The sequence below is a fragment of the Anabrus simplex genome, chromosome 3 (assembly GCF_040414725.1).
Source record: "Anabrus simplex isolate iqAnaSimp1 chromosome 3, ASM4041472v1, whole genome shotgun sequence".
Lineage (NCBI taxonomy): Eukaryota > Metazoa > Arthropoda > Insecta > Orthoptera > Tettigoniidae > Anabrus > Anabrus simplex.
Window position 1 is genome coordinate 526,049,794 of NC_090267.1, and position 945,764 is coordinate 526,995,557.

Here is a 945,764-nt window from a genome sequence, read left to right on the forward strand (position 1 = left end):
CAAAGTCACTCATGAGATAATAAAGTTGTGTTGTCATTAATGCTTTCACGGCCCGTACTTGAAGACATGATACTGTATAGGCTTTTGGGCTTATGTCAAGAAAATAAGGTGAAAGTCTTAACGTTTCGCGGAGAACTGTGCTCTGCATCTTCAGAAAAATCCCGACTGTCTACGAGAAAGGCTTCCTCAACAATGAGACTTTTAAATTTGGAAGTTGTTATAGAAGTAGAAATGGTACGTTCATTCGCCACCAGATGGCCCCAGGACATAGCACAATGCTAGCGTTCGAAGCGGAAGCTGACCGAACCATCACAATCAGTCTAAGCGGTTCACATAACGTGTTTGCGTAACATATGACATTGACAGGTGTATGGCATAGACACAAGCCTGGAATGAAACATCTAGAGACGAGGAACGTATGAATTTGGAAAACACCGAGACGAAATAACAATAGTGAAGGGACAGGGAAGGGAACTACCAACGTAAATTCTTAATGGCTGGCAACCAGGTATTACTTAATTGATAGCCAGTGTCCCTGTTGAAATTGTTAGGATTTCTACGTATTTCCACAGCTTCCCGTATAATCCTGGACCTGTAGTGTCTAGTGTGGGTAAGAGCTCGACCATCTTGGAACATGGCATCATGATCCGACGATAGAGCGTGCTCAGCTATTGCCGATTTGTCTGGATGGTTGAGACGAATATTACCTTCATGTTCTTTCATACGGGTACCAACGGAACGGCATGTTTGGCTGATGTATACCTTACCGCAAGAACAGGGAATTTCGTATACCCCAGGATGTAAAAGTAGGGACAATTTGTCCTTGGTTTTACTCAGACTGTGAGCAGTTTTAGTGGTGGTGCCAGACACGGTTTTTATATTGTAGTACCCGTGCTTCGCTATGGAGTTCTACATTGTATACAGAATTCTAGGTTAGGTAGTGTACACCTTGTGAGCAAGACTGTATTAAATTGCAAAGCTCTTAACGTTACCCTAGAAACGTGACGGCGATGTCACCAAACATCTTTTCTCATCTGAAGACCGAGTTAGGGAATTTTCACTGTAATGGTAGACCCGCTTGCATACCATCAGTCACAATAAGGTTGGGAGACTTTCATTTTAATGGTAGACACATACTCTCCACCTGCCTTTCTACATCATCAGAAAGACTGTCTTACTGGTTTTCCCAACTGAAATGAACAAACATTACAGTGACGTCAGTAGGAATGGCGCAATTAAAGGCAATGCTTTCATATGAAATACTCGATCAAATCACAAACCACACATTTTTTTCACTTTTAACGAACAGGTCTAAGCTCCCGATATTACAGTCCAAAGTTTCAGAGCTGGGATGACCAAGCCACAGACAGCCGTGATCCGTGAACACTCTTCGTCTTTTTTCGGCGGGGAGGAGGTCAAATAGTGGAGACTCCTAGGAGTACACGATGAGTCGGTAAATATCAATTCAGTACACTGGCGGCGGAAAAATTTGTCTGACTTGGAGGTAAATTTATCCTCCAAACCAGAGGAGAAACCCCCTCTTCACTGCTAATATGGAATAAAATGAATGTAGAATTTAATAAAAGTGAGGAGGAAGAAGCTTAGGAAACGGCTCTTTTCAGGGTTGAATTTGGAGTCATTTAGTGAATGGTGAATTCTGGTGCTATAATTTGGAATAGGCCTGAATTGTTATTCTAAACCATACTACTACTACTACTACTACTACTGCTGCTGCTGCTGCTGCTGCTAAGTGAGCCTCTGCCTTAAGTATGCACACTGCCAAGGGCGCCCATACGCAGGGGCAAGGTGGGGCCGCGGCCCCTCTCTAGCTCTCAGGGAAAGGCAATAATCTAGTGTAGTCACGTGTTTTCCTTTCAAGAAAGTGATTTAAAAGCCAGTATTACGTAAAATCGTTAGTACCATCCACCACCAACAGGCAGGGGATACCGTGGGTTATTCTACCCCAGAATACAAATCGCCATTTATCTTCCAAAATATAAAAAATTACTAAGTACCCTCAGGTCTGGGCCCCCCTCTAGAAACTGTTTGTATCCAGTAATCGGGAGATAGTGGGTTCGAGCCCCACTATCGGCAGCCCTGAAAATGGTTTTCCGTGGTTTCCCAATTTACACCAGGCAAATGCCGGGGCTGTACCTTAATTAAGGCCACGGCTGCTTCCTTCCACTTCCTAGACCTTTCCTATCCCATCGTCGCCATAAGACATATCTGTGTCGGTGCGACGTAAAACAAATAGCAAAAAAAGAAAGAAACTGTCATATGAGCGCCCATGCACACTGCTCATTCAAAACAGCGCGTCAACGTGGGGATCGAACAGCTGGAATACTGTGATGAACCGGTGTGTTACGTACCAGCTGTATCAGAAAATGTATGAACCAGAGCAATGGCATGCTAAAGAAGAAAGTTTTCTAACTCCCCGGCTATTTTCCGCCAGTAATGTCAGGCTGTTATACTCGGTACGCAGCAGTAATCCCATCTATCGGAGTTGAGAGGCAGCATAAGAGGTAAAGAACACCGCCACTAACAATGGTCAACGTAATGTTATTGTTCATGCGCATTCGATATTGCAGGCCTTCACATTTAGTTTTCTTCAAACTCTGAAATACCACTCCTATCTTAGTCGGTACGGTAAAACTGAATAAAATATACATGGTCGGAAATTGTATTATCTGTAACATTTGTTACGTAGTACTTTTTGATAGGACCAATAACGTAGGTACCGGTATTTAAAAATTAAATTTTAGGCGCCCTCCCCTAAACTACAATTTCCAGTTTGATAAAAATTGTTTATAGCTTAGACTGTAGTTTCTTAGTCGCCGTCTCTATATACCGATTTTCATTAAATTCTGTTAACCCATTTTCTCGTGGCTCGGCGTTGATATGGACTTAGCAACAAAAATACAAATTCATGAATATCTGTTATCATAGCCGGTACGGTGAAAATGTATAAGACATAAATGGTCGGAAATTTAATTCTATATGACTTTTGTTATGCAGTATTTATCGATACAACCACTAATAATATAAATATTTAAGAATTAAATTTTAGGCCTTCCCCAAAGTACCATTTCACTCAGCGTGAATAAAACGATGTATAGCCTAGATTTTAGTGGCTCGTTCTCCGACTTTGCATACAAATTTTCAATGAGATAGGGCCAATAATAACGTGAATATTTAAGAATAAATTTTTGGTCTTCCCCTAAACTACCATTTCACTCAGTGTGAATAAAATTATTTACAGCCTAGATTGTAGCGACTTATTCCTCGACTTTGCATACCAATTTTCATTAAGATATCGCCACTAATAACATAAACATTTGAGAATTAAATTTTAGGCCTTCCCCTCCCTAAATTACCATTTGAATCAGCGTGAATAATATTTATAGCCTAGATTATAGCGACTTATTCCCGACTTTCCATACCGATTTTCATTAAATTCTCTTCAGCCGCTTTCTCGTGATGCGTGTACAGACAGACAGACAGACAGACAGACAGACAGACAGACAGACAGACAGACAGACAGACAGACAGACAGACAGACAGACAGACAGACAGACAGACAGACAGACAGACAGACAGACAGACAGACAGACAGACAGACAGACAGACAGACAGACAGACAGAATTGGTCGTTTCTCTGGGATGCAGGACTATATGAATCTGCAAATCGCTGTAACCATTACCCTTGAACGTGACTTTGAGCTTGTCCATCTGCATCTGGATTTGATGGCTCACAAATTCGTCTCGTCCTCTTTGCGAGTGTCGTGAGAATGCCTTGTTTTTGTGCTGGATGGTGGTGCTAATCTGCATGAAGATAGCGATTTGTGTGGGTAGGCTTACGATAGACTGTATGTTCTAAGGAGCCGTCCGGTTTCTTTTTTACTAGAACATCCAAGAAAGGAAGGCATCCGTCCGACTTCATTTCCCTAGTGAATTTAATTGAAGGATGTTGCTGATTTAGGTGGCTTAGAAATAGATTAAGTTTCGCAGGACCTTCTGTCCAGAACACAATGGCATCATCAACATACCTCCACCATATCATACGTTTGACGGGCGCCGAAGCAATAGCCTCCTTCTCCTCAAAATGCTCCATAAAGAAATTAGCCTCTATGGGCGAAAGTGGACTTCCCATAGCCACTCCGTCCGTCTGTTCGTAAAAATTCCCACCTTACAATAAATAGCTGGAAGTCATGCAATGGTAAAATAACTTAGTGATGACCTCAGGGAACATGTGTTCAATGAGAGATATGACCGAGTCATTCGGCACTTTAATGAACTAGGACTCCCCATCGAAACTCACCAAAAGTGCATTAGGTTGAAGGGCTATGGTTGACAGCTTGTTGACGAAATACCGAGAGTCCCTGACGTATAATTCAGTACGTCCTATGTGTGGCTGAAGCTATTTGCTTAGGTGTTTAGCCAGAGCATACGTAGGAGAACCTATCGCACTAACAATAGGTCTGAGGGCAACATATTTTTTATGGATCTTAGGCAGTCCATATAATGTAGGTGACACTGCATACCCCGGGGACAGATGTTTAGCCTCCTCTTTTGGAACTGAAGATTGCCTTAAGAGCTTCACTGTGGCGTTGGACACATGTGTGGTGGGGTCACGTGAGCTCAAACTATAAACAGGCTCTGACATTATAGCCCAGATCTTATTCTCAAACACGTCAGTGTACGGTCTAGGCGTCGAAGATAGGGATGAAAGCACCCATATCGAGTAGCTTATCACCCACATGACTCTTCAACCTTTTCACGTCGGTTACACCCCGACGTGCTAGGTACCGGATCATCGTATCATCGGAAGACTTAACCAAATCCCTGTGGAGTATAACTCCCTTGTAGGAGTTAAGGGTTTGGTGCTTCTCGATTTTTACCTCTACCTTTCCGAATAACTTGGCTTTAAGTAGCCGTTTGGACTGTTCAGCCGTAAATGTCTTGATAAGTACGGATCCATCTCGGAGCTTGCGCATCTCGTCGACTTCAAGAGCAACAATTTCTTCAATTGAATTTCTTATCATAAAAGGACATTCGTCAAGGAAACTTTTACCATCGACTCTGGAAGCAACCACGAATCGAGGAAGACCTTCGTCACTTATATAGTCTACAGGAACTGGAGTATACCGCTTACTGTTTTTTACCATTTTTGGCGCTGTTTCTTGAAGGGTGCCACTCTTTGTAAAAGAAGGAAGAGAAAGAGGTTCCGTCTTTGGTCCCACAAGTACTCCGGAAATGTGAAGTCGACCTTCGGCAGAGCCAAGGAGATGTACCGAAGGTAAGGCTATGTACTCCAGAGGGCGCCCGGTATCTGGAGGGGGTCGCTAGGAACTACTCGCCCAGTAGCCATGCATCACCTCGCCACGACCAGAAACTTGTGATTGGGGAGGATAAAACCTCCGTACTAACCTAATCTACCCGAGGCAGAGAGGTTGGCCAGACAGGTAGAGGAATGAAATTTAAGAAGGTGAGAATAGAAGGGTAGAAATAGTGATGAAGAAAAAAGAGCACAGACACCTCTCAAGCAACTCGGGGGACACCTTGTTAGTCTAGCCCTACACCGAGGTCAATCCAGCATGGCTAACCCTAAGCTGGCACAGCCCTCGGGATCAACAAGCACACAAGCCCGCACACCGACCTCAAGGTCATGGTGTCCCTACAGGGGGGGGGGGGGCGGAGAAGATGCAATTAAATTTCGCGACTTAAGTCGCACAGGAAATAAAATTAATACAGAGTTGGGATAAAATTCCAAGGTGATACAAATTTCAAAGGTGAGTCACCTAGGCCTAAAATGTTTGGAGAGAAAGGTTAAAGACGTATCCCCTCTGGGACAGCCTCCCTCCGGTATTCTCCTTCACCGTACAGTGATCCAGAAACAAACTCATACTAGGTCCATAAGGGATAATGATCACTGCACCTAAAACCATCATGATATACCAGTAGAACACCCAGCTTCAATTCATATTCAATCCCTTTTATCAATCACAACTCTCAAGAGCTGTTCAATGTTCAGTAAGCACCAAGATCATGACATAAACGAATGTAATTGTTACACGCTGAACCTCCTTTGCATTCATTGAGGTTAATTCCTTTTCACTTCCTCACTTATTTTCCACAAGATGTTACTAATTTCAATATAATTCGAACCAAATGAGTGTTTATAAGGGATTTTTCACCTTTCATTAAATACTCAAAGCACATATACAACCAGAAACACACTTTTCCACTTAACCACTAGCAGTCTTTGGTACCTCAATTTTTAGTAACTATGCACAATCGTCAGATTCTTCATCAAATGTGAATGCTTAAATTAGTTTTTACAATTTCGAATCTTCTTTGAACGCTAAAGTAGCGCAAGTTCGTGCTTCATATTAAACCTCGAGTTAGGCAAAACACAAAATAACCCAAGGGAAAAGGGAAAATGAACGCAGGGCAGAAAATAGGTAAATGAGTCACCGCATGACGTCCATTACCATAAATTAGCTTAAACATACCTCCACGTACAAATCAATCGACTCATCCACAGAGCGAACCAACACATAAGGAAATAGGTGAAATGCACAAGGAACATAAGGGAAACCATAAAATAAAATGGATTAAACACTACAAGGCAATTAAATAATGTAGAATAAAATACACCAAAACACCCTTTAGTTCACACTTACCATAAAAATGTATACTGCATAAGGTTCAATGAAATAGTTCATTTACACCCATCTACAGGTAATGCACAGATACTTCATCATCGAAAGTCCCAGATACATTAGTTTAAAGGAGAAGAAGAAGTATCTCAACCAAGAGTACACTAATAACCATTACATGATTACCAAACGTAAACCCAATAACCATCGAAATAGGTTTCCAGAAATTATCTGACGGAATCAAGAAATTATAATTGCAGAATAAAGAAAAGTTTTAGCTGTGCAGAACTACAAATCAGTTATCCCAATCTTTTCCAAAACCTCAACATTAACCACAATGATCATTTAACAGTTTTGCAGCATAACTAAATTCGATCATCTCACATGCACCGTAATCTACCTGCTTACGAAAAGAGTAGAACTAGAAAACAGTAATGTTGAATAATTAATAACACACAGAATTATAAGGTTGAAAAATAATCAAAATCATGGTTAAGGTAATATATATACATATATATTAGGCTAGGACGACCATGAAGAAACACTGTCGGAGACCTCTACGTATTACAAGATGGTGGGGTCCGGATAGGTTTGTCGTCAACAACAGGTATATCCACCAGAATCAACCCAAAAATAGATCACAGTTTCAGTTTAACATAATTATCCAATCACCTTAGGCTCTACGCAAAACGGGACAGAATAATGATAAGAAGAAGAACCTCAGTAGAACAGAAAACTTAGAAGTTACAAAACCTCCCAGCTTCACATAATTACAACAATTACTCTCCGCCGAGAATATCTACCGATTTTAAAAAGAAGTATTAACATACCTTCAAACGAGATAACCAAAAGAGTTACGATTAATGTCACACGAAGCATAATCTACCTGTTACCCATAGGACCTCGGTAGTTAACCGGTCTAAAGATAAATGATATCAACCACTCTGTCGCTTCACATCGAAGAGGTACCTTCCTCCATTTACACAGGAGGCCAGGCAAATAAAAAATAGAGGTAGATAATGATGCAGCATGCTAGAAAGCACAGAAGATAGTGAAGAGGAAAGGACACCAGTCCGCCAGCAGGGCGACTTCCGTACTGCCACGTAAACACAAGTTAATCCCATACTTAACTAGTGGTCCACCGAACGGCAAGATGACTAGACTGCTGTGTCAAGAGACACAAAATCCACTGAGAAGTAGAACACCATAGAGTGGTAAGTTAAAATTAAATGAACTTTATAAGGTTTTAAATGAATTTCCTAGAAGACATCAGCTTAGCAGGATATTTAAGGCATAAAATATGAAGAAATTAAGAAAACAGCCACGCAAAACCAATAAGTTGCACCAAGCTAGCGTCGTTCCAAATGAGTAGCAGAAAGATACAAGAGTTTGCTCTCCAAAGTTACAGGGAAAATTAGTAAATTAAATACAACACCGCCATACACCAAAATACCCCCAATACCTTATTATCACAATCTACAACACTATGAACACCCATAGAGACATGTGTCAGGCAGAGGAATAAAGGTATGACGACCTCGACAGCAGGCTCCAAAGTCAAAATGTAATTCCCAATTATCTCACAATACCATAACACATTCTCCTAACTACAGGACCAGAACCATCCATCTAATTTTTAAAAGAGAACTCAGCTCCTCAGGATTAAGGTCCTTTTTGCATCACACACCAAAACAAGACTGAAGGGAAAGCATAGCACACAGCTCACAGTAAAGACAACTGCAGCTCAAATGGATCAACATGCTTGAATAATTGTTAGACTCAGGAATAATTAACCAGGCAAATGAATATTTCAGTAAAGCACAGAACTACTTCAGCACAGAGTCATTAGCCACAATAGAGCATTACTTTAACTACAACCACGTTAGGACTGTAACAAGCGTTTACTGATGAATAGATAAAAATTTCAACCTTGGCAAATTTCAGATGTGGTAACGGGCATAATAAGGGTCTAAAGAGGTTGCAGAAGGTATGATCGGTGAATACTAGATAATAGCGAGAGGCTACAAATAAGGTCCACCACTGCGAAGCACACACAACAGGGAACCAGAAATGGAAACACAGTAAATGATTTAAAAAATCCATGCACAAGGCGAACAGCTTACCCTTCCACATTTCCGATCGATAGTACCGCACAATAATGACCTTTTCCCTTAACGAAGATGACACAGGACTAGGTATGTAAGTAAGTAGAAATTCTACAACCTTTCACCAAAAACAGTTAATGGGCATATACTTAGAAATTATCAAACAATTTCACATCAACCGACATACTAAAAACAGATGAATTTACGATATTTTACTGTACGTTGACCTTACACACATTACCACGAATAAGCACGATAGTTATCACAAATAAAAATATGAAAATGTTACTCCGTGGCAAAGATAATGCAGGATATTTCAGATCTAGTTTCAACAGTAGTTCAATTATTATCAAAATAGTAATAGTAATCCAAGACACTTTACCAAACAGATACTAATTATTCGGACACTGAAATGTAGTCTGCACACACAGTTCTCAAGTAGAACCAGAAAACTGTATCTGGGTATATTTACCTAATATCAGCAACGGCACACTGGACATTAACCCGGCTTCAGCTGAGAGAGGTGAATCCGTCGGATTCGCTCGGCAGCGGGGTCACTCACCAACATAAATACTGATGACAGGAACTGTAAGTATTACAAGGACCTTGATACCTGGGTGCAAGTTTAGCCGAAAACTTGTTAACAGCCTTACTAATGGAGTAACATTTGATGAAAACTTGATCACCAACCATTAACTTAGTAGGTTTCCTACCCTTGTTGTATCTTTTCTCTGTCTTCTTATATGACACAAACAAGTTCTTTCTGGCTTCCTTCCATATCCTCTGGACATCATTAGGACTTGACCGGTCAGGCAGAAGATCTTCAACCCGAAGAAGGTTGCAAATAGGAGAATTTGGTGTGTAGCAAAACACAAAGGACATGGGGGTTTTGCCATGTGATTCGTGACAGGCTGAATTAAAAGCATAAGCCAACCAGTGTAAACAGGTATCCCACCTGGTCTGATTATCATGATGGTAGGCGATCAAGGCAGATTTCAGTTTCCTATTTATTCTCTCAGCATAAGATGGATTGGGGTAGTACGGCGTAGTAGTGACATGGGAAATGCACAACTCAAACAAGCACCTTTTAACGAGTGACTGGTGAAAGCACTGGCATTGTCCGAAACCAAGAACTTGGGGGGACCAAAGGAAGCAAAAATAGCATTTAAGCAATTAATAGATGTCCGTGAATTAGTTGATCTAGTTATCATAATCCAAGAAAATCGAGAGACAGCATCAACACACACACACACACACACACACACACACACACACACACAAATGTGAGTTCCCCAAGGCGGATCGAGGAAACGGACCCACGAAATCTATAAATAGTCTCTCTAGTGGCCGGGTCGCTTCAGAGGAAGATAATAAACCAAGCTTCGAGTTCATGCAAGGTTTGCTAATCGCACAAGAAGTACAAGCCTTAATCATGTTTCTAATATCCTGATCCATTCTTTTCCAAATGAAGAATTCCCTAATTCTTTGTCTGATTTTAAAGTTGCCTAAATGACCAGACAGATGAGAAAAATGATAATATCTAAAAGTCAATAGTACCAAAACTTTAGGAACAACAATTTTGAGGTTGCGGTCATCACGACCTTTACAACAAAAGGCCCCTTTAGACATTGAATAAGGTTATACCGAATTTCCAGCTGCAATCTTATCAATGATTTCTTTCAATTCAGGATCAGCTTTTTAATGATCGGCAATTTATTGAAATAGCAAAGGTAGATCAGAAAGAATAGCGTTAACTCTAAACATGTTAATTACTTCAGGATCATTTGAATCAGATTTTTCCTCCACTGCCTCATGACCATCAAACATTCGACTTAGGCTGTCGGCGATGACATTCTCAGCTCCCCTAATGCGTTTAACATTGAAAGTGAAAGCAGAGATTCGAAGAGCCCATCTGGTAATTTTCAGGTTCTTTTTGGGTGGATTCAATACCCATGACAAAGCTTGATTATCTCTCTCAAGATCAAAGTTAACATGCTCAATGAACGACGTAAGCTTTTCAAGGGCAAACAGCACGGCGAGGCATTCCAACTCATAAATAGAGTACTTGCTCTCTAGATCAGTGAGGATCCTAGATACATATGCTACGGGTCTTCGTCCATCCTCATACTCTTGAAGCAGCACGCCGGCTATAGCCTTTCCAGAAGCATCTGTCTGAACTATGAAGCGGCGATTAAAATCCGGAATAGCCAAAACAGGAGCGTTCGAAAGGGTTAGTTTCAATTTCTCAAAATCTTCTTGTTGGGAAGGTCCCCAGAAGAACTTCACATCCTTCCGCCTCAAATAATTGAGAGGAGCAGCTACCTCAGCGAAATTTGGAATAAAGTTAAGGAAAAATTGACCATTCCAACAAAACGGTCAATGCCTTGACATCTTTATGGGGCTGAAATTCTCGAATAGCCTGGGTCCTAGACTGATCAATAGAAACTCCATTTGACGACACAACATGCACAAGAAAGGACATACTGGGCTGAGCGAAGGCTACCTTAGATAGCTTAACAGTAAGACCAGCTTTTCTCAGGCGTTCAAGAACTTGCCGGCCATGGTTTACATGTTCCTCAAAGGTTTTCGATAAAATTCACCAGGTCATCGAGATAGTTAAAACAAATTTAAATTTAACATCCGAGAGGATAGAATCTAGTAAACGAGTCAGAACGGCTGCGCCACAGCTCAATCCAAATGGCAAACGGACGAATTCGTACAGATTCCAATCAGTAATGAAAGCTGTAAGCGGTATGGACCACTTAGATAGATGGATTTGGTAATAAGCCTGATTAAGGTCCAGTACCGTAAAAAATTAGCTCCGGAAAACCACCCAAAACAAGTATGCAAATCAGGCAATGGTATAGACTCGAGAACCACCTTACGGTTGACCAAACGGTAGTCTACAACAGCTCTGAAGCCACCAGAGGGCATAGGCACTAAGAACACCGAAGAAACATAAGGCGAGGTGGAAGGCCGAATGACACCCTCTTTGAGCATTAGGTCTATTTTAGTTCCAGCATACGCGGAGGTGAGAGTCGATAAGGAGGTGATCTAACAGGCTGGTTATCAGGCAACCCTATGTCGTACTCTAGGACATCAGTTAGACCAAGTTTGCTGGTGAACACCTCGGGAAATTGTTGACAAAGATTACGAATTTACTCGGTCGTTTTGTCACTCAAATGATTAATTTCTAGCTGATTGATATCATTACTCTCCTTTGGGGTAGGATTATTAACACCAGAAACACTAACAGTCTTAAAAGGGGCATCAATTAAATCAAAATTAATAGTTGGGGGCAAATTTGAAAAAATAATTCCTGTCTTGAAGATCTAACACTAGCCCCACACTAGAAAGAAACTTACTGCCAAGAATCATGCTACATAAAAGATTAGGAGTGACTAGACACATGGTTTTCCAAGTAAATTTTCCAATTCTAAGTTTAACCTTAACAGATCTTAAAATTTTCATTTTCTTACCATCAGCCGTGACACATTCAAGATTAACACTGCAGATCAGGCAGATTACAGGGTGACTTCTTTTGGCAAAACCAACCAAAATCGAAAACGTTAACAACGCTACCCGAATCAATTAATGCAACTAGGGGTGTAGTATTAACCTCTGCGGGAACAAATGTTCCATAGACCAAATATTACCTGAGATCCTGTTACATCCTTGAGGATATACAATTGTGTCACAATTACTAAAAGGTTTAACCTTTTTAACTTTATTATTGTTAAGATCTTTCATTAGTCATTGACACTGATTCCGAGAAGATGAAGGGCAGTTATTTTTGGAGTGTTCTCTAGAACCACAGATATAACAGCAAAGTCCAGAACTTCGCTTCACCGAAGGAGAAGTAGTTCTTAGGTGATCCCTACTACCACAATTAATGCTTTTTTGACATTCGGGTGGTTTTTAGCAAGTGGATGTGGAACAGGGTTTTCTATATTAGTAGTTGGAGGATGTTGAATTTGTCGTGATGCATCCCCATGCTTGACATCTTCCGCAAACGAACAAGAAACTTCAAAATCCGAAAAGGGAGTTGGGCATTTTGTCAACGATAAATAAGATCGGTATGTAGGTGATATACATTTAATAATCCTAGTCACCTTCTCTTCTTCAGGTACGGCTATTCTAAAAACTTTACAATAAAATTTTAAGTCAAGAATATATCTCAGCAAGTTTTCACGCAGAAGCTGTACCCAGAAACAATGTTGAGAGATCAAACTCTGGAGGGCCAACGAGGGGATGCATTTTGACAGGACTAAGTCATGAAATTCATTTATTTTTAAATTCTTAGAAATAGCTTCAGTAATTTCTCGTTTTCGAATTCCCTCACAATGGGGAAATAATACCGTAAACATACCCAGATCATCCACAGAATGTACGCTCCCTGATTCCGTCATTTCAACAAGAAACCGCAAAAAGCGAATACACTCATCAATTGAATGAACTGTGAAATACTTAACTCCATGAGATAACTCCTTCACCGGGTTATGCGGAGGGGTGACATTTACGCGTGACAATACAGGTGTAGATACACAACATGCATTATGGTGACAACAATTAGAGGCAACTTGGCTGAGTCATTCTCAGGATTAGGCCGAACAGCTTTGATTGCTTGTAATGGACAAATTCTCCATTTCCCTACTGGCAAGTAAAATTTCTAGGTCGGTGGATATACTCGTGGACAAAGATAAAAGTCTAACACATTCAGACACATATTCAGCATTAGGTTTGATACTTAACAAATCCTGTATTCTGTTAATGAAGTGGCATGTCCTAGCACTGAGCCGATTAATTTGACCCTTAGTAGGGGGCCTGTTAGGCAAACTCCCTTTTGAAAAGACAAATTTCATGCAACGAAGTTTCAATATCATGCAAAGACTCACTTATCTTCTCAGGAGTAAGAGGGGATAAATTGATGGATACCTGCATACAGTCTGATAACAAGGAGATGCACTCAGCATGTGTATGCCCAGGTTCCTGTCCTCTGATTAATAACTCGTAAATCAAATCCCCTTTCCGGAATTGATGGTGCATTAATACTTAACGAGCCATAGATGAAACGGATATGCAAGAGAAAAAACAAGAAGATATTAGGACAAGAAATTGCACTTCTTTTCACAAAATATTTCCCTTAATCTACCCTTTTATGCTTCTCTCAAAACTCCCCTCATTCGATACCGTGCCAGTGAAAGAGTATAAATGCACTACCGGTATTTAAATTGCATGAAACCAAAGGTGTGCTACCAATTACTATACCAGCCGTACCGGCGATTACTGGTACAAGCAAACAAAGAACAATGATGACCAGAAAGCCTAAAAAATCCATCAAAATTGTCATTAAATATTCACCAACTAGTTAGCCGACGGCCCATAACACAGAGGATAGTTGGATCTAAAGTTAAGAATTGGCACGGTATTGAATGAATAAAGTTTTGAAAGAAAAACACCAAAATTTATTTTTCTAAACAATTAAAATTTAATTAATAATTTATTTGTAAGAACTTGATTGATTGAAATAAAACCATTTTCCCCCTTTAGAACCTACGGTGCACCGTTTTAGGCAAATTAATTTTTAAAGATAGAAAACAATTAAAGAAATTAAGACTGGATAAAGTCAAAACACTTTCCACTGAGATGAGGGACGCCCTCTAAATTAAAAACTAAAATTAACATTAAAGAATAAAAGAAATAAGGAGAAAGATTATCCCCTGGCAGAAGCCCCTAAAATAAACAGATTTTCCAGCACATTAATTTCAAAATTTTACAGGATTTCTTGCCCTTTAATTTACCATCGGACTTAATAATGAGAGACCTCGAGTTTCTCTCGAAGAAACCAGAACTCAAGTGGACTCCAGGAAGAGTGAAAGAAAGTAGACCGAGTACTGGTTCAAGACGAAAAGAAACACCAAGGTTAACTTTAAACAGGTCACCAACACGACGCAGAATTCACCACGCTATACTAAAGGTACGAGGTACCTCAAAAGAAGGGGGGCAGCCCATGAAAATAAATCATCAAACGCAAAGATTTAAGCGTTAAAACACATCAACACAAGAACTGCGCCCGAATCAACACAATTACATATATTATAAATACAGAGCGAATGCACTAAAATTAAATAACAAACGAAAGGGAAAGAGCAACCGCTCAAACTTCAGGCCACTGCCAAATTATCACATCAATCCCCCTTTTTTAAATCATTATTATGCCAACAACTCATCTCCATGGGCAACGGTTGCCATACAACAAACAAGAGCAAGAACCATAAAAAAATTACACAACGAAAAAAAACTAGAGAATGAAAATTAAAAGAATAAGAATATCCAGGTTTCGTGAGAAAATCGCGTGCTCTCAATTTTTACAGCGGACGACTACGCATTAGTTAAAATTGTGTCGTTTCTTATTAACAACATATCTTTTTCATGATACGAAATATAGTTAAGATTTACAATGAAGTCATTTCTCGCAGAAAAATGCAGAGACATAAACATGTTTTGATAGAGTTCTTCCTGCGGTACGGAGTTTGAAAAGTGCAGTCAGTAGGCAGAGTACTTTTCACTTTATAAAATTTCCAAGTTCATTTGGAATGAAGATCTATCAGAATTGTTATTCGTAGGACGGAATAATATCCACAAATTTAATTAAGTTTAGAGGCGAGGCAGTCCAGCACCAGGAGAAAAGAACATAAAAATATCTTGAGAAACAGAACTTACATTTGGTCCTTGAACGTAAGCTAACGCACGGCGTCAGCCGGGATCTTATACTCACAACTTTCCAAATGGATAAAATTAGTAAGTAGTTTGCGGACGTCCACTCCCAGAGGAAACATAAACAACTTTTGAGGGCATTAGCCCCCATACTTTATAAATTACTCAGGCATGCTGTGGTATTTTGATGCTCTAGCAATGAGCCAACGCAAGACACATCCAACATCCATGATGGACGACAATGAACTGGCTTCACGCCAACAAGCTACGGGAAGTGAAACTTAGCTGGATAGTGAACGAACTACGGGACATAGACTCTTTCTAGAGTTGGTCCAACACTGGACCAGAAAATAACAAGTATAGGAGCAGAATACACCGTATATGGACGATGGAGATAACCCCGCGGGCGGAGAAGATGCAATTAAATTTAGCGACATAAGTTGCACAGGAAATAAGATTAAAAAAGAGTTGGGATAAAATTCCAAGTTGATACAAATTTCAAAGGTGAGTCACATAGGCCTAAAATGTTCGGGGAGAAAGGCTAAAGATGTGTCCCCACTGGGACACATATTATTTCAATCTATTGGCGTAGGTTACAACCATGGAGCTCATGCCGAAAGTGAAATTAAACAGAACGCCTACTGCTACAAGAAATACACTGCTAACATTTAAGTCCCTAGCAGTCGAACAAATTATCGGATAAACATGTAGTAGTATAATAGGCGGGTTCTGCGGCCACCACCTGCTCCGGCTCCTAGAGGCCTCCTCCACCACCACCACAGCCAGAGGCCTCCCAGAGGCCTCCTCCACCACCACCACCACCACAGCCAGAGGCCTCCCAGAGGTCTCCTCCACCACCCACGGGAAATTTGAATTTGTAAACAAAGCCACGTGCATTTTGACAGCTATCATCGACAACAACGCATCGCTAACCTCACTGCTGCCATCTTGACGGGCCTAAACCTCAGTAGTACCAACTTAACCTAACTAGCGCAAGGTAAACAAATCCACGTGTTTTCTGACAGCCACGTGCTTTTTGACAGACAACAACGCATCGCTAACCTCAGTACTGCCATCTTGACAGGCCTAAACCTCAGTAGTACCAACTTAACCTAACTAGCGTGAGATAAACAAATCCACGTGCTTTTTGACAGCTGTCATCCGCCATCTTTAAACTACAGAGCACCGTGCTGCCCTCTTTATCGCAGTAGCCGAAAATTCGTCACCTGTCATCGGCAGTGCTGCCATCTTGGCGGATCTAAACCTTAGTGGTACCAACTTAACCTAACTAGCGCGAGATAAACAAATCCACGTGCTTTTTGACAGCTGTCATCCGCCATCTTTAACCTATAGAGCACAGTGCTGCCCTCTTTAGCTACTTACCTTTGAAATTTGGTGGTGGATAATTTGAAGAATGCTTTTTGATAGCAGCCATCTTTAATCGACAGAGCACCGTGTTGCACTCTGGTGACAGACAATTCTACGTGACAACAGCCATCTTTAATCAAGAGAGCACAGGGCTGCAATCTATGTGGTGGCGGCAAATTTCACATGCTCTTGTTTGGAAAAAAGCCACATGCTTTTTTGACAGCTACCATCCGCCATCTTTAATCAAGAGAGCATCGTGCTGCACTCTCTAGTTAAAATTTGGTGGCGGCAAATTCTACATTCTCTTGTTTGGAAACAAACCTATGCGCTTTTTTTGACAGCTATCATCCGCCATCTTTAATCCAGAGAGCACCGTGCTGCACTCTCTAGTTGAAATGTGGTGGCGGCAAATTCTACATTCTCTTGTTTGGAAACAAACCTATGCGCTTTTTGACAGCTATCATCCGCCATCTTTAATCCAGAGAGAACAGTGCTGCACTCTTTAGTTGAAATGTGGTGGTGGCAAATTCTACGCGCTCTACAAACTCATGTGCTTTTCTGACAGCTGTCATCCGCCATCTTTAATCCAGAGAGAACAGTGCTGCACTCTATGTGGTGGCGGCAAATTCCACGTGCTCTTGTTTGAAAACAAATTCTACGTGCTCTTCAGCTGTCATTCACCATCTTTAATCAAGAGAGCACCGTGCTGCCCTCTTTGTGGTGGCGGATACTTTGAAAAATTCTTTTTTTGACAAGCAGCCATCTTTAATCCAGAGAGAACAGTGCTGCCCTCTTTAGCTACTTACCTTTGAGGCGGTTAATTTGAAAAATTCTATTTGACAAGCTGCCATCTTTAATGAAAAGAGCATCGTGCTGCTATCTTGCGGGTAATTTTTACGTCACAGCTCTCATCCACCATCTTGCATTGCTAACCTTAGTGCTGCCCTCTTTAGCTACTTACCTTTGAAAAAATCTATTTGACAAGCTGTCATCCGCCATCTTGCATCGCAAACCTCAGTGCTGCACTTTTTAGTTGAAATGTGGTGGCGGATAATTTGAAAAAATCTTTTCGACAAGCAGCCATCTTTGAGCACCGTGCTGCTATCTTTATCGTAGTAGCGAGCAATTTAATATCTAGATGCTTTTTTCTAACAGCTGTCATCCGCCATCTTGCATCGCAAACCTCAGTGCTGCACTCTTTAGTTGAAATGTGGTGGCGGATAATTTGAAAAAATCTTTTTGACAAGCAGCCATCTTTAATCCAGAGAGAACAGTGCTGCCATCTTTAGCTACTGCCATCTTACATCGCTTACCTCGGTGCTGCACTCTTTAGTTGAAATGTGGTGGCGGTAAATTCGAACAAGTTTAATCATGCATCGGGAAAGCTAGAGTAAGCACGTGCTGCAGTGATGACGTTATTGTGCATGTTTAAACCCGTTCGTTGACTAAAAGCTTTAGTTTTCGAGAAACAGTGATAGAGTGTAAAGTGCAAACATGACGAAAACATTAATAGTTGATGTGCAAGGCTTTAAAGTAAACGGAAACAAATTTGTGTTTAAAGAGGTGGCTGTGTTAGATTGCAGTGTGTTGTGGGCACCAAAACTTGTTAGTTTAGTATTTAGTCCACCGTTCCCTTACTGTTTGCAAACAGATGAATATAAAAAGCAGACTCAGTGGATTGAAAACAATTTAGGTTTGAAGTGGGAAGAAAAAGGAATACCTTATCGTTTTCTACCTTTAATGATGAATGCACATTTGTCAAGAGCAGATCTTGTTCTTTTAAAGGGTTGTGAAAAGAAAGAATGGTTGCGTGATTTTCTACCATCATCGTGTGAAATTATCGACATGCATGAATTAGGGTGCCCATCATTTAAAACTCTCCCGAAAGAGCATAGTAGAGGAACAAGTAAACAGTCTTTACAACATGTATGCATGCCCTTTGATTGGTTGTGTCGCAGTGCATGCCGGGAAGTGAACAACATATGTAAACTGCAGTGTCGAAATAACCTTAGTGTAAAAGAAACATTTGAAGAGTAAAGACATCATGTCATTTCTAACAGATACTAAGTGTAACGCAGTTGAAAAGGCGATCGTAAAGTTTTATGCATGCAAAAAGAAACTAAACACTTTTACTGAAGAAGAGTTAAATGCATTACCAAAGGCATTTTTGGTTAATGTAGCTGCGAATGCTGTAAAGAAGATTTGGATAAGGTGCCTCGTGAGTGGACTCAAGATCCTGTTTTGTCAGAGCTTCAAACGTGTAGTTTACATCATGAACACGTGCGTTTAGGTAGAAGACCTTCTGTGAGACAGTGCCGTACATGTCAACTAATTAAACTGTATCACGGACCTAAAACTAACGAGTTGTCTTCGCTTATAAACACTTATCATGACTGTGGAGAGAGTAAACAAGGAAAAGGTGAAGAAACGTGCTGGGAGAAAGATGACGAAGCATGTTGGGCGTGGACTCATCAATAGAGTGATTGATCTTCTTTTCTTCGTGCTTCATCTCCCCTGCGGTCCTAGAACACGTTCGCCTGACACGTAGTTACATGCTGCCTGCATAGAGTATGTCGTGTAGCTGTTAAAATCTGCTTCGTACAGTTATGCTGTGTGTGTGTGTGTGCTATTACCTAGTGCTTTAGCTGCTCAGAAGAATATAGCAGCACTTGTCGTTGTTGGTGTAATAAAACGAAAACTGAGTGACAAAGACCGTAAAATAAACAAAGGATAAAAATGTATATATATATTCTAAAATAAATATGAATTGTCAAAACATATTACAGGTGTTGTTTAATCATACAGCATGTCCTAGTGAGTTAGAAGAAAGGAAACGTAGAGGATTAAAAGAAGATACACATAAGATTTAAAGTACATCTTCTTTATTAATCCATGAATTAAAGCTGTTATGAAAACCAAGCCATTTAACATACAGTTTATTGCCACGACGTCGAATAACACGTTCAACTAAATAGTGATCAGGATATTTTGTTTTCTGCAGTTCTTCGATGTAGAATCCTCCTTCAATAGGCTGTCCTCTGAGATCGCGAAGTAAATACGTAACTGGATTAGTAAGCTTAACACTTCTGATTTGAAAAATTTCAGTGCTCCAGTTAGGTGTGTATCCTTTTGCAAAGATAGACTTGTGTTTGCTGATGCGGAAAAATCACCTTCTTTAAAGCGATGACGACGTGGATCTGCTGTTTTAATTACAAGATGAATAGCATTTATACGAGGTGTATTATTTGTAACAAGACGTGGCTTTGTTCCGATAGTGCGATGAGGTGTATAGTTGTAGGTAAATAAAAGTCTAGGTAGCAGATCAATCCAACGATATGAACCTTGCGCTGTAAATTCTCGCCATATCATTGTTTCGAGTGTATGATTAAAGCGTTCTACAACACTTGCCTTGAGATTGCTGAACGTAGAGTAGTGTTGAATGTCAAGTAACTTTAGGTAAGAAGAAAAATCCTTGTTGTAAAACTCTTTACCTTGATCGGTTTGAAGAATCCTTGGGCAGCGTTTCGATTCTTCAACAATATGTTTAAATGCTTCTTTAACTTGAGCTGCTGTTTTAGAACGCACGGGTTGTGCAAAAGCAAACTTCGAGTACACATCGATAACAGTAAGCAGATACTTATACCCCTTATTTCTAGAGGCGTATGGAATCATTTCTACTAAGTCTGCTTGCCAGAGATCATCTTTTCCGCGTGTAATAACGCGTCTGCGACAGTAGCTGCGACGTGCTGGTTTATGTAACTCATGTGAGATGTTTATCTTTACAGGTGAGATCTTCTCTTGACGAGCCATTACAAAATAATACCGGCATAACGTAGTTCTCTTTCTATTTCTAGAATTTCTGATCCGTGACCAGTGTGACCAGCCTCTTGCGATGCTCTTAAAAGTTGTAATCGTTCAACGAGTAAGTTTGGGTCATTCCAGTATCTTACATCCACATACGGCAACAAAGGCTTGTAGATAACATCTAGACTACGTGCAGTCGGAAACAGCTTAGAAATAAACTCACGATACTTGTAACTCTTATTCGCATTTACAGCTTCTGTTCTCTTGTAATTACGTCGTGTTGCATCAGTAGCAAAAGTTATTGCTATATATTTTTTAAGATCATCTTGTAAAATTATATCCTTGTCAGGTATTCGTGAGAAAAGAAGTTCTAAGAGTCCTTTCGTAGGTTTATAGGTAACACCTTTTACAATGAGTTGGTTGTTATTAATCTTAACATTTGAATTTCCTATCCGGAAACAGTCATCTTCGTAGCGAATACCGTAGGTAGTGTCAGTTTGTCCTGTAAAAAGTTTTTCTATATAAGGTGCAAAGAGAGATCCATAGGTATCTTGAATAAAAGTTCTAAACTGATTGCGATACTCTGGTGTAATCATAATCTCAGACAAAGATGGTAGATTTTGCGTCGATGTAGTAGGTGTTTCAGCAATAACATCTGTAGTTAAAAACTCAACACGCTTAGATGGTGATGTATCATTAAGTTTTTCTTCTTATTCTTCCTTATCTTCCTCTTCCTCTTCTTGATCTACATCCTGCTTCTTCTCTTCCTTATCTTGTTCGTGCTTTTCTTCTTCATGCTTCTCTTTATGATATGATGTTTGCATAGAAGCAAAACTTGAAGTAGACTGCGGTAATGAAGTAGAATTAAAAATTCCTTTGAGTGGTGTACTTAGTTGTGTTTTAAAAATAAATCCGTGTCTGCTTGAATACGTTTAAGCTCTTTAAATTTCCGTCGAATATTGTTTCGAGCTTGGATGATATGTTTTGTGATCTCCTTGATAGATGTTAACATGATGATGGTTTTTAATCAAGTAGTTACTGTAATTCTGTGTTAATGCATATAAAATGATCGAAACCCATGCGATATCGTCCATGCTGTACATCACTTTCTTTAACAATAACTAAAAAACTGTAACGGTGTAATGACCAACATTTAGCACGGTACGTTTAAAGTCATCGAATATCATATCAGTGTTAACATGATCGTTATACACATGTCGCATGTTGCGCTCATCTTGCCGAAAAAGCACAATAACATTTGCGTTGTCGCGTATCAACTGCTTAGGCACACGAGAATAGGTTTGGCACAAATAGATGCAATCAACATATTTATGCCGGCCCATACTAAAGAATGCACGAATAACGTTTTGCTGTTCTGTTGCGACATCATCAAAGATCATAAGAGAATTAGGAAGCACATTGTCTGGTGATGGTACTTGCTCATGCGAATTAAATTTAAAATATCTTATTCCATCTTTAACTAGATCGTGCATTACAGTTTGTAGAATAGTATATAGCGGCTGATAGAGTGACTTTGCGAAAACGTAAATATTCTCGAAGCGTACACCATTCACAGAAGTAATAAGTGTGAGTAAAAGATTTGTTTTCCCGCATCCCGACGGGCCTGATATAATACATCGAACAGTAAAAGGAAACAACGTTCGATGACGTTTTCTTGTAGTTGTACTAGAACTAGGTAAGAGATATGGTACAATGTCGGTAACAGGTAGCGTGTCTTGCTGCTTTATAATCTTCACGATAACTGAATCATAAAGTACGTAATAGTAATATATATATATATTAAACGAAACAAGAGTTAACGGTTAGTTTATGATTTGCTCTTGACTAGTAAAGTAGTGTCCAGCATGGTGAAACAACGATATCCAAACGACATGAAGAAGAAGAAAGTAAAAACTGTTAGATGGAAAGATGTTATAGAGGCTGCGCAAAAAGCTATTCGAGGGGAATACAATCCTCGTGTAGCTATTACTAAGGCGTTACGCGCAGGAAGAGCGAGAATTTCTTCAAAGTGCAGAGCAATATTTAGTAAACGTGCACGTATTATTCCTGTACCAAAACGAGAAGGATTTCTTCCTGGCTTAGCAGCTTTAGGGTCATTGCTAGGTGGTGCTAGTGCTGTAGCGAGAACTGTCAAAGCTGTAGAAGAAGCGAAACAACAGTTGAAAGAGAGTGAACGTCATAACAAGACGATGGAGGCAATTGCGTTACGAGGCAAAGGTATGAACATGAAGCTAGCGCCATACAAGAAAGGGCTTGGTATCTACATTTCTCCAAAAAACGTCCACTGAATGCACTGCCATATCGAGCTCAAACGCATGATGACGTTTTTACGCTTGCTAAACAACTAGGAATTCATTATTTTCGAGGAGTTTATATGCGCGATCAACTACCAGCGCGCCCACGTGAACGTGAAAGTGCCGTAATTAACTTGGACGACAGTCGTGGACCTGGAACTCATTACGTTGCTTATGTAAAGCGTAAATCTAAAGTATGGTATTTTGATAGCTATGGAGACTTACCTCCTCCTTTTGAGCTCATACGTTATTTCGGAAGCAGTGCAGACATTGTTTACAATAAAAACCGTGTGCAAAACTTTAATACACGCATGTGCGGACGATTATATCTTATGTTCTTATATCAAACCCAGACAGTAGAGAAAGTGCATTAGTGTCTACGTGATGACGAACAGTGAAAGAACGTTTGCTGTACGTGGAGAAGGACCTGAAACAACCGTCTATTTTAATCCACGAATCGAACTTAGCTATCAGCCGCATAGTCTTGGACTAGTGTCGTTTGAAAGCTACAATAAAAACTATAATGTGCGTGATGGTTTAAACAAGTTCTATTACGATGAGTATGTGCTAACACTACCCTCAGGTAGTTATACAGTAGACGATATTCACGACTATATTGAAAGTACGTTAATTGATCAGTTTGGGGAAGATAGTTTTAGTAATCATAATTACAAGTTCTCAATCACTATAAGCAACATTACACATAAATGTGTTATTGAATCACCATTTAAGATTGACTTCAAATCACAACCTGATTCGATTGGACCACTGCTTAGATTTTCATCGAGGGAGCTCCTACCGAACGTACGTTACGAGTCTGATCAACCTATAAAACTCTTCGGTGATTATAATGTGAACATTACTTGTAATATTATTACAGACTTGAATAGTAATCTACAACCTTCGCACGTCCTACACGACTTTATTGTTACAGAGGAACGTGGATATACTATTTGTGAGAAACAAGCAGTAGTTCTTTATCATCCTGTGTCTGTAAAACACATTAGCAACATTACTATTAGACTTGTAAATAAACATAATCAGCTTATTCATTTAGATCAGCACGCGTACGTAGCTTACAAACTACATCTTAAACCAGTATGAAAACCATCTATAAAACACGGTGTACATTCCGAATACATACTACATGTGTGCAGAGACTCATCGAGTTAACAGATGCCCATAAGCAGATACTCCAAGATCTAGGATATACATTACTACAACAGAATGGAAGAAATGCTAAGCATTACGAATACAGTAGAAAGTCGTGAAGGTGTAGTACGAAGTGAGCTTCATTCCTATCAACCTTTTACGTTTGGATTAAATAACAATGATGAAATTCATTTTATTATTAATCAGCGAGATGTATACACCTTACCACACGAAAGCTACCTCTATATTGAAGGACGACTAGAAAAGTCTGATGGAAGTGGACCAAGCACTTCACAACTAAGCAACCATGCTCTAGCTTTTCTCTTTTCTGAAGCGCGATATGAAGTAAATAATGTTGAAATAGATCGAACGAAGAATGTTGGTATTACAAGTGCAATGAAACTCTACCCTTCTTTCTGTGATGAAGAAAGTAATCTTTTGCGGATGGCTGGATGGTGTCCAAAAGCTACTAACAACTGGATGATTAATGAGGATGGAACTTTTACGGGTATGTTATCACTGAAACATATTTTTGGATTCGCAGAAGACTTTACACGTATTATAATCAACGCAAAACAAGAGCTTATTCTAATCCGTGAGTAGTATAATACATGGATTCTGCGGCCTCCACCCGCGGGAAATTTGAATTTTGGCGGGAAATTTGAATTTTGGCGGGAAATTTGAATTCTGGCGGGAGATTTGAATTTTGGCGGGAGATTTGAATTTGTAAACAAAGCCGCGTGCTTTTTGACAGCTGTCATCGACAACAACGCATCGCTAACCTCACTGCTGCCATCTTGACGGGCCTAAACCTCAGTAGTGCCAACTTAACCTAACTAGCGTGAGCTAAACAAAGCCACGTGCTTTTTGACAGACAACAACGCATCACTAACCTCAGTACTGCCATCTTGACGGGCCTAAACCTTAGTGGTACCAACTTAACCTAACTAGCGTGTGGTAAACAAAGCCACGTGCTTTTTGAGAGCCACGTGCTTTTTTGATAGCTGTCATCCGCCATCTTTAATCACCGTGCTGCCCTCTTTAGCTACTTACCTTTGAAATGTGGTGGCGGTAAATTCCACGTGCTTTACAAACCCATGTGATTTTCTGACAGCTGTCATCCGCCATCTTTAATCCAGAGAGAACAGTGCTGCCCTCTATGTGGTGGCGGCAAATTCCACGTGCTCTTGTTTGGAAACAAATCAACATGCTTTTTGACAGCTGTCATCCGCCATCTTTAATCACCGTGCTGCCCTCTTTAGCTACATACCTTTGAAATGTGGTGGTGGTAAATTGTACGCGCTCTTGTTTGGAAACAAACCAGCAATTTCGTTAGCTGTCATCCGCCATCTTTAATGAACAGAGCACCGTGCTGCTCTCATGTGGGGCAATTTCGTCATCCGCTCGCATACCCGCAGTGACGCATGTTTAGACTTGAACACACACATACTACTGCTCAAAACTTATTACAACTTGAACTGCATACTAGTGTTCGATGTTGTTGAACACTGCATTGTATAACTAGAATCGAGCACTGTTTAGAAAGAAAAACAAAATATCTTCTCAACATACTTACTAACTGCTCTTCTTCCTCTATCAAGCTACATCTCTATCGAACGTGCATTGCAAAAGCAAGAGTATTGCAAGTCTAGACTTGAAAACATACTACCGTTTATAGTTCGATGTTGTTGAACACTGCATTGCAATCAAACACTGTTTAAAAAAAAGAAAAAAATTCTCTTCTCAACATGAGCTAGACAATAACATACTTACGAATCTGCTCAACACCTTCTTTCTTGCTTTTCTTCTTTGAGTAATAAACAAAAACTCTACCTTGCGAATAAGGAGCGGGAGGAAGGTAATACCTAACCTAAAATAAAAGAATATGCCAATTCTACATTATTTATTTACATCTTGTATGTACAAGTTTTATCTCGAATCGTTTCACCCTAGTGATGTTTGCGTACTTCTCGATGCAATTCTTGTATGTACAAGTTTAAACTTGCCGTACTACGCTCTCAGCGTACCTCTCCCTACAATATGTACAGTGAATTGTGATGTAAGACAGCGTAACGTAAGTACACACCTCTAGCATAATGTTTACACACACATCTGCTTTATGTAAAGTAGTACCGATCAATACTACTATGCCCCCAGGCTAGAGTGTTGGTAGAATTTGGAATGACAAACCGTTTGCAATCATCGCTATTAAGGGCTACCTTACTAATTAAATGAGTGTACAACTGGTGCTTTTTGCTTCTAATGACAGACATTTGCTTATGCAAAACAGGTGGATTACATTTAATGCAATTGTTATAGTTTTCAAAACTTAGCTGATTCTGAACGACATTCTTTTTAACCCCTTCAATCTCTTTATTTGTAATTCATTTAAGAGTTTTATGCAATATGACTTGGATTTAGTACCTACAAATGAATCGATAATATTCCCAGCACATTCATCTTTCATTTTACCTAGAACCTTTTTGTTCACTAGCGGTAGATGATATTGATTATTTGCAGAATAGTTACTTGTATCAAACCTACCCATGTCTGGCTTCATATCATTGTAATAGTCATCAGTTTTGATTTGATAAATAAACGAATCGGTATCTGTGTAGAGCAATTGCGCATTATGCGCGTACTTCTTCATCATATAATCGTAATGGAATTCATACATGAGTGTTTTAGCCAATTCAAGTACTGCAAAGCCGACGTAGGTAGGTTTGTCATCCATAACCTTAACACGATTCATCTGCATAATAACTAAATTCTCATGTATGATGGTGCAGCTGTGGAAATTTGGTTTACTTGTTAAATAGTTAGCACCATACCTTTTCTTAATATTTTCCCAGTTTGTAATCAATTTTACATCAACGCGTTTGTCAACATTTTCCATAGTCTTACCAAACACACTGTTATTCATGAGCTTGTAGAAATCTTTTTCAAACTCGTTAACCGCATTCGTTCTTAAATTATTGTTCAGATCGATATACGGCTTTAGCCACGGTGACTGATTAAATTATAGTACGCGATGAATTTTGGATAACTTCAAACCATGCTGCAAACACTGTTTTAAATTTCGGTAATGAATGATATACTTAGATTTATCGCACAAATTAGCAATTAGCATTTTCGTCGTTGATGCGATGTACGGGGGCTTCATATTTTCAGGGCAGAACGGTAGGTCATTATGAGAAGTGTGTAACTCTTTAGGATACTGTATGTCAACTTCGAGGAAATAGCACTGCGTTAGCCAGCGGAAACCACTCACCGGTAGATGCTGACTCATCGCCCACCCATACTGATTATTAGCATCGAGGTAAACGATATACTGAGATTCCTGACTAGAATCGAAACTCGGCATGTACTTATTATTTGCCTTGGAATACCGCCCGCTGCACTGACTTAGACCGCCTCGAATAGATGATTTTATAAAGTGCACCATACCAATATCAGTTTGCAGTTCCAAATTCACCTGCGTGTGTTTTAACATCGCGACCCAACTTAACCCAGGCGCAGTAAAATACTGACATGGGTCAAGGCTGAAGGTTTTCTTGCAAACACAGCGAAAATTTTCAAAAACATCAGCTAATAAAAGTACATCCGTCTTTAAATATAAATCGGAGTATTCACCCAGCGTTTGAATGTGGAACTGCTCCCAGATATGTTGTGCATGTAAATAGTCATCATCACTAATATCTGCTGAATTCAGCGTGCTGTAAAAGGATTGTTTCGATGGTAAGGCACGTTCTTCGAGGCGTTCTAAGCAGTCAAGATATTCATAACAAAAACACCCTTACGCCGAAGTAAATTAAACTGCGCTTCTTCGGGAAAAACGCGTCGAATTTCCGTAAATTGTTCAGGTTGTAAATGACTAGAAAATTTATCGAGGCTACTCGCCATAAAGCGAAACGAGTCAAGGAATCTCAGTTTTATAGAATGCTCTGCATCTACTTTTACAGACTTTGCAAACGCAATGTACCGCTCTTTATTCTGAGGGATTATATCTACTTTTTCATCTGAAGCTCCAAATTGTGAAATGATGAAATGAGAGTCGTAACCAGATAAGTTATGAAAAATTACAGGGATAAATTTAGGAACTCTATACTTAAGATTACAGCTATAATGAGCGGCACATCTGTAGGAACCAGTTAAATGATCATGATCAAAAACTTTAGGGTCATTTTCTGAAAATTCCCCATCACAAATGCTACATTTTGTAGCACGTTCATGATCATTTAACTGAATTTCGGTGAGTGGCTTCATAGGAATATTACTATTTAGAATACGACCAAGACGAACTGCATCACTTTCAAGTCTTTCGAAAAATACTTTAGCAGCATCATGTCCTCGATACAGCTCTAACTTGTTAAGCGTACTATCGTAACTACACTTGATGTAATACGCGAAGCTATACGGGACATGCATGTGCGTAGTATTAGTGAAAGAGTTGTCAGGATTAGGTAAGCATGTGTTGCATGGCGTGAGGATAGCTTCAAAGTCTGCATAAATCACGAACGATACCCACATCTGCTTGTGAATATTTGTAAATTTTAAAACATTATTGCCTGTAGTAGGTATCTCTGTACGTACATGATTGCAGTCATTCTTGGAATGCTTCGTTAACTGATCTTCAGTTCTAAAATACTGCAAGCATCCATCACATAGCCACTTTTTACACCTTTCTTTGGACAACTGACTACCAACAAGTCTACTCAGATTTTTAATCCAGCAAAAGTGGCTAGTCTCACTGTTTTCAATATAGAGTAAGTTAACATGAGTACTCTTCTTATGACATGTATAATACAGAGGGCCTACTACAGACTTTTTCTCTACACCATACACATTAATGCTAATGTTATTTAGTTCCTCAAAGCGCTTAATATCCTTTATCTGCACAGGAAATTCTATACTATCGAAATTTAGTTGCGTTGAATAGTGTGGATACGATGATGTTCCCTTAGCTACGTCTGATTTCGCAGGATTTAAAGCCGACATCACCGCCCATGCAAAACATGCATCATTGTTTTAGATGTTTACAACAGCTTTTCTTTGCTGAATCCATGTCGGCAGCTCGATGTACGATGAACCTCGCATGGGATTGTACTTATTGATGTTAACTTCTAGATACATTATTTCAACTAAAGCCCACCCTCATTCCTTTTCCTGAAATTCCTCGCTCTTAGTTGAAATAATGTTACAGACATCCCTAAGTACATCACCAAAATTAGTCGACTCACTTTTGACAAAATTTTTCGTATTAAATGATTTAATGTCCGTTATTTCAGATTCATCCGTGCTTTTAATGTACAAGGCGAAAAGTTCAAAATTAACTTTAAATAAATTATGATTGGACAAAGATTTAGCAAGAAGCTGTTGTACATCCGGTTGAACGCAATTTAAAATGTTTGAAGTGCTCTGAAACTTTTGACTGGTGCGAATTCTGTAACTAGCAATCCTACTTTTAAATGCTGTATTAATTCCCTCGATGTTTGCGTTACTACCACTTCCACACGCATTATTTTTATGTGCATTACTCCGTAAGTGTCCCTGAAAATGCGAAGATGGTACATCAGTGTTACAGTGCTCGCAGTGAATAGTTTGAAGTTCATGATTTTTTCTAGGTTTTTTACTACTAGTACTTTCTACAGCTACATCAGTAGCTGCACGCTTTTTCCCTACTACTACCTGAGGGCAAGTAGATATTTGATGAACCTCTACTAAGTGAGCCTCGTATCGCTCTACGTTAGCGAAATACACACTACAAACTTTACATAAAGCAGATGTAATGCTAGGGTGTTTTGATTTCATATGGCGCATGAAGTTATCTCGCCTTGTAAACGTTACATTACATTCCTCACAGCAGGGGGAACATCTGAAAAGAGAACGACCAATAGAGATTAGGCGGAAGTTACGATGTTCGGAAGAAACCAAGTTTCAACGTATAGAGGTCGGACATGGCTGTGAGTTTGAAATTATAAGAGTAACCTCTTCTATAGCATGAGGATTGAAGAGAACGACTATTTATGAATAGACTAAAGTTACGATGTTTTAGAAGAAACCAAGTTTCAGCCTGTTGAAGTCAGACATAGCTATGTGTGTGTTTGAAATTATAAAATTAACCTCGTCTATAGCATGAGGATTGAAGAGATCAACTATTTATGATTAGCTTAAAGTTAAGATGTTCGGAAGAAACCAAGTTTCAACGTATAGAGGTCGGACATTGCTGTGAGTTTGAAATTATAAGATTAACCTCTTCTATGACATGCAGATTAAAGAAAATATCTATTTATCAATAAACTAAAGTTACGATGTTTTAGAAGAAACCAAGTTTCAGCCTGTTGAGGTCGGACATAGCTATGTGTGTGTTTGAAATTATAAAACTAACCTCGTCTATAGCATGAGGATTGAAGAGAACAACTATTTATGATTAGCTTAAAGTTACGATGTTTTAGAAGAAACCAAGTTTCGGCCTGTTGAGAACAGACATAGCTATGTATGTGTTTGAAATTATAAAATTAACCTCGTCTATAGTATGCGGATTGAAGAGAACGGCTATTTATCAATAGACTAAAGTTACGATGTTTTAGAAGAAACCAAATTTCAGCCTGTTGAGGGCAGACATAGCCATGTGTGCGTGTTTGAAATTATAAGATTAACCTCGTCTATAGCATGAGGATTGAAGAGAACGACTATTTATCAATAGACTAAAGTTACGATGTTTTAGAAGAAACCAAGTTTCAGCCTGTTGAGGACAGATATAGCTATGTGTGCGTGTTTGAAATTATAAGATTAACCTCGTCTATAGCATGAGGATTGAAGAGAACAACTATTTATGATTAGCTTAAAGTTACGATGTTTTAGAAGAAACCAAGTTTCGGCCTGTTGAGGACAGACATAGCTATGTGTGTGTTTGAAATTATAAAATTAACCTCGTCTATAGTATGAGGATTGAAGAGAACGACTATTTATCAATAGTCTAAAGTTACGATGTTTTAGAAGAAACCAAGTTTCAGCCTGTTGAGGACAGACATAGCTATGTGTGCGTGTTTGAAATTATAAGATTAACCTCGTCTATAGCATGAGGATTGAAGAGAACAACTATTTATGATTAGCTTAAAGTTACGATGTTTTAGAAGAAACCAAGTTTCGGCCTGTTGAGAACAGACATAGCTATGTATGTGTTTGAAATTATAAAATTAACCTCGTCCATAGTATGCGGATTGAAGAGAACGACTATTTATCAATAGACTAAAGTTACGATGTTTTAGAAGAAACCAAGTTTCAGCCTGTTGAGGGCAGACATAGCCATGTGTGCGTGTTTGAAATTTTAAGATTAACCTCGTCTATAGCATGAGGATTGAAGAGAACGACTATTTATCAATAGACTAAAGTTACGATGTTTTAGAAGAAACCAAGTTTCAGCCTGTTGAGGACAGACATAGCTATGTGTGCGTGTTTGAAATTATAAGATTAACCTCGTCTATAGCATGAGGATTGAAGAGAACAACTATTTATGATTAGCTTAAAGTTACGATGTTTTAGAAGAAACCAAGTTTCGGCCTGTTGAGGACAGACATAGCTATGTGTGCGTGTTTGAAATTATAAGATTAACCTCGTCTATAGCATGAGGATTGAAGAGAACGAATATTTATCAATAGACTAAAGTTACGATGTTTTAGAAGAAACCAAGTTTCAGCCTGTTGAGGACAGATATAGCTATGTGTGCGTGTTTGAAATTATAAGATTAACCTCGTCTATAGCATGAGGATTGAAGAGAACGAATATTTATCAATAGACTAATGTTACGATGTTTTAGAAGAAACCAAGTTTCAGCCTGTTGAGGACAGACATAGCTATGTGTGCGTGTTTGAAATTATAAAATTAACCTCGTCTATAGCATGAGGATTGAAGAGAACGAATATTTATCAATAGACTAAAGTTACGATGTTTTAGAAGAAACCAAGTTTCAGCCTGTTGAGGACAGACATAGCTATGTGTGCGTGTTTGAAATTATAAGATTAACCTCGTCTATAGCATGAGGATTGAAGAGAACGAATATTTATCAATAGATTAAGTTACGATGTTTTAGAAGAAACCAAGTGTCAGCCTGTTGAGGACAGACATAGCTATGTGTGCGTGTTTGAAATTATAAGATTAACCTCGTCTATAGCATGAGGATTGAAGAGAACGAATATTTATCAATAGACTAAAGTTACGATGTTTTAGAAGAAACCAAGTTTCAGCCTGTTGAGGACAGACATAGCTATGTGTGCGTGTTTGAAATTATAAGATTAACCTCGTCTATAGCATGAGGATTGAAGAGAACGACTATTTATCAATAGACTAAAGTTACGATGTTTTAGAAGAAACCAAGTTTCAGCCTGTTGAGGACAGACATAGCTATGTGTGCGTGTTTGAAATTATAAAATTAACCTCGTCTATAGCATGAGGATTGAAGAGAACGAATATTTATCAATAGACTAAAGTTACGATGTTTTAGAAGAAACCAAGTTTCAGCCTGTTGAGGACAGACATAGCTATGTGTGCGTGTTTGAAATTATAAGATTAACCTCGTCTATAGCATGAGGATTGAAGAGAACAACTATTTATGATTAGCTTAAAGTTATGATGTTTTTGAAGAAACCAAGTTTCAGCCTGTTGAGGACAGACATAGCTATGTGTGCGTGTTTGAAATTATAAAATTAACCTCGTCTATAGCATGAGGATTGAAGAGAACGACTATTTATCAATAGACTAAAGTTACGATGTTTTAGAAGAAACCAAGTTTCAGCCTGTTGAGGACAGACATAGCTATGTGTGCGTGTTTGAAATTATAAGATTAACCTCGTCTATAGCATGAGGATTGAAGAGAACGACTATTTATCAATAGACTAAAGTTACGATGTTTTAGAAGAAACCAAGTTTCAGCCTGTTGAGGACAGACATAGCTATGTGTGCGTGTTTGAAATTATAAAATTAACCTCGTCTATAGCATGAGGATTGAAGAGAACGAATATTTATCAATAGACTAAAGTTACGATGTTTTAGAAGAAACCAAGTTTCAGCCTGTTGAGGACAGACATAGCTATGTGTGCGTGTTTGAAATTATAAGATTAACCTCGTCTATAGCATGAGGATTGAAGAGAACAACTATTTATGATTAGCTTAAAGTTATGATGTTTTTGAAGAAACCAAGTTTCAGCCTGTTGAGGACAGACATAGCTATGTGTGCGTGTTTGAAATTATAAAATTAACCTCGTCTATAGCATGAGGATTGAAGAGAACGACTATTTATCAATAGACTAAAGTTACGATGTTTTAGAAGAAACCAAGTTTCAGCCTGTTGAGGACAGACATAGCTATGTGTGCGTGTTTGAAATTATAAGATTAACCTCGTCTATAGCATGAGGATTGAAGAGAACGACTATTTATCAATAGACTAAAGTTACGATGTTTTAGAAGAAACCAAGTTTCAGCCTGTTGAGGACAGACATAGCTATGTGTGCGTGTTTGAAATTATAAGATTAACCTCGTCTATAGCATGAGGATTGAAGAGAACAACTATTTATGATTAGCTTAAAGTTACGATGATCCGAAGAAACCAAGTTTCAACGAATAGAGGTCAGACATACCTTAAAATCTTCGCACTGCAGACTGTTACTCGGATTAAAAAATGCGTACTTTCAAGCCTGTAACTCGAATGATAATATTCTGGTCGTGCCTAAAAGAAAAGAACAAACATATATGAATGTTGTGTAGGGTACATCAGTTAGCCTAGCTATCTTTACAACTCAAAGTTCGAAAACATACCTTAAAAATGCACGTGCTGCAGACTGTTACTCGGATAAATAAAATGCGTACGTTCAAGCCTGAAACTCTAATCATAATATTCCGGTCGTACCTAAAAAGAACAAACATATATGAATGTAGTGTAGGGTACATCAGTTAACCTAGCTATCTTTACAACTCAAAGTTCGAAAACATACCTTAAAAATGCACGTGCTGCAGACTGTTACTCGGATGAATAAAATGCGTACGTTCATGCCTGTAACTTGAATAGTACCTAAAAAAAGTAAAGAACAAACATATATGAATGTAGATGTCTATTACCTAGCGTAGAAGTTGCTTTGCAAACAGTGACTAACAGTTCTAGCTTACCTTAAGATAAAGGCTGAAGGATAATATTCACAGCAGACAGTACTTAGACGGGGGATGCGTACGTAATAAACGCATACAGAGAACTGTGAGCGCTTCACGCAGACTGCAGCGAGTAAATATGCTACTTGTTACCAAGCGGATGTGAAAATCGCTGACAACTGCAGTACAGTCGGAACGAAGTGTTTATGCAACAAGAGCTCTCCTGAGGGTGTTTCACTGAGTCCCGCAGGCTGACGTATTTAAGCCGGAATCGAACCTCCTGTTGATGCCGAGGTGTCAGAATTTAAGAGTTCTGCAGCGGATCGAGCCTTGGAAAGTTAGCGCGCGATCCTCGACTTCTAGACTTAAACGGGAGGGTACTAAGCTACATCCGCGGTATTCCTTACCCGTAGGCACTTAAAGGTATTGAGCTAAAACTACATTTAGCTAGATCATGTAATTACACGTTATGACGATCGCGCAGGCCCCTCGCCTAGCATTTGCTATTTCTACGGCTTTCAACAGTAGTAGTTCGAACCCGCTATCTTCCGAAGTAACGAGAATGATTGAAGAGTGTTGAGGGTGATTCATTTGTCGGATGGAGGCGTTAAGCTGTGTGCAGGCTTCTTCGGTAGGAGTAGGCTATGTACCGGTACCGGGACATCTAGTTAGAAAACCCGCTACAACAAATTTATCGCGTATACTGCGATTTAAAATCCTAGTCAGGAAGGGTAACCGGTCGTAAAACTATGGTGTATGATCTAAGAGGCGGGGTGTGCAAAAAAGCCAGCATTAAGTAAGGGCTGTTGATGGGGACGTTAAACCTTGTGCAGACTCCTTCGAAAATGATTGTGAGTACAAGACGTTGATCTTGATTCATCTGTCGGATGGAGGCAATAAGCCTTGTGCAGGCTTCTTCGGTAGGAGTAGGCTATGTGCCGGTACCGGCACATCTAGTTATAAAACCCACTACAACAAATTTATCGCGTATACTGTGATTTAAAATCCTAGTCAGGAAGGGTAACCGGTCGTAAAACTATGGTGTATGATCTAAGAGGCGGGGTGTACAAAAAAGCTAGCATTAAGTAAGGGCTGTTGATAGGGGGCGTTAAACCTTGTGCAGACTCCTTCGAAAATAATTTTGAGTACAAGACGTTGATGGTGATTCATCTGTCGGATGGAGACAATAAGCCTTGTGCAGGCTTCTTCGGTAGGAGTAGGCTATGTGTCGGTACCAGGATATCTAGTTATAAAACCCGCTATAACAAATTTATCGCGTATACTGCGATTTAAAATCCTAGTCAGGAAGGGTAACCGGTCGTAAAACTATGGTGTATGATCTAAGAGGCGGGGTGTGCAAAAAACCGGCATTAAGTAAGGGCTGTTGATAGGGGGCGTTAAACCTTGTGCAGACTCCTTCGAAAATGATTTTGAGTACAAGACGTTGATGGTGATTCATCTGTGGGATGGAGGCAATAAGCCTTGTGCAGGCTTCTTCGGTAGGAGTAGGCTATGTGCCGGTACCGGGACATCTAGTTATAAAACCCGCTACAACAAATTTATCGCGCATACTGCGATTTAAAATCCTAGTCAGGAAGGGTATGTGCAAAAAAAAGCTAGCGTTAAGTAAGGGCTGTTGATAGAGGGGTTTTAAACCTTGTACAGGCTCCTTCAACAGGAGTAGCCTACATGCCGGCGCCGTGCAGGCTCTTTCGATAGGAGGGGGGCTATATGCTAGCACTGTGTGTCTTAACCTCTCCGTACAATCATGATAATTTATGTTAGGAGCTTACACGGGCTATGTGAGTTACAAGTCGCTCATCAGCACACCGTGTCTTCGTTCAAGGTTAGTGCAGCCGGAAGCCGAGTGTACAATTTCAGCTAACACATGCATTCCATACCTCGCTCTGAATGACTGCGCCGATACAACTTCAAAGATAGTGTTCTATGTAGTAGAACAGAAAATGTAACCCATAACCCGTTCCTAAAGCTTAAAACTGTAAATGTTTGAAGCTCCTGTTTTTACAGCTAGATGTGGTTAATAACGTAGCAGGACCGGGATTAAAAATATTTTTTAAAGCCGTGTGCCTCCTCCTGACGCAAGAATTTAAATAGCAAGAATTCGTTTTACGACCGGTTGCCCTTCCTGACGCGAGATTTTAAATCACAAGAATACGTTTTACAACAGGATGCCCTTCTAGGATTTTAAGAAGCAGTATCTAGCCTCTTACATCATACACTGTTGTTTTCGACCGGTTGCCCTTCCTGACGCGAGATTTTAAATCACAAGAATCTGTCTTACAACTGGATACCCTCCTAGGATTTTAAATAGCAGTATCTAACCTCTTATATCATACAGTATTGTTTTCCACCGGTTGCCCTTCCTGACGTCAAAGAACTGGGATTAAGAATCTGTTTTACAACTAGATGCTCTTTTAAACAAGAGAATCGGGGTTTTACAGCTAGATGCTCAAAGCAGTATCTAGCCTCTTACATCATACACTATTGTTTCACGGTATGGCTGGTTGCCCTTCCTGACGCTGAAAGACCGGGATTTAGCCAGTTACCCTTCCTGATACAACAAGACTAGGATTTATTTTTTTAGACTGCACTTGGCTAGAAATAGCTACACGGAATGATTATATAGAAATAGAATTGCTGGGCGGACGACAGCTGTCAGAAAAGCATATAGGTTTGTAAAGCACGTGGAATTTACCACCACCACATTTCAAACGTAAGTAGCTAAAGAGGGCAGCACGGTGATTAAAGATGGCGGATGACAGCTGTCAAAAAGCATGTTGATTTGTTTCCAACAAGAGCACGTGGAATTTGCCGCCACCACATAGAGGGCAGCACTGTTCTCTCTGGATTAAAGATGGCGGATGACAGCTGTCAGAAAATCACATGGGTTTGTAAAGCACGTGGAATTTACCGCCACCACATTCCAAAGGTAAGTAGCTAAGGAGGGCAGCACGGTGATTAAAGATGGCGGATGACAGCTGTCAAAAATGCATGTTGATTTGTTTCCAAACAAGAGCACGTGGAATTTGCCGCCACCACATAGAGGGCAGCACTGTTCTCTCTGGATTAAAGATGGCGGATGACAGCTGTCAGAAAATCATATGGGTTTGTAAAGCACGTGGAATTTACCGCCACCACATTTCAAAGGTAAGTAGCTAAAGAGGGCAGCACGGTGATTAAAGATGGCGGATGTCAGCTGTCAAAAAAGCACGTGGCTGTCAAAAAGCACGTGGCTTTGTGTACCACACGGTAGTTAGGTTAAGTTGGTACCACTAAGGTTTAGGCCCGTCATGATGGCAGTACTGAGGTTAGCGATGCGTTGTTGTCTGTCAAAAAGCACGTGGCTGTCAAAAAAACACGTGGCTTTGTTTAGCTCACGCTAGTTAGGTTAAGTTGGCACTACTGAGGTTTAGGCCCGTCAAGATATCAGCAGTGAGGTTAGCGATGCGTTGTTGTCGATGACAGCTGTCAAAAAGCACGTGGCTTTGTTTACAAATTCAAATCTCCCGCCAAAATTCAATTCTCCCGCCAAAATTAAAATATCCCGCCAGAATTCGAATTTCCCGCCAAAATTCAAATTTCCCGCGGGGGGGCCGCAGAATCCCTCTATTATACTACTTCCGTGATCGAAGTGATTACAATTATCTTAAAGCAGTAGAAACACCAGTAGAATCGAAAATAACACTGCATCGTACACTGTGGTGGATTCCACATGTAACCTTATCTGATCGTGAAAAACTTCGATTGCTCAAGATTGTAGAAAATGATACAGCATTACCTATACGTTTTAGAAGTTGGGAGCTGCATGAATATCCTGTGTTACCACCTACAAACAAGCATAGCTGGGCTGTTTAAACATCACGTTTTACTAAGAAACCCTTGTACATTATTTTTGGATTTCAAACTAATCGTAAATTCAATCACGAAAAAGATAGCTCACTGTTTGATCACTGTAAATTAAGACACGTTAGACTATATCTCAACGGAATTACGTATCCCTACGAAAACATAGACATTAACTTTGAGAAAAATAAGTTTGGGATGCTCTGTGACATGTTTTGTAAATTTCAATCATCGTATTATCAGAAAGAAGATCGTCCGCTATTCACACCTCAAGAATTTAAAAATAAAGCACCGATTGTAGTTATAGACTGCTCTTATCATGAAGAATCTATAAAAGAATCTCCAGTTGATATTCGTTTAGAATTTGAAACATCTGAAAACATTTCTGCTGACACAGAAGCCTATTGTCTTATTATTCATATGAGTGATGTTACTTACCACCTGCTAACGAATATTGTTACGAGACTATAAATAAGAACAGATCTTTATCATTTTCATTAGTGTGTGCTTCGATATCGTACGCTATGGAACAAAACTGTAAATGTGCATGCAGTTTGCATGCTCATACGCAACATCTTATTTGTCTTACAAGAGTGAGTGAGGCTATTAAGATGTTCTATAAACATAGATCGTCGATGTCGAAACATCTTATTCAATACTTACCACCAGGATTTTTATATTCGTACGCTGCCTCTTACGTACATCATTTTTGGGACATCCTTCCTCTACACAGTAAGATGTCGATCGAAGTAGCTTTATGCAGAACTTGTGAACGACATTACAAGCATCGAGGAGAAAATGGTGATGATGATTGGGATGGACCAAATCCGAGGATTGAACACTGTACACAGTGTATGAATGAACTTTCTCTAGTACCTCATGATGATGATATGATGATGATTCCGAAAAGGAATAACAACAAGGTAAGAAGTATATGATCTTCTCTGTAAAGCATAACATACTTAGTATAATATATTTCTAAATGTTTTGTTTAATTTGAATGTTGCAGGAGGCATTTCAGATGCATACGTTGTTAAGAAGCACACCAACCTTGTCAGCAGCAAAAACGAACACTGTTGTAGTACATTTGTAAATAAATATTTGATCGCATTCAAAAATGTTGTACTTATTACATTGCTTTACACCTATTTACTCTTAAGAAAAACGATCAGGTCTAAACATGCACAATGACGTCATCACTGCAGCGCGTGCTTACTCTAGCTTTCCCGATGCATGTTTAACCTTGTTCGAATTTACCGCCACTACATTCCTTTACACCGACTTACTCTTAAAAAAACGGACAAGACTAAACATGCATGATGACGTCCTCACTGCAGCACGTGCTTACTCTAGTTTTCCCGATGCATGATTAAACTTGTTCGAATTTACCGCCACCACATTTCAACTAAAGAGTGCAGCACCGAGGCAAGCGATGTAAGATGGCGGTAGGTAAAGATGGCAGCACTGTTCTCTCTGGATTAAAGATGGCTGCTTGTCAAAAAGATTTTTTCAAATTATCCGCCACCACATTTCAACTACAGAGTGCAGCACTGAGGTTTGCGATGCACGATGGCGGATGACAGCTTGTCAAATAGATTTTTTCAAAAGTAAGTAGCTAAAGAGGGCAGCACTAAGTTTAGCAATGCAAGATGGTGGCTGACAGCTGTGACGTAAAAATTACCCGCAGGATAGCAGCACGATGCACTTTTCATTAAAGATGGCAGCTTGTCAAATAGAATTTTTCAAATTAACCGCCTCAAAGGTGAGTAGCTAAAGAGGGCAGCACTGTTCTCTCTGGATTAAAGATGGCTGCTTGTGGCTTCCCGATGCATGATTAAACTTGTTCGAATTTACCGCCACCACATTTCAACTAAAGAGTGCAGCACCGAGGTAAGCGATGTAAGATGGCAGTAGCTAAAGATGGCAGCACTGTTCTCTCTGGATTAAAGATGGTTGCTTGTCAAAAAGATTTTTTCAAATTATTCGCCACCACATTTCAACTAAAGAGTGCAGCACTGAGGTTTGCGGTGGAAGATGGCGGATGACAGCTTGTCAAATAGATTTTTTTCAAAGGTAAGAAGCTAAAGAGGGCAGCACTAAGGTTAGCAATGCAAGATGGTGGATGACAGCTGTGACGTAAATATTACCCGCAAGATAGCAGCACGATGCTCTTTTCATTAAAGATGGCAGCTTGTCAAATAGAATTTTCAAATTAACCGCCTCAAAGGTAACTAGCTAAAGAGGGCAGCACTGTTCTCTCTGGATTAAAGATGACTGCTTGTCAAAAAAGAATTTTTCAAATTATCCGCCACCACAAAGAGGGCAGCACAGTGCTCTCTTGATTAAAGATGGTGGATGACAGCTGAAGAGCACGTAGAATTTGTTTCCAAACAAGAGCACGTGGAATTTGCCGCCACCACATAGAGTGCAGCACTGTTCTCTCTGGATTAAAGATGGCGGATGACAGCTGTCAGAAAAGCACATGAGTTTGTAGAGCGCGTAGAATTTGCCACCACCACATTTCAACTAAAGAATGCAGCACTGTTCTCTCTGGATTAAAGATGGTGGATGGTAGCTGTCTAAAAAAGCGCATAGGTTTGTTTCCAAACAAGAGAATGTAGAATTTGCCGCCACCACATTTCAACTAGAAAGTGCAGCACGGTGCTCTCTGGATTAAAGATGGCGGATGATAGCTGTCAAAAAATCGCATAGGTTTGTTTAAGAACAAGAGAATGTAGAATTTGCCGCCACCACATTTCAACTAGAGTGTGCAGCACGATGCCCTCTTGATTAAAGATGGCGGATGGTAGCTGTCAAAAAAGCACGTGGCTTTTTTTCCAAACAAGAGCATGTGAAGTTTGCCGCCACCACATAGAGTGCAGCCCTGTGCTCTCTTGATTAAAGATGGCTGCTGTCACGTGGAATTGTCTGTGACCAGAGTGCAGCACGGTGCTCTGTCGATTAAAGATGGCTGCTATCAAAAAAGCATTTTTCAAATTATCCACCACCACATTTCAAAGGTAAGTAGCTAAAGAGGGCAGCACTGTGCTCCATAGATTAAAGATGGCGGATGACAGCTGTCAAAAAGCACGTGGATTTGTTTATCTCGCGCTAGTTAGGTTAAGTTGGTACCACTAAGGTTTAGATCCACCAAGATGGCAGCACTGCCGATGATAGGTGACGAATTTGCAGCTACTGCGATAAAGAGGGCAGCACGGTGCTCTTTAGTTTAAAGATGGCGGATGACAGCTGTCAAAAAAGCACGTGGATTTGTTTATCTCACGCTAGTTAGGTTAAGTTGGTACTACTGAGGTTTAGGCCTGTCAAGATGGCAGTACTGAGGTTAGCGATGCGTTGTTGTCTGTCAAAAAGCACGTGGCTGTCAGAAAACACGTGGATTTGTTTACCTCGCGCTAGTTAGGTTAAGTTGGTACTACTGAGGTTTAGGCCCGTCAAGATGGCAGCAGTGAGTTTAGCGATGCGTTGTTATCGATGATAGCTGTCAAAAAGCACGTGGCTTCGTTTACAAATTCAAATTTCCCGCGGGTTGTGGAGGAGACCTCTGGGGGGCCTCTGGCTGTGGTGGTGGTGGAGGAGGCCTCTGGGAGGCCTCTGGCTGTGGTGGTGGTGGAGGAGGCCTCTGGGAGGCGTCTGGCTGTGGTGGTGGTGGAGGAGGCCTCTGGGAGCCGGAGGGGGTGGTGGCCGCAGAACCCGCCTATTATACTACTACATGTAAGTTGAAATTTCAGTTCGGAAACATATTTCAATCTGTTGGTATGGGTTACAAGCATGTAGGTTGCGCAGGAGAGGGCTACTATTCCAGATGATTGTATATTTCTGAACAGAAAAATGAATCGTGCTACACACATGATAGGGAATGGAACCCGGGGCTCATGTCTTATCAGAAGGGTAAAAGGATGAAACGACTCTTCCTCCTAGGAATAAAGGGCTAATGGGGTAAGGGGCTCCTTCTGCTCTACGTTACCGCGACCTCCTCCTCCCAGAAGGACATAGCCGATGTTTGTACATTTTTGACAGCAGCAACACCCTCATCGATTGTTATCAGCAAGAACGCTTCTACTTTGTTAGATGTAGCAAATTAATCTCTATTGGTAAATGGTTTATCTCTTCTAACTTTATTCTAGCGACGATGATCAATGACTGTTTACAATGTATCTTACAGTAATGTAATGTCCGTCTTCGTAGCGTAACGGTTGGTGTTATCAGCTGCCGTCCTCGGTGGCCCGGGTTCGATTTCCGGTACTGCCAGGAATTTAAAACTGGCAGGAGGGCTGGTATGTGGTTGAAATGGTACATGCAGCTCACTTCCAATGGGGGTGTGCCTGAAAAAGAGCTGCACCACCTCAGGATGAGGACACGAGTTTACTTTGTCCGACTAGTTGGCTGAATGGTCAGCGTACTGGCCTTCGGTTCAGAGGGTCCCGGGTTCGACACCCGTTCGGGTCGGAGATTTTAACCTTCATTGGTTAATTCCAATGGCCCGGGGGCTGGGTGTTTGTGCTGTCCCCAACATCCCTGCAACTCACACACCACACATAACACTATCCTCCACCACAATAACACGCAGTTACCTACACATGGCAGATGCCGCCCACGCTCATCGGAGGGTCTGCCTTACAAGGGCTGCACTCGGCTAGATATAGCCACACGAAATTAAAAAAATAATGTAATCTATTCGTGTTGTGTATATCTGCGGTTATTCTTCAACAAACAACTGCATTGAATGATCTACCAGAATTATGGTTTTGTTATGGTCTTTCTACTATGAGAAGTTACAACCAAAACTGCTTAACATTTGTATTATTCCTACTACAAGTACGCGGAAAACTGATAACAGTCTTGTCCTAGAAACGAAAAGGTTACCGTGCTAATGATCATGAGTTAAAACTTTGTGTTCAGAAGCGAAGAAGTTCATGTTACACACAACAGGGAATGGAACCTACGGGTTACGTCTTATTAGAATCACCTAATAAATAATAACATCGCCCGACCTATTAGTAGTGAGTAGTATAATTGTACAGTTCTGCGGCCGCCTCCGCCTCAGGGCTCCCAGAGGCCCCCTCCGCCTCCGCCTCACGGGGGGCCCTCCCAGAGGCCTCCTCCGCCTCCGCCTCCTGAGGGGCCTTCCCAGAGGCCTTCTCCGCCTCCCGCGGGAAATTTGAATTGGTAAACAGAGCCACGTGCATTTTGACAGCTGTCATCGACAACAACGCATCGCTAACCTCACTGGTGCCGTCTTGACGGGCCTAAACCTCAGTGGTACCAACTTAACCTAACTAGCGCGAGGTAAACTAAGCCACGTGCTTTTTGACAGACACGTGCTTTTTGACAGACAACAACGCATCGCTAACCTCAGTACTGCCATCTTGACGGGCCTAAACCTCAGTAGTACCAACTTAACCTAACTAGCGCGTGGTAAACAAATCCACGTGCTTTTTTGACAGCTGTCATCCGCCATCTTTAAACCACAGAGCACTGTGCTGCCCTCTTTATCGCAGTAGCTGCAAATTCGTCACGTGTCATCCGCATTGCAGCCATCTTGACAGGCCTACACCTTAGTGCTACCAACTTAACCTCACTAGCGCGAGATAAACAAATCTACGTGCTTTTTTGACAGCTGTCATCCGCCATCTTTAATCTATAGAGCACAGTGCTGCCCTCTTTAGCTACTTACCTTTGAAATGTGGTGGCGGATAATTTGAAAAATGCGTTTTGACAGCAGCCATCTTTAATCTAGAGAGCACCGTGCTGCCCTCTTTAGCAAGATACCTTTGAAATGTGGTGGCATGCAATTCCACATGACAGCAGCCATCATTGATCAAGAGAGCACCGTGCTGCCCTCTATGTGGTGGCGGCAAATTCTACATGCTCTTGTTTGGAAACAAAGCCATGTGCTTTTTTGACAGCTGTCATCCGCCATCTTTAATCCACAGAACACCGTGCTGCCCTCTTTATGGCTACTACCTTAAGCATGTAGTAGCGGGCAATTTGAAAAGTTCTGTTAGCTATCATCCGCCATCTTTAATCAAGAGAGTACAGTGCTGCCATCTTTAGCTAGATACCTTTGAAATGTGGTTGCGGATAATTTGAAAAATGCTTTTTGACAGCAACCATCTTTGAGCACCGCGCTACCCTCTATGTGGTGGCGGCAAATTCTACATGCTCTTGTTTGGAAACAAACCCACGCGCTTTTTTTGACAGCCATCATTCGCCATCTTTAAGCAACAGAGTACAGTGCTGCCCTCTTTGTTGTTGCGGCAAATTCCGCGTGCTCTTGTTTGGAAACAAAGCCACATGCTCTTTTGACAGCTGTCACCCGCCATCTTTAATCAACGGAGCACTATGCTGTTATCATGCGGGAATTTCGATAGCTGTCATCCGCCATCTTTAATGAACAGAGCACCGTGCTGCCCTCATGCGGGGCAGTTACGTTAGCTGTCATCCGCCATCTTTAATGAAAAGAGCACCGTGCTGCCCTCATGCAGGGCAATTTCGTTAGCTGTCATCCGCCATCTTTAATCTACAGAGCACGGTGCTGCCCTCTTACGAGCGCCATCTTTAATCTACAGAGCATCGTGCTGCCATCATGCGGACAATTTGAAAAGCTGCCAAGAGAGCATCGTGTTATCATCTTTATTCTTCGACATGTGGTGGCGTTAAATTCCACATCCGCCATCTGAGAGCACCGTGCAGCGCTCTTGATCGTAGTAACGGATAATTTAAAAAGAAGCGATTAAGAATATAATCGAACACTGTACTCGATACAACATATGATCAGAACATCGATTTTTCTAAGAGAAAACAAGACTAAAGTTTTGAATAGCTTGCGTAAGATAGCTATTGTTTGCTTAGCTTCAACATGTGATTAGAACATTAAAACATAGCAATACTAGAATCGAACACTGCACTCGATATTGTTAACCTTTAGATGTGATCAGAACATTAATTGATGTGTTCAAAACACTAGATAAGTGATCAAGACTAGAATAGAACACGGTACGACATGTTTGAGAATACCTTTATACATATCGCGTAACTGGAGTGATGCATTTTTAGACTTGAACACATACTGCTGTTTAAAACCTATTACAACTAGAATCGCGTACTATAGTTCGATGTTGCAGAACACAGCATTGCGAGGCTAGAATCAAGCACTGTTTAGAAAAACAAAAAATTCTCTTCTCAACATACTTACTGAGCTGCTCTTCCTGCGCAGTGAAGGTACATCTCTATCGAACGTGCATTGCAAAGGCAAGATTGTAAAACATAGCAAGACTAGAATCGAACACTGCACTTGATGTTAACTTCAACATGTGATTAGAACATTAAATCAGGTTCAAACATAGCAAGACTAGAATCGAACTCTTCCTACTCTTTCAAGGTACACCTCTATCGAACATGCATTGCAGAAAACAAGATTGTAAAACATAACAAGACTAGAATCAAACACTGCACTCGATGTTTTTAACTTCAACATGTGATTAGAACATGAAATGTGATTAAAACATAGCAAGACTAGAATCGAACACTGCACTCGATGTTGTTAACCTTAACATGTAATCAGAACATTAATTGAAGTGCTCAAAACACTAGATAAGTGATCAAGACTAGAATCGAACACTGTACTCGATGTCGTTAACCTTAACATGTGATCAGAACATTAATTGATGTGTTCAAAACACTAGATAAGTGATCAAGACTAGATTCGAACACTGTACTCGATACAACATGTATTTAGAACATGTTAGGGGATACCTTTGTTCTAAGAAAGTCAGATTGAGACATAACAAGACTAGAATCGAACACTGCACTCGATGTTGTTAATTTTAACAAGTGATCAGAACATTAATTGATGTGTATAACTTCCTTTACCTTTACTTACTCTGCGAAGGTACATCTTTATCGAACATGCATTGCAAAGCGAGAGTGTGCAAGTTCAGACTTGAATACATACTACCGTTCAAAAAAACATATATACACATACTATAGTGCGATGTTGTAGTACACTACATTGCAAGACTAGAATCAAGCACTGTTTAGGAAAAAATCTCTTCTGAACATATTTACTGTGCTAGACGATAACATACTTACGAATTTAATCAACATCCTCTTTCCTGCTCTTATTCTTCTTCGAGAGGAAGGAGTAGGAGGAGAAGGTAATACTTAATCTAAAATAAAAGAATATGCCAATTCTACAGTATGTATTTACATCTTGTATGTACTAGTTTTATCATGAATGATTTTACTTGTAGTGATGTTTGCGTACTTTTGCTTTCTCGATGTAATTCTTGTATGTACATGCTTTTACGCGTCAGCAAAACTAATAACACAAGATTTGTTTTCTATGCCGCGATATATAATGAAAATAGAACGTTGATTTAGTTCTTCTATTTCTAAATCAGTTATCACGCTAAATCTATTAGGTAAGAAAACTTGAAAGTCTTTGCAGACACATAAAATCCTTTCTCCAAATTTCGTTTTTAATCTTCGTAGTGAAATTACTTTAAATTGCTCATTTAGCGGTAGACTTGTTAGCGGCTTAGTAGTTGGAGTTGAAATATGACCTAGCTGGTTAATCTTCTCCATGGTTTTTCTAAAAAGAACAAATATATATATATGTAGCGTTAGCACTTGCATCACACATAGTAATAATAGGATATAAAAGGGTAAGTGTGCTAGCCTAGAGTTACGATGTTCGGAAGAAACCAAATTTCAACCTATAGAGGTCAGACATTGCTGAAAGATTGAAATTATAAGATTAACCTCTTCTACAGCATGAAAGATTGAAGAGAGCAACTATTTATCAATAGACTAAAGTTGCTAAGTTCGGAAGAAACCAAGTTTGAACCTGTACATGTCAGATATTGCCGTGAGTTTGAAATTATAAGATTAACCTCTTCTACAGCATGAAAGATTGAAGAGAACAACTATTTATCATTAGACTAATGTTACGACGTTCGGAAGAAACCAAGTTTCAACCTATAGAGATTAGACATTGCTGTAAATTTGAAATTATAAGATTAACCTCCTCTATGGCATGCAGATTAAAGAAAATAACCATTTATCAATAGTCTAATGTTACGATGTTCGGAAGAAACCAAGTTTGAACCTGTACAGGTCAGACATTGCTGTGAGTTTGAAATTATAAGATTAACCTCTTCTACAGCATGAAAGATTGAAGAGAACAACTATTTGTCATTAGACTAATGTTACGACGTTCGGAAGAAACCAAGTTTCAACCTATACAGATTAGACATTGCTGTAAGTTTGAAATTATAAGATTAACCTCCTCTAGGGCATGCAGATTAAAGAAAATAACTATTTATCAATAGATTAAAGTTACGATGTTCGGAAGAAACCAAGTTTCAACCTATAGAGGTTAGACATTGCTGTGAGTTTGAAATTATAAGATTAACCTCGTCTATAGCATGAGGATTGAAGAGAACAACTATTTATGATTAGCTTAAAGTTACGATGTCCGGAAGAAACCAAGTTTCAACGTATAGAGGTCGGACATTGCTGTGAGTGTGAAATTATAAGATTAACCTCTTCTATGACATGCAGATTAAAGAAAATAACTATTTATCAATAGTCTAAAGTTACGATGTTTTAGAAGAAACCAAGTTTCAGCCTGTTGAGGTCAGACATAGCTATGTGCGTTTGAAATTATAAAATTAACCTCGTCTATAGCATGGGGATTGAAAAGAATAACTATTTATCATTAGACTAAAGTGACGATGTTCGGAAGGAACAAAGTTTCAACCTATTGAGGACAGACATGGCTGAAAGTTTGAAATTATAAGATTAACCTCTTCTATAGCATGTCGATTAAAGAGAACAAATATTTATCAATAGACTAAAGTTACGATGTTCGGAAGAAACCAAGTTTCAACCTATAGAGGTCGGACATAGCTGTGAGTTTGAAATTATAAGATTAACCTCTTCTATAGCATGAAAGATTGAAGAGAACAACTATTTATCATTAGACTAATGTTACGACGTTCGGAAGAAACCAAGTTTCAACGTATAGAGGTTAGACATTGGTGTAAGTTTGAAATTATAAGATTAACCTCTTCTATGGCATGAGGATTGAAGAGAATAACTATTAACCAATAGACTAAAGTTACGATGTTCAGAAGAAACCAAGTTTGAGCCTGTACAGGTCAGACATTGCTGTGAGTTTTAAATTATAAGATTATCCTCTTCTTTAGCATGCAGATTAAAGAAAATAACTATTTATCAATAGACTAAAGTTACGATGTTCGGAAGAAACCAAGTTTGAACCCGTACAGGTCAGACATTGCTGTAAGTTTGAAATTATAAGGTTAACATCTTCTATAGCATGAGGATTGAAGAGAACAACTATTTATCATTAGACTAATGTTATGACGTTCGGAAGAAACTAAGTTTCAACCTATAGAGGTTAGACATTGCTGTAAGTTTGATATTATAAGATTAACCTCTTCTATGGCATGCAGATTAAAGAAAACAACTATTCATCAATAGTCTAAAGTTGCTATGTTCGGAAGAAACCAAGTTTCAACGTATAGAAGTTGCTGAAAGTTTGAAATTATAAGATTAACCTCTTCTACAGCATGCAAGATTGAAGAGAAAAACTATTTATCAATAGAGCAAAGTAGCTATGTTCGGAAGAAACCAAGTTTGAACCTGTACAGGTCAGACATTGCTGTGAGTTTGAAATTATAAGATTAACCTCTTCTACAGCATAAAACATTGAAGAGAACAACTATTTATCAATAGACTAAAGTTGCTATGTTCGAAAGAAACCAAGTTTGAACCTGTACAGGTCAGACATTACTGTGAGTTTGAAATTATAAGATTAACCTCTTCTATGACATGCAGATTAAAGAAAATAACTATTTATCAATAGACTAAAGCTACGATGTTCGGAAGAAACCACGTTTCAACGTATAGAGGTCGGACATTGCTGTGAGTTTGAAATTATAAGATTAACCTCGTCTATAGCATGAGGATTGAAGAGAACAGCTATTTATGATTAGCTTAAAATTACGATGTTCGGAAGAAACCAAGTTTCAACGTATAGAGATCGGACATTGCTGTGAGTTTGAAATTATAAGATTAGCCTCGTCTATAGCATGAGGATTGAAGAGAACAACTATTTATGATTAGCTTAAAGTTACGATGTTCGGAAGAAACCAAGTTTCAACGTATAGAGGTCGGACATTGCTGTGAGTTTGAAATTATAAGATTAACCTCTTCTATGACATGCAGATTAAAGAAAATAACTATTTATCAATAGACTAAAGTTTTGATGTTTTACAAGAAACCATGTTTCAGCCTGTTGAGGTCAGACATAGCTATGTGTGTTTGAAATTATAAAATTAACCTCGTCTACAACATGAGGATTGAAGAGAACGACTATTTATCAATAGACAAAAGTTACGATGTTCGGAAGAAACCCAGTTTCAACGTATAGAGGTCGGACATTGCTGTGAGTTTGAAATTATAAGATTAACCTCGTTTATAGCATGAGGATTGAAGAGAAGAACTATTTATGATTAGCTTAAAGTTACGATGTTCGGAAGAAACCAAGTTTCAACGTATAGAGGTCAGACATACCTTAAAATCTTCGCGCTGCAGACTGTTACTCGGATGAATAAAATGCGTACCTTCAAGCCTGAAACTCGAATGATAATATTCTAGTTGTACCTAAAAAGAAAAGAACAAACATATATGAATGTAGTGTAGGGTACATCAGCTAGCCTAGCTATCTTTACAACTCAAAGTTCGAAAACATACCTTAAAATGCACGTGTTGCAGACTGTTACTACTCGGATGAATAAAATGCGTACTTTCAAGCCTGTCACTCGAACGGTACCTAAAAAAGAAAAGAACAAACATATATGAATGTAGATGTTTATTACCTAGCGTAGAAGTTGCTAACAGTAACTAACAGTTCAGGCTTACCTTAAGCTAAAGGCTGAAGAATAATATTCACAGCGGACAGTACTTAGACGGGAGATGTGCACGTAATAAACACACACAAAGAACTGTGAGCGCTTCACGCAGACTGCAGCGAGTAAATATGCTCCTTGTTACCAAGCGGATATCAAGAATTGCATACGTTTCTAGTACAGTCGGAACGAAATGTTTATGCAACAAGAGGTCTCCAGAGTGCCATACGCTGAGTTCTGCAGGCTGACGTATTTAAGCCGGGATCGAACCTGCTGTTGATGTCGAGGTGTCAGAATTTAAGAGTTCTGCAGCGGATCGAGCCATGGAAAGTTAGCGCGCGATCCTCGACCGCTGGACTTAAACGGGAGGGTACTAAGCTACATCCGCGGTATTCCTTACCTGTAGGCACTTAAAGGTATTGAGCTAAAACTACATTTAGCAAGATCATGTAATTACACGTTATGACGATCGCGCAGGTCCCTCGCCTAGCATCCTTATTTTTTACGGCTTCCGACAGTAGGGGTTCGAACCCGCTATCTCACGAAGTAGCGAGAATGATTGCGGGTACAAGAGTGTTGAGGGTGATTCATTTGTCGGATGGAGGCGATAAGCCTTGTGCAGGCTTCTTCGGTTGGAGTAGGCTATGTGCCGGTACCGGGATATCTAGTTATAAAACCCGCTACAACAAATTTATCGCGTATACTGCGATTTAAAATCCTAGTCCTTTAACGTCAGGAAGGTAACCGGTCGTAAAATTATGGTGTATGATCTAAGAGGCGGGGTGTGCAAAAAGCCAGCATTAAGTAAATGCTGTTGATGGGGGGGCGTTAAACCTTGTGCAGACTCCTTCGAAAATGATTGTGAGTACAAGACGGTGATGGCGATTCATCTGTCGGATGGAGGCGATAAGCTGTGTGCAGGCTTCTTCGGCAGGTGTAGGCTATGTGCCGGCACCGAGGTTTACCCTCTCCCTACTGTAGTATATTACATTCTTAGGTAGTTTCGAGGGCGTGCAATAAAAGCCAGCATTAAGTGAGGGCTGTTGATGGGGACGTTAAACCTTGGGCAGACTCCTTCGGAAATGATTGTGAGTATAAGGTATTGATGGTGATTCATCTGTCGGATGGAGGCGTTAAGCCTTGTGCAGGCTTCTTCGGTAGGAGTAGGCTATGTGCCGGCACCGGGTTTTACCCTCTCCCTACGGTACTATATCACATTCTTAGGCAGTTTCGAGGGCGTGCAAAAAGCCAGCATTAAGTAAGGGCTGTTGATGGGGGGTGTTAAACCTTGTACAGGCTCCTACAACAGGAGTAGCCTATATGTCGGCGCCGTGCAGGCTCATTCGATAGGGGTAGGCTATGTGCTAGTACTGGGTTTTAACCTCCCCCCTTACAATCATAATATTTTATGTTAGGAACTTACACAAGCTAAATGCTACACGGCTAAGAAAACGTCCCGTGAGTTACAAGTGGCTTATCAGCACGCAGTGTCCTCGTTCAAGGTTAGTACAGCCGGAAGCCGAGTGTGCAATTTCAGCCAACGCATGCATTCCGCACTTCGCTCTAACTGACTGCGCCGATACAACTTCAAAGATAGTGTTCTATGCGGTAGAAGAAAAAAATGTAACCCATAACCCGTTCCTAAAGCTTAACATTGTAAATGTTTGGAGCTCCTGTTTTTACAGCTAGATGTGGTTCCTAATGTAGCAGGACCGGGATTAAAAATATGTTTTACAGCCGAGTGCCTCCTCCTGACGCAAGAGTTTAAATCGCAATTATCTGTTTTACGACCGGTTGCCCTTCCTGACGCGAGATTTTAAATCACAAGAATCCTTTTTACAACAGAATGCCCTTCTGGGATTTTAAAAAGCAGTATCTAGCCTCTTACATCATACACTACTGTTTAACGGTACGACCGGTTGCCCTTCCTGACGCGAGATTTTAAATCACAAGAATCTGTTTTACAACTGGATACCTTCCTAGGATTTGAAATAGCAGTATCTAGCCTCTTACATCATACACTATTGTTTTCGACCGGTTGCCCTTCCTGACGTCAAAGAACTGGGATTAAGAATCTGTTTTACAACTAGTTGCCCTTTCTAACACGACAATCGGGGTTTTACAGCTAGATGCTCTTCTTAGATTTTAAAAAGCTGTATCTAGCCTCTTACATCATACACTATTGTTTCACGGTACGGCCGGTTGCCCTTCCTGACGCTGAAAGACCTGGATTTAGCCAGTTACCCTTCCTGATGTAACAATATAGAATTTATTTTTAGACTGCACTTGGCTAGAAATAGCTACACGAAATTATTATATAGAAAGAGAATTGCCAGCTCCTACGGTTTGGTTTAGTGTGCTTGCCCCTCACCCGGCAGTCTGGGGTTCGATTCTCTTAGGATTAAAAGTATGTTTTACAGCCGAGTGCCCCTCCTGACGCAAGAGTTTAAATCACAAGAATCTGCTTTACAGCCGATTGCCCTTCCTGACGCTGAAAGACCAGGATTTAGCCAGTTACCCTTCCTGATGTAACAAGACTAGGATTTATTTTTAGACTGCACTTGGCTAGAAATAGCCACACGAAATTATTATATAGAAAGAGAATTGCCGGCTCCTACGGTTTGGTTTAGTGTGCCTGCCTCTCACCCGGCAGTCTCGGGTTCGATTCTCTTAGAACGAAGGTGCACTCTAAACATATTATTTAATGTTCTGATCATATGTTGTATCGATTATATTCTTAATCACTTCTTTTGTAATATAATCTTCAAGTATTCGATAAAGCTATGCCTTAACAGAGCAGGGAAAAGTAGGTTAACACAATCGCTATCTTACGCAAGCCGTTCAGAACCGTAGTCTTGTTTTCTTTTAGAACAAGGGTATTCCTTGGCATGTTCTTTTTTAAATTGTCCGCCACTACGATCAAGAGCGCAGCACGGTGCTCTCAGATGGCGGATGTGGAATTTGCCACCACCACATGTCGAAGAATAAAGATGCTAACACGATGCTCTCTGGGCAGCTTTTCAAATTGTCTGACACCACATTTCAACTAAAGAGTGCGGCACTGCGCTCTCTTGATTAAAGATGGCAGATGACAGCTGACGAAATTACCCCGCATGAGGGCAGCACGGTGCTCTGTTCATTAAAAGATGGCGGATGACAGCTAACGAAATTGCCCCGCATGAGGGCAGCACGGTGCTCTGTTCATCAAAGATGGCTGATGACAGCTAACGAAATTGCCCCGCATGAGGGCAGCACGGTGCTCTGTTCATTAAAGATGGCGGATGACAGCTAACGAAATTGCCCCGCATGAGGGCAGCACGGTGCTCTGTTCATCAAAGATGGCGGATGACAGCTAACGAAATTGCCCCGCATGAGGGCAGCACGGTGCTCTGTTCATTAAAGATGGCGGATGACAGCTAACGAAATTGCCCGCATGATAGCAGCATAGTGCTCTGTTGGTTAAAGGTGGCGGGTGAGAGCTGTCAAAAGAGCAGGTGGAATTTGCCACCACAACAAAGAGGGCAGCACTGTACTCTGTTGCTTAAAGATGGCGGATGGTGGCTGTCAAAAAAAGCGCGTGAGTTTGTTTCCAAACAAAAGCATGTAGAATTTGCCGCCACCACATAGAGGGCAGCACGTGCTCTCTTGATTAAAGATGGTTGCTGTCATGTGGAATTGCATGCCACCACATTTCAAAGGTATCTTGCTAAAGAGGGCAGCACGGTGCTCTCTAGATTAAAGATGGCTGCTGTCAAAAAGCATTTTTCAAATTATCCGCCACCACATTTCCAAGGTAAGTAGCTAAAGAGGGCAGCACTGGGCTCTATAGATTAAAGATGGCGGATGACAGCTGTCAAAAAAGCACGTGGATTTGATTATCTCGCGCTAGTGAGGTTAAGTTGGTAGCACTAAGGTTTAGGCCCGTCAAGATGGCTGCAATGCGGATGACATGTGACGAATTTGCAGCTACTGCGATAAAGAGGGCAGCACAGTGCTCTGTGGTTTAAAGATGGCGGATGACAGCTGTCAAAAAAGCACGTGGATTTGTTTACCACGCGCTAGTTAGGTTGAGTTGGTACTACTGAGGTTTAGGCCCGTCAAGATGGCAGTACTGAGGTTAGCGATACGTTGTTGTCTGTCAAAAAGCACGTGTCTGTCAAAAAGCACGTGGCTTTGTTTACCTCGCGCTAGTTAGGTTAAGTTGGTACCACTGAGGTTTAGGCCCGTCAAGATGGCAGCAGTGAGGTTAGCGATGCGTTGTTGTCGATGACAGCTGTCAAAAAGCACGTGGCTTTGTTTACCAATTCAAATTTCCCGCGGGAGGCGGAAGAGGCCTCTGGGAAAGCCCCTCGGGAGGCGGAGGCGGAGGAGGCCTCTGGGATGGCCCCCGTGAGGCAGAGGCGGAGGGGGCCTCTGGGAGCCCTGAGGCGGAGGCGGCCGTAGAACTGTCCAATTATACTACTGTAGTGCTCTGAATTGCGTTTTTTCTACAGAAATCAGTATCTGCTTGATAGTTGTTGAGTGTTTCGAATACTAAACTTTTCAAGATGACAGCAGTGAGGTTAGCGATGTCCTGTTGTTGTTGGATTTTAAATTCCGCGCTACGACGTGCGTATGACGTTTAGTGCCGTGAAGATGACAGCAGAGAGGTTAGCGATGCTCTATTGTACTTAAAAGTGAGGTTAGAGTTCATCAAGCTGACAGCTGTTAAAAAAGCACGTGGCCTTGTTTACAAACAAGAGCACGTGGTCGTGACGTCGCGGTCACGTGCTATGCTACTTCAGCACGCGAAGTTCAAAATCCACGCCTACGTGGTTAGAACTCTTCAAAAAGCACGTCGATTTTAAATTCCGTGTTCTATGTCGTTAAGTTAGTACCCATAGGCTATGCTAAGATAGCAATACACACATGTGACTGTCGCACGCTCTTGCGGAATAAATTTAGTAGATAGTCGATGCATTGTCGATAGGTGATGTGTACACGCTTTTAAACATCGCTATTCTTACTGCAGCTACGTTCACAAGTTTTTAAAACATTGCTATTCTCTGTGCTTTAAGTTCGTGCACATAGGTCATGTTAAGATAACGGTACACACATGTGATTCTCGCACGCTCTAGCGGTAGAAGTTTAGTACGATAGTTGATAGAGGCATTATCGATAGGTGTTGCGTACACCAAGACCGACTTCAATCCTCAGACCTTAATGCTACTCTCGATCCTTCAAAGATGGCGAATCGAGTAGCCGAAATTGTTGGAAACGTGGGTTTGTTTTGGTTTGTTGTTATCGTATGTAGTCAGTGTAATTTTATTAAATTTGACGATAAATGTTGGTTTCTTTGTAGAATATAAGTGTGCGAGTGTATTTATATGAGTCGGTAGGTACATAGTATCTGTAATTATACGCAGTAATGTGAGAATGTGCTTGTTTTGATCGTATTTTTACTCATTAAAAAACATGAGTGCACTAGGTGGACCAGTTTTTAGTCTAACTATGGCAATGCCTCTCATACAACTATTCTTACGTTTCCTACGAAATAGAACATTAGAAGAGAAATCGATTAGGAACATACATCGTGATTATTTTGAAATCCATGGCAAAACTGTAGCGTGCATACATCATTTTGAGAATAAGTATGAGGTTAGGAAATCTAGTTCTCTACTTTCAAACTATTCGTGTTCCTTGAAAAATATTAACTTAGATAGAATATAATTGATATTGTGTTATTCCGTCAGTGTCTCTGTGCTTCAAAGTGTCGAGTGATTTAGATGCAAGTTTATTTTACAATAATCTGTGCTTTGCCTGCAGAAATGTTTGGCTGGACCTTGGAGTATAACAGAACTTATAAGTGTGACGGGTGGAGCAATCTGTATACTGTTACACAAAAGAAATAGTGACTTAGAGGGATTAGCTGGGTTTGTAACGTAGGGTTTTACACTACCAACACCTTCCGATTCATGTTGTGGTTATCTGTTATCAAGCAGACTGTGCCAAACTGAAGCTCGTGCATGTGGATAAATATCAATGTTTAGTCAATAGAGTTTTTCCACTTATGTTATTTAATGGGTAAAAACCAATTAGGCTATATCTTTAGTGTCTGAAAGTTTCATTACTAAGGTTACTATCATTGCGTGAAGTGCTGTTATGCCTTATGTCAACATTATATTAACATCATGTTAACATAATCATTTCGGGTGTACTTGATCTGAGTGACACCGAGCTCGAAAGCTGCAGTCGCTTAAGTGCGGCCAGTGTCCAGTATTCGGGAGATAGTAGGTTCGAACCCCACTGTCGGCAGCCCTGAACATGGCTTTCCGTGGTTTTCCATTTTCACACCAGGCAAATGCTGGAGCTGTACCTTAATTAAGGCCACGGCCGCTTCCTTCCCACTCCTAGACCTTTCCTGCCCCATCGTCGCCATAAGACCTATCTGTGTCGGTGCGACGTAAAGCAATTAGCAAAAAACTAGCAATAATCTGAGTGACTCAGGCGGTTAAGGCGCTGGCCTTCTGATCCCAAGTTGATGGATTCGATCCTGACTCAGTCCGGCGGTATTTGATGGTGCTCAAATACGTCAGCCTCGTGTCGGTAGATTTACTGGCACGTAAAGAAACTATTGCAGGACTAAATTTCGGCATTTCGACGTTTCCGAAACCCATAAAAAATGTTGTTAGTAGGACGTAAAACGAATAACATTATGATTTCGGGTGTACTTCCCATTCATTGGGTGGTGAATTTAAGAAATTATCTACCATTTCAAAACTAAGACAAGTTATGTTTGTGTTTCATAGTTCTCATGAGAGCGAATAAATCGAGGAATTTTGCACCTTAATTTATTTTGAAATATTCAAAAAGTTGCTAGAAATATCATTTTAACAGTTTTATCATGTATTTTCATCTATCCAGCGAAGTGAAATCTAAGAGAAAACGTTATTTGACGAATTGAAATGTCTAAATAATCAGCTTGTTGGTCTCTTTTCTAGTAGAATATATGTGATTCTAGTTGATTATACGTGGTGCGTACTTGTTGGCGAAGCGTTTTCATAGTGTAAAAGTGATTTTCCTTACGCTGTTACATTTATCATATTAAATTACCGCCGTTTATATGAAATGCACGTGATATTTTCGTGTTAGCCAATACCAGTAATTCGGCTACTTCGGCCGCCATGTTTTTCTTATATTACGGTCTGAGGATTGGAGTCGGTCTTGCGTACACGCTTTTAAATATCGCTATTCTTACTGCTGCTATGTTCGTAAGATTTAAAAATTCTTACTGCTGCTATGCTCACAAGATTTTTAAACATGGCTATTCTTAATGCACTCTTAACGACGTAGGGAACGGAATTTAAAATCTTCGTGCTGTTGACGAGTTCTAACCACGTAGGCGTGGATTCTGAACATCGCGTGCTGACGTAGCATACCACGTGCTTGTGACGTCACGACCACGTGCTCTTGTTTGTAAACAAAGCCACGTGCTCTTTAACAGCTGTCAATTTGACGAACCCGAACCTCACTTTTAAGGACAATAGAGCATTGCTAACCTCACTGCTGTCATCTTCACGGCACTAAACCTCATATACACGTCGTAGCGCGGAATTTAAAATCCAACAACAGAACATCGCTGACCTCACTGCTGCCATCTTGAAAAGTTTAGTATTCCAAACACTCAAAAACTATCAAGCAGATACTGATTTCTGTTAGAAAAACGCAACTCAGAGCACTAATAATAGGTCGGGTATTTTATTCTTTATTAGGTGATTCTAATAAGACGTAACCCGTGGGTTCCATTCCCTGTTATGTGTAGCATGAACTCCTTCGCTTCTGAACGCACGGTAAACGTTTTGTTTTTAGGACGAGACAGTTATCAGTTTTCAGCGCACTTTTAGTAAGAATAATACAAATTTTAAGCAGTTTTGGTTGTAACTTCTCATAGTAGAAAGACCATAACAAAATCATAATTCTGGTAGATCATTCAATGCAGTTGTTTGTTGAAAAATAAACACAGACTTAAACAACACAAATAGATTACATTACTGTAAGATACTTTGTAAACAGTCATTGATCATGAACAATAGAAGTTACACATCGTCGCGAGCATAATGTTAGAAGAGATAAACCATTTACCAATAGAGATTAATTTGCTACATCTAACAAAGTAGAAGCGTTCTTGCAGATAACAATCGATGAGGGTGTTGGTGCTGCCAAAAAATTACCAACTTCAGCTAACTCCTTCTGGGAGGTGGAGGTCGCGGTAACTTAAAGGAGAAGGAGCCCTTTAGCCCTTTAACCCATTAGCCCTTTATCCCTAGGAGGAAGAGTCGTTTCATCCTCTTACCATTTTGATAAGACATGGTCCCTTGGTTCCATTCCCTATCATGTGTGTAGCACGATTCATTTTTCTGTTCAGCATTTTACAATCACCTTGCATAGTAGCCCTCTCCTGAGCAAACTACATTGCTCTGACCCATGTTCTAGGAGTTAGCCTCATAAGAGCCTGTGTATAGCAGGCATCTTGTGCAGTAGCCTCTAAGCTAGCTTCGTTCATAAGAGCCTGTGTATAGCCGCCATTTTACACAAGCATCCATAGCCATAATATTTCTCCATAAGAGCCATGTATAGCGGCCATCTTGCGCAAGCGTCCCAAGGACGTCTCATATGAGCCTATGTATAGCAGCCATCTTCCGCAAGCACCCCTAGGCCGTCTCATAAGGAGCTATGTATATTCGCCGTCTTGTAGAATTTGATAGCCGCCATCCTGTGCTAGTGTCCCTAGGGAGACTCACAACAGCCAATGTATAGCCGCCGTCTTGCGCAAGCATACCTAGGGAGTCTCATAAGAGCATATGTATAGCAGCCATCATTCGGCCACCATCTTGCGCAAGCGCCCTTAAGCCGTCACATAAGGAGCTGTGTATAGCCACCATCTTGTAAAATTAGATAGCCGCCATCTTACGCAAGCGTCCCTAGGGTGTTTCATAAGAGTCTATGTATAGCAGCCATCTTGCGGCCACCATCCTGCGCAAGCGCCCTTAAGCCGTCCCATAAGGAGCTGTGTATAGCCACCATCTTTGCAATTGGCGTCAGTAAGAGCATCCGGTCGTAAAACTGAGGTTTGGCTTCTCCATGAGGTTAGGTGTGCTCTCTTATGCTAATCTCCATTGCGCTACTACTCAAAATAACGTATCGAGAATACCCATTGCCCTACAACTCAAGATAGCGTCGGGAAGTGCATTCGGCTGTACAACTGAGGTTAAACCCTGCCAAGATAGCGGTTCTGCGGTTACACTTGCTGTTTTGCGCGTAAAAAGTAAGGTTAAGTCCCTCCAAGATAGCGGATGTTAGGTTAAGGTCGCTCTCCTAGGCGTCAAGAAGGGCATCCGGCCGTAAAACTGAGGTTAGTCTCTTCCATGAGGTTAGGCTGGCTTTCTTAGACGTCAAAAGTTAGGTTAAGCCCCTCCAAGATGGCGGATGTGAGGTTAGGCATCCAGTCTTAGCCAGCGCAATCAATAACCTTGCCAGAGGTCAATGCAGAGGAGGCCTCTGCCGAGGGCCGGAGGCGGAGGCAGCTGCCGAACCCCTGACTTATACTACTTGAACCTAAACACGATAGTGTGAATGAACGGGACTAAAATGGCACTCGTGTCTTACCAATAATAATATTGGTGCTTGAACCCAAACATGATAGTGTGAGTTAAAGTGACTAAGTTCACAACCATGTCTTACCAACATTAATATTGGTGATTGAAGGTAAACAGGATAGTGCGAGTGAACGGGACTAAGTTCACAATCAGGTTTTACTAATACCTTTGTTGGTGCTTGAACGTAATCAGGACAGTGTGAATGAACAAGACTAAGTTAACCATCAGGTCTTACCCATATTATTATTGGTGCTTGAACGTAAACAGGATAGCGAGAGTGAACGGGACTAAGTTCACAATCAGCGAGAATCAAGGATATACAAAAGCAAAAATGGCTAAACGAATGTAGGTATAGACCTTCGCTCAGTCTATTCTATAAGGTATTCAGTGTATCTAAGTTAAACATAGGATTTGGGGATAGAAGGTGGAAAGGCGGTTTATTTAGGTGGCTTATGGGTATGTACATAAACAAAGGATGGAATAGGAGCAAAGAGAGTTCATAGTGTATCCTACGTGGGGAAAAGACTGATGATATGCATTTATTAGGCTTCTGTAAAGAAACAGAGAAGTTGAGGGCATTGTTTCTAAGCTCGAAACAACAGGAAATGTACAAGCAAAATGATGAACAAAAAATTTAATGCAGGTAGTGTATCAATAGTTAAAACCTATTGAAATTGTTTAAATTTTATGTGTGTGTGTTCCATTTAGTGCTATTTACATATTAGTGTTTAGTGATTGTTGGTAGAAATTGGGAGTAGTGATATTTATTTGAATTTTATAACAAGTAATTCATTTGGTGTTCAGTAGTTTACGTTTTCTAGGTTAAGTTAGGTGTACCTTGTTCGAATTTTAGTTTAGGAAATACTTTAGATAATATTAACTTTTAAAACAATATTTTAAATATCTGTAGGGTCGTTGGTATAATACATACAAAGGCAGATTATCATAAGGAGTTAGCTTTCTTCATAATCTTTGAGTACAGTAGTTCTTGCAAATTTCAAACTTGCAATTTTCATTTCTGTTTGTGCTTAGTAGTGATATACGGTACCGGTATTGTAATTAGGATACGTCTGAACGTAGTTTAAACTTATTGTAGTGTACTGTACAGTAGTATACGAGTAATATCTTATTAGAATTTAAAGAAGTTAAATAGAATACACGGTAATTTCACTGAATAATTACGGTACTTAAGAGTTTTTTGATTGTTGAAGATTCTATTAGAATTGTTGACGATTGTTGCTACATGAACATGGTAGTTGTGTAAATACAAAATCAGCTGATTACTATATTCCGATAATTTGTAGTTTTAGTTCCCTGCATACTTTGCACTTTCCACCTTCGTTTATTAATCGAGTAAAAGTTAATAATCAAAATCCTATATCCCAATAATATTGCAGTTGAACCCCCAGCGTAGTTTTGACGGAAATTATTGTAGAAAACCTCTTATTTTTCAGCATCTAAGGACACTTTTATTCTCTGTCCCACGTAGTAGGGAAAATAACAGTAATCCACCAGCGGTAAAAATTCATCTAACCACATTTCAGCTGAGAATTGTAGTGTAGATACAGTATAATTAGAGAGTACCATATCTTGCCTACTATATTCGTGTGTATCTTTCGTGTGCATCTGTTAGAGCATAGTACTAATAATAACCTGTCTAAGCATTTAGCTTTGCTCATAATCTTTGAGTACAGTAGTTCTTGCAAATTTCAAACTTGCAATTTTCATTTATGTTTGTGCTTAGTAGTGACATACGGTACCCGTATTGTAATTAGGATACGTCTGAACGTAGTTTAAACTTATTGTAGTGTACTGTACAGTAATATACGAGTAATATCTTATTAGAATTTAGCGTGCTTACTTTATAATATAAAATATTTGTGTAGTACCGGTATAGTAGAGGTATCTGTAGAAACACTTTTACTAAAACTCTGTTGTTGTAATTAGGACAGGCGTAATTGCAGTTTAGATTTGTGTAACTCTTCTGTATTCCTTTCGGTATCAGTAATTAACTGGTGTGGTAGGATAACAATAGAGTTCGACTAAGTAGTATTGTAGTGTAGTCGTATATTAATAACCTTATTGTCGTGTGAACTTTGAGTACTATCTCAGATAATATATCCCTCCGTTCATTTTTTCCTCCACATAGGTTATTTTATTTTTCCTTTTATTTTGATTTTTTCCGTAAAGAATGGATAAGGAGTGCAAGTGTATTGACTGTGGGTGTGGCGAGGCATCGAGGGGTATGGCGGAGGAGATGGAGAGCTTGAGGGAGAAAATTAGAATCTCACGGAAGACAGGAAGGAAGATAAGCCTCCCTCAAACAATGTACAGGTTACAGTAGGTGTACAAGAGGGAGAGGAAGGACAGCGAGGAGTTGTAGAAGACAGGTGGTCTAACGTTTTAAGAGGAAGGAGATTGCAGGCTAAGGGCTCTATTCAGGATCAGAATTCAGGATAGGTGTCTGTGCGAAATCGGTACGAGTCACTCCAGGTAGAAAAACAGAGGGAAGATGAGGGACAGGGAAATGTTGCTGAGATGTGTGGAAGTAGGAGGAAGGGAAAAGGTAGAAAAGGGAAATGTAGAGTAGAAGATAGGAAAAGACTGGTGGAACAGGGTCATAGGAAGGAGAAAGTGGAGTAGAAAATAGCTTCTGCAGCTACCAGGAAAGATAGAGCTGACCAGGAGGGGAGGGGATCCAATGAGGTGGGTAGGGTTGAGGCACTGGTCATGGGGGATTCCATCGTTAGACATGTGGGGAAACTGTGCGGAGGAAAGGGAACTAGGGTAGAGTGTTATCCAGGAATTAGGTTGAGGCAGATATTGAGGAAAGTAGAAGAGAGGGAGGAGGGGAAGGAGAAGGTGGTAGTGTTTTACGTTGGTACCAACAACGTAAGGCAAGCTGATATTAGTACCAACATAGTTGGGTATGTGTGGGATCTGGTAAATGCAGCACGGATGAAATTTAAGAAAGCGGAGATTGTTATCAGTGGAATTCTGTGTAGGAGGGATACTGACTGGAGGGTGATCGGGGATTTAAATGAGACTATGAAGTGGGTATGTGGGAAACTGGGAGTGAAATTTCTAGATCCTAATGGGTGGGTAGGAGATAGGGATCTGCGCTCAGATGGCCTTCACTTAAACCGCAGTGGTTCGTATAAGTTAGGAGATTTGTTTGGAAGGGACATAGGGAGGTATATTCAGGGAAAAGCGGTTGTCTAGGGAGCGGTGATAAGGGTACAGAGATCTGGAAGTCAATTAGGGATGACGTAAAAATGTTAGTGTTGAACTGTAGAACCATTGTAGAGAAGGAAATAGAATTAAGTAATTAAATAGATATATATTTACCAGATATTGTAATAGAAGTTGAATCATGGCTGAGAAATGATATAATGGACGCAGAACGTTTCTCACGGAACTGTGAAGTGTATCGTAGAGATAGGATAGGAATGGTTGGAGGGGGAGTATTCATCCTGGTGAAAGACGAATTTCTAAGCTACGAAAAAATTAAAGATGAAAAACATGAAATTCTCTAGGTATTGGGCTCATTTCTAAAGATAATAGGCAACTTGATGTCTTTGGAGTGTACAGATCGGGAAAGGGTAGCGCTGAAACGGATTCAGAATTATTTGATAAGATAATCAGCTGTGTGGGGATCTGAATTTACCAAATGTCAGTTGGGAAGGAAATGCGAACGACAGGAAGCATGACCAACAAATGACAAATAAGCTAATATGGTAAGGACAACTGATTCAGAAAGTGATGGAACCAACTGGAGAGAAAGATATCCTAGACGTGGTGCTGGTAAAACAAGATTTATATTTATATCGTGTCAGAAGCATACATAAGTTAAAAAATAAAGATAAGGAAAAACATAAAACATAATATAAATACTCCAATGGCGAAGAGCCACATAAAACTATGTGAGCCCAAAACCTTGCAACATCAAGTGCATTTGGCTTCGCTTTAACCAGGTCTTCTGTTGTGCAGCTGAATGGGCATGAACTGCATTGCAGCAAATGGGCTGTGGTCTGCTCTTCTCCACATACACACAAGGCACTGTCCACTTCGAAACCCCATTTCTTCTGGTTTACCCTGCACCGCGTAACACCAGAGCGCAGTCTGTTCAGTGCTCTCCAATTCACCCAATCTGTGACATGGCCAGGAGGGAGTTCCTCTTTTGGGGTCATCCATTGACTGATCCTCGTATGTTGACTCCTGACGCGCCATTCTTGAATTATTGCTTGCTGCGCTGTTCCTGCAAGTGTTTCGATTACTCTCAAGAAGCTTTTCCTAGACTTAAGCTGCTGGCGTGGTGGCTCATATCCAAACAAAGGGTGGGCTTCCGATGTCAACACCTTTCTCTTTTCGGTAAAACAAGATGAGCTCTATAGAGAAACCGAAGTAATAGATGGCATTAGTGATCATGAAGCTGTTTTGGTCGAAGTTAAAAATAAATGTGTTAGAAAGGAAGGTCTTAAAAGTAGGACTATTAGGCAGTACCATATGGCTGATAAAGCAGGCATGAGGCAGTTTTTAAAAAGTAACTATGATCGGTGGCAAACGGTAAATAAAAATGTAAACAGACTCTGAGATGGGTTTAAAGCAATTGTTGAGGAATGTGAAAACAGGTTTGTACCTTTAAAGGTGCTAAGAAATTGTAAAGACCCACCTTATTATAATGGAGAAACAAAGAGACTAAGAAGAAGGAGGTGCAGATTGGCAAGAAATAGAGTAAGAAATGGTTGTGGAAGTAAGCAGAAATTGAAGGTACTTACAAGGAAATTGAATCTAGCCAAGAAGGCAACTAAGAATAACATGATGGCAAGCATAATTGATAGTCATACAAATTTTAGTGATAAATGGAAGGGAATGCATAGGTATTTTAAGGCAGAAAGAGGTTCTAAGAAGGACATACAGGAATAATTAATGAACAAGAAAAGTGTGTATGTGAGGATCTTGAAACGGCAGAAGTATTCAGTCAGCAGTATGCAAATATTGTTGGTTACAAGGATAATGTCCAGATAGAGGAGGAGACTAATGCTAAACAAGTATTAAAATATACATATGATAACAATGACATTTACAATAAGATTCGAAATTTGAAAACTAGAAAAGCGGTTGGAATTGATAAGATTTCTGGGTATATACTAAAGACAGTGGGTTGGGATATAGTACCATATGTGAAGTACTTATTTGATTATTGTTTGCTTGAAGGAGATATATCAAATGAATGGCGAGTTGCTATAGTAGCCTCTGTGTATAATGGAAAGGATGATAGACATAAAGCTGAAAATTACAGGCCAGAAAGTTTGACATGCGTTGGATGTAAGCTTTGGGAAGGCATTCTTTCTGATTATATTAGACATGTTTGCGAAATTAATTACTGGTTGGATAGAAGGCATTTCGGTTTTAGGAAATGTTATTCCATTGAAGCGCAATTTGTAGGATTCCAGCAAGATATAGCAGATGGCTTGGATTCAGGAGGGCCACGTAAATTCTCTTTTCTGTAGCTACCTCCGCAGACTTATCCGAGGGGAAGTTCCGAATTTTTAACTATGGAACAAAACTTTTCTAAAATGTAAATTTTTTCGGCTAATGTAAAACTTTAACTTTAAAGTCGTTAACTGTAAATCTGGGATAGAGAGTGAGTTACCCTCTCGAGCTCCCCTTCATCTTGGACTGAGGTGACTATGATTTCGAAACTGTTTTCTTACTGTAATGTATTAAATTTATTTCCATGCGAGTCACCTCAGTAGGTTGGGACTAGCTCCTGTTTAGTTGGGCTCAAAGCCTTTTTAAGGTTGTAATATTTCATTATCTAGGAGCGCAAGTGCACGCCTCCATTCGGTATTTGTTTCGGGTCTCATTTAACCTGTTCTTTTTCCGCAAAGGCCCAGTAGGTTGTGTACTAAATATCCCTGTGTGAAACTGTTTCCATTTGTAAATCGTGCCTTGTGAGGCCAGAGTGTGTAAGATTTTGATGTAATGTTGCCTTGAGTGGGCTGTAAGAAATCGAGAGTATGTAAGCTCTTTTCGAAGTTTTGCAATAGTGAGGGGTGCCTCTGGAAGACTAAATATTGTAACTTCTGGAGCAAGTACTCTTAAATCAGGATATTTCCCTCCCTGTCTAACCATTGATATTTCGTGAATTTTGTAAACAGGGTCCGGTATCTTAGAATTTTTAAACTATAGGCTTGAAGCCCTAAAGCTGTAAAATTCACTAAGATTGGACTTTTCCGAGTCTTGTTTCAAGATTGCTAATTGTACCTGTCATGTCGCGATGTTCACTCAGTGAAAAATATGTTAAGTTTGATATTCTAAAAGAAATATAACCTTTTAAAGTTTTAATTTAATTTTTTATACTGTAGTTAGACCCATTCAAGCCCACACCTTCTTTCACCTCTCTGAGTTCCACAGATACCCCGGGACAAGTGGAAGCAGAGCGTGGTTGAATTGATCTAAATTAAGCCCACTTTGACGCGCCGAACTCTAAGAATTTTCTCGGTTGCTGGGAAACTTTCCAAATTATTAACTTTCTGTCAATATGTCTGGCCCTCCCGGGTACTAACGCAAGGAGGAATTTTTTTACGAGTTACTCATCAGAAAGCTCCAATCTGGAGGCACAGTTGTGGCAGATACTGCCAAAGTTAGAGTCATTAAAATTACCAATTTGTATCCCAATGTTGGGGGAAAGGGAAATTGATTAGAGTAGTATAATGGGAGAGTTCGGGGACCACCTCCACCTCCGGCTCCCAGGGGCCCCCTCCACCTCCACCTCCCGAGGGGCCTTCCCAGGGGCCCGCTCCACCTCCTTTTCCCGGGAGGCCTTCCCAGGGGACTGCTCCACCTCCCGCCGGAAATTTGAATTTGTAAACAAAGCCACGTGCTTTTTGACAGCTGTCATCGCCAACAACGCATCGCTAACTTCACTGCTGCCATCTTGACGGGCCTAAACCTCAGTGGTACCAACTTAACCTAACTAGTGCGAGATTTGAATTTGTAAACAAAGCCACGTGCTTTTTGACAGACAACAACTCATCGCTAACCTCACTACTGCCATCTTGATGGGCCTAAACCTTAGTGGTACCAACTTAACCTAACTAGCGCGAGATTTGAATCGGTAAACAAATCCACGTGCTTTTTGACAGACAACAACGTACCTCAAACCTCAGTGCTGCCATCTTGACGGACCTAAACCTTAGTGCTGCCAACCTAACCTTACTAGCGCGAGATTTGAATCGGTAAACAAAGCCACGTGCTCTTTTGACAGCTGCAAGTTCCGTTAGCTGTCACCAACCATCTTGAATCAAGAGAGCACAGTGCTGCACTCTTCAGCTACTTACCTTTGAAATGTGGGGGTGGCAAATTCTAAGTGTTCTTGTTTGGAAACAAATCCACGTGCTTTTTTGACAGCTGTCTTCCGCCATCTTTAATCAACAGAGCACCGTGCTGCTATCATGCGGGCAATTTCGTCAGCTCTCATCCGCCATCTTAAAACTGCAGAACAGCGTGCTGCTCTCATGCGGGAAATTTCGTTAGCTGTCATCCGCCATCTTTAATCTACAGAGCACTGTGCTGCCCTCTTGCGGGTAATTTCGTTAGCTGTCACTCGCCATATTTAATCCACAGAGCACCGTGCTACACACTTGCGAGCAATTTCGTCAGCTGTCATCCCCCACCTTTAATCAAGAGAGCGCAGTGCCGCACTCTTTAGTTGAAATGTGGTGGTGGCAAATTCCACATCCGCCATGTTTAATCTACAGAGCACCGTGCCGCACTCTTTAGTTGAAATGTGGTGGCGGACAATTTAAAAGAACATGTCAAGGCATACCTTTGTTCTAAGAGATAAGACTACAGTTCTGAACAGCTTGCGTAAGATAGCGATTGTTATAACCTCCTTTTTTCCCCTGCTCTGTTAAGTCATAGCTTTATCGAATACTTGAAGATTATATTACAAAGGAAGTGATTAAGAATATAATCGAACACTGTATTCGATACAACATATGATGAGAACATTGATTGATGTGTTTGGGGTGCACCTTCGTTCTAAGGAAAAAACAACAAGATGGCGATTGTTTTCTTAGCATAACTTGCACCTAACATGCTTTTGTAACTTAGTGAAAAAATAAATTCTAGTCTTGTTACATCAGGAAGGGTAACTGGCTAAATACTGGTCTTTCAGCGTCAGGAAGGGCATCTAGCCGTAAAACAATAGTTCATGATGTAAAACATTATATACTGTGATTTAAAATCCTAAAAGAGCATCCGGCTGTAAAACAGGTTCTTACGACTTAAAATCTCGTGTCAGGAAGGGCATCCGGCCGTAAAACAGGACTAGGAGTAGGAGAGCAGCAGCTAGCTGCTTCCTAGTGTAGTTCAAGCGTTATACCTTGCGAGTAGGTATGTACTAGCACCGGGTTTCGAATAAGCAGACTCTAGAGTACTTGAACAGGAAAAAATATCTTGGATGTGTGTTTTTAGATTAGTTTGAAGCAAGCCTACACACAGACAAGCTACATCCGGCTGGCGAGCTGCCGTTGGAATGTGATACATCAGCAGAGTACGTAGTTCACCGCACACGTCTGCAAGTCCTATATCCGTTTAGTAACAAGCTGCATATTTACTCGGTGCAGCCTGTGTCAAGCGCTCACAGTTCTCTGTGTGCGTTTATTGTGTGCATATCCTCTACGTTCTTACTTACCGTCTAATTACTGCCTGCTGTGAATATTATTCTTCAGTTTGCAGCCTTCAACTTAAGGTAAGCCTAAACTGTTGGTTAGTGTTTGCAAAGCAACTACTACGCTAGGTAATAAACATCTTTGAGTTAAAGATAGCTAGGCTAGCTGACTTACCCCTTTCATATCCCTACACTACATTAATATATTTTTGTTCTTTTTAGGTACAACAAGAATATTATCGTTCGAGTTACAGGCTTGAAGTGCACATTTTATTCATCCGAGTAAGAGTTTGCAGTCTGCAGCGTGTACATTTTAAGGTATGTTTCGAAATTTTTTATCAATCTTATATGTTTACATTGTTTTAGTATTTAGGGTAGGAGAATTAGAAGGCATAGACATAGAAGAGGTTAATCATCTAATTTCAAACTCACGACAATGTCTGACCTCTAGAGGTTGAAACTTTGTTTCTTCCGAACATCACAACTCTAGGCTAGCTGACTTACCCTTTTATATCCTATCATCACAAGTGCTTAAAGAAGGCTAGGCAAGCTGACTTACCCTTTTATATCTAATTATTACAAGTGCTTCTGCACTACATTCATATAGTTTTGTTCTTTTTAGGTACAAGAAGAATATTATCATTCCAGTTACAGGCTTGAACGTGAACATTTTATTCATCTGAGTAACAGCTTGTAGCGTGTACATTTTAAGGTATGTTTCGAACTTTGAGTTGTATGTTTGTAAAGATAGCTAGGCTAGCTGACTTACCCTTTCATATCCTATCATCACAAGTGCTTCATCACTACGTTCATATATTTTTGTTTTTTTAGGTATAAGAAGAATATTATCGTTCGAGTTACAGGCTTGAACGTGCACATTTTATTCATTCGAGTAACAGTTTCCAGCGCGAACATTTTAAGGTATGTTTCGTACTTTTTCTATCGATCTTATATGTTTACATTGTTTTAGCATTATAAGATAGGGGAATTAGAAGGCATAGACATAGAAGAGGTTAATTTTGTAATTCTAAACTCACAACAATGTCCGACCTCTATAGGTTAAAACTTGGTTTCTTCCGAACATTTTTACAACAAGAGTGCTTCTACTTTGTTAGTTATAGAACATTCATCTCTCTGTCTGCTTTTCAGAACTCACGACAATGTCTGACCTCTATAGGTTGAAACTCGGTTTCTTCAGAACATTTTTAACAACAAGAGTGCTTCTACTTTGTTAGGTATAGAACATTCATCTCTCTCTGTCTGCTTTTCAGAACTCACGACAATGTCTGTCCTCTATAGTTTGAAACTTGGTTTCTTCCGAACATTTTTACAACAAGAGTGCTTCTACTTTGTTAGGTATAGAACATTCATCTCTCTCTGTCTGCTTTTCAAAACTCACGACAATGTCTGACCTCTATATGTTGAAACTTGGTTTCTTCCGAACATTACAACTTTAGGCTAATCTCTATTGATAAATAGTTGTTCTCTTCAATCCTTCATGCTGGTTGATCGTTATTAATTGAATTTTCCGTTTTTCCTTTGCGACTCGAGGGAAGGATATTGAGTTACTATAGTTTTAACAACAAGGGTGCTTCTACTTTGTTATGTATAGAACATTCATCTCTCTCTGTCTGCTTTTCAAAACTCACGACAATGTCTGACCTCTATAGGTTGAAACTTGGTTTCTTCCAAACATTGCAACTTTAGGCTAATCTCCATTGATAAATAGTTGTTCTCTTCAATCCTTCATGCTGGTTGATCGTTATTAATTGAATTTTCGTTTTTTTTCTTTGCAACTCGAGGGAAGGACATTGAGTTACTATAGTTTTAACAACAAGAGTGCTTCTACTTTGTTAGGTATAGAACATTCATCTCTCTCTGTCTGCTTTTCATAACTCACAACAATGTCTGACCTCTATAGGTTGAAACTTGGTTTCTTCCGAAAATTGCAACTTTCGTCTAATCTCTACTGATAAAAATGATTGTTCTCTTTTCAGAACTTGAAGATACGATGTTCCCCTGCTCGCAGTGTAACGAAACGTTTGCAAGACGGGATAGCCTTGCACGCCATCTAAAATCAAAACATCAGGCATCTACTCTGTTACAATGCGAGCAGTGTAAGGCGACGTTCAGTCGACAAGATAACCTCAAACGACATTTAAAAACAAAACACGCTAGCATAACATCTGCTTTATGTGAAGTTTGTGGGGTGTATTTCGCTAATGCAGAGCAATACCAGGCTCACTTAGTAGAGGTTCATCAGGTACCTACTTACAACTATAACCCTCAGGTAGTAGGAAAAAAGCGTGTAAATACAGATTTAGCTGTAGAAAGTAGTAGTAGTAAAAAACCAAGGAAAAATCAAGAACTTCAAACTATTCACTGGGAGCACTGTAACACTGATGTATCATCTTCACATTTTCAGGGACACTTATGGAGTAATGCGCATAAAAATAATGCCTGTAGAAGTGGTAGTAATACAAACATCGAGGAAATTAATACTGCATTTAAAAGTAGGATTTCTAGTTGCAGAATTCGTGCTAGTCAGAAGTTTCAAAGTACTGAAAACTTTTTAAATTGTGTTCAACCGGTTGTACAACAGCTTCTTGACAAAACTTGCTGTACATCGAGAAGTTTGGACGTTTTTCGACGGATGTCACTAAGAAAAAACTATAGTAATGCACTGTGGTGCAAAGTAAAGGAAGTTGTTATTGAAAGAAATTTTGTGTTTATGGGTTTTCTCAACTGTCTCAACTTTCAACTTTCACTTGTTTTCTTTATGTAACTCTAGGTTTGAAACACTTCTGTCTCATTCCGCCAGTTTTGAATCTGGCGAAGGAAAATTTTCTGTAATCAAATTTCAGCCTATCACAGGCTTCTTGCTCGGTTTTGAGTGTAACTTTTGGGTTCAGCCAATAAAAATTAGAGGGTGCGTCCGGATTAGCCCAGAATCCCCTCGATCCTTCCCTGAGGGTATATAAGTTGCGGATTTTCAAGTTTACTTGTCTCTTGAACGTCGTCTTTCTGAGTGTGTGTGTGTTAAGGCAGGAGGCGGGACGCCTCCTTCTTCGGCAGGCAGAACATCAGCCAGGTAATGGCCACCTAAATTCTCTTTCCTGTAGCTACCTCCGAAGACTTATCCGAGGGGAAGGTCCGAATTTTTAACTATGGAACAAAATTTTCCAAAATATAAATTTTCTTTCGGCTAATGTAAAACTTTATAAAGTCTTTAACTGTAAATCGGAGATAGAGAGTGAGTAACCCTCTCGACCTCCCCTTCATCTTGGTTTTAGGTGACTACGATTTTGTAACAGTTTTCTTCCTGTAATGTATTAAACTATTTCCATGCGAGGCACCTCAGTAGCTTGGGTCTAGCCCTTGTTTCATCGGGCACAGAGCCCTGTTAGGTTTTTAATACTTCATTATCTAGGAGCGCAAGTGTACGCCTCCATTCAGTTTTTGTTTCGGGCCAATCAGTTAACCTCTTCTTTTTCCGCAAAGGCCCCGTTGGTTGGGTACTCGATGCCCCTGTGTAAAACTATTTCCATTTGTAAATCGTGCCTTGTGAGGCCAGGGAGTGTAAGATTTTGATGTAATGTTGCCTTGAGTGGGCTGTAAGAAATCGAGAGCATGTAAGCTCTTTTCAAAGTTTTGTCTTAGTGAATGGTGCCTCTGGAAAGCTAAATATTGTAACTTCTGGAGAAGGCGCTCTTAAATCAGGATATTTCCATCCCTGTCTAACCATTGAGATTTCGTGAATTTTGTAAACTGGATCCGGTATCTAAGAATGTGTAAACTAATGGCTTGAAGCCCTAAAGCTGTAAAATTCAGAGTTTGGATTTTTCCAAGTCTTGTTTCAAGATTGCTAATTGTACCTGTCATGTTGTTATGTTCACTCAGTGAAAAAATTGTTAAGTATGATATTAAAAAATAAATATAACCTTTTACAGTTTTAATTCTATTTTTAATATTGTAGTTAGGCCCATTCAAGCCCACACCTTCATTCACCTCTCTGCGTTCCACAGATACCCTGGTACAGTTAATATTATTCTAATCTCTTATTCTTATCGTGGGTATCCTCGCGATTCCCTGGCAATCACCAGGTTTCACAGCGCAGTTATCAGTGCGTGGAGGGCCCACTATCCATATTACAGTGTGTTTCGTACTTATAACTTTATATTAGATACTATTTGTTATATTCCCAATATCACAGGGACTAAATTGGAGAACACTGTATAGAAAGTTTGTAAATAAATACTATAAGAAATATTATTATCGGTGCTTGAACGTTAACAGAATAGAGAGAGTGAACGGGACTAAGTTAACCATCCATTATTATTATTATTATTATTATTATTATTATTATTATTATTATTATTATTATTATTATTATTATTATTATTATTATTATTATTATTATTATTATTATTATTATCAGGCGTCTGTTCCACGAACGAACTTTGCAACTTTTCAACTTTGCACTTTTCACTTTTCAATTCTTGCAAAGTGAAAAGTCTCTCTGTTCCACCATGATCTTGGTTGTACTTTTCAATTTCTTCGCAAAGTGAAAAGTCTTTGCGAATGCGTGATCCGATCGAGTTTATTCCATGAGCAAACTGTATAGGCTTAATACTCTATGATTTTAATGCTTAACTTTTCGCTAGGGATGGGCTGCGAACGGAGTCGCGAAGAGTCGAGACTGCTACCTCTGGAACCGACATCCTCGACTCCAGTGTCGACTCCACTGATGCAGTAACGCCATCTATCAACTATTGTCGGAACTGCGTGGAATTATAGTTCCACGTTCCTCCCTTGGTAACTCGTGATACGATGAATACAAGATGATTATTAGCCAGCAAACATTAAATATTGTTTCGGGATTTTATCATCGTTAGTGTTAATGTTGTAGGTCTATTTTGGCGATGATGGTGGTAATGACGACTATAATCGTAGTGGTAATAATAATCTGACAGTATACTTTTACTTAATCGCCAATATTGACGTCAATGAGTTCCGCTCCGCGGTGCAGGGGACAGGACAAACAGACCTGCGCAACTCTCAAAACCTCGCTGTACGTGGACGTATCTCCAGTATCTTTTGATCGACCGGGTGGCTTCTTCACATCTATAATAACAGCTCCCGCCGCCCTGAATCAGCATAACGGCCGACTCCTAGTTGGATGTCAGCCTCCCTATGACGACCACCAATCACCTTTTTCTCCCTCCCTCTGACGACTATCACGTTTTCCCATCCTACACCACTTATGTCCTCATCTTTCTCCGTGCCATAAACTTTTCTTCAGATCAGTGTACTACCTTCTCGCAGTTCACCACCTGTCTACGACACCGTCAACTCCAGCCGCCCGTCAACCAGCATCACCGCCATCAACATCAGATACCAACACAGTCGTTCGCGGCGTCGACCCACTCATCTCCGTAACAGAAGTCCAACGCCTTCACGCCATACCAGTCCGCAGGGCGTTCCGGATCTTCAACTCCACGGGCCCAACATACATAGTGCACCTACAGCTACCCACCGCAACAGCCGTCGACCATCTCATCGCCACCGGTGCCCCCATCTACGGTCGTCTCCATAACGTCGAACCCTCTCATTCCCCTTTACAATCAAGACATCCCCGCACCACACCACGTCGCCGCACCCGGCCTGACCATCCTCCTTTTCAACCACCCCACAACGTCCGACCACCATCTCCCCCATTTAATATTTCCTTTCCACCGCCGCCAACCCTCGAATATCTCCGACAACTCACAACTATACTGTATCAAATCGCCTCCACACTTTACCACCTCACCCTTCTCCGCAACTTCCCTTTAAGCACTCCCGTATAAACGTCCATTTCTTCCCATCTTCATAACCAAGAGAACCCATCTTCTCTTTCTAATAAATATTCACATCGCTTTACCCACCCTCTTCATTCAGCCACTTCGCACTGCTCTCTTCGCATCTCCCGGCCCGAGCGAGAGCGTCACTCTCTAAGGGGCCCGCCCCACCCCTTTCAGGGTGGTAATGAAAACGTGATAACGTAACGTAACGTGTAGGGGGCACATCGCCTCTCCAAACTCAGAAAACGATCCACGCCTATTTTTATTACGGCAGGGAACATCTCATCTTTAACTTCGTACCCTGCCGTGCTAACCAGCATAATTAGGCCAGACACCAAAAAGGAAGTCGGCCTCCCCAAAAATGCCTAACTGCATCCTCAAAGGCGTAGATCTCACCCTCACGGACGAATCACTCCTCCGTTCGCTCCGAAACAGCGGCGTTCCAGCTACTAACACCTCCAGGATACTAGAGAACTTCATACCAACAGACAAATTTCTGGTACAACTGGCCACGCCACACGACGTTCAGCAGGCGCTGATATACGGAATCTACATCCATGGAAGGCAGTTCATCGTGGATCCATGCCCAAAACACCTGGATAAGGAACTCGAACCGAAACCGGGAACACTCCTCCACAATCACCGAAACCTTGCACCCAGCCACCTCCCTACATCCCGCCACAACAGTTCCCGTCCTATACGTACACGACTCCAACTACTACAATTACCGCCAGTACCGACACCTACCTTACCCCCACCTCACCCAAGACCCCTATAACTACCACAGTCCCGACCCACACCCCGCCTATTATGATGTCTCTCATCTCCACCTCAAACCCAACAGCCCAGCTACCCACTAAGGAAGCATCTACAACTGAAACAGCCAGACCAGCAACGCCACCACCGGCGCCCGAATCCAATAGAACATCACCACCACCGGAATGCAACCCCAGCTGCGTCGTGAGGGGCGTAAATCCAGGAATCCCCATCAACATCATCAGCCAGGAACTGCGCCTCGCCGGACTCCACATAAAACGAGCTTCAAGGATCCACAACGAAGCCGGGCCCACCTTCATTCTGCGACTCCAGCTCCAAACAACCGAGGAAGTCCAGCGAATAATCCAGCAGGGGGTTAAACTCTTCGGCCGCCACCACCGAGTGGAGTCATCCCGATCTCCCCCCCAACTCTCATCCCGCCCCTCAACCTCGCGAAACCGCGCCCGGCTTCCCAACCCCCAATCCCACCCACCTAACCTACACAACCGTTCCTACCTTCTCCAGGTACTTCTCATCTCCCTACTAAACTTCTCTTCCCTCTACCAACAAATTTTCAACCTCCTCTTCCCAAACTCCCAACAGTAACTATCTACAACTGTAATGTTTTGTCCAAATGTAACTCATTGTAACCAAGTGTAAATTTGAATTGTAAACCAATGTAATACAAGCTAAATAAAAAGCAGAAGAACAGAGCTACACCCCTTAGCCAAGAGGCCCCATCTGCACATCACAAAATTAACCCCCCCCCTTTTTTTCCCTCCCAACTCCAGCAAATCCCTAAACCCCACCAAATCTCCTGGCTAGAGAGAAGGCGTAACCTTCCCCTTCGGGAAGGGAATGAAAACATTCCCCTTGGTCCTTATAGGGGGCAACGCGTGCGCCTGTCACCCGACGGTCCCGGGTTCGATTTTCAATCGGGTTAGTTTTTTAAATTGTAAATGAGTAATGCCCCTGGCCTGGGGCATAAAAAATAAAAAGAAGAAGCGAGTGCTTAGAGTATGATTTTACAACAAATATTTTACCAAACATTGTGCGTCATAATAGCCGCCTCTGCAGTCTAGGGAGGCTTCCGGGATCGATTCCGGCCAGGTCAGGGATTTTTACTCGTACCTCAGGTTTCGTGATCACGGTGAGGTAGAGACCGGGTCTAGAAAGCCAAGAATAACGGTCGAGAGGATTCGTCGTGCTGAATACACGTCACCTCGTAATCTACTGGCCTTCGAGCTGGGCAGAGGTCACTTGGTAGGCCATGGCCTACTAGGGCTGTCGCGAAAATGGGCTTTTGTGTATACTACAACAACAACAACAACAACTACTACTACTACTACTACTACTACTAATAATAATAATGCAACAAGACCTAACGTGGTCCTTGAATTATGATAACCTACAATCTGTTCTCCAGTCAGTGATCGGGTCAGGAATAGAATGAATGAAGCCCCCATCCTGCGGCGAGGATAGGAATTGTACCGGTTGCCGAGGCCTGTCGCACTCCTCTGGGGCAATGATGAATGACGGACAGATAAAATGAAACGATGTTGGAGAGTGTTGCTAGAGTGGAAGATGACAGGGAAAACCGGACTATCCGGAGAAAAACAAATCTGACGTGGAGTGACAGGGATTTGAACCACGTAATCCAGCAGTGAGAGGCCAACGCGTTGCCGGCTGAGCCACGGAGGCTTTTAATGGTGTAATCTATGTTAGACGATTTACCCATATTAGATTTGTTTTAATCGTTCACGTGCAATTCATAATGATTTACCATCGATTTCTGTTTATCAATTTCCTGATCACGACAAAAAAAGACGTGAAAGTAAATGTCCGTGGTCTGCTATGACGATACGTTCTGACATGCCACGTTTAATTTTATTTCAACTACACCATTACGCTCGTCGTCTTCGTTAACGATATCGTACTTCACTCTACAACACTCTTAAAAAACCCAATGGGCAAATAAGCAGCAACATGTATGATATTTCATGCTATTTTCCGCACCTCGACACGCAATGAGAGTCAAGTTCGCTTGGAGTCGCGAGGCTTCATGCGAATCGACCATGCGGCCCTGCAATGCGCATCAAGTTAACTTGGAGGCTTGGAGTCGAGAGGCTTCATGCGAACCGAGACCGGTGTTCGGAGTCGATGGAGTCGACGCTCTCGATTCCAGGCTTCAGTCGCGCCCATCCCTACTTTCGCGGCGAACTTGACGGTATAATTGTCGTACCGTTTTAAGTTTTTATCATGGGAAATAAAGGTTAGTATTACAAGAAGCTGGCGATGTGCTGGAAGTTGTCAAGGAGAAATGTGACATCCTTTTTGACAACTTGAAAGATAACCTCTCAAATGATGACACACATCAATGTTAACGAGAGTACCGTCAACACATCCACACTCAGAAGGAAATTCGCCCTTCATTAGAAATCCCGTCGCTATATTATGTGTATCCTATCAGGCCAACGTACTGGTAAAATATTAGTTCTACGTTTACTATAACATCAACGACTTTGGTAACAGTTCTGCACGTAATTGATTTTGATGCCCCATGCATTGGTGCTACACCGTGCAGCTGGCCACCATTTACTAACCAATGTAAGCATACAAGAATATGTTCTTTTTTCGGAAAGGAATTGACTTCTTTTTGTTACATGTTTCAATAAATGACCGATCATTCCAAGAATATAGTCGGCGTGTGTTGGGGTAATACGAAATCACTCGCGAAAGCCCGTCGAAGTGAGGTTATGAAAATTAATCTCGTCTTTGTACGTTCTCTTATTGGATTCTTATGCCAATAAAAGTTCACGTCGTTACGTGTTTATATCACTAAACCAAATTCTACGCAGAGAAACTAGTGTCTTTGCTGCGCTTTGCTGTGATCTCCAATCACGAAAGTATCGTCCCTTAGTAGATAGGTCTATGGTTAGAATATCCTCGGTAACTTCGAAGTCTATGTGGCTACCAGCAAGGGCCCAGTCATCTGCGTACCCAAACTTTCTAGATCTAGTTTCTGGCATATCTGCTATATATAAACAGAACAAAAGGGGAGCCAGCACTGAACCTTGTGGGAGACCATTATTAAGATTCCTCAGTGAGCTCATACTATTGCCAATTTGAACCCGGAAGATTCTGTTACTGAGCATGTTGTTAATAAGATTTCCAATGTGCAGGCATGGAATGATTCATAGTTTGAGAATCAATCCTTGTCTCCACACAGTATCATACGCTGCTGTTAGATCAACGAAGGCAATTGAAGTTTTCTGGTGTTTCTGAAAATTAGCCTCCATGAATGTTCTCATAGAAATGTATGTACAGAGAGCGATGTAGCACCACAAGTGGAACAGGCAGACTAATGAACAGCACCAGTCAGAGGATGTGCAAGAGGTATGAACAGGCAGCGATGTAGTACCAGAAGTGAAGCAGGCAGACTGCTGAACAGCACCAGGCAGAGGATGTGCAAGAGGTATGAACAGACAGCGGTGTAGTACCAGAAGTGGAGTAGGCAGACTAATGAACAGCACCAGTCAGATGTTGTGCAAGAGGTATGAACAGACAGCGGTGTAGTACCAGAAGTGGAGCAGGCAGACTAATGAACAGCACCAGTCATAGGATGTGTAAGAGGTATGAACAGACAGCTATGTATCACCACAAGTTGAGCAGGCAGACTGCTGAACAACACCAGTCATAGGATGTGCAAGAGGTATGTGCAGGCAGCGACGTAGTACCACAAGTGGAGCAGGCAGACTAATGAACAGCACCAGTCAGATGTTGTGCAAGAGGTATGTACAGAGAGCGAAGTAGTACCACATGTGGTGTTGGCAGACTATTATTCTTCCTTTTTTGTGCTTTCTATTGCGATACAGAGACCGTAACATCATTCCCAACTGTGTGTGGAGCACACGTTAAATACACCGAAAGCCAGGATAATATATCAACGCGCTAGAAAGGCTCTTGTGATCGAGAGAGTGCATAACACTCGTAGGGAACTGGATTCAGTCTCCCGAGAGTTGTTTAGTTTACACCTGCTGTTAAGCTACACTCTCTCGCGGGAAACGTGGGTGACTTTCGATCTCATTACTGCTATACAGACTGAACATAAACTCAACCAGGTGTCGTTCGGACAGAAATCAAAGTTCCTCCGTCTAGCTCAGAAACAGGCGGTCTCTCGCACGAACCCCGATGCTAGTATAACTGTCCTCAATCCTTCCAAGAAATTCTTGGACGAGAACCAAACGGCAGTTCTAGCTAGGGGTCTTCATTTCGCTGTCACTCCCTCTAAAATTCCCACTGAAGAGTTAATTACTTTCGTTGAGGCAGCCATCCACAAACTACCTACGGATGAGACTGAGGAGTTAAGACAGAAATGTGTGAGAATCATAAGGTCCGCTGTTTTACCCGCGCCCAATTTAACAACAGGCGAAAGTAAAGCCCCGAAGGAACTTAGAGATGATTCTGAACTGACCATTCTCTCAGCTGATAAGGGTAATGCGACAGTGGTTATGGACACCGACAAGTATAAGAATAAGATCTCAGTTATATTGTCAGAGTATGTTTACAGAGTGAGCTCACGTGACCCCACTACTTTTTTTTGCTATGGGCTTAACGTCGCACCGACACAGATAGGTCTTATGGCGACGATGGGATAGGAAAGGCCCAGGAGTTGGAAGGAAGCGGCCGTGGCCTTAATTAAGGCACAGCCCCAGCATTTGCCTGGTGTGAAAATGGGAAACCACGGAAAACCTTTTTCAGGGCTGCCGATAGTGGGATTCGAACCTACTATCTCCCGGATGCAAGCTCACAGCCGCGCGCCTCTACGCGCACGGCCAACTCGCCCGGTACCCCACTACTCGTGTGTCCAACACCACCGTGAAGCTCTTAAGGCAACCTTCAGTTCCAAAAGAGGAGGCTAAACATCTGTCCCCGGGGTATGCAGTGCCACCTACATTATATGCACTGCCTAAGATCCATAAAAAATATGTTGCCCTCAGACCTATTGTTAGTGCGATATGTTCTCCTACGTATGCTCTGGCTAAATACCTAAGCAAATAGCTTCAGCCACACATAGGACGTACTGAATCATACGCCAGGGACCCTCGGTATTTCGTCAACAAGCTGTCAACCATAACCCTTCAACCTAATGCACTTTTGGTAAGTTTTGATGTGGGTTCCTAGTTCACTAAAGTGCCGAATGACTCGGTCATATCTCTCATTGAACACATGTTCCCTGAGGTCATCACTAAGTTATTTTACCATTGCATGACTTCCAGTTATTTATTGTGGGGTGGGAATTTTTACGAACAGACGGACGGAGTGGCTATGGGAAGTCCACTTTCGCCCATAGAGACTAATTTCTTTATGGAGCATTTTGAGGAGGAGTCTATTGCTTCGGCGCCCGTCAAACCAATGATATGGTGGAGGTATGGTGATGATGCATTTGTGGTCTGGACAGAAGGTCCTGCGAAACTTCATCTATTTCCAAACCACCTAAATCAGCAACATCCTTCAATTAAATTCACTAGGGAAATGAATTCGAACGGATGCCTTCCTTTCTTGGATGTTCTAGTAAGAAAGAAACCGGACGGCTGCTTAGGTCATACAGTCTATCGTAAGCCTAACCACATAATCGCTACCTTCCTGCGGATTAGCACCACCATCCAGCACAAAAACAAGGCATTCTCACGACACTCGCAAAGAGGACGAGACGAATTTGTGAGCCATCAAATATCCAGGTGCAGGTGGACACGCTCACAAAGTCACGTTCAAGAGTAATGGTTACAGCGATTTGCAGATTCATATAGCCCTGCATCCCAGAGAAACGACCACGCAAAGCTCACAGAAGGAAGTGGTGAAGGGAACTGCCTACTTGCCTTACATTCACAACACCATTGCCAAGGTCCTCCGCAAACACAATATAAAAACCGTGTCTGGCGCCGCCACTAAAATTGCTCACAGTCTGAGTAAAACCAAGGACAAATTGTCCCCACTTTTACATCCTGGGGTATACGAAATTCCCTGTTCTTGCGGTAAGGTATACATCAGCCAAACATGCCGTTCCATTGGTACCCGTATCAAAGAACATGAAGGTAATATTCGTCTCAAGCAACCAGACAAATCGGCAATAGCTGAGCACGCGCTATCGTCGGGTCATGATGCCATGTTCCAAGATGGTCGAGCTCTTACCCACACTAGACACTACAGGTCCAGGATTATACGCGAAGCTGTGTAAATACGTAGAAATCCTAACAATTTCAACAGGGACACCGGCTAACAATTAGGTAATACCTGGTTGACAGCCCTTCCCTGTCACTTCACTATTGTTATTTCGTCTCAGTGTTTTCCAAAATTCGTACGTTCCTCATCGCCAGATGTTTCATTCCAGGCTTGAGTCAATGTCATGCACCTGTCAATGTCACACACTTGCCAATACCATATGTTACCCACACATGTTATGTGACTCTCTTAGACTGATTCTATGGTTCGGTCAGCTTCCGCTTGGAACGCTAGCGCTGTACCACGTCCGGGGAGCCATCTGGTGATGAATGAACGTACCATTTCTACTTCTATTACAACGTCTAAATTTCAGGAAGTCATTGTTTAAGAAGCCTTTCTCGTGGACAGTCGAGATTTCCTTCTGATGACGCAGAGCACAGTTCTCTGCGAAACGTAAAGAATTTCAACCTTATTTTCTTGACACAGCATCAGCCCAAAAGCCTATACAGTATCATGTCCATTCCTAAATATCTTACAAAATATCCATGGGAAGTTTAATTTTAATGTCATGAACATTCCCACAAAGTTTCACTACTCTAACTCTTACGATCACCTGCTTTTCGCAGTCAGTCACATTTGATTCGTTAATGAGAAATAGTAATAGTAGTATAATTGGATGGTTCTGCCGCCACCGCCGCCGCAGTGCTCCCAGGCGCCTCCTCCACCGCAGCCAGGGGCCTCTTCCAGTGCTGCCAACTTAACCTTACTAGCGCGAAATTTGAATTGGTAAACAAAGCCACGTGCTTTTTTGACAGCCACGTGCTTCTTGTCAGACAACAACGCATCGCTAATCTCACTGCTGCCATGTTGACGGGCCTAAACCTCAGTGCTACTAACTTAACCTCACTAGCGCGAGATTTGAATCGGTAAACAAATCCACGTGCTTTCTTGACAACCACGTGCTTTTTGACAGCTATCATCGACAACAACGCATCGCTAACTTCAGCGCTACCATCTTGAGGGGCCTAAACCTTAGTGGTGCCAACTTAACCTCACTAGCGCGAGATTTGAATCGGTAAGCAAATCCACATGCTTTTTTGACAGCTGTCATCCGCCATCTTTAATCGACAGAGCACCGTGCTGCACTCTTTAGTTGAAATGTGGTGGCAGGCAATTCCACGTGTCAGCAGCCATCTTTAATCAAGAGAGCACAGTGCTGCACTCTTTAGTTGAAACGTGGTGGCGGCAATTTGAAAAATTCCACGTGCTCTTGTTTGGAAACAATGCCATATGCTTTTTTGGCAGCTACCATCCGCCATCTTTAATCAAGAGAGCACCGTGCTGCACTCTCTAGTTGAAATGTGGTGGCGGCAAATTCGAAGTGCTTTACAAACTCACGTGCTTTTTTGACAGCTGTCATCCACCATCTTAAATCAAGAGAGCATAGTGCTGCACTGTTTAGCTATATACCTTTGAAATGTGGTGGCGGCAATTTGAAAAATTCTACTCGCTCTTGTTTGGAAACAAACACACGTGCTATTTGGACAGCTGTCATCCGGCATCTTTAATCAACAGAGCACCTTGCTGCCTTCTTTAGCTACAAACCTTTAACATGTGGTGGCGGACAATTTGAAAAATTCTTTTTGACAGCAGCCATCTTTAATCAACAGAGCACCGTGCTGCTATCTTTACCGTAGTAGTAGACAATTTCTACGTCTCAGCTGTCATCCGCCATCTTGCATCGCAAACTTCAGTGCCGCACTCTTTAGCTACTACCTTTGAAATATGGTGGTGGATAATTATTTTAAAAAATTCTACAGCAACCATCTCTCGACGCTAATTGCACAAGATGGTTTCTATACATGACTCCTTAAGGGTGCTTACGCAAGATGGCTGCGATACAGAGGTTCTTATGAGACTCCCTTGGGATGCTTGCGCAAGATGGCGGCTATACATGGCTCCTTATGAGACGCCTTAAGGGTGCTTGCGCAAGATGGCGGTTGCTCTTATAAGACGGCTTAAGGGTGCTTCCACAAGATGGCTTGAGACACCCTAAGGACGCTTGCGCAAGATGGTGGACACAAGATGGCGGCTATACACGGCTCCTTATGGAACGCCATAAGGGCGCTTGTACAAGATGACCGCTGCTCTTATGAAGAAAGCTAGCTTAGAGGCTAACGTCCCGTGCTAGTTCGATTCATTAAATTTGGGGCTTAAACCCAAAATGTTAAATATCTCGAAAACGCTGCATCGTAGAGCAAACCGGACAAAATTTTTCTGCCAAACACATTGGCTCGCAGTATCAGGAACATGATAGCATAACAAAAAACATAGTCTAATGATGAGATCAACGGTTCGGTTCCTACTTAGGCCATTTGGCATTTGCTCTGTTTTAGCTTGTATTGAAGCAAGTTTTTGTCACATGATCAGGTCTAGCTATGGTAGAGAGTATAACGTACAATGCTGGTTCGATTCATTAACTTTGGGGCTTAAATGCAAAATGTTAAGTATCTCGAAAACGGTGCATCGTAGAGCAAAACGGACAAATTTTTTCTGCCTAATACGTGGGTTCGCAGTATTAGAAACATGATAGTATAAGAAAAAGTAGTTTAATGATGAGATCAACGGTTCGGTTCCTACTTAGACCCTTTGTCATTGACGGCTATCTAACTCTACATATTGGTGGCTATACATAGCTTCTTATGAGACAGCTTAAGGGTGCTTGCACAAGATGGCTTGAGACGCCCTAGGGATGCTTGCGCAAGATGACGGACACAAAATGGCGGTTATACACAGCTCCTTATGAGACAGCCTAGGGTTGCTCGCACAAGATAGCGGCTACTCTTATGAAGAAAGCTAGCTTAGAGGCTACTGCGCAAGATGGCGTCTGCTGTTATGCATACGGTTGAGAGCAATTTGAAGTTCCACGTGCTCTTGTTTGTAAATTTCCACGTGCTATTTTTTACAGCCCCCATCTTTAATCAACAGAGCATCGTACAGGTATCTTTACAGCACTAAACCTCATACCTTTGAAATGTGGTGGTGGGTAATTTGAAAAATTCTACGTGCCTTTTCTTGATAGCAGCTATCTTTAAACAATAGCGGCTATACATAAGCTGTTAGGACCTCCTCTTATGTCAAAGCATAGCTCTATCGAACAAGTTTAAACCTGCATCACGAAGGCAAGAGTGTGCGACGATAACATTATTATGCATGTTTAGACTTGCAAATCACGAAAGAAGTGATTGAAACATAACAAGACAGGAATCGAACACTGCACTCGATGTCGTTAACTTCATCATGTGGTCGGAACATTGACTGAAGTGTTCAGAACACTAAATAAGTGATCAAGACTAAAATAGAACACTGTACTCGATACAACATGTGTTTAGAACATGTCAGGGGACACCTTTGTTCTAAGAAGAATAGATTACCGCACATTCCTTGTAGGGCTAAAGGGCTAATGGGCAAAAGGGCTAAAGGGCTAATGGGCTAGGGTGCCTCTCCTCTCTTTATCCGGGCTTGAGACCGGCTCTACAACTAGAGGCGGAGTTAACACCCTAAGGAAGGGAGAATGTTGGAAAATAATCTATACGAATATAGCTACTCGATCGACTATATACTACAGAAGGATGACTTAGGTGAGGGTAAGCGCTGGGATTGTAGGAAGGCGTTTAAGCTATTGTACTGTCGAGAGAGAGCTATTACTTAATAATTCCTACACGACGTAATTCACGCTCTATTTCAAAAATATCTGCTTTGTACTGTATATAACCAGCATCGTGATAGGCTCTTAGCAGTTGTAAACGTTTTACGAGTATGTTGGGGTCTTCACTGTATCTTATATCTACATAGGGTAACAGAGGCTTGTTGTGAACTTTGAGTCTATATGCAGATAGTTGATGTGTAGGGACTTGTTTTGATGTAATACGTGCTTCAGCAGTAGCGTTTCTAGGTACAAACTTAACTTGTTTCGATAGCAATGAAGCGTTGAAATTTTCTTCTTCTTTATCTTGCATCTCTTCTTGAGATGTTTTCACTGCGACAGAACATGTAGTAGGCTTAGGAAATGAAGTAAAATCATCAAGCTGTAATGCCAATGAAACGTTAAGATTTCCTTCTTCTTCTACTTTCCCTTTACAACTGTTTTGATCAACATCATTATCCTTATTATCATAATCATGATCTTGCCTCTCTTTATCTTGAAGTTTGTGCTTAGTAACAGAACTTGTAGCAGACCTAGACAACAAGGGAGAATTAAAAATCTCTCGCAGAGGAGTACTTTTTGAAAATAAATCAGTGTTTGCTTGAATACGGTTGAGCTCTTTGTATTTTGTTCTCGATGAAGCTACATTACACGCGGCTTCATGTCGTTGAGCGTTGTATGCGTTCTTGAACTCTCTTCCACAATGTTTGCATTGAAAAATTGTCCTACATGATATCTCATGACGTCTCTTGTGACAGCTTCGGGAAAATGCTTTTCCACACTCTTCGAAAATATACCTAGAAATAGGTTTTTCCATGACGGACTTATATCTCCTGCTAACAGATTCTTCTTTAAATCTACTTGATACTTGTTACTCTCTAGTTCGATGATGCGAACAGCTTAGCGATTAACAGTAAACTAACACAAAAGCGTATAACCAAGGTAGCAACAGTAAGGTTTAAGCCCGTCAAGATAGCAGCAGTGAGGTTAGCGATGTTCTGTTGTTGGATTTTAAATTCCGCGCTACGACATCCATAAGGTGGCAGCCTTGAGGTTTAGCGCCGTAAAAATGGCAACAGTGAGGTTAGCGACGCTCTATTGTCCTTCAAAGTGAGGTTAGGGTCCGTCAAGATGACAGCTGTCAAAAAGCACGTGGCTTTCTTTACCAACAAGTGCACGTGGTCGTGACGTCACGGTCACGTGATCAATTTTAAGCTTTACGTCATTAAGAGCAGCATTAGGATTAGCTACGCTTAAAAATCTTGGGAACAGAGCAGCACTAAGAATAGCTGTGTTTAAAAGCGTGTACGCATTGCTTATTGATTTTGCATGCATCGACTCTCGTACTAAACTTCTCCCGCTAGATTGTGCTGCTATCCTAACATAACATATACGCATAAATTTATAGCATAAAGCGTAGCCATATTTAAAAGCGTGTACGCATCACCTATTGAATTTTTCAAATTGTCCGCCACCACATGTTAAAGTTTTGTAGCTAAAGAGGGCAACACGGTGCTCTGTTGATTAAAGATGCCGGATGACAGCTGTCATAAAAGCACGTGAGTTTGTAAAGCGCTTCGAATTTGCCACCACCACATTTCAACTAGAGAGTGCAGCACGGTGCTCTCTTGATTAAGGATGGCGGATGGTAGCTGTCAAAAAAGCATGTGGCATTGTTTCCAAACAAGAGCACGTGGAATTTTTCAAATTGCCGCCACCACATTTCAACTAAAAGTGTGCAGCACGGTGCTCCCTTAATTAAAGAATGCGGATGGTAGCTGTCAAAAAAGCACGTGGCTTTGTTTCCAAACAAGAGTACGTAGAAGTTTTCAAATTGCCGCCACCACATTTCAAATAAAGAGTGCAGCAATGTGCTCTCTTGATTAAAGATGGCTGCTGTCATGTGGAATTGCCTGCCACCACATTTCAACTAAAGAGTGCAGCACTGTGCTCTGTCGATTAAAGATGGCTGCTATCAAAAAGCATTTTTCAAATTATCCGCCACCACATTTCAACTAAAGAGGGCAGCACGGTGCTCTGTTGATTAAAGATGGCGAATGACAGCTGTCAAAAAAGCATGTGGATTCGTTTACCGATTCAAATCTCGCGCTAGTGAAGTTAAGTTGGCACCACTAAGGTTTAGGCCCGTCAAGATGGTAGCGCTAAAGTTAGCGATGCGTTGTTGTCGATAAAAAAATAATAATCGTATGACCTCAACTACCGTGTGCAGACATTTCGATTTGACGCCATCCGGCTGTCTGCTCATCAATTTCGACGTTCCGTTTTACTCTAGGTCCTCTAGATGGCAGACCGAGTAAACCGGATATCTCTTGGGCGTCTATGGCTGATATTTAATTAATTTTGTCGGGTAAATACCAAATGTATCACCAGAGACCATTTACATGCCGTCATCGTACGACATGGAGTGTCGAATGGACTTTTTTCCGCCCTTCAAAAATCCGACTACCTCTGGGATTCGGAGGCCGACACTCTACCACGGATCCACAGAGGCAGCTATTGTTGTCGATGATAGCTGTCAAAAAGCACGTGGTTGTCAAAAAGCACCTGGGTTTGTTTACCGATTCAAATCTCGCGCTAGTGAGGTTAAGTTGGTAGCACTGAGGTTTAGCCCCGTCAACATGGCAGCAGTGAGGTTAGCGATGCGTTGTTTTCTGTCAAGAAGCACTTGGCTTTGTTTACCAATTCAAATTTCGCGAACACATCCAAAGTTTTGGACAACGGAAGGATGGGAATGTAGCGGCGGTGGCCTTCCCATTTTTCTGGTGTGAAGATGGGAAACCACGGAAAATAATGTTCATGGCTGCCGACGATGGGATTCGAACCCACTATCACACACCTGCACGACCCTAAGCTCACGGCTGACTCGCTCGCCATCTAGGAGAGTAAGATGCTTTGAGGGGATTTTAAAAGCATTCCACCGAGTGAGTTGGCCCCGCGGTCAGGGTTAAGTACCTGTGAGCTTGCCTTCGGAAGATGTGGAACTGAAGGTGGTTTCCCATTTTCGCACAAGCCTGTACGTTCCTTCCATTGCCGGAAACCTTTCATGTGTTAATCTGATGTTAATTGACTGGTAAAAGAAAAACACAGCATTCACCAGAATATTGAAGATGACTAGAACACACATCCAACAAACAATTCCTCTCGGTTCCCTGCTTTTGAAGATTGTTGGCAATTTATTTTCATTTGAGATCTTCGTGTACTTGTTGATAAAACATTTGCCAGAATGATTACGCACTCCTTTATAATTTTTGTCGAATGAACACCACACCCTTCCACACATCAGTGTTACTTTCAAAGCATGCCTTTGTTGGCGAGGTTTAGTTTTAGTGTCTTATGCTATGGGCTAAAATACTTTTTTTTTTTTTACTTTCATTGATCTGTCTCAGCCTCATTCTTTGCTTTGACAATATGAAAGTGACCGAGGTATGAGCGATGCTGGCAATACCATTCCGTATGCAGCCAGTCGCTGCTGTGAATGGTGTGAAAATATCGCTCATAGTGTCGGTCGATGCATGCATTTCAGTGGACTTGCCATACTGATATGCAATAGCAACTTCTGGCTCAGTGAGGAAAGCAACGGGAAACTACCTCACTCCTCATTTCCCTAGTATGCCTCTTCAGTGACACCTAGGCTCTCTATGACAGCTGTTGGTGGTCTTGTGGAGGATCGAACAAGCCTTCGGGCTGAATACCCAACATACTTTCAAAGGCTAACAGAAGACTAAATCAAGATCTTAATTTTTCAGGACGTTCCCCAAAATATATACTCTATCACTCAATTTAATACTACTGTCTTCACAACTACCAAGATGACTTACCTGAGTTTCACATTTTCTCTATCTGTCACACTTAAAGTCGTCTTATCCTTAACATCCTGACATTAACCTCTATTTTTCTGCTAGTAAAGCATAATTTTAAAATAGGTAAAACTTACAGAACCCTCTCCAGTATAAATAACATAATAATCATGGCTGGCGGTGGCGCGAATGGCCTCTACCATTGGTTGAAGATTAGCCCATAATTCAAGACAAGCAGATATTATGACCAACTTAGGCGGTATAAAAAGACCCAAAACGATGAGGCAATGTTACCGTAGTCGGGAGGAAGAATCTCGCTGTCTTGAATTGTGGGAGTGACGTTTCATTGGACACATCTTCAGCCAATGGCAGAGGCCATTCGTGCCACCGCCAGCCATGATTTATAATATGAATAACAAGGAGGAAAGAAAACATTTTTGACTGTTGCAGGGCTGGCCATACAGTAATTTCGAATGTCGTCACTGTAAAAAACAGATCTCGCTGATGTCACTCCTCTATTTCATTGAACAAAAATTGTAGAAATAGAATTTTTATACAGGAGGAGTAATAACGTTTGTAATTGCTATAGGCGAACGATTACGTCTAATCCGGAGAAAAGAAGCGTGTTAATTCTAAAACTTGACGCGGTGACGTGTAGATTGCGGTGATGTCAAGAGGCCTTGGGGGCTTATGCCCCCAGACCTCCTTTGCTCGACCACAACCCAATGGGTTTGCCACTAACCGGACCTAACGAATCGAGACCAATGGTTTTGTCACTAGCTGGGTGAACTGCTGCCGGATAAATTATATAACATTTTGAAATGTCCAGGGATTGCCATAATGCTAGTACTGTGAAGGGAAATTGAAAAAAGTTGAAAATTAATTTTTAGAAAAGTAAATGAATATTGTACCTTGGAAAAGGGGGCGTGATGATTGTCAAATTTGACTCCTATAAAGCATAGATTGCGCTGATGTCAGTCTTATAATTGATACGAGCAAAATTAAGGATATAATATTAACAAATTTTTACAGGAGGAATGAAAACATACATAGGAAGAGCAGCTTGTTCCCTGCACATTTCTCACAATTGCTTTCCGTAGTTATCAGGTCGTGGCTAACGTAAAACGACAACAAATCTTCAAACTTAATCTTGAAATAATTAAAATCAGTAAAATAATAATAATAATAATAATAATAATAATAATAATAATAATAATAATAATAATAATAATGATAATCGTATGGCCTCAGCTACCGTCTTCAGACATTTCAATTTGACGCCATCTGATTGTCTGCTCGTCAATTTCGACGTTTCGCCTTACTCTAGGCCCACTAGATGACGGAGCAGACCATCTATGGCTGAGACTGAATTAATTTTGTCGGGTAAACACCAAATGTGTCTCCTGAGATTTTTTACGTGCCGACATCTTACGACATGTGGTGTCGAATGGACTTTATTCCGGCCTTCAAAAATCCGACTACCTCTGCCGGCTTTGAACGTGCTATCTTGGGATCCGGATGCCGGAACTCTACCACTGATCCACAGAGGAAGTTTTGACATAGCAACCTCCGCACCGAACAGTACCCATGTGTAGCAATAGCTTGTCTATTACCATACGTTTTTATAAACTAATAATTTGTAAACTATGAGGTCCACAACCTCACCATGTGCTACTATTATTCATTTCCATCTGCATCATTTGTTTTCTCATTCCCTTGTTTCTTAGGTTAACGCAGTTTTTAGTATCAATTATTATTTCAAATTAACACCTGTTTCACTGAATTTTGTCGCAATAAGTTGTTTTTTGCTCTGCATATTGTTGTAAATATTGTATATTTGTGCTATTTTGTTTCCGTCTAGGCTCTCTTTTGTTTGTTTTTTCATTTGCGCTTTCATTATGTTTTTTAGCATTTTTCAACTCATATTATGTAAATTATTCCAACCCCCCTAATTTTTTCACTGAAGATGGCTCAAACGAGCCGAAACATGTCTGAACTTGTTTACTCCGTCTAATGACGGAATATATGATGTATTGAATAGGATACTTTCATTTTTCGCCATTGTAAAGTGAAAACCGTCAATACGGAATGATTCTAATATCTTGTAATATTACCATACCAATGAAGTATTTATTTATTACCGTAGCAACTAACCAGGAGTAAATTAAACAGCGCGACCAAAGTAAGCTAAGTTGAGTTGGTACCAGAAACTAATTACGTCACATCAGTTGGTACTTATGTCCCCAGTGACAAATGAACATTAAACAGCGGTTCGTGCGCTGGTGAGGGTTATGTTAAGTAAGTCTTGAGAACACCATCACGTTAAACGGCCTCACATTTTGTCGTAAAAGACTGAAAATCATCTTCTTCACAACAACTTTTAAACGCTTCCTCAATGGCAGTTGCTGTTCACTTTCTTTCTCGAGGTAAAGCTGATTGTAGGTGTCAGATGACAGTTTAAATAAGGATGCGAATAGGATCACTATTCTCAACGGGAAATATACCTTTGTGGACTGTACTGGAGGTATGCCTTCTCCGTGGATTTGATCTGTGCGCCATCTGTGATGTAAACCCTGAACTGTGGATCTGAAGAAGTTTGGACCTTTAATCTTCAGATGTCTCTACTATCGACTTATGGGCCCCCTCTGGCGGGAGGACGGACAATTCATACTTTAAGGGAATTTAATAGCGCCTACTTTGGTAAACCTTATGCGTTTGCAAATTGTTCTTTTGTGTGCTGAAGGTGTCAGCAGTAGGCTACATGGCTTCCTTCTTCCTGAAGTTGTCAACCAATCAGAAATGTTTGTAAATATGTTTGTAGGCAATTGAATTTGGGGGTGTATACAGGTATTCTGTCCTAGAGAGTTCTGGAACTTTCCCTTCTACTGTATAAGCTTTGTCTTCTTCATCGTTCGAGTTTAGAGTGCATACGGTGTAAGTGGAGTCGTAAGGCCCACCAACTCAAAGTAATGCTAGACATTGCTCCAGAAAGCTAACTTTCAAAATTCATCACCTTTTAAACGTGCATTCTCAGGAAAATCTAAGGACTCTATTCAAATCCTGGCTGGGAAATATGTAAACAGTGTTCACCCTCTCAACTTGCTATGGCTGTGATTATGATTTTCTAAAACTCTAAACCATGTTTTGGAACTTACTATTTTCGCCCTCTGTAACCTCGGGCCATGTAGTGCAAGTGTTTCACCTCCTCTTTGTTTTGTACACTAGGGCACTTCAAGACTGTCGTCCAGTAAACACTGTTCTCTAAGCTGAGCAATCGTAGTCCACTACACTCTCTAAAGTCAACATTACCATTTTATGAACTCACTTGATAACAAGCAAACAGACCAAACAATAAATAAATAAATAAATAAATAAATAAATAAATAAATAAATAAATAAATAAATAAATAAATAAATAAATAAATAAATAAATAAATTTTAGGTATTAAAGAACTTTCGAAATTATAACTCTCATGAATCATTTCAGGAGGTGAACGCAGCTGTATTCTGTAAGAAGGAAGTCAGCTCCCAGACGAAACTATATTTTTCATACCAACTTCACTTTACGGGAGCGAAAGCTGGGTGGACTCAGGATATCTTATTCATAACGTAGAAGTAACAGACATGAAAGTAGCAACAATGATTGCTTGTACAAACAGGTGGGAACAATGGCAGGAGGGTATTCGGAATGAGGAGATAGAGGCTAATTTAGGAATGAACTCGACAGATGAAGCTGTACGCATAAACCGGCTTCGGTGGTGGGGACGTGTGAGACGAATGGAGGAGGATAGGTTACCTCGGAGAATACGGACTCTGTTATGGAGGGAAGAGAAGTAGAGGGAGACCAAGACGACGATGGTTAGACTCAGTTTCTAACGATTTAAATATAAGAGGTATAGAATTAAATGATGCCACAACACTAGTTGCATATAGAGGATTGTGGCGACGTTTAGTAAATTCACAGAGGCTTGCAGACTGAACGCCGAAAGGCATAACAGTCTATAATGATAATGCACGTATGGATGTTTGCTTTACGTCGCACAGATACAGATAGGTCTTCTGGGAAGTGCTTGGAGTGGGAAGGAAGCGGCCTTGGCCTTAATTAAGGTATAGCCCCAGCACTTGCCTGGTGTAAAATGGGAAACCGCGAAAAACCAGGGCTGCCGACAGTGGGGTTCGAAGCCACTGTCACTGCTGCACGCCCCTGACGGCAGAACTGAACAATTATTTCCATTTTGCATAGACCCGCCGGCTACGCAACAGCCGCGGCACAAGCTCGCAGCTCGCTGCTCAGCTGTTCGTAGAGAGCGAGCCAGTCGGAGTGCAGCCTGCGTGCTGGACGGTTCACTTGTGTAGCGTTATGAGAACGTGTTGACGTATGCGTGTGGTAATGGGCAGTCGCTCCTCTCCCCCGACGGTGGCAGCGTCCTCGGCAGAAGCCCCCCGCCTGCTGAGCACTATCAAGAAAGAATCTCCTGACGACGAGATTAAGGTAAGTGTTACACCAGAATTGAATTGTCAATAAGTTCTGTTATTGCCATTTCACGAACATCTCCCTCGACATATTAAAAATACTCTTGCCAAACATTCCAATCTGTTGACGACCGTGATTCCTCCGCATGGATTCACTCTAATGCCAGTTGTGTGGACCTCGTGGAAATGATCAATTTCTTTCATGACACATTAAATCGTAAACTTGCTCGATGTGATAATGTCCACTGTTAAGTTTTATATCTGTTATTGTACTGCTCACCACGCTGTACCTTCTCCTGTTTGTGGGACGTTAAACAGTTCTGAGACTTAACGTCCCCATGCGACGGGCGAAACGTATGGAGGCTGCTGGTGTCAGTGACTTAGCTTTACGGGAGTGAAAGCTGCGTCGAGTCATGAAGGTAGCAAGAACAATGTGAGGCGAATGGAGGAGGTGCGGAACTCACCAACTAACGCACGTGTTACTGTTGTGGCTCACACGGTTGACCCCAGCTTGCCAGGTCCGGTCGTATTTAAAGATGTTCAAATACGCCAGCCTCGAGTTGTTAGATTTACTGATACTGCTGGACTAAATTCCGGCACCTTGGCGTTTCAGAAAACCGTTAAAAGTAGTTAGTAGGAAGTAATAATAATTTCGTGTGGCTATTTCTAGCCGGGTGCAGCCCTTGTAAGGCAGACCCTCCGATGAGGGTGAGCGGCATGTTATTGTGGTGGAGGGTAGTGTTATGTGTGGTCTGTGGGTTGCAGCACAAACACCCAACCCCCGAGGCCCGAGCTCGATAGCTTAAGTGCGGCCAGTATCCAGTATTCGGGAGATAGTGGCTTCGAACCTCACTGTCGGCAGCCCTGAAGATGGTTTTCCGTGATTTCCCATTTTCACACCAGGCAAATGCTGGGGCTGTACCTTAATTAAAGCCACGGCCGCTTCCTTCTCAGTTCTAACGTCGCCATAAGACCTATCTGTGTCGGTGCGACGTAAAGACGAGGCCATTGGCATAAACCAATGAAGATTAAAATCCCCCACCCGGCCGGGAATGGAACCCGGGACCCTCTGAACCGAAGGCCAGTACGCTGACCATTCAGCCAACGAGTCGGACAGTGGGACGTAGAAACAATGACATAATTATTTTAAAAGTCTATGTTCTCTTGTGACGTCACAAACAGAGTAAGAAATGGAAGAAAGCAATAAAGTGTTGTGACCTAGAAACCTGGCTACTCCGTAGTGTCTCAGAATAGCTGCACCCTTCTCTACAGCGCCTCATGTCGGAACAAGAAACTTGCCTTTGTTTACAAACACAAGAAACATCTCACGTACGACGACGATTATGATGTTATTTGAAGGGGCCAAACATCTGGGTATTCGACCCCGATCTGTTATTAATTGGTTATTTTTTCACAATTGGCGTTGTAATCTTCTTCTTCTTAATCTGATTAACCTCCAGGGTTGGTTTTTCCCTCTGATTCCGCGAAGAATCCCACCTCTACCGTCTTAAGGGTAGTGTCCTCGAGCGTGCGATTTTTCTTCGGGGATACAGCTGGGGAGCAGGACCAATACCTTGCCCAGGGTGCCTCACCTGCTTTCCTGATCAGGCAGGGGCCTTGTGAGGGAATGGGAAGACTGGAAGAGATAGGAGAAGGAAGAGGGAAGGGAGCGCCCGTGGCCTTAAGCATTTGCCTGGAGGAGAAGTGAGGAAATCCACTTCGAGGATGACTGACGAGAGAATTGAACACCCTCTACTCAGTTGACCTCCCGAGGTTGAGTGGACCCCGTTCCAGCTCTCGTACCACTTTTCAAATTTCGTGGCAGAGCCGGGAATCGAACCTGGGCCTCCGAGGTTGGCAAGCTAATCACACCACAGAGGCGGACTTGGCGTTGTAATACTATTTATAAAGCATCAACTACTTGAGGTTTGCATTGTAGTTTGGTAATTTTATTTCATACGTGTTTTCAACAAATGTCAGCTAATGGCAGAAATTTCACTTACCGTACGTAAATTTCAACTTACGCCAAGAGCCGTGGGAAAATCTACTCACATAATTTGAGGAGTGTCAGTACTTAGTAGGCCTACCTACTAGCGGGAGTATCACGTTCATCGTCCGGAACCATAGCTGCGTGCTCGCTATTGGTCTCTGGGGTCCCGGCACGGTGGGGAATTTTAACCATCGCTGGCACGGAGGCTGGGTGTATTTGTCGTCTTCATCACCATTCCACCTCATTATGACGCGCAGGTTGCCTACGGGAGTCAAATCAAAAGACCTGCACCTGGCGAGCCGAACATGTATTCGGGCACTCCCAGCACTAAAAGCCATACGCCATTTCATTTCATTTCATCACGTTCGCCCTCTGAACAGTTTGTACTATGTACTGAGACGTCGAGAACTTGACAAAGACTACTCGCAAACACCAACACTGCATGTCCACCACAACATACAGTGTGTCTTATGGTTGGCGCTCATCTGGAATAACCGGTAAAAGATGTTTCCTAACAACCCTGCAGACTATGTCTTAGGTACCAGATCTGTCGCCCGAAGTTACTTACCAACCGTGCAGACTATGTCTTAGGTACCAGATGAGTCACGCAAAGTTACTTAACAACCGTGCAGACTACGTCTTAGGTACGAGATGTGTCCCGCGAAGTTACCTAACATCCGTGCAGGCTATGTGTCATGCGATGTTACGTAACACCCGTGTAGGCTATGTCTTACGTACGAGATGTATCATGCGATGTTACGTAACAAACGTGCAGGCTACATCTTAGGCACGAGATGTGTCACGCGATGTTACCTAACATCCGTGCAGGCTATATCTTACGTACGAGATGTGTCACGCGATGTTACCTAACATCCGTGCAGGCTATGTCTTACGTACGAGATGTGTCACGCGATGTTACCTAACATCCGTGCAGGCTATGTCTTACGTACGAGATGTGTCACGCGATGTTACCTAACATCCGTGCAGGCTATATCTTAGGCACGAGATGTGTCATGCGATGTTACGTAACAAACGTGCAGGCTATATCTTAGGCACGAGATGTGTCATGCGATGTTACCTAACATCCGTGCAGGCTATATCTTAGGCACGAGATGTGTCACGCGATGTTACCTAACATCCGTGCAGGCTATATCTTAGGCACGAGATGTGTCACGCGATGTTACCTAACATCCGTGCAGGCTATATCTTAGGCACGAGATGTGTTACGCGATGTTGCCTAACATCCGTGCAGGCTATATCTTAGGCACGAGATGTGTCACGCGATGTTACCTAACATCCGTGCAGGCTATATCTTAGGCACGAGATGTGTCACGCGATGTTACCTAACATCCGTGCAGGCTATATCTTAGGCACGAGATGTGTCACGCGATGTTACCTAGTAACCGTGCAGGCTATGTCTTAGGTACCAGATGAGTCACGCCAAGTTACTTAACAACCGTGCAGGCTATATCTTGCGTACGAAATGTATCACGCGATGTTACCTAACATCCGTGCAGGCTATGTCTTAGGCACGAGATGTGTCATGCGATGTTACCTAACATCCGTGCAGGCTATATCTTAGGCACGAGATGTGTCACGCGATGTTACCTAACATCCGTGCAGGCTATATCTTAGGCACGAGATGTGTCACGCGATGTTACGTAGTAACCGTGCAGGCTATGTCTTAGGTACCAGATGAGTCACGCCAAGTTACTTAACAACCGTGCAGGCTATATCTTGCGTACGAGATGTGTCACGCGATGTTACCTAACATCTGTGCAGGCTATGTCTTACGTACGAGATATGTCATGCGATGTTACCTAACATCCGTGCAGGCTATATCTTAGGCACGAGATGTGTCACGCGATGTTACCTAACATCCGTGCAGGCTATATCTTAGGCACGAGATGTGTCACGCGATGTTACCTAGTAACCGTGCAGGCTATGTCTTAGGTACCAGATGAGTCACGCCAAGTTACTTAACAACCGTGCAGGCTATATCTTGCGTACGAAATGTATCACGCGATGTTACCTAACATCCGTGCAGGCTATGTCTTACGTACGAGATGTGTCATGCGATGTTACCTAACATCCGTGCAGGCTATATCTTAGGCACGAGATGTGTCACGCGATGTTACCTAACATCCGTGCAGGCTATGTCTTACGTACGAGATGTGTCACGCGATGTTACCTAACATCCGTGCAGGCTATGTCTTACGTACGAGATGTGTCATGCGATGTTACCTAACATCCGTGCAGGCTATATCTTGCGTACGAGATGTGTCACGCGATGTTACCTAACATCCGTGCAGGCTATGTCTTACGTACGAGATGTGTCACGCGATGTTACCTAACATCCGTGCAGGCTATGTCTTACGTACGAGATGTGTCACGCGATGTTACTTAGTAACCGTGCAGGCTATGTCTTAGGTACGAGATGTGTCACGCGATGTTACCTAGTAACCGTGCAGGCTATGTCTTAGGTACGAGATGTGTCACGCGATGTTACCTAACATCCGTGCAGGCTATGTCTTAGGTACGAGATGTGTCACGCGATGTTACCTAGTAACCGTGCAGGCTATGTCTTAGGCACGAGATGTGTCACGCGATGTTACCTAGTAACCGTGCAGGCTATGTCTTAGGTACGAGATGTGTCACGCGATGTTACCTAGTAACCGTGCAGGCTATGTCTTAGGTACGAGATGTGTCACGCGATGTTACCTAGTAACCGTGCAGGCTATGTCTTAGGTACGAGATGTGTCACGCGATGTTACCTAACATCCGTGCAGGCTATGTCTTAGGTACGAGATGTGTCACGCGATGTTACCTAGTAACCGTGCAGGCTATGTCTTAGGTACGAGATGTGTCACGCGATGTTACCTAACATCCGTGCAGGCTATGTCTTACGTACGAGATGTGTCACGCGATGTTACCTAACATCCGTGCAGGCTATGTCTTACGTACGAGATGTGTCATGCGATGTTACCTAACATCCGTGCAGGCTATATCTTAGGCACGAGATGTGTCACGCGATGTTACCTAGTAACCGTGCAGGCTATGTCTTAGGTACGAGATGTGTCACGCGATGTTACCTAGTAACCGTGCAGGCTATGTCTTAGGCACGAGATGTGTCACGCGATGTTACCTAACATCCGTGCAGGCTATGTCTTAGGTACGAGATGTGTCACGCGATGTTACCTAACATCCGTGCAGGCTATGTCTTACGTACGGGATGTGTCACGCGATGTTACTTAGTAACCGTGCAGGCTATGTCTTAGGTACGAGATGTGTCACGCGATGTTACCTAGTAACCGTGCAGGCTATGTCTTAGGCACGAGATGTGTCACGCGATGTTACCTAACATCCGTGCAGGCTATGTCTTAGGTACGAGATGTGTCACGCGATGTTACCTAGTAACCGTGCAGGCAATGTCTTAGGCACGAGATGTGTCACGCGATGTTACCTAACATCCGTGCAGGCTATGTCTTAGGTACGAGATGTGTCACGCGATGTTACCTAGTAACCGTGCAGGCTATGTCTTAGGTACGAGATGTGTCACGCGATGTTACCTAGTAACCGTGCAGGCTATGTCTTACGTACGAGATGTGTCACGCGATGTTACCTAGTAACCGTGCAGGCTATGTCTTACGTACGAGATGTGTCATGCGATGTTACCTAACATCCGTGCAGGCTATATCTTAGGCACGAGATGTGTCACGCGATGTTACCTAGTAACCGTGCAGGCTATGTCTTAGGTACGAGATGTGTCACGCGATGTTACCTAGTAACCGTGCAGGCTATGTCTTAGGCACGAGATGTGTCACGCGATGTTACCTAACATCCGTGCAGGCTATGTCTTAGGTACGAGATGTGTCACGCGATGTTACCTAGTAACCGTGCAGGCAATGTCTTAGGCACGAGATGTGTCACGCGATGTTACCTAACATCCGTGCAGGCTATGTCTTAGGTACGAGATGTGTCATGCGATGTTACCTAACATCCGTGCAGGCTATGTCTTAGGTACGAGATGTGTCACGCGATGTTACCTAGTAACCGTGCAGGCTATGTCATAGGTACGAGATGTGTCACGCGATGTTACTTAGTAACCGTGCAGGCTATGTCTTAGGTACGAGATGTGTCACGCGATGTTACCTAGTAACCGTGCAGGCTATGTTATAGGTACGAGATGTGTCACGCGATGTTACCTAGTAACCGTGCAGGCTATGTCTTACGTACGAGATGTGTCACGCGATGTTACCTAGTAACCGTGCAGGCTATATCTTACGTACGAGATGTGTCACGCGATGTTACCTAGTAACCGTGCAGGCTATGTCTTACGTACGAGATGTGTCACGCGATGTTACTTAGTAAACGTGCAGGTTATGTCATAGGTACGAGATGTGTCACGCGATGTTACTTAGTAACCGTGCAGGCTATGTCTTACGTACGAGATGTGTCACGCGATGTTACCTAGTAACCGTGCAGGCTATGTCTTACGTACGAGATGTGTCACGCGATGTTACTTAGTAAACGTGCAGGCTATGTCATAGGTACGAGATGTGTCACGCGATGTTACTTAGTAACCGTGCAGGCTATGTCTTACGTACGACATGTGTCACGCGATGTTACCTAGTAACCGTGCAGGCTATGTCATAGGTACGAGATGTGTCACGCGATGTTACTGAGTAAACGTGCAGGCTATGTCTTATGACAAGCGCTCGTCTGAAAAACCGGTACGAGATGCCACGCGATGTAACCGGTGATGGATGGCCATGGCCGGGAGACAAGACACGAATGTTAACCGTGCGTTCCATAAGAGCACAAGTCCATCTGAATATATTTTGAGAAAATCAATAAAATCATAATAAGTCTTACAAAATTCAAATTAGAATTAATAGTTTTTTGCATAGTTATACTTTGTGTAAGTGTGAATTTTATCAAGTATTTAAGTACTAACTATTAAATATACGTTTTTGTAAGAAATTAATGAGAATGCTGGGGTTGTTTTGCTATGGAACTCGTTGGAGATTGGAGATAGTATAATTGCAATTTGAGAGAGTTCTATACACTCATTAAAACCAGAAAGAACACTGCAAGAATTTAGCATAAATACAGTATTCTAAAGCTAGAGTTGCCCGCCACAATAGTTACGGGAATGTGACGTGCTGAAATGCCATGTTCATTCCTTTACCACTTTTCTTCAACAAGTCATAGAATTTCTGAGGTATCTTTTACTGGAATGTTAATTCAGTTTTTAACTTTTCTCGTACTGTTGCTACATTCTCACACTGAATATGTACTTTAACTTTTTCACATGTATCACAAATATTCGCTCGAGGTCGTCCGAAAGGGTAATGGAAATATTCCTTGTAATATCGTAAAAACACTCATATTTAACTTCTGGTTTCACAACAATGTTTTGTTTTAGAGCTAAATAGGAGTCTGGTTCATGACGTTCTAACAATGTGCAATGGAAAATGCATGTGCACTTTTAGCTCATCTCTTCACGGCGACCTCCTAGTCTACAATGTCGCACCCTTGTTTTAATAATACCATGCAGCGTCAAGAAAACTTCTTGTTAATGAGTACCATATTTAATCTGAGATAACACACAAAATATATATTAAGCGAAATTAATGTTTAAAAAGCTGTAGACTAGAATGTATAAATAATAAATCAATACTTAACTCGGTAAAAAGTACAGCGGAATGTGGCTTTGATGCAGTTTCCAATCTTTTCCTGCACCCTTGAAGAAGGGCTACAGATATCAGTCCAGCTAGATAAGGACTCCTCTACGCTTTTGTGGATATCTCATTGAAATTCTTCAGGATTTCGCTTTTGAATGAATCCGAAAACTAAGCCATACATATCCTTCTGCATCTGAAATGTAGTCAATTCAATTTATTTTCATAAATGTTAGGATAACTCCTTCCCAACGGTATTCAATGTAGGTTCTCGACACGTAAGCTTTCGTTTCCGTGCATTATTCGTCCATTCGTCTGGTTTAAATTACTTTCTTTTTTTTTTTTTGCTACGGGCTTTACGTCGCACCGACACAGATAGGTCTTACAGCGACGATGGGATAGGAAAGGCCTAGGAGTTGGAAGGAAGCGGCCGTGGCCTTAATTAAGCTACATCCCCAGCATTTGCCTGGTGTGAAAATGGGGAAACCACGGAAAAAATTACTTTCTAGGCATAGGCCTGTCATCACCCATATCTCAGATATTCATAACAGACTGGGAACTATCAAACTCCGATAATATATCACCAGTATCAAGCGCGCCAAAATTACAGAAGTGTGTGCGCGCTCGCTGGAACTTTTGAACGTCAGACGGTAGAGCTCCGTTAGACGATACATATAGAATTGGACCTGTGCTCTTATGGAACGCACGGCTCCATGGCGTGCAGATCCACGGATCCCAGGTTCGATTTCCGGCCGGATAGGGGATTTTAAAACTCCACGCGTATAAGTACATTGACTCGGGAGCCGGGTTTGTTTGCCGTTTTTCTCATTAGAATTCTTCATAGGCACGTACGTGGCCTATACGGCTTCAGCTGCCAAATGCATGATATGAACATCTCGCTCCGAGCCGTGACCCGACCGAGAATCTCCCTGGATCAAACTAACCAGTTAGCCTCGGACTGAACAGACTCAAGAAGGACGTCAGAGGTGGTAGTGATTATTGTATTAAGGGGAAGTACAACTGGATAACCATTCTCTATTAATATTAATGGTGGTGGTGATTCTTGTTTTAAGAGGCAGTACAACTGGATAACCATCCTTTATTAACAATAATGGTGGTAATGATTGTTGTTTTAAGAGGCAGTACAACTGGACAACCATCCTCAATTAACAATAATGGTGGTAGTGATTGTTGTTTTAAGAGGCAGTACAACTGGACAACCATCCTCAATTAACAATAATGGTGGTAGTGATTGTTGTTTTAAGAGGCAGTACAACTGGACAACCATCCTCTATTAATACTAATGGTGCTAGTGATTGTTGTTTTAAGAGGCAGTACAACTGGACAACCATCCTCAATTAACAATAATGGTGGTAGTGATTGTTGTTTTAAGAGGCAGTACAACTGGACGACCATCCTCTATTAACAATAATGGTGGTAGTGATTGTTGTTTTACGAGGCAGTACAACTGGACGACCATCCTCTATTAACAATAATGGTGGTAGTGATTGTTGTTCTAAGAGGCAGTACAACTGGACGACCATCCTCTGTTACCCCCTGCGGGTGGGGGACGCACATGTAGAATACACCCACGGTATTCCCTGCCTGTCGCAAGAGGCGACTAAAAGGGGCGACCTTGGCGTGGACACGGATTGCGGTTTGGTACAATGTGTTGGACCTCCTGTGGATGGGAGGGGTTGAACACATTCACAGGTAATCACTGCCTGTCGTAGAAGGCGACAAAAGGGTCATGTGGCTATGTATTTTTATTGTTTTTTGAGGGTTACTTGTAGACCGATTCCAAATTTTTGATGTGCGTGCTGCTCGGAAATGGGCCTCTTACGTGTGCGGTTACGTCCGAAAGTCCGCATTTGTGACCACCCAGGGATCTTGCCGGTGGGAACGTCATGTACCCTTGCAGTAGTATCCGCCTGACAACGCAGGTCCCCGCACAGCCGAATGCCAGAAGGACCTATTATTAATAATTGTTTTTACGCTGTGGGGTACATGCTATATGACTGGAGGAAGGGAGTCTTACTGCTCATTGCCTCAGACATCCAGTATTAGGCATCATCCAACATCGGACCCCGGGCAGTACCGGCTATGACGAACTGGGTAATGCGTCAGCTCATTAGTGAGTACGCGGCGAGTATAGTCTGTATTCAGGAGACAAACTTCAGGCCAGGTCATCATACGGTATTGAGAAATTTCAGACTATACTCGACAGAACGATATTAAGCTCACCGGGCGTCCGGTGGCGTGGGTATTTTTGTTCGTTCTGATACTTTTAGCGATGAGTTTCCTCTAAGAACCCCACTGGAAGCGGTTGCGGTGCGGATACCGCTGCCTGTCATAGTAGCAACAGTGTGTACCGTGTATTTTCCACCAGGCCAGCCTCTTAACATAAATGATGGCACTGGCCTTATAGATCAGCTTCCACCGCCCTTCCTCTTATTGGATGATTTTAACGCCCATCACCACATATGTGGTTCTAATACGCCTTGCCTTAGGAAAGGGAGTTGGAAACATTAGTAACAGAGCTGGATGTATGTATTTTGAACACAGGTGAACCAAATCATAGACTTAAGTCTATGCAGCCGAACGTTGGTTCCGCTGTTTCGGTGGAATACAAACGATGATCTCTGTGACAGTGACCATTTTCCCATTAATCTTACTTTGTTGGAACAAAATTTCGTCGAGGCTCCTCATCGATGGATTTTTAAACATGCTGATTAGCCAAAATTCACACCACTCGCTGTCTATAACGACGAGACCCTGCGGACTGTAGACGGCGATATAACTTACATAACACAAGTTATCCTTGCTGCTGCTGCTGAGGTGTCCATTCCTTCCTCCTCAGGGACTCCTCGCTGGAAACTCGTTCCTTGGTGGAGTTCTTATTCGCCAAAGTAAGAAAGCTTCGTGGGACGTCTATGACGTCACATACTCCATCGTCTTAAGCGTGGACTAAACTTCGACGTATTTCGGGTATCCAAGGATCGTTATCTGTATCGGGAATTTCCATTGCAGGCAGCATCGTCACTGAACCACTCTCGATTGCTAACCATCTAGCTAGCTATTTCGCGGATGTGTCTGGCTCCGGGAATTACCATCGTCACACCCTCGCTCTGAAGGCAGAACGTCGTCTCCATAATATTGCCACTCAAGCTTCACAGGACTATAATGTGCCCTTTACGGAGTGGGAACTCCGCAGCGCCTTGGCGCTTTGCAAGGACACGTCTCCTGGGCCAGACAACGTCGTTAAACAGATGTTAACACCTTAGTTTGGATAGTCTATTATATCACCTTCGAGTGTTCAACCGAATATGGATAGAGGGTAATTTTCCGTCTCTGTGGCGAGAGGGCATAGTCATTCCCGTCCTCAAGCCTGACCGAAATCCTAAGTATGCAGGAAGCTACAGACCTACTTGTCTTACTAACTGTTTATGTAAGCTATTTGAAAGGGTGGTAAATCGCCGACTGGTGTGGTGTCTGGAGAAATGAGTTTTGTCCGACTAACAATGTGGTTTTCGAGCAGCTCGCTCGACTACTGACCACTTGGTACGCCTGGAGATTTCTATCCAGGAAGCGTTTCTCCGCAAACAGCATTTGGTGGCTGTTTTCTTCGACTTAGAAAAGGCCAATGACACCACATGGCGATATGGTAGTCTTTCAGTCCTGCACCAATTGAGATTCCGAGGTAACTTGCCGGTATTTATTGCGAACTTTTTGTCCCTCCGTCTATACCGTGTCCGAGTTGAGAGGGCATATTCGCAATACCACGGTCAAGAAAATGGAGTCCCACGGGGATCGGTTCTAAGTGTCACTCTGTTTGCGATTGCCATAAACGGTATTGTCGCTGCTGCTGGTTCTGCAGTAATACCGTCGCTATATGTGGACGATTTTGCTCTGCACTATAGCTCGCGTAACATTGCAATTACAGCAAGCCTAGAACAAGTCTTTCCGTTTTCCACCGCAAAGACCTCTGTTGTCCACTTTCGTCGACACCGCAGTCTTCACCCGCATCCTGAGCTTAATTTAGGAAATGTTGCTCTTCCTGCAGTTGACACTTACTGATTCCTTGGGCTCCTTTTCGATAGCAAATTATCATGGAAGTCACACGTGCGGCAGTGAAAAGTGCAATGCACCAGGAAACTAAATATCTTGAAGTACCTTAGCAGCACTAATTGGGGATCTGACCGCATGATGCTCCTAAGATTCTATAGGGCACATATTTTATCCATGTTAGACTACGGTAGTGCAGCATATGGCTCAACAAAACCAAGCGTCCTTGCTAAACAGTTGGCATCCACCACAGCGGTGTTAGTTTGGCGACCGGTGGTTTTCGAACCAGCCCCACTACTAGCCTGCTCGCTGAGTCTGGTGTGCCGCCTTTACACCTGAGGCGCCAGCAAATGCTTCTATCGTATGCTGCAAATTTGCGACAGATGCCACTTCACCCAAGCTATCCTTGCGTATTCAACAATGGATGCCGTCGGCTGTACGCTGCTTGTCCTCGAGCAACGCGGCCGGTTGGAATACGCTTCGATAGCAGTCACAAATTGCTTCACGTACCTTCGGTTCCTTGCCTTGTCAGACATCCAAGTGGGGTACATCCGTGGGTAGTAGGACAACCTCAAATAATCCTGGATCTGCACACTGGCCCGAAGAAAAACACGGCCTCTTCGATTTATCGGAAGCTCTTCCTGTCCGTTGTTGGCCGGTATCCAGGTTCAGTCGTTATTTACACGGATGGCTGGAGAACAGACACGAAAGTGGGCTGTGCGTTCGTTGTCGGCATTGATGGGTTTTTTCTGCTCTCCCTGAAACCTGTAATGTGTACACAGCAGAGCTCTATGCTATCTGTGAACCTCTGCGGTACGCATTGTCCGATTAGCGCCGACACTTTCTTCTGTCTACTGACTCCTTGAGCTCCCTACAGTCTATTGATACCTGTTTCCCTCGGCACCCTCTGGTGCAGCGGATCCAGGACCTGCTGGCCCGGTGTTCGGATGCCGGCACCAGAATCACGTTCATGTGGTTCCCAAGCCACATGGGTGTAGAGGGAAACGAGTTAGCAGATAAGGCTGCCAGGGAGGCAGTAACACTGGCCCCGTTGCCTTTTATGGTTCCAGCAAGTGATATTCGCTCTCAGCTGAAACATCTGGTTACGTCCCATTGGGAGATGGAGTGGAAGGCCACTCCACTTCCAAATAAGCTGAGAGCGATCAAAGGTACAACGAAGGTATGGCGGACTTCTCTTCGGGCTTATCGGAGGGAAGCAGTGGTATTATGTTGTCTTCGGATCGGCCACGGTGTCCCAACAGACTCCCATCCATTGAAAGGAGAACCCCCTCCGGTGTGTGCTTGCGGCGACCATCTTACCGTGGCACACATCCTTACGGAGTGTGTGTACCTGGTCGATCTCCCTCATCCTGAGAGATGACGAGCAGTCAGCAGACCTCGTCATCCGTTATATGAGGGATAGTGGCCTTTTATTATTGGGTGTAAAACTGTCCTTTGTCTTAATGTATTTGTGTTCACTGCGCCTTTATCCCTTTTACTCTATTTTAGCTCATGTTTGCGTATTTTAATATGTTATTTTAACTTCCATTATGAATTATATATGTGGGTGTACTTCCAGGTAATGCCTTATTCCATTATCACCCCTATTTTCTCTACCTTTACTAGGAAATAAGGCATTGTGAATTAGATCCAGTAATTGTTTTAACCTCATAATCATTTTTCATCATTTATTTTTAACTCTAGTCAGTGGATACATTTTAACGTTTTAATTGTCATCTCATGTCGTACCATTAGATGTTAGGCCTCTTTAAACAACAAGCATCATCAACCATTCTCTATTAATACTCATGGTGGTGGAGCAGTGATGGTTCTAAAACACTGGTGTCAGCATTATTTTGCTGAGTCAGTACCCGAGGTCATTGACCTCTAGTAGTATACCTAGGCGGTTTATGACCCCCAGTTCATTGACCCGTAGTATAGTAGAAGGGCTAGACCTATTTGTGGATTTTCCATAAGAGAGCGAGCCTAATCTCACAGTCGCCATCTTGAGGGGCGTAATCTCACTTTAACGGTTAGTTGTCCTTCCCGACGCCTAAGAGAGCAAGCCTAACCTCACATCCGACATCCTGAAGGAGGCTATCTTTAGTTTTACGGCAAGATGCCCTTCTCTTATGAGGCGGCCTAGGGACGTTTCCCAAGACGGCGGCTATCTAATTGCACAAGATGGCTGCTATACATGGGCTGTTATGAGACGGCCTGGGGGCGACTGCGCAAGATGGCTGTTATACATAGGCTCTTATGAGACGGCCTAGGAACGCTTGCGCAATATGGTGGCTATCTAATTGCACAAGATGGCGACTATACACAGCTTCTTGTGAGAAAGTTTAAGGGCACTTGCGCAGGATGCCGGCTATACGCAGCTCCTTATGAGACGGCTTAGAGGCACTTGCGGAATATGGTGGCTATACACGGCTTCTTATAGAAAATGATGACGGCTAGGGGCGTTTGCGCAAGATGGCGGCTGTACATAGGCTCTTATGGAGAGAGATGCCGGCCATGGCGATTGCACAGGATGGCGGCTATACATAGGCTCTTATGGAGAGAGATGCCGGCCATGGGCGATTGCACAAAATGGCGGCTATACATGGGCTCTTACAAGACGGCTATGGACGATTGCACAAGATGACTGCTGTACATAGGCTCTTATGAGACGGCCATGGGCGATTGCGCAAGATGGCGGCTATACATAGGCTCTTATAGAAAGAGATGCCGACCATGGGCGATTGCACAAGAAGGCAGCTATACGTGGGCTGTTATATGTGACGGCAATGGGCGATTGCACGAGATGGCGGCTATACACAGGTTTTTATGGAGAAAGCTAGTTTAGAGGCTACTGCGCGAGATGGCGACTGCTCTTATAGAGAAAGCTGGCTGAAGGGGCCTACTCTACAAGAAGGTGGCTATACACTGGCGCTTATGAAGAAAGCTAGCTTAGAGGCTACTGCACAATATGCTGGTTATACAATTGGCTGTTATGAAGAAAGCTAGCTTTGAGGCTACTGCACAAGATGCCGGCTATACATAGGATGTTATGACCTCCTCCTGCCCTTCTTCCTCTGTCAAGGCATAGCTTTATGTCTCTATGTCTCTATGGAACAAATTTAAACATGCATTACTATAACGACGCAATCTCATGCTTAAGGTTAGAGTGAGCACGTCTATTATTCTGTTTTTAACCTGCAGCGAAGTTGTCATCATAGTTATACATGTGTAGACTTGTTCGTTTTCTCAAGCCTTTATGGATAGAATGAGTAGGTGTAAGGAGGTAAAGGAATGCAATAAGTACAACATTTTGAATGGAATGAAATATTTATTTACAATGTACTACAACAGTTTTCGTTTTGCTGCTGACAAGGTTGGTATGCTTCTTAACAGTTTTCTGCGAAGAGCTAGCATGCTTCCAAAATTTTAATGCCTTCTGCAACATTAAAATTAAACAAAATATTTAGAAATGTATTGTACTAAGTATGTTATATTTTACAATGAATATAATGCAGTTCTTACCTTGTTGTTATTTATGTGGTTTGTTCCATTTCTGTATCATCGTCATCATGTACTGGAAAGAGTTCATTCATACACTGTGTACAGTGTTCAATCCTCGGATTTGGTCCAACCCAATAATAATCATCATCATCATCATCATCATCATCGTCATCATTATTTTCCCCTCGATGCTTGTAATGACGTTGACAGGTTCTGAATAATGCTTCATTGATTGACATCTCTCTGTGTAGAGGAAGGATGTCCCAAAACTCATGTACGCTGCGTACGTAGATAAAAATCCTGGCGGTAAATATTGAATGAGATGTTTTGGCATCTTATATAAGGTTCGATGTTTATAGAACATCTTAATAGCCTCACTTACTCGTGTGAGATAAATAAGATGTTGCGTATGATCATGCACATAGCGTACGATGTTGAAGCACACACTAATGTTGATGATAAAGGGCTATCCTTGTTTACAGCCTTGTAACAATATTCGTTAGCGGATGGTAAGTAACATCACTCATATGAACAGGCTGTTGTGTTAGCAGGAATGTTTTCAGATGTTTCAAATTCTAAAGGAATATCAACAGGAAATTCTTTTATAGATTTTCCATGATAAGAGCAGTCTATAACTACAATCGGTGCTTTATTTTTAAATTCTAGAGGCGAAAATAGCGGACGATCTTCTTTCTGATAATACGATGATTGAAATTTACAAAACATGTCATAGAGCATCCCAAAATTATTTTTCTCAAAGTTAATGTCTATGTTTTCGTAGGGATACGTAATTCCGTTGAGATATAGTCTAACATGTCTTAATTTACAGTGATCAAACAGTGTGCTATATTTTTCGTGATTGAATTTACGATTGGTTTGAAATCCAAAAATAATATACAATGGCTTTTCAGTAAAACCTGACGTTTTAACAGCCCAGCTATGCTTGTTTGTAGGAGGCAACACAGGATATTCATGCAGTTCCCAACTTCAAAAACGTATAGGTAATGGTGTATCATTTTTTGCAATCTTAAGCCAAGGAAGTTTTTCACGATCAGATAAGGTTACATGTGGAATCCTCCACAATATACGATGACGTGTAATTTTCGAGTCTACTGGTGTTTCTGCTGCTTTAAGAGAATTATAATCACTTCGATCACGGATCAGAATAAGCTCTTGCTTTGAGTTGATTATAATACGTGTAAAGTCTTCTGCGAAGCCAAAAATATGTTTCAATGATAACATACCTGTAAAAGTTCCATCCTCATTAATGACCCAGTTGTTAGTAGCTTTTGGACACCATCCTGCTATCCACAAAAGATTACTTTTCTTCACAAAAAGAAGGGTGGAGTTTCATTGCACTTGTAATACCAATGTTCTTCGCTCTATCTATTTCGACATTATTTACTCCATATCGCGCTTCAGAAAAGAGAAAAGCTAAGAGCATGGTTGTTTAGTTGTGATGTGCTTGGTCCACTTCCACCTGACTTACTTAATCATCCTTCAATTTATAGGTAGCTTTCGTGCGGTAAGGGGTATACATCTTGCTGATTAAAAATATAGTGAATTTCATCATTGTTATTTAATCCAAACGTAAAAGGTTGATAAGAATGAAGCTCACTTCGTACTACACCTTCACGAGTTTCTACTGTATTCATAATGTCTAGTGAGCAGTGGGTACGGGCGGGAAAAGCGGCGGCCCAAAGGGGGCTGGATAAAAAGTCGTATTAAGTGAAAATACCAAACTTTAATTAACAATGACAACTCGCCAAGCTTCTTTAAATACAATGCTGAAAGCTTCAACTCCTTGAAATATATCAAATTGCAACAACTCACAATTAAGGAAAATTATACCCGTATGCACTTTCAGAATTACAACAGAATAAGAGTGAGGGAACCAGCCCTCACTATCAGGTACATGTTCAGACACCTTTCGTGCTAACTTCCCAAACATAAGCCGGGCATCGAACAGGAACAAAGTATAATAGAGACTTTCTGAATATGAGAAAACACCATTAAAAATTCATAAACTTAGCAGTAATATTGAGAGTAAGTAAAACATGGCCTTTCGGTACCTTAACAAGAAACAACGCCTTAAGGCGTATAGAAAATGCGTAGCAAATTACAATGCCCTAGAAAAAGAACACTAAACTAATCCCACTATCGAATATCTGGGGACAAGTGAGGTACATAATTAGTTACCAAGAGTTTCCCAGATGGGGAAAACATTTCAGACATGAAAACACTTTCTTTTAACAGAATCGAACACGTCAACTTGAAACCTTAAGTAAGAAAAAGATCGAAAGCATAAGGCTCCTACCATTACACATTCATAATCTTCATAGTTACCTCAGGCATCGTTCGAAGTTACAACATTTTAAGGGTGCTGTACTGCATCAAGGTCCCTCTTTGTCTTACCTCCGCGCGAGCGTGCCGGGTTCGACGGGCCACAAGGCGAGCCCATAGAGTAACGCACTGCACCAGTGCCAACAGGAGAATGACCCCACGGCCAGGCAAGGCGACCGCAAGCAGCGCACCGGTCATGTGGACAGGCACACCCCTCTGGAGGAGAGGGGAGGAGCAGAGGGGCGCGAAACGAGAGAGAGAGAGAGAGACCTCGCAAAGCAGGGGGGGGACACTTCAGAGCGAGATAAAATCTGCATTTCTCTGAAGACATGCGGGACGGGAAACAACAAATTTATTCTTTAAGAGGGGCAAAGGATAGCAAGGCAAAATACATACAAATACACCAAAATACACAATTCATAACACAGCTTGCAAGCACATACAATAGGACGGGGAGAATAACAGTTTTTACATGGCACATCTAGCATTTCCTCCATTTTGTTGTTGTAGCGTATAACTTAAATCAAATACAGTAGAGACAATACGCGACACTTACGGATTTCGCCTTGCTAAAATGGGAGACAATTCGACGGTGGCGCTCCTAGTGACTTGACCTAAACAAATCGCGCTAAATTCAAATATCAATGGAAATGTATATACGGAAATGGATAAATAAATTACGTCTAGAAAGAAAGTGGTATTGAGATATTAACTTCGAAGTAGCTAAAGCAATTCTGGATAAATAAATGAAAAATTACTTAAAAGGTTATTATTCAAAGACTGAAATTAGACACATAAACAAGATATGAAACGGGCTGCTGTGAAATGGCTTGATCTTTCATTTATGCGTTACTTTTTTAGCTTTAGCACTCCTGCCTGAACTTTTACGGTTGGATTTGTCTTTTTTCTCATTTAAAAACATTGTATGATCACATTAAGACACTTGTCAATAAAAATATAGGCACATTCCTTACACACATGATGCAATGAATTAACATTTAAAACTGGACAATTTTCCTCTTAACATGAAGCCTAATAAGAGAAAGAAAATCTATATATTTCCGGCTTTAATCTGAGAAAGGGATTAAAGAAAGAAAAGTATGAAAATGTTGTCGATATTGATGCTTTGAGGAATATTTACGTACAATTAGAGTATGTATGTATTTATTCATGAACATAACAGGCGTTCAGCCCCAAATACATGTTCACAATAAAACAATCCAATCTAAGCCACCACGTTCACAACAATAAATAAAATAATCATAACACAGAAGAAAATAATAATAACTTCAACAATTAACTAATAAAAATAATAAAGCCCTACAAACAAACTGGCCTTCGGTTGATTCCCTGGAGGAACCGTTAGCCTTATCCCATAATTTAATATAAAAATATATAATACCACTTTTCTTGACCCAATTCCTCATTGCTGGTCCCATACTACCCTACACAGAAAGGGAAAAGAAAAATCATACAATCAAATCTCAACACTGGTCTCCCTCGACACTTACCTTAAATACCACTTTTCTTTCAACACATTAATACCACTCATGTTGCAACTTATCCTTATTTACTCATGCTTGATCTCATTTAACACCCAAGCCATGCTCAGCATTACATTTGCTATCGCAACCATCACTCATTACATGTCATTGTGCATTCAGCACATACGTCATCTTCATTGTTCTCTAGCTTACTCTCTGTCCAAACCATAACAACCAACATTCCGCAATTGCATTCCAATCCACCATACTCTACATTTACCAACCCGCATTTACTCTTACAAACTCCACCTACTGTACCGAAAAGGTATAGAAAAATAATACAACACACGCCACCAAACCAAAATTTACAAAATGACACCACTTAGTACAATCACCTCTCCAACTCCAAAAATTTCAGCAATAAATAAAACCATCTCAATACCAAACCATCTTCGCCTACAAAAACCAAACACTCATATACCAACACTGCTCCCACACCACATTTCGTTTCAATAGGTAATAAAATCACTTCTACGACTCCAAACATTCATCAATTCACTGACATTTAATACCAACACATTACCTCATATACCACCTCTCAATTTCCCAAATTCAGTAATCAATGATCCGATTACATCAACTTACTAATACCAAACACAAATACAATATTACCACTTCCCAAATCTAAAATAATTCAGCAATAAATAAACCATCTACATACAAACTCCCGGATTCAGATACCACCTCTTACCCACAATTTCCATTTCAGATCCACCTCATATACCTTCCACAATACACCACCAAATCAAAATTTACAAAATCTAAGATTTAAAAAATAACACCACTTCTCACCACATTTCAACCATAGTCCTCAATAACTGCGACCATTTTATACCACCACTTCTCCAACACCTCATTTCAGCAATATGACACATCATAACTTAATCATAACACATAATCATATCTAGATACCAAGCCATCTTCACCTTAAAATACCAAACACTCATATGCCATCTCTTCACCAACACCACATTTCAACCTCCACCATCCAAAACTCTGCTCCCTCTCAACACTCACTTAGTTAGCATTAAATAAACATCATACCAAACACAAAAGCTATTACAACTACCATTCAATACCAACACATCGCTTCATATACCACCTCTCAATCTCATACCACACTATCATGCTATCCCCTTCCCTTATATACATAACTATTCCACCCCCCTACCCCCTTGTCCACCCTCTAACTCACCCTCCTTCATTTTACTCTCGCAGGCCTTTTTTGCCGCACATAAATATCTGTTCAATTCACCCCCTTTTTCCCACTGTTTAATAATCCATCTCAAGATTGCTTTCTCATCTCCTCTCCCCAAAATTTTCCGATGCTCGGCACTCAATAATCCATGTCTTATCTCCCTCGTTTCCTCAGTCTCTTAGAGAATGAAATTCATCATTCACAGCTCCACAAAGTATACACCTTGTCTTATCCCTCCCCTTCAGCCACCCTGTATTCCTTTGCAATCCTAACAGCCACCACATCATCCCATACCGTTTTGACCTATCAACGTATCTAATATTCAACCCTGCTATCTCCTCTATTTTCGTCAAAACATTAAGCGAGTTTCTCAGTCTGCTTTCCCCAATAATTTCTGCCTATGGATATCTTTAATTCTCCTTTCAAGTATCTTCATCCCTCTCACTTCTGTCTTCGACCAAACCTCCCCCAACAGGTGTCCTAATCCTATCCTCTCCAAATATCCCTTTATTTTTTCTAGCCATTCACCCCTACACATGCTCCTACATTGCCGTTCATACGCTGCCTGTAATACCCTACCACCTTCCTGTCTTTTTAAATTCATCCACTATCTAACTATTCTCTTCACACCCTCTGATTCCAAATCCTCCCCACACATTAATTCCACCCCTGCATTTGCTGTGCACCTCGGTAAGCCCATTACTAAAATAGCAAAACTACTAACAATCCTTCTTAGTTCTTCTCTTTTCTCATCCAGCCCCCAAACTTCTGCGCCGTACAATACCCTCCCAAAAATTGCCGACCTTAACACTAGCCTCGATGTTTTATAACTGATACCCGGGTATTTGGCTAGCAGATTTCTGACTGAGGCTAGGGCTGCCAATCCACTGATTTTCACACTTTTGATCTGGTCATTCCACGTTCCTTTATCATTAAAAATAACTCCTAGGTATTCCAACTTCCTTACCTGTTCCAATCTTTCTCCCTGAATTACCCATTTACCTTCTATCTTTCTTCTTTTGTCTACCTGGACTACTAATATTTCAGACTTATTTCCATTAATTCTCAATCCCCATTTCCTCGCAAATAGCGTCACTGAATTTAACGCCCTATTCATCCCCCCTGAAGTTAGCGTCATCAATAACACATCATCCGCAAATATCAGTCCTGGTATCTCTAAACCATTAATTACCGGCACAGCCCAATTTTCTGCCCCAAACCCCTCTAAAATATCGTTGATAAATAAAATAAACAGTATTGGCGATAACTTGCACCCTTGTTTTAAACCCACCTTGGACTCTAAGGGTCCACTCAGTCTCTCTTCTCCCAATTTTACACAGAACCTGACAACCCTATATATTCCTTCCACTGCCCTCAACATCTTTTCCGAAATCCCTAGCCTGCCTAATTTCTCTAATAGGGCCTCTCTATTCACCTAGTCAAAAGCTTTCTCAAAATCTATTGCTGCTACATAAACCGTACTTCTAGCCATATTCTTATACTTTTCTAGAATAGTCTTTACTATCATTATATTTTCCACTGTTCTTTTCTTTTTCCTAAATCCCCCTTGGTAATCTGACAAAATTTCATTTTCTTCCAGCCACCCGCTTATTCTGTTCGCTAACACTCCAATGTATATTTTACTCAAGGAATCCAACAGAGATATGCCTCTATAACTGTTCACACTGTTCCTACTACCCTTCCCCTTGTATATAGGGCATATAATTCCTGTTTCCCATTCCTTCGGGTACTTACCTCCCTCAAATATCTTATTGAATAGTTTAACTATCCCCCCTATCATTATCTCATTTTTGCTAATTTCCTTCCAAAACTTGTTATTTATACCATTACATCCCCCGGCCGACTTCGCTCTGACTCTGCTTGTCACTCTCAGGATTTCCTCCCTTGTGATTTCTTTATCCAGATCATAAATTGCCACTCTCCTATTCCTCCAAATTACCTCTTTCCCCATCCTTCTCCGTCCTTCTTCCCCCTTTTCCCCTAGTAATTCATCAAAGTGTCTGACCCATTGCACTTCCTCAATACTCGTTTTCTATATATTCCTCCCACCCTTAATAATTTTATTCATCTTGTCCCAAACTCTCTCAAAATTATTTGTCTTGCAATCATTATTTATGGCTTCAATTTGTTCCACTAGCCACGCCTTTTTTGCCTCACAAATTTTCTTTTTATACTCCTTCCTCAATTCACAGAAAATCTCCCTTTCTTGGCCCCCACATTTCCTTCCATATTCTCCTAACGCGTCCATCACCTTCCTCCGCATTCTTTCACACTCCCTATTAAACCATTCTTCTCCCTCTTTCTTATTTCTCTTTCTAGCTTTCGCCTTCTGCGCTATTATCTTTATTGGATGTAGCAGCAATTCCAAGGCTTTATCAGTATTATTCTCTTCTAACGCCCCTTCCCACCCGTATTTCAAAAGTGTACAATTAGAGTAAAAATGTAACATACCCTTGGCTGTATAGTCGAGAATTTTTAAAGTCGCTGGCCTGGAAATGATCTGAGCAGATCTTATAATTCTTATATAAGCGTAACGTCCCTTCTTTCTTGTACACCTTATCCAAATCACTTCTGTGACATTTCAAAACCCACAGATCACACCTACAACAACACATCGGTATTGAAGGTTAACTGCTGCACTATACAATAAAATATGCGTATTACATTTTATGCCAGTTAAAATATGGGTCGAGCAGGTCAGGAGATTATGAAGTACTATAAAAATCTCTGTCACTGGAAGATTATATATGCAAACACAATATTACTTACATGTTCTTGTCACGAGGGAACCTGAAGAACGACCGCGCATTTTTCTTTACTTCGTAATTACTGCAGCCAAACACAGCACATACCTTTCCCGTCATGTTGAGAGAAGATATCAAGGAATGACACACGCTACTATTTAATTATGTCAACTCACTGAAAACGCATAAATAACACCAAAAAATTCACACAAAAATACACGTGCTCTTATGAGAGAATCAGTACTGTTCAGGTCTATCCGATAGAGTGAGCTCCAATAGCTGTCCCTCGATATCTCGCTCAGTGTCACGTATTGTCTCTACTGTATTTGCTTAAATCTTGGAGTATCTGCTTATGGTTACCTGTTAACTCGATGAGTCCTCACAAACATGTAGTATGTTACCGGAATGTACACCGTGTTTTATAGATGTTTTTCATACTGGTTTAAGGTGGAGTTTGTAAGCTACGTACGTGTGCCGATCTAAATGAATAAGCTGATTATGTTTATTTACAAGCCTAAGAGTGATGTTACTAATGTGTTTTATAGACACACGATGATAAAGAACTACTGCCGGTTTCTCACGAATAGTATATCCACGTTCCTCTGTAATAATTAAGTCGTGCAGGACGTGCGAATATTGTAGATTACTATTCAAGTCTGTAATAACATTACAAGTAATGTTGACATTATAATCATCGAAGAGTGTTATAGGTTGATCAGACTTGTAACGTACGTTCGGTAGGAGCTCCCTTGATGAAAATACAAGCAATGGTCCAATCGAATCAGGTTGTGATTTGAAGTCAATCTTAAATGATGTTGCAATAACACGTTTATGTGTAATGTTGCTAACAGTGATTGAGAACTTGTAATTATGTTTACTAAAACTATCTTCTCCAAACAGATCAATTAACGTACTTTCAATATAGTCATGAATATCGTCTACTTAGTAACTGCCTGTGGGTAGCGTTAGGACATACTCATCGTAATAGAACTTGTTTACACCATCACGCACATTATAGATTTTATTGTAGCTTTCAAACGATACTAATCCAAGGCTATGTAGCTGATATCCAAATTCGATCGGTGGATTAAAATAGACAGTTATTTCAGGTCCTTCTCCACGTACAGCAAACGTTCTTTCACTGTTAGTTATTACGTGCACACCAATGCTCTTTCTCGACTGTCTGGGTTTGATATAAGAACATAAGACATAATCGTCCGCTCATGCGTGTATTGAATTTTTGAAATTGTAAACAATGTCTGCACTGCTACCGAAATAACGTATGAGCTCAAAGGGGGAGGTAAGTCTCCATAGCTATCAAAATACTATACTTTAGATTTACGTTCTACATAAGCAACGTAATGACTTCGAGGTCCGCGACTGTTGCCTAAGTTAATTACGGCACTTTCACATTCACGGGGGCAGGCTGGTAGTTGATCGCGCATATACACACACCTCAAAAATAACGAATTCCTAGTTGTTTAGCAACCTTAAAACTTCTTCATGCGTCAGAGCTCGATGTAGCAGTGCATTCAGTAGACGTTCTTTGGAGAAATGAAGATACCAAGACCATCTTTTGTATGGTGCTAGCTTTATGTTCACACTTTTGCCTCGTAATGCAATTGCCTCCATCGTCTTGTTATGACGTTCACTCTCTTTCGACTGTTGTTTCGCTTCCTCTACAGCCTTAACAGTCCTTGCTAAAGCACTAGCACCACCTAGCAATGACCCCAAAGCTGCTAGTCCAGCAAACAGCGCAGGAAGAAATCCTCCTCGTTTTGGTACAGGAATAATTCGTGCACGTTTACTAAACATTGCTTTGCACTTTGGAGAAATTCTCGCTCTTGCTGCGCGTAATGCCTTAGTAATAGCTACACGAGGATTGTATTCCCCTCGAATAGCTTTTTGCGCAGCCATTATAACATCTTTCCATCCAACAGTTTTTGCTTTCTTCTTCTTCTTCTTCATGTCATTTGGATATCGTTGATTCACCGTGCTGTACACGACTTTACTTGTGAAGAGCAAATCATAAACTAACCGTTACCTCTTGTTTCGTTTAATATATATATATTACTATTGCCTACTTTATTATTCAGTTATCATGAAGATTATAAAGCAGCAAGACACACTACCTGTTAGTGACATTGTGCCACATCTCTTACCTAGTTCTAGTACAACTACAAAAAATCCGTTATGGAACGTTGTTTCCTTTTACTGTTCGATGTATTGTATCAGGCCCATCGGGATGTGGGAAAACAAATCTTTTACTTACACTAATTACTTCTTCAAAAGGAATACGCTTCCAGAATATTTACGTTTTCGCAAAGGCACTCTATCAATCGCTATATCATATTATACAAACTGTTATGCATAATCTGGTTAAAGATGGAATAAAATAATTTGAATTTAATTCACACGAGCAAGTACCATGACCGGACGATGTGCTTCCTAATTCTGTTATGATCTTTGACGATGTCGCAACAGAACAGTAAAACGTTATTCGTGCATTCTTTAGTATGGGACGACATAAATATGTTGATTGCATCTATTTATGCCAAACCTATTCTCGTGTGCGTAAGCAGTTGATACGCGACAACGCAAATGTTATTGTACTTTTTAGGCAAGATGAGCGCAGCATGTGTGTGACGATCATGATAATACTGATATGACATTCAATGTCTTTAAACGTATATGTGCTAAATGTTGGTCAGCACATCGTTACAGCCTTTTAGTTATTGATAAAGAGTGATGTTCACCATGGACGATATCGCATGGGTTTCGATCATTTTACATGCATTAACACAGAATTACAGTGACTGCTTGATTTAAAACCATCATCATGTTAACATGTAACAAGGAGACTGCAAAACATATAATCCATGCTCGAAACAATATTCGACGGAAATTTAAAGAGCTTAAACGCATTCAAGCAGACACGGATTTATTTTTTTAAACGCAACTAGGTAAACCACTTAAAGAAATTTTTAATTCTACTTCATTACCGCAGTCTACTTTAAGTTTTGTTTCTATGCAAACATCATATGATAAAGAGAAGCATGAAGAAGAAGAGAAGCATGAAGAAGAAGAGAAGCATAAAGAAGAAGAGAAGCAGGATGAGGAAGGGAAGCAAGATATAGATCAAGAAGAGGAGGATAAGGAAGAAGATCTTAACGATACTTCACCATCTAAGCGTGTTGAGTTTTTAACTACAGATGTTCTTGCTGAAACACCTACTACATCATCACAATATCTACCATCTTTGTCTGAGGTTATGATCACGCCAGAGTATCGTAATCAGTTTAGAACTTTTACTCAAGATACCTATGGATCTCTCTTTGCACCTCATATAGAAAAACTCTTTACAGGACAAACTGACACTGCGTACGGTATTCGCTACGAAGACGACTGTTTCTGGATAGGAAATTCAAATGTTAAGATGAATAGCAACACACGTATTGTAAAAGGTGTTATTTATAAACCTACGAAAGGACTCTTAGAACTTACTTTCTCACGAATACCTGACAAGGATATAATTTTACAAGATGATCTTAAAAATATAAAGCAATAACTTTTGCTACTGACGCAACACGACGTAATTACAAGAGAACAGAAGCTGTAAATGCGAATAAGAGTTACAAGTATCGTGAGTTTATTTCTAAGCTGTTTCTGACTGCACATGGCCTTAATGTTATATACAAGCCTTTGTTGCCGTATGTAGACGTAAGATACTGGAATGACCCAAACTTACTCGTTGAACGATTACAACTTTTAAGAGCATCTCAAGATGCTGGGCACACAGGTCACGAATCAGAAATTCTAGAAATAGGGAGAGAATTACAACATGCCGGTATTATTCTGTAATGGCTCATCAAGAGACGATCTCACCTGTAAAAGTAAACATCGCACATGAGTTACATAAAACAGTACGTCCCACCTACTGTCGCAGCCGCGTTATAACACGAGGAAAAGATGATCTCTGGCAAGCAGAATTAGTAGAAATGATTCCATATGCCTCTAGCAATAGGGGGTATAAGTATCTCCTTACTGTTATCGATGTGTACTCGAAGTTTGCTTTTGCATTACCTGTGTGTTCTAAGACAGCAGCTCAAGTCAAAGACGCATTTAAACATATTGTTGAAGAATCGAAACGCTGACCAAGGCTTCTTCAAACCGATCATGTAAAGAGTTTTACAAGGATTTTTCTTCTTACCTCAAGTTACTTGGCATTCAACACTACTCACGTTCGGCAATCTCGTGTTGTAGAACGCTTTAATCGTACAATGATGTTGCGAGATTGTACAGCACAAGGTTCATATCGTTGGATTGTTGTGCTACCTAGAGTTGTATCTACCTACAACGATACACCACATCTCACTATCGGAACAAAGCTACGTCTTGTTACAAGGATTACACCTCGCCAAGATGGCATTCATCTTGTAATTAAAACAGCTGATTCGCGCCGCTATCGCTTCAAAGAAGGTGATTTTGTTCGCATCAGAAAACACAAGTCTATCTTTGCAAAAGGATACACTCCCAACTGGAGCACATTTTTCATATCAGGAGTGTTAAGCTTACTAATCCAGTTACGTATTTACTTCGCGATCTCAAAGGACGGCCCATTGAAAGAGGATTCTACATCGAAGAACTGCAGAAAACAAAATATCCTGGTCACTATTTAATTGAACGTGTTATTTGACGTCGTGGAAATGAACTGTACGTTAAATGACTTAGTTTTAATAACAGCTTTAATTCATGGATTAATAAATCTTGTGTGTTTTATTCTAAGTTATTACACAACAACATTATTATTGGGACATGCTGTAGGATTAATATTAATATTAATATGTTTTAACAATTCATATTTATTTCAGAATATATACATTTCTTCTTCAAGTAAATCTGTTTTATCCTTTTTTATTTTACTGTCTTTGCCACTACCTAGTAACAGTTTTCCTTTTATTGTACCGGTAACAACAATTGCTGCTATGTTCTCAGGAACAGAAGCACTAGGTGACACTTTGTTCTAGCGCCTGACACTCAGGAGCAATCATCGGCTAAGTTCGTGCATGGTCGTCGTCGCCCGATGTTTAGCCACATCCTCCCTCTGCTTGAGCGTTTCAAAACTAAGGATTAACACTTCCCTCGAGTTGAGTGTATTGTGAACAGAATTACGAGCGCAGTGATATAATTGAACGCTCACAATGCTATTGCGTGCCCAGTTTCTAACGGGTTCTAATGCTACTTGTTATTTCTAACATATTAAGAGAATATTAGTGGCTAATATTATTATGAAAGGCATACCTATTTACAAATATTCATATCATATCTTTATGATGGAGGCCCATATAATATTGTAAGGGGAGCAAACTGATAAAACTTTTCTTTGCTAGGATGAGACGTCTCCCTCTTACAACTGTATATGGACTGTATATATACTGGAAAATTATTTATCATGAAAGTAGGCTTACCAAATTCGTTCTACATCTCCAGAAGCGCCGGGAATAGGATTGTTGAAACTCATGTTATAGTTCCTGTCGAACGATCTTTACCACAGTTTCAGCACTTATAGTTTAGTTCCTAATATCACTTGACATATTTTGCACAGATTCTGTAAATAACTTGTTGTTCACACTCAAAATGTTAACTAATAAAATAAACAAAGAAATTTCAATTTATATTATCTGAAAGATGAGAAACTATCACTGTGGAACAAACTAGGGAAGATACAACTACATATATTTCTTTACATGGCTGTGGTGTGTAGTTTAACGGAGTAATAAATTTGCACAGATTACTTCTTGCTCGTCTACAGTAGGTCTTGACAATGATGAGGCTGTTCTTTGATAAGGTCTTTTTTTAGTGGAGAATAGTCTTCTTTGCGGTTCGAAATTTATTCTTTTAGAAGAAGATGTGTGTAGACGATGTTTTGTGTGTTGTCATTGACTTCCGGGCCCGTATTGTAGGTATTATAGGTTGAAGGTGTTTCTCAGCAATTTCAGAATCTTCAATATCCTCAACTTCTGCAAGAATTTGTTCGAACATTTCTCTAAGTTTTCTTTTTCTTTGTTGTACATCGTTATCCGAATTTTTCTTCAGGGGATTGCGAATCTCATTTATGAGTCTTTCTTCTTCCTCTTTAGATGGGCGTTCCTGAATAACAAGGTCATTTTCTGTGCTGGAATTGTCTGTATTTTTTTCTTCAGCAGACTGCATTGCTATCAGATGGATATGCTTACACATATTGAATTTGATGGCTGACTCGTGATAGCTACACATATAGGCATGAATGCAGACTTTACATTCACTGCATGTTAAATTACACTTGCAGTCTCTTTCATCTATTTTCCTAATTTCGTATATTCCATGTCTATTGGCAGATGGTACTCTCCACAAGTCACCATCGTAGATAACATTTTCTGATGAAAGAGACAGTGCTTTAGTATGTCCGCGTCTTATCTCAGACAGTTTACTTGTTACTTTACCTCTGTGTAAGTAAATGAGACGCTCAAAAAGTTTATCTCTTATGAACCGCATCAGGATATCGATGGTTATGTCCAACCTTTTCGGGTTCTTCCCGCCCATATAAATGTGCTTGATAATTCCATGCATTCGCTCCAAATGCATGTTGGTATTGAGACCTGCATGGAGGCGATGGCAATACGCCCAACTAGAAGCACAGTGTTTATAATGCTGCTCGAAATACAGGGCAAATTCCAGAGTGTCCGGGTCACTTTTTAAATCAGTTAATGCCTGATTTAACATCCTCGAAAATGCATCCGAATCTTTCTCTTCTAGTAGAATCCTTAATATCTTGTAAGTTTCAGCCTGCTTTTCCCTTCCTTTAATTTTACTAAGATTTTTTCTCCACGCGCGGTCAACATGCCAGGAACAGAAAAGTCGAAACTTGGGAGGAAGCATTACATTCATCCAGGCATTGTAGAACGATTCCGCCATGTCCGACATGAAAACTTTAGGCTCCAGTTTTTGAAACATAGCCTCTCTCAAAACCGACATGAATATTTCCATGACTGTCGTGTCAGACCTGTTACTCAGCATGAAAGCACACGGGAAACCTTGGCATTTTTCGTCGATAACTAGCAGTGTAGTCAGTTCAAATCCATATGAATTCATCCCGTGTGTGCTATCAAGGCAAATGCAGTTAGAACCATATTTTTCAAGCATTTCCCTTTGTGATTCGTTCATAAGAATCAACACGAAGTCCTCTATGTTTAAATGAGGATTCGAGGAAGGAATGCTTTGTGCCTTGTAGAAACGCACTACATCTCCTAGTGTATCCACTTCACGGATCCAAGCTTCGACACTCGTGCAATCATTTCGATGCCGTACTGCCTCAGATTTTAAATTATACTGTTGTTCGATGTTAAACAGATCTTTCCTGGTGAGAAGATGTATGCGATCTATATCTGAACAGCCCATAGAAAATCGAACATCATCAAGAATTTTATCAAAGGGAATTTTCATGGCTATTTTACTTGCTATATCTTCCCTCTCTAATTTTGTCAGCCTCAGACGACCCAGTTCTGGTTGGTGACCGACATGGGTTTTGCAGAAATTAGCAACTGTTTTTCCTGATGAGCTGAATGTAACATCTATTTTCGATGGACAATGGCCGTTTATTTTATTTGTTCCCAAAATTTTATCATGCCGTATGTTCTGCCCCTTAGTCTTAAAATAACCATCGTGATGACAAACAAAATACATTTTTGTAGAACCATCAATTTTACTTACATATTTAGAGTGCCATGTGACGTACTCACAGACATGGTCTTTCTCAGTGTTCGCCTTCCAGCTGTAAAACTCCTCACTACTGGAGAATTCCAGAGTCTCGTGTGAAATAGAAATGTCATGATTGTTCGTATAATGTTGCACCGCATCCGTTCTTGAGTCCAGTAACTCTGAACAAATTGTACATCTTACTTTCACTAATACACTGTCTGTGCGTGGATTTACGTGCTTCGCACTTAGATGACACTTTAAATTGTACTTATTATGAGTGCTGAAACTGCAGAAGTCACATGTAAATTTCACTGCATCACCTGAATGTTTCGTCTGAAAATGACGATTCAAGTTTTTTCTATAATTAAAAGATGTAGAACATACTGTGCACACAAAGTCATTCATGACTACTTTATAATTAAATAATACACTAGATGAATGATTTAACTCCAAAATTCTCAAAGAAAAAACTTCAATCCACGTTTTTACAAACTTCATCTGACTACCGTACGCTACATATTGGGAGCAAGCATCTTTCCGCGCGGGGCCTTCGGGAATGCATACACTGCAAGAAAAGAAAGAAAGGCTTGTGTATAATTATAGGATGTACCGGTAGAAGATACTGCACACACGATGTTATTCATCACTATTTTAGAATTAAATTTCATACACTACCTTAATTAATTACTTGTGACGACACGATAGAATTAAATAATACACTAGCTAAATTATTCACTCAAAGATTCTCAAAGAATGAAAGATGAGCGGGACTTGTGACGACACGATGCGTTCGGCACTACGAGCCGAGTGACACCGAATATAACCGATGACGGCTCTTGAGTGTCAGGCGCTAGACAAAAGTCTAGGTGACGACACACGCAGCAGAGCTTTACGAAGCAGATTTTCTTCAGCTACAGGTCTTAGTTCAGGATTGTTTTGTCGATAAGCAAGGAAGATAAAGCTCGAACGGAAGAAGATCAGTCACTTTATAGATAAGCCCATGCCCAGCATAATTTCTCACGTTTCTTCACTTTTTTCTTGTTTACTCTTTTCGCAGTCATGATAAGTGTTTATAAACGAAGACAACTCGTTAGTTTTAGGTCCGTGATACAGTTTAATCGGTGTCCGGACATTTCGTACCACTTGATTTTTGAGGACATTTCGTTCCACCTAGGTCGTTATCTACTTGCGAACGGTTTTCCCGTAATCTCCAAATACTTACGCCAGGACAATCCGTACCACTTGATGTCCAAGCCGACGGGCGTAATGAGCCTGACATAAACACTTTATAAATCAGAATAAAAATTATTTACATTTGCTGAAGAAAACTTCTATACAATTTTAATAATAGTCCTTTAAACTATACTTATAACTTATTCTTCTTTTCCTGCCGCTTTTTCCCACGTACTGCGTCTCACATATGTGGATTTGGCCCTGTTTTACGGCCGGATGCCCTTCCTGACGCCAACCCTATATGGAGGGATGTAATCACTATTGCGTGTTTCTGTGGTGGTTGGTAGTGTGGTATGTTGCCTGAATGTGAGGAGGATAGTGTTGGGACGGACATATACACCCAGTCCCCGAGTCAGAAGACTTAATCAGAAGCGATTAAAATCCCCAACCCGGCCGGGCATCGAACCCGGGACCCTCTGAACCGAAGGCCAGTACGCTGACCATTCAGCCAACGAGTCGGACTATACTTATCACTTATGTTAACGTAAATAGGCCCTATTATCACAAGAAAGTCGACTTTTTGAAGTATAAATCCTGAAACAAAACAATGCAATAGAAATACACATCGTGTTCGGGCACAATGAGCCTGACGAGCATCATATTACCATTATTGTGAATATTTATAAACTCTTGGATTATTTCATTATCAAGTAAGTAAAATAAAAGATTCTGATGAACTGGCCGATATGGGCTTGAAGGTCACGAGGAAATAGGATACTACTGAAAGGTGGAAGCCCCCCCCCCCAATGACGAATACGAGATGAGAATTAACCCGTGTGCCAGTCAGATCAGTTGTACTCGACGGAAGGTTAACATCAGTAGTGGACAATGAATATACATATAAATTACATTCTTTAGGATATTGTTTTTACTTCGCAATATTTCCCACTCTTTCAAGTGGTACGGAATGTCCTCTCCCAATATTTTAAAGTCGTCGGCTGATACTTCAGACGGTCAAGTGGTACGAAATGTCCTAGAACCAGTTTAATCAGTTGACATGTACGATACTGTCTCCTACCTAAAGTAACTTGTTCAAGATGTAAACTACACGTTAGAAGCTCTGACAAAACAGGATCTTGAGTCCACTCACGAGGCACCTTATCCCAGATCTTCTTTACAGCATTCGCAGTTACATTAACTAAAAATGCCTTAGGTAATGCATTTAACTCTTCTTTAGTAAAGGTGTTGTTTCTTTTTGCATGCATAAAACTTTACTATTGCCTTTTCAAATTGGTATCATTTAGAAATGACACGATGTGTTTACTCTTCTGCCTGCTGTCATTTCTTGATGGATGCAGTACTTTTGCATCCATCTCTTGGCACAGGCCAGAGTAAAGTGTAGCTTCCACCGAAGTCCCAGTCAACATCCATGGCTGTGACAATATGGAAGTTGCTGGGGTAAGGGTACTGCTGAGTAATGACATTCGGAGCATCTGAGTGTTATGAAAGGTGCTGCCCATAGGGTCAGTCGTGCTCCAATAGTACTTTCTGACCCAGTGAGGAAAGCAATGGCAAACTACCTCACTCCTCATCTTGCCTAGTACGCCTCATTTTGGTGCTGCCATTGGTTTTTGGGGTTTCCTTATAACCGCATAACCTTTGGTGGTGCTATTTTAGGATCCAACCAGCCACTGGGCTGATGACCTAACAGACAGACAGTCTTTACTCTGCAAATGTTTCTTTCACACAAACGTTATTTCGACACTGCAGTTTACCTCCTTGCATGCACCGCAACACAACCAATCAAAGAGCATGCACATATGTTGTAGAGACTGTTTACTTATTTCTCTACTATGCTCTTTCGGAAGAGTTTTAAAAGATGGACACCCTAATTCATGCATGTCGATAATTTCACACGATGATGGTAGATACTCACGCAATCATTCTTTCTTTTCACAGCCCTTTAAAAAACAAGATCTATGTGCGTTCATCATTAAAGATAGAAAACGATAAGGTATTCCTTTTTCTTCCCACTGCAAACCTAAATATTTTCGATCCATTGAGTCTGTTTATTATCTTCATCTGTTTGCAAACAGTAAGGAAAACTACCCAGTTTTGGTGCCCACAGCACACAGCCACCTTTTTAAACACACATTTGTTGCCGTTTACTTCGAAACCTATTAATGTTTTCGTCATGTTTGCGCTCCACTCTCTAACAATGTATCTCGAAGACTAAAGACTAAAGAAAAATTCTTACCCATATTATCTATAAAGCCTTCAGTCAGTAAGTAACCTTCATAACGACCAAGTATGATGACGTCATCGCTGCAGGTTAAAAACAGAATAATAGCCGTGCTCACTCTAGCCTTAAACATAAGATCGCGTCGTTATAGTAAGGCATGTTTAAACTTGTTCGATAGAGATATAAAGCTATGCCTAGACAGAGGAGGAGGGGGTCATAACAGCCTATGTATAGCCGCCATCTTGTGCAGTAGCCTCTAAGTTAGCTTTCTTCATAACAGCCTATTGTATAGCCACCATCTTGTGCAGTAGCCTCTAAGCTAGCTTTCTTCATAAGAGCCAGTGTATAGCCGCTATCTTGCGCAGTAGGCCCCCTCAGCCAGCTTTCTCCATAAGAGCAGTCACCATCTCGCGCAGTAGCCTCAAAGCCCATGGCCATAGCCAGCATCTCTCTCCATTAGAGCCTATGTATAGCCACCATCGTGCGCAATCGCCCATAGCCGTCTCATAAGAGCCCATGTATAGCCGCCATCTTGTGCAATCGCCCATGGCCGGCATCTCTCTCTCCATAAGAGCCTATGTATAGCCAACATCTTGCGCTAACTCCCATGGCCGTCTCATAATAGCTTATGTATAGCAGCCATCTTGCCCAATCGCCCCTAGGCGGTCTCATAAGAACCCATGTATAGCCGGAATACCTAATTTCTTTTAAAAAAAAAACCAGTTCCTTCACTTCGCACTAGGGTGCACAATTATAGTTCTTAAGTAGTGCCATCTAGAAGAGAATGTCCACACTTCTTGCTACAGAGCAAACAAATACAAATCGAAATAGACATAGTTCAGAACACTTCAAAATTTACAGTAGAGACATCTTCCGAGAAACCTTTGATTTAATACAGATTTTAAAGTTCAGAGTTTCTCCAGTAGAGAGGTTTCAACTGGCGCAATATTTGAATTCGCGGCGTGGAGGTGTACCGCCCGGTACAGACCTCCCTCCCAAAAAAAATCCTTCCAAGGGGTGACACAGGAGAAAACAATAAATTTGTTTAAAAAGAAGTATAAGTTTTTTGCAGATTGGATGAAGAAAAATTTAGCAGAGAAAATACCAATTTTTCAGTAGTCAGGGATCTCTTAATAGGTTTGATATTGGTGAGTGCGACTATATTAAGTCCAGTTTTTAAACTTTTGTAGTAGATTTTAATGAAAAGGTCTCTATGGTTGTAGTAATTGAATTCCAAAGGAAAACTTTAATTCTTGGAAGAAGAAAAAGAGATTTTTTTTTCTAAGTCCACCTAATGTTGATGTTGAATCAAAAAACGCCATAATTGTGGATATGGACTGTCCATGTAGCTGAATAAGTGCACTAGTTGTTGATTAAGTTTGACGGCCAAACCAGTCGCCGCTGCTTGTGTTCAGAGGAGGCCGCTCGGACCCCTCAAGTACTCTGAGATACACCTCTCCTGCTACTATGAGAGGGGTAGTGGTGGTGAAGCACGCCGCACATGCGACGATTGTTTACTGTCCGCAGGCAGTTAGCAGGTGGTGCGCCGCACATCAGCCTTGGTCGGAAGGAGGGCTCCGACTCGCCGTACACTGGTTGACCTCACTGGAGTAGAGCGGGCCCGTACTCCACCACAGTGGCGGTACGGCGCCGCACGGCTGCGGGGGCACTGAAACATTAAGATCTCGGCGGCAGAATTTTGTTGGACCATGATGATTTTAGGGTACAGTCTTTGTGGTGAGGCCGAGGGGCCAGCGGCGTGGAAGTTTTTATTTCATTTTAATTAGCCACTGGTGTGTTTGAGCAGGAGACGGGAGCTTGGTAATGGCCTAGGTGAACAGGACAGCAGTTTAACTGACGGGAGAGGTTGCACAATGAATATTTAAATACAAAGAACGTGATTCAAAGGGCGGAAGGCCTCAACATGAAACCCAAAATATAACCTTCAGATTTCTTTCAAAAGGTAAAGAAATAGAAACCAGCTAAGTTAGCGCGGAAATTACACAGGTTTCACCTGCGACAAGTGAACCCTAAAGATCCTCTCGGTTGCTGGATTGCTTAATAATAAAGTAACGGGTGTGAGGAAATCGAGAATTATACACGGCCCATGAAATCTGGGGGCAAGCTTGCCCGCGGGAACAAAATTCTTGACCATTACTTGGTCGCCTACCTTCAAATTGGTGGGTCTCCGTCCACGATCATATCTTTCCCTAACCTTTTCACGAGACACTTTAAGATTGGCCTTAGCCTTCTTCCAAAGATCTTTAATGTTCTCCGGATCTATTGTCTCAGGTAGAATATCACTAAGAGACCAAAGGTTAGAGTGCGGGCGTGTTGGGAACAAACTTGAACATCAAGGAAGCTGGAGTGAACTTATGAGATTCATGAACCGCCGAATTCAAAGCAAAAGCTAACCAATGCAGGGACGTGTCCCACCTAGAATGATCTTCATGATGATATGCAATCAGCGCCGACCTCAGATTACGATTGACCCGTTCAGCCAGAGATGGTTGAGGATAGTAAGCAGAAGTTGTTACATGAGAGGTAGATAGATCGAAACAAAATTTACGAAAGAGATAGGATGTGAAAGCTTTCGCATTATCGGACACAATATATTGACACGGACCAAAAGAAGCAAAGATAGAATTTAAACAGGAAATGATGGACTGAGCGGTAGCCAGCTTAGTCGGAAACAACCATGAGAATCTAGTGAAGCTATCTACACACACAAGGATGAACTTGTTGGCATTCCCCTTTGACTGGGGGAAGGGTCCGACGTAGTCGATATAGAGACGTTCCATTGGGCGCGATGCTTGATGAGAAGACAAAAGCCCTTGCTTTGTGGACATGGTGGGTTTACTAAGCAAGCAGGATTTACAAGCTTTAACTAGTTCACGAATTTCACCGTCCATACCTTTCCAAATAAACAACTCCCGGATCTTTTCACGGGTTTTGAAGATACCTAAATGCCCCCCTAATGGGGTCTCATGATAGTACTTGAAGATCATGGGCACAAGAACGGCTGGGACCACCACCTTCATCTTCTTATCATGCCTCGACGGGAAACATAAAACACCATTCCTCAGCACATAAGGGACAACATGTTCCCCAGAAGAAAGGGTTTCCATGAGAGGGGCCAGCGTCGGATCTTCACGTTGATATTTCTCAAGATCCCTAAACAACATGGGAGCATCAGTTAAAATGGCATTCACCTCAGATCGTATGGACTCGGGAGGAGAAGAACTATCAACCAGTTCATGGGTCTCTACATCATTGGAAAACATACGGCTGAGTCCGTCTGCCACAACATTTTCAGTACCTCTGATATGCCTAACGTCAAATTGGAAGGCAGAAATTCGGATGGCCCACCGGGCTATACGACCAGTACGACGCGGCCTACCTAAGACCCAGCTTAAGGCTTGGTTATCAGTCTCCAAGTCGAACTTGACATGTTCCAGATAAAGGCGGAACTTTTCTAGCGCAAACAAGACAGCCAAACCCTCAAGTTCATAGATGGAATACTTGGCTTCTTGAGCCGAAAGTGTCCTAAATGCGTAGGCGATAGGTCGCCTCCCTAGTTCAGTCTCTTGAAGAAGGACTGCTGCCACCGCCGACGACGACGCGTCGGTTTGGACGATGAATTTCTTGGAAAAATCGGTTATAGCGAGGACAGGGGCATTACAGAGAGCTAATTTGAGGTCTTCGAAAGCGGCTTGTTGAGAAGGTCCCCACTCAAATTTGACGCCTTTCCTACGTAATAAGTTCAAGGGCGCCGCTCTAGTGGCGAAATTTGGAATAAATTTCCTGAAGAAATTCACCATACCAATGAACCTAGCAATACCCTTGATATCCTTGGGAGGCTTGAAATCACGGATGGCCTGTGTTCTAGAGTGATCGACTGCAACACCATCGGGCGACACAATTTGCTCTAGGAATGACATGGAAGGCTTAGCGAAGGCGACCTTGGACAACTTCACAGTTAACCCAGCCTTACGAAGGCGATTGCGAACTTCTCTCAGATGATCTAGGTGTTCTTCGAAGGTCTCCGAAAATACGACGACATCATCAAGATAGTGGTACAAGTACTCAAACTTGATGTAGGAGAAGACCCTGTCTAGCAGTCTAGTGAGTACAGCTGCTCCTGTGGTGAGCCCAAAAGGCACGCGGTTGTATTCGTACAAGTTCCAATCCGTGGCAAAAGCAGTCAGATGTTTAGATTCTTCAGCTAGAGGGATCTGATTATACGCTTGATTGAGGTCCAAGATTGTGAAGAACTTCGCTTTACGAAACCATGAAAAACAAGAATGAAGGTCTGGAAGGGGCACGGATTGTAACACCACCTTCCGATTGAGAGCCCTATAATCAATCACAGGCCTGAAGCCACCTTGGGGTTTCGGGACAAGGAAAACAGGCGATGAATACGCCGACTTAGAGGGCCGAATAATACCATATTTTAACATTTGATCGATGATCTCTTTCAGAGCCTTCATTTTAGGCGGAGATAGTCTATAAGGTGGAAATCTGACGGGGATGGAATCTGTAACCTCAATCTTGTATTCAATAAGGTCAGTAACACCAAGAGTATCAGAGAAAACCTCTGGAAACGACTGACACAGCTTACGAATACTTTCAGCCTGTTCCTCAGGTAGATGTCTAAGATCTAACATCTCATCCTGGGTAGGCGAAATAGATGCACTTGACACAGAACTACATTTCAATAAGGGAATTTTACAATTCGAAGCAAATTTGAACGTGCACGACTTGCTCTGAATATCGAGCACTAGACCAGTATAGGACATGAAGTCTGCTCCCAATATAATGGGGCAAGACAAGTGCTTTGCCACCAATAGTTTAACCTTCCAAGTAAATTTAGAAATACGAATTTTGGCCTTTAAGGAACCTAAAATTTCTAATGGAGAAGAATTAGCCGAAACATATTGAACCGAAGACGAGCAAAGATCAGGAAGTTTACAAATAGATTTTAATTTGGAATACCACTCAGCCGAAATAATTGAACAAACACTGCCTGAATCTAAAAGAGCAGTTACGGGCTCATTATTCAATTCAGTTTTGAGAAATGGAACAGGTGCGGGGGTATCCGCCGCAATCCTAAGACATTCTTTAGGACCTGCAAAAGATACATTTGAAGACAGAGTTTCCCCTGAAATTTCGACATGATTACTTGGGGCTGAGTCTCGAGAAGAAGGGTTCGCCGACTCAGCCGAAGCCACTAGTCACTTATTATTATTGGCCTTGGTGGAAGTTGCACCAGAAGTTGAGCAGGAGTGGGTTCTACTAGTATTAGAGCAGTTCTTGGTAATATGTGAAAACGCGCCGCATTTAAAGCAGTCTTGGGATGTACCTGCTCCATTATTTGTCCTACTAGATTTGATCAATGGACATTTATTGCGAAGATGGTCAGGCGACCGGCAAGCGTAATATTTACGGGGTGTGATGGGTCGGCGAGGTGGAGGCCGAAAACTACTAGAGGATGGAGGGGGTTCTTTCGCAACAGGCAAGGTATCGGCGTATCTAACTCCTTCGGCGGAGACAGCCATAGCCTCTAACTCAGCGAAAGTTTGCGGACGCGACGCAAAACACAAGTATGATCTGTAAGGTGGTGAAATTCCTTCCACAATAGCCTGTACAATTTGATCTTCAGGGAAATGTAGAGCAAATACCCTAGTGTAAAACTGAATGTCTTGGATGAAGTTTTCATCCAACCGTTGTACTCGGTAGTAGTACTTTTGAATGAGCGATGACCTAGCTCGAGCGGGGATAAAATTTGCCAACAGATGGGCATGGAAGTCTTCTATGGATGATTGTTCAGCAATTGTCCTAACTATCTTGTCGGAGAGAACACCAATTGCATAGGGATAAATGATCTGCAAAATTTGACACGGAGAAAGAGAAAAAACAAGGGCATGATCCTGAAACTCAACTAAAAACCTTAAGAATGAAATTACATCACTGGTAGAGTTAACAGGAAACTTAGAAATACCTCTGAGCAACATTGCTAAAGGATGGGGGCAAACTGCTGAAACCCGGGGACGTAGAAGGAAGGGGCCTAAGTGGCGGAGACGCAGATTCAGAAGGAGCATTATTTAACACGAAGGGTGGAATGGACGTGCGACGATCGGACACAGTTTCTAATGGGGCAGATGTTCGTTGGGTAGCCTCCGCAGTACTACCTCCTTCCTCCTTAGAGGGATCCTCCCCACTTACGATATTTACTACCATAGGCTGGTCGGTTTTTGGAATAGCAGATCCAGATAACATGTGGCTAACTTTACTAGACATTTTAGACAGGTTTTCAGCAACAGCACTAGCTTCCTTACCCTGAAGGTCATTTAACTTCAAGGGCAATAGATCACATACCCTATTATAAAAGTGGTACAATCTGGCCTGTACTCTTTTCAGTTGATTAGGAGATGGATCACTTACTTCAAAAAAACTAACTACAGATGTAGCTCAGTAGCATTATCAGTGATCGTGGAGAGAGCGTCATCGATCTCTTTTTCTCCCAAAGTCGGGATGGTAATAGGCAAATCAAGGGAATCTTTTAACTTATTGGTGTCTATCGCAACCGTGCCTCCAGATTGAACATTCCTGATCGTTAATTCATAGATCAATTCCTCCTTGCGCAAATAGCCGGGATGGAGGACGTCGCGAGAGCCAGACATGATGACAGAACATTTTTAGAAGAAAAAAAATTCTAGCAACTAAGAAAATTGTTAGAGTTCGAAACGAAAACGATGTTTAGCCATCAAAAGGGGCTAAATTGAGACCCATTCAACCACGCTCTGCTAACACTTGTTACGGAGTTATCCGTGGTAGTTAGAGGTGAAAGAAGGTGCGGGCGGGAATAGGTCTCAACTTACGAAATTAAAGTTAATTTAAAACTTTAACAAAGGTTATATTTTCTTTTCAAAATCAACAGATAACAACAACAGAGTAACAAGTACCAAGTAGCAGGAAAACAATTTAAGAAATTACAATTGTTACAAGATTTGGGCTTCGAGCCCCAAGATTAATTTCTGAGCTCTCAGCTCACCACCACAATAGCTAAAGGGCAGAAAGCCCCTAAGTACGAGGAACACTTGCTCCTAATTACAATGTTAAGATGAAAAGAGCAGACCCGCTCTCAATTTTGCAAGCCTATCAGAGGCTACAACAACCTTCATTCCTAACTGCCCTTAAGGCACACATACCGTGAAACAGGGATATCTTATACCCAACCTACAGGGCCTTCACATAAAGAAAACAAATTCTGGGTTAATTAAAAGGCCCAAAAAACCAAATTGACTGGAGGCGTAGCTTGCACTTCTACATGAAACTTCTTAAAACCTAGGTGGCACTCGGCCAGTTATACAGGGGCTAATCCCATACTAGGGAGGTGACTAGTTGGCAAAAATGTTTAAGACTTTAAGAAGGAAGAGAAAAACGGTTACGAAAACATAGTCACCTCAAATTCAAAATGAAGGGGAGTTCGAGAGGGAGAAGCACTCTCTATCCCCGCTTTACAGATTTATAATTTATAGATAGACAGAAAAGAATTTACATTTTAAAAGGGTAGTTTACATACTAAAGGTTTCGAACCCTCCCCGAGAATTAAACTGCTGAGCTAGCAAGAAATGAAGATGTTAACAGGCCATTACCTTGTAGATGAACTGCTGCTTGGAGAAAGAGGCGCTTCCCGCCCCCTGCTATATATGTTCACACACTGCGAAAAATGTTACTGAAGTGGCCCCGAGACCAGAAAATCAGCAGTTTTTATACCCTCGTGGAAAATTCGAGACCTTTCAAGAATGAAAAAGACACACCCCTTCAACTTTATTGGTAGACTAGGAATTACACATGGAAACCTGAGGAAGAAAGCTATGATTGGAGGAAAATTAATTACAGAAATTACTGATTAGTTAAATTCAAAACTGGCGGAAAGAGAATGGTTATACTGCCAACCCAAAAAATGACCAAAAGAAATTTAACAAAGAACAAACTTATGAATACCTAATTTCTTCAAAAAACAGTTCCTTCACTTCGCACTAGGGTGCACAATTATAGTTCTTAAGTAGTGCCATCTAGAAGAGAATGTCCACACTTCTTGCTACAGAGCAAACAAATACAAATCGAAATAGACATAGTTCAGAACACTTCAAAATTTACAGTAGAGACATCTTCCGAGAAACCTTTGATTTAATACAGATTTTAAAGTTCAGAGTTTCTCCAGTAGAGAGGTTTCAACTGGCGCAATATTTGAATTCGCGGCGTGGAGGTGTACCGCCCGGTACAAACACTAATGGTGGTGGTGATTCTTGTTTTAAGATGATGAACAACTGGACAACCTTTCTCTATTAACACTAATGGTGGTGGTGATTATTGTTTTAAGATGATGTACAACTGGGCAACCTTTCTCTATTAACACTAATGGTGGTGGTGTTTCTTGTTTTAAGATGAACAACTGAGCAGCCATACTCTGTTGACACTAATGGAGGTGGTGATTATTACTTTATAAGGAAATACAACCGAGCAACCATACTGCTTGTATGTCATGAAACAACAGTTTATTTCTGTACATTTCTCAGAATTAAAAAGATCGGTATTCATGTATTGGCGGTCGTATCCATAGTAAGGACAAGGTGCAATTTTTAATTGTCCGTATATCTGTCTGTATGCATATTTGTATGTAGGAGGGTTGGAACTTAAATAGTGGCAACACTGCTGTGGAGACGCTATGCAACGGAATCTAATATTGTCGCTGATAACACACGTCAAATGGACTCGCCGTTCCCACATCACCTGCGTGCGCACAAGCGAGAGAAACAGACACGTATGAGCTAGCGGTCTAACGTAACGTTGTCACTATGTTTTCCAAACAGGAACAACGGAGTTGGATCAAGATTGAATGCCAGAGGTCTTACAGCACGACAGTGTCATCAAGGTCTTCAAGAGGCTTGCGGTGAATATGCATTGCCTTACAGAACAGTGGCACGTTGGGTAAAAGCCTTCAAGGATGGTCGGCCAACTGTGGCGGACATTCATCGGGCAGGTCGTCCTACTAGCGTCAGTGAAGAAGTGCCGCGTTACTGGACACTGATCGAAACCAGACGATTCGTGAGCTCGCGCAAGAAACCGGATTACCACATACGATTGTGCTTCGCGTCTTGAAGGAACGCCTGGGCATGCGAAAAATTGCATCAAGATGGGTTCCGCATGATTTGACGGAAATGCATAAATGGTTGCATTACGACCCTGCTAAGACGCACTTGGAGCGCTATGTGCGCGAAGGAGAGACTTTCTTACGCCGTATCATAACCCTGAATGACACATGGGCCAAATCGTACGAGCCAAAACTGAAACGCCAATCGAACGAATGGCGTCATTATGGGTCACCACGAGAGTCGGAAGTTCGTCAGAGCCCCAGTACGGTGAAAGTTATGGTGATCCTCGTGTACGACTGTGATGGTGTTATCCTAACGCATTACATTCCTCCACGGCAGACGGTCAATGCACAGTATTACTGTTCGTTGCTGAGCACCACCTGCGACCAGGTTTGAAAAAGAAGCGGCCACACTTTCTGCAGAATCCACCCATCATTTTGCACGAGAATGCTCGGGTGCATACAGCGCAAGCTGCGGCTGATTTGTTCGGTCGATGGGACTGGGAAGTATTGTACCGTCAACCATACTCCCCGGACTTAAGTCGTTGTGACTTCGACTTGATTCCGAAGATGAAGGAACCACTTCGTGGCATTCGCTTCAGAACTGTTGCAGAGATTCGACAGGCTCCATTCGCACCATCAACAGAACAGGCTCTGCTAAAGGTATACTACGACTTTCACATCGCTGGCAACGGTTATACACAACGCTGATGACTATATTGAAGGACAGTAAAGGTTGCTAACATGTAACCCTTTTGTATCTGTTGTAAATAAATAGTTGCCACTATTTAAGTTCCAACCTTCGTATGTATGTATGTATGTATGTATGTATGTATGTATGTATGTATGTATGTATGTATGTATGTATGTATGTATGTATGTATGTATGTATGTATGTATGTATGTATGTATGTATGTATGTATGTATGTATGTATGTATGTATGTATGTATGTATGTATGTATGTATGTATGTATGTATGTATGTATGTATGTATGTATGTATGTCTGTATGTATGTATGTATGTATGTATGTATGTATGTATGTATGTATGTATGTATGTATGTATGTATGTATGTATGTATGTATGTATGTATGTATGTATGTATGTATGTATGTATGTATGTATGTATGTATGTATGTATGTATGTATGTATGTATGTATGTATGTATGTATGTATGTATGTATGTATGTATGTATGTATGTATGTATGTATGTATGTATGTATGTATGTATGTATGTATGTATGTATGTATGTATGTATGTATGTATGTATGTATGTATGTATGTATGTATGTATGTATGTATGTATGTATGTATGTATGTATGTATGTATGTATGTATGTATGTATGTATGTATGTATGTATGTATGTATGTATGTATGTATGTATGTATGTATGTATGTATGTATGTATGTATGTATGTATGTATGTATGTATGTATGTATGTATGTATGTATGTATGTATGTATGTATGTATGTATGTATGTATGTATGTATGTATGTATGTATGTATGTATGTATGTATGTATGTATGTATGTATGTATGTATGTATGTATGTATGTATGTATGTATGTATGTATGTATGTATGTATGTATGTATGTATGTATGTATGTATGTATGTATGTATGTATGTATGTATGTATGTATGTATGTATGTATGTATGTATGAACGCTCATCACGAGGAAATGGCTGAACAGAATTAGGTACTGTAATCTAGGATATAAATAATTATATTCATGCTGGTCGAAATCGTAGCTTAGCGGAAGGCCTAAAATTGGTTCTTAAATGTATCTTGTACCCGTCTCAGTGCTAATGAAAGTACCTGGTATTAAAAGTGAAATTTCCTCGGCTGCTACATTGAAAGGCATATGCCTGTACTCTATTCCGGGCGTGAATGCAATAGGCACTTCAGATATTTTCGTGACAGGTAATCATTAAATCTCAAAACAATGTCGTCATTACAGAGTTTCGTTATCTAGGTTATAAGATAAAATTGCATAACCCCAAGTAAGTAAATAAAAATAATATCTGAATTTATTCAAATAGATCCTGATATTCTTTCTTTCTGTTTACCCGCCAGGGTAGGTTTTTCCCTCGGACTCGCGAGAGATCCCACCTCTACCGCCTCAAGGGCAGTGTCCTTCAGCGGGGATACAACTGGGGAAGGGGACCAGAACCTCACTCAGGATGAGAAGATTGAGGTAGACAAGGAGGTGGCCGTGGTCTTCCAGGATGGCTGAGGTGGAAATGGAAACCCCTCTACTCAGCTGAGTGGACCCCGATCCAGCACTGTAGAATGTTAACGATACCAGGAGCGTGCGTGTTGAGAGTTACTTCAAGTTTTGTTTTGTTTCTCATTCTCAATGAACTAATCCCGGTCCTTTAAACGACATGAGCGACCGCGGAAACTTCGTCGTTTTCGATTATTCTTATACTTTCTTAGGATTGCAAGGGGTGTCTTATCCCTCCACGAGACAGTACTGTAACTCGTGTTTCGTTGACTGGACGATACTGTACTAATACAAACTCCGTCATTTCCTCTTCCAAACCTTTTAGTTTAGGATTCGTGTTACCTGTTTGAAGGGATTTTTAAAGTTTTTTTAATTATGACGTTGATGGCTAGTGTAGACTTGTTATGTCTATAATTTAACTTTTTACTGTGAGATTATTTCATTTTGTACTAAACTATTTCCTTGTGGCAGCCCAGAGTGTCTGGGAAGTAGCAATTCTCTCAAACAAACAATAAAAATAGGTAATGTATTTTCGCGTCGCATTATAGATTTCAACTGTCACCAATCAGCCATGGGACCTCTAAAACTGTCTAATCAACACTAATTCCCTTCAGTTTGCATATTTTCTTTTTCACACCTTCTGAATCACCATGCCAATGGGTGCTGAACTTGGACTTAAACGACATCTAGAGTCTCAACAACCCCGAAACGTATGGACTCGACACTATTTTTACACGCCACCTCCACGCCCACAGTCATATGAGTAGCAGAATCTCCCCTTGGCCTAGTCTACACCAGGCCTGTATTCTACTGTAGAATCCTTGAGCTGACGTTGCCATGATTACGATTGGTGATTTCTCCATCCGATTCCCAGAGCAGGGTATACCTACACAACGGTCAGTGTTAGTTCCGTAAACCATGGTTTTCGGATTCGAACCGAGTATTTCTCTTCACGCCGCGAGGCTTAAAATGAGCTTTGTCTCGTCCTTGTATGACACATTTGATGTATCGCCCATATTAACTTATGTCAACGACCCAAAGGGACTAAATCTAGGGTTTGGAGAGGACTGTTCTTTTTTGTGGATGGATCTTAAAATATGGTGTACAAAATTTGGTTCAGATTGGTGGGACAGTATGTATTTATATAAGGAACGGACAGAAAGACATTCCGCCTTAGATTCCTTCAAAAGCACTCCTTAGAAGAATCGAAATTGATCTTGATAAACCGATTGTCGCCTCCTGCGGATGGGGACGCACATGTAGAATAGATAGATAGATAGATAGACATGATTTATTTTAACTGGCAAAGTTAGGGACACGTGTCCCTGTCTTACACTTAGCCAGTGAAATACACAATTAACACAAAAATATATAACATACTGAATAAATGAAAAAAGAGACTGAAACAGATTACTACGGTACTATGCTATCCTGCTGTACATAAAAATAACTATTACAATACACAATATAAATTAACATTTTGCTTCCTACGAAGAAATTAATATACAACAAAGAACGAATTACAATTTCAATAATAATAATAATAATAATAATAATAATAATAATAATAATAATAATAATAATAATAATAATAATAATAATAATAATAATAATAATAATAATAATATAGATAAACCTACTAATATTTACAATTAATTTGTCCAATTCCAGAAGTATATCACATTGACGAAATGTTCAGTTTTCATGTGTTTACTGTGGGTGAAAAACATTGCAAAATGGGGATAGGGATAAGGATAACTATGCAGGAAAACCACAGCTGAGTACTTTCTAACACTACTGAAGAATAATACTAATAATAATAATAATAATAATAATAATAATAATAATAATAATAATAATAATAATAATAATAATAATAATAATAATAATAATAAATAATGATAATAATAAGAAGAGGAAGAAGGACCATGGGGAGAAGAAGAAGAATGACCATTAGAAGAAGAAGAAGAAGAAGAAGAAGAAGAAGAAGAAGAAGAAGAAGAAGAAGAAGAAGAAGAAGACTGTCGCACTACGAGCTCGTTTCATAGAGGTATTTTGAACACATACTTTTAAATCTTCCGTGGTTTGATTTCCCTCTGACCTCCTGCGGAAGGAAGTTCCATTCACGGCTGGCCACAACAGTGAAGGAATTGTTGTAGGTTGAGGATTTATGCATAGGAATAGCGAGCAATGTCGAGCTCAGCGCTCTGGTGTTTTTATCATGGTGTTCAGAAAGGCTATGAAATCGTTCATACAGGTAAGATGGGGATTGTAAGGTAAGGATTCGGTTCAATGAAGTCAGGGTATGCAGCTTGCGTCTGTCTTCAAGGCGTAGCCATCCGAGGTCGACGTAAGACTGGGTAACATGATCTGAAAATTTCAGATTACATATAAATCTTACACAGGCATTCTGTGCACGTTGTAGTTTATCTCGAAGCTCGGTTTTCACTTCTTTGTAAACTACGTCACAATAATCGAATATTGGAAGAACGAGGGTTTCAACTAGTTTCTTCTTTAAACTGAACGGAAAAGTAAATTTGAAATTGTTTAATGTGTGCAACGTAGCAAAAACTCGTCTACTCACAGATATTATCTGATACGTCCACGAGAGGTGCTGGTCAGTGGTTACTCCGAGATTGTTTACACTCTTGCAAAAGGGCAAAACTTGATTTTGAAGTTGTACGTCGGGGATGGACATGCGGAAATTGTCGGAAATAAGTCTTGGGTGGGCAATTACTATAGTTTGCGACTTTTTTGGGTTCAAAATAAGTCCATGCTGGTAAGACCATTTACTTATGGCCTCTAGATCCATGTTAATTTTCTCGATTGCTGTCAAAACGTCTGTTGGTTTTGCATGGATGTACAATTGTACGTCGTCAGCATAGATGTGACGTTTACAATGTGTCAGCTGTTTAGCTAGGTCGTTGATATAGGCAGAAAATAGCAAAGGAGCAAGGGTTGACCCTTGTGGGACGCCTCTTTTTACATATTGCCACGAAGAAAATGCACCTTGATTGGTGACACGTTGTTGACGTTCGTGTAAATAAGCTCCCAACCATCTCAGAGTACTGTAGGAGAAACCTAGGTGATAAAGTTTGGATAGGAGCAACTCATCGTCTACAGAGTCAAATGCTTTGCTGAAGTCCAATAATACTAGGATAGTCAGTTTTTGCTCGTCAATAGCCTGTCTTATATTGTCAGTCACGCTTAGTAAGGCAGTACATGTACTGTGGTTGCGTCGGAAACCTGACTGGTGTGGGTCTAATATGTCGTGGTCGTTCAGATAGTTGGTGATTTGATTATGCACTAAGTGTTCGAGTCCCTTGGCTACTATTGACAGTATATTTATAGGTCTGTAGTCACTGTTTAGTCTAGGAGATTTTATATTTGGTAAAGGATGCACCAGGGCCATTTTCCAGACAGTTGGAAATACACTATTTTGAAGGGAGAAATTGTATATGAATGTCAATACTGGAATAATAGCGTCGATAATTTTCTTTAGCATTATGATACATATATTGTCCACCCCTGGGGATTTAGTTTTAATTCGCATGATAGCCGCTTTCACTTGAAGGGGTGAGACATAACTAAAATAAAATTTGTCTCTGCCTACGGGTAGTATGTTGTAATTTGCACACAAAATATTCAAGTCATCAAGAGAAACTTCCAAATCGTCTACCTTGTCCGGTTTATTTAGTGCAAAATGGCGGATTGACTTCCATAAAGTAGCGGGTCTTACGTCAGGTTTTATAAGGTCATGGGCGTACCGTAGTCGAGCTTTTCTTACTGTCTGAGTCGTTTTATTACGTAGTCGTTTGTAATAGATAAAGTTTTCCTCTGTCGGGTAATGTTTATATTTCCTATGAGCTGCATCCCGCTTAGCCATCATTGCTCTAATATCATCGCAATTAAACAACCCGCGGTATCCAATGCCTGCCGTAAGAGGCGACTAAAAGGGCCACTAGGCGCGGATATGGATTGCGGTTTGGTACAATGTGTTGGATCTCCTGTGGATGGGAGGAGCTGAATACATTCACAGGTAATCCCTGCTTGTTGTAGAAGGCAACTGAAAGGGTCATGTGGCCATGTATTTTTATTGTTTTTTTGAGGGTTACTTGTAGACCTATTCAAAATTTTGAAGTGCGTGTTGCTCGGAGATGGGCTTCCTACATGAGCGACTACGCTCGAAAGCCCGCGTCAGTAACCATCCAGGAAGCGGCTGGTGGGAGTGTCATGTATTCTTGCAGTAGTATCCGCCTGACAACGCAGGTCCCCGCACAGCCGAATCCCAGAAAGACATATTATTATTGTTTTTTTATTTTTCTCTATATTTAGTGCTTTGTACACGCTATGGGGTACATGCTATTGCGGGTGACTGGAGAAAGGGAGTCCTAGTGCTCATTGCCTCAGACATCCCGTATTAGGTATCGTCCAACATCGGACCCCGAGCAGTACGGGCTATGACGAGGTGGGTATTGCCTTGGCAGGTTAGTTCGGCTACAGAGACCCCTGGTCGGAGTGGGTAGCATTCGGGGAGGATGAGTTCGGGCATGGCGTCGAAACCATTTCCGCCTGCCTCCTCGGGTAGTTCGCTACCCGAGTTTTTGACTTTTGATTCCCTAAGGGGGGGGGGCTACCCATTGGGAACAAGCACAGCGTATTAGTCTGGGTTCCAGCTTCCCTAGGTTCCTGGTTGCTACCAGAACTGATGGGCACGATTTCAAGCTGGTTAAATCGATTCTTTTCAGTTGACACATCGAAAGTGTTTATACGGTGAACTTGATGATCTAAAATAAATGCGCAATGGTGGTTTGCTTTTGAAGACGGGCAGTGCGCTCCAAGCAGATCGGTTGTTTAATTACGACCACTTTGGCGACATCCCCGTCGAAGTGGAAGAGCACAAAACCTTGAATCTGGTTCGTGGAGTTATTTTCCACCGTCATCTCGTTCTGAACACTGACGATGAATTGATGGAAGATATGAAGCACCGTGGCGTGACACACGTCTGGCGCTTTACGCACAAAGTCAACGGTGAAGACGGTGCCACGGGTGTGTTCATATTCTCCTTCAAATTGTCAGTGTTATCAGAGAAAGTCAAGGTAAGAACTTATCTTTGCGATGTGAGGCCGTACATCCCGCCTCCTATGCGATGCTATCAATGCCAGACATTCGGACACATGGCATCTCCTTGTTCGAATCAGTCTGTGTGTGGTACATGTGGAAGAGTAGGTCACGGAGCGGAGGAGTACACAACGCACAACTCCGTACAAGTGCACTAACTGCTACGGTCTTCATTCTCCTCAAGATCGGAATTGTCCGACCTATCTGAGTGAGAAGAAGATCCAGGAGATCAAGACCCTACATGGTCTTTCCTACCAGGAAGCGCGCCGTAAGTTTAATTCTCTGAATGCACCGGCCAAGACACTAGACTTCAGCATGATAGCACGATCTCTCCTAGATTCGTCATTTTAATTGAAAAACCTTCCCAGAAGGTCGTTGCGTCCAAGGCGGCAGTTGCTCCTGTGAGCAACGCCGCAAAGAGAAAAAGCTCGAAGGCGGGTCCGTCCCGGCCTTCGACCACCAATAAGCCTGTGCCGGCTAAGAAACCTACGCCGGCACAACAGGGGAAGAAGACAACGTCTCCTTCCCTCACGAGGTCGGCGAAAGCCGAGCCTAAGCCGGCGGAGACGGCATCGTCGACCAGGGCTGGGAAATCACCTCCCAGCCCGTCTAAACAAGAATCGATGGCGGTGAACAAGAGCGCCTTTACGAGGCGTTCTTCCACTTCTCCTTTAAATGGGGTCTCACGCCTTCCACCCGGAGAGTCCGAGTCTCCACCAGCGTGTTTTACTCCTAGAAAACCTGCGCTCTCTCCTCGTAGGAAGAAACCCCTCCCCCGGACTACGTTGAAGAAATACAAGGCATGCGTAACCTCGTCTGTTAACGAGGTGATGCACATGGAGCATTTATCTCCATCTTAGGATGAGGATGAGAGTGTACGTTAGGTAGCATTACGCTGCTTCTAGCCTAACCCCCTGATGTCCGCACCCACACTATGGCACTATTATAATGGAACTGTGACGTTTATGATAGGCATCTTGCTGAGTTGCGCTAGCTCATTAGCGAGTATTCGGCGAGTATAGTCTATATTCAGGAAACCAATTTCAGACCAGGTCATCATACGGTCCAGAGAAATTTTCGACTATACTCGACAGAACGACATTATGCTCACCGGGCTTCTGGTGGCGTTGGCATTTTTGTCCGTTCTGATACATACAGCGAAGAGGTTCTATAAAGAACTCCGCTGGAGGCTGTAGCAGTTCGCGTTCCGCTGTCTGTCATAGCAACAGTGTGTAATGTTTATTTTCCACCAGGCCAGCCTTCTAGCATAAATGATGTCACTGATCTTATAGGTCAGCTTCCCCCTCCCTTCCTCTTATTGGGAGATTTTAACGCCCATCACCCCATATGGGGCTCTGAAGCGCCTTGCCCCAGGGGAAGGGAGTTGGAAACCTTAGTAACAGAGCTGGATTTATGTATTTTGAACAGAGGGGAACCAACTCACTTTAGTGTACGTTACGGCACATACTCTCGCATAGACTTAAGTTCCTCTGCTTTGGTGGAATACACACGACGATCTCTGTGACTGACCATTTTCCCATTACTCTTACTTTGTTGAAACAAATATCTTAAACAAATTCTTAAACATGCTGATTGGCCAAAATTCACATCCCTAGTTGTCTTTAACGACGATACCAAGCGGACCGTAGACGGCGAAATAACTTACATAACACAAGTTATCCTTGCTGCTGCTGAGGAGTCCATTCCCTCCATCTCGGGGACTCCTCGCCGAAAACTCGTTCCTTGGTGGAACAAATAAATTGCATTAGCTATCAAAAAATGCCGTCGCACCCATAAACGTTATCGTAGGCAGCCTACTGTGGTCAATTTGGTAACATTTAGAAACTCTGCGCTCAGGCGCGAGTTCTTATTCGCCAAAGAAAGCAAGCTTCGTGGGAGAGATATGTGTCGTCTATGACGTCACATAATCATCTCAAGTGTGGACTAAACTTCGACGTATTTCGAGTATCCAAGGATCATCTTCTGTACCTGGAGTTTCCATTGCAGGCAGTATCGTCACTGAATCACTCTCGATTACTAACCATCTTGCAAGTGATGTGTCTGGCTCCGGGAATTACCATCGCGATTTCCTCACTCTGAAGCGGGAGGCAGAACGTCATCACCTTAGTTTTGCCACTCAAGCTTCGGAGGGCTATAACGTGCCCTGTACGGAGTGGGAACTCCGCAGCGCCTTAAGGCTTTGGAAGGACACGTCTCGTGGGCCAGTCAGTGTCCATAACCAGATGTTGAAACACCTTAGTGAGGATAGACTATTCTATCTCCTTCGAGTGTTTGACCGAATCTGGATAGAGGGTTATTTTCTGTCTCAGTGGCTAGAGGGCATACTTAATCCTGTCCTCAAACCTGACAAAAATCCTAAGTATGCAGGAATCTATAGACCTATTTGTCTCACTGCTTGTGTAAGCAATTTGAGAGGATGGTAAGTCGTCGACTTTTGTGGTGTCTGGAGAAACAAGGACTTTTTTCCGAGTACCAATGTGGTTTTCGAGCCGCTCGCTTGACCACTGATCACCTGGTACGCCTGGAGAGTTCTATCCAGGATGCATTTCTCCGCAAACAGCATTTGGTGGCTGTTTTCTTCGACTTAGAAAAGGCCTATGACACCACATGGTGATATGGTAGCCTTTCAGTCCTGGACGAATTGAGATTCCGAGGTAACTTGCCGGTATTTATTGCGAACTTTTTGTTCCTCCGTCTATACTGTGTCCGAGTTGAGAGGGCATATTCGCAATACCACGGTCAAGAAAATGGAGTCCCACAGGGATCGGTTCTAAGTGTCACTCTGTTTGCGATTGCCATAAACGGTATTGTTGCTGCTGCTGGTTCTGCAGTAATACCGTCGCTATATGTGGACGATTTTGCTCTGCACTATAGCTCGCGTAACATTGCAATTACAGCAAGCCTAGAACAAGTCTTTCCGTTTTCCACCGCAAAGACCTCTGTTGTCCACTTTCGTCGACACCGCAGTCTTCACCCGCATCCTGAGCTTAATTTAGGAAATGTTGCTCTTCCTGCAGTTGACACTTACTGATTCCTTGGGCTCCTTTTCGATAGCAAATTATCATGGAAGTCACACGTGCGGCAGTGAAAAGTGCAATGCACCAGGAAATTAAATATCTTGAAGTACCTTAGCAGCACTAATTGGGGAGCTGACCGCATGGTGCTCCTACGATTCTATAGGGCACATAATTTACTGAAAGAAGGAATAGAAGGAATGGTGAAATGCAAACGATGAAGAGGAAGGAAGAAATATCATATGTTGGACAATATCCAAGGAAATGCATATTCGGACATGAAAAACTTGGCGCAGGACAGGCAACAGTTGAAGAGGTTCATCCCATGACAAGACCTGCCATAAGGCAGAACACCTAGATAGATAGAATACAGTAGTGTAGCATATGGCTCAGCAAGACCAAGCGTCCTTGCTAAACTGTTGGCATCCACCACAGCGGGGTTAGTTTGGCGACCGGTGGTTTTCGAACCAGCCCCATTACTAGCCTGCTCACTGAGTCTGGTGTGCCGCCTTTACACCTGAGGCGCCAGCAAATGATTCTATCGTATGCTGCAAATTTGCGACAGATGCCACTTCACCCAAGCTATCCTTGCGTATTCAACAATGGATGCCGTCGGCTGTACGCTGCTTGTCCTCGAGCAACGCGACCGGTTGGAATACGCTTGAATAGCAGTTACAGATTGTTTCACGTACCTTCGGTTCCTTGCCTTGTCAGACAACCATGTGGGGTACCTCCATGGATAATACGACGACCTGAAATAATCCTGTACCTGAACACTGGCCCGAAGGAGAAGACGGACCCTTCGATTTATCGGAGGTTCTTTCTGTCCGTTGTTGGTCGGTTTCCAGGTTCAGTCGTCGTTTACACGTATGGTTCAAGGACAGAAACGAAGGTGGGCTGTGCGTTCGTTTTCGACAATGATAGGTTTCTTTTTGCTCTCCCGGAAACCTGTAGTGTGTACACAGCAGAGCTCTATGCTATCTGTGAAGCTGTGTTTATCCGATTAGCGCCAACACTTTCTCCTGTGTACTGACTCCTTGAACTCGCTACAGTCTATTGATACCTGTTTCCCTCGGCACCCTCTGGTGCAGTGGATCCAGGACCTGCTGGCCTGTGTTCGGATGCCGGCACCAGAATCGCGTTCGTCTGCCTTCCAGGCCACATGTGTGTAGAGTGAAATGAGTAAGCAGATAAGGCTGCCAAGGAGGCAGGTACACTTCCCCCGTTACCTTACAAGGTTCCAGCAAGTGATTTTCGCTCTCAGCTGAGACATCTGGTTATGTCCCATTGGGAGATGGAATGGCAGGCCATTCCACTTCCAAATAAGCTTAGAGCGATAAAAGGAACATCGAAGGTATGGCGGACTTCCCTTCGGGCTTCTCGGAGGGAAGCAGTGGTATTATGTCGTCTTCGGATCGGCTCGGCCACGGTATACTAACGCACTCCTATTTACTGAAGGGAGAACCCCCTCCGGTGTGTACTTGCGGCGATCATCTTACCGTGGTACATATCCTTACGGAGTGTTTGGACCTGGTAGATCTGCGCCGTGGGCTTAACCTCCCGAGTACAATCTCCCTCATCCCGCGAGATGACGTGCAGTCAGCAGACCTAGTCTCTCGTTTTTTGGGGATAGTGATCTTTTTATCGTGTGTAATGATGTCCTTTGCCTTAGTGTATTTGTGTTAACTGCGCTTTTATCCAATTGACTTTATTTTAGTTCGTGTTTGCGCATTTTAATGTGTTATTTTAACTTGTAACTTGAATATTATAATATATACTTCCAGGCAATGCCTTATTCCTTTGTCACCTGTATTTTCTATACTTTTATTAGAAAATAAGGCATTGCGAATTAGATCCACTGATTGTTTTAATCTAATTTTAATCACATAATCATTTTTCATTTTTCATCACCTTTTTTTAAAACTCCAGTCAATGGATATATTTTAAAATTTTAATTATCATATCATATCATGTCGTCCATGTCGTTCCATTAGGGGCAAATGACTTTAGATGTTAGGCCCCCTTAAACAACAAGCACCATCAAACAGATTGTCGAATATCAGACTGGTTTCCTGTCCGCAACAAATTCTCAATCTGAGGAACATCATCGGATACATGATAACTGGGAGATTTGTGGTCGTATTTGTGGACTTGAGAAAAGCATACGACTCGATTGACCGACAGTGGTTATTGAATGTTCTGGAAGAATTTGGCTTGGATGCTACAGCCAGAAACTTGATTAAGCAGACTGTCACCAACACATATCAAAGGTAAAATAAAAAAAATTGTTATCTCATAGTCCTTCGAAATAAAGACTGCGTTCAGGGAAGGACATTCTCCACATTTTTCAATAGTATCTTGGAAAAGGAAATTTGGAAATGAAGAAAATCGCTGAACAAAGAAGAAGGAAATGAAAATCGGATTCGATTAGGCTCCAAACATAAAGGAGTGTATGTTGATTGTTCACCAAGAATAGCAGTTTAGCAATCAGGAAGATGAATCTCCTTGAAGCAGAGAAAGTAGGACTACAAATCTCCTTTGAGGAGACGAAATATATGACGAACATCAGTGATGATCCAGAATGGATGTTAACAGAGCTTGGGAAGATTGGAAGAGACAAGAAGTTTAAGTACTTTGGTGAAGTTATCCAAGAGAATGGGCTAGAACAAGAAGCGACCAATATCCGCATACGGGAATTAGAGCGAGCATAAACATCTATATTGCTGAGTTTCGGAGCCTACATCACTGTTATTAGACCAGAAGGCTCTATCGGAGACCCTGTGCGAGGACAAGTCAAACAGGGCAGATTCCACTCAAGTCCAATAAAGAGGTATATACAGCATGAAACAACAACAACAATTGCTCTTTTATGGTCACAAGAATGATCTATACATATAAAATAAGAGTTTTGTCTGTACATTGATCAGAATTTGAAAAGAATGGTATTTCTGTATCGATCATGTCCACAGTAACAAGGACATGTACTTTTTACTTTTCCGTAATTTCTGTCTGTCTGTATATATGTATGTATGTATGTATGTACACGCATCACGAGAAAACGGTTGAAGAAAACTGAGTGAAAATCGGTAGGCCTATGTAAAGTCGTGGGATGAGCCACGACAATCTACGCCATAATGTTATTCACGCGAGTAAATGGTAGTGTAGGGGAAGGCCTAAAATTCAGTTCCCAAATATTTATATTATTAATTGTCCTATCGATAAATACTGCATAACTAAAGTTGTATAGAATTAAATTTCCGATCATTTATGTCTTATACATTTTTGTCGTACCGGCTATGATAACACAGATATTCATGAATTGGTATTTTTGGTGCTAAGTCCATATCATCACCGAGCCACGAGAAAATGGGTTAACAGAATTTAATGGAAATCGATATATACAGTGGAGTCGGAGAATAAAAAACTACAGTCTAAGCTATAAACAATTTTATTCACCCTGGATGAAACTGTTGTTTAGAGGAAGGCGCCTAAAATTTAATTTTTAAATACGTATGTTATTGGTCCAATCGAAAACTAGTACATAACAGAATTGATAGAAAATACAATTTCCGATCATTTATGTTTTATTCACTTTTACCGTACCGACTATGATAAGAGTGGTATTTCAGAGTCGGAAGAAAACTAAATGTGAAAGTCTACAATATCGAAATCGCATAACAATGATCAACAATAACATTACATTGACCATTGTTTGTTGTGATAATCTTTGTCTCTTATGCTGCCACTCAACTCCGATAGATGGGATTACTGCTGCGTACCGAGTGTAATAGCCTGACTGAATATTGGCGGGAAATAGCTGGAGAGTTAGAAAACTTTCTTCTTTAGCATGTCATTCCTCTGCTTCATACATTTTCTGATACTGCCGGTACGTAACAGACGGGTTCATCATAGTATTCCAGCTATTCGATCCCTACTCTGACGCGCTGTTTTGAATGAGCAGTGTGCACAATTAAGGCAGAGTCTCAGTAGCAGTACAGTACTATGACCTGGTCTAGAATTACAATGTAGGCCTATTCCAAGTTATAGCACAACAGTTCACTGAATAAATCAACACTGAAAAGAGCCGTTTCTTAAGAAAAGCTTCTTCATCTTCACTTTTATTAAATTCTACATTTATTTTATTCCAAATTAGCAGTGAAGAGGGGTTTCTCCTCTGGCTTCGACGAAAATTTTACCTCCAAGTCTGATAGATTTTTCCGCCGCCATTGTAGTGAATTGAGATTTTTCAACTCATCGGATATTCCTATGAAACAGATTAGTAAAAGGGCATAGTTTTTGTCCTGGGACTCTCCACTAATCGACACCCCACCCCGTCGAAAAAGACGAAGAGTGTTCACAGATCATGGCTGTGTACGGCTTCCCCATTCCAGGTGTGGAACTTTTGACTGTTAGATCGCCAGTGTAGTACTGTTCGTTAAAAGTGTGTAAATGTGTGGTTTTTCATTTGATCGAGTATTTCATATGAAAGCAATGCTACTGATGTCATTGTCATGACCAATGTAAAGAGGCGGGTGGAGAGGGAGTGTCTGCCATTATAATGAAAACTTCCCAACCTGATTGTGACTGAGGGTAGGCAAGCGGGCCTACCATTACAATGAAAATTCCCTAACCCAGTCTTAATATCAGAAAAGACGCTTGGTGACTTCGCTGTTGCATTTGTAGGGTAACGTTAAGAGCTATGCAATTTAATACACTGTTGATCACAACGTGTACACTACCTAACCTAGAATTTTGTATACAATGTAGAATTCCGGATCGAAGCGCGGCTAATAATAATAATAATAATAATAATAATAATAATAATAATAATAATAATAATAATAATAATAATAATAATAATCGTATGGCCTCAGCTACCGTGTGCAGACATTTCAATTTGACGCCATCTGGTTGTCTGCTCGTCAATTTCGACGTCCTGTTCTACTCTAGGCCCACTAGATGGCAGACCGAGTAAACCGAAACTCTCACGGGCGTCTGTGGCTGGGATTTAATGAATTTTGTCGGGTAAACACCAGATGTGTCACCAGAGATCTTTCACATGTCGACATTGTACGACATGCAATATCGAATGAACTTTTCTCCGCCTTTCAAAAATCCGACTACCTCTGCCGGGTTTGAACCCGCTATCTTGTGATCCGGCGGCCGACACTCTACCACTGATCCACAGAATACTGGCCGGCTCACAAAGAATATCTGTAATTTTCTAAAGTCAAAAGCGTCTGAGTTGAGAGATGTGAGAGATGTGGGCGTTAATTAATGTCAGGCTTAGTTTCAGTGAAAAGCTATGTGGGTTTTATGGTGGAGCCAGAACCAGCCCCTTTACCAGAGGAGCTCAAGATACTGGCAGGATGTCAAAGCCGGCAGACAAACAAGACACAAGACACTGAAAATGAGATTGGTTGTTAGCATAGAAAAACAACAGCACAGACAGGTTCAGCCAACACACACATCCTCAATGTTACTCATAATTTACGATTCACGTAGACATAACCTGAGTAGTATGTCGGCGGAAAGTAAAAAATACCCACTCAAGTATGTAAATCACTTTCGATGAGACGTAACACTCATACAAATGTGCTGAAATACTGATCTAGTCTACGTAGAAGCATATAATTGGGAATATTGCATCTGTACAAGCAGTTGATTCAGCCCGCATTGCCCAAGTTTTGTAACATTATAAGGAAGTAGAATTAGTGTGTTCATTGTTATGTACCGCCCCTCCCTCAGAAGTATACGCCATTTTCGTTGCGCATTCCTATTGGCCAACGTAAGTGGTACGTGACGTCATCCAGACAATCATGTTTCCGTTACCAACCCCGGAAGAATAAGTGATTAAACGACAGCCATTCCACGCGTATGTATTGAAAGTTTGGTAAAGAGGGAGATAGTGTAGAAACTTCAAACACCGTCATCAGCTGCTTGTATGGGTATACGATGTGCTTTATCACCTGCTGAAGGCCACAAGGGACACAGTATTGATAAAACGAAACTTCAAACACTATCGCCTCCAGTCCGGTCTTGTCCAGACCCTACCCTAACATAACTAGTAGAGTCCAGTGGACTTGTCCACACCCTACCCCAGGCTATCCAGACCAGTGGTCTTGTCCAGACCCTGTCCTAACCTATCGAGACAAATGGTGTTGTCCAGGCCCTATCTTAACCAGGCTACCCTAACTAGATCAGACCAGTGGTCTTGTCCAGGCCCTACCCTAACTAGATCAGACCAATGGTCTTGTCCAGACCCTACCCTAACTAGTCCAGACCAGTGGTCTTGTCCAGACCCTACCCAAACTAATCAGACCATAGGTCTTGTCCAGGCCCTACCCTGACTAGTCCAGACCAGTGGTCGTATCCAGACCAGTCGTCTTGTCCAGGCCCTACCCTAACGCATCCAGACCAGAGGTCTTGTCCAGACCCTAACCTAACGTATCCAGACCAGTGGTGTTGTCCAGACCCTACCCTAACCTATCCAGACCAGTGGTCTTGTCCAGACCCTACCTTAACCTATTCAGACCAGTAGTCTTGTCCAGACCCTACCCTAACCTATCCAGACCAATGGTGTTGTCCAGACCCTACCCTAGTCTATTCAGCCCAGTTGTGTTGTCCAGGCCCTACCCCAACTAGCTCAGACCAGTGGTCTTGTCCAGACCCTACCCTAACATAACTAGTAGAGTCCAGTGGACTTGTCCACACCCTACCCCAGGCTATCCAGACCAGTGGTCTTGTCCAGACCCTGTCCTAACCTATCGAGACAAATTGTGTTGTCCAGGCCCTATCTTTACCAGGCCACCCTAACTAGATCAGACCAGTGGTCTTGTCCAGGCCCTACCCTAACCTATCCAGACCAGTGGTCTTGTCCAGACCCTACCCTAACCTATCCAGACCAGTGGTCTTGTCCAGACCCTACCTTAACCTATTCAGACCAGTAGTCTTGTCCAGACCCTACCCTAACCTATCCAGACCAGTGGTCTTGTCCAGACCCTACCCTAACCTATCAGACCAGTGGTCTTGTCCAGACCCTACCCTAGTCTATTCAGACCAGTTGTGTTGTCCAGGCCCTACCCCAACTAGATCAGACCAGTGGTCTTGTCCAGACCCTAACCTGACGTATCCAGACCAGTGGTGTTGTCCAAGCCCTACCCTAACTAGTCCAGACCAGTGGTCTTGTCCAGACCCTACCCTAACCTATCAGACCAGTGGTCTTGTCCAGACCCTACCCTAGTCTATTCAGACCAGTTGTGTTGTCCAGGCCCTACCCCAACTAGATCAGACCAGTGGTCTTGTCCAGACCCTAACCTAACGTATCCAGACCAGTTGTGTTGTCCAGGCCCTACCCTAACTAGTCCATACCAGTGGTCTTGTCCAGACCCTACCCTAACCTATCAGACCAGTGGTGTTGTCCAAGCCCTACCCTAACTAGTCCAGTCCAGTGGTCTTGTCCAGACCCTACCCTAACCTATCAGACCAGTGGTCTTGTCCAGACCCTACCCTAGTTGTGTTGTACAGGCCCTACCCCAACTAGACCAGACCAATGGTGTTGTCCAACCTGTGGGTTAAGTCGGTTGGCATCCTCGTGCACCGCCGCGAGAAGTGAACAAACAACAGTCGCGTACGTGTATATGTTGAAAGTAATTCAAATATATTCGACGATAATGCTAATCTTGTAATCTCAAATAGGTTTGTACCGGGACGTACACCTCAATTCCCATCATTCAAAATAAGCGCCTTAATGAACTCCTCAATTGACCAAAAGGTGAACTGATACTATATGAACTTGGAACTTTAATCAGAAGATGTCACTATTGAAATATTAAATAATTGTGTTATTGTGAAATTTCCGAAACTAATTGAATTTCTCCTTGTTTTGCTTTGCTATACATCAAGAAGTTTGGACATTTTTCCACAGATGTCACTACTAAAAACTATGATCATGCACTCTGGTGCAAGGTAAAGGAAGTTGTTATTGAAAGAAATTTTGTGTCTATAGGTTTTCCCAACTTTCATTTGTTTTATATGTAATTCTAGGTTTGCAACACCTTTGTCTCATTCCGCCAATTTTGAATCTGGCCAATGAAAAATTTCTGTAATTAATTTTCAGCCTATCACAGGCTTCTTGTTCGATTTTGAGTGTAACTTTTGAGTTCAACCAACAAAATTGAGAGTGTGTATCCAGATTAGTCCAGAATCCTCTCGAACCTTCCCTGAGGGTATATAAAGTGCGGCTTTCTGGCTACCTTGTCAATTGATTGCCGTCTTTCTAAGTGCGTGTGTTAAGGCAGGAGGCGAGGCGTGGGGCACCTCTTTCTACGACCGGCAGAACATTTACAAGGTAATGGCCACGTAAATTCTATCTTTCTTGCTGTCTCCGCAAATTATCCGAGAGAAGGTCCGAATATTTAACTGCTGTATGTAACAAAATTTTCTAAAATGTAAATCTTCTTTCGGCTAATGTAAAGATTTCATAAAGTTTTAGCTGTAAATCGTGGATAGAGAGTGAGTTACCCTCTAGAGCTACCCTTCATATTGGTTTGAGGTGACTACGATTTAGTAACTGCTTTTTCTGTAATGTATTAAAGTGATTTCCATGCGAGCCACCTCACTAGTTTGAGACTAGTCCCTGTTTCACCGGCCGATAGCCCTGCAGGTTTTAATTTTTCATTATCTGGGAGCGCAGTGTACGCCTCCATTCAGTTTGTGTTCGGGCCCTTTATTTTACCTGTTCTTTTTCGCAAAGGCCCAGTAGGTTGGGTACTAGATACCCCTGTGTAAAACTATTTAAATTTGTAAATTGTGCCTTGAGAGGCCAGAGATTGTAAGATTTTGATGTAATGTTGCCTTGAGTAGGCTGTAAGAAACTGAGAGCGTGTTAGCTCTTTTCAAAGTTTTGTAATAGTGAAGAATGCCTCTGGAAGGCTAGATATTGGAATTTAGGGAGCAAGTGCTCTTGAATTGTTGGATTTCTGCCCTTGACTAAATTGTTCCTCATTTTGAATTGAAATTTTGTAAAACTGATCTCGTAGCTCAGAAACTGTAAATTGAGGGCTTGAAGCCCAAACTTGTTAAATTACATATTCTTGGGGTGTTCCAACCTTATTTGCTTTTGTCTCGACATATGTTATGTTCGCTAAGTAAAAATTTGCTAAGTTGTTGTTTTTGAAGAGATACAACCTTCGGTTCAAGTTTTAAATTAATTTTGATATTGTTCATGGTTCATGTTGTGGGTTACTGTAGTCACGTCCTAGTTCGTGAACCATGGACAACGGCTGAGTGGCCCAGTAAGTGGTCCTGAGAGTCGGGATACCAGTTGCTATGGAATGGGAGTGGGCATCTCGGACATGTTCTGAGTCATGGACCTCCTTGTGCTCAAGCGGCTAGGACTATACAATTCACCAGTGGTCCATAACCCGTTAGAGGAGAGATCCTCGCTTGGACTATGTGCAAGTAGGGTAGCATCCTGCTTCATGAATTTACCGAGCTCAGAACATTTTAAGCAAGCCTCGGACCTATGGGAGTAACGGAGTCCCACTCCCATTTGACAGGCTGGAAAAACTTGGCGAACGAAATGGAATTCGATGGGGAGCTATCAATGTTAATGGGGCTTATGGAAGAAATAAAGTAAAACTGGCTGAGTCAACAAAGAGGATGCATCTGGATGTGCTAGGAGTAAGTGATATTTGGGTAAGGGGAGATAACGAGGAAGGGATAGGAGATTATAAATTGTACATGACAGGTCTGGGGTAGGGCTCTTTATCAGGAATACCATTGAACGCAACATAGTTTCTGTTAGGCACGTAAATGAGCGAATGATGTGGGTAGATTTGTCATTTGGATGAATTAGGACTAGAATTGTCAGCGTGTATTCACCATGTGAGGGTGCAGATGAGGATGAAATTGACAGGTTTTATGAAGCATTGAGTGACATCGTGGTGAGGGTCAACAGCAAGGATAGAATAGTGCTAATGGGCGATTTCAATGCGAGAGTTGGGAATAGAACTGAAGGATACGAAAGGGTGATTGGTAAATGTGGGGGAGATATGGAACCTAATAGGAATGGGAAGCGTTTGCTGGAGTTCTGTGCTAGTATGGGTTTAGCAGTTACGAATACATTCTTCAAGCATAAGGCTATTTACCGCTACACATGGAAGGCTAGGGGTACCAGATTCATAATATACTATATCTTAGCTGACTTCGAATTCAGGAAATCTGTTAGGAATGTACGAGTTTTCCGGGGATTTTTCGATGATACAGACCACTATCTAATCTGTAGTGAACTAAGTATCTCTAGGCCTAGGGTAGAGAAAGTGACATCTGTCTGCTAACGAACAAGGGTAGAACATCTTCAAGACGAGGAAATTAGACAGAAGTACATGGATATGATTAGTGAGAAGTTTCGAACAGTGGATAGTAAGCAGGCTCAGGATATAGAAAGAGAATGGGTGGCATACAGGAATGCTGTAGTAGAAACAGCAAGGGAATGCCTAGGAACGACTGTGTGTAAAGATGGGAAAAGGCGAACATCTTGGTGGAATGATGAAGTGAGAGCAGCTTACTTCTAAACGTAAAAAGAAGGCTTATCAGAAATGGCTCCAAACAACGGCCGAGGCAGACAGAGATTTGTATGTAGATGAAAGAAACAGAGCGAAACAAATAGTTTTTGAATCCAAAAATAAGTCATGGGAAGATTTTGGTAACAACTTGGAAAGGCTAGGTCAAGCAGCAGGGAAACCTTTCTGGACAGTAATAAAGAATCTTAGGAAGGGAGGGAAAAAGGAAATGAACAGTGTTTTGAGTAATTCAGGTGAACTCATAATAGATCCCAGGGAATCACTGGAGAGGTGGAGGGAATATTTTGAACATCTTCTCAATGTAAAAGGAAACCATTCTGGTGGTGTTGCGAACAGCCAAGCTCATGAGGAGGAGGAAAATGATGTTGGTGAAATTACGCTTGAGGAAGTGGAAAGGATGGTAAATAAACTCCATTCTCATAAAGCAGCAGGAATAGATGGAATTAGACCTGATATGGTGAAGTATAGTGAGAACGCAGGGATGAAATGTCTTCATAGAGTAGTAAGATTAGCATGGAGTGTTGGTAAGGTACCTTCAGATTGGACAAAAGCAGTAATTGCACCTATCTATAAGCAAGGGAACATGAAGGATTGCAACAACTGTCGAGGTATCTCATTGATCGGTATATCAGGCAAAGTATTCATTGGCATCTTGGAAGGGAGGGTGCGATCAGTCGTTGAGAGGAAGTTGGATGAAAATCAGTGTGGTTGCAGACCACAGAGAGGCTGTCTACCAAATGGCTACCAAATGTTACCTCGGACTACAGAGGTAACACCAAACAAGGTACAAGCACAGTTAAAAGGGGAAGGTAAGAGTACAATACACAATATAAGAAAACACTACACACTTGGAAAAACAGTAACTAGCCTTTACGCGGATCTGCAACAAAACAAGTAGGTAACTATCAGTAGGGCCAACTAGTGAACGACAAAACGGGAAGATGGAAGGGCTGGGAACGTACCAAAGGCATGGACATGGCTTAGATAGCGGATTCCGAAATGAATCACCGTGATCCTTAGTTTTTAAAATATTACTTACAAGATAATTCTACATAGACATTCCAAGTTATGAGCTATAAGTTCAGTGGCATACATAGGTTATTCGTAGCAGTGTAAATTCAAATTACAAATCAACCGTACGTCTAGTTACCAATGCAGTAGTACAATGCAATTTACAGGTTATCCAAAATCTAGCGTACCGTACCTAAAGTGATACAAAACTATCAGAGGCAAACCCCAAGGGAAATATTATTAAACTACAATATACATATTCTAGTGAAACAAGAAATGGGAATGCCTCGGAAACGAACAGGTAAGTCTAGCTGAAAAACTAAGGCGTCATAAGTAGCTAATTTGGTGAATCTAGGCGAGGTTAGGGCAGACTCCTGTATGAAAACCAAATCGGAACATTACGGAATTTTTAGCAGGAACAGAATTCAAGAGTGCTTACCCGAGGAGTGTGCCATCCCGAAAACCGGAGGGACGTCATCCAGATAGGCTGCTCGCAGACAGATAAACCGAGACCGACAGAATTCAGGGTGCAGAATTTTTTCGAACACTACCTCGCTCACTATATATAGGAATTACTGGCCTTGGAGGCAACCAATCAGCGTGCACGTGTTCCCTATCGCCACCTAGACTCACCAATCACAACCTTACTTTCGATCGAGAACTTAGACTAACATTCTAGAATACGCATGATCGCGAAAGTCGTATTTTTCCAGAATAAACAGAACACACTTTCTAGAACACATACCAACAAAGTAATACACCCAGTACAAAAGTTATGTAACTTTCTAGATCTTTCCAGGAACTATAGACAGAATTCTACTATTTACAAATGCCTATGTTACAACATTATACAGTACAGGTTAGGTCATTAAATTATCTTATGCTCTACAAATAACAGTACAGGTTAGGTCATGATAAATAAAACATTATATGGTACTTCGCCAATAAAGTCTCAAAAAATTTACATTCCACTCATGCTACATAGTTCACTTGTAACAAAAGGCATTTATGTTGACAATCGCGCTTCAGTGAGAATTGGTGGTAGAATGAGTTCTTGTTCAGAGTACTTACAGGGGTTAGACAAGGCTAATATCTTTCGCCTTTGCTGTTCGTAGTTTACATGGATCATCTGCTGAAAGGTATAAAATGGCAGGGAGGGATTCAGTTAGGTGGAAATGTAGTAAGCAGTCTGGCCAATGCTGACGACTTGGTCTTAATGGCAGATTGTACTGTAAGCCTGCAGTCTAATATCTTGGAACTTGAAAATAGGTGCAAGGAGTATGATATGAAAATTAGCCTCCCGAAGACTAAATTGATGTCAGTAGGTAAGAAATTCAACAGAAGTGAATGTCAGATTTGTGATACAAAGCTAGAACAAGTCGATAATTTCAAGTATTTAGGTTGTGTGTTCTCCCAGGATGGTAATATTGTAAGTGAGATTGAATCAAGGTGTCGTAAAGCTAATGCAATGAGCTCGCAGTTGCGATCAACAGTATTCTGTAAGAATGAAGTCAGCTTCCGGACGAAACTATCTTTACATCGGTCTGTTTTAAGACCAACTTTGCTTTACGGGAGCAAAAGCTGGGTGGACTCAGGATATCTTATTCATAAGTTAGAAGTAACAGACATGAAAGTAGCAAGAACGATTGCTGGTACAACCAGGTGGGAACAATGGCAGGAGGGTACTGGGAATGAGAAGATAAAGACTAATTTAGGAATGAACTGGATGGATGAAGCTGTACGCATAAAGCGGCTTCGGCGGTGGGGTCATGTGAGGCGAATGGAGGAGGATAGGTTACCTAGGAGAATAATGGACTCTGTTATGGAGGGTAAGAGAAGTAGAGGTAGACCAAGACGACGATGGTTAGAGTCAGTTTCTAACGTTTTAAATATGAGGTGTAGAACTAAATGAGGCCACAACACTAGTTGCAAATCGAGGATTGTGGCGACGTTTAGTAAATTCACAGAGGCTTGCAGACTGAACGCTGAAAGGCATAACAGTCCATAATGATGTTTGTCTGTATGTATTATGTATGTATGTTGATATAGTAGATAGACCCATTCACCCTGGTATCCCCGTAACAAGGTTCGTTAATGAAGTGAATAATTCTATGTAGCATGTACATTTCAACTCGTTAACACTCTTTGAAGACCCCAGTGTTTTTACAGCTGACTGTCTGTCAAAATAATATCAAAACAGATTTAATTTGACTAGATACGTCGCTTTTGTCCACGCTAGGATTTATTTTCCGGTCCAAAATTCCTTTGTCAAACACAGAAATTAATCTACCAATTACAAATGGTAATTGACATAAAATAAGAAAATTTGACTCTACAACCTCGGGAACTATCGTACTAGACATAAAAATACAGCGAATATCGTACGAATTAAGAATTTTGCAATAGCAAAGAACTAACAAGAGTGCGAAAAACGTTTGGTTTGTCACACCATCTCCTCCAGCTTGGGTGACCTAAGTATAATGCACCCCTACCCACTTCAAATATTATTTCCTTGTTCACAATCCATAATTTCGCTACGTTTTAAACTAAAAGTTATTATTCGAAGTTTTACATTGTACAGAGGGCCTGTAAAATACACCCTCAGTTCGTACGTCAAACGGTTTAGGGGGAACGATCTGATCTAACACTCACTCGAACCCCTCTAGGACGTGAAAGCGACCATGCTGTGAATGTTAATTTTGTACGTCAAAGAGTACTGGAGGAATGAGTGCTTTGTTTTAGGGGGTGAATAGTTTAAAATATTTATTAACATCTAAGATATAGAAGACCACCCTTCATGTAAAATTCGTGCCTGAAACGGTTTGGGAAGAATGGATGTTGTGTTTTTGAGAGTCAACCACCATCTAAACTCCTTACGGAAGAAATATTTTGAAGTATACGATATTTTACACTGTGATGTAAGCGAAGTCGGGGAGTAAGTCGCTACAATCTAGGCTATAAATAATTGTATTCACGCTGAGAAAAACGACAGTTTAGGGAAGGCCTAAAATAGAATTCTCAAATATTTATGTTATTAGTGCTCCTATCTTAATGAAAATCGGTATGCAAAGTCGGGGAATAATTCGCTATAATCTAGGCCATAAATAATTTTTTTTCACGCTGAGTGAAATGGTAGTTTAGGGGAAGACCTAAAATTTAATTCCCAAATAATTATGTTATTAGTGGTCGCATTGATAAATACTACATAACTAAAGTTATACAGTATTAAATTTCCGATCATTTATGTTTTATACATTGTTACCATACCGGCTATGATCATAGAGATATTCATGAATTTGGATTTTTGTTACTAAGTCCATATCTGCGCCGAGTCACGAGAAGATCGGTAAACAGGATTTAATGAAAATCGGTAAGTAAAGTCGGAGCATAAGGAACTGTATTCTACGCTATAAATAATTTTATAATGCGCCCTAATATCACAGACTCGAAAGAAAACTAAATGTGAAGGCCTAGAATATAGAAAGCTCATAAGATGTATCAACAATAACATTACATTGACCATTGTTGTGTCTTCTGTTGCCACTCATCTCCGAGATATAGGATTATTGCTGCGTACCGAGTACTTTTTTAATTTGCCTTACGTCGCACCGACACAGTTAGGTCTTATGGTGACGATGGGATATGAAGCGGCTTTGGACTAATTAAAGGTACAGCCCCAGCGGTTGCCTGGTGTGAAAATGGGGAAACCACGGAATAACATCTTCAGGGCCGCCGATAGTGGGGTTCGAATCCACTATCTCCCGGATGCAAGCTTACAGCTGCGTGACCCTAACCATACTGCCAACTCGCCCGATCGTACCGAGTGTAACAATCTGCCTGAATATTGGCGGGAAGTAGCTGCGGAGTTAGATAACTTTCTTCTTTAGCATGCCATTCCTGTGGTTCGTAAATTTTCTGATACTACTGGTACCGGTACGTAACACACTGATTCATCGTAGCATTCGAGCTATTCAATGCATACACTGAGGCACTGATTGTCATGGGCAGTGTGAATATTTAACGGAATAATGGCAGAGTAGTGGTCACGGCTGTCTGCGGCCTGGTCATTCCAATCTGGAACTTTGGACTGTCGGATCGTTATCGTAGTAGGCCTACTATTTGTTAAAAGTGAGAAAATGTGCGGTTTTATATGATAACATTGCGTTTTATCGCTACTTTCCTACTGGCGTTTTTGTAATGACCTATGATGAATTCTGTTAGAAAAGCCACAAAGTCAGTCTTTTTGAAAATCCCTTAGCGAAGCACGGCACATCAGCTAGTAACTTACCTCAAACAAGACGGAATTATAAGAGGGATGCATTTATCACGCCCGTAATTTTGTACCGTGCCCACATTGTAATTCCCGCCCCCAGGTGACTTATTCTGACAGTTTGGTATAGCGCAGTGTCCCATTATCACGTCGGGCTCGCCCACATCACAAGACTCAATATGGCCGTGTCCAGACCTTCCTTGGAAATAATCGGGATGAAACCTGCATTATTATTTAGGGTAGTATATGTTAAGCTTGTGGAATTTGATTAGAAATTTCAGAGGTTTAAATATTTAATGTGCGCAAGAAAACATAGGTAAGTCTCAAAATGTTTCCCCAACTTCAATTAAACCCCCGTGTTTTACAAATACATGTTTTGCAATAAAGAAGAGGAATCGTAAATTCGGTCGTCTTCCTTGACTGTTGTGTAGACTTAGTTTTAGAACTTCAACAACTTCTACAGGGTCCCAATCCTTATATTTAAGGGTGTGTTAGTTAAAATATAAGGTATGAACATGTGAAGTTTCAACTTCGTAAATCAAACGCTTTCAGAGAAATTAATTTTTTTTTCATCAGGCCCCAAACCCCGGTCGAAATACCTTAGGAATGTATTGTTTCATGACAACTTCTTGTATAGACGCAACAATCATGTGAGATTTCAACATATGTCAAGCGACAGAGAAATGGATATTTTTGTTATCGGGCCTCAAATCCTCTTGGGGGTGTATTGTTTTAAGGCCACTTTTTATTTAATATCTGTTACATACAGGGGCAGACATCATGTCGCCTTTCAACCTCGTAAGTCAAATAGTTTCAGAGATATGAATATTTATGTTTTCAGGCCTTACCCTTACATTAGGGGTGTATTATTTTAAGACCACTTGTTCTTTAAAACTAAGATGTACCCGTGCTTTCACCCGCGTTTATTACTTCAACCGTTATCTTACAACACTATTTGTTTAAAGCAAACTGAACACATTTTCATCTCGGTATTATTGAATTCTACATCAGTTTTTATTATTATTATTATTATTATCATTGTTGTTGTTACAGAGATATCCGTGGTGCAGAAAGGGGTGAAAGAAGGTGCTGGGGTGAATGGGTCTATCTACAATACCAAAATCAATTTAAAATTTGAACTGAAGGTTGTATTTCTTCAAAAACAACAAACTTAACAATTTTTCACTTAGTGAAAAATTACGACGATATCTCAGGCACAACGCCAAACAACGGTGGAACACCCTAGAATAGGGAATTTAACAATTTTGGGCTTCAAGCCCTCGATTTACAAGTTCTGAGCTACAAGCTCAAGTTTACAAAATTTACAATTCAAAATGAGGAATAATTTAGACAATACTCCAATTCAAGAGCACTTCCTCCAAAATTTACAATTTTCTGATTCCACCGTACATACCTTTCCAAATGAACAATTCTCGGATCTTTTCCCGAGTTTTGAAAATGCTTAAATGCCCCCCCCCCCTTCCTAATCGGGTCTCATGATAGTACTTGAAGTACAAGCACAGTTGGAACCACTACTTTCATCTTTTGATCATGCCTCGACGGGCAACACAAAAGCCCGTTTCTCAACACATAAGGGATGACATGTTCCCCAGAAGAAAGTGTTTCCATAATAGGAGCCAGCACTGGATCTTCACGTTGATATTTTTCAATATCCGGAAGTCCGACTCGTTGGCTGAATGGTCAGCGTACTAGCCTTCGGTTCATAGGGTCCCCGGTTCGATTTCCGGCCGGGTCGGGGATTTTAACCTTCATTGGTTACTTCCAAAGGCCCGGGGGCTGGGTGTTTGTGCTGTCCCCAGCATCCCTGCAACTCACACACCACACATAACACTATCCTCCACCACAATAACACTCAGTAACCTACACATGGCAGATGCCGCCCACCCTCATCGGAGGGTCTGCCTTACAAGGGCTGCACTCGGCTAGAAATTATTAATATCCGGAAACAACATGGGGGCATTCGTTAGGATGGCATTAATGTCCGAAGGTATGGTCGTGGGAAGAGAAGAACTCTCTTCATGGTCGGTGGTCTCCACTTCGTGAGAAAACATGCGGCTTTGTCCATCCGCAACAACATTTTCAGATCATATCAAATTGGAAGGCGGAAATCCTAATGGCCCAGCGGGCTATACGACCAGTACGACGAGGCCTAGCTATTACCCAACTTAAGGCTTGGTTATCTATTTGATATGTTCCAGATAGAGTTGGAAGTTCTCTAGTGCAAACAAAACAGCCAAACCATAAGTTCACAGATGGAATATTTGGCCTCTTGAGCCGATAATGTCCTAGAAGCATAGGCGATGGGTCGCCTTCCGAGTTCCGTTTCCTGAAGAAGGACGGCAGCCACCGCCGATGATGAGGCGTCGGTTTGGACAATGAATTTCTCGGAGAAATCAGGCATAGCTAAGACAGGGGCGTTACAGAGAGAAAATTTCAGATCTTCAAAATCGGCTTGTTGAGACGGCCCCCATTCGAATTTGACACTTTCCTACGCAGTAAGTTCAAGGCCGTCGCTCTGTTAGCGAAGTTAGGAATAAATTTCCTGAAGAAATTCACCATGCCTATAAACCTGGCAGTACCTTTGATGTCCTTAGGCGGTTTGAAATCACGGATGGCCTGTGTTCTAGAATGATCAATGGAAACACCATCGGACTCCAAGGGTATCAGAAAATATATCAGGAAACGACTGACACAATTTACGAATACTTTCAGCCTGCTCCTCAGGCAGATGTCTAAGGTCTAACAATATCTCATCCTGGGTAGGGGAAATAGATGAACATTTCACCGAGTTACATTTTAGCAAAGGAATTTTACAATTATTAACAAATTTGAAGGTGTACGACCTGCTCTGAATGTCGAGCACGAGACCAGTAGAAGAAATGAAATCCGCGCCCAAAATTACAGGGCAAGAAAGGTGTTTATCCACAAACAATTTTATTTTCCAGGTGAAATTAGAAATACGAATTTTAGCACAGATGAAACCCAAAATTTCTAATGGAGAAGAGTTAGCCGAAACGCATTGGACTGAAGACGAACAACAGTCAGAAAACTTATAAACAGTCTTTAATTTAGAATACCATTCAGCCGAAATTATAGAACACACGCTCCCTGAGTCTAATAGGGCAGTGAAACGTTCACTATTCACTTCAATTTTGAGAAATGGTACAAGTGTGGGGGTCTCCGCCGCAATTCTGAGGCATTCTTTAGGGCCTTCAAACGATAGACTACAAGAACCTTTACCCTTACCAGAGCTTTCGCTGGGTTTAACAGGGGCTGAGCCTTGGGAAGATGAACATGCCGACTCAGTCGATGACACTAGTCACTTTCTATTATTGGAATTCGCGGGGGTTGCACCAGAAGTTGAGCAGGAGGGGGTGACATTAGGGCAATTCAAACGAGCCTCATTTGAAACAACCTGCTCCATCCTTTGTCCCACTCGATTTTATCAATGCGCACTTGTTGCGCTGACCCACAGCACATTTCAGCTGAGAATTGTAGTGTAGATACAGTATGTTTAGACATCTTGCCTGCTATATTCGTGTGTGTTATCTTTCGTGTGTATCTATTAGAGCATATCGTAGTACAAATAATAATCTGTCTAAGTATTTAGGTTTGTTCGTAATCCTTGAGTACAGTAGTTCTTGCAAATTTCATACCTGTTTGTGCTTAGTAGTAAAATACGGTACCGGAATTGTTATTAGAATATGCCTGAACGTAGTTTAAAAATTATTGTAGTGTACTGTACAGTAGTATACGAGTAATATTTGATTATAATTTAGTGTCCTTATTTTATTATTGCAAAATACTTGTGTAGTACTAGTGTAGTAGAGGTATCCGTAGAAACTCTTACTAAAATTCTGTTGTTGTAATTAGGATAGGCTTAATTGCAGTTTGGAATTGTGTAGTTCTTGTGTATTCCTTTCGATATTCAGTAATTAACAGCATTTTTATATCCTGGTAGGGGTTGTAGGATAAAAATAGAGTTCGATTGAGTAGTATTGTAGTGTAGTCGTATATTAATTACCTTATTGTCGTGCGATTTTTGAGTACTATCCCAGACAATATATCCCTCCGTTCATTTATTTTTGAAAATAAGTTATTTTATTTTTCCTTTTCTTTTCATTCTTTCTGTAAAGAATGGCTAAGGAGTGCAAGTGTGCGAACTGTGGGTGTGGCGATGCATTGAGGGGTATGAGGGAAGGAGTTGGAGAGTTTGAGGGAGATAATTAGGAAGATAGGACTCCCTCAAACAATGTACAGGTTACAGTGGGTGTACAAGAAGGAGGGGAGGGAAAGGGGGGAGTCGTAGAAGATAGGTGGTCTAATGTTCTAAGGGGAAGGAGACTGCAGGCTAAGGGCTCTATTCAAGATCAGAATTCAGGACAGGTGTCTGTGCGAAATCGGTACGAGTCACTCCAGGTAGAACAACAGAGGGAAGATGAGGGACAGGGAACTGTTGCTGAGATATGTGGAAGTAGGAGGAAGGGAAAAGGTAGGAAAAGGAAATGTAGAATAGAGGATATGAAAAGACAGGTTGAACAGGGTCATGGGAAGGAGAAAAGGGGTGGGGGGTTGGAGTGGTAGCTTCTGCAGCTATCAGGAATGATAGGGCTGACCAGGAGTGGAGGGGATCAAATGAGGTGGGTAGGGTTGAGGCTCTGGTCATGGGGGATTCCATCGTTAGACATGTGGGGAAAGTATGTGGAGGAAAGGGAACCAGGGTAGAGTGTTATCCAGGAATTAGGTTGAGGCAGATGTTGAGGAAAGTAGAAGAGAGGGAGGAGGGGAAGGAGAAAGTGGTAGTGTTTTACGTTGGTACCAACAACGTAAGGCAAGCTGATATAAGTACCAACATAATTGAGGATATGTGGGATCTGGTAAATACAGCAAGGATGAAGTTTAAGGAATACTGTGTACGAGGGATACTGACTGGAGGGTGATTGGGGATTTAAATGAGGCTATGGAGTGGGTGTGTGGGAAACTGGGAGTGAAATTTCTAGATCCTAATGGGTGGGTAGGAGATAGGGATCTGCGCTCAGATGGCCGCAGTGGTACGTATAAGTTAGGAAATTTGTTTCGAAGGGTAATAGGGAGCTGAATTCAGGGGAACGGGGTGGCCTAGGGAGCGGTGATAAGGGAACAGGGAACTGGAAATCAAGTAGGGATGACATAAATATGTTAGTAAACTGTAGAAGTATTGTAAAGAAAGGAGTATAATTAATTTAATAGATATATATTTACCAGATATTGTAATAGGAGTCGAATCATGGCTGAGAAATGATATAATGGATGCAGAAATTTTCTCACGGAACTGGAGTGTGTATCGTAGAGATAGGATAGGAATGGTGGGAGGGGGAGTATTAATTCTGGTGAAAGACGAATTTGTAAGCTACGAAAAAGTTAAAGACGAGAAACATGAAATTCTAGGTGTAAGGCTCATTTCTAAAGATAACAGGCAACTTGATGTCTTTGGAGTGTACAGACCGGGAAAGGGTAGCGCTGACATGGATTCAGAATTATTTGATAAGATAATCAGCTATGTGGGAAACGACATGGAAAGGAATGTGACTATAGCGGGTGATCTCAATTTACCAAATGTCAATTGGGAAGGAAATGCGAACGACAGGAATAAATAAATGGCAAATAAGTTAATATGGGAAGGATAACTGATTCAGAAAGTGACGGAACCAACTAGAGGGAAAAATATCCTGGATGTGGTGCTGATAAAACCAGATGAGCTCTATAGAGAAACCGAAGTAATAGATGGCATTATTGATCATGAAGCTGTTTTTGTCGTAGTTAAAAATAAATGTGATGGAAAGGAAGGTCTTAAAAGTAGGACTATTAGGCAGTACCATATTGCTGATAAAGCAGGCATGAGGCAGTTTCTAAAAAGTAACTATGATAGGTGGAAAACGGTAAATAAAACTGTAAACATGCTCTGGGATGGCTTTAAAGCAGTTGTTGAGGAATGTGAAAACAGGTTTGTACCTTTAAAGGTGGTAAGGAATGGTAAAGACCCACCTTATTATAATAGAGAAATAAAGAGACTAAGAAGGAGGTGCAGACTGGAAATAAATAGAGTTAGAAATGGCTGTGGAAGTAAGGAGAAATTGAAGGAACTTGCTAAAAAATTCAATCTAGCAAAGAAGGCAGCTAAGGATAACATGATGGCAAGCATAATTGACAGTCATACAAATTTTAGTGAAAAATGGAAGGGTAAGTATAGGTATTTTAAGGCAGAAACAGGTTCCAAGAAGGACATTCCAGGAATAACTAATGAACAAGGGGAGTGTGTATGTGAGGATCTTCAAAAGGCAGAAGTATTCAGTCAGCAGTATGTAAAGATTGTTGGTTACAAGGATAATGTCCAGATAGAGGAGGAGACTGATGCTAAAGAAGTTTTAAAATTTACGCCGGCCTCTCACCGCTGGATACCGTGGTTCAAATCCCGGTCACTCTATGTGAGATTTGTGCTGGACAAAGCGGAGGCGGGAGGAGGTTTTTCTCCCGGCACTCCGCTTTTCCCTGTCATCTTTCATTCCAGCAACACCCTCCATTCTCATTCCGTAGCATATATCATTCATTAATACAAATCACTTTGGGAGTGGCGACCCCATCGTATTAACAGCGTGTATCTGATTCATTCATTACATCCCTGACCCGTCAATGACTGGAAGACAGGTTTTTATTTTCAATCTAGGCCATAAATAATTTTGTTCAAGCTGAATGAAATGGTAGTTTCGGGGTAAGCCTGAAATTTAATTCCCAAATAATTGTTATTAGTGGTCGCATCGATAAGGTTACCGTATGTAGATTATATTTGCGATTATTTTTGTCTTATACATTGATCAGCTTTGATCAGAGATATTAATGAATTTGGATTTTTGTTACTAAGTCCTTATAAGCGCCGAGCCACGATAAGATGGGTAAACAGGTAAACGGTATGTAAAGTAAGGAACTATGTAAGGAACTATAGTCTACGCTATAAGCAATTTTATAATACGCCCTAATAACACAGACTCGAAATAAAACTAGATGTGAAGGCCTAGAATATAGAAAGCTCATAAGATGTATCAACAATAACATTACATTGACCATTGTTTGTTGTGATGTGTTTTGTGTCTTCTGTTGCCACTCATCTCCGAGATATAGGATTACTGCTGCGTACCGAGTATTTTTTTAAAATTTGCCTTACGTCACACCGACACAGTTAGGCCTTATGGCGACGATGGGATACGAAGCGGCCTTGGCCTTACTTAAGGTACAGCCACAGTGTTTGTCTGATGTGAAAATGGGAAACCACGGAATAACATATTCTGGGCTGCCGATAGTGGGGTTCGAATCCACTATCTCCCGGATGCAAGCTCATAGCTGCGCGATCCTAACCATACTGCCAACTCACCCGATCGTACCGAGTGTATCAGCCTGCCTGAATATTGGCGGTAAGTAGCTGGGGAGTTGGATAACTTTCTTCTTTAGCATGCCATTCCTGTGGTTCATAAATTTTGCGATACTACTGGTACGTAACACGCTGGTTCGTCATAGCATTCCAGCTATTCACTCCCTACTCTGAGGCACTGATTGGAATAAGTAGTGTGCATATTTAACGGAATAATGGCAGATAAGTGTTCACGGCTGTCTGCGGCCTGGTCATTCCAGCTTGTAACTTTGGACTGTTTGATCGGCACCGTAGTACTGTTTGTTAAAAGTGAGAAAATGTGCAGTTTTTCATTTGATGGATTATTTTATGTGATAACATGGCTTTTAATCGCTGCATTCCTGCTGACGTTTTTTTAATGACTGATGTTGACTTCAGTTAGGAAAACCACAAAGTCAACCTTTCTGAGAATCCCGTAGCGAAGCACGGGTAAACCAGCTAGTCTATCTACACAAATAAAATCGTAATGACTGTGTGTGCTTGTACATTGACTATTTTGGTGACATTTTCGTACAGCTACCCGTCTGAGGGGTAATAATGACCATCTGCATATTTTTGGTGTAGTTTCCTGAAAGTCCTAATTTTTATCCCCCTCGCCCAAAATCCGGATTGCGGCATAAGCTGCCGGACGAGCAAGAAAATTGAAATTTGGCAAAATTATACTTTTTAGCCTGTAACAGACGGAAAACTTCCAAGATCCTTAAATTTTTCACTTCTTATCCCCGAAGAATATCGAAACAATGGAGGCAATTTTAGTGATTGTGCAGACCTTCGTTTCAAGGTATTTCGTGGGATAATCGCTAAGTCCTATCACATAACGGATGGCACAATCTCCGTTCAATTTGGGTTGATCTTCAACCTTGGTCTTATGACTTTTTGTCGTATCTGTATCCCTTATACGTTAGATTGGTTTCTTTTTCTCGATTTTAAGTAAATTTGGAATTTTACTTGCATAATTCATAGTTTCAATCACTTACGGGAAAGATAGAATTATCAAACTCTACACGAACATTAGCCCACCCAGTACCCATATGTGAGCCAAATGCTATGTAACATAATTATCCGAAAAGTAATGAAATGTAAAATAATCTTACACAAATTTCAGCCTATTCAACGTTTCTAACTCAATCTGACGCATGAATAGATGAGATGCGAGAAAATATCATAGCACCAGCCATTTAGGCCGCTAATACTTCTTCTTATGGTACCATCCTTTGTCGATATGATCTACCGTTTAGCGGAAGTTAATCTGTAAATGAAAGTGTGCAATATTGTAAACATGCATATATTTTCTGTTACGAAGTTATCCGTGGAACAGAGATAGGTGAAAGAAGGTGTGGGCTTGAATGGGTCTATATACAATATCAGAGATTCTTTTAAAACTTTGAAATAAAGGTTATATTTCTTTTCAGAATCTCAAACTTAACAAAAACTTTTCACTTAGTGAAATAACAAAGTTGCATGTACAATTATAATTTTGATTACAGGACTAGAAAACCCACAGATCGGTACTTTACAAGGTTCGAGCTTCGTGCTCTAAAATTACAAGTTTTCAACGTCTCTAATATGGTATTTAGATAGAAAAGGAGAGAAATCTCCCAAGACACAAATCATTCAGAGCACATTGCTCCAACCGTTATAATTTAAGGCCTTCCAAAGGCACCACTCACAAATATCTGAAAATACCTTACATGCTCTCCAAGTTTAATAAAGGAGACTGGTTCCCATTTCCTTACAGCCTACTCAAGGCAACTTTACATAAAACTTTACAATCTCTGTCCTCTCTGGGCACCACCTACAATTAACACTAACATGTAGTTTACACAGGGGTATCTAGTACCCATACTACCGCGCCTACATGAAAAGAACAACAGGATAATATTACTGGCACAAACTCAAAATGTATGGAGGCGTACACATGCGCTCCTTGAAAACCAAGTATAAAACCCTACTTGGGCTCGTGGCCCGATGATGCAGAGGCTAATCCCAAGCTACTGAGGTGACTAGAAAGAAAGATTAATTATGGCTTTACAGGAAGAGAAACATCTAAAAATTTGTAGTCACCTCAAAATAAATTGAAGGGGACTCGAGAGGGTAACGCACTCTCTATCGCCGATTTACAGTTTAAGAGTTTATAAAATTTTACATTAGCCCAAATAAAGTTTACATTTTAGAAAACCAGTGGTTACATAGCTAAAGATTAGTACCTTCCCCTCGAATAAGTTTGCGGAGATAGCTACAGAGATAGAAATCTGGTGGCCATTACCTGGGCTGATGTTCTGCCTGCCTGTCTTAACACACACACTCAGTAATTCGACGATCAGTAAGATAAAGTAGCTTGAAAAGTCCGAAGCTTATATATCCGAGGGGAGTTTTCGATGAGGTTCTGGACTAAATCCATGCACACCCTCTCATTTAGAAAAGGGTACTTAAATGTATTATAAAACTTGATCACTGTCGATGATCTGGAATTACTGGATCACATGTTGTTGGTTATCTGCTTCCGTCGTTATCTCTCCAATTTAGATGTCGCTTATATTTTAGTGCACCACCGCAGCAGCGCAGTCCAATGCAGAAATACTCTAGGTTTCCTCTTCAGATCGTTGAAACATCTTGACGAACTCCAGTAACCACGTGGCGATCCTCTTCTTTCTTCTAGTACGGTGAAGGCTGAAACTTGTGCCAAACCCCTCCCTTACGGATAGCATATGACGAAAATGAAACACACGTAACGGGAGAATGAGGTGCGGACCGCGATTAGGGAAGGCAGAAAACGGCCCTGAGCTCAAGATGGGCCTCGTTATTAACCAACGAGGACGATTATAGAACACTACTATAAATGAAACGTAGAATAAACATAAGGACAAGGTTTATTAGTAAATTAATAATAGAATCCAAACATGGAAAAAAGAAGCCAATCGCATAACAGAGAAAAGAAAAAACAAGACATAAACATACCTTCACAAGCGTTTCTGCCGAGGTCGTGGGGTGAGCTCAACATAAATAATTATAACACACACCAAATATTTCGTTATCAGCTCACTGATACAGCAATGACCTCATTACCATTAATATTTCAATTAAATTTGCCGTGCGCACGGTAGTACAGCCAAAATATATTTTTTTATTTTTTTAAACTTCAGATTAAATTATTCACAGCGCATATCTTTCCATTCTCCATTCGCACGACAATAATAGAAGCCTCCTACTACAAAAACATTTTAACCCATGTCACCACAGAGATCAACATAAGACGCAAGGAGTAAAGGAATGAACCAGCCAAAGGCGCTGAGTACAGCATCTTTGGTCCAGCAAAATAAAACAGGCATGCGCAGAGATACGAAAAATAAGAATACAAACATTGCCGACCGGCGGTTAGGCCGAGCCCCAACCAACACATGGCCAAGTAAATGACAAATCTGTACCAAGATAAGGAAATGAGGTACCCAAACAAAATCGAAATGAAACCGAAATAAAACATGAATAAACCAATCGATAGCCCATCTTTTACTTGCTCCAGACACCAGCATTCACTCATAACATTCACATGAGGTACAAATACACGCCACATGACTCACCTTAACACAATTCCAGATCTCGCATATTGAACTAATAACGTGCACTATGGGAGCACAATATAAGATTATACGTATTTTGTATAATCGGGCAAAACAGGCAGGATCGTGCACCAAATCGCATTAAGCTTGAGTTTCGTACGACTTCAAATAAAACTTTGTCGACACGAAAGTCGTTGCTTCGAAGGCGGCCAGGTACAAACAAAACAAATGCACCCGAACAAGTGCACCAAAAACGTGATGGATTCGAGACCAAATTCCCAAATTACCAGTAATCATAATATTAACCTCTCACAGTCACACACACCATTTACACGAACCGAAATAGAAGATGCACATCGACCGGCCCATCAGGGATCGTAAAAAGGTAATGCAAACGTAGTAATAATAAAGAGACAACAGAAAGCACATACCTGTTAAATCAAGACATTAATTATGGCATGAATGGTGGTAAACCCACGTTTAAATAAGGTAAAAATCCACCTAAAGCAAAGGAAGGCGATTTCACATCGTCTAGCCTCCATTGTAAAAAAAAAATCACGAGTGAGGAAGGCAAAGATATGCGTCAAAAGATGAAAACAGTAGTCTAGTACGGCAAAAGATCGACAATACACACCACGCAGAGTGCTGCGCTCTGTGGCCTATCAAGGGATATACTCAGGTTTTTCCTCGAACTGAGGTCAACAAAACTTGTATGAGTAGTAAACATAACATATGAGAAACATGCAAAAGGAGCATGGTTCACCATCCAGCAGCCCCACGTTTAAAATGTGTCTTATCTTGGTGATCAAGCAAGTAGACACGTTTTAAACGAGATTTCCCTTAAAATAAATGCGCGCATTTATTAAACTAAGACCTTAAAATTAAATTATGCCTATATACAAGCACAACATAAATGATTTTAACCATATGTTTCAACAACATTCAAATAAGTCAGTTCGTTACATATTGACGTGTGTATTTTCTCACAAAGGGTTACGCTGAATCAATCAGTCTATGCCTTATTGCATTAAACGATCCACTTCATTCATAAATTCGAGACCGGGCTTGAAAGAGGAATGGTACAAACAGGTGAACCTCTCCCGTTATGCCAAGGTTTTGAAATTCATTCGGTTCATTTTCATCGAAAAATACCAGCATCCATTCTAACCATTTCATTTTGCGTCGTTATCCCTGAAACAGGAAGGACTTTAGAATGCAAATAATGGTATGACAGTTCACTCAAGTATACGATGCTACCAAACTACAAGGCAAAAAATCAAACATTACTGGCCCGTTGACGATAGGGCTTCAACAAACTCACGTGAGCTTTTGATACCCTCTTATCGGCTAAATCCATTAACTCCACTGTAACTGGTCCCAGGAAGCTTACGATTTTTTTCGGGCTAGACCATTTCAGACACAATTTACCAGTAATTTGGTCAGCAGCAGAGCTTATTGGAAACATCTTCACCACGACCAAGTCTCCAATTTCAAGAGTGACTCTTTTTCTCCCTTGGTCGAATCTTTTAGCCACTCGGTTCCGGGCTCTGACTAACTGGTCCAAAGCTTCTTTCCATTTCTCCTCCACGCTCCTGTTTCTGGATGCCTCCGACAGATAGTTTATGTCCCATTTCAATTGGAGCGGGTCAGTAAGATTTCTCCCTAGAAACAGAACAGCTGGGGAATTGCGATGAGACTCATGAAGTGCATTATTAAAAGCTAAAACAAAGAAAGACAGGTCATTGTCCCAGCTACGCTGGTCCGCGCTGTGGAAGGCTGACAGACAGGCTTTCAAATTTCTATGGAAACGTTCGACATGGGAAGGCTTGGGGTAGTGGGGACTCAGAAAAACGTGTTTAACACCCCATCCGAAACACAAATGCCGAAATTGGCGACATCTGAAAGTAGAAGCATTGTCAGACACTAGGACTTTCGGGGGACCATGAACACCAAATACATGTCGGGTTAAAAGCTGAACAGCGTTGCTCGAATTCATTTTACGCACGGGGAACAACCATACGAACTTGGAAAAGGCGTCGACGACGGACAGAATTCCGACGTTGCCATTCTTAGATTTCGTGAGAGGACCAAAATAATCGATAAACAGTTTTTCCCCCGGATATGTCGCAACATCGGCAGAGTGGAAACCGGTTAGGGATGATTGAGCAGGTTTAGACCGCTGACACACATCGCAGCTCCTTACATACTCAAGTACGTCCTTTTTGAGGTTGGGCCAAAAGAAATCACGAGAAACGCGGTGCAAGGTTTTGTACTGGCCAAGGTGAGCGCCTAGGTAGGAATCGTGGTAATAATGCAACATCATGGACCTTAATTTAACCGGGACATAAACCTTGTCCTTTCCTTTTTTGCAATTACGATGAACCAACAAACCCCTTTTGACACAGAACGACTTGTCTCGGACAGACCCATCAGCGACTCCTTTTAACAATTCCTGACACTCATAATCATCCTTCTGATGCTCGGAGATGTCCGTGAAGGACCAGGGATAATTCTGCAAGATATTGATACTCTCAATACTATCAGTTTGACAATGGTCTTCCTCCAGTTCGGCTTCACTCTCCATTTCCCCGTCAAACATTCGCGTCAGACAATCGGCCACGACATTTTCCTTACCACGTACATGCACAATTGTAAATTTATAGGCCGACAGCCGGAGAATCCATCTAGCCGTGCGACCGAGCCGCTTGACATTCGCGCTCATCCACGACAGGGCTTGGTTGTCCGTATGGAGGAAGAAATGACGGTGTTCCAAGTATGAGCGGAATTTTTCAACACCTAATACAACAGCCAGGCATTCCTTCTCGTAAATCGAGTACTTCAATTCAGCTCCACGTAACAGTTTGCTAAAGTAAGCAATGGGGACTAGCTTCCCATCCTCATCAGACTGATTAAGCACGGCAGAAATGGCGATTTCACTAGAGTCGCACTGCAGAACAAAGTCTCGTGAAAAGTCGGGACTGTGGAGGACCGGGGCTTCACAAAGAGCTTTCTTCAGTAGCTCAAAGGCACGGGTTTGATCTTGCTCCCATACGAAACGACAATTTTTCCTTTTCAAAAAATTAAGGGGGGCCGAAATGTGAGAAAAATCCTTGATGAAACGGCTGTAGAAACCGACCATACCGAGAAATCTCCTGACGCCACGGACATTTTTGGGCTGAGGAAACTCCCTAATACATTTAACTCTGTCAGGGTTAACAGCGATTCCAGAATCGGAGATGATATGACCCAGAAAGTTCAAACGTTTGGAGCAAAGGGACACCTTTTTGGGGTTGATTGTAAATCCGTGCTTTCGCAAGCGAGTCAGAACTTCACGCAGATGAGCCAGGTGCTCGTCGAAAGTGGCAGAGTAAATGAGAAGATCGTCCAGAAAATTAAACACGTAGGAAAATTTTAAATCGCCGAACATCGTATCCATCACCCGGCTGAGCGCTTGGCCACCAATAGAGATGCCCATCGGGACTTTATTGAACTCAAATAAGCCAAAAGGAGTGGCAAAGGCAGTGCAGGGGCGGCTTTTGGGGTCCAAGGGGATTTGGAAGTAAGCAGAATTGAAGTCGAAAACAGTGAAATATTTGGCCCCATGGAAATGTTGAAACGCACTCTCGATAGTGGGCAACGGGAAGCTGTCGAAGACGACGTTCTTATTTATTTTTCGATAGTCGATCACCAATCTAGATTTACCGTCCTTTTTGGGGACTAGGAAGGCGGGGCTACTATAGGGCGACTTGGAGGGGGAGATGACCTTCTTCTCCAACAGGTCGTTCACACATTCACGCATGGCGCGTAACTTAGGGGGCGAGCAACTGAACGGAGGAGATCTTACAGGGGTATTTTCTTTCAGTTCAATGGTGTAGGAGAAATCTTTAGCACACCCTAGCTCGACACTTAGAACATCACAAAACTCTTCCAACAGCCCATTTAACATAAGATTTTGATTGTCAGAAAGGTCACATGAGGCATTGGGAAGTTGGCATTGAGTTAGGGTACACACAGAGGCACGTTGGAATGGGGCTTCAAAGGGGTAGCTAACGCCCGATTTAAAACGGAAGGCAAAGGTTCGAGTGATAAAGTCAAGAGACAGGCCAGTAGCTAGCATGAAATCAGTTCCAAGAATCATCGGTACCGACAGGTCGGGAACGACATTGAAAGTCCAATCCCAGGACAAACCATGAATTTTAATGTGACATATGACTCGACCCACCGGACATACCTCACGACCGTCAGCAGACATGAACTTTCCTAAGCTTTCACAACCTTGCAGATACGCTAAATTGACAGAAGACACCAAGGATTGATTGACAAACGAAACACACGAACCGGTGTCCAACAGAGCATAAAATATGCGCGATCCTATAAGAATTTTGGCCCAGGGTGTAGACGAAGGAAGGCCCCAGATCCTCTTATTCACACCATCATCAGGCGCCAACGACGGGCCACCACGCCGGCGCGCCTCTAGTTTCCCTGCTGAGAGTTGCACCGAGGGCATACGCGCAGTGTAACACCAGCAAGACCACACTTAGAGCATTTAGCGGGACACCTTGACCAACAATTTTTAGAAACGTGCCCCATTTTCCCACAATTCCAACAATTTCTCACTGTGGGCACACTTGCACTGGGTGGGTTGGAAGGTTGGATAAAATTTACACAACGCTGAGGGGCAGATGCAAAGTCGGGTCTACGATTTGGGGTACTAAAAGGGGGGGATGCAGAAGGTGCAGTAGCGAAGGAGACGGATTTGGCGGGCGCACGGCAAGCAACATCGGGGAAAGAACAATCAGATGGGGTAGGAGGTGGGCGATACAGTTTATTTTGATTTACGGCAGACTCAAACTCGCGACCAAAGTTTATGATGTCCTCTACACACTCGACCTCAGACCGCTTGATATGCAATTTATAATCAGGGGCTAAATTCCGGTAAAACTGATCGAAAACCTCGGACTCAGGTACCTTCACGCACATCCGATTAAACAAGGTGAGAATTCCGGTAGCATAATCATCAATGCTTTCCCCTATCCCTTGCGTTCTTCTAAAAGTTTCCTGCCTCAAACAATAGTCCATGTCGGACAATCCAAAGCGCTGTTTTATTCGAGCAGCAAACTCCTCCCACGACTGGATGTTACTTTTAATTAATCGGAACCATCGCAACGCCGGACCTTCCAGCATTCCAGGAATAACAGGGATAAACAAGTCAAGGGGTATTGAGCTACACTGAGCGATATCTTCCACCCGTTCCAAAAACTCGACTACACTGAAGCCGTTCCCTTCCCCCGAGAAGTTTAATTTCCACTTACGTACAACCTCGAACACAGGGTTAACATTAACCTTATAATCGCTAGTGAATCTGGAATTTGGAGAAAAAGGGTCAACACGATTTTCGCCGAGGGCGCGATTACCATATGCAATGGGATGCCTATCATCAGTACATCTATCACTGTTACTACCAGAAGCAGGCATTTCATTAATTCTACCACTACGATCTCTCTTATCATTCTCAAGATTAGACATATCTGCCGCGAATACCTCGCTATCTTTACTCAACTCTAAATCTTTGGGGTTTTCCATGATGCAGATAATTTCTCAGAGATATTAAACAACACACACATATAATGACAAACAAACACAGAAGGTTAGAATTAAATTATATATATATATATATATTGGCTTCATGAACTTAAGGCATGGGAATTTGCACTAGACTAATATGTACATAATCTCCATCTCCAGCTCTATCTCGTCTGAATTTCCTTCTTTTCAGAAGAGATACCCTAATCGAGTACGCCTCTGCTACCATTTGTGCCAAACCCCTCCCTTACGGATAGCATATGACGAAAATGAAACACACGTAACGGGAGAATGAGGTGCGGACCGCGATTAGGGAAGGCAGAAAACGGCCCTGAGCTCAAGATGGGCCTCGTTATTAACCAACGAGGACGATTATAGAACACTACTATAAATGAAACGTAGAATAAACATAAGGACAAGGTTTATTAGTAAATTAATAATAGAATCCAAACATGGAAAAAAGAAGCCAATCGCATAACAGAGAAAAGAAAAAACAAGACATAAACATACCTTCACAAGCGTTTCTGCCGAGGTCGTGGGGTGAGCTCAACATAAATAATTATAACACACACCAAATATTTCGTTATCAGCTCACTGATACAGCAATGACCTCATTACCATTAATATTTCAATTAAATTTGCCGTGCGCACGGTAGTACAGCCAAAATATATTTTTTTATTTTTTTAAACTTCAGATTAAATTATTCACAGCGCATATCTTTCCATTCTCCATTCGCACGACAATAATAGAAGCCTCCTACTACAAAAACATTTTAACCCACGTCACCACAGAGATCAACATAAGACGCAAGGAGTAAAGGAATGAACCAGCCAAAGGCGCTGAGTACAGCATCTTTGGTCCAGCAAAATAAAACAGGCATGCGCAGAGATACGAAAAATAAGAATACAAACATGGCCGACCGGCGGTTAGGCCGAGCCCCAACCAACACATGGCCAAGTAAATGACAAATCTGTACCAAGATAAGGAAATGAGGTACCCAAACAAAATCGAAATGAAACCGAAATAAAACATGAATAAACCAATCGATAGCCCATCTTTTACTTGCTCCAGACACCAGCATTCACTCATAACATTCACATGAGGTACAAATACACGCCACATGACTCACCTTAACACAATTCCAGATCTCGCATATTGAACTAATAACGTGCACTATGGGAGCACAATATAAGATTATACGTATTTTGTATAATCGGGCAAAACAGGCAGGATCGTGCACCAAATCGCATTAAGCTTGAGTTTCGTACGACTTCAAATAAAACTTTGTCGACACGAAAGTCGTTGCTTCGAAGGCGGCCAGGTACAAACAAAACAAATGCACCCGAACAAGTGCACCAAAAACGTGATGGATTCGAGACCAAATTCCCAAATTACCAGTAATCATAATATTAACCTCTCACAGTCACACACACCATTTACACGAACCGAAATAGAAGATGCACATCGACCGGCCCATCAGGGATCGTAAAAAGGTAATGCAAACGTAGTAATAATAAAGAGACAACAGAAAGCACATACCTGTTAAATCAAGACATTAATTATGGCATGAATGGTGGTAAACCCACGTTTAAATAAGGTAAAAATCCACCTAAAGCAAAGGAAGGCGATTTCACATCGTCTAGCCTCCATTGAAAAAAAAATCACGAGTGAGGAAGGCAAAGATATGCGTCAAAAGATGAAAACAGTAGTCTAGTACGGCAAAAGATCGACAATACACACCACGCAGAGTGCTGCGCTCTGTGGCCTATCAAGGGATATACTCAGGTTTTTCCTCGAACTGAGGTCAACAAAACTTGTATGAGTAGTAAACATAACATATGAGAAACATGCAAAAGGAGCATGGTTCAAACTGACAACAATTTTTAGGAGATATTCTACACAAAAGTACGTCGAGTTTTAGAGATGAACAAAACGAAACTTAGGCTGCAAAACTCTGCCAGACTCGTTGACTATTGTACTATAAGAGGGTAGTTGATTTGTAATGCCGTCGAGTAGAAATATTGCAGAGTCCAGTGACAGAGTGCTTGCGTCGTAAAATCCCAGAAGAATGCAAGTAAGAGCCAGTAGAACAAATAAGTAAGTAAGAGAGCTTTTCTTCTGAAAACTTGAGTATTTAAGTAAGCATTTCTCAAGGTGGGTTTGTCTCCATATCGACTCGTAATTGGCCATTTTCTTACACCTGATAGGTCATCGCAATTATCGAAAGTACTCTCACTCGAAGATTCTGGCACGCGTAATTCACCTTGCGGGGGCATTGAAAGTTTCCACTGGGTCATGTGACACAGCTGACTGGTCGATCAGAAAATCTATATTTCGCTCTCGGCTGGTGAAAACCGGTTCCGTGCATGAAAACCTGTCTCTGTAACCCAGAGCTGGAAATATATCACCCGTGCTAATGAAATACCCTCTTACTTGAATACACAATAAAATGTTTATTGTAGGCCAAATTTGAAGGGGACAATATATATACCAGCTGTGTGCAGGTGCTTCGCTACGGGATTCTCAGAAAGACTGTCTTTGTGGTTTTTCTAACTACAGTGAACTTAGGCCATTACAAAAACTTCAGCAGGAATGAAAATCCACAGCCTGTTTCCAGTCAGTTGTCCGGTTCAGGAATGGAATGAATGAAGCGTCAATTTAGCGACGAGGATAGGAGTTGTGCCGGCTGCCGAAGCCTGTCGCACTCCTCTGGGGCAATGGTTAATGAATGACAGATGAAATGAAATGATATTGGAGAATGTTGCTAGAATGAAATATGAAAGGGAAAACCGGAGTACCCGGAGAAAAACCTGTCCTGCCTCCTCTTTGTTCAGCACAAATCTCACATGGAGTGACCGAGATTTGAACCACGGAACCCAGTGGTGAAAGGCCGACGGGATGCCGCCTGAGCCTCTGAGGCTCTTGCCAGTAGGAATGTAGGGATTAAAAGCAATTTTATCATATAAAATACTCGCTCAAACGAAAACATGCACATTTTCTCACTTTTAACGAAGAGTACTATGATGCCGATCTAACAGTCCGAACTTCCAGTGCTGGAATGACCAGAACGCAGACATCCGTGAACACTCCTCTGGCATTATTCCGTTAAATACACACACTGCTCTTTCCAATCAGTGCCTCAGGGTATGGATTGAATAGCTCGAATGCTATGATGAACCAGTGTGTTACGTACCAGTAGTATCAGAAAATTTATGAACCAGAGGAATAGGAATATTCAGGCAGGCTGTTATACTCGGCATGATCGGGCGGGTTGGCCGTATGGGTAGGGGCGCGCAGTTGTGAGCTTGCATTCGGGAGATAGTGGGTTAAAAAACCAGTGTCGACATCCCTGAAGATGGTTTTCCGTGATCTCCCATTTTCACGCCAGGCAAATGCTGGGTCTGTACCGTAATTAACGCCAGGGCAGCTTCCTTTCCACTCCTAGCCCTTTCCTGTCCCATCGTCGCTATAATACCTATCTGTGACGGTGCGACGTATAGCAAAATGTTGAAAACCTCGGTATACAGCAGTAATCGCATCCATCGGACATGACTGGCAACAGAAGACACAAAGCACATCACAACAAACAATGGTCAGTGTAATGTTATTGTAGTTCAATGTTATAAGCTTTCCGTATTGTAGGCCTTCAAATTTAGTTTTCTTTAGACTCTGCGATATTAGGGCGTCTTACGAAATTCTTTATAGCGTAGACTGTAGTTCCTTATTCCCTGACTTTTCATAACGATATTCATTAAATTCTGTTTACCCATTTTCTCGTGTCTTGGCGCTGATATGGACTTAGCAACAAAAATCCAAATTCATAAATATATCTGTTATCATAGCCGGTACGGTAAAGATGGTCGGAAATTTAATACTATATAACTTCAGTAATGTAGTATTTGTCGACAGGACCACTAATAACACAAATATTTGAGAATTAAATTTTAGGCCTTCCCCTAAACTACCATTCCACTCAGCGCGAATAAGATTGTTTATAGCCTAGATTGAAGCGTTTCATTTTCTGACTTCGCATACCGATTTTCATTAAGATAGGACCACTAGTAACATAAATATTTGAGAATTAAATTTTAGGCCTTCCCCTAAACTACAATTTCTCTCAGCGTGAAAAAAAATATTTATGACCTAGATTGTAGCGACTTATTTCGTCACCTTCGATTTTCATTAAGATAAATAACATAAATATTTGAGAATTAAATGTCAGGCCTTCCCCTGAACTACCATTTCTCTGAGCGTGAATAAAGTGGTTTCCCACTTCTCCTCCAGGCAAATGCCGGAATCTTACCGAACTTACGGCCAAGGCCGCTTCTTTCCCTCTTACTTGTTTATCCCTTCCAATCTTCCCATTCCCCGTGTTCAGCATAGTCTGGGTGAAGTTCTTGTCCTCCTCCCCAGTTTTATCCCCGAACCAATGCCTCACGCTCCACTGTGGTAGAGGTGGGATCCCTCGCTAAGTCAGAAGGAAAAGCCAGCCCTGGAGGGTAAACAGATTAAGAAAGAGAGAAAGGCATAATGTTACTCTAACATCGAAAGCACATCCGTGGAGCTGCTGGTGTAACTGCAGGTGGTATGAATGAAATATATTGTTATGCAGTATACGCATGACTGGCTGATGTTAGTCTGTTGTGCAAGTGTCCGTGTACAGTGTCCAAAACAGCCTCTTCGTTTGGACAAGACGTGATACGCTTCCAAGCGTCCCAGTTGACCGCAATCATCGTTCAAAGTTTCAGAACGTATTGGTAGTCGGTAGTCTTCTGTCAGAAAAGCTGTCGGGATAGAGACGCTGCGAATGGACTGCGTTCTGCCTTGTTTCCCCATAAATGTCCGACTCGTTGGCTGAATGGTCAGGGTACTGGCCTTCGGTTCAGAGGGTCACGGGTTCGATTCCCGGCCGGGTCGGGGATTTTAACCTCAATTGGTTAATTCCAATGACACGGGGGCTGGGTGTATGTGTTGTTTTCATCATCATTTCATCCTCATCACGACGCACAGGTCGCCTACGGGAATCAAATAGAAAGACCTGCACCTGGCGAGCCGAACCCGTCCTGGGATATCCCGACACTAAAAGCCATACGACATTTCATTTCATTTCCCCACAAATGGGCAACATACCAACGTCATTCTCGCTTCGTCAGTCACAGCGTACGGACGTGCTTGGACAGCTCTTCCGTGTGAGTCGTGTCAACAAGTGAGGCGCTTCATAGCAGTGTATTCGTGTAATCGGACCATTATTTAATAGTGAACTGAGTGTATAATTTTCATTTGTGGTATTTATTTGGACTACTATCTATTTAATATAAAAGTGCTACGGTGATGGCTGACCCAACTTATCAACATCGCATTACAAACATGCTATCAACTTCCGCAACATTCTACTCCGCCGGGACTGAGCACCGACCCACTAATGGAACTCCAGCAACATTCAGTCACACCTCAACACCATCAACAAGGTAATATTCAATCTCAATTATGTGACTCGTCTTCAGACATAGAACTTGGTGAAAGGAGTACTAAACGTTTAGGTAGCATAACCCATATCATGGACGTAGAACAGGAGCCTAAGGAAACCGATACACCTGTCCTTTTAAACATCATGAGCAATAGTAACGATGCCGCACATCAAAGTCAGTTACCTACCGCGTTGCAAAATCCAGTGAATCAACCGTATGCTACTACCAACCGTTTACCAGTACAGGATCGTAGTAAAAATAACAGATATAGTCGCACGGATCAAGGACCATTTTACGTATTTGTCGAAAGCCTCAACAAGAACATAGGCAGACTCCACCCTATCGCGATAGGTAAATTGTTATATTCCACTAATCAGGCCTACAAACATGATATAGTTGACATAGTAATAGGATAAAAGTAGAAACCAAGACAGGTGGAGCAGCTAACAGTCTAGTTACATCTCCAGTGTTTAAAACCAATAACTTTGAGGCGTATATACCCAATTTTCTGATACATAAGCAAGGGATAATAAGAGATGTCGACACAACATTAACCGAGGGGGAAATTTAAAGATACATGCAGTGTGACGTTCCGATTGTCACTGTGAAACGCTTCACGCTGCCCAATACCGAACATCCTAATGAACGCACACCAATACCAGTATGTTCAATAACATTTCGATCTCAGTGGCTTCCATCTCATGTGGCACTGTTCGGAACACGATGCCCTGTAGAACCATTCATTCCACGAGTTCTAGTGTGTGGAAATTGTTTACGATTCGGACATCGTCACTTACAATGCCGTAGTGCTACGCGCTGCAGCAAGTGCGGAGGTCCTTACTCCATGATGTCATGCCCGAATACAACTGAGCCACAATGTACACTGCATGGGCTCGCATCTCACCACGGACCGGACCTGCCCTGTTTACAAACAGCAACTGGAAGCCAAACAAACACTCGCCAAGCACAACATGCGATACATGACTCAAACATATTCCCAAGTTGCTAGTACAGTACCTAACTACCAAAATCCAATATCGTTCCCTCCCTTACCGACAGTTCTTTACAACCAGTTGCACAGAATCCTACACCGACTAACAGTTATACCATGCCACCTGGTTATCAGCAACAGTCAATCGAAGTAGAAACAAGTACTCGAAATACCTCTCAGCGAGGGTCAATATTTACTTCAAGACCAAGACTACCAAAAAGGAACCCAATAATACAAACCCCTAATTACCCACCTATTCAACAGAGAATGTATGTTCCTCGTTATCTCCCTATTACACCCATTATTCATAACCCATATCCCCTCAGCCGCACAACGTCCAGCCTCCCCCTCAAATCGTCTTCTTCTCTAGTAGTTGAACAAATACTGCAGCTTATAGTGCGTATGATCTCCGAAGTCCGAACATCCCCTTCTGGTAACATTCAACTAGATCATCTTCCTCACTTGTTATTTACTTTGACAGAAACAAAATAATCGTTAAACAATCAACTTATTAAAATTAGGGAAGTGGAAAAAATTCTTCAATCGATTATACGCTCTCTGAATGCCTCACTTCTACATGAAATCGCTCAACGAAACATCTCTATTGCTGTACTTTTTGAAACATGGTTGAGAAAATAGTGAAAAATGGATTTCCGGCCTTTTAATATACCGTGATGACCGAGAAGATGGTTGGGGTGGAGTAGCCATTATAACTGACGACAAATTACCCCATTCTCTAATCTATATCGATCACAGTGACATAGAATGTTTTCAAGCCATAGCACTCAGAGTCGCCTTATGCCGCCAAGAAATTACCATAGTATCAATGTATTGTCCAGCTAGGAACATCATTACTTCACGAGAATGGCATGCGCTCATGACACAGCTCAGTGTGCGACACTTAAACACTCACAATACCGCCTGGGCATGTTAATATACGGACGCAAGCGGTAGAAGATTCGGAACTGTTCATATTAAATTACGGCTACCAACTTTCAATCCCGTTCCCGCACAACGTAAATCAGCTGTTGATCTCACGCTGTGCTCTTCATCAATTTCAGCAGAATTGATCTGGACAGTTCGTCCATACCCCATGGGGTCCAATCTTTTTCACATCGAAATAAATCCCACTAGCACAGTCACTCCTGTCACTTATTATCCTACAACAAAATGGAACGTGAAGAAAGCGGACTAGGTAACTTATAGCCGCACAGTAGAAAATCTGTTAGATACTATTCCACTCACTCTTCCTGTCTTGGACAAATACAATCATTTCACTGAACGCATGAATGTAGCCACTTCGATACCAATCCTGAAGAGAAGAAATATCTACAAACTCGGGGGTATTCGGTACCTCGGTGGAATCCTGAATGTTAAAAAATGATAGCTAAGTGAAAATTTTGCTTTAGTACTTACGGGAGATCTCCTACGTGGGACAATTTCATAGCCTTCAAGAAACAAGATGCTGAAACAAAACGGTTTCTGAAAAAACGGAGGAGGAATAGCTGGAAAGAATTTTGTGAAACTCTCTCCAAGGAGACTCCCCGCTCGAAAGTTTGGACGATGATAACAATACTCAAAAAAGAAGCTCCCACTACCTTGAACAGCCCACTCGTGCACGGAGGGATTTGCGAACATCATTGCTCCTCCTACTGCTGCCCCGCTATATCATATAACACCATCGGCTTGCACTGGCAACACACCAGATATTCTGATGGCGCCATTCATACTGCATGAACTCGAGACTGTTTTCTCTAAGTCTTGAAATATAGCTCTGGGCTATGACTGCATACGCTACAGCATGATCTCATATCTCCCAATGAACGCAAACAAGTTGCTTCTGAACCTCTTCAATGAAATTTGGGTTAATGGAACTTTTCCAGAAGGTAGGATCACACAAATTGTCGTTCCCATTTTGAAGCCAGGAAAGGACCCTAGCGATCCATCGTCTTATCGGGCCATAGCCCTGTCATCGTGCGTCGCTAAAACTTTGGAGCGTCTCGTAAAACTACGACTAGAATGGTGGTTAGAGCATAATAAACTGATGCCAAAATCCCAATTCAGATTTAGAAAGTCCCGTAGCACACTCGATCATCTAAGCGTCATAACTACATCGAGAGAACATTTTTGGAGAAAGGATACCTTACAGCAGTTTTTCTTGACATTTCTGGAGCCTATGACAGCGTTCTTATCGAGGTCCTCATTGACAAACTTCAGAACATAGGGGTTCTTGCTCAATACTACCTTGGCATTTATAATCTACTCCGCCATCGAATCATTTATGTTCGAGAGCAAGACAATACTCTGTTTGGACCACGCTATGTAATAAGAGGCCTCCCTCAAGGGGCCATTTTGAGTCCGTTATTGTATACTTTGTACACTTCAGATTTTGAAAATATTTTCCAACCAAATATTAAAGTACTCCAATACGCCGATGATATTTGCATCTTCGCTATATCTTCCTGCTTCTGGGTGACAAGACTTTGGCTAAATGATGCTGCGATAGCCCTTTCTTCATTTTCCTCAGACCGTGGCCTGACGCTTTCCCCATCAAAGTCCTCGGTCATTGTTTTCACTAGGAAATCGCGTACATATGAGGCAACAAATATTCGATTGGGTCGATATATCTTTCCTCTTGTCTCTTCAGCAAAACTGCTTGGATCATATTTCGATAGTCGACTGACATGGAGACGACATATCGAACATATACTAACGAAGATTAGCAAAACATTAAATGTGTTACGCGCTGTAACACGTACGTGGTGGGGAGCCCATCCCGCGATATTATTAATTCATTACAGCAATCTGATTCACCCAATATTTGATTATGGTTTTTCTTTCTTCGCAAATACATCAAAGCACCCTTTGTAGAAATTGGACGTATCCCATCCCCGATCCATCAGGCTATGTGTAGGTGCAATGATGTCAACTCCTACAAACGCTTTGCTGATTGAGGCCACAGAAATGCCTCTAGCTCTACGTCGTCAGGTTCTGCTTCCATGTCAGAACACCCATTACACAACAAATTGGAGAGCCTGACACAGGCCATCGCTGACGGACGATTGTCCCAACCACGCCGGCTTTCATTGCTCCTCATCAGCTACAGTGAAAACCAACTGAGGATACCTTTGATTTATGAAAGTTCAATCAATCTTACCTTCCAATATGACTATAACCTTACCCTTCTGAAGCCTTCGGTTTATCACCTTCCACAATATATGCAGGGGTTTAAAAGTCTCAACAATGCAGTTTCACATTTTGTCAACAATACCTGGTCTAACTTTGTCCAGATCTACACCGACGGCTCAAAAACCTCTGAAGGAACAGGGTGTGCGTTTTATTGCTCACTCATGGAAGAATGTGGTTAACTCAAACTTCCTACAGAAACATCTATTTATACCGCCGAAATTCTAGCCATCCTTGCAGCCGTCAAATATGGTCTCTCTTACCATTTTCAGAACATACTCATCCTCACCGACGCGACAAGCGTCTTAGAAAAACTGCAACATCCAACTCAAAACAGTACTGACCTACTTCAACAGATTCAAGAAGCTAAAACATCCGGTAGTCAAATCCAGTTTCTGTCGATAAAAGGACACAGTGGAATAAGATACAATGAAGTTGTCTATAATCTCACAAAAGGAAGTATACTCAGTGGTATGTTTCAAGGAGTACAGTTTCCATATACTGATTTTTTTTCCGCTAGTCAAAACAAGAGCCTATACCCAGTGGAAAGATGAATGGGCAAGAACTAGCTACCACCGAGGAACACATTACGCAACACTGCAAACAACAATACCGCAAAAACTCTGGTTCTGGAGATGCAATATTGCAAGTAGACATCATCCGGATGAGGCTTGGACACGGATGCTACCCTCATCACCTCCACCGCATCGGAGTGACTACCACATGACGATTACGATGATGCGCATCTTGTTCCAGGTATGAGCAACAACGCACAGCTTCCGCCATTCCCCACAAATGTTAACATTCTTCTTCAAGACCACGATAGCAAAATATACAGAGCACTGATCCAGTTTCTACAAGACACCAATCTAACTCTATAAACCCTGATGCAGAAGCCACCAACTGACCTAACTGTTACACCCCATTAACTATCACCTTTCTACCCTGGCCTTCCCACCCTGCAGTAATGCCATGACCGGCCTCATGGTGAGAAGATATAGCATCATCCTTATCACTACCAACTGGCCAAATGGTGTCTAACCAAAGACCATTCTTGTAAAAAATCATACAAACGTACTCGTCACTGGAATACATGGTGAGTGAATGAATATGTGCTGTGATGTGACCTGGTAAGTGTGCATAAACATTGTGTGCCCGTTAAAATGGGACAGGACCCGTTGGTTAAAGAAAGCGTTCATAAGGTTGGAATCGAACCACTGCATTACCGATATTCATACACCTCGTCTCACCAGCGCTTAACCGACTCAGCCACAAATACAACATACAAGACGCTCACTAAAGGATTGTTACTTACGTATGGCCGTTCGACATCTAAAGTTAATATCCGTGTCAAAATCTTCAATAATACTCTGCAGTGACCATACTGAGCACGTGACATACATATTACATACTTTCTCCATAAATTAGCAACAACTCAACGTACTCTTCATTGGAATATATCGCGAGGAAATAAATAAAGATGTAGATTATTCTTTGTGTGCGTTGGACTCGGGAGGTTGTGGATTCGAATCCCATGCTGGCCGTCCTGAAAATGGTTTTATTCGGTTTCCCATTTTCGCCACCAGGCAAATGCCGGGACGGTACCTTAGTAAAAGACCACGGTCGATTTCCTTCCCAATCCTTCCCCAACCCATCCTTAAGGGACAGACTCCAAATCAGAGCACATCCCTAAAAACCAACAGGAAAAAATATTGATCATTATTGTATCCCCGCTAAAATGGGGCACCTCTGTCGTTCAAAATGTTTGCGTTATGCCGGACTCGAACCACTCCGCTGCCGTGCTCCAGCCCTTAACCGATTCGGCCACGAAGTCAACATGCATGACACTGGCTAGAGGCCACCTCGAAACTTAATATCTGTGTCAAAGTCTTCAATGATGTTTTACAGTGTGGCATAACCTATTAATTGGATTATATTACGCGTAGCTGTTTTAGTTCATATGTTTGCAGAATGCTCGTTAGTGTTTGGCGCGGAACTATGCTTTGCTAGGTCCATGTGGTGACACGCTGGTAGCGGAGAGTCTTATCGACCATACGGAGAAATTTCAAGTTATTTTCATAAAACCAAATTATAAGGATCTTTAGCTTATACGTGTTATTTGAGTTATCTAACCAAATTATAAGGATCTTTAGCTTATACGTGTTATTTGAGTTATCTATCACCGACAAAATAAGGGGCTGGCGAACCACCCGTTATATATAAAAATTCAAACATTGTATAAAGAATGCCAGGAAAGTTTTCCAAGAGATTTCATGATCATCGCTGGATACTGCTACAATGGCAAGTGTCGCCAATAATGTGAGGGTGAACTCTACATAGTATCAGCAACACTTACAACACAGCTCTGTATGGGAGGGCGAAAAATAAGATATGGGTGCATCAGCCACACCACTTGTTCAAGTCGTGTGTTCTTAGAGAGAATGGAGATGGAATCTTTTGCTGACGTTCCGGTGAAGGCACCCGATGGTGCACGCACCTGTCAGGAGGAGTATCAGCCACACCACTCGTTCAAGTCGTGTGTTCTTAGAGAGAATGGAGATGGAATCTTTTGCTGACGTTCCGGTGAAGGCACCTGTCAGGAGGAGTATCAGCCACACCACTCGTTCAAGTCGTGTGTTCTTAGAGAGAATGGAGATGGAATCTTTTGCTGACGTTCCGGTGAAGGCACCTGTCAGGAGGAGTATCAGCCACACCACTCGTTCAAGTCGTGTGTTCTTAGAGAGAATGGAGATGGAATCTTTTGCTGACGTTCCGGTGAAGGCACCTGTCAGGAGGAGCATAATCGTTGGCATAAGCTTCAAACGTCGCCTTCTGTAGCAGCAAACGTCATGTAAAATTTCAAACTCGTATGCCAAACGGTTTGGGGGATATCAAACTCCCCTCTAACCTAATGGGCGGAATTTTGTTCTTAAACTTGTTTTATTTAACACCTAGTTCAGAAAGGAGCAATCATTGAGTGATATTTCAATTTTATTCGGTAATCGCTTTCAGAGTAATGAATATTTTGGTTTTTAGGGTTTTACCCCCGTTTCATCCCCTTAGGGATGGAATTTTTTTTTAAATCCTTCCTTAGTGGGTGCAACGTATCTCCAAAATTCACAGTAGTTTTGCCTGGGCGTTGATATACACTCAGTAAGGACATTGCATTTCACATATAGACTAGCAAATGTACCCGTGCTTCGCTACTGAGTTCTACCTAAGTTACTGCACACGACGTGAGTAAGATTATATTAAATTGCACGCTCCATAGCGCTATCCGAGAAACAAAACGGCGAAGACCTCATACGTTGTTTCCGATGTAAGGTGCACGTTGGGAAAATTTAGATGATAATGGGAGGCCACATTTTCTACTGCCATTTACAATCGAGTTCGGAAGTTTCTGCAATAACGGCAGGCTCACTTGGCAGCTGCCATTCGCAATAGAGATGGATATCTTCCAATATGATGACAGGCCTCCTTTCCTAAAGCCAGTCGCAATCGAGTTGGAGATTTGATTGTAACCGAGAAATGCTGCACTGTCTAAAGTACAAAGAGTCGAGAAACGACAATACGGCATAGGACCAAAGTTGAAAATCTCTCCTAATTGAGTAGCGATTGTGTAATCTGCTTTGTGAAATGACTCACCATTTAGGAAAGCAGTTACCACGAAACAAAGGTCTAAACCGTTATTGAAATTACCTGCATATTTCGATATTTTCCGGAGCCTAAAAGTAATATATTTGGAAAGCCTGGAATATTCCCTCAAAGGAAAGAGTGTTCAGTCACCAAGTGAAATTATGTACATAACAAAGGGACGTAACGTATAAGTTACGTTTCGCATTTAGTCCACGGATTTTACAGAAAATCAATAATATAAGAGAAAATGCAAGAAAACTGTTGTGGTTTCCGTGTGAACTCTCATTCTATTCAGTGATTTTTAAATCATATGCATATCTAAACCTTTCCCTGAATGAGTATACTCTATACATACAGTTTGTTCGAGATCTATCCAACCGTTTCGCCGTGATGGTGGAACAGACGGACAAACAGACACGAAAGCTAAAAACTACTGATACGGTCTTGAATTAACCTAAGTGGGATGCATATTTAAACATTGACACAACAAACGAAATCACAGACAGCGGACACCCTAGAATACATAATCATGGGCACGTTTTTAAGTGCAGACCTTCATTTCGAGATTTAATGCTTTTAAACGTTAGGTCATATCAGCAGACAGATTCCACCATAAGACGCCCCTTTTAGTGTTCTACATGGTTGGTCCTATGACATTTTCTCGTATCTCCTATTTTTATGAGTTAAATTGAGTTATAAACATTAAATAGGGTGAAATTTGGGTACAGTTTTCACACAACTTTATTTTTCGGCTATTTATGTAGCAGGTGGAATCATAACATTTGGTTAACATATGACCACTAGCCGTGTCAATGTGCGTACCGCATTTGATGAAACTATATTTCCTAGAAGTGTGCCAAACGATAAGATATACGTATAAAAAGTACAAAATTAACTTGAAATTGAGAAATGCAGCTCCACCTAACGTATAAGGGATAGAGATAAGACAATATGTCATAGGAATAAGTTGTAGATCTCTCGAAATTGAAACGCGATTGTGCTCTCTATTTTTTTTATACGACTTACCGTTTAGCCATCAATTATCCCGAAACGAAGGCCTGCATCGTCATTGAAATTGCCTCCATATTTCGATGTGTTCCGGGGCCCAAAAGTTATATATTTGAACAGCTTGGAATTTTTCCTCAAAGGAAAGTGTCCAGGTTTCTGGATTAATACTCGCAAACATACGGAGTAATTAAGGAAGAAAGTTGAAATTCATAGAAAATAGGTTTATAACTGAGGACAGCCGGATGGGACAAATATGTAAATACGAAGTGGATGGATCAAAAAATGTTGGTCATATGACGGCAGTAACAGACGAGAAATTAAGGCGCAGGGATTCTTAGGTAAACGGATAAGAAGGTGACATATGGTGTTATTTCTTAAGCCTAAAGAGGCAATACATAGGCAATAAATTAAAGCTGAAAACAGAAGTAGAAGAGAAATGCAGTAAAATTTGTAGCAAATGCCAGAAAACACCTTACGGTGAGAACTCTTAGACTTTTCAAATGTTAACAGCCCCTTTAAAGCTATTTGACAAGCGGGATTCCGCAAATATCTCGCAGAATGGCAGCATGGCGTCTCTCTCGCTTTCTACGCAAGGAATAACCACGATTTTACAGGAATTTTGTAGAAAATGATATTAGCCTATGTTACTTCTCCGGTGGCAAACAGCCAAGGGTTCGTTGTCGGCCACTCAATGCAGAGCATGAAACCCGCAGAAAGCAGTCATTTTCTCCGTCATTTGAAGAGTAAGCACATAACATAAGTTATTTAAAATGAAGACCCATATAGTCCACGGATTGTATAAGAGAAAGTGGAAGAAAACTATTGTGGTTTCCCTATAAATCCCCATCATATGCATATCTACACCTTTCCCTGAATGAGTATACACTATATATGAAGTTTGATCGAGATCTATCCAGTCGTTTGGGCGTGATGGTGGAACAGACGGACAAACAGACATGAAAACTAAAAATTACTGATACGGTCTTGAGTTGACCTAAATGGGATAAATATATGAAAAACTGACAAAAAAACGAAATTACAGACAGCGGACCCCCTAGAACTGTATATTTATAGATAAGTATCCTCATAAAAATACTTCAACCCTTGTTTCACTTCTTTGCACCCCCACCCGAAGTAGATTTTCCGAAAACAAAATAATAGGTGTTTCTTTATTTTTAAAGAAGATTCCATATACTAACTTTCACGTCTGTAAATCGATAAGTGTTTGAGATACAGATGTACTCATTTAAACAAATCACCTCCTCTCCCACTTAGCGAAAAAAATACTCCCCTTAGTGAGCCCCTACACTGTAATATAAACATATCCCTTTCTTTATATCGAGTAGTTTTTTTGCCTATCAGTCAGCCCTGTAGAGATAATTTGTAGAATGATCTTCGCTCATGCACTTCCTTCGGTGAGTTTCATTGTTACGTTCTTCTAAACTGAAAATGCACGTCCTCTATTCTTGATATCAATAAAGATCTAAGCCTACTAGCTCGTCATGTGACTTTGAGCCTCCATCAGCCATATCAGTTCCGGTGTGGTGCTGGTGGTGATTATTGTTTTAAGAGGAAGTACAACTAGGCAACTCTAATCAGAGAGAAAGATTGGAAGGGATCGGGCACTTATCGCCCAGATGAAGACAAGGGATATGAAGAGTGTTAAAATGACTAGGCCTCGCTACCTAATACCGTCGTTAAAGTTGACCAAGAGAGGTCGGATAGGATAGATGAAATTGACGAGCCTGGCACAAGTACGTAGAAGCAGTGCCATAACTCAGCTAAGGGCTCCGTGATCGCCGACCCACGTTCACAAGTTGAGAGCCCCTGGGGCCCCTTTTAGTCGCCTCTTACGACAGGCAGGAGAGCAGGGCCTACAATGTTGATAGATGGCCGGAAGTAGCTGTGCGCTGTCTGCGGCACGTTTGTTTCTCGAGCCATGCAATGACAAGGTGCTACCTACCAGGAGCCCGGCTGGTTATATCATGGCGGATCACTTTCGGGGTGTAATTCCCCGTCAAACCACAGCGAGCCCTTGTGTCTCGCTCGCCACGTATCGAGTTGCCGGGCCTGCGGTGGTCCACGATCATGGAAACAAAGCTAGTTTGACTGCCCTGCTGTGAGGTGGACGCCGGTTCAGTACAGCCTGCTTCACGTCACAGGTAAGCCTTAGCTCCAGCATTTTCCTGGTGTGGAAATGTGAAACCAGAAAACCATCTTCAGGACCGCCGGCAGCGGGGCTCGAAACCACTAACTCCTATAAGCTGTGTGACCCAAACTACGCAGCAGTGATCGATGTATTATTATTGTCACGGTGGAGACGAACGACGGGTAAGCATGAAGCCCAGGGAGCGGGAGTCAGCCATAGCCACACAGATAATAGAATCGAAACTTTTAGCTGCAAATAACACTAGCCAACATGATTTTGCGGTAAAAATATGTAAAATATGTAATTCTTCTGGAAATCGCTGCACTGATTCCGAAAATGATGCTATTTTTTCCTATCACGTCTAGTTTGGACGCAATTCGGTGTTTTAGTGTCTGCATGAATTCGTAAGATGTAATGTTACCGCGCAACTTTCTTTTAGAATACAATTATGTGATTTGATTTGTTATTGTTTGCATTTTATTATAGGTTTATTGCTGTCTAAATTTTCATTTTGTAGTTGGGGATTTCCTGGTAAATTCATAACAAACTCCCCCAGATACCCAATAGACCGCGAGGTATGTAGGATTGAAGGTAAGACAGTTGAGCGTTTGTCTTTCATCTTAGACCACTTGAATAATCAGACGTGTTAAAAGCCCCAGCCCTTATGCAATGTTTATGATGGACTGATAAAGCAGTTTCCTTTCAAAGATAACAGTCCGAAAGTATTATACTCAAGAAGATGAACTTGTATATTTTATGGATGTTTCAAATCTTCTACGTCGCTTGAGAGAGAAAGAGTATGATTCTAGTAAGTGACGTGTTTTTATTGACTCTTCCAAAATAAGTTTAAAGGCTGTTTTGCTTCATAATACAAATGTTCTGGCATCCGTCTACTTGCAAACTCCACAAAAATGTCTGGAACATACGAGACCTTAAAGTTGGTGCTTGAAAAATTAAATATAACGAGCATGGGTGGCAAATTTGCGGTGATTTGAAGATCAGTGGATTGTTGCCGGGACAAAAAAAAAAGGCTATACAAAATTTTCCTGTTTCCTATGCGAATGGGATAGCAGGGCATGGGATAAATATTGGGATACAGTGAATTGGCCAGAAAGGAAACAACTACAACAAGAATCCAAAAATGTTTTGAATGTAAGTCTTATTGACCGTGAAAAAAGTTTACTTCCACCCTTGCACATCAAATTTGGATTGATGAAACTGTATGTCGAGGCATTAGATAAAAGTAGCCTATGCTTCCAATATTTATCCACTAAATTTCCCTCATTATCAGATGCAAAAATCAAAGAAGGCGTATTTGATTGACCACAGATTCGTAAACTGATGAAGGAAAAAAATTTCACGGACACGATGATCAAAATTAAGAAAGAGGCATGAAACGCATTCAAAGACTAAATTCCTTGGCAACATTAAGGACCCTCAGTACAAAGAAATTGTACGGAAAATGTTGGTAAAGTTTAAGGAACTCGGTTGTAATATGAACCTTAAGCTTCATTTCTTAGCTTCGCATCTGGATTATTTCCCTCCAAATTTAGGAGCTGTCAGTGAAGAACAAGATAAAAAGTTTCACCAGGATCTCAAAGATGCAGAACGACGCTATCAGGGCCGTTGGGATGTGAATATGATGGCCGATTACTGTTGGTCGATTGCACGGGACGACCCTTCCAGAGATCATTCGGGAACTTCAAAAACCAGGAAATTCCACGGAAAACGGGAAAAGACGGAGGTGTGAATCTAATCTGCACATAATGTAAGTAAAAAACTATGTGTGTTTAACCATGTAATTTTTATTCAAGGTACGGTTATATTAATTTAAAAGCAACTGTACAGCTGAAACTAAATAGGCGCTTTATGCTTCAGTTTCACGAATTTCAATATACATTAAAAGTATAATAAATCCACCTACTTGCTTACAAAGCAGCATTTATGTGTATTTAATGCATGCAAAATATGATTACGTTTTGCAAGCTGAAATGTACATTAATACATCAAATTTAATCAATACTAAGTATCAACAATTTTACGTAAGAACAAAATAACATTTTGTAAAATTGCCACTAAACCAGACGTGATACGCCAAAACTAATTTTTTTTCGAATTCTGCTTTAAGAAATTGATAAAACTCACCTATTTTCGTTTTTACCGCACTTTTTTTAATGCAGGCTAGTGTAATCTGAAATGCGCGAGATTGCAGCTACTTCTTGGGGCACTTTAGATAATCTTAATATATTGAACAATATTTCTGGAGCTGCCGTGTCATATGCCAGTGTCAAGGTGCCGTACTCTATAGCATTTACATAATGACGATGTCGGTATATATAACCCGACTACGAAAGCACACTGGCAACTTGCACTATAGGAACAGGACTCACACTAAGTCATCAGTAGTAATTTTCACACGGAAACTATACTCCTCGGTCCCTATTCATTCCCGTTACAGTCGCAAGCTAAATATCTGTGCCTATTTTTGGACGGCAAGTTTAGATGGAATAAACACATTAAGCATGTCGTAAAGAAGACGAGTCGCGTATTGAATGTTTTTCGTGCTATCACATGTGGTGGTCGGGCAGGAGATCCATAATGTATAAACCTCTAATACGACTATTTTAGACTACTTCTTCGCAAATGTATCACAATCAACCCTTCTTAAGGTAGACGTAATACAGTACCGAACGATTACATAACGCATCAATAGGCGAAGAAAATGAAATGCCTTTATCTCTCACATGACATTTACTATCAGATATATTTCTACTTCGACGAGCTACATTCAAGAGTCTTTGTCTCTTTCTGAACAGCGGACACTTTGGATTTAAGACCAACAAAACGTATTCAGCCCTTGTCAAAAGCTACAAGGTAAGCGACACCTTCCGTTATCCATATTCGCCACTCGAGCTGGATCAAAACCTGTCGACGGTGTTGGGCATGGAATACCCCAGGAGACGTCCATACTTGCTGTTCGTGCTGCAGAAATCTTTGGACTTTCAAAGCATACACAAGGAATATTAATTATTACAGATGGTAAGCGACCACAACACCCTCAACGGATCGTGAAATGTAATCATTAGAGGATTGGCTGAAAGGACACGAAATAGCAGAGCATATGGTCGTTCAAACATCAGAATAACTGGAACATAACGCTTCTCATCAGCCTCACATTCCATCATCAAGTACCAAGGGGAAACCACACCACTATCGGTAAATATATGAAAAACTGTCTCATACCCATTTCACTACCAGTATATATCTGACCGGGCGAGTTGGCCATGCGCGTAGAAGCGTGCGGCTGTGAGCTTGCATCCGAGAGATAGTGGGTTCGAATCCCACTATCGGCAGCCCTGAAAATGGTTTACCGTGGTTTCCCATTTTCACACCAGGCAAATGCTGGGGCTGTACCTTAATTAAGGCCACGGTCGCTTCCTTCCGTCTCCTAGGCCTTTCCTATCCCATCGTTGCCATAAGACCTATCTGTGTCGGTGCGACGTAAAGCCCCTAGCAAAAAAAGTATGTATCTGAATGAGACAGTTATCGCCGAAGGTTCGCACTGTGAAATGAACAAAACGAGTTGAATTTCCTTGGTATTGAGAGATTTCATCTGTTGCATGTGGTGTAGGGGTTCGATTCCCGGCCAGGTGACGGACTTTTCGTTCGACCTGAGGGCTGGTTCGAGGTCCGCTCAGCCTACGTGATTAGAATTGAGGAGCTATCTGACAGTGAGATGGCGGCCCCAGAATAACAGCCGAGAGGATGCGTCGTGCTGACCACACGGCCCCTCGTAATCTGCAGGCCTTCGGGCTGAGCAGCGGTGGCTGGGCAGGCCAAGGCCCTATCAAGGGCGTTATGTGCCGTGGGGTTTGGTTTTCTGGTTCTTATTTTATATACTTTATGTATTTATACATGATGTCTTGCTGGCTCCTTGCCGAATGCTAAATAATTCTTTTTAGTATAGTCTTGGACGTGCGTAGCCAGTTATTTGAACGGAATATGCTAATTGTTGTTGAAATTTCCCAAACAAGAGAGTGACGGACGTTTGGGTTTTTCGTCCCGCATAGTGACATCGAAGTGTCGAAATGGAGGCAGAAACGACGGCATTATCGAATCTGACTGCACATGTGAGACTTTGGAACACCACTACAAATCGAAACATGCTCATTCAGATGCGACTCTTGTAGGGGATGATGGAATTAAAATGGTTTTGAATGCTACTCTCAGAAACTCAATGAACAACACCGTGCAAAACAAGCGTAAATTTTGCTAAATTATGTTTTATTACTGTTACGGGAATATCGTGGAACGCAGAGGGGTGAATGGCCGGACCAGAGCATAAGATAAATGTTATTTCTTTCCTCCTCTTTTTCATGAGTTTAAAATTTGATAGATAGAAAATCTGAATAAACGACGACAAATGAGCTCGTGAGCTCGTCAGAGAGAATGAGCATTGTAGCCCGCCAGGTCCAGCCTAGGGCTCTGAGCTCTGTCACTTCTGCTCAACACACTGGCCTACAAACAATTAAGAGGGGCAGTGATTGCCCATTTTAAATGGTCATAATGAAAGACAGAAAGGTTTTAACACTTGCACTCCTAAGTGGGCTTATGGCGCGAAGTTGCAGAGGCTAGGGGTGACTAAACGAGAAATATTAAATGCCAAAAATGTGTTAAGAATTGAGAGGTTTATAAGATACCAAGTTGGATGGGAATCAACAAAGGGTAATCACATGCATCCCAGCCGGGATTTGAGCAGTGACTTGCCGAAAATCTACAATTAAACTATTGACAGAACTTTCACGTAAATGAAAGATATTTGAAACCTTCCCCTCAAGCTATCACATATTAAGGAAATTCTGCCATTACCTTGCTTGCTGGCCGAACTATGACCTCTGCTTTCTCTTTACGCCGCACGCGATCAACTGGAGCGATGAAGATGACAAGCGCCCAGCTTTTATAGCATCTTCGAGGGGAAGATTCCAGAACTCTTTACAGATAGGCTCGGTGCCCGTACACACCCCCAATTTTAATTGGCTAGAGACAAATTCCAAAAATTCCTGATTAGTTAATAACTAAGGAAGAAGGAAGCAGTAGGAGTGTCGACAACTTTGATACATGAAAGAAACAACGTACAAACACTTAAGGTTTGTCACCTGCCGCAATGAAAATTTCTTAATAAATTACTTAGAGTTCCACCAGCTAGGGGGATAGTAGAAAATCAAAATACCTTGTTTAGCAGTAGTTCAAGGTCCATAACACAGATGACCTTATAGAAGGCACGCAGTTTAACAGGACGGAGTTGCAGTGAGAATGTTCCGCCTCCAGTCACATCGCGAATACCGGTACTCATCAGTGCTAGAGTCGGAGGTGCAGAGAGAATGTTTCGTCTCGAGCCACACCGCGAATGTTCCGGTATTCATCACTGCTAGAGTCGGAGCTGCAGAGAGAATATTTCGCTTCCAATCACATCGCGAAAGTTCCGGTACTCATCATTGATAGAATCGGAGGTGCAGCGAGAATGTTCCGTTTCGATCCACATCGCGAATATTCCGGTATTCATCACTGCTAGAGTCGGAGCTGCAGAGAGAATATTTCGCTTCCAATCACATCGCGAAAGTTCCGGTACTCATCAGTGCTAGAGTCGGAGGTGCAGCGAGAATGTTCCGCCTCCAGCCACATCGCGAATGTTCAGGTACTCACCACTGCTAGAGTCGGAGGTATAGCGAGAGTGTTCCGTCTCCAGGCACATCGCGAATATTCCGGTACTCATAACGCTAGAGTCGGAGGGGCAGCGAGAATATTCCGGCTCCAGTCACATCGCGAATATTCCGTTATTCATCACTGCAAGAGTTGGAGAGGCAGCGGGAATGTTCCGGCTCCAGTCACATCGCGAATATTCCAGTACTCATCACTGCTAGAGTCGGAGCTGGACTCGCTGAGCTGGGGTTCGGGGCCTTGGCTGAGGGATCTTGTTGTGTCAAGTGCGTAGCTGAACTGGGGACAACTTTTGTCCCACCAGAGTCTGAACGAGGAATTGTTGTTGTTGTTGTGTCGAGTGAGTAGCCGAACTGCGGACGACTGTTGTCCCACCAGAGTCTGAACGAGGAATTGTTGTTGTTGTTGTTGTTGTGTCGAGTGAGTAGCCGAACAGCGGACGACTGTTGTCCCACCAGAGTCTGAACGAGTTGTTGTTGTTGTTGTTGTTGTTGTGTCGAGTGAGTAGCCGAACTGCGGACGACTGTTGTCCCACCAGAGTCTGAACGAGGAGTTGTTGTTGTTGTGTCGAGTGAGTAGCCGAACTGCGGACGACTGTTGTCCCACCAGAGTCTGAACGAGGAGTTGTTGTTGTTGTGTCGAGTGAGTAGCCGAACTGCGGACGACTGTTGTCCCACCAGAGTCTGAACGAGGAATTGTTGTTGTTGTTGTTGTGTCGAGTGAGTAGCCGAACAGCGGACGACTGTTGTCCCACCAGAGTCTGAACGAGGAATTGTTGTTGTTGTGTCGAGTGAGTAGCCGAACAGCGGATGACTGTTGTCCCACCAGAGTCTGAACGAGGAGTTGTTGTTGTTGTGTCGAGTGAGTAGCCGAACAGCGGACGGCTGTTGTCCCACCAGAGTCTGAACGGTGAATTGTTGTTGTTGTTGTTGTGTCGAGTGAGTAGCCGAACAGCGGACGACTGTTGTCCCACCAGAGTCTGAACGGTGAATTGTTGTTGTTGTTGTGTCGAGTGAGTAGCCGAACTGCGGACGACTGTTGTCCCACCAGAGTCTGAACGAGGAGTTGTTGTTGTTGTGTCGAGTGAGTAGCCGAACTGCGGACGACTGTTGTCCCACCAGAGTCTGAACGAGTTGTTGTTGTTGTTGTTGTTGTTGTGTCGAGTGAGTAGCCGAACTGCGGACGACTGTTGTCCCACCAGAGTCTGAACGAGGAGTTGTTGTTGTTGTGTCGAGTGAGTAGCCGAACAGCGGATGACTGTTGTCCCACCAGAGTCTGAACGAGGAGTTGTTGTTGTTGTTGTTGTTGTGTCGAGTGAGTAGCCGAACTGCGGACGACTGTTGTCCCACCAGAGTCTGAACGAGGAGTTGTTGTTGTTGTGTCGAGTGAGTAGCCGAACAGCGGATGACTGTTGTCCCACCAGAGTCTGAACGAGGAGTTGTTGGTGTTGTTGTTGTTGTGTTGAGTGAGTAGCCGAACGGTGGACGGCTGTTGTCCCACCAGAGTCTGAACGAGTTGTTGTTGTTGTTGTTGTTGTTGTGTCGAGTGAGTAGCCGAACAGCGGATGACTGTTGTCCCACCAGAGTCTGAACGAGGAGTTGTTGTTGTTGTGTCGAGTGAGTAGCCGAACAGCGGATGACTGTTGTCCCACCAGAGTCTGAACGAGGAGTTGTTGGTGTTGTTGTTGTTGTGTTGAGTGAGTAGCCGAACGGTGGACGGCTGTTGTCCCACCAGAGTCTGAACGAGTTGTTGTTGTTGTTGTTGTTGTTGTGTCGAGTGAGTAGCCGAACAGCGGATGACTGTTGTCCCACCAGAGTCTGAACGGTGAATTGTTGTTGTTGTTGTGTCGAGTGAGTAGCCGAACTGCGGACGACTGTTGTCCCACCAGAGTCTGAACGAGGAGTTGTTGTTGTTGTGTCGAGTGAGTAGCCGAACTGCGGACGGCTGTTGTCCCACCAGAGTCTGAACGAGGAGTTGTTGTTGTTGTTGTGTCGAGTGAGTAGCCGAACTGCGGACGGCTGTTGTCCCACCAGAGTCTGAACGAGTTGTTGTTGTTGTGCCGACTGAGTAGCCGAACAGCGGACGACTGTTGTCCCACCAGAGTCTGAACGAGGAGTTGTTGTTGTTGTTGTGTCGAGTGAGTAGCCGAACAGCGGACGACTGTTGTCCCACCAGAGTCTGAACGGTGAATTGTTGTAGTTGTTGTGTCGAGTGAGTAGCCGAACAGCGGACGGCTGTTGTCCCACCAGAGTCTGAACGAGTTGTTGTTGTTGTGTCGAGTGAGTAGCCGAACAGCGGACGGCTGTTGTCCCACCAGAGTCTGAACGAGTTGTTGTTGTTGTGTCGAGTGAGTAGCCGAACAGCGGACGGCTGTTGTCCCACCAGAGTCTGAACGAGTTGTTGTTGTTGTTGTTGTTGTGTCGAGTGAGTAGCCGAACAGCGGACGACTGTTGTCCCACCAGAGTCTGAACGGTGAATTGTTGTAGTTGTTGTGTCGAGTGAGTAGCCGAACAGCGGACGGCTGTTGTCCCACCAGAGTCTGAACGTGGAGTTGTTGTTGTTGTTTTGTTGTTGTGCCGACTGAGTAGCCGAACAGCGGACGACTGTTGTCCCACCAGAGTCTGAACGTGGAGTTGTTGTTGTTGTTTTGTTGTTGTGCCGACTGAGTAGCCGAACAGCGGACGACTGTTGTCCCACCAGAGTCTGAACGTGGAGTTGTTGTTGTTGTTTTGTTGTTGTGCCGACTGAGTAGCCGAACAGCGGACGACTGTTGTCCCACCAGAGTCTGAACGTGGAGTTGTTGTTGTTGTTTTGTTGTTGTTGTGCCGACTGAGTAGCCGAACAGCGGACGGCTGTTGTCCCACCAGAGATTGAACGAGTTGTTGTTGTGTCCAGTGAGTAGCTAAACAGCGGACGGCTGTTGTCCCACCGGGGTCTGAACTACAGTTAGTGGCAATTAATCTACATTTGACCCTACTGTAATTGTAATTTTTTCCGACATATAAGTGACAGTTTCTTTTCACCTGTTATCTTTTGCCCTTGAGAGTTAATTTTTGTTGCAATCTGTTGGTGATGTATGTGTGTATGTTGGGTATTGAGCCCGAAGGCTGGTTTGATCCTCTGTAGCTCCGCCAACAGCTGTCATAAATAGCCTAGGCGTCACTGAAGAGGCGGACTAGGGAACTGAGGAGTGAGGTAGTTTCCCGTTGCTTTCCTCACCGAGCCAGCCGCTGCTATTACATATCAGTCTGCCAAGCCCACTGAAATGCATGCACCAACCGACCCTATGAGCGATATATTCACACCATTCATAACAGGGACTGGCTGCATAAGCAATGGTATTACAAGCATTACTCATACCTCAATCACTTTCAAATTGTCAAAGCCAAGGATGAGACTGAGAAAGGTCAATGAAAGTAACAAATTTGATATAGCCCATACCAAAGACATAGTGCACTGTAAACACTACATCTCGCCAGCAAAGGCATGTATGGTTCACTAAAGTATGATATTCGTGTTCTTTTCTTATTATCCTGTAGGGAATGTGCCACTCTTTGGGCATTGCATTGATATAGGCCTATTTCACTCAAAGGTACACCGAGCACGGTAAATCCAGTATGAAGTGTTTATTCCAGATGTCAGTCGCATTAATATTTACAAGTGGGCTACACTTCCTTATGGACAATTTTCAAACTTGAGCTATTAATCGCAATATGGTGCAGATGCGGTTATCGGAGAAGATGATATGTTCCATACTTTGTATGAAATAATTAACATTAAACAATATACACTAAGTAAATGTCATGGGATAGCGGAGCACTGATGCGCAGGTGTGTTGTCTGCGCACCACACGCCCCCTGTGCCAGCGGCAGTTGTATAGGAGACCTTGTGAGCAGTGGCTGTGCATGTGACAGGTGTAACATGGAACGTCGTCGTGAGCTGATACCGTTCGAACGGGTTATGGTGGTCGGTGACCGACGGATGGGAAGTGCGATTTCGGGAGTGCTGCGGGAATTCGGCTTCACACGATCAACCGTGTCCTAGGTGTATCGAGAATGGCTGAATGCGGGTGTCACCGTCCACAACACACGAACGACCGGCCGTCCAGCCACCCTCGATGACCGCGACCGGCGATATCTGAGACGGATTGTCATTAGTGACAGACGGGCAACCGTGCAACAAATCACGGCTCAGTTCAACATAGGCCATGTCTCCCAGTGGAGAATCCGTAGGAACATGGGTTCTATGGGGTATGGGAGCCGGCGCCGCACACGGGTGCCACTGTTAACTCAACGTTATCGGGCACAACGACCCGCGTTTGTCGCCAGTCACCAAGGATGGACACTGGAACAATGGCGTAACGTGATATGGTCGGAAGAATCACGATTTCAACTGCATCGTGCCGATGGGAGGCACCGTGTATGGCGCAGACCACATGAGGCGATGGATCCCGCCTGCCTGGAAGGTGTGGTCCAGGGCGCTGGTGTCTCTGTAATGGTCTGGGGTGCATTTTTCTGGTATGGAATGGGCCCCCTAGTTGTTCTGGAAGAGACTTTGAATGGTACGCGGTATGTTGAGCTGCTCCGAGACCATCTCCACCTATTTTTGGCCTTCCAGCGCCGAGACGGTTCTGCGGTGTTTCAAGATGATAACGCGCCGCCACATCGCTCCCACGTCGCCCGGGAATTGTTCCAGGAACATGCAGCTGAGGTCCAACGACTGCCATGGCCACCCAGGAGCCCCGATATGAACCCTTTCGAGCATATCTGGGATGTCCTGGAACGCAGACTCCTTGCCATGGATCCTGCACGCACGAACAGACCAGCATTGGTGGCCGCTCTGCAAACGATTTCGTGTGAGCTGCGTTCAGAGGACTACCAGGGACTTGTCCACTCACTGCAGAGGAGGCCCCACACGCTGTTAGGTGACATTTGCTAAGTCAGTGTAGTGTTACGTGATGTAATACAAAAATACGATTCTAATGTGGTTGTAGCCCATCGTACGCCCCTTTTCGGTTTTAATGATTTCCGTAATAAATACCTATATATGTCCACGGCTTTCATTATAACATACGCTTAACCACAACAGCCAAACAGGGTACCTCTCATGTTCCGATTCGTGGCCTTTTCGAATGTCACTGTTTGAGAATTCTCCTTAAATCCTCTCAGAATCTACTTCCAATTATCCCCTGATCGGCTGATCGTGATATTGGCTTCACGCTGCAACATGGATGAGGTGCGCACTCTATACTCTAAGGCCGTGTTCCATTGTTCCGTATGGTGATAAACAGATGATTTCCGTGTTTTATTTTCAATTCCTTGTCTTGTTCATTACGATTTTATAAGCATGGAATGTCGACGGAAACAGTTCGTACAATACTCAGGAACGTACTGTTGAAGGTGGGGTGATCCATCCTATCGGCTGTCCGTTAGTAAGTCTCTGGACGGTGAATATGCCGGCCAGTTATTTAGGGGTTTCCAACGTACGTAGTCCTTGATGCTGGTCATTACACTGTTTTGAACTTTCATTCGAATGTTTTACAAAGTGCCTAATATTCAAAAGGCGACAGAATTCTCCCCTTTCACAGAATTGTTGAGTGTACTGTGATATTACACAATACTGTGTGCGATTTAGAAGGTTTAAATGAAGGTATTTTGATTAATGCAGAACATAGCTTTAACATGAGGGTGAGCAATGCTGTAAGGGTTCACTTCTTTGTTTACTTCAACAGTCCCTCCGGATACACGACGTCATGAAAGGTACTTTTCATCTATAATAATTGTACCGTAGGTACACCCGCTCCGTGCATTTAAATCAAGCGCCTTTTAGAAGTCTATCTATAACATAAACTCTGGAACTGCTACTGGAAGAAGTTTGGACGTTTATCGTCAGATATCTATACTGTTGACTTATGTGCGCCCTCTGGAGCGAGGATGAACAATCAATTTTCAAAATAATTTTGTGTGTCAAGGTTTCCTAAACTGAATTGCTTGTAGATTGTTTTTGGTATTCTAAAGTTTCTAGCTCTTCTATTTCTTCACGCCGACTTTAAAAATTAACCAATAAGAAATTTTTGAAATTTATTTAATTTACCAGTAAGAATTATGGGTGTGTCCAGGGCTTCGGCCCAGAGATTTCTGGAGCCTTTCTCTCCGCTGTAAAAGCTAGGACTTTTCGGGTCATATTGTCTTTTCAATCGCTCCAGTCCAGCAGTAGAGTGTGTTCATAAAGGAGGCAGGGGACGCACCTCACCCATCTCCGGAAGGCCCTCCAGCTCAAGGTAATGGCAGACAGTAATCGCCTCAGAGAGCTAGTCCGAGGGGAATGTTTCAACTTCCATTTCTGGATGAAAATGTTTAAACCAGTCTCAAGAACTTAATCTAACTTAGGGAGTAAGGAGTGTATTCCCCTTCAACTTGGTATTGAGGTGACTATGATTTCGTAATCTTTAAAATCTATCTCAACTTTAATACCACTCACCATCTAGTGGCCCCTGCACCTTCGGACCATAGTGGCGCAAGTGATCGCCTTGTAGTACTTATTACCTCTGCTAAAGTTAACTTCCTTTCTAAATTTCGACCAGATAAGACAGTGAATACTGTTTGGTTTGTGCCTGGATCTTGTAAAGTCTCCTAGAGAGTAATTGTATGGAGCAAAACGCTCCTTGTAAACGTAGTAAATGTTGGAGCTCAGATTCCTTGTTGACTTGTTAAATTTGTAACTGGGGAGCTTCAAGCTCATGTTGTCCGATTGTTCTTGTTTCCCGAGCTCACGAGCTCATACCTGATTAGTCTAGCAAAGTTTGAAATCTGAAAGGAAAAAACTAGGTAAGAAATAAAATTGCAAGTTTTGTTTTAAATTTAAGTTTGATCTTTTCTCTATCCACCCATTGATACCCGCACCTTCTTACGCCTGTGTCCACCACGTTAGCCTCGTAACAAGAACAAAAGGAAGTATTTGTCTGTGTGTGTTTTGTGCGTGAAGCCCAGCCAAATCTGCAACACGCAGAGATTTGAAATTTTGAACATAGGTAGGTGAAAGGGTGTCCGAATGCACCTCGAAGCTGGATTTTTCATTTTCGGTTTCGTAGGTGAGTTATAAACGAAAAACGTTCAGAAAAAAATGTGTTTGGATATGGCAATCCAATGTGCTGGCACCAAGATTAAACGCATGGATTCACTATCGCTAGGCAGTATACTAGTCAAGGAGACATTGCGTAGGAAGTCATTTTCGGTCCGCGACAGAAGTTACTCTGTACTGGAACAAGAACGCGTACAAGGTGAAAAAGATGCGTAAATAAATAAGGTGATTCGTAACGTATCACATTAAAAGGACGTGTTAAGACGAGAGAGACCAAGACAAGAGACCATGTGCAACAGATGAAATAACAATAATAATAAAAATAGATATAGAATTCAATAATACTGTAGAGATTGGCAGCTTAAAGGCTGTGTCGAGCTGATTATCTCAGACGGTAGAAGCGGTATTTCAATGTGCTCAAGAAGGAAGCCTCAAGGTGGTTGATTTACTGGCGAGAGAAGAAAACTGCTGCGAGACAAAATTACGCCACCTCGGCGTCTCCGAAAACTTTAAAAGAAGTTATTCGGACAAAATTAATAGTAGTATCATTTGGTTAGGGTTCACTTTCAGATCTTCGAATTACACAGAGCACAGCACACTGTCAACCACCGCGGAAACACGCAATGCTTCTACACATGGTTGGTGTCATGAAGGACTCCCAAGGTCTCACAAACCTAACAACGTTGGGGTCGGACAGAATCTATATCTTGTGTTTAGGTCTCGCAAGGGTTCACTAAATGAGGTCCGATATAAAGATGAATGTGGTGAAGCAATGTCAGGCATGGTTATAGGTCCCGCGATCTCAAGTTTACAATCTAGGGTTACCCCTTTTAGTGGCCTGTTACGACAGGCAGGGGATACCGTAAACTTACCCTACGCCCCAACCAACGGGTGTATCTTCTTTTTGTAGCACAGGTACTCTCAGAAGGTAACAAAAATTACAGCCGTAAGAAACGAAAAAGAAATCACCTAAGAAACTACAGGAAAGAGACAATTTACAAATTATAACACAATTTCAAAGGCAGTGGTATCTTTCTCTACACTGAACTGCTCTACAGCCACTTAGAGACAGACGCGTTCATTCCATTGTAGCATTCCTAACGCATTGTACAGCTACATACGAAGTGGCAGCCACCAACAGCTTCAATCAGGGCGCTGTAACGAGTACTTTAGTTTTCATCACAATCCAACGCGTCGTGACGGAGAGAAAGAAACTCTTGGAATTGTGCACACGCGGCGCCATTGCCAAAGAACTGAGAAAGAAAGGATTCAATGTAGATGAGGCCGTAAACGGTAGTTGGCATAGCGAACCTCAGTCAGATCGCCGGAGACAGCGGTTGTGCTCAGACACATTGCACTTATACTAAACAGGATGGACTGGAAAATGTAGATTTCGACAGTATGCATTTGACATTTGGCCATGCGGAGGGAAAGTATGGCATATTCCAATGCCAGCTGGAGGGGTCATTCAACAACACGAGACTTTAACCTATTGATTGTTAATTACTATTGTCGCATCGAAGGTGACAGGCTGAAATTTGTCCATGAGGACTGCGAGTAGACACACACGCAAGTTTAGTGATGCACTGCACGTAAACGAGAATTTAAGTGTCGAATATATGGTTATATTACCTTCTTCTACTATGGGAAACCCTCGAAATTTGATGTAAAATTACCAGGATGCAATGGCAATTGGGAACCGCGATATCTGCAATCCATTATGGCTTCCAATATAAACTCAGATCAAACTCCCGACAATAGGCAAAGCTGAAGAAACTGTTGCGTTTAAGATCACACATATTTGGGGAAGTACAAACTTTTATGTATACCGTTCAATTTCAAAGAGAGGTTTGCTCCATGCCCATTCTGTTGCTCATCTCAGATACTGACAAACTCATTTCTGTGGAAATACCCGATACCAGTAATCTCAATCCCAATTCTACGGAAAGTGTAGAAAGGAATTCCCAAAGGATTTCATGGCCGAAACAAAAGAAAATGCCCTTTCTGAAGGTGGGACAATAGCAAGAATAGCAGCTTTAGTCGGGTGTAAACCCTTCTTGGCGTGGTCATGTCCTCTGTAAACATATTTGTTACTCTTATCACTTGCACAAATATCTGTCCGATTCGTTGGCTGAATGGTCACCGTACTGGCCTTCGTTTCAAAGGGTCCCGGGCTCGGTTCCCGGCCGGGTCGGGGATTTTAATCGCTTCTCATTAATTCTTCTGCCTCGGAGACTGGGTGTTTATGTCAGTCCCAACACTCTCCTCATCATATTCAGACAACATACCACACTACCAACCACCACAGGAACACGCAATAGTGATTACATCCCTCCATATAGGGTTGGCGTCAGAAAGGGCAACCGGCCGTAAAACAGGGTCAAATCCACATGTGCGACGCAGTTCGCACCCGCGACCCACAGGTGTGGGAAAAGCGGTAGAAAAAGAAGATCACTTGCACAAATCTCTACATTAATATGAGCTTGAAAGTGCAAGAAAAGGATTATAAGGCACTATAAAACGCTTGTCAACTATCACTTACAAGATGAACACCAGGTGTATTTTTTTAATGACAATGCCGCTGAATGTACAGAACTGATTGCATGGTTTAATTTAAATAAGAATTCGGCGGCACGAAGTCATTACATATAACCAGAAATGCCAGTTCATTATGTTTGGGGAAGTAATGAACGCATCTGGGAAAATAAGAGGTAGAATGTTTATCTTCGCTTGCCGTTACTCCACCAAGTTTTGAAGGTATAAAGACGGTAAGAAATGTGTGCTATTCTACATTCAAAGAAGCAGCAATGAAGCGTCAGTTTTTGAATGGAGGCAATTGTTTCCTTTCATTTGTTTATTCGACTTCAGATGAATTACGAGATACTTCTAAAGATCTAGCACACAGCTTATCAACTGACTCTCCACGACATCAGTAAGATGTGGTTTTCTCCTTCAACAGTTGAGCTTCTCTTACCACGTACTCAATTATTCAGAAATCGAATAAAGAACAAATATTCATTATTAATGAAATTATTCATAGTAGGCAACAGAGCAATGCGAATCTCATAGATGGTCATAGCGGTTCTGACAAGACATTCGTGTACCAATGTCTCATAAAAATTGCACTGACTTGGGTTTAGAAGTGATACCAGTGGCATGGACCGAAATTGTTGCCATGCTTTTACCCAGCAGTAGATTTATGTTACACGAAGCTTCTCTCTCATCTTTAAAATTGAAAAGTAAAGCGGCAGATAATAATGCTAATGGTGTGGGCGACTTGCGCGTGTATAACTCTAATGCTGAAAACGTCACAAACACGCAGCCCTCGAGCCGTAACCGTTATGCTGAACAGCTAATCAGACCAAGAACGTGCGACATCATGTGCAGTTCAATCTCTCTTTGAGGGAAAGTTATTGTCCGTTGTTCCGCATGATTCCAAACAAACTGTTATTCAGAACTGTATTACATTTTACCATCTTTGGTCAGAATTTAAAAATATGCAGAAAGACCAGAACTATTAGTCACTGCTGATTGGTGGTAATGACGGTGAATCATCAGTAGCCAGAGCAAAGCACGATATCGTCTCTGAAATTTACAGGAATAAATTTGAGTCACCAGAAGATGCTGTAAGTTCCTCCAAAATTGCCATTCTTGACTCTAAATATGAACACTCTGATGAAATCAATTTTGTGTAAATAACTTAATTACTGAAGATGAAAATGAAACTCTGCAATTTTCCAGAGTGTTTCTGAGCAGCTTAGAATTACGGTCTCCTCATGTCCTTGCATTAAAACTTGGACCTATTGTAATGTTATTAATAAATTTAAATGCTTCGCAAAGGCTTCTAAACGGAACAAGACTAATTGAACGAAAAATGCACGACAGTAGTAGTATAATGCAGGGATTCGGCGGCCTCCGCCTCCTCCTCCTCCTCCCGCGGGAAATTTGAATTTTGGCGGGAGATTTGAATTTGTAAACAAAGCTACGTGCTTTTTGACAGCTGTCATCGACAACAACGCATCGCTAACCTCACTGCTGCCATCTTGACGGGCCTAAACCTCACTAGTGCCAACTTAACCCAACTAGCATGAGGTAAACAAAGCCACGTGTTTTTTGACAGCCACGTGCTTTTTGACAGACAACAACGCATCGCTAACCTCAGTGCTGCCATCTTGACGGGTCTAAAACTCAGTAGTACCAACTTAACCTAACTAGCGCGTGGTAAACAAAGCCACGTGCTTTTTGACAGCCACGTGCTTTTTTGACAGCTGTCATCCGCCATCTTTAAACCACAGAGCACTGTGCTGCCCTCTTTATCGTAGTAGATGTAAAATTCGTCACCTGTCATCGGCAGTGCTGCCATCTTGACGGGCCTAAACCTTAGTGCTACCAACTTAACCTCACTAGAGTGAGATAAACAAAGCCACGTGCTTTTTTGACAGCTGTCATCCGCCATCTTTGAGCACCGTGCTGCCCTCTTGCGTCACCTGTCATCGGCAGTGCTGCCATCTTGGCGGGCTTAAAACTTAGTGCTACCAACTTAATCTCACTAGCGCGAGATTTGAATCGGAAAACAAACCCATGTGCTTTTCTGACAGCTGTCATCCGCCATCTTTAATCAACAGAACACCATGCTGCCCTCTATATCTTTGAAATGTGGTGGCGGATAATTTGAAAAATGCTTTTTGATAGCAGCCATCTTTAATCAAGAGAGCACCGTGCTGCACTCTATGTGGTAGCGGCAATTTGAAAACTTCTAAGTGCCCCTGTTTGGAAACAAACCACGTGCTTTTTTGACAGCTACATCCGCCATCTTTAATCAAGGGAGCACCGTGCCGCACTCTTTAGTTGAAATGTGGTGGCAGCAATTTGAAAAATTCCACGTGCTCTTGTTTGGAAACAATGCTACATGCTTATTTGAGAGCTACCGTCCGCCATCTTTAATCTATAGAGCACAGCGCTGTCCTCTTTAGCTACTTACCTTTGAAATGTGGTGGCGGATAATTTGAAAAATGCTTTTTGACAGCAGCCATCCTTGAGCACCGTGCTGCCCTCTTTAGCTACATACCTGTGGCGGCAGGCAATTCCACATGACAGCAGCCATCTTTAATCAAGAGAGCACCGTGCTGCCCTCTATATGGTGGCGGCAATTTGAAAAATTCTACATGCTCTTGTTTGGAAACAAACCCACGCGCTTTTTTGACAGCCGTTATCCGCCATCTTTAATCAACAGAGCACAGTGCTGCCCTCTTTAGCTAGATACCTTTGAAATGTGGTGGCGGCAAATTCCACGTGCTCTTGTTTGGAAACAAAGCCACGTGCTTTTTGACAGCTGTCATCCACCATTTTTAATCAATAGAGCACTGTGCTGCCCTCTTTAGCTAGATACCTTTGAAATGTGGTGGCGGCAAATTCCACGTGCTCTTGTTTGGAAACAAAGCCACGTGCTTTTTGACAGCTGTCATCCACCATCTTTAATCAATAGAGCACTGTGCTGCTATCATGCGGGCAATTTCGTCAGCTGTCATCCGCCATCTTTAATCTACAGAGCACAGTGCTGCTCTCTGTAGTAGCGGGTAATTTGAAAAGTTCTGTTAGCTGTCATCCGCCATCTTTAATCAAGAGAGCACCGTGCTGCCATCTTTAGCTAGATACCTTTGAAATGTGGTGGCGGAAAATTCCCACGTGCTCTTGTTTGGAAACAAACTCGCGTCCTTTTTGACAGCTGTCACCCGCCATCTTACATCGCAAACCTCAGTGCTACACTCTTTAGTTGAAATATGGTGGCGGATAATTTAAAAAGAAAAATTCTACAGCAGCCATCTCTCGACGCTAATTGCACAAGATGGTGGCTATACATGACTCCTTAAAGGTGCTTATGCAAGATGGCCGCTATACATAGGTTCTTATGAGACGCCCTTGGGATGCTTGCGTAAGATGGCGGTTATACAAGGCTCCTTATGAGACACCCTAGGGATGCTTGTGCAAGATGGCGGTTGCTCTTATGAGGTGGCTTAAGGGTCCTTGCACAAGATGACTAGAGACGCCCTAAGGATGCTTGCGCAAGATGGCGGACGCAAGATGGCGGCTATACACGACTCCTTATGAGACGCCTTAAGGGTGCTTGCGCAAGATGGCTGCTGCTCTTAGCTTAGAAGCTAACGTGTCATGCTAGTTCGATTCATTAAATTTGGGGCTTAAATGCAAAATGTTAAATATCTCGAAAACGGTACATCGTAGAGCAAAGCGGACAAAATTTTTCTGCCCAATACCTCGGTTCGCAGTACGAGGAACATGATAGCATAAGTCTAATGATGAGATCGACGGTTCGGTTCCTACTTAGGCCCTTTGGCATTCACTCTGATTTAGCTTGTATTGAAGCAAGTCTTCGTAACATGATCAGGTCTAGCTATGGTAGAGAGTATAACGTGCCGTGCAGTTTCGATTCATTAAATTTAGGGCTTAAATGCAAAATGTTAAATATCTCGAAAACGGTGCATCGTGGAGCAAAACGGATAAAATGTTTCTACCTGATACCTAGGTTTTCAGTATCAGGAACATGATAGCATAAGAAAAACATAGTCTAATGATGAGATCGACGGTTCGATCCCTACTTAGGCCCTTTGGCATTGGCAGCTATCTAATTCTACAAGATGGCGGCTATACATAGCTTCTTATGAGACAGCTTAAGAGCGCTTGCACAAGATGGCTGCTGCTCTTATGAGACGCCCTAGGGGTGCTTGCGCAAGGTAGCAGCGACAAGACGGTGACTATACACAGCTGCTTATGATACGGCCTAGAGGTGCTCACACAAGATGGTGGCTGCTGTGATGAAGAAAGCTAGCTTTGCATCGTGCAGGTATCTTTACAGCACTAAACCTCATACCTTTGAAATGTGGTGGCGGGTAATTTGAAAAATTCGACGTGCTTTTTCATAAGCTGTTAAGGTCTCCTCTTATGTCAAGGCATAGCTCTATCGAACAAGTTTAAACCTGCATCGGGATAGCTAGAGTAAGCGCGTGCTGCAGTGATGACGTCATTATGCATGTTTAGACTTGCAAATCACAGAAGAAACGTAACAAGGCTGGAATCGAAAACTGCACTCTATGCTGTTAACTTTATCATGTGATCGAAACATTGATTGAAGTATTTAGAACACGCAATAAGTAGAACCAAACACTGTACTCGATACAACATGTCAGGGGATATCTTTGTTCTAAGAAGATTAGTTTACCGCACATTCCTTGGCTAAAGGGCTAATGGGCTAAAGGGCTAATGGGCTAAAGGGCTAATGGGCTAAAGGGCTAAAGGGCTAAAGGGCTAAAGGGCTAAAGGGCTAAAGGTGCAACAACCTCATCGATCGCTATCAGCAAAAACGCTTGTACTTTGTTAAGTGTAGAAAATTAATCTTTATTTGTAAATGGTTTCATGTTCAGAACAAGGAATGGAAAATCCCCGAGGTGCGATGAGTTACGTTTTTCGAACTAGTGTTTGGAACACTGAACTTTTCAAGATGATAGCAGAGAGTTTAGCAATGTTCTGCTGTTGGATTATAAATTCCGCGCTACAACATGCATAAGGTGGCAGCCTTGAGGTTTACCGCCGTAAAGATGGCAAGAATGAGGTTAGCAATGTTCCGTTGTTGGATTTTAAATTCCGCGCTATAACATGCATAAGGTGGCAGCCTTGAGGTTTACCGCCGTAAAGATGGCAGCAGTGAGGTTAGCGACGCTCTATTGTCCTTCAAAGTGAGGTTAGGGTTCGTCAAGAAGACAGCCGTCAAAAACGCACGTTGCTATGTTTACCAAACAAGAGCACATGGCTGTGACGTCACGGTCACGTGGTATGCTGCGTCAGCATGAAACGATCAATGTCTACACCTACGTAGTTAACACTCTGCTATGTTCACAAGATTTTTACACATAAGTATTCTTCATGCTTTACGTTCGTGTACATAGGTTATGTTAAGATAGCACCAGATACAAGCGATGGTCACACGCTCTAGTAGAAGATGCATGCATTATCAAAACGCTTTTAAACATTGCTATTCTTACCGCTGCCATGTTCATAAGATTTTTAAACATCGCTATTCTTTGTACTTTAAGTTCATGCACATAGGCTATGCTAAGATAGCAGCACAAACACATGCGAACTTTGTACATTCTTGTGGAATAATTTTAGTACTGCGTGCATCATGGATACATGATGTGTAAACGCATTTAAACATGGCTATACTTAATGCTGCTGCTTTGTTTACAAGATTTTTATACATTGCTATTCTTTATGCTTTAAGTTCGTGAACACACAAGCGATAGTCTTACGCTCTAGCAGAACAAGTTTAGTACGATAGTCGATACATACATTATCGATAGGTGATGTGTACACGCTTTAGAACATAGCTCTTCTTTGTGCTTTAAGTTCATGCACATAGGTTAGGGATACACAAAAGCGATTGCTACATGCTCTAGCGGAAGAAGCCTAGTACGATACTCGATGCATGTAAAATCGATAGGTTATGCTAAGATAACAGCACACGTACACGATTTTAGCACAATCTAATAGGAAAAGTTTAGTATGATAGTCGTTTCATGCAAAATCATTAGGTAATGAGTACGCGCTTTGAAACAAGGCTATTCTTTGTACTTTAAGTTCATGCGTACAGGTTATGCTAAGATAGCAGCACAATCTAGCGCAAGAAGTTTAGTACGATATTTGTTGCTTGCAAAATCGATAGGTAATGTGTACACGCCTTGAAACATGGCTATTCTTTGTACTTTAAGTTTATGGGTATAGGTTATGCTAAGATAGCAGCACAATCTAGCGGGAGAAGTTTAGTAAGAGATTCGATGCATGCAAAATCAATAAGGAATATGCACACGCTTTGAAACATGGCTATTCTTTGTACTTTAAGGTCATGCGTATAGGTTATGCTAAGGTAGCAGCACAATCTAGAGGAAGAAATTAAGTACGAGAGTCGATGCTTGCAAAATCGATAAGTAATATGTACACGCTTTGAAACATGGCTATTCTTTGTACTTTAAGTTCATGTGTATAAGTTATGCTAAGATAGCAGCATAATCTAGCGGAAGAAGTTTAGTACGGGAGTCGATGCATGTAATATCAATAAGTAATATGCACACGCTTTGAAACATGGCTGTTCTTTGTACTTTAAGATTATGCGTATAGGTTATGCTAAGGTAGCAGCACAATCTAGAGGAGGAAGTTTAGTACGAGAGTCGATGCTTGCAAAATCGATAAGTAATATGTGCACGCTTTGAAACATACCTATTCTTTATACTTTAAGTTCATGTGTATAAGTTATGCTAAGATAGCAGCACAATCTAGTGGAAGAAGTTTAGTACGGGGGTCGATGCATGTCATATCAATAAGTAATATGCACACGCTTTAAAACATGGCTATTCTTTGTACTTTAAGGTCATGCGTATAGGTTATGCTAAGGTAGTAGCACAATCTAGAGGAAGAAGTTTAGTACGAGAGTCGATGCTTGCAAAATCGATAGGTAATGTGTACACGCTTTGAAACATGTCTATTCCTTGTACTGTAAGTTAATACGTATAGCTTATGCTAAGATAGTAGCACGATCTAGTGGAAGAAATTTAGTGCGATATTTGATGCATGCAAAATCAATAAGTAATGTGTACACGCTTTGAAACACGGCTATTCTTCGTACTTTAAGTTCATGTGTATAAGTTATGCTAAGAGAGCAGCACAAACTAGCGGAAGAAGTTTAGTACGATATTTGTTGCATGCAAAGTCGATAGGTAATGTGTACACGCTTTGAAACATGGCTATTCTTTGTACTGTAAGTTAATACGTATAGCTTATGCTAAGATAGTAGCACGATCTAGCGGAAGAAGTTTAGTACGAGAGTCGATGCATGCAAAATCGATAGTTGATGTGTACACGCTTTGAAACATGACTATTCATTGTACTTTAAGTTCATGGGTATAGGTTATGCTAAGATAGCAGCACAATCTAGCGGAAGAAGTTTAGTACGATATTTGTTGCACGCAAAATCGATAGGTGATGATGTACAGGCTTTGAAACATGGCTATTCTTTGCACTGTAAGTTCATGTGTATAAAATTATGCTAAGAGAGCAGCACAATCTAGCGGGAGAAGTTTAGTAAGAGATTCGATGCATGCAAAATCAATAAGTAATGTGTACACGCTTTGAAACATGGCTATTCTTTGTACTTTAAGTTCATGGGTATAGGTTATGCTAAGATAGCAGCACAATCTACCGGAAGAAGTTTAGTACGATATTTGTTGCATGCAAAGTCGATAGGTAATGTGTACACGCTTTGAAACATGGCTATTCTATGTACTTTAAGGTCATGCTAAGATAGCAGCACAATCTAGCGGAAGAAGTTAAGTACGAGAGTCGATGCATGCAAAATCGATAGGTGATGTATACACGCTTTGAAACATGGCTATTCATTGTACTTTAATTTTATGTGTATAGGTTATGCTAAGATAGCAGCACGATCTAGCGGAAGAAGTTTAGTACGATGGTCGATGCATGTAAAATCGATAGGTGATGTGTACACGCTTTGACACATGGCAATTCATACTGCTGCTCTGTTCCCAAGACTTTTAAGCATAGCTAATCCTAATGCTGCTCTTAACGACGTCGAGCTAAGGATTGTTTACATGACCGTGACGTCACAGCCATGTGCTCTTGTTTGGTAAACATAGCCACGTGCGTTTTTGACAGCTGTCTTCTTGACGAACCCTAACCTTACTTTGGACAATAGAGCGTCGCTAACCTCACTGCTGCCATCTTTACGGCGGTAAACCTCAAGGCTGCCACCTTATGCATGTTATAGCGCGGAATTTAAAATCCAACAACGGAACATTGCTAACCTCACTCTTGCCATCTTTACGGCGGTAAACCTCAAGGCTGCCACCTTATGCATGTTGTAGCGCGGAATTTATAATCCAACAACAGAACATTGCTAAACTCTCTGCTATCATCTTGAAAAGTTCAGTGTTCCAAACACTAGTTCGAAAAACGTAACTCATCGCACCTCGGGGATTTTCCATTCCTTGTTCTGAACATGAAACCATTTACAAATAAAGATTAATTTTCTACACTTAACAAAGTACAAGCGTTTTGCTGATAGCGATCGATGAGGTTGTTACACCTTTAGCCCTTTAGCCCTTTAGCCCTTTAGCCCTTTAGCCCATTAGCCCTTTACCCCATTAGCCCTTTAGCCAAGGAATGTGCGGTAAACTAATCTTCTTAGAACAAAGATATCCCCTGACATGTTGTATCGAGTACAGTGTTTGGTTCTACTTATTACGTGTTCTAAATACTTCAATCAATGTTTCGATCACATGATAAAGTTAACAGCATAGAGTGCAGTTTTCGATTCCAGCCTTGTTACGTTTCTTCTGTGATTTGCAAGTCTAAACATGCATAATGACGTCATCACTGCATCACGCGCTTATTCTAGCTATCCCGATGCAGGTTTAAACTTGTTCGATAGAGCTATGCCTTGACATAAGAGGAGACCTTAACAGCTTATGAAAAAGCACGTCGAATTTTTCAAATTACCCGCCACCACATTTCAAAGGTATGAGGTTTAGTGCTGTAAAGATACCTGCACGATGCAAAGCTAGCTTTCTTCATCAGAGCAGCCACCATCTTGTGTGAGCACCTCTAGGCCGTATCATAAGCAGCTGTGTATAGTCACCGTCTTGTCGCTGCTACCTTGCGCAAGCACCCCTAGGGCGTCTCATAAGAGCAGCAGCCATCTTGTGCAAGCGCTCTTAAGCTGTCTCATAAGAAGCTATGTATAGCCGCCATCTTGTAGAATTAGATAGCTGCCAATGCCAAAGGGCCTAAGTAGGGATCGAACCGTTGATCTCATCAATAGACTACTTTTTCTTATGCTATCACGTTCCTGATACTGCGAACCTAGGTATCAGGTGGAAACATTTTATCCGTTTTGCTCCACGATGCACCGTTTTCTAGATATTTAACATTTTGCATTTAAGCCCTAAATTTAATGAATCGAAACTGCACGGCACGTTATACTCTCTACCATAGCTAGACCTGATCATGTTACGAAGACTTGCTTCAATACAAGCTAAAACAGAGTGAATGCCAAAGGGCCTAAGTAGGAACCGAACCGTCGATCTCATCATTAGACTTATGCTATCATGTTCCTCGTACTGCGAACCGAGGTATTGGGCAGAAAAATTTTGTCCGTTTTGCTCTACGATGTACCGTTTTCGAGATATTTAACATTTTGCATTTAAGCCCCAAATTTAATGAATCGAACTAGCATGACACGTTAGCCTCTAAGCTAAGAGCAGCAGCCATCTTGCGCAAGCACCCTTAAGGCGTCTCATAAGGAGTCGTGTATAGCCGCCATCTTGCGTCCGCCATCTTGCGCAAGCATCCTTAGGGCGTCTCTAGTCATCTTGTGCAAGGACCCTTAAGCCACCTCATAAGAGCAACCGCCATCTTGCTCAAGCATCTCTAGGGTGTCTCATAAGGAGCCTTGTATAACCGCCATCTTATGCAAGCATCACAAGGGCGTCTCATAAGAACCTATGTATAGCGGCCATCTTGCATAAGCACCTTTAAGGAGTCATGTATAGCCACCATCTTGTGCAATTAGCGTCGAGAGATGGCTGCTGTAGAATTTTTCTTTTTAAATTATCCGCCACCATATTTCAACTAAAGAGTGTAGCACTGAGGTTTGCGATGTAAGATGGCGGCTGACAGCTGTAAAAAAGCACGCGAGTTTGTTTCCAAACAAGAGCACGTGGGAATTATCCGCCACCACATTTCAAAGGTATCTAGCTAAAGATGGCTGCACGGTGCTCTCTTGATTAAAGATGGCGGATGACAGCTAACAGAACTTTTCAAATTACCCGCTACTACAGAGAGCAGCACTGTGCTCTGTAGATTAAAGATGGCGTATGACAGCTGACGAAATTGCCCGCATGATAGCAGCACAGTGCTCTATTGATTAAAGATGGTGGATGACAGCTGTCAAAAAGCACGTGGCTTTGTTTCCAAACAAGAGCACGTGGAATTTGCCGCCACCATATTTCAAAGGTATCTAGCTAAAGAGGGCAGCACTGTGCTCTGTTGATTAAAGATGGCGGATAACGGCTGTCAAGAAAGCGCGTGGGTTTGTTTCCAAACAAGAGCATGTAGAATTTTTCAAATTGCCGCCACCATATAGAGGGCAGCACGGTGCTCTCTTGATTAAAGATGGCTGCTGTCATGTGGAATTGCCTGCCGCCACAGGTATGTAGCTAAAGAGGGCAGCACGGTGCTCAAAGATGGCTGCTGTCAAAAAGCATTTTTCAAATTATCCGCCACCACATTTCAAAGGTAAGTAGCTAAAGAGGACAGCGCTGTGTTCTATAGATTAAAGATGGCGGACGGTAGCTGTCAAATAAGCATGTAGCATTGTTTCCAAACAAGAGCACGTGGAATTTTTCAAATTGCTGCCACCACATTTCAACTAAAGAGTGCGGCACGGTGCTCCCTTGATTAAAGATGGCGGATGTAGCTGTCAAAAAAGCACGTGGTTTGTTTCCAAACAGGGGCACTTAGAATTTTTCAAATTGCCGCTACCACATAGAGTGCAGCACGGTGCTCTCTTGATTAAAGATGGCTGCTATCAAAAAGCATTTTTCAAATTATCCGTCACCACATTTCAAAGATATAGAGGGCAGCATGGTGTTCTGTTGATTAAAGATGGCGGATGACAGCTGTCAGAAAAGCACATGGGTTTGTTTTCCGATTCAAATCTCGCGCTAGTGAGATTAAGTTGGTAGCACTAAGGTTTAGGCCCGCCAAGATGGCAGCACTGCCGATGACAGGTGACGCAAGAGGGCAGCACGGTGCTCAAAGATGGCGGATGACAGCTGTCAAAAAGCACGTGGCTTTGTTTATCTCACGCTAGTGAGGTTAAGTTGGTAGCACTAAGGTTTAGGCCCGTCAAGATGGCAGCACTGCCGATGACAGGTGACGAATTTTACATCTACTACGATAAAGAGGGCAGCACAGTGCTCTGTGGTTTAAAGATGGCGGATGACAGCTGTCAAAAAAGCACGTGGCTGTCAAAAAGCACGTGGCTTTTTTTACCACGCGCTAGTTAGGTTAAGTTGGTACTACTGAGTTTTAGACCCGTCAAGATGGCAGCACTGAGGTTAGCGATGCGTTGTTGTCTGTCAAAAAGCACGTGGCTGTCAAGAAACACGTGGCTTTGTTTACCTCATGCTAGTTAGGTTAAGTTGGCACTAGTGAGGTTTAGGCCCGTCAAGATGGCAGCAGTGAGGTTAGCGATGCGTTGTTGTCGATGACAGCTGTCAAAAAGCACGTAGCTTTGTTTACAAATTCAAATCTCCCGCCAAAATTCAAATTTCCCGCGGGAGGAAGAGGAGGAGGAGGCGGAGGAGGAGGAGGAGGAGGCGGGCGGAGGCTGAGGCCGCCGAATCCCTGCATTATACTACTGACAGTAGTTTGGTTCTGGAAATCGTTACGGGGTTAAGTGTTGGTCCTAGAATATTGATTTAACACAATCCGGCACTACTCTCCCATTTAATTTTAAAAGGCGCCAGCTTCCTATTCAGTATGACGGTTAAAAAGGCTCAAGGACGGGCTTCAGACCGTGTTGGTGTATATTTAGCCATGGCCAGCTGTATGTACTAATTCTTTCAGTTCACAGCCAACGGGCCATAGGGATAACAACAGCGACGAAACTCAAATTTACCAGTTCTGAAAAAATTGCCTTCGAAGTTTTGGCGCAACTTCAATCTTTCATCCCGCTGTCACCGTTCAATGTTTTTTAGAACATTATTGATTTACATTTGATCTCGTTGACGTAAAGAAAATTACATCTGAAGTCATCAAGGATCATTTGGAGCGCTACTTCTACAAAGCCTCTTACACTGAAAATGAATTTAAGTCGGAAATAATCCGCCGAAAGAAAAGGAACGATGCGGATCTTATTGAAAGTTATAGATTATTCACAAATTTTATGGGACCTTTGCCAATCGCGAAGAAGCACCACAAATATTGGCAGGATTATAAAAAACAATGAATGAGAAACTAGAACAAATATTAGTTGAATCAGGGAAAGACAACATTTTTGATCATGGTTTAGCTTCCTCATTGAATGAAATCAGAAAGTAAAAATACTGGAAGTGATATCAAACCAAACGAAAAATGCAATTAGAATTGTAATGATGTGATGTCAGTCCACATTGATGAATGAGATGTTTGTATCCTAAGAAGGAAGCATGGAGAGACGGTATACATCTGTTGTGAATGATGCTCTATAATTCGTCCAATGACTTCTTCGAGATTGGCAAAGGTCCCATAAAATGTGTGATTAATCTATAACTTTCAATAAGATCCGCATCGTTCCTTTTCTTTCGGCGGATTATTTCCGACTTAAATTCATCTTCAATGTAAGAGCCTTTGTAGAAGTAGCGGCCCAAATGATCCTTGGTGACTTCAGATGTAATTTTCTTTACGTCAACGAAATTGTTGTGAGACACTTCAACTTTCTTTGCATATAGATGAATTTCTTCCTATAACGGAATGGCAGGAGCCACCTTCGTTTTGACTGTGTCCAATTTCAAAGAACGTCAAAATAATACTTTTGATTTTGTAATAGGCTACCACGAGCTACCCACCACAGCTGTCTGGATCCAGAGTGAACTCGGCGTCTCTCATGCACGAAGAAGACTTAACTCACAATCGGCAACTTTTAGTTACATGCAGTGTGGCTCATACTGAGACTCCGATGTCCTTTCCTCCAGTCAAGGAAAGAAAGAGGAGTTTGTTTATCAGGAAAGTGGAGGGAAGGCCACCGCACGAGGAGTTCCATGTTGCACTGAATTACCTTTATTGGTGCCAACTATTCAATTTGTTCCGTGGCCTCCATAAATCTTAAAAACAATCTTTCAACTGCTCATAAAATAGATATTATGAAAAATACATTATCTATTTTTTTCAGGCGTGCTTTCCAAGCTACGAATCCCTGACTTAGCAGTTCTGGCAATTGTTGCAACTTAAAAGTAATTTCCTGGATGAAGTTGATCAATTGAGACAGAGATGCCCAGTAGCAGGCAGCTCGTGGATCGCGTTACGCTCATAAAATAGATATTATGAAAAATACATTTTCTATTTTTTTTCAGGCGTGCTTTCCAAGCTACGAATCCCTGACTTAGCAGTTCTGGCAATTGTTGCAACTTAAACATAATTTCCTGGATGAAGTTGATCAATTGAGACAGAGATGCCCAGCAGCAGGCAGCTCGTGGATCGCGTTACCTTCTCTTTCCCTGTGCTGCAACACGAGCCGACTCCCACGGCGCCACACGAGGACGACGCTTCCCGGCGTCGAAATACAATAGCTTATCAAAAGAGCGAACTGGCTGCAAAGTAACCCGATCTTGTGGCGGTGGCAGCTCCCATGTCTCATTAGACTGGACGGTCGCGTCGGGACGTCATGTGACCCCTCGTACTGCTGTACCTTCTTCTTCCCGGGCTCGGCTAACTTTCACGTGCGGGTGCCCTTCCGGACGTAACTTCCAAGTACATGAATGTATTTATTTATTTATTTATTTATTTATTTATTTATTTATTTATTTATTTATTTATTTATTTATTTATTTATTTATTTATTTATTTATTTATTTATTTATTTATTTATTTATTTATTTATTTATTTATTTATTTATTTATTTATTTATTTATTTATTTATTTATTTATTTATTTATTTCACACCAGAGTATGCGTAGCTCTTAGTGTATATCATACTGTAACTAATAATTCCGGCGGTTCAAGTGCTCATGACAATCAAAGTTAAAATCGCACTTAATGGTTGTTGAATAAGGGATGCGTATGACGCACACTTTGGCTCTCCTCAGATGTTAGTTTTGAAGCATACATTTGTTCTAAGAGGAGGAGGAAACTCTCCTGCCCAGAAGGCGAACGAGAGGAAAGCACAAAGACCCTGAAAAGTTAGTCATGAAAAAGAATGGGAAATCATGTCTGTAAAGAGGACAGATGAAACATGGAAGGAGATGAGCGACGCCTGTTAGACAGAAGTATAAGACAACACGACTCAAGAAACATTGAACATACTATCAGAGAAAATAAAAAACCCAGAGAAGTGGGAAGAATCGTCATTAAAATGGAAGTAGCAACAGAGAATGACAACAAAAGAGAATTAGAAAAAAAGGCTGAGAAGATCACGGGTATGACAGATGCAGAAGTTGAAGTAAACGGTAAAAACAAGAAAGGAATCGTGAAAACTTCGCAGGCAAGATAAGATAAACGGAGCAAGAGGACGATCTTACTGAGACATCAGTTTCAGTTTCCCGGGTACTGTTGGCGAGCCTCTGTTGTTAGTGACTGACGTCCTCCAGTGTCCTGTCTCTCCAAGTCCTTGTGGACTCCATCCTCATTACAAGCCCATACCACCTCAATCTGGACACGCTGACCCGATCTAACAATTCCAGGTTCCTTCCTAACCACATCATTCTCCAGTTTGACTTTTTGAATTGTGGAGCTAAGGAACTTCATCTCGGATGCTTAGTGAGGGTGTGTAGTATGAAGTAGGAGTGTTCGCACTTGCCACTGTACTACATGTTCATAGTCTTCGCCACAGTACCAGAGAGAAGTTCAGCACGTTTTGTCGTTCCTTACCAGTTCCTAGCAAATGTTGTTCGGTTATCTTTTTTCTGGTGTTGTAATAAGTCTACAAAGATGTCTTTTGTAACAGTTTCTCCAGTTGCGAGCGTATATCCTTGGTCTAGTAAATGGTAATTTATGGATGTGAGGAACGTCACAAAACGCCCATATAACGCGATTATTAGTACATTGATTTTTTGGTCTTATTCCCAGGTTGATGCTTAACTTTCGGTTGGAGCCACCCATATCATTCACAAAAGCCTTTAGGCGAAATCCCGTTTCCTCAACAAGTTTTACCGTTTCATAAAACAAATTAGTAGTGACGGCCTGGTCGAAAGTAAACGGGTTGTTTCCAGTTGCCAGTTAGATATCTTATTATTATAACCTGCACATTTACATGGGGCCCTCTAAATAAATCTTCGACACTATCGTAGCATATATCAGATTTAACTTTCATATCGTCAAAGCTCATCACTACATCTTTTAAAATTATCATTCATAATATTTGTTTGATACGTTAGTAGGTTAAAACTGATATCCAAAAACCCGGGTGGAGTTGAAAATCGTGACAACCGACGTGTTATTATCATTTCACTAGGAAGGGGATATTTTAAAGATGCCCTAACACATGACAAAGCTATTTTGGAGATACATCGAATTGTAACTGAGTTGGCTACCTCTTCAGTTGACCAGTTTGTACACTTTCCCTTCAGTAAACATTGTTTTTGACATTTAGAAAAAATCCTCATAATTTTTAAAAATTTCCTCCAATGTCGTAATTTTGGTTTGGGCTCTTTTTAGATCTTCAGTAAGTAATTTGATTCTTTCTTTTAATTCTTCATTTTTGACCATCACATCAGCTAGTTAACACTTCAAGGGCAAGTTGTCTTTATTTCGCGTAACTGTTCGTTAATTTGTCCTTTTTGAGAAAAGTCATGAAGCTCTCTTAACTTCTCTGCAGATTTGCTTATTAGCGATTCTCGAACTTTTTTATAATCCCGCCTTTCGGCGCGTGTATTTCTTTCTGAATTGTCTATTGATGTCGAAAAATGAGAATGTTTTGTGAAGGAACTGTTCCTTTTTTCAACAAGCGCGTAGAAGGAAGGCCTGACAGTTAAGATTGTAAATCTCTTCCATAATCACAGGACATAACATTTTCGGAGCATATACGTGCGATTTTAGAGTTAAAAGCATATTTTCTTTTACAAAAATGTGTTTGTACAGAATTGGGTCTTTCGGGAATCTATAAAAGGACAACTTAGGATTCTTTGCGTTGTTGGGATGGTTTGTACAGCACGGCATTTTAACAGCGCAGTGGAATTCACTACACTCACAAACGATTCGCACAAGTTCACGACTTTTAAAATATTCGCAAGCCTCGAAAGTAATTAAATAATTAAAGAAACAATGTGCAGAGCTCAGACGAACAGCAATGCACCGGATTTCACTGCTTAGAATGATTGCGCTCGAAGTGTAATGGGAGTGACATCACGACCACGGCAGCCTACTGCGCATCCGTCTCCTGACATCTAGCTACCGTAGCTGGTACAACATCTGAACTTTCCTCACCAGTCCCTCTGGTACATTTCTTTTTCTCAGGCATTCCTATATCTTCTCCCTTGCAATGCTGGCATATGCCTTCTCAATGTCAAGGAAAACCATAAAAAGATCTTTGCCTTTTCCCCAATATTTTTCCATTAACATATGGGCACCAAAGATTAGGTCTGTTGTGGACCTGTTAGGCCTGAAGCTACACTGTTCCTCTTCTAACTGTGGCTCTAAGATGATTCGCAATCTGCTCCTTAAGATTTTCTCACGAATCATAAGCCAATGAGAAAGGAGTGTTATTCCCCGGTAGTTAGAGCATTTTAGGCCATTTCCTTTCTTAAACAGGGGGATGATGACACCCTTGCTCCAATCAGCAGGTATCTTGCCATCTTTCCAAACTGCATTGAGCACTCTGTGTAGCCACTGTAAACCCTGGACTCCTGCTGCTTTAATCTTTTTATTCTTTATTCTTTATCATTATTTTTCTCCAGATCACAGTAACCAAATACCCATTCGATCCATTGAATGAGAAAAATAACAATGTTCAACCTAAGCCACGAACTCCACAAACAGAAATTAACAAAACACATTACTAATAAAATAATAATACCATGAATAAATAATAATAAACAGAGATAGACAAAACAAACTACCAATAAAAATAATACTACCCGCAATAAATGATAATAGTAGTGATCATCCCAAATGTACTCCTTAGACATGCCATGAAGCCCGTCGGATACCCCGGAAACGCGACCACTAAAGATAAGGTCACCACAGTAGTCATCCTCGCTACCTTCATGCCACGTCCATCGTCTCCCCTAAATACTCCTACTACTGTCCGGCCGCGTCATCACCCCTGGTGAGAAGAAGGCCGCCCTCCGGATGATGACACGACCGGCCCTATCCGTGAGGTCCTAATGAAGGCCTCACCAACCCTACCAGATGACAATCCTTTTTTTCTCACCATTCCGTTGCGGCCATCCCCGTGAAACTGGAGCCGCTCTCCTCCCGTCTATCTCATATCTCCCTTCTTTGACTTATTTGGAGTGGGCCCGTCCCACCCCGTCTTTTTACGGATATGTCCTGCCCTCCCTTACCCATCCTTCCTTACCAGCTCCCACTATGCTTGAATAGTGAGACAAAAGCACCTGCTCTACTGTATACAACCCACTATCCATAATATTAATTCTAGTAATAATAATAATAATATTAATAACAATTTATGTAATAATAATAATACCAATATATTCATAGTATTAATAATAACACAAAAAATAATCATCATAATATCAATACTAATAATAATACTAATGACAATAATAATAATACTATAATAATAATAGGAGTAAAACTGTTAGCTGTATCAGTCACTGTCTCAAGGTTCTTAGCATACTCTTCACGTGTCCTTATGTACTCAGCACTTTCGTCACAATCATTGTTCCCTGACCTACTCCCGATCGATACCAAAACAGCAACATTCAGCATTTCCATTCCAACCCGCCATAACATAAACAAGGAGACCCTGCCTTTATGAAATCACATATCAATTACCCAACTCCTCATGCTTAACAATGTACTCCACACCTATACTCTCCTTCCCATTCAATTTTATCATACTCTCTCCTTCCATTGCCTAAGCACTGCTTATTACTCACTCTTCCCCTCAACCTACATGCCTATTCCAATCACCTACCCTCTTGTCCACCCTCTAACTCACCCTCTTTCATTCTGCTCTCACAAGACTTTTTTTACCGCACAGAAATACCTGTTCAACTCACCCCCGCTTTCCCACTGCTTAATAATCCATCTCAGAATTGATTGCTCGTCCCCTCTTCCCAATAGTTTCTTATGCTCGGCACTCAATAATCTTTGCCTTATCTTACTCATTTCTTCACTGTCACTTAATAAGTGAAAATCATCATTTACTGCCCCGCAAAGTATACACACAGTCTTGTCCCTCCCTTGCAGCCACCCCTTATTCCTATGCAATCCTAAGAGCCACCACATCATCCCATACCTTTTAGATCTGTCAATAAATCTAATATTCATCCCTGCCATCTCCTCTATTTTCGTCAAAACATTCAGCGAATTTCTCAGTCTACTTTCCCCCAATAATTTCTACCTATTAATATCTCTAATCCTCCTCTCAGGGATCTTCATCCCACTAACTTCTGTCTTCGTCCATACCTCCCCCCATAGGTGTCCTAATCCTATCATCTCCAAATATCCCTTAATTTTTTTCTATCCATCCGCCCTTATACATGCTCTTACTTTGCTGTTCATACACTGCCTGTAAAACCCTCCCATCTTCCTGTCTTTTTAAATTCATCCAGTATCTAACTATTCTTTTCACACCCTCGGATTCTAAATCCTCCCCACACATTAATTCCGCCCCTGCATTTGCTGTCCACCTCGGCAAACCCATTACTATTTTACCAAAACTACTAATAATACTTCTTAATTCCCCGCCGTACAATACCTTCCCAAAAATAACCGATCTTAACACTAGCTTCAAGGTGTTATAACTAATACCCGGGTATTTGGCTATCAGGTTTCTGACTGAGGCTAGGGCTGCCAATCCTCTGTTTTTCATCCTTCTAATCTGATCTTATCACGTTCCTTTACTGTTAAAAATAACTCCTAAATATTCCAACTTCCTTACTTGTTCCAATCTTTCTCCCTGGAGTATCCATTTCCCTTCCATCTGTCTTCCTTTGTTTCCCTGAACTACTAATATTTTAGATTTATTACCATTAATTTTCAAGCCCCATTTCTTCGCAAACAGCGACACTGCATTTAAAGCTTTATACATCCCCCCTGAAGTTAGAGTCATCAATATCACGTCATCAGCAAATATCAGTCCCGGTACCTCCAGGCCATTAATTACCGGCACAGCCCAGTTGTTTGCCCCATGCCCCTCCAGAATATCGTTAATAAATAAAATAAACAATATTGGCGATAACTTGCACCCTTGTTTTAAACCCATCCTGGACTCTAAGGGTCTACTCTGTCTCCCATCTCCCAATTTTACACAAAACCTGACAACCCTATATATTCCCTCTACATCTTGTCTGAAATCCCCAGCCTACCTAATTTCTCTAATAGGGCCTCTCTATTCACCTTATCAAACGCTTTCTCAAAATCTATTGCTGCCACGTAAACCGTACCTCTAGCCATACTCTTGTACTTTTCTAAAACAGTCTTCACTATCATTATATTATCCACTGTTCTCTTCTTTTTCCTAAATCCCCCTTGAAAATCTGTCAATATTTCATTTTCTTCCGCCCACCCGCTTAATCTGTTCGCTAACGCCCCACTGTATATTTTATTTAAGGAGTCTAACAGAGATATTCCTCTATAATTGTTGCTGCTGCTTTAATCATGTCCGTGCTGACTTAATTGATTCCTGGCGATTTCTCTTGCGGCATCTTCTTAAGGGCTGCTTCTGTTTCTGCCCATGTAATGGGAGGTACCTCTGTGCAGGTTTCAACAGCTGGTTTTTTTGTTCTCTGATCTGTTTCTGTCCTGTTCAATAAGTGATCAAAATGATTCCTCAGAACCTCTCCGATGTCGTCTTCTTTCCTGGCCAGGTTTCTATTAGGATCCTCAATTGCTTTGATGGTTTCAATTGAATTCTTCTTTTCGATCATTATGAGCAATAGTTTCATATTGCCTCTGCTGTCTTTCTTCAGTTTTTGATTGAATTTCTCCCAGCACTTTATCTTCTCCTCTTCTACTAATCTTTTAACTCAAGTTTCTTGTCCCAGTTAAGTGGCTCGAGGTCTCTGATCTTCCACTCGTCCCTTACCTGTTCTGGCTCGGATTTCTCTCTATCTAGTTCTTTTTGTGCCATTTTCTTCTCCTTTATTGAGGATCTTACTCTCTCATTCCACCAGGGCGTCTCTTTTCCCTTACTCTCGCACTTGTCTTCCCGCAAACCTCTATTGCTTCTTTTCTCAAGGTGTTTTTAAATCTTGCCCACTCTACCTCATCACTCTCCACTTCTTCCGTAGGCAGTTGTCTTCTTACATGGTCCTGATAGTTGGTCCTTTTTCCAAACTGTTGTAGTTCCCACACCTTAATCTTAGGCAATTTCCTGGTTGTTATTTTTGTTATTTTTTCAGATCTGCAACTAATAACCTGTGGTCGCTATTGAGGTTCTCACTTGGAATCACCTTGACATCAGTCACAAGTCTATTTCTTATTTCATCTATAATGACATAGTCAATGACCGTCTTGTTCTTTCCATCCCAGCCGTAACGGGTAATCTTGACTCTGACTCTTTTGTTGAACCAACTGTTTTTTACTACCAAACAGTTTCTTATGCAGAAGTCTAGGATATGTTCCCCTAATGAATTCCTTCTCCCATAGCCATATGGTCCCATCACCTTCTCATAGCCATTCCTGTCTGTCCCGAGCTGTGCGTTGAGGTACCCGATGATGAATGCCCTCTCTTCACTGATGGTCTCTTCTAGGTCTTCGAGAAACTTGTTATTTTAATCTTGACTGCAATCCGTCTGAAGGGCATACACTTGCACCTGTGTCAGCTTCTCTTATAATCCTCTCATTGATGTACTGGATCTCTGTAATACCATCTAACTCTTTAGACAATATCAGTCCTACTCCATTTCGCATCTCTCTGTTGTTACCATTCCAGTAGAGGGTATAGTATTTTTCCTCAACTCTTTCTTCCCTTTACCTTTCCATTTAGTTTCACTCGGTCCTAGGATTGATATTTTCCTTCTCTCCATGATATCCACTAACTCTTCACATTTCCCAGTCAAACTCAGTACATTGATTGTTCCTATTCGAGTGTGTTGTCTTCTCCGGGTTTGTTGCACAATCGCAAGGTTTGGCCTATCATCGGACTGTAAGCCATCATACCTGGCGTGGGTCTGTGGGTGCTGTTTTCTACTCCGATTTCTTTGTTTGCATCCGAGGCTTGTATAAGTGTTGAAAGCGATTGCAGTTACTCTCCAACAGACTTGCTAGGCCTAACGTAACAGAAGATTTTCTGTCAGGGTTATCTCCCTTAGCCTTTAGCGTTCCCCTGCAACATCTGCAAGGCAGTAGCTTCCAGTTGAGTTTGTGTCATTTCCTACACAATGGCTTCAGCAAGCCTCCATTGGTTCTCTCTCAGCTTTGGCCAGACAGTCGCAGGTCGCATGCGGTAGTAGCATGTACCTGAAGACCCGGAGGGAAATCCAAGGAGTACTAAGGAGAAGAAAAGGCAACGATGACATCCTTATCGTTGGATAAACTGTAAAGATTTAAATACAAACTGAATGCCAACAACCAGGAGGTGAATTGTACTAAACAAACGCCATGCAATTGAACTGATACTCGGAACTCCAGAATGCATGAGCCCTTAACTGACCTAAAATTCGATGCACTGGGTCTCAGTAAGGTCATAAAACACGGAGAAGAAATACGAGAAACGTCGAATAGGGATATATTAACGACAGAAAGGGATGGGGTTCGTAATGTAGACGCAATTAAAACACTGAATACAAGAAGTATAAGGGATTTTTGAAAGAAGAATTGTATTATGACTGAAATTAAATAGGAATACATTCTTTATAATCGAAGCTAGCACAGAGGAAGGAATATAAAATTGCTACGACCTTCTATATGACACACTAAGCCATTACAATCCGGATAAAACCGTTGTAATGGGGATTTTCACAGTAAAATGGGCAACAAAGAAGTAGATGAGGAGGAGCCGATACGATCTTATGGTTACGTAGTTTGCGCAGGGACAATGCAAGTAGTACCTCCAAACGGGAACACACTGACAGACAAGCTAGATCATCGCCTCAAAGAGTCAACACCGAAAGGATCAACTAAAGCCTGCAAAGAGGAGTTGAGCCCACGCTGCAATGGGTAGGGGGAGGAGGCTACAGAGTTGAACAGACGTCCAAAAAAGAGAAATTCGGAAGAATATCGGGGAGCTCAACACAGACGTTGTCAAGAAAGTTATGGAAAGATAGACTTCGATAAGATGGATTAGGGAAGAGATGGCAAGCAGAGGTAGTGGTGCTCGCCTCCAGCAGCCTCGACAAGGAAAATTTGATCCGAAAGTAGGAAACCCGTGAGGGCCGGCGGGGTGAGACAGTTCGCTGCCAGGTCTATATAAACTGTTCACGAGGTGAACCAACCTATGGAACAAGCAGTAAATCTGCTCATTAAAGAACTGCAAGGCGTATATAGCGGGGATGTTTGGCTCCATTCAACAACGGCATGTCCCACAAGCTCTAGAGAACCAAAACATTCATGCTTCTAGTAAAAACCTGTGAAGGCAGCCGCAGAGAGCTTCGAGCTAAGGAGAGAAGTGAAGCAGGAGACCCCTTATCACCTGGCAAATGCACGTACCTGGGCCACAGCAACATGGACAAGCATGGAAACATCTACACATCCCTAAATCTGTGTGGAAGCAGAGAACGCTGAAAGTCGGGAAGATACGCAGCGGAGAAACAAAAGTAGACACATAGCAAGGACGGAGCACAAGATGTGGACGTTGTGGGACCCCAGAATCGGCAGGAGAAAAGTGGGAAGGCAAAGTACCCCGTTCAAGAAAACCACAGTGGACAAGAAGATCAAGAGACAGAGAAGAATGGAAGAAGAGTGAAGCATGTAGTAAATAGCTGGCGAGCAATTCAGTATAATACACAGGATAGGAGATCAAATACAGACAGAAAAGGAAGATTTTACAAAAATAAAGTGCGGGTGTGCTATGTCCTGAACGATTTCGTAAGAAGAATACATAACAGATAGGATCGACGAGCATAACAGAGCAATAATATTTGTTCTGTGGAACGCAGATCCACGACAGTCAAGATTAATTTAAAAATTTAAAATAAAGATTATATTTCTTTTCAGATATTCAATTTTAACAAAACTCTTCACTTGGTGAAAGAACAAAATTTCAGGTACAGAGCTAGTTTGGTACAAAACCGACAAACAGAAAAACCAAGAATTGGTAAGTTACAAATTGAGCTTCAAGCTCATAATTTACAAAGGTCCCAACATCGCTAATATTGCGTTCAGTAGAGTTCAATTTGTTTCACGGGAAATTTCTAAATCACAATTTTGAAGAGCACTTTGCTCCAGCGGTTACAATTTACGGCCTTCCAAAGCCACCACTCAGTATTACACAAATATATTAGACATTAGAAGAAAAGAGCCTCAATGCTCTACAATTCTACCCAAGAGACTATGCTCCCAAACACACAGGGGTATCTAGTACCCATGCTACCGGGCCTTCGGGAAAAACAACAGGTTAAATTACTGGCCCAAACTCAAAACTTTATGGAGGCGTATACTTGCGCTCCTTGAAATTAAAGGTTAAAACCCTACTTGGGCTTGCGGCCCGATGATCCAGAGGTTAATCCCAAACTACTGAGGTGACTAAATGGACAAGTTAATTTACAATTTACAAGTGAAAAAAGTTACAAAATCGTAGTCACCTCAAGATTAATTGAAGGGGAATTCGAGTGGGTAAAGCACTCTCTATCCCCGGTTTTCAGTTAAGTATTTTGTCTTACTTGAACTTCTACATGAAAAGGAAGGAAGTTTACATTTTAGGAAATTGACAGTTACACATTTAAAGCTAGGAACCTTCCCCTCGAATCAGCTTGCGGAGATGATTACTGAGATAGAAGTATGGTGGCCATTACCTGGGCTGGTATTCTGCCTGCCGAAGAATGAGGTCCCTCGCCTCCTCTCTTAAAACACACACTCGGTAATACGACGATCAATAAGACAAGTTAGCTCGAAAAGGCTCGGAACTAAAACCAGACACATCCCCTCATTTTCATTGGCCAGTCGAAAAGTTACAAGAAGCCTACTATTGGCAGAAAAATAAATACACCAAATTTTTTATTGGTTGTGATCCGAACTTGGCGGCATAAGCAAGAAGTGTTACAAACCTTGAAGTATCAAAAACATGGAAAGTCAATTCAGTTCAGAAAACCTATGAACACAAAATTTCTTTAAATTTCTAGTTATTCTACTTTGCACCAGAGTGCATGACATCAGTTCTTTAATAGAGGCATCTGTGAAGAAAAGTCCAAATATCACAAGTTGCAAATAAGAGATTATTCCACCACTACCACGTCTGTTGATAAACGCTCCAACTTCTTGCACTAGGTGTTTCAAGTATTGTATGTTAGACGCTTCCTTTCAATGCACGGGATTGAGGTGTACCTCCCGGTACAATATTAATTCCTTTGAAACTGTTGTGAGTTCCTAAGGAGATTGCAGCCTGAAAATGTAGCGGGTCTCCTCACATTTCAGGCCATAAGGGGATGGGAGAATCACGGTGTGTTCGCCCAGCTCACGGTTTTGACGGAAGCGATCGGTTACCACACACGCCAGAACACGAATGTTACTTATGTTGGGCGTTCCATGTTGCATATGGGCGAAATTCGGATTTTTAAAATGGATTTAAGAGCACAAAAGCTGTTAAAATTAGTTTTATTTGTCTTGGATTACGTCTAATTAATAGTTTTCCTATAACCTGCGGATCGTATAAAAACTCGGGTTTCATATATTGTGAACAGTTGCAGTGGGTTTAAAAATGACAGCGTGGACAGTTAAAATTAAATAACTACATATTGGTTAAGGCCTAAAACAACATTATTCGAATAAATATTTACAGCCAGCAATTTAGGCTACATTCCTAGTAATAGGAAGTACAAAGTTCAAAAAAATTAGGGGAACATGTTTTTGAACGTATGCCATGCTCCACAAAACAGTACCTCACACCAACTAGACCTTTATTCTTTACCATACAAAAGAACATCGATGGATTCGCGTTCATTTTCAGAACACAAACGGAAATGTCCAAATAGGGGCGAAAACAAAGTGATACGAGTCTTCCAGGGTGGATTTTTATCACAGTTGGAGATTTTCAGTATGGTGTATGTCCTCCACGAACATTCATCACATCTTGGCACGTACGTGGCATGCTCCTTATAAGTCGACGGAGGTCACGTTGCGGTATCAGGCCCCGTTCTTCAATGAAGGCATGTTCGAGGTCTTCGAGAATCTGTGGTGGAACAGGACGCACATGGACACTTCTATCAAGCCTATCCCACACATGCTCGATGGGATTAAGGTCGGGAGTTACTGCTGGCCTTTCCATCTCTTGAATGTGCATTTCTCGCAAGACAGCTCTGGTGATGCGCGCTACATGAGCCCTGGCATTGTCGTGCATGAGTACGAATTCAGGGCCAACACCGTATGCAGCAGTACCTGCTCGATGTACCCCGCAGCGGTAAGATTACCACGGACGACAAGATTCGTACGGCCATCAGTACTGATGCTACCCCACACCATCACAGAACCTTGTCCGAATCGGTCGCCTTCCTGGAGAATATTTGGTATGTACTGCTCATCACGGCGTCTCCATATACGTTGACGTCCATCATGCTGTGTCAGGGGAAATCTGGACTCGTCTGTGAACAACACAGGTCTCCATTGGCGAAGTTGCCATTTGACGTGGGTACGGGCAAACAGAAGGCGAGATGCGCGTTGTTGCTGCGTTAAAGGGGCACTCGAACAGGACGTCTGGGTCGTAAGGGCACTTCTCTTAACCTGTTCCTTACTGTGCGGTCAGACACCGTGACTCCAGTTGCCCTCCTGAGCTCTTGTTGCAGTTCTCTGGCAGTTGCTGAACGACGCCGCAATGCACGGATGGTCAGATATCGGTCATCCTGTGGGGTTGTCATGCGTCCACGACCTCGTCCAACCCTGCTTGTGAACAGGCCTGTCTCATTGTAGCGATTCCACAAGCGGTGAATAACTGACGAAGAGACATTGAGATCCACAGCAACAGGACGAAAATTCCATCCTTCCTGGATGAAAGTGATGGCCGTTACGACTTGAACTTCGTTAATATGTCTCATGGGATGTGCTGGTTGACGTACAACGTGCTCAGATGACGCACAACGACACCGCTATTCACTTTGTTTTGAGGGCTCATCTGACAGTTTAATGCCTACAGATGGAGTATAACATATCCTGAATATGCTGTTCGACCATTAATGTTTCACATACAAAACATGTTACCCTGAACTGTGTATTAGTGTCCGTCTCCATAGCGTAACGGTCCGAGTTCGACTCCCCTAAGTGGCAGAGGTTCAAGTACGGTAAAGTGACACACCGTAATAGAAGTCTACAACACTCAGTACCACCCTGTTGAAGACAGCCCTCTTACCTCCGGGGTTTGCCTGACACACGAGAAAGTTTTAATACTAAATTAATAATACTACTTGCTTTACGTCCCACTAACTACTTTTACGGTTTCCGGAGACGCCGAGGTGCCGAAATTTAGTCCCGCAGGAGTTCTTTTACGTACCAGTAAATCTACCGACACGAGGCTGTCGTATGTGAGCACCTTCAAATACCACCGGACTGAGCCAGGATCGAACCTGCCAAGTTGGGGCCAGAAGGCCAGCGCCTTTTCGAGGATTAAGAACGTCGAAGAGTGTGGCGATGACATTCCATTTGGCAGCTTTCTTCCATTAGCTCTCTCTATTTCGAATTGACATGAAAAGATTATAATCAAGATGTGGCATGTAATAGTAGTTTGATAGGCAAGCTAATACAATGAAGTTGGTGATTATGATTTCATTTTTTTGGCAAACGTTATGTTAGCTCACACAGCTGTGAATATTCTGTTGGCACGTTAACAATATCTCTCCATCTAGTCCATTTAGATGAGTGACTTTTACGGTTTCGAGGGACACAATAACCCATTATAACTCGAATCTCATTACATTGGATAATATCGTGTTGGGCCCTCGGGAGGATTACTGGGTGCTTTCCGACAAACGGAACTAAGGAGACGAGCTGCTTGACTAAGCGGTATGTTCCGAGCTGCCGTCAAATGACATTACTGGAATGGAGTACTTTTAAAAGTATTTTTGATATGAAGGTAAGTTGGAATTCAAGAGACAAAGAGGAATCAGGAATATTTCGGACATGATAGGCCGTGTCACTATAATTATACGGCCAGGCTGGTATCATGTGCTAGCTGGTGTAAGTTGCATGCTGCAGGAATCGGATTTCAAATTAAGTTGAGATGCTGCCGCGCTAGGGGGGCAGGGAGGGCTGAATAAACAGAGGGAGTGATGCTGGGCGGGCAAGGATCTTGTTACCACGACCAAAAACTGGTCGAGTCAACTCGCGACTGTCTTCGTCACGATACATTACATCCCAGACAAGACGACAAATTCTACGATTACCGTATCTTTCCTTCTGCTAACACTTGTTATGCCTCTGAGCGTTCAGTCTGCAAGCCTCTTTCTCGATTCAGCCGCACCTGCAGAGCAATGCAGCTGAAGGGCCGTCTCTCAGAACACGATGTAGAACCTCCTCCGATAAATCGTCTGTACCTTTGAGAGAGAAGATTGGTAAGGAATGAGACGGCAGTAGACTGGGAAGGAAGTGAAAATGGGAAACCACGGAAAATGACGTGACGCAAAGCGCGTAGCCTGCCCCGAGTACACTCTTCACGTTAATTCTGTCAGTGCTTGCCGGTCGGCATATAACGTACGTTATCGGAAAATGCAATTCACGTGACAGGCCACTGAGCTTAGTTGATGTGTTTTTGTATATCAATTCTTCCTAAAATATGTCTTAATTTACTGAAATATATCTCTACAAAATTTCAATGAAGCAACGGTTGCACCGTAATTCAGGAAAGCACTAGAGCACTTATGACCTCGTCTTCGTAGGTACAAGATGTTTCCTTACTAGGAAATACACAGGCTTTTTATTACAAATTATACGAGTTTTCTGGAAGCCAAGTTCGTCAGCCACTGTGTTTTCTAGAGAGAAGAGTTTCTGACATTCTTTGCAAGAAAGATAGAAATAAAAGCGTGCTTTCGCCTTTATTGCTTGTCCTTCCGACAATCGCCTCATCATGTTTTGCGATCAATCCTTGTTTAATTACCGACAGTAACATTCTTTTAGAAGAAATAGGCAGCACAAGTCCTCTCCTATTTTCTCTTGCATCGTATCTATTTCCACATCATGGCCCGCTAGTAAATGAAGGTTCACGTCCTGACAAGCCAAACGGATCAGGGTCCGAAAACCTCCCCTCCATCGTTCAAACAAAGTGATGGAAAAAGAACTTCACTTACGTCGAATTTCAAAATATTATTATTTAAAGAGAAAACAGAGAACGGAATGTACGAAGACAGTAGAACGAAGAACTTACCCACCCCAAAATTTCATATTGTGTTTTACATGTGGCAGAAGGGCTCGGCGACTGTGTCAATGCGCAATAGCCTACTCACCTAACAGCCAATCAGCTGTAAGAACATTAGTGCATAAGCATAGCACTGCAATATCTAGAGCCACGTTCTTCAGGCTGGGACTTCATTGTGCGACGTTGCCAAAGCTCACGAACAAACGGCACTTGTACGTGGTAGTATAGGAGTACGGAGTGAACAGGCAGCTCTCTTCCTATGCAGACAACGTTAAAACATGCAGCATTCAGGTAATGATAGGACGAAAATTGTACAGTGTTCAGGGCAAGAGTTCCAACTACCACACTGGAACAAGCAAGTATTCTTTACACAATCGCACCGACACAGAGAGTGGGAGGAAAGCGGTCGTGGTACTTAGGGCTACCGAAAATTCGAACCCATTAGCTCCTAACCGCACGACCAACTCTCTCGGTGGGAACAGTCCGCTGTAGTGAACAACTGCGTCGTGCTGGGCAACATGCCGGAACACGGCACAGCTCATTAAGTTGTTCACTTTCTATGCCTAATGGAGCAGAAAAAATGAGGAGGTCTAATCGTTTGAAATGCGCACACTTGAAAAGCGAAATCTCCTGACATGAATAACGGATTTTCGTTCCTCTTGTGTGCAGACTATCGGTATATAAATACCATAGCCCCCTCGGTTCGTCAATCAACTCCACGTAGACCAAGACCTCCGGAGAAGTCTGTGAAATACATTTTTATTCATTTTTGAGGGTTTTATTGAGGGCTTTTCGTGTTACGAAGACGATTACGGTAAGTGGCGCAATTGTATCAGATTAGCAGAATGGAAGAAGGGTGTTACCGCTACTACAGTGGTTACACAAAACAAAACACTACACACAATAAAGGAAGGGATGAAGTAAGAGCACCTACACAATATCAGAAAACACTACACACTCAGCGAAACATCAGCTGGACTACGCGGATCTCCGCCAACAACAACATAATACGTAAATATCAGTAGGGCCAACTAGTGGACAATAAACCAGGAAAGTGGAAGGAGCTAGGACTTTACCGAGGGCATGGACATGGCTTAGATTGCGGTTTCCGAAATGATTCTCCGTGATCCATAAATTTGAAAAATATTATTTACAAGTGAAATTTTACAAATACATTCCGAACCAAATCCACCAACTTGCAACTTACGAACTATATTCTCCATGGTACAAGGTTCTTTGATAATATCTTCGTACAAGTTGAAAATTTCAAACCAACTATACATCTAGTTACAAAACCAGTTGTACAATGCAATTTACAGTGAAGTAAACATACTCTCCAAAACTCTGGCATACATCAAGTGACATTGAACTACCAGAGGCAAACCGCAAGGTAAATATATTAAACTACAATCTACCTATTTAGTGAAACAAGAAATGGGAATGCCTCAAAAACAAACAGGCAAGCCCAGCTGAAAAGCTAGGGCGTCATAAATAATTCATTTGGCGAATCTAGGTTAGGCTAGGGCAGACTCCTATACGAAATAGCAACCGAACATTACGGACATTTTAGCCGGAACGGAATTCAAGAGTGCTTACCCGAAGGTGGACCATCCCGGAAGCGAGGCGTCGCACACGACGTAAAACTTCAGGCAGACCAAGACAGACTAAGGCTGGCCGGGCCAAGAAAAGACAGACCGAATTATCACGACGCTGCCTCGCTCTCTCTATATAGGTAAACCCTGGCCTTGGAGTAACCAATCAGAATGCACGAGTCCGCCTATGCACACCTGGGTTCACCAATCACAATTCCTACTACAGTCGCGAACTTTAAATAACATTCTCGAATACACACGCTCGCGAACCTTCCATTTCCAGAACAGTCAGAAAATATGTTCTAGAAGACATAACCAACAAAATGCAACATACCCTGCTCAAAAATTAATGTAACATTTCTGGATACTTCCAGTAAGTACAGAACTGCAATCTACTATTTACAAATACCATGTTACAAATATTACACAGTACAGGTTAGGTCATTACAAATAAAACATACTACCACACTTTACAAATAAAGTCTTCAATAAACATTTTCCACTTCCACTACATTGTTCACCTGTGATATCTTCCTCCCCCCGAAAGTCGAGCCACGCTCGACTATTTACATAGTTTCACTGGGGAGAAAGCGATGAAACGATCTCACACTGTACAGATAGTAAAGATACATTACTCTAACACACACGATTTCTTGAAGTTGATTTTCTAAGCAATCAAACAAACTGTCGTTACATCAAGGTCCTTTTAGTAGCCAAGATTTTACGATTCACCAATAATTTTCAAAAATAATAAAGGTGTTCATAGATCCACCTATTCAATAAATATCACAAAATCTACATGGATAGTCACATTACACTTCAAAACGCCTTCTGACCCTTTCACAGTTGTTTAGACAATTTGTACTCTGTCCATCAAAGTATGTACACACTTTCTTTCTGCCAAATGTTAGTCATCCAGGAACTTCTCACTTTGTTGCTAAACAGCGTTCAAAACCTCCTTATAGGCGAGATTACGGACTAAGTATTTTGCACCACTTTTCCACACCAGTCACAGCACAGCTAGGCCACAGGTTCTCGCTGATGATGTAGCTGCCGCAACGGTCGTTTGCCGCCAGCCTCCATTCAACTACAGTCCGACTCAAGTAGCTATGTAAATTGCAGTCGATTGGTATCTTGCACCAGATAAGCAGATGGGTGAGACACCGTCCAGTCAGACTGCCACCATTAGGATGTTTGCCACAGGATTGTGGTGCCGGATGGAAACGCCCAAGGCACAGAGTGCGCCTCCCAACTTGGCACTTCAAGTTGCCGTCAGAAAAAGCTGGTCACTGCAGGCACTGTAACATACACAAACCGCAGCTGACAGGGGAATACTTAAGGAAAATATGCTGCTGGGCTAAAAGATCTTGCGCAGTCACCCAAGGGATGGCTTAATGTGTATGCAGTAGGGAGTCTCCCTCGCACATCAGGGATATTAGGGCACTAGCCCCGGGGTAAGCACTGCCATCTATAATTCATTTGGCAGATTATGGTGGGGGAGAAAGGAACCTATAGGAGTTTACCCTAAACCTGAAAGTAAGGGGAATAAATTCCAAGGAGTGACCCCAAACTAAAACCTACGTAACTTATAACATTAAATCTATTACACTAGAGGATACCTAAGTATTCACCTACACAGTTACTTACAACTAACTTACAACAAAACTTATTATTACCTTATAATTAAAACCTCATAGTATTCGGGAGATCATGGGTTCGAACCCCACTGTCGGCAGCCCTGAAGATGGTTTTCCGTGGTTTTCCATTTTCACACCAGGCAAATACTGGGGCTGTACCTTAATTAAGGCCACTGCCGCTTCCTTCCCACTCCTAGCCCCTTCCTGCCCCATCGTCGCTATAAGACCTATCTGTGTCGGTGCGACGTAAAGCAAATAATAACAAACCCTTATAAACACCTTACAATAAACTTATCATTATCTTATAATTAAACTTTTACATATAGCTCACAACTAAATCTACATGGTCACCAACAATGGTATTTACCCTTCCCTACCAGACGTAAGGTACCTTGACCTGGGAGAGATGGACTATGCTGATCCTTTTCCTTTCGGGACCGCTCACCAATAATGTCACCGGGTTAAGGAACTTTAATATGGTGCAGGGATCTCGAAATCTGGGAGCCAACTTACAGATAACATGGTCCGCAGCAATACTGACGGGGTGTGTTTTAATAAACACCTGATCACCCACAGAGAGCTCGTGCAGTCTTCGCCCGTGGTTGTAATTACGCTGGATTTTAGCATAATAAACCTTCGAGTTCTTTCGTGCTCGGTGCCAATTAGCTCGGATCTTTTCTGGGCTGGCATCGTCGGGCAGAAAATCATTAATTGATCATAGGTTAGATAGAGGAGAATTTGGGGTAAAAGCCAACGTTAACGAAGCAGGGGTTTGCTTGTGGCTTTCATGGACAGCAGTGTTAAATGCAAATGACAACCAATTTAATGAGGAATCCCACTTGGAGTGGTCTGAGGTGTGATAAGCGATGAGGGCAGGTCGCAGGTTACGATTCACTCTCTCAGCATAATTTGGCTTCGGGTAATACGGGGTAGTGGTTACATGAGAAATGGATAGATCAAAACCGAAATTCCGGAACTGGGCAGAAGTAAAGGCTCTTGCGTTATCACTTACCAAAAATTGAGAGTGTCCAAACGAGGCGAATATCTGTTTCAAGCACGAGATGGTGGTGTTGGCGTTAGCCATACGAGTGGGGAACAGCCACGTAAAACGCGAAAATTAGTCAACACACACAAGTATGAAACGATGACCATTCCGAAATCTCGGAAAGGGCCCGATATAGTCCATGAACAGTCTTTCCATGGGGCGAGAAGCTTGCTCAGAGGACAAAAGACCTAGACGAGTATTCGGAGCGGGTTTTCTAATGTTACAAATCTTACAGGACTTGACAAGGGTACGGATCTCACTATCCATGGATTTCCAAATGAAGTGGTTACGAATCTTCTCTCTTGTTTTGAAAACGCCCAGACGATCGCCCACTGGGGTGTCATGAAAATATTAGAAGAGAGCCGGGACCAGGTTAGTCGGGACTACAATTTTGGGGTCTCTGCGACCGCGAGCAGGACAACACAGGACACCATTCTTAAGAATGTAGGGCTTAACATGCACACCGGATTTAATCCTGTCGATAATCCCTTTTAACTCAGCATCGTCCTCTTGATGTTTGGATATATCCTTGAAAAGGAAGGGAGAGTCGGTGAGAACTACAGTGACAAAAGCTGATACTTGTTCGGGAGATGGGTCTGCTGGCTCTGATTGAGGGTCAGAGCTGCCTGGATAGAACATCCTGCTTAGACCATCAGCCACAACGTTTTAGATGCCACGAATGTGGCGGGCTTCAAATTGGAAGGCTGAGATGCGCACTGCCCAACGTGCTAGACGACCGGTCTTTCGCGGCTTGGCCAGTACCTAACTTAATGCCTGATTATCAGTTTCCAGATCGAAAGGAAGATGTTCCAGGTACATTCTGAAGCGTTCTAACAAGAAGACAACAGCCAAGGCTTCCAACTCATAAATGGAATAATTTCGCTAAGCAGGATTCAGGGCACGTGAAGCATAAGAAATAGGATGACGCCCTTCTTGAAATTCCTGAAGAAGAACACCAGATATGCCTGAGGAAGAGGCGTCCGTCTGAAGGATGAAGCGTTTAGAAAAGTCTGGCATAGCCAGTACAGGAGCGTTACATAAGGCAGATTTCAAGTCCAAGAAGGCTTCGCGTTGGACATCACCCCACACAAATTTGGCATCCTTTCTTCTCAAAGCATTTAATGGGGCTGCACGTTCAGCAAAATTGGGAATGAATTTGCGAAAAAATTAACCATGCCAATGAATCTGGCTACAACCTTGACGTCTATTGGAGGGGGAAAATTCTGGATGGCGGCAGTACGAGACTGATCGATTGAGACACCCCTCCCCGACACAATATGTCCTAAGAAGGACATCTGGGGTTGTGCGAAGGAAACCTTGGATGCCCTGAGGGTTAGACCTGCTTTACGCAGTCTTTCAAGCACTTCGTTGAGATGGAGTAGGTGTTCCTCGAAGGTTTCACTAAAAATGACGAGATCATCAAGGTAATTATAAAAGAACTTGAACTTAACACAATGCTGTCCGCTCACGTATCAATACGTGTTTCCAAGCACGGTGCTCTGCAGCCGATCACGTATAAATACGTGTTTGTGCAAGTCTGTCTTCTGATGCCATCTAACGGTTATTGAGGAACTATTTGGAGATTATCGTTGATGTGCCTAAATCGTAGAAAAACTACGCTTCTTTTAGTACTGGTTTTGCCCGTTTTAGTGCGTCAGTTGCATTTGTTTTTGCCTTCGAATATCTTCCGTGTATCCATCAATGCTAGTAAACAAAAATGGCAGCCCCGGTAAACAAAAACAGTGGACTGACTCCTGGTGATATTATACATGAATTATACGCTGATAGTTTGTCATATGTTTCCCGTGATTGTGAGGAGAGTGAAGATGAATTGTCTAATGATAATTCTGGTGCTAGTGTCATGCATTTATGTGGAAGTGATGCGTTGAATGACACGTTTATTGCACCATGTGAGCAATGACCTGATGCTTCAGATAGCAAAGATGGTCTAGATGTAAGTGCTGTTGGTAATATTCTCCCTATTTCTGGCAGTGAGTGGCCTAACAGGATATTATACTGTTTCTGGAGTCTTTCTCGTGGACGCCTGGCGTTAAAATTTCGCCGAGTGAACCTGACAATATAGGTTGTGATGTCAAGTTGTTCATTTGTAATGATTTGTAGGCGTGTATGGTGGAGGAATCAAACAGATATCAATACCAGAATGAACCGAAATATAAAATCTCACCAAAACCTTTAAAGTGGACAGGTATAACTGTGAATGAACCTAAAATTATTAAATGATAACTCCATATCTCTGCCAAAACCTTCCGGCCACAGGGGCCAGTTATACGTCAGATGGGACGGACAGCAATGTGTTAATGTCCGATAAGACATAATCTAGTAACCGTGTAATGACAGCCGCTCCAGTCACCAAACCAAAAGGGACGCGATCAAATTCATATAAGTTCCAATCCGTCGCATATGCTGTGAGATGCTTGGATTCTTCGGCAAGAAGTATCTGGTAATAGGCCTGATATAAATCAAAGGTGGTGAAAATTTTTGCATTAGCGAACCAAGGAAAACAAGAATGCAAATCAGGAAGGGGGACTACCTTAGGGTTCAACATCCGATAGTCAACTACATGCCGATGACCACCTTGCGGTTTAGGGACCAGTAACATGGCAGAAGAATAGGCTGTCTTGGACGGCCGTATCACTCCGTGAGCGAGCATTTGGCAATGATAGCCTTCAGTGCTTTCATTTTGGGAGGTGACAATCTATAGGGAGGAGAGCGATCAGGTATGTTATCCGTAACCTCAATTTTGTATTGTAAGACATTGGTGACACATAACCTGTCGGTGAAGACATCAGGGAATTTATCGCAGAGTTTCCTAAGTTGATTGGCCTGCTCTTCGGGTAAGTGGTTAAAATCAAAAGCCTTGGGTTCATCAGAATCTTCAGGAACAGCGTTAACGTGACAAGGCATAATAGGGGAGCGATCACACTGCTCAAAGTTTCTTGCACAAAATTTAAAATGGAATCTGTTGAACTGGAGGTCCAAAATCAGGCCTGTTTTAACAATAAAATTTGCACCCAATATGAATTGGCAGGATAAATCCTTTGCCACTAGTACTGTCATTTTCCAGGTGAAATCACTGACTAATCTTGACCTCTAGTGATCCTACAATCTTCAGCAAATTAGAATTAGCAGTATGGCAGGTTAAGGACACGGGTTGTAATGTAGGTAACTTCCAAACAGTTCTCATAGAATTGTACCAGGTCTCACTCATCAAGCTGACACCACTCCCAGAGTCTAGAAACAAACAGACAGGTTCATTGTTTACCTCTATGCATAAATATGGTAGTTTGCAAGAAGGTATGACAGAAATCCTACGAGAGGGCAAGAAATGAACACCAGAGTCAGACTGGGAGCAATCATTAGCCTCAGAAGTAAGTAATTCATCCAAGGTTCAGTCATGATCGACAAGACAAGAAGCCATGCTTTGGGGTTCAACATCAGAACTGGTGGCTAGTCATCTAGCACTACTATGACCTGCGGGTCCAGAGCCTGAAGTGTTACGTGGGTACTGCCTAGAGAAATGCCAATTTGGTCCACAGTTACGGCAAGAAGTATTGGCGGAAGAGACTCTACCAATCGCAGGTTTCGCATTGCCTAATGCCCCAGCCTTGGAACAATCCCGCTTGAGATGAACCGAGGAGCCACAACAGAAGCACGAACGTGGATTACGCGAGTTGGAAGCAGGTGACGGGGTGGTTTTAGAATCCTGAGGAGAGGGCATGCTTATAGGAGGTGGGGCTAATGCAAGGCGTAACTGGTCAGCATATCGAATGCCTTCTGCAGACACTGTAATTGCATCCAACTGGGCGAACGTTACTTGTCGGGGTGAAAGAGCCAGATATGATCTATAGTTCTGGGCGAGACCTTCAATTATGTTGGCAACCATCTGGGCCTCTGAATAGTGGAGCCGGAAAATCTTAGCTTGGAGCTTGATGTCTTGAACTTATTCAGATAATGATTCGTTGAGATGTTGTACTCTGAAATAGTGCTTATGCATTAATGCAGACAAGGCGCGAGCAGGAATGAAATATTCAAGCACATGGGCATGAAATTGATCTACTGACCATCTTTCGGAAATGGCCCTGACAATATGCTCAGAATGAGGCCCCAGAGACATGCGGGTATAGAATTTGAAATACGTTGTCGTTACTGAGATTATACACTGTTGCCTGATCCTTGAACTCAGTTAGGAAGCGAAGGAAGGAAATAACTTCATCAACGGAATTAGCTGAAAATTTAGAGACTCCCTTAAACACAGTGGTCAACGGGTGAGGCAGATTGGAGAAAATCTGGGGAAAAGCAGGCGTAGGGGGCGCTTGGGAAGGCTTAGAATAGTCCATAGGGTTTACTGAGGCCTCGTACCTTTGATTCGGGTGCCCTTGTGAAAAGGATGGAGTACAGGTTAGGTTAGGACCAACGTTAGCCTGCAAAGTTACGGGCGGAGACAACCTCATTTGGGAAAGGTTCTCACTAATATGAGGGACCATTTGGGCATTTACCGGTTGTGTAGACGTTATGCAACTTGATGCCGGTGGCGCTAAGACGGGGGTGGTTTTGCACCCTTGCATCAGAAACGGGCTGATTAACAATAGAGGGCAAACACTGAGCCACAACTGAATTAGCAGGTAGCACAGGAAATCGTGTACGCGTACTAACATGCAAAAGAGATATATCTTTAGAATGACTTCCAGGTGTTCTAGTTCCAGACAATGAAACAGAAGATCCCAGGGCATCATTATTCTCCTCTGACTCTCGAATAGGCCTAACACCAGCTCAAGATGTCAGATTGCACACTTGTGCATCAACAGATGCATCACCAGAATTAACACTTTCACTTATTTCAGATGGGATAGACACTTGAATTTCAGAAACGGAGTTATTTAACTTATTGCCTTCTAGCAAACCACAGATTCCTATACGAAATACCAACCGAACATTACGGACATTTTAGCCGGAACGGAATTCAAGAGTGCTTACCCGAAGGTGGCCCATCCCGGAAGTGAGGCGTTGCACACGACGTAAAACTTCAGACAGACCAAGACAGACTAAGGCTGGCCGGGCCAAGAAAAGACAAGACAGACCGAATTATCACGAACGCTGCCTCTCTCTCTATATATAGGTAAACCCTGGCCTTGGAATAACCAATCAGAATGCACGAGTCCGCCTATGCCCACCTGGGTTCACCAATCACAATTCCTACTACAGTCGCGAACTTTAAATAACATTCTCGAATACACACGCTCGCGAACCTTCCATTTCCAGAACAGTCAGAAAATATATTCTAGAAGTTATAACCAAGAAAATACAACACACCCTGCTCAAAAATTCATGTAACATTTCTGGATACTTCCAGTAAGTACAGAACTGCAATCTGCTATTTACAAATACCATATGTTACAAATATTACACAGTACAGGTTAGGTCATTACAAATAAAACATACTACCACACTTTTACACATTTTCCACTTCCACTACATTGTTCACCTGTGACAAAGGGGAGGGAAAGTGAATTGTTTTCTCAAACACCAAAATTAGACTTGTTTTCTACAGGATCCAAAACAACTTTCCATGAAATGACGTAGACAAAAATGATGGTAACGGCACGGAAAACTTTGAGTGTACGCCCATTTTTAGTTGCGTTTCCATGGGTCTGAAGACGATCTAGCAGCAAGAGAAGGTATTTTTTAACTAAATGGTTACCCTTATTTTTGGGTTTTGAATAATGTTACTAGACGATACCAAGCTGAAAATGGAGTGAAGCAGAATGAGGAGATTTACTGTAATTCTATGCGGATGTGTCCAGATAATTAGAACTGTTTGAAAGGAAGCTTTGAAATGAAGACATTCTGCTTTATTCCTACAACCAACGATCTGTGCAAGAGGGACATTCCAAATTGCAACAACTGGATGGAACCACGGAAATCAGATCATGATTGCGTGGTAATGTTTAAATGATGGGTTAGTAAATTGCGTAGAATTCACAGCCGCCTACTTTTCCAGTTGGAATTATTTTTTTCTTTTTACAGGAGATTTAGTGGACCAGAGAGGTGTAAGTAGGTGCTGGTGTGAATTGGTGCACATCAGGGCTAAAATTAAAGCACTACATTTTGAAATTTGATTTCTCTTCTTTTTCTCTCAGTTTAAAATTTGATAGATCTGAATAAGCAACAACAATACAACAATCGAAAAGCTTTTCAGCTCGGATAAGGAGGGTGGTCTTTACGTCCTTAAGTCAGGTACAATAGAGAAGATTTTCGACTCAACAGGAATGAGCATTGTAGCACTAAAGGTACGCTCACGTACATCATATAGTAGTTTTAGCTTCAAACGTTGATACAATCCAGCCTCTTAGTTTGTAACACAAATTTACAATAGATAAATTTCAAGAACTGTGTTTACTGTCAATTGTACACGACACTAAATTTTGAAATTTTATTTCTTTCCTTCATTTTCTGAGTTTAAAATTTGATAGATCATTTGAATAAGCAACAACAATATAACTGTTAAAGGGCTTCTCAGCTCGGTTAACAAGGTTGGAAAATCTCTCATAACTTAACGGCATAAAGGGTAGAAGAATGCGGACGTCATATAACTACACACTTGACAATTTAACAGGGGCAATGGGTCCCATTCTAAATGGCCTAGAAGTGCAAGAGAAAAGGACCATAGTCACACCATACCAAGGTGAATAGAGGGTGAACACTCTTTATTCCCTAAGTTACATATTTCCCAACAGGAGTCATCAGACTTGCCAGATAATTTACATTTAAAAGGTGATATTAACTTTAGAATTTTACATAAGGAAGCAGTTTGAAACCATGCTTCTCGGAGTTATCACATATTAAGAGACCTCCGATGAAGGCAAGGCTGCCCCTGCCTCCTATTACACCGTACACGCTCTTAGACCGGGGCGAAGAAGACGACAATACGGCCCTAAAGTGTCCAGCTTTTAAAGCAACTCAGAGGGGAAAGTTCCAGAACCCTCTTGACCTTGGCGGAAGGGCTGTACACACCCCAATTTTAATGGGCTAGAGAAGTATACGAAAAATTTCTGACTGGTTAATGACTTAAGGAAGAAGGAAGCTGTAGTGATTCTGACAACCTCAGCACATTAAAAGAATCAATCTACTGCACCCGCCCCTACCCATAGAGTTTCTGGCGATAAATGTACATGGTCGTCAACTGGGTTAAAATATCAAGCGGGCATAATAAATATAAAAGAGTAACTTGGAGGCATAAAGGGTAGGAAAATGCGGACGTCACATCACTACAAACGAATTAGAACATTATTTTAATATATTAAAATCAAAATATTTATTATATTCCTGATGATTGTGGAACTGATGTAAAATAATCATATTTAATATACATGAATAACTACTAATTTCACAGCTAACATGTTGAAGATTGTTTGTTTGTTTTGAGGACGATACTAAGTACAATAAAGATGAGATTTGATCATGACCTCCCATGTTGTTGTTTGAGTCATCAGTCCATAGACTGGTTTGATGAAGCACTCCATGCCACCCTCTCCTGTGCTAATCTTTTCATTTCTAGGTAACTATTGCATCCAACATATGCTCTAATCTGCTTGTCATATTCACACCTTGGTCTACCCCTACCGTTCTTACCATCTACACTTCCTTCCAGAACCAACTGAACAATTCCTGGGTGTCTTAAGATGAGTCCTATCATTCTATCTCTTCTTCTAGTCAAATTTAGCCAAATCGATCTCCCGTCACCAATTCGATTCAGTATCTCTTCATTTGTGATTCGATCTATCCATCTCACCTTCAGCATCCTTCTGTAACACCACATTTCAAAAGCTTCTATTCTCTTTCTTTCTGAGCTAGTTATCGTCCATGTTTCACTTCCATACAATGCCACGCTCCACACGAAAGTCTTCAAAAACATCTTTCAAATTCCTTTATCAATGTTCTCCTGTCTCACACATCTTACACATTAAATGGAATAACCTTGCCATTCTGGTTTAGTAATTTAGAGGGAATGTCATCAATTCCAGGTGCCTTGTTCCTATTTGGGTTGCTCACAGCTCTGTCAAACTCTGACCTCAAAATTGGGTCTCCCATTTCATCAGCATCAACAGCCTCTTCTTGTTCCAGAACCAAATTATCTACATCTTTACCTTGATACAACTGTTGGATATGTTCCTGCCATTTTTCTGCTTTGTCTTCTTTCCATAGAAGTGACTTCCCGTCAGAGCTCTTGATATTCATACACTTAGATTTCCTTTCTCCAAAGGTTTCCTTGATTTTCCTGTATGCAGCATCTACCTTTCCCAGGACCATACAACCTTCGACATCCTTGCACTTCTCCTTCAGCCATTCTTCCTTAGCTACCTTGCACTTTCTATCCACTATCTTTAATCGCCTGTATTCTCTTCTTCCCTCTTCATTTCTAGCATTCTTGTATTTTCGTCGTTCATCAATCAGGTCTAGTATCTCCTGAGTTATCCACTGATTCTTCGTTGATCTTTTCTTCCTTCCTAACGTTTCTTCAGCAGCCCTACTGACTTCATTTTTCATGACTATCCACTCTTCCTCTATTGTGTTCCCTTCCACCTTTTCATTTAGTCCTTGTGCAACTTGTTCCTTGAAAGAATCCCTCACACTCTTTTCTTTCAACTTGTCTAGATCCCATCTTTTTGCATTCTTTCCTTTCTTCAATTTCTTCAACTTCAGATGGCATTTCATTACCAACAAGTTATGGTCAGAGTCCACGTCTGCTCCTGGGCAAGGTTTGCAACCCAACACCTGGTTTCTGAACCTCTGCCTAATCATAATGAAGTCTATTTGATACCTTCCAGTGTCTCCAGGTCTCGTCCACGTATACAGCCGTCGTTTATGGTGTTTGAACCAAGTATTGGGAAGGACTAAATAATGATCAGTGCAGAATTCAACCGGCCGACTTCCTCGTTCGTTCCTATGTCCCAATCTGAATTCTCCTACTGTATTGCCTTCTCTTCCTTGGCCAACCACTGCATTCCAGTCTCCCATATACGTAATATTAAACAAATAAATCACTCAAAAATCCCCATTAACACTGGGGTATATTTACATAACTTACACACGAGTCTGAGTGAAGATTAACCTAGATCTAACTTGATAAACAAAGTAATAGAGCGTTATAAAATACCACGTACTAAACACACAGGATTATTTCAACACGAAATGCTGTGGTTCGGAATCGAACCCAGCATACACACACTCAACCCCAGGATTGGAACCTGTGTTGACAAATCGAAATAAAATGCACTCTACACAATGAAGATGCAACTGAACACGGATCTCCACAGTGTGAGACCGGACTCCATAGCAGGGCACTGAAAACCATAACTATCATATTCATAAAAAATGGCTGCATTACACTATATAATTGATCAAAGCCCTTTAAAGGAAAGGTAACCTCCTCAATGAGTCACATAACACATAAATCACATGTCTTGGCCAAATGTCTACAACCCTGGCTATGTTTCATCTCACTCTTTCTTCTGCAGGGGTCCCCTTGTGGGTGGGTCCCTGTCACACACATATATGGCTGTTCAAGTCGGTCAGCCGATACTCGGGCGCCTATCTTCACTCTCAACTATACCTTCACGGCTTTTATGTACTTAACCCATTAATAGGTATACTAGTCCACGGAGGCATTTCATTTCGTATCCCATTTCATAGTGGGTGTTCAATTTTTCCAACTCAGAGTCCCGACTTCCAATCACTACCAAATAATTGGCAATTAAAAATAGTTCCATCAAATACTTCTTAGGATGACATTACTACCTTCTCAACTGACACCCATTTATTTAATTTATGAACGAATGTAAAACCTCCGTCTCACGCCTAGCTACATGGGAGGACATGGTTCGAACCTCACTCCTTCCACCCGACGACTAAACTACATCAAAATACGTACTACTCGCATGCATGATGATACAACTGCTTGAGAACCAATCAACATCAGAAAAACATTCCAGTGGACACCACTGGCACTAACCATTCTACTCAAAGTCAAACTATGTAATAAAACGAGAAAATTTGCAATTGAAAAATGAAGAATAAATAAAGTAAAAATCAAATCTACCGTATTTACAAAATCTAATTCATCCAGGCTTGTTATTAATTGAACACTGTGCCCTCAATTAGCACATTTACTTATTAAAGGAAAGAAGACCTATCAAATTTACAAATTAATGAACTTTAAATGAATATTCCGTTGTAATACGAGTCATGCTAGTAAAATAAAGGTACTCATCCTCTCCTTAGGACACCTCGTGAAGCTACGGGGCGCCTATTGGTCGATTTACTGCCTCATAGCTTCCATGTCGACTGCGTTGATGACCAAGTCCGAACTGGAACTCTTAGGATAAAACTCCATAGTCCCTAGCAGTGAAATCTCCTTGGTCTACAGCACGGAACACACACAGTCAGGCCCGTTACGTACGTTTGCTTCAAACGCGCACATTACGGCCCGATTTTCGATCCAAGGTCCCGGGATCATATTACAAATACAAGGTTATTAATTACACGCCCACATTTATTTTAGTAGTGACGCCTTAGTGTCAAGCGCTGTGTCCCTGCTCACAATAACTGTTATTATAAAGGTTCCAATAGTCCCTTCTTTGTTTCGAGCGATGACGGTAATGATAATAATAATAACAAAAATAATAGTTCGAATTCGTACTCTAATTATAACCAAATAACTAGAACGTGCACTCTCATATATCGCTTCTTGTCATACGCCAATTGTTTATCACAGTACTACTATTCTTTAAAATAAAAGTTCACATTCAAAATAAACTGTTACAGTCACACCTCGGTTTCTCACAAGACAGAAACACAGACTGCCTAAGGATGACGCTTCCCAAACCTTATATTAGCTGAGAAGTTTCCCATGCACCATATTCTCGGTGTATTAGAGGCGCAATAGTGCGATAATCAGGTAACCAGTGGTCTTACAGTATGCTTAACCCGGGAGAGGGCTCGCCGCGGAGAAAACCTCCGCACTTTTCTTATTTTGTTTGTACGAGAATGTGACTTTGACCAAGTAGCATGTGCGCTTGTCTTATTGTTTTCGGGGATTTTGGAAACCAATTGTCAAGGTTAGTTTATTTCTATCTCTAACTCTGTTGCTGTAGCGATTGTTACTGTCACGTATTGTCATCGTTGCGGAAGTATTCTCCGCGAGCGACTCTTGCTGACACGTACATTGTTGTGTTTCCGTCTGAGTGTGACTGTGTTTGATTCAGTGTATGGTTTGATTTACTCGTTAAGCTTTATCTTTCACTATCATGATGTATATCAACGAGGCGGAAAGAATTAATAAACTACTTATGAGTGTGGAAAAAGAATTCGATCGGAATGACTCACTTTTACGGGCGCAGATTTCCGCTCGACGGCTTCATTTTGATGGAAGTGAAAATAAACCTGATGAAGATACTGAACTGACTAGATTCAGAAGAATAATGCGTAGCAGAAGGAGATAAAGTTGAAGAAAGTGCTCATGAGACGGATAGTGAAGTGTCAATAGACTAGGAATGTGGAGAGAACAGTCCACCGCATACCCACAATACACTGGCAAAGACGGCGAAACTGTTTGGAATATTCATTGTGCTAAGAAACGTGGTCGTACTAGGAAACGAAATATTGTAATTCATTTACCGGGCCCTAAAGGGGAGGCTAGGAATATTCAAACCCCTTTACAAGCGTGGGAGTTAGTTTTTTCCGAAAAACGTATTGGACGACATAGTAACTTACACCAATATATGGCTTGAGAAGAAACGTCATAAGTTTCAAAGGCACCGTGATGCTAGAGAGACTAATCTTGCAGAAATTAAAGCCATGATTGGACTTCTGTATCTGGCTGGAGTACATAAGGCAAAGCACCTCAACCTTTCTGATTTATGGAGCACAGATGGAACTGGAATCGAGCTGTTTCGAACTACAATGTCCATGAAGATTTAAGATGAACTACAATGTCCATGAAGATTTAAGTTGTTGTTACGAGCTCTAAGGTTCGATGATATAAATACGAGGACTGAAAGAATCATGATCGACACGCTCACTTATATCAGGGAATTATTTAAAGGCTTTGTCACTCGATGTAAAATGAACTACAGTCCAAGTGAATATACAACCATTGATGAGATGCTCGAAGCATTCAGAGGAAGATGCAGTTTCAGGCAGTTCATTCCTAACAAACCGTCCAGATACGGAATTAAAGTGTTCTCTTTAGCGGATGCAAGAACATATTATACAGTAAATATGGAGGTATATGCTGGAAAGCAACACGAAGGACCATATAAGGTGGACAATAGCCCTGCAAGTGTTGTTCAGAGGCTTATTCCCCCGATATCTCAAACTGGACGAAATGTCACCATGGACAATTGGTACACATCGATACCACTTGTTTCTAAACTTCTCAATGAACACAAACTCACAGTGGTTGGAACGCTAAAGAAGAATAAAAGAGAAATCCCACCGCTATTTCTACAGGCTTCCTCAAGACCAACAAATTCCAGCATATTCGGTTACGGCAAGGACTGCACCCTACTATCGTACCAGCCAAAAAATAAATAAAGTCGTCTCGTTGGTATCGTCTATGCATGACGACGATTCAATTGACGAGAGCTCTGGTGATGCAAATAAAGCGGAAATGCTGACTTTCTATAACCTAACAAAAGGTGGGGTTGATGTGGTAGATCGTATGAAAAATGAGTATTCAGTGTCAAGAATCACTAACCGCTGGCCAATGACCCTATTCTACATGCTCCTGAATATTGCAGGAATAAACAGTTTTGTGATATATCAAGCTAACCACAGTACTTTCAGCCACCGTGCGTTCTTGAAGACTATATCAATACATTTGTGCAGGGAATACATGGTTCAGCGTTCTACGTTGCAGTGCATTCTCAGGGACATAAAGATGCGCCTGAGAAGTATTCTTGGTTTGGAGCCCGAGGTACCAACAGAACAACACCAGGAAATAGAAGAATCAGGTCGGTGTGCTTTTTGCGACCGCAAAAAGAACCGCAAGTCTAAGAAGAAATGCATTCAGTGCTCACGGTTTGTATGCCCGGAACATTCAACACAGTCGTGTATAGAATGCACCGCATGTGACAACAATGATGAAATGTACTTAGAAGAAGACTACTAAACCACGCGGTAAGCGGATCACCTTTTATTGATTTTATATCGAATTGCAATAGGCCTATATTATACTTTTATATACTGCATGATTTTCAGATTTACGGAATGCTGAGGAACTGGAATGAAGCTGTTTCAAAATACGGTTCCCGGAAAGGTAGAAAATGTTATTACAAGCAATAAATTTTGAAAAAGACTGACAGAACTAGGGTCGAAAAGTTGTCTGATTTAAGAAACTGACTTGGTATATTCTAATAACGACCCAGTTTATGTAGTGCAGTATATAGTGATAAAATATGAGATTTTATACAAATATGGTGAAATTTTCTTTGTCTAAATCAGGCACAAACAATCAGCATACTGTACTCTAATGTATGCGCAGATGTAGCTAAATATTACAGCTATTGTACAAAAAGGTGTTATTTTACTTATAGCCGAATAAATAAGGCATAGCTCAAATGCAACTTTGTTTATTGCGAGCCCATACCGATGCGGAGAAAAGTTCCGCGCGCGCCCTTTCCTGTAATCAAACATCGCGCGGCCTCTCCCGGGTTAAGACTCGCCCGGACGAAATCTGATCGCAGAATCCCCAGTAATGAAGAAATGTTTTCAATTTTCAGCTATCTCATGGGATTCCCCCTGTCAAGTGGGTGTGAGGACATTTAAACACATGGCCTCTGTAACTTTCCGCTGTTATGTAATCATATATTCCTTATTTTAACAAAAGATTATCACCATAACGGACGTTACACACTTCAAGTAAATTCACAAATCACGGACAGCGCTTTGAATTGTTGCACAGTGCAGTATTAATAACATTTCTGTAATATAAAAAACGAAGTTGGTCAAGCTGTTTTAAGGATGGTTCCAAGATCATTATGCTAAAACGTTTACCTCTCCCACTCACCAACAACTTGTGGTGGGGATATCTTCTCCTTTATTTTAATCCAGGGATTCCGTAGCGATGCTTGGGGGAAATACATTCTAGCCTCCAAGATTCGAGTTCCCGCGAACTCGCTCCCAGTCAAAGAAATGCTCGTTCACATGATTACTAGTCCTTGGTTCATGTCCCTGTCGGGTACACCACAAACACTTAATGTTTACCAAATTTGAAATTCCTTTAAAAGTTAATTGTCCGTCCTCCCGCCAGAGTAAAGACATCTAACGATTACAGTTCCAAGTATCTTCAGATACATAGTTTATGATTCACAGTTCAGTTGGCCTTCTAGGAGGGGCGCAGTTCAATCGGACGGAGGGGGTGTACCTCCGGTACATTTATTATTATTATTATTATTATTATTATTATTATTATTATTATTACTGTTCCGGGGTTTCCGTGGAACGAAGAGGGGAAAGAAGGTGCGGGCTTGAATGGGTCTAACTACAATGTCAAGAAGTGAATTAAAACTTTAACAATGGTTATATTTCTTTCATTATAAAAAACAAACTTAACAAATTTCCGCAAGGGAAAATAACAATCAGGTACAATGCAAATCTTGGAACCAGATTAGGAAAAATCCAAGATTCAGAACCTTAACACTTTGGGCTTTAAGCCCCTAGTTTTACAATTTTACAAATGGAAGAAGAATTGTAGCAGTTGAGGCTTTCACAGCCGGCGTTACAAATCATGTTAGCGTTTTCCGGGCTTGCAGGCCGTGGTCCAGGAGCGAGTGAATGTCCCGACGTTTCACCGAAGACTGCGTTCGGCATTGTCAAGGGTTCCGACTGACTTCGATAGCAGCGAAGCTCTCAGTGGAATGAAGTAGTAGACCACGCATCTCGTGGGATAAGAGGGTCGAGACCCAATCCCGTGAGCAATTGGGTCTCGATCCTCTTATCCTTGTAATTCCACCTGTTGGTGTGCTTTAGGCTTTCAATGGCTTCCCTCTGTAGCCGGGCGTGATAAGACACAGTAGTTGACAGTACTTCGGTGTTGCTGTACTGTATGTACAGCATGTACAGTATGACAGATAGATCATCAGTCGCTGAACACTCGCTGCTAGCAGACTGTACATACTGTACATGCTGTACATACAGTACAGCAACACCGAAGTACTGTCAACTACTGTGTCTTATCACGCCCGGCCACAGAAGGAAGCCATTGAAATCCTAAAGCACACCAACAGCTTCAACCGTAAGGAGGAATCTGAACGGGTAAACAAAGCCTGGTTTCCAGTCTTGAAAGCTCTAACCCTGAAGGACACAATAGCCGCGGCAGACCAGAAGAAAGCCACGGGTGATCAGCTGCCTGTCTCCGCCAAGGCAGGTCAGTGTACATCGGGATCCCTAACGCTTCAACCATTGGCCGAAGAACAGCCAATCAGCGACCGCCCCCCCCCCCATAGCGGCCAATTGGCGAGCAGCGTACCGTATCCTGCACTATATAAGTAGGTGGAATTACAACATCACTTCATTCATTCATTCATTCATTCATTCATTCGACGCCTATGCTCCGAGCTGTCAAGACCTCGAGAGAACCCTGTTACCGAGCTTGCCCCCTGATAGCCACCAGCTCTCCGGTGTCTCCCGTCATCTGCTCTCGCCTGTGGTACTTCACAGTACCGCATCCTGCCTGCGCGAGCCCCGGCTCGCCCCCAGCCTTCAACCGCCAGCCGTACCAAGAGTCAACTGGCAACGGCCGCCATCTTGCCGTTCTCAGCGCGGTCCGATCTTCTGGATACTGTCGTGGACCCACCTTTCTGCGTTCTCGCATATTCGCTCCCGCTGCTCGACAGTCCACAAGTCCACAGCCCAGCCCAGCCGACCCAATGCTAGCCCGTAGGGCTGTGTACTACGAAAGAGCAAATTGTCTACAAGGAAAGAGCTATTTGTCTTGCACTTGGTGTGTGCCTGTTCGCGACTTGTCGCGGCGCGACCCGGTTAACAACTACACCTGGCGCGACTGGTACCCCCTGAGTGCACCCAGCCCTGGTCCTCTTCGGAGTTTGACCGCTAGTGCTAGCTCCTGCCCCCCCCCCCTCCGCCCTTTCAGCTTAATCTTTTCTCTTCATATTTTCTTCCTGCTTTCCTCTCTTCTTCTTAAATATGGACACCCCCGGTGGACCGAGCAGCTGGGGCCATATTCAAATTTCAACCTTCCGATGAAAATCCAATTTCTTGCTTCTGACCCCTGTCCCTCTGATAACTATCTGGTCATCCCCCCCCCCCCCCTTCAGAACCCACCCCAACGAGCATGAAAATGCTCAGGCAGCGCATAGCCGCCACTCTCCGTCCCTCCACCAAACTAATCCATAGAATAGATGAAAGTGACGACGCCCATGTAATCTTCATCCTCCCCAGAGTCCAGGACTCCCTACCTGTCCTTTCCAGCCGTCTCGCTGGTAAAGGTATTCCCTTCTCCCCCGCCGATAAACTTCCTGGATGGCAAGAACTGATGGAAGCAGTCCTCGATTCAGAAGACGACGATGATGATGATGAAGGAGAAGACATCGTATTTGACGACCCCCCCCCCCTACGAGCAACCCTTCCACTACACCAGGAAGAACACTTCATCCCCGCTAAATCCTAAAAACAGCTTCCTCATCATTCCCCTAACAAATCCGGGACCGATTCCTGCCACCAGGAAAGCCGTCATCGAAGCAATAGAGCCGATCCTGAGCAGCCACATTGCCGTCATTGAGGAGACGCACAATAATCACCTCCTCATCATCCCACTCAGCAATAAATTTATTCCTACGATTCTCAAGAGACTCAAAATTGCCGACATCCCCTCTCCGATCCTAATAAATCCGGTCATCATGTCATCTCAACCAACCCCCCCCCCCCCCACCCAATAACAGCCTTCAGACGCCAACTACCCATGACATAGAAATTCAAACCGACTCCATCTCTCTCAGCCAACAGCATAGCACCCAAGCTCAAGAAATCCAAACCGACCCCATCACACCCTCCACCCCTGAAATCCACACCCTCCCCACCCCTCCCCCCTCACCAAGGTCCGACTCCAGCCCTGAATCTGAGCAAACCTCACCCAACTTCACCAGCAGTGCCACTCAGACACGCCGAAGAAGAAGAAGAAGACGACGGACGCCTGCTTCGAAGACTACTTCGAACCCCAAACCAGCCACACCTCCCTCAATCCCCCGCCCCTACGTCGTTGTCCAGTGTTTCAACTGTCTTCAGCTGCACCACACAGTTGTGGCCTGCACCAATCCAACCAGGTGCAACCGGTGCGGAGGCCCCCACCGCCACACCGACTGTAAGGAACCTCGCGACCAGGCAAGGTGTGCAAATTGTGATGGAAAGCATGCGGCGTCGTTCCCCGGGTGCCCGTACATCAAGAGAGCCATCAAGTCGCACTACAAGCACTCCAGGCACCTGCACCAACCAAGATCTCCACCACCACATCTCAACTACTCCACCCCACCGCCGCTCAGCACACCAGCCAACCAAATCAACCAGGACACCTCCCCACTTATTCATCTACTTTTCAGTCTTCTTTTCTCTCATCTGACACCTCATCTTACCCCCCAAAGTTCCCCTCATGCCCTCCCGGCAACTATTATTCCCCTAACCAACTCACCAAGTACTGTCGCCTTGCCAACATTGCCTCCTTCAAAAACTGCCTTCGGCTCCGTAAATCACATTATATAACACCTCCCACTGGCCTTGCCCACTAGCACTAGCTATTAGATTACTAGCAGTAAAGCGAAGAGGGGGTTTTCACTTCTGACATGGTGGACTTGTTCCGTCATAGACAGATCGATTTTTCCCCCGCTAGTGTACGTGCTGGTGCTGATGCGTGCAAATGCAAATCGCTGATACAGAAGAGTAGAGTGGCCTTGTGTCGCCACGGGACTCGCATCTACGTGAACTCAAAAAAAAGCACTTCATTCCACTGAGAGTTTCGCTGCTATCGAAGTCAGTCGGAACCCTTGACAATGCCGAACGCAGTCTTCGGTGAAACGTCGGGACATTCACTCGCTCCTGGACCACGGCCTACAAGCCCGGAAAACGCTGACATGATTTGGAAGAAGAATTATTTACTTAAGGACAGAAATCCCCTAATTCAAAGTGCACTAGCTCCTAAAATCAAATATCTAGCCTTTCAGAGGCACACTTTACAATTACAAAACTTGAAGAAGAGCTAACAGGCTCTCAATTTCCAAGCCTACTCAAGGCAACATGCAATTACTGGCCTCTCAAGGCACAATTCACAATTTGAAAATGATTTATACAGGGGTATTTAATACCCGATCTACGGGGCCTTCATGAAAAAGAACAGGTTAAATAACTGGACCAAACACAAAGTGAATGGAGGCGAACTGCGCTCCAAGACAATGAAAACCTAAAAACCTTAAGGGCTCTAAGCCGATGAAACAATGGCTATTCCCAAACTACTGAGGTGACTCGTATAGAGATTACTTTCCCACATAACAGAATGAAAAAGAGTTATAACACGTAGTCGCCTCAAACCAAGATGAAGGGGAGCTCGAGAGGGTAATTCACTCTTTATCCTCGATTTGCAATTAAAGGGTTTACAAAGTTTTTACATTAGCCTAAAGAAGATTTACATTTTAGAAAAGTTTGTTACATAACTAAAACGTCGGACCTTTCCCTCTGATTAAACTGCGGAGCTAGCAAGAAATAATAAAGTTATGTGGTCATTACCTTATAGATGTTATGGTTGCCGACTAAAGAGGACGCCCGCCTCCTGCTTAACACACGCACTCAGAAAGATGACGATCAATTGGCCACGAAACGTGAAAAGCCGCAGTTTATAAACCCACAGGGAAGGTTCGAGATCATTCAAGACTAAACCAGCCACACCCTCTCAATTTAATTGGTCAATTTCAAAGTTACACTCAGAATCGAACAAGAAGTCTGTGATAGGTAGAAAATTAATTACAGAAAATTTTCGTTGGCCAGATTCAAACCTGGCGGAGAGGAAAAGGATATATCGCCAACCCAAAAATAAATGAACATCAATTAGTTACCAAAACCTAGAAATACAAAACTTCTTTAAATTATAAGTTCTTTCACTTTGCACCAGGGTGCATGATTATAGCTTTTTGGTAGTGTCATCTGTGGAGAAATGTCAAAACTTCTTGATATGTAGCAAACAAAAATAGGAGAAATTCAGTCAGTTTAGGAAACTTCACAGTAACAAAATTACTCAATATTTTAGTAATTGATTAAGCGAGTCATTCCGAGAAGGCTCCAAGGCACCGGACTCCCCCCAATATTTTAGTAGTGACATCTTCTGATTAAAGTTCCAAGTTGGTGTAGTTTCAGTTTCACTGTTTTACCAATAGGGGAGTTCACTTAGTCGCTAATTTTGAATGTGCGTCGTTGAGGTGTACCTCCCGGTACAATTACTATTATTATTTTATTAATACTATTTTATTATTTTATTGTATCTGTTTACCCACCAGGGTTGGTTTTCCATCGGACTCAGCAAGGGATCCGTCCTCTGCCGCCTCAACGGCAGTGTTCTGGAATGTCAGACTTTGGATATGGGATACAACTGGGCAGTAGGAACAGTACCTCGCTCAGGTGGCCTCACCTGCAATGCTAAACAGGGGCCTTGTGGGGGGATAGGAAGATTGGAAGGAAGAGGGAAGGAAGCGGCCGTGGCCCTTAAGTTATGTACCTGGAGGAGAAGTGGGAAACTACGGAAAACCACTTTGATGAAGGCTGTAAAGGAAATGGAAACCCCCTCTACTCAGTTGACCTCCCGGGGCTGAGTGGACCCGTTCCAGCCCTCGTACTGCTTCTCAAATTTCGTGGCAGAGCCGTGAATCGAACTCGATCCTCCGAGGATGGCAGCTAATCAGGCTAACCACTTCACCACATTGTTATTTAACATTATTCATGTTCTTATATTTTACCATGCAGACATTCATATATAAAAATAATAGTAATTGCAATTTAAGGGGGCGCAAAGTGACTTGGGCGCAGGGGTGTCAAATAGTGTTGATGTTTTATTCGTTATTGTGTGAGTGGGGCAGCTCCACGTAAAACTGGACGTCCCACGAAGTTCACTATCTTCCATCTCCGCAACGTCAAGACTACTTGTGTGAGTTTTGTTTCTATATATTAAAATGAAGTTCGCTTTCATCCTACCGATATGGGGCCGTACGGTGTGAGCTTGCATCCGGGAGATAGTGGGTTCGAATCCCACTGTCGGTAGCCCTGAAGATGGTTTTACGTAGTTTCACATTTACACACCAGGCCAATGCTCGAGCTGTACTAGGCCTCGGCCGCTTCCTTCCCATTCCTAGCCCTTTCCTATCGCATCGTCGCCATAAGACTTATCTGTGTCGGTTTGACCTAAAGAATAAGAACTATCCATATGGAGAGTAACTAGTCCGAGAGGACGTGATATTTCGTGTTGGGTGTTACAAGTGGCGAAATGACTGGTCGTATGCGCTCTCTCTGTAGGTGGCTGTCGCGGACCAGTCAGGGTCTCGGGTTCGACTCCCAACGGGTCTGCTTGTGTTCGTAACAGTGTTGACCCCAGGCAACTTTCATGTTACAGTATTTGCCGGCACTTAAAGAACGGATGTAGCCGTGACTGGAGCAGGTGCTGCGGCTCCAGTTTCGCCTGCTGCAGCATCCTGGCCTGAGGTGTCCGATGCCTTGTGGGAACACAGTATGTGGCAGCGTGCCTCTTGATATCTCCATCGGGAGCAAGGCTACCAGCGGGACTCGAAGTGTTGTCCTATGGCACTCGGGACAGTGCTGGCTAGGAAGCAAACATCTCTGTCCAACATTTTACACCGCAATGATTTCGAGATCCAAACAACTGTTAGGCATTAACCTTGTTCCGTTTAGAAGCACACAATGGCTCCAAAGGACATGAGGAGGCAAGCTTGCTCAGAAACTCTATCGAACATTGGAGAGTATGTTCCGGGTTGCAGTGATTTAATCACACTGTTTAGACAAAATTATAGCACCTTCTGGTGTGCCAGATGCGACCCGTGACGTGCCGGTTACGTGAATGGTGTTGATCCAGAAATATCACTGTAATATTTGTCACAAATCGTTGATTTAGTCAAATAGTCTCAGATCGCAGGTTGGTAAAGAAATAATAGTTTTTTTTATATTTTAGAGAATACATACCTTACTGCCTTAAAACTACAATATCTTCTACGTCGCAGCGCTTCCGGGTTTGTATCTGTGTGATGTCTTTGCTCACTGAAGTTCTTTGGTGTCGTGTCACGTACTGCTGCAAAGGAAGAAAGAAAATATGCCGTCATTTCCTGAATTAATTGGCGATAAAAACCTATGGCCTATGTGGACTAGCGAACTGAAGTACCTCTTACAGTGGTTTGTTTGGAAATGGTTGTTCCATGGACATTTTCTTAGAATTTTTGAAAGGTTGTAGACGAAAATCTAACGTTCTAACTCCAAAGAAAATAGCAAAATTCATAGGAATCTGGAAATGGTTGGAGAAGTGATAAAAGGATGGATATTATGAGGAAACGAAGATGATATGACATCTCGTTAACTGATTCATTGGTCCAGGGATCATGCTATTTTTCTTTCAACAAAAATCTTACGATATGTCTCTGTAATGTGCAGCAACAAGTTGTTGAATGCGTCCTTAGTTGATTTTCCATACAGTTCCGTCCACATAAACTGGTCAATATGCTCTGGGAGCAGTTTGGAGTCTAGCATACCGTTTCAGTCGCCTTCAACTTGGTTGGTGCAGGCACCAGTGATGGGATCAACGAAATCTCTGCTATGGTTAACTGTTTTATATATGAATGGTGAAACACCCCCCCTCCCTCCTCCAAAGTAGATAATTTAGAATAACCCCGCCAACAGTCAATCCATAATTCCGTTCCACGTAGAACATGTTCTAAAATAATGTTAGTTAATGTTTTTGATTTTCTATCGTCCACATAAATAACCATTCCCCTTTCTTTTCAGTGTCATAAAGGCCGAAAATCCATTTCTGTTTAACTATTTTTCCAACAGTGTTTCCTTTTTGTAATAACACTTTCGTCCAACTGAACAATAGTACAAACTGAAATTTGTCTTTATCATTACTCAATTTCTAGGAGCACATGTCACGGAATTGCTGCTCTTCAGAATGCTTCGTCATATTCATAATATTAGCACTCGCTAAGACGCGACATTTAGATGCCCACAACTACTTCAATATAAATATTGTTCTGATTTCAAATTTTGAGTCGCTAAAAAATGTCGCTCTCCTCAGGCTTCTGAAACTTCAGCAGTTTTTGCACCTAAAACTGTACCCTAGAAATCCACCTCTCTCTTTACCAAAATGCAATTGCCTCTACAGTTCGTGCTGACACATCTGGCTTGCTTCGGTACGAGGTGTAGCTTCCTTATGACAGCTCAAGAACGCGATAACATCCTGAATGTTGGTGACCTTCATTTTACTGTTTGAACTGCCCGCGCTAGACATATGGACAAAGATAATGAGAATTCACAGACATAGCACTCCCAATCACCGGTGCCAGCCCTGGACCTCAACAAAGAAACAAAAGACTGTGCGAGCTGCGGAATGCAACATAATGGAGTTCTGTTTACAGCTCGTTAAGTGCGTATTCGTATTTCTTGCTAGTAACGACAGTATTTCTTAATCAACCTCCGATTTGAGACTTTGTTTGAGTAAATCAGTGATTACCTTCCATTGGTGACTAATATTAGGTACAATGATATTTCGTGGATCAACATCATTCACGTAAACTGGCGTGCCACTAGCGACCGCATAATCTGTAACCGTGCCGGATGCGACTGGCATGGACAAGCAAATTGTCGTCTGATAACCTGTGTCATCATCCAAGATAATGTAAGCTAAATCAGAACCAGAAAAAGTTAGGAAAATGGCCAAACATTGCGAACACTGCTTACGGGGTAGGGAAATGATATTGTCTTTGTTCTGTTCAACTACTAAACCGCAAACTGTGCACAACGTTCATGTACACTGACTTAGTCATCGGGAAATACAACCTATACAGCTCTTTACGGAGAACAATCCCTACTCTGAGGCGCTGATTGGAATGAGCAGTGTGTTAAAGGAATAATGGCACAAGAGTGTTCACGGCGGTCTGTGGCCTGGTCATTCCAGTTCGGGAACCTTGTGTTGTTAGATCGGCAGCATAGCACTGTTCGTTAAAGATGAGAAAATGTGCGGTTTTCTATTTGATTGAGTATTTCACATGATAATATTGCTTTAATCGCGACATTCCTACTGACTTCGTTGTAATGACCTATGATGATTTCAGTTGGATAAGCAACAAAGACAGCCTTTCTGAGAATGTAAAAAGGCAGGTGGAGAGTGACTGCCATTATGTCCAACTCAACTGACTGGCAGTTGGAAGTGGGCCTGCCATCATAATGAAAACTCCTCAAGTTCATTGTGACTGATAGTAGGCAAGAGGACCTGCCATTATAATTCCCTAGCCCAGTCTCCACATGAGAAAAGACGTATGGTGACTTTCCCGTCGCTTTTCTGGGTAACATTAAGAACTATGCAATTTAATATAATCTTACTCACAGCATATAGAGGACTTAATCTACAATTCTGAATACAATGACGAGCACATCAGCCAGTCATATCTAAATTTGTTTCAGAATCTAATTACGCTGCACCGGGGACTCAAGCTTGAAACCGTTTCAGAAAACAATTGATAATGTTTGGTAACAAAACTCTTGGCTGGGTAGACTTGGAAGTAAGAAGATGAGGATGTTCCGAGCTGTCAGTGGAGTGGCATTAGTAGACGAATAAATATGAGTGGTGTTTTTAAAAGTAGGAAAGATTACAATATGAAAATAAAATTAGATTTCAAGACAAATTGGGGCAAACGTTCGTTTATAGGACGATGAGTTAGGGATTGGAATAATTTACAATGGGAGATGTTCAATAAATTTCCTAATTGTCTGAAATTATTTGACTTAGGCCTACTTATCGTGCCGGGAGTGGCCGAGGACGTGTAGAGGTAGGGAGCGGTCGGCACGTAGCCTACTCCTCTCGAATAACACCAAGGGGTCTGTTCACCCGACGGACGAATCACCATAAACAGCATCATACTCCGTTTGAACAATGCAAGTGATTAGAAATTGTATACCACGAACTTTCCTAGCCTGCCAGCCTACATACTGATGGTATTTTGTTTCACATCCAAGCAAGTGGTTCAGACGGTTGAGGTGCTGGTCCTCCGACTGCAACTTGATCCTGGCTCAGTCCGATTGAAAATACGTCAGCTTCGTGTCGGTGGATTCAATGGCTCGTAAAATAATTCCTGCGGGACTAAATTCCGGCACCTCTGCGTCTCTTTAAAACAGAAACATAGTTACTGGGACGTAAAGCTAGCAACATAATCATAATTATTTTTTCGTCCAACGACACTCGAACCGACTAACCACGGCGTCAGAACTTTATTTTACAAAAGAGTAAGTTAGTGACTGATAAGCAATCTGCCACTTGGTGACAGCCGGTCGCTAGTGGCACGATAATGGCCGGGTCGCTTCTGGCACGTAACCTCCGAATAGAGTCATCTAAGGCGAGTAAGTTGTCCAAAGCTTCGCGTAGGCGTTCACTGAAATGCTTTACTTCGTCAACAGGTGTGGAATGATTGAACGTATTTATTTGATTTATGAAGCGTGTGGCATTTTACGTTTTAATTTTGAAAGATGCCCTGCAATTCAGTCATGTTGATGCTGAATTCTCGGTAGTTCGTATTTTGGAGTAGGAATGAAGAATCTTCCCTTAGTCGTATTACGATTAGTTCCTAGAGAAGTGATAGATGGCAGTACTAGTCAAGATGACTAGCGTGGATTTGTGGTATCAAGTCTTCTCTGTACAAAATGGCGTCTTGGAAATTAAATGATGCGTTCAGGCATTTATACAACTAAACGCATAGAGTTACCAGTCATTACTGAAAGAAAAAAATGGAGCCAAGCCCTACTTGACTGCCAGTAAGTATTATATTTCATTAAGAAAGAAGGTGAAGCTTGTATTATCCGTCGTGTTGAGGGTAAACATGATGACGTGAGGCTAGTGATATACCTTTACCGTTCTACGTTGCAATTTTATTTGACGTAAATAAATATCACACGAGAACACGTTCACTTCCGTATACAAATTACTTTCTTTACACTGTACGTCACAGCACACAATTTTACACAGCAGCAAATGACGCTATATACAACATCCAATAGAGGAGTACCCTGAAGTCGATTCTGGCAAGTACAGATATCAGAAACACTGACGGGCGCACTATAACATACTCTCTCTTGAATTCCCCGCCTCACTCACTCGAGTCCAATGATCTGACTCCACCTCGGAGCCCAACAGTCACTCCCAGTCCATCACTTGCCTGAGTCCCAAGAACCAAGATCTGCGAACTTAGAACTGAGAACTGCCTTCACTGACTGACAGCTCGATATTTATACTACTCGACCAACCATCTAGAATGATCGACTTCTGGAAGAGTTCTTACAACACTCTACTGAAACACACTCGAAACATCGATCGACCAGCTAGTCGAATGGGTACTCGAATGTTCTTTCGATATTTAAAAATGTACATGAAATATCTACAACATTCGTAATGTCTCTACATGTATCCGGACAATAAAACCTTACGGTAAGTTTTCAGAACCCTTCAAATATACCAAATATAGCACAGTAAGTCTAATATACGAACATTATGGAATTTTCTACCTCTTTCGACTCTATAGATTTATAGGTTATACAATACGTATTTGAGGTTATACAATTTTATACTACATATTTACAGAGAAACCATATACTACTCATGTTTAACACTTAATAAAAGATAATTTAGCCTTAAATAAACTCTAATTAAAATATATTAAACACAATAATTGAAGGTTTTACGTCAGTTACGGTGTCGTACCTACGACACCTTTTCAATAATCCTTCACAAGTGAACATCATATCATTGTTTTGTCCTCACAGAAACGACCAGTTACGTTTCGGAAGCCGTGTTCGTGTAAACTCACAAAATTCTCCCGGATTTTGGAGATAAAATTGTGGAGTAACAACCCGTGTTTATTACAAGGTAATCCGTTTATTAACAATCCCCGGAGTGGACATAAACCAAAGCCTACTTACAGCGTAGGCAACGCATAAACGTTACAACAACCGCTAGATAGCGTGCGGTATCGCCTTGTGTCAGTCACAGAGCCTGTCTGAATATCTTACACTCTAAAATGAACAACGTAATAACAGAGGAAATTCTACACATGCCTTCTGATCACATGATACCAAAGTACAACTTTGAAAAACCATTTGCGACCCAGATAATAAAAAAAGAAGACTGGGATATCAACAAATGGAATACTGAAAAATACTGCAAGCCAGTGGATTGGGGTGACGAAGCTTGCTCTGTTCAGAACAGCTATGAACTAACAACAGATGGTGCTACTGATCACCGACGTTCTGCGAGGACATGGCACATGAAGAAGAAGATCGATGGCTCAAAGACTGGGGATGGCACAGGAGGAGGGATTAACGGGGAAACAGCTGAGATGAGCGTGGGCAAACACACTACAGTCTTTCGAGCGGAAGTGATAGCTATCACAACATGTCTTGAAGAAAATATGAAAATGAAGTATAGGAATGAGAACATTTTCATTTTTACGGACAGCCAAGCGGCCATTAAGGCACTAGAGACAGTCCGGATAATATCCAGAATTGTCTGGTGTTGCTACTCACTTCTCCTGAAGCTCTCAAAGTACAACATTGTCAAAATAATATGGGTACAAAAGCATGCAGGTATAGAAGGAAATGAAAAGGCAGATAAACTGGCAAGGAAAGGGGCGGAAACACATTTTGTAGGCCCAGAACCTGTACGCGGGATTTCCTATGGACAAGCCCGACACTACATAGGAAAATGGGTACAAAAGAAACAAATGGAGAACTAGAAAAATACTCCAGGATGCAGGCTTGCAAAGGAACTGATAAAAGGACCAAACAAGAAACATACTAAAGAACTGTTGAAACTCAGCAGAGAAAATATAAGATGGGTAGTAGGACTGTTGACAGGACACTGCATCTGAAGAAACGCCTGCATAGAATTGGAGTAATAAGACAATATATGTAGGAAATGCAATGGGCGTCGTGCCGCATGCGACCAGCGTTGACAACAAGCAATGTCATCATCCAAGATAAGGTAAGCTAAATCAGAACAAGAAAAGGTTACAAATTAGGCCAAACATTTATAGCACTGTTTCCCAGGTTGGGAGTTACATTTTTCTTTGTTCTGTTCAAATAGCGAAGTACTATAAGCGCAAACCGTGCACAACATTTAATTATGTACACTGAATTAGTGCCGGGAGTGTTTGAGGACATGTTCGGCTCTGATTTGACTCCTGTAGGCGACCTGCGCGTCGTGATGAGGATAAGATGATGGAGACGACACATAATACCACCCCCTGTGCCAGCGAACCTGCCGGGAATCGATCCCCAGTGACTAAATGCCAGCACGTTAATCATTTAACCATGGAACTGGAGTCGTCGGTAAATACAGCCGATATAAATCCCGACAACTGCGTGAAAGGTTTATAAACAATAGTTAAGGAGTACATTTCTGTGATGAAAGTTCAAATAAAAGATGCATATCACACACAAAGGTATTACAGTATCTATAACAAACTCAAGAACTCGTCGTTGAAAACTAAACCACTGTAATGTATAGTTTGGAATGCCTCCCCAAGATAAAACACAGATAAATAATGCAAGATATATTTAAGACCAAAACCCTAAGAATGCAGGCAGGGCCGGATTAGGGGGGGGGGGTGCTAAAGGGGTTGCAGCCCCGGGCCCCGCGTGCCCTTGGCCGAACCTACAGTAAAATTGTATAAAAAGGCCTGCTGCTCCACCTCCGTGCATGTATATGAATATTTACGCTCGCAAAATATTGAGCACGCACTCTTCTTTCCTTCTTATTAGCTGTCCGCGATTGTATTTCATCACTGCTAGAATCAATTACCGTCCGGAGACACGATTCCTCGCTACTTACGCACTGTAATTATTGTAAAGGTTGACGAAAATTTAAATCTGGCAGCTTGCGAGTGCGGCAGAGGGGAAAGGGGGAAGAGGTCTAGGAAGTGAGCGGGAGGCGACAGGGGAAGCACGGTGGAATGTGCATGCTATACTATATCTTTGCATCAGGAAGAGAACTTCCACTTCACCTCTGATTATTGAACCATTCGTAAGTTACAACTGTAATGTTCTTATAAAATGGATAGAAGATATCCTAGTAGTGCCAAGAACGTAAATTAAAAGAACAACATTTGAAAAATGTTGAAAAGTTGCCGAAAATATCAACATTTTTTGACAGGAAGTCTACAAGTGCATCGACGACTGAAGAGACTGTTACTGGTAAATTGGAATCTTCTACATGTAAGCGAATAGTGTAATATCTAAGTCTGCTGTTTTAAGAGAGATTAGGTCTTCACAGAATCGGAAAGCATGATCATTAGGAAGATGGTTTGAGGAACAATGAAAAGGAATCCTAATGTGTATTTTAAACTTCAGTCACATTGTATGGAATACTCGGAGTCTTAAATAATAAATTGCCGATCTCGTTGGTGTAGTGGTAGCAATAATGACTGGCACACCCGAAGACCCAGGTACCTTCCCCTGCGCTGCCTGGAGGTGGGGGCTTGGTTACGAAGAAGGGGCCCCACATTTTTAAATAGCCCAGGGCCCCCAAACACCTTAATCCGGCCCTGAATATAGGGGAAAATGTACAATCAGGTAATTCTATTCTGAATACTACTATAACACAAGTTCTGTTTGGGATCTCGCCTAACATCTCTTATTTTGCTCCGTGAACGAAGCATCTTTATTGTTTGTGTTCATTTGTTTATACAGGGTTATTCACCTAACATGTTACACGCAAATAACTTCTAAACCATTAAAGATATCAGCATTCTGTTTTCATATTCGTAAATGGTACGCAGGGTCTTGGAAAAAACGTGCTACTGAGTCTCATGGGGTGATTAACAGCCGAGATATTTATACTAACTCCATATTTTTAAATGGAACGGCACAAATTTATTCAGCTGATTTAAAAGTACTGTAAACATAATGTGATGTACCGTAACATACCCTAGGTGTGCAACGTTATTGTATGACTGGCGAACACATAACGGGGAAGGGAGATTAAAGTTGTATTGTTTTGTTTTTACATGTAATACGCTGCGCTTAGTTTAGCACTTTATCTGACGGATGGGAATGGGAAGGATTTGGCAAGAATGTCGGCCGTGGCCTATGACAAAGGTACCTATCCGGTATTTGCCTGGTGTTGAACATGGGACACCATGAAAATCAATGTCAGGTTGGGGGAGGCAGGACTCGAACCTACGCTCTCCCGAATGCACGCTACTACAGTCGCGCTGCAGCTCTGCGGAGATTAATGCGTGTAAAATAAAACATAAATAACAGTGTTGCTGCCATCTCACTACGATCAGCTCTGATCATTTGATTTTTTAGAAGGAGTTCTTCCGGTGTTTTGTGTTATGTTTATTTCTTAACTCATAGAATAGTATGAACTGTACACTAAAACAAGTGACAATTATAGCTTTCGTTATGTTCCTTTCAAGGCAAAGTACTTATTTTATTCATTTTAAACACATCAACCCCTTCTGTCCTGTCATGTGTTCGCCTGTCATACACACTTTGCAAACCCATCACATGTGTACGAGGTGCTTATATGCCTGGTATCCATTCTGTGGCTGAACTCGCTCCCAAGAAACTGCTTGCCCCTCAATATGTCCTTGCCCGACTTCACGCCGTCTGATGCGGCATGCAAAACAGCGCATGCTGTTCTTACTTATATCTCAAAAAGTAATTATTCGATTTTAAAAATACTTGCATATTTGAACTTGTACGCAGATGAACTTTTAAATCAGCTGTATAAATTTGTGCCATTCTATTTAAAAATATGGAGTTAGTATCAATATCTCGGTTGTTAATCACCCCATGAGACTATGTAGCACGTTATTTTACACGACCCTGCGTACCATTTACGAATATGGAAACAGAATGCTGATATTTTTAATGATTTACATGTTATTTGCGTGTAACATGTTAGGTGAATAACCCTGTATATATTGTCTCCGTTAGTAAAAGAGAGGTATTGCTACATAAAGGTGTTTTCCTTAACCTCGTTCTCCCATCACAGTCACGATTCACGACATTTTTGGTGCCGAAAACGCGGGAAGTCAGGATATTCACGTCACGAAACACGTAAGTTTTGCGTTGTGTTTAAAACATTTAAACTTCGAGGAGCTAATAAGTTTGTAAAAGTATAGTGGCTCAGCAACTCGTCACGAACAAGAAACGAGAGATAAATTCCCAGCTAACATTAAATTTTATTTTGAACCATTTGTAGGTGAATTTGCGCTATATCTTGAATGTCTGGAGTAGCTGTAGAATTAGAAGACAATTACGTATATGGTTAGATTACAGCGGACCTGCATGCAGCCATCTTGTTAACGCATCTCCAAAGAGGTCATCTGGTAGAAACTCGATGCACTAAGAGGATTCTAACACGGTTGAATTGACACGTGGCGCTATCTAGCGGACAACCGAGGGACTATTGTACATCGGTCATCTTGTCAGATATCAATCAGCTGTTAACTTCGAATCTAATTTCCAAACATATTCTATCTATCTATCTATCTATCTATCACACATAATTACAGCTTATCCTACGCAGCTGGACCAACTGAAACGAAAGCGCTCTACTCAACGTTCAAACGTCTCTCGCTTTTCTAGGGAGACAAGTGAATTTAACGATTCCTCACCAGTTGACGAAGTAGAACACAACTTGGATAGACTGCAGGAAAATTTTAGGAATTTAACGCTTCTGGACTATGCTATAGCCGACGACGAGTACGAAAACGACGTTCAGATATGCGAAGAGTCCAAGCGTGCAATCCGCAAGGCTAATACACTCTTAGCAGCAAATAACTCCACTGATACACGGGATTTAGGTCCACCGTCAGCTTCATTCACAGCCACGCCTGAAGTTAAATTGCCGACTATCAGGTTAGAACAGTTTACGGGGGACATCGAAGCATGGCCACGTTTCTGGGAACAATTCCACTCTTCCGTGGACACAAACCCGACAGTATCTATTATCAGTAAACACCTCTTTCTACAGGGATACTTGGACGGCGAACCGAAACGTTTGGTTGTTGGAATATCCGTCACAGCGGAAACATATGAACAAACTAAAGGACTTCTTCAATCACGTTACGGAGACAAATACAGAATAATTCAGTCTCACTTAGGTTATCTCGAACACCTCCAGCCCGCAATTTCAGACAACCCTTATGTTCTCAATCCCACATTTATAGAATGTCACAGAAGAGTTCAAGCCCTCGCCTCGCTAGGAGAAAACGTGGACGCGTATGGAAGAATGTTAGCTCCGAAAATCCTCCGTGCCTTCCCCGACGATCTTTGCCGACGTTCGCTTCTTCACGCCAAAAGATCAGAATTCGAGGAGAGCAACATTTCACGACTAATGGAATTTCTTAATGACGAGGTTCAGAGTGCCTTGACCACTCAAAAGATACGAGGGAATGTTTCTGTAACTACTGTTAGCGTACCGACAGCAGCCAATTTCCATGTTAACGCCAGAGCAAGTAAGTCCAAATCTAACAACAAACGACCACCAAATTCATACTGCGTGTTCTGTGAGAATAGCGGCCACTGGGGACAAGACTGTAAGAGAATGACAAACTTAAAGGAGAGAACTGAGAAACTGAAGGCTACGAACAGATGTTTTCTATGCCTAAATCGAGGACATAATGCACGACAGTGTGTTAAACGAGACAAGGCAAAGTGCACCAAATGTAAGAAACAACACCATGTTTCCGTCCGTGACGACGGAGAAACTCTGCCTGCTTCCGTGGGTAAAATTGACGTCTACACTACAAACTTCACATTTCTTCAGACTGCGCGAGTATGGATAACAGGACCAACTCGGAAAAGTAAACTTACTCGATGCATTCTAGACACCGGAAGCCAGTCGAGTTTCATCGACACATCCTTGGTTGATTTACTCCAGCTTGGGTTACTGACAAAAGACATTTTATAGTAGCTTCATTCGAGACATCATCTTGCATCACAAGTTCCAGACGACAGATAAAATATGATGTTACGGGGTTTTCTACTAACACCAGCCTCAAACTCTCGCCCTTTGAGAGCAATAATACGTATTCACGTCATCGAACAGTACCACACGACATGAATGGACTGGCATCGGTAGGTAAATTGAGACTAGCCGACCCGAAGGATGATTAATGTGAGCTTCCCTTCGAAATTCTCATCGGCGCAGACCATTATTGGAAGGTTGTAAAGATAGACCAACCAATTCGAGTAACGTCATCTTTAGTCCTCCTCCCAACGATATTTGGATGGGTCCCTCAGTGGGAATAGATCAGACACTACAGTCAATCAAATTACAGTCCAGCACATCTCTCTCTCCAAAGAAATAACAATCAATAAGATTTCTCATGTAGCAGATTATACCCTACGAACATTCTGCGAACTGGAAGCCATTGGTATCACAGAAAATCAAGAACGTGTATTGACAACTAAAGACAATACCATTCTTCAAGAATTTCATGAATCTTATAGGATTGAAGATGGCAGAGGAGTTGCAAAACTTCCCAGAAAGAAAGACGTCCTACTCTCTAACAATCTATCCATCGCAGAGAGACGCTTCTATAGCCTGGATAATACGACGCAGACAAATGAAGAATTTAAGATTATTTATCACCAATTGATGCTTAATTACATTTCGAAAGCACAAGTAGAAATTGTTCCTGCTGACGACACAAGCAAAGAGATGTTTTAATTACCCCATCACGCAGTTAAGAAGGATAAGAAAGGTAGCACTAAATTTAGAATCGTTTTTGACGCTTCCTCACATGAAAAGGGTTATCCTTCCATCAATGATGCTTTGGAAATGGGACCAAACCTGTAACCTGAGATATTTGCCACTCTGCTGCGTTTTCGTTCGCATGCTAAAGCAATCGTTTGCGACGGATGCCAGGCATTCCTACAATTGAGTCTTCACGACGATGACAGAAATTTGACTAGATTTCTTTGGTACCGGGTGGAGCTGAATAACGAAGGGGACTATGCCACGAAGGACATCATTACATATTGGTTTGCACGCCTTCCCTTTGGACTAACTAGTGGCCCGTTCTTATTATCAGCCACTCTACGAGAGGTAGCAGCACTGGAATCAGACAGATATCCGAAGGCATCCGCCGTAATAGAGAAGTCTACCTTTATGGATGACTTTACAGCTGGTGAAGAAGACGTAACGAGGTCATTTTGCTTTACTACGAACTCACTGCTTTACTGAAGCACATCAAGCTTCCTCTCTCAAAATGGGCCACAAGTTCTGTAGCTCTTCGAGATATATGGAAAGGGGAAGACCAGGATTATAAGTCAGAGACGAGTGTTTTAGGAGTGGCCTGGAATTCCATGGACGACTACATCTTTACTGATCCGTGTGATATAACAGAAATCCTATTTAAAAAACCTGGAACTAAGCGAAACGTTCTCCGTGCAACATCCAAATTTTACGATCCTCTTGGTTTGTTTACTCCAGTCTCAATCATCGCTAAAATTCTCTTTCAAGACATTTGGCTCAGAGGAATCGACGGGGAAGAAAATAATATGTATATATTTTTTTGCTACTTGCTTTTACGTCGCACCGACACAGATAGGTCTTATGGCGACGATGGGACAGGGAAGGGTTAGGAGTGGGAAGGAAGCGGCCGTGGCCTTAATTAAGGTACAGTCCCAGCATTTGCCTGGTGTGAAAATGGGAAACCACGGAAAACCATGGAAGAAATATTACCATCAGATCTCGCGCAACGATGGCAGTCCTGGACGGCAAAACTGCCCGTTTTATCAGCGTTGCATGTACCGAGGTGGATTGGCATATCCAAAAGACCAAAACACTCCGAAATTCACGTGTTTTGCGACGCGTCCGAAAGGGCCTACGGAGCTGTACTCTACGACTGAGAATTCATGCCTGATACGATTAGCCTGCAGCAAGACTAGGGTTGCTCCTGTGAAGAAAACCACACTTCCTAGATTGGAACTACTCGTCGCATTAATTGGTTCACGCCTTCTGAACTATTTCTGTAAGGCGACTGAATTCGACGTCACCAAAGCTGTCTTATGGAGTGACTCAACAGTGACACTTGGTTGGACCCAACAAATGGAAGACGTTTGTGTGTAATAGGGTGACTGAAATATTACGCTACACTACGCCGAGTCAATGGAGACACTGTCCGGGAACCCTGTACCCAGCGGATCATCTCACCCGAGGAGGTCAAGCCGATGATTTTCTCTCACTTGATAGCTGGTGGAATGAACCAGGTTGGCTGATTCAAGAACGTTCTTGGCTTCATGGCATCAGTGACTCCGACATGACACCACCAGAAGAAAAGATATCACCCCCACAAGTTCTAGCGTTGACAATGAGAGAACCACTCGTGAACGTTGAACGGTTCAGTTCCTACTGGAAAGTACTTCACGTCATGGCTTGGGTCTTTCGCTTTATAGATGCAGCGAAGGAGAAGAAGAAGAAAAGAAAATCCCACGCTTTGACAGCTGCGGAACTGGAAGTTGCTCGAAACTACTGGATTCGAAAGGTCCAAGAAGAATGCTTCACCAGCGAATTGGCAGCGCTTCGGAAAAATGTTCCCCTTCTCTCATCATCTCCGATAGCACACTACCATCCCTTTTTAAAGAATGATCTTATTCGACTTGGAGGAAGACTGCAATTCGCCGACTTGACTATGACAGAAAAACATCCATTACTCCTAGACGAACGTCATCGTTTCACACAACTCATGATTATACAGACGCACGTAAGACTTCACCATCTAGGAGTTCGGATCATTCTAGCAGAACTTCGCAGTGAATTATGGGTTCTGCGAGCTCGGCAGACAATCAAAAGGTCATTCACACATGTCTTCCGTGCAAAATAGCTCACAACGTTTCACTTCAGGAAGTAGAAGCTCTCTTACCTCTGGATCGCGTCCGACCTGTACGACCTTTCTCAGTTGGCCGGCCCACTCTACATCAGTGTCTGCCACCAGGTCAAGAAATCACTTGCGCTACTACGCGCGCTGTACATCTGGAACTAGCAACAGATATGTCGACTGATGGCTCTTCAACGGTTTGTGGCTCGCTGTGGGTTACCACACACCGTGTTCTCAGATAACGCACAAACGTTCCACGCGGCTAACGGAAAACTGATGGAGCTCCTCACTACAATTGAAGATCCCAAGATACATCATTACTTTGCCCATCACACCGTCCTCTGGAAATTGATACCACCACGGACGGCTTGGTGGGGAGGATGGTGGGAACGGATGATAGGTTCCACCAAACGTTGCCTCAGAAAAGTGCTAGGCCGCGCACGAGTAGACAAAGAGGGTTTAAATACAGTCATACTGAACAGCGAATCCTCCCTAAACTCACGCCCCATCGTGCGTGATGGAGGCGACTGCGGAGCCTTGACACCATCCCATTTCCTCAATGGAGAAAAGACTACGACTCTTCCGACAGGTCTGTAGCCAGAAACAAAGAGAGATCTAAATAAGGAGTTCCGTATGATGTTGAAATTCACGGATGATTTCTGGCGGCGGAAGAAGAAGGAGTACCTCCTCCAACTGCGAAACTACCACGAGGTTAAGTGGACATTCGAAACTACGACGACGTGCTGCCCAGTTTGATGTGGAAAAGAGCTCGCATCGAGGAACTTCTCTGAGGAAGAGACGGACGACTAAGAACAGTCATCCTGCGTCAGCCAGGTGGATCCAGATTAGCCGACCGATTCAACTGGTCATCCCTCTGGAGATCGACCAGGGTGGAGAAGATGTTGGGGATCTTGCCTAACATCTCTTCTTTTACTCCGTGAACGAAGCATCTTTATTGATTGTGTTCATTTGTTTATATATATTGTTTCCGTTAGTAAAGAGAGGTGTTGTTACATAAAGGTGTTTTTAATTAACCTCGCTCTCCCATCATGATCACGAATCACGACAAGTTCAGTTATATTTTAACGAAGATTATGTTTGTAAATAATAATAATAATTTGGCTTTAGGTCCCCTTAGTAGTATAATTGGATGGTTCGGCCGCCGCCTCCTCCTCCGGGCTCCCAGGGGCCCCTCCGCCTCCCGCGGGAAATTTGAATTTTGGCGCGAGATTTGAATTTGTAAACAAAGCCACGTGCTTTTTGACAGCTGTCATCGACAACAACGCATCGCTAACCTCACTGCTGCCATCTTGACGGGCCTAAACCTCAGTGGTACCAACTTAACCTAACTAGCGCGAGGTAAACAAAGCCACGTGTTTTTGACAGCCACGTGCTTTTTGACAGACAACAACGCATCGCTAACCTCACTGCTGCCATCTTGACGGGCCTAAACCTCAGTAGTGCCAACTTAACCTAACTAGCGCGAGGTAAACAAAGCCACGTGTTTTTTTGACAGCCACGTGCTTTTTGACAGACAACAACGCATCGCTAACCTCAGTACTGCCATCTTGACGGGCCTAAACCTCAGTAGTACCAACTTAACCCCACAAGCGCGAGATAAACAAAGCCACGTGCTTTTTTGACAGCTGTCATCCGCCATCTTTAAACTACAGAGCACCGTGCTGCCCTCTTTATCGCAGTAGCTGTAAATTCTTCACCTGTGATCCGCAGCGCTGCCATCTTGGCGGGCCTAAACCTTAGTGCTACCAACTTAACCTCACTAGCGTGAGATAAACAAATCCATGTGCAGCTGCCATCCCCCATCTTTAATCCAGAGAGCACCGTGCTGCCCTCTTTAGCTACTTACCTTTGAAATGTGGTACGTCACAGCTGTCATCCACCATCTTGTATCGCAAACCTCAGTGGTGCACTCTTTAGCTAGATACCTTTGAAATGTAGTGGCGGCAATTTGAGAAATTCTTTATGCTCTTGTTTGGAAACAAAGCCACGTGCTTTTTTGACAGCTGTCATCCGCCATCTTTAATCCAGTGAGCACCGTGCTGCCCTCTTTAGCTACTTACCTTTGAAATGTGGTACGCCACAGTTGCCATCCGCCATCTTGCATCGCAAACCTCAGTGCTGCACTCTTTAGCTAGATACCTTTGAAATGTGGTGGCGGCAATTTGAAAAATTCTTTATGCTCTTGTTTGGAAACAAACCTATGCGCTTTTTTGACAGCTATCATCCACCATCTTTAATCCAGAGAGCACCGTGCTGCCCTCTTTAGCTACTTACCTTTGAAATGTGGTGGTGGTAAATTCTACACGCTCTTGTTTGGAAACAAACCCATGTACTTTTCTGACAGCTGTCAACCGCCATCTTTAATCCAGAGAGCAACGTGCTGCCCTCTTTGTGCCGGTGGCAAATTCCACGTGCCTTACAAACTCACGTGCTTTTTGACAGCTGTCATCCGCCATCTTGCATCACAAACCTCAGTGCTGCACTCTTTAGCTAGATACCTTTGAAATGTGGTGGCGGCAAATTCCACGTGCTCTTGTTTGGAAACAAAGCCACGTGCTTTTTTGACAGCTGTCATCCGCCATCTTTAATCAATAGAGCACTGTGCTGCTATCATGCGGGTAATTTCGTCAGCTGTCATCCGCCATCTTTAATCCACAGAGCGCCGTGCTGCTCTCTGTAGTAGCGGGCAATTTGAAAAGTTCTGTTACCTGTCATCCGTCATCTTTAATCTACAAAGCACCGTGCTGCCATCTTTTGCTAGATAACTTTGAAATGTGGTGGCGGCGAATTGAAAAATTCCACGTGCTCTTGTTTAGTAAACAAACTCACGCGCTTTTTGTCAGCTGTCATCCGCCATCTTACATCGCAAACCTCAGTGCTACACTCTTTAGTTGAAAAATGGTGGCGGATAATTTAAAAAAAAATCTACAGCAGCCATCTCTCGACGCTAATTGCACAACATGGTGGCTATACATGACTCCTTAAAGGTGCTTATGCGAGATGATCGCTATACATAGGTTCTTATGAGACGCCCTTGGGATGCTTGCGCAAGATAACAGTTATACAAGGCTCCTTATGTGACTCCCTAGAGATGCTTGCGCAAGATGGCGGTTGCCCTTATGAGGCGGCTTAAGGGTCCTTGCACAAGATGGCTAGAGACGCCCCTAAGGATGCTTGCGCAAGATGGCTCACGCAAGATGGCGGCTATACATAGCTCCTTATGAGACAGCCTATGCGGGGTGCTCGCACAAGATGGCGGCTACTCTTATGAAGAAAGCTAGCTTAGAGGCTACTGCGCAAGATAACGGTTGCTGTTATGCATGCGGTGGAGAGCAAATTGAAATTCTATGTGCTTTATCAACAGAGCACCCTGCTGCCCTCTTTAGCTGAAATGTGGTGGTGGATAATTTGAAAAATTCTTTTGGCAGGTGTCATCTTTAAACAATGACGACTATACATAGGCTGTTAAGACCTTATCATTCCCCTCCTCCTCCTTCTCTACCTCCTCCTCCTCCTCCGCCTCTTATGTCAAGGCATAGCTTTATATCGAACAAGTTTAAACCTGCATCGCGAAGGCAAGCGTGTGCAGCGATAACATTATTGTACATGTTTAGACTTGCGAAACGTAAGAAGAGTAGAATCAAACGCTGTACTCGATATAACATGTGATCAGAACATTGATTGATGTGTTCAGAACACAAAATAAGTGATCAAGACTAGAATCGAACACTGTACTCGATGTCGTTAACTTCAACATGTGATTAAAACATTGTTTGGTGTGTTCAGAACACTACATAAGTAGAATCGAACGCTGTACTTAATACAACATGTTAGGGGATACCTTTGTTCTAAGAAAATCAGATTGAAACATAACAAAACTAGAATCGAACACTGCACTCGATGTCGTTAACCTTAACATGTGATCAGAACATTGATTGATGTGTTCAGATCACTAAACAAGTAGAACCGAACACTGTACAACATGTCAGGTGATACCTTTGTTCTAAGAAAATTAGATTGAAACATAACAAGACTAGAACCGAACACTGTACTCGATGCAACATGTTAGGGGATACTTTGTTCTAAGAAAATTAGATTGAAACATAACAAGACTAGAATCGAACACTGCACTCGATGTCGTTAACCTTAACATGTGATCAGAACATTGATTGATGTGTTCAGATCACTAAACAAGTAGAACCGAACACTGTACAACATGTCAGGGGATACCTTTGTTCTAAGAAAATTTGATTGAAACCTAGCAAGACTAGAATCGAACACTACACTCGATGTCGTTAACCTTAACATGTGATCCGATACAACATGTTAGGGGATACATTTGTTCTGAGAATATTAGATTGAAACATAGCAAAACTAGAATCGAACACTGTAAGAACATTGTTTGATGTGTTCAGAGCAAAAGTACAACTTCAATGATTTACTTAGTTTAAAATCAAAAACACACACTGTGCACATATCGCATAGCTATCTCGCCTATAACTTGCTCATTACGAAAATCAAAAACACACTGTGCACATATCGCATAGCTAACTCGGCAACACTTCAAATGATTTGCTTAGTGCGAAAATTAAAAAATCTATACCGCGTAGCTAACTCGTTCACCGCACTGCTAAGACGCTTAGTAATTGCAAATACACTGATATATGTCATGCGAAAATCAAGAAAGCACACTGCGTAGCCAACTCGCTCGGTCACTCGCTTAGTAATTGCAACACGACTAGAACACTGATACACGTTACTCTTTTTTTCTTGAAACACACACACACACACACACACACACACACGCGGATAAGAATGTTGTGAGATACTACATACTTACATGTTTTTTAAAAAAAAATAGGGGGATGAAAGATCATAAATTATATGTACACATGTTGTCTCCTCCAAGTTGTAAGACGAAATAGACGCAGTACTGCGAGTCTCCGCTATAGCTGGCGAACGGAACTAGCATGATATCTCAGCAAAAAAATACGCGTGAGCTTGCATACACGCAAGTCAGACACAATGATGGATACCGCGATTCAAATCCTGGCAAATTATGCCGTCAGGAAGGGCATCCGGCTAGATCATGTAATTACACGTTATGACAATCGCGCAGGTCCCTCGCCTAGCATTTGCTATTTTTTACGGCTTCCATCAAACAATGTTCTTACAGTGTTCGATTCTAGTCTTGCTATGTTTCAATCTAATGTTCTCAGAACAAAGGTATCCCCTAACATGTTGTATCGGATCACATGTTAAGGTTAACGACATCGAGTGTAGTGTTCGATTCTAGTCTTGTTATGTTTCAATCTAATTTTCATGGAACAAAGGTATCCCCTGACATGTTGTACAGTGTTCGGTTCTACTTGTTTATTGATCTGAACACATCAATCAATGTTCTGATCACATGTTAAGGTTAACGACATCGAGTGCAGTGTTCGATTCTAGTCTTGTTATGTTTCAATCTGATTTTCTTAGAACAAAGGTATCCCCTAAAATGTTGCATCGAGTACAGTGTTCGATTCTAGTCTTGTTATGTTTCAATCTAATTTTCTTAGAACAAAGGTATCCCTCAACATGTTGCATCGAGTACAGTGTTCGGTTCTAGACTTGTTATGTTTCAATCTAATTTTCTTAGAACAAAGGTATCCCCTGACATGTTGTACAGTGTTCGGTTCTACTTGTTTAGTGATCTGAACATATCAATTAATGTTCTGATCACATGTTAAGGTTAACGACATCGAGTGCAGTGTTCGATTCTAGTCTTGTTATGTTTCAATCTGATCTTCTTAGAACAAAGGTATCCCCTAACATGTTGTATTAAGTACAGCGTTCGATTCTACTTATGTAGTGTTCTGAACACACCAAACAATGTTTTAATCACATGTTGAAGTTAACGACATCGAGTACAGTGTTCGATTCTAGTCTTGATCACTTATTTTGTGTTCTGAACACATCAATCAATGTTCTGATCACATGTTGTATCGAGTACAGCGTTTGATTCTACTCTTCTTATGTTTCGCAAATCTAAACATGTACAATAATGTTATCGCTGCACACGCTTGCCTTCGCGATGCAGGTTTAAACTTGTTCGATATAAAGCTATGCCTTGACATAAGAGGCGGAGGAGGAGGAGGAGATAGAGAAGGAGGAGGAGGGGAATGATAAGGTCTTAACAGCCTATGTATAGTCGTCATTGTTTAAAGATGACACCTGCCAAAAGAATTTTTCAAATTATCCACCACCACATTTCAGCTAAAGAGGGCAGCAGGGTGCTCTGTTGATTAAGCACATAGAATTTCAATTTGCTCTCCACCGCATGCATAACAGCAACCGTTATCTTGCGCAGTAGCCTCTAAGCTAGCTTTATTCATAAGAGTAGCCGCCATCTTGTGCGAGCACCTCCGCCCCCTAGGCTGTCTCATAAGAACCTATCTATAGCGATCATCTCGCATAAGCACCTTTAAGGAGTCAAGTATAGCCACCATCTTGTGCAATTAGCGTCGAGAGATGGCTGCTGTAGATTTTTCTTTTTAAATTATCCGCCACCATTTTTCAACTAAAGAGTGTAGCACTGAGGTTTGCGATGTAAGATGGCGGATGACAGCTGACAAAAAGCGCGTGAGTTTGTTTACTAAACAAGAGCACGTGGAATCTTTCAATTTGCCGCCACCACATTTCAAAGTTATCTAGCTAAAGATGGCAGCAAGGTGCTTTGTTGATTAAAGATGACGGATGACAGATAACAGAACTTTTCAAATTGCCCGCTACTACAGAGAGCAGCACGGCGCTCTGTGGATTAAAGATGGCGGATGACAGCTGACGAAATTACCCGCATGATAGCAGCACAGTGCTCTATTAATTAAAGATGGCGGATGACAGCTGTCAAAAAAGCACGTGGCTTTGTTTCCAAACAAGAGCATGTGGAATTTGCCGCCACCACATTTCAAAGGTATCTAGCTAAAGAGTGCAGCACTGAGGTTTGTGATGCAAGATGGCGGATGACAGCTGTCAAAAAGCACGTGAGTTTGTAAGGCACGTGGAATTTGCTACCGGCACAAAGAGGGCAGCACTGTTCTCTCTGGATTAAAGATGGCGGTTGACAGCTGTCAGAAAAGCACATGGGTTTGTTTCCAAACAAGAGCGTGTAGAATTTACCACCACCACATTTCAAAGGTAAGTAGCTAAAGAGGGCAGCACGGTGCTCTCTGGATTAAAGATGGCGGATGACAGCTGTCAAAAAAGCACGTGGCTTTGTTTCCAAACAAGAGCATAAAGAATTTCTCAAATTGCCGCCACTACATTTCAAAGGTATCTAGCTAAAGAGTGCAGCACTGAGGTTTGCGATGCAATATGGCGGATGACAGCTGTGACGTACCACATTTAAAAGGTAAGTAGCTAAAGAGGGCAGCACGGTGCTCACTGGATTAAAGATGGCGGATGACAGCTGTCAAAAAAGCACGTGGCTTTGTTTCCAAACAAGAGCATAAAGAATTTCTCAAATTGCCGCCACTACATTTCAAAGGTATCTAGCTAAAGAGTGCAGCACTGAGGTTTGCGATACAAGATGGTGGATGACAGCTGTGACGTACCACATTTCAAATGTAAGTAGCTAAAGAGGGCAGCACGGTGCTCTCTGGATTAAAGATGGGGGATGGCAGCTGCACATGGATTTGTTTATCTCACGCTAGTGAGGTTAAGTTGCTAGCACTAAGGTTTAGGCCCGCCAAGATGGCAGCGCTGCGGATCACAGGTGAAGAATTTACAGCTACTGCGATAAAGAGGGCAGCACGGTGCTCTGTAGTTTAAAGATGGCGGATGACAGCTGTCAAAAAAGCACGTGGCTTGGTTTATCTCGCGCTTGTGGGGTTAAGTTGGTACTACTGAGGTTTAGGCCCGTCAAGATGGCAGTACTGAGGTTAGCGATGCGTTGTTGTCTGTCAAAAAGCACGTGGCTGTCAAAAAAACACGTGGCTTTGTTTACCTCGCGCTAGTTAGGTTAAGTTGGCACTACTGAGGTTTAGGCCCGTCAAGATGGCAGCAGTGAGGTTAGCGATGCGTTGTTGTCTGTCAAAAAGCACGTGGCTGTCAAAAACACGTGGCTTTGTTTACCTCGCGCTAGTTAGGTTAAGTTGGTACCACTGAGGTTTAGGCCCGTCAAGATGGCAGCAGTGAGGTTAGCGATGCGTTGTTGTCGATGACAGCTGTCAAAAAGCACGTAGCTTTGTTTACAAATTCAAATCTCGCGCCAAAATTCAAATTTCCCGCGGGAGGCGGAGGGGCCCCTGGGAGCCCGGAGGAGGAGGCGGCGGCCGAACCATCCAATTATACTACTCCCCTTAACTAATTTTACGGTTTTTGGAGACGCTGAGATGCTGGAATTTCCCGCATGAGTTATTTTAACATGTCAGTAAATCTACCGACACGAGGCTGACGTATTTGAGCACCTTCAAATACCACCGGACTGAGCCAGAATCGAACCTGCCAAGTTGGGGTCAGAAGGCCAGTGCTTCAACCTCCTGAGCCACTCAGGCCGGTAAGTTATTTGTTTTACAGTTACCTTATCTACAAACACAGTTCTTGGGGATCATGAAGTTCAGTCCCTTCATTTTCTAGAAACAGAAATGACAGAGCAGCATCTTCCTAAGTTGCTTTTGAAAAATTTACTGTGGGAAACTGGTACTATTTTAGAACAGGATATATGGTGTTTATGTTTTATCCTACAGCATGCCCATAGATAGAGATGCGTTTCCAAGTTTGGGAGAAGTTGCCGAACAAGTTATCTCATTGCGCTACGGCACACCTTGTTACGGCTATTTCGGGAGACGGCTGCGTTTGAATCCCCCGTCGGCCATCCTCGAAAAATTTCATTTCCAGCCAAACGCCGGGATGGTACCTTTCGTATGGCCACGACCACTTCCTTTCCATTCCTAGCCCGTACAATTACACAGTAGCTCACTCCCGTGGGGTGTACCGGGTAAAGGAGCGAGCCGGACCTCCCGGCACTCAGATATACAATTTGGAAACGTTCAAGAAGTAGTAGCTTTTATTCAGATACTTTGAAGTTTCGTGAGATCGTGTTACAAAATCAAACCACATTCCAATATATAGAGCATGGAAGGTAACTGATGCACAAAATTAACAGAGTAATTTTCAGGTCTCATGCTTGCACCGTTACGCTAAGGCTTGGGAGAAAGGAGACGAGTTGCTCGAATAAACGGTATGTTCCGAGCTGTCGGTGGAGAGATGGCGTGGAATGACATTGGTAGACGAATACGTTTGAGCGGTGCTTTTAAAAGTAGGAAAGATCACAATATGAATATGAAGTTGAATTCAAGAGGACAAATTGAGGCAAATATTCGTTTACAAGAAACTGGGTATGCCTTTGCTGGCGAGATGTAGTGTTTACAGTGCACTATATCTTCTAGAATTAATTTGTTACCTTCATTGACCTCAGTCAGTCTCATTATTGGTCTCGACAATATGCACGTGACCGAGGTATGAGCGGTGGTAGTAATGCAATTCCTTATGCAGCCAGTCCCTGTAATGAATGATGTGAAAATATCGCTCGTAGGATCGGTTGATCCATGCTTGCAGACTGCTATGTAATAGCAACATCTGGCTCGGCGAGGAAAGCAACGAGAAACGACCTCACTCCTCATTTCCTAGTATGCCTCTTCAGTGACGCCTAGGATATCTATGACGGCTGTTGGCAAAGCTGTGGAGGATCAAACCAGTCTTCGGGCTGAATACCCAACTGAGTTAGGGATTGGAATAGTTTACCAAGGGAAATGTTCGATTAATTTCCAAATTCCCTGAAATAATTTAAGAACAGACTAGGTAAACAACCGATAGGCAATCTGTCAATTCGGCGATTTCCTAAATACAGATCAGTGGTGACTGACTGATTGACAGATTGGTCGCATGCGGCACGATATCAGCGTGGTCGCATCCGGCACGGTCGCTTCTGGCACGTACCATGCAATGAAGCAGAGGAATCAACTGAACACATTCTTTTTTTTTCGAATGTGAGGCGCTGGGTGGAATCAGTCTCTCCACTGTAGGACTACCGGGTAAATATAGCAAAAATCCAAGAAAACCCAATAAGAACAACCTGCAGCTTTGTGAAGGGAGCAGGTATATCTAGGTGGAAATGAAGGAAAAACATGGTAGCAAAAGATCTTAGAGGTCGACGCTAATTAGCAACTAATATTTAGAGGCCCCATGCAGAAAAGAGGCAGAAGAAGAAGAAGCATGCCAAAACTGATGAGCCTGCCTTGACTCAGCAGCCTGTCTTGTCTAATGACCCCATCTCGTCTGATGAGCCTGCCTTGACTCAGCAGCGTGTCTTGTCTGATGAGCCGGTCTTGTCTAATGAGCATGTCTTAACTGATGAGCTTGCCTTGATCCATTCTAGTGCTGTTACAAGGAATGTAACCTAAATTGCTGGCTGCAATATTTATTGTAATAATGTTGTTTTAGGCCTTGACCGATAGGTAATTATTTAATTTTAACTGTCAATACTTCTTTGATCGCTACAGTTATTTGTCAATGCTTAGTTAGCCTAGCACTAGTGTGGCGGTGATTGTTGTTCTGGGAGGAAGTACAACAATACTCTGTTAACACTAATGTGGCGGTGATTGTTGTTCTGAGAGGAAGTACAACAATACTCTCGTAACACTAATGTGGCGGTGATTGTTGTTCTGGGAGGAAGTACAACAATACTCTCGTAACACTAATGTGGCGGTGATTGTTGTTCTGGGAGGAAGTACAACAATACTCTCGTAACACTAATGTGGCGGTGATTGTTGTTCTGGGAGGAAGTACAACAATACTCTGTTAACACTAATGTGGCGGAGATTGTTGTTCTGGGAGGAAGTACAACAATACTCTCGTAACACTAATGTGGCGGTGATTGTTGTGCTGGGAGGAAGTACAACAATACTCTCGTAACACTAATGTGGCGGTGATTGTTGTTCTGGGAGGAAGTACAACAATACTCTGTTAACACTAATGTGGCGGTGATTGTTGTTCTGGGAGGAAGTACAACAATACTCTCGTAACACTAATGTGGCGGTGATTGTTGTGCTGGGAGGAAGTACAACAATACTCTCGTAACACTAATGTGCCGGTGATTGTTGTGCTGGGAGGAAGTACAACAATACTCTCTTAACACTAATGTGGCGGTGATTGTTGTGCTGGGAGGAAGTACAACAATACTCTCGTAACACTAATGTGGCGGTGATTGTTGTGCTGGGAGGAAGTACAACAATACTCTCGTAACACTAATGTGGCGGAGATTGTTGTTCTGAGAGGAAGTACAACAATACTCTCGTAACACTAATGTGGCGGTGATTGTCGTTCTGGGAGGAAGTACAACAATACTCTCGTAACACTAATGTGGCGGTGATTGTCGTTCTGGGAGGTAGTACAACAATACTCTCTTAACACTAATGTGGCGGTGATTGTTGTGCTGGGAGGAAGTACAACAATACTCTCGTAACACTAATGTGGCGGTGATTGTTGTTCTGGGAGGAAGTACAACAATACTCTCGTAACACTAATGTGGCGGTGATTGTTGTTCTGGGAAAGAGTACAACAATACTCTCTTAACACTAATGTGGCGGTGATTGTTGTTCTGAGAGGAAGTACAACAATACTCTCGTAACACTAATGTGGCGGTGATTGTTGTTCTGGGAAAGAGTACAACAATACTCTCTTAACACTAATGTGGCGGTGATTGTTGTGCTGGGAGGAAGTACAACAATACTCTCGTAACACTAATGTGGCGGTGATTGTCGTTCTGGGAGGTAGTACAACAATACTCTCGTAACACTAATGTGGCGGTGATTGTTGTGCTGGGAGGAAGTACAACAATACTCTCGTAACACTAATGTGGCGGTGATTGTTGTTCTGGGAGGAAGTACAACAATACTCTCTTAACACTAATGTGGCGGTGATTGTTGTGCAGGGAGGAAGTACAACAATACTCTCGTAACACTAATGTGGCGGTGATTGTTGTTCTGGGAGGAAGTACAACAATACTCTCTTAACACTAATGTGGCGGTGATTGTTGTGCAGGGAGGAAGTACAACAATACTCTCGTAACACTAATGTGGCGGTGATTGTTGTGCAGGGAGGAAGTACAACAATACTCTCGTAACACTAATGTGGCGGTGATTGTTGTTCTGGGAGGAAGTACAACAATACTCTCGTAACACTAATGTGGCGGTGATTGTCGTTCTGGGAGGAAGTACAACAATACTCTGTTAACACTAATGTGGCGGAGATTGTTGTTCTGGGAGGAAGTACAACAATACTCTGTTAACACTAATGTGGCGGAGATTGTTGTTCTGAGAGGAAGTACAACAATACTCTCGTAACACTAATGTGGCGGTGATTGTTGTTCTGGGAGGAAGTACAACAATACTCTGTTAACACTAATGTGGCGGAGATTGTTGTTCTGAGAGGAAGTACAACAATACTCTCGTAACACTAATGTGGCGGTGATTGTTGTTCTGGGAGGAAGTACAACAATACTCTCTTAACACTAATGTGGCGGTGATTGTTGTGCTGGGAGGAAGTACAACAATACTCTCGTAACACTAATGTGGCGGTGATTGTTGTTCTGGGAAAGAGTACAACAATACTCTCTTAACACTAATGTGGCGGTGATTGTTGTTCTGGGAGGAAGTACAACAATACTCTCGTAACACTAATGTGCCGGTGATTGTCGTTCTGGGAGGAAGTACAACAATACTCTCGTAACACTAATGTGGCGGTGATTGTTGTTCTGGGAGGAAGTACAACAATACTCTCGTAACACTAATGTGCCGGTGATTGTCGTTCTGGGAGGTAGTACAACAATACTCTGTTATAATGTGGTCGTAATTTTTTTGGAGGAAGTACAACAATACTCTTTTAACACTAATGTCACGGTGATTGTTGTTCTGGGAGGAAGTACAACAATACTCTGTTAACACTAATGTCGCGGTGATTGTTGTTCTGGGAGGAAGTACAACAATACTCTCTTAACACTAATGTGCCGGTGATTGTCGTTCTGGGAGGTAGTACAACAATACTCTGTTATAATGTGGTCGTAATTTTTTTGGAGGAAGTACAACAATACTCTGTTAACACTAATGTCGCGGTGATTGTCGTTCTGGGAGGTAGTACAACAATACTCTGTTAAAACTAATGTGGTGATAATTGTTGTTTTGAGACGAAATACAACCGCCCTCTGTTAACGTAACTCAGAGGAGAAGGAATGAAAGAGTAGCGAATGTATCACTGAAGGGAGCTGACCTCTTACGACAGGCCAGAGAGTGAAGTTGGAAGCTCGCTGCAGAGAGCACTAATGGATTGATCCGTGGTAACACGAGACAAGGTGATGCAGTGCCATTCGATCCCTACCAGCCTAATGGACACCGCCTCCTTCCTTCCTTCCTCACATCAGGGGGAACTCTTGATTACTCTCATACACGGAATGTAGAATTAGAATGCACCTTCTGATTTCGGTGTTCGGTGGTCCTCATAGCGACTCGGGCCGAGTCTGCTTCGCGTTGAGACAACAGAAGGAGGAGGTCATTGAAAAGTACACAAGCCATTTTCTCTCCCTTAATTCATATTTCCAGAGCCTGTTCAGAGCTTGATCGGAATAGAAAGGCAATTGGTCAGGATGGAGAGTGTACTAGCCGGATAGGATACAAATACACCTAACAGTTCAGCGGCTGCTAGCAAATGCTCAGATTGATCCTCGTGTGCCAGGTCTCGCGAAATTTCACATCTGCTGATCTTTTGCAGCACACCAGAAAACCCGAAATTTCTTCTAATCTACATTTAAGGAAAAAGAATAATAATGATTAATATATTTGTGCGGAAAATCTCTCTCCTTGTCTTACCACGTCACGTTTTATCGAGAACATCACTCGTCAAGTCCGTCCCCGCATTAATATATTTGTGCGGAAAACCTCCTTCTTCGTCTTACCACGTCACGTTTTATCGAGAACATCACTCGTCAAGTCCGTCCCCGCATTAATACATTTGTGCGTAAAATCTCTTTCTTATCTTACTACGTGACGTTTTAGCGGGAACATCCCTCGTCAGGTACGTCCACGCATCAATATATTTGTGCGTAAAATCTCTGTCTTCGTCTGACCACGTCACGTTTTATCGAGAATATCACTCGTCAAGTCCGTCCCCGCATAAATATATTTGTGCGGAAAATCTCTTTCTTCGTCTTACCACGTCACGTTTTATCGAGAACATCACTCGTCAAGTGCATCCCCGCATTAATATATTTGTCCAGAAAATGTCTTTCTTCGTCTTACTACGTGACGTTTTATCGAGAACATCACTCGTCAGGTGCGTTCTCACATTAATACATTTGTGCGTAAAACCTCTTTCTTCGTCTAACTACGTGACGTTTTATCGAGAACATCACTCGTCAAGTGCGTCCCCACATTAATACATTTGTGCGGAAAATCTCTTTCTTATCTCACTACGTGACGTTTTATCGGGAACATCCCTCGTCAGGTACGTCCACCCATCAATACATTTGTGCGTAATATCTCTTTCTTCGTCTTACCACGTCACGTTTTATCGAGAACATAACTCGTCAATTGCGTCCCGCATTAATATATTTGTGCGGAAAATCTCCTTCGTCTTACCAGGTCACGTTTTATCGAGAACATCACTCGTCAAGTCCGTCCCCACATTAATATAATTGTGCGTAAAATCTCTTTCTTATCTTACTACGTGACGTTTTATCGGGAACATCCCTCGTCAGTTACGTCCACGCATCAATATATTTGTGCGTAAAATCTCTTTCTTCGTCTTACCACGTCACGTTTTATCGAGAACATCCCTCGTCAGGTGCGTCCACGCATCAATATATTTGTGCGGAAAATCACATTCTTCGTCTTACCACGTCACGTTTTATCGGGATCATCACTCGTCAAGTCCGTCCCCGCATCAATATATTTGTGCGTAAAATCTCTTTCTGCGTCTTACCACGTCACGTTTTATCGAGAACAAAACTCGTCAGTTCCGTTCCCGCATTAATATATTTGTGCGTAAAATCTCTTTCTTATCTTACTACGTGACGTTTTACCGGGAACATCACTCGTCAGGTACGTCCACGCATTAATATACTTGTGCGGAAAATCTTTTTCTTCGTCTAACTACGTGACGTTTTATCGAGAACATCACTCGTCAGGTGCGTCCCCGCATTAATACATTTGTGCGTAAAAACTCTTTCTTATCTTACTACGTGACGTTATATCGGGAAAATCCCTCGTCAGGTACGTCCACGCATCAATATATTTGTGCGTAAAATCTCTTTCTTCGTCTTACCACGTCACGTTTAATCGGGAACATCACTCGTCAGTTCCGTCCCCGCATGAATAAATATATGTGCGGAAAATCTCTTTCTTCGTCTTAACTACGTGACGTTTTATCGAGAACATCACTCGTCAAGTCCGTCCCCGCATTAATATAATTGTGCGTAAAATCTCTTTCTTATCCTAATACGTGTCGTTTTATCGAGAACATCACTCGTCAGGTGCGTCCCCGTATTAATATATTTGTGCGGACAATGTCTTTCTTCGTCTAACTACGTGACGTTTTATCGAGATCATCACTCGTCAGGTGCGTCCCCATATTAATATATTTGTGCGGAAAATCTCTTTCTTCGTCTTACTACGTCACGTTTTATCGAGATCATCACTCGTCAGGTGCGTCCCCATATTAATATATTTGTGCGGAAAATCTCTTTCTTCGTCTTACTACGTCACGTTTTATCGAGATCATCACTCTTCAAGTCCGTCCCCGCATTAATATATTTGTGCGGAAAATTTCTTTCTTCGCCTACCTACGTGACTTTCTATCGAGAACGTCACTCGTCAGGTGCGTCCCCGCATTAATATACTTGTGCGGAAAACCTCTTTCTTCGTCTAACTACGTGACGTTTTATCGAGAACGTCACTCGTCAGGTACGTCCCCGCGTTAATATATTTGTGCTGAAAATCTCTTTCTTCGTCTAACTACGTTACGTTTTACCGAGGACATCACTTGTCAGGTACGTCCCCGCATTAATTTTAGGCTCGATGTACGTAAGGTCTCCCCTCTTATTGAGTTACGCATTATTCGAACGGATATCGCCGACTCATGTATAGAATACGAAATCTACATGGCACACAATTTCCACGCCTGATGAATGTACAGGAAAATGATGAAAGTGTCCAGAGGGTACTCGTGAGTGAAACTGTATATTTTCTTCATAATAACTTCAAATACTTATTGCATTCTTTAATTTAGTTGAGGCGGAATTCCACTGAGGCAACATTTGGGCTACAGTGAAGCATGCTGCAGTCGACACGGCACAAGTAGCGTGAGGCTGTGTGGCATGAGACATGTTGCCATCGGCCTCAAATATAAGTGTGCCGAATAGTGTCGCCCGCGATCCGTGCGACAAGACGAAGTGGGCTATTGAGAACACTGCGAATTTAATTGGGGATTATCACAATGCTCCGGAATTGCGGAATGTAACATTGAGTGACTATAAAAACAGAAACAAAGAAAGCATACGTTAAAACGGCTCCCAGTAAAATACGATTGCAGTGCTCACGAATTGAAGAAAATTTAGAAAATGCGTTCAGCTTTCCACCGAGAACATAAAAGAATCTAGAAAATGAAAACTGGTGGTGCTTCTCCATTGAGAGGAAACCTGTGGTTCGTGCTTACCTTTCTTCTTGACATTGATGCTCCAAACGTCGGGCGACAATCAGGAACGTGAGGTGAATTGATTTAAGCCCCTGTTTTCCTCTAATAAATGAAATAAGTTAACTGCATATGAAGTTTTGTAAATACGTTCGTGATTTATTCAATGCCTGCCGGCCTGAGTGGCTCAGAGGGTTTAGGCACAGGTTCGATCCTGTCTCAGTCCGGTGGTATTTGAAGGTGCTTAAATACGTCAGCCTCGTGTCGGTGGCACGTACAAGGATTCCTGTGGGCCTAAATTCCGGCTCCTCGGCAGCTCAGAAAATCGTAAAAGTAGTAATGGGACGTAAAGCCAATATGATTATTGTACAATAATAATAATAATAATAATAATAATAATAATAATAATAATAATAATAATAATAATAATAATAATAACAATAATAATAATAATGCCATTTGGAATATATTATCTTATTTATTTCTCGTAAATACGTCGTTCAATAGCGTAACAACCAATGGTTCTCTTTTCTACACTGTTAACACAGAACAATTAGTCTACTTTTTATTTGGATATCCTTCGCCACTACTCTAATTACGCAAAGTCTTCCAACACGGTTTCATTAATCTTTCTCGCCCTCACGATGTCTACTTATTGCCGGCCCCAAGTTGTAGGGGTAGCGTGCCTGCAACCTACCCGGAGGCCCCGGGATCGATTCCCATCTAGGTACCTGAGGGCTGGTTCAGCCTACGTGATTGGAATTGAGGAGCTATCTAATGGTGAGATGGCGGCCAAGAACAACGACCGAGAGGATTGGTCGTGTTGACCACACGACACCTCGTAAACTGCAGGCCTTCGGGCTGAGCAGCGGTCGTTTGGTAGGCCAAGGCCCTCAAGGGCTGTAGTGCCATGGTTTTTTGTCTATTATTGTCATAGTTGCCAAGAGATACCTCTGAATCTCCTAGTATAAATGTATTAGAAATGTGAACTATAAGGAAGTAATCAGAATAGGGTTAGGATATTCTGCTTAAAGCCAATACATTTTAATTTCTTTAAATATCATTAAATTCCATTGAACAAGCAGATGCTAAATCTTCCAGTACGTCTAGGCATACCGATTCTAGCATGACAGACGACCTTCATCTGACAAAGTATTCCAAAAACTCATCACTAATGACTTTCTCCTCTTGAAAACTCCGACGTGGTTTGCTTGCCAAGGGCTCCAGCGATCACTCAGTGCCATGCACATTTCCGGGATGATTCGTGAGATGATAGGTACCGGTATATCAAGGAAGTATAGCTGTCACCAGCCGAAAACCTCGAGTGAAAAACAGCTGTCCGGTTACCTTGATGGAAGAACGTTTGCAGTTGGCGACAAGTCAAAACAAGTGACGCATGATTGACCCGGCAACACATGTAGCAAACTACATGCTTCGTGCTCGACTGACAACAAGCCGCATGCTACAAAGGGCAACTTTCTTGCCAGCCGCATGCTCCATGTTGCCTGAATAATGCCTCGGTGGAATCCCGCATTGTGATATTGTAACATATCGTACAGTGTACGAGGTACAGTACATATAGTGTGCGACGTGCAGTACATACAGCGTACGGTCCACAGTACGTACGGTCTGCGAGGTACAGTACATAAAGTGTACGACGTGCAGTACATACAGCGTACGAGCTACAGTACGTACAGGGTACGAGGTACAGTACATACAGTGTGCGAAGTGCAGTACATACAGCGTACGAGCTACAGTACATACAGTGTACGACGTGCAGTACATACAGCGTACGGTCCACAGTACGTACGGTGTACGAGGTACAGTACATACAGTGTACGAGCTACAGTACGTACAGTGTACGAGGTACAGTACTTATAGTGTGCGACATGCAGTACATACAGCGTACGGTCCACAGTACGTACGGCGTGCGAGGTACAGTACATACAGTCTTACGACGTGCAGTACATACATCGTACGGTCCACAGTACGTACGGTGTACGAGGTAGAGCACATAGAGTGTGCGACGTGCAGTACATACAGCGTACGAGCTACAGTACGTACAGTGTACGAGCTACAGTACATACAGCGTACGAGGTACAGTACATACAGTGTACGACGTGCAGTACATACAGCCTACGAGCTACAGTACGTAAAGTGTACGACGTACAGTACATACAGTGTGCGACGTGCAGTACATAAAGCGTACGAGCTACAGTACATACAGTGTACGAGGTACACTACATACAGTCTACGACGTGCAGTAGATACAGCGTACGAGCTACAGTACGTACAGTGTACGAGGTACAGTACGTACAGTCTACGACATGCAGTACATACAGCGTACGAGGTACAGTACATACAGAGTACGAGCTACAGTACGTACAGTGTACGAGGTACAGTACATACAGTCTACGACATGCAGTACATACAGCGTACGAGCTACAGTACGTACGGTGTGCGATGTACAGTACATACAGTGTGCGACGTGAAGTACATACAGCGTGCGAGCTACAGTTAGTACAGTGTACGAGGTACAGTACATATAGTGTGCGACGTGCAGTACATAAAGCGTACGAGCTACAGTACATACAGTGTACGAGCTACAGTACGTACAGTATACGAGGTAAAGTACGTATAATGTAGGAGGTACAGTACGTATAATGTAGGAGGTACAGTACATACAGCGTACGAGCTAGAGTACGTATAATGTAGGAGGTACAGTTCATACAGTGTACGAGCTACAGTACGTACAGTATACGAGGTAAAGTACGTATAATGTAGGAGGTACAGTACGTATAATGTAGGAGGTACAGTACATACAGCGTACGAGATACAGTACGTATAATATAGGAGGTACAGTACATACAGTGAACGAGCTACGGTACGTACAGTGTACGAGGTACAGTACACAAAGTCTATGACGTGCAGTACATACAGCGTACGAGCTACAGTACGTACAGTGTACGAGGTACAGTACATACAGAGTGCAACGTGCAGTACATACAGCGTACGGGCTACAGTACGTACAGTGTACGAGGTACAGTACATACACCGTACGACGTGCAGTACATACAGCGTACGAGCTAGAGTACATAAATGTACGAGGTACAGTACATAAAGTCTACGACGTGCAGTACATTCAGCGTACGAGCTACAGTACGTATAATGTATGAGGAACAGTATATACAGCGTACGACCTACAGTACGTACAGTGTACGAGGTACAGTACATACAGTCTACGACGTGCAGTACATAGAGCGTACGAGCTACAGTACGTATAATGTAGGAGGTACAGTACATACAGCGTACGAGACACAGTACGTATAATGTAGGAGGTACAGTACATACAGTGAACGAGCTACAGTACGTACAGTGTACGAGGTACAGTACATACAGTCTACGACGTGCAGTACATACAGCGTACGAGCTACAGTACGTACAGTGTACGAGGTACAGTACATACAGCGTACGAGCTACAGTACGTACTGTCTACGAAGTGCAGTACATACAGCGTACGACTACAGTACGTGCAGTGTACGAGGTACAGTACATACAGCGTACGACGTGCAGTACATAAAGCGTACGAGCTACAGTACGTACAGTGTACGGGCTACAGTACGTATAATGTAGGAGGTACAGTACGTATCATGTACGAGGTACAGTACATACAGCGTACGAGATACAGTACGTACAGTGTACGGGCTACAGTACGTATAATGTAGGAGGTACAGTACGTATCATGTACGAGGTACAGTACATAAAGCGTACGAGGTACAGTACGTACAGTGTTCGAGCTACAGTACGTACTGTCTACGAAGTGCAGTACATACAGCGTACGACTACAGTACGTGCAGTGTACGAGGTACAGTACATACAGCGTACGACGTGCAGTACATAGAGCGTACGAGCTACAGTACGTACAGTGTACGGGCTACAGTACGTATAATGTAGGAGGTACAGTACGTATCATGTACGAGGTACAGTACATACAGCGTACGAGATACAGTACGTACAGTGTACGGGCTACAGTACGTATAATGTAGGAGGTACAGTACGTATCATGTACGAGGTACAGTACATACAGCGTACGAGATACAGTACGTACAGTGTTCGAGCTACAGTACGTACTGTCTACGAAGTGCAGTACATACAGCGTACGACTACAGTACGTGCAGTGTACGAGGTACAGTACATACAGCGTACGACGTGCAGTACATAAAGCGTACGAGCTACAGTACGTACAGTGTACGGGCTACAGTACGTATAATGTAGGAGGTACAGTACGTATCATGTACGAGGTACAGTACATACAGCGTACGAGATACAGTACGTAAAGTGTACGACGTGCAGTACATACGGTCTACGACGTGCAGTATATACAGCGTACGAGCTACAATACGTACAGTGTACGAGCTACAGTACATACAGTGTATGAAGTACAGTACGTATAACGTGCGTGGCACAGTACATACAGCGTACGAGATACAGTACGTATAATGTACGTGGTGCAGTACATACAGCGTACGAGATACAGTAAGTATAATGTACGTGGCACAGTACATACAGTGTATGAAGTGCAGTACGTATAATGTACGTGGCACAGTACATTCACGGTATGATGTACAGTATGTATAATGTACGAGATAGAGTATGTATAATGTACGAGGTACAGTACATACAGCGTACGACGTGCAGTACATACGGCGTACGAGCTACAGTACGTACAGTGTACGAGCTACAGTACATACAGTCTACGACGTGCAGTACATGCAGCGTACGAGCTACAGTACGTATAATGTAGGAGGTACAGTACGTATAATGTAGGAGGTACAGTACAAACAGCGTACGAGATACAGTATATATAATGTAGGACGTACAGTACGTATACCTAGGAGGTACAGTACATACAGCGTACGAGCTACAGTACGTACAGTGTACGAGGTACAGTACATACAGTCTACGACGTGCAGTACATACAGCGTACGAGCTACGGTACGTACAAGGTAGGAGGTACAGCACATACAGTGTGCCACGTGCAGTACATACAGCGTACGAGCTACATTTCGTACAGTGTACGTGGACCAGTACATGCAGTGTGCGACGTGCAGTACATACAGCGCACGAGCTACAGTACGTACAGTGTACGAGGTACAGTACATAGAGCGTACGACGTGCAGTACATACGGCGTACGAGGTACAGTACGTACAGTGTACGAGGTACAGTACATACAGTCTACGACGTGCAGTACATACAGCGTGCGAGTTACAGCACGTACAGTGTACGAGGTTCAGTTCATACAGTGTGCTACGTGCAGTACATACAGCGTACGAGCTACAGTACGTACAGTGTACGAGGTACAGCACACACAGTCTACGACGTGCAGTACATAGAGCGTACGAGCTACAGTACGTATAATGTAGGAGGTACAGTACATACAGTGTACGAGCTACAGTACGTACACTGTACGACGTGGAGTACATACAGCATACGAGCTACAGAACGTATATCGTAGGGGGTACAGTACATATCATGTAGGAGGTACAGTACATACAGCGTAAGAGCTACAGTACGTATATTGTAGTAGGTACAGTACATACAGTCTGCGACTTGCAGTACATACAGTGTACGAGCTACAGTACGTATAATGTAGGAGGTACAGTACATACAGTGAACGAGCTACAGTACATACAATCTACGACGTGCAGTACATACAGCGTACGAGCTACAGTACGTACAATGTAGGTGGTACAGTACGTATAATGTAGGAGGTACAGTACATACAGCGTACGACATACAGTACGTATAACGTAGGAGGTACAGTACGTATAATGTAGGAGGTACAGTACTTACAGTGTACGAGCTACAGTACGTACAGTGTACGAGCTACAGTACGTACAGTGTACGACGTGCAGTTCATACAGTCTACGACGTGCAGTGCATACAGCGTACGAGCTACAGTACATACAGTGTGCCAGGTACAGTACATACAGTCTACGACGTGGAGTACATACAGCGTACGAGCTACAGTACGTACAGTGTACGAGGTACAGTACATGCAGTGCGTGACGTGCAGTACATACAGCGTACGAGCTACAGTATGCACAGTGTACGAGCTACAGTACGTACAGTGTACGAGGTACAGTACGTACAGCGTACGACGTGCAGTACATACAGCGTACGGACTACAGTACGTACAATGTACGAGGCACAGTACATACAGTCTACGACGTGCAGTACTTACAACGTACGATCTACAGTACGTACAGTGTACGAGGTACAGTACACACAGTCTACGAGGTGCAGTACATACAGCGTACGAGCTACGGTACGTATAATGTAGGAGGTACAGTACATACAGTGTGCGACGTGCAGTACATACAGCGTACGAGCTACAGTACGTACAGTGAACGAGGTACAGTACATATAGTGTACGACGTGCAGTACATACAGCGTACGAGCTACAGTACGTACAGTGTACGAAGTGCAGTACATAGAGTCTACGACGTGCAGTACATACAGCGTACGAGCTACAGTACATACAGTGTGCCAGGTACAGTACATACCGTCTACGACGTGCAGTACATACAGCGTACGAGTTACAGTACGTACAGTGTACGAGGACCAGTACATACAGTGTGCGACGTGCAGTACATACAACATGCGAGCTACAGTACGTACAGCGCACGAGCTAGAGTACGTACAGTGTACGAGGTACAGTAGATACAGCGTACGACGTGCAGTACATACAGCGTACGAGCTACAGTACGTACGGTGTACGAGGTACGGTACATACAGTCTACGACGTGCAGTACATACAGCGTACGAGCTAGAGTACGTACAGTGTACGAGGTTCAGTACATACAGTTTGCGACGAACAGTACATACAGCGTACGAGCTACAGTACGTACAGTGTACGAGGTACAGTACGTATAATATAGGACGTACAGTACGGATAATGTAGGAGGTACAGTACGTATAATGTAGGAGGTAGAGTACTCACAGTGTACGACGTGCAGTGCATACAGTGTGCGAGCTACAGTACGTATAATGTAGGAGGTAGAGTACATACAGTGTACTGGGTACAGTACGTATAATATACGAGGTACAATACTTATAATGTAGCAGGTACAGTGCATATAATGTAGGAGGTACAGTACATGCAGTGTACGACGTGCAGTACATACAGTTTACGAGCTACAGTACGTATAATGTAGGAGGTACAGTACGTACAGTGTGCGAGCTACAGTACACACAGTGTACGACGTGCAGTACATACAGTCTACGACGTGCAGTACATACAGCGTACGAGCTACAGAACGTACAGTTTACGACGTGCAGTACATACAGTATACGACGTGCAGTACCTACAGCGTACGAGCTACAGTACGTACAGTGTACGAGGTACAGTACATACAGTGTACGAGGTACAGTACATGCAGTCTACGAGGTGAAGTACATACAGCGTACGAGCTACAGTACGTACAGTGTACGAGATACAGTACATACAGCGTACAAGCTACAGTACGTACAGTGTACGACGTGCAGTACATACAGTGTGCGACGTGCAGTACATACAGCGTACGAGCTACAGTACGTACAGTGTACGAACTACAGTACGTACAGTGTGCGAGCTACAGTACGTACAATGTACGACGTGCAGTACATACAGTCTACGACGTGCAGTACATACAGCGTACGAGCTACAGTACGTATAATGTAGGAGGTACAGTACATACAGCGTACGAGCTCCAGTACGTACAGTGTACGAGGTACAGTACATACAGTGTGCGACGTGCAGTACATACAGCGTACGAGCTACAGTACGTGCAGTGTACGAACTACAGTACGTACAGTGTGCGAGCTACAGTACGTACAGTGTACGACGTGCAGTACATACAGTCTACGACGTGCAGTACATACAGAGTACCAGCTACAGAACGTACAGTTTACGACGTGCAGTACATACAGTATACGACGTGCAGTACATACAGCGTACGACCTACAGTACGTACAGTGTACGAGGTACAGTACATACAGTGTACGAGGTACAGTACATGCAGTCTACGAGGTGAAGTACATACAGCGTACGAGCTACAGTACGTACAGTGTACGAGATACAGTACATACAGCGTACGAGCTACAGTACGTACAGTGTACGAGCTACAGTACGTACAGTGTACGAGGTACAGTACATACAGTGTACGAGCTATACTAGGTACAGTGTACGAGGTACAGTACATACAGTCTGCGACGTGCAGTACATACAGCGTACGAGCTACAGTACGTACAGTGTACGAGGTACAGTACATACAGTGTGCGAGCTACAGTACGTACAGTGTTCGAGGTACAGTACGTACAGTGTACGAGATACAGTACGTACAGTGTACGAGGTACAGTACTTACAGTGTGCGACGAGCAGTACATACAGCGTACGAGGTAGAGTACGTATAATGTAGGAGGTACGGTACATACATACAGTGTACGACGTGCAGTACATACAGCGTACGAGCTACAGTACGTACAGTGTACGAGGTACAGTACGTACAATGTGCGACGTGCAGTACATACAGCGTACGAGCTACAGTACGTACAGTGTACGACGTACAGTACATAGAGCGTACGAGGTATAGTACGTACAGTGTACGAGGTACATTACATACAGTGTGCGACGTGCAGTACATACAGCGTACGAGCTACAGTACGTACATTGTACGAGGTACAGTACGTACAGTGTGCGAGCTACAGGACGTACAGTGTACGAGGTACAGTACGTACAGTGTACGAGATACAGTACGTACAGTGTACGAGGTACAGTACATACAGTGTGCGACGTGCAGTACATACAGCGTACGAGGTACAGTACGTATAATGTAGGAGGTACGGTACATACAAAGAGTGTTCGACGTGCAGTACATACAGCGTACGAGCTACAGTACGTACAGTGTACGAGGTACAGTACATACAGTGTGCGACGTGCAGTACATACAGCGTACGAGCTACAGTACGTACATTGTACGAGGTACAGTACTTACTGTGTACGACGTGCACTACATACAGCGTACGAGCTACAGTACGTATAATGTAGGAGGTACGGTACATACAGTGTACGACGTGCAGTACATACAGCGTACGAGCTACAGTATGTACAGTGTACGAGGTACAGTATATACAGTGTGCGACGTGCAGAACGTACAATGTACGTGGCACAGTACCTACAGTGTACGACATACAGTACGTATAATATACGTGGTACAGTACATACAGCGTACGAGCTACAGTACGTACATTGTACGAGGTACAGTACATACAGTGTACGAGGTGCAGAACGTATAATGTTCGAGGTACAGTACATACAGTGTACGAGGTGCAGAACGTATAATGTACGTGGCACAGTACATACAGTGTATTAAGTGCAGTACGTATAATATACGTGGCACAGTACATACAGTGTACGAGATTTAGTATGTATAAATTACGTGGTACAGGACATACAGCGTACGAGGTACAGTAAGTACAGTGTACGAGCTACAGTGTATACAGTGTATGAAGTACAGTACGTATAATGTGCGTGGCACAGTACATACAGCGTACGAGATACAGTACGTATAATGTACGTGGTGCAGTACATACGGCGTACGAGATGCAGTACGTATAATGTACGTGGCACAGTACATACAGTGTATGAAGTACAGTACGTATAATGTACGTGGCACAGTACATTCAGTGTACGAGGGACAGTATGTATAATGCACGTGGCACAGTACAAACAGTGTATGAAGTACAGTACGTATAATGTACGTGGCACAGTACATACACTGTACGATGTACAGTATGTATAATGTACGAGATACAGTATGTATAATGTACGAGGTACAGTTTATACAGCGTACGAGATACAGTACGTATAATGTACGTGGTACAGTACATACAGCGTACGAGATACAGTACGTATATTGTACGAGGTACAGTACGTACAGTGTACGAGGTGGAGTATGCATAATGTACGTGGTACAGTACATACACTGTACGAGGTACTGTATTTATAATGTACGAGATACAGTACATACAGTGTTCGAGCTACAGTACGTACATTGTACGACGTGCAGTTCATACAGTCTACGACGTGCAGTAAATACAGCGTACGAGCTACAGTACATACAGTGTGCGAGGTACAGTACATAGAGTCTACGACGTGCAGTACATACAGCGTACGAGCTACAGTACGTACAGTGTACGAGCTACAGTACATACAGCGTACGACGTTCAGTACATACATCGTACGAGCTATAGTACGTACAGTGTACGAGGTACAGTACATACAGTCTACGACGTGCAGTACATACAGCGTACGAGCTACAGTAGGTACAGTGTACGCGGTACAGTACATACAGTCTACGATGTGCAGTACATACAGCGTACGGGCTACAGTACGTATAATGTAGGAGGTACAGTACATACAGTGTACGACGTGCAGTACATACAGCGTACGAGCTACAGTACGTACAGTGTAGGAGGTACAGTACATACAGTGTACGACGTGCAGTACATACAGCGTACGGGCTACAGTACGTACAGTTTATGAGGTATAGTACGTACAGTGTGCGAGCTACAACACGTACAGTGTACGAGGTACAGTACATACAGTCTACGACGTGCAGTACATACAGCGTACGAGGTACAGTACATACAGTGTGCGAGGTACAGTACATACAGTCTACGACGTGAAGTACGATACAGCGTACGAGCTACGGTACGTACAGTGTACGAGGTACAGTACATACAGCTTGCGACGTGCAGTACATACAGCGTACGAGCTACAGTACGTACAGTGTACGAGTTACAGTACGTACAGTGTACGAGGTACTGTCCATACAGCGTACTACGTGCCGTACATACAGCGTACGATCTACAGTACGTACAGTGTACGAGGTACAGTACATAGAGTCTACGACGTGCAGTACATACAGTGTGCGACGTGCAGTACATACAGCGTACGAGCTACAGTACGTACAGTGTACGAACTACAGTACGTACAGTGTGCGAGCTACAGTACGTACAATGTACGACGTGCAGTACATACAGTCTACGACGTGCAGTACATACAGCGTACGAGCTACAGTACGTATAATGTAGGAGGTACAGTACATACAGCGTACGAGCTCCAGTACGTACAGTGTACGAGGTACAGTACATACAGTGTGCGACGTGCAGTACATACAGCGTACGAGCTACAGTACGTGCAGTGTACGAACTACAGTACGTACAGTGTGCGAGCTACAGTACGTACAGTGTACGACGTGCAGTACATACAGTCTACGACGTGCAGTACATACAGAGTACCAGCTACAGAACGTACAGTTTACGACGTGCAGTACATACAGTATACGACGTGCAGTACATACAGCGTACGACCTACAGTACGTACAGTGTACGAGGTACAGTACATACAGTGTACGAGGTACAGTACATGCAGTCTACGAGGTGAAGTACATACAGCGTACGAGCTACAGTACGTACAGTGTACGAGATACAGTACATACAGCGTACGAGCTACAGTACGTACAGTGTACGAGCTACAGTACGTACAGTGTACGAGGTACAGTACATACAGTGTACGAGCTATACTAGGTACAGTGTACGAGGTACAGTACATACAGTCTGCGACGTGCAGTACATACAGCGTACGAGCTACAGTACGTACAGTGTACGAGGTACAGTACATACAGTGTGCGAGCTACAGTACGTACAGTGTTCGAGGTACAGTACGTACAGTGTACGAGATACAGTACGTACAGTGTACGAGGTACAGTACTTACAGTGTGCGACGAGCAGTACATACAGCGTACGAGGTAGAGTACGTATAATGTAGGAGGTACGGTACATACATACAGTGTACGACGTGCAGTACATACAGCGTACGAGCTACAGTACGTACAGTGTACGAGGTACAGTACGTACAATGTGCGACGTGCAGTACATACAGCGTACGAGCTACAGTACGTACAGTGTACGACGTACAGTACATAGAGCGTACGAGGTATAGTACGTACAGTGTACGAGGTACATTACATACAGTGTGCGACGTGCAGTACATACAGCGTACGAGCTACAGTACGTACATTGTACGAGGTACAGTACGTACAGTGTGCGAGCTACAGGACGTACAGTGTACGAGGTACAGTACGTACAGTGTACGAGATACAGTACGTACAGTGTACGAGGTACAGTACATACAGTGTGCGACGTGCAGTACATACAGCGTACGAGGTACAGTACGTATAATGTAGGAGGTACGGTACATACAAAGAGTGTTCGACGTGCAGTACATACAGCGTACGAGCTACAGTACGTACAGTGTACGAGGTACAGTACATACAGTGTGCGACGTGCAGTACATACAGCGTACGAGCTACAGTACGTACATTGTACGAGGTACAGTACTTACTGTGTACGACGTGCACTACATACAGCGTACGAGCTACAGTACGTATAATGTAGGAGGTACGGTACATACAGTGTACGACGTGCAGTACATACAGCGTACGAGCTACAGTATGTACAGTGTACGAGGTACAGTATATACAGTGTGCGACGTGCAGAACGTACAATGTACGTGGCACAGTACCTACAGTGTACGACATACAGTACGTATAATATACGTGGTACAGTACATACAGCGTACGAGCTACAGTACGTACATTGTACGAGGTACAGTACATACAGTGTACGAGGTGCAGAACGTATAATGTTCGAGGTACAGTACATACAGTGTACGAGGTGCAGAACGTATAATGTACGTGGCACAGTACATACAGTGTATTAAGTGCAGTACGTATAATATACGTGGCACAGTACATACAGTGTACGAGATTTAGTATGTATAAATTACGTGGTACAGGACATACAGCGTACGAGGTACAGTAAGTACAGTGTACGAGCTACAGTGTATACAGTGTATGAAGTACAGTACGTATAATGTGCGTGGCACAGTACATACAGCGTACGAGATACAGTACGTATAATGTACGTGGTGCAGTACATACGGCGTACGAGATGCAGTACGTATAATGTACGTGGCACAGTACATACAGTGTATGAAGTACAGTACGTATAATGTACGTGGCACAGTACATTCAGTGTACGAGGGACAGTATGTATAATGCACGTGGCACAGTACAAACAGTGTATGAAGTACAGTACGTATAATGTACGTGGCACAGTACATACACTGTACGATGTACAGTATGTATAATGTACGAGATACAGTATGTATAATGTACGAGGTACAGTTTATACAGCGTACGAGATACAGTACGTATAATGTACGTGGTACAGTACATACAGCGTACGAGATACAGTACGTATATTGTACGAGGTACAGTACGTACAGTGTACGAGGTGGAGTATGCATAATGTACGTGGTACAGTACATACACTGTACGAGGTACTGTATTTATAATGTACGAGATACAGTACATACAGTGTTCGAGCTACAGTACGTACATTGTACGACGTGCAGTTCATACAGTCTACGACGTGCAGTAAATACAGCGTACGAGCTACAGTACATACAGTGTGCGAGGTACAGTACATAGAGTCTACGACGTGCAGTACATACAGCGTACGAGCTACAGTACGTACAGTGTACGAGCTACAGTACATACAGCGTACGACGTTCAGTACATACATCGTACGAGCTATAGTACGTACAGTGTACGAGGTACAGTACATACAGTCTACGACGTGCAGTACATACAGCGTACGAGCTACAGTAGGTACAGTGTACGCGGTACAGTACATACAGTCTACGATGTGCAGTACATACAGCGTACGGGCTACAGTACGTATAATGTAGGAGGTACAGTACATACAGTGTACGACGTGCAGTACATACAGCGTACGAGCTACAGTACGTACAGTGTAGGAGGTACAGTACATACAGTGTACGACGTGCAGTACATACAGCGTACGGGCTACAGTACGTACAGTTTATGAGGTATAGTACGTACAGTGTGCGAGCTACAACACGTACAGTGTACGAGGTACAGTACATACAGTCTACGACGTGCAGTACATACAGCGTACGAGGTACAGTACATACAGTGTGCGAGGTACAGTACATACAGTCTACGACGTGAAGTACGATACAGCGTACGAGCTACGGTACGTACAGTGTACGAGGTACAGTACATACAGCTTGCGACGTGCAGTACATACAGCGTACGAGCTACAGTACGTACAGTGTACGAGTTACAGTACGTACAGTGTACGAGGTACTGTCCATACAGCGTACTACGTGCCGTACATACAGCGTACGATCTACAGTACGTACAGTGTACGAGGTACAGTACATAGAGTCTACGACGTGCAGTACATACAGCGTGCGAGCTACAGTACGTACAGTGTACGGTGTACAGTACATACAGTCTACGACGTGCAGTACATACAGCGTACGAGCTACAGTACGTAAGTAGTATAATACAGGGATTCTGGCGCCACCACCCCCACCGGCTCCCAGAGGCCACCTCCACCACCACCACAGCCAGAGGCCTCCCAGATGCCTCCTCCACCACCACCACAGCCAGAAGCCTCCCAGAGGCCTGCTCCACCACCCGCGGGAAATTTGAATTTGTAAACAAAGCCACGTGCTTTCTGACAGCTGTCATCGACAACAACGCATCGCTAACCTCAGTACTGCCATCTTGACGGGCCTAAATTTCAGTAGTGCCAACTTAACCTTACTAGTGCGAGGTAAACAAAGCCACGTGTTTTTTGACAGCCACGTGCTTTTTGACAGACAACAACGCATCGCTAACGTCAGTACTGCCATCTTGACGGGCCTAAACCTCAGTAGTACCAACTTAACCTAACTAGCGCGTGGTAAACAAAGCCACGTGCTTTTTTGACAGCTGTCATCCGCCATCTTTAAACTATATAGCACCGTGCCGCACTCTCGCGTCAGCTGTCATTCAAGGAATACCTTTGTTCTAAGAAGATATTACAAGGGAAGTGGTTAAGAATATAATCGAACACGGTACTGGATACAACATATGATTAGAACATCGGTTGATGTGTTTACAACACATCTAGCGTATACCTTTGTTCTAAGAGAAAAAGTAAGACAAAAATTTGAACAGCTTACGTAAGATAGCAACTCTTATAACTTCCTTTACTTTGCTAAGGCATAGCTTTATCGAACGCAATCTTGCACATATCGCGTACCTACATGTTTATACTTGAACACATACTGCTGTTCATAGTTCGATATTGTAGAACACTGCATTGCAAGACTAGAATCAAACACTTTTGAGGAAAAAAAAATTCTGTTCTCGACATACTTACCGAACTAGGCGATAACATACTTACGAATTTAATCAACATCTTCTTTCTTGCTCTTATTCTTCTTCGAGAGGAAGGAGTAGGAGGAGAAGGTAATACCTAATATAAAATAAAAGAATATGCCAATTCTACATTATTTATTTACATCTTGTATGTACAAGTTTCATCTCGAATTGTTTTACCGTAGTGATGTTTGCGTACTTCTCGATGCAATTCGTGAATGTACAAGTTTAAACTTGACGTACTACGCTCTCAGCGTACCTCTCCCTACAATATGTACAGTGAATTGTGATGTAAGACAGCGTAACGTAAGTACACACCTCTAACATAATGTTTACACACACATTTGCTTTATGTAAAGTAGTACCGATCAATACTACTATGCCCCGCAGGCTAGAGTGTTGGTAGAATTTGGAATGACAAACCGTTTGCAATCAACATTATTAAGGGCTACCTTACTAATTAAATGAGTGTACAACTGGTGCTTCTTGCTTCTAATGAGAGACATTTGCTTATGCAAAACAGGTGGATTACTTTTAATGCAATTGTTATAGTTTTCAAAACTTAGCTGATTCTGAACGACATTCTTTTTAATCCCCTTTAATCTCTTTATTTGTAATTCATTTAAGAGTTTTATGCAATATGACTTGGATTTAGTACCTACAAATGAATCGATAATATTCCCAGCACATTCATCTTTCATTTTACCTAGAACCTTTTTGTTCACTAGCGGTAGATGATATTGATTATTTACAGGATAGTTACTTGTATCAAACCTACCCAAGTCTGGCTTTATATCATTGTAATAGTCATCAGTTTTGATTTGATAAGTAAACGAATCGGTATCTGTGTAGAGCAATTGTGCATTATGCGCGTACTTCTTCATCATATAATCGTAATGGAATTCATACATGAGTGTTTTAGCTAATCCAAGTACTGCGAAGTCGACGTAGGTAGGTTTGTCATACTTAACCTTAACACGATTCATCTGTATAATAACTAAATTCTCATGTATGATGGTGCAGCTGTGGAAATTTGGTTTACTTATTAAATAGTTAGCACCATACCTTTTCTGAATATTCTCCCAGTTTGTAATCAATTTTACATCAACGCGTTTGTCAACATTTTCCATAGTCTTACCAAACACACTGTTATTCATGAGCTTGTAGAAATCTTTTTCAAACTCGTTAACCGCATTCGTTCTTAAATTATTGTTCAGATCGATATATGGCTTTAGCCACGGTGACTGATTAAATTCTAGTACGCGATGAATTTTGGATAACTTCAAACCATGCTGCAAACACTGTTTTAAATTTCGGTAATGGATGATATACTTAGATTTATCGCACAAATTAGCAATTAGCATTTTCGTCGTTGATGCGATGTACGGGGGCTTCATATTTTCAGGGCAGAATGATAGGTCATTATGAGAAGTGTGTAACTCTTTAGGATACTGTAAGTCAACTTCGAGGAAATAGCCTTCATCAGCTTCATCGCCTAGGGCGTGCAGCTGTAAAGCATCAATTTCGCACTGCGTTAGCCAGCGGAAACCACTCACCGGTAGATGCTGACTCATCGCCCACCCATACTGATTATTAGCATCGAGATAAACGATATACTGAGATTCCTGACTAGAATCGAAACTCGGCATGTACTTATTATTTGCTTTGGAATACCGCCCTCTGCACTGACTTAGACCGCCTCGAATAGATGATTTTATAAAGTGCACCATATCAATATCAGTTAGCAGTTCCAAATTCACCTGCGTGTATTTTAACATCGCGTCCCAACTTAACCCAGGCGCAGTAAAATACTGACATGGGTCAAGGCTGTATGGTTTCTTGCAAACACAGCGAAAATTTTCAAAAAGATCAGCTAACAAAAGTACATCCGTCTTTAAATATAAATCGGAGTATTCACCCAGCGTTTGAATGTGGAACTGCTCCCAGATATGTTGTGCATGTAAATAGACATCATCACTAATATCTGCTGAATTCAGCGAGCTGTAAAAGGATTGTTTCGATGGTAAGGCACGTTCTTCGAGGCGTTCTAAGCAGTCAAGATATTCATAACAAAAAACACCCTTACGCCGAAGTAAATTAAACTGCGCTTCTTCGGGAAAACGCGTCGAATTTCCGTAAAGTGTTCAGGCTGTAAATGACTAGAAAGTTTATCGAGGCTACTCGCCATAAAGCGAAACGAGTCAAGGAATCTCAGTTTTATAGAATGCTCAGCATCTACTTTTACAGACTTTGCAAACGCAATGTACCGCTCTTTATTCTGAGGGATTGTATCTACTTTTTCATCTGAAGCTCCAAATTGTGAAATGATGAAATGAGAGTCGTAACCAGATAAGTTATGAAAAATTACAGGGATAAATTTAGGAACTCTATACTTAAGATTACAGCTATAATGAGAGGCACATCTGTAGAAACCAGTTAAATGATCATGATCAAAAACTTTAGGGTCATTTTCGGAAAATTCCCCATCACAAATGCTACACTTTGTAGCACGTTCACGATCATTTAACTGAATTTCGGTGAGTGGCTTCATAGGAATATTACTATTTAGAATACGACCAAGACGAACTGCATCACTTTCAAGTCTTTCTAAAAATACTTTAGCTGCATCATGACCTCGATACAGCTCTAACTTGTTAAGCGTACTATCATAACTACACTTGATGTAATACGCGAAGCTATACGGGGCATGCATGTGCTTAGTATTAGTGAAAGAGTTGTCAGGATTAGGTAAGCATGTGTTGCATGGCGTGAGGATGGCTTCAAAGTCTGCATAAATCACGAACGGTACCCACATCTGCTTGTTAAAATTTGTAAATTTTTAAACATTATTGCCTGTAGTAGGTATCTCTGTACGTACATGATTGCAGTCATTCTTGGAATGCTTCGTTAACTGATCTTCAGTTCTAAAATACTGCAAGCTTCCATCACATAGCCACTTTTTACCATTACGTTTTGACAACTGACTACCAACAAGTCTACTCAGATTTTTAATCCAGCAAAAAGTGGCTATTTTTACTGTTTTCAATATAGAGTAAGTTAACATGAGTACTCTTCTTATGACATGTATAATACAGAGGACCTACTACAGACTTTTTCTCTACACCATACACATTAATACTAATGCTATTTAGTTCCTCAAAGCGCTTAATATCCTTTATCTGCACAGGAAATTCTATACTATCAAAATTTAGCTGCGTTGAATAGTGTGGATACGATGATGTTCTCTTAGCTACGTCTGATTTAGCAGGATTTAAAGCCGACATCACCGCCCATGGATGTTTACAACAGCTTTTCTTTGCTGAATCCATGTCGGCAGCTCGATGTGCGAAGATCCACGCATAGGATTGTACTTATTGATGTTAACTTCTAGATACATTATTTCAACTAAAGCCCACCCTGATTCCTTTTCCTGAAATTCCTCGCTCTTAGTTGAAACAATGTTAGAGACATCCCTAAGTACATCACCGAAATTAGTCGACTCACTTATGACAAAATTCTTCGTATTAAATGATTTAATGTCCGTTATTTCGGATTCATCCGTGCTTTTAATGTACAAGACGAAAAGTTCAAAATTAACTTTAAATAAACTATGATTGGACAATGATTTAGCAAGAAGCTGTTGTACATCCGGTTGAACACAATTTAAAAAGTTTGAAGTGCTCTGAAACTTTTGACTGGTGCGAATTCGGTAACTAGCAATCCTACTTTTAAATGCTGTATTAATTTCCTCGATGTTTGCGTTACTACCACTTCTACATGCATTATTTTTATGCACATTACTCCGTAAGTGCCCCTGAAAATGCGAAGATGGTACATCGGTGTTACAGTGAATAGTTTGAAGTTCATTTTTCCTAGGTTTTTTACTACTAGTACTTTCTACAGCTACATCAGTAGCTGCACGCTTTTTCCCTACTACTACCTGAGGGCAAGTAGATATTTGATGTACCTCTACTAAGTGAGCCTGGTATTGCTCTACATTAGCGAAATACACCCCACACACTTCACATAAAGCGGATGTTATGCTAGGGTGTTTTACTTTTTTATGCCGCGTAAGGGCATCTACCCTCGTAAACGTCGTCTCACACTGCTCACAGGTGAACGTAGTAGACGCTTCTCCATGTTTCATTTTTAAATGTCGTGTAAGAGCATCTCGTCTTGTAAACGTTACATTGCATTGCTCACAGCAGGGGAACATCTAAAAAGAGAACAACCAATAGAGATTAGGTGAAAGTTACGATGTTCGGAAGAAACCATGTTTCAACGTATAGAGGACAGACATGGCTGTGAGTTTCAAATTATAAGATTAACCTCGTCTATAGCATGAGGATTGAAGAGAGCAACTATTTATCAATAGACTAAACTTACGATGTTCGAAGAAACCAAGTTTCAACGTATAGAAGTCGGACATGGCTGTGAGTTTGAAATTATAATATTATCCTCTTCTATGACATGCAGATTAAAGAAAATAACTATTTATAGGCTAAAGTTACGATGTTTTAGAAGAAACCAAGTTTCAGCCTGTTGAGGTCAGACATAGCTATGTGTGTGTTTGAAATTATAAAATTAAGCTCGTCTATAGCATGAGGATTGAAGAGAACGACTATTTATCAATAGACTCAAGTTACGATGTTTTAGAAGAAACCAAGTTTCAGCCTGTTGACGACAGACATAGCTATGTGTGTGTTTGTAATTATAAGATTAACCTCTTCTATGACATGCAGATTAAAGAAAATAACTATTTATCAATAGACTAAAGTTACGATGTTTTAGAAGAAACCAAGTTTCAGCCTGTTTGGGGTCAGACATAGCTATGTGTGTGTTTGAAATTATAAAATTAACCTCGTCTATAGCATGAGGATTGAAGAGAACGACTATTTATCAATAGACTAAAGTTACGATGTTTGGAAGAAACCAAGTTTCAACGTATAGAGGTCGGACATTGCTGTGAGTTTGAAATTATAAGATTAACCTCGTCTATAGCATGAGGATTGAAGAGAACAACTATTTATGATTAGCTTAAAGTTAAGATGTTCGGAAGAAACCAAGTTTCAACGTATAGAGGTCGGACATTGCTATGAGTTTGAAATTATAAGATTATCCTCTTCTATGACATGCAGATTAAAGAAAATAACTATTTATCAATAGACTAAAGTTACGATGTTTTAGAAGAAACCAAGTTTTAGCCTGTTGAGGACAGACATAGCTATGTGTGTGTTTGAAATTATAAATTTAACCTCGTCTATAGCATGAGGATTGAAGAGAACAACTATTTATGATTAGCTTAAAGTTACGATGTTCGGAAGAAACCAAGTTTCAACGAATAGAGGTCAGACATACTTTAAAATCTTCGCGCTGCAAACTGTTACTCGGATGAATAAAATGCGTGCGTTCAAGCCTGAAACTCGAATGATAATATTCTGGTCGTACCTAAAAGAAAAGAGCAAACATATATGAATGTAGTGTATGGTACATCAGTTAGCCTAGCTATCTTTACAACTCAAAGTTCGAAAACATACCTTAAAAATACATGTGCTGCAGACTGTTACTCGGATTAAATAAAATGCGTACATTCAAGCCTGAAACTCGAATGATAATATTCTGGTCGAATCTAAAGAGAAAAGAACAAACATATATGAATGTAGTGTAGGGTGTATCAGCTAGCCTAGCTATCTTTACAACTCAAAGTTCGAAAACATACCTTAAAAATGCACGTGCTGCAGACTGTTACTCGGATGAATAAAATGTGTACTTTCAAGCCTGTAACTCGAACGGTACCTAAAAAAAAAGAAAAGAACAAACATATATGAATGTAGATGTCTATTACCTAGCGTAGAAGTTGCTTTGTAAACAGTAACTAACAGTTCTAGCTTACCTTAAGGTAAAGGCTGAAGAATAATATTCACAGCAGACAGTACTTAGACGGGAGATGTGTACGTAATAAACGCATACAGAGAACTGTGAGCGCTTCACGCAGACTGCAGCGAGTCAATATGCTGCTTGTTACCAAGCGGATGTGAAAATCGCTGACAACTGCAGTACAGTCGGAACTAAATGTTTATGCACCAAGAGCTCTCCTGAAGGTCTTACACTGAGTCTCGCAGGCTGACGTATTTAAGCCGGGATCGAACCTGCTGTTGATGCGGAGGTGTCAGAATTTAAGAGTTCTGCCGCGGATCGAGCCTTGGAAAGTTAGCACGCGATCCTCGACTTTTGGACTTAAACGGGAGGGTACTAAGCTACATCCGCGGCGTTCCTTACCTGTAGGCACTTAAAGGTATTGAGCTAAAACTACATTTAGCTAGATCACGTTATGACGATCGCGCAGGCCCCTCGCCTAGCATTTGTTTTTTTTACGGCTTCCAACAGTAGGAGTTCGAGCCCGCTATCTTCCGAAGTAGCGAGAATGATTGCGAGTACTGGAGTGTTTGAGGGTGATTCATTTGTCGGATGGAGGCGTTAAGCTGTGTGCAGGCTTCTTCGGTAGGAGTAGGCTATGTGCCGGTGCCGGGATATCTAGTTATAAAACCCGCTATAACAAATTTATCGCGTATACTGCGATTTAAAATCCTAGTCAGGAAGGGTAACCGGTCGTAAAACTATGGTGTATGATCTAAGAGGCGGGGTGTGCAAAAAAGCCAGCATTAAGTAAGGGCTGTTGATGGAGACGTTAAACCTTATGCGGACTCCTTCGAAAATGATTGTGAGTACAAGAGTGTTGAGGGTGATTCACCTGTCGGATGGAGGCAATAAACCTTGTGCAGGCTTCTTCGGTAGGAGTAGGCTATGTGCCGGTACCAGGATATCTAGTTATAAAACCCGTATAACAAATTTATCGCGTATACTGCGATTTAAAATCCTAGTCAGGAAGGGTAACCGGTCGTAAAACTATGGTGTATGATCTAAGAGGCGGGGTATGCGAAAAAAAAGCTAGCATTAAGTAAGGGCTGTTGATGGGGACGTTAAACCTTATGCAGACTCCTTCGAAAATGATTGTGAGTACAAGAGGGTTGAGGGTGATTTATCTGTCGGATGGAGGCGTTAAGCCTTGTGCAGGCTTCTTAGGTAGGAGTAGGCTATGTGCAGGCACCGGGTTTTACCCTCTCCCTACTATTGTATATTACATTCTTAGGTAGTTTCGAGGGCGTGCAAAAAGCCAGCGTTAAGTAAGGGCTGTTTATAGAGGGGTGTTAAACTTTGTACAGGTTCCTTCAACAGGAGTAGCCTACATGCCGGCGCCGTGCAGGCTCTTTCGATAGGAGTGGGCTATATGCTGGCACTGTGTTTTAACCTCTCCGTACAATCATGATATTTTATGTTAGGAGCTTACACGAGGTACGTGAGTTACAAGTAGCTTATCACCACGCAGTGTCTTCGTTCAAGGTTACTACAGCCGGAAGATGTGTGTACAATTTCAGCCAACACATGCATTCCGCACCTCGCTCTGAATGACTGCGCCATAACAACTTCAAATACTGTGGAACAAAAAATGTAACCTATAGCCTACAGTTTGGTTTAGTGTGCTTGCCTCTCACCCGGTAGTCTCGGGTTCGATTCTCTTGGGATTAAAAATATGTTTAAATCGCAAGAATTTGTTTTAAGACTAGTTGCCCTTCTTGATGCAAAACTGGCAGTATCTGGCCTCTTACATCATACACTATTGTTTTCGACCGGTTGCCCTTCCTGTCGTCAAAGAACTCGGATTAAGAATCTGTTTTACAACTAGATGCTCTTTTTAACACGAGAATCGGGATTTTACAGCTAGATGCTCTTCTTAGATTTTAAATCGCTGTATCACGAACTATTGTTTTACAGCCGGATGCCCTTCCTGACGCAAAACTAAGATTTTAAATCAGAAGAATTTGTTTTAAGACTAGTAGCCCTTCCTGACGCAAAACTGGCAGTATCTAGCCTCTTACATCATACACTATTGTTTTCGACCGGTTGCCCTTCCTGACGTCAAAGAACTGGGATTAAGAATCTGTTTTACAACTAGATGCTCTTTTTAACACGAGAATCGGGGATTTACAGCTAGATGCTCTTTTTAGATTTTAAATCGCTGTATCACGAACTATTGTTTTACAGCCGGATGCCCTTCCTGACGCAGAACTAAGATTTTAAATCGCAAGAATTTGTTTTAAGACTAGTTGTCCTTCCTGACGCAAAACTAGCAGTATCTAGCCTCTTACATCATACACTATTGTTTTCGACCGGTTGCCCTTCCTGACGTCAAAGAACTAGGATTAAGAATCTGTTTTGTTTTAAGACTAGCTGCCCTTCCTGACGCAAAACTAGCAGTATCTAGCCTCTTACATCATATACTATTGTTTTCGAACGGTTGCTCTTCCTGACGTCAAAGAACTGGGATTAAGAATCTGTTTTACAACTACTTGCACTTTCTAACACGAGAATCGGGGATTTACAGCTAGATGCACTTCTTAGATTTTAAAAAGCAGTATCTAGCCTCTTACATCATACACTATTGTTTCACGGTATGGCCGGTTGCCCTTCCTGACGCTGAAAGACCAGGATTTAGCCAGTTACCCTTCCTGATGTAACAAGACTAGGATTTTTTTTAGACTGCACTTAGCTAGAAATAGCCACACGAAATTATTATATAGAAAGAGAATTGCTGGGCGGATGACAGCTGACGCGAGAGTGCGGCACGGTGCTCTATAGCTTAAAGATGGCGGATGATAGCTGACGCAAGAGGGCAGCACGGTGTTCTGTGGTTTAAAGATGGCGGATGACAGCGCATAGGTTTGTTTCCAAACAAGAGAATGTAGAATTTGCCGCCGCCACATTTCAAAGGTATCTAGCTAAAGAGGGAAGCACTGTGCTCTCTTGATTAAAGATGGCGGATATTAGCTAACAGAACTTTTCAAATTGCCCGCTACTACGTGCTTAAGGTAGTAGCTATAAAGAGGGCAGCACGGTGTTCTGTGGATTAAAGATGGCGGATGACAGCTGACGAAATTACCCGCATGATAGCAGCACGGTGCTCTGTTGATTAAAGATGGCGGATGACAGCTGTCAAAAAAGCACATGGCTTTCTTTCCAAACAAGAGCACGTGGAATTTACCGCCACCACATTTCAAAGGTATCTAGCTAAAGATGGCAGCACTGTACTCTGTTGATTAAAGATGGAGGATGACGGCTGTCAAAAAAGCGCGTGAGTTTGTTTCCAAACAAGAGCATGTAGAATTTGCCGCCACCACATAGAGGGCAGCACGGTGCTCAAGGATGGTTGTTGTCACATGTAATTGCCTGCCACCACAGGTATCTAGCTAAAGATGGCGGATGACAGCTGCACGTGGAAGGTAAGTACCTAAAGAGGGCAGCACTGTGCTCTATAGATTAAAGATGGCGGATGTCAGCTGCACGTGGCTTTGTTTATCTCACGCTAGTGAGGTTAAGTTGGTAGCACTAAGGTTTAGGCCCGCCAAGATGGCAGCACTGCCGATGACAGGTGACGAATTTGCAGCTACTGCGATAAAGAGGGCAGCACAGTGCTCTGTGGTTTAAAGATGGCGGATGACAGCTGTCAAAAAAGCACGTGGCCTTGTTTACCATGCGCTAGTTAGGTTAAGTTGGTACTACTGAGGTTTAGGCCCGTCAAGATGGCAGTACTGAGGTTAGCGATGCGTTGTTGTCTGTCAAAAAGCACGTGGCTGTCAAAAAACACGTAGCTGTCAAAAAACACGTGGCTTGTTTACCTCGCGCTAGTTAGGTTAAGTTGGTATCACTGAGGTTTAGGCCCGTCAAGATGGCAGTACTGAGGTTAGCGATGCGTTGTTGTCGATGACAGCCGTCAAAAAGCACGTGGCTTTGTTTACAAATTCAAATTTCCCGCGGGTGGTGGAGGAGGCCTCTGGCTGTGGTGGTGGTGTAGGTGGCCTCTGGGAGCCGGTGGGGTGGTGGCGCCAGAATCCCTGTATTATACTACTTACGCATAATGTAGGAGGTACAGTACATACAGTGTGCGACGTGCAGTACATGCAGCGTACGAGCTACAGTACGTACAGTGTACGAGGTACAGTACATACAGTGTACGACGTGCAGTACATACAGCGTACGAGCTACAGTACGTACAGTGTACGACGTGCAGTACATACAGTCTACGACGTGCAGTACATACAGCATACGAGCTACAGTACGCATAATGTAGGAGGTACAGTACATATAGTGTACGAGCTACAGTACGTACAGTGTACGATGTACAGTACGTATAATGTAGGAGGTACAGTACGTATAATGTAGGAGGTACAGTACATACAGTGTACGACGTGCAGTGCATACAGTGTGCGAGCTACAGTACGTATAATGTAGGAGGTAGAGTACATACAGTGTACGAGGTACAGTACGTGTTATGTAGGAGGTACAGTACGTATAATATAGGACGTACAGTACATACAGTGTACGACGTGCAGTACATACAGTTTACGAGCTACAGTACGTATATGGTAGGAGGTACAGTACATAGAGTGTGCGAGCTACAGTACGTACAGTGTACGACGTGCAGTACATACAGTCTACGACGTGCAGTACATACAGCGTACGAGCTACAGTACGTACAGTGTACGACGTGCAGTACATACAGTCTACGACGTGCAGTACATACATCGTACGAGCTATAGTACGTACAGTGTACGAGGTACAGTACATACAGTGTGCGACGTGCAGTACATACAGCGTACGAGCTACAGTACGTTCAGTGTACGAGGTACAGTACATACAGCGTACGAGCTATAGTACGTACAGTGTACGAGGTACAGTACATACAGTGTGCGACGTGCAGTACATACAGCGTACGAGCTACAGTACGTACAGTGTACGAGGTACAGTACATACAGCGTACGAGATATAGTACGTACAGTGTACGAGGTACAGTACATACAGTTTGCGACGTGCAGGGCATACAGTGTGCGAGCTACAGTACGTATAATGTAGGAGGTAGAGTACATACAGTGTGCGAGGTACAGTACGTAAAATGTAGGAGGTACAGTACGTATAATATAGGAGGTACAGTACGTATAATGTAGGAGGTACAGTACATACAGTGTACGACGTGCAGTGCATACAGTGTGCGAACTACAGTACGTATAATGTAGGAGGTAGAGTACATACAGTTTACGAGGTACAGAACGTATAATGTAGGACTTACAGTACGTATAATATAGGAGGTACAGTACATATAGTGTACGACGTGCAGTACATACAGTCTACGACGTGCAGTACATACAGCGTACGAGCTACAGTACGTAGAGTGTACGACGTGCAGTGCATACAGCGTACGAGCTATAGTACGTACAGTGTACGAGGTACAACACATACAGTGTGCGACGTGCAGTACATACAGCGTACGAGCTACAGTACATTCAGTGTACGAGGTACAGTACATACAGCGTACGAGCTACAGTACGTTCAGTGTACGACGTGCAGTACATACAGCGTACGAGCTACAGTACGTACAGGGTACGAGGTACAGTACACACAGCGTACGAGCTATAGTACGTACAGTGTACGAGGTACAGTACATACAGTGTGCGACGTGCAGTACATACAGCGTACGAGCTACAGTACGTACAGTGTACGAGGTACAGTACGTACAGTGTGCGAGCTACAGTACGTACAGTGTACGAGGTACAGTACATACAGCGTACGAGCTACAGTACGTACAGGGTACGAGGTACAGTACACACAGCGTACGAGCTATAGTACGTACAGTGTACGAGGTACAGTACATTCATTGTGCGACGTGCAGTACATACAGCGTACGAGCTACAGTACGTACAGTGTACGAGGTACAGTACGTACAGTGTGCGAGCTACAGTACGTACAGTTTACGAGGTACAGTACGTACAGTATACGAGGTACAGTACATACAGCGTACGAGGTACAGTACATACAGCGTACGAGGTACAGTACATACAGCGTACGAGCTACAGTACGTACAATGTACGAGGTACAGTACATAATGTGTGCGACGTGCAGTACATATAGCGTACGAGGTACAGTACGTATAACGTAGGAGGTACGCTTCATACAGTGTACGACGTACAGTACATACAGCGTACGAGCTACAGTAAGTACAGTGTACGAGGTACAGTGCATACAGCGTACGAGCTACAGTACGTACAGTGTACGAGGTACAGTACATACAGTGTGCTACGTGCAGTACAAACAGCGTACGAGGTACAGTACGTACAGTGTACGAGGTACGGTACGTACAGTCTACGACGTGCAGTACATACAGCGTACGATCTACAGTACGTACAATGTACGAGGTACAGTACATAATGTGTGCGACGTGCAGTACATACAGCGTACGAGCTACAGTACGTACAGTGTACGAGGTACAGTACATACAGTGTACGACGTGCAGTACATACTGCGTACGAGCTACAGTACGTATAATGTAGGAGGTACGGTACATACAGTGTACGACGTACAGTACATACAGCGTACGAGCTACAGTACGTACAGTACATAGAGTGTGCGACGTGCAGAACGTATAATGTACGTGGCACAGTACATACAGTACGAGATACGGTACGTATAATGTAGGAGGTACGGTACATACAGTGTACGACGTGCAGTACATACAGCGTACGAGCTACAGTACGTACAGGGTACGAGGTACAGTACACACAGCGTACGAGCTATAGTACGTACAGTGTACGAGGTACAGTACATACAGTGTGCGACGTGCAGTACATACAGCGTACGAGCTACAGTACGTACAGTGTACGAGGTACAGTACGTACAGTGTGCGAGCTACAGTACGTACAGTGTACGAGGTACAGTACATACAGTGTACGAGGTGCAGAACGTATAATGTACGAGGTACAGTACATACAGTGTACGAGGTGCAGAACGTATAATGTACGTGGGACAGTACATGCAGTATATTAAGTACAGTACGTATAATGTACGTGGCACAGTACATACAGTGTACGAGATACAGTACGTATAATATACGTGGTACAGTACATACAGCGTACGAGATACAGTACGTATAATGTACGTGGCACAGTACATACAGTGTATGAAGTACAGTACGTATAATGTACGTGGCACAGTACATACAGTGTACGAGGGGCAGTATGTATAATGTACGTGGCACAGTACAAACAGTGTATGAAGTACAGTACGTATAATGTACGTGGCACAGAACATACACTGTACGATGTACAGTATGTATAATGTACGAGATACAGTATGTATAAGGTACGAGGTACAGTACATACAGCGTACGAGATACAGTACGTATAATGTACGTGGTACATTACATACAGCGTACGAGATTCAGTACGTATATTGTACGAGGTACAGTACGTACAGTGTACGAGATGGAGTACGCATAATGTACAAGGTACAGTATGTATAATGTACGTGATACAGTACAAAGAGCGTATGAGGTACAGTATTTATAATGTACGAGGTACAGTACATACAGTGTACGAGGGACAGTATGTATAATGTACGAGGTACAGAACATACACTGTACGAGGTACAGTATTTATAATGTACGAGGTACAGTACATACAGTGTACGAGGGACAGTATGTATAATGTACGTGGCACAGTACATACAGTGTACGAGGGACAGTACGTATAACGTGCGTGTTAAGGTACATACAGTGTAAAGTGCAGTATGTATAATGTACGTGGTACAGGCCATACAGTGTAAAGTGCTGTATGTATAATGTACCAGGTACAGTACATACAGTGTACAAGGTTACAGTATGTATAATTTACGTGGCACAGTACATACAGTGTACGAGGGACAGTATGTAAAATGTACGTGGTACAGTCCGTACAGTGTACGAGGTACAGTATGTATAATGTACGAGGTACAGTGTGTATAATGTACGCGGTTCAGGACATACACTGTACGAGGTACAGTATGTATAATGTACGAGGTACAGTACATTCAGTGTAAAGTGCAGTATGTATAATGTTACAGTCCATACAGTGTAAACTGCAGTATGTATAATGTACGAGGTGCAGTACACACAGTTTACGAAGTGCAGTATTTATAATTTACGTGGTACTGTCCATACAGTGTAAAGTGCAGTATGTATAATGTATGTGGTACATTCCATACAGTGTAAAGTGCAGTATGTATAATATACGTGGCACAGTACATACAGTGTACGATGTACATTATGTATAATGTTCGAGGTACAGTATGTATAATGTACGCGTTTCAGAACATACACTGTACGAGGTACAGTGTGAATAATGTACTAGGTACAGTATGTATAATGTACGAGGTACAGTACATGCAGTGTAATGTGCAGTATGTATAATGTACGTGTTACAGTCCATACAGTGTAAATTGCAGTATGTATAATGTACGAGGTGCAGTACATACAGTGTACGAGGTGCAGTATTTATAATATACGTGGTAGTGTCCATACAGTGTAAAGTGCAGTATATATAATGTACGTGGTACAGTCCATACAGTGTAAAGTGCAGTATGTATAATGTACGAAGTACAGTACATACAGTGTACAAGGTACAGTATGTATAATTTACGTGGCACAGTACATGGAGTGTACGATGTACAGTATGTATAATGTACGAGGTACAGTATGTATAATGTACGAGGTTCAGAACATACAGTGTACGAGGTACAGTATGTATAATGTACGAGGTTCAGAACATACAGTGTACGAGGTACAGTATGTATAATGTACGAGGTACAGTATGTATAATTTACGAGGTACAGTATGCACAATGTACGAGGTACAGGACATACACTGTACGAGGTACAGTATGTATAATGTACGAGGTTCAGAACATACATTGTACGAGGTACAGTATGTATAATGTACGAGGTACAGAACTTACACTGTCCGTGGTACAGTATGTATAATGTACGAGGTTCTGAACATACAGTGTACGAGGTAAAGTTGTATAATGTACGAGGTACAGATCATACACTGTACGAGGTACAGTATGTATAATGTACGAGGTACAGTATGAATAATGTACGAGGTACAGAACATACACTGTACGAGGTACAGTATGTATAATGTACGAGGTGTCAGTATGTATAATATACGAGGTACAGTATGTATAATGTACGAGGTACAGTATGTATAATGCACGATGTAGAGTATGTATAATGCACGAGGTACAGTATGTATAATGTACGGGGTACAGGATGTATAATTTACGAGGTACAGTATGTATAATGTACGAGGTTCAGATCATACACTGTACGAGGTACAGTATGTATAATGTACGAGGTACAGTATGTATAATGTACGAGGTACAGAACATACACTGTACGAGGTACAGTATGTATAATGTACGAGGTTCAGAACATACATTGTACGAGGTACAGTATGTATAATGTACGAGGTACAGAACTTACACTGCCCGTGGTACAGTATGTATAATGTACGAGGTTCTGAACATACAGTGTACGAGGTACAGTTGTATAATGTACGAGGTACAGATCATACACTGTACGAGGTACAGTATGTATAATGTACGAGGTACAGTATGTATAATGTACGAGGTACAGAACATACACTGTACGAGGTACAGTATGTATAATGTACGAGGTACAGTATGTATAATATACGAGGTACAGTATGTATAATGTACGAGGTACAGAACTTACACTGTCCGTGGTACAGTATGTATAATGTACGAGGTTCTGAACATACAGTGTACGAGGTAAAGTTGTATAATGTACGAGGTACAGATCATACACTGTACGAGGTACAGTATGTATAATGTACGAGGTACAGTATGAATAATGTACGAGGTACAGAACATACACTGTACGAGGTACAGTATGTATAATGTACGAGGTACAGTATGTATAATATACGAGGTACAGTATGTATAATGTACGAGGTACAGTATGTATAATGCACGATGTAGAGTATGTATAATGCACGAGGTACAGTATGTATAATGTACGGGGTACAGGATGTATAATTTACGAGGTACAGTATGTATAATGTACGAGGTTCAGATCATACACTGTACGAGGTACAGTATGTATAATGTACGAGGTACAGTATGTATAATGTACGAGGTACAGAACATACACTGTACGAGGTACAGTATGTATAATGTACGAGGTTCAGAACATACATTGTACGAGGTACAGTATGTATAATGTACGAGGTACAGAACTTACACTGCCCGTGGTACAGTATGTATAATGTACGAGGTTCTGAACATACAGTGTACGAGGTACAGTTGTATAATGTACGAGGTACAGATCATACACTGTACGAGGTACAGTATGTATAATGTACGAGGTACAGTATGTATAATGTACGAGGTACAGAACATACACTGTACGAGGTACAGTATGTATAATGTACGAGGTACAGTATGTATAATATACGAGGTACAGTATGTATAATGTACGAGGTACAGTATGTATAATGCACGATGTAGAGTATGTATAATGCACGAGGTACAGTATGTATAATGTACGGGGTACAGGATGTATAATTTACGAGGTACAGTATGTATAATGTACGAGGTTCAGATCATACACTGTACGAGGTACAGTATGTATAATGTACGAGGTACAGTATGTATAATGTACGAGGTACAGAACATACACTGTACGAGGTATAGTATATATAATGTACGAGGTACAGTATGTATAATGTACGAGGTTCAGAACATACACTCTACGAGGTACAGTATGTATAAGATACGATGTACAGTATGTATAATGTACGAGGTACAGAACATACACTGTACGAGGTACAGTATGTATAATATACGAGGTACAGTATGTATAATGTACGAGGTACAGAACATACACTGTACGAGGTACAGTATGTATAATGTACGAGGTACAGAACATACACTGTACGAGGTACAGTATGTATAATATACGAGGTACAGAACATACACTGTACGTGGTACAGTATGTATAATGTACGAGGTACACTATGTAAAATGTACGTGGTACAGTACATACTGTGGACCAAGTAAGTAGGAATGGGGTTTTATGTTGCCCGTCGAGGCATGATCAAAAGATGAAAGTTGTGGTTCCAGCTTTCTTTGTACCTATGATCTTCAGTACCACCATGAGACCCCTTTAGGGGGGCATTTAGGCATCTTCAAAACTCGAGAAAAGGTCCGATTGATGTTTATCTAGAAAGGTATGGACGATAAAATTCGAGAATTGGTGAAAGCTCGTAAATCTTGTTGGCTTAGTAAGCCCACCTTTCCACAAAGCTAGATCTGCTATCTTCTCATCAAGCGTCGCGCCCCATGGAACGCCTCTATATCGACTACGTTTGGCCCTTCTCCCAATCAAAGGGGAATGCCAACAAATTCATTCTAGTGTGTGTAGATGGTTTCACTAGGTTTTCCTGTTTATTTCCGACTAAGCTGGCTACCGCTCAGTCCACCATTTCTGTTTAAATACCAAATTTGCTTCCTTTTGTCTGTGTTAATATTTAGTTTCTGATAATGCTAAGGAATTTACCTCCAATCTCTTCCGTAAATTCTGTTTTGACCTGTCTATATCACATGAAACTACATCGGCGTATTATCCTCAACCATCTCTGGCTGAGCGGGTCAATCGTAATCTGAGATCGGCGCTTATTGCATTTCATCATGATGATCATTCCAGGTGGGATACGTCCCTGCATTGGCTGGCCTTCGCTTTGTATTCGGCAGTTCATGAGTCCCATAAGTTAGCTCCTGCTTCTCTGATGTTTAAATTGGTGCCTAACACACCGCTCTCTAACATTTGGTCACTTAATGATATTCTACCAGAGACAATAGATTCCGCTAATATTAGAGATCTATGGAAGAGGGCTAAGGCCAATCTTAAAGCTTCTCATGAAAAGGTTAGAGAAAGGTATGATGGTGGACGGAGGCCCACCAATTTAAAAGTAGGCGATCAAGTCACGTTTGATAATTTTATTCCCGCGGGCATGCTTGCCCCCAGATTTCAAGGGCCGTGCTTCATATTGGATTTTCTTACTCTCGTTACATTATTAGTGTGCAATCCAGCCATGGCGAGGATCTTTGGCCTTCACTTATCTCAGGTGAAACCTGTGTAATGTCATTGTTAACATAGCCATCAACGTTTGGCATCAGTTTGAAGGTTATATTTTTGGGAGGCCTTCTGCCCCAAATTATATTACTTAGTTATATATATATACCAGGTGGCTCACGGCGCCATACTTTCTACTTATAAATGTCCCGCATGCATAAGTGATGTGTGAGGTGTCTACCAACTGATTTCAACAGGGTAACTACTGCCAGCGGGCAGGTTACGTCAGAATATGAAGAGATAAGAAACAGAGTCACACTCGCAGCATGTTACTCAGCGCTGGCGGTCGAATGCACCCCTTGCATTAGTAAACATCGTTTTCGACCGCATAGTTCTAGGCTGGTGTATGGTACAGCCGCACTATATTTACTGTCTGCTTATCGCCAATGGCTAGTTTGTTCAGCAGCGACGAATACATAGACATTATTTTAATCTGCACAACCCGGTCGGAATGCAACCGAAGCTCCAAACAGACGTATGCCTTCTACACAAGTATTTCACCGAACAGTATCGTTTTTGTTTCATACAAGCAACTCTTTTATCGAGTGGAATGTCTACACGTGTATAAATTAACAAGTGATTAAATTTCCTTTTCTGCATATTTAGCGTGTTAACAAACAGTAGCGGCGATTAGGGGGTGGGGCGTGAAGGGAAAGTCGCCCCCGCCCCTCGCTACTTTGTGGAGTAAACATTACATAGGCCTATTCACTTTAGCCACCTGGAACTAGGAATTATTGTTATTTGTTTTGCTAATTGCTTTACGTCGCACCGACACAGATAGGTCTTATGGCGACGATGGGATAGGAAAGGCCTAGGAGGTGGAAGGAAGCGGCCGTGGCCTTAATTAAGGTACAGCAACAGCATTTGCGTGGTGTGAAAATGGGAAACCACGGAAAACCATCTTCAGGGCTGCCCACAGTGGGATTCGAACCCACGATCTCCCGGATGCAAGCTCACACCGAATTATTTTTAAAAGAAACGTTATCTGTACAAGCCTTTGTGCCTTATCTGCTAATTCCTTCCTTTGTTTTCCTTAATTATAAACATAATTTTTGGCGGAAATAAGCACCAAATGCCGTTCGTCGCGGCTAACCGATTTGTATAGCGCTACGGCAAGTAGTGGAGACTTTGCATGTGCTGTGGGGAAGGGTAGTAGGGGTATAATGTTTTTGCCAAGGTCGTGGACAGTGAGTTATAATTAACCGGTATGCCGCACGCATTCGTCAGTCTGGCAGCCTCTTCAGTGTCTGTTAGTTCCTTAGTGTGTATTAAAATACTAAATAACTTTTAATTGCATGATCATGCCGTACTTCTATTTAATTGTACCGGCTGAGTTAGCCGTGGAGTTAGGGCCGCGCAGCTGCGAGCTCGCACCCGGGAGATAGTGGTTTCAAATCCCACTGTCGGCAGCCCTGAAGACGGTTTTCCGTAGTTCCCCATTTTCACACCAGGCAAATGCTGGGGCTGTACCTTAATTAAGGCCAGGGCCGCTTCCTTTCCACGCGTAGCCCTTTCCTGTCTCGTCGTAGCCATAATTCCTATCTGTGTCGGTGCGACGTAAAACCAATTGTAAAAAAAATTCTACTATTTTGCTTTACGTCGCACCGACACAGATAGGTCTTATGGCTACAATGGGATAGGAAAGGCCTAGGATGTGGAAGGAAGCGGCCGTAGCCTTAAATACGGTACAGCCCCAGCACTTGCCTGGTGTGAAAATGGGGAACTACGGAAAACCATCTTCAGGGCTGCCGACAGTGGGATTTGAAACCACTATCTCCCGGGTGCGAGCTCGCAGCTGCGCGGCCCTAACTCCACGGCTAACTCAGCCGGTACAATTAAATAGAAGTACGGCATGATCATGCAATTAAAAGTTATTTAGTATTTTAATACACACTAAGGAACTAACAGACACTGAAGAGGCTGCCAGACTGACGAATGCGTGCGGCATACCGGTTAATTATAACTCACTGTCCACGACCTTGGCAAAAACATTATACCCCTACTACCCTTCCCCACAGCACATGCAAAGTCTCCACTACTTGCCGTAGCGCTATACAAATCGGTTAGCCGCGACGAACGGCATTTGGTGCTTATTTCCGCCAAAAATTATGTTTATAATTAAGGAAAACAAAGGAAGGAATTAGCAGATAAGGCACAAAGGCTTGTACAGATAACGTTTCTTTTAAAAATAATTCGCTGTGAGCTTGCATCCGGGAGATCGTGGGTTCGAATCCCACTGTGGGCAGCCCTGAAGATGGTTTTCCGTGGTTTCCCGTGGTTTCCCATTTTCACACCACGTAAATGCTGTTGCTGTACCTTAATTAAGGCCACGGCCGCTTTCTCCCACCTCCTAGGCCTTTCCTATCCCATCGTCGCCATAAGACCTATCTGTGTCGGTGCGACGTAAAGCAATTAGCAAAACAAATAACAATAATTCCTAGTTCCAGGTGGCTAAAGTGAATATGTAATGTTTACTCCACAAAGTGGCGAGGGGTGGGGGCGACTTTCCCTTCACGCCCCACCCCTTAATCGCCGTTACTGTTTGTTAACACGCTAAAAATGCAGAAAAGGAAATTTAATCACTTGTTAATTTATACACGTGTAGACATTCCACTCGATAAAAGAGTTGCTTGTATGAAACAAAAACGATACTGTTCGGTGAAATACTTGTGTAGACGGTATACGTCTGTTTGGAGCTTCGGTTGCATTCCGACCGGGTTGTGCAGATTAAAATAATGTCTATGTATTCGTCGCTCCTGAACACACTAGCCATTGGCAATAAGCAGACAGTAAATATAGTGCGGCTGTACCATACACCAGCCTAGAACTATGCGGTCGAAAACGATGTTTACTAATGCAAGGTGTGCATTCGACCGCCAGCGCTGAGTAACATGCTACGAGTGTGACTCTGTTTCTTATCTCTTCATATTCTGACGTAACCTGCCCGCTGGCAGTAGTTCCCCTGTTAAAATAAGTTGGTAGACACCCCACACATCACTTATGCATGCGGGACATTTATAAGTAGAAAGTACGGCGTCCGTGAGCCACTTGGTATGTATACAAACTCTAAGTACGATCTTACTCTCTGATTTTCCTGCTGTCCATTCCTGAGTGGCCATTACCAAGCCCCCGTCTCCTGCTTATCCAGGCCATTGGCATAAAAAGCATACCACGCCGCCCGCCCCTCAGCATCGCCAGTAAGGATCGTACTCTCAAGTCTGCAACAACACTTTTCTGTCGCCGAGATCTTACTGTTGCAGTGCCCCCTCAGCCATCAGCCGTCGTGTAGCAACATCCGGCGAGATAATCTAGAACGAGGTACGGGCCCACTTCGCCCCAGTGAAGGCTCCATTGTGAACGGCGCGCCGGGGTCCATCTTCCTGGCAAAGTCTGAAGTGCGGTGCAACTACCGCCAACTCATCTGGGGACTGTAGATATACTTCTAATCTCGGCGTCCTTCACCACGACTACCCCTCTCATAGTAGCGGGAGAGGTGTATCTGAGGGTAGTTGAGGGGTCCGTGCGACCTCGACTGGATACCGGCAGCGGCGGCAGGACTTGCCGTCAAAAATATTAACTAGTATTTAATCTTCTATGTCTACCAGGACACTCTAAAGCTGGAGTTAAACTACCTTCTACCTATCTACTTCAAAAAACCTAGAAAACTTTCTTCAACTGGAAATAATTTTTTTCAAAATTCTTCTGTCACCCCTAAGAAGAACATTTTTTGGGGGGGGGCAGAGGTGTGCACCGGGAGTTACACCGCACCGCCACGCATTTAAATCTTGCGCCTAAAAGAACTCCTCTACTGGAGAAACCGTGAACTTGAAACTAGACCTACTTAAAACTTTACTTACTAGATGTCTCCACTAATATCTGATGGAATTTTGTTATTTTGAAGTTTCCTGATCTGTGTGAATTTCTACTTGTTTTGTTAACCATTCATCAAGAAGTTTGGACATTCTTCCATAGATCTTGCACTCTGGTGCGAAGTTAAAGAACTATTGATTTAAAGAAATTTTGTATTCATAATTTTTTTTTACTAATTGATGTTCATTTATTTTTGGGTTGGCAAAATTGATGTTTTCTTTCCGCCAGTTTTGAATCCAACCAATCAAGAGTTTCTGTAATTTTCTACCAATCCCTGTCTTCTTCTTCTTCTTCTTCTTCTGCTTCTCCTTCGATTTTGAGTGTAACTTTTCAATTAACCAATAAAATTGAGAGGGTGTGGCTAGTTTAATCTGGAATGGTCTCGAACTTTCCCCGAGGGTTTATAAACTGAGGATTTTCCCGTCTCTTTGCCATTTGATAACCATCTAAGTAAGTTTGTGTGTCAAAGCAGAGGCGGGTGGCGACTCTTTCATCATGCAGCAGTACACCGACAAGGTAATGGTCACATAGCATATTTATTTCTTGCTAGCTCCGCAGTTTAACCCAAGGGAAAGGTCCGGAACTTTAGTTATGTAACCTTCTTTTCTAAAAATGTAACTTTCTCCCGGCTTATGTAATAACTTCATAAAATCTTTTTCTGTAAATCGGGGATAGAGAGTGATGTACCCTCTCGAGCTACCCTTCATTTTGCTCTGAGGTGACTACGTTTTGTAACTGGTTTTCTTCCCTTTGTTCTAATTTATTCTTATACGAATCATCTCCATAGTTTGGGAATAGCCCCTGTTTCATCGGCCTAGTGCCCTTTAGGTTTTAAGTGTTCATATCTAAGAGTGCAAGAATCCGCCTCCTTTCATTTTGCGTTCGGGCCATTTCTTTAACCGTTTTACCTTTTACATGAAGGCTCAGTAGGTTGGGTATTAAATACCCCTGTATAATCAGTTTCCAATCGTTTTCCAAGCTTTGAAAACTGAGAGCCTGTTAGCTCTTTTTCAAAGTAAGATTACTGTATGCCTCTTGGAGGCTAGATGTTGAATTTTGGGAGCAAGTACTCCATGAATTCAGGTATTTCTGCCCTTTGAACAAATTTGTGGTCGTTTGTAAATTTGAGCTGGGAGCTCAAAAATTGTAAAACTAGGGGTTTGAAGCCCAAGAGTGTTAAAGTTCTGAAATCTTGGAATTTTTTCTATGTTGTACCTGAAACGGCATTTAAGTGAAAAGTTGTTAAGTTTTTTAAATATAACCTTCAGTTTAAGTTTTAAATTCTTTTCTTGACATTGTAGTTAGACCCATTCATCCCGGCACCTTCTTTCACCTCTGTTGGTCCACGAATACCCCAGATCAATTATTATTATCTGCCGCTTTACTTTTCAATTTTAAAGATGAGAGAGAAGCTTCGTGTAACATTAATCTACTGCTGGGTAAAAGCATGGCAACAATTTCGGTCCATGCCACTGGTATCAGCCAAATTAGTGCATTTCTTATGAGACATTGATACACGAATGTCTTGTCAGAACCGCTATGACCATCTATGAGATTCGCATTGCTCTGTTGCCTACTATGAATAATTTCATTAATAATGAATATTTGTTCTTTATTCGATTTCTGAATAATTGAGTACGTGGTAAGAGAAGCTCGACTGTTGAAGGAGAAAACCACATCTTACTGATGTCGTGGAGAGTCAGTTGATAAGCTGTGTGCTAGATCTTTAGAAGTATCTCGTAATTCATCTGAAGTCGAATAAACAAATGAAAGGAAACAATTGCCTCCATTCTAAAACTGACGCTTCATTGCTGCTTCTTTGAATGTAGAATAGCACACATTTCTTACCGTCTTTATACCTTCAAAACTTGGTGGAGTAACGGCAAGCGAAGATAAACATTCTACCTCTTATTTTCCCAGATGCGTTCATTACTTCCTCAAACATAATGAACTGGCATTTCTGGTTATATGTAATGACTCCGTGTCGCCGAATTCTTATTTAAATTAAACCATGCAATCAGTTCTGTGCTTTTGAACTCCACCTTCAGCGGCATTGTCATTAGAAAAATACACTTGGTGTTCATCTCGTAAGCTAACTATAGCAGCTTTAGTCGGGTGTTCAGAAAGCCAGTAAACCCTTCTTGGTTGTTATTTGTATATTGGCGAGGTCATGTGCTCTGTAAATATATTTGTTACTCTTATCACTTGCATAAATCTCTACATTAATATGAGCTTGAAAGTGCAAGAAATGGAAGGCATTATAAGGCACTATAAAACGCTTGTCAACTTTCACGTCATTACCCTGAACGCCGTTGATAACACTTCTGCCATTTTCCCTATTCTACTTGATGGGTGTACTTCCTATTAAAACAATAATCACCACCACCACCACCACCACCACCACCACCACCACCACCACCACCACTCTACAGTATGTAAAGAATGTACACATTGCTCATTCCCCTCAAGCATTCAGACTGCGGTGTGATGTTATTAATAGCCTACTCCTTGTTATCTGATGAAGATTCACATTCCTATTATCAATATACTCAATTTATAGTACCAATAATCAACTAGCGACGGAGTGTCGTGAGAATCTCTTCTGTAGACCTTATTAATACATCAGTAGCAGGTTTCTTGGCCAGAGAATTTTATTACAGTTAATCGTCGCGTTATTGTGATACTTGATAATTGTGCACTAGAAAGTTTCCCTACTCTCGACAAAGTGTCTGAGTTTGTAAATATCCATAAAGCCGGTGGCTTCAAGCGATAGCCACAGAGAGTAGGGTAGCGGACAGCTCCCTGGCTGTTGTCCGTAACAGAATGAACTACGATATTGCCATCTCCTGTTAGTTATTGGGACTGAAGCCGAGTAATGCATATTAAACTGATAACTGGAGCCCGGATGTTAATGCAGTAATAGGTTAGAATGAAGCGAGTAATAAGTAAAGTCCACCCGCACGACGGTAATGCTATGAGGTTTGCGTAATCGTTAGGGGTACGACCCATTAGAACCCCTAGAATGTATGTTACTCCCACTACATTACGTTAGAGCGGGCTAGTCGACATTTCCTACTAAGTAATTTTGTTACTTAATAATTTTGTTAGGCTAAGTTTGGGTTTGTATAACATAAAACGGTGCTACATCTTACTGCGTGTTGAATATTCATGTTTAATATTCTCAATTATATTTTTGTTTTTGTTAATATATTTGTATATTTCAAGGGCATAGAGCTGTTTTACATTAAATATATTTGCTTCAGCATGTAATTGACTACTTGGGTATAATCTTCCTTTCCGGTACATTATTCGTAATGTAAGGTTTTGAACAACCTGTATTTTATTGATTAGATTTTTGTAGGCTCCTCCCCATGCCAATATTCCGTAGCTAAGAATAGACTGAACTAAAGCGTAACAAACCTCTCTTAACAATTTCATACTGGATATGTATTTTAAATTATGAAATATGTAAACAGTTATTCTGATTTTTTTTCTTAAATCGGTAATGTGACTTTTCCATTTCATGTTCGAATCAATTAATAATCCCAAATACTTAACATTTCTTACTTTATAAATTTTGTAGCAGTTACAATTAAATTTACAGTTTATGTTGTGATACTTGATAATTGTGCACTAGAAAGTTTCCCTACTCTCGACAAAGTGTCTGAGTTTGTAAATATCCATAAAGCCGGTGGCTTCAAGCGATAGCCACAGAGAGTAGAGTAGCGGACAGCTCCCTGGCTGTTGTCCGTAACAGAATGAACTACGTTATTGCCATCTCCTGTTAGTTATTGGGACTGAAGCCGAGTAATGCATATTAAACTGATAACTGGGGCCCGGATGTTAATGCAGTAATAGGTTAGAATGAAGCGAGTAATAAGTAAAGTCCACCCGCACGACGGTAATGCTATGAGGTTTGCATAATCGTTAGGGGTACGACCCATTAGAACCCCTAGAATGTATGTTACTCCCACTACATTACGTTAGAGCGGGCTAGTCGACATTTCCTACTAAGTAATTTTGTTACTTAATAATTTTGTTAGGCTAAGTTTGGGTTTGTATAACATAAAACGGTGCTACATCTTACTGCGTGTTGAATATTCATGTTTAATGTTCTCAATTATATTTTTGTTTTTGTTAATATATTTGTATATTTCAAGGGCATAGAGCTGTTTTACATTAAATATATTTGCTTCAGCATGTCATTGACTACTTGGGTATAATCTTCCTTTCCGGTACATTATTCGTAATGTAAGGTTTTGAACTACCTGTATTTTATTGATTAGATTTTTGTAGGCTCCTCCCCATGCCAATATTCCGTAGCTAAGAATAGACTGAACTAAAGCGTAATAAACCTCTCTTAACAATTTCATACTGGATATGTATTTTAAATTATGAAATATGTAAACAGTTATTCTGATTTTATTTCTTAAATCGGTAATGTGACTTTTCCATTTCATGTTCGAATCAATTTATAATCCCAAATACTTAACATTTCTTACTTTATAAATTTTGTAGCAGTTACAATTAAATTTACAGTTTATGTTGTGTACAATTAATTCATTAAAATCGTTTCGTGTATCTGTTACAGAAAAATTCATAAATTTTGTCTTTTTAATATTTGGAAATAATTCATTCTTATCTAACCAAGCTTTAATTTTAAGCAGTGCTCGAGTTGCTCTCTGTCTGACGAGGTTCCAGCTATCACCCTCAACATAAATGACTGTATCATCTGCATATGTTACGATGTGCGTATGTTCGGCATTTGCTATTGTTTTCTCTAAATCATTAATAAATAGAATAAACAATAAAGGACCTAATACTGCGCCTTGTGGGACACCCTTTATTATCCTCATCGGTGTGCTTAGATGTTGATTAATTTTGACATACTGTACTCGGTCTGCTAAGTAACCTTCAAGCAAATTATCCCTAAAGCCGTATTTTTCCAATTTCTGGAGGAGCAAGCGGTGTGACACACTATCGAATGCCTTTTCAAGGTCGAGAAATATCCCTGTAGAGAGCAGAGAACAATTAAAATTTTCATATATTCTCTTTTTAAGGTGGATATAGCATCAGTCGTTCCGTGATTTTTAATGAATCCAAACTGTCTGGGCGAAAGTATTTGGTGTTTTTCTAAAAATAGGTAAATATTGTTCTTTGAGCATTTCTCGAATATTTTTGATATTGTTGTAGTTATCGAAATGGGTCTCTAATTTCTAATGTCATAAATATTCCCAGACTTCTGAAGAGGTTTTACTATTGTTGTTTTAAGGTGTTTTGGAAAGTAACCTAAGGTGAAGGAATCATTGATAATATTCAGCAACGGCTCCTTTAATGACTCTATATTTTCTTTAATAATTCGAGCCGAAATATTGTCTATTCCTACAGATTTGTTTTTATGTACTTCACTCAAACATCTCTTCAGATCGTATTCTGTTACCGGTGCAAGGAAGCAAGTATGAGGGTTTCGAGCGATATTTAATGTGGAGTCGGAAATCTGTCTGTGATGTTTTGCTTTCTTAGTGCTTTCGTTAATGAAATAATTGTTAAATTTATTAGAAATATTTATGCCATCTTTCTAGATTTCACTTTTATATCTGATTTTCTTGATCTCTTCTTTTCTAACTGATCTTTGTGTTATTTCATTGACTATGCCCCAGACCTTACCCCGGTTATTTGAATTGCAATTGATCAGATTCCTATAGTACTCAGTTTTCGTTTTCATTATTAGATCATTTAGTTTGTTCCTATATTTCCTGTACTGTTCTTTAATTTCCAAGTTATCTTTATTTTTTAAATATTGTTGATAAAGTCGGTCTCTTGTGTGAATAGATTTTACCAAACCGTAAGAAATCCATTCTGTTCTTTTGACTTCCTTTGATTTCAATTTAACAGTGGACAGGCTCATGCAGCTCTTAATTGTATTCACGAATTTATCAAGTTTAAGATCTAAATCACTGCTGTTTAAGATGTCTCCCCAATTTATTTTACTTAAATGATTTTTAATCTCAAAATGATCTATTTTAAAACAGTTACGTCGAAAATTTGGTATATTATTAGGGACAGAGGCATTTTGAATGTTGAGATTTACTATCATAGGATAATGATCTGAAATTTTACTTTAAGAGATGATAGACAGAATGTCGTCATTTCTCAACCTACTTTTAATCAAAGCATGATCAATACAGGATTTACTTGTACCAGATACTCTAGTAGGATTGTTTATTAAGGACTGAAAATTACTTTCTTGTACCATGTTGAGATATTCGTCACAGTCGTGTTCATTTAAAAGGTCTATATTTGTGTCCCCTATTATCAGTTCGGTTTCAACATGGCATCTATCTTGGATATAATGATGTAACGCACTGAGAAACCGCTGTTTGTGATATTCATGTGACCGATATACTCCTGTAATAGCTACCTTTTTGTTGTCATAGTTAATTACTACTCTGAGAAATTTAAAGTCATCATACTCAATAATTTCCATTTCGTGCTCCAAACCAATTTTTACCAATAATACAACACCATCACATTTGTTAACTGAACCCTCATTGTAATAAGATTTATACAAGGCATGGTTACTTTTATTTACATTACTCAGTGACCAACTTTCTGTTAAAATTAAGACATCAAACCTATGATCATATGCTTTCAAAACGACATCTAAAATGTTCTTATTTTTCCTCATGCTTCTAATATTAGAATGAAAAATTTCTAATATATTTTTCCCTTCTGCATGCTTCTGCAATTTACTCGTGCAATTATTGATGCCCCTTATCGTCTCTGAAAGAGGTTGGTATGTTACATAATCATCTTCTAGACCTATTCTGAAAATGGTTTTCTGTGGTTTCCCATTTTCACACCAGGCAAATGCTGGGGCTGTACCTTAATTAAGGCCACAGCCGCTTCCTTCCCACTCCTAGCCCTTCCTGTCCCATCGTCGCCATAAGACCTATCTGTGTCGGTGCGACGTAAATCAAGTAGTAGACCTATTCTGACAATTTACAGGAAAAGTTATAGTCAGCTGTTAGTTATTACTAAGAAGGAAGTTACTGTAAGTACGGAGTTTGGGGACAAGGTCAGTGTCCAGTAGGGTACCGTAATTAAGGAGCTAGTGAAGGTCAAGCAGGTAGACTACAGCCGTTCAGCCTAGCAGGGTGGAATGCAATAGCAGTGAAGGGAAGAGTGAGAGAGAGAAAGAGAGAGAGAGAGATAGCGAGAGAGAGAGAGAGAGAGAGAGATAGCGAGAGGGAGATGTGTCCTAGAAGAGGAAACAAAACTTAATACAAAGGGGTACCAACTTATAGGTTAGTAAACTAAACACAGGTTAGATATGAGTAAGCTCATGGAATGTCACTCATCTGCGTAGCGCGGTGCATGCTGCCGTCAGCGGTCTTAAACAGGATAACTCCATCACTGGTCCAGACATTTCTGACGCCAAACTTGGAGATAGCCGCCTTCAGAACCGTCAGTCTGGCAGACGTAAGGTCCTCCAGGATCGTGACACGAGATCCTTTCAAATGCCTTTTCTTTGCGAATATCTCCTTCCTGATGCGATAACTTGTCATCTTCACGATAATAGGCCGGGGTTTATTACCAATTTTAGGCCCGACTCTGTGGCTCCTGTCAATATCAGTCAATTTTATGTCGGCTCCAATGTCACGTGCAACATTTAATACTAAATTGTCCGTGTCCTCATTCGACTCTTCGGGAATGCCAAATATGCGGAGGTTATTTCTACGCTGATATTGTTCCAAATTATAATAATTTGACTTCACTTCCGCTTTCAGTTCTGCGAGTTCTTTGTCTCTCTTGGCAGTCTGATTCTTTAGGTCCTCACATGCATTTATATTGAACTGCACAGATTCCTGTAGTCTCTTTAACACACACTCCGCAATTTTGTCCACTATGGTACTCACAATTAATTCCACGAATAACTTAGACTGAAGTGTCTCTTCTGTTATTTTCCTCACGGTGTCTTCTGTTGGGTTGGCACTCCTGCACTCGGCCTGCTGTTGATTCTTCTTCGTTCCTGGCGCCATTTCACTATTACACTAATTGCACGGCACTCGAACAAAGAACGAAATAATTGTTTATAGTACTTGATTCCACGATACAAATAGATGCACTGTGGCGAATTATAGCACTGTCGCGATTGTTTACACCTGCCAAAACACTTAAATTCCACGAGCTTAGACTCACGCGTGTTACTCGTTTGGCGTCCCTGTGCCAGCCTCCCAATAATAATAATAATAATAATAATAATAATAATAATAATAATAATAATAATAATAATAATAATAATAATAATAATAATAATAATAATAATAATAATAATAATAATAATAACAATAATAATAATAATAATAATAATAATAATAATAATAATAATAATAATAATAATAATAATAATTGTACCAGGAGGTACACCTCTACGCAGCACATTTAAAACTTGCGCCTTAAAGAACTCCTCTACAGGAGAAACACTGAACTTGAAACTGGACCAACTTATAAATTATCTCTGAAGATGGCTCCACTAAAATTTTGTTATTGTGAAGTTTCCAGTACTGTGTGATTTCAACTTGTTTTGTTTACCATGTATCAAGAAGTTTGGACATTCTCTCATAGAGGTCACCGCTAGAAAAAACTATGGTCATGCACCCTGGTGCGAATGAAAGAACTTTTTTGAAGAAATTTTGTGTTCATAAGTTTTTCCTTACTAAATTTTGTTCATTCATCTTTAGGTTGGCAATATTTATCTTTTCTTTCCGCCAGTTTTGAATTTAGCCAATCAAGAATTTCTGGAATTAATTTTCAACCAATCCCGTATTTCTTCTCCGATTTTGAGTGTAACCTTTCATTCACAAATAAAATTGTGAGGATGTGGCTGTTTTATTCGTGAAAGGTCTCGAACTTTCCCCGAGGGTTTATAAACTGCAGATTTTCTCGTCTCTTGGCCATTTGATCGTCGTCTAACTTAGCGTGTGTGTCAAGCAGGGGGCGGGAGGTGTCTCTTTCATCAGGCAGGAGTTCTTCAGTAAGGTAATGGCCAGTTAACATCTTTATTTCTCTGCCCCGCAGTTTAACCTGAGGGAAAGATCCGAAACCTTAAATATGTAACTAACTTCCCTAAAGTGTAAATCACCTGTCAGCTCATGTAAAATTTCATAAATCTTTAACTGTAATCCGGGGATAGAGAGTGATATACCCTCTCTAGCCCCCCTTCATCTTGGTTTGAGGTACCGCTTTTTTTTCTGCAATGTATTAAAGTGATTTCCATCCGCGCTACCTCAGTAGATTGGGATTAGCCCCTGTTTCGTTGGCCAAGTGCCCTATAGGTCTGTAAATGTTTTGTGGAGCTCAATCTCCGACTCCATTCCTGTTGTACTCGGGCCGTTTATTGAACCTGTTATTTTACTTCGGCCCCGTAGGTTGGGTACTAGATACCCCTGTGTAATAAGATGGCTATTTGTAAATAGTGCCTTGTAAGGCCAGTGATTATTAAATTCTCATATTGTGTTGCCTGGAATAGGCTTAAGAACTGAGAGCGTGTGAGCTCTTTTTCAAGTGTTGTAAAATTGCCTCTGGGAGGCCTGATATTGCAATTTTGAGAGCAAGTGCTCCAGGTATTCGGGGATTCTGCCCTTTGGGTAAATGTATATTCCTTGTCAAATCGAGCTGGGTACCCAAAATTTTTAAAACTAGGGGCTTGTAGCCCAAGAATATTCAAATTCGCAAATCTTGGATATTTATAAATCTTGTTTCTAATTTGCTATGTCATTGTTATTTCACGAAGTGAAATGTTGTTAAGGTTTTGTTATTTTTCGAAAAATATAACCTTTGTTAAAATTTTAAATTAACTTTGGCTTTGTATTTAGACCCATTCACCCTGGCACTTTCTTTCACCTCTGCTGATCCACGGGTAACCCCGAAACAAGTGGTAGCAGAGCGTGGTTGAATGGGTCTCAATTAAGCTCCTTTTGACGGCTGAACATTAGATTCGATTTGTGCTCTAACAATTTTCTCAGTCGCTGGAATTTTCTTTTCCTATTTTCTAAATTTGTAAATTTTGCGTCATCATGTCCGGCCCTGGCGAAGTCCTCCATCCCGGGTACTTGCGCAAAGGGGAATTGATTTATGAATTAGCTATTAGAAATGTTCAATCTGGAGGCATGGTTTCGGCAGATACCACCAAGCTCAAATAGTCATTAGAATTACCTTTTAGTCTCCCAACCTTGGGAGAGAAGGACATTGATGAGGCTCTCTCCACTATCACTGACAACACTACTGAGTTAGCATCTGTAGTTAGCTTTTTTGAAGTAAGTGATCCATATCCAAATCAACTTAAGAGTGCAGGCTAGATTGTTCCATTTTTACAATAGAGTAAGCGATCTATTGTCTCTTAAATGAAAGGAAGGGCATGCTAAGGAGGCGAGTAATTTAGTCGATCATCTATCAAAAAGGTCCAGTGAAGTTAGTCAAAACCGATCAAGCCAAATATAGCTAATGAGGAAGATACTTCCAATGGTGAGGAAGGTAGAAAATCGGTGGTAACTCAACAAACTTCTGCCCCATTAGGAAAGGTACCTGAGCGTCGTACATCCATTCCGCCCTTATTTTTAAATAATGCTATGTCTGAGGCTTCTTCACCCCCTAGGCCGTTACCTGTCATGTCACCTGACTTTAGAGTTTGCCTCATCCTTTGGCTATGTTACTAAGGGGAAATTCTAAATTTTCGATCATTTGTACTAGTGATGTCATTCCATTTTAAAGATTTTTAGTTGAGTTTCAGGATCACGCTCTTGTGTTTTCTCTTCCCCTTCTCAAATTCTTCAGATTATTTATCCCTACTTCATTGGTGTCCTCTCGGACAAGATAGTCAGAGCAATAGCTGAACAATCATCTATAGAAAACTTCCACGCCCATCTGCTAGCTAATTTCATTCTGGCTCGGGCTATGTCATCTCTAATTCAAAGGTACTACTATAGAGTACAGCGACTGGATGAAAATCTTGCCGACTTCATCCAGGACATGAAGTTCTACACTAGGGTATTTGCTCTTCATTTCCCAGAAGATCAAATTGTGCAGGCAATTGTGGAAGGCATTTCCGCTCCCTACAGGTCATATCTGTGTTTTGCGTCGCGTCCTCAAACCTTTTCTGAATTGGAAGCTATGGCTGTCTCAGCCGAAGTTGTTAGGTATGCCGACACCTTAATAGTCGCTAAGGAACCCCTCCATCTTCCAGTAGTTTTCGGCCTTCACCTCGCCGAACTTCCACTACCCGCAAATGTTAGGCTTGTGGATCGGCAGATTATCTGCGTAATAAGTGTCCTTTGATTAAATCCAGTGGCACAAAGAACGGAGCAGGGTCATCCCAAGGCTGTTTTAAATGTGGTTCGATTTCTCATATCGCCAAGAATTGCCCTTATGCTAACAGCACCCCGTCCTCTTCAACTTCTGGTGCAACCTCCGTAAACTCGAATAATAAAAAATGACTAGTGGCATCGGCTGAGTCGGCAAATTCATCTTCGCAAGGCTCAGCCCCGGGTAAAACCACTGAAAGCTCGGAACAGGGTAGCAGTTCTTCAAACCCAGCATTTGAATGCCCCAAAGAATGTCTTAGGAATGCGGCGGAGACCCCCGCACCTGTACCTTTTCTCAAAATTGAGTTAAATAATGAACCGATTACCGCTCGATTAGACTCGGCGAGTGTTTGTTCCTTCGTCTGAATGGTACTCAAAATTAAAGTCTGTCTGTAAATTTACAGATTATTGTTCGTCTTTGGTTCAATGTGTTTCGGCCAATTCCTCGCCTTTAGAAATTTCAGGTTTCATCTTTGCCAAAATACGGATTTTTAAATTTACATGGAAAGTTAAGCTGTTTGAGGCTAAGTACTTGTCTTGCCCCATTATATTAGGAGCGGATTTTATGTCCCACACCGTTCTACTGCTCGACATCCAGAGCAAGTCGTGCACCTTCAGATTTGCTAATAATTGTAATATTCCCTTGCTAAAATGTAATTCTGTGTCATGTTCACCTGTTTCGCCTAGCCAGGATGAGATGATGTTAGACCTTAGACATCTACCTGAGGAGCAGGTTGAGGGTATTCGTAAGTTGTGTCAGCCGTTTCCAGATGTTTTCTCCGATACTCATGGTGTTACTAACCTTATTGAATACAAGATTGAGGTTACTGATTCTATCCCAATTAGCTTTCCACTTTATAGGCTATCTCCTCCTAAAATGAGCGCTCTCAAAGAGATCATCGATCAAATGCTAAAGGATGGTATTATTCGACCCTCTAAGTCGGTGTATTCATCGCCCATTTTTCTGGTTCCGAAACCCCAAGGTGGATTCAGACCTGTGATTGGCTATATGGATTTAAATCGGAAGGTGATGTTACAGTCTGTGCCTCTTCCCGACCTTCACTCTTGTTTTTCATGGTTTCGGAAAGCGAAGTTCTTCACCATCTTAGACCTCAATCAGGCGTATAATCAGATCCCTCTAGCCGAGGAATCAAAACATCTAACAGCGTTTGCCACGGATTGGAACTTGTATGAGTACAACCGCGTGCCTTTCGGGCTCCCCACGGGAGCAGCTGTGCTAACGAGACTGCTACACAGGGTCTTCTCTGACATCAAGTTTGAATACTTGTACCATTATCTTGATGCTGTTGTCGTATTTTCTGAGACCTTTGAAGAACACCTTGATCTTCTGAAAGAGGTCCTTAATCGCCTTCGTAAGGCAGGGTTAACAGTTATCTAAGATAGCCTTTGCTAAGCCTTCCATGTCATTTCTAGGGCATATAGGGTCGCCCGATGTTGTTTCCATAACCATTCCAGAACACAGGCCATCCGTGATTTCAAACCTCCTAAGGACATTAAAGGTATTGCCTGATTCATAGGCATGGTGAATTTCTTCAGGAAATTTATTCCTAACTTCGCTAACCAAGCGGTGCCCTTGAACTTACTTCGTAGGAAAGGCGTCACATTTGAGTGGGGGCCTTCTCAACAAGCCGCTTTCGAAGACCAGAAATTAGCTCTTTGTAATGCCCCTGTCCTTGCTATGCATGATTTCTCGAAGAAATTCATCGTTCAAACCGACGCCTCGTCGTCGGCGGTGGCTGCTGTGTTTTTTCAAGAAACTGAACTCGAAAGGCGAACCATCGCCTATGCTTCTAGGACACTATCGGCTCAGGAAGTCAAGTGTTCCATCTATGAACTTGAGGGTTTGGCAGTCTTATTTGCACTAGAGAAGTTCCGCCTCTATCTGGAATACGTCAAGTTCGACTTGGAAACGGATAACCAAGCCTTAAGCTGGGTCTTAGCTAGGCCGCGTCGTACTGGTCGTATAGCCTGATGGGCCATCAGGATTTCGGCTTTCCAGTTTGATGTTAGGCATATAAGAGGATCTGAAAATGTTGTGGCGGACGGATTAAGCCGCTTGTTTGCTAATGATGTGGAGGCCTCTGAATTGGAAGATAGTCCTTCTCCTCCCGAGACCATACCTCCTGGTGTAAATGCCATTCTACCTGATGCCCCCATGTTGTATAGAGATATTGAAAAATATCAACGTGAAGATCCAGTGCTGGCTCCTGTATGGAAACCCTTTCTTTTGGGGAACATGTGGTCCCTTATGTGTTGAGGAATGGGGTTTTATGTTGCCCTTCGGGGCATGATCAGAAGATGAAAGTTGTGGTTCCAGCTGTTCTTGTACCTATGATCTTCAAGTACTACTGGCTACCGCTCAGTCCACAATTGCTTGTTTAAATATCATCTTTATTTCTTTTGGTCCGTGTCAATATTTAGTTTCTGATATCGCTAAGGCATTTACCTCAAATTTCTTCCGTAAATTCTGTTTTGATCTGTCCATCTCTCATGTAACTACTTCGGCGTATTATCCTCACCCATTTCTGGCTGAGCGGGTTAATTGTAATCTGAGATTGGCGATCATTGCATATCATCATGATGATCATTCCAGGTGGGATACGTCCCTGCATTGGTTGGCATTCGCTTTGAATTCGGCGGTTCATGCATCTCATAAGTTCACTCCAACTTTCTTGATGTTTAAATTTGTGCCTAACACGCCGTTCTCTAACCTTTGATCACTCAATGATATTCTACCAGAGACAATAGATCCCGATAATATTAGAAATCTATGGAAGAAAGCTAAGGCCAATCCTAAAGATTCTCATGAAAAGGTTAGGGAAAGATATGATCGTGGACGGAGGCCCACCAATTTAAAAGTAGAAGATCAAGTCATGGTTAAAATCTTTGTTCCCGCGGGCAAGCTTGCCCCCAGATTTCATGGGCCCGTGCATCATTTTAGATTTCCTGGCTCCTGTTATATTATTGGTGAGCAATCCAGCCACAGAGAGGATATTTAGAGTCCACATCTCGCAAATAAAACCTGTGTAACGTCATTGTTAACTTAGCTATCAACATTTTAGCAGGAGCTTGAAGGTTATATTTTTCTTTACAGCTAAGGCCTTCGCCCTTTGGTTGTATTGTGTTATCTATATGTATACGGATGTACGATGTTCCCCTGTGGTTTTTCTGCTATCAAGTCCTTACTGGCCATTACCAAGCCCCCGCCTCCTGCACATCAACACCTATGGCATGAAAAGCCTTCCGGGCCGCCCGGTCCTCTACATCACCAATTACATCTCAAGTCACCAACAACACTTTTCTGTAGCCGAGATCTTACTGCTTCAGTGTCCCCGCAGCCGTTCGCCGCCGTAACACCACTGAGGTGGCGTACGGGCCCACTCCCCTCCCGTGATGTCTACCTGTGTACGGCACGCCGGAGTCCATCTCCCGGCAAAGGCAGAAATGTGGCGCCCCTACCGCCAACTCATTTGGGGACTTTACCTACACTCCTGATCTGCGGCGTCCTTCACCACGACTACACCTCTCATAGTAGCGGGAGAGGTGTATCTGAGGGTACTTGAGGGGTCCAGGCGACCTCAACTGGATATCGGCAGCGGCGGCAGTACTTGCCGTCAAAAATTATCAACAAGTATTTCAAAGTATACTGCAACAAAGACACTCTACAGCTGAAGTTTAACTCGTTGCCACTTGACAACTTCAAAAAACTTACAAAATTTTTCTTTCCTTCAATGTTAAATAATATTTTCAAAATTCTTCGGTGTCACCCCTTGGAAGGTCATTTGGGGGGAGAGATCTGTACCGGGAGGTACAACTCTCTGCTGCACATTTAAAACTTGCGCCTGAAGGAACTCCTCTACAGGAGAAACACTGAACTTGAAACTGGACCAACTTATAAATTTTCTCTGAAGATGGCACCAGTAAAATTTTGTTATTGTGAAGTTTCCAGTACTGTTTGAATTTCAAATTTTTTTTCGTGGACCAAGAAATTTGGACATTCGCTCATAGATGTCACCGCTAGAAAAAAACTGATCATGCACCCTGGTGTGAGGTGAAAGAACTTTTATGAAGAAATTTTGTATTCATAAGTTTTTCCTAACTAAATTTTGTTCATTCATCTTTAGGTTGGCAATATTTATCTTTTCTTTCCGCCAGTTTTGAATTTAGCCAATCAAGAATTTCTGGAATTAATTTTCAACCAATCCCGTATTTCTTCTTCGATTTTGAGTGTAACTTTTTATTCACAAATAAAATTGTGAGGGTGTGGCTGTTTTATTCGTGAAAGGTCTCGAACTTTCTCCGAGGGTTTATAAACTGCAGATTTTCCCGTCTCTTGGCCATTTGATCGTCGTCTAACTTAGTGTGTCTGTCAAGCAGGGGGCAGGAGGCGCCTCTTTCATCAGGCAGGAGTTCTTCAGTAAGGTAATGGCCAGTTAACATCTTTATTTCTCTGTCACGCAGTTTAACCTGACGGAAAGATCCGAAACCTTAAATATGTAACTAACTTCCTTAAAGTGTAAGTCTCCTGTCGGCTCATGTAAAATTTCATAAATCTTTAACTGTAATCCGGGGATAGAGAGTGATATACCCTCTCTAGCCCCCCTTCTTCTTGGTTTGAGGTACCGCTTTTGTTTCTGCAATGTATTAAAGTGATTTCCATCCGCGCTACCTCAGTAGATTGGGATTAGCCCCTGTTTCGTTGGCCAAGTGCCCTATAGGTCTGTAAATGTTTTGTGGAGCTCAATCTCCGACTCCATTCCTGTTGTACTCGGGCCGTTTATTGAACCTGTTATTTTACTACGGCCCCGTAGGTTGGGTACTAGATACCCCTGTGTAATAAGATGGCTATTTGTAAATAGTGCCTTGTAAGGCCAGTGATTATTAAATTCTCATATTGTGTTGCCTGGAATAGGCTTAAGAACTGAGAGCGTGTAAGCTCTTTTTCATGTGTTGTAAAATTACCTCAGGGAGGCCTGATATTGCAATTTTGAGAGCAAGTGCTCCAGGTATTCGGGGATTCTGCCCTTTGGGTAAATGTATATTCCTTGTCAAATCGAGCTGGGTACCCAAAATTTTTAAAACTAGGGGCTTGTAGCCCAGGAATATTCAAGTTTGGAAATCTTGGATCTTTCTAAATCTTGTTTCTAATTTGCTATGTCATTGTTATTTCACGAAGTGAAACGTTGTTAAAGTTTTGTTATTTTTAGAAAAATATAACCTTTGCTTTGACTTTGTAGTTAGACACATTCACCCCGGCAACTTCTTTCACCTCTGCTGATCCACGGGTAATCCCGTAACAATAATAATAATAATAATAATAATAATAATAATAATAATAATAATAATAATAATAATAAATAACTTCATGAGCTCATTCGCGACATTGTAAGCCTATCCACGGAGGGAATGAGGAATGCTGCCTAGCAATACTGATACAGATAACAATTTATCTTAAATCAAAATATTATGTGAATATGTAAAGTTATTAATTTATTAAACAAATCAAGGAAAGGAGAGACAGCCTCCTAACTCGATCCTATGGTATTTATACCGGGTGTTACACCTCCACGCCGCTAATTCAAATATTGCGCCAGTGGAAACTCCTCTACAGGAGAAAGCCCGAACTTTAACAAACTGAATTAACTCAACGGTTTTTCGGAAGATGTCACTACTGTAAATTTGGTAATTTTGAAGTGTTCTGAACTGTGTATATTTTGATTTGTGTTTGTTTGCTCAGTATCAAGAAGTTTGGACATTCTCTAACAGATGTCTCTACCAAAACTTTGATAACGCACTCTGGTGTAAAGGAATGAACTTTCTTGAAGAAATTTACCATTCATAAGTTTTGTTTTTACTAAATTTTGTTCTGTGGTTTGGGGGTTGGCAACAGTTATCCTTCTTTCCGCCTGTTTTGAATTTAACCAATAACTAATTTTTGTAATTAATTTCTGACCAATAGTGTCTTTCCTTCTCGATGTTGATGTGTAACTTTTAGCGACCCAATAAAATTGAGGGGGTGTGTCTACTCATTCTTGAAAGGTCTTGAATTCTCCACGAGGGTATAAAAACTGCTGATTTTCTTGTCTCGGTGCCACTTCTGTAACATCTTTCTTAGTGTGTGGATATGTAGCAGGGGGCGGGAAGCGCCTCTTTCTCCAAGCAGCAGTTCATACAAGGTAATGGCCTGTTAACATCTTCATTTCTTGCTAGCTCAGCAGTTTAACTCGCGGGGAGGGTTCGAAACCTTTAGTATGTAACCTTTCCTTTTAAAATGTAAATTCTTTTCTGTCTATCTACAAATTACAAATCTGTAAAGCGGGCATAGAGAGTGCTTCACCCTCTCGAACTCCCCTTCATTTTGAATTTGAGGTGACTATGTTTTCGTAACCGTTTTTCTCTTCCTTCGTAAAGTATTAAACTTATTTGCCGACTAGTCACCTCCATAGATTGGGATTAGCCCCTGTATCATCGGCCTAGCGCGACATAGGTTTTTCGACAAAAACTTGGTGTAGGAGTGCAAGTTATCGCCTCCATTCATTTTGTATATTTTGGGCCATTTTTCTTCACCTGTTTGTTTTCTTCATGCGAAGGCCCCGTAGGTTGGGTATTAATTACCCCTGTTTCCTTGTGTGCCTTAAGGGCAGATAGAAATGAAGTTTGTTGTAGCCTTTGATAGGCTTGTAAAATCGAGAGCGGGACAGCTCTTTATAGTGTTGTGGTAAAAGTGCCTTAGAGAGGCTTGAGATGTAAAATTGGGAGCTAATGCTCCATGTAATTAAGGGTGTTCTGCCCTTTGGTATCTTGTTATTGTGAGCTGAGAGCTCAGAAATTATTTTTGGGTATCGAAGCCCGGATCTTGTAATAACCCCCTAAATCTTGTGATTTCCTTGTATCTAATTTTGGCTTGTTGTTGACTTGTTAAGTTTACAAATTCTACCTCATCATTGTTAAGTTTTGAAAATATAACCTTTGTTAAAGTTTTTAATTAACTTTAATTTTGTAGTTGAGACCTATTCCCGCCCGCACCTTATTTCACCTCTAACTACCACGGATAACTCAGTAACAGTATTTAAGGAACTTATCGTGGACAATACTAGCGTTAGTTTGTCCTTCTATCATTGCACAGTTGAAACAGTTCCTGAACCATGGTGTTCTCGCGCATCAGCGCCTTGTGCTCTTCATATCAGGAGACGTTGCCATCTAAGTTCCGACTGAGCTATACGGAATTTACGGCATACTGATGCAATTCAGCTCAACATTAATCGAGATTATATTCTTGTTATATGATAATGCTGTTGTAGTAATATTTCTCCTTTAGAAAACACAGAACAATCATGCCTGCCTCGTGCGAGTCGCGTTCACCATCACAGTGTTGGCCGGTAGGTTAAGGGAGCTCCCTAGTGCTAATATGGAGCATATTGAGCAGGAGTAGGCTATGTGCCAGCACTCTTCCTTCCTACTATCTTAAGTCATGTGATGCACCCACCCACACTCACCACAGTGTACTTCCTGCTACCAAGTTTATATCAACATCCACACGTCGATCGTGGACTGGTCAGAACAGTCTGGAGTTGGACTCGTACATACGCAAATAATGACACGAAGCAGGGAAAACGTAAAACCCGTACCCCCTCCCCAAATGAAAGAATGGGTACAAAACATGAATAAACTGATGTACAACAATAGGATAGTTACATGCAAGGATGTGACACGTAGACAGCAACACCAAGTTTCGACGAGAGTAGCCAGAATCGTCTCTTCCAAAATAATAACCACACCTCAGAATATCAACTCGCCTCGAAAATACGTGACGTGACATACTTCTAACACGAAATTAAGAAGCTGCATAGGTCCGGGACAAAATCAAAATATCCCGATCGATAAATCATCACCCGAGCTCCAAGCAAGCATCAGCAACAACAATCACCATCTATTCCAAAAGCAGTATCTCAAGGAGCAAAGGAAGACGTTAGATAAAGGAATGGTTGCCATAGTTACGAGACGGGTAAACAATACCAACATTCAAACAGGAAAATCACAAATAGACAGGCCCAAAATACCCGAAAGCAAAAATAAAAGAGAAATAAAAGTGAAATGAAAATCACACCCAGTGAGATGCGGAGAATACCATGAATCACACAAGCGGACAGCACAAACACACACACAGGATAGTGACCCAAAATGATAAGGATGCGTCAAGGCACGCATAGCATGACGTAAATTCGAGGACTCACGAGCTTGATTCAGACAATACTGGGTCGCCGCAAAGAGATGCAAGACAATTGTAAGAGTCACCATCGCCTCGTATGGACGAACATGAATATCAAATCATAGCGTAATATAATACCATATTTCAAAAAGCTGAAATGAACAGAGACGACGAACAACAACACAAGCAAGCACATCAACTAGGCAAATGTTCTCACGCGTATGTAAAGTACGAAGGAAACAAAATACACAAAGCAAAAGACAAACATCTGCAGCAAACAAAAGTAAAAGGTCCGCAGAACGAAAATCTCATAATGTACCGTCTACCTGCATTATGCTCATCGACTCTGGAATGAGAGTCGGGTACAGGAGAAGATAAATCCAAGTTAGGGACCACTTATAATTCGATACAATAATTTCAAACCCCTTTCTGTCCGAAGCCGTCCATTATTGGCCTCCTCGCAAGGAAGTGACCTAGAGACAAAGAATCTGAAAAACAGATAGCCATCTGTTACACGTGACGTTCGGGAACATACCAACAATGACGTCGATGGCTTAGCTACCTGTGAAAGTTTTAAGCCAGGACATTCCGTACCACTTGATGTCAGATGAGAACTCCATTTCCACGGCCATAATGAGCCTGACAGGCGCAATTTAGAATAATTTAGAACAGTTGCTGAAGAAAACTTCTATATTATTTTAATAAGTGCCCTTTAAACCTTACGTTTATTATCATAAGAAAATATATTTTTTGAAGTGTAAATCCTGAAACAAAACAATATACTGGGCGCAATGTTCCTGACGAGCACTATTATTCTGAATATTCATTAACTAATGAATTATCAAGTAAGTAAAATAAATGGCGATATGGACTTGGGAAACAGAAAGGTAGAAGTAGCTAGGTCCCCCCGAATGACGAATTAACACGTGTGCCAGTCAGGTCACACCATTGAATTGTAACATGGTGTTGTGTACTACTAAGGGCGGTTTGTGTGCGCACTTCGAGGGATGTGGATATAGGAAGAAGGACGATACCCTTACTTGGATTTCTTTAAAGCAACAATCGGACAAGTGTTGTGTAATTATAAAATCAAGAGGAAATAAAGTTATACTGGCCTTTCAAGCAGTCACGAACGATGCGCTGCTAGAAGTAAACAAACGGATGCAATTGGCGAAGAAAAGGGTGTGGGTAGCGTTTCATTCTGGAGCTTCTTACAGAAATGGTCACGAAAATTTTCTATTTCACTTTATTTTAAAACACAATACGCACTTCCGAGTAGGTATCTTTCTACTGCAAAATTAGATCCGAGATTTGAAATTTGTTATAGCGAAAAATTATATAAAAAATAATAAGTATAAAATGAAGAATTAGATAGACTATTATATAACCTTATGCAAGAGTCATTCAACAATAGCAACTGCTAAAGTTAAATTATATCAGATATATATGCAGGTATTGCACTTACATTACACTAGATTAAGCCCAGAAACTTAAACTGCACTAGTAAAGCACCCAGAACCCGATATAATCTGGATTACTGAAAATTTTATAGCGGGGTTATGATTCGTTGTAAGGCGTGATGCGAGTATAATGCGCAAGGGGACACGAGAGAGTCGAACAACCGCTTTCGATTATGAAACCCTGAAGATGGCTGATGGAACTGCTTTTCTGCTGGCCGACGATAGAGAGGAGGTGGTGACAAGGGCAAAGAGGGTTTGAAATGTTTCAAAATATTTTTCATGGACGGAACCTTGAAGTGCTCTAGTATACAGTAACTTACAGTATTCATGCGGATTTCGGGAGTACGGATGACGTCAGCCCCGTTGTTTCTGCCCAACAAGAAGAAAGAAATCTTCATTCGATTGTTTCTATTAATCCGTCATACTGTTCTAGAATGGACTCCAGAAACGGTTGAGCGTGGATTATGAAATGCGATTCATTTGAGATAAATGAAGATCCTGCTTTAGAGCTCTCTCATATTCGCACAGCTTGGAAAGAAAGACGAGCTCGTTATTCGCTTGGATAAAAAACACCAAAAATTATAAAACATTGGTAGTGGACACTATGGAAATTTGTTTGAGTAATTTTTACTACGCTTTTATTGGTGAGTTACATAACTTCAAAAAATAATTATTCTTATAGACAGAACCATCCTTTATTCATTTCTTGCTTTGGAATCACAACTGCACAATAGAATATATATACACTCAAAATTTATTCTTGAGGCTGAAAATGTATCAGCAGTGGACACCGAAAAAAATTAGAGATTTAGTAATGGACCGGCTTTGCACATTCATTAAGAAACTTTCCACTCTTTCAAGTGGTACGGAATATCCTTTCCTAAATATTTTAGGCATTAGCTCACACTTCGCGGGTAATCAGCCGATCAAGTGGTACGAAATGTCCGTAGTAAGAAATATCCTAGAACCGTGGCACACGTCTCATTCATTCCTCTGATGTGTTTGACGTCAGAAAGGGCATCCGGTCGTAAAAACCTCTCTCACTTCATATAGAGACGCGACAAGGGTAGGACATACATTACGACTAACGATGGCGAGTTGGTCATGTGGTTCGGGGCACGCAGCTGTGAGCTTATATCCAGGAGATAGTGGGTTCGAACCCCACTCCTAGGCCCTTCCTCTTCCATCGTCGCCATAAGACCTGTCTGTGTCGGTGCGACGTAAAGCAAGATATTTACGTTATTCATTTATAATTCTAACATGTATATTTATGCCATTGTGAATACTTTCCCGTCATTTTAACGAGACTTTGTATTTAACGGTTTAGTGGTTTACACGTTTCAGAAAGGACAGTTTGGACGTTGGTGTATTTCCTCCCGTAAAGCTGGGAGGGCTAGAACACAACAAGAATACGTCAGACGAGCATTTGTATTCCGCTCCCTGCCTCCATCTTAAGGACCACCACATTCACGAGCAGAGGGAAATTGTGATCAGGACGACAAAAGGGCAATCTTTCCGGATGAGCACACTATTAAGGTGTAACTTTGGTGTATCTCCCAATTCGACCACAAATACGCCGCCATTCGTGCCCACAGTGTCCTATTAGGGGTAGATTTCTCGTTGTCCAGTTGGCATTCGCGGAAAATTGAAACAAAATAAATATAAACGATTGCTAATGCTTTGCCACCTCGCTCTCCACACGCGGAAGAAGGGCGTCCTCATGATTTATGCAAGCTCGTCTACGATGCTTCAACATGTCGGAGCAAGACTGACTAAATGTTCAATATTGGCTTTGTTTTCTGTTGTTTTTCCTTACTTTTAACGAAGACGCCACTAAGATATTATTTGTCACAAAATATATCATTTTTGAGAATAAAATCATTCATTCTAACTGAAGAAAAATGCCATAAAAAAATGAAAAGTCATACTTCATTTATGTATCTGGTTAAACCAGTCATAAAAAACGAGCATTTGTATTCCTCTCTCTTAAAAAATAACAAGCAACAGATTGAGTTCGAAGGCACGACCTCATTAATACCTGACAATATTGCCATAGAGATTTGCCGGATTATAGCTGTAGATATTAGACAGTGGCCCAGCCTGCCTAATAATAGTGGCGAAGGGGAAGTCCTTTCAATAGATGGACCATATTTTGACAGTTGCACACTATATGCCCATCTTCATTGATAAAAAAGGCACTGATTGAGGGCCTGAACGCATTATACAAACCTTGACAGGCAGGTTGGAGATTTGAGCCCAATACCCCTATCGTGCGTCGAGAAGGCTCGGATAGACAGCGACGGAGCACTGGAAGGCGCAGGCCGTAATCACTCCAGAAATTTGCCGCCGTGCGGCACCGTACAGAAACAATTGTATTTTCAACGGGCTAGGAGAGCAGGATATGTCCTCGTGGTGCACCATACGAAACAACTGTATTTACCAGAATCTAGGAGAGCAGCATCTATCGTCAGGGTGCACCATCAGAAACAACTGTATTTACCAGAGACTAGGAGAGCAGCATCTATCGTCAGGGTGCACCATCAGAAACAACTGCATTTACCAGAGTCTAGGAGAGCAGGATATGTCGTCATAGTACACAATCAGAAACAACTGTGTTCACGAGAATCTAGGAGAACAGGATCAGCCGTCGTGGAGCACGATCAGAAACAACTGTATCTACCAGAGGATAGAACTGGAGAAAACAGTGGAAAGCCGGAGGGGTGTTCCAGGGTTTCTCGGGAAATAAGAAAGGAAATCAGCAGTTACAATATTTATTAAATAAATAATGTCGAAATAACAAGAAAATTTAGGAAAATTCTAACAATGATTAATATATTATATTTCAGCACTTGTTCTTGAGCTAAAAGTTGCCACAGGCTGTGCGAACAAGAACAAATAGGTAAGACTGTACCTTACGATAGCTGTGAAATGAGATTACAATCTCCAAATAATTAATTTACGTTGAAGGCTGGTTAAAAAACCAGACCGAATAAGTGGAATAATTACAAAATACTTGAAAAGTAAAGCTATCAAAACAACAAGATAGGAATTTTGAAAAATTTACAGTGTAACACAACAGTACTGAAATTGAGTCTTAACACACAAGTCTCCACCGGGGAGTAATAAGTTCAAGAAAAGGGGGCATTTGTCCAGTATTTTCATTATTCGTTTATGAGCTGTAGTAAATGAGTTTGCGGGCGAACCAGCCGACATGTCCATAGACACAAATTAGCTAAACCCAGTCATTAAGAAAATAATTCAATAGATACTGGTGCGAAGACCAAGCCTAAGCTGGTGTTGTTATCATGTTCAAATGTAAAGTGCGAGGCCGGCAAGGCCACGTCGGTGAAGCTGGCTAGCTAACATGCTTAGCGCAAACCAGACCTGAGCGATGAAGGCGAGGTAAACAACCTCGAGTTGACTGTAGCAAAGATGCACGCTGAAGAGAAGTTGCTATTACATATGCGTGCAGCGAATATGTTTCTCAAGAAGGTACAGCATAGTAACTGCTGCGGAACTCCAGGCGGCGATTCCGGCCAAATCCGGAATGATAAGGCGAAGCATACAGGCAGGCATGTCGCTTAAATAGCACAATGGAAGATTCCAGATGCGACGCAACATAGTACTGGAAAACTAACAAAAGTAATTTACAAACTGTGCACGGAAATCTTAACAAAAGATAACCAAACAATAAGAAAACGGGAACCCAGAAAGAATATCCTTAAATATTTACAATTAATAAATATAATAAATACTAAATGCAAATAACGAAAAGAACCAATAAAAGAACGAGAAAGCGCGGAAGGATACACTTTCGGTACCAATCAAGAGAAACGTTGCCAGTGACGTAAGCAGTCATGTTAAGGTGCTGCAACCAATCAGAAACCAAGAAGGAATGACGTAGGGCAGCGCCAAGTGAAGGAAAATATGTGCACAGAGTTCGTTTAACCGGTAACATGAGTGCACGTCGAAGGAAACTTGTAAGCAATCAACGAAAAGTAGCCAGATCGAAAAAAGTAATTAAGGTAAGAACAGCGTGTAACTTAAATTTAGAGAAATATGAAAGGTACCGAAAACAGCGAAAATTATCAAACGGTACGTTCATGAACGCATGAACCAGGACAGCAGGATATGTCGTCAAAGTGCACCAACAGAAATAACTGTATTCACCAGAGGCTAGGAGAGCAGGATCTGTCGCCTTAGTGCACCAACAGCAATAACTGTATTCACCAGAGGCTAGGAGAGCAGAATCTGTCGCCTTAGTGCACCAACAGCAATAACTGCATTTACCAGAGGCTAGGAGAGCAGGATCTGTCGCCTTAGTGCACCAACAGCAATAACTGTATTCACCAGAGGCTAGGAGAGCAGAATCTGTCGCCTTAGTGCACCAACAGCAATAACTGCATTTACCAGAGGCTAGGAGAGCAGGATCCGTTGTTGTGGAGCACAATAAGAAACAACTGTATCTACCAGAGGATAGGAGAGTAGAATCTGTCGTCGTGAAGCACCATCAGAAACAACTGTATTCAGGAGAATCTAGGAGAGCAGGTTCTGTCGTCGTAGTGCACCATCAGAAACAACTGTATTTACCAGAGGCTAGGAGAGCAGGATCTGTCGTCGTGGTGCACCGTGAGAAACAACTGTATTTACCAGAAGCTACGAGAGCAGCATCTATCGTCAGAAACAACTGTATTCACGAGAATCTAGGAGAGCAGGATCTGTCGCCTTAATGCACCATCAGAAACAACTGTATCTACCAGAAGCTTGTAGAGCAGTATATGTCGTTATAGTGCACCATCAGAAATAACTGTATCTAACAGAGTCTAGGAGAGTAGGACCTGTCGTCGTGGTGCACCATCAGAAACAACTGTATTTACCAGAACCTAGGAGAGGAGGATCTGACGTCATAGTGCACCATTAGAGACAACTGTATTTACCAGAGCCTAGGAGAGCAGGATCTGTCGTCATAGTACACAGAAACAACAGTATTTTACCAGAAATTAGGAGAGCAGGATCTGACGTCATAGTGCACCATTAGAAACAACTGTATTTACCAAAGGCTAAGAGAGCAGGATCTGTCGTCAGAGTGCACCATCAGAAAACTGTATCTACCAGAGGCTTGGAGAGCAGGGTCTGTCGTCATAGTGCACCATCACAAACAACTATATCTACCAGAATCCAGGAGAGCGGGATCTGTCGTCATAGTGCACCATCAGAAAAAGCTGTATCTACCACAGACTAGGAGAATAGGATCTGTCGTCATAGTGCACCATCAGAAACAACTGTATTTACCAGATGCTTGGAGCGCATGATCTCTCATCAGAGTGCACACATTCCAGTGTCACAGCAAACCAAATAGCACATCAACTTCTACGAAATGGACAACCTTCAAATCCATGTCGGCTTCAGAATAAAGGAATTGAGAGGGATTATGAGCAGGAGACAGATACACTCACTAAACCTTTTACTTTATCTGAGCTGAACAGAGCAATAAATCAGTGTAAGAATGGTACGGCTGCCGGCCTAGATGAAATATGTGTTGAGCAAATTAAGCAATTTGGACCTGTTGCTAAACAATGGTTACTGGAACTGTACAACAATTGTATAAACACCTGCAAATTACCACGTGTGTGGAGGAAATCCAGAGTAATCGCAATTCTCAAACCAGGAAAAGACCCAAATGATCCAAAAAATTACAGACCTATCTCACTGTTGTGTCATCTGTACAAGATCTTAGAACGGATGATCCTGGAAAGACTTACTGTAATCATTGAACCACTTCTTATTCCAGAGCAAGCAGGATTCCGTAAAGGAAAATGTTGTACTTCACAGGTCCTCCATCTGACACAGTATATCGAAGATGGATATGAAAATCATAAAATCACAGGGGTGGCTTTTATCGACTTATCTGTTGCATATGATACAGTTAATCATCGTATACTGTTGCGCAAATTATACAACATGACAAAAGATTACAAGATGACTCAAGTAATTTGCAATCTTCTCCAAAATCGTAGGTTCTTCGTTGAATTTCAGGATCAGAAAAGTCGATGGAGGAAACAAAAGAATGGTCTGCCACAAGGCAGTGTTCTCGCCCCTATGCTCTTTAATATCTATACGAATGACCAACCTCTTCCAGTTGGCACCAGAAGTTTCATATATGCGGATGATCGAGCTATTGCTACTCAAGCAAACTGCTTTGAGGTTGTAGAAGAAAAGTTATCAGAGGCTCTTTCTGAACTATCCTACTACTACAGAGGAAATCAATTGAAGCCTAACCCATCTAAAACTCAGGTATGTGCCTTCCATTTAAAGAACAGACAGGCGTCAAGGAAATTGCAGGTAGTATGGGAAGATACTCAACTAGATCACTGCCCAACACCTAAATATCTAGGTGTAACATTGGATCGTGCTCTCACCTACAAACAACACTGCATGAACATCAAGCAGAAAGTGTCGGCTAGAAACAACATCCTTCGCAAGTTGTCTGGAACCAATTGGGGTACACATCCAAAGACGTTGAGAACTACAGCCCTGGCTCTGTGTTACTCCGCTGCAGAGTACGCTTGCCCTGTTTGGTACAGATCAAGTCATGCTAAACAAGTTGACATTTCTCTAAATGAAACATGTCGACTCATTACTGGCTGCTTGAGACCAACTCCACGAGATAGAATCTACTGTTTGGCTGGAATCGCCCCACCAGATATAAGAAGAGAAGTTGCATCCATGAATGAGAGAACTAAAGCACTTGCCTCATGTGCACACCCATTAAATGGATATGAACCTGCCCACCGAAGATTGAGGTCTAGGAGGAGTTTCCTGAATACAACCGAAGATTTAAACGAATCTGCCCAATCCACACGGTTGAGATTATGGAGAACTAGAAATCCTCAACTTGCTGATTGGATGCTACCAATTGAACATCTCCCCCCAGGACACGAGGAACATTGGTCTACGTGGAAATCGCTGAACAGGCTTCGCACTGGGGTTGGTAGATCAAGAACCAATATGGTAAAGTGGGGCTTTCCTGGCACATCCAGGCAATGCGAATGTGGTGAAGACCAAACCACAGCCCATTTCATGAACTGTAGTAAGTGTCCTTTAAGTTGCACAATAGAGGACTTGATGGCTGCAACACCTAATGCCCGTGATTTGGTAAAATTTTGGGCAGACACTATTTGATATGTATGTCATTAAGTACCATTATGCAATGTAAAATGCATGCTTCTGATACGAATAAATAAAGAGTGCACTGTAACCGGAGCTTCAGCTGCTACACCAAACACAGTAAAGGGAGGAAGATGAGTGCCATTACACGGTACCTAAGGCACTACACACACAATAAAACAACTGATGAACTATGCGGAACTCCGCCGATAACAACACTGGTAAATATCAGAAGGGGCAACGAGATGTAAATAAGTAAACTCGGAACGTGAAAAGGAGACTGGGAAATCTTACCAAGGGCCATGCAGGTGTGAAGGTTGCGGTTTTCCTAAAAGCCAACAGTGTTCTGTTGCTTTCAAAATATCGGCAATAGAAGTTAACTTTGGAAACAAATTCAGCTGCACACCAATTCTAGATACAAACTACACACGATATACATGTTCTTTGACAAAAGATGTTCCTAGACGAGAGCTTTGCCTTAGAGTTAAGCAAGTCATCTCAGTAAAAATCAAATTCCACAAATACAAAATTGAAGGTAAGAGGTACCACAAAGTACTATTACAATTTAGATGAAATCGAAACTTACGTTTCACATGTGCTGAAAAGAGTGGCGATTAGGGAGAACTCCCGTTATACACCAAAGAAAACTAAATGGAACTTAAAACCGGACAGAAAGCAACAGCGCTTACCCCTGGTACCTGCTGGTACCGAGGAGACGTTCACGACGTCAAAAACTTTGGCAGGCTTAGCAGGCCAAGACCAAGACGGCTCAGAGACTTAAGACCTCTCACGAAATGCTGCCTAGCCCCTTTTAAAGGGAACTGTGGCCTTGGAGTAGCCAATCAGAACACATGAGCTTGTCCGGATTGAGCAATCACAACATTTTCAGCGGTTGCGATCTTCGAACCATTTTCTCGAACACAAACGATCGCGATCCTTACATTTCTAGAGTATTAAGAACATATTTCTGGAATGCATAACTAACAAGGGCCAACACACAATGTTCAAAAATTCGCGTCAAACTTTCTGGACAGTTCCAATGAATATAGAAATGTAATCTACTAGTTACGAATACAATATGTTACCAAAATATATACACTGTACAGGTTAGGTAGTTACATGGAATACATGGAATATCACACAGATAGTACTACTTAAAATATTTACAAATAAAATCCTCTACAAACACTTTCAACATCCAATACATTCTACACTTGCGTCATCTTCCTCCCCCCGAGAGTCGAGCCATGCTCGACCATTAACATAATCTTACTGGGGAGGAGGGCGGTCACTTCTGGCAACGTTCTCACTATAGTATAGATTAGTAAAGATACATGACAGTCACTTCACTAACAACCAAGATTTCTTCAAATTGACTTACAACAATAAACAAAAACAAACTGTCACTACACCAGAGTTCCTTTCAGTAGCGTGGAGTTTACATTTGCCAATAAATACCACATAAATGCCTACGTGGATACACACTAAAATGCGTTGTAAAATTGCTTCGACAATTTCAACTCTGTCCACAGAAAGGACGTACACTCATTCCTTCTACCCAAAAGTCAGTAATCCAGAACCTTTTCGCTTTCTTGTAAGACAGCGTTTAAAGCCTCCTTCGTAGGCAGGTTATAGACTAAATATCTTGCACACACTTTTCACACCAGTCACAGGATTGAGTTTGCACCGCTAAGCCACAGGTTCTTTCGGATGATGTGGCTGCCGACACGGTCGTTTGCCGCCAGCCTCCATTCAATTAGAGTCCAAACCAGGTAGCTAGGTAAGTTGCAGTCGAGTGGTATCTTGCACCAAATAAGCAAATGGATGAGACTCCGTCCAGTCAAACTGCCTCCGTTAGGACATTCGTTACAGGATTGTGGTGCCGGATGATAGCGCCCAAGGCACACAGAGTGCCTCCCAACTTGGCACTTAAGTTTGCCGTCAGAAGAAGCTGGTTACTGCAGCCAATGTAACATAAATAAACCGCAGCAGACAGGGGAATACTTGAGGCAAAACTAAGCTGCTGGGCTCTAAGATCTTCTATAGAGTCACCCAATGGGTGGCTCAGTGAGCAGGCTATGCAGTAGCGGCCCCCATCGCACACCAGGGATATTAGGGCACCTAGCTCCGGGGTAAGCACTATCTATAATCCATTCATTTGACAAGTTTACGGTAGGGGTGAAAGGAAACTAGAGAAGTTTACCCTAAGCCTGAAAGTTAGGGGGGAATAAATTCCAAGCAGTGACCATAAACTAAAACCTACCTAACTTATTATACTAAATCCATTACACTAAGGGAGATAAGTGCTAGAGGATACCTAAATTCTTTGCATACACAATACTTATAACTTCCTTACACACAAACTTATTACCTTACAAATAAAATCTTAAAAATACCTTACAAGAAACTTATTACCTTACAACTGAAATTTTACAAATGGCTTACAACTACTCTACATGGTCACCAACAGTGGTATTTACGCCTCCCTACATGACTTAAGGCACCTTCACCTGGGAAACGTGGACCCTGGTGATCCTTTTCCTTTCGGAATCGCTCACCAATAATGTAATCGGGGTAAGGAACTTTAAGATGGTGCAGGGACCTCGAAATCTGGGGTCCAACTTGCTGATAACATGGTCCGCAGCACTACTGACGGGGTGCGTTTTAATAAACACCTGGTCACCAACAGACAGATTGTGCGGCCTTCGCCCGTCGTTGTAATTACGCTGAATCTTAGCGTAATAAACCTTTAAGTTCTTTCGGGCATGATGCCAATTATCTCGGATCTTTTCTGGGCTGGCATCGTCGGGCAGAAGGCCATTAATAGACCACAGGTTAGATAGTGGAGAATTTGGAGTAAAAGCCAACATTAACGAAGGAGGTTTTTGCTTGTGGCTTTCATGGACGGCAGTGTTAAATGCAAACGACAACCAATTCAGTGATGAATCCCACTTGGAGTGGTCAGTGCAGTGATAAGCGATGAGGGCAGATCGCAGGTTACGATTCACTCTCTCAGCATAATTTGGCTACGGGTAATACGGGCTAGTGGTTACATTAGCAATGGATATATCGAAACAGAAATTCCGGAACTGGACAGAAGTAAAGGCTCTTGCGTTATCACTTACCAAAAATTGACAGGGTCCAAATGAAGCAAATATTTGTTTCAAGCACGAGATGGTGGTGTTGGCGTTAGCCATACGAGTGGGGAACAACCAAGTAAAACGCACAAAGGTGTCAACACACAGAAGTGTGAAACGATGACCATTCCGAGATCTCGGGAAGGGATACATGTAGTCTATGAACAATTTCTCCATTGGACGAGAAGCTCCCTCGGAAGACAATAGACCTAGACGGGTGTTCGGGGCAGATTTACTGATGTTACAAGTCTTACAGGATTTGAAAAGGGTACGGATCTCACTATTCATTGATTTCCAAATTAAGTGCTTACGAATTTTCTCTCTCTTTTTGTAAACGCCCAGATGACCGCCCACTGGGGATTCATGAAAATATTTGAAGTGAGCCGGGACCAGGTTAGTTGGGACTACAATTTTGGGGTCTCTGTGACCGCGAGCCGGACAACGCAAGACACCATTTAAGTATGTAAGGCTTAACATGTTCACCAGATTTCATCCTGTCGATAATAGCTTTTAACTTAGCATCGTCCTCCTGATATTTGGTTATATCCTTGAAAAGGATGGGAGAGTCAGTAAGAACTACATTCACGAAGGCTGATAGTTGTTCAGGGGAGGGGTCTGCAGATTCTGATTGGGGGTCATAGCTGTCTGGATAGAACATCCTACTGAGGCAATCAGTCATTGCGTTTCCCGTGCCGTGAATGTGGTGGGCTTTAAATTGGAAGGCTGAGATGTGTACTGCCCAACGGGCTAGACGAACGGTCCTTCGCGGCTTGGCCAGAACCCAACTCAACGCCTGGTTATAAGTTTCCAGATCGAAAGGAAGATGTTCCAGGTACATTCTGAAGCGTTCTAAAGAGAAGACAACAGGTAAGGCTTCCAAATCATAAATGGAATAATTTCGTTCAGCAAGATTCAGGGCACGAGAAGCATAAGAAGTAGGACGACACCCTTCTTGAAATTCCTGCAGAAGAACACCGGATATGCCTGCGGAAGAGGCGTCAGTCTGAAGGATGAAGCGCTTAGAAAAGTCTGGCATAGCCAGTACATGAGCGTTATGTAAGGCGGATTTCAGGTCAATGAATGCTTCACGTTGGGCATCGCCCCACACAAATTTGGCATCCTTTCTTCTCAAGGCATTTGATGGGACAGCCCGTTCAGCGAAATTGGGAATGAATTTACGAAAGAAATTAACCATGCCAATGAATATGGCTACAGCGTTGACGCCCTTTGGCGTGGGAAAATTCTGGATGGTGGCAGTACGAGACTGATAGATTGAGACACCCCTCCTCGACACAACGTGGCCTGAGAAGGATATCTTGTATTGTGCGAAAGAAACCTTGGTGGCCTTGAGGGTTTGTCCTGCTTTACGCAGTATTTCAAGCACTTCGTTGAGATGGACAAGGTGTACCTCGAAGGTCTCACTAAAAATTACCAAATCGTCAAGGTAATTATATACGAACTTGAAATTAAGGTCAGGTAAAACATAATCCATTAACCGAGTAAGGACAGCAGCAATAGTCGCGAGCCCAAATGGGACACGCTCAAATTCATATAGGTCCCAATCGGTCGCAAAGGCTGTGAGATGCTTGCATTCTTCGGCAGGAGGTATCTGGTAATAGGCCTGATTTAAAAGGTGGTGGAAAATATTTTTGCATTAGCAAACCAAGAGAAACAAGAATGCAAATCAGGAATGGGAACAGACTGTAGGACCACCTTACGGTTCAGCATCCTTTAGTCAACTACTGGACGATAACCACTTCTCTTTGTAGAGACCTGAAACATGGAGAAGAATAGGTTGACTTAGACGGGCGTATCAGTCCGTCAGCGAGCATTTGATCGATAATAGCGTTAAGGGCTTTCATTTAGGGTGGTGACGGCCGATACGGGAGAGAACAGACAGGTGCCCCTGGTAAATACAGTTAGTTTCGATGGTGCTCCTAAACGACAGATCCTGCTCTCCTATCCTCTGGTAAATTCTAATGGTGCACGCTGATGAGAGATCCTGCTCTCCTAGCCTCTTGTAAATACAGTTGTTTCTGATGGTGCGCTATGACGACAGATCCTGACAACTGTATCTGGCAGAATCTAGGAGTGCAGGATCTTTCCTCATAGTACACCAACAGAAACAACTGTATTCACGAGAATCCAGGAGAGCAGGATCTGTCCTCTCCGTGCACCAGCAGAAACAACTGTATCTACCAGAAGCAAGGAGAGCAGGATATGCCATCATAGTACACCATCATCTGTTGAATACAGTTGTTTCTGATGGTGTACTATGACGACAGATCCTGCTCTCCTATACTCTGGAAAATACAGTTGCTTCTGATGGTGCACTAAGACGACAGATCCTTCTCTCCTAGCCTCTGGTGAATACAGTTCTTTTTGATGATGTACTATAACGGCAGATACTGTTCTCCTTGACTCTTGCAGATACAGTTGTTTCTGATGCTGCACTAAGACGACAGACCCTGCTCTCCTAGATTCTCGTGAAGACAGTTGTTTCTGATGGTGCACTACGGCGACAGATCCTGCTCTCCAATTATCTTGTGAATATAATTCTTTCTGAAGGTAAACTCTGCCGACAGATCCTCCTCTCCTAGACTCTGGTTAATACAGCTGTTTCTGATGGAACGCTAGGACGACAGATCCTGCTCTCCTAGCCTCTGGTGGATACGGTTGTGTCTGGTGGTGCTCCACGACGAGAACCCGCTCTCCTAGTCTCTGGTAAATGCAGATGATGTACTATAACGGCAGATCCTGCTCTCCTAGACTCTGGTAGATACAGTTGTTTCTGATGGAACATTATGAAGACAGATCCTGCGCTCCTAGCCTCTGGTGGATACAATTTTTTCTGGTGGTGTTCCACGACGACAGATCCTGCTCTCCTAGCCTCTGGTCAATACAGCGGATTCTGACGGTAAACTATCACGACACATCCTGCTCTCCTGGCCTCTGGTAAATACGGTTGTTTCTGATGGCGCACTATCACGACAGATCCTACTCTCCTAGATTCTCGTTTATACGGTTGGTTCTGATGGAGGACTACGAAGACAGATCCTGTTCTCCTAGACTCTGGTGGCTACTGTTTTTTCTGGTAGTGCTCCAGGACGGCAGATCCTTCTCTACTGGCCCCTGGTAAATTCAGTTTTTTCTGATGGTCTACTATGACGACAGATCCTGCTTTCCTAGCCTTTGGTAGATACAGTTGTTGCTGCGGGTGCACTAAGAAGACAGATCCCGCTCTCCTAGATTCTCGTGAATACAGTTGTTTCTGTTGGGCGCTATGACGGCAGATCCTGATCTCCTAGATTCTGGTAGATACAGTTGTTTGTGGTGGTGCAATATGACGACAGATCCTGCTCTCCTAGCCTCTGGTGAATACAGTTGTTTCTGATGGTGCACCAGACGACAGATCCTGCTCTCCTATCCTCTGGTACATACAGTTGTTTCTGGTGGTGCAATATGGCGACAGTTCCTGCTCTCCGAGCATCTGGTAAATCCAGTTTTTCTGATGGTGCACTCTGACGACAGGTCCTACTGTCCTAGACTCTGCTATACGTAGTAGTTTCTGATGGTGCACTATGACGACAGTTCACGCTCTCCTAGTCTCTGGTATATACAGTCATTTCTGACGGCGTACTATGACGACTGATCCTGCTCTCCTAGCCTCTAGTATATACACTAGTTTCGTATGTTGCACTATGACGACACATTTTGCTCTCCTGGACTCTGGCATATATACAGTCCTTTCTGATGGCCTACTGTGACGATAGATCCTGCTCACCTAGGTTCTGTATCTGCAGAATCTAGGACAGCAGGATATGTCGTCATAGTGCACCATCAGAAACAACGGTATTCGCGTGAATCTAGGAGAGCACGATCTGTCGTCTTAAAGCACCGTCAGACACAACTGTATCTACCAGAGGCTAGGAGAGCAGGATATATCGTCATAGCGCACCATGAGAAACAACTGTATTTGCACTCTGATGGCAGATCTTGCTCTCTTAGCCTCTGGTAAATACAGTTGTTTCTGATGGTGTACTATGTCGACAGATCCTGCCCTCCTACATTCTGCAGATACAGTTGTTAATGATGGTGAACTATGACGACAGATGCTGTTCCGCTATACTCTGGTAGATACAGTTGTTTCTGATGGTGCTCTAAGACGACAGATCGTGCTCTCCTAGATTCTAGAGAATACGGTTTTTTCTGATGGTGCACTATGACTACAGATCCTGCTCTCTTACTCTCTGGTAAATAAAGTTGTTTCTAATGGTGCACTATGACGTCAGATCGTGCTCTCCCAGATTCTGGTAAATACATAGTGCACCACTAGAAAGAACTGTATCTACCAGAGGCTAGGAGAGCAGGATCTGTCGTCAATGTGCACCACCAAAAACAACTGTATCCACCAGAGCCTAGGAGAGCAGGATCTGTCGTCATAGTGTTCCATCAGAAACAACTGATATATCCAGAATCTAGGAGAGCAGGATGTGTCATCATAGTGCACCATCTGAATCAACTGTATATACCAGAGTCTGGGAGAGCATGATCTGTCGTCCGAGTGTACCCTCAGAATAACTGTACTGAGCAGAGTGTAGGAGAGCAGGATCTGTCGTCATAGTGTACCTTCAGAAACAATTGTATTCACCAGAATCTAGGTGAGCAGGATCTGTCGTCATAGTGCACCATCAGAAGCAACTGTATTTTCCAGAGTATAGGAGAGCAGGATCTGTCGTCATTGTACACCATCAGAAAGAACTGTATTCAACAGAGGCTAGGAGAGCAGGATCTAACGTCATAGTGTACCTTCAGAAACAACTGCATTCACCAGAATCTAGGTGAGCAGGATCTGTCGTCGTAGTGCACAATCAGACAGAACTGTACTCACGAGAATCTAGGAGAGCACGATCTGTCATTATAGTGCACAATCAGAAACGACTGTTTATACCAGAGGCTAGGAGAGTAGGCTCTGCCATCATAGTGTACCACCAGAAACAACTGTATTTACCAGAGGATAGGAGAGCATGATCTGACGTCATAGTTCACCATCATAAACAACTGTATCTACCAGAGAATACGAGAGCAGGATCTGTCGTCATAGTGAAACATCAGAAACAACTGTATCTAACAGAGGCTAGGAGAGCAGGATATGTCGTCATAGTGCACAATCAGAAAAAACTGTATTTCTGAGAATCTAGGAGAGCAGGATCTGTCGTCTTAGTGCCCCATCAGAAACAACTGTATTCACGAGAATCTAGGAGAGCAGGATCTGTCATCATAGTGCACAATCAGAAACAACTGTTTTTACCAGAATCTAGGAGAGCAGGATATGTCGTCGTGGAGCACCACCGGAAAGGACTGTATTTCCCAGAGGCAAGGAGAACAGGATCTGACGTCGTAGTGCACCATCAGAAGCTACTGTATCTACCAGAGTAGAGGAGAGCAGGATCTGACGTCAGAGTAGACCATGAGAAACAACTGTATCTACCAGAGGATTGGAGAACAGGATCTGTCGTCTTAGTGCCCCATCAGCAACAACTGTATTCACGAGAATCTAGGAGAGGAGGATCTGTCATCATAGTGTACAATCAGAAACAACGGTTTTTACCAGACTCTAGGAGAGCATTATATGTCGTCGTGGGGTACCACCGGAAACGACTGTATTTCCCAGAGGCAAGGAGAGCAGGATCTGACGTCGTAGTGCACCATCAGAAACCAATGTATCTAGCAGAGTAGAGGAGAGCAGGATCTGTCGTCAGAGTGCACCATGGGAAACAACTGTACCTACCAGAGGATTGGACGGTAGGATCTGTCGTCGTGGCGCACCGGGCAGAAATAACTGTATTTACCATCATCTAGGAGAACAGGGTCTGTCGTCGTGGTGCACCATCAGAAGCAATTGTTTTCACCAGAATCTAGGAGAGGAGGATCTGGCATCATAGTGAACCTTCAGAAAAAACTGTATCCACCAGCGGTTGTGAGAGATGGGTCTGTCGTCGTGGTGCACCGTGCAGAAATAACTGTATTTACCATCATCTAGGAGAGCAGGATTTGTCATCGTGGTGCACCATCCAGAAGCATACGAGTCTACAAGGGCGTTGGAACGTACGGTGGGATCATCATTGAGCACGTTTGATCTGAGTGCCAGGCAGCTTGCAGATTCCCGATTCAGTTTGCATACAGACATCCGCCAATTTCACATCTGAATTGGCCTTGATGATCTCAGAGGTTCAGCAGCACACCTCCCCTGACATGGTGACTGTGTGGTGACTTACTTTGTCAGGATGCTAATATCCGGCCTTGCACAGCGCTCAAAGTCTCCCGATCTCTCGCAATCAAGCACGGTTGGGAGCAGATTGGACAGCAACCTTTGGTGGGTCAGTTACGCCTTCTGTGTTAGAATCCTTCTGAGGAAATCACCCCACCGTCTCCGTGGAGTGTCGCCAACACCGAGAAATTACTTAGGGATGGCAGAATGACGCTGTGGTCAGCCGGGAGAATGTAAGTACAAGGACATTGTCAACCACGAGTGGAACAACCACAGTAAACAACCATCGGCTAACTCAATTGGTAACAGCGGGCATCTCTCGCGTATTGAATCACCAACCATTGAAGTACAATCCAGGGCACGCGTCGCCATTGGACACTGGAGACGGGGTAAAAAGTCACTTGTATAGGCGGTCGCGACGGGCCTGTACCCCATGCTCCTGTCACTCCAGTTCGTTCGACCAATACTCGAAGACACTTGCCTAGTTCCCTGGGCTGTCGAGAGCTGTGCAGTTGTTGGGTGCTGCACACGTATCTACAACTACTTGTTACCATGTGATCCAGAATACTATAGAACACTTGCCTAGCGTCCAGAGCAACTGGGAGGCTGTGCAGTGTGTGCCGCACACGTATCTACAATTACTTGTTACCATGTGCTCCAGAATATTCGAGGACACTCCCCTAGTTCCCAGGGCAACTGGGAGGCAGGGCAGTTGATGGGTGCTGCACATCTATCTCCTAGTACTTCTTACCATGTGCTCCAGAACACTCAAGGACACTCGACTAGTTCCCAGGGCAACTGGGAGTCTTTGCAGTTGTTGGGTGCTGCACATGTATCCCCAAGCACTTGTTACCATGTGCTCCAGAATATTCGAGGTCAATTGCCTATTTTCCACGGCAATTGGGATTCTGTGCAGTTGTCCTGTGCTGCACACGTATCCCCAAGTACATGTTACCGTGTGCTCCATAATACTCGAGGACAAATGCCTATTTTCCAGCGCAATTTGGAGGCTGTGCAGTTGTTTTGTGCTGCACACGTATCCCCAAGTACATGTTACCGTGTGCTCCATAATACTCGAGGACACATGCCTATTTTCCAGGGCAATATGGAGGCTATGCAGTTGTGAGGTGCTCACGTATCTCCAAGTACTTGTTACCATGGGCTACAGAATACTCGTGGACACATGCCTAATTTCCAGGGCAATATGGAGGCTATGCAGTTGTGATGTGCTCACGTATCTCCAAGTACTTGTTACCATGGGCTCCAGAATACTCATGGACACATGCCTATTTTCAAGGGCAGTTAGGTGGCTGTGCAGTTGTTGTGTGCTGCACACGTATCTCCATGTACTTGTTACCATATGCTCCAGAATATTCGGGGACACTCGCCTAGTTCCCAGTTCAACTGGGAGGCTGTGCAGTTGTTGGGTGCTGCACACATATCCCCCAGTACTTGTTACCATGTGCTCCAAAATACTCGAGGACACATACCTATTTTCCAGGGCAATTTGGAGGCTGTGCACTTGATGGGTGCTGCACACCTATTTCTTAGTACTTGTTACCATGTGCTCCAGTACACTCTTCGACATTCGCCAAGTTCCCAGGCCAACTGGAAGGTTGTGCAGTTGTTGTGTGCTGCACACGTATCCCTCAAGTACTTGTTACCATGTGCTACATAATACTCGAGGACACATGCCTATTTTCCAGGGCAATTTGGAGGCTATGCAGTTGTGGTGTGGTGCTCACGTTTCTCCAAGTACTTGTTACCATGTGCTCCATAATACTCGAGGACACATATCTATTTTCCAGGGCAATTTGGATGCTAGGCAGTTTTTTTGTGGTGCTCACGTATTTCCAAGTAGTTGTTACCATAGGCTCCAGAATACTCGTGGATACTTGCCTAGTTCCCAGGGCAAATGGGAGGCTGTGCAGTTGTTGGGTGCTGCACACGTATCCCCAAGCACTTGTTACCATGTGCTCCATAACACTCGAGGACACGTGCCTATTTTCCAGGGCAATATGGAGGCTATACAGTTGTTGTGTGGTGCTCACGTATCCCCAAGTACTTGTTACCACGTGCTCCATAATACTCCAGGACGCATACCTATTTTCCAGGGCAATTTGGAGGCTATGCAGTTGTTGTGTGGTGCTCACGTATCTCCAAGTACTTGTTACCATGTGCTCTAGAATACTCGTGTACACTTGCATAGTTTCCAGGGCAACTGGGTGGCTGTGCAGTGTGTGCCGCACACGTATACCCTATTACTTGTTACTATGTGTCCAGAACATTCGAGGACACTCGCCTAGTTCTCAGGGCAACTGGTAGGCTGTGCAGTTGATGAGTGCTGCACACCTATCTCCTATAGTATTTTTCTACTCTGATGGCGGGAGGCCTACATGCTGTCAGGGGAAGCGGGGAGCATGGGGCCGACCAATCCAGCACGACGTGAGAGGCCGTTATGGGAGAGAGACAGAGGCCACTACTACAACGTTGCCAGGAGCGCCCGCACGCTTTAAAGTTGTGTTGAAATCCACATAACAATAAAATACAGAGCTTCGTATGTTACAGTTCTGTTATGGCCGGTGGATGAGTTTTATTATTTTTATTTATTTATGTATTTATTTTTATTGTTTTCTTATGTCTTCGATGTAGTATGATACGAGTTAGTAATGCATATAACAAGTGCATTGACAACAGACCGAAAAACAATTCGTTCAAAAGTACAGAGTTACACAACACATTTTCTTACTTTATCTTACCTTATTCCAGCTGAAGGATCCGTGTTACAGCACCCCGACACTCGCCATCGTCACCAGAGCTGTCACCGGAAATATCCTCGTCACTCGACTCCTCACTGTGGCTGTCGTCTCGCAGATTTATGATGATATCATCCATGACTGTGTCCAATACCACGTCCCTTTTGTAATCGTCCTCTTGAAATTTTTCAGCATGTGACACACAAGCCTTCCACTCCTGTTCGGTTACTTTATCCAGCTCCTCTTCCATTAAAGATTGGACGTCAGTTAGTTTGAAAGTTTTGTTCATTTTCCCTACAGCAGTTTTAACGTTTTCCCAAACCAGCTCTATGGGGTTATATTGACAGTGATAGTGTGGCAGGCGAACAACGGTATGACCCTTTCTGTCAGCAATTGCATCAATTTCGTACATTTTTGCCTTTGGCTTGAATTGTTTCACAAGAGACAACAGTTCGAGTTTGGTGTGATTGCTGTCATGAGGAATATTCCTAGCAGATAACCACGATATAATATCAGCTTTTCCTGTGTTCGTTGTAGGAATTCGTTCTAGCTGTACTGAATGGTAGCTGGCATTGTCCATTACAATCACTGCATCTTTGATGTTCCTTTCGTCAAGAGCGTCTGAAAACTTCAAAAACCACTCTTTAAAAACCATAGCGTTCATATCAGTGTGGTAGTCATCACTGGTCGATTTCACCTTTGGCCTGAAAACCAATTTACATTCATGTAGAAAACCAGTGCGACTGGAACCTACGTGACAAACTATAATTCGTCCAACTTTCCCTACAGGAACCTTTAAACCTCCTGTACCCTCTTTATCTTGCCAGATTTTCGTTGGAGCGTAATTCTGATGAATGTAAGTCTCATCTAAATAAAATATATGGGGTGATGGGTCCTTATTCCTCAGGAGATGCATTTTTCTCAAAAACGTTACTCTGGCTGTTACTATATCAGCTCTCTCCATTAAAAGTCTTCTCCCGTCGTTGCTTTTTTTATACTTGAACCCCATAGACTTAAGTATCCTCCACAATGAAGTAACTCCCCATTTAAATTTTATATCTCTTTCTAAATCATCACGTAATGTGTTCAGTGTCGCGTATTCACCCTCTACGTAATAACTGAGGAGAATTCTTCTAATTACATCTTTATGGAATCCGTCGATTGCCTTTGTTATACAGTTCCTTTTGATTCGTTTGCGCGGTGATTGAAATGAGATGGAACAAGATGACTGGGTACTGTCTTTACCTTCCGTTACTATACGCTGAACGGTTCGCGTACTAACTTGACAAGCTTCCGACACTCTCTGCTGCACTTTATACACACTCACTAAAGGGCCATTATTTTCTGCTTCCTTTTGAAAATATTCATGAACATTGCTGATCAGTTTTCTACCCTGGCTCCTTATCTCCTTCCTCTTCGCCATTGTACGATATATGTATAGTGCAATTATTACATAAAAAACAACACAGAGCAACACAAATAGAAACCATAGAAAAAACTAACGTCACATCACATGCCACGAAAACGTTAATCGAAGAATGCAGTAAAGGACGCGGCAAGAATTACTCATAAAACAAACTCGTCAAACAAGCTCTTTGTAATACCCAACGCACACTGTAAGACTACTCGGCAACACAGCAGTTCGTGGAGCGAAGAGAGCGCGGCAAAGTCTCCGGGCGACTGAATAGTTCTCAGCGCCACCGCTAGGCGATCTTTTGTCTGATTGGGCAGTGACGTACTGCACGCACCCCACTTCCCCTGACAGTATGAGGCCGCCCGCCATCAGAGTAGAAAAATACTATTGTACTTGTTATCATGTGCTCCAGAACACTCGAGGACACATGAATAGTTCCCAGGGCAACTGCGAGGGTGTGCAGTTGTTGGGTGCTGCACACGTATCCCCAAGTACTTGTTAACATGTGCCCCAGAATACTCGAGGTCACTCGCCTACTTTCAAGGGCAATTGGGATTCTGTGCAGTTGTTGCGTGCTGCACACGTATCCACAAGTCCTTGTTACCATGTGCTAAATAATACTTGAGGACACATGCCTATTTTCCAGCGCAATTAGGAGGCTGTGCAGTTGTTGTGTGCTGTACACGTATCCCCAAGTACTTGTTACCACGTGCTCCATAATACTCGAAGTCACTTGCCTACTTTCCTGAGCAATTGGGATTCTGTGCAGTTGATGTGTGCTGCACACGTATCCCCAAGTACTTTTTACCACGTGCTCCATAGTACTCGAGGACACATGCCTATTTTCCAGGGCAATTTGGAGGCTGTGCAGTTGTTGTGTGGTGTTCACGTATCCCCAAGTACTTGTTACCATGTGCTCCAGAATACTCGAAGTCACTTGCCTACTTTCCTGAGCAATTGGGATTCTGTGCAGTTGATGTGTGCTGCACACGTATCCCCAAGTACTTTTTAGCACGTGCTTCATAATACTCGAGGACACATGCCTATTTTGCAGGGCAATTGGGATTCTGTGCAGTTGTTGTGTGCTGCACACGTATCCCCAAGTACTTTTTACCACGTGCTCCATAATACTCGAGGACACATGCCTATTTTCCAGGGCAATTTGGAGTCCATGCATTTGTTGTGTGGTGCTCACGTATCACCAAGTACTTGTTACGATGGGCTCCAGAATACTCATGGACACATGCCTATTTTCAAGGGCAATTAGGAGGCTGTGCAGTTGTTGTGTGCTGCACACGTATCTCAAAATACTTGTTACATATGCTCCAGAACATTCGAGGACACTCCCCTAGTTCCCAGGGCAACTGGGTGGTTGTGCAGTTGATGGGTGCTGCACACCTATCTCCTAGTACGTTTTACCATGTGCTCCAGTACACTCGTGGACATTCGCCTAGTTCCCAGGGCAGCTGGGAGGCTGTGCAGTTGTTGTGAGCTGCACACGTATCCCCAAGTACTTGTTACCATGTGCTCCAGAATACTCGAGGTCACTTGCCTACTGTCCAGGGCAATTGGGATTCTGTGCAGTTGTTGAGTGCTGCACAGGTATACCCAAGTACTTGTTACCATGTGCTCCATAATACTCGGGGACACATGCCTATTTTCCAGGTTAATTTGGAGGCTATGAAGTTGTTGTGTGGTGCTCACATATCTCCAAGTACTTGTTACCATGTGCTCCAGAATACTCGTGGACAATTGCCTAGTTTCCGGGAGAACTGGGAGGCTGTGCAGTGTGTGCCGCACACGCATACCCTATTACTTGTTACTATGTGTCCAGAACATTCGAGGACACTCGCCTAATTCTCCGGGCAACTGGGAGGCTGTGCAGTTGATGGGTGCTGCACACCTATCTCCTAGTACTTTTTACCATGTGCTCCAGAACACTGGTGGACATTCGCCTAGTTCCCAGGATAGCTGGGAGGCTGTGCAGTTGTTGTGTGCTGCGCACGTATCCCCAAGTACTAGTTACCATGTGCTCCATAATACTCGAGGACACATGCCTATTTTCCAGCAAAATTTCGAGGCTATGCAGTTGTTTTGTGGTGCTCACATATCTCCAAGTACTTGGTACCATTTGCTCCAGAATACTCGTGGACACCTGCCTAGTTTCCAGGGCAACTGGGAGGCTGTGCAGTGTGTGCCGCACACGTATCTCCAATTACTTGTTACCATGTGCTCCAGAACATTCGAGGACACTCGCCTAGTTCCCAGGGCAATTGAGAGGCTGTGCAGGTGATGGGTGCTGCACACCTATCTCCTAGTACTTGTTGCCATGTGCTCCAGAACACACGAGAACACTCGAGTAATTCCCAGGGCAATTGAGAGGCTGTGCAGTTGATGGGTGCAGCACACCTATCTCCTAGTACTTGTTACCATATGCTCCAGAACATTCGGGGACACTAGCCTAGTTCCAAGTTCAACTGGAAGGCTGTGCAGTTGATGTGTGCTGCACACATATCCCCTGGTACTTGTTACCATGTGCTCCAAAATACTCGATGTCACTTGCCTACTTTCCATGGCAATTGGTGTTCAGTGCGTTTGTTGTGTGCTGCACACGTATGCCCAAGTACTTGTTACCGCGTACTCCATAATACTCGAGGACACATGCCTATTTTCCATGGCAATATGGAGGCTATGCAGTTGTTGTGTGCTGCACTCGTATCACCAAGTACTTGTTACCATGTGCTCCAGAATCCTCGAGGTCATTTGCCTACTTTTCAGTGCAATTTGGAGGCTATGCAGTTGTTGTGTGGTGCTCACGTATCTACAAGTACTTGTTACCATGTGCTCCAGAATACTCGGGGACACATGCCTATTTACCAGGGCAATTTGGAGGCTGTGCACTTGATGGGTGCCGCACACCTATTTCTTAGTACTTGTTACCATGTGCTCCAGTACACTCTTCGACATTCGCCTAGCTACCAGGCCAACTGGGAGGCTGTGCAGTTGTTGTGTGCTGCACACGTATCCCCAAGTACTTGTTACCATGTGCTACATAATACTCGGGGACACATGCCTATTTACCAGGGCAATTTGGAGGCTGTGCACTTGATGGGTGCTGCACACCTATTTCTTAGTACTTGTTACCATGTGCTCCAGTACACTCTTCGACATTCGCCTAGCTACCAGGCCAACTGGGAGGCTGTGCAGTTGTTGTGTGGTGCTCACGTATCTACAAGTACTTGTTACCATGTGCTCCAGAATACTCGGGGACACATGCCTATTTACCAGGGCAATTTGGAGGCTGTGCACTTGATGGGTGCTGCACACCTATTTCTTAGTACTTGTTACCATGTGCTCCAGTACACTCTTCGACATTCGCCTAGCTACCAGGCCAACTGGGAGGCTGTGCAGTTGTTGTGTGCTGCACACGTATCCCCAAGTACTTGTTACCATGTGCTACATAATACTCGAGGACACATGCCTATTTTCCAGGGCAATTTGGAGGCTATGCAGTTGTTGTGTGGTGCTCACGTTTCTCCAAGTACTTGTTACCATGTGCTCCATAATACTCGTGGACACATATCTATTTTCCAGGGCAATTTGGATGCTAGGCATTTTTGTGTTTTGCTCACGTATTTCCAAGTAGTTGTTACCATAGGCTCCAGAATACTCGTGGATACTTGGCTAGTTCCCAGGGCAACTGGTAGGCTGTGCAGTTGTCGTGTGGCGCTGACGTATCTCCCAGTACTTGTGACCATGTGCTCCAGATAAACGAGGAAGACACTTGCCTAGTTTCCAGGGCAGCTGGGAGGCTCTGCAGTTGTCGGATGCTGCATACCCATCTCCTATCACCTGTTACCATGTGCTCCAGAACACTCGACGACATTCGCCTAGTTCCCAGGGCAACTGGGAGGCTGTGCAGTTGTTGGGTGCTGCACACGTATCCGCAAGTACTTGTTACCATGTGCTCCATAACACTGGAGGACACTTGCCTATTTTTCAGTGTAACTGGGAGTCATTGGAGTGTGTACTGCAAACGTATCCTCTAATACTTGTTACCATGTGCTCCAGAACACTCGAGGACACTTGCCTTGTTTCCAGGGCAACAGGGAGGCTGTGCAGTGTGTGCTGCACACGTATCTCCAACTACTTGTTACCATGTGCTCCAGAACATTCGAGGACACTCGCCTAGTTCCCAGGGCAACTGGGAGGCTATGCAGTTGTTGTGTGCTGCACACGTATCACCAGGTACTTCTTATAATGTGCTCCAGAGTACTCTGGGACACTTGCCTTTTTCCCAGGGCAACTGGGAGTCTCTGCTGTTGTTGTGTACTGCACATGTATCCCCAAGTAGGCCTACTTGTTACCATGTGCTCCAGTGTACTCGAGGACACTTGCCTAGTCCCAGAGCAACTGGAAGGCTGTGCAGTTGTTGGTTTCTGCACACGTATCCGCAAGTACTTGTTATCATGTGCTCCAGAACACTCGAGGACACTTGCCTATTTTTCAGTGTAACTGGGAGTCATTGGAGTGTGTACTGCAAACGTATCCTCTAATACTTGTTACCATGTGCTCCAGAACACTCGAGGACACTTGCCTTGTTTCCAGGGCAACAGGGAGGCTGTGCAGTGTGTGCTGCACACGTATCTCCAACTACTTGTTATCATGTGCTCCAGAACACTCGAGGACACACGAATAGTTCCCAGGGCAACTGCGAGGGTGTGCAGTTGTTGGGTGCTGCACACGTATCCCCAAGTACTTGTTAACATGTGCCCCAGAATACTCGAGGTCACTCGCCTACTTTCAAGGGCAATTGGGATTCTGTGCAGTTGTTGCGTGCTGCACACGTATCCACAAGTCCTTGTTACCATGTGCTAAATAATACTTGAGGACACATGCCTATTTTCCAGCGCAATTAGGAGGCTGTGCAGTTGTTGTGTGCTGTACACGTATCCCCAAGTACTTGTTACCACGTGCTCCATAATACTCGAAGTCACTTGCCTACTTTCCTGAGCAATTGGGATTCTGTGCAGTTGATGTGTGCTGCACACGTATCCCCAAGTACTTTTTACCACGTGCTCCATAGTACTCGAGGACACATGCCTATTTTCCAGGGCAATTTGGACGGTGTGCAGTTGTTGTGTGGTGTTCACGTATCCCCAAGTACTTGTTACCATGTGCTCCAGAATACTCGAAGTCACTTGCCTACTTTCCTGAGCAATTGGGATTCTGTGCAGTTGATGTGTGCTGCACACGTATCCCCAAGTACTTTTTAGCACGTGCTTCATAATACTCGAGGACACATGCCTATTTTGCAGGGCAATTGGGATTCTGTGCAGTTGTTGTGTGCTGCACACGTATCCCCAAGTACTTTTTACCACGTGCTCCATAATACTCGAGGACACATGCCTATTTTCCAGGGCAATTTGGAGTCCATGCATTTGTTGTGTGGTGCTCACGTATCACCAAGTACTTGTTACGATGGGCTCCAGAATACTCATGGACACATGCCTATTTTCAAGGGCAATTAGGAGGCTGTGCAGTTGTTGTGTGCTGCACACGTATCTCAAAATACTTGTTACATATGCTCCAGAACATTCGAGGACACTCCCCTAGTTCCCAGGGCAACTGGGTGGTTGTGCAGTTTGATGGGTGCTGCACACCTATCTCCTAGTACGTTTTACCATGTGCTCCAGTACACTCGTGGACATTCGCCTAGTTCCCAGGGCAGCTGGGAGGCTGTGCAGTTGTTGTGAGCTGCACACGTATCCCCAAGTACTTGTTACCATGTGCTCCAGAATACTCGAGGTCACTTGCCTACTGTCCAGGGCAATTGGGATTCTGTGCAGTTGTTGAGTGCTGCACAGGTATACCCAAGTACTTGTTACCATGTGCTCCATAATACTCGGGGACACATGCCTATTTTCCAGGTTAATTTGGAGGCTATGAAGTTGTTGTGTGGTGCTCACATATCTCCAAGTACTTGTTACCATGTGCTCCAGAATACTCGTGGACAATTGCCTAGTTTCCGGGAGAACTGGGAGGCTGTGCAGTGTGTGCCGCACACGCATACCCTATTACTTGTTACTATGTGTCCAGAACATTCGAGGACACTCGCCTAATTCTCCGGGCAACTGGGAGGCTGTGCAGTTGATGGGTGCTGCACACCTATCTCCTAGTACTTTTTACCATGTGCTCCAGAACACTGGTGGACATTCGCCTAGTTCCCAGGATAGCTGGGAGGCTGTGCAGTTGTTGTGTGCTGCGCACGTATCCCCAAGTACTAGTTACCATGTGCTCCATAATACTCGAGGACACATGCCTATTTTCCAGCAAAATTTCGAGGCTATGCAGTTGTTTTGTGGTGCTCACATATCTCCAAGTACTTGGTACCATTTGCTCCAGAATACTCGTGGACACCTGCCTAGTTTCCAGGGCAACTGGGAGGCTGTGCAGTGTGTGCCGCACACGTATCTCCAATTACTTGTTACCATGTGCTCCAGAACATTCGAGGACACTCGCCTAGTTCCCAGGGCAATTGAGAGGCTGTGCAGGTGATGGGTGCTGCACACCTATCTCCTAGTACTTGTTGCCATGTGCTCCAGAACACACGAGAACACTCGAGTAATTCCCAGGGCAATTGAGAGGCTGTGCAGTTGATGGGTGCAGCACACCTATCTCCTAGTACTTGTTACCATATGCTCCAGAACATTCGGGGACACTAGCCTAGTTCCAAGTTCAACTGGAAGGCTGTGCAGTTGATGTGTGCTGCACACATATCCCCTGGTACTTGTTACCATGTGCTCCAAAATACTCGATGTCACTTGCCTACTTTCCATGGCAATTGGTGTTCAGTGCGTTTGTTGTGTGCTGCACACGTATGCCCAAGTACTTGTTACCGCGTACTCCATAATACTCGAGGACACATGCCTATTTTCCATGGCAATATGGAGGCTATGCAGTTGTTGTGTGCTGCACTCGTATCACCAAGTACTTGTTACCATGTGCTCCAGAATCCTCGAGGTCATTTGCCTACTTTTCAGGGCAATTTGGAGGCTATGCAGTTGTTGTGTGGTGCTCACGTATCTACAAGTACTTGTTACCATGTGCTCCAGAATACTCGGGGACACATGCCTATTTACCAGGGCAATTTGGAGGCTGTGCACTTGATGGGTGCTGCACACCTATTTCTTAGTACTTGTTACCATGTGCTCCAGTACACTCTTCGACATTCGCCTAGCTACCAGGCCAACTGGGAGGCTGTGCAGTTGTTGTGTGCTGCACACGTATCCCCAAGTACTTGTTACCATGTGCTACATAATACTCGAGGACACATGCCTATTTTCCAGGGCAATTTGGAGGCTATGCAGTTGTTGTGTGGTGCTCACGTTTCTCCAAGTACTTGTTACCATGTGCTCCATAATACTCGTGGACACATATCTATTTTCCAGGGCAATTTGGATGCTAGGCATTTTTGTGTTTTGCTCACGTATTTCCAAGTAGTTGTTACCATAGGCTCCAGAATACTCGTGGATACTTGGCTAGTTCCCAGGGCAACTGGTAGGCTGTGCAGTTGTCGTGTGGCGCTGACGTATCTCCCAGTACTTGTGACCATGTGCTCCAGATAAACGAGGAAGACACTTGCCTAGTTTCCAGGGCAGCTGGGAGGCTCTGCAGTTGTCGGATGCTGCATACCCATCTCCTATCACCTGTTACCATGTGCTCCAGAACACTCGACGACATTCGCCTAGTTCCCAGGGCAACTGGGAGGCTGTGCAGTTGTTGGGTGCTGCACACGTATCCGCAAGTACTTGTTACCATGTGCTCCATAACACTGGAGGACACTTGCCTATTTTTCAGTGTAACTGGGAGTCATTGGAGTGTGTACTGCAAACGTATCCTCTAATACTTGTTACCATGTGCTCCAGAACACTCGAGGACACTTGCCTTGTTTCCAGGGCAACAGGGAGGCTGTGCAGTGTGTGCTGCACACGTATCTCCAACTACTTGTTACCATGTGCTCCAGAACATTCGAGGACACTCGCCTAGTTCCCAGGGCAACTGGGAGGCTATGCAGTTGTTGTGTGCTGCACACGTATCACCAGGTACTTCTTATAATGTGCTCCAGAGTACTCTGGGACACTTGCCTTTTTCCCAGGGCAACTGGGAGTCTCTGCTGTTGTTGTGTACTGCACATGTATCCCCAAGTAGGCCTACTTGTTACCATGTGCTCCAGTCTACTCAAGGACACTTGCCTAGTCCCAGAGCAACTGGAAGGCTGTGCAGTTGTTGGTTTCTGCACACGTATCCGCAAGTACTTGTTATCATGTGCTCCAGAACACTCGAGGACACTTGCCTATTTTTCAGTGTAACTGGGAGTCATTGGAGTGTGTACTGCAAACGTATCCTCTTATACTTGTTACCATGTGCTCCAGAACACTCGAGGACACTTGCCTTGTTTCCAGGGCAACAGGGAGGCTGTGCAGTGTGTGCTGCACACGTATCTCCAACTACTTGTTATCATGTGCTCCAGAACACTCGAGGACACACGAATAGTTCCCAGGGCAACTGCGAGGGTGTGCAGTTGTTGGGTGCTGCACACGTATCCCCAAGTACTTGTTAACATGTGCCCCAGAATACTCGAGGTCACTCGCCTACTTTCAAGGGCAATTGGGATTCTGTGCAGTTGTTGCGTGCTGCACACGTATCCACAAGTCCTTGTTACCATGTGCTAAATAATACTTGAGGACACATGCCTATTTTCCAGCGCAATTAGGGGGCTGTGCAGTTGTTGTGTGCTGTACACGTATCCCCAAGTACTTGTTACCACGTGCTCCATAATACTCGAAGTCACTTGCCTACTTTCCTGAGCAATTGGGATTCTGTGCAGTTGATGTGTGCTGCACACGTATCCCCAAGTACTTTTTACCACGTGCTCCATAGTACTCGAGGACACATGCCTATTTTCCAGGGCAATTTGGACGCTGTGCAGTTGTTGTGTGGTGTTCACGTATCCCCAAGTACTTGTTACCATGTGCTCCAGAATACTCGAAGTCACTTGCCTACTTTCCTGAGCAATTGGGATTCTGTGCAGTTGATGTGTGCTGCACACGTATCCCCAAGTACTTTTTAGCACGTGCTTCATAATACTCGAGGACACATGCCTATTTTGCAGGGCAATTGGGTTTCTGTGCAGTTGTTGTGTGCTGCACACGTATCCCCAAGTACTTTTTACCACGTGCTCCATAATACTCGAGGACACATGCCTATTTTCCAGGGCAATTTGGAGTCCATGCATTTGTTGTGTGGTGCTCACGTATCACCAAGTACTTGTTACGATGGGCTCCAGAATACTCATGGACACATGCCTATTTTCAAGGGCAATTAGGAGGCTGTGCAGTTGTTGTGTGCTGCACACGTATCTCAAAATACTTGTTACATATGCTCCAGAACATTCGAGGACACTTCCCTAGTTCCCAGGGCAACTGGGTGGTTGTGCAGTTGATGGGTGCTGCACACCTATCTCCTAGTACGTTTTACCATGTGCTCCAGTACACTCGTGGACATTCGCCTAGTTCCCAGGGCAGCTGGGAGGCTGTGCAGTTGTTGTGAGCTGCACACGTATCCCCAAGTACTTGTTACCATGTGCTCCAGAATACTCGAGGTCACTTGCCTACTGTCCAGGGCAATTGGGATTCTGTGCAGTTGTTGAGTGCTGCACAGGTATACCCAAGTACTTGTTACCATGTGCTCCATAATACTCGGGGACACATGCCTATTTTCCAGGTTAATTTGGAGGCTATGAAGTTGTTGTGTGGTGCTCACATATCTCCAAGTACTTGTTACCATGTGCTCCAGAATACTCGTGGACAATTGCCTAGTTTCCGGGAGAACTGGGAGGCTGTGCAGTGTGTGCCGCACACGCATACCCTATTACTTGTTACTATGTGTCCAGAACATTCGAGGACACTCGCCTAATTCTCCGGGCAACTGGGAGGCTGTGCAGTTGATGGGTGCTGCACACCTATCTCCTAGTACTTTTTACCATGTGCTCCAGAACACTGGTGGACATTCGCCTAGTTCCCAGGATAGCTGGGAGGCTGTGCAGTTGTTGTGTGCTGCGCACGTATCCCCAAGTACTAGTTACCATGTGCTCCATAATACTCGAGGACACATGCCTATTTTCCAGCAAAATTTCGAGGCTATGCAGTTGTTTTGTGGTGCTCACATATCTCCAAGTACTTGGTACCATTTGCTCCAGAATACTCGTGGACACCTGCCTAGTTTCCAGGGCAACTGGGAGGCTGTGCAGTGTGTGCCGCACACGTATCTCCAATTACTTGTTACCATGTGCTCCAGAACATTCGAGGACACTCGCCTAGTTCCCAGGGCAATTGAGAGGCTGTGAAGGTGATGGGTGCTGCACACCTATCTCCTAGTACTTGTTGCCATGTGCTCCAGAACACACGAGAACACTCGAGTAATTCCCAGGGCAATTGAGAGGCTGTGCAGTTGATGGGTGCAGCACACCTATCTCCTAGTACTTGTTACCATATGCTCCAGAACATTCGGGGACACTAGCCTAGTTCCAAGTTCAACTGGAAGGCTGTGCAGTTGATGTGTGCTGCACACATATCCCCTGGTACTTGTTACCATGTGCTCCAAAATACTCGATGTCACTTGCCTACTTTCCATGGCAATTGGTGTTCAGTGCGTTTGTTGTGTGCTGCACACGTATGCCCAAGTACTTGTTACCGCGTACTCCATAATACTCGAGGACACATGCCTATTTTCCATGGCAATATGGAGGCTATGCAGTTGTTGTGTGCTGCACTCGTATCACCAAGTACTTGTTACCATGTGCTCCAGAATCCTCGAGGTCATTTGCCTACTTTTCAGGGCAATTTGGAGGCTATGCAGTTGTTGTGTGGTGCTCACGTATCTACAAGTACTTGTTACCATGTGCTCCAGAATACTCGGGGACACATGCCTATTTACCAGGGCAATTTGGAGGCTGTGCACTTGATGGGTGCTGCACACCTATTTCTTAGTACGTGTTACCATGTGCTCCAGTACACTCTTCGACATTCGCCTAGCTACCAGGCCAACTGGGAGGCTGTGCAGTTGTTGTGTGCTGCACACGTATCCCCAAGTACTTGTTACCATGTGCTACATAATACTCGAGGACACATGCCTATTTTCCAGGGCAATTTGGAGGCTATGCAGTTGTTGTGTGGTGCTCACGTTTCTCCAAGTACTTGTTACCATGTGCTCCATAATACTCGTGGACACATATCTATTTTCCAGGGCAATTTGGATGCTAGGCATTTTTGTGTTTTGCTCACGTATTTCCAAGTAGTTGTTACCATAGGCTCCAGAATACTCGTGGATACTTGGCTAGTTCCCAGGGCAACTGGTAGGCTGTGCAGTTGTCGTGTGGCGCTGACGTATCTCCCAGTACTTGTGACCATGTGCTCCAGATAAACGAGGAAGACACTTGCCTAGTTTCCAGGGCAACTGGGAGGCTCTGCAGTTGTCGGATGCTGCATACCCATCTCCTATCACCTGTTACCATGTGCTCCAGAACACTCGACGACATTCGCCTAGTTCCCAGGGCAACTGGGAGGCTGTGCAGTTGTTGGGTGCTGCACACGTATCCGCAAGTACTTGTTACCATGTGCTCCATAACACTGGAGGACACTTGCCTATTTTTCAGTGTAACTGGGAGTCATTGGAGTGTGTACTGCAAACGTATCCTCTAATACTTGTTACCATGTGCTCCAGAACACTCGAGGACACTTGCCTTGTTTCCAGGGCAACAGGGAGGCTGTGCAGTGTGTGCTGCACACGTATCTCCAACTACTTGTTACCATGTGCTCCAGAACATTCGAGGACACTCGCCTAGTTCCCAGGGCAACTGGGAGGCTATGCAGTTGTTGTGTGCTGCACACGTATCACCAGGTACTTCTTATAATGTGCTCCAGAGTACTCTGGGACACTTGCCTTTTTCCCATGGCAACTGGGAGTCTCTGCTGTTGTTGTGTACTGCACATGTATCCCCAAGTAGGCCTACTTGTTACCATGTGCTCCAGTCTACTCGAGGACACTTGCCTAGTCCCAGAGCAACTGGAAGGCTGTGCAGTTGTTGGTTTCTGCACACGTATCCGCAAGTACTTGTTATCATGTGCTCCAGAACACTCGAGGACACTTGCCTATTTTTCAGTGTAACTGGGAGTCATTGGAGTGTGTACTGCAAACGTATCCTCTTATACTTGTTACCATGTGCTCCAGAACACTCGAGGACACTTGCCTTGTTTCCAGGGCAACAGGGAGGCTGTGCAGTGTGTGCTGCACACGTATCTCCAACTACTTGTTATCATGTGCTCCAGAACACTCGAGGACACACGAATAGTTCCCAGGGCAACTGCGAGGGTGTGCAGTTGTTGGGTGCTGCACACGTATCCCCAAGTACTTGTTAACATGTGCCCCAGAATACTCGAGGTCACTCGCCTACTTTCAAGGGCAATTGGGATTCTGTGCAGTTGTTGCGTGCTGCACACGTATCCACAAGTCCTTGTTACCATGTGCTAAATAATACTTGAGGACACATGCCTATTTTCCAGCGCAATTAGGAGGCTGTGCAGTTGTTGTGTGCTGTACACGTATCCCCAAGTACTTGTTACCACGTGCTCCATAATACTCGAAGTCACTTGCCTACTTTCCTGAGCAATTGGGATTCTGTGCAGTTGATGTGTGCTGCACACGTATCCCCAAGTACTTTTTACCACGTGCTCCATAGTACTCGAGGACACATGCCTATTTTCCAGGGCAATTTGGACGCTGTGCAGTTGTTGTGTGGTGTTCACGTATCCCCAAGTACTTGTTACCATGTGCTCCAGAATACTCGAAGTCACTTGCCTACTTTCCTGAGCAATTGGGATTCTGTGCAGTTGATGTGTGCTGCACACGTATCCCCAAGTACTTTTTAGCACGTGCTTCATAATACTCGAGGACACATGCCTATTTTGCAGGGCAATTGGGATTCTGTGCAGTTGTTGTGTGCTGCACACGTATCCCCAAGTACTTTTTACCACGTGCTCCATAATACTCGAGGACACATGCCTATTTTCCAGGGCAATTTGGAGTCCATGCATTTGTTGTGTGGTGCTCACGTATCACCAAGTACTTGTTACGATGGGCTCCAGAATACTCATGGACACATGCCTATTTTCAAGGGCAATTAGGAGGCTGTGCAGTTGTTGTGTGCTGCACACGTATCTCAAAATACTTGTTACATATGCTCCAGAACATTCGAGGACACTCCCCTAGTTCCCAGGGCAACTGGGTGGTTGTGCAGTTTGATGGGTGCTGCACACCTATCTCCTAGTACGTTTTACCATGTGCTCCAGTACACTCGTGGACATTCGCCTAGTTCCCAGGGCAGCTGGGAGGCTGTGCAGTTGTTGTGAGCTGCACACGTATCCCCAAGTACTTGTTACCATGTGCTCCAGAATACTCGAGGTCACTTGCCTACTGTCCAGGGCAATTGGGATTCTGTGCAGTTGTTGAGTGCTGCACAGGTATACCCAAGTACTTGTTACCATGTGCTCCATAATACTCGGGGACACATGCCTATTTTCCAGGTTAATTTGGAGGCTATGAAGTTGTTGTGTGGTGCTCACATATCTCCAAGTACTTGTTACCATGTGCTCCAGAATACTCGTGGACAATTGCCTAGTTTCCGGGAGAACTGGGAGGCTGTGCAGTGTGTGCCGCACACGCATACCCTATTACTTGTTACTATGTGTCCAGAACATTCGAGGACACTCGCCTAATTCTCCGGGCAACTGGGAGGCTGTGCAGTTGATGGGTGCTGCACACCTATCTCCTAGTACTTTTTACCATGTGCTCCAGAACACTGGTGGACATTCGCCTAGTTCCCAGGATAGCTGGGAGGCTGTGCAGTTGTTGTGTGCTGCGCACGTATCCCCAAGTACTAGTTACCATGTGCTCCATAATACTCGAGGACACATGCCTATTTTCCAGCAAAATTTCGAGGCTATGCAGTTGTTTTGTGGTGCTCACATATCTCCAAGTACTTGGTACCATTTGCTCCAGAATACTCGTGGACACCTGCCTAGTTTCCAGGGCAACTGGGAGGCTGTGCAGTGTGTGCCGCACACGTATCTCCAATTACTTGTTACCATGTGCTCCAGAACATTCGAGGACACTCGCCTAGTTCCCAGGGCAATTGAGAGGCTGTGCAGGTGATGGGTGCTGCACACCTATCTCCTAGTACTTGTTGCCATGTGCTCCAGAACACACGAGAACACTCGAGTAATTCCCAGGGCAATTGAGAGGCTGTGCAGTTGATGGGTGCAGCACACCTATCTCCTAGTACTTGTTACCATATGCTCCAGAACATTCGGGGACACTAGCCTAGTTCCAAGTTCAACTGGAAGGCTGTGCAGTTGATGTGTGCTGCACACATATCCCCTGGTACTTGTTACCATGTGCTCCAAAATACTCGATGTCACTTGCCTACTTTCCATGGCAATTGGTGTTCAGTGCGTTTGTTGTGTGCTGCACACGTATGCCCAAGTACTTGTTACCGCGTACTCCATAATACTCGAGGACACATGCCTATTTTCCATGGCAATATGGAGGCTATGCAGTTGTTGTGTGCTGCACTCGTATCACCAAGTACTTGTTACCATGTGCTCCAGAATCCTCGAGGTCATTTGCCTACTTTTCAGGGCAATTTGGAGGCTATGCAGTTGTTGTGTGGTGCTCACGTATCTACAAGTACTTGTTACCATGTGCTCCAGAATACTCGGGGACACATGCCTATTTACCAGGGCAATTTGGAGGCTGTGCACTTGATGGGTGCTGCACACCTATTTCTTAGTACTTGTTACCATGTGCTCCAGTACACTCTTCGACATTCGCCTAGCTACCAGGCCAACTGGGAGGCTGTGCAGTTGTTGTGTGCTGCACACGTATCCCCAAGTACTTGTTACCATGTGCTACATAATACTCGAGGACACATGCCTATTTTCCAGGGCAATTTGGAGGCTATGCAGTTGTTGTGTGGTGCTCACGTTTCTCCAAGTACTTGTTACCATGTGCTCCATAATACTCGTGGACACATATCTATTTTCCAGGGCAATTTGGATGCTAGGCATTTTTGTGTTTTGCTCACGTATTTCCAAGTAGTTGTTACCATAGGCTCCAGAATACTCGTGGATACTTGGCTAGTTCCCAGGGCAACTGGTAGGCTGTGCAGTTGTCGTGTGGCGCTGACGTATCTCCCAGTACTTGTGACCATGGGCTCCAGATAAACGAGGAAGACACTTGCCTAGTTTCCAGGGCAGCTGGGAGGCTCTGCAGTTGTCGGATGCTGCATACCCATCTCCTATCACCTGTTACCATGTGCTCCAGAACACTCGACGACATTCGCCTAGTTCCCAGGGCAACTGGGAGGCTGTGCAGTTGTTGGGTGCTGCACACGTATCCGCAAGTACTTGTTACCATGTGCTCCATAACACTGGAGGACACTTGCCTATTTTTCAGTGTAACTGGGAGTCATTGGAGTGTGTACTGCAAACGTATCCTCTAATACTTGTTACCATGTGCTCCAGAACACTCGAGGACACTTGCCTTGTTTCCAGGGCAACAGGGAGGCTGTGCAGTGTGTGCTGCACACGTATCTCCAACTACTTGTTACCATGTGCTCCAGAACATTCGAGGACACTCGCCTAGTTCCCAGGGCAACTGGGAGGCTATGCAGTTGTTGTGTGCTGCACACGTATCACCAGGTACTTCTTATAATGTGCTCCAGAGTACTCTGGGACACTTGCCTTTTTCCCAGGGCAACTGGGAGTCTCTGCTGTTGTTGTGTACTGCACATGTATCCCCAAGTAGGCCTACTTGTTACCATGTGCTCCAGTCTACTCAAGGACACTTGCCTAGTCCCAGAGCAACTGGAAGGCTGTGCAGTTGTTGGTTTCTGCACACGTATCCGCAAGTACTTGTTATCATGTGCTCCAGAACACTCGAGGACACTTGCCTATTTTTCAGTGTAACTGGGAGTCATTGGAGTGTGTACTGCAAACGTATCCTCTTATACTTGTTACCATGTGCTCCAGAACACTCGAGGACACTTGCCTTGTTTCCAGGGCAACAGGGAGGCTGTGCAGTGTGTGCTGCACACGTATCTCCAACTACTTGTTATCATGTGCTCCAGAACACTCGAGGACACACGAATAGTTCCCAGGGCAACTGCGAGGGTGTGCAGTTGTTGGGTGCTGCACACGTATCCCCAAGTACTTGTTAACATGTGCCCCAGAATACTCGAGGTCACTCGCCTACTTTCAAGGGCAATTGGGATTCTGTGCAGTTGTTGCGTGCTGCACACGTATCCACAAGTCCTTGTTACCATGTGCTAAATAATACTTGAGGACACATGCCTATTTTCCAGCGCAATTAGGGGGCTGTGCAGTTGTTGTGTGCTGTACACGTATCCCCAAGTACTTGTTACCACGTGCTCCATAATACTCGAAGTCACTTGCCTACTTTCCTGAGCAATTGGGATTCTGTGCAGTTGATGTGTGCTGCACACGTATCCCCAAGTACTTTTTACCACGTGCTCCATAGTACTCGAGGACACATGCCTATTTTCCAGGGCAATTTGGACGCTGTGCAGTTGTTGTGTGGTGTTCACGTATCCCCAAGTACTTGTTACCATGTGCTCCAGAATACTCGAAGTCACTTGCCTACTTTCCTGAGCAATTGGGATTCTGTGCAGTTGATGTGTGCTGCACACGTATCCCCAAGTACTTTTTAGCACGTGCTTCATAATACTCGAGGACACATGCCTATTTTGCAGGGCAATTGGGTTTCTGTGCAGTTGTTGTGTGCTGCACACGTATCCCCAAGTACTTTTTACCACGTGCTCCATAATACTCGAGGACACATGCCTATTTTCCAGGGCAATTTGGAGTCCATGCATTTGTTGTGTGGTGCTCACGTATCACCAAGTACTTGTTACGATGGGCTCCAGAATACTCATGGACACATGCCTATTTTCAAGGGCAATTAGGAGGCTGTGCAGTTGTTGTGTGCTGCACACGTATCTCAAAATACTTGTTACATATGCTCCAGAACATTCGAGGACACTTCCCTAGTTCCCAGGGCAACTGGGTGGTTGTGCAGTTGATGGGTGCTGCACACCTATCTCCTAGTACGTTTTACCATGTGCTCCAGTACACTCGTGGACATTCGCCTAGTTCCCAGGGCAGCTGGGAGGCTGTGCAGTTGTTGTGAGCTGCACACGTATCCCCAAGTACTTGTTACCATGTGCTCCAGAATACTCGAGGTCACTTGCCTACTGTCCAGGGCAATTGGGATTCTGTGCAGTTGTTGAGTGCTGCACAGGTATACCCAAGTACTTGTTACCATGTGCTCCATAATACTCGGGGACACATGCCTATTTTCCAGGTTAATTTGGAGGCTATGAAGTTGTTGTGTGGTGCTCACATATCTCCAAGTACTTGTTACCATGTGCTCCAGAATACTCGTGGACAATTGCCTAGTTTCCGGGAGAACTGGGAGGCTGTGCAGTGTGTGCCGCACACGCATACCCTATTACTTGTTACTATGTGTCCAGAACATTCGAGGACACTCGCCTAATTCTCCGGGCAACTGGGAGGCTGTGCAGTTGATGGGTGCTGCACACCTATCTCCTAGTACTTTTTACCATGTGCTCCAGAACACTGGTGGACATTCGCCTAGTTCCCAGGATAGCTGGGAGGCTGTGCAGTTGTTGTGTGCTGCGCACGTATCCCCAAGTACTAGTTACCATGTGCTCCATAATACTCGAGGACACATGCCTATTTTCCAGCAAAATTTCGAGGCTATGCAGTTGTTTTGTGGTGCTCACATATCTCCAAGTACTTGGTACCATTTGCTCCAGAATACTCGTGGACACCTGCCTAGTTTCCAGGGCAACTGGGAGGCTGTGCAGTGTGTGCCGCACACGTATCTCCAATTACTTGTTACCATGTGCTCCAGAACATTCGAGGACACTCGCCTAGTTCCCAGGGCAATTGAGAGGCTGTGCAGGTGATGGGTGCTGCACACCTATCTCCTAGTACTTGTTGCCATGTGCTCCAGAACACACGAGAACACTCGAGTAATTCCCAGGGCAATTGAGAGGCTGTGCAGTTGATGGGTGCAGCACACCTATCTCCTAGTACTTGTTACCATATGCTCCAGAACATTCGGGGACACTAGCCTAGTTCCAAGTTCAACTGGAAGGCTGTGCAGTTGATGTGTGCTGCACACATATCCCCTGGTACTTGTTACCATGTGCTCCAAAATACTCGATGTCACTTGCCTACTTTCCATGGCAATTGGTGTTCAGTGCGTTTGTTGTGTGCTGCACACGTATGCCCAAGTACTTGTTACCGCGTACTCCATAATACTCGAGGACACATGCCTATTTTCCATGGCAATATGGAGGCTATGCAGTTGTTGTGTGCTGCACTCGTATCACCAAGTACTTGTTACCATGTGCTCCAGAATCCTCGAGGTCATTTGCCTACTTTTCAGGGCAATTTGGAGGCTATGCAGTTGTTGTGTGGTGCTCACGTATCTACAAGTACTTGTTACCATGTGCTCCAGAATACTCGGGGACACATGCCTATTTACCAGGGCAATTTGGAGGCTGTGCACTTGATGGGTGCTGCACACCTATTTCTTAGTACGTGTTACCATGTGCTCCAGTACACTCTTCGACATTCGCCTAGCTACCAGGCCAACTGGGAGGCTGTGCAGTTGTTGTGTGCTGCACACGTATCCCCAAGTACTTGTTACCATGTGCTACATAATACTCGAGGACACATGCCTATTTTCCAGGGCAATTTGGAGGCTATGCAGTTGTTGTGTGGTGCTCACGTTTCTCCAAGTACTTGTTACCATGTGCTCCATAATACTCGTGGACACATATCTATTTTCCAGGGCAATTTGGATGCTAGGCATTTTTGTGTTTTGCTCACGTATTTCCAAGTAGTTGTTACCATAGGCTCCAGAATACTCGTGGATACTTGGCTAGTTCCCAGGGCAACTGGTAGGCTGTGCAGTTGTCGTGTGGCGCTGACGTATCTCCCAGTACTTGTGACCATGTGCTCCAGATAAACGAGGAAGACACTTGCCTAGTTTCCAGGGCAACTGGGAGGCTCTGCAGTTGTCGGATGCTGCATACCCATCTCCTATCACCTGTTACCATGTGCTCCAGAACACTCGACGACATTCGCCTAGTTCCCAGGGCAACTGGGAGGCTGTGCAGTTGTTGGGTGCTGCACACGTATCCGCAAGTACTTGTTACCATGTGCTCCATAACACTGGAGGACACTTGCCTATTTTTCAGTGTAACTGGGAGTCATTGGAGTGTGTACTGCAAACGTATCCTCTAATACTTGTTACCATGTGCTCCAGAACACTCGAGGACACTTGCCTTGTTTCCAGGGCAACAGGGAGGCTGTGCAGTGTGTGCTGCACACGTATCTCCAACTACTTGTTACCATGTGCTCCAGAACATTCGAGGACACTCGCCTAGTTCCCAGGGCAACTGGGAGGCTATGCAGTTGTTGTGTGCTGCACACGTATCACCAGGTACTTCTTATAATGTGCTCCAGAGTACTCTGGGACACTTGCCTTTTTCCCATGGCAACTGGGAGTCTCTGCTGTTGTTGTGTACTGCACATGTATCCCCAAGTAGGCCTACTTGTTACCATGTGCTCCAGTCTACTCGAGGACACTTGCCTAGTCCCAGAGCAACTGGAAGGCTGTGCAGTTGTTGGTTTCTGCACACGTATCCGCAAGTACTTGTTATCATGTGCTCCAGAACACTCGAGGACACTTGCCTATTTTTCAGTGTAACTGGGAGTCATTGGAGTGTGTACTGCAAACGTATCCTCTAATACTTGTTACCATGTGCTCCAGAACACTCGAGGACACTTGCCTTGTTTCCAGGGCAACAGGGAGGCTGTGCAGTGTGTGCTGCACACGTATCTCCAACTACTTGTTACCATGTGCTCCAGAACATTCGAGGACACTCGCCTAGTTCCCAGGGCAACTGGGAGGCTATGCAGTTGTTGTGTGCTGCACACGTATCACCAGGTACTTCTTATAATATGCTCCAGAGTACTCTGGGACACTTGCCTTTTTCCCAGGGCAACTGGGAGTCTCTGCTGTTGTTGTGTACTGCACATGTATCCCCAAGTAGGCCTACTTGTTACCATGTGCTCCAGTGTACTCGAGGACACTTGCCTAGTCCCAGAGCAACTGGAAGGCTGTGCAGTTGTTGGTTTCTGCACACGTATCCCCAAGTACTTGTTATCATGTGCTCCATAATACTCGAGGACACTTGCCTAGTTCCCAGGGCAACTGGGAGGCTGTGCAGTTGTTGGGTGCTGTACACGTATCTCCAAGTACTGGTTATCCTGTGCTCCACAATACTCGAGGACTCTTGCCAGTTCTCCTGGCAAGTAAGGGATTTGCGGTTGTTGTGTGCTCCACACATATCTTCAAGTACTTGTTACCACTTGCTCCAGTACACTCTAGGACACTTGCCTAGCTCCTAGGGAACTAGGTGGGGGGTGCAGTTGTTGTGTGCTCCACACAAATCTTCAAGTACTGGTTACCCTGTGCTCCACAATACTTGAGGACTCTTGCCCAGTTCTCATGGCAACTGGGGAGGGGGTGCAGTTATTGTGTGCTGCACACGTATCTCCAAGTACTGGTTACCCTGTGCTCCAGTACACTCTAGGACACTTGCCTAGTTCCTAGGGTAAATGAGAAGCTGTGCAGTTGTTGTGTGCTGCACACGTATCTCCAAGTACTGGTTACCCTGTGCTCCACAATACTCGAGGACACTTGCCCATTTCTCATGGCAACTGGGGGCGGGGTACAGTTGTTGTGTGCTTCACACGTATCTTCAAGTACTTGTTACCACGTGCTCCCGTACAGTCTAGGACACTTGCCTGGTTCCTAGGGTAACTGGGAGGCTGTGCAGTTTTGTGGTCCACACACCTATCTCCATGTAATTGCTCCTGCTGTGGATCCTTCAGTTTGTCACATTTATAACCAGTTCTTGGACACATTTTAAACGACTTTATCAAGCTGAATGTGGGGTGCTTCATCATCAGGAAAAATATATTTTTGTGGTCAGTTTCTTGCACACAAGTCATTTTTGCACGTTGAATTAGGAACTCGGACGCAGCCTGCGGGAGAACATTCATTCGGACTTATCTAAGATAAGATTGACTGAAGTAGCTGCCTCTGTGGATCAGCGGTAGAGTGTCGGCCTCCGGATCCCAAGATTGCGGGTTCATACCCGGCAGAGGTAGTCGGATTTTGGAAGGGCGGAAAAAATTCCATTCGACACTCCACGTCGTACGATGTCGGCATGTAAAAGATCTCTGGTGACAGATTTGGTGTTTACCCGACAAAATTCATTAAATCTCAGCCATAGACGGCCAAGAGAGTTTCGGAGTACTCGGTCTGCCATCTAGTGGGGGCCTAGAGTAAAACGGAACGTCGCAATTGACGAGCAGGCAGTCAGATGGCGTCAAATTGAAATCTCTGCACACTTTAGCTGAGGCTATACGATTAAAAAAAGCAAAAAACTGAAGTATGACTATGTAGTCGCCAGTCTGGACACTGTGGCCAGCCGGTTCGAATCTAGATGGTGAAAATAACCCTATCGTTATGGGTAGGAGAGTTGGTGGTATTCAATTTCTACTCACTAGATTGCGTGCTTTAGACTACAAATATACAGCTGAGATGCTTTTGCCATTGCTCGAAGACATATGGAAGACGGCGACACTCCCGGAGGGTTGGAAGAAGGGAATTTTGATAAAACTACCAACGAAAGGGGATCTGACTTGTCGCACAGACTGGCGATTAATTACACTCTTATCTATACCAAGTAAAGTTTTTGAGAATCATACGGAGCCGATTGAGAGAACCATTGGAGGCTAAGATCCGGAAAGGGCAGGCAGGATTTAGAGAACACCGATCCTGTATAGACCAAATAAATAGCTTACGGATGACAGCAGAACAGTCCATGGAATATCAGTTTTCATTATACTTGGCATTCTTTGACTTAGAAAGAGCTTTTGAAAGTATACAGCGACGAGCAATCTGCAGAGCGATGAAGGGGTATGGGGTTCCAACGAAAATCATCAACATGTTGAAAATGTCATACAGTCGAACATGATGGAGACCTTTCAGAGCCCTTTCAGATAGAATCGGGAATGAGACACGGGTGCCTGCTCTTACCTCAGGTCATGAGAAAAGTGGTTGAAGGGAATCAGTGGGGAATGCAATGGGGGATGACGGATCGTCTGGTAGATTTGGAATTCACCGGGCGAGTTGGCCGTGCGCGTAGAGGCGCGCGGCTGTGAGCTTGCATCCGGGAGATAGTAGGTTCGAATCCCACTATCGGCAGCCCTGAAGATGGTTTTCCGTGGTTTCCCATTTTCACACAGGCAAATGCTGGGGCTGTACCTTAATTAAGGCCACGACCGCTTCCTTCCAACTCCTAGGCCTTTCCTATCCCATAGTCGCCATAAGACCTATCTGTGTCGGTGCGACGTAAAGCCCCTAGCAAAAAAAAAAAAAAAAAGATTTGGAATTTGCGGATGATATATGTCTATTATCTCACTCATTTAGACATATGACTGAGAAAATGAATGACCTCGAAACGGAAACACAAAAGGTGGGACTCAAAATAAACATTGCTAAGATAAAGGAGCTAAGGATCAATGCCATAAAAACGAATCCACTGGTATTAGAGAAGGAGATAGAGCCAGTTGACAGCTTCTGTTACCTAGGAAGTATTATTTCTAGAAGTGGAGGGGCAAATGAAGATGCCCGAAATAGGGTAAACAAGGCCCAGGTCTGGTCGGTCGGTCTGGAAGTCGAGAGAATTGAGAACAAAGACTAAATTGAGGATCTTTGAGACAAATGTGAAATCAGTGCTCTTCTACGCGTGCGAGACCTGGAAGATGACTGGAGAGATAACACACAAGGTCCCGACTTTCATGAACAGATGTTTAAGGACCATCCTAGGAGTGTGATGTTCAGATATTATATCAAATCGGGATTGTGGGAACGTACCTAACAACGAAAGACTGAAATCCAGATAAAAGAATGGAAATGGAAATGGATAGGTCACACACTGTTTAAAGGTCCCAACAGCATCCCAAAACAGGCTCCTGAATGGAATCCACAAGGAGCTAGAAGAAGAGGGAGACCAAGGATAACATGGCGTCGAACAGCGGTGTGAGTTGGGAAGTTCTGGAAGAATCTGTGGCAGCAAATCGAGTGTATGTGCCGTATGCTCCCACCAGGTTGCGTGCTTCTCTCCGCAGTGTTCATCTGTCGGATGGAGACGTTAAGCCTTGAGCAGATCCGATGGTGTTATTCGGCAGGAGCAGGCTCCTAGTTTCACTTCTGCGTACCTAATGTTCATCCGCGTTCTTCAGCCATAATTGTCACTTGGTCAGCCGACAAACGCAGCACCACAAGCCCTTCGGTAAATAAATAAATAAATACATCTGTAACTTGTTCAGTGTGTCAGATGTCCTAACTTTGTTGTTTGCTCGCTCCGCCCTTATCGTGTGGCTGTTCCAAGAAGGAGCGTTGCTGATAAGACACGTTCCGTACATACCAGCTCATATCCTCACTCCGTACAGTTTTCTTTTCTTATGGCAAATATTGTTTCATTTAATAGGAAAAGCAATGGCTTAAGTTACTTAGTGAAGGTTTTTGTCACATAAGAAGCAGACAGAGTTTCGTGCAGCACTTAACGTACGAGAAATATCTGTGGCACAAAACTGAAATGACGCATGGCTTTTAGTGCCGGGAGTGTACGAGGACATGTTCGGCTCGCCAGATGCAGGTCTTTTGATTTGATTCCCGTAACCGACCTGCGGGTCGTGATGAGAAAGAAATGATGATGAAGACGACACATACACAGCCCCGTGCCAGCGAAATTAACCAATTATGGTAAAAATTCTCGACCCTGCCGGAAAACGAACCCGGGACCCCTGTGGCCAAAGGCCAGCACGCTAACCATTTAGCCATGGAGTCGGACTCTGTGGCACAAACTTGTCGGTACGAGCTAGCCGCGTGCTGCTCTTCTGTACCAGGTGCACATTCCTACAACCCATTAAGAAAATAAGGGTGAAACTTGTTTGATACCTCTGGTCAAAACCGTAAGGCAGAGATGCTCAAAATGAATTGATTGTTGAAACAAAAGTCTAATGAGAAAGAGTTATCATTCCTACTCCAATAGAGCTTTTGCTCTCGCCGGCTCCAAGTTTATAGCACCATCACTATTTCCCATAACATTTTAGCGTTATCATTCTTACTCCAATAGAGCTTTTGCTCTCGCCGGCTCCACGTCTATAGCACCACCACTATTACCCATAACATTTTAGTGTTATCATTCTTACTCCAATAGAGCTTTTGCTCTGGTGCAGTGCTCCACGTCTAAAGCACCATCACTATTTCCCATAACATTTTAGTGTTATCATTCTTACTCCAATAGAGCTTTTGCTCTGGTGCAGTGCTCCACGTCTATAGCACCATCACTATTTCCCATAACATTTTAGTGTTATCATTCTTACTCCAATAGAGCTTTTGCTCTCGTTTAGTGCTCCACGTCTATAGCACCATCACTATTTCCCATAACATTTTAGCGTTATCATTCTTACTCCAATAGAGCTTTTGCTCTCGTTTAGTGCTCCACGTCTGTAGCACCATCACTATTTCCCATAATATTTTAGTGTTATCATTCTTACTCCAATAGAGCTTTTGCTCTCGTTTAGTGCTCCACGTCTATAGCACCACCACTATTTCCCATAATATTTTAGTGTTATCATTCTTACTCCAATAGAGCTTTTGCCCTCGTCCAGTGCTCCACGTCTATAGCACCATCACTATTTCCCATAACATTTTTTCGCAAAGATCCAAGATAATTCACTACACGCCGTCACTTTATGAAACATGGTTGATCACTTTTATCATCTGGAAACAATATTCACTGAAGCAAGATTGTCCAAGCATGCGCTCTTCTGTTAGCCAGTCCTCGGTTCGATTGCCGACATATGGGACATATGGGAGGAGCTCTACATTGGCAGATTCAGATAAAACCGGAATACACCGAGCTCGATAGCTGCAGTCGCTTAAGTGCGGTCAGTATCCAGTATTCGGGAGATAATGGGTTTGGACCCCACTGTCGGCAGCCCTGAAGATGGGGTTCCGTGGTTTCCCATTTTCACACCAGGAACTGTACGCTGGAGTGGTCGCGACCCGGCGGACATACTTATTGGTCTTCCTGTTGTTGGAATGCACCGAGCGCTTCCGCCTCCCTGGTAGCTTCTTGGCTCTCGACTTCAACCGAGCACAGTAGCCCGCTCTCAGTTGTACAGGCTGTTCAGGGTTCGCAGACCCGGTGCGACTTTGTTAGTTTAGTGCACTGTAACAATGGATGAAGCTAATTCTGCCTGGATTCGTACCATATTGGAGGAATCTGCAGACGAAAGTGATGTGACTGATGACGGTGAGGACTGTGTTACCGAACAAAGTGATATTTCTGAAAATAGTGGCTCTAGTGAGTACACAACATCAGATGATTAAATTCCTTTGGCTTATCGTTGATTTTACAAAGGAAAGGACGGAGAGACCAAGTGCAAAGTAGCCGAGCTCACTAAATCTGTGAGGACTCGCCAACATAACATTCTAAGCCGTTTGCCAGGTGATGCCAAAACTGCTGATGACCCAGTCAAAGCTTTCATTACTGATGAAATGATTGGTGAGACTGTTTTTTACACAAATATTTACATTGGTTAATTAAAAGAGAACTATGCACGCGAAAGAAACAGACAATAATGAAATTAAAGCACTTATTGGATTGTTGTATGCTGGGGTGCTAAAATCATCACACGTGACCTCTGGAGTCCTGATGGAACAGGAGTACAGATCTTCTGCGCAGTCATATCACAGCAACGCTTCAAGCAGTGGCGTATCCTGGAATCTCCACTGAGGCATGCAACTAGTAACCATGCAGTTAACACAATGTATTAAGTAAATTTCAATTCTACTCACCCTAATTACATGTAGGTGAACTCGAGCCAAACAGTTTTACTGTAAGTTTCTGGATTGAACGTGCGTACACAATTCTTGTTTTCTGTTTTTAAATTTACGAGGGTCCGCCTCTGTGGTGTAGTAGTTAGTGTAATTAGCTGCCACCCCCGGAGGCCCGGGTTCGCTTCCCGGCTCTGCCACGAAATTTGAAAAGTGGTACGAGGGCTGGAACGGGGTCCACTCAGCCTCGGGAGGTCAACTGAGTAGAGGTGGGTTCGATTCCAACCTCAGCAAAACACACATTGAATTAACTCACTAGTTAGCCACAACTCAAGCATTGGAGGTAAGTCACCCCAGTGGCATTGGTCAGTTTCGTCACGTTGGGTTCTCGCTGGGGGGTAATCTGTGTGTCCCGTTCGCTGTAAACATGTCGACTTCTCCAAGTTGCTAACAGATGGCAGAGGGTAGCACGGGTATGGGGTGAAAAATTCTGACCAAGTTTCAATTGCAGCGAAATCGTTCGGAGGGTTTCAGAACTACGTCTGCCACTGAATGCAATTTTAAGATTGAATGCCTTACGTCCGTAACTCCTACATTTGCTGTCTCTTTCTTCTGAGAGTGGAGTAGACGGCGAGACTACACCAGCACCACACGTAATCAAGCAGCGGAACTAGTACAGTTGCGCGGACCTTTTGAACTTCTGAGAGATGAAATCGTTAATATTTGACCTGAAACAACCTAAAATCGTAAATCAGACAGTTCTTTGTGTTATCATAACGCATGCAATGAATGCCTTGCATTCAAGGAGAATACGCCCCTGGCTTCAAGTTCCTACTTCGAGTGATTCGTTTCGATGACAAAAGAGATAGGGAACAAAGAATTGCTGAGGATAGACTGGAACCGGTGAGAGAAATTTTTGAAGAGTTCGTGTAATGCTGGGGAAAACGTAACGATTGATGAGCAGCTTAGGGCGTTTAGGAGTCATTGCAAGTTTCATCAGTACATGAGAAGCAAGTCAGCAAAATATGGCATTAAAGATTTCAGTGTTGTGAATGCTCGAACTTTCTACGTAACCAAAATGGAGGTATATCTGGGAAAACAGCGTTCAGGATCCTTCGGAATAGATCAGACCCCAACAATGGTTGTAACTCGTCTTGTTCAACTCCTCTCAGGTACAGGCCGCAATGCGACATTTGGCAATTGGTTTATATGTATCCCTCTTCCCGAAGATTTGATGAACAATCACAACCTGACAATGGTGGGTACAGTGCGCAAAAATTAGAAAGAGCTACCACTTCAGTTCGTAACGTGCAAAGGACGTGCTGAGAAATCATCCCTGTTTGGGTTCGACAAAAAGAAGACACTTGTGTCGCATGTGCCACAGGAAGGTAAGATCGTAGTGCTGATGAGTACAATGCACCATGCAAAATCGATTGATCGTGATACTGGAGATGAAGAGCTAACATTTTATAAAGTTACAAAAGGTGGAGTCGATACAGTCGATCAAATGGAGTCAACTTACACCACTGCGAGAAAAACCACCAGATGGCATCTGTGTTTTTCCATCTCCTGGAGTTGGTTGCACTGGTTGTGTAAAACTTCATCTCAAGAAGCTATGAGAATATTGTTCCTGAAATGTCTCGCGCAGGGACATGAAGTCAAAACAAATCCACATTTTTGTACCAGTGTGAAATTCTATGTTTTATTAAGACTGCGTAGAAAATAGATGAAAGTGTTGCTTCGTGCATGTTGATGCAGGAAAAAGTGAAGAAATGATGTAAAATACATTTTACTGTTACCTTTCAAAAGTTAAAAGAAAACAATTCGTTTTTCAGTCTAATTATAAAAATATACTTCTTACTTAAGAAACGGGATAGTTAAATATTGTAGTCATGTAAACTGCATTAAAATATACGAAATGATGCCCTATAATACTGTAATCTATATATATATAAAATAAGAATTTTGTCTGTACATTGCTCAGAATTTAAACAGGATGGTATCGGTCGTGTCCATGGTAACAAGGACAAGGACTTATAAAATTTCCGTAATTTCTGTCTCTCTGTCTGTCTGTCTGTCTGTCTGTATGTATGTATGTATATATGTATGTATGTATGTATGTATGATGTATGTATGTACACGCATCACGAGAAAACGGCTGAAGAGAATTTAATGAAAATGGGTATGTAGAGCCCAGAAATAAGTCGCTACAATATAGGCCATAAATAATCTTATTCGCGCTGAGAGGAATGGTAGTTTAGGGGAAGGCCAGCAATTTAATTATCAGATATTTATGCTATTAGTGGTCCTATCTTAATAAAAATTGCTATGAAAAGTTGAGGAATAAGTCGATACAATCCAGGCTAAAAATCATTTTATTAACGCTGAGTGAAATGGTAGTTTAGGGAAAGGCCTACAATTTTATTCTCAAATATTTATTAGTGGTCCTATCGTATAATACTGCATAACAAAAGTTATATAGTAATAAATTTCCGATCATTTATGTCTTATAGATTTGTACCATACCGGTTATGATAACTTAGATATTCATGAATTTTGATTTTTTGTTGCTAAGTCCATATTAGTGCCGAGTCACGAGGAAATGGATAAACAGAATTTAATGAAAATCGGTATGTAAATTCGGCGAATAAGAACTATAGTCTACGCTATAAATCGTTTTGTAAGACGCCCTAATATCACAGAGTCGAAAGGAAACTAAATGTGAAGGCCTACAATATAGAAAGCTCAAAACGTAGATCAACAATAACATTACATTAACCATTGTTTGTTGTGATGTGCTTTGTGTCTTCTGCTGCCACTCATCTCCGATAAATGGGATTACTGTTGTATACCGAGTTTGTTTTTGTATTTGCTTTACGTCACACCGACACGACGATGGGATAGGAAAGGGCTAGGAGTGTGAAGGAAGTGCCCTGGCCTTAATTAAGGTACAGTCCCAGCATTTGCCTGGTGTGAAAATGGGAGACTACGGAGAGTCATCTTCATGGCTGTCGACAGTGGGGTCGAACCCACTACCTCCCGGATGCAAGCTTACAGCTGTGCGCCCCCTAACCGCATGGCCAACTCGCCCGGTCGTACTGAGTATAACAGTCTGCCTGAGTATTGGCGGGAAGTAACTGGGGAGTTAGACAACTTTCTTCTTTAGCATGCCATTAGCCTATTCCTCTGGTTCATAAATTTTCTGATACTACTGGAACGGAACACACTGGTTCATCATAGCATTCGAGCTATTGAATCCCCTACTCTGAGGCACTGATTGGAATGAGCAGTGTGCATATTTAACGGAACAACGACTGTCATTCCAGCTTGTAACTTTGGACTATTACATCGGCATCGTAGTACTGTTTGTTAAAAGTGAGAAAATGTACAGTTTTTTATTTGATCGAGTATTTTGTATGATAACATCGCTACTTGCCTACGGACGTTTTTGTAATGGCCTTACTTGACTTCAGTTAGGAAAACCACAAAGACAGTCTTTCTGAGAATCCCGTAACGAAGTACGGGTACATGAGCTAGTTGGAAATAAAGTATAAAAATCTAATAGTTAAACACTGAGAAAAAGTGGGTCTGGGAGACCCGGTGCGACCACTCCAGGCCACGGCCACTCCGTTCCTATTCCTACCCCATCGTCGCCATGAGTCAGTACGACGTTAAGCAAATAGCAAAGAAACAAGTAAATAATTCTCTGAATTTACACAGCGTCTTCACCAATCCAAATGTTTTGGTACGTTATTACTTTTCTCTAAAAATAATATCTGCCAAGATACTCTTTAACAGAGTTCCTTAGGTTTATTTCATCAAAATCATGAACTCTCTAATGCACAAAAAATACATTATAAGATGAAGAAGAATCAGCCCCCCTCCCCGCCAGGGTAAATGCGCACAACATTCGTCTTACCCTCCTGCTTCCCCTTCACACCCCATGAAATATTTTACGTTGCACTCCACGAAACAGACTACCAGGGCGTCAGTCCAAGCACAGGTGCTATCAATGTCTTTACGCTAATGCGCAAGAGGATATTCTTCTTTAACAGTCCTCATACCGAGGTAGTCCACATCTCTACAGGCAGGTGAGCTGCATTCCATACTGCCAGTACCTGGAATCGCAGCGGTTAGGGTCGCGCAGCTGTGATCTTCCATTCGAACCCCATTGTCGGCTGCCCTGAAGGTGGTTTTCCGTGGTTCACCACTTTCACGCCAGGCAAATGTTGGGACTACACCGTAATTAGGGCCACGGCTGTTACCGTCCCATTGCTAGTTCTTTCCCATCCCATCGTCACCATGAAACCTATGTCTGTCGATGCGACGTAGAAAAAATTGTGAAAAAGTATATCCTGGGAATCAAACCCGGCTGCCGAAGACGGAGGCAGACTACAGGTGTGTTAATAGTGCTAGTGTTTGTAAGTTGCAAGTGTCCACACGAGCACGTGTTCATGAGCATTATTGGCAAGTCTATCAACGGAGATGTCATCACTGTAAAGAAGGTGGAAACATATCCATCGAAATGACGACCTCCTACAATGAGGACTTGCCAGGTGCCACCCGTGCTGCTTCAGCTCAGTTAAACTAAATGCAGGCACTTCCCATAACCCTCATAATCAATGACGTCACAGTCCTGTGTCCTGAGAAGAAAGCTTTCCTCACTCTGTGCTCATTTTATTTATTTGTCATAAGTCTGTACAGAGTTCTCCTCCACATTGAACAAGCACTCTGGATACATTGAATGCACTACGAAGAGACCATCGCATTCAGAGTGAATGAATGATGAATGTATGGATGAATGAACGAATGAATGACTCCAGCAGGTAACTGCGAACACAGCCCCGATTACTCAATGACTGTCCTCATACTACAGCTGTGGGACACCAGCAGCTGAACGAGAAACATTCCGTGCATTGCAATTGAACAGTTATTACGTTATGGACAATACAATGATAATGGTACCCACAGATTCACAGCCCCAACAGCTATCCATCTACCCGCATAACATGATCCTGCAACTTAATTCTATTTAAATTTCTAATTACAATTAATAACTTACTCCGATTACTCGGCTTAACATATCTCACCCTCACTGCTCAGAAATTTCCTTCTAACCGCTAGGGTTTAAGCATGTTTACTACAGACAAGGCACTTTACTGTATCCTTCTCACTAATCTAATCCCATCATCCATCAGATCTTCTATTTACATTCAAAATATTTATGCTCATACACTGACTTATCCTAGAGACGCCATGCTCCTACATTGACACACCAATACCTCTAATTCGTTTACTCGTCGATAGCTCCAACCTCTTTCAATGATTTCCGATTCCCCAACCTGTCTAGTAGACAATATTTCAAAATTCTCCTAAGAACATCAACTTGACTCCACCGTTTGCTGTACAACAAAACTTGTATCTTTCTCCATAGGTCAGCGACGTTTCGCTACAGCTTTCCGGGGTATCTGCGGAACGCAGACAGGTGAAAGAAGGTGTGGGCTTGAATGGGTCTAACTACGATATCGAAAATTGAATTAAAACCGTAAAAGTTTATATTTCTTTTTGAATATCAAACTTAACAATGTTTTCACTGAGTGAACATAACAACATGACAAGTACAATTAGCAATCTTGAAACAAGACTTGGAAAAATCCGAACTTAGTGAATTTTACAGCTTTAGGGCTTCAAGCCCTTAGTTTACACATTCTTAGATACCGGATCCAGTTTACAAAATTCACGAAATCTCAATGGTTAGACAGGGACGGAAATATCCTGATTTAAGAACACTTGATCTAGAAGTTACAATATTTAGCCTTTAGTGAGGCACCCCTCACTATTACAAAATTTCTTACAGCCCACTCAAGGCAACATTACATCAAAATCTTACACTCACAGGCCTCACAAGGCACAATTTACAAATGGATATAGTTTCACACAGGGGTATCTAGTATCCAACCTACTGGGCTTTTGCGGAAAAAGAACAGGTTAAATGACTGGCCCGAACACAAACCGAATGGAGGCGTACACTTGTGCTCCAAGATAATGCAACATTAAAACCCTAACAGGGCGCTGGGCCCGATGAAACAGGGGATAGTCCCAAGCTACTGAGGTGACTCTCATGGAAATAAATTAAAAGAAAACAGTTACGAAATCGTAGACACCTCAAACCAAGATAAAGGGGAGCTCGAGAGGGTAACTCACTCTCTACCCCCGATTTACAGTTAAAAGACTTTAGAAAGTTTTACATTAGCCGAAAGAAAATTTTCATATTAGAAAATTTTGTTACATAGTTAAAAATTCGGACCTTCGAGGAAAGTTGAAAAGCCGCAACTTATATACCCTCAGGGAAGGTTCGAGAGGATTCTGTGCTAATCCGGACACACCCTGTCATTTTTATTGACTGAACCCAAAAGTTACACTTAAAACCAAACAAGAAGCCTGTGTTAGGCTGAAAATTAATTACAGAAAATTTTCATTGGCCAGATTCAAAACTGGTGGAATGAGACGGGAGTGTTGAAAACCTAGAATTACATAAGGAAAACAAAAGAAAGTTGAGAAAACCTATAAACACAAAATTTCTTTTAATAACAACTTACTTTACCTTGCACCAGAGTGCATTACTATAGTTTTTTGGTAGTGACGTCTGTGGAAAAACTTCCAAACAAACAAAAAATCCAAACTTCCTGATGTACAGCAAAAACAAAACCAATAGAAATCCAATCAATTTAGGAAACTTCACGATAACACAATTACTTAATGCTTCAGTAGTGACATCTTCTGATTAAAGTCTCAACTTTATGTAGTAACAATTTCACATTTTAGGCCATGGAGGAGTTCATTAAGGCGCTTATTTTGAAAATGCGGAGTTGTGGTGTACCTCCCGGTACAATTATTATTATTATTATTATTATTATTATTATTATTATTATTATTATTATTATTATTATTTAAGCCCACTAAGGAGCGCTGATGACTAGTTCTTCCTCGATGCTCTTCTTCGTTCCCAATATCTCTTGAGCCCGGCTGATAATTTCTCCTTTCTCTCCTGTGAAATGGGCTTCCGACTGCTAGGGACTCTAGGTGGTGGGGTCCAAGACTGTACCATAGCACGAAACTTGGAACGATCTTCTATATCAATGTCTGAAATCCCAGCCGAATCCAAGTCCTTCTGTACTTCATTCAGTCACAAGCTCCCTGTCTTGTAGCTTTTAACCAAAGAAAGGATCTTCTGGGCAAACCTGCTGCTGTCCATTCGTTGTAGGTGTCCGTAGAACTTAAGTCTCCTACGTCGCATGCTGGTATTGGCAGATTCTAACTGTCGATACAGCTCAGAGTTCGATTTAAGTCTGTAGGTTCCATCTGGGAGCAATCTCGGTCCATGAATTTTCCTGAGGATACGTCTTTCGGCTTTCTCTAGATCATCCGTGGTGCCCTTTTTTTTTCATCAGGAGGGTCTCTGAGGCGTACAAAAACTGTGGCCTGACAACCGTTTTATAATGATAGATATTAGCATTTTTCGAAATGCACCTCTTATTATAATGGTTGGTACCCTGCATTGAGTTTATTACATCTTTCTAAGATGGATGTACCGTCCCTACCATTGGGGTGGACCCATTCACCAAGATAGCGAAAGCGATTGGAGTAGAATAAATGGAGAGTTCGGGAGCCTCCACCTCCTCAGGCCCTCCGCAGAGGCCTCCTCCCCCTCCTCCTCCTCCTCCTCCACATGCTCTCGGAAGAGCCATCCTCCACCACCTCCTCCACAGGCACTCGTGAGAGGTCTCCTCCTCACGCTAGCTAAGAGCGCGAAGGTAACCACATATCCGCTATCTTGGAGGGGCTTAACCTAACTTTTTATGCGTAAGAGAGCTAGCCTAACCTCATGGAAGGGCCTAACCTTAGTTTTACGGCCGGATGCCCTTCCCGACGTCAATTGCACAAGATGGCGGCTATACATGACTCCTTATGAGACGCATTCAGGGTGCTTGCGCAAGAAGTTTTGACACGCAAGACAGCAAGCCTAACCTCATAAAGGACCTAAACTCAGTTTTACGACCGATGCCCTTCTCGACGCCAATTGCACAAGATGGCGGCTATAAATGACTCCTTATGAGACGCCTTAAGGGCGCTTACGCAAGATGGTGGCTGTAAGATGGCTGCTATACATAGGCTCTTATGAGACGCTCTTGGGATGCTTGCGCAAGATGGCGGCTACAAGATGGAGGCTATACATGGCTCCTTATGAGACGGCTTAAGGCTGCTTGCGCAAGTTGGCGGCTGGTCTTATGAGACGGCTTAAGGGTGCTTGCACAAGATGGCTGCTGCTCTTATGAGACGCTCAGGATGCTTGCACAAGATGGCGGACACAAGATGGTGGCTATACACGGCTCCTTACGAGACACCTTAAGGGAGCTTGCGCAAGATAGCTGCTGCTCTTATCAAGACAGCTAGCTTAGAGGCTAACGTGCTATGCTGGTTAGATTCATTAAATTTGGGGCTTAAATGCAAAATGTTAAATATCTCGAAAACGGTGCGTCGTTGTGCAAAACGGACAAAATGTTTCTGCCCAATACCCAGATTCGCAGTATAAGGAACATGATAGCATAAGAAAAAAGTAGTCTAATGATAAGATCAACGGTTCGATTCCTACCTAGGCACTTTGGCATTGACAGCTATCTAATTCTACAAGATGGCGGCTATACATAGCTTCTTATGAGACTGCTTAAGGGTGCTTGCACAAGATGACTGCTGCTTTTATGAGACGCCCTAGGGATGCTTCCACAAGATGGCGGTCACAAAATGGCGGCTATACATAGCTTCTTATGAGACTGCTTAAGGGTGCTCGCACAGGATGACTACTGCTCTTATGAGACTCCCTAGGAATGCTTGCGCAACATGGCAGCGACAAGATGGCGGCTATACACAGCTCCTTATGAGGTTGGCCTAGGGGAGCTCGCACAACATGGCTGTTATATACAGGCTCTTATGAGACGTCGTAGGGATGCTTGCGCAAGTTGGTGGCTATACACAGGCTCTTATGAAGAAAGCTAGCTTAGAGTCTACTGCGCAAGATGGCAGCTGCTCTTATGCATGCGGTGGAGGGGCAATTTGAAATTCTATGTGCTTGCGGCCATCTTTAATGAACACAGCACCGTGCTGCCATCTTTAGCTACTACATTTGAAATGTGCTGGCGGCAATGTCGACGTGACAGCTGTCATCTGCCATCTTTAATCAACGGAGTACCGTGCTGCCATCTTTAGCTACCACCTTTGAAATGTGGTGCGGTAATTTGAAAAAATATACGTGGTTTTGATACCTGTCAGCCGCCATCTTTCAAAAACAACGCATCGTGCTGCTATCTTTACTGCACTAAACCTCATCCTTATACATGTGGTAGTGAGTAATTTACATTCCATGCGTTTTTTTGACAGCTGTTATCTGCCATCTTTAATCAACAGAGTATAGTGCTGCTATCTTTACAGCACTAAACATCATACCTTTGAAATGTGGTGGCGGGTAATTCAAAAATATCTACGTGCTTTTTTGACAGCTGTCATCTTTAAACAATGGCTGCTATATATAGGCTGTTAAGGACTCATCCTTCTCCTCCTCATCCTCCGCCTCCTATGTCAAGGCATAGCTTTATATCTCTATCTAACAAGTTTAAACCTGCATCGCGAAGGCAAGAGTGTGCAGCGATAACATCATTGTGCATGTTTAGACTTGCAGATCACAAAAGAAATATAACAAGACTAGAATTAAACACTATACTCGATACAATATGTGTTCAGAATATGTCAGGGGATACCTTTGTTCTAAGAAGATCAGATCACAAAGAAGTGATTAAGACTGAAATCGAACACTGCACTCGATGTTGTTAACTTCAACATGTGATCAGAACATTGATTGATGAGTTCGCAACCCTACATAAGTGATTAAATCATAACGAGACTAGAATAGAACACTGTACTCGATACAACATGTGCTCATAACATGTCAGGGGATACCTCTGTTCTAAGAAGATGCATTCGAGCAGAGAAAAAATGAAATTCTGTACTGCTTATGCAAGATAGTGGCTGGTATAACATCCTCCTCCTTTTTCCCCTCGGTTAAGACATAGCTTTATCGAAGAAACAACGCGATCTTATGCATAAGACAGTGCACATACTGCGTAGCCAACTCGCTCAGTAAGCGATAATATGAATACAACAAAAGTACACCTTCACATGATTTACCTTCCACCATTTGTCTTGTGCGAAAATCAAAAACTACAGAAAAAACTATACTGCGTAGCCAACTTGCTGGGTAAACGATAATGTGATTTAGTTACAATAGAGAAAAAGCATAGATACAAACCCTGTTCTATTATCGCAAACACTGAAAGTGAAATTAAACAGAACGATTGGTGCTATAAGAAATACATCGGCTACATTTAAGCCCCTAGCAGTCGAACAAGTTTTCGCATAAACATGTAACATGAAATATCAGTCAATCTGTTGGCGTGGGTTACAATCATGTAGCTCATGTGGAAAGTAAAAAATAAACAGAACGCCTAGTGCTATAAGAAATACACTGCTTACATTTAAGTCCCTAGCTGTTGAACAAGTTATCACATAAACATGTAACATGAAATATCGGTTCGGAAGCATATTATTACAATCTGTTGGCATGGGTTGCAAACATGTAGCCTGTGCAGGAGAGGAATACTATGCAAGATGATTGCAAAATGCTGAACCGAAAAGTAATCGTGCTACACACATGATAGGGAATGGAACCCGGTGGTTACGTCTCATCATAAGGGCAAAAGGATGAAAGGACTCTTCCAACACCTCCTCCTTCTGACTGCGTACTCCTCCTCCTAGGGCTAATGGGTCAAAAGGCTAATGAGCTAAAGGGCTAGAGGGTAAAAGGGCTCATCCACTACCTCACCACGCCCTCCTCCTCCCGGAACGAGTTAGCTGAAGTGGGTACATTTTTAACAGCAGCAACACCCTCATCGATTGTTATCAGAAAGAACGCTTCTACTTTAAGTGTAGCAGAATTACCTAATAAAATAAGTTACATGCTTGTAACCCATGCCAGTAGATTGAAACAATTTGTTTCCGAACCGATATTTCATGTTACAAGTTTATGTGATAACTGGTACAACAGCTAGGGACTTAAATGTAAGCAGTGTATTTCTTATAGCACTAGCGTTCTGTTTAATTTTACTTTCCTCATGAGCTACATGCTTGTACCCCCATGCCAACAGATTGACTGATATTTCATCTTACATGTTTATGCGATAACTTGTTCGACTGCTAGGGGCTTATATTAAACAATGTATTTCTTATAGCACCAATCGTTCTGTTTAATTTCACTTTCCGTGTTTGCAATAATATAACAGGGTTTGAATCTATGTTTTTCTCTATTGTAACTAAATGAGATTATCGTTTACCCAGCGAGTTGGCTACGCACTCTAGTTTTTTCTGTAGTTTTTGATTTTCGCACAAGACAAATGATAGAAGGTAAATCAATTGAAGTTGTACTTTTGTTGTATTCATATTATCGTTTACAGAGCGAGTTGGCTACGCAGTATGTGCACTTCCTTATGCATAAGATCGCGTTGTACGTTCGATAAAGCTATGTCTTAACCGAGCGGGAAGACGAGGAGGACGTTACAACAGCCGCTATCTTACATAAGCTGTACAGAATTTAATTATTTTCTTCTCTGTTCGAATGCACCTTCTTAGAACAAAGGTATCTCCTGACATGTTATGAACACATGTTGTATCGATTACAGTGTTCTATTCTAGTCTTGTTATGTTTTAATCATTTATTTAGTGTTGTGAACTCATCAATCAATGTTCTGATCACATGTTGAAGTTAACGACATCGAATACAGTGTTCGATTCTAGTCTTAATCACTTCTTTTGTGATCTTATCTTCTTAGAACAAAAGTATCTCCTGACATGCTCTGAACACATATTGTATCGAGTACAGTGTTCGATTCTAGTCTTGATGACTTATGTAGAGATCAGAACACATCAAACAATGTTCTGAACGCATGTTGTATCGAGTACAGTGTTTAATTCTAGTCTTGTTATTTTTCTTTTGTGATCTGCAAGTCTGAACATGCACAATGATGTTAACGCGCATATTCTTGCCTTCGCTATGCAGGGGTAAACTTGTTAGATAGAGATATAAATCTATGCCTTGACATAGGCGTCGGAGGTGGAGGAGGAGGAGGAGAAGAAGAATGAGGCCTTATCAGCCTATGTATAGACGCCATAGTTTAAAGATGACAGCTGTCAAAAAAGTACGTAGAACTTTTTAATTACCCGCCACCACATATCAAAGGTATGAAGTTTAGTGCTGTAAAGATTGCAGCACTATGCTCTGTTGATTAAATATGGCGGATGACAGCTGTCAAAAAAGCACATGGAATTTAAATTAACCACTACCACATGTATAAGGATGAGGTTTAGTGTCGTAGAGATAGCAGCACGATGCGTTGTTGTTCAAAGATGGCGGCTGGCAGCTATTAAATTACCGCCACCACATTTCAAAGGTAGTAGCTAAAGATGGCAGCACGGTACTCTCTTGATTAAAGATGGCGGATGACAGCTGTCACCTAGACATTGCCGCCAGCACATTTCAAATGTACTAGCTAAAGATGGTAGCATGGTGCTCTGTTGAATAAAGATGGCCGCAAGCACGTAGAATTTCAAATTGCCCCTCCACCGCATGCATAACAGCAGCTGCCATCATGCGCAGTAGCCTCTAAGCTATCTTTCTTCATAAGAGCCTATGTATAGCCACCAACTTGCACAAGCATCCCTAGGACGTCTCATATGGAGCTGCGTATAGCCGCCATCTTGTCGCTGCCATGTTTCGCAAGCATCCCTAGGGCGTCTCATAAGAGCAGCAGTCATCTTGTGCAAGCACCCTTAAGCAGTCTCATAAGAAGCTGTGTATAGCCGCCATTTTTGTGTCCGCCATCTTGCGCAAGCATTCGTGGGGAGTCTCATAAAAGCAGCAGCCATCCTATGCAAGCAACCTTAAATAGTCTCATAAGAAGCTATGTATAGCCGCCATCTTGTAGAATTAGATAGCTGTCAATGCCAAAGGGCCTAGGTAGGAACCGAACCGTTGATCTCTTCATTAGACTACTTGTTTTCTTACGCTATCATGTTCCTGATACTGCGAACCCAAGTATTAGGCAGAAAATTTTTGTCCGTTTTGCTCTACGACGTACTGTTTTCGAAATATTTAACATTTTGCAGTTAAGCCCCGAATTTAATGAATCGAACCAGCACAGCATGTTACAATCTCTACCATAGCATAACCTAATCAAGTTACCAAAACTTGCTTCAATACAAGGTAAGACTGACTAAATGCCAAGGAACCGAACCGTTGATCTCATCATTAGACTACTTTTTTCTTATGCTATCATGTTTCTTACACTGTGAACCCTGGTCTCAAGCAGAAAAAAATTTGTCCGTTTTGGTCTACGACGCACCGTTTTCGAGATATTTAACGTTTTTAATTTAAGCCCCAAATTTAATGAATCGAACCAGAACGGCACGTTAGCCTCTAAGCTAGCTTTCTTGATAAGAGCAGCAGCCATCTTGCGCAAGCACCCTTAAGGTGTATCATAAGGAGCCGTGTATAGCCACCATCTTGTGTCCGCCATCTTGCGCAAGCATCCCAAGGGCGTTTCATAAGAGGCTATGTATAGCAGCCATCTTGCAGCACCATCTTGCAGCCACCATCTTGCGCAAGCACCCTTACGGCGTCTCGTAAGGAGTCATGTATAGCCGCCATCATGTGCAGTTGACGTTGGGAAGGGCATCTGGTTGTAAAACTGAGGTTAGGCTTGCTGTCTTGTGCGTTAAAAGTTAGGTTAAGCCCCTCCAAGATAGCAGATGGAAGGTTAAGCTCACTCTCTTAGGCGTCAGGAAGGGCATCCGGCCATAAAACTGAGATTAGGCCCTCCGATGAGGTTAAGCTATCTCTCTAACGCATATCAAGTTAGGTTAAGCCCCTCCAAGATAGCGCACGTGAGGTTAGGGTCGCGCTTTTAGGTGTTAGGAAGGACATCCGGCTGTAAATTTTGGTTAGGCCCTGCCATGAGGTTAGGCTAGCTCTCTTACGCATGAAAAGTTTGGTTAAGCCCCTCCAAGATAGTGGATTTGAGGTTAGGGTCGCGCTCTTAGCTAGCGTGAGGAGCAGGCGCCTCCCGAGGGCCTGTGAGGAGGTGGTGGAGGAAGGCTCTCCCGAGAGCGTCTGGAGGAGGAGGAGGAGGCCTCTGCGGAGGGCCTGAGGAGCAGGTGGCCGCCGAACTCTCCATATAGACTACTGAATGACTCTCCCAATCGTTCCATGTATTGTCGTCAAAGGGGGGTTTCCGGGATGCTGAGTCTCAAAGTGCTTAGTTTTGTCGTACGATATGTGTAATTCTGCCTTCACCGCTATCTGGTGCAGGGCTTCGATAGCAATGACAGCATCCTTATAGTTGTTGGTTAGGATTGCATTGCCATCTGCGAATGCTAGGCACTTGATCTCAATCTTTCGGGTCCCGGCTCCAATGGCAACTGGTTGGATTTCTAGATTCCTCAGTGTACATTCCCAGTTGCTGATGACTTTATCAAACACTAGATTAAACAGAATGGGTGAGAGGCCATCGCCCTGTCGCACTGCAGTTTTTATCTTGAAACTCCCCTGAACTTCATCTTACTGTATCCGTAAGAGTCTGATGGATGAGGGTGCGTGTGTTGTAATCGACACCTCGTTCTTGCAGTACGGAGAAGAGTGTCTGGCGGTCGATGGAATCATAAGCTTATTTAAAGTCGACGAAAACCACAGCGATGTTCATACTCCTTACTTGTTTTAGTTGGAGAGTGGTTTCTAGGTTGAAGATCTGCTCGGTACAGGGCCGTCTACGCCGAAATCCTCCTTGATATTCACAAATCGTTCGAACACATTGGCTTTCCATATTGTCCAGTAAAATCCTTGACAGCACTTTGTATGCTACCGACAGCAGAGATATCCCTGGGTAGTTGTTGACATCACTACAGTCACGTTTCTTATGTAAATGGTGTAAGATAGCGGATTTCTGGTCATCAGGGATCCTGCCAGTCTCCCAGCAGTCGACCAAGATCTGGTGTATGGACTCTGTGATCTTATTTCCACCTGCTTTTAAAGCTTCTGCAATGATGCCATCCTCCTCGGGTGCCTTGCAGTTCTTAAGATGTCCGATGGCTGTTACCGCACATATCGCATTCACAATTATATTTAAGTAATTATATCATTTATTTGTGTGTTAACTTAACAATATTGTAGTATTTCATTTATATAATGTATTTGTTGATTAAGTTATGTATAGAGGGCAGCACCTCGCTTCCGCGACTGTTTTCTGGCGCGAGTGACTGGCGAGGATAAGGGAGAAGCGCGACAGACACGCCGCGAGTAACATGTGGAGTCGACAGTCTAATAAAATTACGTAATTGCACAACAGTGCTAACATTTTTAAGTTCAGCCAAACCATTGGCACAATTTTAGTTACGTCTTTTCAAGTGTAAATAATATTTCTAGTGTTTTTAGTGTCAGTGCTTACCTCATATGTGTGAATGTATAATTATATATGTACAGGCAGTACATGCAGTAATGGTGTGTTATAGTTCACGTATAACTGAATAAATCAGTGACTTGTGTGCTCTTTATTTGTTATAAACGGTATTTTCTTAATAACATTTAAGTGGTCCTCCGAAAGTGTACTTTATTATGTGGTTATTATACGCGACCACCAGAGGCAAGGTTAGATCGTGAACATACAGTAATTTCATCTCGGTCAATCAATGGCATTAGCTACTGCATTGTTGGTGGGTTAGATGGGAGGTGTATCTCTGGAGGATCTTCAACAGGTAATCTTTCCGCCGTCTCTTCGCAGTTGAGCAACTGCTCAAAATAATTTGCCAAAAGTTCCACGCCCCGGCGGTTACAGGTGACCAACTCCCCGTCTGTATTCTTAAAGTGAAGGCATTGTGGTTTATACCCCGAGAGTTCTTCTTTGAAGGCCCGATAAAAGTTTATGGTGTTGTACATTTTAAATTATTCATCTAACTTCTCTAGTCTTGACCGATCGTAAAATCTTTTCACACGTCTCTTATCTATATGGGAGACTGCAAGCTCTTAATTAATTAATTGACTGATTGTGTTTTATTAATTCTAGCATACACAAACAGAACGATACCAAATTAAGAAATGACTAAAGGACTCGTGCTGGTCCTCAGTAGGTGGTGTGTTGCGTTGTGGTACGCCATCATGCCGTCTGTTTGGTGAGCATGTATCCCGCAGTTCTTCTGTATGGAACGGTTGTTTTTGAACTCATGGGTTAGGCTCAAAGAAGCCTTCCTTTTGCTAATAAGAAAATGTTTTAAGATACATCGCCCTCATTCCTTCTAATGCAGCTAGGTGTTCCCACATGTCTGATGTGCATGTCATGATGGGGTATGTCTATAAGTAGACTGTTTTCTGTTAACAATATTAGGAACGCTTTGCCATCTGTTGAATATATTTGGAAGATGGGAAAGGTTAGAGAATCAAAGAGTGTCTAGCAGAAAGCAGTATTCTTCCATGATCAGAGGAAGTGTGTACTCTCTGGATTGACAGGTAGTAATCAAACATGGTTGCATGCAATGAACATCACATATATGTTAGTCGCTTAGCAACCCGCTAAGAACAGAATATATTGCGGGTTAGGGTTAGCCTTCCTGTGCAATTATTCGAGTGATTTTTAATGATTTGATTTTATGATTACTCAAAGTTAGCTGAACATAAATACGCATCAATGTCTCATGATTCACCGGCAGACAATTCCAGAGTCAAAATGAAGCAAATCGGTCCGGTAGAACGGACGGACGGATTTACTAAACCCCTTTTATTTGGCAGGTTGTACAACTAATTTTCACACACCAACAGATATTATAAATCAGAGTAGTCAAACTATGAACCTAATAATTACCATATTACATTCATAAAATAACTAATAAATATAAATAATGAAATAAGAGTGAAATAATATATATCCATAACATATGCATGCATGTGCAATATGAGATCGACTGGTTAAAACGTGTACAAAGAAACTGTTAAGTTGAAAATTTGAGGTTGAACCCTTCCAAGAATGAATAAGGTAACCTCGGAAGAGCTGAAAGTGAGGAAGCTGGAAGTCCTGTGGTGGGCCTCTCTTTCACTTCGTGATTGTTCTGTGGCACAAAGATCGAGTCCGCGAGCCACTAACCATCTGAAGGGTCAACCGCACCATATCATTTTATGGTACGTTTGCCTTTTTTGAAGTCTTCACTTTCCTAGCGAACTCTTGTATCTATGAACTGTTACTCTTTCCCATGATGTGTTGTTACCACTATGTAATCTTTCCTTATTCCGGTAGATGGCATCTCATACGTTAGCATAGGTCAAAGCATTTCTTTTCTGCCCCGTCTTGTTGGGTTATCTTTCTGGTTGGTGGTGTGGGGAGTTTTGACTTGAGAAGATGGAGGGATGGGATTTCCAAGTCGCCTCTGTGGCATATAAAAGATATTTTAACCGATTCAAGATGTCTTTGTACACATCTCGGCCTTTCGAGAATGGTAATTGCTTATGTAATCGAGGTATTTATTTTTCTTTAATTTTCTCTTGGTTTTATTCTTGATTCGTTCTGTGCTCACCATGGTTGGGTTAGAAAGGCTTCCCTCATTACGTATGTTTCTAATTTATGTGTGTGTTAACTTTACTTTTACAGGCTTTTTCGGTATTTTTATTTACCTACCCTCTATGTTTGTTTTGAGAACAGAAGGTGACACGGATTCATGTGTGTGTGTGTGTATGAGATCCTTTGCTGTGTGCCGGCCGAGACCTTTCACTCATGTCGCTTCATTAACATACCGCTTGAGCTCATGTTGTATTATTTTATCGCGTGTTCTATATATTTCATGTCCACCAAAATAGGTGTTGTATGAATACAAACTAACAACGCGACTGGCCTGTTTCTGTGTGTTTTGGTGTTGGAGACACTCCGCCTCTTTAAGACGAACCACTTTCTGGTTCATGCTGTCTGAGTTCGAGAGCGATTGTTTATTTGTTATGTGCTGTGCATTGATGTTCTTATACGTCCCTCTATACGGCGACCTAACCCCTTGGTCTCTGTGTAAGCGCGGGTGGTTCTGACGCTTGGGTCCGTGATACCTTTTGTGTCTAATTTACTTATTTACTGCTCGTTTCACATCGCCGTCATTGGCTTTATTTGCCTATTTTCTAGTTTAATATGTTTTATTCTTTGCGGGATAACTTTCCATATTTTTTTGTTGTTTGGCGTGAAACCATGGTAACTTCCCCTTTTCTCTTTGCTTTCATTTTATGAGCTCGGTGCACCCTTCCCTCTTCTCCCGTTTTAAGCTCTTTTACTTAAAGATCTCGTATTCTCGGGGACGTGATTTTTATTGTTGAGAGTTTTATGTCTTACCTTATGAATTGAAAGGGAGAACTTTATGATAAGGCGCTGTTACTCCCTAAACTTATGGTTGTTTAGACCTGATGTGCATTAAAGAAATACTTTGTACCCACCTGAATTCATATTCTTCAATTAATTATGATAGATGCCAAGTCCTTGTACCTAAATTTTCATCACATCTTTTATGAAGGAAAGCGTGTGTGAAGGTGCTATAATCGATGAATCTTGTGTATTTTGAGTATGGGCCACATATGATTAATATTATCTATTTGATTTTTGGTCCCCTTGTTTTGCCTATGCAATCTTTTCTTGATTTTCTCTCCGTAATAAATTTAAGTTCTTGCCCTTTTTACTGTTATATTTTTATTTCTTTGCGTCTCTGATATGTTTGTTATCTGTAAGAGGCCTGGGTCCAGTTCCTGACAGTTTTTGCTACTTTTGACCAAATCCACCGCACTGGGTCTCCGTCGTGTTCTTAGTGTCAGTTCAAGGGCACAGCAGTACTCACATAAATGCTCTCCTGAAAACACATTTTGATACAAAAGAAATGCCTACACTCCTCACCGTGAAGTGTTATTGTAACTATGGCAGCCTTCTCCATATCAATAATATACCTTTACTATTATTTTCCTGTTACTTCTGCGGTCGTTGGACCCACCAATCTTCCTTCCTGCACAACCTGATTTTTAAGGTGAAATTTGAACCCAGGTTCGAGCAGAAGATAAACTACGCACATAATTACGCCCCAGTATTATGATTAATATATAAAACACTAAGCTAAATTTTGTTACAACGTGTTCGAGAGCGTCGTTCAACCGACTGAGATCGTAAAGCTCTTGGCCTGTAGATTTCAAAAGTGTCTTTAACACCACGAATATTTCTTGCCGCATCTTTTGAAATTATTTAAGAAAAATCTAGCATTATGATTGGCCAAAGCGCTCGCCAATACTTCAAGGCCAATTGATGGTCCACTGCCGGCCGTGTGGTGTAAGACGTGTCGTCATCGTGGTTTGTCGTGAGTATTTCACCTGGGTGTGGTGGTGTTCCGATTTGACACTACGTCCCTCCGCATGGGGTTAGAAAGTATGTCAAAATATTTGCTAGTACATTATCTTCGTATTATACATCCGGTCGGCGGTTGAATCCCCTCCGAAATTTCTTGCCGGGATATCATATCAACTTTGAGTAATTAAATCGCTAAATGACCTCTCGAAAGGATTGTCCTAGCCTTCAGCACAGGCGTCGACAGGAATTTGGTACACGTACCTGCAGGAAGGAGTGACAAATCATCTCGTACTTTCCGGCAAAGCTGACATACACAGTGACACTCCGTCTCAATGGGTATTGCGGGTAAAGAAGAAAATGTGATCGAGATCAGTGTTGAATCCACAGGCTAATTAGCGACAGTCCCAATGACAGAACAACATATCTACAGCGCGACGCGAAATTATCAATTATTTTTATTAACTGTTTCAAAACAGCGGCTACTTCGCAGACAATATAGACTTCAACAAGGACAAAGTTCCAGGCTAAATAAATTAATCTAAAACTTTTAATTAAACTCATAACAATAACCAGAAGGAAAAAATAGACGGAACTAGCGCAGGGGCTAATGCGCAAGATGGCCGCCGCGCGCAATCTACCTCTGGGGCTACTGCGCAAGATGGCCGCCATACGCAATCTACCTCTAGCTACGCGCTACGTCCTCAGACACCTCCAGGCGTAGGATGTCGTTGTCTTATGGAATACTGTTGTAAGAGGCTGCTAAAAGCGGTACCTGACTTGAGAGAGCATGGGTTAGTGAACTCGGGGTCTTCGGCTGAGTCTAGGCATAATGTATGCTAAGCTGTTGTCTATTTAACTTTCCTTGGCCAACTCTTGTAGAACACTTTATTCCGAGGTGGTGGGGGTCGATCAGAGTAAAGCTCCTCCAGTGGCACCCTTGTCTTAGGTAGTAGTCGAGCAACCTGTGCTGTTATTGTGACTGTATTGGTGAACTCGATGAGTCTTTAGCTGAGTCTAGACATGTTGTGCGTTAAACTGTGTCTTGGATAACTCTTGTAGGAGGACCCTTCAGCCCTGGGGGAGCTGAGGAAATGTCACTTCTAAGGATTTGAATGTGGAGTTGAAATAAACTAAAAAAAGAGCTTATGTGTAATTCAAACATCTTTACTTTGATTGAAACGTGCGCACGATGAAGGTATACTTACTGCAGTAAATGTGGAGACATGCACATCTCAGCTGAAAAAAAAAAAAAAAAAAAAAAAAGACTTTGCGAGCTAAGCTGTATTTTCTCCTTCTGGTGTAGTAAAGGAATGCTGGCAAAGTGTTATGATACAAGACACCTAACTTGAGAGAACTGGGAGTCCTCAGCTACAGGTCAAAGCTTGTTAGTGCTGACGTCACTACAGCTCTCGCTACTATCTTGATGTTACTCTACTTAGATCTGAATTCTTTTATGAGGTAGGGTGGAGGGGTAGAATTTTATTAATGGTATACTGCTAGTCATAAGGGTGACTAAAAGGGAGGGCTAACTCAGGGGAGAGCTGTGCTAGGACTCTCGAGGAAGGATAGTCTCTCAAAGCTAAAAGCACATTCAGAATGATGAGATGAACGGTAGCGCAATGGAGATTAGCATAAGAGAGCACACCTAACCGCATTGAGGAGCCTAACCTCAGTTTTACGACAGGATGCCCTTCCCGACGCCAATCGCACAAGATGGCGGCTATAGACAGCTCCTTGTGAGATGGCTTCAGGGCGCTTGCGCAAGGTGGCGTTTATATACAGCTCCTTATGAGACGGCTTCAGGGCGCTTGAGCAAGATGGCGGCTATCTAATTGCACAAGATGGCTGCTATACATAGGGTCTTATGAGACTCCCTAGGGACGCTTGCGCAAGATGGCTGCTATACAAAGGCTCTTATGAGACGGCCATGGGCGATTGCACAAGATAGTTACTGTACACGGGCTCTTATGAGACGCTCTAGGGACGCTTGCCCTAGATGGCGGCTATCTAATTGCACAAGATGGCTGCTATACATAGGTTCTTATGAGACGGCTATGGGTGATTGCACGAGATGGCGGCTATCTAACTGCACAAGGTGGCGGCTATACACAAGCTTATATGGAGAAAGCTAGCTTAGAGCCTACTGCACAAGATAGCGGCCGCTCTTATGAGACGGCTTAAGGGTGCTTGTGCAAGATGGCGGCTATACATAGGCTCTTATGAGACGCCATAGGTGATTGCACAAGATGGCGACTATACATAAGCTCTTATGGAGAAAGATGATGGGCATGGACGATTGCGCAAGATGGTGGCTATACAACAGGCTTATATGGAGAAAGCTAGCTTAGAGGCTACTGTGCAAGATGGCGGCTATACACAGGCTCTTATGAGGCTAACTTCTAGTCAGATGTTACTGTGCATGATGGCGGGTGCTCTTAGGAGACGGCTTAAAGACGCTTGCGTAAGATGGCGGCTGCTCTTATGGCGAAAGCTAGCTCAGGGGGGCTACTGCACAAGATGGCAGCTATACATAGGCTCTTATGGCCTCTTCCTCCTCCGAAGGGACACAGCCGCCCTCCTCCTCCTCATCCGTATAGCAAAAGGGCACCTTTTCCTAGCAAAACGGCAAATGTGGAAAAAGAACACCTCCTTCTCATCTGTAGGGCAAAAGGGCACCTCCTCCTAGCAAAAGGGCAACTTATTATAGGAAAAGGACAAAAGGGCAACTCTTCCTGGCAAAAGGCTCCTCCTTCTAGCAAAAGGGCATAAAGGCTCTTCCTTATCTGTATTGCAAAAGGTCAAAAGGGCTCACGGGCTCCTCTTCCTCGCAAAAGGACTGCTCCTCCTGGAAAAAGGGCAAAAGGATACCTCCTCTTACAGATAGATGCTTTCTTGAACTGAACGTTACATTACAAACAATTATACTTACGTTGTGTAGCGTTATCCTCGTCGCATAAGTTTTTCGATTGAGGAGGAAGCGGAAGGAAGAGGAGGCGGTAAGGAGAAGGTAATACTTTTTTCAGCATGCAAAAATAAGCAAATGCTGTATCCGACAAGACAAAACAGGTTCAATCTAGTTACAGAATGCAATTGTAAAAATATACAATTGACGTGCTGTATGTCTTTATCCAACAAGACAAAACATGTGGACTATTAAGCATAAAATTTTTATCGCTGCTGTGCTGTGTGTTTCTATTCGTCAAGACAAGTTACAATTGGAACATACACTAGAATTGATTGTAGAACAAGACGAAACATGTTGGCTATCAGTGTTCAGAACAGAAAAACTTATAACGCAAAACATTATACGATTAATCTCTCTGTTGACACAATCACACTCTTACGCAATCAGCGCGCACACATAGAATTGCAAATGTTGTATATCTCAGTAGTATAATTGGGTGGTTCGGCGGCCTCCTCCTCCTCCCGCGGCGCGGGAAATTTGAATTCTGGCTGGTGCTTTTTTGACAGCTGTCTTCTTGACGGACCCTAACCTCACTTTGAAGGACAATAGAGCGTCGCTAACCTCACTGCTGCCATCTTTACGGCAGTAAACCTCAAGGCTGCCACCTTATGCATGTTATAGCGCGGAATTTAAAATCCAACAGCAGAACGTCGCTAACCTCACTCTTGCCATCTTGATGGGCTTAAACCTTACTGTTGCTACCTTGGTTATACGCTTTTGTGTTAGTTTACTGTTAATCGCTAAGCTGTTCGCATCATCGAAGTTGAGAGTAACAAATGTCGAGTAGATTTAAAGAAGAATCTGTTAGCAGAAGATAAAAGTCCGTCATGGAAAAACCTATTTCTAGGTATATTTGCGAAGAGTGTGGAAAAGCAATTTCCCGAAGCTATCACAGGAGACGTCATGAGATATCATGTAGGACGATTTTTCAATGCAAACATTGTAGAAGAGAGTTCAAGAACGCATACAACGCTCAACGTCATGAAGCCGCGTGTAATGTAGCTTCATCGGGAACAAAATACAAAGAGCTCGACCATATTCCAGCGAACACTGATTTATGTTTAAAAAGTACACCTCTGCGAGAGATTTTTAATTCTCCCTTGTTGTCTAGGCCTGCTGTAAGTTCTGTTACTGAGCACAAACTTCAAGATAAAGAGAGGCAAGATAATGATTATGATAATAAGGATAATGATGTTGATCAAAACAGTAGTAAAGGGAAAGTAGAAGAAGAAGAAAATTCATTGCTATTACAGCTTGATGATTTTACTTCATTTCCTAAGCCTACTACACGTTCTGTCGAAGTGCAAACATCTCAAGAAGAGATGCAAGGTAAAGAAGAAGGAAATTTCAACGCTTCATCGCTATCGAAACAAGTTATGTTTGTACCTAGAAACGCTACTGCTGAAGCACGTATTATATCAAAACAAGTCCCTGCACATCAACTGTCTGCATATAGACTCAAAGTTCACAACAAGCCTCTGTTACCCTATGTAGATATAAGCTACTGTAAAGACCCCAACGTACTGGTAAAACGTTTACAACTGCTAAGAGCCTATCATGATGCTGGTTACACACAGTACAAAGAAGATATTTTTGAAATAGAGCATGAATTACGTCGTGTTGGTATTATTAAGTAAGCGCTTACCCTCACCTAAGTAATCCATCTGTAGTATATAGTCGATCGAGTAGCTATATTCGTATAGATTATTTCCCAACATCCTCCCTTCCTTAGGGTGTTAACTCCGCCTCTAGTTGTAGAGCCGGTCTCAAGCCCGGATAAAGAGAAGTGAAGCACCCTAGCCCTTTAGCCCTTTAGCCCATTAGCCCTTTAGCCCTTTAGCACATTAGCCCTTTTGCCCTTTTGCCCATGAGCCCTTTAGCCTATTAGCCCTACAAGGAATGTGCGGTAATTTAATCTTCTTAGAACAAAGGTATCCCCTGACATGTTGTATCGAGTACAGTGTTCTGTTCTACTTATTTAGTGTTCTAAACACTTCAATCAATGTTCCGATCACATGATAAAGTTAACAGCATAGAGTGCAGTGTTCGATTCTAGCCTTGTTATGTTTCTTTAGTGATTTGCAAGTCTAAACATGCATAATGACGTCATCACTGCAGCACGTGCTTACTCTAGCTATCCCGATGCAGGTTTATGCCTTGACATAAGAGGAGGCCTTAACAGCTTATGTATAGCCGCTATTGTTTAAAGATAGCTGCTGTTAAGAAAAAGCGTAGAATTTTTCAAATTACATTTCAAAGGTATGAAGTTTAGTGCTGTAAAGATACCTGCACGATGCAAAGCTAGCTTTCTTCATCAGAGCAGCCACCATCTTGTGTGAGCACCTCTAGACCGTATCATAAGGAGCTGTGTATAGTCACCGTCTTGTCGCTGCTACCTTGCGCAAGCACCCCTAGGGCGTCTCATAAGAGCAGCAGCCATATTGTGCAAGCGCTCTTAAGCTGCCTCATAAGAAGCTATGTATAGACCCCATCTTGTAGAATTAGATAGCTGCCAATGCCAAAGGGCCTAAGTAGGGATTGAACCGTCGATCTCATCATTAGACTATGTTTTTTCTTGTTCCTGATACTGCAAACCTAGGTATCAGGTTTTGCTCTACGATGCACCGTTTTCGAGATATTTAACATTTTGCATTTAAGCCCCAAATTTAATGAATCGAACCTGCACAGCACGTTATACTCTCTACCATAGCTAAACCTGATCATGTTACGAATACTTGCTTCAATACAAGCTAAAGCAGAGCGAATGCCAAAGGGCCTAAGTAGGAACCGAGCCGTTGATCTCATCATTAGACTATGTTTTACTTGTTCCCCATAATGCGAACCGAGGTATTGGGTAGAAAAATTTTGTCCGTTTTGCTCTACGATGCACCGTTTTCGAGATATTTAACATTTTGCATTTAAGCCCCAAATTTAATGAATCGAACTAGCACAACACGTTAGCCTCTAAGCTAAGAGCAGCAGCCATCTTGCGCAAGCACCCTTAAGGCGTCTCATAAGGAGACGTGTATAGCCGCCATCTTGTGTCCGCCATCTTGCGCAAGCATCCTTAGGGCATCTCAAGCCATCTTGTGCAAGGACACTTAAGCCGTCCTATAAGAGCAGTCGCTATCTTGAGCAAGCATCCCTAGGGCATCTCATAAGGAGCCATGTATAACTACCATCTTGAGCAAGCATCCCAAGGGCGTCTCATAAGAACCTGTGTATAGCAGCCATCTTGCGTAAGCACCCTTAAGGAGTCATGTATAGCCGCCATCTTATGCAATTAGCGTCGAGAGAGGGCCGCTGTAGAATTTCTCTTTTTAAATTATCCACCACCACATTTCAAAGGTATCTAGCTAAAGATGGCAGCACTGCGGATGACAGGTGATGAATTTACATCTACTACGATAAAGAGGGCAGCACGGTGCTCTCTGGATTAAAGATGGCGGATGAAGCTGCACGTGGCTATGTTTACCAAACAAGAGCACGTAGAATTTGCCACCACCACATGGAGGGCAGCACTATGCTCTGTTGATTAAAGATGGCGGATGGTAGCTGTCAAAAAAGCACGTGAGTTTGTTTCCAAACAAGAGCACGTGGAATTTGCCGCCACCACATTTCAAAGGTATCTAGCTAAAGATGGCAGCACGGTGCTCTCTTGATTAAAGATGGTGGATGATAACTAGCAGAACTTTTCAAATTGCCCGCTACTACGTGCTTAAGGTAGTAGCCATAAAGAGGGCAGCACGGTGTTCTGTGGATTAAAGATGGCGGATGACAGGTGATGAAATTGCCCGCATGATAGCAGCACGGCGCTCTGTTGATTAAAGATGGCGGATGACAGCTGCACGTGGCTTTGTTTCCAAACAAGAGCACGTGGAATTTGCCGCCACCACATTTCAAACTAAAGAGGGCAGCACTGTGCCCTATAGATTAAAGATGGCGGATGGTAGCTGTCAGAAAAAAAGCATGTGAGTTTGTTTCCAAACAAGAGCACGTGGAATTTTTCAATTTGCCGCCACCACATAGAGGGCAGCACGGTGCTCTCTTGATTAAAGATGGCTGCTGTCACGTGGAATTGTCTGCCACCACAGGTATCTAGCTAAAGAGGGCAGCACTGAGGTTTACGATGCAAGATGGCTGCTGTCAAAAAGCATTTTTCAAATTATCCGCCACCACATTTCAAAGGTAAGTAGCTAAAGAGGGCAGCACTGTGATTAAAGATGGCGGATGACAGCTGCAACTAGCTTTGTTTACCTCACGCTAGTTAGGTTAAGTTGGTAGCACTAAGGTTTAGGCCCGCCAAGATGGCAGCACTGCCGATGACAGGTGACGAATTTTGCAGCTACTGCGATATAAAGGGCAGCACGGTGCTCTCTGGATTAAAGATGGCGGATGACAGCTGTCAAAAAAGCACGTGGCTGTCAAAAAACACGTGGATTTGTTTATCTCGCGCTAGTTAGGTTAAGTTGGTACTACTGAGGTTTAGGCCCGTCAAGATGGCAGTACTGTGGTTAGCGATGCGTTGTTGCCTGTCAAAAAGCACGTGGCTGTCAAAAAAACACGTGGCTTTGTTTACCTCACGCTAGTTAGGTTAAGTTGGTACCACTGAGGTTTAGGCCCGTTAAGATGGCAGTACTGTGGTTAGCGATGCGTTGTTGTCGATGACAGCTGTCAAAAAGCACGTGGCTTTGTTTACAAATCTGTCAAAAGCACGTGGCTGTCAAAATGCACGTGGATTTGTTTATCTCGCGCTAGTTAGGTTAAGTTGTCACTAGTGAGATTTAGGTCCGTCAAGATGGCAGTACTGAGGTTAGCGATGCGTTGTTGTCTGTTAAAAGCACGTGGCTGTCAAAAAACACGTGGCTTTGTTTACCTCATGCTAGTTAGGTTAAGTTGGCACTAGTGATGTTTAGGCCCGTCAAGATGGCAGCAGTGAGGTTAGCGATGCGTTGTTGTCGATGACAGCTGTCAAAAAGCACGTGGCTTTGTTTACAAATTCAAATCTCCCTCCAAAATTCAAATTTCCCGCCAAAATTCAAATTTTTCGCCAAAATTCAAATTTCCCGCCAGAATTCAAATTTCCCGCGCCGCGGGAGGAGGAGGAGGCCGCCGAACCACCCAATTATACTACTTATCTCCATCCGATATACTTCTTCTTAATCACTGTAGATAAAATTATTTTTCTACTTTGCAGGGGATACCTTGTTCTAACGAGTTACATTTTGCAGGAATCGAACACATGCAACAGATAAAAACCTGTATAGATTTCGAAATCTGATTTAGTTACAATAAAAACATCGATTCAAGCCCTGTTCTCTTATCACAAACACGGAAAGTGAAATTAAACAGAACGCTAGTGCTATAAGAAATACGTTGGTTACATTTAAGTCCCTAGCAGTCGAACCAGTTATCGCATAAATATGTAACATGGAATATCGGTTCGGAAACATATTGTTTCAATCTGTTCGCATGGGTTAGAAGCATGTAGCTCATGCGGAAAGTGAAATTAAACAGAACGCCTAGTGCATTAAGAAATACATTGGTTACATTTAAGCCCCTAGCAGTCGAATAAATTAGCGGATAAATATACATCTTTAAATTTCGTTTCGGAAACATTTTATCTCAGTCTGTTGGCATAGGTTACAATCATATAGCTTGTGCAGGACAGGGCCACTATGCAAGATGATTGCATAATGCTGAGGCGAAAAAAGTTTGTGCTATACATATGATAGGGTTGGTACATTATTAACAGCAGCAACACCCTCATCGATTGTTATCTGCAAGAATGCTTCTACTTTGTTAGGTGTAGCAAATTATTCTCTATTGTTAAGTGGTTTTGTGTTCAGAACCGAAGAAATTCATGCCACACATAACAGGGAATGGAACCCAGGGGTCACGGTTTATCAGAATAACCTAATAAAGAATAAAATCCCCGACATATTAGTTTTGCAATGAGTTGCGTTTTTCTAACAGAAATCCGTATCTGCTTGATAGATTTGTTAGTGTTTTGGAACACTGAACTTTTCGAGATGGCAGCAGTGAGGTTAGCGATGATCTGTTGTTGGATTTTAAAATGCGCGCCACAACAAGGTGACAGCCTTGAGGTTTAGCGCCGTGAAGATGGCAGCAGTGAGGTTAGCGATGCTCTATTTTCCTTAAAAGTGAGGTTACGGTCCGTCGAGATGGCAGCTGTCAAAAGAGCACGTGGCTTTGTTTACAAACAAGAGCACGTGGTCGTGATATGCTGCGTCAGCACACGAAGATCAAAATCCGCGCCTACGTGGTTAGAAATCGTCAAAAAGCATGAAGATTTTAAATTACGTCGTTAAGAGCAGCACTAAGAATAGTCATGTTTAAAAATCTTGCGAGCATAGCAGCACTAAGAATAGCGATGTTTAAAAGCATCGTACTAAAATTCTTCCGCTAGTGTATACAACGATCGCATGTTTGTGTGTTGCTATGTCCCAATTTCATGCCGTAGGTTTTTCACGTTTTGTTTGCTAGATAGAGTTCTTTAAGGTGCTTCTTTTGAATGACCGGAGTTGAGGCGTACTTCCCGGTACAGAACCCCACCCCAAAAAATCATTCCGAGGGGTGAACAGAAGAAATTTGACAGAAGAAAATTTGCACATGGAAATTATTGTAGGTGAGAAAAATTGTTGGAAAGTCTATCTTCATCAAATTCATTGGAAAAACCAGATTTTAAGTCTTTTGCCCACCGTAGAATGCCGACTGTGTTTGACGGCAAGACCTGCCTCCTCTGCCGGTACCCAAGTGAGGTCGCCCGGACCCCCAAAACTACCCTCAGATACACCTCTCCCGCTACTATGAGAGGGGTAGTCGTGGTGATGGTCGCCACAGATTAGATGTACATGTTCAGGCCCCAGATGGGTTGGCGATACGTTCATCGCACCTTAGCCCTTGCCGGAAAGATGGAGCTCCGGCGCGCCGTCCAGACGGAGACTTCACTAGAGTGGAGTGGGCTCATTCCCCACACTGGTATCGCTCACTATGTTGAGTCTGGCCGACTACGGCTGAGGGGGTACTGAAACAATAATATCTGGGCGACAGAGATGCTTTGCTGGAGCATGTGAGTACAATTTTGTTTGTTGGAGGCAGAGGGGCGGGCGGCGTGATGGATAGTGTGCGTTAGCAATGCGAAGATTGAGGAGGCGGGGCTTGGTAATGTCCACCAGGTACTGGCTAACAGGAAATTTCTCGCAGGGGAAGGTTTTACAACAATAAAGATGATACCTACTGATAATAATAGGGGCAGAAGGCCACACCATTAACATTACCTGATTTTAAGTGGTACTCTGCTTCTTCAAAAGAAAGATAATCTTCGACGCCTGTCCAAGTTTAGATGCGAATATAAAACAACCTTGAATTTACACCAGTTTCTCCTGAGATAGGTGAACTCGAAATATCCTCTCCGTGGCTAGTTTACTGACCAATAATATAACCGGTGTTATAAAATCTAAAATAAAGCACGGCCCATGAAATCTGGGGATAAGCTTGCCCGAAGGAACAATTTTTTTTACCATGACCTGATCTCCGACTTTTAAATTGGTGGGCATCCGTCCACGATCATATCTTTTCCTAACTTTTTCATTGGGAAGCCTTTAGGTTGCTTTTAGCCTTCTTCCATAGATCTCTAATATTATCAGGATCTATTGTCTCTGGTAATATATCGTTAAGTGAGCAACGATTAGAGAGCGGCGTATTAGGCACAAATGTAAACATGATAGAAGGTGGAGTGAACTTATGGGACTCATGAACCGCCGAATTTAAAGCAAAACCAACCAATGGGGACGTATCCCACCTGGAATGATCTTCATGACGAAATGCAATTAAAGCAGATCGGACATTACGATTGACCTGCTCAGCCAAAGATGGTTGAGGGTAATAAGCTGAAGTTGGTACGTGTGAGATAGACAGGTCAAAAACAGAATTTACGTAAATGCCTTAGCATTATCAGAAACTATATGTGAACAGGGACCAAAATAATTAAATATGTTATTCAAATAAGGAATAGCAGACTGAACGGTTGCCAGCTTAGTCGGAAATAACCAGGAAAATCTAGTGAAACAATCTACACACACCAGAATAAATTTATTTGCGTTCCCCTTTGTGGGAAGGGTCCGACGTAGTCTATATAGAGACGTTCCATGGGGCGAGACGCTTGATGCGATGACAATAGACCTGGCTTAATGGACAAGGTGGGCTTACTAAGCAAGCAAGATTTACAAGCCTTTAGCATTTCTCTGATTTCAATTTCCATACCTTTCCGAATTAACGATTCTCGGATCTTTTCCCGAGTTTTGAAGTTGCCTAAATGCCGCCCTAATGGGGTCTCATGATAGTACTTTAATATCATAGGCACAAGCACAGCTGATTCTACTACTTTCATCTTTCGATCATACCTCGACGGGCAACACAAAACCCCATTTCTCAGCACATAAGGGACTACATGTTCCCCAGAAGAAAGGGTTTCCATTATAGGAGCCAGCACAGGATCTACACGTTGGTATTTTTTCAATATCCCGAAATAACATAGGGGCATCAGTTAGAATGGCATTAATGTCCGAAGGTATCCGTGTGGGAAGAGAGGAACTATTTTCCAGTTCCGTGGTCTCCACTTCATGAGAAAACATGCGGCTTAGTCCATCCGCAACAATATTTTCAGATCCTCTGATATGCCTCACATCAAATTGGAAGGCAGAAATCCTGATGGCCCAGCGAGCCATACGACCAGTACGACGAGGCCTAGCTAATATCCAACTTAAGGCTTGGTTATCAGTTTCTAATTCAAATTTGTCACGTTCCATATACAGGTGGAACTTCTCTACCGCAAACAAAACTGTCAAACCCCCAAGTTCATAGATGGAATATTTGGCCTCTTGAGCCGATAAGGTCCTAGAAGCATAGGCGATTGGTCGCCGTCCGAGTTCCGTTTCCTGCAGAATGACAGCAGCAACCGCCGATGACGAGGCATCAGTTTGGACAATGAATTTCCTCGAAAAATCTGGCATTGCTAATACAGGGGCGTTAAGAAGAGCTAATTTCAGATCTTCAAAAGCGCCTTGTTGAGACGGCCCCCATAAAAATTTGACACCTTTCCTACGCAGTAAGTTTAAGGGCGCCGTTCTGTTAGCGAAGTTAGGAATACATTTCCTGAAGAAATTCACCATGCCTACAAACCTGACAATATCTATATGTCTTTTGGAGGTTTAAATCACGGATGGCCTGTGTTCTAGAATGATCAATGGAAACACCATCGGGCGACACAATATGCCCTAAAACGGCATGGACGTCTTAGCAAAAGCTACCTAGGATAACTTCACAGTCAACCCAGCATTAGGAAGGCTGTTGAGTACTTCCTTTAGATTATCTCGGTGTTCTTCAAATGCCTCAGAAAATGCATCGATATAGTGGTACAGGTATTCAAATTTGATGTCCGAGAAGACCTTATCTAGCAATCTAGTAAGTACAGCTGCACACGTGGGGAGCCCGAAAGGCATGTGCTTGTACTCATACAAGTTCCAGTCCGTGGCAAAAGCTGTTATATGTTTCGATTCTTCAGCTAGAGTGATCTGGTTGTACGCCTGATTACCGTCAAGAGTGATAAAGAACTTGGCATTCCGAAACCACGAAAAACAAGGATGTAGATCAGGAAGGGGCACAGATTGTAACACCACCTTACAGTTCAAGACCATGTAGTCAATCACAGGCCGGAAGCCACCTTGGGGTTTCGGCACAAGAAAAATGGGCGATGAATACGCCGACTTCGAAGGTCGAATTATATCATCCTTCAACATTTGATCGATGATTTCCTTAAGAGCCTTCATTTTAGGTGCGGATAGCCTATAAGGCGGAAACCTAACTGGAATCGAGCCTTGTATTCGATAAGGTCAGTAACACTAAGGGTATCAGAAAATACGTCAGGGAAGGATTGACACAATTTACGAATACATTCAGCCTGCTCCTCAGGTAGATGTCTGAGATCTAATAACATCTCATCCTGGGTAGGAGAAACAGATGAACATGACATAGAATTACACTTTAAAAGTGGAATCTTACAATTATTAATAAATTTGAATGTGCACGACTTGCTCTGAATGTCGAGCACCAGACCAGTATAGGACATGAAATCAGCCGCCAGTATTACAGGCCAAGACATGTGTTTAGCCACAAACAATTTTATTCTCCAGGTGAATTTAGAAATACGAATTTTAGCAAAGAGGTCACCTAAAATTCCTAATGGAGAAGAGTTAGCCGAAACGCATTTGACAGACGACGAACAATAGTCAGGAAACTTACAAACAGTTTTTAATTTAGAATATCATTCAGCCGAAATAATGGAAATCCCACGCCCTTAGTCTAATAGAGCAGTGACAGGTTTACAGTTCACTTCAATTTTAAGGAATGGTAGAAATGCGGGGGAAATGCCGCAATTCTGAGGCATTGTTTGGGACTCGAACGAGAAATTAGAAGAATCTTTACTCTTACCAGAGCTCTTACCAGGGTTCAACAGGGGGTGAGCCTAGGGAAGTTGAACACTCCGACCCAGCCGATGACACTAGTCACTTTCTATTTATCAGAGTTCGCGGAGGTTGCACCAGAAGTTGGGCAGGAGGGGATGCTATTGACATTGGTGCAATTCTTGGCAAGGTGAGTAAACGAGCCACATTTGAAACAACCCTGAGATGACCCTGCTCCATTCTTTGTCCCACTCGATTTTACCAATGGGCATTTATTGCGCAGATGTTCCGTCGAACCACAAGCATAGCATTTGCGGGTGGTGGAAGTTCGGCGAGGTGGAGGCCGAAAACTATTCGAAGATGGAGGGGATTCCTTAGCGACTCGTAAGGTGTCGTATACCTTACTCCCTCGGCTGAAACAGCCATAGCCTATAACTGTGAAAACGTTTGAGCACGAGATGAAAAACGTAGGTAAGACCTGTAATGCGGAGAGATACCTTCAACAATAGTTTGCACTATTTGGTCTTCGGAAATATGCAGAGCGAACACCCGGGTATAACACTTGACATCTTGGATGAAGTCCGCAAGATTTTCATCCAAACGCTGTACCCTAAAATAGAACTTTTGGTTAAATGATGACATCGCTCTAGCCGGAATGAAATTTTCCAGGAGGTGGGCATGGAAGCCTTCTATGGATGATCGATCAGCTATGCCCTTAACTATTTTGTTCGATAGGACGCCTACGGAATATGGGTACATGATTTGTAGTATCTGAGAATGCGATAGGAAGAACACTAACGCATGGTCTTGAAATTCTACCAAAACCTTAGAAAGGAGATATCGTCATTAGTGGAGTTTACGGAAATTTAGAAATTCCCCTAAGCAACATAGCCATTGCATGTAGCAAACTACTGAAACCGGGTGACATATTCGGTGACTGCATAGAAGGCTGAGAGGTCTCTAACACAGCATTATTCAAAAAGAAAGGTGGAATTTGTCTAGGATGATCAGACTCACTTTCCAACGGGACCGAATTTTGTTGAGTGCCCAGAGATTTCCTACTTGCTACAGCTTTACAAGAATCCTTCTCGGTAAGCAAGTTTACTAAAGGGACTTGGTTCGTTTTTGGAGCACCTGTCCCAGTCAACAATTTACTAACTATATGTGACATATCTGATAGATGTTCAACCAAATTACTAGCCTCCTTAGCAGGTGCTCTTTCGACTTGAGACAATAGGTTCCTAGCCCTATTGAAAAAAATGGAACAGTCTAGCCTGTACTCTCTTAAGTTGCTTAGCAGACGGATCGCTTAATCCAAAAAAAATCTCACTACAGATGCTAGATCGGTGGTATTGCCAGTTATGGTGGATAGAGCCTCATCGATTTATTTTCCTAAAAAATTGGGATACAAATAGGCATTTCTAATGACTCTTAAAATTTGGCGATATCCGCCAAAACCGTGCCTCCAGATTGGACCTTTCTGATGAGTAACTCATGAATCAATTCCTCCTTGGGCAAGTACCCGGGAGCGAGGACTTCGCGAGGACCACACATGTTGACAGAAAGTTAATAATTTGGAAAAATTTCAAGCAACCGAGAAAATTCTTAGAATTCAAAACAGATCCTACTTTTAGCCGTAAAAGTTGCTTAATCTAGACCCATTCAACCACGCTTTCCTACCACTTGTCACCGTGTATTTCAATTAAAACTTTAAATAAAAAGGTTATATTTATTGCAAACAAAAACAAACTTAACAAATTTTCACTAGGTGAAATAACAATGAAAACTCAGGTACAAAATAGCAATCTTGAAACAAAACTTGGACAATACAAGATTAGTGAATATTTACAGATTTGGGGTTCCTTAGTTTACAAATTCTGAGATACCGGATCCAGTTTACAATGACACGAAATCCCAATGTTCAGACAAGGACGGAAATATCCCAATTTAAGAGCACTTGCTCCAAAAATTTACAATATGTAGCCTTCCAGAGGCACCCCTCAACTATAACAAAAACTTAGAAAAGAGCTTACATGCTCTCAATTTCTTACAGCCTACTCAAGGCAACATTGCATCAATATTTTACAATCTCTGGCCTCTCAAGGCACGATTTACAATGGAATAGTTTTACACAGGGGCATCTAGTACAAAATCTACTGGCCTTCGTGGGAAAAGGATAACAGATTGAATTAATGGCTCAAACACAAAATGGATGGAGGCGTATCCTTGCACTCCTCAATGAAAAATAAAATCGTAACAGGGCTCTCGACCCAGTGATACAGGGGCTAATCCCAAGCTACTGAGGTGACTCGAATGAAAGTTACTTTAAGGCATTACAGAGAAGAAGAAAAACGGTTTTCATAGTCGGAAATTTGGACCTTCCCCTCAGATACGTTTGCGGAGACAGCTAGAAGGATATAATTTATGCGGCCATTACCTGGATGATGTTCTGCTCTCCGAAGAATGAGGCGTCCCGCCTCCTTCCTTAACACACACACTCAGAAAGACGACGATCAGTGAGACAAGGTAGCCAGAGTAGCCGCAGTATATATACCCTCAGGGAAGTTTCGAGAGGATTCTGGACTGGTCTGGACACACCCTCTCAATTTTATTGGCAGACACAAAACTTTCACCAAAAGAACCAAAGAGAAGCCTGTGAAGGCTGAAAAATAATTACAGAAAATTCCAAATGGATAACTTCAAAACTGGCGGACCGAGAAATAAGTGTTACAAACCTTGAAATATATCAGAAAAACAATTGAAAGTTAATTTACTAAAGAAAACCCATGAACACCAAATTTCTTTCAATAACAACTTCCTTTACCTTGCATCAGAGTGCATGACCATAGTTGTTTTGGTAGTGACATCTTCTGATTAAAGTTCCAACTTCCTGTAGTAGCAATTTCACATTTTGGTCGCTAGAGGAGTTCATAAGGCGTTTCTTTCGAGTGTACGGAGTTAGGTGTTCCTCCCGGTGCAATAATAATAATTGTTACCGTGTTTGCGTGGAACAGAGATGCGAAAGAAGGTGCTGGCTTGAATGGGTCTATCAACGATAGTCAAAGATTAATTTAAAACTTTAAAAATAAAAGTTATATTTATTTTTAGGTACGAAATTTAAACAAAACTATTCACTTGGTGAAAGAACAAGATTTCAGGTACAGAGCTGGTTCGGTGTAAAGTAGGAAAAACAGAAAAGCCCAGTAAAGTCAGTTACAAAATTCGAGCTTCCAGTTCCCAATTTACAAAAGTCTCTATATCACTGGCCCATGGCCCGAAGTTACAGGGGCTAATCCCATTCTTCTGACAAGTTAGGTTACAATTTACAATAGTGAAAACAGTAACAAAATCGCAGTGACCTCAAGATTAAATTGAAGGGAATTCGAGAGGGTAACGCACTCTCTATCCCCGGTTTTAGTTAAGTGTTACAGACTAGTTGAACTTTTACATGAGAAGAAAGAACATTTACATTTTCGGAATGTTACAGTTACATTAGTAAATATTGGAAACCTTCCCCTAGAATTAGCTGGCGGAGATACCTGCAGAAATAGAAATATGGTGGCCATTACCTTAGCTGATTTTCTGCTCGCCGACGGATAAGGCCCCGCCTCCTCTCTTAACACACATACACACGCTCTCTCAGGTTGGAGAGGGTTCTGTGCTAAAACCAGACACACCCCCAGTTTTTATTGGCTAATAAAATATGTATAAGAAAACCCTGATTGGTTGAAAAATAAGTACCCATAATTTCTAATTGGTTACTTTTAAAGTTGGCGGAAGGTTATCGAAGTGTTGACAACTGTGACACACTAAAAAACAAAAGAAGTCGTCAGTTTAGAAAACCTTAAAATAACACATTACTTTATCCGATTAGTAGTGACATATGATGACCAACGTACCAACGTCTTGCACTAGTTGTTTCAAGTTTTAATGTATTAGATAGCTTTCTTCAAGGCGCTTCATTAAAATGCACGAGGTTGAGGTGTACCTACCGGTACAGTCCACCCCCCTCCCCTAATGCCATTCCTCACAGTTAAAGTTGAAATTTACTTGTTAGAGAAGATAGCTAAGTTGTGACAGACATTTTCTTGAAAAAGTTCATTGTTGAGAAAAAACGTTGCAAACAAGTCTTGAAGTATTCTTGTAGTCGTAAGAATCTGGGATATACAGATCAAGTTTGACGGCAAGATCGTCCGTCGCCGCCGATACCAGGGTGGCGTCCTTCAGACCCCCAAGTACCCTCAGATACACCTCTCCCGCTACCATGAGAGAGGTAGCTATGGTGATGGTCTCCGCAGACCAGATGTAGAGGCACTGTTCCAAGATGGGTTGGCGGTTTGGTTTACCGCACCTCAGCCCTCGCCGGCAAAGATGGTGTTCCAGCACGCCGTTATGAAGGAGACTGGGCCAGAGCGGAGTGGGCCCTTACCCCACGCCGGCAGCTCTCGCCTGATGTTACAACTCGGCTGCCGATGTCGGAGAGGGCACTGAAACAGTTATTTATTCGGCGACAGAGATTGTTTGACGGAGATCCCGAGTTTTTTGCAGGTGGAGCTGCGACAGGTGGCATCGAGGAGGAGTGTGTGTGTTTAATTGTCATGGTGTCCGACTCGTTGGCTGAACGGTCAGCGTATTGGCCTTCGGTTCAGAGGGTCCCGGGTTCGATTCCCGGTCGGGTCAGGGATTTTAACCTTAATTGGTTAATTCCAATGGCACGGGGGCTGGGTGTATGTGTTGTCTTCATCATCATTTCATCCTCATCACGACGCGCAGGTCACCTACGGGTGTCAAATAGAAAGACCTGCACCTGGCGAGCCGAACCCGTCCTGGGATATCCCGGCACTAAAAGCCATACGACATTTCATTGTCATGGTTATGGAGAGGGGCTAGGTAATGGCTACCAGGGACCATGGGCGAAAGGAAAACCTTATTAGAGAGGAAGGTTGTACAAATTTAAATAAATATACAGTATTATTCTCTTATGGTGGGAGCAGAAGGCCTCAATATTTCCACCCCCTCCCCTAATTAATTTTAAGGTTACTGTAAGGAATATAACGTTTGCTTACTGCCAAGATTTAGTGGCCTATGCTAAGAAACAAGGAATTTATACTGGTTTCGCCTGAGAGAGGTGAACTCAAAATATCCTCTCCGTGGCAAGGTTGCTGACCAATAGAGTGACAGGGGTTAAGGAATCCAAAATAATAAATGGTCCATGAAATCTGGGGGCAAACTTGCCCGCAGGCACGAATTTTTTAACTATAACCTATCTCCGACTTTTAAATTGGTGGGCCAATCCACGATCATATCTCTCTCTAACCTTTTCATGAGAAGCTTTCAGGTTACTTTTAGCATTCTTCCAAAGGTCGCTAATATTATCGGGATCTATTGTCTCTGGAAATATGTCATTAAGTGACCGAAGATTAGAGAGCGGCATGTTGGGAACAAACCTGAACATGAGAGATGTCGGTGTGAACTTGTGGGACTCATGAACAGCCGAATTTAGGGTAAACGATAACCAATGCAAGGACGTATCCCACCTGGAATGATCTTCATGGTGAAAGGCAATCGAAGCAGATCGAAGATTACGATTGACCTGCTCAGCCAGAGGTGGTTGAGTGTAATAAGCAGAAGTTGTTTCATGTGAAATGGACAGGTCGAAACAGAATTATCAGAAACAATATATTGATCGGGACCAAAAGTAGCAAATTTAGTATTCAGACAAGAAATAGTAGACTGAGCGGTGGCCAGGTTAGTCGGAAACAACCATGAAAATTTAGTGAATCCGTCTACGCATACAAGAATGAATTTATTTTGTTCCCCTTTGATTGGGGAAAGGGTCCGACGTAGTTTATGTATAAATGATCCATGGGGCGAGATGCCTGCTGCGATGACAATAGTCCTAGCTTAGTAGACCAGGTGGGCTTACAAAGCAAGCAAGATTTAAAAGCTTTTACCATTTCTCGGATTTCACCGAACATACTCTTCCAAATACACATTTCCCTGATCTTTTCCCGAGTTTTGAATATGCCTAAATGCCCCCTAATGGGGTCTCATGGTAGTATCTGAAGATCATTGGCACAAGCACAGCTGGAATCACTACTTTAATCTTCTGATCGTGCCCCGAAGGGCAACACAAAATCCCGTTCCGCAATACATATGGGAGCACATGTTCCTAGGAAAGAAATGTTTTCCATTATAGGAGCCAGCACTGGATCTTCACGTTGATATATCTCAATATCCGGAAATAACATAGGGGCATCAGTCAGAATGGCATTAATACTCGAAGGTATGGGCGTGGGAAAAAATAACTATCTTCCTGTACACTGGTCTCAACCTCATTGGAAAACATGCGGCTTACTCCATCAGTAATTACATTTTCTGATCCTCTAATAAGCCGCACATCAAAGTGGAATGCTGAGATCCTGATAGCCCAACGGTTGATACGTCCATTGCGACGAGGATTAGCTAATACCCTACTTAAGGCTTGGTTGTCAGTCTCTAATTCGAATCGGATATGTTCCACATAAAAGCGGAAAATCTCCAGGGCAAACAATACTGCCAAACCCTCTGATTCATAGATAGAATATTTGGATTCTTGAGCCGATAATGTCCTAGACGCATAGGCAATGGGCCGCCTTCCGTGTTCCGTTTCCTGAAGAAGGACAGCAGCAACAGCAGGTGAAGAGGAGTGAGTTTGGACAATGAGTTTCTTAGAGAAATCGGGCATAGCCAATACAGGGGCGTTACAAAGAGCTGATTTCAGGTTTTCAAAAGCGGCTTGCTGCGATGGCACTCATTCAAATTTGACACCTTTCCTACGAAGTAGTTTCAGGGGCGCCGCCATGTTAGCGAAGTTTGGAATACATTTTCTGAAGAAATTCACCATGCCATTGAATCTAGCGATTCCTTTGATGTCCTTAGGAGGCTTGAAGTCATGGATAGCCTGTGTTCTGGAATGATCTATGGAAAACACCATCGGGCGACACAATATGCCTTAAGAACCACATAGAATCCCCATGGCACTACAGCCCTTGAAGGGCCTTGGCTTACCAAGTGATCGCTGCTCATCCCGAAGGTCTGAGGAATACGAGGTGTCGTGTGGTCAGCAAGACGAATCCTCTCGGCCGTTATTCTTGAATTTTTAGACCAGGGCAACCATCTCACCGTCAGATAGCTCCACAATTCTAATCACTTAGGCTGAGTGGACGCCGTACCAGCCCCGACCTTGCCGGGAATCGTACCCATGGCCTCCGGGTAAGAGGCAGGCACGCTACCCCTACACCACGGGGCCGGCTGAACGACATAGAAGGCTTAGCAAAAGCTACCTTAGATAATTTACCAGTCAACCCAGCCTTCCGAAGGCGATTGAGAACTTCCTTCGCATGATCTTAGTGTTCTTCGAAGGTCTCTAAAAACACGATGTCATCACCGAGATACTCGAATTCAATGTCTATCTAGCAGTCTAGTAAGAACAGCTGCACCCGTTGGGAGCACGAAAGGCACGCGGTTATATTCATACAGAGTCCAATCCGTGGCGAAAGCCGTTTGATGTTTCTATTCTTCTGCTAGAGGTATCTGGTTATATGCCTGATTAAGGTCAAGGATGGTAAATAATTTGGCCTCTCGAAATCATGAAAAACAAGAGAGAAAATCAGGAAGGGGCACAGATTTTAACACCACCTTACGGTTGAAGGTCCTGTAATCAATGACAGGCCTGAAGCCACCTTGAGGTTGCCATACCAGAAAAATGGGCGATGAATATGCCAACTTGGAGGGTCGAATGATACCATCCTTTAACAACTGATAGATGATTTCCTTAAGGGCCTTCATTTTAGGTGGGGACAGCGTATAAAGCGGAAACCTAACTGGAATAGAATCTGTTAGCTCAATCTTACATTCAGTAAGGTCCGTGACGCCAATTGTGTCTGAACATACGTGAGGAAAAGACTGCCACCACATCCTAATACTTTCAGCCTGATCCGCAGGTATATGCATAAGATCTAACAACATCTCACTCTGGGTAGGCGAAATAGATGAACATGATACATAATTACATTTCAAAAGGGGAATATTACAGTTACTAGCAAACTTGAAGGTACACGCCTAGCTCTGAATGTCGAGCACAAGACCAGTATTAGACATGAATCGGTCCCCAATAGTATAGCTGCAAACAACTTAACCTTCCAGGTAAACTTTGAATAGCGAACATTAGCTAAAATGAAACCTAAAATTTCTGATGGTGATGAGTTAGCCGAAACACATTTGACAGAAGAGGAACAATAGTCTGGAAATTCACAACAGGTTTTTAATTTAGAATACCACTCTTCAGAAATAATGAAACTCATACTTCCTGAGTCGAATAGAGCCGTGAGAGTCTAATAGAGCCGTGACTGGATCGTTGTTTACTTCAAGTTTCAGAAATGGCACGAATCCTCGCGCCTCTGCCGCAATTATGAGGCACTTCCTAGAGCTTTCAAATAATAAATTAGAAGAATGTTCACGCTTAACTGAGTTGGTTACTTGATTTAACGGGAGCTGAGTCTCAGGAAGGTGAACATAGTGACTCAGCCGATTTCACTAGTCAGTTCCTATCACTTGGAATCGTGGAGATAGCACCAGAAGATGAGCAAGATTTTGCGCTGTTGATTAGTGCAATTCTGGCAAGATAGGCAAATGGGCCGCATTGGCAAGCTTGAGATAGACCTGCTCCGCTCCTAGTCCCACTAGATTTGATCAACGGGCATTTGTTTCGAATATGTTCAGTTGATCCACATGCATAACACTTGCGAGTGGGAAAGGTTCGGCGGGGTGGTGGCCGATAACTGTTGATGACGGAGGGGGCTCCTTGGCGACTCGTAACGTATCGGCGTACCTTACTCCTTCCGATGACAGAGCCATTGGATCCAATTCTGAGAAGGTTTGAGGTAGAGATGCAAAGCATAGATACGACTTATAGGGCGGAGAGATACCTTCAGCAATCGTCTGCACAATTTGGTCTTCAGGGATATGAAAAGCGAATACCCTGGTGTAAAACTTAATATCCGCAATAAAGTCGGCAATGTTTTCGTCCAACCGCTGTACTCTAAAGTAGTACTTTTGGATTAAGGATGACATTGCTCTATCTGGGATAAATTTATCCAGAAGATGGACATGGAAATCTTCTATTGAAGATCTGTCAGCTATATCTTTTACAGCCTTGTCCGATAGGACACCTGCTGAATGGTGGTAACTTATTTGAAGGATTTGAGAATGAGACAGAGCAAAAACTTGCGCATGGTCTTGAAATTCTACTAAGAACCTTAGGAAAAAAATGACTTCATTAGTTGAATTAACCGAAAAATTGGAAATGCCTTTAAGCAACATAATCAATGGGTGAGGCGCTAATCCCATTTTTCTGAGGTGACTAGATGGACAAGGTAGGTTACAATTTACAATAGTGAAAACAGTAACAAAATCGTAGTCACCTCAACATTAAATTGAAGGGGAATTCGAGAGGGTAACGCACTCTGTATCCCCGGTTTTAGTTAAGTGCTATAGACTAGTTGAACTTTAACACGAGAAGAAAGAAAAATTACATTTTCGGTATTTTACAGTTACACTAGTAAAGATTGTAAACGTTCCCCTCGAAATAGCTAGCGGAGATACCTACAGAGTCAGAAATATGGTGACCATTACCTTAAATGATGTTCTGCTCGCCGACGGATGATACCCCGCTTCCTCTCTTAGCAGACACACACTCAGTAACACGGCGATCAATTAAGACAAGTTAGATCGAAAAAGCGTACCTTCTTTTACCCGAGAGGAAGGTTCGAGGGAGTTCTGGGCTAAAGCCAGACACACCCCCAGTTTTTAATTTGCTAATTAAATATGTACAAGGAAACACTGATTGGTTGAAAACTAAAGATCCAAAATTTTAAATTGGTTACTTTTAAAGTTCGCGGAACAAGCAAAGAGTGTTGCCTATAACTAGATGCTATGACTGTCTGTCGAGGTAGTCATCCATAAAAGCAACCTTGGTGAATGCGGGAATCTAGAGGAAACTCCGACACGCAAAATAAAATCTTACATTACAACGAAAATTATACATTACATGAGAAAAGGCCGAAACACAAGAATAAATAAAATAAAATCAAACTCAATAGAAATAGTGAAATAGCGCTTACTTTAGGAGCTGGAGTCCCAAGGCGGGACGGACGCAGAGGTCATCCGCCAGCTAAGGTGATCAGAATTAACAGAGGCGGACAAATTGCCTCGCACACACGAGGAGCGCGAAACCAATGAAAAAACGGAATTTCCCCAGACCCCGTAGTCAAAAATGAAAAAGGCCGTTTTTCCGACCAATAAAAATACATTTCCTTAGATGGGCAAGTTCTAGAGGGTTCGATTCCGAAACATAGCAATTTCTTTATCGAAACCTCCACGTTTCAGTACAAGCTGACACAAAAGTTGGTTATCAATTTTAAATACAATTTACAACAGACCAATGACACAACCACAACTACAGGAAATTTTAAGTACCCATCAGTTGCAATAATTTAAAACAAATATATCTTTCAGCATGTTTTTCAGTAATGTCTTTGTCGAGAGTCCTAAAACCTTATTCTAATTAACATTTCCTCATTCACTTAAATTCTAAAAACACAATTTTTGCATAAGCTCTCAAATCTTTTAATGTTCCCTTTTGTTTTCGCAAATATCAGTTTTACATAAATTAAAAAAATTATTACAAGAGCAAAATTAAATAACTTCGCATGGCAAGGATTTCTATGGCTTCGCTGATTTCTGCACACGGCTGTCCAACGTTGGTTACATCTTCATAGATTGAAACTTGTTAATTATTAACGTCCCACCACAGGCGACAAATATAAAGGAGTGTGTAACAATTCTGGCCGTTCTTGGACGAAGATCTCAAATCAAAATGACCAAAGAAATTCTTAAGAAACTGGTAAAGGAAGAGCAGTGGATGTGTCCAGTCCAGTTTAGATCAACAGTGATGGGCTAACGGGAATGCTGTCAATCAATCAATCAATCAATCAATCAATCAATCAATCAATCAATCAATCAATCAATCAATCAATCAATCAATCAATCAATCAATCAATCAATCAATCAATCAATCAATCAATCAATCAATCAATCAATCAATCAATCAATCAATCAATCAATCAATCAATCAATCAATCAATCAATCAATCAATCAATCAATCAATCAATCAATCAATCAATTAATCAATCAATCAATCAATCCTGATCTGCATTTAGGGCAGTCGCCCGGGTGGCAGATTCCCTATCTGTTGTTTTCCTAGCCTTTTCTTTAATGATTGCAAACAGTTGGAAATTAATTGAACATCTCCGTTGGTAAGTTATTCCAATCCCTAACTCCCCTTCCTATAAACGAATATTTGCCCCAATTTGTCCTCTTGAATTCCAACTTTATCTTCATATTGTGATCTTTCCTACTTTTGAAGACGCCACTCAAACTTATTCGTATACTGATGTCCTCCCACGCCATCTCTCCACTTACAGCTCGGAACATACCACTTAGTCGAGCAGCTCGTCTCCTTTCTCCCAAGTCTTCCCAACAACATTTACAACATTTTTGTAACTCTACTCTTTTGTCGGAAATCGCCCAAAACAAATCGAGCTGCTTTTCTTTGGATTTTTTGCAGTTGCTGAATCAAGTAATCCTGATGAGGGTCCCATACACTGGAACCATACTGTAGTTGGGGTCTCACCAGAGACAAATATGCTCTCTCCTTGACATCCTTACTGAAACCCCTAAATACCCTCATAACCATGTGCAGAGGTCTGTACCCTTTATTTATTTATTTATTTATTTATTTATTTATTTATTTATTTATTTATTTATTTACTGATTGATTGATTGATTGATTGATTGATTGATTGATTGATTGATTGATTGATTGATTGATTGATTGATTGATTGATTGATTGATTGATTGATTGATTGATTGATTGATTGATTGATTGATTGATTGATTGATTGATTGATTGATTACGTGGCGATATTAGGGCTTTTGGCCCTCTCTTACACTTAACCACATACATTTTTTTATTTTTACAGTATTAATCTAAAATATCATTGTAATGAATTACTGTTATTGAGATATGTAGGTCAGATAAGGAATTACAATAACACAATTAATTTAGGTTTCTACTGATGAAAATTTATAGGATAAATAGAGAGTGGATAATAACAAAAAAATTATATCGACTTATAACCTAAAGAATATATCTACAACTAGCTTAAAGGAAAACTTATTCAAATATAAGGCTAAAATAAATTAACCGAATATTAGTATGTTACAATCTGAGTATACTAAAATCGAGGTTACTATGTAGTCTGTTTCTACGAACATTCTGTAGCCTTAAATAAGAGTAGTAGGAACGTAAATGGGATAGCCTAAGAATTTAAATCTAGTACGTAATTTTTGGTTTCATTCACACGTCATTTATTCTTACATTCATTCGAGTCAACTGTATGTACTCTGGTGGAATTTACGGTAGGCTGTTTTAAATGTCCTAGGCGAGCAAGACTTTTTAATATCTTCCGGGATCGTATTTTATAACCTCGAAGCAGAGATCAGGAATGAATGGCTGCAGGTATTTGTACGATGCTGTGCTATCTCAAGTAGTGAACCGGAACGAGTGTTAATTTCGTAGAACGAAGAAAGAAGCCTAAAATTGGACGATAGATAGGTGGGGCTGAGACGAGGCTCATTTGGCGCGCTTTCCTACAGTCCTTTAAACGTAGCCATCCTAACTACTTGTAGTATGGTGTTATATGAACATCATGTCGGAGCTTGAAGGCATATCGAATGCAAGAGTTCTGTACACGTTATAGCTTTGTTGCTTGTTCACAGGTTAGGTCAGTCAATAAACTGTCACAGTAGTCAAATATGGGAAATTGAAGTGCTTGTATGAGTTTAAATTTAAGGTCCAGTGGGAGAACATTTTTATGACGTTTCAAAGGATAAATGGATGCATGTACTTTACAGCACACATTAGCTATATGCTCATTCCAGGTCAGTATCATTTAAAATGACCCCAAGGTTTGTAACAATCTTGGAGTATGGCACTTCGGTATCATCAATGGTATTTGGAGGAGGATTGTGATTACTATTTAGAGCACATAGTAATTTTTGTGTCCAATTATTATGCTTTGGGTCTTTCGTGGTTGATGAGTAGGGCATTGTTTCTGGAATACGTTGTGAGTCGTGAGTCGTTGTAATTCTGTATTCATATGCTGGATTGCTTCGCATATACTACCTACACTGGTATGGTAATATACCTGAAGATCATCAGCATACAGATGGTATTTACAGTGGACAAGTGGGGATGAAATATCATTGATATACAGACTGAATAATAAAGGTCCCAGCACAGATCCTTGAGGCACACCAGATAATCTGATAGCCCATTTGGACGTAACATCGTTTACTGAGACACACTGACGACGATTTGTGAGGTAGGATATAATGAAATTGAGCGCATTCTGGTCGACGCCAAGGGAACGCTATGTTCAAAGGAGTAGTTGTATGTTGACTGTATCGAATGCACTTCTAAAATCAAGGAGCGTGAGTACCGTCACCTGTCGTTTATTCATAGCAAGCCAGATATCATCTGTTACCTGAAGGAGTGCTGCCGTCGTACTGCGGCCCTTCCTGAAGCCAGATTGCAACGGTCTAGTAGTGAATAATTTGTGAGGTATTCAGTTAGTTGCTCGTGAATTAGTCGTTCAAGGGCTTTCGCAAGCGGAGGAAGTATTGATATAGGGCGGTAGTTTGATGGATAATTTGATGTGGTGTTCTTTAATATTGGAATCCTAGAGCATCCTTCCAAATGTCTGGAAACTTTCCTGAATTTATACAGTAATTGAAGATATGAGTAATGATCGGTAATACTGCGCCGATGACATTTTTTATGAAGCCTATTGGAATATGATCTGCTCCTTACGCTTGTGATTTAATGGAACTTAAGGCTCGTTTTACTTCGTTTATATTGACAGTTCGCAATGAGAATGTTGGTTCAATATTCAAGTAATTGACATCTCCGTGTAACGGGATTCCGGATTGGGGTCGAGTTTCTTTTATTTGTTTACCAGTGAAATGAGAGTTAAGTGTGTCCAGTGATATTGTTGGAGTATGAGGTTCTTTAATTTTTCCTAATCCTATTGAACGTAACTCATTCCTCGCATTAACTGTATTGAGATTATTGGTTGGATTTCTGATTTATTTACATTTAGTATTTCTAATGAATTGTTTAGTTTTGTTCCGTAGACGATAGTATTGTTTGAAATCCGTTTGGTCCTTTGTTGCTCTGTACTGGCGAATCAATGCATCACGGCGGGCTATTGTTGCTTTTATCTCAGTGTTTAACCACGGAGCAGGAGAGCGAGGAACCCTTGCCTGAAGAACGGGAGCATGCTTGTCATAGAGTCCTAACAATAAGGAGTTAAATCGATGTACTTTCAAGTTCACGTCGTGCAAGGCAAATTATATGCGTCATATAGTAGTAGAGTTAAATCTATGTGTTGCATGTCTCTGTAGTTTATACACTTAGCTTTACACTTCGGCACCCGCAGTGAGTAGCACAGATAGATAAGATCGTGTGTAGAGATACCGTCCGTGCTTTATAGCCTTATGGGGATCATTTGTCACTAAGTAGTCAATTAGAGTGTGGGTTGAGCCGTTACGTGCGTGTACGTGATTAGTTGCGTCTAATGGTAAGATGGTCATGTCCATTGAAATAAACAGTCTGCGAATTCGGTCCGAGTCACTAGTCTGAGTCAGGAGATTTATGTTAAAATCACCGAGGATTATGATGTGTTCGTAACCTGGTATTAGTTTCGGCAGATCCGCTTCAAGTGCGTCTATATTACTTACGTTGGGTGGCTTATATACTACTACTATTAACACTTTCTGGTGGTTGACAATCGCCTCAAGGAACATATATTCAGTATGCGGGGTATCATTAGGGGAAGATTTACACATTATTTTGCTCTTAATGTCGTCTCTACAGTACACTGAAACACCGCCGCCTCGGTCATTCCTGTATAAAGTATACCCATCAATTGTTACAAGCGCGTAACTGATACCGTTAGTCAACCAACTTTCACTCAGACCGATGAAATGGATATTTGTATCAGTAATTATAGAATGGACTTCGTCAAAGTGACTTAAAAGTGATAAACAGTTAATGTGGCAACATTGCAGGGTTCTAGGAAACTGCGACAAGGCACGTTTCAATAGGATTCCTGTGGACTCAGGTTGGGGTAGGGGAGCTACTGGTAATTGTGAAAGAGAGTTGTCATTGTCTTGGAATACGTCCGGGTCAATGGCATGCATCCGCTACAAGCACGGGCCCATTAGTCTTAGCCGTTATCATGCATAACTAAAGAAACACTTACCTAGAATTTCCTAGGTACATTCGCTGACTCAATTCGCATACACTCAGACACACACACAAATATATACACATGAAAACTACTGAACATTTTAAGACTTAAACCTTAATTCACTGTTACAGCTGCTGAGTTTAGTGTTCTACAGTGTTCACCTACAGTACTAATATATTATTTCCTTCCATTATTTAGTAGCACCACTATGCGTCCTTCAACTGTCAATACCCACTTATGCCCTAGGATATACCTAGCTTTGTTTGGAATCTGTTTCCGGATACTCGTAAGCGATTCAGTTAATATAAATTTAGATCCTTTGAGAAGTTTTTTAACTCTCCAAACCCGGTTACGATCTTGAAACCTAAGGTATTTCACAATTATCGTTCGTTTTCCCGTCACTACGGCTTCAGCTGTTGTACGTTTCCGCTCACCAAGCCTGGGGCAGTGGTCAATGTCTACTAGTGAGATGTCCAGTTGTAGCTTATCCCTGATGAAGCCCGTAACTTTCTTATACACGACATCAGGTACCGTGCAGTAGGAGGCAGTTACAACGGCTATACTGAGCCAAATCGTCAATGATTTCTTAATGACGGATTAGAGTCTCGTCCATCGTCGATATCTTAGTCCTTAGTTCGGCAATTTGAGTGGTCACTTGGTCCTTGAAGATTTCAAAGTCGGCAGCCAGGCTCTGTATTTCTTGTCGTGGGTTGGTAGTAGTGTCGCCAGCACCCGTGGTCGCTGCTGCTAGTCGAGCTTGGAAGTCACTCAGTTGACTTTCAAAGACAGTGATTCTTTGATTAACTTCTTTAAGTGTCATGTTTTAGTAATATATTTGAACTAGAACACTGTACAAATGTTTTCCGTGACAGAGTTCGTACCTAGATGCGGTTGTTCTTGCTGTTTTTGCAGGATATAACAGAGAGCGCTTGACACTCACACTGCACCGGCCGCCATTTTAACTGTGATTTCCTCAATGAAGATCTTTCCTTATATTAATACCTAGGTATTTACAATGATCCTCACAGGGAACTTTCTCACCATCAACGCAGTAATTAAAACTGAGAGGACTTTTCCTATTTGTGAAACTCACAACCTGACTTTTATCCCCGTTTATCATCATACCATTGCCTACTGTCCATCTCACAACATTATCGAGGTCATTTTGCAGTTACTTACAATATTGCAACTTATTTATTACTCTGTACAGAATAACATCATCTGAAAAATGCGTTATCTCTGATTACACTTCTTTACACATATCATTGATATATAATAAAACATAGAGGTCCGATAACACTGCCTTGAGGAATTCCCCTCTCAGTTATTACAGGGACAGATAAAGCTTCACCTACTATAATTCTTTGAGTTCTAGTCATCCTTAGCCCGTATTCGTGGTTTAAATGCAGTGAAATTTGCTACGTCATAGTAACATTCTATTGCTAGTCACTTAATGTCCCAATAAATAACTCTCCTGCTCTTTCGCGCATGAAATATTAAGCTTTCTGGAAATCTTCGAACTACGAAGTTCTCTTGACTCTCCATCATGGCTGTGCAATACAGAAGAGTAGAGCGAAGAACTTCAGTGATCTCCACCGGTCGTTATGACTAAGCCCGTGCACTCACACGGTACACTGAAATATAACAAAAAAGTGTGCCATGTTAACCGGAACCTGTCTTGCATTGTAAGCTGGCACACCGGCAGCAGGCCGTTTAATAATGGAGAAAGTTGTGAGGTTTGAGTATAGCACCGCCTTCATGTTCGACGGACTTGTCGTTCTCTACTGTTCGATCCTGGGTTCAAGTGTGAGGAGGATACAGATACCGCCGCAGATGATAGCGACTTTTTGACCGAAATTTGGAATTTCGTCTCGTGATGAGGACGATCAAGTGACGTAGAAATTTATAAGTGGATCAGCCGTGCCCAACTGCTGTGTACCTGTTTTTATTGGCCACACCTAGTAGCTGATGAGAGCTCCTGTAAACGGAATAGGAGTAACATTTAAAACAGCTTTGGGGCTGATGGTCAGCTTTCTTCCAGAAGGAATAAAATGTGGCAAGCGAAGTAAGTTGTAAGTTTTTATCGAGGCCAGTTGAGGGTCGCCTGTCCTGCACTTTGCAGGATCTGTAACGGGTACTTCAACGGTTACACAAACACAGTTAACGGGAGGAAAGTAAATCAAATTACAAGGTACCAAAACACTATACACACCATAATTCTGTAAAGGACTGTGGCGAAAACAGAAGAAGTAAATATCAGTGAGGGTAACTTGACGATAACAAACTAGGAATGCGTGACGGTACTGGGAACCTACCACGAGCATAGAGATGTCTAGGTTGCTGTTTTTGGAAAAATCAAACAGTGATCTTGGATTTTCAAAAACATTATTTACCAAACGTACCTTACAAAATAATTTACGAACAGTTTCAACAATGCGAAAAATACCGATACCACTTTGTAAAATACAAATTACCGTGCATGTTCCTAGAGACACACTAGTTAGATATTCCTTCCTGTATGTTCATAGAGTCAAGCAAATACGATACATCTCATTACAAACCAAGTTGGCAACACAATATTGAAGGTAAGAGGAACACAAAGCGGTATTACAATTTAGAGTGAAGTTAAACTAACCTCTCACAACATCTGAGCAGCATAATAGTGGCGATTAGGGGAAAATTCTGTGACACATCAACGAAAACTAAATGGAACTTAAAACCGGACAGAAAACAACAGCGCTTATCTTAAGGCAGCCCATTCCGGTAGCGAAGAGACGCTGACGACGTCAAAACTACGGCAGACCAACACCAAGACGACTCAAAGACTTAATACCGACACAAAAAGCTGCCTATCCCTTTTTAAAGGGAAATCTGGCCTTGGAGTAGCCAATCAGAACACAGGAACTTGCCCGGATTGACCAATCACAACTCTTTCTGCGGTCGCGATCTGTAAATCACTTTCTCGAATACATACGATCGCCAATCTTCCATTTCCAGAATAGTAAGAACATATTTCAGAATGCATAACTAACAAAGGCCAACACACCCTGTTCAAAAAATTCGCGTCACAAACTTTCTGGACTGTTACAGTTAATATAGAAATGTAATCTAATAGTTACAACGAACATATTTAGAAATATTTTTTACACTGTACAGGTTAGGTAGCTGAATGGAATACGAATAAAATATTCTAGCACAACACTCCAGATCATACAGTAAGTACTACTTAAAAGGATTTATAAATAAAATCTTCTACAAACACTTTACACCTACAAGAGGTTCTATACCTGTCTCATCTTCTTCGTCCCGAAAGTCGAGCCAGGCTCGACCATTAACGTAATATTACTCGGGGGGGGGGAGGGCGGGGGGTAAGGCGATCACTTCTGGAAACTTTCTTACTAGTACAGATTAGTAAAGATACATGAATTTCACCTCACTAACAACCATGCTTTTCTCTAAGTCGAACTTCCAACAATAAAAACAAACAGTCACTACACCAAAGATCCTTTCAGTAGCCTGGAGTTTACGGTTCACCAATAAGTACCACATAAATGTCCACATGGGTAATCACAACATACATCAACATGCCATGTAGCATTGCTTCGGCTATTTCAACTCTGTCCACAGAGAGGATGTACACTCTTTCCTCCTACCCAAATGTCAGTAATACAGAAGCTTTTTGCTTTCTTGTAAGACAGGGTTCAAGGCCTCCTTCTTAGCCAGGTTATGGACTAAGTATCTTGCACCACTTTTCACACCAGTCATAGGATTGAAGTTGTACAGCTAGGCCACAGGTTCTTGCTGATTGTGTGGCTGCCGACACGGCCGTTTGCCGCCATCCTCCATTCAATTTCAGTCCAAACCAGGTAGCTAGGTAAGTTGCAGTCCAGTGGTATCTTGCACCAAATAAGCGGATGCGTCCAGTCAGACTGCCTCCACCAGGACATTCGTCACAGGATTGTGGTGCCGGATAGTAGCGCCCAAAGCATACAGTGTGCCTCCCATCTTTGCACTTTAGGTTGCCGTCAGAAGAAGTTGGTCACTACAGGCACTCTAACATAAACCAAACCGCAGCAGACAGGGGAATACTTGAGGCAAAACTAAGCTGCTGGGCTCTAAGATCTTGGAGAAAAACAGCTTTCGAGGAGGTTTAGAGGTTGTTCTTTTGATTCACTGAGATTAATGGAGTCACCCAATGGGTGGCTCAATGAGTATGTAGTAGGGGCCCCCCTCGCCACCAGGGATATTAGGGCACCTAGCTCCGGGGTGAGCACTATCTACATTTGACAAGTTTACGGTGGGGGTGAAAGAAAACTACAGGAGTTTACCCTAAGCCTGAAAAGTTAGGGGAATAAATTCCAATCAGTGACCCTAAACTAAAACCTACCTAACTTATTATACTAAATCCATTACACTAAGGGAGATACCTGCTAGAAGATACCTAAAGTATTTACCTACTTATTTACTTACAACAAAACTTATTACCTTACAACTAAAATCTTACAAATATCTTACAAGAAAATTATCATTACCTTCCAACTAAAATCTTACAAATAGCTCACAACTAAATCTACATGGTCACCAACATTGGTATTTACCCCTCCGTACACGACTTAAGGTACCTTTACCTGGGAGAGATGGACTCTGCTGATCCTTTTCCTTTCCGGTTCGCTCAGCAATAGTGACACCGGTGTAAGGAACTTTATGATGGTTCAGGGACCTCGAAATCTGGGGGCCAACTTGCTGATAACATGATCCGCAGCACTACTGACGGGGTGCGTTTTAAAAAACACCTGGTCACCCACATACAGATCGTGAGGCCTTCGCCCGTGGTTGTAATTACGCTGGACCTTAGCATAATAAACCTTTAAGTTCTTTCGTGCACGGTGCCAATAAGCTCGGATCTTTTCTGGGCTGGCATCGTCGGGCAAAAGATCATTAATTGACCACAGATTAGATAGTGGAGAATTTGGAGTAAAAGCCAACATTAACGGAGCAGGGGTTTGCTTGTGGCTTTCATGGACGGCAGTGTTAAATACAAACGACTACAATTTTAGTGATGAATCCCACTCAGAGTGGTCAGCGGAGTGATAAGCGATGAGGGCAGATCGCAGGTTACGATTCACACTCCCAGCATAATTTGGCCTCGGGTAATACGGGGTAGTGGTTATATGAGCAATGGATAGATCAAAACAGGAATTCCGGAACTGGACAGAAGTAAAGGCTCTTGCATTATCACTTACCAAAAATTGACAGGGTCCAAATGAAGCAAATATTTGTTTCAAACAGGAGATGGTGTTGGCGTTAGCCAAACGGGTGGGGAATAGCAACGTAAAACGTGAAAAGGTGTCAACACACACAAGTATGAAACGATGGCAGTTCCGTGATCTCGGCAAAAGGATCAATGTAGTCAATGAACAATCTCTCTATTGGACGAGAAGCTTGCTCGTAAGACAAGAGACCTAGACAAGTAATCGTGGCAGGTTTGCTGATGTTACAAGTCTTGCAGGATTTGACAAGGGTACGGATCTCACTATCCATGGATTTGCAAATGAAATGCTTACGAATTTTCTCCCTCGTTTAGAAAACGCCCAGATGACCGCATACTAGGGATTCATGTACATATCTGGAGAGAGCCGGGACCAGGTTAGTTGGGACAACAATTTTGGGGTCTCTGTGACCGCGAGCAGGACAACACAAGAATCCATTGTTAATGATATGAGTCTTAATATGCTCACCGGATTTAATCCTGTCGATAATAGCTTTTAACTCAGCGTCTTCCTCCTCATATTTGGTGGTTATATCCTTAAAAAGGGAGGGAGAGTCAGGGAGAACTACATTCACAAAGGCTGATACGTGTTCAGGAGAGGGGTCTGCAGGCTCTGATTGAGGGTCAGAGCTGCCTGGATAGAACATCCTACTGAGGCCATCAGTTACAACGATTTCCGTGCCATGAATGTGGTGGGCTTCAAACTGGAAGGTTGAGATGCGCACTGCCCAACGCGCTAGACGACCGTTCATTCGCGGCTTGGCCAGTACCCAACTCAAAGCCTGATTATCAGTTTCCAGATCGAAAGGAAGATGTTCCAGGTATATTCTGAAGTGTTCCAGAGAGAAGACAACAGCTAAGGCTTCCAACTCATATTGGAATAATTTCGTTCAGCAGGATTAAGGGCACGAGAAGCATAGGAAATGGGACGACGCCCCTCTTGGAATTCCTTAAGGAGAACACCGGATATGCCTGAGGAAGAGGCGACAGTCTGAAGGATGAAGCGTTTAGAAAAGTCTGGCATAGCCAGTACGGGAGCGTTACATAAGGCGTATTTCAAGTCGCTGAAGGCTTCGCGTTGGGCTTCACCCCATACAAATTCGGTATCCTTTCTTCTCAAGGCATTTAATGGGGCTGCCCGTTCAGCAAAATTGGGAATAAATTTACGAAAAAAATTAACCATGCCAATGAATGTGGCTACAGCCTTGACGTCCTTTGGCGTGGGAAAATTCTGGATGGCGGCAGTACGAGACTGATCGATTGAGACACACAACATGGCCTAAGAAGGACATCTGGGGTTGTGCGAAAGAAACCTTGGTGGCCTTGAGGGTTAGGCCTGCTTTACGCAGTCTTTCAAGCACTTCGTTGAGATGGACTAGGTGTTCCTCGAAGGTTTCACTAAAAATTAGCAAATCGTCAAGGTAATAATAGACGAACTTGAACTTAATGTCAGTTAAAACATAATCCAGTAACCGAGTGTGGACAGCAGCTCCAGTTGATAGCACGAATTGGACGCGCTCAAATTCATATAGGTTCCAATCGGTTGCAAAAGCGTGAGGTGCTTGTATTCTTCGGCAGGAGGTATCTGGTAGTATGCCTGATTTAAATCGAAGGTGGTAAATTTTTTTGCATTAGCATACCAAGAAATACAAGAGTGCAAATCAGAAAGGCGAACAGATTGGAGGACCACCTTACGGTTCAACTTCCGACAGTCAACTACAGGACGATAACCACCTTGCGGTTTAGGGTCCAGAAACATGGGAGAAGAATAGACTGACTTACAAGGGCGTATCACTTCGTCAGCTAGCATTTGATCAATAACAGCCTTAAGGGCTTTCATTTTGGGAGGTGACAACCGATATGGATAAGAGCTAACAGGTATGTTATCCGTAACTTCAATTTTGTACTCTAAGACATTGGTGACACCTAACTTGTCGGTGAAATGAAATGTCGTATGGCATTTAGTGCCAGGATAATCCAGAACGGTTTCGGCTCACCAAGGTGCAGGTCTTTCTATTTGACTCCCGTAGGCGACCTTCGCGTCGTAATGAGGTTGAAATGATGATGAAGACAACACATACACCCAGTCCCCATGCCGTAGGAATTAACCAATTAAGGTTAAAATCTCCGATCAGGCCCGGAATCTAACCCGGGACCCTCTGAACCGAAGGCCAGTACGCTGACCGTTCAGCCAACGAGGCAGACCAATTGTCGGTGAAGACACCAGGGAACTTATCGCAGAGTTTCCAAAGTTGATTGGCCTGCTCTCCGGGTAAATTATTAAAATCAAACGCTTTGTGTTCGTCAGAATCTTCAGGAACAGCGTTAACGTGAAAGGCTGAATAGGGGAGCTACCAGACAGCTCAAAGTTTATCGCACAATTTTTTTAAAATCTGTTGAACTGCAGGCCCAATAATCATGTCTGTTTTAACAATAAAATTGGCACCCAATATGAACTGACAGGATAAATCTTTTGCCACTAGTACTGGCATTTTCCATGTGAAATTACGGACTCTAATATTGACCTCTAGTGATCCTACAATGTTCAATGAGTTGGAATTAGCAGTATGGCAGGTTAAGGACACGGGTTCTAATGTAGGTAACATGCAAACAGTTTTCATAGAATCGTACCAGGTCTCACTCATCAAGCTGACACTACTCCCAGAGTGTAGTAACGCACAGGCAGGTTCGTTATTTACCTCTGTGCATAAGTACGGTAATTTACGAGAAGTTATGGTAGAAATCTTACCAGATTGCAAGAAATGTTCACCAGAGTGAGACTGGGAGCAATCATTAGCCTCAGAATTAAGTAAATCGTCCTCGAAGTTGTAGTCATGATTGCCAAAACAAGAAGCCATGCTTTGGGGTTTAGAATGAGAACGGGTGGTTAGTCATCTAGAACTACTATTGCCTGGGGGTCCAGAGCTTGAAGTGTTACGTGGGCACTGCCTAGAGAAGTGCCTAGTTGTCCCTCAGTTACGGCAAGAAGTATTGGTGGAGGAGCCTCTACCCATCGCAGGTTTTGCATTACCCAAGGCCCCAACCTTAGGGCAGTCCCGCTTAAGATGAGCCGAGGACCCACACTCGAAGCATGAACGAGAATTAGCCGAGATGGAAGCAGGAGAAGGGACGATTTTAGAATCCTGAGAAGAGGGCATGCTCATAGAGGTGGGGCTAATGCAAGGCGTAACTGGTTGGCGTATCGAATGCCTTCTGCAGAAAATGAAACGGCTTCCAACTGGGCGAACGTTGCTGGTCGCGGTGAAGGAGCCAGCTCTGCTACCAGTTTGTAACCGGTACTTCAACGGTTACACAAACACAGTTAAAGGGAGGAAAGTAAATCAAATTACAAGGTACCTAAACACTATACACACCATAATCATGTAAATAAATGTGGCGAAAACAGAAGAAGTAAATACCAGTGAGGGCGACTTGACGATAACAAACAACGAACGTGGGACGGTACTGGGAACCTACCAGGGGCATGGAGATGTCTAGGTTGCGGTTTTCGGAAAAATCAAACGGTGATCTTGGATTTTCAAAAATATTATTTACCAAACATACTTTATAAAATAATTTACGAACAATTTCAGCAATGCGAAAAATACCGATACCACTTTGTAAAATACAAATTACCGTGCATGTTCTTAGAGACACACTAGTTAGATATTCTTTCCTCTAAGTTCAAAGAGTCAAGCAAAAACGATACATCTAATTACAAAGCAAGTTGGTAATACAATCTTGAAGCCAAGTGGAACACAAAGTGGTATTACAATTTAGAGTGAAGTTAAACTAACCTCTCACAACATCTGAGCAACATAATAGTGGCGATTAGGGGAAAATTCTGTGACACACCAACGAAAACTAAATGGAACTTATTACCGGACAGAAAACAATAGCGCTTACCATAAGACAGCCCATACCGGTAGCGAAGAGACGCTGACCACGTCAAAATTACGACAGGCTAACACCAAGACGACTCAAAGACTTAATACTGACACGGAAAGCTGCCTAGCCCCTTTTAAAAGGAAATCTGGCCTTGGAGTGGCCAATCAGAACACAGGAGTTTGCCGGGATTGAACAATCACAATAATTTCTGCAGTCGCGGTCTTTAAACCACTTTCTCGAATACATACGATCGCCAATCATCCATTTCCAGAATGGTAAGAACATATTTCTAGAATGCATAACTTAAAAAGTTGAACATACCCAGTTCAAAATAATTCGCGTCACAAACGTTCTGGACTGTTGCAGTTAATAGAGAAATGTAATCTAGTTACAACCAACCTATGTAGAACAATACTTCTTACACTGTACAGGTTAGGTACCTGAATGGAATACGAATAAAATATTCTAACACTACACTCCAGATCAAACAGTAAGTACTACTTAAAATGATTTAAAATAAAATCTTCTACAAACACTTTACACCTACGAGAGGTTCTATACCTGTTTCAAGATCACTGGGTCAGATATCGCAAGACATTTCACTGACGTTGACAGAAGTGAACAGTTGAACAATGCTTATGTGATTCAGTAAAAGTTTCGCAGGTTTTTCACAGGAAAGAAGAGAAATGCAGTATAGACGAATTTGCAGTAACGTTTTGTCACTACGCGAAAATATTTATTACACGGGAACAAGGCCTCAGTGAGCTCACAACAAAACGCTGTGTGCTTTTCTTGTCCAAAGAGACCTAACTTACAAGTGGTGGAGTGTATTCAATAAACGATAAGTATAGTTCACTGTAACTAGTGAATATAATGACATATTGGTAGTCTGATAAGTGTAGTATATTGTGAGTAGCGAACGCAACAACATATTGGTAGTCTGACATGTGTAGTGCAGTGTGAGCAGTGAACACATCGACATATTTGTAATCGGACATGTGTAGTACAGTGTGAGTAGCGAACATAACGGCATATTAGTAGTCTGACATATGTAGTACAGTGTGAACAGTGAACACATCGACATATTGGTAGTCCGACATTTGTAGTACACAGTAAATAGTGAACATAATGACATATCGGTAGTCTGACATGTGTAGTACACAGCAAATAGTGAACACAACGACATATTGGTAGTCTGACATGTGTAGTACTGTGCGTGTATTGAACACAACTTCATATCGGTAGCCTTCTATGTGTAGTACAGTGTGAGCACTGAACAAAACTTCATATCTCTCACGACATTAAAAAAAAACTAAGGTAGAGCGTATAGCACTACCAGGGATTGTACCAAGAAAACAAGAATAATAGGTACCAGATAACTTACCGTGCAATCCCAATAGAAAGGTCGTCGCAATGTGTAGAAGCAACAGGGCCAAGAGGCCAGGCGAATCAATTAAACAAATAAAATTAGCTAAAGGCTGGAATAATAACTACTGAATAAATTTGAAGAAAAGAAAACTTTAATTAACAAAATCTTCTAAAGAAAAATAACCGACCTCTCAAACTACAATTGTTTTAAAATTTAAAGTTGCAACTGGATCAATTAAAAGGGAAAATTAACTGAAAATTAAACCATCAAGGTCGATGCATTAATCAAAGAGAATCAAATAACAATTAAAATCTATAAATTCACAGTTACAGTCTTGAAGGTGAAAACTTCTCCAATGACAATCTCGGTCATACTCTACCAACCCATATTACTTCAGTAATCTTCAAGAAATAACCCAAATGAAGGTACATGATCCACAAGAAGGATAACTAAGAGAACATTACATCAGAGACCGAAACTTAAATCACTTGAATATCACCAAACAGCAACCGGTCCACCACAAGGCGACCAAATCAAGACCATTACATCACACGGTTCTAGCCGTCAATAATCAACACAGATCCTCGCCTGTCACAGGCAACAGGACAACGCCCACTCACGTGTGCATTCTATTACATCGTACAGAAACAAAACAGAGTCACCGTAATTCAAAATGGCTACGCCAGTACCGAGTAGCTCAAAAGAAAAGTTTTCATCTTAACAATATTCCAATATTACCTAACACCCTCGAATAGGTTTGAAAAATTTAGTAATCAAATAATTATTATTATTATTAAAAGGGAAATAAGAAAAATGAATTAGGTTACACCGATACTACATACATATTTACCAGTGAGGAGCTCCCCAAATATAAAATCTAGCTTCATGCGCATGAAACCTTAAGTAACAGAACTAAAAGTTAAAATTAATATCATAGTTACCATTGAACCTTGAAACCCCAAACTTAGATTGAATTTTACAAGCTCATAACAAGACCAGTAGGAAAAGTCCTTCACTTTAAATACTCAAAACAAATGTCCGAAACATCAAATATTCCATTTCTCAGATATCATAGCCATAAATTTTCTCCATGTCTCCAAACGTCATTATTAGTAGTTTCTTCGGCGATATCAACCCAGTTTCAGAAGTACATATGAATCTACTTACGAGGTCGGCTAGTTAGAAGTGAATAATCTTTTCAAATGACAAACCAAACTACGAGCCTAAGGCTCAGGTGGAAATCCTTTAACCCGGATCGAAATTCACCCACATCTTCTTTTCTTGAATAATTAACTTGTCGTTAAACCACAACCAAGAGCTTAGCTTCAGAGCGTCTCTTCAATTCAATCCCAAGAATTAAAAAAACAAAAACGCTCAGACATCATTGTCGAGCACGGTGCCTCGCCAGGTAAACTTCACGTTTCGCAGACAGATCGCAGCACACACTAGCCACCTCGTGTTTCTATAACCAAGTCCACCGCAAGATGGCTCCCCATGCGCAAATCCGAGAAGGGACCATGGTATCTCGAACACTTAATTCGTGGACACGCACACCATAATATTAAACAATATAAATGGAATCCAATATATGTAGTTCTAAGGTAATGGAGTAATACAACTCCATTACAGCCTCCCCCTCGAAAAGATCTACAAGGGGTGGGGCATGACGAGCAGGCCCGATGAAAATTACAATTATATATAAGAAATTTGATTTCCTCCAACAACCAACACTGACATGTCACGAAGCGAGTAGAGGCACATGAACACACATGCCAAACCAAGTGCTACAGCTCGCCCACAGTTCGTTAAGATTTCTTTAAGTTCTTTTTTTTTCACATTACAATCTTCCTTGAAATGTTCACTTAATTCCGAAGCGATTGACCTAATACGAGTAGTACATGAGTGCTCAAGTTCGTTGTAACACAATTAAACCTCAGGAACACACTACGCTGAGAAGACTGGTCTTACAATAATTTTAAGAGTAGCATAAAAAATTCTCTGGAACTTGTTTTGGGGTTTTCTCTTACGTAGGAAAAAGGCATGACTTTCTGAATGGTAAGGTATTACCACATTAAGTAATAAGATTAAATACAAGGAGAAGAAAAGAAAAGATAAAATAAGATAACTAGGAAACACAAACATCTTCAAGACATAAGTCAGTGCACCGAATTCTACATAATCCTTAAGTGACGTTTCCACACTAATCTCCTTATCATCAGTTTCCTTTACCATAGAGGCACGTACTCCAGATCAAGGAATATTACATAAATAACTAGACAACACACAATCAATAATCATGCCAACCGCAAGAATAAGGAGGAAATAACATTACAATACAGTTAAATTTAACACACATATACATCTCCGTGAAATCAAGGGCCAGCAAACAAGTAGAATTACATAGTCCCCCACCAAAATTTCTTTTAAAATCATTTCTAGTTCAGAAATCAACAATTACTCAACACTTACTCAGGATCAACTTCCATACCCCAGTACACATAATCTCATTCCAAAGGGAAGCTGAAAGACTAGAACAAGAATAAATAGGACACGGAACAAACATGCTTAGTATAGAGAAATAAAGTAGAGTAGAAGATATCAATGTTCAGAGCCATGGTAAAAGGTTAATTACAGTTGGAGACATATGCACAATTCAGATGTAGGGTAAGCGTAAGGTGGGTCATCAACAACCGAACTAGCAGCGATTACCAGACAATTAACATACAATATGAACACCTACACCGGGACAGAAAATGACCAGGAGAAAGACGGGAGACAACACTATTCTGAAATCACATACTCCTTCTACAAGCCCCCATATGCAGGTAGAGGATCGATGACTGCAGTACCGACTGCACGAACCGAATGATCCCATACTCATTCTTCTTCATGACAGAACGATAATTTACTATACCAACGACATCATTCAGATGTAACTCCCATTATAAAAGGCCTTAGATAGGCAGGTTACTTAAAATGAACGTTTAAATCCACAGGCATAAGTAAGATGACCACAGGTGAACAAGACATGGCAGAGAATATAAGAAGTTGAAACACAAGTCAGGTGACAGACCCGAAATAAACACATAGTTAAGAATTTTTCCCAAAATGAGTTGTAGATACATAAAATGAGTTTTCACCAAATCCACCTTTGACACCAAGAGAAAAATAAAAAGGCAATGTACAACCTCCTCAAGGTGTCCATACTACAACAACCCACATAATAAGTAACTCAAATAACAACAATACATCACCACTCAAATGACCACCAGTGCCGATGTGTCAGCCACGAAGGTAAAGGACATACGAATCCTCGACAGCATCTCACAAATCACAGAGTGCCCACCCAATATCATCACAACAACCGCAATAACCATCATGACTTCAGAGGAACACAGTCACCTCTTAACGAAACCATAATGCCACCCAAATATAATTCCCAAAATCAAACCCATAATACCAAAACTCACATCCATAATAAGGATCAGAAACCGTACCCTACAGGTCAAAAGGAGGTACACTCCTTAGGTCATGAATCCTTTAACTATCTCCACATCACTTCACTATAACGGATGGAAGAAGTAAAACTCTAAATATATTACATGAATCTACAACTCTCACCAACAATATACTGGAAAATAAGTAGTAATTTCCCTCCAGACACCTTAGAAAATGATGATAACAGCAATGAATAAACAGGGTACCAGAGCATCTTACAACGTGAAGTCCACACGAATATTCAATACTTCCACAGGATGAAATCACTTAACACAACTTCCCTTACACTTCCCCTTTTCAATAAGATTCGAACTCCACCAGATATGCAAGGCATCAAGATATAGTTACACCAATACTTAACTTTTCCAATATTGATACGGACCGGACAAGTCCTACGCTTATATCACAGTTTTAACTAAAACAATTACCTGATTAAATACCATCGACTTCCCACAAGATTTTGAACTCAACCCAAAACACACAATATATCAAGTCGCTTTCACTTGGGATAAATGAACTCTCCGAATCCTTTTCGCCACAGGATCACTGACAAGCATAGATACAGGGCTCAAAAACTGCAATATCGTACAAGGTCCCTGAAATCTAGGAGCTAATTTTGAAGTAAATTTATTTATAGCCTTGCTGACAGGATAACATTTTACGAAGACTTGGTCTCCAACACTTAGCTTGGTGGGCTTTCGGCCTTTGTCATAGTTCTTTCGTACCTTTTCATACGACACAGCCAACCTCGTTTTGGCCTCATCCCACACCTTTCGCACATCACGAGGAGTAGAGACTTCAGGAAGCAGTTCCTCAATTCGAAGGAGATTTGATAGCGGAGAAAATGGAACAAAACTAAACATTAACTCCATAGGAGTTTTGCCATGAGACTCATGGGTTGCAGTATTAAATGCATACGACAACCAATGAAGACAGGTGTCCCACTTGGTATGATTCGAGTGGTGGTAAGCTATGAGAGCAGACTTCAAATTTCTATTCATCCTCTCGGAATATGAGGGATTGGGATAATATGGAGTAGTGGTCACATGGGAGATGCACAAATCAAACAAGTACTTCCTGAATAAATGGCTAGTAAACCCAGCAGCATTGTCAGATACAAGAAACTTAGGAGTTCCAAAGGAGGCAAAAATAGAATTTAAACAGGAAATAGTGGTCTGCGAATTGGTCGATCTAGTCGGGAAGATCCAGCAAAATCTGGTAAAACCATCAATGCACACCAATGCATGAGTATTTCCTCGACTGGAACGTGGAAAGGGTCCAACATGATCGATAAACAATCGCTCCATAGCTCTGGAAGCTTGAGTCGATGACAACAACCCCACACGTTTGTTTAGGTTAGGTTTACTAATGGCGCAACTTTTACAAGACTTAACCATGGATGTGATATCCTGATCCATGTTTTTCCAAATAAAAAACTCCCTTATTTTTGACCTAGTTTTGAAGTTTCCCAAATGTCCACCAACCGGACTATCATGGTAATACTGAAATATTACAGGAATTAAAATCTTGGGGACAACAATCTTTATCTTCTTATCATAACGGGATTGACAACAGAGTACCCCTTTTGCCAAGGAATAGGGTTTGATAATTTTACCAGAATTAATCTTTTCCAGAATTTCCTTTAACTGAGGATCATCGTTTTGATACAGAGCAATATCTTGATACAACATTGGAAGATTAGTCAAGATAGAATTCACATTTACCGAAACAACTTGAGATACACTCTTCGCTTCCAAGTTTTCAAAACCATCCTCCTCATCAAACATGCGACTAAGCCCATCAGCGATTACATTTTCCGTTCCACGAATGTGCCGAACATTAAATTTAAAAGCAGAAATTCTCAGCGCCCACCTAGTTAGCCTTCCAGTTCTTTTGGGTCTTTTCAGAACCCAGGAAAGAGCTTCATTATCTGTCTCTAAATCAAAATTAACGTGCTCCACATAAACACGGAATTTCTCCAACGAAAATAGTACCGCTAAACACTCTAATTCATAGACAGAATATTTCCTTTCCAGAGGGGAGAGAGCTCTAGATGCGTAAGCGATAGGACGTCTACCCATTTCCGACTCTTGCAATAAGACTCCTGCAATAGCCTTGCCTGAGGCATCAGTCTGGATGATGAACCTTTTATTAAAATCGGGAATAGCAAGTATAGGAGCATTACTGAGCGCTCTCTTCAAGGTTTCAAAGGCTCTTTGTTGAGGGTCTTCCCACACAAATTTGACATTCTTTCTACGTAAGGAATTCAAAGGTGCAGCAATTTCAGCATAATTCGGAACGAATTTTCTAAAGAAATTAGTCATACCAATGAATCTGGCAATCCCTTTCACATCTTTAGGTGGTTTAAAATCGTGAATAGCTTGAGTACGGGCATGATCAATTGAAATTCCCTGTGACGATACTACATGTCCCAAGAAGGAGATCTGAGATTTGGCAAAATTGGTCTTCGAAAGCTTGACAGTTAAACCTGCTTTCTTCAATCTTTCAACTACCTCCTGTACATTCTTGAGATGATCTTCAAAATTTGCAGAATATACAACAAGATCATCAAGATAATGAATAACGTACTTAAATTTCACATCCCCAAACACAGAATCCAGTAATCGAGTTAACACAGCCGCTCCCGTCGATAGCCCAAAAGGTATAACCGTGTATTCATACAGATTCCAGTCAGTGGCAAAAGCAGTGAGAGGAATAGATTCCTCATCAAGAGGTATTTGGTTGTATGCCTGATTTAAATCAAAGGTCGAAAAATAATTAGCACCATGGAACCAAGAGAAGCAAGTATGCAAATCCGGTAGGGGCACAGACTGCATTACGATCTTACGGTTTAACTCTCTATAATCCGTCACTGGCCTGAAACCTCCAGATGACTTGGGCACCAGAAACATCGGAGACGAGTATGGAGAGATAGAAGGTCGAATAACACCATCCTGAAGCATCTTATCGATGATTTTCTTTAACTCAACCATCTTAGGTGGTGATAACCTATAGGGCGGAGATCTAACAGGAATCTTGTCCGTAATATCAATGTGGTATTTAAGCACATTAGTTAATCCTAATTTATCAGTGAAAACTTCAGGATACATAGCACAAAGATCACGAATTTTACTAGCTTGGTCGGGAGGCAGATGATCAAGATCTAATTTATTACCACTGCTGTCCTCAATATCCTCATCAAGAGCACAAGCAGGATACCTTTGAAATACTATATCCTCATAAAAATTGAAAATTCTACCGGGACAAAACTTGAAACTAAAATTTCTATCTTGAAGGTTCAAAATCATTCCAACCTTGCCCATAAAATCAGCACCTAAAATTATTTGGTGAGATAAATCAGAGGCAACCAAACAATCAGCTTTCCAAGTGAAATCACCAATTCGGATCTTAACCGAAACCGAACCCAGAATCCTTAATCCGCCTCCATTAGCAGCCACACATTGAAGTTTAGAAGCCTTAATAGTGGGTAATTTACAACAATTCTTCATCTTCAAATACCAAGCTTCACTGATAAGTGACACCACACTACCCGAATCAATCAACCCCAATGCAGGTTCATTATTAACTTCAAGACAAATGGTAGAAGATTTCGGAACAATATCACTAGAGATACCTAAGATTTGAGGAAAGGGAATCCTATTCTTTCCATGATCTTCAACCAATAAGTTCTTATTCACTGCACTGGGTACACTAGTAGGTCATTGTGAATTACCGTTCCTCATTTTAGGGCACTGTCTTTTCATATGAGACTTAGATCCGCAAACATAACAACTAGCGTTTTGATTTGAACTCACGTTACCACTTTTCCTCACTGAAGGACAATTATTTCTTAGATGATCTCTGGATCCACAAGCGTAACATTTTTTTGATGATAAGGGAGTGGCATGATGGTTAGAAATATCATTAGGTCTATAAGAAACACAGGGAGGAGGATACCTAGTGTGCCGAGACTCATCTCCATGTTTTACGTCTTCAGCAAAGGTACATGCTTCCTCAAGTTCTGCAAAATTACTCGGGAACTTAGTCAAAGATAAAAAGGACCGATATTGAGGAGTAATGCCTTTGATTATACGAGCTACCATCTCTTCTTCCTGTACCATGATTTTAAAAACCTCGCAATAAAATTTCAAATCCAAGACATAGGCCAATAGATTTTCATGCAAGTACTGCGTCCTATAACAATGTTTTGGAACTAGACTTTGTAACGCAAGGGACGGAATAAACTTTGCCAAGATTAACTCGTGAAATTCATTTACACTTAAATTGCTGCTAATAGCCTTAGAAATTTCTTTTTTAAGGACACCTTGACAGTTAGGAAATAACACTCTAAAAATCCCCAGAGCATCCATGCTATACACATTAGCCGACTCAGATAATTCTACCAGAAACCGCAGGAATCTGATGGTTTCGTCAATGGAATCTACAGAAAAGACCTTTACATCCTTAAAGAGATCTTTAATAGAGTTTGGGGCCGAACATGACCTAACCAACAAATTCTCTAGCACAGGACTTAGCCCACAGCAATGAGATGAGCACGGATTAGTTACGTTTTGGGGAGAAATATTCTCATTAGCTTGACCAAAGCAATTACTTTCATTATTCTCAATTTCATCATTCAACGACAATTGACCAACCTTTTTGGTACTAATCATTAAATCAAGTTCCACAGCAATGTTGATGACAGAAGTCAACAAGGAAGTACACTGGGAAATCAACTCTCCTTCAGGCCCAAGGGAAATTAAATCCTGAACCCTGTTGATAAGGTGATTAGTTCGAGCCTTTAGCCTTCTCAACTGATAGTCAGATGGATTGCATTCTTTAAGCTGATTTAAAAAGACTAACAATTCACTAACTGAAACTGAAAGGTAATTCACTGACTCACCCACTTGGATGTTCATGTCACCTGGTTTTACAGCAGAATCCAGGGAAGCCTGAAGCAAGGCAACGTCACCCTCCATGGAACCGGTTGATACCAAGCCGCGGACTTGCAGTTCGTACTGCAGCTCCCCTTTTCGTAACATTCGCGGCAACAACACAGCACGTGCAGGCATAATGATATGAAACAGAAAACACAGAAGTTACCACCCAACGTAAGTCTGCCTTTCCCTTCACAACCTTGAATTTTTGTCTCAATCTCCTTATTATTCCAGCCAATAGACCATTGTGACTTGGCTAAATTAGCCAATAATTCACAAGAAATATGAAAAGAAAAGGTGATACACCAGGTATCAATTAGTAGTTCAATAAATTACACGTGCTCAGATACTAAGCACAAATAACGAAAATAACAGAACGTAGTTGCTATGGCAACCACGCAATCTGCTACCAAATACACTCTCACGACATTATAAAAAACTAAGGTAGAGCGTATAGCACTACCAGGGATTGTACCAAGAAAACAAGAATAATAGGTACCAGATAACTTACCGTGCAATCCCAATAGAAAGGTCGTCGCAATGTGTAGAAGCAACAGGGCCAAGAGGCCAGGCGAATCAATTAAACAAATAAAATTAGCTAAAGGCTGGAATAATAACTACTGAATAAATTTGAAGAAAAGAAAACTTTAATTAACAAAATCTTCTAAAGAAAAATAACCGACCTCTCAAACTACAATTGTTTTAAAATTTAAAGTTGCAACTGGATCAATTAAAAGGGAAAATTAACTGAAAATTAAACCATCAAGGTCGATGCATTAATCAAAGAGAATCAAATAACAATTAAAATCTATAAATTCACAGTTACAGTCTTGAAGGTGAAAACTTCTCCAATGACAATCTCGGTCATACTCTACCAACCCATATTACTTCAGTAATCTTCAAGAAATAACCCAAATGAAGGTACATGATCCACAAGAAGGATAACTAAGAGAACATTACATCAGAGACCGAAACTTAAATCACTTGAATATCACCAAACAGCAACCGGTCCACCACAAGGCGACCAAATCAAGACCATTACATCACACGGTTCTAGCCGTCAATAATCAACACAGATCCTCGCCTGTCACAGGCAACAGGACAACGCCCACCCACGTGTGCATTCTATTACATCGTACAGAAACAAAACAGAGTCACCGTAATTCAAAATGGCTACGCCAGTACCGAGTAGCTCAAAAGAAAAGTTTTCATCTTAACAATATTCCAATATTACCTAACACCCTCGAATAGGTTTGAAAAATTTAGTAATCAAATAATTATTATTATTATTAAAAGGGAAATAAGAAAAATGAATTAGGTTACACCGATACTACATACATATTTACCAGTGAGGAGCTCCCCAAATATAAAATCTTGCTTCATGCGCATGAAACCTTAAGTAACATAACTAAAAGTTAAAATTAATATCATAGTTACCATTGAACCTTGAAACCCCAAACCTAGATTGAATTTTAAAGCTCATAACAAGACCAGTAGGAAAAGTCCTTCACTTTAAATACTCAAAACAAATGTCCGAAACATCAAATATTCCATTTCTCAGATATCATAGCCATAAATTTTCTCCATGTCTCCAAACGTCATTATTAGTAGTTTCTTCGGCGATATCAACCCAGTTTCAGAAGTACATATGAATCTACTTACGAGGTCGTCTAGTTAGAAGTGAATAATCTTTTCAAATGACAAACCAAACTACGAGCCTAAGGCTCAGGTGGAAATCCTTTAACCCGGATCGAAATTCACCCACATCTTCTTTTCTTGAATAATTAACTTGTCGTTAAACCACAACCAAGAGCTTAGCTTCAGAGCGTCTCTTCAATTCAATCCCAAGAATTAAAAAAACAAAAACGCTCAGACATCATTGTCGAGCACGGTGCCTCGCCAGGTAAACTTCACGTTTCGCAGACAGATCGCAGCACACATTAGCCACCTCGTGTTTCTATAACCAAGTCCACCGCAAGATGGCTCCCCATGCGCAAATCCGAGAAGGGACCATGGTATCTCGAACACTTAATTCGTGGACACGCACACCATAATATTAAACAATATAAATGGAATCCAATATATGTAGTTCTAAGGTAATGGAGTAATACAACTCCATTACAATATCGGTAGCCTTCCATGTGTAGTACAGTGTGAGCAGTGAGCACAACTTCATATCGGTAGCCTTCTATGTGTAGTACAGTGTGAGCAGTGAGCACAACTTCATATCGGTAGCCTTCTATGTGTAGTACAGTGTGAGCAGTGAGCACAACTTCATATCGGTAGCCTTCTATGTGTAGTACAGTGTGAGCAGGAGCACAACTTCGTATCGGTAGCCTTCTATGTGTAGTACAGTGTGAGCACTGAACAAAACTTCATATCGGTAGCCTTCTATGTGTAGTACAGTGTGAGCAGTGAGCACAACTTCATATTGGTAGCCTTCTATGTGTAGTACAGTGTGAGCAGTGAGCACAACTTCATATCGGTAGCCTTCTATGTGTAGTACAGTGTGAGCAGTGAGCACAACTTCATATCGGTAGCCTTCTATGTGTAGTGCAGTGTGAGCAGTGAGCACAACTTCATATCGGTAGCTTCTATGTGTAGTACAGTGTGAGCAGTGAACACAACTTCATATCGGTAGTCTGACATGTGTAGTACAGTGTGAGCAGTGAGCACAACTTCATATCGGTAGCCTTCTATGTGTAGTACAGTGTGAGCAGTGAGCACAACTTCATATCGGTAGCCTTCTGTGTGTAGTACAGTGTGAGCAGTGAGCACAACTTCATATCGGTAGCCTTCTGTGTGTAGTACAGTGTGAGCAGTGAGCACAACTTCATATCGGTAGCCTTCTATGTGAAGTACAGTGTGAGCAGTGAGCACAACTTCATATCGGTAGCCATCTATGTGTAGTACAGTGTGAGCAGTGAGCACAACTTCATATCGGTAGTCTGACATGTGTAGTACAGTGTGAGCAGTGAGCACAACTTCATATCGGTAGCCTTCTATGTGTAGTACAGTGTGAGCAGTGAGCACAACTTCATATCGGTAGCCATCTATGTGTAGTGCAGTGTGAGCAGTGAGCACAACTTCATATCGGTAGCCTTCTATGTGTAGTACAGTGTGAGCAGTGAGCACAACTTCATATCGGTAGTGTGTCATGTGTAGTAGAGTGTGAGCACTGAACACAACGACATATCGGTAGTCTGACATGTGTAGTGCAGTGTGAACAGTGAACACAACGACATATCGGTAGTCTGACATGTGTAGTGGAGTGTGAGCAGTGAACACAACGACATATTTGTAATCTGACATGTGTAGTGCAGTGTGAACAGTGAACACAACGACATATCGGTAGTCTGACATGTGTAGTGGAGTGTGAGCAGTGAACACAACGACATATTTGTAGTCTGACATGTGTAGTGCAGTGTGAACAGTGAACACAACGACATATCGGTAGTCTGACATGTGTAGTAGAGTGTGAGCAGTGAACACAACGACATATCGGTAGTGTGTCATGTGTAGTGGAGTGTGAGCAGTGAACACAACGACATATCGGTAGTCTGACATGTGTAGTAGAGTGTGAGCAGTGAACACAACGACATATTTGTAATCTGACATGTGTAGTGCAGTGTGAACAGTGAACACAACGACATATCGGTAGTCTGACATGTGTAGTAGAGTGTGAGCAGTGAACACAACGACATATTTGTAATCTGACATGTGTAGTGCAGTGTGAGCAGTGAGCACAACGACATATTGGTAGTCTGACATGTGTAGTAGAGTGTGAGCAGTGAACACAACGACATATTTGTAATCTGACATGTGTGGTACAGTGTGAATACTGAACACTACGACATATTGGTAGTCTGACATGTGTAGTGCAGTGTTAGCACTGAACACAACGACAGATCGGTAGTCTGACATGTGTAGTGCAGTGTAAATAGTGAACACAACGACATATCGGTAGTCTGATGTCGACGTTCAGAACAGGCACGCTGAGTGTCACAGCCGCTAAATGGCATTGGTGCTGCAATTACAAATTTTAACTCGTTATCGGCGTGTTCACAACAGTGTGTTTAAATGCTTTTACTGTGAATTCCTCTAAAATATTTTCCTTTAATAATAATAATAATAATAATAATAATAATAATAATAATAATAATAATAATAATAATAATAATAATAATAATAATAATAATAATTGTACCGTGAGGTACACCCGACCCGTTCATTCAAATGAAGCACCTTGAAGAACGCCATCTTCAATATAAAACTTGTAACAACTGGCACTAGGAATTTGAACTTTTGTCAACAGATATCTCTACTACAAATTATGTTATGCTCTCTAATGCGAAGACGAACTTTTAAAATTGTAAAGTAATTGTTTTTATTTTAAGGTTTACTGCACTGAGTTGATAATTCTTTATTTTTGATATGTTAAAGATGTCGATATTTCGATCTCTTCCTGCCAACTTTGGAGGCTGGCCAATAAAAATTTTTGGTATGTTTTTATTATTTGACCAATAAGATCCGTCTTGTAGTTACGCAGTGAAAATTGCGGGGTGTCGGGCCTTAGACCGAAGCTCTCTAGAGCCTTCCTCTCGGGTATAAAAGCTGGCACATTTTTCGACCCGGTTGTCATATTGATCATCCAGTCTACTGAGTGTGTGTGAATCCGGGGGCAGCGTAGGGTAATGACAGCCATTATCGTCTGAAAACTTGCTCGGGGGGAAGATTCCCTATCTTTAAAACTGTAACCTTAAATTTCCAAAAATGTAGATTTGTACTTCTAATGTAAATTTCAAACAAGCCGAAAATTTACTTAGCTTAAATCTGGGAATAGAGAGTGCGATACCCTCTCGTATTCCCTCTCAACTTGATTTTGAGGTGATTATGACTTCGTAATCGTGTCATATTTGTAACTTAACTTCCCTCCATCTAGTCATCTCAGTAGCATTGTAACTTCGGACCAATGGCCCGGATAGGGTTTTAAAAGGAGTGCAAGTGTCCGCCTCCATATCATTTTGATTTCGGGCCAGTAACTTTAAGCTGTTGTTTTCCACGAAGACCCGGTAGAATGGGTATCCCATACCCCTGTAAAATTTAATTTCATTCTTTTATGTTGAGAGGTTAGAACGTTGAGTGTCTAAGACAGTGAATACTGTTTGAATTGTAAAGTGTAAAAGACGCTCCTTCTATTGTAATGGTTAAAGGCCGGTGTGGAGAGTAGTCTCCTATATATTTTTGTGGAGAAAAAGCTGCTCTTGAAATATTTTGAATACTCTGTAGAAGAAATCGGGAGGTTCGTCTCCTTGATTGCTTTTTTAAAGAAGCCGCAGCTCTCATGGAAACTGTGTAAGTAGGGAAATTCTAAAATATCTAATGATCTTTTGTACTTGAATTATAAAGTTTGTCTTTGAAAAATACCAATAGATAACCTAGAAAAGAAATATAACACTAATTTAAAATTTTTTATTAATCTTTTGACTGTCTTAGACCCATTGATCCCACACCTTCTTTCGCCTCTGCCCACCAAGGTATTCCCGTAATAATAATAATAATAATAATAATAATAATAATAATAATAATAATAATAATAATAATAATAATAATAGCAATAATAATTGTTCCGGGATTTTCGTAGCGTACAGAGGAGTAAGTAGGTGCTGGGGTAAATGGGTGGACAGAAAAGGGACCAGGGCGTAAGTTAAAGCACTAAATTTTAAAATGTTTTTTCTGTCCTTTTTTAGTTTAAAATTTGATAGATACTCTGAATAAGCAACAACAAACAATAGTTAAGAAGGAGCTCGTTAGCTCCCACACTAACAATGACTTAAAGTCAAAAATAATGTATAGTAGAGAAAATTATTGACACTATAACTTGGAAGGGTTGAGCAATCTAGCTCAAAACATGTACACTTTTACAACAGCATGTTTGCTCGACTCTATTTCATTCTAGCAGACTGCGCTTCTACAGTCCAGCCTCTGAGGCACGACAGTCTGTTACACAGAGGGGCAATATGACCTTTATGTACAAAATAAAAGGCTTCAGGCTATCGGCACTCCTTTTGAAAAATACTTAAAATCCTAACCTGCCCGAAGTCGCAGAGGCTAAGCCTGTACTACAGAGGGCTGATATTCACTACCAAGAATTTAGAGGTTTAGAAAATCTTAGTCACGCCGATGGTAATTAACAGAGGGAAAGCAATCTTTGTTCCCTTAAATTACATGTTTCGCCAAATATATATATTTAAATATACATTAGAATTTTACATTAATAAAGGAATTTTGAAACCTTCCACTCAAGTTATCTGCCGGGAGCTATCACATGTTAAGGGATGTCTGCCATTACCTTCAGTTGTTGGGCTCCCGTGCCTTACGCCGTACACAAAGTAGACCGGAGCGGTGAAGATGAAGCGCCCGGCTTTTATAGCAACTCAGAGGGGAAAGTTCCAGAACTCTCTTGAGCTAGGCAGAATGCCTGTACAGAGACGAATTTTAATTGGTTAGAGAAATATACACACAAATTCCTGATTCGTTAATAACTTAAGGAAGGCGGAATCCGTAGAAGTGCTGATAAGCTTAGCACATTAAAAGACAATCTACAAACACTTAAGGTTCCCAAACGTTGAAAATTGAAAATGACCTTAAAGGCTAATTGTCCGTAATCCCGCCAGAGGGCGCACTTAGGCGTTAGTAGAGAGATCTGAAGGTTAAAGATCCACGTAACTTGTGATACATAGTTTAATTCACAGCACAAATGGCGCAGTTCAACGGGACGGAGAAGGTGTAATAATAATAATAATAATAATAATAATAATAATAATAATAATAATAATAATAATAATAATAATAATAATAATAATAATAATATTTCGAGAAGTGAGGTTCAACTTGATAAAGACGGGGTTACGGAAAAATATATAATGGACAGAAATGGATTTAGACAACGTATTAAAAATTCTGTGGTTTTCACTAGTCTGGAGGGGCACACTGTGAGACGAGGGAAATCTTACCCAAAAGAAGTAGGAGAGCGAATGAAAATGAAGGCAGGAAAGGCTAAGATTGTCAAAGGTACTTCAAAGATGGTCGAAATATCGTATAGCCTTAGCAACCATGTGTGGACATCTTGGTATGCCACTAGAAATTGAGAACTTCAAAGCGCGTAGCTCATTAGCGGCCTGGCCGCAGTGTGAGGTTCACAGCAGGCTTTGCTTTGTCAGTTTCATTTGTTTGTGTTTGTTATGGTTAATTTTATTCGTCGTTACGGTATAATCAAAGCGCTAATAATATCATAGCTCATTTTCAGCAGCGTGTAATCTGCACTCGTGTGGAAAGCATTCATATGACGTATCAAATGTACCACATCGATCATATATCCTGTTTTAATTGCAACATGATACCTGAGCTGGACTAGCTCTCCGCTAACTGTAGCTGTTCGCCTCTTTCTGCTCAATAACAGGATGTTCCCTCATTCCTTATACCGGTATGTTGTTCACAATTCCCGTCGCGTCACTATTCTTCAAATGCCACCAGCCAGCGTATTCGTGATGTCCTCTCTCCCGTCCGTCACGCGGGTTCTGTTCGCGCGACTGGGAGGTTGAGTTTTCAGGACGAAACCAAGCTTCCCCTTGTTACTTCGGCTGCGTGATCTTTCTTCTCAATCTCGATTAATCACCTGCCTCACTGATGGCGAGGATTCATCATCTTCGATCACTGAGCTCGTTGTGGTTAACGTCCACAATCACATTTCCTCCCCACGGAAGCTGCTTAGACAGTATCACCCTGGTGGTCATCCCAACTCCACTGGCGTTCTCATAAATGTTTCTTGTGATGTTTAAGTGCAGGGAGATGCAAGTCGAGGTCAGCCACTGATTCGCAATCTTGATCAGCACAGGGAGTGGTACGTACTCGTCTGAAGGGTCAAGTCACTAGTCAGATGGAACGACTTATTAAGAACTCTGTTCTGAATACTCAACATTAAGCGATATTGGTGTGTTATCAGACGCAGAGTGGATTTCGGCCTATAAGTAGCAACGGCTGGTCCGTGGTCCGACAGCTCTGCACTCCGACCGTAACACCGAGCAAAGGAGTGGTGACCACTAGCTCTGCGCCTCTGTAGTCTGGAGGCAGAGAGAGGAATGTTTTTCCGTTGTCTTCCATTCTCCTGCACTAAGGCGAATGCCGGGACAGTTCCTAGTATAGGCTACGGCCGCCAACTCTCTCCCCTCCGCCTGCAGGGGAGGAATGAAAACATTTAGCAGCAGTAGAAGTGTTAATGTGAGCGAGGATACAGAGAATGTTTCGAAAGCCCGCAGTGTTCTCTGATGATGCAGCAGTTGTTGTCACCGCGGACACCACTGCTGATAGCCACCCAATACAGACACTCTGCCATCCTACGCAGCGGACACCGCGGACACCGCTGCTGATAGCCACCCAATACAGACACACTGCTACCCTAAGCAGCGGACACCGCGGACACCGCTGCTGATAGCCACCCAATTCAGACACACTGCCACCCTAGGCAGCGGACACCGCGGACACCGCTGCTGATAGCCACCCAATACAGACACACTGCCACCCTAGGCAGGGGTCACCGCGGACACCGCTGCTGATAGCCACCGAATACAGACACACTGCCACCCTAGGCAGCGGACACCGCGGACACCGCAGCTGATAGCCACCCAATACAGACACACTGCCTCCCTACGCAGCGGTCACCGCGGACACCGCTGCTGATAGCCACCCAATACAGACACACTGCCACCCTAGGCAGCGGACACCGCGGACACCGCAGCTGAGAGCCACCCAATACAGACACATTGCCACCCTAGGCGGGGGTCACCGCGGACACCGCTGCTGATAGCCACCCAATACAGACACACTGCCACCCTAGGCAGCGGTCACCGCGGGCACCGCTGCTGATAGCCACCCAATACAGACACACTACCATCCTAGGCAGCGGACACCGCGGAAACCGCAGCTGAGAGCCACCCAATACAGACACACTGCCACCCTAGGCAGCGGTCACCGCGGACACCGCAGCTGAGAGCCACCCAATACAGACACACTGCCTCCCTAGGCAGCGGGCAGCACGGACACCGCAGCTGAGAGCCACCCAATACAGACACACTGCCACCCTAGGCAGCGGTCACCGCGGACACCGCAGCTGAGAGCCACCAAATACAGACACACTGCCACCCTAGGCAGCGGGCAGCACGGACACCGCAGCTGAGAGCCACCCAATACAGACACATTGCCACCCTAGGCAGCGGACACCGCGGACACCGCAGCTGAGAGCCACCAAATACAGACACACTGCCACCCTAGGCAGCGGGCAGCACGGACACCGCAGCTGAGAGCCACCCAATACAGACACACTGCCACCCTAGGCAGCGGTCACCGCGGACACCGCAGCTGAGAGCCACCAAATACAGACACACTGCCACCCTAGGCAGCGGGCAGCACGGACACCGCAGCTGAGAGCCACCCAATACAGACACACTGCCACCCTAGGCAGCGGGCAGCACGGATGTAGAGACAACGGAAACCTTAGCTGACTCCTGCCATTGCTTCCACTTACTTGTGCCAGGCTGCTCACTTTCATCTACCCTATCCGACCTCCTTTGTTGTTTTCCGATCCTGACGGTATTAGAGCATCCGAGGCCTAGCGAGTCTCACGCCCTTCATGGCCCTTGTCTTACTTTGGCTGATACCTTCAAGTATCGGACTACTTCCATTTTCTCTCTCTGCTTAGCGTTAATAGAGGATGGTTGCCCAGTTGTACTTCACGACCAGCACCTTAGACTTGGTGTGACATGGCGGGAGAGTTAGATTGCATCGTGGTCAAACATTTTTGGAAAGGCTTTAAAGAAGGAAGAACGTAACTACGTACCACGACATTAACATGACATAGTAATGCTATACATTTTACGCTTTTTGAAGTCGCCGAGGTGCTGGATGTTTGCCCCGTAGGAGTTCCTATACGTGCCAGCATTAAGACAGATGGAACCTGCAAAGTTGAGCTCTACCCAGCTCTTCTGCTCATGTGAGGAACAACAATCCGAAAGTCACGACCACCGCAAACACTACAAGCCCTTGAAGACAATAGCAACGTTCTGGAAACATAAAAAAATGTGACAAAATTAGTTTACGAATGTGAAATAAAACACATTACTCACTGAAAGGTACCTGGCTGACTTAGGAAAGAAGACACTGCCTGCCAGTTGGGAACTGGAATCCAACACTGTTGTTCTCCATGCAGGAGTATGCCGAGACTGCGATGAACGAGTTACTAGGTTGGTACGGCTACAAGCTGTTTCTTTATAGCACGCTGTTTCGTGTTGCAGGAGTACGCCGAGACTGCGATGAACGAGTTACTGGGTTGGTATGGGTACGACAAGCTGGACAGCAGGGACACTCAGGGACTTAATCTGCATCACTTCGCTCAGCGTTCGCCGTCCGACGGTGAGTCGTCAGACGCTGGCGGCAGCAGCCCTGGGCGTCACGACGGTGGAACTGGCACCGGGTCTTCGCAAGGCAGCCCACCCCTCAGTGGTAAGTAGTTTGAACATGGATCTGTATAGACAAGGTTGCTACTGTCCTCGGAGGTACTACCAGATGTTTAAGAATGGCAGGAGGACTGGTATCCACCTCCATAGCTAAAGGGGTAGCGTGCCTCAGAAAGTCCCGGGTTCGATTGCCAGCCAGGAGGGGCTCGGGGCTGGGTGTGTGTGTTGTTTTTACCATCTTCATACATAGGCACTGCAACCGGCCACGCGGCATGTGAACAAACACATCAATTGCAAGTTCTGCGCACTCCATCAGCGGCACAATAAGTTACATCAGTGAATTCCTTCCTGTTCAACTATTTCTAGTACCGGCTAATAGCTGATTATTTTTTGAAGAACGGTTGTAGGTGTTATTAAAAATTGAATAGCATATCCCAGTGAGAGCGCAAGTGGTGCGGCGGGAAGCCATTAATGCGCCCCATGCGGACAGTATGGACGCGAGCGGCACTACTGTACCATATTGCGCGTGTGGTGGTGTTATTTTAACACTGATCACAGGAAAAAATGGAATGGGTGCGACACTTTGAAGGTACCGGCTAAACCAAGACAAAGGCCACAAAGGGCATTATAACGAAAGACTCCCTAGGCCCCGTCGGAGTCGACCAAGGCTCATCGGATAGAATAGATGAAAATGAGGAGCCTGCAACGAGTAAATGGAAGCAATGCCAGGATTTAGCTAAAGGCCCTGTGGTCGCCAACCGACGCTCCCTGGGGTCCGCTTTTACTCGCGATAGGGGAAGTAGGCTCCATGCTGGACGTGAGTCCGTGTGCAAGGTGCTTTTGTTTTGGTTTCCATGGGATGAAGTTAGGGAGAAAATGCCTGGTGACAGCGAGTGTAGGCAGATTCAGACGCCGTGTAGTGTTACCTCGCACAGGAAGACGAGCTATATATACCCGCAGGCTGCTTGCAGTGTTTTATGTGCCTGCACACGGTAGCAGAGGCCATCAATCCCTTGTCCTTTTCGATGTCCCCCTTTCACTTCCGTCTCTTACTGTGACCTCCTCATGAGACAGTTGGGGCCCGATGTTCTTTTCCGACCCCGATGGGGCCTAAGGAGTCTTTGTCTTTCATTTTTCCAAGTATCGGATCCCTAGAAGACAGTTCCAACTGTTTGAAGTGAAGATTGAGACACAGTTCTATTTCCATGTTAGAACTCATGGAACTCTTTGTTTCGCTAAGGAATGAGCAGGCCGCACTCCTGTGTGTTACGTACGAATAGTTATCAGAAAATTGTTGAACCAGAGGAATAGAATGCTAAAGTTATCTAACTCCTCTGCTACTTCCCGCCAATATTCACATAGGTTCTTTTACTCGGGTTGGAGCAGTAATCCCAATTATCGGACAGGAGTGGCAGCAGAAGAGGCAAAGCATACCACAACAAACAATGGTCAATGTAATGTTATTGTTGATCAGTTTTATGAGCTTTTTAGGCATTCCTATACCGACTCTGTCATATTAGAACTCTAATGTTCTTCCTTCTTTCACGACCCCTTTGACCTTCCTTAGCATGACTGTCCAGTAGGTGCTCTTCATTAAACGTATGTCTCACTCGTTGGCTGAACGCTCAGCGTACTGGCCTGCGGTTCAGAGGGTCCTGGGTTCGATTCCCGACCGGGTCGTGGATTTTAACCTAAATTGGTTTACTCGAATGGCTGGGGGCTAGGTGTATGTGTTGTCTTCATCGTTATTTCATCCTCATAACGACGCGCAGGTCGCCTACGGAGGTCAAATAGAAAGACCTGCAACCTGGCGAGCCGAACCCGTCCTGGGATATCCCGGCACTAAAAACCATACGATATTTCATTTCATTGAACCCATCTCGAACAGACTTTGTGAATGGAAGTTCACCAGAACCATGTGCGTCACTCGTCTGTTATTGACATCAGTCAGGCCTGCGGATCTTTGCTCATCCTTCACGCTCGTGCAAACAGAGAGTCCTGATCTACGTAGTCAACGTTATTGACTTTAAATAGGTCAGATGAAGTGAAATTGCCCGGGTACTTTTCTGAGTATTTGCTTTTAGGATTTATATTACCTGTTAATACTATATGGCGAGTGATTTATTTATTGTGACGTTGATCGAACTGTTTTGTAGTTTTGGTGTTTAATTTTATATGATTTAGTTTCGCGGCAATTGTTGTCCTTGTTTCAGCAAGTATTGTATTGTTTAGGAAGCAATGTGTGACTTCAACACTAATCTCGGTCATTTTGTACTTTTTCGATCCCTGTGACGCCCATGCCGATCGAGGCTGAACTTTGAGTGTGTCACATATCATCTTAGCGACCCCGAAAAGTATGGATTCCACGCGAATATCGATCGTTTTCGATTATTTGTTGATGCCACACCCTCCGGATAGTATTAACAGGTTTGTAGCTTTACTGCTCCTTAACTGTGCGCAGTCACTGACACCTATCAGCTGCAAATGAAGCAAACCGGTCCGACAATAACTTTTCTTATGTACTAGTTTTCGATATGGTCAATAACAAAGGTATTTAAAGTGGAATTTCAGGCCTCTTCCCTAAACTACCATTTCCTACATCTTATTTATAGCCTAGACTATAGCGCATCATTCCCCGATTTAACATATTGATTTTAGCCATTTCCTGTGATGCCCGTGCAGAGAGACAGAAGACAGAAACGACGGAAAATTCAAAATTGTTAGTGTCGACACGAACGATACAAAAACACGATATATAGCATTCGCAGTACTCCAGCGCATTCGGGACTCGTTCTAACGTGTGAAAAATGTGTTGTACTTGAGCGAAGAATTACAAATCCTAGGGACTGTTATTACCAGGCTCTGTGTTCGAGACAACACAAACACCTCTGAACACCGGTCAAGGGACCATTAACACTATGAAGAATATTTTATTGTAATAAAATGTGAATACACAATGTATTTTAGTAAAGATTATCCCCATAATATGATTTTTAATTTTAAGGTTGATTTTTTAGTGCGAAGTCATGGACAGTCGTGAGATAGTAGAATGGAGCACGTGTCGGCACCTTTTCTAAAACCAGTCCTAGAGAGAAATGTAAAGAATCAGGCTGATACCCCGCGTGAGATGTGCCGAGGAAATTGGCTACACGGATCCGACCCTCCGTAACAGCAGGAACTTGCTTCTTAACCTTATGTCTTCATTCCTTCACAGGGCTTTTTGTGAATTTCCAACACTCTTCGTGAAAACTGTTGGCTGGAGAGTCAACTCTGGGTTTTTTTCTCTGTGTACACCAAACCAAACCAAACCCCATGGCAGTACAGCCCTTGAAGGGCCTTGGCCTACCAAGCGACCGCTGCTCAGCCCGAAGGCGTGCAGATTACGAGGTGTCGTGTGGTCAGCACGACGATTCCTCTCGGCCGTTATTCTTGACTTTCTAGACCGGTCTCTGTGTACACTCAACCACAAAAAAGAAAAGGAAAAGAAATGGACGACTAAGAAATATATAATTATATAAATTCTCTAGATGCGAGCGATGCTGCACAATATATTCGTACTGTTTCAAAGAAGGGCATCTTCTGCAATGGCTGACAGGAAGGAGTAGCCGGGTGAAGGAATAGGATAAAATTTCAATTGACTCCCCTCAGGGCATTAACAATAATATGATAGAGGTAAAGGCTTGTAGTGTTCAGAATCAGGTAATACTCGGTTGCTGTGGAGTGCGCAATCCAAACACCGCTCCCACATAAAACTCTGGTGTAATTGATGCTGACAATGATCAACAGTTTTACAGTATTTGCATGACTCAAATATGTGTTAATATTACGTAACCAGCACATCACTGTCTACTATGTGCGAGTTGCCGATTAACAACCGTTCGTGTCTGCCTGACTGTAGCATGTTGTTGGTGGGTCATCTGTCCATAGACTGGTTTAAAGCAGCTCTCTATGCCACCCTACACTGTGCTTATTCTACATCTGCTCTAATCCGCTTGGTCTACCCCCTACCGTTTTTACCATCTACACTTACCTCAGAAAGTAACTCTTCTCCTCTGACCCGTGGCTCTCGACTCTGGGGGTTCAATATTGGAAATCAAAACACTGCTTGAGAAAGCTACAAAATTACATTATAAATATTGCAACAATAACTTCAATAAATTATACACTCACCTATGCAGACTGCTTGTACATGAAGTCCATTCCTCTCTCTTTCATTGCAGCAAATTTGTCTATGACAGATTATTTAAAACCCTCCATATTCCTCACTAATTCCTTTTTAGTCGAGAGCGGGTATTTCGTCACTCATTGAACTCCTCCTCAACGTTGTCATCGGCACTGTTATGATGATTTTGTCATTTTATTATTTCACTAAGTTATTTTGGAGCGAAAATTGAAGATGTACAGCACCGTACACAGATCGAAAATCTACGCTCATATATAGAATTTAAGTTTATTTTGCTCAATAAAATGATAAACTTCACACACTTTCTTCAAGGTAACAAATGGGAACTGTCAGCATGAAACAAGTTCGGACGTTCCGTGGTCGAGAGAATAATTGTATTGCAAATTTCCTTGGCTGTCACATTCTTGGAGATGCATGTATCTGTTCGTGTTTTTTTACTGGCTGGATCATTGTATCATTCGCATTTGAAAGTGACACATTCAAAATTCAAAATGATAAATTTTATTTTCAATTTCGACTGGGTCTGCAACTGGCTGTATAAAATATCAATATGTGTCATTATTAACCACTCAACGTGGAGTGCCGTACACTGCACTGCACGCGCGTAGCAGCTTCTCATTTGTGCTTCCATCTAGCGAGTGAGATATCTGCATACCGCCACCGTCTCGATTTTCCTATCACAGTGTCGAGACGGCAGTGCGGCAGACGAAACATCGATCTTTCATTTGATACGTATATCTATCGAGTTTGTATCGATTACATATGATGTATCAAGACCGACTCCAATCCTCAGACCTTAATGCAACTCTCGATCGTTCAAAGATGGAGATTCGAGTAGCCGGAATTGTTGGAAATGTGGGTTTGTTGTTATCGTATGTAGTCGTTGTAATTTGACGACAAATGTTAGTTTCTAAGTAGAATATAAGTGTGCGAGTGTATTTATATGAGTCAGTGGACACACAGGATCTGTAATTATACACAGTAATGTGAGAAATGCTTGTTTTGAGCGTGTTTTTACCCATTAAAGAATGAGTGCACTAGGTGGACCAAGTTTTAGTCTAACTACAGCAATGCCTCTCATACAACGATTCTTAAGTTTCCTACGGAATAGAACATTGAGGGAGAAATGGATTAGGAATATACATCGTGATTATTTTGAAGTCCATGAGAAAACTGTAGCCTGCATACATCATGTTGAGAATAAGTCTGAGGTTAGGGAAACCATTTCTTTATTTCCAAACTATTCGTGTTCCTCGAAAAATATTAATTTAGATAGAATATAACTGATATTGTGTTATTCCGCCAGTGTCTATGTGCTTAAAAATGTCGAGTTATTTAGATGCAAGTGTATTTTACAGTAATCTGTGCTTTTCCTGCGGAAATATTTGGCTGGATCTTGGAGTATAACAAAACTTATATGTGTGACAGATGCAGCAATCTGTATACTGTTACACAGAAGAAATAGTGACTTGAGGGATTAGCTGGTTCGTAACCTAGGGTTTTACACTAACGACACCTTATGATCCATGCTCTGGTTATGTGTTATCAAGCAGACAGTGCCGAACTGAAGTTCGTCCATGTGGTTAAATATCAATGTTTAGTCAATAGAGTTTTTGCACTTAATATTCCTTAATGGGTTAATTAATTTCGTGTGGCTATTTCTAGCCGAGTGCAGCCCTTGTAAGGCAGACCCTCCGATGAGGGTGGGCGGCATCTACCATGTGTAGGTAACTGCGTGTTACTGTGGTGGAGGATAGTGTTATGTGTGGTGTGTGAGTTGCAGGGATGTTGGGGACAGCACAAACACCCAGCCCCCGGGCCATTGGAATTAACCAATGAAAGTTAAAATCCCCGACCCGGCCGGGAATCGAACGCGGGACCTTCTGAACCAAAGGCCAGTACGCTGACCATTCAGCCAACGAGTCAGACTCTTTAATGGGTAAAAACCTATTATATCTGTAGTGTCTGAACGTTTCATTACTAAGGTTATTATCGTTATGTGAAGTGCTGTTATGCCATACGCCAACATTATGTTAACATTACCAGGGCCGTTCACTGGGTTAACATAATCACTTCGGGTGTACTTGGGCTGAGTGCTTAAGGCGCTGGCCTTCTGACCCGAAGTTGGCAGATTCGATCTTGGCTCAGTCCGGTGGTATTTGAAGGTACTCAAGTACGTCAGCCTTGTGTCGGTACATTTACTGGCACGTAAAAGAACTACTGCAGGACTAAACATCGGCACTTCGACGTCTCCAAAAACCGTAAAAACTGTAGTTAGTGGGACGGGTGTAGGCCTACTTCCCCTTCATTGGGTGCTGAATTTAAGAAATTGTCCACCATTTCAAAACTAAGGTAACAAATTTCGTTTCACAGTTCTCATGAGAGCGAATAAATCGAGGAATATCGCACCTTAATTTATTTTTAAACATTCAAAATGATGTTAGAAATATCATTTAACAGTTTTATCATATATTTTCATGTATCCAGCGAAGTGAAATCTAAGAGAAAACGTTATTTGACGAATTGAAATTTCTAAATAATCAGCTTGTTGGTCTCTTTTCTTGTAAAACATATGTGATTCTAGTTGATTATATATGGTGCGTACTTGTTGGCGAAGCGTTTTCATACGTGTAAAAGTGATTTTCCCTATGATGTTACATTTATCATGTTGAATTACCGCTGTTTATATAATATGTACGCGATATTTTCGTGTTAGCCAATACCAGCAATCCGGCTACTTCGGCCGCCATGTTTTTTTTATATACGGTCTGAGGATTGGAGTCGGTCCTGGATGTATCGCGTCTGAAACACCAACAAGTCTGTTGTTGATATCATGGCAGCTAAACGTTTTCTTGTGATGGCGAGGAAAATTAACGATGTTTTACCGAATGATGATACGGAAAGTTTACTTTCGTTAAGCAAAGGCTAGGATATAGAATTTCAGAGTGAAAGTAGTGATCGTGACATTGATGTTGCTTTTGATACACGGGAAAATATCGGCCGTAATGCTATTGATGGTGGGTTTGTGTGGAAAGACATCCCCTTGCCTACCGTTCACCACATCCTCTTCTCCCCGCTCATCCCCCAAGCCACAAAATGACGCACATCTCTGGGAGTGCAGCCCCGGATATGCTCCAGTGTATTTACTACTGTGTGTTGGGAACAGTGCCACATCACAAGTTGCTTGGGCGCGTATTTTAAATGTGTTCCTGGCCAGGGGAATCAATAACTAGAACAATGTATAAGCACAGAGAATGGAGGTTCATTGCTCCAATGCTCTATGGGAGAAACCGCCACTGCCTCTCACCAATTCGATTCACTGTCTCTTCATTCGTGATTCGATCTATCCAACTCACCGTCATCATTCTGTAACACCACATTTCAAAAGTTTTTATTATCTTTATTTTTGAGCTAGTTATCGTCCATGTTTCACTTCCATACAGTGCCACGCTCCAGACGAAAGTCTTCAAAACACCTTTCCAATTCCTATATATATCAAATATCGAAGTGAGCAAATTTATTTTCTTAAGGAAGGGCTTCCTTACTTGTGTTAGTCTTCATTTTATCTCCTCCTTACTTCTGCCATCGTTAGTTATTTTACTACCCAAACAACAATGTTCATCTACTTCAATTTCCTAATCTGATCACCTGATTTCGTTCGACTTATTATTATTTTCATCTTGTATTTCTTACCCAAGACTCCGTCGATACCATTCAGCAATTTCTCTACACCTTCTGCGGTATCAGATAAAATAGAAATATCATCGGAAATCTCAGGGTTTTGATTTCCACTCCTTGGATTGTGATTCCCTTTCAAAACCCCTGTTTGATTTATTTTACGTTCTGAACATTGATCATGACGGGGGACAAATTCCAGCCTTGCCTCATTCCTTTCTGGATTGATGCTTCTTTTTTCAAAGCCCTGTATTCTTATCGCTGCAGATCGACTTTTATACAGATTGTAGATAATTCTTCATTCTCTGTATCTGATCTCGATCACCTCAAAGAGCTTGGTCCAATCGGCATTATCGAACGCCACGTACGTGTGCTTGTCCTCTAAGTCGGGATTGCTTTACGTGTTCTTTCATCTGGAGCCAAACTGACCTTCAACTATTCTTCTGTAAATAATACGTGATAAAATTCTGCAGGCGTGAGATACTAAACTAAATGTGTGGTAGTTTTCACACTGTCAGCACCGGCTTTCTTGGGAATAGCTATTACAACATTCTGCCGATAATCGGATGGCACTCTCCTGCCTCATAAATCTTGCACACTAAATTCAATTCTAGCTATCTTGTTCCTACTTAGATCTCTCAATGTTTCGTCAAATTCTGACCTCAAAATTGGGTCTCCATTTCATCAGCTGAAACAGCCCCTTCTTGTTCCAGAACCATATAATCAACGTTTTTACCTTGATACAACTGTTTGACATGTTGCTGTCATCTTTCTGCTTTGTCTTATTTCCCTAGAAGTGATTTTCCATCTGAGATCTTAATATTCATGCACCTAGTTTTGCTTTTTCCAAAGGTTTCCTTGATTTTCCTGTATACAAAATCTACCTTCCTTAGGACCATAGAACCTTCCACGTCCTTGCACTTCTCCTTCAGCCATTCTTCCTTAGCTGTCCTGAACTTTCTATCCACTTCATTCTTTAATTGCCTGTATTCATTTCTGTCCTCTTCTTCTTTTGCATACTTGTATTTTCGTCGTACATCAATCAGGTCGAGTATCTGCTGAGTTATCCATTCATTCTTAGTTGACCTTTCCTTTCATCCTAACATTTCTTCAGCAGCCCTAGATACCTCATTCTTCACAACTGTCCATTCTTTATCTATTTTGTTTCCTTCAGCATTTTTCATTTAGTTTTCGTGCAACATGTTCCTTGAAACAATCCCTCACACTCTTTTCTTTCAACTTGTCTAGATCTCATCTTCTTGTATTCCTTTCTTCGATTTCTTCAACTTCAGATGTAATTCATTGACAAGAATTTGTTGTCAGAGTCCACGTCTGCTCCTGGGAAAGTTTTTCAATCCAACACCTGGTTTCTGAAGCTCTGCCTAACCATAGAGAAGTCTATTTTATACCTTTCACTGTCTTCACGTCTCGTCCACGTATACAGCAATCGTTTCTGGTGTTTGAACCAAGTATTAGCAAGTACTATATTATTATCGGTGCAGAATCCTACCAGCCGACTTCCTCTTTCAAGCCTTTGCCCCAATCCATATTCTCCTACTGTATTACCTTCTCTTCCTTGGCCTACCACTACATTCCAGTCTCCCATCACAATTACATTCTCGTCACCTTTTATATATTGTGTTACATCTTCTATCTGCTGAACTAGTAGGCATATAGACCTGCACTATTGTGGTGGCAATTAGCTTGGTGTCCTTCTTGACAACAATAATCCTTTTACTATGCTGGTCTTAGTAGCTTACTCGCAGTCCTATTTTCTTTTTTATTATTAAGCCAAATCCTGCATTTGCCCTGTTTGATTTTGTGCTAATAATTCTGTAGTCGCTCTTCCTGCCTACGTACTTCACTTATACCAGTTATATATACCTTTTCGGATTTTCTAACCTACCACAACGATTCAGCATTCTGACATTCCACGCCCCGACTCACAGAATGTCAGTATCCATCTTCCAGATGATTGCCCCCTCTTGTGTAGTCCCCGCCCGGAGATCCGAATGGGGGACTATTTTACCTCCGGAATATTTTACCCTGGAGGAAGCCATCACGAATATATCATTCGTACAGAGAGAGTTGCGTGTCCTACCCTCCCGTTCGATGAACCATTCGTTAGCCTGGTCTCTCGGCAGATATCCTGTGGCGGTATAATTTAAAGGGGTTTAGTATAATAACTGCCAACTATGACATTTATTGCGCGTAGAATATAAAATATATCATTTAACAATGCGCCATAAACTGCCAGACAGCTTTTGTCTGTATTTTGTTTTTTGATGTATATTTACAATCTTGATTGGGCGACGAAGGGTAGGCTAATTTCTACGGCCTTTATTCCCTGACTCCGCCGTGCGATCGTCAACTGTCGATGTGCGTTGACTTGTGGACCCACTCTGTGAAGTGTGAGTTGGGAGCTGGTCATCTCCAAGATGGCTGTGTTTGGAGCGACGCTCTGTCTAGCCATTATGGCTAAACGAAATGATTACTTACCGCCCTAGTTAAGGGACTGAAGTGGCTGTGAAGCCTCTTACTTGGATTGTCTCTACTGTATGATAACGATACCTTATATTTACTCTTCAAGTAGGTAATTAGTACAGTGTAATTTAATTTTTTTAAACTAACAGTGTGTTGTCCTACTATTTAATAAAAGATTGGCTACAAGGATTATTAATAGACCTCTTCGTCTGTAAGTGTTGAAAACTTCATATTTTAAATATGCAAGAAACAATAATAAAGTAAATATTAAATATAGATCACCGGATCGCTTATTAAATCAGCTGTACCAATAAATCAATCAACACGCTACCATGACCGTATTGACACTAGACGTTTCCACACATTCAAATATGTCCGACTGCATTTTTGGTTACTGTATGCAACGCAAAGGTGATGCGTTATTAGTTCCTGTGGTATTGAGTGAAAATGTATCAAATTTTGAGTTCATCGGTTGAAATAATAAGTTACCTGAAGCAGTTTAAAAGTGTTCCCCTTCAAATTCCTGGGTGATATTCAGTACGTACTGCACCTGCCCCCTACGCTATGGGCTCTGGCGGTGTCGCTAACGGGTGTGGGCATCACACATAAAAATAACATTGCGCCTTAAAGGTAAGAAGAGGTGATTGTGGGGAATGAAACATATATACATGTGATAAACATGAATTGATTCTACATCGTTGTGGATTATTTTAAAATCTGATATTGAGGGATAAGACCGAGCACTCAATGCAAGCAAGTCTGAGTGACCCATATTCTCCTACAAATTATTTTCCCAATGGAATAACTGAACATGATATCATACAATCTGTACAAGGATCAAAGTTTGGTTCGGATCGAACCTTCACCTAAATACACGATTTCGGCTCACCAATGGGTAAGAACCATTGTCGACGCTGAACACAAATACAATCAAAATATGGAACACAAAAATAACACGTGAAATATAGGCTACGCATTTTATATACACAGAGCATGTGAAATGCACACTCTTTATCCCAATACAGTGAGATGGCTGTACACATGCCCAGGACCGAACTTGAGTCCACAATGTCTCTAGGGATACTGAAACCCTACTAGACATTTAAATATGCAAGATAAAATAATATTTACCGGGTCACTTATTAAATCAGCTGTACCAATAAATCAATCAACACGCTCGCACGAACAAAAACTCCAGTCAGACAAGATTCTCGTTACGGTCGAACCTCAAACAAAAAATACCGCACACGAGTCTTGCACAAAAAATACGGTTCTCCGCCAGCCACCCCTCGCACCGAGCGGGGCTTGGGACACCAAGCCGCTCGTTAAAAGAACCAAAAAATCGTCCTTTTAAAATACACATCACATTATCGCAACATATCGCTATTATCATGAGGTCATTTCTCATTCATCTCTCAAATTTAAACCTCTACATGTGCAAGTACAATCTGACAACAATATCTCACATCGTGAGTCCTTACTTCGAATCATCCTAACTTCGTAAACCACAAATCCGCACATGATTTCAAACACAGCTGGTCCGATGGTAATCAATTAAACACGTAAATCTGAGCATCAAGACACCAGATTGTATTATTATTATTATTATTATTATTATTTTTATTATTATTATTATTATTATTATTATTATTATTATTATTATTATTATTGTACCGGGAGGTACACCCAAATGCCGCGCATTTAAATTCAGCGCCTAAATGAACTCCTCTATTGGTAACACTGTGAAACTGAAATGATACCAACTTAGAACTTTACTCAGAAGATGTCACCACAAAAATATGATGTAATTATTTTATTGTGCAGTTTCCTAACCTGTGTGAATTTCTACTTGTTTTGTTTACCATTCATCAAGAAGTTTGGACATTCTCACATAGATGACACTACCGAAAGACTATGATCACGTACCCTGGTGCAAAGTGTAAGAAGTTTTAATTTAAAGAAGTTTTGTATTTCTAGGTTTTTGTAACGGAATGATGTTCATTTATTTTTTGGTTGGCAATATTTCCTTCTTATTTCCGCCAGTTTTGAATCCAGCCAATCCCTAATTTCTTTAATTCATTTTCAATCTATCACAGGCCTCTTCTTCGATTTTAAGTGTAACTTTGTAATTGTCCAATAAAATTGAGAGGGTGTGCCTGGTTTATTCGTGAAAGATCTCGAACCTTCCCTGAGGGTTTGTAAACTGCGGCTTTTCACGTCCCTTGGTCAATTGATCGTCATCTTATTGAGTGTGCGTGTGGCAAAGCAGGAGGCTGGCGGCCTCTTTCATCGGTCAGCAGTACATCTACAAGGTAATGGCCACATAACATCTTTCTTTCTTGCTAGCACCGCAGTTTAACCCGAGGGAAAGGTCCGAATCATTAACTATGTAACCTACTTTCGAAAAAATGTAACTTTCTGCGGCTTGTATAAAAATTTCATAAAATCTTCAACTGTAAATCGGGGATAAAGAGTGATGTACCCTCTCGAGCTTCCCTTCATCTTGGTTTGAGGTGACTACGTTTCATAACGTTTTTCATTCTGTAATGTGGTAAAGTAATTTCTATACGAGTCACCTCAGTAGTTTGGGAATAGCCCCTGTTTCATCGGCCTAGTGCCCTTTAGGTTTTAAGTGCTCATATCTAGGAGTGCAAGTAGACGCCTCCATTCATTTTTCTGTTCGGGCCACAAATTTAACCTGTTATTCTAATTCCACGAAGGTCCAGTAGGTTGGGTATTTAATACCCCTGTAAAAGTAAGTTCAATTTTGTAACTGGTGAGTTGAGAGGCCAGAGAGTGATGTATGTTGCCTTTGAGTAGGCAGTAAGAAACTGAGAGCGTGTTAGCTCTTTTGAAAATTTGGTTATTGTAACGAGCGCCTCCGTAAGGCTAGTTATTGTATTTTGGGAGCAAGTGCTCCATGAATTTGGGGGATTTCTGCCCTTGAGTAAATTTGTGCTCTTGGTAAATTTGAGCTGAGAGCTCAAGAATTGTAAAGCGCGAAATATAATCTTTATTAAAGTTTTAAATTAACTTTACTATTGTTGTTAGACCCATTCACCCCAGCACCTTTTTTCACATTTTTCTGCTCCACGGGTATCCCCGTAACAATTATTATTATTATTATTATTATTATTATTATTATTATTATTATTATTATTATTATTATTATTATTATTATTATTATTATTATTATTATTATTATTATTATTATTATTGTCCGTTTCATCCTCTTTGGGATACGATATATCTATCAATGGTTAGTGAGTCGTGTTTTCCTGTCCTCCCAGTACTTTTTCATTCTTTCAGACCTTGCCTTCCTCTCTTCTTCAGAAATCCTGTGTAGTCGTTTGGGCTTCACCATGTCCTGAATCCTCTTTATTTTATCTTTGGTTATTTTCTTTGCAGATTCATTTCCAAGGATCTCTTCTGTAATTTGGAATTCTGGTAGGTCCTTCTCAGTTTCCTTAAACCATTTCGGCTTGGTTTCCTTATTACGGAAATAGTCGAGGATTCTTTTAGTTGTCCTTTTCGGATCCATTCTTGGGATGTGGCCATATAACTCAATTTTCCTTTTCCTTATTGTGTCGGAAATCCTTTCTGATTTCATATACTGGGTTTCATTGCTGACGTGTGAAAGTTCATTATTATGGAATTTGGAGCCTAGACTTTTTCGTAATATTTTCCTTTCCTTTATCTCTAACTTTTCCATTGCACCATGTGTAGTTTCTGCAGCATAAAGTGCTTCAGACTTGACAGCTGTAATATAATGTCTGATCTTGGAATTCCACGAGAGGGATTTTTTGTTATAGGTGTCTTTCGTAAGCTGGAAGGCTGTTTCTATTTTGGTTCGTCGAGATTCCATTGCTTTCTTCACAAGACCATTCCACCTGATCCATTCATCTGTGAAAATCTCTATTTTTTGATCCCCTACTTTGATATATTTGGAGGATTCTTTATGTTGGTTATTATTTTGGTCTTTCCACAGGTGATTTTTAGACCTATCTTCTCTGCTTGCTTCAGCAGTTCGAAAGACTGCTCCTTGGCTTCCTCCCACATCTCAGTTAGTAAGGCCATGTCGTCTGCGAAAGCTAAACTTTTGATCTTGATACCCTTGTTTACCGATCCCAATCGAATTCCACCACTAGTTGTGTTATCCCATTCTGTGACTACCTTCTCCAAGGCACAGTTAAACAGTATGGGGGACAGTCCGTTACCCTGCCGGACACCAGTTTTGATCTCAAAAGGAGCCGACAATTCTCCCATGAATTTGGCTTTGGAAAATGTATTAGTGAGCGTTTCACTGATGAGATTTGTTGTTTTGTTGTCTAGACCGAATTCTTTGAGTACAGAAATGAGACTTTCCCGGTCTAGCGAGTCATACGCCTTTTGGAAGTCAATAAAGGTGATGACGTACGTTTTTTCCCCAGATTTCTGGTATGCTATGAGATTTTCAAGGTTCAGAATTTGTTCCGGACAGGATCTCCCCATTCTGAATCCCGCTTGATATTCACCTAATTGATGATCTAACTGTAGTTCTGTCTTATTAAGTAAGGCCTTTGAGAATATCTTACATGTAATATCCAAAAGTAATATGCCTCTATAGTTGTTGGAGTTCATTTTATCCCCCTTCTTGTGGATTGGGTGGAGGAGGGCCATATTCCATTCTTCTGGAATTCTTTCTTTGACCCAGATTTCTTCAAAAAGTTTTGGTAGGGATTCTATTGCTTCCTTGTTGGCATTCTTCCAAAGTTCGGCTGTGATCTGGTTTTCTCCCGATGATTTGTTGTTTTTAAGGCTCGAAATGATCTTTTCTAGCTCCTCGAAGGTTGGCGACTGTGAGTCAAGTTTGGTATTTGTTGGGACATTAAATGTCAATTTTTCTACTGGTGTTTCACAGTTGAGATTTTCAAAGTAGTCGGTTAGTATCCTGCAGTTATCAGTGTTGTTATGTGCTATATTTCCATTCTTGTCTCGGAACTGTAGAGTCGGTGGCTTGTACTACGTTGTTCTCTGTTTAAAGATTTTGTATAAACTTATTGTCTTGTTTTTGGTAAAGTCGTCATCTATTTGAATAAGCATCTGGTTTTCGTAAACCTTTTTATTGTTTTGAATTTTTTAATGGCCATCTTTCTGATATTCAAGAAATTTTATCTATTGCTTTCCGTTCGTACAGAAAGGAGACTTTCCCGGTCTAGCGAGTCATACGCCTTTTGGAAGTCAATAAAGGTGATGACGTACGTTTTTTCCCTAGATTTCTGGTATGCTATGAGATTTTTGAGGTTCAGGATTTGTTCCGGACAGGAACATAACGGCACTTCAGAATACCAGATATATAGATGAAAACAACTTCGACTCTGAAGGTTCAGGATATACAAGGGGAAAGTTGGTCCAAGAGTCATGAAAAACATGCCACACCTAGGAACTGGCTTCATAATAAACAAGAATGTCCTGGATCCCATAGTCCAGTTTGAGTCCCAATCTGAAAGACTATTAATTTTGGTTTTCAAATCTACCAATAGAATATACACTATTGTGAATGTCCATGCCCTCATAAATGAGGACAACAGAAAGAACAAGGAGAAAGTGGAACTCTTTTGGGATCATTTGGACGATGTCATCCAAAGGGTACCTGAAAAACACATCATCATTTGTGCCATCCTTCCTTCTTTTGTTTCAATACATCGTCAACTTTTGTGGGTGAGGTTAACTTCCGAAAGTAACCAAGGGAACCCGACCCCTACAGAGCGCATTCCCAGGTGGCGGATAGGGGGCCCCTACAGTTTGTAAGGTTGCTTGAAATATCCAATATCCCAATTCCTGGGGGCTTTAAAATACTGGGACACCCTCTCTCCAGGGGTCATAAATATGGAGGGCCCTTAGCCTGGGTTATAGGTGAAGTACTCAACGGCGTCTACGGCAGAGAAGGTGACCTTCGGTACGGTGGAGGTGGCGGAAGGGGCAAACCTTGCCTAGGGTTACTAGGTGAAAACTGGTCAACGGTCTCAATGGCGGATGAAGAGAAGAATTTCCCAACGGCAGAGAGGGCGGTTGAGCTACCTCCAAGAATTGAATCTTGGTTGAAGAACATAAAATTCTCCAGGCGTCTGTTCCCAGATTGGGCGGCCTTAGGTCAGCGTCTGTACCCCAGGTTAGGGGCGGCTGGAATAAACCTCCAGGGCTCACAACCTTGGTTGTAAACTGGTGGCTCAAGTAGTTACCCCAAACACATGTTTATCGTTCATAGGAAAATGTAATGTGAAACAAATTACCTCAGGTGCACCGTTGTGCACAAGCAGACATTCGGATTCTGGGGAGTCTGCAGCGTTACACAGAGACGAGTCGGAGCGTCTTGGAACCTCAAACAAAATCAAATGCAAATACCCTAAAACTGGAAAGTTAAAACACCTTACAGACACTCTCAGAAATCATCGAATTATCATAACGGCACTTCAGAATACCAGATATATAGATGAAAACAACTTCGACTCTGAAGGGTTCAGGATATACAAGGGGAAAGTTGGTCCAAGAGTCATGAAAAACATGCCTCTTCATAATAAACAAGAATGTCCTGGATCCCATAGTCCAGTTTGAGTCCCAATCAACTTTGGTTTTGAAATCTACCAATAGAATATACACTATTGTGAATGTCCATGCCCTCATAAATGAGGACAACAGAAAGAACAAGGAGAAAGTGGAACTCTTTTGGGATCATTTGGACGATGTCATCCAAAGGGTACCTGAAAACACATCATCATACTAATGAGAGACTTCAACGCCCAGATAGGGAAGGAGAGAAAGTATCGACATATAGTCAGAAAATACCCAGCGCATAACAGGACCAATCAAAATGGTGTCAGAGTTGTGCCAAGCCCACGGTATGATACTGAAATCCACAACTTTTAAAAAGCTTCCTAGAAAACAAAAAACATGGATCTCACCAAATCCGAGTGAATTTCAACTGGACCATGTGGCTATTAGACGGAATTTCAATAGGGAGATACAAAATGTCAAAGTCCTCGGGGGAGCTAATTTAGACTCGGACCATTACATGTCGAAGATAAAAATCAAAATCATCCCCAGAAGGAGAGACAAGGTCCTTAAACTCACAAGCAAACGATATGACCCGGAGAAAATTTTAAACTGAAAAGAGTGCCATCTTGCGACAAAGGATATACACAACCAAAATTGGGATCAAATAAAACATAACGTATTATCAAAAGCCGAAAAATTTGCCCCTATAACAAAAGTTAATAAACATGCTTGGTGGTCGGAAGAATGTGACGATTATTATTATTATTATCATTATTATTATTATTATTATTATTATTATTATTATTATTATTATTATTATTATTATTTCATGTTTCGTTTCGGCCAACTAAGGACCACGTCATTTCAACTGTTTCCCTTGAGCTTTAATGTTGGTCCAGTATTCCTTCATTCGTATACGGTGTTGCTCCTTTCGCTCTTCCGTCCATGCCTTTCCAGTTTTCATCTTCGGCTTTGCTAGGAAACTCTGATGTTCTTGGAGTTTTTCTTAAGTGGGACACCCTCCTGGATATCTTCAAATGAGATCCCAATCTCCTGCAGATCTTTCTGTACCTCACTGAACCATACCCCCTTTGCCTTTTTCTCTTGGAGGAAAGTGAAATTGCGATTGGTTAACCGTGTTGAATTAATTCGGGCCATGTGTCCATAAAAAGTAATCCTCCTTTCTCGCATCACATCAGTTATTTTCTCCACATGCGAATACAACTCCTGGTTGTGCCGTCTCCTAAACTCGCCGTTGTCTTTGACTGAACCTAAGATTTTTCTCAAAATCTTTCTTTCCTTGGCCTCCAGTTTCTCCATCATGCCCTTTTTGTTCATGGCGAGACATTCCGCTGCATATAGAGCCTCTGGCCGGATAACAGTGCAATTGTGTTTGATTTTTGCATTCAGAGATATAGATCTTTTGTTATAGACGTTTTTAGTCACATGGTAAGCCATTTCCATTTTATTCATGCGTGAAGAAAAGGCTTCTTTTTCGGACAAGTTAGGTTATATCCATTCATCAAGATACTCAAATTTTTCAACTCGCTTGACTTTTCCGTGAGTCCCTTCTAGCTCACTTGGCGCCAGTTTGATGTTTGTAATGAATTTCGTTTCCTCAAAAGAGATTTAGAGGCCCGCCTTTGCAGCTTGTGTTTGAAGCTGGTTGATCTGCTTTGTGGCCACATCCAAGGAATCAGCGAAAACCGCGAGATCGTCTGCAAATGGTAGACAGTCAGTTGAAAGGTTCTTGTTCTTATGACCTAGTCTGACTCCGCTTTCGACTCCTTCATAACTCACTTCTCTGCGCCATTCATGGATCACTTTATCAAGAGCGCAGTAAACAACAGAGGTGAGAGACCATCTCCTTGCCTAACTCCTGTCCGTATTTCAAAGGCCTCTGAAATCTCTCCTCTAAACTTCACTTTTGAGATGGTGTTGGTGAGAGTCTGTTGGATGATCACTCTTGTTTGACCGTCCAAGCCCAATTCCTTTAAGATCTGAAGTAGGGTAGTTCTATCAATTGAATCACAGGCCTTCTTAAAGTCGATGAAGGTTACTACAAAAGGCTTGCTCCTTACTTTAAGGTATGAAAGGACAGATTTCAGATTCATAATCTGCTCCACACATGACCGTCCTTTCCTGAAACCACCTTGGTAATCACCCAGCTCTGTATATAGCTGATCTTCTGCCCTGGTTTGAAGAGCTTTCGAGAGAATTTTGTAGGTTATAAGTAGGAGGGAGATGCCGCGATAGTTGTTGACATCCGACTTGTCGCCTTTCTTATGAAGTGGGTGGATTAGGGCAGATATCCAGTCACTTGGAAGTCTTTCAGTATTCCAGATTTCATGTATGATGTCCGTTAATTTTTCCATTGCATTGTCACTAGCAAACTTCCACAATTCAGCTTGTTATTATTATTATTATTATTATTATTATTATTATTATTATTATTATTATTATTATTATTATTATTATTATTATTTATCCTTTCAAATGACTCTACTCTCTATCTGACCTGCCTACGCGATTCACATATCGCACACGCATTAAGCAAACAACACACACGCTAATTGAAACAACCCAATAAAATGAAATAATTCCTAGCTAGGAATATCATTGGAGGGTTTTGACTTGGTCCTCCGGGTGACTCTTATAGCCCCGTCTCTTCTCACACAGCATATTCTACCATAATACCACGAAGTATGCATACTAACTACGCCGGCTAGATACCAGCTCCTCGTACATTATCAAACCTAGAATCTATCAAACTACTCATCTTATAGAACGGTTAATGAAACGTAAAAGTCTCCAAATAAAATGGAAAATCGAACTTCTTTCCCCACAAATAAATTTTCTCATATTTACAATTGAAGCCACTCAGATTTGTTACAAAAGAATTCGGCACATTTACGTTTAAATAAAATTGAATAGCTATAGTATTACAAAAAATATAATTCTTGTGTCCCAAAGTCATGCATAAAAGAATGGGTTACTCAGCCTTATATCCCTTGATAACATAATATCACTAAGCATGCATACTAACTACGCCAGCTAGATACCAGCTTCTCCTACATTATCAAACCTAGAGTCTATCAAACTACTCATCTTATAGAACGATTAATGAACCGTAAAAAATCCCCAAATATAATGGAAAATAAAACTCCATTCCCCACAAATAAATTTTCCCATGTTTACAACTAAAGCCACTCAGACACCGGCTTCTAATATTAATATTAATATTATTGTCATTATTATTAAAAGCCTCCGTGGTTCAGGTGGGAGCGTGCCGCCCCCCCCCCCCCCCCACCGTTGGGTTCCGTGGTTCAAATCCCGGTCACTCCATGTGAGATTTGTGCTGGACAAAGCGGAGGCGTGATGGGTTTTTCTCCAGGTACTCCGGTTTTCCCTGTCATGGATGGATTAGGGCAGATATCCAGTCACTTGGAAGTCTTTCAGTATTCCAGATTTCATGTAAGATGTCCGTTAATTTTTCCATTGCATTGTCACTAGCAAACTTCCACAATTCAGCTTATTATTATTATTATTATTATTATTATTATTATTATTATTATTATTATTTATCCTTTCAAATGACTCTACTCTCTATCTGACCTGCCTACGCGATTCACATATCGCACACGCATTAAGCAAACAACACACACGCTAATTGAAACAACCCAATAAAATGAAATAATTCCTAGCTAGGAATATCATTGGAGGGTTTTGACTTGGTCCTCCGGGTGACTCTTATAGCCCCGTCTCTTCTCACACAGCATATTCTACCATAATACCACGAAGTATGCATACTAACTACGCCGGCTAGATACCAGCTCCTCGTACATTATCAAACCTAGAATCTATCAAACTACTCATCTTATAGAACGGTTAATGAAACGTAAAAGTCTCCAAATAAAATGGAAAATCGAACTTCTTTCCCCACAAATAAATTTTCTCATATTTACAATTGAAGCCACTCAGACTTGTTACAAAAGAATTCGGCACATTTACGTTTAAATAAAATTGAATGGCTATAGTATTACAAAAAATATAATTCTTGTGTCCCAAAGTCATGCATAAAAGAATGGGTTACTCAGCCTTATATCCCTTGATAACATAATATCACTAAGCATGCATACTAACTACGCCAGCTAGATACCAGCTTCTCCTACATTATCAAACCTAGAGTCTATCAAACTACTCATCTTATAGAACGATTAATGAAACGTAAAAAATCCCCAAATATAATGGAAAATAAAACTCCATTCCCCACAAATAAATTTTCCCATGTTTACAACTAAAGCCACTCAGACACCGGCTTCTAATATTAATATTAATATTATTGTCATTATTATTAAAAGCCTCCGTGGTTCAGGCGGGAGCGTGCCGCCCCCCCACCACCGTTGGGTTCCGTGGTTCAAATCCCGGTCACTCCATGTGAGATTTGTGCTGGACAAAGCGGAGGCGTGATGGGTTTTTCTCCAGGTACTCCGGTTTTCCCTGTCATATTTCATTCCAGCAACACTCTCCAATATCATTTCATTTCATCTGCCATTCATTAATCATTGCCCCAGAGGAGTGTGACAGGCTTCAGCAGCCGGCACAATTCTTATCCTCGCCACTGGATGGGGGCTTCATTCATTCCACTGCTGATCCGGTCGAATGACTGAAAATAGGCTGTGGATTTTCAGTATTATTATCATTATTATTATTATCATTATTATTATTATTATTATTATTATTATGATTATTATTATTATTATTATTTCGAGTATAGTGCCGGCTCATCTCCACAGGGACGGTTGTTGGTTTCAAACTTAAACGACCCATAAAACTGGACTAGCTCAGTGATAGTCCGACGGGCTACTAACCCGAAGTCGGGAGGTGCCGTGGGTTCAAATCCCACAGGCCGTTCTTGAAATGATTTCTGTAGTTTCACATTTCACGTAAATGCTGGAACATTATAAGGCTGAAATATCCACATGAATAATAATAATAATAATAATAATAATAATAATAATAATAATAATAATAATAATAATAATAATAATAATAATAATAATAATAATAATAATAATAATAATAAAAATAAAATTTCCTGCTGTTGTTGTTGTTGCTATTATCATACAATTGTTAAGAGAATGATGGTCAAATTACCCAATTGTATCCCACCAATAGGAGGCTGCACAGTTTTTAATGTAAACCATTTTGAAAAGTGAAAATAATAATGTATTCATACTGAATGAAGAGACAACTGAATTATTATCAACTATTCATAATTAGTATAATTATTTGCTCCTCCGTGGCCCAGACGGTAGCCTCTGACAGTTAAAGAAAATCAACACTTTAAGGCGTTAACTCCCACTTTAGGATGTTTTACAAACTATAAAACGTTTCAAATAGGTTGGATTATTGTTATTTATTTACTCTATTCTACTTTATTTTCCATAGATATTTGTAAAAGGGAAAAAATACATTTACTTCGACGTGTAAGTCCCCAGAATAGCATTATTATTATTATTATTATTATTATTATTATTATTATTATTATTATTATTATTATTATTATTATTATTATCAAATACATCGCAATTGGTAACAGGTGGCAATGGTCACATTAGTGTGATAAGAAATTAATATTCAAAAATACTCACAAACTGTTCGACGAAGCAGGTCCCGAGTGAAATCGTCTATTTTATCAAATTTAAATGTCTGCTTTCGAACTTTCCTTTTAGTGGGGGAGACATAGGTATTGACATTAATGATTTTAACTAGTTTTTTCACCATAGTAACACAGATTCCTGTCACTTCCGATGCTGAATTATTTAAATTTTTTCCAGTTATCACATCACCGTTTCCTAAAACACCTCGTAAGAAATCAAATCAGGGTTTGTTTCCATAATTTAACACTTCTGCCAATCACATTTTGTCACTTTTAGTTGGAGTTCTTGGTGAGGAAGAAGAAGAAGAAGAAGATGAAGAAGGTCCAGGCCGCTGATTTAATTCCGCTTCGTTACACTGTGATTCTTGATTTACCCACGGCGGGAAGGATACCGACATATTACTGCTCTTGCCCTAAACTGATAAGTTATAAATATCACAAATATCAGTTATTTCATATCTTACTATTAGGAATGCTCACTAGGTCACTGCACTGCACTCGCCATGAAGAAAGAGTCAAGACTGAAGAGAGTGATTTGGCAACTTCTCCATACCAAGGAAGGATCACATGGAGCTCATTAACTCAGCAGGGTACAGGGTGGGATTTAAAGCTGGTTTCTACCTCGCTTCCAAGAACTGAGGTCGTCATGTTTTGTCCCCAACTATAACTTGTGTTATTGATCGTCGTGTTACTGAGTGTGTGTGTGTTAAGAGGAGGCGAGGGCCTCATCCGTCGTCAAGCAGAACATCAGGTAAGGTAATGACCACAATCTTACTAACTCTGTAGGAACCTCTGCCAGCTAAATCGAGGGCAAGGTTTCCGATCTTTAATAATGTAACTGCAAAATTCCGAAAATATCAATATTTTTTCTTCTCATGTAAAAGTTCATCTAGTCTAGAGCACATAACTAAAAACCGGGGATAGAGAGTGTGTTATCCTCTCGAACTCCTCTTCAATTTAATTTGGAGTTGACTACGAGATTGTAACTGTTTTCACTATTGTAAATTGTAACTTATCTGTCCATCTAGTCACTTCAGTAATTTAGAATTAGCCTCCGTATTGAGGGGACACCAGCCCAAGTAGGGTTTTAATCTGTAATTTCAAATCTTAAGGAGCGCAAGTATCCGCCTCTATAGCATTTTTGAGTTTTGGGCCAGTAACTTTAACCGGTAGCTTTTGACGAAGGCCCGGTAGAATGGGTACTCGATACTCCTGTATTATTTCTTCAATGTAAACTTAAAAGACAACTGATACGATCTTGTTAAATGTAGGTTGTGTCTAGAGAGGCCAGAAAGTGTAAATTTTACTGAGCAAAGACGCTCTAATCACAAATGTAAAAGTTACGGTTTGGGAGCGCAGCCTCCTTGGTAGAATTACAGAGCATAGAGCCTCTTTCTTGTAATGTAAAATATATTTGTGTAAATATTGAATGGTGCCATTGGAACGCCGTAATTTGTAACCTTTGGAGAAAAAGGCGCTCGTGAAAATTGTGTGATTTAAATTGGGAGATTCGTCTCCTTGAGTATCAAACTAAGCGCAAATGTATGGCGTAGGCACTTCGTAAATTGGGAGCTTGAAGCTCAAATTTTGTAATTAACCTCACTGGGTTTCCTGTTTTTCCTACCTTGTACCAAACTAGCTCTGTAGCTGAAATCTTGTTCCTTCGCCAAGCGAATAGTTTTGTTAAAATTTAATATCTGAAAAAAATATAACCTTTAAAGTTTTAAATTAATAAATATTGAATTTTCATGACCGCATTGTAATCGAAACCGACTTTCAACATATTAGGTCGTGTTACGTACATTTAGTACTGTTGAAGAGATGATAAGCACAGAACAAAAATGGCCAACCGGACACCAGTGGGATCCGAACCCACAACCTCCCGATTTCGCGTCGGCTGCTCTACCACTTGAGCTATGGTGGCCTAGGCTATTTTTGTTCCGTTGGAAAGGATCTAAGCTACAGCTCTGGCAATACTGCCATCACACTGTAGACTGCGTTTAAGTCGCCCGTTGAGGGCCAAGTCAGTGAATATTGAATTTTCACGACCGCATTGTAATCGAAACCGACTTTCAACATATTAGGTCGTGTTACGTACATTTAGTACGTGTTGAAGAGATGATAAGTACAGAACAAAAAAGCCAATCGGATCACACTGGTGTCTCTTCAACACGTACTAAATATACGTAACACGACCTAATATGTTGAAAGTCGGTTTCGATTTTAAATTAATCTTTGTCTGTCGTAGATAGACCCCTTTCAAGCCAGCACCTTTTACACCTCTCTGTTCCACGCAAACACGGTAACAAGTGGTAGCAGAGCGTGGTTGAATGGGTCTGAATAAATCCCCCTTTTGACGGGCAAACGTAGAATTCATTCCGAACTCTAAACATTTTCTTAGTAGGAAACTTCCAAAATGTTTAAATTTTCTACCAACACGTCGAGTTCTCGCGGAGTCCTCGCTCCTGGGTACTGGCGCAAGGAGGAGTTGATTTACGAGCTTCTAATTAGGAAGGTCCAATCTGTAGCCATGGTTGTGGCAGATATCGCTAAACTTAAAGAGTCGTTAGAACTTTCTATTTGTATCCCGGTATTTAAGGAAAAGTCATTGATGAGGCTCGATCCACTACCACTGATAATACCACCGAGGTAGCGTCTGTAGTTAGTTTTTTGAAGTGATTGTCCCTTCTGCCAACCAACTTAAGAAAGTTCAAGCTAGACTGTTTCATTTTTATAATTGAGCTAGGAATCTATTGTCTCATAAACTAAAGGATGATATTGCTTAGGAGGCTAGTAACTTGGTTGAACATGTGTCGGATATGTCTAATAGGGTTAGTCAACTCTTGTCGGGGGCCGCTAGTGCTAAAAACGACCATGTTCCTGAGGTGAATTCATCCACGGAAGAGGATTCTAGTAAATCAATTGGAAGTAAGAAATCTGTGGCAACTCAACAAATATCTGCCACATCGGAAAAATTGTCTGACCATCTGAGACAACTTCCACCCTTCCTTTTGAGTAATCCAGTGTTTGAATATCCTCAACCTCAAATGCCGTCCGCTATTATGTCGCCAGGATTCGGCAGCTTGCCAGCAAATTAGCTATGTTGCTTAAAGGCATATCCAAGTTTTCCATTAACTCCACTAATGAAGTTATATCTTTCCTAAGGTTCTTGGTAGAATTTCAAGACTGTGCTTTAGTTTTTGCTCTGACTTATTCTCAAATCCTTCAAATAATTTAACCCTATTCAGGAGGTGTCCTATCGGACAAGATTGTTAAAGCAATAGCTGATCGATCATCGATAGAAGACTTCCACGCCCACCTCCTGGAAAACTTTATCCCGGCTAGAGCTATGTCATCGTTAATTCAGAAGTACTCTTTAGAGTATAGCGGTCGGAAGAAAACCTCGCCGACTTTATTCAAGATATAAAGTTTTACACCATGGTTTTCGCTATTCATTTTCCAGAAGTTCAGATTGTCCAAAGGATTGTTGAATGTATCTCTCTGCCCTATAGGTCATACCTATGTTTTTCATCTCGGCCTCAAACTTTCTCGGAACTCGTGGCAATGGCAGCGTCAGCAGAAGGTGTAAGATACGCCGATACCTTAATAGTCGCCAAGGAGCCCCCTCCGTTATCTAACAGTTCTCGTCCACCACCTCGCCGAACCTTCCACACACATAACACTTGCGTGTTGGGATCTACGGTACATCTTCGAAACAAATGCCCCTTGATAAAATCTAGTTGAACTAGGAACGGAGCAGGTCCATCTCAAGGTTGCTTTGCTCATTTGCTCATCTTGACAAGAATTGCAAATCTTAGCAGCACACCATCTTGTTCATATTCTGGTGCTACCGTCACTAACCCCGATAATTGGAAATGACTGGGGTCATCGGCTGAGTCACCATGTTCGCCTTCCCGAGGCTCAGCCCCCATTAAACAAAGTAACAAGTCAGTAAAGGGTGAAAATCTTCTAATTTATCATATGAAGGCCCTAGAAATTGACTCAGAATTGCGGCAAACCCCCCAGGATTTGTGCCATTTCTGAAAATTGAAGTATATAACGACCCGGTCACGGCTCTGTTGGACTCAGGGAGTGTGAATTCCATTATTTCTGAAGAGTGGTATTCTAAATTAAAATTCTGTTGTAAATTTCCAGACTATCGTTCCTCTTCTGTTAAATGTGCTTCGGCTAACTCATCTCCATTAGAACTTTTAGGTTTCATTTTTGCTAAAGTTCGCATTTCAATGTTTACCTGTAAAGTTAAGTTGTTTGTAGCTAAACGGTTGTCTTGGCCTTTAATATGGGGCCGATTTCATATCTCATTCCGGTCTGGTGCTCGATCTTCAGATCAAGTCGTGCACGTTCATGTTTGCTAATAAGTTTAATATCCCCCTTTTGAAATCCAATTTTGCGTCATCTTCATCTATCTCTCCCACCCAGAGTGAGACGACGTTAGATCTTAGGCATCTACCTGAGGATCATGCTGAAAGTATTAGAAAGTTGTGTCAGTCTTTCCATGACGTATTTTCGGATACCCTTGGTGTCACGGACCTTATTGAATATAAGACAAAGTTAACTGATTCTATTCCAGTTACGTTTCCTCCGTATAGATTATCCCCACCTAAAATGAAGGCTATGAAGGGAATCATCGATCAGATGTTAAGGGATGGTATTATTCGACCTTCTAAGTCGGCGTATTCATCCCCCATTTTTCTAGTACCGAAACCCCGAGGTGGCTTCAGGCCTGTGATTAATTACAGAGCTTTAAACCGTAAGGTAGTATTTCAATCTGTGCCCCTTCTGGATCTTCATTCTTGCTTTTCATGGTTTCGTAAAGCGAAGTTCTTTACCATCTTAGACCTTAACCAAGCCTGTAATCAAATTCCTCTAGCGGAAGAATCGAAACATCTAACGGCTTTTGCCACGGATTGGAACCTGTATGAATACAACCACGTGCCTTTCGTGCTCCCTATGGGAGCAGCTGTCCTTACTAGGCTGTTCGATTGAGTCTTCTCTGATATCAAATTTGAATACATATACCATTACCTCGATGATGTGGTCGTGCTTTGGCGACCTTCGAAGAGCACCTACATCATCAAAAGGAAGGACTCAATCGCCTTAGCAAGGCCAGGTTTACGGTTAAAATTGTCTAAGGTAGCTTCCGCTAAGCCTTCTATGTCGTTCTTAGGGCATGTTGTGTCGCCCGATGGTGTTTCCATAGATCATTCCAGAAAACAGGCTATCCGTGACTTCAAGCCAGCACCTTATTTCACGTCTCTGTTCCACGCAAATAGGGTAACAATTACTATTATTGTTACTATTATTGTTACTATTATTATTATTATTATTATTATTATTATTATTATTATTATTATTATTATTATTATTATTATTATTATTATTATTATTATTATTATTGGGGGTATAGTGCCGGCTCATCTCCACAGGGACGGTCGTTGGTTCCACCTGTTGACCGCTGGATTTAATCTCCATCGTCCTGGAGGAATGATGACTCGCCAGTTATCTAGGCACAGAATATGCACAAGTTCAATCCACATCAGCTTCACCCCGCACAACCCGACGCGATCGTCGATTAGCAAGTCCCGAATCAAAGAATATTGATACAAGGTATTACGATACCAACCGCACAAGAGAATCCACGACTCATCACTGAGTTATCCCGTATCATTTTTTAAAATATTTGTTCGTGGCGTCGGCCTCCATAAATCTTTTGCCACTACTTTCACCATATGATAACAACCTGCGTGTAAGTTGAATTGCGGAAGTGTAGAGTGTTGCATTTGAGGAAAGGAACGTTAAGGACAACACAAACATCCAATCCCCAGGCCAGGGATATTAATCATTTACAATTAAAAACCCCTGACTCGGCCGGGAATCGAACCCGGAGCCACCGGGTGACAGGAGGAAGCGTTGCCCCCTACACCGCGGGGCCGGACTATCTTGTATCTTACCAGAGCAGTTCATTTATTACTACGCGTCCCCGCAGTTACCTCGGATAAACGTTGAGTAATAATAATAATAATAAAACGTTTCAAAACGCGACACGGTTTCATCACTCACTTATTAAGGCCCGAGTGTTAACAAAATTCACAATTCACTTGAATTTATCAGTTTTTAGCGATTCTCAAACAACAGTTCAGTGAACAAACGGAAACTGGAAGCTCGCCTAGCATAGGTCTGCCCCTTGTGAGAAGAAAGATCCAAGTGTCTGGGGTGACGCTTCTACAGCCTTTTTAACAACTAAGAGACTAACCCCTTTAAAAACAGCCTGTTCACGGCCTGACAGAGGCAAAATAGTGCGGTAATTAGGTGACCAGTATCCACCTAATGTAAATGAGATATATTCGTACGAAATCCGATCGTGGGATCTCTCATGCTTAATGGATATCTTTTCTCGATTTCTCCCCTCCTCGGGTGAATCCCCTTGTCGATGAGGTGTGAAGAGATAAGCCAGATGGCCTGAAGTACTTTTCCACGGTTATGTAACAAACTATTCCTTCTTTCGCAGTAGATTACTAATAGAAAGGACACCACGCACTCAATAAATTCTTCAATTACAACCAAATCTTCTATATCAAAAGGCAATGCTGGAATATGAACTCCATTAATTCCTCAGCGTATATAATCAGGTTGGTTATGCTGAATAAAGATGGCTCCCATATTTCGATTCTAAAATGTTTACCTCTCCCACTTGGCTACAGCATTAGGTGGGGATGACTTCTCCTAACATCAATCCTGGTGGTCCCCTGACTTGGCCCCACCCGTAGCGTCACAAGCTTCAATCTCCCGTGAGCTTGCCGCTAGACAAAGATGAGTTTGCCAAGTAGATCGTAAATAAAGAAAGATTTTGGAATACATTTTTAGGGTTGTTCTATCTCTTGCCAGGATGTTGATAGTTATTTATTTTAAGTTCCTTTTCTCAAAATAGCAATACGTCTGTAACATCGATGACTAATCTTGACCGTAGATCCTCGGTTCATATTCCCCTCTCTCCGAGTATAAATATGTTCACGCACTGGACACATTTTGTCATCAAACACTCAGCTTATAATAACTTCCTATGACTCGTTCAAACTTCTGGCTCTCAGGCGTAATTCCTGGTTTTCCCTTTCCAAATAATATGACATCCGTTGCAGCGCATCTCTCCAATTCTCCAGGTAATGGCACTCTGGTCGTCCTTCATCCTCCGTATCCTCTGGTGAAAACAGCTGGCGCAAATAGTTTACTTCTTCTTCTTCTTCCTCATTCCGTTCTGGTTTCTCGTCCGGCACGTCGTGACGTACTCGTCGTGACGATCTTATTCTCCGTCATCTTCTGCCTCCTCTTCATCCGTTGACCCTAGTCCATCTGGAGCATCCTTCTTCTGCGACGTACAATCAAACTGCATCTTCTCTCGGGATATGTGGTCACGTTTGGGTAAATGTGTGATTCATGGTCTTCGTCTGGGTGATACTATTTGCGAATATTTACATTTATGGTCTGACCGTAGCTAGGTTACATCTGTTGTTCGTCGTCACTATCTCCTCTTGGATCATATATCGTCTTGTCGGAATTCCTTTCGTTCTTCTTGCTCGCGACCCCTTGAGTTCTTCCTGTTATCTGCAACGTGGCCATGTGCCACTTCTTCTGGCTTCCTCGTTTAGTTTAAATTGCACCACGTAGTGTCTAAGTTTCAAGACTCGCCCATCTCTCAAGTCCTCTCTCCGGTTCACAGGTTGTGACTTCGAACCTCCGGTATTTCGATTTCTCCACCTTAAATATGTTCTTCTCTGACTTGTAAACCATCCGTACTTAGATCGGTATTGTTTATTGCGTTCTCGTCCTTTGTAACGACTTGATAATCTCTCCCTCTTCTCGTTCCGTTGCTCACCAACTCTTTTGCGACCCGTAAATTTCCAATTCGATTCTCCGTGGAATTCATTCCAGTCTTCATCCAATACTTTGCTTCCATTTACGCATAAAGTAATGTCTGAGTCTTTATCTCCATGTTGTTACCAGCGTAATATTTTTTCCTTCTCCGTAAATATTTTTGGACTAGCCGCATGGGCTATTGAAATCTGTGTTCCTAAAAGTGGTCCGCCGCTTCGTTATTCATTAAGTAATTAAAGGGCAAGTATACCCTTGTTTTCAAATCTTATAAACTGGAAACTTCTCCGCTGGAAAGCTTATTACGAGGCCCTTCTGTTGAGTAAGTCCAGTCAGTGCCTTACTGTATTCTCCTGCATTCTAGTGGAGTATGTATGAACTACCTCACCACTCGGTTGTTCTCTAACTGGGAATGAGTGCGCATGTTATCGTTGTGGCCGTGGAGTGATGAATCTTGGGAAGAATCGCCATTACTGTTCTGTAAGGTAAACGACATGGGTGTGTGGCGTGCTTCTCTTCCTAGCGAGATGAATTGTGAAATTATCATGGACCCAGGGTGAAGTTACTTGGACTGGGCTTAAGGCCTAGTGAACGTGCAAGGTTTTCGTTTAATTTAAATTACCTCGCCTGGAATTTGTAGTGTTTAATAAGCTTTTCTTCTACTATAAGTAAGTATGGTCTACACGCTGGAGCGACCTCTCAACTACTGCAGCATGAACTGTAAGTGTTTTTTTTTTCCTACTCATCTTTTACCGTTTTGGTATGCCGAACTGAAAATTCCAAGAAGTGAAGTGTGTACTGGGACACAATGTAGTTTCGCGACATCTAAAATTACTTTTTCACCTTGTGGTATTTGAACCTTTTTGGGGGTTATTTAAAAGAAACTACTGTATATGTAAATAATTTTGTTAAGTAGGAACTTGCGTGTGCTGTAAAGAACTTTTGTTTAAATTCTTTGTAATGGTAAAAATAAATCCTAATGTTTGATTATGGCTTCTAGGCCTAAAATTTAGGTAGTAAACGCCGTGTTTTCCTTGGTTACCTACCAAGCGAGTTACTGCAAGGGTGTGGGATTTACGCGTGTTTTCTGTTTCCGTACTAACTTCATGTCGGTCTTACTTATTGAATTTTATTTCCTATTTCCTTGGTATTTGGGTGGTTTTTTCCTGCGTCCCGTTTTCTCGTGTTTTTTAACCATGTATTTCGCCTATTGTTGATTGTCGGCCCGTGATTGGCCCTTTCATTTGACTGACATATCGCGTGTTGTTGCTATGGAAATAAATGGTGGTTGACATTGTTGAGGAATGTTAATGGATATGATTTGGTGCCCTGTTACGAATTTCGCTTTGTGGCTGGTTTAACGTGTTTCCTTTTAGTTTATTTTGCCATTTTTCTCTCCCTACTGGCATATTCTTTACCCGGTGTCCCGGACCTTATTATTTTCTTTTCTTTCTTTGGATTACTCTCTTGGAAACTTGGTCGTAATTCCCTCATCCTTGTAGCAGCTCCTTTTAAAAAGAAAAACCTAAAGAAAGTTTCAGCATCAACAAAATACTGTTTAAGTGAAATTGATTTCCTGGTTGAAAAGAGATGTGTGATAAAACTAACTACTTGTCAAGCTAATTTTTGGGTATTTAAAGATACCTTCGAGTTGAAGAGGCGTTTCACTTTTGTATGTAGTCTGATTAATTTTCTTATTCCTTAAAAATTAATTAAGCGGTTGACCGTACGGTTTCGTGATCTTTGAGTAGTAAGTTTAAATTTAATTTTCCAGGCAGGATATACATTTTTAATTTGTAAGTTAATTGATGTTGGTCATTAAATCTCTCTTTGTTTCCAAGTAAGTGGTGGTGTTTTTTTTTTAAAGGGGTAATTTTGAAATGACCAGGTCTACTTTTAATCCACCCCTCTGGTGTCACCGGTTAAACATATGGTGAGTTTCTGTTCTATTTTTCTTTCTTATGTGTTGGTCTTGCACGTTTCCATTATTCTGATCTGTGCCTTGGACGCATGGTCAGAGCTTTGGTGCTGTCACTTGGGGTGTTTGTGGCTTTAATTGCTCTAAGTGCGACAATGTATAAATTGTCTTTGATCTTAGCTTGGGACCCGTGTTCTATTCAAACATGCCCATCACTCGTCCTTTCCGAACCGTCTGAAGATTTATGGGTTCTATATCTTCTGTTGCCGCAGCTCTCAATTTCGCTCCGCCCTCAGCTGTCATCTCGTCTTCTGCATTCTCTTCTAAGTTTCTTCCTAAATGCTTCGCTGGCTCATATTCTCTCTTCCTGCTCGTCCTTATTCACCTCTCTGCTTTCAGTAGCTTCTAAGATTTACGCCTGAGGCTTAGTTCTAGTACTCTCTCATTCTACATCCTGCCTCTCTAATATTCGTTCTACTTCTAATGTTGTAACCTCTTACGCTAATATGTTCACTGTGGGTTTGGTTTCTACCAGGTGCACGGGAGACTCTGTTTCTTCTGCCTTTGATTCCACATCCTTCGTCCGTTCTTTAACCTCTTCATTTGTCTCCTTAATTTGTTCCTTGATATCCTCAGTCTCAGCCACGTAATCATCTGCTTGGATCTTGACCTGCTCCATATCCTCTTTAACCTTATCGATTTCGCGTTTGACACTCTCAATTTTACCATTAACGTGAGTAATGTCTCGTTCAATACTCGTCTCTACCTGATTAACTCACTCAGCTATTCCCTCGACTTCCCTTGACTTATGGGATTTATCTCCGTTCGGTTTCCTTCTGCCTTATCCTCAAGATTTGTTAGTTTGTCTACAAGCGTCTTTGTACTATCCCTCACTTCACTAGTCTGTGGACTACTCTGCTCCATCTTCTCTTCCGGTTGATCTTCACGGCCTTTTATCCTGTTCTGTATCCTTTCCTTCGTCTGCGCATCTGTCCGGTCTAACACCTCCCTAAGTCTTTTAAAACCGTCCTCCATCCGCGCATTCTGTTGGTCTATCACATTCACGAGCATTTTAAAACTGTCCTTCGTCTCCCTCATCGCAGGCCTTATGACTTCACCCACCATGTCGAAATTCACTGAGGTAAACTGGACCCCCTCGCTAACTTCGGCGCCAACAATCCACAACATTACCTTCAAAAATGGTTTCTTTGTTCTAACTTTATTTTCTTTCAGCTTCATACAATTTTATTTTAACTCAAATTGCAAATTAAGCCTCGAAACGGCTGTATTTGAAGCCACTAGTAGGGCTTGGTGGGTTTTAATACAACTTGTCAGCATTTCTTGTGCTGAATCAGCACCCCAAGTTATTGAACCCGCCCTAGGTCATTGACCCGATGCCATCATGGCCACGTGACCGTGACGTCACGGCCGTAAACATACCCTAACCTCACTTTTTGAGCACGTGGGCGCGGATAACCTGACTGTTGCCATCTTGACGGGTCCTGACTGCTGCCATCTTGACGGGTCCTAACCTTACTTTTTGGCCACGTGTGCGCGAATTTGAACAAATGAACGTGGCTAACCTAACAGCCATCATCTTGACAGGTCCCAACCACGTGCACTTGTTTGGCGCGGAATTTGAATAAGTGCGCATGGCTAACCTCACTGCTGTCATCTTGACAGGTCCTAACCATGTGCACTTACTTGGCGCTTAATTTTAATAAGTGTGCATGGCTAACCTCACAGCCGTCATCTTGACAGGTCTTAACTTGACATTTTTGGCTACGTGGGCGCGGAAATTTTTAACGATCCTATCCTCAGTGCTGTCGTCTTGGTGGGACTTAGCCACGTGCTTTTAACAGTGGAATTTGGAAAAGTGAACGACTCTAACCTCACAAATGTTATCTTGACAGGGTCTAACCTAGTTTTACGGGTAGATGCCCTTCCCAGTGCCATCTTGCAGGATCCCCTTCTCGACACCATCTTGGCGGGGCATAACCTCACAGGCTAGATCCCCTTTCCGACACCATCTTAGAGGGGCCTAACTTCAGAGTACTCTAGTTTTATGGCTAGCTACCCTTCTCTTTATGCCCCTTCCCAACCCATCTTAGAGGGGCCTAAGGACCCTAATTTTAAGGCTAGCTGCCCTTCTTGACATGCCCTTTCCCGACACCATCTTAGAATGGCCTAACCTAAGAAGACCCTAGTTTTAAGGCTAGTTGCCCTTCTCTACATGCCCCAAAGAATCACTAACCTCACTGCTGTTATCTTGACAGGACTTAGCCACGTGCATGGAATTTATAAAAAGAGAGTGCACCCTAACCTCACTGCTATCATCTTGACGGGACATGCCCACGGACTTTGTAAGGCGCGGAATTTTGAATAAGTTCCCGACGTCATTTTTGGAGAGACGTATCCTCACTCCGCATAGTGTTACAGCCAGATGACCTTCGTGACAAACGAAATCATAATTTTGTTATTAATACAAATGAAGAGCTATCTAATAACGAACCCCGGTCTGGTTTGCAATGAATAACGGATGAAAGGATTAGACTAAATAATTTAATACATTATCATTTCATGATAACAATAACACCTGTCACCCCGTTTACTTACGTTATTGTTATATTACCAGTCTGGTGTAGAGTAGTCCTCTTCACTTCCTGATAACATGTGGAGCATACTCACCTTTTGCACCTTTTTGCGTCAGATAAAAAAGAGGAAGAAAGGTAGATGAATAAGGAGAGGTCCGGTAAGGAGAAAGGTGATAGGTATTTTACTCATTTATAACAGGTTTTATCATATAAGAACAAAATCATAATTGGATGGAGGAAGGAAGAGGAATAAATGTGCGATGTTGATCTATTATTGTAAATATAAAACAATTTAGCATTTTTATTTTTTATTTTTGTATTCATCATAATCATCACCATTATTTGTGATTATTAAATATTGCAAACAAATATTATTATTATTATTATTATTATTATTATTATTATTATTATTATTATTATTATTATTATTATTATTATTATTATTATTATTATTATTATTATTATTATTTGTGATTTTATATAAATATATAAATGTTATCAAAACATAATGTTACATATCGTCGTTGTAGGGACAAAATCTCCTAAGTGATATACTGACCCGCAGCACATTCATCATGAAGAGCGAGCATGCCTTGACAATATGCACACGATATTGCACCCTGTATGACAGAACTTTCCCGGCCAAAGTTCTAAGCCAAAATATTTCACATATGTGTTTTTGTCCGGGCAGCGACGATATTCAGTATTCAATGTGTGAATAAAATTAGAAATTAAGAAATATTTAGGAAACACTCGTACAAGTTTGGCATTCTTCTATGTTTCGCATTGCACTTCGGCTGGAAACAAAAAAAATCAGCATTAGCCTACTTTTAGCTGTGCATCTTAGAAAAAAGTTAATAGTTTAACGTAAAACTAAAACTATTGGATTACTACTGCACAAGAATAGTATGTATAACACAAGGCTACAAATTGTTGTTCTAGAGGTTAGATTAAGTTACAATAGATTAGACTACGTTTGATTAGGTTCACAATATACTTATCAAAAACCTTCATCACTTTCGTCATCATTGTCAACAGGATCATTGGTACCGGTTGTTATAATGCTGTCATAGAAGTATTGCGCTTCTGTAGAAATAAACTCCTTAAGCTGCTGCAAATCCTCGAACTTGGCATTGGATACAGGTAAGCGGCTTCTATACATATCTTCAGGTCTAATATAGAGGGTTGGTGTCATTTCAATGGGTTTGCGGAGAGGTTTGGATGGTTTCCTTCCTTTAGGTTTTTTGTTTGGATCATGCTTTGCTTCAATGAAGTTAATTTTTGAAAATGCCCCGATGTACGACTCCCTAACTGAGATTAATTGAGGCCCACCCTTGTTTACACGCATTTCCCTAACAGGTTTGGATTTGAAAGGGCACTTATTTTCAAATTAAGCTTTCTAAAAATATTGTAAACACTTTAAAAATGTTTTAATTGCATTTTACAATATCAAAAGCGCTTGGCTTTGCTCTAGCACTCGCAGTAACACAATCCCAATCATCAGCCACTTCAACATCTTTTGATTTATTAATCCCATATTACGGTCACACTCCATGTAGGAGTGTCCACGGATAGGAAAAATCATTCTTATTGAATCTAATCGTTTCAAACGTGCACTGCATAGTAGGCATACCTAAACACAATCAAGTTATCATTTTGGCCTGCACAGGAGTCACAGAAAATTGCCAAATCCCCCTCTTCAGGTTTCAAAATATTCTTAATAAAGTGGTTGAGCATGGATGTTACTTCATCTGCTCCTATTTTCCTTTAGTTCTCATCATTAATGTAAAAAACCCTTTGCTGAGTACTCAGAACATGAATGTTTAAAATATAGTAAGACAGTTGCCTTCTATAGTAAACATCATTCGTTGATATGTTAGGGGCATGTAAGTTTTTTTGGAAATCCATATATATTGCCTCTGCACCTTCAGATTTTTGGGAAGCCTTTCTTGCTGACCTTTTACATTCATAAAAAGCTTCAATGAATCCTGACTTAGCGAATGCCGTAAAACAAACTATTTTTTCTGAAATGCTTCCGAAAAACTTCGGATATTATTTTGTAAGACCACAGGTCCACCTGTGTTCCAGCTGTGAAAGTTTTAAAATGAAGATCAAAGGTACAGAACTAAGTGAAAACGCTAAAAGAAGTATAGCTGGAAAGCAAATGGTTCATCTAAGGCGAGCTAAAATTTTTAATTCTAAGATGAAAGAGATGACAGAAAATAAAGATGATGATACGGTTGTAGTCGCATTTGACTTTATGCAATATCAGCCACTTCCACTGATTCCAGTCCCAGAGGTATTTTATTCGCGGCAGTTGTGGTTGAATGGTTATTTTTTTGTATTCACAATCTAAAATCTAGTAAGGCTGAACTGTATATGTACCAAGAGGGTCAAGCCCATAAGAAACCTGATGAGATTTGCCTCCTTCAGTCAAAAAGGTAATATTGTGCAGTGATGCACAGAACTAAAATCACACAGTTGTAAAGTTTTTAATGGGCTTTTATGATAGTGGAGAATTTAAGAGCGTAGTTGACTATTTTTCAGTATGAGACCATTCTTTTATGGCCTATGATAGGGATTTTGGATCTATAAAAAACTATGCAGACCTTTTTCCGAAAGCTACTAGAAGTATTACCATTCATCATGTCAAAACTAATAACATTCTGAGTTTGAAGTTATGGTGGCTCAAACACTACAAAAGAAATATAATTTCTGTTGAAACTTCTGGCGGCCTTGTACCAAAATAAAATAAGATAGCTTTCAAAGTGTCAATATACAAAGAGTTCATGTTCTCTAAACTATAGTGCTAGTTTATCCTTTCATTGACACTATCGTGTTGAACATATTTTCCTTCTCAAAAACAAATGACATTGGATTTCCTCCTACTGAAAAGGCTTACCCCACTGTCGGCAGCCCTGAAGATGGTTTTCCGTGGTTTCCCATTTTCACACCAGGCAAATGCTGGGGCTGTACCTTAATTAAGGCCACGGCCGCTTCCTTCCCATTCCTAGCCTTTTCCTCTCCCATGGTCGCCATAAGACCTATTCGTGTCGGTGCGACGTAAAGCAACTTGAAAATATAAATATTAGTAGGCCTAAATATGAACTGTCAAAATGTATGTGAATCGCCATATTACTGCACAAACACCACACATGTGCACTTCTTTAAATGTTTACTTGAGGGCGTTCGAATTGACTTGGAAATGATTTTTTTCTCAGATAGATCTAAAACACACCTGTTTGTCATATATAATTTGATGGTGTCAGTATTTTAAGTTTCACTCAAAAGGGAAAGTTTTTCTTGCTATTCCCAAAACTAAGAGAATGTAACATGTGTTGTTTCTGAAATAACTAATCCAATTGTATTAAATACTCTCCTCTCTGACCCTTTCTCCAAGTACACTGTTGGCACGAAACCACGCGGGCAAAACCAGAAGAAATAGAACTTTCTTCTGCTTGCTAGAAATTGGTAACGGCAATTAACCTTCTTTAGATGATGAGGAATCAAATGTTATTTAATTACCAGCCAGAATGATACCATGAACTAAATGTACGGCAAAACATACACTTCTGCGAACGATGTCTTCAATTTCTGGAAAGTTCTTTTATTCTTATACTAAAAAATGAACACTGTAATGAAATTAATTTGAAAGTCATTCAACTCATAAGCGGTACTTCAAAATCATACACTAGCGTTAACAGATTAATTACTGGAGATGAAAGCCACCTTCTTTAATTTCCTGTAGCACTTTTTAATTCCTTTGAATTAAGACGTTCCTACTCTAAAATTTGGAACCATATTTATGCTCCTTAGACATCTGAAGGTTTTCCAGTCTCTTAAACAAAACCGGATTAATTGTAAGGAATACCTATGAAAATTGCTTGGATGTGGAAATAATAAGTGGAGATAAATGTGAGCAGAGCGCTCTAATCCCTCGAGTTGATCCGATAAAACACTTCCATTTTCTATTAGGAGGCGCCGATTTCCAATTCGCTTGGCATCAATCACTGAAGCTCAAGGAGCATGTAGTTCTCTATTTACCTCGGCAAGTTTTCAGCCATGTTGTCATGTCGAGAGTGCGATTATTTGACGCTCGTCAAGTTGCAGTTGTGCCAAAAAGTAATCGGTCAAAGAATGTCGTACGTAGGGGAAATCCTTCAGGAAATATTTCCCCATTGGCGGGTGTCTACTAGTATTTTATTTCTTTCCTTTCCTGTGTAGTTCTCTCATCACGCTGTCTCATAGGTTAGAGACTAATTCTACGTAAAGCACAGCCAGAAACAAGCGTACGACGGTGACCTAACCCTGAATTGTCTTCCTAAGAGAATTAATACCTCCCCGGTGCGCAACATGAAGTGTGGCAAATTCGGAAGAAAACCATAAGAAATCGACGAATCCTAGGACGTCTTCACTCACTACCACTACCGAAAGTTGTTAGGCTCTAATTAGAATAGTGTCAAGTTGAAGGAGGGATGCCATTTAGGTGATTATGGCACCGTAGTGGTCATATCGAACGAGCACCACCATCATAGGGTACTGCACGACTTGTCATGTGGCCAGGTCAATTTAGCGAAAGAATTGCATCTAAATGCACGGCTTAATACCTAATGCTCTGAGAGAAGGGAACGTGAGAGTTGTGTGCTCAGACCGTGTAAAAAACAGATGTTAGAGTGAGCCGGTGTGTGAATAACAGATGTTGGAGTGAGACTACTTGTGAATGACAGATGTTAGTGCAAGACTGTGTGTGAATCACAGATGTTACAGAGAGGCTGTGTGAGATTAACAGATGTTGGAATGAGACTAGTTGTGAATGACAGATGTTACAATGATACTACTTGTGAATGACAGATGTTAGAGTGAGCCGGTGTGTGAATAACAGATGTTGGAGTGAGACCACTTGTGAACGACAGATGTTAGTGCAAGACTGTGTGTGAATCACAGATGTTACAGTGAGGCTGTGTGTGATTAACAGATGTTGGAATGAGACCACTTGTGAACGACTGATGTTAGTGTCAGACTGTGTGTGAATGACCGATGTTACAGTGAGACTTTGTGTGATTAACAGATGTTAGAGTGAGACTATTTGTGAATGACAGATGTTGCTGTGAGACTGTGTGTGATTAACAGATGTTAGAGTGAGAATATTTGTGAATGACAGATGTTGCTGTGAGACTACTTTTGAATGACAGATGTTAGAGTGAGACTACTTGTAAATAACAGATGTTAGTGTGAGACTTTGTGTGATTAACAGATGATAGAGTGAGCCTAATTGTGAATGACAGATGTTAGATTGAGACTACTTGTGAATGACAGATGTTAAGATTGAGACTGTGTGTGAATATCAGATATTAGTGTGAGGCTGTGTGTAAGTGACAGATGTTACAGTGAGACATTGTGTTATTAACAGATGTTAGAGTGAGACTACTTGTGAATAACGGATGTTAATGTGAGACTGTGTGTGAATGACAGATGTTACAATAAGACTGTATGCGATTAACAGACGTTGGAGTGAGACTACTTGTGAATGATAGATGTTAGAGTGAGACTACCTGTGAATGACAGATATTAGTATGAGACTGTGTGTGAATGACAGACGATAGAGTTAAACTATTTCTGAAGGACAGATGTTAGAGTGAGACTTCTTGTGAGTGACAGACGTCAGTTTGAGATTTTGTGTGATTAACAGATGTTAGTGTGAGACTACTTGTGAATGGCAGATGTCAGTGTGAGACTTTGTGTGACTAACATATGTTAGAGTGAGACTACTTGTGTATGACAGGTGTCAGTGTGATACTTCGTGTGATTAACCGATGTTAGCGTGAGACTACTTGTGAATGACAGATGTCAGTGGAGACTTTGTGTGAATAACTGATGTTAGAGTGAGACTACTTGTGAATGCCAGATGTTAGTGTGAGATATTGTATGATTAACAGATGGTAGAGTGAGACTTCTTGTGAATGATAGACGTCAGTGTGAGACTTTGTGTGATTAACGGATGTTAAGAGTGAGACTACTTGTGAATGACATGTGTCAGTTTGAGACTTTGTGTGACTAACAGATGTTAGGGTGAGACTGCTTGTGTATGACAGGTGTCAGTGTGAGACTTTGTGTGACTAACAGATGTTAGTGTGAGACTACTTGTGAATGACAGATGTCAGTGTGAGACTTTGTGTGACTAACAGATGTTAGAGTGAGACTACTTGCAAATGACAGTTGTCAGTGTGAGACTTTGTGTGACTAACAGCTGTTAGAGTGAGACTACTTGTGTATGACAGGTGGCAGTGTGAGACTTTGTGTGACTAACAAATGTTGGAGTGAGACCACTTGTGAACGACAGATATTAGTGCAAGACTGTGTGTGAATCACAGATGTTACAGTGAGGCTGTGTGTGATTAACAGATGTTGGAATGAGACCAATTGTGAACGACAGATGTTAGTGTTAGACTGTGTGTGTATGACCGATGTTACAGTGAGATTTTGTGTGATTAACAGATGTTAGAGTGAGACTATTTGTGAACGACAGATGTTGCTGTGAGACTGTGTGTGATTAACAGATGTTAGAGTGAGAATATTTGTGAATGACAGATGTTGCTGTGAGACTGTGTGTGATTAACAGATGTTAGAGTGAGACTATTTGTAAATGACAGATGTTGCTGTGAGACTTTGTGTGATTAACAGATGTTAGAGTGAGACTATTTGTGAATGACAGATGTTGCTGTGAGACTGTGTGTGATTAACAGATGTTAGAGTGAGATTACTTGTAAATGACAGATGTTGCTGTGAGACTGTGTGTGATTAACGTTTGTTGGAATGAGACCACTTGTGAATGACAGATGTTACAGTGAGACTCTATGTGATTAACATATGTCGGAATGAGACTACTTGTGAATGAAAGATGTTGGATTGAGTCTATTTGTGAATGACAGCTGTTAGTTGAGACTTTGTGTGATTAACAGATGTTAGAGTGAGACTACTTGTGAATGACAGATTTTAGTGTAAGGCTGTGTGTGAATGACAGATGTTACAGTCAGACTGTGAGTGATTAACAAATGCTGGAATGAGACTACTAGTGAATGACAGATGTTGGAGTGATACTACTTCTGAATGACAGATGTTGCAGTTATAGTGTGTGATTAACAGAAGTTGGAATAGGACTACTTGTGAATGAAAGATGTTACAATGAGACTGTGTGTGATTTACAGATGTTGGAATGAGACTACTTTTGAATGACAGATGTTAGAGTGAGACTACTTGTAAATAACAGATGTTAGTGTGAGACTTTGTGTGATTAACAATGATAGAGTGAGCCTAATTGTGAATGACAAATGTTAGATTGAGACTACTTGTGAATGACAGATGTTAAGATTGAGACTGTGTGTGAATGTCAGATATTAGTGTGAGGCTGTGTGTAAGTGACAGATGTTACAGTGAGACATTGTGTTATTAACAGATGTTAGAGTGAGACTACTTGTGAATAACGGATGTTAATGTGAGACTGTGTGTGAATGACAGATGTTACTATAAGACTGTATGCGATTAACAGACGTTGGAGTGAGACTACTTGTGAATGACAGATGTTAGAGTGAGACTACCTTGCATGACAGATGTTAGTGTGAGACTGTGTGTGAATGACAGACGATAGAGTTAAACTACTTCTGAAGGACAGATGTTAGAGGGAGACTTCTTGTGAATGACAGACGTCAGTTTGAGACTTTGTGTGATTAACAGATGTTAGTGTGAGACTACTTGTGAATGACAGATGTCAGTGTGAGACTTTGTGTGACTAACATATGTTAGAGTGAGACTACTTGTGTATGACAGGTGCCAGTGTGATACTTTGTGTGATTAACCGATGTTAGCGTGAGACTACTTGTGAATGACAGATGTCAGTGGAGACTTTGTGTGAATAACTGATGTTCGAGTGAGACTACCTGTGAATGCCAGATGTTAGTGTGAGATATTGTATGATTAACAGATGGTAGAGTGAGATTTCTTGTGAATGACAGACGTCAGTGTGAGACTTTGTGCGATTAACATATGTTAGAGTGAGACTACTTGTGTATGACAGGTGTCAGGGTGAGACTTTGTGTGACTAACAGATGTTAGTGTGAGACTAATTGTGAATGACAGATGTCAGTGTGAGACTTTGTGTGACTAACAGATGTTAGAGTGAGACTACTTGCGAATGACAGTTGTCAGTGTGAGACTTTGTGTGACTAACAGATGTTAGAGTGAGACTACTTGTGAATTACCGACGTTAGTGTGAGACTGTGTATGAAAGACAGATCTTAGTGTGATACCTTGTGTGATTAACATATGTTGGAGTGAGACTACTTGTGAATGACTGATGTTGGAGTGAGACTACTTGTGAATATCAAATATTAGAGTGAGACTACCTGTGAAAGAAAGATGTCAGTGTGAGACTGTGTGAGAATGATATATTTGTTAAGAGTGAGACTGTGTGTAAATGAGCCGGGCTGAGTGGCTCAGACGGTTGATGCGCTCGCCTTCTGACCCCAACTTGGCAATTTCGATCCTGGCTCAGTCCGGTGGTATTTGAAGGTGCTCAAATACGTCAGCCTCGTGTCGATAGATTTACTGGCACGTAGAGGAACTCCTGCGGGACAAAATTCCAGCACCTCGGCGTCTCCGAAAACCGTGAAAGTGTAGTTAGTGGGAGGTAAAACAAATAACATTATTATTATTATTGTGTGTGAATGACATTTATTAGTGTGAGGCTGTGTGTAAGTGACAGATGTTAGAATGAGACTATGTGTGAATGACATATGTTATTGTGGGACTATGTGTGAATGAAATATATTAAAAGTGAGTTTGTGCGTGAATGTCATATATTACTGTGAGGCTGTGTGTAAGTGACAGATGTTACTTGGAGACTGGAAGTGAATGACAGATGTCAGTGTGAGACTGCGTGTGAATGACAGATGTAACAGTAAGACTTTGTGTGATTAATAGATGTTATAATGTGACCACTTCTGAATGACAGATGTTAGTGTGAGACTGTGTGTGAATGAAATATGTTACAGTGAGACTTTGTGTGATTAACAGATGTTGGGGTGAGACTACTTGTGAATGACAGATGTTATCGTGAGACCGTGTGTGAATAACAGGTGTTGCAGTGAGACTGTGTGTAATTAACAGATGTTAGAGTGAGACTACTTGTGAATGACAGATGTTAGTGTGAGACTGAGTGTGAATGACAGTTGTAACTTTGAGACTGTGGGTGATTAACAGATGTTGGAATGAGACTACTTTTGAATGACACATGTTAGAGTGAGGCTACTTGTGAATGACAGATGTTAGAGTGAGCCGGTGTGTGAATAACAGATGTTGGAGTGAGACTACTTGTGAATGACAGATGTTACTGTAAGACTGTGTGTGAATGACAGATGTTACGGTGAGGCTGTGTGTGATTAAAATATGTTGGAATGAGAATAGTTGTGAATGACATGTTACAGTGATACTACTTGTGAATGACATATGTTGGAGTGTGACGGTGTGAGAATAATGGATATTGTTGTGACTGTGTGTGATTAACAGATGTTAGGTGAGACTACTTGTGAATGACAGACGTTAGTGTGAGACTGAGTGTGAATGACAGTTGTAACTTTGAGACTGTGGGTGATTAACAGATGTTGGAATGAGACTACAATGAATGACACATGTTAGAGTGAGGCTACTTGTGAATGACAGATGTTAGAGTGAGCCGGTGTGTGAGTAACAGATATTGGAGTGAGACTACTTGTGAATGACAGATGTTACTGTAAGACTGTGTGTGAATGACAGATGTTACGGTGAGGCTGTGTGTGATTAAAATATGTTGGAATGAGAATAGTTGTGAATGACATGTTACAGTGATACTACTTGTGAATGACATATGTTGGAGTGTGACGGTGTGTGAATAATGGATATTGTTGTGACTGTGTGTGATTAACAGATGTTAGGTGAGACTACTTGTGAATGACAGATGTTAGTGTGAGACTGAGTGTGAATGACAGTTGTAACTTTGAGACTGTGGGTGATTAACAGATGTTGGAATGAGACTACTTTTGAATGACATATGTTAGAGTGAGACTACTTGTGAATGACAGATGTTAGAGTGAGCCGGTGTGTGAATAACAGATGTTGGAGTGAGACTACTTGTGAATGACAGATGTTACTGTAAGACTGTGTGTGAATGACAGATGTTACGGTGAGGCTGTGTGTGATTAAAATATGTTGGAATGAGAATAGTTGTGAATGACATGTTACAGTGATACTACTTGTGAATGACATATTTTGGAGTGTGACGGTGTGTGAATAACGGATATTGTTGTGACTGTGTGTGATTAACAGATGTTAGGTGAGACTACTTTTGAATGACGAATGTTAGAATGAGACTACTTGTGAATGACAGATGTTACAGTGAGACTGTTTGATATTAACACATGTTGAATTGAGACTGTGTGTGAATCAGAGATGTTAGTGGGAGACTACTTGTGAATGACTGATGTTAGTGTGAGACTGTGCGTGGATGACATGTGTTAGTGTGAGACTTTGTTTGACTAACATTTGTTGGATTGAGACTACTTGTGAATGACAGTTGATGGAGTGAGACTACTTGTGAATGACAAATATTGGATTGAGACTACTTGTGAATGACAAATATTGGATTGAGACTACTTGTGAAGGACAGATGTTAGAGTGAGACCGTGTGCGAATAACATATGTTGGAGTGAGACTACTTGTGAATGACAGATGTTAGAGTGAGACTACTTGTGAATGACAGATGTTAAGATTGAGACTGTTAGTGAATGTCAGATAGTAGTGTGAGGCTGTGCGTAAGTGACATATGTTGCAGTGAGACATTGTGTTATTAACAGATGTTAGAGTGTGACTACTTGTGACTGACAGATGTTGGAGTGAGACTACTTTGGAATGACAGATGTTAGTGTGAGACTACTTTGGAATGACGGATGTTAGTGTGAGACTACTTGTGAATGCCAGATGTTGGAGTGAGACTTTGTGTGAATAACATATGTTAGTTTGAGACTACTTGTGAATGACAGATATTAGTGTGATACTGTTTGTGAATGACAGGTGTTAGAGTGAGACTACTTGTGAATGACAGATGTTAGAGTGAGACTACTTTGCGAATGACCGATGTTAGAGTGAGACGGTGTGTGAATGACAGATATTAGAGTGAGACTACTTGTAAATGGCAGGTTTTAATGAGAGACTGTGTGTGAATGACAGTTGTAACTCTGAGACTGTGTGTGATTAACAGATGTTGGAATGAGACTACCTGTGAATGACAGATATCAGTGTGTGGCTATTTGTGAATGACATATATTAGAGTGAGGCCGTGTGTGATTAACATGTTTTGGAGTGAGACTACTTTGAATGACACATGTTGGAGTGAGTCTGCTTGTGAATGACAGATGTTAGAGTGGGACTACTTGTGAATGACGGATGTTAGGGTGAGACTACGTGTGAATGACGGATGTTAGAGTGAGACTACTTGTGAATGACAGATGTCAATGTGAGACTGTGTTTGAATGACATATGTTAGAGTGAGACTGTGTGTGTATGAAATATGTTAAACGTGAGACTGTGTGTGAATGTCAGATATTAGTCTGAGGCTGTGTGTAAGTGACAGTTATTAGTGAGGAACTGTATGTAAATGACAGATGTCAGTGTGAGACTGTGTGTGGATGACATGCGTTAGAGTGACACTTCGTGTGAATGACTGATGTTAGACTCAGATCACTTTTAAAGACATATGTTAGAGTGAGATTGCGAGAGAATAACACATGTTAGAGTGGGACTGTGTGTGAATGAAATTTATTAAAAGTGAGACTGCGTGTGAATGAGATATATTAAAATTGAGACTGCGTGTGAATGAAATACATAAATTGTGAGACTGTGTGTGAATGAAATATATTAAAGGTGAGACTGTGTATGAATGAAATATATTAATACTTAGACTGTGTGTGAATGAAATATATTAAAGGTGAGACTGTGTGTGAATGTCAGGTATTAGTGTGAGGCTGTGTGTAAGTGACAGATGTTAGTGTGAGACTGTAAATGAATGACATATGTTAAGAGTGAGACTGTGTGTGAATGTGAATGTCATATGTTAACATTGCGGCTGTGTGTGAATGTCAGATATTAGTGTGAGGCTGTGTGTAAGTGACAGATGTTAGCGTGAAACTGTACGTGAATTACAGATGTTAAGAGTGAGACTGTTTGTGAATGAGATATATTAATACTGAGACTGTATGTGAATTAAATGTATTAAAAGTGAGACTGTGTGTGAATGTCAGATATTAGTTTGAGGCTGTGTGTAAGTGACAGATGTTAGTGTGAGACTCTATGTGACTGACATATGTTAATAGAGAGACTGTGTGTGAATGTTAGGTATTAGTATGAGGCTGTGTGTAATTAACAGATGTTAGTGTGAGACTCTATATGAATGACAGATGTCAGTGTGAGACTGTATGTGAATGACATGTTAAGAGTGAGACTGTGTGTGAATGTCAGATATTATTTGGAGGCTGTGTTTAAGTGACAGATGTTAGTGTGTGACTGTATGTGAATGAAATATGTTAGGAGTGAGACTGTGTGTGAATGACAGATATTAATGTGAAGGTGTGTGTAAGTGACAGATGTTAGTGTGAGACTGTATGCGAATGACATATGTTAAGATTGAGGCTGTGTGTGAATGAAATGTATTAAAAGTGAGAGTGTGCGTGAATGTCAGATATTAATGTGTGCCTGTGTGCAAGTGGCAGATGTTAGCGTGAGACTGTATGTGAATGATAGATGTCAGTGTGAGGCTGTATGTGAATGAAATATATTAAAAGTGAGACTGTGTGTGAATGTCAGATATTAGTGCGAGGCTGTGTGTAAGTGACAGATGTTAGTGTGAGACTGTATTGAATGACATATGCCAGTGTGAGACTGTGTGTGAATGAAATACGTTAAAAGTGAGACTGTGTGTATGACATTTTATGTGTGAATCTGTGTGTAGATATCAGATATTATTTTGAGGCTGTGTGTAAGTGACAGATGTTAGTGTGAGACTGTGTGTGATGACTGATGTCTGTGTGAGACTGTGTGTGAATGGCAGATGTCAGTGGGAGACTGTGTGTGAATGACGTATTTTATGAGTGAGTCTGTGTGTAAATATCAGATATTATTTTGAGGCTGTGTGTGAGTGACATGTGTTAGTGTGAGACTGTGTGTGATGACTGATATTTGTGTGAGACTGTGTGTGAATGGAAGATGTCAGTGGGAGACTGTGTGTGAATGACATGTGTTAGAGTGAGGCTGTGTGTGGACAGATGTTTAGGATGAGAATGTGTGTGAATAAGAGACTGTGTATGAATGACAGATGTCTGTGTGAGATTGTGTGTGAATGACAGATGTTAGTGTGAGACTGTGTGTGAATGAGCGATGGTACTGTGAGACTGTGCGTTTATGAGGGACTGTTAATGTGAGACTGTGTGTGAGTGACAGATGTTAGTGTGAGTCTGTGTGAGAATGAGATATATTAGTGTGATACTGTGTGTGATTGACAGATGTTAAGAGTGATACTCTGTGTGTATCAGAGACTGCTTGTGTGAGACTCTGTGTGAATGACGGATGTCAGTGTCAGTGTGTGTGTGAATGGCATATGTTAAAACTGAGACTGTGAGTGAATCATAGATGCTAATGCGAGTTTGTATGTGAATGATATATGTCAGTTTGAAACTCTGTGTGAATGATATGTTAAGATTGTGAGTATGTGTGAATGACAGATATTAGTATGATGGTGTGTTTGAATAACATATGTTGGTGTGAGACTGTGTGTGAATGACAGATGTTAGTTTGAGACTGTGTGTGAATGATAGATGTTACTGTGAGACTGTGTTTGAATTACACATGTTAAGAGTGAGATTGTGTGAGAATGAGGGCTGTTACCAGCAGCCGCTTTGTAAGTGCGTCAAGTACACCCCGGCTGCACGAACGTTTCACATCCTGCATCCTTGTATTTCCTCTCTAAAATAAGAAGAGTGCTCACTTGCGACGTTTAACGCCTTCGGCTCGGTGCAGCCCATCGATACACTTGTACGCTATTATCCAAACATATTATTCCAATGTTAAATCTCGTTAAAATACGATGTACTCATACATTTGTGGGGCTAACTTTCAGAACTTAATAATTTCCATGTTTATATTTTTTACAACAGAAGAAAAAGCATTTGACCTTCTACCTTGATAACTTTGATCAAAAAACCCAAATTATTTTATCTGATCCTTTATTCATATATGTAAATACCAGGAAATCGTTAGCTTTTATTCTAATGGTATTTACAGAAATCATCTGGATTTATTAACTTTTGAAATTAAATGTTGATATATATTAAGTTTTGAAATAAAAGGGTAGGGAGATGTGCAGTTTTGTCACGAATTACTATGTACTCAAGGAGAAAACAATATTCTTTCTTAAAAAATAATACATCCTATAAAAACAAATTATTGTTTCTCAAAAACCACTCTCACAATTTATAAAAAAACTGTTTTGGATTTTTGACTTTATTTTACATTCGTTGTGTTTTGCTGAATTTCCATTACCTGATTTGGTAGCAAAACACAAAGCACAAGGGAACACGCTGGTACATGTTCAAGGCAACTGCAAAGTTCTGATCGTTCTTTCTCAACATTAAGGGCCTCTCCCCCAACAGAAACCTCGATTAGCTGGCGGTACCAAAACCAATTGGATTCTTTTCTCCAGTCATTCCCATAATGTTCCTGAAGCAGGTTTTTGTAACAATATCTTGGTAGGGATTGTAACAGTAAACTCCAAACAATGTTGGGGAAGCCTTGCAGGACTGGTAAAAATGTTTCGAGCCATCTCAAAAATAACGCATTTATTAAGTTTTGATCGCAACAAACATGCACAAGGAGATATAAAATTTTGATTAAAAACATCATATTCCACATCCTTCCAACTCCTAGGTCTTTCCTATCCCATCGTCGCCATAAGACCTATCTGTGTCGGCGCGACGTAAAACCACTAGAAAGATAAAATATATTAAGGAGGAAATGCGTTCAACAAATGCATTTGGCCCAGGAACACTCAATACAAAAGACACAAGCGTTTCTAATTCGATTAGTTTCTGTTGTCCTTTATGAATAGTAAACAAAATCTGATGTCTTCACTGAGCATTAGCAGCATGAACAACCGCGTTAGAAATTGAAATAGAAGACGAGATAAATAACCAAGCATGCTCAGCAAATGACGAGCTTTCATTCTGAGGTTCCAAACAGAGCTACTCTGAACATGAAAAAAGAAAAACTCTCCTTTTTACGGGACAACACTTCGGGACGCAAAATGTCAGTGGGATTTGAACCCACTATCTCCCGGATGCAAGCTCACACCAGCGCGCCTCTGACCGCACGGCCAACTCGCCCGGTCCTTAATATCTAACAAGTGGTCAGACAGTAGAAACAGGTGTTCAGTAGATCAGATTAATTACTGTAAACATTAACATGTCTTGTAAAGAGTTCTATGACATGATGCAGTTGGATAATAATGTTCTTCCGCATGTTTTGTCACCCATAATGCATTGTACTGTAAAGAGGGTGTAAGTTGGTTTCTTTTATGAATTTCAATTATCTTATTCTGTTAATGAAACTAATTATAATATAATAGAAATATGTATCTAACTTGTGATTTTCAAGTATTAAAAACTGTCCCATATTTTTATGAAAATCCCGTATTTTTAGCTAAATGTTCCTTAAATGTTATATCAAAATGTGGTAACCCTAAGTCAGTTTTGCCTTATCATGAAATAACTGGTTCTGCCTGGCACGAGTCTTGGTATGCGGCAGAAACTCTGTCGTATTGTTGGAGCACACCTAGGACTCTCCGATCGCAAGAAAAATGCCATGGGATTTAAAGAACTTGAAAGAATCAGAAGTGAATTGCTTTAAGAGAAAATGCTCGTCTTTACATCACATGGCGATTGATTACCAATCGATGCAGCTTTATTCCTTTCTAAGCAGTAAATGATGAGAGCGATGGAGGGAATTTCAAACTTACTTCAGTAAGATGATGATCAATTGGCCAAGAGAGGCGAAAATCCTCAGTTTATAAACCCTTGGGGAAAGTTCGAGGCCATTCCAGATTAAACTAGCCACACCCTCTCACGTTTACTGAGTACTTTAAAAGTTACACTCAAAATCTAAGAAGAAGAAAAAGAAGAAGAAGGCAGTGATTGGTAGAAAATTAATTACAGAAATTAGGAACTGGCTAGATTCAAAACTGGCTGAAAGAAAAGATAAATATTTCCAACCCGAAATAAAATTGAATACAAAATGTCGTTAAATCAAAAGTTCTTCCACTTGGCACCAGGGTGCATGATCATAGTTTTTAGCAGTGCCTTCTATGGAAGAATGTCCAAATTTCTTGATGAAGGGCGAAGAAAACAAGTAGATATCCACACAATCCAGGAAATTTCATAATAACAGAATTATATCAGATTTCTGTGGTGACATCTTCTGAGTAAACTTATAAGTTAGTCTAGTGTCAATTTCACGGTTTCTCCACTAGAGGAGTTCTTTTAGGCGCCAGATTTAAATGCGTGGTGTTGGGGTGTATCTCCCGGTACAGACCTCCCCCCAAAAAGTCCTTCCTTGGAGCGAACACAGAAGAATTTTGAAAAAGTTATTTCCAGTTGAAGAAAATTTCTAAGTTTTGTTTTGTTGATAGATAGAAAACTGTTAAACTCCAGCTTTAGAGTGTCCTTGTAGCCATAGAATGTGAAATACATGTTAATAATTTTGACAGCAAGACCTGCCGCCGCTGCCGATATCCAGTTGCGATCGCCCGCACCCCTCAAGTACCCTCAGATACACCTCTCCCGCTACTATGAGAGGGGTAGTCGTGATGATAAGACGCCGCAGATTAGAAGTATATATCCAGTCCGCAGATAAGTTGGCGGTAGGGGCGCCGCACTTCAGCCTTTGCCGGGAGATGGACTCCGGCGCGCCGTGCACAAGGATTCTTCACGGGAGAGGAGTAGCCCGTACCCCACTTCTGTGGTAGTACGGCGGCGAACGGCTGCGGGGGCACTGAAAGAGTAAGATCTCGGCGACAGAAAGATGTTGTTGCAGATTTGAGAGTACGATCTGTATTGGTTGTGCTGAGGGGCGGGCAGCGTGGAAAGTACTTTACAGCCAATAGTGTGGATATGCAGCAAACGGGGGCTTTGTAATGGCCACAAGGGAATTGACATCAGGAAAACCTGAGGGGAAGATCCTGCATACAGTTTATATATATAAAACAAAGAAAAAATAACTTGGGGCAGAAGGTCTCCAATATATATATATATATAACCTTCAAACTGCTGCTAAACGTTGATGGCTAAGTTAACAATGGCATTACACAGGTTTCACCTGAAATAGGTGAACCCTAAAGATCCTTTCCGTAGCTGGATTGCTGAATAATAATGTAACAGGAGTCAGGAAATCCAATATGATGCACGGCCCATGAAATCTGGGGGAAAGCTTGCTTGCGGGAATAAAATTCCTAACCATGACTTGGTCACCGACTTTTAAATTGGTGGGCCTCAGTCCACGATCATATCCTTCTCTAACCTCTTCATAAGAAACTTTCAGGTTGTGCTTAGCTTTCTTCCATAGATCTCTAATATTATCAGGATCTATTGTCTCTATTAGAATATCATTAAGGGACCAAAGGTTAGAGAGCGGCGTGTTAGGCACAAATTTTAACATCAAAGAAGCTGGAGTGAACTTACGAGATTCATGAACTTTCGAATTCAAAGCAAAGGCCAACCAATGCAGGGACGTATCCCACCTGGAATGATCATCATGATGATAGGCAATGAGAGCCGATTGACCCGTTCAGCCAGAGATGGCTGAGGATAATACGCCGATGTAGTTACATGTTATGTAGACAGATCAAAACAGAATTTGCGGAAGAGGTTAGATTTAAATGCCTTAGCATTATCAGAAACTATATATTGACACGGACCAAAAGAAGCAAAGATGGTATTCACACATGAAATGGTGGAGCTTAGTCGGAAGCAACCAGAAAACCTATTGAAACCATCTACACACACTAGAATAAATTTGTTGGCATTCCCCCTTCATTGGGGGAAGAGTCCGTCGTTGTCGATATAGAGGCGTTCCATGGGGCGAGACGCTTGATGAGAATATAATAGACCTAGCTTAGTGGGCAAGGTGGGTTTACTAAGCAAAGTAGATTTACAAGCTTTTAACAAATAAACATCTCTCGGATACTTTTTCTCCAGTTTTTAAGATGCCTAAATGGTCCCTCATGGGGTCTCATGGTAGTACTTGAAGATCATAGGTACAAGCACGGCTGGAACCACTACTTTCATCTTTTGATCGTGCCTCGACGGGCAACATAAAACCCAATTCCTCAACACATAAGGGACCACATGTTCCCCAGAAGAGAGAGTTTCCATAATAGGGGCCAGCACAGGATCTTCACGTTGATATTTTTCAATATCCCTAAACAACATGGGGGCATTAATTAGAATGGCATTCACACCCGAATGTATGGGCGTGGGAAGAGAAGAACTATCTTCCTGTTCCGAGGTCTCCACCTCCTGAGCAAACATGCGGCTTAGTCCATCCGCCACAACATTTTCAGATCCTCTGATATGCCCAGCATCAAACTGGAAGGCCGAAATCCTAATGGCCCAACGGGCTATACGACCAGTACGACGCGGCCTAGCTAAGACCCAACTTAAGGCTTGGTTATCTGTTTCCAGGTCGAACTTAACTTGTTCCAGATAGATTCGGAACTTCTCTAGTGCAAATAAGACTGCCAAACCCTCAAGTTCATAGATGGAATACTTGGCTTCTTGAGCCGATGGTTTCCTAGATGCGTAGGCTGTGGGGCGCCTTCCGAATTCAGTTTCTTTAAGAAGCACAGCAGCCACCGCCGACGAGGAGGCGTCAGTTTCAACGATGAATTTCTTCGAGAAACCAGACATGGCAAGGACAGGGGCGTCGCAAAAAGCTAATTTTAGATTTCGAAAGCGGCTCGCTGAGACGGCCCCACTCATTTCTTAAAGCCTTTCCTACGAAGTAAGTTCAAGGGCGCCGCTCTGTTAGCGAAGTTAGGAATAAATTTCTTGAAGAAATTCACCATGCCGATGAACCTGGCAATACCTTTGATGTCCTTAGGAGGTTTGAAATCACGGATGGCCTGTGTTCTAGAATGATCGATCGAAACACCATCGGGCGACACAATATGTCCTAGGGACGACATGGAAGGTGTAGAAAAAGTTACCTTAGATAACTTCACTGTCAACCCTGCCTACGAAGGTGATTAAGGACCTCTTTTTGATGATCAAGGTGTTCTTCAAATGTCTCAGAAAATACGACATCATCAAGTTGATGGTACAAGTATTCGTATTTGATGTCGGAAAACACCCTATATAGCAGTGTAGTGGGCACGGCTGTCCCCGTGGGGAGCCCGTAAGGCACGTAGTTGTACTCATACAAGTTCCAATCCGTGGCAAAGGCTGTTAGATGTTTTGATTCTTCGGCTAGAGGGGTCTGATTGTACGCCTGATTAAGGTCTAAGATGGTGAAGAACTTAGCTTTCAGAAACCATGGAAAACAAGACTGGAGGTCGGGAAGAGGCATAGATTGTAACACCACCTTCCGATTTAAAGCCCTATAGTCAATGACAGGCCTGAAGCCACCTTGGGATTTCGGAACCAGGAAAATAGGCGATGAATACGCCGACTTGGAGGGTCGAATAATACCATCCTTTAACATCTAATCGATGACCTCCTTGAGGGCGTTCATTTTAGGAGGAGGTAGCCTATAAGGTATAAAGCTAACGGGGATCGAATCCGTAACCTCAATCTTGTTTTCAATAAGGTCAGTAACACCAAGAGTATCAGAAAGGACATCAGGAAACGACTGACACAACTTACGAATACTATCAGCCTGTTCCTCAGGTAGATGTCTAAGGTCTAACAACATCTCATCCTGGGTAGGCGAAACCGATGAACATGATGCAGAATTACACTTAAGCAAAGAATTTTACAATATTTGGCAAATTTGAAAGTGCACGACTTACTCTGAATGTCGAGAACTAGACCAGTAGAAGACATGAAGTCTGCTCCCAATATTATGGGGCAAGACAAGTGCTTAGCCAAAAACAGTTTTACTTTCCAGGTGAATTTAGAAATACGAATGTTGGCAAATAGGAAACCTAGAATTTCTAATGGAGAAGAATTAGCCGAAGCACATTGAACAGAAGTCGAACAATAATCAGAAAGTGTACAGACAGACTTTTATTTTAGTACCATTCCACCGAAGTAATAGAACAAACGCTCCCAGAATCTAATAGAGCCGTGACCGGTTCATTGTTTAACTCAATTTTGAGAAAAGGTACAAGCGCGGGAGTCTCCGCCGCAATCCTCAGGCATCCTTTAGGGTATTCAAATGCGGGGTTAGAAGAACTTCTTATCTCTTCCGAGCTTTCGGTGGTTTTAACCGGGGCTGAGCATTGGGAAGATGAATTTGCCGACTCAGCCGATGCCCCTGGTCACTTGCGAGTATTCGAGTTGGTGGAGGTTGCACCAGAAGTTGATCTGCCGACCCACAAGCATAACATTTGCGGGTGGTGAAAGTTCGGCGAGGTTGAGGCCGAAAGTTACTCGATGACGGAGGGGGTTCATTAGCGACACTTAAGGTGTCGGCATACCTAACTCCTTCGGCTGAGACCGCCATAGGCTGTAATTCAGCAAAGGTTTGAGGACGCGACGCGAAACTCAGATATGACCTACAGGGTGGGAAAATTCCTTCCACAATGGTCTGAACAGTTTGATCTTCTGGGAAATGAAGAGCAAATACCCTTGTATAAAACTTAATGTCCTGGATGAAGTCGGCGAGATTTCCATCCAGTCGCTGTACTCTGTAATAGTACTTCTGTATTAGAGAGGACATTGCCCTACCCGGAATGAAATTCGTCAGAAGGTGTGCGTTGAAGTCTTCTATAGAAGATTGTTCAGCTATGGCTCGGACTATTTTGTCCGAGAGGACACCTAGAAAGAATTTGAGGGGAAGAAAGAGAAAACACTAGAGCCTGATCTTGAAATCCAACTAAGAATCTTAAAAATGAAATGACATCATTAGTAGAATTAATGGAAAACTTAGAAATTCCCCTAAGCAACATAGCCAAAGGGTGAGTCAAACTACAGAACCCGGGTGACACAGTAGGGAGTGGCCTAGACGGTTGAGAAGTCTCACACCCAGCATTATTTAAAAAGAAGGGTGGTATTGATGGACGACGGTCAGGCTCATTTCCTAGTGGGGCAGAAGTTCGTTGAGTTGCCACAGATTTTCTGCTTTCTTCGCCTTTGGAAGTATCCTCCGCACTTGCGATGTTTACAACAGTGGCCTGGTCGGTTTTGGGGTAGATGCCCCATCAACAATTGAAGAACTTTATTGGACATTTCAAAAAAGGTGTTCAACCAGGTTACTAGCTTCCTTAGCATGGTCTTCTTTTAGTTTAAGAGGCAATAGGTCCCTAACTCTATTGTAAAAGTGAAACAATCTAAGTTGGTTAGCAGCAGGATCACTTACTTCAACAAAAATTACTAGAGAAGCTAGTTCGGTGGTGTTGTCCGTGATAGTGGACAGAGCCTCATCAATATCCTTCTCTCTCAAAGTTGGAATACAGATTGGTAATTCAAGGGGTTCCTTAAGCTTGGTGCTATCTGCCGCAACCGTGCATTCAGATTGCACGTTTCTAATAAGTAATTCATAAATTAATTCCTCCTTGCGCAAGTAGCCGGGATGGAGGACTTCGCGAGGGCCGGGCATGACGACGGAAATTTACAAATTTAGAAAATAGGAAAAGAAAATTCCAGCGACTGAGAAAATTATTAGAGTAAAAGTCGAATCGTATGTTTAGCCGTCAAAAGGGGCTTATTTGAGATCCATTCAACCACGCTCTGCTACCACTTGTTACAGGGTTACCCGTGGAGCAGAAAGAGGTGAAAGGTGGTGCCGGGAATAATGGGTCTAGCTACAATGTCAAGAAAAGAATTTAAAACTTAAACTGAAGGTTATATTTTCGAAAAACAACAAATTTGACAACGTTTCACGTAGTGAGATAACAATGACCTTTAAGGTCCAAAATGGCAATTAGAAACAAGACTTAGAACAATCCAAGATATCAGAACCTTAACACTCTTGGGCTACAAGCCCCTAGTTTTACAATTTTTGAGCGCCCAGCTCAAATTTACAAAAAAGCACAAATTTATACAAGGACAGAAATCCCCTAATTCTTGGAGCACTGGCTCCCAATATACAATATCCAGCCTTCAGGAGGCATTCAGTAATCTTACTTTGAAAAAGAGCTAATAGGCTCTCAGTTTTCAAGCCTACTCAAGGCAACACCAAAAATATCTTACACATTTTGGCCTTCCCTGGCCCAACTTACAAATTGAAACAGGGGTATCTCGTACCCAACCTATAGGGCCTTCGAGTAAAAGGAATAACAGTTAAATAAATGGCCCGAACACAAAATGAAAGGAGGCGAGTGCTAGTACTCCTGGATATGAACACTTAAAACCTAAGGGGCACTAGGCCGATGAAACAGGGGCTATTCCAGAACTATGGAGGTGACTCGTATAAGAATAAATTAAGACATTACGGAAAGGAAGAAAACCAGTTACAATACGTAGTCACCTCAAACCAATATGACGGGGTGCTCGAGAGGGTACATCACTCTCTATCCCCGATTTACAGTTAAAGATTTTGTTATTCCATAAGCCGGCAGAAAGTTACATTTTTAGAAAAGAAGGTTACATGGTTAACGATTTTGGACCTTTCCCTCGGGTTAAACCGCGGAGCTAGCAAGAAAGAAAAATGTTATGTGGCCATTACCTTATAGAAGCTCTAGCAGCTGACGGAGAGGCTTCCCGCCTGCTGCTTGACACACACACTCAGTAAGATGATGATCAATTGGCCAAGAGAAGTGAAAATCCGCAGTTTGTAAACCCTCGCGGAAAGTTCGGGACGGTTCCAGATTAAACTAGCCACATGCTTATTGGGTACTTTAAAAGTTATACTCAAAATCGAAGAAGAAGAAGAAGGAAAAGAAGAAGAAGACAGTGATTGGTAGAAAATCAATTACAGAAATTAGGGATTGGCTGGATTCAAAACTGGCGGAAATAAGAAGGAAATATTGCCAACCCAAAAATAAATGAACATCATTCCGTTACAAAAACTTAGAAATACAAAACTTCTTTAAATTATAACTTCTTACACTTTGCACCAGGGTGCGTGATCATAATCTTTTGGTAGTGTCATGTCTGGAAGAATGTCCATATTTCAAGATGAAGGGCAAACAAAACAAGTAGAAATCTACACAGTACAGGAAAATTCACAATAACAAAATTATATCAGATTTCTGTGGTGACATCTTCTGAGTAAACTTATAAGTTGGTCTAGTTTCAATTTCACGGTTTCTCCACTAGAGGAGTTCTTTTAGGCGCTAGATTTAAATGCGTGGCGTTGGGGTGTACCTCCCGGTATACTAGAAATGAAGAGGGCAGAAAAGAATACAGGCGATTGAAGAATGAAGTTGATAGGAAGTGCAAGGTAGCTAAGGAAGAATGGATTAAGGAGAAGTGCAAGGATGTCGAAGGTTGTATGGTCCTAGGAAAGGTAGATGCTGCTTACAGGAAAATCAAGGAAACATTTGGAGAAAGGAAATCTAGGTGTATGAATATTAAGAGCTCAGATGGAAATCCACTTATAGGGAAAGAAGACAAAGCAGAAAGATGGCAGGAACATATCCAGCAGCTGTATCAAGGTGAAGATGTAGATAATTTGGTTTTGGAATAAGAAGAGGCTGTTGATGCTGATGAAATGGGAGACCCAATTTTGAGGTCGGGGTTTGACAGAGCTGTGAGCGATCTAAACAGGAACAAGACACCTGGAATTGTGACATTCCCTCTGAATTACTGACCGCCTTAGGAGAAACCAGCATGGAAAGGTTATTCCATTTAGTGTGTAAGATGTATGAGACAGGAGAAGTCCCATCCGATTTTCGGCATAATGTTGTTATACCTATTCCCAAGAAAGCCGGTGCTGATAGGTGTGAAAAATATCGCACCATTAGTTTAGTATCTCATGCCTGCAAAATTTTAACACGTATTGTTTACAGAAGAATGGAAAAACAAGTTGAATCTGAGTTGGGAGAAGATAAATTTGGCTTCAGAAGAAATGTAGGAACACATGAAGCAATCCTGACCTCGTCTGATCTTAGAGGATCGAATCAAGAAGGACAAGCCCACGTACATGGCATTCGTAGATCTAGAAAAGGCATTCGATAATGTTGATTGGACCAAGCTATTTAAGAATCTGAAGACGATAGGGATCAGATACTGACAACGAAGAATTATCTACAATCTGTATAAAAATCAGTCTGCAGTGATAAGAATCGAGGGCTTTGAGAAAGAAGCAGCAGTCCAGAAAGGAGTGAGGCAAGGCTGCAGTTTGTCCCACCTCGTTTTCAATGTTTACATAGAACAGGCAGTAAAGGAAATCAAAGAGGAATTTGGAAAGGGAATCACAATCCAAGGAGAGGAAATCAAAACCTTGAGATTTACCGATGATATTGTTATTTTATCTGAGACTGCAGAAGATCTCGAGAAGCTGCTGAATGGTATGGACGAAGTCTTGGGTAAGGAGTACAAGATGAAAATAAATAAGTCCTAAACAAAAGAAAGGGAGTGCAATCGAACGAAGGCAGGTGATGCAGGAAATATTAAATTAGGAAATGAAGTCTTAAGGGAAGTAGATGAATATTGTTACTTGGGTAATAAAATAACTAACGATGGCAGAAGTAAGGAGGACATAAAATGCAGGTTAGCACAAGCAAGGAAGAGCTTTCTTAAGAAAAGAAATTTGCTCACTTCAAACATTGATATAGGAATTGGAACGATGTTTTTGAAGACATTCGTGTGGAGCGTGGCATTATATGGAAGTGAAACATGGACGATAACTAGCTCCGAAAGAAAGAGAATAGAAGCTTTTGAAATCTGGTGTTACAGAAGAATGCTGAAGTTGAGATGGATAGATCGAATCACAAATGAAGAGATACTGAATCAAATTGTCGAGAGGAGATCGATTTGGCTAAATTTGACGAGAAGAAGAGATAGAATGATAGGACACATCTTAAGACACCCAGGACTTATTCAGTTGGTCTTTGGAGGAAGTGTAGGTGGTAAGAACGGTAGGGGTAGACCAAGGTATGAATATGACAAGCAGATTAGAGCAGATATAGGATGCGGTAGTTATGTAGGAATGAAAAGTTTAGCACAGGATAGGGTGGCGTGAAGAGCTTCATCAAACCAGTCTATGGACTGATGACTCAAACAACAACAACAACAACAACAACAACAACAACGTTATCTATCCGTTGTCCATTGTGGCAACCCGTAATTGCGGAATTCGTTGATTCGTTCAATAAATATATATATTCTATTTAATACCGTCTACTAGCTCTTTAAAAGCAAGAAGCTGCGCTGGAGAACTAGCTGCATACCGAATATTCGCGTGCTAAGTGCATGAAACTGATACCATATTTCCTCCCAGCTCCTGAGCCGTCTATCGGATAGCCAGAAGAATCGAACCTGCAGCCCCAAGAACAATGAGAAGTGTGAGGCGATGGTTCAGAGAAGCTGCGAGATAGAGAAGTAGAAGCCTCATCACGAGCTGAACCACTGCCGACTTCTCGGGTGTCTGTCTCGCCGCTATTTCGGGCGCAGTCCGCCCGCTATGTGACCGGGAAAAGTGGGCTTGCGGCCACATGATACATGTATTATAAATAAAGGCTTCACTCCCCTGGACGGCTCTCGCACTGCACTTCGAACTCCTGACCCAACACTGCCTTAAAATGATATAAGGCACGCTACTGGCACACTGCACTTCGAACTCTTGACCCAACAGTGTATTGAAACGGTGAATCGCGCGCTATTGTCACACTACACTTCGATCTCCTGACTCTAGTGTCTTTACAAATGATCACAGAGGGACTGTTCTCCTTCTTCGAACTCCTGACTCTAGTGTCATTACAAATGATGACAGCGGACTGTTCTCACACTTCGAACTCCCGACCTAAATGTCTTTACAAATAATGACAGGCGGACTGTTCTCACACTTCGAACTCCTGACCTACAGGGGTAAATGTCTTTACAAATGATGACAGGCGGACTGTTCTCATTCTTCGAACTCCTGACCAAAATGTCTTTACAAATGTTCACAGAGGGACTGTTCTCACACTTCGAACTCCTGACTTCAGTACCTTTACAAATGATGACAGGGGGACTGTTATCTCACTTCGAACTCCTGACCTAAATATCTTTACAAATGATGACGGGCGGACTGTTCTCACACTACGAACTCCTGACCTAAATGTCCTTACAAATGATGACGGGCGGACTGCTGTCACACTTCGAACTCTTGACCCAACAGTGTATTGAAACGGTGAATCGCGCGCTATTGTCACACTACACTTCGATCTCCTGACTCTAGTGTCTTTACAAATGATGACAGGCGGACTGTTCTCACACTTCAAACTCCTGACGTAAATGTCCTTATAAATGATAATGGGCGGACTGTTCTCCCACTTCGAACTCCTGACTCTTCTGTCAGAGCCTGTACCAAGTGTCAGTATCCCGACAGAGTCTGTACCACATGTCAGTACCCGACAGAGTTTGTAACACATGTTAGTGACGTTACCCCGACAGAACCTGTACCATATGTTATTACCCCGACAGAACCTGTACCATATGTTATTACCCCGACAGAACCTGTACCATATGTTATTACCCCGACAGAACCTGTACCATATGTTATTACCCCGACAGGGCCCGTACCACATGTTATTACCCCGACAGGGCCCGTACCACATGTTATTACCCCGACAGGGCCTGTAACACACGTTAGTGACGGTACCCGACAGAGCCTGTAAAACATGTTAGTGACGGTGGTGGCGGTGGAAATTATTGTTTTGAGAGGAAGTACAAATGTTCAACCATCCTCTATATACTGGGTAACACTAATCAGAGAGGAAAAATGGAAGGGGTCCGACACTTCGAATATGAAGGTATCGCCAGAGGAAGACAAGGGCCACGAAGGGTGTGAAAATGAAAGACTCCCTAAGGCTCCATACGTAATACCGTGCGGGTCGGAAACGAAAAGGAGTTGACCAAAGAAGGTCAGATAGGATAGATGAAAGTGAAGAGCCAGGTACAAGTAAGTGGAGGCTATGCCAGGGCTCAGCTAAGGGCCCCGTGGTCGCCAACCCACGGTACAAAGTTCAGAGCCACGGGGCCCCTTTTAGTCGCCTCTTACGACAGGCAGGGGATACCGTGGATCTTGTACTACCGCTCCCACCCACCCGGGGATGTTAGTGACGGTACCCAACATTAGATGTAAGTGGACAGTTCGGCCGCCACCTCCACCTCCGGCTCTCAACAGAGGCCTCCTCCTCCTCCTCCTCCTCCTCCTCCTCATGCTCTCGGGAGAGGCCTCCACCGCCACCGCAAGCTCTCGGGAGAGGGCTTCTCCTCACGCTGGCTAAGAGCGTGACCCTAACCTCACATCTGCAATCTTGGAGGGGCTTAACGTGCCTTTCATGCGTAAGAGAGCTAGCCTAACCTAATGGAGGGGCTTACCCTCAGTTATACAGCTGGATGCCTTCATGACGCCAAAGAGCGCTACCCTAACCTTACATTCGCCCGCTTGGAGGGGGTTAACCTAACTTTTTATGCGTAAGAGGGCTAGCCTAACGTAACGGAAGGGCCCAACATCAGTTTTACGGCCGGATGCCCTTCCCGACGTCAATTGCACAAGATGGCGGCTATACATGACTCCTTATGAGACGCCTTAAGGGTGCTTGCGCAAGAACTCCTGACACGCAAGACAGCAAGCCTAGCCTCATAGAAGGACCTAACCTCAGGTTTAAGGCCGGATGCCCTTCTCGACGCCAATTGCACAAGATGGCGGCTAAACATGACTCCTTATGAGATGCCTTAAGTGTGCTTGCGCCAGATAGTGGCTGCAAGATGGTTGCTATACATAGACTCTTATGGGACACCCTTGGGATGCTTGCGCAGGATGGCGGCTACAAGATGGCGGCTATACATGGCTCCTTATGAGACTACTTAAGGGTGCTTGCACAAGATGGCGGCTATTCTTATGAGACAGCTTAATAGTGCTTGCACAAGATGGCTGCTGCTCTTATGAGACGTCCTAAGGATGCTTGCTCAAGATGGTGGACACAAGATTGCGGCTATAGACAGCTCCTTATGAGAAGCCTTAAGGGTGCTTGAGCAAGGTGGAGGCTGCTGTTATTAAGAAAGCTATCCTAGAGGCTAACGTGGTGTGCTGGTTCGATTCATTAAATTTGGGGCTTAAATGCAAAATGTTAAATATCTCGAAAACGGTACATCGTAGAGCAAAACGGACAAAGTTTTTCCGTCTACTACGCAGGTTCGCAGTATCAGGAACATGATAGCATAAGAAAAAAATAGTCTAATGATGAGATAAACGGTTCGGTTCATACTTAGGCCCTCTGGCATTTGGTATGTTTTAGCTTGTATTGAAGCAAGTTTTCATAACTTGATCAGGTCTTGCTATGGTAGAGAGTATAACGTATCGTGCTGGTTCGATTGATAAAATTTTGGACTTAAATGCAAAGTGTTAAATATCAAGAAAACGGTGCGTCGTAGAGAAAAACGGACAAACACTTTTTTTGTGCCTAATACCTAGGTTCGCAGTATAAGGAACATGATAGCGTAAGAAAAAGTAGTCTAACGATGAGATCAACGGTTCTGTTCCTACTTGGGCCCTTTGGCATTGGCAGCTAACTAATTCTACACGATGGCGGCTATGCATAGCTTCTTATGACACGGCTTGAGGGTGCTTGCACAAGATGGCGGCTGCTTTTATGAGACCCCCAGGGATGCTTGCGCAAGATAGCAGCGACAAGATGGCGGCTATACACAGCTCCTTATGAGACGACCTAGGGATGATCGCACAAAATGGCGGTTATACACAGGCTCTTATGAAGAAAGCTAGCTTAGAGGCTACTGCGCAAGATTGCGGCTACTGTTCTGCATACGGTAGAGGGCAATTTGAAATTCTACGTGCTCTTGTTTGTAAACGAAGCTACGCTCATTTTGACAGCGGCAATCTTTAATCATCAGAGCACCGTGCTTCCATCTTTAGCTACTACCTTTGAAAAGTGGTGGCGGTAATGTCCACGTGACAGCTGTCATCCGCCATCTTTAATCAACAGAGCACCGTGCTGTCATCTTTATCGTAGTAGCGGGCAATTTGAAAAATTTTGTCAGCTGTCGACCACCATCTTTAAACAACAACGCATCGCACTGCTATCTTTAAGGCACTAAACCTCATCCTTATACATGTAGTAGAGGGCAATTTGAAATTCCACGTGCTCTTGTTTGTAAACAAAGCTACTTTCTTTTTGACAGCTCCTATCTTTAATCAACAGATCATAGTGCTGCTATCTTTACAGCACTAAACCTCAAACCTTTGAAATGTGGTGGCGGGTAATTTAAAAAAGGTATGCATGCTTTTTTGACAGCTGTCATCTTTAAACAATGGTGGCTATACATAGGGTGTTAAGTCCTTATCCTTCTCCTGCTCCTCTACCTCCTCCTCCTCCTCCGCCTCCTCCTCTGTCAAGGCATAGCTTTATCGAACACGTTTAAACCTGCGTCGCGAAGGCAAGAGTGGGCAGCGATAACATCATTGTGCATGTATAGACTTGCAGATCATAAAAGAAGTGATTGAAACATAACAAGACTAGAATCAAACGCTGTACTCGATACAACATACGTTCAGAACATTGTTTGATGTGTTCAGAACACTAAATAAGTGACCAAAACTAGAATCGAACACTGTACTCAATACAACATGTATTCAGAACATGTCAGGGGATACCTTTGTTCTAAGAAGATCAGATCACAAAAGAAGTGATTGAAACATAACGAGACTAGAATCGAACACTGTACTCGATGTCGTTAACTTTAACATGTGATCAGAACATTGATTGATGTGTTCAGAACACTAAATAAGTGATCAAGACTAAAATCGAATACTGTACTCGATACAACTTGTGTCCACAACATGTCAGGGGATACCTTTGTTCTAAGAAGATGAATTCAAACAGAGAAAAAATAATAAGACTAGAATTCTGAACAGCTTGTGCAAGATAGCTGCTGTTATAACGTCCTCCTCCTCTTCCCGCTCAGTTAAGGCATAGCTTTATCGAACATCCAACTGAGAAGGTGCTAGCATTAGGGTCTAGGAAAATAGGAACATGCCCAGAAAGGAAGCTAGATGGACCGAGGTTAAGGAGCTTTCCAACTGTAAGTTCATCCGTCCTTTATTCAATGGTAACAACATATTTACAGTACCATAACTGAAGAACCTATTCAAAGTAATCCAATAAGCTCTCTTTCGCGACGGCAAGGAAACCGGAGAAGTTGAACTGCGGTAGTGCGAGAGGATTGCCAAGGGTCAAAGTACAAGATGGCGTCACCGAAGAATGTAAGTGAAGATAGCTCCCGGTTCTCTTGCGAAATAATCGGAATAAATGTGGTGTAAACAAGAAGCAGTGAAGAATGGTATCGAGTGTGAAACGTCAATAGAACCAGCTTTTGGGTGGTTAGGCCGTGGGGCATAATGCAGAGTTTCGTCCAGACGTGCCATTTGGACTCATCAGCTGGAATGGCACACAGTTTGGTCTGCCACTGCTATGCAGAGTCCTGGAGGGGCGTGCCATTCCAGCTGATGAGTCCAAATGGCACGTCTGGACGAAACTCTGCATTATGCCCCACGGCCTAACCACCCAAAAGCTGGTTCTATTGCTGTGATTATAAGATCTGCGGCCGTGAAAGCCTTTTTTGATGAGTGTGAAACGTGTTTCATTTGGTACCATTTTGAGTGTATATGTAGTGCTGGTTTTACTAAAAATGAAGATATTTGGACTTGTGTTAGCTGTGGCGAGAGCAATTTGAATAGCGGTAACAAACCTAGGCCTACAACGGTCAACGAATCGCTGGCGTCTCATTACTTGGAGGATGGAGGTAATGATAATGTACTTGTAATTCTCTCTTTATTGCAACAGGATTTACAAGCATTAAAAGCGGAGAATGAGATTTTAAAGGAAAAGGTACGTTTACTGGAATCGAAAGTACCGGTACCAGTAAACACTCAGAACACAGGTGCTCCGAGAATTCTAGCGCGTGGTGTCAAGATGCTTCAGATTCTAGGAAGAAAAGTGTACAGTTTAATAAGGACAACTTTGTAATTGACACCAAAAATAGATTTTCATCCGTGAGGGAAGTAAGCGATACGCAAGGTATCCGTATAGGAAGCAGTCAAACGTATAGCGCAAAATCCGTTACGAGAAGCGGCAAAATTAGGCCTAAAATCTCACACAGTGCACCGGCGAAAGTATCGAACGTTCTTATATTTGGTGATAGCCAGGCGAGGGGAATTGCGGAGAAAATGGTCAATGAAGATATTGCAGCATCGGCAGTCATCTATCCTGGGGCCCCAATGAAGAAGGTATTGGAAAACACGGAGCAGACGGCAAGAAATCTCGGAAGTCGTGATGCAGTAGTGATCATCGGCGGGACGAACGACGTAGCTCACAACGACGCTAAGAATGTTATTTCTGAACTTAAATGTACACTAGGTAAGCTGACTCAAACTAACATCTTTGTAGTGAACGTGCCCCACAGGCGTGATTTGATTAGAGACTCGTGTGTGAACGCTGAAGTGGAAAAAGTTAATACAGATATGGTTAAAATTTGTAAACATTTTCGTAATACACAGGTAATTGATAGCAGCAGTTTCGAGAGACACTGTTACACAAAGCATGGCCTTCATCTAAACAATTCAGGTAAACGAAAGATAGCAAATATTGTTCTAGATTTTATTAATCATAAGATATGTACTGTAAAAAAGGCAACTCCCTTGAGTTATAATACTGACCAGGAAAAATAGTAGAAAGAGCCAGCTGTACTTCAAGCTGGCTCAGCCAACTAGTAAATCAAACTCAGGAAAATAAGGAATTTCAAGTTACCCAATTGCAACAGTCAATTTTTAGGGAGGAAGGGGGCCTGAGATTGCTCTTGGTAAACTGTCAGAGTGTAGTAAATAAACAATTAAAATTCAGTTCATTGATGGAATCTTATGAGACTGATGTGGTGACAGGAGTGGAATCGTGGTTGAGAGAAGGGGTGGGTAATCGAGAAGTATTCCCAGAAGGGTACACAGTCTATCGCAGAGACCGAGGAGATAAAAAGGGAAGGGGGGTGTTTATTCTGGTGAAGAAAACATATTGTTCACATGAATGGTTTACCGATGAAGGGGATGAAATATTAGGAATAAAATTAATTTGTGATAATATGAAGGAGGTGGGAATTATAGGAACATACAGGCCAGGAAGAGAGGAAAGGGACATGGAAATATTTGAGAAAATAATAGATTATACTCATAAAAGCAATAATAATGATGTGGTATTAATTGGGGGAGATCTAAACTTGCCTGAGGTTGAATGGAATGGAGCTGCAAGTGAAGCCCATGAACAGAAACTGGCAAATAAATTAATTTGGGAGGGAGGATTTACACAAGTAGTACAAGAACCGACTCGTCTTAATAACTTACTAGATGTATTCTTGGTTAAACCATGGGAAATTGTTGATAAAACTGAGGTAATTGAAGGAATAGGTGACCGTAAGGCTGTAAAAATGGATGTAGGACTGGTACCAAAAAGGCTTAATAAGAGGGTCACACAAGACAAGAAATTGTACAGAAAATCTAAAGTTGATGAATTTGGGACTTACCTTAAATCACAGTTCAGTTGTTGGATAAGTGAAGGGAGTAATGTGGATACACTTTAGGCTAAATTCAAAGGAATCGTTTGGGAAGGAGAGAAGAGATTTGTACCTGTTAAAAAGGGTAAAATGACCTCAGACCTGTTTTATTATACAAGGGAAATAAGAAAATTAAAAAGAAAATGTAGAATAGTAAACAGGAAAATCAAAGAAGGTAGGGAGAGTAGAGAAAGTAGAAAACAGCTAATGAGGGAACTGAATAGAGTTAAAAAAGGAAGCAAAAGAGAATTATATGAATGGCATTCTTCAAGAGCGTAATGACCACAAAGGGAAATGGACAAAGCTGTATTCATACATCAGGAATCAAAAAGGAAAAGGAATCCAAATTCCTACAATGGTGGGAGAAGGGGGTGAACACTATTTAACAGATACTGAGAAAGCAAACCTCTTTAGTAGGGAATTTAGAGATTCAGTAGATGATTGTCAGGAGTTGGACACCGAAACAGAAGTTACAGAGGGACAGACACAGAGGGAAACAAGAAGCTTCTCGTTAACAAATGAAGATATTTTCAGAGAAATCCAACTGCTTCAGCTAGGAAAAGCAGCAGGAAGTTATCAAATTACTGGGGAGGTGATAAAGACAATGGGATGGTACATAGTGCCTTATTTAAGATTTCTCTTTGACTATGTCATAAATAATAGTGTAATACCAAAGGAATGGAAGGAATCTATAATAATACCAATTTATAAAGGAATGGGTGATAAAAGGAAACTAGAGAACTACAGACCAATCAGCCTGACCAGTATAGTTTGTAAAATACTGGAGAGTTTAATATCAAAGTACATCAGAGGGATATGTGATGATAAAAATTGAGGAGCCAGTATGGATTTAGAAAGAAATTTTCTTGTGAGGCACAACTGGTGGGATTTGAGCAGGACATATCAGATCAATTGGATTCAGGAGGCCAGTTAGATTGCATAGCCATAGATCTTTCCAAAGCCTTTGATAGAGTGGAACGTGGAATATTATTAAAGAAATTGGAGGGAATAGGATTGGACGTAAGGGTTACACGTTGGGTAAAAACATTTCTAAATTCAAGCGTTCAGAAAGTCAAAGTAGGAATTAACGTATCGCAGGAAGAGAAAGTTTGGAAGGGAATTGCACAGGGTAGTATAATCGGTCCGTTACTTTTCTTAATATACGTAAATGATTTAGGGAACAATATAACATAAAAAATAATATTGTATGCAGATGACATAATTGTTTACAGGGAAATAAATACCATTGAGGATTGTTCAGAATTACGAAGGGACCTTGAGAGTATCCAACAATGGGTTGAAGAGAATAACATGAAGGTTAATGGAGGCAAATTAACTGTTACAACATTTACAAACAGGAGTTTTAAAACTGAATTTGAATATACTTTTGATGGGGTAGTTATCCCAAAAGATGGCAAGTGCAAATACTTAGGTGTAAGATTTGAAAGTAATTTGCATTGGAAGGGTCATGTGGATGACATTGTTGGGAAAGCATACAGATCGTTACATGTCATAATGAGGCTACTTAAAGGATGCAACGAAGAATTAAAAGAGAAAAGTTACTTAGGTATGGTTCGTCCATTATTGGAATATGCAAACAGTGTTTGAGATCCTCACCAAGAATACCTAATAAAAGAAATAGATAGTGTGCATAGGAAAGCAGCAAGATTTGTAACAGGGGATTTCAGGAGAAAGAGTAGTGTATCAGAAATGTTAAAGAAACTAGGGTGGGAAACTTTAAGTAAGAGAAGGCAGAAAACTAGACGTGTAGGTTTATATAGAGCCTCTACAGGAGAAGCAGCATGGGGAGATATCCGTGAGAGGCTTCAGTTGGAAAATAATTATATCGGCAGGACTGACCACAAATATTAAATTAGAAGGAATTTTAGCAGAAGCGATTGGTGTAAATTTTCATTCATTGGGAAGGGTGTGAAGGAGTGGAACAGTTTACCAGGGGTAGTGTTTGATCCTTTTCAAAAATCTGTACAGATATTCAAAAAGAGAATAAACAGCAACAGAGAAAATAAATGAAATGTTAGAGGGCATTCGACCAGTGCAGGTTAATGTAAATAAAGAATGTGTGTGAATAAATTAATTCCATCCCCTGGTCTAAGGAGTTTGGAAGCCAAAGTAGGGGACTGCCTGTAGGGGTGAAGTACAGTGGGGACTTCGAGGGCCCTGGGACCGCTACGGTTGCTGTGAAGGCCCTTCAGGAACTCTGAAAAGTGGTGGTAAAAGGGACTCTGGTTAAGACGCAGCAGGTCGTTATGCTACTTAGGTTCCAGAATGGGTAAAGAAAAGAAAAAGTAAATAAATGCAATGTAAATTTCAATCTTATACCAGTTGTACAGTATCATTTGAAGTAATTCCACATACTGTATATCAGATGACTATATTTGTAAGTAGTACAGGAGATATTATAAGTAGAATTTTGTAAACAATGTAAATTTATTAAGGATGAGTTGTGTGTTTAATAGAAAAAATTGTTAGCGTAAATTATATAATATTGTATTATAGGAAAATTTTATTTTCTTGTTAATTTAATATTTAGTGCTTGACAATAATGTATTTTAGTGTACCATTTGCCACCGAGGTAAACACCTCATTTGCAAATAAAGAGATTTTGATTTGATTTGATTTGATTTGATTTGGTATTGGCTTCTTATATACAACCCACTGGTAATATAACAGGAACACAAGTAGTAGTAGTAGTAGTAGTAGTAGTAGTAGTAGTAGTAGTAGTTGTAGTAGTAGTAGTAGAATATAACATTTGAAAAATACATACTACAAAAAGAAACGGCCTTCAACTGGCCATAGGCCCCTGGACTACGAACCCGGCATATCCACACAGCACACACAGAAGCAAACCTCTAATCCAATTACACACCCATTCGCGGCCACAAGCATTGACCTCTCACTCAATATACACATGCAACATTCACTCACGACTTACGCTCCGATGTTCGCAGCCCAGAAGGCTTGGGTTCGAAAGGAACCTCCAAGTAGGTGCTCTAGAGAGCGACAAATAAATAGTGAGGATCAAATGCTGGCTACAACCAGCCACCAATACTACGTTTGAGAAGGGAAGGGGAAGGGACAGGAGGGGGAACAACCAATGTAGAAACCGAATACACACAACTCTTAGCGCAGGCGCGCTTAAAATGTCAGTAAGAGTCTTTTCAGTCTAAGAGCGCAATTACAAGTATCTCGTTGTACATTTTTTTAAATACATGAAAACATCTGTGATCTCCTCCCCGTCTGCAACCGGGCCTAGCCCATACAACACACTTCACATAGTTTTATTAGTACATTGGGGATGCAATATACACCTAGGCATGGCAGTGAATATTACAGAAAACCCTTCACACAGTAGCTGTCGATATACACGTAGCGAGGCTTCTGGGAGGGAGCTGACGATGTCAGTTAACCAAACGTTTTTTCCAGCACGCGACACACACTACCCTCGGTGTGCCGACTGTCGATACGAGTTCATAGAAGGTAAACAGAGCGGGCAGCACACACTGCACAGAGGAGACTAAATTTTCCAACAGCTGGACAGCTGGCTAGGTCGCAGTGGTGACAGTCAGGGTCTCAGGACACCACACGGCATATCCGCGAAGAGACAGTGGGTTACGGGAATAGAATAATGATGTCCCAACATCACTTAGTACGGCATCAAGCACCAAAGAAGGAGACAGCAAACTTCTCCTAGTGGATCGACTGGCCATCTCGAACCATTAGGATCGAATTTCAGGATTCTCCAAAGTCTTGTTAACACCACACTTGCTCTCGGAGGAATTCCTGCGACATAAACCAAACACAGCTGAAATGCGGAACCAAAATGGGGAAAAGGATTGGGGAACAAGGAATACTTCTCAAACGTTGTAAACTAGTGAACAACAGGACATTACACACATAGACATACTTAATCTTATATGAGGCCTCGAAACAAAGAATTGACATGTCAAACTGAGAAGAAAGATATATACAGAACTTACAATAGTAAGTAACCTGGAAATAACATTACGATATCCAAAATTGGACCTGACAAATCATAGCTCCAGGTATAAATTTATGGAAATAGAATAATATATATCCCAATATTGACCCGTATGTCAGCAGTCCAAACATTTACTATCTCAGTAATCAGCTTCTGAAAAACAATATTTATTATTTACATTTACTATCTCGGTCATCAGCTTCTGAAAAAGTTACAATATTAAAAGGCAAAACATCTCATAACTTTAGACATTACCAAGAGACCAATAGTATATTACCGAAACTTGGCGAAAACAGCAGCATTCTCTTATTAAAGCATTAAGTTGTCTTTACCTGAGAAAGATGTATACGGGTCAATTTCCCGTTTGAATTATTCCGAACTAAAAGGGTGACAGGCGTCAAATACTTCACAATTTCCCATGGACCTCGATATCGGGGAGCTAGCTTAGCAGCCTGACGATTGGCCTTAGAACTCACAGGATAATTCCTAATGAAGACAGAATCTCCAACCCTGAAATTACCAGCTTTGCGATTCTTATTATAATAACGCTCCACAAGAGCGTGAGAAGAAAGGAGGTTACGACGGGCTCTAGTCCAAGTCTCACGGATGGAGGAGGGTTCAATAACCTCCGGCAAAAGGTCAATAATCAACTAGAGATTGGCTAATGGAGAATTAGGAGAGAACGCAAACATGAGTTTGATAGGAGTTTGCCCATGCCATTCATGCTTAGCTGAGTTGAAAGCCAAGGACAACCATTCCAAATTAGAGTCCCAACGTGAGTGATCATTTGAGTGATAGGCAATCAAGGCTGATATCAAGTTGCGGTTAAAACGTTCCGCATATGAAGGATTTGGGTAGTGTGGAGAAGTAGTAACACATTCACTCCCGTAGACGCCTTAAGGCGTTTAAAAGCTGCCTATGTGCGGGACCGTATCCAAGTTAAGGCGTTTAAGGCCGCGCGATGTAAACGTCATTTGAATTCAGCGCAAAATTCGTACGAAGTCGTAGTTCGTGGTGAAAACCATAGATGGCATAAAAATAACCAGTCCCTCGCCCTGACTACCTGGCCACAAGGTGCATTCCGATGCTTTCTTTCCTTTTTTCTTTGAGTAAACACAGACCCAAGCCAGGCGTGATATTCTTGTGAGGGTTTGTAGTGAAGTGAGTTTTTGTGTCGCGACAAGATGACGAGTTACAAAGACAGTATTCGAAGTGAGGAAATTGAAGACATACTTCTGAACGATGATTCCGGTGATGAACTCATCCCTGATTTCAGTGATAGCGATAGCAATTCTGATGATGACATACAAGACTATGGGGAAAGTGAAATTCAGCACATTCAAATAACCGATACCCACCCGTCTTATCGCGATACCAGGTGGTTCTGTGGAAAATGTGGTGTGCCGCACCATACAGAAAAATGTCCAACCCAGTACCACAGCCTCAAGCACTACTAGTTATCATCCTAAAGGTATGTTGAAAATTTCAATATTGTACTTACGATAGTTTTCTTACAGTAATATTTAATGTAACAGTGCGCTATACAGCTAAGGGTATTTAAAAATGTTGGGCTGGAGGTTTAAAGCACCCGCTGAGGAGCCGGTAGTGAACGTGTTAATATGGGCTATCCCTAACCCAAAAGAGAACTTCTTAAATGCATGAGAAGTGAACACAGAAGCATTGTCCGACACCAGATACTGGCAAGGACCAAACGTTCCAAAAATCCGTTTCAAACATAAGACAATACTTTTGGTTGTGGCATCACGCGTGGGATATAACCAAACGAAACGGGAAAATGCATCAACACAAACTAGCACATATCTCAGCCAGACGGGAACGCGGGAAAGGTCCTAAATTGTCTACAAACAGCTTCTCCATAGGGCGATTAGCTTGTTCAGAGGTAAGGAAACCTAATCGGGTATTCTGAGCTGGCTTACTTAACGAACAGACAGTACAAGATCGAATGTACTTACGAATATCTGCATTCATACCCTTCCATATAAAATTATTTCTAATCTTTGCTCGAATTTTGAAGATCCCAAGATGACCACCTAAAGGGGAAACGTGGAAATATTTGAAAATCATAAGGACCATGGCAGATGGAAGAACGACTTTCAACTTACGATCATAACGAGAAACACAAAGAAGCACACCATCCATGATGACGTATGGCTTGACTACTTCTCCCTCAGAAATTCTCCGGATAATGCCAAGGAGAGTTTCATCTTTTCCTTGATGCTCACGCCATCCCTGAAACAATTCGGGAATTTCTAGAAGAACAGAATTAGCTATCCCAAACTTTTCTTCTTCTACCAGATCATCAGTACCAGAGTAAAACATACGCCTCAACGCGTCAGCAACAACATTCTCGGAGCCCTTAATATGCTTCACAGAGAACTTGAAAGCGGAAATACGAACGGCCCAGTGAGCGAGGTCAAACTCAGAGTGCTCAATGTAAAAACGGAATTTTTCCAAAGCGAACAAGACAGTGAACGCTTCGAGCTCATACACAGAAAATTTTACTTCCGCAGAGGTTAACGTCTGGACGCATAAGCAACCGGTCGGCGCCCTAGCTCAGTGTCTTGGAGAAGAACCCTAGCAATGGCGCTCCCAGAAGCATCCGTCTGAACAATGAATCGCTTGAAGAAATCCGGGATAGTTAAGAAAGGAGGGTTAGCAACGGCAGATTTTAAACCCTCAAAAGCAACTGGCTGTTCCGATCCCCAAACAAACTTGACTCCTTTCTTTCGAAAATAGTACAATGAAATAGCCGTCTGAGCAAAATTGGGCACGAACTTCCTAAAGAAATTACACACGCGAATGTCACGGGCAACAGCTTTGTCGTTTCGAGGCGGAGGGAACTCGCTTATAGATTTGGTACGATCAGGATCAATAATTACCCCACTAAATGACACAATATGTCCCAAGAACGAAATCTGTGGTCTGGCGAACGAGACCTTGGTAGGTTGACAGTTAAACTTGCCTTCTGAAGACGGCTATACACTTCCCGAAGGTGATGGACATGTTGCTCAGAATCCTCACTGAATATTAACAGATCATCTAAATAATTGATGACGAACTTGAATTTGATGTCAGAAAGAACTGTGTCCAACAAACGGGTCAAAACAGAAGCACCCGTGGCCAATACGAACGGGATTCTCTCGAATTCGAAAAGGTTCCTGTTTGTAGAAAAAGCTGTTAAATGCTTAGGTTCCTCAGCCAGGGGAATTTGAAAATATGCCTGATTCAGATCTAAGGAAATGAAGACTGTAGCCTTACTGAACCAAGCAAAACACGATTGTAAATCAGGCAATGGGACAGATTCAATAGCAATATTCCTGTTCAGTACCCTATAGTCAATAACAGGGCGAAATCCACCTTGTGGCTTAGGAACCAGAAATACCGGTGACGAGTAGGCAGATGTAGACCTCTGAATGGTACCTTAATCTAACATAACTCGGATTTGCTCCTTGGGGACTTTCATTTTGGGCGGTGCTAAACGATACGGTGGTGATTTAACAGGGGTGTAATTGGTAAGTTCGATCTTGTACTCGAGGACGATTGTTAGCTCAAGTTTATCCGTAACGACATTAGAAAATTCCTTACACAAACTCTGAATACACTCCGCTTGCTCAGACGTCGGAGGAGACACATCAGGTAGGGCAACATCAACAGACGACAACATAGTCTCATTCGACTTGACCTTGTTACTTGATATTGATATTGATGAAACACAGAGATCAATATCTTGGACTGAAACTGAAAATGAATAGATCCTGCAGACAAATTAAAAATGAGCCCAGAATGTACAATGAAATCGGCTCCCAGTATGACTGCACAGGATAACTCGTTGACAACCACGAAGCTGAAGTTCCAAGAAAAGGAAGAACACCTAGTTTACTGCCATTTGCCGTCACATACGTAAAAGACACAGGTTCTAGTCTATTAAACTTATTGGAGCTCTTTAACAGATCATAAAGTTCCTTATCAATTAAGGACACTACGCTCTCCGAATCAACTAGGGCAGACATGGGTACCTTCTTTAGTTTAACATTCAAATATGGCAGTTGAGGTCGATGAATGGCCTTTACTCGACTCCAATCTCGCAAATTACTAGGAGACCCATACAAACGGCTTTCAAACAAACTTGAAAGATCAGAACAACCTTCAGTTTCAGGAATGAACATCGGCGAATGACCGTTGAGTGCGTCCGGCACTCCTTCCGCCACTCTGTTACATGATAGCTTTCCTAGTCAACTCCTGTTGCTGCGATCACCTCGAGATGATTGGGTACGATTTCTTTGAAGTACAGGACAATTAGGACGTACATGTGTGTTAGACCCACACTCGTAACACTTACGTCTACGGGCTGAGAACCGGAGACTCTACTGCTAGCTTTACAAAACTGCTGTCGAGGACAAGCATTTCGTAGATGATCAGCCGATTTACACAGAAAACAACGTCGTATTTTTTCTACAGAAGACGAAACAGGGACAGAAGCGCTACTAGATGACGGTCTATCGATATTACGGTGTGAGTCCGTATATTTCACTCCTTCTGCTGCAACACAAGCGTTTTCTATCCCAAGGAAAAGATTATACTTTGATGACAGTGACAAGTAAGACCTATACTCGGGCGTCAGACCTTCAACAATAGAACTCACAATCTCACATTCCGAATATTTCAGGCGGAAAACTCGAAAACATTTTAATGTCCCTAAAATACTCTACGAGTGATTCATTACTTCGTTGTACTCGAAAGAAATGTCGCTGCACTAGACATGACAGTGCTCTGGTACGAATACATTCACGTAATAGTTTCGCATGGAAATCCCCAAGAGAATCACGTTCAGACATAGCCACAGCTATGCGACTGACTAAGTTTCCAGAAGCATGCGGATAAATGATTTGAAAAATCATATCATCTTTGAAATCATATACAGCACTGTGCATGAGAAATTCAATTAGAGTGCGCAGGAACTCAATAACTTGTTCGATAGAGTCAATAGAATAAGACTTCAGCCCTTTAATAAGTAATTGCAGCGGATGGGGTAGCTTTGTGAAATTAACGACTGAAGAGATATTCTCTGTCGCATATGAATCATCGCCGGATGAAATGGGGCGACCAGGAGGTAGGAAATTTGTTTGGAAGGGTAATAGGGAGGTACATTCAGAGAAACGGGATGGCCTAGGGAGCGGTGATAAGGGAACAGGGAACAGGAAATCAAGTAGGGATGACAAAAATTTGGTAATGTTGAACTTTAGAAGTATTGTAAAGAAAGGAATAGAATTAAGTAATTTAATATATATATATATTTACCAGATATTGTAATAGGAGTTGAATCATGGCTGAGAAATGATATAATGGATGCAGAAATTTTCTCACGGCACTGGAGTGTGTATCGTAGAGATAGGATAGGAATGGTGGGACGGGCAGTGTTCTTTCTGGTGAAAGAAGAATTTGTAAGCTACGAAAAAAGTTAAAGATGAGACACATGAAATTCTAGGTGTAAGGCTCATTTCTAAAGATAATAGGCAACTTTATATATTTGGAGTGTACAGATCGGGAAAGGGTAGCACTGACGTGGATTCGGAATTATTTGATAGGATAGTCAGCTATGTGGGAAACGACATGGAAAGAAATGTGATTGTTGTGGGGGATCTGAATTTGCCAGATGTCAATTGGGAAGGAAATGCGAACGACAGGAAGCATGACCAACAAATGGCAAGTAAGTTAATATGGGAAGGACAGCTGATTCAGAAAGTGATGGAACCAACCAGAGGGAAAAATATCCTGGATGTGGTGCTGATAAAACCAGGTGAGCTCTATAGGGAAACTGAAGTAATAGATGCTATTAGTGATCATGAAGCTGTTTTTGTGGTAGTTAAAAATAAATGTGATAGAAAGGAAGGTCTTTAAATTAGGACTGTTAGGCAGTACCATATGGCTGATAAAGCAGGCATGAGGCAGTTTCTAAAAAGTAACTATGATCGGTGGAAAACGGTAAATAAAAATATAAACAGACTCTGGGATGGGTTTAAAGAAATTGTTGAGGAATGCGAAAACAGGTTTGTACCTTTAAGGGTGGTAAGGAATGGTAAAGGCCCACCTTATTATAATAGAGAAATAAAGAGACTAAGAAGGAGGTGCAGACTGGAAAGAAATAGAGTTAGAAATGGCTGTGGAAGTAAGGAGAAATGAAGGAACTTAGTAGAGAATTGAATCTATCAAAGAAGGCAGCTAAGGATAACATGATGGCAAGCATAATTGGCAGTCATACAAATTTTAGTGAAAAATGGAAGGGTATGTATAGGTATTTTAAGGCAGAAACAGGTTCCAAGAAGGACATTCCAGGAATAATTAATGAACAAGGGGAGTGTGTATGTGAAGATCTTCAAAAGGCAGAAGTATTCAGTCAGCATTATGTAAAGATTGTTGGTTTCAAGGATAATGTCGAGATAGAGGAGGAGACTAAGGCCAAAGAAGTAATAACATTTACATATGATAACAATGACATTTACAATAAGATACAAAAGTTGAAAACTAGAAAAGCGGCTGGAATTGATCAGATTTCTGGGGATATACTAAAGACAGTGGGTTGGGATATAGTACCATATCTGAAGTACTTATTTGATTATTGTTTGGTCGGAGGAGCTATACCAGATGAATGGAGAGTTGCTATAGTAGCCCCTGTGTATAAAGGAAAGGGTGATAGTCATAAAGCTGAAAATTACAGGCCAGTAAGTTTGACATCCATTGTATGTAAACTTTGGGAAGGCATTCTTTCGGATTGTATTAGACATGTTTGTGAAATTAATAACTGGTTCGATAGAAGGCAGTTTGGTATTAGGAAAGGTTATTCCACTGAAGCTCAACTTGTAGGATTCCAGCAAGATATAGCAGATATCTTGGATTCTGGAGGTCAAATGGACTGTATCGCGATTGACCTGTCTAAAGCATTTGATAGGGTGGATCATGGGAGACTACTGGCAAAAATGAGTGCAAGTGGACTAGACAAAAGAGTGACTGAATGGGTTGCTATATTTCTAGAAAATAGATCTCAGAGAGTTAGAGTAGGTGAAGTTTTGTCTGACCCTGTAATAGTTGAGAGGGGAGTTCCTCAGGGCAGTGTTATCGGACCTTTATGTTTTCTTATATATATAAATGATATGAGTAAAGGAGTGGAATCGGAGGTAAGGATTTTTGCGGATGATGTTATTCTCTATAGAGTGATAAATAAGTTACAAGATTGTGAGCAACTGCAACGTGATCTCGAAAATGTTGTGAGATGGACAGCAGGCAATGGTATGTTGATAAACGGGGTTAAAAGTCAGGTTGTGAGTTTCACAAATAGGAAAAGTCCTCTCAGTTTTAATTACTGCGTTGATGGGGTGAAAGTTCCTTTTGGGGTTCATTGTAAGTATCTAGGTGTTAATATAAGGAAAGATCTTCATTGGGGTATTCACATAAATGGGATTGTAAATAAAGGGTACCGATCTCTGCACATGGTTAAGAGGGTGTTTAGGGGTTGTAGTAAGGATGTAAAGGAGAGGGCATATAAGTCTCTGGTAAGACCCCAACTAGAGTATGGTTCCAGTGTATGGGACCCTCACCAGGATTACCTGATTCAATAACTGGAAAAAATCCAAAGAAAAGCAGCTCGAATTGTTCTGAGTGATTTCCGACAAAAGAGTAGCGTTACAAAAATGTTGCAATGTTTGGGTTGGGAAGAATTGAGAGAAAGAAGAAGAGCTGCTCGACTAAGTGGTATGTTCCGAGCTGTCAGTGGAGAGATGGCGTGGAATGACATTAGTAGACGAATAAGTTTGAGTGGCGTTTATAAAAGTAGGAAAGATCACAATATGAAGATAAAGTTGGAATTCAAGAGGACAAACTGGGGCAAATATTCATTTATATGAAGGGGAGTTAGGGATTTGAATAACTTACCAAGGGAGATGTTCAATAAATTTCCAATTTCTTTGAATGATTTCGGAAAAGGCTAGGAAAGCAACAGATAGGGAATCTGCCACCTGGGCGACTGCCCTAAATGCAGATCAGTATTGATTGATTGATTGATTGATTGATTGATTGATTGTTGCGAAATTCCATGTTCAGTAAGTTCAGCAACATCAGCAGGCTTATTTTCAACGGAGATAGGAAACAAGCTATCTCCTATCCTCAAACGAGACTCAATTTTATTCGACCACAAAACGAGTAAGGTTTTCACATCATCGCTCATACTATCACCAAATAATACCTGGAGATCGGACACACGGTTCCTGTAATGAAGCAGGCGAGCTTTAATACGACGAATCTGCTTTCATGTGACATCACTTTGACCTTGACTAAACTCGTCCAACGTGGACTCTATTCCAGACAGTGAAACCCCGATACGACCTAACGCACTCTCAAGAACAATGGAAGGTTGACAGCTCGAAAAACTAACAGGGTTACGTAACGAGAAACGAAGTAATCTAATATTATCGTTTAATGTGCTGGCAGGAGAAACCCCCCTAATGCTCAGTTCATATCTCAGCTCCTCGGTTCGTAGCAACTCGAGACCGAAACATTCGCGTATCCTATCTTCATTAACGGGTCCCATTGACCCTTGTGCATCTTTACTAGTATCAGTCATATTTGCTCCTCTAGATACGAAAGAATAATACACAAGATTGAATTTACTGGTGGAAACCACGCAATCACGCTACCACCTGAGAAGGTGCTAGCATTAGGGCCTAGGAAAATAGAAACATACCCAGAGAGGAAGCTAGACGGACCGAAGTTAGGGAGCTTTCCATCTGTAAATTCATCCGTCTTTTATTCAATGGTAACATATTTACAGTACCATAACCGAAGAACCTATTCAAAGTAATCCAATAAACTCCTATTGGCCTCGTATATACAACCCACTGGTAATATAACAGGAACACAAGTAGTAGTAGTAGTAGTAGTAGTAGTAGTAGTAGTATATAACATTTGAAAAATACATACTACAAAAAGAAACGGCCTTCAACTGGCCATAGGACCCTGGACTACGAACCCGACAAAACCACACAGCACAGCACACACACAAGCACAACTCTAATCCAATTACACACCCATTCGCGGCCACAAGCATTAACCTCTCACTCAATATACACATGCAACATTCACTCACGACTTACGCTCCGATGTGCGCAGCCCAGAAGCCTTGGGTTCGAAAGGAACCTCCAAGTAGATGCTCTAGAGAGTGACAAATAAATAGTGAGGATCAAACGCTGGCTGCAACAAGCCACCAACACTACGTTTGGGAAGGGAAGGGGAAGGGACAGGAGGGGGAACAACCAATTTAGAAAAAGAGTACACTCAACTCTTAGCGCAGGCGCACTTCAAGTGTCAGTAAGAGTCTTTTCAGTCTAAGAGCGCAATTACAAGTATCTCGTTGTACACTTTTTAAATACAAGAAAACATCTGTGATACAACGCGATCTTATGCATAAGGTAGTGCACACATACTGCGTAGCCAACTGGCTCGGTAAACGATAATATGAATACAACAAAGGTACAACTTCAAATGATTTGCCTTCTATCATTTGTCTTGTGCGAAAATCAAAAACTACAGAAAAAGCATTTAACATGAAGTATCGGTTCGGAAACATGTTATTTCAATCTGTCGGCATGGGTTACAAGCATGTAGCTTGTGCAGGCGATGGCTACTATGCAAAACGCTCCGTAAACGATAATCTGATTTAGTTACAATAGAAAAAACATAGATTCAAACTCTGTTCTATTATCGCAAACACGGAAAGTGAAATTAAACAGAACGATTGGTGCTATAAGAAATACATTGGTTACGTTTAAGCCCCTAGCAGTCGAACATGTTATCGCATAAATATGTAACATGAAATATCAGTCAATCTGTTGGCATGAGTTACAAGCATGTAGCTCATGCGAAAAGTAAAATTAAACAGAACGCTAGTGCTATAAGAAATACGCTGCTTACATTTAAGTCCCTAGCTGTTGAACAAGTTATCACATAAACATTTAACATGAAGTATCGGTTCGGAAACATGTTATTTCAATCTGTCGGCATGGGTTACAAGCATGTAGCTTGTGCAGGCGATGGCTACTATGCAAAATGCTGAACCGAAAAAGAATCGTGCTACACACATCATAGGGAATGGAACCCAGGGGTCACGTCTTATCATAAGGGCAAAAGGATGAAAGGACTCTTCCTCCAACTCCTCCTCCTGAGTGCGTCCTTCTCCTCCTAGGGCTAAAGGGCTAAAGGGCAAAAGGGCTCCTCCACCGCCTCACCACGCCCTCCTCGTTCTAGAAGGAGTTAGCTGAAGTGATACATTTTTAACAGCGGCAACACCCTCATCGATTGTTAATAGCAAGAACGCACCTACTTTGTTAAGTGTAGCAAATTAATCTCTATTGGTGAAAGGTTTTGTGTTCAGAAACGAAGAAATTTATACCACACATAACAAGGAATGGAACCCAGAGGTCACGTCTTATCAGAATTACCTAATAAAGAACACAATCTCCGTCCTCTTAGTAGTGCGATGAGTTGCGTTTTCCTAACAGAAATCAGTATCTGCTTGATAGATTTTAGTGTTTGGAACACTGAACTTTTGAAGAAGGCAGCAGTGAGGTCAGCGATGTTCTGTTGTTGCATTTTAAATTCCGCGCTGCGACATGCATCAGGTGGCAGCCTTGAGGTTTAGCGCCGTAAAGATGGTAACAGTGAGGTTAGCGATGCTCTATTGTCCTCAAAATTGAGGTTAGAGTCCGTCAAGATGACTGCTGTCAAAAACGCACGTGGCTTTGTTTACCAACAAGAGCACGTGGTCGTGACGTCACGGTCACGTGATATGCTACGTCAGCATGCGAAGTTCAAAGTCCTCACCTACGTAGTTAATACTCTGCTATATTCACTAGATTGTTACACATAGCTATTTTTATGTTTTAAGTTCGTGCACATAGGTTATGTTAAGATAGCAGCACACACACAAGAGAATGTCGCACGCTCTAGTGGAAGTTGCTTAGTACGATAGTTGATGTATGCATTATCGATAGGTGATGTGTGCACGTTTTTAATCCTTGCTATTCTTAGTGGTACTATGTTCGCAAGATTTTTAAACATCGCTATTCTTACTGGTGCTATGTTCACAAGGTTTTCAAACATAGCTATTCTTTGCGCTTTAAGCTCGTGCACGTAAGTCATGCTAATATAGCAGCACAGACACATGTGAACGTTGTACATTCTAGCGGATTTAGTATCATAGTCGGTACATGCATAATCGCTAGGTGATAAGTACACGCTTTTTAACATAGCTATTCTTTGTGCTTTAAGTTTGAGCGTATAGGTTATGCTAAAATAACAACACACTTATACGATTTTAGAACAATCTAGCGGGAGTAGTTTAGTACGATAGTCGATGTGTGCAAAATTGATAGGTGATGTGCACACGCTTTGAAAAATGGCTATTCTTTGTGCTTTAAGTTCATGCACATAGGTTATGCTAAAATAGCAGCACACTTATACGATTTCTGCACAATCTAGCAGGAGAATTTTAGTATGATAATCGATGCATGCAAAATCGATCGGTGATGTGTACACGCTTTTAAACATGGATATTCTTTGTGCTTTAAGTTCGTGCACATAAGTTAGCAATGCATACATGCGATTCCCGCATGCTCTAGCGGAAGAAGTTTAGTACGATAGTCGATGCATGCATCGTCAACTGGTGATTAGTTCACGCTTTTACACACAGCTATTTTTCGTGCTTTCAGTTCATGGACATTGGTTATGTTAAGGTAGCAGCACACAATTGCGATCGTTGTACACTTTAGCGGAAGAAGTTTAATATGATAGTCGATGCATGCAAAATCGGTAGGTGATGGGTACACGCTTTTAAACATCGCTGTTCTTACTGCTCCTATATTCACAAGATTTTTAAACATAGCTAATCTTAATGCTGTTCTTAATTCTGCTCTTAACAATGTAGAGCACAGAATTGATAATCTTTATGCTTTTAACGAGTTCTAACCACGGGGGCGTGGATGTCAAACTTCGGGTGCTGACGTTGCATACCACGTGACCGTAACGTCACGACCACGTGCTCTTATTTGTAAACAAAGCCACGTGCGTTTATGACAGCTCTCATCTTGACGGACCCTAACCTCACTTTTGAGGACAATAGAGCATCGCTACCCTCACTGTTACCATCTTTTTGGCGCTAAACCTCAAGGCTGCCACCTTATGCATATCGTAGCGCGGAATTTAAAATCCAACAACAGAACATCGCTAACCTCACTGCTGCCTTCTTCAAAAGTTCAGTGTTTCAAACACTAAAATCTATCAAGCAGATACTGATTTCTGTTAGGAAAAGGCAACTCATCGCACTACTAAGAGGTCGGAAATTTTATTCTTTATTAGGTAATTCTGATAAGACGTGACCTCTGGGTTCCATTCCTTGTTATGTGTGGTATAAATGTTTTCGTTTCTGAACACAAAACCTTTCATCAATAGAGATTAATTTGCTACACTTAACAAAGTAGGTGCGTTCTTGCTAATAACAATCGATGTGGGTGTTGCTGCTGTTAAAAAAGTATCTACTTCAGCTAACTCCTTCTCGGAGGATTAGGGCGTGGGGAGGCAGTGGAGGAACCCTTTTGCCCTTTAGCCCCTTAGCCTATTAACCTTTAAGCCAATTAGCCCTAGGAGGAGGAGGAGGAGGACAAACTCAGGAGGAGGAGGAGGAGGAGGTGGAGGAAAAGTCCTTTCATCCTTTTGCCCTTACGATAAGACGTAACCCCTGGGTTCCATTCCCTATGATGTATGTAGCAAGATTATTTTTTCGGTTCAGCATTTTGCATAGTAGGCGTCGCCTGCACAAGCTACATGCTTGTAACCCATGCCGACAGATTGAAATAATATGTTTCCGAATCGATATTTCATGTTACATGTTTATGCGATAACTTGTTAGATGTAAGCAGCGTATTTCTTATAGCACTAGGCGTTCTGTTTAATTTTTACTTTTTGCATAAGTTACATGCTTGTAACCCATGCCAACAGATTGAAACAGTATGTTTCCGAACCGATATTTCACGTTACATGTTTATGTGACAACTTGTTCAACAGCTAGGGACATAAATGTAAGCAGTGTACTTCTTATTGCACCAGCGTTATGTATAATTTTGCTTTTCGCGTGAGCTACCTGCTTGTAACCCATGCCAACAGATTGACTGTTATTTCATGTTACATGTTTATGCGATAACTTGTTCGACTGCTAGGGGTTAATATGTAACCAATGTATTCCTTATAGCACCAATCGTTCTGTTTAATTTCACTTTCCGTGTCTGCGATAATAGAACAGGGTTCGAATCTATGCTTTTTTCTATTTTAAGAAATCAGATTATCGTTTACCGAGCGAGATGGCTACGCACTATAGTTTTTCTGTAGTTTTTGATTTTCAAACAAGACAAATGATAGAAGGCAAATCATTTTAAGTTGTACTTTTGTTGTATTCATATTATCGTTTATCGAGCGAGTTGGCTATGCAGTATGTGCACTGCCATATGTACAAGATCGCGTTGTAGGTTCGATAAAGCTATGCCTTAACCGAGGGGGAAGAGTACGAGGACGTTATAACAGCTATCTTGCACAAGCTGTTCAGAATTCTAGTCTTATGATTTTTTCTCTGTTTGAATCCATCTTCTTAGAATAAAGGTATCCCCTGACATGTTCTGGACACATGTTGTTTCGAGTACAGTGTTCGATTTTAGTCTTGATCACTTATTTAGTGTTCTGAACACATCATTCAATTTCCTGATCACATGTTAAAGTTAACGACAACGTGTATACTGTGCGATTCTTGTCTCGTTATGTTTCAATCACTTCTTTTGTGATCTGATCTTCTTAGAACAAAGGTATCCTCTTACATGTTCTGAATACATGTTGTATTGAGTACAGTGTTCGATTCTAGTTTTTATGACTTATTTAGTGTTCTGAACACATCGAACAATGTTCTGAACGCATGTTGTATCGAGTACAGCGTTTGATTCTAGTCTTATTATGTTTCAATCACTTCTTTTTTTGAACTGCAAGTCTATACATGCACAATGATGTTATCGCTGCCCACTCTTGCTTTCGCGACGCAGGTTTACACTTGTTCGATAAATTTATGCCTTGACAGAGGAGGCGGAGGTGGAGGAGGAGGTAGAGGAGGAGGAGAAGGATAAGGCCTTAACAGCCTATGTATAGCCACCATTGTTTAAAGATGACAGCTGTCAAAAAAACGTAGACTTTTTAGATTACCCGCCACCACATTTCAAAGGTTTGAGGTTTAGTGCTGTAAGGACAGCAGCACTATGATCTGTTGATGAAATATGGGAGCCGTCAAATAAAGTAGCTTTGTTAACAAATAAGAGCACGTGGAATTTCAAATTGCCCTCTACCACATGTATAAGGATGAGGTTTAGTGCCGTAAAGATAGCAGTGCGATGCGTTGTTGTATAAAGATGGTGGTCGGCAGCTGACGGAATTTTTCAAATTGCCCGCTACTACGATAAAAATGGCAGCTCGGTGCTCAGTTGATTAAAGACGGCGGATGACAGCTGTCACGTGGGCATTACCGCCATCACATTTCAAAGGTAGTAGCTAAAGATGGAAGCACGTTGCTCTGTTGATTAAAGATAGCCGCTGTCAAAAAGAACATAGCTTTGTTTACAAACAAGAGCACGTAGAATTTCAAATTGCCCTCTACCGCATGCAGAACAGCAGCCGCATTCTTGCGCTGTGGCTTCTAAGCTAGCTTTCTTCATATGAGCCTGTGTATAACCGCCATCTTGTGCGAGCACCGATAGGCCGTCTCATAAGGAGCTGTGTATAGCCGCCGTCTTGTCGCTGCTATCTTGCGCAAGCACCCCTAGGGAGTCTCGTAGGAGCCTATGTATAGCAGCCATCTTCTACAAGCGCTCTTAAGCCGTCTCATAAGGAGCTATATATAGCCGCCATTTTGTGTCCGCCATCTTGCGCAAGCATCCCTAGGGTGTCTCATGAGTGCAGCAGCCATCTTGTGCAAGCACCCTCAAACCGTGTAATAAGAAGCTATGTATAGCCACCATCTTGTAGAATTAGGTAGCTACCAATGCCAAAGGACCTAAGTAGGAACCGAACCGTTGATCTCATCATTAGACTGTTTTTCTTATGCTATCATGTTCCTGATAATGCGAACCTCGGTATTAGGTGAGAAAAATTTGTCCGTTTTGCTTTACGACGCAACGTTTTCGAGATTTTTAAAATTTTGCATTTAAGCCCCAGATTTAATGAATCGAACTAGCACGGCACGTTAGCCTCTAAGCTAGCTTTCTTAATAAGAGCAGCCTCCATCTTGCGCAAGCAACCTTAAGGATTCTCATAAGGAGCCGTGTATAGCCGCCATCTTTTTCCGCCATCTTGCGCAAGTATACTTAGGGCGTCTCATAAGAGCAGCAGCCATATTGTGCAAGCACCCTTAAGCCGTCTCATAAGAGCAGCCGCCGTCCTGCGCAAGCACCCTTAAGTAGTCTCATAAGGAGCCATCTTGTAGCCGCCATCTTGTAGCTGCCATCTTGCGCAAGCATTCCAAGCGGTTCTCATAAGGAGTCATGTTTAGCCGCCATCTTGTGCAATGGGCGTCAAGAAGGGCATCCGGTCGTAAAACTGTTTTAAGTCCTTCTATGAGGTTAGGCTTGCTGTCTTGCGTGTCAAAAGTTCTTGCGCAAGTACCCTTAAGGCGTCTCATAAGGAGTCATGTATAGTCGCCATCTTGTGCAATTGACGTTGGGAATGGCATCCGGCTGTAAAACTGAGGTTAGGCCCTTATGTGAGGTTAGGCTATCTTTCGTAGCATAAAAAAGTTAGGTTAAGCCCCTCCAAGATAGCGAATGTAAGGTTAGGGTTGCGCTCTTAGGCGTCAGGAAGGGCATCCGGCTGTATAACTGAGGTTAAGCCCCTCCATGAGGTTAGGCTAGCTCTCTTACGCATAAAAAGTTAGGTTAAGCCCCTCCAAGATGGCGGATGTGAGGTTTGGGTCGCGCTCTTAGCCAGCGTGAGGAGAAGCCCTCTCCCGAGAGCCTGCGGTGGTGGTGGCGGTGGAGGCCTCTATCGAGAGCATGAGGAGAAGGAGGAGGCCTCTGCCGAGAGCCGGAGGTGTAGGTGGCGGCCGAACTGTCCGTTTACATCTCCCAACAACGTCTGTTCCACATGTTAATGCCGGTACCCAACACAGTCTGTATCACATGTTTGTGACGGTACTCCGGGAGTGACTCTACCATATGTTTGTGACGTTACCCAACACAGTCTGTACCACATATTAGTACACCGAGAGAGTCTGTACCATATGAGGAGCATCGTTTCAAAACGTATTAAATGCAGTCGAGGTCAGAATATGTTTTGATGCGGTTTCCCGCCAGTTAGGATATGCTCTTTAACGCTGTTGAGTTAGATCGGGTATTCTTTCCCATAAGAATTCAGTGCTGGAAAGTATGATTCAGAACAAATCGGATTATGTAGACCACGGCGAACGGTTCAAAACGTATTATGTTCACGATAATGTTTCCCAGCCTGCATTTATCCCGCTCTTTTGTTTCCTTGTTCCCGCTATTTTTATATCGTACTTGACAGTGTGGTATTGCTTGCATACCCGTTCACTTTCGACCACCATGGAGGGCTACTTACTCGTAGGAGAGTGTTTCCGCGGACCTGAAAGTGAAAAAGTTATTCTTCCAGAATATTTTCCGTACACAGGTCAACATTGGTTTTGGGACACCATCCACGGATGTTTGTAGTTACTGCGCTCGAACGCTAAATGTAGTGCTAAAAAGAACCGTTTACTGGCTGATTTTTGAGCAGATAAAATTCGCTCACAGGCTTTTCACAAACTTATGAGGGAACGACCTGCTGACACAATGTCCTTCTGCTTTGATTTGCAACAGGCACATCCACTTCCTAAATTATGAATTGGCGAAGCGTTCTATTCGCGATAAATATCATTTTACTCGTTGTGTGTTAGCGATGTCAGTATTCAGAATCCAAACGTTTATGTATAGAATGAGACTGAGGCCGGAAGGGGGCCAAATGAGGTTTCATCAGATGTTACTTCGTTTCTAGATGAGGTACGTTTCGATAAATCGATCACCTGTATCAGGCTATTCGCAGACGGATGTGGAGGCCAGAAAAAGAACATGCATATTATCCATGCTCTACTGTAGTTTACTGGCTACAAACCAAAGCACCTGCTAACATTTCCATGACTGTTATCATCTTTCCTGTCGGAGGACATTCCTTTTAACACGCAGACAAGGTTTTTGGTGTTGTAGAAAAGTTTCTTCGTAAGTCTGTGGGGACTGTAAAACATCTAGGAAAAGAATGGGTTATAAGGGACTACGAAATCCTCGCCAAGCATTTTAAGAAATTGGACGGGATTGAAGAAATGAAGACGGGGCTGAAAAAAACCAGGAAAAGTGGTCAGTACCAAGTTACAGTAAAGATGGAACCGATGTAAAGGTTTGATAACCCCTCAAAGCGATTCGTAATGCATCTGAAACGGGGCATAAGGCAGGGCCAGGTACATGAACCTCCCTTAATCGATAAACCGAGAGCATTACCTGACGCTAAAAAACTGGATGTTGAGAACCTGCTGAAAGCCAGAATTGGAGACAACTGGAAGGAGTTCGACAGTTTACAATTTTATGTTTCAGCACTAAACATTGGTTCAGCGTCAAATACTGGTAGGCTGAATCATGATGAAGACTGTGACTGTTTGCATGATGAAGAAGGGTAACTTGCGTGCCTGTAAACATCCATATAGTATTAACGTGTTAATAACAACTTAATTTACTGTACATGATGCGCTGTAGCTAACAAAAAAGTCAATAAAAACCTTTTGAATCAAATGAACTTTTCAAATGGTATTATGTGAATAAAAGGTTGAATCAAAACGTATTTTGTTCAGTGAATTTGTTCAAAATGTATTAAGTAAAAGTTTATAATTAGAATGATGGCTTCATGTATTGGAAAATGATTTGAATCGTGACTGATTCGGGAACATAACCTCAATACCTAGATTTTGCCGTTTAGAATTTTGACATGTCTACGTGGTTAGGAAGTAAAACCTTTCTTTAACTTGCTGTACAAATACAATATGTGCACTTATGCTCCTCCTATGTTGGTGACGGTACCCAAGACAGTTTGTACCACATGTTAGTGACGGCACCCCAACATAGTCTGTAACACATGTTAGTGACGGTACCCAAGATCTGTACCACATGTTCATGACGGTACCCAACAGTCTGTTCCACATGTTAGTGACGGTACCCAACAGAGTCTGTTCCACATGTTAGTGATGGTACCCAACAGAGTCTGTACCATACATAAGTGACTGTACACAGAGAGATCCGTACCATATGTTAGTGACTGCAAACGACACAGTCTGTACCACATGTTAGTGATGGTACCCTACAGAGTCTGTTTCGCATATTACTGACGGTACCCAACAGAGTCTGTACCACATGTTACTGACGGTACCCAACAGAGCCTGTTCCACATGTTACTGACGGTACCCAACAGAGAATGTTCCACATGTTACTGACGGTACCCACCACAGTCTGTTCCACATGTTACTGACGGTACCCAACAGAGCCTGTTCCACATGTTACTGACGGTACCCAACAGAGAATGTTCCACATGTTACTGACGGTACCCAACAGAGAATGTTCCACATGTTAGTGATGGTACCCAACAGAGCCTGTTCCACATGTTAGTGATGGTACCCAACAGATCCTGTTCCACATGTTACTGACGGTACCCAACAGAGTCTGTACCACATGTTACTGGCGGTACCCAACAGAGCCTGTTCCACATGTTACTGACGGTACCCAACAGAGTCTGTACCACATGTTACTGACGGTACCCAACAGAGCCTGTTCCACATGTTACTGACGGTACCCAACAGAGAATGTTCCACATGTTAGTAATGGTACCCAACAGAGCCTGTTCCACATGTTACTGACGGTGCCCAACAGAGTCTGTACCACATGTTACTGACGGTACCCAACAGAGAATGTTCCACATGCTAGTGATGGTACCCTACAGAGTCTGTTTCGCATATTACTGACGGTACCCAACAGAGCCTGTTCCACATGTTACTGACGGTACCCAACAGAGAATGTTCCACATGTTACTGACGGTACCCAACAGAGCCTGTTCCACATGTTACTGACGGTACCCAACAGAGAATGTTCCACATGTTACTGACGGTACCAAACAGAGAATGTTCCACATGTTACTGACGGTACCCAACAGAGCCTGTTCCACATGTTACTGACGGTACCCAACAGAGAATGTTCCACATGTTACTGACGGTACCCAACAGAGCCTGTTCCACATGTTACTGACGGTACCCAACAGAGAATGTTCCACATGTTACTGACGGTACCCAACAGAGCCTGTTCCACATGTTAGTGATGGTACCCTACAGAGTCTGTTTCGCATATTACTGACGGTACCCAACAGAGCCTGTTCCACATGTTACTGACGGTACCCAACAGAGTCTGTACCACATGTTACTGACGGTACCAACAGAGCCTGTTCCACATGTTACTGGCGGTACCCAACAGAGAATGTTCCACATGTTACTGACGGTACCCAACAGAGAATGTTCCACATGTTACTGACGGTACCCAACAGAGAATGTTCCACATGTTAGTGATGGTACCCTACAGAGAATATTCCACATGTTAGTGATGGTACCCTACAGAGTCTGTTTCGCATATTACTGACGGTACCCAACAGAGCCTGTTCCACATGTTACTGACGGTACCCAACAGAGTCTGTACCACATGTTACTGACAGTACCCAACAGAGCCTGTTCTACATGTTACTGACGGTACCCAACAGAGAATGTTCCACATGTTAGTGATGATACCCAACAGAGACTGTTCCACACATTATTGACTGTACACCGAGAGAGCCTGTACCATATGTTAGTGACAGTACACTAACTCAGTCTGTAACACGTGTTAATGATGGTACCCAACATCTGTACCACTTGTCAGTGACGTTACCCAACAGTCTGTACCATATGTTAGTGATGGTACAACGCGAGAGTCTGTACAATATGTTTGTGACGGTACCCAACACAGTCTGTACCACATGTTCGGACACCGAGAGAGTCTGTACCATATGCTAGTGACTGTACACTGACAGAACTGTACCATATGTTAGTGACGGTACCCAACACAGGGTGTACCACATGCTAGTGACGTTGCCCCAGCACAGTCGTTACCACAACACAGTCTGTAACACACGTTAGTGACGGTACCCAACAGAGTCTGTACCACATGTTAGTGACGATAACCAACAGAGTCTGTTCCAAATGTTAGTGACGATACCCAACAGAGTCTTTGCCAAATATTATTGACGGTAACCAACAGATTCTGCACCATACGTTTGTTGCGAGCTGTTTGTGCTTACCTTACGTAAAAAAAAATTCTCCCCTTCGAGTTGGTGCTCTTTTCTCCGTCTGCTGTTACGAACTGTCGGCTTCCCGGCTGCTTGTACTACTGCTGTCACTGCTCGCCTGCATGGCGCATCCTCTCTGACGTCACGCCTATAGTATGTTCTCGATCTACCCCGCTGGCATATATATATATATGGCCTTGTGTCGTTCATTCGGCAGGTCAGTTGTGGTATAACCTTGTTAAAGACAGTGGGAGCTAGAACTCTGTACACGGCTGGACCGTGTCCATTTTACTTGTAAACTTCGTGCTGGACTTCTGTCAAGGGTGAGCAGACACTGTTTCTTTCTATCATTTAACGTGCCCTACCTTGCTGTACTTGGGCTTCGCCGTAGTAACGAAAGTTGAACTTTGGTCCCTTCAGGACACATCTGAGTATTCGTGCAGCGCAAATGTTCTGCCTTTTGGACATTTATATTCCTAAAATGTGGTGTAAATGGTGTACTGGACAGCTGATCTAAAATTCTAGCCCATACACATTCCTACCTTCTGAGATGAACTTTTGCATCGCGTCTGTTAGTGCTGGGGACTTGGCGGCTTGATCCTTATCCTATCCCCTTCCTCCGTTTCTTATTTCCTTGTTTTCTTTTCTTATCCCATCTATCTGTTAACTTTGCGTAAAAATGATGCTTGCTCAAAAGATGTGGTCTGCTAATTTAATTTGTATGTTCATCGGTTAGCTTCAATTTTATTATCGCCTCTGCGCATGCATGTGTGTTTTAATCCCTTCTGGGATCACTTGTTAGAATTCCTATTTTTTTTCTCTAATCTACCAAAAGGACCACTCCCTGGATTGGAGATTGGTTTATTTCTATTCTGAATCTCTAGAATTGTTTGGCATGAGGTTACATTTTTTGATGTCCTATTGTAAACATTGTATCAATTTGTGAGGTTATCTAGCAAGTGTATGACACTACCAACTTTGTATTCTACTGGCACGAGCCTGAAACTTTATTTGATGTACCTCCCTTCTAGCGTATTGTGTAATATAATGCAAAGAAACTGATTTCAGAATCTATGGGTTCCCTCCCCCTTTTTCTCTTTCCCCTAATTGAAGTGTCGGAACATATGTCCAGAGGTTGTAGTGATTGGTGCTTAGGAATTCGATTATGACGATGTAATCAAATCTTGTATCACCTACTTGTTTTTAAAATCAAACTTAATGCTTTTATTACGCCATATGCTGGTTCATACTATTTGTTCTGATGTAAAGATAATTTGTTACCCCTTTGAGATTGGTAACTTATATTTGTTATGTTCAAACTTGTTTTCCAAAATTCTCTTCCACGAGTTCCTTTCCCCTATTACTTCTGTTTTCACGTGTACCTACCACGGCAATTCTCTTGGGTAGCGGCCCTTTAACTTCTTTATGCACATGTATGGAGCTCTGAATTGCACTGTTTACGGTAATGTTGACACGATGTATTGAACTGTTATATTCTCTTGTTGCACGCTTATCGGCACTCTGCGCGCTTGTGTACTGTCAGTTCTGAGTACTTTGATATCTTGTTGTCTAGTATCCCGATCAAGGGCACTCTCCTAAAAACAAATCTCAATTACAACGCTATTTCTAGCAAGTTGATAGTAAGCAAAGATACTATCAAGTACAAAGAGCGTTACATGTTAGTGACCATACCCAACAGAGTCTGTACCACATGTTAGTGACAATACCCAAGAGTGTCTGTACCACATGTTAGTGACGATACCCAAGGAGTCTGTACTACATGTTATTGACGATACCCAACAGAGTCTGTACCACATGTTATTGACGATACCCAACAGAGTCTGTACCACATGTTAGTGACAGTACCCGAAAGAGTCTGTTCCACATGTTAGTGATGATACCCAACAGAGTCTGTACCACCTGTTAGTGACGATACCCAAGAGAGTCTGTACCACATGTTATTGACGATACCCAACAGAGTCTGTACCACATGTTATTGACGATACCCAACAGAGTCTGTACCACATGTTAGTGACAGTACCCGAAAGAGTCTGTTCCACATATTGGTTACTGTATTCAACCGAGTCTGTACCGCATGTTAATGACGTAACCAACAGAACTATCCCACATGCTGGTGACAGTAATCGACAGAGTCTGTACCACTTGTTAGTGACGATACACAAGAGAGTCTGTTCCACATGTTAGTGACGATACCAAGGAGGGTCTGTTCCACATGTTAGTGACGATACCCAACAGAGTATGTACCACATGTTAGTGACGATATCCAACAGACTTTGTACCACATATTAGTGACGGTAACCAACAGAACTTCACCACATGTTAGTGACGGTACCCACCATAGTCTGTACCACATGTTAGTGACGATACCTAAGAGAGTCTCTACCACATGTTAGTGACGGAACCCAACAGCGTCTGTACCACATGTTAGTGACGATACCCAACAGAGACTGTACCACATGTTAGTGATGATACCAACAGAGTCTGTACTACATGTTAGTGACGGAAAACAACAAAGTCTGTACCACTTATTAGTGACGATACATAAGAGAGGCTGTACCACATGTTAGTGACGATACACAAGAAAGTCTGTACAACATATTAGTGACGATACACAGGGTCTGTACCACATATTAGTGACGGTACCCAACAGAGTCTGTACCACATATTAGTGACGGTACCCAACAGAGTCTGTACCACATATTAGTGACGGTAACCAACAGACCTGTACCACATGTTAGTGACAGTACCCGACAGATCCTGTACCACATGTTTGTGACGACACCGAAGAGTGTCTGTACCACATGTTAGTGACGACACCGAAGAGTGTCTGTACCACAAGTTAGTGACGACACCGAGAAGTGTCTGTACCACATGTTAGTGACAGTAACCAACAGACCTGTACCACATGTTAGTGACAGTATCCGACAGATCCTGTACCACATGTTAGTGACGACACCGAAGAGTGTCTGTACCACATGTTAGTGACGACACCGAAGAGTGTCTGTACCACATGTTAGTGACGACACCGAAGAGTGTCTGTACCACATGTTAGTGACGGTACCCAACAGACCTGTACCATATGTTAGTGACAGTACCCGAAATAGTCTGTACCACATGCTAGTGGCAGTATCCGACAATGTCTGTACCACATGCTAGTGACAGTACCCGACAGAGTCTGTACCACATGTTAGTGACAGTATCCGACAGATCCTGTACCACATGTTAGTGACGACACCGAAGAGTGTCTGTACCACAAGTTAGTGACGACACCGAGGAGTGTCTGTACCACATGTTAGTGACAGTAACCAACAGACCTGTACCACATGTTAGTGACAGTATCCGACAGATCCTGTACCACATGTTAGTGACGACACCGAAGAGTGTCTGTACCACAAGTTAGTGACGACACCGAAGAGTGTCTGTACCACATGTTAGTGACGGTACCCAACAGACCTGTACCATATGTTAGTGACAGTACCCGACATAGTCTGTACCACATGCTAGTGGCAGTATCCGACAATGTCTGTACCACATGCTAGTGACAGTACCCGACATAGTCTGTACCACATGTTAGTGACGGTACCCAACAGACCTGTACCATATGTTAGTGACAGTACCCGACAGAGTCTGTACCACATGTTAGTGACAGTACCCGACAGAGTCTGTGCCACATGCTATTGGCAGTACACGACAGGGTGTCTGCCACGTGTTAGTGACGGTACCCGACAGAGTCTGTGCCACAAGGTAGTGACAGTACCCGACAGAGTCTGTACCACAAGCTAGTGACAGTACCCGACAGAGTCTGTACCACATGGTAGTGACAGTACCCGACAGAGTCTGTACCACATGCTAGTGACAGTACCCGACAGAGTCTGTACCACATGGTAGTGACAGTACCCGATAGAGTCTGTACCACATGTTAGTGACAGTACCCGACAGAGTCTGTGCCACATGCTGTTGGCAGTACACGACATGGTGTCTGCCACGTGTTAGTGACGGTACCCGACAGAGTCTGTGCCACATGCTAGTGGCAGTACCCAACAGAGTCTGTACCACATGTTAGTGACAGTACCCGACAGGCTCTGTACCACATGGTAGTGACAGTACCCGATAGAGTCTGTACCACATGTTAGTGACAGTACCGGACAGAGTCTGTGCTCATGCTATTGGCAGTACACGACAGGGTGTCTGCCACGTGTTAGTGACGGTACCCGACAGAGTCTTTACCACATGTTAGTGACAGTACCCGACAGGCTCTGTACCACATGTTTGTGACGATACCCAAGAGATTCTGTTCCACATGTTAGTACTGCGCGTGTGGCGGCTCGACAGAGTGCATAATATACAATTTAACCTTACAAATAAATATTTGGATGGAAATCTTGTGAATGAGGCACTTTGGAAGTGAATTGCGGGCATGTTTCAACTGGCATAACGGCTACAGGTCAATGGTTCTGTTCGTTACTTTAGGTGGGCACTGAAGTAAATAGATTGAAAACAGGATGCTATAGTATATGGAATACATATTTATTTTAATAAACATACATACATACATACATACATACATACATACATACATACATACATATCTTTATTGCCCACCCTAGTGTACACCATCGGCTTACAGGCAATAAAGACAGACAGAGCGAAACAAAGGAAAACAAGCAATAATAACAACTACATCTCTCTTAAAACTACTTAACTACATTTACTACCTCTACATCTACTCAGTATCATCCCACACGTACGCGGATAGCCAGCACACATGCAGGACGATACCGCACTACTAACTACCCAAAGCCCAACCCCTGACTACCACCTAAAAAAAATAAAAAAAATAATTAGACTGATCGCTGCAACAGCCCTGGCATGGAACACACGCCCACCAACCCGTCTACAGCAGCCACCAGCCTTGCCACGTGAGAACTGGTATCGTATCTCACCGACCCTCGCTGACAAACACTGTGTTCCTTTCCTTATCATGTGTTACAAGCCACCCTGGCTGAAACCAGACCCAAAAGGTGGCCTGCAACACACTTCCGCTATGTACGTCACACATACTCTTGTCCATTGTCAGCACACTACCTTCCCTATCCTTTTCATTACCGTGCGGACATGCTCAAATCTAACTTCTTTGGAGTAGGGTCAAGTCCCCCACCCCTCCCTCTTCCCTTGATACGTCACCCTCACCTCTCACGCACTACTCCCGCTATCTACATCTCACCTTATAAAACTTAAGACTTAAACATCAGCTAACAACCATTTAACATCCCTCATCAACGCACCTAAAACAATTAACACTTTTTTTTACACAGACAAACTTTCTTCATTCGAAGCCATTAGTTCACTCAGTCTTCTCCACCTACCGCACCACACTTCATATACCAAACCGACTCACCTTATTAAGCTTCAGACTTAAACATCAACTAACAATCATTTTATATCGTACTTAAAACAATTTGACTTTTTCTAACATTTCACTTACACACAAACAGACAGTTTCCATTCCAAATCCATTAGTTCACTCCGTCTTCTCAGTCTACAACACCTCAATTACATCAAACTGTTAGATCCCATTTCTTCCATCCTATTAAACTTAATACATGAACATCAAGAATCCCTCAATTTTACACCCCTCATCAAGGCATCTACACTATTTAAAAAATTTTTAAATTTTTTTATGACCTACTTTCATAATTTCCATACTGCCAACATTTTCTCCTTAACTACATTCCCACTTAATCTATCACAATTCTATCACATATACCTTCTTTATACTCCCTCCTCACACAAATACACTTAAACAATCCATTTTTTTTCACTCCTCATTTACACACCAACAGACAGTACTCCATTCCAAGTCCATTAGTTTACTCAGTCAACTCGCTTTTCTTGTTTTATTTATTATTTTTTTAATTTGTTTTTACTTCCACCTAAGCTTTACACTACCCTCAAACCTACTCAACCTCCCCTTTTCTCAACGCTTACCTAATTTTCTCAGGCTTTCCCTTTGCCCCAGGCGGATCACCTTTCCACAGGGCAAGGTGTTCTCCCCCTTTCCCCATACACTACAGCTGTAGTGTATATGGAATACGCTAATCTACTATATGATAAGAATGGATAGTTCCTAATTTAAAAACACAATTTTATTTACTGAGAGTGCCACATGAAAATGTTTACATACACGAGAAGTGACATATTTTTGTCTGCGACAATTCCACTGTTGTAAGTCTAGCGCAGAGCTATAAGGAGACGAGAAATATCTCTGTACAGTTAGTCCGTATTTGCTTGGAAGTAAAAGTAGGACAACGTTTATTGTTTCTTTCCGCCGAACCATCATCGGTAGTCACTGCTACAGAGATCGTAGCAGTCATCAATGACTCCCTATAATTTGTTTACCTCATATTACATTTATTTATAATTCTTTCCCGAGCTTTTCTTAAATATTTTCAATGAACTTGTAAATTCATCAAACATTTCCTTTATAATTTATTCCAGTCCCCTGCTCCTCATCCTATAAACGAACTCTTCTCTTGAACTTCATCTTCATCTTATGATCTTTCCTACTTTTAAAATCTGCACTCAAGCTTACTTATGTTGACAGCTCGAAACACTCGAGCATCTCGTCTTCCTACTCCCATGTCTTCCCAGCGCATAGTTTGCAAAAGTTAGTAACACTACTCCTTTGTCGGAAATCACCCCAAAAAATCGTGCTTTTCCACAGTTCTCATATCAAGTAGTCCTGGCATGTGTCCCGTACACCGGGGCCATACTCTAACTGCGGTCTTACCAGAGACTTATTCGCCCTCTCCTTTACATCCTTACTACAACCTCTAAATACAATGTGAAGAGTTCTGAAACCTTTCTTAACTACCCCGTTAATCTGATTACCTCAAGGAAGATCATTCCTTGTATTATCACGTAGGTACATACAGTGAGGTACCATCACCCCTACAACTTGTTGTCAGCTCTACATCTCACTACATTGTTTACTACTCTATACAGTATAACATCATTATCTGTGATTCCACATCTTTACTCACGTCACATATTATAAAGGTGCAATAATACTGCCCTGACAGAACCCCCTCCCTCTTAATATCTACAGGATCAGACAACTCTTCACCTACTCTAATTCTATTTCCTAGAAATATAACCACCCATTCACCCACTCTCTTTTCTAGACCAGTTGTCCTCATTTTCGTCAGTAATCTCCCATGATCTACCCTATCAAAAGCCTTGGATAGCGCAATAGCGATACAGTCCCTTTGACCCTGAATCTAATATATCTTGCTGGAATCCATTAAGTTGAGTTCAGTGGAATTACATTTCCTTAACCCTAACTGCCTTCTATCAAACCAGTTAGTAATTTCGCAAACGTGTCTAATATAATCAGTTAGAATGCTTTCCCAGAGCTTACAAACTAGACATTTTAAGCTGACTGGCGGCATCTAATTTTCCCTTTATGTTTGTCACACTTTCCTTTCTACACTGCGGTTACTATTGTAACTTTCTATTCATTTGGTATAACTACTTCGTGCAAACAGTACTCAAATAAGTCTTTCAGATATGGCACTATATCTCAACCCATAGGCTGTAATATATTCCCAGAAATCTTGTAAACCCCAGCGGCCTTTCTAGCTTTCATCATTTGTACCTTTTTACATATCTTTATTATCATAGATAAATTTCAATACTTGTTTAGTATTAGTTGCCTCCTGTATCAGGACATTATCTTTATATCCAACTAACTGACTGAATAGTTCTGCCTTCTGTAGGTCCTCGAAAATACACTTCCCTTGTTCATTAATGTTCGCAGGAATGTCCTTCCGGTAACCTGTTTCTGCCTTATTGCATCTATACATATCCTCCATGCTCCCTAAAATTCATGTGGCTCCCAATTATGTTATCCTTAGATGATTTTTTGCTGAATTCAATTTCCTAGCGAGTTCCTTCAATCCAGTCTTACGCCCGCATCCATTCCTACCTCTATTTCTTTCTAATCTGCACTTGCTTCTTAAGAGAGGCGGCCAGTGGACAGCTAGGTTGGGGGGCGGCCACCACACACCTCTTTCTTGACAACTTTGACAGAAAAGAGAGAAGAAGACTGCTCTTATCAGCTGTTTATGCCATTTGGATATACAGTGTTGATTACATTTAAATGATACCATCACTGAGGATCTGATGTGAAAATTATGTATATAACGAAATTAGTCAAGCTTTATTTGCCGAACTAGATTATCATTATCGTATTGCATTTACAAGCAGGTGATAGCAGGTATTATGAGGTAAACAAGTCCCCTGGAAAAGTAATAGCTCAGTGTTCGAATGTGATAAGAGGGCAACACACAGGCCGTGTACAGAAATGAACACTTAGTTAATTGTTACGCCCATCAATTGAACTGTGCTGTACAGTCCAAAACAAGCAAGTGAAGGGTTTTTCAAAATAGTAATTTAGAAGGATTTTCCACGTTTTCATCCAAATCTTCCAAACGGACAGCCGTACTAGATGTGATTGTTTAGAAATGTGCCCCGAAAAATTCCGCCACTAGATGGAATTTTAGGGCAGGATTCGTCTATAAAAATGAACTGAGTAAAGATTTCGGACGACTGTCTCAAAGAAATCTCCTCACATCTATGAGTTTTGTCTGTACATTGTTCAGAATTTCAAAAGGATGGTATTTCTGTATCAACCATGTCCACAGTAACAAGGAAATGCACTTTTTACTTTTCCTAATTTCCGTCTGTCTGTCTATCTGTCTATGTGTATGTATGCATGTCCACGCATCACGTGAAAACGGCTATAGATATTTTAATGAAAATCGGTGTGCAAAGTCGGGGAATAAGTCGCTACAATCTAGGGCATATATAATTTTATTCACGCTGAGCCGAACCCCCACCCCAAACACACGTGAAAGTCCCACGTATACAATCTATAGAGGCACAATAAACAAAATCAATTCAAGTCCGAGGACCGCGATTGAGAAAGGCTGCAAGAAACAGGCCTTGAACAGGAGACCAGTCCCTTAAATTACATTTTCAAAGGACTGATGCTACTTGTGAATGAAAGCTGAGAAATACTCGAATTCATAATTTATTCAAACAAAACATCAAGAGAAGGAAAAAGGAAGGAAAAATATTTAACTTGAAATTAACCAGGTCAAGGAGGACTAATAAAGGTTTTATACATACATGCAAATTCAGATGGGCACAACTGCCGCCGACAATAAAGGGAAATGGGCGACTACATTCCGTAACTGATTATGCCAGGAGGTCCACACAGGTCACGCTTCCCACCAGGCTTTTATTCAAATTCATAGCATTTTCACGGAGCTAAATTTTTCACTATGTTTGATTTTAATTCGGCTTACCATCAAATCCCGTTGCACCCCAGGAGTCGTCCTTACACCGCCTTCGCCACCCCATTCGGGCTTTTCGAATTCAATAAAGTGCCTATGGGCATATCGATTGGTGGTCAAGCGCTCGGCCGTGTCTTAAATTCGATCCTCGGCGATCTAAAATTCTTCTACGTTTTCAATTCCTTAACGATCTCCTCATTTTTTCTGCAACCTTTGACGAACATGTTGCCCATCTTCGACAGATTCTCGGTCGTCTGCGGAAGCATGGATTTACAATTAACTCCAATAAAGTATCTCTTTGCTCCAAAAGATTGAATTTCCTGGAACACATTATATCCGACTCCGGTATCGCCGTTAATCCAGACAGAGTCAAATGCATTCAGGATTTCCCACAACCTAAAAATGTCCGCGGGGTGATAAGATTCCTAGGCATGGTTAGTTTCTACAGCCGTTTCATCCAAGACTTTTCCCGCATTCCGGCCCCCTTAAATCTCCTAAAAAGTAAAAACTGTCGCTTCGTCTGGGGAGAGGACCAGAGTCGTGCCTTCCATCTTAAAAAAAAAAAAAAAAAAAAAGCTCTTTGTACTCCACAGTCCCGATTTCTCAAAAGAATTTGTTTTAAAATGTGACTCTTGCGAAATCGCTGTTTCGGCAGTACTCAATAAATGTGATGGCGACGGGAAACTGGCCCCAATTGCTTACTTCAGCAAACTACTACACGGAGCTGAATTGCGGTATTCCGTATATGAAAAAGAAAAAAAGAAAACAATCGGTTAGAAATATCAATGGGTCATTTGCATTCATTTGAACCTTTTAAAAACATTCTGATACGCCAGAAAGGCTGATTCATTCCGCATGGGATCCATGTTGATATTACTCGTCGTAGAAACAAAAACTCAGGCAGAGAATAGCAAAATGCTCTTCTCCCGGTAGGAAGCTTGACCTTCACTGACTAAGGGCAGAAAGCTGCCACCTGACGAGTACATCGGGAAACACTTAATCACGTAGTGCGTGCTGGTTAAAAACGTCCCAGGTTCGGAAACGAACCAGACCGACACCCTACCGGTACAGGGCCATCACCAAGTGGCACAACGGTGACTGAAATGGTAGTTTAGGGAAAGGCCTAAAACTTAATTCTGAAATATGTATGTTATTAGTGGTTGCATCTTAATGAAAAATCAGTATGCAAAGTCGGGGAATAAGTCGCTATAGTATAGGCTATAAATTATTTTATTCACGTTGAGTGAAATAGTACTTTAGGGGAAGGCCTACATTTTAATTCTCAAGTATTTATGTTATTATTGGTCTTATCTTAACAAAATTCAGTAGGCGAAATCGGGGAGTAAGTCACTACAATCTAGGCTATAAATAATTGTATTCACGTTGATAGTTTAGGGGAAGGCCTAAAATTTCATTCCCAAATAATTATCTTATTAGTGGTCATATCGATAAATACTTCATAACTAAAGTCGTATAGTATTAAATTTCCGATCATGTATGTCTTATAAATTGTTACCATACGGACTATGATGATAGAGATATTCATGGATTTGGATTTTTGTCACTAAGTCCATGTCAGCGCCGAGTCACGAGAAGATAGGTAAACAGGTAAACGGTGTGTAAAGTCGGAGCATAAGAAACTATAGGCTACGCCCTAATATCACAGAGTCGAAAGAAAACTAAATGTGAAGGCCTAAAATATAGAAAGCACATAAAATGTATCAACAATAATATTACATTGACCATTGTTGTGTCTTCTGTTGCCACTCATCTCCGAGAGATAGGATTGCTGCTGCGTACCGAGTATTTTTTAATTTGCCTTACGTCGCACCGACACAGTTAGGTCTTATGGCGACGATGGGATAGGAAGCGGCCTTGGCCTAATTTAAGGTACAGCTCCAGCATTTGCCTGGTGTGAAAATGGGAAGCCACGGAATAACATCTTCAGATCTGCCGACAGTGGGGTTCGAATCCACTATCTCCCGGATGCAAACTCACAGCTGCGCGACCCTAGCCACATGGCCAACTCGCCCGGTCTTACCGAGTGTAACAGTCTGCCTGAATATTGGCGGGAACTAGTTGGGGATTTAGATAACTTTCTTCTTTAGCATGCCATTCCTCTGGTTCATAAATTTTCTGATACTACTGGTACGTAACACGCTGGTTCGTCATAGCATTCGAGCTATTCAATCCATACACTGAGACACTGATTAGAATAAGCAGTGTGCATATTTACCGGAATAATGGTAGAGGAGTGTTCGCGGCTGTCTGCGGCCTGGTCATTCAAACTCTGAAACTTTGGACTTTCAGATCGGCACCGTAGTACTATTTGTTTAAAGTGAGAAAATGTGCGGTTTTTTCATTTGATCGAGTATTTTATATGATAACATTGCTTTTAATCGCTACTTTTCTACTCATATTTTTGTAATGACCCATGTTGACTTTTGTTAGGAAAGCCATAAAGTCAGTCTTTCTGAGAATCCCGTAGCGAAGCACGGGCACATCAGCTACTATCATCTAAAGGCGTGCGGAACAGTTTGAGTCTGAAAGCTCGTTCGGTATAGTTTTAAATAGTCCCCGGAAAAACACGACTGTAATTTTCTTCAGCGTCTCCCTTTATGTCTGATCATTAAACTACCACCCCACAAAAAATTCCGGGATTATCGCATGAAATGATTTCATTGTGTCCCCGCAGTGTGAATTCAGATTTTTCACAAAACTTAATGCAGTTTATTGAGTACGTAACGGTTTTTCGATACGTCCCCATTGAACTGTTTAATTTTCAACCTTTACGCACTATCTATCTGGCACCTGATGTCTACCTTACCAAGCATCGCGAACTGAGTACAATTGTTATTATGATTTTCACCAGATTTATTTTATTTTATTTTTTTTCAGTCATTCAATTGTTTTACTGTAGGTCCGTAAAACCAGTCAATGTCCACCGAGGTCACGAGAATTCATAGCCAAACCCGTGCAAACAAACAGCATTTCTTATCTCACATCCAAACAACCAGTTTGCATGCTTGCACAATGTGCGACTGAATTTTCTGGTATAGCCAGCATTCGTTTTGCAATTTATAATATGTCAGTAGATTAGGACCGAAAAGGCTAGGACCTCCGAAACCTGATTTAAATTGAGACCGTCTCAACGTGTCCCATTAAGTAAGAATCCAGCTTGATCATTAAATTACCCAACCCACGAAAAATTACGGGATTACCGCATGAATTGGTTTGATTGTGTCCTCGCAGTGTGAATTCAGATTTTCCACAAAACATAAAGCAGTCAATCAGTTTACTGAGTACGCAACAGTTTTTCGATACGTCCTCATTGAGGTGTCCCATTTTAAATCGGGTTTCGGAGGTCCTAGCCCTTTGGGTTCTAATCTACTGTCAAAAGAAAGACGTCCGTTCCTGAAAATAGCGTCCTCAGAATTCATTTTCAAAAGCAGTATTAATTAACCTCCCTAAGATGTAAGCATGCTTAAAATAAGTATGATCATTTTAAAAAGGAAGGACAATTAAGATTTAAGGACTGTGAGCACAACTCACCACTTTCAACTCTAGAGCACAGCATTATTATTATTATTATTATTATTATTATTATTATTATTATTATTATTATTATTGTTGTTGTTGTTGTTACGGAGTTACCCGTGGAGCAGAAAGAGGTGAAGGAAGGTGCCGGGGTGAATGGGTCTAACTACAATGTCAAGAATTGAATTTAAAACGTAAACTAAAGGTTATATTTTTGAAATACAACAAACTTAACAACTTTTCACTTAGTGAGATAAGAATGACATTTCAGGTACAAAATAACAATTTAGAAACAAGACTTAGAAAAATCCAAGATTTCAGAAATTTAATACCCTTGGGCTACAAGCCCCTAGTTTACAATTTTTGAGCTCCCAGCTCAAATTTTACAGATGAGCATAAATTTGTTCAAAGGGCAGAAATCCCCTAAATCATCGGAGCACTTGCTCCCAAAATACAACATCTAGCCTTCAAGAGGCATACAGAAATCATCCTTTGAAAAAGAGCTCACAGGCTCTCAGTTTTCCAAGCCTATTCAAGGCAACAACAACTTACAAATTCTGGCCTCTGAAAGCACAACTTACAATAGGAAAATGATTATACAGGGGTATTTAATACCCAACCTACTGGGCCTTCATGTAAAAGGAACAACGCTTAAATAAATGGCCCGAACACAAAATGAATGGAGGAGAATGCTTGCACTCCTAGATATGAGCACTTAAAACCTCAAGGGCACTCGGCCGAAGAAACAGGGGCTATTCCCAAACTACTGAGGTGACTCGTATAAAGATAAATAAATGCATTACGGAGAGGAAGAAAACCAGTTTAAAAAGTAGTCACCTCAAACCAAGATGAAGGGGAGCTAGAGAGGGTACATCACTCTCTATCCCCGATTTACAGTTAAAGATTTAATGAAGTTTTTACATAAGCCGGCTGAAAATTACATTTTTAGGAAAACTAGGTTACACAGTTAATGATTCGGACCTTTCCCTCAGATTAAACTGTGGACCAAGCAAGAAATAAAGATGTTGTCGGAGTACTGCTGCCTGAGGAAAGAGGCGCCGCCCGCCTCCTGCTTGACACACACTAGGTCAGATGACGATCAATTGGCCAAGGGAGGTAAAAATCCGCCATTTATAAACCCTCGAGGAAAGTTTGAGACCTTTCTCGAATAAACCACCCACACCCTCTCAATTTATTGATCAATTTAAAAGTTACACTCAAAATCGAAGAAGAAGAAGAAGACTGTGATTGATAGAAAATTAATTACAGAAATTAGGAATTGGCTGGATTCAGAACTGGCGGAAAGAAAAGATAAATATTGCCAACCCAAAAATAAATGAACATCAATTAGTAAAAAACTTACGAATGCAAAACTTCTTTAAATCAGAAGTTTTTTCACTTCGCACCAGGGTGCATGATCTTAGATTTTAGCAGTGACATCTATGGAAGAATGTCCAAACTTCTTGATGAAGGGCAAACAAAACACGTAGAAATTCACATAGTACAGGAAACTTCACAATAACAAAATTATATCTGATTTTAGTGGTGACATTTTCAGAGTAAAGTTCTAACTTATTGTATTATTGGTTTCACTTTTGATAGATAGAGGAATTCTTTTAGGCGATCATTATGAACGCGCGGCGTTGAGGTGTACCTCCCGGTACAGACCTCCCCCCAGATGTCCTTCCTAGGGATGACACAGAAGAATAATGAAAAATGTATTTCCCGTGGAAGAAAATTTTGTAAGTTTTCTTTTTTAAAGTTGATACGTAGAAACTAGTTTAACTTCAGCTTTTGAGTGTCCTTGTAGACCTAGAAGGTTAAATACATGTGAATATTTTTGACGGCAAGTCCTGCAGCCGCTGCTGATATCCAGTCGAGGTCGCCCGGACCCCTCATTACCCTCACATACACCTCTCCCCCTACTTTGAGAGGGGAAGTCATGTTGATGGACGCTGCAGGTTAGAAGTATATATATACAGTCCCCCGATGAGTTGGCGGTAGGGGAACCGCACTTTTAGCCTTTGCCGGTAAGATGCACTCCGGCGCGCCGTTCAGAAGGAGGGCTTACTAGAGCGAAGAGGGCCCATTCTTCTCCCTGGTTTCTCTCACAAGATGTTAAAATACGGCGGCGGCCAGCTGAGGGGGCACGGAAACGGTAAGATCTCGGCGATAGAAAGGTGTTGTTGTAGACTTGAGATTAGAGGGTATGATCTTTATTGGTGATGCGGAGGTGCGGGCGGCGAGGAACGTTGTTTCTTTTTCCAATGGTGTGGATATGCAGGACACGGGGGCTTGGTAATGGCCACTCAGGAATGGACAACAGGAAAACCGGAGGGGAAGATCGCACATACAGTTTATATATAGTGTATATAACAAAATAAAATAATTTGGGGCAGAAGGCCTCCCAAAAACTATAACCTTCAAACTGCTGCTAAACGTTGATGGTTAAGTTAACAATGACGTCACACAGGTTTCACCTGAGATAGGTGAATTCTAAAGATCCTATCTGTGGCTGGATTGCTTAATAATGAAGTAACCGGTGTCAAAAATCCAATATGATGCACGGCCCATGAAATCTGGGGGCAAGTTTGACCGCGGGAACAAAGTTTCTAAACATGACTTGATCTCCTACATTTAAATTGGTGGGCCTTCGTCCACGATCATATCTTCCCCTAACCTTTTCATGTGACACGTTAAGATTGGCCTTAGCCTTCTTCCATAGAACTCCAATATTATCGGGATCTATTGTCCCGGGTAGAAAATCATTAAGTGACCAAAGGTTAGAGAGCGGTGTGTTAGGCACCAATTTAAACATCAGAGAAGCAGGAGCTAACTTATGGGACTCATGAACTGCCGAATATAAAGCAAAGGCCAACCAATGCAGGGACGTATCCCAGCTGGAATGATCATCATAATGAAATGCGATGAGCGCCGATCTCAGATTACGATTGACCCGCTCAGCCAGAGATGGTTGAGGATAATACGCCGAAGTAGTTACATGTAAAATGGACAGATCGAAACGGAGTTTACGGAAGAGGTTGGATGTAAAGGCTTTAGCATGATTGGAAACCATATATAGACACGGACCAAAGGAAGCAAATGTGCTATTTAAACAAGAAATGGTGGACTGAGCGGTGGCCAGCTTAGACGGAAATAACCAAGAAAATCTTGTGAAACCATTTACACACACGAGAATGAATTTGTTGGCATACACCTTTGATTGGGGGAAGGGTCCGACGTAGTCGATATAGAGGCGTTCCATGGGGCGCGACGCTTGATGAGAACATAATAGACCTAGCTTAGTGGACAAGGTGGGTTTACTAAGCAAAGAAGATTTACAAGCTTTTACCAATTCACGAATTTCACCGTCCATACCAATCCAAATAAACATCTCTGGGATCTTTTCTCGAGTTTTGAAGATGCCTAAATGCCCCCTAATGGGGTCTCATGGTAGTAATTGAAGATCATAGGTACAAGAACAGCTGGAACCACAATTCTCATCTTTTGATCATGCCTCAACGGGCAACACAAAACCCCGTTCCTCAACACATAAGGGACCACATGTTCCCCAGAAGAAAAGGTTTCCTTAATAGGGGCCAGCACAGGATCTTCACGTTGATATTTTTCAATGTCCATAAACAACATGGGGGCATCAGTTAGAATGGCATTTACACTCGAAGGTATGGGCCTGGGAAGAGAAGAACCATCTTCCTGTTCAGAGGTCTCCACATCATGAGCAAACATGCGGCTTAGTCCATCCGAAACAACATTTTCGGATCCTCTGATATGCCTAACATCAAACTGGAAGGCTGAAATCCTGATGGCCCAACGGGCTATACTACCAGGACGACGCGGCCTAGCTAAGACCCAACTTAGGGCTTGGTTATCTGTTTTGAGGTCGAACTTGAGGTGTTCCAGATAGAGGCAGACCTCTCTAATGCAAACAAGACTGCCAAACCCTCAAGTTCATAGATGGAATACTTGGCTTCTTGAGCCGGTAGTGTCCTAGATGCATAGGCGGTGGGTCGCCTTCCGAGTTCAATTTTTTGAATAGGCACATCAGCCACCGCCGATGATGAGGCGTCGGTTTGGACAATGGATTTCTAGAAAAAATCAGGCATAGCAAGGACAGGGCGTTGCAAAGAGCTAATTTCAGATCTTCGAAAGCGGCTTGTAATATGGTCCCCACTCAAATTTGATGCGTTTCCTACGAAGTAACTTCAAGGGCGCCGCTCTTTTGGCGAAGTTAGGAATAAATTTCCTAAAGAAATTCACCATGCCGCTGAACCTGGCAATACCTTTGATGTCCGTGGGAGGTTTGAAATCACGGATGGCCTGTGTTCTAGAATGATCAATGGACACACCATCGGGCGACGCAATATGGCCTAGTAATGACATGGAAGGCTTAGCGAAAGCTACTTTAGATAACTTCACAGTTAACCCTTCCTTACGAAGAAGATTAAGGACCTCTTTTAGATGATCAAGGTGTTCTTCAAAGGTCTCAGAAAATACGACGACATCATCAAGAAAATGGTACAAGTATTCAAATTTGATGTCGGAGAAGACCCTATCTAGCAGTCTGGTTAGTACAGCTGCCCCTGTGGGGAGCACGAAAGGCACGTGGTTGTACTTATAGAAGTTCCAATCCGTGGTAAAAGCTGTTAGATGTTTTGATTCTTCGGCTAGAGGGATCTGATTGTACGCCTGATTAAGGTCTAAGATGGTGAAGAAATTAGCTTTCCGAAACCATGAAAAACAAGAGTGAAGGTCGGGAAGAGGCACAGATTGTAACAACACCTTCCGATTTAAAGCTCTATAGTCAATCACAGGCCTGAAGCCACCTTGGGATTTCGGAACCGGAAGAATACGCGAGGAATACGCCGACTTAGAGGGTCGAATAATACCATTCTTTAACATCTGATCGATGATCTCCTTGAGGGCCTTTATTTTAGGAGGATATAGCCTATAAGGTGGAAATCTGACCGGGATCGAATCAGTAACATCAATCTTGTATTCAATAAGGTCAGTAACACCACGAGTATCGGAAAATACATCCGGAAACGACTGACGCAATTGACGAATCCTATTAGCCTGCTCCTCAGGTAGATGTCTAAGGTCTAACAACATCTCATCCTGGGTAGGCGAAACAGATGAACACGATGCAGAACTACACTTAAGCAAAGAATTTTACAATATTTGGCAAATATGAAAGTGCACGACTTACTCTGAATGTCGAGAACTAGACCAGTAGAAGACATGGAGTCTGCTCCTAATATTATGGGGCAAGAGAAGTGCTTAGCCATAAAGAGTTTAATTTTCCAGGTGAGTTTAGAAATACGAATTTTGGCAAAGGTGAAACCTATAATTTCTAATGGAAAATAATTAGCCGAAACGCATTGAACAGAAGAAGAAAAATAGTCAGGAAACTTACAAATGTTCTGTAATTTAGAATACCATTCAGCTGAAATAATGGGACATACACTCCCTGAGTCTAATAGAGCCGTGACCGGTTCATTGTTAAAATCAATTTTGAGAAAAGTACAAGTGCGGGGTTCTCCGCCGCAATCCAGAGGCATTCTATAGGACCATCAAATGATATATTTGAAGAACTCTTATCTTATCCGAACTTTCGTTGCGCTTAACGGGAGCTGAGTCTTAGAAAAATGACTCTGCTGACGCAGCCGATGACACTAGTCACTTTTGATTATTGGAGTTCGTGGGGGTTGCACCAGAAGTTGAGCAGGAGGGGGTGCTATTGGCATTAGGGCAATTCTTGACGAGGTGATTGAAGGAGCCACACTTGAAACATCCTTGTGATGACCCCGCCCCATTCTTTATCCCACTGGATTTTATTACTGGGCACTTATTACGCATATGGTCCGTAGACCCACAAGCATAGCATTTGCGGGTGGTTAAAGTTCGGCGAGGAGAGGGCCTAAAACTATTAGAAGATGGAGGGGGCTCCTTACCGACTCTTAAGGTGTCGGCATACCTAACTCCTTCGGCTGAGATCGCTATAGGCTGTAATTCAGCAAAGGTTTGAGGACGCGACGCGAAACACGAATATGACCTATAGGGTGGGAAAATGCTTTCAACAATGGTCTGCACGATTTGATGTTCGGGGAAATGAAGAGCGAATACCCTGGTGTAGAACTCAAGTCCTGAATGAAGTCTGTCATCCAATCGCTGTACTCCGTAATAGTACTTTTGGATTAAAGACGACATGGCTCGAGCCGGAATGAAATTAGCTAACAGATGTGCGTGGAAGTCTTTTATAGAATATTGTTCAGCTATTGCCATGAATATTTTGTCCGAGAGGACACCTATGGACTAAGGGTAAATAATTTGAAGAATTTGAGGAGAGAGAGAAAACAATAGAGCGTGGTCTTGAAATTCAGCTAAGAATCTTTAAAATGAAATGACATAATTAGTAGAATTAATAGAGAATTTAGAAGTGCCCCTAAGCAACATAGCCGAAGGATGAGGAAAACTACTGAACCCAGGTGACATAATAGGTAACGGCCTAGGGGGTGAAGAAGCTTCAGACACGGCATTATTTAAAAAGAATGGTGGAATGGAGGTACGACGATCTGGCTCATTTCCTAATGGGGCAGATGTTTGGTGCGTTAATACAGATTTTCTGCTTTCTACACCCTTGGAAGGATCCTCCTTACTCACTAAGTATATCGTAGGGGCTTGGTCGGTTTTGGGAGTAGCTGCCCCAGTCAACAATTGAAGAACTTTATATGACATTTCAGACAGGTGTTCAACAAGTTTACTAGCCTCCTTGACAGGGTCTTCTTTTAACTTGTGTGACAATAGGTCCCTAACCCCATTGTAAAAGTGAAACAGTCTTGCCTGCACTCTCTTAAGTTGATTGGGAGATGGGTCACTTACTTCAAAAAAAAACTAACCACGGATGCTAACTCAGTGGTGTTGTCCGTGATAGTGGATAGAACCTCATCAATTTATTTTTCCCCAAAATTTGGGATACTAATAAGCAACTGTTATGACTCTACAAGCTTGGTGGTATCTGCCACAACTGTGCCTCCAGATTGAACATTCCTAATAAGCAATTCGTAAATCAATTCCTCCTTGCGAAAGTAGCCGGGATGGAGGACTTCGCGAGAGCCGGACATGATGAAAGAAAATTTACAACATAAAATTTCCAGCAACAGAGAAAATTCTTAGAGGTCGAAACGAATTCGGTGTTTAGCCGTCAAAGGGGCTTAATTGAGTCCCATTCAACCACGCTATGCTACCACTTGTTCCGGGTTTTTTTGTGGACGCAGAGGTGAAAGAAAGTCCCGGGATGAATGAGTCTACCTACAATGTTAAGAGTTGAATTTAAAACTTAAACTGAAGGTTATAATTTCCGAACTCAATATTTAACTATTTTTACAGGTACAAGTCGCAAACATTAAACAAGTGACATCTGTGGAAGAGTGTCCAAACTTCTTGATGGATAGCAAACAAAACTAATAGAAATACAGTCAGTTCAGGAAACTTCACAAAAACAAAATTACATCATATTTTAGTGGAGACATCTTCTGAGTAAATTTCTAAGTTTGTTTAGTTTCAGTTTCACTGTTTCACCAATAGAGGAGTTCATTTAGGCGCTAGATTTAAATGCGCGGCGTAGGGATGTGCCTCCCGGTACTATTATTATTATTATTATTATTATTATTATTATTATTATTATTATTATTATTCCGGGTTATTTTTTGTGGACCGCAGAGGTGAAAGAAGGAGCCGGGATGAATGGGTCTAACTACGATGTCAGGACTAGAATTTCAAACTTTAACATAGGTTATATTTTTTTAGAATTTCAAAAAACAATAAATAACAACGTAACAGGTATAATAGGCAAGTTAGAAATAGGTCAGGGAAAATACAATAGAGTGAATTCTACAAGTCCTGGGCTTCAATTCCCTCGTTTTACAATTCTTGAGCTCTCAGCTCAAATTTACAAAAGAGCAAACATTTACTCAAGGGCAGAAATCCCCTAATAAACGGAGCACCTGCTCCCAAAATTGCAATATCAGGCCTCCCAGAGGCACTTTTACAACACTTGAAAGAGAGCTAACGTGCTCGCAGTTCTCAAGCCTGTTCAAGGCAACACCAACAATATCTTACACCCTTTGGCCTTCCATGGCCCATCTTACAAAATGAAACAGGGGTATCTCGTATCCAACCTATAGGGCCTTCGTGTAAAATGAACAACAGTTAAATAAATGGCCCGAACACAAAATGAATGGAGGCGAATACTTGCACTCCTAGATATGGACACTAAAAACCTAAAGGGCACTAGGCCGATGAAACAGGGGCTATTCCCAAACCATGGAGGTGACTCCTATAAGGATAAATTAATGCATTACGGAAAGGAAGAATGCCAGTTACAAAACGTAGTCACCTCAGACCAATATGAAGGGAAGCTCGAGAGGGAACATCACTCTCTATCCCCGATTTACAGTTTAAGATTTTATGTTTTACATTAGCCGGCAGAAAGTTACATTTTTAGGAAAACTAGGTTACATAGTTAATGTTTCGGAACTTTCCCTCAGGTTAAACTGCGGAGCTAGCAAGAAAGTAAGATGTTATGTGGCCATTACCTTGATGAAGAACTGCTGCCTGATGAAAGAGGTTTCCCGCCTCCTGCTTTGACACACACACTTAGTAAGATGACGATCACTTGGCCAAGAAACGTGAAAAACTGCAGTTTATAAACCCTCAGGGAAAGTTCGAGACCATTCAAGATAAAACTAGCCACACCCTCTCATGTTTATTGGACAGTTTAAAAGTTACACCCAAAATCGAAGAATAAGACTGTGATTGGTAGAAAATTAATTACAGAAATTAGGGATTGGCTAGATTCAAAACTGGCGGAAAGAAAAGATAAATATTGCCAACCCAAAAATAAATGAACATCAATCAGAAAAAAGACTTATGAATACTGAACCCTTTAGGTCCATATCGGAGGATACCTACCTTTCTTACCTATCAGCAAAGGTCATGAGATCTGTCTCTTGGGTCGTATCGGGTTCTTCGTCACTTGCTGAGGTAAAGGTAGGGTTCAGTAATTCTAATCTATCTACTCAAATGAAAGGTTTGTTTAAAAAATGTTCCTATTTATTCAGTAATATCGTGTAGCATTTCTGCTATATCCACGGTATCATTTAACTCAATTGTGTCCACTGGACACCACAATTATTTTACATAGAGGGTCAGAACACTGGTGTGAGCCTGTGACGTAACTGTCTGATGGGCATTCTTACTAGAAACCATTGTCTCAATTATTAATTAAAGAAAGGAAAGTCTGGAAATCCTTAAATTCGGCTTCCATGTGAGACTACATATAGCATCATATTGATTCTTTATGGTCCAGCCCTCGTAACACGAACTCTGGACTCTGGGTATAATTAAGGCAGTCCAATCGGTGTGTGCCACACAGTGGTTATACGGCATGGACCCTTCATTGAATCGATGTGACCTGCGACTATGTCATGCACCGACATCTAAACTTCTAAGTTTCTTTAAAGTCATTGTGGATGATGACCGCAAGGAAAATGATGCTACAGTGGCATAAGGCCCTCATCTAAGTCACTGAGGTTGATGACCCCCTGACCATCCAAGTTTCTAAGCTGAAGGCTAAACACAATTAAGTTAAATCGGTTGATGACCAAAGTTTCCACTTTATTATCCCCAGCACATTCACTGCTCAATCAATCAAAGTTAAATAATACAACAATAGCAATGCTCACAATAGTTTGTGGCAGTAAAATCCATTACCTTCGGATATGTCCCCTTAATCGTTACGTTAACATTTACACATTCCCCAGAAAACAAACTAAGATTTCCAGAATGCATCTCCAAGTTATTCACTTGATTTAAAGTTATTTCAAAATGCGGTTTCACGGAATTTAATAATTAAATAAATTTAAATGATTTAATGAAATCTTAAAGAACAACAAATTCTATCTCCGCGGACTAATGGTTTCTTTACAAATTCCTACGCAGTTGTGACGTAAACATTTTCATCCTGTGATGTTTATCTGTTGATTCCGATAGCTGGAAAAGAACTATTACATCATTCATGTCCAGTTTATATCTTGTTTCATGATCTAACCCTAGCGATTATTAACACTTGGATAACCCTAATAATTTACGTACAAACCAAAAGCAACTCGGCATATAATTAGGTTATCATATCTCGTCATAACATTTTGTACAGTTTGCGCACCCCTCACAGACAAACAATCATCACTACCATCGCTCTATATTTTGGACAACCCTGAATTTGGCTCATCTTTTTCATTATATTTTAAGTCCGTGATATCAAATGCACATTACATTCCCAATTAAACAAATTTACAGTGTCTAATAACACACACGTTATTACCGGATGAAAATTTCAACTAAATCCAACACATAACGTTATCCCCTGCCGAGAAAAGCAATCTCAATTCAATGCGTAACACACTCGGCCTGTCCCGTTATCCAAGCGGTGAACCCCTATCAGCTGACGGCATTTCGCCCCAAGCCTGCTTAGCAGTGATATGAGATATCTGTCGTTCTATCTAATTGGCCTCGCAGCATGCAACCTTTAATCTCTGCCGACATAATTAAACAAATACGATATTTCTAACCAACAAAATGCACATAGATTATACTTCAAAATGCCCACACTAATTATACACGTCGCAAATTAATACCGCCATGGATTCCCTACGTCTACTTTCCATCCCCAAACATTATACAAAACCTTCCTCGGGTTTCCACCAGTCTCGGCTTCATTGACAGATCTTCAACCTGATTCACAAATCTCATCTCGACTCGCACGACAAAACTAACCTCTGTTTTCCAAACTCACGACTATCACTGACAAAAGAACTGGAATAAAATCCTTACTAGAATCCACGACGTCTAATATCGCACAGTGCTTTAATAATGAATAACTTCGCATAAAATGATATCGTATTTAATAACTGGATTTTCACGAAAATGACTGAAAAATTCTACTAAATCTTTTTATATTGTCAGTCAGACACAGTTTAAATGGGCATAGAAAAACGTTACACTCTGTGACCAAATTCATCACTCTATACTCTCACCCGACAGCGGGCTTCCATTCTATTTAAAATGAGTAATCATGGATTTCTTATATTCTTTACATCAAAATTTCAGACAGAAAAATTTTACGTCGAATGAACATCTTAATTTGACATCACAAAATATAGGCAATAAACACACGGAAATGACGATCTACATTGGACGTGATATCACTTCGAAACCCTATTTAATAACTTTTTACAACGGACACGGCACTCGCAAGACTTCAGAATTTTATCCAAGTGGAAAATAAAACAAATGACTTTTTTCGTCGTGTTCTGACATTTACAAAAACCACATAGGGGCGTATATACCCCTTTCAAATAAACATATTATAGACATCATGAAACAAGATATAATAGGTGGTAGGATGGTAAGTCACATACCTTACGTTACGCCATTGGTCATCACTGGGCTCACCAGCGACCCTGGCATTTTTATTTAGCCATTTTTACATTTTTGGCTGTACAGATCATTTTTAATTCTTCCGGTTTCCTGGAAATAAAGCATAAAAAAAGAAAATACCCTTCACTTGTTTTTGTTGAGCGCACACGGTAGACTGTAATTATTTCCGCACACGAATTACTTTCTTCATCCACTCCAAATTTATTCGGTACCTTGACCGTCCTATTTGGTACAATTATTTCCACTCAAGAAACTATCTCCACATGGAGTCAAGACCCCAGCCACATCGGCTGAAATATTTTGGTTGGACTTAGTCTACTTTTGTCGTTCGATTTTACAGAGCAGCTCAACCCTCTGTCTTCCGCCTCGTGATATAAAATTCAGGGGGTTTCGTCATAGCGTCAATTCTTATTTATAGCAGCTACCCCCTCTCTCCGGGCATCTCCCCTTGCCGCCAAAAAAAAATTCTGTAACTTTTCTGACTTAACTAAACTGTACTTACAAGAGTTTTGAAGGTGACTAAACACTTGCTACATTTCCGGCGGGGACCGATGACCTTCGATGTTAGGCCCCTTTAAACAACAAGCATCATCATCATCATTTCCGGCGGTAGTGTTTATGGACATTTAAAATTTATACATGTTCAATTTGTGGGATAAATAACCTCATTTGATAGGCACTATATTTTCGACTTGGCTTGGGCACGCCATATACACGTGCTCTTCTTGAATAGTTCACAAAAATGACTTAAGATTCTTCCGCCGTTGACACGTGCGACTGACGTCACGTATCCCAGAGCGTGGGTCAGAAGGCAGCCACCCGCTCGCCACTTGTCAATTCCGTGCTATCAAGAATCGAACTTCTTATACAATTGACAATTTAATATATAGTGTTCTTAGGGCACAAAGGTCATGGGTTCAATACAAAACTTCTTTAAATCAAAGTTCATTCACTTCGCACCGGAGTGCATGATCATAGTTTTTAGTGGTGACATCTGTGGAAGAATGTCCAAACTTCTTGATGAATGGTGAACAAACGAAGTAGAAATACCGCCAGTTCAGAAAACTTCACAATAACAAAATTACATCATATTTTATTTTAGTGGTGAGATCTTCTGAGTAAAATTCGAAGTAGGTATAGTTTCAGTTTCACTGTTTCATCAATAGAGGAGTTAATTTAGGAGCTAGATTTAAATGCGCGGCGTTGGGACGTACCTCCCGGTATGATAATAATAATAATAATAATAATAATAATAATATATATTAATATCAATTATATTATATTATTATTATTATTAATATTAAACACAGATAAGGAAATCACAAGGATATCACTATCACCACAAGCGGTTCCAAATCACAATCGCACCGGTAAATTAACATACACTATTTTGAAAGCTTAATAGGGTACAGAAAAATCACCACGAAGGACGACTACAACTACGGACCTGTATCACCGCACTCGCTCACTACTTCACGAGAAGCTGATTGCAAGCCAGAGGCCAGTGTTACTTCATCTTTGCAATTTGAATCAACATTCCTGGTCTCAAATGTTACATTTCATTATAATTCAATTTTTGTCTTCAAGTATAATTAAAAATAGGACAAAAAGTTCATGGCTGTGTGAAGATGCCTTTACTCCTACGGACTCTGCCGAGCTTAAAGCCTCTTCCCGCACCCTTCGTCCTTCCGAAATCCTCCACCCTTCCAACTCTCTCCCCTCACCATGCTTTATCCTGGGACGGAAGCTCGAGAGTCCGTGCCTAATCTTCAACCTGAAACATTTACCAGCGAACTGCGCTCTAAAGTCACTGATACTGTCTAACAGTCTTCTTACTGATGAGAATTTACATTTTTATGATGAAATGTAATTTTCTTAGCGTTATTCGAGTCTGGGTTTCGACTTCAAATATCGAGAGAAAATAAAATAATCCTTTTCCTTGTCTAGAGAGGACACCTGATTGTTGTTTAAGGGGGCCTAACTTCTAAGGTCATCGGCCCGGGAGTCGGCCGCTACTGATTGTTAACCTCTTTATTTCCCTGTTACACTATAATGGGTCTTACTATTTCTTACCACTTTGAAATGTACATATCAGTTTTTAAACTCCTCAACAATTGTTTTAAACCCATCCCACAGGCTGTTTACATTTTAATTCACCACTCCCCATTGCTCACAAATGCCTTTTTTTTAAAAATATCTCCATTTCACTCTTAACAGCCATATGGTATTGCCTAATAGTCCTACTTTTACAACATTCCGTTCTACATATTTATTTTGAACTCATCATCACTTAAACAATCTATAACTTCAGTGCCCCTGGTTTTATCAGCACCATGTATAGTTCGTTCCATCACTTTGTCATTAGCCTGTCCTTCCCATAGTAACTTATTCACCATTTGTTGGTCAGGCGCTCTGTCATTTGCATTCCCTTCCCAATTAACATTTGGCAAGTTAAGATCACCCGCTACAATAACGTTCCTCTCTGTATCGTTCCCCACATAGCCGATTACCTCATCAAATAATACTGCATCAGCGTCAGTGCCAGCCTTGCCACGTCTGTTTCATTGTTACAGGTTACTTCATTCAGAACAATTCTCCAGCCTGATTAACCGACTTGGCGACATTTATCTATTTAATTTGAGTATATTAGAATGGGGTTTAGTTCGAAATGTCTACTGTTGATTGGAGAATATCGCTGTTGTAGTGGAATTTCAAAAGTGTCTTCACTGAAGTGAAGATAGCATACACGAGCTGAAAATAATAATAATAATAATAATAATAATAATAATAATAATAATAATAATAATAATAATAATAAAAAACAATCTCCACCCGTAAATGTTATCTGGTTTGTCAGGTCATGTCGATAATTATATAATATTTTATAGCCTGGAAAAGGGTGTAGGCCTATTCGAATGTTTCAACTTACGCAGCTTGTTACAAGAACCGTGCTAGTTTTAGAAATCACAACTTTCCGTGATTTAAATTAAACTTGTCGTCTTTTCGACAAGCACTCATCCACGAGCTCGCTATATGAAATCCAAAGTACCTTATACTCGATATTTTTATTTCCTTGGAGTTGCTTGTTCTCCTATAGCGATTAAGAAACACCTCCTCTAGCAAGGCACACATGCGATATTCGACTGCGAACTAGACATTGCTCACGCCTCGTCAGAACTGCTAGCAGCTAACAGCAATCCATAAAACAATGTACATGTTCTTGAGAGTAATGTCACATACATTCCTCCCGCCTCGCTAGAACTGATAGCAGCTCCCAGCGAACCGCCTAACCATATACAAGTTCTTGACAGTAATCTCACCTCTTTTTCTCCCGCCTCGGCAGAACTGCTAGCAGCTCCCAGCGATCCGAGTCACCATGTACACGCCCTTGACAGTAATGTCACCTAAATTTCTCCCGCCTCGCCAGAATTGCTAGCAGCTACCAGCGATCCGCAAAACCGTGCACATGTTCTTGACAGTAATGTCACCTACATTTCTGCCGCCTCGCAAGAATTGCTCGCAGCTACCAGCGATCCTCTTCACGATGTACACGTTCATGACGGTAATGTCACCTACATTTCCCCCGCACCGCCAGAATTGCTAACTGCTCCCAGCAGAACTCCTCGTCACGAACACGTTCTTGACAGTAATCTCACCTACATTTTTCCCGCCTCGCCAGAACTGCTAGCAGCTCCCAGCGATCCTCATCACCATGTACATGTTCCTGACAGTAACCTCACCTACATTTATCCTGCCTCGCCAGAACTGCTAGCAGCTCTCAGCGATCTGAGTCACCATGTACGTGTTTTTGACAGTAATGTCACCTACATTTCTTCCGCCTTGCCAGAACTGCTAGCAGCTCCCAGCGATCCTCCTTACGATATACACTTTCTTGACAGTAATGTCACCTACATTTCCCCTGCTTCACCAGAACTGCTAGCAGCTCAAAACGCTCCTCCTCACGATGTACATATTCTTGACAGTAATGTCACCTAAATTTCCCGTGCCTCACCAGAATTGATGTCCGACTCGTTGGCTGAATGGTCAGCGTACTGGCCTTCGGTTCAGAGGGTCCCGGGTTCAATTCCCGGCCGGTTCGGGGATTTTAACCTTAATTGGTTAATTCCAGTGGCCCGGGGGCTGGGTGTTTGTGCTGTCCCCAACATCCCTGCAACTCACACACCACACATAACACTATCCTCCACCACAATAACACGCAGTTACCTACAAATGGCAGATGCCGCCCACCCTCATCGGAGGGTCTGCCTTACAAGGGCTGCACCCGGCTATAAATAGCCACACGAAATTATTATACCAGAATTGATAGCAGCTCCCAGCGATCTTCTTCAGCATGTATACGTTCTTGACAGTAATGTCACCTACGTTTCACCCGCCTGGCCACAACGCTCCCAGCGATCCGCTTACCATGTAGACGCTCTTGACAGTAATGTCACCTACATTTCGCCCACCTCGCCAGAACTGCTAGCAGCTCCCAGCGATTCTCCTCAAAATGTACACGTTGTTGACATTAATGTCAACTACATTTCTCCCGCCTCGCCAGAACTGCTAGCTGTTCACTGCGATCCGCCTTACCGTGTACATGTTTTTGACAGTAATCTCACCTAAATTTCTCCCGCCTCGCCAGAACTGCTAGCAGCTCCAAGTGATCCTCCTCACCATGTACATGTTCTTGACAGTAATGTCACCTACATTTCTGCCGCCTCGCCAGAACTGCTAGCTGCTCCAAGCGATCCTCCTCACGATGTACTCGTTCTTGACAGTAATGTCACCTTCATTTCGCCCGCCTCGCCAGAACTGCTAGCAGCTCCCAGCGATCCTCCTCACGATGTACATGTTCTTGACTGTAATCTCACTTACATTTCTCCTGTTTCACCTGAAATGCTAGCAGCTCCCAGCGGACCTCCTCACGATGTACACGTTTTTGACAGTAATGTCACCTACATTTCTCCTAGCTCGCCCGAACTGCTAGCAGCTCCCAGCGATCCGCCTTACCATGTACACATTCTTAACAGTAATGTCACCTACACTTCTCCCGGCTCGCCGGAATTGCTAGCAGCTCCAAGCGCTCCTCCTCACGATGTAGCGTTCCTGAGAGTAATGTAACCTACATTTCTCACGCCTCGCCAGAACAGCTAGCAGTTCCCAGCGGTCCGCCTCACCATGTACATGTTCTTGTCAGTAATCTCAACTAATTTATACTGCCTCGCCAGAACAGCTAGCAGCTCCCAGCGATCCTCCTCACCATGTACATATTCTCGACAGTAATGTCACCTACATTTCTGCTGCCTCGCCAGAACTGCTAGCTGCTCCCTGCGATCCGCCTTACCGTGTACATGTTTTCGACCGTAATTTCACCTACATTTCTCCCGCCTCGCCAGAACTGCTTGCAGTTCCAAGCGATCCTCCTCACCATGTACGTGTTCTTGACAGTAATGTCACCTACATTTCGCCCACCTCGTCAGAACTGCTAGCAGCTACCTGATATCCTCCTCACAATGTATACGTTCTTTATAGTAATGTCACCTACATTTCTCCCGCCTCGCCAGAACTGCTAGCAGCTCCCAGCGATCCGCCTTACCGTGTACATGATTTTGACAGTAATCTCACCTACATTTCTCCCGCCTCGCCAGAACTGCTAGCAGTTCCAAGCGATCCTCCTCACCGTGTACGTGTTCTTGACAGTAATGTCACCTACATTTCGCCCACCTCGTCAGAACTGCTAGCAGCTACCTGATATCCTCCTCACAATGTATACGTTCTTTACAGTAATGTCACCTGCATTTCTCCCGCCTCGCCAGAAATGCTAGTAGCACCCAGCGATCCGAGTCACTATGTACACGTTTTTGACACTAATGTCACGTACATTTCTTCCGCCTGGCCAGAACTACTAACAGCTCCTGGCGCTCCTCCTCACAATGTACACGTTCTTTACAGTAATGTCACCTGCATTTCTCCCGCCTGGCCAGAATTGTTAGCAGCTCCTAGCAATCCTCCCCACCATGTACACGTTTTTGACACTAATATCACGTACATTTCTTCCGCCTGGCCAGAACTACTAACAGCTCCCGGCGATCCTCCTCACCATGTACACGTTCTTGACAGTAATGTCACCTACATTTCTTCCGCCTCGCAAGAACTGCTAGCAGTTGCCAGCGATCCGAGTTACCATGTACATGTTCTTGGCACTAATGTCACCTACATTTCTTCCGCCTGGCCAGAACTGATAGCAGCTCCTGGCGCTCCTCCTCACTATGTACACGTTCTTTACAGTAATGTCACCTGCATTTCTCCCGCCTCGCCAGAATTGTTAGCAGCTCCTAGCAATCCTCCCCACCATGTACACGTTCTTGACAGTAATGTCACCTACATTTCTTCCACCTGGCCAGAACTGCTAGCAGCTCCCAGCGATCCGCCTTACCGTGGATTAGAGATGGGCACTATCGACTGATAACTATCGAACTAGTCGATAGTTTAAACTATCGTAACAGTCGACTACTTTAAAAAACAAGTCGACTGAATTCAGTCGCAGTCCGCGTCACGGATCTCTCCACTCTTTGCTCTCCAGTCAGCACAAAATAAGTCGACTGAATTCAGTCGTACTCCCGTCACAGCGACGCGGAATCGAATGGAACTATCGGTTTATGGTCATTTCGGATATGTAATATATAATATGTTAATTTTATACGTACATACTTAATGTGGCGATTTTCTCTTGTCGTTTATGTGCTCTTTATTTCGTTCCATATTCGTTTATATTAATTACGTTATGCATAAATAAGGCATAACTATAAAATAATCTGCATAAGTATAATAATAATCTAGAAAATACAGTACTAGTGTGTTTGGCTATTCTCTTATATATTTGATTGTGTACTACAGCAACAAATTTTACATATTATTATTGCTAGCATTGTTCGGGAATAGAGCCTCATTGTCGTCTTTCTATGTTTAACTGTCCATTTAGCACCAAGAAAGGACATTCCTATGATGCTGATTCGTATTAAGGGCATCTCCCTATTTATTTTATTAGGCCCGTGTACGGACGAGTACGTAAATCGGATTTTAACCTGCGCAACTGTGAATTCCTCGATAGTGTGATTATATAAGTCTGGGATTTGGGTATGCGCCCAAGGTACAGTAATGTTGTGGCAATTGCCAGGAATGAATGTAGAAAACCCCATGGAAAACTGCATTAAGGATATGGTATCCGCTGTCAGTGAATGAAATACGGAACTGGGAAATCCAGCTGGTGCAGCTCGTTATTCCTAATGTGGAGTGATGCAATTTGTAAGTCACTCAATATAACATTAATTTTCTTCTAATGGGTGTCTATACAAGTGATTTCTAATTATTGGTAAATTGCATTAAAATCAGTCGAATTCGTAAAAGTACGACTCTTCACTTTTGATTTCGACAGGAAACATTCGAATGTTTTTCATGGACTGACTGCTTGCGTTATATGAATATTTTCTTTCGACTGAAATCATTCGACTGTTCAGTCTTCTCAACAGGAAGTAATGAATACTTTTGTTCGACTGAAAACATTCGACTATTCAGTCGATAGTTTGAAGGGCCTATCGCCCGACTAGTCGATAGTGGTTTTCAGTCGATAGTGCCCATCTCTACCGTGGATACTTTCTTTACAGCAATGTCACCTACATTTCTTCCGCCTGGCCAGAACTGCTAGCAGCTCCCTATGATCCGCCTCACGATATACACGTTCTTGACAGTAATGTCAGTAGTATAATTGGATGGTTCGGGCGCCGCATCCGCCTCAGGGCTCCCAGGGGCCCCTCCGCCTCCGCCTCACGGGGGGCCACCCAGAGGCCTCCTCCGCCTCCGCCTCCGCCTCCCGAGGGGCCTTCCCAGAGGCCTCCTCCGCCTCCCGCGGGAAATTTGAATTTGTAAACAAAGCCCCGTGCTTTTTGACAGCTGTCATCGACAACAACGCATCGCTAACCTCACTGCTGCCATCTTGACGGGCCTAAACCTCAGTGGTACCAACTTAACCTCACAAGCGCGAGGTAAACAAAGCCACGTGTTTTTTTGACAGCCACGTGCTTTTTGACAGACAACAACACATCGCTAACCTCAGTACTGCCATCTTGACGGGCCTAAACCTCAGTAGTACCAACTTCACCTAACTAGCGCGAGATTAAAAATCCACGTGTTTTTTGACTGCCACGTGCTTTTTTTGACAGCTGTCATCCGCCATCTTTAAACTACAGAGCACCGTGCTGCCCTCTTTATCGCAGTAGCTGCAAATTCGTCACCTGTCATCGGCAATGCTGCCATCATGGCGGGCCTAAACCTTAGTGCTACCAACTTAACCTCACTAGCGCGAGGTTTGAATAGGTAAACAAATCCACGTGCTTTTTTGAAAACTGCCATCAGCCATCTTTAATCCATAGAGCACAGTGCTGCCCTCTTTAGCTACTTACCTTTGAAATGTGGTGGCGGATAATTTGAAAAATACTTTTTTTTGACAGCAGCCATCTTTAATCCAGAGAGCACCGTGCTGCCCTCTTCAGCTAGATACCTTTGAATTCCACGTGACAGCAGCCATCTTTATACAAGAGACCACCGTGCTGCCCTCTTTGTGGTGGTGGCAAATTCCACGTGCTCTTGTTTGGAAACATACTCACGTGCTTTTTTTCTGACAGCTGTCATCCGCCATCTTGCATCACAAACCTCAGTGCTGTACTCTTTAGTTGAAATGTAGTGGCGGCAATTTGAAAAATTCTATGTGCTCTTGTTTGGACACAACGCCACGTGCTTTTTGACAGCTATCTTCCACCATCTTTAATCAATAGAGCACTGTGCTGCTATCATGCGGGCAATTTCGTCAGCTGTCATCCGCTATCTTTAATCTACAGAGCACCGTGCTGCCCTCTTTACGACATGTAGTAGCGGGCAATTTGAAAAGTTCTGTTAGCTGTCATCCGCCATCTTTAATCAAGAGAGCACCGTGCTGCCATCTTTAGCTAGATACCTTTGAAATGTGTTGGCGGCAATTTGAAAAATTCTATGTGCTCTTGTTTAGTAAACAAAGCCACGTGCTTTTTTGACAGCTGTCATCCACCATCTTTAATCAATAGAGCACTGTGCTGCTATCATGCGGGCAATTTCGTCAGCTGTCACCAGCCATATTTAATCCACAGAGCACCGTGCTGCCCTCTTTATGACATGTAGTAGCGGGCAATTTGAAAAGTTCTGTTAGCTGTCATCCGCCATCTTTAATCAAGAGAGCACCATGCTGCCATCTTTAGCTAGATACCTTTGAAATGTGGTGGCGGCAAATTAAAAAATTCCACGTGCTCTTGTTTAGTAAACAAACTCACGCGCTTTTTTGTCACCTATCATCCGCCATCTTACATCGCAAACCTCAGTGCTACACTCTTTAGTTGAAATATGGTGGCGGATAATTTAAAAAGAAAAATTCTACAGCAGCCATCTCTCGACGCTAAATGCACAAGATGGTGGCTATACATGACTCCATAAAGGTGCTTATACAAGATGGCCGCTATACATAGGTTCTTATGAGACTCCCTTGGGATGCTTGCGCAAGATGGCGGTTATACACGGCTCCTTATGAGACTCCCTAGGGATGCTTGCGCAAGATGGCGGTTGCTCTTATGAGGCGGCTTAAGGGTCCTTGCACAAGATGGCTAGAGACGCCCTAAGGGTGCTTGCGCAAGATGGCGGCTATAAACGACTCCTTATGAGGCACCTTAAGGGTGCTTGCGCAAGGTGGCTGCTGGTCTTATGAAGAAAGCTAGCTTAGAGGCTAACAGGTCGTGCTAGTTCGATTCATTAAATTTGGGGCTTAAATGCAAAATGTTAAATATCTCGAAAACGGTGCATCGTAGAGCAAAACGGGTAAAACTTTTCTGCCCAATACCTCGGTTCGCAGTATGAGGAACAAGAAAAACATAGTCTAATGATGAGATCAACGGTTCGGTTCCTACTTAGGCCCTTTGGCATTCGCTGTGTTTTAGCTTGTATTGAAGCAAGTCTTCGTAACATGATCAGGTCTAGGTATGGTAGAGAGTATAACGTGCCGTGCAGGTTCGATTCATTAAATTTGGGGCTTAAATGCAAAATGTTAAATATCTCGAAAACGGTGCACCGTAGAGAAAAACGGATAAAATTTTCCCACCTGATACCTAGGTTTGCAGTATCAGGAACAAGAAAAACATAGTCTAATGATGAGATCGACGGTTCGATCCCTACTTAGACCCTTTGGCATTGGCAGCTATCTAATTCTACAAGATGACGGCTATAAATAGCTTCTTATGAGACAGCTTAAGAGCGTTTGCACAAGAAGGCTGGTGCTCTTATGAGACGCCCTAGGGGTGCTTGCGCAAGGTAGCAGCGACAAGACGGTGACTATACACAGCTCCTTATGATACGGCCTAGAGGTGCTCACACAAGATGGTGGCTGCTCTGATGAAGAAAGCTAGCTTTGCATCGTGCAGGTATCTTTACAGCACTAAACCTCATACCTTGGAAATGTGGTGGCGGGTAATTTGAAAAATTCTACGTGCTTTTCTCTTAGCAGCAGCTATCTTTAAACAATAGCGGCTATACATTAGCAGTTAAGGCCTCCTCTTATGTCAAGGCATAGCTCTATCGAACAAGTTTAAACCTGCATCGGGATAGCTAGGATAAGCACGTGCTGCAGTGATGACGTCATTATGCATGTTTAGACTTGCAAATCACTAAAGAACCATAACAAGACTAGAATCGAACACTGCACTCTATGCCGTTAACTTTATCATGTGATCGGAACATTGATTGAGGTGTTTAGAACACTAAATAAGTGATCAAGACTAAAATAGAACACTGTACACGATACAACATGTGTTTAGAACATGTCAGGGGATACCTTTGTTCTAAGAAGATTAGTTTACCGCACATTCCTTGTAGGGCTAATAGGCTAAAGGGCTAATGGGCAAAAGGGCTAATGGGCTAAAGGGCTAAAGGGCTAGGGTGCCTCTCCTCTCTTTATCCGGGCTTGAGACCGGCTCTACAACTAGAGGCGGAGTTAACACCCTAAGGAATGAAGAATGTTGGGAAATAATCTATACGAATATAGCTACTCGATCGACTATATACTACAGACGGATGACTTAGGTGAGGGTAAGCGCTCACTTAATAATACCTATACGACGTAATTAATGCTCTATTTCAAAAATATCTTCTTTGTACTGTGTGTAACCAGCATCATGATAGGCTCTTAGCAGTTGTAAACGTTTTACGCGTACGTTGGGGTCTTTACAGTATCTTATATCTACATAGGGTAACAGAGGCTTGTTGTGAACTTTGAGTCTATATGCAGACAGTTGATGTGTAGGGACTTGTTTTGATGTAATACGTGCTTCAGCAGTAGCGTTTCTAGGTAAAAAACTTAACTTGCTTCGATAGCGATGAAGCGTTGAAATTTCCTTTCTCTTTACCTTGCATCTCTTCTTGAGATGTTTGCACTGCGACAGAACGTGTAGTAGGCTTAGGAAATGAAGTAAAATCATCAAGCTGTAATGGCAATGAAACATTAAGATTTTCTTCTTCTTCTACTTTCCCTTTGCTACTGTTTCGATCAACATCATTATCCTTATTATGATAATCATGATCTTGCCTCTCTTTATCTTGAAGTTTGTGCTTAGTAACAGAACTTGCAGCAGGTCTAGACAACAAGGGAGAATTAAAAATCTCTCGCAGAGGTGTGCTTTTTAAACATAAATCAGTGTTCGCTGGAATATGGTTGTGCTCTTTGTATTTTGTTCCCGATGAAGCTACATTACACGAGGCTTCATGACGTTGAGCGTTGTATGCGTTCTTGACCTCTCTTCTACAATGTTTGCATTGAAAAAATGTCCTACATGATATCTCATGACGTCTCCTGTGATAGCTTCGGGAAAATGCTTTTCCACACTCTTCGCAAATATACCTAAAAATAGGTTTTTCCATGACGGACTTTTATCTTCTGCTACCAGATTCTTCTTTAAATCTACTTGACATTTGTTACTCTCTACTTCGATGATACGAACAGCTTAGCGATTAAGAGTAAACTAACACAAAAGCGTATAACCAAGGTAGCAACAGTAAGGTTTAAGCCCATCAAGATGGCAAGAGTGAGGTTAACGACGTTCTGTTGTTGGATTTTAAATTCCGCGCTATAACATGCATAAGGTGGCAGCCTTGAGGTTTACCGCCGTAAAGATGCCAGCAGTGAGGTTAGCGACGCTCTATTGTCCTTCAATCTGAGGTTAGGGTCCGCCAAGAAGACAGCTGTAAAAAAAGCACGTGGCTTGGTTTACTAAACAAGAGCACGTGGCTGTGACGTCACGGTCACGTTGTATGCTGCTTCAGCATACAAAGTTCAATGTCTACACCTACGTAGTTAACACTCTGCTATGTTCACGAGATTTTTACACATAACTATTCTTTATGCTTTAAGTTCCTGCACATAGGTTATGTTAAGATAGCAGCACAAGTACAAGCGATGGTCGCACGATCGCGTAGAGCTTGTTTAGTACGATATAGCTGCCAATGCCAAAGGGTCTAAGTAGGGATCGAACCGTCGATCTCATCATTAGACTATGTTTTTCTTGTTCCTGATGCTGCAAACCTAGGTATCAGGTGAAAAGTTTTGATCCGTTTTGCTCTACGATGCACCGTTTTCGAGATATTTAACATTTTGCATTTAAGCCCCAAATTTAATGAATCGAACCTGCACGGCACGTTATACTCTCTACCATAGCTAGACCTGATCATGTTACGAAGACTTGCTTCAATACAAGCTAAAACACAGCGAATGCCAAAGGGCCTAAGTAGGAACCGAACCGTTGATCTCATCATTAGACTATGTTTTTCTTGTTCCTCATACTGCGAACCGAGGTATTGGGCAGAAAAATTTCACCCGTTTTGCTCTACGATGCACCGTTTTCGAGATATTTAACATTTTGCATTTAGCCCCAAATTTAATGAATCGAACTAGCACGACCTGTTAGCCTCTAAGCTAGCTTTCTTCATAAGACCAGCAGCCATCTTGCGCAAGCACCCTTAAGGTGTCTCATAAGGAGTCGTGTATAGCCGCCATCTTGCATCCGCTATCTTGCGCAAGCACCCTTGGGGCGTCTCTAGCCATCTTGTGCAAGGACCCTTAAGCCGCCTCATAAGAGCAACCGCCATCTTGCGCAAGCATCCCTAGGGAGTCTCATAAGGAGCCTTGTATAACCGCCATTTTGCGCAAGCATCCCAATGGCGTCTCATAAGAACCTATGTATAGCGGCCATCTTGCATAAGCACCTTTATGGAGTCATGTATAGCCACCATCTTGTGCAATTAGCGTCGAGAGATGGCTGCTGTAGAATTTTTCTTTTTAAATTATCCGCCACCATATTTCAACTAAAGAGTGTAGCACTGAGGTTTGCGATGTAAGATGGCGGATGATAGGTGACAAAAAAGCGCGTGAGTTTGTTTACTAAACAAGAGCACGTGGAATTTTTCAATTTGCCGCCACCACATTTCAAAGGTATCTGGCTAAAGATGGCAGCACGGTGCTCTCTTGATTAAAGATGGCGGATGACAGCTAACAGAACTTTTCAAATTGCCCACTACTACATGTCATAAAGAGGGCAGCACGGTGCTCTGTGGATTAAAGATGGCGGATGACAGCTGACGAAATTGCCCGCATGATAGCAGCACAGTGCTCTATTGATTAAAGATGGTGGATGACAGCTGTCAAAAAAGCACGTGGCTTTGTTTACTAAACAAGAGCACATAGAATTTTTCAAATTGCCGCCAACACATTTCAAAGGTATCTAGCTAAAGATGGCAGCACGGTGCTCTCTTGATTAAAGATGGCGGATGACAGCTAACAGAACTTTTCAAATTGCCCGCTACTACATGTCATAAAGAGGGCAGCACGGTGCTCTGTGGATTAATGATGGCGGATGACAGCTGACGAAATTGCCCGCATGATAGCAGCACAGTGCTCTATTGATTAAAGATGGCGGATGACAGCTGTCAAAAAAGCACGTGGCTGTCAAAAAACACGTGGATTTGTTTATCTCGCGCTAGTTAGGTTAAGTTGGTACTACTGAGGGTTAGGCCCGTCAAGATGGCTGTACTGAGGTTAGCGATGCGTTGTTGTCTATCAAAAAGCACGTGGCTGTCAAAAAACACGTGGCTTTGTTTACCTCGAGCTTGTGAGGTTAAGTTGGTACCACTGAGGTTTAGGCCCGTCAAGATGGCAGCAGTGAGGTTAGCGATGCGTTGTTGTCGATGACAGCTGTCAAAAAGCACGTGGCTTTGTTTACAAATTCAAATTTCCCGCGGGAGGCGGAGGAGGCCTCTGGGAAGGCCCCTCGGGAGGCGGAGGTGGAGGAGACCTCTGGGAGGGCCCTCCGTGAGGCGGGTGCGGAGGGGGCCTCTGGTAGGGCCTCCCGTGAGGCGGAGGCGGAGGGGCCCCTGGGAGCCCTGAGGCGGAGGCGGTGCCCGAACCATCCAAATATACTACTAATGTCACCTGTATTCTCACTTTGTTCTCCTGCCTGACATTCAGGAGCCGTCAACAGCTAAGTTCGTACACGATCGTCGTTGCAGGATATTGCCCGAGCTTTTCAAAACTAAGGATTTTCACTTCCCTCGAGCTCAGTGCATTGTGAAGAGAATTACAGGCTCAGGAAATATGAACTTGCGTAAGTCTTTTATTGCTGGGACTGTCCTAGGACAAGTTCCGACTCATTGGTTGAATCGCCAGCGTTGAGGCCTTCCGTTCAGAGGGTCGCGGGTTCGATTCCCGTCTGGATCAGTTATTTGAATCGCCTGTGATTAATTCTTCTGGTTCGGGGACTCGGTGTTCGTGTTTATCCCAACACTTTCCTCTTCATATTCACACAACACACAACCACAGAAACACGCAATCGTGATTACATCCCTCATGTAGTGTTGGCGTCAGGAAGGTCATCTGGCTGTAAAGCAAGGCCAAATCCACATGCGCGACACAGTTCGCACCCGTGGCTTATCAGGTGTTGGAAAAGCGGTAGAAAAAGAAGAAGAAGCGTGTCCGAGGACAAGTTCGGCTCGCCAGATGCAAATATTTTGATTTGACGTCCGTAGGCGACCTGCGCGTCATGATGAGAATGAAATGGTGATAAAGACCACAGATACACCCAGTCCCCGTGCCTGAAAAATTAACCAATTATGGTTAAAATTCCCGATCCTGCCGGGAATCGAACCCGGACCCTTGTGAACAAAGGCCATCACGATAACCATTTAACCACGGATCCGGCCGCATACAGGCTCATGATATAATTGAACGCTCATAATATGCGTGCCCACTGTATAATCCGTTCTATAATGCTACTTCGTACACATGCATAACATCCTAAAGAGAAAAGAAGTGGCTAATATTATTATAAAAGATGCATCTACTTACAAATATCGTTATGATGGAAGCCATAAACTATTGTAGATGCACAAGCCACATGCATATATCACTGCTATACTTCAATGTTTCGTCTTAAAATGACGATTCAATTTTCTAGAATTAAAACATGTACAACATATTGAGTACACCAAGTTATTCATCACTACTTTAGAATTAAATGATACGAAAAATGAATTCACTCCAAAATTCTCTAAGAAAAAACCTCAAGTCCTAGTTTTAACAAACTCCATCTGACTATCGCAAGCTACAGATAGAGAGAAAGCATGTTTTTGCGCGGGATCTTCGGAAAAGCATACACTACAAGAAAGGAAAGAATGTCTTGTCTATAATTAAAGGATGTACCGATAGAAAACACTGAACCCACGAAGTTAATCATGACTCTTTTAGAATTCACTAATACACTAGCTTAATATTAATAATTTCGTTCCACGATTCTCAAAGAATCAAAGGATGAGCCTGAGTGTCAGTCGCTAGACGGAAGTATATTTCTCCCGCTGCCAATGTGCACGTTCTTATCACCTAACGGCTTACTAATGAGTGTCGCTGTTCCTCTCGTGCTATTGTATTAGTAAAGTCCAATTTCTTTTTTTCTAGGATTGAAAATCTATTTGATAAGTAGAATTGTGGCATGCATTTAATAAAGTACAGTAGTCCGTGTGAAATCACGAAAGCAGCATTTTATTAATACGGTCTTATTTCGTCCAATTCTTATGTCTTATCTCTCTCCTTTACTCTTATTTGAAGAGAGAAGAGGACAAACACGCAAAAGAAAGGAAATGCATTAAGTAAGTTCTGCAACTTTTGAAAATCGCACTAAAAGGATTTATACGCGGTTAGAGTAATACGTGAGGGTGTTTACTGTTCTCTGATCTTGTGTTAACTTGGGTAAGTGAGGTTAGTTTGTCCACGAGCGCCGAATATTAGCAGTAAGACGGAGGGTCGTAGCGTGATCGCAGCGCTACCAGGTAATTAAGGTAGACTGACCACGCCCACCCGGAGCCGGCAGGGGGCGTGGCGCCTCAGCATTACTCGTGGGAAGATCGCCAGCCGCGCGAGGGTGCCGAGTTCAACGCCCGGTACTTTATCTGCAGCGTGGCATACAAACCTAGGTGAAGGGATCACAGCTTTTTAAGAAATACTACTACTACTACTACTACCACTATTACTTTTTTGTTATGGCAGGGGAAAATCTTTTAAAGACACCACTCTGTGTGGGAGTTGGATTTCCACCAACTAAAAACCCCTGCCCTCTTCATTCAGCCCATTCTGGAACTGCTTGTCGGCATGACATCAGAATGGAGTGATGTATATTATTAACCCTTTACTGCATGAATTATTTTTCGTTTTCATTTGGTGAAGAAAATTTCAAGCTTCAATGTTCAACTTACGTTCAGTGTTTTAGATTTACCAGCAATTCTTAACTGGGGCTAATAGCTTAACCGTAGGTCGGTAATGTCTTTGAGGTTGAGCCAGAGGTACTCCTGAAGCCTGTGGTAATGTGATGGGGAGGGCCCACGTAAAATAAACGGTGGTTGGTACGCGTGGATGCTGACGGGGTGGAAGGAGTACCTTTGGTTGTAGGGCTGTTTTGTCTTATATTATGTAAAAAAAACAAGGCATCTCTGGTATGTCTTTAAATGACTGTACAGATAAAGGTGTGCCGGTAAACTACCTCTGTCCACAATCTGTTTCCTTTTATACAGGTGAAAAGTTGTGTGTTGCCTGAGGGCAACAGTATGCAGTAAAGGGTTAAGTTCTTCCTTTTCTCTTCTTTTTTTCCTTCATCCCCATAATGCTTGTCGCCATTGCCTTTACTGTGTTCCAGGCAACGGGCTCTCTAACATAATCTGAACCAGATTCCCTGGCGTGAGTCGTCGGCCAAGTTGTTGGCAGGCTAGCCTTCGTTCTTCTTCCCATCAAACACAGTAGAAAAAAGTGTGTTCTACTGTATCCCATTCAGAGCAGTACCGACAACCATCTCCCTGCGTCTTTCCCATTTTCATAGCGTATACGCCGAATCTTCCGTGTCCTGTCAGGATCTGCGACAGATTGTAATCTACCTGCCGATGTCTACAGTTAAGCCAGTCTCCTATATCGGGTATTAGCTTTTTTGTCCATTGGCCAACATCGGTTGTGCCATCCCATCGGTCTTGCCAGTCTAGTAAGAGTTGGTTCCTCAAGGCTTTCTTTTCTTCAGCAGATATAGTCGCAACTACTGCTGGAAATACCGTGGATGCTAGTGGTCTGTTAAGTATAATGCCCCTTGTTTCGGAAATATGAGATTTCGAAAACGCCGACTGAGCTCTTAGCCTAAGTACATGTCAGCGCTTCACTGATGGTTAGATCTTAAAACACAAGGAAATACCATAAGCGCACAGTGAATGGTGTCAGCTACTGCGATAATAATAATCGTATGACCTCAACTACCGTGTGGAGACATTTCAATTTGACGCCGTCTGGCTATCTGCTCGTCAATTTCGACGTTCTGTTTTACTCTAGGCCCGCTAGATGGCAGACCGAGTAAACCGAAACTCTCTTGGGCGTCTATGGCTGAGATTTAATGAATTTTGTCGGGTAAACACCACATGTGCCACCACATATCATTTACATGCCGACATGGTACGACATGGAGTGTCGAATGGGCTTTTTTTCCGCCCTTCAAAAATCCGACTACCTCTGCCGGGTTTGAATTCGCTATCTTGGGGTGCGGAGGTCGACACTCTACCACTGATCTACAGAGGCAGCTAGCTACTGCGGTGCTTTTCGCTGGCAGACTTCTTCGACGACGTGGAGAACGCGTACAATGCGCGTAAAATTTGTGTTGGCAACATGCAAGTTACACCTGCGGATGACCCGGGCCGCTATCTCACCGTCAGATAGCTTTCATATGCCCAAATACACCATTCTGGATAGCCATAGAACATGTCACGAAGATTGGACAGGACTGGTGTCGGTAGCACTAGTAGGACAGCTTCGAACCCACCACTTGACAGGTACACTCCTGCTTTATGGTATCGGATTTCTGAATCTTCTTCAAATCGAAGGTATTTTTCAGCCAAATAGTAAGGAAACACACTGTGAACTATCTCCCGCTATAAGCATTGCTGGTGTGGTTTCTTTTGATGCTTTCAACCGCGCAGATTACAGGAAGAACTGGAAATGAATCAGAAATGAAGCGGAAAATAAAAGTTTACGAAAGCGGGACAAGAAGAACAAGAATAAGAATAAGAAGACAGGAATTGATTTTTCATATGTTCACTGCTTAGGGTAGGATCACATTTCTCAGTCGTTAGTCCGTGGTCATTAAGCAATGTAATTGCGAAGAACCTACCTAAGGAGTTGACTGCAGAAAGGACAAAGTATCTGTTCGACAACTAGGGATTTGTAGTGCCCACGGCCGGGCGACATTAATCCCTCTGAACCTGGGCCAACTAGCGGATTGTGCCTACGTAATTCCAAGAAAAAGAGGAATAATACAGTTTTGTTACTAGAGGATACATTAATAATATAAATCCTTAATAGGATAGATTCATAACGATCTTTATTAACATGAGCATTACCACTGTTATAATTGTATCTTAATCTTCTTTGTACATCTTATATGTGAGTGTCGCATGACGAAAACTTCCTGTTTATTTTCAAATTTTCAACATGTTTACATATTTAATTTCCGGAGAATATAACTCCAAAATATTTATGGAAATTACTTTAATACGCAAAGCTGATATCCTTTTATACAGTGAAACAGCTATACTTTCTTAAATTGTAGGCGTAATATATTTTCGGAGAACTATACCCCCATTTTCTCTAAATTCTGTGGTACAACTTCAAAGTTACATAAAGTGATGACTTTTAAGCTAGAAACTTCTGGTTTTCACGAAAATATTGGCAAATTTACGTGCCATCGAAATATAAAATAAAAGGCATGGTTTTCTGGAGAACGTCACATGTGTTCACAACAGATTGTCAATGTTGATAGAATTTTAGTTTATTGCGTCTTGTGGCAAGTAGGTAAAAATTTAGCAGTTAAAAAAGAAAATTCTCATTATTTTTCACAGAGCTCAAAAATACATAATAACATTTCTAATTTTTTGATATAGCAACAGTTTATGTTTGCTATTGACTGAGCTGTTCGAATGTGTCAGGGGTGAACTACATGGCAGTGAAGCTGAGAAAGAAATGTGATGATGCGAAGTACAAAGAGTCATCCACTTTCCGGCCGTGACAGTATTGTGGAACAAATGCAAATTCATGAAATATTTCACGCAGCCTGTGTTAATGCGGTATTGAAATACACGAAGATTACGCGTGATAGTGTAACCATAATAACAGTCTGTAAATATAACAGCAAAATATTGCAATGAAAATTGAGTAGACACAGAATTAAAAACGTGAACTCCGTAGATGGTATTATCATAAGTAAAATAAGTCGCTGGTACAATAGAACGTCAGCATGCTCAAGAAAATAATAAAATATAAAATGAAACAAATTATGTACTCACATTATCACGCCCCGCGTCACTAGCATCATTGCCCTCGTCCTTTCAGCACTGTACATAAACTGGTCTTTGCTCCATTGAATAAGGTGGAAACTAATTTCTCACGCGCGGGGAATTCGCCTTATCGCATCCTTCCGAAAGGCATCCAGTAATGACCTGGTCTACGTTCTTCGAGGAGTACGTCCTACCTGCTTTGAAAGCGCCACCGTTAGCGTGTTCATTTCACGACGTGCTTCTCTACAAACAACGCAAGGTACGTAGAATACAAGGTAGGGATCACGAGAGAGGTGCGCAGTAGCAAAGCAGAGCTGTGACGTCACGCAGGACCCTCGCGTTGAATCTGCCCTGAATGAGGTAGAGGTAGTCCGAATAAGAATCGCTGTGCAAGCAGAAGCTAGGTGTTAATAGTACACGATAGTAACATATCTGTGGTATATAAGAAACCGTGTGTGTTTATTTTATGTGATGAAACGTAAAAATCAGTAATAGTGTACACTTTTCAGTATGGTTTGTCATGCGAGTGCAGGCTGCACAAAACATAGCAGGCACGCGAAGGAGCGAAACACACTTTCATATATTCCTTAAAGCCACTGGCCTAAATAAATGGTGACAGAAGTAATCAAGACATTATCGAAAGCTATCTTTCTCAGCTTCGAGGGTTCGGGAGACTTCATGACCATCCTCTTCCGACAGCTGTGAAGCAAAAGGTGAAATCATTGCTGTCAGCTTCAATGCTTCCGAGGCGATAAGAAATTCCAACTGTTCTCCGGAAGATTATGAAACATTACGTCCAAATATGTTACATGATGCTGATGAACTCCATGGATATCGGGGGGCAACGCGTCCGCTTGTCACCCAGCGGCCCCAGCTTCGATTCCCGGTCGGGTCAAGGGTTTTTAATTGTAAATGATTAATATACCTCGCCTGGGGACTGGGTCTTTGTGTCGTCCTTAACCTTCCTTTCCTCACATTCAACACTCTACACTTCCGCAATTGCATTTACCGTACCCGGAGGTTCCTATCATATGGTGAATGTAGTGGCAAAAGATCTACAGAGGTCGACGCCAAGAACAAATATCTTTTTTTGTTTAAGGCCAGCGTTGAGCCCACAACATCCTATTCTTTACTGGAGGATGAGCAAGGGTTCGTTAAAGCCCTTGAAGAGCTAGTAAAACAGGTCGAGGACAGTCGCGAAACCAAGGATCTTGATGAGCTGCTTAAAGACTTCAGTGGCTGTATAGCTTTTAGGGTAAAGAAGAAGAACCTCGATACAGAAATAGAAAACAGGTCAACATACAACATACAAAAGGTGGCAATTAGATTTCAAAAACGTCTAGGGACAGTTTGATGCAGCCTACAGAGAGATGGTACTCCACTGTGGTGCAGATGGAAAGAGAGTTCGAATTTTACCACGGGTAAGAACTGAAAGAGGGTTTTAACATCATCACAAATCTTACAGATATCCTGAAGAAGAAATTCCCCGAAATTTATGAGCTTACAAGTTGCTTCGTAAGAAGCCGTTCTTTTATTCGGATGGACGTTTTAAACAAAAGTAAGAAAGACATTCAAGAGACCGGGTTTCAGTTAATACAATACCGATAAAAAAAGAAGAAAAGCGAAGAAAATCCACTGATGCTATAGAGTGTGTTTGATGTTCTTTTTTTAAAAGATATCAGCATTATTCTTTGTGTATAACATACCTGTTTTTTATGAAAGGCTATTTATTATGTTGTATATGAAACCAGTGCTAAGAATGTTAATATACAGGCTCATTAATTTATACAGCCTATCTAATGTTAACGTGGAATTTGTCAGCTCCTGGCATTTGGACGAGAACATTTACTGTACTGTTGGTGTTGTTGACAGTGTATATAGTTTCCCAATATTGCTGTAACAACGGGCATATTTCTTGTAATCATCAAGCTTAATGTTCGAGTCTGTAACAATTAGAGCCCCCTTGTTATTGTTATCATAGGTAACATGAACATATGGAATGGCCATTCCACTGCGATCACAGTCTTAGCAATGTTACAACTTTTTATACAGATCGAAACACTTCAGAAACGCTGCTAGATCCACACTGTATTTGATCTCCTATTATTACTCTACTGTAATAGTGAAGTGGAATGCCTTTTCTGAGGTGAAGTTAAAATATCAATGAAGTTATCTTATCTCTAACTTGTGGCTAAAACAAAATAGCTCACAGCTATGTATTAGCCTACCTCATACAGAAGACAAGGCGCTGAGGGTTCAAGATGACGTCATCGACGGCCAAGCGTGGTGGGGAGACCTGCGCGTGATCCCTACCTCTTACTCTATCTACCTTGCAAACAACGCAAACCGTGCCAATTATTCTGCAGAATTCTTCGTATTTTTCAGTAAAGTAACATAATTAAAACAAATCAACGAAGTGTGCTGGTTGCAGTGATTTACGGCATAATCTAATTGATAATAGTGTTTTCAAGGTTTGAAATCGCCACTGGTTGGCAATACTGTTCTCTTTACATGGCGGCTCGACTATAGTAAGCTGTTCATGTCAAGTTTTGCAATTTTCATCATCATATGGCAGTGACAGCCTCTGGAGACAGCTTATAGTTGTATTTATCGGAAATGTGGGAGCAGATTGCATGGGAAGCAACAACAACCGAGCAAAAATTGCTTCTTCGTTCTTCAGTTTCAAGCACACTTTCTCTGTCGTGCTAATGGCTGTACTTGACTTCAACAGATAATTGATGCTGCTTCAATGGGAAGATATAGTAATCGAATATTCGAAGCATATTTTCAATTAGTATCTTGGGGAAAAAGTGAATGTAAATATCCCACTTCCAACACTGATGCCTAGTTTTTTAGAACGTTTTTGTTGGTGATGAGGCCTGAACATTTAACGAAGTGTAGCCGGAAGCTATGAAAATAAGACTTTCAATTCCAGGGTGTCACTATCAGCTTCCGTCTCGTTGACAGCGTTGAAGGCGGCTTGTGTATTGCCTGACGTTGTCAAGATGCCTGAGAAGGACATAACAAGAGACGTGCCCGGCACATTCTTCACGTTGTTTACGAACATGACTTGCCAATATACTATTATGATTAGTCGTTTTCTACACATGTTTGTCCTCAAGTAGGCCTATTTCCTAAAAAGTAATTTGTGAATATATTGTTTTGATAGTTGGCAATTTCACTCCAAATGTGTCTAGTTTCAATTTATAGGCCTAAAACAGGGTGACATGCACCTGTGCTAGGCGCCCTGCATCACCTGCCTGTTAACCATGACACGGAAGGTCGGAAACTGGTGTTGGAATCGGAACCCTGCACCTCCCAAATGCAATCTCATATCTGATATTCGTCTACAGAGGATTTCCTAGGAAATGTCTGGGTCTGCCCAAAATATGTTTCCACTTTCCATCTCCTGCCTGCCGTGGAAACCATACCTGTTGTCTTGTGCCCTCGACTCTAGCAGAACATTTGAGACACAGGGTTCACCCCTTGCCTCTTAAGAGGGACTGCTGGCCTTGTTCTTAAAGCAACATCCACTTTTATATTTGATCCACACTGGTATTGCTGATTTTCCTATCATTCTGGTTCAATTATTTTGCAAGTTCTCAAGAACATCGGCGTTTTCATAAAACTAAATACTGTACGTCCTTCCTGCCAACAATGAACACTTACATTCATCATCAGCTACAGCAACTCAGTGTTGTGTTTCTGCTCTTTGACGCCATATTCTGCGCTCTTACAACGCACTGATCAACAACATGCTAACCGAAAAGCTCTTCCGTGTCGTCATGTATAATGACATTAGTCGTCTTAGGAAACTAAAAAATGGCCTTCCCCATGGATCAGTATTGGCACCTCTTCTATTCAATCTCTACATATCGGATATTCCTGAGACAAAATCAGTAAAATTCTCTTATGCAGACGACCTAGCCATTGCCATTCAACATCCAGATTTCAGCCATGCCGAGGCCATCCTGACGTCTGACCTGAATACACTTAGCTCTTACTTCCGAAACTGGAGACTACAACCCAGCATGAATAAGGCAGAATCTGCTTGCTTCCATCTCCACAACAAGTTGACTAATACAAAACTCCAAATATGCTTCAATGGCTCAGTGCTAAAGCACAATCCTAATCCAAGGTACCTCGGGGTAACGCTTGACCGAACCCTATCTTATAGAAAGCATCTTGAAAACCTCGGATCTAAGTTGAGATCACGTAATAATATTCTATTTAAATTGTGTGGAACTTCATGGGGTACTTCAGCGGACACATTACGACGTACTGCGCTTGACCTCGTGTATTCTGCAGCTGAATACTGCTCTTCAGTATGGCTTAACAGTTGCCACCATGCGTAACATCTCTGGTACTCTGAAGCCTACTGCAACGCACTGGCTGCCAGTCCTGTCCCACATTGCTCCACCAAGCCTGCAACGTTCAAGAGCCCTTGTTCAAGAATATGATAAGATCATATCCAATCCAGCTCTACACATCCACAGGGATGTTGCAGATCTCTAGAGACAAAGGCTGAAATCCCCTAAGCCACCAATGAAAACAGCTAAAAATCTAATGGATGCTGGTTTCAATTTAAAAGAGGAATGGAAAGAGCAATGGTTTTGTACATCTCCGGAGTGGCCAAGCCTCTTTAATCCAAACCACTCCCCAGCTATTTTCAGTTTGCCAAGAAATACGCGGTCATCACTAAACAGGTTTCGCACTAATTGTGGAAGGTCTGCATTCTCCCTTCACCAGTGGGGCTTCAGGGACTCTCCAGCGTGTGATTGTGGTGCTTTGGTCCAGATCATGCATCATATAATGGATGAATGCCCTCTGCGTGCTTATGGTGGAGACCGGAAAGACTTTGCTGATGTCTCAGTATCCCCAGTGCAGTGGATAAATAATTTATATATCCATGTGTAATTGTTCTCTACTTAGTACCATGTATTCTTTGCAGGTTTTTCTTTTGTATAATATTGTATATACTTGTCCATTATGTAAATTCCATACGCTTAATAATAATAACAATATGAAGCTGACACCCATGTCGTCAGCCTTTCTCCTCGTCTTGGTCTTACTCCATCTGAGTAATCCCTGCCTGTCGTCTTGGCATTGCTTCCACTCACTTATGCCAGGCTCTTCATTTTCTTGGATCCTAACTCTTGTTCTCTTCAGACCCCGTCGGTATTATAGGTACCCGAGGGCTGGCGAGCCTTTCATTTTCACGTCCTTCGTGAACTTGCGTTCCTTTAGTGGATACCTTCATTTTTTAAGTTTCGGACCATTTCCATTTCTTCTCTCTTCGATTAGTGTTAATAGACGAGTTGTACAATAATGACCAAACTCTCAGGACTCATCGTAAGCTCTGTCCTTGCCAACAATAGTGGTGAGAGATGTTGTTTCAATGATTACACAATCGAGTTATATTTTCAAAGAACGATGCCATAAAGCCACAACTGTTGTTGAGATGCTGGATACTGGCACTGGGACGGAGTTCACACCCGAGCTGATTCTAGACGGGATCTTGTTCCTTGCTGGCCAACAGTTTGCACGAGAGGACGCGGGATGTCCGTGCCGTGACTTACACCGCTGTGCCTCTCCAAAACATTGGAAGACTAGGACGTCCGCATGTTACTTCTTCTCGGATGGCAGTGCGCAGATGTGACGATCCTAGACGTGCACTCCAACATCCGAATGCCTTACAAATTCGACGATTCGACGAGCCATTCAAAAGGAGACCGCTTTCAAACTCTGCCGGTTGCTGAGGATAACGCACGATGTCCTTTAAGCCTGCTCGCTTGTCTTAACTGCAGTAGTAGTTCAGACACGCAGAACTTAACGGTATCTAAATATTTCGGTTTCTCGAACACTTCCATGAATGCTGAAGCTATACGTGTGAAAATAGTTCCTCACTAACTTGTATGTGAAGCGGAATGCACACGAGGAAGTTACTAACTTTCAAAACAAATAGTAAATATTTCTCCAAGTAATATGACTTTTAGAGACGACAGTTTCTGTATTACACACGAAAATTCTATGAAGCTAGAGGTGGAGTTCTTGTTGCAGATCTACGAGGACAGAATGCTAGTTTTTAAGTAGCACAGCCATAAATATCCTACGTACGCATAGAACAATGTGCTTAGGAATTGAAACATATTTGTACTAAATTTCCCAGCTAAGGCAAAAGGAATTCAATGAAGTTATAAGTATTATTTATACCCTGGATGTTATGCAGGCAATCTAAGATGCTTCAGGAATCTTCTCTGTCTGTTCGACGTTTGTGGGAGAGGGCATAGACTAAATACATACATGATAGCACTATTCGTATTGAAAGTAGCAGTTCTGCATTCCAGCATGCCGTTTGCTCCTGATGTTTGTTTTTCCCCTTGCTAAAACATAGTTCGAAGATGATGGATTTCGGTCCTTTAAAAACTTAACAGCAGTTACAATTTCCTTAGCCCGTTTGACGTTTTCTTTCTCAAAATGTGTAGGAAGAACACATTCTATGTTATCAGTTACGACGCGAAGTACGATGTTTCTTTACAGTCTTCCGAAAGTAAGAAATAGGTAAAGTAAGTAAGCGATAACCGTACTCATTCTCTTCGAAATAAATCAGCTTCTTAGCTCGGCCCGCCTCAGGGCGCTTTTTTCCTTTCGAATTTCTGTAACCTCCTTTGTCTGTACAACTGAATTTGGGTTGGTACGGTATTTAGTTGTTCCTGGACAGGAATGCTCGTTCTTCCCGCTTCTCACGGGCACATTTTGTTTAATTAATTCTGGCCTTGGTGTTACTACTGTAGTCACTTTATGGGGTTTGAGAAAGTATTTGATACACTGCCTGGTTTTTAAACTCGGCTTGACTTCTAATTGTATTTCGAAAAATGTTCGCTACAAACTACTGTTGAACTCGTGAAATCACTGTTAGCCATTTGCTTTTAAATTTCGGATGCAAAGGAAATTCGTGGTCACCGTTAGTTTGTACTCTTACAGTACACCATCTGAAAAGAATGGGTTCGAACCCCACTGTCGGCAGCCTGTGACAGGGGGGGGCGGGGCTCCATTTCGTTATTCCAAACACAACATTGCCAATCAGCAGAGAGGAAAAACGCAAATGAAGAGATCGCGATAAATATTATATACCAGAGTCTATTCCTAGAGGGGGAACGTGGAGGAAAAGTATTCAGGTCCGATAAATCGACGATCGGAGGAAACAACAAACTCGAAGTAGGACTCCTCTTGTCCTATGTATCCAACTAAATCAACCTTACTACGGCAAAGGAAAGAAAGAGATAAAACTTAAAACATTCATTAAAAAGGTTCAAATGGAAGGTAAATAAGTTCGTGACAAGAAAAAAGAAAACACAGATTAAACATACTTACAAGTGCTTGTCTGTAAAGATAGTCAACATAACTCCTTCGTAGCGACTTTCATACAATTTGTGTACAGTACTTCAGAACCAGAGATGGGCTAGGGCCCCCATTCATTCTTTCATCAGGAGAAAAGCTCTTCGCATAATAACCCGTTTTCCTCGGATATGAAATATTTCTGATATCAATAACTTATTTCAAAATAATGTATAACGCACCACAGAGAAGGTACAGACCCCGGAGAAAAAGGGAAAGGGCAAAGAAGAAAGTAAATATGACAAAAATGCGTCACATGTGGATGGGTGTCAAATGAAGGGGAAAATGAAAGAATTTGCGCAGAAAAATGAAATGGTTGTCTCTAAAAGGGCCCAAAAGAAAGGATGAAGTTACCGCTAGGTCGCACAATAGCAAGACATTAATGGGATGTAAGACGAGTCAGCAAAATAAAACATCAGTCTAGAGTAAAATAAAAACTTTAGGTGAAATAATTCTTTCTCTTTCATTGTGTAACTAAATATGATCAATTTCACTCAACCGCACGACAAATATACACAATGGGGCATCTTACAGATCCAAAGTGCTATGTAGAAATACATCAAAGTGCAAATTCACTCAAATGATAGTACTGGGGTAACACCGTATATGGGCCCAAATTACCAGACTAGATATGTACTAGACCACCACAACGTCTCAAGAAAACAGCTTTGATGATAAATGCCGCGTAGGCATTTACAAAGCAGACTTAGAGACGGGCCAAGCATATGACATCAATGAAATCCCCGACAAGATATCCAAAATACCAGGCCCGTATAAACGGAGATGTCAATCACACCAACAATTTTGGAATAGACCGTATCGCGCCACAACATTGAAGTGATAGATATCGAAAATAGGCAAAACCCAAGCAAAGAGTCAAATAATATGGCAATACCTTCAAAGCATAATGTTCGGCCGAACGGTAACCAAACTGCGACCGATAAAGCAGAGTAAAAAAGGCACAGAAACTAATCAACATAAAGTGGGAATAGTCACACATTTACGAAGTAAAAATAAGGAATAATAGATTCTGCGCGAATCTCCAGCATAACATCATATGTATCTAATATTATAATACAGTAAGAAGGCCTGCATTTTGAATCTGGACTCCATTTTGCCTTTCTCCGAAGCTCAAAGGAAAAATATAATTGAAAATCCACAGCCTGTTTCCAGTCATTCGACCGGGTCAGTAATGGAATGAATGAAGCCTTCACCGATTTTCCCCATCATGATTCATTCCAGCAACACTCTACATCATTTCATTTCATCTGTCATTCATTAATCATTGCCCCAGAGGAGTGCGACAGGCTTCGGCAGCCGGCTCATTTCCTATCCTCGCCCCTAGATGGGGGCTTCATTCATTCCATTCCTGACCCGGAGGAATGACTGTAAACAGGCTGCGGAAACAAATCATTAATAGACTTAAAATCAAAGGGGTAGAAAAGTCAAAGGTACGAGACGGGACACTATTGCCATATTGTGACAATATGATAAACTATCAAGTTGAAGATTGCTCTTACAGAAAGAAAGGAAAGATTTCGTAACGTTAATGAAACATATGAGAAACTGAAAACTATACAGACAGAGAAGCAGGAGCGTCTCAAGCCCTGAAGATAATTTTCCGTGGTTTCCTATTTTCATACCTAGGCATTTCGTATGACATCAACGCGGTGCGACGTAAATACAGCACGGTACGCGCTTCGAGTATGGTATGACTGGACGAACGACCTAGGTCATTTCTATTGAAGAATATAGTACTTCACGAACACACGCATATGTCTAGCGAACTGTGAACGTGATCTGATGTTCTTGTAGAACGGACAGACTGGAAAGTTATTTCATTCTTAAAGAATGGAACACGTGGACAAAATGGGAGACGAAAAGGTGTGGTTGTGGCCTCCAAGCATGGACGCTACTATATACGGTATATTTTGAACATTGCAACTGCGACGGGTAGGTAATGAGTCCAGATGTCTACTTGCTGAAATGCAAGTGTACGCTCTGTGAGATACTTGATAAGTTGTAAATAGTAAGAGAAAGTTGGAGTTGTGTAGATGCCAGGCTCACTGTATAGGTACTGTAATATGGGTTCCAGCCGGAAGAAGAAGCTATTAGTATTTACTGCAGAAGTCGGAGTCTGTGCTGCGCTGCGAGGCGAGGCGTTCTGTACCTGGCACAGCCTGGCCCCTTATAACATCAATTGAAAGGTGATAATTAGCACGGGCCGCGTCAAGTCACGTGACGTCGGGCGTGGCTCTGCTATGGTGCTTCTCAACATTTCTGATGCACAATCCGCAATTATCGTTTTGGAATGCGCCTATTTCCACTTATTATTATTATTATTATTATTATTATTATTATTATTATTATTATTATTATTATTATTATTATTATTATGAGCTTATTTAGTTCTTGTCTTCCGTTATGGTTTGACTAGCCTGTTGAGACGGTAAGGTTCATTATAAGAATACGGTCACCTATCGTTGAAAGCAGCTGAGTACTGATGTTTATTATCGTTATTTCTTAGTATAAAGAATAAACTCGATCGGTAGGCGGTGCTGCATGTGCAGTATGGAGCCGGTACACTCTTGTCTTAGGGTTTGACGCGCTACGGCGTAGGTTCGAACCCCGCTGTCGGCTGAGCTGACATTATTCATTTTATGTCCGTTAGCCTCTCATTGGCGCCACATCATCCTCGAACACGGCATTCTGTACTTTCGTTCATATGGTTTCTGACAGCTCTCAAAGCTTCCTGTAGACTATAGGGAGTTCGGGTATCGATAAGTTGATCATTCAACGGCCCAGTGTGATGTGAAACAGTTCTCAGAAATCTCGAATCGTTCTTCTTTTCCCCACACATGTGGGTGCGAAGTGCGTCGCACATGTGAATTTGGCCCTCTTTTACGATCGGATGTCAGTGGTGGTTGGCAGATGGTGTGTATACAAGCGGAGAGTGTTGGACGTACACAAAATCCCAGTCCCCGAGCCAGAAGAATTAATCAGAAGCGAATAAAATCCCCGACCCGGCCGTGAATTGAATCCGGGACCCTCTGAACAGAACGGCATTACGCTGACTATGCAGCCAACGAGTCGGACGTTAATTTATTATTTATGACCGATTTAATTGATTTTTACCAGTCGGTTTTGTATTTAATTGCATCACCAAGAACCATGTTACTGAGTCATCGAAGTCCTTAAGAGATAAGAATTTCATAGTGCTCGGTATTGAAGTGAATTCACTATTATGTTAAAAGAAGATAAAAAGTGGTTCAACCTTTCAATACTACGTTATTAAAATAAGAAATGTAAGTTTACATTCCTGTTTAATTAAAATTGGTACCGGTTTCGACCAGTATTCTTGGTCATCATCAGCCGATCACAAGTAAGTGTAAAACAATGCACAGATAAATGCGATGGTAAAATAATTCTGTTAGTTGCTGTTAGTGAAGCACTAAAATGGGTAGGGAACACTGTGCATTGAACTTTAGTTAATCACAAATAAGAAGCACAGGTAAAAAATATGAAGTTAAGATGAAATCGTCAGATGCAGTTAACGAAGCACTTTAACACACAATGGAGCACTGTTTGTTGAGTTTTCAATGCTAAGAAGTCTAAAATCAAATATGTATTCTACAGTTTCAGTTCAAGATACACAGTATAATTTTAAGGATCTAAACTAGTTATATCTCTTTTGACAAATAATATTTCACTCATATCCGCATTTAAAGCTTGATTTCCACTAACTTCTGGAAGCACAATGCCGATCGACACATATGTGCATGAATAGGTGAGTGGATGTATGAAATGGAATGAGTGAATGGAAAGAGAGCAGAGAAAAGCTTCTTGAGACTCAACTGAATCGCAGAGAGTGGACGCATGTGCGCAAAACATTCCAGGTTATAGTTCAGAAACTACTTATTCTTCCTCCGACAACATTGTTACACAGAGGACTTCGCTGGCGCAACTTCATGCCATCGAACAATCGTAGATAAGAGGAACCGGTGGTCTCTAACGTCTTTACATCACATGGATACGTCATACCGCACAGCGCTCATCGCTGTCCCCCGTGCCGAACGTAGATTATTTCCGCGGGACAAAGAATAATAATCCAAGCCCTTGGTCTCAGCTACCATCCAGGCTGCGTGCGCGACAATTTTGACGTTCAGTAAAATGTTTTACAAATGTGAAGGAACACGGGATAGCGCTTGCAGATAACAAGTTGACAGTCGAGGGACTCCTTGATAACCGAATGAAATGGTTGAGTGCCCAACAAGAATGCTTCCGATGTGTTGGCGTCCATAACGGGCGTTATGGAGTTGAAGTGTCTACTATTGCACGCAACACAGTTTCTGTTAGCCATGTAAATGAGCGAAAGACGTGGGTAGATTTAACAATTATGGAATCACAACGAAAATTGTTTCATTGCATTCACCATGACTGAGTGACGTCCTGGATATGATAAATAGTACAAGTCATGACAAGGCGAGAAAAATCCCTCCGTACAGTAATAAAGACAGACAGGGCGGGTGAAAATGAAATGAATAATGGTCTGAACTGATCATAGACCGCAGGTAATATTCTCAACACAAAAGAAATTTATTGATGGCACTCGATGGAATTGAAGAGACGGTGTAAGCAGCAGCGAGGTAAGAAACGAGAGTACAGCCCCATGGTAGCTTCGGGGATGGCAGGGATCATAGCTCTCTCGTGTCTCCGTGGGGAAACGCGCAGCTGAGTGTGTGGGGCAGTCACCAGTCTTGTCTGGTGCAAGCAGCAGCGAGGTAAGAAACGAGAGTACAGCCCCATGGTAGCTTCGGGGATGGCAGGGATCATAGCTCTCTCGTGTCTCCGTGGAGAAACGCGCAGTCTTGGTGTGGTGCAAGCAGCAGCGAGGTAAGGAATGAGAGTACAGTCCCACGGTAGCTTCGGGGATGGCAGGGATCATAGCTCCCTCGTGTCTCCGTGGAGAAACGATCAGTCTTATCTGGTGCAAGCAGCAGCGAGATAAGAAACGAGAGTACAGTCCCATGGTAGCTTCGGGGATGGCAGGGATCATAGCTCTCTCGTGTCTCCATGGGGAAACGCGCAGTCTTGGTGTGGTGCAAGCAGCAGCGAGGTAAGGAATGAGAGTACAGTCCCACGGTAGCTTCGGGGATGGCAGGGATCATAGCTCTCTCGTGTCTCCGTGGAGAAACGATCAGTCTTGTCTGGTGCAAGCAGCAGCGAGATAGGAAATGAGAGTACAGTCCCATGGTAGCTTCGGGGATGGCAGGGATCATAGCTCTCTCGTGTCTCCGTGGAGAAACGATCAGTCTTGTCTGGTGCAAGCAGCAGCGAGATAGGAAATGAGAGTACAGTCCCATGGTAGCTTCGGGGATGGCAGGGATCATAGCTCTCTCGTGTCTCCGTGGAGAAACGCGCAGTCTTGGTGTGGTGCAAGCAGCAGCGAGGTAAGGAATGAGAGTACAGTCCCATGGTAGCTTCGGGGATGGCAGGGATCATAGCTCTCTCGTGTCTCCGTGGGGAAACGATCAGTCTTGTCTGGTGCGAGAGAAGGGAACTGAAAGTCTGAAGATTACGGAGGACAAGAGACTAATATAACAGATGCAAGATATCTTATTCCACTATTGGAAGTAATGGGAACAATGACAGGAGGGTGCTCAGAATGAGGAGGGTGGTAGGTCAGCATAGCTTACCTAGGAGAATAATACGTTTGGTCATGGAGGGTAAGAGAAGTAGACCAATGATTTAAATATAAAACCCGTGGAACTGGTGGTGGTGGTGGTGATTATTGTTTTAAGAGGAAGTACAACTAGGCAACCATCCTCTATATAACACTAACCAGAGGGAAAAAATGGAAGGATTCCGACACTTCGAAAAATGAAGATATCGATCAAAGTAAGATAAGGGCCACGAAGGGCGTGAAAATAAAAGACTCCCTAGCCCTCGCAAACCTAATAGCCTCGGGGTCGGAAAAGAACAAGAGTCGACCAAGAACGGTCGGATAGGATAGATTAAAGTGAGGAGCCTGGCACAAGTAAGTGGAAGCAATGCCAGGACTCAGCTAAGGGTCCCGTGGTCGCCAACCCACGCTCCAAAGTTCAGAGCCCCTGGGGCCCCTTTTAGTCGCCTCTTACGACAGGCAAGGGATACCGTGGGTGTTATTCTACCGCCCCCACCCACAGGGGGACCGTGGAACTGGCTTGCAACTACAAACATCTCCGGTAAGAGTGTTCATAACAAACTAATAAAAAAAGGCTGTAACAGAAATTCGCGTCATCAACCGGGAGGATGTTTCACTCCTTGTCACCGGAAGGGGGAGCCGATCGCTGTCTTATTGTGCGAGTTCTCGGAACCCATTGGAGCTCGAGCAGCCAACAGGCAGTCTCGCTCAAGTGCGTGGCCAATGAGAGAGCGGTACGCGCGAGGGGGTCACTAGTCTGATTAATGAACCTTGCTGGACAGGTATTGTAAGCTCCGTCTTTTCAAGTCATGTTTCCACGAAGGACGGTGCTAAACTTCATTAACACCTTCCCCTCGGATTGGAAACAAACAACTCTTGCTCTTTTTATTTTCCTTCTGATTAGTGTTGACAGACCCCGAGAAACTAATTCCTCTCAACAGCCTGCTAAGTTACAGTTGGTCATGTACGTCTGTTCCAACTCGACTGTCCGCAGTTTTCCGTTGATCGGACGGTTAGAGGCGCATCCGGGAGATAGTGGGTTCGATTCCCGCTGTCAGCAGCTCTCGAGATGGTTTTCCATGGTTTCCCATTTTCACACCAGGCTGTGCCTTAATTAAGGCCACAGCCGCTTCCTACCAACTCCTAGGCCTTTCCTATCCCATCGTCGCCATAAGACCTATCTGTGTTGGTGCGACGTAAAGCCACTAGCAAAAAAAGAAAGTTTTCCGTTGCTTTCCATTTACACTTCAGGCTGTTTCACTTCCTGTTGTCTCATCGTCACGGCATCTCATTTTTGTTGTAACTAGTTGTACTCTATCCAATATTCCTACATCTTTTGTGCTGAACTGTGATTCTTTTTACGAGTTGCTTTATGTCGCACCGACACATGGCCATGCGGGCGTGCTGTGGAAAGCCGACAGCCACTTCCTTCACTACTTGCTATTGAAAGGGACGGGCTTCATTTTTATTAGTAAATGAATAAGAGTTTCGAAACGTAGGAAAAATGAAGAGGGCAAGCAGGAAGAGTACTTAGAATAATTTACTGAGGAAGACGTGCGATAAATTTCCAACCTAGCTGAAGCCATTAAGGAAAGACAATTGATGGGGAATCTACCACCTCGGCGATAGATCAGTGGTGATTGACTTCTGAGGGTGAGTACCTCCGAGTCCCTCGGTTTCTGAGAAATGCCGGTGCACTGGCGGGGGAGGCGCTATTCACCTTCCATCTTCGGTGAGGAATGGGGTCTAATTTTGAGTCGGAGACCTATTTAGGGAATAGTGGGAAATGTTCCCTTCTAAACAAACGGGCCCTTTCAGGGGTTGAATTTCGAGTTTAATTTCGTGTGAGAGAAGGCCGAAACAATTTGTATTTCATGTTGAAGTAAGCCAGGGCCAGTAACGTGTTCTTAGAGCTTTGTTAATCTGAGATCTCTTCCTGTTAGGTTTCAGTGTTGTTGCTTTGGTCATCATTCAAGTGTCCTGTTTTGAAAAAACTTGTAATTTGGAAAGCAATACAACCAGACAGCCATGTAAATATTTCTCTTGATACTTGTGAAGCTTGTTCTATATTGCATCTCCAGGACATACTTCTGTCCATACTTAGTCCAAGATATTTAATTTCGTTTGTCCAAGACAAAGGGACATTATTAATAGTAAGTTGACCAAATCTAGGCCGACGCCTGGTGAAAATAATTGCCTGAGTTTTGGTGCGTCACCTTGTTCCGGACACATCATTCCTAGAAATATGACATCCATTGTTGCAGCGCGCGGACAGCGCAGTCACTTCTCCTCGTGCTAGTCAACCACGTATTGCTGGACGTCCCTCCTTGACGGGTTGGAAGGTCGTTGATATTAGGGTGGGACTCCAGCTGTGAGTGCCTGTGGGGTGGATTTCTCCCCTCACACGAAACATAAAATTTCCTGTTTGTCAAATATGACTGTATAAATTTGACTCAATATTTGGGAACTTTATACTGTTCCAGAAGTTTAACAATTAGGTTATTTTGCTAGACAGTGCCAAAAGCTGCGTATATTGAACGACCTTGTGAAGAGGGGCTTCCGGTCGCAGTATGTTGCGAGTACCCAGGTATCCATTGAGGCGTCTGAGAAGTCTCTCCAATAACAGGGTTATTGGTCTATAATTTTGTGGCAAGAACCCATCCTTCCCTGGCTTTGGAATAACTATCATTTTCCCTGTCTTCCAAGTGTCGGGGAAGTATCCTAATTTCATGCATACCGAAAAATTGTTGCCAAAATTATCACTGCCCTATATGGCAGTGACTTAAGTTCCTTGTTCAATACCCTGTCATCACTTGGAGATTTCTTCTCGGCAGGCTTGATGTCAGGAATGTAATTGTATGGGGTCCGTTGTCTTAAAAAATTGAGGCTTTTCTTCATATCTCACGGGTCCGTAGTTCATTTTTGTCATCGTCTTCGTCAGAGAAATTCTGAGTTAGTCATTGACTTTCAATTGAGTCTGAGAAAGCTTCAGCTTTATCATAAGGGAAGAGTAGGCCTACTAAGCCATTTCAGCCGTGTATTGCACGCCGGGGTTCTTTGGTTCGAGCCAGACTACCAGTAATTCGCCAAAATTCAGGGTCTGACTCGTTTTCTGAGAGATGCCGGCAGAATTTCTCCCGTCTTTCAATCTTACGTTCCAGCAATGGATTGCCCGATCGGCTGGGTCGCGGTATTTCTGCCGTCTTTTCCTGTACAGAACAAATCCCATAGGGAGCCGTGATTGTACTGAAACTGAAGCCGGGTGCCGAGAGCGCTGTTTTGTAACAGTTACTGTGGTATAGTAATCGGCACGTAAGACCATACACTAAAAAGTAAATATCGCCGTCCGATTCTCTTTTTTCTGATTTTTATAATGGCTGATCACTGCTGCCAATCTGCCTAGTTACATATTCAAATCACCAGACATAACCATAACAAAGTAACTTCAATGTAAGTATCGTTAATGATTAATGTTCCCCTAACCTAGTAAATAATAAAAGTTAAAATGAAATAACTCAAGATATTCATAATTAAGTCGGTTTCCACGCTCAATGAGGAATTAAGGAAATAAACACACTTCCTCGCTCAAATTAATGTTGCATATTTCTGTCTTTATGGTGATGTACAATAGGCGTACTATAACCATATTCTTGAAAAGATGAGTGGCTTAAACGATGCAGTTTATTTAATAAGTATTTGCAGTGTGATTTTCGAAAGTTCCAGACATTACTTAATGCCTTTCCTTTCTTTTGCGCGGACGTTTCCTTCTCTCTACAATAACCAGTAGACGAGGGATTAGTAGGCTTATGTTCAGCTTGCAGGCTGGTTATCCAGGAAACATAGGAGCACTAATGTGCCAAGCTACGTGAACGGAAATTAGGTCAGCTTTCAAGCTCACTGCGGAATTGAGAATAATAATGTTACTAGTTCTACTAACTACTTCTATGGTTTTCATATACGCCGAGGTGCCAGTATTTCGTCCCGCAAGAGTTCTTTTATGTACTGGTCGATCTAGACATAAGACTGGCGTATTTGAGCACTTTAAAATACCGCCGGACTTGAATCCGCCAACCTGAGCTAGTAATACATTCTCACCTTCACTCGCTTAAATTAATTTTAAACATTTTCGGCCTTTATTCTGATGTACGCATTACTATAACTGTATTCTTAAAGGGAGGAGGGAGGGAATATAGATTGTATAATTCATTGCGATTTCTGTAAGTTCAAGGACTTACCACATAAGACATATATGTCCTTCCTTTTAATAATAATGCTAATAGTTTTACATCCTACTAAATACTTTTAAGGTTTTCGGAGATGCCGGAATTTTGTCCTGCAAGAGTTCTTTTACGTGCCAGTAAATCTGCGGAAATGAGACTGATGTATTTGAGTACCTTCAAATACCAGCCGTCTGATGAGCCGCTCAGCCCGGTGTCCTTCCTTTTGCTTCTTTCTTCAATAAGCAGTAGGGGATCAGCTTACAAGTTGGTGTATCTCAAGCTTACAACATTACGGAAACCCAGAAAATGTACAGGAGCCCTATGAGTCAAACAACATTACCGGATTTTTTTCATATATATTAGCTTAAATCACATGAAGACGGGTTGTGAGGCAGGAATGGGATAGGAATGAGGGCTAGGATTTAAAGTGTAAATATGCGTATAGCCACAGCACTAGCCTGAAATGAAAATGAGTAAAACACACACACAAAACTCCAGACCTGCCGACTGTGGGGTTCGAATCCATCACCATCTCCTGAAACCAAGTTCACAGCAATGTGATCGAACTGCACAGCCAGTTCGCTCAGGCCTACCACCTGGGCGACCCACTTACCTATATATGAATCTTCAGTTCTTCAATTATACATGTATTCAAGAACATTATGCACCTTAATAAAAGGTACTTCCCTAGTTAGTTGTCTGATTGGTGCACGTATAACAAATATATTTGGGAAGATATACTTTTATTTTATATTTATATCATAAAGAAGTCATAGCAAAAAGGATATGAAACGAAAAAAATATCTAAAGAGATAAGCATAATTTACTGTATTAAATATTAGTTTAATTACATGTTAAGGGATATGTAGTAGTAATAATAATAACAACAAAAGTGTGCAATAAAGAAAAAGGAAATAAAATACAACTAAATATAAATATAATTCACAACATCAAGAGCCATTCTATGGTCACTGAATTACAAAGCAGGGGTATGAATAAACAAACATAATATACTTGAATACTAATATCTAAAAAGCAAAGAGCAAAGTCTTCTCCGTACAATCCATGAAGGCCATTGGAATGGTGGAAGGTAAAGGCTTCCACTATCCATAAAGTTGGCACTTGGTGGGGTAGAGTGGTTAGCTCTACGCACGATCCCCTTTGACCCCAGTAGTTAACCTGGTACTCATTTATCATACGCAAAACATTCCTTCCAAAGTACGTTAAACCCCTGTCACTCATGTTATTATTATTATTTGTTTTTTATTATTCTTATTCTTATTATTCTTATTATTATTATTATTATTAATAAATACATTGCAAATGGGAAATACCCTGGTCGCAATGGTCACTTACAGTAATGTAATAATAAAGTAAATTTAACATAATTACGCAACAACAAACAAACAAATAAACAAACAAGCAAAGAACAAGAGTACAACAAGCAGATATATGGAAAGAAAATATTACAAGAATTACTACTAGTTTAACATTCTAAATCCAGCATCATCATGTACTAATTCACACATAACTTAAGTATTTACAGTGCTTAGCAATATGGCTTACAATACTATAGGTTGACCTTACTACTACCTTAACATTATAAGTGATAATAAAGTGAAGTTAAACCGTAATTACCCTACAACAACAACATTACAACAAGCAAGAAATACCACTAATTTAACTTTCTAAATCCAGTGAAATAATATACAAATTCACACACAACTTAAGTATAAATTACAATACTATAGATTGAACTTACTACTAACTTAACACTACAAGTGATAATAAAGTTAAAACATACTACCCAACAACTACAACAACTCAAGTACGAAAAGTAATTCCATGGAAAAAACACATTACAAGAAATACTACCAGTTTAACATTCTAAATCCAGCATCATGTACAGTTTCATACACAACTTAATTATTTCCAATACTTAACACTATGGCTTACAAAACTGTAGACTGAGCTTACTACTAGCTTAACGTTACAAGTGATAATAAAATAAAGTTAAAAACATTGTTAATTAACTAAGAACAATTACAAAAACATGAGTACAGCAAGCAATTCCTTGGAAAGAGAATACCCCCCAGTTTCACAATAGAAACCAAGCAGAAAATCACAAATTCAGTGCCCGTAATTTACTACTTTTACTTTTCACTTTACACAAACACTAATGGTCTTCTTAAATGCCTTGATACCAGAAGGGAATCTATCAAAGACTGCTGCAGGTAATTTATTCCAATCCCTTATGGTCCTGTTAACGAAGGAAAACTTGCCCACGTCCGTATGTTGGTTTCTGGCCCTAATTTTATGCTTATGATTATTTCTCGATAAGTATGAGGGAGGTTCCAATCTATTCCTAATACTACTCTAAATATCCCTTCCCGTATAGCTCTTATAAACACCATACAGGCGAGCTCTATTTTTTTCTAGATTCTAGACTTTCCCGATTAATGGTATTCCTCCTATTCCCGGTTACGAAACGCATCGCCCTTCTTTGAACTTTTTCTAGGGAATTTATTAAACCCATCCTGTACGGATCCCAGCATGCAGATCCATATTCGAGAATGGGTCTTACGAAGTATTTATAAGCTTTATTTAAACATGCTAGGGTGGTGAACACATAAATAGGAATGCCAATGAAAGTATTTTCCTTCTGGACCTTCATGCCGGACACATTTTTTCACTATAATATGATTTATCTATAGAGCGAAACCGCTATGCAGTGTGCGTCTCAGAGCTATCGAGATGGAATTGGTAATGTACTATGTATCTGTACAGCCTATATATAAGACTTTTTACAATTACCTCTAAAATGACATTTCAGCTGAGTGACAACGCTAAAAAGACTATGGACTTCGAGATCGGCATTCCTGCAGAGGGTTTTCTGCACTTTCCCATTTTCACACATTTATTCAAGAGCCTGTATAGGCTTGTGACAAAACCATTGTATTCTTCCGAAAACCACTGATAGGGACAGTTTTGGTTGTGATCCACCGAAAACAAATTATAATGACCGGTTAGGTTGTGATCCACCGAAAACCACTGATTGTCTCGGGGTTAGGTTAGGTTAGGTTCGACAGGATTTGTACTTGACCGACTGTTGTCACTGAGAGCACTGTCGTGACGACTGAATGCAATAAACATAAAACTGAATCAGTTGGTCTATTAAAATACAAAGTTTTCATCCAGTAGATACGCCAGGAACTGGCGAACCAACACCGTACATACAAAGTTTACAGGAATCAACAAAACAGGATATTAATTCGTGGTACCCACTGTTTTTTAAAGAGAAGAAATATCCAGTTAACAATAGCTGCAGTGAACGTGGTTTTTCACTATTATTGTTCGGCCCCATGGTTAAATGGTTAGCGTGCTGGCCTTTGGTCGCAGGGTGCCGGGTTTGGTTCCCGACAGGGTCGGGAATTTTAACTACCGTCGGTTAATTTCTCTGGCACCTGGGCTGGGTCTACGTGTCGTCTTCATCAACATTTCACTATTATTGTGTAAAATAGCAACTTACTAGTTTTGACAAGCACAATATGTTCAACAGCGACTTATGAATGATGAATGTCCAACCTCACTAATCTATGTTACAGGTTATTTCTACTTAAAAAATTGTATTTGTCCTCTAATGTGATTTTGCAATTTTGCTGAATATTTATGTGTCTAAAATTAAGGTGGATAAGCTACATGGTCTCCGTTTTATAGGAGGAGTATATCGTGGAAATCAAACTCATAATTTGGGTTTCATGTTGAACACTTTGTGTCCACTATGATTGATGCCTACCTTTCTTACCTATCAGCAAAATTTCATGAGATCTGTCTCTTGGGTCGTTTCGGGTTCTTCGTCACTTGCTGAGGTAAAAGGTAGGGTTCAGTAATCCTAATCTGTCTACTCAAATGAAAGGCCTGTTTAAAAATATTCCTATTTATTCATGTAATTTCTGAAGGAATAATAATTTATAATCAATATAATTTGGACTCAATCTTGTCCACTTGACACCACAATAATTTTTTCACAGAGGAGCAGAACGCTGGTTTGAGCCTTTGACTTAACTGCCTGATGGGCATCCTTACTAGAAACCATTATCTCAATTATTAAATAAAGAAAGGAAAGCCTGGAAATCCTTAAATTCGGCTTCCATGTGAGACTACATGTACCATCATAATGATTCTTGATGGTCCAGCTCTCGTAACACGAACTCTGGACTCTAGGTATAATTAAGGCAGTCCAATCGATGTGTGACACACAGTGGTTGTACGGCATGGACCCTTAATTGAATAGATGTGACCTGCGACTATGTCATGGACAGACATCAAAACTTCTAAGTTACTTTAAAGTCATTGTGGATGATGACCGCAAGGAAAATGATGCTACAGTGGCATACGGCCCTAATCTAAGTCACTGAGTTTGATGATCCCATGACCATCCAAGTTTCTAAGCTGAAGGCTAAACACAATTAAGTTACATCTGTTGATAACCGAAGTTCCCAATTTATTAACCCCAGCACATTTAATGCTCAATCAATCAATCAATCAATCAATCAATCAATCAATCAATCAATCAATCAATCAATCAATCAATCAATCAATCAATCAATCAATCAATCAATCAATCAATCAATCAATCAAAGTCAAATACAACAACAACAACAACGCTCACAATACTTTGTGGCAGTAAAATCCATTACCTTCGGATATGTCCCCTTTATCAATACGTTAACATTTAAATATTCCCAGAAAAATGAACTAAGATTTTCAGAATGCATCTTCAAGTTTTTCGCTTGGTTTAAAGTTATTTCACAAATAAGGTTTCCACTGAATTTAATAATTAAATAAATTTAAATGATTTAATGAAATCTTAATGAAGAACAAACTCAATCTCCACGGACGAATGGTTTCCTTCACGGACGAATGGTTTCTTTCACAAGTGCCTGTTCAAATTTTAACGTAATTAATTTTAATTCAATTGATGTTTATCATCTGTTGTTATCGTGCAGATGGAAAAATTTACATAATTTATTTTCAGTATTATATCTTGTTTCATGACATCACACTTTAATCTAATCTAATACTAACCATTATTAATACTTGGATAGCCCTAATAATTAAGTACAAAACCATAAGTAACTTGCCGTACAATGTAAGCCGATTACGATGTCATATCTTATCATAACATTCCATAAAGCTTTGTGCACCCTTCACAAACAAATCAATCACCATTACCATCACTCTGTATTTTGGACAACCCTGACATTGGCTAACCTCGCCCATTATACTCTAACTACGTGGTTTCAAATATACATTACGATCTCAGTTAAACAAATTCACAGTATCTAATAGCCTACACGTTATTCTCGGATGATATTCAACTAGATCTCACAAATAATGATCTCTGTTCCAAAGAAATGCAATCTCAATTCAACACGTAACACACTACACAACTCCCTTTATTCTAAACTGTCCCCTCTCGATCAGCTGGCGGCATTGAAACAAACGAAACTCCTGCCGTCTGTTTCGACATGAAACACATGTCTTTCGTCACACTTGACTGGCCTCTAAGAATGAAACCTTTCACTTCGCAAAATAGAATAAAAATACGATATTTCTGACCAAACAAATATGCACATAGATTTTACTACTAAATGCCCTACAATAATTGTACACGTCGCAAATTAACACCTGCATGGATTCTCTCGCTCTTTCCACCCCAAACATTATACAAAATCTTCCTCGGGCTCACACAAATCTCGGCACCATTACAGGCTTCCAATCACCTGATTCACAAATCCTATCTCAACTCATACGACAAATCTAAACTCTTGTCTCAAACTCGACGACTCTCACTGACAAAAGAACTGGAATAAAAATCCTTAGAATCCACGACGCATAATTACGCACAAATACCTTAATAATGAACAACTTCGCATAAATGATCTCGTATTTTAAAACTGGATTTTCACAAAAATGACTGACAAATTGTACTGTCATTTATTGTCAGTCAGGCACAGTTTAAACGGATATAGAATAACGTTAAACTTCGTGATAAAATTCACCGATCTGCATTACTCAACACTACACACAGCGCTTCCACCCGACTGAAAATGGGTAACCACGGATCTTTTTGCCCCAATTCCATCAAAATTCCAACAGAAAATTTTTACTTCGAATAAACATCTTAATTTGACATCACAAAATATAGGCAATAAAGTCACGGAAATGACGATCTACTTTGGACGTGATATCACTTCGAAACCCTCACTAATAACTTTTTACAGCATGTTACACGGCACTCGCAATACTTTACAAATTTATCCAAGCAAACAATAAACAAATGACCTTTCGTCATATTTCTGACACTCACCAAAAACATATGGGTGACCAACTGCGTCATAAATACCCTTTACAAATACATATAAGTTGACATAAAACAAGATATAGTAGGCGGTAAGATGACATGCCACCTACCTTATTTTACGTCAGCTTCCGTCTTTGGGCTCACCTATGACCCTCTGTCATTTATTTAGCCATTTTTACATTTCTGGCTGTACATAGCATTTTCTTCATGTTTCCTGGAAATAAATCATAAAAAAGTAATGCCCTTCACTCGGCGACTTCATTGATCGCACTCGACTGATTGTATTTACTACCCGCACACGAATTACTTTCTTTACAACACGAAATTTTTACAACTTTATAACTACTTCTTCGGCATCTTGACCGTCCCTTTTATCAAATTACTTCTGCTCTAAAAATATCTCTACATGGATTCAAGACCCCAGCTTCATCGGCCAAAAATCTGTTTGTTGGACTTCTTGTCGATCGATTTACAGAACAGTTCAACCCTCTCTCTCAAGCCTCAATGATGCAAATGCAGAGCTTTCAACATGGCGTCCCTTCTTATTTATAGACGCTACCCCTCTCTCCAGGCATTTTCCCTTTGCCGCCAAGAACATTTGGGTAACTTTTCGGACTTAATTGAACTGTATTTAAAAGAGTTTTTGATGTAACCACATATTTGCTAACTTGCTAGCGGTAGTGTTAATGACTATTTAAATGACCTCATTTGATAGGCACTATTTTCTGTCGACTTAGCGTGAGTAAACTAGACACGCGCGTCCCTCATTGAAATATCCACAGAAATGTCTTAGCAGTCACAAATCCGTCTTACTAAAGACCAATTGTCTTATAGTTAAATACAGGACCCTCATTATACTGCGTTCACCACTAATTCTTTCATTTAAATATACTTTATCAACCTAAACTTTCTTCTGTATCCTTCCATGTTCGACACGTGCGGATGACGTCTCGTGGGAATGAAGGTAGCCACCTCCTTGCCACGTGTCGCTTCCATAATATCAAGAAATGTTCAAGCTCCTCATCACAGTTGACATGGGGCCTCATGTAGTAACTTTCATACTTAAAATGCTTAGGGCACAAAGGTCATGGGTTCAATGTACATTACAGTTTCTATAAGATATATTGATAATAATTCAGTCATGTACGACGACGATGTATTTCATGGTAAAGACGAATTACTTTGCAATGCTATCTGTCTTAATGGTCATGTACTATGTATCTGTACTAGTGTTGGCTACTGAGCGCATGATTCGAAGCAGTGTATCGATTCGGTCAAGTGTCCGAGTGAATCGATTCACAGGAACGGCGAGCTCACGGCACACGAATCATGCGCTATCACGGCTCAGTGAGCCACAAAACACATACGGGTCGTTATCGCCGCACTGGACAATGGCGGGGAGCCGAGCTTCCGTTGCAGCGAGACACAGTGAATCATGGCACACTGAAAGAATCGTACGCTATAATGGACTCTCGAGCTCAGCTCATTTGAAAATAATCACTCGTATTCACTGCCCTCTTCTTACAGGGAGTTTTAAATAATAGATGGATTTATTTGCAGTGTTAAAAAGAGAGTCAGAACATTATTCCAAAGTACCTACCTTGTAAGTAGGTAGGCTATTAGGTTATTCTAATTACCATATTAGTTTAATCAATCAATATTTTTATAACTAGGTTGACGTTCGACAATTACTTAAACTCAGCTCTCTAGCCTCCACGCCCGGCTGAGTGGCTGACGGTTGAGTCGCTGGCCTTCTGAACCCAACTTGGCAGGTTCGATCCTGGCTCAATGGGATGGTATTTGAAGGTGCTCAGCCTCGTGTCAGTAGATTTACTGGTACGTAAAAGAGCTCCTGCGGGACTAAATTCCAGCACCTCGTCGTCTCCAGAAACCATAAAAGTTGATAGTGGTACATAAAGCGAATAACATTATTATTTAGCCTACCCTATGACTATGAGTCATACTCATGACCACTCGAAATTGTCTGTTTTATATTCGGAAGAACCGCTCTGTATTCTCTCAGTTCGTATGTCGCATCATTGCTCAATTATTAAATAATCGAATCACGAGGTCACCGGTTTACGTGGACAGTGAGTACGTAAGCAGACTGATGCATTAGCTTAAATAAGAAAAGGTTTAATCAGAAAACCAGTGGGGTACTGTGCATCTCGTGTAGCCTATACAAAATATGACGATTTAAAAATCCTCTGCTGATAGAAAAATACATTTTCAAAGATGACCGAGTTAGTTGGCCGTGCGTTTAGGGTCGCGTAGCTATGAGCTTGCATTCGGGGAATGGTGGGTTGGAATCCTACCGTCGGCAGCCGTTAAAATGGTTTTCGGTGGTTTCCCATTTTCACACCAGACACATGCTTGTGCTGTACCATAATTAAGGCCATGGCCGCTTCCATCCCGCTTCGAGCCCTTTCCTATCTCTTCTATTCTCTTCGTCGCCATAAGACCTATCTGTGTCGGTGTGACGTAAAGCAAATTATTTGATTTATATTTAATATGTGGGCTACTTATTGTGGACACGATTTTTACATCTAATTCTCTCTCTCTCTCTCTCTCTCTGTATATATATATATATGTGAGTTGTGACTTTCAGAAAACTGTGGAAAACCATTAGATAGTGTATAAAATTTGAGTTTTGTCAGTAATTTTTTTATTATCGTTCCGGCTATCTATGGACCACGTTTTACAGTCTTTACGTTATTTCTCACCAGTCCTGACTTCACATTCTTCCAGTACTTCTTCATCCTTGCACTGACATCTTTCTTCTGTTCTTCTGTGTAGGTTCTCTTCTTCTTCTATTTCTTCTTCTTCACAAGTTCTTCCCCAGTCTCCTGGAAACCCTTGAACTCCTTTACTTTTGTCTAAATTTGTTTCTGTCCAGTACGTCCTCTTTTTCTACTCCTATCCTGGCCAGGTCGGTCCTTACTTCTCGAAACAATTTTGATTCCGTCTTCCTTAGGCTGAAGAAGCTGAAAATCCTTTTTGCCAGTCGGTTGGTGTCCATTCTCTGTAGATGTCCATAAAATTGAAGCCTTCGCTTTTTCATCAATACGACGACTTCCTCTGTCTTCTGGTATAGTTCTTTGTTGGGTCTAAGTCTCCTCTCCCCACCTTTCAATTTCGGGCCCAAGATCTTCCGGAGCATTTTCCTCTCTTTCTTTTTGATGTTCTCTAGATCTCCCTTTCCAATCATGTCCAATGTTTCTGCTGCGTATAAGCATTCAGGTCTGATGACTGTGTCCAGATGTCTTAATTTGGCTCCAAATGACAAAGCTTTCTTGTTGTAGGTGTCTCTAGTGATCTGATACGCTGTTTTATGTCAGTAATTATGATTATTATGATTATTATTATTATTATTATTATTATTATTATTATTAGTATTGTTAACTACGTAAGTTTTGTGCTGTAATATAATAAGCAAGTATAGTACTGAATCCGAAAGTTGGATGACGCATAGGAACGCAGTTCATAGAATGATGACCAGATGGCAGCAGGAAGCATTGAATGTTGTTGCTGCTGTCTTATCAGTACACACTTCACAGATGTAATAGGATCGATGACTCTAATGAGCCGTGAATCGGCTCACTGTATCGATTCAGTAACGTGAATGGAATCAAATTAATTGATTCATTAAAATGAATCGAATATCCCGTCACTAATCTGTACAGCCTATATATAATACATTTTACAATTACCTCTCTAGTGACATTTTAGCCGAGTGACAACGCAAAATTTACTATGGACTTAGAAATTGGTCGTTCAAGTCGACCCGTCGCCAGGAATTTATAACCGGTAAGTTAAATCCACGTAAGATGCAAATAAATATGGTGTGAATAAATGTAAGACAAAATAAGTATAAATAAATTCCAAATTTTGTGATTACTGCGTTATGATTTAAAAGAAATGCATACGTAGTTTAACAGGTGTACAATGTTTACATGGTGTATTGCTGTCACAGTACTGTCTCCCTCTCTCTCTCTCTCGCCCGCTTCTCCTCACATTGCGCCACAGCAGTTCAAGATAATTTCACTCCAATTGGACACTGATCCCCACCTGCACATCTATACCGCCCTGTAACTCGTAGATAAACAATTCCCCACAACTTTCAAATGTAACTTCGTTATATCTGAAAGGACAGGGCAATCAGAAATGTATTATTTCCCAGCAAAGTTATAAAATCCTTAATCTCATGAAATAGCTCTTACAATGGTACAGCTAACTCCTCAGCTTCTCCCCTTCTTTCTTCTTCTTCTTCTTCTTCCTCCTCTGATTCACTGCTTTCATGATGAATGACTAGTTCCTCCACTTCAAGAAGACCTCTCGATCATTATTGTAGAACTCAACAATCTTCTTCTCAGTGTGTTTCATTTCATTTCTCCACATCTCTGCTCTCACCTGTAGGATATATTGAAGTGTCAAAACCTGACAAGTATATGATAAATTCCACTTGCCTATATCCAATAAATAACATTTCCACTTGGCCTACCTGATCAAAAGATTCTTTCCACACAGCTCTAGCTCTGTGTAATCCATGACCAGGTCTTGAAGCCACTGTTTTGTTATAATATTGTTTTGCCATAGACCATACAAATTCGATGGTATTGAAAAATGAGTGGTACCGAGGAAGTTGTAGGACAGTATGGCCTTCATTGTGCATCATCTCGTCAACAATGTACCTGGTTTAAAAAAAACAGAGAAATATTGTTATGCATACATGAAAGTTAACAACATGAAAGTAAACAGCATTATCTAAACTTATGTTTAGGTGCTTCTGTACCGCTTTAAGTGACTTCGATTCATATGACACAAAATTTACAGCTCATCTTTTGTAGCATTTTCTGGTGGAGAAACTCCATTCTGCCTTAACCATGACTGTATTTTAAAGGAAAATTAAAAATTAATTTCTGTAACATAATTAAATATCATTCAGTAGAAGGAAATATTCAATGAAGTATAATTACCACTAATTGATCCTTCCTCCATTTCGATGTTGGTTGATGCTCAACAAGCTTACAGTGATATGGTGCATTGTCCTTCACAATAACGCAGGGTCCTATATTTCTTAATCCTACAATTAATTGTGTTTCCACCCACATCTGAAATTTCTCACTGTTCATAGCATCACGATAATCTTGATCACTCTTCAAGTTTGTGGCAAATATCAAATCAGCACCTGTAAGAATTTTAAGTTTTAGTATGAAGTTATTTCTTTTAACACAATGCTGTCCGCTCACGTATCAATACGTGTTTCCAAGCACGGTGCTCTGCAGCCGATCACGTATAAATACGTGTTTGTGCAAGTCTGTCTTCTGATGGCATCTAACGGTTATTGAGGAACTATTTGGAGATTATCGTTGATGTGCGTAAATGGTAGAAAAACTACGCTTCTTTTCGTACTGGTTTTTCCCGTTTTAGTGCATCAGTTGCATTTGTTTTTGCCTTCGAATATCTTCCGTGTATCCATCAATGCTACTAAACAAAAATGACAGCCCCGGTAAACAAAAACAGTGGACTGACTCCTGGTGATATTATACATGAATTATGCGCTGATAATTTGTCATATGTTTCCCGTGATTGTGAGGAGAGTGAAGATGAATTGTCTAATGATAATTCTAGTGCTAGTGTCATGCATTTATGTGGAAGTGTTGCGTTGAATGACACGTTTATTACACCATGTGAGCAATGACCTGATGCTTCAGATAGCAAAGATGGTCTAGATGTAAGTACTGTTGATAATATTCTCCCTATTTCTGGCAGTGAGTGGCCTAACAGGATATTATACTGTTTTTGGAGTCTTTCTCATGGACGCCTGGCGTTAACATTTCGCCGAGTGAACCTGAAAATATGGGTTGTGATGTCAAGTTGTTCATTTGTAATGATTTGTTGGCGTATATGGTGGAGGAATCAAACAGATATCAATACCAGAATGAACCGAGATATAAAATCTCACCAAAAACTTTAAAGTGGACAGATGTAACTGTGAATGAACCTAAAATTATTAAATTATGATACCCTGTAATAACTCCATGTCTCTGCCAAAACCTTCCGGCCACAGGGGCCAGTTATACGTCAGATGGGCCGGACAGCAATGTGGAAAGTATTCCCCCAAAATATGAGATCACCCCTCTTCAGGGATAGGCCTAGTAATTGACAAAAATTATGATATCTGTTGAATGATAAGTGAAACCAACTGCTATGTAGCAACGTCAACTGATGATGAAGTCAATGAATTACTACTTACATTACTTTATCCTAACATCTCTCATGAATGTATTTCCATTAGTAGGCCTATATCTGGACTAGAAGTCCACGATCACTTGCATTAATGATATACGTATAAACAACAATTTTGATACCTTAGAACAAATGTAATTGTTGCGAACACTGAACCTATATCAGACAGTAAGAAATAAGAAGCTTGGAAGGTGCTCAACAGTCAGGTATCATGCACTGATTCAGGTGGAGATTGTCGAATGCAGAACAAACGTAACAAATAGGCCTACAATACAAGTAATTTACTGATACAAATATCCAGTAATGTTATATGAAAATACACTAGGGAAGTTTTGATTGAAGTACCTCTCTAAAGTTAATCATTGGCCTAAAGTGAATACCTGCAAGTCTTTTTAATAATCAAGAGATACGTTAACAATGGAGAAGTCAAAATCAAGAACCACATACAGAACCCAATGAGCGGTAAGTTATAATGCCACTTCCGATCTAGTGCCAGTCAATTTCAATCAATCAGTCACCACTGATCTACACTTAGGACAGTCGCCCAGGTGGCAGATGTAGTTTCACGGATAGGCCGAGTCTTTTCTTCAATAATTGCAAAGAATCTGGAAATGTATTGAACGTCTGCCTTCGTACATTATTCCAATCCCTAACTCCCTTCTTAAAAAAACAAATATTTGCCCCAATTCTCATCCTCAACTTTATCATTGTATTGTGATCTTACCTACTTTTAACACATTGGAGACCGAGCCCGAGTGTGTATCGTGGTGGGGTAACAACGCAGACTGGCCGCGCCCGAGGATAAATCGGGCCCGCGTATTTGTTATATTGTCAACACAGCTGGGACGAGAATCGGGAGAAAAGTATACATACTATTTTGTAGAACATTAATAACAGCTATACCGGGCGTTCGTGTCCTCTGTCATTGTTTTCTCGAACTTACAGCAGCTTATTTTTGCTCGAGTTCGCTTCTACACTCCATGCTTCCAGCCTTGCTTCCAGCTGCTCAAGGCACGCGCCTTCCGAGTTTTGTTTATATCGTGCGAAGTATTTGGACTGTTTTGTTTCTTCTATCATGATTGGATCATTGAATAAAAGTGGAATTGTAGAGATTTTAGAAGAGATTTTGGATGTCAGTTAAGAAGAAGAGGTAGATGATTCGGATCTAGACCATGATTTCGAACTTCATGTTAGTGATGAAGGTATTTATAACGTATTCTATCATATTCCACCCAGGTGTCATTTTGCACTTTGTAGTTTATTTGGCTAATGTTTCATGATCTTCATATGACTGGAGATATATTTAGAACGAAGTGGCGCAAGCGATGATAATTCAAAGGCAGGGAGGGACTGACTCACATTTGCCGGGTATTTTTGCTGATTTGGATGTACTTGCAAAACCTGTGCAGATAAAGGAAAAGCGGAAAATGGAAAACTAACGAGAAAAGAGACATGCTGGCGGTATCCAATGTATTTTGTAGCACTTTGTGTCCCTGAATGCTTCAAAATATTGCACACTCAAGCTCATTATGTGTAAGACTTTGTAGTCAGACTTTTTTTATTGCTCCAAAAGGCATACCGTTGGAAAATGTGTAATGCGAAAAGCATTCAATATATATTAATGCAGCTTTTTAATCTGTAGAATAGACACTTTTAATTTTTTGATGATACGTCTTATTATTGTAAACTACCTACTATTTTCTACAATGTTTTAAAAACCTTCAAAATATGGCGATCTGTCTGACCATATGCCACCTTAAGACACGGTCTCCAATGTGTTAAAATACCACTGAAACGTATTCGTCTACCAATGTCATTCCACACCACCTCTCCACCGACAGCTCGGAACATACCACTTAGTCCAGCAACTCGTATCCTTTCACCCAAGTCTTCCTAGCCCAATCTCGACAAAATTTTTGTAACGCTACTCTTTTGACAGAAATCACCCAAAACAAATCGTGCTTCTTTCTTTTGGACTTTTCCACTTCTCAAATCAAGTAATCCTAGTGATGGTCCCATACACGGGAACTGTACTCAAGTTGGGGTCTTACCAGAGACTCATGTGTCCTCCCCTTTACGTCCTTACTACAACCCGTAAATACTATAATAAAATGAAGTAAAATAAAGTAAGAACATACCAGGTACAAAGCCATCTTTCGTTCCAGCATGAACAATAGCCAGTCTTCCTCCCTCAGATACAGGTCAACGAATTACTCCTTGAACATCATGTCCGGATTTGTGTCGTTTATTTCAGGAGTATGTGGGTGACCCTGAAAGATAAATGCAAATTTGAAATCAAGGACACCTGATGAATATGAATTATTCTATGATTTTCATATAAAATATCATGTATAATATATATATTCACCATTCCTAAAAATCCAAGTCTCATGCAGGAAACAGCAGGTTTTGGTTTCTCACTGTCCTTATGACGCATGTATTTCTTCAGAAATGTCCTCATTTTCTCTAACATACGCATAGGGATCCCCTTTACTCCACACGAATCCCATGGCCTTCAAAATTCTTCGTAATGATGTTTCTGAGCCCTTGTACAAATAAGTGTCATAATTTGCTTTCATCTGGTCGAAAACCTTTCTTACAGTTACAACTTCTCCTGTGGGAAGAAAAAAGAGTTACAAGGGGCTCAAAAGAGCTGTATGTCAATACATACACAAAATATTTCTGGGAGGTTATCTCACCTGCGTGCTAATTTCTATAAATAATATTGCAATAGATTCCTTGTGAAGTTACCTTACCTTTATGTAATTTATCATAAATAAACCTTGCCATCGCTTCCTTAGAAAAACTGTCTATGCCGGTCACTGGATGTTCACGCTTCCAGCGTTTACCTGGCTTAGAAAATTCAACTCCATTGAAATTTCCTATTACTTTTCGTACTAAACCGAAACTACGCTGTAAAAATACACACAAGGAAATATATTATATACACATATGCCGTAAGTCAACATGAATACACAAAGGTTAAGTCTACAAACCGTATCAAAGTCGACACAAGACATGGTATACATGACTAGGTTAGGTTAGGTTCAGAATGAAATACTGCTTCATTTCAACTGATTGTCATTATTTCAGAAACTTATCATAGAAACAAGATAAAAACAAACACTTAGCCCAGTTAATGTTGGAACTCTTGCCATTAGGTTCCAATCACTACAACTGATACCTTCTTTGTCGTCTTTGTGTTTCAATTGCTCGTAGCAATGTACGAGCACTTCTTGACCTGATTTTTGTAAAGCACTTAACGTTGCTTTCCTTTTCGGAGTCTTTCTTAGTCATCCCAATCGAATTCTGTACGTATAAGTATGGGACGAAAGAGGAACGTAATTAATAAAATGATGTCTTCATCATTTCACACAAACTATGTTATTAAATGCATAATCCGAACATGCCACGATTCTACTTACCTGGTATTAGCCAAATAGATTTACAATACCACAGATAAAGAAAATATGCTTTAAATATACTCACAAATGTATCACTAGTGACTTTTACAGTAATGCAGTGGCAATACGCAATTCAAACTAAAACAGTGATAGAACGTTGCCAACGTGCCAGATTAATGGTAAATGTAAGACATCGTATCGGCAAGTAGCGTCCCTAAACTGTATGGTTACCGATACTGAAAAATAACTGCAAAATACCCAACGGCAAGAAAAGTAACTATAAATCACTACCTAACATTAGAGGTGAGACACGGAAAGGACTATAAGTGTGGCCTGCACCCGTGAAGGGAGGATGTCCTTGAGCTTCCAGGGTTTCATACTGTAGTTTCCTAGGGTTTATGGGTGATCCTTTTCTGAATGGTAGCGAACTGGTACCTCTCAAACTGCAGAGCGCGCGGTTTTGTGACATCGCTGCGCCACCAGTGTTGCCAGATACTCCCCGTCACACTACAGAAATTTCTCTCATCTACCGAATTTTCCACACAAGTCTAACGTTTCATAACCCTAATACTTACACATAGGTACGGTATATACCGATACGTTAAGTAGGGGAATAAGACCGTCAAAGCAAAGAAAGCCAGCAGTTTTCAGTATAAATGCACTGATTGGCGTAAAGCTTCGACTAGTATGACAATGGCTCCATGCACTCGCTTTAATCACCCCTTAAATTTTTAATCTGTAACACTATTCTTCTTGAAACGTCTTTTTCTCCTCGAATCCCCATTTCATCAGAACACGTTTCTCTTCATTCATTATCAAACTGGTTCCACACAATCTCGAGCTCCCGCGCTAAACTGCGAAAGGCGACCAACTTTCACTGCATAAGAGTGGATTGTTGAGACGCGGGCCACAATATTGCGAAAAAGTAGGTAGGGTTCATTACTAACAGGCTAGTTCATGCATAACAGTGGATTGTTGACACGCGGGCTGAGCAAAAGCAGGATTCATCACTAACAGGCTAGGTCATGCATAACAGTGGATTGTTGAGGGCGGGCCACAATGTTGCAGGGTTCATCACTAACAAGCTAGTTCATGCATAACAGTGGATTGTTGACACGCGGGCTGAGCAAAACAGGATTCTTCACTAACAGGCTAGTTCATGCATAACAGTGGATTGTTGAGGGCGGGCCACAATGTTGCAGGGATCATCACTAACAAGCTAGTTCATGCATAACAGTGGATTGTTGACACGCGGGCTGAGCAAAAGCAGGATTCATCACTAACAGGCTAGTTCATGCATAACAGTGGATTGTTGAGACGCGGGCTGAATAAAAACAGGATAAATCACTAACAGGCTAGTTCATAAAAAACAGTGGATTGTTGAGTCGCGGACCACATTGTTGCAGGGTTCATCACTAACAGGCTAGTTCATGCGTAACAGTGGATTGTTGAGACGCGGACAACATTGTTGCAGGATTCATCACTAAGAGGCTAGTTCAAGCGTAACAGTGCATTGTTGAGACGCGGGCCATATTGTTGCGCAAAAGCAGGATTCATCACTAACAGACTAGTTCATGCATTAACAGTGGATTGTTAACACGCGAGCTGAGCAAAAGCAGGATTCATCACTAACAGGCTAGTTCATGCATAACAGTGGATTGTTGAGACGCGGCGCACATTGTTCCAGGGTTCATCACTAACAGGCTAGTTCATGCATAACAGTGGACTGTTGAGACGGGGGCTGAGGATAAGCAGGATACATCACTAACAGGCTAGTTCATGCAAGGCAGTGAATTGTTCACACGCGGGCCACATTGTTGCGCAAAAGCTCGGTTCATTACTAACAGGCTAGTTTATGCATAACAGTGGATTGTTGAAACGCGAGCCACTTTTTTGCGCAAAATCAGGGTTCATTACTAACAGGCTAGTTCATGCATATCAGTGGATTGTTGCGATGCGCGCCACATTTCTGCAGGGTTCATCATTAATAGACTAGTTCATGCATACCAGTGGATTGTTGAAACGCGGGCAACATTGCTCCAGGGTTCATCTCAAACAGGCTAGTTCATGCATAACAGTGGATTGTTGAGAGGCGGGCCAGATGTTCCAGGGTTCATCACTAACAGGCTAGTTCATGCGTAACAGTGGATAGTTGAGAAGCGGGTCCACATTGTTCCGGTGTTCATCACTAACAAGCCAATTCCCGAATAAGAGGGGTTTGTTGAGACGCGGGCCCCATTGTTGCGCGAAAGCAGGTTTAATCACTAACAGGCTAGTTCATGCATAACAGCGGATTGTTGAGACGCGGACCACATTCTTCCGGGGTTCATCGCTAACAGGATGGTCACGCATAGCATTGGATATTGAGACTCGGACAATTTGTTGCGCAATAACAGGGTTTATCACTAACAGGCTACTTCACGCATAACTGTGGATTGTTGATACGCGGACCACATTGTTGCAGCGTTCATCACTAACAGGCCATTTCATGCATAACAGTGGATTGTTGAGACGCGGGCCACATTGTTCCGGGGTTCATCACTAAGAGGCTAGTTCACGCATAACAGTGGTTTGTGACACGCGGGCCACATTGTTGCGGAAAATCAGGGTTCATCACGTGCAGGCTAGTTCATGCATAACAGTGGATTGTTGAGACGCGGGCCACATTGTTGCGGAAAATCAGGGTCATCACTTGCAGGCTAGTTCATGCATAACAGTGTTTTGTGGCACGCGGGCCACATTGTTGCGCAAAAGCAGGATTCATCACTAACAGGCTAGTTTATGCATAACAGGGGATTGTTGAAACGGGGGCCGTATAGTTGCGGAAAATCAGGGTTCATCACTAACAGGCTAGTTCATGTATAACAGTGGATTGTTGAGTGGCGGGCCACATTATTGCAGGCTTCACCACTGACAAGCTAGTTCATGCATAACAGTGAATTGTTGAGACGCAGCCACATTTCTGCAGGATTCATCATTTACAGGTTAGTTCATGCATAACAGTGGATTGTTGAAACGGGGGCCACATTGTTGCGGAAAAGAGGGTTCATCAGTAACAGGCTAGTTCATGCATAACAGTGGATTGTTGAAACGCGGGCCACATTATTGCAGGCTTCTTCAATGACAGGCTAGTGCATGCATAACAGTGGACCGTTGAGACCGTGGCTGAAGATAAGCAGGATACATTACTAACAGGATGGTTCATGCATAACAGTGGATTGTTGAGACTTGGGCAACATTGTTCCAGGGTTCATCTCAAACAGGCTTGTTCATGCGTAACAGTGGATTGTGAGAGGCGGGCCACATTTTTCAGGGGTTGATCACTAACAGGTTAGTTCACGCATAACAGTGGATTGTGACACGCGGGCCACATTGTTGCGCAAAAGCAGGGTTCATCACTAACAGGCTAGTTCATGCATAACAGTGGATTGTTGAGACGCGGTCCACGTTATTGCAGTCTTCATCACTAACAGGTTAGTTCATGCATAACAATGGATTGTTGAGACGCCGGCCTCAATTCTGCAGGGGTCATAAATAACAGGCTAGTTCATACATAACAGTGGATTGTTGTAACGAGGGTCACATTGTTCCAGGGTTCATCTCTAACAGGCTAGTTCATGAATAACAGTGGAATGTCGAGACGTGGCCCACATTGTTCCAGGGTTCATCACTAACAGGCTGGTTCACGCATAGCAGTGGATTGTTGAGACTCGGTCACATTGTTGCGCAATAGCAGGGTTTATCACTAACAGGCTAGTTCATGCATAGCGGTGGATTGTTAATACGCGGGCCACATTGTTGCGCAATGGTAGGGTTCATCACTAACAGGCTAGTTTATGCATAGCCGTGGTTGCTGAAACGCGGCCACATTGTTCCAGGGTTCATCTCGAACAGGTTAGTTCTTCTATAACCATGGATTGTTGAGACGCTGGCCGCATTGTTACAGGGTTCATCACTAACATGCTAGTTCATGCATAACAGTGGATTGTTGAGACTTGGGCAACATTGTTCCAGGGTTCATCTCAAACAGGCTTGTTCATGCGTAACAGTGGATTGTGAGAGGCGGGCCACATTTTTCAGGGGTTGATCACTAACAGGTTAGTTCACGCATAACAGTGGATTGTGACACGCGGGCCACATTGTTGCGCAAAAGCAGGGTTCATCACTAACAGGCTAGTTCATGCATAACAGTGGATTGTTGAGACGCGGTCCACGTTATTGCAGTCTTCATCACTAACAGGTTAGTTCATGCATAACAATGGATTGTTGAGACGCCGGCCTCAATTCTGCAGGGGTCATCAATAACAGGCTAGTTCATACATAACAGTGGATTGTTGTAACGAGGGTCACATTGTTCCAGGGTTCATCTCTAACAGGCTAGTTCATGAATAACAGTGGAATGTCGAGACGTGGCCCACATTGTTCCAGGGTTCATCACTAACAGGCTGGTTCACGCATAGCAGTGGATTGTTGAGACTCGGTCACATTGTTGCGCAATAGCAGGGTTTATCACTAACAGGCTAGTTCATGCATAGCGGTGGATTGTTAATACGCGGGCCACATTGTTGCGCAATGGTAGGGTTCATCACTAACAGGCTAGTTTATGCATAGCCGTGGTTGCTGAAACGCGGCCACATTGTTCCAGGGTTCATCTCGAACAGGTTAGTTCTTCTATAACCATGGATTGTTGAGACGCTGGCCGCATTGTTACAGGGTTCATCACTAACATGCTAGTTCATGCATAACAGTGGATTGTTGAGTCGCGGGTCACTTTGTGCGCAAAAGCAGGTTTAATCACTAACAGGCTGGTTCACGCATAGCAGTGGATTTTTGAGACTCGGTCCACATTGTTGCAGCGTTCATCACTAACAGTCTAGTTCATGCATAGCAATGAGTTTATGAGACGAGGACCATATTGTTCCAGGGTTCATCACTAACAGGCCAGTTCACGCATAACAGTGGATTGATGAGACGCGGGCCACATTGTTGCGCGAAAGCAGGTTTAATCACTAACAGGCTAGTTCATGCATAAAAGTCGACTATTGAGACGCGGACCACATTGTTTCAGGGTTCATCACTAACAGCCTGGTTCACGCATAGCAATGGATTTTTGAGACTCGGTCGCATTGTTGCGCAATAGCAGGGTTTATCATTAACAGGCAAGTTCATGCATAATAGTGGATTGTTGAGACACGAACCACATTGTTCCAGCGTTCATCACTAAAAGGTTAGTTCATGCATAGCAGTGGATTTTTGAGACGCGGGCCACAGTGTTGCGCAATAGCAGGGTTCATCACTAACAGTCTAGTTCATGCATAAGAGTGGATTGTTGAAACGCGGGCCAAGGTGTTGCCCAAAATCAGGGTTCATCACTAAGAGGCTAGTTCGTGCATAACAGTGGATTGTTGACACGCGGGCTGAGCAAAAGCAGGATTCATCACAAACAGGCTAGTTCTTGCATCACTGTGGATTGCTGAGGGCGGGCCCCAATATTGCAGGGTTCATCAGTAACAGCCTAGTTCATGCATAACAGTGGATTGTTGAGACGCAGTCCACATTGTTGCAGGGTTCACCACTAACAGGCTAGTTCATGCATAACAGTGGACTGTTGAGACGCGGGCTGAGGATAAGCAGGATACATCACCAACAGTCTAGTTCATGCATAGCAGTCGATTGTGGAGACGCGGGCCACATTGTTGCGCAATAGCAGGGTTCATCACTAACATGCTTGTTCATGCATAACAGTGGATTGTTGAAACGCGGACCATTTTATCGCAGGCTTCATCGTTGACAGCTTGTTCATGCAAAACAGTGGATTTGTTGAGACTCGTCGCACATTTCTACAAGGTTCATCATGAAAAGTCCAGTTCATCGCTAACAGGATGGTCACGCATAGCATTGGATATTGAGACTCGGACAATTTGTTGCGCAATAACAGGGTTTATCACTAACAGGCTACTTCACGCATAACAGTGGATTGTTGATACGCGGACCACATTGTTGCAGCGCTCATCACTAACAGGCCATTTCATGCATAACAGTGGATTGTTGAGACGCTGGCCACATTGTTCCGGGGTTCATCACTAAGAGGCTAGTTCACGCATAACAGTGGTTTGTGACACGCGGGCCACATTGTTGCGGAAAATCAGGGTTCATCACTGACAGGCTAGTTCATGCATAACAGTGGATCGTTGAGACCCGGGCTGAGGATAAGCAGAATACATCACTAACAGGTTAGTTCATGAATAGCAGTGGATTGTTGAGACGCGGGCCACATGTTGCGCATTAGAAGGGTTCAAAACTAACAGGCTAGTTCATGCGTAACAGTGGATTGTTGAGACGCGTCCCACATTTCTGCAGAGTTCATCATTAACAGGCTAGTTCATGCATAACGGTGGATTGTTGAAACGGGGGCCGTATTGTTGCGGAAAATCAGGGTTCATCACTAACAGGCTAGTTCGTGTACAACAATGAATTGTTGAGACGCGGGCCACATTATTGCAGGCTTCATCACTGAGAGGCTAGTTGATGCATAACAGTGGTTTGTTGAGACGCCGCCAAATTTCTGCAGGATTCATCATTTACATGCTAGTTCATGCATAGCAGTGGATTGTTGAGGCGCGGACAACATTGTTGCAGCGTTCATCACTAACAGGCTTGTTCATGCATGAGAGTGGATTGTTGAAACGTGGACCATTGTGTTGCGCAAAAGCAGGGTTCATCACTAACAGGCTAGTTCATGCATAACAGTGGATTGTTGACACGCGGGCTGAGAAAAAACCAGGATTCATCACAAACAGGCTATTTCATGCATGACAGTGGATTGATGAGGGCGGGCCACAATTTTTCAGGATTCATCACTAACTGCCTAGTTCATGCATAACAGTAGATTGTTGAAACGGGGGCCTCATCGTCGCGGAAAAGCAGAGTTTCATCACTAACAGGCCAGTTCATGCATAACAGTGGAATGTTATGACGCGGGCCACATTATTGCAGGCTTCATCACTGACAGGCTAGTTCATGAAAACTGTGGATTGTTGAGACGCGGCCTCATTTCTGCAAGTCTCATCATTTACAGGCTAGTTCATGGATAACAGTGGATTGTTGAAACGCGGGCCACATTTCTGCAGGGTTCATCATTAACAGGCTAGTTCATGCATAGCAGTGGGTATTTGAGACGCGGGCTACATTGTTGCAGTTTTCATCACTAAGAGGCTGGTTCATCCGTAACAATGGATAGTTGAGACGCGGGCCAAATTGTTGCGCGAAAGCTGGTTTAATCTCCAACAGGCTAGTTCATGCATAAGAGTGGATTGTTGAGACGCGTGCCACATTCGTCCAAGGTATAACACAAACATCCTAGTTCATGCGTAACAGTGGATTGTTAAGACGCGGGCCACATTGTTCCGGGGTTCATCACTAACAGGCTAGTTCACGCATAGCAGTGGATTGTTGACACGCGGGCCACATTGTTGCGCAAAAGCAGGGTTCATCACTAACAGCCTAGTTCATGCATAACAGTGGATTGTTGAAACGCGGCCCACTTTGTTTCAGGTTTCATCACTAACAGGCTGGTTCACGCGTAGCAGTGGATTTTTGAGACTCGGTCGCTTTGTTGCGCAATAGCAGGGTTTATCACTAACAGGCTAGTTCATGTATAACAGTGGATTGTTGTGACGGGTACCACATTGTTGCAGGGTTCATCACTAACAGGCTACTTCATGCATAGCAATGGATTGTTGAGACGCGGACCCTATTGTTGCAAGGTTCATCAATAACAGGCTGCTTCGTGCATAACAGTGGACTGTTGAGATGTGGTCTGATGATAAGCAGGATACATCAATAACAGGCTAGTACATGCATAGCAGTGGATTGTTGAGACGCGGGCCACATTGTTGCGCAAAAGCAGGGTTCATCACTAACAGCCTAGTTCATGCATAACAGTGGATTGTTGAAACGCGGGCCACATTGTTGCACAAAAGCAGTGTTCATTGCTAACAGGCTAATTCATGCATAGCAGTGGATTGTTGAAACGCGGGGCACATTGTTCCATAGTTCATCTCAAACAGGCTAGTTCATGCATAACAGTTAATTGTTGAGAGGTGGGCCACAATGTTCCAGGGTTCATTACTAGCAGGCTATTTCATGCGTAACAGTGGATTGTTGACACGCGGGCTGAGCAAAAGCAGGATTCATCATTAACAGGTCAATTCACTCGTAACAGTGGTTTGTTGAGACGCGGGCCACATTGTTGGGCGAAAGCAGGTTTATTCACTAACAGGCTAGTTCATGCATAACAGTGTATTTTGAGACGCGAGCCACATTGTTGCAGGGTGCATCACTAACAGGCTAGTTTATGCGTAACAGTGGATTGTTGAGACGCGGGCCATATTGGTGCGCAAAAGCAGGATTCATCAATAACAGGCTAGTTTATGCATAACAGTGGATTGTTGAGATGCGGCCCACATAGTTCCAGGGTTCATCACTAACAGGATGGTTCACGCATAGCAGTGGCTTGTTGAGTCTCGGACACATTGTTGCGCAATATCAGCGTTTATCACTAACAGGCTAGTTCATGCATAACAGTGGATTGTTGAAACGCGGACCACATTGTTGCAGCGTTCATCACCGACAGGCTAGTTCATGCATAGCAATGTTTTGTTGAGACGCGGACCACATTTTTTCAGGGTTCATCACTAACAGGGTAGTTCATATAGAACAGTGGACTGTCGAGACCCGGGCTGAGAATAAGCAGGATGCATCACTAACAGGATAGTTCATGCATAACAGTGGATTGTTGATACGGGAGCCACATTGTTGTGGAAAAGCAGGGTTCATCACTAACAGGCTAGTTCATGCATAACAGTGGATTGCTGAGACGCGGGCTACAATATTGCAGGCTTCATCCCTGACAGGCTAGTTCATGGCTAACAGTGGATAGTTGAGACGCGGCCACATTTCCGCAGGATTCACATTTACAGGCTAGTTCATTCATAACAGTGAATTGTTGAAACGCGGGCCACATTGTTGCAGGTTTCATCACTAAGAGGCTAGTTCATGCTTAACAGTGGATCGTTGGGACGCGGGCCACATTGTTGCGCGAAAGCAGGTTTAATCACCAACAGGCAAGTTCATGCATAAGAGTGGATTGTTGAGACGCGGGCCACATTGTTCCAGAATTCATCACAAACAGGCTAGTTCATGCGTACCTGTGAATTTTTGACACGGGGGCCACATTGTTCCGGGGTTCATCACTAACAGGCTAGTTCACGCATAACAGTGGATTGTTGACACGCGGGCCACATTATTGCAGGCTTCATCACTGACAGGCTAGTTCATGTTTCCTAAAACTAGAGCGAGGATCAGCCGTTGTTTTACGTACGATACGAACAACTTAAAACTTACGCCGAAATTACGAATTAACGTAGCGACAAAGAATCTACTAGCAGGGCTCAATACGGCCATTCATAATTCTCCATATTTGTACTGCTTGAATGATAGGAAGACACTTAGGATTGTGATGCGCGGGGATATTTCCTGTAGAGGCCTCAGTAGTGTTGACAAACGCCAAAAGATGAGGAAAGGGGCAATTAGCCAGGGATAACTCAGTAGGGGGCCGGAACGTGACCACCGAGATAATGGGGTCCACAGCCAGAAACAGTTGAACAACATCGTGTCAGCTTTTGCAGATCAGTTCCAGGAAACTGGGGTTGTACCGTGGTTGAAAGATGTGCTGTGTTTAAGTTGCAGCGTTCGGAAGACTGTGACAGGATTGTGAGCTGCACGTTAGTTTCTCATTTTGTGCCTTATAATAACTTTATTTATCACTAAGGGCAAAATAATGTGCATCCTCGGTAAGTTATGATTTTTTAAAAATTCTAATAGCAAGACAGATCGCAGATGCGTACCTTAGTTCTATAGGTAGGTCTATATATTTTGTCAAATGCCCGGGGACTGATTGGAACTTCAAATGGCACCATCAAAAGTGCATGTAACTATTTTGTAATTAGCGGACGTGATAACTCAGTTCCAATGGTTCTATCTTCTCATCAAGACGGCCGAGGTTTGAGTCGCAGTCGATGCATGAAACATTTTTAAAATGGGAAGTCACGTTCTGTTGATACAGATTCTACTTAAAACACTAGGTCGCGTGCCTTACCTTTCTTTAGTACTTTTGAGTCATAACCGCATCATTTATGATGGTGTATTTTGAGTATCAACCATTCTTCGGGCTTACCTTGTACCTTAAATGGTGAGTGGATGCAGTGGCGTACCCACGAAATAATTTCAGTGGCCAAGTCTAGGCCAGTAGCGTGGATACAACTTTTCCATGGAAGGGGTTGTGAAAAGATGTTTTATTTTGTATTTAGAATTTGCTTTACATCGCACCGTAGGTCTTATGGCAACGATGGGAAAGTAAAGGGTTAGGAGTCGGAAGGAAGCGGCCGTAGCCTTAATTGTATGTTGTATGTTCAGTCTTCAGCCCTAAGGCTGGTTGGATCTTCAACAGCTCCGCCATCAGCTGTCATTAAGGTGTGAAAATGGGAAACCACGGAAAACCATCTTTAGGGCTGCCGACAGTGGGGTTCGAAGTGGATGCAAGCACACAGCTGTGCGCCCTTAACCGCACGGCCAACTCGCCCGGTGGATATGAAAAGAAAGCCGGTCCTACCGAGTGCGGTAACGGATCTTCTGTAGATATTGATGGTTTTGATTGTTGCCATATAATTATATCAGACAATCGAAATCATAGCTTCTGTACTCTAAACCGGCTGCATTATTGAAACTGTTCGTAAAATTGATATCGTTCTTCGTTTGTGAGGAAGAAGAATCTTCATTTATTTTTTTCTAAAAAAAAAGAACCACTTTGGTACGACGCCCCGTGAAGGTGACTACCTGCCAGGTCGTAGATATTTCGATCACGGGAGACTCATGGCCAACTCTATTGCACCCACAAACAAGGCTGTATATTCCCGATCCCATGCCTTTCTTAACTTTGTCAGTGGCGGGCATCGAATGCAGGATGCCTTAAGTCTAATTCTAAAATAAGGTGACCTGAAAGTAACAAGCCGACCCCGCGGTGTAGGGGTAGCTTGCCTGCCTCTTACAGGAGGCCCCGGGTTCGATTCCCGGCCAGGTCAGGGTTTTTATTTTTACCTGGATCTGAGGACTGGTTCGAGGTACACTCAGCCCACGAGCTTATAATTGAGGAGCTATCTGACGGTGAGATAACGGCCCCGGTCTAGAAAGCCTAGAATAAAGGCGGAGAGGATTCGTCGTGCTGACCACAGGACACCTCATAATTTGCAGGACTTCGGGCTGAACAGCGGTCGCTTGGTAGGCGATGGCCCTTCGGGGCTGTTACGCCATGGAGTTTGGTTTGGAAAAGTGTACAGAGAAGGAAGCGACACCCCTGCAAGGCTCTTTAGCTTCCATCTAGTTCTTCCGTCCGGTCTCGTGCATTTAGGACAGTTGGAAAACGTACGCCTTAATAAATGCTCTTCATAAAACCTGTGTAAACATACTAACTGAATCTATTTATAACAATAATCACAAACGCCTCCTTTTCATGTGATTCAGTTGGTTGAGTCGCTGTCCTTCTGAGTCCGAGTTCGCAGGTTCAAATCCCGACTTTGGTCGGTGGCCCTCAAAACGGTGTTGAAATGGCAACAGCTCCATGTCGTTGGTTTCTGGCACGTTAATAAAAATTATACATACGAATAGTAGCGTCATAAAACTGTAACTATATTCTGCACCCCAGGCTTGCGAGGAAAACGAATTAACAATTTGCTTTACGTCGCAACGACACTGATAGGCCTTATGGTGACGGATGGATAGGAAAGGCGTAGGAGTGGGACGGAAGCGCCCGTTACCTTAATTAAGGTACAACCCCAGCATTTTCCTGGTGTGAAAATGGGAAACCCGGGAAACCATTTTCAGGGCTGCCGACGGAAGGGTTCGAATCCACTGGCTCCCGGATGCAAGCTCACAACTGCGCTGCCCTAACCGCTAGGAAAACTAATAGGACAATTTAAACACTCCCTAGCATATGTTGTGACATATATTTTTCTTTAACAACTAACAAAATATCTATATCCATACCCCTTACATTCTATATTTATTTATTTATTTATTTATTTATTTATTTATTTATTTATTTATTTATTTATTTATTTATTTATTAGTGCCTTTTTTACAGTGGCGAAGTTAGGGCTCGAGGCCCTCTCGTATACTTAACCACATACTAATCAAAATCTTAAATAAAATACTGAGATACGTAAAACAGTTAAAACTACAAAAATTAATAGTTTTAAAAATAAATTGAAATACATTACTAAGTAAATTAATATTAAAACTAATTAATATTGAAAAGTTCGGCTGCATGGCTAAATGGTTAGCGAGTTGGCCTTTGGTCACAGGGGTCCTGGATTCGATTCCCAGCAGGGTCGGGAATTTTAACCATCATTGGTTAATTTCGCTAGCACGGGGGCGGGGTGTATGTGTCGTCTTCATCATCATTACATTCTCATCCTGACGCGCAGGTCGCCTACAGGTGTCAAATAAAAATACCTGCACCTGGCGAGCCTAACATGTCCTCGGACACTCCTGGAACTAAAAGCCATACGCCATTTCATTTCAATATTAAAAACTCGTAAAAATGACATCCTCAGGCACGCACACATTCACACTTCAACCATTCAGTCAGCTGTCCTCAGCAGGAAGTCTCGGCAGGTTTAATTTAATTTCGTGTGGCTATTTTTAGCAGAGTGCAGCCCTTGTAAGGCAGACCCTCCGATGAGGGTGGGCGGCATCTGCCATGTGTAGGTAACTGCGTGTTATTATGGTGGAGGATAGTGTTATGTGTGAGTTGCAAGGATGTTGGGGACAACACAAACACCCAGCCCCCGGGCCATTGGAATTAACCAATGAAGGTTAAAATCTCCGACCCGGCCGGGAATCGAACCCAGGACCCTCTGAACCGAAGGCCAGTACGCTGACCATTCAGCCAACGAGTCGGACGTCTCGGCAGGTGACCTTAAATCTTAATAAAGAGCTAGTTTCTCTGACCTGAGCTGACAGGGAATTCCATAATGTGACGCCGATCACCACAAATAATCTATTAATTGTATTTGTGCGGTGCAGTGGAATAGAAAGAGAGGATCTGGAACGTGTATTTAAGCTGTGAAATGATAAAAAGGTGAATTTAGAAGAAATATACAGTGGCTGACTTTCAGCTACCACTCCTAAACCCCATCGTTAAAGTGTGTAGCTGCCGACGTTTATCAGGCTTCAGCCATGAGACAGCCTGATAGTATGGGGTGGTATGAACATCGTACCCGATGTTGTAAATAAATCTCAGGCAGGAATTCAGTGCTCGTTGAAGTTTAAGTGTTTCTTCTCTTGTCATATCAACTAATACAACGTAACAGTAATCAAGAATAGGGGGAATGAGTGTCTGTATTAGTTTTGCCTTTAGCTCAAATGGAAATATATCCCTCTGCCGTTTAAGAGGATGAAGCACTCCAAAAGTCTTTTTTTAAGTATTTCTTTCGTGTGACCAGAACAATCAAGTGTTTCATTCATAATTAAGCCAAAATTTTTAACCGGTTTACTGTGGGGAATAACGTTCCCATTCAGTAGGATATGCGGGATTGCGACATTGTTTGAGCAGCTCAGTAATTTTCGTGGTCCAATTATGATTGCCTGAGATTTTGTGGAGTTTAGTATAAGAGAATTTCGTTGTGCATATATACTGAGTCATCAGAGGTCATTGTTAATATTTTGTCTTGCAGTGTCGATATGTTATTTCCTGTCACGGATGGTATGTCATTGATATGTCTGTCTGTCTGTTAGGTCATCAGCCCAGAGGCTGGTTGGATCCTCAAATAGCACCACCAAAGGTTATGCGGTTATAAGGAAACCGCAAAAACCAATGGCAGCATCAAAATGAGGCGTACTAGGCAAGACGAGGAGTGAAGTAGTTTGCCATTGCTTTCCTCACTGGGTCAGAAAGTGCTATTGCAGCACGACTGACCCTATGAGCAACACCTTTCATAACACTCAGATGCACTAGTCGTGCTCTGAATGTCAGTACTCCGCACCACCCATACCCCAGCAGCTTCCATATTGTCACAGCCATGGATGAGACTGGGACTTCGGTGAGAGCTACACTTTACTCTGGCCTGTGCCAAGGGATGGATACAAAAGTACTGTATCCATCAAGAAATGGCAGCAGGCAAAAATACAGAAAAGTAAGGGCCCTGGAATACTGCCCTGCGGGGCACCACTAAGTTTCATTTTCCGTTTAGAGGCCTTGTCGTTTACTGTTACACGTTGTTGATGGTTACTCAAATAATAACAAAGAAACTTAAGCGCAGCCAGGTCGAAATTTAGCAGTTCCATTTACTTTATCATAGTCGGAATTTCTATAGTGTCAACGGTGCTACTGAAGTCAAGAATGATAAGTTTAGTGAGCAGTCGTTTGTCTATAGCGTTTCTTCTTACCTTCAAAAGTGCTGTCGCGGTACTATGACCCTTCTTAAATCCAGATTGCAAAGGGTCCAAAGGAGCATTTTTATTTAGGTATTCCAGAACTTGCTCATATACTAAACGTTCAAAGGCTTTAGAAAGAGCAGAGAGTATGAACACAGGACGAATGTCAGAGAGATTGTGGGTCTAAACTCTTTTTTTTTTTTTTTTTTTTTTTTGCTTTACGTCACACCGACACAGATATGTCTTACGGCGACGATGGAATAGGAAAAGACTAGGAATTGGAGGGAAGCGGCCGTGGCCTTAATTAAGGTACAGCCCCGGCATTTGCCTGGTGTGAAAATGGGAAATCACGGAAAACCATTTTCAGGGCTGCCGACAGTGGGGCTCGAACCCACTATCTCCCGATTACTGGATACTGGCCGCACTTAAGCGACTACAGCTATCGAGCTCGGTGGTCTAAACTCTTAGGTGTGTATGTAAAAAGTAATAGGATTATTATCTACACGCGTGGCCTTTGATTTAATCGAGTACAAAGCCTTTTTAACCTGATTTTCTGTGGCACTGTGAAATGTGAATGGCTGGAGGGGAGGGCGGTGATTCTGTGCAGTTAATTGGGGTAGGTTGAATATTTATTCTACTAGAGTAATCGTTCAGTTCGTCAAGTAGAATGTCAGGAGTTGTCTGGCTCTGTTGATGTTTTCCTATTCCCAGAGCTCTAAATCGGTCCCATGCGCGATTGGGATTAAAGTTGTTAGCTAAATTCCGGAAATATGCACATTTTTTATTTCTGATTAACTGCTTTGTGCGATTTCTTAAGATGCGGTAAGATTCGAAGTCTGTGTCATCTAAGGTTTATTTATAATGTCGAAATAACGAGTCAAGGTGGGCCATCATTCTCTTGGTTTCAACATCTAGCCATGGAGAAGGGCGAGAAACCTTTATTCGACGTGTATGTATGTGTTACTTTGCCGCATTAATCGTATAAAATGTCACTTCTTTATAGCTTATCACATGACCAATATTATAATAAAATTACCGTATTTATATTCTGGGTTGGGGACTTGGTATTTGTCCCAATATTTTCCTCTTCATATTCAGACAACATACTACACTACCAGGCACCAACGAAACACCAACAGTGATTACATCCCTCCATATAGGGCTGCGTCGGGAAGAGCATCCGGCCGTAAAACAGAGCCAAATTCACATGTGCGACACAGGTCGCACCCGTGACCCCACAGATGTAGGAAAAACGGAAGAAGAATAAGAATAAGAAGAAGAAGAAGATGATGCTGCTGCTGCTGCTGCTGCTGCTGCTGCTGATGATGATGATGATTACTATTAGCTTCCGGAATCCGCACGAATCCACCACTCTTACTTGGATCCAAGGACACTAATTTCCTTTTTTGGTATTCTATACCACCTAAACTCTGGAAGTTTGGTCACCTATCAAAATAAATGCCCCCCCCCCCCAAACTGAAATCCTGGCTACGCTACTGGTTCATGCATAACAGTGGACCGTTGAGACCCGGGTTGAGGATAAGCAGAATACATCACTAACAGTTTAGTTCATGATTAGCAGTGGATTGTTGAGACGCCGGCCACATTTCTGCAGGGGTCATCATTAACAGGCTAGTTCATACATAACAGTGGATTGTTGTAACGAGGGTCACATTGTTCCAGGGTTCATCTCTAACAGGCTAGTTCATGTATAACAGTGGAATGTTGAGACGCTGCTACGTTGTTCCAGGGTTCGTCACTAAGAGGCTGGTTCACGCATAGCAGTGGATTGTTGAGACTCGGTCACATTGTTGCGCAATAGCAGGGTTTATCACTAACAGGCTAGTTCATGCATAGCAGTATATTGTTGAGACGCGGGCCACATTGTTACGCAATGACGGGGTTCATCACCAACAGGCTAGTTTATGCATAGCCTTGGATTGTTGAAACGCGGCCACATAGTTCCAGGGTTCATCTCTAACAGGCTATTTCATGTATAATCATGGATTGTTGAGACGCGGGCCACATTGTTGCAGGGTTCATCACTAACATGCTAGTTCATGCATAACAGTGGATTATTGAGACGCGAGTCACTTTGTTGCGCGAGAGCAGGTTTAATCACTAACAAGCTAGTTCTTGCATAACAGTGGATTGTTGAGACGCGGGCCACTTTATTGCAGGCTTCATCACTAACAGGCTAGTTCATGCATAACAGTGGAATGTTGAGACGCAGCCTCATTGTTCCAGGGTTCATCACTAACAAGCTGGTTCACGCATAGCTGTGGATTGTTGAGATTCGGTCACATTGTTGCGCAATAGCAGCGTTTGTCCTTAACAGGCTAGTTCATGCATAGCAGTGGGTTCTTGAAACGGGGGCCACATTGTTCCAGGGTTCATCTCGTACAGGCTAGTTCATGTATAACAGTGGATTGTTGGGACGCGGGCCACATTGTTGCGGGGTTCATCACTAACAGGCTAGTTCATGTATATCAGTGGATTGTTGAGACGCGGGCCACTTTGTTGCGCGAAAGCAGGTTTAATCACTAACAGCCTAGTTCAGGCATAACAGTGGATTGTTGATACGCCGGCCACATTGTTCCAGGCTCATCACTAACAGGCTAGTTCATGCGTAATAGTGGATTGTTGGGACGCAGCCACATTGTTCCAGGGTTCATCACTAACAGGCTGGTTCACACATAGCAGTAAGTTGTTGAGATTCGGTCACATTGTTGCGCAATAGCAGGGTTTATCTCTAACAGGCAATTCATGCATAGCAGTGGAGTCTTGAAACGCGGGCCACATCGTTCCAGGGTTCATCTCTAACATGCTTGTTCATGTCTAACAGTGGATTGTTAAGACGCGGGCCACATTGTTGCAGGGTTCATCACTAACAGGCTAGTTCATGCATATCAGTGGATTGTTGAGACGCGGGCCACATTGTTGCGCGAAAGCAGGTTTAATCACTAACAGGCTAGTTCAGGCATAACAGTGGGTTGTTGAGGTGCGGGCCACATTGTTCCAGGGTCATCACTAGCAGGCTAGTTTATGCGTAATAGTGGATTGTTGAGACGCGGGCCACATTGTTCCGGGGTTCATCTCTAACAGGCTAGTTCATGCATAACAGAGGATTGTTGAAACGCGGGCCACATTGTTGCGCAAAAGCAGCGCTCATCACTAATAGGCTAGTTCATGCATAACAGTGGATTGTTGAGATGCGGGCTACATTGTTCCAGGGTTCATCACTAACAGGCTAGTCCATGCATTGCAGTGGATTATTGAGACGCGGGCTGCCCAAAAGCAGGGTTCATCACTAGCAGGCATAACAGTGGATTGTCGGGCTCCATGGCTAAATGGTTAGCGTGCCTGTCCTTTGGTCACAGGAGTTCCGGGTTCGATTCCCGGCAGGGTCGGCAATTTTAACCATAATTGGTTAATTTCACTGACACGGGGCCTGGGTGTATGTGTCGTCTTCATCATCATTTCTTCCTCATCATGACGCGCAGGTCGCCTACGGGAGTGAAATCAAAAGACCTGCAACTGGCGTGCCGAACTTGTCTTCAGACACTCCCGGCACTAAATGCCATACGCCATTTCATTCATTTCATAACGGTGGATTATTAAGACGTGCTACAGTCGGGTAACATACCGAAATTGTTCACACTGCAAGCATCTTATAAGAAGTAAGGGTGGAAACAAACAAGTGAAAGCGAATGTCACCTTAAAAAGGCACAACATCTCAAGGAACACAGGGTACTTACCCTAATCTGTGCAGGTGACCACAAACCGTGGACAAAACAGGAGAACACGTCACTGTGTGGAATTTTGAATGCTTAATAAGAAATTATTAAGAAAGACAACACCATGTTTCCTTTTAAATGAATAGACATTTTTTCATTTAAGATATTATGATCGGTCGATCTTTAGTTATAAGATTGGGACCAAATTATTATTAATTTACTGGCGCAACCAATCTTGTTTGGTAAAATTTAACACGTAGCTTACAACCTCAGTGGCTTTAATTTTAATTTAATTTAATCTTATCACCATTTTTTGATATACCGGTACCATTCGCTTGAAATTTTAGTGCTAAATGATAGTTTCATATCCTTAGGGAATCTTTTAAAATCAATTTTAAAATCTTAAGTAGAGTGCTATGCGAGGAGCTCTCACAAGAATATTCCCACATATTCCCAGTAGAATGAAGTAAAATTAAAGAATAAATTACAAATAAAGGAATTAAAGCGTATTATAGTAGAAAAATATCAGGAAATCAATAAAGGGATTGGACGAGAATAACACACTCTCACTCAAATTATCTTCAGATAGACAAGATCATCAATCAGCAAAAAACCAATTACCACACGAAAAAGTTATAATCATTGCTATGGCAACAACAACAAACACGCCCACTATAGAAAGGATTGGGCCAATTCCAAGCAGGGACGCAACAACGCAAAGTTAGGGACCAAAGAAATTCGGAAAAGCAAGTCTCCCAAAAATAAAGATAATGGTCAAATCAATAAACAGAATAAAATTTAAGAGGGAAAGAAACGAAATATAAATCTTGTGAAAACTGCCTCGCTTAACAACTTTTCAATTACCCATATTCGGCCCTCCAAACAGGGCTCTAGGTTTTACCAGTTTATTCTATTCGGTTCGTTACGACCCCTGAGGATCACGAGTGACTTGTTCAGTACGTCTTCTTTTTTCCCAATTCCTCTCCTCCTCTTTCTTTCGGCTTCAGTGATTTGAATCTGAATCCTGGTGTCTGTCTATCTGTGACCTTCCACGACCTATCCTGTACTGTCATTTTTCCTTTTTGCCAATAGTCTCCCAATCTTCCCTGACTTTCTTCATCCACTTATTTCCAGTTACGTAGGCTGCATTCTTCGTCAGCCTACTGTCATCCACCCTCATGAGATGTTCAACAAATCCTAACCTTCTCTCTTTTATCACACTCGTGATTGGTTCTATACTGACCAACTAGGGTGAACATTATCCTGGCCTGCCAACTATGACGGAGTTAAAGTAAATAGCTCCCTTGAAATGAAATGTTGTATGGCTTTTAGTGTCGGGATATCCCAGGACGGGTTTGGCTTGCCACGTGCAGGTGTTTCTATTTGACTCCCTTAGGCGACCTGCGCGTCGTGATGAGGATGAAATGATGATGAAGACAACACACACACACACACACCCAGCCCCCGTGCCATTGGAATTAACCAATTAAGGTTAAAATTCTCGACCCGGCTGGGAATCGATCCCGGGACCCTCTGAACCGGAGGCCAGTACGCTGACCGTTCAGCCAACGAGTCGGACATTAGCTCCCTTGAATGACATTTTCTAAACTGGGTTTTATTGCCATAGATACCTTCCATCAAGATGTGGACTAATTTTATTTTCAATGTGATCTGAAGTCACGTACTGCTCATATTTTCCGCGTCTGAGAACGTGGCTCAACTCATTTTTGATTTACTTGGTATCGACTGGAATTAATGTTTCAGGCCGTATGCCTCTGTCTGATGCTGCTCTCTCCCGAAGGGAGCCTGAACTTGCTTGCTTTTTCTCTAAACTACTGCGCAGCCGATCGTGCATCTACCTGGCGAATGCAAACGAGCCCCTTGATGCTGCACGCCGGTGGTTCTGCTAATTTAATGGATCCAGGATAGATTAAGCTTTTCTTTCCGTCCTCTGCATGGTGAACGAATACTTTCTGGGTGTTAAGGTTTATAGGGTTTAAAAGAAGATGTAAATCGGTGTTCTCCAATGCGCTGGTAATTATTATGAAACTGAGTAGATGATTTTCACGGGTTCGGCCGCCACCTCCACCTCCGGCTCTCTGGAGAGGCCTCCACCTCATTGACCTCTGGCAAAGTCATGACCACGTGCTCTTGTTTGTAAACAAGGCCACGTGCTGTTTTGACAGCTGTCAAGCTGACAGCCACGTGCTTTTTTGACAGCTGTCAGCGGCCATCTTTAAACAACAGAGCATCGTTAACGTCAGTGCTGCCATCTTTGCGGCACTAAACCTCATGGTTGCCACCTTAGGCAAGTAGTAGCGGGCAATTTGAAATTCCACGTGCTTTTTGACAGCTGTCAAGCTGCCATCTTTAACCAACAGAGCATCGTGCTGCCAACTTTACGGCACTAAACCTCACGGTTACCAACTAAGGCACGTGTTGGCGGGCGATTTGAAATTCTACGTGCTTTTTTGACAAGCCACGTGCTCTTCAAAGCCACGTGCTTTTTTGACAGGTGTCAGCGGCCATCATTAAACAACAGACGATTGCAAACGTCAGTGCTGACATCTTGACGGCGCTAAACTTTAAAGCTACTACCTTATGCACGTAGTAGCTATCGGCTAGCTGCACTTCCCGACGCCTAAGAGAGCGAGCCTAACCTTACATCCGCCATCTTGAAGGGGCTATCGTTAGTTTCACGACCAGATGCCATTCCTGACGTCAATTGAACAAGATAGCGGCTGTACACACGCTCTTACGAGACTAACTCTTAGAACCTGGGTCAGAGGTTACTGTGCAAGATATTGGCTATACATAGGCTCTTATGAGACGGCCTAGAGGCGCTTGCCCAAGATGGCGGCTATACACAGGCTGATATGGAAAAAGCTAGCCTAGAGGTGCGAAAAATCTTGACTTAACTGCTAACATGGTTATAGTGTAAGTTTAACGTATGAGGTACGGATTCGACTCCAGGCTTAACCTGACAGACCTCGGGTTCAACCCTATGCTTAAAGGCCTATTTCTTAAATTTGATGCCGAAAAAATCTTGACTCAATTGCTAACGTGATTATAGTGTAAGCGTAACCTTACAGGTCCTAGATTCGACCCTAGGCTTAAGGGCGTTAGCATTACCGACTTAAGAATGCTAGCTTAACCCAACTACCAACGTGATTATGGTTGAGAGTGCTAGGTTAATCCACGCATTTGACGCCAGGTTTAACTTTACAAGGGCGTTACAGTCTCAAGTTTGAGGCTCAACCTAACTAGACGAGGTGAGACATGATCCATGGACTTAGGTGCCGAGATTGTTAGAAGCTGACGGCTACATATAGGACTAAGGATATATAGTGTAATATTGGGAAGCATCTTTGGAGTTCTAAAAAGGAGATTGAGTCTGAAGTACTGCGGGGCTAAATTCTAACTCTAAAACGTATTTAGTAGGACGTAAAGCTAATATTATTAACCTACACAGAGATTAGATCGGGTCTCGGTGGGGAGAATCTTTTAGCTGCTAAAGTCAAGACGTAACAGGAAAAGTACTTGTCAGGAGTTTTTGTTGAGACGTGTAATAGCGAATTTATTGTGTTTTTACCTTTTAGCCAAGCATGCATATATCAGCAAGACTGCACAGGCCAGTTGCTAGCTTTGGAAGTAGTTGGTGACACAGGGAATACAAAGTTTATTGTTCTTACAAGTTCACGACTTCGGTACATACACGCAGGAAGACTTAACATATCTTCATACTGAGTACCGAATATAATTCGTAATAATTATGTGGTGCCCGAATTTAGCTCTGCAGGATTTCGCGTATTATCAGAATTCCTTAATACAGAATAAAATCCCTGCCTACACTTCACGTTCGATATCCCTGCAGGCCTAACGTTGCGTTGGCCACGAATTAACCTCCCAGAACTTGACATGATACTAGGGAGATGGTATAAGACTTAATACATATGCTTTATTAATTGAGGCGTAACGCTGATAGGCGTCTAATTGCACAAGATGGCGGCTATACACGGACTCTTATGAGACTAACTCCTAGAACCTGGGTCAGAAGTTACTGTGTAAGACGGCGGCTATACATAGGCTCTTATGAGACGGCCTAAGAGCGATTGCGCAAGATGGGGGCTATAACAAATACTTTAACATGACAATACCGGACAGTTTGCTGTTTTCAGCGAAAAAGCTGATAGTGCTGCTACCTACATGGCATGGTGTGAACAACTCTTCAATAACATATTGCCATCTGTATGATTCTTGGCGCACTGCCGTGTTGTTTCACTAAATAATCTTACAGTGCAGTTATATTCCAAGAAATGTGTTATGCGGTGAACAAATTACCCAGCAAGATAATGGGCATGGGAACTGATAAGGACCGCAAGTATTAAAAAAAGTAATGACCTCGCATCGGTGTTGAGGTTACTTTCTATGCCCCTTATATTAAGAAAACCAGTCAAATACTCTACTGAAATGTTAGTGGTACGTAAAACCAATAGTATTAACAAATATGGAACTCTAGTATACTCAAACTTGAGGGTCCACATTGTTAAACAGTGCCACAAATTTCACAATCGAAAATTTGTGAGCTTGTAGCGTAATGGTTGTCGCGGTGGTCTTGAAATTGAAGGCCATGAGTTTCGAATTCAGTCACATTTTTACTGTAAGAAAATAACAATAATAATAATTGTACCGGGTGGTACACCTCTACGCCGCACATTCGAATTTTCCGCCTTAAAGTACTCTTCTACAGGAGAAACACTGAACTTAAAACTGGACCTACTTAAACTTTTGCTCTGAAGATGTCACTGTGTGAATTTCAACTTATTTTTGTTTTCTATTTATCAAGAAGTTTGGACATTCTCTCATAGATGTCTCTACTAAAAACTATGATCATGCACCCTGGTGCGAAGTGAGGGAACTTTCTTGAAGATATTTTGTACTCATAAGTTTTCTTATTACTAAATTTCGTTCTTTCATTTGTGGGTTGGCAATATTAATCTTTTCTTTCCGCCAGTTTTGAAGTTAGCCGATCAATTATTTCTGTAATTAATTTTCAGCCAATCCCGTATGTCTTCTTCGATTTTGTGTGTAACTGTGTACTGTAGCAAATAAAAGCCTGTGGGTGTGTCTTAATTATTCATGAAAGGTCTCGAATCTTCCCCGAGGGTATAAAAACTGCTGATTTTCTTGTCTCTCAACCACTTCATCAACATCTAACTTAATGCATGGACGTGTAGCAGGAGGCGGGAAGCGCCTCTTCCATCTGGCAGCAGTTCTCCAGTAAGGTAATGGCCGCTTAACATCTTTATTTCTTGCTAGCTCAGCAGTTTTACCCGCGGGAAAGGTCCGAAACTTTTACAATGTAGCCTACCTTTCTACAAATGTAAACTTGTGCCGGCTTATGTAAAAACTGCATATATCTGTAACTGTAAATCGGGGATAGAGAGTGCTTTACCCTCTCGAGCTCCCCTTCATTTTGTCTTGAGGTGACTACGTTTTGGTAACTGATTTTCTACTCTTCCTTAATGTGTTAAATTTATTCATTATACGAGTCACCTCCATAGTTTGGGAATAGCCCCTGTTTCATCGGCCTAGTGCCTCGTACGTTTTAAGAAGTTTCATGTAGCAGTGCAAATTCACGCCTCCATTCATTTTTGCATTTTGGGCCATTTATTTATAATTTTTCTACAAAGGCCCAGTAGGCTGGGTACAAGATACCCCCGTTTCATTTTGTGTAAGTTCTGCCTTGATGGCAAATTAGTGCAAAGCCTGGTATTGCCTTTAATAGGCTTGGGAAACTGAGAGCGGGTCAGCTCTTTTAAGTATTGGAAATGTGCCTCTAAGAGGCTCGACATTGCTAGGCGGGAGCAAGTGCTCCATGTTATTAGGGGATTTCTGCCCTTTGGTAAATATGTGTTTGTGAGCTGAGAGCTCAGAAGTTGTAAAACTTGGGGCTTGAAGCCCAGATTGTTAAATTGTCTCTAAATCTTGGCTTTTCCTGGTCTTGTACCTGAGTGTCGGTTATTTGTTGACTTGTTGTTATTTGTCAAATTTTGAAATTCTATGTGAAAATTGTTAAGTTTTGCTATTTTCGAACATATAACCTTCAATGCAATTTTAATTCATATCTAGGCCTTGTAGTTAGACCCATTCACCCCGGCTCCTTATTTCACCTCTGCTGTTCCACAGAAACCTCGGAACAATAATAATAATAATAATAATAATAATAATAATAATAATAATAATAATAATAATAATAATAATAATAATAATTTTCGTTACGTCCCACTAAGTACTTTTACGGTTTTCGGAGACGCCGAGGTGCCGGAATATAGTCCCGTAGGATTTCTTTTACATGCCACTAAATCTACCTACACGAGGCTGACGTATTTGAGCACCTTCAAATACCACCGGACTGAGCCAGGAACGAACTTACCAAATTTGGATCAGATGGCCATCGCATCAACGTCAGAGCCACTCAGCCGGCGTAAGAAAATTATTTCCGTGTATTATTGGCATAGGCTTGAGCACCTGTCCAACTAATTGGGAATTCTTCAGGCATAAATTTGTGAAAGAGACTTTAGGAAATTCTGAACACGCCTTCCATGTCAGGAACATCGTAGTTCATTCATGTAACTCCAATATGTGTTTATATATATTACTAGCTTCTACCCACGGCTTCGCTCGCGAGTATTTAGTGAGTTGGTCAAAAATAATTACTCCTCGGTACTGCATTAAGATATTATCTGAAATTCCCTAAAGTATAAAAATTCACCGAAAAATTGCATGTCATTTACCCCAGGACCTCTTTGTAAACCACGGTTGTCGCATTGCCTTTTTGGGCTAAGATGACCAGGCTACTGAAGATGGTGGTTTCCCATTTTCACACCTTAATTAAGGCCACGGCCGCTTCCTTCCCATTCCTAGCCCGTCCCATCGTCGCCATAAGACCTATCTGTGTCGATCCGACGTAAAGCAACTTGCTTGAACTTGAGCTAAATCTGGAACATACGACATAGAACTCTACATGTGAGAGACAGTCTTCTTTTAAGTCGAAATAAAAAGGGCTTCTTTATTTCTTATTTCACATCTGTAACATCTTAGGTTTTGAGGTATTTCTCATAAAGAGAATTCAACTCCTTCTTCATTTATTTTCGATCTCCAACTTAAGTTGATTTTTCTAAAACAAAAAGTACGTGTTTCTTTCTTTCTTTCTTTCTTTCTTTCTTTCTTTCTTTATTTATTTATTTATTTATTTATTTATTTATTTATTTATTTATTTATTTTTAAAGGGGATTATAAATACCAATTTTCACGTATGTAACATGTTACGTTCATGACTTATACTGTAGATATATTCATTTTTAAAACTGCCCCAATCCTTGGCTGAGTGGTCAGCGTTGAGGGCTTTGGTTCACAGGGTTCCGGGTTCGATTCGGGGCTAGGTCGGGGATTTTAATCGCGTGTGATTAATTCATCTCGCTCTGGGACAGTTTGTTTGTGTTTGTCCCAACACTGTCCACTTCATATTCACTCAACATACCATATTACCAACAACAGGAACATCCAATACTAATTACATCCCTACACACGGGGTTAGCGTCAGAAGGGCATCCAACCGTAAAACAGGTTCAAATCCACATATGCGACACAGTTCGCACCCGCGACTCCACAGGTGTGAGAGAAGCGGTAGAAGAAGATGATACTAATATTTTTAATTCACCCGCTTTTTTATTATTCACCCACTTAAGTCAATTTTCCAAAAAAAGTGTGTTCGTTTATTTTTGAAAGGGAGTCCAAATACCAGTTTTAACGTCTGTAACAACTTCAGTTTCTGAGATATATGTATCCTAATATAAAAAACTCAACTCCTTCCTCACTTCTTTTCACTTCACGCCCCCCCCCCCTCCCATCGCCCTCTCTCCTTAAGTGGATTTTCTGAAAACAAAAATTAGTGTAATTTTATTTTAAAGGAGATTCCAAATACCAATTTTCATGTCTGTAACATGTTTGGTTTTGGTGATATATTGTATAAATCTCGCTGCTGTTAGAATACTGGAGCTGACGTTGCCATGGTTACGGCAGTTCATTTCTTTATCCCATTCCTAGAGCAGGGGTAGTGTGGTACCAATATCTCCATAACGGTTGGTTTCAGGGCCTTAAAACATAGTTTTCGGGACCGTAGGGCTTACCGAATTTTGTTTTTTGCGTCAAGGGGCTTAAACTGAGCTTTGTCTCGTCCTTATACGATAAATTCAAAATTTCGGCTATATTAGTCCATTATTTTTATATATCCCCCGTGCCCCCCTCCTCGAACTGTTTTGAAAATAAAATAAAACCCATGTTACTCATTGGCAATGTAGCTTTCTATAGGTGAATAATTTTAAAAATCGGTTCAGTAGTTTTTGAGTCTATCCCTTACAAACAAATATACAAATATTTCCTCTTCATAATATTAGTATAGATGTATTTCTGTCTTCAGAGGTAAAACAGAACATTCAAAGTACAGCAAAAGCAAGATAGCAGCGTGAGGCGAGTTCCCTTGTAGAGTTCGGGAAGATCGGCCGTAGCGAAGTAGAAGGAGAAGAAGAAGAAGAAGAAGAAGTCATAATAAAGGATCAAAACTCCTGTTCCTTAATTACAGCTTCTCTTTCCCAAAATTTTAATAAATCATCGATGTTGTTAAGTTCACTACCCCCTCTGGCGCTTTGGCTGAATGGTTAGCGCTTCGTGCCCCCCCCCCTTTCATGATACCATCATTCTCCGGAGTGTTGGACCTCTTCCATTTCCCTTCTGATTAGTGTTAATAGAAAATGGCTGGCCAGTTGTACTTCCTCTTAAAATAATCACCACCTCGGAATGGTCAGCGTACTGGCCTTCGGTTCAGAGGGCCCTGGTACGATTCCCTGCTGAGTCGGAGATTTTAATCGCGTCTGTTAATTCCTATAGATCGAGGGCTACGGTTTTGTGTTCGTATCCATACGCAACTTCAAGTATATACAACACATTATACGAAACAAACCCATAAAAACACGCAATAGTGAGTACGGCATATACCCCTCCACATATGATTGCTGTTATGAAAGGCATCCGGTCGGAAAACTAGGCTAAGTCCATACAAAATCCTGCGCTAGGTAATTGAGAAAAAGCTAGAAAGAAGAGAAGAGAGTAGTTGTTAAATATTTTTCCCAGAGGCTGGGTGGATCCTCGAAGAGGTTCTGCTTTATAATTTTTAAGAAATAGCGAAAGGCACCGCTAACATAATGCTCGTTTGGAGATTTATGAAGGAGACATTTCAAAAAAGTACGTAGAATTTCAAATCGCCCGCCACCACGTACCTAAGTTGGTAGCCGTGAGGTTTAGTACCGTAAAGATGGCAGCACGATGCTCTGTTGATTAAAGATGGCAGCTTGGCAGCTGTCAAAAAAGCACGTGGAATTTCAACTTGCCCGCCACTACAGGCCTAAGGTGCCAACAATGAGGTTTATTGCCGTAAAGATGGCAGCACCGACGTTAGCGATGCTCTGTTATATTAAAGATGGCAGCTTGACAGCTTTCAAAAAGGCACGTGGCTGTCAGCTTGACAGCTGTGAAAAAGTTCGTGGCTTTGTTTACAAACAAACATGTACTAAACTGAATTTCTTTGGTAACTCGTGCTCAAAAAGGTGTATTTTAATTATTATTATTATTATTATTATTACTGTTACGGGGATACCCGTGGAACGCAGAGGCTAAGAAGGTGCCAGGGTGAATGGGTCTAACGACAATGTCAAGAATTGAATTCAAAACTAAACTGAGGGTTATATTTTTAGAACTTCATACATAACAATTTTTTCATGAAAATATTACAGATACAAGTAGCAATCATTAAACAAGATGGGGAAAAATCCAAGATTCAGAATCTTAACACGTTGGGCTTTAAACCCCTAGCTACATTCCCTGAGCTACTAGCTCAAATTTACAAAAGAGCACAAGTTTTTACAAGGGCAGAAATCCCTTAATTCAAATAACACTTGCTCCCAAAATTAGAACATCTAGCCTTCACACAGGCATTCATAAATCTTACAAAACCTTGAAAAAGAGCGAACAGGCTCTCAGGTTTCCAAGTCTACTAGAGGCAACCTCAACTTACAATTACAGCCCTCTAAAGGCACTATTTACAAATGGAACTTATTTTTACAGGGGTATTAAATACCCAACCAACTGGGCATTCGTGGGATAAGAATAACAGGGAAATTAATGGCCCGAACACATAAGTGAATGGAGGCGAATACTTGCACTCCTAGATATGGACACTGAAAACCTAAAGGGCACTAGACCGATGAAACAGGGGCTATTCCCAAACTATGGAGGTGACTCCTATAAGGATAAATTAATGCATTACGGAAAGGAAGAAAAAAAAGTTGCAAAACGTAATCACCTCAAACCAAGATGAAGGGGAGCTCGAGAGGGTACATCACTCTCACTCCCCGATTTACAGTTAAAGATTTTATGAAAATTTTTATATCAGCCGGCAGAAAGTTACATTTTTAGAAAAGATGGTTACATAGTTAATGGTTCGAACCTTTCCCTCAGGTGAACTGCGGACTTAGCAAGAAAGAAAGATGTTATGTGGCCCTTACCTTGTAGGTTTACCGCTGACCGATGAAAGAGGATACCCGCCTCCTGCTTTGACACACATACACATACTCAGAAGATGACGATCAATTGTCCAAGAGACGTGAAAAGCCGCAGTTCATAAACCCTCAGGGAAGGTTCAAGATCATTCAAGATGAATCAGGTCACGCCCTCTTCATGTTTATTGGCGGACACAAATTTAAGGAGAAATACGGGATTGGTTGGAAATTAATTACAAAAATTAGAGATTGGCTAGATTTAAAACTGGTGCAAAGAAAAGGAAGAATTGCCAACCGAAAAATAAACGAGCATCAATCAGTTACAAAAATATAGAAATACAAAACTTCTTTAAATCATAAGCTCTTTCACTTCGCACCAGGGTGCTTGAACATAGTTTTTCGTTGTGTCTTCTGTGGAAAAATGTCCAAACTTTTGATGAATGGCAAACAAAACAAGTAGAAACTCACACAGGTTAGGAAACTGCACAATAACAAAATTACTCAATATTTTAGTAGTGACATCTTCTGAATAAAGTTCTAAGTTAGTATAGTTTCAGTTTCACTGTTTTGCCAATAGAGGAGTTCATTTAGGCACTAGTTATGAATGCACGGCATTGAGATGTACCTCCCGGTACAGACCTTCCCCCTCCCCCCAAATGTCCTTCCTTGGGGTGATACAGAAGAATTTTGAGAAACATTTTCAGTGACGAGGAAAAATTTTCTAAGTTATTTTTTATAGGTAGAAACTTGTTTAACTCCAGGTTTAGAGTGTTCTTGTTGTTGTAGAGTATTAACAACATGTTGATAGTTTTGACGGCAAGACCTGCCGCCGCTGCCGATACCCAGGTGAAGGTCGCCCGGACAACCCGAGTACTCTGAGATACACCTCTCCCGGTACTATGAGAGGGGTAGTCGTGGTGATGGCCGCCGCAGATTAGAAGTATATGTGCAGTCCCCAGATGAGTTGGCGGTAAGGTCACCGCACTCCAGCCATTGCCGGGAGATGGATTCCGGCGCGCCGTTCACATGGAGCTTTCACGGGAGTGGAGTGGGCCCGTACCCCACTTCAGTTGCAGTACGGCGGCGAACGGCTGAGGGGGCACTGAAACAGTAAGATCTAGGCGACAGAGAAACGTTGTTGCAGACTTGAGAGTACGATCTTTGTTGGTGATTCGGAAAGGCGTGCGGCGTGGAAGGTTCTTTAATGCCAAGAGAGCGGAGATGCAGGAGACGGGGGCTTGGTAATGGCCACTAAGGAATTGACAGCAGGAAAACCAGAGGGGAAGATCGTACATACAGATTATATATATATATATAAACAAAATAATTTAGGGCAGAAGGCCTCCAAAAATATATAACCTTCAAACCCCTGCTAAATTTTACTGGCAAATTTTCGTTAATTATACAGGTTTTACTCGAGAGGGGTGGACTATAAAGATCCTGTCTGTGGCTGGATTGCTTACTAATAATGTAACTGGTGTTTAAAAAATCCAATATAATACACGGCCGATGACATCTGGGGGATTGATTGCCCGCGGGAACAAGTTTCTAACCATGACTTGTTCTCCGACGTTTACATTGGTGCGCCTCCGTCCACGATCATATCCTTTCTTAACCTTTTCATGAGAAATCTTCAGGTTGTGCTTAGCCTTTTTCCATAGATCTCTAATATTTTTGGTATGTATTGTCTCTGGTAAAATATCATTGAGTGACCAAAGGTTAGAGAGCGGCGTGTTGGGCACAAATTGAAACATCAGGGAAGTTGGAGTGAACTTATGAGATTCATGAACCGCGGAATTCAAAGCAAAGACCAACCAATGCAGGGATGTATCCCACCTGGAATGATCTTCATGATGAAACACAATGAGAGCCGATCTAAGATTACGATTGACTCGCTCAACCAGAGATGGTTGAGAATATTACGCCGAAGTGGTTATATGAGGTATAGAGGGATTAAAACAGAATTTACGGAAGAGGTTGGATGTAAATGCTTTAGTATTATCAGAAACTATATATTGACAAGGACCAAAGGAAGCAAAGATGGTATTTTAACAAGAAATGGTGGACTGAGCTGTAGCCAGCTTAGTCGGAAATAACCAGGAAAACCTAGTGAATCCATCACGAGAATGAGTTTGTTGGCGTTCCCCTTTGATTGGTGGAAGGGTCCGACGTAGTCTATATACAGGCGTTCCATGGTGCGCGATGCTTGATGAGAAGTTAACAGACCTAGCTTAATGGACAAGGTGGTCTTACTAAGTAAGCAAGGTTTACAAGCTTTTACCAATTCACGTATTTCACCGTCCATACCTTTCCAAATAAACATCTCCCGAATCGATTCTCGAGTTTTGAAGATACCTAAATGCCCCCATAATGGGTTATCACGGTAGTACTTGAAGATCATAGGTACAAGCACTTCTGGAACCACAACTTTCATGATTTGATCGTGCATCGACGGGCAACACAAAACCCTGTTCCTCAACACATAAGGGACGACATGTTCCCCAGAAGAAAGGGTTTCAATGATAGGGGCCAGCACAGGATCTTCACGTTGATATTTTTCAATGTCCCTAAACAACATGGGGGCATCAGTTAGAATGGCATTAACACCCGAAGGTATGGGCGCGGGAAGAGAGGAACTATCTTCCTGTTCTGTGGTCTCCACATCATGAGCAAACATGCGACTTAGTCCATCCGCACAACATTTTCGGATCCTCTGATATGCCTAACATCAAACTGGAAAGCAGAATTCCTAAAGGCCCGACGGGCTATACGACCAGTACGACGCGGCCTAGCCAACACCCAGTTTCCATGTCGAACTTGACATGTTCCAGATAGAGGCGGAACTTCTCTAGTGCAAATAAGACTGCCAAACCCTCAAGTTCATAGATAGAATATTTGGCCTCTTGAGCCGATAATGTCCTAGAAGCATAGGCAATGGGTCGCCTTCCGAGTTCTGTTTCCTGAAGAAGGACGGCAGCCACCGCCGATGATGAGGCATCGGTTTCGACAATGAATTTCTTGGAAAAATCTGGCATATCGAGGACCGGGGCATTGCAAAGAGCTAATTTCAGATCTTCGAAAGCGGCTTGTTGAGAGGGTCCCCACTCAAATTTGACGCCTTTCCTACGAAGTAAGTTCAAGGGCGCCGCTCTGTTAGCGAAGTTAGAAATACATTTCCTGAAGAAATTCACCATGCCGATGAACCTGGCAATAACTTTAATGTCCTTAGGAGGTATGAAATCACGGACGGCCTGTGTTCTTGAATGATCGATCGAAACACCATCGGGCGGCACAGTATGCCCTAGGAATGATAAGGAAGGTTTGGAAAAAGCTACCTTAGGTAACTTCACAGTCAACCGGCCTTCCAAAGTTGATTGAGTACTTCCTTCAGATGATCTAGGTGTTCTTCAAGGGTCTCAGAAAATACGACGACATCATCGAGATAATTATACAAGTATTCAAATCTGATGTCTTGCAAAATCGTGAGCACGGATGCCCTCGTGGGGAGCCCGAAAGGCACGCGGTTTTATTCATACAAGTTCCAATCCGTGGCAAAAGCTGTTAGATGTCATGATTCCTCGGCTAGGGAGATCGAATTGTACGCCTGATTAAGGTCTAAGATGGTGAAGAAGTTAGCTTTCCGAAACCATAGAAAACAAGAGTGAAAGTCAGGAGGGGCACAGATTGTAACAACGCCTTCCGATTTAAAGCCCTGTAATCAATGAGAGGCCTGAAGCCACCCTGGGGTTTCGGCACCAGGAAAATGGGCGATGAATAAGCCGACATGGAGGGTCGAATAATCCCGTCCTTTAACATCTGATTGAGGATCTCCTTGAGAGCCTTCATTTTAGGAGGAGATAGCCTATAAATTGGAAATCTAACCGGGATCGATAAGTAACCTCAACCCTGTATTCAATGAGGTCAGTAACACCAAGAGTATCGGAAAATACATCCGGAAACGACTGACACAACTTACGAATACTATCAGGCTGCTCCTCAGGTAGATGTCTAAGGTCTAACAACATCTCATCATGGGTAGGCGACACAGATGAACATGACACAGGATTACACTTAAGCAAAGGAATTTTACAGATATTAGCAAATTTTAAAGTGCACGACTTGCTCTGAATGTCGAGAACTAGACCAGTAGAAGACATGAAGTCTGCTCCTTATATTGTGGGGCAAGACAAGTGCTTAGCCACAAACAGTTTAACTTTCCAGGTGAATTTAGAAATCAGAATTTTGGCAAAGATAAACCCTAAAATTTCTATGGGAGAGGAGTTAGCCGAAACGCATTGAACAGAAGATGAAAAATAGTCAGGAAATTTACAAATGCTCTTTAATTTCGAATACCATTCAGCCGAAATAATGGAACAAAACTCCCTGAGTCTAACAGGGCAGTGACCGGTTCACTATTCAATTCCACTTTGAGAAAAGGTACAAGTCCGGGGGTGTCTGCCACAATATTAAGGAATTCGTTAGGGCATTCATATGCGGAGTTAGAAGAACTACCCTGTTCCGAGCTTTCGGTGGTTTTAACGGGAAGATGAATTTGCCGACTCAGCCGATGACGCTAGTCACTTTCGATTATTCGAGTTGGTGAAGGTTACACCAGAAGTTGTGCAGGAGGGGGTACTATTGGCATTAGGGCATTTTTTGGCGATATGAGTAAACGAGCCGCACTTGAAACATCCTTCCGATGACCTTGCCCCATTATTTGTCCCACTGGATTTAATCAAAGGGCACTCGTTACGGATATGTTCCGTAGACCCACACGCATAGCATTTACGGGTGGCGAATGTTCAGCGAGGTGAAGGCCGAAAACTAGTAGAAGACGGAGGGGGCTCCTTAGCGACTCGTAAGGTGTCGGCATACCGCACTCCTTCGGCTGAGACAGCCATAGCCTCTAATTCAGCAAAGGTTTGAGGACGGGGCGCTAAACACAAATACGACCTGTATGGCGGGGAATCCCTTCAACAATCGTCTGCACAATTTGATCTTCTGGAAAATGAAGAGCAAATACCCGTGTGTAAAACTTAATATCTTGGATGAAGTCTGACAGGTTTTCATCCAGTCGCTGTGCTCTGAAATAGTACATTTGAATTAATTATGACCTTGCCCGAACCGGAATGAAGTTAGCTAACAGATGGGCGTGGAAGTTTTCTATAGAAGATTGCTCAGCTATTGCTTTGACTATTTTGTCCGAGAGGACGCCTATGGAATAAGGGTAAACTATTTGAAGTATTTGAGAGTGGGAAAGGGAAAACACTAGTGCATGATCTTGAAAATCAACTAAGAACCTTAAAAATGAAATGACCTCATTAGTAGAATTTATAGAAAACTTAGAATTTCCCCTAAGCAACATAGCCAAAGGATGAAGCAAACTACTGAACCCGGGCGACATAATAGGTGACGGCCTAGAAGGTTGAGAAGCCTCAGACACGGCATTAATTAAAAAGAAAGGGGGAATTGATCTACGACGATCCGACTCATTTTGAAGCAATGGGGCAGATGTTTGTTGCGCTGCTACAGATATCCTGCTTTCTACATTATTGGAAGAATGTTTATAGCAGGGGCTTGGTCGGTTTTGGGGGCAGCTGTCCCAGGCAACAATTGACTAACTTTATTTGACATTTTAGAAAGGTGTTCAACAAGATTACTTGCCTCATTACCATGATCTTCCTTTAATTTTAGGGACAATAGATCGCTTACCCTGTTATAAAAATGGAACAATCGTGGCTGCACTCTCTTAAGTTGATTAGGAGATGGATCACTTACTCCAATAAAGCTAACTACAGATGCTAACTCAGTTGCGTTATCAGTGATAGTGGAGAGAGCCTCATCAATTTCATTCTCTCCCAAAGTTGGGATACTAATTGGTAATTCTAAAGATTCCTTAAGTTTGGTTGTATCTGCCACAACCGTGACACAGAGACAATGGCTCATCTATCGTGCTACATCTAGGGTTCCGTTATACTTACCGTGTATAATGTCGATACCGGGACAATAGCTCACCTAACGTGCTATATCTAGGGTTCCGTCATACTTGCCACGTATAATGTCAACACAGAGACAATGGCTCATCTATCGTGCTACATCTAGGGTTCCGTTATACTTACCGTGTATAATGTCGATACAGAGACATTGGCTCTTCTATCGTGCTACATCTAGGGTTCCGTGATACTTACCGTGTATAATGTCGATACCGAGACATTGGCTCATCTATCGTGCTACATCTAGGGTTCCCTCATACTTACCGTGTATAATGTCGACACAGAGACAATGGCTCATCTAACATGCTACATCTAGGGTTCCGTGACACTTACCCTCTATGATGTCGATACCGAGACAATGGCTCATCTATCGTGCTACCACACATCTAGGGTTCCGTGATACGTACCGAGCATAATGTCGATACCGAGACAATGGCTCTTCTAACGTGCTACATCTAGGGTTCCGTCATACTTACCATGTAGGCCTATAATGTCGATACAGAGACTGTACCGGGGGGTACAGCTCAACTCCGCACTTTGAAAGTAAGAGCCTTAATGAACTCCTCTGTCGACCAAAATGTGAAATTGTTACTGCATAAATTTGAGACTTTAATCAGAAGATGTCACCACTAAAGTATTAAGTAATTGTGTTATTCTGAAGCTGCCTAAACTGACTGGTTTTATTTGCTGTGTGTTTGTGTACGTCAGGAAGTTTGGACATTTTTCCACAGATGTCACTTCCAAAAAATTATAGTCATATAATCTGGTGCAAGGTAAAGGAAGTTGTTATTGAAGGAAATTTTGTGTTTATAGTTTTTCTCAACCTTCATTTGTTTTCTTTATGTAATTCTAGGTTTGCAATACGTCTCATTCCGCCAGTTTTGAATCTGGCCAATGAAAATTTACTGTAATTAATTTTCAGCCTATCACATTCTCCTCGTTCGGTTTTGAGTGTCACTTTTGGGTTCAGCCAATAAAAGTGAGAGGGTAAGTCCGGATTAGCCCAGAATCCTCTCCAACCTTCCCTGAGGGCATATTATGTTGCGGCTTTTCAAGTTTCCTTGTATCTTGATCGTCGTCTTTCTGAGTGTGTGTGTTAAGGCAGGAGGCGGGCCTCATTCTTCCGCAGGCAGTACATAAGCCAGGTAATAGGCAAATAAATTCAATCTTTCTTGCTGTTTCCGCATATTTATCCGAGGGGAAGGTCCGAAATTTAACTATGTAACCGTTTTAATGTAAACGACTTCTTTTTCTTGTAAAATTTTATAAAGTCTTTAACTGTAAATCGGGGATGGAGAGTGAGTTACCCTCTCGAGCTCTTGATTTGAGGTGGCAACGGTTTCTTAATTATTTTCCTTTCCTGTAATATATTAAAGTTATTTCCATTCGAGCCACCTCAGTAGTTTGGGACTAGCCCCTGTTTCATAGGCCGAGAGCCCTATAGGTTTTAATATTTCATTATCTGGGAGCACAGTGAACCACTCCTTTCAGTTTGTGTTCGGGCCCTTTATTTTACCTGTTCTTTTTCGGCAACGGCCCAGTAGGTTGGGTGCAAGATACCCCTGTGTAAAACTATTTCCATTTGTAAATTGGGCTTTGCGAGGCCAGAGAGTGTAACACTGGGATGTAATGTTGCCTTGAGTAGGCTGTAAGAGATTAAGAGCATGTAAGCTCTTTCATATGTTTTAATAACAGTGAGGGGTGCCACTGGAAGGCTAGAGATTGTAATTTTAGGAGCAAGTGCTCTTGAATTGGGGGTATTTATACTCTGGACTAAATTATCCCTTATTTTGAATAGTAAATTTTTGTAATCATGAGCTTGTAGCTCAGTACTTGTAAATTGAGAGCTTGAACCCCAAAATTGTTAAATTTTCTATTCTGGGGTGTTCCACCCTTGTTTGGAATTGTAACTGAGATATCATTGTTGTTTTCACCAAGTGAAAAATTGTTAAGTGTGTTGTTCTTTAAGAAATACAACCTTCAGTTCAAATTTAAATTAGTTTTGGTATTGTAGATAGACCCATTCACCCCATCACCTTCTTTCACCTCTTACTGCTCTACGGATATCTCCTTAACAGGGGCAATGACTCATCTAACGTGCTACATCTCAGGTTCCGTTATACTTAAAGTGTATAATGTCGATACCTATACAATGGCTTATCTAACGTCTTAGATCAAGTGTTTCGTCATACGTACCGTGTATAATGTCGATACCGAGACAATGGCTCATCTAACGTACTACATCTAGTGTTCCGTCATACTTGCCGTATATAATGTCGATATCGAGACAATGGCTCATCTAACGTGCTACATCTAGGCTTCCGTGATACTTACTGCGTATAATGTCGATACCAAGACAATGGCTCATTTAACGTGCTATATCTAGGGTTCCTTGATACTTACCGTATATAATGTCGATATCGAGACAATGGCTCATCTAACGTGCTTAATCCAATGTTCCGTCATACTTGCCGTGTATAATGTCGATACGGAGACAATGGCTCATCTAACGTGCTACATGTAGGGTTGCGTCATACTTACCGTGTATAATGTCGATACCGAGACAATGGCTCATCGAACGTGCTACATCTAGGGTTCCGTCATACATACCGTGTATAACGTCGATACGGAGACAATGGCTCATCTTAGGTGCTACATCCAGTGTTCCGTCATACTTGCCGTGTATAATGTCGATACGGAGACAATGGCTCATCTAAGGTTCTACATCCAGTGTTCCGTCATACTTGCCGTGTATAATGTCGATACGGAGACAATGGCTCATCTAAGGTGCTACATCCAGTGTTCCGTCATACTTGCCGTGTATAATGTCGATACGGAGACAATGGCTCAACTAACGTGCTACATCTAGGGTTCCGTTATACTTACCGTGTATAATGTCGATACCAAGACAATGGCTCACCTAACGTGCTACATCTAGGGTTCCGTCATACTTACTGTGTATAATGTCGATACCGAGACAATGGCTCAACTAACGTGCTACATCTAGGGTTCCGTTATACTTACCGTGTATAATGTCGATACCGAGACGATGGCTCGTCTAATGTGCTACATCCAGTGTTCCGTCATACTTGCCGTGTATAATGTCGATACTGAGACAATGGCTCATCTAACGTACTACATCTGGGGTTGCGGCATACGTGCCGTGTATAATGTCGATATCGAGACCATGGCTCATCTAACGTGCTACATCCAGTGTTCCGTCATACTTACCGTGTATAATGTCGATACCGAGACAATGGCTCGTCTAACGTGCTACATCTAGGATTCCGTTATACTCACCGTGCATAATGTCGACACAGAGACATTGGCTCATCTATCGTGCTACATCTAGTGTTCCGTTATACTTACCGTGTATAATGTCGATACCGAGACATTGGCTCATCTATCGTGCTACATCTAGGGTTCCGTCATACTTACCGTGTATAATGTCGACACAGAGACAATGGCTCATCTATCGTGCACCGAGTTCGATAGCTGCAGTCGCTTTAGTGCGGCCAGTATCCAGTATTCGGGAGATAGTAGGTTTGAACCCCACTGTCGGCAGCCCTGAAAATGGTTTTCCGTGGTTTCCCTTTTTCACACCAGGCAAATGCTGGGGCTGTACCTTAATTAAGGCTACGACCGCTTCCTCCCCACTCGTAGCCATTTCCTGTCCCATCGTCGCCGTAAGACATATCTGTGTCGGTCTGACGTAAAACAACTAGCATCTATCGTGCTACATCTAGGGTTCCGTTATACTTACCGTGTATAATGTCGATACAGGGACAATGGCTCAGCTATCGTGCTACATCTAGGGTTCCGTCATACTTACCATGTAGGCCTATAATGTCGATACAGAGACTGTACCGGGGGGTACAGCTCAACTCCGCACTTTGAAAGTAAGCGCCTTAATGAACTCCTCTGTCGACCAAAATGTGAAATTGTTACTGCATAAATTTGAGACTTTAATCAGAAGATGTCACCACTAAAGTATTAAGTAATTGTGTTATTCTGAAGCTGCCTAAACTGACTGGTTTTATTTGCTGTGTGTTTGTGCACGTCAGGAAGTTTGGACATTTTTCCACAGATGTCACTTCCAAAAAATTATAGTCATATAATCTGGTGCAAGGTAAAGGAAGTTGTTATTGAAGGAAATTTTGTGTTTATAGGTTTTCTCAACCTTCATTTGTTTTCTTTATGTAATTCTAGGTTTGCAACACGTCTCATTCCGCCAGTTTTGAATCTGGCCAATGAAAATTTACTGTAATTAATTTTCAGCCTATCACATTCTCCTCGTTCGGTTTTGAGTGTCACTTTTGGGTTCAGCCAATAAAAGTGAAAGGGTAAGTCCGGATTAGCCCAGAATCCTCTCCAACCTTCCCTGAGGGCATATTATTTTGCGGCTTTTCAAGTTTCCTTGTCTCTTGATCGTCGTCTTTGTGAGTGTGTGTGTTAAGGCAGGAGGCGGGCCTCATTCTTCCGCAGGCAGTACATAAGCCAGGTAATGGCCACATAAATTCAATATTTCTTGCTGTTTCCGCATACTTATCGGAGGGGAAGGTCCGAAATTTAACTATGTAACAGTGTTAATGCAAATGTCTTCTTTTTCATGTACAATTTTATAAAGTCTTTAACTGTAAATCGGGGATGGTGAGTGAGTTACCCTCTCGAGCTCTTGGTTTGAGGTGACAACGTTTTCTTAATTATTTTTCTTTCCTGTAATATATTAAAGTTATTTCCATTCGAGCCACCTCAGTAGTTTGGGACTAGCCTCAGTTTCATAGGCCGAGAGCCCTATAGGTTTTAATATTTCATTACCTGGGAGCACAGTGAACCACTCCTTTCAGTTTGTGTTCGGGCCCTTTATTTTACCTGTTCTTTTTCGGCAACGGCCCAGTAGGTTGGGTGCAAGATACCCCTGTGTAAAACTATTTCCATTTGTAAATTGGGCTTTGCGAGGCCAGAGAGTGTAACACTGGGATGTAATGTTGCCTTGAGTAGGCTGTAAGAGATTAAGAGCATGTAAGCTCTTTCATATGTTTTAATAACAGTGAGGGGTGCCACTGGAAGGCTACAGATTATAATTTTAGGAGCAAGTGCTCTTGAATTGGGGGGATTTATACTCTGGACTAAATTATCCCTCATTTTGAATAGTAAATTTTTGTAATCATGAGCTTGTAGCTCAGTACTTGTAAATTGAGAGCTTGAAACCCAAAATTATTAAATTTTCTATTCTGGGGTGTTCCACCCTTGTTTGGAATTGTAACTGAGATATCATTGTTGTTTTCACCAAGTGAAAAATTGTTAAGTGTGTTGTTCTTTAAGAAATACAACCTTCAGTTCAAATTTAAATTAGTTTTGGTATTGTGGATAGACCCATTCACCCCATCACCTTCTTTCACCTCTTACTGCTCTACGGATATCTCCTTAACAGGGGCAATGACTCATCTAACGTGCTACATCTCAGGTTCCGTTATACTTAAAGTGTATAATGTCGATACCTATACAATGGCTTATCTAACGTCTTAGATCAAGTGTTTCGTCATACGTACCTTGTATAATGTCGATACCGAGACAATGGCTCATCTAACGTACTACATCTAGTGTTCCGTCATACCTGCCGTGTATAATGTCGATACCAAGACAATGGCTCATTTAACGTCCTATATCTAGGGTTCCTTGATACTTACCGTATATAATGTCGATATCGACACAATGGCTCATCTAACGTGCTTAATCCAATGTTCCGTCATACATGCCGTGTATAATGTCGATACGGAGACAATGGCTCATCTCACGTGCTACATCTAGGGTTCCGTCATACATACCGTGTATAATGTCGATACCGAGACAATGGCTCATCTTAGGTGCTACATCCAGTGTTCCGTCATACTTGCCGTGTATAATGTCGATACGGAGACAATGGCTCATCTAAGGTGCTACATCCAGTGTTCCGTCATACTTGCCGTGTATAATGTCGATACGGAGACAATGGCTCATCTAAGGTGCTACATCCAGTGTTCCGTCATACTTGCCGTGTATAATGTCGATACGGAGACAATGGCTCAACTAAGGTGCTACATCCAGTGTTCCGTCATACTTGCCGTGTATAATGTCGATACGGAGACAATGGCTCAACTAAGGTGCTACATCCAGTGTTCCGTCATACTTGCCGTGTATAATGTCGATACGGAGACAATGGCTCATCTAAGGTGCTACATCCAGTGTTCCGTCATACTTGCCGTGTATAATGTCGATACCGAGACGATGGCTCATCTAATGTGCTACATCCAGTGTTCCGTCATACTTGCCGTGTATAATGTCGATACGGAGACAATGGCTCATCTAAGATTCTACATCCAGTGTTCCGTCATACTTGCCGTGTATAATGTCGATACGGAGACAATGGCTCAACTAACGTGCTACATCTAGGGTTCCGTTATACTTACCGTGTATAATGTCGATACCAAGACAATGGCTCACCTAACGTGCTACATCTAGGGTTCCATCATACTTACCGTGTATAATGTCGATACCGAGACAATGGCTTAACTAACGTGCTACATCTAGGGTTCCGTTATACTTACCGTGTATAATGTCGATACCGAGACGATGGCTCATCTAATGTGCTACATCCAGTGTTCCGTCATACTTGCCGTGTATAATGTCGATACTGAGACAATGGCTCATCTAACGTACTACATCTGGGGTTGCGGCATACGTACCGTGTATAATGTCGATATCGAGATCATGGCTCATCTAACGTGCTACATCCAGTGTTCCGTCATACTTACCGTGTATAATGTCGATACCGAGACAATGGCTCGTCTAACGTGCTACATCTAGGATTCCGCTATACTCACCGTGCATAATGTCGACACAGAGACATTGGCTCATCTATCGTGCTACATCTAGGGTTCCGTTATACTTACCGTGTATAATGTCGATATAGAGACATTGGCTCTTCTATCGTGCTACATCTAGGGTTCCGTGATACTTACCGTGTATAATGTCGATACCGAGACATTGGCTCATCTATCGTGCTACATCTAGGGTTCCGTCATACTTACCGTGTATAATGTCGACACAGAGACAATGGCTCATCTATCGTGCACCGAGTTCGATAGCTGCAGTCGCTTTAGTGCGGCCAGTATCCAGTATTCGGGAGATAGTAGGTTTGAACCCCACTGTCGGCAGCCCTGAAAATGGTTTTCCGTGGTTTCCCTTTTTCACACCAGGCAAATGCTGGGGCTGTACCTTAATTAAGGCTACGACCACTTCCTCCCCACTCCTAGTCATTTCCTGTCCCATCGTCGCCGTAAGACATATCTGTGTCGGTCTGACGTAAAACAACTAGCATCTATCGTGCTACATCTAGGGTTCCGTTATACTTACCGTGTATGATGTCGATACAGGGACAATGGCTCAGCTATCGTGCTACATCTAGGGTTCCGTCATACTTACCATGTAGGCCTATAATGTCGATACAGAGACTGTACCGGGGGGTACAGCTCAACTCCGCACTTTGAAAGTAAGCGCCTTAATGAACTCCTCTGTCGACCAAAATGTGAAATTGTTACTGCATAAATTTGAGACTTTAATCAGAAGATGTCACCACTAAAGTATTAAGTAATTGTGTTATTCTGAAGCTGCCTAAACTGACTGGTTTTATTTGCTGTGTGTTTGTGTACGTCAGGAAGTTTGGACATTTTTCCACAGATGTCACTTCCAAAAAATTATAGTCATATAATCTGGTGCAAGGTAAAGGAAGTTGTTATTGAAGGAAATTTTGTGTTTATAGTTTTTCTCAACCTTCATTTGTTTTCTTTATGTAATTCTAGGTTTGCAACACGTCTCATTCCGCCAGTTTTGAATCTGGCCAATGAAAATTTACTGTAATTAATTTTCAGCCTATCACATTCTCCTCGTTCGGTTTTGAGTGTCACTTTTGGGTTCAGCCAATAAAAGTGAGAGGGTAAGTCCGGATTAGCCCAGAATCCTCTCCAACCTTCCCTGAGGGCATATTATTTTGCGGCTTTTCAAGTTTCCTTGTCTCTTGATCGTCGTCTTTGTGAGTGTGTGTGTTAAGGCAGGAGGCGGGCCTCATTCTTCCGCAGGCAGTACATAAGCCAGGTAATGGCCACATAAATTCAATCTTTCTTGCTGTTTCCGCATACTTATCGGAGGGGAAGGTCCGAAATTTAACTATGTAACAGTTTTAATGCAAATGTCTTCTTTTTCATGTACAATTTTATAAAGTCTTTAACTGTAAATCGGGGATGGTGAGTGAGTTACCCTCTCGAGCTCTTGGTTTGAGGTGACAACGTTTTCTTAATTATTTTTCTTTCCTGTAATATATTAAAGTTATTTCCATTCGAGCCACCTCAGTAGTTTCGGACTAGCCTCAGTTTCATAGGCCGAGAGCCCTATAGGTTTTAATATTTCATTACCTGGGAGCACAGTGAACCACTCCTTTCAGTTTGTGTTCGGGCCCTTTATTTTACCTGTTCTTTTTCGGCAACGGCCCAGTAGGTTGGGTGCAAGATACCCCTGTGTAAAACTATTTCCATTTGTAAATTGGGCCTTGCGAGGCCAGAGAGTGTAACACTGGGATGTAATGTTGCCTTGAGTAGGCTGTAAGAGATTAAGAGCATGTAAGCTCTTTCATATGTTTTAATAACAGTGAGGGGTGCCTCTGGAAGGCTAGAGATTGTAATTTTAGGAGCAAGTGCTCTTGAATTTGGTAGGATTTATACTCTGGACTAAATTATCCCTTATTTTGAATAGGAAATTTTTGTAAACTTGAGCTTGTAGCTCAGTACTTGTAAATTGAGAGCTTGAACCCCAAAATTGTTAAATTTCCTATTCTGGGGTGTTCCTCCCTTGTTTGGAATTGTAACTGAGATATCATTGTTGTTTTCACCAAGTGAAAAATTGTTAAGTGTGTTGTTTTTTAAGAAATACAACCTTCAGTTCAAATTTAAATTAGTTTTGGTATTGTAGATAGACCCATTCACCCCAGCACCTTCTTTCACCTCTTACTGCTCTACGGATATCTCCTTAACAGAGGCAATGGCCCATCTAACGTGCTACATCTCAGGTTCCGTTATACTTAAAGTGTATAATGTCGATACCTATACAATGGCTCATCTAACGTCTTAGATCAAGTGTTTCGTCATACGTACCGTGTACAATGTCGATACCGGGACAATGGCTCATCTAACGTACTACATCTAGTGTTCCGTCATACTTGCCGTGTATAATGTCGATACTGCGACAATGGCTCATCTAACGTACTACATCTAGGGTTGCGGCACACTTACCGTGTATAATGTCGATATCAAGAAAATGGCTCATCTAACGTGCTACATCTAGGGTTCCGTGATACTTACTGTGTATAATGTCGATACGACAATGGCTCATTTAACGTGCTATATCTAGGGTTCCGTGATACTTACCGTATATAATGTCGATATCGAGACAATGGCTCATCTAACGTGCTTAATCCAATGTTCCGTCATACTTGCCGTGTATAATGTCGATACGGAGACAATGGCTCATCTAACGTGCTACATGTAGGGTTGCGTCATACTTACTGTGTATAATGTAGATACCGAGACAATGGCTCATCGAACGTGCTACATCTAGGGTTCCGTCATACATACCGTGTATAATGTCGATACGGAGACAATGGCTCATCTAAGGTGCTACATCCTATGTTCCGTCATACTTGCCGTGTATAATGTCGATACGGAGACAATGGCTCATCTAAGGTGCTACATCCAGTGTTCCGTCATACTTGCCGTGTATAATGTCGATACGGAGACAATGGCTCAACTAAGGTGCTACATCCAGTGTTCCGTCATACTTGCCGTGTATAATGTCGATACGGAGACAATGGCTCATCTAAGGTGCTACATCCAGTGTTCCGTCATACTTGCCGTGTATAATGTCGATACGGAGACAATGGCTCATCTAAGGTGCTACATCCAGTGTTCCGTCATACTTGCCGTGTATAATGTCGATACCGAGACAATGGCTCAACAAACGTGCTACATCTAGGGTTCCGTCATACTTGCCGTGTATAATGTCGATACGGAGACAATGGCTCCACTAACGTGCTACATCTAGGGTTCCGTCATACTTGCCGTGTATAATGTCCATATCGAGACAATGGCTTAACTACGTGCTTCATCCAGTGTTCCGTCATACTTGCCGTGTATAATGTCGATACCGAGACAATGGCTCATCTAACGTGCTACATCTAGGGTTGCGTCATACTTATCGTGTATAATGTCGATACCAAGACAATGGCTCAACTAACGTGCTACATGTAGGGTTGCGTCATACTTATCGTGTATAATGTCGATACCAAGACAATGGCTCAACTAACGTGCTACATGTAGGTTTCCGTCAAACTTACCGTGTATAATGTCGATACCGAGACAATGGCTCAACTAACGTGCTACATGTAGGGTTCCGTCATACTTACCGTGTATAATGTCGATACTGACACACCCCAGTAACGCTGAGAAGGGTGACGTGATGAGTAAGTATCGACTTAATCAGCACGATCACTCCCCCGCCTCTCTGCTGGCACTAATTTTGCCGTATATCGCAATGTTCTTAATTTTGAAGGCCTTATGAGTTTTTCGCCATGTAGAATGTCAGAAATAAACGACTCGAGTTCATATTTCTGACCAGTAACCCGCACAGTCTGAGAAGTTTCTGTTTCTGGAAAGTACCGCTATTCTGTTAATTGTTGCTGACATGATCCGAGCTTCGTCGCTGTATTTCATTATAGGCAAGGGCTTACCTGACGAGGTTCAAAATGTCACTCACGCCCGACGCTTGCGCTGAAGGTACTGGGTTTAAAGCGGTGTTGGATGAGGTGCAAGATTGGGGTTGACCTCTGTTGAACGAGGGAGAGTCTACAGCAACTGTGTGGTTTTCACCAAATTTGATGCAGCGTAGGGGCAGTATGCGCACGATCGACATTAGTGTGCAGGAGTATCAGCGTCCTGCGGCTCGTACTCGCGAGATGGTTAGTGTAGAAGCTCAATATACTACTCTATGAGGCGTGTCGCCAGTGCTACACGATTGTAGGGGTGCTCATAATTAACCACAGAGTGGAGGAGTCTCTCAGTGGCCGGCCTAGAAGGCTGAGAGGCGTGAGGTTGCCTTCAGCACGCGGAATGCCACCGTGGATTGAGTGCAGGAAGGCTTGCTAATATCTGATGTGATGGTAGGCACCACCTAATTGCTGAGAAGGGCTTCCCGTGGAGCCACGCGACCCGGCGGGAGTTGATACTCATCTTTAACTGTAACAAGTCAACCAGCAGAGTAGTGCTTTAAGGCATATCAAGAAAGGATACCAGTCCTCTTCCCCAATCCCACACACAAAGAAAGGCTCAAACGCAGTCACCGGAACACAGTGGCCCCTTACGCTTCAGTTTAGTGGATGCTGAACGATTCATAGCCGTCAATTATTAACAATGTAGGCTGATTTGTGAATACATGCAGGTATCTATTCTTTCTTGGTATTTGGGACAATGACCTAGCAGTTAGGCCCCTTAAAAACAAACGAATTCCTGCTATTTGATCCCGATCGCCTTCAAAATATAGGACAGTATGATTAAGTCAACGTCATGAAAAAACTTTTCTAGATCTACGAATGCCATGTACCTGGGCTTCCTTAATCCTAAAATAGACGTACGTCACTGTCCTCTTAACAAATCAAATCTACTCAATGCATGAGCGATTTTATGCTACAGATCTTATGGCCATGATCAATGTTACAGTGTTTACGAGGAACAGAGAGGTGAAAGAAGGTGCTGGCTACTATCTGCAATAGTCAAAGATTGATTAAAGGCTTTAAAAATAAAGGTTATATTACTTTTAATATATTAACTTTTAATAAAACTATTCACTTGGTGAAAGAATAAGATTTCAGGTGCAGAGCTAGTTGGGTACAAAGTAGGAAAAACAGAAAAGCCCAGTAAGGTTAGTTACAAAATTCGAGCTTTCAGCTCCCAATTTACAAAAGTCCCTATATCACTACTGTTACGTTTAGATATATAGTCAGGGAGACGAGTCTCCCAATTTCTTTTACAGGATATTTAGATCACACACAATTTTCACGAGCACTTTTGCTCCAAAGGTTACAAGATACGGCCTTTCAAAGGCACCATTCAATATTTACACATATTACAAGAAAGGGCCTCTATGCTTTATGAATCTACCAGGGATACTGGGCTCCCAAACCCTACAGACTACTGAAAGCAACCTTTAATTTTACATTTGGGATTACAGCGTCTTTGATCAATAAAACTTACACTTTCAGGCCTCTCTAGGTACAACCTATAATTTACTAGACCATATCAAATGTCTTTTAAGTGTGCACAGCGGTATCGGGTACCCATTCTACCGGGCCTTCGTGAAAATAACAGGTTTAAGTTACTGTCCCAAAAATCAAAATGCTGTGGAGGCAGACAGTTGCACTCCTTGAAATTTGCACACAAGATAAAACCCTATTTGGGCTACTGGCCCGAAGTTACAGGGGCTAATCCCATTCTACTGAGGTGACTAGATAGACAAGTTAGGTTACAATTTAAATTGTGAAAACAGTTACAAAATCGTAGTCATCTAGAGATGAAATTGAAGGCGAATTCGAGAGGGTAGCGCACTCTCTATCCTCGGTTTTAGGTAAGTGCTATAGGCTAGTTGAACGTTTACGTGAGGGGAAAGAAAAATGTACATTTTTGGAAGTTTACAGTTACATTAGGAAAGATTGGAAACCTTCCCCCCGAATTAGCAGGCAGAGATACCTGCAGAGTTAAAAATATGGTGGCCATTACTTTAGCTGATGTTCTGCTCGCAGACGGATGAGGACGCCGCCTTCTCTCTTAACAGACACACTCAGTTACACGACAATCAATAAGACAAGTTAGCTGGAAAAAGCGTCAACTTTTATACCCCAGCGGAAGGTTCGAGAGGGTTCTGGGCTAAAATCAGACACACGCCTCGTTCTTTATTGGCTAATTAAATATGAACAAGAAAACCCTGATTGGTTGTTAACTAAGAACCCAAAATTTCTGATTGGTTGCTTTTAAAGTTGACGGTAATCGATGGATTTGTAGACAATATGATACACACAAACACACACACACTAAACACAAAAAAAACGCGTAGGCTAAGAAACATTAAAATAACACAATAGTCTATCATTTAGTACTGACATCTCTTGACCATGGCCCCAACACTTGTACTACTACTTTGACGTTTATGTGTTAGATAGCGTTCTTTAAAGCTTTTCATTCAAATGCACGGGGTTGAGTGTACCTCCCGGTACAATCACCATAGCAATAGCCGATCGAACTGCAAGTCCAATGACTATGATCGCCATATTAACAGTCACACAAATCAGAAGGCCTGACGCCATGATCGCGATATTAACAGTCACATGAAAAAGGAGGTCCTGTGACTATGATGGCGATATTAAGTCATATAAACCTGTACGTCCTGTGACTATGATTACGATTTTAACAGTCATATAAAACTGGAGGTCCTGTGGCTATGATCGCGATATTGACAGTCATATAAAACTGGATGTCCTATGACTATGATCGCGATATTAACAGACATATAAAACAGGAAGTCCTGAGGCTATGATCGCGATATTAACAGTCATATAAGACTGGAGGTCCTGTGACTATGATCGCGATATTAACAGACATATAAAACAGGAAGTCTTGTGGCTATGATCGAGATATTAAGAGTCATATAAAACTGGAGGTCCTGTGACTATGATCGCGACATTAACAGTCATATCAAAAAGGAAGTCCTGTGACTATGATCGCAATATTAACAGTCATATAAAACTGGAGGTTCCGTGATCTTTATCGTGATATCAACAGTCATATAAAATTGGAGATCCTATGACTATGATAGCGATATTAACAGTCATATAAAACAGGAAGTCATGTGGCTATGATCGCGATATTAACAGCCATATAGAACTGGAGGTCCTGTGACAATGATCGCGATATTAACAGTCATATAACACTGGAGATCCTGTGACTATGATAGCGATATTGACAGTCATATCAAACAGGAAGTCCTGTGGCTATGATCGTGATATTAACAGTCATATAAAACTAGAGCTCCTGTGGCAATGATCGCGATATTAAAAGTCACATACAACTGGAGGCCGTGTGGCTATATTCGCGATATTAAAAGTCTAATAAAACTAGATCCTGTGATTATGATCGCGATATTAACAGTCATATCAAACTGGATCCTGCGATTATGATCGCGATTTTAACAATCACATAAAACTGGAGGTCGTGTGGCTATGATTAGTCATATAAAATTGGAGGTCCTGTTGCTATGATCACCACATCGACAGTCATATGAGACTGGAGGTCCTGTGATTGATGGATGGATGGATGGATGGATGGATGGATGGATGGATGGATGGAGGGATGTCACACTTCACGAGGTGAATACCGTGGTAGCGCCATTCAATACTTGTCACACGGGTCCGAGCTTGTCGTCAACCACATAGTGGTATGGGTACTTTTCAGGTGGGGTGAAATGCGACCCCTGGTGCATATGACGGCGCATCTCGCCGGCGAATGTTACACGAAGTGTTGGCCTGCAGGTAACTCGTACCTACAACAGTTTTCAGTAGCTTGTGGGCCCCCGGTGAACATCGCGAACCCTAGATCCAGCTTCGTGCGTTGTGCCAGGCTGTGCAATATTACCCTGTTTTTTTTTAGGTGATCGTTACAGGAATTGATGACCTGCAGGTAACTTGTATCTACAAGCCATCGCTCACGAAGTGTTCAGTAGCTTGCCCGGCCCCCCGATGAGCATCACGAATAATAGACCGAGCTCCGTGCATTGTGGGAGTCTGTGCAATATGGCTCCGGTGTTCTAGTTAGGCAATTGCTCATGATTGAAGAGATACCATACTCTGATAATAACTGACATTATGATAAAATGATATAACTTGTTAAAACTTTAAAATTGTCAAAATAAATTCTCTCACCTGTCTGTTATTTTCTGAGCAAAGTTTCTCTGCTGAAGCTCTCCTCGTGGATGAACCAAAATGCCGGCACGTAGTCTACTCCTCTGCTCTCAAGAGGAATATATGGAGCTGCGTGGCCAGGGGCGCGTACCTGTGAGTCGGTAGGTTGGCAGCCCTTGTGCCAGGAGTGTTGGAGGAGCCTGATCCTCACAAAGCGACTGCTGGAGCGGCAGCGGTGGATTTTATGGAGATCCCTGACCTCATTTTGTCCTTTATCTCAATTTAATGTGAAGCTCTTATTGAGCCCGTAGACTTGTGCTTTAATTTGGCGAAATTCCAGTGTTTCGTTAGGTAATGGAAGACGAAGGTGGAATATTTGAAATAGAAATATGGTGGTGGCTTAGTTTGGGACTTCGGCATGGAGAATAGAAGGGTCCTAGCGATGGGGGATGCAACGTGGGATGTTAGGGCATGTAGTATTTCTGGAAGGAATTTGGGTTAAGTGGAGCTGGTTAGCAGCGTGAGGAGGTTTTTGAGAAGTTCGATGGTGGAGATGGTTTTTGAGTTTGGGTTGGAGTGGTGTGAGTCAGGGGGCGTGAGGTTAAGAGTTAATAATGATGGTCTTTGTGGTGTGACTGTTGCGGGGGGCGGATGTGCTTACTTGCTATGTATTGGGCTTTAATGTCTTTCTTGATGAACGGACAACCAGAATATGATGCGGCATGTTGGCCTTTGCAGTTGGCACATTTGGGTTGATCTTTGGGAACAGGGCAGACAGAGTGATGGTGATGATCACCACATCTGTTGCATCGGGTTTGGTTTGGACATTTTGCTGCTGGGTGGTTTAGCTGTAAGCAATTATAACACATGAATATGAGTGAGGTTTGTGGGCAAGGGTAGTTTCGTTTGGTACAGGTTCGATTCTGTGTAGTAGTAGTTTCTTTGGAAATTGCTAGTTGTTTTACGTCGCACCGACACAGATAGGTCTCATGGCGACGATGGGACAGGAAAGGGCTAGGAGTGGGAAGGAAGCAGCAGTGGCCTTAATTAAGATGCAGCCCCAGCATTTGCCTAGTGTGAAAATGGTAAACCACGGAAAACCATTTTCAGGGCTGCCGACAGTGGGGTTCGAACCTACTATCTCCCGAATACTGGATACTGGCCTTTGGAAGTTGAAGGATGTGATTGCAGTGGTGATGTGGTTGGAGATTGTGGTGTGGTTAGTGTGCTGTTTGGGTTTGGTTGAGTTCTGAGGAGGTTGGGAGTAGGGTTACTGGATCGGTTTGGATTTCTTCTTCTTTGGTTTGGGGTTCAGTTTGGGGGCCACAATCGCAGACATAGGGATATTTCACTGGTGTGTCATCTTCTTTATATTCTTCTGTGGCTTCTTCTTCTTCTTCCTTCTCCTCTGCTGCTTTGGGCTCTGCAGGTTTGGGAAGTCAGAATCGGAGGCGAAAGTGGCTGGGTCTTATAGTTTCATGCAGAGATATTACGTAAAACCTACTTAATCACTTGGAAATCGCTTTCCCAAACCAGACAGCACTCACGCAAATGAGACGTCATCCTTAACCATCAACATCAAGGACATACAGAAAATAGAACGACAGATACTCAGGAAGATATTTGGACTCAAGTCTCAAGACGGTATTCGGATGCATAGAAGCTGAGAAGAACTGTTTTCTATGACCGAGCGATTCTCCTCATTTGCACGGAACACGATCCACTAAGAAGCCAGGATGCCCGCAAGTAGGGACAGTTTTACAGCCGGATGCTCGTACACGCTATTGTCAGTGTGTATGTAGAGGGCTAAACCGTTCGAACCGATCTGGAATTAAACTGAAGACCACTGTATGTCAGAACTCACTTCTTCCCGGCGAAGCTCGACTACAATTAACCTGTAATTACTCGTCCACCATGTTGGCTACAATTAAAAACCGCCAAGTATAATTATGAGTAAGTGATTCTCAAATTTCTGCCCCGTAATTCTGCTAATTATTACTCAGCCAACTCTGCTTTCTAAATGTCTTTACAAAATAATAAGAGTCATAAATACGAATCATATAATTATTAAAAATAATGAGGTATCTCTCTGCTTGCCCGTTTTATCTTCTCTCTACCTTCCCTCTAAGCGCTCTTTGCACCTCCACCACTAGCGACACTGCACTGCAGCCAGTTCCCTCGCTGGACCGTACGACTCAACTGACCTCGTAACCCCGGAACAGAGAGTACGGTTGCCACTTTTTGATATAAGAAATAAGGGACATTTACTAAAAACACGAGATTTTTCACAAAAATAAGGGACAATTCATAAATACTTGAAAATCAAACGTTAGATACCAATTTTAGTTAGATAATAATTAGTTCCATAAACAGAATAAGATCATTAATTAAATACATAAAAGAAAAGAACTTACACCCTCTTTACCGTATATACGGTACAATGCATTAGGTATGCCAAAACACGCAGAGAAACCCATTATTAGAACTATCTTATTTTCTCCATCTGCACTTCACATTTGACACAGCTGACTTTAAAATTGCACTGACTAACTGCATCATGCCATGGAACTTTCTACAAGACATGTTCATTTTTACAGTAATTAATCAGATCTACTGAACGCTTGTTTCTACCACTTGTTAGGCATTAAGGAGAAAATGCGTTCAACAAATGCATTTGGCCCAGGAACACTCATTACAGAAGACACAAGCGTTTCTAATTCGTTTAGTTTCTGTTGTTCTTCATGACTAGTAAATACCGACAACCAATTATTGTGTTAAGCATCTTCTGTACTCTCCAAATGCTGCTAGGAATACTCCACACAAAACAAAACTCTCCTCCATATCAATTATCTCAGTTAATAGGAGGGATTGATAACTTTACAATTTACGTAGATTTAGTCTCAAGCAGCAAGAACAATCACGTTGGAAATTGGAATGGAGGACCTACGGAAGTACGCGGCGGAAGACGAGGTAAAAAAACCCCAGCATGCTCAGCTTTACCAGCAAATGGCGAGATATCACAAGACTTCCTTCTTCTGAGGCTCCAAAGAGAAAGAAAAAGCTGTTTCAACTTTAATGGCGCTCCAATCAAATGCCGATTTTAAAATTATTAGAGACAAAAAAGACTTGTTTTTACGAAACAACAGTTCTCAATACGGGACGAAAAAATTTTCACCTCAAATACGGAATGTCCCGCACAATACGGGACAGGTGGCAACCCTACCAGCCACCGTATGACCCAACTGAGTAATTGTAATAACTCGCTAACAATGAAACAGAGATGACCAGCCACCGTATGACCCAGTGAGTAATTGTAATAACTCGCTAACAACGAAACAGGGATGACCAGCCACCGTGTGACTCAACTGAGTAATTGGAATAACTCGCTAACAGTGAAACAGAGATGACCAGCTACCTCGTGACTCAACTGAGTAATTGTAATAGCTCGATGGCAATGAAACAGAGATGACCAGCCACCGTGTGACTCAACTGAGTAATTGTGATAACTCGCTAACAATGAAACAGAGATGACCAACCACCTCGTGACTCAACTGAGTAATTGTAATAGCTCGATGGCAATGAAACAGAGATGACCAGCCACCGTGTGACTCAACTGGGTAATTGTGATAACTCGCTAACAATGGAACAGAGATGACCAACCACCTCGTGACTCAACTGAGTAATTGGAATAACTCGTAACAATGAAGCAGAGATGACCACCTACCGTGTGACTCAACTGAGCATTTGTAATAGCTCGATAGCGATGAAACAGAGATGACCACCCACCGTGTGACTCAACTGAGTAATTGGAATAACTCGCTAACAGTGAAACAGAGATGACCAGCTACCTCGTGACTCCACAGAGTAATTGGAATAACTCGCTAACAGTGAAACGGAGATGACCAGCTACCTCGTGACTCAACTGAGTAATTGTAATAGCTCGATGGCAATGAAACAGAGATGACCAGCCACCGTGTGACTCAACTGGGTAATTGTGATAACTCGCTAACAATGGAACAGAGATGACCAACCACCTCGTGACTCAACTGAGTAATTGGAATAACTCGTAACAATGAAGCAAAGATGACCACCTACCGTGTGACTCAACTGAGCATTTGTAATAGCTCGATAGCGATGAAACAGAGATGACCACCCACCGTGTGACTCAACTGAGTAATTGTGATAACTCGCTAACAATGAAACAGAGATGACCAGCCAACGCGTGACTCAACTGAGTAATTGTAATAATTCGCTAACAATGAAACAGAGATGACCAGCCACCGTGTGACTCAACTGACCTCGTAACCCGGGAACAACGAAACACAGATGACCAGCCACCGCGTGACTCAACTGACCTGGTAACCCGGGAACAACGAAACACAGATGACCAGCCACCACGTGACTCAACTGAGTAATTGTAATAACTCGCTAACAATGAAAGAGAGTTGACCTGCCAGTATTTTAATTTGACGCCATGTTCTCTGGTTGGACAGAGACGGAAGGGTTATAGTATATAATTTTTCATCGGAACGGATCTTTATTTTAAATTTTAATTTAGCTTGCCATAGAAATTAACTTCATTTCAAGGAAGATGGTTTAGTTACCAGTTTACAAACGTGAATTTTTGTTGGACTGAAACAAATTAATAATATTCCACGCTGCTTCAGCTAATATCTAAAAAAAAAAAAATGAAATGGCTTGCTGGCTTTTGCTTCAAATGGTCCCGGCTTCAGTCCCCGGCCGGAAAGGGAATTTCAACTTTCATTGACTCGGGGCCTCATCTCTACAGGTTTCAGCAATGAGCTCCTGCTATCGTAGCAGGGGATAAGGGGAAAAATAAAAATCAGAGTTACAGGGTTCTTGTAGCCAACTCCCAACTCTTGACAATTTCTACCGAAAAATGTTCATTACAAAATTAAACTCCACTCCACTCCTGGTGGTGCCCTTCCGTCAATTCCTTTAAGTTTCAGCTTTGCAACCATACTTCCCCCGGAACCCAAAAGCTTTGGTTTCCCGGGAGCTGCCCGCCGAGTCATCGGAGGAACTTCGGCGGATCGCTAGCTGGCATCGTTTATGGTTTAGAACTAGGGCGGTATCTGATCGCCTTCGAACCTCTAACTTTCGTTCTTGATTAATGAAAACATACTTGGCAAATGCTTTCGCTTCGGTCCGTCTTGCGACGATCCAAGAATTTCACCTCTAACATCGCAATACGAATGCCCCCGCCTGTCCCTATTAATCATTACCTCGGGTTCCGAAAACCAACAAAATAGAACCGAGGTCCTATTCCATGCACACAGTATTCAGGCGCAGCCGGCCTGCTTTAAGCACTCTAATTTATTCAAAGTAAACGTGCCGGCCCACCTCGACACTCAATGAAGAGCACCACGGTAGGATTTCATCGGGGTCCGCCTACGGCGCGCAGGAACCGCACGCGGATAACCACGGCGGCCGCGCGCTTTCGACTCGCCACCACCGGCAGGACGTCCCACGAACCATGCCAGTTAGACACCGACGAGCGATGAACCGACAGCGTGGGACACAAATCCAACTACGAGCTTTTTAACCGCAACAACTTTAAAATACGCTATTGGAGCTGGAATTACCGCGGCTGCTGGCACCAGACTTGCCCTCCAATGGATACTCGTTAAAGGATTTAAAGTGTACTCATTCCGATTACGGGGCCTCGGATGAGTCCCGTATCGTTATTTTTCGTCACTACCTCCCCGTGCCGGGAGTGGGTAATTTGCGCGCCTGCTGCCTTCCTTGGATGTGGTAGCCGTTTCTCAGGCTCCCTCTCCGGAATCGAACCCTGATTCCCCGTTACCCGTTACAACCATGGTAGGCGCAGAACCTACCATCGACAGTTGATAAGGCAGACATTTGAAAGATGCAACGTTGTCCTTCTTGTTCCATATTCTCATTGGATGTCGGCTGTCATCAGGGCGATTTCGTTCTTGCTCTCAGCAACTCGGAAAAGTGTAGGGCACTGAGCCTCTACCATTCTTGTAGTTTCCGTAGCCAAGCTATTCTCCTTCTTCTCCTACTTCTCCTTCCTTCAATTTTACGTTGTAAGAGGAATTTATGTTTATAATTTCAAATTATATGATCAAAGTAGTCTTCTTCTTGACCTCTAGCTGCTTGTTCAGGCGTTGGAGTACTTCAGTGTTACAAATTCTGCCAGGCAACGGTTGCACCCCATCGCAAAGGTCCAAGTAAACGGAGAGAACTTTGCCTGTTTAACAGGATCAAGTACGCTGCCGAGATACTTAGAGAGTGATGTTCCAGGTACATTGGTCTTGTTCGGGTTTGAAGGCAGACCGGTTGCCGCAATTTGTTCGACCACACACACTTCTTGCAAGCAGATCAAGTTAACAACGATGATGTGTTATTTTCCTTCCAGTGTTTCAGAAGATTCTCTTTCGAAGTAGATATTGAAGAGGAGTGGAGATAGAACACACGCTTGTCTCACTTTTTACTTATTTCAACAGCAGAGGTGTTCCTGCTATCAACCTTAACTGATGCCGCCTTATTTCAATACGGGTCGGCAATATCTCTAACAGCCATGTAGGATTTGCAGGGTTTCATAGGGTCGAGTTTCCTATACTGATTGGATTTATTTTGTTTTGTTCTGGTGTACATCAAGAAATTTGAACTTTTCTCCATAGATGTCTCTACAAAAACTGAGTTCACGCACTCTAGTGCAAGTTGGAATAATTTGTTATTGAAAGAAATTTTGTGTTTATAGGTTTTCTCAAGTAAATTTACCTTCATTTGTTTTTTTATATTTCAAGGTTTGCAACACTTCCTTCTCTTCCCGCCAGCTTTGGTGTCTGGCCAATCAAAATTTTTCTGTAATTATTTTTCAGCCTATCACAGGCTTCTTGTTGGTTTTTGGGTGTAACTTTTAATTCTGCCAATAAAAATGAAAGGGTGTGTCCGTATTTAGTCCAGAGCCTTCTCGAACAATCCCCTCGGGTATATAGGTTGCAGCTTCTCAAGTTTCCTTGTCTTATTGATCGTCGTCTTTCTCTCTCTCTCTCTCTCTCTCTCTCTCTCTCTGTGTGTGTGTGTGTGTGTGTGTGTGTGTGTGTGTGTTCGGCAGGCAGAACATCAACCCAGGTATGGCCACCAATTATCTATCTTTGTAACTGTCTCCGCAAACTTATCCGAGGGGAAGGTTCTAAACTTTAACTATGTAACCATCTCATTCTGAAATGTAATAGTCTTCTTTTCTAATGTGAACTTCATAAAAATCTTTAACTGTCAATCGGGGATAGAGAGTGTGTTACCCTCTCGAGTTCCCCTTTAATTTATCGTGAGGTGACTACGATTTTGTAACTGTTTCCCTTTTCTGTAAAGCATTAAATTAACCTTCATTCGAGTCACCTCAGTCGCTTGGGATTAGCCTCTGTATCATCGGGCCGCGAGCCCAATTAGGGTTTTATTCTTGGTTTTTCAAGGAGCGCAAGTTGACGCCTCCATACATTTTGTGTTCGGGCCAGTAATTTAACCTGTTCTTCTGTTCCACGAAGGCCCCGTAGGTTGGGTAATAGATACCCCTGTGTAAGAATTGTAAATTGTAGGTTGGGTCTAGAGAGGCCAGAAATTGTAAGATATTTGTAATGTTGCCTTGAGTAGGCTGTAAGAAATTGGGAGCCAGTCTCCTTTGTTGATTCAGAGAGTTTGTAAAATCTTTCTGGTTTTGTGGGATATTATTAGTGCCTTTGGAAGGCCGGAAGATTGTAACAGTTGCAGCAAGGTGCTCTGGAAATTGGTGTTTAATTAAGCGCTACTTAGGCGTCATTGTAACCACGTCAATTTGGGGCTTAAAGCCTGAAACTGTTAAATTCCCTATTCTTGGGTTTTCCAATTGTTGTATCAAGATTGTTGTTGTACCTGAGCTTTCTTTTGTTCACCTAGTGAAGAAGCTTCTTAAGTTTGAAATTTGTAAAGAAATTTAACCTATTTTAAAGTTTAAGTTAATCTTTGCTATAGTAGGTAGACCCATTCCCACCAGCACCTTCTTTCACCTCTCTGCGATCCACAAAAACACGGTAACAAAAATATTTCATGATCTTTAATTTCAGCTTAATTTTTGTGACCAATGGATGAAACATCTCACTGAATCTCTTTTAATCAGTCTGATTCCAGGTGTAAAATCTCCGTGCTGCTGTCCCCGTGATCACCCAAGTCATAATGTCCTCACACACACCTTTGCATTGAAATCTCCCATTAGTATGGTTATTTCCGAATTGTCGCTATTTTCTTCAATGTCTCCAGATCCCTCGCATTTTTAGCATTCACTTGTATCATAATTTTATCAAACTGGTACGTAAGCTTGTCTATAACTTAACTCGAAATTCTCAACGGACTTATGAATAAAAGTTACACTTTCCAGGTTTGATAGGGCATTCGAATGGAATCAAAATCGGTATTATAGTGTTTCCTTCTTTCTTTCTTTCTTTCTTTCTTTCTTTGCCCTCCAGGGTTCGTTCTTCGCTCGGACTCAGCGAGGGACACCTCCTCCACCGCCTGAAGCGCATTATCCTGTTACGTGTGATTTTAGGTCGGGGATACAACTGGCAAGGAGCATCAGTACCACGCTCAGGCGGCCTCACCTGCTAAGCTGAACAAGAGCCTTGTGGGGGATGGGAAGATCGGAAGGGCTTACTCGCCATGATGATGTAGGCACCCAGCTTAAGTTACGTAGCATCCCGGCATTTGCCTGGAGGAGAAGTGGAAAACCACGGAAAATCACTTCGAGGATGGCCGAGGTAGAAATCGAACACCCCTCTACTCGGCTGACCTCCCGAGGCTGAGTAGACCTCGTTCCAACCCTCATGCCACTTTTCAAATGTCGTGGCATGGCCGGAATCGAACCCCAAACTCCGGGGGGAACAGCTAATCACAGAGGTAGACAAACCATATTGAGCGCACTTGTACTTTGACGTACACTTGAGCAAGTTACGTACAACTGTCCAAAACGTCATATGCCCTCACTCTGTATGGGCACGCATTCTATACGGGACTCAAACCGGCCATCCACGGTGTATGATAGCCGTATGATCATGCATGTATGATTGTATGATTGTGCAAGGCAACAGAAGTCCGCTGCCTCGACCACCGTTCCGTCAAAGAGGGCGCATTATTGGCATGAGAGAACGCGATGCATCCATCCGGGAAATTGCTGCTCGTGTGGGATTAACGGGTGTGTACAGAATGGTTCACCCACCGAGAAGCTGGGGTGCCTCCGTCATCATGGCGAGTATGCGACAACATCTTCTTTGATAGAAACGTACACAAGTCGTGCCCGCGAGAGGTTCATTGTGCTTTTGTTACAAAGAAGACAGAACAATCTAAAACTAACGCCAATTTCATTTTCTCAATATCGCTATGAATGATAGACAGAATTAGGGATTTCCTACACTCAAGTTCATAAAAACAGAACACCTTGAAAGACTATTGGTACGAAGTTCATATCCACTGGACATGTTCATTAGTATGTTCTGCAGAAACGATTAGCATTTCAGTCCGTGCCCTGTTGCTTAGTAGGCATGTGAGCTAACGACGTTCTCAACCTTCAGTCGTTCTTGATCAGAAGCACCACGGGAAGGCATGTGTTCGTGCAGCAATATGTGGTCGCGCATTGTCCTGCTATCGGGTGTCGTGCAGAAAGGGTATGGCTACGGGTCGCAGGATGTCATTCACGTAGGTCAAACTGGTCACAGTGCCCTGGACTCGCACCGACTGTGATTTTCGGTAGTACCCGATAGCACCTCACATCATAAGGCCTTGAATTGGCGCTGTATGTCTTGTGCGAATGCAGTCAATGTGATGCCTCTCCCCCTGTCTGCGACGAACCAAAATACGGCCATCATTTTCAAACAAACAGAACCTGGATTCGTCCGAAAACACTATATGCTGCCATTTATGCCCCTAATGACGTCGTTCCATACACCATTGCAGTCTAGCATGTTTATGCAAATTAGTCAAAACGTATGTCGAGAAGTGGACGACGCGCCGGTAACCCAGACCGTAATAAACGGCGACGGACTGTGTACGATGTTTTTCACTATTCAATTGTTGCGCAGAGTGCAATTTTTGAAGACGTAGAACTCACTCTTGATAGTGCTCTGAAGGAATTAGGCACATATTACAAGGCTAACCACCTAAAGCCGAATCCATCAAAATCTCTGCTTTGTGCTTTCCACCTCAAGAACAGAGAGGCATCAAGGAAATTACATGTCTCGTGGAATGGAACCCCCTTGGAACATTATTTCACCCCAAAATACCTAGGGGTAACGCTGGAACGCTCCCTCACTTTCAGAAAACACTGTTCCAACATCAAACACAAAGTCAGTGCCAGAAACAACATCCTGAGGAAGCTGAGAGGTACAAACTGGGGTGCAAAGCCACAAGTTCTTAGAACCACTGCACTGGCTCTGTGTTACTCTGCTGCAGAATACGCATCCCCTGTGTGGCATAGATCATCCCACGCCAAGACTGTGGACCATGCCCTAAATGAAGCTTGCAGATTAAACACAGGATGCCTGAAACCTACCCCTGTTGAGAAGCTATACTCTCTTGCTGGCGTTGCACCTCCAAGTATTCGTCGAGAAGTCGCTGCTGATCAAGAACGACTGAAGGCTGAGAACGTTGAAGCTCACCCGCTGTTTGGTCACCAACAATCTCAATCTAGGCTGAAATTCAGGAAAAGTTTCCTCCAGACGTCAAAACCCTTGAAAGGACCACCAGATAAAGCAAGACTTTCCTTGTGGAAAACTAAGCAACAAGAATGGATGGAGCCGCGTGAACAACTTCCGGCTGGCTACAATGAAGACTGAAGTGTTTGGAGGTCCCTTAACCGATTAAGAACTGGTGTCGGCAGGGCTAAGTCCTAAGTTATGGGGCTTCACATCAGAGGAGAGCAAGTGCGACTGTGGTGAGGAACAAACAGTGAGCCATATGTATCAATGTCCTCTCTGCCCATTTTCATGCTCAGAGCAAGATTTAATACTTGCTGATGACAACGCCCTAGGCGTGGCTCAGTTTTGGCAAAACACCATCTAGATGTACAGTAAATTTGGTCTATTTCCTTTGTCTGTTAATTTTTGTAAATAGTTTAATTATTACTTTATTTTTAACTATATGATTAAGTATGCTTCTGACATGAGTAAATAAAATTGTTGCGCTAGAGCCGAGGAGGACGCAGATCTGTCCAGCAGTGCCATTCGGATGAGGTGTCGGTCTTGACGCGGGGTGGTTTGGGTGGTGAGACCAGACCCATCTCGTCGTGTCCGACATATTTCGTCCCACACGAACAGCAATTTCCCGGATGGATGCATCATGTTCTCCCATACCAATAATGCGCCCTCTTTCAAACTCACTCATTTGAAGGTACCATTCTCGCATACCTGTGCGAGGCATCCTGCACGTCTGCTCACTTCACACTTATCCATTACTTTTGGTTTATAGCGATAACGAGAACCGCAAGCACATTTTACCAGTCGGTGTTGGTGCGTCGAGATATCGATGTAGACCTTGAACCCGAGGGCCGACATGGTTCAAATATTAATCATTTCTTCAAAACATACAAATGCACATGTTCTGTGAACATGAACTTCCTATCTCTAGTCTTTCGAGGTGTTCTAGTTTTTATGAACATGAGTGTGTAGTATAGATTTTGAGTTAAATTTGATCAATAAAACTCTGTTTAATAATGGAATGACGGGCTTTGACTGAATTTTTTTTTGCTTGCCCAGTATGATGTCAACTCCATTTACATGATTTGGTTCTTTGTTTCCTGAGTAATAGAAAAACTACCTGATCCTGGCCATTGTATTTCGCTTATTCCCAAGTCTTTCCATTCCTCTGATGGTGTTATACGTTATTATGGGCGACCAGCCCCCTGGCCACTGACTGTTCAGCCATACCGATGATATCCATGAACAACTTACCTGTATTAAAATGTATTTTAGACTACAGAAATCGCCTCATTTCGTCGTCATCATTCAATTAGTTTTTCCCAAGTTCTTTCTCGGCGGAGTTCACTAGCCCACGTGTGATCGATCTGCCCTCTTTTTATCTTACTACATGTTCTATTGTTGAGGAGCGAGCAGTCGTGATGGACACTTAGCTCATAATGGCTTACATTGAATTACTATATTTTAAGATGAATGAATGACAACCAAGCAGGAAATGCTGGAGTAATCTCACCAATTGTAGAACAGAGACATTCGCAAGCAGCAAGGGAAGCAGTGAAAAACGTCCGGTGAGTGAGTATTGTCTACGTTTGTACCGATGAGATACACGTGAAACAAATGTGTTCAATTGAAGGAGAGACTTTTGAAGACGAACTGTGAAGGGACGGTCCTACTAACTTTTGACCTCTTATGGTCATCTCTTGTTCTCTTCCAATTTCGCTTCTTAAAACAACAAGTGTTCGGTGTCACATCTCAACTTAACGTTTGAAGTACCTCCCTTTTTTTCCTTCTGTCACCGTTGTAATGTGATACAGTACTTGAGAGCTCCTCGTTCTCACCTATTATTTGTAAAACAGGAAATGCTATGTTCAGTTCAAAATCCTATGTGTCCTCGTTTATTTCTATACCCCTTACCCTCCATGACTGCGTCCTCCATTCGCCTCACATGTGCGTTCACTCAGCCCGGTACCGGGGTTTCTCTGCGGCTGCGAACCCTCACATCTAATTTGATTATTCTTCTCCCTCGACGGAGCGCACGAAGCACTTGCACAGTTCGGGTTTCACCAACTTTGGCAGCCAATTAAAAATATGAAACTCGATCCTGTATGCAGCCATTTAAGGGGCTGACTTCTAATCAAAGCTTGAAACTAGACGCTGTTTCCCAACTCGTACACAGCTCTGTCCTCCACCATTACTGTGCAAAATGTTATATTTTTAATTACCGTGCACGCTTCTTCCTCGCGGGGACTCGTTAGCAAATGTAAATTTAAAACTTTTCAAATAATAATTTTACTAAATAATATTTAACTAGTAGTTAAAATAGTCAAATCTCAGTATAGTCGGAAAGAAATTATCGAAATACATAGACACTGGATCTAGTAATCAACTCATATAAATAACTAGCTGATGTACCCGTGCTTCGCTACGGAATTCTGCATTGTATATACAATTCTGGGTTAGGTAGTGTACACTTTGTGAGCAAGATTGTATTAATATGCATAGCTCTTAACGTTATCCTAGAAACACGATGGGGAAGTGACCAAACGTCTTTTCTCATATGAAGGCTGGATTAGGGAAGTTTCATCGTAATGGTAAGCCCGCTTGCCTACCATCAGCCACAATCAGGTTGGGAAGTCTTCATTATAATGGCGGACACTCACTCTCCACCTGTCCTTTTACATCCTGAGAAGGACCGTCTTAGTGGTTTTCCCAACTGAAATTAACACAGGTCATTACATTGACGTCAGTAGGAATGGCGCGATTAAAAGCAATGCTTTCATATGAAACAATCGATCAAATGAAAAACCACACATTTTCTCACTTTCAGCTAACAGTACTACGCTGCAAATCTAACAGTCCAAACTTGCAGAGGCGGAATGACCAAGCCGCAGTCAGCCGTGTTCCATGAACACTCTTCGTCTTTTTGCGGCGGGAAGATCGTCGAATAGTGGAGACTCCCAGGGCAAAAGCTCTTCTACTAATCTCTTTACTAGGAGTACCCGATGAGTCGGAAAATATCAATTCATTACACTGGTAGCGGAAAAATCTATCTGACTTGTAGGCAATTTTTTCCTCCATGCCAGGGGAGAAACCTCCTCTTGGAATACAATGAACGTAGAATTTAATAAAAGTGAAGAGGAAGAAGCTTTTGTTAAGAAACGGCTCTTTTCAGGGTTGAACTTTGAGTTAGTAAGTGGATTGTGGTCCTATAATTTGGAATAGGCCTAAAATGTTATTCTAGACCAGGCCATACTACTACTACTACTACTACTACTACTACTACTACTACTACTACTACTACTACTACTACTACTACTAAGTCAGCCTCTGCCTGCTCATTCAAAACAGCGCGTCAGAGTAGGGCTCGAATAACTGGAATACTATGAAGAACCAGTGTGTTACGTACCAGCTGTATCAGATTATGTAGGTATGAACCAGAGGAATGGCATGCTAAAGAAGAAAGTTTTCTAACTCCCCGGCTATTTCCCGACAATATTCAGTCAGGCTGTTATACTCGGTACGCAGCAGTAATCCCATCTATCGGAGTTGAGTGGCCAACATAAGAAACAAAGAACATCACAACAAACAGTGGTCAATGTAATTTTTTTGTTAACCAATATTGTAGGCCTTCACATTTAGTTTTCTCCCGACTCTCAAATATCATTCTTATCATAGTCGGTACGGTAAAACCGAATGAAACATACATTATGGGAAATTGTATTCTCTTATAACTTTTATTATGTAGTACTTTTCGATAGGACCAATAACATACATTTTTAAAAATTAAATTTTAGGTGCCTTCCCCTAAACTTTCATTTCACCCAGGGTGAATACATTTGTTTATAGATTAGACTGTAGTTTCTTATTTCCTGACTCTATATACCGATTTTCATTAAATCCTGTTAACCCATTTTCTGGAGGCTCGGCGTTGATATGGACCTAGCAACAAAAATATTTATCCATAAATATCTGTGTTACCATAGCTTGTACGGTAAAAATTTATGACATAAATGTTCGGAAATTGAATTATATATAACTTTAGTTATGCAGTATTTATCGATAGGACCACTAATAATAAAAACATTTGAGAATCAAATTTTAGGCATTCCCCTAAACTACTATTTTACTCAGCGTGAATAAAATGATTTATAGCCTAGGTTATAGTGGCTCATGCTCCGACTTTACATACCGATTTTCACCAAATTCTCTTCAGCCGTTTTCTCGTGATGCGTGTACAGACAGACAGACAGACAGACAGACAGACAGACAGACAGACAGACAGACAGACAGACAGACAGACAGACAGACAGACAGACAAACAGACAGACAGACAGACAGACAGACAGACAGACAGACAGACAGACAGACAGACAGACAGACAGACAGACAGACAGACAGACAGACAGATAGATAGATAGATAGATAGACAGACAGACAGACAGACAGACAGACAGATAGATAGACAGACTGACGGAGAAGTAAAAAAGAGCATTTCCTTGTTGCTGTGGACACGTCCGATACAAAAATACCATTCTTTTTAAAATTACGAGCAATGTACAGACACAACTCTTATTTTATTTATATTCAAAGGCATATTTTGACAACCCAGTCAATTATTCAATTGGGATTACTTAAAAATCGATCTGCAGCAACACGTGTTCCACAGAATTCACACTAATAAGCAAAATAAGACGGTCGGATAACAAATAATGATAAGAAGCGTAGGGTTTGAATAGCTGGCCATGAATTAACAAGAGCAGAACTAAACGCAACAAATTTTGATATTTTTCTCTAGTTTAATATTTGAGAAATAGAAAATCTGAATGAGTTGACCTCGTCAACTCATAATGGACTTAGAAGTCCAAATATCAGGCACAAAAACTTGAGAGAAATACAAATGGTTAATTTACGCACAAAAGAGCTGAATTGCTCGTGCCAGGTAAAATATTTTATAAGAGCAAGAAACGCTCCAGGAAAATGCACTTCGTAGGAGTCTGTGCTCCATCATATTCCAGCCTCGCAGAGGCATCAGTTTCTTATGGCGAATTTAAGTTCCACCTGACAACTTATCGGTTATCCTCCATTAAATTATTTACACCAAGTTCCACCGACGTGGGCATATCTATTGTTCGACAGTTCCCGAAGGGAATTAAAACCAGAAACAATTACCGAATAAACAGGGGCATGATTGCCCATACTAAATGGCCTTAATAACAAAAGGAAAAGGATTGGTAGTAATCAGTCATAAACAAAATGCAAGGAGCTGAAGCAGCCGCACTCCTAGAAATACTTAAAATCCTAAGTGGGCTTATGGTCCAAAGATACAGACGCTAGTCCTATGCTACACCGGGGTGACTAAATGAGAAACATAATTGCCAAATAAGTTTCCTGAAATTTAGAGTTTTGAAAACTTTTAGGCACCCCATTCCATGTTTGAATGGGAACCATTACATATTTTCCAGTAGGGAATACAACAGAGTCCTCAGACTTGCCGAAAATTTTACATTGAAACCACCAAATGTAGAAATTTACATTAAATAAAAGAGATTGAAACCTTTCCCTCTCATTATCAACAGGAGCTATGAAAATTCTGCCATTACTTTGTGTCACTGGGCCCCTGCCTCCCTTAGGACACGCTGCACTGAAATCAGGGGAACAATCAAGACAATACGGCCCTAATGCAGCCAGCTTTTATAGTATTTTTAAGGGGAAGCTTCCAGAACTCTTTACTGAGAGGCCGAATTCCTGTACACACCCCCAATTGTAATTGGATAGAGAAAGTATTTACAAGATTCGGCTGGATTGATTACAATTGGAGAAGGAACAAACTGAATTGTTCATAAATTCAATACATAAACAGAAGAATCCTCAAAACCTCAGGTTTGCCAACTGCAAAAATAAACATTACAGTTCATCCCGCTAGAGGGATGGTAGAGACATCTAAGAGGTAAACAGCAGTTCAAGGCGCTGATCGGTGAAGGTGTACGTTCTTATGACTAGAATACCCGGCTCCGCCCGGGACTTTATTTTAGGATCTGTATCACCTGTTTGAAGAGCTTCTTATTTTATAGACGTTGACTCGTAGTTTAGGAACATTGTTGTGTGTCTAAGTTTTAGTTTGAGTTTTTAATTTTGCGTTAAACTATTTCCCAGCTGATCCTTTCAAACAAGTAAGTCACCATTCAGGCTTCACATGCCGATTCAGGTTCAACTTGTATACGTATCTACCACTCCCCTAGGGGCGCTAGTGGTGTATTCCCCTCACAGTCATGTGTGTACCAGGTTCTGCAACATACACACTTTTGTCCGTAATTTCGGCCATTTTCGACATTTTTACACCCCTCCTAAGCCCCATTCCGACTGGGGCTGAACTTTGACTTAGAATGCCACATTTCATTTAAGCGACCTCGAAAACTATGGATTCGACGCTACTATCGGTCGTTTCCAATTATTTTATACATTTCAACCTCTCCCCTAGGGGTGTATTGCCCCCACATTATCCTTTTTCCAGATGGAAAGTCATATTTGTACCACGTTGGGTTGAAAGCTACGCTGGAACATATACATCCATAATCTCTTTTGGTAATTTTCTTCTCACCTCTATGCCGATGGCGTCCAGAGTGTCACTGTTCATCTCAGCGACCCCGAAAACTATGAATTCAACACTATTTTCTATTATTTGTATATGCCACTCCCTTGCCACTCCCACGTCTAGGGGGTGCTTGGCGTGGATTACCCTCACGTTGTTTGCTTCCAGATAGCAAGTCATAAGTGTACCAAGTTTGGTTGAAATCGCTACAGTGGTTGAGGAGGAGATGTGCAACATTATTTCATTGGTTAACATATCTAACGCAGTAGAAAGGTGCCTTAGTCATAATGATAAACACGGGACAGTCCAGAACACTGTTTTATTCCAGTACCGGTAGTTTAAAATTCGGAAATTTGAGCTCAAATAGCCTGTTATTATACCAGATTGTATTTAGCTCAAACGAATTGCCGATTTGCAAGGTGCAGCTAAAAATAATGGAACATTTTCATAAAGACCTATTTTAGAGAAAGAATAAGACAGCTTATGGACCATGAATATTTATATAGATACCATATACAGTGCATATCCACACACAATATCATACACAATAAAAATATACGCAGTCTATAGACCTATAAATAAAATAATACACGGTCAATAATAAAGATATCCTGGAAGAGCATTAAGTATGGGGTAAATAGGCCTAATTATTATAGAATTGTTGAGCCAAGTAAATAGAAAAATAGAGATTTTTTACATTTGTACACTTGACGAAATTAATTCATCTCAAGGATTATTTTGTAATGTAATGAAATAACCATAAATAACTACATAGCCATATGGACTTCAAGTAAGATAAAATAAGGTACGTACAACACCCACAAATATTACACTTTCAATGACATTCACATCATATAAAATAATGGACACATGATTAGGCCTAATATTTTACAAGTTAGAACACACAAAATACATTCTATTTAAATATATTTCAGTATGTGTGTCGCATACCAGTAAACAAAGAATTCATTTTTCCCTATTGTCCAGGAAACAATACCAGTTTGTTAAAATGTTGGCGAATTTGAGAGGGATGCATTTTATCATTGTAGTTTCTACAAAAGTGGTGAAACCTTATGGTCAAATATCTGTTGACAATTGCTTCAATTAGCAATGGAAATGATTAATTTCAAGTTCCTGCTCAAGAAACTGGCTTTTAATATCCTCAAAAATGTCACTTCCTATGCACTCTTGTAACACATTACAAACCAGATGCTTGACCTTATTTGACTCTGAGCAGGAGAAAATTTAATATCCCTAATCTCATACTTTGCCTGAATGCAATTTCAAAAAATTAGTGATTGAAATAAGGCCATTTAACTTATCACTAGTATCTATAAGAATGCTGAGACGTTCTTACTTTCTAAACTCCTGACTACAAATCCTGCAATGTACTCAGAGATTGTAGTTTGTATTTCCAGGTAATACAATATAGTCATGATGCAGAAGGCAATGTGGAAGAAATGTTTGGGACAATACCTCAGATGAATACTCTAGCATTCTTACTTTAGGGAATGATGCATTTACCACATCCTCAGGAGATTCGTTCTGAACGGTCAAAATACTGATTTTGTCCAGTGGGAGAGCGTTGCCATTTTTGGATTCATGTAATTCGGATCTAATTAATATTTTCCTCAGTGCAACAGTGAATTGCCTAGCAGTGGGGTTATTATTATGTCCACCCTGAGATCTAATATAACTAAACAGTCTCTCGAGATGGTCTTGACTTACCTAATACAGAGGAAAATACTTCAGTGGAAAGTTTCCTGATGAGTCCCCAACAAAGAAATCGTACATTGAAATGGTGCTGTCAATATCAATTAGAAACCCCAAAAAACCTGTCTTTCTGGTGGATAAATACATAGGCTTGTCACTGAATCCGTCCTGTAGCTGCATAATGTACTGTTTGGCCCTCAGAAAGAAATATTTGATTTCAGAAATATTCTGTAAATTCAGGGCTTTCTTAAAGTATTTACCCCATATACTCCTAGAATTTAGAACATCAAAGAGAATGTTAAATAACTGTATAAATTCAGCTGTAGCCTTACAACCCTGGGAAACTTCAATGTGTTTACTCTAACAGTACAGTAGAGCATCACAAACAGACTTAAAACTTGTGCAGCTAATTTGACCTTCATTTTTATTTTCCTACAATGTATGTGTGAATTCCTAACTTTGTTCCCTAGATGATACCTTCCTTTAGTTGCAACTCATTCAACATCTCAATAACATTCCACTCTATTACTTCACCTAACCCATTATGTAAGTATTTCTTGCCACTTAAATTATTCCTAACCAATTTAATCACGTGGCAAGTATCCAGAAAATAACAAACTGGCTGTTTGGTAACTGGGTGGAGGAAATTAGTGAACATGTTACTTACATCTAAGTTACAACCCAGGTTTTCAGCTGAAGCAATATTTGTTGCAGCACCATCACAAGTCAATGAAGTCACTGTCACACCAGAATCATGCAGCAATGTCAAACACTGTCCGGTAAGAGCACTTAATTGTGGAGCTTTTCTGCCATGCACAAAAAAGTATCCTAAAGGAATCTTCCAGGAATTATTCACAAATACTAAGCGAAAAATTAAGGCTTCTGAAGCTAATGGTGCTGAGTCATCTACATTATTAATCTCAACATTTACAGACCCATGAAATTTATTGCCATCCCATTCCAAATGTTTCCTTATAGCCATGGAATCAAATAAAAGTGCGCAAATCTTAGTGCCTGTGTATTATTTAAGTACCTGAAAAGCTTCAGCACAGAACCCAGGATTAGCATCTACACTTTGATACCATCGAGATAATGTTCTAGGGTATGGAAGACAAGTGTTAAAAGTGTTTCTCACAAATGAATATGCCATCGGAGAAGGAAAATGAAGAGTGATGGCAAATGCTTTTAACTTCTCATCATACAGCTTTTACACTTTGTTACATGAAGCCTTATTTTCTTGTCATTTATACAGACACAATGAGGTATCTGACAAACCACTTAACATTTCACAGTACTCAATATCTATCAGAGCCTTATTTTTAAGACTATCTACAACAGTACTTAGTTCAGTCACCTTTTTCTTAATTCACCTATTTTTCTGGTAAAATAATTTTATTTTATTTCTGTACGCAATTTCTTTGGTTTTCATATGATCAATTAGGGCACTAAAACACTTTTCTGCACTTTTATTACAGATAGATTTTTCCACAAGAGGTACTTGCAAGTACTGTAGAGGAGTCTAATGAAGGCATTTCCACAGTCTTTGTAATTTTAAAAACCCTCCTCTCCTGTAAAATAAATTTAAAAATAGTAGGCTTACTCTATAAATATGTGTTTCGACATATTTCTCACATCAAACGGCTAAATTGAAGAGAAAGTAACCTTTGATTTTATTTGTAGGTACTTTGGGAAAGCAGCAAACACAGCCTCAGCCTTACGACACACAGTGAAGTACGATCAAAATCACGTTCAGTAAAGTGAGCTGAACATATGGTGCTGAAAGGTGTGGGGGACATATTTTCCCTTCGTATAGCTCTTATCCATTTCTTCCGTTGTTCGTTATCTTTAGGAAAACTGTAAATGATAAAGGGGCCTCTTAACCTATAATGCATGTGCAAGGGAAAAAACAATTCGGCACTGACTATTCGTAAAAACATATTGCTTACCTGTGAAAAGGTATCCCTGGTATTGAAGCTCTGTTTGCACATCCGTACGCTACACAAGTCGGCATTTTAAAATCATAACACAAACTTCCTTTATTTACTTCACACGTGGTGCACTGCTCTCTTACTTACACTAACTTAAACTCTCCAATGTTATGGTACAAGCAACATGGCGGCCACTTGTGTCCACTGACTTCAGCTCAGACGGCACCCTACTCTATGTTATTTTGTGCACGGTGGGGAAGACACTTCATAAAACATGGCGGCGTGTTCCCATCCTCCTGTACTTACCGAACTATCAGGATACAGAGTAAGTCGTTGTCGTTCCAGCAACGTCGATCCAAATCATGGTGCGGCTTTGTAATTAACATATTGTTAACGTAATGTTAATGTTAATCTATCTATCCGATTTCGTTGGAACCACTGCCTCGGGAGTAATAAGAACAAATTGTAAAATTTTCACGGAAATCGGTTCAGTAGTTTTTGAGTCCATTCGAGGGGAACAATATATTAGAAGAAAAAGATTATAAGGTAATGCAAAACTACAAGTTTCTGGAAGTTCTCAGTTTGTTAATTATTTCTTGACTAGCGCGTGAATCAGTCAAAAGAGTGAAAATCATCAACATTGGAATATTTTAAAATTACCTTTAACGAGCAACGCCTTCGCCACAGCGTGCGTGGTGGTGATGGAAGTATTCGAGACCGAAATGTCGAAGAATTCGATTCTTTAAAAGTTCTCTAGATATCTCGAAACGTGATAAAAGGAGTCGATTACTTCCGCTCGAGGTATTCACTAATGATAATCCCAAAGCGATTGGTCTCTCTTTATGCAGTATCCGATGTGGGAGGCACCTTCTCTCAGACGGAACAACGAGAACTTCTCGAATACTGATTGAGCCACAAATCACTCACAGTCAATTATTTGATTTTCCCTATAAGGAGAAATAAATGTTTTTAATATTTTACAGTTTGTTTTACGTCACAGCGACACACGTAAGTCTTACCACGACGGTGTGATACGAGCTCAGCCCCAGCATTTTTCTGGTGTGAAAATGGGAAACCACGGAAAATCATCTTCGGGGCTACCAACAGTGGGATTGGAACCCAGTCTCTCCCGAACGCAAACTGACAGCTTCGTGCCTAAACCCACGCGGGCACTCTCTCGATGATATCTAGTACATGAAAGAAAATACACAACAACAAATGGCAGGATATGAATATAATATACAAAGCTAGGCTTCCTGGACACTGTATTGCTCGTGATGTCAGAGTTCACTTACGTTTCAGATTCGGGAAATTGGTTTCGCATGCAAGTTTCGAATTTTGAATGTTCCCGGATGCATAGTAATCGATTCTTGAAAGTATTCTATTCTGGCCATTGCTAGTGCGTGGTATCTCCGTAAAACAGCGCTCTCACAAGTTAAATCATAATTTGTTATTCCCGACAACGACATTCCGTCATTGCAAAATATAGTTTGTGTGCTGCATACATGTCGCAGAAGTGCCACACTAACCTACGACACATAGTAAACCTTCTACAGCTCCCATGTCACAACACCGAACATGCTAAACACGCCATCACAGCAAAATATTTCTGTGCATTCCGTCGTAACAAAATTCTTAGATAATTATGTGCCAGATGAGGAGAGCACCAATACAGAGGTATGAATAATGTTCAACGGAACAAACGCACATTCACGAAGATCCCCGCGAAAACAAGATGAAATATTGCCTTTTCAGAAAAGCATCTCCCGCTCATGAATTCAATCAGCTGACGAGCGAACTAGCGCTGAACACTGTGGGGGCGTGTCAGGACTGAGCGAGTGAATGTTCACACTGGGGGCGTGTTAGTGTCGAGCGAGTGACTGTTCTCACTGGGGGCGTGTCAGGACTGAGCGAGTGACAGTTCACACGGTGGGAGTGTCAGGACTGAGACAGTGACTGTTCATACTGGGGGCGTGTCAGGACTGAGCAAGTGAATTTTCACACTGGGGGCGTGTCAGGACTGAACGATTGGCTGTTCACACTTGGGGAGTGTCAGGACTGAGCGAGTGACAGTTCACACAGTGGAAGTGTCAGGACTGAGCGAGTGACTGTTCACACTGGGGGCGTGTCAGAACTGAGCGAGTGACTATTCACACTAGGGGAGCGTCAGGACTGAGAGAGTGACTGTTCACACTTGGAGCGTGTGGGGAGCGACTGACTGTTCACACTGGGGGCGTGTCAAGACTGAGCAAGTGACTGTTCACACTGGGGGAGTGTCAGGACTGCGCGATTGACTGTTCACACTTGGGGAGTGTCAGGACTGAGCGAGTGACAGTTCGCACAGTGGGAGTGTCAGGACTGAGTGAATGACAGTTCACACTGGGGGCGTGTCAGGACTGAGCGATTGACTGTTCACACATTGGAAGTGTCAGGACTGAGCGATTGACTGTTCACACAGTGGAAGTGCCAGGACTGAGCGAGTAACTGTTCACACAGGGGGGAGTGTCAGGACTGAGCGAGTGACTGTTCACACTGGGGGCGTGTCAGGACTGAACGAGTGACTGTTCACACTGGGGGCGTGTCAGGACTGAGCGATTGACTGTTCACATAGTGGGAGTGTCAGGACTGAGCAAGTGACTGTTCATACTGGGGGTGTCAGGACTGAGCGAGTGACTGTTCACACTGAGGGGAGTGTTAGGACTGAGCAAGTGACAGTTCACACTGGGGGCATGTCAGGACTGAGCGAGTGACTATTCACACTGGGGGCGTGTCATTACTGAGCGATTGACTGTTCACACAGTGGAAGTGTCAGGACTGAGCGAGTGACTGTTCACACTGGGGGGAGTGTCAGGACTGAGCGAGTGACAGTTCACACAGTAGGAGTGTCAGGACTGCGCGATTGACTGTTCACACTTGGGGAGTGTCAGGACTGAGCGAGTGACAGTTCGCACAGTGGGAGTGTCAGGACTGAGTGAATGACAGTTCACACTGGGGGCGTGTCAGGACTGAGCGATTGACTGTTCACACATTGGAAGTGTCAGGACTGAGCGATTGACTGTTCACACAGTGGAAGTGCCAGGACTGAGCGAGTAACTGTTCACACAGGGGGGAGTGTCAGGACTGAGCGAGTGACCGTTCACACTGGGGGCGTGTCAGGACTGAACGAGTGACTGTTCACACTGGGGGCGTGTCAGGACTGAGCGATTGACTGTTCACATAGTGGGAGTGTCAGGACTGAGCAAGTGACTGTTCATACTGGGGGAGTGTCAGGACTGAGCGAGTGACTGTTCACACTGAGGGGAGTGTTAGGACTGAGCAAGTGACAGTTCACACTGGGGGCATGTCAGGACTGAGCGAGTGACTATTCACACTGGGGGCGTGTCATTACTGAGCGATTGACTGTTCACACAGTGGAAGTGTCAGGACTGAGCGAGTGACTGTTCACACTGGGGGGAGTGTCAGGACTGAGCGAGTGACAGTTCACACTGGGGGCATGTCAGGACTGAGCGAGTGACTATTCACACTGGGGGCGTGTTAGTGTCGAGCAAGTGACTGTTCTCACTGGGGGCGTGTCAGGACTGAGCGAGTGACAGTTCACACTGGGGAAGTGTCAGGACTGAGCGAGTGACAGTTGACACTGGGGGCGTGTCGGGACTGAGCGATTGACTGTTCACACAGTGGAAGTGTCAGGACTGAGCGAGTGACTGTTCACACTGGGGGCGTGTTAGTGTCGAGCAAGTGACTGTTCTCACTGGGGGCGTGTCAGGACTGAGCGAGTGACAGTTCACACGGTGGAAGTGTCAGGACTGAGCGAGTGACTGTTCACACTGGGGGCGTGTTAGTGTCGAGCAAGTGACTGTTCTCACTGGGGGCGTGTCAGGACTGAGCGAGTGACAGTTCACACGGTGGAAGTGTCAGGACTGAGCGAGTGACTGTTCACACTGGGGGCGTGTCAGGACTGAACGAGTGACTGTTCACACTGGGGGCGTGTTAGTGTCGAGCAAGTGACTGTTCTCACTGGGGGAGTGTCAGGACTGAGCGAGTGACAGTTCACACTGGGGGCGTGTCAGGACTGAGCGAGTGACAGTTCACACTGGGGGCGTGTCGGGACTGAGCGATTGACAGTTCACACGGTGGAAGTGTCAGGACTGAGCGAGTGACTGTTCACACTGGGGGCGTGTTAGTGTCGAGCAAGTGACTGTTCTCACTGGGGGCGTGTCAGGACTGAGCGAGTGACAGTTCACACGGTGGAAGTGTCAGGACTGAGCGAGTGACTGTTCTCACTGGGGGCGTGTCAGGACTGAGCGAGTGACTGTTCACACTGGGGGCGTGTCAGGACTGAACGAGTGACTGTTCACACTGGGGGCGTGTCAGGACTGAGCGATTGACTGTTCACATAGTGGGAGTGTCAGGACTGAGCAAGTGACTGTTCATACTGGGGGAGTGTCAGGACTGAGCGAGTAACTGTTCACACTGAGGGGAGTGTTAGGACTGAGCGAGTGACAGTTCACACTGGGGGCATGTCAGGACTGAGCGAGTGACTATTCACACTGGGGGCGTGTCATTACTGAGCGATTGACTGTTCACACAGTGGAAGTGTCAGGACTGAGCGAGTGACTGTTCACACTGGATGGAGTGTCAGGACTGAGCGAGTGACAGTTCACACTGGGGGCATGTCAGGACTGAGCGAGTGACTATTCACACTGGGGGCGTGTTAGTGTCGAGCAAGTGACTGTTCTCACGGGGGGCTTGTCAGGACAGAGCCAGCTACTGTTCACACTGGGGAAGTGTCAGGACTGAGCGAGTGACTGTTCACACTGGGGACATGTCAGGACTGAGCGAGTGACTGTCCACACTGGGGGCGTGTCAGGACTGAACGAGTGACTGTTCACACTGGGGGCGTGTCAGGACTGAGCGATTGACTGTTCACATAGTGGGAGTGTCAGGACTGAGCAAGTGACTGTTCATACTGGGGGAGTGTCAGGACTGAGCGAGTAACTGTTCACACTGAGGGGAGTGTTAGGACTGAGCGAGTGACAGTTCACACTGGGGGCATGTCAGGACTGAGCGAGTGACTATTCACACTGGGGGCGTGTCATTACTGAGCGATTGACTGTTCACACAGTGGAAGTGTCAGGACTGAGCGAGTGACTATTCACACTGGGGGCGTGTCGGGACTGAGCGATTGACTGTTCACACAGTGGAAGTGTCAGGACTGAGCGAGTGACTGTTCACACTGGGGGCGTGTTAGGACTGAGCGAGTGACAGTTCACACTGGGGGCATGTCAGGACTGAGCGAGTGACTATTCACACTGGGGGCGTGTCATTACTGAGCGATTGACTGTTCACACAGTGGAAGTGTCAGGACTGAGCGAGTGACTATTCACACTGGGGGCGTGTCGGGACTGAGCGATTGACTGTTCACACAGTGGAAGTGTCAGGACTGAGCGAGTGACTGTTCACACTGGGGGCGTGTTAGTGTCGAGCAAGTGACTGTTCTCACTGGGGGAGTGTCAGGACTGAGCGAGTGACTGTTCACACAGTGGGAGTGTCAGGACTGAGCGAGTGACAGTTCACACAGTGGGAGTGTCAGGACTGAGCGAGTGACTGTTCACACTGGGGACGTGTCAGTTCTGAGCGATTGACTGTTCACACAGTGGAATTGTCAGGACTGAGCGAGTGACTGTTCACACTGGGGGAGTGTCAGGACTGACCGAGTAACAATTCACACTGGGGGAGTGTCAGTACTGAGCGAGTGACAGTTCACACAGTGGGAGTGTCAGGACTGAGCGAGTGACTGTTCACACTGGGGGAGTGTCAGGACTGAGCGAGTGGCTTTTCACACTGGGGGAGTGTCAGGACTGAGCGGGTAACTGTTCACACTGGGAGGGTGTCAGGACTGAGAGAGTGACTGTTCACACTGAAGGCGTGTCAGGACTGAGCAAGTGACTGTTCAGACCGGACGGGTGTCACGAATGAGCGAGTGATTGTTCACCCTGAGGGCGTGTCAGGACTGTTCACACAGAGGGCGTGTCAGGACTGAGCGAATAACTGTTCACACTGGGTGGTATATATTCAGATAATGACAGCATTTTCCTCCAAGGGCTACCAAGGCCACCAGTGACTACTCACCAGTGACTCCTCAGTCACAGGTCACTGTCTCAGACGGTAAAATGTTAACATTTTAAAGATCATGGCCACCAAATGGGATATAATACTCCACAGACCATTCGAACATTACAAAAATTTCAACATTTAATATTCGACAGAATACAGTACTTTACCAAATGCAGTGTTAGTGTCCACCTTGGTCCCACTGCTGGTATATACTGTACACTACGTGCAGCAACAGACCTTGTCCACCTTGTCCCCACTGTTAGCACATACTGTGCAGTAACAGACCTTGTCTACCTTGTTCCCACTGCTAGCAGTCACTTTCTGTACAGTAATACAGCATGTCCACTTCCTTGTTCCTACTGCTAGCACATACTGTACAGTACAGAGCATGTCTACATTGTACATACTGCTAGCACATGCTGTACAGTAACAGAGTGTGTCCGCCTTGTTGCTACCGTTAGCACATACTGTTCACTACGTTCAGTAACAGAGCTTATCAGCCTTGTTCCTACTGCTAGCACATTATGTACACTTCGTGCAGTATTGCCTTTGCCGGCAGGATCTAGTGTTTACAATACAGTATGTCTTCTGGTATAGGCTGGAACAATTGTGTTACTTTCATTAATATGTCTCTTTTTTTTTCTTTTGCTAGGGGCTTTTACGTCGCACCGACACAGATAGGTCTTATGGCGACGTGTCTCTGTCTTATACTTGGCTTTGACAATATGAATGTGACTGCGGTGTGAGCAATGCTTGTAATGCCATACCTTTTGAAGCCAGTCCCGGTTATGAATGGTGTGAAAATGTTGCTCATAGGGTCGGTGGGCACATGCATTTCAGTGGACTTGGCAGACTGATATGTAATAGCAAATTCTGTGTTAGTGAGGAAACCAAAGGAAAACTACCTCACTCCTCATTTCCCCAGTACAACTCTTCAGTGATGCCTAGGCCATTTATGACAGCTGATGGCGGAGCTGTTGAGGATCCAACCAGCCTTAGGCCTGAAGACTGAACATACATACGTGTGGTAACGGAATTTTTCCGCTTTGCCCTACAGCTAGCACATACTGTACATTAAGAGAGCATGTCAACATTGTTCATGCAGCTAGCACATACTCTACAGTAACAGAGTATGTCTTCGTTGTTCATATACATAGCAAAAACTGTACAGTAACAGAGTATGTCAACATTGTTCATACTGCTAGCACATACTGTACAGTAACAGAGTATGTCATCAGTGTTCATACAGCTAGCACATACTGTACAGTAACAGAGCATGTCAATATTACTCATACTGCTAGCACATACTGTACAGTAACAGAGCATGTCAACATTGCTCATACAGCTAGCACATACTGTACAATAACAGAGAATTTCAACATTGTTCATACAGCTAGCACATACACTACAGTAACAGAGCATGTCAAAATTGCTCATACAGCTAGCACATACTGTACATTAACAGAACATGTTAACATTGTTCACACAGCTAGCACATACTGTACAGTAACAGAGCATGTCAATATTGATCATACACCTAGCACATACTGTACATTAACAGACATTGTCAACATTGTTCATACAGCTAGCACACACTGTACAGTAACAGAGCATGTCAACATTGTTCATAGAGCTAGAAAATACTGTACATTAACAGAGCATGTCAAAATTGTTCATACAGCTAGCACATACTGTACAGAAAGAGAGCTTGTCCGTCTTGTAACTACTGCTATTACATAATGTGCACTACGTGCAGTAACAGACTTTGTCCGCCTCGTTCATACTGATAGCACATACACTACGTGCAGTAATATAGCTTGTCCGCCTTGTTCCTACTGCCAGCACATACACTATGTGCAGTAACAGAGCTTGTCCGCCTTGTTCCTACTGCTAGCACATACTTTACAGTAACAGAGCTTGTTCGTACTGCTAGCACATACACTACGTTCAGTAACAGATCTTCTCCGCCTTGTTCCTACTGCTACACATACTGTACAGTAAGAGAGCTTGTCCGCCTAGTTCGTACTGTTAGCACATACTTTATGTGCATTAACAGATCTTGTCCGCCTTGTCCCTTCTGCTAGCACATACTGTACTGCAACAGAGCTTTTCCACCTTGTTCCTACTCCTAGCGCATACTGTACAGTAACATAGATTGTCCGCCTTGTTCCTACTGCTATTACATACTGTACAGTAAAAGAGCTTGTCCGCCTTGTTCCTGCTGCTACCGCATACTGTGCACTACGTGCAGAAACAGAGCTTGTCCGACTTCTTCACATTGCTAGCGCATACTGTACACTACGTGCAGTTACAGAGATTGTCCGCCTGGTTCCCACCGCTAGCACATACTGTACAGTAACAGAGCTTGTCCGCCTTATTCCTACTGCCAGCACATACTGTGCACTACGTGCAGTAACAGAGCTTGTCCGCCTTGTTCCTACTGCTAGCGCATACTGTACACTACGTGCAGTAACTGAGCTTGTCCGCATTGTTCCTGCTGCTACGTCGTACTGTGCACTACGTGCAGTAACAGAGCTTGTCCGCCTTGTTCCTACTGCTAGCGCATACTGTACACTACGTGCAGTAACAGATCATGTTCGCCTTGTTACTACTGCTAGCACATAATGTGCACTACGTTCAGTAAAGGAGCTTGTCCGCTTTGTTACCACTGCTAGAACGTATTCTACACTACGTGCAGTAACAGAGCTTGTCCGCCTTGTTCCCACTGCTAGCACATACTGTACAGTAACAGACCTTGTCCGCCTTGTTCGTACTGTAAGCACATACTTTACGTGCATTAACAGATCTCGTCCGGCTTGTTCCTACAGTTACCATTTACTGTACAGTAACAGAGCTTTTCCACCTTATTCCTACTGCTAGCACATACTGTACAGTAACATAGCTTGTCCTCCTTGTTCTTACTCCTATTACATACTGTACACTACGTGCAGTAACAGAGCTTGTCCGCCATATCCCTGCTGCTACCGCATACTGTGCACTACTGTTCCCACTGCTAGCACATACTATAGAGTAACAGATTTTTCCAAATTGTTCCTAATGCTAGCGCATACTGTACACTACGTGCAGTAACAGAGCTTGTCCGCATCGTTCCTGCTGCTACCGCATACTGTGCACTACGTACACAAACACGGCTTTCCGCCGTGTTCATGCAGCTAGCGCATGCTTTTCACTATGTGCAGTAACAAAGCTTGTCCGCCATGTTTACAGTACAGTACAGTTACCGATCATGTTGGCCTTGTTCCTACTGCTAGCACATACTGTGCACTACGTGCAGTAAAAGAGCTTGTCCGCCTTGTTCCTACTCCTTGCACTTATTGTACACTACGTGCAGTAACAGAGCTTGTCCGCATTTTTCCCACTCCTAGCACTTACTGTAACGTACCAGAGCTTTTCATCCTAGTTCTTTCCGATAGCACATACTGTAGAGTAACATAGCTTGCCCGCCTTGTTCTTACTCCTATTATATAGTGTACTCTACGTGCAGTAACACAGCTTGTCCGCCTTGCTCCTGCTGCTACCGCATAATGTGCACTTCGTGCGAAAACTGAGCTTGCTGGCCCATACTATACATTACGTGCAGTAACACAGCTTGTGTGCATTGTTCCCACTGCTACGGCATACTGTGCATTACGAGCAGAAGCAGAGCTTTTCCGCCCTCTTGATATTGCTAGCGCATGCTGTACAAAACGTGCAGTAACAGAGGTTGTCCGCCTTGTTCCTAATGCTAGCGAATACTGTACACTACGTGCAGTAACAGAGCTTGTCCGCATTGTTCCTGAAGCCACCCCATACTGTGCAATACGTGCAGAAGCAGAACCTGTCCATGTTTTTACCACTGCTAGCACCTACTGTACAGTAACAGAGCATGTTCGCTTGTTCCTACTGCTAGCACATACTGTGCACTACGTGCAGTAACAGAGCTTGTCCGCCTTGTTCCTACTACTATCACATACTGCGCACTACGTGCAGTAACATAACTTGTCGGCCTTGTCCTTTCGCTATTACATACTGTGCACTACGTGCAAAACGTAGCTTGTCCGCCTTGTTCACATTGCTAGCGCATACTGTACAATACGTGCAGGAGCTGAACACTTCCGCCTTGTTCCCACTGCTAGGACATACTTTACAGTAACAGATCATGTTCGCCTTGTTCCTACTGCTAGCACATATTATGCACTACATGCAGTAGCAGAGTTTGTCCGCATTGTTCCCACTGCTCGCACATAATGTACAGTAACAGAGCTTGTCCGCCTTGTTGCCACTCCTAGCATATACTGTAAAGTAACAGAGCCTGTCCGCCTTTTTCCTACTGCCAGCACATACTGTGCACTATGTGCAGTAACAGAGCTTGTCGACCTTTTTCCTACTACTAGCAAATACGGTGCACTACGTGCAGTAACAGAGCTTGTCCGCCTTGTTCCAGACCCCACCTGCGCCTGGTGCCAGAAGTCTTGTCGTGCGCAGCAGCTGTTCTCTCTGCGTACTCCCACGGGCCAGAAAGCCTTCTGTTCGGAGGTATGCTTTACCCAGTGCAGGCGTGCCAACTTCAAGCGAAACAAGACATGTGACTGGTGCCGTCACGTGCGACATACCGTCAACTACGTGGACTTCCAAGACGGGGAGCATCAGCTGCAGTTCTGCAGGTAACAATCACCTTCCTTCATGCCCATCATTGTGAGAAGTTATGTGATTAAGAATTTTCTTTAAATATGAATTTGTAACATTATGAAGTATACAGATGTGATGTGCAGTCTAAATAACGAACGAAGATTCTGATTTCACATTTAGTAATGATGCCAAGGAGCTCATGATCGAATAGATTGTGGCACTAAATTTGATTCAACGGAACTACACATTTTTTTATTCTGGGGTATAACTTACAAGTGTATAGAATTCATTGCCATTATCATTTTGAAAAGTTGGACAGGAATCCGTCGAGAAAATATTATTTTTCCAAACGTGTTTCATTTGTTAGCTCGAGTTTCTGAACCAAGAAACCTTTTCTTGACTCTTACTATTGTTGTGAGATGGTACTGAGATCGCTCTTGTGATCTCCGTTGTCTCTGTTAGAATATCTTTGTTCTCCTTCAGTACTGAGTTGTTCTGTTCTGTGAATTGCGCTGACCTGATTTTGTATTTTACTGTCCGGATTAAGGATTGTGTTCCTTATATTGCATGTTTCGATTCCTAATCTGACTGAAATTGATGCTCTAATGACCTCCGTATTTGCATAGTATGTAAGTCATAGTTCCAGTGGGAAGGCTCATAATTTATACTTAGTAGTCTCTTAACGCCATGCGAAGTTTATGTTTTACTTCACGTCTATGCGGGCACGATGACCTGAATTATTTCCTTTTTGCATACCTTTATTATAGGTGTTTTAGTCATTTTGATTTTCCAGCGGGGGCGATTGTGTTTCTTGTATCTGGATTATAAAGAACGCGAGATGTTTTAATGACATATAGTTTTGTGATTTTTCTTTGTCTTACTGGATCCTTTTTACTACTGGTTGAATTGTGCGTGCTGCCGCTGCATATCCGAGGTAAAGTGATGCCGTTCTACCGTCATATGAGATGACTAGCTGATATACCCGTGCTTCGCTACGGAATTCTACATTGCATACTGAATTCTTTGTTAGGTTTGCAGTTCTGAGTAAGATTGTATTAAATTGCATAGTTCGTAACGTTACCCTAGAGACGCGACGGGGAAGTCGCCAAAGGTTTTTCTTATGTAAAGACAGGGGTAGGGAATTTTCATTGTAATGGTAGGCTCTTTGCCTACCATCAGTCATAATCAAGTTGGAGAGTTTTCATTATAATGTCAGACACTCACTCAACAGCTATATTTTTACATTCTCAGAAAGAGCGTCTTTATGGTTTTCCCAACTGAATTCAACATAGGTCATTCCAATGACGTGATTAAAAGCAATGCTATCATATGAAATACTCGATGAAATGAAAAACCACATATTTTCTCACTTTTAAAGAACAGTTATACGCTGCCCGTCTAACAGACCAAAGATTCAAAGTTGGAATAACCGGGCCGCAGACAGCTGTGGACACTTATTTTTTGGAGGAGGGGGGGGGGGGGGGTGGGATAGTGGAGAGTCCCAGGGCGAAAGCTATGCTCTTTTACTTATCTGTTTCCAAGGAGTACCGTACCAGATGAGTCGGACAACCTCAATTCATCACACTGGCGGGGGAAAAATCTATCTAACATGACGGCAAATTTTTCCTCTAAACCAGAGGAGACAACCCCTCTTCGCTGCAACTTTGGGATTAAAAGAATGTGGAATTGAATAAAAGTGAAGAGGAAGAAGCTTTTCTTAAGGCACGGCTCTTGACGTATTTAGTGAATTTTGGTGCTATAATTTGGAATAGGCAAAAATTGCAATTCTACGCCAGGTCATGAGTTAGCCTCTGCTATTACTCCGTTAGGTGTGTACACTGCTCTTTCCAATCAGCGCGTCAGAATAGGGATCGAATAGCTGGAATGCCATGATGAACCAGTGTGTTACGTACCAGCAGTATCAGAAAAAGTATGAACCAGAGGAATGACATGTTAAAGAAGAAAGTTAACTAACTCCCCAGATATTTCCCATACTCATTCAGACTGTTTTACTCGGGACACAGCAGTAATCCCATCTATCGAAGATGAGTGGTAGCATAAGAGACGAAGAACATTACAACAAACAATGGTCAATGATATTGTAGGCATTCATATTTAGTTTTCTTCCGACTCTGAAATACACTCTTATCATAGTCGGTACGGTAAAACTGAGTAGGACATAAATAATCAGAAATTTTATTCTCTGTAACTTTTGTTATGTAGTATTTTTCGATAGGACCAACAACATAGGTATTTAAAAATTGAATTTTAGGCGCCTTCCCCTAAACTACCATTTCATCCAGTGTGAATTAAATTGTTTATAGCTTAGACTGATCTTTTTAATTCCCCGACTCTATATACCTATTTTAATTACATTCTGTTTACCTATTTTCTCGTGGCTTGGCGTTGATATGGATTAGCAACAAAACTTGAAATTCACGAATATCTCTGTCATCATAGCTGGTACGGTAAAAATGTATGACATAAATGATCAGAAATTTAATTCCATATAAATTTAGTTATTTATTATTTATCGATGGGACCACTAATGGCACAAATATTTGAGAATTAAATGTTAGGCCTTCCCCTAAATTACAATTTCGCTCAGCGCGATTTATAGCCTAGATTCTAGCTTCTCATTCCCCGACTTTACATACCGATTTTCATTAAATTCTCTTCAGCCTATTTCTCGTGATGCGTGTACATGCATACAGACAGACAGACAGACAGACAGACAGACAGACAGACAGACAGACAGACAGACAGACAGACAGACAGACAGACAGACAGACAGACAGACAGACAGACAGACAGACAGACAGACAGACAGACAGACAGACAGACAGACAGACAGACAGACAGACAGACAGACATTACGGAAAATTAAAAAGTGCATTCCTTGTTACTGTGGACATGACCGATACAGAAATACCATTCTTTTACAATTCTGAACAATGTACAGGCAAAACTCTTATTTTACACATATAGATATATAGATTTGATGTAAGTATCCTCATACAATTAATTCAATTAATTTTTCAATTCTTTCACCCTCCCTTCCCTTCATTGGATTTTCCGAGAAAGCGTGTTTCTTTACTTTCAAAGAGGATTCCAAGTACCAATTTTCATGTCTGCAAAATCTTCCTTTGTATCTTCATACAAATAATTCAACTAATTTTTCAATCCCCCCCCCCCCCCATTTAAGTGGATTTCCGAAAAAAATACGTATTTCTTTATTTTTAAGGAGATTACAAATACCAAATTTCACGTCTGTAACATCTTCAGTTTTTGAGATATCAGTATCCTAATTAAAATAATTCAACCCCATTTTCAGTCACTTTTACCCCACATCCAAGTGGTTTTTCCGAAAACAAAAAGTACATGTTTCTTAATTTTTAATAGAGATAAAAATACAATTTTTCACTTCTGTAACATGTTTAAGTTTTTGAGATATTCTGTGTAGACATGCTCATTTAAAAAATTCACCCATTTTTAGTTCCCATTAAGTGGAGGTTCCGAAAGCAAATCACCTCTGTTCCTTTACTTTTAGAGGACATTCCAAATACCATTTTCTACGTCTGTAACATTTTACGTTTCTGAGATATACTGTAGATATAGTCTTTCTAAAATTTCACCCCAGTTTGTCACTCCTGTTTAACCCCCCAATCATTGGACTTTCCAAAAACAAAAAAATACGTGTTTCCTTATTTTTAAAGGAGATCCCAAATACCAATTTTGAGGTCTGTAATATCTTCAGTTTCTGAGATATAAGTATCCTCATTAAGGGCATTCAACCCCTTTTTCACCCCTCCTATTGGGATTTTCCGAAAACAAAAAAATACGTGTTTATTTTTAAAGGAAATTCTAAATACCAATTTTTACATCTGTAAACTTTTAAGTTTTGATATATGGATACTCATTTTAAAAATTCAACCCCCCTTTTTCATTCCCTTAGTGACGGAATATCCGAAAATCCTCCCTTAGCGAGCACCTACATCTATATATATATAAAATAAGAGTTTTTTCTGTACTTTGCTCAGAATTTGAAAAGAATGGTATTTCTGTATCGGTCATGTCCACAGTAACAAGAAAATGCATTTTGTACTTTTCCGTAATTTCTGTCTGTCTGTCTGTCTGTCTGTCTGTCTGTCTGTCTGTCTGTCTGTCTGTCTGTCTGTCTGTCTGTCTGTCTGTCTGTCTGTCTGTCTGTCTGTCTGTCTGTACACGCATCACGAGAAAACGGCTGAAGAGAATTTAATGAAAATCGGAATGTAAAGTCGGGTGATGAACCGCTACAATCTAGGCTATAACTTATTTTAATCACGCCGAGTGAAATGGTAGTTTAGGGGAAGGCCTGAAATTTAATTCTCAATTATTTATGTTATTAGTGATCGTGTCTTAATGAAAATTGCTAGACAAAGATGGGAAATAAGTCGCTACAGTATAATCTATACACGCTGAGAAAAATAGTAGTTTAGGGGAAGGCCTAAAATTTAATTGTCAAATATTTATTTTATTAGTGGTCGTATCTTCATGAAAATTGGTATGCAAAGTCGGGGAGTAGGTAGCTATAATCTAGGCTATCAATAATGTTATTCCCACTGAGTGAAATGGTAGTTTAGGGGAAGGACTGAAATGTAATCTATATATATATATATATATAAAATACGACTTTTGTCTGTACATTGCTCAGAATTTGAAAAGAATGGCATTTCTGTATCGGTTATGTCCACAGTCACAAGAAAATGCATTTTTTTAATTTTCCGTAATTTATGTCTGTCTGTCTGTCTGTCTGTCTGTCTGTCTGTCTGTCTGTCTGTCTGTCTGTCTGTCTGTCTGTCTGTCTGTCTGTCTGTCTGTCTGTCTGTCTGTCTGTCTGTCTGTCTGTCTGTCTGTCTGTCTGTCTGTCTGTCTGTCTGTCTGTCTGTACACGCATCACGAGAAAACGGCTGAAGAGAATTTAATGAAAATCGGAATGTAAAATCGGGTGATGAACCGCTACAATTTAGGCTATAAATTATTTTAATCACGCTGAATGAAATGGTAGCTTAGAGGAAGGCCTGAAATTTATTTCTCAAATATTTATGTTATTAGTGGTCGTGTCTTAATGAAAATCGCTGGGCAAAGATGGGAAATAAGTCGCTACAATATAGGCTATACACGCTGAGAAAAATGGTAGTTTAGGGGAAGGACTAAAGTGTAATTGTCAAATATTTATTTTATTAGTGGTCGTATCTTCACGAAAATTGGTATGCAACGTCGGGGAATAGGTCGCTATAATCTAGGCTATCAATAATGTTATTCACAGTGAGAAAGCTCATAAACTTTATCAACAATAACATTACATTGACTATTGTTTGTTATGATGTGCATTTGTCTTCTGTTTCCTCTCATCCCCGATAGATAGGATTACTGCTGCGTACCGAGGTTTTTGTAATTTGCTTGACGTCGCACCGACACAGATAGGTCTTATGGCGACGATGGGATAGGAAATGAATAGTGGTGTGAAGGAAGCGGCCTTGGCTTTAAGGTACAGCCTGGTGTGAATGGTGTGAAAATGGGAAACCACGGAATACCATTTTTTTTGCTTAACGTCGCACGGACAAAGATATGTCTTATGGCGACGATAGGATAGGAAAGTTCTAGGAAGTGGAAGGAAGCGACCTTGGCTTTAATTAAGATACAGTCCCGGCATTTGCCTGGTGTGAAAATGGGAAACCACGGAAAACCATCGTCAGTGCTGCCGACAGTGTGGTTCGAATCCACTATCTCCCGGATGCAAGCTCACAGCTGCGCGCCCCTAACCACACGGCCCACTTGCCTGGTCGTACCGACTGTAACAGCCTGCCTGTATATTGGTGGGAAGTAGCTGCGGTGTAAGATAACTTTCTTCTTTAGCATGCCATTCCTCTGGTTCATACATTTTCTGATATATCTGGTACGTAACACACTGGTTCATCATAGGATGCGAACTATTCAATCCCTACTCTGAGGCAATGATTGGAATGAGTAGTGTGCATATTTAACGGAATAATGACAGAAGAGTGTTCACGGCAGTCTGCGACCTGGTTCTTCCAGCTCTGGAACTTTGGACTCTTAGATCGGCACCGTAGTACTGTTCGTTGAAAGTGAGAAAGTGTGCGGTTTTTCATTTGATTGAGTATTTTATATGATAACATTGCTTTCAATCGCTACATTCCTACTGACGTTTTTGTAATGACCTATGTTGAATTCAGTTAGGAAAACCACCAAGTCAGTCTTTCTGAGAATCCCGTAGCGAAGCACGGGTACATCAGCTAGTTGTAATATAAATGTATCATCAAAATTTCATTTCCTTATGTCCAGTAGTTTTGGGTCGGTGATGATGAATCAGTCAGTCATTCAGTCAGTCAGGACATGTTCTTTTTTGTACTCCCCCTTAAAACAATAATCATAACAATGTGAAAATGGCAAACCACGGAAAATCATTTCTCCCGATGGTGGGTCTCAAACCTATAACTTCCGGATCGCAAGCTAACAGATAAGGAGGCCAGACCGCACAGCTGGCTTGCTCGGTCCGGTGTGGTTTAAACCTTTGACATACGACTTACCCACGTTAGGGAAATTGATTTTGTTTTTTTACAAGTTATATTAGGTATTGTTTTGTCAATCAACAAGTCTGGAGTTACCTTAAATTCCTACCTTTTAATGTTAAAACATACACCGAGCGAGTGAGCTTGCATTCGGGAGATAGTGGGTTGGTACCGCACTGTCGGCAGCCCTGAAGATATTTTTCAACACTCCTAGCCCTTTCTTATGCCGTCGTCAGCATAAGACCTGCGACGTTACAAACTATTAGGAGAGGACGACTTCATTTTAAACTGTTTTATTTATATAGAAATAGAAAATCCTCGCTCTCTCAATCCGAGTGTCTCCGTGTCGCCATTTTCTTTGGAGTCAATAAAAAACTGGAAAATAATTTCATCTCGCGACGATAAGACATCTCACTTACTTGCAATTATTATTATTATTATTAATATTATTATTATTATTATTATTATTATTATTATTATTATTATACTATTATCTCTCAAAAATATTATTTAATTTAATGGAAGACCCAAAAATTGTTCCTATGAACACGATTATATTAAAAAACAATGAATGTTTTGGAGAGACTCAGCTAATCTGCCTCCATCAGAAGAAGTTGTGAACCTAATTTGAAATGCAAAGACGAAAGGCGAACACCTAGTCCTTAGACAAGGTGCAAATTCACACCACACGGCATGGGGCAGCACGAACAGCAATGCGAGAGGTGAGTCTTTACTAGATTGTATTATTGGAACTGAGTTGACGATACTAAACCTAGGAAACAAGCCTACATTTATAAATAAAAATCGTAGGGAGGTAATGGACATTACACTAAGCACTACGTATATTGCAAACTTTATTAAAGACTGGAAGGTGCTGGAGGAACCATCACTGGCAGACCGCCAGCACATCCAATTTGCAATAGATGCGAGACTATGTGGGATTGAGATGTACCGAGGCCCAAAAAGAACTAACTGGGATAGATACAGATAAGTTCTAGGGAAGGCTGTGCAAAAAATTCCAACTAGCGTGAGAGGACAGAAAGAATTGGATGAGGCAGTGGAACTACTAGAAGAGGCCTTTATAGACTCATTCCATGACAACTGTCCTCTCAAAGAAAAGAAAAACACCAAAAATGTAAGGTGGTGGAACAACAAACTAGCCAAAATGAGTAAAAGAGGTTAGGATGTTGTATAGAATATCATCTAGAAATGGTATGTGGGACGCATATCATAGGAAACTCACTAAGTATAACCTAGAGATACAGAAATCAAAAAGAAAATCTTGGAGACTGTGAGAAAGTGGAATGACACACTGAAACAGCAAGGCTCCTGAAGGTTCTGAAAGCAACCCATATAAATCAAGCGGGGACACTGGAGAAACCAGATGGGTCATTTACTGTACTCAGGCGGGGAGGACCACGCTGGAAATACTAATGGCGTGTCACTTTCCTGAGGCTGAGGAGATGACAGAAGAAGAAACGGTTGGAACAGAGACCGGAGCTCGAAGAGCAGACTGGAACTGTGCCAACAGAATAATAAAATATAACCATGTAAAATGGACAATCGACACTTTTTATCCTATAAAGGCTCCGGGGCCAGATGAGATACTTCCGATACTTCTACAGGAAGGACAGGAGATACTCGTCAATGCCCTGACGGACCTTTTCAGAGCTAATCTAGCTTTCGGGTACGTGCCGAAATCATGGTCTGAAGCTAAAGCGGTATTCATACAATGCCTGCAAGGGACAATTATACCCAAGCCAAAGCATGCAAACCATTATGTTTAACCTCCTTCATGCTGAAAGCAATGGAGAAAATTCTGGATAAATATATCAGAAGAACGGTGCACTGAACTCAACGTTACATGAAAATCAGTTTGCGTATAGACCTTGCAGATCCACTGAAGTAGCACTCCATCAGCAGGTTTGCAAACTAGAGGAAAGCCTAGAATATAAAGAAATTGCACTGGCGGCATTTCTAGATATAGAAAGAGCCTTCAGCAATACAACCTATGACTCTATGATCAAAGCATTGGAAAAGAACAAGGTGAGTAAAACCGTCGCCAAATGGATTAAATCAATGTCGGACAGAAGGAAGATAAAAGCAACCCTGTTTGAAGAAACGCTGACGGTTAGGACCACCCGAGGCTGTACTCAGGGAGGAGTTATTTCGCCTCTGCTGTGGAACGTCGTGGTGAACAAAATCATAGCTAAGGGTTTTTATACACAAGGATACGCAGATGATCTAGTGATTGTGGTACGAGGTAAGGTGATGAATGTTATCCAGGACCTCATGCAAAGATCACTTAACCTTGTGGAGAACTGGTGTGGGGGAGAACAACTATCAGTCAACCCGAACAAGATAACTCTGATCCCTTTTACAAGAAGGAGAAAATTAAAGGGAAAGAGATCACTGAAGCTATTTGGACAATATATATATGTGGAAGAACGGGCACTGCACCTAGGTGTAGTGTTAGATAAAAATCTAACCTGGAATCCACATATAGAAAGGAACATAACCCGGGACAAGAACTTGCTCTATGCATGTAAAAGAGCCGTCGGGAAGACATGGGGCCTAAGACCATCAATGGTAATGTGGATATATACAATGATCATTAAACCATTGCTGCAATCATCTGGTAGCAGAAAGTAAGTCAAGGAAAAGTCAACAGTAGATGGATAGCCTGCAGAGAATGGCATACATAGCCATAACTGGGGCCATGAGAACTACGCCAACAGAAGCCTTGAATACTCTACTAGACCTCCCATCACTATGCAATTTCATAAAAGGACAGGCTACAGTGAGTTCATATAGAATGGCATAATCATGGTGCTGGAATGCACAAAGACCCAATGGCAGAGTAATAACAGAGGAAGTTCTACACATGCCTTCTGATCATATGATACCAAAGTACAACTTTGAAAAACCGTTTGAGACCCAGATAATAAAAAATGAAGACGGGGATATCAACAAATGGAATACTGAAAAAGAAGATATAGTGTGGTGGACTGGTGGCTCAAAGAAGGGGATGGCACAGGAGGAGGGATCAGCGGGGGAAGACCTGAGAGATCAATCCAGATGAGCCTGGGCAAACACACTACAGTCTTTCAAGCTGAAGTGATAGCTATCACAACATGTTTTGAAGAAACTCTGAAAATGAAGTATAGGAATAAGAACATTTTTACGGACAGCCAAGCCTCCATTAAGGCACTAGAAGCAGTCCGGATAACATCCAGAATTGCCTGGTATTGCCATTCACTTCTCCTGAAGCTCTCAAAGTACAACATTGTCAAAACAATATGGGTAGCAGGGCATGCAGGTATAGATGGAAATGAAAAGGCAGGTAAAATGGCCAGGGAAGGGATAAAAACATATTTTGTAGGCCCAGAACCTGTATGCGGGATTTGCTATGGACAAGCCCGATACTAGATAGGAAAATGGGTGCAAAAGAAACAAATAGAGAACTGGAAAATACTCCAGGATGCAGGCTTGCAACGAAACAGATAAAAGGACCAAACAAGAAGCATACTAAAGAACTGTTGAAACTCAGCAGGGAAAATATAAGATGGGTAGTAGGACTGTTGACAGGACACTGCCACCTGAAAAAACACCTACATAGAATTGGAGTAATAAGATACAATATATGTAGGAAATACAATTAAGCAGAGGAATCAGCTGAACACATACTTTTCGAATGTGAGGCGCTGGGTAGAAGCAGACTCTCCACTCTAGGACTACCAGGTAAAGAGAGACGAAAAATCCAAGAAGACCCAATAAGAACAACCTGCAGCTTTTTGGAGGGGGCAGGTGTATCTAGGTGGGAATGAAGGAAAATCATGGTAGCAAAAGATCTTAGAGGTCGACGCTAATTAGGAACTAATATTTAGTGGCCCCATGAAGAAAAGAAGAGGAAGAAGAAGTTTTTGGAGAAGTGTCCTTGGGATAATTATGATTATAATTGTTCCGGGAGATACACCTCAACCCCGTGCATTGAAATGAAGCGCCTGGAAAGTCCTGTAGAATGGGTACTCGATATCCCTGTATTATTTATTAAAATACAACTGCTACCGTCTTGTTAAAATTAGGACCTGTCTAGAGAGGCCATAAAGTGTAAATTTTATTGAGCAAGACGCTCTGATCACAAGTGTAAAAGTTAAAGTCTGTAAGGGTTTGGGAGCGCAGTCTCCTTGGTTGAACTGTAGGGCATAGAGGCTCTTTTCTTGTAATGTAATAGATATTTGTGTAAATATTGAGTGGTACCTTTGGAAGTCCGTAACCTGTAACCGTTCGAGCAAAGGGCCCTTGAAAACTGTGTTTTAAATATCCTGTAAAAGGAATTAGGAGATTCGTCTGTCTAAACGCAACATTAGTGATGTTGGACCTTTGTAAGTTATGAGCTTGAAGCTCAAATTGTAGTTTACCAATTCTTGGTTTTTCTGTTTTTCTATTTTGTACCAACTCTGTACCTGAAATCTTGTTGTTTGTTTAAAATATAATATCTGAAAATAAATATATCATTTATTTTAAATTTTAAATTAATCTGTGACTATCGTAGATAGATCCATTCAAACCAGCACCTTCTTCCACCTCTCTGTGTTCCACGAAAACACGGTAACAAGTGGTAGCAGAGCGTGGATGAATGGGTCTAGATAAAGCCCCTTTTGACGGTTAAACGTAGAATTCGCTCCGAACTCTAAGAATTTTCTCGGTTGCTGGAAATTTCTCTAAATAGTTTCATTTTTCTGTCAACATGTCTAGTCCTCGCGAAATCCTTGCACCGGGGTACTTACACAAGGAGGAATTGATTTATGAGCTCCTAATTAGGAAGGTCCAATCTGGAGGCACGGTTGTGGCAGATATTGCTAAACTTAAAGAGTCGTTAAAACTTCCTATTTGCATCCCGGTATTTGGGAAAAGGACATTGATAACGATCTATCCACTATCACTGATAACACCACCGAGCTAGCGTCTGTAGTTAGTTTTATTGAAGTGAGTGTCCCTTCTGTGAACCAAGTTAAGAGAGATCAAGGTAGACTGTTTCATTTTGATAATCGAGCTAGGGACCTATTGTCCCTAAAATTGAAGGAGGATCATGCTAAGGAAGCAAGCAAACTATTGGAACACCTGTCGGATATATCTAATAGGATTATAAACTTTTGTCCGGGGCCGCTACTCCTAAAAGCGACCAAGATCCTATGGTAAATTTATCTACGGAAGAGGACCTAGTCAGTCTATTGAGAGTCGGAAATCTGCTGCTACTCAACAAACATCTGCCCCATCGGATACTGAGTCGGGTCATCCAAGACAACTTCCTCCTTTCTTTTTGACTAATGCAGTGTTTGAGCCTTTTCAACCCCCCTATTGTGTCACCCGGTTTCAGCAGTCTACCACACCCCTTGGCTATGTTGCTTAAAGGCATTTCCAAGTTTTCAGTAAATTCAACTAATGAAGTATTTTCTTTCTTAAGATTTATAGTGGAATTTCAAGACTATGCCCTAGTTATTGCTCTGTCTCATTCTCAAGTCCTTCAAATAATTTATCACTATTTGGCAGGTGTCCTATCTGACAAGACTGTAAAAGCAATAGCTGATCGATCATCTATAGAAGACTTCCATGCCCACCTACTGGCTAACTTCATTCCGGCTAGAGCAACGTCATCGTTAATCCCAAAGAACTACTTTAGAGTGCAGAGGTTGGATGAGAACCTGGCAGCCTTTATTTAGGATATTAAGTTTTACACCAGGGTATTCGCTATTCATTTCCCTGAAGACTAAATTGTGCAGACGATTGTTGAAGGTATCTCCCCGCCCTACAGGTCGTACCAATGTTTTGCATCTCGAAATCAATCATTTTCTTTATTAGAGGCATTGGCTATGCCAGCTGAAGGAGTAAGGAACGCTGTTACGTTACGAGTCGCCACGGTGCCCCCTCGGTTTTCTAATAGTTCTCGGCCACCATCTCGCCGAACATTTCCGACACGCAAGTGTTATGCGTGTGGATCTACGGAACATCTTCGAAACAAATGCACCTTGATAAAATCTAGTGGGACTAGGAACGGAGCAGGTCCATTTCAGGGTTACTTTAAATGCGGCTCATTTGCTCATCTTGCCAAGAATTCCACCAGTCTTAACAGCACACCATCTTGCTCAATTTCTGGTGCTACCTCCTCTAACCCTGATAATATGAAATGACTAGTGTCATCGGCTGAGTCAGCATGTTCACCTTCCCGAAACTCAGCCCCTATTAAATCAAGTAAAAATTCTGTCAAGGGTGAAATTTCTTCTAATTTATCATTTGAAGGCCCTAGAGAATGACTCTGAATTGCGGCAGAGACCCCAGAATTCGTGCCAATTCCGAAATTTGAAGTAAATAACGAACCAGTCACGGCTCTATTAGACTGAGGAAGTGTTAGTTCCACTATTTCTGAAGAGTGACATTCTAAATTAAAAACCTGTTGTAAAGTGCAGACGATTGTTGAAGGTATCTCCCCGCCCTACAGGTCGTACCAATGTTTTGCATCTCGAAATCAATCATTTTCTTTATTAGAGGCATTGGCTATGCCAGCTGAAGGAGTAAGGAACGCTGTTACGTTACGAGTCGCCACGGTGCCCCCTCGGTTTTCTAATAGTTCTCGGCCACCATCTCGCCGAACATTTCCTCTTCTGTTAAATGTGTTTCGGATAATTCCTCTCCATTAGAAATTTTAGGTTTCATTTTTGCTAAAGTTCGCATTTCAAAGTTTACTTGGAAAATGAAGTTATTTGTTGCTAAACAATTGTCTAGCCCTGTAATATTGGGGGCCGATTTCATCCCTAATACTGGTCTTGTGTTCGACACTCAGAGCAAGTCGTGCACCTTCAAGTTTGCTAGTAACTATAATATTCCCCTTTTGAAATGTGATTCTGTATCATATTCGGCTATTTCGCCTGACTAGAGTGAGATGTTGTTAGATCTTAGGCATCTACCCGAGGATCAGGCTGAAAGTATTGGAAGGTGGTGTCTGTCCTTTCCTGATGTATTTTCAGATACACTTGGGGTCACTGACCTTATTGAATACAAGATTGAGCTAACAAATTCTATTCCAGTTAGGTTTCCGCCTTATAGGCTATCCCCACCTAAAATGAAAGCCCTAAAGGAAATCATTGATCATTCTAAGTTGGCGTATTCATCGCCCATTTCTTTGTGCCGAAACACCAAGGTACCTTCAAGCCTGTTATTGATTACAGGGCTTTGGACCGTAAGGTGGTGTTACAATACGTATTCCTTCCTGATCTTCACTATTGTTTTTCATGGTTTCGGAAAGGCAAGTTCTTTACAATCCTTGATCTTAATGAGGCATATAACCAGATACCTCTAGCAGAAGAATCGAAATATCTAACGGCTTTCGCCACGGTTTGAAACTTGTATGAATACAAACGCGTGCCTTTCGGGCTCCCCACGGGTGCAGCTGTTCTAACTAGACTGCTAGATAGGGTCTTGTCTGTCATCAAATTTGAATATCTGTATCATTACCTGGATGATATCGTCGTGTTTTCAGAGACATTCGAAGAACACTTAGATCATCTGAGGAAGTTCTCAATCGCCTTCGGAAGGCTGGGTTGACTGTTAAACTCTCTAAGGTATATTTTGCTAAGCCTTCTATATCATTCTTGGGGCATATTGTGTCGCCGATGTTGTTTCAATTCAGCATGCCAGAACACACGCTACTCGTGACTTCAAGCCACTTAAGGACATCAAAGCCATTGCCAGGTTCATAGGCATGGTGAATTTCTTCAGGAAATTTATTCCTAATTTCGCTAACAGGGTAGCGCCCCTGAACTTACTGCGTAGGAAAGGCGTCAAATTTAAATGGCGGCCGTTACAGCAAGCCGTTTTTGAAGTTCTGAAATTAGCTCTTTGTAACGCCCCTGTTTTAACAATGCCAGATTTCTCTAAGAAATTCATAGTCCAAACAGATGCCTCTTCATCGGCTGTTGCCGCTGTCCTTCTTTAGGAAATCGAACTCGGAAGGCGGCCCATCGCCTATGCTTCTAGGACCTTATCGGCTCAAGAAGCCAAATATTCCATCTATGAACTTCAGGGTTTGGCAGCATTGTTCGCCCTAGAGAAGTTCCGCCTTTATCTGGAACATGTCAAATTTGAATAAGAGACGGATAACCAAGCCTTAAGTTGGGCTTCGTCGTACTGGACGTATTTCCCGTTGGGCTATAAGGATTTCTGCATTCAAATTTGATGTGAGACACATTAGAGGATCGGAAAATGTAATTGCTGATGGACTAAGCCACATGTTTTCCAATAAAGTTGAGACCAGTGAACAGGAAGATAGTTCTTCACTTCCTACGCCCATACCTTCGTGTACTTCGTGTATTAATGCTATTCTGACTGATGCCCCTCTGCTATTTCGGGATATTGAGAAATATCAACGTGAAGATCCAGTGCTGGCTCCCATTATGGAAACCATTTCTTCTAGGGAACATGTTGTCCATTATGTATTGAGGAACGGGGTTTTGTGTTGCCCTTCGGGGCACGATGAGAAGATGAAAGTAGTGGTTGCAGCTGTGCTTGTGCCCATGATCTTGAAATACTATCATGAGGCCCCATTAGAGGGTATTTAGGCATCTTCAAAACTCAGAAAAATATCAGAGAGATGTTTATATGGAAGAGTATGGGCGGTGAAATCCGAGAAATGGTTGAAGCTTGTAAATATTCGTTGCTCAGTAAGCCCACCTTGTCCACTAAGCTAGGGCTATTGTCATCGCATCAAGCATCTCGCCCCATGGAGCGTATATATATATACAATACGTTGGACCTTTCCCCCAATCAAAGTGGAACGGAATTAAATTCATTCTTGTATGTGTAGATGGCTTCACTAGATCGTCATGGTTGTTTCCGACTAAGTTGGAATCCGCTCATTCAACTGTTTCTCGTCATAATATTGTCTTTCTTTCTTTAGGTTCTGTCAATGTATTGTTTCTGATTATGCTAAGGCTTAACATCTAACTTATTCCGAAAATTCTATTTCGACCTGCCCATTTCACATGTATCAACTTCTGCTTATTACCCTGAACCATCTCTGGCTGAGCGGGTCAATCGCGTTCTTCGATCTGCTTCGATTGCCTTTCAACATGAAGATCATTCCAGCCCTAAAATCGGCTATTCATGAGTCCCACAAGTTCGCTACGGCATCTCTCATGTTCAAGTTTGTTCCCAACGCGCTGCTGTATAATCTATGGTCACTTAATGAAATATTGCCAGAGACAGTAGATCCTGATAATATTAGTGATCTATGGAAAAAGGCTAAAAGTAACTTTAAAGCTTCTCATGTAAAGGTTAGAGAAATTATCGTGGACGGTGGCCCATCAATTTAAAAGTCGGAGGTCAGGTTATGATTAAAAATTTCGTATCTGCGGACAAGCTTGCCCCCAGATTTCATGGGCCATGTATTATTTTGGATTTCTTAACCCCTGTCACTCCATTGGTCAGCAACCCTTGCCACGGAGAGGATATTTAGTTCACCCCTCTCAGGTGAAACCAGTATAAATTCCTTGTTTTGTAACATAAGCCACCAAATCTTGGCAGTAAGCGAAGGTTATTTTTCTTCTAGGAATTTTCTTAAACCTTAAAATTAATTAGGTAGCTTATTTTGAAATATGGAGGCCTTCTGTCCCGATCATAAGAAAGTAATAGTATGCATTGTGATTAGATTTGTACAACCTTCCCCTCCAATAAGGGTTTCCGTTTGTCCATGACCTGGTGGCCATTACCTAGCCCCATCTCCAAATCCATGCCAATTAAACACACACTCATCCTCTACGCCGTCCGCCTCATCACAACCTGCAAAAACAAATAATGACCCTCAAACTCCATCAAACATTCTACGTCGCCGAATAAATTACTGTTTTAGTGCCCCCTCAGCCTTCGGCAGTCGTGTCTCAACATCTGGCGAGCGATGCTGGCGTGGGGTAAGGGCCCACTCTACTCTGGCACAGTCTCCTTCTGAACGGCGCGCCGGAGCTGAGTCTTTTCCGGCAACGGCTGAGGTGCGGTAACCCAACCGCCCATCCATCTTAGAGCAGTATCTCTACATCTGGTCTGCGGCGACGATCACCATGGCTACCTCTCTCGTGGTAGCGGGAGAGGTGTATCTGAGGGTACTTGAGGGTTCGAATGACACCACACTGATATCGGAGGCGGCAGTGGCCGCTCTTGCAGTCAAGCTTGAAAGAGGCATCACGGACTTAGACTACTTCGGGAAGCCTTCGAGACTGGTTTTCAAAATATTTTTCTCTAAAATGAACTTTCAGCAAGAAATTTTCCATCTGTGAAATTCAAACAGAAATTTTGTTTTGCAAATTTCTACAGTGTCACCCCAGGGAAGGACTTTTTTGTGTTGGGGGAAAGGTCTGTACTGGGAGGTACACATCAATCCCGTGCATTTAATATGAAGCGCCTGAAAGAACGCCACCTAACACTTAAAGTTTACAACAGCTATTTCAAGAAGTTGGGAATTTTCTCCATAGATGTCTCTATTTAAGAACTGATGTCATGCACTCTGGTGCAAAGTGTAATAACTAGAAATTTAAAGAAATTTTGTCTTCATAGGTTTTCTGAACTGAATTGACTTTCTTTGTTTTTGATACTTCAAGGTTCGCAACACATCTTACTTATCCCGCCAACTTTGGATTCCGGCCAATCAAAAATTTTGTGTATTTAATTCTCAGCCAATCACATGTTTCTTGTACCTATTTTTTCTGCCAATAAAGTGAGAGGGTGTGTCTGGTTTTAGTCCAGAGCCTTCTCGAACTTTCCTCTCGGGTATTAAAGCTGACACGTTTTCGAGTTAACTTATTCATCGTCGTGCTATCGAGACTGTGTGTTAAGAGAGGAGGAGGGGGCCTCACCCACCGGCAGGCAGAACATCAGCTAAGGTAATGGCCACCATTTTTCTATCTCGGTAGTTATCTTCGAAAGCTGACTCGAGGGGAAGGTTCCAATCTTTAAGTGTGTAGAGTCCAACTCCTAAAATGTAAACTTTTCTTTCTTCTCATGTAAAAGTTCGAGTAAATCAAGAGTACTTAACAGAAATTCGGGAATAGAGTGTGCGACACAATCTCGAGTTTCCTATCACCTTGTGTTTGAGGTGACTATGATTTTGTGCCTGTTTTTTATCCGTATTCTTGTAATTTAATTGTCCATCGAGTCACCTCAGTAGTGCGGGATTAGCCTCTGCATCGTCGGGTCACTAGCCTACATAGGGTTTTAATCTTTGATTTCAAGGAGCGGAAGTTTCAGCCTCCATACATTTTGATTTTTGGTCCAGTAATTTTAACCTGTACTTTTTCACGAAGGCCCAGTAGAATGGGTACTCGATACCCCTGTATTATTTCTTAAAATACGACTGCTGCTGTCTTGTTAAATGTAGGTCTTGCTACAGAAGCCAGAAAGTGTACATTTTATTGAGCAGGTCGTTTTAATCACAAGTGTAAAAGTTAAAGGCTGTAAGGGTTTGGGAGCGCAGTCTCCTTGGTTGAATTATAGAGTATAGAGGCTCTTTTTTTTAATGTAATAGATATTTGTGTAAATATTGAGTGGTGCCTTCGAGGAAAGTGTTCTTGAAAATTGTGTTTTAAATATCCTGTAAAAGGAATTGGGAGATTCGTCTCCTTGACTATCTATCTAAACGCAACATTAGTGATGTTGGGAGCTTTGTAAATTATGAGCTTGAAGCTCAAACTGTAACTTACCAATTCTTGGTTTTCCTGTTTTTCTCTTTTGTACCAAACTACCTCTGTACCTTAAATATTGTTTGTTAAAACTTAATATCTGAAAATAAATATAACCTTTATTTTAAAGTCTTAAATTAATCTTTATCGTAGATAGACCCATTCAAACCAGCACCTTCTTTCACCTCTCTGTGATCCACGAAAACACGGTAACAATAATAATAAAAAATATAATAAGATCCACAATTCCTGTGAGCGTAAAATAAACTTACATATTTACAACTAAATTAAATGAACCGTCACAATATTTCATTTCCGATTTGAATACTTGATAACGGTTATTCTCGTCATTGGAAGGTAATGAGGATGATAATGTTGTTCCATAGAAACCGTCGCATATTTGTTATCTACGGCGATATTAAGGGGACCTTGTAGGTAACGAATGTTCCAACCGTGAACATATTTATTTACAACCTGTAGACAAAATAACCGTTACATTATCTTTAAAAAATTCATGGATATAGAGTATCTCATGTTAAACAATGCCGTGCACATTTAGTACATTTGCACTGATGAGGTCTGAGAAATAAAATAAATAATTAGGCGATGCATTTCTTTCAAAAATCAAAATGTTCAATGTCCGTCACTCAAGTATTGACCTAAATTTGCGTCACTTTCATTATTTGGGTATGACAAGTAAGTTTAGTAGCCTCCGTAAAACTGAAGAAATCTGCCGAGTAACACTCGCTGATTGTGTTTTGACACCCGAAACACTTTCTTCTTGCCAGATACTACATCATTGAAGCACTAAACTGCATCACACACACACCGAATTTCATTGTTTCTAATCCCACACACACAGTTTTTGGTAACCTTGTCCATATTACAGAATTGAAACAATCCTTTGGATTCTGTGTGGCAGCATGTAAGCATTACTTTAGGACATCCGCTTTGCTTAGTTCCCTGTAAATAGGCTTTATAGGCTCCATTACTGGACCAGATAAGGAATGTTTGTGCTCATAGGTCCTTCCTTCCTTTTCATTTTTAGAGACCTGCACCATGTGCGTGTAGTTCAACTTTTTCTTGGAAGCGCTTGGTTTGTCTTGGGGGTTAGGTTCACTTTTGCTCTTACTGTTTCTTATTTCAACATTAGTTCCTTTAGACTCACTACACTGAGATATGTTAGAGGTGTACTGATTATAACACTAGCCAACATGACTTTGCGGTAAAATAGAAAATATGTAATTCTTCTGGAAATCGCTGCCCTGATTCCGAAAATGATGCTATTTTTTCCTATCACGTCTAGTTTGGACGCAATTCGGTGTTTTAGTATCTGCATGAATTCGTAAGATGTAATGTTGAGGGATGTTCTCACGCAATATTTTTTAGAATACAATAATGTTATTTGATTTGTTATTGTTTGCATTTTATTATAGGTTTATTGCTGTCTAAATTTTCATTTTGTAGTTGGGGATTTCCTGGTAAATTCATAACAAACTCCCCCAGATACGCAATAGACCGCGAGGTATGTAGGATTGAAGGTAAGACAGTTGAGAGTTTGTCTTTCATCTTAGACCACTTGAATAATCAGACGTGTTAAAAACCCCAGCCCTTATGCAATGTTTATGATGGACTGATAAAGAAGTTTCCTTTCAAAGATAACAGTCCGAAAGTATTATACTCAAGAAGATGAACTTGCATTTTGTACGGATGTTTCAAATCTTGTACGTCGATTGGGAGAGAAAGAGTATGATCCTAGTAAGTGACGTGTTTTTATTGACTCTTTCAAAATAAGTTTAAAGGCTGTTTTGCTTCATAATACAAATGTTCTGGCATCCGTCCACTTGCACACTCCACAAAAATGTCTGAAACATAAGAGACCTTAAAGTTGGTGCTTGAAAACATTAAATATCATGAGCATGGGTGGCAAATTTGCGGTGATTTGAAGATCATTGGATTGTTGCTGGGACAACAAAAAGGCTATACAAAATTTCCCTGTTTCCTATGCGAATGGGATAGCAGGGCACGGGATAAACATTGGGATACAGTGAATTGGACAGAAAGGAAACAACTACAACCAGAATCCAAAAATGTCTTGAATGTAAGTCTTATTGGCCGTGAAAAAAGTTTACTTCCACCCTTGCACATCAAATTTGGATTGATGAAACTGTATGTCGAGGCATTAGATAAAAGTAGCGTATGCTTCCAATATTTATCCACTAAATTTCCCTCATTATTAGATGCAAAAATCAAAGAAGGCCTATTTGATGGACCACAGATTCGTAATCAGATGAAGGATAAAATTTTCACAGACACGATGACCAAAATTGAGAAAGAGGCATGGAACGCATTCAAAGATGTAGTGACGAAATTCCTTGGCAACATTAAGGACCCTCAATACAAAGAAATTGTAAGGAAAATGTTGGTAAAGTTTAAGGAACTCGGTTGTAATATGAGCCTTAAGCTTCATTTCTTAGCTTCCCATTTGGATTATTTCCCTCTAAATTTCGGAGCTGTTAGTGAAGAAGAAGGTGAAAGGGTTCACCAGGATCTCAAAGATGCAGAACGACGCTATCAGGGCCGTTGGGATGTGAATATGATGGCCGATTACTGTTGGTCGATTGCACGAGACGACTCTTCTAGAGATCATTCAAGAACTTAAAAAACCCGGAAATTCCACGGGAAACGGGAAAAGACGGAGGTGTGAATCTAACCTGCACATAATGTAAGTAACAAAACTATGTATGTTTAATCATGTAACTTTTATTCAAGGTACGGTTATATTAATTTAAAAGCAACTGTACCGTCGAAACTAAATAGGCGCTTTATGCTTCAGTTTCACGAATTTCAATATACATTAAAAATATAATACATACTACCTACTTGCTTACAAAGCAGCATTTATGTGTATTCAATGCATGAAAAATATGATTGCGTTTTGCAAGCTGAAATTTACATTAATACATCAAATTTAATCAATACTAAGTATCAACAATTTTACGTAAGAACAAAATAATATTTTGAAAAATTGCCACCAAACCAGACTTGATTCGCCAAAACTAATTTTTTTCTCGAATTCTGCGTTAAGAAATTCATAAAACCCACCTAGTTTCGTTTTTACCGCACAAAAAAAGTTTTATTTTGCAGGCTAGTGTTACCTCTAAAACCGGGGGAAAACTTCCTTATCCTAGGCATTGTAACATCTATATTTTAACACAATTCAACACAAACAAGCTGAGAACTGACATGTATTCCCGCCCAAACTCTCTATCCAGCGAGCTGCATATACAGTAGGCATCCTGCCAATACACGTATTTAAATATTACCATTATGAGAAATATTCTTCTGTGACACTGCTTTACACAGATTTAGGTCTTGTAGTCTCGGCATGTATAAAAGAGGCGCGGCATCCATTGACCACTACGACACAAACTAATTTATATTTCAAAGACCAACAGTAACTAAAATTTATTCAGAAAAGTGTGTTTAATTAAGCTAAACAGTAAAATGAATATCCCATATTTGACCCCTTTAGGCTACAGGATCCCCTTAAATGTGTATTTACGAGCACAGTAGAGCTGCCTCACATGGATAAAGTAGCGCAACTCCCGCATGGCCCTATCCGTCGCTTCGAGGGGCCTGCCGGAGCTGCACATTATCGCCTGTATTTTTGGTCACTTACAGCTTAGTGTCACAGAACATATATACTCACCAATGACAATAATTAATTGTGGGAGGATGAAGCCCACTCCAATAGTGGATTATTTAAAGGCATTGAACTAGTATTAAAGTTTCAGCTTCAGCTCTCTTACCTATGCCTCATGAAATGAGCAACACCAATTAATAAAAATAATTTTAGTAAAACTATTTGAATTTAACAAGTATCAAACATATAGTTAGATGAACAGCTTTAAATGCTAAAGTTTTGTAGATGATTAAAATAGTGGGCTTAAATGACAAAATAGGGATATGAAGTTTGCTGATAATCCAAATTATAACCTAAGTGAGGTACCTCAATCAAACAAAACATTATTTACATTACCTCTAGAAGAAATAGATTATTCTTAAATGGAACATAACAACCGGAACCCCAAAATTATTTCTGTTCAGTGAGACCAGTAATATATTCTCAGAATAATGAAACAATTCCACAACATTTAAGGTTTAAGGTTCCAGGTGAAAATAATTAAAGTATGAAACAAAATAATTGGATGATTAGTTAGGATTCTACACGGAGTCAAGCTTAAGCTTCACGAAAAATAGTTATCCGGAAAACATCTTCATTTTTAATCAATAACATCTGAACAGAAGTCACACATTGTTTTCAAAAAACAAGGGAAGGTGAAAAAGAAACAAATCATCATCAAATAAACATAAGAAGGTGGCAACAACCAGAACAATAGCCAAGACCAAATATAACGTACCGAAAAACAAGCCTAAAGCAAGGTACCGTATTAATTTTGAAGTTACAGTTACATAAGAAGATATAAATGTGAGGCTGTACAATATCATCCACTTTAGGCCTAACCTCACTTATACAAGGACGTTAATAGGCCTTGAATAAACTTTACCGAAGATTAAATAAGGAAACAGCATTTAAACATTGATTTTAGCGAATATCACTGATTTCGAATTGAGTCAACTGAATATCAGATATAGTTCACAGTGCGACAAAATTGACACCAAATTTAGCCATAAATATCAGTACCTATAGTTAGAGGTTCCGGAATAAACACAGCAGAATAATGTAAATTAAAACACTACTAGGCCTAAATTGGCGTAGAAGGAAAAACTTATCTCACATTAAGTACTGAAGAAAAACAACTTCGTGGCTGGCGCCGATGCAAGAAAGGGAGTTCAACCCTTAATCCAAAAGCGATCCTTAACCAGGATCATATTTCTCTCTTCTTGCCATTCTTTTTAGCGAGAAATACAACATTCCATCTGATGTTGACTCCATCATAGCGTCGAATAACAACAGCACTTTTCACTTGTCCGTCTCAATAATTTACTTCATTGTCGCAGTTTACTCTGGCAGCCGCTAGGAGCGCCATCAACTGGGTGAGTCTTTGTTAACGAGGAGCACCAACAGGCTGCGCTGCGATGCACACTCGTTTCAATAATGTGACACGAATTTTAAATTACTTGCCAAAGGAATCCAAATTCTTTAACAATGTCCCATTTTCCTCCCGCAAAACTCGAACAAGGGTGAGACTAGGGAACTGACATGGTACATCACAATGTAGAGATGGGACAATTCAGTTTTCTAGATAACGTTCCAAACACTGTCCCGAAATAAGGAGATTATTTCACTTAAGTGATGCAAGGGATAAATTCTCAAGAGAAATGTTTTCGGGGTGTTACAATAATAAGTGGAGAACAGTTACCAACCAGGAAATAATACTGAAGCATGCATCTTACTTTACGTCATCACCCGTTCCAAATGGTATGTCAATCTGGTAGGAGGCACAGTTTCGCGATGAAGATATGGCCAGTACCGCCGTCACAATGCCAATGTTGTTAATACCTTCAGTATACCGCAGGAGTTCCAGCACCACCAACCTTCGATTGCTTCTTCAGCTGAGATGATGTTAGTTGGACGTCCATACAGCTGCAACATAACCAAAAGGCAACAGCGAAGAGCCGGAGGAGCTTACAGTGACATTAATCTGATTAGGAAGTTCTAGATTAATCTGAGAATATCCCAACATTGTCCGTTGGACTAAGTCCTGGCGTACACAATTCCAGATGAATAAGTAATTTCCTTTAACTGACTGTTATTTGAATATAAAATTGCACATCGACAATTTAGTGTGATAACATCACACAATTAAAGGTTCCTATTACCTTGTGGATCCACAACATTTTCATTAATTTAGGCCTGATTTCCTTTAATATACATTTCATATATAAACTGAAGAAATAGTATATCAACTCCTTGTAATAATATTAACAAGCACCAAATCTTTCAAAATTACATGGCTGCCATACAATCCTGTAAAAGGAGTTTGAAGCAATAACCTTAACCTCTTTATCAACACATCTTCAAGCAGTTTTGATTTGGCTAAGATGAACTCGCCTAATACGCTTGGTATTAGGGTCACTAACCAACAGAGTGACAGGGGTTAAAAAACCTAAGATGGGATCGGTGAAAAGGGGGCTAACTTAGCAGGAAATTTATTTGCGGCCTTGTTATGCGGATGGCAAGATTGGTAGATCGGCGACCTTTATTGTATCTTTCGGCAACTCTTTGATAAGAAACAACTAATCTCTGCTTAGCCTTACGCCACATTTCCCGAATTTCGTCAGGATTCCTGTTATCAGGGAGGAGCTGGTCAATATTAATTACGTTAGACAGAGGAGAATTGGCGTAAAATTAAACATGAGCCATGGGAGTTTGCATATGTGATTCATGTACCGCAGAGTTAAAAGCATACTGCAACCAGTGGATGGAAGGATCCCACTTGGCATGATTATCACTATGAAATGCAATAAGAGCAGACTTTAGGTTTCTATTCATCCTCTCACTAAATGAAGACTTAGGGTAATATGGCGTGGTAGTAACATGAGTTAGAGAGAGGTCAAAACAGAACTTTCTAAACAGATGAGAAGTAAAAGACTTCGCATTATCAGAAACAATGAACTTGGGCGTTCCAAAAGATGAAAATATTGAGTTCAAGCAACCAATGGTAGTGTGAGCGTGTGAGTGTGAGGGAATAGCCAGGAAAAACGGGTACATCCGTCAACGCAGACAAGCATAAACCGGTGATCCCGGGCCGTTCTAGTTAACGGACCCACATGGTCTATAAAAAGCCTCTCCATGGGGCGAGTAGCATGAGATGAAGCTAAAAAGCCAAAGCGGGTGTTAACCACAGGTTTATTAATAGCACACTGCTTACATGTCTTCACCAATTCTCTAATTTCAATATCCATATTTCTCCAAATAAAGAAATGCCTGATCTTTTGTCTAGTCAAACACACCCAAATGTCCACCCAAAGGAGTATCATGGTAATATTTGAAGACAACGGGGATGAGAATCTGAGGACAAACGATCTTCATCTTATGGTCATTTCACGACTTGCAACACAGGACCTTATTTTTGAGGAAATATGATTTGACAGGTTTACCAGCGTTAATACTCTCAATGATGGGTTTCAGCTCAGAATCAGCATATTGAAGCTTAATAATGTCTTGATACAATAGCGGAAAATCAGTCAATAAGGCATTTACACCCAGATGAGCACGAACATGAATAAGGGAATTTTGGGGTAGGAACTTCGTTGGCATTTTCCGAGATTTCAACAAACATACGACTCAAGCCATCCGCAATCACATTATCTGTGCCACGGATGTGTCAAACATCAAAATTGAAGGATCCAATCCGAATGGCCCATTTGGTCAGACGACAAGAACGACATCAGTTCAGTATTCTGAAGGAGAACACCAGCAATAGCGGAACAGGATGCATCAGCTTGTACAATGAAGGGTTTGTTAAAGTCCGGGGTGGCAAGGACGGGACCGTTAGCAAGAGCGAGTCTGAGTTTCAAAAGCCTTTTCCGGAGGTTGTTCCCAGATGAATTTAGCTTTCTTACGTCTTAGGGAATTGAGAGGAGCAGCAATCTCGGCAAAATTTGGGACAAACTTCCGAAAGAAGTTTGCCATGCCCACAAAACGAGCGATATCCTTTTAATCCTTGGGAGGGGAAAGTCATGAATAGCTTGAGTTCGACTTTTATCGCTGGTTATCCCACTAGGAAACACAATGTGCCCAAGAAAGGAAATCTGTGGCTTAGCGAATGATACCTTAGACAATTTTACGGTTAGCCCAGCACGTTGCAATCTAGTGAGGACTTCCTCGAGATGCTGAACATGTTCCTCAAATGTCTTCGAGTACTCGATCAAATCATCCAAATAATTGTAGACATAGGAAAATTTGATGTCCGATAAAATGGAATCTAAAAGCCTAGTTAGGACAGCCGCCCCTGTCGTGAGCCCAAAGGGCAAGGGTACGAATTCAAAGAGGTTCCAGTCTGTACAAAATGCAGTCAGGTGTCTTGACTATTCACCTAGCGGAATATAGTAATATGATTGGTTCAAATCAAATGAGGTATAAAATCTAGCGTCATGGAACCAGTAAAAACAAGTATGGATGTCAGGAAGTGGGTCAGATTGAGGAATAATCTTTTTGTTGAAGGCTCTGTAATCCAAAACAGCTCGATAACCACCTTAGACTTGGGAAATAGGAAACTAGGGGATGAATAGGCTGAGGTAGATGGGCGGATGACTCCTTCCTTTAGCAAATCATCTATTATTCCCTTCAATATTTTCATACGTGGGGGAGCCAGACGATAAGGGGTGACCTTACTGGGATGTTGTCTGAGACATCAATTTTATACTCTAAAATATTTGTTAACCCAAGCCGATCAGTCAACACATCAGGAAACTTGGCATATAATGCACGTATTTGATCAGCATGGACCTTGGGTAGATCATCTAAATTGATTTCAGGAGGTGTAACCTCTTCCTCAAATTCAGAAAATGAAATGTGACTGACTGCATAAATGTCACTACCAATTAATGGAACCACAGCATTAGGAGCAAATTTGAAAAATAGCAGCCATTCCTGAAGATTAATTATCAGCCCAAGATGGGACAAAAATCAGACCCCAAAGTTATATCATAACACAAGTACTTTACAACATTAAGTTTAAACTTCGAGGTTAAATTCTCAATACAGATCTTGACTCTAATACAACCTAACACAGAAACCGTTGATCCATTAGCAGTGAAACAATTGACAAAGGTTGAATTGAAGGTAGTTTGCAGGGTGACTTAAAGCGGTTATACCATGACACATTAAGTAAGGACAGAGCACTGCCAGAGTCAACCAATGCTGACACAGGTTCATTGTTAACCTCAGCTGAAATAAAAGGTAAAAATAAATGGCACACATTAGTTGAAATTCTGTGACAATCAACATGACAAATAGTATCATTTCTACCAGCTCCTTACTACTTAACAGAGTGTCGGTTACTGGTTCTTCAACATTGTTTTCTAGTCAGATTTGTGGTCTAGAGGAAGGATTATTAAGACCATTTTGGGAGGCCAATGGACAAAATCTCTTAACATGCTGTTTAGATCCACATAAATAGCATGCAGCATTAGGATTTAACTTACTGGTGGTGTTCCTTCTTATTAAGGGACAAGTATTCCTGAGATGATCCTTAGATCCACAGGCATAATATTTCCTTTCAGTAGTAGGCACAACAGGTTTACCGGGAACTGAATTATTACTGGGAGGAACTAGTGGTGGAATGTCAGCGGGACGACATAAGTCATCATACTTCATACTCTCTGCATCAACACACGCAGCTTCAAGTTGAACAAAGTTTTGAGGTTTAGAAATAAAAATAGGTAAGACCTGTATGATGGAGAGATACCACGCACAGTATTATCTACCATCTCGTCCTCTGGCATGGACACCTTAAATACCTTGGAAAAAATTAATATCTCTCACATAAGATGACAACTTCTCATTTAAAGATTGTAGTCTATCACAACAACGCTGAATTAATGCCCTTCTGGCACGATTAGGGATATAATTCTTAAGGATCACTTCATGAAAATAATTAATGGGACAACACTGTGATATAGCATTTGACATCTCATGTTTTAACACACCAATTGTATGTGGAAACAAGACCCAAAAAGTTGGAAGAGTTCAAATTAAAAACTTTAGCAGACTCTAATAGTTCCACAAAAATGTTAGGAAACGGGCAGTTTCTTCTACTGATTCTACAGTAAAATCAGAATTCCTTTTGAATAAGTCAGTAATCGAAGTTGGGATAGGGTTTAGTTTCATTAAGGCATGCTCATCTAAAGGAATAACACAGTCCTTGGTTTCAGTTTTACAAGCTCAGTGATCTGGAGACCATAAAATGGAATTATTGCAGGATATTTTGCGAATAAAGTCTGCAAGGAGACAAAATCAAAACCTATTAGGATATCGTCTTAACTTGTGAAGTGCGATCACACAAACCGCGGAATACTTCTTGTCTTTAGCTCCCGACTACCTTCCTAGCGTGTGAACCTGAGTCACTAAACAGCTCAGTGTTGACACGTGTGGTCACACAGACCGCGGGATAATTCTGTCTTTAGCTCCCGGCTACCTTCCTAGCGTGTGAACCTGAGTCTCTACACACCTCAGTGTTCACACGTGCGGTCACGCAGACCGCAGGATACTTACGTGTTTAGCTCCCGGCTACCTTCCTAGCGTGTGAACCTGAGTCTCTACACAGCTCAGTGTTGACACGTGTGGTCACACAGACCGCGGGATACTTCTGTTTTTAGCCCCCGACTACCTTCCTAGCGTATGAACCTGAGTCACTAAACAGCTCAGTGCTGACACGTGTGGTCACACAGATCGCGGGATACTTCTGTCTTTAGCCCCCGACTACCTTCCTAGCGTATGAACCTGAGTCACTAAACAGCTCAGTGCTGACACGTGTGGTCACACAGACCGCGGGATACTTCTGTCTATAGCGCCCGGCTACCTTCCTAGCGTGTGAACCTGAGTCACTACACAACTCAGTGCTGACATGTGCGGTCACACAAACCACCCAGCTACCTTCTTTGCGAACCTCAGTCACTGTTGCTATCACAGACCGCACCTCAATGGTTCATGCGTGCGGGTGGGAGACCTTCTCGAGGAAGATAGTGTTTATTTGCTTGGAGAGGACATAAGTGATAATGAAACTGACTCTGATTTCTTTATTACAAAGAAAAGTGAATTTTTAAGACGCATCAGTGATGGTGCGGAATGGGAAGAAGAAGAAAATGAGGCTGCGAATAGGGAGGATAACACTTCTTTTAGAGCGCACTACGGAAGAAGCGTGTATAAATTGTGACGTGAACAGTCGTGAGAAGGAGCAAGACACAAAATGTAAGGAGTTTGCTTTACACACTGTGTTCACATGTGTTTGTTCCTAAATATTAGGATCCTTATAATAAAATTACGGTCTCCAAAGCCAAGAATAATGGCCGAGAGGATTCGTCGTGCTGACCACACGACACCTCGTAATCTGCAGACCTTCGGACTGAGCAGCGGTCGCTTGGTAGGCCAAGGCCCTTCAAGGGCTGTAGTGCCATGGGGTTTGGTTGTTTTAATAATAAAATTAAATCTGATGATCAATAAAAGATTCTGCCATTCTATAATAGGATTGAAAATAAGGATAATAGATGTTCGCTTTGATTTTTTCATATTAGCATTTTTAACCCATATTAGATGAATTTAAGAACCAATACAAGCAATTACAAGTTAGTCGTTGGATTTTGTGTGGCTATGTGGAACTGAGATTCATGAGCGTTCTCTGATACCTCACCTCACAACGCACGTCTCACAAATGTCACCTCACAAGTTTGAGGGTAAATTTTCCGATTACCAGGCGAGTTGGCCGTGAGGTTAGAGTCGCGCGGCTGTGAGCTTGCATCCGAGAGATAGTGGGTTCGAATCCCACCGTCGGCAGCCATGAAGATGGTTTTCCGTGGTTTCCCATTTTTACACCAGGCAAATGCTGGGGCTGTACCGTAATTAAGGCCATGGCCGCTTCCCTCCCACTCCTAGACCTTCCCGATCCCATCGTCGCCATAAGACCTATCTGTGTCGGTGCGACGTAAAGCAACTAGAATTTTTTTGCAGTTGTAACGTTTCCGTTTTCATACACCACGTATCTCATTTGCACCAAGCGTTCTCGTGGTGACGTGGCTAGGGCGCTCGCTTCGTAGTGCGAGGTATGTAGGTTCGAATCCTCATTATGTCGATTTTTTATTTTCATAATTAGCTATTGTTTTCATTTGCATTGCCTCTTTCCATACGCTCATTCTTGATGATATTATGTCTACTAGCAAAATGTGTGGAAGTGATCTGCATTTAGCACTGTCCCCAGGTGTTTATGTAGTCTTTCAAAGAACTTGGAAATCTCTCGATTCCATTCCCGAATTCCTCTTCCTGTTAATGGGAATTTGCCCCAATTTGTTTTCGTGGCTTCCATATTTATCTTCATAAATTTAAACGTTAGTATGAAATAATGGAAGCATGTGCAACTAAACGGGGTCACTGGGCTACGAAGAGACAATTAATTCATAGAAGCCTGCAGATAGAAGGCTCAAAGACAGCAAGTCCACAAGGAAGACGCGTGTGTATGGAAGCACGAAAGAGAAGTTAATAACGTCAGGGAACAAAAAATAAATTTAAATTATGAAAACATAGAGAACAGCGAGACCCTTCACCACTTTGCAAAGAGAATACGCTGCCTTACACGACAGCTTATAACTGACGTAAGAAAATGTACACATTAAAAGCCCTATTAGATATTGATTTTGAAAGCTTGACATAACTCTACAGACTCCGCTTGTTAGGTTCGTTGGTGATGGTCAGCACGTGCAAGCACACGAAAATAAGACAATCGAAATGAGCTTCATACATCTAACTATAGATACCACCTCAGTTGAAAATGTGAAGTCGCTGAAAATCAGTCTAGCCAACCCCGTAGCGCATCCGTGGAGGTGGTAGCACGCAAGGCAAGGGTATTTTACCTTCCGTGTAGCTGCCATCACGTTTACCGGCAGATGGTTGGACCGGCCCCATCATCGTGTGATCCTTGTGAACTATCCTAGACAATATGTCTTTCCTTCCATTGTTTTTTGGAACACAAAAAACTCTTTTCTTTTCCATTATTCCGTAAAGAATGACTACGAAATGCAAGTGTAAGAATTGTAGAACTACGAGATAATTAGGGTACTCTCAGAGGAATGTGGGCCTCCCTCAAATAATGGACGGGATATGATAAGTGTAAAAGTATAAAAGAGTGGAAATTTTGGTGGTCTAATGTTTTAAGGAGAAGGGCTCTATTTAGGAGCAGAATTGAGGACAGATATCGGTGAGTCACTGCAGCTAGAACAACATAGGGAAGATGAGGAACAGGGAACTGTTGCTGAGAAGTGTGGAACTAGGATAGGAAAGGGAATGTAGAGTTGAGAAGAGGAAAAGACAGGTGGAAGAGGGTCATAGAATGGACAAAAGGGAGGAGGAAGTATTTCTGGAGCCGTCAGGAAAGATAGGGCTGACCAGGAGGGGTTGAGGTTCTGTGTTTAAGGCAGATGTTGAGGAAAGTAGTAGAGAAAGGGGAGGGAAAGGAGAAGGTGGTAGTGTTTCACGTTGGTACCAACAACGTAAAGCAAGCAGGTATAAGTACAACATAGTTGGGGAAGTGTGGGATCTGGTAAATGTAGCACGGGTGGAGATTAAGGAAGTGGAGAACGTGCCGGGGTGAACGGGTCTAACTACAAAGTCAAGAATGGAATTTAAAACGTTAACAAAGGTTATATTTTCTTTTCTTTTTTAAAATTTCAAAAATCTACGAATAACAATATAACAGGTCCCATAGGCAAGTTAGAAATGAGTCAAGTAAAATACAAAGTAGTGAATTATACAAGTCCTTGGCTTCAAGCCCCTCGCTTACATTTCCTGAGCTACACCCTCAAATTTACAAATATCATAACTTTACTTAAGGGCAGAAATCCCCTAATACATGGAGCCCTTGCTCCAGCAATTACAATATCACGCCTCCCAGAGGCACCTTTACAACACTTGAAAAGAGCTGACACGCTCTCAGTTTTTCAAGCCTATTCATGGCAATATCAGACTTTACAATTACTTGCCCTCAAGGCAAAACTTACACAAATGAAACGGGGGTATCTCGTACCCAACCTACTGGGCCTTAGCAGAAAAAGAACAGGTTAAGTAAATGGTCCGAAACACGAAGTTGAATGGAGGCGTGTACTTGCACTCCTAAACATGCATTCTTAAAACCTACAAAGGCACTAGGCCGATGAAACAGGGGCTATTCCCAAACTATGGAGGTGACCCGTATAAGAAAGAAATTTAAAACATTAAGGAAGAGAAAAAATAATCAGTTACCAAAACGTAGTCACCTCAAACCAAAATGAAGGGGAGCTCGAGAGGGTGCATCACTCTCTATCCACGAATTACGGTTACAGATTTTATGAAGTTTTACATAAGCCGGCAGAAAATTACATTTTTAGAAAAGTAGGATACATGGTAAAAGTTTCGGACCTTTCCCGCGGGTTAAACTGCTGAGCTGGCAAGAAATAAAGATGTTAAACGACCATTAATTTGCTGAAGAACTGCTGCCTGATGAAAGAAGCACCACCCGCCTCCTGCTTCACATACACACACTCAGTTAGATGTTGAGCAAAATGGCCAAGGGGCGTGAAAATACGCAGCTTATAAACCCTCGGGGGAAGTTCGAGACCTTTCATGAATAATCAAGCCACACCCTCTCACTTTTATTGGCTAGCTTAAAGTTACACACCAAATCGAAGAAGAAGCCTGTGATAGACCGAAAATTAATTACAGAAATTATGGATTGGCTGAATTCAAATCTGGCGGAAAGAAAAGATCAATATCGCCAACCCACAAATGAACGAACATAATTTACCAAAGAACAAACTTAGGAATACAAAATTTTTTCAAAAAGGGTTCCTTCACTTCGCACCAGGGTTCACGATCATAGTTTTTTGTAGTGGCATCTGTTGCAGAAGCCAAAACTTCTTGATAAATGGTAAACAAAACGCGTAGAATTCATACAGTACTAGAAACTTCACAATCACAAAATTAAGGAGGTGACATTTTCTGAGGAAAAGTTTAAGTAGATCTAGTTCCAAGTTCTGTGTTTCTCCTGTAGAGGAGTTCTAATTGGCGCAAGATTTAAATGTGCGGCGTAGAGGTGTACCGCCCGGTACAGACCTGCCCCCACAAATGTCCTTCCAAGGGGTGACACAGAAGAATTCTGAAAACATTATTCAACTTTGAAGAGAAACATATTTTTTAAGCTTTTTTTGAAATAGTCAGGTAGCAACTAGTTAAACTTCAGCTTTAGAGTGTCTTTGTTGCTGCAGAATGTGAAATACATATGAGTATTTTTGACGGCAAGTGCTGCCGCAGCTGCCGACATCCGGTTGAGGTCTCCCGGACCCCTCAAGTACTCTCAGATACACCTCTCCCGCTACTATAAGAGGGGTAGTCGTGGTGAAGGACGCCGCAGATCAGAAGTATATATACAGTCCCCAGATGAACTGGCGGTAGGGGCGCCGCACTTCAGCCTTTACCGGGAGATGGACTCCGGCGCGCCATACACACAGGTATACATCACGGGAGTGGAGTGGGCCCGTACCCCACCTCAGTGGTGGTACGGCGACGAGCGGCTGCGGGGCACTGAAACAGTAAGATCTCGGCGACAGAAATGTGTTGTTGGTGACTAGTGAAGATAGGGTACGATCTTTATTCGTGAAGCTGAGGTCGTGGCGGCTTGCAAGGCTATATTTATTCTTTTAGCCATTTGTGTGGATTTGCAGGAGACGGGGGCTAGGTAATGGCCATTACGGAACTGACCGCAGGAAAACCAGAGGGAAAGATCGTACATTCAATATAGCTGTCTATAACCAAATACCATAATTTGGGGCAGTAAGCCACTCAAATATATAACCTTCACACTGCTACTGAATATCGATGGCTAAGTTAACAATGACGTTACACAGGTTTCACCTGACAGGTGAACTCTAAATATCCTCTCCGTGGCTGGATTGTTCACCAATAATGTAACTGGTATCAAAAAATTCAAAATTATGCACGGCCGATGAAATCTGGGGGAAGGCTTGCCCGCGCGAACAAGGTTTTTTTTTTACCATGACTTGATCTCCTTCTTTTAGATTGGTGGTCTTCCGTCCACGATCACATCTCTCCCTAACCTTTTCATGAGAAGCTTTAAGATTGGCTTTAGCCTTCTTCCGTAGATCTCTGGTATTATCGGGATCTATTGTATCTGGTAGAATATCATTAAGTGACCAAAGGTTAGATAGCGGCGTGTTAGGCACAAATGTAAACATCAAGGAAGCAGGAGTCAACTTATGAGATTCATGAACCGCCGAATTCAGAGCGAAGGCCAATCAGTGCAGGGATGTATTCCACCTGTAATGATCATCATGATGAAATGCAATGAGCGCCGATCTCAGATTACGATTGACCGGCTCAGCCAGAGGTTGTTGAGGATAATACGCCGAAGTAGTTACATGAGAGATGGACAGATCAAAACAGAATTTACGGAAGAGATTGGAGGTAAATGGTTTAGCATTATCAGAGGCCAAATATTGACACGGACCAAAAGAAGCAAAGATGGTATTCAAACAAGAAATGGTGGACTGAGCAGTAGCCAGCTTAGTTGAAAATAACCAGGAAAATCTTGTGAAACCATCTACACACACAAGTATGAATTTGTTGGCATTCCCCTTTGATTGGGGGAAGGGTCTTACGTAGTCGATATAGAGGCGTTTTATGGGGCTAGACGCTTGATGAGAAGATAATAGGCCTTGCTTAGTGGACAAGGTGGGCTTACTAAGCCAACAAGATTTACAAGCTTTTACTAATTCTCGAATTTCCCCGTCCATACCCGTCCAAATGAACATTTCTCGGATCTTTTCTCGGATTTTGAAGATGCCTAAATGCCCCCCTTATGGGGTCTCATGGTAGTAATTGAAGATCATAGGTACAAGAACAGCTGGAACCACAACTTTCATATTTTGTTCATGCCTCGACGGGCAACATAAAACTCCATTCCTCAACTCATAAGGGAGGACAATTTCCCCAGAAGAAAGGGTTTCCATAATAGGGGCCAGCACAAGATCTTCACGTTGATATTTTTCAATATCTCTAAACAACATGGGGCTTCAGTTAGAATGGCATTTACACCAGGAGGTATGGGCTCGGGAAGAGAAGAACTATCTTCCAATTCAGAGGTCTCCCCATCATTAGTAAACATACGGCTTAATCCGTCCGCCACAACATTTTCAGATCCCCTTATATGCTTAACATCAAACTGGAAGGCCGAAATCCTGATGGCCCATCGGGCTGTACGACCAGTACGACGCGGCCTAGCTAAGACCCAACGTAAGGCTTGGTTACCTGTTTCCAAGTCGAACTTGACATGTTCCACAAAGAGGCGGAACTTCTCTAGTGCAAATAAGACTGCCAAACCCTCAAGTTCATAGATGGAATACTTGGCGTCTTGAGCCGAGAGTGTCCTAGATGCATAGGCGATGGGTCGCCTTCCGAGTTCAGTGTCTTGAAGAAATACTGCAGCCACCGCCGACGACGACGTGTCGGTTTGGATGATGAATTTCGTCGAGAAATCAGGCATAGCAAGGACAGGGGCATTACAAAGAGCTAATTTCAGATCTTCGGAAGCGGCTTGTTGAGAAGGCCCCCACTCAAATTTGACGCCTTTCCTACGATGTAAGTTCAAGGGCCCCGCTCTGTTAGTGAAGTTAGGAATACATTTCCTGAACAAATTCACCATGCCGCTGAACCTGGCAATACCTTTGATGTCCTTAGGAGGTGTGAAATCACGAATGGCCTGTGTTCTAGGATGATCAACAGAAACACCATCGGGCGACACAATATGCCCTAGGAATGACATGGAAGGCTTAGCAAAAGCTACTTTAGATAACTTCACCGTTAAACCTGCCTTACACAGGCGATTCAGTACCTCTTTTAGATGATCTAGATGCTCTTCAAAGGTCTCAGAAACTACGACGACATCATCAAGATAATGGTATAAGTATTCAAACTTGATGTCAGACAAGACCCTATCTAGCAGTGTAGTGAGCACGGCTGCCCCCGTGGGGAGCCCGAAAGGCACGCGCTTGTACTCATACAAGTTACAATCCGTGGCAAAAGCTGTTAGATGTTTGGATTCCTCGGCCAGGGGGATCTGATTATACGTCTGATTAAGGTCTAAGATGGTGAAGAACTTAGCTTTCCGAAACCATGAAAAACAAGAGTGTAGGTCGGGAAGAGGCACAGATTGTAACACCACCTTCCGATTTAAAGGCCTATAGTCAATCACAGGCCTGAAGCCACCTTGGGGTTTCGGAACTAGGAAAATAGACCATGAATACGCCGACATAGAGGGTCGAATTATACCATCTTGTAGCATTTGATCGATGATCTCCTTGAGAGCCTTCATTTTAGGTGTAGATAACCTATAAGGTGGAAACATAACGGGGATCGAATCCGTAACCTCAATCTTGTATTCGATGAGGTCAGTAACACGAAGAGTATCAGAAAAACATCTGGAAACGACTGACACAACTTACGAATACTCTCAGCCTGCTCCTCAGGTAGATGTCTAAGGTCTAACAACATCTCATCCTGTGTAGGCGAAACAGATGAACATGACACAGAATTACATTTTAACAAAGGAATTTTACAATTATTAGCAAACTTGAAGGTGCACGACTTGCTCTGAATGTCGAGCACTAGACAGGTGTGAGACATGAAATCTGCTCCTAATATAATGGGGCAAGACAAGTTCTTAGCGAAGAACAATTTTACTCTCCAAGTGCATTTCAAAATGCGAATTTCGGCAAGGATGAAACCTAAAATTTCTAATGGAGAAGAGTTAGCCGAAATGTATTGAACCAAAGACGAACAACAATCAGAAAATTCACAGACAGACTTTAATTTAAATTACCATTCAGCCGAAATAATGGAACACACACTCCCAGAGTCTAATAGAGCAGTAATCGGTTCATTATTCAACTCAATTTTCAGAAAAGGTACAAGTGAGGGGGTCTCCACCGCAATCTTAAGACCTTCATTAGGGCATTCCACTGCCGGTTTGGAAGAACTTCTACCCCGTTCCAAGCTTTCGGAGGCTGTAACCGGGGCTGAGCCTTGGAAAGATGAATTTGCAGACTCAGCCGAAGCCACTAGTCACTTTTGATTATTTGCGTTGGTGGAAGTTGCACCAGTAGTTGAACAGGAGGGGGTGCTATTAACATTAGAGCAATTCTTGGCGATACGGGAAAACGAGCCTCATTTAAAACAGCCTTGGGATGACCCTGCTCCGGTCTTTGTCCCACTGGATTTAATCAAAGGACACTTGTTCCGGAGATGATCTACCGACCCACAAGCATAACATTTGCGGGTTATGGAAGTTCGGCGAGGTGGAGGCCGAAAATTACTCGAAGACAAAGGGGGCTCCTTAGCGACACGTAAGGTGTCGGCATACTGCACTCCTTCGGCTGAGACATCCATAGCCTCTACTTCAGCGAAAGTTTGAGGACGCGACGCAAAACACATATATGACCTGTAGGGTGGTGAAATCCCTTCCACAATGGCCTGCACAATTTGATCTTCTGGGAAATGAAGAGCAAATACCCTAGTGTAGAACTTAATGTCCTGGATGAAATCGGCAGGATTTTCGTCCAGTCGCTGTACTCGGTAATAGTACTTTTGTATAAGTGATGACCTAGCTCGAGCCGGAATGAAATTACCTAGCAGATGGGCGTGGAAGTCTTCTATAGATGATTGTTCGGCTATTGCTCTGACCATCTTGTCCAAGAGGACACCCAGGGAGTGAGGGTAAATAATCTGAAGAATTTGAGAAGGGGAAAGAGAAAACACTGGAAACTCAACTAAGAATCTTAAAAATGAAATGACATCACTAGTAGAATTAATGGAAAACTTAGAAATACATCTTCATCCTTGGAAGAATCCTCCTCGTTAGCTATGTTTACCACAGGGAGCTGGTCGGTTTTGGGAGAAGCTGCCCCAGTTAAAAATCGACTAACCTTACTGGACATTTTTGATAGATGATCAACCAAATTACTCGCCTCCTTGGCATGATTTTCCTTTCGTTTTAGAGACAATAGATCGCTCACCATGTTATAAAAATGGAACAATCTTACCTGCACTCTCTTAAGTTGATTGGGCGATAGATCACTTACTTCAAAAACTAACTACCGATGTTGTGTTGTCCGTGATCGTGGAGAGAGCCTCATCAATATCTTTCTTTCCCAAGGTTGGGATACTAATTGGCAATTCAAGGGTTTCCTTAAGCTTGGTGGTATCGGCTGCAACCGTGCCTCCAAACTGAACAATTCTGATAGCTAATACATAAATCAATTCCTCCTTGGGCAAGTAGCCGGGATGGAGGAATTCGCGAGGGCGGGACATGATGACAGAAATTTACAAAATTAGAAATTTGGAAAAGAAAATTCCAGCGACTGAGAAAATTGTTGGAGTACAAATCAAATCCTATGTTTAGCCGTCAAAAAGGGCTCAATAGAGACCCATTCAACCACGCTCCCCTACCACTTGTTACGGGGTTACCCGTGGACGCAGAGGTGAAAGAAGGTGCCGGGGTTAACGGGTCTAACTACAAAGTCAAGAATGGAATTTAAAACTTTAACAAACGTTATATTTTCTTTCCTTTTTTAAAATTTCAAAAATCAACGAATAACATATAACAGGTCTCATAGGCAAGTTAGAAATGAGTCAAGTATAATACAAGGTAGTGAATTTTACAAATCCGGGGCTTCAAGCCCCTTGCTTACATTTCCTGAGCTACACGCTCAAATTTACAAATATCATAACTTTACTTAAGGGCAGAAATCCCCTAATACATGGAGCTCTTGCTCCAGCAATTACAATATCACGCCTCCCAGAGGCACCTTTACAACACTTGAAAAGAGCTGACACGCTCTCAGTTTTTCAAGCCTATTCAAGGCAATATCAGACCTCACAATTACTTGCCATCAAGGCACAACTTACACAAATGAAACAGGGATATCTCGTACCCAACCTACTGGGCCTTAGCAGAAAAAGAACAGGTTAAGTAAATGGTCCGAAACACGAAGTTGAATGGAGGCGTGTACTTGCACTCCTAAACATGCATTCTTAAAACCTACAAAAGCACTAGGCCGATGAAACAGGGGCTATTCCCAAACTATGGAGGTGACCCGTATCAGAAAGAAATTTACAACATTAAGGAAGAGAAAAATTAATCAGTTACCAAAACGTAGTCACCTCAAACCAAAATGAAGGGGAGCTCGAGAGGGTGCATCACTCTCTATCCCCGAATTAGGTTACAGATTTGATGAAGTTTTTACATAAGCCGGCAGAAAATTACATTTTTAGAAAAGTAGGATACATGGTAAAAGTTTCGGACCTTTCCCGCGGGTTAAACTGCTGAGCTAGCAAGAAATAAAGATGTTAAATGGCCATTAATTTGCTGAAGAACTGCTGCCTGATGAAAGAGGCGCCACCCGCCTCCTGCTTCACTTCGCAGTTTATAAACCCTCGGGGAAATTTCGAGACCTTTCATGAATAATCAAGCCACACCCTCTCACTTTTATTGGCTAGCTTAAAGTTACACACCAAATCGAAGAAGAAGCCTGTGATAGGCCGAAAATTAATTACAGAAATTAGGGATTGGCTGAATTCAAACCTGGCAGAAAGAAAAGATCAATATTGCCAACCCACAAATGAACGAACGTAATTTACTAAAGAACAAACGTAAGAATATAACATTTCTTCAGAAAGGGTTTCTTCACTTCGCACCAGAATGCATGATCATAGTTTTTGTAGTGGCATCTGTTGCAGAAAGTCCAAACGTCTTGATAAATGGTAAACAAAACGCGTAGAATTTATACAGTACTAGAAACTTCACAATCACAAAATTAAGGAGGTGACATCTTCTGAGGAAAAGTTTAAGTAGATCTAGTTTCAAGTTCTGTGTTTCTCCTGTAGAGGAGTTCTAATTGGCGCAAGATTTAAATGTGCGGCGTAGAGGTGTACCGCCCGGTACAGTTATCAGTGAAATACTGTGTAGGATGGATACTGACTGGAAGGTGGTTGGGGATTTAAATGAAACTATGGAGTGCGTATGTGGGAAACTGGGAGTGAGATTTCTAGATCTTAGTGGGTAGGTAGGAGAGAGGAATCTGCGCTCAGAAGGCCTTCACTTAATCCGTAGTAGTGATAATGTTAAAGGGATCTGGAAATCAAGAAGGGATGACAAAAATGTTAGTGTCGAACTGCAGACGTATTGTAAAGAAAGGAATAGAATTAAGTAATGCACTTACCAGATATTGCAATAAGAGTTGAATCATGGTTGAGAAATGATATCATGGATACAGAAGTTTTCTCACGAAAGTGCAGTGTTTATATTAGAGAGAGTATAATAATGGAAGGAGGGTTCTTGTTCATTCTGGTGAAAGAAGAATTTGTAAGCTACGAAAAACTGAAAGAATCAAACATGAAATTGTAGCTTTAAGGCTAGTGTACAGTGTATAGACTGGGAGAGGGTAGCGCAGACACCGATTCGAAATTATTTTTATAAGCTATGTGGGAAACGACTTTAGCAGGTGATCTCAATTACGAAATGCCAATTGGAAATGATATTGGAGAGTGTTACTGCAATGGAATATGACAGGGAAAACTGGAGTACCCGGAGAAAAACCTTTCCCTCCTCCATTTTGTCCAGCACAAATCTCACAATGAATGACCGGGATTTGAACTACGAAACCCAACGGTGAGAGGCCGGCGCGCTGCCGCGTGAGCCACGGGGGCCCTAGAAACCGAAGTAATAGGTGATATTAGTGGCCACGAAGCTGGTTTTTTGTCGTCGCTAAAAGTAAATGTGATGGAAATGAAGGTCATAAAAGTGGGACTATTAGGCAGTACCATATTGGTGATGTGGAAGTTTTTAAAATGTAACTACGGTCAGTGGAAGAGGGTAAAGAATAGACTGTGGGATGGGTTTAAAGCAATTGTTGAGGAATGTGAAAACAGGTATGTACCTTTGAAGGTAGTAAGGAATGTTAGAGACCCACTGTACTGTGACAGAGAAGTAAAGAGACTAAGAAGGAGGTGCAGGTTGGAAAGAAACAGAGTTAGAAATGGTTGTGGAAATAAGGAGAAAGTGAAGGAACGTACTAGGAAATTGAATCTAGCAAAGAAGACAGTTGAGGATAACATGATATCAAGCATAATTGGCAGACATACAAATTTTAATGAAAAATGGAAATGTATGTATATGCAGAAACATTCTAGGAATCAGTTTGAACATGCGAATGTGTATGTGAGTGTCTTCAGAGGGCAGACGTATTCAGTCAGCAGTAAGTAAAGATTGTTGGTTACAAGTAAAATGTCGAGATAGAGGAGGTGAATAATACTAAAGAAGTATTAAAATTTGCCAATGATAACGACATTTACATTAAGATACAAAAGTTGAAAACTAGAAAAGCGGCCGGAATTTATAAGGTTTCTGAGGACATACTAACGACTGTGGATTGGGATATAGCACCATATCTGAAGTACTTACTTGAGTATTGTTTGCATAAAAGAGCTATACCAAACAAATGGAGAGTTGCTAATGTATAAAGGCCGGGCTGAGTGGCTCAGACGGTTAAGGCGCTGGCCTTCTAACCCCAACTTGGCAGGTTCGATCCTGGCTCAGTCCGGTGGTATTTGAAGGTGCTCAAATACGACAGCCCCGTGTCGGTAGATTTACTGGCACGTAAAAGAACTCCTGCGGGACTAAATTCCGGCACCTCGGCGTCTCCGAAGACCTTAAATAGTAGTTAGTGAGAGGTAAAGCAAATAACATTATTATTATTTAATGTATAAAGGAAAGGGTGATGAACATACAGGTGAAAATTACAGGTTAGTCGTTTGACATGCATTGCATGTAAGCTTTGGAAATTCTTTCTGATTATATTAGGCATGTTTGTGAAATTAATAACTGGTTCGACAGAAGGCTGTTTGTGTTTAGGAAAGTTCAACTTTTAGGATTCCAGCAAGATATAGCAGATATCCTGGATTCAGGAGGTCAAATGGTCTGTATCGCGATTGACCTGTCTAAGGCATTTGATAGGATAGATCATGGGAGACTACTGGCAAAAGTGAGTGCAGTTCAACTAGACAAAAGAGTGACTGAATGGGTGGCTATATTTCTAGAAAATAGAATTCACAGGCATTATCTGACCCTGTAATAACTAAGAGGGGATTTCCTCAGAGAAGTATTATTGGTCCTTAATGTTTTATTATATAAATGATATAAGTAAAGAAGTTGAATCAGAGGTAAGGTTTTTTGCGGATGATGTTATTCTGAATGGAGTAAGGATTGTTAGCAACTGCAACATTACCTCGATAATGTTGTGAGATGGACAGCAGACAATGGTATGATTATAAACGTGTTTAAATGCCAGGTTGTGCGTTTCAGGAATACGAAATGTCCTCTCACAATTTATTACTGTGTTGATTGGGTGAAACTTCCTTATGGGAATCGAAAGTACCTAGGTGCTAATATAAGGAAAGTTCTTCATTGAGGTAATCACATAAATGGGATTGGAAATAAAGGGTACAGATTCTCTGCACATGGTTTTGAAGGTATTTAAGGGTTGCAGTAAGAATGTAAAGGAGAGGGCATATAAGTGTATGGTAACACCCAAAGTAGTGCATGGTTACAGTGTATGTGACACTCACCAGGATTACTTGATTCAACAACTGGAAAAAATGCAAAGAAAAGCAGCTCGATTTGTTCTGGGTGATCTCCGACAAAAGAGTAGCGTTACAAGAATGTTGCAATGTTTGGGTTGGGGAGACTTGGAAGAAAGAAAACGAGCTGCTCGACTAAGTGGTATGTTCCGATCTGTCGGTGGAGACAGGGCGTGGAATGACATTAGTAGACGGATATATTTGAGTGGTGTTGCTAAAAGTAGGAATGATCACAGTGTGAGGGTAAAGTCGGAATAACAAGAGCACAAATTCGGGAAAATATTCCTTTATAAGAAGGGAAGTTAGGGATTGAAACAATTTGCCAATTTGAGTAAATATCCCAATTCTTTGCAATCACTTAAAAAAATGCCGGGAAAGCAACAGCTGTGCGACTGGTGATTGATTGTATTAACTGTTGCTAGCATGAGATGTACTAGTCACGATGATGAATGTTAGTAGTATAATAGGACAGTTCGGCCGCCGCCTCCGCCTCCGGCTCTCGGGAGAGGCCCCCGCCTCCCGCGGGAATTTGAATTTTGGCGGGAGATTTGAATTTTGGCGCGAGGTTTGAATTTGTAAACAAAGTCACGTGCTTTTTGACAGCTGTCGTCGACAACAACGCATCGCTAACCACACTGCTGCCATCTTGACGGGCCTAAACCTCAGTGGTACCAACTTAACCTAACTAGCGCGAGATTTGAATTTGTAAACAAAGCCACGTGTTTTTAGACAGCCACGTGCTTTTTGACAGACAACAACGTATCGCAAACCTCAGTGCAGCCATCTTGAAGGACCTAAACCTTAGTGGTACCAACTTAACCTCACTAACGCGAGATTTGAATCGGTAAACAAATCCACGTGCTTTTTGACAGCTGTCATCCGCCATCTTTAAACTACAGAGCACCGTGCTGCCCTCTTTATCGCAGTAACTGCAAATTCGTCACCTGTCATCGGCAGTGCTGCCATCTTGGCGGGCCTAAACCTTCGTGCTACCAACTTAACCTCACTAGCGTGAGATAAACAAATCCACGTGCTTTTTTGACAGCTGCCATCCGCCATCTTTAATCTATAGAGCACAGTGCTGCCCTCTTTAGCTACTTACCTTTGAAATGTGGTGGCGGATAATTTGAAAAATGCTTTTTGACAGCAGCCATCTTTGAGCACTGTGCTGCCCTCTTTGTGGTGGCGGGAAATTCCACGTGCTTTACAAACTCACGTGCTTTTTTCTGACAGCTGTCATCCGCCATTTTGCATCACAAACCTCAGTGCTGCACTCTTTAGCTAGATACCTTTGAAATGTGGTGGTGGCAATTTGAAAAATTCTATGTGCTCTTGTTGGGAAACAAAGCCACGTGCTTTTTTAAAAGCTATCATCCGCCATCTTTAATCAATAGAGCACTGTGCTGCTATCATGCGGGCAATTTCGTCAGCTGTCATCCGCCATCCTTAATTCACAGAGCACCGTGCTGCCCTCTTTATGACATGTATTAGCGGGCAATTTGAAAAGTTCTGTTAGATGTCATCCGCCATCTTTAATCAAGAGAGCACCGTGCTGCCATCTTTAGCTAGATACCTTTGAAATGTGGTGGCGACAAATTGAAAAATTCCACGTGCTCTTGTTTAGTAAACAAACTCACGCGGTTTTTGTCACCTGTCATCCGCCACCTTACATCGCAAACCTCAGTGCTACACTCTTTAGTTGAAATATGGTGGCCGATAATTTAAAAAGAAAAATTCTACAGCAGCCATATCTCGACGCTAATTGTACAAGATGGTGGCTATACATGACTCCTTAGAGGTGCTTATGCAAGATGGCCGCTATACATAGGTTCTTATGAGACCCCCTTGGAATGCTTGCGCAAGATGGCGGTTATACAAGGCTCCTTATGAGACTCCCTAGGGATGCTTGCGCTAGATGGCGGTTGCTCTTATGAGGCGGCTTAAGGGTCCTTGCCTAAGATGACTAGAGACGCCCTAAGGATGCTTGCGCAAGATGGCGGACGCAAGATGGCGGCTATACACGACTCCTTATGAGACGCCTTAAGGGTGCTTGCGCAAGACGCTGCTGCTCTTATGAAGAAAGCTAGCTTAGAGGCTAACGTGTCATGCTAGTTCGATTCATTAAATTTGGGGCTTAAATGCAAAATGATAAATATCTCGAAAACGGTGCATCGTAGAGCAAAACGGATACATTTTTCTGTCCGATACCTCGGTTCGCAGTACGAGGAACATGATAGCATAAGAGAAACATAGTCTAATGATGAGATCAACGGTTCGGTTCCTACTTAGGCCCTTTGGCATTCGCTCTGTTTTAGCTTGTATTGAAGCAAGTCTTCGTAACATGATCAGGTCTAGCTATGGTAGAGAGTATAACGTGCCGTGCAGGTTCGATTCATTAAATTTGGGGCTTAAATGCAAAATGTTAAAAATCTCGAAAACGGTGCATCGTAGAGCAAAACGGATAAAATTTTTCCACCTGATACCTAGATTTGCAGTATCAGGAACATGATAGCATAAGAAAAACATATTCTAATCATGAGATCGACGGTTCAATCCCTACTTAGGCCCTTTGGCATTGGCAGCTATCTAATTGTACAAGATGGCGGCTATACATAGCTTCTTATGAGACAGCTTAAGAGTGCTTGCACAAGATGACTGCTGCTCTTATGAGACTCCCTAGGGGTGCTTGCGCAAGGTAGCAGCGACAAGACGGTGACTATACACAGCTCCTTATGGTACGACCTAGAGGTGCTCAAGCAAAATGGTGGCTGCTCTGACGAAGTAAGCTAGCTTTGCATCGTGCAGGTATCTTTACAGCACTAAACCTCATACCTTTGAAACGTGGTGGCGGGTAATTTGAAAAATTCTACGTGCTTTATTCTTAACAGGAGCTATATTTAAACAATAGCTGCTATACATTAGCAGTTAAGGCCTCCTCTTATGTCAAGGTATAGCTCTATCGAACAAATTTAAACATGCATCGGGATAGCTAGAGTAAGCACGTGCTGCAGTGATGACGTCATTATGCATGTTTAGACTTGCAAATCACTAAAGAAACATAACAAGACTAGAATCGAACACTGCACTCTATGCCGTTAACTTTATCATGTGATCGGAACATTGATTGAAGTGTTTAGAACACTAAATAAGTGATCAAGACTAAAATAGAACACTGTACTCGATACAACATGTGTTTAGAACAAGTCAGGTGATACATTTGTTCTAAGAAGATTAGATTACCGCACATTCCTTGTAGGGCTAATAGTCTAAAGGGCTAATGGGCAAAAGGGCTAAAGGGCTAATGGGCTAAAGGCCTAATGGGCTAAACGGCTAGGGTGCCTCTCCTCTCTTTATCCGGGCTTGAGACCGGCTCTACAACGAGAGGCGAAATTAACACCCCAAGGAAGGGAGAATGTTGGGAAATAATCTATACGAATATAGCTACTTGATCGACTATATAGTACAGATAGATGACTTAGGTGAGGGTAAGCGCTTACTTAATAATACCTACACGACATAATTCATGCTCTATTTCAAAAATATCTTCTTTGTACTGTGTGTAACCAGCATCATGATAGGCTCTTAGCAGTTGTAAACGTTTTACGAGTACGTTGGGGTCTTTACAGTAGCTTATATCTATATAGGGTAACAGAGGCTTGTTGTGAACTTTGAGTCTATATGCAGACAGTTGATGTGTAGGGACTTGTTTTGATGTAATACGTGCTTCAGCAGTAGCGTTTCTAGGTACAAACTTAACTTGTTTCGATAGCGATGAAGCGTTGAAATTTCCTTCTTCTTTACCTTGCACCTTTTCTTGAGATGTTTGCACTTTGGCAGAACGTGTAGTAGGCTTAGGAAATGAAGTAAAATCATCAAGCTGTAATGGCAATGAATTTTCTTCTTCTTCTTCTACTTTCCTTTTACTACTGTTTTGATCAACATCATTATGTTATTATCATCATCATGATCTTGCCTCTCTTTATCTTGAAGTTTGTGCTTAGTAACAGAACTTGCAGCAGGCCTAGACAACAAGGGGGAATTAAAAATCTCTCGCAGAGGTGTACTTTTTAAACATAAATCAGTGTTCGCTGGAATATGGTTGAGCTCTTTGCATTTTGTTCCCGATGAAGCTACATTACACGCGGCTTCATGACGTTGAGCGTTGTATACGTTCTTGGACTCTCTTCTACAATGTTTGCATTGAAAAATTGTCCTACATGATATCTCATGACGTCTCCTGTGATAGCTTCGGGAAAATGCTCTTCCACACTCTTCGCAAATATACCTAGAAATAGGTTTTTCCATGACGGACTTTTATCTTCTGCTAACAGATTATTCTTTAAATCTACTTGACATTTGTTACTCTCTACTTCGATGATGCGTTAGCGATTAACAGTAAACTAATACAAAAGCGTATAACCAAGGTAGCAACAGTAAGTTTTAAGCCCATCAAGATGGCAAGAGTGAGGTTAGCGACGTTCTGTTGTTGGATTTTAAATTCCGCGCTATAACATGCATAAGGTGGCAGCCTTGAGGTTTCCCGCCGTAAAGATGGCGGCAGTGAGGTTAGCGACGCTCTATTGTCCTTCAATGTGAGGTTAGGGTCCGTCAAGAAGACAGCTGTCAAAAAAAGCACGTGGCTTGGATTACTAAACAAGAGCACGTGGCAGTGACGTCACGGTCACGTAATCAATCCTTAGCTCTACGTCGTTAAGAGCAGCATTAGGATTAGCTATGTTTAAAAATCTTGGGAAAAGAGCAGCAGTATTAATAGCCATGTTTCAAAGCGTGTACACATCACCTATCGATTTTACATGCATCGAGCCTCGTACTAAACTTCTTCCGCTAGATCGTGCTGCTATCTTAGCATAACCTATACGCATTACCTTAAAGTACAAAGAATAGCCATGTTTCAAAGCGTGTACACATTACCTATCGATTTTGCATGCATCGACTCTCGTACGAAACTTCTTCCGCTAGATTGTGCTGCTATCTTAGCATAATTTTATACACATGAACTTACAGTACAAATTATAGCCATGTTTCAAAGCGTGTACACATTATCTATCGATTTCACATGCATCAAATATCGCACTAAACTTCTTCCGCTATCTTAGCATAACTTATACGCATGAACTTAAAGTACAAAGAATAGCCATGTTTCAAAGCGTGTACACATTACTTATTGATTTTGCATGCATCGAATCTCGTACTAAACTTCTTCCGCTAGATTGTGCTGCTATCTTAGCATAACCTATACCCGTAAATTTAAAGTGCAAAGAATAGCTATAGCGTGTACACATCACCTATCGATTTCGCATGCATCGACTCTCGTACTAAAACTTCTTCCGCTAGATTATGCTGCTATCTTAGCATAACCTATGTGCACGAACATAAAATGCAATAAATGGCCATGTTTCAAAGCGTGTACACATCACCCTGAACTTCTTCCGCTAGATTGTACTGCTATCTTAGCATAACCTATACGCGCGAACTTAAAGCACAACAAATAACGATGTTTAACAGCGTGTACACATCACCTATTGATTTTGCATGCATCGACTATTTTTTACCGTTAGAGTGTACAACGATCACATATGTGTATTGCTAACGTATGTGTATAAAGCTAAAGCACAAAGATAGCTATATTCCAAAGCGCGTACACATCCCCTATCGATTTTGCATACATCGACTATCGTACTAAACTTCTCCCGGTAGAGTGTACAACGATCGCAATTGTGTGCTGATACCTATGTGCGTGAATTTAAAACATAAAGAATAGCGTGTACACATCACGTATCGATGATGCTTGCGTCGACTCTCGTACTAGGCTTCTTCCGCTAGAGCATGTAGCAATCGCTTTTGTGTATCCCTAACCCATGTGCACGAACTTAAAGTACAAGGAAGAGCTATGTTCCTAAGCGTGTACACATCACCTATCGATGATGTATGCATCGACTATCGTACTAAACTTCTTCCACAACAGCGTGCGATCATCGCTTGTGTGTGCTGCAATCGTAACATAACCTATGTGCACGAAGTTAAAGCACAAAGAATACCCAAGTTCAAAGCTTGTACACATCACCTATCGATTTTGCATGCATCGACTTTCGTATTAAACTTCTTCCACTAGAGTGTGCGACAACCTTATAAGTATGCTGCTAACTTAGTATAACTTATACACATGAACTTAAAGCATAAAGAATACTGATGTATAAAAATCTTGTGAGCATAGCAGCAGCAGTAAGAATAGCAATGTTTTAAAAGCGTGTACGCATTGCCTATCGATTATACATGCATCAACTAGAGTACAAAACTTCTCCCGCTAGATTGTGCTGCTATCTTAGCATAACCTATGTGCACGGATTTAAAGCACGAAGAATAGTTAAGTTTCAAAGTGTGTACACAACACCTATCGATTTTGCATGCATCAACTATCGTACTAAACACATCCCGATAGGATGTACAACGTTCGCATGTGTTTGCGCTGTTATTTTAGCATGACTTATGCGAACGAACTTAAAGCATAAAGAATAGCGATGTTTGAAAATCTTGCCAACATAGTAGCAGTAAGAATAGCAAGGTTTAAAAGCGTGTACATATCACCTTTTGATAATGCATACATCAACTATCGTACTAAACAACCTCTACGGGAGCGTGCGACCAACGCTTGTACTTGTGCTGCTATCTTAACATAACCTATGTGCAGGAACTTAAAGCATAAAGAATAGTTATGTGTAAAAATCTTGTGAACATAGCAGAGTGTTAACTACGTAAGTGTAGACATTGAATTTTGCATGCTGAAGCAGCATACTACGTGACCGTGACGTCACTGCCACGTGCTCTTGTTTAGTAAAACAAGCCACGTGCTTTCTTTGACAGCTGTCTCCTTGACGGACCCTAACCTCACATTGAAGGACAATAGAGCGTCGCTAAACTCACTGCTGCCATCTTTACGGCGGGAAACCTCAAGGCTGCCACCTTATGCATGTTATAGCGCGGAATTTAAAATCCAACAACAGAACGTCGCTAACCTCACTCTTGCCATCTTGATGGGCTTAAAACTTACTGTTGCTACCTTGGTTATACGCTTTTGTATTAGTTTACTGTTAATCGCTAAGCTGTTCGCATCATCGAAGTAGAGAGTAACAAATGTCAAGTAGATTTAAAGAAGAATCTGTTAGCAGAAGATAAAAGTCCGTCATGGAAAAACCTATTTCTAGGTATATTTGCGAAGAATGTGGAAAAGCATTTTCCCGAAGCCATCACAGGAGACGTCATGAGATATCATGTAGGACAATTTTTCAATGCAAACATTGTAGAAGAGAGGTCAAGAACGTATACAACGCTCAACGTCATGAAGCCGCGTGTAATGTAGCTTCATCGGGAACAAAATGCAAAGAGCTCAACCATATTCCAGCGAACACTGATTTATGTTTAAAAAGTACACCTCTGCGAGAGATTTTTAATTCCCCCTTGTTGTCTAGGCCTGCTGCAAGTTCTGTTACTAAGCACAAACTTCAAGATAAAGAGAGGCAAGATCATGATTATGATAATAAGGATAATGATGTTGATCAAAACAGTAGTAAAGGGAAAGTAGAAGAAGAAGAAAATTCATTGCCATTACAGCTTGATGATTTTACTTCATTTCCTAAGCCTACTACACGTTCTGCCACAGTGCAAACATCTCAAGAAATGATGCAAGGTAAAGAAGAAGGAAATTTCAACGCTTCATCGCTATCGAAACAAGTTAAGTTTGTACCTAGAAACGCTACTGCTGAAGCACGTATTACATCAAAACAAGTCCCTACACATCAACTGTCTGCATATAGACTCAAAGTTCACAACTATCCTCTGTTACCCTATGTAGATATAAGCTACTGTAAAGACCCCAACGTACTCGTAAAACGTTTACAACTGCTAAGAGCCTATCATGATGCTGGTTACACACAGTACAAAGAAGATATTTTTGAAATAGAGCATGAATTATGTCGTGTAGGTATTATTAAGTAAGCGCTTACCCTTACCTAACTCATCTATCTGTAGTATATAGTCGATCGAGTAGCTATATTCGTATAGATTATTTCCCAACACTCCCTTCCTTGGGGTGTTAACTCCGCCTCTAGTTGTAGAGCCGGTCTCAAGCCCGGATAAAGAGAGGAGAGGCACCCTAGCCCTTTAGCCCATTAGGCCTTTAGCCCATTAGCCCTTTAGCCCTTTTGCCCATTAGCCCTTTAGACTATTAGCCCTACAAGGAATGTGCGGTAATCTAATCTTCTTAGAACAAATGTATCCCCTGACTTGTTCTAAACACATGTTGTATCGAGTACAGTGTTCTATTTTAGTCTTGATCACTTATTTAGTGTTCTAAACACTTCAATCAATGTTCCGATCACATGATAAAGTTAACGGCATAGAGTGCAGTGTTCGATTCTAGTCTTGTTATGTTTCTTTAGTGATTTGCAAGTCTAAACATGGATAATGACGTCATCACTGCAGCACGTGCTTACTCTAGCTATCCCAATGCAGATTTAGACTTGTTCGATAGAGCTATACCTTGACATAAGAGGAGGCCTTAACAGCTTATGTATAGCCGCTATTGTTTAAAGATAGCTCCTGTTAAGAAAAAAGCACGTAGAATTTTTCAAATTACCCGCCACCACATTTCAAAGGTATGAGGTTTAGTGCTGTAAAGATACCTGCACCTTGCAAAGCTAGCTTACTTCGTCAGAGCAGCCACCATTTTGCGTGAGCACCTCTAGGCCGTACCTTTTTTTTTTGCTATTTGTTTTACGTCGCGCCGACACAGATATGTCTTATGGCGACGATGGGATGGGAAAGGCCTAGGAAGTGGAAGGAAGCGGCCGTTGCCTTAATTAAGGTACAGCCCCGGCATTTGCCTGGTGTGAAAAGGGGAAACCACGGAAAACCATCTTCAGGGCTGCCGACAGTGGGGCTCGAACCCACGATCTCCCGATTACTGGATACTGGCCGCACTTAAGCGACTTCAGCTATCGAGCTCGGTCTAGGCCGTACCATAAGGAGCTGTGTATAGTCACCGTCTTGTCGCTGCTACCTTGCGCAAGCACCCCTAGGGAGTCTCATAAGAGCAGCAGCCATCTTGTGCAAGCACTCTTAAGCTGTCTCATAAGAAGCTATGTATAGCCGCCATCTTGTACAATTAGATAGCTGCCAATGCCAAAGGACCTAAGTAGGGTTTGAACCGTCGATCTCATGATTAGACTATGTTTTTCTTATGCTATCATGTTCCTGATACTGCAAATCTAGGTATCAGGTGGAAAAATTTTATTCGTTTTGCTCTACGATGCACCGTTTTCGAGATTTTTAACATTTTGCATTTAAGCCCCAAATTTAATGAATCGAACCTGCACGGCACATTATACTCTCTACCATAGCTAGACCTGATCATGTTACGAAGACTTGCTTCAATACAAGCTAAAACCGAGCGAATGCCAAAGGGCCTAAGTAGGAACCGAACCGTTGATCTCATCATTAGACTATGTTTCTCTTATGCTATCATGTTCCTCGTACTGCGAACCGAGGTATTCTGCAGAAAAAATTTGTCCGTTTTGCTCTACGATGAACCGTTTTCGAGATATTTAACATTTTGCATTTAAGCCCCAAATTTAATGAATCGAACTAGCATGACACGTTAGCCTCTAAGCTAGCTTTTTTCATAAGAGCAGCAGCCATCTTGCGCAAGCACCCTTAGGGCGTCTTATAAGGAGTCGTGTATAGCCGCCATCTTGCGTCCGCCATCTTGCGCAAGCATCCTTAGGGCGTCTCTAGCCATCTTGTGCAAGGACCCTTAAGCCGCCTCATAAGAGCAACCGCCATCTAGCGCAAGCATCCCTAAGGAGTCTCATAAGGAGCCTTGTATAACCGCCATCTTGCGCAAGCATCCCAAGGGGGTCTCATAAGAACCTATGTATCGCGGCCATCTTGCATAAGCACCTTTATGGAGTCATGTATAGCCACCATCTTGTGCAATTAGCGTCGAGAGATGGCTGCTGTAGAATTTTTCTTTTTAAATTATCGGCCACCATACTTCAACTAAAGAGTATCGCACTGAGGTTTGCAATGTAAGATGGCGGATGACAGGTGACAAAAAGCGCGTGAGTTTGTTTACTAAACAAGAGCACGTGGAATTTTTCAATTTGTCGCCACCACATTTCAAAGGTATCTAGCTAAAGATGGCAGCACGGTGCTCTCTTGATTAAAGATGGCGGATGACATCTAACAGAACTTTTCAAATTGCCCGCTACTACATGTCATAAAGAGGGCAGCACGGTGCTCTGTGAATTAAAGATGGCGGATGACAGCTGACGAAATTGCCCGCATGATAGCAGCACAGTGCTCTATTGATTAAAGATGGCGGATGATAGCTTTTAAAAAAGCACGTGGCTTTGTTTCCCAACAAGAGCACATAGAATTTTTCAAATTGCCACCACCACATTTCAAAGGTATCTAGCTAAAGAGTGCAGCACTGAGGTTTGTGATGCAAGATGGCGGATGACAGCTGTCAGAAAAAAGCACGTGAGTTTGTAAAGCACGTGGAATTTCCCGCCACCACAAAGAGGGCAGCACAGTGCTCATAGACGGCTGCTGTCAAAAAGCATTTTTGAAATTATCCGCCACCACATTTCAAAGGTAAGTAGCTAAAGAGGGCTGCACTGTGCTCTATAGATTAAAGATGGCGGATGGCAGCTGTCATAAAAGCACGTGATTTGTTTATCTCACGCTAGTGAGGTTAAGTTGGTAGCACGAAGGTTTAGGCCCGCCAAGATGGCAGCACTGCCAATGACAGGTGACGAATTTGCAGCTGCTGCGATAAAGAGGGCAGCACGGTGCTCTGTAGTTTAAAGATGGCGGATGACAGCTGTCAAAAAGCACGTGGATTTGTTTACCGATTCAAATCTCGCGTTAGTGAGGTTAAGTTGGTACCACTAAGGTTTAGGTCCTTCAAGATGGCTGCACTGAGGTTTGCGATACGTTGTTGTCTGTCAAAAAGCACGTGGCTGTCAAAAAACACGTGGATTTGTTTACCGATTCAAATCTCGCGCTAGTTAGGTTAAGTTGGTACCACTGAGGTTTATTCCCGTCAAGATGGCAGTACTGCGGTTAGCGATGCGTTTTTGTCTGTCAAAAAGCACGTGGCTGTCAAAAAACACGTGGCTTTGTTTACAAATTCAAATCTCGCGCTAGTTAGGTTAAGTTGGTACCACTGAGGTTTAGGCCCGTCAAGATGGCATCAGTGAGGTTAGCGGTGCGTTGTTGTCGATGACAGCTGTCAAAAGCACGTGGCTTTGTTTACAAATTCAAAACTCGCGCCAAAATTCAAATCTCCCGCCAAAATTCAAATTCCCGCCGGAGGCGGAGGCCTCTCCCGAGAGCCGGAGGCGGAGGCGGTGGCCGAACTCCTATTATACTACTAATGTTGTCCCCGTAGCTGGACAGTTTGGTTTTGGCGGGATGCCCTTGCTGACGCCAGGTGATCTCTGAGACCGGGATTCGATGAGCATGATGGAACAAACAATGCAGTTTCCTTGGTCATCGGACTCTGGTGGGCCGAGAACATCATGCGCGAATGTGCGAGAAGTCCCCAAATGCAAGCACGTCATAGAAACTTTAAATATCAGAACATTGTTCAAAATTTGATAACCGAAGTTATTAACAGATTAAATGGGCAAAATTGACATTCAAATTCTAGCAGAGGAATGGAATGAATGAAGCCCCCTTCTAGCGGTGAGGATGGGAATAGAGATCAAGATAACTTTGAATCAGAAAGTTATAGATTATAGTTTCTACAAATGACCTCCACAATTTAGCACAGCATTCGCAGTCATCGGTGCTAAATTTCACATCTCCTTCCGAAAGAACTTCGCTTCTTTCAAGTAAATTGGGAAAGAAAGCATAGGTAGTAATCAATACACAAGCTCCCACAAATAACTGTAATATCAAAGATACGCAAAAGGTATATGAATACTGGAAGTAACAAAGAAAATTCCCGGACACCACGTCAAAGTGCTGATGGAAGGCTTTAATTCTCAAGTTGGTAAAGGAAAGAAATTTAGGAGAACAGTGCATTGTATCCAGCGCGTAAAAGGACAAACCAAAGTGGTGAAAAATTAATTGATTTTAAAAATAATGTAAACACACCTTCTGGCACTAGCCAGTATGAAATAAGAAAAGTTGGGTACCCCACAATCATCAGCAAGGCCGACTTCATATTGATCATGTAACACTCACCAGGCATAATAAGAAAGAAAATATGAACTTTAAGGTCAAAGACGGAATTATAAATTCAGACCATCACTTGTCACTAGTAAAGATAAAGTTTCAACCAAATAAAGCCAAAATGAGAACCGTTAGGACACCAAGAATTGATCTTGAAATATTTAAACTAAACTCACATATCTTTCTTGGAAATTTACCCTCGCATATACCAGCTAAATGGAATGACTTCATATGTTAAATATGGGAGGCATCGCAAAAGTTTGGCACGCCACTAAGAAGAAGAAAAAGTACATGTTGGAATGAGACCTGTGACAAAGCGATTGAACAAACACTCAAGACATGGAACTCTCCCAAATAAGAATAAATTGGCAGGAATTCCTTAAAATTCAGAAACAAACGTCCAAAACCATTACAACATAAAAGCGTAAATACGAACTTGCCAGACTGGAAGAAATTGATCAACACTTTTTAAAAAATACCAGAAACTACTATAAGAAATTTAAAGAAGAACTTCACAATTATTAATGCCCCCCAGCTTATGCTTCAAACGCCCAGATAGAATAATAGAAACAAATAAGGAAAACTGAAAACTCCTTGCAAAGTATTATTGGATGTTGCTGAACTGTGAAAGTCCCAATGACCAACTTGCTTTCGAGATACACCAAATGCTGACTCAGCACCCCCATAATTCAGAATTTAAAGGACAACAAAGTACCATTCCAAAACATGTTGAAATTGGGTGGCGACAAATTGGCCCTAATCCTCCACGAAATATTACAGGACGCCGGGCTTACTGAAAAAATCCCCACAGAATGGAAGTGTGAATTAATTCACCCACTTCATAAAAAAGGAGACAAATCAGTTATGGACAACTACAGATGAATTTCTCTACTGTCGATCATCTATAAAATCCTGTATAAAGCCCTGCTTAATTGGTTGGAAGAACACACTGAGCATTTAATTGGTGAATATCATGCAGGATTTCGAAAAGGGTGATCGTGTGTAGAGTAAATTTTCAACTTTAAAACCATTCTTCATGTTCTAGAAACTAGACAAACAATAGTCACATTTGTTAACTCCAAAAAGGCATGCGACTCCGTAACATGGTGTTTAACATGCTAGATGAATTCCAAGTTGACAAGAAAACAAGACAATTGATGAAGCAAACATTGACTGACACAATACCGAAAGTAACATTTTAGGAGAAATTTATGAACCATTTGAAATCAAAACAGCAGACAAGGGGATGGATTAACTTCCTTACTGTTTAATTCAGTTTTGGTAAAAAGTGATTAGGATATGGCAAAATGAAACTAAAGGTTTAAATATTGGATATTATCTAACAACAGACAGAAAGCAATCTAGTCCTCAGAAAAGATCTAAAACTATTATAAGTGGTGGCAGATCTCGAACGAAGATGATCGAAAAACAAGAAAGAAAAGTCCTCAGGAAAATCTTAGGACCAAAGTGCGAAAATAGAATTTGAGTGAAAAAGAAATAACATAAAATCTATCAGTTACAGAAAAAATCACAGATACAATCAAGAAACGACGATTACAACTGTGTGGTCACTTACATAAAATGAATAAAAAGAGGCTCACAGAGAAAATTTTAAACTTTGTCTTATCAATGAAAAATCACAATAATTGGCTAAAAGAAATCAAAGAAAACCTAAATGAAAATGGAACTAGCGAAGAAACCATTCAAGATAGAATAAAATTTAGAATCTTGGTTCGCAAACACAAATTTTCTGTAAAGCCCATCCGACCAAATACAGGATGGACTGAACAACTTAAGAAAGGAATGCAGCGAGAGGATGAAGAGATATTGGGAGGAGAAGAACGCGCTCCTTAGCTGCGGTATGTAGACATCGTTGAAAGAATAATCATGTTTTATTTTAAATTTCGTTTCTACTTAATTTCTTTAGAGAGAATGATTACATAGTTGTACTTGCTCTTGAAAGAAAAATCACCGCCACCAGCTTGACACTCAGGAAATCAGTTTTGTGTTTCCTATGTGTTTCAGCGACAAATCTCTGAGCCAGTACCTAATGAACGCCACCTGAAAGGCAAACCTGCAGCTTTACACTCTGGAACTCAGTTATCACTGTGTTCTCTGTGTGTTTCAGCGACAAATGTCTGTGTTCTCTGTGTGTTTCAGTGACAAATGTCTGAACCCGTAGAAAATGAACATCTGCAAAACACAACTGCGGCTTGACACTCTGGAAGTCAGTTCAGACTTTGTTCTCTGTGTGTTTCAGCGACAAATGTCTGAGCCAGTACCTAATACCTATATATATAAAGTAATTTGTCCTGACTGACTGTCTGACTGACTGACTGACTGACTGACTGACTGACTGACTGACTGACTGACTGACTGACTGACTGACTGACTGACAGATACATCATCGCCGAGCCAAAACTACTGGACATAACGAAATGAAATTTTGAGGATACATTTATAGTACAACGTAGGTGCTCGCTAAGGGAGGATTTTTGAATATTCCCTGCTAAGGGGGTGGAAAGGGGGGTGAAATTTTAAAATGAGTGTATCTATATCTCACAACTTCAAAAGTTTACAGATGTAAAAAATGGTATTTAAAATCTTCTTAAAAAATAAGGAAATAAGTTTTTTGTTCTCGGAAAATCCCAATAGAAGGGGTGGAAAAGGGTGAAAAAGGGGTTGAATGCCTTTAATGAGGATACTTATATCTCAGAAACTGAAGAAATTAAAGACCTGAAAATTCGTAATTGGGATCCCCTTTAAAAATAAAGAAACACGTATTTTTTCCGGAAAATCCAGTTAATGCGAGGGAGAAAAGGGGGGTTATTTTTTAAAATGAGTGTATCTATATCTCAAAACTTTGAAAGTTGACAAATGTTAAAATTGGTATTTAGAATCTCCTTAAAAAGTAAAGAAACCCGTACTTTTTTTTTCAGAAAATCTCAATAGGAGGGGTGAAAAGGTGTGAAAAGGGTTGAGTGGCTTTAACGAGAATACTTGTATCTCAGAAACTTAAGATTATACAGACCTGAAAAGTGGTACTTGGGATCTCCTTTAAATATGAAGAAACACGTATTTTGTTTTGAGAAAATCCAATTAAATGGGAGTGAAAAGGGGGATGAACTTTTAAAATTAGTGTATATATATCTCAAAACTTTTAAAGTGTACAGATGTGAAGATTGGTATTTAGAATCTCCTTTGAAAATAAAGAAACGCATAATTTTTGTTTTCGGAAAATCCCAATAGGAGGGGTGAAAAGGGGGAAAAAGGGTTGAGTGCCTTTAACGAGAATACTTGTATTTCAGAAACTGAAGATATTGCGGACCTGAAAGTAGGTATTTGGGATCTTCCTTAACAATAAAGAAAAACGTTTTTTTTTGTTTTTGAAAATCCAATTAATGGGGGTTAAACAGGAGTGAAAAATTCGGGTGATTTTTAGAAAGACTACATCTACAGTATATCTCAGAAACGTAAAATGTTAGGCCTACAGACATAAAAAGTGGTATTTGGAATCTCCAGTAAAAGTAAAGAAACATGTCATTTACTTTTGGAAACTCCACTTAAGGGGAACAGAAAAGGGAATGAAATTTTAAAATGAGCATTTTTACAGTATGTATGAAAAAAATTAACATTTTACAAGTGAAAAATAGTATTTTAATCTCTATTAAAAATTAACGTGTATTTTTTGTTTTCTGAAAACCCCTTGGGAGGAGGTTACCCCTGACTGGAAATGGGGTTGAATTATTTTAATTAGGATACTGATATATCAAAACCTGATGATGTTACAGACGTGAAATTTGGTATTTAGAATCTCCTTTAAAAATAAAGGAATCTGTATTTTTTGTTTTCGGATATCCACCTAAAGGAGGGAGGGAAATTGAAAAATTAGTTGAATTATGTGTATGAGGATACTATTACCTCAAAAACGAAAGATTTTGCAGACATGAAAATTGGTATTTGGAATCTGATTTAAAATTAACGAAACACGTATTCACGGAAAATCCAGTGAAGGAGGGGATGGTGAAAGAATTGAAAAATTAATTGAATTAATTGTATGAGGATGCTTACATCTAATAAAAGCTGGAGTTGTTACAGACGTGAAAATTGGTATTTGGATCTCCTTTAAAAACAAAGAAAAAAGCGTTTTAGGGGGAAATCATATTGGGAGGCGGGTGCGAAAAGGAGTTGAATTCCTTTTATGAGGACACATATCTCGAAAACTGAATATGTTAGGGTCGTGATATTTGGTATTTAGAAGATCCTTTAGTATTAAAGAAACAAGTATTTTTAACGGGAAATTCCCTTCTGGGGGGGAGGGGTTAACGGAAGTGAAAAAAATGTGAATTCCTTTTATGGAGATACTTATATCTCAGAACTGAAGGTGAACATTGGTATTTAGAATCTCCTTAAACATAAAGAAATATGCCTTCTTTTTTGGGGGTGGGGGAAGGGGGATAAATATACTTAACGGTGGTGGGATGAAAAAGGAGTTGAGACCAATTGATTTTACTTCTCATAATGTACTTATTCTGATCATAAACTGATTATTTTTAATCTTTCCTGGGTTCGTTTTCAAGAACCATCTTTTCCTTTGGAGAACATAAAGTTTGATTACAGTAGATTCTCCTGGCATATAAATACAAATTTAAACACATTTAATATAAACGATAGGAATGATATTGACCGTGCAATTGTTCACCTCTATAATAAGGTCAATAATGCACGGGAGTATATCATTCGTGTCGCCAGAAATTTCGCGCACTTGCCTACGCGCGACGATGGTGCTGGTCACAGTATAAGAAATGACAACAGCAGCAGATGTATTTACCACCAAGTAGTAGTCTAGCATCTTGTTGTGGGTTCCAGACCATCAATAATAATAATAATAATAATAATAATAATAATAATAATAATAATAACAATAATAATAATAATAATAATAATAATAATAATAATAATAATAATAATAATAATAATAATGTTCTGGACCATCGTCAAAATGTGTGGACCGCGCTGCAAACGGGTCCTGGCCGGGTAATGCTTACGATAGCTGTCCGACCGCGGGTTCAGTACCGCCAAGGCACCCAAGACGACACCTCGCCGGATCTCCTCAAGGATTTGACCCATATTAAAAATGCCTATAGGAAAAGATGGCAAAAATTTAGGGACCGAACTGACCGGGTGGAATACCTGGACCTAGCCCGGGAAGTACGAAATCGATTGCTGGAACGAACTGAAAAATGGGAGGAACTTTGCCGTAATCTTTCAGAGAACGAGTCAGATCATGAATTTTGGCGGATTCTCTCAGAAAACGAGTTAGATGGGGAATTTCGGCGGATTATATATAAAACGTTAAGCATTCAATTATAAACTTCATTATAATACCGTAGCGAAGCATGGGTATCTCTCTAGTAAGAATATATAAGAATATATATGAAAAGACCTTCATTGAGGTAATCAGATAAATATGATTGTTAAATAAGGGTACAGATCTCTGCACATGGTTATGAGGGTCTGCGCCAGTACCTAATATAAGAATATATAAGAATACTAACTGATGTACCCGTGCTTCGCTACGGGATTCTCAGAAAGACTGACTTTGTGGTTTTCCTAACCTGAAATCAACATAGGTCATTACAAAAACGTAAGTATGAATGTAGCGATTAAAAGCAATACTATCATATAAAATACTCGATCAAATGGAAAGCCGCACGTTTTAGGCCTACCACTTTTAACGAACAGAGCTGCGGTTAGATTACGGTGCCAAACTAATAGTCCAAAGTTCCAGAGCTGGGATGACCAGGCCACAGATTGCCATGAACACTCATCTGCCATTATTCCGCTAAATATGCACACTGTTCATTCCAATCAGTGTCTCAGAGTAGGGATTGAATAGCCCGAATGCTATGATGATCCAGTGTGTTACGTACCAGTTGTATCAGAAAATTTATAAACCAGGGGAATGGCATGCTAAAGAAAAAAGTTATCTAACTCCCTAGCTACTTCCCATCAATATTCAGACAGGCTGTTACACTCTGTACGACTGGGCGAGTTTACCGTGTGGTTAGCGGCGCGCAGCTGTGAGCTTGCATCCGAGAGATAGTGGATTTGAACCCCATTGTCGGCAGCGCTAAAGATGGTATTCCGTAGTTTCCCACTTTCACACCAGTCAAATGCTGGGCCTGTACCTTAATTAAGGCCTAAGGCACTAGTAACCCTTTCCTATCCCATCGTCGCCATAAAACCTATCTATGTCGGTGTAACGAAAATCAAATAAAAATACTCTGTACGCAGCAGTAATCCTATCTACCGGAGATGAGGGGCAACAGAAGACACAAAGCACATCACGACAAACAATGGTCAATGTTATGTTATTGTTGATCAATGTTATGAGCTTTCTATATTGTAGGCCTTCACATTCAGTTTTCTTTTGACTCTGTGATTTGTAAAACATAAATTGTAGTTTCTTATTCTCCAACTTTACATACCGATTTTCATTAAAGGCTGTTTACCCATTTTCTCGTTACTCGGCGCTGATATGGACTTAGTAACAAAAATCCAAATTCATGAATATCTTTGTAATCATCGCCAGTACGGTAACAATGTATAAGACATGAATAATAGGAAATTTGATACTATATAACCTTAGTTATGTAGCATTCATCGATTACACCTCTAATAAGAAATATTTCAGAATTACATTTTAGGCCTTCCCCTAAACTACCATTCACTCAGCGTGAGTAAAATGATTTATAGCCTAGATTGTAGAGGCTCATCCCCCGACTTCACATACCGATATTCATTAGACCACTAATAACATTAATAGTTGAGAATTCAATTTTAGGCCTTCCCCTAAACTACCATTTCACTCAGCGTGAGCAAAATGATTTATAGCCTAAATGGTAGAGGCTCATCCCCCGACTTCACATACTGATTTTCATTAAATTCTCTTCAACCGTTTTCTCGTGATGCGTGTACATACATACATACATACATACATACATACAGACAGACAGACAGACAGACAGACAGACAGACAGACAGACAGACAGACAGACAGACAGACAGACAGACAGACAGACAGACAGACAGACAGACAGACAGACAGACAGACAGACAGACAGACAGAAATTACGGAAAAGTAAAAAGTGCATTTTCTTGTTACTATGGACATTGTACCGGGCGGTACACCTCCACGCCGCTTATTTAAAATGTGCGCCAGTTGAAACTCCTCTGCTGGAGGAAGTCTGAACTTTATCTACGGTATTAATTTTCTACTTTCTCAGAAGATGTCACTACCTGGAAATTTTGGAGTTTTTGAACTGTGTCATTTTCGACGTATTTTTGTTTTGCTTGTAGTAAGAAGTGTGAACTTTCTCTTCTAGAGGACACTACTGAAGATCAACAATAGTGCACCCTAGTGCGGAGTGAAAGAACTGTTTTTTTGGAGAAAATTTAATTTCAAAAGTTTGTTCTTTGCTAAATTTCTTTCAGTCATTGTTTAAGTTGGCAATATTAACCCTTTCTTTCCCCTTGTTTTGAATTTAGCCAATCCCGAATTTCTTAAATTAATTTTCCACCAATAATGTGTTTCTTCTTCATCTTGTGTAGGGGTTTTCGTTATCCACCAATAAAAAGATTGTGGGCGGGTGTTTTCCTTCCTGAAACGCCTCGAACTTTCCGCGAGAGTATATAAACTGCTGATTTGAGGGTCTCTGCGCCACTTCTGTTCCATGTTTCAGTGTGTAAAGTACATAGCAGGGGGCGGGAAGCGCCTCTTTCTTCGGCAGCGGTCAACAACAAGGTAATGGCCGATTAATAACTTCTTTCTTTGCTAGCTCAGCAGTTTAACTCTCGGGGCGGGTCCGAAGTTTTTCCATAATGTAACCTTCCTTAAAATGTATCTATTCTATCTTTAAACTGCATATCGGGATAGAGAGTGCTTAACCCTCTCGAGCTCCCAATCATATTCTTTTGAGGTGAACTTATTTTTCTCAACCTATTCTTCGTTAATGTAAAGCAAATTGTTCTTTTCTAAAGTCACCTCTGTAGTATGGGATTAGCCCTTGCATTAGTGGCCTAGAGCCAGATTAGGTTTTAAAAACAAATGCATTAGGAGTGCAGATCGCCTCCTCTCTAATTGTTATTTTAGAGGTCATGTAATTAACCTTCTTCTCATTTAATAGACCTCAGTAGGTTGGGTATTTTACCCCTGTGTATATGTCCTTGGAGGACAGCTTGAAGGTGGAATTAGGTGTGGCCTTTGGCAGGCCTGAATTTTGAGAGCAAGTTGCTCTTTTCCCGAAAATTTTGTTTTCTGCGTGCCTCAAGGAGGCCTTACTGTGTATTTTGGAGCAAGTGCTCCTAGGCATGAATGGGGTTTTCTGCCCCTCTGTTGAAACTTGTGTTTGGGGTAAAACTGGGCTAATTGCTCAAGAAGTGTGAGGCTGGGGCTCGAAGCCCAAATCCTGTAAATATTGTAATTGTATTTTTATTGCCTTGCTACTCTGTACCTGCCATGATTGTTATTTCTTTATTTGGAAAAGAAAATATAACCTTGTTAATTTTACATGCACTATAATTTCGTAGCTTGAGACCCGTTCACACCCGCACCTTCTTTCACGCATAACTACCACAAAAACACGGTAACAAGTGGTAGCAGAGCGTGGGTGAATGGGTCTCAATTTAGCCCCTTTTGACGGCTAAACATTGCTTTGATTCATACTCTAACAATTTTCTCAGTTGCTGGAATTTTCTGATTTTTTAAAAAATTGTTCTGTCATCATGCCCGGCCCTCGCGATGTTCTCCATCTTAACTATTTGCGCAAGGAGGAGTTGATCTATGAGTTAACTATCAGAAATGTGCAATCTGGAGGCACGGTTGCGATAGACACCAACAAGCTTAGAGAGTCCCTTGATTTGCCCATTACCATCCCCAATTTGGGAGAGAAAGAAATTGACGACTCTCTTTCCACGATCGCCGAGAATACTACTGGGCTAGCATCGGTAGTTAGTTTTTTTGACGAAAATGATCCTTCTCCTAATCAAATTAAGCGTGTGCAAGCATGGCTATATCATTTTTCAAATAGAGTTAACGATCTGTTGTCTCTGAAGTTGAATGACGTTCAGAGGAAGGAAGCTAGTACGTTGCTTGAAAGTATTTCTGAATTATCTAGCAAGGTCACTCAATTGTTAACTGGGGAAGTTCCTCCCAAAATTGATCAACCCACCACGATGAATGTAGGTAGCGAGGAAGAGCCTCCTAAGGGAGAAGCCAATAGGATAACCGTTGCCGCTCAAACTATCTCTGCCCCATTGGACAACGAGTCTGAACGCCGTGCATCGTTGAGTAATATACGTTCTGAATTAACTTCCTTGCCATTGAAACCTTTACCTACTATGTCACCCGGGTTTAGCAGCTTGCTTCATCCATTGGCAATGTTGCTCAGAGGTATCTCTAAGTTTTCCGTTAATACCACCAGTGACGTAATTTCATTTTTAAGATTTTTAGCTGAATTTCAGGATCATGCTCTTGTGTTTTCTCTTTCTCCATGTCAAATTTTGCAAATTATCTATCCCTATGCAATAGGTATTCTCTCAGACAAAATAGTTAGAGCCATTGCCGAGCAATCATCGATTGAAGACTTCCACGCCCACAACTTCATCCCGGCCAGGGCAAGGTCCTCCCTTATTCAGAAGTACTATTATCGGGTACAGCGCTTGGATGAAAACTTGGCAGATTTCATCCAAGATATTAAGTTCTATACTAGGGTGTTTGCTCTTCACTTCCCTGAGGATCAGATTGTACAAGCTATTGTGGAAGGAATTTCACCATCCTATAGGTCATATTTGTGTTTCGCGGCGTGCCCGCAAACCTTCTCTGAACTTGAAGCATTGGCCGTCTCCGCGGAAGGAGTTAGATACGCCGACTCCTTGCGTGTCGCGAAAGAACCCCCTCCCTCTTTTAGTAATCTTCGGCCTCCACCTCGCCGACCAGTCACACCCCGTAAATGTTATGCTTGCGGGTCGCCCGACCATCTGTGCAATAAATGTCCACTGATCAAGCCGAGTGGGACAAGGAATGGGGCCGGTTCATCACAAGGCTGTTTTAAATGTGGGGCTTTCTCACATATCGCCAAACATTGTCCAAATTCAAATAGCACCCCCTCCTGCTCAACTTCTGGTGCAAACTCCACCAATGCCAATAATAAAAAATGACTAGTGGCTTCGGCTGAGTCGACTAATCCCTCTTCCCGAGGCTCAGCCCCTGGTAAACAGGTCGAAAATTCAGGGAATGTTCTATCTTCAAATTCATCTTTCGAATGCCCCAAAGAATGTCTTAGGATTGCGGCGGATACCCCCGCACCTGTTCCTTTTCTTAAGATTGAGTTAAATAACGAGCCTATAACAGCTCTATTAGATTCAGGCAGTGTTTGTTCAATTATTTCGGACCAATCGTATTCAAAATTGAAATCTGTTTGTAAACTACCTGACTATGTCTCATCTCCTGTTCAATATGTTTCGGCTAATTCATCTCCATTGGAAATCCTAGGTTCTGTAAATGTCAAAATTCGTATTTTTAAATTTACATGGAAAATCAAATTGTTTGTTGCTAAGCACTTGTCTTGCCCCATTATATTGGGAGCTGACTTCATTTCTTACACTGGTCTTGTGCTCGATCTCCAGAGTAGGTCGTGCACATTCAAATTTGCGTCCAGTTGTAAAATTCCCTTGTTAAAGTGTAATTCTGTATCATGTTCATCTATTTCGCCTACCCAGGATGAGATGTTGTTAGACCTTAGACATCTACCTGAGGAGCAGGCTGATAGTATTCGTAAATTATGTCAGTCATTTCCAGAGGTGTTCTCTGATACTCTTGGTGTTACTGACCTTATTGAATACAAAATTGAGGTCACGGATTCGATTCCTGTCCGTTTTCCACCATATAGGCTATCTCCACCTAAAATGAAGGCATTGAAAGAAATCATCGATCAAATGTTGAAGGATGGTATTATTAGGCCCTCTAAGTCGGCGTATTCTTCGCCTATTTTTCTAGTCCCGAAACCCCAAGGAGGCTTCAGGCCTGTCATTGATTATAGGGCTCTCAATCGGAAGGTGGTGTTGCAATCCGTGCCCCTTCCTGACCTTCATTCTTGTTTTTCATGGTTTCGTATGGCCAAGTTCTTTACTATCTTGGAGTTGAATCAGGCCTATAATCAAATTCCCCTTGCCGAAAAGTCTAAACATCTTACAGCGTTTGCCACGGACTGGAACTTATACGAATACAACCGCGTGCCTTTCGGGCTCCCCACGGGAGCAGCTGTACTCACTAGGCTGCTAGATAGGGTCTTCTCCGACATCAAATTTGAGTACTTGTATCACTACTTGGATGATGTCGTCGTATTTTCGGAGACCTTTGAAGAACATCTAGATCATCTGCGAGAAGTTCTCAATCGCCTTCGTAAGGCTGGGTTAACTGTCAAGTTGTCCAAGGTGGCCTTTGCTAAGCCCTCTATGTCATTCCTAGGGCATATTGTGTCACCTGATGGTGTTGCCGTCGATCATTCCAGAACACAGGCCATCCGCGATTTTAAACCTCCCAAGGACGTTAAAGGTATCGCCAGATTCATCGGTATGGTCAATTTCTTCAGGAAGTTTATTCCTAACTTCGCTAATAGAGCGGCGCCCTTAAACCTTCTTCGTAGGAAAGGCATCAAATTCGAGTGGGGACCTTCTCAACAAGCCGCTTTTGACGATCTTAAATTAGCTCTCTGTAATGCCCCTGTACTTGCTATGCCTGATTTCTCGAAGAAATTCATCGTCCAAACCGACGCGTCGTCGTCAGCAGTAGCTGCAGTCCTTCTTCAAGAGACTGAACTAGGGAGGCGACCCATCGCCTATGCATCTAGGACTCTATCGGCTCAAGAAGCCAAGTATTCTATCTATGAGCTCGAAGGGTTGGCAGTCTTATTTGCCTTAGAGAACTTCCGTCTCTATCTGGAACATGTCAAATTCGACCTGGAGACAGATAATCAAGCCTTAAGCTGGGTCTTAGGTAGGCCGCGTCGTACTGGTCGTATAGCCCGTTGGGCCATCCGTATTTCTGCCTTCCAATTCGATGTCCGGCATATCAGAGGTACCGAAAATGTTGTTGCTGATGGACTCAGCCGTATGTTTTCCAACGACGTTGAGAACCATGAACCGGTCGATAGTTCATCTCCTCCCGAGTAAATGCTATCTGATGTTAATGCCATCTTAACAGATGCTCCCATGCTCTTTAGGGATATCGAGAAATACCAACGTGAAGATCCGAGGCTGGCTCCGATAATGGAAACCCTTTCTTCTGGGGAACATGTTGTCCCTTATGTTCTGAGGAATGGTGTTTTATGTTGCCCATCGAGGCATGATAAGATGATGAAAGTTGTCGTTCCAGCTGTTCTTGTACCTATGATCTTCAAGTATTATCATGAGACCCCATTAGGAGGGCATCTTGGTATCTTTAAAACTCGTGAAAAGATTCGTGAAAGGTTCATCTGGAAGGGTATGGACGGTGAAATCCGTGAACTAGTAAAAGCTTGTAAATCTTGTTTGCTCAGTAAACCAACCATGTCCACCAAGGTAGGCTTTCTGTCCTTGCATCAAGCGTCGCGCCCCATGGAACGCCTGTATATTGATTATGTAGGACCCTTCCCCCAGTCAAAGGGAAATGCCAACAAGTTCATCTTTGTATGCGTAGATGGTTTCACAAGATTTTCCTGGTTATTTCCGACTAAGCTGGCTACCGCTCAGTCCACCATTACTTGCTTAAATTCTATTTTTGCCTCTTTTGGTCCGTGCCAATATATTGTGTCTGATAATGCTAAGGCGTTCACATCAAATCTTTTTCGTAAATTCTGTTTTGACTTGTCCATCTCTCATGTAACTACTTCTGCTTATTACCCTCAACCATCTCTGGCTGAACGGGTTAACCGTAATCTCAGGTCCGCGCTTATTGCCTATCATCATGAAGATCATTCCAGGTGGGACACGTCCCTGCATTGGTTAGCTTTTGCTTTGAATTCGGCGGTTCATGAATCACATAAATTTACTCCAGCCTCTTTGATGTTCAAGTTTGTTCCCAACACGCCGCTCTCTAACCTCTGGTCCCTGAGTGACATTCTACCTGAGACAATAGATCCGGACAACATTAAAGATCTTTGGAAGAAGGCTAAAGCCAATCTTACAGTGTCTCATGAAAAGGTTAGAGAAAGGTATGATTGTGGACGGAGACCCACCCCTTTGAAGGTAGGTGACCAAGTAATGGTCAAGAATTTTGTTTCCGCGGGCAAGCTTGCCCCCAGATTCCATGGGCCGTGTGTCATTCTCGATTTCCTTACGCCGGTTACGTTGTTATTAAGCAATCCAGCCACCGAGAGGATATTTAGGGTTCACTTGTCGCAGGTGAAACCTGTATAATTTCTGTGCTAACTTGCCTCATATTATCTTGAAAGGAATATGAAGGTTATATTTTTTTTGAGTTTCACTTTTAAGGCTTTCTGCCCCTTCTATAGTATTTTGTTTTATATGTAAGCATTTTTGTGAAACCTGCCCCGAACCGTTAAACTGCCATCCTGTCCTTGCCACGGCCATTACCACGCTCCCGTCTCCTGCTCCATTACACACAGTGGCTCGCATCTGAAATGAATTTCTGCACGCCGCTGGCCCCTCAACCTCTCCACAAAGCCTGTGCCCTCAAAAAATGATGATGGTCCAACAAATTCTGCCGCCTAGTTTTAATGTTTCAGTGCCCCCGCAGCCGCGCGGCGCCGTGCCGCGACTGGGATGGAGGAAGGGCCCCCTCGACCCCAGCGAGGACGACATGTGCACGGCGAGCCGGAGCTCTCCTCCCGGCCAAGGCTGATGTGCGGCGCACGACCTACTACTTGCCCGCAGCCTGTATATGTTCACCGCGGGCGCGGCGTGCTTCAACACCACTGCTCCCCTCATAGTGCGGGCGAGCGGTATCTCAGGGTACTTGTGGGGTCCGAGCGGCCGCCTTTGGACGCAAGCCGCAACGGCCGGTCTGGCCATCCAACTTAATCAACATCAACTACATGGACAGTTACTATCAGCAATTACTATACCTGAGAATTCAACAACAATATCTGGTGGACTTAGAAAATTTTTCCTCAACTTTAAAACTAAAGTTTTCCTTCTGAATTCAACTTCTACAAACATAAAGACAGTACTTCCGCTGTTACTACAAGAAATTTTGAAACTGAATCAAACTAAATTTCAGCCATTTCGATAAATGCTTCTGCAATCAATCCTCATATCCACATCATAACTTGGACCTTGTTTTCAAACAAATTTCATGTGTCACCCCTGGAGGAACCTTTGGGGGGGGGGGAGGTCTGTACCGGGCGGTACACCTCCACGCCGCTTATTTAAAATGTGCGCCAGTTGAAACTCCTCTGCTGGAGGAAGTCTGAACTTTATCTACGGTATTAATTTTCTACTTTCTCAGAAGATGTCACTACCTGGAAATTTTGGAGTTTTTGAACTGTGTCATTTTCGACGTATTTTTGTTTTGCTTGTAGTAAGAAGTGTGAACTTTCTCTTCTAGAGGACACTACTGAAGATCAACAATAGTGCACCCTAGTGCGGAGTGAAAGAACTGTTTTTTTGGAGAAAATTTAATTTCAAAAGTTTGTTCTTTGCTAAATTTCTTTCAGTCATTGTTTAAGTTGGCAATATTAACCCTTTCTTTCCCCTTGTTTTGAATTTAGCCAATCCCGAATTTCTTAAATTAATTTTCCACCAATAATGTGTTTCTTCTTCATCTTGTGTAGGGGTTTTCGTTATCCACCAATAAAAAGATTGTGGGCGGGTGTTTTCCTTCCTGAAACGCCTCGAACTTTCCGCGAGAGTATATAAACTGCTGATTTGAGGGTCTCTGCGCCACTTCTGTTCCATGTTTCAGTGTGTAAAGTACATAGCAGGGGGCGGGAAGCGCCTCTTTCTTCGGCAGCGGTCAACAACAAGGTAATGGCCGATTAATAACTTCTTTCTTTGCTAGCTCAGCAGTTTAACTCTCGGGGCGGGTCCGAAGTTTTTCCATAATGTAACCTTCCTTAAAATGTATCTATTCTATCTTTAAACTGCATATCGGGATAGAGAGTGCTTAACCCTCTCGAGCTCCCAATCATATTGTTTTGAGGTGAACTTATTTTTCTCAACCTATTCTTCGTTAACGTAAAGCAAATTGTTCTTTTCTAAAGTCACCTCTGTAGTATGGGATTAGCCCTTGCATTAGTGGCCTAGAGCCAGATTAGGTTTTAAAAACAAATGCATTAGGAGTGCAGATCGCCTCCTCTCTAATTGTTATTTTAGAGGTCATGTAATTAACCTTCTTCTCATTTAATAGACCTCAGTAGGTTGGGTATTTTACCCCTGTGTATATGTCCTTGGAGGACAGCTTGAAGGTGGAATTAGGTGTGGCCTTTGGCAGGCCTGAATTTTGAGAGCAAGTTGCTCTTTTCCCGAAAATTTTGTTTTCTGCGTGCCTCAAGGAGGCCTTACTGTGTATTTTGGAGCAAGTGCTCCTAGGCATGAATGGGGTTTTCTGCCCCTCTGTTGAAACTTGTGTTTGGGGTAAAACTGGGATAATTGCTCAAGAAGTGTGAGGCTGGGGCTCGAAGCCCAAATCCTGTAAATATTGTAATTGTATTTTTATTGCCTTGCTACTCTGTACCTGCCATGATTGTTATTTCTTTATTTGGAAAAGAAAATATAACCTTGTTAATTTTACATGCACTATAATTTCGTAGCTTGAGACCCGTTCACACCCGCACCTTCTTTCACGCATAACTACCACAAAAACACGGTAACAAGTGGTAGCAGAGCGTGGGTGAATGGGTCTCAATTTAGCCCCTTTTGACGGCTAAACATTGCTTTGATTCATACTCTAACAATTTTCTCAGTTGCTGGAATTTTCTGATTTTTTAAAAAATTGTTCTGTCATCATGCCCGGCCCTCGCGATGTTCTCCATCTTAACTATTTGCGCAAGGAGGAGTTGATCTATGAGTTAACTATCAGAAATGTGCAATCTGGAGGCACGGTTGCGATAGACACCAACAAGCTTAGAGAGTCCCTTGATTTGCCCATTACCATCCCCAATTTGGGAGAGAAAGAAATTGACGACTCTCTTTCCACGATCGCCGAGAATACTACTGGGCTAGCATCGGTAGTTAGTTTTTTTGACGAAAATGATCCTTCTCCTAATCAAATTAAGCGTGTGCAAGCATGGCTATATCATTTTTCAAATAGAGTTAACGATCTGTTGTCTCTGAAGTTGAATGACGTTCAGAGGAAGGAAGCTAGTACGTTGCTTGAAAGTATTTCTGAATTATCTAGCAAGGTCACTCAATTGTTAACTGGGGAAGTTCCTCCCAAAATTGATCAACCCACCACGATGAATGTAGGTAGCGAGGAAGAGCCTCCTAAGGGAGAAGCCAATAGGATAACCGTTGCCGCTCAAACTATCTCTGCCCCATTGGACAACGAGTCTGAACGCCGTGCATCGTTGAGTAATATACGTTCTGAATTAACTTCCTTGCCATTGAAACCTTTACCTACTATGTCACCCGGGTTTAGCAGCTTGCTTCATCCATTGGCAATGTTGCTCAGAGGTATCTCTAAGTTTTCCGTTAATACCACCAGTGACGTAATTTCATTTTTAAGATTTTTAGCTGAATTTCAGGATCATGCTCTTGTGTTTTCTCTTTCTCCATGTCAAATTTTGCAAATTATCTATCCCTATGCAATAGGTATTCTCTCAGACAAAATAGTTAGAGCCATTGCCGAGCAATCATCGATTGAAGACTTCCACGCCCACAACTTCATCCCGGCCAGGGCAAGGTCCTCCCTTATTCAGAAGTACTATTATCGGGTACAGCGCTTGGATGAAAACTTGGCAGATTTCATCCAAGATATTAAGTTCTATACTAGGGTGTTTGCTCTTCACTTCCCTGAGGATCAGATTGTACAAGCTATTGTGGAAGGAATTTCACCATCCTATAGGTCATATTTGTGTTTCGCGGCGTGCCCGCAAACCTTCTCTGAACTTGAAGCATTGGCCGTCTCCGCGGAAGGAGTTAGATACGCCGACTCCTTGCGTGTCGCGAAAGAACCCCCTCCCTCTTTTAGTAATCTTCGGCCTCCACCTCGCCGACCAGTCACACCCCGTAAATGTTATGCTTGCGGGTCGCCCGACCATCTGTGCAATAAATGTCCACTGATCAAGCCGAGTGGGACAAGGAATGGGGCCGGTTCATCACAAGGCTGTTTTAAATGTGGGGCTTTCTCACATATCGCCAAACATTGTCCAAATTCAAATAGCACCCCCTCCTGCTCAACTTCTGGTGCAAACTCCACCAATGCCAATAATAAAAAATGACTAGTGGCTTCGGCTGAGTCGACTAATCCCTCTTCCCGAGGCTCAGCCCCTGGTAAACAGGTCGAAAATTCAGGGAATGTTCTATCTTCAAATTCATCTTTCGAATGCCCCAAAGAATGTCTTAGGATTGCGGCGGATACCCCCGCACCTGTTCCTTTTCTTAAGATTGAGTTAAATAACGAGCCTATAACAGCTCTATTAGATTCAGGCAGTGTTTGTTCAATTATTTCGGACCAATCGTATTCAAAATTGAAATCTGTTTGTAAACTACCTGACTATGTCTCATCTCCTGTTCAATATGTTTCGGCTAATTCATCTCCATTGGAAATCCTAGGTTCTGTAAATGTCAAAATTCGTATTTTTAAATTTACATGGAAAATCAAATTGTTTGTTGCTAAGCACTTGTCTTGCCCCATTATATTGGGAGCTGACTTCATTTCTTACACTGGTCTTGTGCTCGATCTCCAGAGTAGGTCGTGCACATTCAAATTTGCGTCCAGTTGTAAAATTCCCTTGTTAAAGTGTAATTCTGTATCATGTTCATCTATTTCGCCTACCCAGGATGAGATGTTGTTAGACCTTAGACATCTACCTGAGGAGCAGGCTGATAGTATTCGTAAATTATGTCAGTCATTTCCAGAGGTGTTCTCTGATACTCTTGGTGTTACTGACCTTATTGAATACAAAATTGAGGTCACGGATTCGATTCCTGTCCGTTTTCCACCATATAGGCTATCTCCACCTAAAATGAAGGCATTGAAAGAAATCATCGATCAAATGTTGAAGGATGGTATTATTAGGCCCTCTAAGTCGGCGTATTCTTCGCCTATTTTTCTAGTCCCGAAACCCCAAGGAGGCTTCAGGCCTGTCATTGATTATAGGGCTCTCAATCGGAAGGTGGTGTTGCAATCCGTGCCCCTTCCTGACCTTCATTCTTGTTTTTCATGGTTTCGTATGGCCAAGTTCTTTACTATCTTGGAGTTGAATCAGGCCTATAATCAAATTCCCCTTGCCGAAAAGTCTAAACATCTTACAGCGTTTGCCACGGACTGGAACTTATACGAATACAACCGCGTGCCTTTCGGGCTCCCCACGGGAGCAGCTGTACTCACTAGGCTGCTAGATAGGGTCTTCTCCGACATCAAATTTGAGTACTTGTATCACTACTTGGATGATGTCGTCGTATTTTCGGAGACCTTTGAAGAACATCTAGATCATCTGCGAGAAGTTCTCAATCGCCTTCGTAAGGCTGGGTTAACTGTCAAGTTGTCCAAGGTGGCCTTTGCTAAGCCCTCTATGTCATTCCTAGGGCATATTGTGTCACCTGATGGTGTTGCCGTCGATCATTCCAGAACACAGGCCATCCGCGATTTTAAACCTCCCAAGGACGTTAAAGGTATCGCCAGATTCATTGGTATGGTCAATTTCTTCAGGAAGTTTATTCCTAACTTCGCTAATAGAGCGGCGCCCTTAAACCTTCTTCGTAGGAAAGGCATCAAATTCGAGTGGGGACCTTCTCAACAAGCCGCTTTTGACGATCTTAAATTAGCTCTCTGTAATGCCCCTGTACTTGCTATGCCTGATTTCTCGAAGAAATTCATCGTCCAAACCGACGCGTCGTCGTCAGCAGTAGCTGCAGTCCTTCTTCAAGAGACTGAACTAGGGAGGCGACCCATCGCCTATGCATCTAGGACTCTATCGGCTCAAGAAGCCAAGTATTCTATCTATGAGCTCGAAGGGTTGGCAGTCTTATTTGCCTTAGAGAACTTCCGTCTCTATCTGGAACATGTCAAATTCGACCTGGAGACAGATAATCAAGCCTTAAGCTGGGTCTTAGGTAGGCCGCGTCGTACTGGTCGTATAGCCCGTTGGGCCATCCGTATTTCTGCCTTCCAATTCGATGTCCGGCATATCAGAGGTACCGAAAATGTTGTTGCTGATGGACTCAGCCGTATGTTTTCCAACGACGTTGAGAACCATGAACCGGTCGATAGTTCATCTCCTCCCGAGTAAATGCTATCTGATGTTAATGCCATCTTAACAGATGCTCCCATGCTCTTTAGGGATATCGAGAAATACCAACGTGAAGATCCGAGGCTGGCTCCGATAATGGAAACCCTTTCTTCTGGGGAACATGTTGTCCCTTATGTTCTGAGGAATGGTGTTTTATGTTGCCCATCGAGGCATGATAAGATGATGAAAGTTGTCGTTCCAGCTGTTCTTGTACCTATGATCTTCAAGTATTATCATGAGACCCCATTAGGAGGGCATCTTGGTATCTTTAAAACTCGTGAAAAGATTCGTGAAAGGTTCATCTGGAAGGGTATGGACGGTGAAATCCGTGAACTAGTAAAAGCTTGTAAATCTTGTTTGCTCAGTAAACCAACCATGTCCACCAAGGTAGGCTTTCTGTCCTTGCATCAAGCGTCGCGCCCCATGGAACGCCTGTATATTGATTATGTAGGACCCTTCCCCCAGTCAAAGGGAAATGCCAACAAGTTCATCTTTGTATGCGTAGATGGTTTCACAAGATTTTCCTGGTTATTTCCGACTAAGCTGGCTACCGCTCAGTCCACCATTACTTGCTTAAATTCTATTTTTGCCTCTTTTGGTCCGTGCCAATATATTGTGTCTGATAATGCTAAGGCGTTCACATCAAATCTTTTTCGTAAATTCTGTTTTGACTTGTCCATCTCTCATGTAACTACTTCTGCTTATTACCCTCAACCATCTCTGGCTGAACGGGTTAACCGTAATCTCAGGTCCGCGCTTATTGCCTATCATCATGAAGATCATTCCAGGTGGGACACGTCCCTGCATTGGTTAGCTTTTGCTTTGAATTCGGCGGTTCATGAATCACATAAATTTACTCCAGCCTCTTTGATGTTCAAGTTTGTTCCCAACACGCCGCTCTCTAACCTCTGGTCCCTGAGTGACATTCTACCTGAGACAATAGATCCGGACAACATTAAAGATCTTTGGAAGAAGGCTAAAGCCAATCTTACAGTGTCTCATGAAAAGGTTAGAGAAAGGTATGATTGTGGACGGAGACCCACCCCTTTGAAGGTAGGTGACCAAGTAATGGTCAAGAATTTTGTTTCCGCGGGCAAGCTTGCCCCCAGATTCCATGGGCCGTGTGTCATTCTCGATTTCCTTACGCCGGTTACGTTGTTATTAAGCAATCCAGCCACCGAGAGGATATTTAGGGTTCACTTGTCGCAGGTGAAACCTGTATAACTTCTGTGCTAACTTGCCTCATATTATCTTGAAAGGAATATGAAGGTTATATTTTTTTTGAGTTTCACTTTTAACGCTTTCTGCCCCTTCTATAGTATTTTGTTTTATATGTAAGCATTTTTGTGAAACCTGCCCCGAACCGTTAAACTGCCATCCTGTCCTTGCCACGGCCATTACCACGCTCCCGTCTCCTGCTCCATTACACACAGTGGCTCGCATCTGAAATGAATTTCTGCACGCCGCTGGCCCCTCAACCTCTCCACAAAGCCTGTGCCCTCAAAAAATGATGATGGTCCAACAAATTCTGCCGCCTAGTTTTAATGTTTCAGTGCCCCCGCAGCCGCGCGGCGCCGTGCCGCGACTGGGATGGAGGAAGGGCCCCCTCGACCCCAGCGAGGACGACATGTGCACGGCGAGCCGGAGCTCTCCTCCCGGCCAAGGCTGATGTGCGGCGCACGACCTACTACTTGCCCGCAGCCTGTATATGTTCACCGCGGGCGCGGCGTGCTTCAACACCACTGCTCCCCTCATAGTGCGGGCGAGCGGTATCTCAGGGTACTTGTGGGGTCCGAGCGGCCGCCTTTGGACGCAAGCCGCAACGGCCGGTCTGGCCATCCAACTTAATCAACATCAACTACATGGACAGTTACTATCAGCAATTACTATACCTGAGAATTCAACAACAATATCTGGTGGACTTAGAAAATTTTTCCTCAACTTTAAAACTAAAGTTTTCCTTCTGAATTCAACTTCTACAAACATAAAGACAGTACTTCCGCTGTTACTACAAGAAATTTTGAAACTGAATCAAACTAAATTTCAGCCATTTCGATAAATGCTTCTGCAATCAATCCTCATATCCACATCATAACTTGGACCTTGTTTTCAAACAAATTTCATGTGTCACCCCTGGAGGAACCTTTGGGGGGGGGGGAGGTCTGTACCGGGCGGTACACCTCCACGCCGCTTATTTAAAATGTGCGCCAGTTGAAACTCCTCTGCTGGAGGAAGTCTGAACTTTATCTACGGTATTAATTTTCTACTTTCTCAGAAGATGTCACTACCTGGAAATTTTGGAGTTTTTGAACTGTGTCATTTTCGACGTATTTTTGTTTTGCTTGTAGTAAGAAGTGTGAACTTTCTCTTCTAGAGGACACTACTGAAGATCAACAATAGTGCACCCTAGTGCGGAGTGAAAGAACTGTTTTTTTGGAGAAAATTTAATTTCAAAAGTTTGTTCTTTGCTAAATTTCTTTCAGTCATTGTTTAAGTTGGCAATATTAACCCTTTCTTTCCCCTTGTTTTGAATTTAGCCAATCCCGAATTTCTTAAATTAATTTTCCACCAATAATGTGTTTCTTCTTCATCTTGTGTAGGGGTTTTCGTTATCCACCAATAAAAAGATTGTGGGCGGGTGTTTTCCTTCCTGAAACGCCTCGAACTTTCCGCGAGAGTATATAAACTGCTGATTTGAGGGTCTCTGCGCCACTTCTGTTCCATGTTTCAGTGTGTAAAGTACATAGCAGGGGGCGGGAAGCGCCTCTTTCTTCGGCAGCGGTCAACAACAAGGTAATGGCCGATTAATAACTTCTTTCTTTGCTAGCTCAGCAGTTTAACTCTCGGGGCGGGTCCGAAGTTTTTCCATAATGTAACCTTCCTTAAAATGTATCTATTCTATCTTTAAACTGCATATCGGGATAGAGAGTGCTTAACCCTCTCGAGCTCCCAATCATATTGTTTTGAGGTGAACTTATTTTTCTCAACCTATTCTTCGTTAACGTAAAGCAAATTGTTCTTTTCTAAAGTCACCTCTGTAGTATGGGATTAGCCCTTGCATTAGTGGCCTAGAGCCAGATTAGGTTTTAAAAACAAATGCATTAGGAGTGCAGATCGCCTCCTCTCTAATTGTTATTTTAGAGGTCATGTAATTAACCTTCTTCTCATTTAATAGACCTCAGTAGGTTGGGTATTTTACCCCTGTGTATATGTCCTTGGAGGACAGCTTGAAGGTGGAATTAGGTGTGGCCTTTGGCAGGCCTGAATTTTGAGAGCAAGTTGCTCTTTTCCCGAAAATTTTGTTTTCTGCGTGCCTCAAGGAGGCCTTACTGTGTATTTTGGAGCAAGTGCTCCTAGGCATGAATGGGGTTTTCTGCCCCTCTGTTGAAACTTGTGTTTGGGGTAAAACTGGGATAATTGCTCAAGAAGTGTGAGGCTGGGGCTCGAAGCCCAAATCCTGTAAATATTGTAATTATATTTTTATTGCCTTGCTACTCTGTACCTGCCATGATTGTTATTTCTTTATTTGGAAAAGAAAATATAACCTTGTTAATTTTACATGCACTATAATTTCGTAGCTTGAGACCCGTTCACACCCGCACCTTCTTTCACGCATAACTACCACAAAAACACGGTAACATACATGACCGATACAGAAATACCATTATTTTCAAATTCTGAGCAATGTACAGAGAAAACTCTTATTTTATATATATAGATATAAGAATATATAAGAATATATACGAATATATAAGAATATAAGAAAAGACCTTCATTGGGGTAATCTCATAAATATGATTGTTAATAAAGGGTACAGATCTCTGCACATGGTTATGAGGGTATTTACGGGGTTGTAGTAAGGATGTAAAGGAGAGGGCATATAAGTCTCTGGTAAGACCCCAACTAGAGTATAGTTCCAGTCTATGGGACCCTCACCAGGATTACTTGATTCAAGAACTGGAAAAAATCCAAAGGAAAGCAGCTCGATTTGTTCTGGGTGATTTCCGACAAAAGAGTAGCGTTACAAAAATTTGTAATGTTTGGGTTGGGAAGATTTAGAAGAAAGGAGACGAGCTGCTCGATTAAGTGGTATGTTCCGAGCTGTCAGTGGAGAGATGGCGTGGGAGGACATCTGTATACGAATAAGTTGGAGTGGTGTCTTTAAAAGTAGGAAATATCACAATATGAAGATAAAGTTGGAATTAAAGAGGACAAATTGGGGCAAATATTCATTTAAAGGAAGGGGAGTTAGGGAATGGAATAACTTACCAAGGGAAATGTTCAATAATTTTCCAATTTCTTTGCGATCATTTAAGAAAAGGCTAGGAAAACAGCAGATAGGGAATCTGCCACCTGGACGACTGCCTTAAATGCAGATCAGTAGTGATTGATTGATTGATTGATTGATTGAATGATTGATTGATTGATTGATTGATTGATTGATTGATTGATTGATTGATTGATTGATTGATTGATTGATTGATTGATTGATTGATTGATTGATTGATTGATTGATTGATTGATTGATTGATTGATTGATTGATTGATTGATTGATTGATTGATTGATTGCTTGATTGATTGATTGATTGATTGATTGATTGATTGATTGATTGATTGATTGATTGATTGATTGATTGATTGATTGATTTTGCCAGTACATCATGAACATCTACAAGGCACACCTGCGGCTTCTCACACTGGAAGTCAGTTTTCACTGTGTTCTCTGTGTGTTTCAGTGACAAATGTCTGATCCGGTACCTAATGGGAAGTCAGTTCTCACCGTGTTCTCTGTGTGTTTCAGTGACAAATGTCTAATCCATTACAAAATGGACATTTTCTGCAAGGCACACCTGCGGCTTCACACTCTGAAGTCAGCCCTCACTGTGTTCTCTGTGTGTTTCAGCGACGAATGTCCGAGGCATTACAAAATGAACATTTTCTGCAAGGCACACCTGCGGCTTCACACTCTGGAAGTTAGTTCTCTCAGTGTTCTCTGTGTGTTTCAGCGACAAATGTCTGATCCAGTACCTAATGAACACCTTTTGCAAGGCACACCTGCGGCTTCAGACTCTGGAAGTCAGTTCTGACTGTGTTCTCTGTGTGTTTCAGCGGCAAATTCCTGATCCAGTACAAAATGAACATCTTCTGCAAAGCACACCTGCGGCTTGACACTCTGGAAGTCAGTCCTCACTGTGTTTCTGTGTGTTTGAGAGTCAAATGTCTGATTTAGTATCTAATGAACATCTTCTGCAAGGCACACCTGCGGCTTGACACTCCGGAAGTCAGTTTTCACTGTTTTCTCTGTGTGTTTCAGCGACAAATGTCTGATCCAGTACCTAATGAATATCGTCTGCAAGGCACACCTGCGGCTTGACACTCTGGAAGTCAGTTCTCACTGTGTTATCTGTGTGTTTCAGCGACAATGCCTGAATCAGTGCAAAATGAATATCTTCTGCAAAGCACACCTGCGGCTTGACGCTCTGGAAGTCAGTTCTCACTGTGTGTGTTTCAGCGACAAATGCCTGATCCAGTACGTAATGAACATTTTCTGCAAAGCTCACCTGCAGCTAGACACTCTGGCTCACTGTGTTCTCTATGTGTTTCAGTGACAAACGCTTGATCCAGTACAAAATGAACATCTTCCGCAAGGCACACCTGCGGCTTGACGCTCTGGAAGTCATTTCTCACTGTGTTCTCTGTGTGTTTCAGCGACAAATGCCTGATCCAGTACAAAATGAACATCTTCTGCAAGGCACACCTGCGGCTTGACACTCTGGAAGTCAGTTCTCACTGTGTTTTCTCTGTGTTTCAGCGACAAATGTCTGAATCAGTACAAGATGAACATCTTCTGTAAGGAGACCCAGGCACACCTGCAGCTTCACCCCCACCTCCAGGAGGGCGCGGCCGGTGCTGGAGGAGCTCTCATCACTCCAGACCTGTGGCTCAGGGATTGTCGCTCGGACTCACCCGTGTCCGATCGCTCGTCATCACCCGCGCCTGCCCCTGCCGCGAAGACCAGTCCACCTCCTGACCCGCACAGTACCAAGCTCCGCCGCCAGTGTCGCCCCAAGCGTGGCAGTATCAGGGTGATCGCTCCTGCAACTGTCACGTCGGTGGCAGGACCCACAGACCTACGAACAACGTCGTCGTCGTCCCCCAGGAGCGGGGGAAGTGTCTCTCCCCCTAAGCACCTACTGCCCCCCATCTTGCACCCCCCTCCACACCTCATACCTCCCCATGACCAACACCTCCCTCGACCAGCCGGACCCTTCTTACCTCCCGCAATATTACCACCTCCACCTCACGTGTTCCCAGAAGGGCAGCATCACCCCCACTTCCAGAGGTTCCCCTTGTTAAGGCCACCCCCAAGAGGTTCTCCGTCGTCTCCCACCGCTTTGCACCCTCCACCACCCCTGCTACCTTTGCCACCCCGACCTCCCCCGCCGCGTATGTTCCTTCCTCCTATCACCATCATGGTCCCCTACCCAATCATCCTCCCCATACCCCTCCCTATACCCATACCCATTCCACTGTTCGGGCAGAAGAAGACGGAAGAAGAGAACTCCACTGTTAGCCCACCCTTGGCGCCGTCTAGCGCCCCTGCAGTAGCAGCCGAGCCGAAGGTGGCAGGCCGCTCCGCCGCCTCAGAGCGACCCCTGAGGAAGCGTAAGCGAGAAGTGACGTCGGATGACGAGGCCGTCTCGAAGTGCAAGTCTGTTCCCGTGTAGCCGTGCCATGTATACTTGACCGCAAATACAAGTGTCTGGTCTGTTCTCTGTCTTGTTCTTCCTTGATGTCTCCTTGTCCCTGTTTATCTCACAGATGAAAAGGACGCTACTTTTTTCAAGTTGGTTGTTCCCTAGGTCTGTCACGTTCATCGAGTGGCCTAGCATTTGATTCTGCCAGTCGTTCCTGTGTGTGCAACCTCTTAACGATCGAGCTTGAATTTGTTAATACATTATGACTTTTAACTCTCTAGAACCAAAAGGACATTACTTAAAAATGTTAAAAGACTTGGAAATCCTTAGTGCAAGTTTTATCATGAGAAGTTTAGCAATCAAAAACTTCTAAAGGTATTTGTACATTAAGGAACAAGTTTCAAATTTAACTCATGCGATTAGATTGGAGGAACAATATTTGTAAAATGATCTCATTTTCATTGACAGAGAAGGCACACACCTAGATCCGAACTGGCATTGTTATTACATGTTCAAAATAGAAAGCCGAGCCTGTTAGTCGAAAAAAGTCGGATCGAATCCCACCGTCGGTAGCCTGAACATGTTTTACCATTTTCACATTGTACCTCATTGAAGGCCCATCCTTCGATCGCCGAAAACCTTCTATGTAGCAAGAAAAAAGTGTTTAAAATAAGTTTTTAGTCAGGAAGTGACCTGTCAGTGTCCAGAGGAGTACGCGCGTCACGAGAATATGGCTCAAGAGAGAGAGGCCCTACAATATATGCTATAGATGTAGTTTGAGGCAAGCCGCCTAAAATTTAATTTTTAAATACCGATTTTATTGGTCCTATCGAAAAGTACTACATAACAACATCCGATCGTTAATGTCTTCTTCTGTTTTACTCTACCGACTAGATTTTTGTTGCTTGTCACGCCGATCATGGAAACACTGTTCAACTCACGATGAGGTGGGCATCGGTCCCTATCAACGAGGAATATTTTGAAAATGAGAAGAAATCGCTTGAATAAGGGAAGAGATACCCTAAATCACAGAGTTCGAAGAAACCTGATTGTGAAGGCTTACAGCATTGAAAGCTCATAAAACTGATCAACTTCTGCTGCCACTCATATCCGCTGCGTCCCTAGTAAAACAGCCTGCGGGAAGTATTTATTTATTTATTTATTTATTTATTTATTTATTTATTTATTTATTTATTTATTTATTTATTTATTTATTTATTTATTTATTTATTTCCTCGGATCTTCCAGTATTTAAATCAAGCGATCCTTCAAGGAACGCATTAACTCTAACCTAAGCTATATATTGGTAAAACTAATAAAAAACTAAATTATATTAAATTAGATAAGCAAACTAACAAAATAAAATAAATTAGGGTAATTAATCATCACCACGGCAAGGTGGCCCCTGACCCGCTCCTACTGGGGATCTGATCGCCATGGCAATACGTTACTAACCAACATATCAAAACAAATTTAAAAGTATATTACAAAATGACAAGACAACTAAAATAAAACAGTAATTAAGCAATCGCAAAGCAAACAAAATTGAGCTCTGATTTAACAGTAGCTGGCAACTCGGCATAAGTATAAAATATCTTGCGGCAGGAACAGAACAAAACAAATAAAATACGTATCACACACCGGCATACCATGGAAGGCTTCCTCATCCTGTGATGTCAGCAAAACCCGGCTGACTGCTTCCTCACTAACCCAGGCTAGCTGACACCAACACACCTCCTGCTCAAACTGCTGAGCTGTGCCTAACTATGTAACAACATATGCACTGTTCTACTTTAAGTTACCTCTCGTTATTCCTTATGACCTTGAACTTCAATTAACTAAACTTTTTACTCTTAGCGAACCGGAAACATTTCCAGGCCGTAATGACTCAAACTCCATATTAAATTACATACTCACTTTTACTCAAATTCAATTAACAAACACACTCCATTACCTACCTAATTTAGCTTCTTAACATTACCCCTAACCACTCACAGACCAAATTCCAAACACCTTGTAGCTGCCCTTCATTCTAACACCAAACTTCATAAGTAATCACATTCATAAACCACCAAATCAACCCTTTACGAATAACAATAAATTCCACCATTAACTTGCTCTCTCTTGTACAATTCACAAACATAACTATAATCACTCTTAGGCCAAACTCCTCTTATCATTTAAATACATCTATCACTCTTAGCAAACCGGAAACACCTCCAATCCGCAATGACACGAACTCCACATTAAATTACACATTAAACACTTAATCATCGTCACTGTTACTCACTATGTCCTCATTATCAAACACTCTACCACTTACCCTATTCACTCTCACATATCACCAAATCAACCCCTTTGAATAACAATCCAATTACACCAATCCGAACTCCACATATTACCTAGCTTAATTACTAATACTACTGAACGTTTTACTGCTCGTTACAACGCCTTCATCACTTTTTCCTTTCTTACCCCACAGTTCCTTTAAACTCATGCCTCTCCCTTTATTTATAGTTCCTCTTCTGCTTCTTCCCTCAAACTGTTATTTTCACTATGCGTTTGTCAGCTTGCCATTTCTTGCGCTTTTCTCTTCCTCAGCACTTCATAGATTCCTTTTGCAATCGACTGTCTGATCTCTTCCGATCTTGACGCCATACTAAGATCACACAGCCCACTGCTTCCATTTGATCTTTCCTTTTCACCATGTCCGTCTTCTCCAGCGCTGCTTTCTATTGCCTGTCTTTCCTACACTCTCTTCCCTATCACTGATTCCTGGCTCAGTTCATTCTCAAATGCCAGTAGTTTCGACACATTCCAAAATCTGAAGATATGCAATTAGTGGTAATTGTTGCCCCTCTAATGTGCGCTCTTAATCCTTGAAGTTTGGCCTTTACTAAATTTTTTTTTTAGGATTTTCAGATTCTTGATCCCTTCTCTACCCATGTCTCTCTTAATCCAGATTTTTTCACTCTGTAGGTTCCCCGCGTTTCTTATCACTATTTCAGCCATCAAAGTGTATATTAACTTCATTTTTATAGGCCTGTTTCCATGCGCTGTACCTATCCTTTCCACGTCATCTATATCTACTTCGCTGAAGTTAATTTTCGTTTTGTTCTGGACGACGTCCACAAATTTATAACTTGTCCCCACTTTGTCCTCTCCCTTTCCTTCCGATACCCCATATATAAATAATCATTTCTTCCTCTGTTCTTGACTACTGCGTTATATCCTTGTCTTCAACTTCAACATCTCCTCTTCCATATTTCCTATTTTCTCTCTAAGTAACACAATTTCTCCCTCGTTGTTCCCCATTTTGGTCATTGTTTCCTCTGCTTTTTGCTGGATCCATTGTCTCATATTTTCGAACTCCTTCACTTGCTCCTGTAACATAGTTTTAATCTGTTCAAACGCGAAAACTTCTTCCACAACTTAATCGAAACAGACTTTCAACGTATTAGGTCGTGTTACGTACATGTAGTACGTGTTGAAGAGATGTTAAGTACAGAACAAAAATGGCCAGCCGGACACCAGTAGGATCCGAACCCACAACCTCCCGATTTCTCGTCGGTTGCTCTACCAATTGAGCTATGGTGGCCTAGGCAATCTTTGTTCTGTTTGAAAGGATCTGAGCTACAGGTCTGGCACTGCTGCTAACACACTGTAGAGTGCGTTGTCTTAAGTCGCCCGTTGTGGGGCATGTCAATGAATATTGAATTTTCACGACCGCATTGTAATCGAAACAGACTTTCAACGTATTAGGTCGTGTTACGTACATGTAGTACGTGTTGAAGAGATGTTAAGTACAGCAACCGACGCGAAATCGGGAGGTTGTGGGTTCGGATCCCACTGGTGTCCGGCTGGTCATTTTTGTTCTGTACTTAACATCTCGTCCGCCTCTGTGGTGTAGTGGTTAGCGTGATTAGCTGCAACCCCCGTAGGCCCGGGTTCGATTCCCGGCTTTGCCACGAAATTAGAAAAGTGGTATGAGGGCTGAAACGGGGTCCACTCTGCCTCGGGAGGTCAACGGAGTAGAGGTGAGTTCGATTCCCACCTCAGCCATCCTGGAAGTGGTTTTCCGTGGTTTCCCACTTCTCCTCCAGGCGAATGCCGGGATGGTACCTAACATAAGGCCACGGCCGCTTCCTTCCCTATCCCTTCCAATCTTCCCATTCCTCCACAAGGCCCCTGTTCAGCATAGCAGGTGAGGCCGCCTGGGCGAGGTACTGGTAATTCTCCCAGTTGTATCCTCGACCAAGAGTCTGACGCTCCGGGACACTGCCCTTGAGGCGGTAGAGGTGGGATCCCTCGCTGTGTCCGAGGGTAAAGCCGACCCTGGAGGGTAAACAGATGATGATGATGACTTAACATCTCTTCAACATGTACGTACCACGACGTAATACGTTGAAAGTCTGTTTCGATCACAATGCGGTCGTGAAAATTCAATATTCATTGACATGCCCCACAACGGGCGACTTAGAAAAACGCACTCTACAGTGTGCTAGCAGCAGTGCCAGACCTGTAGCTCAGATCCTTTCAAACAGAACAAAGATGGCCTAGGCCACCATAGCTCAATTGGTAGAGCAACCGACGCGAAATCGGGAGGTTGTGGGTTCGGATCCCACTGGTGTCCGGCTGGCCATTTTTGTTCTGTACTTAACATCTCTTCAACACGTACTACATGTACGTAACACGACCTAATACGTTGAAAGCCTGTTTCGATTGCAATGCGGTCGTGAAAATTCAATATTCATTCTTCCACAACTTCCCTTACCACCCCCTTTATGATTTCCACATTTTCCCAGCTCATGTTTCCACTGGAAATTGGCCCGGGGTTAATTTTCACGCCTCCTATGACTAACAGAACCATAACCACCGCTGCCACCAACATCCAGTCACCCTTCATTTCCAGTTCCACTTTAAATTTTTTCTTTTGGCTCTATTCTTCTTCCATCTTCCCTGCCATCTTCCAATAATTACCCGATTCTGCTCTACACCAATTATCTTCCTCTTCACTTTCCACTTCCCTCTTGCACTCGCCGCTCACACTCCACTCCTGTTCTACCGGCACACTCGACTCAGCACATCCGCACCCGTTACTGGCTTAGGTTAGACTGTGTCCTGCGGGAAGTAGCTATCCCACTACAGCTAGTGAACTCAGTCCATCGTGGAGGAACTTTCACTACCTACCCGGATATGTTTAACATGCGGAAAATAACTTCCTAGAAGGAAGCTGTAATTTAATTTCAGAATTGCTCTCTAGTCCTTTTGAACCGCGAAAATATCGCAGTTTCGGGCTCGTCAGTTTATTACCGTTGAGTCTTTTGGGAGGTTTGATTGCGGAGTTATGCATTCGAGAGATAGTGGGTTCGAATCCCACTGTCTTCCCATTACAATACTGAACGTTAACTCCACACAGTTTCTCGAATGATGAAGATTCCTTGGTCTGTTTTAAGGCTGAGTGGAACTTGTGATCGAGTTGTTTGGCAATAGTTCATCTCTTGCATCGGAATTGCTCCCATCTACTGGCTGAACCTGCCCAAGTTGCTTTACAATTGGCTTTATGTCGCACCGATACAGATAGGGCGACACGAGAAAGCTAGGACTTGGAAAGAAGAGGACGTGGTCTTAATTAATGTACAGCACCGGCTTTCGCCTGGTGTGAAAATGGGGAACCACGGAAAATCGTTTCCAGGGCTGCCGACTGGGATTCGAAGCCACTATCTCCCCTATGCGCATCCCTAACCGCACGGCCAACTTGCCCGATATTAGGCACTGTGTACTGTGTGAAATCGCTCATCTCGTTCCCTGAACGTCCAAAGCCTTTTGACCTTGCGCCTTTGACTACAAACACAGGCACATAATTTCGAATTCCAGGCCAAAAGTTGACTTAATACCAGGGTGAGCCATGTTGCGACACGTCGCTTTCCACGCCTGTTCCTCAGTTCACTGTCCTTCACTCGACTTTTCAATATTTTGTCATAATCAATGACTGTGATGTTTTCTACGAAATGTTCTACTGGCAGATAACATTCCAGTAGTTGTGTCACACGTAGAATACGGCTTATGGTCCGTGTAAATCACAAAGACTCTTCCCTCAACGAAATGTTTTACTGATAGATAACATTCCAGTAGTTGTGTCACACGTAGAATGCGGTTTATGGTCCGTGTAAATCACAAAGTCTCTTCCCTCACGAAATGTTTTACTGGTAGATAACATTCCAGTAGTTGTGTCACACGTAGAATGCGGCTTATGATCCCGCAAATCACAAAGTCTCTTCCCTCAACGAAATGTTTTACTGCTATATAACAATCCAGGAGTTGTGTAACACGTAGAATACGGCCTATGGACCGTGTAAATAACAAAGACTCTTCCTTCAACGGAATGTTCTACTAGTAGATAACATTCCAGTAGTTGTGTCACACGTAGAATACGGCTTATGGTCCGTGCAAGTCACAAATTCTCTTCCTCAACGAAACGTTTTATTGGCAGATAACATTCCAGTAGTGGTGTCATACGTAGAATGCGGTTCATGGTCCGTGTAAATCACAAAGTCCCTTCTTTCAAGCGAATGGTTTACTGGTAGATAAAATTTCAGTAGTTATGTCATACGTAGAATACGGCTTATGATCAGTGTAAATCACAAAGTCTCTTTCGTTAGCGAAATGTTTTACTAGTAGATTACATTCCAGTAGTTGTGTCACACGTAGAATGCAGCTTATGGTCCGTATAAATCACCAAGTCTGTTCCCTCAACGAAATGTTTTACTGGTAGATAACATTCCAGTAGTTGTGTCATACGTAGAATACCGCTTATGGTCCGTGTAAATCGCAAAGTCTCTTCCTTCAAGCGAATGTTACTTACTTACTTCCTTACTTCCTCTTCCTGGATTAGGCTAATAGCCTGTTCCGACCTCAGATTTCATTCCATCTCTTCATAGGACGACCAATATCTCTTCTTCCTGTAGGATGGTATTCCAGGGCAAGTTTTGGGATTCTGTCGTTATCCATCCTCAGAACGTGGTTTTTCCAATTTATCCTGTTTTGGAATATTACTTCATTCATTGAGAATATATTTAATTTTTGTCTTATCTCTTCATTTCGTATTTTATCTTTTAGGGAGTATCTTTTCACTGATCCTAGGAATCTCATTTCAGATGATTGTATTTTATTTCTATAGCTTATTTTATCTACCCATGTCTCACTTCCATATAGCAAAGTTGGTACAGCCATAGTCTTATAGAATTTAAGTTGAGTATCTTCTGTTACTTTTCCTTTCAGTGTTCGGCGAATTGTCCCACACATATATTGAAATCGATGAAGCTTCTTCTTCACCTCGTCATCATCATTAAAAGATATTTCACAACAAAGGTACTTAAAATTTGTGACTTGTTCTACTGGTTGATTGTCGATTACTATCTTCGCTCTAATAGGATATTTCCCTTGCCACGCCATAACTTTGGTTTTTGTTCTGGATAGCCGAAGATTAGAACTTTTACAAATGGTGTTTAATTGATGTATTGATTTATGGAGTTTATCTTCATCATCCTGCAGGATAAATTGATCATCTGCAAAGATCATAGTATTTATGTATGTGTTTGTGTTCAATTTTATTCCAGAGTGCACAATTCGTTTCCAATTTCTGATTACTTCATCTATATATATATTGAATAGTGTTGGAGAGAGGCTGCATCCCTGACGTACACCTCGATTAATTAATATTTCTTCCGTTAGTTTGTATCCTAAATCTAACACAATTCTCGTCCTTTTGTACAGACTTTGGATAACTTGAATAAGATGTTTAGGGTATCCATTTTTTACCATTATATTCCATAACTGTTCTCTATCTACCCTATCAAAAGCCTTTTCATAGTCGACAAAAGCGACATAAGTATTCAAGTTAAATTCTCTTCTCTTCTCCAGTATCTGTTTGAGGCTAAATATATTATCTGTACAGGATCTGCCTTTCCTAAATCCACATTGTTCTTCCAATAAGAGATTGTGTGCAATGATTTTAAGTCTATTATTTATTATTTTAGCATATATTTTACAGCCAACATTTAATAAACTTATTCCTCGATAGTTACTGCAAAAACTTCGATTTCCTTTCTTGAAAAGTGATATTATTTTAGCTTTTCTCCATTCTTCGGGTATATTTCTTCTGTTCCAACAAAGATTAATTAAATGTAACATTCTAAATTTAAGAATGATCCCACCATATTTGAACAACTCCATATTTATGTTGTCTAACCCTGGTGCTTTTCTATTTTTGAAAGATTTCAGAACAGTATTAAGTTCTTCTATATCTATCAGGTCAATTCCTTCAATGTCGATATCTATATCTTAATCTTCCTGACTCTCTCCATACTCTCCGTTATACCACAATTCTTTGTAGTGTTGTATCCACGATTCTTCTTCGATTACATCTGTATTAGCAGTTTCTCTTTTATCACTGTTGAGGTGCTTCATTAACTTATATGCCATCTCTTGCCTACCATGGATATCATCCTCTATTGAGTTTATTAACCTATCCCATGACTCTTGCTTGAGTTTTCTCGTTAGTGACTTGACCTTGTTCCTGCTGTTTTTATATTCTTTCTCATTTTGTGGGGTGCGATGCTGTATCATTTTCAGGTATAATATTTGTTTTTGCTTGACAGCTTCTGAAATTTCTTTATTCCATATTTTAAGCCTAGTTTTTCTCCTAAATTTCTTCTTCACTCCAATGGCTTCATCTGCTGTCCTCTGAATTGCTGAGGTTATGATTTCCCATTCTTTGTTAATATCAGTACTTGTCGGAATCTGACGTAAATACTGTTGCAGCCGATTTTGATATAAGTATTTTATTCCATCATCCTGTTGTAAATATACCTTATAGATCTCTTGGTTTCAGTGTATATTTCTATTCAGCCTTTTCCTCCATTTAGCAAGAATTCTGATTTTTGCAATGACCAGATAATGATCTGTGTATAAATCGCTGCCTTTATGTACTCTGACATCTGTTACATCTGGGCCTAACTTTTTATTGACCATTATATAGTCAATAATTGATCGCTGTCCTCTTGAAGTCCTTGTAAATTTATGTACATCTTTCTTCTCAAAGAAGGTGTTAGTAATTTTTAATTGATTATAGGATGAAAATTCTATCAATAATTTACCATTTTCATTCAAAGTTGGTTCACCTTCATTTTCCCACTATTTCTGCAATTGGTTTGTTTCCTACTCGAGCATTGAGATCACCAACCAGAACAACAAAGTCACTTTTACATATGTTATCCAACACTGATTGAAGAACTTCATAAAACTGCTCAGATTCTTCCAGTTTGTTTTCTTCAGGAGCATACACGGCTACCAAGTTTAATTTCCCTCTCTCTGCCTTCAACCTCAGCACCAAAATCCTTTCATTTATAATGGTGTAGCTTTCTATTTTGTTTTTCCACTTCCTGTCTATTAATATTGCGACTCCTGCTGCAGCTCTTTTATCCTGTGTAACTCCGCTATAAATCATAGTGTATTTATCAATTTCTTTTGTTCCTTGTAATTTCTTTTTTGTCTCAGTAATGACAGCAACATTGATTTCTTTCCTAGCCAGCTCTCTGTCCAGTTCTTCTTCTTTTCCTTTTATGCCTCTCACGTTCCAAGTTCCCAACTTGAATGTATCTCTAATTCCAAATCGTTTGGCCTTTGTCGTCATCATAGAATCCGTCCGGTTATTCATCAGAGATTTATGAGTGAGGTAAGTTTTAAAGTGGAAGAGTTACCAGCCCTTCCCACAACCCCCAACCTGGAGGACCAGGGACTCTTCTGTAGGGGTTACCATACCTTAGCCGAGGGACCCAGTTTTAAGGCGCGAGGTACTCGCCCTCACCCATCCCCATGAGAGGTGGGATTTGCTGGTTACATTGACAGATGGACTGTCAACTAAAGCATTTCTTGAGTTTTAATGGCAGCACTTACTCGACATCAGTGCAACCTCCAAGACTCAACAACCAGCCATTGACCCTCCTCCTTTACCGGGCTTGGGACCGGCACTAGGAAATCCGAGTCATTCCTAGTGGTGGAGTTAGCGAATGTTCTAGTGTTAAATAACATTCCAGTAGTTGGGTCACACGTACAATGCGGTTTATGGTCCGTGTAAATCACATAGTCTCTTCCCTCAAGCGAATGTTTTACTGGTAGATAATATTCCAGTAGTTGTGTGATACGTTGAATACGGCTTATAGTCAGTGTAAATCACATAGTCTCTTCCCTCAACGAAATGTTTTACTGGTAGATAACATTCCAGTAGTTGTGTCACACGTAGAATGCGGCTTATGGTCCGTGTAAATCACAAAGTCTCTTCTTTCAAGCGAATTGTTTACTGGTAGATAACATTCCAGTAGTTGTGTCATACGTAAAATACCGCTTATGGTCCGTGTAAATCACAAAGTCTCGTCCTTCAAGCGAATGTTTTACTGGTAGATAACATTCCAGTAGTTGTGTTATACGTAGAATACCGCTTATGCTTCGTGTAAATCACAAAGTCTCTTCCCTCAACGAAATGTTTTACTTGTAGATAACATTCCAGTAGTTATGTCACACGTAGAATTGGCTTATGTTCCGTGTAAATAACAAAGTCTCTTCCTTCAAGCGAATGTTCTACTGGTAGAAAACATTCCAGTAGTTGTGTCACACGTATAATACCGCTTATGGTCCGTGTAAATCACGAAGTCTTTTCCTTCACGCGAATGTTCTACTGGTAGATAACATTCCACAAGTTGAGTCACTCGTAGAATGCGGCTTATGGTCCTTGTAAATCACAAAGTCTATCACTCACTCACAGAAAACATTCGAGTAGAGCACCACTCAAAAGCTATGAGTTTCCATCCATTCCCTTCGTATTGTTGGAGAACGCTTACATTTACCATCAGTGCTAGTTGCTAGTTAGATTTCACCTGTGTTTCCGGTGTCCAGCTGATTTTCCGTCTGCCTTTCTCCTTTGCACCCTTGAGAGAGTCATGCAAGGTTGCTTGAGTATTGGCTGGAGATTTTAAGCACCGTCAGTAAAAATGTAATATACCAAGAAAGGCACGTAGATCGCGAACCGTTTCTGGAAGTTTACACTCCGTTATCACCTTGACAGAGGTTTGAATCCGTCTAGTGTTATCAAATACCTAAAAATTTCGAGCTGTTGTTCCCCCAAGCCAAATACGAACACAATGTCCAACTGACGAGGATCAGGTAAGAAGCGACAAAACTTCTTCCTCGCCTACAGGCGTCTTGTTATATCTAGTTTTGAAAAACGTTCTTATTAGATAAGATGTTGTGAAAGTCTTCAGTTCTGGAAATCGGATAGCGATCTAGAATTGTATGATAACGCCATGTAACACAGCATTTATCCTTGGAAATAAAATGCTACTGTCTATTTGATGATGTCTGAATAGGTATGAAAAACAGATTATTCTTTCAAACTTTGCCTTTGTGAGCAGACCACTGATATTTGCGAAATTAACTTATATTTATTTTTGTTTAGAATAGTAGTCAATTTGGCATTTCTTTTAATTATAACTAGCAAATAAAGAAAAAAAGAAAGAAAGAAAGAAAGGTTATGAACAGTGCAATTCAAATGCATGCACCATAGTAAAAATAAATACCAGTGTATATTTCGAAGTGTTTTGCTTTATGTTTATACTCTAAATCACTTTCACGAATTATACTGTCCCAGCGGCATGTCCTGATGGAAGCGCTTCCCTATTCTCCTTGAATGTATCAAGATGAGCTCAAGCGACATTTCTTCGCTAAATTTCGGACCAGTTGTCCATAGTTATTGTCTTGTTATTGTCCACCTTCTGTTGAAATTTGTGTCATTCTTTAGTCCCACGAAAACACCTCCTTTGACCTTGGCCTCAGTCAAATTGAGGAAGAAGGTTTGAAGGTTTTTGAAAGCTGCTGAATCTATATCTAGGGCTCCTAAAATAGCTCCATAAGCCCCAGATTTATGTGCAGTGGAGGCATAAGCATATACCAGTGGTTCCTCACAGAGAACTCGGTTGCTTGTTGTAGTGCGCCTAGCAGAGAAACTTGGTAAAAACCACCGTGAAAACCGCACCACCTTGAAGTCTCCGATAAGCACCTACCAGTGGCTCCCCACAGAGAACTCAGTCCGCTGAGGCCAAAGTCGCTTGTTGTAGTGCGCCTAGCAGGGAAACTTGGTAAAACCACCTTGGAAACTGCACCATCTTGAAGTCTCCGATAACAAATCACACTTCAAGGCTTCTAGCAAGGTAGTGATACTGCTTTGCGATGCACTGAGTGATAGGAAGGGATGAATACTTGTTCCCATTATGTAGCAGCACACCTTTGAGCCTCCTCGTTGAGCTGTCCATGAAAAGGTGCCACTCAGATGTTTCAAAGTTCATCCCTAATACCAAATAATATCTTCCTGATATGGAGTAAGTCACAATTAAATGAGCCTAAGGCTCCACCAGAAAAGTTACATTGAATAAAAATGTTACGGACGCCTTCCGTTTTAGTAATATGCTACACGCACATGCGAGAGAAACATTAACATGAAATTTACTGTTACCGTGTTTGCGTGGAAAAGAGAGGCGAAAGAAGGTGTCGGCTACTATCTACGATGGTCAAAGATTAATTTAAAACTTTAAAAATAAATGTTATATTTCTTTTCAGATATTAAATTTTAACAAAACTATTCACTTGGTGAAAGAACAACATTTCAGGTACAGAGCTAGTTTGGTACAAAGTAGGAAAAAGAGAAAAGCCCAGTAAAGTTATTTACAAAATTCTAGCTTACAGCTCCCAATTTACAAAAGTCCCTACATCACCAGTCTTGCGTTTAGTTCTATAGTAAAGGAGACGAGTCTCCCAATTTCTTTTACAGGAAATTTAAATCACACACAATTTTCACGAGCACTTTTGCTCCAAAGGTTACAAGATACGGCCTTCCAAAGTCACCATTCAATATTTACACAAATTACAAGAAAGAGCCTCTATCCTCTGTAATTCTACCAAAGATACTGCGCTCCCAACCCTACAGCCTACTGAAGGCAACCTTTAACTTTTACATTTTGGGTTGGAGGGTTTTTGCTCATTAAAATTTACACCTTCAGGCCTCGCTAGGCACAATCTATAATTTACAAGACCACATCAATTGTCTTTTAAGTTTACACGGCGGTATCGCGTACCCATTCTACCGGACCTTCGTGAAAATAACAGGTTAAAGTTACTGGACCAAAAATCAAAATGCTGCGGAGGCAGACATTTGCACTCTGTTATATATCCTACGATTAAGCAGTTATCAGATATCCCCTTTATCCTTTTTCTATAATCTATACTTTATTATTCCGTCCCATACTATGTGAAGAGATCTTCAAAATATACAGGTTTTATATTACAAAGAAGATTACACACAGAAACAAAACACACTAGCTCCTCCCAAAGGGGTCCAAGAAGTACAATTAAAGTTCTGTGATACACGCTGGGGTTGCCACATCCTCCCACCTAATTTCCTGAAATGAAAATTACTAAACATAGTGACAAGGTATCTTCCTTTTCTACAAGTCTAAACGATGCGGCGCTTTCACCAGTCTTCCTGATCGAGTAACTTGAGGGTCAATACTAAAACCTGGCGGTATCTAAGCGACACTGGTGACTCAGTATGATCACACGAATCTGAAATAGAAGCCGAAACAGGGTCAACACCTCTTCACTATCCTTGTTAGACTGGCCTTCGATCGTCAAATGAAATTTACGTTGTAGCGGGCGAGTCATTGTCCTCTTTTCAGTTCTCAACCGAATAACTCGTATATTACCATCACGTACCTGAATGATATTTTCTACTCGTGCAAGTGGCCAGTAGATTCTTTTGGTATCATCTGAACCAATTAACACGATTTCTCCTACTGAGGGCAGACGAGTCTTCTTGCGAGGAATCCACTTCGGTGAGCCTAAGTATTCTGAACGGAACTGAGCCCTCAGCTGCTCCCTGAGTTTGTGTCGATAACGTAAACGACGCCCCAAATAATTATTTTTAATTTCGTACATATCTCCGGTTCCACTATTGCGAACAATTTGTTCATATTTTCTGAAGTAGAGATATAACCAGGCCTGGTCCTTGTGCGCAACGAGGAGTACAGTAGTTTCCTTAGCCTTTCACTGATCACTTCTTCCTCAACGTATGTACAAGATGACGGACGCCAAGAATCGTGATATTGTCTCAACCATGGGGGCCAATCCTACCAATGTGAAGCGACGAGATGCTCAATTGTACATCCCGAAGAATGGAGGTCAGCGGGATTCAAAGGTCCAGGAATGTGCTTCCACTCAACCCTCTGAGTTAATTTTTGTATCTCCTTAACACGATTCCTGACAAATACTGACCACTCTTCTTCTCTTCGGATCCAGGTGAGCACCGTGCTCGAATCACTCCATGCATGATTAGGTTCGGTGGTCCAACCAATGGCATCTCGAACAGAATTCAGCAATCTCGCCCCGATGCTAGCTGCCATCAACTCTAATCGTGGCATCGTAAGTTTCAAGGATGGTGCAACCCTCGACTTAGACAGCACCAAATTGAACTTTACATCTCCCCCTTCAGTTTCACTGCGCAAAAATACGCACGCAGCATACGCCTTGTAACTTGCCTCAACGGAAAAGTGCAGTGAACGATTATGAGAAGTCCCAATGTTTTGAGGGATATTTATTTCTTTGAGCAGAGGAACTCGTTGAAGCCAAGCTTTAAAAATATTTTCGTTTTCACCATCTATAGGGTCATCCCTGTCCAATTTCTTCTCCCATATATTCTGTAACATAAGCTTCAAACTCAAAGTTGCAGGTCCACTAACGCCAATTGGATCGAATATTCTCTGTGTCGTGGAGATAACGTTCTTCTTTGTAAGACAGCCCATCTGAGTAGCTTTTTCCCACCAACTGATGTTTATCCTGAGCTTGTCACCCTTACGATCCCATTTCAGTCCTAGCATAGGAGCCGACTCTTCAGAAGAGTCACCTAAGAACTCCCACCCTCTGAGATTAAATCCTGCTTTAGCCATAACACATGTAGCGAGAGTACGAGGATTCTCAGCCTCTGAAGGACTGTCTACACTCATAGCTAAGTTATCGACATAGAATCTGGTCTTCAACTTGTTCAAAATTGCACTATCTTCTACAGGATAACTCTCAACACATTTACTGAGATGGTGATCGAGAACTGCGGCTAAGAGGAAAAGGCTACAGGTCACCCAGAAAACCACGCGGGTGTGTCTCAATGTCATTAACCTGCCGTCACGGTCCCACCACAGGAACTTGAGATTGCCCTATCATCAGGATGAATCTCAATCTGTAGAAAGGCTTTCTCTATGACCGCCGAGACACCCACGGTTTTTTCCCGAAATCGCATCAAAATGTCGGGTAACAGTTCAATAATATTCGGTCCTTGTTCCAAGCATTCATTAAGAGAAGGAAAACCAGCAATATTTGCAGAGGCGTCAAAGACGGGGCGCACCTTTGTGGTATTGCTAGTCTCTTTTACCACTGGACGATGGAGCAAGTAGTGTCCCTTACCATTCTCCTTCGCCTTTTCTATGATGTTAAGCTTCAATCATTCACGAAATATTGAATCGTAATCTTCAAATAAATTGCTGGAACGGCGCATCTTTCTTGTTGTTCTCACCAGTCGACCCTCTGGCACTTCAAGATTGGAGGGCAATTCTGAAACAAGGGACCACGAAAGTCGAACCTGGTATCGACCGTCCACATATTCAACAGTACTCTTAAAATGTTCCAAAACAGTTAATCGCATAGCTTTTCGATCCTGCTTCTCAGCTGGGTCACAGATACCAATGGCCTCAATTTTCCACAGATCAGCAATGTCCCCGTCAGCTATAGTTGTCATAGTGTAGGTCGTGGCAAGATTGGTACAACAGGTGGCAATGGGTGTCTTCTTCTCACTGCCCATTAGAGTCCAGCCAAATAAAGTTTCAACAGCCACAACACCAGAAGAAAGAATTACTCTGTTTCCTGACCAGATCTTGCCCTCTATATCAGCTCCTATCAGTATATCTATGGGCCCAGGCATGTCTTCAATGAGCTTGAAACCTAATTGTTGAAGCTCTTCCGCCATTTCCGCTCTGGGCCTGGCCAACGGGATAAACGAAGCGATGTTGGCTTGGTCCAGTACTTAAAACCTACAGGCGAAGTCTCTATCTAACCCTCGTAGATGAGCTTTATAACATCGGTGCCTCACAAATCCGAGGTTACAGCCTCCAAACAGAGATTGAATCAGATTTTCTTCACCAATGACATTATGCTTCATTTCTCTCGCCAAGCTAATTATGATATAGGAGCGTTGTGATCCATTGTCTATTAAAACGCGAACCCTTCGCTGCATATCACCATTGTACAGAATAGCAGCGAAGGACTGCAAGAACACTTCATTTGATACACCAAACATCAAGTTATGATTAATATCAAGGAGATTCAATTCCGAAGAAGGACGTGCCGCAAAGTTTCCCTTTCCTACCTCTGAACTGGCCGTGACTTTACTACACATCACCAGAATGTGTCGGCCTCTACAAGAACTATACCTCGCCCGACATCGATTTGCAAGATGGCCCTTCTTGGTGCAGGCGAAACAACAACCAGCCTGAGCCAGAAGCTTCCTTTTCTCATCAATAGACATGGTCACGGCCTTCTGGCAGTCAGTGGTACTGTGTTTGCCTTTACAAAATAGGCACTGATTCGTAAGACTGAGATTGGCTAATTCAGCTGCGGTAGCACATAGCTGAGTCTCACAAGAAGAATAATTTCCTCTATCCATCGGTTGCGAGTTAGAAGTACCGAAACGAGTATTAGCAAGGGCCACACGCTCTTCCGTCTGTACTTCTCTCTTGACAAAAGTAATTAAATTATCCATTTGTTCCTCTAAGGTCCTATCACAATCTCCATTCGTACGCTCCCACTGTTTCAACGTTTCTAGTGGCAAACATGACTCGACTAACGGGAAGAGAATGGCAGCGTAATTATCGGATTTTATCTGCAACGATTCTAATGCACGTAATTGTGTTTCCAATCTGTCATAAAGTACTGACAGTTTCATGTTCCTATGATCAGTAACTAGTTTTAACTATTCCCTAATATAATGTTGTACCAAGATATCCTTACGACCGAACCTCTCCTTCAGTGATTGAATCGCTTTGTCACAATTCTCGCCTGAAGGCGGAAAACTTTCTACAATGGACCTGGCCCTAGATTTAGGTACTGTAGCCTGCAACAGGTAATGTAATTTTTCCTCGTTACTAAGTTCCGGGTCGCTATCAATATGGGAAAACTGTGCCCAGAATTCAATCCACAGGGAGATCTCGCCACCGTACCTAGCCAATTTCAACTTCGGTAACCTAAGCCGATGTCTTCCCGAATCACATGACTCTGAAACAGATCGTGACACATTTACTTCAGTTCATCAACCTTGCCTTTCAGTGTACAATACTTCTCTTTATACTCATCAACTGTCTCAAACTCATGTAAGATTTCCTCGTCGGTACTCTCACTTAAATAAAGTAAATCCTGTATGTCATTATCGAGAGCCACAATATCGTCATACCTGACCTCAAGTACAGAAAACTTTGAGACAACTTCGTCTACAGCGACTTTCTTACTAATCAGTTCTATGACGGCGTTATAGTGCTTCGTGAATACTGACCTTAAAAATCCACGCTTCTTCACGGCCGATTTCCAAATGTCTTCTTTTTCCACAGTCGTCATCACGATGGCCGCAAAAGAAAAACTACTCCGAAAGAATAGACGATAGTCAATAACAACCGAACCTGATAGCTCAAACAAGGTTCAATGAAACATCAACTCCAATACAACAGACGTGCCCTGTCGCGGTCGCTAAAATGTTATATATCCTACGATTAAGCAGTTATCAGATGTCCGTTTTATCCTTTTTCTATAATCTATACTTTATTATTCCATCCCATACTATGTGAACAGGTCTTCAAAATATACAGGTCTTATATTACAGAGAAGATTACACACAGAAACCAAAAAAAAATTGGTTCCTCCCAAAGAGGTCCAAGAAGTACAATTAAAGTTCTGTGATACGCGTTGGTGCTGCCACACACTCCTTGAAATTTGCACACAAGATAAAACCCTATTTGGGCTCCTGGCCCGAAGTTACAGGGGCTAATTCCATTCTACTGAGGTGACTAGATGGACAAGTTAAGTTACAATTTACAATAGTGAAAACAGTTACAAAATCGTAGTCACCTCAAGGTTAAATTGAAGGGGAATTCGAGAGGGTAACGCACTCTCTATCCCCGGTTTTAGTTAAGTGCTATAGACTAGTTGAACTTTTACACAAGAGGTAAGAAAATTTTACATTTTCGGAAATTTGCAGTTACAATATTAAAGTTTGGAAACCTTCTCGTCGAATTAGCTGGCAAAGATACCTACAGAGTTAGAAATATGGTGGCCATTACCATAGCTGATGTTCTGCTTGCCGATGGATGAGGCCCCCGCCTCCCCTCTTAACACACACACTCAGTAACACGACGATCAATAAGGTAAGTTAGCTCGAAAATGCGTCAGCTTTTATACCCGAGAGGAAGGTTCGAGAGGGTGCTGGGCTAAAACCAGACACCGCCTCTCTTTATTGGTGGATAAAATAGGTACAAGAAACATGTGACTGGCTGAAAATTAAATACACAAAATTTTTGATTGGCCAGACTCCAGAGCTGGCGGGATGCGTTACAAGTGTTGCAAACTTTGAAATATGAACAACAAAGAATAATTGCTTCAGTTAAGAAACCTATAATACAAAATTTCTTTAAATTTTTAGTAGTTCCAGTATACACCAGAGTGCATGACATCAGTTTTTAATAGAGACATCTATGGAGAAAAGTCCGAATTTCTTGAAATAGTTGTTGCAAACTTTATGTGTTAGATAGCGTTCTTCAAGACGCTTCTCTTAAATACACTGGGTTGAGTTGTACCTCCCGGTACATTTACAACTGTATTTTCCTTTAAAACTGTGTTACCAGCCAAACAGTCTGTAGAATGGCTTAGATGGCACACGAATTACATTTCAAAGTTTCCGATATCCGAATGTTTGATTTAAAACATTCGCTGAAATGAAAATGTTTACGCCTAATTCCACTACACACGCTATACCATTATTTGCACCTCTAAATCACACTGGTAGAAATGAAAATACATTCCGAGACGTTGCACAGTTGCACTTGTTAACATTATCCGCATCTCATCGCATTAATGTTGAATTTCAAATACCATCTGGTGAGTACTTACTGAAGTTCGGATAGAACTAACAACAGTTGCTGGGAGCTGTTACAAATGAATATTTCCTCGTCGATACAAAACATTACATTGAATCCATGGCGAAGTTAGCCGTTGTGAGCGGACTGAGGCTGCTCGGAACAGACCAACGTTATCTCCACGTTGCCACGCAACTGCTGCCGGGAACTACAGTGTGGCCAAGTCAACTCCAGTCGCCATACTCAGCTGATAGACTGATATTATTATTGTTTCAATAAAGAATAGACTAGTTCAATGTTTTAAGATGTTATTTATTTTGCGTATGCTGTGTGTATAGGCCTACCTGACGTAAGACATCAAAATTGAGATTTATACGTGGTACACAAGTCAGTCGAAATCACTATTATCTAAGAGGTTAGTTATTCAGTGTCTATAGCAACAACATTTATATTATTATACATGTGGCATAAAATAATATAGTCATTGTCCTGAATAATGTATGTGATGATTGTAATGTTAGGTTACATTTAAATTAAAACTAACATTACCATATTCCAGGTCACACGGTTTAATATAATGGTATCAGAATATACAACGCAATATTATCAAACTATACATAGAAGTGTACTTAATATATAACTTATGACTTATCGCTATGCATTGTACCTGTCCCAGGCATCGACAGAGTGCTAAGTATAAAATCCTGCTTCACAAATGTGTCACTGATGGAGATGTTACTGGCGAAGAACTTCGGAAAACCAGACCCGGGCATCGAAGTCCCATCCTCCGTACTTTCATTCAGAGCAACGGCTACACTCGAGAGCACATGGGTCATGGTTCTATCCGATGGAAATAAAGTGGGCGTGTAACATAAAAATCTTGAAAGTAGACCACTATAGTAAGAGGAATACATTAATCTAAGAATTGATAAGAATGGATTTTTACCAATTTCAAAACACAATCTTTATTCACTGAGGGATCCTTGGTGAAAACGTTATACACACGTGAAAAGCCATATAATTGCCTCCATGGCAAATTTTCAGATATAATACACTTACTTTATCTCATGGGTAATCCCATTCAATGTACCGGTATCTACGAGTTCATTATTCACTCTTAATCCGTCACCACAGTAACGGTTAGAGGCCGGTACTACCTCTAAGCCGGTGGGAAAACCAACAAGGAACACCAACCACAAAGGTAAGAACAAAGACAGAACTGGTACTTAAAAGAAATAAGTTTCATAATGATAGATCCGTATTGAACTGTGATTACAATAGAGTAAATTAATATATTATTTTGGGTCCACCTTTTCAATACAAAATGTAAATAGTTTAAATTACATAGGGACTAGTTTCAACCTTATAATAGGTCATCATCAGCCTGAAGTAAATTAAAGCGTAAATATCAAAGAAAAAATAAACAATGTAAACACAAGTACAGTCTTTTCAAAAGTACATACCATATGGGATATTGAGCAGCAATATATTAAAAATAATAACTCTTCCAATTGACGAAGCACTGAGCGGAAGTTATGTTGTTTATTTACGAATAAAGTTCAGTGCGCCGTATAGCATTAAAAGTCCAGTGTGCACTAAAAGATGTTATAAAGAAGAATTATCAGTTGAATGCTGGCTTCTTGAGTTTGCTGTAGTATATTCGAAGAAGTTACGTCATTTTTTAAGGTATTCATAGACGTCAAAACACATGGACGTTGGAAAGGTTCTTCAGTTTTTCGGAACTAGGTAATTGTTGCGCGTGGAGGCTTAGAAGTCCAGAGAAGCGCTATATTGCACCCATGCAGAGCTTCTTCGGTGATTACCTGATATCCAACGTTGCCACGGCTGTCCCTAGAAAATATATACTCACCGAAGATGTGAGGTCTCCATCCCAGGCGCGATCAGTCCCCGTCGTCAAATAAGGATGCATAGGGATACCATATAAAGGATAGTCTACACACTATATAAATTATGACACAGACTGACTTTTCATTTTGTGTGAAAAAAAAGAAAATTTATTGACCTAACTCAAAGAAAATGAAGATAAACTCCCTAAATATCCATTTATATGAAATTAATTTTAAATTAATACCATGTCGTTACATTATTACATTGTTCCAAATTATAATTACCAAAATAAAATACCTGACCACATCGTTAATTAATTGCAAAATAAATAAATAATTAATTAATTATAAAATTTTGATGGAATATTAATTACCAGATTAGCTCATGACATTCATAAATACCAGTGTATTTGTACATACTCACAGGGTAACAGTGTTCCTATAAAATAATTGGTGGACCCCAATAATAATAATAATAATAATAATAATAATAATAATAATAATAATAATAATAATAATAATAATAATAATAATAATAAATATTATCTGAATAAAATTTTCTTTAGTGGCTAACTCAAATCAACCGTTGAAACATCAGTAATCATCTATAATATTGAATGTAGACTGCAATAAAATATTTTAGAAAGTATGTAAATAAACACATGTATCATAGTAATGATTAATTAATAAAAATAATTATATTAATAAAATATATACTTAATTACATTGAGAGATTGATAATATGCCTCCACACTATCTCAAATTTGTATATTATTATTGGAAAGATTCATTAAAAGTCAGATAAAATAATAATAATAATAATAATAATGATGATAATAATAATAATAACTGAAATTGTAACAACTATCCATAAACCAATGCTCAGAAATGCTAATAATGTTTCTCTGGATCCAACAAAATTGATTACCAAACATTTTGAAGTTACGATAAAAATATAAATATTAATATTTAATTAATTTAATTACCATTTAATTAATCCATTTAATACATAACTGACCATCATCAATACTTGATATCATGATTATCTAGGCCTTCAAATCAAACTGTTAAATATACTGGTAACATACTGAAATAATAATAAAATCATATTACTAATAATAATAATAATAATAATAATAATAATAATAATAATAATAATAATAATAATAATTGTTACGGAGATATCCATGGTAGTTAGAGGTGAAAGAAGGTGCGGGCGGGAATAGTTCTCAACTTACGAAATTAAAGTTAATTTAAAACTTTAACAAAGGTTATATTTTCTTTTCAAAATCAACAAATGACAACAAATAACAAAGATGTAACAGGTACCAAGTAGCAGGTTAACAATTTAAGAATTTACAGACCCCCAAGATTAATTTCTGAGCTCCAAGCTCACCACCACAATAGCTAAAGGACAGAAAAACCCCTAAGTACGAGGAGCATTTGCTCCTAATTACCAAGTTAAGAGGAAAAGAGCAGACCCCCTCTCAATTTTACAAGCCTACAGGGCCTTCACATGAAGAAAACAAACACTGGGTTAATAAAATGGCCCAACAAACCAACTTGACTGAAGGCGTAACTTGCACTCCTACACGAAACTTCTTAAAACCTAGGTGGCACTCGGCCAGTTATACAGGGGCTAATCCCATTCTATGGAGGTGACACGATAAGAAAACTTTATTACATTACGAAGAGAAGAAAAACGGTTATGAAAACGTAGTCACCTCAAAACAATATGAGTGGGAGCTCGAGAGGGTTAGGCACTCTCTATCCCAATTTGTAGTTAAAGAGATGAAATTTTACCAAATGTCTATTACATTTTAAAGATAGGTTACATGAGAAAAGTGTCGAACCTGCCCCGAGGGTTAAACTGCTGAGCTAGCAAGAAATAAAGTTATTAAACGGCCATTACCTTGTGGATGAACTGCTGCTTGGAGAAAGAGGCGCTTCCCGCCCCCTGCTATCTATGTTCACACACTGCGAAAGATGTTACTGAAGTGGCCCCGAGACAAGGAAATCAGCAGTTTATATACCCTCGTGGAACATTCGAGACCTTTCATGAATGATAACAACCCGCCCATAAACTTTTATTGGTCGGCTAAAGATTACAAGTCATAACTGAAGAAGACATCTAGGATTGGTGGAAAATTAATTACAGATATTACTCATTGGTCAAATTCAAAACTGGCGGAAAGAGAAGGGTTATACAGCCAACCCAAAAAATGAATGAAAGAAATTTAACAAAGAACAAAATTATGAATACCTAATTTCTTCAAAAAAAAAAAAAAACAGTTCCTTCACTTCGCACTAGGGTGCACAATTATAGTTCTTAAGTAGTGCCATCTAGAAGAGGATGTCCACACTTCTTGCTACAGAGCAAACAAATACCAATCGAAATAGACATAGTTCAAAACACTTCAAAATTTGCAGTAGAGACATCTTCCGTGAAACCTTTGATTTAATACAGATTTTTAAGTTCAGAGTTTCTCCTCTAGAGAGGTTTCAACTGGCGCAATATTTGAATTAGCGGCGTGGAGGTGTACCGCCCGGTATAATAATAATAATAATAATAATAATAATAATAATAATAATAATAATAATAATAATAATAATAATAATAATAATAATAATAATAATATTTTCTAAAAATAAAGAAAAGTAGCCACTAGTGTCCACCCTAACTCAATACCACTGTGTATGTGTAGTCTTTTGACTCAGAACATTCACATTTCAACAATTCATTACACTGGTTAATAAGTTTACTTTCATTTACAGAACTGATTAAATTTCTTTGCTTACAACAATTTTTTTTACTATGACATTGTTACAATTAGTAGAAAATAAATTTTGTTCACTGTGCAAAGACGGTAACATTAGCTGCCTGAAACATGTATCCCAAAATTAATAATAATAATAATAATAATAATAATAATAATAATAATAATAATAATAATAATAATAATAAATTCATTTATCAAATCGTTACTGTAATTCCCATATGCAAGTCGTGTTACATAACATGTTCTTTTACAAATGCGAAAATGTTAAATTAAATATTCGAGTACAGTAACCTTATAATTTCCTTGTATATTTGTTGTTGTTGCTTTAGAATCTAAAACTTTGCTTTACACTATGCGCGAGCATTTTCCCTATCTAAATTATATAATGTCAGAGAAATGTACTCTCCCATGTGAATAAAAATAGCTCCTAACTTATCCTAATGTTTACACCAAGCGGGAAAACACGGCCAAAAGTAATAGCCTATCGTGTAAATTAACGCTAATTTTATACAAAATATACAATGAGGATTCAACATCTTCCATAAATTCTTCCAAAAGTATACCATATTGCCACACATTTATACGACGTGACTCAATAATTGTTGGTTTATTTCAGCGTCCAAATAAATATTAATTCGCTGAAATAACCATTGACCACAGCCCAGATCAATTGTTCTTGTGGTTCACACATAACAAAATATCCTGACAATCCGAAATGCATCGGTGGCGTCAGCTGGATTACATCTCCTTGTACGCTACTAACACAATCATGATGGCAGGGGCTTCACAGTCGCGTAGCTACCCAGCAATCGAATACGTAATTATTCCAGCTTATTTTCAATAAGCTATTAGCTTGTCCCAAAATTTCTTCCGTAAATACCGACATCTTGCTGTGACAAAATCTTCTTTAATTATTGGTCTGGATTGCAGATAAGTTACACACAATTTCGTCCCGCTACATTTAAAAATATTCGAATACTGTGACCTGATTGGAGCATACATACGATGTTCAATTGTATGGACGAGTCCATTTCAAACCAAGGGAAATCTGGTAGTTCCGCTCGTCATTTTCTGTCTCACTCTTTCACGGTATTTTTCCACTGTTACTGCGTAGTTACAAAGCTGATGCAACGCCAGGTGTTTCCAAGATAACGATTTGTTCTAGAAAGAAAAGAAGCGTAAGTTTCTACTGAAGCTTTGTTCTCACGCACTCAGCCTGTTGAATGTCCCAATAATATAATTATCATAGCGCATATGGAAATTATTATGCACTCTTTCTTTTGTATAATTAATTTAATTCGCCAATCAGACTCATCTGATGGGTGCAACACTCCCCCACTTGAAATAATTTTTTTTAGTGTAACGAGAAAATTTTTATTCTCCATGAATTTAGTGCAGACTTATGTTGACTAATTGCAACCATCGTTGAGTCTATGTTACAATTTATGACTCATTTGCCTCTGATAGGTTGCTCCGAAGTCGTTGATTCTCCTGCATAAGTTGTCTTTGTTCCTGAATTAAATAATCTGCAATGTCTTGTAACATTTTTCTTAATTCGATTTCTTCTTGTTGGCACAGCTGGCATGTATTTCTTCCTTCTTCTCTGCCTTGGGCTGAATTCAAGACACCATCATCTTCAGAAGTATAGGATGTCTTCTCTTCATCCAATGTTAAAGCAATTTCTTCCTCATCTTCTTCCTCTTCTTCGGAATCGATGCCATCTTCTTCTGTCGATTCTTCATAGTTGACTTGTGGTGGAATTCCATTCCGTGGTGGTCTATAGAGTTTCAAATTCGCTGCATTGAAAATTACTTCATTGTTCCCATCCATATCAGCTATTTTGTACGCATTGTTATTGAAGTTTTGGGTGACACGATATGGACCTACATAGAGCGGTGAAAATTTGGCATAATATCCGGCTGCAGGTATCGAAGTAACTGGGCATCGAATCAACACAAGTTCTCCCACTCTCAACGGACGATGGAATCTTCTTCCTCGAACTCTTCTTATGCGACGCTCTGCCTGTTGACGCAAGTGTTCGGCTACTTCCCGTATCCTTATTTCTGGTGCTGGTTGCGCATCCACTCGGCTATCTACCACAGCATGCCAAGGTCGTACTGGATACTGATTAATGTGAACGACTGAGAGTATATTTCCAGTCGCTTCATGGACTGTATTGTTTATGCAGTCTGTGATTACCGGCAGCAACTTCACCCATTTTGCGTGATTATTTGGAATGTACAGTATATTCTGCAGAATTTTGAAATAACCTTCATTACTCTCTCAGATGGATTACTTTGGGGTTTTCTTATGGAACTCATGACATGTTTCATGTCTAATTCACGAATAATGGCTTTAAACTGGGCTGATGTGAACTGTGGTCTATGATCAGTCAACAAACTCTCGGGTTTTCCCATGCTAGGAATTATATACCGAGTAAGGCATCTTATTACAAATTTAGTATTTGCTTTCTGCATAGGGAATAGGATAGTAAATTTGGAAAATACGTCCATTGTAACCAAGATAAACCTATTTCCTCTCATAGATTTTGGAATTGGGCCGAAAATGTCCATTGCATACAGCTCTTTGGGTTTGTTTGGTAGCAATAGGATGGGCATTTGCCTAATGAGATATGAGTTGGCTTTAACTCTCTGACAAATGTCGCAAGTGATGATGGCTTCTCTAACTGATTTTCTAAGGTTCCTCCAAACAAAACTTTCCTGGATAGTAGCAACGACTTTATAGAATCCGCCGTGCCCTGTAATTCGATGTACATGCCAAATAATCTCTTCTTGAAGTTGGGATGGTATTACTACTCGTAATTTAGTATGGTCTTTATCTAAATACCAGAACAAAAGATTGTTTACTAATAAGTATTCTTCAGCCTCCTTCTGAATTTCTGCAAAATTTGGATCTCCTTGTCGAATTCTTCCTCGAAGAAAGTCGATTATCTGCCCTAAATTAGCATCTGCTTGCTGAAATCGACTGAGTTGGCTTAAATGCAACAGAACTTCCTGATTTTCTTGTACAAGATCTACATAATTAGCCTGCTCATCTTCCTGATTTGAATTTCTACTAAGAATGTCCGCAAAGATGTTTTCCTTCCCCAGGCAATGTTCGATAGTGAAATTAAATTGTTGAACATATAAAGACCACCTTGAACATCTCTGACTGGAGACAGCTGTTTTCAACATAAACGTGAATGCCTTATGGTCTGTTCTGATCTTAACAGGAAAGCCATGTATGATTTTCTGCCAGTGTTGGAGTGCCTGAACTATAGCCAACATCTCTAGTTCAGTAGTACTATAGTTTACTTCCTGCTTTCTTAATTTCCGACTAAAGAACGAAATATATTTCTTGACCTTTGATGGCTGCTCTATTTCCTGGAAAAACACGGCACCAATTCCAACATTTGATGCGTCTGTCTGCATTATAAAAAGGCAATTCAAAATCCGGATAAGATAATTTAATACTCCTGGATAACAATTCTTTGGTTCGCTGAAAGGACATCTCGGTGACATCAGTCCATCGCCATTTTTTGTTCTTATGCAACAATTCTTGCAACGGCGCGACAACCTCAGTGTAATTAGGACAATGATCCGCGAAGAATTGGCACATACCCAAAAATTGCCTGATATGCTTAATTTTTCTGGGTCTTGGAAAGTTATTGATGGCTTCTAACTTGACTGGATTTGGTCGGATCCCCTGACCATCAATAATATGGCCTAAGAATAGTATCTCCGGTTGGCAGAAATGGGATTTCTTCAGGTTGACTTTAAATCCTGTATATATCAAATTTTGAAAGAGCATGCCAACATGATGTAAGTTTTCTTCAAAAGATTTGTTGGAATAATGATATCATCAATGAATCTGGTTGTAATTTCCTTTACGGCGTCAGTAAGGTTTCGATCCAAAGCTCTTATTAATGCAGCGCTACTGTTCTTCAGGCGAAAGGGAAGGCTTTCAAATGTGTACGTGTGTTGATAAAAATGAAACCGGTGGGTAATTTTGATTTCTCTTCTAACTGAATATAATGAAAGGAAGAGGTCAAATCAACACCTGTGAACATGTTCATACCCCTGAAACGCCTGATTATATCCTTTATAGACAGGGCCTGATCATTCTCTGGAATGAGCTTCTCATTTAATTGACGAGCATCTAGGCAAATGCGTAGTGACCCGTCTGGTTTAACAAGAGTGACCAAATTATTAACAGAAGGTGTGACTCTCTTGGCTATTATCCCGTTCTCTTCCATTTCCTTGATAATTTTCTTAACTTCCTGATAATGCTTTTCCGGAATTGGATGAGGCTTTCTTTTATATGGACGCCAATCTGTCACATTTAAAGCGTATGCAAAATTTGGAATTTTTCCCACCTTAGAATCAAAAACTTCCTGATATTTGATAAGCATAGCTCGTAACTGTTGTTTCTGTTCTTTTGTCCCCTTAAATTCAGCAACTTTTATTTCAATCAAATCTTCCAACTCGGATTGGACTTCGTTGTTGAAAACATCCAGAAAAATTCCCTCATGGTACAAGATGTGCTTCACTTCCTCAATATCTGCCTTATCCTGATCTGCATAATTGACCTCTTCTCCCATACCAATCTCTTGTTCCATCTGTATCAGTTCGTTACCGTCCATTTTACGGAATTTTATGACATTTTATGCCAAGTCAACCACAGCGTTGGTTTCCCTCAGGAAATCAGCCCCCGAGATGACATTATAAGTTATCCGTGACATGATAACAAATGGATGTGTGAAAGTCGAATTTCCAATCTCAATGTCCAAAAGTGTCTGTGATTTGCAAACTGTAGTTTTATCAGGTACGATTCCTCTGATCTTTACAGCTGATACTGGAATTTCCGGTAAACTATGCCTGTCTTTTAATTCTTGAAATAATGTCCTAGAAATGATACTAATAGTGGCGCCTGTATCAGCTAATGCCCTTGCCTGCATACCATGTATCCTTATATTTATGACAGGTAATCTTCTAATTTGTACGACTTCACTCTTTACTGGATCTTCTAACAAGTCCGATGGTTCCACGACCCAGGAATCCACCTGCGCCACGACCCATTCGTTATCATTGTCATCTATTAACTTATGCTCCTTTTGGTCATATGGAGTTAACAATTCAAAATTGGTGTTTTTTGTCCATTACCCCCACTCGAGTAAGACTGAGCCATTGGATTGAGTACTTGACTTTGTCTGCTCTCCTGCTCTCGTGCCCGCTTGTATTCTATGCTTTCGGCACCAGTAATATCCGGGTTTAAGTCTTGTCTGCTCAAGGCTTGCTTCCATTTCTCCTGTTCCTTTTGCTGATCTCGGAGTTCTTGTACATATCTTCTTTTTTCATGGTCACGGTATTCTGATTCCCTATAGCTAGGTCTCGGCGCTTGTCGACCATTCCACTTGTCTCGTTGACTGTATCGCTGATATGGTCGACTTCTGCTCCTATTTTCATGTCGACTATATTACCTATTCCAGTACCTTCTTGGGTATTGTCTGGAATAATTGTAGTTCTGCCTATATTGACGATCCCCATAGAACTCTCAACCTTCTCTTCCCTTTCTCTCTTCCTGCCTGCCCTTTGAATAGCTCCGGTATCATGACTTTTACTTTCTTGACTATTTTTGGGTTTCACAGCATCTATCACAAATGCCTTGTGCTCTATATTCTTAGATTGCCGAGGCATGCTTAAATTTACTGTATTATCTAGCTGCCTAAAAATTCCCTCGGCCTCTTCCGGACTTTGCACTTTAGCTGTGATCATCATTCGCTGAACATCGGGAGGAAATTGCTTAACAATAGCTTGTACCAGCTCCTGCTGACACGGAGGGTTGTCCAGCTCTCGCATTTTAACTAGCTGATGTAAAAAATAATCACTGTAGCGTGTGGGCATGCTTGAGTTATATTTCCTTGAATACAACTCGAGTCTTAAATTCTGCTGTGCATCTGATCCCCAAAATCGATTTAGAAAGGCTTTCTCGAAGTCTTCAAAGGTTTCGAATAAGAATCGGAATCCAATGAACCATGTTTTGGGACTCCCCTCTAAGTATCTTTCTGCAATCTTCAATTTCTTTTCTTCCGGTATCTGCATTTCCTTAAAGTAGGCTTTAACACGTCATCACACGCTCCCGCGGCAGTTTGCCGCGTTTGAACGATAATATTAATACCTTCCTTTGTTGTCTCCAAGAATGGTCGGGCAGTCAGGTATTCCTCCCCCCACATCTATGTATAACGACCGTAGCCTAATCCAGTTCGTCGCTGTCTCCTCTCTACGTCAGTTCACATTTTGTGTTGGTGGTGTCACGTTGTGTGAGCAGATTGCTAACGTGCGTGCTGTCGCGTACAAACATTAGTGAGCATATTGCTAACGGGCGAGTTCTCGCGTATATTTAATATGATACAGTTGCAATATTTCTGTTTTATTGTTTGCGCCATTACCTGGAAATGGATCCGTACGACGTACAACAAGCTACAGTGAGAGATTTAGTGGACAGTGTTCCAGAATGTCATTCAAGTAAATTAGGTGAAGATACTTCTGGTTATAGTGACGTTGATGAAACAGATATTTTAGAGCATGTTAATAGTGACTCAGAAGAGAGTGTTGCAGAAGAAATAATACAACCGTGTGAGGTTGTTAACGAACAACACACCCCACCGCCCAACGAAGAGGCACTGAACCTTTCAGTAGGCGCTCAGCAAGAACCTGAACGTCGTGAGCCCGTTCTTAAAGTGAGACAGCAACAACCACATGAGAGGCCCCTGCAACCAGGTCAATATGCTATCTGTGATATCTGCCAGAAGGAAAAATAGCAGGACAATGGTTATTTGTTGCGCATGTGATATTCCCATCTGCCGAGAACATACAGTGCCAACGTGTTCGAGATGCTCAACCCAACAGGAGGATCCAGCTGAAAATGACTGATTGTTGGACAGAAGTAATATGTTTACGATGTTTCTTAAATCAATCATATTTGTTTATATTTCATATTTTACTAATTCAACTGGATTTGTGTTAATGCAACTTATGTGAAAATGCCTAAAATATAGTATGCGGCAATTTGCTAACGGGGCGTGCTTTGATGTCAGGTCACAGCCTTGGAATTGCGGCAGTTTGCTAACATAGCGTGTTCTCGTGTTGTAAAATATTTTAAATTAGTAATAATGATTTACAGTCCTAAATATAATGTTTTGGTAAGTAAATTCTCTTTCTTACAATGTTGTTAACGTTTGAGGATTGTTTTCTTCATTTCAAAATCAGAGCAACAATATATAACATGCGTGAGCAAATTGCCGTGGGGCGTGCTGTCACGTAAAAATAAGGGGGCGTGTGATGACGTGTTAAGATCCCGCAAGAACATTTTTGGGGTTAACGAGCTACTCCCATTGAATTTCCGTGGTTGCTCATCTGTAATCTTAAGTACATTAATAAGATTAGCCGATGTCACGACTGTTCGTCCACCTTCAATTGGGGTTGGTTGAACAGTAGATTGTTGATTATTAAATACTTCATGGAAAGGATTGTTATCAGATAATTTTGGTGGTGTCTATGTTTGACGCATCTGTTTCTTTATTTCAGCTTGCTCCTCTGATACAAATTTAACTAGTGTGGCCAGATTTTCGCTTTGCACTTGTATTTTATGCAACTCGCTACTCATTGCCCCTTTCATCTCTTCACGTACACCTTCCTCACTAAGGATAAGCGCTTTGTCTAATCGTTCCAATTTGCTGTTCATGTCTGCCTTGCCGCTCTTCTATATCTTGTCTCAGCCCCACGAACTGCTGGGTAACCGACTCCTTATCTGACGCACGGTTGGCTTTCATAACTTTCAATCTCTGGTCTAGCCTTTCCATGGTTTCCTGAACCTTGGTAGTAACTTCGCTAAAATTATTCCGTGTCTCAGTCTCAATCACATTGATCCTATCCTCAACGGTAATAATTTTCTGGGACATCTTGTCGCACTGCGCTTGCACCTCCTGTTAGGTTTCTTGTAGGCTGTTGGTGAATGCTATGTTTATATCCCCAATCTGCTTAATTAATTGCTTGTGCGCGACAGCTAAACCATGTAACTCCTGTTTAGTTTGTACCCTATTACTTTCACAAAGTTTCAACATTTTTTCCTGGTTATCTAAAAAGTCTTTTCTTAATTCGCCCTGACCATGTGAAATTATTCCCTCGAGTGTCTCCTCACAAAGTTTTATATCACTAGTTAGCATAGCCCGCGTGTCTTCTAACTTGTCAGAAAGATTTTGAGTTAATTCATTCTTCAATGCTGAACGCGTGTTTTGTAACTGTTCTGTTAAGTTATTGGTGAGTTCGTCCTTGAGCACTGTTTGAGTGTTTTCTAATTTTTCGGAAAGACTTTCAGTATGTTCCTCCTTGACCACTGTTTGAGTGTTTTATCATTTTTCGGAAGGACTTTCAGTAAGTTCCTCCTTGAGCACTGTTTGATTGTTTTCTAACTTTTCGGAAAGATTTTCAGTTAACTCTGTTTTACCATCCCTCACTTCATTCTGTACCGTTTCTAATTTGGTACTGAGCAGGTTAATGCTCTCAACCAACCGTTCCCATTGATCTTGAGTTACAGACATTTCATATAAAAATCCGCTTCTATGACTAAGTGACTTAGGTGCTATATGCAACAACAACAAATATTCCCCTATTATTCATAAAAAGAATAATTATCACTAGTATATATTCACTAAGTAACACCTATAATAAAATTCTACCTTTGCACAGTGTTCATTTCTGTCACTAGATTGTGAATGTTCTGAGTATCATAATAATAATAATAATAATAATAATAATAATAATAATAATAATAATAATAATAATAGTAACTCGAAATAAATATGTTTCTGACAAGGTAAGTGGTTAAAATTGTGGTTCGTACATACTTTACAAACAATAATAATAATAAATAATAACAAAACTAAAGATACCATCTAAGCACATCATGGTGATAAAATACCCTAAATTATTTGGCTGTATTCCCGGGACTCCTACACTAACTACTCGCGCATTCTTACATCTAGATTATATTAAAGGAAAGTTTTAGATTCTATAAATAACATGTGGACAGTACTCACGTTATCAGCAACCTGCCGCCACCGTCAAAGAGAGCGGCCATGGTACTTTACAGACTCATGACAGAATATTTTATCTCCATCTTCTTTCTTGCAATATCCAGATTCGCTTACTTACTAACTCTCACTGTCACTTACACATTTACACACGGTTTCCTTTTTCTATAATAACACTGATACAAAAATTATTATAACACGAAACACTTCTGCTATATATACAGCCTATACAGTGCTCGAATGCATAAAATTGGAAATGTAATTCATCATCCTATACATTCTTCCACGTTTATCTCACGCGCAGTGAAAGTACTCTGTAGATTCAACACCCCCTTGTATCTTCACAAAGAAACGGCTGTGTGTTGGGTTTCGCCTCCGGCCCTGACTTCAATACTGGTAGAGAGAGAAAGTATATTCCCCCTTGGAGAACCGTTCTAACAGCTGACTAACTATTACCAGTAGCAAACAAAATGTTCCAAATCTACTGTAGTCTCCCTGACTGTTTTAACGTTGAACTTCTCGTACGGACTGGCATACTAAAGTCGCGTACGAAGGACTCAACTATTGCGTAGTTCCAAGTCTTACTTCAGTAATACGTAAATCTGACATTATTAAGTACCTTAAACTGTTGGTTAGTTCGATGATGTTCTTATAAAACACTTTCATAGGCAACTAGCATTTATAAACTTAACTTTGTCTGAATATATTGGTGAAAGCTCTTTGTTCGTTAGAACACTACTTAAACGGAGGAACTGTGTCCCCAACACGTCTTAACACAACGACACTCCCGATGATGACTGAGGGTTCAGAGCTGCAGCTTCATGGAAGTTGGCGCACTACTTGGCGGAATGATACAAACTTTGACACCTAAAAATCCCCACTGGCGGCACTGGAACAGCTCCCAAATAAAATTGCTTAATAAATGAAGTGGCTTGCACACGAAATTTCAATAACTGCTGGCCAACATATTAAAATAGTGTGCTCGTGAAATTATTCGTAATTTCTCTAGTAAGATCGGTGGCGTCAGCTGGATTACATCTCCTTGTACGCTACCTAACACAATCCATGATGGCAGGGGCTTCACAGTCGCGTAGCTACCCAGCAATCGAATACGTAATTATTCCAGCTTATTTTCAATAAGCTATTAGCTTGTCCCAAAATTTCTTCCGTAAATACCGACATCTTGCTGTGACAAAATCTTCTTTAATTATTGCTCTGGATTGCAAGATAAGTTACACACAATTTCGTCCCGCTACATTTAAAAATATTCAAATACTGTGACCTGATTGGAGCATACATACGATGTTTAATTGTATGGACGAGTCCATTTCAAACCAAGGGAAATCTGGCAGTTCCGCTCGTCATTTTCTGTCTCACTCTTTCACGGTATTTTTCCACTGTTACTGCGTAGTTACAAAGCTGATGCAACGCCATATGTTTCCAAGATAACGATTTGTTCTAGAAAGAAAAGAAGCATGGGTTTCTACTGAAGCTTTGTTCTCACGCACTCAGCCTGTTGAATGTCCCAATAATATAATTATCATAGCGCACATGGAAAATATTATCCACTCTTTTTTTGTATAATTAAATTAATTCGCCAATCAGTCTCATCTGATGGGTGCAATATTATGTTAAAAAATAGAGATCCATAAAAAAATCCCGTGCGTCGTATAAAAATGACAAGTTGTGAAAGTGAAAATCGAAAAAGGTTGGTTTTCAAGCGATGATGTTGTTCATTCAGAGATCAATTGAAATTAAATTACCGTAACATTGTCTTCTCAAGATGTTTATAAACTGGAAATAATTGTCGATGCGAAGTAAGATGCTAGAAGAAAGTTCTTCTGCTTCTGGAATCTTGAAGGACGATGGATGTTTCACGAGGCGGAATAACATATATGGAGTTAAATAAATGTGGATATAAATTCGCAGTTCAATGTGCACCATACGATTGACTCTTAATAAATGACAGTAGGAAATAAATAAATTTGGTGAGGTGGAAGAAAATGTTTAAATAAAATATGTCATAAGGGAATTTACGCGTGTTGTGATAAGCTGAAGAGAGAAATGGTGGTAGGTAAGGTTCATAGGAAATCTTGAGGAGTTGAAGGGAGAAAATAAAGGAAGGAGAAGAAAAGTTTTTTTGAATAAATGACATTAAGGAAATAAATAATATTTGGTCTGGCGGAAGAAAATATTTATGTCATAAGAGAATCGACGCGTGTTGTAATAAGCTGAAGAGAGATAATGATGGCAGGTGAGATGCAAGGAAAACTTGAGGAGGTGAAGGGAGAAAATAAAGGAAGGAGTAGAAAAGGATTTTTTAATTTTTTCCTTAAACAAACTCTTAAATATACTTCATTCCTTTTCACTGAACAAGAAAAAATTAAATTTATTAGCATGAGTCCAAGTCTTCCGACCGCTTAAGCCCTTTCTAAGATACACAAACCCGGCATCCCTATCCGCTCGATCATCAATTACAGACCAAGTCCTCTTTATAATGCTCCTCAATTCATTCAAAAGTTTCTAAGAAGATATTATCATCTTTTGTCTATAAATATAAGAAAAGTACTACAGAGTTGATCGAGAATCTTAATAAATTTCATATCTAACCTAACCATTCCCTTCACTCGTTCGACGTTGTTAATATATATCGTAGTATTCAAACCTCTAAATTATACCCTATCATTGAAAACAATTTAGGCAAATACAGCCACCTAAGTGCTTTAGGAATACAAGACTTTATGTCTATCCTGAAATTGGTTTTAAATAATAACTATTTCACTTTCGACGGTATTATCTATCAGCAGGAGGGTTTGGCCATGGGATCGCCGGCTTCGGGCATCTTAGCTGAAATCTACTTGGATTTTTTAGAACATACTCAAATTGATAATAATAATAACTTCATTAATATTCTTTTTTGGGCTAGATATGTTGATGACACTTTGGTAATCCTATATGAAAGCACAACAGACGCAGCTTCCACTCTTATCAACCTTAATAATATTGACCCACACATAAAATTTACGTTCGAATCTGAATGAAGAATAAATTTTGTAGACTTAACCATCATTTGGCAACTATATTCCTTAAAATTCAACATCTTCAGAAAGCCTACCCAAACATCTTCCACTATTCATCAAGTTTCTTCTCATCCGCAAATCCATAAAAGAGCGACTTATAATAGTATGGTTCATCGAGCCTATACGGTCCCAATGTCTGAAAGCGATCTTAAAAAAGTATTAAACAATATCCGTATGATTGCTAAACTCAATGGATACAATAGTTATTTCATTGAAGGTATTATCAATAAATACAAACATCGTCCTATAACCACTATGAAAAAAGAAAAACCAAAAATGTCTTTATTTTCTACCTTTACGTTCAATAAAGATATTTATAAGGTCACTAACGTTTTTAAAAAGCATGATATTAAAATCTCCTTCAGAACCAACAATAATAACGCTAAAGTCTCACACAACTCATCATCTGTTAATAGAACTGATCGTTTTTCAAAATCTGGTGTATATAGGGTCAAATGCAACAGCTCCAACTCTTCTTATATTGGACAAACAGGAAGAAGCTCTAAAATACGATACTTGGAACATGTCAATGCCCAAAAACACAATCAGTTTTCTGCAGTTGGTCAACACATGAATGATTATAATCATAAATTTACTGACATTATACAAGATATGGTAATTCTCAAAATTATGAATAAAGGACCCCTCCTTCACATAACAGAGAACTGCTTTATAAATCTAGACCAACATTTTAATCCTAATTTCAATCTTAATGACATTTCCGAAAAGTCGAACATTCTTTTTGACCTGCTCATTCAACTTTTCAGACAATCAAAATCTAATATTAAAGATCCGATTTTTCATTCTATTTATAGTACTTTTCTTAATCATTCATCCATATTCCCACATCCCTCAGCCCCACCTTAAAAAATAAAATCCTTTTCTTCTCCTTCCTTTATTTTTCTCCCTTCACCTCCTCAAGTTTTACTTGCATCTCACCTACCACCATTTTCTCTCTTCAGCGTATTACAACACGCGTCAATTCTCTTATGACATAAATATTTTCTTCCACCAGACCAAATATTGTTTATTTCCTTACTGTCATTTATTCAAAAACTTTTCTGCTCCTTCCTATATTTTTCTCCCTTCACCTCCTCAAGATATCCTTTGAACCTTACCCACCACCATTTCTCTCTTCAGCTAATCACAACACGCGTAAATTCCCTTATTACATATTTTATTTAAACATTTTCTTCCACCTCACCAAATTTATTTATTACCTACTGTCCTTTATTCAGAGTCAATTGTATGGTCCGCATTGAACTGCGAATTTATATCCACCTTTATTTAACTCCATATATGTTATTCCGCCTCGTGAAACATCCATCGTCCTTCAAGATTCCAGAAGCAGAAGAGCTTTCTTCTAGCATCTTACTTCGCATCGACAATTATTTCTAGTTTATAAATATCTTGAGAAGACAATGTTACGGAAATTTAATTTCAATTGATCTCTGAATGAACAACATCATCGCTTGAACCAACCTTTTTCGATTTCCACTTTCACAACTTGTCATTTTTATACGACGCACGGGATTTTTTTATGGATCTCTATTTTTTAACATGATATAGCACTTCTCTGGACTCCTAAGCCTCCACGCGCAACAATTACCTAGTTCCAAAAAACTGAAGAACCTTTACAACATCCATGTGTTTTGACGTCTATGAATACCTTAAAAAATGACGTAACTTCTTCGATTATACAACAGCAAACTCAAGAAGCCAGCATTCAACCGATAATTCTTCTTTATAACATCTTTTAGTGCACACCGGACTTTTAATGCTATACGGCGCACTGAACTTTATTCATAAATAAACAACGTAACTTCCGCTCAGTGCTTCGTCAGTTGGAAGAGTTATTATTTTTAATATATTGCTGCTCAATATCCCACATCGTATGTACTTTTGAAAAGACTGTACTTGTGTTTACATTGTTTATTTTTTCTTCGATGTTTACGCTTTAATTTACTTCAGGCTGATGATGACCTATTACTAGGTCGGAACTAGTTCCTATGTAATTTAAACTATTTGAATTTTGTATTGAAAAGGTGGACCCAAAATAATATATTAACTTACTCTATTGAACTGGTACTTACCAAACAATAGGCCCATTTGAAACCCAGGGGAAGTGAGGAAAGTTTACTTGCTTCAGCGTTGAATTACGCAAGATTATGAAAGAAAACTCATGTTTCAATCAAATAAGATTTTAATATAAGAAAGAGAAAAAATTAGACATGAAAACCCAAAATAAACATCGTCCAATTTAAGAAAACAATAAATGAATTAAGTGAATTCAAAACTATAAGTTAATAGTTGAAAAACACGGACCGAGCTCGGTAGCTGCAGTCGCTTAATTGCGGCCTGTATCCAGTATTCGGGAGATAGTGGGTTCGAACCCCACTCTCGGCACCCTGAAATTGGTTTTCCGTGGTTTCCCATTTTCACACCAGGCTTTACCTTAAGTAAGGCCATGCCCGCTTCCTTCCCACTCCTAGCTCCTTCCTATCCCATCGTCGCCATAAGACCTGCCTGTGTCGGTGAGATGTAGAGCAACTTGCAAAAAAAGAAGAAAAACACGGGCCCGTCTACTTGACATACCGGTACTTCAATAAATTAAAACAAAAAATTTTAAACCTTGTGATTAACCATTACTCAACAACCTTCCAGTGACAATTTTTGGTAAGTGAGCATTCGCAAAACATTGAATTACAGGGGCTCAAATAATTTCGGAAAACGCATGGGGAAAACAGATTTTATATAAATATGAGAGCTAGAAAAGAACTGGGAAATGCTTCACAAGATCCAAATTTATGGACAGTCATAAGTCACACAACCAACTCGCGAAAACAACGGGGCCACACCCACCTCAGGGAAAAAGCAATCATTGCCATAGCAACAAATACACACGCAACCCAACAACCTAAACAACCAATTACGGACCAAGACCACAACAAAGGTCAGAAACATGAAATAAACAACTGAAATCAAACCCACCCAAAGCATTAGATCGTCGAATACTTACAAATTAATTCGTTTTCCCAGGTCACCATAAAATAGAAACATCATACTAGTAGGACGATGCCAAATGAAAACAGGGTTTAAAACCCACGATTGAAGATCCTCATCCTGGGTCTATATTCCAATAGGACGCTGGCATCTGGAGAGACCACCAAACACATCCACACGCCATGGCTTCCTCAGACCAAGTCCACTCACATCATGGCCATGCTGACTCTCGAGCGATGTGACCGCGCTCCCATTGGCCGAAGAGTCGTAGGAGATAGCTAGCGCAAGATCTCAGCACTCTGCAGAAGGCGTATGAAACACCTAGTCCAATTAATACAAAATATGTAAGAATCCTAGGAGTTTACTATGAGTCCACGATCATAAACGTGAGACGATTATCTCTAAAATCACACATCTAGGTGCATTGAATGACAAGAATTTCTACAGCGATTGCCAGTTCAAGATAGTTTTCTGGGGAAGGATTTAAGCGCGTTACTCCCTAAGAGTACACCCCCCCCCCCCGAAGCTCATCATATTCACTAATATATTTACTCGTTCAGGTTAGTCGTCAAGAAACAAACTAAATTTCAAAACATGACCACATTAGGTAGTGACCACTAATGCCTACTTCGTTTACACATAACTACAGCATGTCAAACCAGAGCCATTTCAAGGTTATATTCATTTCTTAAATTCACAGTAGTTGCGGCTTGAATATTTTAGTAACCAGTCACTTTTCACTGATCATCCACGAAGGATATATGTAGGTAAATTTACACTTGTTTTAAGGAGTTCCTTCCATTGAATGTTTATGACAGATGGTGTTGGTTGAATTCATGCTCTTTAGGCGCCATGCCTCTAGTTAAGATCTTTTACACACTACAGTTCATCCTCATAAGTAAATATAAGATTAAGGTCTTAGTTACAGATTACAGAATAGGTTTCCTCTAGGTTACCAAGAAATGCATTATCTCACCTTCTTTGATCCCATATTTGGACAAAAGGCAACATAAGAGAAAAAATGTACGCAAAAGTGGCAAAAAATTAATAAAAGGAAAAGAAGAGAAACAAGCTCGGTGATATCTTCCTTAAAAGGATCGTAAGATGCACAATAAATCAGACTTAACTTAAACTAACAGAAGACGGACTCAAGACTAAACCGTCCGTTGGCTAAAGTAATGCCAAACAAAAGAAATTAGGAGCAGTACACGGTACCATAAATGAGAACTAATACCAATGGAATTAAGGTAACAGTAGAACACAACATCACAATAATTAATACAGAAATTAAATATCACACAGGATTAGTTACAAGATTAGGAGAAGGATATCAAGAATAAATGCAATAAAATACCAGCTACTCCTAGTCAAATATGCCAATGCACCCAACGTTGTTAACAAATAATCACAAAATATACACATTAAAAAGCAAAAAATAACACTTTGGGCAGAGCCTAACCTAAACGGACTCAGCCGACCGCTCAGAAACTTTCGTATGTTTGACCTACAGTCAAATAAAAAGGTTACAGAATTGGACATATTAAAGTAACTCAATCTTCACCTCGCAAAATACAGACCAACTAGGCAAGGGTCGAAGAGAATATGTTTCGGATCAAAAACAGTCTACTTAATCCAATCAAGCGGGCCGATGACCTTCGATGTTAGGCCCCTTCAAGCATCATCATCATCAATCCAATCAAGAAAATCAAGGTGATAGTCAAGAGAAAATATTTTTATTAAATAATCCATAGAGTAGGGCTAAAAATCAATTAGCCAGTAGATAATTTTTAAACGTTAAATACACAACCCTAATCCTTCAATTAAGTTCCAATTAATCTGTTTCAACACTACTTATACACTCCATACATAACCTGACGCCGCAAGAGACTAGATCAGATATATTTCTTTTACTTTAAACTTTATACTTTATTGACTTTGAACTTTACAGACCTTCGCCATTACATTGTTCAAATCCATAACAACCAAGCAAAAGCAGAATATTAATCACCATGATAGTATTAGTTAAATTAGAATTGTAAAAGAAAATGGCTCACGGTCAACTCACTACCGGAGTGCCGCTAGCCCGAAGGAATTAAAATACAGTTATTAGTAATACACAAGCTGTTACAAGTGTGTAGTGTCCCCCACGTGGTGGTCACTGCCCGGCGGAGCCCAATGACGCGAGGCTGCTCACAACAATAATAGTGGGGTCCCCCCCGCAATGACCACCGTCCGTAGGAGTCCCGTGATAACCAGGTGAACTATAATTGCCAGGAAAAAGTGAGGCTACTCACGAGACAATGTGGATTTTGAACAAATAGAAGAATTACCGGTAAACATGAGGCTGCACACGGGCCTATAATAATTGCGAACTAACAGGAATGATAATAAAATAATAGCCGCTCCTATCAGACGTGTTTACTTCCGGGTAGGGTCTGGTGTTGACCAGATGACTGGGAAATGTTATGTAACCTGCTGAGGTTACGTAAAATAAAAGGATAAGTCTTTAAGTAAGGTAAACGGCAAATTACTAAGCCGATAGATAGTGAAAGAGGAAGGATTGTGCAACCATGTATAGACCTACTTCGACATTCTACCCTGTCAGCATGTCTGGTAGTGCACCCTTGCAGAGCATCTTCGGTGTTGACCTGATATCCAATGTTGCCACGGCTGCCGCTGAAAAGAATATACTTACCGAAGATGTGAGATCTCTGTCCCAAGGCGCGCTCAGTCCCTGTCGTCGAATAGGGATGCATAGGGATCCTACACTAGGATGATCTACTCACTATATAAATCATGACACAGACTGATTTGTTTTAACGAATTTGTGTATAAAATTTTATTAATCAAGATCAAGAAAAAAGAATATAATCCATTGAATATTAATTAATGTAAGGTAAATTGTAAAATGATATCACGTTGTTACATTATTTCAATATCCAAGAATGTCATTTTTCAGAATAAGATGCGTTATCACATCATTGATTAATTTGGAATAATTAATTAAATAATTATCTAATTTATATAATATTAATTACCAGACTTGTTCTTAACAATGTAGGAATACCTATGTAGGTGTACACGTCATTATGGTAATAGTGTTCAAGTAAAATAATAGGTGGACCATAATAATAATAATAATAATAATAATAATAATAATAATAATAATAATAATAATAATAATAATAATAATAATAATAATAATAATTTTATATGAATAAAGTTGCAGTGGCTAATAAGAATCAATCATCAGAATACTAATAATTACCCATAAAACTCAATAGAAGTTAATACTCAAATATTTAGAAATTTTGTAAATAAATAAATATGTTACTATTTTAATGAATTATAATAATTATATTTATGAAATGCATAATTAAGTTCTTTAAAGGATTAATAACATGCCTCCTCATTATACCAGGTTCACATATTGTTTTGGAAAAATTCTAGTGATACCATAATAAATATTACTACTACTACTACCACTACTACTACTACTACTACTACTACTACTACTACTACTACTACTAATAATAATAATAATAATAATAATAATAATAATAATAATAATGCACTCGGCTAGAAATAGCCACACGAAAATAATAATAATAATAATAATAATAATAATAATAATAATAATAATAATAATAATAATAATAATAATAAGTTTTATCAAATAAAAATTTAGTGGCTATCCACAAACCAATGCTCTGAAATACTAATACTCATTTACCAAATACAATTTGATAATAAAATATTTTAAAAGTTACAAAAAATATAAATAATTAATTAATAAGATCACAATTAATTTAATTCATTTAATACACCTCTGACTATTTTAAATGATTGCTACCATGGCTAATTATATCTTCCAACCAATCTATAAAGCATACTGGTGGAGTATTAAAATTAAATAATGGTAGTAATAATAATAATAATAATAATAATAATAATAATAATAATAATAATAATAATAATAATAATAATAATAATGCCTGTCAATGGCGCTGAGAGCTAGACGCGTGTAAGTGTGCTCCGCAACTCACCTGCCTAAATCGCAAGACAGCTAGCAAGTCGTAATCGCGAGTGAGTGTAATTCGAAAGTTTAGGATACCATCTCATCGTGTGTGCAACTATGACCCTAAAAGAAGTGAAGGAAAGAATTACAGGCTTCGAAAAGCAAATGGCTCAATTCCAAGCCCGCCTGGAGGAAGCCATGTCTGCTCCCACCGGCAGTGCTACCAACCCCAGCGATGTTCTGACTGTGTTTCAAGCGGACTTCCGAACTTTTAGAAATTCCATCTGTGCTGAACTCTCTGTTCTGAAAGACAATGTCGTAGATATCGAGAAACGATTGGAAATTCAGGAGGCTCGGAGTGACGAAGCGGAACAGTACAGTAAGCGTAATTGTCTCCATCTGCATGGAGTGAGTGAGACGCCTAATGAGGATATCTAGGGAAAGGTCATTGAAACTTTCCGGGATAACCTGAAAATCGAACTGTCCATGGACTCCATAGATCGCTGTCATCGTCTGGGACGCCAGCGTAGATCGACTGCGGACTTAGTGACCGAGGGTAATCGTCCTATCATAATAAAATTCCTCCGCTACCACCGGGATCAAGTTTGGCGCGCTAAGCGACAGCTGAAAGGCTCCAAACTACTTATAACTGAATCCCTCACTAGGCTGAGAAAGGACATCTTGAATAAGGCACGAGACACTTTTGGACTGCGCAACACATACAGCCAAGACGGAAGGTTAATCATTCACGTATCCGGCAAGAAATTCGAAGTGAACTCACTCGCGCAATTACAATCACTAATCAGGCAATATGGTGAAAGCAACATATGAACAATGTGCATTCTGTGTAGTTTATTTTTAATTTAGTGCATAGTTGTGAATGTGTGTGTGTTTGTGTGAATCAGCTGGCCACTGTATGTACGAGGAAATTAAGGTAAGCCGCATGTTTTACATTCCGTTAGCATGTTTGAGTTGAGAAGTACTATTGAAAGTCCCCCTCCTTGCTCCCTCCCTCACCCCTCAGCATTCCACTGCAGGACAGACCCCCAGCACTCTCCCTCCACAGCCCTTTCACCGGAATATACGTCTGGAAGGACACGACCTGCCACTGACCGTTCCTCAACACTTTCTACTTTCTATTCTACCCATACCATTTTAGATAAGGAACTGATGTCATTTTATCGCGCCCTGTTGTGTGTGTATGTCAACAGCCAATCCATCGTTGCTCACCTCGACGAACTGATATTTGAAGACAGTCCTATTCATATCGTTGCTGTAAGCGAGAGTTGGCTCCGTAGTTCGATTCCCGCAAGCATGTTTGACATATCGGGCTATGATATTCACAGACATGATCGGACGAACAGACGTGGTGGTGGGGTCGCTCTATATTGTAAATCAATGCTCAAGAGCAAAGTTGTACACACTTCTACTCCTGCTGTAAAAACGGCTCCTGAATATATGTTTGTAGAGGTGCTTGTCAATTCTGTAAAAGTACTAGTAGGTGTAGTATATAGGCCTCCTGACGCAGTGCGAGATTTCCATGACTTAGAAGACAGCTTACTGAGACTGCTACCATCATACGAGCACGTGATACTTTTTGGAGACTTTAACACCAATTTATTAACTCTGAACAACGACGCCTCACGACTATAAAATATTTTTAAATCCTGTGACATGACTATATTACCCCTTAAACCCACCCACCACGTCCATACTTCCACTATTTCCGCTGATACATTCATAGACCTAGTAATAACAAATAACCCTCAAAAAATCCTTCACCACGGTCAAGTATCTGTTCCTGGCATATCTAAACATGACCTCATATACTTAGGGTACTCTCTTCGCGTGCCGAAGTACCGACCGAAATATGTAACGTTTAGAGACTTTAAAAGGATGAATTTAATACAACTGAGACAAGATGCACAACTCTGCCCCTGGTATGACACCATGATGAATAGTGACATTGACGAGAAAGTGGAAATATTTAATTCCCTTTTACATGAATTGTACAACAAACATGCACCAAAGCGTTCTGTGAGAGTAACACGTCCACCCTGCCCTTGGCTGACTGCTGATGTTAAGACTATGATGAAAGAACGAGACGCACTACACCGATGCTATAAGCAGACTCAACTAGCTGACGTACATGAGCAGTACCGTGTTCTTCGAAACCGAATTAAGCTTGTAATTCGTAATAAGAAATTTAATTATTTCCAGCATTTAAACAAAAACATTAACACTGGTTCCACATGGCAACAACTTCGGTAACTAGGTATTGGCAAACCACTTGCGAAGCATACTGATCCTGAGGTGTCCCTTGATGAGTTAAATACATATTTCTCCACGGAACGTCTCACTCCTGACACAACGACAGTACAAAACACCATTGACAATATATTAAGGCAACAATCCCCAGTCCGTCCTGTATTTGAATTTGATACCGTTACAGAACATGAAGTAAGAAGGGAAGTTAATTCAATAAAATCTCACGCAACAGGAGCTGATGAAATTCCCATTTCATTTGTGACTTACATAATCGACATAATACTGCCCATTTTTACGCATTTAATTAATACCTGTCTTACTTCAGGCAAAATCCCAATTAAATGGAAAGATGCACTCATTGTCCCTGTCCCAAAAATCTCTCCTGCAAGCAATACATCTGACTACCGACCTGTCTGCATCCTCACAGCACTTTCTAAGGTTCTGGAGAAGATAATGCATAAACAAATTGTTAAATACTTGGAAAAACATTCTGTACTTGATCCCTTACAGTCTGGTTTTAAGAAAGGACACAGTACTGCAACTACACTAATCAAAATCACGGATGACATTAGACGGGCTATGGACGAAAGAAAACTGACTATACTTATCCTTCTAGACTTTAGCAGTGCGTTTGACACTGTAAATATAGACATATTGTTAGCTAAGTTACAAAAACTTCACATGGCTCATTCTGCTATTCAGCTCTTGGGCTCATACCTCAAAAACAGACGACAGGGAGTTGTATCAAACATGAAGACTACAGAATGGAGGACTAAGCTATCTGGCGTTCCCCAAGGGTCTATTCTTGGACCTCTGTTGTTCATAATGTATATTAATGAAATGTCTTCTTATCTCAACGACTGCAACTATCATCTTTATGCCGACGATCTTCAGATATACTCACACTTTAAGGTCCCCGACATCGATAAAGCAATCCACCATATGAACTCGACTTTAAATTCAATTAGCTCGTATGCTAAAGAGAACTGCCTATTAATTAACCCGAAGAAAACGCACGCAATCATTATAGGACAATCTAGACTTTTAAATACGCTAAACATCATACAACAGCCTAACCTCATGCTCTGTGGAGGAGCTATACCTTTTCAGAAGTCTGTAAAAAACCTAGGCGTTGTCATGAATGACACATTAAACTGGAATGTCCATATAACAAGTGTCTGCAGAAAAGTATATGCATCTCTTCACCCCCTAAAAATGAAACAATCCATTCTTCCCCACAGCATGGAAATAAAACTTATTCAAACCGTCATTTTCCCAATAATTTATTACTGTGATGTCGTATTAACCGATGCAACTGCAGAACAAACTATGAAACTTCAAAGGGCAATGAACTCTTGCATACGATTTATATTTTCTTTGAACTTTAGGACACATATTTCCCCTTATTATGAGAAGCTATCCTGGCTGAAAATTGATCAACTAAGGAACTTACATACTGCGACACTAATTTTTCGACTTCTGAACGAATCTACACCTGAATACCTATCCTCACATTTTAACTTCCTCTCATCTTTCCATGGACATAATACCAGATCCACTTCTACCCTTATGATACCGGTTAATCATTCATCTGTATACAGTCACTCTTTCCAAGTGTCTGTGGCAAGGCTATGGAACACACTCCCTGTCAGTATACGTAATAACACTTCAACAGTCTCATTTAAACGGTCTTGTCGAGATTTCCTCTTAAATACGTGACCAGCTTGTATGAATGTTAGTGTGTATGATTGCAATCGTGATTTAGAACTATTGTTAGGTGATGTAGATGTAGATAGGCTAGATAATATTAATCATTAAAAATAACAATTATAATCTGTTATAATATTACTCCATAAATTTAGGTAGATCCTAGGGTCTGCTAATGTTATTTTACCAAAGTATGTGATTATGTACTGTACGTAGTGGTTAAGTGTAAGAGAGGGCCGTGAGCCCTAACTTCGCCACATACAAAGGCATAAAATAAATAAATAAATAATACATCATCATCTTTAAATGTAGCCATTAATGTCCACCATCATTACCACTGTGTATGTATAGTTTATAACTCAGAAATTCACATTTTTGTAATTTATACCATTGTTAATTAATATTTATTTTCATTAACTGAAATTACTGAACTTCTTTGTTAAAAATATATTTTTAATGACATTTCAAATTCAAAAGAATAAACTTCCTCACTGTGCAATGAAAGAAACATTAACTGCCCGAAACATGTTTCATGAAAAATAATAATAATAATAATAATAATAATAATATTAACAAATAGCTACTGAACTTCCCAAATATAATTCATATCAAAAGAATGAACTTACTCCATCAAATTATAAAATACATAAATGTTAATTTAAATCTTACAGTTCAGTAACATATTAAATTCCTGGGTGTTGTTGTTGTTGCTTTAGAATCTAAAACTTTCCTTTATATTATGCGAGAGTCTCTACCCTACCTTACTCAACATTACACCGAAGAGAATATACTCTCCCATTTAAGAAAATCATATAAAAATAACTCCTAAATTATTCTACTATTTACACCAAGCGAGATACACAGCCCAGGATAATAGCCTACCATGAAAACTAACATTAATTATATACATTAAAGATTGCTGTCGAACATAAATTTAACCAAAAAAACATAACATTATCTCCATTGGTTTACTTCAGCATCCAAATAGTATCAATTCGCTGAAAGTAATCCACTACCCACAGCCATGATTATTAATTTTGTGGCTTACTCACAGATAAACACAATGACAGCATGAAATGCACATTGGGTCGTTAATAAGGATCATAAAAATATATACTGTTAATAATAATAATTATTATACGTGGTGTTCCGCAAAAGTAGCATCCTGAAGGTGAATCATATCAGGCATTCCTAATAAATTAATTGGGTGTTTACCTACGCCAACATAACATTTCAGCGGCCATCAAATGTACACAGTAAATTCAACGTCAATAATCGATGTTGTATTGCAATTAACCCGTAAAAGCGTCAACAGGTCCCTTCAAGTACGTAATAATTCTGACTGGCTCATCCTCTTATCATCTTTTCAATAATAAATCACTTCGGCTTCATACAGCCGGCATTCATTACATCTCAGCTGTCACACTGATTACTTTTATTTCCAGTCAATCTACTAATATATATATATATATATAATTTTTCTCTGAGAATACGTCTTATACCACATTGCTCCGTTACATACGGACCTTATACAATCTCAAAATGTTATCGTAATTCAACATCGTATCTATTTATTCAACAACAGATTAATCTGATCGATAGAAAATATACATTAATGTTAATCACCCAATTGTTTATTACGGTACTTGTAAAATAATAATAATAATAATAATAATAATAATAATAATGATTAGAAAATAAATAACGATTACCGTCGTCCATCATAAAAAAATGATAATGAATAACAGCATTAATTACATTAATATCCTCACACCACGGTATACTGGTCTGGACACAAAAAATTATCAATGAATAATAATAATAATAATAATAATAATAATAATAATAATAATAATAATAATAATAATAATATTTAAACACACGATGACAAAAATAACCTGAATACTTTGACTGTGTCCTCGGGTATCTTAAAAACTACGACTCGCACATTCTTATATCTAAATCATTTTAAAGAAAAGCTTTGGATTCGACAAATAATACGAGAATAATACTCACATTTTTAGCAACCAGTCTTCACCCGTCAGAGAACGCGGTCATGGTTTTAGTAATCCATGTTACAATGATTTATTATCTTCATGTTTCTTGAGGTATCCCGATTGCTTACTTGCTACACAGAACTTACACTGATACACTTGCACACGATCTCTTTCTGATGGACACACTCCCATAAGATTTTTAAAACACTAAACACTTATTATATACATAACCTACGCAGTGCTCAAATGCAAGAGATGGTTAATACGAACTACTGTCGTGGACATCCCTTCTAGTTTTCTTGACGCAGCGAGATACTTGGTGTGGTCTCCCCTCAGTTTTAACAAAGGAAACAGTTAACTGCGTGGTTTCGCTTTCAGCCTTGACCCAACTCCCAGCGGTGAAAGTTACATCCCTCTCTGCAAAATCGTATCATCAGCTGTCTACTCACAATAGAAACCAGATAAGTCTTCCCTATATCTGCAGTAGTCTCTCTGCCTATTAGAACGTCTAACTCCCTGTACTTGTTAACTTACTAAATTCGTATTACATATTACGCAACTATTACGTAACTCTAAGTCCTGCATTGATGATATGTAAATTAAATCTTTATAGAGTACGTTTATCCACTATTAGTTCCATTATATTATTATAAAGCACTTTCATATATAATTACCGTTATTCAAGACTTAACTTCGCCTGAATATACTGGAAAATACACTTTATTCCCGGCGACAATTTACAGTGCGGAGCAGTGCCTGACATACGTCTTGTCGCGATAGCTCTCCAGAAGATGACTGAAGCTTGATGATTGGAGCTTTGTGGGGGTCGGTTCTCTTATCAGCGGAGTAATACAAATTCTTGAGGCACAAAATTCCCCGTTTGGAGGGCGTTGGAGCGACTCCCAGATACCAAAATATTTGGAAAATGAAATGCCATCCACATAGAGTTCCAAAAATACATGTCAATATACTGACGCAACTTGATCACAGAATTGTTCGTAATTTATTCTGTAAAGCCAGTAGCGTTAGTTGGACTATATCTCGTTATACGCTAACCAACAGACTCCATTTCAGTGGGGACTTCACATTCGTGTTGCTATGCCAGAGTTCAGTGCGCAATTATTTTTACACATTACCGATGAGCTATTTACTTAGTCCAAAAGTTGTCTAGTGAACATTAATATCTTGCTGTTAGAAAATCCAAATTAATTATTATGTCTAGATTGCAGACGATTTACATACATTTTGTCCCGCTACTTTTGAAAATATTTGAATACTGCAATCTGATTGGAGCAGTCATTTTATAGGCGAGTCTATTCTAAACCACGGGGATTCTGGTAGTAACATTCAACATTTTCTTTCTCTCTCATCCAGCGGAATTTTCTGTTGTAAAGTGCGCAGTTTCCATGCTGACTCAACTCCAGGTGCGTGTTATGCTACAGAGATAACGATTTATTCCAGAAAAGAAAGGAAACATAGGCTTCTACCGCTGCTTTGTTCATATGCATTGGTCTTTGAATATCCCAATATTATAATTGTTACAACATATCTGAATACTTTTATTTCTTATTAAATATAATTAATAAAATGTGCCAATCAGGCTCATATGATGGGTGGAGTAGAGTTTACCACTACACGTTATCATAACATTTTTAAATTGCTGAGTGCCAATCAACCTACTTATGCCACCTACTCCACTGTTTACATTCCAGGTCCTCTATGTGTTTGCTTAATTCCATCATACACTACCTTTCACTTTCCTTAATCATAGCTTTTTAACTGAACAAAGGAACTTATTCAAACTGCCTTCGTTTCTGCATTGTCTCGCTATCCACACTAAGATTTTCCTCTCATCATTTTGCCAACACATTTCTTGTTGCTTCACGCTTAGCTTCTCTGTCCCTGAACAAGAACAAAGTAAATGCAGATCATTAGTCATGTCCTCACAAAGGATACGTTGCAAACTCTCTTTATTCATAATCCAACCCTTATTTCTATGCAACCCCATCAGCCACCATAATATCCCGCCTTTTGAACGTCCTTCACCGAATCTTATGCTTAATTTGGAGATTTGGTAGACCTTATAGAATAGACTGAGCGAAGGCCTTTCCCTGCTTTGTTCTAACCATTTCTGCATCTGCATGTCCTTAATTATCATTAACATGGCACTATGTGTTCTGCTATTCTTTCCTTTCCATATCTCCCACCAAATATATCCCATACTCAGATTCTCAACATATTTGCTAGCCAACAATCATCATACATTCCTTTCAATACATTTTTATATGCTTCCTGCAGCAAAATACCGCCTTCTCCCCTTCTACGTCTCGACCAATAATTCATTACTCTTTTAACGCAATCTACCCCTATAAACTCGCCGCATATTATTTATGCCCCCACTTTGGCTGTACATTGAGGTAATCTCATAACTGTCTTGCAGAATTTATTTATTATTTGGTTCAAGCTAACCATTGTCTTTTCTAATCCCTATAATTCTACCCCATATAAAGCTCTGCTTATAACTAGTGTTTTAGTTCTAATATCAGTATTTCGTAGCTTATCCCTGGGTATTTAGCAACCAGAATTTTTATTGCAGCGAGAGCTGCAACCCCTCTCAGTTTGCATCTCTTGATGTGGTCATCACATCCTCCTCTGCTATTTAGCAGCACTCCTAGGTATTCTAATCAATCTATTTCCTCTATTCTTACACCCTATATCATCCATTCCCTTACTTTTTGTCGTCTTCCTCTTACTTAAAATCATCACCTTCGATTTGTTACAATTGATTTTTAACGACCACTCCTTTTCGTATTACGCTAATTTATCCGTACTTTCCTGCAGTCCCCTCCTTGTTAGAGTCATTAACAGAATATCGTCTGCGAATATCAGACCTGGAATCTCTATATTGCTCACCGCCGGAACAGCCCAATTTGCCCCTCCGTGCCCGTCCAGAATATCATTTATAAATAATAAGAATAATATAGGCGATAATTTACAGCCTTGTTTTAGACCCAGCTTGCATTCTATCGGCTTACTTATTACATTATCCTCTTGTTAGACGCTACTATATACTTCCTGATACAACGCCTCTATCGCACAAATCATCTCCTAGAAACTCCCAACCTCCCTCATTTTTCTGTTAACGCTCTTCTACTCACGGTGTCAAAAGTATTCTCAAAATCGATCACTGCCAGAAATACGCTATCTCTTTCCCGAACCATGAATTTTTCTGCTATCATCTTTACAATCATGATATTATCTATTGTTAGCCTCCCTTTCCTGAATCCTCCTTGGAATTTAGAAATTATACCATTATTTTCAGACGAATCCCTTAGTAGTTTTGGCAAAATTTCTGTATAAATTGTACTCAATGAATGTAAGAGAGTTATTCCTCGGTAGTTGTTAGGCAGGTTTATATTCTCTTTCTTTTTATATATTGGGCAAATAATCCCATATTCCCATTCCATCGGTACCTATCCCCCTTTAAAAATCCTGTTGAATAGTTTTACAATTCCCTCCCCATCTGTTTGCATTTACTTACTTGTTTCCAAAATACGTTGCTGATACCATTCCTCCCCCGCTGATTATATCTTAAGTTTACCAATCACCATCTGTACTTCTTCTAAGTGTGAATTCCTTATCTATTTCATGTATCCTTACTTCCATATTAGTCCACATGACCTGCCTTCTTTCCCTATACTCCCATTCGTCTCTTCCTCCTAATAACTCGTTAAAATATGTCACCCAGTGAACATAATCAATATTAATTTTCTTAAGCCCCTTCCCTCCTTGATTAATAATATTTATTCTATCCCATAATCTTCCAATTTGATTCGTTCTGCATTCCCTATTTATTAGCTCTGATTGAACCTTCATCCACTGCTTCTTCCTCTCCGCGATTTTACTCTTGTACTCTTTCCTCAACCTTCAAAATACTGCTCGTTCTTTGCTCCCTTCATTCGCTCTATGTTCTTTTAATGCTGTTATCGCTGCCTTTCTGCAAGCCTCAAATTATTTGTTACAACAACTTTCACCTTCCATCGTTTTCCTTCTGCTATGTTCGACTGCCCGTGCCACTCTCCTTATGGGATATTCTATTAGCTCCAACGCTCTGTCTATATTATTTTCATCCAGAGCTCTTTCCCAACCAATTGTAATTAATTGTATCTCTTTATCCATAAGTGCCTCTAGCTCTCCTTTTGAGTTCTCTGTCCATGTGTATTTAGTATAACCACTACCCCACTCTACACGCCTTTCTCTACCTTCCTCCTTAACTTCCTCTCTCCTTCTCACTAATCTAACACATACCGGAGCGTAGTGTACTTCAAACCAGTCCTCCACCCCTATACTTTTGATATTCTCTAGCATGTCTTCCGAACTCATTATTATGTCAGTAACACTCCCCTCTTGTTCAGTAATATAGATCATTTTGCCTTCTCTGTCCCCCTCCCAGTAACCGTTCAAGATGAAGAAACTCCCAACTTCACAGAATTCTAAAAGTTTTCCATTAATACCTTATCATTACTTATTCTTCCTAATCCTACTGTCAACTCACCTTCCCTGCTAAACCTTGGACTTCGCTCGCCTATTCTGGCATTCCAGTTTCCAAGTAATAATGTTCCGTCGTCCTCATACCTCCCTCTAACGATACTGATTTCTACTAGCAGTTCCTCAAAGAACGTATCGTTTGCATATGGAGATCCGTCCGGGTGACAGTATGCAAAAGGCAAGCACACATGTTTCTCTCTCCCCGCCTCTCTACTCATGTTAAATCTGATCCACATGACTCCTTCAATGCCGCTCTCAATATCATCTATAAATTCATTCAACCCTTCTTTAACTAGCACCGCTATTCTTCCGGGCGAACGGCCCATTTTACTTAATCTTTCTCTTGACTTGTGCCTTACCGTAAATCCCCCCAAGTTATCTCCCTGCCTACTTCTAGCCATGTTTCCAAAAGTGCTACAATGTCAAAACTTCCTATTACATTTTTTACTTCTATATTATCTATTTTACCCAATAATCCTTCAATATTAACAAAGCTTATCTTCAAGTCTTGTTACAACCTTTTTCCCTACCTACCCAACTGCCATCTTTGCTCTTGCTTTCTCGTCACTCTCTCCTGCTCTCCTTCTCTCCTTTTGCCTCCATTCCACCATTCTTTGACTTTTATTATCATCCTTCCTTTCCCTATCTTCTAGGCCTTTATTTTTTCCCCACGGGTCCTTCGGGCTCTTGCTTCTCCCCTTCAACATAGAGTCTCTCCCTTTCTTATCCTCTCTCAGGTCAACAATCACTGTATCCATTTATCTTTAAGAACATTATCTGCTAGCACTTCCTTAACCTGCGAACTTGATTTTTCACTCACACTACACTGCAATGCACTGCACTGCACTGATTTCTTGACTCGACGCTTCAGCCAACGTTACCGCGTTTCATCCCTACTATTTGGCGTTCTCCTGCCTGTCTTTTGGCCGCTTCGTTCTTTCCTGATTGAGCTCTTCCTCCATGCCTTTTAATTTTCTCACAGACCAAACTCGCCACCAGACACCATTTGATACCACCAACCTCTGGTCTTTAATAAATGCTCAGCTCTTCCTCCATGCCTTCTAATTTCTCACAGACCAAACTCGCCACCAGACCCCATTTGATACCAACAACCTCTGGTCTTTAATAAATGCTCTAAGACTTTGGAGTCTAGCTGTACCTAGATGTTTCTTTAGGATTTTCATGTTCTCGACATTTCTCTTCCCAAATCTCTGTTTACCCAAATCTTTTAACCTTGTAAGTTCTTTGCGTTTTTAATTAACTTCGTTTTAGTTAGTTTCCTACATTTCACTCTTCCTCTTCTTTCAACATCATCAATGTTAGCTTCACTGAAGTTGATTTTCATTTTATTTTGGATGAGGCCCACTGCTTTATATGTAAGGTTCACTTTATTTTCACTCCGTTCTTCCTGTAACCCATAAATACACGTTTCTTCATCTTTTCTTAGTTAACGTTACCTAACTCCTTTTTCATAGAGACCACCTCCTGTTCCAGAGTTTTACCTTATCCCTTAGCACTCCAGTCGTGCTCTCATTACTGTCTATTTTTTACCTTCACTCCCCACTGTTCCTTGAACCATACCTTCGTATCTTCATATCCCTTAGCTTGTTCCTTTATCATTTCCTTTACCAGTCCATCTCTAGCTTTTACTTTGACAGCATCCCCTATCAGTTCCTTAATCTTCTTCCAGTCCTCCCAGCTGGTATTTGGGCCAGGGTTGATCTCTATGCCTTCTATAATTAGTAGCATGGTTATCACCGCCGCTACCATAATAGCCTCTCCCATCTTCTTCAGCTCTCCCTTGTTCGCCGCATGTCCTTTCTTCTTCTTCTGCCTTCACTGCCAGCTCCCGATCGCCGCTCGGTATTGCTCAATGCCTACCATGTTACTCTGCACTCACCATTCGACACGTCCTCTGTGGTTGCTTGCTCAAATTGAACTGTGAGATCAGATATAATTACACCAACAAATCAAAAACACACCGAGTAACGGGATATAGGAAAATGTGTTCATTTTCATAATTTGGGTGGATTGGCTAGGTACTAGGTAGTACCCGATGTTAGATTCTATTTGTTAAGTTTTCTGAGAGTGGCTAGTGGCTATGTGCCATAACCACATCAGTAACACAACACAATAACATGAAGACAACCATAATGACTACCAAGAAACACGTGTCAGCCCATAAGGGATAAAGGATTACACTATCCTCAACAGCATGCCAAGCAGTGAGCCACACCCTCCCTAACTAAAGGACACACATAGTGAATCACGACCATCGTAGGGAAACACATTTGCCGTGGATCCCCGATCAGGAAGGGCGAAATACATAGCCCTGAGCTGAAAACATTATTCTCCTCAAACAATTAAAGCTAACAACTAACACTACTACGAGTAAAAATCGTTAAAATGATAGATGAGATTTTATTGTAATGTAACGTAAATCAAAGGGATTAATTAGATGAAATAACCAGTAATAATAACAAGGTAATACATACATATTCGGCGTCAGCCCAAAAGATAATCGTACCAAGGTCTCGTGACCTCATCTTTTCTTACATGGATAGGGCACAGTTACTCTTGAGATGATAGCATTTATTCCACCACTGACCTCGCTACTAAAAACTGCGAGCTGAATATCATTAACTCAATCTTTATTCAATCTTTCCTTCGGCGAGGAATAGAAACGCAATTCCAAGCGTGGGAGTCGTTTTCAATATCCACACTTATTTTAACAATACCCCTCTCATATCGATTCCACACACCGAGGAGCAGATAAAATAATAAAGTGATTAAATCAGAAAACTGCCGGACCAAGGAAATAATCCACGAGGGGCAAAGACAATGCTCCATGGAGCAATGAACGCAAAGCAAAACAATAACAGAAAACATGGACCTGCACACGGCCATGAAAAAAATAAACCAACATGGCGAGCTCCAGGTCGTAAACAACAAGGATGCACACCATACAAAATAAAGACTTCGCACCCAGGAGAAAAGAGGCACGATAGGGAACAAATAGGCATAAATTCAACAGACCGATACGTCATCTTGGCACTCAGCTCATTCATCTACACATTCATTCAATCACGCGATCCTTTTGCCCCCAAAGGCAAATAATTCCGGCAGATTGGTGCGAGTAAATAAAATCAAGGCAACTCGTGGAGTGCAGTTCAACATTTCATCAATAAGGTCTCACGTCAGTAGTAGATATATAGCCCACCTAGGGCAAATGACAGTAGGACGTTTGTGACCCCACGGTCACGCGTAGATCCATCACCTACATACTGCGTACGGCTAGAATAGACCTGGCCGACACACAGACCATACCTCCAAATAATGGCAAAATGTTTCATCGAGAAATTCATTTAAAATAATCAGAGACCAGATTTTGACGCACCACAATCACTTACACAACTCATACACATGCGATTCTCGCTTCGAGTACCGAGATGGACTTCGGTAGGCCATAATAAAAAGAAAGATAATACATCAAATAAATTTACAACGTTACATTACCGTCAATATCATTCATCGAAGCATGCAAATGATGCAGCAGTTTTGCATAGTTTAAAACTTATAAAACCACCATAAGAAAAGCAAAAACGCCGCTCCTGTGTGTGTGTGACACATCTCTTCTTTCCCCAGCATAAACAGCCCAACATTACTTCAAGGAGAAGATATTAAAAAGGTCTCGCCGAGAAAAGATCCTTCACGCTCGCGACAGAGGGAGCTGTCCTCTGTCGACAGAAGGTTGAAATACAATAACTCTAGGAACAGCCAGATATCACTCTTGGAGACATCGGTATAATCACATTAAAAACCATGCTAAATTATCATGTTTCAGCAGCTATCATGCCACCCCAAAATATAACACAAAAAACCAACTCACGGTACCGTAACAACATTACCAACCGGGGACCAGAACCATAACTTCTAGGCTTAAAAGGAGATGCTCTCCTCAGGTTAAAGATCCATTTGTTCAGTGCAACACCACAATAACAACTAGATAAGGTAGAAATACATGGAAGCTACAACTCCAAAGGAATTACTCAATATAAGAATAGTACACCAAAGTTAGAGATAAGAAACCAAGAAAGTAATGTTTTCAATAGGGCGCAGAACTAATACCACATGAGATCGAAGAACACAAACTAGTAATAACCCAATTACCAACGTTTACCAGAAAAGAATATCAAGATGCAAGATGCAAGGGGCAAAATTTTACACACCTGAAAATCAACAATGCAGGTATGACTAGTTAGTAAACATTCAGCAAGCGGAATTTTACAAGTAGGCGACAGAAATAATTTAAAGGAGGGTACCAGAGCAACCGAAAACAGAGAAACACGTGTCACTAGTGTCGGAGACAGAAGCCAGTAAAGGCGTTAAGTCCATGCCCAAGGCCACCGCCAACACCAATCGACAGAGCTCAACAATTGCCAATACCACTCCCAAAAAACTTAACAAATAGAATCTAACATACCTAGCACCTAGCCAACCCAACCAAATTATGAAAATAACTTAAAAACATTACACGGTTCGTGCAATGCACACCTAGCAGTACCAAAACCAAAACAGACAGCAATTACACCATCAAAATAGAGTCGGATTACCAGAAATAGGCTATCGAATACTAGAAATAATTAAAAATAAGTATAAGGTAGACTACCTTAACAATTTTCACTTCAGTGTATAACAATGAAACAGATCAAAATCACATAAAATTTTCCGAAGTTACTACAAGATAAAGTTTACTACAACATTACAGCCATAATTCAATTTATGATCAATTTAGTAACCTTCAATGATCAGGATATAATAATTCTAGAAGGGACAGATCCATACCAATAGAACAATGAGTTTTTATTTATCCGTGTCCGAAATCACTACAATATATTTACAACTACTCTATTTACGCTTTGTTTTTCCAGTATTCAGCTGTCGATATGGCACATTCGTGATCTTACTTTTCACCACACACTCACACACACAAATATTGATCACCATACCCCCACATTTTCAGGTTGGTTTTACAACGTGTCACTCCAGATCTTAATCTGTTAAGTGTCTTCCAATGTCCATACTGAAGATGATGTCCTGCAGCTGGCTTCTCTTTCACGTCCTATAATCCTACAGGCGACTTCCTTCCCCAGGGTTCCTTTCGCGGAGATTCGGCTGATGATGGGATTGACGTTGTTGTTTGTAGGAAGCTCTTCCTCGATTTCAATCTTGATGAGTGGGAGTGAAGTCTGAACATTGGATGTCTTGGATCTGTTTCTTGCTTCTTCTTCTCAGTCTCTGCTGCAACTTGTCTCCTAACATCTGGAGGTTATTAACGGTTAAATAAATAAAATGGGATAGCGCAAATGAAAGGACACACTCACCACAAATCACTATCAAATATTTAAAAGACAATGGCCGCAGTAAGTACACGGTAGTAAGCTACTACATACTCATATTAGATTTATATGTGATATATATGCAGAAGATTCGGTCCAGAAAATCTTAATACGTGATCATTAATTCGCACACTATGAAACAGCAATTTTCGAACAGAAAAGGGTCTTAAAGTTCGGGAAACAATACCCAAAAGGGTAAAACTAAAAATGCTATACATGGAAACCTTTACTAAATTAAATCCATACCAAACCAGAATAATTAAATAACAATCTAAAGATAATTAAATGAATTTCGCTCATTGAAATATAGTCCTCATCCACAGATCCAAACAACAAACCACATGAATTATTTAGAAGGCCTTAAGGAAGAATCATTAACCTGATTTTAACTGGGAAAGATGAACTCGGCTAATCCTCTTTGCGATGGGGTCACTCACCAGCACCGATACTGGATACAAAAACTGCAATATAGTACGGGGACCTTGGTACCTAGGAACAAGCTTAGCAGAACATTTGTTAATGGCCCTACTAATGGGATAGCACCTGACAAAAACTTGACCACCAACTTTCAACCTAGTTGACTTTCTACCCTTGTCATACTTATCCCAGCTTCTCTCATATGTTACCGACACATTCTTCCCGGCTTCATCCCAAATGTTCTGAACATCATTGGGTTTAGACAGGTCGTGAAGAAGATCATCAATACCAAGAACGTTGGACATAGGAGAATACGGGTTGTAACAGAACATGAGGGACATAGGGGTTTTACCATGTGATGCATGTGTGGCAGAGTTGAACGCATGGTCAACCAGTGTAGGCAAGAATCCCACTTGGATTGATTATTGTGATGATACGCTAACAGGGCAGATTTCAGGTTCCTATGCATACTCTCGGCGTTAGATGGGTTTGGATAGTATGAAGTGGTAGTAACGTGGGAGATGCACAACTCGAACGAATGGCTAGTGAATGCTCTGGCATTGTCAGAAACCAGAAACTTCGGAGGACCAAACGATGCAAAGATTGGATTTAGACAGTTTGCAGAAGGTCGAGAAGTAGTAGATCTAGTGGGAATAATCCAGGAAAACCGAAAGAACGCATCAATACACACAAAAATATGTGTGTTTCTCAAGGTAGACCTAGGGAGGGGGCCCACGAAATCAATGAATAACCTTTCCATAGGGCGAGTGGCTTGTGAAGATGATACTAAACCGACTCAGTTGTACAAGTTAGGCTTGCTAATAGCACAAGGTTTGCAAGACTTAACCATGGTTTGGATATAACTGTCCATCTTTTCCAAATGATGAACTGTCTATTTTTCTGCCTAGTTTTGGAAGTACCTAAATGACCGCCAATAGGACAACAGTGATAATATTGAAGGTAATTGTTACTGGAACCTTAGGAACAACAATTTTGAAATTATGTTCACCTCTACCTTTACAACACAGAACACCCTTAACTAGGGAGAAGGTTTTGCTACAATTCGGTCATTAACTTTGCAATGATTTCTTTCAGCTCAGGTTCAGATTTCTGATGGTCGCCAAATTCTGGGTATAGTAAAGGTAGATCCGAAAGAATGGTACCAACGCCAAGAGCATTAGGCTTCATGTTTTTCAACATCAGATTTTACATCAAGACTTAAGTCCCCATCAAACATTCTACTCAAGCTATCAGCGATGGCATTCTCCGAACCTCTGATATGTTTAACCTGAAAACTAAAATCTGAAGTCCGAAATGCCAATTCTCCCCGTTCTTTTGGGTCGGTTCGATACCCACGAGAGAGCCTGATTATCAGTTTCAAGGTTTAAATTTACATGCTCGACGAGGAGACTACATTTCTCAAGTGCAAAAAACACTGCCAGACATTCCAGCTCGTAGATAGAGTATTTACTATCCAGATTGGTGAGGTTCCTAGATACTTAGGCTACAGATCTACGACCGTCCTCATGTTCCTATAAAAGCACAGCCGCAATAGCTTTCCCAGATGCAACAGTCTGTACAATGAAACGTTTATTAAAATCAGGTATGGCCAACACAGGAGCATTCGATATCATAAGTTTCAGGGTCTCAAATGCTTCTTGCTGGGAGTGGCCCCAGGAGAAATTGAAGTCCTTACGTCTCAGATAGTTAAGGGGTGCAACTACCTCAGCATAATTTGGAACTAATTTGCCCAAGAGTGTACAATACCTTTTGCATCTTTAGGTGGTTGAAATTCTCTGACAGCCTGGGTCCTAAATCAACAGAGACTCCGTCAGACGACACGACATGCCAAAGAAAAGACTTGCTTAGTTTGGCGAGCCTTTTTCAAGCGCTGCAGGACTTCCCTGACATGATTCATGTGTTAATCGAAGGTATTTAAGAATATAACCAGGTCATCAAGGTGGTTGAAAACGAACTTAAACTAAATATCGCCTAGGAGCTAATTTAATAATCTGGTAAGGACAGCAGTTCCACGTGAAACTCGAAGGGCAATCTTAAGAATTCATAAAGATTCCAGTCTGTGATGAAGGCTGTCAGGGGAATAGATGCCTTAGACAACGGAACCTGATAATAGGCCTGGCTGAGGTCCAACGCAGTAAAGAGTTTGACTCCGGAGAACAACCCAAAACAAGCATGTAAATCTGGCAAGGGGATCGATTGCAAGATGATCTTGCAGTTCGGAGACCTATAATCAACTACAGCTCTGAATCCTCCAGAGGATTTAGGTACCAGGAAAATCGGAGATGCATAAGGAGAAGTGGACGGTCTGATGACTCCATCGGGCAGCATTTGGTCGATAATCTTTTTGAGTTCTAGCATACGGGGAGGTGAAAGGCGATAAAGAGGAGATCTAACAGGTTGGTTATCGGACAACTCAATCTTGTACTCCAATACATACAACCTCTGGAAATTGATGACACAGATCACGGACTTGATTAGCTTCTTCATGACTCCAATGATTAAGATCCAATAGATTAATTTCATTGATTTATTCTGGTACTTATCCACCTACACAAGAAACTCTAAAGGCACCCAATGGAGCAATTCACTACATGGAAGCAATCAGATTAAGTTTAGAATTTGGAGAAAACTTAAAGAAGAATACTCTAGCTTGAAGGTCCAGGACCAATCCAGTCTTTGACAAGAACTCAGTCCCCACAATTACGTTGCAGGATAGTTTTGATGCTACTAGGAAGGTGATTTTCCAAGTGAAGTTTCTTATTCTTAGATTTACTCTCACAGTCCCCAAAATGTCCAACTTGTTACCATTAGCCGCGACACCTTTTACGCCAACGGGTTGTAATTCACGCAATATACAAGCACTGTTCAGTTTATCATACCAAGCAAAATTAACCAAATTCACTACACTACCGGAATCTATCAACGCAAGTAACGGTTCATTATTTATTTCAACCCTAGTGGAAGTACCATGGGAAGGGGCAAATTATTTCATCCAAATGACCTGAATTCTCAGAATTTTGAAGTTTAGATATTTTATTATTAAATTCCAGTCATTTTTCAGGTTTAAGGAAGGAATTAGGGCAGACATTTTTTGTGTTGCCTAGAACCACATAGGTAGCAACAAATATCTGCTTTAATGGTGCTTGAAAGGCAAGAATTTCTCCAAGGTGTTCGATAATGGGCCATAACATTTTTATGCTTGACGTCATAGGCAGATCTAGAAGAAACAGAACAGTTACGATTAGTAGAGGGAGGAGGTAGGTGTCCAGGTCTGGATGCGTCTCCGTTCTTCACATCCTTTGCGAACGAACACACAGCCTTTAATTCAGTGAAATTAGTGGGGCAATTCATGAGGGAAAGGTAGGATCGATACGAAGGGGATATTCCTTTCAGGATACGAACTACCATTTCTTCTTCAGTAATCGAAATTCTGAATACCTTGCAAAAGAATTTTAAGTCTACAATATATGTTAACATATTTTCATGTAGAAACTGCGTCCTGAAACAATGCTGTGGTACCAAACTCTGAAGAGCTAAAGAGGGAATAAAATTTCAAGAATCAATTCATGAAATTTGTTGATATTACGTTTCTGAAAAACAGCCTCCGAGATCTCTCTTCTTAGAACACCCTCACAATGAGAGTACAGGGCTCTATAAATCCCTAAATCATCAACTAAATAGACACTTGTAGACTCTTTCTACTAGGAATCTTAGGAACCGAAGGCATTCCTCAATAGAATTCACAAAGAAATGTTTAACCCCACAGAACAGTTCCTTAAGGGAATAATCCGAAGGAGAACCTAGAAATGAGGCCTTCTAACAAAGAAGTGGCCGCGCAGCAGACACTAGTTCACTGGAATTGGAAAAGAATTGGTTAGGAAGGTTTTTAGGATCAGGGCAAGAACAATTTCTTCTATCAACCACAGATAAATTTTTCATCTGTCTGCATGCTAACATCTGCAAATATACTAGATGCGAGACATAACAGACGTGTTAATTCACTGATATATTCAGCTGCAGGCTTAATTGTCAAATTGTCTTGAACCCGGCCACAATATTGAAACGACCTAGCCTTGAGCCGATCTACTTAGTCCTTAAGGGGATACGGAATGGGTATTTTGCCAAAAAATTGTCATTTTTATATTATTGTTATTTCTTAACATGTCGAATGCTCTCTTTAAAATGGTGAATGAATTATGATGATATGATAACTACAAGTGTGCTTTTTAAAATGATTTATATGATGATGCACGTTAGATTTCTGTTGTGAGTAGACATGACGGTCTCTTGCAAGTCACTTGACCAACGTTCTATTCAGTGGTACAATGCTAGGTATTTGTATTACTTACGGGATGGTGACTCTAAGGCTTTCAAAGTTGTTCAGGATTCTAAGCCCTATGGAAATGATGTAAATATAACCAAACTGGAATGTGTTGGTCACGCTTGGAAACGTATGGGGACAATATTTAGAAGACTAAAATCAAGCATAAAGGGAAAGAAACTTAGTGATGGTAGAATATTAGAGGGTAAGAACAGATTGACTGATTCAGTCATTGATACTCTCCATAATTACTATGGTGACCATCAGGAAAAATACTGATAATGTGGAAGCAATGAGGAAAGCTGTCTGGGCATCATATTTCAACATTTATTCCAGTAATGAAAATCCTGTACATGGCTTGTGTCTTTCAGGGACAGGCAGCTGGTGCAAATATAACAGGAGCTAAGTAACAGGGGAGAAATATAACCATCCTCATAGTTTGCCACCAGCCATTATGGATGAAATCAAACCAATTTTCAGGGATCTTTTTGACAAAAATCTCCTGAAAAAATGCCTGCTCGGCAGGACACAAAAGCTAAAGGAATGTGTCAATAGTGTCATCTGGAACCGCCTATATAAAACAGTGTTTGTGGGTATCTGCTCTCTTCATTTTGGTGTATATGGTGCTGTTTCAAGTTTTAACCAGGGAAACATCACAAGTTGCAAAGTTTTGAAGGTGTTAGGGTTGAATGTTGGGTGTCGTACTGTTGATGCAATGTTGCATAAAGACCTGGTAAGGCTAAGGTCTGATGAAATGCCCTTTAAAAGAAAAGCTTTTCAAGGCAAAAAGGACAGGAGAGGTGCCAAGATGAGACTACAAGAGGAATTTGAAGAAGATAAAGATAATCCAAGCTATGGACCTGGCATGCATTGATGTGTTAACTTTGAAGCCCGTTTGCCGTAAGTTTACTTTTTTAATACTTACGATGCATTTTCTCAGCCAGTTTTGAATATATGAACTTGAAATTTGTAGGACATACTTACAAATACCTCTTTCAATTGCTGAAACAACAGTTTTTAATTTGTCTGAATATTACAAATTTTATTAGCAAAAATATATTCTAAAATACAAAAATATCTAGTTTCAAAATAAAAAAATCTTCCTTAAGTAGGTCGTTATAAAAATTATGCTTGTTTCAGTAGAAGACCAAGATATTCAACTACAAGCTGCAAAAATTTGAAGTGTCTACCTCCAGTGGTTTCAGAGAAAAGGTACAATATAAACAGCCGATTTTATCATTGGGAGCATAGGGCATTCCGTATCCCCTTAATAGGCGTTACCTCTATAAATTCATTTCTGAAAGCTTCACTTTCTTCGACATAATTCTTAATTTTAAGTAAGGACTCACGGGGTTGTTTATCTCTGCCTTAGATAGATCAATTGGAACCTGGAGATGAGATGATAAGTGAGCTGCATATTCAGTTGCAGTGCCATCTGACTCCAACCCTTGTATCCGGTATTCGTACAAGAGCGCATATATTCTCGAATGTTACGGAAACAACACAATTCGGGACATCGTGGATAAACATAAAACAAAAATGTCAAAAAATTAGGAGAGATACTTGCACTACTTTTCACAAATTGCACACTGAATTAGAGTACATAATATTTCTCTCACAACTTAGCCGTTCAACGCCATTTCAAGAAGGTTTATCAAGAAAAAGTGGGAAAAGGGAAAGACTTTGATCAACAGTGAGCTCAAGAAAAACAATTAAACCAGAGCTCAGCTACCACTAACTAATCCGCCAGCGCAGTAATACTACCACACTAATGGTTAGCAAAAAATGCACCGGCTGGTACTACGTCTAAGCTGGTGGGAAAAGCAACAAGGAAAAAACAAAGTTAGAAAAACCAACCACAAAGGTAAGAACAAACACAGAACTGGTATTTACCAAACAAGAGGCTCATTAAAAACCAAGAGGAAGTGGAGAAAGTTTACTCACTTCAGCGCTGAATTACGCAAGATTATGAAAGAAAACTCATGTTTCAATCAAATGAGATTTCAATCCATGAAAGAGAAAAATTAATTATGAAAACCAAAAATGAACATCGTCCCATTTAAGGAAACAATAAATGAATTAACCCGCTCATGCACGCATTTTCAGTTCGAAGTGAAAAAATATTGTCTTGATTTTTTATTCATTGGAAAGTTACAAAATAAATCCCATTAAGAAAGAAATCATAGTTAATTTTCTTTGAAAATTACACGGTCCTCATATGAGGCTTATGTGCACGAAGGGAGTATCCGTGCACTGGATGTCAGTTTTGCACGCATGTTTTACCAAACTAAATTTGGCATTAAGGAGTTTCTGTTGTTGTTGTTGTTGTTGTTATTTCCTGCTGTGGAATCCCTCAAAACACTCTGGACAAAGGGCTTCTTGGCAGCGACGGCACACATACCTGGTTTTCCTTGAACAACCGTAAAGGTGTCACTTTGATGCATAATATTTGTCTGCTTTTTGGGGGGATAGTGAGGAACCTCCCACATCCTTCCTCAGCTCATCGAGAGCCTTCACTTTCAACATTTTTTCGTTGCTCATGCAGTCTGTGAAGCGAGTCTTCCTTTTTTTGGGTTGATGGCTGCTTCCCGTGCAAATGAGAGAAGTAGCTACTGAGGATTTGAATTCTAGCAGATCCAGCTTCTCACAATCTGGATCCATCCTCCAGAGGTTCCAACAGTTTACAATGGTCACATTCAGTATATGATGGAATACAATGAAGTACCTTCTTTTGTGCCTTACGGTGTGCCGATAAAGACCCACGAGCGATTCCATTAGATCTTCGCCACCCATGTGGGAATTGTAAATGCTGATGGAATCTGGTTGTGGAATTTCAATGATTGCTTGCAGTTTTCGACACCATCTCTTACCATCCCCTACAGGGTCTGCTCCAGCAAATGTAGATGCCATGTGTACAAAAGAATTTTCATGCCAGCGGGTTATTGTGATATTGGACTGCGACGTCGTAACAGAGTACGACCCTCTCGGTTCCTTCTTCATGGTTTTCATAGACCACAGCTTGAGATCAGCACCTCAAAGCCTGTTAGCTCTAGCAGTCCCGGAATCATAAATGCTATCTTCAAGAAGTTTCTCTAGAAGATTGATCGACATAAGCAGACTATCAAAAGAAAGTTTACGGCTTTTGAACGTCACGTCTTCACATAGCCTAAGAACAACATCACCAACTCCTCCAAATTCGGAATGACCCTCACTCACCATTTTGCAATTTTCCTTAGTAGATCTCAAAGTTATGGGTGTATCCTGAGGAACCGGCTAGGACCCAAATTTTGAAGCCCCAATTTTGGGGTTTACTCTTCATATATTGTATCAAGTTTGATCGGCCTTTGACAGGGACCATCATCTCATCAACTGATAAAAATTCTTCTGGCTTTGAAAAACATCAACAGACGTGCTTGAAATGGCCAATCATAGGACGTAAACGTATAAGCCGATCATTGTTGTCTGCTGGATTTTTGATTGTCAATGAAGTGAAAATACTTCCGTATCTCACAAAAGCGATTGTATGTCATTGTCAGCTATTATTGAAACTCTGGTAACATGCTTGGAGCTCCAATACTGCCTCAGTCGTGAATACCGTAAGTGAGTAGTGAGAAAGTTGACGCCCAAGTACACTTTCAGTTCAGGAATTGTCAGTGAAACATCTTCTTTACCGTTCTGGACAACATACAGATTTGACTGGTTCTCGATCTCAGCCATCAAGGTCTCAGGAAACAGTTTCAGGAAATAATCTATTGGCATTTATCCGCTGATATTTCATTTGTGCTCGCCTTCAAAATGTGGGGCGTTATTTACAAGTTAATTTTCTTTCTCGGCGTACCACAAGACAGGTTTACTATGTTGTATGACTCTCTGATTGTTTCCATTTTCATCCTCATCCTCTGCTGGAATAGGTTGTTCTGGAATCTGACAGGGTCAGGATCAATAAAGTCAGATCTAGGTGACTGTGGTTCCACTTCTGGTGACCATAGTTTATTTTCTGACTCGGAAATTCCAAACTTACATCCACTGGGGATATCCAATAGTTGATATATTTGATCATTAGTCAATGTAGATGGATTTATCAACTTCCTGAAATAGGGAACAATATTGTTGAAATAGTTCATTAACGAAACAGACACCATACGATACATCGTAAATTACTGTGTTCTATTCTAGCATACCTGGACTTCATAAGTGTAAGATATAATACTAATATAGCCTAAGAGCAGCTCGTGTACAGTGTGCTGACATTTTATGATATGGAATAGTGTGAATCTTATTTACCTCCTCTCAAGACGCAGGGTATATTGTGAAATTGTCGTGAAGACTGCACATTTTCTACATTCTTCATCCATCTTTTCTGAAAGCATAGAAATAATAATATGTAACAAATGTGCCATGAAACACCAGCAGTCTATCTTGGTTTGCATCAAAACTTCCATCAAAAAATCATCAAAACACTACAAAATGGTGTAGTTTCAAATAAGGTTGACTGTGAACCATAACCTCTCATATGAGGCCCCTATTTTATTACACAAAGTAATGGTACAGCAAAAATACTAATATCATTGGAGGAGCGTGCTTTTCTACTGTATAAAACATTTTTACTTACCAATAGCATATATTTGTAAAGGATGTATCAATTTCAATAATGTACGGTTCTGTAGTCTGCTTATTATACACACAATTAACAGCACCACAACTGCCTACATCTTCGCAGCTGCAAGGAAGTACTGCCATCTCATAGATATAGTTGTAACTTATATCACACCTCACATGAGGTCTAAAGTGAAGAACAGAGTCATAATTATCCACAAATTCATAACAATATTAAATAAATGGCGGACTAAACGAAACATGATTTAGTGACCTCATATGAGGCTTGTACGCACGAGAGGGATAAGTGAATTGAAAACAATAAGTTAATAGCTGAAAAACACGGGCCCGTCTACTTGACTTACTTAAATAAATTAAAATAAAAGGTATTAACCATTACTAAACAACCTTCCAGTGAAAATGTTTGGTAAGTGAGCATTCGCAAGAGCATTGAATTCTAGCTCAACAAATTATTTACAGGGGCTCAAATAATTTCCAAGTTACGGAAAACACATAGGGAAAACAGAAAATATATAAACATGAGAGATAGGAAAGAACTGGGAAATGCTTCACAAGATCCAAATTTATGGAATGTCATAAGTCACACAACCAACTCGCGAAAACAACAGGGCCACACCCACCTCAGGGAAAAAATAATAATTGCCATAGCAACCAATAAATCCGCAAACCAACAAGCTAAACAACCAATCACGGGCCAAGACCACAACAAAGGTCAGAACATGAAATAAACAACTGAAAGTCAAACCCATCCAAAGTTTGAAATTGCTAGAAAAAAAAAGAGTTAAAGGAAAGTTTAAAAGACCAAACAAATTAAAGGAAATTAAAATTTTTATGCACCTGCGGAACCTCACGTAGTTTTTAAACCACAGTATACGAAAATTTGACTTAAATATACATCATCAATTATAGACTTTTGAATGGTGGAAAATGATATCTAGAAAATTGACACATTTCCTATTTCGAAGAAATAACATGTCTATCAATCTGGCATATTTCTTGAATAAATCTCACGACAATCATCTACTACCTTTAAAATATTATTAAACATTCAATGGTCGCCAAGTCAAGGAAGATAATTCCAAAACACTTCAGCTCACACGGATTTTCTTGTAGTTAAATTTCCAAAGGAATTTTCCGTTTCATGATCACAGAAGATGTTACCGAAGTTTGAAGCACTTACGTGGGTAAATCCAATGCTCAGCGATGATGAGTCAGATCGTCGAATACTTACAAATGCATTCGTTTTCCAAACTCGTTTCAGAAAAATAATGTGACGTGGAACACGTTATCGAAGGAATCAGAAAATAGAACCACGAAAGAAATAATGAAGTCGTATAAATGCGGACCGCGCACATATCTGTGCTCCAAACGAGCGTCTACTCGATGTTAGCGCGTCACAACAACAATGCCAAGCACAGCCTCCCAATGGAGCAGAAGCAAAGAACTAGAAGATGTTGCCACAGTTACAAAAACAAAAACTAATCGCCGACAATGGAGCAGATAACGGCTTAGAAATATCAAATAACACACCACACATGGCCCAAACCGGCCAACAAAAACTAAAACAGAAAAGAAAAAGAAAGAAAAATTAAAATTAAAATTACGAGATACGGAGAGTACTATAGACCGTACAGAGGCAGACAACACAGGCACGTACACACACGAATGAACAAGAAGATAGACCCAATATAAAATCTACCTAGACCAGGCCGGTGTGTCAAGGCACACGATGTATATTTACGCGCAGGATAGCGACTGATATCATGGACTCACGAGCTTGGTTCGAAAAATCACAGATACAATGCTGGACCGCCGCAAAAATAGGCAAGGCTAATCCAAATATAATCGTAGCAATCACAACTTTCGTCGACCCGCTATCCGGGACATCCAAATTGCCTCACGTGAACAAACATGGATTAAACCCCATAGCGTCAAATCATACAATATACCAATGCTCAGCCCTGATTCAAAACGATAAGTAAACAGAAGAGCATGGACTCAAAACCCACAAATATGCAGGTCCAAAAAACAGATAGGTACATACCACTCTCCGCTCTCGCGCGTGTGCACGCTGCACACAAACAAAGAAAGAAAAATTTAAAACACACACAAAATTAATAAATTAACTAAGAGCCTGAACAGACAGGTAATAAAAGACTACGCGAATACGATCACATAGAATCGTTCATGGTATGGTACGGGAAATGTAATAAAATGAAATACCTAGGAGCAGCACATATGGAATCTCAAAATATTTACATCAGTCAAAATAATGACTCCCAGCAGAGAACCGAGCGTTGAAACAAGTAAATCCACGATAATAGGAATTCGTAGATCAAGAAGCACATTTTATATCCCAGTTTGTTCATTATTTTCGATTCCTCCATCGTTGGTATCACGAGCAGACCAGCTTATCACTCTGAGAACGCGAGGTAGACTGTGTATCAACTATAAGTTTCACGTCACATTCGGGTAATGTTATCGCTAATGGCGACAACGACAGTCAAAGAGAAGTAGGAATAAAGGAAGCAAATCACCAAGGTAAGCTTGGTTCGGCACATTGCTTATAATTATTTCCTTTTTTTTCATGTATTTTCTTCTTGGGTTCCTTTTTTGCTAGTTGTTTTACGTCCCACCGACACAGATAGGTCTTATGGCGACGATGGGACAGAAAAGGGCTAGGAGTGGGAAGGAACCGGCCGTGGCCTTAATTAACGTACAGCCCCAGCATTTTCCTGGTGTGAAAATGGGAAACCACGGAAAACCATTTTCAGGGCTGCCGACAGTGGGGTTCGAACCTACTATCTCCCGAATACTGGATACTGGCCGCACTTAAGCGACTGCAGCTATCGAGTTCGGTGCTTGCATTTGTCCACACGTGAGTATGTATTACTATATGAACGCAAAAATATTTTTCTTTTCTGCTCACCCAGTCCTGCTCCCTCTACTCACCTCACCTCATGTCTGACTCTCCCATGAACATTTTTCTCCCGTTAAGGGTCTTGTTTCTTTTTCATTCATGAAAAAGTAAATTGTAATATTTTAGTTTATACCTGGCAAAATATTAATTGTAATATTATACCTTATGCCAAAGGACACTCTTACTTTTTCTGTTAACGAAATTTTGTATACGATCCTGATCGTTCTCTCCTCCCACTCCTTTTAAATTTTGTCCCCACCTCCCCGTTTTTCTTTATATCCTGTCTCCTTTCTTTTTTCTTGCTGCTCATGCCTGTTCTTTTCTTGTTCCCATTTACGGTGTTATCTGAGTCAATGATCTACGTGTTGCTGAGAAAGCGCCTCTCCAGGATATCGCTGGACCTTCGTCGTACTTCAGTCACCCATCCTTCAGATTTCTCTGGGTGATGGAAGTATATTACGTGCTCCCTTTACCTATTCTTCTGCCAACATCGCCGGTCTGCTGCTGTGTTTATTTCTACATCCGATTAATGCTTCACCTTTCACTCCGTCTGCTTACCCGGCCGAATCTACACTGTGTTTGCTGTTTGTTCCTTACCCTCCCTTCTTCTACGTCTTGGCTACGTCACGCATACTTCTCGTATGTTGTTGACTCCGCTACCTTCGACTATATAAGCATGACGAATATAAGAACCAAGTGTGATGACTCAACTGTTATAGCGTGGTAGTTTCTGGACCCGCCACTGGGAGCACTGCAAACGTCGGTGTCCAACACGTGCTTCAGTAGACCGGCAAACCATGTGTTCGAAAGTGCGGGGAGATGTTATTGTGCGAGATATTTCAAGTCAACAAGTTGAATTTCCTTTGCTTTCAGTTCCTAAACTCAGTTCATTGTGTGTTGTGCACTTAAAGCACGTGTGTTATGTGGCCTGATTAAATTAATAGTTCAACATGCCGTACTGTTTTGTGCCGGGCTGTAAGTCAGGCTATGGTAGAGTAGTTAATGGTATAAAATTCTTTTCACCACCGAAGGATAGAATTAAATTTCAAAAATGGACCAGAGCTATTCCACGAAAGGATACTGTGTTAACGCGTAATAGTAGAATTTGTCAAGTTCATTTCTCTGATGATTTGATAGTAAAATCAGATAACTTTATAGTAAATGGTGAAAAAGTGGTTATGCCTCGTGAGAGATGGAAATTACGTCCAGGAGCAGTGCCTCACATTTTCCCTAATTTGCCGAAATATCTTTCAAGTGAGATTAAGTCCCAACTGGAAAAAGAATGTCGACACCACTAGGAGAAGAAGAAAGAAGATTGAAGACGGGAGTGTAGCAGCAAATGGAGAATTAAAAGGTCAGCCTAATGTTGACCAAAATTTGGGTTATTCTAATGTGCTTTCTGATGCCGAAAAGACAATATTATCGCTCAAAAGGAGTCTAAAAATGCTAATCGAAATTTAATTCGAGCTAGATCCAGTCTAAACTTAGCAAAATCGAGAATTAATGTATTGGAGAAGCAGGTTAGAAATACACAGTTCGAAACTCTTCGATTGAGAAGTGTGTAGTGTACCATTTGGCTGGGTACGTTGTTAATCACTTATAAAGTGTTCGCCCTGTGCCCATTCTCTACGTGACAATAATCAAAGTACATTCTCAGTTCTCTCCAAAATAACAGACTACGGTTCAAGCAATAATGAAGTGTTTTTAACACGCCCTTCGAAAAGTAGATGTGACATTCTTTTCCAGGCCAGTGAAAAACTGAACTCAAAATCGATGTGGAGCGAAATATTTTTTGATTGTATCGATTCTATAGACAAAATTTCAGTTGATCCTTCAAGTGCTGGCTGTTCTCTTCAACATATTATGGATATAATCCCCAGACTTGTTTATCATTATCTGAAGTGCCGATTTTTCTTCAGACTGAAAGAAATCCGGCGAGATTTACAATCTCGAACATCCGCCAAATCTTCACGCACGCTTTCGAAAGTCCAGTAACCGACAAACTGAGATGGTAAGTAGAGTATTACCTTTAAATGGTTCATGGGTGTTTTATTAATATGCCGGGAGTTATGTGTTATTTATGTATATATACACTCGAGTAACTTGTGCTTTTCGCAACATGTGATGAAAGTCGTAGCTCTTATTTCCGTGTATGATATTTTTCCATTGTTCTCTGCCGTGGTATTTTAATTGTAATCTCTCATTAAAAAAAATAAAAGACAGTGTATATACTTATCAGTTACGGAGTAATACGTGTCCTGTGTCACCATTCCTAAGACCAGCTGATAGGTATTGTGGAACTACCAAACTCTAGCGCTGCCTGGCAGGGCGCGCCTGAACTCGATGAGTCATCACACTTGGTTCTTATATTCGTCATGATATAAGTGTGACTGGCTATGAGCTGGCAGTCAGGCACCGAGTGACGAACTGGTGTGGAGGGAGCAGTCCTGTTCGTAACGGCTGGTCCGTACGATGTTAAACTTTACTTCGCAATGCTACATCTGAACTGTTTACATCACGATGGGTGAGCAATTATTCATGCAGTTCTCTGCTACTTTAACTTAAACTTGTTTTATTAAGCCCTTCAGGCATTATCTGCAGCTGCGACTTAAGGCCTCTGTGTGGCAATTCGAGTGCTCAATATTGTGAGTTCCTTTTTAAACATAACCCTAAATCTAGAATAGATATGCTGCAAGACTCTCTGTGTGGACGAACACTTGAAGTTCAATCAAACGACTGACTGGCACCTAGGGAACTAATTGCGCCTTATGTGCGTGTAGTGATTCAACATTCTAAAATTAATGCAGTGAGATTCTTCCTTCCTTTTCCCTCGCCAGTCCTCCAAGCCCCTTCTTCCTTTGCTTAATTAAATTCATTTTCGGTCCTTATTTTTGTTTATCTGTCATTTAATGTATTAGCTGGTGGTCTCAAATTTGTAAAGTGGGCTTGGTATTTCATTGTTGAAGTTAGAAGCGTTTATCTATTGTGCTTACTTTCTTGGTTTTAAATTGTTGTCCTAAATAACCTTTTTTGGAATCGATAAAACTTATGTTTTATCCTGAAGTCTAGTCACGATCTATTAGATGAATTTTCTTTAGGGTCCTTGTTATGTATTTAAAATTTCAACTTTCAGGTTCAAAAGAACCCACTGTATTGTAGGTGTTTAACTTAAGTGAATCTCACTCAATGTAATGATCTTGTTCCTTTTAATGGTGTTATAAATATATCTTGCTAACAAATTTGTTGTTCCGAATATCCAGATTATTCTATTTCTCCCCTCTTTCCTTGGCATTACTGTACTTACCACGGATAACCTTCTGGAATCATATCAGCAACGCTTCGCGCTAACTCTGCCTTCAAGCTGTGGTTCGATCCTTAATTATAGTTTTTACTGTTTCAAATTTTATCTTGGTAAAATAGTGTTGGGGCATGAAGGTGTTTCCGCCTTTAAAGAAAAATCACATGCTCCACCATCGGAAATGTGTTTTGTCAACTGATGTTTATTTGACTCGTAATTCGCTATTCCTGGTTTATCAATAAGTACTCTACGAATATCTCATTGATTATGTTCTGTGTGGACCAATCTATCCACGCCCTTACTGTTCCCATCTCTTGGCATAGACGCTTACAGTTAATTTAGGAACTACATTAGTCATATATCCGTCGCAAACTACTTATTTACTATTCACATACTTATGGTATTTCTAAAATTGCTACTATCCAGTTACAGTGGTCAGCATGGCGCTTAGTCTGCACATATGGTCAGCGCGACACTTAGTCTTCACGCTTACCGATATGAGGTAAAATCTGTACATGTGGTCAGCGTGGCGCTAGTCTGCGCTCCAAGCCACATGATGGTCAGTGTGCACATGTGGTTAGCGTGACGTTTAGCCTGCACCGTTAGTGATGTGAGGTTAAGTCTGCACGCTTAGTCATATGAGGTTAAGTCTGCATATGAGTTCAGCGTATGACGCATTGCTGCACGCTTAGCCTTATGCGGCAACTACTAAAAATGAGGTCAGCGTAACGCTTAGTCTGCATGCTTAGTGATATGCGTTAAAGTCTGCACATGTGCTCAGCGTGACGCGCAGTCTACACGCTTAGCCTTATGCGGCAACTACTGACAATGATGTCAGCGAGATGCTTAGCCTGCACGCTTAGCTATATGCGTTAAAGTCTGCACATGTGCTCAGCGTGACGCGTAGTCTACACGCTTAGCCTTATGCGGCAACTACTGACAGTGAGGTCAGCGTGACGCGTAGTATACACGCATAGTGATATTAGTAAAATATACACATAAGTTAAGTGTGACGCTAGTCTGCACGTTTACTGATATGAGGGAAAGTCCGCACATGTGATCAGCTTGTCGCTAGTCTGCACGTTTAGTGATATGAGGTAACGGCTACACATGTGGTCAGTGTGACGCTTAGATTGTGCACGCTTAGTGACATTAGTAAAATATACACAGGAGTTCGGCGTGACGCGAGTCTGCACGTTTACTGATATGAGGGAAAGACCCACATGTGATCAGCTTGCCGCTAGTCTTTACGCTTAGTGATATCAGATAAGGGCTGCACATGTAGTCAATGTGACGCTTAGACTACACGCTCAGTGATATGAGGTAAGGGCTGCACATGTGGTCAGTGTGACGCTTAGACTACACTCTTAGTGATATGAGGTAAATTCTGTACATGTGATCAGTGTGACGATTAGAATACACGCTTAGTGATAAGAGGTAAGCCCTGCACATGTGGTCAGTGTGACGCTTAGACTACACGCTTAGTGGTATGAAGTAAATTCTGCACGTGTGGTCAGTGTGACGCTTAGACTGCACGCTTAGCCACATGACGTAAATTCTGCACGTGCGTCAGTATGACGCTTAGACTACACGCTTACTGATATGAGGTAAGGCCTGCAAATGTGGTCAGTGTGACGTTTAGATTACACGTTTAGCGATATGAGGCAAATTCTGCACGTGTGGTCAGTGTGACGCTTCGACTGCACGCTTAGTGATATGAGCTAAATTCTGCACGTATGGTCAGTGAGACACACAGTCGGCACCTTTAGCAATATGAGGTAAGTGTTGCACATGTGGTCAGTGTGACGCTTAGACTACACGCTTAGTGATATCAGATTAGATCTGCACATAATTTCAGCGTAACGCTTAGCCTGCACGCTTAGTTATCTGAGGTTAAGTCTGCACATGTGGTCAGCGGGACGCATAGACTGCACTCTTAGTGATATGAGGTTAAGTCTGCACATGAGTTCAGCATGAGGCTCAGACTGTACGCTTAGTGATATCATCTAAATATGCCTATGAGTTCAGCGTGACGGTAGTCTGCACGTTTACTGATGTGAGGGAATGTACGAAAAAGGAGATCAGCTTGGCGCTTGTCTTAACGCTTAGTGATATGAGGTAAGGGCTGTACATGTGGTCAGTGTGACGCTTAAACTACACGCTTATTGATACGATGTTAAATCTGCACATGTGGTCAGTGTGACGCTTACACAACACGCTTAGTGATATGAGGTTAAGTCTGCACATGTGGTCAGCGTGAAGTCCAGTCTGCACGCTTAGTTATATGAGGTTAAGCCTGCATATGTCGTCAGTGTAACGCTTATACAACACGCTTAGTGATATGAGGTTAAGTCTGCATATGTGGTCAGTGTGACGCTTAGACAACACGCTTAGTGATATGAGGTTAAGTCTGCAAATGTCGTTACTGTGACTCTTAAAATGCACGGTTAGTGATATGAGGTAAATTCTGCACGTGTGGTCAGAATGACGCTTAGTCTGTACGCATAGTGATATGAAGTTAAGTCTGCACATGAGGTCAGCGTGACTTCCAGCAGGCACGCTTAGATATATGAGGTTAAGTCTGCACATGTGCGAAGCTAGACGCATAGTCTGCACTCTTAGCATTATGAGGTAAGGGCTGCACATGATTTCAGTGTGACGCTTAGACTACACGCTTAGTGATATCTGGTTAAATGTGCACATAAGTTCAGCGTAACGCTTAGTCTGCACGCTTAGTGATTTGAGGTAAATTCTGCACGTGGTGTCAGTGTGACGCTTAGACAACACGCTTAGTCATATGAGGTTAAGTCTGTAAATCTGGTCTCTGTGACTCTTAGAATGCACGCTTAGTGATATGAGGTAAATTCTGCACGTGTGTTCAGAATGACGCTTAGTTTGTAGGCATAGTGATGTGAGGTAAGTTCTTCATATGTGGTCAGTGTGACGCACAGTCTGACTCTTAGCAATATGTGGTAAGGGCTGCACATATGGTCATTGTGACGCTTAGACTACACGCTTAGTGATACGAGGCTAATTCCGCAGGTGTGGTCATTGTGACGCTTAGACTACACGCTTAGTAATATGAGGTAAATTCTGCACGTGTGGTTAGTGTGACTTACAGTTTGCAGTCTTAGCAATATGAGGCAAATTCTGCACATGTGGTCAGTGAGACGATTAGCGTAATTGCTTAGTGATATGAGGTAAATTCTGCACGTGTGGTCAGAATTGACGCTTAGTCTGTACGCATAGTGATATGAGGTTAAGTCTGCACATGTGGTCATCGTGACGTCCAACTTCACGCTTAGTTATATGAGTTTAAGTCTGCACATGTGGTCAGCGGGACGCATAGACTGCACGCTTGGTGATATGAGATTAACTCTGCACATGAGATCAGCGTGAGGCTTACGCTGCACGCTTAATCGTATTAGTTAAATATGGACATGAGTGAGCGTGACGCTAGTCTACATGTTTAATGTTATGAGGGAATGACCGCACATATGATCAGCTTGCCTCTAATCTTCACGCTTAGTGATATGAGGTGAGGGCTGTGCATGTGGTCAGTGTGATGCATAGACTACTCGCATAGTGATATTCGTGAAATATGCACATGTCTCAGCGTGACGCTAGCCCGCACGCTTAGTGATATGAAGTAAGGGCTTCACATGTGGTCAGTGTGACACTTAGACTGCACGCTTAGTGATACTAATTAAATGTGCACATGAGTTCAGCGTGACTCTAGTGTGCAAGTTAAGAAGTACGAGGTTAAATCTGAACATGAGTTCAGCGTCTGCTCGCTTAGTGACAAGAGATAAAGGCCGCACATGTGTCAGCGTGACGCTAGTCTGCCCGATTAGTGATACGAGGTAAGGGTCATGTGGTCAGTGTGACGCTTAGAGTACATGCTTAGTGATATTAGTTAAATATAAATTTGAGTTCAGCGTAACGCTAGCCTGTACGCTTAGTGACATGATGTAAATTCTGCACGTATGGTCAGTGTGACGCTTCGATTACATGCTTAGTGATATTAGTTAAATATGCACATGAGTTCAGCGAGACTCTAGCCTGCACGCTTAGTGATATGATGTAAGGGCTGCACATGTAGTCTGTGTGATGCTTAGACTGCTCACTTAGTGATATTCGTTAAAAATACATTTGAGTTCAGCTTGACGCTGGCCTGCACGCTTAGTGATATGAGGTAAATTCTACACGTGTGATCATTGTGACCTACAGTCTGCACTCTTAGCAACATTAGGAAAGTGCTGCACATGTGGTCAGTGTGACGTTAAGACTACACGCATAGTGATATGAGGTTAAGTCTGCACATGAGGTCAGTGTGACGCTCAGACTACACGCTTAGTGATAACAGGTTAAAGCTGCACATAAGTTCAGCGTAACGCTTAGTCTTCACGCTTAGTTATATGAGGTTATCTCTGCACATGTGATCAGCTTGTCGCTAGTCTTCACGCTTAGTGTTATGAGGTGAGGGCTGGGCATGTGGTCAGTGTGATGCTTAGGCTACTCGCATCGTGATATTAGTGAAATATGCACATGTCTCAGCGTGACGCTAGCCTGCACGCTTAGTGATATGAAGTAAGGGGTTCATATGTGGTCAGTGTGACACACATACTGCACGCTTAGTGATATTAGTTAAATATACATTTGAGTTCAGCGTGACGCTAGTCTGCACGCTTAGTGACATGATGTAAATTCTGCACGTATGGTCAGTGTGACGCTTAGAATACACGCTTAGTGATATTAGTTAAATATGCACATGAGTTCAGCTTGACTCTATTTGCACGCTTAGTGATATGATGTAAGGGCTGCACATGTAGTCTGTGTGACACTTAGACTACTCACTTAGTGATATTAGTTAAAAATTCATTTGAGTTCAGCTTGACGCTGGCCTGCACGCTTAGTGACATGAGGTAAATTCTGCACGTGTGGTCAGTGTGACCTACAGTCTGCACTCTTAGAAATATGAGGAAAGTGTTGCACATGCGGTCAGTGTGACGCTTAGACTTCACGCTTAGTGATATCAGGTTAAAGCTACACATAAGTTCAGCGTAACGCTTAGTCTTCACGCTTAGTTATATGAGGTTAAGTCTGCACATGAGGTCGGCCTGGACGCATAGACTGCACTCTTAGTGATATGAGATTATGTCTGCACATGACTTCAGCGTGACGCTAGTCTGCACGCTTAGTGATATGAGGTTAAATCTGCAAATGAGTTAAGCATGACACTAGTTTGCACGCTTAGTGGTATGAGGTTAAATCTGCACGTGTGTTCAGCGTGACGCTTAGACTGCACGCATAGTGATATGAGGTTAAATATGCACATGAGTTCAGCGTGACGCTAGTCTGTACGCTTGGTGTTATGAGGTTAAATCAGCACATATCTTCAGCGTGACGCTTGTTGTGCTCGCATTGTGATATGAAGTAAAGTGCGTACATACGGTCAGCGTGGCGCTAGTCTGGATATTTAGTGATATGAGTTAAAATGTGCACGTGTGATCAGCGAGACTCGTAGCCTATATGCCTAGTAATATGAAGTAACGGCTGAAAATGAGGTAAGCGTGACGCTTAGTCTGCACGCTTAGCGATATTATGTTAAGTGCGCATATGTGGTCAGCGTGACGTTTAGTCTGCACATGTGGTCAGCGTGACGCTTAGACTGCACGCTTCGTGGCGTGAGGATAAATCTTTATATGAATTCATGTGATGTTAGTCTGCACGCTTAGTGGTATGAGGCAACTTCTGCACACGAGGTCAGCGTGACGCTAGTCTCCGCGCTTATCGATATGAGGATGAGTCTGCACATGTGCACATCGTTATGCATAGCCTGCACACTTAAACCTTTGAGGTAAAGGCTGCACATGAGTTCAGCCTGACGCTTAGACTGCACTCCTAGCGACATGCGGCAAATTAGCCACATGCTGTTAAGTCTGCATATGTGCTCAGCGTGACGCTTAGCCTGCACACATAGTGATTTGAGGTTTATTCGGCGCATGTGGTCAGTATGACGCTTAGGCGGTACGCATAATGGTGTGAGGTTAGGTCTGCACATGTTGTCAGCATGACGTCCAGTCTGCTCGGTTAGTTTAACTAGATTAAGCCTGCACATGTGGCAAGGCAGACGCGTAGTCTGCACGCTTAGCAACATGAGGTAAAGGACGAAAAAGTTGTCAACGAGCCGCGTAGTCTGCCGCTTAGTTATATTAGTTAAATATGCTCATGAATTCAGCGTGACGCTAGTCTGCACGTTTACTAATATGAGATAAATTCCGCACATGTGATCAGCGTACCGGTAGTCTTTACGCTTAGTGATATGAGGTTGGTTAAATCTGGACATGAGTTCAGCGTGGCGCTTAGTCCGTACGCTTCGTGTTGTGACGTAAAGTCTGCACATGTGGTCTCCACTCTCAGTCAAATGAGGTAACGTCTACACATGTAGTCAATGAGACGCATAGTACACCAGTTTAGCCATATGAGGTAAAGTCTTCATATGTGGTCAGCATAACCTATGTGGACGAACTTGAAGCATAAAGAATAGCCATGTTTAAAAGCGTGTACACAACACCTATTGATTTTGCATGCATCGACTATTGTTCTAAACAAATACTTTAATACACCAATACCGGACAGCTCTATCTCAACAGCATTGAGTCGAGTGCGAACAGCGATGGTGGTGACATCTAGCGTGTTGGTGTGAACTGCATACTCGTCTATGCTACAGCTGAGAGGAATGCACTATACTCATTGGAAATATTATTGTTAAAATAATAAATTGAATAGTCTAATCATAATAATTAAGAATGATATTTTAAAATATGAAATGCCCCTTTCATAAACCTCCAAACGAGCATTATGTTACCCGTGCCTTTCGCTATGTCTTGAAAATTAAAAGCAGCATTTGTTTGAGGATCCAACCATCCTCTGGGGGAAATATTTAACAACTACCTACTCTCTCCAGTTTTTTCTAGCCTGGCGAAGGACGTTGTATGGACTTAGCCTAGTTTTGCGGCCGGATGCCTTTCCTACCACCAATCGTATATGGAGGGATATATATTCACTACCTCGTGTTTCTGTGGTTGTTTCTCGTGTGATGTGTTGTATATATTTGAAGATGCGTATGAATACGAACACAAACCCGTAGCCCCCGATCTACAGGAATTAACAGACGCGAATAAAATCTCCGACTCAGTCGGCAATCGTACCAGGGTCCTCTGAACCGAAGGCCAGTACGCTGACCTTTCCGTGGTGGTGATTATTTTTTAAGAGGAAGTGCAACTGGCCAGCCATCCTCTATTAACACTAATCAGAAGGGAAATGGAAGAGATCCAACACTCCGAAGAATGAAGGTATCATAAAAACTGGGGGCACGAAGCGCTAACCATTCAGCCAAAGCGCCAGAGCGGGCAGATAACTTAACAACATCCATGATTTATTACAATTTTGGGAAAGAGAAGCTGTAATTAAGGAACAGGAGTTCTGATCCATTATTTTGACTTCTTCTTCTTCTTTTTCTTCTTCTTCGATACGGCCGATCTTCCCGAATGCTATGGGAGAACTCAGCTCACGCTGCTCTCTCGTTTTTGCTGTACTTTGAATTTTCTGTTTTGCCTCTGAAGACAGAAATACATAATATCTATAATACATTGGGGTTAAGGTGAGTGAACTAGGATGTTCTTGACAAGGAAGAAGTGTTCAGAATTTCCTAAAGTCTCTTTCACAAATTTATGCATGAAGCATTACCATACACACGTATTGAAATTAGTTGGACTGGTGCTCAAGCCTATGCCTGTAATACACTGAAATAATTGTCTTGCCCGCTTCTGTGGTGTAGTGGTTCATGTCATTAGCTAATACCCCCGGAGGCCCGGGTTCGATTCCAGGCTCTGCCACGAAAATGAAAAGTGGTACGAGGGCTGGAACGGGGTCCTCTCAGCCTCGGGAGGTCAACTGAATAGAGGTGGGTTCGATTCCCACCTCAGCCATCCTGGAAGTGGCCATCCTTCTCCAGGCAAATGCCGGGATGGTACCTAACTTAAGGCCACGGCCGCTTCCTTCCCTCTTCCTTGTCTATCCCTTCCAATCTCCCTATGCCCCCGCAAGGCCCCTGTTCAGCATAGCAGGTGAGGCCGCCTGGGCGAGGTACTGGTCATCCTCCCCAGTTATATCCCCCGACCCAGATTATGAAGCTCCAGGACACTGCCCTTGAGGCGGTAGAGGTGGGATCCATGGCTGAGTCCGAGGGAAAAACCGACCATGGAGGGTAAACAGATAAAGAAGAAGAATTTTCTGACGCAGGGCTGAGTGGCTCAGACGGTTGATGCGATGGCCTTCTGATCCAAATTTGGCAGGTTCGATCCTGGCTCAGTCCGGTGGTATTTGAAGGTGCTCAAATACGTCAGTCTCGTGTAGGTAGATTTACTGGCATGTAAAAGTATTCCTGGGGACTATATTCCGGCACCTCGGCGTCTCCGAAAACCGTAAAAGTACTTAGTGGGACGTAAAGAATATTCTTCTTCTTCTGCTTCTTCTTCTTCTTCTTCTTCTTCTTCTTCTTATTATTATTATTATTATTTTCTTACAGTAAAAAAATGACTGGATTCGAAACTCATGGCCTTCAATTTTCAATTTCAAGACTACCGCAATAATCATTACGCTACAGGCCCACAAGTTTTCGTTTGTGAAATTTATGGTACTGTTTAACAATGCGGACCCTCAAGTTTGAGTATACTAGAGTTCCATATATGTTATTATTATTGTTTTACGTCCCACTAACATTTCAGTAGAGTATTTGATTGATTTTCTTAATATAAGGGTCATAGAATATAACCTCAACACAGATGCGAGGTAATAACTTTTTTAATACTTGTTGTCCTTATCAGTTCCCATGCCCATTAGCTTGTGGGTAATTTGTTCAGCGCATAACGCTTTTCTTGGAATGTAACTGCAATGTAAGATTATTTAGTGACAAACACTGATACATTGTAAACAACACGGTAGTGCGCCAAGAATCATACAGATGACAATATGTTATTGAAGAGTTGGTCACACCAAGCCATGTAGGTAGCAGCACTATCGACTTTCTCACTGAAAACAGCAAGCTGTCCGGTATTATCATATTAAAGTATTTGTTCTAAACTTCCTTCGCTAGAGCATATAGCAATCGCATTAATATCTTAGCATAACCTATGTGCACGAACTTAATGCACAAAAAAATAGCCATGTTTAAAAGCGTGCACACATCACTTATCGGTTTTGCATGCATCGACTATTGTTCTAAACTTCTTCCGCTAGATTGTGCAGAAGTCGTATAAGTGTGCTTCTATTTTAGCATAACCTATGTGCACGAACTTAAAGCACAAAAAATAGCGATGTTTAAAAGCGTGTACGCATCACCTATCGATTATGCATGCATCGACTATGATACTAAACTTCTTCCGCTAGAGTGTACTGCTATCTTAGCATACCCTATTTGCACGAACTTAAAGCACAAAGAATAGCTATGTTTAAAAGCCTGTACACATCACCTATCGATTTTGCATGCAACAACTATCGTACTAAACTTCTTCCTCTAGATTGTGCTGCTATCTTAGCATAACCTATGTGCGTGAACTTAAAGCACAAAGAAAAGCTATGTTTTAAAGCTTGTACAAATCACCTATCGATTTTGCATGCATCAACTATCGTACTAAACTTCTTCCGCTAGATTGTGCTGCTATCTTAGCGTAAGCTGAACATTAATTCAAATGGCACGACAAAATAGTTCAGTACCAGCAGACCAAGGCACTGAGATGCTTGAGGACGAGGAATTAGTAAGTATGAGTGGGCCTTATGTAACAGTAGTAGAAGGACATCGCTTCATTGGTCGGGAGTTTGATGGCAGTCAACCAGACAGATTGAATGAGTTTATAGCAAATGTAGATGATGCTGTTCGTATGATTAAGGATGAGGATCAAGAGTTACTTTTAAGTAAATATTAACAAAGATTACGGGCAAGGCCCGAGATAAATTATTGGTCAGACGTGATATACTTAATTGGGAGAGAGCAAAGCGGGCATTAACGGCATATTATGGCCAGCTGGGCACACTAGATTTGTATATTTGTCAAATGTTCCAAACAGCGCAGTACCCGCTAGAAACAGTCGAGAATTGGGTACATAAGGTAGAGACATTGTCAGCTTATTTTAGAGAGCCAATACTTGTAGACGAACTGGAAGAAGATCGCGACGTACAATTAAGAATTACTAGGAAAATATGTGAAGCTAGTTTCGTGCAAGGGTTAGCCAATCCTCGAATAAAAGCCATAGTACAGTCATATAAGGGCATCACTTTTGAAAAAGCAGTTGCAATCGCACGACAGGAGGAAACTGTAATATTGTCAAAGAAGTTACGGGAAGGCCTACAACACAAACGAAGCTCAGGGTTTAGCAAAAGCAGGCCGGAACAGGAGCGAAGTGCAGCACCAAAGTGGCATATCAAGCCAACACATGCTAGCTTTAGGGTGGTCTGCTACAACTGTAATAAAGAAGGCCACATAGCAAGGAATTGTAAGAACACAGGAAAGCAGGGAGCTCTCGCCACACAGACCGCTAGTTCCAAAACAGGGGCACAACCAATAAGCTAAATTGTCCTTATTGTGGGAAGCCAGGGCACATTGAACGTGACTGTAGGAAGAAACAAAAAGATAAGGAAACCGAGGTACGAGGGACAGTGCGCATGGTACCCACCCGGCCAAACACAAGGTCAGGTGAAAACAGAACGTGTTATCGTTGAGACCGGAAAGGGCATATATTGGTGAATTGTCGACAAGGTACACGCACTCCGGTGACACAGACGGATAGTCGTAGGTGCTATTCGTGTGGCCAAACCGGCCATTTTTAAAGAAATTGCCAGAACGCCCAAGACAAGCGCAAGGGCAATAGGGCCAAGAAGGGCCAAGCTCAAGGTGAACGTATAAGGGAAAGGGCCATAAAATACCGAGCCTAAAGCGAACAATATGATAGGTGGTCACACCGAAATTAGGACTGTTGGTTCGGAACGGAGGGCGGCAGTAAGCACGCCACGAAAACAATGGAGGCGGCTAACTAGAACGGGCCCGTAGTAAAGGGATAGTTACAGAGGCCCGCAGACCAAAAGGTCCCAAGAAGTCCTCCCTGGACGGCACAGTGCTAAACCGGGTTGCGAACTAAGGAAGGCCGTTGAGAATCTTGATAGATACTGGATCAGATATCAGCTTGGTGAAGAGGCAACCGGTACCCAAGGACAGCCAGATTGCCAGGGGCGAAACAATTGAATTAGTGGGTGTAAGTGAAGGGATAATTTCGCGTTGTAGGGAGTGACTTTCAATTAACACAGGATGGTGACATCCTGACAGATAGTGTGATCGATTATAAGGAGGGTTATGTCACCATAAGAGGGCGACATTATCCAATTGGGGCGTGAGAGACGAAGCTAATCCGTCTCGAACCAAGGACCCAAAAGGTCGTTGTCATAGAAGTAGACCGAATTCTACCTTTGGGAATTATTGAGAGGGAAGAGGTGATACCAGGGGTGTACCTCGGAGGGTGCCTGACCAAATCAGAGCACAAGCATGATGAAAACCACTGCACAAGAGGTGACTTTACGCAGTCCACGAATACACATACAGGAGGTAGATAAGACCTGCCTAGCACAAGTGCGGAAGGTAGAGGGCAGTAGAGTGGCAAACGGAGAACCGGCCATACAGAAGCCCCGATCACAGCGGTAATGGACTGTCTGCGAGTTGATTACCTCACGCAGGTAGATAAGGAAGAGATATACGTCATTTGTGCTGAGTACAATGATATCTTCCATCTTGAGGGAGACAAACTGACTTACACTGACGTACTGCAGCATGAGATCCCTACGCCCCAGGATCAACCCCTGATTAATGTACGACCATATAGACTTCCCGAAGCACAAAAATGAGGAGATACAAGCTCAGATAGACAAGATGCTAAGTGGTGAGATAATCACACCTATCATATCTGGCTGAAATGCACCTTTGTTCTTAATACCAAAAAATTGGACGCATCAGGGGAACAGAAATGGGGGTTGTGATAGAATTTAGAAAATTAAATGAGATAACAATAGGAATAAGTTATCCCCTCCCATTAATTTCAGAACTATCAGATGCCCTTGGCAAGGCAAATTTTTTTCAACTCTGGATCTCGCGAGTGGTAATCACCAGGTACTACTGAAATCTGAAGACAGGCCAAAGACGGCATTCTCCGCACTAGGGCGCAAGTATGAGTTCAAGATATGCTAATGGGTTTGAAAGGCGCGGAAGCCACGTTTACGAGGCTGATGAACGCTGTACTCACAGGACTAACGGGTATCAAATGTTTGTGCTACCTGGATAGCGTAATTGTGTACGGTAGCTCAATCCAGGAGCACAACGGAAGTTAAGGACGTATTTCAATGACAGAGAGATCTACTCGAAACCCCAGTCGGATAAATGTGAATTCCTACGAATCGAGATAGCGTTCCTAGTACATGTGATTACTGACGAAGGTGTCTTACCAGACGTGCGTAAGGTACAGGCCGTTAAGAACTTTCCGAGGCCGACCACTAGTCGTCAGATCAAGCAATTCTACGGACTGAGTAGGTAATATAGAAAATTCATATCTTAGCGCAAAATCGCGAAACCACTATATCAACTAATGAAGAAGGACGTTCCCTTTGTGTGGGAGACTATCAGGAGCAAACGTTCCGAACATTGAAGCAAAAGTTAATTGAGGAACCCATACTACAGTATCCGTACTTTGAAGAACCTTTCCTTGTTACCATTGATGCCAGCAACGAAACGGTTGAAACAGTTCTATCACAAGGACCTCTCGGGAAAGATCTTCCAATTGCCTATGCAAGTAGAACGCTTAATAAGGCAGAAATGAATTACAGCGTGACAGAAGGAATTGTTGGCAATAGTATGGGCAGAGAAATATTTTAGGCCCTACTTATTTGGGAGATATTTTACTGTTGCGACGGACCAAAAGCCATTGAAGTATGTCTTCAATATACAGGATCCTTCTTCATGCCTGCTGAAGTTCAGGCTGAAGCTGGCAGAATACGACTTCGAGGTCGTATATAAACAGGGCAAGAGGAACTGCAATGCCGATGCAATAAGAAGGAATCCCACTGAACCCAAGTGCCAAGCGCGAGTGGTAAACTCGGCTAAGCACAGGTCTAATCAGGAGACCACAATTGAAACTCAGACCCCAGACGAGAGTAGAGAGGTGGTACTCTCTTCAAAACCCGAGGACGCTACGACAAAGGGACTTGGAGCAGACGGTAGCTAGGTTTATGAGGACGCTAACGCAGAGGAAATTTCGCCCGAGAATAGCTCATCTGAGGAAGGGAACGAATTAGACGAAGACGAAAAGCTAGCCATTCTGACAGTGTAAAGATTCTCTGGTGGGAGGCCACCAAGGAATAGCGCACACGTACGCTAGGGTACGTGATCGAATCCAGTGGAAGGGCATGAAAGGGGATATTGAGCGCTATGTACGCACATGTCCCTCCTGCCAAAAGATTAAGGGGACCAGACCAGACGTCAGGGCTCCCATGAAGATTACGGACACACCTAGCACGGTCTTTGAGAAGATATCCCTAGATGTGGTAGGACCTCTTCCGGTGACGGAGGCTGGAAACGGGTACATTTTGACATGCCAGGATCAGCTGTCGAAGTACCTCGTGGCGAGTGCCATGCTTAATCAAGGGGCATAAACGGTGGCACGGACGCTGATCAATAACGTGAGAAGTATCTATGGGATACCAGAGCAGTTTCTCACTTACCAGGGCAGCAATTTCATGAGTGATGGTTTCAAGGCGCTGTGTAAAACGCTGCGCATTCCGAAAACGCATACTACGGCCTTCAGACCACAGCCAAACGGTAGTGTAGAAAGATCCCATAAGGTGCTCACAGAGTACCTAAGTCATTATGTTCGCTCAGTGGAGCAAAACGACTGGGACAAGTATCTGCCCACAGCTAGCTTTGTGTATAACACCACGAAGAGTACAAGTACAGGGTTCACACCCTATGAATTAATTTTTGAAAGGAAACCAAAAATCCCAGGTGTGCTGCAAAAGCTACTCGAGATGAGTTACAACGAGCACCAGAACGTGGTGGAGGAACTGGTGGCTCAGCTTAGGCGAAATCACGAGGCAGCCAGAAAAAAATCTTATTTGACGAAACGAATCACAGAAAGAACACTATGACAAAAAGCAACATGAGGTCACCTTTCAGGTAGGCGACAAGGTTCTCTTGCGCAATGACGCATTACGAAGAGAAAAATCCAGGAAGCCAAGTGCACGATTCGAGGGTCCTTACGAGATAGTAGAAGTTTCAGGGGTGAATTGCACCCTACAATTGAACAAGCAGGGAAGAAGAGTTAAGGTACATGAGAACCGTTTGAAACTATATTTGTAGATGAGTAAAATGGGAATTGGGAAGCGAAAGGATCTACGGGTAGAAAGGTAACCATAGTCTTCTGCCTACTACGGAGCGAATGCTAGGATTGCTTTCCATCGTAGTAGCAGTGATAGCCGTGACGTCACCCCGGTACGTAATAGCCGGAGAAGTACTGGGTGTCCAGGTAACACCATATGAGAACAATCCTGGGACATACTTCGACAATCAGGGTGAGATACAATTATACCATACTGAATGGACACTAGTTACCTATGTGAATATGAATAAATTAAATGATGTATTTGCTAATGTCAAAAGATACATACACTGGACTCAATTAGTATGTACACAGTTAGAAAGAAGTACTAATTTAACGTGCCAGCAGGACGTTAAAATGCTAAGAGCACAGTTACAAAGAATCAAGAAATTGAAGGAATTAATTACTCGGATTACTAAACAATAGGAGAACTGATAACACTAGGCGAAAGCGAGGCTTGAGTAGGTTCCATCGCAAAGGCGTCATTTGGAACATAAGTTATGAAGATGCAGAAAAATATGAGTAAAAATCAGTGAGTTAGAACAACAACACTCAATCATAAAAATTGCAAAAGACCAAATGATAGAAGTAAAATCGACATTGTAATCTATGAACAGCACATTTATGATGTCACAGCAAACGAACAGAGATTAACTCAGAATATTGCAGAAATTAGATCTAATCATGTCAATAGCACGCTTCAGTTTGCAGAAGCAATTAAGCAAGTGGCAATTAGAAAATTCAGTAAATAGATATTTGATTTAAATTGAAGGCCTTCTCATACAACTGTATGAGCATTACAGTGGTGTATTGTCAGGTATGATGAATGCACAGGTAGGAGTCATTCAAGTGCAAATAATCTCACCAGATGATGTCATTAAGGGCTATAAGAAAGCTCAGGGAGATTTCCTTAAAGGATTGTCCTTGCCATTTGATTTAAAATCAGCTTACGTTTACTTGATTTACAAAGTAGCCACAGTGGAAATGTTCGCAAATAAGAATTATTTAGTGAAAATTATAAGGACACCCCTTACAGATAGAGTGACTTGTACGTTGTATCACATGATCCCATTCGCCACAGTTCAGCTTAAGCCACGAAGGAGAGCGGACGCATGAGTAGAGAGCTCGGGAGTGAGAGTAAGGAGTGAGTGCTGAGTGCAGGAAGCTTGTGAGGAGTTTGACAACAATGATTGGAGTAGATCAATACAGGGCGGCTATTGGAGGATGGCAGAGGAGAATCAAGAAAGAAGAAGGAAAATCAGGTGGGTGTAAAGTGGATTTGGTAATCAAAGGAGAAGTAGTGTTAACAGCGGCGGTGGTTATAATGTTGCTACTGATTGGCGGTGTAGAGCCGAACCCAGGCCCGACATCTAGTGGAAATGAGGGATGGGAAGACATAGAAGAATTAAAAAAATGGGTAAAAGAGACGGTGGTAGAAGTGTGCCCCTTTGAGCAAATTAAGAATATGATCCAAGAACAAACCAGGGAGTTTGGAAAAATGAAGTTATGGCTGCGAGAAATGACGGATGATATAACATCACAAGTGAGAAAGAACGACGAGGAAGTGGCAATATTAAGAGAAAGAATAGGACGACTCGAAGAGGATACGTTGAAATTGAAAGCGGAAGTGAATGCCAATACATTGAATCGCAGGAAGAAGTGCTTATTTATTTATGGGGTGCCTGAGGAGGCGAGATAAGACAAAGTACATACAATTTACAAAGTAGTCGACTTAATACAGGGGAAATTGAAACTTAACTTTAGCGAAGTGGACATAGATGACGTACAGAGAGTGGGAAGAACCAGCGGCAACAGGCCTATCAAAGTAGAACTGTTTCCTACGTTGATGGCTGATGCTGTGATAGGCAATGCGAGTAACATGCAGAGAGAAAAAATATTGATCAAGAGAGACGTGGGATGGGAGGCTATTAGGAATGAGAAAATACTCAGAAAACACAAGATACGTGCGATAAATCAAGGACTGAGAGCTACTATTAAAGGACAAGAGCTAGTGGTATCAGGCAGAAATTGGAAGAGGAACTGGTCTGTGAATAGACTGCTGGACTTAGAAATGAAGATTAAAAAAGACGAAGAAAAAATGAGCAGTGCAACGAGAGATGGGGAAGTGAGGAGAGATAACAGTAACAGGGTAATGTGTGAAGAGGGTCAGAGAGAGGCGCCAAGTGAAAATGTAACCATTAACAGTGAAGAAGTTCAGGAAGAGGCGACATGTGAAGGAGTGACCATAAGCAGTGAAGAAGAAAGGCAGGGGAGTGAAAGCAGTGAAGTAGGGAAAGTGACGGGTAAAAAGGTGACGTCAGAGGCAACCGGAGGATGTCTCAATAGGAGTTGGGAAAGAGGCAATGGCAGAAGATTAACGGAGATGATGGGAGCTGAAGGTGGAGGCAAAAGAACACAACAGAGTGAAGATGGTGATGAAGTGGCGGACAAAAGAGGTGGCAGAGAAACAGGAAGGTATAGAAAACTGACAGACATGTGGGATTCAGGTAGAAATGAGAAGGGTGTAGTCACTAGAAGTAAAAAGAACAATAGTATAGGGAGTAGTGAAAATAAAGATTGTTAGGTGTAAGAATGTAGTGTTGAGGAATGAGTGTTTGGTATTTGTAGGTGAAGATGAAGTGATATTTTGAAGGTTGTGATGGTGTATGAGTGTGTGGTATTTGTAGATGGAGATTTATTTGATGGTAGACGAGTGTGTGCTAGGGCTGAAATGTGGTGTTGGAAGTAGAGGTGGTATATGTTGAAATGTGGTGTTGGAAAGGTATGGAGAAGTGGTGGTGCACTCATGAGTAAGTTGTATTTAATGTGATGGTATATGAGTGGGTGGTATTTGTAGATGTTGAAATGTGGTGTAGGAAAAGTATGAAGATATAGTAATGTAATTTGGCTATTTGTAAATTTTGGTTTGGTGGAAGATGGAGTTTTCGGTAGGTAATTAAGTGTGTTTATGGTTTGTTATGATGGGTAATAGGATGAGTATGAGTGTATGGTAAATTGAGTATGGTAGATGAGTGTGTGCTAGAGATGAAAGGTGGTGTTGGAAATAGAGGTGGTAAATGTTGAAATGTGGTGTTGGAAAGGTATGATAAGTAGTGGTGCACTCATGAGTAAGTTGTAAATGAAGGTGGTTTGGTATTCAATGTGATATGAAATTTGGAGATGGAGAAGTGATGGTACTTTTCAATGGCAGATTTTAAGTGTTGAGAGGGACGAAAACTGAGAAGTGGTGTTTGTTTAAGTGTTGAGAGGGATGTGAATAGAGAATTGGTGTTTGTTTGTAAACTTTGGTTTGGTGGACGTGATGACAAATGGATGGTGGACGTTTAATTATTGCTATATTATGTGAGTGTTAAGTGATGATGTATTGGTATTAAATTGCAGTAGAGACGGTAATTTATTGCTGAAATGTGGATATGGAGAAATGATTGTATATGTAATGGCAGAATTTAAGTGTTGAGAGGGATGAGAATTGAGAATTGGTGTTTGTTTGTAAACTTTGGTTTGGTGGACGTGATGACAAATTTCAGGTGGAGTATGGCTTGGTATTTAAATTGATTAAGCATGGCTGACAAGGATAAAGTTGCAAAGTGAGCATACGTGAGCATGAATACGCAATGGCAGAATGTAACGTAAGTCTGGACTCAGCAACCTAGAGTGGGTCAAGTAAAATAAGGCAGGAGGAATGGAATGTGAAAGAGTTTGCGTGTCTAGTTAAGAGAGGCATGAAGGTCTTTGACATTCTTAATACTGCTGACTTTATTTCAATTTTATTATGTCCTTTAATTATGTTTATTTAAACTACACATTCTGGGAAGACAACAGGAATATTCAGCAAAGACGTTGGACGTGGCATGAAAGGGCCGAGGATGACTACCGTGGTGACCCTCACTTTGGGGGTTACGTTTCCGGAGTATCTGAGGAATTTTATGGCATGTCCATGGAGTACGTTTGATTTTTTTCTTTCTTGTTAATATTGTTTTGTTTGCTCATTTTTGTTCTCTGCGTGTTTTATTTTTCTTTTCTTTTTTCTGTACAGTGTGTAGAGTTTGAAAGAGTGAATTTTGGCATGGGCTGAACATGTTATTTTTCTCATTTAAAGGATCAAATGGGTATTATTACTGTAGATCTAGAGAAAAATAATAATAAAGTATTACTTTATGTCCGCCGCCATTCGCCACGTATATGAAAAGCAACTCACAACATTTTGTTTATATTCAAGAGAAAAACAAACTTATGTTCAAACAGATAAGGATCAGGTAAAACAATGTAAAATAGTAACACCCAGTTGGAAATTGTGTCATGTTAATTTCCCCATTAATTCGGTATACGCCCAAAACAGTTGTGCGATAAAATTATTCATTGGAGTTAGTCAAATTCCAGACAATTGTGATAAAAGAGTACTCCCCGTTCAACAGCTCGTGTGGACATCTATTAAAGCAAATATCTATATATATATATAAAGTAGCTTGTCCTGACTGACTGACTGATTCATCATCGCCGAGCTTAAACTACTGGACATAAAGAGAAGAAATTTTGGGGATATATTCATATTATGACGTAGGTGCTCGCTAAGAGAGGATTTTTGGATATTCCTTCGATAAGGGGGTGAAAACGGGGGTGAAATTTTAAAATGAGTTGCTCTATATCTCAAAACTTTAAAAGTTTACAGATGTAAAAATTGGTATTTAGAATCTTCTTTAAAAATAAGGAAACACGTATTTTTTTGTTTTCAGAAAATCCCAATAGGAGGGGTGAAAAAGGGTGAAAATGGGGAAAAATGGGTTGAATGCCTTTAATCAGGATACCGGTACCTATATCTCAGAAACTGAAGATATTACAGACCTGAAAATTGGTACTTTTGACCTCTTTTAAAAATAAAGAAACACGTATTTTTTTGTTTTTGGAAAATCCAATTAATGGGAGGGTGAAAAGGGGGTGAATTTTTAAAATGAGTGAATCTATATCTCCAAACCTTTAAAGTTTGCAGATGTAAAAATTGGTATTTAGAACCTTCATTAAAAATAAAGGAACACGTATTTTTTTGTTTTCGGAAAATCGCAATAGGAGGAGTGAAAAGGGGCTAAAAAGTGGTTGAATGCCTTTAATGAGGCTACTTATATATCAGAAACTGAAGATATTACAGACCTGAAAATTGGTGTTTGGGATCTCCGTTAAAAATAAAGAAACACGTATTTTTTTGTTTCTGGAAAATCCAATTTAGGGGGGGGGTGAAAAGGGAGTAATATTTTAAAATGAGTGTATCTATCTCAAAATGTTTAAAGGTTATATATGTGAAAATTGGTATTTAGAATCTCCTTTAAAAATAAATAAACACACGTATTTTTTCGTTTTTGGAAAATCCAAATATTGGGGGGTAAAAAGGGGGTGGGTAAATTTTTTAAAATGAGTGTGTATACATCTTAAAACTTTAAAATTTACAGATGTAAAAATTGGTAGTTAGAATGTCCTCTAAAAATAAAGGAAAACGTATTTTTTGTTTCCTGTAAATCCCAATAGGAGGGGTGTAAAAGGGTGAAAAATGGGTTGAATGCCTTTAATGAGGATACATATATCTCAGAAACGAAAGATATTACAGAACTGAAAATTTGTATATGGGATCTCCTTTAAAAATAAAGAAACACGTATTTTTTAGTTTTGGAAAATCCAATTAATGGCGGTTAAACAGGAGTGACAAATTGGGTGAATTTTTGAAAGACTATATCTACAGAATATCTTGGAAACGTTAAATGTTACAGACGTAAAAAGTTCGTGTTTGTAATCTCCTGTAAATCTAAAGAAACATAGGTGATTTGTGTTTGGAAACTCCACTTAAGGGGAACTCAAAAGGGGTGAAATTTTAAAATGAGAATTTTTACAGTTTATCTCAAAAACTTAACATGTTACAGAAGTGAAAAATGGTTTTTTATCTCTATTAAACATAAAGAAACGTGTATTTTTAGCTTTCGGAAATACCACTTGGGTGGAGGGAGGGGCAAAAGTGACTGAAAATGGTGTTGAATTCTTTTAATTAGGCTACTGATATCTCAAAAATGAAGATGTTACAGACGTGAAATTTGATATTTGCAATCTGCTTTAAAAATAAAGAAACACGTATTCTCGGAAAATCCAATGAAGGGGGAGGGGGTGAAAGAATTCAAAAAATTAATTGAATTAATTGAATGAGAATACATACATCTAATAAAAACTAAAGTTGTTACAGACGTGAAAATTCGTATTTGGATCTCCTTTAAAAACAAAGAAAAACGCGTTTTGGGGGGAAACCATCTTGGAGGGCGGGAGTGTAAAGGAGTTGAATTCCTTTCATGAGAACACATAAATCAAAAACTGAAGAAGTTAGAGTCGTGAAAATTGGTATTTAGAAGATCCTTTACTATTAAAGAAACAAGTATTTTTTGCGGGAAAATTCACTTGGGGGGGGGGGGAGTAGTGTGAAATGAAGTGAAAAAAGAAAATTATTTTTATGGGGATACTTATATCTCAAAACTGAAGGTAATAGACGTGAACATTGGTGTTCGAAATCTTCTTTAAACATAAGAAACAAGCCTTCTTTTAATTTTTTTGCGGGGGGGGGGGGGTGCCGGTAAATAAGCTTAACGGCGGTGGGGTGTAGAAGGAGGTGAGACCAATTTATTTTACTGTTCTTAATGTACTTATAAGGATCCTCGGCAGCGCGCCGGCCTCTCACAGCTGGGTTCCGTGGTTCAAATCCCGTTCACTCCATGTGACATTCGTGCTGGACAAAACGGGGGCGGGACAGGTTTTTCTCCGGATACTCCGGTTTTCCTGTCATCATCCATTCCAGCAACACATAATAATAATAATAATAATAATAATAATAATAATAATAATAATAATAATAATAATAATAATAATAATAATAATGTTCCGGACCGTCGTCAAATGTGCGGACCGCGCTGGAAACGGCTCCTGGACGGGTAATGACTAAGAATGCAGTCCGGCCGCGGGTTCAGTGCCTTCTCGGCACCCAATATGACACCACGCCGGATCTCCTGAAGGATTTTATCCATATTAAAAATGATTATAGGAAAAGATGGCAAAGATTTACGGACCCAACTGACCGGGAGGAATACCTGAGCCTAGCCCGGGAAGTACGAAATCGATTGCTGGAAAAGAAGATTGAAAAATGGGAGGAAACATGCCGTAATCTAATAGAAAACGAGTCAGATCGGAAATTTTGGTGGGTTCTCGCAGAAAACGAGTCAGACCGCGAATTTAGGCGGATTATATATCTAAAACAATAAGCATTCAATTATAAATTTCAGTATAATACCGTAGCGAAGCACGGGTATCTTGCTAGTATATAATATGTATCCCCAGAAGAAACCAAAGTAACATGTATGTGTAAGGATACCACCAGTCATATGAGGTTAGCAGGTACTGGTATTCTTGTGTTAAGTGCAGGCTGCACAGTATATGGCCCGCATATGTAGGTGAAGTAAACACTGCACAGAATAAAGGTTTTCTTACCAGAAGTAACGCTTGATTATGACTGTTTTTGAACGGATAGGTAGTGAAATCAAATTAGAACTAATACCTGAAATGAATAAGTTGTCGAATAACCTGTTGAATCACATTGGCGATTTAAAATGGGCTACCCATAAGACAGATGAACTGGGAGAATGGTGAAACGAAAAGAAGAAGAAATGCAGAGACAAATGATTTATCAACATGTTTATGTGCATTAAAATATCGTGTGGATTGTCATTGGTATCATAAGTTTAATATTAGGATGTTATTATTGTAATTGTTGCTGTCCCAAACAAGGGTTTCCAGCAAAGAGATGGTTCAATGATGCACGGGCTCATTGTCCAAATATTTGTATAAAACAAACGGTCATCACGAAGAGAGACAAGGTTAAGACATCCGATGAAGTTTTAACTATATTGCAACATCCCAGGCGGATCCGGGGACGCTCGGAGATGTCTGAGGAAATCATGGAATTACACTCCAGGCCTACTGGGGGACGCCCGAGTACACCTGAGAGATCTATAGAAGCAGTAGAAATAAATACAAGTGTTGACCAGAGTAGAGAACAAGCTTTCCCTTTACCACAGGTTCGCCGATCCTTGCGCACAGGTGACATCAGAGTGTGAACAGTACAGGACAGAAATGGACGCATCGTAGGGTTGCATCCGTTCCTTCCCTAAGGGGGAGAGGTCGTATACCGACCTTCTCGAGGCTCGAACCGGCGGACTGTCAGATAAACGGCAGCCGGGATTCGATTTCAAGGTATCAAGGGAAATAGACTAGTGTAGGAATATTAGTTAGTAGTACGGGACATGTTGTAATGCCAGTGAACTTTTATATTAATTCTATTGATATTTTCATAGTTGAAATGAGGAAGAAACACTTCAGTAAGTTAGAATTAGTGTAGAGTCTTAGTCAGGCAGAGAGCTTGTATCACGCGCTGCAATAACATGTTTACAAGAGCGGCTGTTTGTTTTTGATAAACCCGTGTCTAGTAGTCAGTACCGAAGCACTCGGCTTCGCCGACGGAGAGATCAAAGCCAATGCAGTTGTAATCTAGCATAGACAGAGAGGCAAAAGTGCAAGGAAAAGGATGGAGATACTAGTACCCAGAGAGCAGCACTTACTGGGACAGATAACTCATATAGCAACTACAGGGCTCCACCTAGCAGGGCGAATAGCTAGGTAACGCCCTACGGTAGAGGAAAGAGACTCACCTTTGCTTGAGTAAGAAGAGATATAAACTGGAAACCAAGGGGTTCTCTCACTGGATCAGTCATTCGTTTTCTCTTGACAGTGAAGTTGTACATAAGTGCCGCAAGTCAGAATTCAGACTTAGAGTATAGCGGTAGGCTTGTGAAGCAAGCTCCCGTCAGACCGACATAGTCTGAACTTGTAAATATATTTTGTAAATAGAGTGTATAGTCGTCATGAGTAATAAAGGACAGTTGCTTTACTTCTTCTTTCATTTCGGGAGTTCCGGATCCGAGTTCGCATCTATTAATTACCTCCCTATAGAACCGCTCGCCAGGGCAGGTAATACACCAACATCAACGGCCGGTAACCAATCCACTAGAACGTGTCGCAGGACAGGTAGGTCGCGACAGCCCATATCGATACGGAAAACTGTGAAGATGATTTAAAAAATTTAAAAAAACCGTAGAGGAACGAAGAATAAGACGAGACGGACATGACATTAGATAGCACAGAGTGGGAAGAAAACTGATCAAAACTGACCATTTTTGTGATGTGACTCATCTCTGATATATGGGATTACTGCCTGGGTATTGGCAGAGAGTAGCTTGGGGTTTGCACATGCTCACCATCGACGGGCACTACAGCACGGAAAATACTTGTAAAGATGATCCCTAATAACCACCGCATGTAGGTGTGAGGACGCATGAGTCAATCTTCGTGGAAGCACCGATTCTCGGAACACAACCAGCCAACTCACTCCTCTGCTATCGGGGCTCCTTGAAACATAAATATTCGATAAATGCAACAATCAATTGAATAATAATAATAATTGTTCTTGGGTTTTCGTGGATCGCAGAGGGATAAGAAGTGCCTGGGGTGAATGGGTGGACAAGGAAATAACTTGAGCAAAAATTAACATAAGACATTTAAAAATGTTATTTCTTTTCCTTTTTTCTAATTAAAATTGGATAAATACATAATCTGAATGAATAACAATAATATCAATGAGCTCGTTAGCCCTAGCAAAAACAAGGTCTTACAGGTCCGAAAATCAGGTAAAAAATTTGCAATTGTTAAAAGTTTGTTTGATTTACATAGAATAAGGCGTTATTGCCCTTGGCAGGAAGAACATTTCACAAGGAGCATGTTTTGCTCCGATACTGCGCTCCAAAAGGTACCATAGTCCATACTCGCAGAGGCATCAATTTCTATTGACGCACGTAAGTTACACCTGTTGTCCCACGCCAGGTATCCCCGATGTGGGCTTATCTATTGCTCAACAGTGTATAACTCACTGTTCCTAAAGAGAAATAACACCAGAAATAATTACCGAATAAACAGGCGCGTGAATTCCCATCCTAAATGGCTTTAATATAAAAAGAAAATGTGGAACCTGACTGACCATAAACAACAGGCTAGGAGACGAAACACTTGCCCTCTTTATAGAAATAGTATCCCTAAGTGGGCTTATGGCCCAATTAAACAGCGGTAAACCTATTATACACCGGGGTGACTGAGTAAGAAATATTAAAGCCAAATATGAGTAAAGAAATTTAAAGGTTTTCAAAACTGTAGTCACCGCATGCCAAGTTGAATGGGAACCGACAGAGGATAACCACTCTTTGTTCCTTCACATTACATATTTCCCAGTAGGGAATACGCTAGAGTCGTCATACCTGCCAAAAATTATACATTTAAACCACCACATTTAGAAATTTACATATCTATATAAAGGAGGTTGAAACCTTCCTCTCTGACTAACCTAGGAGCTATCATATAGCTATGAAAATTCTGCCATTACCTTGAGTTGCTAGGCCTTCCAAACGCCCCCAACGCCCCTTCCTCTTGGTTCACGTCAATACATCCTCCTCACACTGGAGCAATTCAGACAATACGGCCATAAAGCGCCCAGATTCTTCCAGAACTCTTTACGGATAGGCTGGATTCCTGTACACACCTCCAATTCTAATTAAATAGAGAAATATTTACTAGTTTCTGGTACGTCGATTACTAGTGAAGAAAGAGCCAGCTGAAGTGTTGACAAATTTGATACATAAATAAAACAATCCTCAAAACCTAAGGTTCGCCAACTCCTAAAGTAAACATTCCTTTACACAATAATTAAAGTAGAGTTCGTCCCGCCAGAGGGAGCAACTAAACGACGATAGGGACATCTAACAGTTCAATACCGAAGTATCGGTACAAGTTTGCTTACGCAAAAGACGCTCCGGGGAAGGTACGTCTAGAACACAAAACTAAAACGTTATAAAAGAACGTAAAATAATAAGGAAAATTCTACTCAGAAACGTCACTGTAGTGGAACTACGAGGGTGTGTCCTTTTATGCCCATGACAGAAATTAGAGGACACAGATTCCAAATTCTGGACAAAACGTCGGATTGTCTGAATAGTCTCCGTCTTCAAGAAGCTGTGTACACGAACCTCAATTTCTGCTTGAAATGTGAGCTACAGGCGACCGGAATCGTTTCATGCAAAATTCAAAATTTCACGGAGGTGATTGAGGCGGCCATAGAAATGGTCATCTATAAATTTTCCAGTACATTTGATGACTGACAGTGTTCTCCTCATGTCTGAGAAACCACCAGCCCCAATTAACAGTCCGAATATTGGGAACTTGTCGAGAAAGTCCCGTGTGTGAAGTTACTGGATGTCCTATTAGTTTGTGCTAACAGCATCAATCCCTAAGCAAAAAGAAGGTATTTACAAAATATGACCGATTTGAAGGAGACAGCTGCTGTGACGTGTGTCCTCAAATCAAAACAGTTGAACTTCATCCCAAACTTCCTTCTTCTGCTCATTTGAAAATATTTCAATGTAAACAACTTTAAATTAACTCTGAATATTTTATTTTCGAATGCTTAAACATTCATTTATTTAAAGAATACGATTTTAGTATTTTTGCAACTCTATTGCGAAAAGCAATGTTACAATCCCTAAATAGCTTATACAGGTAGAAGATTTAATTTTTGTTACAGAGCAGATTAAATGGACTGGTAGTACTGTATACACGACTTGCAAAAAAAAAAAAAAAAAAAAAAAAAACCGCGAAAAAATGCATTGATTTTGTAACAGTGTATCGCTAGGCTATATACGTAAAATATGTGCAAACTGTGTTGCAAAAGTTTTAAAATCTATTTTCAACATACGGTCATTTTTAAGAACGATGAGAAACCCTGAACACAGTACTGAATGGAGAGTTCGCTGGTTATTGGATAGGAGATTTCATGTCGTCAGTAGACTGCTGCTCCCTCAAAGCCAAATAGTAGTTACGCCACTGGTAAGACGCACAAATACACTAGCGCTACGAGTTTCATACCATGCCGAATTTTTTGTTCGCAGTCTTACAATAATATGATATAAGCAACTTTGTGATACTGTAGATATAACATGGCTCTTGTTACTCCATATCCTATGAAACGAAGCCTCAAGAAGGAGGAAGTACAGTCTTGTGTTCGACCCCCATTATCTAGCTATAAGTAGGTCGCCGCGTTTATAATATGTGGAGCAGTGCTAAAGACAGCGGACAAGGAAAGGGTTGGCAAGGGGCGTCGCCCGCCATTCACATGCACAAGACGCCGACACAGCTGCTGGAGTGGAGTCATCGATTGCCAAGAAGAATCAGACTATTTTAATAGCGAGGAATTATTTACCTTTCATTGTGCATTCATTTATTAATATTGTTTGGACTGCAAATGTAGCCCATAACCGTCACAGTAATATTTAAATAATATTTGTCATCTCAAAGTCAGAATGCGACGAGTTTCGAATGTTTCACAGAGCTGCCTTGAACACAGCCATGTGTATTGATGGACAACCATTAATGCAAATACATTAACAATATTCACAAACAAACAGAAAAAAGAATATTATAATTTGTTTCTCAAATACATTTTTGAACCAATTTTATGTACGGAGTTATTAATAACATCTAAAAGTAAACAGAAAAATACAAATTGATTCATAAATAAATACTTTGAAAGAATATCTTATGTACGAAACAATCCGAAATAATCAATGGTAAAATAATAGGAATAATGATAATTGTTACGGAGTTTCCGTGGAACAGAGAAATGTGAAAGAAGGTAATGGGTCTATCTACGATAGCAAAGATTAGTTTAAAACTATAAAATGAAGGCTATATTTCTTTTCAGAAAATCAAATATTAACAAAAGATATTTTCAGGTACAGGTAGTCAGGTACAAAATAGCAGTTTAGATACAAGAATAGAAAACCCAAGGATTGGTACTGTAATTTACAAGGTTCGAACTCCAAATTTACAAGTTTCCGACGTCGCTAATGTTGCGTTTAGTTAGATAAGGAGAGATATCTCCCAAGACACAATTTTCCAGAGCACTTTGCTCCGACCGTTAAAATTTACAGCCTTCCAAAGCACCACTCAAAAGTACACAGAAATCTATTACAGAATTTCAAAGAGCTTACATGCTCTACAATTTCTACCAAGGAGATTGCGCTGCCAAACGCTTACGACCTACTCAAGGCAACTTTACACAAAACCTTACAATTTCTAGCCTCTCTAGGCCCGACCTACACATTACAATACTATGTTAAGTACCTTTAGTTACACAGGGGTATCTAGTACCCACGCTACTGGGATTTCGTGAAAAAGAAGAACAGGTTAAATTACTGGCCCAAACTCAAAAATGTATGGAGGCGTTCACTTGCGCTCCTTGACAATCAAGTTTTAAAATCCTACTTGGGCTCGCGGCCCGATGATACAGAGGCTAATCCCAAACTACTGAGGTGACTAGAAGGACAAGTTAATTAATGATTTACGGAGAAAAACCGTTACAAAATCATAGTGACCTCGAGATATATTGAAGGGGAATTCGAGAGGGTAACGCACTCTCTATCCCCGATGTACAATTTAAGTCTTTATGAAAGAAGAAAGTTTACATTTTAGAAAAAAACGGTTAAATAGTTAAAGATTAGAACCTTCCCCTCGGGTCAGTTTGCAGAGAAAGCTACAGAGATAGAAAACTGGTGGCCATTACTTGGGCTGATATTCTGCCTGCCAAAGAATGAGGAACCCCGACTCCTCTCTAAATACACACACTCAGTAATTCGACGATCTATAATACAAGTTAACTTGAAAAAGCCGCAGCTTTTATACCCGAGGGGAGGGTTCGGGAAGGCTCCGGACTAAATCCGGACACACCCTCTCATTTGATTGGATAATCAAAAGTTACAAGAAGCCTATGATTGGCTTAAAAAATAATACAGAAAGCTTATGATTGGTTAGAACCAACGCTGGCGGGATGAGAAGGAAGTGTTGGAAACCTTTAAGTATCTAAATAATGAAAGCCAAATCAGTTGAGAAAACCAATAAACACAAAACTTCTTTAAATCACTAATTGTTCCACCTTGCACCAGAGTGCATGACCTCAGCTTCTTCGGTAGAGGCATCTATGGAGAAAAGTGTGAACTTCTTGATGTAAACCAAAACAAAACAAAACAAAACAAAGAAATCCAGTCAGTTTACGAAACTTTAAAATAACATATTACTCTGTTATTTAGTAGTGACATATTTTGATTAATGTCCCAACTTAATGCACTAGCTTTTTCACGTTTAGTATGAAGATAGCGTTCCTTAAGGCGCTTCATTTAAATGAACGGGGATGAGGTGTACCTCCGGGTACAAACCTCCCTCCCAAAGGTCCTTCCCTAGGGTGACACAGTAGAACATAGAAAAAAAGAAAATTTTAACGTTGGGATTTTACAGGTGAGAAATGTCTTGCCGAAAGTCTCTTTTTAAAATAATTTGGAAAACTAGATTTGAAGTCTTCTTGCAGTCGTAGAAGTTTGAGATACACAGTTCAAGTTTGGCCGCAAGAGCGGCCGCCGCTGCCGACACCTAGGTGAGGTCCCCCGGACCTCCCCAGTATCCTCAGATACCCTTCTCCCACTACTATGAGAGGGGTAGTCATGATGATGATCGCCGAAGATCAGATTTAGAAGTGCAATTCCCGGATGGGTTGACCGTAGAGTTACCGCACCTCAGCCCTTGCCGGAAAGATGGAGCTCCGGCGCGCTGCTCAGAAGGAGACATGAATAGAGTGGAGTGTCCTCTGGTGCGTCAGCATCACCAGTGTGCTCTTGTGGATCTTCTTCACCTTTGTGCTCTGGTGGATCAGCCTCACCTGTGTCACCCCAGTGTACTCTGGTAGATCAGCCTCACCTGTGCGCTGTGGTGCATTAGCCTCACAGCGTGGTCTGGAGCATCAGCCTCACTGGTGTGGTCTGGCGTATCAGAATCACCTGTGGCTCTTGTGCATCAGCCTCACCTCCATGCTCTGGAGAGTCAGCCTCCCCAGTGCACTCAGGTGCATCAGCCTCACCAGTAAGCTCTGGTAATCAGCCTCAGCTTTATGTTCTGGTGTATCAGAATCCCCAGTGTGCCCTTGTGTATCAGCCTCCACAGTGTGGTCTGGTGCATCAGCCTCACCAGTATGGTCTGGTGCATAAGCCGCAGCTTTGTGCTCTGGAGGATGAGAATCCCCAGTGTGCCCTTGTGTATCAGCCTCACCAGTGTGCTCTTGTGTAACAGCCTCAGATATGTGCTCTGGTGTATCAGAGACCCCAGTGTGCTCTGGTGCGCCAGCCATACCAGTGTGCTCTGGTGTATCAGCCTCAGATATGTGCTCTGGCGTATAAGACTCCCCATTATGGTCTGGTGGATCAGCCTCAGCAGTGCTGACTGGTGCATCAGCCTCACCTCTGTGCTCTGGTGCATCAGCCTCCACAGCGTGCTCTGGTGGATGATCCCCACCTGTGCCATCCCAAGTATGCTCTGCTGCATTAGCCGCTACAATGTGCTATAGTGCATTAGCCTGACCTGCTTGCTCTGGTGTATCAGCAACCCAAGTGTGTTTCTGTGTATCAGCCTCACCAGTGAGGTCTGGTGGGTAAACCTCACATGCATCTGGTATATCAGTCACACCTGCATGGTCTCGTGCATCTACATCACCTGTGTGCCCAGCTACATCAGCCTCAATCATGGTCTCTGGTGTATCAGCCACTGCAGTGTGGTCTGGCGCATCAGCCTCACCTGTGTGATTTTTTGGTTCTTCCTCAGCTATGTGCTCTCTTGGATCAGCCTTACCTGTGTCAACCCATTTTACTCTGGTATATCAGTTTCACGTGTGTTGATTGGTGCATTCCCCTCCCCAGTGAAATCTAGTGGATCAGCCGCACATGTGATCTCCTCAGACTGTGCTGATATATCATCCTCACCTGTATTGTCAGGTGCATTAGCCTCACCTGTGCGCCCAAGTGGATCAGACTCAGCTATGTAGTCTGATACTTCAGCCTCACCTATGTTATCCCCTGTGTGCTCTGGTGCATCAGCCTCACTTATGTGCTTTGGTGGATCAGCCTCACTTATGTGCTTTGGTGGATCAGCCTCACCTGTGTGAACTCTTGCAACAGCCTCAGCTTTGTGCTCTGGGGCATCAGCCTCACTTTTGTGCTCTGGTGCATCACACTCCGGAGTGTGCTCTGGGGTATAAGCCTCACCAGTGTGGTCTGGTGCATCAGCCTCACGTGTGTGCTTTTGTGGAAATTCCTCACTTGTGTGCTCCGGTGGATCAGCTTTACCTGTTTGCTCTGGTAGATCAGCCGCACCTGTTCATCCCCAGTGTGCTCTGGTACATCAGCGTCAGCAGTGTGCACTGGTGTATCAGCATCCACAGTGTGGTGTGGTGGATCTGCCTCACCCGTGTGCTGTGGTGCATCAGCCTCACGTGTGTCATTCCCTGTGAGCACTGGTACATCACCCTCACCTTTATGCTCTCTTGCATCAGTCCCAGCTTCGTGCCGTGGTGCTTCAGCCTCTCCTATATGTTATGGTGCATCAGCCTCCCCAGTGTGCTCTGGTGTATCAGCCTGAAATATGTGCTCTGCTGCATCTGCCTAACCTTTGTGCTCTGCTGTGTCAGCCTCCACAGTGTGCTCTGGTACATCAGCCTCAGCTGTTTGTTCTGGTAGATCAGCCTCACGAGTGTGCTCTGCTGCATCAGCCTAACCTGTGTGGTCTGATTTATCAGCCAAATCTCGGTGCTCTGCTGCATCAGTCTCACCGGTGCGCTCTGTTGTTTCAGCCTCCCCGGTATGGTCTTTTGCATCAGCATCACCTGTGTGGTCTGGTGCATCAGCTTCGTCGTTACTGTCTGGTGCATCAACCTCGCCAGTGTGGTCGGGTGCATCAGCCTTGCCTGTGGGCTCTGGTGCACCAGCCTCCTCAGTGTGGTCTGTTGCATCAGCCTCACCTGTGTGCCCTAGTGGATCAGTTTCACCTGTTTGTCACCAATGTGCTCGTGTTCATCAGCCTCACCAGCGTGCTCTGGTGACTCAGCCTCAACAGTGTGGTCTGGTGCATTAGGCTCATCTGTGTGCTCTGGTTGATAAGCCTCACCCCTATGCTCTGGGAAATCAGCGTCGTCTGTGTTCTCTTGCGGGTCGGCCTCACCTGTGCTATCGCCAGTGTGCACCGGTGCATCAGCGTCAGCAATTTGGTCTGGGGAATCAGCCTCCCCAGTGTGCTCATGCGGGTCAGCCTCTCCCGTGTCATCCCCAGTGTGCACGGGTGCATCAGCGTCATCAGTGTATCAGCCTCCCCAGTGTGCTCTGGATAAGGTTCACCTCTCTGCCGAGTGCATAAGCCTTACGTGTGTGCTCTGGTGCATCAGCCTAACCTGTGTGCTCTGGTTCATCAGCCTCACCTGTGTGTTCTGGTGCATCAGCGTCCCCAGTGTGCTCCGGTGTATCTGAGTCCCCACAGTGCTCTGGTGCATATGCCTCACCTGTGTGCTCAGGTGCATCAGCCTCACCTGTGTGCTCTGGTGCATCAGGCTCCACAGTGTGCTCTCGTGCATCAGCTTCATCAATGTGCTCTTCTGCATCAGCCTGATTTGGGCCATCCACAGTGTGGTCTGAAAAATCAGCCTCACCTGTGTGCTGCGGCATCAGCCTCCCCAGTGTACCCTAGTGCATCAGCCTCACCAGTGTGCTCGGGTGCATCAGCCTATTCAGTGTGCTCTGATGTATCAGCCTCCCCAGTCTGCTCTGGTGTATTAGCCTCACCTTTGTGCTCTGGTGTATGGCGTGGTCCGGTGGATCAGCCTCACTCGTGTGCTCGGATAGCTCTGGTGTATCAGCCACAACAGTGTGGTCTGGTGTATCAGCAAACCTGTATGGTGTGGTCGATGAGCCTCACCTGAGTGCTCAGGTGAATCAGACACACGTGTGTCACTCCCAGTGTGATCTGGTGCATTAGTCTCACCTGTGTGCTCAAGTGGATCAACATCCCCAGTGTGGTTATGAGCATCATTCTCACCTGTGTGCTCAGTTGGATCAGCCCCAGCTGTGTAATCCGCTATTTGCACTTGTGCATCTGCAACGCGAGTGTGCTCTTGTGTACAAAACTCCGCATTGTGCTATTGTGCATCAGCTTCAGATTGGTGCTCTGGTGGACCAGCCTCATCTGTGTCATCCCCTATGTGTTCTGGTGCAACTGCCTCTCCTGTCTGATCTGGTTCATCAACCTCACCTGTTTGCTGTGGCGGATCAAACTCACATGTGTCATCCCCAAGGTACTCTCGTGCATCAACCTGCAAAATTTGGTCTGGTGCATGAGTCTCACCTGTGTGCTCTCGTGCATCAGGCTCCCCAGTATGGACTGGTGCCTCAGATTCACCTGTCATCTCTGGTGCATCAGTTTCACCTGTGCATTGCCCACTTTGTTCTGGTGTGTTTGCCTCACCAGCGTGCTCTGTTGAATCAGCGTCCCCAGTTTGGTCCGGTGGATTAGCCTCATCTTTGTGCACTGGTTGATAAGCCTCACCTGTGTGTTCTGATGGATCAGCTTCTACCTGATTCCTCAGGTGGATCAGACGCACCTGTATCATACCGATTGTGCTCTGGTGCATCAGCGTCAGCTGTGTGCTCTGGTGTATCGGCTTCCCTAGTGTGGTCTCTAGGATCTGCCTCACCTATGTGCTATGGTGCATCAAGCTTACGTGTGTCATCCGTTGTGTGCTCTGGTACATCAGCCTCATCTGTGTGCTCAGGTGAATCAGTCTCACCTGTGTGCTCTCTTGAATCAGCCCCAGCTTGGTGCTCTGGTGCATCAGCCTCACCGTTGTGCTCTGCTGGATCAGCCTCATTTGTGTGCTCTGGTGGATCAGCTTCACTTGTGCATTTGCCTCACCAGCGAGCTCTGGTGAAACATCGTCCCCAGTTTTTCTGGTGAATTAGCCTCTTCTGTGCGCACTGGCTGATAACCTCCAACAGGTATATCCTGGCTGATCAGTCTCCCTGTTTGCTCTGGTGGATCAGCCTCACCCATGTGCTATGGTGGATCAGCCGCACCTGGGCGCTCTCTTGCATCAGTCTCAGCTTTGTACTCTGTTGCGTCAGCCTCACCTGTTTTTTCTCTGGTGTATCAGCCTCCCCGGGTTTTTCCTTGTGCCTCATATTTTGTGCCGTTGTGCATCATCCTCACCTGTGTGCTCTTGTGCATAAGACTCACCTGTATGCTTCTGTGCATCACCTCACCTTTTGTGCACTTCTGAATCAGCCTCACCAGTGTTCTCTGGTGCATCAGAAAACAAATGAGCTCTGGTGAATCAGCCGATGTGTCTGCCCATGTGCATCAGCTTCACGTGTGTGCTTTTGTGAATCAGCCTCACCTGTGTGCTCTTGTGCATCTACCTTACGAGTGTACACTGGTGCATCAGCTTCACCAGTGTTCTATGTTGAATCAGCCTTGTTCCGGCCTAGCTATGGCTAGACCACCTAGTTACCCGCTACCACTTTAGGAGAGATAGCAGCACCCTTCAGCGTGTATTTATTTTGAAGGCCCTCAGCCGGAAGAGGTGTGGATGGAAGGGGATGAGAGACTGTTATGCTTGGGTGCCTCGAGCGTGAGGCGACAGGAACATGTGATTGACTATTATCGAGGGCATCTGCCCATCAATACCCAGTATTATGTATTCATAATGTGTTATATAAGTGTCATAAGTGTAATAAATGTTGTTATTTAATCAAGTGAGTGATTGACGTTCAAAACATGGTCCTCCGGGCCGGATTATCTATACCACGAAGACCTCGTGAAAGCAGCGTGGCGTGTAGTATGGACGACTAGTTTCAACAGTAACATGGAAATACTTGGAAATTCACTTTAATGACATGTTTTGAACGTAAATCACTCACTTGATTAAATAACAACATTTATTACACTTATGACACTTATATAACACATTATAAATGCATAATATTGGGTATTGATGGGCAGATGACCTCGATAATAGTCAATCACATGTTCCTGTCCCCTCACACTTGAGGCACCCAAGCTGACAGAAATAAGCCTAAACCTCAAGGGGATACTCAACCACGCTACACTTACACCACTACCAGTCTCATAAAGTGTCCCTGCTTTCATGGTAATCACCCGATATTTAAATGTGAAGAGTTTGCAGCTCTGAATGTGGAAGATAGACAAAGAAGGGTTAAAGAAATGGACTTATGTATTAACTGTTTGCGTACAGGGCATTCTGCCAAACAGTGCAAATCACGTGGTTGTAAATTATGTAGTAGGAAGTATCATACCTCATTACATAATCCATCAAGTAGAGAGGGAGGTACAGCCCATCAAACTGCATCCAACTCCTCTCACACATACTGCAATACAACAGACCCTGTAGGGGTTCTGCTGTCCAATTCCATGGTCAAGGTACAAGATTCCAGGGGGCAAATGCAGGTCTGCCGGGCACTTCTTGACAGTGGCAGCCAGGTTAATCTTTGCACTGAAAGTCTAGCACAGCGATTAGGCCTTAAGAAAATGAAGAATCCCATACCAATCAGCGGCATAAATGATACCATTTCTCAATCAAGGTATAGTGTTCAGTTAGAATTGTAATCCACTGTAAGTAACTTCACTGTGAGTATGACTTGCTCTGTCTTTCCACGTATCACAGGTAACATGCCCAGTAGTTACATTCAGCATGAGCATTGGACCTTGGCCACTGACTTGAAGCTCGCTGACCCCAAGTTCTTCCAGCCAGGTGACATTGAATTATTAATTGGCGCAGAACATTTCTTTTCATTACTGAAACCTGGGCGCAGAACTCGATCACCACATTATCCTATCCTTCAAGACACTGAACTAGGATGGATTATTGCTGGACACTACCATCGTAGGGAAGTGAAACATCTTACTCTAAGTACATGTTTTTTGAAGTCAGAGGACAGGTTAGACACCCAACTACAATGGTTCTGGGAAATAGAAGAACTTACGTCACGAGTCATGACAAGAGACGAGAGAGCCACCGAAAAACACTTTACAGAGAATACTACTAGGGATCTACAGGTAGATTCGTAGTTCGCTTACCCCTCAAGCAGAAACCTGAGGGTCTGGGAAACTCCTTCAATCAAGCCATATCAAGACTAACTCAATTAGAACGGCGTTTCAGCAGGCAGCCCTCACTTAAGCATGGATACTCTAACTTTCTTAACGAATATGAGGCGATGGGGCATATGGTGAAGGTGGATACATCTACTCAGTCAGGGAATGAAGGTGGAAACTATTAACTACCCCATCACCCAGTTTTTAAGCTTAGTAGCTCGACTACCAAAACTAGGGTTGTATTTGATGCATCTTCTAAAACGTCTAACAATATTTCATTGAATGATATATTAATGGTTGGAACGACAATACAACAGAATCTTTACTCTATCAATCTAAGATTTAGAATGCATACCTTTGCCTTCACCGCAGAATTTGCTAAAATATATCGGCAAGTCATGGTTCATGCAGATGATAGATAACTTCAGCGGATTATCTGGAGAGAATCACCTAGGGACCCACCCCCTCACTATGAATTGACGACTGTAACATATGGTACAGCATCAGTACCCTTCCTAGCTACTAGATGCCTGCAGCAACTTGCTGAAGATGAAGAATCGAGGTTCCCCACAGCAGCACAAGTTGTTCGCAGAGATTTTTATATTGACGCTTTATTAAGCGGCTGTGACGATATCAAGGATGCTCTTCAGTTGCAGTCTGAAATTATTAATTTACTAGGGAGCGGAGGATTTCACCTCAGGAAATGGTGTTCAAACCACCCAGCATTACTAGAAGCAGTTTCAGAAGAGGACAGGGAAACCCAGCTGCCTTTAGCCCTTGATGAAGGCACTAGCGTGAAATCTTTAGGCCTATTATGGCATCCAGTTACTGATCAATTTATTATTTGTGGCAATCTGTATTCAGACAGCCCCTATCATTCTGACATTCATGTAACTAAACGAAAGGTCTTATCTGTTATTGCATCAATATTTGATCCACTTGGATTGGTCAGTCCTTTGGTAATTTCTTACAAGATTTTTATGCAGAAACTTTGGCTAGTCAATCTGAACTGGGATGACAGACTACCATCTTAACTAGTCAGAGAACGGGAGGAACTTCACTTTAAGCCACAGGCAGTAAGAGAATTTTATATTGAGTGGTTAGTCACATGTGAGGGTCCCCCGTTGATGTACAAATTCATGGTTTTTCTGATGCTTCAGAACAAGCTTATGGAGCTTGTCTTTATGTACGGTCTGTCGACAAAGGGGGACAGACCTTTGTCAGATTATTATGTTCTAAATCCAGAGCAGCACCGGTGAAAAAACTGACACTACCAATACTTGAACTGTGTGGAGCGTTACTACTTGCCCGACTACTCCACAAGACCCTTCCACCTTTGTCTCTGCCAGTCAGCAAGTTGTACCTGTGGACGGACTCCACCATTATCTTAGCCTGGATCGCATCTCCTGCTACTCGCTGGAAAACATTTGTGGCCAACCGAGTCTCTTCAATTCAAGAATATTCTCACAAGGCAGAATGGAGACACGTTCCTACCAGTTGCAATCCAGCAGATTTAATATCCAGAGGTGTTGCTCCAGGACAACTACGAGGTATGAACCTGTGGTGGCATGGACCATCCTGGTTAACTGAGTCCACTGAATCATGGCCAGACACAATATCGGCCCATGCAGAAGAGGAACTACCTGAGTCACGAAGCACACTTCCTGTAGTCATGTTGATAGGTACAAATTGGGATGAACTTATGCTGAAGTACTCGTCACTGTCCCGACTGTCCCGAGTTACTGCATATTGTTGGCGATTTATTCACAATAGTGCCAATCCTCAAGACAAGAGGTTAGGGATAATAAGTGCACAAGAGCTTCAGATGGCCTTGCACTCCTGTATCAAAATTGCACAACAAGTGTGTTATCTCAAGAAAAAGCCAGTCTCAACTCTAAATGCTGCATTTCAAGGAAGAGTAAAATTGCAGATTTACATCCTTCCTTAGATGATAAGGGAATGCTAAGGGTAAGAGGGAGACTAGACAATTCAAAACTACCTTATGACACTAAGAACCAGCTTATCCTTCCTCCCCAGCATGCTCTCACAAACCTTGCTGTGGTGGCAGAACACATTAGGTTTTACATGCAGGTGTTCAATTAGTAATTGCATCATTAAGAGAAAGATTCTGTATTCCCACAGCTAGGGCAGTTGTTCGAAGAGTCATCCACAAGTGCCTGACCTGTTTTAGATTCAAAGCCTCAACAGCTGAACTGCTGATGGGACAGCTCCCTGTGACCAGAGTGCAACAGAGTCACCCATTTCTTAATGTAGGAACTGATTATGCTGGTCCTTTCTTCGTCACGAGGGGAAATGTAAGAAGCAAACAGACAACGAAGAGCTGCATTGCATTGTTCATTTGTCTGGCTACCAAGGCTCTTCACCTGGAGGTGGTGAGTGACCTCTCTACTGATGCCTTTATGGCAGCCCTGAGGAGATTCATAGCTCGACGTGGGAAATGCTCCATCATCCATAGTGATAATGGGAATAACTTCATTGGTGCCAACAGAAGAATGCAGGATCTCCGAAAACTATTCCTTTCAACCAGCTTTTGTGAAGAGGTAAGGAGTTCATTAGCGATGGAAGGCATCACGTGGCACTTTGTACCTCCCAGCTCTCCACACTTTGGCGGACTGTAAGAAGCAGCTGTCAAGTCCATGAAGTACCACTTGAGTAGAGTTGCGGGTAATGCGCTACTGACATTTGTGGAGCTATGTACACGTACTGCACAGATAGAAGCCCGTCTTAATTCTCGCCCCCTATCTGCCTTATCCAATGACCCCAGTGACCTTAATTATTTATCACCTGCTCACTTCCTAATTGGTGACCCCTTAAAACCATTCCTGAGCCTGACATTACTGACCTGCCCATGAATAGATTGTCTCAATGGCAGCGTATCTAGCCAATGCAGCGGCAGTTGTGGAAGAGGTGGTCTGCCGATTACTTGAACTCGACTCTCTATGTGCAAGTTTGCCTTACCTTGCCCTGACCTCAAGGAGGGAGGCGCGGCAAGGTGTAATGTCGTGCATGGTGCGTCTAAGCGCTCCTCTTACGACGTATGAAGTTATGGAAATATCTGAGACCGGTGCGGTGTATACCTGCGCCCCAGATGATCAGTATGTTAGGCCGTGGCCTTGTGGAAGTGTTCTGATTTCTCAGAATTAAATAGAGTGTCGGTCAATATCGCTTACCATTTAGGTGACACAGCTAGTAATTAAGTTGAGCTCGTACTTAGTCACGTAGAAGTATTTCGGAAGATGGTCACCACATCCTGTGAATGACCACGCCCGATGTTGCTTAACTGTGTATCACAGTTTTAGTCGTGGACTAGTACTTCGTCAGCATTGCACCGTAGCTCGTCTCCGGTACCAGTGCTTCATCGTATTAAGTTGGCAGTTGGTTTCAGGAGTGCGGTGTTGTTGCTTGAATTGTAAGGATGAGAGTTTTCTTGGAAATCGTGGTGGAGAATGGGGTCTTTTTTGCAGGGTTGTCCAGGATCTCAGCTACTCAATCCACCGAGATTGCCCTGGATGTAGGGGGCTTGGCTTTGGATGAGGGTTAGTAGTAGTGAGAGTAAGGTGTTGGTTGCTTGGTGATGTTGAAATAGGCTGGGGACTTGAGGGGGTGAGGGATAACTTGGTGTGGTTATTGTTGGTGGACATGATGGAGTGGGGAGTAGCGGGGACCGCGCTGGTTGGTGATGACTTGGCTTGTAGAAATTTCTTCTGTTTAGAGATCACAGTTTTCTGTAGTAGGGGCATCCTGGGAAGGAGGCCGCATGATTGCCCTTGCAATTTGCGCTTTTTGCCTGATCTTTAGGTACTTTGCATTCAGTGTGGCGGTGGGGACCCCCACACCTGTTGCAGCGTGTTTTATTCTTGCATCTTGCGGCATGATGGTCCAGCTTGAGGCAGTTGTAACATAATATGGTGAGGGTTGGATCAGGAGGGGTGGAGTAGGTTTGGCACTCGTGGCCTTGAAGTTCTGTTGTTTGCTTATTGTGTGTTTTTCTTGGAGGTTACTGACGGGAAAGAAGTTTGCGTAGGGGTGGTGGTGAAGCTGCAGGCGGTTTGGATTGGTTTGTGAAAGTGAGGATTGGGAGGGAGTGGGGGTGGAATTGGTGACGTCTGTAAGTAGGTGTCCTGAGTGACGGGATAAGACTGAATTTAAATGTCTTCAGTGGTAGGGGTAGCTTGGCTCTGGAAGTCTTGATTGATAGGATAGGTCTGAATGGAGATGTCTTCGGTAGCTGGAGTTGCTCGGCTCTGGAAGTCTTCTGTTTGTGGAGCAGCCTGTAGTTGAGCTTCGTGATGACGGGTTTTTGCTGTTTTTGTACCAGGGGTGGGTGTAGTTGAAGAGTCGCCATAGTTGGGTGAGTTTGTGATAGGATTAATTAGAATTGGAATAGGGATTTCAGTTTGCTGTAGTTTTTTGAGAATGACTGAAATTGGCTTATTTCGGATTGGAGTGATAATAAGATGATTATTGTGAGTTTCCTCCATTATGGCTATATGGTGGCTTATGATTGGTTCAATAGATTGGATGACTCGTTGACATATAACTGGAGTAGGTCCTGGATTGTTTAATGGTATGATTAGGGTAAAGCTGGAATTTACCGCCACCACATTTCAAAGGTATCTAGCTAAAGAGGGCAGCACGGTGCTCTCTGGATTAAAGATGGCTGCTGTCAAAAAGCATTTTTTTAAATTATCCGCCACCACATATCAACTAAAGAGGGCAGCATGGTGCTCTCTTGATTAAAGATGGAGGATGACAGCTGAAGAGCATGTGGAATTTGCCACTACCACATTTCAACTACAGAGTGCTCTCTTGATTAAAGATGGTGGATGGTAGCTGTCAAAAAAGCACGTGGCTTTGTTTCCAAACAAGAGCACGTGGAATTCGCCGCCACCACATTTCAAAGGTATCTAGCTAAAGAGGGCAGCACTGTGCTCTCTTGATTAAAGATGGTGGATGGTAGCTGTCAAAAAAAGCACATGGCTTTGTTTCCAAACAAGAGCATGTAGAATTTGCCGCCACCACATAGAGGGCAGCACGGTGCTTAAAGATGGCTGCTGTCACGTGGAATTGCCCACCACATTTCAAAGGAATCTAGCTAAAGAGGGCAGCACGGTGCTCAAAGATGGCTGCTGTCAAAAAGCATTTCTCAAATTATCCGCCACCACATTTCAAAGGTATCTAGCTAAAGAGTGCAGCACTGTTCTCTCCTGATTAAAGATGGCCGATGACAGCTGTCAGAAAAGCACATGGGTTTGTTTCCAAACAAGAGCATGTAGAATTTGCCGCCACCACATTTCAAAGGTAAGTAGCTAAAGAAGGCAGCACGGTGCTCTCTGGATTAAATATGGCGGATGATAGCTGTCAAGAAAGCGCATGGGTTTATTTCCAAACAAGAGAATATAGAATTTTTCAAATTGCCGCCACCACATTTCAAAGGTATCTAGCAAAGAGTGCAGCACTGAGGTTTGTGATGCAAGATGGCGGATGACAGCTGTCAGAGAAAAGCACGTGAGTTTGTTTCCAAACAAGAGCACGTGAAATTTGCCGCCACCACAAAGAGAGCAGCACTGTGCTTAAAGATGGCTGCTGTCGCGTGGAATTGCCTGCCACCACATTTCAATGGTATCTAGCTAAAGAGGGCAGCACGGTGCTCAAAGATGGCTGCTGTCAAAAAGCATTTTTCAAATGACCCGCCACCAAATTTCAAAGGTAAGTAGCTAAAGAGGGCTGCACTGTGCTCCATAGATTGAAGATGGCGGATGACAGCTGTCAAAAAAGCACGTGGATTTGTTTCCCGATTCAAATCTCGCGCTAGTGAGGTTAAGTTGGTAGCTCTAAGGGTTAGGCCCGTTAAGATAGCAGCACTGCGGATGACAGGTGACGAATTTGCAGCTACTGCTATAAAGAGGTAAGAACGGTGCTCTTTAGTTTAAAGATGGTGGATGACAGCTGTCAAAAAGCACGTGGATTTGTTTATAAATTCAAATCTCGCGCTAGGGAGGTTAAGTTGGTAGCACTGAGGTTTAGGCCCGTCAAGATGGCAGCACTGAGGTTTGCGATACGTTGTTGTCTGTCAAAAAACACGTGGCTGTCAAAAAACGCGTGGATTTGTTTACAAATTCAAAATTCGCGCTAGTAAGGTTAAGTCGGTACAACTGAGGTTTAGGCCCGTCAAGATGGCAGCAGTGAGGTTAGCGATGCGTTGTTGTCGATGACAGCTGTCAAAACGCACGTGGCTTTGTTTACAAATTCAAATCTCGCGCCAAATTCAAATCTCCCGCCAAAATTCAAATTTCCCGCGGGAGGCGGAGGCCTCTCCCGACGGCCGGAGCAGGTGGTGGCGCCAGAACTGTCCTATTATACTACTGTAGTACCTTCTGTTAACAGTGTGTAAATATGTTGTTGCTTGTGTTTCTGTTTTGCCTATGTTTATATGTATACTTTGTTGAGTGATCAACTCATTTTGTTTACTGTACATGAAGTCTGTATGTCAGTGCCTGTGTGATACTTGAATTGAACTGAACTCTCATGAGGGGATATCAGGCAATTTAATTCTGTTGAATCATGGTGTTTCAATGGTGGGGAGCATGTTCCGGCCTAGCTATGGCTTGACCACCTAGTTACTCGCTACCACTTTAGGACAGAAAGCAGCACCCTTCAGCGTGTATTCATTTTGAAGGCCCTCAGCCGGAAGTGGTTTAGATGGAAGGGGTTGAGAGACTGTTATGCTTGGGTGCCTCGAGCGTGAGGGGACAGGAACATATGATTGACTATTATCGAGGGCATCTGCCCATCAATACCCAGTATTATGTATTTATAATGTACTAGCAAGGTACCCGTGCTTCGCTACGGTATTATACTGAAATTTATAATTGAATGCTTATTGTTTTAGATATATAATCGGCCGAAATTCGCGATCTGACTCGTTTTCAGCGAGAATCCACCAAAATTCCCGATCTGACTCGTTTTCTATTAGATTACGGCACGTTTCCTCCCATTTTTCAATCTTCCTTTCCAGCAATCGATTTCGTACTTCCCGGGCTAGGCTCAGATATTCTTCCCGGTCAGTTGGGTCCGTAAATCTTTGCCATACCGTATTTTCCTATAATCATTTTTAATCTGGATAAAATCCTTCAAGAGATCCGGCGTGGTGTCATACTGGGTGCCTTGGCGGCACTGAACCCGCGGCCGGACTACATTCTTAGTCATTACCCGTCCAGGAGCCGTTTCCAGCGCGGTCCGCACATTTGACGACGGTCCGGAACATTATTATTATTATTGTTATTATTATTATTATTATTATTATTATTATTATTATTATTATTATTATCATTATGTGTTGCTGGGATGAATGGTGACAGGGAAAACTGGAGTATCCGGAGAAAAACCTGTCCCGCCTCCGTTTTGTCCAGCACGAATGTCACATGGAGTGACCGGGATTTGAACCATGGAACCCAGCTGTGAGAGGCCGGCGCGCTGCCGCCTGAGCAACGGAGGATCCTTATAAGTACATTAAGAACACTAAAATCAATTGGTCTCACCTCCTTTTACACCCCACCGCCGTTAGGTTTTACTGCCAACCCCCCCCCCCCCCCCAAATTAAAAGAAGGCGTGTTTCTTTATGTTTAAGGGAGATTCCAAACACCAATGTTCACGTCTATTACCTTCAGTTTTGGGATATAAGTATCCCCATAAATATAATTTACTTTTGTCACTTCATTTCAAACTACTCCCCCCCCCCCCAAGTGAAATTTCCCGCTAAAATACTTGTTTCTTTAATAGTAAAGAATCTTCTAAATACCAATTATCACGACTCTAACTTCTTCACTTTTAGATTTATGTGTCCTCATGAAAGGAATTCAACTCCTTTACACTCCCGCCCCCCCCCCCCAAAATGGTTTCCCCCCAAAAACGCGTTTTTCTTTGTTTTTAAAGGAGATCCAAATACGAATTTTCACATCTGTAACAACTTTAGTTTTTATTAGATGTATATATTCTCATACAATTAAAGTCAATTATTTTTTCAATTATTTCACCCCCTCCCTTCCCCCTTCATTGGATTTTCCGAGAATACGTATTTCTTTACTTTTAAGCAGATTGCAAATATCAAATTTCATGTCTGTAACATCTTCATTTTTAAGATATCAGTAGCCAAATTAAAAGAATTCAACATTTTCAGTAACTTTCACCCCCCTCCACCCAAGTGGTATTTCCGAAAATTAAAAATACACGTTTCTTTATGTTTAATAGAGATAAAAATACAATTTTTCATTTCTGTAACGTGTTAAGTTTTTTTAGTTATACTGTAAAAATTCTCATTTTAAAATTTCAACCCTTTTGGGTTCCCCTTAAGTGGAGTTTCCAAAAACAAATCACCTATGTTTCTTTACATTTACAGGAGATTCAAAACACCCACTTTTTACGTCTGTAATATTTTACGTTTCCAAGATATTCTTTCAAAAATTTCACCCCAATTTGTCACTTCTGTTTTACAGCCATTAATAGGATTTTCCAAAACCTAAAAAATACGTGTTTCTTTATTTTTAAAAGAGACCCCATATACAAATTTTCAGTTCTGTAATATCTTCCGTTTCTGAGATATATGTATCCTCATTAAAGGCATTCAACCCATTTTTCACCCTTTTACACCCCTCCTATTGGGATTTACAGGAAACAAAAAAATACGTGTTCCTTTATTTTTAGAGGAGATTCTAACTACCAATTTTTACATCTGTAAATTTTAAATTTTTAAGATGTAGACACATTCTTTTTAAAAATTTCACCCCCCTTTTCACCCCCCAATATTTGGATTTTCCAAAAACGAAAAAATACGTGTTTCTTTACATTTAAAGTAGATCCCAAATATAAATTTTCAGGTCTGTAATATCTTCAGGTTCTGAAATATAAGTAGCCTCATTAAAGGCATTCAACCCATTATTCACCCTTTTACACCCTTCCTATTGGGATTTTCCAAAAACAAAAGAATACGTGTTTCTTTACTTTTAAAGGAGATTCTAAATACCAATTTTTACATCTATAAACTTTAACAGTTTTGAGATATAGATACACTCATTTTAAAAAATCACCCACTTTTCACCCCCCCATTAATTGGATTTTCCAAAAACAAAAAAATACGTGTTTCTTTATTTTTAAAGGAGATCCCAAACACCAATTTTCAGGTCTGTAATATCTTCAGGTTCTGAAACATAAGTAGACTCATTAAAATCATTCGACACATTTTTCAACCTTTTTCACCCTTCCTATTGGGATTTTCCGAAAACAAAAGAATACGTGTTTCTTTACTTTTAAAGTAGATTCTAAATACCAATTTTCACATCAATAAGCTTTAAAAGTTTTGAGATATAGATACACTCATTTTTAAATATTACCCCCTTTTCACCCCCCCTTAATTGGATTTTCCAGAACAAAATACGTGTTTCTTTATTTTTAAAGGAGATCCCAAACACCAATTTTCAGGTCTGTAATATCTTCACTTTCTGAAATATAAGTAGCCTCATTAAAGGCATTCAACCCCGTTTTCACCCCTTCTCACCCCTCCTATTGCGATTTTCCTAAAACAAAAAAATACGTGTTTCTTTATGTTTAATGAAGATTCTAAATACCAATTTTTATATCTGCATAAATATTTGGAGATATAGATTCACTCATTTTAAAATTCACCCCCTTTTCACCCTCCCATTAACCCTCTACTGCATGAATTATTTTTCGTTTCCGTTTGGTGAAGAAAATTTCAAGCTTTAATGTTCAACATACGCTCAGTGGTTTACATATACCAGCAATTGTTAACTGGGCCTGATAGCTTAACACTCGTATGTGATGTGGATTGCCATATTGGAATATGTATACGATTTTCCACGATTTTACGCTAAGCTTTTAACATTCAAAGACCGAACATTACTGCCTACTGGCCATGGGTACGTATTGCAGGGCGCAAGTATACTTGCACGACCGTAGGTCGGTAATATCTTTGAGGTTAAGCCAGAGGTACTCCTGAAGCCTGTGGTAATATGATGGGGAGGGCCCACCTAAAATAAACGGTGGTTGGTTCGCGTGGATGTTGACGGGGTGGAAGGAGTACCTTTGGTTGTAGGGCTGTTTTGTCTTATGTTACGTAAAAAAAAACAAGGCATCACTGGGATATGTGTTTAATTGACTGTACAGTTGAAGGTGTGCCGTAAAACTACCTCTGTCTATAATATTTATCCATTTACACAGGTAAAAAGTTATTTGTTGTCTAATGGCAACAGTATGCAGTAGAGGGTTAATTGGATTTTCCAAAAACAAAAAAATACGTGTTTCGTTATTTTTTAAAGAGATCAAAAGTACCAATTTTCAGGTCTGTAATATCTTCAGTTTCTGAGATATAAGTACTGGTATCCTGATTAAGGGCATTCAACCCATTTTCACCCCTTTTCACCCCTCCTATTGGGATTTTCTGAAAACAAAAAAATACGTGTTTCCTTATTTTTAAAGAAGATTCTAAATACCAATTTCTACATCTGTAAACTTTTAACGTTTCGAGATATAGACACACTCATTTTAAAATTTCACCCCTCTTTTCACCCCCTTAGCGAAGGAATATCCAAAAATGCTCTCTTAGCGAGCACCTACATCTTAATATGAATATATCCCCAAAATTTTATTTCTTTACGTCCAGTAGTTTTGGCTCTGCGATGATGAATCAGTCAGTCAGTCAGTCAGTCAGTCAGTCAGTCAGTCAGTCAGTCAGTCAGTCAGTCAGTCAGTCAGTCAGTCAGTCAGTCAGGACAAGTTATTTTATATATATAGATTATATAAGTGTCATAAGTGTAATAAATGTTGTTATTTAATTAAGTGAGTGATTTACGTTCAAAACAAGCCTCACTTCTGTTCTCTGGACGATCAGCATCACCAGTGTGCCCAGGGGCGTCAGGATCACTTGTGCTGTCTGGTTCATGACCCTCACATGTGTGCTCTATTGTATCAGCCCCCCAGTGTGGACTTGGGTATCAGAATCCCCACTGTGCTTTGGTGCATCAGCCTCACCAGAGAGCTCTGGATCTTCGACTTCACCAGTGTGCTTTGGTGCATCAGCCTTCCCAGTCTGCCCCGGAGAATCAGCCTCCCCAGTGTGGTCCGGTGCTTCAGCCCCCAGTGTGCTCTGGAGCATCAGCCCCCTAAGTGTGCTCTGGGCAACAGCCTCCCCACTGCGCTTGCTGTATCGACCTTCCGAGAGTGCTCTGGAGCATCAGCCTCACCTGTGTGCTCTCGTGCATCAGCCCCCACAATGTTCTCTGCTGCATCGGCCACACCTGGGTGCTCTTGTGTATCAGCCTCCCCATTGTGGACTTCGGTATCAGAATCCCCACTGTGATGTTCTGCTACACCTACCTCGTGTGGCCCGGTGTATCAGCCTCCCCAGTGTGCTATGCTGTTCAGCTTCCCAGGTGTGATCTGGGGCATCAGCGTCGCCATTGTGCTGGTGTAACAGACCCCGAGAGTGCTATGAAAAATTCACCTCACAATAGTACTCTGGTGCATCACTCTCCCAGGATTGCTCTCGTGTATCAGCCTCCACAGTGTGCTCTGGTGCATAAGCCTCATCAGTGTGGTCTGGTGCTTCAGCCTCCACAGTGAGCCCTGGTGCATCAGCCACACCTGTGTGCTTTGGTGCATCAGGCTCCACAGTGTGCTCTAATGTATCAGCCTACCCAGTGTGCTCCTGTGCCTCAACCTCACCATGGTCCTCCGTTGGATCAGCCGATCCAGTGAGCTCTGATGTATCATCCTCACCACTATGTACACGGTGCATCATGCCTCACCTGTGTGCTCTGGTGTTTAAGTCTCTCTAGTGTAGTCTGGCGTATAAACCTCCCCAGTGTGCCCTGGTGCATCAGCCTGCCCAGTGTACTCCGGATTATCAACGTCCCCAGAGTGCTCTGGTGCATCAGCCCCACCTGTGCGCTCTGATTCATCAGGCTCCACAGTGTGCTCTGGTGCATCAACTCACAGAGTTGCTCTGGTGCATCAACCTCACCGGTGTGGTTTGGTGCATGAAACCTCCGCAGTGTGAACTGGAGTATCATCCTCACCTGTATGCTCTGGTGCATCAGCCTCACTCGTGTACTCTGGTGAACCAGCTTCCCCAGTGTGCTCCCTATACCAGCAACCCCAGTATGGTACTTTGCATCAGCCACCCCAGGGTGCTCTGGTGCATCAACCTCACCCGTGTGATCTGGTGTATAAGCCTCCCCAGTGTGCTGTGGTTTGATAGCCTCCCCGGTATGCTCTAGTGTTTCTGGCACCCGTGTGTGCACTGGTGTATCAACCTCCCCTGGCTGCTCTGGTGTTTCTGCTTCCCTACTGTACGATGTTGCATCATCCTCACCAGTGTGCTCTGGTTTATCAGCCTCCCCAATGTGCACTTATGTATCAGCCTTCCCATTGTGCTCCTGTGCCTCAACCTCACCATTGTGCTCTGTTGGATCACCCGATCCAGTGAGCTCTGATATATCAGCCTCACCACTGTGCTCTGGTGTATAGGCTTCCCCAGTGTGCACTGGTATGTCAGCCTCCATAGTGAGCTCTGCTGCATAGGCCTTCCCTGTGTGCTCTGTTGCATCAACCTCACCAGTGTGCTCTAGTGAATTACCCACCTCAGTGTCCTCTGGTGTATCAGCTCCGCCAGTGAGATTTGGTGCATCGGCCTTCCCGGTGTGTCCTGGTGTATCAGCCTCCCGTATGAGCTCTGGTGTATCAGTCTCACCTGTGTGCTCTGGTGCTTTAGCCAGACCTTTGTGCTCTTGTGCTACAGCGTAACTTGTGTTCGCTGGCTTATTAGCCTCACTCTTCAACCCTAGTTTATCAGCCTCCCCAGTGTGCTCTGGTGTAACAGCCTCACCATTATGCTCTGGTGTATCAGCCTCCCAAGTGTGTTCTAGTGTAACAGCCTCACCGGAGTGCTCTGCTGTATCAGCATTGCCATTGTGCGCTTGTATATGAGCACCCAAGTGAAAACTGCTGAATCGGCTTAACTTGTGCGCTCAGGTGCATCAGGCTCCACAGTGTGCTCTGGTGTATCATTCTCACCTGTGTGCTCTGGTGCGTTAGCCAGACCTTGGTGCTCTGGTGCTGCAGCCTAACCTGTGTGCTGTGGCCCAATAGCCTCACACCTGTGCCCTGGCTTATCAGCCTCCCCAGTGTGCAATGGTGTAACAGCCTCACCTGTGTGCTCTTGTGCATCACCCTCACCAGTGTGCTGTGGTGTATCAGTCTCCTCAGTGCGCTCTGGTATATCAGCCTCACCTTGTGCTCTACTGTATCTGCCTCCCCACTGTGCTCTGGTGCTTCAGCCTTCTCAGTGTACCTGGTTGCAATCAGCCTCACCAGTGTAATCTGTTGCATGAGCCTCACTTGTCTGCTCTAGTGCATAAGGATCACCTCTGAGCTCTGGTTTATGACCCTCCCCCTGCATGCTCTGGTGCATCAGCCACCCCAGTGTGGTCTGGTGCATCAGCCTCACCAGTTTGGTCCGGCGTATCAGCCTCCCATTTTGGTCTAGTTAATCAGCCTCCCCGGTGTGCTGTATTGCATCAGCCGTCCCAGTGTGGTCTGGTGTATGGGCCTCCCCAGTGTGCTGTGTTGTATCAGCTGCCACGTTATGCCCTGGTTCATCAGCCTAGTCTTTTGCTCTGGTATTTCAACCTCCTCAGTGAGGTCTGGTGTAACAGCCTTCACAGTGTGATCTGGTGTATCAGCCTCCCCAGTGTACTCTGGGGTATCAGCCTCTCCAGTGTGCCCTTGTGAACCTGCCTCACCTGTGCGTTCTGGTGCAGCTGCCTTACGAGTGTGCACTGATGCATCAGCTTCACAAGTGTACTAAGTTGAATAAGCCTCAATTGTGTGCTCTGGTGGTTCAGCCTTACCAGTGTGCCCAGGTGCATCAGGCTCACTTGTGCAGTCTGGTGCATCAGCCTCACCTGTGTACTCTTGTGTATCAGCCCCCAGTGTGGACTTAGTATCAGAATACCCTTGGGCTGTGGTGCATCAAACTCACGCGTGTGCTCTGGTTCTTCAACCTCACCAGTGTGGTCTGGTGCATGTGCCTCCCGAGTGTGGTCCGGTGCATCAGCCTTCCCAGTGTACCTTGTTGCATCAGTCTACCCAGTGTGCCTTATTACATCCACATTGTTTTCTAGTACATAAGGATCACCTCTCTGCTCTGGTTTATCAGCCTCCCCAATTTATCCTGTTAATCATCCTCCCAAGTGTGCCCTACTGAATCAGCATTCCCAGTGTGGTCCGGTGTATCAACATCCCCAGTGTGCTCTTGTGAATCTGCCTCACCTGGGTGCTCTTGTGCATTTGCCTTACGAGTGTGCACTGGTGCATCAGCTTCGCCAGTGTACTGAGTTGAATCAGCCTCACTTGTGTTCTCTGGAGGATCAGCCTCACCAATGTACCCAGGTGCATCAGGCTCACTTGTACTGTCTGGTCATCACCCTCACATGTGTGCTCTTGTGTATCAGCCCCCCAGTGTGGACATGGGTTTTAGAAGATCCACTAGAATGTGAGCTCTGGATCTTCAACCTCACCAGTGTGCTTTGGTGCATCAACCTCCCCTGTGTGCCATGGTGAATCAGCCTAACCAGTGTGCTCTGCTGAATCAGCCTCACTTGTGTGCTTGGATTGTTCAGCCCTCCTAGTGTGTCGGATCAGCCTCACCTGAGTTCTCCCTTGTGTGCTCTGGTGCATTAGCTCCAAAATTGTGCCCAGTGAACTCTGGTTCTTCAATCTCACCAGTGTGCTGTGGTGCATCAGCCTCCCCAGTGTGCCCTGGAGAATCAGCCTCACCAGTTTGGTCTAGCGCACCTGGCTCCCCAGTCTGGTCTGGTGCTTTAGTATCACCAGTGTGCTCTGGTTGACCAGCCTACCCTGTGTGGTCTGGTGCATTAGCCACACCAGTGCCCTCTGTTGTATCCGCCTCCCCAGTGTTATCTCGAGCACTAGCCACACCAGTGCTCTCTGTTGGATCAGCCTCCCCAGTGTTCTCTCGAGCACTAGCCTCACCCGCATCGTCGAGGGTGTGCTCTGGTGCATTAGCCTCACCAGTGTGCTCTGGCCCATCAGCCTCACCAGTGTGCTCTGGAGCATCAACCTCCTCAATGTAGCATATTGCATTAGCCTCACCAGTGTTCTCTGGTAGATCAGCCGTCCCAGTGTCGTCTAATGCATCAGCCTCCCCAGTAGGTCTGATGCATTAGCCTCACCAGGGTGCTCGGTTGCATTAGCCTCCCACGTGTGCTCTGATGTATGAATCTCCCCAGTGTGCTCTGGTTTATCAGCCTTTCCAGTAATGTCCGGTGCATCAGCCTCCCCAAAGTCTTGCGGTGCATCAATCTCTCCAGTCCGGTATGCTGTATGTGCCTCCCAAATGTTCTCGGCTTCATCAGCCTCCCCAGAATGCTCTGGAGCTTTAAGCTCCCCATAGTGCTCCGGAGCATCTGTCTCCCCTGAGTGATGTCGTGTATCAGCCTCTACAGGGTGCTCTGCTGTATGAGCCTCATCTGTGCGCTCTTGTGCATCAGCCTCCGCAGTGCCCTCTGGAGAATCAGCATCCCAAGCGTGCTTTGGCATCAGCCTCCCTACTGTGCTTGGTGTACCAGCTTCCCGAGGGTGCTATGGAACAATAACCTCCTATGAGTGCTCTGGTGCAGCAGTCTCCCCTGACAGTTCTCGTGTATCAGCCTCCACAGTATGCTCTGGTGTATGAGCCTCACTTGTGTGCTCTGGTGCATCGACCATCCGGGTGCTTGGTGTATCGACCTCACCAGTGTGCTCTAGTGAATTTCCTTCCCCAGTGTGTTCAGGTGCATCACCATCCCCAGTGTGCTTTGGTGCATCAGCCTCCCCAGTGTGCTCTGTAGCATACCCCCACCGGTTAGCTCGGGTGCATCAGCCCCACCGGTGTGGTCTGGTGCATCAGCCTCCCCAGTGTGCTCTGATACATCATCCACACCTGTGTGCTCTGGTGCATCAGCTACCAAAGTGTGCTCTCGTGCAAAGGGATCACAGCTATGCTCTGGTGCATCAGTCTCACAAGTTTGGTCTGGTGTATCAGCATCGAGATTGTGCACTGGTGTATCAGCCTCACCGATGTGCTCTGTGTATCAGTGTCACCAGTGAGCTCTGGTGTATCAGCCTCCACAATGTATGAGGCGCATCAGCCTCACCTGTGTACTCAGGTGTTTCCGATTCCCCAGTGTACCTTGGTGTATACGCCTCCCCAGTGTGCTCTGGTGCATCTGCCTCCCCAGTGTTCTCCCGTGTATCAGCGTCCCAGAGTGCTCTGGTGCATCAGGCGCACCTGTGTGCTTTGGTACATCAGTCTCCACAGTGTGGTCTGGTGCATCAACCTCACCGGTGTGCTCTGGTTCATGAACCTCACTGGTATGGGTTGGTGCATGAAACCTTTACATTGTGCTCTGGTGTATCAGCGTCACCTGTGTGCACTGGTGCTTCAGCCTCACTGGTGTGCTCTGGTGAATTAGCCTCCAAAGTGTGCTCTGTGTATCAGGCCCCACAGTGGGGTCTGCTTCATCAGCCACCCCAGTGTGCTCTGGTGCACCAACCTCACTCGTGTGCTCTGTTGTATAAGCATCCCCAGTGTACTCTGGTGTGCTCTCGTGTTTCTGCCTCCCCTGTGTGCTCTTTTGTATCAACCTCCCTAGGCTGTTCTGGTGTTTCTGCTTCCAAAGTGTACGCTCATGCATCATCCTCATCAGTGTCCTCTGGTTTATCAGGATCCCCAGTGTGCTTTCGTGTATCAGCCTCCCCAGTGTGCTCCTCTGCATCAGCCTCACCATTGTGCTATGTTTGATCAGCCGACCCAGTGTGTTCTGATATATAAGCCTTACCAGTTTGCTCTGATGTATCGGCTTCACAAGTTTGGGCTGGTATATCAGCCTCCCTAGTGAGATCTGCTGCATCGACCATCCCGGTGCTTGGTGTATCGACCTCACCAGTGTGCTCTAGTGAATTTCCTTCCCCAGTGTGCTCAGGTGCATCACCATCCCCAGTGTGCTTTGGTGCAACACCCACCCCAGTGTGCTCAGATACATCACCCTCCCCAGTGTGCTCTGGTGTGTCAGCTCCACCAGCGAGATTTGCTGCATCGGCCTTCCCGTTGTGTTCTGGTGTATCAGCATCAGGTATAAGCTGTGGTGTACGTACCATCTCACCTGTGTGCTCTGGTGCATTAGCCAGACCTTCGTGCTCTCGTGCTACAGCCTAACCTGTGTGCCTTGGCTCATCAGCCTCAAACCTGTGCCATGGTTTATCAGCCTCCCTAGTGTGCTCTGGTGTATCAGCCTCACCAGTGTGATCTGGTGTATCAGCCTCACCATTGTGCCCTGATTTATCAGCCTCCCCAGTGTGCTCTGGTGTATCAGCCTCACCAGTGTGCCCTGCTGTATCGGCATTGCAATTGCTTGTATACGAACGCACCAGTGAAACCTGCTACATCAGCCTTCCTCGTGTACTATTGTATATCAGCCTTACCCATGTGCTCTTGTGCATCACCCTCAGCAGTGTGCTCTGGTGTATCGACCTCTCCAGTGTGTTCTGGCGCATCAACCTGACTATTGTGCTGTGGTGTATCAGCTGACCCAGTGTGCTATGCTGCACTACCCTTTCAACTGTGCTCTGGTTTATCAGCCTCGCCTCTGTGCTCCTCTACATCCACCTCATCTGTGTGGTGCACTGAATAAGCCTCCCATGTGCACACTTGTGTATCAGACACTCCAGCGTTTACGGGTGTATCAGCCTCCCCACTGTGCTGTTGAGCATCAGCCTCAACTCCATGCTATGGTGTAACAGCCTTCCCAGTGAGGACTGCTGCCTCACCCTCCCCAGTATGCTCTTTTTCATCACCCACCCCTGTGTGCTCTGGTGCATCGGCCTCCTGTATGTGCTCTGCTGCATCACCCTACCCAGTGTGCTCTGATGCATCACCCTCCCTAGTGTGCTCCGTTTCATCACCCACCATAGTGTGCTCTGGTGCATCACCCTCCCCAGTGTGCTCCGTTGCTTCACCCACCCCATTGGGCTCTGATGTATCACCCCCCCCCCCCCTTGTGCTCGGGAGTATCAGCCCGACCAGTGAGATTTGCTGCATCGGCCTTCCCAGTGTGTTCTGGTGTATCAGCCTCCCGTACGCGCTCTGGTGTATCGGTCTCACCTGTGTGCTCTGGTGCATTATCCTGACCTTCGTGCTTTGGTGCTACATCCTAACCTGTGCAATCTGTCGCATCAGCCTCACACCTCTGCCCTGGTTAATCAGCCTCCTCAGTGTGCTCTGGTGTATCAGCCTCACCAGTGTGGTCTAGTGCATCATCCTGAACTGTGTGCCCTTGTGTATCAGACCCCAAGTGTGGACTTGGGTATCAGAATCCCGACTGTGCTGTGGTGCATCAACCTCACGTGTATGCTCTGCTTCATCAGCCTCCCCAGTGAGTACTGGTTCCTCAACCTCACCAGTGTGCTTGGTGCATCAGCCTCCCCAGTGTGGTCTGAAGCATAAGCCTCCCCAGTACGGTCTGGTGCATTAGCCTCACCAGTGTGCTCTGGAGGATCAGCCTCCCAAGTCTTCTCTCGTGCACTAGCCTCACCCGCACCATCCAAAGTGTGCTCTAGTGCATTAGACTCACCAGTTACCTCTGGTGCATCAGTCTCGCCAGTGCGGTCTGCTGCATCAGCCTACACAGTCTGGTATGGTGCATTAGACTCCCCTGTGTGCTCCGGTTCATCAACCTCCCCAGTGAGCGCTGGTTCTTCAACCTCACCAGTGTGCATTGGTGCACTATCCTCCTCAGTGTTCTCTGGTGGATCAGCCGTCCCAGTGTCGTCAAATGCATCTGCCTCGCCAGTGTTTTCAGGTGCATTATCCTCACCAATTTGCTCCGGTCGATAAGCCTCACCAGTGTGCTCGGTTGCATTAGCCTCCCACTTGTGCTCTGGTGTAGCAACCTCCACAGTGTAGTCTGGTGCATCAGATTCCCGAGTCCGGTATGATGCATTAGCCTCCCCAGTGTGCGCCGATTCAACAGCCTCATCAGAGTGCTGCGGTGCAACTGCATCTCCAGTGTGCCCTAGTGAATCAGCCTCACCAGTGTGCTGTGGTGCATCAGCCTCCCCAGTGTTCCCTTACATCACGACAGTGCGCGCTAATCAAACCGTTATAAAGATACCAAAAGACTGAAGCATACCACAACAATGCAATAAAATGAAGAGCAGCTTCAGAAACACCAGCGATCAATCGAAATTTAAAGGAAGGAAAATGAATATTAATAATAATTGTAAATGGAAAATTGATAAAAGAAAATTAAATTCAACCCAACGCCAGTGTTTAATGTAAAATTTACGAACGTTAAATAAATTTAAATATTCAGCGGCCTTTATGAGGCTAATTATATATACAGACTATACACGTTGCAAAACGGTTTCCTTGTTTCTTTTCTTTCCACCGAGAGAAATTTTATACTAAAAACCTCAAATAGAGAAAGTAAATTTATCACAGCTCCTGTAAACGGCAGATCGTTTTAAACCATAGGTTTTCGTGACGTAGAAGTACGTCCCTTCAATGGAAATTATTAATTCGGCCAAATATAACACAACAGGTTGGGTATGGCTAAAACCTGCGGAATTAAATAATATCAAAAGTTCACTTGATATGCTTTCATATGGTTGGAAGGAGAATGGATCTTCAGTCCAAAACATAATATAATTAATACTACATGCCCAGCCGACATATTGAATGAGAATAGCAGCAACTTGAACGAAGTGATGCCGTACAATCTGACCGGAATAACATATAAGTTCTACTTACCAAAGTGCAGAAGCAGCTTCCCATTGTAAATATTTTACAACTTACAACAGCGGGGACGTTATATCCATGTATTACGGTATGCCCCGTTGGTGAAAGGAACGGTCACTTAAAACTTGTGTGTCAAACGAAAAACTGCACACAAATACTTTTCTATCGACCACCACTAACAGTTATTTTATTCTTGACGAAATCACACATTAGGGTGGTTTGAAGATACACACAGATCGCTTGCTGGCCATTGTAACAGGAGTTCACCACAGTAGTATTAAACAATTTGCGAAATGCCTTAGATCACACAGAGGTCAAATTTTCGCTGACACTATACCATGAGATATTTAACTAGACTTACATTACTATAATTACAAGAAATTCCAATATGCATCAAATACATGAGTTTAAGTTATACAATCTTCACCTGTCTTAGGTGAATCCTCTTTATTCTCCTAGCAACAGGGTCACTTATGAGCAAGGAGACAGGAGTCAAAATTTGCAAGACGGTGTAGGGACCGTTAAACTTAGTGGCCAATTTGGCCGCAAACTTGTCAGCCATCTTACTATAAAGATAAGTCTTGATACCATATGGCTTAAATCCTTTATCATATTGTTTACGCACATTCTCATATGATACAGCTAATCTATCCTTGGCACAATCCCATACATTGCGCATATCATAAGCGCACATATTTTCAGGAAGGATCTCATCATGTTTTAGGCAATTGGACAATGGAGAATATGGTTCATAACTCAACACCATAGTAACAGGAGTTTGCATGTGTGATTCATGAAACGCAGTATTGAAAGCATACTGCAACCAATGAAGACCGATGTCCCACTTAGGATGATCGGAGTGATGGTAAGCAATGCAGGCAGATCATAAGTTGTGATTAACTGTTTCCCCAAGGGAAGGACAAGTGTAGCAGGCTGTAGTCGTGCCATACGATAGACATATAGACAGATGGAAGCAGAATTTCTTAATAGTATTACACCAAAAGGCTCTCACATAATCAGAAGCGAGGAATTTCCAAGAACCAAAACAAGAGAATATGGATGTTAACTTAGATATAGTGGTCTGAGCATTAGCAAGGCGAGTTGAAAAGATCCACCAAAACGAGTAAAATAGTCTACGAACACAACGGCGAACCGGTGACCCAATCGAGGCCTCGGAAACGAACCTCCTCCATCGGACGTGTAGCAGGTGAAGAAGACAAGAAATCAACACGGGTATTCAAATTAGGTTTGCTTATGGCACAAATTTTGCAAGACTTGACCCTTTCACGAATTTCAACATCCATCCCTTTCCAAAAGAAGTAGGATCTTATTCTTTAACTAGCTTTAAATACACCAAGGTGTCCTCCGCAAACAGATTCATGATAATATTTAAAGATAGCCGGAACGAAAACGGGTGGACCAACAATTTTGAACTTTTTGTCACTACGTGACTTGCATCATAAAACCCCTTTGAAATGGAATAAGGCTTAGCAGTAGCACCGGTAGAAATTAGGTCGACAATATTCTTTATATCAGGGTCATTCGCCTGATATTTACTAATGTCCTGATACAGTACCGGAAGTAGGATCAGGTGTATCTCGATGAATGTCAAATATGCGGCTTAAGTCATCGGCGACAACATTCTCAGACCCGCTTGGGTGCCGAACAGTGAATTAGAAAGAAGAGGTTCTAATAGCCCATCGAGTCAACCTACCATATCTACGGGGTCGACTGGGAGCCCATGACAATGCCATATTGTCAGTTTCGAGCTCAAAGTGGACATGCTCAACATACATGCCGAATTTATCGAGGGCGAAAAGGACAGCTAATTCCTCCAACTCACAGATGGAATATTTACTCTCTAATGGTGACAAGCAACGGGAAGCATAGGTAATAGCTCGATGACCGAGATCGGAATCTTGCAATTGGACGGCGCGACAGCTTTAGCAGAAGCATCCATTTGGATAATAAAGGTTTTGGATAAGGCAGGAATAGCCAAAATTGGAGCGTTAGATAGAGCCACTATAAATTCAACAAAAGCGTTATGTTGGGGTTCCTCCTAGATGAAGTATTGGTTCTTCTTTCGATGTAAATTTAGTGGTGCAAGTGACCTCGGAATCTCCATTGATGCAGGACTAAAAGGATACCATATCGCCTGGTGGTGTCATAGAAAACAGCTACCAAATGCTGTTTGCGGAGAAACGCATCCTGGATAGAGCTCTCCAGGCGTACCAAGTGGTCAGTGGTCGAGCGAGCGGCTCGAAAACCACATTGGTACTCGGACAAGAGTCCTTGTTTCTCCAGACACCACAAGAGTTGGAGATTTACCATCCTCTCAAATAGCTTACAAAGGCAGTTTGTATGACAAATCGGTCTGTAACTTCCTACGTACTTACTATCTTTGTCAGGCTTGCGTACTGGAATAACTATGCCCTCTCGCTGCTGAGACTGAAAATCGCCCTCTATCCAGATTCGTTGTCTTCTTCCCCTACTGTGCCGGCAGCCAAGGCAATACCCACCTGGTCATTGTCGATACTGCCCAGGACTGATGCACACCCGCATTAGCACGTATAACCCATAGCGTGTACAGAGCACGAAAAAGCAATAAAAAGTAAATAGGGGACCATGGCCACATGACCCTTTTAGTCGCCTTCTACGACAGTCAGGCATTATCTGTGGATGTATTCAGCCTCCCTCATCCAGCGCAAGTAACCACCAAACCACAATCCATATCCGCGACTTTTAGTTGACTCTTACGACACGCTGGGTTTTCCGGGTGTATATTCTACGTGTGCCTCCCCAAACCCAAGGGGGTCAATTGTTTCAGCCTCCCCAGTTTGGACTGGTGTATCAGCCTCACTATTGTGCTGTGGTGTATCAGCGTCACCTGCGTGATCTGGTGCCTCAGCAACCCCAGTGAGGTCTGGTTCATAAGTCTCACCAGTGTGCTCTGGAGCATCACCCAACCCAGTGAGCTCCTGTTCACAAACTTCACCTCTGTTCTCTGGTGTATCGGCTTCCTCAGTGTGGTCTATTGCTTCAGCCTCACCAGTGTTGACTGGTTCATCAGTCTTACCCGAGTGCTCTGGCGCATAGCTTCAAACATTGCGTTGGTGCATCAGCCTCGCCAGTGTGCAGTATTACATCAGATTCACACTATGCTCAGGTGAATAAGCCTCACCTGTTTGCTCTGGTGCATCACCCTCTAATCCTTGCTTTCGTGCACCAGCTTCCCGCAGTGTGCAGGCGTTCACCAGCCACACCAGTAAGCTCTGACGTTTCAGCCTCAAATATGAGCTCTGGTATATCAGCCTCCCCAGTGTGGTTTATTGCTTCAGCCTC

The 945,764-nt window shown here is 41.9% G+C and overlaps 1 protein-coding gene and 1 non-coding gene across 2 annotated transcripts; both read left to right on the forward strand.

Annotated features, from left to right (window-relative positions):
• Nucleotides 1-93,028: 93,028 nt before the first annotated feature.
• Sobp (Sine oculis-binding protein) lies at nucleotides 93,029-812,359 on the forward strand. The gene is made up of 4 exons (XM_067144694.2): nucleotides 93,029-93,233; nucleotides 479,297-479,504; nucleotides 730,972-731,191; nucleotides 811,398-812,359. Exons 1-4 carry the CDS (start codon nucleotides 93,120-93,122, stop codon nucleotides 812,311-812,313), a joined length of 1,458 nt encoding a protein of 485 aa, XP_067000795.2. The 5' UTR covers nucleotides 93,029-93,119; the 3' UTR covers nucleotides 812,314-812,359.
• A 4,484-nt stretch (nucleotides 812,360-816,843) lies between these two features.
• Nucleotides 816,844-816,920, forward strand: TRNAS-CGA (transfer RNA serine (anticodon CGA)). The gene has a single exon. It is a non-coding gene; the product is annotated as a tRNA-Ser (tRNA).
• The last annotated feature ends 128,844 nt before the right edge of the window (nucleotides 816,921-945,764 follow it).

Excerpts from the sequence above, each read along its gene's own strand:
- Sobp (XM_067144694.2), top strand. The coding sequence starts at position 93,120 with ATGCGTGTGGTAATGGGCAGTCGCTCCTCTCCCCCGACGGTGGCAGCG. Across the intron at positions 479,505-730,971 it reads AGGCAGCCCACCCCTCAGTG|ACCCCACCTGCGCCTGGTGC; the intron begins GTAAGTAGTTTG and ends GCCTTGTTCCAG. Across the intron at positions 731,192-811,397 it reads CATCAGCTGCAGTTCTGCAG|CGACAAATGTCTGAATCAGT; the intron begins GTAACAATCACC and ends TCTGTGTTTCAG.